This window comes from Annulohypoxylon maeteangense (assembly GCF_022496945.1).
Source record: "Annulohypoxylon maeteangense strain CBS 123835 unplaced genomic scaffold GGS22scaffold_3, whole genome shotgun sequence".
Taxonomy (NCBI): domain Eukaryota; kingdom Fungi; phylum Ascomycota; class Sordariomycetes; order Xylariales; family Hypoxylaceae; genus Annulohypoxylon; species Annulohypoxylon maeteangense.
Genome location: NW_025953250.1, coordinates 278,517 through 1,194,219, shown reverse-complemented (window position 1 = coordinate 1,194,219; position 915,703 = coordinate 278,517). Strand labels below are relative to the sequence as shown.

The 915,703-nt window shown below is 47.5% G+C and overlaps 272 protein-coding genes, 2 non-coding genes and 1 pseudogene across 275 annotated transcripts; 142 read left to right on the top strand and 133 right to left on the bottom strand.

Moving 5' to 3' along the window:
• Nucleotides 1–8,483: 8,483 nt before the first annotated feature.
• On the bottom strand, nt 8,484–9,850 carry GGS22DRAFT_185417 (chondroitin AC/alginate lyase; the record flags this gene model as incomplete). The annotated part of the gene is made up of 3 exons (XM_047964323.1): nt 8,484–8,790; nt 8,872–9,179; nt 9,287–9,850. 3 exons carry the CDS (start codon nt 9,848–9,850, stop codon nt 8,484–8,486), a joined length of 1,179 nt encoding a protein of 392 aa, XP_047821869.1.
• Nucleotides 9,851–10,996: 1,146 nt separating this feature from the next.
• Nucleotides 10,997–12,758, top strand: GGS22DRAFT_154941 (uncharacterized protein). Its single transcript, XM_047960115.1, has 4 exons — nt 10,997–11,017; nt 11,068–11,377; nt 11,456–12,062; nt 12,115–12,758. The coding sequence occupies exons 2-3, from the start codon at nt 11,353–11,355 to the stop codon at nt 12,028–12,030; spliced, it is 600 nt and encodes a 199-aa protein (XP_047821868.1). The 5' UTR covers nt 10,997–11,017; nt 11,068–11,352; the 3' UTR covers nt 12,031–12,062; nt 12,115–12,758.
• GGS22DRAFT_92601 (uncharacterized protein) lies at nt 12,149–12,758 on the bottom strand. Its single transcript, XM_047968429.1, has one exon. It carries the CDS (start codon nt 12,684–12,686, stop codon nt 12,267–12,269), a length of 420 nt encoding a protein of 139 aa, XP_047821867.1. The 5' UTR covers nt 12,687–12,758; the 3' UTR covers nt 12,149–12,266.
• A 620-nt stretch (nt 12,759–13,378) lies between these two features.
• GGS22DRAFT_92557 (uncharacterized protein) lies at nt 13,379–14,846 on the bottom strand. Its single transcript, XM_047968427.1, has one exon. The coding sequence runs from the start codon at nt 14,355–14,357 to the stop codon at nt 13,584–13,586; it is 774 nt and encodes a 257-aa protein (XP_047821866.1). The 5' UTR covers nt 14,358–14,846; the 3' UTR covers nt 13,379–13,583.
• A 1,513-nt stretch (nt 14,847–16,359) lies between these two features.
• On the top strand, nt 16,360–18,689 carry GGS22DRAFT_92594 (MFS general substrate transporter). Its single transcript, XM_047968428.1, has 4 exons — nt 16,360–17,500; nt 17,574–17,717; nt 17,777–17,825; nt 17,880–18,689. The coding sequence occupies exons 1-4, from the start codon at nt 16,664–16,666 to the stop codon at nt 18,671–18,673; spliced, it is 1,824 nt and encodes a 607-aa protein (XP_047821865.1). The 5' UTR covers nt 16,360–16,663; the 3' UTR covers nt 18,674–18,689.
• Nucleotides 18,690–19,164: 475 nt separating this feature from the next.
• Nucleotides 19,165–22,562, bottom strand: GGS22DRAFT_185412 (Piwi-domain-containing protein; the record flags this gene model as incomplete). The annotated part of the gene is made up of 5 exons (XM_047964322.1): nt 19,165–19,469; nt 19,531–20,665; nt 20,724–20,959; nt 21,010–22,214; nt 22,270–22,562. The coding sequence occupies 5 exons, from the start codon at nt 22,560–22,562 to the stop codon at nt 19,165–19,167; spliced, it is 3,174 nt and encodes a 1,057-aa protein (XP_047821864.1).
• A 3,678-nt stretch (nt 22,563–26,240) lies between these two features.
• GGS22DRAFT_154907 (cytidine deaminase-like protein) lies at nt 26,241–27,333 on the bottom strand. The gene is made up of 2 exons (XM_047960114.1): nt 26,572–27,333; nt 26,241–26,511 (listed from the first exon to the last, which is right to left on the bottom strand). The coding sequence occupies exon 1, from the start codon at nt 27,303–27,305 to the stop codon at nt 26,781–26,783; it is 525 nt and encodes a 174-aa protein (XP_047821863.1). The 5' UTR covers nt 27,306–27,333; the 3' UTR covers nt 26,241–26,511; nt 26,572–26,780.
• GGS22DRAFT_t29 lies at nt 26,290–26,416 on the top strand (annotated as a pseudogene). Its single transcript has one exon. The product of its transcript is annotated as a tRNA-OTHER (tRNA).
• A 161-nt stretch (nt 27,334–27,494) lies between the features above and the next one.
• GGS22DRAFT_92497 (DnaJ domain-containing protein) lies at nt 27,495–28,700 on the top strand. Its single transcript, XM_047968426.1, has 2 exons — nt 27,495–27,682; nt 27,745–28,700. The coding sequence occupies exons 1-2, from the start codon at nt 27,547–27,549 to the stop codon at nt 28,509–28,511; spliced, it is 903 nt and encodes a 300-aa protein (XP_047821862.1). The 5' UTR covers nt 27,495–27,546; the 3' UTR covers nt 28,512–28,700.
• Nucleotides 28,701–28,852: 152 nt separating this feature from the next.
• GGS22DRAFT_92495 (uncharacterized protein) lies at nt 28,853–30,017 on the top strand. The gene is made up of 2 exons (XM_047968425.1): nt 28,853–29,049; nt 29,103–30,017. Exons 1-2 carry the CDS (start codon nt 28,923–28,925, stop codon nt 29,738–29,740), a joined length of 765 nt encoding a protein of 254 aa, XP_047821861.1. The 5' UTR covers nt 28,853–28,922; the 3' UTR covers nt 29,741–30,017.
• A 939-nt stretch (nt 30,018–30,956) lies between these two features.
• GGS22DRAFT_185408 (glycoside hydrolase family 81 protein) lies at nt 30,957–33,679 on the top strand (the record flags this gene model as incomplete). The annotated part of the gene is made up of 6 exons (XM_047964321.1): nt 30,957–32,423; nt 32,493–32,637; nt 32,685–32,986; nt 33,044–33,132; nt 33,190–33,614; nt 33,669–33,679. The coding sequence occupies 6 exons, from the start codon at nt 30,957–30,959 to the stop codon at nt 33,677–33,679; spliced, it is 2,439 nt and encodes an 812-aa protein (XP_047821860.1).
• Nucleotides 33,680–35,225: 1,546 nt separating this feature from the next.
• Nucleotides 35,226–38,050, top strand: GGS22DRAFT_92460 (Calcium/proton exchanger). Its single transcript, XM_047968424.1, has 7 exons — nt 35,226–36,013; nt 36,084–36,295; nt 36,360–36,593; nt 36,652–37,134; nt 37,187–37,298; nt 37,355–37,440; nt 37,493–38,050. The coding sequence occupies exons 1-7, from the start codon at nt 35,710–35,712 to the stop codon at nt 37,601–37,603; spliced, it is 1,542 nt and encodes a 513-aa protein (XP_047821859.1). The 5' UTR covers nt 35,226–35,709; the 3' UTR covers nt 37,604–38,050.
• A 183-nt stretch (nt 38,051–38,233) lies between these two features.
• On the top strand, nt 38,234–39,631 carry GGS22DRAFT_92418 (lactoylglutathione lyase). Its single transcript, XM_047968422.1, has 5 exons — nt 38,234–38,351; nt 38,429–38,498; nt 38,574–38,602; nt 38,671–39,122; nt 39,205–39,631. Exons 1-5 carry the CDS (start codon nt 38,267–38,269, stop codon nt 39,559–39,561), a joined length of 993 nt encoding a protein of 330 aa, XP_047821858.1. The 5' UTR covers nt 38,234–38,266; the 3' UTR covers nt 39,562–39,631.
• A 453-nt stretch (nt 39,632–40,084) lies between these two features.
• GGS22DRAFT_185406 (MFS general substrate transporter) lies at nt 40,085–41,678 on the bottom strand (the record flags this gene model as incomplete). The annotated part of the gene is made up of 4 exons (XM_047964320.1): nt 40,085–40,474; nt 40,537–40,678; nt 40,729–41,202; nt 41,263–41,678. The coding sequence occupies 4 exons, from the start codon at nt 41,676–41,678 to the stop codon at nt 40,085–40,087; spliced, it is 1,422 nt and encodes a 473-aa protein (XP_047821857.1).
• A 1,247-nt stretch (nt 41,679–42,925) lies between these two features.
• On the bottom strand, nt 42,926–44,747 carry GGS22DRAFT_185405 (MFS general substrate transporter; the record flags this gene model as incomplete). Its single annotated transcript, XM_047964319.1, has 5 exons — nt 42,926–43,166; nt 43,234–43,841; nt 43,902–44,340; nt 44,396–44,436; nt 44,505–44,747. The coding sequence occupies 5 exons, from the start codon at nt 44,745–44,747 to the stop codon at nt 42,926–42,928; spliced, it is 1,572 nt and encodes a 523-aa protein (XP_047821856.1).
• A 475-nt stretch (nt 44,748–45,222) lies between these two features.
• Nucleotides 45,223–47,773, top strand: GGS22DRAFT_92395 (amidase). The gene is made up of 3 exons (XM_047968421.1): nt 45,223–46,925; nt 46,985–47,090; nt 47,149–47,773. The coding sequence occupies exons 1-3, from the start codon at nt 45,510–45,512 to the stop codon at nt 47,268–47,270; spliced, it is 1,644 nt and encodes a 547-aa protein (XP_047821855.1). The 5' UTR covers nt 45,223–45,509; the 3' UTR covers nt 47,271–47,773.
• GGS22DRAFT_t30 lies at nt 47,393–47,498 on the top strand. The gene has a single exon. It is a non-coding gene; the product is annotated as a tRNA-Tyr (tRNA).
• Nucleotides 47,672–49,229, top strand: GGS22DRAFT_154869 (uncharacterized protein). Its single transcript, XM_047960113.1, has one exon. The coding sequence runs from the start codon at nt 48,276–48,278 to the stop codon at nt 48,888–48,890; it is 615 nt and encodes a 204-aa protein (XP_047821854.1). The 5' UTR covers nt 47,672–48,275; the 3' UTR covers nt 48,891–49,229.
• A 2,629-nt stretch (nt 49,230–51,858) lies between these two features.
• Nucleotides 51,859–54,194, top strand: GGS22DRAFT_92375 (cytochrome P450). The gene is made up of 4 exons (XM_047968418.1): nt 51,859–52,453; nt 52,508–52,870; nt 52,926–53,774; nt 53,838–54,194. The coding sequence occupies exons 1-4, from the start codon at nt 52,139–52,141 to the stop codon at nt 53,970–53,972; spliced, it is 1,662 nt and encodes a 553-aa protein (XP_047821853.1). The 5' UTR covers nt 51,859–52,138; the 3' UTR covers nt 53,973–54,194.
• A 745-nt stretch (nt 54,195–54,939) lies between these two features.
• Nucleotides 54,940–59,595, bottom strand: GGS22DRAFT_92384 (uncharacterized protein). Its single transcript, XM_047968420.1, has 4 exons — nt 59,218–59,595; nt 55,459–58,960; nt 55,049–55,393; nt 54,940–54,968 (listed from the first exon to the last, which is right to left on the bottom strand). The coding sequence occupies exons 2-3, from the start codon at nt 58,855–58,857 to the stop codon at nt 55,223–55,225; spliced, it is 3,570 nt and encodes a 1,189-aa protein (XP_047821852.1). The 5' UTR covers nt 58,858–58,960; nt 59,218–59,595; the 3' UTR covers nt 54,940–54,968; nt 55,049–55,222.
• Nucleotides 59,596–60,665: 1,070 nt separating this feature from the next.
• Nucleotides 60,666–63,068, bottom strand: GGS22DRAFT_154854 (uncharacterized protein). The gene has a single exon (XM_047960112.1). The coding sequence runs from the start codon at nt 63,059–63,061 to the stop codon at nt 60,788–60,790; it is 2,274 nt and encodes a 757-aa protein (XP_047821851.1). The 5' UTR covers nt 63,062–63,068; the 3' UTR covers nt 60,666–60,787.
• A 9-nt stretch (nt 63,069–63,077) lies between these two features.
• GGS22DRAFT_92309 (Phosphotyrosyl phosphatase activator) lies at nt 63,078–65,293 on the top strand. The gene is made up of 3 exons (XM_047968417.1): nt 63,078–63,462; nt 63,520–64,676; nt 64,734–65,293. The coding sequence occupies exons 2-3, from the start codon at nt 63,648–63,650 to the stop codon at nt 65,100–65,102; spliced, it is 1,398 nt and encodes a 465-aa protein (XP_047821850.1). The 5' UTR covers nt 63,078–63,462; nt 63,520–63,647; the 3' UTR covers nt 65,103–65,293.
• A 577-nt stretch (nt 65,294–65,870) lies between these two features.
• GGS22DRAFT_154840 (uncharacterized protein) lies at nt 65,871–67,441 on the bottom strand. Its single transcript, XM_047960111.1, has 4 exons — nt 66,970–67,441; nt 66,579–66,743; nt 66,441–66,497; nt 65,871–66,288 (listed from the first exon to the last, which is right to left on the bottom strand). Exons 1-4 carry the CDS (start codon nt 66,980–66,982, stop codon nt 66,134–66,136), a joined length of 390 nt encoding a protein of 129 aa, XP_047821849.1. The 5' UTR covers nt 66,983–67,441; the 3' UTR covers nt 65,871–66,133.
• A 736-nt stretch (nt 67,442–68,177) lies between these two features.
• Nucleotides 68,178–69,591, top strand: GGS22DRAFT_154838 (phosphoglycerate mutase-like protein). Its single transcript, XM_047960110.1, has 2 exons — nt 68,178–69,124; nt 69,190–69,591. Exons 1-2 carry the CDS (start codon nt 68,578–68,580, stop codon nt 69,429–69,431), a joined length of 789 nt encoding a protein of 262 aa, XP_047821848.1. The 5' UTR covers nt 68,178–68,577; the 3' UTR covers nt 69,432–69,591.
• Nucleotides 69,592–70,470: 879 nt separating this feature from the next.
• Nucleotides 70,471–71,904, top strand: GGS22DRAFT_185396 (uncharacterized protein; the record flags this gene model as incomplete). Its single annotated transcript, XM_047964318.1, has 2 exons — nt 70,471–70,966; nt 71,030–71,904. 2 exons carry the CDS (start codon nt 70,471–70,473, stop codon nt 71,902–71,904), a joined length of 1,371 nt encoding a protein of 456 aa, XP_047821847.1.
• A 548-nt stretch (nt 71,905–72,452) lies between these two features.
• GGS22DRAFT_185395 (uncharacterized protein) lies at nt 72,453–74,675 on the top strand (the record flags this gene model as incomplete). The annotated part of the gene is made up of 2 exons (XM_047964317.1): nt 72,453–73,984; nt 74,117–74,675. 2 exons carry the CDS (start codon nt 72,453–72,455, stop codon nt 74,673–74,675), a joined length of 2,091 nt encoding a protein of 696 aa, XP_047821846.1.
• A 4,290-nt stretch (nt 74,676–78,965) lies between these two features.
• GGS22DRAFT_154830 (uncharacterized protein) lies at nt 78,966–80,503 on the bottom strand. The gene has a single exon (XM_047960109.1). It carries the CDS (start codon nt 79,866–79,868, stop codon nt 79,614–79,616), a length of 255 nt encoding a protein of 84 aa, XP_047821845.1. The 5' UTR covers nt 79,869–80,503; the 3' UTR covers nt 78,966–79,613.
• A 1,458-nt stretch (nt 80,504–81,961) lies between these two features.
• On the top strand, nt 81,962–82,900 carry GGS22DRAFT_154827 (uncharacterized protein). The gene has a single exon (XM_047960108.1). The coding sequence runs from the start codon at nt 82,293–82,295 to the stop codon at nt 82,791–82,793; it is 501 nt and encodes a 166-aa protein (XP_047821844.1). The 5' UTR covers nt 81,962–82,292; the 3' UTR covers nt 82,794–82,900.
• A 23,636-nt stretch (nt 82,901–106,536) lies between these two features.
• Nucleotides 106,537–110,046, top strand: GGS22DRAFT_197892 (DUF1752-domain-containing protein; the record flags this gene model as incomplete). Its single annotated transcript, XM_047966054.1, has 3 exons — nt 106,537–106,621; nt 107,410–107,835; nt 107,912–110,046. 3 exons carry the CDS (start codon nt 106,537–106,539, stop codon nt 109,543–109,545), a joined length of 2,145 nt encoding a protein of 714 aa, XP_047821843.1. The 3' UTR covers nt 109,546–110,046.
• Nucleotides 110,047–119,226: 9,180 nt separating this feature from the next.
• GGS22DRAFT_154798 (uncharacterized protein) lies at nt 119,227–121,681 on the bottom strand. Its single transcript, XM_047960107.1, has 5 exons — nt 121,142–121,681; nt 120,572–120,970; nt 120,081–120,518; nt 119,876–120,032; nt 119,227–119,820 (listed from the first exon to the last, which is right to left on the bottom strand). The coding sequence occupies exons 1-5, from the start codon at nt 121,151–121,153 to the stop codon at nt 119,564–119,566; spliced, it is 1,263 nt and encodes a 420-aa protein (XP_047821842.1). The 5' UTR covers nt 121,154–121,681; the 3' UTR covers nt 119,227–119,563.
• A 101-nt stretch (nt 121,682–121,782) lies between these two features.
• GGS22DRAFT_154797 (uncharacterized protein) lies at nt 121,783–124,083 on the top strand. The gene has a single exon (XM_047960106.1). The coding sequence runs from the start codon at nt 122,098–122,100 to the stop codon at nt 123,751–123,753; it is 1,656 nt and encodes a 551-aa protein (XP_047821841.1). The 5' UTR covers nt 121,783–122,097; the 3' UTR covers nt 123,754–124,083.
• Nucleotides 124,084–124,560: 477 nt separating this feature from the next.
• Nucleotides 124,561–127,339, top strand: GGS22DRAFT_154795 (uncharacterized protein). Its single transcript, XM_047960105.1, has 5 exons — nt 124,561–125,161; nt 125,261–125,404; nt 125,462–125,804; nt 125,864–126,848; nt 126,934–127,339. Exons 1-5 carry the CDS (start codon nt 125,048–125,050, stop codon nt 126,974–126,976), a joined length of 1,629 nt encoding a protein of 542 aa, XP_047821840.1. The 5' UTR covers nt 124,561–125,047; the 3' UTR covers nt 126,977–127,339.
• Nucleotides 127,340–127,391: 52 nt separating this feature from the next.
• Nucleotides 127,392–130,644, bottom strand: GGS22DRAFT_154793 (voltage-gated potassium channel). Its single transcript, XM_047960104.1, has 4 exons — nt 130,296–130,644; nt 129,292–130,230; nt 128,205–129,071; nt 127,392–127,971 (listed from the first exon to the last, which is right to left on the bottom strand). The coding sequence occupies exons 1-4, from the start codon at nt 130,412–130,414 to the stop codon at nt 127,503–127,505; spliced, it is 2,394 nt and encodes a 797-aa protein (XP_047821839.1). The 5' UTR covers nt 130,415–130,644; the 3' UTR covers nt 127,392–127,502.
• Nucleotides 130,645–130,877: 233 nt separating this feature from the next.
• Nucleotides 130,878–132,494, top strand: GGS22DRAFT_154788 (uncharacterized protein). Its single transcript, XM_047960103.1, has 2 exons — nt 130,878–131,204; nt 131,277–132,494. Exons 1-2 carry the CDS (start codon nt 131,059–131,061, stop codon nt 132,412–132,414), a joined length of 1,284 nt encoding a protein of 427 aa, XP_047821838.1. The 5' UTR covers nt 130,878–131,058; the 3' UTR covers nt 132,415–132,494.
• A 230-nt stretch (nt 132,495–132,724) lies between these two features.
• On the top strand, nt 132,725–132,819 carry GGS22DRAFT_t31. The gene has a single exon. It is a non-coding gene; the product is annotated as a tRNA-Pro (tRNA).
• Nucleotides 132,820–133,093: 274 nt separating this feature from the next.
• Nucleotides 133,094–138,806, bottom strand: GGS22DRAFT_154787 (P-loop containing nucleoside triphosphate hydrolase protein). The gene is made up of 2 exons (XM_047960102.1): nt 137,206–138,806; nt 133,094–137,051 (listed from the first exon to the last, which is right to left on the bottom strand). Exons 1-2 carry the CDS (start codon nt 138,340–138,342, stop codon nt 133,296–133,298), a joined length of 4,893 nt encoding a protein of 1,630 aa, XP_047821837.1. The 5' UTR covers nt 138,343–138,806; the 3' UTR covers nt 133,094–133,295.
• Nucleotides 138,807–138,924: 118 nt separating this feature from the next.
• On the bottom strand, nt 138,925–139,334 carry GGS22DRAFT_154786 (uncharacterized protein). The gene is made up of 2 exons (XM_047960101.1): nt 139,088–139,334; nt 138,925–138,991 (listed from the first exon to the last, which is right to left on the bottom strand). The coding sequence occupies exons 1-2, from the start codon at nt 139,255–139,257 to the stop codon at nt 138,949–138,951; spliced, it is 213 nt and encodes a 70-aa protein (XP_047821836.1). The 5' UTR covers nt 139,258–139,334; the 3' UTR covers nt 138,925–138,948.
• Nucleotides 139,335–139,523: 189 nt separating this feature from the next.
• GGS22DRAFT_154785 (Rad4-domain-containing protein) lies at nt 139,524–142,330 on the bottom strand. The gene is made up of 2 exons (XM_047960100.1): nt 141,331–142,330; nt 139,524–141,271 (listed from the first exon to the last, which is right to left on the bottom strand). Exons 1-2 carry the CDS (start codon nt 142,132–142,134, stop codon nt 139,613–139,615), a joined length of 2,463 nt encoding a protein of 820 aa, XP_047821835.1. The 5' UTR covers nt 142,135–142,330; the 3' UTR covers nt 139,524–139,612.
• A 2,113-nt stretch (nt 142,331–144,443) lies between these two features.
• GGS22DRAFT_91928 (amidase signature enzyme) lies at nt 144,444–146,445 on the bottom strand. The gene is made up of 2 exons (XM_047968415.1): nt 145,748–146,445; nt 144,444–145,671 (listed from the first exon to the last, which is right to left on the bottom strand). The coding sequence occupies exons 1-2, from the start codon at nt 146,238–146,240 to the stop codon at nt 144,473–144,475; spliced, it is 1,692 nt and encodes a 563-aa protein (XP_047821834.1). The 5' UTR covers nt 146,241–146,445; the 3' UTR covers nt 144,444–144,472.
• A 1,245-nt stretch (nt 146,446–147,690) lies between these two features.
• Nucleotides 147,691–149,687, bottom strand: GGS22DRAFT_154775 (uncharacterized protein). The gene is made up of 5 exons (XM_047960099.1): nt 149,275–149,687; nt 148,855–149,196; nt 148,672–148,792; nt 148,245–148,609; nt 147,691–148,179 (listed from the first exon to the last, which is right to left on the bottom strand). Exons 1-5 carry the CDS (start codon nt 149,557–149,559, stop codon nt 148,006–148,008), a joined length of 1,287 nt encoding a protein of 428 aa, XP_047821833.1. The 5' UTR covers nt 149,560–149,687; the 3' UTR covers nt 147,691–148,005.
• Nucleotides 149,688–157,636: 7,949 nt separating this feature from the next.
• GGS22DRAFT_185380 (dihydrodipicolinate synthetase) lies at nt 157,637–158,767 on the top strand (the record flags this gene model as incomplete). The annotated part of the gene is made up of 1 exon (XM_047964316.1): nt 157,637–158,767. One exon carries the CDS (start codon nt 157,637–157,639, stop codon nt 158,765–158,767), a length of 1,131 nt encoding a protein of 376 aa, XP_047821832.1.
• A 2,208-nt stretch (nt 158,768–160,975) lies between these two features.
• GGS22DRAFT_91811 (Di-copper centre-containing protein) lies at nt 160,976–163,331 on the top strand. Its single transcript, XM_047968414.1, has 8 exons — nt 160,976–161,268; nt 161,327–161,403; nt 161,460–161,542; nt 161,597–161,644; nt 161,705–162,070; nt 162,166–162,317; nt 162,452–163,016; nt 163,068–163,331. The coding sequence occupies exons 1-8, from the start codon at nt 161,066–161,068 to the stop codon at nt 163,209–163,211; spliced, it is 1,638 nt and encodes a 545-aa protein (XP_047821831.1). The 5' UTR covers nt 160,976–161,065; the 3' UTR covers nt 163,212–163,331.
• A 63-nt stretch (nt 163,332–163,394) lies between these two features.
• Nucleotides 163,395–165,211, bottom strand: GGS22DRAFT_185378 (glycoside hydrolase superfamily; the record flags this gene model as incomplete). Its single annotated transcript, XM_047964315.1, has 2 exons — nt 163,395–163,415; nt 163,472–165,211. 2 exons carry the CDS (start codon nt 165,209–165,211, stop codon nt 163,395–163,397), a joined length of 1,761 nt encoding a protein of 586 aa, XP_047821830.1.
• A 250-nt stretch (nt 165,212–165,461) lies between these two features.
• GGS22DRAFT_91774 (glutathione S-transferase) lies at nt 165,462–167,240 on the bottom strand. Its single transcript, XM_047968413.1, has 3 exons — nt 166,753–167,240; nt 166,396–166,699; nt 165,462–166,286 (listed from the first exon to the last, which is right to left on the bottom strand). Exons 1-3 carry the CDS (start codon nt 167,003–167,005, stop codon nt 165,836–165,838), a joined length of 1,008 nt encoding a protein of 335 aa, XP_047821829.1. The 5' UTR covers nt 167,006–167,240; the 3' UTR covers nt 165,462–165,835.
• Nucleotides 167,241–167,843: 603 nt separating this feature from the next.
• Nucleotides 167,844–169,978, bottom strand: GGS22DRAFT_91765 (uncharacterized protein). Its single transcript, XM_047968412.1, has 7 exons — nt 169,682–169,978; nt 169,438–169,566; nt 169,340–169,345; nt 169,111–169,268; nt 168,658–168,734; nt 168,495–168,591; nt 167,844–168,443 (listed from the first exon to the last, which is right to left on the bottom strand). The coding sequence occupies exons 1-7, from the start codon at nt 169,737–169,739 to the stop codon at nt 168,024–168,026; spliced, it is 945 nt and encodes a 314-aa protein (XP_047821828.1). The 5' UTR covers nt 169,740–169,978; the 3' UTR covers nt 167,844–168,023.
• Nucleotides 169,979–171,706: 1,728 nt separating this feature from the next.
• Nucleotides 171,707–175,653, bottom strand: GGS22DRAFT_91747 (PXA domain-containing protein). Its single transcript, XM_047968411.1, has 2 exons — nt 171,844–175,653; nt 171,707–171,785 (listed from the first exon to the last, which is right to left on the bottom strand). The coding sequence occupies exons 1-2, from the start codon at nt 175,461–175,463 to the stop codon at nt 171,725–171,727; spliced, it is 3,681 nt and encodes a 1,226-aa protein (XP_047821827.1). The 5' UTR covers nt 175,464–175,653; the 3' UTR covers nt 171,707–171,724.
• Nucleotides 175,654–175,898: 245 nt separating this feature from the next.
• Nucleotides 175,899–177,043, bottom strand: GGS22DRAFT_154750 (putative methyltransferase). The gene is made up of 2 exons (XM_047960098.1): nt 176,812–177,043; nt 175,899–176,759 (listed from the first exon to the last, which is right to left on the bottom strand). Exons 1-2 carry the CDS (start codon nt 176,952–176,954, stop codon nt 176,051–176,053), a joined length of 852 nt encoding a protein of 283 aa, XP_047821826.1. The 5' UTR covers nt 176,955–177,043; the 3' UTR covers nt 175,899–176,050.
• A 529-nt stretch (nt 177,044–177,572) lies between these two features.
• Nucleotides 177,573–180,351, top strand: GGS22DRAFT_91740 (armadillo-type protein). The gene is made up of 2 exons (XM_047968410.1): nt 177,573–179,182; nt 179,237–180,351. Exons 1-2 carry the CDS (start codon nt 177,711–177,713, stop codon nt 180,231–180,233), a joined length of 2,469 nt encoding a protein of 822 aa, XP_047821825.1. The 5' UTR covers nt 177,573–177,710; the 3' UTR covers nt 180,234–180,351.
• Nucleotides 180,352–183,976: 3,625 nt separating this feature from the next.
• GGS22DRAFT_154745 (uncharacterized protein) lies at nt 183,977–186,092 on the top strand. Its single transcript, XM_047960097.1, has 3 exons — nt 183,977–184,704; nt 185,035–185,206; nt 185,270–186,092. Exons 1-3 carry the CDS (start codon nt 184,694–184,696, stop codon nt 185,783–185,785), a joined length of 699 nt encoding a protein of 232 aa, XP_047821824.1. The 5' UTR covers nt 183,977–184,693; the 3' UTR covers nt 185,786–186,092.
• A 481-nt stretch (nt 186,093–186,573) lies between these two features.
• Nucleotides 186,574–187,709, top strand: GGS22DRAFT_154743 (Non-heme 11 kDa protein of cytochrome bc1 complex). The gene is made up of 4 exons (XM_047960096.1): nt 186,574–186,747; nt 186,924–187,008; nt 187,159–187,272; nt 187,380–187,709. The coding sequence occupies exons 1-4, from the start codon at nt 186,661–186,663 to the stop codon at nt 187,442–187,444; spliced, it is 351 nt and encodes a 116-aa protein (XP_047821823.1). The 5' UTR covers nt 186,574–186,660; the 3' UTR covers nt 187,445–187,709.
• Nucleotides 187,710–188,762: 1,053 nt separating this feature from the next.
• Nucleotides 188,763–191,746, top strand: GGS22DRAFT_154741 (MFS general substrate transporter). Its single transcript, XM_047960095.1, has 3 exons — nt 188,763–189,644; nt 189,911–190,372; nt 190,436–191,746. The coding sequence occupies exons 1-3, from the start codon at nt 189,291–189,293 to the stop codon at nt 191,228–191,230; spliced, it is 1,611 nt and encodes a 536-aa protein (XP_047821822.1). The 5' UTR covers nt 188,763–189,290; the 3' UTR covers nt 191,231–191,746.
• Nucleotides 191,747–191,809: 63 nt separating this feature from the next.
• On the bottom strand, nt 191,810–193,881 carry GGS22DRAFT_154739 (uncharacterized protein). The gene is made up of 2 exons (XM_047960094.1): nt 193,336–193,881; nt 191,810–193,275 (listed from the first exon to the last, which is right to left on the bottom strand). Exons 1-2 carry the CDS (start codon nt 193,401–193,403, stop codon nt 191,934–191,936), a joined length of 1,410 nt encoding a protein of 469 aa, XP_047821821.1. The 5' UTR covers nt 193,404–193,881; the 3' UTR covers nt 191,810–191,933.
• Nucleotides 193,882–194,581: 700 nt separating this feature from the next.
• Nucleotides 194,582–195,175, top strand: GGS22DRAFT_91697 (uncharacterized protein). Its single transcript, XM_047968409.1, has 2 exons — nt 194,582–194,819; nt 194,876–195,175. Exons 1-2 carry the CDS (start codon nt 194,709–194,711, stop codon nt 195,125–195,127), a joined length of 363 nt encoding a protein of 120 aa, XP_047821820.1. The 5' UTR covers nt 194,582–194,708; the 3' UTR covers nt 195,128–195,175.
• Nucleotides 195,176–195,223: 48 nt separating this feature from the next.
• On the bottom strand, nt 195,224–196,396 carry GGS22DRAFT_185367 (homoserine dehydrogenase-domain-containing protein; the record flags this gene model as incomplete). The annotated part of the gene is made up of 2 exons (XM_047964314.1): nt 195,224–196,284; nt 196,360–196,396. 2 exons carry the CDS (start codon nt 196,394–196,396, stop codon nt 195,224–195,226), a joined length of 1,098 nt encoding a protein of 365 aa, XP_047821819.1.
• Nucleotides 196,397–196,644: 248 nt separating this feature from the next.
• On the top strand, nt 196,645–198,144 carry GGS22DRAFT_91681 (uncharacterized protein). Its single transcript, XM_047968408.1, has one exon. It carries the CDS (start codon nt 196,806–196,808, stop codon nt 197,991–197,993), a length of 1,188 nt encoding a protein of 395 aa, XP_047821818.1. The 5' UTR covers nt 196,645–196,805; the 3' UTR covers nt 197,994–198,144.
• A 932-nt stretch (nt 198,145–199,076) lies between these two features.
• On the bottom strand, nt 199,077–201,545 carry GGS22DRAFT_185365 (uncharacterized protein; the record flags this gene model as incomplete). Its single annotated transcript, XM_047964313.1, has 2 exons — nt 199,077–200,244; nt 200,323–201,545. 2 exons carry the CDS (start codon nt 201,543–201,545, stop codon nt 199,077–199,079), a joined length of 2,391 nt encoding a protein of 796 aa, XP_047821817.1.
• Nucleotides 201,546–204,526: 2,981 nt separating this feature from the next.
• GGS22DRAFT_154725 (aminotransferase family protein-like protein) lies at nt 204,527–206,560 on the top strand. The gene is made up of 2 exons (XM_047960093.1): nt 204,527–205,706; nt 205,794–206,560. The coding sequence occupies exons 1-2, from the start codon at nt 205,000–205,002 to the stop codon at nt 206,413–206,415; spliced, it is 1,329 nt and encodes a 442-aa protein (XP_047821816.1). The 5' UTR covers nt 204,527–204,999; the 3' UTR covers nt 206,416–206,560.
• A 1,815-nt stretch (nt 206,561–208,375) lies between these two features.
• Nucleotides 208,376–209,790, top strand: GGS22DRAFT_91643 (uncharacterized protein). Its single transcript, XM_047968406.1, has one exon. The coding sequence runs from the start codon at nt 208,754–208,756 to the stop codon at nt 209,402–209,404; it is 651 nt and encodes a 216-aa protein (XP_047821815.1). The 5' UTR covers nt 208,376–208,753; the 3' UTR covers nt 209,405–209,790.
• A 2,086-nt stretch (nt 209,791–211,876) lies between these two features.
• GGS22DRAFT_154721 (BCS1 N terminal-domain-containing protein) lies at nt 211,877–214,523 on the top strand. The gene has a single exon (XM_047960092.1). It carries the CDS (start codon nt 212,026–212,028, stop codon nt 213,973–213,975), a length of 1,950 nt encoding a protein of 649 aa, XP_047821814.1. The 5' UTR covers nt 211,877–212,025; the 3' UTR covers nt 213,976–214,523.
• Nucleotides 214,524–216,565: 2,042 nt separating this feature from the next.
• On the top strand, nt 216,566–218,801 carry GGS22DRAFT_154719 (hydroxymethylglutaryl-CoA synthase). Its single transcript, XM_047960091.1, has 4 exons — nt 216,566–216,973; nt 217,088–217,190; nt 217,256–218,328; nt 218,393–218,801. The coding sequence occupies exons 1-4, from the start codon at nt 216,914–216,916 to the stop codon at nt 218,528–218,530; spliced, it is 1,374 nt and encodes a 457-aa protein (XP_047821813.1). The 5' UTR covers nt 216,566–216,913; the 3' UTR covers nt 218,531–218,801.
• A 341-nt stretch (nt 218,802–219,142) lies between these two features.
• GGS22DRAFT_154717 (FAD-binding domain-containing protein) lies at nt 219,143–221,719 on the bottom strand. The gene has a single exon (XM_047960090.1). The coding sequence runs from the start codon at nt 221,308–221,310 to the stop codon at nt 219,667–219,669; it is 1,644 nt and encodes a 547-aa protein (XP_047821812.1). The 5' UTR covers nt 221,311–221,719; the 3' UTR covers nt 219,143–219,666.
• Nucleotides 221,720–221,934: 215 nt separating this feature from the next.
• On the bottom strand, nt 221,935–223,916 carry GGS22DRAFT_154715 (alpha/beta hydrolase fold-domain-containing protein). The gene has a single exon (XM_047960089.1). It carries the CDS (start codon nt 223,633–223,635, stop codon nt 222,142–222,144), a length of 1,494 nt encoding a protein of 497 aa, XP_047821811.1. The 5' UTR covers nt 223,636–223,916; the 3' UTR covers nt 221,935–222,141.
• Nucleotides 223,917–224,195: 279 nt separating this feature from the next.
• Nucleotides 224,196–225,914, bottom strand: GGS22DRAFT_91608 (peroxisomal membrane anchor protein conserved region-domain-containing protein). Its single transcript, XM_047968405.1, has 3 exons — nt 225,733–225,914; nt 225,329–225,648; nt 224,196–225,260 (listed from the first exon to the last, which is right to left on the bottom strand). Exons 1-3 carry the CDS (start codon nt 225,770–225,772, stop codon nt 224,499–224,501), a joined length of 1,122 nt encoding a protein of 373 aa, XP_047821810.1. The 5' UTR covers nt 225,773–225,914; the 3' UTR covers nt 224,196–224,498.
• A 210-nt stretch (nt 225,915–226,124) lies between these two features.
• GGS22DRAFT_154712 (actin patches distal protein) lies at nt 226,125–228,352 on the bottom strand. The gene is made up of 3 exons (XM_047960088.1): nt 228,028–228,352; nt 227,390–227,877; nt 226,125–227,316 (listed from the first exon to the last, which is right to left on the bottom strand). Exons 2-3 carry the CDS (start codon nt 227,705–227,707, stop codon nt 226,591–226,593), a joined length of 1,044 nt encoding a protein of 347 aa, XP_047821809.1. The 5' UTR covers nt 227,708–227,877; nt 228,028–228,352; the 3' UTR covers nt 226,125–226,590.
• Nucleotides 228,353–229,030: 678 nt separating this feature from the next.
• GGS22DRAFT_154710 (uncharacterized protein) lies at nt 229,031–232,108 on the bottom strand. The gene has a single exon (XM_047960087.1). The coding sequence runs from the start codon at nt 231,698–231,700 to the stop codon at nt 229,460–229,462; it is 2,241 nt and encodes a 746-aa protein (XP_047821808.1). The 5' UTR covers nt 231,701–232,108; the 3' UTR covers nt 229,031–229,459.
• Nucleotides 232,109–232,619: 511 nt separating this feature from the next.
• On the bottom strand, nt 232,620–235,528 carry GGS22DRAFT_154709 (zf-UBP-domain-containing protein). Its single transcript, XM_047960086.1, has 2 exons — nt 234,421–235,528; nt 232,620–234,371 (listed from the first exon to the last, which is right to left on the bottom strand). The coding sequence occupies exons 1-2, from the start codon at nt 235,309–235,311 to the stop codon at nt 233,112–233,114; spliced, it is 2,151 nt and encodes a 716-aa protein (XP_047821807.1). The 5' UTR covers nt 235,312–235,528; the 3' UTR covers nt 232,620–233,111.
• Nucleotides 235,529–235,911: 383 nt separating this feature from the next.
• Nucleotides 235,912–236,886, bottom strand: GGS22DRAFT_185354 (polyubiquitin; the record flags this gene model as incomplete). Its single annotated transcript, XM_047964312.1, has 2 exons — nt 235,912–236,591; nt 236,649–236,886. The coding sequence occupies 2 exons, from the start codon at nt 236,884–236,886 to the stop codon at nt 235,912–235,914; spliced, it is 918 nt and encodes a 305-aa protein (XP_047821806.1).
• A 2,368-nt stretch (nt 236,887–239,254) lies between these two features.
• On the bottom strand, nt 239,255–242,270 carry GGS22DRAFT_154703 (uncharacterized protein). The gene is made up of 2 exons (XM_047960085.1): nt 239,604–242,270; nt 239,255–239,552 (listed from the first exon to the last, which is right to left on the bottom strand). Exons 1-2 carry the CDS (start codon nt 241,969–241,971, stop codon nt 239,452–239,454), a joined length of 2,469 nt encoding a protein of 822 aa, XP_047821805.1. The 5' UTR covers nt 241,972–242,270; the 3' UTR covers nt 239,255–239,451.
• Nucleotides 242,271–246,301: 4,031 nt separating this feature from the next.
• Nucleotides 246,302–248,552, top strand: GGS22DRAFT_91219 (terpenoid cyclases/Protein prenyltransferase). The gene is made up of 5 exons (XM_047968403.1): nt 246,302–247,320; nt 247,384–247,511; nt 247,578–247,695; nt 247,776–248,078; nt 248,142–248,552. The coding sequence occupies exons 1-5, from the start codon at nt 246,581–246,583 to the stop codon at nt 248,389–248,391; spliced, it is 1,539 nt and encodes a 512-aa protein (XP_047821804.1). The 5' UTR covers nt 246,302–246,580; the 3' UTR covers nt 248,392–248,552.
• Nucleotides 248,553–253,742: 5,190 nt separating this feature from the next.
• Nucleotides 253,743–255,675, top strand: GGS22DRAFT_91179 (uncharacterized protein). Its single transcript, XM_047968400.1, has 2 exons — nt 253,743–254,001; nt 254,590–255,675. The coding sequence occupies exons 1-2, from the start codon at nt 253,971–253,973 to the stop codon at nt 254,943–254,945; spliced, it is 387 nt and encodes a 128-aa protein (XP_047821803.1). The 5' UTR covers nt 253,743–253,970; the 3' UTR covers nt 254,946–255,675.
• Nucleotides 255,676–257,888: 2,213 nt separating this feature from the next.
• On the top strand, nt 257,889–259,623 carry GGS22DRAFT_91155 (mannose-1-phosphate guanylyltransferase). The gene is made up of 4 exons (XM_047968399.1): nt 257,889–258,058; nt 258,133–258,176; nt 258,253–258,399; nt 258,473–259,623. The coding sequence occupies exons 1-4, from the start codon at nt 258,052–258,054 to the stop codon at nt 259,370–259,372; spliced, it is 1,098 nt and encodes a 365-aa protein (XP_047821802.1). The 5' UTR covers nt 257,889–258,051; the 3' UTR covers nt 259,373–259,623.
• A 1,455-nt stretch (nt 259,624–261,078) lies between these two features.
• On the bottom strand, nt 261,079–264,278 carry GGS22DRAFT_154692 (glycerol kinase). The gene is made up of 4 exons (XM_047960084.1): nt 264,151–264,278; nt 263,261–263,703; nt 262,172–263,163; nt 261,079–262,110 (listed from the first exon to the last, which is right to left on the bottom strand). The coding sequence occupies exons 2-4, from the start codon at nt 263,629–263,631 to the stop codon at nt 261,632–261,634; spliced, it is 1,842 nt and encodes a 613-aa protein (XP_047821801.1). The 5' UTR covers nt 263,632–263,703; nt 264,151–264,278; the 3' UTR covers nt 261,079–261,631.
• A 3,160-nt stretch (nt 264,279–267,438) lies between these two features.
• Nucleotides 267,439–269,197, bottom strand: GGS22DRAFT_91102 (uncharacterized protein). Its single transcript, XM_047968398.1, has one exon. The coding sequence runs from the start codon at nt 269,045–269,047 to the stop codon at nt 267,845–267,847; it is 1,203 nt and encodes a 400-aa protein (XP_047821800.1). The 5' UTR covers nt 269,048–269,197; the 3' UTR covers nt 267,439–267,844.
• A 1,867-nt stretch (nt 269,198–271,064) lies between these two features.
• GGS22DRAFT_154675 (natural resistance-associated macrophage protein) lies at nt 271,065–273,786 on the bottom strand. The gene is made up of 4 exons (XM_047960083.1): nt 273,230–273,786; nt 272,940–273,178; nt 272,567–272,875; nt 271,065–272,415 (listed from the first exon to the last, which is right to left on the bottom strand). The coding sequence occupies exons 1-4, from the start codon at nt 273,597–273,599 to the stop codon at nt 271,549–271,551; spliced, it is 1,785 nt and encodes a 594-aa protein (XP_047821799.1). The 5' UTR covers nt 273,600–273,786; the 3' UTR covers nt 271,065–271,548.
• A 1,032-nt stretch (nt 273,787–274,818) lies between these two features.
• GGS22DRAFT_154673 (phospholipid methyltransferase) lies at nt 274,819–276,350 on the bottom strand. Its single transcript, XM_047960082.1, has 4 exons — nt 276,117–276,350; nt 276,007–276,046; nt 275,911–275,927; nt 274,819–275,770 (listed from the first exon to the last, which is right to left on the bottom strand). Exons 1-4 carry the CDS (start codon nt 276,175–276,177, stop codon nt 275,250–275,252), a joined length of 639 nt encoding a protein of 212 aa, XP_047821798.1. The 5' UTR covers nt 276,178–276,350; the 3' UTR covers nt 274,819–275,249.
• Nucleotides 276,351–276,574: 224 nt separating this feature from the next.
• On the bottom strand, nt 276,575–278,927 carry GGS22DRAFT_154670 (RXT2-like protein). The gene is made up of 4 exons (XM_047960081.1): nt 278,454–278,927; nt 278,277–278,398; nt 278,044–278,206; nt 276,575–277,986 (listed from the first exon to the last, which is right to left on the bottom strand). The coding sequence occupies exons 1-4, from the start codon at nt 278,524–278,526 to the stop codon at nt 276,860–276,862; spliced, it is 1,485 nt and encodes a 494-aa protein (XP_047821797.1). The 5' UTR covers nt 278,527–278,927; the 3' UTR covers nt 276,575–276,859.
• Nucleotides 278,928–279,339: 412 nt separating this feature from the next.
• GGS22DRAFT_91051 (Gryzun, putative trafficking through golgi-domain-containing protein) lies at nt 279,340–283,768 on the top strand. The gene is made up of 3 exons (XM_047968397.1): nt 279,340–279,957; nt 280,044–281,589; nt 281,645–283,768. Exons 1-3 carry the CDS (start codon nt 279,691–279,693, stop codon nt 283,561–283,563), a joined length of 3,732 nt encoding a protein of 1,243 aa, XP_047821796.1. The 5' UTR covers nt 279,340–279,690; the 3' UTR covers nt 283,564–283,768.
• A 658-nt stretch (nt 283,769–284,426) lies between these two features.
• On the top strand, nt 284,427–285,928 carry GGS22DRAFT_197880 (Metallo-hydrolase/oxidoreductase; the record flags this gene model as incomplete). Its single annotated transcript, XM_047966053.1, has 2 exons — nt 284,427–284,635; nt 284,699–285,928. 2 exons carry the CDS (start codon nt 284,427–284,429, stop codon nt 285,711–285,713), a joined length of 1,224 nt encoding a protein of 407 aa, XP_047821795.1. The 3' UTR covers nt 285,714–285,928.
• A 56-nt stretch (nt 285,929–285,984) lies between these two features.
• On the top strand, nt 285,985–288,966 carry GGS22DRAFT_154663 (uncharacterized protein). Its single transcript, XM_047960080.1, has 5 exons — nt 285,985–286,405; nt 286,654–287,341; nt 287,410–288,687; nt 288,755–288,782; nt 288,841–288,966. The coding sequence occupies exons 1-3, from the start codon at nt 286,379–286,381 to the stop codon at nt 288,348–288,350; spliced, it is 1,656 nt and encodes a 551-aa protein (XP_047821794.1). The 5' UTR covers nt 285,985–286,378; the 3' UTR covers nt 288,351–288,687; nt 288,755–288,782; nt 288,841–288,966.
• Nucleotides 288,967–289,583: 617 nt separating this feature from the next.
• On the top strand, nt 289,584–290,965 carry GGS22DRAFT_90985 (Nucleotidylyl transferase). The gene is made up of 5 exons (XM_047968396.1): nt 289,584–290,002; nt 290,064–290,121; nt 290,219–290,324; nt 290,456–290,769; nt 290,826–290,965. The coding sequence occupies exons 1-5, from the start codon at nt 289,771–289,773 to the stop codon at nt 290,944–290,946; spliced, it is 831 nt and encodes a 276-aa protein (XP_047821793.1). The 5' UTR covers nt 289,584–289,770; the 3' UTR covers nt 290,947–290,965.
• Nucleotides 290,966–293,294: 2,329 nt separating this feature from the next.
• On the top strand, nt 293,295–294,159 carry GGS22DRAFT_197879 (uncharacterized protein; the record flags this gene model as incomplete). Its single annotated transcript, XM_047966052.1, has 2 exons — nt 293,295–293,978; nt 294,085–294,159. 2 exons carry the CDS (start codon nt 293,295–293,297, stop codon nt 294,157–294,159), a joined length of 759 nt encoding a protein of 252 aa, XP_047821792.1.
• Nucleotides 294,160–294,411: 252 nt separating this feature from the next.
• GGS22DRAFT_90978 (patched sphingolipid transporter) lies at nt 294,412–298,839 on the bottom strand. Its single transcript, XM_047968395.1, has 2 exons — nt 298,376–298,839; nt 294,412–298,267 (listed from the first exon to the last, which is right to left on the bottom strand). The coding sequence occupies exons 1-2, from the start codon at nt 298,634–298,636 to the stop codon at nt 294,719–294,721; spliced, it is 3,810 nt and encodes a 1,269-aa protein (XP_047821791.1). The 5' UTR covers nt 298,637–298,839; the 3' UTR covers nt 294,412–294,718.
• A 331-nt stretch (nt 298,840–299,170) lies between these two features.
• GGS22DRAFT_197877 (uncharacterized protein) lies at nt 299,171–301,666 on the bottom strand. The gene has a single exon (XM_047966051.1). It carries the CDS (start codon nt 301,336–301,338, stop codon nt 299,362–299,364), a length of 1,977 nt encoding a protein of 658 aa, XP_047821790.1. The 5' UTR covers nt 301,339–301,666; the 3' UTR covers nt 299,171–299,361.
• Nucleotides 301,667–302,107: 441 nt separating this feature from the next.
• On the bottom strand, nt 302,108–303,989 carry GGS22DRAFT_185337 (uncharacterized protein; the record flags this gene model as incomplete). Its single annotated transcript, XM_047964311.1, has 3 exons — nt 302,108–303,381; nt 303,439–303,868; nt 303,930–303,989. 3 exons carry the CDS (start codon nt 303,987–303,989, stop codon nt 302,108–302,110), a joined length of 1,764 nt encoding a protein of 587 aa, XP_047821789.1.
• Nucleotides 303,990–306,486: 2,497 nt separating this feature from the next.
• Nucleotides 306,487–308,138, top strand: GGS22DRAFT_197873 (uncharacterized protein; the record flags this gene model as incomplete). Its single annotated transcript, XM_047966050.1, has 2 exons — nt 306,487–307,404; nt 307,463–308,138. The coding sequence occupies 2 exons, from the start codon at nt 306,487–306,489 to the stop codon at nt 308,006–308,008; spliced, it is 1,464 nt and encodes a 487-aa protein (XP_047821788.1). The 3' UTR covers nt 308,009–308,138.
• Nucleotides 308,139–308,481: 343 nt separating this feature from the next.
• Nucleotides 308,482–310,571, top strand: GGS22DRAFT_154647 (uncharacterized protein). The gene has a single exon (XM_047960079.1). It carries the CDS (start codon nt 309,215–309,217, stop codon nt 310,025–310,027), a length of 813 nt encoding a protein of 270 aa, XP_047821787.1. The 5' UTR covers nt 308,482–309,214; the 3' UTR covers nt 310,028–310,571.
• Nucleotides 310,572–312,440: 1,869 nt separating this feature from the next.
• On the bottom strand, nt 312,441–313,909 carry GGS22DRAFT_90868 (putative vivid protein). Its single transcript, XM_047968394.1, has 3 exons — nt 313,647–313,909; nt 313,393–313,521; nt 312,441–313,338 (listed from the first exon to the last, which is right to left on the bottom strand). Exons 1-3 carry the CDS (start codon nt 313,686–313,688, stop codon nt 312,928–312,930), a joined length of 582 nt encoding a protein of 193 aa, XP_047821786.1. The 5' UTR covers nt 313,689–313,909; the 3' UTR covers nt 312,441–312,927.
• A 1,792-nt stretch (nt 313,910–315,701) lies between these two features.
• GGS22DRAFT_154639 (uncharacterized protein) lies at nt 315,702–322,377 on the bottom strand. The gene is made up of 7 exons (XM_047960078.1): nt 321,878–322,377; nt 321,739–321,805; nt 321,564–321,676; nt 319,676–321,504; nt 319,379–319,480; nt 316,731–318,768; nt 315,702–316,664 (listed from the first exon to the last, which is right to left on the bottom strand). The coding sequence occupies exons 1-7, from the start codon at nt 321,919–321,921 to the stop codon at nt 316,373–316,375; spliced, it is 4,485 nt and encodes a 1,494-aa protein (XP_047821785.1). The 5' UTR covers nt 321,922–322,377; the 3' UTR covers nt 315,702–316,372.
• A 784-nt stretch (nt 322,378–323,161) lies between these two features.
• Nucleotides 323,162–324,262, top strand: GGS22DRAFT_154632 (uncharacterized protein). The gene is made up of 2 exons (XM_047960077.1): nt 323,162–323,642; nt 323,696–324,262. Exons 1-2 carry the CDS (start codon nt 323,279–323,281, stop codon nt 324,202–324,204), a joined length of 873 nt encoding a protein of 290 aa, XP_047821784.1. The 5' UTR covers nt 323,162–323,278; the 3' UTR covers nt 324,205–324,262.
• Nucleotides 324,263–325,489: 1,227 nt separating this feature from the next.
• Nucleotides 325,490–326,321, top strand: GGS22DRAFT_185331 (uncharacterized protein; the record flags this gene model as incomplete). The annotated part of the gene is made up of 3 exons (XM_047964310.1): nt 325,490–325,635; nt 325,697–326,146; nt 326,225–326,321. 3 exons carry the CDS (start codon nt 325,490–325,492, stop codon nt 326,319–326,321), a joined length of 693 nt encoding a protein of 230 aa, XP_047821783.1.
• Nucleotides 326,322–326,459: 138 nt separating this feature from the next.
• GGS22DRAFT_197865 (uncharacterized protein) lies at nt 326,460–329,419 on the bottom strand. The gene has a single exon (XM_047966049.1). The coding sequence runs from the start codon at nt 329,189–329,191 to the stop codon at nt 326,741–326,743; it is 2,451 nt and encodes an 816-aa protein (XP_047821782.1). The 5' UTR covers nt 329,192–329,419; the 3' UTR covers nt 326,460–326,740.
• A 281-nt stretch (nt 329,420–329,700) lies between these two features.
• Nucleotides 329,701–331,833, top strand: GGS22DRAFT_154630 (putative toxin biosynthesis protein). Its single transcript, XM_047960076.1, has one exon. The coding sequence runs from the start codon at nt 330,234–330,236 to the stop codon at nt 331,665–331,667; it is 1,434 nt and encodes a 477-aa protein (XP_047821781.1). The 5' UTR covers nt 329,701–330,233; the 3' UTR covers nt 331,668–331,833.
• On the bottom strand, nt 331,834–339,909 carry GGS22DRAFT_154627 (uncharacterized protein). Its single transcript, XM_047960075.1, has 7 exons — nt 339,785–339,909; nt 339,029–339,611; nt 337,909–338,268; nt 337,705–337,805; nt 332,771–337,642; nt 332,564–332,713; nt 331,834–332,509 (listed from the first exon to the last, which is right to left on the bottom strand). The coding sequence occupies exons 2-7, from the start codon at nt 339,193–339,195 to the stop codon at nt 332,313–332,315; spliced, it is 5,847 nt and encodes a 1,948-aa protein (XP_047821780.1). The 5' UTR covers nt 339,196–339,611; nt 339,785–339,909; the 3' UTR covers nt 331,834–332,312.
• Nucleotides 339,910–340,602: 693 nt separating this feature from the next.
• On the bottom strand, nt 340,603–342,163 carry GGS22DRAFT_90737 (2-oxoisovalerate dehydrogenase alpha subunit mitochondrial precursor). Its single transcript, XM_047968392.1, has 2 exons — nt 341,482–342,163; nt 340,603–341,428 (listed from the first exon to the last, which is right to left on the bottom strand). The coding sequence occupies exons 1-2, from the start codon at nt 342,079–342,081 to the stop codon at nt 340,655–340,657; spliced, it is 1,374 nt and encodes a 457-aa protein (XP_047821779.1). The 5' UTR covers nt 342,082–342,163; the 3' UTR covers nt 340,603–340,654.
• A 577-nt stretch (nt 342,164–342,740) lies between these two features.
• Nucleotides 342,741–343,525, top strand: GGS22DRAFT_154623 (uncharacterized protein). Its single transcript, XM_047960074.1, has one exon. It carries the CDS (start codon nt 343,026–343,028, stop codon nt 343,482–343,484), a length of 459 nt encoding a protein of 152 aa, XP_047821778.1. The 5' UTR covers nt 342,741–343,025; the 3' UTR covers nt 343,485–343,525.
• Nucleotides 343,526–343,740: 215 nt separating this feature from the next.
• Nucleotides 343,741–345,230, top strand: GGS22DRAFT_154622 (ubiquinone/menaquinone). The gene is made up of 2 exons (XM_047960073.1): nt 343,741–344,201; nt 344,270–345,230. Exons 1-2 carry the CDS (start codon nt 343,882–343,884, stop codon nt 344,925–344,927), a joined length of 978 nt encoding a protein of 325 aa, XP_047821777.1. The 5' UTR covers nt 343,741–343,881; the 3' UTR covers nt 344,928–345,230.
• A 224-nt stretch (nt 345,231–345,454) lies between these two features.
• GGS22DRAFT_154620 (uncharacterized protein) lies at nt 345,455–349,046 on the bottom strand. The gene is made up of 4 exons (XM_047960072.1): nt 348,647–349,046; nt 347,914–348,073; nt 347,747–347,858; nt 345,455–347,688 (listed from the first exon to the last, which is right to left on the bottom strand). Exons 1-4 carry the CDS (start codon nt 348,650–348,652, stop codon nt 345,891–345,893), a joined length of 2,076 nt encoding a protein of 691 aa, XP_047821776.1. The 5' UTR covers nt 348,653–349,046; the 3' UTR covers nt 345,455–345,890.
• Nucleotides 349,047–350,698: 1,652 nt separating this feature from the next.
• GGS22DRAFT_90718 (uncharacterized protein) lies at nt 350,699–354,186 on the bottom strand. Its single transcript, XM_047968391.1, has 3 exons — nt 353,826–354,186; nt 351,065–353,611; nt 350,699–351,012 (listed from the first exon to the last, which is right to left on the bottom strand). Exons 1-3 carry the CDS (start codon nt 353,829–353,831, stop codon nt 350,773–350,775), a joined length of 2,793 nt encoding a protein of 930 aa, XP_047821775.1. The 5' UTR covers nt 353,832–354,186; the 3' UTR covers nt 350,699–350,772.
• A 2,562-nt stretch (nt 354,187–356,748) lies between these two features.
• Nucleotides 356,749–359,702, top strand: GGS22DRAFT_154616 (glycoside hydrolase family 78 protein). Its single transcript, XM_047960071.1, has 6 exons — nt 356,749–357,593; nt 357,744–357,937; nt 357,993–358,032; nt 358,098–358,165; nt 358,244–358,986; nt 359,069–359,702. The coding sequence occupies exons 1-6, from the start codon at nt 356,934–356,936 to the stop codon at nt 359,449–359,451; spliced, it is 2,088 nt and encodes a 695-aa protein (XP_047821774.1). The 5' UTR covers nt 356,749–356,933; the 3' UTR covers nt 359,452–359,702.
• Nucleotides 359,703–360,206: 504 nt separating this feature from the next.
• Nucleotides 360,207–362,964, top strand: GGS22DRAFT_178056 (BRCT domain-containing protein; the record flags this gene model as incomplete). Its single annotated transcript, XM_047963555.1, has 4 exons — nt 360,207–360,296; nt 360,354–360,790; nt 360,842–362,297; nt 362,347–362,964. 4 exons carry the CDS (start codon nt 360,207–360,209, stop codon nt 362,962–362,964), a joined length of 2,601 nt encoding a protein of 866 aa, XP_047821773.1.
• A 145-nt stretch (nt 362,965–363,109) lies between these two features.
• On the bottom strand, nt 363,110–364,198 carry GGS22DRAFT_90674 (ESCRT-II complex, vps25 subunit). Its single transcript, XM_047968389.1, has 2 exons — nt 363,491–364,198; nt 363,110–363,368 (listed from the first exon to the last, which is right to left on the bottom strand). Exons 1-2 carry the CDS (start codon nt 364,038–364,040, stop codon nt 363,256–363,258), a joined length of 663 nt encoding a protein of 220 aa, XP_047821772.1. The 5' UTR covers nt 364,041–364,198; the 3' UTR covers nt 363,110–363,255.
• A 145-nt stretch (nt 364,199–364,343) lies between these two features.
• On the bottom strand, nt 364,344–367,094 carry GGS22DRAFT_154607 (HEC/Ndc80p family-domain-containing protein). Its single transcript, XM_047960070.1, has 3 exons — nt 366,903–367,094; nt 364,840–366,791; nt 364,344–364,777 (listed from the first exon to the last, which is right to left on the bottom strand). Exons 1-3 carry the CDS (start codon nt 366,945–366,947, stop codon nt 364,576–364,578), a joined length of 2,199 nt encoding a protein of 732 aa, XP_047821771.1. The 5' UTR covers nt 366,948–367,094; the 3' UTR covers nt 364,344–364,575.
• A 220-nt stretch (nt 367,095–367,314) lies between these two features.
• GGS22DRAFT_154606 (uncharacterized protein) lies at nt 367,315–368,831 on the top strand. The gene is made up of 2 exons (XM_047960069.1): nt 367,315–368,685; nt 368,740–368,831. The coding sequence occupies exon 1, from the start codon at nt 367,467–367,469 to the stop codon at nt 368,562–368,564; it is 1,098 nt and encodes a 365-aa protein (XP_047821770.1). The 5' UTR covers nt 367,315–367,466; the 3' UTR covers nt 368,565–368,685; nt 368,740–368,831.
• A 246-nt stretch (nt 368,832–369,077) lies between these two features.
• Nucleotides 369,078–372,060, top strand: GGS22DRAFT_154603 (adenylosuccinate lyase). The gene is made up of 14 exons (XM_047960068.1): nt 369,078–369,504; nt 369,569–369,732; nt 369,785–369,800; nt 369,853–369,925; nt 370,113–370,182; nt 370,330–370,545; nt 370,602–370,704; nt 370,763–370,790; nt 370,846–370,911; nt 370,974–371,077; nt 371,131–371,159; nt 371,212–371,316; nt 371,369–371,599; nt 371,681–372,060. Exons 1-14 carry the CDS (start codon nt 369,351–369,353, stop codon nt 371,777–371,779), a joined length of 1,458 nt encoding a protein of 485 aa, XP_047821769.1. The 5' UTR covers nt 369,078–369,350; the 3' UTR covers nt 371,780–372,060.
• Nucleotides 372,061–372,075: 15 nt separating this feature from the next.
• Nucleotides 372,076–373,710, bottom strand: GGS22DRAFT_154602 (glycoside hydrolase family 5 protein). The gene is made up of 4 exons (XM_047960067.1): nt 373,491–373,710; nt 373,311–373,439; nt 372,654–373,255; nt 372,076–372,588 (listed from the first exon to the last, which is right to left on the bottom strand). The coding sequence occupies exons 1-4, from the start codon at nt 373,555–373,557 to the stop codon at nt 372,145–372,147; spliced, it is 1,242 nt and encodes a 413-aa protein (XP_047821768.1). The 5' UTR covers nt 373,558–373,710; the 3' UTR covers nt 372,076–372,144.
• Nucleotides 373,711–376,097: 2,387 nt separating this feature from the next.
• On the top strand, nt 376,098–378,088 carry GGS22DRAFT_154601 (MFS transporter). The gene is made up of 3 exons (XM_047960066.1): nt 376,098–376,409; nt 376,478–376,857; nt 376,912–378,088. Exons 1-3 carry the CDS (start codon nt 376,170–376,172, stop codon nt 378,065–378,067), a joined length of 1,776 nt encoding a protein of 591 aa, XP_047821767.1. The 5' UTR covers nt 376,098–376,169; the 3' UTR covers nt 378,068–378,088.
• Nucleotides 378,089–378,814: 726 nt separating this feature from the next.
• GGS22DRAFT_185314 (glycoside hydrolase family 61 protein) lies at nt 378,815–379,651 on the bottom strand (the record flags this gene model as incomplete). The annotated part of the gene is made up of 3 exons (XM_047964309.1): nt 378,815–378,986; nt 379,038–379,296; nt 379,348–379,651. The coding sequence occupies 3 exons, from the start codon at nt 379,649–379,651 to the stop codon at nt 378,815–378,817; spliced, it is 735 nt and encodes a 244-aa protein (XP_047821766.1).
• Nucleotides 379,652–381,026: 1,375 nt separating this feature from the next.
• Nucleotides 381,027–383,878, top strand: GGS22DRAFT_90641 (uncharacterized protein). The gene is made up of 4 exons (XM_047968388.1): nt 381,027–381,576; nt 381,628–382,644; nt 382,711–383,413; nt 383,466–383,878. Exons 1-4 carry the CDS (start codon nt 381,149–381,151, stop codon nt 383,790–383,792), a joined length of 2,475 nt encoding a protein of 824 aa, XP_047821765.1. The 5' UTR covers nt 381,027–381,148; the 3' UTR covers nt 383,793–383,878.
• Nucleotides 383,879–386,544: 2,666 nt separating this feature from the next.
• On the top strand, nt 386,545–388,659 carry GGS22DRAFT_178052 (general substrate transporter; the record flags this gene model as incomplete). The annotated part of the gene is made up of 7 exons (XM_047963554.1): nt 386,545–386,593; nt 386,658–386,795; nt 386,854–386,941; nt 387,039–387,591; nt 387,653–387,857; nt 387,926–388,338; nt 388,483–388,659. The coding sequence occupies 7 exons, from the start codon at nt 386,545–386,547 to the stop codon at nt 388,657–388,659; spliced, it is 1,623 nt and encodes a 540-aa protein (XP_047821764.1).
• A 132-nt stretch (nt 388,660–388,791) lies between these two features.
• GGS22DRAFT_154592 (uncharacterized protein) lies at nt 388,792–389,859 on the bottom strand. The gene is made up of 3 exons (XM_047960065.1): nt 389,609–389,859; nt 389,272–389,546; nt 388,792–389,200 (listed from the first exon to the last, which is right to left on the bottom strand). Exons 2-3 carry the CDS (start codon nt 389,426–389,428, stop codon nt 388,974–388,976), a joined length of 384 nt encoding a protein of 127 aa, XP_047821763.1. The 5' UTR covers nt 389,429–389,546; nt 389,609–389,859; the 3' UTR covers nt 388,792–388,973.
• Nucleotides 389,860–390,246: 387 nt separating this feature from the next.
• GGS22DRAFT_197855 (uncharacterized protein) lies at nt 390,247–392,526 on the top strand. The gene has a single exon (XM_047966048.1). The coding sequence runs from the start codon at nt 390,419–390,421 to the stop codon at nt 392,021–392,023; it is 1,605 nt and encodes a 534-aa protein (XP_047821762.1). The 5' UTR covers nt 390,247–390,418; the 3' UTR covers nt 392,024–392,526.
• GGS22DRAFT_197847 (uncharacterized protein) lies at nt 392,371–392,999 on the bottom strand (the record flags this gene model as incomplete). Its single annotated transcript, XM_047966047.1, has 2 exons — nt 392,637–392,999; nt 392,371–392,567 (listed from the first exon to the last, which is right to left on the bottom strand). The coding sequence occupies exons 1-2, from the start codon at nt 392,905–392,907 to the stop codon at nt 392,371–392,373; spliced, it is 468 nt and encodes a 155-aa protein (XP_047821761.1). The 5' UTR covers nt 392,908–392,999.
• A 1,172-nt stretch (nt 393,000–394,171) lies between these two features.
• Nucleotides 394,172–395,146, bottom strand: GGS22DRAFT_197846 (uncharacterized protein; the record flags this gene model as incomplete). The annotated part of the gene is made up of 1 exon (XM_047966046.1): nt 394,172–395,146. The coding sequence occupies one exon, from the start codon at nt 395,144–395,146 to the stop codon at nt 394,172–394,174; it is 975 nt and encodes a 324-aa protein (XP_047821760.1).
• Nucleotides 395,147–396,275: 1,129 nt separating this feature from the next.
• Nucleotides 396,276–396,682, top strand: GGS22DRAFT_185307 (uncharacterized protein; the record flags this gene model as incomplete). The annotated part of the gene is made up of 3 exons (XM_047964308.1): nt 396,276–396,401; nt 396,473–396,553; nt 396,620–396,682. The coding sequence occupies 3 exons, from the start codon at nt 396,276–396,278 to the stop codon at nt 396,680–396,682; spliced, it is 270 nt and encodes an 89-aa protein (XP_047821759.1).
• A 1,364-nt stretch (nt 396,683–398,046) lies between these two features.
• Nucleotides 398,047–398,645, top strand: GGS22DRAFT_197844 (uncharacterized protein; the record flags this gene model as incomplete). Its single annotated transcript, XM_047966045.1, has 2 exons — nt 398,047–398,127; nt 398,179–398,645. 2 exons carry the CDS (start codon nt 398,047–398,049, stop codon nt 398,545–398,547), a joined length of 450 nt encoding a protein of 149 aa, XP_047821758.1. The 3' UTR covers nt 398,548–398,645.
• A 5,764-nt stretch (nt 398,646–404,409) lies between these two features.
• GGS22DRAFT_90580 (cyclin) lies at nt 404,410–406,097 on the bottom strand. Its single transcript, XM_047968387.1, has one exon. It carries the CDS (start codon nt 405,750–405,752, stop codon nt 404,607–404,609), a length of 1,146 nt encoding a protein of 381 aa, XP_047821757.1. The 5' UTR covers nt 405,753–406,097; the 3' UTR covers nt 404,410–404,606.
• A 7,707-nt stretch (nt 406,098–413,804) lies between these two features.
• On the bottom strand, nt 413,805–415,947 carry GGS22DRAFT_154581 (DUF500-domain-containing protein). Its single transcript, XM_047960064.1, has 4 exons — nt 415,570–415,947; nt 415,371–415,474; nt 414,282–415,285; nt 413,805–414,217 (listed from the first exon to the last, which is right to left on the bottom strand). Exons 1-4 carry the CDS (start codon nt 415,604–415,606, stop codon nt 414,154–414,156), a joined length of 1,209 nt encoding a protein of 402 aa, XP_047821756.1. The 5' UTR covers nt 415,607–415,947; the 3' UTR covers nt 413,805–414,153.
• Nucleotides 415,948–416,610: 663 nt separating this feature from the next.
• Nucleotides 416,611–416,975, top strand: GGS22DRAFT_185302 (uncharacterized protein; the record flags this gene model as incomplete). Its single annotated transcript, XM_047964307.1, has 2 exons — nt 416,611–416,745; nt 416,817–416,975. 2 exons carry the CDS (start codon nt 416,611–416,613, stop codon nt 416,973–416,975), a joined length of 294 nt encoding a protein of 97 aa, XP_047821755.1.
• Nucleotides 416,976–417,479: 504 nt separating this feature from the next.
• On the bottom strand, nt 417,480–419,771 carry GGS22DRAFT_90545 (ArfGap-domain-containing protein). Its single transcript, XM_047968386.1, has 2 exons — nt 419,265–419,771; nt 417,480–419,194 (listed from the first exon to the last, which is right to left on the bottom strand). The coding sequence occupies exons 1-2, from the start codon at nt 419,380–419,382 to the stop codon at nt 417,597–417,599; spliced, it is 1,716 nt and encodes a 571-aa protein (XP_047821754.1). The 5' UTR covers nt 419,383–419,771; the 3' UTR covers nt 417,480–417,596.
• A 37-nt stretch (nt 419,772–419,808) lies between these two features.
• Nucleotides 419,809–420,894, top strand: GGS22DRAFT_154577 (SelR-domain-containing protein). Its single transcript, XM_047960063.1, has 2 exons — nt 419,809–420,236; nt 420,295–420,894. Exons 1-2 carry the CDS (start codon nt 420,005–420,007, stop codon nt 420,660–420,662), a joined length of 600 nt encoding a protein of 199 aa, XP_047821753.1. The 5' UTR covers nt 419,809–420,004; the 3' UTR covers nt 420,663–420,894.
• Nucleotides 420,895–421,916: 1,022 nt separating this feature from the next.
• GGS22DRAFT_154576 (uncharacterized protein) lies at nt 421,917–422,230 on the top strand. The gene has a single exon (XM_047960062.1). It carries the CDS (start codon nt 422,005–422,007, stop codon nt 422,185–422,187), a length of 183 nt encoding a protein of 60 aa, XP_047821752.1. The 5' UTR covers nt 421,917–422,004; the 3' UTR covers nt 422,188–422,230.
• Nucleotides 422,231–423,170: 940 nt separating this feature from the next.
• Nucleotides 423,171–424,012, top strand: GGS22DRAFT_197840 (uncharacterized protein; the record flags this gene model as incomplete). The annotated part of the gene is made up of 3 exons (XM_047966044.1): nt 423,171–423,459; nt 423,533–423,755; nt 423,809–424,012. 3 exons carry the CDS (start codon nt 423,171–423,173, stop codon nt 423,909–423,911), a joined length of 615 nt encoding a protein of 204 aa, XP_047821751.1. The 3' UTR covers nt 423,912–424,012.
• A 451-nt stretch (nt 424,013–424,463) lies between these two features.
• GGS22DRAFT_90520 (phosphoglycerate mutase-like protein) lies at nt 424,464–426,688 on the bottom strand. The gene is made up of 5 exons (XM_047968385.1): nt 426,408–426,688; nt 425,503–426,317; nt 425,291–425,434; nt 424,845–425,224; nt 424,464–424,787 (listed from the first exon to the last, which is right to left on the bottom strand). Exons 1-5 carry the CDS (start codon nt 426,538–426,540, stop codon nt 424,595–424,597), a joined length of 1,665 nt encoding a protein of 554 aa, XP_047821750.1. The 5' UTR covers nt 426,541–426,688; the 3' UTR covers nt 424,464–424,594.
• A 552-nt stretch (nt 426,689–427,240) lies between these two features.
• On the bottom strand, nt 427,241–429,674 carry GGS22DRAFT_154565 (C2H2 type zinc-finger-domain-containing protein). Its single transcript, XM_047960061.1, has 2 exons — nt 429,045–429,674; nt 427,241–428,960 (listed from the first exon to the last, which is right to left on the bottom strand). The coding sequence occupies exons 1-2, from the start codon at nt 429,194–429,196 to the stop codon at nt 427,424–427,426; spliced, it is 1,689 nt and encodes a 562-aa protein (XP_047821749.1). The 5' UTR covers nt 429,197–429,674; the 3' UTR covers nt 427,241–427,423.
• Nucleotides 429,675–430,326: 652 nt separating this feature from the next.
• GGS22DRAFT_154564 (uncharacterized protein) lies at nt 430,327–435,466 on the top strand. The gene is made up of 3 exons (XM_047960060.1): nt 430,327–430,982; nt 431,046–433,342; nt 433,391–435,466. The coding sequence occupies exons 1-3, from the start codon at nt 430,762–430,764 to the stop codon at nt 434,860–434,862; spliced, it is 3,990 nt and encodes a 1,329-aa protein (XP_047821748.1). The 5' UTR covers nt 430,327–430,761; the 3' UTR covers nt 434,863–435,466.
• A 108-nt stretch (nt 435,467–435,574) lies between these two features.
• GGS22DRAFT_154562 (chaperonin Cpn60/TCP-1 family) lies at nt 435,575–437,899 on the bottom strand. The gene is made up of 5 exons (XM_047960059.1): nt 437,747–437,899; nt 437,670–437,687; nt 437,560–437,608; nt 436,383–437,499; nt 435,575–436,331 (listed from the first exon to the last, which is right to left on the bottom strand). The coding sequence occupies exons 1-5, from the start codon at nt 437,754–437,756 to the stop codon at nt 435,870–435,872; spliced, it is 1,656 nt and encodes a 551-aa protein (XP_047821747.1). The 5' UTR covers nt 437,757–437,899; the 3' UTR covers nt 435,575–435,869.
• A 1,084-nt stretch (nt 437,900–438,983) lies between these two features.
• Nucleotides 438,984–441,744, top strand: GGS22DRAFT_90456 (long-chain-fatty-acid-CoA ligase). The gene is made up of 3 exons (XM_047968384.1): nt 438,984–439,588; nt 439,649–441,200; nt 441,262–441,744. The coding sequence occupies exons 1-3, from the start codon at nt 439,140–439,142 to the stop codon at nt 441,352–441,354; spliced, it is 2,094 nt and encodes a 697-aa protein (XP_047821746.1). The 5' UTR covers nt 438,984–439,139; the 3' UTR covers nt 441,355–441,744.
• Nucleotides 441,745–442,315: 571 nt separating this feature from the next.
• GGS22DRAFT_185292 (cysteine proteinase) lies at nt 442,316–445,410 on the bottom strand (the record flags this gene model as incomplete). The annotated part of the gene is made up of 2 exons (XM_047964306.1): nt 442,316–443,239; nt 443,293–445,410. 2 exons carry the CDS (start codon nt 445,408–445,410, stop codon nt 442,316–442,318), a joined length of 3,042 nt encoding a protein of 1,013 aa, XP_047821745.1.
• Nucleotides 445,411–446,405: 995 nt separating this feature from the next.
• On the top strand, nt 446,406–449,370 carry GGS22DRAFT_154556 (ubiquitin binding protein). Its single transcript, XM_047960058.1, has 5 exons — nt 446,406–446,743; nt 446,820–446,952; nt 447,047–447,331; nt 447,405–448,194; nt 448,251–449,370. The coding sequence occupies exons 1-5, from the start codon at nt 446,667–446,669 to the stop codon at nt 449,153–449,155; spliced, it is 2,190 nt and encodes a 729-aa protein (XP_047821744.1). The 5' UTR covers nt 446,406–446,666; the 3' UTR covers nt 449,156–449,370.
• Nucleotides 449,371–449,539: 169 nt separating this feature from the next.
• Nucleotides 449,540–452,532, top strand: GGS22DRAFT_154550 (P-loop containing nucleoside triphosphate hydrolase protein). Its single transcript, XM_047960057.1, has 5 exons — nt 449,540–449,788; nt 449,860–450,039; nt 450,820–450,861; nt 450,917–451,108; nt 451,167–452,532. The coding sequence occupies exons 1-5, from the start codon at nt 449,680–449,682 to the stop codon at nt 452,369–452,371; spliced, it is 1,728 nt and encodes a 575-aa protein (XP_047821743.1). The 5' UTR covers nt 449,540–449,679; the 3' UTR covers nt 452,372–452,532.
• A 259-nt stretch (nt 452,533–452,791) lies between these two features.
• GGS22DRAFT_90418 (uncharacterized protein) lies at nt 452,792–454,298 on the bottom strand. The gene is made up of 2 exons (XM_047968383.1): nt 453,482–454,298; nt 452,792–453,407 (listed from the first exon to the last, which is right to left on the bottom strand). Exons 1-2 carry the CDS (start codon nt 453,878–453,880, stop codon nt 452,856–452,858), a joined length of 951 nt encoding a protein of 316 aa, XP_047821742.1. The 5' UTR covers nt 453,881–454,298; the 3' UTR covers nt 452,792–452,855.
• A 419-nt stretch (nt 454,299–454,717) lies between these two features.
• Nucleotides 454,718–455,158, top strand: GGS22DRAFT_185288 (RmlC-like cupin domain-containing protein; the record flags this gene model as incomplete). The annotated part of the gene is made up of 1 exon (XM_047964305.1): nt 454,718–455,158. The coding sequence occupies one exon, from the start codon at nt 454,718–454,720 to the stop codon at nt 455,156–455,158; it is 441 nt and encodes a 146-aa protein (XP_047821741.1).
• A 1,656-nt stretch (nt 455,159–456,814) lies between these two features.
• Nucleotides 456,815–459,686, top strand: GGS22DRAFT_154541 (78 KDA glucose-regulated protein-like protein precursor). Its single transcript, XM_047960056.1, has 4 exons — nt 456,815–457,317; nt 457,404–457,588; nt 457,653–459,141; nt 459,199–459,686. The coding sequence occupies exons 1-4, from the start codon at nt 457,183–457,185 to the stop codon at nt 459,385–459,387; spliced, it is 1,998 nt and encodes a 665-aa protein (XP_047821740.1). The 5' UTR covers nt 456,815–457,182; the 3' UTR covers nt 459,388–459,686.
• Nucleotides 459,687–459,891: 205 nt separating this feature from the next.
• On the bottom strand, nt 459,892–462,379 carry GGS22DRAFT_154539 (MFS general substrate transporter). The gene is made up of 7 exons (XM_047960055.1): nt 461,826–462,379; nt 461,654–461,755; nt 461,436–461,603; nt 461,354–461,372; nt 461,021–461,303; nt 460,795–460,876; nt 459,892–460,743 (listed from the first exon to the last, which is right to left on the bottom strand). The coding sequence occupies exons 1-7, from the start codon at nt 461,979–461,981 to the stop codon at nt 460,045–460,047; spliced, it is 1,509 nt and encodes a 502-aa protein (XP_047821739.1). The 5' UTR covers nt 461,982–462,379; the 3' UTR covers nt 459,892–460,044.
• A 2,515-nt stretch (nt 462,380–464,894) lies between these two features.
• GGS22DRAFT_90380 (peroxisomal biogenesis factor 11) lies at nt 464,895–466,069 on the bottom strand. The gene is made up of 2 exons (XM_047968382.1): nt 465,383–466,069; nt 464,895–465,296 (listed from the first exon to the last, which is right to left on the bottom strand). Exons 1-2 carry the CDS (start codon nt 465,928–465,930, stop codon nt 465,134–465,136), a joined length of 711 nt encoding a protein of 236 aa, XP_047821738.1. The 5' UTR covers nt 465,931–466,069; the 3' UTR covers nt 464,895–465,133.
• A 730-nt stretch (nt 466,070–466,799) lies between these two features.
• Nucleotides 466,800–469,730, bottom strand: GGS22DRAFT_154535 (phosphoribosyl pyrophosphokinase). Its single transcript, XM_047960054.1, has 4 exons — nt 468,905–469,730; nt 468,306–468,843; nt 467,954–468,167; nt 466,800–467,902 (listed from the first exon to the last, which is right to left on the bottom strand). The coding sequence occupies exons 1-4, from the start codon at nt 469,122–469,124 to the stop codon at nt 467,522–467,524; spliced, it is 1,353 nt and encodes a 450-aa protein (XP_047821737.1). The 5' UTR covers nt 469,125–469,730; the 3' UTR covers nt 466,800–467,521.
• Nucleotides 469,731–470,287: 557 nt separating this feature from the next.
• On the top strand, nt 470,288–471,927 carry GGS22DRAFT_154534 (Formamidopyrimidine-DNA glycosylase N-terminal domain-containing protein). Its single transcript, XM_047960053.1, has 2 exons — nt 470,288–470,655; nt 470,705–471,927. The coding sequence occupies exons 1-2, from the start codon at nt 470,637–470,639 to the stop codon at nt 471,892–471,894; spliced, it is 1,209 nt and encodes a 402-aa protein (XP_047821736.1). The 5' UTR covers nt 470,288–470,636; the 3' UTR covers nt 471,895–471,927.
• Nucleotides 471,928–472,215: 288 nt separating this feature from the next.
• GGS22DRAFT_90361 (uncharacterized protein) lies at nt 472,216–474,814 on the bottom strand. Its single transcript, XM_047968381.1, has 2 exons — nt 473,413–474,814; nt 472,216–473,357 (listed from the first exon to the last, which is right to left on the bottom strand). The coding sequence occupies exons 1-2, from the start codon at nt 474,577–474,579 to the stop codon at nt 472,452–472,454; spliced, it is 2,073 nt and encodes a 690-aa protein (XP_047821735.1). The 5' UTR covers nt 474,580–474,814; the 3' UTR covers nt 472,216–472,451.
• A 282-nt stretch (nt 474,815–475,096) lies between these two features.
• On the bottom strand, nt 475,097–477,561 carry GGS22DRAFT_154532 (polysaccharide lyase family 4 protein; the record flags this gene model as incomplete). Its single annotated transcript, XM_047960052.1, has 3 exons — nt 476,405–477,561; nt 475,579–476,346; nt 475,097–475,494 (listed from the first exon to the last, which is right to left on the bottom strand). Coding segments are annotated over exons 1-2 (1,560 nt in total), but the record flags the coding sequence as incomplete, so codon positions are not given.
• A 1,066-nt stretch (nt 477,562–478,627) lies between these two features.
• GGS22DRAFT_154525 (carbohydrate esterase family 8 protein) lies at nt 478,628–481,130 on the top strand. The gene is made up of 3 exons (XM_047960051.1): nt 478,628–478,737; nt 478,795–480,832; nt 480,894–481,130. Exons 1-3 carry the CDS (start codon nt 478,644–478,646, stop codon nt 480,928–480,930), a joined length of 2,169 nt encoding a protein of 722 aa, XP_047821733.1. The 5' UTR covers nt 478,628–478,643; the 3' UTR covers nt 480,931–481,130.
• Nucleotides 481,131–481,210: 80 nt separating this feature from the next.
• Nucleotides 481,211–482,619, top strand: GGS22DRAFT_90337 (uncharacterized protein). Its single transcript, XM_047968380.1, has one exon. It carries the CDS (start codon nt 481,674–481,676, stop codon nt 482,397–482,399), a length of 726 nt encoding a protein of 241 aa, XP_047821732.1. The 5' UTR covers nt 481,211–481,673; the 3' UTR covers nt 482,400–482,619.
• Nucleotides 482,620–484,722: 2,103 nt separating this feature from the next.
• Nucleotides 484,723–485,658, top strand: GGS22DRAFT_90316 (uncharacterized protein). Its single transcript, XM_047968379.1, has 3 exons — nt 484,723–485,078; nt 485,131–485,367; nt 485,420–485,658. The coding sequence occupies exons 1-3, from the start codon at nt 484,910–484,912 to the stop codon at nt 485,578–485,580; spliced, it is 567 nt and encodes a 188-aa protein (XP_047821731.1). The 5' UTR covers nt 484,723–484,909; the 3' UTR covers nt 485,581–485,658.
• A 590-nt stretch (nt 485,659–486,248) lies between these two features.
• Nucleotides 486,249–487,166, top strand: GGS22DRAFT_90300 (uncharacterized protein). Its single transcript, XM_047968377.1, has one exon. It carries the CDS (start codon nt 486,449–486,451, stop codon nt 487,076–487,078), a length of 630 nt encoding a protein of 209 aa, XP_047821730.1. The 5' UTR covers nt 486,249–486,448; the 3' UTR covers nt 487,079–487,166.
• A 19-nt stretch (nt 487,167–487,185) lies between these two features.
• On the bottom strand, nt 487,186–489,664 carry GGS22DRAFT_90304 (ABC1 family protein). Its single transcript, XM_047968378.1, has 3 exons — nt 488,952–489,664; nt 487,397–488,881; nt 487,186–487,338 (listed from the first exon to the last, which is right to left on the bottom strand). Exons 1-3 carry the CDS (start codon nt 489,495–489,497, stop codon nt 487,294–487,296), a joined length of 2,076 nt encoding a protein of 691 aa, XP_047821729.1. The 5' UTR covers nt 489,498–489,664; the 3' UTR covers nt 487,186–487,293.
• A 178-nt stretch (nt 489,665–489,842) lies between these two features.
• On the top strand, nt 489,843–491,706 carry GGS22DRAFT_154514 (cytochrome c/c1 heme-lyase). The gene is made up of 3 exons (XM_047960050.1): nt 489,843–490,176; nt 490,243–490,943; nt 491,005–491,706. The coding sequence occupies exons 1-3, from the start codon at nt 490,087–490,089 to the stop codon at nt 491,261–491,263; spliced, it is 1,050 nt and encodes a 349-aa protein (XP_047821728.1). The 5' UTR covers nt 489,843–490,086; the 3' UTR covers nt 491,264–491,706.
• A 109-nt stretch (nt 491,707–491,815) lies between these two features.
• Nucleotides 491,816–492,576, top strand: GGS22DRAFT_154513 (uncharacterized protein). The gene has a single exon (XM_047960049.1). It carries the CDS (start codon nt 492,288–492,290, stop codon nt 492,498–492,500), a length of 213 nt encoding a protein of 70 aa, XP_047821727.1. The 5' UTR covers nt 491,816–492,287; the 3' UTR covers nt 492,501–492,576.
• A 312-nt stretch (nt 492,577–492,888) lies between these two features.
• GGS22DRAFT_197834 (uncharacterized protein) lies at nt 492,889–495,485 on the top strand. The gene is made up of 2 exons (XM_047966043.1): nt 492,889–494,365; nt 494,418–495,485. The coding sequence occupies exons 1-2, from the start codon at nt 493,002–493,004 to the stop codon at nt 495,262–495,264; spliced, it is 2,211 nt and encodes a 736-aa protein (XP_047821726.1). The 5' UTR covers nt 492,889–493,001; the 3' UTR covers nt 495,265–495,485.
• Nucleotides 495,486–495,945: 460 nt separating this feature from the next.
• Nucleotides 495,946–498,479, top strand: GGS22DRAFT_154508 (amidohydrolase family protein). The gene is made up of 3 exons (XM_047960048.1): nt 495,946–496,862; nt 496,920–496,972; nt 497,039–498,479. Exons 1-3 carry the CDS (start codon nt 496,207–496,209, stop codon nt 497,803–497,805), a joined length of 1,476 nt encoding a protein of 491 aa, XP_047821725.1. The 5' UTR covers nt 495,946–496,206; the 3' UTR covers nt 497,806–498,479.
• Nucleotides 498,480–499,478: 999 nt separating this feature from the next.
• On the top strand, nt 499,479–501,786 carry GGS22DRAFT_154505 (uncharacterized protein). The gene is made up of 5 exons (XM_047960047.1): nt 499,479–499,882; nt 499,936–500,184; nt 500,244–500,906; nt 500,981–501,479; nt 501,760–501,786. Exons 2-4 carry the CDS (start codon nt 500,109–500,111, stop codon nt 501,388–501,390), a joined length of 1,149 nt encoding a protein of 382 aa, XP_047821724.1. The 5' UTR covers nt 499,479–499,882; nt 499,936–500,108; the 3' UTR covers nt 501,391–501,479; nt 501,760–501,786.
• Nucleotides 501,787–505,128: 3,342 nt separating this feature from the next.
• Nucleotides 505,129–506,364, top strand: GGS22DRAFT_185271 (uncharacterized protein; the record flags this gene model as incomplete). Its single annotated transcript, XM_047964304.1, has 2 exons — nt 505,129–506,068; nt 506,120–506,364. 2 exons carry the CDS (start codon nt 505,129–505,131, stop codon nt 506,362–506,364), a joined length of 1,185 nt encoding a protein of 394 aa, XP_047821723.1.
• A 2,053-nt stretch (nt 506,365–508,417) lies between these two features.
• GGS22DRAFT_154503 (FAD/NAD(P)-binding domain-containing protein) lies at nt 508,418–510,807 on the top strand. Its single transcript, XM_047960046.1, has 6 exons — nt 508,418–508,644; nt 508,722–508,818; nt 508,877–508,919; nt 508,973–509,410; nt 509,469–510,008; nt 510,070–510,807. Exons 1-6 carry the CDS (start codon nt 508,520–508,522, stop codon nt 510,567–510,569), a joined length of 1,743 nt encoding a protein of 580 aa, XP_047821722.1. The 5' UTR covers nt 508,418–508,519; the 3' UTR covers nt 510,570–510,807.
• Nucleotides 510,808–511,241: 434 nt separating this feature from the next.
• On the bottom strand, nt 511,242–513,001 carry GGS22DRAFT_197831 (uncharacterized protein; the record flags this gene model as incomplete). Its single annotated transcript, XM_047966042.1, has 8 exons — nt 511,242–511,356; nt 511,410–511,552; nt 511,623–511,725; nt 511,782–511,882; nt 511,960–512,078; nt 512,134–512,204; nt 512,261–512,893; nt 512,964–513,001. 8 exons carry the CDS (start codon nt 512,999–513,001, stop codon nt 511,242–511,244), a joined length of 1,323 nt encoding a protein of 440 aa, XP_047821721.1.
• A 1,364-nt stretch (nt 513,002–514,365) lies between these two features.
• GGS22DRAFT_154502 (fungal-specific transcription factor domain-containing protein) lies at nt 514,366–515,889 on the bottom strand. The gene is made up of 2 exons (XM_047960045.1): nt 514,919–515,889; nt 514,366–514,858 (listed from the first exon to the last, which is right to left on the bottom strand). Exons 1-2 carry the CDS (start codon nt 515,836–515,838, stop codon nt 514,492–514,494), a joined length of 1,287 nt encoding a protein of 428 aa, XP_047821720.1. The 5' UTR covers nt 515,839–515,889; the 3' UTR covers nt 514,366–514,491.
• A 956-nt stretch (nt 515,890–516,845) lies between these two features.
• On the top strand, nt 516,846–518,907 carry GGS22DRAFT_197828 (MFS general substrate transporter; the record flags this gene model as incomplete). The annotated part of the gene is made up of 3 exons (XM_047966041.1): nt 516,846–516,865; nt 517,260–517,989; nt 518,110–518,907. The coding sequence occupies 3 exons, from the start codon at nt 516,846–516,848 to the stop codon at nt 518,905–518,907; spliced, it is 1,548 nt and encodes a 515-aa protein (XP_047821719.1).
• Nucleotides 518,908–519,659: 752 nt separating this feature from the next.
• GGS22DRAFT_197825 (subtilisin-like protein) lies at nt 519,660–522,461 on the bottom strand (the record flags this gene model as incomplete). Its single annotated transcript, XM_047966040.1, has 3 exons — nt 519,660–521,834; nt 521,895–522,355; nt 522,415–522,461. 3 exons carry the CDS (start codon nt 522,459–522,461, stop codon nt 519,706–519,708), a joined length of 2,637 nt encoding a protein of 878 aa, XP_047821718.1. The 3' UTR covers nt 519,660–519,705.
• Nucleotides 522,462–523,350: 889 nt separating this feature from the next.
• Nucleotides 523,351–524,549, top strand: GGS22DRAFT_197819 (uncharacterized protein). The gene has a single exon (XM_047966039.1). It carries the CDS (start codon nt 523,384–523,386, stop codon nt 524,488–524,490), a length of 1,107 nt encoding a protein of 368 aa, XP_047821717.1. The 5' UTR covers nt 523,351–523,383; the 3' UTR covers nt 524,491–524,549.
• Nucleotides 524,550–525,248: 699 nt separating this feature from the next.
• On the top strand, nt 525,249–526,525 carry GGS22DRAFT_90208 (NAD(P)-binding protein). Its single transcript, XM_047968375.1, has 2 exons — nt 525,249–526,283; nt 526,341–526,525. The coding sequence occupies exons 1-2, from the start codon at nt 525,406–525,408 to the stop codon at nt 526,465–526,467; spliced, it is 1,005 nt and encodes a 334-aa protein (XP_047821716.1). The 5' UTR covers nt 525,249–525,405; the 3' UTR covers nt 526,468–526,525.
• A 1,750-nt stretch (nt 526,526–528,275) lies between these two features.
• GGS22DRAFT_90194 (uncharacterized protein) lies at nt 528,276–529,461 on the top strand. The gene is made up of 4 exons (XM_047968374.1): nt 528,276–528,406; nt 528,550–528,817; nt 529,064–529,162; nt 529,220–529,461. Exons 2-4 carry the CDS (start codon nt 528,587–528,589, stop codon nt 529,256–529,258), a joined length of 369 nt encoding a protein of 122 aa, XP_047821715.1. The 5' UTR covers nt 528,276–528,406; nt 528,550–528,586; the 3' UTR covers nt 529,259–529,461.
• A 691-nt stretch (nt 529,462–530,152) lies between these two features.
• On the bottom strand, nt 530,153–533,162 carry GGS22DRAFT_154488 (glycosyltransferase family 69 protein). Its single transcript, XM_047960044.1, has 2 exons — nt 530,896–533,162; nt 530,153–530,840 (listed from the first exon to the last, which is right to left on the bottom strand). The coding sequence occupies exons 1-2, from the start codon at nt 532,448–532,450 to the stop codon at nt 530,644–530,646; spliced, it is 1,752 nt and encodes a 583-aa protein (XP_047821714.1). The 5' UTR covers nt 532,451–533,162; the 3' UTR covers nt 530,153–530,643.
• A 1,930-nt stretch (nt 533,163–535,092) lies between these two features.
• Nucleotides 535,093–537,237, top strand: GGS22DRAFT_154486 (uncharacterized protein). The gene is made up of 3 exons (XM_047960043.1): nt 535,093–535,411; nt 535,475–536,191; nt 536,248–537,237. The coding sequence occupies exons 1-3, from the start codon at nt 535,355–535,357 to the stop codon at nt 537,025–537,027; spliced, it is 1,554 nt and encodes a 517-aa protein (XP_047821713.1). The 5' UTR covers nt 535,093–535,354; the 3' UTR covers nt 537,028–537,237.
• A 735-nt stretch (nt 537,238–537,972) lies between these two features.
• On the bottom strand, nt 537,973–538,546 carry GGS22DRAFT_185259 (uncharacterized protein; the record flags this gene model as incomplete). The annotated part of the gene is made up of 2 exons (XM_047964303.1): nt 537,973–538,395; nt 538,490–538,546. The coding sequence occupies 2 exons, from the start codon at nt 538,544–538,546 to the stop codon at nt 537,973–537,975; spliced, it is 480 nt and encodes a 159-aa protein (XP_047821712.1).
• A 2,537-nt stretch (nt 538,547–541,083) lies between these two features.
• On the top strand, nt 541,084–543,623 carry GGS22DRAFT_197815 (uncharacterized protein; the record flags this gene model as incomplete). Its single annotated transcript, XM_047966038.1, has 3 exons — nt 541,084–541,175; nt 541,232–541,565; nt 541,619–543,623. 3 exons carry the CDS (start codon nt 541,084–541,086, stop codon nt 543,383–543,385), a joined length of 2,193 nt encoding a protein of 730 aa, XP_047821711.1. The 3' UTR covers nt 543,386–543,623.
• Nucleotides 543,624–543,976: 353 nt separating this feature from the next.
• Nucleotides 543,977–546,028, bottom strand: GGS22DRAFT_197813 (GMC oxidoreductase; the record flags this gene model as incomplete). The annotated part of the gene is made up of 1 exon (XM_047966037.1): nt 543,977–546,028. Exon 1 carries the CDS (start codon nt 545,759–545,761, stop codon nt 543,977–543,979), a length of 1,785 nt encoding a protein of 594 aa, XP_047821710.1. The 5' UTR covers nt 545,762–546,028.
• A 1,341-nt stretch (nt 546,029–547,369) lies between these two features.
• On the bottom strand, nt 547,370–548,681 carry GGS22DRAFT_185256 (uncharacterized protein; the record flags this gene model as incomplete). The annotated part of the gene is made up of 4 exons (XM_047964302.1): nt 547,370–547,841; nt 547,908–548,284; nt 548,358–548,462; nt 548,532–548,681. The coding sequence occupies 4 exons, from the start codon at nt 548,679–548,681 to the stop codon at nt 547,370–547,372; spliced, it is 1,104 nt and encodes a 367-aa protein (XP_047821709.1).
• A 2,852-nt stretch (nt 548,682–551,533) lies between these two features.
• GGS22DRAFT_178033 (MFS general substrate transporter) lies at nt 551,534–553,528 on the bottom strand (the record flags this gene model as incomplete). Its single annotated transcript, XM_047963553.1, has 4 exons — nt 551,534–552,326; nt 552,478–552,770; nt 552,851–553,172; nt 553,227–553,528. 4 exons carry the CDS (start codon nt 553,526–553,528, stop codon nt 551,534–551,536), a joined length of 1,710 nt encoding a protein of 569 aa, XP_047821708.1.
• Nucleotides 553,529–554,332: 804 nt separating this feature from the next.
• GGS22DRAFT_90148 (uncharacterized protein) lies at nt 554,333–558,377 on the bottom strand. Its single transcript, XM_047968373.1, has 5 exons — nt 558,150–558,377; nt 558,017–558,089; nt 557,668–557,962; nt 557,268–557,615; nt 554,333–557,219 (listed from the first exon to the last, which is right to left on the bottom strand). Exons 1-5 carry the CDS (start codon nt 558,160–558,162, stop codon nt 554,796–554,798), a joined length of 3,153 nt encoding a protein of 1,050 aa, XP_047821707.1. The 5' UTR covers nt 558,163–558,377; the 3' UTR covers nt 554,333–554,795.
• A 4,493-nt stretch (nt 558,378–562,870) lies between these two features.
• Nucleotides 562,871–565,014, top strand: GGS22DRAFT_154477 (glycoside hydrolase family 18 protein). The gene is made up of 7 exons (XM_047960042.1): nt 562,871–563,067; nt 563,123–563,271; nt 563,338–563,417; nt 563,474–563,717; nt 563,805–564,127; nt 564,220–564,410; nt 564,544–565,014. Exons 1-7 carry the CDS (start codon nt 562,946–562,948, stop codon nt 564,695–564,697), a joined length of 1,263 nt encoding a protein of 420 aa, XP_047821706.1. The 5' UTR covers nt 562,871–562,945; the 3' UTR covers nt 564,698–565,014.
• A 372-nt stretch (nt 565,015–565,386) lies between these two features.
• On the bottom strand, nt 565,387–567,923 carry GGS22DRAFT_197808 (MFS general substrate transporter; the record flags this gene model as incomplete). Its single annotated transcript, XM_047966036.1, has 3 exons — nt 565,387–566,131; nt 566,261–566,715; nt 566,879–567,923. 3 exons carry the CDS (start codon nt 567,921–567,923, stop codon nt 565,421–565,423), a joined length of 2,211 nt encoding a protein of 736 aa, XP_047821705.1. The 3' UTR covers nt 565,387–565,420.
• Nucleotides 567,924–569,468: 1,545 nt separating this feature from the next.
• On the bottom strand, nt 569,469–572,185 carry GGS22DRAFT_90079 (ATP-dependent RNA helicase MAK5). Its single transcript, XM_047968372.1, has 3 exons — nt 571,832–572,185; nt 570,602–571,783; nt 569,469–570,553 (listed from the first exon to the last, which is right to left on the bottom strand). The coding sequence occupies exons 1-3, from the start codon at nt 572,081–572,083 to the stop codon at nt 569,693–569,695; spliced, it is 2,295 nt and encodes a 764-aa protein (XP_047821704.1). The 5' UTR covers nt 572,084–572,185; the 3' UTR covers nt 569,469–569,692.
• Nucleotides 572,186–572,291: 106 nt separating this feature from the next.
• Nucleotides 572,292–573,776, top strand: GGS22DRAFT_90050 (FtsJ-domain-containing protein). Its single transcript, XM_047968370.1, has 2 exons — nt 572,292–572,453; nt 572,510–573,776. Exons 1-2 carry the CDS (start codon nt 572,351–572,353, stop codon nt 573,598–573,600), a joined length of 1,194 nt encoding a protein of 397 aa, XP_047821703.1. The 5' UTR covers nt 572,292–572,350; the 3' UTR covers nt 573,601–573,776.
• GGS22DRAFT_90068 (uncharacterized protein) lies at nt 573,612–574,390 on the bottom strand. Its single transcript, XM_047968371.1, has 2 exons — nt 573,984–574,390; nt 573,612–573,931 (listed from the first exon to the last, which is right to left on the bottom strand). The coding sequence occupies exons 1-2, from the start codon at nt 574,198–574,200 to the stop codon at nt 573,624–573,626; spliced, it is 525 nt and encodes a 174-aa protein (XP_047821702.1). The 5' UTR covers nt 574,201–574,390; the 3' UTR covers nt 573,612–573,623.
• A 190-nt stretch (nt 574,391–574,580) lies between these two features.
• GGS22DRAFT_185248 (taurine catabolism dioxygenase) lies at nt 574,581–575,653 on the bottom strand (the record flags this gene model as incomplete). Its single annotated transcript, XM_047964301.1, has 2 exons — nt 574,581–575,447; nt 575,510–575,653. 2 exons carry the CDS (start codon nt 575,651–575,653, stop codon nt 574,581–574,583), a joined length of 1,011 nt encoding a protein of 336 aa, XP_047821701.1.
• A 773-nt stretch (nt 575,654–576,426) lies between these two features.
• Nucleotides 576,427–579,116, top strand: GGS22DRAFT_197778 (heterokaryon incompatibility protein-domain-containing protein). Its single transcript, XM_047966035.1, has 2 exons — nt 576,427–577,144; nt 577,201–579,116. Exons 1-2 carry the CDS (start codon nt 577,107–577,109, stop codon nt 578,963–578,965), a joined length of 1,803 nt encoding a protein of 600 aa, XP_047821700.1. The 5' UTR covers nt 576,427–577,106; the 3' UTR covers nt 578,966–579,116.
• Nucleotides 579,117–580,340: 1,224 nt separating this feature from the next.
• Nucleotides 580,341–581,101, top strand: GGS22DRAFT_185245 (uncharacterized protein; the record flags this gene model as incomplete). The annotated part of the gene is made up of 2 exons (XM_047964300.1): nt 580,341–580,548; nt 580,677–581,101. The coding sequence occupies 2 exons, from the start codon at nt 580,341–580,343 to the stop codon at nt 581,099–581,101; spliced, it is 633 nt and encodes a 210-aa protein (XP_047821699.1).
• Nucleotides 581,102–581,942: 841 nt separating this feature from the next.
• GGS22DRAFT_185244 (uncharacterized protein) lies at nt 581,943–582,549 on the top strand (the record flags this gene model as incomplete). The annotated part of the gene is made up of 2 exons (XM_047964299.1): nt 581,943–582,012; nt 582,155–582,549. The coding sequence occupies 2 exons, from the start codon at nt 581,943–581,945 to the stop codon at nt 582,547–582,549; spliced, it is 465 nt and encodes a 154-aa protein (XP_047821698.1).
• A 1,115-nt stretch (nt 582,550–583,664) lies between these two features.
• Nucleotides 583,665–584,522, top strand: GGS22DRAFT_185243 (uncharacterized protein; the record flags this gene model as incomplete). The annotated part of the gene is made up of 2 exons (XM_047964298.1): nt 583,665–584,046; nt 584,101–584,522. The coding sequence occupies 2 exons, from the start codon at nt 583,665–583,667 to the stop codon at nt 584,520–584,522; spliced, it is 804 nt and encodes a 267-aa protein (XP_047821697.1).
• Nucleotides 584,523–585,486: 964 nt separating this feature from the next.
• Nucleotides 585,487–591,029, bottom strand: GGS22DRAFT_197773 (uncharacterized protein; the record flags this gene model as incomplete). Its single annotated transcript, XM_047966034.1, has 9 exons — nt 585,487–586,245; nt 586,338–586,420; nt 586,491–587,683; nt 587,750–587,869; nt 587,940–588,115; nt 588,198–588,343; nt 588,401–589,409; nt 589,508–590,199; nt 590,309–591,029. The coding sequence occupies 9 exons, from the start codon at nt 591,027–591,029 to the stop codon at nt 585,487–585,489; spliced, it is 4,899 nt and encodes a 1,632-aa protein (XP_047821696.1).
• An 818-nt stretch (nt 591,030–591,847) lies between these two features.
• Nucleotides 591,848–592,818, top strand: GGS22DRAFT_197771 (uncharacterized protein; the record flags this gene model as incomplete). The annotated part of the gene is made up of 1 exon (XM_047966033.1): nt 591,848–592,818. The coding sequence occupies exon 1, from the start codon at nt 591,943–591,945 to the stop codon at nt 592,816–592,818; it is 876 nt and encodes a 291-aa protein (XP_047821695.1). The 5' UTR covers nt 591,848–591,942.
• A 53-nt stretch (nt 592,819–592,871) lies between these two features.
• GGS22DRAFT_197768 (alcohol dehydrogenase) lies at nt 592,872–594,245 on the bottom strand. Its single transcript, XM_047966032.1, has one exon. It carries the CDS (start codon nt 594,020–594,022, stop codon nt 592,997–592,999), a length of 1,026 nt encoding a protein of 341 aa, XP_047821694.1. The 5' UTR covers nt 594,023–594,245; the 3' UTR covers nt 592,872–592,996.
• Nucleotides 594,246–595,493: 1,248 nt separating this feature from the next.
• On the bottom strand, nt 595,494–596,176 carry GGS22DRAFT_185239 (uncharacterized protein; the record flags this gene model as incomplete). Its single annotated transcript, XM_047964297.1, has 2 exons — nt 595,494–595,894; nt 595,984–596,176. The coding sequence occupies 2 exons, from the start codon at nt 596,174–596,176 to the stop codon at nt 595,494–595,496; spliced, it is 594 nt and encodes a 197-aa protein (XP_047821693.1).
• A 1,818-nt stretch (nt 596,177–597,994) lies between these two features.
• Nucleotides 597,995–599,095, bottom strand: GGS22DRAFT_197765 (uncharacterized protein; the record flags this gene model as incomplete). Its single annotated transcript, XM_047966031.1, has 3 exons — nt 597,995–598,439; nt 598,494–598,774; nt 598,832–599,095. The coding sequence occupies 3 exons, from the start codon at nt 599,093–599,095 to the stop codon at nt 597,995–597,997; spliced, it is 990 nt and encodes a 329-aa protein (XP_047821692.1).
• A 2,542-nt stretch (nt 599,096–601,637) lies between these two features.
• Nucleotides 601,638–602,044, top strand: GGS22DRAFT_185237 (uncharacterized protein; the record flags this gene model as incomplete). Its single annotated transcript, XM_047964296.1, has 3 exons — nt 601,638–601,740; nt 601,799–601,851; nt 601,907–602,044. 3 exons carry the CDS (start codon nt 601,638–601,640, stop codon nt 602,042–602,044), a joined length of 294 nt encoding a protein of 97 aa, XP_047821691.1.
• A 1,906-nt stretch (nt 602,045–603,950) lies between these two features.
• Nucleotides 603,951–605,841, top strand: GGS22DRAFT_90007 (TB2/DP1, HVA22 family-domain-containing protein). Its single transcript, XM_047968369.1, has 3 exons — nt 603,951–603,985; nt 604,156–604,521; nt 604,625–605,841. The coding sequence occupies exons 2-3, from the start codon at nt 604,493–604,495 to the stop codon at nt 605,667–605,669; spliced, it is 1,074 nt and encodes a 357-aa protein (XP_047821690.1). The 5' UTR covers nt 603,951–603,985; nt 604,156–604,492; the 3' UTR covers nt 605,670–605,841.
• Nucleotides 605,842–606,013: 172 nt separating this feature from the next.
• GGS22DRAFT_185235 (Mgm101p-domain-containing protein) lies at nt 606,014–606,958 on the bottom strand (the record flags this gene model as incomplete). Its single annotated transcript, XM_047964295.1, has 2 exons — nt 606,014–606,278; nt 606,351–606,958. The coding sequence occupies 2 exons, from the start codon at nt 606,956–606,958 to the stop codon at nt 606,014–606,016; spliced, it is 873 nt and encodes a 290-aa protein (XP_047821689.1).
• A 357-nt stretch (nt 606,959–607,315) lies between these two features.
• Nucleotides 607,316–607,740, bottom strand: GGS22DRAFT_185234 (uncharacterized protein; the record flags this gene model as incomplete). The annotated part of the gene is made up of 4 exons (XM_047964294.1): nt 607,316–607,384; nt 607,444–607,508; nt 607,569–607,600; nt 607,673–607,740. 4 exons carry the CDS (start codon nt 607,738–607,740, stop codon nt 607,316–607,318), a joined length of 234 nt encoding a protein of 77 aa, XP_047821688.1.
• A 217-nt stretch (nt 607,741–607,957) lies between these two features.
• GGS22DRAFT_185233 (biotin-protein ligase) lies at nt 607,958–609,988 on the top strand (the record flags this gene model as incomplete). Its single annotated transcript, XM_047964293.1, has 1 exon — nt 607,958–609,988. One exon carries the CDS (start codon nt 607,958–607,960, stop codon nt 609,986–609,988), a length of 2,031 nt encoding a protein of 676 aa, XP_047821687.1.
• A 328-nt stretch (nt 609,989–610,316) lies between these two features.
• On the bottom strand, nt 610,317–611,564 carry GGS22DRAFT_185232 (putative aldo-keto reductase; the record flags this gene model as incomplete). The annotated part of the gene is made up of 4 exons (XM_047964292.1): nt 610,317–610,908; nt 610,964–611,033; nt 611,118–611,311; nt 611,386–611,564. The coding sequence occupies 4 exons, from the start codon at nt 611,562–611,564 to the stop codon at nt 610,317–610,319; spliced, it is 1,035 nt and encodes a 344-aa protein (XP_047821686.1).
• Nucleotides 611,565–612,492: 928 nt separating this feature from the next.
• On the bottom strand, nt 612,493–614,377 carry GGS22DRAFT_185231 (uncharacterized protein; the record flags this gene model as incomplete). Its single annotated transcript, XM_047964291.1, has 9 exons — nt 612,493–612,511; nt 612,570–612,657; nt 612,722–612,992; nt 613,050–613,106; nt 613,160–613,381; nt 613,438–613,655; nt 613,716–613,785; nt 613,846–614,213; nt 614,263–614,377. The coding sequence occupies 9 exons, from the start codon at nt 614,375–614,377 to the stop codon at nt 612,493–612,495; spliced, it is 1,428 nt and encodes a 475-aa protein (XP_047821685.1).
• Nucleotides 614,378–615,070: 693 nt separating this feature from the next.
• GGS22DRAFT_89948 (ribosomal protein L6) lies at nt 615,071–615,995 on the top strand. Its single transcript, XM_047968368.1, has 2 exons — nt 615,071–615,516; nt 615,572–615,995. The coding sequence occupies exons 1-2, from the start codon at nt 615,129–615,131 to the stop codon at nt 615,937–615,939; spliced, it is 756 nt and encodes a 251-aa protein (XP_047821684.1). The 5' UTR covers nt 615,071–615,128; the 3' UTR covers nt 615,940–615,995.
• Nucleotides 615,996–616,050: 55 nt separating this feature from the next.
• On the bottom strand, nt 616,051–617,112 carry GGS22DRAFT_185229 (3(2),5-bisphosphate nucleotidase HAL2; the record flags this gene model as incomplete). The annotated part of the gene is made up of 1 exon (XM_047964290.1): nt 616,051–617,112. One exon carries the CDS (start codon nt 617,110–617,112, stop codon nt 616,051–616,053), a length of 1,062 nt encoding a protein of 353 aa, XP_047821683.1.
• A 701-nt stretch (nt 617,113–617,813) lies between these two features.
• On the top strand, nt 617,814–619,797 carry GGS22DRAFT_154455 (zf-C3HC-domain-containing protein). The gene is made up of 2 exons (XM_047960041.1): nt 617,814–618,731; nt 618,796–619,797. The coding sequence occupies exons 1-2, from the start codon at nt 618,020–618,022 to the stop codon at nt 619,656–619,658; spliced, it is 1,575 nt and encodes a 524-aa protein (XP_047821682.1). The 5' UTR covers nt 617,814–618,019; the 3' UTR covers nt 619,659–619,797.
• A 1,798-nt stretch (nt 619,798–621,595) lies between these two features.
• On the top strand, nt 621,596–625,997 carry GGS22DRAFT_178025 (heavy metal translocatin; the record flags this gene model as incomplete). Its single annotated transcript, XM_047963552.1, has 4 exons — nt 621,596–623,025; nt 623,104–625,084; nt 625,644–625,647; nt 625,912–625,997. 4 exons carry the CDS (start codon nt 621,596–621,598, stop codon nt 625,995–625,997), a joined length of 3,501 nt encoding a protein of 1,166 aa, XP_047821681.1.
• A 1,616-nt stretch (nt 625,998–627,613) lies between these two features.
• On the top strand, nt 627,614–628,752 carry GGS22DRAFT_197761 (uncharacterized protein; the record flags this gene model as incomplete). The annotated part of the gene is made up of 3 exons (XM_047966030.1): nt 627,614–627,884; nt 627,959–628,441; nt 628,511–628,752. 3 exons carry the CDS (start codon nt 627,614–627,616, stop codon nt 628,699–628,701), a joined length of 945 nt encoding a protein of 314 aa, XP_047821680.1. The 3' UTR covers nt 628,702–628,752.
• Nucleotides 628,753–628,831: 79 nt separating this feature from the next.
• Nucleotides 628,832–629,938, top strand: GGS22DRAFT_154451 (uncharacterized protein). The gene has a single exon (XM_047960040.1). It carries the CDS (start codon nt 629,278–629,280, stop codon nt 629,782–629,784), a length of 507 nt encoding a protein of 168 aa, XP_047821679.1. The 5' UTR covers nt 628,832–629,277; the 3' UTR covers nt 629,785–629,938.
• Nucleotides 629,939–630,183: 245 nt separating this feature from the next.
• Nucleotides 630,184–632,051, top strand: GGS22DRAFT_154449 (enolase C-terminal domain-like protein). Its single transcript, XM_047960039.1, has 2 exons — nt 630,184–630,649; nt 630,727–632,051. The coding sequence occupies exons 1-2, from the start codon at nt 630,494–630,496 to the stop codon at nt 631,921–631,923; spliced, it is 1,353 nt and encodes a 450-aa protein (XP_047821678.1). The 5' UTR covers nt 630,184–630,493; the 3' UTR covers nt 631,924–632,051.
• Nucleotides 632,052–632,125: 74 nt separating this feature from the next.
• Nucleotides 632,126–634,789, bottom strand: GGS22DRAFT_154448 (flavoprotein). The gene has a single exon (XM_047960038.1). It carries the CDS (start codon nt 634,212–634,214, stop codon nt 632,400–632,402), a length of 1,815 nt encoding a protein of 604 aa, XP_047821677.1. The 5' UTR covers nt 634,215–634,789; the 3' UTR covers nt 632,126–632,399.
• Nucleotides 634,790–635,477: 688 nt separating this feature from the next.
• GGS22DRAFT_89888 (uncharacterized protein) lies at nt 635,478–637,218 on the bottom strand. The gene is made up of 5 exons (XM_047968366.1): nt 636,817–637,218; nt 636,722–636,758; nt 636,518–636,653; nt 636,006–636,355; nt 635,478–635,937 (listed from the first exon to the last, which is right to left on the bottom strand). Exons 1-5 carry the CDS (start codon nt 636,890–636,892, stop codon nt 635,652–635,654), a joined length of 885 nt encoding a protein of 294 aa, XP_047821676.1. The 5' UTR covers nt 636,893–637,218; the 3' UTR covers nt 635,478–635,651.
• A 1,308-nt stretch (nt 637,219–638,526) lies between these two features.
• On the bottom strand, nt 638,527–640,013 carry GGS22DRAFT_154444 (WD40 repeat-like protein). The gene is made up of 4 exons (XM_047960037.1): nt 639,851–640,013; nt 639,751–639,789; nt 639,551–639,666; nt 638,527–639,496 (listed from the first exon to the last, which is right to left on the bottom strand). Exons 1-4 carry the CDS (start codon nt 639,851–639,853, stop codon nt 638,746–638,748), a joined length of 909 nt encoding a protein of 302 aa, XP_047821675.1. The 5' UTR covers nt 639,854–640,013; the 3' UTR covers nt 638,527–638,745.
• Nucleotides 640,014–640,370: 357 nt separating this feature from the next.
• Nucleotides 640,371–642,296, top strand: GGS22DRAFT_154441 (uncharacterized protein). Its single transcript, XM_047960036.1, has 2 exons — nt 640,371–641,035; nt 641,090–642,296. Exons 1-2 carry the CDS (start codon nt 640,919–640,921, stop codon nt 642,020–642,022), a joined length of 1,050 nt encoding a protein of 349 aa, XP_047821674.1. The 5' UTR covers nt 640,371–640,918; the 3' UTR covers nt 642,023–642,296.
• A 4,314-nt stretch (nt 642,297–646,610) lies between these two features.
• On the top strand, nt 646,611–647,816 carry GGS22DRAFT_89838 (cross-pathway control protein 1). The gene has a single exon (XM_047968365.1). The coding sequence runs from the start codon at nt 647,061–647,063 to the stop codon at nt 647,781–647,783; it is 723 nt and encodes a 240-aa protein (XP_047821673.1). The 5' UTR covers nt 646,611–647,060; the 3' UTR covers nt 647,784–647,816.
• A 1,483-nt stretch (nt 647,817–649,299) lies between these two features.
• Nucleotides 649,300–650,079, bottom strand: GGS22DRAFT_185219 (uncharacterized protein; the record flags this gene model as incomplete). Its single annotated transcript, XM_047964289.1, has 1 exon — nt 649,300–650,079. The coding sequence occupies one exon, from the start codon at nt 650,077–650,079 to the stop codon at nt 649,300–649,302; it is 780 nt and encodes a 259-aa protein (XP_047821672.1).
• Nucleotides 650,080–651,031: 952 nt separating this feature from the next.
• Nucleotides 651,032–652,376, bottom strand: GGS22DRAFT_185218 (uncharacterized protein; the record flags this gene model as incomplete). The annotated part of the gene is made up of 5 exons (XM_047964288.1): nt 651,032–651,373; nt 651,431–651,558; nt 651,614–651,745; nt 651,808–652,048; nt 652,155–652,376. The coding sequence occupies 5 exons, from the start codon at nt 652,374–652,376 to the stop codon at nt 651,032–651,034; spliced, it is 1,065 nt and encodes a 354-aa protein (XP_047821671.1).
• A 234-nt stretch (nt 652,377–652,610) lies between these two features.
• GGS22DRAFT_154435 (P-loop containing nucleoside triphosphate hydrolase protein) lies at nt 652,611–655,596 on the bottom strand. Its single transcript, XM_047960035.1, has 3 exons — nt 654,484–655,596; nt 654,350–654,430; nt 652,611–654,296 (listed from the first exon to the last, which is right to left on the bottom strand). Exons 1-3 carry the CDS (start codon nt 655,276–655,278, stop codon nt 652,911–652,913), a joined length of 2,262 nt encoding a protein of 753 aa, XP_047821670.1. The 5' UTR covers nt 655,279–655,596; the 3' UTR covers nt 652,611–652,910.
• Nucleotides 655,597–662,511: 6,915 nt separating this feature from the next.
• GGS22DRAFT_89805 (uncharacterized protein) lies at nt 662,512–666,469 on the top strand. The gene is made up of 2 exons (XM_047968364.1): nt 662,512–662,795; nt 663,010–666,469. The coding sequence occupies exons 1-2, from the start codon at nt 662,778–662,780 to the stop codon at nt 666,331–666,333; spliced, it is 3,342 nt and encodes a 1,113-aa protein (XP_047821669.1). The 5' UTR covers nt 662,512–662,777; the 3' UTR covers nt 666,334–666,469.
• A 1,700-nt stretch (nt 666,470–668,169) lies between these two features.
• GGS22DRAFT_154425 (tubulin beta chain) lies at nt 668,170–670,717 on the top strand. The gene is made up of 6 exons (XM_047960034.1): nt 668,170–668,464; nt 668,703–668,726; nt 668,797–668,864; nt 668,939–668,993; nt 669,061–669,851; nt 669,911–670,717. Exons 1-6 carry the CDS (start codon nt 668,453–668,455, stop codon nt 670,302–670,304), a joined length of 1,344 nt encoding a protein of 447 aa, XP_047821668.1. The 5' UTR covers nt 668,170–668,452; the 3' UTR covers nt 670,305–670,717.
• Nucleotides 670,718–670,818: 101 nt separating this feature from the next.
• Nucleotides 670,819–674,352, bottom strand: GGS22DRAFT_197752 (nitrite reductase; the record flags this gene model as incomplete). The annotated part of the gene is made up of 4 exons (XM_047966029.1): nt 670,819–671,968; nt 672,036–674,029; nt 674,087–674,237; nt 674,288–674,352. The coding sequence occupies 4 exons, from the start codon at nt 674,350–674,352 to the stop codon at nt 670,819–670,821; spliced, it is 3,360 nt and encodes a 1,119-aa protein (XP_047821667.1).
• Nucleotides 674,353–676,118: 1,766 nt separating this feature from the next.
• Nucleotides 676,119–676,756, bottom strand: GGS22DRAFT_185213 (Mss4-like protein; the record flags this gene model as incomplete). Its single annotated transcript, XM_047964287.1, has 2 exons — nt 676,119–676,532; nt 676,625–676,756. 2 exons carry the CDS (start codon nt 676,754–676,756, stop codon nt 676,119–676,121), a joined length of 546 nt encoding a protein of 181 aa, XP_047821666.1.
• Nucleotides 676,757–680,665: 3,909 nt separating this feature from the next.
• Nucleotides 680,666–683,092, top strand: GGS22DRAFT_89741 (kinase-like protein). The gene is made up of 7 exons (XM_047968363.1): nt 680,666–680,876; nt 680,998–681,120; nt 681,211–681,322; nt 681,385–681,589; nt 681,646–681,801; nt 681,868–682,319; nt 682,368–683,092. The coding sequence occupies exons 1-7, from the start codon at nt 680,834–680,836 to the stop codon at nt 682,888–682,890; spliced, it is 1,614 nt and encodes a 537-aa protein (XP_047821665.1). The 5' UTR covers nt 680,666–680,833; the 3' UTR covers nt 682,891–683,092.
• Nucleotides 683,093–685,697: 2,605 nt separating this feature from the next.
• On the bottom strand, nt 685,698–687,658 carry GGS22DRAFT_185211 (PAP1-domain-containing protein; the record flags this gene model as incomplete). Its single annotated transcript, XM_047964286.1, has 4 exons — nt 685,698–685,902; nt 685,960–686,275; nt 686,329–687,088; nt 687,155–687,658. 4 exons carry the CDS (start codon nt 687,656–687,658, stop codon nt 685,698–685,700), a joined length of 1,785 nt encoding a protein of 594 aa, XP_047821664.1.
• Nucleotides 687,659–690,527: 2,869 nt separating this feature from the next.
• On the top strand, nt 690,528–692,285 carry GGS22DRAFT_89713 (BSD-domain-containing protein). Its single transcript, XM_047968362.1, has 3 exons — nt 690,528–690,935; nt 690,992–691,715; nt 691,783–692,285. The coding sequence occupies exons 1-3, from the start codon at nt 690,732–690,734 to the stop codon at nt 692,157–692,159; spliced, it is 1,305 nt and encodes a 434-aa protein (XP_047821663.1). The 5' UTR covers nt 690,528–690,731; the 3' UTR covers nt 692,160–692,285.
• On the bottom strand, nt 692,091–693,184 carry GGS22DRAFT_89709 (pre-rRNA-processing protein TSR2). The gene is made up of 2 exons (XM_047968361.1): nt 693,106–693,184; nt 692,091–692,991 (listed from the first exon to the last, which is right to left on the bottom strand). The coding sequence occupies exons 1-2, from the start codon at nt 693,134–693,136 to the stop codon at nt 692,411–692,413; spliced, it is 612 nt and encodes a 203-aa protein (XP_047821662.1). The 5' UTR covers nt 693,137–693,184; the 3' UTR covers nt 692,091–692,410.
• Nucleotides 693,185–693,795: 611 nt separating this feature from the next.
• GGS22DRAFT_197750 (alpha/beta-hydrolase) lies at nt 693,796–697,240 on the top strand (the record flags this gene model as incomplete). The annotated part of the gene is made up of 3 exons (XM_047966028.1): nt 693,796–693,864; nt 694,076–695,089; nt 695,144–697,240. 3 exons carry the CDS (start codon nt 693,796–693,798, stop codon nt 696,824–696,826), a joined length of 2,766 nt encoding a protein of 921 aa, XP_047821661.1. The 3' UTR covers nt 696,827–697,240.
• GGS22DRAFT_154405 (50S ribosomal protein YmL27) lies at nt 697,006–697,865 on the bottom strand. Its single transcript, XM_047960033.1, has 2 exons — nt 697,508–697,865; nt 697,006–697,425 (listed from the first exon to the last, which is right to left on the bottom strand). The coding sequence occupies exons 1-2, from the start codon at nt 697,694–697,696 to the stop codon at nt 697,303–697,305; spliced, it is 312 nt and encodes a 103-aa protein (XP_047821660.1). The 5' UTR covers nt 697,697–697,865; the 3' UTR covers nt 697,006–697,302.
• Nucleotides 697,866–698,105: 240 nt separating this feature from the next.
• On the top strand, nt 698,106–701,263 carry GGS22DRAFT_89695 (small-subunit processome). The gene is made up of 3 exons (XM_047968360.1): nt 698,106–698,734; nt 698,788–700,860; nt 700,929–701,263. The coding sequence occupies exons 1-3, from the start codon at nt 698,237–698,239 to the stop codon at nt 701,109–701,111; spliced, it is 2,754 nt and encodes a 917-aa protein (XP_047821659.1). The 5' UTR covers nt 698,106–698,236; the 3' UTR covers nt 701,112–701,263.
• A 16-nt stretch (nt 701,264–701,279) lies between these two features.
• GGS22DRAFT_154401 (DUF1604-domain-containing protein) lies at nt 701,280–703,714 on the bottom strand. The gene has a single exon (XM_047960032.1). It carries the CDS (start codon nt 703,612–703,614, stop codon nt 701,383–701,385), a length of 2,232 nt encoding a protein of 743 aa, XP_047821658.1. The 5' UTR covers nt 703,615–703,714; the 3' UTR covers nt 701,280–701,382.
• Nucleotides 703,715–707,398: 3,684 nt separating this feature from the next.
• On the top strand, nt 707,399–710,318 carry GGS22DRAFT_178016 (Pkinase-domain-containing protein; the record flags this gene model as incomplete). The annotated part of the gene is made up of 3 exons (XM_047963551.1): nt 707,399–707,614; nt 707,702–708,332; nt 708,391–710,318. 3 exons carry the CDS (start codon nt 707,399–707,401, stop codon nt 710,316–710,318), a joined length of 2,775 nt encoding a protein of 924 aa, XP_047821657.1.
• Nucleotides 710,319–711,961: 1,643 nt separating this feature from the next.
• Nucleotides 711,962–713,770, top strand: GGS22DRAFT_89672 (cell differentiation protein rcd1). The gene is made up of 3 exons (XM_047968359.1): nt 711,962–712,729; nt 712,788–712,943; nt 713,000–713,770. The coding sequence occupies exons 1-3, from the start codon at nt 712,363–712,365 to the stop codon at nt 713,554–713,556; spliced, it is 1,080 nt and encodes a 359-aa protein (XP_047821656.1). The 5' UTR covers nt 711,962–712,362; the 3' UTR covers nt 713,557–713,770.
• A 3,921-nt stretch (nt 713,771–717,691) lies between these two features.
• GGS22DRAFT_185202 (Zinc/iron permease) lies at nt 717,692–719,180 on the bottom strand (the record flags this gene model as incomplete). The annotated part of the gene is made up of 5 exons (XM_047964285.1): nt 717,692–717,726; nt 717,785–717,912; nt 717,967–718,829; nt 718,883–719,025; nt 719,087–719,180. 5 exons carry the CDS (start codon nt 719,178–719,180, stop codon nt 717,692–717,694), a joined length of 1,263 nt encoding a protein of 420 aa, XP_047821655.1.
• Nucleotides 719,181–721,180: 2,000 nt separating this feature from the next.
• On the top strand, nt 721,181–723,666 carry GGS22DRAFT_154393 (cation efflux family-domain-containing protein). The gene is made up of 10 exons (XM_047960031.1): nt 721,181–721,278; nt 721,440–721,897; nt 721,957–721,983; nt 722,043–722,120; nt 722,199–722,273; nt 722,338–722,422; nt 722,473–722,543; nt 722,594–722,842; nt 722,908–723,025; nt 723,105–723,666. Exons 1-10 carry the CDS (start codon nt 721,227–721,229, stop codon nt 723,281–723,283), a joined length of 1,392 nt encoding a protein of 463 aa, XP_047821654.1. The 5' UTR covers nt 721,181–721,226; the 3' UTR covers nt 723,284–723,666.
• A 193-nt stretch (nt 723,667–723,859) lies between these two features.
• Nucleotides 723,860–725,573, top strand: GGS22DRAFT_154388 (COX15-CtaA-domain-containing protein). Its single transcript, XM_047960030.1, has 2 exons — nt 723,860–724,275; nt 724,361–725,573. The coding sequence occupies exons 1-2, from the start codon at nt 723,920–723,922 to the stop codon at nt 725,436–725,438; spliced, it is 1,434 nt and encodes a 477-aa protein (XP_047821653.1). The 5' UTR covers nt 723,860–723,919; the 3' UTR covers nt 725,439–725,573.
• Nucleotides 725,574–727,925, bottom strand: GGS22DRAFT_154387 (lysyl-tRNA synthetase). Its single transcript, XM_047960029.1, has 3 exons — nt 727,576–727,925; nt 725,880–727,479; nt 725,574–725,812 (listed from the first exon to the last, which is right to left on the bottom strand). The coding sequence occupies exons 1-3, from the start codon at nt 727,777–727,779 to the stop codon at nt 725,802–725,804; spliced, it is 1,815 nt and encodes a 604-aa protein (XP_047821652.1). The 5' UTR covers nt 727,780–727,925; the 3' UTR covers nt 725,574–725,801.
• Nucleotides 727,926–730,728: 2,803 nt separating this feature from the next.
• On the top strand, nt 730,729–734,297 carry GGS22DRAFT_154385 (uncharacterized protein). The gene is made up of 2 exons (XM_047960028.1): nt 730,729–731,658; nt 731,727–734,297. Exons 1-2 carry the CDS (start codon nt 731,124–731,126, stop codon nt 734,153–734,155), a joined length of 2,964 nt encoding a protein of 987 aa, XP_047821651.1. The 5' UTR covers nt 730,729–731,123; the 3' UTR covers nt 734,156–734,297.
• A 574-nt stretch (nt 734,298–734,871) lies between these two features.
• On the bottom strand, nt 734,872–737,538 carry GGS22DRAFT_185197 (choline dehydrogenase; the record flags this gene model as incomplete). The annotated part of the gene is made up of 6 exons (XM_047964284.1): nt 734,872–734,950; nt 735,051–736,300; nt 736,431–736,478; nt 736,543–737,132; nt 737,252–737,424; nt 737,480–737,538. The coding sequence occupies 6 exons, from the start codon at nt 737,536–737,538 to the stop codon at nt 734,872–734,874; spliced, it is 2,199 nt and encodes a 732-aa protein (XP_047821650.1).
• Nucleotides 737,539–742,001: 4,463 nt separating this feature from the next.
• On the top strand, nt 742,002–743,646 carry GGS22DRAFT_89504 (glycoside hydrolase family 16 protein). The gene is made up of 2 exons (XM_047968357.1): nt 742,002–742,360; nt 742,430–743,646. Exons 1-2 carry the CDS (start codon nt 742,264–742,266, stop codon nt 743,497–743,499), a joined length of 1,167 nt encoding a protein of 388 aa, XP_047821649.1. The 5' UTR covers nt 742,002–742,263; the 3' UTR covers nt 743,500–743,646.
• Nucleotides 743,647–745,802: 2,156 nt separating this feature from the next.
• Nucleotides 745,803–748,063, bottom strand: GGS22DRAFT_154369 (DUF791-domain-containing protein). The gene is made up of 3 exons (XM_047960027.1): nt 747,406–748,063; nt 746,850–747,341; nt 745,803–746,796 (listed from the first exon to the last, which is right to left on the bottom strand). Exons 1-3 carry the CDS (start codon nt 747,595–747,597, stop codon nt 746,167–746,169), a joined length of 1,314 nt encoding a protein of 437 aa, XP_047821648.1. The 5' UTR covers nt 747,598–748,063; the 3' UTR covers nt 745,803–746,166.
• A 9,889-nt stretch (nt 748,064–757,952) lies between these two features.
• Nucleotides 757,953–760,881, top strand: GGS22DRAFT_89425 (fungal-specific transcription factor domain-containing protein). The gene is made up of 2 exons (XM_047968356.1): nt 757,953–758,821; nt 758,961–760,881. Exons 1-2 carry the CDS (start codon nt 758,490–758,492, stop codon nt 760,777–760,779), a joined length of 2,151 nt encoding a protein of 716 aa, XP_047821647.1. The 5' UTR covers nt 757,953–758,489; the 3' UTR covers nt 760,780–760,881.
• A 1,012-nt stretch (nt 760,882–761,893) lies between these two features.
• On the bottom strand, nt 761,894–763,001 carry GGS22DRAFT_197744 (glycoside hydrolase family 16 protein; the record flags this gene model as incomplete). The annotated part of the gene is made up of 1 exon (XM_047966027.1): nt 761,894–763,001. Exon 1 carries the CDS (start codon nt 762,893–762,895, stop codon nt 761,894–761,896), a length of 1,002 nt encoding a protein of 333 aa, XP_047821646.1. The 5' UTR covers nt 762,896–763,001.
• A 3,607-nt stretch (nt 763,002–766,608) lies between these two features.
• GGS22DRAFT_89400 (bacterial luciferase-like protein) lies at nt 766,609–768,220 on the top strand. The gene has a single exon (XM_047968355.1). It carries the CDS (start codon nt 766,893–766,895, stop codon nt 768,003–768,005), a length of 1,113 nt encoding a protein of 370 aa, XP_047821645.1. The 5' UTR covers nt 766,609–766,892; the 3' UTR covers nt 768,006–768,220.
• Nucleotides 767,966–771,604, bottom strand: GGS22DRAFT_154358 (VIT-domain-containing protein). The gene is made up of 2 exons (XM_047960026.1): nt 771,573–771,604; nt 767,966–771,513 (listed from the first exon to the last, which is right to left on the bottom strand). Exon 2 carries the CDS (start codon nt 771,322–771,324, stop codon nt 768,436–768,438), a length of 2,889 nt encoding a protein of 962 aa, XP_047821644.1. The 5' UTR covers nt 771,325–771,513; nt 771,573–771,604; the 3' UTR covers nt 767,966–768,435.
• Nucleotides 771,600–774,179, top strand: GGS22DRAFT_89380 (uncharacterized protein). Its single transcript, XM_047968354.1, has 8 exons — nt 771,600–772,205; nt 772,260–772,609; nt 772,669–772,791; nt 772,843–772,981; nt 773,056–773,297; nt 773,354–773,597; nt 773,660–773,934; nt 773,997–774,179. Exons 1-8 carry the CDS (start codon nt 771,712–771,714, stop codon nt 774,068–774,070), a joined length of 1,941 nt encoding a protein of 646 aa, XP_047821643.1. The 5' UTR covers nt 771,600–771,711; the 3' UTR covers nt 774,071–774,179.
• Nucleotides 774,180–776,806: 2,627 nt separating this feature from the next.
• GGS22DRAFT_154351 (thiolase-like protein) lies at nt 776,807–778,200 on the top strand. Its single transcript, XM_047960025.1, has one exon. It carries the CDS (start codon nt 776,888–776,890, stop codon nt 777,908–777,910), a length of 1,023 nt encoding a protein of 340 aa, XP_047821642.1. The 5' UTR covers nt 776,807–776,887; the 3' UTR covers nt 777,911–778,200.
• GGS22DRAFT_154349 (asparaginase-domain-containing protein) lies at nt 778,201–779,660 on the top strand. Its single transcript, XM_047960023.1, has 2 exons — nt 778,201–778,633; nt 778,689–779,660. Exons 1-2 carry the CDS (start codon nt 778,268–778,270, stop codon nt 779,496–779,498), a joined length of 1,176 nt encoding a protein of 391 aa, XP_047821641.1. The 5' UTR covers nt 778,201–778,267; the 3' UTR covers nt 779,499–779,660.
• Nucleotides 779,661–780,113: 453 nt separating this feature from the next.
• Nucleotides 780,114–785,337, bottom strand: GGS22DRAFT_154345 (uncharacterized protein). The gene is made up of 3 exons (XM_047960022.1): nt 784,852–785,337; nt 782,295–784,793; nt 780,114–782,237 (listed from the first exon to the last, which is right to left on the bottom strand). Exons 1-3 carry the CDS (start codon nt 785,167–785,169, stop codon nt 780,255–780,257), a joined length of 4,800 nt encoding a protein of 1,599 aa, XP_047821640.1. The 5' UTR covers nt 785,170–785,337; the 3' UTR covers nt 780,114–780,254.
• Nucleotides 785,338–786,231: 894 nt separating this feature from the next.
• On the bottom strand, nt 786,232–788,165 carry GGS22DRAFT_154343 (glycoside hydrolase family 61 protein). The gene is made up of 3 exons (XM_047960021.1): nt 787,467–788,165; nt 787,315–787,405; nt 786,232–787,253 (listed from the first exon to the last, which is right to left on the bottom strand). Exons 1-3 carry the CDS (start codon nt 787,668–787,670, stop codon nt 786,667–786,669), a joined length of 882 nt encoding a protein of 293 aa, XP_047821639.1. The 5' UTR covers nt 787,671–788,165; the 3' UTR covers nt 786,232–786,666.
• A 278-nt stretch (nt 788,166–788,443) lies between these two features.
• On the bottom strand, nt 788,444–790,592 carry GGS22DRAFT_154340 (uncharacterized protein). Its single transcript, XM_047960020.1, has 2 exons — nt 789,950–790,592; nt 788,444–789,891 (listed from the first exon to the last, which is right to left on the bottom strand). Exons 1-2 carry the CDS (start codon nt 790,512–790,514, stop codon nt 788,666–788,668), a joined length of 1,791 nt encoding a protein of 596 aa, XP_047821638.1. The 5' UTR covers nt 790,515–790,592; the 3' UTR covers nt 788,444–788,665.
• A 2,510-nt stretch (nt 790,593–793,102) lies between these two features.
• Nucleotides 793,103–794,976, top strand: GGS22DRAFT_185183 (cytochrome P450; the record flags this gene model as incomplete). Its single annotated transcript, XM_047964283.1, has 6 exons — nt 793,103–793,352; nt 793,421–793,509; nt 793,569–793,659; nt 793,728–794,232; nt 794,295–794,589; nt 794,659–794,976. 6 exons carry the CDS (start codon nt 793,103–793,105, stop codon nt 794,974–794,976), a joined length of 1,548 nt encoding a protein of 515 aa, XP_047821637.1.
• Nucleotides 794,977–795,128: 152 nt separating this feature from the next.
• Nucleotides 795,129–797,452, bottom strand: GGS22DRAFT_89299 (putative MFS transporter). Its single transcript, XM_047968353.1, has 5 exons — nt 796,992–797,452; nt 796,807–796,934; nt 796,376–796,757; nt 795,949–796,236; nt 795,129–795,880 (listed from the first exon to the last, which is right to left on the bottom strand). The coding sequence occupies exons 1-5, from the start codon at nt 797,126–797,128 to the stop codon at nt 795,259–795,261; spliced, it is 1,557 nt and encodes a 518-aa protein (XP_047821636.1). The 5' UTR covers nt 797,129–797,452; the 3' UTR covers nt 795,129–795,258.
• Nucleotides 797,453–800,318: 2,866 nt separating this feature from the next.
• Nucleotides 800,319–801,609, bottom strand: GGS22DRAFT_89273 (Yip1-domain-containing protein). The gene is made up of 2 exons (XM_047968352.1): nt 801,046–801,609; nt 800,319–800,982 (listed from the first exon to the last, which is right to left on the bottom strand). Exons 1-2 carry the CDS (start codon nt 801,367–801,369, stop codon nt 800,374–800,376), a joined length of 933 nt encoding a protein of 310 aa, XP_047821635.1. The 5' UTR covers nt 801,370–801,609; the 3' UTR covers nt 800,319–800,373.
• Nucleotides 801,610–802,020: 411 nt separating this feature from the next.
• Nucleotides 802,021–802,534, top strand: GGS22DRAFT_185179 (protein transporter; the record flags this gene model as incomplete). The annotated part of the gene is made up of 2 exons (XM_047964282.1): nt 802,021–802,026; nt 802,112–802,534. 2 exons carry the CDS (start codon nt 802,021–802,023, stop codon nt 802,532–802,534), a joined length of 429 nt encoding a protein of 142 aa, XP_047821634.1.
• An 823-nt stretch (nt 802,535–803,357) lies between these two features.
• Nucleotides 803,358–806,512, top strand: GGS22DRAFT_89249 (uncharacterized protein). The gene is made up of 6 exons (XM_047968351.1): nt 803,358–803,635; nt 803,700–803,936; nt 803,994–804,365; nt 804,435–804,558; nt 804,623–804,685; nt 804,740–806,512. The coding sequence occupies exons 2-6, from the start codon at nt 803,834–803,836 to the stop codon at nt 806,064–806,066; spliced, it is 1,989 nt and encodes a 662-aa protein (XP_047821633.1). The 5' UTR covers nt 803,358–803,635; nt 803,700–803,833; the 3' UTR covers nt 806,067–806,512.
• Nucleotides 806,513–807,028: 516 nt separating this feature from the next.
• GGS22DRAFT_154310 (FAS1 domain-containing protein) lies at nt 807,029–809,248 on the bottom strand. Its single transcript, XM_047960018.1, has 4 exons — nt 809,045–809,248; nt 807,972–808,975; nt 807,546–807,918; nt 807,029–807,458 (listed from the first exon to the last, which is right to left on the bottom strand). Exons 2-4 carry the CDS (start codon nt 808,535–808,537, stop codon nt 807,345–807,347), a joined length of 1,053 nt encoding a protein of 350 aa, XP_047821632.1. The 5' UTR covers nt 808,538–808,975; nt 809,045–809,248; the 3' UTR covers nt 807,029–807,344.
• An 87-nt stretch (nt 809,249–809,335) lies between these two features.
• Nucleotides 809,336–811,868, top strand: GGS22DRAFT_154308 (uncharacterized protein). Its single transcript, XM_047960017.1, has 2 exons — nt 809,336–811,289; nt 811,375–811,868. Exons 1-2 carry the CDS (start codon nt 809,641–809,643, stop codon nt 811,499–811,501), a joined length of 1,776 nt encoding a protein of 591 aa, XP_047821631.1. The 5' UTR covers nt 809,336–809,640; the 3' UTR covers nt 811,502–811,868.
• On the bottom strand, nt 811,869–813,568 carry GGS22DRAFT_154307 (uncharacterized protein). Its single transcript, XM_047960016.1, has one exon. It carries the CDS (start codon nt 813,234–813,236, stop codon nt 811,962–811,964), a length of 1,275 nt encoding a protein of 424 aa, XP_047821630.1. The 5' UTR covers nt 813,237–813,568; the 3' UTR covers nt 811,869–811,961.
• A 276-nt stretch (nt 813,569–813,844) lies between these two features.
• GGS22DRAFT_154304 (glycoside hydrolase family 3 protein) lies at nt 813,845–816,797 on the bottom strand. Its single transcript, XM_047960015.1, has 8 exons — nt 816,648–816,797; nt 816,347–816,593; nt 816,161–816,294; nt 816,017–816,105; nt 815,860–815,963; nt 815,678–815,807; nt 815,460–815,626; nt 813,845–815,404 (listed from the first exon to the last, which is right to left on the bottom strand). The coding sequence occupies exons 1-8, from the start codon at nt 816,760–816,762 to the stop codon at nt 814,051–814,053; spliced, it is 2,340 nt and encodes a 779-aa protein (XP_047821629.1). The 5' UTR covers nt 816,763–816,797; the 3' UTR covers nt 813,845–814,050.
• Nucleotides 816,798–817,517: 720 nt separating this feature from the next.
• GGS22DRAFT_89202 (uncharacterized protein) lies at nt 817,518–818,934 on the bottom strand. Its single transcript, XM_047968350.1, has 2 exons — nt 818,170–818,934; nt 817,518–818,118 (listed from the first exon to the last, which is right to left on the bottom strand). Exons 1-2 carry the CDS (start codon nt 818,436–818,438, stop codon nt 817,599–817,601), a joined length of 789 nt encoding a protein of 262 aa, XP_047821628.1. The 5' UTR covers nt 818,439–818,934; the 3' UTR covers nt 817,518–817,598.
• Nucleotides 818,935–819,139: 205 nt separating this feature from the next.
• On the top strand, nt 819,140–820,400 carry GGS22DRAFT_154300 (putative hydrolase, carbon-nitrogen family). The gene is made up of 2 exons (XM_047960014.1): nt 819,140–819,393; nt 819,500–820,400. The coding sequence occupies exons 1-2, from the start codon at nt 819,349–819,351 to the stop codon at nt 820,331–820,333; spliced, it is 879 nt and encodes a 292-aa protein (XP_047821627.1). The 5' UTR covers nt 819,140–819,348; the 3' UTR covers nt 820,334–820,400.
• A 455-nt stretch (nt 820,401–820,855) lies between these two features.
• Nucleotides 820,856–824,707, top strand: GGS22DRAFT_89176 (uncharacterized protein). The gene has a single exon (XM_047968349.1). The coding sequence runs from the start codon at nt 821,324–821,326 to the stop codon at nt 824,555–824,557; it is 3,234 nt and encodes a 1,077-aa protein (XP_047821626.1). The 5' UTR covers nt 820,856–821,323; the 3' UTR covers nt 824,558–824,707.
• A 550-nt stretch (nt 824,708–825,257) lies between these two features.
• Nucleotides 825,258–826,404, bottom strand: GGS22DRAFT_185170 (uncharacterized protein; the record flags this gene model as incomplete). The annotated part of the gene is made up of 2 exons (XM_047964281.1): nt 825,258–825,981; nt 826,058–826,404. The coding sequence occupies 2 exons, from the start codon at nt 826,402–826,404 to the stop codon at nt 825,258–825,260; spliced, it is 1,071 nt and encodes a 356-aa protein (XP_047821625.1).
• Nucleotides 826,405–829,714: 3,310 nt separating this feature from the next.
• Nucleotides 829,715–832,072, top strand: GGS22DRAFT_154293 (uncharacterized protein). The gene is made up of 3 exons (XM_047960013.1): nt 829,715–830,586; nt 830,658–831,177; nt 831,237–832,072. The coding sequence occupies exons 1-3, from the start codon at nt 830,364–830,366 to the stop codon at nt 831,808–831,810; spliced, it is 1,317 nt and encodes a 438-aa protein (XP_047821624.1). The 5' UTR covers nt 829,715–830,363; the 3' UTR covers nt 831,811–832,072.
• Nucleotides 832,073–832,580: 508 nt separating this feature from the next.
• On the bottom strand, nt 832,581–835,605 carry GGS22DRAFT_154292 (uncharacterized protein). Its single transcript, XM_047960012.1, has 4 exons — nt 833,403–835,605; nt 833,106–833,339; nt 832,979–833,015; nt 832,581–832,900 (listed from the first exon to the last, which is right to left on the bottom strand). Exons 1-4 carry the CDS (start codon nt 835,132–835,134, stop codon nt 832,858–832,860), a joined length of 2,046 nt encoding a protein of 681 aa, XP_047821623.1. The 5' UTR covers nt 835,135–835,605; the 3' UTR covers nt 832,581–832,857.
• A 768-nt stretch (nt 835,606–836,373) lies between these two features.
• On the top strand, nt 836,374–842,653 carry GGS22DRAFT_185167 (glycoside hydrolase family 18 protein; the record flags this gene model as incomplete). The annotated part of the gene is made up of 14 exons (XM_047964280.1): nt 836,374–837,027; nt 837,080–837,231; nt 837,306–838,242; nt 838,319–838,471; nt 838,547–838,807; nt 838,870–838,985; nt 839,055–839,203; nt 839,316–840,191; nt 840,273–840,381; nt 840,439–841,436; nt 841,506–841,570; nt 841,627–841,958; nt 842,028–842,201; nt 842,299–842,653. The coding sequence occupies 14 exons, from the start codon at nt 836,374–836,376 to the stop codon at nt 842,651–842,653; spliced, it is 5,331 nt and encodes a 1,776-aa protein (XP_047821622.1).
• A 316-nt stretch (nt 842,654–842,969) lies between these two features.
• Nucleotides 842,970–843,848, bottom strand: GGS22DRAFT_154272 (uncharacterized protein). Its single transcript, XM_047960011.1, has one exon. It carries the CDS (start codon nt 843,842–843,844, stop codon nt 843,431–843,433), a length of 414 nt encoding a protein of 137 aa, XP_047821621.1. The 5' UTR covers nt 843,845–843,848; the 3' UTR covers nt 842,970–843,430.
• A 170-nt stretch (nt 843,849–844,018) lies between these two features.
• On the top strand, nt 844,019–846,289 carry GGS22DRAFT_154270 (uncharacterized protein). Its single transcript, XM_047960010.1, has one exon. It carries the CDS (start codon nt 844,143–844,145, stop codon nt 846,192–846,194), a length of 2,052 nt encoding a protein of 683 aa, XP_047821620.1. The 5' UTR covers nt 844,019–844,142; the 3' UTR covers nt 846,195–846,289.
• Nucleotides 846,290–846,303: 14 nt separating this feature from the next.
• GGS22DRAFT_154268 (zf-DHHC-domain-containing protein) lies at nt 846,304–848,186 on the bottom strand. Its single transcript, XM_047960009.1, has 2 exons — nt 847,779–848,186; nt 846,304–847,726 (listed from the first exon to the last, which is right to left on the bottom strand). The coding sequence occupies exons 1-2, from the start codon at nt 847,865–847,867 to the stop codon at nt 846,529–846,531; spliced, it is 1,287 nt and encodes a 428-aa protein (XP_047821619.1). The 5' UTR covers nt 847,868–848,186; the 3' UTR covers nt 846,304–846,528.
• Nucleotides 848,187–848,468: 282 nt separating this feature from the next.
• On the top strand, nt 848,469–851,700 carry GGS22DRAFT_89092 (uncharacterized protein). Its single transcript, XM_047968348.1, has 4 exons — nt 848,469–848,955; nt 849,009–849,332; nt 849,389–849,712; nt 849,769–851,700. Exons 1-4 carry the CDS (start codon nt 848,824–848,826, stop codon nt 851,554–851,556), a joined length of 2,568 nt encoding a protein of 855 aa, XP_047821618.1. The 5' UTR covers nt 848,469–848,823; the 3' UTR covers nt 851,557–851,700.
• A 669-nt stretch (nt 851,701–852,369) lies between these two features.
• On the top strand, nt 852,370–854,121 carry GGS22DRAFT_185162 (uncharacterized protein; the record flags this gene model as incomplete). Its single annotated transcript, XM_047964279.1, has 1 exon — nt 852,370–854,121. One exon carries the CDS (start codon nt 852,370–852,372, stop codon nt 854,119–854,121), a length of 1,752 nt encoding a protein of 583 aa, XP_047821617.1.
• A 564-nt stretch (nt 854,122–854,685) lies between these two features.
• Nucleotides 854,686–855,929, top strand: GGS22DRAFT_185161 (uncharacterized protein; the record flags this gene model as incomplete). Its single annotated transcript, XM_047964278.1, has 3 exons — nt 854,686–855,189; nt 855,253–855,451; nt 855,559–855,929. 3 exons carry the CDS (start codon nt 854,686–854,688, stop codon nt 855,927–855,929), a joined length of 1,074 nt encoding a protein of 357 aa, XP_047821616.1.
• GGS22DRAFT_154264 (uncharacterized protein) lies at nt 855,564–857,385 on the bottom strand. Its single transcript, XM_047960008.1, has 2 exons — nt 856,089–857,385; nt 855,564–856,014 (listed from the first exon to the last, which is right to left on the bottom strand). Exon 1 carries the CDS (start codon nt 857,134–857,136, stop codon nt 856,240–856,242), a length of 897 nt encoding a protein of 298 aa, XP_047821615.1. The 5' UTR covers nt 857,137–857,385; the 3' UTR covers nt 855,564–856,014; nt 856,089–856,239.
• Nucleotides 857,386–858,155: 770 nt separating this feature from the next.
• GGS22DRAFT_154262 (uncharacterized protein) lies at nt 858,156–859,800 on the bottom strand. Its single transcript, XM_047960007.1, has 2 exons — nt 859,485–859,800; nt 858,156–859,399 (listed from the first exon to the last, which is right to left on the bottom strand). The coding sequence occupies exon 2, from the start codon at nt 859,141–859,143 to the stop codon at nt 858,469–858,471; it is 675 nt and encodes a 224-aa protein (XP_047821614.1). The 5' UTR covers nt 859,144–859,399; nt 859,485–859,800; the 3' UTR covers nt 858,156–858,468.
• Nucleotides 859,801–860,098: 298 nt separating this feature from the next.
• GGS22DRAFT_197730 (putative oxalate decarboxylase oxdC) lies at nt 860,099–861,920 on the bottom strand (the record flags this gene model as incomplete). Its single annotated transcript, XM_047966026.1, has 6 exons — nt 861,464–861,920; nt 861,177–861,412; nt 860,927–861,120; nt 860,526–860,868; nt 860,349–860,469; nt 860,099–860,298 (listed from the first exon to the last, which is right to left on the bottom strand). The coding sequence occupies exons 1-6, from the start codon at nt 861,597–861,599 to the stop codon at nt 860,099–860,101; spliced, it is 1,230 nt and encodes a 409-aa protein (XP_047821613.1). The 5' UTR covers nt 861,600–861,920.
• Nucleotides 861,921–862,401: 481 nt separating this feature from the next.
• GGS22DRAFT_185157 (uncharacterized protein) lies at nt 862,402–863,525 on the bottom strand (the record flags this gene model as incomplete). Its single annotated transcript, XM_047964277.1, has 2 exons — nt 862,402–863,201; nt 863,270–863,525. 2 exons carry the CDS (start codon nt 863,523–863,525, stop codon nt 862,402–862,404), a joined length of 1,056 nt encoding a protein of 351 aa, XP_047821612.1.
• A 1,557-nt stretch (nt 863,526–865,082) lies between these two features.
• GGS22DRAFT_197728 (uncharacterized protein) lies at nt 865,083–867,933 on the top strand. Its single transcript, XM_047966025.1, has 3 exons — nt 865,083–866,167; nt 866,350–866,977; nt 867,069–867,933. The coding sequence occupies exons 1-3, from the start codon at nt 865,170–865,172 to the stop codon at nt 867,732–867,734; spliced, it is 2,292 nt and encodes a 763-aa protein (XP_047821611.1). The 5' UTR covers nt 865,083–865,169; the 3' UTR covers nt 867,735–867,933.
• Nucleotides 867,934–868,382: 449 nt separating this feature from the next.
• GGS22DRAFT_154259 (uncharacterized protein) lies at nt 868,383–870,916 on the top strand. The gene is made up of 10 exons (XM_047960006.1): nt 868,383–868,566; nt 868,623–868,860; nt 868,944–869,209; nt 869,264–869,292; nt 869,429–869,667; nt 869,720–869,745; nt 869,813–870,093; nt 870,150–870,334; nt 870,425–870,811; nt 870,882–870,916. Exons 3-10 carry the CDS (start codon nt 868,963–868,965, stop codon nt 870,889–870,891), a joined length of 1,404 nt encoding a protein of 467 aa, XP_047821610.1. The 5' UTR covers nt 868,383–868,566; nt 868,623–868,860; nt 868,944–868,962; the 3' UTR covers nt 870,892–870,916.
• A 2,424-nt stretch (nt 870,917–873,340) lies between these two features.
• On the bottom strand, nt 873,341–875,356 carry GGS22DRAFT_154258 (uncharacterized protein). Its single transcript, XM_047960005.1, has 2 exons — nt 874,507–875,356; nt 873,341–874,307 (listed from the first exon to the last, which is right to left on the bottom strand). The coding sequence occupies exons 1-2, from the start codon at nt 875,240–875,242 to the stop codon at nt 873,658–873,660; spliced, it is 1,386 nt and encodes a 461-aa protein (XP_047821609.1). The 5' UTR covers nt 875,243–875,356; the 3' UTR covers nt 873,341–873,657.
• A 1,705-nt stretch (nt 875,357–877,061) lies between these two features.
• GGS22DRAFT_185153 (uncharacterized protein) lies at nt 877,062–877,708 on the top strand (the record flags this gene model as incomplete). The annotated part of the gene is made up of 2 exons (XM_047964276.1): nt 877,062–877,464; nt 877,638–877,708. 2 exons carry the CDS (start codon nt 877,062–877,064, stop codon nt 877,706–877,708), a joined length of 474 nt encoding a protein of 157 aa, XP_047821608.1.
• A 1,068-nt stretch (nt 877,709–878,776) lies between these two features.
• On the bottom strand, nt 878,777–887,231 carry GGS22DRAFT_185152 (uncharacterized protein; the record flags this gene model as incomplete). Its single annotated transcript, XM_047964275.1, has 4 exons — nt 878,777–883,821; nt 883,896–886,531; nt 886,603–887,080; nt 887,162–887,231. 4 exons carry the CDS (start codon nt 887,229–887,231, stop codon nt 878,777–878,779), a joined length of 8,229 nt encoding a protein of 2,742 aa, XP_047821607.1.
• Nucleotides 887,232–887,725: 494 nt separating this feature from the next.
• GGS22DRAFT_177998 (S-adenosyl-L-methionine-dependent methyltransferase) lies at nt 887,726–889,272 on the top strand (the record flags this gene model as incomplete). The annotated part of the gene is made up of 4 exons (XM_047963550.1): nt 887,726–888,249; nt 888,328–888,509; nt 888,586–888,695; nt 888,784–889,272. The coding sequence occupies 4 exons, from the start codon at nt 887,726–887,728 to the stop codon at nt 889,270–889,272; spliced, it is 1,305 nt and encodes a 434-aa protein (XP_047821606.1).
• Nucleotides 889,273–889,858: 586 nt separating this feature from the next.
• Nucleotides 889,859–891,810, top strand: GGS22DRAFT_154240 (uncharacterized protein). Its single transcript, XM_047960004.1, has 5 exons — nt 889,859–890,497; nt 890,559–890,595; nt 890,661–890,728; nt 890,793–891,309; nt 891,390–891,810. Exons 1-4 carry the CDS (start codon nt 890,318–890,320, stop codon nt 891,189–891,191), a joined length of 684 nt encoding a protein of 227 aa, XP_047821605.1. The 5' UTR covers nt 889,859–890,317; the 3' UTR covers nt 891,192–891,309; nt 891,390–891,810.
• A 313-nt stretch (nt 891,811–892,123) lies between these two features.
• GGS22DRAFT_88937 (cytochrome P450) lies at nt 892,124–894,096 on the bottom strand. The gene is made up of 2 exons (XM_047968346.1): nt 892,944–894,096; nt 892,124–892,881 (listed from the first exon to the last, which is right to left on the bottom strand). Exons 1-2 carry the CDS (start codon nt 894,003–894,005, stop codon nt 892,180–892,182), a joined length of 1,764 nt encoding a protein of 587 aa, XP_047821604.1. The 5' UTR covers nt 894,006–894,096; the 3' UTR covers nt 892,124–892,179.
• Nucleotides 894,097–895,495: 1,399 nt separating this feature from the next.
• Nucleotides 895,496–897,557, bottom strand: GGS22DRAFT_88928 (uncharacterized protein). Its single transcript, XM_047968345.1, has 3 exons — nt 897,095–897,557; nt 896,282–897,044; nt 895,496–896,226 (listed from the first exon to the last, which is right to left on the bottom strand). Exons 1-3 carry the CDS (start codon nt 897,508–897,510, stop codon nt 895,699–895,701), a joined length of 1,707 nt encoding a protein of 568 aa, XP_047821603.1. The 5' UTR covers nt 897,511–897,557; the 3' UTR covers nt 895,496–895,698.
• Nucleotides 897,558–898,214: 657 nt separating this feature from the next.
• Nucleotides 898,215–902,265, bottom strand: GGS22DRAFT_88913 (uncharacterized protein). Its single transcript, XM_047968344.1, has 2 exons — nt 901,685–902,265; nt 898,215–901,617 (listed from the first exon to the last, which is right to left on the bottom strand). Exons 1-2 carry the CDS (start codon nt 901,950–901,952, stop codon nt 898,328–898,330), a joined length of 3,558 nt encoding a protein of 1,185 aa, XP_047821602.1. The 5' UTR covers nt 901,953–902,265; the 3' UTR covers nt 898,215–898,327.
• A 2,246-nt stretch (nt 902,266–904,511) lies between these two features.
• GGS22DRAFT_154222 (activator of Hsp90 ATPase) lies at nt 904,512–906,162 on the top strand. The gene is made up of 4 exons (XM_047960003.1): nt 904,512–905,036; nt 905,099–905,181; nt 905,237–905,895; nt 905,955–906,162. The coding sequence occupies exons 1-4, from the start codon at nt 904,814–904,816 to the stop codon at nt 905,971–905,973; spliced, it is 984 nt and encodes a 327-aa protein (XP_047821601.1). The 5' UTR covers nt 904,512–904,813; the 3' UTR covers nt 905,974–906,162.
• A 296-nt stretch (nt 906,163–906,458) lies between these two features.
• GGS22DRAFT_154220 (glycoside hydrolase family 2 protein) lies at nt 906,459–910,217 on the top strand. The gene is made up of 2 exons (XM_047960002.1): nt 906,459–908,629; nt 908,692–910,217. Exons 1-2 carry the CDS (start codon nt 906,815–906,817, stop codon nt 910,093–910,095), a joined length of 3,219 nt encoding a protein of 1,072 aa, XP_047821600.1. The 5' UTR covers nt 906,459–906,814; the 3' UTR covers nt 910,096–910,217.
• A 300-nt stretch (nt 910,218–910,517) lies between these two features.
• On the bottom strand, nt 910,518–911,158 carry GGS22DRAFT_185144 (uncharacterized protein; the record flags this gene model as incomplete). Its single annotated transcript, XM_047964274.1, has 2 exons — nt 910,518–910,871; nt 910,928–911,158. 2 exons carry the CDS (start codon nt 911,156–911,158, stop codon nt 910,518–910,520), a joined length of 585 nt encoding a protein of 194 aa, XP_047821599.1.
• Nucleotides 911,159–913,927: 2,769 nt separating this feature from the next.
• GGS22DRAFT_177993 (Metalloprotease) lies at nt 913,928–915,408 on the top strand (the record flags this gene model as incomplete). Its single annotated transcript, XM_047963549.1, has 4 exons — nt 913,928–914,674; nt 914,731–914,958; nt 915,017–915,147; nt 915,222–915,408. 4 exons carry the CDS (start codon nt 913,928–913,930, stop codon nt 915,406–915,408), a joined length of 1,293 nt encoding a protein of 430 aa, XP_047821598.1.
• Between the last annotated feature and the right edge of the window lie 295 nt (nt 915,409–915,703).

The window sequence follows — 915,703 nt, the reverse complement described above, 5'->3', positions numbered from 1 at the left end:
AACCCAGAACCGGTGAGAGCCCTGGTCTGAAGGCCCCTTGCCTGCCAATGCCACCCCTGAAAACCCTTCTACTGGGTCAACCGACGCTCTGGGACGCAGAAATGCCCGAGGAGAAGAAGCACGGTTGTGCGGCGCTTTCATCGTGCTTCTATTCGTCTATTCGTCTGCTTTTTAAATATGCTAGGTAGAACACAGTTCATATTCTAAGCACTCCGGGCGGGATATCTCTGTGAACTCTCTCGGTTATCGACGAACCTTCTCCATAGCACCATCTCGACTAGTTTGCCCATGTGTTTGTCCTCGGGCTTCGTTTTTATTAACCAAGACCCTTGCTCGTGCAAGGACTTCAGACAACGCCTAGACCACTTGCGTCAAACTTCCGAACCAGCGAATTTGACGTATCTCGCCATTTTCTCGAGCGAACCCATGTCTTCCGTTACACTCTCCATAATTTCTGTTTACCTACGTTGACGTGCATGAGAGCCTAGTCGCGCAACCAGCCACAACGAATAAATCGGTGAGGCGGGCATGTTTATGGCTTCGACAGACCAATATAACACGTTACGAAACCGATATCGCAGCACATACACCATTAAACACGCGTTAAAATACTGTTCTATTTAATATAGAGACGTCTATATAAAGGTTAAGCGGTGTACTTATATGCTCTTGGCATTTATATGATAGCATTATACTTAGTAGATAGGTAGATTCCTTTGTGAGATGGTTAAAAAGTTTAAGAGTCTTAAGGAAACAGTAAAAACCGAGTCACGTTTAGGTTCCCTACCTAATACTTAATGTTCATATTAGGAACGAATAGAGCAAAAACACTACCAACTACCACATTCGAGCGGATAGCGCTGGAGATTTAGTGCATACCAAGTGTCTACCTAAGTATCTAACTGTTTAACTCAAGAAAATTCACCGCTTTAATTGAATGCATTAGCGCTTTGAGATCGTGATCGCTGCTCTTAGTAGTAAATTCTTCACCGCACCGACATTTTGTGACTATTGAGTTTGCCCTTACCGCAAGACAGCTAGCGGCGGGAAGGTCCCGATGCAAGTAAGAGCATCATCAACACCATCAGATATCCATTATTATATTGTGAATCGCTATGTGAGTCGCAAAAGCTGCGTAGGCTTTTAGGAGGATGGAATTATACCGACATCTTAGACTCACGCATGCCCCTTTTCTAAAGGGGTAGTTGAAATTTTGTGCATACACCATTCTCCTTTCGATATCCGTTAGAAACCCCTTATTTGCCTTTGAAATTCAACCCGAATAAACATCTTATCTTTTATAATGTAAACCCTATTAAGAGGGATAATATCGTTATAGCTGGAAGTTATATTTACTTAGGTATTTAATAATAGGAATCATTAGGTAGGTAGATAATGACATTAATGATTTACATGTACGATTATTTTTTTCTTTGTCGTGTTGTCTTGTAATGTATAGCTTAAGTAGTAGGTAAGTACTTCTTAATTAAATGGAAGGGCACTAAGACAAGTGTAGGACATTAAAAATACTGAAGTTTTCGATACTAAAAGGGTACCTAGTAGTCAACTACATATTACTACTTACCTATCTACCTACCAGTATACATATTGGATCAGTTCTGATGCCCTTCTGCCTAAGGCCTGTGGTGTACCCGGCTAGTGGAAAATGTCCCCTATTACATGCCTCGAAATCGAGTAAAACCTGCATTAAGGCTGCATTGAGGCTGCTGCAAGATATCTAGTGTTTTGGGGTAATATATCAACATTCATCCATTTTTCTCGGGATACGACTCGACTGGTTCCCGTCAAGCTGACTAGTATGAAGCGTTGTAACGCAAACTTCTCGCGGAGTGGTGAATCAGCCTTGTATATGCTGACACGGGAACTTTTAATAAGGCTCTTTCCGTGTTTGGCGAGATGAAAATCCTTGAGGGTACAACACGGCAAGAGTTGTGGGTTGTCGTACGTTTCTTGCCATAATGATGAGTATATACCTATTAACAAGACCTTTATGGCGACTTCTGACTGAATTTAGGCACTCATAGGTACTTATATCCTTAGACTGATGAAATATCGAAGAGTGTACCCTCCAAGGGTTCGTCGAAGCACCTTAAAATGTAGGGAATAATCCCTAGAAAGGCCCCAGAGCCCGGACTACACGCTATTTATGGCATGGCTTTTCTAGTTTGAACAATTTTGGCCTTCTAGACATCGCTCACCCTGCTGGCGGCAACTTAGCATTGACGGTAACGATGTTACCTAGGATGTGGTACCGCGGTACTAGATTGATGCCCAATCGCCACGGAAATGGTTCATGCCCATCGACGGACCTTGTTTCCAAGAAGCTTGACATAAGACGATCTACCAAGAAATATCCGACAACGACACATGTGAAAACAAGATCAACGGCGTCCCAAAGTTCTGTTGATGCCTTACAATATTTCAAGAGTAGGTACCTACCGAGGTATAGGGCGTGGGGGCATTGGACAAGGACTATTTAGCGATTTCGAGATGAAGCAATGACAGATAATGTGGATAGTCTCAACGCGAAGGTTTGTTTCATGCAGTTAACTACTAGGTCGCTAGTGTAGTTGAGTAAACTGCTTAATACAAAGCTAGTTGATCCCGTCAGGGGACGAACACGTTTTCTCGGGGTCTGCTTTTAGCCCGTATCGAACCGTCGGGTCATCTCCCGCCAGCTAGCTTTCCTGGTCGCGATGTAACTTCATCGCTCTAAGATATCTTCCAAATCCTCTAAACGAAGCCACGTCCGTGGAAAGAAACAGTTAGGTTGATCAGTGTCGTCTCCGCTTCATCGTCGACCTGCAACCCCCACGGGGCCTTGAACTATGAGCTTAGGTGATGCGCTAGGAAGTCAAAGCGTTGCTTTAGATTCATCGAGAGGTTTATTAGAAAAATTCTGAAGGATGGTAATTTGCGTGAATATGCATGACAGGGGTTCCTTACAGCATGGCTGATACTCGATCTATGCAGATGGCCTACGATGGCTTGCTTCGGGATCGATAGTCAGGTCCATTTTATTATCTACCTACCTATGCTTTCCTCGCTAAATTTTGTAACAGCTCTTACGAAGTAAGATTGTGGCTTCATGTATTAATATTAAATCAAAGTTTGGCCCTAAAATGAGTGCTCGGCTTCTAGCAAATCATGTACTTCTTATGAAGCCCCTATTATACTCCTACGTCACTTTTTACTCAGTTTACAGCTAATGTTGGGGTTATAGCGAAATTAATATAATTCAATGTAACGGGATGTCGTGAAATTTTTGTCAAGGCGTGATTCACGATATGGGAGGATGTTTGTGGAAGTCCTGGTTTAGCAGAGATCAGCTGTTAAGCTGATAGCGTGAAGCAGTTCATCTGGCTAGCGTGTTGCACCAAGTTACAAGACTAGAACCTCTAGAAATAGGTGGCCAAGTAGGTACCTATGTAGGTTATTCCCCAAACTTTAGGTAAGGTAAAATTTCTTGGCCTTGAAGCAGACGACCTGTCATGATTCTTGATAGCGTCATATGCCCGTCACTGAACACCCTTTTCATCATTTTACTTTACAAACTGTAAAAATTTCCATATTTAGGTTCGTATTCATAAGCAGTTGGTTGAGTATGTAGACTCAATAATTGGATGTTCATGTGCCTCAGGGGTTTGCAAATTCTCTCCAGCACGGGTTTAGCGCCGCGGAATTGTATTTTATTTCTATCTTATCAAAATTACTGCAAAGACTCCATTCTTGTGGCTTAGAAGAAAGAGAACCCTTCACTTAGTATTCATGACGCAGATGCATGTATGTCCCAAGACCAGTCGACGGAATCTCGTCAGTTATCCCCCTCAAGGAGGTTCTATAACCTTGATCCAAGTTGCCTCCTCCTCATCTAGGTATAGTATCAGCTACGTTAGAAAAGCCATTGGTCTAATTATCTTTCTAATAGTTATCTCAAACTAGAACAGTCTCTAGCATTCGACTTCGATACATTCGTGCGAATTAATTCGAAAAATACGTTATTCCAAAATAAAGGATCGAAAACTTTGTCAATATCTCGATCATATCCTAGCCATCCATACCTTTCCTACCTACAGATACATCCATAGAAATACGTCTCCCGATTTGATGATTTGCCGTACTTCAAGCTAAGCAATGCCTCGGGTATCAGAAAGGAGGTATCCGGAAGAGACGGACGAACAACATTGGGTGACTAAATTTTGACGTTCGAACGCGTAACGCAACCATAATATCTTTATATTCTCACCGCGTGGGGGTTTTTGTTTCCATCACAAGGAACATCTAACCATCCCCCAAAATGAATTGCTTTGAGGTATATTCCTCTCTGGAGTCTGCCTTAACGAACGACATATTTCCTCATATCTACTGTAATCTTCCTGTAGAATTACAATCACGCCAAGCGGCTACGGGAAAAATCTACGCGCGATATCTGACTGATATTTCTGTTAGCGGCATACGATTGTAGTCAAAAGCTTCGAAATAATATTTCCCTTCACGACATAGGTATGTTACCTACACCTACCTTAGTGTGGTAGACTAAATATCACGCAAACCGCGAGACTAGTGCCCACCTACGTCAGGCGATGCAACGCGACCATCCATACTCACGATACTCTGGTTCGGTATAGCAAGCGGAATCGCGTAATCGTTATGGGTCTTACCAATATTCTATTTACTGCATGCTAGTACGACTCCTTGGCTGTAACGAGCTAGAAGTACGTACAGTTGATGTTGTATTGGGCCAGGTTAGTGACAAGTCTAAAGTGTCTAGCGAAGGTGATCTAGATTAGTTTCCCAGCCAGTCCCAAACTATCGCACTTCTTCCATGCCGGCAGTCTTGGCATCCATAATCACTCTGGCGATGATATAGACCTGATATAGATTTCAACATCCCATCAACGCTTTCAGTTAACCCCAATGTGCGTAGTAGAAATATTTAAGGTACTAGTGGTGAAAAAACTTCAAGGTTGCTATAATGGTCTAGTACCTGGATACTAACCTCTTAAGAGTAAATGATAGTAGAATATACTATGGATTAATTCTGTGTCTATCGACAGGAGGTGAATCTATACTGAATAGCTTACTTGGAAAATATTGTATGCGCCGGACAAGGCAGCCCGTTCGGCACCTACGTACCTACCTTGGTAATCGACACTGATATCGTAGTTTGATGAAATTTCGGTAATCAGCGCAGCAGATTGATAATGGACACTGGCTTGCGAATAATTACTATAATATGTTGATGTTACTGAGTACTAACCATTAGTCAGGGGTAGCTTACGTAATACCAATATCCCCTGAATCGTCTCGATGAGGTTTATACAACCCCATGAGTTGATAATGCGAATTCATGGTGGAATATCATAGAGAAAACGTGGCCTTTGATCCTCTAGTCTTCCCTTATGAATTAAGTTGGATGTTGGGACTCTGTCGCCCCTAACGATTTCACAATAGTGCCAGGAGTCTGGTCTGGAGGAAGACTAGTAACTAGGGGTCTAGTAGGATTGGGACTTGGTCTATAGAGGTCTATTAGAGTCTATAGCGACCTGTTGACTGCTAGTTCTGAGAATAAAACAGATAGAGGACCTTATCTGTACCTATGTATACCGTGTTCTCCTTGGAGAGAGTGGTTCAGAGCTCCTCTCACAACAACGTCGTTGTTTCCATGTCCCTTTGGTTTCGCCTCGTGACAAGATACAATATTTTTGCGACGTCCAACGCACCTTTGATATACCAAGGACCCTATACTGAGATTGAATCAATTGTATTGGCGAGCTGACCTCCACGGCTGGCATTAGAGGTTTGAATGTCTCCCCGAAGCTGACGGTAAAGTAGCAAAGAAGCCGTTATCAGGTGGAATCCAGGAATTTAGCGATAGAGATAGATGTCCTGTTGTTGAAGGTGGTAGAACCTCTAAAATCGATTAAGGAGAGGCATAGCGAGAGTGTAGTGGAACACTTGTCCTGGGGTCAGCTTTCTTGGTAACCCCCCATCTAGGAAGACTACGTCCACTGGCTTAATTTCGGTAGGTGCACGAGACCGACGAAAGAATAACGGTCTTGATACTGGAAGACATGATAGGAGGGATGGTCGACGTTGCGGTTGGCACTCAATTAACATTCGCTGGTATAGCGAACTTAGATGTAGACATGAGCGTGTTAAGGGGGTTATCCGCTAGAGCCTCCTTGACGTCTCTTATATAATACAACGTGACGACAACTATAGGTACCTAGTGGAACCTAGGATGTCGTTTGTTGCTAGGTATCTGCGTATGTAATGTTCATATAATCTGAATGGATACGAGGTAAGGAGCCTGGGGGACGTTCGTATGCGTGAACATGTCGATTGATGTTGAAATCATCGCTCTATACGGCTCAATTATGGCAATATTGCAACCAAAAGGGGTATGCTCTTCGGTGTATCCCCGACTCGAATTTAATGCTGACAATATTTTCCCTTAGTTGACTTGTGCCGCGCCAGAGCCTCTGTGGCTGCTGAAAGCCATTTGCTAGTGATCTGGGTCGCCTACGGAGATTTGAAAATGGCCTGGAGCCGATGGCTTCCAGCCATATGTAATCAAGCCATGGCGTTCTTAAGTGTGATATATGTCTGTGTTCCTGATCTTCGACCATTCATGAAGAACATGGGACCTGAGGATGGGCTTTCCCGATCAAGACGAATGCCGCATTTCAACACATACTGTATGAATACAAGGTAGGTAGGTAATATTGGTGGCGTAGTTTGATGGCTTGGAGTGTCTCTAGGATTCTAGGTAGGTACCGGTAAGTGCGACAGTGGTTGTTCGTCTGATTTGTCGAAAAATGAGGGCTACCTGCAGCCTTCCACCTGCATTAGGCGCTTTTGACACCGGTGTGACCTTTGATGATATTCTACTTGGAGTTGTATAGACGATCGTGTTACACGAAGGAGTGGGGTCTGAAAAGAAAGTGTCAATCGGTAGCTCCCCAGTTGACTCACGCAGATCGAGCTCAGATGTCTCCGTTTTGTTGTTGGAAAATAAAGAGGTAGGCATTCAGGTGACCGTGATTCGTTCTTTCAACTTACCAGAAACTTCGCTTATTACCTACCTACCTACCGACCTACCTACATAGTAGGTAGTCATCATATCTGATCTTAAACCGAACTACCATCATGCCTCTAGAGCTTCAAGATGCCGATCCTATCTTACACGTCCCGGCACTTGCCCGTGCAATGTTTAAATCTTAGGTACGAAGAACTATGGCAACTATTCTTCCATGTATACTTCCTCATCCATAAGAAAGGGAGAGTAGTTCGTAAGACGGCTATCGAAGAAGCAGCTACACATCTAGAAGACTGGTACACTCACAGCCCTACTATGCACTGGCAGAAAATCGTAGGCACAGAGACTGGGGACATTGCTAGGTACCTACCCACCTCCCTAGGTACCTAGGTAGGTACTGGCGCACTCTTGACATGACTTCCCGATGATGACTCTCTCAGGTATGCTGAGTACCAGGTGGCATCCGGTAGGCGGTTACAAGGAGTTAAGCCCTAGGAGGAAAAGTAATAGGCGCCTCAAGCTGCACTGTAGGTACCTACCTATTACTTGCAGAAAATCGTGTCCTGTTCCAGACAAATGACCTAAAAGGAGGAATGAGTTAATTCTGTGGATTTCATCCCACCCTCTACTTAGTACTGCTTGCTCTGATCCGGAAAACTGCCCAGTGCTGATGATGAGATCTGGTATTCCATAACGCAAAGCATGATTCTTATAAAGGCGACGAAGTTGTAACCTTCTAGTTAGTAGTTGGGAATATCGCTAGTCTGAGTATCGCCGCCCCCCACTCATTGGGAATTCAGGGCGAGGTGCCTACACCTTAGCGCCGTTCTTGTCTTGCATTATGGCAAGTTGCATGTCCGTCCATCATTAATATGCTATGGCCGTCTTCCTCTTTCTGTTTCCTTCAGTCTTTTTTACTTTTTGCTGCAGCCATTGGCACCTCATCCCTGATACCCGGCAGCCCCATATGAAGCCCGTACGATAGGCGGCAAGCATCATTGGAACGCTTAAGGAAATTGCCAATTGGCGACCAGGGATAAGCCACCAAACCCACAAGAGAGAGTGGATCAGCGCGATCCCATTTATGATGAGTCGTGTTACAGAATTTGAACCCTCATAATTCATCTACTGATCTGCCTGTATTACGTATGCTCTTTAATACCTACCTGATACCAGCTCACAATACGGGCATCCATATGGGTACATTACCAATTAGGGGGATACGAACTTAGCACCCATCATTTAAACCTTTTGATGATATCTTTCGATTGTTTAGGCACGTATTGATCGATTTATATGAAGTTTAAGTTGAGAAATGGATACCTCTATTCTGAGGCGTAAAGCTGCCCCGGGAAATTAATAACTATATACAGTTAAAATAAAGGCACACGAAGATGTCGTGCTTGATATATACCAATGTCTAAGCTGTAAGACGGTAAAGGAGCGTTCCAAATCCCAGATCGTCATAGCCACCACTGTTACCGCCATAGTTACTACCGCCACCTTCGACCTTGTCGGTACTATTACCATTCACTTCATCTCGGTACAACTTAGTCCACGAAGCATCTAGACCTTTGACACCCGCATAGTGAGCATACAATAGCTCGAAACCAGGCCTGTGTGTGTAACGAGAATTTTCACTGATCACAGTCTGGTTTCCGAGGTAGCTGTTATACCATGTGTAGGGCACGTCGTGGCCTGTATTATATTTCGCTACGTACTCGGCCCTGTATATAATGTCAGCAATCATCCTCCGTAGAGTATAGGTACCTAGGTAATCATTGGGGGCAGGTAACAGGAACACCTACGCAGCTAGACCCGAGTTATCCATCTCAGCGAAGAGATCTTCTCCTTGGTTATATCCTTGCTGCATGATGACACCAAGCAACGCCAGATCTAAGGTTGCGTGGCCCTGATCTCGGCCTGCTTCCTGGCCTTGTGCCAGCCTCTTGCCGGTTCCTTCTTCAGTGAAATTCGCGTATATGAAGTTATTGATGGCACCTCTGCCATCTCCGTGCAGGAAGTAGTCCCGGCCCCAGTTGTACATGGTCTGATTATCGGTATACACACCAATGGCCATCATGGCGGCAAGGTTGCAGAAGTCCCAGTTTGCCCACTGAATTATTTCATGTTTAGTCATCGATCACCAACATCCAGTGATATAAGGGGTTTAGGAGAATTATTCGCCACGATTTCTAAAATAACCAAAAACGTTCTACTTACATAATGGTACTCATCTTGGCCGTTGTGTGTGGTGAGGAATCGATAGTTGAGGGGATAGAAGACATTCACGAGCATCGTCTTCAACTTGTCTTGGGATGTGGCGTTCCAGCCGCTGTAGTCGCGCATAAGCTCGGCGGCGTTGGCTATCTGGTAACCATATATCCCTGCTGCTAGGAACCCGTTACTATCACCGCCGATAGACTCCAGAGTTGTTGCCCATGCATTCAGGATATTGATAGAGGCGTTGGCGTAATCCTCAACCCCCTCGACGTGCCAGCGTATCGCAAGCTGGTATGCGGCATGCACATCTTTATAGAGGGTTGGATAGTTTTGAGCATGGGTGCCATCGGAACCGCGGTATATCACTTGTTGCGCGTTGGGCGTGTACGTCGACTGGGCAAGCGAATTGCTACTGAGCAACTTATATGTTGTATTCCAGGGCTCCTCGGCCTTGTTGACATACTCTTTGACTCTGGTTAGATCTTTCGTGGTATGTAACAAGCCAGGGTGAACAAATGCGACAGCCGAAGAGGCTAGGCAAGCCGATAATAGTACCTTCAACATAGTGAGACCCCAGGTTGAATCTCAAACGAATGACAGCAAGTTTAATGATACGATGCCTAGTAAGAACATTGTGGTGAAATGGCCGTGAGGGATGACCCGTTATATGTTGCCTATCTACTCATTCTCTTCATGCTTTGATCTATGGGTATGTTATTCGAGGGGTTTCTCCCCCTTGGAGGAGATGAATACCAGGTATGGAGGAGCTACGCGTATACATGGTAGATTTTGGGTCACTAAATGGACCCGCTAGCCCACTATCTCACGATTCGTGCTGCTACTGGCTTCCTTGAAGATATTTGAGGATCGCTCAGACCCAGGCTAATTGAGGGTTCTTGGTTCTTTTTCGTTGAACCAGGTAGCGTTGAAACAGCCTCTCATTGATGGATTGGCTTCTCCCGTGGGAAAAAAACGTTCGAGTGGTCCCTACGCTTATCCCTGACGGACCCGAAAATCCGGGGATCTTGCAAGGGATATGCTGCAGGTTACGACGACGTGATTTAATTATGTAAATTCTTAAGGATTAAGCTCTGACCGTTGAAGTGGAGTTGTGGAGCGGTTCAGTCCACTGACCGGAATCCTTGTCATTTGTTATTTTTATCACGATTAGATCGCTACAGCTTAATATGCGAGCCTATCAGATGTTTAGAAAAGGCGTTCCCTATGGTATCTAATTCATGTTTATATCATTCTCTCAGTTAATAGACTCGAGTGTCTATTCCTTTATGTGTTATGACCCTTTTCACGATGCCTTATCACTTGAAAGTTCTACCCCTTAAAGAATGAAGGAGAACCTTTGAGCTCTATGCGCAGTGCTGAGCAGTAGAAAGAAGATAGTGAATAGATGATAGGAAGAGTTCATAATGATATCAACAACAGGCTTCCTAGGGACCCTCGCGGTCTCCCCATAGACCGAACTCCGATCCACTACGACCTGTGGAAATTAATGTAAGGTCAGAATATCGATATCCTGTAGCTAGCTGAAGTGCCACCCGGCAGCCCGGATTGGTGGCTTGACATAGCCCCCATTGAGGTCCTAGGAATGGCTGCAACTGTAGCGACAAGCCCTGATGACAAAGCCATTTCAGTCATATTTGAAAACTCTCAATCTGCTATTGCTTTTATCGTGATTATCTCAGCTTTCAAGAACCCGACTTCGAACTTTCTTATGTAAGTACCTACGTATCGTGATATTACATAAAGCTTACATAACATAATAGACTGATATATACATATATCGGTTTACTAGGGTTGTATCATCCCACTATGTACCTAGTAAATGGTACTAAACTGAATTTCCACGCGGCCATATGGTGCCTTGCATACAACGCGGGGCAAATTAAGCTGAAGCTCCTTACGTAGACCTGAACTCCCCACGTTAACATTTTACACCAGGCAACGAGTTTACGAAGCCGTGTGAGTGTCCCTATATAGTCCAGCAATCAAGATACCCTTTAGGACCGACTTAGCGAATCACCGCGAACACCGCAAACAATTTGCCCATCATGGCGGCCAACAATCCCTACGAAGGTAAGTCATAGCGACTTCAGCCGTCGCGCCCGCAAATGAAGGCTATTAGTTTATACTAACACAATGTTCTACTCATAGTCGAGCACAACATTAAGGCGCCAGCGCGTCCTCCCCACAGGAGACGACCCGACATGTCGAGCTTCACATCCCAACTACACCAAATCTCCCGCGATTCCCCAGATTCCAATACACACTCGCACGTGGGTCCGACGCCCGTCGATGCCGCGGGGCTGTACCACCTCGTGCACGACCAATTCGCAACACTATTCCAGGACTCGCCGTCGGCCGAGAACCAGACCTTCCTCACGAGTTTGATGTCGGAGCTACAGAGCGATATCGAGGCACCTCCGGGCCAGATCCCGGGGGTTCGCCAGGAATACCTCGATAGCCTGGACCGGGTGCCGAAGAAGCAGCTCAAGAAAGACGACACCTGCCCTATTTGTGCCGAGGATTACTTGGATGACCCGTACCCGCTGGTTGTCGAGCTGCCGTGTGAAGGGCACCATAAATTTGATCTGGAGTGCGTGGGTCCGTGGTTGCAGAGTAAAGGAACCTGTCCTATGTGTAGGAAAGACTTGACGAAGAAGAAGGTTATTGAGATTCCCAAGGATGACGAGGAAGAGGAGGATGATGTTAATGGGTTGTATGGTTGAGGCTCGCTAGTGGAAATTCTACGGAGAGCTAGGTATGGAGTTGGTGATACCCTATGGGAGATGCAATTCACTCATTATGCCCAGCTGGAGCGATGCGTTGGAAGACACGATCGGATTTGGCTGCATTGTAGAGCTTGTGTGATACATCGATGGTAAACGATTGATGAAACGCCTAAACTCTTGTGTTGGATGCGGATATGTATAGCTTTAGGGAAAGCTGAGCTCAACATCCATATTTAGGACACTTTACTGTTCTTGGGCGCACCACCACCTCCACTAGCTTTCTTCTTCCGTCCACCATGCGACTTATCCTCTTCTTTGCCCTTACCTGCCTCGGCGAAGCTCTTGTTTGCGGGACTCTGTTCTAAGGGGTTGCCATTACTTTCTTCCGCAGCGGCATTCTTCTCGGTCTCGGGGTCTGTCTTATTCGGGTTGAAGGCGGCGTCCTGCTTTGTGGCAACCTCCTCGTCTGTCCCGCTCTGTGTGTACTCATGTGATTTGGGCTTGAAAGATTCGCGATCCATGTCATCTTTGTAGGGGGCGCGCAATGCTGAGGATGGGTGAATCTGCCTAATAGCAGCGAGACGACCGGGGGTCGACGGTAGGTGAGTAGACCGAGCTCGTAGAGCTGTGCGCAAAGTCGTATAGCCCGACATAGTCAGCGTGAATCTTTGAATTGACAATAATTATAACTTGTATGTAGGTTAGAGGAGGTTTGTAATTGAGAGTTTAATTATTCATTTGTAGATTCATCTATGAATTTTGTCTTCAATGATAAGAGCAGTTCGTCGTAATGACGTCACCCACTCAATGAAGAATCTAGAGCAGGGGCAATGGCACTGTTACGGCAGAAGGCAGCTTGGGGCCCCACTTTGGATTCGTAACACTTCGATGTCGTAATCCTCTCAAGAGGAATTTAAGTTTAGTTCATTTCATTATTTCAACTACACACATCTTAAAGAGCCTCATATCATTACTAGGTATTAACTTGCTGTCTCTTTTGGACGGGCACTTGGTAAATTTGCTTCTGTACCGCCTGGAGTCTTCCCGACTCTGTCAGCAATGCGCCCTTTCGGAGTTTAGAGTTGACTCTGAACGAGTTATTTTACACGATGATTCAAGGTCTCTACAAAATTCCATCTTGGTTTTTTCTCATACTCAACTTACCTTGATCAAGTGATTAGGTATATATCTTTCTATAAATCCCAAGTCTAGTTACCTGCCTAACGAGAAATAATACGATGGAGTCTTAACTCTCGTTTGAGCTAAGCTACTAGGTATATATCGCTAAGACCGTTTCGAGTCCATTCTTAGGATACAACAGCTCTTCCACGAGAAGCTCTAGAGCGAAGGTAAGGTGAAATGGGAAGCAACTCTGATTACTGGGTATATAGATTGCTAACCCCAAAATTAGGACACCCTCTCTATGCTCAGGTTTATCATGCCCACTCATATGCTCGCAGCACCAAATGCGTTATATCAACGAAGTATATACAAGAATTTCAAGTCTCCTTGATCACCGTCTAAGGTTTCTCTCAACCTATCATTTTCTTCTATACCAGTAATGCGGCAACCACAGCAAGGCCAGCAGCGATCCTACCATCCGCCGTGAAAACACCACCGGCTTGCTGAGACACGGTTGTGGTGACAGCGGGGGCGGAAGTCACAGGTGAATTATTGCTCGAGCCGTTGGTGGTAGGGTTGGAGGTCGTTGAGCTAGTCGAGCTTGTCGTGCTTGTCGTGCTTGTCGTGCTTGTCGATCTCGTCGATGTCGTGCGGCTACTGCTGGTGGTAGACGTAGTCTCCGCGGTGCTAGTAGTCGTCCTCGTCCTCGTTGTCGTGCGGCTAGTGGTAGAGGTGAAGCCGGTAGCACTGGGGAAATCCGAGAAGCTGCTCCCACTGCAATCCTTGCCTAAGTCACAGCAATACCCATCACTGGTACACGTACCAAAGTCAGGGCAATAATGAAGTCCGTCAGAACAGCAAGTTCCATCTATCGGCATGCAGAGGTTTCCACATGCTGTCTCGCCAATATCACAATCGGCGTCATCGTCGCTGCTGGAGCCGCTGCATATTTTACCATCAGGACAGCATGCGCCCGGAACGCAGTAGTAGCCGTCTAGACAGTACTCATCGGTGTTGTCGTTACAACATACACCGGAAGCGGGCATGCAACCATTTTCGCATGTGATATAACCTGTTTTGCAAGTTGCAAAAGAGTTCAAGAGGTTGGTCTGTGTTAGGCTCTTTGGTAGGCCAGAGCGTGCTCGTGGTGTTGCAGCAAGGGCAACTGGCGCAATGAGAAAAACGAGAGTACGAGTATGCATTGTGGCTTTTGGTATCAGATAGATACACTGGCTTAATGGTCGAGAACTTAAAGCCTAATAAATCGAAGATCAGGAGAGCTACTCTAGGGGGTAAACGTCCGCAGCGCTGCTCATGGCCAGCGTTCTCCTTTTATCTTCCGATCTCTCGCGACTTCATCTTGCTTGGGACTTGAAGTGGCACTGCGACTCATTGTGAAAACCCCTCGACAGCCTGGCTAGGCTGACAAGCCAAGAGACTAGCACAACCCGAAGACCAGGGGATTGCATCTCTGTGGTAAGGATCGGTTCTCGCGATTGCATAAGATCTCCAATAGCTGAACATATTTTATAAATTAGCGGCTTCGCCAATCTTCCAGAGGTTCGGGGGAATCCACGTCCGTATGACTATCAAAAAGATGAACGGAGCATCGTGGATATTCACTTCATGATGATTCGGTAAGAACGCTCATTAGCGTATTTAGCCTTCAGCTGAACGCACTTGGCGATATCCGGTGGCTTATATCTTTCGCCCCCAATACCTCATTTTTCTACCATGCATCGCGAGGAGGCAACGGGTATCCTTCGACTATAAGGAAATATAAGCGAAAAAAAATTGCTAGAATACCTAACTTAGGAGTTATCTAGCAAGCAAGCGCGAATTTCGAGTTGGAAAAGACTCGAGGTCTGGAACATGGACAATACGAGAAAACGAGAATAACATTTGACAATATGAGGGCCCTGCACCTTACGAGCTTTGGACCAAGTCTAATCGCACTTGCAGCTATGGCGGTTTCTCAGCTGAAAAGATCCCTGAACAAAAAGCAATTGTGTGCAGTCATAGTCACAGTTTTCCGAAATCTTCTCACCGATGTTTGTCATCTGATGAAATACTAAGGGGCAGCTAGCCTCATGATAAGCGGAACCAGAATCCGTTGGGCTGACAACTGCACTGCAGAAGTGCTAAGCGAGAATAAGAAGTTAAATTTGACTGCCAAGGCATGGGAATATTGAAGATGAGTTCAAATTTGTTTGATACATTCGCATTTATATATTTACCTGTAGGTTCTCTGCCTACTTTGATATATACCTACCTAGGTAGGCGAAGATCTACCAGCAAGATGTCGACGAGCGACACCGAGAAGTACCGCATATGCGGGAAATGTTCAGCTTAGCCTCTAGCACTGTCGCTCAGCTAGGAAACGCAGCACCTCTGAGGCAGAAAGGACATTGACCTGATTTAAGGATGTTTCTGACAAGCTGACGAGGTTACTAATGATTCAAGATGATTCAAGATGAAGAAAGGATGAAACTACCATTTACCGTCGTTCTTGACAGTCGGAAGTTTGCGAAAATGATACACCAATAGGTAGCTCCTTGAGGCTGTCTTAGACCGGTCTCGTTTGAGGCGCACTTTGGTGATACAAGAAGTTGTGCTATCTAAGGCAACTGTACTAATGATAAGAGACCGGATTATGTACTTATGGGCTCCCTATCCCTACATCTCCCCTAGGAAACATTTACTTATTTACTCCGACAAAGAATATATGGACTCACCGGATCTTTTAACGCTTGCCTAGATGATGAGGTTACGGCTACATTATGATTAACAAAACATGGAGATCTAGAAAATTGTATCCTCCACAGACCAACATACCCATGGATACCTTTTAAGATGAGCCTAATTCTCCTAAACCTTGGTGGGAGCCATTTAAGGAGCATCGTGAACTTAAATTTTAACCATGAAGACTAACTTGAGACTAAGACAGGTGCTCTTTTACTACCTACCTCCTACAACACGCTAATCGTAACAACAAGTCCTACGTAAACTCGAGATAACTTCAGGCAAGATTTTATATCGAATCTAGGGTTCTATCTACGAGAACTCTAACAAGCTTAACGGTTCACGAAAATTGTAAATCCACGAAATGGGGAGATTGTGATAGCTGAACCATGACTCCCACTTCGTATTGCGGCCTCCAGAAACTATCGGCAATTGAGTAGACTTGGACATCGCAGCTTGCATAGAGCCTATTGCTTGCATCTTGCATGCAGCAGTTCCTTAGAATGGGAAGACAATTCGTATTATTCACTCACCCACCTAGACATTATGGCAACCTCGGAGTCAAACATCCTCACTCAAACATGTATGTACCTACGCCATGATGGCAATTGTTCAACTCAGTCTGTCTATCCCTCTTGGATTGGGGAAACTTGTATTCTGCAATTCGTTTTGCCATTGCGTATTACCTATAATCCTCATAGTCAATCCGTCCGTAGTGGCGATAACTTCACCCTTAAGATACGGTTGAATTCACAGACACATCACCATGTCTCTCTCAGCAGACATAGCTGCAAATTCTCTCGATCTAAGTCGGACTTGGGAGGATAAGGGACTCTACGACATCGATCTTACCACGACCGCATTCGAAGTACATTCGACTACTCGCCTTTGCCGACGCGAAGATGACAACGAGTATCCCTCAGGGCTAAAGCTATACCTGGTCATCCTCTCCCTATGCCTAGCCGTTTTCCTCGTCGCCCTCGACCAGACCATCATTGCCCCGGCGCTAGGCGCCATCACGGGCGAATATGGAAGCGTTAAGGACATCGGGTGGTACGGGAGCTCGTACTTGCTAACGTCGACGGCGCTGCAGCCGCTGTACGGCAAGATATACCGCATCTTCGACATCAAGTACGCGTTCCTGAGCGCAGTCGCAGTCTTCGAAATCGGCAGCCTTATTTCAGCCGCAGCGCCGGATTCTACCGTCTTCATCGTCGGTCGTGCTGTCGCTGGGATGGGTACCGCGGGTCTGTTCTCGGGTTCTATCGTCATCCTCTCGTACGCCCTACCTTTGCGAAAACGGCCAGCTATGTTCGGGATGTTTGGGTGCATGTGGGGGATCGCTTCGGTTGCCGGACCGCTGCTCGGGGGAGCGTTTACGGATCATTTAACGTGGAGGTGGTGCTTCTACATCAACTTACCGATCGGAGGACTCGCGATGGTCGTTATTTTCTTCTTTTTAAATATCGCGCGCGTAAATAACCCGGATAATAAAACTTTGCTCGCGAGGGTCTTGGAACTTGACCTGTTAGGGGCTGTGGTTTTGATCCCGGCGATCGTCCTGTTTCTTCTGGCGCTCCAGTGGGGTGGTTCTCAGTATCCGGTATGTCTTTGATGTAACAACTTTCAACTGCAATTTTCTGGAAAATACAGGTTATTAACCCGAGATATCATAGTGGAGCGACCGGCGCATCGTTGGGTTATTCGCCGCCGCCAGTGTTATGACCCTGATATTCATAGGTATCGAGCATTACCAGCAGGATAAGGGATTACTGCCGCCTCGCTTTTTCAGGAATCGGAACTTGCTATGCGCCATGTCGGTAAGTATTAATGACAAGAATCTTAGACCCCGGTCACTTTACTTACTCTAAACACATAGTTCTCTCTCTTCTTCGGCGCATCCTTCTTTCCCCTAATCTACTACCTCTGTAAGCACCCTCCTCACCCAATCTTCACCAGAGCCAACCCTCTAACCCCTCTAGCACTCTACTTCCAAGCCATCCAAGGCGACACCGCCGTCCACGCCGGCATAAAACTCCTCCCACTCCTCATCTCCGTAGTCATCAGCTCCGTCGTAAGCGGCGCCCTGATAACCGCAACGGGGTACTACAACCCCTTCATCCTCACCGAAACAGCCCTGATCGCCATCGGCGCAGGGCTAATCACAACCCTAAGCCCAACCACCCCCTCCGCCGCCTGGTTCGGGTACTTGGCCCTCGACGGCCTCGGCACCGGCGTCGGCTTCCAAGCCGGCGTAACCGTAGCCCAGAACGCGCTCCCCGCAACGCCGACCTCCCACCTACTCATCCCCCAAGCAACCTCCAGCGTGAACTTCTTCCAATCCCTAGGCGGCGCGCTCTCCATCGCGCTCTCACAAACCGTCTTCCAAAACGGATTCATCGCGAACCTCTCACATCTATCCCCATCCCTCGACCCCACTCTCTTCACGCACAGCGGCGCGGGTCAAATCCGCGCCGTACTTTCCGCGATCGGACGAGAAGAGGCGTTAGATGCCGTGCTAGAAGCGTATATGGCGGGACTGCGCCGGACATTCTGTATATCGGCTGGCGCGGCGGTAGCTGCGTTCGTGGCGGCGCTGGGGCTGGAGTGGAAGAAGATCGGGAAGAGCGAGGGTGGAGGTGGTGGGAAGGGGGTTATCGCTAGGGGGCTTTACGAGTACCAGCGGGCGTGCACGCCGGCGCCTGAGTTCGATGCTTTGTTTGAGGGCGCGGGGGAGCTGTGTGCGGCGAAATTGAGGAAGAAGGGTGCGAGGTAGGGAGGGAAGACATGTTAGAATTGTGATGAGGTTATATGTGCCTAGTGTGTTTGGATATGGTCTGTATAGGTAGAGTTTGATAAGTGCCTACATGTAGTTGTTTAGGTAGTTTTGTCATTTGCACCATGAGGTGGTATAGCATGGTAATTATTCGCCGACGTTCTTGCGCATAGCACCAGTCTCAAACTAAGGTCCAATAGATACGCTTTTCTCAATTCAAACGATCTACGCTACTTTTTTCTACCTACTGAAAATTTGAGAGATCGAAACTCCAAAAACAACCTAAGTACCTAGTAGTACCTACCTACCTAGTAGGTACGCACAAATCCAACACGGACCGTGAGGGCAATTTCTCACGAGTATTCCCGTACCAGAAGTCCTTTTCTCATAACCCATCCAAACCAGCTACAGCCAACAATAGTACGAAAATCAATCCTCATTTTCATTCAACATCGCAAACCAAACCAAGCCCCGTACCGTCACACCACATTCTAGATGTAGTACATCGTATCTTTGAGGTTTCTATGGACCTCGTTAAATCTAACAGCTGAGACACCGGTGGTCGTGGATTCAACATCAGAGCGGTCGAAGTAGTCAGACAAATAGACCCGCTGACGAGTGCAGACGATGTCGGCGTAATATGCCGGAGGGCAAATGCTAACTGCTTTAGTAGCTCGACCAAACAGGTAACACATCTCGTGCGTCAACGTCTGTAAAGCGTCGGCTGCACCTGTCCCTTGACTAGAACGGAAGATTTCGTCCAACAACACGGTGTAGTGTGCGGGTCGTGCCGTGCCTAGATCACGTTCTATGTTAGTACATGGGGCAGCTGTTGGGTTGGGTGCGATAAAACTTACCTTGTAAAGCCTGGTGGGCAGTAAGATAGAAGTCCCAAATCAGCGCCTGGGTGACTCCGCGATCCACCACGGTGCCATTCTTGATATTTCGAGATCCTGTCATGTGCGCTGGGTCCGTTGGGTAGAATCGCGTTTGGTGACGCTTTACGGAAACAATGAGCGAGATCTTGGGCGATTGTGTAGCAGGGTATAAAGAAGCGCAGGCTGCCCGTATCGAAGGCAACTCCTTATCCAAGACTTGTTTGAACTGACCCTCAGATACACCATCTCGGAAGATGAGGATATTCTGAGGGAGTCGGGACCCATTCTTCTTTTTCCAAAGATCTAGGCGCTCACTAAATTTCTCTCTGAGGAGCTGCTCATCGAGCATCTCTTTCTTGCTGTCCTGGGACCAAGCCGCAGCAGGCCATTGGGCCAAATCTGTGTCTACACTGGAAACCATCCCGACCAAGCTTGGCAGATGATCAGTGTTTTTCCCCATGTTAGTCGGATGGGTTACGTCGTAACCGACAACCATTGTCTTCCCCTCCTTGATGAGGGGGACGTCGTTGCTGAGCTTGTGGTTTGCCCCTCCCATCTTGAGATTTACCTTGAGAGCGACATTGGCGAAATACTGTGGTTGTAATTTGACAATATTGGCTTGCAGGACACAAACCGTGGGAATTCCGTACTCAACATCACCTAGGCGCTTGACGACATTGTATATTTCTGTGTCCGTCTTCCTACCGGGAAGAATAACGAATAGCATATCGGGAGGGTCTCGGGACAGAAATGCAAACTTGCCCTTCAGGATATCTATCGGTGATGCGCCTCTCGGAATATAGGCATCCGAGCCCTGCAAATACTGGTTTTCGGCAATATTGATGCCTGTTCTTCTCATGTGCTGTACAAACTCCCCCATAGCATTCTTCATTTGATCTTTGTCGTAACGACCATAATGAACGGTGAGATGGGTGTGTTTCGTGATCGGCCGACCAGGCCTGACGACTTTCACCTGTCGCATATTCCAGCTTCCGTCGAATGCTTTAACACTCGTCTTCTTATTCTTAGGGTCGAGATAAGCGATGTCAGGGGCTAAGAGTTCACGCCCTTTCACCGTTAGTAGTTCCTTGCCAGCAGTCACCTTAAACTCCGCCTAAATATAATTAGTAATCAGGATAGAGTCACATTCGATATTGAAGACCGTCACTTACAAGTTTAGGATTACCGTCAAGGCCCAGAACTTTACGGCCCACAGTACTCAACGACATTGCGTTAGCCCAGGGCGACCGACACGCATACAGAATCATATTTGCAGTCTCATCTGCAGTGGTTTTCCGTTTCAAAACCTGCCCTTCAATCACATCCACCAGTTCTGCTGGAAAATAGGTGGGTTTCTGGCGGTTACACTTCACCACCGGATATTTGTCGTTGGGTCGCCATCCATACTCTGCGCAGCTCTTAGTATTAGTGTTGAGGGGAAGAGGCGGGAATACATACTCTTCTCATAATATTGAGTAACTGTACAATATTGGCCTGCTTTTAAGCCAGGGGGAGCATCTCCATTCAAATAGAACGACACCTCTGAAGGCCCTGCGCCCTCTCGTTTCACCTGTGGCCCATTCGCAATGCCTCTGCCGTCGTTTGGCATCGCGATGCCCGCAATGAGCTTTTTCATGGTCCTTTCTCCAGATGGTTTAGAATCTTTAGAGCCCGGGACCTTCTTTGTGGCCAGGATCTTAATCGAAGCACGAAGCCCCGAGAGAAATTTGTCAAGAGCCCTCGGGTTGTTCTTGAGATCAGAACTATCCATTAATTTGGGCACGGGTCCCGAAGGACGAAACACGCCGTGGGTGACGTTGGCATTTAGAAGTAACCGGCCTGTCGCGGGTCGGGCACTTTGGAAATATCCACGAATAACAGTATTGAGATCTGGACCTCCCAGTTGGTTCTTCTCCGAATCCATATTCATAGGGAAGTATCGACTGCGACCCACAGAGCCGACCCGGTCGTTGGTTCGTGCGTAATATCCAGTAATGATCCCCAGAGCATCAATAGCTTCGGAACATCTAGGGAAGCTGTTATTCTCACCAGGTGGTGCCTGCATTGATCGAATATAGGCTCTTAAGGCGTCCATGTTAATGTCAGGTGCAGGATCGAATTTGACCTTGTAAATATCACCTCTTCCCTCGTCAGTATATGTGACGTCGACTGTCATCCCGGCCGGCAATTTGAGGGGGGCTGTAGAAACAACCTGCGATTTATGTTCAGTCGCGTGGGGAATTCCTGTGGCGACCTGATCCAAGGCTAACTTAATAATAGCTCGGAGTTTCATGCCTTTTGCCTCCCTGTCCTTACTTTTGGCGTTGTCATTCCCCTTGCCTTTTCCTTTGCCTTTCCCCGCAGGTTTCTCTTTGGACGATTCTGCATCATCTTTCTTTTCTTTTTGTTCTGTAGCTGTCATAACATAGCTATATAGAGATGGAGTCTTCACATCCAAGGTGAAGTAATTGGCCCAGAGTGTTACCTCAGTACCTTTCGTACCATAAGCTGGTCGAAGAGGTAAAAACTCCTCGGACATGGGCTTTGAGCCCTTATTGGAGGAAACCTTGAGGGCGGACATCCTGGTTTGCATATCCAAGTCCTTAAGGATGTTGTCTTCCAGTTTGGTGATAGCCGGATCCGGCTGGGCCACAGCATTCGCCCTTATTTCTATCAGCGTTGAATTCCAGATAATAGAACCCATAGATTTGAGCTTACTTGAATATCGCCTCCTCCCCCGCAAACTTGTCCCCGCGGCCGCCTCGTCCGCCACCTCGGCCGCCCCGGAACTCGCCTCTACCTCGTCCCCCTCCTCCTCCTCCGCCACGATACTCTCCCCCTCCACGATACTCACCACCGCCTCGACCACCACGATAATTACCACCAGAGCCTACCCCAGAAAACGTGCCGCTACCGCCGCCACGCCCTCCAGGAAAATCCCCTCTTCCTCGTCCCCTGCCGCGATCACCGCGATCACCGCGACCTCTACCTCTCCCACCACGGTCCGCCATGGTGGAGTCGGAACGATAATAAGACGAACCGGAATAAAATTATGTCCAAGTCGATATGTATATTCAATTAAATGTGACGCGAGAGTTTGCTAAATATGCCGTGATGATCCTGGTAAAAACCTATGAGCTATCGAACTTTATGGTTTGGTTTACTTATGGATATTGGGTAACGATGAATGAATCATGAATTGGCTGACAAGGTAGAATATCTATAAGTATATATAGAGTACATAGGATAACCATGTGTGTGGTATGTGTTGGTTCTTTTAGGTACCTAGGGTGGACAGTGTTTTGCATTGCAAGCAAGTAGGCCACGGGTGGAAAAGGCCTGTAGCTCGCTTGCTAAAGCGACAAAGGCGTTTGACTGGGAAAACAACAGAGAAAGGTATGACGATCTGGGATATATGAAACCTCAGACTACTGTACAAGAACGCTGATCCAACAGGTTAGTTACATACCAGATGTGTTGGTGATGCGGTTGACTTTGGTCGTTGGCTGCAACGTTGTGGGGTAGAAGCAAACAACCGACAACCTTTGCCAGAGACTTTCTTGTCGACGCGGATGCTATGTGCTACAAAGCAGCGGCCCGAAGTGAAACTGATGGATTTGGATATTCCAACAGGTTAGATGAGGCTTAGATGGCGTGGGCGTGAGTGTATTCCTGTCAGATATCTGAGATATCCGAGATATCCAAGGCAGGGTTTTTGTCGAGACTCTATGGAGCAACTCCAAGTAAACTGAATACGGTCTAAGACCCGAAATGAGCGATTGATATTCCCCAAACAGAGCAAATATGAAGTATTAAATAACTGTCATTCCAAGGCATTCATACTATTCCCCATATCAACTTAGGTAGTTGTAACGGAGATGATAGAAGAGAAACCCAAAAGAAAAGAACGGAGGGGACCCGAAGAGCTATTTACTTAGGCAGCTTAGGTAGCTAGGTACTAGGTACCTAGGTATCTAAAGACGCGAGGTCCACCCTGCCAGCAAAAGGAACAAGGATCCGATAACTCGAGATATAGGTACATGCAAGTACATTTTCTCAGGTGGATAGGTTACTTTAAGTTACCTATCCTTAGGTATCTACATACTGCATGTATCCCTGAGCCCGTATTACAAACAGGCGACAATTTCCATTTCCCCATCTCCTCAGTCCTCAAAACAGACCAGAGAAGTTCGGAGATTTTGCTTTTTATTCTTTATCGAAAATTACGAGCGGTGAAAGGATCCGGATAGCTGAAGTTTTCCCCGACTGCACGATTGTTCAACTTTTAGACACTTAACTATTTAAAGCTTAGTAGGTGGTGGGATAAGAATTCGTCCCGCGATTTTGGTACAGGCATCCTTGTCTTAGCCAGCCCTTAACCCCGCCCTATGTGGCGTTTTTTGAGCTCAGCTAGGTATATCCTGCATAATATTAAAAGGACGTCACCATATAGGAGTAATTGGAATTTGGAAAGACATTGAAGAAGCAAATATACTCAAGTGGTCAGGTAGCTATTAATTACTAATTAGGTAGGTTTGCCTGCGTTTTTTGCTACGTTCCAGGTAATCTCCGTTACTCACGAATGCCACAACAAGGTAGCAGGTAATATTTCGTTTGAAACGCTTCGTTATACCAACCAACTCGAAGTCAACCAATCCAACGATATATGTAGGACCTAGATAATCCCAAGTATGTACATGTAGGTATTCAAGATATTAAGCTCGCTTACAAGCAGCAATTTTAAATGTATTCTCTATGTATAGATCATCAGAGGTAAGTCCTCTTCTGGAAAAAAATGACATGTCTCTTTTAAACAACAAAACCGTCAGCTCATTACCTACTTGCGATTGCAAACGACCAGTCATGTCAAAGTACGTTGTGAGTCATTTTGACTAGTAGACAGCTCGAAATTCTAACAGGATTTTATCCTTTCCATACTTACCAATGACCACTTGATGACTTTAGATATTATATTAATTATGTGATCGAACGCAATGTCCTGGGTCATTCTCTTGATTCTTGTACGACTTCGATGGTTCCATACCTATGTATCTACTACCATCTGGTATAAAATTGCGAGTTAGGATTACAACCGGCTTATCTTCTACACCTCGTAAAATCAGCTATGCATCCATGGATGTGTAACCCATAGGTATTTTATATCCCACATCCGTGACCTTAGTAGGTAGGTAGTCATCACGGCAATTATTTACCCAGTCTGCCAGACCAGTATTCTATTACTTCGATAAGTAACATATGCTTCGGGCAATTATTCAAGCATCTATCTACCTAGGTAGGTACCCAAACAGCCAAGTAAAGAGCTCTTGATTATGTATACATACCTACCTAGGTAGGTAAGTATCAGCCTCAACTATCCATCAAATAGCCTTATGCTGGTCTAGCCTAACTATCCCAGACATTTCGCATGCATTATGCAACCTAGGAAGCTAAACCCACCCCACGGTATATTCTTAGGTTACATATCTGCAGACATTGTCTTGATGAAGTACCTTAGGTAGGCAAGAACATCTTATTGGAGTGTCCTCGCATATTGGACTCCCTACCTAATAGTTGGGCGACACGTAAAGTCTTTAAGCCTAAATCATTTTTCATCCTCCTAAGAACTTTTCGAGATCCGGATTTCTCGAATCCTCTAAAATGAAATTAAAAGATGGGGAATAGTCCGATAGACGTCGTCGCACATTTCATTTCAACCTATTAATTGTGAACCCCGTGGGGACATAGGGGATTACCGGATCGGCCCGCTTTGCTCGCCATCAATATCCACAGTTGCCGGGTCATGTACCTACCTAGTAGCCTAGGTACATATGAAAGCAACGGAAATGCCTAATAAATACCTATCTACATAGTAGTTTCCAACGTTGAGTCGATGTAGGAATAGTGTGAACTTAGGGCTACTTGCACGTGTTCCACGAATCAAGCACATCAGCAGGAATTCGATGTGATCCAACGCCTCTATGCATCCCAACTGTGTTCTTACTGGCTCGGTACTCGCCACGGTAACCTGCGTTTTCTGTTGCATAAACATCTGCGAACATTACGGAGGATGGCCACTCTAATGTCCAGCTACCGGTTGACCTACATAAGGTAGGTATGTAAGTGGCATGATTTGCCAATAGCTTGCTTACGAGGTACAGGCAGACAGGTAGCCCTGAGGTGTCCCTCTTTCAGTGGACTTGCCAGCTTGCATGGGTCAGGAAAGCTTGTGTAACAGTTAAAAGAATGAAAGTGGCAGGAAAGGAAAATTGTTGTCACGTCACCAGTGTTCATCGTTGTCATTTGAATGCCTTAGGACTCAGACAGTCAGAGAGGTAGGCTATGGTGGTGAATAAATCCTACGACCCTTATAGGATCCCATAATACTTACCTTCTACATAAGCCTAGACTCTGGTATAACACATGTAGGTTAAGTGTTCCAAGTTGTAATTTCAGAGTTACAATAAACTTGAAGTTAATACGTAGTACCTAGTGTAGACTCAGGAGCTTTAGTGTTTAGGCAATGAGAAAAACTTGATGTGCGAGTGTGCACTGTAGGTTGTAACCTAAACGAACGCAAAACCCTAATATTGCTAAAAGAAGTAACTTCCGTCCACCTATTAGCCAATAGGCAAGGCAACCACGACCGGCACAACATCGGAGCTCCGTAACTACTTTTTGCAGCATTATCATATACCTCAAATCGCGAGAACACAACCACTTCCGGTTCCCCCGGAATCAGCCCGGTTAGCTCAATCGGTAGAGGTTAGTTGATTGCCGCATAGTCCTTTAACCATGTGACACTAACAGTCCAAATAGCGTGAGACTCTTAATCTCAAGGTTGCGGGTTCGACCCCCGCATCGGGCTCAATTCCCGATGCATCTCTTCTAAAGAGATACTTCGAATCAATATTTCTTTCTTTTTGAAAAATCCAGTCTCTCCTATCTCGACAACCGAGTTTTCTTTTTGTAGAGCCTTAGGATATGATACAGGAAAGCAAGTTGAGTGGCAGAACTACTTACCTATTAAGTAAATAGATTGAGCAATTGTCCCCAATGAGCTGGTAGTTTATGAGTACCTGCCAGCCTGCGTACGTACCTAGCCCTGAAGTAGTGCGAAGGACCGCGGATGAGATTAATCTCAAGTAACAATTCGATGAAACGCGAGACATTTTTAGGTTAAGACAAGACGAATTCAGATTTATCTTCTCCAAAACAAGCTCGTATTCATATTAGGTAGATTTCTCATGGCCCGCTGTCGCAACTTCTATTATCTCCTTCTCAAGTCCAGTGACGTGGATAAATCCAATACCGGCATCTTTCAACTTCTGCTTGCTGGAGTTACCACTTACGAACTTTTCTGGCTCGTAAACCCCGACATAGACGGTTTTAATCTTGTTTCCAATAGCTAATATCCTATCCACGCATGGCATATTGCCGCTGAGCCTTTGTGAACATGGCTCAACTGTTGTGTAAAGTATGACTTCATTAGGGAGGATCTCGTCTAGGCGACTTGCTGGTACACTGTTCCTCTCTGAAATCTTCTCAAAACAGCATTGTTCAGCGTGCGTGTTCCCTGGAAGCTCTAGTGTATAGCCTGTTGCCAGTATCTCATTTGTGGCTGCGTTCACCACAACGGCTCCAACTCGGTAATTGGTAGGCTTCGGTGGGGATTTTGTGGCTAAAGAAAGAGCAAATTTAATGTACGATAAATGATCTTCCGCCTCTATATCATTTTGAAGCGCGTCTTTGAGCATTTTCTTTCTGATGGGATGAGATGGTAAAAGGGACTTTGCTCGTCGATTATTCAGATTCCAATTACGTGCATAAATACCCCACTAACATGCTTAATTGGCAAGTCCTTATCGATAAGACGCGTAGTGTAGACAAGAATCGCGTGTAACGCGATCTTAATACTTTAGCTCATCAAATCATCAAATATTAACATCAAACTTCCACTACGCTTATCTACATCGCTTCTTGTGATATTTACTCGCTATGGACGATTCGGATGATTTACTCGCGGGGGAACCGCCCACCATCGATCCATATGAGGTTCTTGGTCTAGAGCGCACGGCAAACGAAGGCCAAATCAAATCGGCCTATCGCAAACTCGCCCTAAAGAACCATCCAGGTAGGTCCTTAGCCGCAGAGGGTATTTGCCTATCTTCGCATTCTAAATTGTGCTATCTATAGACAAGGTTGCCGAGGATCGAAAGCAAGAAGCCCACGAAACTTTCCAATCTATAGCCTTTGCCTACGCTGTCCTATCCAACCCTACAAGGCGCAAACGTTACGATGAAACAGGTTCGACCTCCGAGTCCATTGTCGACTCCGACGGCTTCAGCTGGACGGATTTCTACCGAGAACAATACCGCGACACAATTACTGCCGATGCGATAGAGAAATTTGCCAAGCAATATAAGGGATCCGATGAAGAAAAAGATGACATCTTGATCGCCTACGAACAGCACAAAGGCAAGATGGACAGGATCTACGAATCAGTCATGCTCAGTGATGTCCTTGAAGACGATGAAAGGTTCCGCACGATCATCGACGAGGCAATTGCTAGCAAGGATGTTCCCACCTTCAAAGCGTACACACACGAGAGCAAGAAGTCTAAGGAAGCACGAATCAAAGCTGCCCAGAACGAGAGCACTGAAGCTGAAGAATATGCCAAGGAATTAGGAGTTCATGATAAGTTGTTTGGCGGTAAGGATAAGAAAGGTGATAGTGGTAAGGGGAAAGGTAAAAGTAAGAAGGGGTCGTCTGAGGACGGCTTAGCAGCACTTATCCGCAGTAACCAGCAAGGCCGAAGTAATTTCTTAGACAATCTCGCAGCTAAGTACGGTGCAGCGCCGAGTACAAAGAAGGGGAAGAAACGTGCTGTCCCGGAAGAAGAGCCCTCGGAGGAAGCCTTCCAAGCAGCCGCCGCAAGACTTAAGAAAGGGAGGAAGAAGTGAGGCTATCACCAAGAGGCTTGGTTTGACCTGATTGTTGTTTTTCTGCGCGGCGTATACGGTATTATATTAAGGCAAGCAAGGAATCATCGGGACAGGTATGCGTCGAGCCTACAGCCTAGGACCTGTACCACGGTTGTTTAGGAGTAGAATACGTGATGAATTTAACAATTGTTAGGGATGACTTCTTAAGCACGTATCTAGGTACCTACGTAGGTATTCCATGGATACCACCCGAGCAGGCAGCCCTATACAATAAGTGGGGCATATCTTAGCTTATCAGTGCCCTGAAGCTTTCCGCGTCCGTCGCGTCACTTTGCTTAATGCTAACCTTGGAACTTCAACTTTTTTAAGACACCACCAACCCAGCAGGCTTGCAAGCATTGCTCTTTAACAGTCAACCACCAAAATGCGATGACAAGCGCAGAACCGCTTGTGTATTATCCCGCATATTGCTTCCATCTATCACCAACAATAAACAAATGGTGTCCTCTGCGCGCTATCGACATCCATGGACTTGAATGTCGACCTGGATTTGAAGGTACTCACATATGCGATCCCATAATATATGCGACTTAGCTTACCATATCAAAGCCGACAATGTTTTTTTCTCCCTTAACCACCCTATTCGCTGGGTTCGAATCGTTGGGGTCGTAGTTGCGATAGACGAATTCTATGGCAACCGAATCTATACGATTGATGACAGCACCGGTGAATGTATCGATTGCTCTATCAAGATCTCGAAGCCGGCCGATGATAATCGCCAGAATAGCGTAGGCTATGGAACGAATGCCGTAACCCCTGCTCCAGATCCTCTTTTGGATATTGATGTTGGCATGGTCGTCGAGGCTAAGGGAAGCACGATGATATTTAGAGATCAAAAAAAGATCAAGATTCAGAAGCTACAGAGAGTCAGGTCGACAAATCAAGAGGTCCAGTTTTGGAACAAGATCCACGAATTTCGAAACGAAGTTCTCAGCAGGCCTTGGGTGCTAGAGAGGAAAGAGGTACGCCGGTGTAAGAAACAGCACATGGCCGATGTGGATGCCGAAGAGCGCAAGAAAAAGAAAAAGAGAGAGAATGGGTACACTCTAGACAAGAGTGTCCATAATAACGAACTCGCGGTTAGGAATGAACCTACAAAAAGCAAGCCTACGAAGCAAGAACCTCTGAGTAAGCCAGAAGTCAAGGATGCCAACACCGGTGGCCAATACGATGCGTTGGGGTTATAGAGGTATACCACATAACATTGAGCTCTACTTGTTTTGTAGATGGACATGTTATCTCTAAGCTCATAGAAAATGTTTCTGATGACAGAGTGTTTGGAAAGGCTTGGCAAGTTGTTACAACTACCATACCGCAGGTACTAGGTCTGGTAGCAAGGACTGTGATACCCTCCTTCGAGATTCTTTTCGCTTTTATCATATCCATAGATACATGTCAATGTTGAAACAACCTTATTATGTATCTTGACCAGACACTCCTTACTGTCATCAGGAAGGTCTTAGCAATCTAACATGCTAAAGTATATAAGTGGGTCTCATCAAAATTGAGCTCGCCGGCAATTGGTGGCTCATAAGTGCACGTTGTACAAGCTGTTTATTCTTTGCACACGGTGATTTCCAAAGTCAGGTTGTAAAGAGACATTGCTCTTTCCAGCTCGCAGCATACGTCTACTTGAGGCAGCTACGAGGCTACTTTCTATGATTTGTCATCGGTTCATAGAATCAAGTAGCTAAACTTGTTCCAAGTTGTCTGACGCGGCCATCCATAATACTCTCTATTCTCTCCATCAACACCTTATACCTAACAGACCTAGATCTAGACTCTACCTACCTAAGACCGATTAATCCACTCTTGTTCTTCTACAGCCGACATAATTATTTCATATAATACTAGGCTTGTCTCGTTCTCCAGTCGCGACGTTCCGCAATTCTCGAGTCTCATTCCAGTGACTCTTCTAGACTCCTTCGTTTGCTCAAACCCATCATATAGGTAGGACCCTTTAACCCCTTTTCAAGACAACCCATTCCTCAGCCCATGACATGGACTACACACGTCACATAACGTTGGCAATTCTGAGTCAACCGTCGTCTGGTACACCGATTCCATTCTTCAGTATCACGATCTACTCAAGCCATCCATCATGTCAGTCAAGAAAACATCCAACCTGCCCACTACTTATTAGGCTCGGGTTTGAAGGATTGGGTTTCAACCCTCGAATGTGAATCTTGTCTATGATTTCAATATTTTTATGATACACCTCGCTATACACTTTGCTATACAACTTTCCTGTTTCAATGCTCCTTGACGAAGTTACGATATCACGATACCTGAAACATTCTACGCTGAGTAACGGTTGCTGTTGAAGACCTTGCGATAGAGTCTCATGATAAAATCACCAAGAATACCTCCTCTTCGACCCCTATTTATTTCTCTGGATTGGTCATGCGGTTGCTTTGGATGCTGACATTACTTCAGGTCTCCCCTGGCCTGACGGCCTGGCTTTGGGCTTCGAATAGCGAGATCCGGTCATATCGGCAAGGCAAACGCGCTAGACAAACGTTGCAGGATAATTACTCCCCTGTACCAGCAAGTCAGGATCATCACCACAAAGATTTTCGGCCCTTCCGTATTGTCGCAAATTCCTCGGAACCAGATACAAATTCCACCATAGGAGGAACACCACCGAGCATAACCCCTATTCTGGAACCGTCCGGACCCGAGTCTAACCCGGCAAATACCACTATGCCTCTGCCAAAAGACATCTTCGGCACGCCAATTGCAACAAACGCCCCTCCGGCGTCTTTCCCGGTTCGAAAAGACCATCCGGTTGCCCGAACAGGGATAAATGGACCGGCGCCTATAGGCACGAATAAATTCTACGCCAACTTCTTCCTTGGTAAACAGGTCTCGCCTACATATGTGCATCCGTACTCAGTAGTTTGGTCGCAGGGCCAAGGGGCCTCGTCCAGCTGGGGGTTAGCGATTTCACATACCGAAGCAGACCAGATTACCTACGGCGAAGTGTCAAACGAGACAGGTGCCGCTAGATATTTTCTTAACCCCCTTGGTATTCAGTCCCTGTGTCTCTCCGCGCAGGAACTAGGACCACAGACTACTTTGACAACCGATAGTCTTTCCTCGCAATCAGCCAATGTCAACCTACAAGTCGACTCCAAAGCGACGCCAATAGTCACATTCCCACTGGTGCAAGGCATGGGGTTTGTCACGGCTATCTACAAAGGAGGGACGCCGGTTATCACCACTGGTATTTACTTCAAAACGGTTACGAAATCGATCAAGGGACCCAAGGATGGTGTGACCAAGTACACCTTATATCTCGAAAACGGTAAAGTGTGGCATGTGTACGCCTATTCGGAAAAGGGTGACACATTCGACCTCACTGTAGTCAACAACAAACTGGCTAAGGCTGAGAAACCTTTCAATGGTATTGTCCAGGTCGCAAAGGATCCAGGTAATGCTGAAAAAATAATTGATACTGCATCTGGGGCATATCCGATCAATGTAACACTTTCTGGCTCCATTTCCGGGTCCAAGGGCACATATAAATTCACCTACAAAAAAGGAGGACTCTCGAGCGCGAAATTACTGATGTACGCCTTGCCTCATCATTATGACGCTTTTGATGATGCTACATATAAAAGTATGACTCCGGCAAAGCTGCAGACCACAACCAAGGGAATGGCAGTAGGGGTTGTTGCGGATTCGTGGACAATGGTTGAACCGAATATGCCCATTTCGATGGGGTTCGCTCCTTGGGATCCCGTCGACGGCGAGAAGAAAACTCTCAGCGAATCGGCAATCAGTCAGATCAGTCCAATTGCGGTTAATGAGACCGCTCAGGATGTATCACAGCAGTCGGATCAAAACTCTATGTATTTTGGCGGAAAGGTATGATTTAACATAATGCAGTCGTTATCCCACATCTAAGGATTGTTTGATAGCTGACAGATAGGATAGGCTCTGGCGAAATTTGCCGGAATTTGTTACACGGCCAATGACTTGCTCAAGAACACGACGTTGAGTCAGACTGGTCTGAAGAAATTGAAAGTCGCCTTTAGTCGATTTGTAACAAACAGGCAACAATTTCCGCTGTACTACGAATGTAAGCCAGCCAATTTGTAGATATTTGGGTTTAACTGACGTTGGAAGCTGCTTGGGGAGGGTTGGTCTCTTCGGCAACCTACAAGACAGGAAATAACGGCGCGGACTTTGGTAACACTTTCTACAATGATCACCATTTTCATTACGGCTATTTCATCTATGCCGCCGCCATCATCGGCTACCTTGACCCTGGTTGGCTTACCAAAGAAAATGTCGACTTTGTAAATACGATGGTCAGAGATATCGCCAATCCTTCTCCCTCGGACAAATATTTTCCAATATTCCGTAATTTCGATTGGTATCATGGTCACAGCTGGGCTCATGGTCTATTCGAGACGGCCGATGGAAAGGTCAGCAGTTCCAATGACTTACTATCGTGATTCACTGATACTGAGCTCGTCTCACAGGACCAAGAATCAAGTTCGGAAGATGCGATGCACGCCTATGCTATCAAGATGTGGGGAAAGACAATCAAGGATTCCAATATGGAGGCCCGGTAATAGTATACGGCCAACAACTATTCCCATAGAAACTAACATATTGTAAATTATAGGGGTAATCTGATGCTAGCCGTCATCGCTCGTTCTCTCAGCCGATATTACCTCTATACAGAAGACAACAAGGTACAGCCTCCGGATTTTGTCGGAAACAAGGTTGCTGGTATTCTTTTCGAGAATAAGTGCGATCATACGACGTACTTTGGATCGAATATTGAGTACATCCAAGGCATTCATATGATACCGCTCTTACCCAGCACGAAGCTCACTCGACCCGCTAAGTTCGTTAAACAAGAGTGGGCGACGTACTTTGATAATGGACGAGCCGACAATGTTGAAGGAGGATGGAAGGGAATTCTTTACGCTAACCTGGCTACGGTCGACCCTCAAACCGCATGGAAATTCTTTACGCAGAAGGACTTCGATTCCTCATGGTTAGATGGGGGCGCTTCGTTGACGTGGTATCTGGGGTACTGCGCAGGTAAGTCCACATTGATTATCATTTCCAACCGCAGGTAAACTGACTAGTTCCAAGCCTTCATGTGATAGGTAGGCGAGCCTGGCCGGCTTTTATGAGAGGTGGGTTGCTTACTGAACAGCCGAGCAAGAAGACTGGATATAATGCAGACGCTGAAGGCCGATTTAATAATTTATTGAACATGAATAATGATTAAGGCTAGATCAAGGAATATGGATCTGGCTCGAAATACCTAGAGTACCTAGTACCTACTTGTATACATACCTCTCTAGCCTACGAACAGAGTTGATTTCATATTTTCACGCCGCGTTTACATCGACCGGGCGCAATAGTCGATTCGATAGTTTGAGCTTTTGAGCCTTACGGACAGCCTATGGCGATTAAGATGGAAATGAACGTGTCATGGCCACCTAGGTATTTCTTGGTAGAGCTTGGCTTATACATAGCCCTGTTTTTTTGGCAGACGTACATACAGAGCAGGATGAAGAGTGGGATATACGGATGACGTCCTAACTCCGTTCAGACCCCACGTTTTCTTAACATGATGCTAATACCTAGTACTGCTGCTACCGCTGCCGTGTAACTTACGCAAGCAGGCAAGGCGGGATTTATCGATACTAATCCCAGGAATATGCTTATCTAGATCTAGTTCCGAATGTAATTGGCTTCTTGGTTCATACAGTGCGTGACTGGGAGGCCTCCATCTTTATCCGTCACTATCGGACTGTTTCATGGAAACTTGCAAGTTTCACAACATTTTCAACATAGCCACACTCTTGGCGCTCCCTCTTTCTACATATGTACTGCATACAAGGTAGATTGTCCGTTAATTGGCGGCGCCCGAATACTTTGTGGAAGCCATTGGTATAGATATTTGCATTTAAAGACCAATTGGGTATCTTAGATATTTATTACTAGGTACCGGTCCGAGATCGTTCCTAGGTCGCTCTTTATTCCCTCTTCTGCTTCGGATGGCTCGGGGAAATTCCATTTATCGTATGGATGAATTTATTTTTCTCAGTCCCAAGTGCACCCAATTTAAGGATCGACCTCTGACTTGGGTCGACTCAGATCGTTTGATTCGTTTCTCTGTCGAGCTCGGGGTACCTTGTCCGGACAGTTGGAGCTAGAAAGTCGTGCTTTCGTGCTTAGCTTCCCTGTAAGACCATCCCATCATCCCACAAGCCCCTGCTTTTCTGGATCCCTGTGCACCCTTCGAGCTGCCGCCACGTTTTGCTGCAAGGTATGGGAGGTCTGCTACCTCCCTAGTACTGTACACTCTCTTCACCGTGTCTAGGTGGAGTACATAGCTGTATTAAGGTCAGCTTAATTAGCTTCATGACCTAGGTCCTACATAGGTACATTTCAGAACAAACGACGTCAACATATTGCGACTTGGACTATCAACAAAGAAGAGATATATCTAACTAATCCGTCTTAGACTTGCGAGAAAAGACCTAAGTTCGAATAGCCGCGCCTTGGCGATTCTAGGATCTCTCATTACCTTCATTCAACACTAATACATGCCAATACATACCAAGAGTCCAAGACGCAGGACAAGCGAAGCTACCTGGCTGTGATGATCACGGTGATCACGACTCGCCCGAACTGTATTCCGCCTAGAAACGTTGTTTTGATTTTAGCATTTTAGTAACCCCCCCTTAAGTCTCATCTCCCTTTTCGAGAGGGCGGAAAAGAAAAAAAAACAAAGACTCAGGTCCTGGTAGCTAGCTCTCGGCCGTCTGCGCCTCAATTTCTGCACATTATATTTTTTTTCAGTTCGTTGCTTTCGGGGGAAACCCAATTGAGTCCCAATGGTGTGTAAGTACAGATGACATCTTCTTTCTTCGGGCTGGATCTCCTTTCGATATACCACATCTATACCAACCTATACATACATTTACCCAATTGCATGCCCGATTATTAGTCAGAACCCTTTTTCCCATCCCAATTCCTCTCCATTTTCTCTTTAGATCTCGTCCCTTTTTTGGTGTTCGCTACGTCCCGTAGGGCATGTGGTGTTTTGTCGCCACCGATATACATCGACGGACGACCGGACTTTCAGGTTATTTTTGTTGGCTAACGATGACGCGCAACGATGGCTCGCGATTTAGTCAATTTACCCAGCTTTCACGATCAAATCCGCAAGACGGTAACGGGCTTGACGGTTAGTAGTCATGGCCATCACGAGAATGGAGAAGCGCACGAAGGTACGCCTTTAATAGGAAATGGCAATGGAAATGGAAATGGAAGTATTAGCCAGAACGGGCATGGACACGGACACAGCGACATGTGGGAGTTCTTATTCAATTCGCACTACACCCCAGGTGCCGACAATCCGAAGCCATGGGTGAAGTATCCAGCGCACGTATGGCACATCACTAAGGCCACTTTATTGAGCAGTACGTATCCATAAACCGCATATCGGCACGAAGGTAGGGATTGCCAATGTACTAAATTCGATTTTGATAGGTCCGGTCAATATTCTCCTCGTCGCCGTACCGATCGGTATTATCGCTGGTCAGACAGGATGGGACCCCGTCGCCGTCTTCGTCATAAACTTTTTCGCCATTATTCCTTTAGCCGCCGTATTGTCATTTGCGACCGAGGAAATATCCGCAAAGTTGGGCGAGGCTCTTGGTGGATTGCTCAACGCTACTTTCGGCAATGCGGTGGAGTTGATCGTAGGACGGCCCCCAACCCGCAATGACATGCATGATCTGTTTTATTGACTTACCTTCCCTGCAGGTTAGCATAATCGCATTAAGAGACAGACAGATAGAGGTCGTAAAGTCGTCCATGATTGGTTCGATCCTATCGAATCTACTCCTCGTCATGGGCATGTGCTTCTTCTTTGGTGGTATCGCCAACATGAGGGACGACGAGGGTCATGGTCAGGAACAAAGCTTCCAGACCATCACTGCCCAGACAACCGCTTCTTTGATGACCCTGTCTGCTGCTTCCATGATTCTCCCCGGAACCGTAAGTATTTTGTTTCTAATTATACGATCTTGGCGGAATTTAGTGCTAAGAATTTTAGTTATTCATGATTATCAACGATAGCGACAAAGGCGACGACGGCGAGCGCAACGATATCGTACTTTCACTCTCTCGCGGCACCGCTATTATTCTACTATTTCTCTACGTTTTATATCTATTTTTCCAGCTGAGAACGCATCATAAGCTCTTTAGCGCTGAGTCGGGTGTGATCGAGTCGGAATCGACACAGAACGAATCCCAGCTACCTGCAGAAGCTTCGGCTGCAAATGTGCGACCGGCAGTCCAGGATTCCTGCGAAGAGGAGGAAGTTCACATGAGCCCGTATTCCGCCGCCGCCGTCCTCATCGTCACAACTGTCCTGGTCTCTATCTGCGCCGACTATCTTGTAGAAAGCATCGATGCGCTAGTGGAACGCGCGCAAATTAGTCGAAGCTTCATCGGTCTTATTCTAATTCCGATCGTGGGCAATGCAGCGGAGCACGTTACTGCTGTCGTTGTAGCGGTTAAGAACAAGATGGATCTTGTAAGGGTTATTCTTAGAAATTCCACCGAGTCGCAACTAATAAGTTACACAGGCTATGGGAGTTGCTATCGGCTCCAGTATCCAGATCGCCCTGTTCGTAACGCCATTCCTCGTCGTCCTTGGATGGGTTATGGACAGAGAGATGGATCTTCATTTCGAGACTTGTGCGTATATCTAATTATGTCCTTTTCTCATTGTCCGTGCCGCTAATACAATATAGTTGAAACTGTGTCATTCGCATTGGCTGTGCTGGTCGTGATCTATACGGTTCAAGACGGAAAATCCAATTACCTTGAGGGCGCAATGGTAACGTCACCAATTTCTCCTTTTTCGAATAATGTTACTAATTTTGATTTAGTTGATGGCCCTCTACATCATCATCGCCTTAGCATTCTTCGTCACTCCTAGCCAATACTTTAACACTGACTGGGTTGTCGGTAAGCTGAGCAGTGTGGTTGGGTCGACATAAATACAAGGGTTCTCATTCGCATTCCACCCTTGATGGGCGGATAAGCTGCGCGCATGGGCGCGTAACGCTTCACGATTCTACGTTCGATTGCTCGACACTTTCCAATACCCCCTGGCATTGTGGCCGGAGTGTGCAGTGCTATCAACAGCACTTAATTTCATTTTTCCGAAGCAGTGTTCTTATTATAGACACTAGGTAGTCATTTCGGCGATTTTCTTTGTCTTCGTCAGTGTATAGTATAGTAAGTGGTGAGGGTCAGGTCGAAAAAAAGAAGTGCGTTATCCACTAGAAGTTTGGTGGTTTCTGCGGTAGTAGGGTTACAGAGCATAGGTACCTAGGTATATAGGGCTTTCATAAACGGAGCAATAGATGAGATGTATTTCTATTTACGAAGATTGTGCGTATTGTATATAGACATCTAACCTAACAAAATTAATGTTTTCTTGATCTTGGGTGAAAAGTGAATTCTACAGAGTACAGGTACACTAGATAGGTACTTGAGTACCTCTTGAGCCCGGTCACTCGGCCGACCCAAGGCTTCCAGGTCTCCAACTCGGGTGCGGGGCTTGGCGGGGTAGCTGCGATGAACGTCATTACCAAGCAAGATATTGTCTTTTATCAAGCAGATATAGATGTCTTTCAATTAGTGAAACCTGTCAATTCATGTCAATTCATATGTCGTGTCTCCGTACCTTCTATAGGATACCATATCGATCATCTATACTACGTCCATCTACGCGATTCACTGGTAGGCCGTTTCTCTTGTCCTTTTCGGCTAGCTGTTTGGGTTGGATGATGTAGTGGAACCTGACTCTATGAGTATAGGTGCTTGGCGCACATTCGCAACCATGGCGACGACTACGAACACTAATAACTATAAGTTCAACCACTCTATGTAAGACCACGACCTCATTATACTTATAAACTTATATAAATGAGAAGATTGCTTAACATAGCACGATAACCATAGGCTGAGAGTGAAGGACCCTAAAGCATCCGGTATAGTCTCACCTTAACCACATCTAACCAGGATGCACAGGACTAAACATGAGTATGTATCTATACAGTCAAGTTCTACGAATTCCTAGGCATGAGCCTAGTCAAACACCTCCAATTCCCGGAAGCAAAATTCGACCTCTACTTCCTGGGATACGACGGGCCGGCCGCGCACTCTCACGGGAACAGCACGTTCGACCGGCAAGGGCTCGTGGAGCTGACGCACAACTACGGCACGGAGGACGACCCGAACTACAAGATCAACAACGGCAACGCGGAGCCCCATCGTGGTTTCGGCCACGTGTGTATTTCCGTGGATCATATACAGGCCGCGTGTAAGAGGATCGAGGACGCCGGGTATAGGTTCCAGAAAAAACTCCAGGATGGACGGATGAAACATATTGCGTTTGTGTTGGACCCGGATGGGTATTGGGTTGAGGTTGTTAGTTTGAGGAGGGGGAGTAAGGGCGCGGAGGACCCCGAGGAGGAGGGGCGGGAGACGGATGTTGGGACGTATCGGATGGTGTGTTTTTCTCTCTCCTTCGTCTTTATATCGATAGTACAGGATTGTACGTGACCGTGGCGCTAACTCGAGCTCGCGATAGAACCACACGATGATCCGCGTCAAGGACGCCGAGAAGAGCCTTAAGTGGTACCAGGACGTCCTAGGCATGAGCCTGTTCCGCACCGTCGAGCAGCCCGCTGCTAAGTTCAACCTGTATTTCCTCGGGTATCCCGGGACAAAAGGTGTTCCTGAAGATGGGTTCACAGCTGATTATGAGGGGTTGTTGGAGCTGACGTGGAATTATGGGACGGAGAAGGACGAGTCGTTTAAGTATCATGATGGGAACGCGGAGCCCCAGGGCTTCGGACATATCTGTGAGTACCTAGTATCTGGCAATTTCTTGGGAGAGGGGCGGCAAGAATCGGAGCTAATAGAGGATAGGCGTTTCGGTCGATAATCTCGATGCGGCGTGTTCGAGGTTCGAGACGTTGAATGTTAACTGGAAGAAGAGGCTTACGGATGGTCGGATGAAGAATGTCGCGTTCTTGCTTGATCCTGATGGATACTGGGTTGAGGTCGTGCAGAACGAGCGCTTTACTAATCAGGAGAATTTCTAAAGTCGGTTATGGGATGTGATGGATAGGTAGGTAGGTAGGTACTTACCGAATTTATAATTTCGCGACAGGTAGTCCTATCAAAGAGACTTAAGGCGTGATGTTGGCTGCACTTAAGATGAACTAAAGAGCTAGCGAATATAGCAGAAGCCATGTCAGAGAAAGCTCAACGAATAGAATTGTAGACTTCGATGAATCGAGTGACAATTTAAGCGAAATAGAAATGATATATGGAGAGAGAAGGGTATATATGTAAGTTGGGGGTTATTTTCAAGATATTCACTCTACGCCACCGGCCAGCAAGGTCCTCACTTAATAAGCGTCTTACATCAACATATTTGTACGCCAACCCACACCTCTGCACCATTACTCATCGTCTCCTTGGATCCTAAGCCTCTCGGCCCGTTCCCTCTCCCTCTCTTTCTCCTTGAAAAACGCGAGTAGGCCTATGTCGTACGCGATCTTTAGACATCCCGATGCGACGAAGGATACCCAGAACAGGTTTCGATCAACCAGGAACCCGGTCAGGATTGGTCCTAGGCTCTGGGCTGTGGTTTTCACTACATTTACTGTGCCCATGACCGCCGTCCGCTCTCTGGGTAGCACGATGGTGGCCAGGAATGCGGAGCGGGGTCCGCTGTCCATAGATTGCGTACTGGAGTTGAGGACGAGGAAGACCAAAGCGAGGTGTAGATCGCTAGGGATACCGATGAGGGCGCGGAAGACTTGTGAGGGGAGGTGTGTGAATACCATTGTCTGATGGAGTGTTAATTGTATACTAAAATGGTAGTAATAGAGAGGTATGGGTTTCGACGTACGTTCACGTTACCAAACCTCTTAGCCAGAGAAGAGGCAACAATCATGGAAGCTCCAGCGAGTATCTGGGTGACGAAGAAGATCGAGCCTAGTTTCCCTTCTTCGATGTTGAACTGATATTTGAAATAATATGTGATCCATGATCTGACAATATTTAGCCGAAATCTTATAAAATCTGGTGGTCTATCACTTACAGTGGAGCTAGCCCAGATCCAAACGAGTCCAGGGCGAAGAGAAGGCACAGCGTGATAACCACGGGGACACTCTCTTTGCTGACGTCTGGGAGCAAATAACGCAGCCCGCGCTTAGGCGCAGGAGTAGACTCCGCATTGCTTTCCAGAAGCGGCCTTGTCTCGTCGTCTCTCTGGCGACGCTGGAGCTGCTTCTTCTCCGATTCCACAGAGTAGCTCAAGAGGACTGTTAAGGTAAGCTTCACTAGACCAAGGATCGCATATCCAACGTAAATAGCGCGATATGATCGAATGAAATCCCATTGGAGAGTTCCGGTAAGGTATTGAAGAATCCACCCGCAAACCATGCAGCCACATGCCGTACCTACAAGTCCCAAGAGACTGTACCAGGCATAGACGTCGCTTCGCTTCTTAGGATCGGTAAGCTGGGCAACAATGCTTTCTTCGATGGCCCGGAAGGGTCCGATCTCATTGCCGCTTTATGGGGATTCATGTTAGTACCTCGCAGATATATAGCAGTGTAAGTTGATTTCATACCTTGGACTGATGACACCAATGACAGCAGCAATTAGAAGCACCCAATACGTCCCAAACAACGCAAATACAACTCCGCTAGCGCTCATTAGAATGGCACCGAACGCAAGAATAGCCCTCCGACCCAACGCGTCGGCGAACAACGTGAGAAAGAAGCTGAGACAGGTATCGCCAACCAAGGTCAAAGTCATGAAGAGGCCAATCTCTGTCTTGCGGATCTCGAGAGCGTCCAGGTACGCGACCAAAATAAGTGTCGAGATTCCATACGCGAACATACGAACGAAGCGTTGAAGACATAGTAGCTTAACGTCTCGCGAGGAGGCATACATAGAGACAAGGCCGAGCTCCTCTAAGATTCGTTTGAGGAGGCCTTCTTTCTCCGGGGCGACCTCTGTGGCGTTTGGTAAAGACTCGTCCATGATTTCGATTGTTTTCTCAAATTCGATGAGCGAGGGAAAGTTCTCAAAGGGCAGAGAGAGGAAGAAATTTCGTTTAAAACCTGTTTGGATGGGACGATTCGAGCTATTCGTAGCTGGTGGAGTATAAAGCCGAGCTCGTCGGATATATCTTCAGACGAGGCGAGACTAGAGCTTAAGACGTAGTTAATACGAAGTCTTTCGAGATCTAGAAGGTTTTAGTTTATTTCATTTTCGTGAGTGATATAAGATGACAAGCTTGGAATTATAGGAAAGAACACATTATTAGTCATACTTGCTAGGTAACACAAAGTAGCTACTTCTAGGTGCTGAAATGTTGGTGACCTCGAGCTCGGAGTTAAGTTATTTTCTCGATTGGCCAATGAATAGCTTGCAATGGGCTACCCCACTGCGGGTACGGACTTGGTGGGGCAGGTACGTAAAGTGAAGCTATCGTGGGATGATCTAGCATCAATCCATATTGGACGAACGTATCTCGCGTAGAGGGCTGAGAGATGCGGTAGAAGCTCATGTTCCGCATTTGAATATATGTTTACTTGACCTAGATCAAAGTAGGGAATTTGGTATACTCGAACAGTCTCAGTTAGACGACGCAGGACCCCTCCTTCATACGCTTAGCGAGGTAATAAATGTGACCAGTATCAGTGAATACCTACCTTTCTAGAACCTAGGTGATAATAGACCATTATCTTAATGAGAGGATATTCGGACGTTTATAATCTCGGTCGTGAATCGTCGCAGAGTTGAGGTCGGTACATCTTCCTCACGTCACCACAAGCAGCGATGAGCGTAACGAAAATGCGCAATGCGATGTGGAAAAAAGACAGCAAAAATTACAAGAATCGAAATGCCAGAGGCATCGCCGAAAGGTAAGCAGCTCCACGATGTGCAATGCAGGCTACCCGCCTTACCCACGCGAATTCTTGAGCTCGCGTTGGTTTCTCAAGGTAAGTTTGACAAAATAGAAAGGAAGAATCAATTCCAGGATTGAGAGCTGGGGTTTTGTAGCTTCGATGTGGGGCTCTCGGGTAGAGTGGGGACATCCGTGATTACCTCAGCTAGGGTTACCGAGGCAGCGAGGGCAGTTGCTTTTCTTACCGGAGCAGATTGTTTCAAACTTCCAATGGTAAAGAGTTTATTGTACTTGACTAATTTGTGCGCCTATCGTATCTAATTCCCTCGTGCAAATAATAATAGCACGACTATCCGAGAAATACTACGACTTAAACCTAGAGCCTGTACCTAAAATGCTTATTCTGCTTGTCCGTTAAATCGTCAAAACCCTCCAACAGCTCTTCCTCTACCTCGACATGTTGGCCCAATTTGTCGCGCTGTCGGTTATCAACCCAACACCAGAGAGTGTACAACCCTTGGAGTGCGATCGCAGCACAATACGTGCCGAGTAACCCCTTGATCGCCGTTGGATATCTCGGTACTTCGCTGGATAGAAAGAGGTGCGGGCCAATAATGCTAAATTTATTATGGTTAGTCGATGCCATCGTATCATAGATCTCTGCACTTCTGCGGCTGAACTTACTTTCCGACGACGAAGCAGAAAAAATAGATACCCATAACAACACTTCTCTTAGTATGCCCAGCTATGTTGAGCCCGGGTACTGTCCAATTCAGTATAATAGGCGAGCCAACTACATTCTGCAGCCAGCACATAGCAACAAGCGCATACCGGTGCTCGATGCCAATAGTCAGGATACCGATGAGTCCAGCCATACCAGGTAAGCAACCGACCATAATCGAGATACCGACCATGTTAGGAAGTTGCGAGAGTCGTCCTATCAAAAGACAGAAGATGATTTCGAACCCTCCTCCGGGAGCTTGAAGCAAAGATGCCCTAAGTGCGTCAAAATTAAAGCCCTTGATGATAGACGACATGAAGTTGGTCACAGCGCCATTGAGTAGCCCTAGTGCTATTGATGTCATCCATAATAAGTAACATTTCCCATCTAATACGGCCTCTTTAATCTGGTATGGTCTGATTGTCGAATCCTTTAGACCGATCTGGTTTTCGGAGACGCGCCAAACAGCAACGACACGTTCGTACTCCGTTAACATCTTCGCGTTATGCGGTCCGTCGGGAAGGTAAAGTATGATAACGAAGCCCCATATGAAGGTAAGGGTGCCGACGATCTGCACATATCTTCGGTTAGCTCCTGTTATAGTATTAGAAATTCGAAGGGGGAGACTTACCAAGAAGATCAGCTTCCATTGAGCTATCGATAATCCTTCAGCTGAGCCCGAAGCATAAGCCAAAAGCGACCCTAGGATATTTGAGACACCATTCGTGCACAGCCAAATGGAGCTACGCATCGTCTGCTCCTTTCTCGTCCAAAGCATCGAAGTTAGGAGAACCCATGCAGGTGAGATACAGGCCTCGAGCAGGCCTAAAAAGAAGCGAACGGCAAAAAAGCCACTGAAATTGAACACAGTGGCTTGCAGCATGCACACGATTCCCCAGACGAACAGCATACTGCCCACTAATTTCCCAATGGCAATGCGCTGTAGCAACATATTCCACGGCCAAGCTCCGCAGAGCCAGCCAAAGTACAATGCGGAAGCAACCCACGAGTAATCATCGCCCGTCATTTTTGTATCGTGCTGCAAACCGTATGCATTGGAGTAGTTCAGACTAGAAATCATCAGTACCAGAGCCCACCACGAACGAATAATAGGGCGAACCGTACGTTTGCTTATCGAGGAACGACAACATATATGTGGTCATCATCTTCGCGAAACAGTTTCTGTTAGAATCAAATCTTGCTAAATAAGGAGTATTGGCTTCGATCGACATACCATTGGAAGCACCAGAAGATCTAGCTTCCATCGAACTTTAACGGCGTCTGCTTCAAGTTGGGCTCTATCATATTGAAGCGACTCCTGTAGCATATCTTTACCCAGCTGATTGAGATCATTTCGCCGGTGGATTAGACGCTGTAGTGCATTTTGTTTTGGTAAGTCGAGGCCAGTTCCATGCTCGATGTCAACTGGGCTCTTAGCGACCGAGGCCTCATTCTTCTCGGATATTTTCGAATCCATTTTGAGAACAAATCTCAAAAGAAAAAGATACTCTCACAAGCTGGCGAACAATGAGGAGCATGTTAAATGCTACTCCTCACTATCCTGGTCCCACGTGAGTGAGCTCATGTTGACTTCTCGTACTGGAGATCCTGATAGCTAATACGCATGCATGATAAGATCCTTGCTATACTATACCTATTGGTTAAGACATGGGCGTCATGTCGCTACTTTATCGAGCCTATCAACTTCGCGTGGAGAATCATCGTACATTACCTGGGCTGGTAATTACCTACTCACCGAATAAACCTGGAGTCTATCCAACTAACCTTTCACATCTCTATAACATCCCAACACTAGCTTAATAGTAATTCAAGTTTGAATTTCTAGATGATGGTAATCTGCGAGGCTGCAATTCATCAGATAGGCAGTATCCGATCCCGCCAACGATAAGAGGGGCAAAACAAGTTAAAGGAGGATTTCTTGGGGCTTCTTGGTATCATAGATTATCTGATAATCTAGCATATAGTGGATCCAGTAAGAGCAGGGCTCAGCTATACAGGTGATGATAGGTTCATTATACCCCTTGTTAAGCCCCCTCTCAGCTCCAATCCTTCGGATATTCACGCCGATGAATACCCCACACTTCCGAGATGGAGGTATCATTTCTCAAGGTTACGCCGTAGGCCTTCGTGAGGGGCCACGCCTATTTGAACATACGTTTACTTAATACTTTCATCGATATGTCTATCTTCGACGTAGTAGATGCACTAGAGTTTGAAAATGGGTGACAGCAACATTCCAGCAACCAGGAAGTCCTGGAAAGAACTACAAGCGGCGAAGTACGCAGAGAGAGACTCGAGGATTCCAGCAGAATGGAAATTGAAGGAAGAGGACTTCCCGCCAGAGGATACAGTCGACCTTCGCCCTTTTGTCAGTTCGGGCGGGATCTTGTCTCCAGCAGAACTGGCTATCACCAGCGAAGAGTATGATGCGACGTCGCTAGCCGCTGCCATTGCTGAGGGCAAATTCACGGCTTTAGAGGTTGTGACGGCATTTTGCAAGCGTGCCGCAGTAGGACATCAGCTATGCAACATGCTCACGGAGATCATGTTCGCGGATGCGCTAGAAAGGGCCAAGGAGCTAGACGACATTTTCAAAAGCACAGGGAAAGTCGTCGGTCCGTTGCATGGGGTTCCGATGACCTTCAAGGAGTGCTTTCACTTCAAGGGGTATGATTCGACTAACGGATACATGTCTCGAGTCTTCCAGCCGGCCGACCGCACGTCGCCACTACCGGAGCTCATGCAAGCCGCGGGAGCAGTAGTCATTTCTAAGACAAATGTACCGCAGACTATGTTAGTCGCAGAGAATGACAACAATGTTTATGGACGCTCTAAGAACCCCGTGAACTCTCGTCTGACGAGTGGAGGCAGTAGTGGGGGTGAAGGCTCAAGCCAGGCTTTTCGATGCAGCGCCCTTGGTGTCGGCACCGATGTTGGGGGATCAGTACGAATACCGGCCGCTTGTAATGGTGTCTATGGTTATAAGCCTAGCTTCGGAGTCATTCCTATGATCGGCTACTCTTATTCCGGCTGGACGGGATCCAACACAGGAATCCCGGCCGTCACCGGTCCCCTAGGACATTCGGTGCGCGACCTCGATCTTTTCACCAACATAGTTAGAGCCGCAAAGCCTTGGTCCTTTGACCCTGCGGTGATACCGAATATCATGGAGATTGAAACCGTGTCGCGGAAGCCTGTCATCGGCGTCATCTATGAGTCTGGACTGACCCCTCACCCGCCAGTGCGCCGGGCTATGCGAGAAGCTGTTTCCAAGCTAAAAGCTGCTGGGTTCGAAATCAAAGAATTCAACCCGCCGGATTTCATTGGCATCCGCGATATATCCGAGCAGTTGTTCACCCTTGACGGACTCTCGTACCCAAAGCAAGAATTTGCCAAGTCGGACGAGCCCGTGGTCCCAAGTGTCATGAAGATCGGGTTCTGGGATATCCCCCCTAAAACTCAAGAGGAGGCATGGATGTGGAATACGAAGAAAGGGCAGATCCAGAAAGATATGTTGGACGAGTGGCAGCGAGTTGGCTGTGATGTCATTCTGGCGCCCGCCGGTCCTCACACGGCCGTATTGCCCGGCGATTGGACCAGCGACATCTATACAGTGGCTTGGAACGTGTGTGATGTATGAACCCTCTAACGCACTGAGTTACTTGACCGACGATCTAACGTTGTATTTTTTAGTATCCTGCCATTATTGTGCCCTTTACTCACGCCGATCCGACTCTCGACCCGGCGGACGCCGAATTCAAGCCTAAGCACGAAGCGGACCAGAAGAATCAAGATATGTGTATGTAAAGCTCTAACGTATGATTTCGTGAGTTGGCAGCTAACATTTGATGTCCTAGATGACCCGGAACTTTTCAAAGGAGCGCCGGTGGCTTTGCAGATAGTTGGACCAAGACTTGGCGATAAGCAGCTACTCAAAGATGTTGAATTGCTTGACAGTGTTCTAAACGGCACTGTTTAGCGTCTGCCTAGTTGTTTGCTAAGCCTTCCAGGTTACATATGTACCTATCTAAGTACCTAATCAGCAACACGTACCAATTCCGCGAGGATCTCCCTAAAATTCGCCGGAGAGTGAGTACCTAGCCCTTGGTAGTCTAGTTGGTTATGGCGTTCGACTGTAATTGTAATCCGATCTCATGGTCCACGATTGTTTATCGAAAAGTCACCGGTTCGATTCCGGTCCGAGGGAATTATTTTTTCCTATTTCTTCATCCCTTTTTAGTTCGTGTTCCGTTTGTGTGTAGCTGAGCGACGCTGTGATACTGGGCTAGGGCTTAAGCTTCTTTTTAGTCCCGTGAATGGCGCCCTATTTTCATCCAATCAGGAGCTCCACGTACCTCAGCTTGGTTTCAGGACCTATTCGTACGTAAAACTAGCAGTTTGCGGAGGGCGGACGGTTGCAACGTACCATCGAGATATGTCTGACTACCTAACTACGGCAGACACGACAACCACGTCGATGCAAGGCTATGTGAGACTCGTATGGTCATTGAGAGAACCAGACAATTCGTTGTCAGTTTCTATGCGTCCTGATCGATAAATCCAACCAACGGATACTTCTTCGAGACTTGATTGCATTTAGCCGGGACCCTCCACTGGACATTTGTGCCTATCAAAGCACGACAGGCACCTTCCGACCCCTTACATTAGCTGAAAAGCTTCGTATTCTTCAATCCAGGAAGTCGGGAAGGAGAACAACAGAGATAACTCTATTTTTATCGTCCGGTGCTACTCTGTTGCCCAACGTTACGCAGTGGCATGATGGCGCCTTTCTCGTGCGTATACGGGCTTTGAAAGCTCTACTTCGGGGCGCTGTGAAGTCGTACTTAAAGACCCGGCACGGGAGCCTGCAGTTTCTCGATACGACTCAGCCATCGCATCAGCTCTTCATCTAAACACGATAATCCCCAGCCGGTTCCGAATTCGTCTCTGCTGGATATAGACATACATACGCAGGAACGCCATCATGCAGTTCAAAGCCAGCCTAGCAACCCTCGCCCTCACGACCGGCCTCACGGCCGCGTACGACCCCACCCCGTTCGTCAGTCCCCTGCAGCCGTGGCAGATCCCGCGTTTCACAATCTCGCTGCCGCCTAACAAGCTCGGCGCCGCGGGCTACGCTACCATCAAGCTCGCCGTCAGCAACCCGAACCAAGTATCCGCGGGCCCGGCCCCGCACGCAGCAGGCGGCGGGTACTTACCCTTCGCGCCCAGCGCGGCGAACTGCACCTCCACAGGCCACGACACGCCGGCGGCAATGAACGGGTCCTGCGTCGAGACCTCGCAGGACTCGTACGGGGTGTGGCAGGTTGGCGTGATCAGCACGGACGCCACGGCCGCGATTGATCCAAGGGACGTGCAGGTCCGGCTTACGCTGACGTATAATGTGACGCGCTGGAACGCGGTGTGGTTCAAGGTGTACCAGGCCACGGCGCGGTTCTCGCTCGATGAGAATTTGGTCCTGGGCGAGTGTGCGGATCATGATAGACATTGCTCGTATGAGCTTAATCCTGATTTGGCGCCGTTGGAGGTGGAGCCGGAGATGGTGGATTGTCGGGGGACTTGCTCTAATGATCCTTAGGGGTTGGAGAGGGTGTTTTTGGGAGTGTTTAGGATGATGAGGCTAAGGGGTAAGGGTTAGGTTTAGTAGAATGGGGATGGGGATGTTTCTTACAGTAGGTGGATTTTAGAGGACTTTCTTCGCAGTCATTCTCTCTGCTCTTGTTAAGATGAAAAGATGAAGATCCGTGGATTTTTCAATTCGGGGGACGTACATATTAGTTAGATTATCTCATTATAGAATGGGGTTATGAGGTTGATGAATAGGGGCTATGTGATTACGCGACTCTATCGTTACCTATACTACGATTTTATGATTCTTAGGAAGTACTATCATGATAGGTATAGAATCTAAGCAAACTCATTTTACACTGAACACTAGGTAGGTACCTAGGTAACTTCGATATTTGATCTTCATTTGAAGAGATGATAATAGTTGGATACCAAAATTTTTGCTCCTGTAGCGGTTCAACGACACCTCTGATATAAGACTAGAGATATGGCGCATGGGAATTTGAAGAAATAACGGCCCCTTTTCCTACTACTACCTAGGTAATGTATAGCAGACATGTCTATTATGCCCGACGAACTAGAACTTAACTCGCCGAAGAAGCCCCTTCATCAAAGAATAGTTCACGAGATTTAATAAATTTCTTGAGTCTTATTCATGTATTTTGTTACATATTTACGTGTCGTAACTCAGTAACTACTCCTAGTAGAGCACACGCGACAAGCCTAAAATAAGCGCGCAACTCCGCGCAATGTATCTCTTTCAAATTGCGGCAATTGACGTAAAATACAAATATAGAAGTCCCTGCAACCTTATAGACGCGAATACGCGAGGGTAAAGATAGAATAAAGTAATCGGCGTTTAATTTGTAAGGAAAAGTGCACGACCTACATATTAGAGATGAATTTGATAGTCTACCGACAGCTCTGGAATGCGATCGGTGAGCTGTATATCACATGGGATAACCTAAGCGAGCGTGTATCCGGACCGTAAGCTCACCTTATTCGCGGCTTGGGAAAATACGGGAGAATGAAATTGCATCCGGTGGGTTTCACGACATGACGCGCGTTAAGGGAAGTTGGGCGGCACAACGTTGGAAACTAACCTTAGTATAAGAGATCTTGGATTTCAAACGATGCGACCACCGAGGTATGTAAGTATATAGGTGGTGAAGCAAAAGGACCGGGCAGCGGAATGGGTTGAAATCAGGCTATGAGGAAGAAAAGGGGAATCCGGACGAGGAGATTCCCAAGGTGGTGGAACGATCAAGCCGATGCTACATGTACCTTTATACGTTGATGTAATTATACATGTATTTGTACATGTACATACGCACCTTCCAATAGAAGGCGCCTGTTGTGAACCCTTAAGTTCAAGGTTGACCCTTAAAAATGTTATGTATGCGAGATCGGATTTGTTAAAGTCTATCATCACTCAAGCCCTTATCCGATACCTAGTCCCTATTTAGGTAGGTACTAGATAAGTACTTAGATACCTGAGGAAACTCCGATCAATTCAAGGTTCTATCAATCTGCGACATCGATAGAAAAAATGTAAATCGTAATTTGCACGTGGTCAACGTTTTCTTCTTTTTGGGCGGTAAAATCGCATTCGAAATGGGAAGGAAGCAGATTCAACATCTGCCGAGTTCCAATTCCCATCTTTGTATCGTCCCCACTTCGCAAAACCTGTCGATGGCTCGATTAGGTTAATGCTCAAGAGCCACTTTTTGATTCCTTTCGTCATTAGAATTCGGCAGTTTGAAAGCCCCATTATGCCATACTATCGTCACCAATGCCAAATTCCAAACGCCTGGTCTCCTCTGCCAGATCTTCCTCGGTGGTGGTCTAGATCCGTTTCGGCTTGCATTTTTGGGTGGCATATACTACAACCAACCATGCAGCAACCTCACCTAGAGAGACACCTGGGATGGAATTGGAAATCCAACCTCAACTGGTTCAACTGGTTCAACAGCCTCTGTTGGTCTAAGAATAACGATATTCTCGTCGGTGGTACAAAAAGTTATTCGCCGTGTTGATCTTCGATAGGTCATCTGCAACTAACCCCTATGCCATATGCCGAAACTTTTTGTCGAGATCCGACACTGTCACCGTGACCTTTGAGCTAATCATCATCTTTTGTTCGTCCCAGGTGAGAGCCGCATTGACCCCCGACCGGTCCTAAGGTTGCTTAGTTGCTTACCTAGTAGGTACTTTGCCGCCACAATTGGACGAGGCTACTCGGCTCCTCTGAATGTATGTCGTACCTATTGTCGACAAGGCAACTTCCAAGGTTACGGGATAATTTATACGCCTTGGTGTTTGAGCGGGAAGCACGTTCCCGAGAAGGGCTACCGTGTCACCAGCGACGCCCTGCAAACCCAACTACACCGGTTGATCATAACGGCTGTGACCCGAAATATGGCATATTCCCCGAATCGTGGTATCGTGTTCGTGTCTGACTATACCTGCCAAACCATTGGACTATCCATCTGCCGAAATCACATCTTATACTGCCCGAAGTCTAAAATCGAGCTATTCACATGTCCTCTAACTTGGCGGTCATGGGTTTCCCTATCAATTCTCCTTATTTCAGCACTAAAACCAGGCACTTCGTCTGTTGGCGGAGCCAACGGCCCCCCTTTTCCCCATCGGTGGGTCGGCGGGGACCCCAGAGGCTTGGGATCCCTGATAGCCTAGCTGGCTATGAGCGGGATCTCTGAGCGCCTATGGACGAATCTCAGAAGAGCTACAACTCGAAGAAGAGCTGGCCTGGCACTCTGAATTGCCGTTACAAGCGTAACGGTCCTTTTGTATTTCATATTAAGTACAAGTGTACCTTAATTCTATCTCTTGCCTGCCGCCATCCTAGCCAAATGTGCCAGACCTAGGTACCGGAGACATATCTCTCGCCAGAACATTATTAGGGAACGCCGAGTTGCCTGCGGGATAACCGACAAATAGGTTCACATATATACCCACCTTGGCACGCGTTGTCAGCAGTTCCTAATACTCGGCTTGCGGCGCTTCTACTTCTAATCTTCTCGAAAGACTGTAGGGTTTTTGGGTTACTTCTGCTCGCTGTATTTCTGAAGTCGGTGGCCCTCGATCTCGACGGCCAAGATAGCCCAGGGGTTTCAACAACCTTGTGGCGTTTTGCTTACAGATTTCCTATCGTCTTTAGGAAACCGGGGAATCCCCAATTACAAATCCCATTCAAGCTCGAGACCATTGAATAAGAGCAAATGATAGCTCGAGGCAATGTTGAGTCTTGAACATTCCGTGGTTGGGAGCTTCATAGCCCACTTCTGGCTGCCCATAGCAATATCAGTAATTGTTACGTGGCTAGTTAGAAATCGATACCATAATGGTCTGAACAAGTATCCAGGTCCTTTTCTGGCTTCATTGACAGATCTGTGGCGATTATGGGATGTCTACGGACAGCGACCTGACATAACACATCGGAGGTTACATGCGAAGTATGGTGACATCGTTCGCTTAGGCCCTAATACTTTGTCCTTTGCAAACCCAAAGGCCCTCAAATCGATTTACGGTCTTAATAAGGGATTCGTCAAGGTGAGGACCCTAAAGATGTTTCCCCGGTGAAGATAACTAACGCCACTTGTTTAGTCCGATTTCTATGTTGTTCAACAGTCGGTAGTCAAGGGAGACTCGCTCGCTTCGCTTTTCAGCACGACAGACAATGGATTTCACGCACAATTCAGACGATGCGTCAATTCGGCTTTTGCTATGTCTGCTCTCGTCCAATACGAGCCTTTTGTGGATAACACGACCAAACTATTTCTCAAGCAGACGGAAACACTATTTGCTGGAAACCCGCAAGGATGTAATTTCACTCAATGGCTACAGTTCTACGCGTTCGACGTAATCGGAGAGATTACTTATAGCAAGCGCCATGGGTTCGTCGAGAAGAATGAAGACATTGATGGAATAGTAGGATACTTGGGAAACCTGTTCCTCTATGTTGCACCGGTATGCTAGGTACTCGAATACGGAAATGTGAGAAGAAGCTAATATGCCTAACAAGATCGGTCAAATCCCGTGGCTCGACCGCGTTTTCCTCAAGAACCCCATCTACCTTAAACTCTCTCAATGGGGATTTATCGATGCAACATTTCCGGTAGCGCGTTTTGCACGAGCTCGCATGGCTGAGCGTTTGGGTCCTAATCTTACAGGTGACCCCTCTAAGCCTCTTCTTCCGGTATCCACGGAAGGCAAAGCCGAGCCTAAGTCACCCGACCTATTATCGAAATTCCTTGCTGCGCGCGATGTCCGACCCGAATTCATGAGCGATACCCTAGTGCAGACAATGGCTGTATCTATGGCATTTGCTGGATCTGAAACTACAGCTATCTCATTAGCAAGCGTCTTCTATTATCTGCTGCGCAACCCATCTACACTTACGAAATTGAAAAAGGAGCTTGACCAAGCTTCTCTGTCTGGTTTATTCAGCGATTATGAGACCGGCCTCGTAACTTGGACGGAAAGTCAGAAGCTACCGTATCTTGACGCTTGTATTAAGGAGGCGTTCCGACTACACCCAGCCGCAGGTCTACCGCTCGAGCGTATCGTACCCGAGCCAGGTGCCGAAATCGCAGGCCAATACATCAAAGGCGGAACTATCGTCGGATGCTCGGCATGGATCATCCATCGCCGCCCTGAAATCTGGGGTGACGATGTTGACGAATTTCGGCCGGAGAGGTGGCTTGTTGACGAGAAGCTCAATAGTGAAGAGAAGAACGAACAAGAACGGCGCGTTCGCGAGATGAATGGCATGATGTTCCAATTCGGCATGGGAGCTCGCACGTGCATCGGAAAGAACATCAGTCTGCTGGAAATATACAAGGTCATTCCCAGCCTGCTTCGGCGGTTTGACGTAAGTACTAACTTTTTCTTACCTATTTCGAGATATGATTAATGCTCACCGACACTCCCACAGATCCGCTTCAAAGACCCAAATCAAGAGTGGAAGCTTATCAACGCTTGGTTCGTCAAGCAATCCAACTTCCAGACTATGTTCGAATTACGCGACTTGGTGAAGCCCGCGGATAGCGAAAAACTGGCCACAGCGTAACCGGTGTCGTTAAAAGGGAGTTGACAAGTAGGCGGTGATATTGGAGCTAATTGCTATATAAATAGGTAATGTATTCTCCGTACATACATACATGTGCGTCATCATGTCCAGGGGCTGGCAAGTACCTTCGTAATGGGATTATCAAATTTTAGACATCCATGTTTCTGATCGATCGCGTCGATACGGGTATAATAATGTTCTACTTAGACTTTGCGAATCGCCGTATAGAATTGGTTAGACGTAGTAGCATCACAAGAACACATCTCTCATTTGGCACTGAACTGTCGCGTTGCTCCTCAAGGCCGGTGGTTAGTTGTGTAGGTAGGTAGGTAGAGAAAAAAGGGGTATCGTCCATTTCAACTTCGACTAAACAAGAACTACTACACTTATCCACGTAGTTCTTGATAAAGAGAAAAAATAAAGAAAGCAAATAGAATCCCCCCCTAAAAATTACGTTGCCGCGGCTCTTTACATACAACTTCCCCTCTCTCGTACATTCCGCGGTCCACGAGACGGCGGACAGGGAAAAGAATGTCGCGCCGTCTACTAGCTACCAACATATAGGCAGGTAGGTCTGGACCGATCCCCTCTCCCCTCAAAAATATGTTCATTACAAAGCGTGTCAGGTTTCCGAAATATAGAACAAATTCCCAATAACAGCGTGAGCTGGCTCTTGCCTGTGATGATAGGCAAGAGCGCAGATGGGGGCGAAAGAAGGTGGCGTGTCCGAATTGCGCGTTGCTGCCCGTAAAGAGAATAACCATTGCCGTCTTAAGCGTAAACCGTGAGCTCGGATGAGTCAGATTAAGTCGGCGCGTTCAACCTCTCGTGAGAAGAAGGGTAAGGCTCGTAGTCGGTCATACTGAATAGTATCGAAAGGCGTAGCGAGAGTCAAACTCCAAAGACTAATGAGGAAATGATCGTTACGAATAATCGACGTAATTTCAGCCCGAGTTCTGAGGTACCCCGTGAACTTCAGTCATTGACTGGAGCATGCTGTATTTTGGTTTAGCCTTTTCGTTCATTCGACGCAGCAAGATCCTCTCTGTAATCTATGAGATGGAGGATATACATACCGCAAGTTCCGTTCTTTCATTTCGTCATCGATGGCCCTTAAGCCCTTAAGAGATAAATTAACTTGTGCCAGCTGTCATCAAAAACCAATTAGTTGTCGTTCTGTAAATAACTGGGAGATATATGGAAGCGTAGGAGTAAAGGGGTGTGTGTTGCGACTAGCAAGCAAGAACAATTTATAGGGTTCTGCGCACCGCGCTTATCGCAGCCGATGAATGGTCAGGCTCTTGCTCCTCACCTGCTGCGGTAGCCTCTGAGTCGGTAACACTCTCGTCTGCTCCGTTCTCGCCGTCGGCGAATCTGCTTGCCGACAGACCCTTCTTTGCTGGCGCTAGGGCCGCCTTGGCCTACTATTCAATTAGCACATCGTCTTAAAAATGGATATGGCATATTCTTAGAATGATGAACATACCAGTGCTTCGGCAATTTCTGCATCCTTGACCTTCAACTGGGCCTCCATCTCAGCAAATCGTGACTTGATGTCGGATGCTTCTTTCTCAGCTGCTGCCCTCTTCTTCTGCTCTTCTTCGGCTATGGTTGACAAGTTGTCGTACATGTCATTGTAGTCGGCTACCTGATTCTTCAGTTTAGCCTCTACGTCATTCTTGTGCGCTTCAAGGTCTTTCTGCGCGATGAGAGTATCCTGCTTAGCTGCCTCTAACTGCTGCTTCAACGACTCAAAGCTAGCCTTAGCGGCATCGTGGTCCTTCTGGAGTAACTCGAGATCACCTGCAGACTTTGTAGATGCCTCTTTGGCAGCTGCTAGTTCTTCGGCATGAGATTTCTTGAGTCCTTCGAGTTCTGCTTTCAATGCATCCACAGCAGACGTATCTGCTCTTTGACTCTTCACAGCATCGAGGTCGGCCATGAGTTCCACATTGTTCATCTTCGCCTCCGCAAGCTTTTGGTGCAAGTCATCAGACTCTGCCTGAACCTTATCAAGATCAGCAGCCTTCGCCTTAGCGTCTGTCAATTCGGCTTCGAGAGCTGCGGCTTGTTCCTCGGCCTTAGCCAAAGCCTCCTTCACAGCCACCAATGCAGTCTCATTTTCTGTCACGGAAGCTAGGTGCTTAGATGCTTCAGAAGTTGCCGCGGAGAGTTTCGCCTCGTGCTCTTTTGTCAACTCCTCGATAGCTTGAGCATGCTTTGCTCCAAGAGCCTCAATAGCCTCCTTGTGGGAGCCCGATGCATCGTTCTTCGCAGCTTCCACGGCCTCGGATTGCATCGTGATCAATTTCTCGATCTCGGCAGAGTGCGCATCGTCGTATTCCTTCTTGAAAGCCTCGAGGGCAGCGGCGTGGTTCGCATTGGCTTTCTCTAGTGATGCCTGCGCTTCCTCAACTGCTGTCTTCAATGTTTCTAATTGGGTTACGTAAGCGCTTCCATCAGCCTCCTTAGTAGCAAGCTCCTGGGCATGAGTGGCTTTGGTCTTCTCTAGTTCTTTGTGTGCTTCCTCGAGGGACTCCTTCAGCGCTTCTAACTGAGCAGTGTAGGCACTGGTGTCAGCGTCCTTCGCGGCAAGTTCCTCAGCATGGCTAGACTTGGCTTTCTCTAATTGAGCATGCGCATCCTCAACGGCGGCTTTCAGAACCTCCAGCTGAGCAGCGTGAGCGCTACCATCCGCTTCCTGTTCGGAAAGGTCTTGCGCGTGCTTAGTCTTCAGCTCAGCAAGTAAAGTATCCGAGTCTAGCTTCTGAGTATCAAGGGCTGCGGCATGGGCCGTCTTCAGAGCCTCTAACTCCTTCGCAAGGGCAGCTGCACTCTCGCTCTTGGATATCTCAATCTGTTCAGCGTGACTAGTCTTGAGAGCCTCGAGCTCAGCTAGGTGTGCTTCCTTGTCAGCAGAGGCGCCACTCTTAGCACCTTCGAGATCCATAGCATGGCTGGCCTGCAATGCATCAAGTGCTTTTTGGTGTTCATCCTCCTTCGCGGAAAGGGCGGCAACAGCTGCTGTATGTTCGGCCTTCGCCGCCTCCAGTTCCGTTGTATGAGCTTCAACGGCTGTCGAATGTGTGCTAGTCAATTCGTCATATTTTGTCTTTAGGTCGGTATGCTCCTCTTCGAGGACATGGAACTTGCGCTTGAAAAAGGCGTCGCCCTTGAGGCTCTCGATCTCGGTCTCGTAATCTTGGGACACTTGCTTTAGTTGGTTTTCATGCGTCTCCTCCGAGACCTTGTGGTCTTGCTTTAACTTCTCATATTTATCCTCCCACTCCTTAAGTTGTGTGGCTAGATCTGCGCTGGATGACATGTTTTCTTTGGCTTGGCCGAGTTCTTCCTGCAAGTTAGCGAAGTCGGACTTGACCTTAGCTAATTCCTCCTTTGTGGCATCCGCAGCGGCAATAGACTCCGTCAGCTTCGCCTTGACTTCTTCTAGTTCGGCTTGGGAAGTCGCCAACGCTGCTTTATCTTGTTCGGCAGCAGCCTTCAATTCGGCCAGTTCAGCCTCTAACGTGGCGATCTTGGAAGCGCTCGCAGCGCCTTCGTTCTGAGTCGACGATGTCAATTCGTCGATCTTGCTTTGCAGCAATTCGTTAGCTGCTTTGAGTTCTCCGAGGACCTTGTCATGCTCGCTCGAAGTGGCTTTGCTTCCGTCGAGTTCCGCCGCATGCGAAGTCTTCAGAGCTTCAACAGCGGCTTGATGTTGCTCGTCCAAAGACTTCCGAAGTTCTGCCAATGCTGCATCGTGCTCCTCGGATGCCTTGGTCAGAGTGCTCTTGTCAAGCTGGAGAGACTCAAGCTTGCTCTGAAGGCTGCTGATTTCAGTCTCCTTGGCGTCTTGTGAGCTAGTCAAATCAGTCAATTTTGTCTTGTGAGCCTCAAGCTGCTCCTCGGCAGTCTTAAGCTTATCAAGAGCTTCGGAGATCTGTGTACCCAGTGCCTCCTTTTCGGATGCATGAGTAGACCTCAAAGTCTCCAACAACTCTTCGTGTCCTTGTCGTAGGGCATCTTCGGCGCCTTGGACACCATTCGCCTCGGACTTGATCTTTTCTTCGAACTCCGCTACCTTGGCTTGAGAGGAAGCAACTTGCTCCTTCAATGACTCAACTTCTGCCTCTTTCTCAGCAAGCTTCGCCTTTAAATCTTCAACATCCTTTGCCGCCGTGGAAGAGATTATGGAAGAGGTAGAAGGGCGCGCTATATGCCTCGTCGGGCCTGATGGGGAGCCAGTAACGTTGGATACCCGTTTCTTTGGCTCAATTGTAGATCCGGCGACTCCGGGTCGGGAAATCGTCGAGGTCCGTGTTGACGACGTGGTACCAGTCGATGGTTTTGTGAGCGAACCGGATCTTCCAGCTAAAGTGCTACTTGCTGGCGAAGGCTTCCTTGCGGTAGCAGCGCTGGAAACGGTTGGTCTTGTGGCAGACTTGCCAGGAGATGATGTGAGGCTACTAGGTACCGTTGAGGTTCGACGCGCCGCAGAAGTCATACTAGGCTTCTTCTTCTCGTCTTCCGAGATGGACGGCTGGGCCCTATGGGTCGCGGTAGTGCCAACGGGCTTCTTGACAGTAGCCCCGGAAGGGGGGCGGGCTGGGGGCTTGCTCAAACCGCCAGTAGCAGCACGAGCAGCCGAACTTGCGGTTGTCTTGGAAGCGATCCCAGGAGTTGTTCCCAGACGACGAGTAGTAGTAGCAGTTCCCGCCGGGCGCTTCACCGGCGCAGCACCTTCAGTTTTAGATCCATTGCTAGATTTAACTGAAGACTTAGGCGAAGATTCGGTCGCGCCAGTGCCGGCGGTTCCGGTAGTCTCTTCGCCTGAGAGGATGGATTCTTCATGCTGGACAACTTCGAATCCCTCGTTGTCGGACATGATTTCAGTATTTACACGGTAGAAAGCTATGTTAATCGAGAAAAAAAAAAGTGGTATCGGTCGGCTTTCAAGTGGTCCTAAATCGAAAAACCCTCAAATAAGACTAATAATACAGATTCTATTAGCTTGATTGGACCGACAGTTTGGGATTGTCGAATACGCAATTGAAAGTTGCAAATGCGGAGATATGACGACTAAGATGCTTGGATGCTTAAAGCATAGATTCGCATTGACCAAGGAATCCATTAAGACCGCGATCAACTATAATTCGCGGCATCGACTCTCGACACGTCACAAAAGGGAGGGGGTTGATTCAAGCGTGGTTGGTTGGTGGGCTGAATCGGGTATTGACTGACCTACCTTTGCGAACCTCCTTTTTTTCTGGCCCTTCAAGTTCCTTGCCTCGATATCAATTAAGCGCCACAGAATATTAGTAGCCAGTGAGGTATATGTAACGTCCGTTCGTACCCGGCGCAAGTGTTGACAGTCTGACAGCTGACGAAAGAACCTAGAAATCAAGCAATCGTAACGGTCGAAGTAAAGAGCGAGTATGACCTGTTTACAACAACGGGATAGCTAATTCCAGATCCTTCGTGGTGGTGAGCTTGACGGAAGTTAAGAATTAAAGATATCGAATGGGGGCGGGTTAAAAAAGGTTGAAAAGGGAACAACCTACCTTAGGTACATATGTACTTCCGAGATTTTAGATTTTTTAACTTTAACAGTCCAAGACCGCCACAAAAGTCCGACCTCCTCATTGGCTGAGAGCTGTCTAAGCACCTAAGCTAAACCCTGATAGGATAATGCTGTTGGAGGGGATTGCCTATCACAGGGGTATATACAGGGGCTCAACAGGAGTTGGACAGGGGTCCTAGCGGGTCAGTGTCATTGAGCAATAAGAGCTCAAGAGCTTTACTGGAGCTGTCACCCTGTTCTTTCACACGCCAATTCCCAACCCCCACTAATGAAGCTAGATCGTTCGTACCTACAGACACCTTACAGGTTACTAAAAGCTTGCTAAAAAGAAAACTAGAGCATATCATCTCAGCTTTTGGCCTAGAGCTTTAATCTAGTTGTAACGATTCGAAAGGTTTCGAAAAGAAATCTCATTTATTTGGTCAGTTGAAAGCAAACTTGTCATATTCAGGTAGATCGTGCCATATTTTTGACCTGTCCATGGCCACATGCGCAATCAATTTCCTTTCATTGCGATGTTGCTCTGCTACGTCGTTTCGGCTCGGCTTGCGCTGATACGTCACTTTAGAAGCTAACACACCTGGAAGCTACAGCGTACATTACTACATGCAATCCCTAACGAATCCCCAAAACCTTCTAATCCATGGCATTGACATCCTCGCTTCATCTAAGTGGGCCTACCCATTACGCCGGTGAAAGTCAATTCTATGTACTTCATTGACCCGGCCGAGACTCTAATTGTTAATTGAGGTTTTTTTATGGCAAATGAAGAGGAAGCGGATCAAAGATCAGGACCAGTTTACTTATCACGATCTCGCAGTTTTAGTCGGCAGGAATAGCGAATAAGAGCTCCTCCTATGACGAAGCTGTACGTAAAATATCTCCAACACGAGCGCGTCTATAGCCATTTAAACCGTGGGGATAAGGTCGGAACCAGGATGGAATTGACCAACTACTGTACAAAATTGGTGACCCAGCATCATGCACACTGCATGTAATATATAGTTGAGATGTGCTGGCATCTCATCTGCAAATCAAGGCCTTCCAGCTTCCTAATAGGTAGATATCTATAGGTAGATAGATAGATACCTGGACCAAGCCGTATCGGTAGCTAGTAGCTCAACTTCCCCAGAAAATACTGCAGTTGATCATATAATTCAAGTTTAGAATCTGTGTAGCTATAACATGTAAATATCGCACCCAGGTATCATGATGTCTCATTCAGCAAAGTCATTCATCTCTCGTGTCCCCAGGTACGCCTGTAAGCCTGCATAATTTCATGAATATGTGCATCTCTGTCTGCCACAGCTTGGTCTGGATGTACAGCTTTTAGCATCAGTCCCAAAAGCTCTTCTGCCATAGCCTCTGTCTCCTCGAGGGTTCTATTAATTTCCCATCTAACATCGTCTAGGTCCACCAGATCAGGATAGGATTCCTGTATTTTCTTGAAGAGAAACGTCTTCTCTTCAAGGGACCAGTCGTTATTATCCGGGCGAGACGGCTGTAACTGGGTTGTTTGTACTTGAGCTGGTTCTTGTGGTGGTGCTTCATGCACTGATGACATTTGCCTGGAGGACGGCCTAGACGATTCCGACAGTGGCGTGCGGATGGCTCGAATGGAAAGCAGTGACCTCCGTTGACGTTCTCTGATAGATATCATCATTGCTTCTTCTTCCTTCCTCCGCTGGGCCATGAGCTCCTCCTCTCGTATCAAGTTTTCTTCTTGAATTTGACGCTCCTGATTTTGTCGATGCTCTTCTCGCCCAAGCGCATCTATACCCTCTCCGGTTATTCGGCATAAATCTTTGCGAATCTCCTCGAGCTCTTCTCGTTTCTCCCTTTGGACTCGTCGTGTTTTTGATTCGCCTTTTGGTGAATTAAGCGGCTGTCGCGACAGCCTTCTAAACAGCGGACGATACACCAGTCCAATCCAACCAAGTGTCCTCATAAGTAACTCAATGGTAGAGATTGTGAATGATGTATGTTTCCAATCATGGCCACCTAATTCCCATGCAGATGCTAAAACATGAAACAACATAGGTATGGCGTGTGAGATAATATCACTATGTAGTTTTGTGTTGTCTGATTCTTGCTTCTCGCGTTTCTCTCGGATGCACTTGAGGACAGACTTGATCTCCGAAAAGTAATAGCTGAGGATATTACTATATTCGTTCAAGAATTTGTTCTGCTCCACAAGTTGGTGTGCTCTTGGGACCATCGCAAGTAGTCTCTCAAATTTCGTCAGTAACTTGAGAAGAACTCGAACAGATCTAGTCTCTGGGGAATTAATATCAAAAGACCACTGACGCCATCCCTTTCTAAATCCACCCCAAGCATTGTGGCGCATAAGATGAAGAGCCGTTTTGAGCCTATGGGAATCAATATGCGTAGCAATTTTATCGTCTTCGGGAGGGCCTTCGTAGGTTTCATCCCCTTCAAACCCTTCGGGATATTGATATTTAAAGCTAGCGACGTCTCGAGCGAAGCTTTCCTCGGTAGGTAGGCCAATATCTGACAGATATTCTTCGCTTTGAGAGGACCCGTCAATGTGTTTGAAAGTCTCATCACTTTCAACATCTTCCCCTATCTCTTCCTGCAGCTCAGCTTCGCCCTCCGATTGTACCGGCGCCAATGAAGGGGCGCGATCACCTTGAGATGAAGATCGCAGGGTTTTATCGGTCTTGCGTCTGTCTGGTTGGGAAGACGGGATTGGCTCGGAACAATGTCGCGACGCAAGACTCTTAGTACGCCCGTCTTGCCGAGACAATTCTCTTGAGGAGCTAGTCGAGTCAGGACGATTGAGAGATCGTGTTTTTTCTGGCGAAACAGGTACATCCCATACATCCGCTTGAACCTGATCCTCTGCTAGGCTATCTTGAACGGTATGCTCTGGCTCTAAAACGGTTGTTGGCCGGTCAACCGCATTATCCTCGCTAATAGCTTCGTCGTCTCTAGACGCGTTCGCAACGACATGGCCTTGTTGTTCTTCTTGTTCTTCTTGTTCTTGTTCATCGATATTTTCATGATCGTGGTCGGCGTGATCGTACCCGTTATCTCGCCCGTTGGTCTCTCCATTTACTTGGCTTACCCCAGGTTGCGAGCCTTCGAGTCCCTTTCTCAGTGCGGCATTAAGGCTATTCACAAGCCCTGCGGGCACATAGATATCCTCGGGACTTGAACCGGAACTTTCTTTTCGAGAAATTCTTGCTCTAGCTGGGTTTATGGTAGAACTTAAGACATCTCCAAGACTGGTTACAGACCCAATTCTTCGTCTTTTAAACTGCCTAGTCTGTAGCGATTGGTCATCGGGTTGTTGGCTTAGAGTTCGACGGTGGTCGAGTGATCTTATGGTTGGGTCAATCGTGGATTTGGACGGTGAAGTGTGAGGAATTCCTTCCTCGTTGTCGTCGTCTTCGGAGCTTTCGGGATTAGGTCTATGCTCTTCGACTAGATTCTCGTCTTGGGTGTGCGGTTGAGCTCCAGCTCCACTTCGAATCCCCACCATCATTCCAGACTACAATTAAAATTTAAGAGATAAGACGAAAGTTAGGATGGAGACGTAATTTGGAATTGGATGTCTCTTGGGACAAACTCAAACCAAAGGCGACAATACACCGCAATCGAAACCATGGCAAGAGACTGAAGGAAGCCATTAGGTTATGAATTTTTGAGGCTGTCACCAAGAAATCCTAGTCTCAATAAACAGTGAAGGAACAACCCCCTAACACCCTAACTAGAAGTGGATTATGGGGCCTGTAGCTTCTAAGATTAGGTACAGTAGTACAGGTAGGGGCGGCCACCGGTACCTACCGGTTATGTGGCCCGTGCTGAAGCTTCAAGTTCTGTAAAAAAAACCTTAACCTGTCTTGGATGTGGGGGCGGGGCACACCGGACATATGTCACAGCCAGGTAGGTACCTCGCACCTCAAGAATATCAGCGCTAATTGGAACCTTGCCAACAAAAAGAGGCATCCTACTATTAATCGTATAGACTCCAGGGCTGGCGTTTCGTTCCTTTCACAAGCTTCTTCTTCTTACAAGCCATTTTGACGATTTTTCCAAAGTTACAAAGATTGCATAGAATCGATATCAATATGGAGGCCCCACGACCGCCTCAGCCAGGCGCCGGTAGCTTCCCTGTCCTGGAAACCTTGGATCATTCACTTCATCACGTCTTCATCAAACCCATAAAACAGATTAACGATGGACCGGACGTTCCTAAGTTTCTAACTTCAAGGGCTTACAGGGACATTGGCATATTTGTTATGCAGTTAAACCGTGCTATGTGCCCGCGGAAGTCTGTAGGTGATGATGGCAAAGACAAAATTCGGACTTTTCAAATCGGTTCGGAGTACGAGACTCAACCAGCTGAGTCTATACAAAAGCTCCAGAATATGCTGGCTAAGATAGAGTCTTACATCGACGAGGCTCCACCCGATCAAGGACCAAGACGGTTTGGGAATGTCAGCTTTCGGAAATGGTACCAGTTTCTAGAAGAAAGAGTCGCAGATCTTCTCGAAGAGTTCATTCCCGATAATGTGTTAAACTTTGGCCTTGGTGTTGAGCGCAATAAAGCTCACGCCACAGCTGTCGATGAGCTTACGGCATACTTGCTTGGAGGATTCGGGAGTGCTCAGAGACTTGACTATGGGACCGGCCACGAGTTGAGCTTCCTTGCTTTTCTCGGGTGTCTCTGGAAACTTGGCGCATTTCAAGACGGGAAGTCTGGAGGTGACATAGAGCGCAGTATCGTTCTCGGAGTCTTCGAACCCTACCTTCGAGTTGTAAGGCGTTTGATCTTGACATACACACTGGAACCTGCTGGGTCTCATGGTGTCTGGGGTCTAGATGATCATTCGTTTCAACCATATATCTATGGATCCGCGCAACTTAGTCGCGCAATCACAGAATCAGAACCCATGCCGATTGAAGGGTCACTATTTCGAGCTCCTAAACCTGCACAGGTAGTAAAGGCCGAATATGTCGAACAAGAAAGAAAGAGGAACTTGTACTTCTCAGCAATCGGATTTATTAACGATGTCAAGAAAGGCCCATTCTGGGAACACAGCCCTATTTTATTTGATATATCCGGCATCAAGGATGGTTGGGGTAAAATCAACAAGGTATAGTATACCTACTCATGGTGGTATAGTGTTCATTCTCCGCTAATTTGGTGATAGGGCATGATCAAGATGTTTAATGCCGAAGTCCTTTCCAAGTTTCCAGTGGTGCAACATTTTCCTTTTGGGTCATTATTCTCCTGGGAGCAGGACCCCAATGCGGCGACTCCTCAAACTACGGTCCACATGTTCAACCAACCCGCCTCCACTACGTCAATGCCGCCGCCATCTACTTCCGCCGGGACAGGAGCGCCATGGGCTCAAGCTACATCTATGGCTCAACCATCCGGAATTCCGTATTCCCGAGCACAGTGGGGCCCGACACATCCCCTTCCGAGAGCATCTCAACCTCGACCCAGCGTCCCAGGTACAGAACCAGGAGTCACCCAAGCCCCATGGGCAAGATCTAGCGATAGACCAAGTGGATAAATGATTTATTCACAGTCTTCCGCGAAAGGAAATTGATCCAGCCGTCAGATGAGGTTTGCATACGCAAAAAGCGTGGCAACGTGCTATCAGCACTTCGCTATCGCCGAGCCTAGGGAATTTACGCGGCAACAATTTGCCACAACCCTACCGAGGTTCTCAGGTGATGACAGCAACTTGGGCAAGGATTCAGCAAGTGCTCGTGCCTGGCTGGCAATCCTATACTCGCGAAATGCCTTGTCTTGGGACCGATTAACGGATAAAGGGTGTATATTGCTTCGAGATACTACCTACCGTGAGGGGGTTTATCAGAAGTAAAACCATGAGCACACTTAGATACATGGATAGATACCTATGTAACTGCATAGTTGTAATATAACTTCGATTATGCTATCACTTGTCTGCTTAAAGATGCTTGATTTGGACTGGGAGCCTCTTGATGATCTATATCCTTAGCGTTCGAAGTAGAATAATCTGATAATACCAAGTTTTACATGTCTTGAAATGCTTTGAGCTGCTTAGGCTGGCTTGTCCAAGAGATTAGGTAGATACCTATCCAAGGTCTTTCTTCTTCCTACAAGGGAACTGAGTAGAGTGCCTCACACTGGCTGTCTACATCTCCTCAGCCAAGTAGCTAGGGCACGTGAATTCAATGTGAAATCACGTGGGAATGCCTTCACTAGCGCTACCAGCAGTAAGTAGGAGTATTATACTGGCCCAAGCGCCAATTGGGTCACGTGTAGATAGCATTGCGATCGCGATAAGGGCGATAGTCCGCCATCCATACAGTTAGTTTAGTTTAGATCGAGAATAAAGTCCATTGTTTCTCGAAGCTACTTTGGGTATCTCTCAAACCGAAAACTCTCTGGGAATATCCTCCGCACTTCAACCCTTCCAGCACAAAAAACAAAGCAGAGTATTATTAATTGACGCCATTGAGGCAATCCTGACCACCTGTCCAACTAGCTAATTATCTGGCACCCGTCTCTCGAGTCCATGTTGCCGCATGCCGACGTATTGGGGGCGACGTAGGCTTAAGCGGTCGCGGCGGGCTTGGCCTCCTCAGCGGGCTTAGCTTCGGCGGCTGGGGCCTCGGCGGGGGCAGCAGGCGCAGCGGCTTCAGCAGCAGGCGCTTCGACCTTCGGGGCCTCCTCAGCCTTAGCGGGCGCAGCAGGAGCGGCAGCAGCTTCTATTCGGGGAAATCGTTAGCGATGCTACACGTGCAATACCCAAGCAACGAATACGCAAGCCAATGTTCGTGTGAGACACGGCAGAATTACCCCGCGGGGAACATCATTTGTGTACTCTAAGCATGAAACGAGGGGTTCGGGTTGGACTTACCGGCAGCTGGAGCTGCAGCTGGAGTGTCAGCCTTAGGAGCTTCGGCGGCGGCGGGAGCTGTTATTCCAATGGGTTAGCATAAACTCGACTGCCAATCCCTTTGTCATGTGACTCGGCAGAGGATAGGATTGAACTTACCAGCCGGGGCGGCCTCGGTCTTGGAGGCCTCAGTAGCAGCGGCGGCGGCAGGGGCGGCAGCGTCAGCCTTGGGTGCCTCAGCGGGCTTGTCGGCAGGCTTAGTCTTCTTGCTCTTGCTGAAGACCTTCTTCAACTTAGCCTTGAGGTTGTCAAGAGCGTCCTTAGCTATGGCGAATAAACTCATGTTAGCATGAACCTTCGCGAGTCTACCGAGGTACGAAAAGCATCGCGATAACGAAACCAACAATCCATCACATCGTATTTCCGAGTCGAGAAGCTTCGGATGGCATGTTTGCGCACTTCAGCGGATGGGATGGTTCGTTGTCATCGTGGCCAACATACGCGTTACACTATCAGAGGACCGAGGAAAGTCATAGGGGGTTTTACTTACGAACACCAGGCATGATTGCGGTATTTGAATGGTGATGGATTAGAGAAGGGTATTCGAAATGTGGTGGTACGATGATTAAATTGCTTGACGGCAAAGTTAAAACGAGGCGAATGAAGTTTGAAGAAGAATTACGTGGACTTTATTGTTGTCGCAGGAAAGAAAGAAAGGTAAGAACAGCGTTTTGGGGGAAAGTCGAGATTAAAATTGGAGAATCGATAAGATGGACAGCAGCAGTGGTCCAGGGCGCCAGGGCCAAAGCTGCACCCTTGACAGCGGTCCATGAAACGCACGTTCTAGTTTTTAGCGCCTAAGGTTGCCAATACCAATGCAAGACGCACGAGCCCCCCTACATTCAACAGTGAGCCAGTCAACGCCACAATCAAGCAGCTACTTTAGGGGACTTTAGGGGGCTAGGCCCATAAGGCCACTGAATTCTCAGGGGTTTAGTTCTCTTGCAGCTTTAAGGCCAAGCTAAGCTGCTGCGTGATTCCAGTTTGGAAAGGTCACATCATGATTCCTACATCATCTGTACAAGCTCGTACAACTCGTACAGAGACGGTTAGAAAGGATTCAGGAAGACAGATAACTAGAGAGAAGTCTCCAATCGTCTACCGAGAGATACAGTGCCTAGCCTCTTTCCAAGTCCTACCAAGAATGTCGGGAAATTCCCTATTTCCCTTACATGTATGCCACTACGTTAGGTATTACCTCCGCATCTCATACATATCATATCACATATCGCACATATCTTATATGTACATACTATGCGTAGGCACGGCCCAGGTGTTCCTACGGCTACGATACACTAAGACGTTATGATCCTGATCTGGGGTAGATAGGACGATAGGCAAGGTGGCTTGCAGGATACCGGATACCTCGTGATTTATTTTTCTTATTAGGGATCTTACCCTTCCAAAAACGAACTGCCAAGCTAGTTCTAGGTAGTTTACCTGCTAAGTTAGCTCTCTTTTAAACCCGACAATAGCGCCGATCTGCCAGGTAATTAGCAAGATAAGCTTGTTATAAATTCGCGAGGTATCATCGCGGCGTTCAACTTTGTCACCTTGTCGGCGGCAGTCCCGAATCAGACAAAGAGGATTGCGTCTCGGTCAGGGGCAGAAGGCCGGAGTTCAAGTGAATACCCTCGGAATCGGAATAAAGACAATGTATCTCTGTTGATTTAGTGTCGTATAAAAGCCCTAATAAATCCAATGTTTGACGCCTATAAAGCTCACTGCGTGTACCTTTGAAACCTCATCGTCGAGTTTTCCGATCTTCGGGCAACTACAAATTTCATTGACTTTTGAGAGTTAAAGACGGGCATTTCTCCTTTATCGGATACATATTGACATATAGTTTAGACAAACTGGTCCTAGACTCCAGACGATCCAACCCAATCAGAGTTTCCACAACGGCTCGTGGCTCAGCGTAATCGGGTCTCAAGCAGTCATCCATCTGTGGTTCAGGACAAGCGGTACGTATGCATCCAAGGAACGCATAGATCCGACATTAACGAGTTGAAAATAGATATATACCCCCCAACACCATCACTTTCTCCTCAGCAGGGTTCTCTAGTTCCAAAGCACGTTACTAGATCCCTTCACTACAATGGCGCCAATTATTCACCTCGTACGACACGCTCAGGGGTTTCACAATCTCTGTGTCGAAAACCAGAAATTACCGGACCCGGACTTGACTCCGCTAGGCATCACTCAGTGCGAGGAACTCTGCAAGAAGTTCGACGCTCATGACAAAATCACCCACCTTGTTGCCTCCCCTATTCGGCGGACGCTGTGGACTTGCCTACGCTCCTTTGACCCGGTAGTGAAATCCGGCATGAAGGTAATCGCTCTGCCGGATGCCCAGGAGATCTCAAACTTTCCCTGTGATATTGGCTCAGAGCCCGAGAAGCTGCAGAAGGAGTTTGATGACTTGGTAGATTTACACTTGGTTCAGAAAGGTTGGAATGATAAGTCGACCGGAAGCAAATACTATCCTTCTCCAATCAACCTCGAAACGAGGTCGCGGGAGGTCAGGATATTCCTTAGGGACTTGGCGAACAAAGCTGGGGAAGATGCGCAGATTGTTCTCGTTACCCATGGTGGTATCCTTCATTTCCTATCTCAGGATTGGGATGACGTTAATCTAGAGAGAGGTACGTGACTTGTCCATCCTCCTTAACCATTCATGATATCGCCATCGGTTGCTGACAAAAAATAGGCACTGGCTGGCAGAACACCGAGCATCGCACATATCAATTCAAGGATCCGACTGGCCAAGATCCCGAAGCATGCCTAAAGGAGACCCAACAAAGTCGGCGACGTCGGCGAGGAAGTGTGATTAGTCTCACTATGATGGAGAAGGTTCAGATACGACAAGCCTACGAGGCTCTTATCGATGAGATAACTCAAGAAAATGGAAACAATAAAGCAATCAAATCCGAGGAGGCCGTAAGCGTCTAGCCTTAGGAGATTTGGATAGGGGATGCAAGCAAGGCCTTACCTGATAAGGTTTAGTTGAGAGCATGGGATACAATCATTGGCCGTTTAAGACTCGGTATATTAACTCTCGCTTAGTGTAGGCATAGGTATTTAGTTCAGTGTACTATTCATAGATCACCAGGAATATGATTTTTAACCAAGTCGGACAGTTCCTACCTTATGGGTCCTAAAGTTAATTAATAACAGTCCGTACCTAAAGCCATATGCTTTATATTCTCGAATTACTTAAACCTAATACCTGTCATGAATTTACTATATATTATTCCCATTTAACATGCTAGGGGACTACTAGGTATCTTTGTAGAAATTGGGGCTATAGAATATTGAATTAGGTCATTGACTGTCTGCCAATCGCAACCTGTTGGCCTAGATAAGTCAATACCCCTTTCCAACTAAGTTATGGGCATAACTTCCTCGAGATTAGGTAGCTTTCAATTGCATCGGTTCCTATTTATTTCGTCCCTGCCTAAACTCATGGTTCAATGTTTCTAGCTCGTGACATAAGCAGATGCCCATTTACAAGTGGGTGTAACTTCCTGCACTTGGCTTTGAGGCAGTTACCTCAACAATTGGGTTGACTAAAGTTGAAATCCAGGTTGTATTTAGAAGGTGAAGTTACCATTTGAGGAAGTAGCAGACAAGAGAAGCTCGAAATGCGTAACCCAATTGCTCAATCAAGCTATCCCAGGTTGACGGTACTTAACTCTCTGCTCAAAGTTCGTTTCATGTACGTACAGTGATGTCTTAAAGAAGGAGACAACGGTCAACCCTACCTATAGTATATTTCAAATCGTTAGCCCAAGAATCTTTGATCTCAGTCTTAGCATCTCTGACAAGTTGAACATCACCAAACACAGACACAGCAAACGATTTGGGCATATTTGGTTGCCATTTTTCGCTCAGGTCTCTTACTTTGATTGTCTTTCACTCCCCAACCCAACACGCTCTTTTATTTCGCTCGCTACGAAGTCTTGCTGTTTTGACAAGCAATACGGTCATCATGAGGCCGGCATCATATTTCGGATGCCTTGCCTCCTTGACTGCCACCGTTGTTTCGACGTGGAATAACTTCGACTTACACCCGGTTCTAGCTCCTAGCTATGACAAGGCGGAGCTTGCTAACATTGTGCCATCTACCAATGTGAATCTTGACTATGGCATAGACGGTCTAGATATTCCTGAGGATCCCCTCAGCAGCGTCAGCATTCATCTTCAAACCAACCAACCCACAGTGCTTCTTGAGGCCATCGGAGCGGTGTCCAGCGTATCCTGTTCTCGAAACGCAGTGTCAATCTCTTTCCATACTGCAGATTCGTTTCAACATGCTACTATGGCATGGCCACACGATGGCAAATTCTATCTCATCACGAACCATTTGGGTAACTGCGACGCTTGGAGTGAGAGAGGAATCTTCCAGGTCACTAGTCTTAGCTGGGATACTGAATCTATGACTGTCAAGGCACAGACTCAGAAGACCACCCTAGCCAACATAGCAAGTAAGTTCCGTAATTTAACACAAGAAATTAATCTTGAAATCCGGTACTAATGTCAGGACAAAGTGTCCGTAGGGGTCGATTTCGCTCATTTCCAGGACACGACGTCGGATAATAATGGAAACATTACATTTGACGAACCCGGGCTTAACGTCGCTTCCAATTTCACAATTCCTGCTGGAACGGTCATATTCGCAGAGGAGCCGAACTTCTCTACTGTTGCCAGAGGCGGTTATCTCAGCGATGCCGCTGTAATTCGAGGCCATTTCGACTTCAACGTCCCTGGTCAACAGATTCAGAGTCTCTGGTTCAACATAGATGCTGCATTCTTCGGCAACCTTGCTGTCACTTTCAACCTTACAGGGCCTGTAGAGAATAGTAACTTCGCCTTCACTCCTGGGACATTCCTGCCGAGCACAGTCAACGTTCCGGGTGTTTTCACTCTCACACCAGCACTTCATTGGGTTATTGGCGCTGATGTTGGTGCTACTGGTCCCGTAGTGCACAATAGTAACATCACGGTGACAATACCTGATGGTCATGTACACGTGGATTTCCTGAACAACACCAATTCGCGAGCCGTCGGTTGGGGACCTCGCTTCACATCTTCCGTCAGCACCGAGAAGGCGTCTTCTGGCCATGTATCTCCATACGTTGATTTCTCTGTCGACCTGACTCTTAACGTGTTGAATGGTCTCTATAACGTCACGGGTGGGATCGCAGCGAAACCGCAGCTCATAAACGAGATCAACGTTGCGAAAAGCCAGTCGCGTATCAGGAAGACTAACCATATGCTTTCGCTAAGGAATGTCACATGCAATAGCGGGTTCGAGCTTCGCTCAGATTTCAACTTCAGCGTGACAGCATACGTTGAGGACAAGTGGGAGATGTCGCTCTATAACACATTGATTCCCGTTGCTGATGAGTGTTACCACTTTTAATATCTCGTTTGACTAAGAGTCGAATAATTGATGGCGATCTTCATAGCATGTGGTTCTCGGCATCACAATGCAGATTTGCAGCTTTACGGAGTTATGTGGCTTTAAGGTGAGCCAGGGGAGTAGATGAGTATTCGCAGACGAAGGACTGACTTATTAATGTGCAAGCCGGGTCGTTGGAATCTATCTTAGTTATTCCCCTCAAGAAGACGATTATGTAACTGTTAGCATCTGGTGCACGGACCACAAATGGAACCGGACTGGTGGATGAGAGTGGCGACGAATCACGGGACGTCTTCGTATTTCGTACCTAGTAGCCATCAATTTTGGGTTGAGTCATCGGCCTCAAGTACCTAGATACATAAACAAATATACAGATGTCTCGCATATTCCCCTCGACTCAAACGTAAGGATCCATTTTTCTCCTTCACGTCACTTATTGACATTCAGTCAAGGAGCCTCTTGCTCTAGTTGATTCTACAAATTAAAGGAGGTTCCACTTGATATCCCGATCCCCCCTTTCTTCTTACACGATAAACCCCCTTTTTATCATGATTTCAACAAAAAATATCCCTGAAGGAGCCATCGATGGCAGGCAGGCTGTAGCTAGTCCTCCGGTTGGTAATGTTGTATCAAGACCAACGCCGGAATCTCAGTCCCAGGATCCGCGAAGGTATCAACTCGACCAAATGAAGAGGCGCTATTCTCCTATCCAAAATACGCTGCAAAACGGTACAACAAATCTCTTCTTTAAACTCAAACCATCTGATCCGGATTTTCCTTTTGAATTGGATCATCTAGAATGCGAACTTCAGGTTCCAGCATCATATCCAGAGAAACCTCCCGTTCTTCGTGTAAAGAATAAGGATATCCCTCGCGGATTTGCCGTTAACATCGAGAAAGGATGGGATAAACTCGTTCGGGATAGTCACGACTTCACCCTTCTAGCATTAATCAATGCCTTGGATAGAAATCTCGAAGGATTCCTTTCTGAGCGAAAAGTCGAAACTGTAACTATGGTATCCTTCAAAGATACACGACATCTCGATAGTTTATCGACTGCATTAGGCGAGACTTCAATATCAGCAGCTAAGACACCGCTGAAGCCAGCACCAGCGCCCCGTAAGCCCTACGTGCCAGAGGAGTCTTTTACAGAAGAACAGATCGTAGAGGCAAGAGCGAGACGAGCCGAGGACACCGGGAGACTCGAAGCGCGAATGCGTCGGGTGCCTTTCTACAAGAAATCGGCAGACGGGGTAGTTTATACATTACGTCTACGACCTACTCATCCAGCAGAATTACCCTCTCCGTTGAAGTTTATCCAAACAGTCCAATTAATCGTTCCCTTACTTTACCCTTTACAACCGCCGAAGATACTCATCAATAATGTATCATCAGAGGACGCTGAGCCTCTGGAGGAAGCATTCACGAAGAAGGCTGCTGAGCAGAAACATTTCCCCTTGACGACGCATTTGAATCACTTCGCGTGTTCGATGCACCTGATAGCTAAAGAATGCGGCGTAGGATCTAAGTCTAAATCTACTATCCCCCACGAGAGCCAGTCGGGTGATGGTACAGGCAAACAGGAGAAAGCTTCTGCGAATGTTGGTGTCGGTGGCGATGAGAAAAGCCATATTCATGTCATTCCTCGTCCTCCCGAATGGGATATCGGCAACGCTGCTGAAGGATCAGAAGATTCTGATAGCGACTACTGGGACTCAGATGACGAGTCCGACGGTGGTGCCGCCGTCGACACTGGAAGTAAGGTCCAGAGTAATAGTCTAGTATTCCCACACGGCGAAGAGCACGTCGAGAAGGGCACCGCGATATCGTTCCCCAACGTCGAATTATACCGCGTCGACCTCCTCGAGATAGCGGACCTATGCCTTCAAGTTAAGTGTCTACGATGCAAGATGACGAACGCGGCGTCACATCTGAAGCCACATGTGGAACAGAGGGGTAGTTGCACGAAATGCAAGGCGTCGCTGGCGTACAGGTTCCGGCCGGAGTTGGTGCATCAGAACTCCGCTAGAGCCGGGTTCATCGATGTAGCTGGCTGTACCGTCAGCGATATGCTGCCTAGGTGTGTTTTCCCCCCTCCTTGCCCCTTTGTTTCCCATTTACGTACCTGCATTACCTACTACTACCTACCTACAAATGAATCTACCTAGTATCTATCTATCCACACAAGATCTCATGCTAACACCCCACCTAGCACCCTAACCCCGACCTGCGGCCACTGTTCGCAGCCCAGCCACCCACTCCTCGCAGTCCAAGGCGAGCAAATCATCAACATCTGCCGAAACTGCCACTCACGCTTCCACTTCACACTCCCAGCCATCAAATTCCTCGCCATCACCCCCGGCACCGAGCCCCCGCCGCCAGACCCCCACCGACGCCGCGTCGAACACCTCGGCCTGCATCTCGGCGAACCGCTCCCGCAACGCGGCACGTGTCCGCACTACCGCCGCTCGTACCGCTGGTTCCGGTTCGCGTGCTGTGGGAAGGTGCATGCGTGTGATCGGTGTCATGATGAGACCGAGGATCATGTGTATGAAAGAGCGGAGAAGATGGTTTGTGGGTGGTGTAGTCGGGAGCAGAGGTTTGCGGTTGAGGCTTGTGGGTTTTGTGGGAGGGCGGTGGTGGGGAAGAGGGGGAGGGGATTCTGGGAGGGTGGGAAGGGGACCAGGGATAAGGGTGTCATGAGTAGGAAGGATAAGAGGAAGTTTAGACGGGTTGGGGGGAGTGAGGGGGCGAGGGAGAGATGGGTTTAGGGGGGGTGTTGGTTTGCTTGCGGTTGGGGTGGTGATGTTCTGTTCCGTGTGCTGCGGGATAGGGGTCGGAGTTGTTGTGCTGGTTTATCCTGTGCAATTCGGTTAGCAGCATGTATAGTTGTTGTGATCTCGGGCTATTTACCTGGGCATCAGTATACCTTTCAATTGTATAGTTGTTAACTATGATCTCCAAGGTACTTTGGCGTGGTTCTACTTAGTAGGCGGAAACCCTTACCCCTTTCCTCTTTACCTAGTATCTACTCGGAAGAGTTCATGGACGCTACGGCTATCTACAGGAGCATTCTAACCAATATTCAGCTTCAGATTTACTTTTACATGTCCTAATTCCTTCAGTCTAGATCTAGGGGAGAGATTGTGCTGTCATATACGAGTAGTCAATCATATGAGCGACCCCCTTTCCCACTAGGCTTGTATATATGGATATGATCGTGGTACATGATAGCTCATCTGGAGCTAAGCGATCTAAAGGGGGTATCGGCATTCCCCAAGAGGGCTAGCTGTTTAGGTTATGTACAGGGGGGTATGTTAGGTTATCCCCCCTCTCTCGGCTTAGGCATATCTTGGAAGTTATGTAGGTCTCAAATAGGTAGCCACGGATATATGGATTCTGTATTAAAAGCCTCTTCATAATAGGTAGATACACCAACATCCTACTAGTTGAGCTAATTGTCAACTTCGATATAGCATCTAGTTCCGGGATATCAAGCGCCGAGAAGTCTTAAACGCCACATGTTGGTACCTATGCAGATGCTCCGGTGGCGTTAAATGCACAATGGCTGTTAGCATAATATTTATTCGGACAATTATTCACGGCAGGGTCGTTCTTCATTGGATTCCATCTTGTACTACAGCGTCATCATCTGAGTACAATGTTTCACCTCCAGCCCTAAACAGTATTCGATCGATCACGACTCTTGCTGAAGACACATCACGCATCGGCAACTTGCCGTTATGAGCCCTCGGTTCGAGGGTGGCAACATAACTCCATATTACAGGATGATATGCCTCGTTCACCTCGAAACGAAGTATCGCAGTTGGTAAGCAAAAGCATTGACAATGTGACGACTCGGGGTTGCTCGGTGTCAGCTTTGCCGTCCAGAGGATATACCAGAGAGTATTATCGGAATATTTTATTTAATTGTATTCTACAGAAGAAATAAAAAAATATCGATAAATATTAAAAATTGAATATTTTTATTTTTTACCTATTTTACAGTCCCTGTATATCTCGCCTCCACCCATCCCGGTGCCTCTGCATCGGTACTTTACATCGGTGAAAAGCGAAATGTCGTGTACGGTGAGCCCCTGTAATGTACTCTTGAATTATCCCTGAAGCGACAGCGACACATCATATTCCAGCTTTCTCCAGAGTGCCCATGCGAACTCTCATCCCAAGCCACGGCCTTGGGACCAGCCTCGCCAGCTTTCGGATGCTGAGAACGGAGTGTTTTCCTGCTCCTTGGTTTCCCAAAACGAGCCTCTTCTCCATTTATCATTTATCAACTACCGTTCCCTGGTTCGAACCGGGAGCTATCCCCCCTGTCCCAGACCGCCCGGATGCATCCTGTTTCCTTCCGCCTGGAACCCAGCGTCGCATTACTGGCGGAGCCGCAGAACGGATTTCCCCTGGTCTTGCTGCTCCAGTCCCCTGGTTCGCGAACAAGAAAAATGATCGCGACATCATTTCTGACCGGGAACTTTGCGCATGTACCGACGTACCGGATAGGGTAAAGAACAAGGCATAGTCGCGACTTTCGCGAGCCTATTTCCATTTTCGATCGTCGATAGCCGACCAACGAGAACAATTTACGTCTAAGCTTCTTCCCTACCTACAGTATGTACTATGTAGAAAAACTCCACAGACGTTACGGACGGGTCAAGGGAGATTGGCGATAATGCTGATTAAACTTCTTACCCGCCATATTAAGCCCATCTACCATAGTGCGGCGTACCTAGGTAAATCTAATAGGGCGCATCCGCAAGCGAAGGGGGCACGCTCGCAGCACGGTCGTCCTGGAGTCTTCGCGCGTGGCGAGCCCGAGGACGTGGCCCTGGCGGCTGTGTTCCAGCATCTACAGCGTACGGCATAGCGTATCGGCCCTTCCCCCAGCGCTCATCGAACCCAACGTCTTGGATTCGGGTATGTTAAATTATGGGTTTTGTTCACAACGCCCGGGACGACGACTCCATCCGTTCGTTTACGATCCTATCATATTTGCGGATGCACGACTCCGCCATTTTGTGATATCTCGAACAGTTGAGGAGACAGGAAAGAGAGATACATAGTAGATAGACGAAATCTAGATGCAATGCGGATACTGTGTGTAACTTGTTGGTTGGTTGGGTTGGTGCTTTACCCGATGGAAATGAAAGAGCACTCGATCTTGGATCTGTGGCGCTGGCCCGGGCCGTCGGGGTGGCTTCGTGCGGCGTTCGTATCTGAGATCCTTTGCCAACACCGGTGTGTTCGTCGGTCAGTGTTGGCTGAGAGATTACCTAGTACCAACTGGTGCCTGGCTGCCTGGCAAAAGGACATAATAGATAAGCAATCCACGCGGGCGGCGGTGGCGTTCACGATGGATGATACAGCAGTGGTGAATTTGTGGTAGGGCGTCAGCCTCCTATGTAATACATATCTCCCATTGCATAAGTACCTACATCATGCAATACGACCGGTGTGCTAGTGCATAATTTGTACGCAGTATGGAATCATGGAATGGCAATTCGATGTCCCATTTTGCCAAGCGCGTTTCGCAGACCTGCAAGGTGTACCGAATTCGTCGTCCCGTAGCAACGACCCAATCCCATTTATCGCCCCCTACATGTGTACCAAAGTACTCAAATGCCGATGCAAATCCGGGGAGGCGACAGTAACTTGCAGCCAAATCCAATCAGGTGATCGACAATAGGAATTGTCTCCGCTAGATGCACTGACAGACTGAATCCAGTATTCCGCGGAGCCAAAATTGATAAGAATCCATAGGTCTTACCACGGGACCCAAAGAGGAGCCTCCTCATTACGACATCCAAGTGCGCCGCATGTGCCTCTCACTAAAGTTGTTGGAGGTTAGGTAAGCCGCGATATGCGTGTCAATTTGGAATATCATTCAGGGCGTTGTTTAAGGGTGTTGGTGGGATAATGATCTGTTGATTTGTTAAGCCATTGACTTTCATGCACGGTTCTTACGGACTGACTCTCTTTACTTTACCTACTAACCAACACACCGACTCTCAACTCTATGATGTACATACATACAATACTGTACAGAATCTAATTAGTGATTATCAGAATCCTACGCGGGATGACGAGTACCCCATCTCCCGTCTCTCACCCCCAAATCCCCCATCCCGCCGTCGCGCCATCGAGCCGTGTCACGCAGTGGCGGTGCGGTAATATCCGTAGGGCGCGGGACGGGAAGGGCTGCGATCTCATTGGCTTGGCCCTGCTTAAGCTTCTTACAGTGCTGACAGGAACCTAAAATCAAAAGCAAAACGTGAGCAGTGAGCGCTGTAGATTGGGGGGCTTCCCTTTGGGGGTCACGTATCTTATGATCAAGGATTGGGAGGACGAATTAGGCAGGGAGAAGCTTATTTACCTTCCTCTTCCAGAAAGAGGTGACTGCTTCAAGCCAGTCACGCCTCTCACCGAGGGAAACATCAGTTAGTCTCGAGCAAGGGGGGGGATAATAACGCTATTCATTGGTCACTGGGTCCTTAGTTGAAATCCTTGACATGATAATGCCACATGGGTTGGTTCCATCGGAGTTACTGTTTTGCTGGTCCCTGCATAATTCATCATGGTGTGTTTCATTCCTTTTTGCTTCTTTCGTTCGCAGAAGGATCCAGCGAAGGTCTCACACTGCCGTAGCCGATTACTAACTAGATCCCATAGACTCTTATTATATCCCAATGCAGATGGCTTTTTTTACTGCCATGCTACCACACGTATACTATATATATGCACGTTTGTAAATCATTGTCCATTATTGGCTGTGCTAGCAACAATATGGCATTAGTTGGTATAACTCTGTGTTTTATATAGCTTCCAAACTGCCGTTAGGGATCTGTTTAGTTTGGCTTTGTCTCTGAACACACCTATTACGAAGTACGCAGAGGATGAATATGGTAATGGCTGCGAGGACCCATTGTTGGTGCCTTTGCAGGATGATGGTTCCCTGACAAGGAGATAACGCTTATTTTCACTTAAACTTCGAATAAACAGGGGTGTTTTTTGACATTTCAATAATAAAAAATATTTAAATATATTTATTTGAATTTATCTCAAGGTCATTTCTTCGATATCCAAGCCCATATTTGTGAAATAACCTCACAACTATTGATCGACATGGGGGATTTATGCCCACGTGAAACCTATCCAACAGTTTGGTATTGCCAAAGACAATTACTACCTTCCTTCTATGCATAACTACATGTAATACCACTCCCAAGTGGATAATTGCCACGAGTCCAAGGCGTGCTATTGAATAGTAGGTCCATTTACTCGGGAATTATTGTAAGGGCTGAAGCCTTAGCGATGGCTACGTTTCAATTTGACTTCATCATTGTGTATGTAAGGGGAGTGGACACTCGCTCTTGGCCTCACCTAGCTATGTTTTACATCTCAGCATGTAACTAATAGTGGCTTGAAGATACGCGTACCTGGCAGAGTGGAATTCGTCATCTACATAGTAGGGTCCTTGATTTGACCCGAGTACTTTCTATGTATATCGTCTTGTCAAGGGCTCCGAAACCAACTTTCTCCATTATTTACGCTTCTCTCCAGTACGAGCCGGTGCCGCGCAATTGGGATCGCTTGATCGGGCGGCTCATATCCACCAGAACCACCTTGGGCATCGACAAGCACAGGCAAATCCAAGGGCCTGGGTCGCTTACTGCTAGTAATAGACTTATGTTTCGCTAATTACGACGGAGAGACGAAACGCCACATGATATTACACAGCACGGCACTCCCGAGTACGTAGTAGCACTACGTAGCGAATTGCTAGAGTGCCGCACTTGCATCCGGTGACTTCCCCGTGATTGCGAACCTGGGGAAGACACCTGATCGAGCATAGCTCCTCGATGCGATATGACTTCATGGACGGGCGCGATAACGACGATGAAGCATAGGGCAATCGACGCTCTAGAACACGGCGTCCTCCAAGGCTTCATGCGAGTAAATCTGCTTTCGGAATGGCGTCTTCAGAGATAGTCGACAGCTTTAAATGGGAACTCCACATGATCGCTATGACGAGGGGTTTCAGGGGCGGGTGGGAGAAGACGTGGTTGGTGGGAAGAGGCACTACTCCGCCTAACGAAACAACAGATTTCGGCGAAAATACACTCCTGTCAAAGTGTCAGGAACAGCGCCGAACGCTTCGAATTTCCTTCTAGAAGGTGTGGTGTGGTGGTTGCGCGTAAGCTCGTCGGCTAAGCTAAGCGTCGGTCGCTTCTTCTAGCTCTCCTACAAGGAGGATGGTGTAGTTCATGACTAACGGGTCTCACGTTCGCATTAGGAAGTGAGAGCGGGTTGAAGAAATTGGCTGGGTTTTGACAAGCTCGACTATCGCGCGAAGCCCTTGTCGCCGGAAGCCCATCCGCCCCGCGGGTACACTAACAGGTCGTCTGAGAGCCCGTTGGTGTCATTTCAATGTCAATCCCCTACGCTGCTAGGGCAAAACAGGATACGGTATCCCAATCGTCCCAAGTTCAGAGATATGGGTTAGGATTGCCCATGAAGAGGCCGTGCGTGAGACGGGGAACAGTGGTGTCATCGAATATTCTCGATAGTTTATTTTATCGAAAATATTTTATTCTGCTTTATTTTATTTTATTTTTTATTATTTTATTCCTAGCCATTGATGGGTTTCTTCTGTATGGTCGGTGGATAGAGACATGGTTCCATGTTAGCGTGACTAGGATCCTTTATCCCCAGCCCTCCCAGAGCCATGATAATGGGTTCGCCTTCTGATCTCCTCGGAGTTCACTCCGTTGATAACAACTTTATGGGTGTCGGGTCGTTAGGTTGTCAGATTGTCGAATTGTTTGTTTGTTGTTTAAGATATGCTTACAACATGTTCGTTATTGGTATAATCGTGATAAATTTTCTACTCCATACCTATATAGATAATTGTTAGTTAAGACAAGTCATTCAATGCAATAAGATACGAAAAGAGACACCGAAGCTATGTGATAAACTGTTGGCAAATCCTCTATGCGTACGTGCCTCGAGAGGTGTGTGATGATTGTGTGATATCTGATCGGAACATCATCCCGCTGATGATCGATGGAGTACATGGAATACGATGGTACATGGCTTCTCCCAAGAACAATAAATAAATAAATAATATTAAAATATTAAAATATTAAAATCAATTACAATAAAATCAAAAACAGGGGTGATAGAACTTAAGGAAATGAACATACAAGGTCAAATGTAGTCATGTACACGAAATACATGAAAGGAAATACTTGAAATACATCTCCACATCAAATGACTAATCCTGGAATCCAAGCTAATGCGAACTACGGTTCAGAGGCTCCCAAAAATCTTCGCATCTTCGCCGGTTAAGACTTCGGGAAGATCTGGCGCTCGAGACAGTCACGGGATCGGGTTGCCCAGTTGAGAACCCAACGCGACGGTGTTGTTGCAGTTCTTAGTAAGGACATGAGCCTGGAATAAAATGATGGCAATAATTAAATGACGGACCCGCCGAAATGGTCATTGGTCAGAGCCTAACAGTCGTACTATGTATTATGTACCTTATATGGAGCTATTATTAGTTTCAAAGCGTGTCAAATGATCGATTTTAAGTCGTCAATGCGGGTTGTCATTAATCGGGGGATAAATTATGCTATGTTTTATGTTGTTTCATGGAGAATGGGAGAATTAAATGATTGGCGGGATTACTAAGTGCTTCGTCTTATGCACATAACAAGTCATTACATAATAGCGATGATTAGGTTATTAGTGGCGGCAGTTGGGGCATTTTGGAAGTCACAAGTCTGGGGAACTTTGAATCTTTCGTCATATTCTGATTCTCTCGGTAACAGCTGTCTAGCGGCTGACATCATTTCATCACATGTGTCTGCTATGTGCGTAATGAAGCTCAGATCGATCTTACGATATCAGTAGAACTGGTTAGCTTCGGCCGCTTCAATTGGTCTCCGTACACCCGCCTCAAACTATTTACTATTATGAGATAGCAAGGTTACAGATTTATAGCCAACATCAATTGATTCGACTATTACCTCCAGGGCTATTACTTAGTAACAACCACCTAGAAATGCAGTCATTCGCCGATTACCTAAGAGCAATAGATCGCTGAGTCTTGCAAACTTTTGTGTAACTAGTGATTCTATACGACGTCATAGAACGCCACAACTTTTTTTTAACCTTTTCGCTATCTCCACATGCGAAACAACGTCCTTCCTCGTAGAATGGAGCCTCACCTTATCAAGCCACAGCACAATAACTGGGACTTACTTCCAAAAGAGGAACCTTCCCTAAACAGATGAGGCTAGTGCTCTGCCCCTGAAGGCCCCCTATTCACAGCTGTTACTGGGAGTCACGACGTGGGGGAGCTCAAATCGACCATGGCGGAAGTGGATAGACAACAAGGGAAGGAGGACCAGTCGAAAAGGCCAACGACTAAAGAAAAGCTTCTAGAAGAAATTACGACACGTATCGAAGAGTCTAAGAAGCTACAAGAAGAGTCTGTTCGACTCCACAAACAAGCCGACGAAGCAGATGATCCTGCAATTGCTGAGGATCTGAAATTCCAGGCCCGCAAGCTAGACAGGAATGCCGCCAAGTTGCTGAAAACGGCGAAGCGGCTCGAGACCGGCTGGATGCAGGGTGGTGCTGCTGGTGCCGGTATAGGGGCTGGTATCGCTGGTGGACTCGGCATAACAGTCGGGTCCTTGGTCAGCGGCCTAGTTGCTATCCCTACTACCGGCTTGGGTATCCTAGTCGGCGCGGGCACGGGGTTGGTCCACGGCCCTTGGGTCAAGTTCAGCCAGGCGTTCAGTAAGGACGAGGTAGATGAAATTGATAAGGAAGCAGACGAAGAAGCCCGGAGGGTTGGCGAGGCTTGAGATGAACTTATACGGAATATGATGAAACGGATACAATGTATTGGCGTGGATAAAACCAGCGTGGGTTAGCGTAGCAAGTGCTGGGTATGGATTTGAGCATATGAGGATACGACATACATTATAATTCCCTTTTTTTCTGGAGAAGAAATATTATGGACACAAAAGGGACAGCAGCTGAAAAACCTATGATACAGTACTTCACATAAATGGTTTCATGTAGTTGCTTTGAAGTCAGGGGGCACTTCAATTCTAAGAACCCTTTGTTGAAACGTCCTCTATTATAATGATACATTTCTGAATAAATCCAAAGTGTTTCCGTATCAGCCCATAATCAATATGATTCCCAAATAATCGGCTTAAGTATAGGTGTTTCAGGCATGCCTTGAAGAGCCTGGAGACTTCTAGTATAAAGGAGATCAACGTCTAAGGCTTTCTGAAACTGTGGTACACGGGGATACCTAAGAAAACTCCCAGCTACTGCATGTTCTTCAATATCGCACTCCTATCATAGAAAAATCCAATTATCAGGTTTATTCACTCTTATTTAGGCTCCATAGTAAACGATTGTTAGTAGAATTCTTTCTTATGCTACTAAGGAGCATCGATCTCCTCATTCACCAGCCTTTCATGGGGGAGCTACCATGCGAGGCGAGCGTTTCCAAGTTCCGTGAGTGCCTATACTGGCTGTTCGGTAGTTTTTGTGACGGAACTAGGCAGGAAATTTAGAAAGAGGCTCGGAAATCTAATCGCCAAAGGGGTACTATCCACAAAGATATTAATACTGCTCAACATGCATACACATATCTCGCGAAAGGATCACCAGATATCAAAACAAAGCCCCTATTCAAGGTGATCGACCGGCCTTTGGTACATAAGGAGCAAGCACACCGATGATATCTCAGGAGATTTTCCAGTCTCTCCTATTTCAGAGATAAATCCCCCAATCTATTCACACGATGGAATTTACCTTTAAGATAACATATCAGGATATTTTGCCAGGATGCGCTAGATCTACGCCAAAAGTAGAGATCCTCTCTGCAAAACAAGCCAACCGTAGTTTCTCTTGCTTCTCAAAACTTCCACCCGAACTGCGTGCCATTATCTGGCGCTTCTACTTTCTTCATGAGCACGACGGTGTTACTCGTATCCACCCCATCGTTGACTGGTGGGATAGAAAGTCGGAACTCGATACAATGAAGTTCGATCTTTATTGTATTCCTCCGCCGATTTCTACTCCTCTTCTGGCCGACTCCAATAGACGGTGCTGCCGACCATACGACAACATCAATCAGGAATCATATGAAGTAGCCCGGAAGATGGGACATCCATGCTACTATGTGGGGTGTCCGAACTGGAATACGGATCTAGCCTATTGTATAAGCTTTTCAGCGACACCTACTATACGCTTCCTTGAAACCCATCACCGGTTCGTACAGAATCTCGCGATTACGATGGATGAACGACATTATCGTGAATTAAAACATTGGGAGCCATGGCTCCATGCCCTTAAGCGAGTATACTTGGTTATGGATCCCGGACCTCTTATCACTTCCAAGTTGCCCCGTGACGAATTTGGGTTTATCCAATACGATACTTTGTATCTTGAACAGCTAGCCTACGACAAGCCCGAACTCGCCTCCGCAGATGAAGCCAAATATTTCGCGCGTCGATTTCGCGATGATGTGGAAGTCAAGGTCGTTGTTGATGTTGGTTTTCAATTTGCTAGCGAGCATTGCCACCGGGTTGGGTGATATCAACCGTACGCAAAGCCTAGAGTGAAATAGCAGTAGCGGAGTCTCTAGGAAATCGCACACAACTTCCGACAGAAAAGATCTCCTGATATCAGAATCTACAGACATCTCTTTTTATCTAAGAGGGTATGTTAAAATAGAGATATTGCCTACGTTTCGTGGGTTTAGGTTCCACCTATTTGTGAGGTAATAGGAGGTATTTCCTCTACGAATATTTACTATGAAACCATCATCCGTAGATTTGCTCATGGTATGAATTGATAGTACGATCTTTTTGATACCAGGTGCCTATTCCATATCTAATGTATCTCAATCCAGCCTCTTCTTTCTGTATATGTATCTGCAGTTTGAAATGATAGTGAATGTTCCTTCGAGTCAAAACGTCTACCAAACACGCGACAAAATCAAAATTAAAAAAATTGCACTTTAACTCCTCGATAGAAACATGTAATCTCCGATATATTCAAGTTGATGTAATAATTCACTAGATCTTGAATTGATACCCTCCCCATGACGTTGATCCAGGGCATGAGGTTCGTTGAATCGCCTCAATCTGCAAACCATCGGGCGAATAGGGGGCCCCCGGACACGGCGCTTAGCTAATATTGTCAGAGAGCAGATGTCGCGCTGCGGCTATTCTACGAATATACAATCTCATGTGGCAGTCAGGGTCCGATCCTCTTCTCTCCGAGACACGATGGAAAGGCTGAAAGGAATACCGTTGTCCCGACAGATCTCGCTGAGGGTGTGAAGACAGTTGTCCAAGGCTGAGTTGTCAATAAATGTCTCACATGGCACGCGTGACAGCATCCTGCGTTGCTGGGAGGGGGGTGGCCAGCCAAGAGCTTGAAACATTGATTCACTCGTCCGAAAAAAGATTTGGGTGTGCTGACTTAGAGAGTAAGGGCTTACCCTAAGCAGCACCGCCTAACTCTGCTGCTCCAGATCTTCGTACCTACCGTCTCCACGTCGTATGTAGATATGTAGCTATGGACGAGGCTCTAGCGAGGACGCGGGGAAATCGATCATCAGACCAAGCAAAACGGAGCTGGGCCTGGCCCTCCCCGGGGATCGACTTGTGCATTGCCAAGGCTCAATATAGAAGTCTTTTGATTATTTTGAGTGCACCCCATCACCTGTGCTCGCGCGATTAACAGGAAGCTTCACCGCCGGTTGGCATTGGCCACTGATTATTCGCAGTGTGTCAGTCGCGCCGTTGGGTAGCCTGAGACAAGGCCCGCGAGGCCGGAGGAAGACCGGGTTTTGTCAGGGACCTGCTTTTTTCTTTTCTCGGCCGTCAGCACCATCATCAGGTGCCTGAACTAGATGTTGGAACGTCGCGATCCTACGGCGGCACGGTTCGAGAGATGATTCAAGGATCAAGGTGGAGGAAGGTAAAAAATAATACTAGGTAATGTCATGAGCAGAAGAAAGAGATTCATCCAGCCATCCATCCCCAGAACGCCTAACTACGATAACCCCTTGGCCGGGAAGCCGACGCTACGGTAGCAACCACGGAGATATTTTCGCCTAGGGCAGGGCGAGTCTCATATTTTAGATTCCTCGCGAGTGAGTGCCGTGCCTGTTCCTGCGGGAGTGACCCTCCACACCGTCGGCAGCGATCCGTTCCACCCCAAACACCGCTAGAGAAGAATACGATCAAGTGTAATTGTTAGAACGAGAAAAAGAGGAACCCCGCAATGTAAGTCGAGGCTGTGAATTATTTTTTTTTCTTTGCCCACACGTCTACCGGCTAAATGGCGCGCAGTCGAGGCGTGCCGCCTAACTTTAACCGGCGACTTTACCCAAGGCCCTGAGAGCCGCCCTGAAGGCGTTCCTGGAGGGAGAAGCAAGGGTTTCCTACCAACCCGCTGCCATTGCAGCACCCTGGAACCGATCTCCCGGGAACCTTGGGACGGCACTACGAAGGGTCCATGTGTAGTAAGGTGTGCGGTGTATTGTACGGTAGCTCTGTCTGCCGTGAAGGCGTTTTCCGGCTGCGGCATGTAATGTTGGATGTATGTATCGCGAACCCGCTTGGCTGGCGAAGCGTGCCTACATACTAGGCACATACTAGGCACATACATGCAGACAGACCTGTCGACATGTCAGTTGGGCTGAAGAGACGCTACCGCTACGCTACACCCCCTGACGAACGCCACAACTGGAGAAGACAGGCCAGTTGAGAAGTGCCATCAATATAAAATTTATTACCATCTCCATAAAATAGACTACACAGCTACAGCCTACAGGCGACGTGTACGCGCGTAGGGACTCCGTTATTTTCTGGGGTGCATGAGAGACGGCCCCCAGGATCTCCAGGGCTGTTCTTCCCCCGTAGTAATACCCCAAAGTCCACTTATGCTACGACATGTCTCTTGTCCTCTTGACATCTTCAAATTTTTCTATACCTAGGTAATATTCTTTTATTATTTTCATTTTCATTTTATTATTTTTCATCTTAGTTTCATTATTATTTTTATGTAATTGTTTCCTTGGAATAACCACTCGTACGAGACCGAAACAGACCGCCGTCAGAAGAAGGGCCGCGTGGTCCTAAATGCTGGGCGTCGAAGTCCTAACGCGGAACGCTCCTATTCTGGTATCTTCACCTAACTTCACCGAGTCTTGGCTATAGTTGAACAAGACATACTCTAAATTTTATTATTGGGTAATCTGTTCAGCGATGTGATACTAAGTTATAGGGGTTCCGTCAGCCCGTGTAGCCGGATACCTGGCCCGGGACCAGTAGCCGTATCGTATAGCTATTCAGCTAATAATATTTTGCTTGGCGGAGGATGATGCGTACCCCAACATATGATGACCACCGCTGTCACCGGTGCTGACTTAAAGCTTAAGTGATGCCTTTAGTTGAGACCTTGACTAACGGGCGATCGTAAGAGGGACTCAGGTGGATTGCATACTTCGTGCCTTTTCGGTATAACAAGCTAAGGACCATGTAGCCTACCTCAGTTTCACCGCAGAGGACAAGAGGATCGGTCATTTCGGGGTGGCTTACTATAAATGGTATATTTGCACGAGGTTCTACATCGCGTGACCTTGAGGTCTCAGCTATATCGTGGCAGTGACACACATTTGCGGCAAACCAATGTGGCGTCCACTCCTGACATGGGAAGGGTGGTATAGAATGGTAAGGCTGGGTTGTAATGAATGAGACTACTGGTGAAAGAGTCACGATAAGTAACACATAATCGAAATGACGCTATAGCTGTAATCCCCGGAATATGGAATATGGAATAGAAAGATAAGTAGGTACCTTTGTGGGTAGGTAAGTAGGTAGGTACCTAGTCATAGCTGACCTGGACCTAACCTCGTGGCGTTGGAGGGATAGCTGCGTAGGTACTTCTCACCGGTTTACGTTTTCGTGCTATATTTGATTCTAGTATTGCGCAAATCCAACTTCCCCACGGAGTGATTACCACCTCTGCACTTCCTAGCACGCGCCAAATGGTAAAAAGTGTAAAAAAAAGTATCCGCGATGCATGTCATTCTAACATTCTGACATCCTTTAGACTCGGCTTTTGAATAATACCCGTAGGTCCGACGGTAAGCCATAGGACACGGAAGGGCGCTTTCCCTTCCTCGTTTGTTCTTCATCTCTTCCTCATAACGGTATCGTCTGAAGCCCTCTTCAATACCAAGAAATCAAGGTTGATAGAAGAGTTAGCCGGAGTATGGCTATTCGGCGACTCGAATACGGCAGGGTGCATGTGCTTGAAGGTGCATCGGGATACGGGACAAAAGTGTATAGAGTATGGGGAGTATTTCCGATATGGTAAATTGCGAAATCGAGCGGTATATTGCGATTCTCTTCTATGCTGTTCTCAGGCAATCTACGATCTGTGGCGCCGATAGGCTGTGCTTATTGGTTATGTTTCGAAGGTCATCTTGCGAAAGAGGTTGGATAATACTTTAGATACTTCTTCAGATACTTCTTTGGATAGGTACTTTTGAGTCCTCATCGACAAACAGTTACGCATCTACGGCGGAATCTAACCAATCATCCCTGTTTCCGCCTGTATTGTACTTCCACACTTTCACACTTCCAAGGTAACAACGATAATGGCGGAGATAAAAAAGAATATCGAATATTTGGCTGACCGACCCTTGTGGCTGACTGCACCGACTGCTGCACCGACTGGAGCGTGGGGGCCAATCGTGTTTGCCCCGTCACTCACATCGCGAAATGATCAAGTTGACCAAATTAAGGAGAAGGAATGAGAGGAATGAGCAGTCAACTGCGCAAAGATGCGTAAAGATGTGTAAAGATGCGCGGCTGACCATCCGGATGTAATAGTCTTGAAACTACCAGGAATGAAGTGTTGCCATTCGTGCAGTCAGATCTGACTATCTTGTTAAAGAACATGATAAGGGACGGGCCGAGTTGGCTGGGTTCCTAGGCCTGGACAATCCTGTGCCGCATGCTTGTCAGCAAGGGTTAGTAGGAGGTAAGTACCTACATTTTTAGTAGGAATCAGTCATATTCAGCCAGTCAGTCAGTCAAGTCAGTCAGTCAAGCAGTGTCAGTGTCAGTGATAGATGTATGGATGTGAATGCTCCAGTTTCTTCCTCCAACAAACACCTCCATACATCACCCTAATCTCCCAGATCATCTAACAGGTTGCCCCCGTATGTCCCCCCCGCGCATCGAGTATTACCCTCAAAAGGTGGTTGAGTTGGCAAAGGAAAAGCTGACACCGCCCGTTATTCTCGTTAGTTGCCAGGTTGATACAGAAAGATAGAATATTCATAACCAATCTACTCCACGTCCAGATCAACGTGAGGCGGACTCGTCAGCGCAAAGATCAGCCTTGGCTCGTCAGCATCCAAAGGTTCCAAGGTTCATATGACCCCACGAATAGGCAGCGCTTTGTTTTTTTTTCTCTCTCCTCTTCCACTTGAGTGGGGTGAAGGCTGAGCTGAACATCGAAGTCTTGTCTTTCCCATGGGGTCGGCACTCCGAAAAAGTTCTTTGTAAGACGTCGCCTAGGTGAGATCAAAGTGTAAGAAAAGGAAAAAAAAAAGTTCCAAGCTTGATATTTGACATACACATACATAAAATCTGACTGACCTACGTACTTGTGGAAATAACGAAATAATAGACTAATTGGCAACCTAGCCGCCATACCCGCAGTGGGCCTCTTTGAGTCAAATCTGTCGAGATTATCATCCCAAGTTCTCAACTCGATGTCACTGTCAGATTTCTTTTGCCGTCATGATCTCCCGAAGGTCCTCCTTACGCAAGTAATAAGTCCCCAGTCAGACGTTAGCCATCCTACAACTCCTGAAATTTCGAACGAGCGACATATTTGGCGCCATCTCTCGTACAAAATGAGCGAAATGAGTTACCAGAGGTAAAATTAGACCTTGGCTCGTGTTACCACCCCGATTCGCTTCACACCCTCGTGGCATTGGTCACCGCGCGCAACCGTGCCACGAAGGTGATCCAACAAATGTGTATGTGCTACGCTGTCTTTGCCTAGATGAGCGGGGAAGAGGGGGAATTTGGAGACCAGAGGCGGATTGAGCATCTCACCAGGTTCGATAATTCGACCCTTTTATTGTCACAAGCTTTGTGTCTTTCCTTAATAGTGCATAAAAAACAAATACGGTCGACTAAGACTGAGGGGAAGATCATACCATCATCGTAATTCAGAACTAAATCTCCTCTTAGGCTGGAGGTAGGTAGAGGTAGGTAGAGGCTCTTCTAGAGTTGCTAGACACTTACCTAGACTACCTCCCTGCCCACCTAATACCTACCTACCTAGAGCATACGTCCCAACACCGAGGAAAGGAAAAGGTAACCGCATACTTGGGACATAAGCTGCGCTAGTATCTTGACAGGACGAACGGTCCACTCTCGTCAGAGTGATCCGCTGCGAGATAATCATTGCTGGGACGTTTCCTATTTGCGGTTCTCGTCACTCCTACGACCACTCAGCGTACGGGGACGGGGAAAGGGGGCGGATGGAACACTACGAAACGGGAACACGTCGCGAGACGGTCACTCGTCTTAGGTGAGAATGAGGTAGGTATGTATATCAAGCTATGACAGCTTAGAGGATGGAGACTACGTAGAGCTAGGTAGGTAGGCAGGTAAGTAAGGTAGCTTTGTCTGATCCGTGAATTGCAGGAGGCGAATTGGTCGACACATGAGAAAGGGGGATGGAGTTCAGATGATGGGAATCTGATGGGGATCTTCGGTTGTTTGCAGGTAGCTCTCGCGTACGTAATAATCGCTGGACAATAGTATTCATGTCACCCGTTACGTGAGGGACGAGAACCAATGGCCGTGACGCCTCATGCGGTCTCGAAAAAAGTCATCCGCCGCGGCGCACATTACACCCGTCGAAGGGCGCGCAAGCGAAGTCTCGTTTCGCGCAGTAATTCCTAACTCATCTGCTAACTCTCGTAACACGTCGAGAAGTCGTATTGTCGTATTCAGCAGCTCACAGACAGAAGCGAAGCAATGAAGAAACAACTCACAGCGACGGAACGGTGGTGACCCCCGAGGGCTGGCTGATCTGATCGGGATATGGAGGAGCGTATGGAGAAATGCGGCCGCAATATCGATCCAACGGACGCCGGTCTCAACGATTTTCCATCACATACAATGGCGAACCCGAGCAGCCTTTGAACGCATCACCGCATATGTATGATCCTGACCCTTAACTGCAGCTGCCGAGAGAATGGTATGCAGTTTATGCAACCCGCACATGAACTGTTGTCCCACCTGGACTGCTGGATTATTCGGTACCACACACACCCCACGGACAACTCCCAAGTCAACGGAATACCTTCATGTAGGTCTCGGGCGCAGATTAACCTGATTCTGATTCGAGTTGACCCTCCTTTTGGTGAGAAACACGACCACGACCACGGCCACGGTTCATCTACGCGGATGCAAGGAAGATGTTCGACATGGAAGTCAGATAATAGGTACTAAGTATTAAGTAATGAGTAATATTGTAATGATACATAATAAATAATAAATAATATTATTGAAAAAAGAAAATCAAAATCACTTAATGGCCAGGTAAAATAATACAGCCAATCCAGAGAAATAGAATAAAATTATAATGCATTGAGTTTCACAATTATAATTACAATTACAATTTCAACCCTGTCGTAGAAGGATTTCCCTTCCGTAGCCCACGTGGCAACCCTCGACAAATCGCTTTCTCCCTTCGAGGAAGGACGTGCTGGATGTGCTGGAAGTTGTAGGGAAGTGCAATTCTAAGGATTAGGATCCCAAACTGTCCAGGTCTCCAGGTGTTCCTCGCACACATGGCAAGGAACCGGCTTGGGATATCCTGCATACCGTCGGCGAGAATCCCAGCGGTTTAACGGGGGTTTATTGATGATTACTGGCGAATTCACATCATGCACGCAACATGACTTACATTATCCTCCTACGCTATTGTACTGGAGGTGTTCGTCGAAGTTGCTGATATATATTCGATGCAATAGTAGGAAAACTCCGGAACCAATTGCGAGTATGAGTCTGGTAGAGTCTGGTAGTAGGTAATAGGAGCGTGACCTGATCCTATCTAGGACCTGTACACTGTAATGATCCTGTCAAATTCCTAACAGCACAAGAGGATTCCCATGACAAGAAAAAGGCTTGGCACCTATCCCTTCTCGGAGGTAGAGAAAGGACCGGTTTTAAAAGCTATTCCCATCTAATTATCCCTAGCTCATCGGCGATTCCAACAGGAGGAAGATATGGCGATGACATCATAACAGGGAATCCCTCACTATTCCCAGATGATGATGATAATGAGGGTTCAAACATCTGCACATCTGCATTGCTGCAGTAGCTTAAGCATTTTTTACCAATATGATGGAAATAAACATAACAGATCGACGACTAAGGACGATTCTTAACCATCTTCATCGATCCAGCTGACCCGCTGACGCAATTCCGTCGAGGCTAAACCACGACAGAGTCAGATAGACGATCCAAAACAACTGGGAGCTAACCATTACTCCATCTCCATACTCCAAAAAGAATGCTAATAATAAAAAAAAACCCACCATCACCAATACCACCAATATCACCGATACCACCCTACTTCATAACGTACCTAATCTTGGGGACCAAAATCTCGATGCACATTTCTTAATTCGGACCGGGCACTTGTTCACCTAGTAGCTGTTCATACCAAAAAGGACTGGATCTCGAAGCGGCGCGTTGCCTGGAATTGTTTGATTCGAGGTATGGTATACCTATCTAGTATACTACTTACCTACGACATGATATACACCAAGACATGTGTGCGAGATGGTGACATTCTATCCGGATTTGGGTTGGGAATTACTCACCTCGGCAGCATCTGATTCACATCCGCGACCAGCGAAGCAATACGCCCTTCCGTCATCGAGGCTGATTTACAGTACCAGATCCTATCCGTCGCGAGATCCCCCCCAAACCCCTCCTCGAACCGATCTCCAATTGAAGCCAATCTGTACTCTCTATCGAGATCCGGGGTTGCGTGACTGCCAATACTTACCCGTTTAGACACTTTATTTAATCAAAGCAATCAAGATAATCTCGAGGAAACTTATGCGACGGACTCGGAGCTATCATTCATAGGTACGACATCACTTAACAGCATCGATAAGGACGAAAGAGGAAGTGTTAATCATCACATTCACCATCTCGGACCGGAGATGCAACATTCATTCATCCCCAGCTAGCAGCGACACGATCAATAATCGCTTATCGACGAACTTATTATTACTTACATAGCTATTACCCAGGTAGGTAGCTATATATGTAACTTGGATCACGAATTCGTACATCGTAACTGCAAGAGGATGCCTAACCCGGACAGCCTCATCCAGCGTCGCAGTCCGCAGTCCGCACATTCCTAGAGAGCGCGAATACCTATCCCAAAGCAGCATTATCAGAGGCTTGTATAATAGGTATGTTATAATATGTATGTAGCACAGCGCTCACCGGTCCCCCATCCCCCCTCGCATCGCATCGCATCGCATTGTATTACCTACGCGAGCGTGTGCGCTTCTCGCCGCAACTGAACGATGGCCCGGGTAGGGGAACCATAGGGTTACCGTAAGTCCGCAATTCCTTCTGCGTGGGGGGTTGCATACTAAGTAATTAGGTAGGTATATGGTATATTATTCATGATCAGTGATCACATATGTGTATAGGTATGTATATGTCTATACATAGACGTGCGTAGTACCTATATAAATATATAAATATATATAAATCTGCCCTTTTACTCCTCAAAACCATGGGTTATATGTAAGCATGTACACCCAACCCAGCCTTTCTGCGTCGTGCCTTTTACCGTTTGCAGTAGTGATTCGTAGATTTCATATAGTTATCACATCTCACAAAATAAGATGAGAGAAAGAGGTAACAGAAGTGCCAACAACGCACGCACGCACGCACACCGCGCGCGCTCTGCATTCGCGGGTCAGGCCGCTGGCATTCCGGGCGGGACGGACGGGCAGATAGATATAGGCTGGTTGGTCACAAGGGCGAGGCGACCGGTTTGCCCGTCCGTTGGGACGTAAGACGCCTAATGCGAGCCATAGCCGTACTTGACATGTCTACCTCATAACTACCTAGTACATCCATATATCATTTCCATAACCTACATACATACAGTACCGTACCGTAGTATATCACCTAAGTCAAGGCCCGCGCCGAGGGGCAAGGGGTGCGGGACGAGACGAAGACGGCAAGAAATCGCTAAAAGCTGACTCGAAAAAAAGTGAAAAAGAAGAGCGAGCGGGCAAATAAGATCCAATGAGAACCCGCGAAAATAGGTAGAAAGAGAAAGGAAAAAACGTTAGATCCCACGCTTCTAACGCAACTTACCTCGCGTTGTGGATATCGTATAACACATCCGCACATATTATCGCAAGTAGGTAATATTCGGGTCTCATGTAGGAATCTGGAAGGCAAGGACGTAAGGAATCGCAAGATTCCCCATAGATAGGTAAGCAGAGCCAGAGCGAAGCAAGCAAGCACCCTCACCTGGCACCTGGGCAAACACAGCAAAGCGACTTGGACCGCGGCGGCGGCGAAAGGGTCAGCGCCAGAAAAAAAGTCGCGCGCCAATGAGGGGTCGAGAGGGCGAAGCGCATGACCGACATGGGTTTTTTATTTTATTCCATTATATTCCTCAATAATTATATTTTCCGCCTTCTTCTTTTTTTCTGATTTGTTCAAGGTGCGAAAAACCCCCGCGCGCGCGGGTTGTTGGAAGGGGAGGGGAGGGGGGTTTCGGTTTATTTTTTTTTTTGTTTTTCTTCTTTGGTTTTCTTTGCCTTCCCAATCCATCCCGATCCCTCGTGTCATATGTCCTCGCTCGGTATTGGGGAAGGAATAACTTAAACTTGCAAAAGTACGTACGCACGTAGATTGGCTCGGCCGGGAGCCCGGACACGTATATTGGTTGGTATGGAGATAATAGATACCAAACCATACCTAGGTGGACAGATAGGCGATCTGTAGGATGCAGATAGATAGATACCTACCTAGGTAGATGGTCGGCGGAGAAGGAAATTACACACCTTGAGGTATGCAACGTTTCGAATCCGTTCACGATGCTGCCTAAGCGTACGTAGCGCACACTTCCTTTACCTTCACATTCTCGCACCTGCACCATTTCTAGGGGTCGGCGATTCGCAAGGGAGGGACGAGGAAGGATGAGGAAAAGAAGGTGGGTGGGTTGATCACACAGCCCGTACCTGAATCACTGGAGGGGTCCAGCGTCGCTCGCGACCGTTTCGGCGGTAATGCTTCCCCAGCTTTATTCCCTATTTTCGCGCGAATCTGCCCCGGGCGCGGCATCGTGTCTTGTGTGCCACACCAGGTCGCGACAAAAGGACCGGGGGGGAGGGGAAGGAAGAAAAAAGGGTGATGATCACAAGAAAGGGTCCTGGGGACTCTCCGAGAATGGAAATCCCATCACGACTAGTTACCTAATCAGGACGATGCGCATGCAATAGTTTAAATCCCTTCTCAGTTCTATTAGCCAGGGGGAGAGAGCGTGTTCGAAATAAAGTAAAGAAAAGAACAGTCATGAAACGTTGATCTGTCGTTGATGACATGCCAATCGATCAGGCAGTCAAGTTACTAAGTCAGTCCAGTCCAGTCCAGTCTTATTTTCGTATATAACATCCACCCAATATGCGACGAGAATGGGAAATGGGAAATTCCAGATAAGCGCTTGCGGTTACGCAGGGGATCTGCTGTTAGGTACCAGCGTTGGATATTTTGGGAATGCGATAATGTATGGACGATGTATGATACGCCCACCACCTGCGGGCGGACTGCCGATAGACGATAGACTAGTCCTATTGCCGGACAGGGCTGAGAGAGGCGCTGCTTATAGGTCGTGACACCTTCTGACTTGCAGTTACTGTGCCGCATGCATAGGCCGCTAATAGTACTCCTGACGAACATACACAGATGTGGTCCTATGAGACGACTATGGTAATTTAGTTGTCGTGTGAGTCGTGTGAGTCGTGTGCACCTATTTCGTATGTAAGCCTTGATAGATTGACTGAGAACATAGCCTCTCCAATTAACGGCCGTTTCTTATTGCGAAAGTGTTGATTCGACGAGCCATGATTAGCTGAAAATCCTATGCTTCAATCAGCAAGATACCGACTACGCTGAATAAGGGAATTGAGAGACAGGAAACATCGAAATAGAAGCGTCACTTTTAGGTAATCTTCTATTTACGTACGTGACTACTAGTAAGTATTGTTCTATTTTATTTTTTTATTTATTATTATTTTTATTGTATTGTATTGTATTATTTCCAAGGGATGAATAGGGGACCTCAGTCTACATGTTGGATAAAGGGAAATGTACCTCCAACACAAGACAACTAACAAAGCCCCCCAAAAAGCCCCCAAAGAGATCCCCGTTGCGGAGAAGCAAGCCACCAATCCGATATTTCCTGGGGAAAAAATGGTGGCGCCCCCGGAATTCAATTTCCCACTCCAGATCCGCCCGTTCGCCCGGGAAATCTTCCGCGTAATAGGAACGGATGTAATAAGTCGCGTCAAGTCATCTAATGTAAATCATGTGAACTTCGACGCTTACGAAAGTGTTAATGCTTGGCCTCTGCTATTAAGCACCGAGGACCACGAGGGTATCTAGGAACCTTCGAGATAGCCGATGGGCGACGGGAGTATCACGCCGCCGGATCTCATTGTTAAGATAGTCGGTCAGTAAGTCAGGTATAATGCGGTCCGATTTCCTAGACTTCCAGGACTAGGTATTTTGAGGTTGGAGATTTAGTACCAGTACTAAATATGTAGCGTAGAGTAAAGCATGTACTATACTGATAACCATAGATGGATCTACTTCATTCGAACTTCCTCTCTCATAGCGTTGGTACTTTGTTAGACCGACTGATAGGGCCTTGTTCGTCCCTTGGAATGCTTGGTTGTGCGATCCCATACCAACCCAAAGCAGAGGCGTGCCGAGAGCATAAACTCACCAACTCACATGATACCGAACACTGCTGGGTCTAGTCTTCTTGGGTCTGGGGATCTGGGGTAAAGAGCGGCTCCGCATGGCTCAAGTTGTTTCAGGGAACAGGGTCGAGTCAACGGACTGATTCGATTCGTGGTTCTCGAGCGGAGTTTCGTCTCGACTACGAGATATCATTCGGTCCGCGCGTATATCTGGTGACGGTCGTGCGAATGAAAAGAATACCTATATAATTACCTAGGTACCTGGATATGAAAGTATTAGCAGTAACTACGAACATGTAAGTCATATGCAGGGACCTTTAATCCTAGGCCTTGCTTGGACCTTGGCTAGGAGAACTAGGAAAGGCCTCTAGGAAAATAAGTAAATAGGTAAATGGCCACATGCGGGGAAATATCCCATTCCAGTCTTGTCAGGTTCAGTTGGTCAGGTTGCCTCTGATATCCGCGGGCCTTCAATTTCTACCGAAATAACCGCCAGCCGACGGCCCTGGCGCTTGGGTTCGGCTTCACCAACACACACACACACCTGAACAAACCGTGTCATCCCGGTATCCCTTCCCCGAGGCTACGAAAAGCTACGACATTAATCAGGTCCGTCCGTAAAAAGCGTGAACGGATCATGACTCTGGTAAAACTCGATTTGGTTTGCATGGCAGCTGGACCACGTGAAAAGGCTCATGGGGTCCTCTTTTAACAAACGTGCTTCGTTGGTGGACACCCCTGAAGCCGCGGTCATGCCGACCAGCATTTTCGGCCAAATTCCAATCCTTTTCACGCTCCTGCTTTGCGCTATTCGCAAGGGAAGTCCAGACGTCTTCATATTGGTATGTTTGCATAGGTAGGTATGTACTGTCTGTAGGTACCTATGCATTCGTATAGATTGTATGCGCGGCGTTGATCACGCAACTGAGCCTCAAGGCCAGAATTCATTAGACTCGATAGCGACCGGTGATCGTGAGCCAATAGACGCCAGCCGAGGCGGTTGTCAAATGTTTTACGTGTTACGCACGCCCATAATGGCTGCCATGAGAAACAGTGGGTAATAAAGTCTAGAAGGAGGAGAAAATTATCGTCGGTGCGCGTGGGTCTAGAATTCCCGGAACTCCATTCATCGACCATCATCCATTATCCATTATCCAGGATCTCGAGCTGGTTCAGCGTCGTATTTTCAGGGTCCATCCCACATTTCCTGCGGCTCTGGATCCCGAATAGCCCCGAGTTCGTGGAAGAAAACGTGAGGGGGGGATCACGAATCACACGCGGAAAGTCCTCTGCTTCGGTCGCTTAATGAACCGATGCGACGGGCGATGTAATAGTGAGTGTTATTGTAGATGTAGGGGATAGGGGTTTAGGTTAGGTATGTATTAAAAATTGGTATCCTTCTAAATTCTAATTGATAACTAGATCCATACTAAGAAACCTAATTGTTTTTAACGCTATTCCTTCGAGACCTAAATAAACTATGGGACCCCAAGTGCTTCGGGGCAATTCCTTTGCTTTTACATAACTGCCAAACAGTCAAAACAGTCAAAACAGTCCAAGCTCACCTAGCTCACCTAGCTAGACCTAGGTATTCACCGAGAAGGACCGAGTTTCTACCGCCAGGTTTGTAGTGAAATGGGTCTTACACGATACTAAATTTGATCTTCTGTGATTTGCTGCCCGACCGGAGATGCATCCATCCAAAAAGAGGCCTTCGCAGCTGAGAGATGCCCCTGAAATATCTGAGATTCCTGAAATTCCTGAAATTTGCCATGTAGCGGGTACGGTTACGTAGTCGGACATGAGAATACGACGACGCGACAGCTCCGGGGGGCTCCTCTCGTCATTTTCCTCATTATTACCTATGTAGCAGCCTAGCAGCCCAGTACGCCACCGGGACGCTGGGGCGGCGATGTGTTTTCCGACCTTGGACATAGCTGTCAGATCTGAGAACTGAGTCTCGAATCTATTGCAACCTCATTTACTCATCTATCACTTATCAAGTTCCGCCCGCCGGGCTCGCGCAGCTGTGGCGGGGCGGGGAATTTCCAGCGTGCAGAGCGCGCAGCAGCTTGCTTCTTGGGGCGAATAACCCGGGGTTAGCACTATGTAATATAGAATGCCAGGTGTGCAGGTGCGATATCAGACGAAGCACATGATATGTAATAATGTCCCCCTTGCCAGATGCTGCCCTGGCGAGGATGGACGTAGCGTCATTATGTAAGTGATTAGGAACTCCATCTCGACTCGATAACTCGTCCATTGCTTGTCGTTCGCACGGCACACGACTGTCTGCGGCTGATGGAATCGAGACAAGATCGTGGGGACGACATCTACAAACCCTTGTCGTGCATCACCATAGTCTGGCACACACCAATCGTTGCTTCGACTCGACGTCAACAGTTGCGCTAAACGTACCTAATTACAAGTCCCGGGAGGAAACGTCTTACCTAGCAAGAATAGTGAGTACCTAACCTGCTAAGTTTCCAAGGTTATTATAAAAAATATTATAATAAAATATTTTATCGGTTAGTACATAGGGTTTTTTAGATTCAAAAGTCTTACCGCCGATATACGATGCTGACGCTGAATTTGACTCGTCATAATAGCCTATCTTACCAAAAAGAAACTACTACATGTGCATACGCGTGAAGATGGAACATCCCGCAAGCCCGTTACCTCAACGGCTGCGGGTGAATTTGCGCGATAGAGTTGTTGGTTTTAAAGGTTTCTCGCTTATCTCGAGAGGCGTTCGCTTCCAAGTTATCATCATAGATTTACGCCATAATCTCGGAATCTTGGAAACTTTCTCTGATCCGCTCGAGAGCTGAAGTATATTGTCGATCGATCCCTACGACACATTTCGATGCGGACATACATTTCGGTATGAATCCGCACGTATGCAAGATGTAAGTGCACTTGAGCGGAAATGCCCCGGCCTAGGATGTCTCAGACGGGATGATGTGAGATCGCGGGGAAGAGACGAGGGAGATTAGGAACTCATACAGACATAATCTCTAATTTTCATCGAAAATTGACAGTCTGCTGATGTGGATTTCTGGGGATGTTTCGGGGAATGTGGGACGGGTAAGACGGACAGGATGGGGGATGGGGCAGATGGGGATATAGGAGTAATAGGACAGAACATGAGGCTGTAACTAAGTCAACAAATTCCCATAATCTGTATTTCCGGCTCCCCGGGCCCCGATCTTAAGCTGTTGGGCGCCTCGCTGCAATCACTGCCGGTAACGACGGTTTAATGATTATTGGACATATGACGTACCGTAAATAGACTGGTTGACTCTCGACTCTCGTCTTGTCTCACGGGACATTTCCCGCCAGGGAGAACACGGTACCGAGAGGTTGAATGGAGGCGTTTTCTTCGCATTATGGGGTTTATGATTACTTATCGTGGTTGAGAATGCCATTTGCTTGCTTTACCTAGCAGCTATGGTAGAGCCTCTAGGGATCCGGAATAGCTTGGCACCCCCCAACGTAAAACATATCTTCGAATCTTGGGACCAACGAGCTTGCGTATGTGCGCCGAGGGAGAGATAACTAGGAGGATGCTCATATGATACGAAGGCCAAAAAATGAAAATGATACGACAGTCAAAGCTAAACCCCAACTTCCAGTTAACTGGTTGATAAACTATTATGTATCAAATATGATGAACTACGATGCAAGGTCCGTGGCAAGGCTGCAAAGTAGTAAGGGACATTTCTTGAACATTGCTCGAGAGCGGCGGTGGAGTTTCGATGATATCCGGCGATGGTACCGGATGAGTTCCCGGCGAATGAAGAGAAAGCAAGAGTTGATGATATTTCTTGAATAAGTGGAGGTACACGATTAGTACGTTAAAAATAGAGGGGACGGGTTATCGGAAGGTAACAGTATCATTTTGCCGATGCCTAGCTTGGTTTGGTACCCTTTGGTACGTATCATATTTCTCATGTACCTGGCACTTCGAGGTGCGTCATTGGACGCCCCATTCTCCATCGCAATTCACCTGACTTTCCTCGACCCCGGGCAGATGGTAGCGATTGCCCCATCCTGTTCCAGTCCCCCAATTCCCCGTCACCAGCACCGGCAGGCTCAAACCAAACACCTTTTGAGACTTTCCAATTCCCAAAGATCGAGTTCCAAGTCTTGAGTTTCGAAATTGCCGGGTCTTGGCATCGACTTTGGACGATACTTGTAAACTAGGCAATACCTAGGTGTGTATGCACTTAGGTAAGTTAAGTTCCTAAGCAAGGGATCCGAGTGCCTTACGCGTTACGTTTTAGTAGAACTGTCATTCATTAGCATTCATTAGATCAATGGTCAGCATTTATTTATTTATTTTCAATGTTAATACTAGTTTGCTAATTCCAAGGTCCCTTCGCATTGACGAATACTAGGCAGTCCGAATGATGCGATGCGCATCAGCACAAGCACTTTATTTCCTCACAAGCTATGGGGTTAAAATAAGCATAAAAGAACACGAGGAAACTAATATTTTTCTTCTCAATACTTAAATGGACGTACATAAACGAATCAATTCATTTATTTAATAAGACTCTGGCGAGGAGGCAAATAGTAGGCAAATACGAGATAAAATGGAACAGATAAATAAGAAAGTAAGAGGCTATCATATTAACGTCCTCACATGCATTTCCGCATTCGGAAAATACCGATAATCCCCGACCCAATTGCGCCAACCCCTTGTCGCAACTTGTTGCACCCCAGTTCCGGGGAAGCGTGCCCGGCTAGGATTGACAGCAAGGTCAAGGGGAAGGTAAAAGGGGGGGTGGAAGTGTTTGGAAGTGGGGGCATTCGGGGCACGAAAGAAACCTTCAAAAGCTTCTGGACTCCAGGGGTTCCCTGTGACATTCCCTGGGATAGTTCAGGGCTCGATGTCCACTGTCCAGGGCTGTGATTATCGATTATCATATCGTCGCAATCGATAGGCAACAATTGCTTTACAAGTTTTTAATGACCTTGCTGCCTCGGTCATGCCCTTCAATGATCGTCCGTATCTAGTAGCAATACGAAAATCCCCAATATTTCGAGTATGCGCTTACGTACAATTGATCGTGCTACATGTCTAGTGGTATGTACTGTACTATGTCAGTATGTATGCACTTGCAAATCTCGCCACCGGTCAAGCAATTGGAATCGCCGCTTTCAACAATGTCAGCTTGGCTGAAAAGGTGGAAAGGTGGAAGGTAAATTGAGGACAAGAATGCGGCGAATCGGTGGAAGCTGCGATGTTGGGAATTGACATGTTTGCATATGAGGAGCACGTTGTAAATAAATGGCGTGCTAATACACCGAGACGACCGAAAGGAGGCGGAGTTGGTCAGCGGAGTTAAAATGTTCGAGTTAAGGTCATTGCAGAGAGAGAGTGGGGGAATTTGGGGTGTTGGGGTTATGGAATCCTTCGTCGGCCTTCATTACCTCCATTAATTATTCCAGTTTCCAGTCTACCTACAGCATACACTGTAATAATATACCTACGCTGGTGCGAAGCGAGAGCCGAGTTTAGCTTGGTTGCTTGGCTGCTCTGTTCCTGTACATAGGGTCCTCGACATTATGCAGCTATTTCCTTTCCCTTCCATTCTTTTCTTGGCTCGATGATGTCAAAACTGACAGATTACTTGGCAACACGATTCCATCGTGAACTATCGTGAACTATCACCATAAAGGCAAAGGCGGAATGCTAGGTCTATTCGCCGCAGAGTTTACCCCCTTGGGAATGTGTATGGATGCGAATATTCCCGATGTTATGGCACCTCCCTTGTACGACCTTTGTAATTCATTTTGAGCCATTGTCACTTTACAATATTATATCTTGCCCAATTTCGTAACTTGGTGCCCAAATGACTTGATTGTCGAGTGAGATGCGACAAGTCGAAACTACGAGGTTGGATTCAGGGGGCGTCGTATCGTTTCCGAAGAGCAGGCACACATACATATCACGCCCACGAACATGGTTTTTTCTGTCGTGTTCTTTTTTCGAAGCTTCGGTCCCGTCTCCTTGATGAGAAGTTGGTTAAGGTAGTTTACCTAGTAAGTGGGCCTGATAGAGCGGTTGGAAATCCCCAAGCCTCCAAGGTCTCGCTGAAGAAACGTGGGAGTAGTGATGGTGCATGATAGGTAGGCCATTTTGACTAACAAAGCCCTGTCGCCTGCCCAATTTAAAGTAGCGCGATCCCGCGTATCCTGCGTATCCCGCGTTGAGGATAGATAGTATCCGCGCGGAGCTTGACATGCTGACACATCAGGAAAAGAAGCCTTACTGAGTATAGTAGGTAACAGCCGAGGAAGCGTATCATTTCTTCTAGAAGCTATCATGATCGCCAGAAACGAATTATCTGAGACCTGCCTCCATGAGGATCTTCCAGGGTATCCGTCGAGGCTTCGGACACTCTGCCGATGTCTAATTACAATAATACCTATAACACCGGAATATACTTACCTAGATAGCTGATCGTCCATTAAGGTTATCATGCCCAACGTGGAAGGTTAGGCTAAGTTCGGTATCTTGAAACAAGATAGAATTGGGGGTTCAAGGTGTCGAAATGGCGAAATGCGCAGAAAAAAGGTCATGAGTTCAGTTAGAATGAGGGATATGAGGCTACCGCCACGAACCAGGAAGCCTTAGAGTACTAGGTATGGCCGATATTTTAAGAGTCATAGCCGACTATTAAATACTATAGGGCGATCTAAAATAGGGCTAGATCAGATGACGGTTTAGACGTAAGTCGCTATAGTCCTAATTCGAATCTATAGCCACCCAGACGATGACACGATATGAGGTTTTGAGTATATGTCACGGCTGACTCCTCTCTGTGAAATGTGCCTCGTTGATCAAGGCTCGCGTTTGAGACGCGCGGAGAGGTCCTTTTGTGTGGTAATAAGTCAGCGCATACGATTTTGGCGCTCGTCGAGGGAGCGCAAATGTGATGGAATTTGGGCTTGGCATGGTGTACGACGGTACAAGGTGTGATAGGCGACGAATCTATCGTCTCGGCGTGGGGTTGCGTTGGCCGATTGGGCGGGTGCTCTCCATTTGTTGGCGCTATGCTGGCGAAGCAATGCACTGGAAATGTAACGAAGCGGTCACAGGCTGCGTGATATCGATGCTCAAGAGTAGAATGATTGATGTGACTGCGAACTTACCCTTGCTAAGAGCATGAATCATTGTTGATCTAATATTTATATAATGTCCATCATAACGTGTGTAAATATAAAATCATGTTGGTTGGATGAAGTGAAGGCGTAGTAAATGAGAGAGTAAGATGATATCTCCGTTGATGCCCAGGCATTTACTTCGTACAAATGAACTCATGTCGACATGACTAGCACTAGATTTTCAATCTCATTTCATAGTAGTAGACGCATGTCACATGTGCTCATGATATGAGGATGTGCTATTCATGGTATTTGTCCCTACATGCCATACAAGATGTGCTACTTATTGTCACATATTACTATGTCATTACGAAATATTCCTTACTTCCACCCAAGTCCATTCTTCATATATTACTAAGTAGGTGGATTTACTGCCTACCTGTTAGTACCCCCATCGATGTCCTTTGTACAGGGTGTTACATCGTATTGTATTGTACCATCGAATACAAGGCTGTTGTGTTTCGCAACTATCCCCAGATTCATGATCTAGCCCGGTACCTAGAAAAGTATGTGGGGGTTTATATTAAAAAACTGTGGCTGAGGAAGCTCAGCTGACGAGCGTCTATTTATGCGGAGGAGGACCGAAGCTCCAATCCGTAATCTAGCCGCCACAATTCCACCCCCCGTACGAGGCAATTTCGTCCCCAGCATCTGCCGCTCTCGGTAAGCTCTAGATTACGTGACCTGGAGGAATCAGATGCCCAAAAGTGACAGCGCATAGGCGCACTTCGACACACTTCGACACTTGATTCCGCGGTTCGTCGATGGCACAAGACAAATGTGTGCCTGATCAGAATACTAGATTCTGCATATTTTCCTTGATAGAGTCATCTACAATTGTGTATGATGTATTTGTAGAAGGAAGAGAGATAGAATAGGGATAAGCTAGGCTGCTGTCTTACACCTGAGCTATCTGTCGATGAGTTGGCAAGTTGTCCTAGGATAACGTGCCCCAACCCATCTGCGTTGTCATCGTCGCTAAAGCGCTAAATCGTTCAAATGACTATTCCATTAGACACTCGCGATAGTCTAATTTGATACTACTAGGTTTGTAGGAATGTAGCGAAGGTTTAGCTTCGAAGATGGTTTAGTGTTGTTGGTATTGGTGTTGGTATGGGAGATCGGGTTGGGGGCCAACTGTGTGATAGAGGCAAATGCGGGAGCGGTCCGTTGACTGAATAATCACTGACGAAGTTTCAAGTTGCTTAAAGCGGGCAGTATCACGAGGCCTGATTTTGAGGCGACTTTGAAAAATCTAGCCGGATCTAGACAATTCAGTTCAAATACTTTCGGTCCAAGGAATAGCCTTTGAGTCAGCACGTGCTCCCGTGTCAGCGATAACACAGCGGCAATATTCCAGTAACGATTCGACCAGGTCAAAAGGTTGACTACCTAGGTACCAGTTATTGCTGTCGTATGTCTACGGACGTTGTGGCATTGTCGATGATTCCTGTGACCATCAGCACCGCCAAAGAGCATCACCAACGCCTACCTAGCTTGTAATTACCGCAATCAGCGCAATCAGTGCAATCAAGGATCACGATGCTCTAAAAAAACCTGTCCTATTAAACACGGGCAGCAAACCAAACCAACCCAGACCAAACCATCGTAAATAGACTAACCAATCCTAATTAGATGGTCATGATATCCCTCATTGCTTGTTGATACCCTGCAAAAATATTTATGGTCAATTGATGTAATAAATATTCCTACACAGGATTGAAAATACCCCTCTCTCATGTGGTCATAAGGGATTGTTTGTTCACTTTTTTAGTGCTGGTAGATTGGTAGGTTAGTAGGTTAGCAGGTTAGTTAATAGGTTAGTAAATTCTAGTAACTGTAACGTGAACATTGAAATTTCATGGTTCCTTTGTCTAGCGAAAAAAAGGACATTGGTGGTTTGTAACCTGATTGTTACTCTGTGCGCCTGCGCCTGTTGTCATCTATGTGCAACCATAATCTCGTCAATGGGAATCCCATAGATCCCTCGCTGTCATCATCAGGAAAGATTGACAGACCGTATGAATCCAATTCATCGTTTCAACATTGGTTGTTAATTGTGATTGTGCACAGCTCATAATATCCCGCGATATACCAAAACGCGTTAGAGGCTATCGTGAGAGCCGGTAGTCCGTCCGAGGTTATGTGTTGAAAAGTTTGAAAACGAATACAATGGGTATTGCAGATCACGAAACAAATGCAGGTATTGGGTATTAAGTCGATAATATTTGACAACTTGTTACGCATTGGCCGCTTAACAGCTTCATGACCGCTTTGGAAACAACAAGCCGAACAAATAGGTAACATGTGCCTGCTCTCGAACAATGAAGTTGAACCGCTTGCAGGCTGGCAGGTCCCAAGCAAAAGGGTCTGCTGGTCAGTTGTTGCTGCCGGCACACACTACGCATAGTACGCATACATAGTACTAGGCAGTTAGTGCTTCAAACCGAATAATTGAGATTGATTCGATTTGATTTGATTTGATTTGGGAAGCTGGACCTATTGACCGCGGGCGTGGTTTCCGGGTATGCTAAAGTGTGTATTCCAGAGAAAGGCCTTAAATGCCCCAAAGGGAATTTGATACCCTGTTGGGTCTAGGTTTTACGCTAAGTAAATAGACTATCCCCTAAAGAGGCAGTAAACCTAAGTTCACTAAATGGGACATTTCGGGGCAGGTCGGCCGCTGGGAAGCTGGATATTCCATCCATCGGAGAAAGTACTAAAGGTACGTACTAATTTGCAGGGCAGGTACCTCTGCGCGTGTTGTCAAGGGTTGCGACCGCCCCTGAACCCTTCTGATCCCGGTTCCGCCGCCCATCCATCCTCAATCACTCCCCAAGCAAAAGAGGTCCCCGCTAGAGGACCCAGTCGAAATAATCGATACCTAGATACATCAGTACTTCAGTACATATATACTTCAGTACTTGTGTACTTCCCTAAGTACCTTTGGTACGTACCAGACCCAGTGAACTCTGGAGTGACCTTGCACACCGCGCCTTCTAACCCCCTCCACCTAAGCCTACCCACTCTACTCCCTCCTATCAAATACTTATGTACACACCTACCCGCTCTCTTCTTCCCCTTCTCAGGAACATAACATCATGAACCACGCCAGAGTCCAGCACGCTCTTAAGTGTTTAATAACGTCGTCGGCGGTTGTAGCATTGATCACGACCCAGCATTAATCGAACTTCCAGAGCATACCCAAGCTTGGAAAGTATCATCTATAACGACGAGCACGCAAGCAATCCATATATCATCGTCACCAGTCCTCGGCACCTTTATAGGACCCTCCCGCCGATACACCCTTACATCTCGACGAATATACAAGAACATTCTCGCAAACCTACGCCACCACCTCCATTTTGGTGCCGATTATCTTCAAGATCCCCTTGGAGAGCCACAACAATTCCTCCACTTACTCAATTCGACATTCGCGATCGCTTTCGCGAAACCATCCGCCACCATACATCCTCAACTCAGCCATAGTCTGCTCCAGCAGCCGAGCAGCGAATTTGAAGGCATGCCTTGTAAGGCTGAGGGTCTAGTCCTAACCGTGGACCCGAACGTAATTCACAAGGTCGACACAAACAACCCTCAGAACCTCTTTAGCATGTGGACCGGTATGCAGCTTTTACTTAGCAATTTAGCACTAGGATGTGGTTGATCCTGGCTACGGAAACTGACCAAATTTTACAGTCTTTTCTAGATGCGCCGACTCAGTTGAACAAGGACGAAGATTAGAAAACCTCAGCTGGCGATTGTGGAACAGAGAGACTTTCTGCTGCGAAGCCAAGGGATTATCTACCGTCACTACTACCACATTACCGAAAGACATCCCCGCACAACAACAATTATCAGACCTTCCCCAATTGTCGGGCAGCGTCGACTCTATTGCTGACGAGGAAGCAATCGATTTCACCACCATCTCCGATCCCGTCGAGATCCTCCGACCTCGAATCGTTCGACAAGACTCTTGTGCTAGCAGCCGAAGTAGGGGCCGTGAACGGCACATTACCTCTGACCATCTTGAGAAGATGGTTGTTTCTATTATCCAAGAGAAGGAACCAAACCTAGCTCCTCTCCCCGATATGAGCTCTCCTTCAGTCGAATCGTCTGTTGCAGACCACATGCAATCATCCTCAGAAGAAGATTACACCCCCACCACGCAAATTACCGAATCTGCGTGCGAGTCTGTAAACGCCTCATCTGAGTCGTCTTCGCAGTCGAAATCTGCTGAAGTCCCTGCTACTACTGTCATCCGAGGCTTCTCGCCATCACAGATTCCATCTTTCCGTGTTTCTCACGAGCCCAAACCCGCAGCGCAAGATCCAATTCCTGAGCCGCGATCTTCCCCCGCCCATAAGCCAGTACAGCCCAAGAAGCAAGGCGCGATGTTCAAGATTGGCGACTCCTCTAGCAATGAGTCTTCGCCCCAAAGCTTAGATACACGCAAGCCTATGGCCCCGCCCGCCAAGAGACCCATGTTCGAGGTAGGCGTCGGCTCATCTGGGGAAGATGAGGGTTCCCTGAAGAGTGCCATGCACTCTTCTCGGCAATGCTCCCTCCTTACCGCGCAGAAGAAACAGGCGTCATTCAATAACCACATCTCAACACGAACAATCCAGACTCCTAGTGATCAGTCGGATAGCTACATGGATGAGAGTGCCATTGATGACGATGACGAGGACTCAGAGTGGGAGGATTCTATTGAGGAGAGTGGCAAGTCTAGTGTGGATGATGCTGTCACATTCAAGCGAGTACCGTCGAAGCCGAATCTTACTTCCCAGAGGTCATTAATCAGCCTCATGTTCGCCGGACAAGAAGAACGAGTCAAGGGTCTCAGCAACTACGCCTCGCACTCGACGCCCGCTATCCCTCAACGCGCACGGACATTACAAAATCCGTCAAACATGCACGTTGTTTCCTCTCCTAACGATTCTGACAACGGCCTAGAGATGAGAAGGGGGGTACGACCTACGCCACTAAAGCCTATTACCGAAATTCCTCGATCCAGCGCACAACCCATCATGACCAACCCGCAGATCCACCATCACCAAGCGGCTTTGTCACCTAGAACAACTAGAAGGAACATGCTTGCCACGGAATTGACCGAGTCGCTCCGCCGTCAACTCCTATGGGAACGTCAACAGAAGACATCGACTGCTAACGCGGTTCTCAAGCGACGTCACACCTCACTCGACGTGGCCAACTTAAAACAGTACCCCGAGAAGGCCTATATGGCTAAGGGAAAGGAGGAGCCTAACTCAAGCAGCTGGAACCAATATTTCAGCCGCGAGGACTTCGGCGGATACCACGCTCAAGGCTGGTAGTTTTTTATTTTCAATTTATTGCGGACATTTTCGGACATACCCTCGATCGAAGTGCAAGCGGAGCACTCGACGGCAGATCTCGGACTGCCTTGTATTTTATTTCCTTATCTTTTTTTCGGAAGCATTGCGAAGGTGGTTGCTTTCTACGATACCGATTGCATTGCATGAGGCCGGCGTTTAATGATGTTGTTTAATCACGAGGCAATCCCATCGCCTATAATCGCACACTACATGGTTAGCCGACGGATTGGTCGACGAACCAATCACAGCGCAGCTTCGACCGTTACAGCGCATCGTTTGCTGCTTTTACGGCCCGCTCGAGACTCATAATCGTGTCTAGGGCACACTCGCCTTTAGTTTTCATGTTTATCTGGCACTAATCGGCGTTGCTACCTGGATGATACCACGGTCCGCATTTGATTTCGTCCTCCGCGAAGGACTGCATTTGCTTTCTATTACTCATAGTGTGTATTTAAGGAGAATCAGAGGGCAACCTCACGAAGAATGGGGAAATGACCTAAAAAGGGGGGAAAATTAAGGAGTGTTACAGTCTTGCCTTGAGACGGCGAAAAGGAGAAAAAAAGGTTTGCTAGCCACATGAGCTGCGCAAGAGCGGCGACCCGAGCAAACAGCCGGAAGGGAAAGACAAAAAAAAGCATGCGCCATGACTACAAAAACATAGTAAAATCTTGAAGGCCTAGAAAATAAAAACAAGAATAAAACGTGTTCAGACACTCAAACTACTACTCTATCTTCAACCGTTGCAACCTTGTGAAACACGCTGCTCTTGTTTCCTGTTGTTAGAATAGGCTATTTACTAGCTACAGATGGAAACAGATGAAGCTACCAGTAGATGAGATGCGATGCGATGCGATTCAACGAAGTGACGGTCAAGCTTTCAGAGCTGCTACCCAGAGCTCTCACCCAATGCAGCCAAGCATGGTGAACAATGACATCCCGGCATGTGAAAACGAAGAAAATGGCAACGTCATTGGCGTCTCACCGCATGCAGACCGGCGGAGAAGAGTACGTTGGCATACACAATCGCCCTGTCGCCTTAAAGTCAGAACCATGGATAGAGGGCGGGAGATATCCTTACAACGGAACGAACGCATCGATGATATCGGTGTTACCACATCTGCCACAAGCTTTACCGGTTTTTACTTACTGTAATTGATGTATGGTAGACAACCACCTTTTCGAGAGAAGCTAACCGTGTTCTATCCATACAATTGCAATGCGGCCACCCCGAGTAACACATATAGTAAGCAGCTAGAGGTATCGAGGATATCACTAATAGTATTATATATTATTTTATCCAACGAATAGGTAGTTATCTATCTAAGTAGATGCGGACGACCCGGTGCGGGAACGTGACGCCATCTGTTGACATCGAACTCGGTTCCAGAGCTACAGCTTTGCCTTATGGCGACAGGAATTAGTCTTCGTAGCTGCGTAGACGAAGCCCCAACCCACAGCGCAGTGCAGTTAGGACCCTTGATCGACAATCGGAAAGAAAAGAAAGAGAGAAAGGTGAGCGCTGGTGCTAGTGCTGGGTTTCTGCTGGACTTGGCCCTGCCGCAAAAATGGGTATCTTCGACTTATTCCGGAAGCGCAAGACCCTTTCTTTTTTTCCTCTCGTTGCCATTAGATATACCGCCTGCCCACAATCTTGGTCGTTTATAGTAACTGTCACTCCGAGCTCTGGACCCCTAACCTGAAGATCGCAGGATCGTCAGCCGCTCAGGGCTTCCGTCCCGCGTTTTCGCGTCTCCTCATCCCCACAATGATTGTCCAAGTCACCCCAAACGACCGACCCCAAGTCACAAGAGCGAAACAGGCGCGAAGCAGGCAAGGCTTTTTATGTATGTCTATGTATGTATGTATGTACATAGATATGTCTACCTAGAGACGGGAACCGTGCCTATGTACATCAACTAGCTAGCTACCTAGTTAGCTGCCAGTTAATGACGATGGACTTTTATCGGGATTTGCAGGATTGGTAAATGGTTTCTTTTCTTTCTTAAGACTAAAGTAAAGAAAGGGTACGTTGTGACGTCCCCGTCCCCCGTCGGCAAAGATGACTGGTATTCTGGTATTTACTTTTTGGGAACTTGCATCTCGGATGCGCAACGAGGGCATTCCCTTAATTATTTTCCCTTTCCCTTTCCCTCCTCTCCACCCCCTCGTCTAGCTCGGCTGCATGATGCTAAGTGTACCGAACTGCATCACTACCTGACTTTTCTAGCTAACGGTGAAAAGTCCATTCAAATTTGATTCATTTCAATTTCTTTTTTAGCTACGGCGGTAGTGGTATAGTTACTTACCTAACTTTCGAACAAATTTGTTGCTAGATTCGGTCTACGCAGGGCAGTTATGTTAGATCCCTCAACACGCCAAACTAGACCGCCCCTCTCTCTATATCCTTTCACCCCCTCTATTTTTTTTAAAAAAAAAATCTCTTTTTTATCATTCGCTTTTTATTCTTCTTTCGTCTGTCCCCAGTTATATAATTACATACCTACTGCGAACGTACAAACCTATGACCTAAGAGGTATAGGGTGCGCTACGGAGTTTATATGTATACTAGGTAGGTAGTTAGGTACTTGGTATGGAACCCCCACAGACGACGATGTTTCCCTGCGAAACTACGACGAGAACGGGTGCTTTTGCGATGCTACCTAGTACCTCCATCGGCGCGATGACGATGGTGGTGAAAGCAAGGACTTTCCCTGTACGGACGGAGAAGAGGATCTTTTTTTTTCTCTTTTGGCGGAAGCTCGACCGCAAGGAAGCGGGCCTTACATACATGGTGGAAAACGGGGGGGAGCATAGTTGGCAGTGTCCGCCCGGCGGTATAGGGCGGTGAGGCTGGTTGTTAACACACCTCCAAGTTCTTTGGCGATGAGCGCATTGAAAATGACTGCGTGCTAGCTGGGATGAGCCCCGTATACGAAACCCGTGCTGCAAGGCGCAAGATTGTAAAAATCGGCGAGATTACTTTAGTATAGTGTAGTGTTAGTATTAGTATAGCATCAATCACGTACATGCTTAGACCGTAGTAAGGTAGAGAATACTACTGTAGTAAATCAGTCACAGTCAAAGCCAAAGCCAAAGCGTCGACTCATTGCTACCCATTGCAAATATATTATGTAAATGGCGTATCGTGCCTAGTATTAGATGAATAGCTTCATGCGGTTGTAACGATCTTGTTAGACTATACTACGGCAGTGCCCCAATCGCGAACCGTAGGCTTTTTTTTGCGATGCAGGACATGACATCGGATAGGATACCAATAGGATCTACCCCGCGGGGCGGTAAGCCTGGCAAACGCGACTCGCAGCTATAGCTTACAGCTACATATGTTGGTAAGTATTTGGTAAATATTGATATAAATATAAAAAAACAAATATTCGCGAATATTATCATTGGTTGGGAATAGTGTCATAGGAGCTACCTTCCCGCGATTGAGTTGTCCGCCTTAGATACCCGCTGGGTTAGAGATAGTATGTATATGTATAGGTATGTATAGGTATATGTATATGTGATGTAGGTAGGCTTGCATCTTGGTCTTAGACATTTCAGGACAACAACAACGACCATAGCCCACTTTCATGCATGACACCTTCACTGGCGATAGGGCTTATCGAGTAGCTATCGAGTAGTTATCGATGGGGAAGGGAAGAGGGGAGAAAGAGGAGAATGGAGAATGGTACATGGTAGAATAGTAGAAGGGGGAGAGGGGTTTAGAAAAAGGGTGGTCGACCAAGACTCCAGCACGATGAGTTGGCCTACCACACCCTTTTGGCCCTTTTGGAGTGTTCGCCGTCGCGTGCAAATCAGCGTTCGAGGAAGCGCCGCTCACCGACTTTTGAACGCTGCGCTAGACGACGGCATGGCTCCCCCCGCGCGCCTGGTATCAGATGCTCAACTTTCCTGCAGAATGGCCTACGGCAACCTAACCTCGACCACTGATACAGCTATCTAGAGATCACGACTGGCTGACATGCGCCCCCTATTTTTATAGCCATGTTGATGATGGAATTTTTTATATATATATTTTTTATTATTATCTTGTCGTGTGAAAGAGGAAACAAATAACAAAGACCTCTCCTCTCTCGGACCTCTGCCGTTCCGGAATCAGCTGCCGGCTTCACGAGCCACTATAAACGCGTATAGAGAAAGAGAAATGTACTAAAAGATTAAAATATAATAAATAATAAAATAATAAGTAGGTACCTAGTATATTAAATAAGAAAATAATAACAATAATTAGAATAAAGCTTCTCATTCAACGGTCGACCAACTAGTTAGCTAGCCACTTGCTATGCTATGGATGCTATGCTATGCTAGGTAGGTACAATAGCTATTATAAAAAAACGGCTCTCGTCGTCCAGTTAGGAGCTTCACCCCTCTCCCCCACCCGGGAGGTAGAGAAAAACGGGAGGCGCTATTCTGGACCGCTTCTTGGTGGTGGAGGCTCCCGCCCAGCATATGCCAGTCATTTTGATGTGGCGTCGTTTAGGATTCCCTGATGATATACATACACATGTAGGAACTAGACCGTCATGGAATTCCCGTACCTACCTAAGGTACAGTAGGTACATACCAACTGTACAAAAGGTAAGAATGTCGACCTTAGGGCATAATCGAAATCGTTCGGAGAAAAAAAATTTGCATAGATATATATCTCGTGACGAAATGATAAGGTATAAGATCAATGAGGGACGATTCCCGTCGCCGCACGTAGCAAAGGCGTCATGGGCAGATGCGGCGAAGAGAACTCATTGGGTGAAGAGGGCGAAAGAGAATTCTGGATTGGTGTCAATACGAGTTGGCTCGAGTCATCAAGTCGTCGAGTCGTCGCCTAAACAGGCAAGACAGCTATTATCTACCACTGCTTTGGATTCTGGATAAGCAGGGCTGGTCAAAGCTGGCCAAAGCTGGTCAGGGCTGGCAGGATAAGGTAACAGGTAGACAGACAAGTAGACAAATAGAGGAGGCCCGCTGACTTGAATAACCTACCAAAAATATATGCATCAATGCGTTGTCAATTGTAGCTTGTGACGATTCAACAGGGGGAATATCAGGACGAAATGATTGAATATATCCCTATTGTTTTGATAGGTATCTTTATCTTTATTCTTTTTTTATTCTTTTAATCTTTTTATTCTTATTATTTTGTCTTTTTTCTTTTCTTTTTTTATTTCATCGGATATTCCGTTCTTTCGATATCCATTTCCAAATCCATTGGATACCTATTCTATATCCTTGCGCATGTACCCAAATTTGTCAACCTCGTGGCAAAGAGACTTTAGACGGATCGCCGAATCAATAACAATATAATAATATCTTGTCTTCTTGTCCAGTCTTGTCCAGATCGACTACGTCTTGTGGTCATCTAGACATATTTGATATTTCATCATATGGAACTGGGTAGCTGGCTGGCTGAAAGATTATGTATTTGAACACCGTACTCTGCCGATCGGTCCTTTTTTGGGATTTCGTCGGCAACCATTCGGTTCAATTGAGGATATTCGTTGTAGCTAAGAAGGATTCTTCAATGCTTAAAATTTACCAATCTGGACAACCGACCGCTTAAATTTAGCCGCCGATTGATTCGCCACACGCGGAGAAGTAGCCCCTCTTCTTTCTAGAAGACTTCTAGCGTCTTTCCACTATGGAGACCTTGTGGGTACTATAGATACGTACCGAGATATACATCTTTTATGTAAGGCTATGAACTTATGAATGACATGGATACCCGAATCCACAATTGACACTTCCCTGACAGGCTGAGGCACTCACGTGAGCCGGTGGGGTTCGGGAGCGAGAGAAATAGTGCTTACATAACCGGCTTTTAGCACATGATTCCTCTCAGATACGATTTTTCTTTACCCAGTCCGACTCCACAACAACTCCAGAAAGAGACCGAGACGGTTTAATCCAATTTCGGTATACTTCATCGGGATAGCGTACCTATGTACTCTCTGTAATAACGCCGAAAACATCCCCCCAAGCGAGATACCATGATGAGGCAAAACCGAAAGCCCCTCACATGAGCCGCCTGAAGGGGGTTGCAGATATCTACCTAGGCAGCTAGGTACAGAGGGAGGGAGAGAGAAAAGTGTTGGGAAAGGGTGAAGGTGAGAGAAAGAGGAAAGAGGAAAAGAGGAGGAAATCAAACAACAATAACAACAAAACAACAATCGACATCACGGAAACGCGAAAAAAAAAAAGTGAGCACTCTAAATCCCCTTTTTTGACTTTCAAATAGCTGCCTTGTTACGCGTCAAATGTAAGCCAGGAGAGGGGTTTGTAGGTAAGCTCTAGAGCAAATAAGTTTGCCTCGTCTCTCCGCAATGTGCTAGCGATATTAGTCTCTAACTACATGAACTAACAAACATACAGAAGGTAATCACATGTCCGAACTTTGGTGTCTGTGCCTACATCGTAGTAACATACTTCATAGTAAACATATCTGCGGGTCATTCCATTTGTCAGGGAAATCTTGATGTGCCGGGCCTCCCTACGTCTTTGAGCCTGGGACGAGCCACGAAAAACCGGAGAAGGGCGATTGAAATCCAACGGCGTGGATAAACGTCCTGGTTTTTTTAATATCTTTTTCCTCCTTACCACGTGGGGCCGCGACGCCGGGACTTCTAGGCTGGCTTAGGCTTTCGAAGGTACTATGGTAGAGCTGTTCGTTACATAGGTCTGTACTTTGTGCTATGTAGGCACATGTACACAACCTAGCCCCTTGCCAAAGTGGAGCGTGCTAGATAATTTCGCGGGTTGAGCAGGACGTCGTCATCATCACCAATTGCAAATTCTGATCCCCCCCGTCGCTACACTAGAAGGAGAATTTTCCCTTTCCCATACAAATACCGACTTTAGTCCCTTAGTCCCCGAGGCTACAACGGAGAAGAGCCGCTACGTCGATGCCACAAGCCAAATACATATTATGTAAATGGACAGCAGATCCCGGGACATCACAAGCCACCACACTTGGGTTCTGATGAGCCTCAACCTAGATCTTTAACGGTTTAGTTACACCAGTCACGGCACGGCTTACTTTACCTTTACGGCGCCGGTAAGGGCTTCTAGGCCCGGGAGACATGCCTTCCAGAGGGGCCGCGGAGCCTCGCCGGCAGAGAGGCATGTAACGTTGATCTTACAATGGATTCCAACGACGAGCGTTACCCCGTTATGTAATACCTACAGGAGAGCACTAGTGTAGGTGAGAACTGACAAGTCCATTGCATTTTTCAGGTACTTCGCTCTGGGTAACATGATAGCCTTATATGTATACTAGGTATGTATGTAAGAAAGCTTCATGTGAAATCCCAAGATTACCAAAGACTCACCGCGTACGGCTGAAGGGAACACCCATCAAAGTAAGACTAGGCCAGCCGGGTATCAAAGATCATAGCATATTCATCCTCACGTGTTTCCGTAACTCTAAACCCATTGCCAACGTAGTCACCCCATGGGCACGGAACCCAAAGAAAACTCTAAACCGCCATAGAGACTTTTATTCCATATTTCCTCGCGGGTACGTTTTTTATTCGAGCTTAATTATTTCGAATTTATCGAAATATTTATTTTTTATTATTTTTTATTTTAGTAGCCTACCTACTTAGTATCTAGATGAACGCTACCTCGCAGCCCTTCTGATTGAGTTTCGAGCCGCGTTAGAGCGGATCTCTAGCCCCCGAACCAAAACTCTGGGAAGATACATACACCTACAACTACAGCGACTAGACAGGGCTACAGCATTCCAGCCTCGTTCGTGGACCCCTCTGGACCACCCTCCTAGCGGGCAGAGTTCGCGAGCTACCTCTCGCGCCGTCAGCTGACTACGTAGATGCATTACGCGATCTTTCGCCCGCGCCCACCGGTCCTGGCGTTCGTGGTTGGGTCTCCGGCACGCCGGGGCTGAGTTGGGATCTGGTCGGATCGTGAAACTACTTACATATGCGCGAGGCTAGGCCGTAGATCTCTTTTCTACCGTGACGGAGAGTCGTGCTTCTTGACTAATAGCGCCGATGCTAATCTAGATTTCCCCGTGGGTGGAGGCCTCTCTTCGCGATGATGGCATAGGGGTCCAGTGATTCCAGTCTAGCTACGCGCTATGTATAATCAGTATGGACGATCCCTCGTGGCCGGTTTTCAATACCGACAGGATGGGCGAGACGCTAGAAAACAGTTCCAGATGCTAGAACAATAGATTGTATATACGTTGACGACATCTTTGGTTCTTGAGGGAGGGTCACTAGCCATCCCCAGATCTACACAGACCGACCTATGATGCTAAGGTTTCGCTAGCTCCCGGTTTCTCCCCAAGTCAACTAGAAACTGACGAACGTAGGTATTTAGACAGGTAGGCTTGCTCCCAACCGCGCTCCCGGATGAGGGGACGTCTCTGCTGAGATAATAGGGCCTTTCGCTGGCTGCTTTCATCCCCGCGAAAGGACTTTCCGTCATAAATATGGCGTATGGCCGGTTAGTTGCAAGGCTGATTCACTCTCCTAACTTTGACATCTCCGCATTCTGCTCAATCCGCCCGGTTTATTGGAGAGGTTTGAGAGATCTACACGATTGATTTGTCAAGTCTAACCATCTCGAATACGAGATATAAGAACCGCGTGAGAGGAATCATGAGTTTAAAAAAATAGCGATGGAACTAAGGGATTGGTACTTAGGCAGGAGTGAAAGGTCGGGCGGGATCGAATAGACCATTGATGTATGTGCCATGTGCGTATGTAGTGGAAGTATATTGAATTGCCTGAGCATATACAAATAGGAGTTGCTACTATAAGGATATAGCATTGTATTTAAGTTGTTAATTGCTACCTTCTGTTATTAAAACGCGTGACTATCGTTAATGTATCATACCACCTCAGGGGGTTACAAGAGTTTATTAGATAAGACCCTTAACCGGATGGTGCACTCATTTTCTACTTAGAGTTATCCGCGAAGCAAATAATTAGATACCTACACATTGTTATATACTTGGTATTCTCTTAGGACTGGGTTCATTGCTAATCCAGTACCCGCATACTACTATGTGATGGCACGATAAGATCTCGATTAACGACGGAAGAGGGGAACATCACATTTTACAAACGTAGGATGCAGTGAAGGGCCTTTTCATGACTTCTAGATCTCTGATGAACATCGGGTATGATCCGAAGATTGAATATGTCAACAAATATCACAGCGCTCAAGGCGGAAGAAATATAACATTAGCCCCTCCCTACCGACATCTTGCATGATAGCCAACCCCTGCCAAGAGATAATCGTGAGATGAAGTAATGAAGGTTGCAATGCTGATAGGGAATGAAGAGGTAAGATATTTAGAAGCGCAATAACGACACGATTCACTCCAGTGTTCCCTCGAACGACTTCCGATGTCGAGCTCGCTCAGATTGGTTGATTGACGAGCAAACTCATTGATGCTCGAAGAACTTAATACCTATCCTATGATTGACCCACCTAAACGAGAGTGACATCCCTTGCGATTCAGTATTACGATCAATTCAGCCAGGAGAAGTAATATATCCTTATGAGGCAGGCTATCGGAACCGGGATATCATGTAGAGATGAGATGACATGTCGGGCTATAATTTGATCTTAACTGAGCATAGCCCATTCTGAACGACATGGGACCTTAAGGGCTAGCATATAAATGAGTTCAATTCGTTATAGACGTGATCATGATATCTTAAACGAAACGCTACAGATGAAGAGTAATGCGAAAGAAGGGCCTAACAAGACTTTCCATACCTAGGTATGTCATGACCTGGATCTCAAGAATCCATTTACATGAGGCGACGTAAACATCGGTTGTCTGGGATATCCCAATGATAGGGGTTAGAAAATGGATTAACTGAATCTTCAACTAAAACAAGGTATCTTCGTAATCCGCCGTTACATGATAAAACCCTCCATAGGAACAATCAATAAATGGCCTGGCCAGTACGTAACTTCACACCAGGACCGGGTTCAATGGTAACTACCATCGAGGTTCGCCGCTTTCTACCCTTGGTGTTATGACTGCATTCCTATCCGCGAAGGGGTCATTTTCATCTTCGTCCTCTTCTGAATCTGGTTCGGGAATTGTGTGCAACGAAATTGATGGTTTGGATGCGGCAGATGGTCGCGGGGGCGGTACAGGCCTGGGCGGGTTGCTTGGATTTATACTTAGTTGAGCCATCTCTGAAACAGGGCTTGTAGGAGGCGACATTGACTGTTGGTGTTTCTCCGTCGCCACTAGCATTTGTAAGCAATAAGAAAATATAGAAATCTCAGGTAATAATTAGCTTACTCCTATAAAGGTGCGCTTGCTCGGCTAACTCGTCCTCGGAATCACTATCAGCGTCGATCGATCGGTCCAGCTGCTCATATGTCATAAGGGCGACGACAAGTTCATCATTGGCATGGAGGAGACCACCAAGCCATGACTCATCTTCAACATGGTGAATCTACCAAGGTAAGTGAACGACCATAGGTATCATCCGTTGCAAACCTACATAGCGCAATATTCTCCTTCTCAGCTTTTTGCAAATTTCGAACCGGTCCAAGACAACGGGGTTTTCTGAGATCCGTTCTTGTTCTCGATTTATGCTCTGGAGAGAATTCATGAGGTTTGTGGCAGCAATCGAAGACTCCGCAACTGCAACCTTCATTGCATCCTTCTCGGCTTCAAGATTAAAGGCCTTATGCTTCTTCTTTCCCTTGTCCTTCTTCTTCTTATCCTTAGAGGAAGTAGAGAAGAAACTAGAGCTTGATGGCGACTTGACGTGACCGAGCGACGGGGCAGTTGGGGTAGACTGTACCGAAGAGGAAGCTACAGATCGAGGGCTTCGACGCCCTTCAGCCTCTTCTTCAGAATCGCGGAAAGGATCCTCTGTTTCGCGAAGGACTTTAGATTGTGCTTGAGTGACAACTTGTTTACGTCGTGGGAGTTCCTAGGTAGTTTAATTAGATCTTATGGTCCCTTATCCAAAAGGAGCTCCCTTACCCTATATAGCATGGCAATTCTTTCAAGGCCCGGGGTACTCTTGTATTCAGAAGCCCAACTTCTAAATAACTCGGAGCACTTCTTCTTGACATCAGGATCTGATAGATCCGAAGTACCGCAAACTCGTAAGCGTTCAAGAAGTGGTTCGTCAATAAAAGTTCGCTGGAAGCGCGGACCGGCATTCTGAATTAAACCGTCAAGAAGCACAAGAGACCGTATCTGCCTATGGACACTACCATACTTCAACTTCTTCCTCAGGGCACGAGCAGCCTCTGCAGGACCGGAACCTTGCAGCTTGATAACCTCGACTAGGTCGGGGATACCACTAAGGTCATCCTCTTCAAACTGTTCGCTGGTGAGGCGCTCAACTGTCACCGTAACAGCCGAATATGGTTTTTTCTAATATTGGAGATGTTAATATTGCTCTTATATGAATACAAGGGATCTGCTCTATAGTGCAATGCATCGATATGAACTTCAGTGAGTAGATATGAAAATAGTTATTATAATGCATAGGAACGCAGTGGTCTAACATCAACCAGGACGTTGAAGCTTGCGCGCGAAACTCACCTGAGAGAACATGTTCGCGGGTGGCACCTAGCTGGGATGACGTTATGGCGCTCTGACGTCAAAGAAGTAAGTAGATTCGAAAAGATTGGGGGCCTGGAAGAATCGTAGGCCGTTAAATGAGCTTTTAGAAGTTCGCGATCATATGTGACAATGCCAAAGCCTTATGATGGTCTAATGAATATGAAAGGGGCGTAGCCTTTAGTTTCGACAAGGCTTCTGTGAATAGATCAGAGCTGAATCATCCGCCTGTGATCCTACACGTAACCTAGGGCTGACTCGATTTCCTTAACAGGGAACTTCGGAGCCTCTTCGCAGTATGCAATGACTAGTGTGCTGTATTCGGCCCTGGCAAGATGGCTCTATCTGACTTATTCTAGAAGAATAGAATTTCGATCGACAGATTACTCGGACGAGATGAACGAAAGTACCGCCGGCGATTTAGGTAAGATATGTAAGATGGGTATTAAGCCAGTTTGTGAGACTCAAGCTGACGACGTCAATTCGAGCATTAGGTTGGAAACTGTTGATTGCCGGCTGTTGACTGGGGGCGGGGTGAGATAATTAATCGTGTTACAGTGGTGGCGCCCTTCTTTTAAATGAATTACCTAAACTAGTGGCTCCCGTGGTCCCCCATCGGAAATATCGATCTATCGAGGCTTCCTTGTTTTAGAAACTGCCTTCAAGATAATTCCCAGTTATTATAGGAGCCGTGGGAGCAACTTCCCTATTCGAACATCTATAAATACTTCAATCGCCCAATCTTACGTAGCTTCAACCTTATTTTAGCTACTAGTATTGCCTAAACAGTACCTAGTAGTTGAAATACAATTAGACCCGCAAGCGAATACTAATCTCTTTCATCCATCTTCTTACTTTCTCACTATGGAATATCCTCATTTGCGTGCGAATGGTTTCACGCTAGGAATTCTCGAAACGGAAACCTGGATTTCTTCATAATGCAAGACTACAATCAGCCAAACAGTCGATCCTGTTCGCACCCGAAAAACCCACCACAGGAGACTGTAGACACCGAGGATGAAAGCCTAGTCCTCGCTTCACAAGGAGAGCTCATCCAAAAGTTTGATTCTTGCGATGGAGAATTTGATCCCATTCCCTTAGCACATCCTAGCAATATGTTTACGCCGATTAATGACGGAGAGTCTTCGCTGTTCGAAACAACTACTGACTCCTCCATGCATTCCGACCTGGTCTTCGCTGTCGATGAACAGACGCACATTCGCTCTTCAGAAAGTTCAACTTCAAAACGTCAAACCCACGGTTCTAAGCATGGTTTAATGACGCATGAAGAGACTCGGGATGCGAAGCGTTCTAGACGCCAATTGCCTCTTCTTGCTACACCGTCATCCAGCCCTTTCCAAACCCTTAGAGTCACGAAAGCTAGACGCGTGGGCAACAATGTTTCTCTCTTCAAGCCTGCAGAAGAAACAGTTATAGATCACGACGATTGTCATGACTTAGTCACTGATTCCCAATTTCCGCAAGGATGGACCGTAGTGGATCCACTGACTCCGTTTCCTACTCGGAGACAACAAGGAGTAAAGGGCCGGCTCAATAATAAATCTGTAGCCGACTCAGCAAACAATTCAGACGTAATGGGCAATCACCGTTTGACGGTAAGTAGTTCAAATATTGGCGGCTGTACTGATTTTAGAGACGAATACCCCCTAGACGATGGTCTGGTGGAGGAAGATATGACATGCCTTCTCGATACGGCTCTGGGAAATGTCCAAGAGACACATATACCTCCCTCTAGTGTCACCCAAGCATGGGATCGCGATTCTAGATCGGCTGTTGAGTATGACCCGACTTTACAGCATTCATCACCTTTTTCGTCCTCCGAGAGAGCGAAAGGTTCGCAGCCCATGAGCGTGACTGGGGGGCTTCACAATGGCGAAGAGGATCTTCTTGACGATGACGTCGACTGGAATACTGTGTATGCTATAACGAATACAATTCCGAAAGATTTGTCGGATGTGGGTCCTCAAGATGCAGTCCGCCCATCGCCACCAGGTAAAACCACTCATATGGAGAAACCTATTGAGAAAACCCTTCGTATCAATGAAAGAATGCCTATGAAGCCGTTTGTTCGGCCCGCTTTTCCTGAAAAGATTCGCGATCGTTCTACAGTCTCGGGGTTGTCCTCAGACATTGTGTTGCGGACTTGCTTTCGAATAGGAGAGATGGTCAACCAAGCTGCGCATTGCCTAGGCCATCGACAAGAGGCAGTCTTCGAATTGTACGCGAGAGTCAATTACTCGAACCGAGAGAGCCTTCAAAGAAGACAGCACTTTCAATTCATCGACCTTTTCAAGGACCAACTACCATACCCTGCGGGAGTCCTCACGAACTGGAGAGTTGGTAGTCAACTAGATCGCCTCAGCTCGGCGTTTCTAAATGTGAGTGCCGAGCCAAAAATTTGTCGCTGTGTATGTAAGCCGATAAGAGACCCAAAGACTGCAATCGGCCTGAGTCTTGTTGTTCTCGCTATTGGGGAGAGCGACTGGACGCAAATTGAATGGGCAAAACAGATAGTCTGTGGGGGTGACAAAACTACTGAGAATGCACTAGAAGGTGGGCTGATGGATGGATGATAGGTATCCATATTATACGGGCTGGTACAGTAGTATCTGAGTGCTGGCCGGTTTGCTATGAGGCGTGTGGGGGTGAGCTTTACAGATGTCGTACAGAACATCAGTTAAGTAATTGATGTATCTAATACGAAACCGTCCACTCATATGGCTATATACGAGATAGATCGATTGCTGACAAGACTCAAATAAAAGAGCTACATATTGCTGATTCTCCGTCGTATATGATTCAATATAAAAGCGTGGCGTAGAAGAGAGAGGAGAGAGGGGAAGAAAGGAATAGAAATTCGTTACTTGCCGTCTTGCTTCTTTAGATCTGCCACAAAATTAAAAGGCGCGAATTTTACAGGTATCTTTACGAAATTATTCTTACTACGAATATCTAGGACTGGCGGAGTACGAAACTGCACATAGTGGTGACACAGACCGCATCGTGGCGCTTCGGGTCGGGGTTCAATAATAGGGGGTACGTACTTGGTATGATAATTCAAAGTGGTTTCGAATATTCTTGGTTTTATTAGAAGACTCCAGTCGAATGAAACAATCATGGGAGGTACGTAATTACCTGATGAATCTGACGGTCATACTCTATTAACTTGGATGTGTGAGGCAGGTTTGCGAAAATGATGTATTTCGGGAGTGTTGTACATACATACATAGTAGATACATAGATACCTGGATATGCTGCTGAAAATAGGTGGATACTGGTTGGTTGGATGAGATGTTCCGTTCTCCGGTTCTGCCCCCGCCCCTGCCCCTTACGTCGAAGGGTATTTCTGAACTCTCTTGACTCCCATCACGTGTTTGACTCCACATCTCCATCTCCACAAGTCCCTATTACCTAAATCGCGAGCTCCATTTGGGCTCGGAAGTTCTACCGACACCTCAACCTTTTTTTATATGACAGCAAAATCGGGGAAGCATTTATCGTTTTCTCAATCTCAATCGTCTCACAATCGCAATCGTAATCGGGCGACGTTTGAATTGCGATAAAGCTTCATGTGAAATAAATGGGAGCTATTTTTTCTTGCTCCTCCTAGTCTCGACTCCGGTTGACTCTTCAAGTCTTGAGCATAAGATCTCGGCATTTCTTCCGACGTCCTAGGGTCCCTGTCATTCACCTCTCACTTGTCAATTTTGGGCTGTTACATTAACGCTGAAATCTCATCAGAACCATTCGCGAGATCGTGAATTGAACTAGCACTAATTGAAGATCGCCCATCTCGAATTGGAGGCTCGCCTTTTTTTTTTTCTTAGATACGACCGCTACGTTGGATTGCCACCACCTTTAGGGCGCATGGGATCCTCAATGATGTTAAACGGGTCAGATCCCACTGCTTTTACAGCAGACGCATCAAGTCGACTTAATCATTATTTCCAAGTTGATAAGGAGAGGCAAACTTTCATCCACGTACGTATCCAATCGGAATTACTCATCTTTTTATGGCTAATATCATACCTCCGTATGACCCGTCCACGGTTTCTCGGTTTGCTAACACGGACTCGTTAGAATATCCTCGAAAGAGTCGAGGCTGATGCTAAGAAGATTAATGAACTCGAACTAGACCTAGAAGATCAAAAGACTTCTCGGGCTAATTACCAATCAAAGGCTATTAATCTTGAGAATGAAGTGCGAAGACTCGCGCAACAGCTTGTTCGTCCCACCTTCTGGTCTCTGAGATGTGCTTGTTTTTGCTAATACTTGCAATAGGATAAGGATTCATTCGTGGTTGTGCTTATTGATGGCGATGGGGCTAAGTTTGCAGACGAATATCTGCGTGACCCCGTTGCAGGGGCTGAGAGAGCTGCGATAAAACTGAAGCAAGCTGTCCGCGAGAGTCTTAGAGACACAGGAGCCGACCTGGAAGACATTCCTATTCTTGTTCGAGTCTATGCAAACCTGATGGACTTGTCTAAGTCATTACGCTTGTCTCGAGTTATTGATTATGACGACGACATGCGCTTGTTCGCAGAGCGTTTCACCAACAGTCGTGCGGAATTTGACTTCGTTAATGTCGGCAAAGGCAAAGAGAACGCGGACTCTAAGATTAGACGTAAGATCTTGATCATAATGTCGTCGTTCTACCTTCAAAGTTGCTCACGTGGGTTTTAGGTATGCTTAACCACTACTACAGAAATATCCAGTGCAAGAAAATATTCCTTGCTGGATGTTGTCATGATAATGGTTATCTACACGATCTTCGCGACTATACGGGGGCCGTCGATAATAGACTCGTGCTTCTAGAGACTACGCATGCCGAGCCTGGTTTTAGGTCTCTTGGCTTTCCTATCTTACGTTTCGATGAGGTTTTTAGGTCAGAACCCTTGGGGAATGAGACAAAGCATATTCTTCCGACTATGCCTCCTAGACCTCGTTCACCCGTGCAGCCTTCTCCTGGACCGGGTCCGATTGCTCGGCCTACGCAGCCTGCGCCGCCTACGCAGCCTACGCCGAAGCAGACTATGGTCGTCTCGCCTATACAAGAGCAACGACAATCTCCCGCACCTACATCTACTCCGGTGTCTGTTAGCACATCGTCGCCAATACTACCTTCTTCTACACCTGAGCAACAACCTAATCAGCCACCTCGCACGTCGAGTGTAATTAGCTCTGGAAATGGCGGTACCTCGATCAGCTACGCAACGGCAGGCGGTGTCAACGACCTTCAAAATGTCACGGTTAAAGCACCCAAACCAAAGAAACAGCCAAGGGTTTTATTTTATAATATGGATAACTACCGTATTGATTCGCCCACGCAGCATCCACCTAGGACCCCTGCGCAATCGTCTTACCAGGCGAAATTCCAGGCCATCAAGCCATCCGTTTTCTGTAACGACTTTTACCTCAAGGGTCGCTGTAAGTGGGGCCTCAGTTGCGACAAGACCCACGACGCTGAGTTAACCGGACCGGAACTTGCCATTCACCGCTACAAAGCTCGAACTAGCTTATGCCCGGCCGGTCCATATTGCGTCGACTACGACTGCTATTTGTCCCATCACTGCCCTCGAGCGCCTTGTACTCGTGGAGATATGTGCCCGTTCTATGATACCGAAAAGTGGGGAGATTTGCATCTGACTAAGGACCAACTCCAACCCGCGTAAGTTATACCCCTGAAGACTCCCGGACGGGTCCGGATGCCGGTAGTTGTTAGGTCTCATTTCATGCTGACGTTTAATTTATAGGACTCGGTGGACGGAGGGCATTGATCTTCCCGAGCATATCTAACCTAAGCATCTTAGGCGACGGAGACGCGAAAAAACGACATCTTAATCGGTTTTCGTTTTTACTGTTATGTTAAAATTTAAAATACAAGAGAACAGAAAAGGGTGGAAATCTGTTCTAGTAAAGTGTAGGGGTCGGCTATTGTGGCTTGAGATATATATATTTTTGGGGGATCTGTACTCCCTTTTTTTTCACCCCCCTGAACAGAGAAGAAACATGGGCTGGGGGGTTAGATAGGATGATGTTGGGGTTTTTACGAGGAACTACGATATGACCCCATGGTCAGTTCTCTTTATCGGCTAGCTGGGTAGCTACGCCGCTTATTACAAATTGGCAAACCCTGAATTAAACGCTCATTTACATTTACCTACCCGCCTCCTTACCTACCTGCGTATCTGTTGTGTTTGAGGCCTAAACCGTGCTATGTCACCGACGTAGACTAACACTTAGGACTTAGGACTAGTATATTACTAGGGGTATCGCATATTTAATTACCTACCTACCTACCTACCTACTCTACACACCAGTCCTAATCACCCTCACGCAAATGCGATCCCAGAAACGGCCCCGGGACCTTCTCCTCGTTCTGCCGCTCCTCCTCCTCAACCCCTCTTAACGCGTCCTGGCCCGCCTCCTCTTTCACCAGAGTCTGCAGCTCCTCCCTGAGCTTCTGCTCCAGCTTATCCAGGATCCACTCCGCCTCCTCGCGGGTGTCCATCAGCGGACTGCGGTGTCCGACCCAGCTCCACTTAGGCGGCTTGTCTTCCGCGCCGGAACCGCTGTTCCCTTGCTCGTCGCTGCTGCTGCTGTTGTTCTCGGAGGACTGGTTGATGTCTCTGTGGAGACGGACGCGGGGGTGCAGGTGAGGGTGAACGTGGGGGTGTGGGTGGAGGTGGGAGTGCGAGTGTTGACCGTGCGGGTGAGGCGGTCGTCGCTCGGGCCGCCGGTGGTTTTCGGCGTTGCCTTCGTCTTCGCCTATGAGTCTTAGATACCACGCCCTAGATAAATACCATCGTATTAGCAGCGCCGACTGGTTAATCAACTAAACTACCTTGATTATCCCGTATGTAGATATGTATGTACGTCCTGGTTTAGAATGGGGTGGAAGGCTGTGGATGATATGGTACATAGTACATAGGACGTTCTACGGGAGGCGGAAAAAAACGTCGACGCCTTGTGGCGTGGCGGGGTCGTTGAGGGGTAGGACCTATCGGGGGGCCGGGCTACTCACCACTCCTTAAAAGTGTACTCGCGCGGCGGCGAGTGCCGGAGGTGCTTAGTCACGCGCGAGATTTCGTCGATCAGGACGAGGTGGTACTCGGCGCGGGTTTTGGGGAGCTCGGTCGGTAGGCTCTCTCTAGCTATCGAGGGGGCTCGGCTGTGGGATATCGATCTTGATCGTGATTCGTTTCCAGTAGGTGATGGTTTTGGTGGTGATTCTTCGTCCGCGAAACGGATCGTAGGTACCGATGTTGGTCCTGGTTCTGCTTCTCCTTTCTCGGCGTCCTTGTCGGCTATACGAGTACTTTCTGCGTTATTTACTTCGGTCGTATCGGAAGAACGCCCACGATCGTTCTCTTCCTCATCGTCATCGTCATCTTCCTCGCCACCTACGTCATCGTCTTCATCCTCATCATGATCTGTGTGCTCGTTGGCCGCTCCGAGGAATCCGGGAGCGGTTTCTTCGATATCGGTGTCCATGAACAAAACCCCGCACGATAGTTTCTTTAACACTTGTTTCATTTCCTTCTTAAAGCCATGCTCTCCTGGCAAAATCGTGATATTTCCGAGTATAAGGGTGCCATCTTTTACACCTTTCACGATAGTGTCCCCTGCATTCGATATAAGAACGGTCATCGTAGGTAGGGCAAGCAGAGACCAAAAGACGAAGAAAGTCTTGGCTGAATTTGACACTGGGGTGAGATCACCATATCCAATCGTCGTCAAGGCCGTGAAGGCAAAGTAGAAGCCATCGAAATAAGACCATCCTTGATAAGGGGCCTCACATTCTTGGAAGATTTTAGCACCTACAAGCCAAAGCAATATCCAGGTAGTTGAAGACACTGCCATTGCAGTCCAGCGCTCTCGTTTTGAAGCTCTATCCACATATTAGTTTCTAACTACCAGGTAGTAAATTTTACTATCTGGAGAGACCTAGGTAGATATCAAAAAGGGTTGATGATTATTAAAGCCCCCATGATCTATAGCCCCTATTGTGGAGACAGCATAGATGCAAACAAAGAATTGGTACTTACTACCCACTGTTAGTATATGATTAGGAAATCCCGCGACCAGATGTGGATCCCTCCGTACGTACCTGCCGTTGAATCTTTCGCATTAATTGGAATTCTTTCTGTCGACGTTCGAATTCGGTCCAATGAGCTCTTGAAGACGCATCTAAGCCCTCACCGTCCACTGGATTGAGCATACCGGCGTTTCCCTTCTTTAACATGCGCCGAATCGATAGACGTCGCTGCCGTTCTAACATTCGTGCGTCGAGTCTGTGTTTGCCGCGATCAAGGATCATACTTCGAATAGACCCAATCACGAGACCAAGGCTGATCACACCGATCAGAGCATACGGAACGAGAAGGCCGCGGCCAAGTCTTGTCTGAGGAGATATTTCGCCAAACCCTACGGTGAAAAGCGTGACGTCGGCCCAATATACGGAATCGAGATAATTCCAACCCTCGATCGTGGAGAAGATCAAAGCGCCGACAAGAAGGTACATTAGAAAGAGGATAGTCTGAAGCATAAGTGTCCTCTGGCTAGTCGTCAAATCAAAATCCTTACTATAGTGGCCGTTCTCTGCGCCCCAGACAGTGATAACCATGAGAGAGGCGACTATAAAATAGATGATAGCTGCGTACATGCCGTAATAGAAGGCTTGAGACCAGACGTATTCAATCTCAGGTTGGATTTCTAGCGGTCCGGTTGCGGTAGCGCACAGAGCGACGAGACAGATTGCTGATATATACCAGCCAGCTATGGTAATGGGCTGGGCGATAGAGAATCGCACTCTCTTGGTCATGTTCAGTAAGAGGAACACGTTGGCGACCAAAGCGATTACTAGCTGGACGGCGTTCACAGCCAATAGCCATGGTGGATCTTCAACATATACTGCTTTGGTGACATCGGATCCTGGTAGAATATGCTGTCTCCAATTTCTCACAAGAGCGCATATACTGAAAGCTGAAGCTACCGGACCAAGCGTACCAGCTATCATGGGGAACGCGGCCGAAGCAAACCACCAACGACTATTGTATCAAATTGGTCAGCATGATGCAGTATTCGGTGAGTATAGGTAACATTGGCGCCTCACCTGGGATCAAGATATATCTGATCGTCCATGGCGCCATGTTGGGCGACCTTTTCGTGATGAACGCCATCGACGACCTGTGCTTGTTCGTCGATGTTATTACCGAGGTCTGCATCATCCATCTCTATTTTATAAATAGCCGTTCATACTTAGGTTCCAAAGTGAATTATAGGATCGCGGAGAGGTCGGCAAAGACTTTCGAACTGATCCATGCCCTTGCTTTTCTACCTCGGTAATTAGTCTAAAAGTCGTATAGCTTAATAAGATGCTAATTAGTATTATACAAGAGAGTATTAGAGGTCTTGGCTTCGATTGCCATGGTTGAGATATAAAGAAGCAGAATATAAAATGTGTATATAAATATGAAGGATAGACAAATACAAAGGAGGGTCAGGCGATAGAAGATTTAATGTGACATGACGTCGCTTGGCATTGGATCGCGGAGCTAATGAGCACCGTAGTGTCCGATCTACTAGGACAGGGGTGTAACGACCTAGTGGAATGCCACATGATTGGTCTAGCCAGATCACTAAAGACGCTAAAGAATTCTAATACTGCCAATCTCATGAATCAATCCGAATCCATCCCACCTTCATTTTTTATCGCTCGACGCGTCAATATTTGGCTTCTGTTATTAACATATATGATCGCATATAGTCACGTGTTTTATAGAGATTCATTTTTCACTATTCCTTTTCTCTACCTAATACGATAACTTATTTCGAACCGATGCTTCGTGAGGAGGAAGCCCTACGGTAGAGGGAAGATGAGAAGATGGATCCCGACTAGAGGTTCAGTATTTTCAGGCCTTCGCGGCCGAAACTTAAGTGGCTTAAGATGCTTTAGCATCGCTGTCAATAATGTAGAGCGAGTGAGTTTTCGCACCGGCTCTTCGGGCTTTGCTACTATTGAGTAAGTAGCCATAAGATATATACGCAATCCTACTCTTCTGCTCTTATTTCTAATTTATAAATGAGTGATCAGTCTACATAACATTGCCAAAGTGCCATCACCAGGCCCTTTATTGATATATTTACCACCATACTCAACAGCCTTTTCAGACAGGCCTGCAGAATTGCCAAGATTTATCCAGAGATGGCCAACTGCAGTAATAAACTACCGTTGGGTTGGCTACCCCCCTTCCGAGGATACAGCTACACATTCTTCAAAATCCGATACGGACCCAGCAGAGAATGAAGATGAGGATGAAATGTCTCATCTCGCTTGGCCATCACCCATCCACGACACAGCAAGGGCGTATGAGTGGATCGTAGAGAATCTCGGCCCAGCAAACTACACACGTCGGGATATATACGTTTACGGCTCTTATCTCGGCGCCTCACTAGCAGTATCGTTAACCCTTACAGAAACCCATCCCCACGCGCGGATGGGTATTCGAGGATGTGTCGCCTACAACGGGATATATAACTGGACTACATTTCTCCCTGACCACCGAATCAATGAGAAGCCACAGCACCAATCGCGGAATATACTCGAAGAGATTCTCGGCCACCCAGCCGAGGACCCCGAATTCCAAGAGCTGAAGCAGCACAGGGAAGCACTGTTCACAAAACCCGGTTACCTCTTCGATCCCTTCGCGAGTCCCTGCCTGTTCTTCCACACACCAGGAATTTTCGTGCCGCCAGATTTCAACTCAACGGCTCTCTCACCGGCGGAATTGCTTCCGGAAGATCTTGCCCTGCTACCGGACGATGCGCCGGAACTATTCATGCCCACGAAATCGCCGAGGAAAAGCACGCTTATATTCCCACCCAGGAAGTCGACGTTAAAAATCCCCGAGGCGCTACTACTGCATTCCTCGCCCCCTCAGATGCCACCCTCGCTTTGGAGGCGACGGCAGAGGCGCAAGAAGATCGCACAGAACAATTTTAGGACTCAAGCCGAAGATCTCGCCGGCTTGATGCGTCGCAGTATCGATAAGGTCGAGCTGAAGGAACGCTCTAGGTGGGATGAAAGCGACAGCTGGGACGAAGAGGCTGCTAGGAGAGTTCAGCTTCAGAACGTGGGGTTAGGCAAGGGTGGTTTCGAGCTCGATAGCAAGGGGGAGGAATTGGCTGCTGCTTGGCTGGAGGATCACATGGGAAATCCGTATTCCAAGTAACTTTGTATTTTGACTATACAATATGAGGAATCTATACCACTCAATACTGTATCTACATCAACTTAATGATCTCCTATTCCCCAAACCATTATCAAATGATTTCTTCCAATGCACAATAACCTTTTCAATCCGTCCCAAGCTCCCCCTCCCCACTAATTATGTGCCCCCACCTCCGGACATCACAAGCCTGCAGCTATTCCGAATTGGTAACCAGTTCCAGTTTTCGCACTGTCTCGCCAAGACCAAATGATCGGCAATGCATTTGACACTGGCAATATAGTCCACCTTAAAGCGACGTTTCATCATCCAGGGCTTGATGGTCTAGTGGTAGGATTCTCGCTTTGGGATCATGAATACATGGTACAAGCCTGCGAGAGGTCCCGGGTTCAATCCCCGGTCAAGCCCTTCTTTTTCGACATTTATCATATTCATTCATGTATTTGGAGATCGTCGCTTTCTTTTTTATTTTATTATTTTTTTCTGTCCAAACATAGTGCGTTCTCGAAATTGTTTAGGGATTGCGATTGGTTCATTAGCATTACGGGTGATTGAGTAGGTAACCTTTTCAGCAATGCTGCCAGAATGAATTTCTCATCATGTAGTGTCCTATAATTTTTATAGACCTACTCTTCTAAACTACTAGGCAACTTCATGAATTGGCAAAGCATCCTTCAAGGTCTTCAATCAAAGTATTGTAATATAATAGTACAAGGTATCACACCCTATGGTACAGGTAAACCTAGCCCTAGTAGACTAGCTCTATCGTATGCTCTATAACCTACCCCCCTTACCCCATCCTATGCAATATGATATAATAGTTAGTGACCAAATGCCTTTATATCTTCAATGCTGTTTATATGCGCCACACTTCACTTCAACCCCTACCTCCAACTCCACCAACTCTTCTTCTTCTCGTTATACCCCTCCTCCTGAACATTATGCTTCCCTACAATCGTCAAGAACACCTGATCCAACGTCGTCGGCGTGCACGAGTAATGCTCAATCCCCAGCTCCTCTTTGTGCTCCTCTAGGATAACGATAAGCTGACCAACCGCGCTCCCGCTCCTCCCACCACTCTCCTCATTCCCACTATCATCCGCATCTTCATGTCCAACTACAGCAGCAGCAGGCACCGAAAACCGCATCTGTCCATGATACGTCTTCGCCTCCACCTCCGCATCAGGCCACCTGCTTAAAACCCACTCCCGAATCCTGCCCATCTCCTCCGTCGTCGAATGCGGCGCCGTCTTGCTGACCAAATGCACATGCAACGCATCGCCGAATCTCTGCCTTAGATTCTCCGTACTCCCCATCGCGAGCATTCTTTTCGCGATGATACCGGCGCGGTTCGCTAGCGCGTCCGCTTCCTCCATGCTGTGCGTCGTGAGCAGGATCGAGCGTCCAGGGACGATGGAGTGTAGGGTACGCCACATGATGCGCTTTGCGGCAGCGTCGAGACCCGAAGACGGTTCGTCGAGGAGGACGACGCTGGGGTTTCCCATTAGTGCGATACCGAGACTAAGTTTGCGCTTGTTGCCGCCCGAGAGCGCGTGCGCCATACGGGTTGAGAAGGCTTCGAGGCCGACGGCGCGGAGGACGGCGCGCACATTGTGTTCAATGTCTGGGATGCCACGAATGCGCGCGTAGAAGCGCAGGTGTTCGAGCACGGTCATGTTATCGATGGCGTCGAATTGAGGACATACGCCTAGATGGGCGCGAGCCTCGGCGCGTCTTCGGTTGACGGATGTGTTTTCGACGAGGACGTCGCCGCCGTTCCGGCTAGGTTGGATGTCGCCTCGGATGAGAGAGATGGTTGTGGACTTGCCGGCACCATTGGGTCCTAATAGGGCGAAGACTTCGCTGTGCTGAACGCCGAAGGTAACGTTATCGACAGCAGTGTTTTTGCCGAACGACTTGGTCAAATGCAATACACGAAGACCGTCGCTTTCTTGTGGCGTGCTTGTTACGCGTACAAGTTCGTTCGCTACCTCTTCGTCTGAAACGGCTGGATCATCGGAGGTAGGGGCGGGTTTTTTGGTAAAGCGGCTCAAAAGGCTACTGCCTGATCCGCTATCGTGCCATAATAAGAATCCAAACAGGAGTAGTGACTGTATAATCAAGTAAAGAATCGGTCCTCCATAGGCAGTCAACGCGCCTGGTCTGGGTTGTATCTGGTCTCCGTCGCATGTTACAGAAAATAGATTGAGAGTAATGAACATAGTTCGAACAACTGAACCAATGGGTATAAATGCTGAAATAACAAAGTGCGCGACGAGTATAGAACTGTCGATAGACTGAACTGGCGCATATGTGATAACGCATAAGTATGCAATCAAATAAATCAGAAATCCAACTGCCTGGCCAGCTGCTGAAAAGGCATATGTCGACAACTGGTTACCACAAAAGAGGGAAATGACGTATGAGAACAAGATCGATGCCAATCCATATAATATGAAAATGAGGAATAGATAATCAACATGGTACCAAACATCGGATGACGCAGCGAATGCGGCGACGGCAAGCGCAGAGGAAACGAGGACGATTGCAAAGTCGAATCCTGTATAAGAAACCCAGAGCGGAAGAGAGCGGACTCCATTCGAATATTGCAATCCACGGACGTTCCGTCGCCTCTCGATATTCGGGTAGAGGCCGAAGAAAGCGGGATAGATGGAAAGAGCTAGACAAAAGTAGATAAGCAACTGAAGAGAATCTCCAGTCGATGGTGCCCAAGGAGTATCGAAGGGTGCATAATTCGCGGCAATACTGGTATTGGTTAACATGATGTCCAAGGCATTCTGACCGAAAACCGATGTGTAAACATCCCCAGCATCTGCTTCGTATGCAATAGTAGGTAGAGAATTAGTATCTCCAAGCCACCACCCAGCAGGCTTAACATCTTTTCGTCTCTGTTCGATGAATGTATTAAATTCGTCTAGAGAATTGACAAGATGTAGACTCTCGAGGAACGCGGCTGCGGCTGCATATCCAGATTGTGTTGCATTATTCGATCCGGTAAGGCCCTGAACTTGGCTCTGATTCTGGCTTGGGCTTATACCCCGTAGTGTGGGAGCGAAAAGTCTTTCAATGGTTGCATTGTTAAATTGTGAAGACGGACCAGCAACTAAGAATAGATTGTCATAGAGATTCGAAGTATCCGATGTGTCGGCCGAGCTTTGACTAGCCGGATTGCAACCAACCGGGTGTTGATCCGTAACGTAGAGAGATGTTAGAGCCGCCGCTATAATCGGGATCAGGAAGGCTGCAACGTAAGGAAACCAATTCGTCTTGAAGACAGTGCATCGCTTCATGAATAACACCACGATCTGTCTCATGTACCCAATAGGTTGCCCGGATAGTAGCTCTAGCCCGTCCTTCTCAAGTTCGCTAGCTCCGATTTCCTCGGAATTGGCTTGATTGTCATTACCACCTTCGGTAGACGATGACGTTTGTGGCGACTTGGCACCACTTTCCCCTCTGACTTCTTCGGCCACTTGAAGGAAAACATCCTCGATCGTCGGATTGGAGAACTTATAGTCGTGGATTCCTGCAGCTTCAAGAGAGCGTATTACATCTGCAGCAAGGCTAGAAGATGGAGCAATGTAACTGATCACGTCGAACCCTATCTTACGAGTTACGTTCTCAATTTCTGGAGGGTTTTTGATCTCTCTCGCGTTGAAGACATGAACCCGATAACCGGCACCAAGTCTATCCTTAAGTTCGACAGAAGATCCTTGAGCCCGAAGAGTTCCCTTGGAGAGGATGGCAATATGATCCGCAAGAAGATCGGCCTCGTCAAGAAAGTGAGTTGTGAGAATGATTGTTCGCCTGCCACGTTCAGCTAAGAGAATATCCCAAATTTTGCGTCGAGACAACGGGTCGATTCCGGAAGAGACTTCGTCAACACAGCAGACAGCGCTTCCACCAGTCAACATCATTCCAAGCTGCAACTTTCTTTTTTGGCCGCCGGACAAAGTTTTAGACATGGCCTTCACCTTTGGTCCAAGATCTACAGCTTCCACTAAATCGCGGATCTCTTTCGTAGACGCCGTATTGTTGGGGGATTTCAGTCTATTGAAGACTCTAATGTGCTCTTCGACCGTTAATTCGTCCCATAACACATTTTTCTGCGGTGCGATACCTAAGCCGCCTGTACCGTCAATTGTAATATCACCACTAGTTAATTTACTTATACCAGCGATTGAATCCAGCGTAGTACTCTTTCCGCTACCATTAGCGCCGAGTAAAGCTAAGATTTGCCCCCTTCTCGCGGTGAGTGTTAACTTGTCTACAGCTACGACAGGTTCCTTTGGCGTCGAACTAAAAGGAAGTAGTCGATTTAGGGGGTTGGGATAGTAAATCTTCGTAAATCGTTCAAGACGAACAGCATCGGGAGGTGCCGTGTCGGAGGTTTGGCCTTGAAGAATTGTACGGCCCTTTGTGGTTGTGCCATGAAGAACGCGTTCTAAGTAAGCGCCAATGACGGGGTAGATAAAAATCTGAAGAATTAGGAATACCCAGAAAACAATACCGGGCAAGTTCCATGGATTTTCTGGTGGTGTACGGATTAGGTCCGCCGGGAATGAATACCTTTCCCATCTTGCGATAAAAGTCATAAACCAAACAAAGTTGCAAGGCGTCTATACGGGTTAAAAATCATTAGTGTCTACTTTGCTTAGAAAGAGGTGAGTGTGTTATGGGAAAAGAAATGTTTTGAAAACATAGTGAATCCGACTAAAAAATGTCGACTGGTAAGATTTGACAATGGGAAATGGATAAGTGAAAAATACATACGAAAAGTAAACTGAGAGCGGTAACTGTAGCAGTACTAGGCGATGTCAGCGTCTGAGCAAGGATTGCTAGCAGAATGTACGCTATCACCGTCACCACACCCGATAGTTGCGATCTTTTGAAAAACGCAGCGCCTAAGATAGAAAGCGATGCTAGTGCAAGTCCGGTAAGGATAAAGTAGATGAGTACGATGGCGACACTTGTATTCGCCCAGACTCCGCGCGCGATGATGATCGACCCAATTACCCAACCTGGAAGGTATACTACGGTGAATGCAATGTGGTACGACAGTAGTCTTGCGACTTGGGCTTGCCATCGATACTTGGTAGGCATCATGGCATCTAGCAATTGAGACATGCCTATCTCTCTCTCGGTAGCCATATGACCTGTCATATGGTAACAAACTCCGATGACGACAATGAAAAAAGATACGGCCAAGAAATTTGTCAATGACGACTGGTAATTGCGTCGAATCCTTGCTGCTCGCTCCTCTTGAGTTTCGGGGGTGAATGGATACTCTTCCGTGGTATCCGGGAGTCGAACCGTACCGACCACGGCATCGGAGAGACCGGAAATGGCGGCATCAACAGCTCGTTGCAGCGGTAGAGAATAGACCTGGCCGCCATTATCGTCTCGTGTCGCATCAATCTTAGCGCCTAATGCGCCGTCTGCTCTTAAGGTATAATTCCATATACCTCCCTCTCCTTCGCGGGGAGAGGAGTAGAAGATAACGGCGCCATAGCAAGGTGAGACACCACGTAGAGAGCTTCGGCACGCATAAGACAACTCGGACATTTGCGACAACTTCGATGCATTCTTCCCAGCGCCGACTACTGTATCTGAAAGTGTATCGATGACGCGATCGATATCGCCGCCCGCCAAGCCATTATTCACGAAGGCTACCGTATTTCGTTCCGTACTGGCTGCCGCAGAAAGTCCATCTCGTAGCGACCTAATAGCGTGAGGGTCGCCAATTCCATACACAGCCGGAGGTACAAATAGGTTTCGCGCAAATGTAAGGAAGGCTGCGAGTAGAATGGGAAGGACGAATGCTCTGACGAGAGTCGCAAGAGAATGGCGGAGGACGACGATCTTGAGATTCTTGGCCGTCAAGGTCCAGGTCTGTCGCAAGAAAGCCATTGTCGGCGTACACGATTCTTTCTTGCGGGTTCACCCCGGGACGGAAGAGGTTCTACGGAGTGATATCGACTCGAATTGAAGGCCGGCATCTGCTGACGGATCCGTGCCGTACAGAGTTTTATCGCGCCATGTAAGCTGACCACTAAACAGATGAATATGCTTCGAAGGCGTAAACGACTAGACGATAGGGAAATATGAAACAAAAGATGAAAGCGAATGTACTTCGTATGTATTCTGTAATTAGGATGATATACAAGAAACTAAGCCTCCTCCTCTTACGCAATATATACAGGAGTCCAAGACCATGCCAAATAACCTTTCTTCAGCCTTTCTGGGGTTTGCAAGGTAATGGATGTAAGGTGTTTTTGGAATCGCGAGCTCATTGATACATAAGCGATGGGAAGAAATGGTGGGGGTACATTGTGAGACGTGAAAAATATACCAGCTGTATTTGTACAGCAGTCCTACACAGTGGCTGTGCCTTAAACCTTCCAAAAACTCTCCGAAGGCACGCAAAGAGCCAATGAGAACGAATGCGGCTGCCTGACAAAGCAGCCAAGGTGCCCAGGTATCGTCGTTACCTTGTAACCGGGCGCGACCTGCATCCTAAATCCTGGTTCGGCCGAAACCCAGTCTACACCTTCCAAACCTTAGATGTCTTATCAGTAAACAATTCTTAAACCTTCTTAAATATGTGTAAATATTTGATACTAAGAAATTTAGAACATAATTCAATTCAACCTACACGAATGTTATTCCTTTTAATATTTCTCTTCGAAAATAGATATCATAAGCGACATGAATAAGTGGATAAACAGTTAAGTACCCTGTACAAGAGGCTGATATGTCTGTCTGTAAGCAGATGATCTGCATAGTCGTAAAAGGCAGCAGTATGCACAGAAAAAAAGGATCCATAGATGTGCGTACGTAGCCTCATACTACGCTATGAACAAATAAGATAGTGTGCAGGATAAACGTGTCGATTACTACAGTATTTGCGACAAATGTTACACCTCGTAAAATTGCGTCAATATACACCAATGATTTGTTAGCATCGCCTCTTCCTAATGGTGAGAGGCCAAGGTTGGCTGTGTGCCACAAATCTCGTGGCACAATCATTTACCGCCGATTACTTCCTGCTATAGGTGTGAAAATTCAATGTTAGAATCTGAATCATTTTCACTCCTTCAATTTCAAAGCAATATTCGTCTAGGTACTGCAGATGGCAAATCATAAGCTGGGTATCTTAAGGTTACAGTCCTTGGAATCTTTAGTCGACCATGAATCCCCCGGCATATTCATCGTCAACCATAAAGCCGCCGCCTTCATCACTGTTCTCGCTCTGCTTTTCTTCATCCTCTGAATCGTGTTCGTGTGCTATTTCTTTGCCTTTGTCTATTTCGATATCTTCTTGGTTATCACCCTCATCTTCGGAGTCAACATCTGCGAAAATTCGTTGCCGGACTCTGAGGCTCATTAAAAAGAGTCTCCAAGCTTTAAGGACTACTTGGGTTCGTCGATCCTTCTCTAATTCGGCAGCCTGATCCTTTATACCGGAAATCACAGCGCGGACAGCCTCCTCAGTTTCCGCGGCAACGACTACTCCATGTAAGACTGCAGTGCCCTGCCTCCCCTTAAACTGAAAGCCGGTAAGCGCAGGGGCGTAATCAACCCCAAGTATAAATGCAGCCCGGGCGCCGAGCTCATCCGCCACGTATGCACCGCCCTCGGGTACCATGCTGGGCACGTAAAGGTCGATGTTCCTGAATCGGTTCTTTGGTACTTGACCGTTAACGACAGGTGGATGCTTGAACTGTTTAGTCTGATCGAACGTGTAGATTGGTATCCCATTTGGTTCACTAGGGTCGTCGTCCCCTTCATCGTCGTCAAATAAGTCCGACTTCGGTCTTTTTCGTTTAGGGAGAAACTTAGCAGGTATCTCGTTTGGGAGGACTTCTCGACCCATGCGATACCACTTATCCCTACTATGGGCAATTCGCAAGTCCTTGTGCCTATAAACCTTCTCCAGGGGGCCGGTACTACCGGGACCTACTGTTCCTGAAGCTGGAGCATTCGGCACAAGAACCTCATTTCGTCTAAGATGCCGCTTAAGAACGAAAATTGGGTGGTCTTTAAAATCGGCAATATTACGAGGCATCGGTTCTCGTAACTGTTTATCTGCCAACTCACTATCCTCGATCCGATCTAGATCTGTAGGAAAGCCACGAGAGAACGTTCGGAGAGTTTTCTGCCACCACTTTTCACCGGTACTCTCTGCGCTTTCAATACGCATCTTTCTTGTTTTCGCATTATAAGCTTTCGTATAACGACGCGTTACGTCTTTTACTGTGCCATCGTCCTGGAAGGCAACAACGTAAGTCATACTGTTTTCTCTATCAGAAGCCGGCGGTTCCATATTTTGAGGTTTCCAGAACGAGCAAGTCACCAACGGGTCGGCAGGTTGCCATTTTTGGTGGGCTTCATCGAGTATCTCAACCCAGTAAATAGGATAGGGAGATTCTCGGATCTTCTTGGAGATCGGTGGAGCTTCGCGAGGCGAAGGGGCCGTCGGTATCGTAGGCAGATGAAAGGCCGCAGCTTTCGGGTGTCCCAGGCGCCTAAGCACTGAAGAACTACTACTACTACTCTCTGCTGGCGAGTCAGGGGCTTTCTCTCTCTTTGATTGCTGAGCATATCGTTCTACTATGGACGATTTCCCTTTCGCTTTCGGTGGCTTCCCCAAAGGGGGTCCTCCAGGAGTGAAGGCAAGAGGTTGAAGAGAGCATACAAGCCTAGCTTCAACACCAGCGCTTCGGAGCAGCGCACAATATAATTGAGCGCCAACATCCCGTGAGCCGCAAAGGGATTTTGCGGCTTCGCGAAAATCGTCTTTTTCCATGGGCGTCTCTGCATCGTCTGGGAGTTTATACTGTAAACTTTAGTCAGCTTACATCCTTAAGTATATGAATAGGACTCAAGTGTAAATACATTTTGAAGATGTTGTTCATTGTCAGCCCAAAGTGATCTTCGAATCCCACGCTCGGTAACTTGATATTTGGTCTTAAACATGGTTCCTACTTGTTGCAGTCCTTCTTTGAGAGAATTAGCACGTCCAAATTGACTAAGTTGGGTGCTTGGGTTGAGATAGGTGATCATTTTATTCGTTAGAAGTTTTCGTAATGTTTTCTGGGTAGTATTATCGTTGCACCATCGGTTTCTACGAGCGACATGAGCTAATAAGCACAGAATATGCATCTTGTGTATTTCCATGCGACGGCCCTTCTCTTCTTTGCTGATTGGCTTCCGCCTATCCGCGGACTTTCGAGGGCTTGCGGCCATCCGCGCCGAGAAGTTAAGCTCAAGGTCTTTGTTGCCATCCTCAGTATTATCCAAATTCGAAGAAGGAATTGAGAGATCGACATTTTCGAATTGAATTTCATCGTCATCATCTTCTTCATCTGAATCCCTAAACACCGTCTGCATAGTGGCAGCAGGGAGTGGCACATCCTCAAATTGAACATCGTCATCATCATCCACATCCTCAGGCTTTGATATCGCTTTGGGGGGATCGGGTTTCTTGGGGGAATGATCATTCTTTTGGCTAGGCTTCCGTCTTTTCAACGGTCGTTCGGACAGCGTCGTATGGGGTTGTATATCGACATCGGCAAGCATTTGATTATATATATCTGGAACATCGGAACGTCTTGTGTTGGACCTGGTTGATCGTGTGGATCTTGAGGCCGTCGCATTCGTCGCATTCGCCCTAGAGGCAGTACGCTTTCTTCCAGCCATGGTGTTAGATTTGTATCGGGTAGGTACCTAACATTGAATATTCATCTATTTTATTTAGAAAGGGATAAGTACGGAGCTGGATGGCGACATTATGTCGGCAGCCAATATAAATCTTGAGGGTGCATAGCGCTAGTGTATTCACTTTCAACAGATGGGAAGGTATCGACGATTGACTTGATGCTTCGGGAAAGGCACCCAAGGCAACGAAACGAGGGGCTCTTTCCATTCCTCAGCGTGCCCTACGTGCTAGGCGTGGTGTACCTAGGTACCTATTAGAAATCGAAACTCGAAAACACGTGACCATCTTTTTCGTGTTATTGGCGGTACTTTATTGTGTTTTTGCTCCGTGGTCCGTCCTTCATCTCCTGGCTTTCTGCATGCCTTTAATGATCGGGAACCAACATAATCTTTATAAATCCTGGCATTCGAGCATTCGCCGTTTCTCGACCGAGCCATCTACTTTCTCCTTCAAGAAGTACTACCAATTTTCATTAAATTGTCCTCTACATCAAGCTAGCGCGTAGCAAAGCGACCTTTGACCTTTTCCTATCCCTATTCCCCTTCCGGGTTTCTTGGGTACAAGTTGGGCATGCTATCTGTCTACCCAAACTGGCGGTTCATTCGTATCGTGATCTTTTCTTATCAAAGTCAAGCATTCATAGTTTTCGCAAACGAGGTAGGTAAGCACCTAATTACCTACTAGGTAGGTATTTAGTTATACTATGGATAGTCCTCAGCAAGTATTGAGCAATCAGTCCCTTTTCCTCGTTCACACTTAGCAGACTTGAGGTATCTATCTATTCAGCTCCATCTTCTCATTGATTAAGAGAGCATACCAACGGATCTTGTCAATTGAAAGTCCGAGATAGCCAGAAGCAAATGGCTTAACACTTCGCTACGCCCGTTTATCCACCAATCAGCCTCAGCAGCAACCTCCAGCGAATCTTTCAACGCCCTAGGTGCTAGCCTTGCCTCCTAAGTCTGTCGTTTCTGCATCCGATTTCGCTGCAGGCAGTCTTGTCGGACAGTATCACCGTCATTCGGGTATCTCAGCTACTAGTCGAATAGCCTCTCGAAGAGGAAGAAGTCGCAGCTAACCTTTCGGCCTCATCTTCGGCATCGGCCATCTCTCTGGCTTCTTGTAGGAGTCTATCCCAGCACTCATTACACATGCCTTCATTCCACTTGATGACAACTTTGTCTACCTCTCCTCTGGGTCCTAGACACCTTTTGAATAATTCGGCACACGTCTCTGGTCGCATGAATCCCCAACATAAACAACCAACCCAGCGTTGGTATAATTCCTTGCACATCGTTTCGATACGAAGATATAATGGTGATTGGGCAAGTTTTAAACAGAAGTGCGTGATCCGATACAAGTGTAGGATATTATTATCCTTTTTTGCAGCAAACCGGTGTAACTCCGAGCTTTGAATTCGCAGCTTCGAGAGGGCGACTAGGATTCCGATATCTGTTTTGCGTCTTAATTTCCTCCGCTTCAAATCGGTAATGGAGATTGGATGATCGGGAAATCCCTTGGCTGTCTAGCAACAGCGATCATTTGAATGGTGTTTTGTTCTTTGGATAGCATTGGGCTGTTGGCGTCGTGTACTGTCGCCTCGTCGTTGCGATACTGTTTACAGCGATGATACTTAGTTGTCTAGTAACAACATGATCATGCCGCCGTGAATAGATGGAGCAGAGTTTGACCTTAAAAAAGGTCGGACAAGAATCGACCAGTTACGGTGGGTTTCGGGTTGGAATGGAGTGTTCGTGAGACCAAAATGTTGTGGATGTGGTGGATGTTGCATAGGTAGGCGTTGGAGCCTAGCTATATTTCTACGAGACTTACATGTTCAGCAGTTCCAGGGTACAGCAGCCTAGAACGGCGGTAAAGCTGGCAGCTGCAGGACCCCACCGTGTGGCTTGCTGTCAGAACCCCGGAACGTTAGAACCACGCCAAAGGAACGCTTAGCCGTACGACTTTTATTGCTAACGTTGTGTTCGGGGAAGGCATCCCCACGAGGCATTTTAGGGATCGAGATCTACTTCCTGCTTCATCCCCTCACTGGAATTCACTCCGGCCTGTCGGAGTCCGTCTTCGGCACAATGCTGTGGACCACCGGGAACATCATTCGTTTAAATCCTTGCCACCGGTCTGTCAATCTACTTAAAAGTATACTACGTCTACATAAGGTCGAGAGCGTTCTACATTCGGGAATTTCGTGCGTTCAATCACTCCGTTTGTGTGAGGTTCGGCTGATAAGTCAGTCGCACTAAAGGGCCCCAATAATATTATTTATTCCAATATCTCGTCTGGATATATCCTCTTACTACACTAAGACGAAAGTGTTCCCACAGGGTATGCTTTGGGGATGTTGGAGATATTCGGTTGCATCTTCGGCATCGAAGCATATGATCCCATCTGAACAGTATAATTTGCAAAAGCCGGTGTCTTACGCAGTGGGCGAAGCTGAGTGAAGTGGCTAGCGATGTTCAACAGCTTACTCTCGGAAAAAGGGAGGCCCAGTATTTCCATTCCGATAGGTACACCAATAGGGGCATCCTGTGATGATGGTGAGAAGCCAACCGGCACAGTGACTACCGGGACTCCCGTCAGGGCAGCGAGGATACCATTACGTCCCGCTTGAGAAGGCGAGCCAACCTTCACTACAAGATTTTTCTGTTCGGGGTAGGTTACGGCATCCAGCTCATTGGTAACAAATGTAGCATTAAGAGCCACCTTTAGATCCCTGATGCCCTGCTGAGCGGTCGCATATGTCGGATCCGCGGTCGACGAGTTTTTTGAGTTGTTCATAAAGGTGTACTGAGCAGGGATGACCAGGAACTCTTTGCTTCCATACACAGCATCCCAAGTATTTGGTCTATTTCCAGTGAGGCTTGGGCTGGAGAGGTATTTATTTAATACCTCCTTAAACTCGAACTGCTGAACATCGAATTTGGCAATGGCTGATGCGTTGTAGATTGGCTCTGTTACATTGATGATTTCAACACCCTGAGATTCGAGGAATTCAATCGTGCTCGCCAATGCGTCATTTACCGGAGTGGTCTCATTAGATGCTGTATGATTCCAGAAGCCGTCTAGCAGCCCAATTCGAAGTCCTTTCAGGCTCCCGTCGTTTATACCCTGCGTATAGTCTATTCCCCTTGCCTCTGGCGGAACCAGGAGAGTGGCATTGTCAGCTTCATCAGCACCCACACTGGCCATAACAGTTAATGCAACAGCCAAGTCTGGGATGTTCCTTGCGATAGGTCCGATGCTGTCTTGTGTGAAACTAATTGGCAAGATACCCTGTCTCGATATAAGCCCGCGGCTTGGTCGCACACTGACGAGATTATTCGCGCTTGCGGGGCTGCGAAGACTGTTAACGGCATCCGTCCCTGTTCCGAAGACGGCAAAGCTTGTCGCAATCGCAGCGCCAGTGCCTCCACTGCTGCCTCCTGGTGTTCGAGTGTGATCATACGGATTGATGGTCTGTCCTCCTAATGAAGATACGGAGAGGCCCTCCAATGCCACTGCCACAGTCCCGGTTAGCCTGTCAATTTTCCACATACGAAAAGGTATGGTGCTAGGGAACGATGAGGTACATACTTTCATGCAAATTAGTTTTGCCCAGGATGATAGCTCCGGCGTCCCTCATAGCCTTGACAGAGGGTGTATCAACACTTGGGCGGTTGCCAGCCAAAGCGGCATTGGCTCCCGTCGTATTCGTACCCACGGCGTCATAATTATCCTTCAACAAAACCGGTACACAAAACAGCTTTCCCGTTGAGTCACCAGCAGCAAGTCTCTTATCTAGGTCGTTGGCTGCGGCAAGTGCATTTGGGTTGAGACTAACGAGGGCGTTGATAGTCGGGTTGAACTCCTCGATACGAGCAAGGAATGACGACACCACGCCATGGCACGTGGTCGAATTCGCGAGCAGCGCAGCCCTGACGCCCTCGATAGTCGACTCCAGTGAATCGAACGAATCGGCTCGAGTGTTGACTGCCAACACCTGAAGGAATAGTGTACCAAGTATCCAGACTTTTGCAAACGGTCGGACATGTAGTAAGCCAGCGGCGGCCGATACGGGGGACTTCATGGTGGGTTTCAATGCCTCAGAATGTCGACGTACGAGTGAGTGTTCCTCGAGCTCGATCGACCTTTTTTCTATGCCCGAGCCTTATATATATCGGTCCCAAGCAACGCTCAGAGCCTCTAGAACACTGTATTGTTTCCAGTTTATCCGACACATTTAGGCGACAGAACTGCGTGTTGGTGCAGAGATTTGGCCGGAGATTTTTGTGTTATGGAGACCTGGAAAGCGCCCCCACGTAAACTTTCTTCATGCAATTCATACAAACATCTCAGTTTAGGTTCCAATGCTCTTTCATATCACGTAAGATAACAGAAGTCTAACGAGGAAACAGCTCAGTGTAAGGTCAATAAAGCAGGTGCTTGTTAGCTAACATTACTTGGCATCTGGTGCTTTTTTATTGAATCATGACGCATTTTAGTTACACAAGAATGTAATGACAAGAGGTACAATGACCATTCGAGACGGGTAAGGATTCAGGCTTGTTACCAAGCCGAGGGATCTAGAATTGATGTATAGGTATCTAGATCAAGACATGAGGACCATATAAGCTCTCAATCTATCTAGAAATATACTCAATGGTCACCAAACTCTAGCGAAGGGAACGCAAACATTCTGAAGTAAAGCCAAGGCCGTTTGCAAGTAAGACAAGGCAAAGGTACAAAGTAGGTACACATCAGGAGAAGAAAATCAACAGTCAACCGCGTTCCCGTTTTTTTGATTAACTTTTTATTATTAGAGCAGGATCTCCTGGTCCCCCACGCCTGCCCTATGCAGCGCCCATCGGTCCTGCATATCATTTCCAAAACGGATATATTGCTGCTCAATAGTTTTCCACCGTGCAGAATGCGGACTAGAGAGGTGGCGTTGGTAGGTCGGTCCAGGGATAGCTCGGCCACGTACTAGCAAACCCCCAATCATATGTGCACCGAAAGCGAATAACATCATTTCGCCCACTTCGTGTGAGTGTAAGTAACGCATATGGAACACGGTACACGATATGTGCGTACTTATGATATGGTTTAGCGAACACCGTGCGCTACACGCACGCAGGTGATATGTATGTATGTCTGGCTTCGTTTCTCTAATTCCGACCAAGAACATTCGTTTTGAGCTCGTTGCAGGGGTGTGGCGGTCCGGTCCGGATGTCGATTGGCCAGCCCTGAGGCTTGATGCTGCTGCAAGCTCGGGATCTACCCTTGCGGATCAGCAGGGTTCGCTGCATGGTACAAGAGCCGAACTAGGAGATACCTGACCACTAACAATGAACGCATGGTGAATCTGAATACCGCATTTAGGAATCGGGTTTTGTTTTGTCAGTTGTGGTTGGAGGATGTCCATGATGGAGCATATGCTCTTGTAAGCAGGGGTCGAAGTGGAAGTCCATAGGTTGACAAATACGTAGTTCCCCTTATATAATTGGAGCAACATAATCCGCGTCTTAAAAAGCGTCGGATGGAACAAGCGAGTCGTGTTTTTTTTCATTGTCCCTATATAACCTAGATCTTTGCAACGACAGGGGAAGAATGACATGTCTACTTTACATGTTCCTTGGCAGATTCCGTAAGGGGTAATCCATGATCTCGTCGGCTAGTCCCCTACAGTTCCTACCTAAGCAGTGTTGAGGTGAGACGATAAGCAGAACCCAATTCTACAGCCACAAGAAGCTCTACCACTTGATAGGAGCAAGCTACCTAAAAAACGCATAAGACCTTTCCCATTACTCCAAAAAGCTTGTCATGCTAATGGAGAGTCCGTTGGAGACAACCCCTCATCGAGGTCTCACGGGTCTCACCCTAACCGTGCCGTCCTCGATTGCCTTATCGGGGATGTCGGCTAGGGGATCCTTCTTGTCGTGCGAATGACTGGCGCGCTCCTTCCGCGACATTTTCAATATGTTGTATTTTTCACCGCCAATCTTGTAGTCCTTGCCGAACCTCTTAAACTACGACGCAAACACATGTCAACGGGGTAACAACATATTAATGTGATTCCAGAGACAGAACTCACCTTCTTCTTCCAGTCCCATCTATCGGACTTAGGGCTACCAGAAAGCGGCTTAATGGGCTTCCCCCGTTCCTTTTCCAAGGCCTGAACTTTTGCATCTGTGCCGTAGCATCCGGCTATCTTGAGATCGACGCCAGCTTTCTTCGCATAGGCAATCACTTCCTTTCGGAAGGGTAGTTCAATACCCTGCTCGCGTAACCTTTGGTGCTCATCAGCCCAGTAAAGGTAGAAGGTTATGACCAGACCCAGGTCCTTGATATCGGAGTCGGCCTTCAGTATCTTTGCCCGATCAAGTTCGTTGAGTGTGGTGAGCAAGGCGCGGCCAATAAGGCCTATAGTTGCCTCCAACTTTTTCTTATCATTCACCCCTATTTGCACAAATGTCAGTAAGTTACCAACTACTCAGTTTCTTAGCTTTCTGGAAACTGACTGATCCATGAATCAAGGGGTATTTCTGTGAGAAATTGCATTATGGCGGCCACAATGGCCCACATCTCCCGAATACCTCTCTTGCTTCGCTTCTTCTCAAACTCTTTATTGAAAACAAGAAGCTAAGAACCGGTCAGCCGTTCGCCGCTGTTAGTCTGTAACAAGAAAAGACGAGCCACCTTACCATGTTCTCGATTTGCTCTTGCATGCCCAACCCGTGGAAGCTCCTGGAAACGTTCATTTTGAAAAACTCGGGGTTGGTATAGGAAGCCCGCTTCTCCCACGCAGAAAATAACTTCCATGTCTCCCACATAGCAATCCACCGGTGCTCGGGATGGTCACTGGCGGGCTTCATTTCAATGTTGTCATCAGCTCGGATGTACTCATTGTACTGCTTGATCAATTCATCTTCGTCGACTTGATCATCTTCCTCCTTATCCGCGTTCTCATTCTCAATATCAAAGAATGGACGGAACATGCAATAGTACCCATAGGTACGGCGATGTTCCACGTGGTCATATAATGACTAAAAAAGGAGGTCGAATAAGTATTGTTGAATTACTTCATTGAGGGGTAAGTGTGCAAGGTTGAATTCAATACATACCTGATTGTCCTCTCCATCCGAAAGTACGCTTACGAGGTCGTCATAGTAATCTTTTGTATCATCTTCTTCTTCTCCGTCAGTAGATTTACCACGCCTCGAGTCCCCTATAGGACCAGCCTGCTTTCGCTGAGGGGAAGAAGAGTCGGCGCGTTCGCGCTTTGGGGGAGGCGAACCGACGATGCCGGGGGGTGAAAATCGATATATGAGATAAGCTGACAATAGAACAGGCGCAATTGAAAGCACTAGCGTCTTCTTAGATGGAACAGCGAAACCCAGCGTAGCCATTACAATGGCGTGCCAAAGCTTTAGCTTTGAAGTCTCAATGTAGAATAAATTGTTCCCAGGTTCAAATGTTCGATTATTATGCCGATTAACGTTAAGCCTCTTTCTTTATCGCCTTTTTTTCATCGGTCCCACTGCATAAGAACGACTTGGATCTCACAAGGCGGTCACGTTTTTAAGTATGAGAACCCAGATAACGGAGGCTGGTCTGCGCTAGGACCACATGATGGTCTGAGATCCTAGTTCGGACTGCAGACCGCCCTTTAGAGTTTCACATCCCCATGTCCGACCCCTTGTTTTAGCAGCTCTTGTGACGAACTTAAACTGTCCATAATACAACCACATTGGCAGTTTCCTATTTAATTGATATGTAACTCACGCCTATCCAGAGTTTAAAAACTCAATTACCCCAGATCTAAGAAATGCCTAATTTATTTCGTTGGATTTGGAAAGATCGACTACAGAATAAGTGCAGTCCACGGTGACTGGTCGATCGGAAAAGGGATCTTGGAAACTCACCGAGCCCACCTAATCGGAACCCGTACGAAACCTTTTCACCCGCTCACCCCGCCTTTAAAAGGGTCTCTTGATCCTTCGCGACGCGTTCGCGTCTTGTTAGAAGTGATTTTACCCCACCACGCGTACCTGCTGACATCATGACTATCCTCAAAACAGGAACCCCTCACATCCCTCAACCCCTTTTTTCTCATTTAATCAGAGTCATGTGATCTCCATATTCCACACCACCACACCACACCATGGTATATAAAACCCACAGCACCATCTTGCCATTGACACGGAGATATTGCTGCGTAGTGTCGCTTGAATTGGCAACTCACGGTTGACTCCACTGAACGTAAACGCACCTGACTTGAGCCATCACCTGTTCCTAAGTCAAGTGAGTCCATTTTCAGTGGAGTGTATAACATGTAAGTTGCCGATCCAGGAGACAGAAAACAAGAAGCGCAACACCAACGATGATTTGAGTCCGAAGATTCTTTTTCCCATAGAAATATCGAAAATACAGAAAAATATCATCATCCCCAATATCATGACCAGTATCAGAAAGATATCTGTCAAAGAATATCCGATCATTCAACGTCCCTGAGGCTACTTATCTAACTACTGAAGATCTTAAAGGTAATTTTTGTGGGACTAAGGGGCTCGACATACTACTAGGTAGAGACCACGGTCTTCCTCATACAGCTTGTCGAAACTCGCCTGGTCTCTCTGGAAGCTAATTGAGTTACGCAGAAGACAATATCATCCTAGGCGATAGCTATTAAAGATGAGCGGCATACATTGGTCATCCTGGATTTAGTCAAGACTCATAACGGAAGGAGGATTGCTATCAAAGTGAGGATAACCCTACCTTGAAGTGAGATGATGAGCTTGACTACATCAGAGTAAGACATATACACTATATACATAATGTCATGCCATGGAACTAAGCCTCAGGTTCAGCGGTTTCATACCTGCCAATTGAGCCAAACCTCCAAAAGACGAGAATCACAAGTCGGACAACTTGCGATCTATTGCAGGTATTATGGCCAGTCCGTAACACATCAACTAGAACGCACGATGGTGTAATATAGGGTATTGCGGTACTCCCTCGAGCCTCAAAGAAGGTGCATATCCAGAACCCCATTTGACAAAGGAAGCCCGGAAGTATGAATTGTCAATGATTATGGTGTTTTGATGACGACAAGGTAGCCAAGCTTGAGATGCAAACGAGGTATCGAAAGAATACAGGAAATCGATATTTATATCCAGCTAATTCGCCCTCTCGCAATTTCCTTAACCATACCTAGTAGGTAAGCAATTTGTCAACAGTTGTTCCCAACCCCTATCCTAAACTCGAAGGCCCACGCTGCATCAATCTTAAAGTATCTGAAGCCAAGACGCGAAAATCGGGACTTATAACTTTTTCCATATTACGATGCTTTCTAATAACTCTAAGAAAGGTCGATATTGTGTGTTGAACTACTGTGGGTTAAGGGGGGTTGTAGTGTTATAGGACTATGACTGTACTCGTTCGTTCGAATTATAGTAGGGATGCTTATCTAGGGGATTCATCGATGGAATCAAGCTCACGAATAGATTTAGTTCACGAAGTAATAATAAAATATAGAACGCAGTCATGGTTAGATTGAATTGATCGTAGTTAGTGAAAATTATAGGATCGCAAATGTTGATGTGGTAGGTAGGTATACCTAGTAAATAAGATTAGTAGAAAAACTGAGAAGACTCCTTAGAATTTGTAGACTCTTGGGCCCTTATTCTCTGTTGTTTTTATATATGAAAATGACGAAACTACAATTATAGTTGACAGTTGGCTGTATATAGAGGGCCATCTCCCTGATGTTGTCAGTATAGATACCTACCTAGATTTACGCAGATTTCAGTGAGGGCTTGAGAAGTTATAACAGGCAACGGTATACTCAAGACTTCACAGAGTGGGGTGAGATAGCACTTTTAATACGATAACATCAAGTTACTGTTATTGCACGCTCGTTATCCCGGATATTATGTTGATAATTGATCAGTGTGATGGTGCGGATTTCACTGGACCTAGAGTAGACGAGTTAGGGGGATAAAGATTTAAGATGCTGATTTATATAAAACACGACTCTGATCAGTTCTAAGTTGCTAACGAGTCGCCTTATGGAATATCGAGCCATATTTTCTAGACCCAAGTCAAATTTGAATATCTCTAAGAAAATATCGACTTGATCCCCTTCGTGCCAAGCATGATGCTGGAAAGTCCCGCCGCCTCTCAACTTAGTAAGGACTGGCTACCTACCTATCCGCTCAAGCAACTTCGGGTTCCTCTAAGTAAAACAGTATTATGATAAAGGAATTGAATCATTCGAGTTTACCTATCTATTCAGTTTCTATCCACCAAATTTTCGTTCGTTCGTTCGTAAGCTCCGATCCGGGTTCGAGTCCTGATGTGATCTAGATAAATGCCTTCCGGTTTTGCACTAGCTTGATTATTCACGAAGTTCTAATAGGCTGTGTTCAGCATATATGGAACCTTCCCCTTTTCAAACGACAGTTCTATGTAGCCTCGTGTCTGCGGCTTTCGAAACGAGATCGGACTGAACTTCGTGAGCTTAGGAGGCCGTCGAAGAAGGCACATGATCCGAGGTGTGGGGGAATGCAGTATTTGACAGCTTCCAAGAATTCACTTGCAGATAGATGTTCATATAGCAGGATACTATGCATATCGGCTAGGATTATTCCGTCGACTCTTCGACGTCATGTTCTATGTATGTGAACCGTACCCACGTGGCGAAGCAAGCATCTGCACCTTTTGTTGGACAGTGAGGGTTGATCATACGTAAAGTACTATACATATACGCCCTGTCCTAGGATCGATTCACGTCAGTGCCCTTGTGACTAGGAAATTAAATTCTCGAGGATGGCTCGGCGGTTATGCACTGGAATTTAACGTTGGGCATGCTCGCAGGACCTCACTGAGTAAGAAAGTATATTGGGCTCCAGGCATATCTCCGCATATGTAAGAAGCTACATAGTAAGTAATCATAAAGAGTATTCTGAGATGCGGTCTTATAATGCGAGTTGACTTAAACGATGATATGATCAAAATTTCTTCGAGTGGATCTGTGACATACTAACGCTCAAGTTATGATGTGCGTTGTGTGAGCTAACTAAGCATCTTGAAATGGGGTTGGAGGGTCACGTTAGGACGAGAGTAATTCGAGTTATGTTGTTTCAAACGGTTGAAAGAAGGATAGGTACATATTACTCCGCAGTGGTATTAAATAGGTAAGTGTGCGGGACATCTGATTTGTTGGTTAGGTCTTGAAGCCCGGTTATGCACCCATTTGGGGGGATAACATAGGACAACACGCACTTTGATAGGTTGATATCTTGGGCACTATACTGAGACTCCTAGTAAGATATGATCTTAGCTTCCTACAATACCTACGCGAATTGATATTCGTTAACCCTGTACCAGCTCACCAGTAAGGGAAAATATGGGTTGTGTTATACGTCTAAATTTTACTTGAATGAACGATTGTCCACGTAGTAGGTACATACTAAGAAAAATATAAGTGGCTTAATATTCCCATAGACTAGTAATATACCTGCATAAAGGCGCTTCGAGCAAGCCATTCCCGGAAATACCTACAGAGAGTAGCTTTGCGCTTTCGTCCCTGTCGGCGTTAGATCCAGTTTACCGGAAATGGGATCCATGCAATAAAGGTATGAGTACCATGAGATACATAGATCCTATCCCGGCTTCGGGAGTTCTAGATTCGAAGGTGCGAATCATTATCAGATTTGAGGGCTGCCATCACATCTTCCTTGCGCATCGGATTTCGACGAACCATGTATAGAATGATACCTAACTTAATTGGCATTTATCAGTCATCACGCGATCATCGTAAATACCTACGAAGAGAGAATATATGATTGTTCTGGTTTCCTTTCCGGTCGGGTTACTAACTCGCGAGTTCTTTTGAGTGCTTACCATTCGGATAGAGCATATCACCGAACCAATCGATATCGTGGAATTAGTTGAGAGCTGCCTGCATTCATATAATTATAGAGTAAGAATAACTATGGTTTAGGTAAACTAGGATCTTCCGGTAGATGGTTGTCTAAGTTCCGTAGATGCCGGTACGATAGTAGTACTAGGTAGGTACCTAGTATAGACCGGTACAGTCACGATATAAGATATAAAAGGCAGGCTGCAGAAAGACCTGTAGGCTGTAGACTTCTCGCTAAGTAATCTAGCATGATGTTAGCCGAGAGTATATGGTAAAGAATGCATACGTAAGTGGTAGTTATGTGATTTCTCCGTGTTTTGCGTTCAGACCAGGCTTAAAGGGGAATGTGTTCTTCAACTTGCCTCTATAAGATGCATCTCCGACTGTCATATAGTCAAATATCACGATGTCTGTGCCCGTTACTTCACAAGAAATGACACCTTACGGGAGAAATGGTTATTCGACGTTATTATTCTCCCACCGCGCTCTCAAACTCTGGGTCTCTATTCCCAGCCTGGCTAGGTCAATCCTTATCCAACCGACGATCACCTTAATCAGGTACGTATAATACTAGTTGCAGATTGGGATGCACGTCGTAAAGCGGTAGGAGGAATTTGGTAGGATGATTGCTTTTAATTCATCAGCCGCCGAAAAAAGCAAAAATTGAGTTCGCACATATGACTGGATGGTTTTGAGGCAGCCAGTCATCTTACCTGCGGCAAGGAGGGCAGATCATCAGTGAAAAGGGACAAATGTGACGAGGGTTACAAGATATTCCTTGGTCTTGTAAGTAATTCCTAAGCCAGGAGGGGGAAAATCTCTAAAATGAATTATGATAAAAATTGAATAGGTACTATACTATATAATTGCCCCACACTCGATAGACGTGGTAGATGTGGTGGACTTGGTATACTTGGTAGAGCTGGGGAATAAACAAAAAGAAATTAACGATAGGTTCAAGCAAGCGATAGAGGGGTAGAAATCAGGGATGGGTCGCATCTCGGACGGATACCTCCATCCCTCATCTCTCTTTCCCCCCATACTACTAGGCATACCAGATCGTGGAAATCGCGAATGATGTTCTGTGGATATTTTATGTAGGAACCGCACGGGTCGATCTTTCCCTGGGATAATCTACGTACCTAGTAGGCTGGTAGGTAGGTACGGTCGGTAGGTGTATTACTAAGCCTGTAAGACCTTAATCTCCCCCAACTAAGACTAGTAACCCCCAAATCTCCCAACTGTCAACTCTCAACCCCCAAACCTTGGAATTGCCTGGGCCTTTCTCTCATGCACATCATCCCAAATTGAGGCCGACAACACTTGGAATCCCAACTCCTAGTTCTTAGAAGGTTATAGTCATAATGACGACGACGATGACGACGGTAATCATGACTACAAATGTTACGAACTTTCGTTCCCCAAAAACACATGTGTCACCTTCCTTTCATCTACCCAGATAGGTCTGAGGACGTCGATCATGTTCAATTTTCCTGCTTGTTTGGATGGATGATGGATGCTAGTTTTCGGCCGTTGGATTAGTACTCGAACTCGGACCCAGCGTTGCGGTGCCTGGGTAAACGATAGCCCAAGCTCGCCAATGAACACCGCGGACTCAAGCGGCGCGGCCCCGTCTGAGCCTTAGACATGCAATGATCCGTCGTAACCTTGGAGCTCTTCTAAGGTTGGATAGCGAAGTGTTTCCCGCATTCAACAAGATCCTTTACGTTAGATTACTACTACGGTACGACGTTCCACTTCTTGGCCGAATCAATCTTCCGCCAGCTTGCCACATTATTTCCTACCTAGGTACCGTCTTGCTCTGTACTGGTTGTGCCTGATGCCGGGCTAGCTCTATCAAACCTCGGCTCAGAACTCACCCGTTGGCTCGCTTGAGAGGAACGAATTACTCCTGTGTGCTTACACTCATGCTCGGTATCTTAGCTTATAACTGGCACCTAGCCGGCGCAAGGCAAGGCGAAATAGCCCGTGAGATCCACACCGCTATTATGGGTAGATTAGCAACGGCCTGATGTCCGAGGAAACTGCAGGGAGGTCATTCGCAACTTTTCGGCAGCTTATTTCGATGAGTGACACTGCAGCCGCCCGCCCGCCCGCCAATCCAAAGAGCCACAATCACACTGTCCTTCCTAACAGCGAGTAGACTCTTTCCACGAGTCGCAAGTAACTTGTATCCATGCCGCTTTGCCACACTGGGTTCTCAGCCGCCTGATAAGACGGTTGACTACTAGCCGAGTCTTTCGTCATAAACGACATCCCGTATCCTTTATCACATGGCCTTCCATTGGCCTTGGCCTGTCTTCGGGCTCGTGACGGCACGGTCGTCGTGTGCGTCTACGTCGGCTCCTTCCACTCCACTTTGAAAAAAACCTGGCGCTGTTCATATTTTACTAACACCCAACCGGGTGCCGTAAACGCCCTGCTCCATCATGTCGCCCCTAAGTTTGGGCTATGATGATGTCCGGGCTGGTGGTATTGCTGTGCAATCGCCGACGCTGGTGAATGCGACTCTGCCTAAACGGTAGATACCTACTACCTAGGGGTAGAGATGTCCTTAAACGGGCTTCGGTGACGACTCGTGCTCTTCTCCGTGCAATTCCCTGGCTTTCATCAAACCCTCTCGTTAACTTGTTTAAGTTTCTGGATGATTTTTTCCATCGATACCAACCTATTTGTTGGCTCTGAGCACAATATGGAACGACGCGGCTCCTTATTTCTACTAATGAACATCAGCCCAGAGCCCAAGCCGGCTCACCAATGTCATCGGCAGCCTGTCGACCATTCAATATCTCTGTATGCGAACGGAGCATCTTGCGGGGTGGATCACCAATACACGATACCGACGTCGACACTAACCCCCACATTCGAACCCACAATTTAGGCGGCATGTATTGATGAGTACACTTACAACGCAACCATCCTCGTCCCTGCAGGCTATACCCATGAGGTACATGCCGCCCCGGACTCTGGATAGTTTTTAAGGTCCCTAGTTGATTGCATAACAACTTTGTCTAATGACCCTCCGTCAGCCATCCGCACTGGTCGTCCCGCCCGATACGAAAACATTGCAAGACCCTTGTTTCCGCGGCTCGAGATATGCGGGTGTTGCAGATCCCCCTGCAAGAGTTCGCGGTTTTCCTTCAGCTGTCATGTTCCGGGTTGACTGATATCGGAGCCTGCCTTGGACGCGCCACCAGGCAGAGGAGCGGGCCATAGCGAGAAACACAAGACACGTATATCAGGTTTCTCGATAGTATATGTGTCCCCGTCTTTGACATAGGGGTGGAATGTTATCCGTCCACCTATCTCCTCATCTTCTTATCTCGCTTCTTGATCGAGTGACTCCTTTTATTTCTCCAAACAGTTATTGGTATTAGGGTACGAATACATCCTACATCGTCTATATATAATACGCCCCCCTACGTGATTTTATCGTATAGGGGTGACAAACATAAAGCCAATCACAATTTATTTCTGTTCTAGGCCCCCCAACTCTCATTAGTCCTACCACTGGGCCCTTCGCGTTCTCCAAGATCAACATGGCACCTCACGTTGACGTACCGTCTCCTACCGGGAGCTTTACAGGCAATTTCAATGGAACCCCCTTTCAAGTTGCCGCATCATCGGAAACGGAGACCGGTTGTATAGCGCCAACCGAGTCCTTCTCCTCGCCTATTAGCTCCTTCGAAAGCGGCTCAGTATCAGGAGATTTCCATATAACGCGGCCACTAGTACCAGGCATTTACGTGCCAACTATGTGTTTTTTCGACGAGGCCGAAGACGTCGATACGGATGCCATTGCTCGCCATGCAGTACGGCTCGCCGAAGCTGGTGTGACAGGCCTTGCAACTCAGGGTTCAAACGGCGAAGCCGTTCATCTCACACATGACGAGCGTCAGCTAGTCACATCAACTACACGAAAGGCACTAGACGACGCCGGTTTTTCGCATATTCCAATCATTGTTGGGTGTGGCGCCCAAAGCACCCGTGAGACCATCAAGTACTGTTGTGAGGCGTGGAAAGTGGGAGGTGACTACGCGCTCGTGCTGCCTCCATCGTACTACGCACCCTTGTTTGCACCATCGTCCAAGACCATCGAAGAATACTTTACAACGGTTGCCGACGCGTCTCCGATACCGCTTATAATCTACAATTATCCAGGTGCCGTAAACGGCATGGACATGACATCAGATGTAATTATCAAGTTATCACAGCATCCCAAGATAGTCGGTGTTAAATTGACGTGCGGTAACACTGGCAAATTGAATCGCGTGGCCGCCGCTACACAAAAGCAGTCTAAAGACTGTGACGCAAATAAGCCTGAGTTCTTGGTCCTCGCTGGCTCGGCCGACTTCACGATTCAGTCATTGATCGCTGGCGGGCACGGCATTTTGGCTGGTCTCGCAAACATCTCACCGAAAGCCTGCATTAAGACAGTCGAACTTTACAAGGCAGGCAAGTACATCGAAGCTCAGGGGATGCAGGAAATTATATCACGAGGTGACTGGACAGCTATTCAAGGTGGCGTGGTAGGTGTGAAAGAGGGACTCCAGACGTGGATGGGATATGGAGGCTATGCTCGCAGCCCACTCCCAAAACCAACTGCCGAGCAAACTAGATTATGGAAAGAGGGTTTTAGAGAATTGGTGTTGCTAGAAAAGTCCTTGTGATAGGCTGCTAACATCCGAGGACACGGCAGTGGAAAGGCATGACCATCAGCGCAGCTCAATCGCCGCGGAAGTGGGTGTTATCTGGCCACTGAAAAACAAAAATAAAATAAAAATAAAAAGCACTGCGAATACCTGCTCACATTTATGGATAGACATCAGAGTTACTGGCCAAAGTAAAGAAGGGGGGAAAAGGCTTCTCTTGTTGGCTTCACTGGTTTCACGCGCGAAAAAAGTATGGTTATGGCGTTTAAAAGAAGCTAAGATTTACATTGCTGGTCTCAGTACGAGGTATTGTACGACCGTATATCACGCTTCTCTTTCATTGTCTGCTTTACATCCACCAACGCATAATGTATTTCCCAGAAGTTATCCCCAACAACACCTACCTACCTATTCGTGGCAAATCTTCTCAACGGACACGACGTTGCGATTGTCGTACTCTAGGCACATATTTACCTAAAGGGTTTCAATACAATGATCATATTTATCAAACAATCTTACAGCCATATCAGATAACCAGACTCCCAGAGTCAGGCAGTTGAAGGTGGATGAAATTCGATAATCTACTTAACTTTCGGTTGATGAGCCGAAATGTCTCATATCTAGTATTTCGGTCCCGGCAGTTCGTCATGTCTCTAAATTGAGGAACCAAACAAAAGCCCCGACATAGAATTAGTCGAACCTAGGTGTAACACAGACCTAATGTGCAAAAACGTGGGATGTGACGCCGTCCCGAAGGACTTTCACATTGCAAACGGATGAGAGCATCAACAATTAGGCACTGAATAACCATTGACCAACTATACAACTTGGCACGTCTAATACCCAATGATAATTGGGGACGTTGCGGTTCGAATATTATTCGTTATATCCTCACTCCGAACTTAAGGATCGGGCCTAATCTCGAACATTCGAGACTTCGAAATAGAAATAGGCAGACAGACAATGATCTGCTTACCCGACAATCATATGATAGGCACCTAGTACTTGCATCTCGATTAACGGCAGAAGTTATATTGAATCAAGCTGTCTACCAAGTTTGGTTATAAATCACTAGGAAGTTCACCTGGTACCATACCCAGATACGTAGAGCCTGCACGCGGCCGAATGTGTACCGTAAACGTTAAACGACACATGAATAACAAGTTACTACCTTGTTTGGCTGGCTGCTAGCTGAATTGCATGCAATATACCTCGGACGGCATGGCATAAATGCTCTTCGGGTTTTGCCAAAAGCGGTGGGCCACAATCTTGAGGGACTTCATGTTCCTGGGCTATCCGACATTAGCTCGTACATAGTTTTAGCCACGAGAGCGAGGGTACATCGCCGTGGGACCGCAAAAAGGGTCTCATGTTGTGCGCCACAACGGCGGCGCACAGCCAAAGCTGCGGGTAGACTCATTCCCGGGCTGCTTAGGAGCTCATCCCCGGGCATTGGGGCGTATAGAGCGGATGGGTCCCCGATAGGTCGGCTGCAGCCACGGCTGCCATTATTGTCCACTATTACCATGTGGGATGATATAACTTGGCCTTTACACGGATCACTGATGTTCCTGCAGCCTGCCGAATCCGATGCGTGCTTTGGCTTTACGTGAGAACATGGCTGGAGGTACACACGCACGGAACACGCTTGGGCGTTCCGCAAGGAACGTACGATACTTACCTACTACCTTCGTACTTTTCTACAAGTCCCAACAACAACTTTGCAGGACGACGACGCCGAGGCGGTGAATCGTCGATATTGAAACTTGGCCGAGGATCGGATGACCTACTAGATACCTACCTAGGTAGGTAGAGACCCAACTTATGGCCCGGACATTCCTCAACCACCGCGATTCCGTGGCGGTGGCGCGAAGCGAGATCCGACGAGGTCAGAGACAAACCTCGTGTGCCTTATCGAAATATGTACGATACCTGCTGTGCTGCCTAATATCCACGATTCATAGGTTCATCCCCCACGCGAATGTCGACCTCTGCAGCGTCAGCTCATTGTCTGCTCTAGAGAAGATAGGCGACATGAGATCTCAGCATGAATCACAACGAGTGTACCGAGGGGCCTTTTTACAACACGAAAACCAATGTGCTTATTCTCCTACTACCAGATACGGGGTCCCGTGATCCGCCTCTAAGTACCCCTATCGCGCATCGGAAATCATAGGAGGCTTGCGAGTAGTTAATACGTTCAGTGCTCAACTGGTTATCGAATGTCTTTTGAATCTTGTCCATGGAAGCTGACGCACACACCTGTTACTGTGCCGTTTCCTGTCTACCCCTTGGGCTATTTTGTGCACAACTTTGATGTCGATAATCAGGAGACTAATTCCTTGGGTCGTGTTCGTGTCCGCCGCGGCCCTAACCGCCTCGCCTCCGCCTCGGTTCGACGGACAAGCGCAACAACCAATACCCGTAACCGGACTGACCACCGGCATCAACAATCGGACTGGCGAGTGGCCTGCACGATGGGAAATTAATGCACTTGAGCATGAAGGCGGACCTCGATGGTGGGATTGCCCCTATAACATGCACCTATTTAAAAATAGATATCTAACCGAGGAGCAGGGACCTATATATCCAAGGTCTTGCAGCACTACAAAATAAGACGGAGGCGGATGAGCTATCACATTTCAGCCTCGCGGGTGAGAATCACTTCTGACACCTCAGTTTTCCTCTATCCTCATATGGCATATTACAGGTATTCATGGAATGCCTTACGCCCCGTATAACGGGGTAGGCCCGGTTCCAGGGGGTTCGGGTCGCGGTTTCTGCCCGCACGGTGTATGTCCCCCCCTTTTATCCCATCCGTAAACTCGTACCGCTAACACCGGAAAGGAGGGTCAATTCGTAGCATGGCACCGCGCGTACCTCGCCCTCTACGAGGTATGTAGGCAATTCCATCCAATTCTGATCACGAATGACTCATTTTCTTTCTCATCACAGCAAATCCTCGGCTCCGAAATCCGCCGCATCGCCGCGCAATACAACACCAGCTACCGGAACTTCACGTACCGTGAGGCCGCTCGCACCTTCCGTCTGCCGTACTGGGACTGGGCCTCTAACGCGCAACTGCCGCCGGCGTGCGCTACGTTGAATGTCACGGTGACGGGTCCATTCGGACCCCTGACTATGCGCAACCCGCTATATAGTTACAAATGGCCGACGTACCCCCTGAACGAGACGCAGTTCCCAGGGTCTGCAGGCTTTCCAGACGAGACGACGCGGGCTTCGGATGGGAAAAGCGACTTTAGCCTCGACGTAGTGAATGCGAATTTGGCGGCTGTGGCGGGACAGTTGAGGGATCAGGTTGTGAGTTAGCTGCTCATTTGGTAAAACACAGGTTGGATTTTATCGTCGTACATAATTGGAGTTGGAGCTGACGTTGTTTTTTGGTCCGGATGTAGTACCGCACCTTTGCCTTCGCCGAGACCTACGACCAGATGTCGTCGACGGCGGACCCGGCGGGGTTGAGTCTGGAGGCGGCGCATAACATCGTGCATGATGCTGTCGGGGGCACGTTTGCGTTTATCGCTGTAACGGCTTTTGATTCGCTTTTGTACGTGGATTTCCTGCCTCTCTCATTTGACCACCTTTTCTGTCTATCTTTCTCTTCGGGTTGTACCAAACCGACAAGATAGTACTTATTCGCAATCATCGATTCCTTCTGATCCATCTAATCCACATAAACAGTATGCTCCACCACGCCAACGTCGACCGCCTCGCCGCACTATGGCAAGCCGCTCACCCCGATAACACTTACCAGTCGCAGACCTACATTACTGGTGGCCTATATGGAATTGCTCGCGGCGATAACGTAACAGCTAAGAGCCCGGTGAAGCCGTTCTATCGCGCCGATGGCAAGTCCTTCCATACGGGAATCAGCACCTCGTCGATTGATGCGTTTGGGTATACATACCCCGAGCTCAAGGGCTGGGGTCTTAGTCAGTATCAGGGGAGTGGTGTTATATCTCGTATTAATAGCCTCTATGGCAGTAATGGCGATAATAACAACACGCTAGCTGGTGATGAGTGGTTTGTGGAAATCGCTGTTAATCGGTCTGAGCTGGAACTACCTTGCAATATTAATGTCCGTGTAGGAGAAGTTTTCGCCGGACGAATGGCGCTTCTTGGAATGCCTACGCACGGTTTGGCTCATTCTAAGATTTCCCTGCGAAGGGCCCTTGGATTGAACAGGATAGGTCGTGATGCGATGCAAAGAACATTGCTAGAGCAGCTTAGGGTCGAGATCACTAAGGTAAGTGATTCCATACCCAGATCAACTATCTAATACCTATACCAAAAACAGGGAAATGGAGCTATGATCGATGCTAAAGATGTCGCGGGACTAATAGTGAATCTCGCATCTATTGATATCATGTCTCGCGGGAACGACTCTGAGTTCACCAAGTATGGAAATAAAAGAGTTGTTCCGCTTGGGAGGGTTGGATAGGTGTTTGCGGAGGTCCCTTATTTTTCACGCCTGAGATGTACGACTTCTATTAACTCTAATTCTAGTATTACGCGATCTAATTTTTAATACTATTTATTAATAATTATCTTGCCTTGTATATCTCGAATTTTCTTCTTATATGCTTACAATAACAGGTTGTTCAAAGCCGATGAAATTAGTCAATTACTTTTTACTCTTCTCATCCTATTAAGAAGTACTTTTCAGGCTACTTGAAATTACATCATAAACACAGCAGCTACCGCGCCCATTAACAACGCAGTCCAAGCCATCATTCCTTTCCCACTTGCGCCTGAAATCTCGGGGGAAGTATGACCTCCAGACCCAGAACCCGAAGTACCGTTCGACGCGCCCCCAATCTCAAGTAGCACGCCCTCAGCCCGTCTTACACTAATCACCAACGCTCCATTCTGTCCTACCTGGAGCGTCTCCACGACCTCCTGGCCCACCTTCTTACCAGTCCGCGCATCAAACGTAACACCAGAGACAGCAACACCGCTCTTCGCATTCGTCCCCGGACCCGTAAGTCTCGTAACACCGACCTTGCTCCCAGCAGCCCACGGCGTCGCAACAGTGATCGTAGCATTCGGCCTCGCACCCTGACTAAAGAAAGTGCCATCCGTCGCTTTAAGAGTAGAGTTATTAGCCAGACCCTGCGTGCCATTCCAAACCCCCATATCCAAGAACACCAACTTCTTCAGCTCCCCCTTCGTCGCGTTCTTCGCCCCACTCCCACTATACACCGCAAATCCGCTCAAATCACTCGAATTCGCCCCGGGCAGCGCCGCAACACTCAGCTCCTCGCCCCTTGCCGCAGCAACGACCTTCGCGATGAAATAGTGCCCGTACCAATTCGCGCGGATCCCGGCCCCCAGCGTCTCGTTCTTCAGGACATACCCCTTCGGCGTGAAAGCGCTATACTCGCTCTGCCCGCCTAAATGAAAATACGTCTTCCTAATCCCGATCGTCGCGCCCGTGAGCACGTAATCCGCGCCCCATAGCGCCGCGCCGAAGGTGTCGCTGATCCCGCTCTTGCCCCCGCACGACACCGAGTTCGTCTCGCCCATCACGAGGTGCGACCCCGCTGCTTCCGCGGCCGCGGCTTGTGGCGCGTATTGCGAGACGTTGAGCCAGAGCGTCGTGTGGTTCGAGAGAAGATCCAATCGCATGCGCAGCCAGCGCGGGCCGTCGCAGGTGGATTGCGGGTACAGGTGAGTCGCGTACGTGCCCACGACCTCGCGATCCGCTGCTGTTTCCGCGAGCGTCAGGTTCTCGATGCTGAAGTCGTCGATTTCGTCTTGTTGGTCCGGAACCCATGGCGGGTCCGCGAACACGCCTGATTGGAACTTCGGCGGCGCTTTCGCTGACTTATACCATTCCGAACCGACGATTTGTCCGCTTAGGTTCCGGAATTGTTCGAGGTAAGTCGCTACGTTCCACGACGGGTCTCGCCAGCTCTTTTTGATGAAATGGTCGATTTCGTTGCCGAGCTCGAAGAGCGTCAGTTTTGACCCGAGAGCGGTGTACGCGGCGCTGGCTTCGGCTACGGCGTTGGCCCAGTTGGAGGTGTTTACCCCGAGGTTGAGAGTGTATATGAGTTCCGTGTCGGATGGGAAGTAGTTCGCCCAGCCATCGTACCAACTAGGCGTGATGTTGAAGATCTTCGTGGTTAGGAGGTCCGGGATTGCGACGGAGGCGTTGCCTGTGGATAGCGTGGGGTGGAAGTACGTCTGGTCGGCTGTGTTGCCTCCGACGCGGATGCCGGGAGGCTTGCCGGTTACGTCTTTGATGGCGCTGAGGAGGGTGTTGGCGAAAGGCGTGCTGACGTAGTCATTGACCCAGATAGGCTCTATCGAGTACCCGTAAACATCCGGGACGAGGGGTCGCGGAGAAAGAGTGCTCGGGATATCGACGACGACGTCCTGACTCGCGACCTCGACAGCAGCGACTAGGGCCGCGAGAGCAACTGAACGAACGGACATGGTCGGCTAATTAGGTACTGTTACCTAGCTGTACCAATTTGTAAAGGCAGAAGGAAGCAGCTTCAGCTCTCGCACTGGACGAGAACGAGAGCGAAACCCGAGAGAGAGGGAGAGCATGATCTGGCCATTTTATTTACTTGCCCAGCCATACATCACGTCACCTCGGTTCGCGTCCCGAACCCATTCCCCCAATATGCTCCGACGGTGACCAGGTACGACGTAGCATTCCCAGATCCCAAGACCGGGGCTGCTAGGGTAAAATTGCGGGGACCTTGGGGGAATTGGGGATGGCACGGTCGACGATCCGGGAAAATTCACTCCGAAGCTAGACAATTTCCACCTGTGGGAAGCGAACGCGGCAGCTGTATACTCTGTAATTGGGAGGCTTCTAGCCGACACAATCATTTACCTAGTCCTGTCCTGAGGCTAAAAAAGTATCGTGATCCTTCACAACACTATTCTAAGCGACGTTCAGGGGTTTGGTGTACTTGATCTTGATTTATTATTTCATAATCTTATGCCAACGTTCTAGCCAATGTTAGGTAAATAATGCATACCTAGATCCCAGATATATACCAACAGGGTACACGCTGCCAAGACACATATATTCCCTTCTATCTCACTTTAAGGAGTGGTGTACTTATACCCGTACTTCTCCTGCGCCTCCTTCAAGTACTTGTCCGACTCCTCAGCTTGCGCCTTCTTCTCCGGGTCGGTCGCCAAAGTCTTTAGGTAAGCGGCGTTGGTAAAAGAGCTCTCCTGCGGTATCGCGAGTCCCTTCTTCACAGCGGGACGTTCGTTGATGCGGTCGAGCCACTTCTGGATGTTGGGGAACCGGCTGATGTCAATGCCGCTGAGAATCAACATGTTGGCCCAGCCGAATATGTTGATGTCGGCGATGCTGTACTTGCCCTTCCCGGGACCGACGATGTAGTCGCGTCCCTCGAGCCGCTTGTCTAGGATGCCGTAGAGACGCTCTGATTCGCCGACATATCGTTGTGTGGCATACGGGATCTTCTCCTTCGCGAAACGGAAGAAGTGGTTTGCTTGGCCTTGCATCGGACCAACGCCACCGCTATTCGAGTTGTTGTCAGTGAACCAATACTTTGCTTTGCTACAAATTCATCGTGGGGCACCCTAAGTCGGTAGGGAGGAATAGTTAAGCAAACTGTTGAGACACATACTGCTGCCAGGCCATCCACTGCTCAGCGACACTGTAGTCGTCACTCTCTACAGGGAAGCTGAATTTGTTTTCGGGGTCGTAGTGACGCGTCAGGTAAGTGAGAATCGGAAGACCTTCAAAGACGGCAAAGTCGTTCCTGTCATGGTCGACGATGGCCGGGATACGACCGTTGGGGTTAATTGCCGTAAACCACGGCTCCTTCTGCGTGTTCTTCATGATATTGATGGATTGCCATGTGTACTCCTTGCCATAGGCAGCCTTGAGCTCCTCAAGAATGATGGACACTTTGTGGCCATTGGGTGTCCCTATATGAATTAGGCAATGTTCTAGTTACCTCTAAATACCTAGATGAACATACCAAAGGTTAAGAGCTCAATGCCACTCTTGGCGATGAGACCGGTTGGTTCAGACATTTCGGGATCTAGCTGCTCTTGTGTTGACGTAGGTGGCTTCTGTGCAGTTGTGCGTGATGTGGAGAAGGGCTTTTTGTGGTATAATGTATATAATGTTGTGGTGTTGTTATATTGTCGTAGATAAGACCAAGATGAGAGACGGACAGAGGGGATTCTTATAGACTGCGGCACCAGGCTGCGGAAAGTATTGGCCGACATGAGGAGTAGAACTATATTTGGTGTTTCCGCTAAATCCGGCTTTGTCTGATGCAGGCTGCCAGGCTGCTAGGTTGCTAAGGAGACTTTACAAATCCAACGGCGAAACTCTAAGCCTATGCCGTTGAAGTATAGAAGTATTCAATTAATGTGGGGTGTGACACAGAACTGAAACTGGTATGTCTTTGGAATATCATCTTCTTATTTGGGTCTTTGGAATATGCTGCTCGGATTTCTAAGCAGAATAACGGTCTAGAAGTTGCTCCGGTTTCAATCATGCGGCACCGAATGAACATCAACTATAGATAGCTATTTGGATTAATAAGATTAATAAGCAAACAAACGGATCCGAACCCTAACAACTCCAGGGCTCTAATATATGTACTATGGGATAAACTACTGTCATCCACCCCTTGCTTTGCCAGGCAAGCAAGTGCCTTGTTTCTCCTAGTGGGTAATCATTTTGTGGTTGGTGACTTGCTTCACTGTTAAGCATTGATTGCTAGGTGCTTAGTGGGACTAGGGCTAGGTACCGGTATCCTTTTTGTAACGATCGGATCTAGCGATAGGGGGTATACTTGCATAGCTAGCCTGCATATATGTATGCAGCTTCCTCGTAGCTCCATCGGCTCCCGCATTATGTACCTAGGAAAGCATATCATTCGGTCTTCGTAAAATCAACTGCCACTATCTTTGCTTGATCATACACGCGATTAACCTGAAGCCAACCAGAGCATGGTTCAACCAAGCCTGTCAGATCATGGAATCCATTTTGCATCCTAACCCTGCCGCCCTCATCAACACATCGAAACCGGCCGTAGAAAACTCGTACTTTTATACCCGTATAGGTTACCCCTGAACGTAAATTTGTCCCCCTTTTTTGTCGTAACCTGTTTCGTAGCTTTGATTCCTATACTGTACCTTAAAATACGGCATAGTGAGCCGGCCTTATGGGCAAGAAACGGCGCGGTATCTAGATAACGTAAGGGGGGTCGTTCAAATAAAGTTGAACTTGAGAAATTTACCAGTAACCACCACCACCTCGACGGTAATCCTCTCGAGGATAACCGGCACCTTCGCGAGCTCCGTATCCACCATCCCGAGGTGGAAAGTCTCGCGGAGGTCGATCATAGGGTCGGCCGTTGACGTACGGGTCCGGAGGGGGGCCGTACTCGCGTCGGTACGGGTCCTCGTATCGTCCACGCGGAGGCGGATAGTCATCGATGGGTCCGCGGCGTGGCGGCGACCTGTAACGACGATCGTCGTAATAATCACGACGAGGAGGGCTCCTGTCGCGATAATCATCGCGATAACCGCGGGGGCTGTAGCCACGAGGCGGACCACGTCGATCGTATCCGTCACCAGGTGGGCCGTGAGGTCGACGACCCGTAGGAGAACGCGAGCGACCGCCGCGCTCGCGGACAGGGAAATCCGGCTGGGTCTGGTACGCGGAGTTAGCACGTGCAGGGTAGGGGGAGGTTTCTAGACTTACGTCGGCAATGCAGTTGACTCGCTGTCCTTTGAACTCGCGTCCATCAAGCTTCTCCACTGCAGTCTTCAAATCCGCAGCAGTTTCAAACTCGACGAAGCTTTAAACGTATTAATTAGCCGATATGTAGGTAAATTAAGTGGGCATGTGGGAATCATTCACTTACCCACGGCCATTGCCGTCGCGGCCGGTCTCTGAGTAGACAACATCCAGACTAGATTGTCGGGCAAAGTCTTTAAGGTCCTAGATCCAGATTCCATGTAAGTGGAGGGTCCGAGGAGCGGAGTAAAACATATGCGAATAAGGCCAAAATCTCCAACTCCAGAAGCAGCACCAGCAAAGGAATGCGGTCAAACCAATCCAAGCAGGCGGCTAGGTCCAACATGGAAATCCTCAAGGAACCTTGACCAGCTCCTAAGACCTGTCCGCCAGAAGTTGGGATAGTTAAATCGATGGGCACGACATCACAAGCAAAGTGTTGGCTGATATCAGCGTCCTCGCTACTGAGGCGAAAAAAAAGCACACGGCGCAAGACGGATCTCTGTTACCAAGGAAGGGAAAGCATGATCTAAAGCCAGAATCCGAGGGCGAAGAACGGGAAAACGGGAGTTAAACAGACCTGCCAGCTGGTTTCATTGGGAAGTCCAGTTATCTGCATGCGATGAGGAGTACGGCGAGGGCGCGGAGCGCTGCGCTCGTGGCCACCGAAGCCTTCGCGGTGACGAGAGCCTCGGGCGAATTGTACGGTTAGGCGTTCGCCCATGAAGTCAGATCCATCTTTTCGTCAATATTAGCCAGGACACAGGAAAATCAGGAGAGACGGTAGCCAGGAACGGTCCAAGACGTACGGAAAGCTGCGATGCGGCAAAGTTAGCTATTGAATTTGTACCCCGAGAAAAAAAAAGCCGGAGAAGTTATGATAGGGTGGGGTTTGTAGTATGCTCACCAGGAACAACATCGCGCGCATCCATAGGATCCTTGTATTCGATGAAGCCAAAGCCATTCATCAGCTTTACCTCGGTAATCTCGCCAGTGCCATGGGTCGCGAAGTGAGCTTCGACATCGGCCTTGGTAGCTAATTGCGAGCATTAGCAACAACAACAACAGGGCGACACGCTAAGCTAGCTCAAGCTCTGTTACACCGCAACACAAGCTTGAACAAACTTTAAGATACCAGTATAGCTACTTACCACCCTTGGGCAGGTTTCCCAGATAGAGCCTGGTAGCAGAAACCTCAGTGGATGCCATAATTGCGATCGGTTATAACTTGCAGGCGCAGAGGTCTGATTTGGACGAAGACCTAAATGGAAGCTAAGAGTCTCGTGCGCGACGAGTAGGAAGGGTCCTCGTCTGCAAATAAGTCGCAAAGACTACAGCAGCCTAGATCAATTTATTCGATGAAAGATGACCCAATCAGGCGAATTGTGATTTTGTGTGGGAACCGTGAAGAAAGACCAGGACCAGGAAAAAAACCCAACGAGGGGGGGAGAAAACCCTCGAAGGTGTCAAATGTGTGGGTAGCCGAAATGACGATGTGGGAGGGAGGGTTTGGATAGACTGGCCAGACTTCCAAGATTTTGATTTGGGAAGGAAAAAGAGAGGTAGTGATCTTGATGTTAGGACGTCAAGATTTTTGAGGTGGGAGGAGTTGTTAGGTTGTCAGGTTCAGGTTACGGCTGCGGGTTGCAGTTTGTATGATTAAGACCCGACGATGCAACTGCTGAAATTAATAAAGTTGACAAGTGATTAATGCAGAGGCGAGTGTGATGGGTAAGAGACTGCGGACATGGGAAGGTGTGAAGAAGGTGCGAAGAGCAAGGTGCACGGTACACTTAAAAATATGGGGGCGGCAAAGATCATCTCCCCGCACAGACCAAACACGGCAGCCTAAGGTACCTAAAAGTATGTGGACCCGTTTAGATCGAACTTAACGGCTACGTACTTTGTAGCTTGGCAGCTTCAATTGATGCTCAATGGTAACGCTCAATACAACATGAACACAGCATATCTGATATGATGATTTGTCCAAGCACGTCACATTAGGTTTTCACGAAACCAATACTCTCCTCGATTTGAACTAATATTAATAATATATATTAATAACAAAGGAAGTTGAAGGAACTTGTTTTTTGAGACTTCTAAACTTATTGAAATCACGTTTGATATTAACAACAAAATTAATTTTAAAAAAAGGTAGGTACAGTGAAACCCTACCATAACGATATGAAAAAAACATAGAATTCTAATCGTTATATCGAAGTATCGCTATAGAATAAGTATCCACTTTTAGATATTGTTGCCTAAAATGGTAAAGCCCGTAGCGCACAGACATAAAATGTTCGATGTTATACCAAAGTGGGGTAATTATGGTACAAAAAGGGCTTAGTTCCTTCTTAAAATGGAAGGATTTTCATAAAAATTTACCTGTTTATAACGATTTTAGTGGTGACTAAGCCAAAAGCTAACGATAATTCGTTATGGCAAAATTATCGTTATTTCCCATACAAATTTCAAAAATCCGGAAAAAAAGTTCGTTATACCGGGGTATCGTTATGTACTAGGATCGTTATGGTAGGGTTTCACTGTACTTATCTTGACTTGGATGGCCACACTTGCGACTGGCGGGTAGTGGCTTCAAAAAAGGAAATCCAGACTGATTAATTGAAGGCTGGAAATAGGAAATGATTTATTAGTTCATTCATCATTTCCTCAATTCAATTCAAGTTTCTAATTGCTCGATGTCTTTAATTCACCAATTCAACAATTGACTGAAAGACGCCAGATGAGGTTTGATTATTGATTAAAATTTGCCGGTAATATCCTTTCGGGCTTAGGAAACATTATGAGTAGGCGCCTGAAAACATTGGATGGGTACTTGTTTGAACTACCCCAGACTTTCAGTTGTATGTACGTTGTAGGCACTGCTCGCCTCACCTATCTAGATTCTAGGTAGGTACCGGGTTCCTGGATACATCTTTAAGCATGGATACCCAGGAGATAAGTATAACAAGCGATCATCGCCTCATCTTCCTTGTTGCAACTCTTAATTCAGCGCCCTGTCATTCCAAGCACACAAAAGACACACAAAAGACATACCCTACCAACTACGATGGTATCAAATACATATTCATTAGCATTCATCAGCGCCTTGATGACATCCTAAACACTCCGGTCCGAACGCCTTGCTATGCTGCGTAGAAGAAGAAAAATGACGATGGCTACAGTTTAACGGACTAATCTCCGTTGAATAAAATGTCGATAAGCTCGTCCAGAATGGTGAAAGTCAGATGTGAGCTATGATAATTCGTCAGCACTGGAGCACGGAGCGTCGGATTTCAGGATAGGTACATACTTTAATCTTGAGTTATTCAGCGTCGCGAAGATTCTGCGGCTTGCTGCTTGGGCATTCAGCCGCCCAACCACATTTCCGGCCAAATCTGGAACTAACGTGGCTAGCATCAAGCTTGCCTCCCTGCGAGTCCGTGCCTTTTCTGGCGGTGTCCTAGGCTGTTTGTTTTTGTTGATCTGTCCTCCGGGCCACATGCTGTTCCTTAAGAGTGCAATGTATTTAAGAACGGCCTCTTCTTGGACTAATACCTTGAAGTTGTCCCGCACCTTTCGCTCAATAGTGCCCCCAAGCATTTGGTGTAAAACGACAACGACAGCTCGCCCACGAAGCCAATTGTTACCCCTGTTAAGACCGAATACTTCGAGGAATATATCGCAGATAGGTTTGATGAAAGGCTCAAGCTCCTTGTTTTCGAATGCATTCAACTCAGCTTCAGCTTCAGCCGTTGTCATGGCGTCCTCGTTGATGCTGAGTGGCATTGTGCTCATCTGACTTGTAGCGGCTGCGATTAGATTCTGACCTGCTATAGAGAGCTGATCCAAGACAGGTATATTTCCTAGGATATCTTCCATGCCATCGGTAACGGAATCGTATAGGCGAGTGATCATATCCTTCTTGTCTTCACGGCTCATTAAATCTTCTCCTTGGGTAATTACGCTTTGTGATAGGAAAGCCCGCAGATCCCTGCTCCGGCATACGTCTGGCAAGAGAAGCAGCTGGCTTAAATACTGTTCTAAAGCGTCGCGTCGCTTGCGGAGAAAATCGCTCTGAAGCTTCATTACCATTCGACGCCGTGGAAAATCAAGATTTCGTACTGATGGATATCTATCCCTTAGCTTCTGGTGAAGTTCGTGGAATTCGCTGTACCGTCGTGTCACGATCCAAGTGGCTGCGGGCATCTTCTCACCAGCGTCTCTCTTTACCTCAACGACATAAAGAGCAAATTCCTTGCCATCCTCCTCTCGCCCCACCTGGATGGACTTGATTTTGATCGACGCTCGTCCGTAGAGACTATTATCATTCTCTTGAATTACATATTGTTGTCTTTGCAGTTCTTTTCGCCTGAGTTCCCTCTGTAAACTTGCTTTTGATTTTCGTAAAATGCGCAACTCGGCTGTGTTGTTTGTCAATTCAGCCTTTTTCGTTAGGGATTCTATAACGGCTTCTTGAGCAGCAAGACGTTCAATATCATTCGTGAGGGCTGTGATAGCCTCCGCAAGCCCAAGGTCTCCTGGTGCAGCCTCGTGCACTTCATCCTCGGTATCAGCAATTTCATCGTTGTGATCTTGTTCGTCTGATAAGAACTTGTCTTCATCACCAAAGAGGTCATCATCCATGAAAACGCCGATCCTAGATGCCGCGCTTACAAGTCCAAGCGATGCCAAACTAGGCTTCTCGACTTCTTTTCCGGATTGTATTGGACGTTGTTGGTCAATTGAGCCTCTAGCTGAACCATTATCCTGCCCCGAGAACATACTCGAAGCTCCATCATCGTTTTCGCCAAATAGCGACTCGCGAAGAGCCTCCGCTGTTTTTGGTCGATTATCGTCTTCCATAATATTATTAAGTGCCTCCTCTACCGCCTGCACAACTTGGGTATCTGGTACAGGTATTAATGGCTCCTGGTCAAGACTTAACAGTGAATCAGTCATCGGGTCATGTTCCAAATCATCATCATCGAATAATGGCGAAGCTACGCCATCATCTAGCGACCGTCGATGGCCCATCAAGGGATCCGAGCTATGGCTGCCATTCGAATTGGGGGTTCTTAGGTCCGAAGCAGAAAGACCTCGTCTGACTTGGCCATTGGACGTGTTTAGCTTCGGGTTGAGCTTTGTGACAGGCGAAGGTTTCAATGCATACGACTGCGAAGCGCGAACAAGCGGCGGGACAACGGCTGGTCCTGCTTGTGGCTGTCGAGCTAAAGGAATACTCTTCGAGGCCTCCTCCGACGCCAGCGCCTTGTAGAACAAGTCTGATTTTTTAAATGTGTCGAGAAATCTAGACTGCATATCTTCAAGAACGGCGCTCTGAGTTCGCAATACAGCCCGACGGGCTTTGTAATACTGTGCTGGAGAAGCTGCTCTTCCTGCATCCAGAAACTCACGGATAGTTCGTCGTGAACTGGTGGGAACCTTTAGTTCTTGCTTAGATAAGTATGCTTGGTCGATCTGAGCGAGATCGACACGATCAGATTCGGTCCAAGGGATCAGGGTTGAAGGCAGTTGCTCGTCGTCGGGTCCATCGTCTTCCAGAGGGTTTCGTAGGCCGTCAACAACCAACCAGAATTGTACGAGGGACATCAAGCCTTGTCTATCCATATACTCCATGAAGTAAGAAAGACCTGACGTGTCGCGTAGTAGTTCAACTAAAGAAGCATTCTCCAACTTGGAAGATCCGGAAACTGGCGATGGATTACTTGGCAATGGCACATGTCGACCATCACCACCCGCTGCTAATTGCTGAACTCTCTGATCTAGAAGACGTTTACCCATTTCTAACCGACGAAGATAGATCGGATCCTGGCCATTATACTGCGAGTCCTTCATTAGTTGACTCGCGACTTCACTTCGAAATCGTCTTGCGTCGGATAAATTATTAAGTTTGCGGATTGTACGGATGAATCTTTCGAATCGACGTTCATTATCACTTGGAGAAAGTCGTGGGAACGCTACCGACTTGGAGCTTTTGGGGGTTGGCGACGCATGCGCATCCAAGGCCGCACGAAGTTTACGGACTGTTGATCGATCCTGTAGCATGCTCCGGCCATAGTTCTCCATCACTTGGTTCCAGGTATCGGGCTCAGATAGTAGTTGTAAGGTGGGGAACAAGACAGCACAAGAGACTATTTCGCGAATGATGCTGAATACGGCACGACTATCCAATAAGTTTCTTGGAAGCACTCTTGGTAGGATCTTAGTGACTATGTTCCGTAGATGATCTTGCTGTACTAGCTTCGTATCCGAGTAAGCCAGAGAGGCGGCGGGGTGTAATTTGCCATCCCGATATTTTGCGGCGATAGCTAAATCCAGTTCTTCGGATTCGGTAACATCACGGTTTAATCTGCGACCACGAACCGCTCTTTCAGCATCATAGAAATCCCGAAAGTGAGCTGTCAGTATCGGGGCAATCCTGCTTGTAGCGACCTCTACCAGGTCTGTTTCAAAAAGACGGTCCCTTATGCTAGCCAACGCATGTCTTATGGCATTGTCAACTTCGTTCGCAAACACGGGGTTCTTGCTTATGTTCGAATACCACGACTTGACAAAGTCTCGTACGATCAGATCGAGCAAATCATCCAATGCGTTGGATATCGCGGGTGATTCGGAATATAGAGGTATCTTGATATAAGTCTGTCGAAGTCGTAGGGCAGTCGTTTCTTTACGCCAGGAATCGGCGCCCACAAAGCTAACAGCATTTGGTCGTGCCGATCTGTTCCGTTGGCTATACGTCGAGCCTCGAGATGTTAGTAGCAATAGGCAAACGCCTAGGAAGGATACAATGGTGCCGCCGACGAAGGCATATCCAGCCCATCGAATAGCTGGAAACCAACTAGTTGCATAACCCCATGCGAAAAAGCAGACGACGCCAGCCAAACCGACATCTCTCCCTTTAAGGGCCATACTCGGTTTGAAGTCGCTTAGGTCCCAGCTTCATGATTCGTCCGTGGGGTGTTAAAGTGTTGTAGCAATCGCAAATAAAGACGGATTCCAAGTTGGAAGACGGAATGCTTATCGATTAGAGGTAACACGCAACCACCCGCAGTTTCACTAATAAACTGAATGAAATACTGAGGTACTGTAGAGCTTGAGGTGAATCAGATACGAATTCAAGCGCACGGTCCATCTATGCAAGGTACAAGGTACAAGATACACTACCAGGTGAGACCCACATAGCGGACATTTTCAAGTACCTTAGTACCTAAAATAATCATGGATTCTAATTCTCAACATGTGCATCAAATAATACATAAGTTATAGATATGTAACTTTAAGGTTGACAAAGAGACAAGACGATAAGTCGTTATATACCTACCTACCTAGATATATGAACTTGGGCATACAGGGGTATCTCTACTATTCATTTATGGCCTTCCCAAGTCCCAAATTGATTTTATATCCAGATACATAGGTCCATAGGTAGATAGATACCTAGTCGCCTACTCAAGACATTGCTACAACTTCGATGTTTCCTATGTTACAATTGATTATCACCACGGAGGGTCTTCCAAACGCCGAAACAAGGCAACAAACTTCTGCCCCTTATTTCTCTCAACCTTCTTCCCTTCCTCGGTTTCTGTCCTCATAACTTTCACACATGCATCAGCATCTTGCTCCTCTTCGGATACCCTTTCGAACGACGGGTGGGCTTCAAGATGTTGTACCATCCACTTATGAAGATCCTCCACGTCCGTGATAGTGTACACGATTCCACCCAGCTTCAAGGCGTACGCATACTCCGAGTTTAATGTAGTAGATACGATTCGAGCTTTGTGCTTGCGCTGTTTGAAGTGAGGATCCGGGAAGCAGATGAAGATCTTAGATAGTTGCCCCTTTCTGAAGAAATTGGGAAGAAACTTCATCGTATTGGCCCGTATACAGCCAATGTTCTGAAACCTCTTTTGCTCAGGGTCTTTCGCACGAAGGGCTTTGATGCGATCTTGAACAAATTCCGTTACTTGAGATCGGATCTCCATGCCCACAACCAAGGTATCCGGCATAACAGGAGATAGGGCCACTAATAAGCCACCAAAACCACACCCTATGTCAACAACCTCGACATCCTTCGTCATTTTTTTCGGTGGTGGATTCGATATCGCTTTGACATCTTCAGATGTCTGTGGGAGTGGATTTGGTTGTGCGTCTGCGGCAAATGATGGGAAGAATGTGGACCAATCCATACAGTCGGGTCTAATTGGGCTAACACGGTAAGCCTCAAAATTTTGTACAAAAATAGAGACGGTAGACATACTATGTTAACTTGTGGTCTGAAAAAGGATTTGCATGCGCTCTCTGGCGATAGAATTTCTTCTTAGGCATATTGGTTGTGCCATTTTCTTTCAAGGCCTGACGGTAGTCTTGCCGCTTCTGTTTTTTATTCGGAGGTCCAGGCATATTGAACAGGTGTAGGTAGTGTTAAACACGATGTAGGTATGTGAAGGTGTGAATAACTTTTGAGTAGTCGTTTTAGTTAGAGATAGTTCGTAGATGCGCGAAGTGAAATTCAAGCTGATATGGTGGGGTACACTGTACTAGCTGAAGAGATAGCTGAAGAAGACGCTAAGTGGGGTACCGGGGACGGATGATAAACGATAAGCCAGTATTATTTTGCTCCGGTGAGGAGCTACAACCTTGAAATTTGAATTGATTTTATGTAGCACAGTACGTACCTGAAGTACCATACGCACTTAAGGTCGTAGTTGCCGTGCAGTTGCTGGGCAACCACGCCCCCCAAATCTGCATGCAGTTACCAAAAGGCGGCGAAGCTCAACTTAAACAAAGTCTCCACGAACCATGTGCCTAGTTGGTCAATCGTAACTGACCAGACTAAAAAGGTAAAGTTTAACGACGAAATGTATTCAGCTCGACTTTGAATCCTCTGTTTTTAATCTTCAGAGTTCAATTCGACAACCCACGCTTTGCAGATGCAGACAGTTCAATCCATCGTCCGTTAGCTTTTTTGCTTCCGCCCGTTGCACTCAACGCGGTCACGTCCCGAACGTTGTCAAACATTGCTAAGCATTGTTTCATTGCATACTCTATGCTTATTGGCAGCATTCGACGTTTTTTCTTTCCCCTATTTTTTGTTTCCCTCTTACCATATCCTTCGTCAACAACTTGAATTATTAGATCGTATTCTCCTTAGGCATCATGGCGTCCGTGAACGACTATCACCTCACGGCGAATATCGCCCCTGGTGCTGGCCGACAGACCCAGCATCAGCGGTCTAAGTCGAGCATCCTGAAATCATTCATCCATAAACGCACGAATTCCGATGGATCTCCTCTACCACCCACAGACCTTTTGTCCTCAGCAACACCTGCTCTGGCTTCGGATTTTCAATACTCGCCTCACGAACACGAGATGGGCAATTTGTTCTCTCGCCCTATTGCCTTAGGCGAGATCCCGCAGAACTCCACACGATCACCAACCAAAGAGCCGCCAAGTACTTCCTCGTCACCGACCAAGAAGGGATTTAGTAGCATTAAGCAGCCAAAGCAAAGCTCCGCCAAACCCAAGAAGATCAAGTCGGCTACAAATCTCATCGGCCTTCTAAGTCGCCCCAAAAGTTCGAAGAACTTAAAAGGACAGTCTGTAGAAGACGAAGACCGATCCAAGCAGAGGAACAAGGAAAATCAGCCTCCTCAAAATTCTCAAGAATCCCAAGTTCCCCAACTTGTTACCCGTCCTCCTATTTATGCCCAATTCTCCAGTGGTGCGATAGAAAAACAAAACGAACTAGATCACGTAAAAACCCAGAATCTTCATAGATACTCCACCAACAACCAATCCTCATCCAATATGGGATCAGGCAATCGATCAGCCAAAGAGCGACCCAAGTCATACCATGCGCCTAACATGCAGTCCGCTGATATGAAGGCTGCATCGGGCAGCGCGAAGGCCTCTAAGTCTAAGATCCAGAGAGGCCTCAGAGCATTGACCGGCAGCACCGAATCACAGAGTAGACCCGTTTCAGCCCAATCCGCCGAACCCGTACTCGATCCGAAGGATGTCGACGAGCAATTCGAGGCAATGCTTGATCGACGCAACATTCCCGAGCATCAACGATACAAGATGCGAAGCTTAGCAGGTACCATGAAGATGGAATTGATTCGACAGGACTGGGCCGAGAGCCGAGGTACTACTGGTTTGCGGCCGGATAGTGTTGGTAGCGATTTCAGCTACAACGCTGCTCAAGTGCAGGCGCAAGCGCAAGCGCAGGAGCAAGAGAAGGTGAAGAAGTCACGCGGTCGAACTTTTACCATGTCGAGAGGCAAGAAGTCGGATTCCACTTCTCCCGTGAAGAAGCACAAGGGCGAAGGTTCCATAGGACGGCACTTTCGAAGCAGGTCGACGGATAGTGTGGCCAGTGAACGGCCTGTATCTGGTGGATCGGGCACGGGAAGCGGTATCTTGTCGAGGGTAATGCAGCAAGGACCCGTAGACTTCGTGAACTACCTGCGTAAGGTGCAGAAGCCACAGCTGGTAGAAGTCGGCAAGCTACACAAGCTCCGCTTACTGCTGCGAAATGAGACAGTGACTTGGACGGAAGAGTTCATTCGACAAGGTGGTATGCAAGAGATCGTAGGTCTCCTACATCGTATCATGGAGGTCGAGTGGAGGTAAGTCCACCACATAAACCTTTTGTAAAACCAAGACGCTAACTACCATAACAGAGAAGAACATGAGGATGCCCTGCTGCATGAGAACCTCCTCTGCCTCAAGGCACTCTGCACTACCGCTCTTGCATTGCAGGAACTTCATTCCCATCAAGCAACACTATTCCCGGCCCTCCTACATATGATCTTCGACCCGGACAAGAAGGGCCCTAGCGAGTTTACCACACGCAACATCATCACGTCCGTGTTGATGACCTACATCCAGTCAGCTGCCCCGGCCGACCGCCCGGTTCGCGCCAAGACCGTACTTGGTCATCTGCGTGATCCCGAACAGAAGGAGGAAGATCGTCCCCTCGGCTTCGTTCTCGATATGCGCCGAGAACGCCCATACCGTATGTGGTGCAAGGAGATTTCGAATGTCGTCAAGGAGGTCTTCTGGATATACCTGCACCGCATGAACGTCGTCTACCTTCCGCGAGATAAGGAGCCCAAAGATGGCGCTGGTCCGTCGGGGATAGACGGCGTGAGTTACATGGAAACATACTTCCCTAGAGAGAGAGCTCCTCAACCAGCTGCTCCCTACGTCGGCGGGGTAGAATGGGATGCTACAAATTACATCACGTCACACCTTGACCTCATTAACGCCATCCTCGCCTGCACCCCGACAGCAGAAGAGCGCAACAACATCCGCGGCCTCCTGCAATTATGCGGATTGGAGCGCACCATGGGAGGTAGCATGCGCCTCGCCAAGGAGAAGCTCTACCCCTACCTGCACGAGTGCCTACGAACCTGGGTCGCAGCCGCGGCCGAAGACGGTTGGGACGTGCGAGATGTACGATACGGTCCGCCAGCCACGCCCGCGGCCCCCAAGAGCCCGACGAAGAGGCAAGCGGGAGGCGGAGGAGCCAATAACAAAGGCAAGACCAAGGTCGAGGAGCCGCCGCCCAAGATCGACATGCCTCAGTTCAACTTCGGACTAGATTCTGATGCGTCCCCATCCCACCGCGCGGCTGCTCCCGCTGGCAAGTCCGGCGGGCACGACTGGCTCTCGTAACGAGGGACCTTGCTTATGCGTTGAGCTGGAGAGGATGACCCAGCACCAGTGGAGGGGAGAGGGGGGGTCACAAAGTTCGTTCCTAACAGGGAAAATGACGGACGGCCCCGTAAGCCATAGGTTGTGGCTACAGCTTGGAATCACAGTGCTGACTTGTCCGCTCGTCTTGGCTCGCTGGTTCTCGCGTCCAGCTAGAACACCGCCAAACGGGCCATTGGACGTCGGCATTTCTTAGCATGTGTACTGTATTTTCGGGAGTCTTTTATTTTTTTTTCTCTTCCTCATCATCATTGGTTTTTGCTTTTTTCCAGGGGGGGTTCAGGGAAAGGATAGGTGTTCTCGTTGTCATCATAAAATCATGTTCTCATGATTTGGAGGGGGGCATTTCCATCTTTCATCATCCCTTGGTAATGACGTCCGGTTGGGCAAGGACTTATGGCTCTCTATTCTCACACAACACACACAACACAACACACACAAAACGCATGCGGTAATGCGGTAGATTGAAACGAAACGATCATGACGCTTATGAACTATGGCAACACAACTCGATGAATCAAATGACCTTCCACAAGAGACTGAGCTGTATATGTGATGTGTGCTGTTACCTTGTTTTTGTAGTTTCGGTGTCTGTCTGTGTGTGTTCTGTTCCTGTGTCTGGTAAAGCCACTGGCTCCGCGACTCGTATGATCTCGTGCTTCCTTGCCGTTTACGTGGCTGAAGCGTCGGGTGCTGGCTGCTATAGTCGATCAACCATCTAGGGTCGCCGAATCGGGGTGCCTAAGGCCGCTCGGGGGGCCACTTCACAAGCCTAGGGGCGGTGAAAACCTAGCATGGGCGTCCGAGTACGGCTGACGATATAGCCAGTCCACCAGACAAACGAGTCGCGTTGCTGGTGGCCGATTCTACGCTCCCATTGGAGCCAATGGCTAGCAATACTAGTAATGAATAATGTCTAATTACCTAACGTCCCAAAGTACTCCATCGTCACGTATGGAATCTTCCATAGTTCAGATGAAGGATGGCGTCCCTAGATAGAAGACGGCAGGGCTAAGCTGAACTAGTCAGTAGTAAGAGTCTGAAACTACCTAACTATACCGTATGCTTCCCACCGCTATCGGCTAAAGTGCGAGGGTATTCGCTTCGTCCCGTATACTCCTAGGGTGGATACAGTAGGTAGGCATTGCCTTGGACTATGCGTAAATTGCATAATCGTGCCGCGTGCTTCTCTGCCGAAGGAACCGACCCACGTCCAGCTTCATACCGCCATCACTAGTCCTGGTAATAGTTTAAGAGGTTGATCGGCGACAGTACGAGTAGTTCTGACCAGTCGCTACATCACATAGACCTTCCCGTTATGGACCATAGTATTTCTCATATTGTAAGTATTGGTGGTTCTGGAAGCGCATCGATGTCGTATGAATAAGGTTGCCCTCGCCTATTCGCGTCCCAATGCGTCGAAGCAGCATCCTGGGATTGTATAATCTGATCCTACATAGCTATAAGGATCTTCAGCATAATGCTCGGTCTATCCCGAGTGTATCCGCTGACTGACGTGGTTTGGGCTGGCGTCGAGAGGCTTCACGATAGGCTGGGGTGAATGAATGACAAGCTGCGTCCAAGAGAAGTTCGGTTTGGGAAGAGATTGCCCGAGCTAATGATCTGCAATGCATACTAGACCGAATTATAAGAACAAATGAGATTCGATCAGCCCTCGCTGAAATTGTTGTCCGTGGAGGATTTAAACTTTGGGGTCATGAGGAAGGTCAGCATTATCGAGATTCAATTAACGTAACGTAACGCCCCGAAACCACGATAGGTCCTCGTCTCTACCAGGCTAGACCGATGGCATGAAGCGTCTCATCCAAGAGACGTTGCGCGGAGAGGCCGGTGTAGAATATGATAAATCTCTTCTTGATGCGGAGCCTCAGTTGGAGGTAAACCAATTAAATACGATCCCGACGAGCAGAGAGTAGATCCCGCAGATGACGGTGCAATGGGAATGGCATTGCTCCGGCGAAGTCACATTGTATGTATGTGAACCGGGGAATAGAATGCTCTCCGAAGATATCATGGGGTCCGAGGCACTTGGCGAGCTTGGGGTGACAGGCAGGTCTTGTCCCCAGGTCTGCGTAGTGATAGCCTCTGCATGATTCTTTCGGTTTGGGTCACTTCTTAGGCGCTGATAGGCCCGGAAAGATGGATGAAACTCGGGAGGCTAGCCATGGTACGCAGCCCTCGTAGCCAATGACCGAGTACCCAATGAATCAATCATGTGTGTCAACGCACTGAACCAGGGAGTTAAACGGTAGGCCAGTATCGTACAAAACAGGGCCCTGACAGACAACCAGAAAAACATGAGATCGGGAGAAAGAGGGGAAAGAGAAACGGGGTGGACGGGGTTGACAACAGACAGAACCGAAAAAGCCTAGATCAACCAAGGCATTTAACGATAACTCTGCTCGTCAACGACTCTGAAGATCATGATAAGACGGAGTGACCACCGATGATCAGGTTCCAATTGACGACCCTAATTTCATGACGCATAATAGCCAATGTAGGTGTATGCATCGAACCAACCTGTTAATAACTGTCAACCGAAACTGGTTGTTGGCCGGGGTAAGTCAAGACCGGAGAAGTCAAATGCTCGTTGGAACATCTGGGGACATTTGGAACATTTGAAGTCGACGTGGTTGGTTTGACGGTAGGGTCCGAAGGCTGGACTTATCTATATTGCGTCTCGTGTAAGGGCTTTTTTGCTTTGCCTCTCTTTGCTTTCTTTGCACATCGTAAGCCAGACATATCCAATATCTATTGACGTTTGAGAGTTATTAATACCATGTTCCAAGCTGTGTAATGGTGATAATAGCAATACTGGCATCAATAGTAATAATAATAAAGTGCCGAGAAGATATATTGGAAATGTCTGAGAATAATGAGAGGTTAAACGAGGCAAAGGATCTAATAGTCGCATACGTAGTTCCAGCTCAGGCACGGTTACGTAATTAGACAATAGTGGATTGAGTTACACTTGCCAAGTCCAAGGGACTTTAGAAACGGAATTCGCAACTGACATCGATGGCTTGAAATAAAAATTAAAAATAGGTAAATAAAACATTCGCTCTTCCCATTTAGGTAGTTCTTTCTCTCACTTCATTTCTACATCGAATTCAGCCATCTCACATCATAACTCATTGCAGCACGCTGTAATGTATGTAAGAGGCGTAAGATATTACCCCGATTCGACTATTCGAAAAATGTAATATAGAAGCATGTGAAAGGCTATAGCTGAAGAGCCAATCAGAATGTATGAGAAGACCGAATATGTATGCACCTACATACATAGGTACCTAAGGTATGTTTAGTGTACATACATGCACAAGGCAGATTTATCCATCAATATCTACATCAAGTATTAATTAAGAAGGCTTTATGCATCACGTAGTCGATTAGGTAAGTTTAAGAGGTGTGATCTTGGAACTTTACCCCTCTTAGGTATCACAGCTTTTGTGTGACGGAGCCTAATCAATCTTATCTAATTGCGATACATGAGTCCTGCCGTTTATTTGGCAGAAAACGTAAGTACCGGTGGCTTGAGCTTAGATGACCGCCACCTGCTATATCAGGTTAGTCCATTCCATTCTTAGCTCCTTGCCTTAGGGCTTTTGGACCGGGGTCTGGGCGGTGTCTTGGCACGCATAAGTTATCCCTGGTCTAGAGCTCTTCTTTTCCCACCTTTCCACCTTACGACCTTACCCAGCCGTACCGAACCGGCGAATATCGCTTACCCATACCACCTGTAATCGGGTCTTCGTCATCACACTGCTGGTCTATCGAGGATCGAAAAGGCTTTTTCCGACATACCAGTGCAAAATTACTCACTTCAACGGTTTCAGGTAAACTGTCGGCCCTTCCGACTGGAAAACAACCCCTCGGACGTGAGCATAATCATCGCTTCCGCTATCACCGTCATCGTCAAATAGGCAGATAGGTTATCGAGGGCAAGGAAGCCAGTTCCCGGTTTTGCGCCTTACAGCTGAAGGCAGGAATCCTCCCTATTGCACACACCATCATCCAGTCAGCCAGTATCGAACTTCGCCATCCACTAGAGCTGTTCCAATTCCTACACAGTACAAGTGCCACTCCACATCTGCGAGACCTTGCAGAGCCCTGCCAGTTCTGTCGTACCAGTCGCGCGCCGTTCTGCTACCAGTTCCGGCAGCGCAAGTTCCAGCGGCTACCGTGTTAGTGGCCCACTATTATCAATATCAACATCTCCATCAAACTACCTGCAAGCCGTGCCGCTCCGAGGCCAGCGAGAGCCCACCGAGCCAGTTCCTGTCACCTAAATCGCTGGGACCTTGCCGGTTTTTCTTGTGCCGACGAATCCCAGGAGCTCGGTTGGCATTGCTAGGACTTGTGCACAAGACCCCGAGAGCTGACCACCAAATTTGCCCGAAATGTCAATAAAGTATGTATGAGTTTCTCTTGTCTACCTGTATTCTACTCCCACCGACCTGAGCCTCGAACGAACACTCGGTCATCGCCCTCATCCTCCCTCCCCTTACCTAACCTCATATCCCTATCTCCCCCTTCTTTCCCATCCGCGACTTCTAGGATGTGATATCCGTCTTTATCCTCCCTGAGAGCCTCGCTCTTCATTCTACGCTTTGCATGCGTAACCAACCTTGCGCCGTTCGTCTCCCATCGTCATAATGGATTACGGCCTCCACGACCAACATGCGTCGTATATCCTTAGCCAGAGTAACCGGGGTGAGGAGGACACTAACTTGGATGCTAGCTGGGTCATGCTGTCTCGGGCCGGGGAGATAGAGCCTCTGCCGCATGAGACTATCCTACACAGGACAAGAGGCAGAATAGCTCTCAGTATAACCGCCCCAAACCAACCTGCCGACATCGCTCCTCTCAATATCAAGAGTGAGAGTGGTGCCGCGTATATAACAAACCAAAGGGTAAGCGGAAACATCATGTACCACGATATCAGAGTTGAATATGAGATTGACATTTATCCTCAGTTGATCTATCTACCTTCCAAGCCTACGGATCAATTTAAATCTTTTTCATCTAAGATATTAGGCTGCCAGGACAGCCGCATGTGCTCATCGTGGATAGGACCTTGGTACTGGGAGGCTCTCGTGAGACCAGTAGCTGACGGCAATATTCCGCCAGAGTTTCCAAGAGTGAACTTGAGATTGACATTCAAGGACGGCGGTTCTAGCGAATTCGAGTCGAAATTCGTGGAGCTTAAAGCACGGCTTCACCACGCGGCACAGATTGCGGAGGAATCAGGCCAGAGCAACTGGGCGCAGACAGTTCACGATGAGCAATTACCAGAATATAGTGGTCCTCAGGGTGGCGATAGCGCCAGCCAAGTAAGCGAGGTGGCTCGACGAGCAGACGAGGCAGCTCGAGAACAGCAGGCCCACCAGCAAACTCCAGACGAGCCCCCACCAAACTATGACGAGGCTCAGGCCCAGGCGGTCAGCATGCGCTTCGACGAACGAATGCGGGAAGAAGCAGAAAGGGATTGATGAAATTGGCCTATAAGCCACTATAGAATTTTGAAGCCGTCGCCTGATGCCGTCGACGAATTCGGTTACCTAAAGGTCTCTAGTCAATGGGTCTTTTGGAATCGACACAATAAGAATTTGATACCCCTGCCACTGAAAAATGACATTCGGTGTGCTAGCGTAGCTACTATCTACGTGTTTGTATCCTGGTCATGTTCTAAGCGCTATTGAGTCGGCAGGCTCATAGCTTAGATCGTGATGAAGCCGATTTGCGAGGAAAGTGAAGATAAGAACAGGAATAATATCTATCTACACTTCAAGAATAACAAACGGAATATAATATAAACAGACAGTCATGTTGTGTTAACAAAGTGCCAGTCTATTTCCAGTACCTAGGTCTACAAGGTGAGGCGGCTAGCTACAGCTTGCTTCTCCTGCTAACGAGTTTTCCGATTTGTAAGTTTTGACACAACGGCAATCGGCAAATTAAATCAACAAGGTAAGAGATTAGTGATCCTAGGAGACCACAGAAACATATAAACAATGCTATTTACGTAAAGTGTACAGATCCGTAATGAATGGTGGATATAAAATGAATATTTCTCTATCCCATATCATATTAAATATACTGGTATCATGCCTAGTAGCTTGCACTATGAAATATAGATGTATTTAAGCATACTAGGTCTAATGATATAAGGTTTTGAGGGCGGATGGATCGGGCTCGGATCACGTGATTGGAGCTCATAACCGCGGCCAATCAAAATGGCTCAATTGGTGATGCTCTATTTTTCTCAATGCCAACCTTTATCGGAGACCGCATTTCACCACCAACCGTCGTTCATCCCCGAAAGCAAGCAAGGCATTAAAACCGCCCGACATCCGCTCCGAGCAAAATGGGTATCTGGGATAGCATTCAAGACCTCGTCGAGGCGGTAACGCCATGGACCACCGTCGAAGCTGAGGCACCAGCTGAGGATAGTGTACGATTTCCCCCACACGAAAAAACACACAAGGAAGCTCGAGCACAGAATTCGAAATTCCCCCAAATTCTAGCTTACAGTCTGCGATCTGTGGGCTCCTGCTAGCTCTACCTTCCCATATATCTCGTTCTATGCATACTTGAATTCGCCGAGGGAACTGGCTAATCGTTGATTAGGATTCTCAAGAAGAGGAGGCTGAGGAGGAAGAAGAAGAGGAAGACGAGGAAGAAATTGAGGATCCTAAGGAAAAACTCGAGGAAGGTTCGTTACAATTTATTCACGATATCTCGCATACGAAATCATCCATTCGAAATAACTATTCAAGATAATGTTTATCGCGCAGAGCATCATCCCACCGGATACATAAATCGTACGACGTCATTGGATATTGGCTGACGGCTACTTACGCAGAATGCAAAAACTCTAAACAGTGCTCGTCTGCTAAGCATCACTTCGACGAGTGTGTCGACCGTGTTACAAACGCTTCGGATGACGATGAAAATAAGGAGGATTGCGTTGAAGAATGTAAGAATTACCTTATATCGGACTGGTGTTGGCCTATAGCAAATGCCTCAGAGTTCCTACATTTATGCTACGTGGACAGCAAGCTAATATGACATTCTGGTTTCTAGTCTTCCATCTTGCGCACTGCGCCAGCCAATGCGCCGCCCCCAAGCTCTGGTCAGTCCTCAAATAATCGACGCAAGTCCGCGCCGGGAACCGCCGGTATCATGCACAACATACCCTTAGAACTTCTAGAACGATGGTGCTGGTGGATTTCCGATCAGACAACCCGGCTACCATCGCGCGACCCCTGTCGGGACGGTAAAGCGGTGGTGGTTCTGTAACACGATTTGCGGCTCGAGTGGATTTGCATGCGGCCGGGGTAGCTTAAACCGCCTGCTCTATGTACCATAGACTGCCTCATCAACTATAAATTAAAATAGATCTCTGTTCCTAAACTTGCCTGGCTAGGTCCATTTTCATTTTCTATCGTTAGTTTCCTTGCCTGCGACTATAACGGATAGTTATTGGTAAATGAATGTGTTACCCTGAGACGCATTGGCGGATGATACATCGCCGTATGTATGTCTTGAAAGTTGCTTTTTATATTTAGGATATGCAACTGGCAATTTTATCACCGAGAGTTTGTGCGGTAAGAGACCTCGGGAGCCATCTAGGTAACTTTCCATTTACCACAATTGAGAACCCCTTTTCATGGTAACATTCTAGAAATACAACTCTCGTAGTAATAATATTCAAGCGACATTGTGACAACACGAAATGCAACAGCAGACTCAATTTACTATGCAAGATTTCATTTTGTGACTTGAATGGCTATATTATATTTGTAGTATAGACCTGTTTACCTTTAAGGGGTTGTTTCAGTACACATAATCAGCCACCCCAAGGTGTGTTACATGTATTCCCCTATAATCAAGCAGATCGAGACGCGCAACAAGCACATGTCATTAATTAAAGAACAGCCGAAAGAAACCCATCAGACGTTGAAGATGGCCCGATTATATTGCCGGGTCACGGGCGGGCTACAGATTTATGGGTTGCAATGGCATGAATTCTTCGAGACTCGAGAAGAGTTGGGGGGTTATGTTACACGGAAACGGTGCCCCGATGGGGTAGGTGTGCCCTGGCCACTATCCAATCATATCTCCAACAAAGCCCGTTAACATTCAATACTGCTGGTGATTGAAACGCTAAACTTTATGGCTATTATCCTGCTTGCGCTTACCTTCAGGGCTTACATGTTATGTGTGCCTCACTGTTTCCTAACTTCAGACAGATCTTTCCATGCTGGTAAAAGAACCGGAAGTTTTGTGGGGATGAAACTAACTTAATCGGCCTATCTGCTCGTAGGCTCCACCTATCAAAGTCGGTTACGTTCCCCGTCGCTTCTCTATTGGGAAAGCATCCATGTGTGTTGGTTAGTTTCGATGTTAGGTGTACGTAGATAGATCCTTGCCCTGGGTTGCTTTCCTCGTTACAAAATAACCTTAACTGGCCTCACCAGAAGTCTCTGTTGACATGAGACGATTAATATATGTAGAATATTGAAGAGATGTTCTTAGGCGGGAATCCCGTTTTATTCCCCTAGCATGGTATCACATTGTATCCCTTAGCCGAAATTTCATTCTGTTCCATCATTTCGTCCAATCTTTTGTGGTCGTGTGTCGTATTTTGATCGGTTCTTTGCACGATGATAATTTGAAACGCAGCGATTCGATATTTCCTAGCGGTGGAAACTACCTTGTCCGAACTAAACTACCACGATATTCGATATTCGACGAGGATTATTAATTCCAGCGTAGTAATAATAAGTCAGCTGGCTGGCTGGTGAAATCAAGGAATTTGGGGGGTATTGGTAGATCGACGCGGGGCGGCACTCGGCTAACCGAAAATATCTGAGTCTCCGTTGGCGAAGATAAGGGAAATACCTAAAAAGCCTGTGAAAGACAACCAGCCGAAGAAAGACGTTGCAGGAAGAAACACAAGCGCCCGCGGGACGGACGAGAATACAGAGGGCTATGATGTCTCGCAATAGCCGTAAATCAGACGAAGAGGCGGCTGCCACGCCGACGAGTAACGATTACGACGACGATATTGCGAAGAAGGCACGAGACGAATACGCTCTTAACCCCATAGGCTCTGGTTCGTCCGGCAAGAGCTCGCACACCAAGGGAGGTCATTTGCGCTTAGCTTCTGGCTCAACCGACATCGACATTAACGATCTGGCGGCCATCGCCAATCGATCGGGGGAAGACTTAGAAAACGCTTCAATCGACAACGGCGACCGCGCGAGCATCACATATAAAGTGTATAAGAGGCGATGGTTCGGTCTCGTGCAGCTCACGCTGTTAAATATTATCGTTAGCTGGGATGTAAGTTATTGTCCTATACACAGCTTTTGCGCCGCAAGCAAGGGCAAACAGCATATGGCCCCCATAAGGAAAGGCTGCGAGATCTACCAATCGGTAGATGCCGTGTCGTATACCTTTCTACCATCACTTTAGTATACATCCTTTACATCACAGCCTCACCTTGACAAAATGCTGTGCTACTACCAAGCATGCTCTGCTGCTACCCCAATACATACCTCTGTATATCCAATATGAGGGGATATAGCTAACACGCCCGATTTTCTTAGTGGCTGACGTTCTCGCCCGTCTCGCAAAATGCGGCTATTTACTATAACACTGACGAGTCCGCCATCAACTGGCTCTCGATATCGTTTATGTTCTCCTTCGTCGTCATCTTTCCCTTATCAATATACGCATTGCATTGGGGGCCTAAGCCGTCTATAATCGCCTCCGCAGTGCTGATCCTCGCCGGAAACTGGATCCGCTATGCGGGCTCTCACTCCCGCGATGGAGGGCTGTACGGTGTCGTCATGTTTGGTCAGATTCTGACTGGATTGGCTCAGCCTTTCGTTCTGAGCGCCCCGACACGGTATTCCGACATGTGGTTCACGAATAGAGGTCGCGTTGCCGCCACAGCCTTGGCTAGTTTAGCAAATCCGTTCGGTGCTGCTATCGGACAGTTAGTCGTGCCGTTCATGGTCTCGGGACCTAGCGATATTTCCAACGCTGTGCTCTATGTCTCTATCATCGTACGTTCTGAGCGCGCGGTTTCCCTCTTGCAGCGATTATGCTAACACCAAACCCAACTCTAGTCTTCTGTAGCCGCGCTCCCATCCTTCTTCATCCCGGCGGCACCACCCACTCCGCCGGGACCATCAGGATCGACGCCTAAGGCTACGCTTAAGGACTCTCTACGACTCCTTAAGTCTCTCGAGATCTGGCTGATCCTGGTTCCGTATGCGGTTTACGTCGGCTTTTTCAACAGCGTCTCCTCACTGCTCAACCAGATCATGCTCCCCTACGGCTTCTCGTCCGACGACGCCGGCATCGCAGGTGCTCTTCTCATCGTCGTCGGGCTCGTCGCCTCCGCCATCTCCAGCCCAATTCTCGACCGTACGAAAGCGTTTTTACTTGCTATTAAAATCGCCGTGCCTGTCATCGGGCTGAGCTATCTCGTCTTTATCTGGATGCCAGGTACCCGCGACATCGCGGGCCCCTACGTTGTCCTCAGTATCCTCGGCGCAGCTAGTTTCTCTCTCGTCCCCGTTGCCCTCGAGTTCCTATGCGAGCTGGGTCATCCGATGAGTCCCGAAGTCACATCCGCGATCGCGTGGGCCGGAGGGCAGCTGCTGGGTGGCATCTTCATCATCATCAGTGACGCGCTCAAGGCGGACGAGACGGCGGACCCGCCGGAAAATATGGACAAAGCGCTCATCTTCACTGCAGTAGTAGCACTCGTCACCGTACCTCTACCAATGTCGCTCGGACTATTCGGACGCGACGATAAGTTAGTTATGAGGAGGGTAAGGAGCGATGAGAGGAACAGGAGCAGCAGTGAGGCAAACGGTATTGTTGACGGGAACGGGGCTGTGGGGACAGCTATTTAGGTCTGGTCTCCTTTTTTCAATGGTTCGCGTAGCTTAGCTCCTAGCTAGCTAAATGGCTAGCGCGATGGGATTATCCGGGACGGAAATTCGGCATAGGCTATGTAGGACAGGATACGATATGACACGACACGAACAGTGAACCTATTGAGGATTAGGTTTTCTTCTTTTTCAGCTTGGGCTGATGGTATCATTGATGGGGCGGTCTAGACCTGACTCTGGGAATGGGTCGGCTGCTGCTGAGCTTGAGTAGGATCTTTTTTCTATTAAATGGGGGTTTTATGATTTGGGCTTATGGATATTTGGGATGGGATGTGGGAGAGTATGAATGGGTAGGATAGGATGGGCGGGTGGGATAGACGATGCTTGCGTGTTCATGTTCGTGTATGTGTGTTCAAGTTCGCGCATGCTGATGGATGGATGCTGTTTAGGTACATGATACCCGTTTCGTAGTGTGAATAGTTGCAGTACATACATACCTAGGTATATATACGTAAATATATATGAGTTTGGTGTTTACACTTGTGTGGTACTTTCGAGATTATAGATATGCTCGCATAAATATCATGATGAGTATAGTCGTAAATGGTAGGCATATATATATATTTCAACGCAACGCAATGTCATCGCAATAATTAACCCGAACTAAGCTTCGGGGATATAGTAGTATACACCGCATCATCACTAAATAAATCTCGTAATGTCACTACTTAGCAGCATCACCCTCTCCAAGCGCATTCTCCCAAGCCGTCCTCAACCTCTCCAGCTCCTCCCAGCACTTACGCCCGTCGTCCTCGAACTCAACTCGTTTCTCCTTAGTCAATTCCTGCGCGTCCCACTTACGCCCGGAGGACTTTTGCAAAACGCCTACTTCATTCTCATGCTCTTTCTCACCGGGAGTCGTTACATCCCCGTCCCATCCCCAGCCGTCGACTTCCGATTTCTTGGGCGCGACGTGGCCGGTACGGGTAGCGCTGGTCCCCCATTTCACACGGTCGGCGCGGAGGTGGTCTAAAGTCTGCTGGTCGGCGAGCGCGAGCCAGGCGGTGGCGCAGGCGCCGAGGTATGGTTCGACGGGGTGCCAGGGGGAGCCGAGCCAGCGGGCGACGTACATAGCAGCGTAGTAGCCCCAGAATAGGATCCAGGGGAGGGGAAAGAGAGGAGTACATACGACACCCGGGTGCGTGACGTAGAAGCGTGGCTTGATGGGCTTGTCGGCGGCGGCGGGCGAGGCAAAGTACGGGGCCGATGCCTTTTGCACGCCGGGTAGGTTCGCGGTGAGGCCGATGAGGTCTGTGATCCGCTTGCTGCTCTCGTAGGGTGGGTTGCCGTGTCGCGCTTGGAAGTCTGAGAAGCTGAGGTGTTCGTGACTGGCGTCGATGGTGCTTGTCCAGATGACACGGCCCACGAGCTCGTCTGATCGCGAGCGACTTAAGAGCGGGAGGAGCTCATGTGCAAGGACATAGTGTCCGAAGACGTTGGCGGTGAAGACCTCAGCTAGCTCAGGTGGTTGGATTTTCAGATCAGCGGCTGAGTCTCCGAGAAGCTTGCGCTGGTCTATCACAGCAGCGGGCAATGCTTTCTTGAAAGCAGGGAATGTACAACTTTGTACAAGCCCGACCTGGAAAAATTGCTTTGCGAATCCGAACCAGTCTAACCCAGACCATCCACCAATCCCTGCGTTGAAGAGGGCAGCATCGAGACGAGGTATCTTTACATCGCTAATCAAGCCAGTTGGGTCGCTCACTTTGCCATGAACCAACTGCTTCGCGGCATCATATATCGATCGAAGGTTGCAAAGGTCGACTTGGATACTGAGGATGTGAACACGAGAGGCAGCGGATTGGGGGTCGTAGCCAGAGCCTCCTCGTGATTGAAGCTGGGTCGAGGTGCTGGCTGTTTCTTGTAGATGGGTACGTAGGGCGAGGACGGTGTCGCGAGACTTGGAGACCGAGCGAGTCGTAGGGATGAGAATCAAGTGTGAGGACAGAGATCGTGAAGCAAGGAATTCGTCGATGATCCGCTGACCGATACCAAGACCGACACCACTATATAATTCTTCATCTAAGACACGATAATCCTTCATTTATTTGTAGAAGAGCGCATACCTGTTGGCCCCTGTTAGTAGGACGAAGAATTGCTCGTGGCTCTCGGCCTCTGCCCAGGGAGTCGCCATCGTCGACTAGATAATTTTCGGCGATATATTTTGAATCTTAGTTCCGAATTGAAATCATGGATAAATCAGAAATATGGCTGTCAACTCGTTCCAGTCATGATACCGTGTATTAATACATATATGAATATTGAATATGGCGGGTAAATTAAGGCGGTGACAGCTGGCGAAATATAAAACTGGAAGGTGGTCGATCTTAGATCATGGAAGGCGGAAAGCTTGACGCGGGGAGGTACGGAGTGGAGCCAGGTAGCGTACAGCGTAGTACTGCGGTCGTGAATGCCGAGCATGATTTCCATTTTCATCTTCTAGAAGATCGTAAGACCAATATGGCAAGGTCATCTTCCTCTTACGACTCGGGACTTCCTCAAATTTCCTGTTAAGTATCTCCTCCGTCGACGATATTCCGGGGTAATATTGACATCAATCAAGAAAATAGAAATGATATGATAAGCTGGAGCTCCGAGCTTGCCACTGACACCAACCACTAACATCTGAGGACCCCCCTGTACGTAACTTGTGACCGGTATGTCATTGGATGCCGGTGCCACGCTTGTGTAATGACAACCAGTCTCATTCCAAAGTGATGCGATGGGGAACTTAGGGCATCGTTCAAGGTGTACCTACTAAACAGACGTAATCCTAACGGAGATAGGCACGATGCACCATTTACAGACCGTGGACCAAAGCGGACTTGCTTAATCAAGCTGTCTTACTATGTCGGCTCTGAAGCTATTCCAAAGTGGTAATGGTAAGAGAAACATCGGATATCTCAAGTTAAGCAAGTACAGTAAGATATTGTACTCTCGTCGTTTGCATCGAATGTCTTAGGGAAACAATATGTCAAAGAGATAAGGCTCGGGTGATTACCACGAGATGAATAAAATTGAGTCTCAAGGTTTAGGTCAGGGTCAGATCGCCAGGGACTCTTCCTTCCCTTCCGTGCCTTACAGATTATTATTAGACCCGAACGTCATCTCCTTAATTCCTTCGCTCGCTCTTTCCCTTTTTTTTCTCTTTATCACAATAACCTCTTATTCCTATACAGTTTAAACTTTAAAAAGCTCATAGCTTCCCCTACTAGTACTATTTAGTACCTATTTATTGATCTTTTTGTCCCAAAGAAGGTCATTGCTTCCACAAATAGTTACCCCAGTTTGATACTTGAACTTTGTTCCTGAATCTTATCCACCTTGCTCAATTAAAGACGCGATCGCGCCGAGCTCACTACCTACTTAGTACTTACCACCATCCACTTTAACTTCAACAACCTCTTCAACGTTAACGTTCAACGTCAAACTTCCAACAATGCACAAGATATCTGCAGACTTGACCATGGCTTGGTATCCGCATACCCTCCAGACTGCTCTGTTCTCGGACGGAATTTGGAATTTGATTTCATGGATCGCATTCTTTTTTGTGCGTACCAATCTTCTGTCCTCGGCCCTCAACGTCTGCTAACTTATTTGGCTTAGAAACTAGCAAGCCTAGCTTTTGCCGTCCCCATCATGAGCCTCATCGTCTTCGACTTCTGCCTTTGGCTTTGGCGACTGAACCGACCTCAACCTAATGACATTTCGGAACCCGGTCGCATCTCGCGCAAGGGTACGGAACGACGAACAAGCCTGGCGAAATCACCAAATGACGCCGGCTCCACAACTGCGCTTGCCTCCGGCCCATCCGCGAGTCAGAAACGTACCGTCCACTCGGGACATGCCTACGATTAGCCACGAAATATGCGGAATACGATGCCTATAATGCTATAGACAACGACAATAATACATGACGAAATGACAATCTATTTTTGTTTCCTCAGTTTTTAACTACGAGATTTGAGACAGTACTTTGAGCAAGTCGCTGGTGACACCCATCGCCGTAACTTCTCCTCCAGCGCCGGCGCCTTGGATAATTAATGGATTTGCTCCGTATCGTTTAGTGTAGAAACTAATAATGTTGTCGCTTCCCTTAAGACCCGCGATCGGGTGCGATTTGTCGAACATTTCGAGTCCGACTTTAACGGCCTTCGAAGCCACATCGATGCTGCCCACAAATCTTACCACCTTACCTTGCTTCTCTGCCTCAAGCTTCGTTTCTCCCATTCGAGAATCGAACTCATTCAGCCTCTGTAAGAACTCGTCACCACTCGCGACAGACTCCAACTCCTTCGGAATCAAGCTTTGCACGGGGAAGGCAGTTGGCGACTCAACGGGAAGGCCAGCTAGTCGCGCAAGGATCGTTAGCTTCCTAGCAACATCGAGACCGTTCAAGTCATCACGAGGGTCCGGTTCCGTATAGCCCAATTCTTTTGCCTTCTTGACTTCGTCGGACCATTGGCCACCAGAACCCTCGACGGGGGCAAACGAGTTGAAAAGGAAAGACATGGTGCCACTGAATACACCCTCGATCTTGGTCACCTCATCGCCAGTGTCCACTAGGTCTTTCAGTGTCGAGATAACCGGAAGACCTGCTCCGACGGAAGATTCATGGTACACCTTGGCTCCAGAAGTAGCAGCAGCTGTAAAGATATCTTGCCATAGCTTATATGAACCTGAAAAGGCCTTCTTGTTGGGGGTAACGATGCTGATTCCGCGGCTCAGGAAAAGAGGGTAGTTATCCGCAACATCTTGGGAGCTGGTGTTGTCCACGAGGATAACCTTTGAAGGCGCCGCGGCCAGGTAGTCGGCTACCTGCGGCAAGCTCAATGGAGCTTTGGTTGACGCGGCGAGCTCCGTAATGGCGCTGTCGATTTCGATAGAAGAATAGTCGGCATGGAAGAGGGCTTTTTTGCTAGTTGAGATATACGAGAGGCTCAACTTGGGCGTAGGTCGTCTTTTCGATAGAGCTTGGAATTGTGAGAGGAAGCATTTGCCAACCCCTCCAGCGCCTGTTTAGTAGTAGATGGATTATATTAGCCAATTGAATTACCCTTTAAACTTTTTCTGCCGTTGGAGCTATTTACCTATGATAGCGACGAATACTTTGTTAGTAGCAGCCATAATTCCAACCAATTCCTGTTGTATCGGTTTAAACTGTAGGATAAGTCTTGCTGTAAAATCTGACTGTAGACGTTCTTGCGTGCTTTGACGTGGGGTAATTTTCCAAACTTTAAGACCGATCGCGGGGCAATTTAAGGGGTAACATGCCTGGAATTATAGTGGAGCAGTGGGTTCGACACGGGATTTGGAAGCTTCAAGCCTTGGGATTTAGCGTCTTGCCTTACCTCAATTAGCACCAACCTTTGGAAGTAACAGCATTCTTGTCCTATTACCAACGGAAATAACGATTTCTACTTTTTACCTACATCCGCCTAACATCCGTCCAACATCCACGTTACTCCGCTCCCAATATCCAACTACACACCTAATCCCGTAAATAGCTTCTTTTCGGTGTTTGTTCCAATCCACAATGCCGCAGGACCCGAACCTCTACGGGCAACGTCCCTCCAAGCGGCAAAAGAAGGAGATCCCGCTTTCGAGCTCCCTCGACTTCGCATCCCAACTCACATCCCTCCTCTCAACCTCGGCCTCTGGCCCGGCTTCTGCCTCGTCCTCCGCCGTATCAGCCGGCCGCGCCCGCCCGTCGAAGAATAAGGATGACGTATTCTCCGTCAGAGCGAAGCGGAAACCGGGATCTGCTGCTGCTACGACAAATGCAGATAGCAAGGATGGAGGCAGAAGTGGCGGTAGGGACAAAGACAGCGCGAAGCTCTCCCTGAAAGAAATCCGCGGCACCGAAGACGAGAAACAAGACCTCGTGCGCGCGCGCCGCAAGATGGAGGAGAAGGCACGGCTGTACGCCGCCATGAAGCGCGGGGACTACATCGCGAAGGAAGGGGAGTCCGCGCCGCTCGTCGACTTCGACCGCAAGTGGGCGGAGAAACATCCCGACGACGACCCCAACGGTGCCAATAACTCGAGTTCGGGGACAGACGACTCCGAAGACGACTCCGACGATGGGGGAAAAGACGAGCTCATCGAATACAAAGACGAATTCGGACGCACACGCCGCGGCACGCGCGCCGAGATAGCGCGTCTGCAGCGCCAGCGCAAACGCATCGAGCTCGGGGCCGCAGAACTGGAAGCCATGGCCGCGAAGCCGACAAAGGCGCCCGCGAACCTGATCTTCGGGGACGTGATCCAATCAGCCGCATTCAACCCCGAAGACGACACGTACGCGAAGATGGAATCGCTAGCCGCGCGACGGGACAAAGAGCCCACGCCGCCGCCGGACACGCACTTCGACGGGGGCGCGGAGATCCGCACGAAAGGCGTGGGGTTCTACCAGTTCAGCCGGGACGAGGGGGCGAGGAAGACGGAGATGGAGGGGCTGGGCCGCGAGAGGGAGAATACAGAACATGTGAGGAGGGAGAGGGAGGAGGCAAGGGAGAAGCGGAGGAGGGAGATTGAGGAGAGGAGGGCGAGGATTGGGGCTAAGCGCGCGGAGAAGATGGCGGAAAGCTTTTTAGATGGGTTGGCTGAGAAGTGGGGGGCTGCTGGTGGTGATGTTGGTGGTTCTGGTTCTGGTGGTAAGGATAAGGAAGTTGGGGATGGGGGAAAAGGGAAGGGGGTTGCGGATGAGAAGAGTTCTTCTTGATGACGTTGCATTTGTGTTTAATCTACTCGGCTCATGTCGAACTACGTGGCTCAAGAGTTGAGGTTATGGGTTTTATGAAGAATCAAAGATACCCCTTTTGTAATGCGTTTAAAAATTAGAGTCACTTAAAAACGAGGATTGGAAGTGTGGCTAAGCTCAACTTTAGTCTATCATATTGTTGTGATTAAAGAGAAGTATATTTACAACTAACCCTGTTGACTTCATGTTCACTCAAGAAACCCCCTTTACCCTAGCCGGTGGATTCTAGTCAACAAATTACAAGATAAATTCAGCATACTAAGGCAATAGGCATCGTCTTGTTTTGTAGGCACATCTCATAAATCATATTTACACGCTAGATTTTCGTATCACCACCCTCCTTCCACACATCCCTATAATAATCACCCATCCACAGCAGCAGATATTTTAATATACAACATGAATCCGACTCGATCCATTCTCCCCCTACCACAAGCCATACACAAACCAACCTCACCACCCATAAACCAACTTATCTCACCAACCCAAACAAATCTCAACAAAAACACAACACATAAAAACCGTATCTAAAATATTTAGCGTTCGTTCGTACTACAGGGTTTAGGTATCTCGACAGGATGCGCTATATATATATGATATATCCATATACCCCCAACATCCCCAAAATTCCATATTCAAAAAAGCAAAACAGAAGCATATGCCGAACCTATTAACAGCGTAAGCCCTCAGCTCGGGCTGCCTGAAAACAGCACAAGCATATCGCCCCGTCGTGTACCCAAAAACGCCGTTTCCCTCCGAAGCGCCGCGGATAGATCGATGACGGAGAAAAAAATGGTATACGGGGAAATTAGCCGCTCTCGTCCTTTTGTGGAGGTGACAAAGAAAATAAAAAACCAGTAGCCCCTCGAGAGCTCGTAGGCTCGTGAGTGAAGCTGCTCCCCTGAACGCCGGAACATGATATGCGCCGTCTCGTGAGACAATGGATGCTATGTACAATACCTAGATGAAATCCCACTTTCGCTCAAACACATTTGGATATTAAGAGACAAAAAACCTCAACGCTACACATAACTTTTCCGGCGTTCAAGAGAGCCACCATATACAACCGCAATCGCTCATATCAGTGCCTTTAGCACTGTTGCGGGTCCCCAGGTAGCGTTCGATCTTTCGTTTCGACCCACCAGATTCGTCGTAGCCCCCCTCATCTTCGTTAATGACGATATCGATGAATTTTCCGTTCGCATCCAAAGCCGGAACAGGTGCTTGGTTATCACCACGAATTTGATACTGGCGACACCACGGTTTGACAGTCGTAGAGCCCGCATTACGACGCTCTTCAACCTTGACCACTCGCGGGTAAGGCGGGGAAGGCATCGAAGGGGTACCGCTAGGCATAGGGAGGTCTTTGTCGAAGCCACTAGTAGATGCCGAAGCTGAAGCAGTTGTAGTACTGGGGAGACCGTCGGAAACCGAAGTAGTTGCTTGGAGATCGTCAGCGAAAGGCGCACGCGAGGGACCGGAAAAATCATTTGCAGCGTCTGCTACGGCTCCCGAGGTGGTGGCTGCTGCTGAAACTTTACTATCGCTCGAAGATGCTGGGGGGCTTGTCGTCGGACCCGGATCGATCGGTCGGCTGAAGCTGTTATTCTGGCCGGCATATATGAATGCCTCCAAGATGGTGTTGTCCCAATGGCAAACCCATGGCTTATCTCCAGGTTGAGCCATTACACCCTTGCGCTTAGCATCATTGCCGCCAAACATCATTCGGCGGCGATTTGAACTGGATGTAGGAGAAGATGGAGGAGATCCCGAGCTAGCTGTTATAAATGGCTCGGGGATGATAGCAGTTTTATTATAGGAAATCTCGAAATTCCACGCCGGACCTCGGGGTACCTCGAAAATGTCGCTAACGAGCTTCATTTGAAGATCTGTTAGATCGGGTGGTTGTACACCGTAAGTGAAAACATTGTTTTTCAGACTGTACGTGTCATTATAAGAAAATCCGAAGGAATAATCAGATATGTTTGGTTGACCAGGTAGTTTCTTAACGTTCATGCTAAGCTGGAAGAAGGTAAGGTCGCAGCTCCATGCCTGAGCAAGTGTCGGATCTGTGAAGCAAGTATTGGATATTCGGTTGTTCCTCGCTAAAAACATAGAATACGTCCCCGTAGGTAGGGGAGGTAAATCCGGAGGTAAGGTACTAAGAGGTTGAGTATCCCAATTATTAGGAGATTGTGCTTGGGATGGCGGCCTATTTGCAGATTAGTATTAAAGATTGGAGAAACGTTATAAAACCGCCGTCCTTAGTGACGATGTTTAAGACCCTTACCTGTCTGGAGGGGGTGGTTTCTTAAAATGAGGATTCAGTAACGTGCCGATGACAGCCCCCAAGATTATCCCCATTAAGACAAGCACAATAGCTGCCAGGATGATAGCCCAACACGGAACAATACCCCAAACCCTCCTTTTCGCTGTCACTTGCCAATCCTTGAGTGATTTCTTCTCGTCTAATATTTCTTGATCCGACCGAGGGGTAGCAGTCAACCCGCGCTGGCTATTATCAGATGTGAAACTCCGGACAGATTGTCGAGACTGAGGCGAGTTCATATCGCCTAGGTCCTCGGTAGATGTGAATTCGGGATTTAGGGTAGCCATTCCAATACCGCCGGCACCTGGGATGGCTAGCATTGGTTGTGGGTGTTGTGGTTGTGGTTGCTGTGGTTGCTGTTCTGGTTGCTGAATCGGTTGTATCGATGGCATAGCTTGCACCGGCGCCGGTTGAGGCGTTTCTACACCCATTGCTTTCCTCGTATATGCTTCTTCAGGATACCTTGTATAAGGGGGTAGTTGTTCTGTATGGCCATCAGGGCCAATCAAATCCGCGACATCTTCTCCTTCTGGACCAATTCTTCTTTGATAATTATCTGTCGTCCCAGGAAATCCTATATTGATCTCCGCTTGCGCCGTCCTATTAGGTACACCATCCGATTCCGGGATAGTGTTTTGAGGGTACATGCCATACGGATGCGCCGGTCCGTGAGGTCCATTATATGATTGCTCAGATATAGGCGCGGTCGACGTGGTCGCAAGACTCGCTGTTCGTGCTAGTCGAACATCTTGAGGGTACATCTGGTACGGATGTGAGGGACCAGACGGGCCTTCATACGGATCCTCAACATCAACAAATGGTGACGACGTTGAAATAGTCGAGTCTCTAGTTGATGATCTGTCGAGACCTGTCCTATCGCTGTCCGAATCTGTCGTCGACCCATCATGTTGCAATGCCAAAGATTCATTCCTTTGATGAGGCTTCGTGATACTCGACGGCCTTGGCGGTGATTTTTGTACGGTCGGGGCGTCTTGCGGTGTGGTCGTCGATTGCCTCGAGATTTCATTATGTGTCAATTCTACCGGTCGAAAGCCATCCGCAATCCCCATTGCCTGTAGGTCGTAGTCTTCATCGTTGCCTTGGACATTTGAAAATCTGACTGATGCTCTGAGTGAAGAGTCGCGACGCAATTCAGATGCTTTCTCGTTGTCGATGGCACCCATTGTTGTGGGTGGTTCCAAGGGAGAGCGCTACTGTACGTGCGAAGGGATAGAGATGCAGTGCAGCATCAGGAGCACGATTAACCACAACTTCGACCCCAGAAGATCATCGAGTATGAGTACCAAAAAAATACGTTCCAGACTATTTGATGGTTAATAATTAATCGCTAATGCCCTTTCTTTAAACGTTGTCGTCGTGTCGGATGGATCGAGAGTCCCAATTGCAAGTTGTCTGTTATGATGTTGATTGTAGACAGGTTGAATGGCTCCAGTCGGGAGAGAGTATGGAGTGTATGGAGTATGGATGTAGGTAGTAAGTAAACCATAGTAAGTAGGGCCACAGACCATTGACCATAGGTGGAAAACAGCCGTTCCCCGTTCTAGTCTCAGTGGCTAGTAGCCTTTACGGGCTCGGCACAGGGAGCCCCAGCACAAATCAGGGGGGGTCTATGCTTGGACTAGTGGGTTTCGGACTTTTGAGAAGGGGGGCAGGTGCTGAGCGGATCAATGATGGATATGATGGATATGATGGATCAATCATAGTTCAAAAGCCAGTTCTTAAAGCCAATCTAGCCTCATTGGCGCGTTACATACCTTCCTCCTACCTCCTAGGTACATACATCCCACATACTACATACGTCCAAAACCACATGAACTACATGTACATTCCTTACAGGCTCTAGGTATTTTCCAGGACATGGGTGATCTGGATAAGATAGGAGCGTGGAGCATGGGATGGACCGATGGAGGGCAGTTGCTTCCACATCTTCCACATTCTTCATACAGCGCGTACATGAACTCAATGTAAGTGGTGCAGAAAGATAATGTACTTACTATCGTGTTCTGATTTATACTACAACATCGAACCTTTCTATCTCTAAATAGAATGGATTGTCCAAATTTCACGTGTTTTATTCTTCACATCTACCCATTTCTGCCATCTACTCATATATCCACTTAGGGCATAACTGTTGAGGCTTCGGTCTAGATATATGTGGGTAAGCCCTTGAAACCTGATGAGAAGCAAGCAAAAAACTGGGTTGGTATCCGGGTTGATCGGTTGGTCTCGCCCAGTTCATCATACCTCGTCGGAGCGCCATTTGATCTCTTGGCAATGGGACTTTAGGTTATTGTTAAATGTGCGAAGGCAAAAAGAACAGGAGTTCCTCGAGGGGGATTTGAGGTAGAGTTGGTTTTGAGTGCCGTAGCTTTAGTGACTATCCCCGCCGTATGTCGTCTTCTAGAGGTTAATGTGACCAGTTACCACGATCAAGATTTGAATAGAATTTGAGTAACCTATCCTCATCGGGATGTAATTCACCATGGTGTTATGAGATGGCATCAGAACCTCTTGCGTCAGTAGGTACCTACCTACCTACCTAAGTAAATAATGTAGATAATATGCCTAGGAGGTAGGCATGTAATTTGAAATGACCTGTACCTTAATGACGGCAATATGTCCCTCGGCTCCAGATTCGCCAATTCGCTACTCTCAGTTGAGCCTATTCAGCCGTTCAGCAAATTGTACTACGTACCTAGTTCTTTGTCTGCAATCAATATTCCCGGACAACGGACGGCATAAGGAAAATGAAAAACGAAAAGAGAAAACTTGGAAATGAGGGGGAGTGCGGATAGATCTCGGTTGGGTCCACAACTAAGGTATTAGCAATACAGCCGGACGAAGCACATGGGCATTCTTTTAACGTTCCAGACGAAGTGGAGATGCAAGGCACGTTCGTGTTTGTGTATGTGTAGTGGATGTGTTCGTGTTTGCGGCGGTTGTGCCCTAGTTTGTAATTTTTATTTAAACATCCATCGAGCATCGAGCATCGAGCGTTATGTCGACCGTTGCAAGTTTTTTTTCTTTCCCCTAGCCTAACGTCTTACACTATTCGTTCGGATCTTTCCAGCAAGGACCGTGCCCCCTATGTCCCTGCGCACCTTCATACGGCGTTGTCTCCACATATAGTACTATGCAGTACTATTGATGTATTCTGCAATATACCTAAAATAAGTGCAAACCATTGAACTACTGTAGGTACCAATAAGGGCGTTCCCACATGTATATATCGATTCCGCCAACTTTAAAAGTTTAGCTTACAGGCGAAAAGTTCCACTGGTGGTCCGCTTTCCGGCACTTGCTTCCTTATGACGAGCTGGACAAGTTAAACCTCCCTAGGACTCCACTAGTCACACTTAGTCGCGCCTAATTCCAACTTGTAGGTAATGAAAGCAGGAACGCTCGGTGGCCGTCAAAGTGTTCTCACCGTACTTAAGCGACGGAGAGAAGGAAGCTAAGGAAAGTCCAGAGTTGAAGACTACAACATCGAACAAGAATGATTCACATATTCTTATCGAGATGCATTGAAGTAGCATAATCCGGAGAGTCGTGGTGACCGAGTTACGAAGGGACACTAAACCACGATGAGGAATAATATATCTCCCTCCATGTACTTAACACATACACGGCACGTTGCTTCCCTGTACAAATTAGGAAGGGAGTCCGCTTTGTCTTGGAAGAATAGAGTTACCTTCCATATCCAGATACATCCGCTAGTTGAATTTTGTCATCGGTTTAATCCCTATTATCAGCACTGAGTAATGTACAGATATGCAAGTGTATCACGATTATCTAACATCTTACAAGTCCCCATGTCGTTGAAACAACCTTGGAAGTTCAGCGCTCAAGGTATCTCGAGCTTGTGACATGTTCAGGTTGCAGGTACGATATACTAGGTACATAGTAAGTGCTGTATCTAGGTATATTAAGGTAAGTGCCGGAGGTAATATATTACGATGATTAAAGGTTTGTCATGGATGCTTTTATTTAATATGATGGTTTTTGGAACTACATAGATATGTGGTAGATAGATCTTATGGATCTTGTAGATGGTGTCATCCCGTACCAGCCGACGTTTTATCTGTTCCGTGGTAGAGCTTGTCTTCAATGTTCCTCCAACATCCAACATCTGGGGTACCTATTAGGTACTTGATGTGCTGACAAAGTACCTATTAATGTCATGCTCACGTGTGATTTCAGTTGCCATTAGCTGCTAACCACGCCTTATCATGCCTGTTATGGCTCAGCTTGAAAAGGGTAACTGAATTTACAGATTTGTTACGATTGATGATCAACGATCAGCGATCAGCAATTAAAGATCGAGCGATCAAACCTTTTCAGCCCGTCTGTCCGTTAATCGTCAATAGCGTTAATAGCGTGGTTTACTATCTAATTTGTGCAACCTGAAGTCGCGCTTATAACGATTAGAACCTTGAGCTTATTGAGCCTTGGGGCTTTAGCTCTAACTTTCATGGCACACTAGTAATTACTGTGAAACCGAAACTCTGGTTCCCCACGAAAATACCTTGATTCGACCTTGATTCTACCTGGATTCGTTACCTTAATTCGAATTTATTCAAACACATCTCAGTCCGGCATAACCCGCACTAGGTAAACATGAGGAAGCTTCGTGATGAGCCGACGATAGTAGCGGCGGCGGTGCCGTTTGGAAGAGAAACGCGCCAAGCTTATTTCAACTTTGCCGCTTCCTACATTCCACTGAATCATGGTTCGTTCGGCGCATTCCCATCGTGCGTTCGAGATTATCAACGGAGATTACAGTGCGAAACAGAAGCTAGACCGGACACGTTCATTCGGTTCACCTATCCTAGACTTTTACGTGAAGCAAGGGACGTCGTCGCGCCGCTTCTGGGAGCAGAAACGGACGAAGTCGTTTTTGTGCCGAATGCTCTTACGGCAGTCAACACCGTCCTGAGAAATCTGACGTATCAGGATGGCGATGTCATACTCTATTTCAGTACTATTTATGATGCCTGTCTCAAGACCATAGAGTCTTTAGAGGAAACTACCCGGGTTAGAGGACACAGCATCGAGTTGGTCTACCCGATTGAGAATGACGAGATCCTTGATAGATTTCGTGCGGCCATCACCGAGATTCAGAATCAGGGAAGGTCGGTCAAGTTGGCTATGTTTGATACTATCCTCACTTTCCCAGGCGTGCGTTTCCCTTGGGAAGATTTAGTGTCCGTGTGTAAAGAGTATGGCATTTTAAGCTGCATCGATGGTGCACATGGAATAGGTCATATCGACCTGCGTCATCTTTCCCGCGTCGGGCCAGATTTCTTCATCAGTAACTGCTACAAGTGAGCTTGCCTATTCTCTTGTATTTGTTTCTGATTCCATATCTCATTTACATCCTTTGATGATTCTTGCAAACTGAGTTTATATAGATGGTTCATGGTACCTCGTGGATGCGCGGTATTGTATGTGCCTTATCGTAACCAGGCCTTAATTAGGACGACCTATCCTACAGCAGAAGGGTATCAACCGACAGCCCAGCGGGAGATGCAATCTCAAAGAAGTTATTTTGTTAACTTATTTGAGAAGGTCTCTACGATAGATACTACGCCATACATCTGTGTCATAGAAGCATCGAAGTTCCGAGAGCAGGTTTGCGGGGGTGAAAAGAGAATATGTGACTACTGTATAAATATGGCAAAGGAAGGTGGTGAGTTAATGGCGACGATTCTGGGGACGGATGTCCTTGAGAACAACACAGGTACACTTCGAAGTTGCTGTTTCACCAACGTGAGACTTCCTTTAGAAGTTACAGAAGAACCAGGAGAGGGGAGGCATATTGGTAGGGTGCCTGTAACGGAAGCGAAAGCAGTGGCTGACTGGATTACCATAAAGTCGGTAGAGGAGTTCGACACTTTCATAGCGACGAGATACTATGCAGGCGCATTCTGGGTTAGGATTTCTAGTCAGATTTACCTTGACCGAGCTGATTTCGAGTGGGCTGCCCATGTCCTACTTGATCTCTGTAATCGGGTAAGAAAAGGTATACGATAGACATAGAACTAGACGATACCTTTGGGTATAGAGTTTTGAGAATCTCTTGAGTGGAAATAAGAGCAGGAACGAGTAGTCAAATTTGAATACAAAACTGATTCCGGGATACAGCGGGTCGACATTATAAGACTCATACAAAGCTTCCTTGCGTCTAAAAAGATGGTCTCCCGAGAGGTAACATGGAACTGCCGATATTCATGATTCTATATATTGAGCGATCTAACGACGAATAGCGCCTTAATACTTGGTGATTGGTCAGTTCTTATATTCACCGGTTCTTGATATAGGTGGTGAATATCTACACATTCCCTTTCCCCAATTATATCTTGGGAGATGTATGATTGCCTCATCGGGTACATATATAAGGTATGCACGAATAAACATGTCCTTTGGTTGCCTAAAAATAAATCATCTCTCATACTTGAGATAACGTGTTCGAGTTCGATTTGTAACTTTGTTGGCAAAAGGTATTGAATTTTAGGAAGGTTATGGAACTTCGGGTTAATATAGGTACTGTTATAGTATTCATTTAAATGCTGCCCAAAGGAAACTGGCATTCATATGAACATTGGAAGTTGTCTACTATAGATGAACGTACTTACCTACTCCTAGGTAGATACCTACTTTATAAATATATTAATAGAGTTTTGGTAACAGCGTTAGACTTTGAAATGCCATAATCATGTCACCTGGCAGTGTCTATATTAGCTAATTAATTACTGTTCAGGTTGTGCTCTCTGAAACTGACAATCATAATCTTAAAGTCTTAATGTACCTTCTGTTAAGTATGTAGGTGGGGGGCGCTGTCACATCTCATAAAATTCATTCCGAACACACCTTGTTCCATATCGAAGTCTTTTCCGCCCACATCATTACCCTTAACGTGCGCCTTGTGCGCTTCGCTTCATCTGACAGGTCAATTGAAGACGTGGTCAACGTCAGAATGCAGCATACAATGAAGCGCATGCGCACATACAGGTAAGCTTCACTTTTGTGGTCGGGCGAGGCTTCCATACCCTCCATTATGTCGGCCGATGTCGACCGATGCAGCGATGTTGACTTTAGGATTGGGGAATCGCGGGCGTCGACTTTACCCCAGGATCGATGTCATACTTTTTTGTTCATCGAGGGGTTTCGGGGTTGAAACGGCATCATTAATTACCAATCATCTTTGTCGGAACGTATCCGGCGAAGAAATTATCTTACAACCAAGTCCAATAATTTTCGGGGCCGGAGAATAGGGCAGCATAGAGGGGAAATCTGGAGGGGAGATCTCTACCTAGAGATTCCTCCCCCCCTTTTCGATTTCTCTCTTCCTCTACCCCCCCATCTGCATATCTAGTACTCTTCGGGCAAAATAGGAATCATCAGACTTCAGTTCCCCTAAGACTAGATGTCGAATTCGCGGGGAATTTATTCCCTCACCATCACTAGTGACAAGATTCATTGCTTCCCAAGAATCCTACCTAGTGAGCCGGGCGATGAGGCTCAATTGGTGGCAGACCTAGGCGTGAATAGCGGATGGGGTTTCATTCAGCGCCAGTGGTATGCAATGGCTGCAGCTGATTTACCCCCGTCTTGACCCAAGAAACGGGGCGAGATGACTGTCTTAGTTCCTGGTTCGTGATTTGAGACCAGTTGAATCCAGTTTGGTTAGGTGAAGCCATGCGGGCACATCTGCGGGCACACCCTCCAATTGATTGAGAAATAGGGCAAACAAGAGTTCACCGATTGGCAGCGAGGTGATGAGGCTGCTCTGGCCGTCAACATCGAGAACTACTCTCGTCCACTGACGCAGACCCCTATTCTTTTCATGCTATTGACGTCGAGCTACTGCGAGTTCACCTATTTAGAAATCCTCTGCAGTTAGCTGCAATTCCTGCCCATTCCCGTCGAATCGATCTTTGTGCTCACCGTGGCTTACACCCCACCAATCCCCGTTGTGCCGTATACCTGAATGCATAAGGTGCAGGGGAGACGTTGCCCGAGCACACGAACATCGTCCTGATAGGTAGACCTGTGTTGCCCTGCCTAGGAGCCTCCTGGATGAATTGTACACACTGTCCCTGTGAATATTTAACAGTGTCTATACCGCCCCTGTCGATGGGCTCCCATCCTAAACTCCTCGCCTCATTTTCACATTTCTAACATCATATACAGGCAATAAGACCTTGTCTTGATTTAATTTTCATCTAAATTTGCCACAAGGCGAACACCTTTTCAGATAACCAGGGCTAAGCTTAGAAGCATCATCAGCCATAGCTTCGGCATCTAAACTCAGCTTACAATCGCCACCCCTCTAAGTATAAAACCTACCTACATCTCGCCGTCATTCAACATGGCCCAGCGTCCAGATATGCGACGGAACGAATCTTATGGCTCGGACACGTCGTCGGTATATTCGGGGCGCTCAGGCTCTATCGGCTCGGCGGATTCCCTATATTCCGTTTGGTCTTCATCGGACTCGGACTCCTTCGTCTGGAGAGACGATCCTTGGGGATTTTACGGTGTTGGGGGTGCTGTGACCCGTTACGTGGATGATCGCGATGACAGGCGCAAGCGATTTGCTTCTCATATTTTGAGCGGGCCATTTGCTCAGTTTTACAAGAAGCAGCGCCATTCTAGCTCTAACTCGCACGCTCACTCGCACTCTCGTCCAAGCCGCAGTGCAGCTAGTTCTCGCTCTAGCTCACGGTCAAGCAATGGGAGTGCTAGTCCAGGCAGAAGCCATAACCAGGGACATTTTCAGCCGAGGCCTGCTAGCGTTGAACCCCAGTTCCATCAAGAACACTTCCAGCCACCGCCGCAATTCCACCCTCACGGCTTTCAAGGACCACCGCCTCCCCCACCTCCTCCGATGGCTCCTGCACCCGCGGGGTTCGAAAGCGGCTTTATCCAACTCGGCGGCCCTCCCCCGCCACCACAACACCCGGGCGACCCGTGGGACAACGCAGGTGCATATGATACCGGAGTGCACGTTTACGATTAATAATGCCGTGGACTACGACGAGGTTATTTAATGGCTTATGTATGGATTATGATTGACTTGATCTTTATGACTTTATGGGACAGGCGGTTCTTATGCGTTGGATCTTGATTTAACGGCGTTCCGGTGGGACTCTATTGAGGATCACAGCACTTATTTACATGACAGTTACAGTATGTGACGAATCGCAGAGAAAAGGAAATGGGTGACGAGGGCAAAGCCGTTCTTTGCGAGATACCCATCTGCGAGGGGGCAAAAGGAGTAATGACCCATTCAATTTCGAGACACGACGGATCCTAGCACAAGTAATCCTGGGCCTTTCATGTTGATAGGTAGTAAAATCAATATTTTTTGTGACTACGAATTTTGCCTTTATGCTGGGTAGCGAGAGCCTGACGTTGACAGTTGTCAGTTGGGTCCTACATATTGTCTAAGACCTCTAAGTGGCTATCCGAACTAAAACAAAGCCGTGAATTTCACTTACTGGGTCGCCAAAATAGGCTGGGCATACTGCATAGGATTTAATGGAGCCTGATAAGAATCCATTGGAGAGGAGAGAGACATGGAAGCTATTTCGTGGACTAGATTATCTGGTCTTACTATTAAGCATTTTGGTTAGGTTAGCAGGACTAATATGAAGACCCACGAAGGACATGGATATCATGGACATTAAATGTATAAGAAATGCATAGCAGCATAGATAGGTTGTGAAAGGGGTATCGACAAAGAGAAAGTGTGGGGTGAGTTGAATCATCTAATCTGGGGAATGTATGGGAACTTGGAACCTACCCTGAATGTAGCAGTATAGAAAGAAAAGACTAGTCTCGTTTGATTCTCTATAGTCTTAGCTAATACTAAACCTGCCAATGAACCCCTTCGCTGTTCTCCGACCGACACCACCTATAATCACTCAGCCACCTTACAAATTATCTTACAAAAATTTCTATTGGCGTATCTGGGCATAAAATCTGGTATCGTACGCCCGTCAGATGTTAAATCTGCCAATAGTGTATTACTTCATCCTTCAAGACGGTCAATAAGCAGCATATTTGCCTTATACCTGGACACAGCGCATGCAGTAAACCCCCAAAGCCCCGAGGTTAGCGAGGTCCTATATTGCCTTAAAGGGAGCAGTACGGCAGTGCGGCAGCAGCGCTGAAAATGCAAACATAACTCTTATACCGCTACTAGGTTCACTTGCATGGCCAAGAGGGAATAGTAAGGAGATAATAGAGGGATATCACGTAGGAATTAAACCAAGTTTCGGATAACGGCAGATCAACTTTTTCAGGTAGAAACGAGACGATTTAAAGAGGTTTAGTCCAAGGCTGAGCCATAACGGTTCTGAAGTGTTCAACGGTGGTAGCCTAAAAAGCCCCCCATGCCGATGCGTTTACTGCCGAGACAAATTACCAGCAGTACCAGCCCAAACACAAAAAAAAAAAAAAACTCCTCAAACCCACACACCGATGACTCCCACCCCCGTGATCCGCGGAGAGCTGAGATCTGTATACCTAGGCAGGCCCCGCAAACAAGGCGCAAGGTCCCGCTTTCACGTCCATCATCTACCGTCCGTCTGCGGGCGCCCTCATTGCCTCCCGTAGTGCTATACCAACATACCTGGGTATGAACCTATTGACCAACTTACCCAGCACCTACCTGATACAACCTACGTGCGCTCGCTCCGAACTACACAGTCGTGTGACTTATGCGATATGCAGGCCTCGACGCATAACTTACCTAGCTACCTACTTAGGCACATATACCATCATCCGACCAAACCTGTTGAAAAAAAGGCTTCGCATACGAGGGGGGAGATGTCATTGGGTTAGAATTCCGATGCTATTTCGGTGAGGCGAATAGACGTGATGGAACCAGTTACAAAACTAGACACTACATAGGTAGATATGAGGCTCAATCGAACAAAAAGCCGAAAGTCGCACACAAAGAAAGGTGCTACGTTGTTGCTTACCCCCATTACAGGCGACGCCGACCCATTATGCCGTCAGGCAAAGCCTTAGCGGTCTAGCGACGGCGATCCCATTTGCCAGGAACAATTGTCCCTTCCCGATGGATTCCTGTCTGGGCAGTCTGGGTTCACCTAGCGTACAGATTGAGAGGTGCTGCGGCGGGATGAGTCTTACGCCCAGCAGTAGTAGACCCCCCCTGCTATATGATGACAGCGCCGATCCAGTTTTTGGTTCCATGTACCTAGTGCTGACGATTCACATATCGACATAGCCAACCTTGAAAGTGCGTTTATGTATGCGAAAATCTGCGGTCTGACTTAACCAATTAAATGTACCATCGGCATGATAGACTGCACGGTTAGTCTACCGCCCTATAGGGTTGCCTCACGCCCACACTTCCCTGTATAGCATATCTGAATTTTACTGGTGGCTGCCTGGCGGCTCTCGTTTGGCGCATGAGATATATAAACTTGCGATGGACCCGTTCTTCAACGTTGTCCCAAATTGTGAGGTGCTAAGCACGAAATAGCCCCTTCATCGTTAGGGTCTAGCGTGGTACGGACCCGAGAACGAGAACGAAACCCCTTTTTTCTCATCGTTAAATTCAACTCCCATTCATCGTTTGTTGCCTTTATAGGCCAGTTGTCTCTCACCATGGCAGGCAATCTGTCAGTGTCCTCTACAGAGGCAAATCCCTCTGGCAATCCAGCATACGAGTCTAGCACGGGGGCTCCTCAACTAGCCATGCTCGACATTTTCTTCCCTGGATTCTCCATGTTCGCTGGGGCTGTCCAGAAATACCTGAAAATCGATCTTAACTTATACATTCCTCTATTACTTATTACTGGTGCTTTGACAGTCGTCTGGAATTACGCTAGCATTTACTTATGGGAGCAACTCGAGACTCATTTCATGTCCGTTGTCGATGTTCGCACAGATGACGAGGTCTACAACATCATCATGAGCTGGGTAGCCCGGCAGAAGTTCTCCCAGGGCGCCCGACGTTTCGTAGTCAACACTAACGTCAACTCTCGATGCTGGTATATTTGGGACTGCGATGATGATGATGATGAGGACGATGATTATGAGCGAGAATCGTCTACTAGGAAAAAGAAGCCTCTGTCATATACACCTTCCTTTGGTAGCCACTACTTCTGGTATCGTGGTCGCTTGCTCTTATTCCGAAGATCTGCGAAGGAGCAACAGAAAGGGTGGGCGCTTGTTAGCCAATGCGAGGAGATTTCGATCTCGTGCTTTGGTCGCGACCCGTGGATCTTGAAGGAGCTCCTCCTGGAAGCTCGCCAGGAGTACATGAAGAAGGATGAACACAAGACCCTCATATACCGCGGTACACTGAAACCTGGATCGATGGAAACCACTTGGCAGCGTTGCATGGCCCGAGCTAGCCGCCCCTTTTCGACGGTCATCTTGAACGAAAAGGTTAAGCAAGAGCTGATTGATGACGTTACCGACTACCTTGACCCAGCGACACAGCGTTGGTACGCCAATCGCGGGATCCCATACCGACGTGGATATCTCTTATACGGCCCTCCTGGAACTGGTAAAAGCTCACTTAGTCTAGCCCTGGCCGGCTTCTTCAAGATGCGGATCTATATTGTTAGTCTAAGTTCCATCACAGCAAATGAGGAGAATCTCGCGTCCTTGTTTGCTGAGCTTCCTCGTCGCTGTGTTGTTCTCCTTGAGGATATTGATACGGCTGGTCTCACCCATACCCGCGAGAATGAAACTTCTCCACCCCCGCCCCAAGACGCATCTAACGACATGGTTCCCGGGCAACTTACTACAGGAAACGGTAATGCGGAGAAGAACACTCCTGGCGGGAGACTATCCTTATCCGGACTACTCAACATTTTGGACGGCGTAGCGTCTCAGGAAGGTCGAATTCTAATCATGACGACTAATCACCTGGAGAAATTGGATGCTGCTTTGATTCGGCCCGGACGTGTTGACATAACTGTGAAATTCGGTCTGGCGGACGAGGGAATGAGTGTTTCCATCTTCCGGGCCATTTTTGCCCGTCTAGATGGTGACGAGGATCCCAACGACGTCGACAAGCAACCCACCGACCCAGAAGTTAGAGCAAAGCTCGAAGAAGAGAAGAAGAAGATGTTAGCAGTCGAGGATGCTCGTATAAGTGCTTTAGCAAAGGAATTCTCTGCCAAGGTACCGACGCATGAATTTAGCCCGGCTGAGCTTCAGGGCTACCTTATGAAGCACAAGCGCCACCCCCAAAGAGCGGTGGAAAATGTGGAAGAGTTCATCGAGCAGACTCGAAAGGATCACAAGGAGAAGCGACTTAAGGAGGCAGAGGAGAAGCGAAAGGAAGAGGCAAAGAGGAAGGAAGAGCAAGAGAAGAAGGATGAAGAGAAGGCTAAGAAGGAAGCAGAAGCCCAAAATAAGGATACCTCGGAACAAGATGCAGACAAGGAAGCCACAGAAGATTCGAAGTCGTCATCTGAAACATCGGACGATAAGAAGGAATCGTCGGCAGTGGAGAAGAAGGAGAGATTAGAAGTGAAGACAGAATCGGGTCATGTGAAAAATGATTCCGGCTATGTGACACCGGCGAGCGGCGAGCCTTGATGAAAGGCGCCGCAACAGCGCGTGTCTAGCGGATGGGGCCGCTAGGTACGGAACCGGTACCGGGGTGTTACTTATATACCTAGATGCTATCCACGATAGGTGATGGATACCGTAGCGATATTAAGTGCCTGCCTAGTATCTTTGCATAATTCGGCGCATGGGCGGGGTGTGAACAGGCAGTTGCAATTGGAATAAACATGTAGATATTCATTCTATGCAGCTCTAGCTACGTGGTGTAGCCAATGCAGTGAGAGGTGAATTGTTGACTAAGCGGGTTCCATGGCACTACACAACTTGGTTGACCAGGTTGACGACGATCGTTGAGAGTGGTCTGATTTCCGACATGCGTGATACGCTGGCTTTTGTAGTTGTTGAGATAGTTGACCGGGCACCGAGTTTTGACTGCATGTCGAATCAACTGCTGAAGTACACGTATTGGTGTACATGCTAGAAGCTGAACAGCCTAGGGAGATAATCGTGGTTAAGTAGGTTGAAGCAGGTTGAAGCAAGTTGGCTTGGTGCAGTTCTGTAGTATTGCTTATTGGAGAGGTAACAAAAGCCTAGACTGGTAAATCAGCGAGCTGACGGAATGACTTTCAGGTCCCAAGCCTTTAGCCACGCAGAACTAGTCGAGTTTAGGAAAGCTCCGATCCATGGTGCCGAGTAAGCTCCAGATTCCGAGGTCCCTATCCGACAGGTTGGTTTATCACCGATAAGATTCTGTCATCCTTGAAGCTCAGCACATGTCATCGCAATTGAATTGTGTGATTATGTGAAAGTTTGAAAATTGAAAGTTGTATGGAGCTGAGTTTGACAGCACTAGAATCTATAGTTTACCTACCTTAGACATATCTAATACTATCACATCCATATCAAACTCAAACTTTAAAGCCCTAATTAATCTTATTACTGTTACCTCAACCTTAAGATCTATGTAGATGACCCCACCAATACTTAGAAAACCCGTGGACCACGTTGTACCTACCATCATACGTATAATACATGGTACTATATTCAAATCCAGCCGAGACATCGGAGATTTCTCTGTTCACAATTCACAACCTTGCTGATTACTGTGCATCCATACCCTTATATCTTCAGGGTTTTCTCATGTAGCATGTATGGCGTACGATGTATGGGGTATAGTATGTCACCAACATCATGAAATGTGAGACTACGGGATGGATGAATGTAGCAGGAACTACTTACATATAGTACCGAAAGAAAGGCTAAAGAAAACCTTAGTAGAATTCTATGTAACTTGCAAACAGTTCCGTAACAGCAGTGGAACGGTTCCATAAATATTACAGTAATTACGTTACCCCGCGTTACGAGCCAATCAATTCCAAGATTTTGTCAAGTGTTCCAGGCATTCCAGCGCTCTAATAGCGTTCCAACAGCTGTTTTAACGTTCCAAAAGTTTATTTGCGTAACAGTCACAAGATCATGTGATGTATATGCGGGGAGATTTTCTACGCAGCCAATTAAAGCTAAAAGCTTTATATAACTAAGTAACATTGTAAAGATTCCTTGCATATATACATAAAAGTGGTGTAATGGTAAAACTGTAAAACCTCGTAACGTGCCACGTAATCCGTAGTTCAAATCGTAAAAAAAAACGTAACCTTAATCTTTAAAAATAAATATATAATTAAATAAAATATATTAAATAAAAATAAAAAATCAGTAAATACATAAATATATATATATAAATAAATAAATAAGTATAAATGCATAAATTAAAGAAATAAATTGATATAATTTTTGGAACGTTTGATCGTAATTTGGAACGGTTCCGGATCAAGGATGGTTCTGGGGGCATTCCTATAGTGGAACGGTTCCAGGGTTGTGGAACCGTTTTTGGGTTACGTAAAGTTCTACTAAGGAAGCCATTTACGTATCCAGGTAGTATTCATCAGTAAAGTGTCAGAGTTTGTCAAGCTCGTGTAACTCGGCTATTGCCAAGATAGGAAACACCTTTTATCTACTTGATTTTCGGCCCACCCAAGCACGGAAAACTCCAGCACTGGAAGAGTTGAAGTACAGTCGTGACAGCCGGACGTCTTGATTTAGAGTGTCGTCCTTTCCACTTCGGGCAATTAGGCTTTCGACAGGAAAGGACAGGAAGGGACCCTTAACACTACGAGCCTGCGACTGCGGAATGTCACTGGTTGGTGTAACTACACTAGAGATTTAGTCCGTATCTTTTTACCCCTCCATAGCCCCCCCCCTTTTTCACTTTCCACCGAGTAAATACGTAACAAATGAATTTAAGTGTTGACAAGATTTTGTTGACCGTCTTCAACTTACACTAACTGCTGAGTAGGCGGCATTTAATTTTATTTCATCTTATCCTATCCTATCTTTTTTCGTCTCTCTTGATCCTTTTCTCCTTTCCCCTTTTTCTTGCAAAATCGTTTACCAGAACCAGAGATAGACACGTACAATAAGTTGTTGTGTTGTTGACCTGTGACATCGTGACAAAGGACGATCGAATACCACGTCAATACTACCTAAACGCATCGATATACCGCCAGATAAGGATCTGATAGGTGAGCCTTCTAGTTTCTTGCAATTGTTCCTCTTCGATAGAAAAAATACCCCTGGCGGTCTGTAACATTTCTTCAGAGATCTCCCCACCATTAATGATCGACACACATGTAAATCCAGACTGGGCGTCGCAAACAAAAATGCTAGGCTTGGCCCCTGTCCATTTCATAGTTGGGTTCCATTGCCAATTGGCGGTGAATCCATTCAGCCCAAGTTGGAAGAAAAAAAACCCTTGTCATATGCTGGCGCTGGAGCTAATAAGCTAATAACACTACCCGCTCCCACAGACTGAATAGAGAATACGCACGAGTTGGTCTCGAATATTCTCCCCTTCCAGAACAACTCCTTCAACACCTTCGATACCAATATCATTTTACTACTCGAAGCCATGTCAGCCCGTCCTCTGAACATTGGCATTAAGGCCATCGAGCTTTACTCTCCTAGCCAGGTATGTAGCTGTCTTTCCTCAGCTTATTATCCCACCTCCGGTTACCCCTCCGACATCGCACGAGATACAATTATTTTTGGAAGAAAGCCCTACTGACGCTCTCGTGCCCCTCAGTATGTCGAGCAATCCGAACTTGAGAAGTTCGACGGTGTTAGCACCGGCAAGTACACCATTGGTCTTGGTCAGACCAAGATGACCTTCTGCGATGACCGAGAGGGTTAGTTGTGCTGCTGCCGAACCTCAAACTTCCATACCATGTACTAAGAAAGGGGCGGCATGCAGATATCTACTCGATTGCCTTGACAGCCACCTCTAAACTGCTAAAGAACTACAACATCGACCCTAATTCTATTGGTCGCCTTGAGGTCGGTACCGAGACCATCCTCGACAAGTCTAAGTCCGTCAAGACCGTCTTAATGCAGCTGTTTGGCGAGAACACCAACATCGAGGGTGTCGACACCGTCAATGCTTGCTACGGCGGTACCAACGCTCTGTTCAACACACTAAACTGGCTGGAGTCCTCTGCTTGGGATGGGAGGGATGCTATCGTCGTAGCTGGTGATATTGCCTTGTACGCCAAGGGCAACGCCAGACCTACTGGTGGCGCTGGTGCTGTTGCTATGTTGGTTGGCCCTAACGCCCCAATCGTTATTGAGCCTGGTCTACGTGGAACCTACATGCAACACGTGTATGATTTCTACAAGCCCGACCTTGCTAGCGAGTACCCATACGTCGACGGACACTACTCTGTCAACTGCTACACCGAAGCCCTCGATGCTGCCTACCGCGACTATTGCAAGCGCGAGACTAAGCAGAAGGGTATTGCTAATGGCAACGGTACCGCCGCCGCCGACGACACTAAGACGCCTTTCGACCGCTTCGACTACATGGCTTTCCACTCCCCAACATGCAAAGTTGTCCAAAAGTCGTATGCTCGTCTTTTATACCATGACTACCTAGCAAACCCCGACAGCCCTGCTTTTGCTGAGGTTCCTGGCGACATTCGAGATATGGACTACAAGAAATCCTTGTCAGACAAGGTGGTCGAGAAGACTTTCATGGCTCTCACCAAGAAGCGCTTCAATGAGCGCGTTCAGCCTGCTATCCAGGTCGCTACAAATTGCGGTAACATGTACTGCGCTAGCTTATGGAGCGGCTTGGCCAGTTTAATTTCCCACGTCGATAGCGCCACTCTTCAAGGCAAGCGCATCGGCCTTTTCAGCTACGGTTCCGGTTTGGCATCGAGCTTCCTCTCAGCGCGCATCAACGGCAGCACTGAGCAAATTTCTAAGGTCCTAGATATCCCCAACAAGCTGACCTCAAGACGAGGAGTATCTCCTGAAACATATGAGGCCGTAAGTTGAAGAATGCCTTTACCGGTACCTGTAAAAACTTGGATACTAACAATGCAATATCTAGTTCTGCGATCTACGCCACCAGGCTCATCTCAAGAAGGACTACACGCCTAAGGGCGATGTGTCTACCCTGACCCCCGGTACTTACTACTTAGAGAAGATCGATGATATGTTCAAGCGAACATACTCCGTCAAGGCATAAAGGGGAATGAAGCATTAGATGCGATATGCATTTGATATAGACCGGCATCGTTCGCCATTGTTACTGCATAGACATGGGTGAGACTTTATGGTTCCTAGACATCGGAGCTTATAAACGTGCATGAAGACCATATATACAGCGGGGGAAGATGATTGTGAGATAAGAGCTACTAATAGTGTTAGGTGGGAGATGAGCGCCTGACTTGTATATACCAGGAGCACCTCACGTCACGATTTGCACGAAAGAATAATGAATAAAAAGCTGATCTAGAGCCGCGCGTGACCATTGAAATGTGACTTGAATGAGGTCCGAATACTACGTTTACATCGTGTTTCTAAGTTATGTTAGATTGAACTTCAGGTGAGGTAGTTTTCGGGATATATTTCTTATTTGTAATCAATAATTATTCATTATTATATAATTAGATAGCATCCCAGTGGAATATCGAGACAGTCTACTCGTGTTTTCAACCTGCCCACAATTTTAGTCGTTTTCAAAGGAATGGGGTCTTGACAGGTATACAGGATGGGACGTGTATATTATAAGACATACATGAAGCCGCATCAGTAAGTCGATGCAGAAGTAACGCAATAGGCTCGTTGGCTTTAAAATAACCGAGGGAACTTGGTGCATGATATAAGCGAGGGCGTATCTAAGAATCATCGTATGGTACGATAGTTGGTATCAGACTTCTCATAATTTTCTCCTAGATCTCACCCTGTCTTTGCCACCAACCTCTTTTTACAGCATTGTAGCTGTTCGCTCAGCAAGCTACTGGATGATTTCCACTCGGTTTAAAAGTAGAGCCAAATAATTCACCGACCGAGGATAATCTGTTCTTGAAAATCTGTATGTGCCCCTGACAGTATCGGTTACATCATCTCAAGCGAGGAACAGGAATACCATGCCACAATATCCGCGTGGTCATTGGAACCCTTTTATTCCCTTCCCCATATAGCCAGCCTACTAGCCTTAGGCAGTCTATAATGATCTATCCCTCTATCCGACACATCGATGCCGATTACCTTAAGTACATCTCATAGATAATATTAGCAACCAATACTCGTACAAATAGCGCACACGCTTTTTCCGCCTTGAACCACGAACAGCATGACCTTACATACACACAACACAACCTACGCTATTTTCTCCTTACCCTCTCCCCCATCACCTCCTTTCCACTTCCACGTCGCCCTACGATGGAGCATATAATCCCTACTTTTAATACCCTTCCAAATCCCCACAAGCCCGCCGAACGGCCAAGTCGCCTTAACCCTAGACTTCCAGTCATTCTCACTCTTAGGATCGACCTTGACGCGCACCTTATCGTAGACGCTCGGCAGCGACTCGGCCCTGTACCTCTCGCGGAGGGCCTCGTAGCGGGCGCGGTGGCCGCCGTACGCGCGCCAGAACTCGGGCTCTGAGTAGTACGTGTGGGCGTACAGCCACTTCATGCCGCCGAGCTCGTCGACGCGGCGCTCGAGGTCGCGGTTCGCGCGCACGAATGCGTCCCGGTCTTTCGGGCCCCAGCCCCATACTCCGATGTTGAGCATCTGGCCTGCTTCTTCCCCTAGGCTGCCGCTGCTGAACTCGCCTATGTTGTCGCCTTCGATGCGCTCTCCTGGCAGGTCTAAGACTGATCGTAGGTGTGGGTGGAAGCTTGGTCCCGCGGGGGTCTTTAGGGGACACAGCCATAGCGGCCAGATGTCGAGGTGCTCGGAGACGTAGTCAACGAAAGGCTCCGCGGCCTCATAGGGCATGCCAACGTCTTGGACGACGAAGCGGCCGCTCTCGCCACTGCCGTGTAGCGCACGGTATAACATGCGCGTGTGTAAGAAGTCGTCGAGGAACCAGCGGAAGAAGCGGTTGAAGGGAACTGGCCGGAAATAGTCGAATGCGGCCTGACCGACCCAGAACCCGCCGCGGTCATACCTAAACAGGTACTCCGCCAGCGGAATGTACTCAGTGACAGATCCATCTTTCGGTGTGATGGAGGCGGATGAGGGGAGATTCGCAGTGCGCTCGCGCACATGCATGTAATACCACGGATCCCAAGCGCGACTAAACGTCTGCACTTTTTCGTTATCCGGCAACTCGTTCGTTAACTTTCCAGTAACAACAACGCCATGGTCCTTAGAGAACAGAATCCCATCAACATAATCGTTCCCCCTATCCTTCTCACACTCCTCCCTCACAACCCTCACCGCCTCCGCAACGCTGCTCGTCCTCCTATACGTCGTACGCACAAACCTCTTCGCCTCAATCAACCGCAACTCCAACAACGTCGCCACCCCCAACGTCCCCAACGCCCCCGTCGCACCCCTAAATAAATCCGCATACTCCCCCTCCTTACCCACCCCATCCCCCGGCTTCGCAAACACGACCTCCCCATCCGGTAGCACGATCTCAACACCGCGTACATTCTCATCGAAATACCCATGCTTAAAACTCGAGCTCTCGCCCGCCGTGCCCGCGAACCCGCCTCCGGCCGTGATGCCAGGGAACTCCATAACAACAGGGGGCACGAGGCCGTGAGCGAGGGTGTGTTCGACGAGGCGGTCCATAGGGACGTTCGGCTCGACGAGAGCGATACGCCGCGCCGCGTCCACGGAAAGCACATTGCGCAGGCCGCTAATATCGACGAGTCTGGCCCCGGCCTTTTGGTGCGCCGGCCGCGTGCTGTTCGTGCTGCCGTGCCATATGCGGTACGGCTCCGCGCGCTCGAAGAAGGCGCGGACGGCGGCCGAGAGGAGGCGCACTGCCTGGCGGTGGCGTTCCATTTTTTAATGTTTTCTAGTCTAGGTAGGTATGTATGTATGTATGTATGTATTTTAAGCAGTAGTAATTTCTGTTCTCTCTTATGTGCTCTTACTATCCAGCCCCCCTGATATTGAAACTCTCTCTCACACACACACTTCTCGGGGGTGAGTTGTGTGTCTAGCGAATAGGTATCAACGTATTCCCAACCGTGCCATTGAAAGACCGTGAAAGGTCGTCCAACGGCCCAATTGGCGAGTGGCGTATGAGCCGGATAAGCGAGCTGGGTGAGCTTAGCTGCCTAGTATGTAGGTGTCGTCGTGAATTGAGTATATAAGGTTATGAGAGCTTCATTATGATGATTATGATGAAATGGAGCGAGATTAGGTTGAGCCGAGAATTTTGACAGCTACGGCCTAAAAAGGTCTAAAAGCTAAAAAGCCCTGGGGGTTGGCACCCCCTCTAGCCCCTGGATTTTTTTTTTCTCTCAGGTAGGTGCTCGGACGCTAGGGATCGGCTACTTCCAGTTTGCGACGGGCGCTAATGTCCGCTGGGTTGGGGAAGTTTAGTCAGCTCCGGAGTGTTACTTCCTAGATACCTCATTCCTTCTCGGAGTTGTTCTGAGTGATTAGAATATGACGTAGGTATGTAGGTAAGTATATACGCTTTTTATTGTGATGTGTTTTCAAAAATTTGAAATCATACATGCTTCTTCATTCTTCAGTGCTTCTCAATGGCTCTCTCTCCTATGAACGCCAAAGAAATCCAACGCTCTATGCTTCACAACCGGATGTATGACTGAAACCAAATGACCAGTTATAAACCATGATCTTTTTCCACATAAACCCCCAAATCTATAACTTCGCCGGCACATCAGCAACAGGCACCTGAGGCACATTATTCTCCTTGACCTGCCGCCTCGCCATATCCCACACCTGCTCGTCGGTAAACGGGCTCAGCTTACCCACATCGAACTCAACCTCCTCTAAACTCTTCGCCTTAATCGTCGTGTACGACGACTTCATTGTCTCGGGGTTCCCACACACATCCTTTATAAACTTTGCTATACCCTGAATATTCCGATGTGACTCCGCCAGCTCTGGGAGAACGGCTACGAAGACATGCGGCATAGCCTCGTACTCCTCAAACACGACCGTGACGCCGTCCCGCGTGAGCTTCGAGACCAAGTATCTATCCTCATCGGCAATAGTCTCCCAGCCACAGCACACATACATCGGCGGCGCTCCCTCCCAGCTTGTGTTCATCTGCAGCGTAGCTAGAGGGTGTAGGATATACGCATCGTCGACGTAGAGATGTCTGCGGGGCGGATCGGTCGGCCACAGGCCGTCGGGCTTTGGCTTGAGCGTTTCCGAGAGTAGGATCGGAGGAGGGAGGTAGCACCACTGCTGGTTGTCGACGAGCGAAGGCATAGATTGCACCAGATCCACCCACGGCGAGATGGTGGCCACGCCCGCCGGTAGCGGTACCTCGCGGTCCACGCCAAACCATGCGATCTTTAGGTTCTGTCGCCGGATCTCCATCACCGTTCGGATAAGCGCGAGCGCGAGGTTCCCGCCCGCGCTGTCTCCGGAAATGACGATATCGCTGGGGGCGACGGCTTCGTGGAAGGACCCTGGAGGTGGGTAGAGGAGAGTGAAGTATGATACCAGTGCGTCTAATACCGCGGATGGAAATGCATTTTGGGGCGCGAGTCGGTAACGTACGGAGTACGCGCGTCCACCAGTTGCCTTGACTATGTTCTTCACTAAACCTCTATGTGTGATCGGATCGCAGACGTAATAGGCGCCACCGTGGAAAAACAAGATTGTCGATTTATTCTTCGTCTCCTTCATCATCTCGCGGTACTTTTCCTCCTCCGAGACTGCCGGCGGCAGAGAGTCCTTCGTCGCGCCTGCCCTGTAGCCCGTCCACTCGGCCTCGATGGGGATGATATCGGGGATTATAAACGATGGCTTTGCGCCTCTTGCGTCAGAGGCGCGCATGCCGTCGATAGCCGCCAACAGGGCATTTCGGATCCCTTGCTCTGGGGGAACTTGGGAAACCGCCGTGCTGATCCATATTTTGCCTTTGACGCCGGGATCCCGGGACGTTATTATCTGCGTTTCTCTGATGGCTACCGGCTTCCCCGAGTTGAGAGTTGATCGTAGGACCGAGATGGTTACATCGCTCTTCAGGTCTAAGTACTTGGATGTTTCGGATCTCCGGAGAACGTGAAGTATAATGACTTTGAAGACTAAAGGGAGTTTGGGCAGAAGTGTCATTAAAAGCCCAAATTGCCCGTTGCCGCCAGTGCCGGGTAAGGAGGCGTTGTTATTTCCATCAGACATGGGAACGGGAGAGGTAGGTGCTGGATAAATGCGAAAAGTGTTGTAATGATGAGTATAATACTACTACTAGGTAGGTATTGTTAGTAGGCGTAAATAGATTCAAGGCCTAGGTAGTAGTAGCAAGATCCGCTTTAACCTGGCTATGGGGTTAGATATCAAACATATAAGTTATCTGGTCTGTGTAAATACCGAATGTCTCAACAATTATGAGACACGGACAACAATCCGAATGAAACAAATGCTCACACGAATGTCATCTTTTTACTCGCTTACAAGCTCCATGAGTTTTCGGAGGCTTTGTCTTCGGAATGATCACTAGAGGTGCAGCTAAGCCTCGGTATCATGAATCATGCACGTGGCGATCCCGAGTGTAACATGTAGGGGTTTTTAGCAAGCTAGTAGCTTCTGTGAAGCCTTCCCACATCGTTCGGTCGTATCAAGATACCAATCCGGGGTGTAGCTATGGTTTGATGTGATTGGTAAATGAAAACCGTTGAGCTCGAAACACCCCAAGAGACGTATTTTGGACTAGGCGGTCAACTTCGTCTTTAGATCCAGCAAGTCAACGTGTATTTACTTATAGTACCGAGCCCAAGGATGCAAAGTCAAACGAACGCTATTAAGCCTCTTTATTGAGTTATGTTATTAGGCTCATTTATACCGGTCCTAAACGTACATACGTTACCCTCCTCCCCGCTCCTCCTCTCGCCCATCGCTCCCCTGCCCGTCACGTCGAATGGAGTTGGCCTTCGAATGTAGCATGCCCTAGGCCACCTTTCCTTTTACAAAAGATAACTCCCTGTCAAAAGAACGCCGATTGATTCAACTAATGCATACTTATTAATAACTCAAGTGCTTAAAAGCTAAGAACTGCTCCCGGCCTCTCCTTGCCCATCTCCCTTTCCACTCGCCGCCATCTGCCATGCCGGGATCGACGCCTTGGGTGTGGCGGGAGATCCAGTACCGAACGGGCTGTTGCGGTCGCCCAGCGCCGATAAGTAATCATGTCGGCTGCTGCTCGTGCTAGCGCCACTCGGGGGAGATGAGTTTTCCTTCTCCTCGCGTAATGCTTGCTTCGCATCACCGATCTCCTTAGCCATGAAGTCGATGCCCGGGGTCGAGGGGCCGCTCGGCATAGCAATGTTGCCACCAGCGGGTAGTAGGAAGCCATTAGTGCTAATAGCTGGTACTGGCGGTGTTGCGCGGTTGATGCTAAGAGAGGGTGTAGGGGTAGGGGCTGAGTTGTTCATTCGCTGGCTGATAAGTGACTTGAGACTCTTGACCTCGTTGGTGATATCCTTCAATCTGTTATCCGTGAAATCCTTGTTGGCCGCGATGGACTTAGGAATAATGCTCTTGAGGCCCTTCATCTCCTCCCGTAACCTCTCCGTCTCGTCTTCATGCCGTCTGCTAGCAGACTTTGTATCTCGCATGAATGTGTCTAGTTCGTCAAGAACCTTATCAAGCTTTTCGGTTCGTTCTTTCTCCGAAGCCTTTAGCTCGTCTGTGTCTTTCGCTAGTTGCTCTAATGTTGCGAAGGCCTTTTCGAACTGCTCATCAACATTCGTCTTATCCTGCTCTAGCTTTTCTGGTGTTGGCGGTGAGACAAGAGGGTATATGTAGCGCTGTTATTGAGTCAAGTTAGCTTCTCTAATCGATTAAATAATGTGAATTGGATTGTATGAGTTCTTACCTTGCTCATGAAGTATAAACCATAACTGACTCCGCCTACTACGGTAGCCATTATGAACCAATCTCGCCAGTCCCTCTTAGGGGGCTCTGGCGGAGGGGCTTCCCATCCGTAAGGTTGAGTTTGATATTGGCCATATTGTGGTTGACGTTGAGCCGGGGCTGGGGTATATCGCGGTGGTGGTGTTGAGTTTGAATAAGAGTCGGACGGTGAGCCACTTCGTGCAAATGCTACGTCAATTTCTTCTTGTGTCAAATGTTTTGATCGCAGAAAGGATAATTTGTTCTCTGTGGGCGACGATGCTACGTTTGGATCTTGCAAGACTGATGTTGATTGATATTGTTAGCAATAATCTACTTCTCGGTTTCCAAAGACCATCAAAACAAAGTGGCTGGTTAAAGACTTACAAGATATCGCAGAGGCTACAACGTCCTCCCGGATTGCCATGATTAGTATACAGTTCTCAGCGATGATTCATATTAGACGATGGAATGATGAATAACGGTTAGTTTGATAAACTGGAGCGTGTGCAAAGTGCTACGTGCAATTACAGTTGGGACATCGGACGGATTGAAAGATTGGAAATTATAAGTTGTCGCGTTAGGATTGGTAAGTGCCATGATCCAATGACGAGCCCCTGCCGACCCAAAATGGACCGAGGCAAGCGGCTGCCGCTCGCACCGCTACTTAAACCGACTTACGTAATTCCATAACTCAATATCACGTGCTTAACCTATAACGGTGTACCGCCTTTACAGCATGGATCCTAACCTGAACTTAAGTCTTAAGATGCTCTTAACAGCATAGAAAATATTCGAAATACTCGATTAATCAGAGCAACTCACACGTCAAGCACGTTTACTTCATTAAACTTGGAAAATCATAAAGTCTACCGTGACTGCTTTATTAATCTGTTAAGTAGTCTAAGGATTCAATTCTCTATTGCAGCGCCTTCGACTTAAACTCTAGGTGTATTAGAAGACCATCCGTTCGTAAAGCATCACTGACGAAACAACCGTAAATAGTCTCTTTTCTGAAGGTGTATTTCCCATATGCCATTCCGTTCCATCTCATTACCATGAGAACCACACGCCAGCCCATCAATCATATCATGCTCAAAGAGAAAAGTGAAAAAAAAGAACCGCCAAGAATCCCATCTCATGACCTAGGAATATGATGACGGGAAATGCAATAACCACCTTCATCTCTTCCTTTTCCTACTCTAGTCTCATCTCCATCATCAAGAGATAAACTAGGTAATTCCCCTACCAACTCATCATCCCAGTCCCCCGATCAAACCCGCCCCTAAGCTGCTTATCCCCCTTAACAACCTTCCCCTGCAAAATCGTGTATCTCACAATATTCTCACAATCCTCCGGCCTAACCCTCGCGAGCCAAATACACTGCGCGGCGCCAACATCCCTCGCCTCCTCCGTCTCCGCATCAACAACCGGCTTCGCGATCTCAGGCTCCTGGCCCGCGGGCAATTTCGCGCGCTGCACCTCGTCGATGCCGAACGCGTCGGGGCGGCGGTATATCATCATGTTGGCCGAGTACTTGTGCCCGCCGACGTGGTTCACGAAGTAGATCCCCACGCCGCCCGCGCGCTCGTCGTCGAGGTCCCGGTCTAGCCCCAGCATGCGTAAGTGACGCTCCAGCTCTTTTTTTATGAGAGGTGCGCTTTGCCCGCATCGCGCGTCGCGGGTGCGGTGGGAGCAGAGGAGGACGACGGCGCGGTGCGGACACGGACGCGCGATCATGTCGCCGACGGCGCTGCGGGATGAGGATATGGTTTTGGGGAGCGCGAGAGGGTCCAACGGGTCGGATGTTGTGGGCGCTTTGGAGATGTACTTGTTGATGAGGGAGGGGACGGCGGGCGGTGTTACGTTCTCGACGATGGTGAAGGCGGGGAGCACGAGGAGCGTTGTCGGCTCCGAGTAATCGGGTCGGTTGTTCGGTGTATGCATGTTGGAGGCGGAGAGCATGAGACGCTGGTTCGGAGAGTTAGTATCGATATATTGGATATGAATTGTATATGCAAAGTAGAGAATAGAGAGAACATACCCCATTGCTAGGCTTACTCGCGTGCCCAAACGCCTCCATCACACTTCCTCTCTCGTCCTCGACATGTCTGCTCCAGTCGGACTTGCTCGTCGCGACTAGCACGTGAGTGCTCCACGGCTTGATATTTCCGTAGAGAGGGTGCGACTCCTCGACCTTGAAGTGGCGCGGGTACTTAACCGTGCAGCTGTCGCAGTCGTGCTTGCATTCCTCGCCGTCGACTGTGGCGTGTGTCTGCTGGAACAAATCCGACGCTCGTGCGCTGCCCGTTAGCACACGCCGCGCCCCGCCGAATATTGACATTAGACCTGCGGCCGCCATCTTCTATTCTCTTCTCCCTCTTCTTCTTCTTTTCTTCTTCTTCTCCTCTCCCCTTTCTAGACACCCCTAGAAATTCGTGGGTCGTAAAGCCGATAGCGCCAAGAGAGACTTCGTAGCTACTAGGTACCGGACACCTAGGTGATGGCGGACTTATTTCCTTATTTCCTTATCTGATCCGAGGCTCATTGTTAGTCTCGGCCGGAAATGGTAAGTGGGGTGACAGGGGAGAAAAATCAGGGGAAGCGCGAGGTACGACCCGAAAGTATGGTTGACAGGCGACGAGCTAGAGATAGAAAAGGTTGGGGTGAAACTTGGCATACCTTTTTGACTTCTGTTCTTTCCCAATAGAACTTGAATAAGTAGGCAGGTACTGATTGAACTGAATCGTTTGATTTATATGTCGATTTAACCACAATGTTATCGGGTGCTAAAAACCGATGTACCTATGTATCATAGATACCGTAAGTCCACAATCAGTCAAACGAGCAAACAATTTCCCCTTCTCACAAGCCTCGGCCGTTTCCTGAGTCGAACGATCGAAAGAGCGAAAGCCCAAAACCAAAAAATTTGGGGATGACAAGGAGATGACAAACACGAAATTAGAAGAAATTCTATTCGAGATGGGCGATTATACCTATTATACCTCCTTCGGTCGACGGGGTATCAGACTCGGACAAAAGAGGGCACGTCTCTCGGTCTTAAGTGCCCTGCCTCACGGAGAAAGTCTTCGGTTTTCCGAGAGAGAGGCGCCGCGCGTTGGTTCCAAGGATCCCCAGAGCTGCGAAAATAGACCCCCTTGTCCCCTCTAATCTGCCAATCTGACCTTGCGTCTTTCATATCTATTCGATGGCATCATTATTGGGCATCAAGGCTATATCCCGTTGACAATGTCAAAAAGAGCATAGTCTGTACCCACTAGGTAAACGTCCTTAAACACACACGTACATAGCTACCATTAAGCGCAGTATGAGCATGTGTAAGCCTACGGCCGTCACGGCAAGATGCCGCCTTAGACGCTATGATAAAAGTCGGAGATCAGTTCAAGTCACATACCTAGTGAAACCGGTAGACATGCCGAAATGATCTCCGTGAGTAGGATGTGTGGATCTCGCTTCTGAAAGTTATCAGATCTCACCGAAGCTGATTACACATAACCCCTGACTGCTAGGGTGCATGCCTAGTACTCGTCCGCCGTCCGGACGAGTCCTATGAAATCGTAGATTTAGGTCAGAAGAATAAACCTATGAACGGACACGTATAGTAAGCTGTTAATGTCAAGATGTAACACGTTTGCTAGTGTCATATAACTATATTACGGGGTTTGCCATCCAGAGTCGAGATATTACTCACTTTGAGTCCTAATTGGCTATTCCACTACAACGTGCATCCACAGTATTGCCCATCAAGTCACACATCCCCAACATCACTTCCCTCCCCTTCCAAGATCCTCACAAGAAACACAACCAACAAATTCAAACATATATAATATTGGCATTATGACATTACAGTTAACCATACCATCCCATAGGCAAAGCTACTCATACTCAACTCCTTCCTTCCTTTCGTTCTTTCCCTCCCCACAGCCCATCCAATCCAACGCGAGCCATCTTATCTATCAATCCTAGGTAGATTACATTTCCAGGTTACAAGTGTCCTCCCCCTTCATCTCATCGGATCACATCTTATTCATTCACTATCCTCCCCTTTCCTTTTTCTCCCCCCACCCTGCTTACGCAGCATTACCCCCCAAACCTAAGCTTCACTCCCCTCACCATCCGACGAAAGCCCGCTCTTCCGCCGCCTCAGCTCACCCCTCTGCTTCATAGCCGCCCTGATCTTGGTGCTCGCCTCGTTGAACCCCTCGTTCGTGTCCAGCGCCGTGAACCCGGAGACCGGGAACCCACCTGACCCAAACCCGCCCCCAGAACTACTGCTCCTGCTGCGGGAGCGCGACGGCGGTCGCGTCGCGAACATGCCGATGGCTCCGATGTTGCTGAACGACTCGTTGCGCGGGATCGCCTGGCTAGAGCGCGTCGTGTTCTTTCTAGACAGGTGGGGGGAGTCTGGGGGGGTTGGCTCCGCCGCCCTCTCCGATTCCTTGAGGCTGAGTACGCCGTCTGCCTGTAACGGATCTGGGACAAGCCGTGTTGTTTCGAAGTCCTCGTACATATCAGGGCCGAGGTCGTTAATAACCTTGACTACCTTCTTGGATAGTTCTGCTCTCCGTTCCCGAAGTTTGTGAATACTGTAGCTAGATGTTGGGCTGATGCACAGGACGAGAGGTCTGAGTGACTTGGCTATATCCATGCCGACCTCACCGAACCGCAGGGCCGCAAATGTGATGGCCGGGAAGACGATCCAGCCGCCAACGAACATTAACCAGAAAGGCACCCAATCCGGAACATAGCCCCATAGATGGTCCTGGTATACCTTAACCGCGAGAATCATGGAGTATAGGTTATAAAGGACAGGAGCAAATGCCATGGCAACGAGGAGTTTCCAAGTTGCCATGACATCCCGACCCTGAATCTTGACTGACGAACCTGCCAGTGCTTCTTTCGCTTTCTTATGGCTGATAATCTTGGAGGCGGCAAAGACTGGGGCGAATAGGAAAAGGCCGGGTATGACGCCGATGGAGAGGACAATGAGTTTCGCGATGCGGTATAGAAGAGTGACGATTACTACTGGGAGTGTCATTTTGGCGTAGGCAACCTGGTGGTCCCTGATATTCAGGTAGCGAAGCTGCTTGTTGTATTCTTTAACGTTGTTCATCAAATCGATGATGCGTGGGTCGTCCTTATATTTAGAAAAGCCAACAGCTAATCTCCTGTTGAGTTCTACAACCATGGGTAGCGGCAATTTTTTCCCAGTGTTGTAGAGTCTCCTGGCCCCCTGTATACACATCAGAGTGTCGTAATCCGGAGATGATACAGTAACGGCGCTTAGGGCCTGGTGAACCATATCAAGCGTCTGGCCGATCGCATCTCTCCTCTCATTATTTTTGTACTTTTCAACTATCTCTCTTGGGATCTGGAAGGGCGCTCCGAACTCGACGACTGCCCGCGATCGAAATTTGTGGGCGTGGAAGTAATTCATTCCGACGGGAACAATCTGAAGGCCACAATCGGGATCTTCGGCTAGCGTACCCAACGCCATAATTGCGACACCAGCCTTTAAGGGTAATAGTTCTGTTCTGTCATGGCTACCTCCTTCAGGGAAAATTCCAATACAACCGCCCGACCTTAAACGGTTGAAAACAGCCTTGTAGACCTCGGTCTGGTCAATGTGGGGAGCGATCTTAAATTTGGTGCCAGGGTAACCATCTTGAATCCCGTTAAGCCCCTTGTTGGTGAAGCTTCCCTTTTCGTCGATGTCATCGCGACCTGTCAGTTGAAGTAACGGAACCTTTGCCTTGAATGGTCGCTTGATGCGAATTTCCTCGGGGCCGATAATTTTCGAAATGTCGACCGAACTACCTGACTGTCCTTTCACGGAGGGCAAGAAGATCATGCCACCAACTTCAGCTTCCTTCTCGAAATTAGTGCCCACGCCCCGGATTAGAGTCGGGTCGTTGATAGGGTCGGGAAGGTAGATGAGACCCGACGCTGGTTTCGCCTTATCCTGAGCTCGGCCAACCGGAACAGAGCCGGTTTGACGAGATCCCCAGCCGATAAAGCCGTGAACAGACTTTTCAGCGATCAGAAGACCAACACGTCGATTTGCTTCATTTTTTAAGGTTCGCTGTAGGACTAAACCGTCGACAAACTGATTCGCATGCGGCGCTGCAACGAAAAGGATGGGACCGGTCCGGGGTACTCGCCACGCACCTCGGGGGTGGACTTCTCGGAAGAACAAGTCGACTAGGACGGAGAAGGTATGTAGGAAGGCGTCGTATTTCCAATCTGACATAGGATATAGCTCCTTTTCTTTATGGGGCTTCGGTTTTGCGACGGTAGAAGGAGGTGGCTCCTCGGTAGACTGGCCGTCAGCCATCTTTGCGGAATCGGGGACGTCTGGTGTAGTAGGTGAGAAGTGGGAGAAAGGATTTCGCGATAATGCCTAATCCATAGGCTACGTTCTCGTATTTATTTGCTGCGACAGCCGTCCATCCGTTCGATCAATAACAGGTGCTACGGAGTTATCGCGCAATCTTCGCAGATCGCGAGATTATCACGTTCCAAAGGATTGGAATTGTAGATAGAGGGATATCGTAAGCGTTTAAAATAGCTAGCTGTCAAGCTTGAAGAGGGGATTGTTAGGAATTTAGTAAGAGGCCTAGTCAGTAAGCTAAAGAGAGATAGTTATCAATGATCTAGCACGCGAGCAAACATGAGCGTCATCCCAGGTAAGAAATGATGAATGATGAGGTGTAGTCTATGTAGTAGTCTATGTAGATCTAGCGCAGACTCTAGAGAAGAAAAAAAAGACTCGTCAATCACAGGCCAAATTACAGGCACTACCTGGCTATACGCATCAGGAAGCTGCAGCCACAGCGCGTGGTACCAAACCCTGCCAGCCCGCGCAGCCTAGAAGAAACTGTAATCTTGGCAAATGTCAGGGAAAGAAGAAAGAGTTTGGGCGCCACACCTACGTACCTAGCAGCCTAGTACCTAGGTAGATGAGGGGCCGAGGGGAATCCTTCCTGTGCTACGTAGTATTTCGTCCGAGGTACTAGGAATAGTGGAGATACATAGCATAATTCTAAGCATATCCATCTCAAGACATGTACCATTTCTATCTGGGTACTTCCTCTCCCCATCAATGATATTCTGCCTCACTCGCTATTGGACCAAAAACCTTCCCAACGGAATGGATTCATCTAATTCATCTACACTCAAGAATCCTATTTCAGAAACACTGTCCCATAGCATAGGCTAGATAGCATTTTGTTGAGTGCTATACTTATCCGACTGGGTATCACACAGATCGCAGAGCCAGCTCCATATAAGCCATGCCTGGATCATGCAGGTCGAAGAATATACTATGTAATATGTGGCAATCATAGACACTGATACGAAATGCGAGACATACACCTAATCAAACCGGAATTGCGCTGCTGCATATCGAACGCCACTGGAGCGTGCACCATATAGATATCTCAGTGCCGCACAGTTGCAGTTTTGTAATGGATTCGTAGCGGCGATAAAGCATCCTTGAGCACTCGTATCCAAGCTTTATATCATAACTGAGCACATCATTTTTGCACTTCTAGGTTCCCTAATCTCTCTTGACGGGCGTTGCATTACGCACGCTAGCAATTTGTCTCGGGTCGCAATGGTCTCCGTTTGATTCCGTGCGTCTCTGATACGTCTCCAATGCGTCTCCGATGACAGCAAACCGCTATCTATTACCGATGATACCGGTATAGGGGGCAATGGATGTCTCTCGGAGCTTGATAAGGGGTTTAATTCTTGCCCTTGCCTTTTCCTTTCCGCCGTCTCCTGTCCTCGGGTATGGAAACACTTCCCTCCTGAACCTCGCCCTCTTCAACTTTACCCTCAGCTTCTAGTTCCTTGAGCTTCTCCTGACCTGAAATGAACATCGTCAAGTCATGATTCTGGTCCTTCAGATCTGCGTTCTCTATCTGCAACGCTTTGACCTGCTCACCTAGGCTCTCGAGCTCCTTATTTGTATGTTCAATTCGCTTCATCAGTCCTTCTGACACCTTCTTCTCCTCTTGGAGGCTCTTTCCTAACCCTCGCGCAAGATCAGTTGATTTGACTGAGCGGTTGCGCTCGCGTTCTAAATCCTTTTCGAGTGCCGGTATTGCCTCGGTGCGTAGTTGATGCTGTTCAGCCTTCAGTTCTTTTAGTTCTTTCAATGCCTGTGACGCTTGGGCTGCGGCCTTCTCCGCAGCTGCTGATGCTTGAGCTGCTTTGTCTGCAGCTTTCGAGAGCATCTCTTCGAAATAGACACGTTGACTCTCCAACTGGCTACTGAGTAGATGAGTATACTCCATGCCGATACTCTCAAGCTTGGCTCGAGGTACAACGTCCTGATCTTCAAGCTCATCGGGTCTTAAGGGCCCTCCTTGACGACCAGGCAATTCAACGACCTTACCATCGCCCTTGTCCCTAATTAAGCGATGTACCCACATATCTCCAGCGTAATCCCATATATGCTGTGTTTCTAACTCCAATGAAAACGTGTGGGCCGTGTCCTTCCAGTGCTCTTTTGCGTGACCTCCTTTGTATCGTCCGCAGCCTACGTTGCCGCAGACAAGGCATATCCAGAGGTCATCAGGTGAATCACAAACCGAGCACAGATTAGATACACGCGAACCGAAAGGCTGGGTATATGGGTTATTAGGGTCGTGGGAAGTTGACATATGAGCATTTGAGGAGGAGGATGGTGGTGTCGGGTTTGTATGTCGACAAACAGGACAGCCGGATCCCTTCCATTTCTGCAGGCATGAACAGTGAAATACATGCTGGCAAGGAATTGTTAATAAACCTGTAGTATTATCCATTCGTTCTAGACAGACGGGACAAGTAGGTAATTCGATTAAATTTGGTGTTGGTGGTGGGAAGGGTTTAAGTGAGTTCGACGTTGCTGAAGTGGATGGCGTAAATGGATCATGGCTAAGATCCGGAAAACTGCCATTCGACCCAGTTGGACTCTCGAAGGTAACAGATTTTACGAAGGCGACGGTACACGTCTCCGGCTACATTGTGTTAGTATCTAGTATGTCATATTTTTCGACATGGTCTTACCTCAACATTATTGAATACCTTGCCGTCGAATACGCGCCTAAAAAGCTGCGCCAGCTTACTCTCTCTAAACTTCATGAGAACAAGGTATCTGTTCATCCGCCCTGTCATGACCATACGGTAATGACTAACTTCATCCCTCCATTTGTCACCCATAAAACCGAGAAAATCGCTTGGGGAAAGATAGCTTGGAACCGCCGGAATACAAACTGTTGTGCAGTCGGTTTGTGCCCCGTCTTGTTCTTCATCTCCATCAGCTATATGATCAGATGACACCATAAGCTCCGAGTTCTCTGTATCTTCGCGGTATAGATGAACGATACCCCAACCTAATTCGGTATTCTTCGAAGTAGTCAACGGAACATATCTTGCCTTCGTAGCCTTGCCAGCACCTCCCATAGAGGGGCCGACAGCGGCCGCCGCTGCAGATGTTGTCGGCATACCTTCGTAGCCGTCCACGTCAATGCTCTCGACCCGGAGCTGTCCGAATCTCCAGTCCTTAACTGCAGTCTGCGGATTTATGGCAATATATGATTGGGGAGGCGGGTAGCTGAGCGTTCGTTGTCGGTGTTGTCTCTCGCTAAGTCGTATGATATTGCGATCGTCTTGAGCTTCAAGTGGTCGAGGGGCGCCGCAATCGATAACACTCGGGTTGACATTTGCATGGACAGGCGGGGTCTGATGTCGCTGTGGGCCATACGATACTTTGTACTCGTGAAGCGCGGCCGCCGTCTGTGGTCGAGAATGCGACGGGAGGTTGTCGAATATATTCGAAGTTTCTCTCGGCTGCCAAATAGGACTCTCGTATGATTGCGATACCTTTCCTTTCCTTTGTGGAGTTGGAGTCGGCGTAGGATAGGTTTCAAATTTAATATGATAATAATATGCAGGCATGGCCTAACTCTTTAGAAGTGTATAGTATTCTTCGAGTAAGTTAACCGTAGGCATATCTTGGGAATTGCGCCAACTCATGTGGCGGAAGAATGTCTGCAATTCGCAAACTAAATGAAACCAGGAATGTTTGTTGCAGATTGTAATAGTTGGCAACTTCTCCCATTGTTAAAGTTAGCAGGTAAAAGTCCGCTTTGATAATAATATGAGCTTAGGGATGCGACAAGTTTATATGGAAAAGCGCGATTGTTCTGTTGAATTCGTTTAGCATCTTTTACGTGGAAGCTACTGGTGGGTTTCCGACTAATAAAACTCACCGTAGCACGGTACGTTCTAAGCTCAGCGGGCACAGCGGACACAGCCACTAATCGTTAGGCAACTTTACACATAAAACGGTCACTAGACTAAAAACACGTTTCAAATATCATTGTCAATGGGCAATAGCAAGTATATTAGTCCCGAGCATCAAATTCATCATGATGCACTATCTGTAGACCACTGTAATATGTCCATTGATGCAATAAACCACGAAGGCCCTATCTGGGGCCGAAACCATTAACGCCGATTCGTGCAAGTGTCGTTATTTCCGCCATCGTCAAGCATCTACTGTCCACCACGGAGACGGAGGACCAAGTGGAGCGTAGACTCCTTCTGGATGTTGTAGTCGCTCAAAGTGCGACCATCCTCCAGTTGCTTACCAGCAAAGATAAGACGTTGCTGATCAGGGGGGATACCTTCCTTGTCTTGAATCTTCGATTTAACATTGTCGATAGTGTCCGAAGATTCAACTTCTAGTGTGATGGTCTTGCCAGTCAATGTCTTGACGAAGATCTGCATACCACCACGAAGTCTGAGAACAAGGTGAAGGGTTGACTCCTTCTGGATGTTGTAGTCGCTTAGGGTTCGGCCGTCCTCCAATTGCTTGCCGGCGAAGATAAGTCGCTGCTGGTCAGGTGGGATTCCCTCCTTGTCCTGGATCTTCGATTTGACGTTGTCAATGGTGTCCGAAGATTCAACCTCGAGGGTGATTGTCTTGCCGGTAAGAGTCTTGACGAAGATTTGCATTCCACCACGGAGACGAAGGACCAGGTGGAGAGTGGATTCCTTCTGGATGTTGTAGTCGGAGAGAGTTCGACCGTCCTCAAGCTGCTTACCCGCAAAGATCAAGCGCTGCTGGTCCGGGGGAATACCCTCCTTGTCCTGAATCTTGGACTTCACATTGTCGATGGTGTCGGAGGACTCGACCTCGAGGGTAATCGTCTTTCCGGTTAAGGTCTTGACGACTATTTCAGTTTATTAGTAACCGAATTAATGTAGATATTTCTTTGATAAGAACTTACAGATTTGCATGCCACCACGCAGACGGAGGACAAGGTGGAGAGTGCTCTCCTTCTGGATGTTGTAATCAGAAAGAGTGCGACCGTCCTCGAGCTGCTTTCCAGCGAAGATCAATCGCTGCTGGTCAGGAGGGATTCCCTCCTTGTCCTGAATCTTCGACTTGACATTGTCGATGGTGTCAGAAGACTCGACCTCAAGAGTGATGGTCTTGCCAGTGAGGGTCTTGACGAAGATCTGCATCTTGTTGGGTGCTGATGAATGATACAGTGAAGGTGTTTTAAGAGACTATCTACGGGATGCCCAGTAGACGATTTGAAGTTGATGAGGTACGCGGTGAGATGAGAGATTTGGGTTGTATGAAAGAAGAAAGAGAAAGGTGACCGAAAGTTGGCAGAGTTGACTTCAAATAGGTTTGGGAAAGCGGCAAACGCACACGGACACCTGAGGCGCAGTGACTCTTGAATGGAAGGCCTAAGAAAGGGAAAGAGGTGGGGAGGTGGGATAAGCCCGGACCAATTACGTCTCATAAAACCAGCTTAATCCAGAGGTGAATCATCGGTAGCTACCACTGATAGCGGGGGAAACCGCCTAGAAGTGGCTGGTCCTTATGCGAAGTCCCAGGAAGGGGCAGGTACAATCTACATACAAAAGAGGCAAACCTGCTTGCTAATCCTAGGTTGTGGAGACTTCGTTACTGCCCAGCTTTGTTCACCCAGCCACGAATTGGCAGTCGCGTCAGCTTCTTAGGAGTTGATAACTATTCAGATGCAGGAACCTACCTACTCTACCTAGGTACGTAATTACCTAAATTTAAAGGAAAGTGTATTCTGTACTGTATCAATCAACGCAGTTGGCCCTGCACACAACCTGAGTGTTCTGATGACTATGGACTTGCCTACGCTGTAACCGTTATCGTCCTATCTACACACTTACATACGTCATGTGGTGCAACTGTTCAGATAAGGATCAATCACAAGGTGACGGCGAAAACGGGGAATGCTCAAATACAAGACACTAGAGGTATTAATTGGCAACATAGACGATAAATCTTCGACTATCCATACACACTAAGAATACACTAGAGAAGCCATATTACTACAATTGTCCTACGTTCTCAACAGACTTATTATTGTATTGGTTGTCTGGATCATTGATGTGATCTGTAGCGGGTCTCGCGCACACGTTTCTTGCCCCTTCCCCTTTCCGAGACCAACATCTCCGGAGCGAGCCGAACATCTTCCAGCTCTAGACTCTACGCTGATCGCTGAATTGGGATATCGTGCCATTTCCATCGCTTGTTCCTGATTGCCCTGTTCCTTCCTTTTGGGCAAGTTCCCGCATGCAGCGGTAGCATTGCTTCGGCAACACCAGAAAGAGCACTCCTCAATGTCCTTAATGTCAATAATGCCGTGAATCTAGTCCACAGCAACGCCACCAGTTCCTGCTCTCCGCAAGTATCACAGAATTAGACCGGCTCATCCGGTGGGAGTGGGGTTGTTTCAATCCCTGATATACATCCATAATATCAACCAGCCCAGCCTCAATAAAACAACGTCATTCAATTCAACTAACCATCAAGGTCATATCACTATCAATCCTTTTAAGCCACCAATCCAACGACTTGACCTTGGGAGTGATAAGTCTATGGTAGGAGACTGCATATTAAAAGCAGGCAACATCCAAGACTCAAATACTTCGCCGGTACTTCGGTATGAACATGAACTTCGGTATCACAATCGATTGCCCGATCACGGATTTCATTCGGTAAACTAGCTAGCTGAAGTGCAAGCCTCATACCGACGAACGAATCCTTTAGCTATAATCCTGCATCGAACTATAAAACTGTTACAGTGTGAGGATAGCTGCATTTCCGTCCGTGTGTTTGAGGGTAAGACAGATGAGATGAGTGATTCGTCATTCGACGAGAGACAAGAGATGCGGAGCGATAGCGGCCACGCTCAGTTCTTTGGTGATATGACGTTGTATCCAATTTCTTATGGCGCTTACGGATACGCACATCACTTGTAAATTTAGGGTAATATTTTGCGGCGCCTGCATGAGAGGCTTGCCGTGCAACAACTGTGTTCCATCAGACGAGGTACATCCCAAAATCGTCGCGAAGACGGTCGCTAAGTATAATCATCAAATGAAAACGTATTTATTATCCTTTAGAGTCTGTATCTTTTCCTGTCCTACAGTGATACAAACGAGAGCGCGATCATGATTCCTCGCTGAGAGCGATGGACTCCCCTATATCCACCCATCTAGTAATTCATCAAGAGGCTCCAGACCGTTTAGGGTCTATGGGATGCCTAATACCATTCATGTATTCTATGCTCTTGTACGTAACCGCATATGTGTTCGCGTGAAATCCATAGCTTCTTCCCACATCGTAAAAAACATGATCCATTGAACCGCTTTTAGGTGCTTGCGCGTGACAACGATCAACATAATTCCAAGTCATACATTCGTCGAATAAGCCGTTAAAAAGGTCGTAAATTCGGAGCAACATGGCGTAAAGCATCGCATGCGTCGAGTGGCGGTGACCAGCCGAAAAGTGAGAGAAAAGAAGATGAAGGTATGTGTTGGACCATAAGTAGTGACAAATGGTAAATGTTAGGTCATGATAAAGATCATTTCCACAAACAACGCCATCGCTAAATGTTCCCGTCAATCTGAACAAAGGAAAAGAAAAAAAAAAGACATTCCAAGAAAATTCATTTTTGGCCATTGCTTCACAGTGCAGGCATTTCTAAATTGTAAGTATCGTCATCCCATATCCAGATCGGGACGTAAATGAGACGCCTAGTTGGCCTTGATAACCAACTTCGACAAGAATTTGTTGGATAACGAATCAAAGTCGTATCTATCGAACTTCGATGTGTTCCTTGTCCTCAGGTAAGACTCTATTGTCGAATTAGTAAATGTATACAATTCCCAAGGTACGCATTTCTTACCATGCTTCAGGACATGCTGTCGCACTTCGGTCATAGCTTCACATACGGCCACATTGTTGTTTAGAAGGTGACCATGTCGCTCCGTGTCCCAATCAATCAAAGCGGGCAGCTTTTGCGAGATAGCGTGGAACAGGCCAGTAATGACACCGACCGGGGTGCTCTCCATATCAGAGCAAAACTTCTCAACTGCCACTGGGTCAGGTACTCGGTAATGGCAATCGAATTGCATCTCCTCCCACACAGCCAAAAGTATAGAAGCTAGCATGAAGATGGTAGGCCAGTTCTTCAAGCGATCGCCGCTATACACGCTGGAGTAGAGAGCCGAGAGCTCCTCCAGGATATCCTTCTGCAACTCACGCCACATATCCGCCATCGCACACTTAATTTGGAAGTTAATCATAACGGGGGCTACGTATTTGCCGAAGTATTTGGAGTCCTCGTCGTCAATTTGACCTTCCATCGTTTGCTCCGAGCCTTGCTGCTCAACCAATGTGATGTGCATGGTCAGGTTGTAGGCCAGCACGAGTTTCAAAGCCTTACGAAGAACCGGCAACTTCTCCTTGGTGTAGAAGCGGTAAGCGGTCTTGAGAATTTCCGTGATAAAAGGTGTTCCTTCGAAATGGTCATCAATGAAATTCTCAAAGCCGTTCTCAATATGCTTGTCTAGGTATTCAGCAAGAGCATCCGAGCTGATACCGCCTTCGCCAACGTCAAGTCTCTCGGTCTTAAGTTCAAATTCAATTGGTTCCTGGTCAATTTGATACGACTCGACCCAGTCAACCTGGAAACAGCTCTCATCGGCGACGTAAACCTCGCGAACGGGCACAGGCAGGCAAAATCCATAACCATGAGTGATCCACATTAGAGTCTCCTTCGGAGCAAAGCCTTTCACATTGTACACAGAAACGCCGCGGCTGAGATGTCGTTCGTAGTCCGCTTTCCAGTCCTTCATGAAGTATCCAATGTCCTTGATGTCAATACGAGTGCAAGGAACCTGCCATAATCGAGCATGCGACGGCTGGCAGCCACCGCAAGGCTCACCCTTATCACAAGTCTTCTTAAGGAATTTGCATCGAAGGCAAGCTCGGAGCTTTCGGATCTCGCTGGCCTGTTTCCGCTGCTCAGGAAGAAGAGGACCCTTCCGTCGGCCCACCTTCTTCTCAACAGTACCGTCCTTCTTTCCATTGGATGTCCTCCTGATAACCGACTTAGTAGACTTCTGGACAGCATTGGGGTTCTTCTTAGGACCCGAGTTTCGGCGAGCAGGGTTATTATGGGTCGGTGACGCTACACCGGAACCGCTGGCAGGGCTAGGTCGGTTCGAGGTTGAAGATTTAATGGGCACCGGCTCGACCACGGCAGCGGGGCTGATCATTTCGTGAGTATGATGGCTCTCTCCGTGGAAACAGTTCCGGTGATTTGCGGGGTCCGAATAGGTATCAGACTCCGGGGAAAATGGAGAGTAATTGAAGGAGATATCCTCGAAACTACTGCTGCTGAAGTCAGTGCGTTGACCGCTTCCGTCTGAGTGGGAGGCGTCCGAATTTGTTCTCAGATGCAATGTTTGGCCGGGATTGAAAATGGCCGTATTCTGGGCCTGGGCTTGGGCCTGCTGGTAGGAATCGTAATTCTGGTACATATCGACTTGAGTCCAGCCGTTGTCGCTAGATCCCGGGAGTGACAATACTTCTAAATAAGTCCCGGTCGGAGACTGGCTTCCCAAGCTTCCAAATCGCGGAAGTCCGTCAGATGGAAATTGCAACGAAGCACCAAAATCTTGCCAATTTCCCATTCCCATGCCATCCCACTGCTGCTGCATAGTACGAGAATCGTCGATGGGCGAAACGTTACTAAAACCCTGCTGATCTATCGGGATTGCGGATTCCAGCGCTGCCTGGGTAGTCGAAGGCAGATAACCAATGGTATTCGACTGGTAATTCATATATGAGTTAAAGGGTATCAATGCTTGGTTCTCTTGCATAAAATGGCTAATATCCTGAACGGGCGGGTGTTGCTGCTGGTGCTGTAGTAGCGTCCAGTCCGTCAAAAGCTGTGGAGAATGGGTCTGCGGAGGAGCTCCTTGGTACGGTGAGTGTTGTAAAGGACTCGCGCTCTGCTGCGAAGGCGACTGCGAATGTGCCTGAGACTCGACAGGAGACGGTACATTGCTCGAGTTCGGGTTTTGGGGAGCTGCCATATCAAGAGGCACCGACCAGGCAGCCGAGGGACGAGTAGGAGCCATTGCTGTAGCCGATATAGCGGGATTGGTGCTGGGTGCTGTAGTGGTGTACGGATAACGCTCCCGCTGGTCGAAAGTGGTCAAGTCCAACAAGGCATCCCCCCCGGCGGCATTGAAATCGAGGGTCATTGTCGTCAGAAGTCAGTAAAAGGGAGGAAATTCAACTGGGGGATTTTGGACGAGTTCCGCTAGTATTATTGACAAGCAGAATCGACACCGCTCTTTCGTAGAATTCCCTCGCGGCGCTGATGGGCAGCTTCTGGGGATTGTAAGGGGGGTGGACGGGAAGCCTGGATGTGGAGGAAGTAAGATTTTGCGGTGGATGGTCGAGTGAGATCGAGGATGTCGACGGGGAGAGGCCCTTGAAGGCTAAGGAGAGGAGGCATGAGATTGTGCGAGGACACACGGGAAACTGGCGGTGAGAAGAATAACGCTGGCGTCCCAGCTCCACCTGCAACATGCAGCTGTGCGGCCAATCATGAGTTGGCAGTCCTGCAAGAATCATGGGACGGCGATACAAGATAGGACATGGGTGACGAACCACGAGGCCAATGACCAGCCGTCCATTAAGGCCATTATGGACACCAAGTTGTCTTGGGGAACATTCGCACTGTGGTGGGTACTTACATGAAGAATTGAATAAAATGGCGGGGCAAGAGAGGGGGGCGAAGTTTCGACCGATTGCACTGGATTGGTTTGCACTTTCCCATATGGGACAATATGGGACATCGAAGGAAACCTCCAGGGCTTGCTGCCAGGCTGCCAGGTACTCCTCAGCGGTTACTTCAGCGGTTATGTACAAGTACCACATCCTTCCCAAACTTGAGCCTTTCTAAACTTATGTGGACGAGTCACGACTACTATGGGTAGCACCTACCTACATCAATGATAGTACCTACTCTAAAGATCGCATTCTGAGATGATGGGTTTCAACCTTGGGGTCTTAGTTCGTTTAAGTTTCCAGCAAACAATCTCAAGTCGCCTAACCATTGGCTCACGATCTCTCCAACGCTCTGCAAACTTCAACTAACCTGAACTAAGTGACCTAGCTGTCTAGCACCCGGGTTTAGCGTACAGGCAGCGCTAGTAGCGTCTACCGTACCTACCATCGTACCTACCGTACCCACCGACGTACAACGTGTACTGTACCATCCGCGCATCAATGGCGGGGTATCGCCCTTATCAGTCTTAGTCTTTCAAGGTTCCTAAAGTCCCCTAATGTCTGAACCAAGTTGATCCATCATCCAACTGCAACTCCACATGGATTCATCAATCTCATGTTGAGAGTTGAGGCAGTGGCAGTGAAAGACTAAAAAGGTGAATGATGACATGGCGACAACCATTCACGGCTCACTGCAGATGTGTGTAGGAGCTAAGTCAATTTCTGTTTCAATGCCTACAAGCTTACAAGCTTCTACGTGACGTCTAGTGCAACACCGTATGTCGCAAACATACATACATATTTGCAAGCCTACATATGTAGGTAGTTAATATGTATGTACGAATGTGTACTTCGGGAATTGAGGCTGGAACCTCGGAAGACCGAGAAAGAAGGAAAGAATGGAAAAGGAAAAGACATACTACCAGCATACCAGCATACACCAGCATACCTAGGTAGATACGAAGTGATGTGCTGGATAACGTGTTGAGCAGCCAAGGACAAGGTCAAGGTGGACTAAGGTGGACTGAGGTGGAAAAGCCGGCCACTTCAATAGTGTCTATCATGGACCTTCCATGGACCTATCGCGGTATTGCCAGCTTTCTGCCCTAAAAGACCAGCGAAGAATCGAGAGAAGAATACACGATCTCGGATCTGGAACAAGTTAAACGCACATAGCAAGTATATGGTATACTCCACAATCCGAGAGCGCGAGAGCGAACATCGCCCCCGTCACCGGCAGATTTGCAGCAGATTTACCAAACTTACCAGACTTGCACCAAGTTCCTCAAAGTTCCTCGCCAGTGTCCACCCCGGCTCCTTTACTGTGCATATCACCCTGCCGTCAGCTGCACCGGAATATACGATATGGTGATACCCTTCGCACATGAGCCACTCGAATATGCTGGATCTTCACACACTACATTTTGACCTTGTCCAATCCAACCCTCGTCCAACCAACCTACTACCCAAATAAAAATCGCCTCTGGTCCCGTCCCTACTCGATTTATCATGATAGATGGTGTCATGTTCTCCTCCAAAAAAAGCCCTGACTCTCGATCAATGCTTGAAACAGAAGAGCCTCAATGCCTCGGTCCACGAGGCTAAGCCAGGTACGATTGAGGCTAACCAAAAGACCCATCAACTACCCGATCGCACGGGCACGATGCACACGTCGATTTGCGAGGTCGTGAGGCTATTCCACCCGGCGATTTCATCAATCATGTTCGGCACCTATTAGGGAGGTAGGTTCTTACTATTGTATGCGCGCCAGCGGCGAAGGATCCCCTCACGCCCGCAATACTACGGCCCCGATAGGATAGGCCGCGCTATTTACGACCTTGCAAAACATACCATTACGCTTCCTGGTTACATTCGGTAAAATCGTGGCTGATTGATTCTGGTTACGTTTGCTACCCACTATCCGCCGTACCTACAAGGGCATACCGGGGCATAACGGCTACTCCTGACAAGACATCAAACTGACCTCCTTTTGACTGCATACACTTGGGTTTGATTCTCATCAAGCTTATTTTCATCTGCGTATGAATACTGGACGATTGCATCTCATAGAATGTCCTGCCAATCGCGGCTCGGATGACCAGACGACCTAGGCTTTTCTTACTACCTACCTAGGTACCTAGGGTATGTATTTTCGCGGAGTGCCAAGGTTTTAGCAGGTAATCAACCCATATGTACGGATCCGTACCATCAATCGCTTCATCGTAGGAGGTAAACAGTGCCAACCTGGCTACGTAGGTAATTTCATATGTACAACAAGCATCTTTGAATGAAGGAACGCCCATGTTGTTGCCGGACCCGTCCTACACGAGGTAAAACATGGAGTTGGAGGTTGGTGGACATTGGACCACGAGAGGCTGGGGAAATATTCCAGGGCTGACCATCCGATTGGAAACAGATTGCATATTACTGCAAATGGCCAACATTCACCGAAGCTAAGCCTACAAGGACACCATTAGTTTTCTCCCACTTGAGATAGCTTCAGAATTGCTGGTTCCCGACCTGTCTCAAATATCACTGTGTACAAGATCACAGGCTTACGCAGACAAGTGAGATATTATCCCGGTTCCGGGGACGGCAAATCCCATTGCCGTTTGTATGACAACTACACAATACATACTTCAACCCAACGTCGTGGGTAAACGTCATCTTGAATGCTGTGGTACCAATGATCGAATGGTCTGTACTCTGTAGATAGATACAGATATACGCATGGACGGTTACACTCCCGTCGTTTAAATTGAACTTCATACACTTCTCAGACGCTTCCGTCTCTGTCAGCAATCACATATATGGAGTCTCAAATGAGATATAACGACAACCGACACCAGTCGAAATATTAAAGCCGACGGTCGTTTCGGTGTGCGTCTTATTTCGTGCGACGATAATATCTTTTGAGAGACATTTATCTTGAGATGGTTATGAATTCGTTGTTGTCAGCCAACATTGTCCATCCCAACAAGCTATCGGTTATCTAGAGCAAAATAGGTCCATCCCGTATCATGTCAGCCCCATTATGTCTGACTATCACATTCGTCAGATATATCGCGAAATGACTTAGCATAGAATTGTGCTGGCTCATTCCTAATGATTTCGATAATTATCATTACTTGCCTGGTAGCTTTCTGCGGTTGACATGATTCGGATCAAGCTGTTGACACCGAATTGGAAATGCTTAACCTTTCACGGGCTCGCCGCGGGTCCAAGCGCGTCCCTAGCCAACCGCTGAAGTTCAATGATTGTCCAGGGAAAGTTTCCATTCAGCTTCTATGAGACGTCCAATTGCAGGCGTCGAACGCAAAGCTTTTTTGAATGTAACATGATATCCAAGATAGAATTGTGACTGAAGAGCACATGTAAACCACCACGTATGTGAATGATGCGCGACACCCGACTCGCCCGAGCATTTCCATCTGGGTAGTTAGGTAGGTAATATACCTACCTATGTACGCATTTATATGTATCTTATAGATGAGATCCACTATTACTTATATATGAACACTGACAGGAAGGTAGTTATATTAAAGTTGAAGCAATTGCGAGTTGACACCCTGTGACGTAGCTGAATGCCTACCTACCCGTAGCTACCTGGCATATGAGCGAGTGATGGAAGGTGGGATTGGTTCTCTGGATTGCCGAAAATTTCCCGATTATACTAACTTTGGAGAACCGACCAATAGTAGGGCATACTTGCACTAGTATGAATGAGTGACTCGAGGTTAAAAGAGTTTCGACGATTGTGACACGACGGATGCCCAAATTTTTAAGACACTACAAAGCCGGTGCCATACTTTAGTTATTGTTCATGTGCTATCGAATATCGGTCAAGTCACGTTTTATCCCATCCTCCATTCTCCATTACGAAAGTGACATACATAATACCTACCGATATATACCGGCAGGCCAGGAGCGTAGTTGGGTAGTTCGAAAAACATCCGAGCTTCTCTGCATTCCAATCCATTTCTCATTCGGCACCATCCGAAAACATACACCATAGTAACCATTTAGTAGTCACGTACTCGAGTCTTAAAAACATTGAAGGCAGCACATCTTCTTCCTATGCCAATAAAGACAAATCTTGCTCGAGCGCGCCGCCGAAATATTTACAAAGGAAAAACAATGGCGTCGCTGAGCTTTCGTCTTAACCCTACTTACCCAAATCGAGATAACCAGAATAACCAGAATAACCAAGATGGGATGGGGGATCGAAATATGACTTCATCCATGGCCAGTTCAACAACTCACGGAGATCAGGAACCTTACATCCCTGTTTTATTTTCAAGTCCGCCCCCAATTCAAGATACGCTCTCAACCAAGACTTCAACTGTACAAAATGAGACCGTGGATAGCTGCTTGCCTTTCTTAACTTCCGAGGTTGAAAATATGTATTATAACCAGTATGGCGTACCGCACCTTGCTCGAGAACGGCATATCAAGTTTCTTCGGAAGCACCTAGAAAGACTTCCGGGCCGTTATGTAGCGTTAGATGCAAGCAGGCCCTGGATGCTTTACTGGTCCCTCAACGGCCTAGCTATCTTGGGCGAGGATGTCTCTGGTTACCGCGATGCCCTTGTTGAGACGGCACGTTCCATGCAAAACGCCAACGGAGGGTTCGGAGGAGGTATCGGTCACGAATCCCATCTAGCATGCACATATAGCATGATCTTAGCATTATCCGTGGTTGGGGGAGAAGCTGCGTATGAGGTCATCGACCGGAGAGCTCTCTGGAAATGGCTCTGTGCCTTGAAGCGGCCGGATGGAGGTTTCCAGATGGCTGTCGGCGGTGAAGTCGACATAAGGTAGATTGACTCTAGCCGAATCAAGCTCCGGGCCATGCATCATGTTACTGACGATGTCTCTAGGGGAGCTTATTGCGCAGCCGTATTAGTTACTCTACTTAACCTTCCTCTCGACTTGTCGTCCGACTCTCCGGCCTGGACGGCCGACCAACCAAACTTATTCTCTGGTTTAGGAGAATATGTACGCCGATGTAAGGGACCCTAGCAACGGATTTATTCACTCAAACCCATATTCTGTACTGACCATGACCATGTAGGTCAAAGTTTCGAAGGCGGAATTTCGGCGCAACCAGATGGTGAAGCGCATGGAGCTTATGCCTTCTGTGCCTTAGGCTGTCTAGCAATCCTCGGTGCTCCTCATCGTACCTTTGCCAGGTTCGTATCGCCCTAACCATCCTCTGCGGAGTTTGATAGACGGGGTGTCGGTTTGGCTCACATTAGAACTCTGAACGTAGATACCTCGACGTCCCAAGGCTAATTTCTTGGCTATCGTCACGACAATATGCCCCAGAAGGTGGGCTCGGTGGTCGCACGAATAAGCTCGTTGATGGTTGTTATAGCCATTGGGTTGGTTGCTGTTGGCCCTTAATTGAAGCCAGCCTTGCTGGACCGTCTAGTCTTATGTTCGACGTAAACAAAACTCAAAACTCTGGCATTGATATCCATAATCTTTACAGTCGCGAAGGGCTTATTCGTTATATACTTTGCTGCGCGCAAGAGACCTCTAAAAGAGGTGGCATGAGAGACAAGCCAGGCAAGTAAGTACTTAATTTTCAGCCATAAAATTTAGGCATACACTAAAAAAAAAAAACTACCGATAGATCCTCTGATGCGTACCATACCTGCTACGTACTTAGTGGGCTTTCATCAGCTCAGCACGTTACGCGTTTGCTTTCCTCGGATGGTCAAGGGATGATGACGCATTCGGAATATGACGTCTCGCCGCACCACGGAAACCCCCAGATTTATGATGAGGAAGACCGAGTGAGCCCAACCGACCCTGTATATTTTATACCTGAGGGGAAACGGAAAGAGATCATGTCATATTTCCTATCGAAGCCGGGGTTCTGACCCGCTTGTGGCCGCATATCAAGAGGCCTATCCGACACTACGCCGGGCCAATACGAGGAAGGCAGAAATTTTCCTTCGAAATCCTACGATGCTTCGATCTTTTTTTTCTGTCCATGATTGCGAGTATCAGCATTATAGCTTCCCACGTGTCAGGTTATATAGCATCGGTTCACGAACATGCTCTGTATGAGTCTGACAAATTACCCCTTGATCGATACGGTTTAACGCGTGAACTTGCCTACCTAGATGGGCATGCCGAGCACAAAAGGACTCGAGTAATGGCTAATGGCTAATCGCTGCCCCCCTATCCTTACTGGACAGCATGCCTCCGCAGTTACACATCAAGAAAGTGCATCGAGAAGCTCGGCAACGAAGATTGGCTCGCCCATTGTACAAGAAGGGTCCCGTAGACCTTGACTATACCCTTTTCACACTTTTATACAGGATGTATCATGCACTTTGCAGGACTTTGCAATCAGCAGTTAGACCCTTAGCGGTAATACAGGAAGGTTCATCGAGAAAGTTCGCCCGATTGATGTGAGACAGAACCAGCTAGAGGGATTCTAATGCATTCGTTAATCTGTCTTCTCCACCGCATGCGGTCATGCTGTCTAACACGCCAAACGGCACCCTTATTCAGCAGGCTTGAACGCAGCATGAGCCAACGCTGGCCGGAAGAGTGGCAAAGGCTCGCAGGAGCTGGGTTAGACCCGACTTGCCAGGCCTCGGGAGGACGCCACTGGAATGTATCTGAAGTAGTCCAAATCGGAACGTTGACGGCAGACGGCAGCTCTAGTCAAGGCTAAGGAGACTAATAAATCGTACGAGGGCGGCCATTATCCCCAACCCTATGGCAACCGCGCCGTGGTAGTTGAGAGGCGCTCTGCAGAGTTGCATGAGCTTTGTACGTGCTGATCGACTCAACAGAATCGATGGGTTGGCCACATGGTGTGGTCGTCTCGCGTCCCGTCCCTACACGTACACCCCCATAACGCTCTTGTACTCTTACGGCTACATTAAGTCCTTGACGTGTCAGTCTCCATTATGGCCTCCCTGGGTGGCCATGGCTTCAGATGGTAGAACGATCTCCGAGCTAAAGCAAGGAGAGGTAGTATTTGGCATCACCTCCACTGATCGCATGTGCTTAGCACGACGTAGCGAGGTGCCGTGCTACCTACAGGACCGCAGGCACATGGTAAAAGGCTCACGGAATCGTGGATCGAGGGTCGCCGAACTTATCTGTCCGACGGCTCTAATATGTGCTCTGATATAAGGGTTACGGCTTAGTACCGTATACTAATGCTCTACTACACGAATTATACCTTGCCTCTTGGCTATACCCATTGTTACTATTACTATTACCATTACCCCTAATGAGATTCGGAAGGACGTGATAGAACGGAGCCAGAGAAAGGTTGTTGCGATATGAGATGGAATAATAATAATAATGTACCCCTAACAGCCAACAGGCCTATTTTGGCGACCCCCTAAGCTCCAAGCTGCGCCTCCCGCGTACTATTGTAAACAAAACCTGCTGCACGACATGGCCTCTGACTGCGGGCCCCTTTCCGGATGAACGAATAGACTCGTGCGTAAGATCAGCACCGGTTGAAGCCGCTAGATGCTACTACTAGTAAGCCTCTCTCGAGGATGGCTTCCGAGGGCTTGAAAGAGGCAGCGATGACCTCACGGTGATATATTCCCGGCGCCTCTTTTTTCCCAGCAGCGCGGACGTCGTGTCCAGGCCGGATGGGATGGGGCCCCGAAGTCTCGGATCTCGCAAACACGTTGCATTTATAACAGATATGACCTTTAATCTACGCATGTATGTCTCTGGCAGTGACTCAGGTCTCACAGATTAGGTAGGATCGTGAGGGCTCTCAACCGCGTACATGGAACCGAGGAATTTCTCGGCAACTCCCTCAGAGGCGTTGGCCTTCTTATCCAAAACTAGTATGGCGTTATTTGTGTATCTATGATAATTTATAAGAGTTTTTTTTTCGTCTTCCTGGGATATACATAGTAGTAAGGTCGCATGCGCGTAGCCGTCGACTAGACTATCTCTAGACGTTATCTCCTCTAGCGTTTTCTAGAAGTCGCCGGTGATCTTAACTGCTGCGACCTTTCGGTCGAGGAGATCACGTTGCGTGCGTATAGACAGACATGCTAGTAGTGTTATTTTCTAGTTGTTATGCTGATAAACAGGTACCGGATGGGATGTATCATTTTGAAGTACATGAACATCGCTATAGTGGTACCCGGTAAGACGGTCTACGGCCGTCTTACAGGAAATTCATCAATGATACACGTTTGATATCTACTTAAATACATGTCTACGTGCTTCTCGAATATCTTATTTTTCCTTATTTTACCATTTTCCCTCCCTTTCTTCCAATGCCTCTTTGTCTTCTACCATTTTTTGCTGATATAGTCTTACCACCGATGCTTCCCTCACTTCGCTTACATGGCTGTTCCAAGCCCTCATCCACACATAATATGTACATCTGACGCGTTCATAGCATTAGATAGGTAGGTAGGTATCTACTTACTTAATATTTATTACAGCGATTACCTACTTGCCTAGTACATAATGTGTTATACAAAGTAGGTAGGTAGGTAGGTAGTTACTTCCGTAGTTAAAGTAGTTAAGTATTTTGTAAATATTCAATATTGCAGTTTGTATTCTGTATTGTGGCTAGCGTATTCTCCGTACTAGGTACTAGGTATTTCCGCAACCCGCAACCATGTGGGCTCTTTTGTTGGTCTGGGCGTCGTCTCCAACGTTGCTTAAAGGTTAAAAAATTAGTCCTACCGGCCGCTACATTAAAGTCCGAGAGCAAGTTACATCTTCTTTCATCTTCCTCTTCAACCAAAAAAACAACAACCAAAAACAACCTCGGTCTCGCCTGTTGCTAGCTTCTAAGCTTGCTTGCTGCTTTCTGTGGTGGACGTATGTGGACGTACCTAGGTATGTATTGTAGCAATCACGACGGTTCCTTCGTCGGTACAGCTACGAAAATCGTCATCATGAGCGGCATCCCATTTCCTCATATGCAACAGGTGGTCAGGCCAGTTCGGACCAGGTCGTGAATCGGTACCTCTACCTCAGTGGTAGGCCTGGCGTCGTTGGATCGACTAGTACCCGTACCCAATCTAACATGCACAAAATAACGTCTATCTTGATTTAATATCAAGCGGCAATGCCAACTCATCAGTGCATGAGGTGTTAAACGTCTGTTCTTCGCCTAGTCGCCTCGCTGCTCCCGGGAACGAGCGATGCTGATTGGCCCGACACCCCATAGAGCTCTTAGTGGCTCCTGTCGGTCTTCGCAGGGTCTTCAATGGCTCTCCAATGGCTTCTTAGGGCAGAGACCGGGTTCATAGGAGACCGGGGTTGCCCAGGCAGGCTAGCCAGTGTTCATGCATCTCATTCTTCCTCACCGACTTCGTGGTTCCGGCTCAAGCCAGTAACTCGTCGATTTTTTTCTTTACTTTACTTTATGTTTTAGCTCCAGAGGGGAAAAAAGGGGCTAGAAAAAAAAGAAAAAAAGTATACATAGCAAAGAAGGAAAAAAAGGGTCAACCAACTAATAGGTACTGGGTAATCGGTACACTATTACCATTTCCTTATACGTACATGGCGTCGTCGGCACAATGTCAACAAGCAAGCGCCAGCCGCTTGACGGGATAACGGGATTGCTCGCTTCCATTTGGGACACGCCTGGGACGTCTGGTTTTAATGAACTATCGTCAAATAATAAGCCCCCAGTCATATTTTACCTCTATTTTAGCTGTTTTTCCCTTTTCCCTTTTCCCCCCTCTTCGAACTTTGCTATCATCAACCGCTCTGATTTGCTGATCTGTCCAATGGCGTTCCCCTGCTTACGTTGTCCACATTATGGGCACCGTCGCGAATCGCTCACCCACCCCTTCGGTCCATTATTATGTTGTTGTAACTTTGTCTGATCCAGTGGGTTGGCCCTGCTGTTACCATAGTACGTTCTTCTCAGATCCGGGACTCCATCCTCACCGTCAGGACCCCCCCTCTCTTCTCCTCATCTCTCAGTTCGATCTCCGAGTCCTTGTCATGTACATGGATCCATGGATCTATACGTACATGATACAGGTGCGCGTACATATCAAAACAGACAGGCATCGTCGTTGTTTATGTAGTAGCAATAGCAAAGAGACTAGGTAAACATGCACCTGCGTGGGGGAGGTATCATTATTGACACTTTTTTGGTCGTCTAAAAACGCCGTTTCCAAACCGTACCAGCTTTTTCGTTGTTTTGATTGAGTGCTATTGCATTAGTGGCCGCAAGAGGGATCTTGGATTTGGCAGTTTGTTACTCTCACTCTCTCATTCTCTTTCGCTTTCCTTTTCGACTTCCCCTCCAGAACAACGAACCAGGCACATCCCTTCTTTTGCGGTTCTCCGGGTGGCCCTGGAAAAAAAGAAGCAGAAGTAGAAGCAGGAAGATGAGGAGACCTGACTGGTCGCCGGACCCTAGTGGGCACGATGTTCCTTTTTCTCTCTCTCTATCTTCTATTCCCTCTTAGGTACTCACCCAGTTACCTACTTTCGACCTCTCTCCTTTGTTCCTTTTATGCTCTGGTCTACTTTCCCCCTTCAAGCTTTTGCAGTTCCGCCGAGGTCGTGTATTGGCCGCAGACGACTGGTTCCAGTTTCATTTCGCCACTCCAATATGCTTACCTCTGCATATACATCATTCTCTTTTACCCAGCTGGGTCCCATTGTCGGACAGGGTTATGGAGAAAAAACTCACGGAGACGGCGGTACCACATTCTGCCAAAAGGAGTACGGCCAGACTTATCAGAGATGATCGTCTAAGGGAATGCATACCCCATGTGTTGCGGTGGAGTTGCCTAGTCTCGAGAGGTTTTATCAACTGGCAACGACATGCGCCAGCACAGCAAGATGGGGTCACACTCTTCAAGAGCCGCATCTTCACCTGCGTCTATCGACCTGGTTCCCTTCCGTCCCATTGCCCCTTCGGCCTTGTCTGTTTAATTGCGTCTTTACAGATCCCTGCCCCGCACTAACAAGTCCAATTCTGCAATAAAGCACACATGTCTCGCCGTCGATGGCTCGTCTCTCTGCACCGCAGCCCCGAAATACGTAGCCTAACCTCCCCCTTCTTTCAACACCACCACAACCACACCTCGGTCTTGTAGTACAGAAACCTCATCAACGAACCGAACCTTTTCAGTGCTGCCCTACCGTCTTGACCATCTAATAATTCCCTCGTACAGTTGGGCTTGACTGCATATACTCGCAAACGGCCTTCCTTCCCCCCCGGAATCTCATCCCGTGTTCTGCTGTTGCCGCTGCCGCTCCTGCTGCTACTGCTGCTGCTTGCTTACGCTCCTCCATCTCTCCATCTCTATCTCTCCGGGAATTTCGTACATACACCCGAACGATTCTTCCTTGTGTTGGTGGGGGTGTTTCTATGTTTTGAGAGGAAAAATACCACCCTGCTTGGATTTTTTCTTTGCGAGTTTCCGGGCCATTGAGTTGCGCTGCGTGCTTCGCTTTTTTTTTGCTTGCTGTCAGCAATATGGGAGGATTCTACATGCAGTATCTCGAGAGTAAGTTTTTCTGCTCGCCTACCTTGTTTTGTTTTTTTTTAGATTGCTATTGCCATTGCCATTACCATTGCCGTTTATTATTACATTATCGTTTATTCATTTTTTTCAACACACGCCCAAGACGAGAGCTGTCGTCTCCAATAACCCCACGATGACGCGCGCGCCGCTGTGGGGCCTGGGGAACAGCGAAGAGTTCGTCTCACACGTGGACAACCCCCTGCGTCGAACACTTCGATGCCGCAGGAACACCTCGAACTACCTTGCTAGCTAGCACCCTTCTTTTTTTGCTTTGCTGTTTTAAACGCCACGTTCCTGGCATGTACGGACGGGATGTATGATGTATGATGGGTTGTATGTGAGTGCGGGTGCGGGTGTGTGCGGGTGTACCTGACACGTTCGATCTTGGAGGGTGCTTTTGCCTTGCCTTTGCTTCGCGATCGTCCGGGGGCCGTTATGCATGTGCATTTTTCCCATGCTCGATCTCTGTCGCGTCATTAGGGCTGCATAGACACGCGGGAGGGCTTCGTTGGCATCGAATAGGGGGTTTCGGGAGTTCCAGGATCAGCAAGCTAACATGGCATCCGATAGGCCTGTGCCGGCGTCGTGGGTGGCGAGACCCTTCGTACGAGTGTTACAGAGATCCCAGTGGCTACACGTGCCTTGTCCTGGTAAACGGGCGCGAGTACCAGACTGACCTGGCGTACGAATCGGATCACCTCGCCCAGGAAAACGCAGCTATGAGGGCGTTCATGGTGTGCCGGAACTTTTCTGTTAACGGAGGCATGCTCGCACGCAATGGGATTGTCCAGGGTCTTCCAGCCAATGAGTCAACCAGGCGCAAGAAATCCCGTCATGCCTCGTCCAGCCACGGTCATGGCCAAAAGGAGAGCCGCCATAGGTCTGGGCACCACTCGAGCAGCAGCTCGACCGCATCCTTCGAGTGAGGGACCAAACAAACCAAACCAAAAAAAAGAAAAGAATTCCAAAAAAGATTTTGATTGCCGCTTCCCGATGGAACCGCGGCCCAGATGCGAGACCCCATCGGCTAATTTCAACCAATGGATTACAAGCGAAAGAGACAGAGAGGCGTCTAAGATTGATATATATACACGTGGTGAAGCTTCACAGCTTATCCTCAGGCATATTCCGCGGAATACCCCATTCACACAGCATTGAAATCCCCCTGATGAGAAAGGAGGAGAGACAAAAGTTTGCATACATCTACGATTTTTACGACCTAACGAATGAAACTGGAACGACTGTTATGAAAACTACGCCAAACGACCTAATAATCACGATTTTTTCCACCGTCACGAGAGATTCCTGGGAGAGGCCTTAGTCCGTTTTTTGATACGTTTTTATTTTCTCTTATTTTTCTCTTCTGATTTTACCTAAAAAAGACTTGACGGAACCCCTTTTTTTCTTCTCGGCCCGTGGGAATATTTACAGAACCAGGCCGGTTCAGAAAGGAAAAACGGATTCTATTGGAGACAACTCTGCTGTTTAGCGAAACCCCGTTTTTTGGAGGGTATGCCATTTCCCGAACCATTATGATGATAATCACGGCTTCCAGAGCCTTCCCAACTTGACTGGATGGCCTGGATCCAATGGACAAACTTGGTTATCTCGAGATAGACTTTTTTGGAGTGCCCTAGGACTGCGCGTGGGTGGCCAAAATTAGAGAGCAATCTGGCGGTTCCCACCTCTCCCCACCCCTTTTTTTCTGGCCATTTTTACACTTTTACACTTCTACACTTCTACACTTTTACACTTTTCTTTGGAGATATTTTGGACGAGTCCTGCTGGCAATTTTATCTGTTTCCTCTATCTATCGGACGATGACGAGAAACACGAATCAACCGAAATCTAGAGCTGGGATGGAAAAAAGGGTGGGAAACGAGTAGAGAGAGAGAAACATGGGAGGGGAAACTTCTTTTTTTACTGCGAAGGAAACAAAAATTTAAGAGAGAAAAGATGGCATTTTGCTTTGGACGAGACTGCTTTGGTTTTACGACCTGCGCTCGAGGATTGGGAGGTTTTATCTGATTTTCTTCTTTAATTTGCTTTTTTTCTCTTGCTGTCTTGGAGATTCATAAAACTTCTCACGATCTTACGGCTTTGCTTAGATAGATGATGACCACGCTCACGATTATGATGATATTCACGAAGAATCGAATCTACGACGTTCACGACATGACGAACAATTTTCTCATGGTCGCACGAATTTTTCTCGTTTCATACCTAGCTAACCGCTGTCTTCTCCTTATGCAGCTGCCCGTGATGTGTGCTTGATGTGCGTCCGATGTGTGAGACCCGAGATACTGGTCTTGTTACTTGGCTTGTGAGATGTGTTTTACCCTGTGTTAGGTATCTGTACGATGAGAGAAGCGCATTCGAACGAGGCTCGAACTACGATGAAACAGAAAAAAAAAGTGATTTGGTACGCGATACGCAAACACTGACTTATACGTTCAACTCTACCGTCTTAGAGTGAAGTCTTACGGAGTTTTATCTAAAAAAAGAATGGCACTACTCGACCACCCCACGGATCAACATCCCCAACTTTTTTATTTCCCCGAGTGCTGTCCCAGATCACGGTGTGCTTGCTGGCTGGGTGCCTCGGCGGGAGGGCGGGTGGACGTGCGTTTCCTTGTTCCTGTGACAGGTACAGAGAACCTGCAGGTCGTAACACAACAGCTGCTAACATGGGACGGTGACGGCGCTGCATGTCAGTAGGTGCGTAGGTAACCATCCCAACTACAGTACCTACCAGCCTACAAACCCAATCCACCATGGATCTATTAAATGTGGCACATAATCCCTCCGGTGATCCTTTCGTCTTATCACGTAAGAAAGAATAGAAAGAAATCAACGTTCCGGGGTTCGCGAGGAATTGCGTGCGTCGGTCTCCGCGAATAAACGGAAATCTTCGATGGCGTTTCAATCTAACTTAAACGTCACGTCACGGGAATGATTTGGGAAGACTTCTAGAATATCGATATTAAAAGGAGGCGACATCGAACTCGTATTTATTATGATGTCGCATAAGGACATGCCGCCGGTTTCCCACTTAAGCCGGTCATTAGCACTTCAATACGAGAATAACTAATGACTTATGTAAGTGGGTGATGTAAGTGGGCGGACGGCAAACGACGGCGAACGGCTAACAGTTTAAGTTAAGTTTGTGATGCATTATTAAACTCATGCTTTGACACATTGAAAGGACATTGGGAAGGCACTCGCCTATTCCTTCTTGTTTGCCTTAACGGACTGAAGATTGAGGTATATACGTGGTATCTAACAATAGGTATGTAGTAACATGAATAAGATTAATATCGTAAATGGAAGCGCTTGACGACGCATGATAAAATTCAATTCAATCAATTTCATTGTTTCGTACCGCGTGGGGTAAGAATGCGTTTGATTGGCTATGATTGGTTTCTGGAATAGGATATTGTGCGGCGTAACTGCCACACGGTTGTGGCTGAATGTGGCATTATGGCCCGTGCGTCATTGCCTGAGCTGGAAATCAGGTGCTAACCTTACTCTAATAAGGTCAGGGATCCCAGAAGGGGGGGTACGCTAATTTCAAGCATTTACTGGCGAGACGGCCTAACTGCTAAGTTTCCTAAAAATAATAAGAATAAGGGGGCATTCGTAAACCCAACAACCTACAATCTCTTATTCCTTGAACTTTCACGACATCGTCAAAGAAAAGCTTAGGTGGCCTCAAAAGCTCAGTTGATCTCTTTCCACTTTGAGATTTAACTTTCAGTCATTCAGTCATTCTCCTCCACCAGATCACATTGACCATTATTAACTTTTGTTTGTCCAACTTGGCAACAAGCTGAGCTAATCATCTGCATCTGCGTCTACCTTTGCTACACTGCCACACACCGACTCTCGTCTCTCACCAATTCCCTCGTAGTCGGACCACCTTCGTTCGTTTCTTTGACTACAACGGCACTCGATATAGAAACTCAGTTTGCACATTCACCCTCGCTTTGCGACAATTACTATACAACGTCTTTTTAATCACCTACCGTCAATATGAAGGGTATGTTGTTGCATTTAGAAAACCCCTCTACAATGTGAATAGAATATGATTGGCTAACATTTCTTGTTCAACAGCCATAATTCTCGTCGGCGGCTTTGGCACGCGTCTGCGGCCTTTGGTACGTGCTCCAACTTGTCATTTGCAATATAGAATGTCATGGACTCGAATGTAGAAGCTGATTGTTCTTTTTCTAGACCTTGACTATGCCCAAACCGCTAGTCGAGTTCGCGAACAAGCCTATGATTCTCCACCAGATCGAAGCATTGGCCGCTGTCGGTGTAACTGACGTGGTCCTTGCCGTCAACTATCGCCCGGAGGTTATGGAGAGAGTGTTGAAAGAGGTGAGTACCCGAAACAACCCTAAACCTGCAGGTCATTGTTCCCCCCTCCGCTAACGATGTCTGGTTCGTATAGCATGAAAGCTCTCTTGGTGTCAAGATCCATTTCTCTCTAGAGAGCGAACCTCTTGGCACAGCTGGCCCTCTTAAGCTGGCAGAAGAGATCCTCGCTAAGGACGACTCGCCTTTCTTCGTTCTAAACTCCGATGTTACCTGCGAATTCCCTTTCAAGCAACTCGCCGAGTTCCACAAGGCCCACGGTGAGGAGGGTACGATTGTCGTTACCAAGGTGGAGGAACCCTCCAAATACGGTGTCATTGTGCACAAGCCGAACCACCCTTCGCGAATTGACCGATTCGTGGAAAAGCCTGTCGAATTCGTAGGCAACCGTATTAATGCCGGTCTCTACATGCTGAATGTCTCAGTACTCCAGCGCATTGAGAAGAACCGACCTACCTCTATTGAGCAAGAAACCTTCCCGGCAATCGTCCGCGATGGTCAATTACACTCCTTCGACCTTGACGGTTTCTGGATGGACGTTGGTCAGCCCAAGGACTTCCTGACTGGCACCTGTCTATACCTCTCATCTCTCTCTAAGAAGCAACCTCATCTTCTTGCTTCTCCATCGGAGAGCTACGTACACGGTGGTAACGTCATGGTTGACGAGTCTGCTAAGATTGGCAAGAACTGCCGTATTGGCCCCAATGTGGTCATTGGCAAGAATGTTGTCATTGGCGACGGTGTACGTCTACAAAGATGCACACTTCTCCCCGGATCCAAGGTCAAGGACCATGCATGGATTAAGAGCACGATTGTTGGCTGGAACAGCACCGTTGGCAAGTGGGCTCGTCTTGAGAACGTAACAGTTCTCGGCGACGATGTCACCATTGGTGACGAGATCTACGTCAACGGTGGTAGCGTCCTTCCCCATAAGAGCATCAAGGCGAACGTTGATGTTCCAGCTATCATCATGTAATCGATGTAAGCACTCGGTGTGCTTTAGGCCGGCCCCCTGATTTTCGGCAATTCTTCGTGTATATCCTGGATCCTTTTCTTACTACGATTTCTAATACGCCGGCAATTCCGCCCTCTACCTAGGGGCAACATCTCTTCTCAACACTTCAATTCCATTTCCAACTAGGGTGGCGTTCTGGTCAGCATGTCATGATAGACGACCGTCATTATTCCCGGGGTTTTTTGGCATGATCTAGTGGATTTAAGAACAGGGCGGCAAACCGTCCTTGCTCGAATTTAATCCCACTTGACGTGGTGACGAGTCTTCTCGTTCATGATACCCAATTCCCTGCCATTCAAAGTGGTCGACTCTAGATTGAGCATCCATCTGTCCTAATAATACTGGGGCTTATATACAAAACAAAAGACGAAAGGTTGCCTGCAAAAAGGTAGATGACGTGAATGAGGTCGGCATTGGGGGCTCCCTGAAAATGAAAAAGCATGAGTGTGCAAACACACGACTTTACGGTGATGGTATAATTGCGAGTCTCGTTAGTATATGCTTCGGTTGGCTTAGCGAGCGAATGCTATGCAACCTGGGTCGGAAGGAGATCGCGAGATGGGCTGATTTACCCTTTTTAGCAATATGGGGGATCAACCAACTCTGATTAATATCTCGAGGTGCCGAGTTAGGCAAAAAACAATTTAAGAAAATGACCTCTAACCTTGCTATCGTCATTACTGCGTGTCATGTGTTCAATGAGGATCCATACCTCATCGTGACCTTAATTGTACGTGATCGAACTATGTAAACTGATTCAATGTAGACATGTCAAAGACCTCGGTTCGTTCGTTAGTACCTGTTAGATGCCCGTAAGCGGCATTGGCTTGGCTACATGCAGGAACGACCATCGCGTCTTGACAACACACCTTGACTTCTCCATCTCCATCTCTAGCGAAGCCCACCTACCCATATTCCAAGGCAAGACTAGAATTGCATCGCAAACCTCCGTCTCGTTAAACCGAACTTAGCTATAGAAACATAGCTACCGAGGTCAATACGAAGCCTCACCGTCGGCGACTTGCGATGCGCCCTTCATCTCAATTAGTCTCCCCAACCCGGCGGTGAAGATACTTACATATGCACCTAGTTGTATCCGTACATATGTATACGTTGATCTACGGCACGTACCTTGTGCTAATCAACGAACTAACTAGGTAACCAATTTACAGAACATACATACATATATGGTAGGTAGGTACATATATGCCTAAGTAACGAACTACCTATACCGATCTAAGTTATACATGGATACAGGTATGGATATAGATCTAAATATAAATATACACAAAATAGTTTAAAAACTTCACCAATCGGGTAGCGCATTCGGATGTGTCTTCCGTAGGTATGTATCATATCATCGTATCATACATACATACCTACATCCCCAGTACCTACAGTATCCTAGTATATGTACCTACCTAGATGTTCTAGGTATATAGTATGCGTACATGCGGGCGTATGTACCTAACCTTGCGAGGGGTACGGCAACATCCGGCGATGGAGGCTGGAGAAAGTACGATGAAGCAGGCGTAGGACATGTGGAGATTACTGTGTTGCACATACTGCGTATGTGGCAACAATGAAAGCGACCGGACAGGTAGGCAGGCAGGTATGTTTCGTTTAACAGTTTTCATTATATACCTAGGCTAAGGTAAGGTAGGACTAACATTACTAAAAAGTACGGTTTCCGAACCTCGATCCCCATCCCACCCGACCATCCTTTCCCCGTACCCCCCCTCCTTGTCATTATACTACCTAACCTTCCTATTCTTACATACATCTATATGTATGTACGTGTTAGGTATGTGTGTGAGTGTGCCTGGTACGTGATGTACCTAATGTAAGGCACCTTGCCTACGAGTATACCGACCATTGTATGGCCCGTCCATATGGTCATATGCGGGCAGAAGTTGGATCTGCCATCTCCCTTCCCCGAATCGAAAACCGTATCTAATCATTAACCTTGGTACCGTAATGCGGCCGCAAGGTGAAATAAGCGGTCATTGCGCCGAAAGAGGCGCCTCAAACATCCAATGAACGGCGTGTTAATACATCCGAGATCCACATTCATCCACTCTCCTGCTGCTTCCACTCCGCGACCGTCACATCGTACCACACCACCTCGGTCGCGGTCGCAGCTGGCTTATAATTATTAAAAACGAGAGGCGCCCACTATCCACAATTAGGAAATGTGTTCTGCTTCTTCTCGACTTTCTTTTATAAAGTCGGCTTCCTCAAGATATCTGGCCTAGAGCTCTCTTCGGCTTGATATTCGAGGTCGTCGCGGACCCAACCGCGGCTCATGTCAACTGCACGCTCCCAGTGCTGGTACATGCGTTGGGCTTTCTTTCGCTCAACCTGAGGCTTGAAAACTCTGCGACCGGCCTTCTTGTCTGTGAGCTCTTGTAGCTCCTCAAAGCTAGACCAGCAGCCCTCAATTGCGAGGCCGGCAGCGATGGCAGCGCCTAGAGCGGTCGTCTCACGCATTGAGGGGCGCTCTACACGGATGCCGCTGATGTCGGCTTGTGTTTGCATGGTCAGGTCAGAGTTTGACATGCCTCCGTCTACCGCGAGGGAATGGAGCCTGTGACCCGAGTCCTTCTCCATGGCCTCCAAGATCGCCCGTGTCTGGAAGCAAGTCGCTTCCAGAGTCGCACGGGCGATATGTCCTCTTTGTGTGTGTTGCGTAATACCAACTATCACCAATCAGTCAAGAGCTCGCTTAGGCGAATTGAATAAGCATTGGTAAGAACTTACAGAGAGTACCCTTCGCATCGTCAATCCAATACGGCGCAAATAGACCGCTGAAGGCGGTGACGAATACTACACCTCCATTGTCGTGGACAGTTTCTGCTAATTCACCGACCTTGGTCGAGTCTCTGATGAATCCTAGATTGTTCATCAAAAATTTGACGCCGGCGCCGGCCACGGCTATACTGCCCTCCAGGGCGTAGACGGGCTTCTTGCCCTTGCCTAAGTCGTAGGCGACGGTTGCTAGCAAGCCGTACTTGGAGAGAACGGGCCTGGTGCCTACGTTGTATAAGAGGAAACATCCGGTACCATACGTATTCTTTGCCTGGCCAGGTTTGAATCCACATTGGCCGACCAAAGCGCTGGACTGATCACCCAAGCAGCCGGCGATTCTCACTCCGGCCAAGGCACCATTCGCAATGCTACCGAAGGCCTTGGGGTCCGACGAAGGCACGATCTTGGGTAATGCGACCTTATTCCGGTCGATACCGAAGAAGGATAGAAGCCTGTCGTCGTATTGCGCGGTGTGCAAGTTCATGAACATGGTTCTACTGGCATTTGTGGTGTCGGTAACATGGACATTCCTATCCTTGCCGTTGAGGCGGTAGATTAACCAACTGTCTACGGTGCCGAAAGCGAGACGCCCATCTTCGTAGGCTTGTCGCACACTGATATCGTTCTGCAATAACCAGACGAGTTTTACACTCGAAGGATATGTGCTCAATGGTAGGCCGCAAATCTCAGGGATCGCATGGGCTCCAGGATAGTTCTTCAAATCTCGGACGATGTCCTTCGTTCGAGTGTCGGGCCATACTACAGCATTGCAGAGCGGCTCACCGGTGATTGTATCCCAACAGACGACGGTTTCTCGCTGGTTTGTGATACCTACAGCCTTAATCTGGGATTTGGAATAACCCTTGGAAGTAAATTGCTTGACAGCCTTCTCGATACAAGTCTCGACAGAATCGAGCAGTTCGAGGGCATCGTGTTCATGCCATCTGAATCGCGATTACGTTGTTAGCTGATCGTCGCTGTGATGTAATAAGGAAGGGATGTGACGTCAATCATCACCACATCCGAACATCAATTACATACCCGGACTCTGGATAATAGTTCTCAAACTCGATCTGATGACTGGCCACGGGGTCCATTTCGCGGTTAAATATTAAAAACCGCGATGACGTCGTACCCTGGTCTATGCTTCCAACGAACCATTCTTCACCGTGGTGACCATTGGCTCCGTTGGTGTGACCGTTGGTGTAACCATTCGCATGGCCATTTGTGCGACCATTGGAGTGGCCATTGGTATTTCCGTTGACTCGAACATTAGCAGTCCATAAACGGCCATTAAAGGGTTGGCTGTTGTGGCCAGCGCCAGCACCATTGACGCCGTTGACGCCGTTGGTGCCATTTGTGGCACCGTTAGTGACGCCGTTAGTCTCTATGTGATCTCCTAAAGAGCCCATTGCGTGCTGGTGGTGATGAGGCGCAACAATAGAAAGGGTTCTAGTTGATGATGGAATGTGTTTTGATGAGGTCTGGAGGTCGCGGGGAGAGACTTTAGCCTTATCCTAGCAAGTAGGGTCGAGGTGGTGTTGAGTGTTCGGCTGAAAGGAGGCCGAGAGGTAGGTTGCGAAAGGGATCCGTCTGATAACGGGTAGCTTAAGTTGCGACAAAGCGGGACGGGAGGGATGTGTGGGATGAAAGAGCGCGGAAAATCGGTGATGGGGATGGTTCTGGCTAGTTATGGTACGAATCGTACGAGTGTGGAAGAAGGGGAAGAGAGAGGAGAAATATAATTTGGATGAGGAGAAGGAGGAGGAGGAAGAGGAGAACAAGCAGGAAGAGGAGAAATAGGAATAGATGGTTCTTGTAATAGAGGAGGTAATGTTGGTAGTGGTGGTGGCAGTGAAGGAGTGCGAAATCATCTTGGTAAGTACAAGCAGATCGCGCACAAATCACAAATCGCACAATGTCGCACTTACGTATTCCAGTTGTAAGCCAATTGTACCCTATTGTACCGATCTCAACCGGCTGAAGCTCAATTTAGCATGCGAATTGAAAATAGCTAATGCAAATGCGACACTGCAGGCCAGACAGCCAGACAGCTAGACAGCCAGGACAGGACAGACAGGTTTGGTGCAGGGGGGGTATAGGAGCCGCCGCGCCGTGTCTCTGGAGCAATTCCTAGTAGTATGGAGCAAGATGGGGCGTATGTAAGAGCATGGAACATGGAACATGGAACATTAGGAGCTTTACCACCCTTCAGGTACTGAACTGACAATCTGACAATCCCATGTAAGGTTCGGTATGCAAATGGTATGTAAAAATGGTATGGGTGCAGTGGGTGGGTGCAGTAAGAGGTAAAGGTTGGTAAGTGGTAAGGTCGGGAGTCTTGCAGGGCTTGCAGACTTGCAGACTTGCAGACTCGTGGGGAGTGGAGTTAAGTGGAGGTGAATGCGGGGAATCTATTGGACGCATTTGATTGTTCATGTCCTTTTTTAAAAGAAAATCGGCAAGATACCGGCAATCATCCACCCGGCTTGTCGTTAATCTGGATCCAGTTTCCCTGCGGCTTCCTTCTTCTGTTTGAGCCTAGGCCTTACACTGGCCTTACCGGAGATCCTGCGCAAAGAAAAAAAAAATCATAATGTTTTCAGTTCTCCACTTTCCAAGCCAATCTCCCGTGACTCGGGAAGGTGTATTGGTGGAACTATTTCGACAAAAGGGGAAAGCTCCCATTAGCCCAATCCCAGAGGGGCGAGGGGGCACACATGTGCGCACATGAGAGTGTGAAAGTACTAGGCAGCCTAGGGCTTTTCTGGGCTTTTTCTGGGCTTTTCGGAAGGGGCTTTGGAAATTTGCTATCCGTTTTCTTAATTCTTGTCCCCCTTCTTGGTTCCAACTTTAGTTAGTTCCCTTGGTTGTTTTCTTTGCCCCTCATTCCTCATTACTCATTTCTTTTTTTTCTTTTTTCATGTGAATCAAAATCCTACTATGTACTACCCTCATTACTCATTACTCGTCGAAGCTCGCGAAGCCCGCAAAGCCCGCCAGCCCGCGAAACCCGTTTTCAAACTAACTATTCTCATCTAACTAACCCATCTAATAAACCCATAACCCATCTACCTTTATCTTACGCACAGCTGCCCAGGTGACCACATGCATTCCCTGCTTAAGCGCCTAATAATGGGGGTCCCTTTTCGCCTCCGACGCCGCCCCTGAGTAAAAACCGATGCGGTCAAGCAACTTTGCCATCTTCGAGGCCTAGTAAGACCCAACCTCCAAGGCCAACAATCGACGATCTATCTTTTACACGAGGGACCACCTCACGATAGTTTGCTCCGCGTGACGAGTTATATTCCCCCATCGTGTTCGGACGCGACTTATTCATACATAAAGTGGACTTGTAAGCCACGTATAGTTGCCTTGTCGTACATATTCTTGTACGTCAACGACTTAATTTTTTATGCATTCTGCATTCCTCCTCGCTCTTTCAAGCCCGCAACCCGCAAACCGCACCTTCGTCACAAAAAAAACGTGCGCGTCCTCCCCCTTCTCGCCTTCTCCCTTTCCCCATCCCCCTTCCTACCTCCCTTTTTCGCTTCCCCTTCCTCCCTTGTTTCCTTCAAACTAGTTCCGGACCTCATTCCGGCTTTCCCACCGCTCACTAGCTTATCGTGAGGCATTTTACCACCCCCAGTCAATAAAATTATTTACCCATTTTTCGCGACCACATGATGGAATTTGATACTCCGATCGGCCCCTTCCAAGGTTGTTCACGATGTTCGATTTTGGTCTAGACGTCGTGTTTTTTGCCGTCGCAGCCAACCTCAACGCCGGCCAATTGTGGACTCCTTGCGGTCGGGAGATCGACTATTATATTTCCATTCCGGTATTTACAGTGGGGCCGTTGCATACCGAGCCCCGGACAGCCTCTACCGCCTATCGTTTCCTGTTCTGAGATGTGACAGGACAATTTCCTATGATGGAAATCTTACCTCATGCGAATGGGAAATGACATCTTCCATTTCGCATCTTCTAAGCAGCTTATGTTCACAAGTTCAGATAACCTCACATAAATGCTGCATAAAGCAGGAGCCAACCAGAACCCAAGCTAGAGTCTGACATTGTAACTCAAATTGACGAATCCGGTTGTCTCGTACTTGACGATCATTTTTCTGAGGAGATATGCTGATATGGTATTTCAAACCTGCATTCCCTCCGTATGTTGAATACTACCTATATTACGTGTGCGTAAAACAAGCCAAGCTTTCGACGGAACTGCGGGTGTGTATGCGCAACTTTCCGCATAGATGATAGATCAATATGAGGATATACACAAGCACAGACGAGAACCTCATAGAACACTTTTGGGGTGGGCCAAAACAGCAAGGTTATCTAGAAGCCGGAGATATCTAGGACATATGTATGTACCTGCTTGTACACGTCCCCACCCGGTCCACAGTTCAGATCCAAGAGCAGCATATCCGAAAATTCCTGGAGGTCAGTCCGTGCATCAAACAGGACTAACCTGACCTGGATATCCTTCGTTAATCAACTTTGGGTAAGCCGGTCAACTTCTATTGATTCTATTTTTAACCGGTCGTACAGCAGAGTATCGGATGAAACTGAAAAAATATTTAAGCCCACGTGCGTACCCTTGTGATTATCAATGGTTTTGCAGCCAGCCTTTTTGCTTATCCGGATGTCCAGCGTGGCGTGGCATATAAAACCGCAAGCCTGCTTTTTCCAATTGCGTGTTCATTCCTCATCTTTAAAAAACTCGGGTAGGTTTAGGATAGAAGCATTTTCTAGTTCGGTATGTCCCAAAACGGCAGCACTCTTCGAAATACCAAGCTTATAGCTCAGCTAGAAATTAAGCTAAGTTGGTCAGGCACCGTTTTATAGCCATGGCATATCCACCTCTGACAAGCCCAAAGGGGTCCTAGCCAATGGGAAGTTCAGATGTTTCTTGAGGTCTACCACTTGGCAGCTTGGTGACAGGATCTTGAAGAACTTGGCTTGAACTAAATAAGTCAAATCTGGCGATCTGTGTTGAACCGATCTGTTGGGTTTACTGTCTACGAGGCTTGAGTTTCATGATTCATCACTTGGACATCGACATATCACGGGTTAGTTTATGAAAACATTCAATATGTGTCTCAATGGACTTTATTTTGAACTATTACAGAGACCCATGAGAAGTTATCTTATCTCACGGGGTGTAACAAGTTCAGCGCTGGAAGAAACAAATAACCCTGAAAAATAACTCTTCATATCTCCATCTCATCCCCCCAACCAACCGGCAGTCTCCCTTCCGTATCCTCCTCTCCTTCCCGTTTCTCTGGTGTTATCTTGGTTTCGTTTTAAGTTGTTGAAACAAAGTTTCAAGTCGATAAGCTTTTGAGTGCCGTCCCGTCCTCCACATGAACATATGCCTTATTCCATTGGAAGGTTTGCTGCTAGCGCCGTAGCAGAGCATAATCCGATATGCGAAACCAAATCCAAATTTAAACTCCTTCGCTGACCCTTTTTTGCCACCGAGGCAAATAATGGGTGGTAAACAATAAACAATAAACAATCGTGTCCTCATTTGTCGGGACTTGGGTAGCTCGGTTTGCTACCAATGCCGCGCCATCGCTAGATTCCGGGTGATGTCCGGTATGGCTTCATGACCTAATTGACCTTAGCCCATGTGGCTCTCAGTCGTCGTCTTTCAGCCAGGAAGGCGTCGTCGACCTGTCGGCGTCTTTCCTGGTTACGCGCGTATTGTTCTCTTTTCCACTCTGCAAAGACTTGCATCGCTGGGTTCATTGGGCCTCGAGGTGTGCGCACGAGGTCGAAGATACTTTCGTCGACGGGGGCCTGTGGCTTCTCCTCGATGATTCTTGAGACCCATGTGGGGTTGTAGCAGTGCAGGTCTCGGCGCGGCGAATCGTCGTCGGATTCGTCAAACTCGCTAGGATGGCAGGAGTAGCTGGAATAACTAGTCTCGCTTTCGTTGCCATCGGCGACGTCGTCTTGCTCGTGAGTGTTGCTGCTGGGAAGTTTTCCATCATTGTGATCGCTGGAATCATCGTCGTCTTCGGGATCACTCTGATAACCAGAATCGCCGTCGCTGCTGGAGCCGCCGTCATTGCCGGATCCGCCGTTGTTGCCGGCATCGTCGTTGTTGTCAGAATCGCCATCGTCGACAGAATGGTCATCATCGTCCTGATCACCGTAATCGTTGTCGTCGTCGGGATCATCTTCATGATCAGAATCGTCGTCATCGCCAGATTCTTCATCATCGCCGGGATGGTCAGATAGGGTACCTGCATCATCTCCATCCTCGGTTTCATCGTTCCCACTCTGGGGAGGATTGACCTGAATTGACATGTCATCAAAGTCGTCGTCTTCGTCACTTTGGTCACTTTGGTCGTCCTCGTCACTATCTGAATCCACTTCGAATGCATGTGCTAGTTGCCATTCTTGACGGCGTTGCTCAAGCTTTGCTTTGCTCATGTTGTCCCACATCGCATCCTTCATAATCTTGGGTCGGACGACGCCTGAGAAGTAGTCCTTGATGTACAGCTTCGACGTCTTTGAGACGGGGTCCTTGAACCATCCTAAGCTGGTGCCGAGAGGTTCTTTGCGGTAATCTCTGGTAAGTTCTCGGATGAACCCCGTGTACAGGTGACGATTGAATTCTTCCTGGTCTAGTTCGAATGCTGTTCTCTCTCGGGGGGGATCCTTGTAGGTTGCTTTTTGAACACGGCCGGTAGCGACGCGTGAGAGTGTAGTCAGCAGGCAAGGAATTGGTTTGCGGATGAGTGGTGTACACTCGGGGTCGACGCAGGGGCTACGACCACGTCCTCGGGGAGTAGGGCTGTATCCCATGGTGAATGATTTTCCGTGGAGAGATATTGAGCGTCGTAGGTGGTGTTTAGGGCTCTCGTATAGAGATGAATAAAAATGTGTAGCACTCTTATGAGGCTAGAGTTAGTGGTCTGAATTGCAGACGAGGTGTTAAGTGCTATATTAAGCACGGTAGTGGGTGAAAAAGAATTGTGAAGAGTTTAATAAGACTGCTTCACAAAAATGTGACGGTATGTGTGAGTATGTATGCGGAAGGTTATTTAGAATACGTTTTGTTAGAGGATGGTAGTAGTGTTAGGTAGTGTTTTGTTTTCGAACTTGTTAGGCTGAACTTTTTGAGTGAAGCTTCAAGCGTGAGTAAGAGAAAAATTGTGTGTGTGAGAAAGAAATTGGAAAGAGAAAGGAGGGGCGAGATTGTCGGTATTTATATGTTGGGATGGTGATGCTATCAGTGAATGTGATGACTGTGGTGACTGTATACTTTTTAGTGGAAATAGGCCTTGAAGTTTATATTTTGATTTTTTCTAGTGTACGAGGGCCCTGGAGATAAGTTCTAATTAAGAATATAGTTGAAATCCTCAGTAGATGAGGCTTGTCCCAGGCGCCGATAGTTGTGTAGATAATCAATACCTCGGACAGTGACGAGTGTTGCTGTTGCCAGCATCATTCCGATTAGGGTTAGAACAGGGAAATACATGTCAAGGCGTATATATACATCGAATGGCACCTAGTATGTATCATGTTCCTTATACTTTATAATGATAGACATTGCTACAGAGTAGAAGTAGCATCAGGCCTGTCACACTTCTCATAGAGATTAAATATTCACCATCTATCTAGGCCATTGGTTTTTTATTAAGCAGCAAAAATGGATCTCGACCTTCAGCCCTATATAATCTTTGTATTCGGTATCAATCATGATTGCTGAATGTTTCTTTGAATACTTACTGGGTACTTATGTCCCAATATTTGTAGATGGCCAAGTTGTTTAGGGGGCGCATGACAAAACAACATACATATAAAGTTTGATCCATCAGAGGAACTTCGTAGAGTTAGCAACACATTCTGGCAATTGTTAGAAGCTCAAGATAAAATCGTGGTTAGATTTGTTTGGCGTGATGTATATGGTTATATGAAAAGCCCCTTTTTTTCTGTTGCATCACAAGGACGTTGCCACAAAACTTAACCCCGGATGTTGAAAGTTTATATCAATTGAGGCGTTAAACTCAATTACCTGGTACTAGGTAGAGTTGCAATCTTTCCAGACCTTCTTCATGTCTATTGGATAAGCAGCCTGGGGTACAGCTGCTATATACAATTACTACCTAGTAGGCTCGTGATGATTGTATGGGCTACAGTAGGCTGACATGTAGCATACTGACACGCCAAGAATCATAATGGCTAGTGACGTCCATTTCCAAAGTTGTCAATAGGAAAATAGAGTGCAGTGTCCATTTGGTCAAGTAGCGATATCATCGCGGTTTTCTATGGAAAGATATACAGGGCAAAGTACTTAGAGCTTCTTCATGTACTTGCTCTGTGCTGATACGAGACATAATCTGAGAAATTTGCTACATCCGCTTTTCTCTTTTCTTGTTTTTTTTTTTTCCAATTTTACCTTTCAATATATAAATTCTATCTATATGTAATTACTTCATGTGTAATATAAATGTCCCAAGATAAGTAGGATATAGGGTCGGTGGCACGAAACTTCCAATATACCTACATGTACCTAATAGCTAGGCGGTACCAGGGGTTAGGTATTTGGTACCTACCTAAGTACCTAGTTACCTATGTATATATACGCGATGGTCATCAGTATCGGAATTATCCTCGTGGGGTTTCCTCTTATTTCTATTGCCTTCTATTCCAATGTTCGTACTAAGGCATGGAGCTCTATCTTGAGTAATGCCTCGTGACAGGCCAACATACCTAGTACTTATCTTAACATTTCATCAAGTCACCAAATCAGGACAGTGGCCAGAATACATCAAAAGCTACTCAGTAAAAGAAGAAGTTAGAATCAATATATGAAGTATTCTTTGAATTGATGTGTATTTGTTTATACATAGTATATACGCTGTACTGGGTATATATGCACACTCCACTGAGGTACAGTACATACTACTAGGTAGGTACCTAGTACCTTCCACTTTCCTTGCCCATGTTGCCCATGTTATCCATGGCATCTACAACTCCAATGATTTTGTGTCGCTAGATGCAATCCTAAATATGCTGTAATCCTGTCATGTCGGTCTTGCGTAAAACGGTAATGACGGTGCTTCTAAGAGGTCTCGGTCTAAAATGGAAATAGCAAAATGAAAAAGGGTATTCGTAATTGCTCATGAGTTCCAAAAATGGTGTGAGAAAAGGGAATCCGGAAAAAAACCAGACGCTGCCACAGGACTGGGGATATTGCAGCCCAGAAATGTGTTACATGGCTTGGAGCAACCCGCTGATTCGGACTACAGATTGATATGCAGTCCACGGCGCGGGTATCAGGTCAACGATATGACCATCATTTAATTTCCAAGACCGAGTAACACCAAGTTCGCGACGTTCATAACGACCAAAATGACCCAAATAATACCCGCAAGCACAGAAACGTACCACGGATTCGCCATTTGAACGAGTTTACCTTCCGGCGTTGCGAGCTCCCGACCGCTAGTATCTTTACTCAACGACACACCATTAATCGTGAATGAGTCCTTGCCCTCGGTCTTATATCTCGCATTGCCCGTCTGCACTGTCATGTACTTGTTAAAGCACGTGAACCAGATCAAGGGGGCCGTGACGAAAGGCAACACGACGCTGAGAGCGACCTGGCTGCCGTTCAGCGCATCATTAAGCTTTTCGCGGCCGGTAGCGCCGGCGATGATGATGCTAGGGGTGATGGAAATAGAACGGGTGACGAGGCGGCGCAGCCATGGCTTCATGCGCCAGTGCAGCGCACCCTCGCAGATCATCTGTCCAGATATCGTGCACACGATACCCGCGGATACACCCGAGAATAGGAGCGCGAGTGCAAAGATGGTGCCGGCTGCAGGGCTGATGCTCTGCGAGAGCAAGTCGTGGATGCCAAAGATGTCGGCCTCGAGGGCGTCTGGGTTGTTGAAGAGACTGGCGCCGGCGACGATGAGGATCGCGCTGTTGACGAACAGCGCGAAGGTAAATAGCGAGATGGCGACCTCGGCATATGAGTATTTCAAAGAATGTTTAATCGCTTTTAGGCTGGGAATATAGTATGTCTTTGCTTCCGTTATTCCGGAGTCGTTGCTGTTATTGCTGCTGGATGCGGGCCGAGGCGGGAGGAGACCGCGTTTGTTGTCATAGTCCATGAGGCGGGTCTGTACTATACCGGAGCCCAGGTATAGAGAATGCGGCATTACCTACGATTATTATGAGTAATGGCATTGAATGATATTTTTTTAATGGATTGGGTAGAGTATTTATTGGGATGTCGAGTTGTTGCTTAAAAGATAAGGGGAAAAGGGATTGGGGTAAGTAAGCTAGATGAATAGGGGGCAAAAATCAACATACCGTAGCACCTAAGATACCACATGCTTGAAACAGACCTCCAGACTTAGTTATAGAATCATTTGGTACGTAGCCTATCAAGACTTCGCCGGCAGTGCTGCCTTGTATGAGTGACAGCTGAATGCAGAAGCAAATAACGACTGCAAACACAAGCAGCATAACGCCCCACTCGAAAATGCGAAGACCGCCGACCGAACCGTTGGGTTTATAAAAAATCAGAATAATCATTACATCTAAGATTGATATAGCGCAACCAGCAACAAGAGGCAGTTTGGGTATGAGTAGATTTAATCCAATGGCAGTACCGATGACCTGTTATTGGTTGTTGGTTAGCCACCATATGACCTTAGTAGACTTGTACGCTTATTCAACTCACCTCAGCGATATCGGTTGCGATAATGGCTGCTTCAGCCAAGAAATATAAGAAGTAATTGATCCATCGCGGTAAAAATGCGCGACATGCCTCAGCCAAGTTCATTCCAGTGACGGTTCCCAGCTTGATAGAGAGACATTGAAGGAAGATAGCAAACAGGTTGCTCATGAGAATAATAAACAATAACCGAAACTGATTTTCAGCACCAGCACTTATGTCAGTAGAATAGTTGCCAGGATCAACTAAAAAAAAGGTGTCAGCCAAGAACAATGTCGTTAGAAAGATCTACGTACTGTATGCAACGGCGACGAGAAAACCAGGGCCGACAAACTTCCCGAAGGTAATAATAGTATGCGTTATACGACCCCAAGGAGATCTCTTGGGAGATCTGATCGAGCTGCTGTCGTCGCTGCTCACCTGGGGAGCTTCTTTGGTAGTAATAGTTACACGTGATGCTCCAAGGTTTTTGCCATCCGGGTCCCCATCCTCAGCTGCGGAATCTCCTGAGTTGTCTATACTCCTAGTGGAAGGACTTCTCTTTTCTCTGGAGTCGGAGATGTCATTGAGGTCTTGATTCGTAATGAGGTCGTTTGGGAGGTAGTCCGGACTTTGGTTGAGCCCATCACTCCCATACGGCTCGCCCGTCCTCGACGTTCGGTTCATAGTCGAACCGGGTCCTAGGAACTAGAAAAAAAAACGGGCCACGAGAATTTATCGTATGTTTTCCTCACTCCTGACCTTTTCTAGGAAATGATTCTCTGATATTTAGTAGGAATAAAGCAGAAAGAAAAGTCTTTCTCCCCAAGTTAAATAAGAAATATCGATATATGGAATCGCCACGGGCGTGTGGATGGCATCGGAAGGGTAGTCCAAAAAGGTAGTGAAGGGGTGATTTCTGTATAATTGATTCGTCAATGACTCTTTCGTACTTTTGCTCTTTTGCTTGTTTCTAGCTTGGTATTGGCTGATTGTAAGGGCACCAGGGTCCGCAAGGGTCCGATCCCCACTAAGAAGACGACTTAAGGACCCTTACCCCGGAATTTAATTCAGACAGTTACTAAAGAAAGTAAACGACAGCGTGATCAAACTCTTGCTCGTGCTTCTCATGCCTCTCGTACTTATCATGCCGCTCGTGTCGCTCAATGAAGATGATCTGATAAGCTGCATGCCTCTGTATCTTCTCTGTATGTACGTTTTCTGCACGTCTTCTGCACGTCTTCTGTATGTCACCTAACCCTTATGGTACATGTTGTGCAGGCGGATGCATCACGGTTTCTCCCGTACAACGGTAGGATGCCGGCTATGTCCAACCCGAGACCCTCCCGGGGTGTTTTTGAACCCCTACCGCAGATTCTGAAATCGTTGCGGAGTAGAAGGTCGGGGGTTAGGTGACATACATATTAGACATACCTAGGTATTGACATATTCGCTCGGCTGCTTTCTTGCGGAACGGCTCATTATGCGATGCACGTTTTGGGGTTTGCGTCTTTGTCTGCGTGTAGGATCGCTCCTACCCTAAATTCTACGAGTTATTAAACAAATAATGAGTTTGGATATATGAAAGAGAAACGGGTTGTTTGTAACTTGGTAGTTAAAAGAGTTAAAGATTGAAGATTTATGTAAGATCGAGAAAATTCCTAGTGGATATGAGATCTCCAATAAGAAAACGATAAAGGAATGCGGCTTGGAGACCTTGGAAGGCTTAAGGTATTACAAACCCTGTCACAGCATTGGTCAAGGTAAGTACCACCAAGTACGATATAATTACTAGGTTGGGAGTTATTTCCAAGTTCCAAGTCATGTTTATCTCTCACAAGCTTTTTTTACTGCCTTGGACTTTCCTAGAAGATCCTGGAGCCAACATTGGCATCGTCTAGGCACGTTTATGTTTGATCGTTATCATTGATTGTAAATTATGTGTCTGATTTTACATCGGCTTACGAAGCTGATACATGCCCCTCTCGGCCTGACTCCTTCGCATTGCATACCTACTAGGTAGGTATGTATGTACTGTAGGTATCATGCAAACAAATGCCTCGTGATCTTGCAAATGCTGAATCCTCATGCTCCGATATTCACACATACCCTTACAACTAGGCGGCGCACACGCGAATACAAACGTCGACTAGTGCAACGTGCTTGGAAACTTCATCTAATATATCTTCAACTTCGCCTCTCTTCGCTTCACTCATCATCCGGTTTCGGGCTCCTCTCGGTAAAACCTAGTGGCGTGCCGGGGGTAGAGAAGAACTGTGCGTGCGTACATACGTGCGCCCGGAACGCTGCATACATAGCCGGACAGCCGCCCGTCGATCATTGCAACTTCTTGCCCTCAACTCCTCCTGCAACGGCACGCTCCCTCTCTCTCTTGGCGTATATCCCCGCCGTAAACGGATTCTCGTACTTGAGGGCGACCTGATAAACGACAAAAACCCAGGCGGTCAAGAGGATACCGGCGGGCTTTCCGTATACTAGAGCAGCACCGAGGAAGCTGCAGGTTGAGCCGTTGTACATGGGTGCATCCGTGATGCTGAACGGAAACCCTGTCACGATATCGTCCATCAGAATGCCGAAGTAGTCACCAAGGAAAGTACCAGTAATGCCAAGCGCCCAGGTCGAAGTCACCACAAGAATATTGCCGATTGCTATGAGTGCATATCCGGCATATTTGACCTCATCTAGCTCGAGGAGTGGATAGGATGGTTGTTCACGCAAGGCGCGCTCGTAAAGGAAGTCGCGAAGAAGACCAAGAGTGAAGATCGTGAAGGCCAAGCCATAGCATGCTACTTGAGAACGACCGCCGAAGAGTTTGGTGAGTACTTTATTGTGGTATTCTATGCACTCCGAATATTAGAAACTGCAATATATGTCTTGGGATTATAAATATAGTAGGCTGGGGTGGGGAGTTCCATCGGCTGTTCTATAGGGAGCCTGGAGATCTATAGGGACTTAGGGTTTGCATAGGTAGGCGCACCTTGTCGAGCTACAATGCTGAGATCTATGTTAGCCCCCACATCATGATCTAGAGCTATATATCGAAGATAACATGTTCGTGAGAGATGTAACCTACTTCCAAAATAGTGGATTAAATGCAATGGATGCTGCAGAAACTGCGATTGTTAGCATATGCTGCCTGTAGTAATTACGTATTTTTTCCCTCTTCCCCTCGCTTTTACATACTAAATAAGCTCGTATGGCCGAGGTCGACCAGCTTGGTCGTCGGAGCTTCGAATGGTGCCATGGCTCTTGACACTCTTTCCTACTGAATTATGATGGAGTGAAGACAATTGACTGATATGGTGACAATAGGAAAGTTGGTTTGTAACGGTGACGTTAGCTTCAAGTGTAATAAAGTTTATTTAATAAACGTGGCCTGGAGAAAGCTGGAGAAGCTTAATTGGGGGTCTGCAAATAATTGGAGCCAAGAATTTAGAATTTTTTTTGTTACCGTTGCTATGAGACGTTCACATGCTTTCAGGGCTTCTTCTACGCTGTAGCAGTGATACCTTCCAGTATTATCTCTCTTTTAAGACATTGAGCCCCTCCCGACAACAGCCGTACGCTATCAGAATGCACGTGCCACAATTAAACCATAATTAATATGGCATTTCTTTTGCTAAGAGCTTTAAGCGCTGTACATGTTATCAGCCATGACACCATTTAGAGCAAATGGATGCAATTCCGAGTTTATTGTTACAATACCCCAGTTCTTAATTCATACTTGAGGCGAAGATGATTTACCCAAGACTCACCAAGACTCGGCAGTGGGGAATGATGTCAATGGACTAGTAAGCAAACAGTAGCAGAAAGGATAGGTGAAGCAAGGCTCTTTCATTTGATTCGAGGACTGGACTTAGGCCAACCATCTCCTCGGGTATCCGATAACTAATAATCCCAATAAGCAAACCGATCTTTGATCATCATCACCTCCGCGTCCTTGTCTTCTTCGTCGTCTGAGTCGTATCCTCTTCTTCCTCATCTTGGCCCTTCTTGAGATCATCCTCCAGCCCCCATTCCTCCTTATCGTACCAGTCCTCGCCATCCGACATATCCCGATTGGGTCCGACATGCGCTTCATACTTGGCCCATTGTAGCACAGTTTTGCGCATTCTGTCTGCTCGGAGAAGCCCTTCGTATAGTCGCTTGGCTCCTCGGCAGACCTCTTCTTGCTTCTGCACATACAATTGTAGCAATCTTCGCATATCCTCCGCTTCTGCCTCTGGAATTCCCAAATCCCGATCGGGATGAGCTGATCGGGGTGGTAGGAAGAGAGGGTGTATAGGAGGATCATCTGTGAATTCCGACATCACCGAGACTGCCCGACTATCCCCATGTTCAGCGCCTTTGATAATCTGGGCTGCTTTCTCGGCCTCTCCTTGCTTGGCAGGCGCTGTGGCATTATTTGTTGCTGGTCCGCTAGCATTCTCTGCGATTTGCAATTCTTTAGCCCCATTGATAATATCAGCAGTTGCGCTCTGCCCGTTCTCGTTCATGGAAATTTCCAAACTCTTTTCTGTAGAGTTGCTGACGGCAGTATCTCGTATGTTATCTTCACTAACAGTCTTCCCACTTTGAGTCTCGGATTCCAGTGCCAATGTATTTGGGTCAGCTGGCGGCTCTGCGTCAGCCATTGTGGTATCACCATTCTCAGACCGTTCCCCGTTAATTAGCAATTTTCCATTTATGCGTGTGGGAACTTCGTCTTTCGCTGCTGCCTTTGCATTTCTGCTAGCTTTGGCTCGTGCATCTTCTGGTGACAGCGTGTTGGCATCCGACTTGACAGATCCTGGCGCCTGGCTATTATAATCCATATAATCATCGCGATAAAACTCGATGTCATTAGGGCCAAGCATGACCTCGCAGGGCGCCCAGATATGGTCGCCGACAAGCTTTGTTTGTAAGTGTTTCACCTTCCAAAGCGCGGCGTTCTCTTTTTGCATGATATTACAACCCTGCTTCGCTAGATTTGTGAGGGTCTTAGTGGTGTATGATCGTGATAGAGTAGGATGTGTGGGAAGATCGGTAACTGTGGTAAGAGGCGCAAGAATGTCTGTGGGCATCGGTTGTTAGTAAACTTGGACGTATTGGGTCGAGGGTGAAAACGAACTTTCGAGTCGCACGTTCGCGTACGGGTTAAATTCAGCTGCTGTGTCGGTGACGTCTTGGATGTAATCTTGGTCATCGTCACTGTCAATTTCATAACCTTCGTCGTCAATGAGGACAGGGTTTCGGCTGATGATCGCTCTTTGGTAACCGGCATGATTAACGATCTATAGGAAAGACATTTGTTAGGTATTATCCTCAACTGGTCGCCATGGATAGGGAGTCTATTGGACTTACCTCCTTGTATACTTCAGGTCCTGAAGGTGGCGCCAGTTGTCCTTCGTGGACAAAACGGGCCCTCTTCATCAACTTGTGGCCTCGGTTTCCATGGTAATAAATCTCCTCGTCGGAATCAGACTCTATAAGTATCATGTATTAGTAACCAAGGTAACAACTAGCGACACAAGAGCATACCATATGCCTTCCGCTTGCGTGCCTTCTTCATGGCAGCGATGGTTTCGGAGAAGAGGACTTGTTGAGTCGTCATTGCGACCGTCTGCTTGTGTGATTGATTTGAAAGAACTCGGAACAGAATTTATATTCCTAATAATCGTCCACCTGTATTAATGACCTCGTAAGGTTTCTATTGCAATACGAAATTATTGGCGTCGAGGGGAGGATTTCGTTCTCTCTAGGTTTACGAGCTTTCTATCGAAATCAATAAAAGATCGAAGCGCCTGTCGGTCGCAGGATCGGAATGACGAGATTGGCCTAGGTGTGTAAGAGAAGGACAGTTTTATTTCGATGAACACGACCTTCAAGTATAATTATATGATACGGATGACTTGACAGATGTCACTGTCACAGTATGAATCCTAGGGCAGTATGGCGTCGGATGTTCATCAGCGACTGGAGATTTGTTAACGGGTTGTGGAAGAAAAGAATACTGCCGTAACGACACGACTAACAGAGCTGGGAACATTCAATGAACAAGGCTTAAGGTGCTGCCCGCAGTGCGCGCGCACGGATCGCCAATCAGGATATTGGTGTTAATTGACATGTATTTCTTCTCTAAAAATATTGCAGAATATACTTTTATCGGCCTAACCTTTTATGCATCTGTGGATACCTGCATACTTTAAGTCGAAGGTACTCAGGTACACAAGAAACCTTGAACGATTTAGCCCAAGCCACATTACATAAGAAATATTAAATTAAGTAAGCGTTAAAGTGGGGGACCGGCAGTAGCTGCCGCCGCGTCTCCGACTTTTGATGTATCCCACTTAATCGGCAAACGCCGTAAGGCTAGAGCTTTAAGAAACTCCTCTGAGGTCACTGAAGCTATGAACATTCTTATCCACTGTAATTGGGGGAGTACGAAATGGTGCAATCTGCAATCTCAAACATCTTGAGCACTTCTCTGGTATATGCGATAATGAGGATCTTTCTGCTACATGAGCTGTGCGTCATATGATCTATTGGCCAATAGGAATATTCGAGGCAACGCTATAGTTAACTAAGTAAGTTGTATGCGAAATATCTATGGATGAGCAATGCGAACCTTTGGAACTAATCGCATCGCATAGAAGGGGATGAGTTAAACCGACTACAAACATACACCGAGACGAGAGCCTCCTAACATAACTCGACCATACAAATAACTACCTAATATTTATGCAAATGCCTTCCGATCTCCTATCCCAATAGACCGATGGACGACTATCCGGCGGGTAGCCTGGACCACAATGTCCCATTCCTCGTCGTCTCTGGCCTGAGCACTGCTCCTACCAAGTCTCCTATAACAGAACCCAGCTTAAGAGAGCAGGCCATTCTTGTCCGATCAGAGATACCTCCTGTAGAGAGTCGAGAGGCTAAGGTTATTCTTCGATGCATTCTAGAGAAGGACGCCACCGGTCTACCGTGGAATTCCCAAGACACATCGAAGAGATACAAATTTAAGATCAAACCTATCGGGAGAGTATGTCTTCAATATTTAGATCAAGAGCTGCATACGTCGCATACGTCATTGTTATTGTGAGAGATGAATCTGACTTCGACTCTTAGGAATTCCTACTACCACCTCGTCACGCTCGTCTCCCTGAAAACTTCGAGGAGCCTTCATCGCCCCTTATTCTTCATTCTCCATTCTCTCCCCTTAGTCCCGGTTCTAGTCTATATCCAGATGGTTTAATAGATACGCGATGGCTTCAAAAGCACCAGGAACTCGTCCCTAGTATATGTTTGACATTCTACAGTTTAACCTCTGATCCTACGCTCGCTACCCTACACGATAACCAACTTAAGGCGGACATAAATGCAGTGAAGAATGCTATTGGTCAGTCTGGTCATAGATGTCGGCTTGTCGTGGTTATACTCAGTGACCAGTCACCAAGTACCGTAGGCCAGTTTCAAGAAAGACTGGAGAATGTTAGAAGGAGCACTGGATTGGACCCGAAGAATTCACTTTTTGTTCTGCCTACTCAACGACCTGAGGCAGATCTAGAGAATGCTGTCGATAGTGTTCTGACCGCAGTATTCGATCAAGCGACCGAATATTATCGCGATCTTGGTAGACATGCGCGTAAGAAGAAGGCAAGGGGATATGCGCCACAGCCGACTATTCCCCCTACAACCGGCACTTCTCACACGTTATCTTTACAAGGTTGGAATGTTCGGTACGACTTCAAAACAGCCGTGTTTGCGGAGTACCGCCAGGAGATAGACATTGCTGTACGTGCTTACGAGCAAGCATACGACACTTTACTGGGTGCGGACGTTCTCGAGACAATTCCGGGATGGAGCCCTAGGTTTAATGATGCGCGGCTTTTAGCTGATATAATAGCTATACGATCCTTAAAATGCTTACTGTGGACCGGCCAAAGCACTGCCGCTGTCAGGAGATGGCAATCACATCACGACAGGATATGTGATCTGGTGGATAGAAGGGGACGAGGAACGCAGAATTATGGGTGGAAAGCCTGGGAAGCGATATGGAGTAGGGTCATGGCTAATCTGATCGAAAAAGTACAATTCCCAGAATTAGAACCATCTGCTAACCTACCATATCGCCCACCGGAAAAGACTCTTTCGGCGGAGCGTCTGCAGCCATGGGAGCTTCTTCATCACCAGGGGTATTGGTATCGAGTTGCTGCGCGACATTTATCTAATAGACGAAGGCTAGCGTTATCAATACCCGAAGATGATCGAAGATCACCCGACCAATCCTCGGCATCTCAGCTGAGTAAAGGGTATAGATATGACACTTATATGTGCCCTGAGCCTCACCAAGAAGTTCCATCGGTTGGGATGGGTGTTAATCATAGCCAATTGATTTTCGACCACTTAATGCTAGCACGGAACGAGTTCCAGAAGCGACATCAAATTCGGACGTCAGCAGAATTGGCGCTTGAGGGTGCGAGGGAGCTTGAGAGGATGCAAAAATGGAAAGATATCATGAACCTATTAGCCCCTCTGTGGAGAGATATGTTCTTCCGCACAGAGGGTCGGTGGGACATCATGGAAGCAGTGTGCTGGACACTGCGGGGTGCAGCTGTGAAAGTTGGCCAAAAAGATCTGATCGTCGCTATTGATTGGGAACTTCTTAATAGGGGTGAGCGAGACTGGATACTAAATCTAGTACACTTAAAGGCTAATATTTGTCATAGGATTTTCTAGGCGACCAGGTTGGCATTACGACATAACGAAGGCATTAGATGGTGTGGCTGTAGATGGACAACCCATTATTAATATCAGCGACGAGCATGTAAAATCATTCATACAAGCTTCATTCATTTTTAAGAATGAAGAAGGAAAAGCGGGTCAGAGTTGCCCTGCTCAACTTTCGATCACATCTAATGCTTTCCCGGATGCTGCGCCAGTGGTCTTCAGCGCGATCCGAGTTGAGTTTGAAGGCAGTCTACGCACTATACAACTAAACCATGAAGCCGGAGATAAGCAAACACCGACATCTCCAAAAGTTCGGGTCACAAAAACAGCTTTAGTGGAAACCGAAACCAACGACGATGAGGATTCCGACGATTCTTCTGAGACGGGCTCTCAAGCAACTACTGTTATTCTAGAGGGAACAGATGACTTGACCGTGTTGCCAGGTCAGACGCGGGTCTTTGAGATGGACGTCGCGTTACGTGAGCCCGGTGATGCAAATGCATCTTCAATAAAGATGTCAGTAGCTCCGAAAGCTTTCACGCTGAGATACACCGTTGGGTTACGAGAAACGAATTCGGTAGGCCTGTGGTATTCTCAATCATCGTCGAGGAAGAAAATTACACGGACAAATCCGCACAAAATCAACGTCCTCCCAAGACCTCCTAAGATGGAGGTCAGACTCGTGAATACACTTGAGCAATATTACGCAAGTGAATCTATCGAGCTTGAATTGGAGATCCTTAACGAAGAAGATGCAGACGCAATCACCAAATTAGATGTACTATTATCCGGGCATGACGTTCCCAGCTTCAAAGTGCAGGATCAGGACGGTGGAGAATGGTCAAGTTCCACAGAACCCGCAGAATCGAAACTTGACGGAATACTGCTTGGAACAATATCAAGTTCTAAGTCTATCAAGGCTAAAATTATCCTTGATCCGGCCAAGGGACCTATCGTGTGTAACCTAATGGTGAAAGCACGGTATCACCTTACGTCAGATCCAGGGACACCGATCATCCAGCAGGAAACTTACCACCTGAACATTGTCAATCCATTTGAGGCGAGCTACGACCTGTCTCCTAGGTTACATTCCGAGTGGCCGAGCTATTTCAATCTTGAAGACACCCACCGGGCGGTCGAGGATGATCAAACCGTTGACTCTTATCGAGGACTAGCACAGAAATGGTCTCTTGCCACGCGTTATGCCTCCTTTGCACATGAAGACCTAGCTATCCTAGATCTCGATGTCAACATTCTTTCTACACAGGGAAATGTGCGTTGCACGACGTCAAAGTCTCAGGCAACAGCGGGAGATGGCGTTACGATTAGCCCTAAAACGATCGAGGAAGCACAATTCGAGCTCATCGCTCAGAAACGTGACCTTGACGACAGATCACCGGCTACAGCTGACCTCGCTCTCATCATCAAATGGCGGCGTCTTACCTCGCCCGAGGATACGATAAACATCACTACATTACCACTCCCACGCTTCTTCGTAACGACGTCGGAGCCCCGCGTCCTAGCCGGCGTGTCGTATTACGCACCGCCGCCCGGTTCCTCATCATCGGCCGAGCAACTCCTATTCCTGGACATCACGATCGAGAACCCCTCCTCGCACTTCCTGACTTTCGGATTGATGATGGAGCCTAGTGACGAATTTGCGTTCTCGGGATCGAAGACAACGACGCTGAATGTGCTGCCGGTCGCCAGGAGGACCGTGACCTATAGGTTACTGCCACTGGTACGAGGCGCGTGGATCAGGCCGACCTTGGTGGTTAGGGATAAGTACTTTCAGAAGGTACTGAAGATCATCCCGACGGAGGGTATGAAGGGTGATAAGGATGGTGTGTTGGTGTGGGTGCCGACGGAGGATGAGGAGGGTGGTGAGAGTGAGGAGGAAGAGGAAAGCGCGGAGTGAGTGAGTGAGTTTGGAGGGACAGGCTGAGATACGTGGGTATGTACAGATGATTAGGTTTATGTTGTTGATGGTGAGATGGTGAGGATATGGATGAAGAGGCTGTTACCTTTAGTTATTTGATATAGAGGAATTGAGGCGCACTCGTACGGTAGCCTACCTGGATAGAGTGAATGCTCATAATGATGTTCTATATGTTGAAAATACGATTTAATAAGATTATTTGCTTATATTCATTAAAATGTGTTTGCTAGGCGTTCTATTGGCCGTTTTCTCCTTTTCCTAAATCCACGGCACGTTTCCCGAATACCCCATGGATTCGGGGTTGCCAAGACAGCCAGCAAGACACTAATTATAACGGCAAGTAAGGCATGGGCTAAGATTGAATTGGTATGGGTATCATAGAATAAAGTCTCCTATCATTTTATTGTTCTACTTCGTATGGACATATTTATCAAAGAATTGGTCCGATTCCGAAATACCCAGTGGCTCAGCCCCAAAATCAAGTCATTTCGTAATACCTAGGCACCGGCGAAATACGTACGTTATGTAAGACATGTAAGACGATTCCTACAGAATCCTTAACTCCTTGCATTATCACTAAATCCGAGCCCGTCGTACAGTAGACTATCCGCGCCAGGCAGCCCGGGGGATTGTATATTTTGAGGACGAACGAAAATTGCAGGACTAATAATGACCATGCTACCACGTCACGCGTCCGGTGTCTATTCCCATAATATTTATCCCACATCCCCTTTCCTACCGGTTTTAAAAACAACTCAGATCAACTCATGACTCCTTACTTCCGAGTTCTCTTCACAAGAGGACCCGCATTTTCGTCAAATCAATTCACTAAAAGAGCCACAATGACAGCCATTCCCGTTGCGCTCTCAGTGGCAGCGTACCACAGCACCGTCACTGTCCGCCCATCATCTAAAGCCAGCGCCAACGAGGCCCAAGAATTCGACCCCCAAGCGCATCATGTCAAAGATCGGTGCGGAAAGACTGTAAAATTCAAAAACCCGTACCCCTCATACACATTTCCCGCATCCAAGGACTTATTTGGGTTGATGTGGTGCGTTTCCCGCCGCTACTCTGACATTTATACTGTATATGCAAGCTGACCAACAAAACTCAGGGGCTACTTTCGGGGGTCGATTGATTGGCCAAAGCCGAAGCTGGAAGAGAATCTTGTGCCCGTTGTAGAACCGAAGTTTCTACCAACACGCACTGCGTCCTCAAAACTACGTGCCACTTGGCTCGGTCATGCGTGTTACTACGTAGAGTATCCCTCAGGACTACGGGTTCTATTTGATCCTGTTTTCGAAGATTGTTGCGCGCCCATTAGTTTTGTCGGCTTCAAGAGGTACACCGAGCCGCCTTGTCAGATCGCGGACCTACCTTTTGTAGACGCTGTGATTATTAGTCATAGTCATTATGATCACTTGTCGTATCCATCCGTCCAGGAGGTCCAAAAACACCACCCTGACGCACACTTTTTCGTCGGTCTGGGGCTGGAGAAATGGTTCAAGTCGGGTGGATTGAATAATGTTACGGAAATGGACTGGTGGCAGGAGGCGGAAATGTCCTTGACGCCGAAATCCACCAAAAGCGATAGCAGTTCAGAATCTTCAGGACCTATAACCGCGAAGATATCCTGCCTTCCCTGCCAACACGGTTCCGGCAGATCGGGCACAGACCGGGATAAAACCCTCTGGGCCTCATGGGCCGTCACCTCAGGGGAACCAGCCAAATCGGTCTGGTTCGGAGGCGACACGGGGTACCGCGCGGTGCCGAAAGTAGCCAAGGGTGTCGACGACTACGGCCCGGAGTTCGCGCACCTGCCGCGGTGTCCGCAGTTCAAGCAGATCGGCGCGAAGTTCGGGTCGTTCGACCTCGGCCTCATCCCCATCGGCGCGTACCACCCCCGCGAGCTGTTCTCCGGCGTCCACGCTAACCCGTTCGATGCCGTTGAGATTTTCTCTGATACGAGGTGTAAGAAGGCTATGGGTATTCATTGGGGCACTTGGGTCATGACGCCGGAGCCGGTGTTACAGCCGCCGGTGTTGTTGAGGGAGGCGTTGAAGCGCAAGGGGTTGCCGGAGACGGGGCTTTTTGATATTTGTGATATTGGTGAAACTCGGGAATTTTAGGGTGTTACCGGAGATAACGGTCGGCGTATTGTTGAGGTTGTTGTTACATGTAACCGGATAGAGTTAAGGGTGTGGAAGGCGAGATGTGGGGTGTCGGAGTTTTGGGCGGCAGCATGGTGGATGGGCTTATGTGATGAATGAGTTTTCATGATCCACATATTTTTATCTAGATTCTAGATCTCAACTCGGAGTTACAATCAGATTCGATATCCAGATGTGAACTTTATTCGGTATGTTCGGCGAGATCTATGTAGATTCTGTTCGGGTAGGTGCTTAATTATCGCTTAATGACGACATCCCACGGAAAACTTTAACGCCGGTCTTCAAGCCACAAGATCATTAGGCGGGTAGACACTGCACAGTACGAGTACGGTACAACGGTGCGACAAACAAACCCTCCGATCTCCAATCAGCGCACCAATCAGAACACCGTTTGTTCAGAACACTCCATCAGACTCAGACGAGACGAGTGAATCAGTCACCATTCGCCTGATCATACTATTGAGTCAACAATACCCGATATCCCAACTCATATTTATCATGCGTCGACGATATAACCGAGGTTTTTTCCTTTACAGTTCTAGTCTTTCACAATTCTTTCCATTATAATTTTTGTTTTTGGTACAATTTGACGGTCCCGCTAGATAGTTGGGCTTGAATTAATTATGGAATGCCAAAGCAAGAAATTGATCGTGAGTTGATGCTTTCATTTATACAACACAACATATCAGTCCCGCGTCCTTACTCTACGCTTTTCGTGAACCAAGCTTGCTCATTTTTGTCCATGAAGTCACATGAACATCCTCGAATACCATATTAACATCACATACTATGATATATGTATTTCGTTTCATAAATCGAATATAGCTATATATTCATATTGATTATTAATCGCATCTTCATACTGAAAATAGTATTTTATGCTAACCTCAGAGTGAAGGATGAGTTTCGATCGCTCCTTGACGAGTCCACTATCCTTTCAATTTCTAGTGATTATAACCTAGAAAATCCTAAGGAATTTGCTCGAGCGCGGCAAGTTCTACTATCACTCTCCAAAGATGTAGTGGCAGAAGAAGCCACTGGCTTTAACCCGAGCGGCATCGGTGCCGATGGCATTGTAGACATCAATTCCTCGAACCAGGGTGATGATGCAGAGGCCGGGGGGACTACCAGCAGCGATACTAAAAGTGTTGGTGGATTCACTGTCACCACGGAGAGCTCTGTTCCCCCAAGCCTGATGTCTTCGGGATCGTCCAAAAATTCATCCGGTGGGACTCCAGGCCTTCTCCATGTTGACATTTTTGATGGCCTAAACGACGGCGATAAGGAACTTCAACTCTCCGAGATGTTTGTATCACTCAAACCCATCGATGTGAAGTTTGCTTTGCAGAAGTCAAAGGGCGACGCAAGTCTTGCCATGGACGAACTCCTCAACCTGCAATGGCTCGAGGAGACAGGCCAGCGTCCTAAAGGTATTGATGGCTTTTATGTATCCGATGATGACAATGTCCCGAACAAGAAAAAGAAGAAGGGGAAGAGAAAGAAGAAGGTTAAGGTGGCATCACTTAAACCTAGTGCTCCGGAAAACACATCTGATGAGACCAATAATAATGATCTGGAACAGAACGGTGAGATCTCCGGTGTTTAGAATAGAGCTGTTAGATTAATCGGTGATTTGCGACTAATACTTTTACAGATCACATTACACTTATATCTGATAGGCTTCACCTAGCGCCCTCAGAAGTGACGAGTATTTACCATCACCACGGTGCCTCGCCTGGGGCTACGGTAGTTGAGATTCTCAATAACTACATTGCTCTGGGTTTGCCACATTTAAACTCCCATCTTATATCCGATACCAGAGAGGTGATGAAAGATTTTCATTGGGTACCCCAAGAATATGTCAAGGCGACTCTCGAAATTTGCTCTACGCGGGATGATGCTATTGACATCGTCCGAATTCTAGCAGATCACTTTGAGAAGCCGGCATACCTGAAATACGATGTGTCGTATAGTTTGGTGGCGTCTGATTTGGGGGAAATTGTTGGTGAACCCCAAGTTATCAATATGTCGGCGCAACTGCCGAAGTCTCCTACAAGCCCTAAAGGTATGCGGGCGACGGCAGTTAATTTGCCTCTGCGATCTTCCAACCAACCCACAACCTTGGAGGCTGCTGCAGCCGCGTCGAAATCACTTGCCGAATCAAGGAATCACTCATTTACATCCGCTGCGGCTGCTTTCAGAAAGGGAAAATCCAACCCCTTGTTTAGACAGGCGGGTGCATACTACGCGGATCGTGCCCGCGAGCAAGCCACAACCTTTCGCCAAGCCATCAACGTTGAGGCTAACTATCTTGTCGACTCGAAGAGCACGGAAGACATGATCGACCTTCACGGCGTCACGGTGCAGGATGGTGTCGAAATCGCACTTGATCGAGTACAGAAGTGGTGGCAAAGCCTCGGGGAGGAGAGAACGCGGAAGGCGAAGCGGGGATTCACCGTTGTTACGGGTCTTGGTAGACACAGCTCGGACGGAAGATCGAGGTTGCGCATCAACGTGTTCAAAGCACTTGTCGCTGACGGGTGGAAGGCAGAGGTACTGACTGGATCATATCTCATTACGGGGAGAAGGTCATGACCGCCCCATAAGCTATCTCTTATGCGTTGGTCCTCTAATCGTTTGACGGCGTGTACGAACATTGGGTCCTTGATACAGAATACAGATCATACATACAGGAGAGCATTGGCGGCGTTTCAAGGCGGGAATGACAGGGGCTCTGACGATCCATTGTTTTGGCGGTTGGGCAAGGGAGATCTCGAAGGATCTATGTTTCCAATCGGGTACGTTCTTGGTATCTAGGAAATATGCATAGTGCTTCTTCCTAGGCATACGGTCGAAATGCGGCTCAGTTAATAGCTTAAGAGTCTTGACGAAGCAGTGATCGGCTTTGATAAGCCGTCTTGGATACTAGGTAGTTAGCATTAGTGTCTTCCTTAGACCTAATCAGTATTTATGTGAACAGACCAATACATACCCTCCAGGTAGTTATCTACCTACTATAGGTCACTTCCTACTAGTGAATTAGGTCCATATCGCAAGCGAGTCAATCGGATATAACACCATAATACCTAACTAGCCTTAAAGTCCCCTCTTAAAACGGGCAAGCAATTGGAACTATCGGAACTTTTTACAGAGACCAATCCATCCTGTCCGTCCCACTTGAATGTAGGACATTATTCGGTATGTAGGTACTTGAAGTGTACGTAACCGAATTGCGTGACGGACTGAGAATATTACCAACCTCATATTTAGCTCACCCCGCGAAACCCACTGTGCCAGATCCATTACACCAGACATAACCGGGGGAAACTGAGACAGCGAGGTCGTATTATCTTTCACTGTTAACCGAGATATAGGTATCTATAGTTACAACATTAATAAATAATTGAATTATTTGTTGTATGAAATGATTGCTAACATTTATTCTAGTTTGGTTGAATTATTACTTGTTACTTGTACAGAGTACCCAGTACCTTCAATCATCTGACCAATCAGTTTCCCGATTTCGTTGCAAAGTCTCAGCATTTAGAAGGTCATAGTTACATGAGTTAGCCGGTATCCGATTGATGATTCGCTTCATTATGTATTCATAGATGATCATCCCCAATATAGTAGTACATTCAATCAAGTACATGAATAATGTTCACTACATAAGAGCTAAAAAAGAAGGCAACTACGTAAAAGCCGGGCATCGCCGACCACGGCCGTAGCTAAACTTTACTGGAGCCTTCTAGGTCGCAATTGTGTTAAGTCACAAGTACATAGATATCCTAGCCAGTCCCACTCGGACTTGCTTCCAAATGCCTTTGACCAACTTCTAAAACTCGGTAACTTAACTTAAACAAAGAAACTACTTTCTACACCAGTCTCTACATCTACACGCATCTAACTGCCTTTATCTTCGCCTTCATATTATCAATAACTACCTAGTTTACTCTCCTAGAAAGCCATAGGACACCTAGTTAATAGTGCCAGTATCCGATACCACCTAATCACGATGACGAACGACGCCGCGGGGCCAGTGCCGCAGGCAGCATCAGCCATGACACTGGAAAACTACAGCTTTCCTGCACACCGTCTTCTGCGACAGCAAATCGACCCCGAACGGATCCCGCTCGTGCTGGTCGCTTGCGGCAGTTTCTCTCCCATCACATATCTCCATCTTCGAATGTTCGAGATGGCCAACGACTATGCCCGTATAAATACCCAGTATGAGGTTGTCGGAGGCTGTACGTCATATTGATCTATTGTACTACATACAATGATGTCTGGGATCTAATGTGTCTCTAGATTTATCACCTGTGAGCGACGCTTACAAGAAAGCTGGATTGGCAGAGTCACGCCACAGGTGAGTCATGAGCCATACCCCTTCTTCGGCGCTGTTCACGGCGTTACTTTTGTTATATCGGTTCAATTGATTTTCTAATACATGATTTCTATAATAGAGTGCGCATGTGCGAAGTGGCAGCGGAAGAGACATCAAGTTGGCTGATGGTTGATCCGTGGGAGGCTCTTCAACCTGATTATATGCCAACTGCCAAAGTGTTGGATGTGAGTACATTCTAAATTCCTTTGTCTGCATGTTTCGCAAAAAATTTTGGAATATGAATAATATGTCAAAATAAAAAGCCCCTCATATTTATTCCCGGTATCTATTGAGTTACTAACCCGAAACGCCATAGCACTTCGAATACGAAATTAATCAAGCCGGTAATGGCGTTTTGGCTGCAGATGGCGAAACCAGAAGGCCGGTCAAGATCATGCTGCTAGCAGGTGCAGACCTAATCGGCACTATGTCAACGCCAGGCGTATGGGCTGAGAAGGATCTCGACCACATATTAGGAAATTATGGAGCTATGATCGTCGAAAGGGACGGAACCGATATGGACGAGGCTCTAGCCAACCTGAAGCAATGGGAAGACAACATTCACGTTATCGCACAGATGATACAAAATAACGTGAGCAGTACTAAGATCAGGTTATTCCTTAGGCGCGAGTAAGTACATATCCACGTCGTCCAGCTTACCCGGTAAACTAATATGAGGCCGATAGCATGAGCGTACAATATCTAATTCCAGCATCCGTCATCCAGTATATCGATCAAAACAGGCTTTACACGGATGACGGTGAGGGGAAGTCTAAGGAGAAAGACAAGCAACGAGCAACGAACTGAAGCATCACCAACCCGTGAGACGTATAAGTACATCCCGTCTACAGTAACGCCATGGCCACGCATTTGAGGAAGGTCAGTCTGTTGGGGTTGCGCAAAATGCCCGAACTTGTTTCTTCCTTTTTTCCGTATCTTGTATGAAGACACAACAATGCTGCTCCAAATCCAGATGGCCGACAAACATGGGCTTGGCCACACGGGAACCTCCAGGTGCGGGGGGCTTGAAGGCGCATGCCGCCATCAATAAGAGAGCGGCAGGGGTACAGCTCTAGCCAGCCAAAATACGGATGAGGGGCTGAGTGGTGGGGGAAGGGGGAAGGGTTATTGACAGAAGCCCCTCTTACCCTGTCCGATTCCCCCAAATTCGCAATTCCGGTTTGGAGTATCTACGAGTACACGAGTACCTTATATTGTACTATTGAGAAATTTGGAAAGCTTCTAGGCGGCCTCACGACGCTAAAAACATTACCATCTCAGGCTGCTCCTTTTACTTTCCTATTATCTTGGGCGCGGGAATTTTCTTGATATTATTATCAGCGACTAGAGATGATATCCATCCTCATACTCAGATAGAGTGTACATAGGTGCAATCTTAACCCATTGGGTCGACCATCGGTCCCCATTATCCCACCACACACAATACATACCGAAGAAGGTATCCCGTTTTTAGCCAGCTCTGCCGGCTTATGTGGTGACGCATGTCTAATTGGCAGCTGCATTTAATATGCATCATATCATAGAGAATTACCTCCCTCTTTGTCCTAAGGTGTAACGTCTTGGAAAGCTACAACACGAATATTGTCTTTCTTGCGTATACAATCAAGGTGTGAATGAAGCGGTGGGAGGGTTCCAATCTAGATAGGTGTATATGATAGGCATGCGAGCAGTTTCCAGGTAAGTAACTGATGTCCGGTAGCATCGTCGGGGATCTCCCCTTAACTACCAACATTTGGAAGTATTTAGGTACAGTTATAGGTACCTGTAATAGCCTAACTCCGCTTGCCCGGAATCTTTTTGCATGTGTCAACTCGCACAGATCCTGATTTGCTTATGTGTGAACTTAGGTACGTGAGTGGCTTTTCAATAATGCTGAAAAGAGAGGGAGAGGGCTGTGTAAGCACTGCTAGTTCCTAGGATATCTTCTTAAGATTATTACCAAAGAAACTTACCATAAAGTCTCAACATTTAAGGTGCTTAATCTTTACCTAAGTATTATAGCTTGAATTCATTATTTAACTAGTAACGTAAAGAGGCATCTGTAATACTTCTATGTACCTAGGTAGGCTTCTCTCCTGCCTGGTAACTCAACATTCATGCGTTTTTGCTTAGTAAAATCACGGAGTTTTCAAGTATGCATAACTATTATGCGACTTAATGAAATGAATAAAATATATCTCGACAAACAACCACTCATATCTCGAAATTCAATGAATCTTCACTATATTCTAAGTTGTTAAGTTAGTTAAATGCATCGTTTACCCCTTGAGCACCCCATCTATCATCTTACACTTATGAAAGACTCTTGTAAGATGAACCTAATTCTTTAGCAGAGTTAGTAGGTCTAGTAATAATGAGTGAGATATGTGGAAGAATATAGTGAGTTTCAATTGATAGTGTCAGAGATCATAGCACTGTCGAGGAAGATAGTGGTCATCAACTATCACGTACTACTCCACGTTAGTGTAATAGCCCGAGAGTCGAAGTTTATGTGAATAGCTAGGTAGATGTAATCATCGACATAATAGCCCTGGAGGACATACAAGATAAAGTTTGCCTAAGGCTCTGTCAACTTAGTCACTCACCATCAGCATAGACATTGAAGTTGTCATGACTATAGCAATGTTTCATAGATATATCTATCTAGGTTCCAAGGTTGATTCCATAGGCTAGCATCTTAACTCATCACCTAATATGTCTAAACGACTCACAGGTGATGTCAGCCTCCTGGACTCAGACGTCTTCTCTATCCATCTGTCTAATATGTATAGATATCCCCATCCAGTCGACCTCTCAAGATGGAAGTCTCGGGCTGTTCTATTTTTCTCTTCTCCAATCTTGAACTCCTGGAGAAAATGAGGAAAGGAGAAGACATCTCATCCTTATATTTGTATTTGCTCGTACTCTTTGCCTATACCCTCTACACCTCATAAGCAATGACTTGGGAATCATATGAGTTCATCATATCTATTCTCCTCCTCCTCTTTCTCTTAGTATCAGTTGTCGTTTATATCATACTCATAACCTTCGTCATATCATTCCTCGAGTAGGTGAAACAGATTAAAAGCCCATGAACCTTTTACATCGTCCCTCGTTTTCTAAATATCTTCAGTCTTTATTATACATATTTCGCCATGGACCCAAAAGAGACCGATATGTCTCCCAACCCAGAAAATTGCCCCCAGGACACAACGAGCATCAACGAGCAAACTCCCGCCACAGCCTCGGCTTCATCTCCCAAGCAAAATAACAATTATCTCCATCTCTCATCCCAACCTTCACCCCAACCCTCCCTTCAACCCGAACCCCGAGCTCAGCCATATCCATACCCAGAACCCCAATCCGAACAAGGGCCCTTCAACATCCGTCCAACCACACACTTCTGCCCGGTAACCCTCGTCCTAACCCCAGGCCCCTTCTGCTCCTCCTGCCGCTCGAGCTACCTCAGCCTAGACGAAGCACCCACCCCTCCCCCGGCCCCTCCCACCTCCCCAAGCCTATCCCCCACACGAGCCACCTCCCAGCACTCATTAGATTCCTCGCATCTCCACGCCACAGCCGACGACCTCGCGCGACGCATAATGCAATTCACCGAAATAATCCGACGTCTAACGCGCGAGCGCGACGTCCTGCGGACCCAGGTCTCGCATCTCGAGGGGCAGATCCGGATGATACAAGAGTTTGGGCTGTACGCTCGCTGGGACACGGATGATGATGAGGATGAGGGGGATGAAGACGACGACGATGATAGGAAGCCGTTGCTTGATGGGGTGACTTGGGAACATGTGGATAGAGAGACGGAGCTGGAGGAAGGGTCGGTGAGTAAAGTGGCTGGTTAGGCCCCTGAATTTTCTTTACCTATTCTTGTTTCTCTACCTAAATCACTTGGGTTTTGAGGACGTGGTTGCTGATTTGTGTTGTTAGCTTGTGTCGAGCCAATTGACCAACGAGTTGGACACTGAGGTTGTGAGAATCGATCCGGAGTGGTTCACTCTGTAATATCTCAGAGGCCAACTTGGTTGGTTTGTTAGGGGGTTAGAAAAGTTGTGGAATTATTTGCGAACATTTTGAGCGTAGCATGCTAAAGCGCTTAGATGTCTACCTTTAATTTAGGATTGTGGAAGCTTTTTGCAATATATCGTTTCTGTTCTAGTAGTGAGCGGATAGTTGGATTCACCATTTTGATCTCCTGCTTATGTGTTAGTCCTCCATCATTACCCAACTCTGACTCTCACATACACTAAAAACATACCAGTCATGTTTGCAAGCAAGTCGTGATATGTATCAAACTGTATTGTTCTACATATTAGCTTCTCATCTCCAAAGATGCCATCACGTATCCCGCATATCCCTTCTGATTCCAAGTTGACCCAATTTACTAGTACCTCTCTCTAGTTATTACTCCAATAAAAGATATATTCAAAACGAAAGAATACGCTCGGCCCGTGGTCCCGTGAATGCTGTACTGTCTGTGATCCCGTAGTATTCTTCTATATCATACATTTCACTCCTAACACCGATAGGTTTCGTTCTTCCTTTCAACCTCCCTTCATTCTTCTCACAGATCGTCATCATCATCGGAATCGCTCTCGTCCGGAACCAGCGCCCTATACCGCCTATTCGCGAGGTCTTCGACGAGCCCGCCCTCGCTTTCGGGATCCACGTACCCCTCTCCTCCGACAAGCGACAGCGCTACTGGCAAGAAAATGAGGGCGTGCGTACCCGCAAGCACGACGAGAGCCAGCCAGACCCTGAAGTAGTAGATCTCGAAGATCTTGGAACGGGTGAAGGCGAGGACGCACACTCCTAATAGCTTAGTGACAGTGATTCCGCTAAAGACAGACCCGCCAACGTTGACAAGCGCGGTCCAAGCCCTCGCGTCGCGGCCACGGAAGCGGTTCTTAGCGCGCTCCATAACGGATCCGGAGGGAAACATGAAGGCGCGGGCGATGTGGGCGCAGAACTCAACTGCGATACCAACACATATGATTAAATTAACTAACGAGACAGCATTAAGCGATACGTCGAAGGCCGCCATGGCACCAATGATGTCGACGACTATCATCACGACAGTTAGTGTGACGACGAGCGCGGTGACGACGGATCCTAAGAGAATAGATGCGACGACGAAGATGATAGCTACGGCAGAGCCGAGAAGCGTGGCAGTGAGGCTGACGATGCTAGCGTACTGGTCGAAGAAGATGTAGAATACGCTGTAGGGGAAGATCTCGATCCCAGTGTTGGCGCTGACGTCGTTAGCAATGCGACGAGCTGACGCGTAGGCATTGATAAAATCATCCTGACTACGTAAGGGCTTGTGCATAGTTCGGAAATGACTTGCGGCGACGGTGGTCTGTTCAGCGTCTACGACGACGGCCTGACTATAAGAAGCCTGACCGGCTAGGGGACAGTCATCGGTAGTCGGAGCTTGTAGGTATTTCTCTAAGTAATGAACGAACTCCTGGCCTTCGGGCATGCCGTGAAGAGTGATGTTCCACGACGGGTCTCGACCGGAGAAGCAGACATGGCCAGTTTCCTTGCAGCATTTCTCGAAGTCGGGGTTCAACCAGAGGAAGAAGTCGTCGAGCCAGCTGGCCGTCGGGGAAGAGATGTAAGAAACGTCAGGTCGTTTCCTTTCTTGTTCGAGAACATTTGTGAGGGATAATTGTTCACAAGTGGTGAAACGCGAGCAAATATCCCTTTGACTGTTGCGTTGAGTGACGTTTGTGTTCTTGGTTACAAAATATACAGGTGGGCCAGTATCCATGTAACTGTACATGTCGTTGAAATAATCGATGAGATAAGAACCATCGGGTATAGCAACGCGCTGGTCTAAGCCGAGCTTGACGTAAGGAATCAAGGCAACACCGGCAGCTAGGAGGCCGAGGAAAGTGGCGACGACAAGAACCTTGACCTTCTTCCCAAGAAGAGCGGGTGCATAATACTTTCGAATGAACTGTTGTAACCAGGACTCGTCGGGTATGTCATAAGGACGAGGGCCGCCGGGGCCATTGCTACCGCTCAAGTGAACGCGAGCTGCTTTGACTTGGACGCAGGGGAAGCAATCCGCTCTGTGGTCTTCAGTTCGCATTTGATTATAAGACAGAATAGAAATAAAGAGTGTCATCTGGAGGAGAGCGTTGATAAATACCGCACCTGCGGCATAGATTGCGAAGTTTCGAACAGCCGGCATTCCAACAAATGCACCCAGGGCGAAAGAGACGGTTTCCGTAATCGCCGAGAAAAGGATCGAGGGACCCATCCGCCCAAGCGCTCTGGCGATCCTCTCCTCGACCATCGCGTCTGGGTGGCTTAGATTGACACGCTCAAATTCATGAACGATCAGGAAGATATTGTCTACACCGACGGCTAGCACGATGAAGGGAATGACCTCGGCGATGATAAGTGTGGCTTTGATACCCGCCCAGGAAAAGAGTCCGATGGAGGCCGTGATCGACATCAAGACGATTATAATTCCAACAAGACCAAGAGTAAACTTGCTCTGGACCAGTGCAACGGCTGGGTTCCTAACCAACTCGCGGACACTCATACTAGTTGAGCCCAAGGCAAGGGAGGCATAGAAAAACATGACGAGATAACTAATCACGATAATCGTTGCGTCGCTGTTGGTTGATTTGTTCAACTCTTCCTCCAGGCTGATTTCAGTCGAGAAAGAAAGTCGCAGACCCCGTTCGGCTGCCTCCTTTTGAGCCTCTAAAAGTCGATCCTTCAAAGTTCGTTCCCAATCCTGAGTATGGGTGAGTTCCGGACTGTCTTCGGGATGGTTGTTGACAACCCAAGTTACTGTTATGGCCTTCGCTTCAGTAACATTGTCGATGCTGTCGTAGCCAGCTAGGATCATATTTGGCTCTATTGGTTGCCCAAAATCTGGTCGACAATTCACGGGAGAATCAGCACATTTCTTAAATTGCTTTTTCCAGCCCTCTGTGCCATCGAAATAGACGGTGGGAGATTGTACGACGCAAGCTGATCCGAGCGGCTTGAAGCATACGTCCTGGAAAGTGGTGCCAAAGTTTTCTGTCTTGAGCTGTCTCACACTCGCTTCAACCTCCGACCACCACGTTAAAGTTTCGTAACTGAGTACCGGACCAGGCTCAGACTGAGTGTCATTCACCAAAAAGATCTTCTGCGCGCGATAGAAGGCGCCAAAATTCTCGTCGAAAAAGGCCTTCTCTTGAGCCGCCGGCGACTCTGGGCTAACCCATAACCTTGCAGGGTCCTTTTCCAGACTGAATTTGATCCACCCGACGCTTAAGAGGATAACCACTAGTAAACTAAGGAATATGGTGATTCCTGGGAATCTTGCGCAAAGATGACCCAGTTTGCTAAAGGCAGTATCACACCAAGCATTGATAGAATAGTTTCTTTGTGGCTGATCGTACATAGCGCCGTTACGAACAAGGTCACCCTCGTCCTCATCGTCGCTCGGCTCGGCAGCTTGAAGTAGGTGAAGACGTTCACTCCGTCGTTGCGCATGCTTAATCCAAGCAATATGTCCAACTAAGGCGACGACAAGGGTAAATAGAAGTATGCAGTAGGTGAATATCGAGGCGAAAGACAGGCAAGGGAGCACACCGACTCGGCACGATCCTGCTTGTTGTACATCCGGGAGTTCCGGACACACGGCCGGGCAGTCAACACACGAACATCGGAAATTCGGATCTTCGTCGTTACACTTCTTCGGCTTCATATCCTTCGGCGCCATGCTAGGTTCAGAATACTCGACGGGGAAGTTGATCTGGAAAGGAGACCCGATGAGTTTCTCATCACCGAGGAACTTGAGGAGTTGCGTATAGTTCTTCGCGCCGCCACCGATGAAATCCATAGCCTTGGAGTTCGAAGCACCGAACTTGACCTCTTTACAACTCTCATAGAAACCCTCGCCATATTCTTTAGTTATTAATTGGTCTACCTCGGAAACTAAGGATTTGCCACCTTTCTCGACGGATTGTGTGACGTTGATGAATAATGATTGATCTGGGGAGCAGCTAAAAGAGCAGAACAGGTTGTAGAAGTTCTCCTTGCAGGCGGGACAGGAACCGATGATTTGATTAGGGGTGGATAGTTCGGACTTGAGTGCATTGAGCTACATAATTATCGGTTAGTGATCGCTCAAGTATATGTAGTATTGAAATGGTTGTGTTGTATATCTATTGATATATCTCGCGATATGGAATATGTAAATCAAACGCACCTGGTCGGCATTACAGCAGACCTTGCTATCCTTCCACTTCGGTCCGCATACGGCTTCTATCTCCTTCGCAAATTCCGGATCGGGGGTTGTAGCTAGTCCATTATCGACGCAAGGTACTTGTTTACCGAAGAAACTCTTCTTTCCACAATGACCTCGCATAGCGCAACGTCCGGCTTCGTGTTTGGGTGTAAGGAGCTCGTCTGCAGCGACGGTGCTGACTAGCAGCAGAGCGCCGACTACGAGACTGGATATTCGAGCCATGACGATGCTCTACTGTTCTACGCGATACAGTAGTAACACCATGGGTAGATAGTATTTCAATATGTAAATACCTAAGTAAATACAAATTGATGAAAAGGATTAAAAGGGTTAACTTCTTTACGAAGTTCGATGTTAGCGATGTTGGTAATGATGAGCTCCTGCAGGTTCCTAAGACGGTAGGTGCTTCCCCCGGAATGACAAGTGTGTGTCGCATGAGTTGTCCTGCGTCATCAAATTCTGGTCCCGTGCAACCAACTCGGTCCATGCATCGGATGGTCTTGGCGTAGCTACAAGCGGGTGCCAAGTCATCCATAATAAACTTTTCCGTTTTTAGTTAGCTCAGGGGATCTGTCCAATGAAAAAGCATAAATGACTTGGTACAAGCTCCCAACAAATCTCCAGACTTCGAAGACTTAACCTTCCGTATTCGTGATCGCGAGTTATGAATATTAACTGATCTTGAATCTTGATACAGCCTGACTATTGAAGCTATATGTAAGATATAATGATTAAATATTGAGCTTATAAAATCATCCAGAAATAAAATAGTTACAGTGAAACAAAAGCACACTTAAGTTTCAGTCTAACCTAGGTAGTGATATAGTATCCGAGAAGCTTCGTTTAGAGAATCTCCAATATTGACTTCGTATTCCCATACCGCTCGTAATACCCAACCCCTATTCACCTACTAAGCCACTTCATAACTCCCATCCACACCCATCACTCTAATACTCAAAGCTCTCATATAAAACCTCCTCGCCCTCTGTCCACTTAAGCAACAACCTCATCATCTGCGGCCCGGTACAGCAGTAAAACCTCCTATTCCCCTTCCTCCCCTCCGCCAAAACATCCGCCCTCTCCATCCTCCTCTCAAACACCCGCGCACCAAACCCCTGAACCACATCCACCAAACCTCTCTCCTCATCACCTATCCCACCCGTAACAAAAACCTTCATAACCTCACCCAACCCCTCAATCCTCCCAAGCACATCCACAGCAAGAGGCAAATCCTCCGCCCTCAAACTCCACAGCGCCCTAAGCCTCCCAACCTCCCGCAACGCCCCCTCCGCCTGCGCCAAAAGCGGCGTAACGCCCACCCCAGCCGCCACAACCACCTTCACCTCCCCCTCTGCATCCTTATCCTTATCCCCAGCCATCACAAACCCCTCCGCGCCCCCAAACCCCAAAACCGGCACCTCAACCCTCCTCCTCCCATCCCACCGCTCCAAAAACGCCGTCACGGGCCCATGCCGCCTCACCGTGATCTCGACCTCCGGGCTCGCCCCACATCTAATAAACCCCTCGACATCGACGTCCCGCAGGTCGAGAGGTCTACTAACAGTAAACGTGCGCACGAAGTCGTCGTTCAGGCTCTGCGGGTCGTCGTCGCGCATGTGCGAATACCCGCGATCCAGCTCCCCCGCGAAGTCGAGCGTGACGTGGTGGCCTGGCCGCCAGGCCCTTAGGCGCGTGTCTTTGTTGGGTGTGAGGCGGAGGATGTATCGTGAGATCGAGGGGGTTATGATTTCTTTGCGGGCTAGCGTCGCGATGCCGATGCCGGTGTCTATGTCCACGCCGACGTCGTGTTGTTGTTCGACAGCGAGCTTGCGTATCGCCGGGTTATACGGGGACCGCTCGCCGAGCACGCCCCTAAACGATAGCCCTTCCTTTACGAACCGCGCTTCCGTGACGTCGATCTTGATGGCGAGTTTCGCGCGGGGCATGATGTCTGTTGCCTTTTCGCCGACTAGTATGGTTGTTCGGCCTGTAACGTAGACCACATCGCCCGTGTCAAAGCCCGGGAACACGAGCCCGGCGTACGGGTCTTGTTGCAGGTTACCTAGGGTCTGGTACAACCTGTTGCCGGAGTACTCGGGGTACACGATACTCAGACCGCCGCCTTCGCCTCCCTCTTTCTCGTTTCTGAGGACGCGGACGAACCCCGGGGCGCCGCCGCGATGGTTCACGTCCATGCTGTCGGAGCCGTTCTTACTAGCGATGAAGAACATATCCGCTTTTTGAATGACGTCGATGGCGTCCCTCGGCAACGGGATACCCCTCCCCTCGCTCATAAGCATAGGCTTGGGTGTGTGTGGAACGATGACCTTTTTATTCAGGTATTTCGGACAATTCCCCAGAGCCTCCTCGACTTGGAACACCATCTGCAAGTCCGCGACGCCGGGCGACGTCCTACTCACCGAGCCAACGACCATGCGGCCGGCAAGTTTAACGCGGTCGCGCGTCTCAAGGTCAATCGATAGGCCTGCCATGATCGTCCTATCTTCAGGTTTAACGACCAGGTTATCAACAACTTCCTTCACGTCTTCTTCCATCCACATCACCCGTTCGTCCCCGTCTTTTTCACTGTCGCTTACATCTATAGCCCCCTCGCTACCTTCCACAGAAACCTCGAGCAGCCCTCTGAGCACAGGATCAAACTTGACATCCACGCTAGCGCCCACGCCTAATACGCTCTTCGCGATAGGCCTACAGAACCCCTTCTCCCCGCCCCAAACCGTAGCCCACGGCCTGCCGTACCGATCCAGCGCTCCGAAGGCGACAAGCGGAGACTCCGCGACGCGGTATCCATGTTGTGGCGGTAAGCTGTGGTGTGTTGGGTTCCCGTGCTGCGTGACGTGCAGAAGCTGGTGCATAGCACGCTCGCCTGGGTGCCACTGTTCTGAATTGACTTGCCCCCCCATTTCGAACTGATTCTATTTGTTTACCAGGTGATATCTATCTTCAGCTTTCAATACTAAAGTATGTGGGTAGGTATTCGAAGTAGCGATGAGGACGATTCGAAAATTAAATTCACGACAAACACGAAGATATCTCTGATCATGGATTGAGCCACCCAGGATGTTATGCCTTCGACCTACATATTTAACAAACGACCATACCAATCAAATTCTCAAACGGGGAAATTTTATACGAGTCATCAACTCGTAGAAAATTCCACGTAGCATTGATTAGTGATGGCCTTGACGGATGACAACATGACGCCCTGAGACGGGGCAATGACAAATCAAGAAGGGCGCGCAGGGGATTGTCTTTCAAACCCCGGATTACGTTTTAGTAACGACATACCCGACCTTAGTTCAAAGAGGGAATCCCAACATCACCATACAAACTTTGAATTAGTGATTATCTAGGGAATTGATTTTAAAAAGCCGAAGAATGTCCGTGGTCTTAAATTTGACAACTGTAGCTAGGTGCTGCTGAATGTCAGCGAATATAATACATCAAAGTTTCATTAAGAAAAACCATCGGATTTGTCGTCAAACGCCATCTTGCCCGGGATGCTTTTTAAATCAGATGGCCTTCAAGGATCTGCAAAGCCTATCCATGCCATCTCGACCGCAACTAAGCACAACGCCATCGCTGCCATCGCTGCCTCCTCAAATCGTACGATATTAGGGTATCCACCTAGCCTCACCTTCTGACGTAACAACCATCATTCAATACAGAATACTAATATCTCGGATATCCGCGCTGTGCCTCCATATCACTGCCGTAATTATAGCCCTGACCCCCATTCCTCTGGCCCGAAGGTGTTCCGGAGCGCTGCCCGTAGTATCCGTCTGGCTGTCGAGGTGGCATTGGAGCCGTCATGTTCCGCTGAGGCGGCATTCTTTGCACAGGGGGCATTGGATTCGTAATACTACGAGGGGGAGGGTAGGGCTGGCCATTCGGGCCATAGGCTGGGCCTGGTGGGGGGCCGCGATTTGAGTAAGTTGACGGCGCCGGACTAGAGCGACCAGTCATCTGATTTGCCGGGCGGGGAGGCATAGGTCGATTATAGTTCTCCATCGGAGGCGGTGATCGTAAAGGCTCCGATGCAGAGTATGTCGATGGACTTGCACTATAACCACCTCCAAATCCATTCCCGCTGGTTTGTAAACGGCTAGGTCCAGGGCCCATTGGGCCTGGGCCAGGACCAAAGCTCCTATTCGAGGCCGCAGTTCCCGGTCGTTGGGGTGGCTGATAGTTGTTGAGATCAATCTGAGGTAGAGTCGGTGCTGGGGATGCTGATCGATCGAAGCCCATACTGGCAGCACTGGGAAGCAAAGGAGCGCGAGACGAGAAACTAGTAGAAGATGCGTTCGTAGTCGTTGTGTTCTGTCGGGTGGCAATGGGGCGTTTCTGATCCCATGGGTTAAGCTCAATACTATGCGAAGAACCCGGTCTTGAACTGTATGGAGGCAAGGTGGCCATCGTATCGTTGCGGTTGAGCATAGGCATCTCAGGGAGCTTATCCTCGCTGTCGGCATCCATGAAAGTTGGCAGAGTGGCCTGTCGTCCAACAGGTGTTTTTTCGCCAGTTTTCTTCGCGGCCTTGACCTCCGCCTTCATTCGGTCTCGCTCCTCCTTAGCGATAGCCTTATTGACTTTAATCGTAACGATCCTCGTCAATCGTTTGTTGACCTTTCGTTCGCAGTAGCCGCCAAGACCGCCATCTTGTCGAGGGATATAATGCCAGAGGAAGAAGACATAGAACAAGGCTGCAGTGAGCAGGAATAATACAGAAAAGACCCAGATAACCACGGTAAACACCATACCCGAGAGGATCACTACCTGCTGCTTGTTCTCATCGGCAAGGTGTTGGAGCTTGCCATAGAAGGTCCCGAGCGTGCTCTGCACCGAAGAGACATCGGTAGGGATAAGATCTGATTTATAGACAGAATATAAAGTCAAGGCGTTGATAACTTGACGGGGTCCAGAACAGAAGATAACTCGGATCCAAGCTAAGACCATGTAAGCCGTAAGATTCTTATTTTCCGATCGCCAAGATTAAAACTTACCTTGAAAACTGAAGTAGGTGAAAAGCGCAACATATTCAGCGCCTTTCTTAGACTTAGTCAATTCGGCGAAAACAAGGAAACGCCTCCATCCCTGGCCCTGTCCAAACCGAACACTCTCCAGGCGCACAGCCAGACTGTCAAGATAACATTCAGCCACACTTCCTCGCTTCATGACTCTCATCGCTCGCAGATGTTCAAATCCCAAGTTAATAAATGAGGCAATAATGCAAATTGAAAAGATCCATTTCGAGACATCGAATGGGACAAGTTGTGTGGGCTCAATAGTAGACGACCAGGTGTTGAAAGCTAGCAAGTTAATTGCAGTGAAAGTATCGACGCCGTAGACAGCTACGGATATAAGAAGAGAAAAGTAAAGATAGCCGTAAGCGAAGGGTGTGAAACAGGACGTTGACTTGAAGTCTCTTAGACTCTAGAATATGCCGTTAGCATTGCATGAAGGTGGTTAGTGCGTGCACTTGAAGGTAACCTACGATTGCATCCCATTTCTGTTCAGGTCGAATCTCGACCTGCTTTCGACCGAGGCAACCCATCTTGTTTAACGGTAACCTATCGCCGCGAAAACCTGCCTATCCAAGCAGGCAACTAACACAGTCCAGAAGAATGGGGTATCAAAATAAGGCCAATTGGAAAGATTGGCTTCGAAGAAGAGGTTCGAAATGAATGTAATCGCAGTCCCCAATCGTAATTCTTCTTCGTGGTAACTCGTCGTTGTCAATCAATGATCAATTGTCGAAGCGGACCCGCCGTCTTGCACAGTCGTCGTCCCTCGCCCGCGAAGTATTCGACCGTGCTCTCGAATCGAATGAAGAGCAAAGACTGGCAGTGCGTGTAGAAAAGGGTTGAGAAGAGAAGGGATTCCCAGAACGGGTTCGTAATGAAAGACAAAGCGTCGTCCTAAAGCAGGCGACGATAGAAGTGGTAACCCGTCAAGCAGTGACAGGTCTCAGCACACTAATAGAAAAGACATGCCAGATAGGCTAGTGGGTTTGAGGGTTGCGAAGAATGCGGGAGACCGCGCTATTGCGGTGTCATTGCAGCCAGAGGCTATTCTTAGGGTTATTCTTGGGACGTTTGGTATTTCGATCGCCACAATAAGCTTTCCCGTTTCCCGCCGGATTGTCTTCGTGCCTTAGTCTTTCTTGACGGCGCGAGATGGGCGATGGGCTGGATGGTTGAAGAAATGGTCCGAGTGATGTCTCAGATTACAGGCTTGGTGGAAATCCAGTGACAAAATTCGACGCAAGGGACGAATTGGGCGGAGAACGGGTCCAATGTTAGCTGATGTTGACCTGCTTTGTTTGATCGACCTCTGGGGCACGATGTGGGAAGTACGTGGTTGGAGTGTCAAGAGATCGAATTGGGTCAAACGGGGAATATGTGGGTATTTTATTTGATTGAAGTGAGTGTAAGTGTTGCGAGTGTACGTAGATAATTTAATGAGCGAGTGTCGATATTTTATTAATTTAATTTTCCCATCAAGAAACTGGCGTCGCCTGACTCTTGTAAGTTGATGAAGATGGCAAGTGTCGTTTACTCTTACGATAGTCTGCGAAAGGGAAAGGAGGGAACCTGCGAGGTCTCAGAAGGGGAAGGAGAGGGGACGGGGGACGAGGAGACAGGGAAAGCTCAACGTTGGCTGGACTGGCTCGATTGGGTTTACGGTTTTGGCGGTTTGAGATTGCAGAAACGGGTATGCAGCATTAGTACGACATCGAAGGTCCCAGTATTTCGTACTTCGTACCGCTGTAGTTGATCAATCCGGTTGTTAATTGGACCACTTCCCACCATAATGCAAGGTACCGGACGCTAAATTCAGCTTAGCGCCGAACCCCTTACGGTTCCTTCGTGGTTTGAGAATTCGGCGCGGGGGGTACCTCTTCTAGCGTATCGAAGGTACAGCACCTACCTTATTTGATGGATGTTGGGCGGAACTGCGACCTGGACGACTTGATAAAAATACCTCGAGGGCTACCCACACAATTCCCAATCTAGAGGAAACGCGAAACATTGAAACTTTAGAAATACCAAACACTTTCTTTCTAACTTCTTAACTGAAATAAGCAAGCGGTTAAAAATATAATTATATTCTGCTATTTACCGTTACTCACGCAGTCGCAGTCACTGAAAATGGGTCAGCAAACGTATTGGCAATAATGAATGGAATCTACGTGATGTTTATCCTGCATGATCTTCAAGCGTTTAGGCAGCCAGTCAATCAATTCGGATCCCCTCAACCAACCGGACACGGTTAACCTCGATTTCTCACCCGAAAGCCTCTTGGCGAAGCGCCTCAGCGATCTGCTTCCGTCTCAATACATTGCAAGGCCGGCGAATCCATCAGTTAGATCTGCAAGATGCCCGCAGGATCTCTCATATTGGCCATTGTGTAGGTACCAACCAGTGAAAAGGTGAATCCTTCATTCCGGCGTCCACCACGATTTCATTTCTCCATTAGCTTTCTCCTGGAATAAGATAACTATCAGTGCGATCTGCGAACCTCGCAACGAATGATATATTACATCGGTGTTATTGATAATACTGGAAGCGCATGAAGATATGGTAAGAGTTATGTCTTATCCTCATTATGCGCGTCAGCTGTTGTCAGATTGTACGGCGAGAATCTTGGAAGTACTGTGTAAGCTCATATCTACCTAGGTATTCACCTATTTCTACAATTGTGAAAGATCAAGATTGGAACGCGCAAAACCAGAGCATTTTTCTAGATTGGAGTTTAGTGCGTAAAATGAAAGAATGGGCAAATAGATACAAGTGAAAATACGCTGTGGCAAGTTATTCGGAGGGTTCTAGACGAATCTGTCTTTGGAATGTCATTCTATCCCTTGTGCGGTTATCAAGAACAAAGCCATTGAAAATGTGAACATTCCAGAAGAACCACTCGATCTTCGACACTTATTCATATCCAGAAGAAGCTTTCCATAATATGTTTTGACAACTTCATCATCTCTGATTGCCCTCCGTCCTCGGTATCATCAGAGTGTTTTTTTTGTTCAAGTATTTGTCGTCAATATGGTTTACGAAAGGCCCTACGATGAGCTCCGAGACGCCAGCAAATACGACTTCATATCCGAGCTTAGTCCAGGAGTCTGGAAGATATGTCGCAAGGCAGACCGAATAGAATATCTTGCTCATGATATCACCAGCGGGCTAACATCAAACCCATCTAATCCCGCAGAAGGTGGCCCCAACGAGTTGCAGCTCCTTCTGACATCAGAAAAAACCAACATCATCGAACCTCTCAAGGTTATATTGAATCACGGGCATATGGTCTCTTTCGTAGATCTGTTCTCGGTTCAACGATCTGACGCCAAAGGTCAACCCGGTCACCGACAGTATGCCGTCTGGGAGTTTTGCGATGCTGGAAATCTAGGGAACCTATTCGTCCTTGGACAACGGAGATTTCCGAAGATGCCTCAGCCTATTGACGAGGGTGATTGGGATGACCTAGATCACGACGAAGTCCTTCCTTTTGAGTTGGATGGTGTGCTGGCCAAGGATGACTTGAAGAGGAAGACGAGGAGCACCGCAGAAAATATGTTCTTGCCAGAATCATTTTGTTGGCACGTTCTTGTTTCTGTCATGAGGGCCCTATCATGGTTGCATGAGGGTGCACGGACGGTTCCACCCAACAAAGAAGGCAAATGGGACTTCGTCCCTGATGCAAACTGGGAACCTATTCTACATCGGAATATCGTCCCCGAGAACATATACTTCATGCATCCTAGACGCAACGAGTGGTATGGGAGCTGCAAGCTAGGTGATTATAGCAACGCGTTCATATCCGGTCACCAAAATGGATACCAAGACAAGCCTGAGCAGATACGAGATCGGAGTGAAGCCTTGGCCCCGCCTCGGACGGAACACTTTCAACATCTCGACGAACTCATTGCACAAGATGAAAAAATCGGCCATCACTATCCTCAGCTTGTAAGTCCACGGGCCTTCTCCCTCTCCCTCTTAGCACGAATATTAACCATCTTTCCAGCCAACCCAGCCCTACACCAGAGTTAGCGAGGTGAGGGCGGTTGGCGAAATCGTGCAAGCGATGATGGTACCTCCTACCATTCTTCAAGGCTACCACGTCGCTGAGATACGCACGAAGACAGTAATGAATAACCTGGAAGATATGAATTACTCGCCTATACTAAAAAATTTGTTAATATGGATAATGAGTTTTAATCCGGACGAGAAGGAAAACGGAGAGTACAAGTGGAACGAACGCCATCGGAACTATTCCACTTCCATCATGTGCACTCGTGTCCATCTGCGTTACGAAGAGTGGCTGAACTCTAACCACCCGGAAGCAAGGAGGTTCATCACTTTCGACAACGAGTTGGTACAACAAAAGTATGAAGATGATGTACAGCTGGCTCAGAACATTGAACATCAAAGGGAAATCGATAGGGTCCTGGCGAAGCAAGATAATATGTTCGAGGTATTTTATGGGAAACCGGAGGAAGAAGAGGAGGTTGATATCTCAATTACTGCTAGTTCGGGGGCGGGCTTTACTCATTCTACTCATTCTTCATAATCCTTACTAGTATTAAATAACGTCGGCATACCACACTTTGGAAAGTATCTACAGTATTAGGTATAAAACTTGGCGGGTATAACACCATAATGCACCCGCTAGCAGGAATCTAGGTCGTTATCTGGATGTGTTCTATCAAAATGGATATGAATATTAGCTCATATGGGCAACTTATTTGGTTATGTCTACCCTGAAACCGTATACAACCTACCTAGTACTAGGTAGGTAGGTAGAACAAGTTCTCATCGTGACATTCCCTTCAGCTCATCTTTTCTAATACAAATATCCAGCCACGTTTTCTACCTCCTTGGGCGGCATATTCGACCTCCGAATCCCGTCGGGGGGCTGTCAAGCCACAAATGTAGTCGACGTCATAAGGCAGTCAATATATCATCTGGGCTGCATTTACCGTCCCAATTCGTCAAGATCCTCGATCTTGAATCCTTGCTCCAGCACTCCCCAAATCCTGGAATGTTAGCTGGGACTAGGACACGGAAATAAATAGTTGATTCGTACCCCCTCTGCCCCTTCCGCTTTGCGAAGAACTACCATGCGTTCCTAGCCCAATTATTGCCGTTAGTGCCTTACCGATGAAGAATGGTTCCCCTCGAGATACCGTCCTTGCCGATTTTGGCGCAACCGGCGCAGTCTAGTGACTTCCGGCGTAAGGTCCGGCGTTAGCGCTATGGGGCAACCCCAATCTTATCTTATCGCCAGAACCCTTCAGACCGATAGAAAGAGCAGCGCTCGGACCATGCAAGTCATTAAAATGCCCCCTGACTAACTGACGGATCAAGAGACCGAGCGCTCGACGTCACATTAACTTTTACAAGCTTACAACTCTTTACTTCTCACTTCCTCTTCACTTTCCGTCTTTCGGACGATATCATGACATCCGTGATAAAGTGAACCCACGTCGTTGTCGTTCTGTCTTAGCTCGGATGTTCGGACAGTGAATAAGGGGGAAAAGCAAAAAAAGGAACCGTTCGTCACAGTCGATGCGAAGTCCTGGGTAAACATCACCGACGGCGCGCCGTCGTCAGGGTTTAATCATCCGCCAGCCGGTCAACGGCCGACCCCTTTATACGAGGCCCTATACGAGGTCCGAATTATACCTACATACCTAGTGTATAGTTGTATATCTATAGTCGACACTCTGATCTACATACATCTCGTACGCGCGTGTTCGTACACGCACTCGCTACCATGCCTCCCTCCGTCTCCGCACCCACGCCCTCCCTGCTTCTCACCAAACGCCTGACCGCGTTCCTCAGCTCGAACCTCAGCCCGCAGATCCACACGGCCGCGCTCACCACTCTCTCAGGCAAGCTCCTCGCGCACGCGTCGCCCCACCCCGTCGGCACCCTGCGCACGCAATGCACCGTCGCCGCCTCGATATGGGCCCTCTACGCCGCAGGGGAGACCTACACCGTCATCGAAGCGCTGCCGCCCGCGCACACCGGGCTAGAAAGCGACTTCACGCTCCCGCCGACACCAACCCCCAACGCGGTAACCATCCAGCTAACCGGCGGCGTAATGGTGATCCGCCACCTGCGCTGCGGGCTGCTGTTCGTGTGCATCGGGCCTCTAGGCGAGGACGCCCGTCCCTCGACCTCGACATCCTATCGCAACCCCCCTACCTCCCACTCGAACTCCAACCTCAACCCTAACTCCGCCGCGACCAACTTCGGTCCCAGCCTAAGCCCCCAGACTCCCTCGCATGGTCATTCTTCCTCGCATCCGCATACCCCGCAGTCCCAAGGCCGTCCTATGCCGTCTACGCCCAGCACAAGCGGCCACGAAGCGCACCCCCAGACGCCGCTGGGCTCGCCGTCCGAAGTCGCGAGCGTGGCTAGTGCGGGGGCTGCGACGACGGCGAGTGTTGCGACTACGACTAGTGTGGCGGCGTCCGCGGTTATGGCTACGCGCCGTCAGGCGGAGGAGTTGGCGCGCTGGCTGGATGATAAGCTAGGGAGTTTAGGGGTGTTGGAGGAGGGGTTGGGGGTTGAGGCGAGATGAGAGCGCGGTGGTGGGAAGGTGTGGTTGTTAAACATTTAATACCCTGTGGCACTGCGGGTTAGGGTGCTACATATGTGCTGTTTAATCTAATGGCATTCCAGACCTAGGTGTTGTGGGTTTGGTATTACATAGCATATCAGTCGTGGGGATGAGATATATCCTCCGCGACAATAACATCGAGGTATTACGAGGGAAATATACGATAGCTGGGGAACCTGTCGGAGAGTTGGTTCCGGAGAAGAAAGTCTCTCCGGAGATATTATTACATATGCCTATACCTAAATCGAGGTATAAAAGGCATGTCCCATGCGAGAAGGAGTAAGGGGACAAGGCACAGATGTACGGTTGAGAGGCCCAGGCCAAAATATTTCCAACTCGGTTCGTTGATTTAGCATTGCTCGGGACAAGGAGGATTAGGGATTCTAAAAGGGGCGTATTGACATGGTGGAAATCTGTTTATCGGTAGTTGTCCCTAGAAGGCAGAAATGGGAGATGTGTATCAATTATTTAGATTAATGGAATACCCAGTATTATCTGCCTTGAGTATTATACAGATCTGCCATGCATTTTGTTGCTCAACGCAGCGTCTATTTCGGTGCACTTTCTATCAATGTTTTATGTTTTCTTCATAACGTGTTAAGAGAAATGTGAAGCGGTCATTCAGAATACCGACATCCTCCTCCACGGTGTAGTATGCCGTTTCGGTGGTTTGCAAGACATCGTTGCAATAAGTAGGTAATATATGAGAATATCTGCGAATCAAACCACAAACTAGAGTACTTGCGGCCAGGACACTAAGTTGCATATGATGGTGTTACCATACCTACTTTAAGTTTTATATGAAATCAAGTACCCAGCAGAGTCTTGCGATATAAGGATGAATCTCTAGTACTGTACATATGCGGCAAGTAAATACAAGATTTAAAACCATTATTTAGTACCTACCTAGGTACCTGGTATTGTAGTTATCATATAGACATGCCTTTCATGCTTTACTTGTTTCTGTAGCGAAGTAAAACATGTACCTCTCTTATGAGATAGAAGTTAAATAACGGTCGAGCAAACGATATATTTCCTTCGTCTCAACTGGACGAGGCTTGCTCCCAACAGGTTTCAGGGGAGGCTAACCGTGCCATACGTCCGTACAAGCAAACAAACACTCGCTTCCAAACACAAATACATGTCTTGGTCTTGCATAAAGTTATTGGTTTCCCTCAGTAAAGGAACATTGTTTGATCATACGATTCCCTTTTTCCTTCGCCTCTTGGGACTCGGGCAGAAAACTCGGGACGGGGCATTCTGGGAGGGGTATCGACACCAAAAGCAGCAGTGTGAGGTAAGGAAATTCGCTCCGAAACTGGCAGTAGGTTGTAGTTACCCAGGTATATAAAGCAGCAAAGCGCTGTTTGTGAGCTTTTTCTCGAATAGTTGCATCGGTATAAACCATAACCTCAATTTTCAAGCCAAACGTAACTCACCCGTATCACCTCTATCAATAACACCACAAACTTCCTCAACACAAATACTTACCTACCCACCATGCGTTTCATGCATATCTTAATAGCATGCTACGCTACCGCTTCATCGGCTCTTTTTACACCATCGACAACATCAACAGCTATATCAACGTCCGTGCCAGCAGTTTGGTATTGTGTAAGTCCCCCATTTCAAGCCATCACTAACTCTACGTATGATATATAAAGCTAACTCGACTATGTCCGAAACAGTGCTGTCCTTCCGAAGATGGTTGCACCGAGGGACCCCCCTGCTGTGGGGATGATAGTTGCCCGGGTATAACCATTTGGTGCCCAGGCGGACCGTAATACGATGGCCATAGTTATTAAGATGGTATATAGAAAACAGGAGAGATAACCGGCGGTGTTTATATCTTTGAAAATAATTTAAGGTGGTGAAGGAGTAACTTACCTCTTCCCTCTTCCACTAGCTCTCCACCGTTGTGTATATGTGTCAAACATACCAACCACCAGTAGCCTGAATCATGGGCTTTCCGATGCGTCGGGAGGGAGCTTGTATGTAGGAAGCTATGGAGGGGTTGCCTATCAATATCTTCAACTAGAGACATACACCTTGTTAATCAAGGACATATTAGATACCCAAATGACATGTGCAGACGAAGTAAATTTAACGTATGTTCTACTTATCGAAGGACAGCTTTGCCCAGTAGATTATCTGATCTTGAATGAGACCTCAATCATAGTACGACCAAGCTGCGAGGACCCGTCGTATGGACGCACGGAAAGAGGGGTTCCCCAAAGCCTTGATGGATTTAGTGGGTTCGTATTCCTGATGTCGTGAAAAGCCTACCTGGTAACATTCCGTGCTAGACGTGGGTTAGCAACAGGCGGCCATTGGATCGATCGCTGAATAAGTGGTACCGAGTTATAGATCAGGAATATCATAGCCATAAACAACGGGTTCCTGCCCAAGATCGACTGCTTGCTAGTTTTCACGGGCACATTGATCAATATGTTCGATATTTGTTAAACAAGTTTTAGATACGTGTGCCAATATAGACCCCCTAGCCTTTGCCATGCTGTAACCGCCATCCCCTGAAGAGTAACTCTGAACCCTGAAGGTCCGAATAGACTCGAACGACCCAGGCAAGCGTAAAATCCGGGCACGTAAAATTTTAGATTTGTCCCTGTATATCACCACATCTCTCCAACATGACGCTAAACCAAGATGCAAAAAATAGGGTATAAGATGTTGATGCAATGCCTAAAAGCAACCGTATCCCGGTGACGAAATGATGCCTAATAGCGAATATCGGCAACGGGGTATCATAATCTAGAATCGAAAATATGCTCGCCGAACGCCCCTCGATGTATCCTTGTTTTCCGTAATACCGTAATCCTCTGCCTCCACAATCCCACGCTCTTTTACCAAGTTTTCTCAGCCAGAAAACCAACCGAATATCTCGGCGTTGAGCTGTCCCAGCAGACTGGGATCATTGACAACAGATTGACAAAACTCTGACCATCTTTCTTGAAATTGGTGACTTCGATTGCAAGTTCATTGTTCGATTCAACTGCCCGTCGCATCTTTTTGATGAGGTCTTTGTCCACGTACTTTCTAGTAGACCGTTGCCGAACTTTACCGCCGGGGGCTTGTAAGAATCGACAATTCCGGCCGATAATCTCGGATTGCGAGTAACCAGTAAGCTCCATGAATGGATCTGATGCGTAGACCACGGGGTAGTCTTGTTCTTGGAGATCGCACATTATAAGGGCACAAGATGCGTCGATAGGACCAAGATCGATGGCTGGGTTTGGTCTCGACATCACTCGAACCTAGATAATATTAGGAGGCTGTAGTAAGACCCGGATTATATAGTGTAATCTTACCAATATGCTCATCATATCGAAGCCGCTCGGGGCATATAATCCGGGGTAGATAACAGAATCGTGGACATCGTCCTGTTGGTTTACTGCTAAAGAAGATGAACCTACACCACTAGTGTCTTGGTAGTGATACTATTTCATGATGTGTCAGCGACCAATTCACCATGGTAACTTTATTATGGAAAGTGAGCATTGCTTGCAGTAATATTAAGGGGCGATGGGTGATGACGGGTAGAGTTATGACCGTGTTAACATACTTGGAATGCATTTTCTTCCCATGGATTCATGATAAAAGCCATGTGTGAGTATAGGTGGTCTGTGAGCTGATGAAGTAGGTTTAGACGTCTTCTTGAGAAGACTAGGGCTTGGTGGAAGTTTATATCGACGACTGTAGAGATAATAACTAATTCAATATGTTTAATATAGACAGGAGTACTCGTCCTAGATGGCGGCAAGAGAGTTCTTATCGACTTTCCGAAGATGAGAAGGGTCAATTGTAGGGGTTGTGGTGGATTTAGGCGTCTTCCGATCTATGTGGCTCTTCCTTCTTATGGGGTATGCACAGATTCATCAGGTTTGTTACTTCGGGCCACGATAGTAGTGTTAAAGAAGTCTTACTAAATTGAGGATGCATATCGTTTCGTGTCGAAGAATTATGAACGTTGGATTGTGTATGGGTAAAATTGGCGAACGGCATGTTCTAGGCCAATTGACTTAGGACGTACGGATCCGTACCGAGTGTATGATGTTCAGATGCACTTCCGTTGGACGATTGCCGCCACTCGATGTCATAATCGTGATCGAGGACGATAAAGGCAGACCATCTGCAGCCACGGGGTCCCATTCCCGGAACGGTCTAAAGCCACCGACACTTTGTCGGGACCGCCATCATCTATTATGGGCCGGTAAATTTGGCCCATCCAGCCCATCGTGATTCTGATCTATATTCGGGAACCCGATTGCTAAAAATTCATATATGCTAATGCGCGGTCTCAGATGCTAGGTCTAAGATCCTTGGGTTGGGCAATGTTTAGACTCCTGAGACACGCACGATTCTGACTAGAATCCCCTTGTTCCATTTTTCTGCATTCATAGTACAACACTAAATGAAAATTATTCCCGAGGAATGAATAGCCCATTCTTGGACTAACGGTGAAGCTGCAAAGGCTGCAAAGGGTCGTATCGGTCAACTTGGAAAAGGATCTCGAACATCCAAGACTCGCTAGACCAACATTCGATTTAACCACGATGAGTTGCAGTAAATCCTTTAGAAATAGCTGCAGGTAAGAATTTAAATAAGCAAGGCATCAATAGTACCGAAGATGGCGTCTAGTGTTTGGTGTTTGGCGCTTGGCTGTCAAGTACCCGATCGCTGCAGAAGCGTTCTGTCTTCAGATCTTGAAAGAATCTGTGAATCTGTAAGCGTCATCATAATTGGATCGGAATGTTTTATCCAGGTCATGTGGGTCCGATTTAGCTAGATACATCCAATTATGTATCTAATTTGGTTCGTGTGACGTATTCCGTGTAACCTCCGGTATCCCGGTAGTTGATCCGCGTCGGCGTTGTAAATGTGGGCGATGTCTCCATCAGCCTCAAACCTCAGCCCCTACCCGAAGCCTTCCACGTGACTAAAACTATGCCACCCCCTATGATCTGCCGATAAAAAGAAAAATGCGTGACTTGAGACGGCACGTTATTGAAGCCTAAAACACGTGTCTCATGGGAGCCATGTAATGATCTTTTACCGCGAAATCAGATCGGATTTCTTCAAAAGTCCATCATTGATCTTCTTGATCTGCCGGGGCTATTTGAATCTCTGCATAGCAGCATCTGGCTCAACGCAAAGCACATAAGCAATTCGACTTCGCCTCTACCATATCTAAAGTATGAGCTGACAAACCTAAAATGAACAAACTTCACGATTTAGTTTGGTTGGGGAGAGTAAGAAAGTATTCGATTAGTAGGAGATTAGCATTAACTCGATCATCACGCCCACGTGGCACACGAATTGCTAATTTACAATACATGGCTTCAGATGTCTGTTACAAACCCTCCCATGTCTTAGTTCAACTCCACGAGACCTAGTCTCTGGAACAACTATATTGATAACAGACTGCAAGGGATGGATTGGATGTGTATCGTTAGAATTCCAAAACCGTAGGCTATTGATATTTTACTTTTGATCCATGCAGTATATGTTATATGCGTGTTGGCGATATCAGATCATGATATTTTAATAGCTCACAATGTTGGCTGGTGTAAATGAGACACGACAATACCTAGGTAGCTACGATCTTCCTATCACCTTCACAAGAACTACGATCGAGACATTTTTATCCCAAAAACTGCCATCATATCACAACCTCAAGCAAATACCCAACAAAAAAGCCAAGCACATCGATAATAAATCAGCGTAGTTCATATACGTAGCAGCTACAACAGCTATAGCCATAACCATGGCCATGCCTATGTACCCCTACTCCCTAATACTGAAGTAGGTACTGCCGATTTAATAGCTTAGTACACACAAACCATGCTTATGCTCGCGCATCAATTCTCATGCAATAAACGAATGCCACCCTTCCTTAATACCTAACGCCGTGATGGAGCCGAAGCCGGTCATCATCAATCCCTCCACCATGTTCGGTCGTCGTGACCATGTTGAGTTGCGATGCTATCACGCAAACCGGGACTCACTCGTACACTGACTGGTACTCGTACAAATATCGTAACACCAAGTCCACACCCTAATCCCGTAGACCCCCAGCTCTCGTAATAAGCAAACCACCAACCCATAAAATATACCACCCCCCTAATCCCGCGCAAAGACGTAAACGCCGAGATCCCCCACGTCCGTCCCTAACGCCACACCAAGGACAAACCTCGCTAGACTTAGCACCGCCGCGGACACGGCACCCATAACCCACATCGCCGCAACAACAACGTACGTCGCGACGTCCCCTCGAGCACTATCAGGCAGTCAATGTAGTCCCACCAGGCGCCTATTCTTAGTCTGCAGCTGTCTGAACTTCTTATCGAGCACCTCGTGTTGCTTTCTCGCCGCCGTAAGCGCCGCCTCGGCGTCTTCGACAGTCATCAGCGGCGCGCTGCCGATCGATGGGGATGGGCCGCCGTTAACGTTATCCTGGCACCCGTACACGCCGTCGCCGTTGAACTCGTCGCCGGGCCTACCGGAGAACATCTTACTGCGGTCTTCGGGGTTCTCTCCTGGGGGACATATCCACGGCGCAAGTTGCTGGAGGTTCACGTTCCTGCCCGAGTTAGAGCCGGAGCCCGTTGATTTGTACCCGCTTAGGTTTAGGGAGGGGAGTACATGCTGGTTAATACAACTAATTGCTTCTTCCCGGTGCATCTTGCCTACCGGGTCGCTAGGGTAGTTGTCTGGCCCAGCTGGGAAATACGACGGCGTTCCGTTAGGGACCGCGCGATTCTTAACAAGGCTGAATCCCGTTGCAGGCGTATGGCGAGGTGCTGAAAATGTTGTCGGGAGTGCGCTCTCCATCCTGATGCGATCCTGAAGCTGAATGAATAGCTCGGCCTCGTCATCGGTCAAGTTTAGAAGGTAGTCCCCGTTGGGAGTTAGGAGCACGGTGTGCTCGTTCACTACTTTTCTGACATACTGGAATGCATTAAGCTTGTCCTCGTCCTCTTTGGTGACAATTGCCTTCAGCGTAGGTGCAAGGGTCGATGGGATATCAACGTTGCCAATGAACTCTGAGCGGTAGCCTTGCGCGGGCTTGAAAAAGCTGATTGATTCCTCGTCGCGAAGGCTGCCGTCGTCCACGAGATCTCGAAATACATCACGAAGGTGAGGAACTTCACCCACATCATCGTCCATTGGCTGTTCCGGCTTAGGTTCCGAAGAATGACCAACGTAGTCGGGAGTCAAAACCGTAGTCTTTGTTGACTCGTTCAATTTAATAGAAGTGTCAATGGCTACCGGGCTTCTAGGGGGACTCTTCGTCGCCTTGTTCTTTTGCACGCCGATTTTGGGTGACTCGGCTAAGGAAGAGCTTCTAGTGCCTCTATTGGTCTTTTCGCCCATATCTTCGGGAATTGGAGTAGGAGCATTCCTCAACGCCGAGAATTCTGCCTGCGGCTCTGTACCGCTAGGCGTTTCCGGACGACTCGCAGTGGTCATCTTCTTTTCCTTCTTCTGCTTCTTCTTTCTTCCAAGAATGGGCGCGATCTCTACTTCTTTCTCGACTGGCTTTGACTCAGCAATCTGTGCAGCGGCTTCCTTCGAAGCTTCTTTGCGTTGTTTGCGCTGCTGACTCTTCGTAGTTATGCGCACAGGTGCAGAGCCAAGCTTTGAGGGTGGCGGAGAGCTTGTTCGAGACACGGACACAGAATTACTAACTATAGATGCAGTGTCTGATATGATCTCACTAGCCGGTGTTGCGGGTCTGTGGGCAGAACCTGTTATTCCAGCAGCTCGAATTGACGCAACAGCCGCAGGGGGTATATGAATAGGTGGTGCTTCCGTCTTAGGGGTATGGACGAGACGAAGAGTCTTCGGAGCAACCTTCGCCAAGGGGGAAGATATGGATGCCGTGGTAGGCGTGGGAGTGGGCAAGGTAAAAGCTCCTTGGGGTTTCTGAGGCTGGGTAGCACTGTTAGGAACTTGACCAGCCAATTTATCTGTTCCACTAGTTGTAAAAGTTTCACTGACACTAGTCTGTGGAACAGTTTTCGTGGCCGCCGCGATGTCAAGTATGCCAGGAACTGGACGCTTGTCAGATTTACTAGTTGTAGGTTTTGCTGATAGCGCCTGGCTTGCCGCGCTGCTAGTGACCCTCTTGCCCTGTGGCGTCTTAGTAGATGATGATGGCTTCGAAGGTAAAATTGGAGTAATCCTCGGAGGCGAGCTAATTTTGACAGAGTCGAGAGCTGGAAAGTCCTCTTCCTGGAGAACACCCTTACCCTTCGATAACTTCGACAACTGAGCTGCAAGATCGTTTGCCACATGATTTTTCGCGATAAGCTCCTTAATACTCTTCTTCGCTTCTATTCCACCAGCAGCAATTTTTTCTACCTTACTCGAAGTGACATACTTTGGAATAGTTCTTGTAATTAATGGGGTTACGGGCCGCGGAATAGCAGGTGATTTTGATGATATCAAAATCTGACTCCCCTGGCCGTGCGGGACAGGAGTCGAACTCCTCTCGGCGAGGGGTGCGATAGGTGCGATGGGTGCGGGAGGATGCGCATGACTAAGACCGAGTCCCGGGGGGACGGACGGCACCCTTCCTTCATCCGATAGAAACGACAGTCGAGAAATTTCCGGGTCGTCATCATCGGCAACGAGAGCATCCACGGACGAGGATGCCTCGTCGAGAGGTAAGAGGTCATCGTCTAGAAAATAAATACGTTAGCTACTGGCACCATAAATACGTGGTGAATTACAATACGAAGGAGACGAGAAAAGCAAAGGTCACGTCACAAAGCTTCCATCGTCGTCTTCCACAAGTTATACATGACTATAGCGATTGGGTATGAGGAAGAAATGCTATATTTGAGAGCAGCTTCTCAGGTCTGGTCTGGAGGATCGACCTGTGGGTTAACGTACATGAAGAACTTTGTGGAAGAACGACGACGGCTTGCCTGACGTGACCCATGTAACCGATGATGCGAGCGAACAACAAATGAATAGCGCCAGAAATCAAGTATCTTCAGCAAAAAAGGGGCAAGCACTGTTCGCGCAAGGCCTCGTCGTTTCCAATCGCAAACTCGACGCCCAAATGCAACCTAGACCCTTCCTGGGTCGTGCCTCTGCAATGCTCGCTTAAAAAGTTGACGGAGTATTCCGATTAATTTCCTTTGCCCATCCCGAAAAACCTAAGACGCCCCCGACGTAGCCTTGTGGAAGCCAGCCAGCCAAATAAAACAAAAATCAAATATGCCGCCCTTCTTTACCATCTGCTGTATACGCCGCTCCCGTATACCATGCTGGGGTTGTACCCACCTTGGTTTTGTCCACCATACAGCCCCTGTCCGACTCCGGTACTGGTTCCCTGTTGCTGGTGTTGCATTCTCGCCTGCAAAATACTCGGGTCCGCAAGATCTACTAAGCCACTCCCCCCAGAGGAGGAAGTGTTAGCGTGTCTGTGCTTCTTCCCCTTCTTCTTCTGCTTTGGTCCGAAATCTTGGAAAGCCCCAGGCTGGGAACCGTGGAGCGATGCCAATAGGCCCGGAGCCGGAGCAGGAGCTGGGGTGGAGGAGGAAGATGATGGGTATTGATTACTAAAAGGGAAGTACTCACGCTTTGCCGCCTCGTGGGCCTGGGTGCTACCCGCACCTCTTCCACGGATGATGGACTGGAGTAGCTCACTCGAAGTGTCCTTGGATCCTACACCAAACACTGATCCCCCAAACGAATTTCCCTGACCGAACATTCCACCATTAACAGGCGTTGATCCAGCTGACTTAAGTCCTGGCGGTGGCCCTGGTATAGATGAAGGATATAGCTGATTGCCTGGCTGCGAACGATACGCGGAGGGCATCATCGATGATTGCTGAGCCATGTATCTTGGATCACCAGTCGACTTCACGTTGATCGAGCTTGAGTTATTCTCATTCGCAAAACTGAATCTGGATTGCTGGCGACTATGACCCTGACCTTGGAAGAGAGAAGACGACTGTGGTAAGATACCAGGCGGCATCTGATCGGCAAAGCTATTCTGAGGCCGAACAAATAATTGTGGCGTAATAGTACGGCCTCCGCCGGAACCGACGGCCGAGGCAGCTGCACCATATCCAGATAGAGTTGGTCCGAACAAGTCGCTTGTGTTCGTTCGCTGGATCGGGGGCTGCGCCGGATTGCGTCTCTGGTCGAAGCGACCACTATTACGACCCTGGTCTCTGTCTTCAGGTTCACCGCCTAGAGCGAGACTACCACTCTCCGGTTCACCTTCGGAAGGCTCAAGGTTATCGACCTGCTCATCATGCTCGCCTAGACGATTCTCTTCTTCGTCTCTCATAGCTCGTCTTCGTTTACCCCCGTTGACGTCAAATAAAGGGGGGTAGTCATCGCCAGCATCCTTGATTGGTGCGAAGGCACTTTCCGGGTATTCGGACAGATGCTTTAGAATAATGCTGAAATCGGGTATATCGTCTTCACTTGATGATTTGACAGTAGTAGGAACAGGAGCAGGAGCAGGAGCAGGAGCAGGAGCAGGCAAGTTCTTAGCAGACGTCTCAGCTGCTGGTTGTTTCTCAGCTTTCCGAGAAGTGGAGGTGGAAGTAGAAGTAGAAGGAGGCGGTTCTATAACCACTGCAGATTCATTTGCCTCTTGGGAGGCTTCACTGGTAACAGGTAACGACGTAGATATAGCAGGACTTGAAGCAGCACCGCTAGTAGCATGACTTCCTCTCCTACTTCGCTGCTGAGTGGTACGTGCCCAATTCGCCGAGGCTGGTAGAGCCGGGCCATCGCCAGCATCTGAGCCTTCTTTACTGGAGGTGCGAACCATGGATTGTGATCCGACGGGCGGCGGATGTGATGGGGCCTGTTGTCGCGATGCGGAACGTGACGACGACGACGCATTATTCGAGAGGGGTCGCTGAGTATGAACACTGTTTAGGGATGAGAGGTCCTGCCGGGAGTAACTGTCCTCTTCGTCGCCAAGCTCGTGAAGGAACATGCATTGTCGATTTCCGCACTGTTCATGCCTAAGCCACGCCGAACAGTACTTGGTCGTTCCTAGCTGCGCTTTCAGAATACGGTCGCCGTTCTGCGAGCCGTGTACAGCTTGTATGCATCTAGCAGCATCATCCTTCTTCTCGAACGTTACGTAAATACCTAGTGACTGAGGTTGTCCATCGGCAGACTTGCGGTTACTAATCGAAATCTTCTGGATGTTACCATACTGGCCAAAGAACTCAGGCTTGCGAAGAGTCTTCAGTAGCTCATCTTCGCGTACAGTAGGTGTTAGACCTGTGACGTAAACAAGGTTCTTTTGTACAACACGGACACCTTGAAGATTCTTGCGGCTTTCTTTTTCGGCTTCGCGCTTCTGAACTTCTTTTTGACGTTGCTCCGTTGCTCGCTTCTTCTGGTTCTTCTGAATGTTTGCTCGAAACTCCGCCTCCCTAAGACAGAATTAGCTATAATGGACGATATATTTATACCGACCGTAATATATACATACTCTTCATGAGTAACCACCTTCCACTTGATGTCTTTTTCGTCGTATGGTCGTCGACATGCAGGACATAATCCGTTCAGGTTGTTTTTTAGATTGTTGTAGCAGAACTGGCAGATCTACGGCAATTATATTAGTAACATAGTCAAACACGGCAACCGGATGTATAATAAGGTCTTACTTGATATCCGCAGGGACACGGCCTAAAGTTTCTGTCGGAAAGATCGAACTCTTCTATGCACAGAGGGCTTTACGCAATATGTCAGCGATTAAAATCCAATACGAGAGATACGGTAGAGAATGGCGAAGTGATAACGTACCAGGTATCCTCTTCATCATCGATGAAGCTATCTTGAGGAGCCATATTGATCTTGATCAAGCTTGATTGCAAACTTGAGGCTGCTCGACCAAATAGCTCCAACACCAACCCAGATATCGGCGACGATGTATTCGTGTATTGAGTCGCCAGTTACTTGTAAGGTATGCGTTGATGCGTGTTCAAGAAGCGCGTCTTCCTTATTCGTTAAGATTTGGGTTGAAATATCGGGTGATTATGCAGGAAAAGAGAAGTGGTGATTATACCGAGGAAAAAGCATGCGAAACCCCCCCGTAAACCCGCGTTTAAAGGAAATGAGAGATTATGGAAAACAAATCTGGGTTGTTAAGAAACGTCGCGAATGCTTGGAGAGGGTGGTTGAGTGGACGTTAAACCAGAGATGATTGAGGGTAACGAGGTAAAAGTGCAGGTGAAGGTAAAAAGGCAAAGGAGGTTTAATGCAGAAAGATTGGATCAGAGCGTCGCCGAAAAGAAACGTTGACCCGATTCGCGCTAAGTAACCTGAAATGGCCTTATTTGGATTAGCGTCTTAGCGCCAATTTCGATTTTTACCTCAGCTATTCTTTCCCACCTGTCTCCCTGTGGTCCTGTGGCCCTGTGGCCTGTGACTGTGCGAGGTATCTAGGTACCTGGGTGACCAGATGCGGATTACCTAAGTGGTATTTAAGTGGGGTCTATGTAATATGCTCTTTTCTTTGGATGTGAATAGAAAAAACAATGGGGTTGATAATTGATCAATCTAAAATTCCCAAGTATTGTTTGTAATAACTTGTTGTTTGTAACGGTAACGCGAGAGAGTTCGTTGATAGGAAACGTGTTCTTGACCAGGCTGCCAGGTCGTAAGTGGATTCATCAACGCAGTCTCTAATACATATGCATCAGAGTTTCTGTGGTCTTCTTTGCGGTCTGGATGGGTCCGAGGAAGCAGGAACGTTTACTGGTTTATTTAGTTGGAAGTTGGGAATTGGAGGTGCAGGTCATGTGCTACGTCACGAAATATGGGAATAAAGTGCTTAGGATTTTAATTGGGCGGGTGCTAGGCAATACACACCGACCGGACCACCTTCCCAGTTACTGCTTAGGCCAGGTACATAGGTACTTTAGTATTTCAATTCAAGGTTCCAATTCAAAACTTAATTACTTAAGCATGTTTACTTAAGCAGGTGAGGTCGAGATCACGCTAGTCGGAGCAAGCTTAACGTTATTCCGCAAATTGGGAATCGTCTTGATCTGATTGGATCCGATCTACCATGCACTGTACCTGTGCACTGTATCTGTAAGTCAACTATTATTATTCAAAGGTCCATGACCTAATTGCGATTTAATACTCAACCAGCTCCAACTCACCTACCACCAATTGGCTCGCCTACCATCGTCATCGACCATGGCGACCAAGCTCTGCCGAAGCAGGGCCTTCGCATCAGCTCTGCGACCGGCGAAGCCTTCGCTCCCGTCCCGGAACGAGCAGGTCGTCCGTTGCATCGCCTCTACTGCTCGACAAAATGTCGCTATGCCCAAGGATGTTACGAACCCGAGGCAAGCGCCGCGAGACCACCCGAAAGAACTCAAAGCACCCCTCATAAACCCCGCCGACAAATATTCCAACAAAGCCGATGACCTCCATCGCTATGGAGCTTGGCTTATGGGTTGCTTGCCCAAGTACATCCAGCAATTCTCCGTCTGGAAGGACGAACTGGTTATCTATATCTCGCCTTCCGGAGTCATACCCGTCTTCTCTTTCTTGAAGTGTAAGACTATTCACCTGGTTAATACCTGATGTATGATACTGACCTGGAGCTAGACAACACAGCTGCCGAGTTTACCCAAGTCAGTACTATTACTGCCGTCGACTTCCCCACCAGAGATCAACGGTTCGAAATTGTTTATAATATGTTGAGTGTGAGACATAATGCGCGAATCCGAGTAAAGACATACGCCGACGAGGCATCACCAGTACCAAGCATTACGCCCTTATTCGATGGTGCAAATTGGTACGAGCGAGAAGTTTACGACATGTTTGGTGTTTTCTTCCTCGGCCACCCGGACTTGCGCCGAATCATGACGGACTACGGTTTTGAAGGACATCCCCTCCGAAAGGACTTCCCTCTTACCGGCTATACCGAAATTCGATACGATGAAGAGAAGAAGCGTATCGTAACCGAACCGTTAGAAATGACGCAAGCATTCCGTAACTTCGAGGGAGGTTCTACGGCATGGGAGCCGGTCGGACTTGGTGATGATCGAAAGCCGGAGAGCTTTAAATTGCCTACGCCCAAGCCCGAGGAAAAGAAAGAGGAACCTAAGAAATAGAGGCCGGCTATACGGCTTGTACATATCTGTGATACAATTGACATCGTTAACTTGAGAAGCGTCCTTATTTTTTCAGATCGAAGCGATCATATAGTCGCATTAACTCTTAGTTAACAATACGCCTCATCTTGATTCCTAAGTGTATATGGCCGGGCATTTCCAACGTCACTGTCTTCGTCCACAGTCTTCGCCTGCTTTTCGGCATGAGACATGAGGGGCCGAGTTTTTTTTGGCTCCTCCGAGGATGCCTCACTAGGCGGAATACACTGCCTTCACCAGAAACAACACAACCAGGCTAGTGGTAAGCTGTTTCAAATAATAGCTAACTTTACTGAGTTGAAAGCCTGGTCAAGTCATCTAACGCAAGCATATCGTATGCGGCAGTTTTCATCAAGACGACGCAATGGTGATATACTAGCTATCCCTTTGCTTGAGTGCCGCAGCGAGTGTTACATACGATATAGCTTCTTACAAGCCAACAAATAACTAACCAAAGTGTTCAAGCCATGACGTGGAGTTATGTATCATGTCTCTAATTTCCTTGGACTTGAAATTAATTGTAGGTGAATAGCCACTAAATATTAGTTACCGATGTCTTGATATTCTAATAGTCAAACTATAGTAAAACTACGAAACGTGGTTATGGTATCATACGACTGTCGGGTTCCCGCCCCTTTTAGCAAATAGTAGCTGTAGTCTCACCAACGTTGTAAGTTCTCTTAACTTGTTGATGTTTATATATCTTGACTCGTACTACATATAGCATCATTGGTACCTAGAGTATAAGTAGATACTTAATAATTTATCCATCATTACAACCACTAAGTTGAGCTTCCTTACTGAGGCTTATCATGATGAAGTAAGAAGAACCGTGCCCCAAAGCTCTTACGTATGAATCTGAATATCCAAACCAGCTTACACTTGACATATCTTGTACCTTGAGAAATATATCAGCAAGTACAGCCTCGCACTGACCCGATATCTACTAGGTAGGTAGACACCACGAGAAACTCTGTTCTCCCACGAGTCTCAACTACGATCCAAGCCTTGGGATTATCCGAACTCAGATAGGAAGGCGTCTCATCCCCTATTAGATGACGTCTCCTTATCTAAAGTTGATCTAGAATAGAATAAGAAAGAGTAGAAAGAACACCTTCCTTGAGATATACTTACTTCTCGTGTATATAACATGCGCCCATTAAGATATATATTATTAACCACATTACACCTATGCAAGTACATGTAAATACCAATATTAACTGTACCAAGCCACTCATTAGACATCATGAAGTTATCTACTCTACGTCGAAGAATCACCCCGACGGGCGACGAGGACACCGTCCCAGACCTCCCAGACAGCTGTGCCATCCTGATACCGACATCAGAAGGTTACGTGCCCATCTACGCATCAGACCACGATATCTGCGACCAGTAAGAACTCCCTCCATCCAATCCCCCGTCCCACTAGACCAAATACCTAAACTCATCTCAGGTACAAATCCACGGGCCACTTCTGCTCCCTCCCAGCCCAATTCCGGGATTCCTGGCAGCACATCTGCCCCCAATCCACCACCGGCATAATCGACACCGAGACCAGTCTCGCATCCAACCCAGCACTACCAACCAGCACCCCCCTCCTCGACACCCTCTCCACAAACCTGACCCTCGTCCCCTCCCCACCGCCCCTCTCCATCCCCCCAGAAATCGCAGCCGGCACCGGCCCACCTCTCTACAACCCCTTCCAAAACGCCAGCGCGACCGCCCAGCACGACGCCGAGCTACTCGCTACGGGCAAGCTAATCGGGACGAGCTCATGGGACACGCTTATGGGGCTGCTGTTCGGCCTGGGCACTTTCATCATGGTGTGTATTGGAATCATGCTAGGCTGCCCGTGCTGTCCGTGTGGGAGGCGAGGGCGCAGCAAGGAGCACCGGCCACGACCGTGAGTATCAACCTCTTCCTCTCTTCTATTTCGATTTTTAGTTTGGGAAGTGCTAACATGTCAAAACCCCCCGGGAAGTCTCACAAACGCCGCTTTGCTCGATAACACAGGCGGTATCGTGTATCCCGGGTTCGGAAATGATTACGTGGTGCCGCGAAGACCCAACCGATCTTAGCGATATTTTGTATACCTACATGTAGTTAGCTAAAGTTGGGAACTCAAATACGTACCTAAACAGCGATTCAGGATTAAGCCAGCGAGGGACTTGGAAAACAAAAATCTTCACTAGGTAGAATGTATAGATGCAAAAAGGTACTATTTCACTGGGGTCAACATTTAATATTGATCCACAATCAGCATAAAAAGCGCGCATGAGGAGATAGGATATTTGACTCCTAATCTAATGCTGTCGATTACTGTCCTGATTCCGATGTGCCCTGAAAGAAAACCTAGCATCATAGCCTAGCCTAGCATACCAGAACTCCAAACTGCGTAGTACTCCCCCTTTTTTCATCACCTATGTCATAGGGTAAACGCCTGACTTATCGATGCAATACCCCCGCGAACGCCGAAAACCGTAATCTTGCTAATTGTTCATGAATCAGAATGCTCGTCCTCCGAGTCCCATATAATCGGCGGCGGCTCCTGAATTTCCTCGTTAACTAAGCTGTCCGGCAGCATCTGGCTTCGCGTCAGGAATTGTGAAGATCTTAGGGAGTTATTTCGTGTGTTCCGATAAGGTGTTGGACTGCTGCTATGGATGCTGTGAATTGTTGCCTCGCTAGGAATGAGTATAGCTTGAGGAAGCGACTTCTCGGGAGATACGCCAGGGCTCGAGACTGTTGTAGCTTGCGAGGGTCTAGCTAACCCTTGCGATCTCTCGCCCAGGGGTTCTCGCTGTGATCGAACTGAAGAACCTGACGCCAATCTAGGTAGAGCCGGTTTCGCAAAATCCCTAATATCTCCAGACTGACCCTTTTTGCCGGATGACTTGATTGGCGATTGCGTTGAGGGAATCGCTTCATTTACATTCCCAGGAGAATGGCGCTGTGTCGAATAATCGACGTCACTCTGAAGCTGTGCGTTTAATTCTTGTGACTCGGTTACATTTGGGTAGCTTGCCACGAGCGCGTCCTCTGCGTCCTGCTCTTCTTCCCCGAATAAAGCGCACTTCAAATTGGCAGTGAGTTCTCCAACAACTGCCGTAGGAACCCAAATGAACTTCTGCGGAGCCGCAGCTATCCAACCCTTATTCTTCATCTCGTCTAGAGAAACCGGATTGTTGAGTTCATAGACCTGCAATATTTCATAAGCGAATTTAGCAGACTGATTTCCTTGATTAAACTCGGCGTTTCCGATTCCCTTCTCGTCCTCGATTTCTCCGGGTGTTTTCGGGGGCGTAAGGATACACATGTATTTCAGCTCAGAAAGCGGTTTGGTTGAGTAAAGCCATACACGGCATACGGTATGTGGTATATTCCAACTTCTAAATTCGTGATCCTTGGTACGGTCGAGGATTCTCGCTAAGGGTTCGGGATGGAGTGACACCATGATATCGGAAGTGCGAGTTTGAGGCCCTAAAGAGCGGATTGTTTCTAAAGTTAATCGTTGACTCTGGAGGCCTTGAGTATAGACTTGAGTATGCGTATTTGCCACATTCTCGTCAGGCAGTTCTGGTCGTGGGGAAGATAAAGGCGTTTCCTTGACTATGGAAGTTGAAGCCGAATCAATAGCAGGAACACTTGCAGCTTGGGACGTATGAAGGATCTGCTTTTGTTTCCGTCTTGGCTTTGGCGTGGGAGTAACTGATCGTGATCGGCTTTCCTCTAGAGAGTCGCTTTCATCAAAACCTGGGATACGGTCAATTTCGGCCTGTGTTTCATCTCCGATAGCACCGTAACATGTCTCCGCGGCGTCGATGTCATTTGTGTCATCTATGTCAGGGACATTGTTTACTGGAGCATTCTGGTGTACTCTAACGACCTCTTCGCCTTCCATATGAGTTTCATCGGAATCATACTGGGAATCCGGAATCTCCTTCATAGGTTCTCGACCTGGGTTGCCTCTTGGCGGCTTTGGCGGCTTCGGTTCGGATCTGTTGGGCGTGAAATTCTCTTTATCCTCCGGAGGTATCTTGAACCGAATTTGCTTTCTCGGCGTCACTTTAACAGTCGGCGACTGTACAGACGTAGCTGGGGAGCTATGAGATGTACTGTATGAATCTTGAATTATTCGATCATCTAGCTTCGTCGTCTTGCTGAGTTTCTTGATAATTGGTGATGGTGCGTTGAGGTTAGTAGATTTTCCAGCCAGAGGCGAGTTTTGTGCCATGCTAAAACGCGGTGCTATCGGAGTTGTTCCCGGTGTATCTATTGTTGTACTAGAAGATGGGATAATTGATCTGCGTGGACGGTTGGTTGGGGTAACGGATTGAGCGAGACTCGGAAGTGAGGACTTGATTCCAGTCTGTTGTTCTGGCATAGTCTCATGAGGCTCAGATGAAGCATGTTCTTTTGGCTTCGTTGGAGTTTCCATTATGAGGTCGGCATCATCGTCGCCTTCCGAATCATTGATCAATGGCTCATCCTCGCCTTTGACTGAAAGAAATTGAGTCAAAGTCTGGGTGTGGAAGCTACTTGAAGGGTTGGAGGGTGGGACATCTCCTAAAGTCTTGCGCCTCTTCGTATTTCCTGGCTTCTCATCCGTGGCTAATTCATCACCAGCTGTCTTGCGCCGGGATTCTCGGACTCTCTTCTTAGGCTTAGAGGCTTCTACAGGAGGAGGGACCTCTTGCTCTTCAACATCTTCATTCTCATCTTCAACTTCTTCCTCCGAGTTGAGAAGGTCTTCAGGCATGGAGGGCGAAACGAAGTCCATCTGGGTTAATGTTCCTTGCTTAGGATCTTTGGGTGCAGATCTCGGGCGGCCGTAAGTCTTGACGTGCTTGCGACGTGCTGGAAATAATTGTTGCTTGGGAGCTGCAGCAGTTGATCTATATGACCCACCAGCAGATGACTTGCCACGAGATCGTGTCTGGGGTGGCATGGTTGCCCAGGTGCCAAAAGCTAGATGGGCTCTTATAGATACCTAAATCCTATAAAGAATACAATTGATCCCCAATTTTATCGTCTTCGTTGAAAATGTTAATATTCTTGTAAGTACAAAAGAATGATGAATTGAAGATGAATATTTGATATATCGTTTGCAAGTTCAGATAAGATTCACCTTCCAAGTGCGAAGTTAGTAAGGGGCAGTGCGGGAAGCGAGACAGGAAGATGCGTCATAAACGCGGTTTAAGTGTTAAAGTGGAGAAAATACCATTAAAGCTTTCGCGTCAAATACATATCAATTAAGAAATATGGGTCTATGTGATACAAGATATACCCACACCCGATAAAAGCAATAATTACTAATTTGTCATCCCCGCGCCAAGTCCCGCTGCCAGTTGCCTGCCTGAATGAACCGAGGTATGTCACTAGGTACCTACCCCCAGCCCCTGCAGACGTGCATCTAAAGGATCGCAAGATCGGGATCGGCTTTCAGCTTTGAATCCCATTGAATCGGCAACTTGCTTTTTGTGAACCCCTTACCAATATTTTATATCCAGGCAGCCAGGCAGCTTCAGGTTTGTTTGTCTTCTTTCTAATATCAAATAGGTACCTTTCAATTGGTAAAGTCTGTAAGAAACCTATTCAATTGATCTATTTATCCAATATACCAAAAAACATCCAAGAATTGACCGTATTTCTATGCCATATAAATTGTACATTTCATTCCTGCTGTTCACCGAAACAAGCCGTGTTTGTCTCGGCCGAGTGCCTTGAATCTTGGTGTCGAGAGCTGTAGGACGGCACTCAGCCGCGGCTAAATCGGCCACCATCTGCATACTAATTAGAGCAGCAAACCTGAATACCGTCGCAGCAAAAGACAACCTCATACAGGTAAAATGCTTGTGCCACGACTATAAGCACCTAGATCCTCGACGCCTCCAAACATAATCTCGGGTGCTTAACCAAAGCCTCATCCTACGGCGCAGCTGCGTAGCATCGACTATCACCCTCCATACATACATATACCAGCTTAGCCTATGCTTCTTGCGATCCTGAGAGCCTCGTGTCCTCGATCAACTCTTCCCAAACTACCGAGACGTATAGGCTACTCGACCACCACCAAGTCCACCATGTCGACGACCTTCCCATTCCACATAAAAGAGCATGTCATCCCCTCGCAACACGTACGCGAGTACCCGCGCGCGACCTCACGCTCTCAAGAAGACGTGCTCTACATCAGCATAAAGCAATACACACCGATCGACAACCCAACCCCACAGCCCGGCGACATCACCATAATCGGCGCGCACGCAAACGGTTTTCCAAAAGAGCTATACGAGCCACTATGGGCAGACCTACACGCGCAATCCATAGCCTCGCAGAAAGACGGGCACGGGTTCCGGATCCGGGGGATCTGGATTGCGGACGTGACGAACCAAGGGTACAGCGGCGTGCTGAACGAGAACACGCAAGGCAACGACCCATCATGGCACGACCACGCGCGCGACCTACTACACATGACGAACGTCTTCCGCGCCGACATGCCACGCCCGCTGATCGGGATAGGCCACAGTTTCGGCGCCGCGATCCTAACCAAGCTATCGCTCCTCCACCCGCGCCTCCTCACGACTCTAGTCCTCCTCGACCCCACCATAACCACATTCTCTTTCCAGCGCAACGGGCCGGGCAAATCCGCAGCGCGAGCCTCGACCTTCCGACGCGAAACCTGGCCTAGCAGAGAAGCAGCGATCGAATCCTTCAACAAGTCCGCCTTCTACCGAACCTGGGACCCGCGCGTCCTCGCCGCCTGGAGCCAACACGCCGTGCGCTCGACCCCCACCGCGCTGTTCCCCTCGACATCGCCTACCTCCGACAAAGCCACCCTGCGCACGACTAAGCACCAAGAAGTATTCACCTTCTTCCGACCTTTATGGCCATACGTCGACCAGGAAACCCGAACCATCGACCGCGTCGGCGCGCCGGACTTCGACCCGGAGATGCAAGATAAACTCGTAACATCCACGCTAACCCCCGAGATATTCCCCTTCTACCGTTCCGAGGGCCCCGATATCCTAAAGCACCTGCCCGAGGTACGACCCTCCGTATTCTGGGTCTTCGGTGGCGACAGCGAGCTCGGAGTTCCTGAGGCGCGGAAACAGAAGACCGAGGCGTGCGGGACGGGCGGTGGGGGATCCGGTGGAATCGCTGCGGGTCGCGTAGATTCGGTAGTTATGGAGGGGAGGGGGCATTTATTCCCCATGGAGATTCCCACAGAGTGTGCGCGGCATGCCGCTGTTTGGATAGGGAAGGAGATGAGATGGTGGCGGGAACAGGAGCGTGAGTACGAACAATGGACCAAGTTGCCGGCGCGGGAGAAGACCACATTGAGCGAGAAATTTCTCGATAATGTTGGTCGACCACCGGCGAGGAAGGGGAATGGGACCGTAGTGGGCATTGAGTCCAAGTTGTAGAAATTACGACGTGGGATGCCTAGCATATACCATTATCCTCTTCAAGGCACACATACCCATTTCAATTTAAAGAATTGTCATTATCACATATAACCCTTGTTTTTTTTAATGAAATGAGGTGTTGTATTAAGACTTGCAGTGCGTGGCGACGAAGTAGCTAGACACCATCATGGGGGAACGGATAGAGGTTTTAGAAATCAATACTTGGAGACAAATTGACCAATCTATCTACCCGATGAAGAAGACGTGAAGCCACCCGGTTGCGAAGGTAAAAGCAAAGCAAGTACTGTCCTTGCCAGGGCTGTCCAGTCTGATGCTTAAATTCAATCCCGCCTGGAATCACGTTTCATTCCTACGCCGAAACAACCTTTCCATGCATCAGACGTTCCCTTTCAACCCTTCCGTATCTCGTGCCTTGTTCCGACCTCCATCTTCGTTGTCGAGGTTCATGACGGGCGTAAGGGAATTATGGCGGGTGTGCCAAGAAAAGAAAAAACCTGGCGGACCTGTGTGAGGTATGCCAGGACGACAGGGAAGAAGGAAAAAAAATCAATGCCTCATTTTCCTTCATCAGTGCTGTCCACGTATCACAATATTGATACGTGATGTTCGGACTTTGCTGTTCATAAAACCTCGTACTGGCGATTAAGAGAGATGGAAGGCACCTTGACCCTCCCGGATAGCGGTGAAGAGTTGTCGCTTCATGCTATCAATGCTGGTATAGTCAGGCAACTTAAGGTAGTTGACGCATGTCATGACGCTTGGGAGATAGTCGTCGGACGTGTAAGGCGGTTCACTGGGTTTACACACTACAGTGAACATAGGGGTCAAGCTCTTGAAACCTGTGACGATGGTTAAAAACGGGTCCTGAAGAGAGAGGGTGTCAAAATGCTTACCTCCAATGGGGAGTTTTGGACTACCAGTAGTGAATTGCAAGAAGTCGCGTCGTTGCGTAGCGGTGAGTTCGCTCATCGTCTGCAAGAGATTCCTCACTGTTCTGCTATCCATATTGAAACCGTGGTCGGCCTTGATTGAGTCCATAAGAGCTAGAATAGACAGGTTAGCTTTGTAAACGTTAACGATGAATCCTGAGCGAAACTTACTCTCGAGAGACCAATCTTCTTCGACACGCCCGAAGAGTGCTACCAATTCATCGGGTGTGAAGGCGCTCAGAGCGGAATATGGGAATACTTGCGAGAAACCACCGCGGAAGGCTTCTACTTGACGCTTGACACCGCGGGATAAAGTCATGTCGATGACCTTCTCTAGGTATGACTCAACGTTGTAGATTGTGACAGGTATGTGAGAACCACCAGCCGTAAGCTCAATGTCAGGGTATCCGGGCAACGTGAAATCCAATGCCAGATCCTCCAGTGTTCCGTTATCGATGATGATCTTCTCAGTATCCGCAACTTTTTGTGCTGGCGTGCGACGAGGGTCTTCATCGATAGCCTTCTTTAAAAGAGCAAACCTCTTGATATGTTTCAGAGAGCGAGCCAATCCAGGATCTACTATCTTAACAGCGCCTAGCGAAGGCTTTACGCCAGAAGAACCTTCGCCGATACGGAAGAAAATTGGATTAAAGTTGAGGTCGATGATCCGAGAATCTATCATGGATCGGGCGACAAACTTTCCAAGCATCTTGAATAGCTGAAGGATGACATTGGTGCTGGGGTCATCGTCGTTCAACGGTCGAGGGAATAGACCGGTAGATCCGGAGATGAAGTCGCCCGAATCGTTGGAGTCCATATCGCGCCAAAGCCGAAGCTTCTTCTTTGAGAACTCTTTCGACACCGTCGAATAAAACTCGAGAGTAGGTCCAAGACCCGTTCCGACCTCTTCAAAGTATTCAACCTCGAGAATGCTCTGTGAGCTACCATAGAGTTCCATCACCTTCAACGCGGATTCTAGGATCTTTGATCGCGAGATTCGGACTTTTTGACGTTGAAGTCGACCAAGGAATAGGTTCTCGTCCCGCCGGTCGCGACGCGATATCTCCTCCTGTTGGGCGTTCTGCCACCGACTCATAGACCGGGCATAGCCAAACGAGGTCGACTGGAGGAATAAGTGACGGGTTTCAAAGGGGAAGAGGAAAGGATATAGCCGAGCCAGATCCTCACTCCAACCCGGCAGACAGTTGCTTGCCACAATCAGGGGCTCTTCAAGCTGCCTGTTGAGCTTGGCAGTCAACTTGGTGTTGACAAATTGCGATAGGGGTTCCACATTCAACTTCAAGGCATTCTTATTCTCTACTAGGATATCATCAATGTTTGCGTTCAAGTCATGCAGAATGTTTAATAAACGGAGAATGGACGCAGTCGTAGGGTTGTTCGCGAGTGAAGCCGGCACTCCATTCACATCGGATGAACCGTCAAAGGATGAGCCGAAACCGACGGGTTCGGCCGGAGGTGGCCCCGGAACCCGACGGAATTTAATGACGTGCATAGTGGACCAGACGCTGCGACCCATATGATCCTCCGTAGGGCTAGCAAGGTTGTGGACTGCACGGTAGATAGTTGTCTCGTTTGGAATAACTCGGTCTTCGAGGCTGAATTCGATGTGCCAGTCTTGTGGTACGGACTGAATGGCAGCTGCGTAAGAAAGTGGGCGAGATGCTGAGGGCGTTGGAGTTGGAGTAGTCTGGTGAGACCCTGATGGTTGAGGTGGTGCACTACGACTCGGCAGGTTTGCAGATCCAATCTGAGCCGGAGTAGGAACCCGAGTCCCATCTTCCTTTCTGGCCGTAATCTTCCCACCGACAGCCTCCACTAAGTTGACCGCAGACGGGTCTGATGAGGGTGCGTCTTCCATATCCTCGTCAAGCTCGCCTACTATAGCGTCGAGAGCACTACTGTCGGCGCCTTCCGCTTCTTCGTCCTCGTCGGTTATCGGCTTTTCATCCGCACATTCTAATGCATTCTGCAAATCCTCATCGTCCTCGGGTGGCGGCGGAGGGGGAGGGGGGGCTTGTGATTCGCTTGCTTGTGCGGGTTGGCGCCGAGCTGATCTACGAAGAATGGCCTTCTCTCGGCCAGAGCTCGGAGTCGACGTCGCACTAGACGGCGTATCGGGCTGGCCTGGCTGTCTTGACTTGGATCTTCGTGGAGGACGAGAGCCAGAAGCCTGCGTCGGAATCGGGGGCGGGTCGCTCGGATATCCGGATGCTAATCGCTCGGCAGAGGTTCTCAGTCGTTCGGTAAGGCGCTCAGCAGATGGTATAGGTGGTATCCCTGCTGAGCTGGCCATTGCAGCTAATGCCCTTGTTAACCCTTCACGAGACCTAGGGCCGCGGGGGCGCTCGTGAAGACTTATTCGAGGTCGTAACCAGTCGTCGAGAGCCTTGAATGTGGCAATGGCATGAATATGGACATTGATACTTCGGAAAGAGCGAGGAATGTCGGAATCATCGTCAGCGACCAATCGAAGTCTAATCTGCTTCGCCAACATTGACGCGGCGCTGCTGCGATTGCCATCAAATGTACTGTGGTGGACGGTAATGACCTCAAAATGCTCTGATCGGCTGAGAAGATCTTGGAGTTTATGGATGAGAATACTGAAAGGCGTGATGGGAGAATCCGCAGTTGCAGTCTTTGGCCGCGAGCTGACATAACGACCCATAAACACTTCGAGGAACGAAGCTCTTGCGGCATTGGCTAGTGTCTCGTCAGGGTTACTGAAAACCTCTTCCAAGATACGTACGAGACCCGATGCAAGCAATTCGGCGCTCGTCACACTATCAAGTACATCCGCATCGAAATAGGACGCGAGCCGTTCAAAAAGAGCTGTCCCGGTGGCTGGAGAAAGATCTTTAGCAGTCCTTTGGAGATAGAACTCGTCAAGCCCAGTAGCTAGTAACTCAAGATCGTCAAGAATTTTCTTAGCCTTCTTCCTCATGTTCTTACTATGCTTCTCGGTCTCGTGACTCTCCAGGAATTTCTTCGCCGTCTCCGCGATGCGTGACTTCATAGATGGAATATCACCAATAAAAGGGCGCGGTGGCCCGTCGACAGACATAGTTGATCCATCTGAACTAGCGGGGGAGCCGGACATATCGTCGTCGTGGTGATCATTTTCTTGGTCGTCCTCATCGTTCTCCTCCTCTTCTTCATCGTCATCTTCGTGCTCCTCTTCATCCTCATCATCGGATCCATTATGTATGGAGACCCTGTCACCTTCGTCTCCAGATGCCATACTGTGGTCTTGTGGTGTCTCGACCGCCTTACTTTCAGGTTCTTGGTATTCGGCTGCCAGCTTCATTATCTCTATGACGACCCCTTCGCGGTAAATTTGGTAGCGGTAGATATCGTCTAGGCGATTTAGAAGAAGTTCCGTGATCTGAACGGCAGACATGACAAGCGACGGATGGTCCTGCTGAGAGAGTATAGCAGCCAGGAATGAGGCATAGGGAACTGCTTTCAGGGCGTCGACGAGAATGTCCCTGTCCAGATTGGATAGCATCTTCAATTGGGCGTTGAGCACCTTCTGTCGCACGCTCAGATTCACAGTGCTTGAAAATGCGTCCGTCAAAGTAGGAAATAGGATCAGCGCAAATCTTCTGACTTGGTCCTTGCATTCGTCAAGTAGTTCTATTCTCTTCTCGTTGGATGTCTTCCTATGAGCCCCGAGAGTTGACGCAAGCGTACGCTCAGGATCGGCAGCAAACAGGGCTACCGAGCCATCGTTGAATTTGAGACCCGGGAGTAATTCGCAGACGACATTGAGCGTCTCGATAATCTGCTCGCGTGGACGGTGGATCAGTGCCTGCATTATCACCACACTATCTAGCCTCGAAGCGACATCTTCCGTCTCACTAGGGGGAGAGACGCCCGTGAGGATCTGGTAGAGTGTTTCGACTACATTCAACTTAAAGAGCTCTGCAGACAAGCTTGGGCTGGCACGAGCAGTAATCGCCAATACACGGAGAAATTGTGTATGGATATTGGCGCTAATGAGATTCGTGGTACCCGGGACTAGAAGTCTCAAGATAACTTTGAGCAAGTCCACACTGACAAGCTGCTCCAGTTTCGATGATTGGTACTTGAAGCTCTCAATTATACGAGTGACACAGAGCGAGGCTTGCTCAACAACTCGTTGATCGCTACTATTCAGCACATTAAGGAGAATTGGCATAACTCCAGTAATGACGTTGAACGAATCTTCTGGAATGTTACGACAGCAGTTTGCGGCGGTGGTAACAGCAGTCCGCTGTGTACCTGTAGGGAAGAAATCCAGATAAGTAAGACAAGCCGTCAAGCCGCCTTCCCTGACAATGCTTGTAGGATATTCCACGGAGATTTTCTCCAATGTGCTAAGAGCTTGCTCCGCGAGATCGATATAGTGAATCTCCAGAAGCTTCTGGCATAGAATGGGAACAGCACCGCCATATACCACGTTGGCAGCGCTTGCTGGAAGAGCCTCCATCAGATTGGCGAGACATCGGCATGCGAGGAGCATAATCTCGGAATTTTCTTCGCCGGTAATCTCGTTAGGCTGCATCAGGGTCACCAACTCCTTCACAAAAGCGTCGGGCGAGAAATGACCCGACAAGTTGTCCTCATTGGAAACAAGGAGGATTTCGGCTAGTTCTTGTAAGGCCAGGAGCTGTATAGTCGGATCCTCCTTCTGCCTAAGATTGTGAAGAATGTCGCGTAGTCTCGAAGAGATACCAGACATCATACCAGTCAGTGCTCTAAGAGTGCTAGAGAGACCCGAACCGTGAGGACCACCGAAACCGCCAAATGGATCGTCGTCATAATGACGGTGAGGTTCATCGTCATCATCATCGTTCTCATCACTGTTTTCGTCATCGGGGTCGTGCGCAGGAGGAGGCGGAGGTGGAGGCGGAGGCTCTGTCTCATCCTCATGCTCCTTAGTTCCCGTCATAGTCGTGTCTGCATCAGGGGGGGGCGGGGGATGATTGCTAGACGTTCGCTTCGATCTCCGTGTAGAGCTAGAAGCAGCTGAGATAGATTGATCTAATTGGAAAAGAGTAAGTACCAAAAGAGTTCTTCAATCCGACCAAGGAAATATTCCGTACCTTGAACTGCTGGAACGCCCTTCTTGTTACGGCTTGATTTGCGGCTAGATGAGGCTGAGGTAGAGTCCTGCATTCTGGCGGCGGGTGGGGGTGGGTCGGAGCTATCAGAGACAAACATTAATTATCATGTATTTCCAATAATAACAAAATGGGGATTGTGGGTTACTCGAGAGAATAAGAACAAAAGAAAATAATAAAGCGTACCCAGTAGGACTAGACATGGAAGCAGTATTCTTCCCTTTCCTCTTCCTTGAAGGAGATGCGGTAGTAGTGGCGGGGGTAGTTTCGGGGGTCGACTCAGACACCTTCTGCCTCTTAGGTCTACGTGTAGAGGAAAGTGGTTCGGTGTGTGGTTGTTGCTTGGGTGAGTTGTTTTCTGTGGGGGACGGCTTTCTCTTTCGCGATGACGTCGGTCTCGAGTTCTGTGGGGATTGGTTTACGTTCGCCTCGGCAACACTGCTCGTGTTGGCTCGGGCAGATTGGTTGCCAGAAGCTTGACCAGCAAATGGGTCTGCTGATGGTGCTCCTTGGCTCGCTGCGTTGCGCGCAGAGGAGCGGGTGACTCTGGAAGACATGAGTACTTGTTATGAAGTCCGCATGCGAAAAAATGTAGTCGGACTCGAAAAGAAAGAGTTGAAAGCAAGAAGCAAGCAAGAAGGAGGAGGCTTATGTTAAAATGAGGTAAGTGAGAGTGATTTTGATAAGCCTTGCCTCACATCAGAAGCTTGGACAGTGGGACGGAAGTTGAGACTAAATCTCGTAGAAGTAATGGTAGTTAAGGTGACAACAAATTCACCCGAGCGTTGCCTAAGGCCGCTGCGACTACCGGCCAACAGATATGCTCGGCGCAGGTGAATAATTGTGACTACCTACTAGGTAGGTAAAGCTGCAACAAAGAAGGCACGGGAATGAGGTATGCATCAAGACATCAACTAGACGATGCTCAACGTCCAGAAGCTGGTACCCCTCTCCCTCGAATATTTAGAGGTTAACTATACGGCACTAGCCGAGAGCTATTGTCGTATTAAAGAATGATTGATCACGACGAAGCCGTAAGTGCTATAGTGGGAAGAATTGATGTAGAGGGTAACGATTGGTGGGTAGGTGGATGGTAAAATCAAATGAGTTCGGGATGATGGGGAGGACGAAAATGAAGGCTTAGAATATCGATGTTTGATATGGGGTTTAAAAAAAATAAAGTGGTGCCTCGGGACGTAAATGTACCAAGGTATAGTGTACGTAGATGATTGTGTTTGGATGATTCACAGTCTGAGGAAGGTGGAAAGCATGATTGATTGATTGAAAGTTTGGACATGTATCGTACCTGGGTGATAATGATGAGTTCGAGTATGCTGGCGAGGTAGGAACGGCCGATCGCAAATTCAAGTTCGGGTTCAGGTCTGGTAGAGGAGGAAGTCGCGCTGCTTGAGGACCGTTATCGACTGCCGATCTAGAGCGCGGGTTCGCAGCAGAGGGTGTTCGGTCTGCCATGAGTTACGCCATGAGGCACGGCGGCAGGTAGGTCTTCGATGAATTCGAATATTTCGTGTCGCTCGCTTGATTGGTTATGACTATATTCGGTTCTTCGTCGTCCTTCTCTTTTCCTCTCTGTAATATACTTGTCCCACAGATTCGGACAAGAAAGTGGAAATGGAAGTGGGATAAAAGTATGTCGTCAGAATCGATTGACCACGATTCAATACGTATTCGGCTTTGCGGATACGAATGCGGATTATTCCATCAACCTGTCACAAATCAAGTTAATAAAATCAATTTGACCGAGACAAATATGTCGTCGCTCTCGTTGTCGTCGTCTTTCTCGTCGAAGTTTTAAGACGTATGTAGTTGGACGTTTTATCGGAGGAGGTTCATTCGAAGATGCATCGGCGGGCGGCTGGATGGTTGGGCTATGTACATAAGTAAAGGTGGGTTATGAGTGGGTTGTGTGGTGTATGTGGTGTGTGCGTTGTGCCAGAATTTACTTAGACCCGGGCGCCAGCCGTAGCAGTTCGTGCGGGTAGAGGGTGTAAGATGCTTTATTAACGGTGTAACGGGTGTGTAATTAAAAAGACCAACTTACTAAGTAACTTTAATGTTGATAAGCTCGAATCGAAATATACGACCTAAACCGTATGTGTGCGAATAATGTACCTAGTATCGTTGAGCTTTACTACCTAGTAGGTACTATGGACTTCAACCTTGAATGCTGTAGGCACTATATGATGTATTGACGATTTGGTGAAAGGGGTGTCATTATGAACACTTACTTGTTACCTATTAGATTCCGCTAGAGGAACGATAACAGCAGCTAGCCGTTATCAATTAAGTACCTCGCTATTATGTGGGAGCTTTCTCATAATTACTAGGTACATAGGTACCTAGACCTACATCTTGCTTTCTAATGCTTGCACTAATAAGTATGAGCTGGGTCTGCCATGTATGTACCTATAGTACATGTACTTCCTAAACACCGTATACAAATTATGACATCACCTTTTCCACTCATATTTATTTAATCATGTTGACTCTTGAGAACTTGAGCTTCAACACAAGTACCACCATATGAGCAAATGCCTATTGCACAAGATATCAAGGGAGCTCCTTTGCACTTTTCTCCTAAATTGATAGGATGAGAGCTCTTGTAAAATTTTGTCAAGTTCCCCATTTCTTTTTGTTCGACGTGGCTTACAGGCGTTGGTTATCTTGGGGTTTCTACCAATCATAACGTTTAGGGACATTTGGATTCATCGTCACGTAATGAAGACAAGATATGGGCTTAAAGTAGGTACCTATTAATAACGTACATACCCTTATCCAATTCACCAGTATCAAATGATGCTGAAAAATTGGGCAGCTTCACGATGTTCGACAGCGCTTATCAGTATATAGATTTGCTATAATCCATGGGTTTGTTCAACTTGCTAAATATAATTAGAATTATAAATCTTATCTATGCCTTCAAACTGTTGATGCCTTCTTCAAATTCACCCAAGTCATACTCGTTAGGGTATTTCTCCAAGTGCTGTTTCAACCGTTCCATCTGATCCTTCAAATCAGGGGTCATCTCCTCATATACGTCCTCAAACATATTTCGAATTTCTGGCTTCTTTTCTCGCTCTGCTTCCGAGAACGCTTTTAAAATATCCCGTTTGATACTTTCCTTGGCATCTCTCTCCTTGGACTCGTCCCAGATTCCCTTCGTTTCCATGTATTTCCGTAATCTCGTAACAGGGTTATCTCGGCGCTTCCAATCTTCGACTTCTACCCTTGCTCTATATGCGTAGGAGTCGTCAGAAGTGCTATGGTGACTAACGCGATAGCTCATTGCTTCTATCAAGACTGGTTTGCCTCCATCTTCAAGGGCCATCTCTTTCGCCTTCTTGGTTGCTTCTCTCATAGCCCAAAAGTCATTCCCGTCAACTCGCACAGTATCAATTCCATATCCGATTGCCCGACTAGCAATACCATCACCTCGGTATTGGTCTAGAATTGGTGTTGAGATTGAATAGCCATTGTTTCGGCATATAAAAATGACAGGACAAGAGCGTGTGGCAGCAATATTTAATGCGGCGTGAAAATCGCCTTCGCTCGCAGCACCTTCACCGAAATACACGGCTACTACACGAGGAGGTAGAGACGGATCATTTATACGCTGCATTTTAAGAGCATAGGCCGCACCTGATGCCTGTGGTATCTGTGTCGCTAGGGTTGATGAAATCGTGTGCTACGTGGGAGGGTTAGCTATTTGGTCTGATATGTAGATAGACCCAAACATACTATGTTGAGCTCTTTGCTGCCGTAATGTACAGGCATATTTCTGCCTTTCCCGATATCGCTCTTATTTGCAAATAGTTGGTTCATGAATTGCCTCAAGGTGAACCCCCGGTAAGCAAAAATGCCTTGTTCGCGATATTGGCAGAAGACCACATCTTCATTATCTAAGGCCGAGGCTGATCCGATACTAATAGCTTCTTCACCAGCCGATACCATGTAAAAGCTTATACGGCCCTGCCTCTGTACGTCGAACATGATGGGATCCATTATTGAAATAGTCAGCATGGTCCTATACACCTTTATGATCTCCTCTTCGCTAAGATCCGGCTCAAACGAAGGATCGACAATCTCGCCATCTTGACCGACTGCTCGATACGTTGGCAAGGCAGGAAGGTCGCCGGGTAATACGTATTTGAGATCATGCGTGAATTCACTTTTAACGGCGCCCGGGAAGGATACGTGCTTCGAACCAAGTCGTTGGGATATGCTGCTGGAAGGTCGGATAATCGAATGCTGGAATTTAGGGGAACGGAAATAAGAACCGCGGGGTGAAGAGCTTAAGGCTCTCCGCATCGATGCTCTTAGGAATATGTGTGGTTTCATCTTCGCGAAACTATAACATTTTAGGAATGAAGTACTTAAGTAGTTTTTAAATTGCAATTGGACTTAAAGAGAAAGAATTGACTGTATGATTGTTGATCTGACATTCCCAAATGATAGACGGGAATCCGAGGTTAACGACGTCACTTAAGCCGGCGTAAAGCGAAGGCCGGTCCAGACCGAGAGGGATCTCCGGCTTTTAATATCTACCAAAAGTATTATGTAATCCATTGATTCTCAGCACGTTAAATTGGAAGGTTATAGTTATGGTCCGATTCATATTATTTTCTCATATAAGACCTAAGGTTATCTTCCGATACCTAATATACTGGGTAGTGATATAAGATATGTAGTTAGGTACTTATATGAAGTCTCTACCTAGTAGGTAGTTGACAGAATATCGATGGATGTTTCCTACCTACGTCGCCTACGTACGTCCATCTTGTAGAATCATCTAACAATTGTATAATATGAGTCACTCGTTAAGTTAACAGTAAATTCAAATAACGCGCTGGTAGTGTGCGAACCGCAGGTAGATAATACCGGAACTAGGCACACCTACTTTGTGCACATAGGACGACACGTTACGACTTAGGTGCTTGAAAAACAACAAATCCCAAACCGTGATTTATACCGTTCACTTCGAACTCGTATGCTCCTGTAGCAACACAATCAACTCCGTCTATTCTATGTTTTCTACTTGAAGATGAAAACCTTCAAGGCAGACAGTTCTTTTTAATTTTGCCATTCCCCAATTCATTTCTCTCCACTTACCTTATAAAGTTTTCTTAATAACACCGCACCTCTCGTTACTTACCCTATCATCTTAAATCCATCCTGCAGTTGGGATAATACAAGATTATCTCGAGTCTTGTTTCGATTACTAATACACTTGATCCTTGTATTTATTCAGCAAGAGAAGATCCGACCCATCAGCATCCTTCAAGATGAGCGTAGGAGAGAACGTCGGAGCGGCTCTCCTGGTCTTCTTCCTCGTGCTCGCGATCACTGTTGCCCTCTACGGGGGCATCTCGTCGGCCAAGTATTTCGGCTTGGCTATGTTCCGCAACAAGCGAGCTGAAAGAGAGTTCCTACAACGACAACGGCACGGCGAAGAGGTACTTGAGAGATTCGAAGCAGCGGAGCAGGCGAGGCAGTTAAACTTGGGAGGAGGCGGCGGCAGTGGTGTAAGAGGTACAAACGGTGCAAGTGATACGAACCAGGAAAGCCAAGCAGATCAACCTACTCAGTCCACTCAACCAAGTGAACCATCGGCGGCGACCCACGAGAGCCAGCAGCAACAGACCGAAGAAAGTCAGCGAGAACAGACCACAGAGGCGAGCGAAGTAAGCGAAGCAGTCGGACAGAGGCAGACTTCGTCTACTGTGGCCGTGGTCGGTTGGTAAGTGCCTATTTATATTGCCTATATGCGTGTATGTGTTCGAAGGTTGGGACGTGAGAGATTCAAATCTACCAATTGTCTCCAATACCCCAGATATTTAAACCTCCAAAGTCTTGGCACCGGACCCCTACACCCTTCATCCTAGACCTGGGGCTTAGTTCGGTGGAACATACATGATCCACTGTGGCTAGTACCTCTCGCCTAGATCTCTCGCTTCACGGAAGTGACCCCCGAAGCTACCCCCACATAGCACATGCCGGACTTGATCGTCCCACGCCCCGTCCGATCAGCAATTTTTGACCGTAGCTTCACACCTTTCGGCCGGTCGATGCTAACCACCAATTCACCACTGCAGAATCCCACCCCCGAGTACTGGCGACGGCCGAAAACTGCGCATAATCATGGCCGCTCGCTCAACAGTCCTTCGCGCAGCTTCACGAACATTACGAACCTCGAGACACTCTAATTGCTCTTCTTTCGCTTCTCCGTCTCGACATGCAAGACTATTCACCACAACGATACACAACCGACGACCCGAACTCTCCGGCAACAATGACACCAACAGTAAGATCAACAGAGACGGAACAACGCACTTTGGCTTCCAGGACGGCTTTTCCGAGTCCGAGAAGACGGAGCGAGTAGCCGGTGTCTTTCACAGTGTAGCCGAGTCCTACGACCGCATGAACGACCTGATGTCCTTCGGCTGGCATCGAGTCTGGAAGTACGTTACTCCCTCCCTCACATTTCCCCCCTAATCCAGCAAGTACAAACCCAAGCTAACAACCCCAGGGACCACTTCGTCTCATCCCTCAACCCGGGCCTCTCCTCCAGCATCCCCCCCAAACCCCAACGCATCCTCGACATCGCCGGCGGCACAGGCGACATCGCCTTCCGGATGCTTCATCACGCACACACCCTCAACGCGAACCCCGGGGTCCACGTAACCATCTCCGACATAAACCCCTCCATGCTCGCAGTCGGCAAATCGCGCTCCTCCAGCCTCCCCGCCTCCCAACAATCCAACCTCTCCTTCCTCGAAGCCGACGCCACCGCTCTCCCCCCAACCATCGCCCCCAACTCCATCGACCTATACACCGTCGCCTTCGGCATCCGCAACTTCAGCAACATCCCCGCAGCCCTGCGGGAAGCGTACCGCGTGCTGAAACCCGGCGGCGTATTCGCCTGTCTCGAGTTCAGCAAGGTGCAGTCCTCGCTCTTCGACGCCGTCTACAAGCGATGGAGCTTCAGCGCCATTCCCCTGATCGGCCAGCTCGTCGCCGGCGACCGCGATTCCTACCAATACCTAGTCGAGAGCATCGAGCGCTTCCCGTCGCAGGAGCAGTTCCGCGATATGATCAAGGACGCCGGCTTCGTTGTTGGCGGCGAGGGGTTTGAGAACTTGACTGGTGGTGTTGCTGCTATACATAAGGGGATGAAGCCGCTATGATTTGGTCTCTAGTCTTCCTATTATGTACACAGATAGGCTTAAGAGCCGCCGATAAAAAGGAGAAGGGAAAGGGTAAAGGGGAGAGGCTTGTATATCACACTACCTATATTATCCGTTCGCCCTCGATGGCACCGGGGCCATAGACAAAAGGAAGAGAAAAGGGACCGGGGGGGGGGATCTGGTCCTAGTCTTTGAGAATACTCATTGTACCATAGTAACTAGAGTAGATCTGGTGCGGCTCGTTCCGCATAACTCTCCCCTAATAAGAACTTGCATATAGCCAAGGCATGCAGAAGCTATGAACTTGAATACCTAGATATGGTAATTATGTGTGTCGTGACTATGATCTAATTCGTAATTCAAGCCTTGAAAACTGGAATGTGAGAGCCCTCCTGTCAAGTAACAAGCCTCCCATTTACAGATTCCGTTCATGAAGCTTTCTTGTCTAGTAGGTTCAACGAGTCAAGTTCCACTCGCCTACCCAATCAAAACATATTCACAATCACAAGTCACAATGAAGACGCATACAGGTTTCTCAATAATCCATTCGTACGGTTGCATTGGCCAGAACCTATCTCAATGATTCCCGTCCAGTACGGTCCGGGTTATCGGAAAAAATAGGTCACAAGAAACACACCGATCCCCTTTTGCCTGCGATGGTTGCGAAAACAGATAACTGGCACAACCCGAGAGAATAGTGGCTTCAGCCGATGAGCTATCGCGTAAACCGAATCCACGTCCGTCCGACCATATGACAGAGTCCCCCTTACGTTTTTTCCCCTAAAAAAAACTTCCTTCGCAGGCCGGCAGAATCTCTGAACTCCACCTGGTAAAAAAAAATCGACGAGAAAGTTGTTTCGTGGCGTAGTGCCACAGAACAAGCAAAAATTCGCGCGGTCTCACGCGAGGTCATTAGTAGAATGTATATGGGCGATAGAGTAGGGGGCGAAGTCGACGGGTTGTCTACGAGTCGCCAGCGGGAGCTGGGGAGGCAGTTCCGCCCTCACCCTTGCCCATACCTCCACGACCGCCACGTCCGCCTCTACCCCCTCGATCACCTCTACCACCTCGCGCCCCTCCTCGGCCGCGTTGACGACCAGTTTCCGGTCCGCTTTCGCCACCACTAAGGGCGCCACGGTCACCAGCACTGCGATATCCGCTAGCGTTATCCCGACCACGACCAGTTCCCCAGGTGCCGGCTCCTCGTCCTCCAAAGATCTGCTTGCTCTCGCGAGGCTGGAAGATCTTTACCAAGGGACGAGAACGATCTTCAGAATGACGGACCTTGAACTCGTCAGAGAGACTGGTATACGCAACCTCCCGATCCTCCACGGTGTGGAAGTGAACAACCTTATTGTTCGAGTTATTCCCCCATTTCTCAATCTTGGCAATCTTCACCTTGTGTTCTTCGGGGAAGATTTCACGAGCCTGTTCGTCGCTTTGCACATTCATCACAAAGAGGCCGATGATACTGTCGGCAGGAGTGCGGGGCGCGGGTGATGGGACAGTATCCGGCCCGTTAGTTGAGCCGTTGGCACCTGCGGGCTTCTCATTCTCCTTGCCGGCGGCCGCGCTAGGAGCCGGAGATGAGGAAGTCGGCTTCGGGGTAGCGGATTTAGGGGGTAATAACGGAGTGGCAGTATTAGACTTGACTTGTTGTCCTGCGGCTGAGGGGATTCTCTGCGGGCCAGAAATTCCAGGGGTAGACGTCGTTGCTGGGGGTACAGAAGCTGCTGGAGCTGCTGGGGCTAAGCCGGGAGCCGGTGACGGGGTACTTTGGGGGACGGTCTGTTGCTTAGCTCCTCGGTGAGAGAAGTTGAAACCTTGAGCGCGCATCTCTGTGCCGATACGACCGTCTTGGATCTCCAAAACAAGCCAACCGAATGCAGCATCCGCCAAGTTGAAGTTCCACATATTCTTGAACGCACTCTCGTCCACTTGACCTTGAGCCCCAGGGCCAGTCACAGGGCCACCAAAGGGATTTCCACCAGCAGCGGTACGAGGCATTTTATCAACCAACTCCAGTGCATTTCGAAGCAGATTCTGTTGAGCTTCATTCTGCTGGATAGCAGGCTCAACTTCCCCCTTCACCGTCTCCCAGACATCGTTGAACGATGCTTTGGAAGCGGCAAGCTTACCACGGTAATGATCCAGTGTTGGATTAACGCTGAATTCGTTGTAAGAGCTTCCATACCGGAAATGCAAGCCTGCTGAAATAGAAAAGTCTGCCTTGAGGCTGACAGATAATTGGTTTAGAATACCCTCACGGGCAGGTGAAGCGTGAGTAACGAATATGCGCGTCTCGGTCGGGTCGTAGACACGATTGGCGGTATCGACCAATTCTCCCATCTGAAGCAGTGTGGTCCACATAGTACCTTGACCACCGGCAATAGTGGTTCGACCTTCACCATTGTCAAATAGCTTGTGCATGACAACAGCTCCACCAAGTCCAAGCAGTCGCAACTTGACGCCGCCAATCTCCAACAACATCGATCGCGCTTCATCGATAATGTGCAAGTTGTGCACCTTGTACTCTCCCGATCTAAACTTCTCTAGCACTCGGACATCCTCACAAGCGCCCCAAACTGTGTAAACTGGAACATCGAGTTTGACTTGGCCGCTGATGAGTAGTGGCAACTCAGAGAGAGGAAGTTCTTGCGGAGGGAATCGAGTCTTGACAGAGCCTGGCCCACCTTGGCCAATGGCCTTCTTGACTTCCTCGTTGATTAATGGTGAGTACTGTGCAACGTGCTTTAGGGTCCTGTTTCGCAATAGTTAGACCGCCGCCCAAAACCTCGATTGAAACATGTGTATCTTACTTCTCCGCAATGCGCTCTAATGACGTATCATCGTAGAAACCAAAGTCGCCAGTATGAATGATATGGTCCGCTCGTGCAGTCTTCGCCAGCTCGTTCAAGGATCGTAGATTACCTGCAACACGACGATTAGCTCCCTAATAGGTCGACACAGCAAAAAGATATCTTACCTCGAACGTCTGCTATGCACAGAACTCGAATAGGTCCGGATTGGATGACTCGTCCTTGGTTCGGGAGAAGAGGAACAGCGCCGGGAGCTGGCTGGCCAGCGTTCGGGTGGCTACTAGTAGCGCCGTTGGGCATATAGCCCTGGTTCTGGTAACTACGGGACTGCAAAGGGTCAGAAAACACTAGTCGATGTACAGGTGTAGAAGCTTGCTGCCTAAATGTAGCAAGACTGGCATTACGGGGACCAGGTTGTCGGAAAAAACGATGGTGAAAGACATTAGATTCGCGATCAGTATCGCGACGCCGATGACGAAGAGCTATGGTAGGCGCATTCTCCCACTGGGGATTGTGCGGTTGGGGAGTGCGATGACAGGGCATCCACCAGTGGCGGTGGTAATATGGCAAATTCGGATGAATTGGGAGGGGGGGAAGCTGAGAAGCAGTCGTGGTGGAGTGATGACAAGGTGGATGAGGCATCAAAGCCTCAGGTGCAACAGGCCCTACTGCAAGAGCAGAATGGGAGTAGGGTTGAGGATCTGAATGGGCGTTGGGAAACATGACGGGCAGGATATTGAGAGGATGGATCAATACCACAAATGATATAACTAATATACAGAGAAGCAAGGGAAATGTGTAGGTGATGGTATTCAAAGAGGAAGCTTGCCCATCTTATGATATGATGATCCCAACACGAACGAATAATTAAGAATTAGCAAAATAGGTAGTATCACTTACTGCCATGAGGTGGTGCTCCGCAGTTGAAGGATAATGTCTATTGGCGATGGTAGAATTATATCACCGGCGACGATCGTGAGGTTTGTGCACGGAATCGAGAATTGAAGAATGGAAATTGTAGACGATTCGTAGACGATGCGCGTGTGCGTGATCGTAGCTTAAATGCCAGCAAAGTGGCTCGACCAGAACGAGAGACGGGTCAAGGTGCGGTTCAACAACGAGAACAGTAAGGGTATCTTAAAAAAAGAATAATGGTTCAAGAATTGAGGGAATCGCGACGATGAAAAGGGTAGGATCGGTGAGGGAAACCGTCGGGCACAAAAGTGTTGAAGTATGATGAAGGAAGCTCGGAAACTTTTGAATTTTCGAGGCGCCAGTTAAGTGAACGAAGGTTTGGGGTGTCAAAAAGTTCGACTGGGGATAGGGAAGTCGCGACAATCACAAGCTGTACTAATTTATCATTGGCTAAGAGCTTCAGCCTCGATCCACTGTGTGATTCACAGGTACAAGGTACCTAAAATCATTTACTTTTAATCTGTGATCTGGAAAGTGCCCATGTACAAGGAACATGCTTTGAATATTTCAAAATACTTAGGTACCTACAAAGTACAGGCACCTTCACCAAGAGCAAAGCACAAATATTCATGCGTAGCTATATAGGCAACTGCATTATTTAAACGTCACCCGATAATTCAGGCCAATCAATAATTATCACGTTTGATGAGAAATAAGTACTATACTTATTCAATCATAGGTACGAAGTACCTAGTATTTTTTTTTAGGTTGATTTGTGGACTATATCTATTGGTACATATGTACATACCTACATACCTTAATCAGCATCATGCTGTTTTCTTATTACATACCTTAACGTCAAAGTATTCAAGGTTCCTTCAAGTATTTAAATGATTATTTTCTCAAAGTCACTTATATCCTATATACATTAGTTGATTTTTAGCGAAAAGCTTCAAGCATTAAGTTATTTCCTAAAAGAGTAAAAATATTTAAGATTTCAACTTTTATCTTAGTAAAATCGGATTCAAACAATGAGCTCCACTAGCTTCGAAACGATTTCGATTTACGCTGTAAGACAGGTACCATTACCTTCGTGAACTTGTCTCAGCTAAATCAAGCCAGTGACATACTTATCAGCTACGCAATGGACGGTTTTTTATTGGTATTATGCTACAATACCAATCTGCTGCATTGTTATACATACCTAGTACCTATGCACCTGCCTATTTATGATATATTTAACAATGCATGTAGTAGTTACGTCTTTTGAAATCATGCAAGGTGTGGGACAATAGACTTCGTCAAGATTGATGACTGGCATCTACGAACCTCATAAAAATATATTATTTTCATAGCCGTAGATAAAACCATGTAATCGCATTACTATGTTCGTACCTCAAGATTTCTCTAAATCTTCCAAGGTTACCTTTGGTGAGACAAACAATACAAGTGACAAGATTTGATAGTAATATACCTGATATGTCGCCTCTATTTCTTACGTATAGGTAGGCTCAGACATACCTACTTAACTCTTGGCTTCGAACACTCAAAAAATAAACTCAATGTTATGTCATAGTACTGGACTTCACTCATAAGATGGTGTATTTATGCCCGAAGGTCGATTTAATTCTGATTATAATCCAAGGGGGGTTTGCCTCCAGCTAATCTCCACCTGTGCGCAAAGGCCCAAGGTATGCTTCCTAATAGACATCATAAGAGATGCTACTTTCAATATAATCTGGCCTCCTTAACTAGCCCTTCAATTTTTTCTTTCGTGTCCTGCAAAGTCGATCTCGCTCTTAGCAAAGAGAAATATGCGGTCGACAAACTTCGAAATGGGAATGGGAGCGGGAATCTTGAGAGATCTCTGATGTCCCTTGTTGCAAATACCATTCGAAATATACACCCCTGGCACTATGTTGTTATCCGTCCAACAAAGGGGAATGCCCGGTTATGTAGCTAAAGGGATTTGGAGGTTCGTCGGGTTCCTGATGTTCCGCCCTTCACGAAAGGCGTCGTATTCCATCCCCTGGACGTCGAAGAGTATGCATCCGTGTAATCACTGTATAGACACGGGTGCTTTTGGCAATCCCGCCTCATCGATAGATGTATCACCACATTTCTTCGTCCTCGTCTTTGTGCTGGCGGCGCCCGTTTTCACTATTAGTGTACTGAACGTAAGTAGAATAGTAATCCTTGTCTGCGTCTTGACCGCCATAATCATCCATATCTTGGTAGTCATTATTTCCATCCATATGGTCCTTGCTATGCTCATAGTCGTAGATTTCGGCAGCTTCTGGGTAGTCTCCAGCCTCCTGTTGCATGCTGGGATCCCCGTATTGAGTTGTTGACTGGGTTTACGTTAGACCTGGGAGTTTGGTTAGATGAATTATATCAACTTACTCGATGGTATTCGAAGTTATAGCGGTCGATGCTATCCTGTGCCTGTTGCTGTTCCATGTATTGCTGCTCTTGTTCACGCCGCCGTCTCTCTTCTTCTTGCAATCTCTTTTGTTGGGGTGATTGTGGGACTTGTATTTGAGGATGCATGGCTTGGACCTTTGCGAGATACGAGTACATGAAGTTGCTGAGCAAGACCTGGCTATATAATGCACGGCGAGGATTCGCGAGCTTGATGTGTGCCATTCGATATATGGCTCGCTCCTCTAGGATGGGGAACCTCGTCCAGTGATAGTCGACATCGGGTCGTAAGGGTCGGTATGGAGCTGGTTCTGGGGACAACGATCTCTGGGCCTGGTGTTTTTTGCTGGTAGAATCCCTCTCACTTCTTCTCTTGCTACTTCCAAAGAACGATCCAAAGAAGCCATCCTTTTCCTTCTTTTGCTCACCTGACCTTCGACTACTCTCCTTTCTCCGCTCCTCCTCCAGTTTGCTGTCGACAGTGTCACGGTCAAGCAGTAGGCTCTCTCGTCCCTTGTGAAGCGCTGTATCGATCGAGGTTTGTAGAACGTCGAGACGAACGTTATCGTGTGCTTTCTCCACGAATGCCTTGGTCTTAGACTTCCTATTTTCATCATCTTTCTTTTTCTTCTCCTTATCCTCGCCCTTGTTGAACCATTTCCAGGACGTAGCCTTAGATTTCTCACCCTCACTTTCATTTTTCTCTTTCTTGCCCTTCTTCTCCGGCTTTCTGTCTTCGGCGGTTGTAAATGTTGGGATGAATGTAAGCGATTCAGTACTAGTGGCACCGCTGCCTGGAAATGGTGAAGGGCTTTGTGACATATCATTGAGGGTTCGGTTGGGAGTGTTCGGTGATCGGTTCGGTTGCTGAGTTCGGCTTGTAACCTGTGGCGGCGAGGGGCTCTGAAGCGGTTGCCCGTAGTTCGGTCTTTTACTTGAGCGCGCTGGTGGTTCCGCAGGAGCCGATGGAGGTGGAGACACAGGCTGAATAGCATTTCGTTGCGATGATGATCGTTCGGGGAATGGCCTACCCGTTTCCATGGCTTGTGCGTCAGAAGGTTCCTCCTCTGCAATGGATGTCTCGATAATTTGCGATGTAGGAGAAGATGTCTTAATAGCCTCAGCGGACAAGGTACGAGTTGGACCTTGCGGTCTAGTAGGAGAACCCTGGCTTGAGTCTTGTGAGTCATGTTGAGAGCTTTCATATGTGTCTGACGCTGGGTCTTGGGAAAAGGTTTGCTGTCGCCGCATAGGTTTTGAAGGCCTGGAGAAGTTCTCAGAAATCGGTTCTGATTGCACCCGTGTCAAACCATAACCTGGTGGTGCTTCAACAGTTGATTCATTACCAGCTGATCCGCCCGACCCTTCTTCGGGTTTCTTTGCCCCGATGCGTTTCGAAAAAGGAAGTCGTTCATCGGATCTGAGGGAACCTTGTCGATTCTTTAGACTACCTCCTTTTCGATATGTGGTACGGGTCGATCGACGTAGGCCCATGCCTGGCGCGACAGGAAGTATAGGCATATCGTCTGTATTCGAAGACTCGCCCCCTAAATCCTGGCGTTGAGATTCGAGTCCAAGTTTCTGAGCAATCTTGGATGGGTCCTTAACAAGTTCATCTAGACTAAGCTCTGGTGGTCCTTGCCCTGGCTCCCTAAGTGACTTTTGCCTTTCTAATCTTTCGGCACCGTCAACATATCCTTCCGCACCGTGTCCGCCCACATTGTCGATTTGTCTGGAAAGCATGGATTTCTTTCTCCGCAGCCCACCCGAATCGCTCCTCTCCAAGCCATCTACAGACAAGGTGGATTCAGAAGATCTCCGTTTCATTGACTGGACTCTTTTCTCGACGAAATTCTTGAACTCGGTAGGGGCTAGTTCGGGGTGAACACCAGCGGGAACCCATAGCAATCTCGAAGGGTCGGCATCATCGTCTCCTTTTGGAGCTATGGATGGCATCGCCATGAGAGACATGCCCTGGAAAGGAAGAAGATCGGGGTCGCTGTTGTTCGAGACATCCATAGACATGCGCCGTAAGGCTTGTAGGTTGCTTAGCTCTTGCGCGATATCGTTCGGGTTGTCGATATTGGTTATCGGATATTGCTGGGCATCTTCGCGCATATCGCGGAGCGTGGGTGACATAGGCGAATTTGAATTCGGAGATTTTGGGCCTGATTCGAAAGAGCTGGTCCTCGACGTCGTACTTCTTTGGCTGGAAAGTGCTTGCGATTTCTGCGCCGAGTTTCCATTGGTTGCAGGAGGTTGTAGAGTTGTCTTGTCCGAGGTCGTTCGAATGAGCGGAAGCCGTTGCTTATCTAAAGAGCTCTCCGGATCGGGATGCTGTACTATCCTCTCACCCTCCGGAGGAGAGGAGATAAAGCTTAAAGGGCGTGAATCGTAATCGTCATCATCGCCGTACATAGTCCCAATAGTCTCGGTTATGTGATGGGTCGGATCGGAGATGGAGAGTTGGTTGGCATGGCCACGCCGACTCGCAAAACTTCCACCAACATCGCGAGGTCGACGAGAGGTCTAAGTATTTAATTTTAAGTTAGTCGCGAATGGTCTCAGGACGCACAAAAGGAATGTGAATGGTCTTAAGAACAACACAGGAGACACCCAACATCAACATATTGTTGACATGATGAGTTAATAAATGCATGTAGTCAAATAACAGTTTTCTGAAGCCAATTCAAAGACTTGCGACCATATCAATCATATATAACGTCGGACAAAGACGACATACCATCATCGAGGGTGTTAGCAACGACCTCGCGTGAGGTCTTGACCTCCAAGATTGCCCCTTATAATATTGTCGGGTTGCACGAAGCAGAATCTCGTCCGGATCGCGGCACTATCATGGGCGTGACAATGTCGGGCTGGTCTCTAGCGGCGCTGTCGCTGAGCGATGTCCAATATGTAAACTCTCGTAGATGCATACAATAGGATGGTTCAGGAGGTAAGTTTAGGCTGGCGGTAACTGGATGTGACTGGTTGTAACTGGCTGTATCTGGTAGTATCGGTATCGGGGTTAGAGCCGGGGTTCGATTTGGTTTTGGTATTGGTCTTGTTCTTGTTCTGGTTCTTGTTCTCTACAAATTCGCGGGAGTCGCGTCAGGTGACAATATTATGGATTCTGCTATAGGTCATCGATAACAGCTTAGACGATGTCTAACAAATTCGAGCAAAATAACGTCGAAAATATTAGAATGGGTCGGGAAAGACTGTGGACTGTGGACTGTGTGTTGTATTAAGGTAAATAAGGGGGGTTGCCCCGGGAAGTCGGCCGAAAGTTGCAAGTATAGAGTTGTTGGGCTCCGAGGTCGATGTTTATTAGGTAGATAACGAAGTTAGCGGTGCATGGTTCGAATGGTTCGAAGGGTTCGAGATCATCTCTCTTCAACTCTTCTGTTCAAATGTTCCTAATTTTCGCCAAGGCGTTCCCTGAATAATACCGAAATACCTAAGCAGTCCTAGATACTAGGTAGGTACTGGCAGACTGGGTAGGTAAAGAAAAAGGTATGGGTTGTATGGATTGATGGTATGGATTGTATGGTATGGAGTCAAGTATTCCCTAAATCCTACAGTGGCATTCGCCCATCGATCTGATGGAGAACAACCAATTCTTCTTCGGCTCCAGGCCAGGGCTATTATCGGTGTCCCATTATTTGATTGATCCAGTGCTCTGAAAGAGCGTTGCATTAGCGCCGTTCAGAAGCCAGCGCCTGGCCCTTTTTTGGTTGTCGGGGTTAGGTATTTTTACAGGCAGGTTAACCCCTGGATAACTTCCAAGGCAATCTGGACGATAGTGGATTTCCAGGTCTACAAGGTCTACCAGTTAGGTCGCTACGGTTAGATGTCACGTGTGAGCGGCCGGAATGGATGGGACATCAGGAACAAAGGGACAGGTGCAACCTTGGAACACACCGGTTAGCAACTGCCCGCTGCCCAGTGCCTTGTTAGTGCCCTGTTCATAAAAAAAACCCACTGGCCACAACTGACCAAGCAATTGGAAGCCTTAGTTTGTTCGCTATTCCTTCCAGTCGGGGACAATACTTCCTAGCTGCCGCCGCGTCCCACTACCACTACAAGCCTAGCGGAAGCTTAGTGGAAGGCTAAAATAAATGATTAGCAATGCGTCGATGGATCTTTACAGGGGACGAACCCAGAAAATTAGAGCATGCACCAGCATGCCTACTTCCGTCTTTACTTCCATGTGAGTATCCCATACATAAAAAGCTACCCATGGATGCCTCGACGATTATTTGACTTTATAAACTGGAGAAAATCAAGCAGAGTCCTGTCAATGATAATCCTCAACTTCATGCGACAGACGACTTTGGACAATCTCAATAAATTACCAGCGTTGCCGATATCTTAAAATAGCCCAGACCTAGTTTCCCAACTTGCCGAATTGCCACCTCTATTCGAAATGAGGCTCTTCTGTATCCTTGATAAGAGTCCTGCATACGCCAAAATCTCTCGTCATATTTATGAGCAGAATTATTCGCAACAGTTCTCTTCCTTCAATTCCAGCTCATAGAAGCATACGCGTCCTCGCATACTACCTAATATTATAAGGTCTGAGGAATACGCCTCTATTGTCACTTAGTCATATTCAGCCCCCATCCTTCGACAAATTCGTCATTTAGCTTGACCAAAGACCGTTGTTCGTCACAGGCTGAAATTGAGTCGGCCCTACGCTACCCACGGCGTTACGGCACGTTTGTTCCAGATGCAGACCGTATCGTACCGATAGCACTGCTAGCTGTGTAAGCTACAGTACCTACTAGGTAGGTATGTAAGTGGCTTCAAGATGCATGGCTGACATCTTGTTGAATCTGGTTAAGATATAAAGTTCATCTGCGAATTGAGCTGTGACCTGGATTTCCCTGCAGCGTTGAAGGAAAACGCCTTCATTCTCTAGGATCATTTGCGCAAGTATTTGTCTTACTCTTACCTGGGCTGCATCTCGAAGGATTAGAATTCGCCGGATCGATAATCGACAAGCTATTCGCTGGTACCACGGATCCCGACAGTATGGATATCCCCAAACCTTATCTCATGAACAGAAAGACTCTTCATCGGTTGCTCCAATTTCTATCAAGCTTATTCGATTAACTTATTTTAAACCCGAGATTGAGTTTCTAACATATTAAGAATTCTACATAAAGCATCTAAGATTACTAATGCTATATCAATATTATCTGTCTAAGACACGCTCGGCATTCGCGCGGCCCCAGGTTTTAGATACCCGGCATAAGTGGACCGCGAACGGGATAAATCATCCGGAAGGTGAATATCATCGATGTACCATTGAAGACTGTATTCTGTAAGTGCAATCGAGCTTCCAGAATCGGTATATTTTCAGATATTTTAAGGATCGTTCCTGGCCAAGTTTTACTCGGATTTTGGAATGCCTGAAAAGATATTACAACATGGCACTGGTTAATGATCACCGACATGGTTCATTCGACCTTCCCAATGTTTTGATTTGTTGTCTCCACGGTGCTGTCATCCGAGCCGCTGTGCCGCTCCACGAACCCCAACTGGCAACCAGGTTTCGTTTTTCATTTGAGCGGGGTGGCTATGTTCGTCTCGGCAGGAAGATGTTTAATACTTCAGGTGAGTAGGTAGGTACCTTGGTATTTAACATATCATGCGTTCTACATAATTCGTTTCCCGAAAACTCATTGCATGTGCCCCTTTACGGACCCAAAATCCATGAAAGGATTGAATATTTATAAATCAATATAGATATTCCATAAAGCATCCATGATTCTAGATCTTAATCGACCTTCGTGTCCCCTTAATTCGGTGCACCTAGCGTGTTGATTCTACGTTGTCGGTCGTGATGGCGTCTCATTCCCCCTTTCTCCCGTTTACTCTCGCGATTTGGGTTTTAGGCTCTCTTACGGACGTTGTTGCTCAGAGCTGTTGGAGAGACACGAAATGCACGGGCCCGCAAACAGCCGCTTTCTCAGGTGAATGGGAATCGAATCTTTTCTCTCCATCGACACGAACTGTCACCCCCAAGGCCGTGTTCGATCTAGACACTGGAGAAAACTCTAATATAAAGTCTGCCTCGTTCGCGAGCACGAAATCCGGTGTTTATTACGATTTTGGCCTTGAAGTTGGAGGCGTTGCTACGATTCAGTTCACTGTCTCATCTACGGACGGCGATGGCGCGCTCGGCATAGCTTTTACAGAAGCTAAGGATTGGATTGGACCTGTCTCGGACTCATCTAGTGGCGTATTTTCGAGGAAAGATGGCGCACTCTATGCCAATTTCTCCTCCACGGGAGACCAGACTTATGTCATGCCGGACGAGCATATTCGTGGAGGATTTCGATATATGACAATTTTCCTTACCGGAGCAACCTCCTCTGTCACCATTAACGATGTTTCTCTAGAACTATCTTTCCAACCAACTTGGTCAAATCTCCGGGCCTACCAAGGATATTTCCATAGTAACGACGATGTGCTCAACAAGATCTGGTATAGTGGTGCTTATGTAAGTACAATTGGAGGCTGTATATTGATACTCTCCGTTCGGCGAAAAGCTATTTATCGATTTGAGCTAAAGAAATAGACTACGTGGCTCAAATGATCTCTTTTGATGTTTGGGGACCCTTGGAACGGTCGCTGATTTAATTTATCATAGACCATACAGACGAATGCGCTCCATCCCTCAACCGGAAGAGCCTGGCCTGCACCGGCGAGCCAATGGGCAAACAATGGCAACATTGGTATAGGTGACACCATCAACACTGACGGCGCAAAGCGTGACAGAACTGTCTGGCCCGGGGACATGGGTGTTGCGGTGCCCTCATCATTCTACAGCACTGGCGATCTTGAGTTAGTTCCCCGACCGTCCTATAAACTTGAAAGTCGCCCTCCTAATTGTTTGTAGGAGTGTAAAAAATGCATTGGCAACCTTATTTAACATTCAGGTCAGTACTCCTTGTAATAGATATATCCACGTGGACCTCTTTACTAATTATCTCCTTGCGTATAGGCAGAGAGTGGTTTGCTCCCATTTTCTGGCCCGCCGCTTCTGGCCAGAAATAGTGATACGTATCACATGTAAGACCCTACCTGCATTAGATTTCTTCGTCACATTCCTCCATCAAACGATTAAGCTAAGTTCTTCGGTATTATTAGGTGGATTATGATTGGGACGTACAATTATGTCTTATATTCCGGGGATCTAGACTTTATCGGAGGAATTTGGGATAAGTATATCGCAGCAATGTCATTCGTCTCGAGACAGCTTGATTCGTCCTTAGGCCTTCTTAATATCACCGGCTACATCGATGACTGGGGCCGTTACAATGTTGACGATACCCAGGCCTCGGTGCAGATGCTATATTATCGAACGTTGATCACAGGTTCTTCGTTAGCCACATGGGTTGGTGACACAACTGGTGTCAATTCGACGTGGCTCGATACCGCTGCAAAACTCCGGAGCTCCATAAACTCGCAGCTTTGGGATGGAACTGCTGGTGCATTTTACGATAGTATTAAGTCTCGTGATACCAAGACCGGTTTATACCCTCAAGATGGGAATTCCCTTGCCTTGCTCTTTGGAGTGGTGAACGCTACAGCGGACGAGGGGCAAACAATCTCTTCGACTCTTACGAAGAATTGGACCCCGATCGGAGCTGAGAGTCCCGAATTGAGTGGCGAGGTCTCTACGTTCATCTCATCCTTCGAAATCCAGGGGCACCTGTTAGCAGGGCAGACACAACGGGCACTCGATCTGATCCGAACTAGCTGGGGTTGGTATCTGAACAACGTAAATGGCACACAGTCCACTATGATCGAGGGCTATCTCACGGATGGAACATTCGGCTATCGACATGATGCTGGATACGGAGAGGATTACTCATACACATCCCACTCGCGTAAGTATATGTATTTCTCGTCGTTTAGCCACTTACGCCCGAGGCGTCTTTTAGCGGGGTTTACTGACGTGGTCTGCTTTAGATGGATGGGCTACTGGTCCCGTCTCGGCGTTGACGGAATACATCGTCGGTCTCAGTGTGACTAACCCAGCTGGATCGAGCTGGCAAATTGCGCCTCAATTCGGAGATCTCACACATGCTGAAGGTGGTTTCACGACTAGCTTGGGAAAGTACTCAACAAGCTGGACGGTGGACGATAACGGCTATACGTTGAATTATACTGTGCCACAGGGTACCACAGGCGTATTGCTTCTCCCAGTTTCCAAAAATGGTGCGCAATATAAGTTGACAATGGATGGAGAAGTAATAACGGCGGATTCTGAGAAAATTGTTAATGCAGCAGGTAACAGGCAACTGTATACCGTCGTAGGGACGAGTGGGCAGCATCGTATCGCGGCCAGCTAGGGAAGGTTTTAGAAATGGTGGGAAAAATCAACGTTCCTTTCGAACTGTGTCTTGGATGTTACAGGCAGAAGCGTGTATATGATCTTCTGCAGAACTCCTGGCAAACAAGACATTCATTGTATATAGAATTATGACGTTGAGTCATGCTGAATGTTACACGCCATCGAAGTAATATATTATCCTGGTGATGAGGAATGACTCATAATCAACGCGAGGAATTGATATGTTGGAAGATAGAAGTGGTTTGTTTCTCTACGCTTCTAAAGTTGAGAGCGCTAGAAGTAGGAGAGGAAGCACACTGTGACGTGCAGCGCTTAAGGTTGCACGGAGTGTAGAACATTTATGATCAAGTACCTATGTACCTACGTCAGTCTATTCCGAATTAGGGTATGAACTTACGTGGGGTAATACAGTCACCTGACCGCGACTCCTTCTCGCGTTAATTACAAGGGGTCACAGTGCTCTAAACGCGTCAAGCAGTTGAATATTCCTAGAAAACAATTTGTCCCACCTTTTCTTTCTATCGTCCGTACTAAATTGATGTCAATCCCAAACTTCTAAACTTGGTTCCTCCAGTTTACCAACCAGGCAACGACCTGCAAATACGCGCTTTGATGCGATTGTCTACAATAATTCTTTCTTCTCTTTAGCTTTTTATTATCCACCACAATTACACCTGATATTATTTTCGAAAGGGAATGCGTCAAACCCTCTAACCTCATTTGCGTACACTTCATCGCGTCTGAAAAGGCACAATGCCAGACCAGAAGGATTCAGAGCTTTTCAGCCTCTGCAAGTTCGCTTTTATCAAGTGTCCTGAATTGAGCCAGACCGTGATCGGCAAGGTTTGTCGCAATTGACATAACAGTTATGAATGGACTGCAATACTCACTTTGTTACAGCTCGCAGCGACTATCACCCAATATGGCGGCGAGGTCCAGATTGCCCCCCGCGGCAAATCGAGGCTCCCGCTTGATGGTTTAACCCACATCATAGCCACCTCAGTCGATTTTGAAGAGTACACCGAAGCGACAGCAAGAATGATTCCTGTCGTTAGACCCAAGTGGATCTCCGCATCCTTGACTAAAGGAAGACAAGCCCAAATACGCCCCTTTACACCAGATCCCCGAATGATCTTCTCTGATGTCCTACTTTCGTGCGCCGATATACCTCCTACTGACAAGGAGGCGATCATTGGCGCCACAATGGCGATGGGAGGAATGGACTCGGATAATGTCACAAAGCTGACCACACATATCTGCGCGCTTTCCATGGACCACCCGAAATGTCAGCTGGCCCAGAGCAAGAAGCTGAAGTGCAAGATTGTTCTCCCTCATTGGTAAGCAATATTTCTGCCTAATAAATGGTGCTTTGTGTCTAATCTGCCTAGGTTTGACGATTGCTTCAAGTTGGGAAAGCGCATTTCTGAAGAACCGTATTGCTTGCCCGACCCCGAGATAATGCGTCTCAATCCCGAAGACTCGGTTAGAGTACCCTCGAGCCAACATCTTGAGGGCGCTACTTCTGCTCGCCCTGATTACATGCCCAGTCCTCCCCCAGATGCTGGAGGTCGTCCTATCTTGACTGCATTTGAGGGCAAATCGATTATGTTGTCGTCAGACTTATCGATTAGGGATCGACTTAGGGAAATCATCAAGGGATTAATTGAGAATGGCGGGGGTCGGATGACTGACGACGTTGAAGATTGCGACTGGTTTATCTGCCATTATCGCGACGGACCACAATATATACGCGCCTCTCAAGCAGAAAACAAGTGGGTTGGGAACTTGTCTTGGTTGTACCATATCATCACCCATAACCAATGGACGGATCCTCTGAACCGTCTTCTTCATTATCCCATTCCGCGCGACGGGATCCCGGGGCTCAAAGGAAAGAGAATCACGGTGTCCAACTACGGAGGCGAGGCCCGTATATACTTGGAAAACCTGATCGTCGCTACCGGGGCGGAATTCACAAAGACAATGAAGGCCGATAACACACATTTGATCACTGCCCGAGAGACTGGCGAAAAGTGCGAGGCTGCTAAAGACTGGCAGCTCAAAGTTGTCAATCACCTTTGGATCGAGGAATGTTACGCAAAATGTGAGATGCTAGCAGAAGGGGGCAAAAAGTACACATGCTTCCCAGACCGTACGAACCTTGGAGAGGTTATAGGCAAAACACCTTTTGATAAGAGTAAACTGGAAGCTCTATATTATCCGAAGGCACAAGAGGATATTCTCCTGCCAACCAGGCGCAAGCGCAAGATGGCGGATATTGCCGATGAGAATTCGTATCAAGATGGTCCAGCGGAGGGTGTTGTAATCGGTCGTCAATCCCACAAGGGGATTGATATTATGAAGGATACCGATGCAGAGTATGCAGAGAAGACGACCGATGTGTTTGGAGTACCTGCGCCGGCAAAGGGTCGTACTACATCAGGCCAGTTCGCGACTCCGGCTAAGGGTCGTTATGTGCGGACTGGTAAAGAGAACGAGACTCCTTCCACCGTATCTTCATCAAGTCGAAGTGCCAAGGACAAAGCACTGAATAGGCTGTCGGTTCTTGCGCCTGATATACAGCTGTACGAGAAGGAAAAGAAGCGAGGGCTTAAGGACAATCACGGTCTCTGGGGAGGTAAGCGAGCCGCTGATCACATCGACCGAGAACATCTCAATCGCCGCAGCATTTCGAGTCCGGTCGCAGCAAACGAGGAGAAAGATGCCAAGGCGGATAAGCGGCCGGCGAAGAAAGCGAGACCCTCATTACCTGAGGTTAATATGCGTGTGGTGCTCACCGGATTCCAGCGATGGGTCAATGACAAACATCGCGAGGATGCTGATCGCGTAGGTTTACCAAACTCATGCATTGTGAATTTGACTAATATCTTTATAGAAGAAGCTACGTGACCTCGGCATCGCTGTCGTACCTGACGGTCAAACATGCGATTATCTCGTAGCCCCGCATTTAGTTCGGACAGTCAAGTTTCTTCGCAATCTATCGAAGGGTGCTACTATCGTATCTTCAAGCTGGATCGAGCAATGTCTTGATCAAAAGGAACTGCTTGATCCGCAGGATTTCGTTCTTAAAGACAAGGAGAACGAGGATAAGTTTGGCATTAAGCTATCGACTTCCGTTCTCAGGGCCCGCAAGAATGCCGGCAAACTTCTCTGGAACACGCCTATCTACTGCACGAGTAACATCAAGAATGGCCCGGACGGCTATCGATTCATTGCCGAGGCCAATGGCGCTCTATTCATGATGTATGGCGCAAGAAGCGGTACAACGATTAAGCCGACTAGACCTGAAGAGGACGAAGGCGGTCCGGACCCGGTGTATCTGCTCAGTAACACGAGTCCGGAAGAGAAAAGACTATGGAAGAAGTTCGAGGACATGGCTCGAAACGGCAACATGGAGCCGCGCATCGTTGCCGCGGATTGGTTGCTGGACGTGGTAATGAATCAGGAGGTAATGTTCGACGACAAATACCTGGTGACGAATTTCTTTACTTGAGGAATCCATTGACTAGGGTGAGGCGTTCTTCGAGGATACTACTTTTAATGTTGACGTTTATGAGCTCCGTTGCATGCATGGCTCGGGATCGGGGGTAGGGGATGGCGTTTGTGCGTGTGTCGCATCCGTTGCGCTTTGGTCTCCGGCCGCGGGTGGGATCTTATTATTCCCGTCCGCCTGCTGTTGATATTCCGGTCTCGTATAGCTGCAAGTCGTGGCCGTCGAGACTTTTTGTTTGTAGATATTATAGATGTTCCTTGTTGGAGGAACATGCAATACACAAATTCCACATCAGAAAAACTTGATACCTTGTTGGTCCTCCTGTCCGAATATTTGTGCCTTGCCGCGCTTCACGAGCACTTGGAGTGCTTTTTGGAGGATTTCGGCGTCGAGACCGTAGAATTCTGTGATTTGTATGGGTTAGCACTGCTGCCTTTAATTCTCGACTTAAGAGACTTGGATTGGATTGTATAGGATAGGATAGGATAGGAATTTGTGTAATCATAAACATAAGAACCCAACTCACCAGTCCCCCGTGTGCCATCTCCCTCCGTCAACTCATACAGCGTAAGCACCGTATTCTTCTGTCCCGTCTCCTCAACCCACGCCTCCACCACCTCCGCCCACTCCTCCGGCGACCTCCAGTAGATCCAGAACACATCGCCCACCACCTCCTTCCCTCCTCCCATCCCGCTGATACTGCTTATCCCACCCCCACCACCCCCACTCCCCGAAACAGGCTCAGCCCGCCCTTCCTTCCGCATGAAATCAAGCACCTCGCGCGCGTCGGCGAGACGCAGGGATTTGTTGAGACGACGGTTGCGGAAGAGGTCTTCGTATGCGGACCCCTCGTACGAGAGGGACAGGCGGAAGAGCCGGTGGTGCCGGCAGTAGGAGAGGATTAGGGAGGACCATTTTTCGAGCTGCGCGTGGAGTGTTGTGAGGTTTGTTTGCTTGGTGAAGAAGGGCGGGAAGTTGTATTCGCGCGGGAAGTCGAAGGTTGAGGAGGAGGAGGATGTGGGTGGTGATGAGGCGGTTGGGCCGAGGGTTGGGGGTGAGGTTGTGGGGAGGGACATTGTGAGTAGGAGGATTGGGATGATGGGTTAAGGGGCGTTGGAGATGGGGGGGAGGGATATGCGACGGTGTATATCGTGGTTGTGTCGCTGTTGATTGACGTCTTATGGCTGATGGTCTTCACAAGGACTCGGTAGATGATGTGAAGTTCAGGTTTAGCGGGGCTTCGACGTCGAGTCAAGCTACCCTGAGCTTGAACCCCGCTATCGTTAACGCTACAGCTATCGATAGCCTCCAGGGCTATTTTTTAGACGCTATAAGCCCCCTATTCGGTGCCTACCTACCCTTTTTCTTTCAAGGTTAACGTTGTTCACAGTTACGATGTACTAATTTGTTTTTAATCATGTATTGAAACTCGCATTATAACAATCGACCGTAAGAATGAAACTTTCCCAGACAAGAGGTATCCTTAACCATCATTCAAAGCGTCCACTGCATCATTACGGTCATCACTTGTAGTCCAACCGAACTCCGTACAAGGCAACACCGAGAAACGCCAACACAACAACCAGCTTGGGTTAACCAAGCAAATTTAAATCACATCCCAATGCCGCGGGTATCGTCTCTCATCTCGTCACTACCGAGTTCCTTCTCAAGCTCATCTGCTACGAAGCCCTCGTAGTCTTCCAGGTTCTTCTGGATATGGACCTTGAATTTGATGATATCGTTAAGCATCCTCTCGATCTCCGTGTGTAGTTCCTCACGTAATGAGTTCGCTCGGAGGGTTAATTGTTCATATCTAGCTTTATCATTAGCACAAGTGGTTCTAAGTAAAGAAAATACAGTAAGGAAAATACATACTCGATGTTGGTGTTCATCTCTCTTTGCTCCATCAGCTGAACGGATTCGGTAAGTTGGGCTCGCATCTTGGCGAGTTCTTTCTCCGTCTTCTCGATTTGTGCATCCGAGGCCAATTTCGAGGTGTTGGTGATCTCCTTGGTCTTCTCGTACTCCTCTTCTGCGGCTCTGACTCTGTGTTCTAGAGCCTCGACCTCGTTTCGTTTGTCCTCGATTGCTTCCTTAATACCATCGAGCAGATCGTGATCCTTCATCATGACATCCATGGCTGCGGTCCGTCGTTCCGAAATCTCCTTCCTTAGAGCTAGGAAGTCGTTCTTAACGTGCCCGCGCAAATCCAAGTTAAGGATATGCGCTGGTTGATAGCCGGTCACCGGATCGGCTAGTAGGCGTTCACTTCCTCCCGTCGAATACGACCCCTTCATAATAGAGCCTGTGAAGTCTGATTCATTGACAGTCACTGCCAATTCGTATGACTCGCCTTTGGCATTTACTGCCGACGAAGGAATGAGGCCGATCTGGTAAGCGAGAGTGTTGTACTTGTCGACGAGTCTTTCTAGATCGTCGAGCTTGCGGCTAGCTTCCATTTCTTTGTCTGCCACTCTTTTCTTCCCTTCATCAAGTCGTTGTGTAGCGGACTCTATGCCCTTTTGAAGTCTTTCGCGTTCCGAAGTCATGCGGTCAATATCCTGCATGCTAATACCTTGGCCATCGACTTCTTTCTGCAATTCACGACGTTCCTCCTCAGCTTCCTTCAGTTCCTCCATTAGCTTATCAAGTTCTTCTTGTAAGACTTTAATACGGCTTTCGTATTTCTCAGTCCTTGATTCAGCAAGCGCATTGTACTCCTCGAATTTGATCTTATCCTCTTCCATAATCTTGAAATGATTGTCAAGAACACGAGGATCGGGAGTTGACTTTTCCAAATCCTCGATATCCTTGAGTAGTCGAGCGTTCTCCGCTTCGAGCATCTCAAGCTCTGATAAATATTTAGAATTTGACCTTTCGAAAGCTGCGGCCATAGATCCAACGTGGGGCGCAAGTACTCTCTCGGCATCATCGTCGCCAGCGTCCTCGTCCATAGCAAGCCAATCTCTGTACGCTGAACTTAGAAAGTCGAAAATGATATGATCGCCACCCACGTCTACTCCACTCTCTATACAAGCTTCATCATAGCGGTTGCATGAATAGCCTTCGAGCATCTGTGCTAATTGCATCATCCAATGCAGTAAGCCTAAAAAGGTACTCCAGTTCTGGCCACCCACCGCAGAGATTTGCGATTTGGTAATACTCTTATCGTAAGGGTAACGAAGTTGCTTTAAGATTGGAGGAACCTCCTGATCTATGTTCTTCTGGAAACGGTAGCTCGGGTCGATGCGATGATATAGCCATTGGAACATGTAGTTAAAATCCTTCTGGGTAGGCGACTTGATTATGTTATGCGATAGTGTGTGTTTCATTTCCATCTCAAAGTTATGTTGCGATAGATAATCTAAGAGCTCCTGACCGATTCGCGCCTGGAATGATCGATCCTTTAATGGTCGCGGGTCGCGTGGTACGCCAGCAGCCTGCGGTGCTTGTTGAAAGAAGCTTTGGTGGTTTCCGGGACCGTTTGTAGACGTTCGAGAGCGGTAAACACTACTTCTTCGTTCGCTCTCGGAGTTGCGCATGGGCACACCGCCAGAAGCGTAGCTTTTTATCGTGGAACCGGGGACATTCTGAAAGGATGAGCGCTTCACTGACGACATTCCTACATCGGCTAAGTTGGCGCCGGATGAAGATCGCGAGAACATAGGCTGGCTAGGGCGAGCGAGAAGGGATTGTCTAGATCCCGACATAGATCGCATATGGCTACTAGAAAAGCCGCTACCGCCATTTCCGCCAATCGAGTTCGATCTCTTCATCGCTGATGCTGGTTGAGGTATAGCAGTATTAGGATTGATACCACCAAGAGTCTGGCCGCGATTGGATCAGTTAGTTACAAAGATTCTAATTGCGCGCGACAAAGGGGTAAAAGGATCAAGGTGTTCAAAGTGTTTGCGCGTTGGGCGCATTGCTTGTCATACCTCTCGCGGCCGACGGACACTCCAAAGTCCCGGCTCTTGGGACATTGTGGTAAAATATAAGAAATAGCGAGTGCGAAGCAAATGAGGAAATGCTTATCTTCTAATAAGATTGAAGAATTCCCAAAGTTTGTGCTCTGTAAAGTTTAGCAAATTGGAGATTGGAGAAACAGAAACCGAGGATTTCAATGGCTCGAATGCAGGTGCCAAGTGCTTGCATTTTGTCGGTGCCCGATTTCCCCGATTTAAGTAAACAAAGCACAAGGCCCTATGATTGGCTAAGGCAAGGCTACGTCAACAAACAGAATGTTCATACTGGGTGGGGATGTGGGGCTGAACCGCTAAAGAAAGCGCTATGCAAAACCACTGGAATCCACTATTATAGCAAATGCTGGGATGGCATTACCTGGTTAAACTTCCTCCTTTCTCTCAACTCCATCTAATAATACAACAACCATCCAGCTTCCACGACGAGTTCGAAATCGACGCTTTTTCCAACAAGATTTGCTTATATAAATTGAAAGTATCTAAACTCGGTAGTGGAATAATGGTTTTCTTTAGGTCGCCATGGTGCGAAAAATCCTGATCCTCGCAGGTGCACCGGAAACTCATAAACTTAACTGGGATGAGTCAAACCTCCTTAACAAATTCTTGGATCCCATCGCAAAATTTGCTCGCATTGAGGACACACCGAATCTAGTAACCACGGATGAGGTTCTAGGATCCGCTCTAGATGTTGCTCTTTGGCGATCTATACCCTTGGAGAAAACAACCTTACCAACCGGTTTCTCCCAGCTTCATCAAATAACGTCCGATTACCGTGGAGATGAAGGCTTCTTCACGGCCTTTACCGCCTCTCATGAGTCTACCTCCGACTTGGCAGATACTAGTAGAATGAGCCAGGAAATACTAGACAAATTCTACGACCATTCTCTTGCTATCCATAATGATATACCATCGTCCCAGCTACCGACTTTGAGCTTGAGTACCGACGAGTCTTCGTTGAACACCACTGAGGATATGAGTACGTATTTATCGACGCAGGGTAGTAGTTCTTCTGCCCGTCAAAACAAACAATTGCTTCCTCAATTAGGTCATTTGAGCGATCTTGAAGATTTACCAGCTGGGCCGTATCTCCAATCCATCTCGCCCCAGACGATGACGGTTAATCTCATAGTCGGCATAATATCCATCGCAGAGCCACGTACTGTGAAAACTAGATGGGGCGCAACAAGATCTCTCGTTGAATTACTTGTCGGCGACGAGACAAAGTCCGGTTTCAGCGTCAGTTTCTGGCTATCGGCAGAATCCGACGAATCCTCAGCTAAGACCCTTAAGGAGCTTCGTAGACAGGATATCGTGCTTCTCCGTAATGTTGCGCTGAGTGTTTTCATGAAGAAAGTACATGGACACAGTCTGAGGAAGAGTCTCACCAAGATTGATCTTCTCTACCGGAGGAAGTTGGACAGAGCTGATCGAGGCGGTTTATACATCATGAGGGATGTCTCGTCGAAGAAGCCGGCACACCCGCAGTTACTCAAGACTCGAAAGGTATGGGAGTGGGTTATGAATTTTGTTGGTGGCGGCGGTACGGCTCTCGGGAAGAGGAAGCAGAAAGGAAGACCAATAAGAAGTTGGGATATGCCGCCGGACGATACTTTGTGAGTTAATTCATAAAGATAGCGCATCGACGATAGCTGTTTTTTCTCAAAATTAGGATGAGAGATGCAGGTTTCAGGCCAAGACAGCACTTCAATCCAAATAGCCGGAAGTCTTCCCCGTGAGTGTAAGCTACAGTGGACGAATGTGTTAAAGGGTTTAAACTAATATCATGTTCCAGATATGCCTTGTCTACCTAGGCAGATATATCCTAGCCAACCAAACCAATTAGATTGGGTTGAAGGAAGTATAACGCTCTATACTCCATACTCCATAAGAAATATTTCACATTGTCGCATACCGACAGCGTACAAACTCGCATGATATAGTCCGCAGGTGACTGAATTGGCCAATAGGAAGCTAGCTATTGTAGCCGGTGCCCTGGCTCATTAGATACCGCTTACCCTTTCTAGCTTGATTTACCCCTCCATTAAGAATTTTAGCCCCGCCATTGGCAATATGAAAATTGCGATTTAGTAACAGAAAACATCGCATGGTATTCTTTGCATCTACTGCATAATCAGATCATACATAAAAACATAACCCAAGAGACTACCAAGCTAATTTATTTCTTTTCGTTCCGTGTGACCTACCTTGAGCTGATCAGGTTAGATTATTTCCACGGGATTTCTTGCCTCGGGTTATTTATCTCCTTTCTTCCATTGACGAGAAGAGAAGAGGAGTTTGCGCTGCGCGCTCGTTTTACTATTTACTGCGCGATAAATCATAGTCTCACGTCGATCACCTACCTAGCTACTATAGCTGTCTAGCTTCGCATAACGACCTTCAACCATGGCCGGTTACGATTATTACAAGACGCCTCTTGATTCCCGCTATTCTAGCGAGGAGATGAAAAAGCTTTTCAGCCAGAGAAGCAGGCACAGCACTTGGCGCAAACTCTGGCTGTGGCTTGCTGAATCCGAGAAGGAACTCGGTCTTGAGACTAGTAAGACTTTGACTATTGGTTTAGCGACCATAGAAATCTGTATTGACCTGTAGCAATACTACAGTCACGGACGAAGCACTCGAGCAGTTGCGAGCCCATCTCACTGTAACGGACGATGATTTCGATATCGCAATAGAGGAGGAGCGCCGTCGCCGACACGATGTCATGGGCCATGTCCATGCTTATGGTGTCGTAGCACCGGCGGCAGCTGGTATCATCCATGCTGGGGTATGATTATATCGTGAACTTGTTTAATCTTCTACGTGCTAATGCCCCGTAGGCCACTTCATGCTATGGTACCCTGCGACGCGGTTCCTCTTCACTATTATGTTGTTAATTCTCTTGTAGTTACTGATAACACCGAACTGATCCTCATACGCGATGCCATGGACCTTCTCCTTCCTAAGCTAGCCAAGGTCATTAGGGTAAGTTCTTCAAGGACTGGATATATGACTTAATACAATATTCACGAGATAAAAAAGCTGACGCAATGTAGTATGTAATAATACGGGCACCTATTTTTGCTATATATATCCCATATCGTGCATCTCGAGAACGAAACGACCAGTTACGTATGAGACGCCATAGAGAAAGGAGCTGACTTGATATAGTAACCTATCCAACTTTGCGCAACAATGGAAAGATGAACCAACTCTTGGTTACACACATTACCAGCCTGTAAGTCTTCTCTCCAGCCAATCGTAGCTTGATTCCCCACCGTTAGCGATAGCTCAAGCTTTCGAAGGATACCTCATGAGAGCCATAGGGGTTATTATCATTACCAAACATGAACGAATAAAATCGCTGATAATTACCTATTATTAGGCTCAATTAATTACAGTTGGAAAGCGAGCCGCCCAATGGATCCAGGAACTTGTCATGGACCTTGAAGACATTGAACATGTGCGCAAGGAACTCCAATTTCGAGGAGGCCAGGGTACAACTGGAACTCAGGCATCCTTCCTTGAGCTATTTGGAGGCGATGAATCCAAGGTTGATCAATTGAATGTTCTTCTGTGCAAGAAGGCTGGGTTCCCCAGCGTAAGCGTTTCACCACTCACCGTAAGAGATAGAAGTGTTGACTCTCATTGTTGTAGTGCTATTCTATCTCAACCCAGACTTATACACGAAAGGTCGACCTACGAGTGGCTAACGCTATCGCCGGATTGGGTGCTACCGCGCAACGTATTACATCTGACAGTAAGTGTCTACCAATCCCATAAGATCAGATAATAATATCAGAAACTGACCATCTTAGTTCGCCATCTTGCCAATCTCAAGGAATTGTTAGTAACATTAGCATCGAGATTTATGCTATCATAAACTAATAACCGTTATTAGAGAAGAGCCATTCGAGAAAGATCAGATCGGAAGTTCTGCTATGGCATACAAAAGGAACCCCATGCGGTACGCTATATATTGCTTCGTAGTGTTAAACCAACCTATGACACTAACTTATTCTATCTCAGTTCTGAGCGCATCTGCTCTCTTGGTCGCAAACTTGCAAGCCTTCCAGTCAACTTCTCCAACACATTCTCAGCACAATGGTTGGAGAGGTCTCTGGACGATAGCGGTAAGTAGCTGTTCCGATTTCAAATAGATATCGCTAACATGTAAAATTTACAGCTATCCGTCGCATTGACATTCCTGAAATGGTAAGCCGCAACGCCCCTTTAGAATAACCATATGGAAACTAACAATCGCTAGTTCCTTCTTGCAGATGCTATCTTGATTGGACTTGACAACGTAACCAACGGTTTAGTTGTTTACCCCAAGCGAATCGAATCGCGTAACAGACAGGAACTCCCCTTCGTACGTTTATTTCATTTCTCTATGATAAACAACTTCTAACCTCAAATGTTAGATGATTACCGAAGCTATCCTCATGAAGATTGTCTCTAAGGGAGGTTCTCGACAGGAAGCCCATGAGAAGGTCAGAGTACTCTCACACGAAGCGAGCCATGTTGTCAAGCACGAGGGTGGTAACAATGATCTCATCGAGCGCATTAAGAAGGATGATTACTTCAAGGACATTTGGGGTGACCTCGATGAGATGTTGGACCCTAGACTTTACACTGGTCGAAGTGCCGTAATCGTAAGTCTTTAATCTCATTTTTCGTTTATGATACTTGTTACGGCTTTTGGCGTGAAACAGCCGCTGATTAAATATTTTTAGGTTGAAAGATACTGTGGCAAAGGAGGTGTGATCGAGAAGAAGCTAGAGCCATACCAGGAGTACATCTCCAAGGCCGAGACTGCTCAACTCAGTCTCTAATCGCCCCAAGGAAAACTTCAATGTCAGCACTTCGTTGAGATGCTAGGCCCCTTGGATAAAGCCTATCGCGGTGGCTTCGAAACAATCCATCACGTTTATTTTGTTTTTATTTTCGTTTATATGCAGCACGGAGTTCGTGGTTACGATAATTACGCCGCGAGGTACGGAGGAAAAAAAGGTCTGTATAGCAAAAAGACACGGGGAGAGTCGTTACATTACAGGTAGAAAAAGCTCAGTGTGGCACGACATGGAATTCCTTACACGAGGCTATTCATCATGTGAATAAAATATGACTTGCGTCTTATTATATAATGTAACAAAAATGGAGCGTGGTTTTAGAAATCGAATCTGTCTCCCTCCCGCTATTAACTTGAGCAGGGGTTGAGGCTCGCAGCACTCCCGGCATCCATAGGAATGACTTTGGCCTCGACGGCGGACTTGTAGCACCACCGCCACTCGTTCCTACCACCGATCCAATTACACTTCCACGACCAGAACACCCAGCCCCCGGACTTCTCGTACGAGGTCACCTGCGCGGCCCAGAATTTCTGATACCATTCCACTTGGTCGGGCGGATTGCCGTCGATCTGGAACTCGGACCCGTTTTCTACGTCGTCGGCTACGGAGATGGACCACTCGCCCACAATCACGTCATTGCCTCCGCGGTAGTCGCTGCATGCTGCGCTCATGTAGGCGCTCTTGGTTTTATCTACGGATGGGTCCCATTTGAGGTACCGGTGGTCGTCGTATAGTGCGTTCGTGGTGGAGGGGAGATTGCTTGACGGGTTGCCTGAGCCCCAGTCCTGATCCTATTGGTATTGTTAGTACTTATACTTACACAGAAATTTCCGAGAGGGGGGAGAGGGGGTATTACCATCATCTGGATATGCACTTGATGGTCTTCCGCCACATTAAGCCTCGACTCGACACCGCGGATGCGCGTCCAGGCCGTGGGATAGTAGTTCGCGATCATACCCGCGGCTTGCGAGGGGTAGTCGCGGCTGCTGACGGGCTCGTTGATGAGCTCGAGGGCGCCGACGGTGCGGTAGCTCTCGTTCGTGTGGATCCGCTCTGTCATCCACTCGAGGAACTGGTACGCGCGCTCGTAGTTCGCCGAGGTGTAGAAGCCTGGGTTGTCGACTGTGTGCCCGGTGAATGATTGCCTGACGGATTGCGAGCCGGGACCCCCGTGCAGGTCCATAATCACGTACAGCCCTGCGTCGGCGCACCATCCGACTAGTCGGTCCAGGTAGGACAGCCCGCCTTGTGGGAAGTGCTCGTCCGACTGCACGAGTTCTTCGTGGATCCAGTATCCGACCGGGATGCGCACCGTGTTTAGCCCGTAGCTCTTGATCAGGTTGATGTCTTCTTGCGTCGTCCAGGTGTTCCAGTGGTTTTTGAAGGCCGCGTTTGCTGCTTCTTGGCCTAGGTGCTGGACGCATGACCATTCGTCGTGGTCGTCGCCGCTGCAGCCCACTGTGGTGATGGGTGTGAGATGTTGGTGCTTTGAGAGGTATAGGGGTTTACTTACTGCTTTTCCATTCATCCCCGGCCATCCATGGTTCAATGATGAATTGCGACCCGAGATTGACACCGCGGACCTTGCCACTGTTGAGCCATCGCTTGCTGGGCTGGGCGGATTCGCTTGTGGACTCGAGGGCTGGTGTGATTGTTAGCGAATTTCCTGGGAATCAAATGGATAATGTCTTACGGATGGCGGTGGTAACCCTGGCGCTAGCAAAAACTAGGACAGCCGTTACGACTGACTTCGACAGCATCTTGATGAAGAAAGAGCCAACGAATATCGAAGTCTCTCCTGCGGAAAAGACTGTCTTTGGATGAGAAACTTAGGGTGAAGAGAATGGAAAACAAGAACATTGGTTTACGGAGATGTCCATGTTTTATACCGGCACTGCTAAGGACGTGATAGCTACCTAGGTATGTTTATTTTTAGGGTCAGCTCGGAGGGATAAGGGCGCATTTGAGGCTCTATAGGATCGCCCCCCTGGCCCATGGCCCATGAAGGTATTGTCACCTACCTGTTTTCATGAGAAGATGGCGTCAGCCATATTGAATAACGACTTCAGCTTCAAAATCCATGGTGCTTATTGATGCGTCAGAAGTTTCTTTTCTCTTCAAGCTTTGCTTGTGTTGTAATGTTCTCCTGAGATCAACTCTAGAACTTGGTATCTCATGTCTAACAGTAACTCAAAGACACTTGCTTGCCAGTACATAGTATATCTGCTCGTCCGTCGGTGGCCGCCTCTGTAGAAATTGCTGTTGCGCCTCCAGTGTTAGGGCTGATGGACATTGATTGATGCAGATTCTATTTTTATCGACAGCTATGTCCTGACACCCCATCCCCATGGGACATTAAGCTTAAGCCAGCTAAAGAACTAGTGTTTATAGGTGCATTAGCCGAGTAGATGAACCTCAGCTACCGCCTTCTCTGGGTACATATATAGGTACTTAATCTCGCATCTGTTTCCCAATAGTAAGTTGTTCTTGTTCATTTTTGCTTTTTCTCTTAGGGTATTTCTTATGAATACCTAGGTAACTGTTTTCTAGGAAGCTCGCAATCCTATTTTTATCCTGTTGTAACATACCTAATAGTTCATAGAAAGGAGGCTGATTAGCAGTGTCAATCCACCGAGTACGCTCCGATCAATGAAAAATAGGGGGTCGTATGTTTCTCGTGCTGTTCACGCCATAAGCGTCTCTGTCGCCCACCGAATATGTCGCTTTAGATATATTCTACTAGGACAACCGTGATATCTTTAATATGATCGCATGGTCATACCTAGGGATTGGGTCGAAGCTTGGTCTTTGGACTTTAGCGATACCTGACCAAGTAACTTAGGGGAATGATACTCTGGGATGACCAAATTTAGCGACGATAGCGCCCCGTCCCCCCCATATTCCTTTTTGAGAATCAGAATGTTAGTGCAGCATTGAGATACAACGACTCGAAAAAAACTCACGCTGGTTGGGATATGTGTGTACGGTTCGACGCCCAAGACGCCTTCAAGGTTCTAGCGCTATTGTGAGTAGATGCCTCACGCACTTGAAGACGTCACTAACAATTATTATTAGAATCGGAACTCCGAAGGGAGACAAGACGCCTTTGTCCTAAGTTAATCTCACCGAAATGACAGGCGAGGCTTTTCTCGCTACCTGCTAGGACCTGAAGGTATGACGATTTCCCCTAGCAGTAGATGGGGGTAGCAATTCTCTTCTGCCATTGCTCTCGTGGTTGACTCAACGATTGATAATTTATTATTCCAAAATCACCTACTTACCTACCTAGATACATAGGTCCTAGGTAGGCATTCTCCCAGACTTCGCGCATTTCATTAATTTCTCGATAAAATGGCAAGTTATCTGTAAGTAAGCAGGTAGGTATTGTGTAGAAAAAGAATGTGTTGTAGGTAATTAATTACCGCTGCATGCGCTAAATCTATGCTGCTTCAGGCGGCATATGAGGAACGCCGCAATCTTCGGCGGCCTTTGGCCAAATTCTGTGGGATTTATTTCTTGCTGCCATTGAGAGAAACCCCAGCCACTAGGTATTCGCTAGAAACAACGCCAGGGTAGAAGCTTAGCGGCTTGTCCCCTGCACATCGACCTAGGAACTCTTCGTTGGGGGCTTTAAATAATAAGCTATTGGTAGAACAGGACGAATTCCCTTATTTGATGGCGACAACCCAGAAACAATATTGCGAATGATGCCTTGTTTCTTTAAGCTTAGTTTTTTTTCCCTCTTTAATATCCACAATCGTCTTAATATTAATGCGTCTGTACGCACTCGAGAAATCGGAGCGTCCTCATAGAATTTCATTTCGATATAGCTGTAGATGAATATCGTAAGACCAGGACGGACGAAGTCGCAACGGGTCTTGTAGATATAATACATATGAAACCGCAGGTATGTCTGGATTGTGAAGGTAGTAACAAAGCTAACCACCAGCATTGAATGCTCTCTCCGCGGAAATATTAGTGGTGCTCTTGCCCAGCGAGAACGGTACTAGTGGAGTACGGGTACCTGCAGTTCCCCAGACGGCAGTTGCGATACACCCCGGCCGTAGTTCGTAGGGCAAGCGATTATCGCTTATTACTGTCTGCAGCTCCTATTTCAGCGTCGCAATCGCATATCAGCTGGAACGTTTGTAGCAATGCCACACAGGATTCGATATCACTGGCTCGTGAATACGACTGCGAATCGCGGTCTGACTCATCCATGTCATAGAAATGTATATCTATGAAGATCGCCTCGATTTGCGACGTTGCCTTAATTTTATAATGCATTGGTAGTTTTCTGGTTCACTCTTTTTGTTTTGTTTCTTCAATTTACTAGATGTAGACGGTATCTAGAGGCTAGACACTATTAGCGATGCGGCCCCCCGACGACACTTCTGCGACGCCTGAAAAGGTTAATAATCAAGAAGAGGTCATGCAATCTCGCCAGGAAGACTCACAAGGCGAAAAGATTGTTCAAGGTGCTCAAGATTTGGAGAAGAGCGAGCCTGCTGTCGAGGTAGCGACTGGTGATGTTGAGCAGGAGTATCCTTCGTTCTGGAAGTTGGTTCTCTTGACAATTGCTCTCTGCATGGCCCTGCTTGTTGTGTCATTGGTAAGTCTTCTGTTGCTGGAACTTAACGCCTGTTCGAATACAAAATTTCTAATCTTACGCTTGCGCAGGACAGCACCATTCTTGCAACCGCCATTCCCCGCATCACTAACGACTTCAACTCATTAAATGATGTTGCGTGGTATGGGAGCTCGTATCTCTTCGCCGTATGCGCTTTCCAGTTGATGTTCGGCAAGTTCTACATCATGTATCCTGTGAAATGGGTATTTTTGGTCGGAATCGTCCTGTTCGAGATTGGTTCCCTCATCGCTGGCGTCTCCCCTTCCTCGACCGTGCTCATCGTAGGAAGAGCCGTTTCTGGAGTGGGCGGGGCAGGAATCTTCGCTGGTGCTATTATTATTTTAGCAACTTCGGTCCCTCTGAGACAGCGACCTATCTATACTGGTCTATTGTCAAGCATGCATGGTATTGCGAGTGTCGCAGGCCCCCTGTGAGTAGCATCCTCCGATCCTAGTGTATTAATATCGTCTAACTTGAGCGATAGTCTGGGCGGCGCCTTTACGGACCATTTAACATGGCGTTGGTGTTTTTATATCAATCTTCCGCTCGGTGGCGTCGCCGTCGCGTGCTTGATTTTCTTCTTGCCCACTAAGCCGGCGACACAACCTGGACTGCCATGGAAAGAGCAAATCAAACAATTCGACCTTCCTGGTACCTTCTTTCTGATTCCATCGATTATTTCCTTGCTCTTGGCTTTGCAATGGGGAGGTGCTCAATATGCTTGGGATAACGGGCGGATTATTGCCCTATTCGTTGTTTTCGGCATATTGGGCATTGTATTTTGGGGCGTTGAAATTTATCAGAAAGATCGAGCGACCGTCCCGTTGCGCATTTTAAAGAACAAGAACATCTTGGGTGGCGTGTGGTATGGTGTATGTATAAGCGGCGCCGTGTTCGTTTTCTCATATTACTTGCCAATTTGGTTCCAGGCGATCAAGGGAGTTGATGCTACTACATCCGGCCTCATGAACTTACCTAGTATCCTCGGTCTGGTTATCTTCGCTATAATTGGGGGTGGGTTAGCTACTGCGTTAGCGATGTTCACCCCGCTACTTATCGTTTCTTCCGCTATCACAGCCGTTGGTGCGGGCCTCCTTAGCACTCTAAAAGTCGACTCTACCATTGGGTATTGGTTCGGCTACCAGGTAGTGCTTGCAGCCGGTGCTGGGATAGGCGCCCAGAATGTTATGCTTGTAGCACAGGTCGCCGTTCCTTTGGAGGATATGGCTATGGCCACTTCCATCATGACTTTTACCCAAACACTTGCTTCCTCCATCTTCCTGGCCGTAGCTCAAACTATTTTTCAGAATCAATTGATCAAAAATCTTACCGCTAATGCTCCCGATCTTAACTCCAGCACCATTGTCAACGGTGGTGTTACCGCCATCCGAGATCTCGTCCCACCTGACCAGCTTCCGGCTGTTCTACAAGCTTACAACGACGCCGTAACCCAGACCTTTTATGTTGCCGTTGCCGTCAGCGCGTTATCTATCTTCGGCCCTCTTTTTATGGACTGGATGTCCCTGAAACAGCCAGAGAAGAAATCTGCCGAGGGGGGCCAAGATGGGTCTTCTACCGACGAGAAGTCCGTAGAGCCACATATTAAGGAAAGCGAAAACGAGATCAAGGACGGTTCATAGGACTATTAATGCGAAAACCTGCGCTGAGCTTTTTCGGCCTTTTTCGGCCTTTTTCGTTGGCATACATTTCGTTTTTTCAATATCAATCTTGCATGCGTACTAGGTATGCAATTTATAAATGTACCTAACTCCGAATATTAGTTAGAATATCTATTATAGACATAGACAAGGGAATTCGAAGCGGATAGAACAGATGGATATTCTCTTAAATCTTGTCATACCTAATTTTTGACCTAATATCTACCTAGTACCTAGTAGCCCTAACTATAGGGGCCTACGAATTATTTCTAGGCGGTCTCGGCGGGATTTAATCGAAGCCAATCAGGCTCTTCATCCACAGTTGAGTGTTGCCCAATGAGGCAATGGCAAGGAAGCTGCGCGGGCAAGTGCATGGGTACCTACTCGCCTAGCAAGTTAGTTCATCAGTGAGTCGTTAGGCCTCTTGGCTGCTGTATATTAGGAGCCTGCAGGCTATAAGATAGGTACAGATTATTGTCTTTTGAACAACGACATGCGCTAATTCATGGCTCAGATTTTCTAGAATCACCAGTTTTAGATCAGGTACCTATTACACTAGTTCTATCAATAAATGCCAGAGTTATGCATGCTAAGAATTTCATGACCCCAAATGCACCTTAGATACCATTGAGATTATTTATACATACAGGTATAGCAGAGTTTGCTTAAATACGTGGCCATGACTTTCGCCGATGGGATCTGTATTCTTGGAACCGCGATGCCTTATGTCTAGCAAGTGAGTACCTTCGGGCCCGGGATCGTGTACTGTTTCCCGCCCATGTACGGGTTTCCGGTTGTGTCGTAGATGGAAACGAGAATACCGGGGTCGCTCGCCTTGTATGCTCCGGGGAAGCTAACAAAGTCTGAACCGGCGTTGGTCCCGGAGCCAGTGATGCGGATTCTGCATTGTGTTAGAAATAGGGGTAACATGTTAAAGGAGAGTCTGTCTTACTGAGCGCATTCCATATAGAACTGAGCTTGTCCTTGGTTTTGGGCGCCGTGTAGAGCGATTAATTCCACGCGCATTAGGTAATCGCCTGGTGCAATGCATTGGGGCATCGTGAAGTAATGCCATCCGTTGTTAGAGATCATCTTATCGACTCCCCACTGCCCGTTGCTTAGCCCGTCTTCGGCTACCTTGAACCATTTAAGACCGGTTGCCTGGGCCGTAGCAGCATTGTCCACCTTGGCAAGGTATACAATGATGGGGCCTGGGAGAGGTTAATTACGTCCGAAAACCATGTAAAAGGGGTTTATATCACCTTTGTGGCTCTTCGCAATGGGATTGTCTGGGTCATTTGCTGACTGCGCACCCCCAATAACATGCCCCCACCATGCACCAACTTTCGCTCCAGCTGGGACGGTGATGACGGTGCTATCAACATGCTTGAGATCCTTGTTGCATGCAAAAGAGGCATCATTGACGTTTTGGATAGGGTAATCGCTATCAGGAGCACGAACACCCTTGAGCTGGCCTTGATCTACCCCGTTAACGGACATCTTCTGGAAGATGGTATGACCGGAGGCCAGAGCCGCCAGGCTCAGGATAATCGATTGTACCTTCATAGTTGCCCAAGTGTACGCGTAGAGTAACCGGTTTGAGTTCTTGGAGGGTTGGAACCCTTAAAAAAATCTTATGAGCTAGGAACCGTAGACTCACTTATAGATAGAATTGCTCAAGCCTAATCTGGGGGCGCGGCGTCTAGATGTCCGTGGCAATATAGAGGAATTTAAGCGGCCAGTAGAAGTGCAAGCCAAGCCGACACGGCTGGACATATTACCGTACCATCCGTCCGTCGATTGATTCCCCATGGGGTCGGTAGTGAATAGTTGGTATGTGTCTTGAGTAGAGGCTTATTTCGTGTCACTTGGAAGATGTACAGGGAGGATCGAAATTTCTTCGAGATTCCGCCACTCGCCCGCACGAATGGACATGGGACGGCATAGAAATCTGAGTTAGATCAAACCACAAGATATTTCTACTATATATACCATAGATAGCTCCGTAGAGTTATCCACGTGTACTTAGGTATAATTCGTTCATATATATGGTTGTCAACACGGGCTTCTATTACAGACTGGCCATATCAGCTGTGATAGATCGCAAGTTGTCCGACTTGTGATTGTCGTCTTTTGGTGGTTTGGCTCAATTGGCAGGTAAGAACCAGTGAACTTGTGGCTCAGTCCCATGGCATGATAGCTTCAAGTGTGTATCGTTACTCGTATGTACATAGACTCCTGCCAGGTATGTGGGTACCTGAGTCCTAATAGGTACGAGGTGTTTATATATAGAGGCTGCTCAATACCATTACCGAAAGTTGAGTTACTAGTTGGTCTGAAATTTTCGATGGATTACACCTACAATACCTAGGTAGTTATGAAATACCATTGATTACTAGGTACTACTAGGTAGGCAAAGCATTCCTTACCTAATGAATGAAAGCGGAATCTGCTTAGTAATGTTGATTTTTCCAGGGATTAGGTAATTGAAAAATTGCCTAACGTAATAATCCAAGCTGACATCCACCGGCATTTATTGCCTGCCAGGTGCTGTAGCATGTGTAAGTTACTGATAGGCGGACTGGGGGATATTGGCGTAAGTAAGTGATATAACATTCTGTATGTCACCCATAGTTATATATACTCATTCTGAGTGAATTGTATACTTTGAGTACTGTATATATATTGAAAATTCTCATTGATTTGAATCTCATTGATTTGGTGCAAAATGTATCTCGTTTCAATGTGTCAAGAGAAATGGATTACGAATGGGGATAGACCCGAGTGACTCGAAGCTTTGATGAACTTTGTCTGTTGCTAAAAGGAATCCAGTCGCTGATTTTTAGTGTGGGGTTCTTCTTATAAATATTACCCCTGCCCCTAACCCGTGTTTTCAGAGGGGCATTCACTGCGTAGGTTCACCAGTAGCTTACCCTATTGCGTTAAGCGTACCCACCATTTTTTCAATCCTTCCATTTCCTCACAAGTTCGTAACCTAACCTTTTAACCTTTTCAACTTCACGTCCAACGGCAGACAAGAATCGAACAACCTATTTGCCCAAGATGTATAGGAATACCTATCCACCGCCGCCTCCGCCAACCTCATCTGGCCTTCCACTGCCTCCGCCTCCGCCGCCGCCATCTTCCTATGGCAATGAGAGGTATGATCGACCGGCGCAGTCTTCGTACCCACCGCCTGCAGATGGTCCATCGCGACAATGGAACGACCACTACACCCAACAAGACCGTCGAGATGAACATCAATTTCGAGGCCCTTATTCTGATTTGCGCCGAAACCGCCAAGAAGACCGCCGTCGAAATGACGGAGATTATCGCGACCGCGACCGCGATCGTGATCATGATCGCGATAATTACCGCCCTCCTCAAGGCGACTTCACCTTTCGCGTAGAACCTCCGCCTGGCGTCGAGTCCTACGAATCCTACCGTCCGAGGGATAGAGAAAGGGATCGAGATCAACATGCCCCAAGAGCGTATGATGAATACAGTCCCCGTCAATCATCTCGTCATACTTATAATAGTAGGAACAACTACAACGATGAACGAACTGCACCTTATCAATCCCGCCGTAACGAAAATGGTAGACAGGAAGGTCGCAATGGCCGCCCTCGTCGTACGGATGATCGCAGACGCCAACATAATTCATACCAACCCCAACAGGGTACTGGCTATGGGCGACGGGGTGAACGCAGAGAAAAAACGAAGCCATCTGCACGACTCCTACTGCTTAAGAAGCACGACGAGGACCCGGAACTCATGCTAGGCGACACTAAAGGGCGAGTAACTTACAGAGATGTCGATGAACTTTCTGACAGCGATGAGACCGAGATGGATATATCGGACAATTCGGACACAGATGTTGCTGAGCCTGTTAGCAAACGCGCACGTACATCTACCACTGCAACCGCTGCAGAACAAGAGGCGCCGAAATGGTCGAATCCAGACCCATACACAGCACTCCCACCGCCTGATGAGACTTCGCGCAAAAAGAAAGATATGGTGCAGCTAATCCGCAAGGCTAGGGTAGAGGCAGAAGCTAAAAAACCAGCTGCGCAGATAGAAGGGTTGGATTTTATTTCATGTGACTTCAATGATAATGATGATAAGGTTCGTGACCTGCCCAGCAACAGTGAGTCAAAGGGACAGACTCGATATGGACAAGAATCAACCACCAAGGCAGGCGCTAAAATTTCTACTTTACGCGACTTACGCGGGGCAACCGCAACAACTTCTCCTTCTACCGAAAACCGAATTGCATCTGCAGAATCCCACACACGCAATTCCACTTCCCATGAAAATTCTCTGGGTAACAAATCAAACCCCATCGACCTAACGGCTTCTACTTCTCTTGGCAATCGAAAGCGCACCTTCGATGACAATATCAAGTCTTATTCATCTTCTCAAAAATCACGTGCATCGGGCAGGCCAGTAAAGAAGATGGATAAAGGTGGAAATATCCTACCCTGGTGGCTACCTAAGGATGAGCCTTGCCCATGGTTCAAGGCAGACCACGTAAATAACTCTTTCAGTCCTGGTAGCCGGTAAGCTTTTTCCCTTATCTCTACCTCTATCAAGACCATTTCTAATATCATTTCTAATACCCGCAGACTCCATCAAGAGATTGTTGATTTCTATCTTTGGGTCTCTCCACGCTATTTTGAGATCGATGTCCGACAACAATTAATCGATCGACTTGGCAAGGCTATTCGGAGAAAGTGGCCGGACGTTGATCTTTATGCTTTTGGATCGTATATGTCTGGCATGTACCTCCCGACCGCCGACATGGATATAGCCGTCTGTTCCAACAGCTATGTCATTGACCACATTCCGAAGTACTCTAAAAGAAACCACCTGTTCGCTTTACAGAATTACCTCCGAGTAGGCGGGTTCGCCGAGGACGACAACGTCGAGGTCATTTCTAAGGCTAAAGTTCCTCTTGTTAAGTTCGTCGACAGTTTATCTTTCCTTAAGGTCGACCTCTCCTTTGAAAAAATGGACGGTCGTCATGCTATCGCAACGTTCGCCCATTGGAAAGACCGATACCCTTCGATGCCATCCATCGTATCTCTAGTGAAGCAATTCCTCCTGATGCGAGGGCTTAATGAGCCCGTCAACGGCGGTATCGGTGGATTCTCAATCATGTGCATGGTTGTACACCTCCTTGATCAACTACCGCAGGTCCAGAGCGGGGATATGTTTCCCGCGTGGCACTTGGGGGATACACTCATGGAATTTTTCGATTATTATGGCAACCACTTTCGGTACAAGGAGGTGGCAATTCGTGTGAACCCTCCTGGTCTTATTCCTAAAGTGAGTCTTATGAAGTATCTTTCGCTACTATGCATGCTAACTATGAATTCAGAGTGAAGTGAGAGGTTTTACTTACCGCAACTACGACCGTCTCTCTATCATGGATCCCAACAACCCGGAGAACGACGTTTCAGGTGGTTCTTTCAACACCGAAATGATTATCAACTTTTTTCGAGAGGCTTATGAGATTCTTAAAGACCGCATGTATGAAGTTGCTAATGGCGAGAATCCTAAAGACGACCCTTTTGGTGATTCCATCCTCGGTCCTCTATTCGGCGGCGATTATACGTCTTTTACGGAGCAACGCAACCGTCTACGTGAATTATCCAAGCTACCTAAGCCGACGACAGAATCCTACAACGGCTGGGCAGAGTGGTAGCTTGAGAATGAGGATACACCGTAGGTAGATTCCCGTAAGCCCCCACACTGCACCACTTCCGTTGGCAGCCGTATAGATTCTAGACCTTGGGGGATTCGACACAATTGATTACTTGATAGCGAAGCATAGCATGGCGTTTTGTGGAGGACGGCTGATCCTGTCAGGAAAAGGATGTTTACCTGGATTCCCCGGATATCGTTGCAGTTCTACGCACACGGCACATATGACATCAAGACGACGTTTCAATGCCCGATGCTATTACTTCTATTTCCTGATTTTACCCCGTTTTCTTTTTCTTTCATCGTTCGCTGCCATGCAGAAGCAGCCTTATGTACCATAGCAGCTGGAAAGCTCAAGCCGACACGCCCTACGTCGTTCGTCAATTTTCGGCCATGCAATTCTATCGCCCCCCTTGCACCATTTTCGCGAACCTTAATGGTTTGGAACTAAGTGGCAGGGGATATAATTCAGAGTTTTCCTTGTTGTTATATTATTACCTAATTATCTCCAGTGGAGATCATGGACGTGACTGACTTGACCATCTACTGCTCTACTGATCAGGCACCTAGGTTTAAACTAAAAACCTTCGCCTTGCGCTATGCTGACCTTCACATAGATTTCTTGTTTCACTAGATGCAAGTCATCTCTTATTCAAGAGTCGTACTTGCTCATTTTCTCACTGTTCGCTGGGCTTCATGCCGGGCTTCGGAGAGGAGATCATGAAGAGAGCGTAACGGAACACTCGCAATGCGACCAGCAGGGATTATAGTAAATAGCTGAGATTTATTATATTAACTACTTTGTAGTCCTATAAAATCCATAGCAGCTACGTACATGTAGGTAAACTTGCTGTGTATATCACACCTGCCAACATTTCAATTTTATTCTTAATTACGTAAGTCGATAAATGTGTTAGTAATACAACCTTGAATCTTCGAGTCCTTGTTTATGTAAGCTTTGCGCTTACAAATCCACCATTTTTCTCGTACAATTCGTTCGTTGAAGCTTTTGCACCTTTGCATCCAACTTTTTGGAATTATCTAGCGCGACAAGACACCCAGTTTCTCAATATGCTAAATCCGAGACTTGAAGATATTAGGTGAAACGTATTTACTTTCGACTTGCCTAGAAATTAATTGCCAAATCCAAAGGGCAAAATGGATAGCTTGTTGGTAGGCACGTCGCGGTTGCACGATGCTGCATGACATCAATTGTTATTTCTTATGTTACATTACTATATGTCTAGACCCCCTTCTTGTGTTTCTTTTGACAGGGCTCAAGTTTGGTGAGCTCTAGCGTTAGATGCACAATTGTCGATACACAAATGCTTTATCTCACTGGGCGCTTCATATTGAAAATAGGTTGACTATGTAGGTAGGTAGAGGCAAGTTCTTAGTCAACGTCCACATTTCATATCTTCTCGTGATAAACTTCGATTCTAATCCATAAAAATAGCAATGAGTCTAAAGTTATCGGCCGAGACTACCAGATGCAGATATCAGACCACCGCACTATGGGCCTAAGCAAACAGGGCACGATTGTTAGGATTGGATAGCAGTATTCGCAACCAACCCGACGGATTCCGGGGCCATGGATCACAGAGCTTATGAACGGGATGGCGTTTTTTGTGTGCTTTCGATTCGAGACGCCGACATATGCTTTCAAATCAATCATTCTCTATATTTGGCAGCACGCGTGAACTCATCCTAGCCTGTATCTGCAAGGGCAACCAGACATCCCTCCCGAAATTCTCAATAACAGATCAGCATCCCCCAATCTGATATATCAAGTACAAGTCAAGGTAGACATTTCCTTCACCTTGACCCTTTTTCTACAAAGGGACTCCCAGGGGTATGGAATGCAAGGTTTTTTGCATATGCTCCCATCGAAATTGGCAGGTGTTTCCTATTTTTCATCAACAAGTTTTGGTGTTTGCTTACGAAACTCCAAACATCGCATCGCATTTCTTCGATATTTGCAAGTGATGAAGAATATGATATCTTCCAATCACGTGTGCATTCGCCGACCGTTGAGAAGACGCCAAGTTTTCTTTCGTCCGTTACTCCGATCGAGAATCTACTATGAGTCTTTACTTCATCCGAAGTCAGGGGCAAACAAAACCCGCCGCTTACACGATCACCAACCTTGAGATACGGGCACCAATGGAGAGCTCAGTAGGCATATCGAGGGGAAGATCCCCCATCGAGCTAAAGCAGCTAACCAGAGCTAGAAAACTCAGGGCTAGTTGAGACTGGTTTTCGATAGACTAGGTGGCTGCGGTTAACCCCAGCCTAGAAGCCAAAACATCTGATATCTGTCTTTCGCTTCGTTCAACACTGAAGAACATCCCCTCTTGTACTGGAGCTAGGGAAGACTGTCATCCCAATGAGCTGTGTAACTGGTACGGGTTACCCCAGAGTTACTGCTGATAGCTCCTCGGTTTGTTAGAGGATGCGGAATCCCTACCCGATAGACATTCCTTTCGTATGATATCGGATTGAGACATCAAGACATTGTTAGTTACCAGAGGTGTAACTAAATAATGTATCAGGAAAAATATGACCTTATCATTATTCAGCTTGGTTCTTTTCAAGCACATCTTTGTATTGCCTTCTTCCCATTACACGAAGAAAATCCTTATGAACGAAGCTGGGGCGTGGATGTCTGTTTTCTTCATTACACCTTTTCTTCGAAAAACCCAACAATCAATATTTCCTCTGAGGTGTATGAAAATTCCCTCTTAATTGCTGTTATGTATCGAGCTAAAAATGTGTACCTCATATGTGGATTTTCCGCTCTCGGTATGTCTCCGCACCCACTTGAGGTCGGTCACCTTTTACTGACCCGTCGCTCCTTGATATCTAGGAGGTGGGATTTTCGGGTATGATATCAGCTCCATGAGCGGTGTTATTGGCACTTCTGCATACAAGCGATACTTCGGCGACCCAGTCTCTTATCGCCAAGGTGGAATCACCGCGTCCATGCCCGCTGGTTCGTTTGTCGGTATGTATTAACTTAACAGCTTGAAAGTAAACTATCTACTAATAGAATCCTGGCATAGGCTCACTAGCAAGCTCCTTCATCGCAGACAAGTTTTCTCGCAAAGTTGCTCTTCAGGTGGGATGTATCCTTTGGATCATCGGTTCAATGTATGTCTTTAAGAAATACCCCCACTCCCCCTAACCCAACACCCACCATTGCCTGGTTCATGCTCTATCCCCGCAAGCGTCTGTCTGACCAAATTAGTATACAATGCGCTTCTCAAAATATAGCCATGCTATGTGTTGGGCGGGTCATCTCTGGCCTCTGCGTCGGCATTGCATCTTCAATTGTTCCTGTGTACATGTCTGAAATCGCACCGAAAGAGATCCGCGGCCGGGTCGTGTCGCTCCAGCAGTGGGCCATAACATGGGGTATTCTATTGGGATACTTCATGCAGTATACAACAGCAACGACAGGAGGCGGACCCGATAACCCAGATCAATCCGAAGCTGCCTTCCGGATCCCGTGGGGTCTCCAGATGTGTCCCGCTTTCCTTCTCTTCGCCGGCCTGTTCTTCTTCCCTCATAGCCCGCGCTGGCTCGCATCACAGGACCGATGGGAGGAGGCTATCCAGGTTATCGCGGATCTTCATGGCCGAGGCGATGTTAACCATTCGAAAGTCCTCGCGGAGTACAAAGAGATCGAGGAGGCTCTAAGGTTCGAGCGCGAGGAGGCGCTGTCTAGCTTTAGAGCGCTTATTCAGCCGCGGATCTTCAAGCGCGTGGTCCTTGGTATGATGGTACAGATGTGGTCGCAGGTAAGCGCGCTCGAGAATACGGCTGGCATATAATATTATACTGACTCCGGTGGTCGAATAGCTGAGCGGGATCAACTTTATGATGTGTTATGTTGTTTATATTATGGAGTCGGCGCAGATTGGCTCGCCCCTTACAACCGCCGCTATACAATACGTGCTTAACGTAGTGCTGACATTGCCTGTCATACTATTTTTAGACAAGGTCGGACGCAGGCCCACGTTCATCATCGGCTCCTTCTTGATGATGATATTCTTGTTCATTTCAGGTACGCCTATGAACTCTTCACAAATTCACCCATGTAGACCAGCTCTTGGGGACTAACAGCAGGAATAGGGGCCCTCCAAGCCATCTTCGGCCAACCAAATACCGGCCAAGGTAGTAGCGATATCACATGGGTCGTAGTCGACAACGTTCCCGCGTCGTCGGCAATAGTAGCAAGCTCGTATCTATTCGTGGCGGCTTTCGCATCGACCTGGGGCCCGACCTCATGGGCGTACGCAGCCGAGATCCCACCGCCAAGGGTCCGGGCTATGGCGGTTAGTATCAGCACGGCATCGAACTGGCTGTGGAACATGATCCTCGCGTTTTCGGTGCCGCCGCTTCTCTGGAATATTAACTGGAAAATGTACATGATATTCGCGGCCTTCAACGGCGCCGCTTGCATCTATATGAGCCTGTTCGCACACGAAACGACGGGGCTTACGCTTGAGGAAATGGATGATTTGTTTGATTCGGGTCGCCCTGCTGTAAGTAAAGCCACGAGTTCTTTTATTATTTTTTTCCTTTTGGGTCTGTTCAGAGAGAGCCTCCAACTTTTATTGAGAGGTTGTTGGGAATTTGTTGCTCCTTAATACTCTTGTAAAGGAGACATTGCTGACCTCCTGTTGAAGTGGCATCCCAATGGAAAGCCCAGCCGTCTTGATGTACTGCAGAGGGATATTGAACAAGGCAACATCCAGGTTTCCGTTCCGGGTTCTGCTGGTAGCATGGAGCCAAAGGGGGATGGAGACAAATTAATTGCTTTAACAAGAATTAAACGGGTCCCTACACACGAGGAATCCGCCTAGTAGGTAAGGGGGAAAGGGGGGTTTGACTATAGTCTTTTCGACATTTTCACTATGGATGTCGTGGATTTCAAGTAAATGGGAGTATAATGGGCATGGAGATTCGCGCGCTAACTATTAAATATATGCAGGACATTGAAAATTGAAAGATACTTCACGTGGTGCTTTCCTTAACCGAAAGAAAAAAAATCGCGATGCTGTATTGGTATCTATCAAATGACGGGGTATCATAAGTGGTCGTCTCGACCTCTAGTTCTGTTAAAGTGTGGATGTTGCCATCCCCTGACCGTAGTCTTTTGTCTACGAAGCCGCATAGGCTAATCTTGACCGATGGCCTTGCATGAGTGATCATTGTGCGACCACAGGCTACACCATCGAATGCACTTGATCGTCTCGTTATACTTGGCAAGGCTGGCGCATCCTCTGTAGAGACGGCCTAACACCCTTCCGTCGCAGCCCATCTCAGTCGTGCCCGAGAAGGCATACCATCGATAGATGCCATCGTTTGTGGTTTCGGTGTAGACGCTCTTGGTGTCATTGTCCACTAGGAAATGGTTGTCAGTTACAAATTAATCCATTGGACATTCCGAATAATCCAATAGAAAGGAGACTCACTCTTGATCTGCCAATATTGCGGTTTAAGACCCATGCTCGAATGCTTGATCCATCCAGTACAATCGTTCTTCTCGAACTCGACTGCTTTGAAGTCCTTCATTGCGCCAACCCCAGTAGTCGCCAAGAGAAAGGCAACGGTATGTGTGAAGATCTTCATTATTCCGTTTCCTGCTAATAAACTCGAGGTACTCGATGGTGATTCAAATATGGAAACGGGGGGGTGTTTGATTGATTAATAGGTACGCAAGGAATAATCGTGTACGACCTCAATCGAACTATTAAGCGCCTCGAATTAGCTGAGGGATGTTGGATGAAGTATTATATACTAAGGACTTACTTAAGTACTAGAATTTAAGGAACGGAATATTGATTGTTGGTGCAACGTGGATCCTTTAATTGGAAAGGAAAAGAAAAAAAGTAAAAGAGAGACCGTGAGAGGCGAATACAATGCAAACAAAGTAAAGGAATACAAAGATTTCTCACGGCTTTTTACGTCCGATCTTTCAAGAGCACCGCCCATCAATCAAGTCACCTAAGGGTTATGCGTTACGAATGGTGTATGCACAGTCATTTTATTTTTACGATGTCAGACCCACTCGAGGACGACTAGGTACGAAGGCATCAACTGCCCAGCGCCAAATACGAGATGTTCTAACACTTAGAGGTTTGAATTCACGCCAAGAACGTTGACAATAGATCGGATCTCCGCTTAAAAAGAGTGGCTTAGCCTATAGAAATACCTTACCATCTATCGACATAGGCTTTTACAATTCCAAGGATTACATAATAGGTAGTATACAATATATGAGGTGATTGCAGCATACTTGGTACATCACCAACACCATTCGATGTTTTGTTTCATTTATTAGATGTGTCTTATATAAGTCAATTCTTGAGCTAGAGATGCTGGAGTAAGCACTTGGGATGGAATCGCATGCTGAATTCATATCCACGTCATACATAAACCATAGGTAATCAGTCTCATCCAACCGGATAGTTTAACGTCATCTCCAAATAATACTGAATCCACTATGTATCTTCAAAGTTTGGGGCTTCAAACTTCAATCCATATGTCGTCTTCAGTTTTTCCAAATTTTTTAATGTTGGTAGAAATAGGTACCTACATGTACTCGAATACATCCCGTAAATGGCGTCGTTCCTATTTGAGTCGATGTCTCGGCTTCACGCTCTAGTGTCCGATACTCAGCCACGACCGGGCCTCCATCCAATACCTGGAAGCCGGCCTCTCACATTCAGCGCAGCCATCTTGCCGCCCTTAATTTATTATATAGCTTTATTGCTCCTTGCTCCGCCTCCACCTCCAGCCATTGATTCAATTTATGTCAAAACAATTCGTAATATTCTTGCCTTGACTGCCGGATTCCTCTTCTTTTGTCTCCCCCTTGCCTACCATGTCCCCCAGAGCATCGGACTTACCTACCAGCTCGGCCTCGTCGGCCTTTACGGCGGATGTAGGGTAATAGACGCTTTCTTCATCAGTCCTTATTTCTTCAAACATATTCCACGTCGGGTCAAATATGTGCATAAACCGAGACCCGAACCTCCCGTGTCGGAGGACATAGCAGCGACGAAAAAATGGTCAGACGGAGGAGTCGAGGAGCTCCGTCCTCAAAAAGGGAGTACCGCAGTCAATACCACCCCTGAATCAGGACATACCCAGCCCAACAGACGAAGGCGCTCCAGCCTTTCCACCGAAATTGCGCGCAGGATGTCCGATTCGATCCCCGACGCCGCGCGCACATCCTACCTCGCAGTCCAGCACACGCTAAGCGGCCCATCTCCCCTCCCCGTCCTCGAAACCGCAACAACCGAGTCCGGATGGCCGCAGACGCTCCGCGACCGCGCCTCCTGGGCCCTCGAGCTCGAGCTCAGCATGCGCGGCGTAGGCTTCACCTGGACCACAGCCGACGTCCGGCACACGCGGAAGACCTGGCTGCCCACCGTGCGCAACCGGGTGCACAGCGTCTTTTTCCACGCTCTGCCCGTCCTGCTGGTGAGTTGGGTTTGCATTAGAACAGTTTATGTCCGGTATCTCGCGTCCCCGATAACCCTTTCATCAAGCTCTACTACACCAGGTAACGATGACGATGATGATGAACTGCACCTCTTCGACGCCGCCTTATCCATGCCCCTCCAACTCCTCCTCACAGCATCCCTAGGTGCCTTCCTCATGTCCGCTTTCTCCCTAGGCCATTCCCTCTTCGCCATCGCGCTGAGCCCCCTCGCGCCTAGTCCGCTGGCCTTCTTCCCGCCGCTGTACAGCACGCGCGTGTGGGATGTCACGTCCGTGCGTGGCTTCTGGTCGTATGGCTGGCATCGCCTGTTCGCGCGGCTGTTCCTCGTGTATGGTGTCTGGCCTGGGGAATGGGTTGAGCGGAAACTGTGTGGGAAGGGGGATGGGGAGCCCGCGGATGTGGGGAAAGTTGTTGGTGGGTTTTTGGTTAGTGCGGTTGTGCATGCGTTTTCGGTGAGGGGGGTGCTGGGGGGGGAGTGGAGGGAGGCGGTTGGGGAGGCCTGGTTTTTTGGGTTGAATGGGGGGGCGGTTGTTTTTGAGGGGGTTGTTAGGGGGGTTGTGAGGAGGAGGAGGAGGGAGAGGGGGGTGGAGGGGAGGGTTTGGTATGATGGTTGGATTGGACGGGGTTGGTGGATTATGGTGCTTTTGGGTTTGGGGAGGAATTTTGCTAGGGGGTGGGTTAAGGCGGGACTGGTTAGGGAGATTGCGTTTCAGTGATGGGTTTATAGGAGGAGTGTTTGGGATGGGAACTCTAAGGACACGGGTATGGATAAGGTTATGCTGATAGGTAGGCCTATATAGCAGGCTATGAACCGCTATAATTATAGTGAGTTCCGCGTTACACAGCAAGAAAGGGGCTTAATAGGTAATCACGATTACCAAAATAGGGGTTTGGCTATCAATACTTTCTATCTTCTATGGTAAAAGATATCAAAACAAAAAAACTGGCTCTAACTAATGAAACGAGTGTACAAAAACAAAATCGACCGAATGTAAAAATACAATGACAAGAAAATCAAACGCTACTCTCTCCGCCCGATATACCCCTTTTCAAGATGATGGAATCACTTGCTGTCGGCGGTGGCGTAGACATAGGTTCTTCCTTCGTAGCCAGGAACCCAGATGCTACCGCCAGCCCTCACATCTCCGTTGATGTTCTTGCCGCAGACGGCCTTGATCTTGATGAATAGAGAGGCGAGATCCGCACAGGGAAAGCTGCCGTCTTGACCGTGGACTCCCTTTATGAAGAGCGAGTAGCCGTCTATATACAGGCGTTAGTGATATGAACAGGGAGAAAGGAGGTGAGATAGGTGGATTAGGAAAGATTTACCTCCAGCAGCCATGCGCGCGGCGCTACCATCGGAGTTCGCGCCGCAGTACTTGTTCCAGGTCGACATGCGGTCAGCTCCGACTTGGATGTTTGATGTTCCGGGTGAGTCGTCCTGGGTGGAGCAGTGCCAGCTCTCGTTGTTGCCCGGTACCGGTGGCACGCTGGCGCCGCGGGCTTCTAAAGCGTTTTCTCTGATGGGAGAGGCAAGAGTGGTCGGGATGGCAGCGACGACTGCGATGAGGGAGAAAACGGAAGTGAATGAGGTCTTCATTTTGAGTGGTGAGTGTTGGGAAGGCGGGAAGCTTGGTGATGTGTTTAGATGGTGAGGAGAAGGTATGTTACGAGTACTGTTGGTTTGGTGAATGTTGTGTGTGAGTTGCTGTTGCTGTTGCTGTTGATGATGATGATGATGATGATGATGATGATGATAGATAGATCGAGAGGAGATTCAAGTGAATACTTATACTTGCTCAACTAGCTACAACTCATAAAACTTTCTTTGAAGAAATCACCATCACTGCCATGTTCCTTAGCAGGTGGTATGTCATGGATTCGTGCGACGTCATACTCGCCTAACACATCCATTCTAGATATTTGATCTACTCTATTTAGAACTTGAGTATCCAGAAAAAGAAGCCAAACCCCATGAAGCTGAGATATCTCGAAACAAAACTAATAGAGGCGTAGAATGCAGTTCATAAGATCCTCAAGTTCGGTATCGTTTAAGCCAATCTTATTATTAGCAATATCTGCCGTTAAGCGACCAGGGGTACGGCCTATCAGCACTTTGAAAGTGCCATAGGGCTATTAGTTCGCATGGGTGTGGGCTATTCCCATTACTCCATAGTTGATTGTGGGGGTAAGCTTCCATATTCTAGTGCTTACCTACGGACGAGTTCCGCTATGGAGACGCACCGAAATATACAGGGATTCATAGGTTCATCGAATATTTCCGAGAGCTCGAGGTATCAGTACGAAAGATTAAGTATACAGTGAAATATGTATGGAAGCGGCAAAAACGAAGTGACCTGTACGGAATGATCCGAGATATGATAAATATGGATGGAGACGACATGGGATGCGGCGCAGCAAGCTTGGGCAGGGCGATGTCATACAGGGGTAGATCTTGGTAGCTCTGCTCGCACATAATTGGAAACATTTAATTAAATTTTACCCTCTTGATATTCTCATATGTTTCATAGTAGAAAAGTTCTTTCATCTGATAGCGCCAAGTTGGCTTCCTCTAATGAATAGAGTCGTAATTCTACGATATTGGGCTGTAATAAAACCATCCCCTATGTTACACAGCCCGCATCCACTACCTGCTATAGCACGTATAAGTTACTCGAATAGGCCAAGCAGGGGATATTTCAATAAACATCATCGTCCACAACTCGGGTATCATAAGGAGCGAGTGACAATCTATTCATAAACGTCTTCCGCCAAATGAAATATAGAGATACATAGCAATCTACCTAGTAAGTAAAACCTTGAAGAAAAACCGTGTGTTTTGCATATCGACCGATATCAATCATTTAGACCCCCTGACAATGCGCGACATCCTCGTAGGTGCGCTCATCGTATCCCTTGTCATGAGGGGCAATACGGTACGAAAGCGTTCCCATGTTCGATGTAAATTGACCGACATAGTCAATTATCCCATGGTCTCGGTCTACGCGCTGTTCCCAGTCAGCGACGATAGCATTTACGTGCTGCTTGTAGCCAGCCGGAACTAGAGTGCCTTTCCGATTTTCAACCATGTACGTGACTTTGAAAAAAGGGGTATCGGAGGTTCGACGGCCCAGCCTCGATGAGGTTGAATTGGGTATGATTTTGATATCACCGGTGCCATCACTTCGTGAATTGATGACATAGTCGAATTTCTCGTCTTGATCAGGCTCATGCACACCACGGATCTCGACCGAGCGATGCATCAGACCATTTTCGTCACGTCCTGACAAGTTGGGTACATTTTCAATGGATTCGAAATTGAACCCACTGTCATGCAAGTCTTCTGCCATACGCGTAGTAAGTGAATTGATCTGCGCGTCTAAGCTTCGACGATTTTTCGATGGCCGTCCGGGGTCCTGTTCGACGGGTGGACCAGCAGGCTCAGCAGGCACGGCTCCAACATTTTGAGCGTCAAAAAAACCATGCTGGAAAGCCGCAAGAAGGCCGACTGTCACAGACATACCGCCGTATGTACAGTCTACGGCGCCAACCCTGAATGCTTTGCATACGGAGAAGGCAAATAAACCCCATGTGCCCGTTTTGCTCACAGCAACGACCTTCGATTTGTAATCGGGATATTGGTCCGTCAATTTAATAACTTGGTCAATGAGTTGGTTGCAGTCCACAATCCACTCTCGGCTTTCGAGTTTTTCTCCTGAAGTAACGGAGAGCTCTCTTGGCGGAAGAGTAGAAATGGCGTCAGTCGTTTCCACGGGGGAGAGCAGTGCCCCCTGGAACATGGAAACGAAGATGATTGAATGAAAAATAGAGGTCTTCATGGTGAAAGTGTATATCTTGTGTAGATAGTAAAGTGTATAGGTAGATTCGATGAGAGATGCCTAGATATCGTGGAAACTTGCAAAGAATGTGTATATCAGTCTCAATAGAACTAGGACTTGTTGAAGTAGGTGTCGCGCTACTATGTCTGATATATACGTAGGTAGGCTATATATAAATGGCAATGCAATCACATCTTCATATTTCAAGCATGTATGTACTAGGTAGGTATACAACCTTTTACTCCAGGTGCCGCAGATCAGGATCCTCCCAATCTAACAATTCTGCCCGCAAAACTGTGATCTTGCAAGGTGAATTATTCGCAAATAGGTCTTCGGAATTGTCGTTTATTCGATGATAGGAGTTAATTCGATTACATAACTCAGTTCATGAGGCTAGGAATGAAACCCTTGCACAGTGTAGTAGCATCGAGATATCGGCTTGGAAGGATTGCTCCATATAATAAACAAAAACCACGAACAGGGTTTCATAAAGATCTCACCCCCTATAGTTTAGTCATAATAAACAAGGATTCAAGTAAATGACGATTAAGCATTTCATTGGTGAAAATTAGTAAAAATATTTAGGCAATTTGTAGCGAAAAGGATTGCCGAGTGAATGAGGGCTACGCTATGCTGACCGCATCTCGACGGGTTGTGGCTATGCGCAAAAGGACATACCGACAACGTTGAAACTTGGCATCGAGATCGACATGGCGTGAAACATAGGGCTAGATGCCAAGCTCTACTTGAATATTTCCAAAGTCGGCCACCACAAATCGCGGGCACTTACGCATTTTCACCTGTATGGAATCATGGACTGAGAAAGGGGTATGACGATTCTAAATTTAAGAACTCCTCAAAATAGTAACCACATGGCTGGAGAGATTGGTCGAACATAGGAGGCGAAATGCAATGGCAAAGCAGCCCTATTCATCAAGGTCAAGATATGAAGAATGGAGTTATCCAACCTAGGCTATAAAGTCGACGTCTCCCTAAACTTTTCATATGCATCAATAACTCAACTCAACGCTCCCACACATCTCAACTTATTATTCTCTCTATTTTCATACCAAACCACGCTTCCAAAAAACAACATCTATCTCACTCGAACGATTTTACTCCTTTCATCATGCAGTTCATCAGTGTTCTACTCCCCGTCGCCCTTCTCCTTTCCCAGGGAAACTGTCTAGGGGCACGAGAAGAGGCAGGCGAGAATAGTATCCTCGCCAGACAAGACACTATCGTCTGGGAAGGGGTAAGTTTCTTGCCTAGCATCAAGTCTATGCCTGTGTTTCCCTTACTAACTTGAACTCTCATCCGATATAGACCTGCGAAAAAGATGGATTCGGAGGACTTTGCCATGTCCCAAAGCTTAATGACGTGGTCGATTGCGGTTCCGCCAACCCAGTACGTGAATGAGTAGATGTTGCCCCTGAAACTTTTGCAATTTCTAACGAAAAATGTACTCTGTAGTGCAGAACATCTGGCGCTTGGTGTAGCTTCTCTTGGGAGACATTGGAGGTTACATGCCTCTAAGTGTTCCTCTAGGGGTTGGGATTGGGGAGGGAGCGGATTGTTAGTTAGAAGATTTGTGTATTTGTATTTTTATTGCGCTTTGTTTCATTAGTCGTCGCTCGTTAAGTTAGAATAAACCATCAAACATCAAACCGCTAAGTCCCAATGTAGATTTCAGTAATCGTCTTTTGAAGTGTGGTAAAAAAACATTTTGGCTATGTTCACTTAATTGGAGTTAATAAGGAAGCCTTTCTATGCAACTACATCTATGATCTCCCTTCCACCCACTTTGTTGCTAAGAGAGTACTTAGGTACCTGGGTAGCTAAGGAAACAGGCTATCTAGAAACTCATCCCCAACTTCAGAATTTTGACATGACGTCGTGAAGTTTCTAACGAAGAACTGGAAGGATGCTAGGTAATCTCATATATTACCCGAAAGTTACCCATACAGGGACCCCACGTGAGCTACTGCCAGTAATTCCTGTTGTGCAACCCTTGTATTACCCCACACGATCCAGTAGCGCGGAATAGAACAGCCACTTCCCGCTATTTTCAACGGGTTCAGGGTGGGTCTATCCATTTTAGGAAGGACGGAAATAAAACCGCTATAGATCGGCATTGACGAGATCCTTGATGCTTGCTTGTGCCACTCCAGCTGTCCAGGTCCTTCACCTTACCCAAAGGACAATACCTTCAGCTTCATCTATTCCATGAGAAGTGGCTTCACTACGCCACCTAGAGACAGATCGACAGATCGACAGATCGAAGTCACCGCATCAAGCAATAAGGCATGGATATCTGGTTTTCGCCTGACATTGCCATCTTAACGCACAGTGCCAAATCAAACATCTACAACGAACGACCCTCGTAGGTACGAAACAAGTCTGTACAGGTACTTTTTTCAATAATCGTGAGGCTCGGCGGCGGATCTAAACCTCGAAACCTGATTACCAAACGACGTAACTGCTAATTATGTCAGTATCCATGGTCAATATCCATGATCGATATCATACGACGACGTTCATGATACCAAGTCCTAGTTATTCTATGACACATTATCATCTCAGAATGGAATCACTTGTTCAGCTCGAGATCTATTTTTCATCACTCCTATTATTAGCACTTACATGGCATACTCGCTACGCCTCCCCCTTCTGATACTTCGAGATTGTTGTTGATAATTTCACACTTCTAAAGACAGAGATAGTTCAGCTTAACGACTTGGCAGAGGTCTAAAGAATACATATATGTTGGTTCTCTTCCCTCTAAGCCAACCCATCATCACAGCATCATCAAACATCATTACAGTCTCAGTTTAACTTGACAAAATCACAAAACCACAGCTATCATATCATCACCTCACTACTTCACCCATTCATCCACCATGAAGCTCACATTCGCCCCAATCCTCCTAACCGCCTTCGCAGTCCTCGCCAACGCATCCACACCCGACGCCCAAGCCGAGGTAGCTCCTCCCTCCCCCAAGCTCCAACCCACCCACTAACACCCCCCCTAGCAAGCCAAACTCGACCAACTAGACGAACTCTCCAAAGGCCTGCCCCAAGCACCCGGGAGCCGGTTCGTGCAAGAAGGCAACCACCTCCTCAGCATCAGCGCCGACAACAAGCTCCTCGGGAGCAAGATCATCGAGCCCCTGGAAGCGCGCGAAGCCTCGCGACAGGCACGTCGTCGTGGTGCGCCGGTTGCGAAGAGAGCTACTACGCTCGCCGGGCCAGAGCATAATATCTTTGCGCGCGCGTTGATGTGTGCGGATTACCCGTGCGATGAGGCCTCGGATTGTTATGCTTATTGGAGCATTACGCGCTCTGGGAGGAGGTTTAGATGTAATGGGTGTGATCCCGGGTTGAAGAAGTGTACTTTGTAGGTGGGTGGGTGAGTGCTTGGATAGGGGTATGTGCGGTTTGTTTTGATGGAGTGAGTTGGTGAGGTTCAGATGTAGAGGCCGGTTTACATTCGTTTTGCGTGATTTTATTTTGTTATTCAGTTTTTGTATTTATAGAATTCCCTTATACATGTGAGCGTTGTTATGCGTAGGTATTGGTTGAATCGTTCAGGGGTTGTGTGGTAGCTCTAAGGGGTGTCACGTGATGCGATTGGTATGCTCCTTGTGCAGGTTTTCTCATGCTTGATAGATATACTCATGGGGCATTGAAAGGGGTAGTACTTCATACTCTATTAAGCACGGTTATCTCTATAATCGTATATACTCCTAATTCAGAGGGTCTTTTCATTCACCCACTTATCCTCGTCCCACCCAACCATTGTGACAACTTCAGCCCTGTTGGTGAATTTTTCCTCGTCTGGCACTACGGTCTTGAGATACTCGTCGTCTGTGAAATTCTAAAGGCCGTTTCAATCAGACTAAAGGAATGAAAAGGGTTATCCAACAAATGACGTGTTGCTAGCAGTTCCCCCAAGCTATTCGCCCACACGCTCGCACCTCAGTCATAATCCATTACATTGGCACCGAACTTAGCTAGATCAATCGAGTTATCCGAGTGAAACTGGGAGTACTTGACAAGGTTCCGGCGAGTGATAGGAATCGAAAGAAATGTCTTCGAGTGTTTCTCAGACCAGCTAAGACCAGTTATAAGACTATCATGATTCATGTTAACCTAGTCCGAGTACTTAAGGAACGTACTGTTCATGAAATTCTTCATGCGAAATACCATCCTTTTTTTTAATGAAGAATATTATCTTGACAAGTCGGTTGTTGTTTGGTGTCGGGGTTGCTGACGCCATCTCGGGGTTTAGGGACCAAATAAAATTCACTATGATAGCTTGGAAACTACAGTGTAGAGAAGACGGTTTGTTTGAAGTGAACTGATTACCTACCTACCTACTTTATATATTTATGTTGGTAAGTGTTACACTTATAGACGTTTCTAATGTGTATCATTGTGATGGTTGTGTTGTTCGAACCTTTGACCCCGAGAGTATTGGGATTTAGGTGCCACAAGATCGATATCCCATCTCGGGGCATCATTCTGTCCATCACGGATTGGTTCTCAATGTTGACAGCTGTGCGGACCTAGCCCGAGACGGGATATAGTTGGGGGTGACATGCATATAGCACATCGGGTCGAAATCATTCCATAGGATCGGTATATCGGGGTCGGTTTTAGCGATATCTCTCTTCTTTATAATATAAGATGATGTTGGGAAGAATTTTATATCGGAGATAGGGGTCTCAATCTATACGATTGGGTTATCTTGGAATATATCGTGTGCTCATCACTCATCTTAAAAGCTGAACGGAATGGGCGTTGGGCGCCACCCCCAAATATACTAGGTGACTACTAGGTATATAAATTATTGTTATTCTCACTCTTTGATATAATTAAGCGTAATTATACGAGCTTGTAATAGTATATCTACACCATGGTTGGTGCTAAGTGCCGCCTTGGAATGCCTCGTCTCATTTTTCTAGCCGTAATATGAAATTTAGGTAAGTATTCGAGTGATGTAGGGTAATGGAATATTAGTTATTTCGTAATTTAGCTCTGTTCAATGCGAATATTTACTTCTTGTTTCTCACTTGGGAGTTGATGTCTCGATTTAATCGTAAGAGAGCAGTTGTCGGATTCTAGACGGCCTGTCTGTCCTCGGAAGCATGCTCAAAAGACTTGCGTATACGACTCCCACATCAAGAAATAAAAAGTCAAGTCCCCGCGGAGATTTATAGTCTTGTAATACATCACAGTTATCGCACTGCTGTTTCCTGCCTAGTAATGATGGATCTTACTAAACTACACTGCTGCGAACGCCAACCCGAAGCTTCATTCAAGTCAGCTTCATACTTACTATCAGACTTCACGAGCACCACAGTAGCTATAATTATCGTTGTAAGAAAGCGAATGTAGAATAAGCCTGGGACTGACTCTACATAATGTCGCACAGGAAGAAATGCGAAATATCAAGACGTTGATTATCGCCAATGTGAGAATAGGGGGTTGAGTCTTTCATACTGAGAAAAGTAACTAAATTGACAATATATATGACAACGCATATTAAACTTAAACAGTATCAATGCAGCATCCAACATAGAGATGCTATTGAACTCCAACCCATAAACATTTTCTAGGTACGGTCACTAGACCAACCCCCATTGTCGGATCGGAGATGAAATTCTCGATGCGAAAGTGTATAGAAGATTTTTCAGCTGAAGATGTCAAGTTTGGGCGGCGTAGATAAGGCACATACATACCCCTGAATGAAAAACTGGCGCTGAATCATACCGCAATGTTTTAGTCTGGGGTTTAGCATTTACAGAAAGGAGACCACGGTCTCTTTAACTGAGCCTCACCATAGCATCATCCCAAGTTGCCCCGCCCGAAGAGATCCATGGTTGATGCCCTGCTCTTTCATCCTAACTTAAAACATGGGATTATAAACAATCAATCCGGTTATGTAGACTGCCAAATCCGGCAGGAATACGTTGGTTAGTCTTGAAAGGGGGGCCGCAGATTGGTCAACATACGGCCGTGCCGCATCGCAGAGTTTGAGCTGCATCCACTACAACTGAAGATCCGGGCGAGAATTGAACCCTTCCGAGGTAGATTATAGATTATAGATAGCCTTGCGAGGCGGTTCTACGCACTTGCGGAATCGGTGCGGCTGACGGGCGTTCTGCTCTACTGCCGAAGCTAGCGATGATACTCGGAATTCAGGTAGGATTTAAAAGCCAAGGCGGGTAGGCGGAATTAGAATTCAGCTCAGTACCTAGGTAGTATGATAAGCGGTGAGGCACACATAAGGAATAGTAATTCTTCGCAAATATTTCCTGGGCCTCGATATTTCGCCCGTCAGAAAAAGTGTAATATGAAGATTTTGATACGAGTTGATGGCATTCCAAGGGAATGGAACATTGAAGGTGAAACGTGGTTGGGGAGGGGAAGAAAAGGACAAGGAAGTGAAGGGAACCATCGATTAATCGAAGAAAACCTTAAACCATTGAAACGAAACGCCCACCAACTAACTTAGGTAAGCGCACTCGCCCCCAGGTGCCATAATACGTCATCGTGTTTCTCCGACTCCCCCACCCTACCGCCCTTCCGCCCCCGAAAGTTCACTTCTTACATCGTTACATCGTTACATTGTATGCAATCAATATCAACATATGGCATCGTCTATCGAGTTAATTAATGTATTGCCGAGAACCAAGATCTGGTGTTTATTTTTCGACTTCGTACATTCTCCGGGCAATCACCCTTAATTCCCAATGTCACGGACCCTCGACAAACATGGCTCTACGTAGTATATCGCGGCGAAGTGCCTCATCCTAACGTGGCTATGCCCGCGGTATTTTCCACCACCCAACGCCGTGGATATCAACATGTTCCAAAGGAGAGGGCATCACGAAATTGATCTGATGATCAAGTCGCGTATCGCGGTGATTGAAGGTCAGAAAAGCCGCGATTTCCAGGCCATCGGGTCACTCCGTTGGCCGCATGACGCTTCGCCAAAATAGTGGCGTCGCTACACAGCAGCAAAACACAAACAATCACCGTTTCGCGTATCGCTTCCCAGCCTGCCGGTGCAAGTCATAGAGGCAAAGGCGGCTCAACCCATCCTCTTGGCTTATTCGTAACAGATCCGCCAGCCAACCTTTAATTCCTGCTCCCTTTCCTTCGAGAACCCGTCGCCACCGACGGCATCAGCATCGTTACGCTTACATGAGAGGGCGTGATGGGAATCGGCGGATCGTAACAAATAGAGAAATCCGCCCGGCTCCAGCTCCCAACATTTATGTATGACAAGCATGACTAAAATGCGATCGTTGTCAACATTTAGCTCAAAAGGATATTCGGAATTCGGCGTGTTTTAAGTAAGCGCCAGTAGAGCAAGCCTTTAACGTTCGGGTCTATCTAGTAGAATCCTTCGGCTCGGGTTATCGCCATCACCATCAACACAACTGCACGGTGACGCATTTCAACGTTTGGACCGACGTTTTTTTTTCCCTCGCATTCCTGTATCGTTTAGCAAAAAGGCCTCTTTACAAAATTCTCCCACGAAACACGGAAGGATTTATCGAATCCGATCAGCGGTTTCGAGAATATTTTAGTTCCTAGTATCCGTGCTGTCTAGCCCATCCTTACGGATGTTCCGTGTGGGGACTTAAAAGTCAAGACCCATCTGCTTCTACCAACTTGTTCATAATACCATGGTAGGTTCTCTTCCTTGCGCTTCGTTTCGGCGAAGAGCCGATTTCCTTCTTGAGTACCTATCTTTCCGGAGTGCCAGCGCTTGCGCCCCAGATTTGATGAACGTCGCTTGCTAGCGCGGGAATGATTGAAGCATCTCCATTGTAGTACAAGCATATGTACTATGCGGATCGTCGAATTCTAGCTTTTTTTTCTATTTCAGGGACTGGGTATCTTTCTCCCTGCATGCGCTCGGCTTCAATGCGCGCTATGTCAGTTCCACAGCGTTGCGACTATGCGCCAACGGTCTCCCCTTTGCGTATGTAAGAAGAATGAAGGACCAATGTCGACGTCACTATTCACTATCACAAGAGGTTATAGAACTTGACCGAGGTATAGAGGTATTCATAGTAATTAGGTCTCGGCTCATCAACTCTATTCGGAAAGGTATGGGGTAGCACAGCTCATGTAAGTACGTTAAACATCAAAAAGAGAGCCGAATTGTTCGGACCCCAACCCCAGATCGATAGCGCCATCTGTCGCCTATTTCTGGAATCCTTCCTACCAAATACCGAGGACGTGCATTGCAGCAGCAGATCGGTACATCCGAACAACGTTACCTAGCCCTGGAAGATGTTTACTATACGCTAACTAACACACCATCACCACCTACCCGACCAAGTAATCGAAATAGTAGGCCCGGAACATACCTATCCAGAGGGATGCGATCAAGCCGATCTTGCATATCCGTACATAGTGAAGGATTATGTGAACCAAATATAATCGCTGAAAGGCTCATTCTTCCCTATCCTCAGACCGAGGGCTGTAATTACATAATCGGACCCGAGTAAAAAATAAATAAAAAAACGAACAACCAACTGTAACAATACCTAGAACATGGAGCCTATGGAGCCTATAGGCATGGATGCATCCTACGTTCCTACGATATGCCTTCGTATACTCACCGCCCCTACCTATAGCCCATAACAATTGCTCGCATCGCACAAACCCGGAGAATTAAAAGTGAGAAAAAAAAGGTTCAAATCGTATGTATGTGTTACCGAATGTTGGATTTTCCAATTTCTAGTAACTAGGTCGACTATGTAGTTTAATTCTATCGGTCCGACCGACAGCTCCAGGTCTCCCAACCACTGTGACACCTCACTCTCGAAAGCCCATTAGACAAGAGCACCAGCGCGTCGTAGTACCACCGAGCCCGCGTATAGGTAAAACGGAATTCACTTTTTCTCTCTCTGATCTCCCGAGACCTGAAACACCAATGATATCTTTGTAGTAGTAGTATATTGATTCTCTTTCCCATTGTAAAAGTCCGTTCCCCGGGGGAGAAGACGATTCGATGCCAAAAAATGCAGCAAAGTGTATGCATCCTATCTTCTACTCCGCCGGTCCAAATAAGTAACCCTAATTATGCCCGTAACCCCTTCCCCTAGATCCCATAATCCCCGATTCCCTAATTTCGCCCATGCCATTAGAAGTAGAGCAGCTACAAAGCAAAAGAGATGTAGAAAATAAATCTGCAAGTGTAGGTATCATGACGATAGGGTTCCACCCTCTTCTATTTCTTCAGAATCGAACCAAAAAAGGAGGAGAAAGAAGCAACGGAATAGTCACAACCCCCTTTTTTCTCGCTTCGTAGCATGTGTGATACGCCCCAATGTAACCCCCAACCCAAAAACCTAAAACTCCTGGCTATAATGCAAACCAAACCAAACCTTTACTACAAAGGGAAAATAACAGAAATAATAAACTGTGTGTAAATTTACCGCACAGCGATCCCCCCACCAAACATGCGCCCCCACATCCCCCGCCCGGTCCTTGCGCGCTTCGCCTTCGCGCTGCCGTCTTGCATGGCGCGGAGGTCGTCCGCGCTAATCTCGTAGGGGAGCAGCTGCTTCGTAGGCTTGCTGTGAGCGACGTAGCCCCTGCCCGCCGCAGTCGGCATGTCGAGGACGACTTCGACAGGAGACGCGTACAGAGAGCCGTCGTACAAGTAGCTGTTGTCGTCGGGGTCGGAGAGTGGCGTAGACGAGCGGGAATGCTGACGCGAGGAGACTGAGGAGGCGTAAGAACTCCCGCTGCTGCTGCTTCCGGAGGAGTAGACGAGCTGCGGCGGCGACATGTTGTCGTCGTGAACCATGCGGATGGTCTGCTCGGGCGGTGTGCGCGCTCTTGAGCTGCCACGCGAGCTGGGAGGCGTCGGGAACTGCGCGGAGGCTGCGGCAGCCCAGGCTTGGGCCTCGCGCATCTTGCGCTGGTCTTCCTTGCGCTGCATGCGGCGCGCGTGAGATGCCTCAATGTGGTCGCGGATCGGTGCCAGGAAGGGATCCAGCTCACGGTATAGGTCTTCCTCGGAGATGCGAAGCTCCCACTCGAGTAGGAAGAGTAGCTGCTTCTCCATCAGGTTAACTTCCGTCCGGCTGAAGCCAAAGCTGTATCCGTCGGTGTTCATGTGGCTGTATGTCGCCCAGTGCTTGTTCTTAGGCGAGCTATCATTTAGGTACTTGGCCGCCAGGATGAGCGTGGCGAGGAAGATACGGTGCGTTGTGCATCGTAAGCCCTTGGCCATGGGTTGCAGGCGTGATCGCAACCGGGTGAGGTAGACTAATGTGGACATGAGAGTGGGTACCTGCACGTTAGAAGATCGGACTAGTTGCGTGATGAACTCCTCCAAAGTTGGTAGACCGCTGTCGTCAATTTGAACAGCTTTGGGAGAAGGTGTCCTTGGTGGCGAGGGATATTGCGACTTGTGTGCCGGTGGAGGCATCATGTTTGGATCGCACTGGATGACATCTCTCGCTGCTTGTGCCAGATATTGGATCATAGCCGGGCTAACTGGCTTATAGACGAAGTGCTCAAGAGCGGCGGCGTTAAGCTCGCTCGTAGGTATCCTCGATGTCGACGACATTGTGTGGATGTGTTGCTCAGACGATGTGGTGAAGGTAGAAAGATGTGAAGTCGAAGTATATTCCACGGGTTGGAATATATAGAAGTAAGAAGTAGCAACGGCGCCGGTAATGCTGAGTAACGTAATAGTCTAAAAAAGAAAATCCGGGGAAAACGATAGAGTCGGGATGTACGATTGATAATATATCAACCAACAGGCCTAAGTGACTAGGGTAACGTGTGGGAATATGCGATGGATGGGGAGGATGTGAAGTGGATGGGTGTATCACGAGGCGAAGCCTAAGGTCATATCAGACTGACAGACTGACTTAGAAGGCGTAACAGTGAACCAAAGTATCCCGGTATCCAAGTACTAGGTAGCAATGGAAGTAACAATGTACCTTTACTGTGAAGGGGTGCGTAAGTCTGTGTGACGTGAGGTGGTCGAGGCTGAGTCCAAGTTACTGGGTTAATCTGGGCTAATCGATTCTCCCTGGAAAGATCGACTGCTGACACGCAAATGGTGACTGGGTGGGCTGGGCTGGATTCCAGAAAAGAGGTGGATACCAGTGTCAGGGGTATTGCGAAGCCTACCAAAAAGGAGTGGCAGCTAAGCTAGGGTAGTGGCAGGTGCTAGGTGCAGCTGCTCGAGCGGGTGTGCAATGCAGGGGGTAGGGGAGGGGAAGGAAACTGCCTAGGATGCCTAGGAAGCTATGGAGGAGTCCCGGATGTGTCCGACGGGGATTGTTTCCCAGTTGCCCAAGTCGAATTGGGGAACGGTAAGGTGCGTTACGGCAGGTTACTCGTCGGTCGCGGCGGCAGTCCCGGGTTGGCCTCGGGAGATCGGTGCGAAAGCTCGGTTGGCTTGATAATTGTTGAACAAGGTAAATTTGAACGATTGTTTCGCCTGAATCCGGCAGTGAAGGATGATGGAATAGAATCGTGGCAGAGTCCCCGGGAAAAAAACTAAAAAACTACGAATTATGCGTAGTATAATTCTTGTCTTGTTTCGTGTTTCGTGTTTCTCGCAAGCCAAGAAACAAAAAGGACAGAATTGAAGAATAGATTGCCGGGGTAACGAATTCAATAACTTATGCGTCCACGCAATTTAGTTGTGGCTTCGATCTGAGAAGTGGATTTCCTTTTCTTTTTCTTCCGTTTCGGAGCGTCGGGCTATTAGCGCAGTACGAATGCGATGCGAAGGCTTTAATATTAATGCCTATGGTGGCTGACGTGGACAGGTTTTTCTTCAGGAAATATTCAGAAAGTACTTAATAGCACTAGAAGGATACCGAATTGAATTATAGCTGATGGCAAAAAGAATCCAGCTAAGCAGCTAAGCTCCAAAGGTGTGAATATGTGTCCTGCTCAGTAATGAGTGGCGAAGATGCACCAATCCCAAATAACGAAGGCGAGGTTCCCGAACCGGCGGAAGACCTGGATATTGCTAGATTGCTTGAATGATTGATTGATTGAAAGCGATGGAAACGGTTCAAATGGAGCCGAATGAGAAGCTAACGATTGCGCCTTGGTGTTCAAAGGTATTGAATGCTGGATGCTTAGAGAAGGTAATCCTCCGAATCGGTAGGTAATGCGTGGATGCGTAAAACGCCGTGAAGTGAAAGAGACTGACGAATGTCTGGGTTGGTGCTGACGAACAAGCAAGCAAGCAAAGTGGCACCCGATTATTCCGAGGCTCAGGAGTCAAGGCGCAGTTTGTTCGGGGTGTAGCCGGGGTGTTATAAAAGTGAATTAACGATTGAGATGAATCCGAGTCACGAGGACTTCGTGGTAACACTTTTCGAAATGAAGAATAATTGAAAACCGCGAAAACCGACTTTGATCGCCTAAGCTGTGTGTGACCAGCTGTGTCTTGTACTGTATCGTGTCTTGTGTCCCAGAAAAAGACCTTGCGGAAGAGGTGCAACGAAAGCCTGATATATAATAAGATCTACCCAAGTTTTATTAAGACCGGGGAAGCTCTGTCGATCCTATCAAGGAGGTTGTCGTGGAAAAGAGGGGCACGAAAGGTCAGATTAACAGATTGAAGAAATGTATAACCATTAATTGCCGGATAGTCTAATCGGAGGGACGGCGATGATGATAGACTGGCCTGAGTCTAGAAATAAAGGTGGGTTCGTATCGTTAGAAACTCGTATCAGTCGTCAACGTGGGTGGCTGTCTGTCGTAATGAGAAAAAAAATAAAACCGGTTCCCTTTCTGTTTCTCTCTAACTCATTCCACTCAGTGGGTTTCTCTTTTTGGGGTCGATTAATGCTTTCGATGATGGAAGGGAAGATTGATGGAAGGGATCTGGGGAAAGGAGTGTGCGTTTCGAGATCTATATCTACTTTTTTTCTTGTCCCTTCTTACAACGTACTCACTCTCTTTCACTCACTTCCCCAGGGGTTTCCCAATAGGGTTCATCTGATGCGAATCGCGAGTATGTACGTTGATAGGTGAGGCATGTAAGTTGCCAGGGACCCCATCAGAGACCAACCAGCCCGCGTTGCCTATTCGCCCCTACTAGGTAATCTAGGAAGAACTGGATGAATACAAACATAGGACCCCCCAAAAGGCTGGAGCCGCGATGACATGAATGGCCATGAGTGGCTAACGGTTTACAACACATCTCTCAGGGTCCGCCCGCCTACAGTATGCGCCGCATGATCCCTTAGAAGTGCTTGGATTGAGAATGACAGTGGCGGGTGAGTGATTCATTGGTGTAAGTGGTTCAGAGATTCAAGACATGAAACAAGCGAGAGAGGGGTCGGGGTACTTGAACCTGCTGGACTGGAACCACCCGGGCCGCCTACTAGGGTGGCTAGTCGCTAACCTTGGAAGTAACCAGGTGGAAGTAGGTGAAAGTAACTAGGTACCTAGTAGCGCTAGGCACAGGGACCACAGGCATTCGCCAGTGATACACTCGCTGGATGCTCCTTACGCACATCGAGGTTCCAGTTAGCGCACTCATCTAACTCGAGGACTAGCCGCAAATTCAATTGTTTCTTGCTCAATTAACCAATCAACCAATAACTTTAACAATATCGGCATCAACTAGAAAAAACGTGAGCAAATAATTGTTGACTTATAGGCCACATTCGTTGCGACCCTTTCGGCCTATGTTTAGATGTTTAGGTTACTATGTTTGTTCCACGCGCGTTTTGACCTTGGCCGTCGATAGCGTCCGATGAAGTTATTGTTGCCATAATAACGATAATAATGGCCTACCAATAGACCTGCGTCGACGTCGACACATGGGGATGAATTCGGGAAAAAATAAGCCGCAGATGACCAGAGATAGTAAGTAAACAGTTACACCTGATCGAGGCCAATCAATCTTGCATGAGGAACATGTAAACCTTTAAGAGATGACTGAGCTTTGACCTTGACCTCAACCCTGACCTTGGCGAAATATTGGTTCATTGTATTCCCATCATTTCGATATGATGACTTCGTTTATCTACTACCCTCTACGTATCTGCGTATGATCGTCCTAAGTCAAGATCTGCAATGCTCTGCTTTGTCGAAACGAAACGTACATGGGTGATGAAGATGATCACCTAGTCACCCCAGGTCTTCTCCAGTTTTCGATTCTTCATTGCAAGGTACGTTTGGACCATCCAGTCTTGGCAGATCTTGACCGACTCTTCTTACCAACTCAACAGCCAAATAGCCAGACAGCTTAATACCATCTTACCTAGGTAAGACGTTGACGCATCCTCAAGCAGCGAGGCATATCGGCACGATGTACGATACAATTCTTCTTTAATTGGTAGGGATGCACTTCCGGAATAAAGGAACCAACTACCATTAGTTAGGTATGTTTCTCTGCTATGTTGTGGCAAGGTCCGCGCATGAGGCGAAGAAAACATTCCAAAGCCATTGTCATTGTCGCGGATGGTCTTGTTATCATTGGCCATCCTCCCCTGCCCCTCCCACGTACGCCTACGTACGCCTACATTACGCCCCCTATCTGAACTACAACGTCCTGAATGCCTTGGCATTTTTGATACATAGTAGAAATGTTACTCTGTCTGTCTATTAGGAAGCCTATGCTTGTCAATACTCTCGAAGCAATTTTTATAGGTTTACATATCTGGAAATACAGACCCCTTCAATATGACTAGTGCTTCCTAATGTGAACAATCTGTTGCCGTTATGGCGTTTCAAGATTTATCCGAGATCTCACTCCCGCGCCCCTTCAAATCAATATCTGAATTGACATCACTATCACATACGTCAATCTGACTGGAATGGAATTGCCCTTCTGTCCGAGCTCGATCCCTAGCTCAGGGGTAGAGGGGGAGGGGCGTTTTTTCCCTAAAGCCTCGCATTCCATAACGTCTTTATGTGGCGTTGGCCATGCAATGAACTGGCCTTGTCTTATCCAGCCCTAGCGAACGATCTGAGCTAAAGTGCCAGAGTATCACAGACCCGATCAATTATTATCATCTATCATGACATTATCGCTCTCATCATCATCCCTGGACCCCTGGATAACCTCCATCGTGGCCAGGGTAGCAATAATGGAGAGCCCCCAATAACTTTAAATTTTTGATTGTAACGTCGCAAAAACTTCGTATTAATAAGAATGGCATTTTCTTAATAGAGCAAGCAATTCGAGTATATCTAGCAGAAGGAATGCATCGCATTTGACCGAGTGAACTTTACATAGTACACGCCGCACTTAAGCCGATTACATAGTAGTCTGGGTAACGTTTATAGCCAAGACTTCACCGCCGTTCATTATACATACATAATTCCCGTATCGCCTATATTACCGCCTCTATATGCCTAAGATAAAATCTCTTCATCCAGACGGGACTAATAGAATTTCAAACCTAGTTGGGTACCTGCAGGTGTATACATGGTGTATGCATGCATGCTATTTGTTGTTCATATCTGATCCAGGTCAGCGAAAAGAATGGTTTCATAGCAAGTAAGTTCCGCTATTGGCCAGAACCTCTTTGAATCGAAACAGTCCAGGTCATTCTAGGTTCATCCAATGGATGCGGCCGCCTATAAGTTATGCCGTGTGGCTGAACGCTTTAGACCTCTAGACCCCCCTGAATTTTCTTCCGACAAGCATTGGCTCTCGGTAGACCAAATGGCAGGTGCAGATAGTCAGCCACTTTAGGTATACGTGCTTTTGGCCTCGGCCTCACGAAGGTTCTGGGTAACGAACAGCGCACCCATACATACATGATACATATTACATATTACATACACGAACAAAATGAGAAAAAGGTAGGCCAAAAACAAACAAACATACATATACATTTACACGTTGCAAGAGTAGGACACCATCAATAGACGTGACGTTACGATGTTTAGATTATAGTCAGAATAGAATATGCCTCGAATAACAAGAATAGCAAAATAGCCCAACACGACCTGCTGAACTGCATGAATAGAACCTGTTTTCTAACACAACCCTTTCAGCAGCACATGGGGTGTGAAGAGCCTCGGTCGAGCTATCCGTCAAAAATGGAGAAGCGAAAAAGTGTGGCTTATCGAACACTTTTACGCAATTCGATCAATGCTGAAGAAATGGTCGATCTATTTCCCAAAAGGGGGAGGGCTAAGAATGTGGCTTACTGCTGTATGTCTCGCGAGTCCCGCTGACGGAGCGACGGAGGGGCTTCGTTACTTGATATATCCTCGGCCCTTCTTACTACGCGTATAGTATAGTTAGTCTAATAGTCTACAGTTGCGGCCGTTATATCCCAAACTGAGGGATGCCTCCGTCGTTGCGCGTCGCTGGTGGTGTAGAAGGTCCTAACCTAGCCACACGGGGGCATCTATGCCACTGCATGTTTCTCTCTTACGCCGTTACGATTGCTAACATTCATAATCTGATTGCTCCGCTCTGTCCGTCGCCCGATGCACTCATCATCCACTAACGCCGACACACCCAACCTGCTGGGTCCGGTGACCGCAGATAGTAGCAATTATTAAAAAAAACCATGCGACATATTCATCGTGCAATTGTGTTATTATTATTGTCTCTGTTCTTAGCAAATAGCAAATAGGAACTCCAGCAGATGCAACACCAGAATGCCCGGCTGAACTGCATGTCTCGACGAAATGGAAGGGCACACTAGCAAATCTCCAAAAGCTCTCATCAGATAGGCTACCTGGTTACGTCCGTGTGTCCAAGTCTCGGTCACAAGCTTCAAACAACAGAAATTGTACCCAAATTCGCTGAAACACGCATATTTTCATTACACACAGACAATACGATGCAGGTGGATACCATGCGATGCGATGCAATCTCGTCTCTGCTTAGTAAAGCAGCAGTAGCGCTTGGGAAGCGGAGGCCTGGCGGTATTTTCGAGGCTGGGGCGTCTAGATACCGGATCCTTACTGCGACGCAGACAGCGCGGCTACCGTCGTATCAGATCGCCTATTTCCATGCCGCGATCCCATCTCCCTCGCCTCGCATATTTGTTCCCGTGCAGCGGCTATTTGCTTCCCTTGAAATTCTAATCAAACACCGCGAGCCGCCCCGTTTCAACAAGCGCATCCAGAGCGGGACGTAGCTATCCCGTCCTTGTCCTCCCGGGATCTTTCACCAAGCGCCGCGCTTCGCAGTGCATACCCACCTCCCTAGGTACCGGGGGATGATCCGGGTAAGGACATCATACATACCTAGTAGTATGCAGATAGATATACCCGTACCGCCCCGAACCCCAGATTCTGTATTAGATAATAATGAACAAAGACATACATACATATGAGGCGGCATGAATACTCCCTCGGGGACCGAGCGGACCCCCATGCAAATACGCGCTTAATTTCCGCCAGAGCCAATCACGAGCGCCCCTCGCCCCCAAAAATAGCATCCCGCGGCAGCGAGGACGTAGGCGGCTCCCATCGCCCGCCATGTAAAGAAACATTAATAATAATTAATGTCGTTTACAAACGATAGGAATAGCACTCGCTAAATATTCGGTAATTTAACTATACGGCGCCCCTGTCTCTCCACGATCAGACGCCGAATCCTTCCGCCGTAAGATGTATATCGTGGTCCGATATGTACGGTTCGGCGGTAAGCATTCCATATTGCGTAGGTGGCCCAAACGAGCCAGATGAATACCTAGGTAGGTAGAACGGCCGATAATTTCATTCGGCCGAGAGCTTGTAAAGGCAGTTGATGACGAAGTTGAATTCGTCTAGGTAGCAGGACTCAGACAAACGTGGAAGCCTAGGTAGGCTCATGTCAACTAGGCACTCGCATTGAGAGATCGGAAGGTTTGATATAACACCCATAGTTAAGGTTCCTCGCGATTTTTAGCCGTGACTAGACCCACAAGTGCCACATACATTCTACATGTAATCTTCATTTCTTGGGTGCCTAAGAAGACTCATACCGTAACCCAACACGATTTTCAAACCCGCGATATCAAATTGCTATTCCCTACAATCCCCTCCTTAAATCCACGTGGTTCTCACCAGCTCCAAATTGCTACCTAACAGGCACCTACCCAAGTTTAGACAACAAGCACACCTCGCAGATTAAACCAGTCTTATTTTCATCACTGCCTAAAAACGGCGAAAAGAAAAAATTCAAATCAAATAAAATAAGCTACATCCAATAATTCACATAAGCCCTTCTAAGCCCCCAACCCAATACTTACCTCCCCAGGAACCAGGGCCAAAACGGCTAGAACAGTGGTAGAATAAGATTAATCTCCCGTATCTGGGCGCTGTTGCGTGGCGAAGACCGGCTAGGTACCGGTAAAAGTGGATCCGTCTTCATCGGACCCCGAGGTACCCGGAAGGCTGAGTCCGGGTCCCAACGGTAGCTCCTGCATCCGGATAGAGTGTTCTCAGACGTTTGGCTTGATATTGAAACTCTTTGGCGCTGAGGAGTTCGGGATGATACATTGATTGGAAATAACGTTTTGGGGCCCTTATTGATGTAGATATGTATGTAGGTACGTATGAATGATGTCGCTTACTAGTAAACACCCCTATTCTCAACATCAAAACGGAAGGAATCTTGGATCTGGCACATACTACCCCCAACTAACAATCAATCCCGTATCTCTCATAACTTCCAAGAAAATTACCGAATAGAAATTTTCTATTTTTAATCGTCGCTTCAGATGCTACCTATCTGTGCAGAGTAATCCGCCACCACTACCTATGTCAATCATAAAAAAAAAAGATAAAAAAACATATCGGTGTCAAAGTCATCGTCAATCAACAAAGCGCCTCATACACCAAGTCGAATCGTAGTCCCTGCGTGAGAAGAAGAGTCTAAATATCTCAAGAGCGTTTCAGGTATCTCCTAAACAATCAATCTCGTAACTGTTGTCATCCCTCCTTTGCCCCCTACGCCTCCGCCACGATCCGCGTACGCCCGTACGTGTCCCAGTTCATCCCGAGGTTGTCAGCAAGGCAAGGCAGCTGTTTTATTCATTCATCTTTACATAATTGCTAGGGAATATGCCGTGTCTTGAGCCGACCATACCAGTCCTGTGAGATAAAGATTAGCACTAGGCCCGTAACTAGTTTTGTGACTCAGAGATCGTGTACTCACCACCAATCGTTGTCGCTATCTGTCTTCTTCAACACCGTGATGACATCGCCTTTCTTGAAACCTAAGTCACCTGGCTGGTCCGCCTCGAAGTTGAATAACGCAACAGCTTCATTTTTCTTCATCAACGCTTGCTTGCTCGCGAAATTCGGCTTCGGTGCCGCGGGTCTGCCGGGTCCTATTTTCTTCTCCTCTTGGTAGCCACCAACTGGAGCCGAGGCTCGATGATCGCGATATGAGTAATCGTTACCATATCCTTGAGATCCTGCTACCGTGTTCGATCGACCGACGTTACTGGCGGCCGGCCGGTCGTACACATCATCCTGCCACGTAGTCGCACGTCTTGGTCCGCCGAATTCATTTTGGGCGGCAGGCTGTTGTTGAGGCTCACTTTGGACACTTCCTCGCTGGTTGTTCCATGCTACATCATTATGCTGGTCATCGTAGACCGGCACGTCGTTGTACATGTTGTCTTCTACAGTCCCTGTACGCACGCCCGCAAATATTCTAGAGTTCAGGACAGACATTAAAGATCCGGCTGCTGGAGGTGGTCGCACAGAGCCTGTAAGTAGCTCTGCTGCCGTCCATCGTTGGCCGTATAGCTTCTCGTTCGCATCCCTCCGTTCTGCGATTACCGAGCCTTCTAATGACACACCGGCGAACAGCCCCTTCGTCTTGCTGTAGCTGAAGACGCCAGCCACGCCCTTTAGGGACGCGGCACCCGCGGCTTCAGCATTCCGTCCGACCGGTCCCGCTGCTATGGAGACGTTTCCGCCGAGTGTAATAGAGCCTTGCTGTGAGAATGTTCTGACGGCATGCGAGTCGTTAAGGATGAAAACGAAGTCGGTCAATTCGAAACCTATTTGACCTCCAAACCCACCTCCCGCTGTAAAGATAGCAGACGGTGCGGACCACGAACCATCGGTTAAACGAGCGACGACGAGACCGGAACCGAAACGCGCAGATCCGAGGAAGCCGGCTTTGATGACAGTAAGAATCGCAAGGCCCTAGTTGACTATAAGATATTGCTTTTTGCACATATGACTATTGATAATAGCTTCGTTCTAGACTTCAAGCTGAATGTTCACTTACTTTTGCGTTTGCGAGAACCGACGGAGGAATGATTTTGTCGGGACCGAACGCTTGGCGGGGATCGATAAACGAGGTGAGAATCTTGCCACACTTTTTGCACTCCGCTATTAGGATGGTGAGCTATTAGCTTTTAACGCACGGAGGTAATTGCAGGTGCTCGGCCGCGCGGGATTGCGCCTGTGGGAAGCTAGAGACTTACACGCCATAGACGACGGCAGAGGGTTATTGATACCCATCTTGAAGGATGGGTGATGTTCGTTGATGTCTAAGCACGAAAGATGTTTAAGTTCCGGAAGTGCCGAGTTGGAGCGTTTGCGACAGTAAAGAAATCTCCCTAAAGCCGATTATCGTTTTGACGTGCGAATGCCAATTGCGGGGATGGAGGCCGCCAAGTTCAAGTATAAAGGCTTGTGAGTAAGGGATGATGAAGGAATTGACAAATTGGCAAGTTGACCGAATTCTTGAGTCTAGATCGCACCGTTTCTGTGGTCGAATATTCACGTAGGTAAAGTAGGTGGGAAGGTTAAGCAATGACTAAGGTTGGCGATATACAACTAGGCTTTATTTATTTGGTTATGATCGAAATATGAATTATGGCGTCGTCAGCTGAGAGATAGCTCTGCCACTCTGGCGGGGCAGGCGGCAACCACGGCAGCACGGCAGCTCCTACTGATCGTAGCTGCCTTGGAAGCTCCCTAGGCCAGTACTATTCGGCACAGTCGTGTACTTTGAAGGTACGAAGTACAGACGATGAAGTCACCAGTTGCCCAATCAATAAAGCTGGGGTAGATGTCTGTGCAAATGATAGGCGGTACAGGCTTAGTACCGATACAACCAACGGGTCCAGCATTGTACCGAACTAGCCACCCGAAATTGAACTAATGATTCACCAGCCACACCCTGCGTCATCTTCACTCCTTGCCGCCTCCTTTTTGTCACGGAGACATCTCGTGTTTCTCCATTAAAGCCGGATTTTGGGTAAAAGGCATACAATACGCTTGAGGAAAACAAAGACGACAATCAATCTGCGCCCACGGCGGGCTGTGACATCGACGGAAGCTACCTACTTAGTAAACACATATCGATCTCTTATTCGTTGCCGACTCAGCCTTTCGAATATCTAAGAACTTTATTCCACCACGTTCGCATTGAAACTGCACTAATTAGATGAATAATTGATTCCGACCATACCCACCACCTCCCCGAAGTCCTTAACGAATACCATTCCATCAAATCTAAGATGTCGGAGGCCTACGAGCGTGAGCGCCAGAATAATGCGCGACTGGAGGAGCTGTCCGCGAAGGTGTCGTCGCTGCGTGGTGTAACCGTTGATATCTACGACAATGCGAGAGCGCAAGATGTCATTGACAATACCGTACGAAACATCATAGACAATACTTGCCTATTCTTTCCACAATCCGCTAATTAAGATTCTGATTCATGTAGTCCGATACCTTCTCTTCCATGTCAATGCAGCTAAAAGGGTCCGCCGGCCGATTGGGTCGTATGGCAGCGTCGGGGAATAAAGTCGCCATCCTAAAACTCTCGGGCATCCTCATCGGCACGTTCCTAGTCATATACTACATCCTTAGATGGGTTTTCTAGACGACTCCTAGCGCAATAATATACGAACCAACAAAACAGAATACCACGGACGAAGCCCCAGTGAGTGGTTTGGGTGGTCGCAAAAGACTTTGCTGTCAAATTCGTACCTAACAGCACGAGGCGTCTCGTGTAAATGGGCTTTTAAGCGGCAGAAGAATTCGTGAGAAGGGTGGATGGAAGGCTTGATCTGCCATGACATGGTCATAAAAGTATGAATACTTTGGAAAGGGTTGTACTGCCTAGGTAGTGCCTTCACGTATTTGGATGGTATTCGTGGCAGCCTTATTATATAAGAGGGCAAAGCAGTCGAGCTTTCGCTGATTCGATATCGGATGCAGCAGTCCCTATAGCAGCATAGCATAGGCGTTATGAATTTAGCCTTGTTCATATGGAAATAGATGGGTTTCAATTGATAGCCCGATGGATTTATCTGGACCGATTTTAAATATTGACTCGTATTTGACCATGAGCCTTGATAATCTGCTTGACTAGGCTGCCTGGGCTATAGCTAGAAGACACAGCTATGTCTTGGAACTCAATTTTCATAGACTCAACCCCTATTCTGTACAAAACCTCCAATCCGATCGAATTTCGTGGCCTATATCTAGTGAGCCAAGCATATTACTGCCAAACGTTAGAGAATAGGTCCTCATTCCCGAATCCACCACCGGACTTCGATCCATTGTTGTTGGAAGTTCCTGTACTACTCGTCCACCCACCGAATTCCTCGTCTGCTGCCACCTTCGGCGCAGGAGTAAACCCTCCACTTGTGCCCGGTACTAGGCTCTGACTAGCGAAAGATCCTCCGGCGCTACCCCAGGCGCCGAAGTCGTTACCGGCACTGATCGATGGGGACTTAACGGATAGCGGGCTCTTCGAAGCTGGGACTGGAGCCGGGGCGGGGTTACTCCAGGCATTGCCCCAGACGTCCGAATTATTCAAAGCAGATGTATTTAGAGAGGCAGTAGTATTAGCGAGAGGCGCTGGCGTGGGGGCTGGCTTTGGTTGATTCGCGGAAAGATTGAATACGGAACCCGTTGATGTTGGTGAGGGGATCGGCTTGGCAGCAGCCGGTTGAGGAGCAGGGTTAGACCAGTCGAAGAGATCGCCCAAGGCCGCCGAGGAAGATTGTGTTGGTTTTGGTTTCGGCGCAGCAGCAGGCGCGCTGAATGCACTAAAAGCATCCGATGTACTTGTCGAAGGTTTATGTTGAGGTGCCGGTTGAGCCGGCTTGGGGTCAAAGAAACCTCCCCCACTCAGACTCGAGAATGATGAACCTGCGGGTTGGGGGGTAGACCGATTACTAGACATTGTCGTTAACCCCGCGAAGGCATCAGTTTGGGGGCTCTTCGGCGCTGAAATATTTCCGAAACTCAAACTTGCGAAAGCATCATTGAGTCCTCCGCTAGTTGACTTCTGAGGCTGATGTCCCATTGTCGGGGACTGTAATGGTGGGGATTGCATTGCTCCAAACCCCCCGAATGATCCAGTAGATGAATGCGACGGCTGCTGGGGCGGTTGCTGAGGTCGCGGGGCCGAAGCATAGAGAGATAGAATAGATTGCTTTAAGTCAGGTCTCGACTGGCCGCCCACACCGCCTGCATTGTTTGTGCTTGCTGGGCGCGGGGGGGCTACTGGTGTTTCGCCCAAGAAATCCAAGCCCAGAAGTGAGTCTTTCGGATTTACTGCCTTTGGCGGTGCTGGGGCTGACTTGGGAGGAACTTGCGACGAGGCTGGCCCGGCAGTGTTCGCTCTAGGAGGAATATCATCACCGCCAATGAGGTCTGCTTGAGGAGGTGGAGGGACCGCACCTCGTGGTCCACTTTGTTGGCCAACGGAACTCTTCCGAATCGACTCTTTTCTGTCTATACTTTGCTTCTCCTTCACGATGCTTAAGGGAACATCGTCATCGCCATCGACATCTAAGGCGGAAGGATCAGGCATCGGCCCATCCATTACCCATCGTTTCAGCTCATATTTGGTTCGAATAAAGTTCTCGATCTTGGCTTCGGAAGGGGCGTGACCGGCTGCTAATTTAGATTCCCAATATTTATTGGCGCGCGCATTACCCCAGCTCAGAATGCTTTGTAATTGTTCGTCGGTCCAGGAGTCTAGGTCGACAGACTTAACTCGCGATATGTGGGTTCCCATTCCTCGGTGGATTCCCGAGCAACGGATGCAGATAAAGACGCCCAAGTTCCAGCTCGCCCATCGCGGGTCTATTTTAAAAAGTCAGTATTACAAATAATTCAAAAGAAGAAGTGTTTGGTTATGTTCAAGAAAGCATACGTTTGTTTCGTTTACAATCGGCGCATATCTTGTTGGCTTCTAATTTCAAAAGGCTCTTAATAGTCTGCGAGTTTTGGGCTGCCCTTTCAGCAGCCGGATTAGGAGGCCGTCTAGACATAATGTAATCCCTACTGGCGAGGAATTAGTAGTATACGTTGAATATATAGTCGAGCTGATCAACGTTGGCAAGGCGAAAAATAAGGGTAGATAGGAGATTGTGTTTCAACGTTGTGAGAAAGGGGGTATGTAATTGAAGGTGGAAGGATAAGTGCGGTATCTTAGTCGTGTGGCACCGTTAATGGAATTCCAAGTTCCAACTTCGATCTTGAATGAGCCTCGACGAAACTGTGGCTTTCGGTACGTGTAACTGGTCCAAGCGTCCGATTGTACCTTCCGAAGAAGAAAAGTACTGCTACATTTTAGAATACATCAGTTCGGATGTCGCTAGTTTAAGTTAATCCGTTATCTTAGGAATATTAAATCTCACTAATCCATTATGGGTTAGTTCATACTCATGTGGCAAGGGTCGGGACGCAGTGGGACATTTCTGACGACATCAATTGCCTCGACAAGAGAAGCAGATTCAAGGGTCCGATACAATAATACCTTAAATACTTATGCATAATCAACGTTGATTCCAAATCATCCCCTTTCCATCTTTTCATGATTCCATCTCATGTAAATTCGTTATAATTAAAATAGTATATATAGACATACAGCACCTTTTCAACAGAGAGGTAATGCGATTACCTCCGTTCTCCAACTTGCTCCGTACTTTCCATTCCTTCTCTTACTACGCTAGAGTGCGTCCTTCAGCTCAACAATCACTATCGCGCAACCCATCGACGTTAAAGTCTATGTCGATTATACCATTCTTCGGTAGTTTATTTGGATCAAGTTCAAACCAACCTAGCACCATGTCGTATCCAGACCAGAGATCCAGCGATGAGTGGCGTGCCGTTCTCACTAAAGGTGGGGTTTGGATTACTCCTTTTCTACACAAGAATATCTATTAATTTACCTATTCTAGAACAATTTAGAATTCTCAGGGAAAAGGGTACCGAGGCCCCAGGGTCTGGCAAATATGATAAATTCTTTTCTGATGCTGGCGTTTATACATGTGCGGGTTGTAACACGCCATTGTACAAGGCAAACCATAAGTTCAAGTCTGGCTGTGGATGGCCAGCTTACTTTGATAGTATTCCTGGCGCTGTCACAAGGCATGAGGATAATACTTGGGGTATGGCAAGGACCGAGATATGCTGTGCCAACTGCGGTGGCCACCTGGGCCACGTTTTTAAGGGCGAGGGGTACGCTACACCAACTGACGAGAGGCACTGTGTCAACAGTATCAGCTTGAACTTCTCACCCGAAGATAAGCCAGCGGAAACCAAGTAAACAGAATGGTGGAAAAGCATCAGGTTCGAGGCCCTGGTGTTGTATGAATAACACTTGTTTTGTATCCATACTGTTTAGTGAGTCGGGTAGGCGAAAGTATGAGGGGTGAATGGGGTTGTTGAATAGGACATTTTATCAACGTCGCCGCTCGAGCGACCTGAGCTTACCTATATTTGCAGATAATATCGTTTGTGGCATTAAAAACTTAACAATATCTGCAAGTCAACTGCTCCTAGTGTGTAGGTTCAAGTCTATTATTTTGTTCTTGCTTAACGGGAAGAAGCTTCAGTAGTCCCTTCTCAGCTAGGTTTGGACTACCAGAAAGATAATAGTTAACGGTATCGTACGAATGCCCTAAATCGGTTCCCACTCCCACTCCTCATCCACATACGCAGCCTTAAGTCATAATCTTTAGTACAATCCTATTAATACTATTTCTCATTAGGTATCTCGTGTATATATATTTGCTACATTTAGGAAAGGGAGGTGTGATAAGAATACCAACTAGGTCTTCCATATCGACAAGCAACAAGAAATGTCTACATATTTCTCTGGGCGTCGTGCTATTCTACCTCGGTTTACTTTAATACTTGCTGTAGAAGGAACAGCTTTCGATTTCCATGATATGGCTTAAGGGGGGGAGAAGGGGGGTCACTTACAATCGACTATCATTAATATCGATAGGAAAGAAATAGGGAAAGTGCTCGAGTGTCATCCGGGAGATTTAAAGTTCTCATCAGCCAACTAGGCAGCGTTGGTAAATGGGAAGCGAGTATGAAGCCTCAAAACCCTATTCTAAAGTACTTTGTCCGTTACTTTCCACAAAATTACCAACTTTTCAACTTCTCATCTCCGATACAGCAACTTTTTATCTTAAAGAAAAGCATTCGACAACTATTGTTCTGCTACTTCTTTTCTTTTCTTCTCACCCCGTATTCAAGTTCTCTTGATCCGCATAACATCGGCATATCTTTTCATCAAATTCATCATTTCTTTATTCCATCATTCATCTTTCAAAATGCAGACTCGTTCGCAGAACGCCTTGAACAGTAGCTTCTCAAGCTATGCATCATTCAATACGCAGACGCCGAGCCCTCGCTCTCGCTCTCGTCCTGTGACCCCGCGCAAGTCTGTTCAGCAAGCTCCATCCAAGCCCAAGGCACAGCTCCGAAAAAACTGCAAGGTCTCCAAGCTTCGTCTTTCTGGAACTCCTGGAACGCCTAATGCTAGATCATCTACGGAAGTCACCGAAGAGTCGATCGAGGCCCTTGAATCGCAACCCAGCAGTCCGGAATCCGCACAAGAGACGCCTTCCAAGCCTCCCCAATTCTGGAAGTTGTACATGAATGGACCTCCTGGCCGTCTTTATTCCATCCGGGATGTCAGGCGTCAAAAGCTCGTCTACCACCATCAGCGGGACGCGAATAAGCCTATCCAAATGACCTTCGATAAGGGCAAGGTTCAACATATGATAAACACGAGGACAGGCAAGGTTATCTACAAGTCTCCCAGCTTCAAAGTATAATCATGGTTACCAGCCTATGACACTCTGGCGACTTCTGCGCAGCAGCTCTTCTTTTCTCTTACACCGTGCGGTACGACATCATAACAACGGTGATGCTGCTGTCGCAGGCGCCTATAATTCTCGACGTGCTACTCTAATATGGTTTCGGCTTCTGGTTTACACTCTCGGCTTCGAAATTTTCCTTTGTCGTCAAAAGTTTTAAAACAATCACAAAAAAAGTACTACGAAAGTCGCGTCGAATCTTGGTTTACACCAAGTAGACATACACAATTAGTAGGCATTCATAACAACGGCTTGATACATCCATGGATATGCTCTAGAAACGAGCAGGGTCTGATGAATAGAACTTCATGTATATTTCTTGCCGGGTCGCATTGGTACTGGATTAGAGGGACCATAGGGATGTGGGAGATACCCAACTCGCGATAGGGGTGGACACCGACTTTGTAGGAGGTATCTATATATACCTGCCTCGGCGAAGCATGACGTGGACTTTGTTCTCAACCAGGGTTTTAAGTAGAATTGGTATATAGTTTTGCAGTTTTGCAGAATACAGCGATTTCCTTTGTTGTCAATCAATTAATGACCATCGTCGACCGATCTGTGATGAGGTGGAATTCGATTAAACATCCAACAATCTTCTAAGCTACCCAACACCTTACTAAAAATGATTCGTATTACCTCCGTTTCTTTTCGTCTCTTAGTTAGGGTTAAATGCGGTTCCATCGTCGTAAGATGCCCTACCATCGTGTACTTCGGCCACAAGTACACCCCTCGCTAACCCCTATTCTGCATACATGTAATATTTTGATGCATAGAAGTTTCTCTACACCACTAATCGGTCTTAGTTATTATTAATTGATAGGATCCTATGATTTATATTCTGCACCATATCGCACCCTTCAATATAGTAACGTTGCACCTCCAGATACTTTTCGCATTTAGCCACGAAACATGTAGATGTTCTAGACTCCTCCTACACGATGGTCCCGAATATAGCTCCGTTCGGACTAAATTGCAATTATAAAAACCACACATCTGACACCTGTAGGAAGATTGTGACACATTCGAAAATCCAGTTTAATTCTCAATTATCATCAAAGCTTAAGGGTTTTGCGGATATGTTCGTTGTCATCCTCGTCCTAGCTGCGCTTACCATAGCGACAACAATCCCAGCGGAACCACAACTAGATGCATACACTTGGCATATCGTTGATTGGCAAGCAGGCAAATCTCACGGTGATCCTACCGCACCCGTCACCGGCTGGTACAGTGAGTGGCGTGTCATCTTTTAGTCGTTCACTTTCCCTTTTTCAAAAAAGTTATCGAGTTGAACTTTCGCTAGCCTTTAATGTTACCGGGTTACTCTTCGGTGAGGGTTCGGCGCGAATCCCCCCTTTCACGGCCCATTGCGAAGGAAACGCGGAAGGGGACCCCATAACCTCGAACATTACGAGCTGTATCTTGGATGCGACTACCAGTCCACCGAATGCCTCTGTGCTGTCGCAGGTTCTCCCGGTGATAGATTATCAGGCTTACGTTGCTATTATCTATTCTTTCTACCCCGAGTAAGTTGCTGGCAACACGTCCCATTTACCTGTGGGCATTGACAGAGCCGTAGGGAATCGCAGAAGAAACGGAATTTCACGGTCAATATTGCAGAGGACTGGGCGGAGGACAGACCACCGCATAATTTTACCCTCGCCCCTTTTGAAATTTCCTAGACAGAATTAGGCTCTCTTGATAGTCGGAACTATAAAATTTTACTATTCCGCTAAGCGTGCACAGAACATGGATTCTTGACAGAACCATGTTAAGACTCATGTTTGGGAAACTATAATATCGGATGACGGAAGCTAGGAAAGGGGCACGGATGCATTCAAGAGCGATCATAGCAACAACAATCGTGTTTTGTAACTACTTACTCACCTGAGTCGGCGAGTAAATGTAGAACGAAGTAAGTACTACCTCGTATCCATGTAGTAATTCGAGGAGTGAGATTGATAAGGTTTCCTTAGAATACCAGTAGGCGACTAGTAGGTAGACTTTATCTGAACCGGTGCACTGTATTTCGTGAATGTCCATATTAATCAATGCGAAAAAGCCTTTCAAGACGTCGGTCAAATCGTATTGAACATATATCATAATATCATTCAATTATCGAATTAAATAGGACCAAAAGCCACATCATCAAGAGCCTTTGCCGAATTCCAAGGATATTCATCGTGAAGTCGTAGAAAATTTCCAAAAGCCGAGGTTTGTAGAATATCGAAATCCATATTCCATTCACCTAGTAAATCCGGTATGCTATCACGACTAAACTTCCTAGGGCCATGAAAGTTTTCGCCATTGCCAGGACCACTCCGCCGCTTTCGTCCTGCAGGCTCGGGGCCTGCGAGCCTAATTCCTAGCTCTTAGGGGCTCGACCGTTGTAATCAACGCCTTGGGCGGCCGTGTAGTTCGCGAAGCAGTCATAGTCGAAGTCGATCTCCGCGATACGATCCTTGAGGACCGAGACCACGTTGTCGAACGAGCAGAGACCATGAGAATCGACTGGGCAACCAGCGTAGGAATCTGCAACAGGAACGACGGCGTCATTTCTAGAGCGCTTGTAAGTGGATAGAAGATCGAGGTAAAGAGGGAGAGGGGTAGCCTACACGAGGAATCTGATCTGCTTAGTTGGTTGATAGGCCGGGCACTCAAGGACCTGCGCAGTGAAGTGAGTTGCAAATGGAACAATCTTGCTAGCGACGAAACTGTTGTCCCTGAGGTTTCCTGAGGCACTTAGAGCTGGCCCTTTGAACAGCGCTGTTAGGTTGAATGCTGTAAGGGTATCAAGGACGACGACCTCGTGGGTGGCATCAGCATAGATAGACTGGTTTAGGGGGAAATAGGTGGACGAGTTGTCGAATGTCTGGTTCAGAGCTGACCATCCCTCAGGATATTCTCCGGTGAAGCGGGCAACGAATTCTTGTAGATAGGCCTTCCCCTGGGCAGCAGCAACGGGTGAACCGGGGCCGTTGTTGTAGTAGAATGACTTAAGAGAGGTTAGCTAATCAGAAGCACAGGCATTTGTGAATAGTCATGGCACAAAACAACATACAATATCGAACCAATACTCATAGTTAAGGAAGTCTTCTTGGCTGAAGAGTCCACAGAATGCAGAGTAGCCAAGTGCGTTAGTCTCGTACGAGCAAAGTTGGAGCATAGCAAGGATATCTGTAGATGTGAAGTTGACGCCAGAGATCTGGAGGAACAATTAGTAACACATTGGCGCCTATTTTTCCAAAATTACATAGTGTAGTGCCGACTTACCTGCGAGTTTAGACGAGCAATAGTAGCATTGAATGCATTCTTAGCGAACTTGGACGCCATCGTACTTCCAATGCCTCCTCGGCTAGCGACATTTGAATTGGTGCATACTTCATACGGGGCGCCTGAGTTGTTGACACCAGCTGTTTCGACGAGAATCTCGATGCTTACTTGGTCTAGGTATTCGGGCACACCAAAGAAGCCGGCAGCAAAGTTGTGGGTGGTCTTAACCATGCGGTCTTGAGACTCGGTCCGGAAAACGGGAATCGTACCAGCTTCGGTGAAGTTGTTCAGAAGGTGACCATAGAGCTGTCGATGTTGAATACCAAGAAGAAACTCCTGGCTTCTGCCGAACGGCGTGAGAAGTTCACCGCCCAGCTTGTAGGTCCAGTCAGCTAGGAAAGCTAAGTCACCGCTTACCTCCAACCCTGTCTTAGTAGCATTTGCGATCTTGTCGGCGAATTGGGCAGGGGCGGCACCGGTGGTCGGATATCTTGCGCCATGACGGTAGAGCAAATGGACTTGGGTCACACTACAGCCTTCCGGAGCGAGCGGGCTGGTATCTGGTAACCCGTAATCGGCAGAGTTGAGGGAATACCAAGGTGATAAATTACCCCAATATTTTGTGATATCGAACTTGCTCTCGGTGCTGTCGTGACCATGCGGCTGCGGTGCCACTAGTGGGAATTGGTTCGATGGGCCCCGATTGTCTGGGTATGATAGCGCGGTTTGGATTGCAGCGGGCTGCACTCCCGTTGGCGTTGGCCCCGGGAAGCCGACTTCGGACTCGGGTGGGAAGAGCACAGAGTCGACAGAGGCTTGTTTCTTGGTTAGCACTACTTCAATGACTATCCAAGTCTATACGGTTCAATTGTACGACGATTAAACAGTAAGCAGGTAGTACATACTACCGGTTGGAGGGTAGAGATCTGAAACGGCTGAGCCGGCATGGGGTGAGGCCGTAACAAAGGTCGCATCGTCAGCCGCGGCTGTACCGGATTGAACCAGCAGCGCTGAAACGAAGGCTGGAACCAGCTGCATCTTGTTTCCCTCTTGGATCTGCTACCTAATGGTAACAACTGGAGTGCCAAGTGACGGTTTCTCAAGCTTGATTGAAGCTACCAAGGCCGGATTCTTATGTATCGCGGGCTGACTACGCGTTGTCATCAATTGACCTATCAATAAGGCGGGTAAACACATGTGCTAGTTGATCCTGGCTGTTGATCCTAATTGAAAGGATCTCTCAGGGACTCCATCGCCCAAGATGGGCAAGCGGTCCAATAAGAGGCGCAGCATTGTTCCAATCGTGCGGGACGGAGCCGAGCTGAGAAAAAGTGATGACCGTTCGATCCGTTCGATCGTTGAGTCTACATCAACTTCTTTCCACGTGTCTGCATCTTTGCTACTTACATGAGCAAACTCTATTTAGACGTACAGTATGCACTTCCAATATCGCAGGCGCTGAGGCGTAGATGAAGTATGTAGGTCCCAAGGTTATCATAGGTTAGTGTGCACCCCGAAATGTAATGGTTGGTCAGTCGAATTGACTGGAGACTCCCAATTAAGTTAGACCTTTTCGCAGCTGACCGGAACCTAAAAGTTTAAGGTTATGCCATCCCAGCTCCTGCCGTCGTGGCTCTTCCCACTTCTCGGGCCGGCGTCACACATGTCTGGCTTAATGTTCTAGTCATTGTCAATAACAATAGATAGTCACTTGTAGTAATGGTATTTGGAGTTTTAATCAGATCCATTAAGGCAACGAGTTTTTTTTCTTCTATTCAGCAATGCATATCGTGCTACCTAAGCATGTGCCGATTAACTCGGTACCGTGAACTTGATTCGCAATCGAAGCAACATGCAATTGTTCGTAGCCATATTTCAGCCCCTGATATATGCCTATGAACTGAAAATCTTGTGAAGGGCTTCACAAGATCTGGTAGTTGTAATACTTTTGGTGGTTTGCCTGCTTGTTGACAGCCCACTCCTTCTGTCTCGTTGCCTTGTGTTCTTGCTTGCGGCCTCGTTGCTCGGCACGGGTCACCTCCTTCTTCTTTTGGTCCGTCACTCCTAACATGCCGGTTCCGCCATTCGCCCGGCTTACAACAGCGCTATTCCGTCCACGGTCCTGGCGCCGAGCAACTTGGCCGTTACTGTTCTTGACACCATCAACGTCCATGGCATCATCTTCGGGCGATGCTGCCTCGATAGCAAGCATCTCCGCACGCTCGGCAGCCGAGGGATAGTTGTGGAGGTTCTGACGATAATATCTAGCTAAAGATCGGTGGCCGACCGCACGACCGGAAGGAAGGTGTAGCTCGGTATCATCGTAGAAAATGGCACGGTGCTTGTGGGCATGGGAATGCCATCCATCCATCTGATGGTGATGTCGAGGATCATGGGATGTGTGATGGGGGTTCTTGTCGAGTCGTTCGTATTGGTGGATATGTTGATCGACCGGAATAGAGCCCAACTCCTCGGAATTACATGACGAAGTAGAGCTGTCTGTCTCCCAACCTTCGTCCTCCATAACCTCATCTCCGTCCTCACCAACCGCCTTCGCTGAGCGCCTAGCTCCAAGCTTAGCACCACCATTTTGTTTACCATCCTCGATCTCATCTTCGGAGTCTTCGTCATCCGAATACGTGGCCCGAAAATCATAATAGTCACCAATGTCGACTTGCTCATCCTCGGTTGTATAAGGTACTTTGCAATGACCCTTATCTCGCATGTGAGTCTGTATAGCAATTGCCGTATTCTTGACTTTCCCACAATACAGGCATTCATGGAATTCATGGACCCGCTCTTGCAACGCACCAATAAGACCATCAAGATCGACCAAATACTGCTTCTCAGGAATGAACATGCTGTGGATGCGCTCCATGTGAACAACGTTTAGGGAGACGGTCGGTGAATCGTAATTACAGAACAAGCATGACTTGAGCGTCAGATTTGGAATCGGCGTCGATGTGCTGGAAGCGGCCTCACTAGGGTCCGCTAAATCATCTGCTTCTGAAATGGGATGTTCTCTCTTGCGATGTGCTTCTGCTGATGGATGAGGATTTGACGGTCGCTTTAACGGAGATGAACGTTCTGTAAGGCTAGTTTTCTGAAGACCTTCAACAACTTCATTAAATTCCTCTTCAGCTTCAGAATCAACTTGTTTGCTTTCGGTGGCTACAGGTTCTAAGGAAAATGTAGAACTCATAACGGAACTAGCATCATCTTGACTAGGTCCCCGGCGCTGTACGGCAGCTTCCTTTGCCTTGTGCTTCTGGCTCGAAATGTGATTTCGGAAAGAATTTTCGCTGTAATATGTTCGTTGGCAGACTTCACAAATTTGTTGGAAGCCAGCACGGTCTGCTTCGGCACTAGTCTCAGCGCGGGCCTGGATAACCTTTTCAGTGAACACCTCGGACGAGATAGGTGGTAATGTCGCAACACGACGTTTGAGGTTATATCGACTAAAAAAAGGTAGCACGATATACGTTAGATTTATAACTTTTAGGCATGCGACCACACAAAGACGAGGAAGAAGAATAACTTACTGCCAATCGCTTTTCATATGACCCTTTTGAGTGTCAGCAAAGCGGAATGCTACTTGACATGTGTTACAAGTGAACTGATGAGAAGACGCTGCAGGATCCTGCGTTGAAGATAGGGCACCGCCTGACGGTCGGCTCCCCGTGATGGTAGCCATGGTCAAACTACCGGACGATTCGGACGATTGAGAGTGAACCACTTTAGACTGTTGTTAAATAATGATGAGGGGGAAGTCGATATAAGATTGTTAAGTTTAGGGTATTCTAACGACGGAAACTCCGAACCGACGAAATTCCTAAGTTGTCAAACCTAGTTGGTCAAATTTATGTAGGTTTTTGTTTTTTTTTGGTGAGGTGAATGAATGAGGGGGAGGGGCTTGTGAGGCTTTATCTGGATTATCTTGAAAACTAGATTACACTAGCGCCAGGAATGTTGTGATAACGGAACCCGGACAACTCCAGTTTTAGACCAAAATATTTTAGTAAAGAGGGACGATAGGATACTCTAGGTTATGTTAAAATTTTGAGGTACTTATCGGGGGACTTGTGCAAAAATTGCAGAAAGGAATCATTCAGATGGATGAAGTAATCGCCGAAATTCTAATACCTAGTGGCGATTTGGTGGGGGTTGTTTTCCCTTGCCGAAAAAAATTAAAGATTTTACATTGTATTGTACAGTATGTAGTATGTACATACGTCACTTCGTCAGTTCTAGAACCATGCTCAAGTAATCACCACTGAGGCTTAGCCGGAAGGTACATAACCCGGAAGAATCGATCGGAAAACGACAATGCCTCAATAGTAGTCATAAGCATCAACGCTGATTCGTCCATGACATGAAATTCCTGTTTGTAAGCAGTTACAAGGTAGATATGTACCCAGTATCTATATACATAATATTCACTGTATAAATATGATTCATCTCGAATTATTTGTACCGATAGATTGATTAAGATCGATTTACATACATACATGCCTTTCAGCGACATTTAAGATCAGAATTACAGGTTTAGTATAAATCCCTTTAAGAGTCACACGGGAACCCAACTCAAAATATTAATGCCCTCTAGGTAATTGTACATGACAAAACCTGGTATGCAACTCTAGAATCTGATCTGATTGGATTGTGCTGGGCTGTGGGGTAATTAAACCCGCTGCCCAGTTGTACTAGTACGATTTCAGATTTATGTATGTACATACATGTGTACATGACGCTAAAATACATAGACAGAAGACCGGGATAGGTCCGGTATGCGGTATGCGGGTCCTAGTCTTGTACCTTCTCCATATGCGCTCAGCCTTTGGAGATCTCATTCGATCCCGTTGCTTTGCGGCTCGAACCTATGTGATACTACACAACTACAACTACTTCGTGCCGAACTTCCTCACGTACATCCATTGCGCAAGTTGCCCGACTGTCGAATATTTGCCTCATATGTGGAGGATCTCGTGATGACCGTACAATCTGATACTGCGTAACCTCATCGCAGTTCTGATTATTATCATTCAAAACTTCTTATCCAATTCCGTCTTTTCCTATTCTATCCTATTTTATTTCTTCCCTAGATTCAACACTCTTGTTCAATTAATACCCAACCAAACCGATATTGAATCATAAATGACTACACTGTAATCAGTGATCGAAGCCGAGTGAACCATTTCGTCGATAAATCCCCCGCACAGCGAATCGATCTTCGCTGCTGTTCCGTTTAGACCATATGTCATGACGCGAGAAGATAATCGGCCAACGGACAATGGTCCTGGCCACCATAATCTCGAAGATGATGTCTTAGCTGCATTATGGGAAAATGTTCCTTTCCCGCGGCTACCTCCAGACGCGCCACCCGAGATAAAAGACCTTGTCATCAATGTCGAAAACCCAAAAAGGGTTTACGCTATCTACCGCGCCAGCCGCCGCCATGATCTACAGCTATTAGTTGAGAAGTAAGTTCCGGAGTTATCCAAGCTCACTTATGTCTTTTAGTCATATTCACTAATATCCCATAGATTCATCGTCCAACTGCGCTACGGATGTGGCTTCAGCGCCTGTACCACCGCATCGTGTTTTAGTTGCCGAAAACGGCTTGCTGGCAAGACCCCCATCCGCCGATATAATCCTACGAGCGCAAGGACCTTAGCCGTATTTCTCGCCAGTCAAGATGACGCCGATAGCCGACTCTGTCCCCACCTTAACTCCCCGGCCGGTCCGAGTGATGCTGTGAAGTCGTTAATATTCGGTCCGAGATATACATCTTCTCCCAATGATAAAGGCAGCTCAGCTTATAGCGGCCTGGGGTCCATGGCAAAATCTGCTAAAGGGGCCCCAGGTCGCGTGGCATCCAAGAGGACACAGGCAACATCACCGAGTAATCCGCCTGCGGTACAGGCAATTCGAAGGAGGGGCGACCAGATCTACAATAAGGAGGGTGAAGATACTACTAAGACTGAGGCGTCGTCATCACCTACCTTGACTCGTGAAATAGACATCACTGAAAAATCGGTTAGCAAGGATTACCGTTCATTTGCTGCTAATGTCTTTGGGACTGTTGCGTTCAGGATGCTAGAGTGGTTAACACCCAATAATATGGAAGCGATGTCTGAGAAAGCTAAGATGGTTGGAGATGTTGCAGATGTTGCAGATGTTGCAGATGATGCAGAAGGTTCTCAAACGATCTCACCTCGACCGAAATATCAGAATGGAAAAGCCAGCCCACCATCTGCCATATTAATACCCAAACCAGATAATCAGGCCGACATAAGAGATATTCCTAATGGCCACCCACGCGTCATACCAGTGCCGTCTCCGAGTAGCGAAGTGTCCGAATTCTACCAGCGGGTACATCCCGAGCACCAATCGATGCCCAACCCTCATTTTCAAGCTCTATCACCACATCAGAGAAGGAATTCTAATGCTCGAATTCGCACTTCTTCTGTTTCGAAAACTCATGCCAAGGTTGTTTCCGAGCCCTTAGTTGAACCTATTGGAGATGAAACGGGACCCCTTTCGCCTGGAATCCACACTGCTCAGCCAGAGAAGGGATCGAAAGGACTCGTTCGACCTCCGTCAACCATAGCACGAGCTACCTCTCCAGCAGCGGATAGTGATATGCATACGATAACAGAAAGAAAAATTTCAGAACCTTCGAGCCCCCACTCTAACGTGGATGAACATTATCCTCAGATGGATGGCGTTAGTGGAGAAGAAACTTCGAGCAGCGCAGGAACCACGCAGTCAATAGATACGCCAGACGAAAGCCGTGAAAGCCTCGATGGCCAAACCATTGATGACGAGGGCGAGTCGACATCTGAACTAGATAGCTACCTACCACAATCTCTATCACGCCTAAATCTCCAAGCTATAGAGTTCATATGCGATGTCCTCCAGGAAGATGCCACCTTGGAAAGGCATATTTTTACACCACCAACTATTAGCGGATCTGGAAGACGCTCCTCTAACCAGCTTAAGTCGTGGAAGAGAAAACGGAAATCGCAAGCACTTTATCCTCGGGATTTAAAGTTACAATGGAAATTATTTGTCGAACAAAGTATATTTCACGTATTAAGTGACCCCCAGGCCCTATTGGACTCGTTTACCAATTCGAATGGAATGGTGGATTCGCAGACATTGTGGTATTGCATGTTACGGTTGACAAGGGTAGCGCCCAGCTTGGTCTTTGATAGCCTCTGGATGGCTTTAGCAGGCCTTTTCGCACCTCCAAAAACCCTACAGTCTATGAGATCGCCCATATTGAAGGTGTTTCCCGGGCCTGGATCGCAAAGGTCGTTTACAAATGCAGAGACTGCGTCACTTATGTCTGTATGCTTCCATGCTTTGGTTGCCGCAGCTCCGTTGGTAACCGACGCGAGACGACTCAATGACATGTCTCGCATCAGAGCCCATGGGTTGTCGCTAGCAGGCGGTGGTGTTGTGGCGAGGCAACCAATGTCCTTATGTCTGCAATACGAAGATACCTTTACCGACGACATGGCTCTTCGATTAGCGAGAAGATTACTAAGGGTCATTCCAACACGACGGCACTTTGACGAGTTGATCGAACTTGACTTGGACTCGGAAGATGATGAAAATGAAAAAGACGTCGTAGAGATATTACTCTCTCATCTCGAATCTCCGGCACAATCAGCCATAAACTTTTCGAAAGCTGAGCGAAGTATGCACGAAAGGAGGATACCGATCCTACTCCTAGATTGGGCGAGGGCTGTAATGCTACATGAATGGGAGGGAAAACCCGACGTTTCTGGAGATGGCCCGTTCGGTGGAGCCCTCTCCCTAATCGCGGCTATGTGTTAGTATTCCCCTGTTATCTATGATTCTCAAGCTAACAAACATATAGACCAGAAACGCCAGTCGCTCCTCTTAGGTGATGTTCATTTCCGTTGCGAGTACTTCGGTGACCGTCTTGACCCCATTCAAATGCCGATTTCTTGGCTGTCATTTACGTCTACCAAGCGGAGGGTTCATCTTCTGGACTATCCTTACCTTTTCAATCCGACATCTTTAGTGTCATACTTTAGAGCCATCAACTTTTCTCGCATGAGCCGTTCTTACGAGGAATCTAGCTCGTTACAAAGTCGGATCCGAGCAATTATTGAAACCGACAGCCTCGTCACGGAGACACATCAAAAGAATATCCTGCAAGACCTCTTAAAGGTTCCAGCCTCTAAATACTTTATCTTGGACATCAGCCGCAAGAATGTTCTTAAGAATGCTTTTGACCAACTCTGGCGGCGTGAAGAGCGCGAATTGATGAGACCTTTAAAGGTCCATCTTGGAGAAGATTCTGGAGAAGAGGGATTTGACTCTGGAGGTGTGCAGCAGGAGTTTTTCCGCCTTGCTATTTCTGCAGCTCTAAATCCGGACTATGGTGCCTTCGTTATCGATGAGAGAACGCGGATGACTTGGTTTCAGCCTGGGTCTACGGAACCCGAGTGGAAGTTCGAGCTTGTGGGCATGCTAATATCACTGGCTGCTTACAATGGGCTTACTCTACCAATCACATTTCCAAAAGCATTGTATTGCCAGCTTCTCGGCGAACCGGTTACTGAACTACACCACATTGCGGATGGGTGGCCGGTACTAGCCAACGGACTCACAAATCTTCTTGAATGGAACGAAAAAGACGGCTCCGTGGAAGATATATTTGTCCTTACCTATGAATTCTCGACGTCTATGTTCGACCAACCCATCACTCGAGAGATGGACTCATCGAGACGGACATCCTGGCCTCAATTCTCTACACACCCGGAATTCATTCCCTTACCTACAGCCAACCCGCACGATGCACCGCCCGTAACCGGCGATAATCGCAATGCTTACGTTAGCGACTACATCCGGTACTTAACACATGTTTCGGTAGCACCGCAGTTCGCTGCCTTCGCACGCGGGTTCCGGACGTGCCTAAATCCGAAGTCATTGAAGCTGCTGACGCCATCGATGCTACAAAACATCGTAGAGGGTACACAGGATATCGATGTGGGTGAGCTAAGGCGCGCGGCGAGGTACGTGGGCTGGGATGCGTCGCATCGCACAGTACGCGACTTCTGGAGTATTGTTAAGAGATACGATGATCGCATGCGCCGTAAGCTTCTTGAATTCGTCACCGCGAGCGATCGCGTCCCAGTAGGGGGGATGGCGAATATCCAGTTTGTAATTCAGAAAAACGGCGAGGAAGGCGAGGGAGGCCACCTGCCTACTGCGTATACATGCTATGGAACTCTGTTGTTACCCGAGTATCGAGATAAGGAGGTCTTACGCGAACGGCTCACGATGGCACTTGAGAATGCGCAAGGTTTTGGGTTTGCGTAGTTAGACCGAGGCTGACTGCAACAAGGGAGAGATGAAGAAGGGAACTATTATAGAGAAGGAGTGAAAGACGGATAACGTGAAATCATAAGATACAACTTCAGGTATAACACGATGGAAGGACAGACCCTATCAAAAGGGAAATAAATAAAAGTGCTAATACAGTAAATGAATTGCATTTACGGCAGGAGCTGGAAACAGTAGTTGGAAGACGGGTCACAGGACGCCAACCCCTATCTCGGTCAGCTGTCGTTGACTTTTGTATGTATCACCCCCAAGGTTGGAACGGAATGGAATAACAGGATGGTGGTTCAGACTAAGGGGCTCTTTTTTCTATTTTCCACCCTCACATCATTTACACACAGCCCTTACACTGGAAAACAGTTATATACCGAACTACTAGGGTATATCGTCTACCCTTACTTACGCATTTACACATGTAGGTTCCCGCTCACGGTTCTTGTTATACTAGGTATCTGTCGTTTTAGCGTTCTCGCGGTAAAGAAAAAGTTAGGGAGCGGTCGCTTTCGGCTTCGGCTCGAATATACACACGTATATATACATAGTAGCTTTGAATGTCATGCTTTCGTGGTTTCCTAATGCTCCTATACCTATTTAATAATTTGAATTCAAGTGTATAGCGATCGAGACATGGCCTCAGAAGAGGACAACCATGTATTAGTTCTACTGTATCACACTGTAATCAGAACTATCCCCTACGTTACACAACAGGCATCCCCACCTGCGTAAGTTACCTATATAGGTAGTCAGATTAGGGGATATTTAGGGAAGACTCCGATACCGTAGTAATAGTACATTCGTCACTTTTTTCAATTCCGTTCCAATGAAGTAGTAGGTACTAATAGTGATCTTCATGCGATGAATTTTTTCCTTATCTCAGGGGTCTATTGCAGGAGAGGTATCTTGACGTTTTTGACTGTCCTTACATCGAAGTCCGTCTATCCATCTACATACGTATCTCATCGCGAGACGTAGATAACTTAGCCCGTCTAGAAGTCCTGATCTCCCGATCCGCTAACGATAACATTATTGACCTTAAGCACCATGCGGCATAACTGAGTAGCCAGCATGAGCTGCTGCCTCTTACCGATCAGGGGGTCGATGACGAAGGCCTGTTTCATGTCGTTGCTGCCGCCGCTCATGCAGTCGACGCCTAGCCTGCCACGACCGGCATCACCTGCCTTGACTTGCTGCGACTTGACCTCAGCGAGGGTAGCGATGGGGTTGAGACCGCTGTTCTCGGCAAGAGCCATGGGGACGGCATCTAGAGCCTCGGCAAAGGCACGCATGGCGTACTGCTCCAGACCTGGGGTCTTGACGGCCGCATCTTCGACAGCGAGCGAACAGGCGATTTCGGCCGCACCGCCACCGTACACTACGCGGTTGTCGCGTACTAAATTACGGACGACGCATAGGGCGTCGTGGAGTGATCGACGGGCCTCATCGATGATCTAATAGGGATTAGTAAGTGCTTTAAAAAGAGAGAAGAGGCGAGGACCTACCATCTTGTTACTTCCCCTGACAAACACCGTCACGGCCCTTGTGTTAGCGCACTCTTCAATAACGAGCATCTTCTCCCGCGTAGTGCCGAATGTCATCTCTCGTACGATACCGGCTCTTCCAAGCTTCTCAGCCTTCAGATCCTCAAATCGAGGTACTATTCTACCGTTCGTGGCAATAGCGATAAGTTCGATCTCGGGACCGCCTACCCATCGTACGGCTGGTAGCTCGTTTTGTAGTAGCAGGTGGTTTGCCTCGTCATCAAAACCCCATTGGCAAATAGCTAAGTTTGCACCGGTGTCCTTAATCTGCTGAATCATCTCGATGAACTTTTCCCGTTCGTAGCTCTGTAGCTTCTTGAATTCCTCGACTGAGGTAATCTCCAACTTATGCTTAGTCTTCGGCTTTGGCGGCTCAAACGCGCATGTGAGGATGGCGATCTTGGCATCTTTGACTTCGGACGGCATTTGGGGATGCGAGAAGTCCTTGTCGACTATCACACCCTTTACCAGAATAGTGTCTTCTAATGCACCGCCGACCTTACCATCTACCTTGATCAACTCGAAGTCGACATCTTTTCGCTCGAGATCGGCAACGGATAAAACGGCGTCGACGGCGATTTTGGCGAACTGGTCGTGTGCTTTGGACACGATCTTGCTTCCCAAACTTGTCCGTGCAACCTTAAGAAGGTTCTCTGTATTCTCCTTATTGAACTCGATGGTGTCTGATATCCGATCTAGCTCCGCCACTGCAATATCGCAAGCCTGGTCGTAACCATCTGCTATTCGGATAGGGTGAATGCCTTTATCTATTAGCTCGGCGGCCTGTTCCAAGAGAGCACCGGCTAAGACGACGACACCGGTAGTTCCATCACCGATCTCGTCATCCTGGGATTTGGAAAGTTCGACAAGTAATTTGGCTACGTGGTTGGAAATCTCCATTTGTTGTAGAATAGTGGCTCCATCGTTGGTAACGGTGATGTCGCCATCGGGTGATATTAGGATCTTGTCGAGGCCACGGGGACCCAAGGAGGTCTTGACAATGTTGGCAACAGTTCGGGCGGCAAGGATATGCGACTTCACGGCTTCGTTGCCATACTGACGCTTCTTCTTGCCTTGACTAGGGGGGAAGAGGGGTTAGACATTATCTTGATCTGATGGTGTAGATCATGGGACTCACTCTCTGACCACAATGAAAGGCCGCCCTTGCTCATCTTTCATAACAGCAGCTATAAGAAGTAAGAGTCAGTATGTGTATGTGTAGTGCCATAAGTCATGTGTGCCGCATACCATTTTGGAGGTCGAGATCTAAAGTGGAATATTAGTAAATATTGATACAATAGAATGGCGGGGCTGTAGCTACATACTCATCGCCATTTTGCCCCTTTTGGTAGCTCAGAAGAGCTTGTCTTGCTATTATATGAGAAATATCGCCGGTAGATAGCTTCCCCGTTGAATTTCAGCAAGATATGCCGTGGTATGAAGCTGTTTACTCAGTCGGGTTCTGCCTTGCAAGCGGTATCTACCTCGAAATTCTGAAATTCTAAAGATCTAGACCCACATTTGTCTAATTCGGAAAATTCACCACGCCGACAGTACCTACTGAAAGTACCGAAGTACTTCGCTAAAGCTCTTATCTTATCGATTATTACATAAGGAACTCCAAACTGTAGAAGTGGACCCTCTATTAATAGGAGGCTCGGGTTCAATATTCTAGGGGAGCTGCAAGGTTGAGCACCGAGACAGCAAAGAGATATCTGTCACCCTACATAACAGTACATGCATGAATCTAGGCGCATCTGATGCATATGTAGGCTATTTCGCACCATATTTACTCGAAACATAATCCAAAATACATATGTATCTAATGACCGGTTATTATGGAATAATAAAACATACATATACCGACAGTTACAGGGGTAACGTAATTACATTTGAAAGGTAAAATTCTCCAATACCTCGGTATCTAAGTGTTTATATCAGGTAGTTACTATTCCATATGATAAACCCATATAATTAGATGTACTCCTATTCATATACTTTTAGAGTTTGAAAATAATTGACTAAATATCTTTAACTTACTAGTACCTGGAAGGTACTTGGCATCGTTTAAAAGAGGTTTGCTTTTCTCGACGTGGGATTCTTGACCCTGCATGACTGCATGATGCAGGTTGACTTGTTGAACGATCAGTGAATCAAAGAGTCATCATTTGACCTATGTTATAACACCGAATATGCCAAACATTCGCATTGAGAGCCGAGGCACGGCCTGCTCCGGCGAGGTGGTAAAATTTCTCATTAATGTCCCATGGATGCACGGTGGATGTAGGTGGATGTAGGAAGAATAATAATAATTTAATACAACAATATCCATAAATATCTCCTTTCCAACTTCTAATTCAAGTTACGCCGAGAAATTCCATCTAGATACGCACGTACTAACCTAAATATATTCTCGTAAAAGGATTATATGTTCGCTATTATCTTGGTATTCGCCTATACCCTAGCCTCTAGTTGCCGGGTTAGCTTTGATAGGTGAACTAGGAAAGCCTAGGTTGCCCCGCTGACGTCTATAGCCTCGATAAATTCTAACTTTAAAATATCCATATCCGCCATCTCTTAGCTCGAGCTCGAACGTTGGAGCTCTCCTTCTGTCAGCTTCCTACATAATCCTTTCCCGCACCCCAACCGTCAACACCACACATCCCTGTCCTCCACGCCTGACATTACATCCTTCTCTATCCATAATTGAACGTAATTATGGCTCTCGCAACTCAATTCGAAGGCGTGCTTCCGCTGCACATGGTCCAGAAGCCGCCGTTTATGATCGAGTCGCCAGGGGCTGAAGAGGTCGAAGGAGAGACGAAACCACACAGACACATCAAGGCTAAGGATGGCCTTCTCACTCGCCCTGCACCTCATATCGCCACCACATACGATATTCTCATCGAGAGCGCAAACAAACATGGAGATAAAGCCGCAATAGGTTCTCGTAAACTAATCACTACTCACACTGAGACCAAGAAGGCACCAAAAATTGTTGATGGTGTCAAGAAGGAAGTTGATAAGCAATGGACCTACTTTGAGTTATCACCGTACTCATTCCTCACCTACAATGAGTATAAGACCCGGGCTCTGCATGTAGGTGCTGCGTTGAGGAAATTGGGTCTTGAGCAGGGCGATGTTTTACACATTTTTGCGACCACAAGGTAATATTAAGTCTATTTCGCATAAATAGACCATTGAGAGCTAAACTTGAGTGTATTTAGCGCGAATTGGCTGTGTATGGCACACGGCTGTGCCTCGCAATCCATCACAATCGCGACAGCCTACGACACTCTCGGCTCTGATGCCGTCGAATACTCTCTCACCCAGACGAATGCGAAGGCGATGTACACTGATCCCCACCTCCTGAAAACCGCTGGTCGCCCGTTGAAGAATGCGAAGGATGTTAAATTCTTAGTCTATAACGACACATCTAACATCCCAATCTCCGACAAGGAGTTGGAAGACTTCAAGACCGCAAACTCTCACCTTACCATATACTCCTACACCGACCTTGTCGCTCTCGGCGAGGAAAACCCCATAGATCCAGTACCGCCGAAAGCCAGTGACATGTGCTGCATCATGTACACCTCGGGTTCATCCGGGACGCCGAAGGGTGTGCCTATTACGCACGAGGGCATTGTCGCTGGTATCACGGGCCTGTACACCGTTATCGAGGAGACCGTCTCACACCGCGACACAATCCTTGCTTACCTTCCCCTGGCTCATATTCTGGAGATGGCTGTAGAGAATCTAGTCATGTATATTGGAGGTACGTTGGGATACGGATCTCCACGCACGCTTGCCGATTCTTCGACGCGCAACTGCGCTGGTGACATGCGCGAGCTTGCACCGACTGTCATGGTTGGTGTCCCCCAGATATGGGAGACTATCAGGAAGGGTATTGAGTCGAAAGTAAACAATGGTGGTGTATTGTTGAGAAACGTTTTCTGGGGTGCCTACGGCCTAAAGTCTATGCTCACAGCAGCTGGCTTACCTGGCGGAGGATTAATCGATGCCCTGATATTTAAACAAGTCCGTAACATGACAGGTGGAAGAGTGAGGTTTCTTTTCAACGGCGCTAGTGGTATTTCCGACGGCACGAGACGTTTCGTGAGTCTGGTGCTCGCGCCGATGATCACGGGCTATGGTCTTACCGAGACATGCGCCAACGGTGCACTGGGCTGCCCCCTGCAATGGACGCCAAACGCTATCGGTCCCGTCCCAGCTTCGTTAGAAATCAAGCTCGTCGGCTTGCCGGATCTAGGGTACGATGCAAAGAGCACGCCCCCACAAGGCGAAATCCTCCTCCGTGGACTGCCTGTATGCAAGGAGTACTTCAAGAACCCTGAGGAGACGGAGAAGGCCTTCACAACAGATGGATGGTTCCGAACGGGTGATATCGGAGAGTTTGATTCTTTAGGACACATCAAGATCATCGATCGTGTCAAAAACCTGGTCAAGATGCAGGGAGGCGAGTACATTGCTCTCGAGAAACTCGAGGCCGTGTACCGAGGCAGCGAATTCGTTCACAACATCATGATCCACGGCGATAACGACCACGCCCGCGCTATTGCAGTCGTGAGCCCCAACGAGAAGCCACTAAACGATCTGGCGAAGAAGCTAGACGTCGACCATGCTCATGCGCATACCGATTCAAAGGTTCTGGATGCGGTGCACAAGGACTTGGTCGGTGTAGGCAAGAAGGCTGGACTGACGGGGCTGGAGATGGTCGTTGGTGTTGTGCTAGTTGAGGATGAATGGACGCCCACAAGTGTAAGTTCAACTACCCCCCTACCCTTTTCAAATCCTTTATCAGGGACTAACAAAGCAATAGGGTCTCGTCACGGCAACACAGAAAGTAAACCGGAGGGCACTGAGAAGCCACTACAAGAAACAAATCGAGGACTGCTTTAAACGGACAGGTTAAGCGCCTTTGTTGTATTCGATGTATCTACATAAACTAACGCAAACGATGGCTTCTCCCGTCGTGGATGTGGATCTGGATACGTGGCTCGGACGAATTTGAAACTGGCCACTGTGTATTATAGTATTGTCATGGCGTGTAGGTAGCTAGCTGTCTACTTACCTAGGTAACTGTTGGTATTGATGATGACGGCATAATATTACCCGGAATTGTTTTATGCTTGGGGTCTTAAATGCGTGGGTGTGAATCTTGCTGTGGCTTGGTGAAATGGGGGTTATTAGTGATATGAACAACTGACGTTATCGTTGAAGGTCTTTCGGTAATTCCAACTAGCACCTACTTACAGGTATGTACCTATTTAGGAGGGATTGGGGCAGATCACCTGTGTGTAGCCGCATTGAGCTCAATAAACCATAGCCATAAACGCCACGATAATTGATTGAGCTGCAGATCTCTGGTAAAACACTACTAACAATTGCTATTTCCTACATTACAATATAAAAAAGAGTTTCAACAGGGACCTTGTCTACAAAACTAGAAACTCGCAAGTTTCTTTTGAACGGGAAAAGGAAAACAGAAAAGTGGGTGGTAGGGAGACTTTGAGAGCCCCTCCGGATCCAACGCCATCTATGTATGTACCAAGAAAAGGGGCGGGAAGAAAGCCACGAATGATCCCCGTTTCCCCCGGAACTCCCCAATTATCCGTCCGGCAATGCTCGTCCACCGACTGCCTAGGCCGCGACTTCTATAACAACAGTATATGCTCTCGCCCGTATTGATCACCGATGAGCCATGTTTTCCCCAACACCTTTGATATCGAGACGCATCACACGTTGAATCGAATTGATCCGTTCGACATATATCATGAACCGCCCCCACCGCATGGAACATTAGTAGTAGGTACCATTCGTCTTCCAAGTCGTCAGGGAAGGAAAATAGACATTATATACCACCGTCAGACTCCCTATCTATTGTTCCTCTCCCATGGAAAAGGTACGTCCCTGCGCTTGTAAAATAACTGGACTGGTGTGACGTCGTTCGTGCACTCGTATACTTGCGTCAACATCCTCTGCCACGCGTTCCCGGTGAGGTAGCTGACGTTGGCATCGTTGAAATAGATCCATTTATCTTTGTCCTGCGTTCTGCCGAGGGTCCAGTAATGGCCTGAAGTGACGGTCGCGCCTGTATGGCTCTGTATGCTGTAGAGGTCGTAGTCAAGAGGGGCAAGGGCGTTCTGGTTATGTGGTGCAGGCAATATGTTGGCGACTTCTTTCCTGATGTCCTCCGAGCAACTGAATCTCGATAAGTTCATGGAGAATGGGAACTCTACCGGAATCTTCTCCTTTCTGTCGTTAACAGCACCCCTGTATCTTCTGATATATATACGCAATAGAGGAGGGAAGGTTACGTTTCGATATTGAAAATTTAAGGCATCATCCGCCCCGCATTTTTCACATCGACCCGAGGTAGATTTCTCATTGTTTACATTGTCCCACATATCCTGTAATCTATATCGCTTCGAAGGGTCTTGGGGTGTTAAATAGATAGTGTGACCTGTGTCGATAGAGTAATTTGAATCTTGGCATTTTACGCACTGTCTGACCTGTAAGACGTTGATTAAAAAGTGCCTATCGATGAAAGTGATTTTTCTTTGGACTAAAATGGTATTCCAAATGCCTTGGGCTATCTCGCGGGCAATCCGACTAGCCCCGTTCGGTATGTTGATCTGAGGTTTCGGCATGGAAGCGGTCATGTTGGTCTCGTAGCTTAGTTGATCAAAGATAAAATTACAAAATTCGTCGACGTCGTGCTGATGTCGATCGCCTAGCCTATCCACTTGATGGGTGTGTGGATCTATATGACCTTCATGGATGGAGGACAAATATTGCTTTAGGTTATGTAAGTGTATGATTCGGGAATATTAACTAAGGGCAAACATACCATGAGTGTCGAACACCTCATCACTTTAAATTGCCCCTTGTGCATCCACTGCAAAAGATTCTTCAATATCTTGGCCAATAGTTGCGGGCGGGTTGGTTCATTATCATCGCGTCCTCGCCAGGCCTCAGGCCAAGTAGGTTCTAATAGCTCATCGATGAAACCAGGCGAGTTGACAAATACTTGCATGGTAGAATTGCAATAACAAGCAGTTCCGCTATTGTAAAGTCCGGTGCATGGTGCCGTACCGAGATCGCCCCTATTTCCGGCTGCGCTGGTAACCATGGCGAAAGCACCAACATCCGAGTCGTCGTCTCTAGAGTCCAAACCACTATATCTGGTTCTAGGGATAGCGGGCGCTGGCCGCCTAGGTGGAGCTGGGGCTATACCGGTGAGAAACTCCTCTTGCTGCCTGAGAATTTCCTCATTAGCAGGCGTGGTCATCGATTCTGGAATACCTCCTATGCTGGGATAGCGGCGAATGAAATCATCTCTGTTTTTTATATAGTCAAATTCGGAGATTCCCGTTTTATCTTCTTGGATCATATGCTCAAACTGATTGACCTCATCTTGAGTGAGGGTCTTGGTCTTGGTTCTATACCGTCCTCCGCCTCGGCTCCTGGGCGTAGAAGTTGCGCTTAGAGGCATATGCTTTGGTGCAGTGTCAGAAGTCTCGAGAGATATCTCCCCGAATTCGTTTAGCCAAGAGGCTAGACCACCTTTCAACAATTTCGGGCTATTCTTGAGTGGTCTACTATAGCTATAATGTGACAAAGCTTGCCGTAGATTGTGCAGGATCATTTCTGAGGAATCTCCTGTTATCCTATTCGGCATAGAGACACTATCTTGGTCATAAAAAACTACTAAATCGGCCCTGTCGCGTTGCTCGATCGCAAGTTTCTCGTTTGAAGGGGCTAGCACCATACTGTCGGCGATCTCATCCGCGGATATGTTCTCTCGCATGAGAATCTCGGGCTCGACACAAATCGTCCTAGGGGATCTGATATGCCCCTCGTCGAAGGATTGACGATCGCGTATATCGATAATCAAGATTTCAATATCTTTGATCATCAGATTTGCAAGGGTGGCAGCCGAGATGGTCTCTCCTTGTGGAATTTTAACTTGTGTTGCGTTCGCTGGCGATTGTGAGGTGTGATATGACTGAGCCGTAGCGAACTGCTCCCTGCTAAAGGCCATGATGGCGTTTTCCGTAGAGTTGCGAGCAGAGATGCTAGGAGTCGAGGTGATCGAGTTTGTCCTGCTGAACATACCGCGAGGAGTGCTAGATGGAAGGTTGGCAATCTCACTGGTCACGGTACCTCTTGCAGGACTATATATTGCTTCTGGAAGTTTTGGCATTGCTGGCATAGATGTATCTACCGACGGCAATTTTGAAGTGTTCCCCGGCTTTTGTGAGTCGCGTAAACGCGCAAATCGACTGGCTAAGTCTCCCGAAGATGTCTTTGAGACCTGGTTGATAGCGTTTCCATGTAATGCTTGCGGTTTGGGCTGTACCGGAGGTTTTTCTCTTTTTTCCGCTCTAGAATTTGTGCCAGAGTCGCCTGTATTCCCGCCTTTGCTTGTAGTTTCGAATTCATTTTTAGACCCATTCCTTTTAATATCCGTGGATCCATTTACCTGAGCCCGTGACAGTATCGAAGGCGCATTAGCTGATATCGTACGGGTGTGTCCATTGGATGTTTTTGGAGATATTGTTGGCTCTACACCGCTTCGTCGGTTGTCTTCCTTAATATCCTCCTTGATCTTATCAAAGGTAGCGCCATTGGTCGTGATTTTCGTCTTGAGGGCATTGTATAAACGGTTCAGATGCCCTGAGTCAGATCTCATGGAGGGATAATCTTTGTGTCTGGGCACTTTATCGACAGCGATGGTAAATGCCTTAATATACTCTTGCAATGCTAAATCGGGGCGTCTAAAATCGTTGTATGTCATCGCCTGTCGCATATGGGCATCGCCAAGCTCGAGGACTTTCCGTAACGGAGTATGGGGGTCAAGGTCCACACCAACAGATACCAAGTCCTCTATATGACGGTATGGCGCCTTTCCTGTACCCGAACTACTGGTAGGCGCATGGCCGCCATTGGTCATCGTAGAGGTCATCGTGTCTTGTGCGCCAGTCTCGGTGATGACTAAAGTCTTCGGGGAAGCGCCAGAACTTATAATATCGTGAATGTGGTACTCAGTACCATGCCGTGGTTGCGCAGACAATTTTCAATGGGTTGAATCCGAAGATGATTACGAATGGAAAGCGACGAGGACGACGAGAAGGTATGGGAGCGCAAGGGCGCGCAAATGGTTAAAGGATAGACTGTAGGATAAGCTAACCTCGGATATGATCAGAAACCTTTGTAACGAAAGACAGGTAAATTGTGGTAAGGAGAACAAGAGTTATATGTACCACTATTATTCTCAGGATGGAGACTGGAATGAAGAAGACATTCTTTCAGAATAAGGACGGGATCTGTTAACGTCGCGACGTCAGAGGTGGGGGGAGACGAGAACGGAAGGTTGAAAGAATAGAAGAAAGAGAATAATAAAAAAAGATCGTGAATGCACAATGAAAAGATACTAGTCTACCAGTCACCAATGGTGACTAGAAAGAAGAGCTTGACCTATCGGTCTGCTGGTTGAATGCGTAAATATCATTTGTGGAGCTGATTATTTGATTGTTGATATTTGATACTCGATATATATGTATGCAGCATTCATCCGTAGGATCCTTATTGAAGCTTGCAAGTTTAATTCTCAATCCTTTGATCGTACATAAATCTATGGATATTATTACAGTAAGGTTAGAGGCTGCCTACGCTGCTAGGTAGTTCCTAGTAGGTACTAGGTAAAATGCTGTTAGGTAAGCAGATTATTGAGGGGTCATGGGGCTGACGTGACGGGAATGTCTGTGGAGAAACGAAGACGCCACATTCGCCTCAGCTGCAGAAATTGAACTTGCGCTTACGCCGATGTACAGAGTACATGTAGATACCTAGTATTTTAAGCTGCAAGCTCCTGGCACTGAGCCAAGTTCGTGGTACGTATCCACAGTAGCTAGGCAGTCACGCCCTGTAAGCTTCTAGGTACTCACTTACTGCCTAGGTACTAACAGTAGGTGCATGAAATCACAACCTTGGAACTCCTTGAACATTGAACATGTTATCATTACCAACGTCAAATATCAGCCTCCATTTCCATGTGTACTACCTAGGTTGTCGCGCAATCTTCTTTTGCCTTTGATTAAGCAGGCCACTTTTAAGGTTATTATCTCTTCTTTCTTGCATAGTGTTGAGTCTATAGTCACTTGATATTGCGATCCGATCACTCGCGATTGTCGCTCGTCTCTCTCAACACCATTTCGCAAGATGATGGGAGGTTGGTGGTCTTCCTCGGCCAACAGCGCCTTGGATGAACAGATTGAGAAAGCAACTGGGAGTAGTTTGTAGGTGCTACACTTGTTACTACATGTTTATTATTTACTATATCCCTTGCAAGACCGCTAATTTCATGGAAAATAGAGAGGATATTCCCCTCAACCTCGAAATCTCCGATGTTATTAGATCCAAGACTGTGCAGCCTAAGGAAGCCATGCGATCGCTGAAACGTCGCATTGGCAACAAGAACCCAAACACCCAGCTAAGCGCATTGAACGTACGAACCCTTCTCCAACTAGCCATGTCAAATCTTGTCACCTCCGCCCTCTAACTTCCGCCTTCTACCTAACCAATATTAACTTGTGGCATAGTTGACGGATACCTGTGTCAAGAATGGTGGCTCCCACTTCCTGATCGAGATTGCCTCCCGAGAGTTCATGGACAATCTAGTTTCTCTTCTCCATGCAGTTGGTCCCGCCGCCGTAAATTTAGAAGTCCGAGCCAAGATATTAGAATTGATACAATCCTGGGCCGCCGCTACCGAAGGACGGTATGATCTGAAATATATCGATGATACATATCAGACGCTGCAGAGGGAAGGCTTCCAATTCCCTCCGCGGACTACCGTAGCAAGCAGCATGATTGACAGTAGCGCCGTACGTACCACACACCCGACTATCCATCCAAGTGGCATTGTTCTTTTACACACAGCTAACTAAGTCATCGTAGCCTCCCGAGTGGTCTGATTCCGATGTCTGTATGCGATGCCGCACCCCGTTTACCTTTACAAACCGCAAACATCACTGTCGCAACTGCGGTAACTGCTTCGACCAACAATGTTCTACCAAGACTCTCCCTTTGCCTCACCTAGGTATCATGCAGCCTGTACGAGTCGATGACGGCTGTTATGCCAAACTGACAGACAGATCTAATAAAGGCGGCTTCGGAAGACAAGAGCGTTCGCCTACGAGCCCATCATTTCCACACAAAAATCGCAGCTCATCTACTATGCAGCCACGGAACGCCCGGGTCGACGATGCTTTTGATGAAGATCTTAAGAAGGCCTTAGCTATGAGCTTAGAGGAAGTACAAGGACACTCGAAGGGATATGTCCCCCCTACGAATAACGCTCCTTCGGCATCTCACCCGAAGACTAACGTGACTTCACCTGCGCCCGTAGGGGCACCCGAGGAAGAGGACGAAGATCTCAAAGCCGCCATCGCAGCTTCTCTAGCAGATATGGAGGAGCAGAAGCAAAAGCATTCCGCGGCATTGAAGCAACAAACAACAAGGACAGAGAACGCGCCGGCTACTTCATTTGCGCTACCAAAGAATGATTATGAACTTACCCCTGTGGAGGCCGAGAATATCAACCTCTTTTCAACACTAGTTGATAGATTGCAGACTCAGCCCCCTGGCACAATCTTGAGAGAACCACAGATCCAGGAGCTCTATGACTCCATCGGAGCTTTACGTCCTAAATTAGCACGAACGTACGGCGAGACGATGAGCAAACATGGCAAGTTTTTATATTTTTCCAAATATAAAATCCATCCTTAACTAACCGCATCATAGATACTCTTCTCGACCTACATGCTAAACTATCTACTGTTGTTCGATATTATGACAGGATGTTGGAGGAACGTCTATCAAAAGCCTATAACCAGCACAACATCGGTGGCTACACCCTACCTACCCCTACGCAGCAGTCGGGCCCTTATCCTTCAATACAATCAGCCGCAGCCAGAACTTCTACATCGGCAGAAAACTTTTATACCGGAGAGCAACTCCCAGATCCTAGTAGGACACCCGTGCCTCAATACCCTCAACATGTCCAACAAGGCCCACAACAGCAATTTGCAAGCTACGACAAACGAGCTTCGGTATCAATGCCTTCAAGCAACCAATATCCCCATCATGGTGTTCAGAGAAGCGATAGTTGGCAGAAACAAGGACCTTCCGCACCAGTTCAGTATCCCAATCAAGTGAATTTCACCCCGAATGATCCTCCACGAGCTAACCACGCATCTCACCCGTCTCCCCAAACCCCTCTTAATAAAGCGCCAGAACCGGCCGGAGTATCAGCAGCTGACCCTAATGCTTCTTACTATTACAACAACTCGCAACCGAGTAACGACCACGCGACGCCGGGTATTCCTGTAGAAGCGGCGCCTTCACCGTATCCAAATCTTCAACATACAATAAATTATGCAGGGCAGTCAGTCCCTCCGACGCCTGCGTCGGTCCCTACACAACCGTCTCAACCTCCACAGCAATATCAACAAGTAGGTCATCAAACGCAACAGCCACTATATTGGCAACAGTCTCAGCAGCAACCACATCAGCAACAAGATCAGGCGGTTCACGGGTATCAGCCAACTGGGATTGGATACTCTAGATATTCGCAAGATGCATTTCCTGCTGCCCCACAACATGCGCCTCAACAACCTGTCATAGAAGAGAGTTTAATTGATTTATAAGGAGAAGGATCAGGGCACAGTGGAAGGAAGTTTAAAGTATGAGCACTAGGAGGTTTATGGCATTATTGGCGAGATCATCTCATAAGTAGTTGAATGAATAAAAAATCGGCCAACTTGGACAGCAAAATACCTACAAGAAATTATGTATCGCAATTATAGTCTAAGTCAATCAGTTTGCAGAATGCCTACTAGGTAGGCACCTAGGTACCTAAAGCAGGCTGTTCGAGTCGCTACCTATTTATGTACTACTTATGTACTAGTAGTTACAAGTGGAGATGCTATTACGTCATTTGACAAAGTACCTACTCAGGTACCAAGTATCGTACATCAATGCCCCTCGTGCCCCTCTTCTAGTAAACTTAGGTAACCTTTCAGCCTTTGAACATTACCACTCACTATCAGATCGTCATCACCGTTCTTACATGCAGCCGACTGTTGCTGTTACCTTTCAATCTCTATACCTTTTAACTTCCATACCCGTCTAGAGATAATCAAAAGCCAACAATCATCTTCCGGTCGGCACAATGTCGCGCCATCAAGCGTACCGCAATTACGATTACGAGAATGACCTTGACGAATACGAAGGCGATGGATATTCAGACGGCGAAGAAGAACTAAGTCCAGAAGATCGAGGTACGCAAACATTTAAGCTCCAGCTAGTATATTTAATCGCCAATTCCTGCTAATTTTGCGATAAACACAAGCCCAGATGGAGGTTGGCACTGCTGAAGTTCGAGCTGCCCTCGGAACTGAGTCATCAAAGGTTACAACTCAACAAATCCAAGAAGCGCTTTGGCATTACTACTATGATATCGATAAATCTGTAGTTTACTTAACGACTAAGTTTATCGCCCCTTCGAATAAGAACAAGAAGAAAGATCTAGGTAGGTACATTCTTTTTTTTTCTTTTCTTTTCTTTTCTAGACTTGTAACGTCCCTTATGCGTGCGGACACCATAATCATAAAGCCACAACATCTCGCGATCGCAGGTGCGTCTCAAATGTACCTGTAACAATTATCAGGTTTCGTCGACACGCTAACATTGACCAATGTAGCCGCCAAAGGCAAAACATCTTCATTTGCCGATTTCTTTAGCGACATGCCATGGTCAAACATACCAAAGGATCGAGAAACAGTATTCATTGAACCACCGCGGATCCGAGGAGGATTGTTAGGGGGGTCCAGTGCACCAAGCAAGATGTCGAAGCTCCAGGCGCTCGCTGCTGCGCGCAAAAAGAAGGCAGACAATCAAAAATCAGAAGAGAGACAGCCTCAGGAAGCAACACAGAAGCTCAGCAGCCTTTCTATAACGTCGAGGCGAGCCGAATCCGCCAAGGAGAATATACGACCCTCAAATCCCGCCCGCGGAAACAATCCGGTTCTTACTGGGTTTGATGTAACTACTTCTCAGAGAATCGAATACGTAACCTCAAAGATCGGAGATGAGCAGACCCAAGGTCAACTTGATACGACTGAGAACAAACCAGCCAACTCGTCAATTCCTGTTAGCTCTTCGCCTACAGACATTCCATTTGAGACAGCTGTGCCATCCCCCTTTGCCCAGGCCCTCCTTGGATCTGTTAACAATTCTGTGTCCATCGCGCCGAGGAACTTCCCGTTTCCTTATATGAACTTTACTTCATCAGTATCTGACGCCTTTTCAGCTCCAAGTCCAGATGATGTAGTCTTAACGGCACAATCCCAAGGTTCGCTCTTGGCGAGGAAGGTAACTAAGTGAGAGTACTAATACTTTGGGATCAGCAAGCAGTAAGAAGATCGCTGCTAGTACATCTAAGAAGAAGGCCGACTTGGGAGGGAAGGGCGACGAAGTAACAGATAATGTGAAAGGCCTAAAACTCGACGATGCGCCATTGCCCAAAAGCAAAAACCTCGATGTGCTAAAGGAGTTTGACAAGAATAAAGGCAAAAAGAGCGCAAGTTTTGTAGTTGTTGGTAAGAACTATACCGAATGAGGCACGACAATCATGATACCCGTACTGAATCTGATCAGGTCATGTGGATGCTGGCAAGAGCACTCTGATGGGCCGCTTACTGCTCGATCTCAGCGTCGTCGACCAAAGGACTATACAAAAGTACCGGAAAGAAGCTGAGAGCATAGGAAAATCTTCATTTGCGCTTGCATGGGTTTTGGATCAACGGTCAGAAGAGCGGTCGAGAGGCGTAACTATCGACATTGCGACGAATAAGTTCGAGACAGAAAACACATCATTCACAATCCTAGACGCACCCGGCCACCGCGACTTCATCCCCAACATGATTGCGGGTGCAAGTCAGGCAGACTTTGCAATTCTAGTAGTCGACGCTACGACTGGAGCATTCGAGGCAGGACTCAAAGGGCAGACAAGAGAGCATTCTCTGCTCATTCGGAGCATGGGAGTATCTCGCGTAATCGTCGCCATCAACAAGCTAGACACAGTTGGGTGGTCACAAGAACGATTCGACGAGATTTCGCAACAAGTTTCCGGCTTTTTATCAGCGACGGGGTTTCTGCTTAGAAATATCAGCTTTATTCCTGTATCTGGTTTGCACGGAGACAACATAACGAAGAGGTCTACAGACGCGGCGGCTAGCTGGTATGCAGGAAAAACGCTTGTCGAAGAATTGGAGAGCTCGGAGCCGATGACTCGGGCATTGCACAAACCTCTGCGCCTGACAATTTCCGAGGTCTACCGTTCGCCACAGAGCCCACTTACAGTCTCTGGCCGGATAGATGCCGGATCATTGCAGTCAGGAGACGCACTCCTCATCCAACCCAGTGGAGAGAAGGCGTATGTCAAATCTTTGGAACTCGATCACGAATCGGTAGACTGGGCGGTGGCCGGACAAAACATAGTCATCCACCTCAGCAATATCGACCCAATCCATGTACGCGTTGGCGATATCATCTGCGACACAAAACAACCAATCACTTGCACTGACACATTCACTGTCAAAGTTCTCGCTTTTGACATCCTAATGCCAATGCAGGTGGATGTGCACAGAGGCCGCCTACACGCGGCAGGTCAAATTTTAGAGATAGCGGCGCTCCTCGATAAGACCAGAGGTACGGTGCTGAAGAAGAAACCTAGGATCGTGAAGCCGGGGAGTGTCGCGAGGGTGGTGGTGAAGATGGGAACGAAGGTACCGCTAGAGGCAGGCCAACGAATTATTTTGAGAAGCGGAGGCGAAACGGTCGCTGCCGGGTTATTGGAATGAGCTGTTCGGACGCTTCGGTATAGAAACGCATTTTTAAACAGTTACGCAGATACCACAAATGATCATCGGTGCAAAGTGTGATAGGGAGCAAAGACTACTGGATTACTCGGGGAAGTAGCATAGTAACAGCGTGAGCGATGAGAACTAGCTACTACACAAAATCTAGACGAGTGACATGATGTGACCAACCAACCTTAGAAATTTCAAATAATAGTAGGTAGCCTTACGCGAAGTGCGTACATATATGAGGTTGGGGAATATCTTCTAATACGCATTCCTTATATTATTGATCGATTGTTAACTACATACCTACCTTCATACCCGCATGATATCTTGTCAATAAAACCAACTCAATGACCTGGGTATTATACATAGAAATACACAACTTAGCCGAGAACCCATAAGCTTGTAAATGAACATGTAATCTTCTGTCTCCTTAACGTGCTGCGGTATATCGACCGCATTATATAAATATGGGAGGCATTCATCCGATACCGAAGGTGTTTTCCGTGGTATGCGGTTTCGTCGGCGTATACGCATCCCACGGCCTCGACACCTCAACCGCGCTCCCATCCAGCCCACCTCCGCCACCCCCCGCGGCCGGACTCTCCACACTGCCGCGCAAGGTACTGCTTCCGTCGCGGGGCCCGGGCAGGGTTTTGATCAGCCGGTTTAAAATGACGAATTCTAGCTTCAGCTTCGCGCCGTAGACGGCGGGTTTGAAGGCGCCGGCGAGGTAGAATAGGTTTGCGTTCTGGATCCCGAGGAGGGTGATGTCGAGGCAGATTATTAGGACGTTGATCCACATTAGTTGGTGCAGCATTGTTTTCTTCTTTGCGATGCGCGAGGGCGCGATGCTAGATGAGGAGTTGGATGAGGGGCGTGCGGTGGTTAGGAGAGGGGCTAGGTCTCGTAGGTAGGCGCGTGTTTGCCAGATGTATAGGATGCTGAGGGCGGTTTCTTGCACGAAGAAGACGGCGGTTTGGAAGCGGTCCCAGATGTTGTTTGTGGGGAAGAGGGAGGGTTTGGCGGTTTGCTGTTGTAGGGGTGGTTAGTTGTGGGTTTTACCTTGAGGGTTGGTGAGATGAGGATGATAAAGGTGGTATATACCGCGATAGTACCTAGTGTGATAGTAATAATACCAATGACGACTGAGTTGAATATCAATACCACCCGTATCCATTTAAGTATCTTGGGCTTTTGTATTAAGAGATGCAGTCGTGAGAACAAGACCCACGACTGTGAGATAACCATCATCGCCCATGTTAAATAGATCAGGACGATGGGCGTCTGCTTCGCTGTCCATATACCAAAGTCCGCTAGGATGATGAATAAGGTCTGCAGAATAACACCCCATATTCCAATGGCACAGGACCAGAAGTAAAGTCCGCGCCGCCGCTTGAAGAGTAGGAATAGAGATATGCTGATCTCAACACCAAGGCACCAGGCTACGCCGGCAAAACCCGCCATGGCCAGAGCCGCGGAGATATTCTCGTCAACGACGCTCATGGTGTCGCGGGAAGATTGCGATATGGTGATGACGGCATGAGTTCCAGAACGGAGAATCTTACTTCGTGAGATTTGGCTGCGGGGAGAATCTGGAGAGGGAGAGAAAAGGGCAAGTGACGGCGGGGAGGTTCCGGATTAGAGATGTGTTAGATAGAGGAACATGGCGCACCCATCCACCTATACATACACCAGATAAACTATGAAATTTTCGCGGGCTGAAAAGAGTACATTGATCGATCGGTCCGTCTGCGTATTTTGTGCGAGCAGAGATGCAGTATAAGCATGGATGATTACGCCTCCGATCGTATTGCCCGTGTCTTGGAGTTGTGTTACACACACACAACACGCCACAGCCACCGAATAGAATGTAAGGCTTCATGGAGTTGCCACAAGCTGGCCCGGGAAGATAGGGCCTATTATGTATAACCAACCATTTGTCCCAAGTGATGTTTTAACGAATTGGCAAGAAGCAATTGCTATACATTAAATTAGCATAGGCAGCATATGTTACTACCTAGTAACTCAAGGCTCAAGTACAAGTACAACACCATAAATGTGATAGGTAAGTTGGACTTTCCTATACATTTCTCTATTTTTAGTCATTCATTCCAGCCACTTCGCTTCACCGGTTTGCACGGACATTAGATAGGGTGACAGGGCAAGAGCATCGGACGGTCAATATGTAAGCCTTGCCCTTGCATCTTTCTTACCTTCCCCACCACCGTCATCCAAAGTTTCCGTCTTCAGCGCTCACCCCATTCAAACAAACAATCGAATAATCAGTGCTGAACTCCACCAAGTCGTACTTTGAAATAAAGCAAGCCCACTTCTTTCAAAATGTCGACAGCACCAAAGCAATCAGCTAAGGACGTCATCGCGGCGCTCAAGCTATCCCCGCACCCGGAGAAAGGCTACTTCGTCGAGACCTTCCGCGACGAGCACAGCACGTGCATATACTACCTGCTCGAGGGCGAGAGCGGGCTCTCGCACTGGCACCGCGTAATGACGTCCGTCGAGACTTGGCACTACTACGCCGGCGCCCCGCTCCGGCTCTCGCTGGCCTGGGACGACGGCACGCCCGTCAAAGACGTCGTGCTCGGCGCCGATATCCCGAACGGCGAGCGGCCCCAGATCGTCGTCAAGAAGGCCGAGTGGCAGCATGCTATTAGCCTCGGCGAGTGGACCCTCGTCGGGTGCACTGTCTCCCCGCCCTTTACGATGGAGGCTTTTCAGATGGCGGAGCCGGGCTGGGAACCTAATGATAAGGGCAAGGCTTGAGGGAGTATGCACCTGGCTTAAGTGCGAAGAGGATGCATGGAATGACACGAATTTATGAGGGTTATGAGGGCTATTTATGGTCTCGCGGGTCTGAACTGAAATTGATATATTACGTATTGAAATGAAAAAGGTGGTTCCATCGCAATCGGTGCAAACATTTATACAAACTAAAGTACCCTTTCGCTCACCGAGAAAGAAGGTATTCCCGAATGGTGAAAGGTGGAGAAGTCCTGAGCCGGAGCTGCATCCCTTGACGAAGGATATCCTTCGTGAAGCCTCTAGCTCATCCTAGTCCAGCAGACGTGGCGAGGAACGCCTCGCGTGTCATCTTCCCACCGTCTACGAGCGTTTTGTCGCTCTCCAACTTGTCTACGGCTGCATCTGTAGCGTCCTAAACTCCGCCTTACGCTTTTCCCACTCTTTTTCACATATATTGGTGTAGCCGTGTGAAGAGGAAACTACGATGATAGTCCTGTTTCCTGCGACTACTCGATGAGATTGGAGAGCCCTTTCTCCTCGTGCCTTGGCATTTCCGCCTTTTCTTCTTCCAGGACGCGTTTGCTATCTTGCTACTCCTAGTGTTTCTTAATGGGATTATCTTGGAGAAGCCACCACGGAAAGAGCTGAGTCCTTTTGTGTGTTTTGTTCACTTTGTCGAGCCGGAGTTGGTCCTGTACCTGGTGGTGGAGATCGACAGATGCATTCGTTTTATTTTATATCCAATGATATATTTATTAATTTCAGTTTAGACCTGCGAGACAACCACCCTTCATAAGTTCGGAGCAATTCGGGGCATAATACGTTAGTCGTTGGCCATTGTAGAGTAGTGAAGGAACTTTAAGGTTCGGTTGCACTCGTTCCCGCTCTTGATCGGTCACAGGGGCGGACCGGACGCAATATAGGTGGGCTTCGGATGCCGGATGTGACAACGTCCATGGTATGGGATTGTGTACCTAGCCCTGGAGGTACTTAGTTCTCTCTATGATAGCTATAGCTTGCCGGCTTGGATGACTCAGACATCAACATGACTGAACTACATGCATAGGTGTCAATGCGGATAAGTGAAGACAGATATAAGTTTCAAATTAATAGACGATGGAGATCCGACAAGATCATAATGTGACTCAAATAAGTTAAATTAATATTAAGATAAAAGAGACAGATCTCTTAGCAGAGATTCCTTAATGAATTAGGATGCTATTATTAATAACAGGCTTCGATGATAAGTGGTGGCTAAAAGATCTGGCCTCTAAATAACCCGGAAGCATAAGGCTGCGTGGACAAAATTAGATGACACCTACCATATTGAGGTTATTCACATGGCGCCGTCATCAGCCACCGGCCATCACTGTCATAGCTCCTTTGCCTCAGAAGCTAGCAGGGATGTCCCGCATCAGGGCGGGGCGGGGACTATAAACAGCCGCTCTCGTTGGAGAATAGGGTTGGGGCAATCTGGCTTTTGCGAAAATAGCGAGGAAAGAAAGAAGGTTCCAGTGCCTACCAAGTGACATCAGGTGTGAAACAGCCCTTTGAACATTTAAACTTTAACCTTCAATGCAGTCGCAGCTAAGCGCTATGAAAAGAGATACTTGGGAATACAATGCCACTAGCGAATATTGCGAATTCAAAAGCGGAGAATATAGCAAGGTAAAAGTATTGTCATGTAGCTGAGCGGTGTAATATAATAGGGCGAACGCACCCTTGAACACCTTGCATTCACTGGTTTACTTGGCGCCTGACCCACACTTTATTGCAATGTGTTCTCTTGCAAGCTGGCAACATCATCTTTGAACACTTTTTTTTTTTCTTTCTAGCCATATAAGAATTTCGTACTTACACCATCGTGTCTCCCACAAGTTTCTCCTCCCATTCTTCACTCAATCTTGACGACTTCCAGTGCTGTACCAACCAACCAAGGGAGAGGTTGCACAGTGCTTTGGTGTTTCTAATTTTCTAATTATTTTTCCCCTCCTGTTCCTATTCATTGGACATACTAGTGATACCTCGCCGTGATACTCCTCACCATGGCTCGTTCTCAGAGCTCCTGGGCTATCGGCTTCGGCATGATAGCCTGGATCCTCCTCCTATTTAGTCCTCTCGCATTCGTAGGAACTGCGCGAGCAGACGATGTTGCCGACTATGGCACTGTTATTGGTATTGTAAGTAAAAACCCCGCGGGGCAAGATTTATGGCGATTCCCCATGCAATTGAGAGCCACGGTATCCTAATTCATGTTCTCCTATAGGATTTAGGAACTACATACTCTTGTGTCGGTGTGATGCAACAAGGAAAGGTCGAAATTCTCGTCAACGACCAAGGAAACCGAATTACCCCCTCATACGTGGCCTTTACCGAAGATGAGAGATTAGTGGGAGATGCCGCCAAACAACAGGCAGCTTCTAACCCCCTAAACACTGTTTATGATGTCAAGTAAGTCGCATCTAGGCTTCAATTCGATAATTGAAAGAACTATATGCTAATTGCTCTGCTTCAGGCGATTCATTGGCCGAAAATGGGCTGAGAAGGAGGTTCAAAATGACCTCAAGCACTTCCCCTACAAGGTTGTGGACCAAGGGGGCAAGCCCGTTATCCAGGTTGATTTCCAAGGCTCCGCCAAGAAGTTCACCCCCGAAGAAATCTCTGCCGTCATTCTCGGCAAGATGAAGGAGGTTGCCGAGTCCTACTTGGGCAAGAAGGTTACCCACGCCGTCGTTACTGTCCCCGCCTACTTCAATGACAACCAACGGCAGGCGACCAAGGATGCCGGTGTCATTGCCGGTCTCAATGTCCTGCGAATCGTCAACGAACCTACTGCCGCTGCTATTGCATACGGCTTGGACAAGACCGGTGGTGAGCGTCACATTATCGTCTACGATCTTGGTGGTGGTACTTTCGATGTCTCTCTTCTATCTATCGAAGATGGCGTTTTCGAGGTTTTGGCCACTGCCGGTGATACTCATCTTGGTGGTGAGGATTTCGACCAGAGAATCATCAACCACTTCGCCAAGAGCTACAACAAGAAGAACTCTGTCGACATTACCAAGGATCCTAAGGCCATGGGTAAATTGAAGCGCGAGGCCGAAAAGGCTAAGCGAACCCTATCTTCTCAGATGTCCACCCGTATTGAGATTGAGGCCTTCTTTGACGGCAAGGATTTCTCCGAGACTCTTACCCGAGCCAAGTTCGAGGAGCTCAACATTGACCTCTTCAAGCGAACTCTGAAGCCCGTTAAGCAAGTTATCGAAGACGCTAAGGTTAAGAAGGATGAGATTGACGACATCGTCCTAGTTGGTGGTTCTACTCGTATCCCTAAGGTTCAGGCTCTTCTAGAGGAGTTTTTCAGTGGCAAGAAGGCTAGCAAGGGTATCAACCCCGACGAGGCTGTTGCTTTCGGTGCTGCCGTCCAAGCTGGTGTTCTATCCGGTGAGGAGGGTGCTTCCGACGTTGTCCTCATGGATGTCAACCCGTTGACTCTCGGTATCGAGACTACTGGTGGCGTTATGACTAAGCTTATCCCCCGCAACACTCCCATCCCAACTCGCAAGAGCCAGATCTTTTCTACTGCCGCCGATAACCAGCCCGTCGTCCTGATCCAGGTCTACGAAGGCGAGCGATCTATGACCAAGGACAACAACCTGCTTGGCAAGTTCGAACTTACCAACATCCCCCCCGCACCTCGTGGTGTTCCCCAGATTGAGGTCTCTTTCGAGCTGGACGCCAACGGTATTCTCAAGGTTTCTGCCCACGACAAGGGAACTGGCAACAAGGAGTCCGTCACTATCACCAACGACAAGGGCCGTCTCAGCCAGGAAGAAATTGAGCGCATGGTCGCCGAGGCTGAGAAGTTTGCCGAAGAGGACAAGGCTACTCGTGAGCGCATTGAGGCCCGAAACGGTCTTGAGAACTACGCTTTCAACCTGAAGAACCAGGTCAACGACGAGGATGGTCTTGGTGGCAAGATTGACGACGAGGACAAAGAGACCGTAAGTTGATACCCGTTACCATTATGTCTAAAATCACACGCTAACAATATGCTATAGATTCTTGACGCTGTTAAGGAGGCTACTGAGTGGCTCGACGAGAACGCCGCCACGGCTGCCGCCGAAGACTTCGAGGAGCAGAAGGAGAAGCTCTCGAACGTTGCCTACCCCATCACATCTAAGTTGTACAGCGGCGGCCCGGGAGGTGCTGCGGACGATGATGAGCCCTCGGGCCACGATGAGTTGTAAACTATGATTCATAGATCTGTTTTTTCATTAGCATACCCAGGCGTACGAACGAACGAATAAAGAAAGTTAAATAATAGGATTTTAAAAAACCACTGGAACTGGTCATGAGTGAGATTAGATGAGATTTATGAGTTGGACCGTGTTCAGTAGCTTCTATGAGAAGTTATGTACCTAGCAGACAGAGCCCCGATTGCAGGGTTTACGTCAGCGGCTGTGTAAGAAGCATGGTTTGAGAGCGCAGTCATCTGTGGCTATCAATTTACTACAAAGAGTAAAGAAATATAGTATCATAACTTTTATTTGCTTTTCTACAATTGTGGTTTCGGTTCGTTCTGCCTCCCAATCTAGTTCTTGTCAATGTTCAACGAGTTAGAACCACCGCACCCACCTAGTAAGTTATTGCATTGTTAGCATTTACACGTAAATTAAAAGACAGTGGCAGTAAAGTTAGGTATGTTTCTAATATGTAGCTTTTTAACCTTGTATGCAGTCATGTTCATTCTATTTTTGACATAGAGTATATTAACTTTTATTGTCTACTCATTATCTAAGATATAATAACGATACTAGGTATCTTATTTTCCAGCTAAGGAAAGGGGGTATCCAATACAACTTAACTCGATCTAACTCAATCAAAAACGCTGATTTAGACTAGCATCACTCAGCCTTGGAAACAGGCACCGTGTTGTCCTCCGACTCCTCGGGGAAAGACTCGAGGCTCTCTCCTTTCTTAAGCCCGAGCTGTCTTGTATCCCAGCCCTTGCTCTCAAGGTAGGCCCTGAAGTTGGCGTCCTCCTTGGTGATGGTGTCCTGGTCGATATGGGGAAGCAGTAACGCTAGGGCAGACGCGAAGATGCACAAGCTGGAACTGACGTAGAACTTGTACTGGGCTGACTTGATGGGGTCGTTGTCTGAGGATTTGATGTGTTTAAATACGTATGTTCCTACGAAGGCACCGATCTTGCCGAAAGCTGCGGCGATACCGTAGTACTGGCCTCGGACACCTGTTGCGCAGGTCTTGGCAGCTAGCAGGCCGATGTTGTTTCCGGGTCCGACCTCGCCTAGGGACAGGAAAATGCCGTATACGACCGCGAAGGCGCCAACAACAGAAGGGTGTGAGATCTTCGCGTAGCAGCCGGCCATGATGAATCCAACGATCGCCTGTAGAACTTGGCCAAGGATAAGAGTGTAGCGGGGACCAAGGCGGTCGCTAATGGGAGCTCCCAGCATAGTGCCCGGGATGTAAAACAGGTTGATGACCGTGTTCCATCCGAAAATAGTCGTTAGGACCTGACTGTCTCCGTAAATGTTGGCGAGAATAGAACTCGAGTAGATCGAGAATGAATAAGCCGAGAACTGGGGAAATTAGATGGCGATAGATAATCTGAGGTAGGTGTAGATACTTACGTCGTAAATGAACCAGATTAAACTGACGATTAGTAGACGGAATCCATAGTATCTGAAAATAAGAAGATATGGTGTCTTGGCACTGAATTATACTGTCAGCAATATATTTTTATATACATCAGGGGTAGCTTCAAATCGTAAATATTTTTCTGCGTTTGCAACACTACAAAGACAAGCCTGGGAAATAACATATTCAGAATGGAAACATTGAAAAACATAAACTTACTGCTTCATGGAGTTTCGGGAGAATTCAGCAGGCTCCTTAAGCTTGAGACGTAGGACAAATAAGACCAACGGGAATACGACGCCAATTCCCAAGCTTGTTCTCCAGATTGTGCCGAAATGAGAATTGTGAGCGGCAGCAGCAACGACATAAGGAACGAATGCGCCGAAGACAAAACCCCAGTCTATCATAGAGTTCGTGAACAGAATGAACCAGGTGTTTCGGGTACCGCTCTTCAACTCGCCGCTGGACTCGGCGCAGCTCACACTTCCGGCCGGATATTCGCCTATGCATGCATTTAGTTTAGTTCAATTCAATTATTGGTGAAATTCTTACCCCCAATACCAATACCGACCTTTAATTCCAGTTAGTACGGTGTTACTCATAGACTTCAACTCCTGAGTTAAGGTTGACTTACAAAGAATCGCCAAGCAGTCAAGATATTGAACAACCCAACGGCGGTGTTATGGTAGTATGATCCGGCGGCAAGAGCCGTAAAGATGATTAGGATGATAGTCGATATGAGGAGAGAGTTCGTGCGCGACCACTTGTCGGATAGATATCCGAAGAATAGTTGACCAACAACCTATGCTTGTGAGCTTGAAATTGTTCCAGGAATGTAAATAGACTCCATACCGTCCCGGCGAATGCGATAGCCGGTACAATGCTGGCCGCGTTGGAGTTGTTGTAGGTATCTCCATATTCTAATCCCAGCGTCGTGCTTACGGAGCCAATGACCTAGGTGGCGCAAAAGTCAGTGGACGTGTGCCAGATAGCGGCGAGCGAGAAGAAAAGAGGTGAGCCGTACGTTGTTCACATAACCATCGGAAAAGAGACCAGCGCCGCAAGCCAGAACAGGCCAAATGACTTGCCAGAAGGGTTTCTGGTCAATAGGAGGCGCCGTATCGACAACATCCTCGGAGACCACCTGTTGGTCTTCTTCCTTCTTCTTGCCCCAAAACATTTTCTACCGTGTTATCGGTGAAAACAACAATAAGAATGCTGGTTGTAATGAGTCGGGTTAAGCCGAGATAAGCCGATAGCAAGATGACGATGATAATGCTACTTGAAGAAATACTCAACTTATTATATATACCAAGTACGTCCAAGAAGATGTTATTAAAGATAGACACTAGGATCTAGCGACGGGAACTAGGTGAATGGTGAAGCAATACCAAGGTATAGCTTTCGCCAAATCTCAGCTAGATAAGCGCGAGATCACAAGGTTGGGATTGAAATGTTTGGCAAGGTAAGAAATAACATTAAATAGTCTTTTAAACCTTCAGCTAAGCTTTAGCTAAGTTACGCATCCTCGACAAGGTTTCTGCACGTGTTATATGTACAATAAGGCTAACAAACGTTCGGCGAAGGTCTACCTTCCCTATCTGTGTTAAGTCGCACCTGCAAGTCCAAGGTAAAGCTCTTTAATCCTCTTGCCTTCCTTGCCTTCTTCGGTGGAAGTTTCGTCGCTTTTGAGTGGCTTGCTCGAAAGATAAGACAGGTCTAACTCGAATGGGCTATCCAACGTCAACATTCGTACAGCGGGCTTTGTGAATATTTAGCTTACGCAAGTTGATATGAGTTGTGACTAGCCAATTAGAGACTAAAGATATACCCCGTGCCGAGTTCCCGCTCGAAGGCTTGACTTTACCCCCCGGCTCAAAAGCGCCGGACTACGATTATTTGCGGCGAAATCGAACTCTAAGGATTTTCAATTCTTATTTTTGACGCGGCCTTGGCTGCAGTGGTTTGCTGCGAGGTACATGACGATCACCTTTGGTCGCGTGTCGATTTTTTCCTGTCCTCTTTTACCTGTGAACGCTTATAATTGAAAAAGACTTCGACATCTTAGCTTTACCTGAACTCTAGAAATCGGGTCGCTAGAAATGTAGAGAGGATTGGATAAGCTTAAATCTTGGGGAACACCCGTGCTCCCCAAAGTTCAGTAACTTTAACGGCACAACCACTTTTCCATAACGACACAACCACTTCCTAATTGGGAATAGCTGATAGCTGCAATACCCCACCACCTAATTTCGCAGTGTTTTTATCGCATTGCTTTATTAAATTAAAACAAGTTTTTTTATAGGTTAAATAATTTAATAAAATTAAAACTTTAAGTAAATATATAATATTTAATTAAAGGTTTTTATTAAAATTAATTATATGTTAATTAAATACGTAAATATTAAAATATTATATATTAAGTAAAATTTAAATAAATTACGAATAAGTAAATATTAATAAATAAATATTTATATTAATTTTAAAAAGTATTACGTATAAAAAAAAAATATAACTTACCCGTTTTTAATTTTAATAATACGTTTAATAATAATTATATTAAAATACGAATTATATTAATCGATTTTTAAAATAAAAAATTTTATTAAAATATATTTTATATAAGTTTTAATATTATATAAAAAAAATTATAAAAATTTAAAAATTAAAAAATAAATTATACGAAAACTTATATAATAATAAACGTTTATATAATTAAATATTATAAAAATTTAAAAATAAACTTATTTAATTATTAATAAAAAACTTATTAACTTTTTAATATTATATACGATTTTAAAATTATAATTATAATTTTTACTTAATTAACTTATTTATTACATTAATTAAGTTAATATAAAATTATATTAACTTTTTTTTCCTTTATTTAAAATTACCTACTTATACGTTAAAATAAGGTATACAACAAAAACACTACAAAATCAGGTATGGTGGGGTGTTGCAACTGTCAGCTATTCCCAATTAGGAAGTGGTTGTGTCGTTATGGAAAAGTGGTTGTGCCGTTAAAGTTACTGCCAAAGTTGACCGACCCATTGGAACCCTTGCGATACAGTGGGCAATTTGTAATTAACGATTTATCGCGTTGGAGCCGAAAATCCTACGAAAAATATCCCACGTTTCGGCCACGCCGAACTTTTTAAGACATACGGGACTATTCGCCTATGATAGAAAATCCTCTTATCTGAATTATATAACTAGACGCTCACATTGGCTACGAAATCTTGAGAATGGTTCCAATGAGTTTGTTTGTACTCTGTATTCTGTAGATTAAGGTTGTTTCCGCATGCAACACGCCGAGGGGCTAGTTAAGATGGAATCTCATAACTAAACCTTGAAGTTATCTAGTCGGGAGACTTGATGTCACATGTTATTGTATAAGCCGAGTCTAAATGTTTCTACCTTTTGGACTACTTATTAGTACTAGGTATGTATAGTATAGTCTAGTGGAATATTAATGATGTTTGGTTATTTTTATAGGAATCCTAATTAAGAAGAGTCTATAGGTAAGTTTCGAATGACGACATGTATCTCAACAATCATTCTCACATATGTAGGTAATTGGGCAATTATGTTGTCTTTCGAACCTGTCTTGGCCTAAGTCTGCATTACGCTGTAGAAGGCGATGTTGAAGAGGCATTGGCGGACATACTTTCCATAAGCATGGCTATATACATGGACGCTGAAATGCATTCGATAGGGTGTTTATAGATACAATTACTAACTCGCCTCTTTCGACCCAACCTCCCAATTGGCTTCAAAAGAAATAGTGAATCGAATAAAATCACAATATTACAATACCGTCCATTCAACCTCCGGGACCAGCAGATCAACATCCTACCAACTCCACAACATCTGTCCACGTCACATCACAACGAGTCGGAGATTTTCACGATACATACATATATTACCATCACACGAATCCCCTAAACACAAAACTCCAGTCTCGGCGAATCAAAAAACAAAGCTGCGGCTTCTCGGCTAGGAGCTAATACCAGAAGAATCCACCGTTAAACTCCCTCCCTACACAGATCCATCTCCCCTCCTCCGCCTTTTCCCAGCTTAAACCTCGACCTACTAGTAGTCATCTAGAACCGGTGTGCTGGCTTGCTGTAGAAAAAAAAAACATCCATCTATTGTTTGTACACTGTGACTAGACGATACGCGCTATGGGAATATAACGCCTATCACCCGCCACTATCATATTGCCTCCCCCCGGCCTGGGATACGCTTATATCCTTCTCCCCCGAGTCACATCCTCTCCCCGGAATACTCTAACCGGATTACCCATCCGATCTGATCCTCTCGAGACGTTTACGCGGTCTTCTTCCATTGCGAATACACGCCGATCAAACTGCTCACCGTACCCGCCAAGCCGACGAACCCGTCATCGAAGCCGATCCAACCCAACGCCGCCGTGGGAACCGTCAGATCGCAGAGATCCGACAACAGCTGCAGCTGGCTCGCAGCGCGCTCACTACATCTCGTTAGCTCCGACTCACATATCCACACACCCACTCAACCCGCACACGCGAGCCAGGATACTCCAGGAGCAAAACTTACATCACAATCCTCTTACTCTCCACCACGCCCTCGCCCTCCTTCTTATCAACCTTCGCCTCCCTCTCTCTCAACCTATACAAGGTATACATCTGCGCAACAACACTACACGCGATCCCCATAGCCCAAAAGCGATACGCCTCCTTCTGCGCCCTCTTCGCGCCCTCCCACTTCCTGACCCCCAACGAATCCAACACCGTCGCCGCGTCGAACGTCAGGTATCCCGCGTAGCCCAGCTGTCTGCCGACCGCCGCGTAGCGGAGCACGGCATCGGGGACCCCGGCTTTGTTGTCGGCCGCGGACGCCGCGGCCTTGAAGTGCTCGACGTTCTTGCCGACGCGCAGCAGCTTGCGCGCGAGCCCGAACTGCTTCTTGATGGCTTCGTACGGCGCGACTTCGGCTTTCGTCCCGTTCGTGCGGAAGAGATACCATGCGTAGAACCGCGAGAAGTACTGCAGTGTGCGGAGAAGCTTGTCCCGACCGACTGTTGTTGAGACGAATTTGAGGTAGTGCGCTACCGTGGGGTGGTATACGACGGCGTCGGCGACCATTTTTGCGGCGTGGGGTGTTGGTATTATGAGGTAGGTTAAGTTTAGATGTATGTAAATATGAAGGTAAGTAAGTTTCGGATCGGTTCGCGAGGGTTTGCGCTATTATATCGCGGTCGCTCGATGGGAATGGTTGATATTGTAAGGGCACGGTATGTATCACGTCAAACTCGGTGATGGGCTTTAGGCCTAAACGTGCGTGGAGAAGCGATGTAATCAATAGATGAAAGAATCGAGCAAGTCCAAAAAAAGAATAAAAACGAATCAAGTTTATTTCGTAAATGTGTTATAATAGTCTTCAACAAGAATGTGGTGTCGCTATCGTACAGGAGGCGGGGAGTAACCTATTAACAACCGCTCATTCAACTTTCCTACAGCCGACGGGATTACATGGATGGGTAAGTGACGGAATAAATCTGGGGGAGGAATTGGGCAATGCCTAGGTGGTGGATTCACAGATAGCGAAGAGCACATGCCGAGGTCCACCGAATAATTGATAGAAAGGGCGAACCGAACTGCGCCGGCAATTTTGACTAACGTTATGCCGGACGTAATTCCCTAAATCGATTCCGTTTCGGGGATCTTGACTGTAATTGGGCTTCATCATTGGTTGGGGTTTCACTCGAAACGGACTAAGTCGAACGTTACCCGAGATTGATGTGTCTGCACGACTAAGTTGGGGCATGACATGACGCGATGTAGAAATCGAAACGGAAATCGAAACCCAACACGGTTTTAAACTCCGATTTTCGCTCACATCGGAAGCATTTTCTACGTTTAAATCGCCTTACAGATTCAACATTGAAGCCGTGAAGTCTTTCTCATAAATACTAATATACGATATGTATACACATACACTGAATATATTCATAGCCTATTGGACTTGTTCTATCAAATCATCATCACGCCAAAATAATCAATCATAGATATACCCCAACCTGTAATGCAATATACACGAAAGTCTAGAATTTACCCCGAACTCATGCTTCCAATAGACAAGACTAGTGTGCACTAGACCTAGCCTTATAGCCGTACTTACACATAGGTAAGTAACTAGCTACTTGGCATCGCCTTATCATCGGGATAAGGCCTGCCAAAAATGCAAATCACAAGTACGAAACTTGAGTATGGCGGTGTGGTATTTACGGTGAGGAAGGCTTGTGAGAAGCTCTTGTTACTTTGCCGACCTAGAAACTCCTCTCTATAAGACGCCTATGAGACGCGACTGATTTCGCGAGAAACCCCCAACATTACCAGAAGCGCCTGGTCGTAGCGGCAGACGCAAGAGAAAGCAAACCAGCTAATAAATCTAGCCTACCTTGAGAAGAGGTCGCCGTCGACCCTATGCATTCCAAATGAAACGAGAGACAATTAAAACTGAGCCTCGAAGCTCAGGTCCAAAAGAATTCCCCCAAACAGGAAATGCGTTATGAGCATAACTATGCTCGTAAAGGGATCGTTCGGAAGCGAAATATGGCCCATCAGACTTGTCCCTTGCGTCCTAAAAGAAAGCCTTCGCTGGGGTGACCGTGAACGGTCGGCGAGGCCCTTAGTAGTAGGATAACTTCCATCCTACTTCGAATCTCACGGCTGCTCAGTCATACTGAAACAGGACGCTGATAGATTCACCATGGTGGATGCGGCGGATAGCTTCAGCGAATATCGGTGCGACGTCCAATACTTCAAGCTTGGGGCATAGCTTCTTGTGCTCATCCTGAGGAACAGAGTTGGTTACAATAACCCTGTCTAGGGCTGAGGCGTTGATTCGGGCGATAGCGTCGCCACTTAATACACCGTGAGTAAGGAGTGCGTAGACAGCCGTTGCTCCCTCTTTTCGGACTAACTTCGCAGCGCGGGTAATGGTGTTGGCGGTGTCAGCCAGATCATCAACCAGAACACAGACCCGGTTCGCAACATTGCCCACTAGCATCATCGTCGCGTTTTGTCGGTCCGTGATTCGTGTTGGTCGGCGTTCCTAATTGGTCCGAATGAGTTTGAAGACGCGTACGAAATACAATCATCTTACCTTGTGGATGAGGGCAAAGTCCATGCCCAGACTATCCGCAATTGCGGTGGCGCGTTTTGCGCCACCAGCATCCGGACTCACAATCACGGCATCCTTATAGTCGGGAATGTTCTGCTGGATATAGCGCTTCAGCAAGGGACGGCCGTATAAATTATCCATCGGGATATCGAAGAAACCCTGGTATTGTGGATCATGAAGATCTAGAGCAACAACGCTGTATCTAAGGTTAGCTAATATCCTCGCTCATATCTAGCTCCTATATGGAACTACATCATTGGGGATGGGAGGGTTCTGAGATGAAGGTCCAATATAAGGACGATAGATCCATCCTTAAGCTAGGGAGGACACATACTGGTCAGCACCGGCACAGGTCAGGAGATCTGCCACCAGAGTTCCAGCCTGCGCAACCCATCTCTTATATCCTGGTTTAGCCTGGAAGGTTGAGATGAGTCCGGGATTCTCGTAGTCGTGAGTAGTATAACTTCCGGCACGCGAGTGGGTCTGGTATACAGCCGAATGTCCATCGCCATTAGTGCTTCCATTGGTGTTCCCGTTGGTATGTCCGTTGGCATTCCCATTGCCATTGAAGTAGTTCTCGCTATTGGTACGTTGAAGACCGTTTGCAGTCCCGTTTCCATTAGTAAGGGAGGTCTTGCTCATCACCCTAGCGAGGTCAGTTTCTCTGTTGAAACTAGCACTCTTAATGATACCCGGGCCGGGCGTTGCTGGGACGCTCTCGAACGTGTACTTGTCCTTTGGAACCTCGGTCGGGGGTTTCGACAGTGGTGCCCCAATTTTATTATAGGGCAAGTCTGGTTGTCGAGAATAGGGAAACAATGGGAGCACGGCTGTGACACGCTTGGCCGAACCCGTTTTGCAGGCGGATATCACTATTTTCTCTCGTCAGATCTGGTGATACGTTGAGCTAGAAAACCTCTCGGTGATACATACTGATGCAAAGTTCTATGAGGTGGTCGTTTATGGAACCACCTCCAGATTGGATGATGAAAACATCCTTGCCTCGTACCGAGTCCTGGATCTCGCAACGGGTCTCGCCGACAGAGAACTTGCTTAATATGCGGTTCCCGCTGGGAATTCCAAGCATATTACATACAGACTCTGAGAGGGAGGGATGGGAGTTCCCGGAGAGGATGACGATGTTTCTAACCATCTTGGCGATCTACTTGTAGGAACTAAAGGCGGTGTCGAAAGAAAAAAAGTTATCTTCGACTACCTACTAACAGGTAGACAAACACAACTAGCTTTGAGGAGAAATGCGGGTGAGCACTAGGTAAGGTATCTCGTTGACGTATGTGGTCCTCAACAACAGTTTCTTTTCTTCCAAGATTTTTTTGTTGTTGCTGCAGCAGAGGATTCCTATTTGCTCCGATTGCGGTAAGTGAAATATGCCGACGTCAGAATGTCGAAGTAGTCAAGCTTTTACAGCTTTTGAACCGGGGATGAGCAGGTCACAAGACCAAAGAAGAAAGCGAGACAAGTACTGGTCTCAAGCTGAAGCGGATGTGTAGACAGCTGCTCAAAGAGACCTCGTATTAAACCCTAGAGAAGATCCATGGTGAAGGATGAAATAACGAGATATTTGTTGGAAAAGTGTGCGCGATTGTGAAATCTTCAAAGTTTGGTTGTAACTTGCTGGCTGCACGACAGGGAGAAGAAAGATTGAAGAAGATTGGAGGGACTTGGACTTTTCCTTCCAATTGAACCGCGGGGCCCTTCACCTGTGGCACCTAGCACCTGCAAGAGAGAAAAAAAAAAATTCTGCCGGGTTAGCTGAGTTTACGGTTAAGGTTACGCAAAATGGACCTCAATGGACCTTCAGCGAGGATTATTAGCGATGTTAGTGGGTGGTTTCGGTGGCATCGGTGGCAATCGCCGCGAACTAAAACGTCAGAACCACAAGGACCACCAAGTGGAGCGCACCTGCTGCTGCACCTGCTGCAACCGCACTTGCAACCACTAAGCTTTGACTTTGTGAGCCTCTGACCCAAGAAAGACCCAAGAACGACCCTTGATTATGTCTCATAGGCCTGTGACCGGCCGTAGTTCTTAGTGGGGGTAGTTACCGCCATCTCTCTTTATTTAGGAAAAGGGCGTGATTGGTCAAATACCTCCTAAATTTGCCGACTTCACGCGATACGGAGTACAAAGTACATGCTTTCGCTTTGTCTTGTCCGCTTTTCTGACCAATTTTTTTTCTTTTCGAATTTCAATACATCGTCATTGGAGCTAAAAGCACAGAATGGATTGTTTGTAATCATCGGCATTTCTCTCTTTAATGGGAGTGAATTAATAGAATATTACAATCTCCATTTACAAATTCACTAGTTCCCTTGAAGGCTCGGAAAGCCTTAGGGATGGATACATTCACACATACCTGGTCACTTGTCAGATCTCAATGCCACAAATCTAAGGCAGCCAGATCTGGTTGAGTCAGACGGCCGTTGCCGTAGCTCATGCACGGTCTATGAGGTTGCGGCACGTACTTGTACATACTAGGTAGACATTTGTCATTTGGTTTATTTACTTTCGAGAGATCATATGTCATCACTTCTTCTTGATGGAATATTAATAGTGATATCCTATTTCAGACGATCATTCATTAGCTAATCTTTACTTTACTGCAATAACTTCACTAATTTGTTTCCACTAACAGACCTATACAATGCCTGAGATTGCGGAAGGTGAGAAAAGTCTATCGTTTTGGAATACGACATGTTAATAATTTTAAAGTTGCCCGTATTGTCCATTTTCTGCGGCAGCATCTGATAGGGAAGACCATCAAAAAAGTATTAGCCCCAGATGACAGTAGTATCTTCGGTAAAGTCGGGACGAGTGGCCCTGCGTTCGAGAAGGCTCTTACCGGGAAGAAAGTCGTAGATATTGGGAGTCAGGGGAAGTACTTCTGGATGGTATTCTCCGCCCCACCGCACACTGTTCTGCATCTGGGCATGACAGGTTGGGTCGAAATCAAGGGTATACAAACGGGCTACTCACGATACGTTGAGAGGACTAAGGGCGATACGGAATGGCCTCCTAAGTTTTGGAAATTTCAATTCGAAACCGATGATGACCCCAAGGTTGAGGTCGCTTACACGGATGCCAGACGTTTTGGCCGTGTACGTCTAGTTGATTGTCCCGGAAACGAGATCAGAAAGCATTCGCCCCTAGTTGAGAATGGTCCGGATCCTGTTGTTGACAAGGACATATTTACCGAAGACTTTTTGCGGCAGAAGTTGAGAAAAAAACATGTTCCCATCAAGGCCCTATTACTTGACCAATCAATGATCAGCGGAATCGGAAATTGGGTCGGCGATGAGGTTTTATACCAAGCCAAACTTCATCCGGGGCAATACTGCGATGATTTCGATGACGCAGACATTAACGCTCTCTATAAAGCCATCCAATACGTATGTGAGACCGCAGTTGAAAAGTTAGGAGACTCCGATCAGTTCCCCGAAGACTGGCTGTTCAAGCACCGATGGGGTAAAGGGAAAAAAGGTTCACCCACCACTCTTCCAAACGGCGACAAGATTATTCATATCACCGTAGGCGGGCGGACGAGCTGCGTTGTCCCCAACATTCAGAAGATAAAAGGACGCACGGCTAAAGATGGTGCTAAAGAGGAGCTCACGCCACCAGAAGAAGAAAAGGCAACGGAGAGTCGATTCTTCAAAGGCAAAAACAAGAAACCGACAAATAGTGACGTCGAAGCCGAAGAACGTCCTGTCAAGAAGGCTAGAACCGCTAAGTCGAAACCTGTTAAGCAGGAAGAGGAGGAGGAAATCGATGAAGAGGAAATAAAGCCTGCTGCAAAAACATCGCGCAAGTCTGCTAAGCCGAAGAAGGAGGAGAAGCCAGTTGAGCCGGTACCTGAACTTGGAAGGAGGCGGTCGACTAGACTTAGTCGTGCAGCAGCATAGGTACCTACCTAGTCTAACAGGTTAAATTTACCAAGCATGTATGTTTTATTCTGTAGTTAGAATACTCCCAATATCAATGTCTGTTAGTTCATATGTTGCTTTTACACAGACAGTACCTAGCAAGTCTCCCGTCCGACCCTCGAAGCTTAAATTCAGATGACAAGAACAGATGGTCTTCGTCCTCGGACTTATTAGTCCAAGTCCAGCTCACAAGCACTGGTACCTCGCATTAGCTACCCTCAGCATGAACTCAGATTGCTCTCCAACAAACTTAAACCCAAAGCTCCGCACTCCATCATGGAATTTAAACCGGCGTTGACGAAGAAAGCAAGCAATTGATATTGATCATATATCATGAGGGTATTTAGCACTGCTCTAGTAACAACCGCTGGGTAAAATAGACGGTGGAAAGAAATTGCCAACCTAGGTCTTTCAGACCTACAACTCCGTCCGATATACTCCTAATGCTATAACCCTGACGCATGTCATTTCATCATTTCCACATCGCAGATGCGCGCATGTACTGCTATAGCTAGCTGTATATAGCCTGATCTGCATCACTCTATGCTCATGCGCATCAGACCGTCATTGGTATCGACCATCCCTTGAAATCCCACTCGACCTTTGGCCCCATTGATGGGCCTTCCGTTTCCACCAGCACTTCCGTTCTCGCTTGGGGTGCCTGATGCTTTATCTCCGCCATGGTTGCTTCCTGGTCGAGAGCCCCAAGGCATGTCCCGCTGTAAGGGACTTTGTGTGATTGGAGAGTTATGAACACTGTTCATTCCGGGGCTTACAGCTCTTCTCTTGAAGCTGTGCGGGTCGAAGTCGTCGTCTCTTCTGCGCTTGTTGTTTATACGACGGGTGATCTCCGCTGCCGTTGGTGGAATGCTTCCACCTTGCGACAGTGGTGCCGAAACAGGCTGTGGAGTATCTGATTTCTGGCTCTCACTTCCAGGGCCACCGATTGTCATCCCACTGATAGGACCTAGGTTGAATGGATTGACGTTACTGGAACCTGCGGACAATGAGGGCGAATCCATGTTGATATCCTCACTCATTCCGGCCGAGGAACCCCTAGGCATGAAGTACGAAGGCGGAGGAGTGACTCGATTACCACCCACACTGCCTGTTTCGGAAAATGTTTCGAAGAAGTTTTTCTTCAAGTTTTTCATCGCCTGCTGCTTGAAGCTACCTGACAACCCCGAGTCCGTCATCATGTCATCTTCCGGAATGTCGTCAAGGGATTCTTGGGCAGTATTGAGGTTGGGGGACGATTGCGCCGTCGATAGGTTCGGGATATCTAAAGCCGGCGTCGGGCCGGGCGGTATACGTGGTTCAAGGTCCATGTCGCTTTCTCGGACTTGTCGAATCACTTCTGCTTCTCGGCGAACTTCCGAATCTACGGGGGTGCTTTCCTCCGCGAGGGCGGCACGGATACGCGCAAACCCCTTCGTCTTTGGCTGAGAGAAGTGTTTAATAAGTATTACTTTGGTATAGAAGAATGGGAGGACTTACTAGTAGGCTACCCCTTCTCGTGACGGCACGCTTGACGACACCTCTAGGACCATCTCTCGAGAGCGCTTCTCCAGTCTCCATGGACTTTTCTTCGTTCTCGCTACTTGATATATGCAATTGATTGGCGGCCCAACTGATGCTTTCTCTGCGTGCATGAGGGATAGGAACATCTCTGATCTCCTTCGCGATATTGTTAGGTGGTGACTTGGAGAATGCGGCTGGACTTGCGGTGCTAAAACCTAGTCCTGTTGGACCGCGTAGTTTTCTCCTCGGATGCTTGCGGGGCCGCGTTCGGAAGCTCTGAAGGCTGTTAATAGCAGATGATGATCCAGGCATCCACGGGACGACATTGTTACTGGTGCTAGACATCAAGTTGCCCAAGGGTTGGCTGTTCTTAGAAATCTGCGGTGTACTATAAATGGCATCTTCCATCTCCTCATCCATGAAGTCGTCATCGCCGGAAGTCGAAGAGGAATCCGAGGCTATCGGGTTGGTGCTTCCTACCGAACTGGAAATATTCATACGCTCATGGTTACCCATCATAGACCACAATGAATTGACGGACTGTTCTTGTCCGAATTCACCATTACCTCGTCTAGGAATACTCATCGCGCGTCCTCCAATGGTTGGTGATGAATCAGGTGATGATTGCTCGGCAAGGGTGGAGTGGTGTAGGCTGGTAGCTGCTCTAGAGAAATCTAAGCCGCGGGATCGTCTAGGAAGAATATTGGTTGGGGATGCATAAATTTGGGAATGGTCAAGTTTCGGTGAAAGAGGGGCGAGTTTGACCTGGTTTGGTGTCTGGGATGGAGAGACGGAATCGCACTGTGACATCTGAAGTGATAAACCGCGCATTGGAAATTCGGGTCGACGAGGGGTGACGGGAGTCGGGGCGATGGCCGGTATATCTTGGATCTTATCCTTAGTGAGACTGAGAGAGCTATCGGTATCGTCCTTTGATGTCCGTCGTGATGCTTCGAGGATGTGGGGAGATGGTGACAATTGCGTGCCACCTCCGTCCGATAAACTTCTGGTCTTCGAGAGGGGCGACCGCTCAATCATCCCAAATATGGTGCCACTATTATTGCGACTTTCACCCTTAGTGTCTTCGTCCATCACTGCTACCTCATCATAATTGATTGAGGCCATTCGAACCTGTCTATCCATAGAGGCTAGCAATCCTGCTTTGGATTTTATTGCGATTATTGTTCTTCTAAGATAGTTGGACGTTCAGTGTTAAGGACTGGTACTTTTGACGTAGATGAGCCGATTCGAATGTCTTATGGGCCGCATCGATGCAGACAAAGGACAGCGCAGCGCCAATAATGCGAGCGGAGATCGTAGATCAGGCGTACTAGGTAGATAGAATAAAAGAAGTTCAAGTAAGGAATTAAGGATCGACGTTGTAGTTGTGACGTCGCGTCATATTACGGTAAACGCGGACTAGGATAAGAACCTAGATCTTATCGATAAACTATTGCTTAGTTACACCAAACACGGCAGGCTCCGGATATATTAACAGCCAATCAACTTTCTCAATGTAAATAGTTTCTATAAATACCTGGCTACATGGTGGGCTTTCAAAGTTCAATATGCGCCCACTAACGGTGCATTAAAACCTTGGTGGGGAAAGCGCGTACAAAGTTGCTAGGTACTTCGTACTGTCTCTATTTTGGCGGTAAATAAGCCCTCGTTAAGAGGTAACTTTCAATAAATCGTCCTACATTTAAAGTATATACATTCTAGCTAAGTTCAAACTTCAACGCATCATACTGTATGTACACAGTGGTCGGCAATAAGGCCGTCTCGGTATCCGTCGCATTGAAGGGTAGACTTAAAGTGAATTCGTTCAACCCCACTTTCAGAAACTCTGCCGCCTTAAACGAGAACTCATTTCCAAAATTCTGACAGACCACGCTACTTCGGACACCGCACGAACCGCTACGGTATGACGGTATGATCCACGTGCTGATATCCCGTCCGTTGGCGGCGACCGTGTAAGGCAGGTTGGAATACTTCTCATTAGGAAGCGATGCCCACTTGTCATTGCCGTTGGCCGTCTTGGCGCCCGCGAGCTCCACTGTAAGTGTTGCCGTCTGAGCATCACCAGCGAGTTGATCGCTAGTGAGGTTGAACTGTATAGTCCAATTATTGACGTTCTCGTAGTATGGCTGCGAGCGAAAGTAATTAGAACGGCCTGGGAATACGCTCCAGTGGATATAGTTGAAGTCTTCGGCTTCTTTGCTCTCTCCGACCTTGAAATTGACGCCATTCGGAAAGTCGGTGGGGAAATCCCAGTTAGCCCAGTAAATGCGGTATTGCTCGGGCTGCAAGGGTTTCGACGTATCCAGCGCATAGCCGTGCTTGTACTCCCCCGCTGATTTGTCCGGTGTGCCGATTCGCCAGATTTCTTTGCCTTTACTTTCTGGCTTCCACTGGAAAGCATATGCCTTCGCGCCTTTTGAAACTTCGACGTCATCCTGAATGAACCATCCAAAGATGCCGTCGGCATATACAGTCAATCTGTAAGTACCTTCTTTTACCCTGGGAATCTCTACTGTTCCAGTCTTGGGATCAATATCAGCCCAGTACTGCAGGCTCGACTTATCAAAGACGTTCAGTTGGAAATCTTGCTTATTTTCGGAGAGAACAGCAATAGGCCTCTTCCCATCCTCTGGCACGTTGATGGTGGCTTTGAATGTAGTGCGCTTTGACGTTGGGGTGTAATTGGGAACGTGCTGAGCAATGCTATCATAGAATTCGCTGTTCCATTCTGGATTGGCATATTGCGCGGCGTCGGCCCGGAGTTCTGCAAGTGTAGTATCCTTCCCTCCCTTATTGAAGTGATAATACTGCGGGCCCCAGGTTCGATCGAAGCCATGTGTTATGTTAGGGGTAGGGGCGCCGTGATGGCCTGCTACCATGTAGTTGTACTATGAATACAGCTTATGAGTGCGAACTCCTTTGACCTGGGGACCAGAGGGGACTTACCACTATGCCGTCAACGACCAGATCCGAGTGTAACGGCCCACCATAATACGTCTCTCTCGTATTATGTACCAACCAAGCTCCGTACGTATTTCCGTCGGAGCTGGTCGACCCGTCCGAGAATTGTCCATGAACGTCATGGTCTCGCCAAACCTCAGCAAAAGTATACTTGGTAAAGTAGTCCGAGTATTGCTTTACATGAGGATCGCTAGTTGTATTGCCGAGATAAGTCGTGGCATCTTGGACCGTGATCGCTTTACTGTTAGCTTGGGAGGAAGGAAAAGGTGCCCAATTGCCTTCACTGCTGGAGAGATGAGTCCATAAGGAGGTGCTCGGCCTAAAAAGTGTTCGTAGTTCACCAAGGTTTCGAAGAAAAGGTGTCTTCTGATTATAATATGTGGCCCGAGAGAAAACATGCAAACCGGTCTCGCCTTCGCGCAAGAACCAATACTGTTCTAGTGTTTGGTTCGTAGACGCGTAAGTATCTCGCATCACGACACCTCCGTACGGTGTTCCGGTGGTATCGACTCCCTTGAAGAGCTGGAATTTTGCAGTACCTCCGGGGGCCCAGAAACCGCTGGGAACACAAGAGCAATCCAAGTATGGCCCTCTTCCACTCGAACCCAAAAGGTCCTGCTTTCCTAGAACTAGCTTGGAAACTCCCGCGCTGCTCTTACTTATGACCACTAACAAGTCGTCATTTTGTAGAGTAAATTGGGAGCTGGTTTCCGTGGCGTTCAGGAATGCCGTTGCTTGACGCGCAAGGAGGGAGAGAGCTAACACCCTCAATGAGACCATCGCATCGACGAAGACTGTTGTCTCGTGATTACATGCGTTTATGATGTATCTTAACAGAATAAGTGAATTATTGGTTACAATCACGCCAATACTGCTCTTTCCTCTTGCGCCCCAAATGGGATTGATGCGAGGTAGGTATTTCCAGTCATGATCTATAGCTCTCCCAGCATCTCAGTAATCTAATAAATATTCCCCCTTTCAAAAGGATATCTCGGTCCTTCTTGAACCGAAGGATCTGGAAAATTTATGACCTGTATCAATTATGGCAGAATGAGGGGGAGCTGAGTTTAGGTTGCTTGGCTACGATGTAGCGTTACATGGCCCATCAAATCTGGGTTATTAACCATTGTCCTGGATCCGAATCTCTTTACGGATTATTATATTTTGGGCAAGATTTAACTACCTATTTATGCCGAATTGGTAAATGTACAACTTAGCTCGAATCATATGTGAACCGAAGCCATTCTCAACTCCCACGCGGGAACCGAGTCAATATTTAACCCCAAAATAACATTTCTAACCATAGAAGCAACGTTCTCGGTCTGAAGCACTGGCGACATAGAATTACCTCTAGATTACTAGTACCTACTCACCAATGCACTATGAGTCTTACCAAAGAACGAATCACGGCGCCTGGACTATATTTCCATAGGTGCCAAACTCCCCACGTAGCGTTGCCCTGGTGATCTATCATACTCCCACATAGACAACCTTCAAAAAACGATAAAAGAGTCGTAAAAGTAAAAGCTACGACAAGGTATGCAGTAGGAAACCCATGCCGGGTATTTAAGGCTGTCCAGGATTAAATACAGCTCGTTAATTCGTGGGTTCTTAGGCTATCCCGTTATCCACATATGCATCTTGGAGATCAGATCCGGGTGCAACCGGGTGCAACGTCGTCTGAGCTCCCACTTGCCCAAGAGCTTCTAGAACTTTGCTATCGCTTTTTTTAATCCTAAGCTCATATCATGAGTATGATAAAAGATGTTGTGTCACCACTATTATGTACAATCAAGCACTCACCATCCAACTCCTCTCGTAGTTGAGGATTCAATCTACCTAGTAAGAATATCTAGGATTCTAGAAGATTAATTTCATTCTAATAACTAGAAGTTCAAAAGGTCAATAGGCTATCCAGGATTACATAATTGCGCTAAGTTGACTAAGGTAGTTGGATAGCTAGCTAATTACAAGGCGTCGTCGGCGATCACTTGACTGGGAGGTTAGAAACCATTCATCTGACTACATTCACGGATTAAATGCACCAATGTTTCATGACATACGACCAACGACCCACAATTGCGTTGATTCGTGGGATAATTTAAAATTAAGTGGAAAGGGCTGTCGTAATGCTCTATGAATCAATACATAATTAAACATCTCTTTTTCTATGGTTGTTGCTTCACGATGTTCGAGTAAGTCTCGAACGAGTGCAAACCGTCAGAATGCTCACATTCACCTTGGCCCTTACGATAGGGTACCTTTTGAGTATCTTTCCCTCGTCGGGTTTGGGGGCTGAAGCAACGACGGATAGCATTTGTAAGTAAGATATATCAGGTATCTTAACATGAATGTTACTGATTAAAGGCGATAAAGCTGCCTCATCATGTGGTGCCCATCCCACGAGCGCCTCTACGGCTCCATCTGGTGCTGTGGTTGTTGACTCGACCAAGTCAACGACTGGCTCCTTTTCCAATTTGACTGCCGCGCTGGCATCACTTCCCAGCGACTCTTCATGCCAAACCATTTTTATGAAACCTGGAACATATATTGAACAAGTTTCCGTCAATCGGCCTGGCCAAACTGTCATCATAGGGTATACCACAAGCAGCCCCGGTAAGAGCTATTCTGGTAACCAGGTGACTGTCTCATATAGCCGCGGCCTCTCGGTATCACCGCTTCCCGCAGGTCACTCGGACCCCGAGACCGCTGTCATCTCTACGGCGTCCTCGAATGTTGCTTTCTATAATGTCAACTTCATCAACACTGACAACCTAAATGGAGCTACTGCTAATTATGTAACCCTGGCTGCTTCGATCTATGGTAGCCACATCGGATTCTACGGATGCAATTTCACAGGCTGGCAAGACACTCTTCTCACTGGGTCTACAAATGGTTATCAATATTACGAGTCTTCCTATATAGATGGAGCCATTGACTTCATCTGGGGTTATTCAGCTGCATACTTCAAAGGATGCACAATTGCAGCTAAGAAGAAGGGAGGTGCCATCACAGCACACAACCGCAAAGATGCAAGTGGTAAAGGCATTTACGTGTTTGACCAGTGCTTGGTAACCGCTGCGAAAGGCTATGAGTCCGCGACAAAATCAGGAGTTTATCTTGGGAGGCCTTATTCGGAGTATGCAAGGGTTGTTGTCAAGAATTCTTACCTGGATTCTGTAGTTCAGCCGGCTGGGTGGGAACAATGGAGTTCTTCGGACCCTCGACTAAATAACATCTTATTCGCCGAGTTTAGCAACACCGGTCCGGGAAATTGGGAGAATAATGCTGCCGCACGCAAAAGCTTTGGCAAAGCAACCTTGCTGACGTCGGATAGTTATACCCTTTCTAATGTCATGGACTCGACTTCCTGGATTGATATGACGTACTGGAAAAGTATTAGCACCCCTTCGAAGATTTTGACACGAAGGGATGATTCCGACGATTCAGTTACAACACTGGCCGAGGCAGACTCCACCTCTCCAGCTGCGGGAGATTACATCGTGTCTAAGACCCCTATCCAAGGCAAAACCGTCTACTCAACTTTCGCCCAAGCAATTGCAGCTATCCAAGGGATCTCAAACAAAGAAACCGTAACAATTTTCATATATCCCGGTCTCTACAAAGAGCAAATCGTCTTCAACCGATCTGGCACTACGATCTTCCGTGGATACTCGGAGAACCCATCTGACAACACGAAAAATCAAGTTATTCTCCAGAACAGCGTGGGGGTTGATACGCAAGCCGACCAGAGCAACTCGGACTCAGCGACTTTGTATTCCAGGGCCACGAACCTTCAGCTTTTTAACATCAATCTAAACAATGTCTTTGGGCAGACACGCAACTACGCTTCCCTCGGCTTCGCTAGTGGTAATAACGGATATACATCCTTCTACGGGTGCCAGATCACCGGCAACCAAGACACTTTCGACATGAATGTCGGGACCAGCGTCTTTGCGTACAACACATTGGTCGAAGGGTCGATTGATTTCATCTGGGGCGCGGGGACGGCCTACTTCCTTAACTCGACAATTGTGCCTAACAAAGATGGCGGTAGCATCGCGGCTATGAAAAGAGCTTCTAGCACCACTGCTGGGGGCCTTGTATTTGACCAATGTACCGTCGCTGCGACAAAGGACGTCACAGCTGGCTCGGTCTTCTTAGGTCGGCCATATAACGAGTACTCCCGAGTCGCATATATCTATACTTATCTAGACGCCTCAATATCGACAGCGGGGTGGTCGGTTTGGGGGAAGTCGGATCCTAGAACAGACCACATTCTGTTTGGCGAGTACCATAACACTGGTCCAGGAGCCTCCACAAGTGGCCGCGCTACCTTCTCAAAGCAACTTTCCGATTCGGATGTGAAGCAATTCAAACTTGCCAATTTTTTCTCTTCTCAGGGAACTTCATGGTAAGCATTTTGGTGAATTCAGGGGGCTTATGGTCGGGTATGACTAACGATTGCATTTTAGGATTGACATGACTTATGTTAAAACGACCCCTTTTTGATAACCCCTTCCACCTAATGTCCTGGGGTGAAATATACTACAGTTTAAGAGCGCATTGAATTATTCCGTATGATTATATAAACCTTTAATATATCATTCATATGTACATAGACTATTTTTCGATGGTTGAGTTGTAGTTTCCCACAGCCAAGAACTACTCACCTATCCCCTGTGTTACACAGCGGTCGCCTACAACACGCTATAACATGTGTAAGTTACCCATATAAGTGGAGAATGGGATAGATATTTTGGCACGCAACCTAGGAACCAAATACACAGAATCAGAACAAGGCACATTCTTTCTAACATCATTCTATCAACCAGCAAAGAACCCTCCAAACAATTCCATTGTGCTTAAGAAATTATTAAAACCCTCAATGACTTAAACAAAAGGAATTCAAGAATAAGCCCCAAAAAGCCCATTGTACTTGGAGCTTAAAATAAATACTTATAAACCCTCACTCCAAGCAGAAATTGGTGTTTTTCCCCTATTCACTGAGTTTACCTAGACTCCATGGTGCTTCACTTACTCATAAGACCGTTATATAAATCACATGCGCATCTACGAAGCCATTCCAGGCGACGTTCGAACCAAGCGGGCCTTGGCATAATACCACACCCAGCTGAGTGAAGCACCTTATACCAAGCAACCCTTAGAGAAAGCATACACATAACATCCCTACACAGCACTCACCTCACACATAACCCTACCTACCTACCAGCGGTCATATACCCCCCCTCAAAATGTGCAAACGTATCCTAACGCACAACATGCACCACGACGTGCGGACCCCCATGCTCCTCGACCCCTTCAGCGAAACCGCCCCTATCTACAGCAACCCGCGACACACGCACTTCCACAAATGCGAGCTCTGCCTCGTCAAGCCAGAAGACTGGCCTCTCTCGTGCCCCTTCCCAATCTGCACGCTCCACAGCTGCTGCGTGCTCGTCAACACGGTAAGTTACTGCGAGGAGTTCTGGACGCGGATGCGCACGTCGCTCGGCAACGCCGATATCGAAGAGCAGTGCGAGCCGGAACAGTGCGCGCGCTTCGCGCTCGAGCACCGACACGTGCGGTTTCCGTATCTCGGCCGCGCGTACGCGTACCCCACGGACCCGTGCCCGGCGACGTGGCGGGAGGACCTGCTGGAGGTGCAGGGGGACTCGCAGGGCTGGATGGACGGGGTTTTGTTTGCGGAGTGCGAGATGCTGCATAGGCTCGAGGAGGATGCCAAGACGCAGTTCTTGGTGTACCGTGATTTGGCTCGCTTCTGGCCGAAGGGACACGATCAGATGCAAGTTGCGAAGTTCAATGTGGAGCAGGCCCAGACGCTGCTCCTTCAGCAGAAGGAAAGTGTTTCCCGTACGATGAACTGGATGCGGGGTGATTCGTCTGAGCCGTATCAGGCTTTTACGCCGATATGGTGGATGCGCATGTGGGCGCTGGAGCAGGACGAGTATATAAAGTAAGTAACGGTGCTCGTAACCTTCGCGGGTATTGGTAGGTAACGTATATTAAAGGGAGTATATATTAGACGGAGTCCAAAGGCGTCGATAATTCTCCGGGGTATGTTTAGGTAAGAGAATATTCATAAATTTCAAGGTAGGGGATAGATTCTCCCCCTTAACCCCCTAAATTTCTGAGGTGAAGTTAGTATCCTGTAGTATTAGGGGAATTGCTATTGAATCACCATCCTTGTATATATCCATGTCTACTATATAGACTGAAATACTACAGAAAATTACTGGTATTTTTGACAAAGTTTCGTATTCACCGTACTCGCGTCTTGTCGTATGCCTAAGCTGGGAGAACCGGACTACCTTTCTAGGTGACCACAAACCCGACGTCGACCCACAATGGCAAGATCTTAGTGCTATTTCTGGTGTTTTTCCGGATAAAACTGAGCATGTAAACTCTGTCTATTTTTCCTGATGTAACCTTAGAAGTTTTCGCAGATAGTTTTGGCAGTTTGACTTCGCCAAGTCCCAATATTGTTGACTATCGTGGCTGATTTAGGACGCTGCTTTATTATGTTGGGCGAGCTTAGCTAATGGGGGCGAACCTACGCCATATGCTGGCTGAATTCGCGATACCAGAAATATTGACCAGTCCCATCATATCGTCCATAAAACCCGAGGGGTTATATTAAGAACCCCTGTGGGTGTAATATAATAGGCATGGTTTTCAGATTGAACCTCATCGATCGATCTAATAGATGTAGACCTACTAAGTGGTTAGCCATTCAATTGGCTATTAACCGTGCCTTATTTGCCGTGCTTATTTTGTAGGTCGCCGTACCTCACCGAGATATAGTTAACGAACGAAAATCACATCTCGGTAAACGGAGATTTCAGGTAGCCTCATCTAAATTTCGATAATTCACATCAGAAAGACTGTAATTGATGCAGCTTCCGTCTAGGATTCGTGGCTCGTGTTTGCTGAACACGCAATACTCATCTCGAGCTTCTCTCGGCTGACGCTTGATGTACTACCTTAGCTAGTGAAATTGATACGATGATGTGGCGGCAAGGCGTGCTCAGAACCAACATTCGGTGTAGAACGGTACGGCAAAGTATTGCTGAACCTACTCTGCAGCTTCAACTCAGTGTAACTTGTTTTGACGTTGCTTTTACCTTCAGGTCCGACGCACCCCGCATATTTCCAGGTCGTAAGAGGGCTGGATAAATTGTATAAATTGTACACAGTTAATATGCGGCTCCCGGGAGTCATATATCCCCTGAATGTGTTACGTATTGAAAACCTCATCTTGGTACAAATTGATTACGAGCCTGACCTATAATAGCTAGGGGCGCGCGAGTATCAGATTGGCACCGTTGATTTATTAGGCGTAGGCAGGAAGCCACATCTAAAAATTACGACAGAGCTCTCTAGCGGCAGTGCGGAGATGGCCGCTATAAGTGGCGAGTTTAAGGAATCGCGATATTAAGGTGCTGCCGTAGTAGCACGAACAATATGGATGAAGGACGATCTTTTCGAGAATGTTGCAAATGCGATGATTGGTATGTCTCGAGACGTCGAGTCGTTGAATCTCGAGAAAAGAGTTGTTACTTTGTGGATTGATCGATCGGCTTTGATGGGATCGTCGGTGGAGAAGAAAGAAGCTTAAAAATGACAGCGCCGATCGTCAGGTCCCAATTTCAGCCAAAGTCGTCTGGAAATTGACAATTCCCATATCAAAAGTCGTGACATCATTTAGCATTTAATAAATGCGCCGAGTGCCACGTCGATTCTATAATACCAAGAAGGCAAGGCTTTTTCTAGATTGTTGACCGGTATTATCGATTCTCAGCGCGGGCGTTGGATGTTGAAATTGCGCAGCATCACGCAAAGCCAGGGGCATGTAAACGATGACCAATCAGTAGGTAGGTCACACCTCCTCGATCATAATAGGTGTTCCTTCTCCTCTACCACGCTGTTGACAATTCGCCATGAAAGAGATTGCCGATACCGTAATTCTTATTCGGCTTACGGGCATGATATCCGTCAAGGAGCAACAGAGCCTAACATTAGTCATCCAATGAGAAATTCACCTGTGTGCCTGTTAGCAAGGGGTTGCATTCCCACAGATAGATTTTCGATCTAAACGGGATTTCTTCATTAAAGATTCATATAAGAGATGATCAATGATCGATGAATTGGGTTTGGTCGGCGATTTTGACGTCATGTTGCAGGCCCCTAGCTCGAAATTTGAATGACAGCCGACAGGATGCTGCATGGAGAGGGGGGTCGTGAAAATATATTGAGATTCAGACCATAGAGCCAAGCACGCAATACAGGACATAAATCATCTCGGAGAGCGAAATAGGTGTCGCCAAAAGTATAAATAGAGGCGTCGGCTCCTTGAAGAAGAATATCATATGCTTGTTCTTCACCGGCGACAGCAACATATTCGAAATAATCCGTTCTCTCATCTTGACTTTCTTGAGCTTCAGCATCATAGACTTGACTTATCTTCAAAATGAAGGCCGCATTCATTAGTCTTCTTGCCCTTGGTGGCTTCATTGTCACCAGTATTGCCAGCCCTGTCGCTGTTGACACCAGAGTTGAGAAGCGCCAGGACATTGACGCCATCGAGACCGCCTTGGAAGCGCTCTTTACTCAGATCCAGGAGCAGACATCTCAGATTAGTAAGTCCCTATGGAGCGGACTGCCAATTATGTTGGGCTAACAAACAGTCAGACGCGACATTGACTCCAGTTCAGGATGCCGCTCCAGAAGTCGAGGCCCAAACTGCTGCCGACGCTATTGCCCCTCAACTGGAAGTTATCAGCGATCTCTTGGATAAGGCTGGTAGCATCGCCAAACGTGCTGTTCTCGAGGGTCGATTCGTCAAGGAGGACATCTTCAAGACCGTCGGACTCATCTTGTTTGAGTTGCTCGGTACCGTGAAGTTCATCCTCATCAAGCTCGGCCTTGGTAAGACAGATACTCCATGATTTATATTTCGATGCGAAACTGACGTGAATAGGCCCTGTTTTAATTCACTTGGTTCCCTTGATTCTTGCTCTTGTCAAGACTCTCAAGGCTCTTGACAAGGTCGTCGAAGGCCTGCTCATTGCCGTCAAATTCATTGCCGATGACCTTCTCAAGGCCGTTGGTCTCGGTCTTGTCGGTCTCCTTCCCTACTAGGGAGATGACCAACAGAAACCAGAGTGGTCATTTAACTGAGAAGGATCGATTGTTTTTTCCAATGATAGCTTGTAGCTGGGGTCGATATACACGTTTGGCGCTCTCGATAGCCTAGATAGCGATGGTCATCAATTCGCCGTCATCGCTCAATATTTCCTAGGCAAACCAATGATCAATATACATATTCTCGTACTTATCGCGATTGAAATGAGGATAATTGAAAATGGTGTTTTGTTCAAAGTGAAGTTGAAACTCGAAAAGATGAAAAATGGAAGGAGCAAGATTGTGGGGTTGATATGTGACAAGGATCCCGCAGATCAGACAAGATTCTCTCCTGTGATTGGTCGACAGCTTTAGTGAAACCCAGTTCCCCCTGATAAGGAGATCGCCATTGAGGCTCTTTGCCTTACCGCTGTCGACACTCTCTGGTTGACCAATGATTGACCAATGGAACAAATGGAACATCATAAGTATCGTGCCGAAAGAGGATGTTCTGGGGAACTTGGAACTGCTTGGCCGGGTCTCAGACTAAAACCCATCAGATATGAGACGAAAGACCACAAAAATTAGCATTGACGAACGCATGATCGTTCGGTTGTCGGATCGTCGCTCGTGTTTTCATCAGGTAGGTTGCCATTAAAAGGCATGAAAGATCCCCGACAAGCATGATCTACCTTCTCCCGCCCATCTCTCACTTCTCACATTCTTGAATCTTAAATCTTGTCATCCTTCTGGGAAGGGGTTTTTTCGTTTCTTCACCTATCCACTCGTTCCTGTCCCTGGTTGGCACTCGACTTTCGTTCTCTGTATATACCATTAATACCTACTCCCAACCCGACAATAATACTCACCCATACCGAGAATCAAAATGCGCGCCTCTATCGCCCTAGCCCTTGCCGGCACTGCCGCTGCTCTGCCTAAGATCCCCTTCGTCGCATCCTCCGACGTGATCACTCTAAGCAACACCAACACAGCCGCCATCACCGCGCGCCAAAGCAGCGCGAAAGCCTGCTTCGTGATCGGCTCCACCACGCTCCCCGCCGAAGTCGCCGACGTAGCTGCGAGCCTTGCCTCGAGCGTAACGTGTTCTACATCTAAGAAGACGATCTCGGGCGTCCCGGATGTGACCTCGGGATCGACGACCTTCTCCTCGATCGACTTCAGCCAATCGAGCCAGACGGCGCTACAATTCGCTCTCTCTAAGTTCGCGACCGCGAGCCCGCTTGCTAGCACCGACCTAAAGACCTTCCAGGATCAGCTGAACGTGTATCAGGCGACGGAGGCCGGTATCCGCAGTGTCGGTGGCTCGCTCGCCATCAAGGTGCCCAAGTTCTTCCTCGAGATGCAGGTCAGCCGTATCCAGACAGCCCAGGGGAACGCGCCTAAGGCCGCCGGTCTCCAGGTCGATCATCTCCGAGACAAGGTGTTGAAGAACGCGCCCAAGGAGGCCAAGACCTTACTCGATCAGGTCACGCAACTCGCGACGCAGCTCAGTTAAAGAGGTGTAGAGGTTAATAATCTATTTTCATGGAAGAAATTTGCAGATGAGGCATGGGTCACCTAAGAGCGTAGTCCTAGCTAGTACGAGTTTGAACGTCCGTCTATGATTAAAAACGATTCTCCTGAAGAGTGGTATTGCTCCCGAATTTATTTCCATCTATCAACGCCTGTGTATGCAATTATTCTATGTCTATCCGTGCTCGTATCCTCGAATTAAATGTTCGGTGATAATAGATCGTATTTTACACATCTCTCCACCTGCACCAACTGTTAGTATCGGGAATGTATCGGGAGTGGCGAGAGAAATGAAACTTACGTCTTCTATACTGGCTTGCATGAACCGCCTGGCTTCTAGTCCTGCCCAAACGAATAACATGGAGAAATCACCCCCCTTCATCATCTGAGCTCCGCCTTGCGCACCTAGTTGTCTAAGAATTGGTAATGAACTGCTTAGTAGGTCCACGTTGGGATCAAGGCTGCGACCGATCCCCTCCAGAAGCAATATGCTGATCACAACGTTGACGAAGTCGCCTTCTAATCTCACGTGATGCTGACGAACCATATCAAGAACTTGCTGTAGAATGTCGCCGATTTTGACATTGCCTAGAGCGAGAGTAGAGCTTTTCACATTTAAGACGAGGTGTTGCATTTTTAATGCAAATACTTCCTCATCAATAACCGCATCAGGCTGTCGGCAGCGTTCGCACATGAGATGGCCGGCTTTATATCCGTCGAATTCGGCGATGGCCCGGAAGAGGTCTAAGAAGTTGCGGCGGTTTACCGCGTTGAGTTCTGTCACAAGCCCGGTGTCGATGAAGATGAGCTGTGGCCTAAAACCTTCTTGGTCGATCTTTTTCAGTTCTGCCTCCCAAGCTGCAGAATCTCTTCGCTTGCGGAATGGACGTAGTCGTGCAAGTACCTGCTCGGTAACATCGGGTTGATCTTCGGGATGAAGTTTATGACCATTGCCATTAGATGGGTGACGCAGACTTAGGTTTGGTTGATACGCTTGATAAAAGCGAACCATTATATTTCCGGGATGTAGGTCGGCATGAACAAAGTTGTCAATTAATAACATACGCAAGAAAGCGTCGAGGCCTTCCTGGGCAATATCTCTTTGGAAGACACCACCCCCATTTTCTAAGAAGTCAGCCAGGGGTATGCCCTGTGCGAACTCTTCAATCAGCACTTCTCGAGTTGTAAACTCGAGGTATGGGAATGGAAACCACGCTGTAGTGCGATCTTTGAAGTTTCTTCGAAACTTGGCTAAATTGGCAGCTTCAATACGCAGGTCAAGCTGCAGCTTCATCATCTCTCCAAATTGTGCGACCTCATCCGGCAAAGACAACCATTCAATGGTGGGTATGATATTGAGGACTGAGGCGAAGAAGTGCATAATTCGAAGATCACGCCGTACCGTACGCTCGACCTTTGGGTGCAAGACCTTGACGGCGACGTAAGAGGATGGAACCCGCTTTGGGACACTCTTCAGAACCGTATCCACCTTTCGGCGAACATTCCGTCGAATGTTGGTGCGAGTCTCTAGAACATCAACATCGCCTGGCGCTGCAAGATCTGGCTTCAATTTGGCTTTATACACCTGTGCAATAGCACCAACGCCCAGAGGAGTTTCATGAAATTCTTCGAAAATGTCTTCGAATCTTCTCCCGTCAAACGCCTTCTCGACTATTCTCATTGTTGCATCCAAGGAATGAGCGGGTGCATTGGAATGAAGCTTGGACATTATATCGCACATCGCGGTCGGGAAAATATCAGTCCTCGAAGCTGCCCATTGACCAAGCTATCCAAGGAGTACGTTAGTTTACTAGTCATCATAATCGTCGACATGCGTCATGTCAGCATTGACACACCTTGATAAAAGCCGGGCCAGCCGCCTCCATGGCCTTCACTAGGAAGTGATACCACCATAATGTACCCGACCTCTCGTTGTTGCGACCAGGCTGGCGACTCCCAATCCATATGGATGGGACAGCCAATATGACTGGTATGAATATGAAGACTAATTCAACAAATCTTACTCCAGTGCAAAGAGGCTCCCATATATAGAGACTAAGGAAGATGATTATTCTGTGGCCGAAACGGCTGAGGGGACCTGCATCATTATCGACGGTCTTCTTCAACTCCGCCCGTGATGCCTCGAGCATACGACCCTCGGCCGTCTGTTCCGTATCCCTGTCATCTTTTTCGGACAACTGGACGAAGGCCGCCGTTCCAAGAGCTACGTGAGTTGTAGCTCTAATTATCCTACCCCCGGACTGGGAATTGCGCCATGGTGTATTACCGAGAAGCCGGAATCGAAATGTCGAGTGCAATTGTCTAAGATTCGGAGAAGTCTTCGGAGCATGAAAGAAACATCGGCGAACGCAAAACCGGCCAAGTAAGATGACCGGTCGCATTTCTATTCACACCTATGATTATAACAAAAGGCAATTATTGATTGACATGATGAACGGACTCCTGCTATGCTAACGTTGGTAAGTTTCACGGCTGTTGCAGACAAATGTTTATGCCATTGATATCGTTGGTATTGTTGATATTATATGGTGAATCTTGTAGAATTGAGATCGCGTAAAGTCAAAGCACCCGATCTGTAAATGATGTGACGTAGTAGATTCGGCTTAGACCGAGGCCGGTAAAATCCCGGTACTTGCACGTGTAGGCATCGTAGTGAGATTAGGTAAGATGGGGTGACCGACATGTACCTAAGTATTCAGAAAATCATCACGTAATGGATTTTAGTGGTCCACAATTACATACTCGCGCCTTACACTGGCTCGATGCTTCTATCCGTCTCCACTGACTCAGCCTTAAAGAAACTGGCCGCGGCAAATAAAAAAAAAAGTTAACGAGTTAAAGACGAGAAAATCTGCGATAACCCCTCCTAAGAGAACAAAACGCCGTATACCCTCTCGGTCTTGATTTCCCGTCCTCTGAAATACTTATCACACCTACTTATTCCTCGTTCAACCACAATAGATCAAGGCCATGGGCTGGTTTTGGTCAGACGGCCTTCAGGCCAAACTCAACGAGCAAGCCGCATCACATCCTACTCAAAATGGGCCGCGATCCCCCCCTGTAAGTTATCCCAGAACCTAAATGATATGGATTATCCCAAAGTACTAACCAGTGCTCTCTGTATAGCCCGGATGTCCGATGCATAAACACCAGAAGTCTGCCGACGCAATAAATCCTTCAAGCTGCCCTGTGAAGCATTCCCCTGTCAATTATGAACCTGCTTCGGAATTCGGTGGATCTCGCTCCTATGCGAAGGGACGTAACGAACAACGCGATTTCTTAGAACAAGAGAGGGAGTTTAAGGAGGAGGTTAAGGAAAGAGTAGAAACCGACTCACAATCCGCGTTTTCGAAACTCAACCCTCTAAACTACATGTTCCGCGAGTTGTCACAAGAGCCCGCTCCCGATCAGACATACGCCCTTCCCACCTCGCGAGAACCATCATCCATCCCCAGAGGCGATGGTGACGGGAATTGGGAATATCCCTCCCCGCAACAAATGTACAACGCTCTCCTCCGCAAGGGCTACACAGACACAGACGTTACCGCAGTCGACAGCATGGTAAGCGTACACAACTTTTTGAACGAAGGTGCCTGGTCCGAGATTATGGACTGGGAGAGGCGATTCTCCGGTGGTCTCTACAAGGGCTGGCGTATGTGCAGTCGTGGTGAGCAGAACTTCTATAAGATGGTGAAGAAATACGGTTACGAAAAGGAGGTAAAGGATCTTAGTCCAAGTTTGGTCAGATTCCAAGGTCGACCACAGGATATGACACCTAAAGCAGCTATGTTCCAGGTCATGGGCTGGTTATATCCCGGTGCCTTCGCGTAAGTCAATGACACCGCATTCTCATATGTAGAGAATCACGCTAATACCCATTCACAATAGTACTGAGCCGCCTTTTGACCGGCACGATTGGTATGTAACCCGAGAAGTTGATGGCCAACGAAAAGAAATCCGGTATGTTATCGATTATTATTCCGGGCCACCCGAACCTACCGGGGAACCAGTGTTCTTCCTTGACGTACGACCCGCCGTCACGCCGACGGGAGCAGCTGAGAGGGCATTGCGATGGGGATGTGATGTATGGTGGAGAGCGATAGGTGGCGATGTGCGCGAGCGCGAGAAGCACAACAAGCCCAAGTGATGCGACAAATATATCGAAGACAAACGCAACCACAAATAAATGACGTCAATTGATCGCGGAGTTCGGACTTGCATTGCAGGGTGTATCAATAGGGGAGTTGGGCATGTTACGACGACACCTTGCGATGCATCACGAAGTACCTTTGTTTTTCTGTACCATAGTCTACAGATTCTACTATCTCCTCTTCGCCGGAAAGAGTGTCACCGGCAACGTGTTGAAATCGCGCTGTAAGCCTCACCAGCAAATGACCCGCTGGTCCGCCGATTAATATATAGACCGAGCTAACAAGCCGAAAACTACACTTAATCGCTATTGTTTCATAAGCACAACGATCGCGGCCGTTGTACCAAAGTGCCGCTACCTAGTAACATAATTATTAAATGTTAATAAGCCGGGTAAATTTAAGGTAGTTGGCGCTCGACTAATACATCTTGAGATCTCGTTCTAACCTAGCCGATTCTAACCGTACCTAACTAGAGAGAAATTGATCGCATATATATTAAATATGTCCTTATTATAGATGTGACCCTTAATATATTGAGGCTCATTCCCCCGCATATCATCCTTGGTTTGAGATTTGCGCGACGTGTTCAGATCCCACGACGATGTATCTCCACAGGAATGATCCTCCAACGTGTCCATTACGAGCCAGGAAGTAAGCCGCAGCAGCCCTTACATATTTAAACATAAGGTTGCTGCGGTTGCTTCATAGGTTACCATACGACCTTGCCTACCTCGCACCTATCTCTAAGATTGCAACTTCTGACACAACACACCCTTGTCAGTAGAATATAAACTCGTCAATTATCCAATCTAGTTAAATGCAAACAGTAAGTACCCAAAACCATCCCCAATTATCCAATCTAGTTAAATGCAAACAGTAAGTACCCAAAACCATCCCCAATTCCCAACAATGAGATATAAGTCATACAACCAAATTCAATTGTATGTGCCTATAATATTGACCAATTAGATTGATTTGGCCTCATTCTTCTAACGGCTCAAGACACGCTCTCGCGTCCTAATGCTACGACTAAACCTTCACAATCTATTAGAGTGGAATGTCGAGGGTCTGCTGGGTAGCTATAAAGCAACAACTTTAGATGAATTCTGGATTGGACTGTTGGCTTTCGAGGCTATCTTGATTACGAGCGTGCTCGGTCTTCGGGCCCTGGAGGCGATAGGCCGTAGAGTGCAGAAGTCACGGTGGAACAGATCCCGCGGTGTATTATTATAGACTCTAAACTATCTAGAAGCTTTTAAATGAATAACGAGATTACCCATGAAGAGCTTACTCCATAGGATACTTAAGACTCATAAACGCGAAGCAGACCCAAATTTATGGACGACGTGGCTCTAAGGCTGAATACGGAATTATAGAGCAAGAAATCGTTCGAGCGCTGTATTACTTGAAAAGGTTTCAGCGGTAGGTAGTGGCTGAGGGCGATCGAAGGCGATCGAAGGCGCACTGGAAAACGCCTCCGACGTCCGAGATGTTAATTCGCTATTTCTACTAATGTTACACACTGACGTGGACGTGGCTTAGTTGTCTGCCTGAAGAATTTACTTGCGGGGTTATTTCCAGACAGGGCTCAGTTCAAGATATGTATTATTTGAAGGAACCTTGGAAGTCTTCGAAAGCTAGTTTTATGAATACCTACGTATTAGACCTACCTACCTCAGAGACAAGAAACGCAGCTATCTACCTACCTAGGCAGACATACAGTGGTTCATAACGATGGATGCACTCAGTATAACCGCTAGCATCATCACTATCCTCCAATTATCCTCTCAAGCCGTCGGCTACATAAACTCAGCCTCTGGCGCGAAGGAACATAGGAAAAATCTTCGTGAAGAGTTAAGATCATGTGAATCCATTCTCAGACAGCTTAAGGATGAATCCGATGACTCTGAGGAAGGTAAAGCATGGTCAGACACGATTAAGGTCCTCGAGAGCCCTGATGGACCACTGGGTCGATTATCGATTACCTTAGACAAAATCGTGACCAAGCTTCAGCCCAAAGCTAACGAGAACAAGCTATGGCAAAGTTTGAAATGGCCTTTCGGCGAAAAGGAGATAGGAGAGATTATCGCGGCTATTGAACGCGAAAAGTCTCTCTTGGATCTGGCTTTGGCTAACAACTCCCGGAAATTAATACAGGGAATCAAGAAGACTTCAGAGGAAAATGGGAAACGGCTTTTAGAGTTAACACGTGAACTCGAAAAAGGCTCAAGGGATACTAAGGCAGACATTTCAGGATTAGAGGATCGTATGCAGTTCATTCAGGATTCGCATGAATGCCTCCACGATGACCTAGGAAAACTTCATCGTCATGACGACGATCATGAATTCCACCTGTTCCTTAATTGGTTGGCCAAAAAAGACTATTCCATGCAACAAAACGACTTCATTCGTAGGAGACAACCAGGAACGGGACGGTGGCTCTTGGATTCTACGAAGTTCCGGGAATGGGTAGATACTCCGACGACGACCCTCTTCTGCCCTGGAATGCCAGGCGCCGGAAAGACGATCCTTACATCGATTGTTGTAGACGAACTTTCACGTCGGTTTGAAAATGATAATGACATCGGCGTTGCGTATATTTTCTGCAACTTTCGACAACACGATGATCAGCAGGCTGAAGACCTTCTCGCAAACTTACTCAAGCAATTACAACAGTTTAGGCCTTTACCTCCTAGCATGAAAGCTTTCTACCAGAGATACAAGAATATGAACAGAAAACCTTGCCTGAACGAAATATCAGATGCTCTCCGGTCAGTAATGACGACATATCGAAGGGTATTTATAATTATCGACGCACTCGACGAGTGTCAGTCATCTGATAGGTCTGAAGAGAAATTCCTGGCCGAGGTCCTTAAACTTAAGAATAATGGGACTGCGAATGTCTTTGTTACCTCGAGACTAATCCCAAAAATCGCCGCTAAGTTTGAAGGTGCCATCTCACTGGAGATACGGGCAAGTGATGATGATGTAGGTAGATATATCGATGGACAAATTACCCGACTGCCAGGTTTTGTGGTTCGTCATGACGAATTACGGAAAGAAATAAAAGCTGGCATTGTTGAGTCTGTACAGGGAATGTAGGTTACCTGATTCTTTTACATCAAAGTAAACATGCTGATCGACTTTCAGGTTCCTCCTTGCTCAGCTCCATCTTGATTCCTTAACTGGGAAGAGGTCTCCAAAGGCTGTGAGAACCGCTCTCGCAAAACTGTCCACGGGTTCCGAGGCATATGACTATGCTTATCAAAGCGCAATGGAGCGAATCGAAGGGCAGGGACCAGACCGACGAGAACTCGCTAAACAAGTTCTATCGTGGATTATATATGCAAAGAGACCTCTTACTACAAGGGAACTTCGATACGCTCTTGCAGTGGAGCCTTGGGAACGTCAAATGGACGAGGAGAATCTACCGCAAGTTGAAGACATGGTTTCGGCATGTGCTGGCCTGGTCACGATAGATAAAGAAAGCGATATCATCCGACTGGTTCATTATACAACACAAGAATATTTTGAACGGACGCAAGAGAGATGGTTTGCAAATGCCGGGTCCGAGATTACAACAGCTTGCATTACCTATCTTTCATACGACGTCTTTGGAAGCGGGCCTTGCGTATCAAGAGACGAATTATTCGAGCGACTAAGGATTAATCCGCTCTATAGCTACGCTGCACGATTCTGGGGGTGTCATCTAAGGTCGGCTCCAATTACCTGTAATGGATTGATCGGTTTCATCCAGAAAGGACCTTATGTCGAGGCAGCTGCACAAGTCTTCCCAGGATTCCAAAGCCACAGTAAGGAGGAATTTCCAGACCAGAACTCTACAGGCTTACATCTACCAGCACGCTTTGGGACCCTGGAAGCGACATGTGCTTTTGCTGAAATGATGAAAATCCTGGATTTACCAAACTATCCACGTCAATCACTATTATTCACGCCACTGCTAGAGAACATACGAAAGTTACCAAGTCCCTGCTAGATGAGGTAAATATCTGCATTGCTAGAATAGTAGCCTATAAAGGTCAAGCACTATCAGCCAAGGCAAGCATGTATCACTCACTTACTACCTTAATGAGATGCTGTTGGAAAATAAAGCAAATATAAATATAGCAGACGACGAGGGCAGAACACCCTTGTGTCATGCTACATTGAGGCGAAACGAAGCAATAGTACGGTTATGAATCGGGCGCTACCTAGATATATGGCGCTATTCATCGTGACCATTACGGCTAGAGCTCTTTATTATACGCGACCACATCAGGTTATATTCGAGATTAACGTTACCTAGTACCTATCGCTAAAGCTATCGGTAATGGACCAGTGACTGAATGATTAGTGAAAGCTGGAGGTCTCGAAAAACCCTCTAGGAATAACGGAGACATCCTCCATGGTGTCTATTTCCTGGAGCGAGAATAACATGTTAGCGTTGGTGGCTTCGGTCGTCGTGTGGCTTTAGTGGCGAGGTCTCCGGATCGGAAATGTGGGTACGGAGGTCCATAGTGGCTTCTCGGTCGTGGATATGCGGCGAGCGGGCAGCTCTATCAATGGTTGGGTAAAGAGCTATCTCGGGGCAATAGCGTTCAATTAAATCCGTACTTTCCATTTCCTCTCGGTCTTTATGGGGATAAATCAATTACCCAATCGGAAGTCGACGGTGGGATTACGGAGTTAGTTTTAATCGCGAAATGCATTGCTTACGTACAATCACATTGTCGCGAAAGGGCGACACAACCCCCCCCTTTGCCTAGCCCGCTAAGCTGAAAATGGGCTGACTAATTGGTCACATCTCGTATACGACGATGAATACTCCTCTTTATAGCTTTATTAACCCTAGGAATGTACTCAAGCTGGAAGTCTGACCACGAAACAATTGTCTACTAGCTAAACCATCTTCCCTAAATCGCTTTTAGAAATCAACAATATGTCTACGGCTACTTCAAGCTCCATTCTTCTTTCCGGAGGAACTATCATAGCCTTTAATGAAGAGGCCGGGTCTCTGGAGGTAATTCGAGATGGCGCGCTGCTAGTTACCGACGATCACATCTCAGGGATCTATAATACTGCACACCCCAGCAACTTACCAGAGAACACGGAGATCGTTGACTGCACACACAAGATTATCTCCCCTGGTTTCGTCGATACCCATCGACATGGTTGGCAGACTGCTATAAAAACTCTGACGGCTAACACAACATTGCCTGACTACATGTTCCGATATGCAGCGGGCAATGCTTCGGGTTATTATACAGCTGAAGATGTGTATATCGGACAACTGGCAGGGCTCCTGGAGGCTCTCAATGCCGGCGTGACGACTTCGCTTGATCACGCTCACCATATCTGGTCTAAAGAAACATCAGAAGCCGGTCTTAAAGCATGTGACGATAGCGGTGCCAGAGTTTACTGGAACTGTGCTTTCAGTGGCACGCCGACATATCCGTGCTCAGAGCAGATTGCCGACTTCAAGAAATTTGCAGAACCGAGGGCCTCATCGAATGGTTTAACAACCCTTGGCGTCGCCTACGATGGATGGTCTTTTTCCCCGCCTGAAGATACTAAGGCGGTGGTTGCTTTGACTAAGTATGAAATAACGTCGTCAGCTCAGCTCTTATATCGCGACTAATATGAAGAAAAAAGGGAGTTAAATATTCCAGTTTTAACCGCGCATTACCTGGGTGGTCCATGGACGGGTACGTCTGGACATAACATACGCCTCTTACGTATAATTTCGCGGGGAATACTGACTCTTTCTCTAGGTGAAAACATACCCGAGCTTCTCCAGACCCTTGGGCTCCTAAACACGGACATGGCCGTAGTCTTGTCGCACGCCATGGGAATTACGCCCACGGTAGCGGCTATCCTTCGCTCAACCAACCAGTTCATCTCGATTACGCCTGAGTCGGAACTGCACTACGGGCATGGGCATCCAAACTCGCATCAGATCCAGGACCAGGCTTCTCTCGGAGTCGACACGTTCCACACCTTCTCGACGGATCTGTTAACGCAGGCCCGGATCTGGCTCCAGCGCACAAGAGCCAGGCTTTATGACCAAGTCCTCGAGAGGTGGGAGATCCCGAAGAACAACCCCATGTCCGTTAACCAGGCATTCCTCCTGGCGACCCGACAGGGCGGGCTGGCACTCAGACGGCCGGACCTGGGCGTGATCCGTGTTGGCGCGAAGGCGGACCTGGTCGTTTTCGACGGCCGGACCCCGGGAATGCTGGGGTGGCGCGACCCCGTCGCCGCAGTGATCCTGCACGCGAATGTTGGGGATATTCAACACGTGCTAGTGGATGGCAAGTTCAGGAAGCGCGACGGGAAGCTGACTTTCGAGAATTATGACTCCGTCATCGACCGCTTCCTCGCGAGCGCGGAGAGGGTGCAGAAAGCTGCCATCGACCGCCCCGACCCTGTGATCGAAGGCCGCTTCTGGGGTGGTTGCCCTTATGGCCTTGCTGCGGAGGTCGATGCGAGCCGAGGTTCCGGTACTGGGTATGGCAAGCAGTTCCTTCACAAGGATTAGGTGTATCTAACAAGTGTTCTTCCTGAAATCTACTCTATGCGAAGTTATCTGATTAGATTGACTTGCGTCGCTTAATCGTGTTCATGCGTACGCATTGTAAGTTTACCTAGCAGTGTCATTTCAATGTTGTTACAACCCCATGGGAAAATCATCGGGATACTTCCGATATCAATCATATTAATTCGCGATCTCAGCTCGGTAAGGGCACGTCCTCGGATGGCGTGAGGGACATACGGGAAGGTTTATCGATGAGATTCGAGGCTATATTCGACGAGATATATGCTGTCGTGAGCCTCCATGACAGTCATTTCGCTGTAATTACAATATTCTCATTACTTTTGGAGGACCTCTCTTACGGTCTGTTTCATGCCCTAGAAGCCCGACTCGAATTTCTTGTTTTCGCTCCCGGAGACCAGGAATAGGTGGGCATAGGTGGAACCTAAACCACATGTCTATAGAAATTTCCCCGTCCGAGCGTAGGGTTCAGTCAGGGGATAATCTTTGGTTTGGGATTTTTGATGTAATCTTCGATTGGTCAGATGAATGTTCTATGCCCTAGGTGAACCACTTCCGATTCCGGTGTCATACGAACCGCTGCTGATATTGAGGAGGTGATCGACACGAACTAGGGAATTGGGGGGAGTTAAGGTGAGGAATAAAATGTCCAATTGGCCTAATTACTGCCCTATATTCTAATAAAGAAGGGATTTTCGTAAAATGTCCTGGCACACCTAGTGGCGATCTGGCGATCAAAAGTCCTTCTTGTTTGCCCATGAGTTGACACTGCTTACAAGGTGCATACCGACCTACCTATACAAGTTCATCCTTCATCCTTCATCCTTAACCTCTTGATAGAGTCGAATAAAAGATTCACTTCTGTATGTTGGTGATTGCAGAAATAACGCCAATCAAAACTCAGATCACGATGATAAGACATAACAACGATATGGTAATCCTGAGAAATGGACTAGGTTAGTTGGTACCAAGAATGTAACGCCGTGATATTGTTTTAGATGATACGGCCTGCAAGCTAGGACCAAGTCCATGGCTATCGGCCGGTACCTGGTCCTTAGCGCATACGCTAACAATTTTAGGGCCAGGAACCCCTGAACTTTACCTTTACGTAAATCCGATTAGTTCTATTGGAGGGGGAAGCTTACAAGCAGATGTCCAGAATATTCCCAGGCTGCTAGGTGCGCCGTAGATTTGCCCACCATTCGCCTCCATACCATTCGCCTACCATTGCCTGTCTTTGTCCACCATACACCGACAGAGATACCGGACCGTGTGCCACCTATCCGAAGAGTCGGGGCTGGTAAGATATTACAATGACGTACGGATTCATGCGAAGATGTTCCTGGTCAAAAAACCCCAGGATTTTTGTGATGAGAACCTTTACAGCTTGTCGTTATCAGCCCAGCATGCACAAATATCCGCTTATCACACTACATCATCACTAAAAGACGCTATTGATTACCTGTCAACACGTTTAGTCTACCTTAGTCTATGAAATGTCCGTCACAGGAAACAGTTTGCGTGGTAACGAGGAGTTTTATCCATTTATGAAATAAACTGATTCTAGCTGGAGATCGAAGTTGCATTTGGATGGATAACCTGGTTTACTTGGAGAATATCAGTGGTAAATGCCGCTCAGACCCAATCGGGAAGACCCCCATCTGGGCTTTAGTCGGTCGGGATGCCGGAGCCAACTCGTCCCATCCGTCCATTCTATGCTCGATGTGGTCTAAAGCCTACCAGGTTGATTTGATTACCACCTGGTATGTGACTGGGCAGGCATTATTATTCTAGACTCCTGGAGCGACTATCAGTCAAATACTTCGACATTAACAGAACACTAAATAATTCAACTATTTTAAACCTGAATTATAGTTCAAAAGGACACTCGGTTTTAGATCGAAATTCGATCACGAAATAGGCAGGAGAGCAAGGGGTCAAACTCCAGAATTGATTATAGGAAGGGGGCTTGCGGCTTCAAACTAAATCGGCTGACGTTCATTCTAATTACAAGATGCTGTCAGAAGTGGATTGAGTGGGCCGCTAAACTACAGATATCATCGTAAGTCGTCCTGCTTATTTGTTCCCACTACACTTACTTATTAGTATGTAAAGCTCGCCATCGAATATATCGCCTGGTACAGCGGCGCGCTGTAGGCATCTGAACCTTCTCTCACAGCGATGCTATATTATAATATCACGACAAGGGCCAACTCTAATAAAGAAGCCACCATCGAGAAAATCGTTCGGCGCGCTCAGCTCACAAGAGCACCTACATACCCCCCAACATGATCGAGCTCGGCCGGGATGACTACAATGTCTTCGCCAACCGAGTACTATGGTCCCTCTTCGCAGTCACAACTGGTAAGCTCCCATACCCCTCTATTCGCAGAGCACTCTTCTCACAGTAACCCCTCCTACAGTCGTAGTTGTGCTTAGGGTAATATGTCGCCTACGGTACGCCCGTCTTCAGAGGATAGGGCTAGGGTTGGACGATTACATTACGCTCTTCTGTCTTCTTCTAAGTTTAGTGGTTACTATTCTTATCACAGTCGCAACTGAATACGGCCTTGGAAAACACGCATACGAATTGGATGACGACCGGAGGAGGATGGCGTTGGAATATAACGTGATCATAAACGCCATCTTGATATGGCAATTCTCACTACCCAAATTTGCGATCATCGCCATTTTAAAGCGCATTCTTAACTATGGAACGAGGACGGCGGTTTTATTTTGGACCCTCGGTATTACGTCGCAAGCCTGCTTCTTCGCCGTCTCCGTTTGGTGGTTTAAACAATGCGACCCGGTAGAGTTCGGGTGGGACAAGAGAATTAAAGGGGGACATTGTGCGGACGTCAGCATCATGATTAACCTGGCTTACTTTACATCGGCTTACTCGGCGTTCCTCGATATCTTCTTCGCCTTTTACCCGCTACCTTTCATTATGCGCCTGAATATGCCACTACGAAGTCGCCTCGGCGTCGCCTCAGCCTTGAGTCTTAGCTCACTCGCCTTTGTCGCGTCAGTCATTAAACTGTCAGCGCTCGGGGAAGCCTTCTCGATATCCGCAGAAGATCCAACATGTAAGTTCTTAACTTATCTATCTTGGCGACGATGGTTTACTATCGGCTAGTCAATGCTTACAAAGTTGGTTTAGTTCCCGTTCCATATCTTGACATTTTAGGAATGTCAGAAGGATATATTTTGATAATCTGTTCCTCGCTGCCTACTCTTGGACCTCTCCTCCGAGCAGCGAAGATAAAATTAACGAGTCACGATCTTGGCACCAACAAATCCGGTGTCCGTATCGACTCCAGCATTCATAGTTTACACCACAACTTTGAAAATACTAATGGGCAACGACATGCGAATGGTACCTTCGAACGTTCAATTACTGGGGGGAACGCATCCAGCAACGATGCTATCCCGCTAGTTTTATCACCCATGCCAGCAGCGACCTCTAGCGTGAAGGATTTTGGGATACAAAAGACGGTGGAGGTTTCCATGACTTCAGAGCCCGCCGACCCTGGGTCACAACCCCGGCAACATAGCGTTCGAGTATTCTGAAATTTAATACGAGAAACCGTGCCATTCTTTCACGGTTACTGGCATGATAAAAATGCTGAAAACAGTTAAAGGGGGGCTGGAATGCATAGGTAGTAATTGCAAAATTTCCCTACAACCCCAACTGCTACGCCGTCCATTTTCGACTTTCATCTGATGAACAATTCTCTATGTACTAGACTGTCTATACCGAGGAAGTGCTTTTTAAGACTACACGTGCTGAAAATCGCCGAATAGTCCCCCACAGTTGTGATCCACATCATTGGATATTTATTAATCGTATTTTTTTAATATTAATTTCCATTCGAAATCAAGGAGTTTTGGAAGCACTTATCATCTCTACTTCTCTTGGCCTGCTAACCCCTGCTCAAGTCCAGGCTCTGCTGCTAGCATTTCCCCTGCATAAATGCCTGCAGAAACCACGCGCTGTTTGACGCGAAGAGGCTTTCCGGCATAGCGTGAGGGGATTGTAGCATTTTACAGAACGGGCAGGGGTTGGCTCCCCCAGATTTCCCTCGCCCAGCCGGCCAAGATGACGCGGTGTTTGATGATGCACAATTTTATTCAACATTGACCTGGCAGTTAGTTATCGATGGCATTATCGCACAAAAGAACGGCGCCATAGCCACGTGCCACGTGGATGATGATATGGAATCCGCATTACACTGCAATATCGCCTATCATAAGCGACACGAAATATTGAAATTATTGGGAAGATACCAGGCATGATACAGCCTCATCTACGTGGACTTCTTACTCATTCTAGACACTCTTACCGGTGAGAACGGATCGGGTATATAGAGAAGGTAAGACAGCAATGGTGTAATGGAGCAACGGCGAATTGATTTGGTGATGTATGTATTTCATGAAATCTTGGTTGATCGCTCTGGGGGTGAAGCCGGACGTGATCAGGTTGTACATACGCATAGTCGGTGCACTGCTCGTGCGCAGAAAGCAGACCAATCATTATAGATGGCCTCACAAAGCCACAAGTTCTGCGAAATCATTTACTGAAATGCCAGTCTAGACACATGAGGGGCCTATCACCGAGATACAGTACCAATAGCGCTAACGTGAATACTACCTTAACTCGTGATAGGAGACCCGATTCGTACAGGTAGGGCTAACAGGCATAGTCAGGAAGTGGGGAGTGGAGGCGATTTAGGTAACAAATAATAACTGAACTAGCAGACCGCGTAGTGGCTGATAGGCGTCTTAAGATGGTCATGCTGTGGCTCTAGCCCTCTGTCGTTATTTTTGAGATATCCATAATATAAGAATCTTAGATGTGCATGTGGTATGCAAATCTGAAGATACGGGATTCGATCGTTAAGGAGATCAAAAATGTTCTAAGGAGAAATAGAATAATAAATATTTTCTAACCCTAGCACACGGTCCGCTTACGGTGCACTCCCGACTATGCGCGGCATTCCTATTTGTCGAACCAAACTTCACGATATCGGGACCGCAAAATCTGTCAGCAATAGTAGAGCGGCGCAGTGACTCCACTCGGAGGGTGGACGGGCTTCCTTCCAATTCGTCGCTACTAATTCCCGGGTCGCTAGTTCCCTCAGCCGTTCGCCGTCTACGCAGTACCGTAGATGACCGCTCAAAGGGAAATGTGAATGGGGCTTAGGGCTTAGATAGAGTAAAAAAATCAAGGAATTAAGGAATCAAGGTTCCTGGTCCCGTACGGACCGCATCATAAGTCGCCGTTCCGTGCAAACTATTGGATATCCGGAAGTATATAGTCTGATTCTCTTTCCTGATTGGCGCTGCTACGCTGTAGAAATAAATGCACAAAGGGGTCGTTGCTGTGCTATGACCCCTTTACGCTACAGCCGGTGAAAAATCCTCTAGTACCTGCATCTGCTTACTGCGGCTGCGCATATCTGCACCGTTACATTAGCAGAGTCGTAACCATCTACTCAGCACGACAAGATTATCGATTTCAATTGCTCCAAAAGTAGCTAATTGGTCTACTTTTCGTGATCCTGTATCTTGCGTGCATCTTGCGGCGTTACATCGCCGAATCAATACCGGAATTTCTAGTCCGGTGCCCCTGAGTTGACTTCGTTATTTAGGACTCGCAAGCCTCAAAGTTATAAGATGTAACTTAGTTCCTGCAATTATGACGATGTGAATTTTCTTTCAATTCTTCTGCCTACATGAACAAATATTCTTTCCACTCGAAACGGCCAATCAAACGGTATTCTGAAGTTTCCGCAGAAGAAAGCCGGCATCCTGCAACGGTTGAAGGACTCGCTCGGGGTCGTATTTTGCAGCTTTCTGCAGTGTTTTCACGCCTTATGCCCCGTAGCTGCCTAGCCAGCGCATCCTGAGAGAACAAAGCGTTATTCATAGACAAGAAGTTCTAGCGTCGGCGTTGTTCTTTGGCGAGCTTTGTCGCGCTTTCGGTAAACACCTTGAGCTCATATGCCACCGCCGCGTCATCTTCATGAGGTTGCTCAGTTATGAAATTCCATCCTGGACTTGGCATTAGGCGATCAAGGAAGATAGTGCTGGAAATACTTACAAGCGTAAGGTGTCTTCCTTAGGTCCAATTGATTTCCACCTCTGTCCTATCCGATCTGCACCATTATTGTAGATAGAGGTTGAATGCTTTACCTATAGGAAATTCCCAATTCGGGAGACCTAGGTTTATATAGTTTCGAGCCACCGCTTGTGGACAGACACAGAAATCGCAGGAGATACCTATTTGTAGTCGCCAAGGAGGCAATCCGCCTAATACAAGTTAGCATAAACTCCCAGAGAATTTTGGGCTATCTGCGCCTTTCGCCTTACTGGCGGTTTCCATTGCCTATGGTATTGACTAGTGAGGTGGGGGTGCCTTTCGTCTTTAGCACAATGGCTTTCACACGAATCTCAAGACTAAAAAAGCTGCTGATGAACTCGAGTCGCTTTGTTTCTAGATCTGTATAGAAGCTTCTGACAATTATGAAGAAGGGATGGGTACTGGTAAATATGCTAATATTCGGGTCCATTCCTATTGCTTTTCACTCTTCGGGGGTGGCGTCAAGAACTTCCTCACAGCTGAATGGGCCATACGTGAAGACCGTCTATCAAATGTTGATGTGAGAATATAACTGAATAGTGAATAACCTCGTAATTCAATCCTAGAATTACTGAATAGTTAAAGGCGAGATTGGCACTTGTAGATATTGCTAGCCCGTACTGAAGCTTGCGCCAACCCCCTCAAGGCCACTGTGGAGATCCGCGTCATCCTTGATTTGGCGTTCATGATAGTCGAATTGGCTAAAACAACATTCTCAAATGCGTTTTTTTTCTCAGCTAGAAATATAATGATATCGCAAGTACCTGATCTTCACCTTAAAGTTCTGAATGTTGTCCACTGCTAGTCCCTAGATGTTAGGAAAGAACGATATGCCACCTAGCTTATGTCATCAGGCAGAAAAAGGGTTACTGCAGTGTAAATACCTACCTTGTTATACCAATATACCTTCTAGCAGAAAACCAGATATGTTGACAATACTTGAACGCCTTGGTTCTTCTAAGAGAGCGTATGAGAGTGATGATTCTTTTTTTCACTCACAGCGTTAACGTTCAGAAACAAGAGACAACCAACGACTGTTTTGGAAAGGAACAATTGTATTTGTTTCTTAATTCTTGAGAGTCCCAAATATTATTTATTAGCCGGATTTCCCTTTTAGTTTTTCTTGTTCATCCCAAGATTGTATTAAGAATACGAGCAGGACAAAGATGGGTTTGCAGGATTACGATCAATGGATTAATGACTTTGGGGACTGTTACGCCGGGATTCCTAATTCTCGGGACGCTGACTTCTGGGGCTTCATCCCCGATCAAATACCTGCCCCTATGGCTCCTCTAATGCCTGCTCCCCCTACAACTTATGGCACTTCGCAGCCTGTTTTTGGTATAGAGCCGACTTCGTTCCCCTCTAATGGCGGGCAGAGCTTTAAATTCCCAGAATCATCGCTCCACATGCCTCAGCCTCAAGTATATAACCCCATATTCCCAGAGCAATCCATGTTACCCGCCCATGACGCATATGGTTTTAGTCAGCAGAGAAGGGTTGACAACTCAATGTATTATCCCAATATATTTCCAACTGCCAATCCGTATGCGAACAATTTTAATCCATCGTATGCGCCTTTGCAAAACAGAGATCTAAGTCAATCTTTCAGTCCACAGCAATATGATAATTTCACTCCTACAGGTCCTCAAGATGTCGTACAGTATCAATACCCACTAGTTTCCGACAAACGACCAATCGTCGTTCATCCACAACAGAAGCAGCAGCGGCAACAACAACAACCGCAAGCTCCGAAGAGACAAGGAGGAAATTATGGGGATAACCCACAGCGAGGCCTCGAACCCCCGCCCCGAGCTCAAGAAGCTCAAAGGCCGACGCAGGCACGACAAGACTCAGGAGAAGATGGGAATGAACAGAAGAATTCAGTGAGACAGAAACAATCCCAGCATCAAGAGTCTTCAAGACACAACAGCCCAGAAATCGGGGAAGCTTCACTTACTCTAAGCAAACCACTTAGTCTACTAGCACAGCATGTCAAGCATGTACCTGTTGAGGACATTTCTGTCTATGCCGACCGTGATATCTGGCAGCGGAGAAAGGAGGCTAACAACGACGGCCAAATAAAGAGCCCATGCAACCAATACGGTTTGTATTGTAAAGCATACAGGCCTTTGATCAATGAGCTAATGAAATTAGGCTTCATTAAATGTGACGAGAGTATCCGCCCATCTGGTTACGGGATGAAGATTTGTAGTATGAGTTGGCATATGGAGTCGTGGACGATTCGAAGCAAGTTCAACAAATTGGCTAAGACCAATAAGAAACGACACGATATGGCATTCTCGAACGGAGCGTTCAAGGTAAAGCCACAGAGAAAGTCGAAAAGACTTATTCTCTCTCGATATCATGCAGCACTCTCTGGTCAAAAAGGCGGCAAATAACTCTGACGGTGAAAGGAATACTTCGAACGAGAAAATGGTAAGGTTGAACTCTTCGTGAATTTACAGCTCAGGGGTTCAGGGGTTCAGGCGTCATCTATCTCATGAAATAATAGTAAGTACTTGCCTTTAGATTGTAAATACTATTTAATTCCAAAGCTATATTATCTTGTTGAAAAGTTTGTTTTCAAGTATCGTCTTTAGACGTTGATGATATTTAGTCTATGTCATTGACAGACGTTTTGGAAATGATAATATTGTATCAAAAGTGATCAGAAGGTTTCAGTTACGTAATCCGCCCCCCTGTGTAGTGCTGACAACAGAATTAGTCATATTACTAATTGGATATTGGATGATGACTCATCATACCGGTAATGTGCGGACTCATCTATTGCGATGGCCTCAACTTTCGTATAAGAAAGATCTATGTCTTACTTGCCAATAGCTTGGTACCTGCTGAAAAATCCTCAGATCCCCTCCTCCTCCCGTATCCAGTAGTCAGCAGAGGCCTTGAGGAATTTCTTCGACTCTGCAGCTTGGGGAGGGGTTCTGAGAGGACTACCCGGAAACGATGGAGGGTCTCAATTCCGCCTGCGTATCGCTACGGGGTTTATACCTAAGCGATGGGAACGATTCATTATCTTAGGTACCGTCGCGATTCCTCAATCTCCAATAGACTTCCGCCTACCGCTCCGAAGGCAATCTTCAGAGCCGCATAACGATAACCGGTCTTCCTATGCCATATACAGGCGCCCCCGTTCCCGAGTCATGACGTACCGCCGTGTATGGCGCGTTCGGTGTCTTCCTATCCCAAGGCTGCGAAGACTTTTGTGCTCGGTGGCTGCGTTCATTCATAGATTATTCAACTGCCTGGGCTTGGGTGGATAATGATCTCTTGCATAGAGGACGGCAAACAGCGGCGATGGAAAATGAGATTGATTAAGCGATTAAGTGTGGATTTCGCTGATGGAATGGTTACGCTGGTGTCACCACGGATTGAGAAGAAGCCTCGGCTAAGAGCCCGCTTGCGAAGGAGTCCTGGTCCCCAATAGTGGCGAAGGCGACGCCTTCAGTTATGGCTTGGGAGTAGGAGCATTTGGACGTTCAGTGGGCGTTGTATTTTGCTGCTCTCGTGGAGGATGATGATGACGACGACGAACGCGAGGATCCGGTAGATCCGGAAGATGTAGAGTTCCAGCACCTTCGAGAAGGATTTCATAATCCACAGTTGCCGGCTCGTTAAACGGCTGGGATGATACTTAACCTAAGGATCGGCCGCAGGCGGGTGCGACGGGTGCTTACCGATCCGCCGCGCTAACGGAATGTGCGGGACCAGGTCGATCTGTTGACACTGGCCCTGACGATAATGAGTGTTAATCTATGACTGTCGTTCTCGGATTAAAATATAAAATTACTGAAATAATAAGTACCTAGGTACCTGAGATGTTGGAAAATGAGGGGGTGGAGGGTAGGGAGTTATGTGATTTATGGTGGGGTTATTTACGGTCGCTTGTGGACGCTACCAGATCTGACTAGCCTATCCTTGCCAGTAGTTTTAACTTTAAGTTTGCTTGCCTAATCGGGTAGACTTGGAGACGATGATTGGCTAATGGTCGAGACATACTTTCTCCTAGTGTAACTACAAACAAAAATAGGCGAGGAAAGTCCCCGTAGAGATCCAAGGATGTAAATTATGGCTGGAATAGCGGCAGAAAATGCTATATTTATTATGTTGTTGCCTAGGTAGTCGCTTGTTACTGGGTTGGTACTGGTTAGGTAGGTACCTAGGTAGTACCTTGCAGATATGTAAGATACCGTCTATATGTATAGTGTACGTAATAAACAGACAATAATTGAGGTCTACGACCTCAGGGTAACCAATCAGATTATTGGTGAGGTTATTCTAGTGGTGGAAATGCTGTATTTAATTGCGGTGGTGGAGGGTTGGTAGATACGCCACTTCGTCACCGACCGCCCAAAAACTGCATATTACAATTCTTTGCTGTCCACTTCCTTTTCGCCATTTTCTAATCCTTAACGAATTTATTTCCGCCCATAATTGTCGGTTAACTTTCTAACGACTTCTCTTTTAACCTTCCTTAACAACAATTAATAGTCTTTTACCTTTAATTGACGTGATAATCGATAATCACTCATCATGTCTGTCCCAGACAGTTGCACCGTCCTCGTAATTGGAGGCGGTCCTGCAGGATCATATGCCGCTGCAGCCCTCGCGCGTGAGGGCATCGATGTTGTCATGCTGGAAGCTGACAGGCACCCCCGGTAAGCACCCATCAAATATTTCTTCACTATTGTCGCATTCAAAAGGCGCGAACTAATATTCCATCCCTAATTAATAGTTACCATGTAGGGGAGAGCATGCTTCCGTCTGCTCGTCACTACCTCAAATTCATCGATGGCTTTGACAAGTGGCAAGCTAAGGGATTCCAGATCAAGGTAAATACTATACAACGAGCGGATTCTATATGACTTGTAATGCTAATTGAATTTCTAGAATGGCGGTGCCTTTAGACTGGATCCCTCCCTTCCAGACAGTTGTAAGTTAGCCTATGCGTCTTCAGTTATTGATCACTGCTAATGAAGTAACTAGACACGGACTTCATTGCGTCCGGAGGTCCTGCGGGTTATGCATGGAACGTAATCCGTTCCGAATCTGACGAGCTACTGTTCAAGCACGCAGGTAGCTGCGGTGCGAAAACATTCGACAAGACTAAGGTCGATACTATTCACTTTGAGTCTCCAACTCCTATCGACAAATCGGACCCCACGTCCAATACAGATGCCTCGGGTCTAGGACGACCCGTGTCAGCAACATGGTGTCATAAGGACGGCCGTACTGGAACAATTTCCTTCCGCTATCTAGTCGACGCTAGTGGACGACAGGGAATCCTGAGTACTAAGTACCTTAAGAACCGTAAGTTCAATCAGGGGCTTAAAAATGTAGCCAGCTGGGGATATTGGACGGGCGGCGGCGTGTATGGTGTTGGAACGTACAAGGAGGGGTCACCCTTCTTCGAGTCTTTGACTGGTATGTTACTCAGTGAATCTAAAATGTATATCTGGATATTAATTGTAACTTTATACAGACTCTAGCGGATGGTGTTGGTTCATCCCTTTGAACAACGGTACCCATTCGGTGGGTATCGTCCAGAACCAACAAATGGCCACCGACAAGAAGCGATCGACCAAGAATCCTTCAACCAAGGATTTCTACCTTAGTTCTCTCGACCTTGTGCCGGGTACCAAAGAACTTCTATGCGAAGGAGAATTAATCTCAGAAGTCCGTTCAGCTTCCGACTGGTCTTATAGCGCTTCGACATACGCGCTTCCTTACGCCCGTATTGTTGGCGACGCTGGAAGTTTCATCGACCCCTTCTTCTCATCAGGTGTTCACTTAGCCTTCCTCGGAGGGCTTTCGGCAGCTGTAACTATTGCTGCCTCTATTCGAGGTGACTGTGACGAAGACACCGCGGCGTCGTGGCACACCAAGCGAATCTCGGAGAGTTACACTCGATTCATGCTTGCGGTTCTGAGTGCAACCAAGCAAATCCGCCACCACAATGAACCAGTCATTCATGACTTCGACGAGGAGAGCTTTGATCGAGCATTCGATCTTTTCCGACCAAGTACGTATAGCCTAAAGGGAAAGCATCTAATATAACTTTCACTAACAGTGTGATCTTCTAGTTATTCAAGGAACGGTCGATATCGACGCAACGACCAATGCGAAGCTCACGCAATCAGAGATCTCCAAGACTGTGGAATTCTGCTTCCGCTCATTCGCCGATGTCCCACAGGAGAAAAAGGACGCCCTGATGGAGAAGCTAAAGGGTTACGGACTGGATGGTAGCGTCGACGATGATAAGGCTGCCAAGACTATCGAAGACATTAAAGAGGCCCTCACGCCAGAGGAGTCGCAGATCCTAGACATTCTCCGAGGACGACGGATGGTGCGAGCAGAGGATTCTATCAACCTTGTGAACTTCACTCAGGATGTGATCAACGGACTGAGACCTAACATGATTCACGGAAATCTCGGTCTGATTAAGGCAACACCCGTTGCACACAGCTCGGCACAGCTGTTCTCGCCTTCATACTTGAGAGGCGGTCGACCGGACATCAGAACCCAGCGAGGGGACACGGTTTCCAAGGCTAGAGTCGACGGAGCAAGTAACGGAAATGCGTAAGAGGTCTCCTTGGTGGCGTTTTAGGAACTCGAGACTTCGAGTAGGCGGGGTTCAGTTTCTTGTTGTTTCCTTGCCGGATTGATCAGAGGATTGTGGTTTTCATGATATTCGATGTTGCCAGTTTGCGCGGCATCTTTCTATGGAGTATGATGACTTTCGTCGGTCAATATCGCTAGTCTTCTCTAGACTACGCTTTTAGATACTCTCTCTTTTTAATTGACTTCTATTCGTCTGTAAATTCCAGTCCTTCGTTTTGGACTTATGTTATAAGAATTCGGCCGTTGAAGATCTGCCATAGCAACAGAAATTTATCTGGAACATGATATAACTCTACCTAGTAGTTTCATGATTTATGTAGCACGAAGTTTACCTGGTTCGGTTTATTTCATGTTAACTCAATTATTGTGTGAAAGCATTTCTATCTAGGAACCCTAACGTAAGCCCATCTCGGGAAAATTCCCAGAAACATAAATCAAAGCAGTCGGGGTTCCGTATCTATGTGAATACCGTAATAGCGTTCATCCCAACTCGACCAAATAATCATCCTCAGTCATCTGTCTATCGACCGAAGTGAGGAAAATCCCACATCAACATAGCGTCCTTGTATGTATTTTCTCTCCATGGATTATAAGGTCTTTTACATCGATGGATGCAAATATGCTCTGATGTATATTACGCGGGATACATATAGATAGGACGTTGGTTCGGGGGTGGAAAGATCGCCGGATGGCCTAGCTGATTTTGGACAATCCCAGAGAGCGCTGCACATCTGGAAACTCCAAGCCAACTAATAAAAGTTAGTAAAGAAAGTTTGAACTTCAGTGCGGCATTGTAACGTACGTAGGAGTGTTCTCGCTGGTCGGAGGATATGTACCAGCCTTGAGGATCACGTTAGTGACGTTAGTACCCATGCCTTTCCATGCATTGGCGACAGCTGCCATGATGGAGTCTTTGGTGAAGAACTCTCCTGCTACTACTAAGCACTATCCAGTACGTTAGCTGTGATATGGTCTTTGGCTTTATTCCCTTTCACCTTCAAATTTAGTAACGAACCTTCAAATGAGTGTTGGTACGGCCGCGGACCTCTTCGACGTGAGAGGTTATAAGAGATTCAAGCTGGGGGATGATTGAGTTGTAAATATCTTGCAACTCGCCCCTAAAGAAGTAAGTAGAGGTTCCAAGGTTTTTGGGAATCGTGTATGGGTATCTCACTGTGTAATGGTTTTGTTGCATGCTCGAGGAGTGGTCTCGATTCGTACAACCCAGGTAGCATCAGGGCCATTGAGCTCAGGTGTTCGCATATTTTTGCTCCACTATGCCGTTTGTTAGCTGGATCAGAGGTAGTAAGATTAAAAATGCGATAAATCAATATGAAGGGGATGATACTTACAGCTGACATCAGCTCATCGTGGCCCTGAGCAGATATGGAAGAGAATCTCTTCTCGCCAACCTTCTTCTTCACAAGGGCTTTGAAGCGATCACGGAGGATCGAAGGTCCGGAGAATTCGACTACGAATTGAGTAAGTATTGAGGTATTTCTGAAGATGGAATGGCATGGTCATACTTTTATCTGCTAGGATGTGCAGGCCCATTCCGGGATTCGGCGAATCTGCCAGCTGGTAGGTAATGATATTTCTAGGAAACATTAGTTATTTAGCCTCCTAACTGTTGGGCGGACTGGGTAAACTTACGTCGTTGCGGCATCAACTGACAAAATGGTGAATAGGTCATTTCTATTCAGGGTACCCAGACGTGAGAGGCCACGGAAAGTTCCTAGGGCAATAGCACACATCTCTGGAATAACCGAGAAAGTTGTTTTCCCAGCCTGTCGGTTCTCAGAAATTTTGCTGGCTGCTAGAATCTCACATAACATGAGGCCAACACGAGTATTCCAACCACCTTGAGTGGTGACGACCACATGAATTGGAATTTTCGCCAATTCGTCAGGGGTGAAGATGACCTCCAGCTGGTCGCAAGAATGCTTGTAGACACAGCCTAAGAAGTCACACACAGCTTGATGAGGCTTCTTGTCGTGTGTGTTACAGACACGTCTTCCGTTGTCGTAAAATGAAAGGTACTCGCGATCTGGAGGGGTGCAATGACGATCAACGAGGAGTAACGGCAAGTGCTCGATTGCTTGGGCGCCTTGGGGGATGTTGTAGCCCCAAGTGGCATTTCCATCGAGGTTGTAAAAGATCCTTGACGGGACCATGGAACGGGTGCGATTGGTTTGTCCGCCGTAGGCAACGGGCCAATGTTTGATTTGGGCCAGCTCATTCTTTATCGTACCATTTTCATCCATAAGCCATGAAACCTTGGTGTCCCTAAATTGTAAAAGAAGAGATGTGGTTAGTGATCAGACGTCGAAATTTCATTTATTGTAAGTGTACTTACATGACACCAAATTGAATGCCAAGTATAATGCGAGCCATTTTGACGATTTCCAAATTTCGTGTGACGTAGAAGCTAAAGAGAAGGTTGGACGATAGTAAGGAAAAGGGGAATGCGAGATACGAGGGTCGGCGATTTGGAATTGTTGAATTCACAAGTTTTTTTTTGGCGGTGCACAGTTCTGAGATGAAATGCGAGAATGTATAGGGAAAGAAATGGGAAGGGAACGAACGTGAACGCGACAACAATGGTGGTGATGATTGTAGACCCACTTCTGGATAAGGTACACTACATAGATACCTAGTACCTAGTAATATAATCACAAGTGAACTAAAAACCCTAAATGTAATGAGTCACAGCGCGTATCGCCCTGAAAGTACGATGCCCTCAGTATCGTGTTATTAGGGCTGAACGATATCAATACACATTGAGTACCTGATACATGTGTATATGGAAGTTTCCATTCTCCCCTCTATGTAGTCTTTTAGTAGTTGCTCGAAGTCAACTACGTACATACTTATCAATTTGATTAATTAATATTATATAGGTATTTTCTTAGTCGTTAGATATCGAGGTAAAGCGTGGCGCTCTAGAGTCTACTCAGATATGCTGCAGTTATGTCTGTGTACGTATCTCATACTTATGTAGGTACAAATGGCAACCGTCGGAAGCTTCATACATACCGTACCCGCAATATGTGGTTCCAAATAACGGTTATTTACCGCGAAAAAACTGTTGTTGAGAGAAGAAAATGATTGTTAACCTTAGATAATCATTTTTTACTTTATATAATCATTATAACATAGTTATCTGGTGCCTGATCTCGCATTATGAAAGGTATGGTTTATTCAGGAAAAGGGAGCCCCGCCCCCAGAAGCGAGCTGACATAATCAGGGAGCTCTTCCCGGAGGGACCTCCACCACCTAATAGCCCTGTCACAAATTTCCACTGAATGGTTGTTAATGGGCAAACGCATTTGGTGTCCAAACTCGTTTTTGAAAACCTCTCTTTGCCACTACGGTACCTACCTACATACCTAAGTACGTTAGTACCGGTAAGCACTGAGTCGTGAGTACCTGTAGCGACTAAACCCACGTTCAAAGAGACAATTGATTGACCTTGACATTTGGGAATTTAGGGGTCACATGTGCGGCATTTTTATCAATACCTGAGATGCTCCTATGATCGACTATTTCTTACAGAAGGGTGTTCACTATCACCTCCACTGAATTATAGATAGAGCTTTTAGCGCCGCCACCACAACGCTAGATCTTGGGCGGGCCGTGCCGTGCCGTAGTACCGGTAATTAGGACCTATTAAGCATAGATACGTAACCTAAAGAGAACAACAGAAGATACTATATGCCTAACTAATACCTAGTACTAAGTACAAGTTAAGTTTATCTACCAAGCTAAGCATATAGAAATACATGTGTCCACCTTTTATTCATTCACCACACAGTGTATCAAAAAGTCCAACCCACGTCTTCGACATCTACCTTCTGTACCTAGGTACCTAAGTAGTAGGGAACTTACCAAGCGCTCGGCTCGGATGGAGCCCAATTCGAGTCAAAGTGTAGTGTTAGGTCTTCGTCGATATGCTGGTCTTGTAAAAGTTCGGAAAAACTAGATTGTAGATCTTCGACTCGAGAATTCACATTTGACCATATTGGTTCATGAGTTCTTTGAGATATGAGATCGGCGTAAGAACGCAATTGCATCACAGAATCTCGGATATGGTGAAGTATCTTACGGTCTGTCTGCGTGACCATATCTTCTAAATAAAGCATGCCCGTCCTCGTCAGCTCCATGTCCGATTCCTCGGTTCCAGAAAGAGTACCGAAAATCCGGTTAGCAGTTAAAGATATCAACCCTGAATTGTACGCGCATAACGTCATCCTATTTATTCTTTTAGTTAACAAATTGTTATTCTGCACGATGATGTGGGAATCTGTGTACCTGATGAAGAAATTGTCTCTGGGAACGACTGTAGTGGATAGCGTCATGTACTCCCGACATTCCTCCACAAGTATCTGCCATCCTTGCGGCATAGGCGCATGTGATGCCTCCTGTCCCGCGGCGACTTTTCCACCGTAGTCTCGAAGATGTCCCATCCATCTAGAGTAGTGAAATGAGTCACAGGTGCTGGCAAAACTGACCAAAGCGCGACATGATAAACGAGTGGAGTAAAGAATACACAAATATCTTGACAACACAGGCATATTCGCCTGTGACAAGATCGAAGCACTGAATTCTTGTGGTATCTGTGAACTCCATGTGTTGAGTATCGCGAAGACTTGTGCAATGTTTTGGGATTTCTCCTCGGAACTGGCTTTTTGTGCAGCGGCTGAATACACACACTCATAGACTTTCCCTTGAATCCTTGCCAGTTCTACGCGAGCGCGGAAGAAATTCATCTTAGTACATCCATCAGGCGCAAATATAAAGCCAGCGAGATCATCTTCAGCCTCGAGCGGAGGCAAATCTAGATCGATCTCACTATCCAGTTGGACTGGAGCTAGTTTAGAATATAAGCTCATGTCCCTGTCGAGGATATATGCCATCCAAAAGACTCGATTTTGCTGTATGGACTCGGTCTGTCCTAGATTCTCAGAACTCTTTCTACTATGAAAACCGAGCCTATGAGCTAGACGAAGAGCTGTGGCAATCAAAACTAGAGCTGGCCTTAAATCGTCTGCCGTCCAGAATAAGATGACCATTCCAATAAGTATCTGAACATTTATCAGAGTCGTCTCGCGCATTATAACTTGCGTTAAAACCGATTGGGCATTGTTGAGATAGGTCTCGGTGCTGCCTGTCGAGGTTATGTCGCCTGAACGACTAGTATGATGAGCAAGTGCAAGAACCACGTTTATCATCGCCCATAAGACCGGATCCCTTGAGTGTGGGTCTTGGTACCAGCTCCTTACAGCCTGTAATAGCGTTCCCGAGTGAAACAGAGGGAAGATTGAATTGAAAGTACTTATGTAATACTCGACTATGGGCATAATATCATGACATGGGGGTAGCTCCAGATGGGGTACGCTGGATGTGCGATTACTCAATGTAATACACTCTTCTTGGCCGACAATTGGAAGTATCTGATTTGGGGGGTTTTGTTCAGAATTTGAAAGTCTTTCTAGTCTGTGAACCTTTTCCAAGACTAGATTAAGTTGATCTTCAAGGGTTTTGACGCGAGATTGCAATGCATCCTCCTTAAGATGTCGTTGTATGGCAGCTTGCCTCCTTGACGGTGTCTTTCGACTAGCTGCTTGAAAGGTGCAATCGGAGTTGTAAACCATGCAATGAGAGCAACGGGGTGTTTGACCGTCACATTTGATTTTCTTGCGATAACAGAGATCGCATGCCCTGCGGGGGGGTTCCATCTCATCGGAAGCCCAATCCTTGTATTTTCAATTACACACAGTCTTCACGTCGGGTGTAAACAATCATTCGTTGTTGGCGTACCGAGATAACTCGGATATATGACTACACACCTCAATAATACTAACAGAACGTAAGACATGTATAAATAGTGAAGGTGATATAAAGAGGGAGGAGCGAGTATCTTCGTCTACACAGAGAGGGCAAATGTGAGAACAATTAGGAAGGTACAAGGTTCGGAGGTCAAAATAAACGAATGGCTTCCGCGGAGGCTCCGGTGACAAATATGGATCGGGTGAGGAAGTGGGGCGGAACCTCCACTAAGGTAGCGCTAATGCAGAGCCCTAGAGCCCTATCCGAAGACCCGGAACGATTCATTACACAGGTGGAGCGATGACACCTACAGCACCTAAAGCCTCCGCGGAAGCAGCAGGAAGAATGTCCACGGGTATTGGCTATTACCCTGGTTGATACCTGGAAAGTTTAAAATACCACGGGAAATATGAATAAAAGGACGATATAGTAAGTATTCTTGAATACTTAGGTACCTACTTAATAATGCAACCGTGGATACCGTTTGACTAATAATTTTTGACATTCACCACGTACCCTACCTAGTACGAAACTGCTATCTGTATTTGAGGAGCACATATCTACTGAACAATGGTAAGTAGCATGGTCTTGTCCTGTAGAGTGTTATGTCCTTTGGTTGCATCTATCATCAGCAAATTTCTTAGGATAATTACCTACGCCGTCTCTAATAACCAACAACTCAACTTCACAGCCACTCATCTATTCTAGTTTAAAGTTTATTGATATACACCCTTACACCTAGAACTTTAACGTACGTAGACAGCATGCTACCCAATCGACCAGATATCGATCATTCTAAAGTAATAACCCAAGGCAACCCAAGCTACCGCGGCCGAGATGCTGAAAAACACGGCCCAGCCAAACAGCCACCACGAGATGGTTCGTTATCCGGAACAGAGCACAAAGACAACACAAGGAAGATACGCGGGTTTCATTGGATTATAATCTGCGTCTCTCTCTACATTACCTGCGCCCTCTATGGTCTCGACACAACCATAGCGGCAGATGTCCAAGGCCCCGTGGTTCAAGACCTAGGCCACGTTGAACAACTTGCGTGGGTTGGAGCCGGCTTCCCATTAGGTTCTGTCTGCGTTATTCTCTTGCTTGGAACCCTATACAGAACTTTCAACATGAAATGGAACTTCGTTGCGACCACGGTGCTCTTCGAGGCTGGCTCAGCACTCTGTGGGGCTGCGCCGACTATGAACGCCTTGATTGTCGGTCGCGTAATCGCCGGCGCCGGGGGTAGCGGTATATACCTCGGTTCATTGCAGTATTTCGCAGTCATGACGGAAGAGAAGGAGCGTGGCTTCTACATGGCTCTTGTTGGCGTGTTTTGGGGTCTTGGTGCTGTCCTGGGACCTGTTATCGGCGGTGCCTTCGCCGTATCTTCAGCAACTTGGCGCTGGGCTTTCTACATCAACTTGGTCATTGGTGCTATCTCAGCACCGGCCCTTCTCTTCTATCTTCCATCCATTCATCCTATACAAGGCGTTAACATAAAAAACCGGCTTGCGACTATCGACTTTGTTGGCTTCATTCTTAGTGCTGGCGTCTGAGTCAGTTTCCTCTTGGCATTTACAATGGCTGGAAGCCAATGGCCTTGGAATGATGGACGTACTGTTGCTACCTTCGTTGCATTTGGTGTAACTTTGGTCGTCTATATCTTGCAGCAATACTTTGCTCTCTTTACTACTCCGGCACAACGCCTATTCCCGGGACATCTGTTACGCAACCGAACTCAAGTGCTGCTATATGTTGTTACAGCAGCTGGTACCACGACACTTTTCGTTGTCGTGTATTACATCCCCATATATTTTCAATTTGTCAACGACGACCAAGCGCTGATGGCAGCCGTACGCCTACTCCCTTTTGTCGTTGTTGGGGTGACGGTGAACCTCGTCTCGGGATCCTTCCTCCACTTCATCAAGGTATATATGGTTCTGTATGTCATAGCCAGTATCTTCTTGATAGCAGGAGGTGGTCCCTTAGTTGTTTACCTCGACCCCAGCTCATCGACGGGAACCATCAACGGCTTGACAGTACTCATTGCTGTCGGTAGCGGTCTATCAATGGTGACCTCCTTTACAATCGCCTCATTGACCTTGAAGCCAGGGGATGCGGGTGCCGGAATCAGTTTGCAAAATGTAGCGCAGATAGGCGGACAAGTCATTTCTCTCGCTATCGCTGGACAGATATACCAATCGACTGCTACCAGAAATCTCTCTGCGGCCCTGGCCAGCCATGGCTACTCGGATCAGGATATTCGGGGAGCCGTAGCAGGTGCGCAAAGTACTTTGTTCCAGGAGTTAGACGGGGAGCTTCGAAACAGAGCAATTGAAGCCATCACCGGGGCAATGCAGATGACCTTTGTTTTGGTACCTGTGGCTGGAGGTGTCATGCTAATCGCCGCCTTATTCATGAAGCGTGAAAAGCTTTTTGGGAAAGTTGTAGTAGCTGTTGGTGCTTAGGGCGCTAATGATAGAGGTTTGGCGGGGAAGCGGGGGCGGGGTAGTGAAGTGGAAGTGGGGTAGTGAGGGGAGCGTATTCTTTTACTTCATGAGCCATCAGGTAAAACACGGGAATCTAGATCTAGATATGATACCTCCTCATTCAGATTGCGGATTTATCCAGCTTCGTAAAATCTTAATTAATCTATAAACAAAAGTTATCCATAAATGGAGCATTGAAATCAAAATTGAAACATACTTAATCCATACGCTGTGCTGTGACGTGATCAAGCAACGAGGATTGAGAATGGGTCTACAAGGGGCAAATTAGGTAGTATGTGCGCTAAAATGGATATTCCGTAGCGGTCGGGGTTTGTATAATACAGGGGACGGTTTTGATCACAATAGCCCTCAAGGCTTCAAAATTTTTGCGTATTTCGGGCTGTTTATAGGCTAAAACCGCGTACCTAATTTAAGATACTGTTGCACCATATGGCTTATTTTTCAGCGACCGAACCCCTAAACATCAGTGAATAACAACTATATCTAGGGAACCCGCTGTAGGCGACTAATCATCCACAGCCGTAGGTATTCGACGAGTTGATTTGAAGTTAGAAGTTCATTTTACGGTCCTAACAAAATAAACAAAAAGAATTCTAACAACGGATATAAATTTATCTGCATCCCAATTGAGAATGTAACGGCGCAGGTAGCCCCCGGGTACTGAAAAAGGTGTGTCTGCAGACTTGTGTTATGTAATCAAGACCAGGATTACCTAATATTCACGATTACATAAGCTTACTCCGTTACCCCTATTACCTAATCATCCTTCGAACTACTCGCTGGTCCGCCAACTGGCCCATCAACAAGTCTAATGACGCCAGATAGCCAAGTCTCATGATCATCCAGGAGTTCCGGATCACCGCCCCATCTGAGGACACTCGCGAGCCAGCGATAATCCCCCAGACTAGGAGAATACTTAGTCCCATTCGGCAAGGTTGCAGTAACCCCCGTCCCTAAGGGCCAGTTATACGTCGACGGTGACAGAAGCTCCGTTGAATTAACAAGGGTTCCGTAAGATGGAAGCCCGTAGATCGTTGTCGGTGGAACCGTGGTTGAGGGTCGATATTCGTGCTTCTCAGCCGGGTCAAAGCCATACAGGTCAGGTATAATGCTGATGTTCGCCGGTACCAAATCTATGCGGTATCCGCGAGTGAACTGGCTACGGCCGATGAGCGAGCGATACGATAACGACGAGTTGACTTCGAATAGACCCCTGTTGATCACCCAACCCTCATCAAACTTGTAAGAAAGCGATGGCTGCACATTATCGGATGTGTTCACGATGTGAAAGTAAGCAGCGTTGAAAAGGGAAAAGGGAGACCCTGAGTATGGTATACTGAACTCTTCGTCTTCGCTAGTCATTTTTATGAAGCCACCGAAGACGGGCTGCCGTTCAGGTTTTACATCCGATGTTGGAGGCCGGATTTTGAATGAAACGATTGTTGAGTCATTCGCCGCGACTTCTACCGTTGGTGCCTCAAACTCCGCGGATCCGTAGATTGGGAGTTGATTCTCTTGTGAAAAAATAGGGTTATTAGGTGGGTTTGGCTCTGAGTAGGAAGCGCCTTGATGTGATAATGTGTATATCTTCGAAACGTTGGAACGATTCTCGATGGTAATATTTACCGTTCCGTATTCAGTCCGAGAGTTGTCGCCCACGAGAAGTTGACCTGGGGAGACGCGGCTTTGGTATGTTATTGCCTTATACACATTCACTAACCCCGCTCCCTGTTGAAACGTCCCAGCGATCATAGTATCATTCCAAACCCAAGGAGTTGGACTCGATGTTGATTGTAAAAGGGATAGAATTTCCCGAACGGACAATTCAGGGAACTGGGACTTGACCAGGGCATAGCACCCACTTATGAACGGGGTTGCCATTGAGGTACCTGAAAGAATGGTATAGTAGCCTTGATCTCCTAATGGCCAGGTAGAAAGTATTTGACCACCGGGTGCTGAGATCTGAGGTTTCAAATCATAGGTTAGGTAACTAGGTCCAAAGCTTGAATAAGAGTCCATCTTGCCACCGACTAACCGCGGAGGGGTTGAGTATGAGGAGTCGTTAAAATATAGCTTGTACTGGCCCGATCCAGTGATATTCATATTCGTAAGGATAGTCGCGCTATCAAATGCATTGATAGCTATGTACTGTACAGAACCGTCGCCAAAGAAACCTGTGGATGCCATTTCATAGTCCACGTTATAGGGGTTCGATGTATTTGTATGAAATCCCATTATGTAACGTAGACTACTAGGTTTCGAGCAACACCCTACTGCGCCAGTATAGCGGCAACTATCGGTTACCGGAAAAGCAATGATAGTCGAGTTCAGCTTTCCTTGATTTTCTAATGATGAGATGACCTCGTCCCATGAGCTAGAGCTAGAGCAACCATTATCGAGTAGGTAGATCTCTAGCCCATCTGGAAATTCAATAGGCCATAAAGATGCATATTGAATTCTAACACCTTGGGAGTCTGTAAGTGTATAAGCTAGAGGGAAATTCTGGCTCGCAACAGAGCCAACCGATATCACAGCTGGGAGCTCAGCAGGCGTCGCGGTGCGATACAGCTGAGGATCATACTTGCTGCTGGATCCAAAATTTCCTTGTGCAACAATAACAGCGATACCTGCATCTACGAGACGTGACGCAACTTTCATCAACGGATCGTCTCGATTTTGCCACGACTCTTGTATACTAAGTGACATGCTTATGGCATCTACGCCATCTGCCTGTGCTCGAAGCATAGCAGCCATAACGCGGTCTGTAGTTTCGCCATTAGTAGAACAGTCAAAGACCCTGTAAATATACAGTGTTGCTTCTGGGGCAACACCAGATATGTTGAGCGTCCTGTTTCCATCTGAAAGTGGATTCATGCCAACGATTCCTAACGCGTGCATCAGCTCAACTAATCTAGAATAAAAGCCCGGCTTGTGAGATATCGTACCTGCAACATGCGTTCCATGACCACCGCTATAGCATGCGGTGAGGAAGTTATCACTTTCGACTGCGGTTCCATTGTCGGCCAACCAAGACCAACCTCCAGCAATTTTGAAACCAGGACCAACACCGCCACCCAACGCCGGATGACGGTAATCAACACCGGTATCAATAATACCTACTTTCACACCCTTACCCTTGATTCCGAGCCCATGGAGTTTATCAACGCCAGCCATTTCAAGGGTTGAGGCGAGATTCCCATCGGGCTTTGGTGATACCATAGGCATTGCGGGGGGATCTTCATAGGATCGAACAGGGTTTCCCACAGTTGACCAGTTTTCTTGAATGCCCGGATTCGACAGGAACATCTCATAAACAGGACTCACTGATAAGACCCCAGGAATTTCGCCAAGGCTGGCTGAGATAGCTTCTGGATCGTCATCTCCGGAAACTCGAATCGATAAGCCGCTGTAGATACCCGGTGAGCGATATTCGTGTGCGATTGTGTAGTCAAAGGGCAGTGTGACTGCATATTTATGGAACTCTGCATGCCAATCGAACTTCCTCTGGTCATTGCTATCTCCTGTCGCGCTATCGGCCAACTCAATTATATAGGCCCCCTCAACGAGTCTTGGTTCTCTAGTAGCAAACACGAGAGTGTATAGAACATTGAGAATGAGGATTCGGAGCATATCTAAGGCTGAAATGACATTTGATGGTTTATTCAAGTTCGACAATAGAGGAATCCGGCGGGCGCGATATGAAAAGGACCTTATATTTGCCGCAGCACTTTAGCCTATTCATTCTTGCTGTCGCCGTAGGCGAACATAAAAACTTCCCGCTATTTACTGGGGATCCCAATATAAATTGATTTACGTCATTTGGATGACAGACTCGTTAGATTCGATGAATACCCAATAGGTACCAAAGCTACCTAGGTACTCAGCCTACATATTTGTTCTAGATAGGTAGCTGCCCAATCTTCAGCGAAAGCCATGTAAGAACAGGTGACCTGTTATGCCCGGAGAAGGCCCTCGATAGGTAGGTTTGGAGCTGTTTACATTTACCTGCCTAGTATTCATGATATCGACAGCGATCGATAGTATAGTTGAGAGTATAACATGGCTACCTATTTAGGTATCATAGGTTAAACATTAGGAAGACACATATCTTTGTCCTGCGTGTCTTGAAACAAAGAACAGAAAAAAGTTCCAAAACATATAGGTCAAGTTGTCTGAATCCACGAAACAATTGTGTTGTCTGTTACAGGTGAGAAACCAGTTGTTACCAATCTGTATTAAGTGAATGGATTCTGAATTTATGGCACTGGGCTATATAAGGACATTACTCTGCCATCTAGATTTTGATTTCGATTCATCATTAACACAAGTGATTTCAATCCAACAGAAACTCACAACAGTTATATAAATTTAAATCTGATTTTATCGAAACTTTCTCAACGATTTCAATCGAAAAAACAAGAACACTAATCGAAGATGTGGGACTTCAAAGATCTTGACGATTCCATCAGTGTCATTTCGGAGTCAACTGTATATCCGAACGACTCTTCACAATGCTCTGAGCCTGATCTCGAGCAGCATGGTTTTATGGGTTACCGCACCGACCGACAAACGGCAGGCGCGATTTCCGCGCAAACCATTGTTTTTAACATCGGCCGTATTGGGTCGATTACTTACAATAACTACGAATGCAAACCTAAGGGCGAGAGTTATTGTAAAGAACGTGGTTCCGGACAATGTGGCACATGCACTTGCACACGATGCAAATGTGTACCGTGCCCATGTAAGTCACGGGGCCCAGATATTTACACACCAGGTCAGTGTGTAATACCATCGACTGGTACATGTATTGGTACATGTGGCCGTTACCCGGTTCAGCCTCAGCCAGCACCGGTTGAGGTCCCAGGCAACCGGAAGAGGAAAGGGTCCCCTATTAACGAGGCGGCACCTGATAGAGAGGGGAAAATGCCGACCACCCCAAAGAAGATCAAGACTGCCCAACCTAAGGAGCAGCGATCTCCTTTTCTCCCGCCTCGGTCGAATCTGATGTTCGGCGCGAAGAAAGCCGCAGACGGGCAGACGGCCGTACCGCCAAATGTCCCGGTGCCCCAGGCTGGGGATGGGAAGGCAGGATTGGGAAAAGGTCTGGGCTTTGGTACGGGAAATTTTGTACAGCCAAAGATTCTGGTGCCTCAGGCTGGGACTATGAAGGCGGGATTGGGAAAAGGTTTGGGCACTGGTATGGGCAAGTTTGTACAGCCTAAGATTCCGGTGCCTCAGGCTGGGAATGGGACAGTCTTGGGTCGGAGCAAATCAGACCCTGGCAACATCTTTCGCCCGGGGCCGCCGGCCAAGATGCCACCAGCTAAAGGAACGCTCCCTGCCCCGAAGATGCCAGCTGTTGGCAAATTTGGCAAAGGACCAGCCGCGAAAAAGATCACGGCCGCTAAGAAGGCTCCAAAGACGGCGAGCACGTCGGAGTCCAGCCCGTCGGAGGCAAGCGGGTCGGTGTGGAGCGCGTCGGGGTCGAGCTCGTCGGAGACGAGCTCGGACGATGCCTGGATAAATGCTCCAGTATGGTGATAGGTAGGTGGGACCTTTTTCTTATGTCCGTTAGGTACCTGGGGAGTTAAGTCTTGAGGACATGTTTTTTGTTTACATGAAAAGTATTGTATTGGAGATAAAACAATTGTTTTACAAATAAATAGGTAGGCTTATATGCAAGGAAGTGATCCAATAAGGCAGCGCGTCGATAGATATATGTATTGAATTGCATTGAACCTTAACTTTTCGAGACAGCAGATGCCTTTTTTTAAGATAGGGGAAACTAAAAGGCCTGAAAGATTAGTCGTTTTAACGTCAAAAGATCCCGGGAAATTTTAGTGTCTAGGTACGGATTTATAGGTACCTAGGTACCTGCTGGGCAGGCTTTGAACGCCATAGTGGTCTTAGTGGTCTTAGTGGGTTTGTCTAACGCTAGACTGCCCACCCTGCCACTATGCTTCCAATTGACATGGACATCATTTAAGACTCAACACCTTTCAGATATTATATAACTGTGCCGTAAACAGAAATCTTAATTTTCCGAAATCCGTACCCATCCCGACTTGAATGTCGGAGGACGGAGGTTTAGATCTAGTTTTAAGGATGAACAATTCCTCCGAGCATCCCCAAATGTAGAATTGACGGAAGAATTTCAAGCGGCGGGATAGCCCTGATTGGCCAATTAGTTCCGGGCTCCTTCTATCCCCTAACTCCTATATAATGTTGGTAGATATCTGTTTTATTTTAAGCTCATAAGTCCTATATTAAAGGTAGGTACCTAGGCTATCATTGTTGTATTTATATAGCTCACATGTTTCGTTTGTCCATAATCATTTCGCCTACTGTCATTCAAATTTCATTATACTGTAATGAAGAGTCGAATTATTCACATCGTGAATAGTTATTTCCAAGGACCAAAGAAATATTCCATTGAGGTCAAAATATCAGGACGTCATGTCTAATATATACTATTTCCTACAGCTGATCTGGTACCAGCTAACATTTAAGGCGAGACCCCTACCGGATGATATTCGACTTGAAGGACAAACGGCCATCGTGACGGGCGCAAATGTAGGCTTGGGATTTGAGGCGGCTAAGGAGTTAGCATCACATGAGCTCTCGAGACTCATATTGGGCGTTCGCGACCTAGCTAAGGGAGAGGCGGCCAAGGCAGAAATTGTGCGAGTAGCGCCGAAGTGTGATATCCAAGTTTGGCAATTGGATCAGGAGTCGTGGGCAAGCATGGTTGCATTTGCAGAACGCGCACGTACCGATCTGGACCGCCTCGATATCATATTGCTAAATGCGGGGTTAAAGCGGCTTGAGTATACACGGTCACCGACGAGCCACGAGGTTCATGTTCAAACCAATTACCTTGGTACGGCATTGCTGTCATTACTTCTCTCAGAGCCGCTACGGCAGACAGCACAGAAGCTAGGCAAACCGGGGCGGATGACCATCACAACATCAAGCGTTGGGTTCATTGCGCCTGTCCGCGACATTACAAATCCGCAAGAGGGGAATTCCATCATCAATTGGCTTGATAATCCGACCTCGTTCGTACCCGGTGATAGCCGCTACTATCTTTCCAAACTGCTCGATATGCTGTGGACTCGGGCCCTGGCGTCTCGACTTAGTGCTAGCGATATCATCGTCAACACCCCCAACCCGGGATATTGCCAGAGTTCTTTCCACCGCGTCGACCCGAACGGTGACATGTTTTCGAAATATCTCGCCTTCACTACCGTCGAAGGTGGTCGCCACTTGACTGATGCAGCCGTCCGACACCCGGATAGTCATGGGGCATATTTAAGCGAACAGAGACTTCGACCGTAAGATGAATCATTTCATATGATATTGAGTATATCTTAGCTAACACACCGAATTAGGTTCCCCAATTTTATATATTCAGTCGAAGGTGTGGAAGTCCAGCAGAAGCTGTGGGATGAGACGATAACATTATTCCGGCAAGAATGCCCGGAGGCGAACATCGAGGAATTTACTAGAGGCGAATAAAACGTTAGTCTATAGAGAATGTGTCATAGTATGAATACTAGGTAGTCAGTATTCAATCGGAGCTTTTAGTAACGAGTTATCAGCCAGTCGGCGCCCTTTTGCGGCTATGAAATCACTAAATCAATCCCCAAATCTCGGGCTGGGCCATCATCCACATTAATGGCGAAAGAGATAATCTGTGTTTTAGCAAAGAAGTCTTACGTATCACGCAATCGCGCCTGCGGAAATATGAATGGCGGCAGGCTAGTGATGATGGATAGAATATTTCCAGTAGATCCGACGTAGCTAGCGGTTCCGTAGTCATATTATTGTATGAATGAAATGACAAAATTGGTCAGGCCATTGCTGGCATTCAGTTTAGCGACGAAATGGATAAAAAACCGCCAGAAAATCATCTGTGGCTCACATCGATTTCATGGGTTTTAGCGCGTATGAGTTACAATCTTGTCACCGGACTCAATTTCCTCAGTCCGACTCGACTAAGGCTCGGTGTAGAAACAGCGAAAGACTAGGACAATGCCAAGCACGCCGTGAAATGGTCGAAATTTGATTCGATTGTTCTCAAATTCGAAGCGGGGGCTTTGCACACCTACCTAATATACGGTGAACTCATCGGAACAGTAAGATACATACATACCCAAGTGATTGCGAGTGATTGCAAGTGATGAAGTATAAGATGTAGCCGGATGAAGATACTTAAGTATAAATGCTCGAGTTGTGTTGATTGATTAAGACGGCGTTGCAATTATAGGCGCGTAAAATGAACTGGTGGAGGGCTGAATTAGGGGCCTTGGTGGATTTGTCTTCACTTTATTGTTTGTCGCATGAAGGCAACGAGTGCTGATCCCAACCTTCAGATGCAGGCAATCCAGATGCAATCCACAGCTAGAGTGATCAGGTGAAGAATAAATGGCCGGGGCAATTTGATCCAGAGCAATCGAATAAGTCTATCATTTCTCTGTCTTGTCTACCGCTTTCATCGCGTTACCTAGGTAGGTAGAGGATCCAGGCGCGCGGCATCGGTCGCGCACCAGTGAAATGAACGAACGTGGTCATGGTCCAGCTGGAAGACCCAGACTGAAGGTGTATTGGTTTAACTTGATCTGGTCGAACAATAATGATTGACAATGTTATTGAAAAGAGTAAACAAACGAATACGAGGAACGGATTGAAAGGATATTCTAATAAAAATGTCAATGAATAGTACTAGGTGTCTATGTGGCCTATGTGTGTATGATACCTACACCTAGTATCGTACCAATACGTTAGAGAGGTAGATATCAAAGTTGGAGGGGTAAAAAAGGAAGAGGGAAGAAAAAGAAGAACATTGAGGAAAATGGGGAGGGTAATAACGAAATGGTGATGGATGAAAAGGCAAGAACCGAATAGTTAAATCAAAATATGACAGCGGCAAGAGGGACTAAGCTAGAGCTGCAATCACGGGCATTTTTTGTGCTATCAAACTCATGCGCCCCAACCCTTTCCCTTCCCCCCTTCCATCTTTCCCACCCCTCGACCAAGTTCCGACCAATTCTAGGCCTGATTAGCCGGGTCTGTTTATGCGAAATGCTGTCACTCTGTTTTTAATTACTATTATTACCTTGCTCAGGGTATTATTCATGTATTATTCGGTTAGGTTGGGTGGTGTTGTGATGGAGGAGCTGTCGAATCAGTGATGGTACGCGGAAACAACAACACACTTCATGTAGGTACCTGCCCTAATCACCTTGCTGCCCTCTTGCCCTCGAGCTCTCTTCTTAATCTTCCCATCGCCCTCCCCGTCGACTTCCCTTCTTTCTCTTCCTTTTCGCAACCTTTTTTCCCCATCCTATTCATCTAACAATCACCTATTGAAGCTACCTTAACTACTTAGCGAGTTTAATTCCTACTTTATTACGCAAATTTTCGCTATCGCGTCACCCTGTCGGTTTAGTGTCTTGTAAGCAGCCCAACCCGAATATTCTCTTCCCTACACCCATTCTTCTTTCGGTCGCATTTTGTTTCGCGTCCGCATTCTACATCACGCCATCCATTTCAAAACTTCGTCGTAAATCCTACATCGCGATCTAACATTTGGTGTAGAATTTACCCAACTTAACCTTAAAAACGTGAAGCAAAAATGCCACGCGAAGGAACGCGATCTGCCACCGGCAACTCTAAGCCGCGTGTTTTCCAGACAGTTGACACCGCGCCTGCCATCAAGCGCAGCACTAAGCCCAAGGTGAAGAAGTCGCCCACCACCACTACCACCACCACCACCAAGCCTGTTGTAAAGGCAAAGGCTGCGAAGCCTACTGGTGTAACCAAAAAGAAGACGGCTGCGCCTAAGAAGGAAGGCGTCGCGACGAAGGTATGTTTGTTATTATTTCGACATTATTATAATATTCAGCATTTTATCTTATTAGCATCGCGTCACATGTCTTTCTGAGTTCATTTTCGGCATCATAGCATGCTAGTTCTTGTTATCCTCCTATTTCTATTTTTATGCCCCTGTCATGCATCTTCTCTCCCCTTTTGTGGCCAGTGTAGCGAGTTGTCTTACACCGATATCCTTGCATCCTGCGTAGCATTATTCATATCCTAACGTGAGTTACAGGTCAAGGCTGCTGTCAAGAAGGCAGAGGAGAAAGTAGAGAAGACGGAAGAGAAAGCAGAGAAGCCTGAAAAGGCCGAAAAGGTTGAAAAGACCAAAAAGGTGACTAATTACTTTTTACGGCGGTCTCTTGATATTATATACTAACTTGTTTTACAGCCCGCCCCCAAGGCCAAAACTGCTACCACCACCAAATAGACATGATATCGTCTGCCATTAAGTCAGGTCCTAACCGTCGAATGATTTAGGCCCTATCATTGATAGCATAACTGTCTACCAAACCTTGCCATTTACATATACTGTAGTCTTTTAACGGAAGACTCTAGACCGATCTCCCCCCTACGGCACCGAAATCAAAGATGACATCCATGTCATCTCAATCTACCTTGCGCTGGTATGATGGTCACGCTTATCTTGCACTTATACCCTCAAGCTTTCTCCTGTTCCTTTCACGGTCTTAACTCTTAAACACCCTATCGCTCCGCAGCTACGACCGGGCAAATGCGGGTAGTGGACTTTCTTAATTTACTAGGGGCTAAGAGCTGGTGCAACAACAAGGAGCTTGCAGTAGTATGGTCGATTTCCAGACGAAGATAAAGAGTGCTAACTTTTCGACCTTATGTTGGTTCTGGACCATGCGACGGGGTATGTGGTATATCGGATGAGACGAGGACAATTCGCCATGATCTCCACATGGCTACGTAATCCTAGAAAGACATCGAAGGATTCCCAGAATCTAGTTAATTGAGTGAATTTACCCAAGGGACCATGACTTGCGTGCCTTGTCATACCGATCGAATGCCTTGTGACTCGAATATACACGTCTCTATGAGACAATATGGTAAGGGAAAGAGATCAACACCGAGTCTACTCAATCCAACGTGCCAACATTTATCACGCTGTTCTAGTACTCATATACCTCTACCTACTTACCCCTATTTTCCCCATTGCTACGATCGCGACTGACGATCGGAAAAAGTCTGAACTCAGACTGGTCTTAGTACGTTCCTAACCAAGCTTCCGACTCGTATCCAGCTCTTATAGTTAAACAATAGCTTAGGTGGTCACAGTCTACGAGCAACGATAAATATAGTAGTACTTTACTGGTCATTAAAACTGATGTGTTATTCAGAACGTAGAATTCATCAACCCCTGAACTTCGGCTCGCCGGAATGGCCTACTCCTCCCGTGCAACTTATCAACCCTTTCCTTCCGCGCGTGAGCCAACACGATATTATATCCCAAGAAAAACGCCAAACCCGCCCTCCGATTTTCTAGGAGCGAATTAGCGAGTGATGGTATCAATATCCAACTATGGGCGGTTCCAAACGTCTGCTGCTGCGGATGGTGACGCCTAAGGTGGAGGGTATCCTTCGTAAATGATTTTGTCGTGAATTATGAATGTAGTGTTGATGCCTTTAGAGCTAGTCTTTCAAATGTGTTGATCAATGGCCATATCCTAAAATCTGTACCTATTCCGACTTTATACAATGTCCGCCGTGGTACAATAATGATGGTAGATGAAAACGCCTATTTAGACAGCAAGGGTATTCGTGAACGATATAGCTAGACATGCTGGAATATCATGAGAGGGACGGAAGTTGATGCTGTTGCTGCTGCTTCTTGCGTGCTTTCTCGGCCTCCTCCCTAACTCTCCAGCTCACCATAGGATCCCACTTCTCGCCTGACCGTTGCACTTCGCCGTGTTCGGTCGGGAACCGCGTTATCTGACCGGCAGGGATCTTAATATTCTCCCAGTTCTTGTCTTCGTCGCGTTCATCTGTGTGGATCTAGTTAGTGTTTGTCATGACGACCAAGTTATCGACTCAACATACCAAGTTTTATAACTTGCATCTCCCTGACACCACAGAACATCCCGTTCCGACCCTGTCGCTGCACCAACTGCCAATGGCCAGTATTGCCTTCGCCGACCCATATCTCTTCTGTAAAGGTCTCACCCTCTTGAACCGTACGGTGTGGATTATAAGTTGGTAACGACATGAACCACGATATTATCGCATGGGGGATGCTAAACAGCCGCTCCCATCTCTTGACCCAAGGAAGCCATGACAGAGTTTTTTCCGTGTACGCGACCCGTACATAGGGGTTCATATATATTCCCAATTCCTCCTCTCCGGCCTTCCTGGCTACTTGAGCCACATCGGCATGGAACAAGCAGCATTCGCACGCTTCGAAGAAGACCTCGGGCTCGTAACGAAACCGAACTGGGGAAGTGACGTTGTGTGGTCTCACGGGGTCGATAACATAATTGCTGATGTCCTGGAAATGGGAATTCGGCAAGGATTCATTCATATTTTGCACATGTTTCGCCTGCATCGCCACCATGCCACTCCAGCAAGCTTGGACGGGAACAGCATCTTTCTGACCGACCATGGCAGCCCGTGATACACCATCGCCAACATTCAGGAACACCGGCCAAAAGGGTAGGCCAGCAGAATACCCTTCATAATCACGGGTTACGTATAAATCATAAAATTTGAGTGGTGTCCAAAAATCGACAGCGCATGCTGACAAGTAATGCGCTCGTCCATCCGACTCGACATTGGTGCTAAAAAGCAGATGAGCTGCCTCGATTGGGTGGAAAGTTACGTCATTTAGGAACAAAATTTTGTCATATTGTTCCGTTCCAATACTGGGGTCAAATCGGTCGAGAGGTCGTAGGGCTCGGTTTCGCATTTCTGACAAATAGGCCAAACGCTTCACTCGTGCAGTGTCGTCGGGAAGTTTGACGCTTGGAAAATCTGTGATCGGTACGTGAGGATCGTTAATAATAGCGTTTTTGCATCTAAGCTGCCGTCGTAAGCTTTCGAGGGCGGTGGCACCATCTGGCCCGCTATCGTTCTCGTATATACTCAGGAAGACGTTATCGTGCCCGAGTAGATGTATCAGTTCCAACAAACTCTCGCCCCAGAAGCCATTTGCTAGGTGACCCTCCTTATCATATAAGGAAACACTGATAAAAATCTTTTCGTTGTGGAGGTTCGCACATCCCGGTGTTCGAAGAGGTCCTTGGCATCTAGATTCTAGATCTCGAAAATGTTGAGGGAGTCGCGTGTAGGACGGAGCAAAGATGGGTGTTCCTATTAACAGTATACATATTACCCAAATAATGTATTTGAGCAAGACAGCAGCAAAACTTGCCGGATGTCTTCGAACTTTCCTTCGAAGAGTCCTCAACCGGGATAGACACCATAGCAGCAACCGACCGTCCCATGTTTGAGTAGACCAAGCCGAGTCTTCTAGTCGTCCAGGCTCTATATCCTTGTCCGCATCGTCACCGAGGAGGGCAGTAGAAGAGGAAGCTGAGGCTTGAGCCTCATCGTCGTCTAAAAGGCTTAACCGTTTCTCTTGTGATGTAGAGCCAGGCATTGAATGAGATCGAGCATTAAAACGAAAGGGCGAAATTAATTAGGTAGACCCAATTCCGGGCCGTGTGCATGTAGCACAACTGAGGATAGTCTTTATGCCAGCTTGATCGGTGACTCAAAAGTCGTGACACTCGCCTGACGTGTCGACGGTGGAACAGGTTTTGGGGCGATGGCCAGCCCAAGATCGCCAAAAAGACGATATCGCAATAAAATCAAGTCAGATATCCAAAATCATGCTACTTCGTCCTCTATATGGCGGTCTGTAATTATGCCAAGACTATTGATGTTTTCTCCGTCTCGTATAGAACCGTTCGAAAATTTCACGATGGTACGTATAAGGGATAGGATATGGAGATGATATAGTAATGGTAGAATCGTATGATTGATTGGCGCTGGAATAGGAGGAACGCGATCGGACTGGGGGTCGAGGTTGACGAATTCTGCGGGCACGCGTGAGATTATTACTAGAATTGGACGTGCCTATGATTTCTTGCGCGACGTTCTGCGCCTGGTCTTCTCGGTGGGTAGATGATATTAATCGATGAACAAGGGAGGATATAATGTCAAAGATGAACAAAGAATATTTCTGAATATACAAATGCTACAGGATATGACAATACCTGTGAATGTTCGAAGTTGTTTCTTGAGTTAATAGGGAGTTCAGGATTAGAAGTGGAACAGGAGAAGGAGAATCGTGCACGGGACCATTACATTGGGACAGTTTAGGATAACCTAAAAAAAAGGGCTGTGCCGCATTTATTACGTAGTGGGTATGCTGAGGCTTTGCCGTCCAGGCCGTCCTTGGCAGACGAGGTACAGTTGTAGCTGCAGCTGCAAACCCTACTACTTTTAGCTTTAGTCAGGGCGTCGGAATTTCAGCTTATGATTCGTGGGGCGCAATTAGGTCAGTTAGGTCAATCGGGAAGCCGCGTCAGTCCTGATGTGGGACGAACATTTGCTGTACTGATTACTCGAAAAGGTAATTGCTACCTAGGACATATCAGATGCACAATTGTACGCTATTGCCATACAGATCCATCCGTATCTTGGGGTTCGAATTGCCAAAGGGCCAAAATATTTGGGCGATGCCTAAATTGAGCACCCGCGACCCTCATTGGCTGTCACATGTGTGTACTTGAATACTTGGTAGATGGGTTTGCTTTAGCGGCATTCGAAATCGTTGGTGTCGGCACTTAAAGCTCGATTTGCGTCTTCAATGTCACCATACCTGTACATCAAATATGAACGCAGTATATCAAGATAGTTACTTGATAGGCGAGATCCAATACTTTATATTCTTGAGGTATGTATGAATATTCGTAATTGTGACATTAAGTTTATGAGAATTAGCTAAATTGGTGTTGGCTACTAGGTAGGTAAGTGTTATTCAGGATAATTACGAGTACCAAAATCAATCCATTTCATTCTGCAACAACAATAAGCAGCGTATGCATTAAAGGAGCTGTCAGCGACGAGACCCATCTAGTACAAATAGCCCCATTGGCTGGGAATTCGAGTAGTGTACTTAAGAGGTAGCTGCCTATTGATGCGTATTTACATCATACCTCTGATTTAATTTAAATAGGAAGAAGAAACATCTTGAAACTGCTAAATCTCTCCTATATTTAACCAGTATCGGTGCAGAATTGATTAAATGTGAAGCTGAAATATTTATACCCCCAGTTATTAGTGTGGGGGTCTATAGATATGCTGGGATATCTGATAAATTTAAAATTTCATAACGCTCCAGCTGCTAACCTTACGAGGTACGTATCTGGAGATCGAAATCTTTCAACCAACATCAAAAACTTGGAAAGCTCAATTCGCACTTCGCCATCGAGTTCGCATTCGTCAAGTGGCTCAAAGTTTACTACCTAGTTACTCATAAATTCTAACCCGAACTTAAATTTATATTTCAACACGTTATATCAATTAAGGTGCTCACGTGTGGTCTTATTTCTCAGCCACGCATTCTTAATTATATATTCAGAAGGATTTTACGATTTCAATATTCCACGACTAGCTCAGCACAGCCTAGAGCCTTAAGGGGAAAAGTGCCTTGGCGATTGCACTTCGCATCAACTATTCATTTGTCATGTCGTGATAGCACGTATGTAGGCAGCAATAATCGGTGTTTCAATGGATTAGGAAGCGAGTTTGAGTCCCCTCTCCGTAGGAAGGACGCAAATCCAACTCCTAGTTCCAGGTCGTCGTTTATTTTCCTAACATATTCGTCCTCTAATACTAAGATGAAGCTTATTGGCTTCAAGAGTTCTTGTCGCCGGTGGGTTAGGGTTCGAGAGGTGGAATTTGGGATCCAGGGAGTCAGCCGTATTCGAACCGTATTCAATTCGCATTCAATCGCGTCGGTAGTGTCTATCGTCAGCAAAAATTACTGACTTGCAGTTTAGGTAATGCCTGTACCCAGCCATACATGTAACTAATGACATGCTGTGGCTAAACATTTAAGCAATGAAGCGATTGTCTAACCCGGTATCTCACATTACCTATACATGGCCTAAATAATCGAAATTCGGGTTAGCCGTGATATATTACAACCATAGTCTACTACGACAATAATACCGACAGCTTTGCCATTAGAATGGTCGAATAATAACTGCAGGAAATCATATACATGCATAGGGCTGATGTTGGCATAATGCGCAGCTGAAGAATTGAGGATCATTTAGCGATAACAGCACCTATGTAAGTACCTAGTAGGTATCGCGTTTCCCGAATCAGGTATGTTGCTGCGATCTCCTCCCTTGGTGCAGCAAGAATGACTGAGAATGCGACCGTCGGTCCACCTTAACGCATTGGTATAAAACGCACTTCCATTCTCCAGACCGCGCAGTATAACCCTTTTCGTATACAAGATTCTACATCAACTTAATGCGCGTCAACCATGGTGGGTGTTCCCAGATCGAAGCGATGCGATCGCTGCAAGCGTATCAAAGTCAAGGTAAAATTAAACCTCTAAGAGCCATCGTGCCGAACTGACGGGTTGGCTAAATACGGCGTATAGTGTGATGAGACTTGGCCAACATGTACGCCTTGTCTGCGAGCCAAGGTCCCCTGCTCCGGTCCCCCAAACCTGACTAAGTTCATCAACAATGGCCGTCACACTCCTGTCGCCGAGGAATCAACCGAGTTAGGGGTTATGGTGCAGTTTGTGGCATCGGGGAGAGGAGTAAAAAACTTAAAGAGTATACGACAGCAGGCTTTACCGAATGGTGCTCAATTGGGCCATTATCGCCTATCGGCAGATGAGCCACGAAAAGCTTTAACAACAGTAGCCGATCGTGTAGCATCTCGTTTCGTCGGATACCTTGCCCATGAAAGTTCTGTGTGGGATATGTTGGCTTCAGCTGGTTACAATAAACATCTCCCGGTCAGATTAAGCGAGAGCGCTGCATTGAGGGATAGTGTAGCCCTTATGTGTTCTACCTGGACCAACTACCGTCGGAACGTACCACCAGACCAAATAATTGACACCAACCTTTACGGAAAGGCCTTACGAAGCCTGCAGCGTTCCCTCAGTGACCACCAATTACAGCTGCGCTGTGAAACGCTTGCAGCAGCAACTCTTCTAGAACGGCTTGAGCTTATATTCGATACCCATCGTCCATTCCATCGAACGCGTCACTCGTTCGGAATAAGCAGTCTCTTGCTAACCCGAGGACCACCAAACCCTAATGATGAACTCGACATGCAGTTAGCACTTGAAAATCACGCTTCGATGGTGTGTATCCCCAGGAATTCTTGCCATTGTTCACCCAACTAACCTAACGGAATAAGATATCCCATTGGCTTGTTCATGGTGGCGAGAACTTCTATCTCACACCTCCATGGGCTTCAGTAATTCAACCAATGAAGTCCAAATTACAGGAATCCGTCCCAGCAGAACGGTTGCCTTCTTACACACTAGGTTACTATTATGGATTTTGGCCTGGCTTGGTTCATGAATTTCGACGCATCATTAAACAACCCGATGAATTCTTGAAACGGGAGTTGGCGATAGATTTCCGAGATCGGGTTGCGACCATGGAGTTGAAAGTTAAGGACATAGGCGAATCCCTGATCGAGAGAGCTCTCCTTACCGGTCGAATGGCCGCGCGACTTGACCCTGAAACTCCTATTGGCGGGAAGTTCCACTTCGAAAGCCTAGACTTACTGTCGTCTGTTATGTCATATGGGATGATTCGTACTGTCCTAAACCGATTATATTATCACATAACCGATCTCCTAGGAGAGCCTGACGTCTTCCTAGAATTAGAACACCAAAGTGTTTGCAGATCAACCTGGATGTGCATACCGTTTATTAGGGGCTTAGGCATGGTACCTTCGGCCATGTTCACTTCGTCAATATTCCTGTCGTGCGAGGGCGCAGATGAAGTTGAGATGGAGTATCTCCTAAAGACTATACTTGAAATGACCACGTATAGTGGGAGATATCCTAAAGACAAGCCATCAATGAAGCGCGTCATCCTCAACACAGCAAAAGCTTTGACAGGGCGTGGTGATTTCGCCCCCTCCATCCAAGCCGCATCTGAGGACCAACAGGATGAAGGGTCATGAGATTCGTAAACAGAAAATACAACTTTTACTAAAAACCAGCATGTAACACAATTACTCATCGGGAAAGTAGTAGCAGATAATGCTTCAAAGGGGCTTAGTAGGTACCTATCACTCAGTTTTATCATCCACCACTCACAGGAATACACAAAGAATTCACTGCATACTTGGAACCATTATTCTCAAACAAATGGATAATTCAGCACATTAACCAATTCAAGATAAATCATTATATGCCATACGCGACGATAAGAAGGAGTATCTGACGTTGCCCGATATTAGACTTAGTACGTTAGGTTGTGGGTGCTAATGACTTAAAGCCGTGTAAATTGAAATAGTCTATAACTGTGTGGCGCTTCTTTTTAGTGGCAAAGCCCCCTAATCAGGCTCAAATTACAGCAGCTACCCCTCTGAGTTTAGTGAAAGGATCACTGCCAGGTCTCGATTTTAGCCTGGACTAAATACAGTATGAAACAGCTGTTTACAAAGTCACGCACTGGGCAAGGGATGCGGCTAAAAAGTTGAATACCACACACAGGTAAGTACTACCGACAAAGAAAATGATATTAGGTACCTATGTTGACGGATATATTTGTTTGTAGGAAGCTACATAGCTTGAGAGTACCTAATATTGGTTATTGGATCAGTATTCTACCTTATTTACTTTTGACCCATCCACAGCTTAGGTAATAGGGGGAAGAAACTCTGATTACGTAACCCAAGCTTGATATCGTGCCCCTGAATCACGCAGGATGGAAGATTGCTCGCATCAACCACCCATTGAGGAAGACCTTTGAAAATGCGGAGAAACTGATGTTTATAATAATAACCAAGTATTTTCTAAAAACTACCTATCCAGAATGTATACAATTGTTAATGAGGCAACATCCAACGAGCGAATCAAATTAACATTTCCCCTAGAATATTAAACAACCCCCCCTTCTCTTTTCAAAGGCCGTAAAAGGCAACAGGAACAGCCGCAATAGCAACAACCATACCCAACATCGCCTTATTCGCCTCCGCAGCACCCTTCTTAGTTCCAGAGGTCGAAGAGCCTGAATCAGAGCTAGAGTCAGAACTAGCGGTACTTGAAGCAGAAGAGGCCGTGGGGGTAGGAGTGGCAGAGCCAGAAGCGGACGAGGATGAAGTACCGGAGAGCGCGTCCTGGACCTTTTGGTCGTAGTCAGGGTCGGTGGTCCCGACCTTGGCCTTGCAGGAGCTGGTTGTGCCGTCCCCGCAGATACCGACGCCCTTACAGCTGCTGTTGCTGTCGAGGACGCAGCATACGCTGTCGTTGACGCCGCTGATGATCGCGAAGCCCGGGCAGCATTTGTTGTTGGCGATTAGCTGCTGGCCGGATGGGCAGGTTGTCTAGGTGAGGGGTGTGTTAGTGGTATATTGTATAGGAAGATAGGTATACCGTATTGGTGTGTTGTTTTCCCCCATCTCGTTGTGTATTACTTACAGCCTGAGCGATAGATGCGCCGAGGGCGAAGAAGGCGATTTTGGAGGCAGCAACCATTGTGGCTTTTGGTGGAATGATATGAAGATGAATTAGTTAATGGCAATGAAAGTGAATTGAACTTTTAAATATTGGCAGTTGAATAGCGAGTGGAACCAATGTCAGGATGATGAAGTTGTGTGAGCTTGATTGATTTCTCTTGGACAGAGGATGAACTACATTATATACTCGTTTTTCGAGACCAATTCATGGTGTCGAATTTAGAAGCTCGCTTATATGTTTCTGACGCGACAGAAGATCACCTTGATTCTTGTCTTGGATAGGGCGAGTCGCTGCATGAGCTGCGATGTAAGAGTGTCTCGTTAATCTGCCCCTGAAAATAGCCTCGAACTTATGCTCTAGATTTCGCGAATGCCTAGCTCGAGTACACCAAAACGATGGGATGACTGATAAGTTTACCGCGTTACACTTCCCAAAAGGGAAAGAGTCTCAACATTGGTGGGCGTGCTGACTAGTACCTACCCGTGCTGCAGGTAGCGGTGCGGCTGAACTAAGGCTGTATGACAGCCATGTTGCTGATAATTAGGCAGGTGGGTACCTAGGTTTGGACATTCATTAGAACATTTCTACCTGCATATAAAATTAGTTCACGATACTTTATATGATCTTTACACAATCGGACCTATACTGCGATCATCATTTGGCGGTATAGATGTCGAGTTTTCGTACTCTAGAATGTTCCTCATTCGTTCTTTCGTGTGTACCTTGAGTGTGATTGCTATTCGTCCCCGAGTTTATCTTCCATATGTAGCAATTATTCTTAGAATTTAGTACCTAGTAGGTTAGGCGCTAGGCACCTACCTAGTAGTCATGGGGATTGGCATTAACCAAGTAAGTTTGAAAATTCAGTTGGTGTGCAAGTCAAGTTCAATAATAATTGGCATACTACATCGTGTTATATTTATTTCCTCTTTTGGCTTATTCACCAGTGAAAAGTCGTCCTGGTACTTAATGTAAATTCCTAGCTGCTATGCCTGTACCACTGCATATTGTCTTGCGACTCTATTTAAAGTCCAAAAGATTCACAATCTTTCAAAATCGATTATCGAACCATTGAGGTGACCTCACAATTCCAGGAGGTCTTTGAAGCAGACAATATGAGAAACTTATCTAGGACATATAGACAACTAAATCGTTATTAGCAAGGTTGGTAGAAATTCACAACTCCCTTTCATTACTTATCTATCTAGGCTTCCTTTATTTTGAAGAAATGAGCAAACTTTCACTAAAAGAGGTCAATGCATGGTGTCAGACAAGATGCCTTGCAGTGATAGTTCAAGTTATGTTATACACGACTATCACTACTACATACTACTTAGGATACATCACGACTACGGTAAATCACCCATTCAAAAAAGGTCACCATTTCTAATTCATCGACCGAAAGTGGCGAGAGTGGAGGATTAGGTAGGTATGAATGTCTTGCATGCAGAGACTATTTTCCCATTTAAGGAACCTAGCAATGCCCCCCAGCTCCAACTTCAACCCCTGAATGCTAGAACTCAGCCTTACAACTTCATTCGGCCGAGGTTTCTATTTTACGGGGTATTCCAAATACCTTAAAATCAAAGACTGCTTTACTTTCAGCGATAATTATATCCTACCAACTACAATATGCCCAGATATTAGTTATGGCTATCTACTACCTAGGTAGGATAGGTTTTCCTCATAGCTGTTGAGATATACCAGAATTCTCTCTTCTTTCCCATTGGATTTTACCGGCCTGTTTTCATAGGTATAATTCATATCATGATATCATTTTAGGAATTTATAAGAGAACCCACTTCATTTAGTGTGTTCAAGTATTTAAGCATATCCTGCAGCGTGACTCATGCTTAGGTAGGTCGGTTTACCGAATTCGATAAAAAGAATTCCATGCCACAGGGCTGCAGATAAAAGGATTGAATGGAAACCGTTTAGAGGATTTAGAGGGTACGTGCTTAACCGGGTAAAGCCTATTTGAAGATCTTAATCGTACGTTGACACGCATGATAGGTGGATTGAAAAGTTGTTGGTTCGAAATTTTGCTTAGCCACAGGTATGTGTGTCGCTTCACATTGTCAATTCTCCGCCATTTCTAAAATTCCAATCATCCAATTAAAACACCAGCTCGAACTTTGATTCATTCTTTCGCTATGAACTACCTCTATTCTACTAAGGATTGTGTGAGGCTTTGTCGGCGTTAGGTCCTGGGCAATCCTGCTGGCGTGGAGGTTACGTGGAATCTATGTCTGGAGTCCTATGGCAAAAGTCGGGTTTTTGTGCGATTCCCGATCATTCTAATTGGCATGGTCAGTTATGGTAAATATAATTGTCCATTTTATGGACTATGAAGATGTTACCTAATAGAAGCGGGCTTTCCTGGAGTAATTATTATATCAATCGCATTAATAAGCTCAGCAGACATGACCCTACGAAGATATACATATCCATATCCATCGCTGTAGCTTCCTGGTTCTTCATAGACCTTATTGGCGCTATAGAATCGGGCACTGATCGAGCTCCTCTCATCGCCTCTCTTGCCCGCTTACCAGATCATGTCGACTCCGACGTCGCAATCGTCAGACCGCGGTCGCCGTACAGATGAGCCGACGATACAAATCCCTCAGCTCAGTTGTGAATTGTGTCAGTAAGTAGCAGAAATTTGCCGTGTGGTATTTCACTAGTTAATAAGTTCTATTCCAGAAGGCGCAAGGTTAAATGCGACAAGTCAAACCCATGCTCTAGTTGTGTCAAATCAGGTACCACATGCGTTCCGATATATCGCAAACGACTACCTCGTGGTCGCCATGTCCATCCTCGGTCCTCTACAACAGCACATAGCAACGAAGAGCTGAGAGATCGGATCCTACGGCTAGAGGCCCTAGTTGCAAACCTGGGTGGCATACCAGATTCATCAGCCGTGAACACACCTTCGAAACTTGAGCCGGCGACACCGTCTGGTAGTTCTGAAGTTGTGGATAATGCGAGTACCGGAAAGCAAATTGGGCGGCAATTCTGGTTTCACATTGCCGAAGAGGTAATTTGTGCCCCTCTAGTGTGCCACTATTCGAAATACCTAACGCTAAATAGATCGGCGGTCTTCGCGACATCGTCGGTACCCCATCGGATGATGGAGAAAGCGTAAGGTCCAACCCGAAATCGATTTCTAGCCCAGGCCTACGACTACTAGGAATTGGATCTGCACGGAGCAGTAGCATTGGAGCAAATGATGGTATCTTGAGCGATACCAAGCTGACGGCGGAGCTTTGCCAAGTCTATCTACGCCAAGTGGATCCTATCATCAGACTCCTACATCGCCCCTCGCTGAGCAAATTCATGATATATGGCCAACCTTACTTAAACTACGATCCTAATCATATATCCGCACTATGTATCAAGTCTGCTGTATGCTATTCGGCTTTGGCTAGTGTGACAGATGAACAATGCCAAGCTATACTGAATATGGATAGGTCCATATTAATAGCTGAATATAGGGCGGCCTGCGAAGCTGCACTGGAAAGAGCGGATTTGATGATTACGGACGATATCACCATCTTGCAGGCCTTCATATTATATCTCATCGCGCGACGGACCGAGGATTCTAGTCGTGCTATCTGGACTATGTTCGCTATCGCCGTCCGAATGGCAAAAGCTCTCTTGCTCCATCTGGAGATCATGGAATCTTTCTTCAATCGGCAGATTAAGCAACGATTGTGGAACACTATATGTTTCCTAGATATCCAGACTTCATTTGGACAAGCTACCAATCCCCTTATTGGGCTTGGCGGAGTTCCACCTGTTATTCCAATGAATATCAATGATTCCGACTTCGATGTCGATACTGTCGGGGAACTCATGGGCAGAGATGGGTTAACCGACATGACCTTTGCCCTTGTTTTATATAATGCGCAGCGGACCGGGCGGCTTTTGAACTTCCACGGTAAAGCAATGGCCGATTTCAACTGGACAGAAAGGGAAGAACACGTATCGCAGTTCGAGAAAAACGTCCTTAACCTTTTAAAATTCTGCGACCCAGAGTCAAGTGCGTATGCTTGGTCGACCTTCCATGGAGCGCAAATGCGAGTGGTAGCTATGCGTCTTACGGCTCTGAGGCCATTGCACCGTCTTAGCAACAGACCCACTCCTCAAGCCCAGAACTTCAACCTACTCAACAGCGCCTTAGAAGTCTTGAATAAAGTACACCTTATTAGAACAGACCCAAGAGGAGAAGGGTTTAGATGGTATGAAGTGGTTCAATGGCACGCTCTTGCGATAGCTATCACCGAATGCTTCTGTGCTGATTCTGACGTACTTCGAATCTCTTGGCCGTTGGTGGAAGCATCATTCGAAGATTATAGGACCGACCTTAAAAATTACCATCAGGGGATGCTTAGGAAACCCTTAGAGATGCTCATGAACCGGGTCCGGATGAGAGTTGATTCACTTCTCAGTGGCTCAACTCCTTCACATCAATATTCACAGACCAACCCCGAGTCATTGACCCCACTTGGGACAGGCCAATTAGCTTATTACCCCTATTCGCATGCGCCAAACGCCGTTACGGACGCTGTAGAAGCCCCTAATTTGATGGGTCTGCCTTCTACTCAACATCTACCCCAACAACAAATATCCCCCATGAATTTCAATGTCAATCCGCCGATATCTTACGGAAACAATATGTTTATGCCGTCGTCGGTACCTCCGTGGTTTTTATCGCAATTGCCATATGGCCCAAGCACCCAAATGAACGACCTATTCGAAGGTATAAGTGGCGTGACTAACGATATGTCATGTAGGATATGGGAAGAATTCGTATCGAAGTTACCATTCGAAGACTCTCTGCAGGTTCCTACCTGATGGAATGATGATTAAGATGCCTCAAGCATAGTGTATTAGTAAGATTTCTATGAAGAGCTTGGCTGCGCGAGTGATAGCTAAAAGTGCGCTGTGTAAGATGTAATGTATAAATACAGTATTAAAAAAGTCTTTTGGGATAAGTACCTATAAATGGGTTGGATTTATGGCAAACTGATTATCCCGTTGATATTTGCATGCTTTGGTTGCTGTGATGTAGGGGAGATAGATTTGGTAGCGGATGAGTAAGCACCCCCAGCTTATGTAACGAATCAGAATTGGGTTTAAGGTTTTTTAGGGTAAGGGTCTAACCCTAACCCCATACCCTAACCCATGTTCTAAGCCTCGGGCTGTTTACTCTTAGAAACTTCGCATTTTCGAGTTTTGGCACCTTCAAAAGCGTCTCAGAATGAAGTATTTGAGAAAGCCTAGGTAATTTAAACAGAGATAATTATCAGAGACGTATGGGAGGTAGTGAAACATGATTTCCGGCAATAGTTGTCCCATAATTATTCATATTCTTCTTTTCTCCCTTCTTTTCTGGGTACTAGGTGCCTATTATCAACCCCCAATACCCCGCTATATCACTTAAATTTACAGCACATCCTCCCTAACAAACCCCGCCCCCATCTCCGCAACCGCATAAACCACCGCCTGCGGATTCGCCGTCGGCTCCAAGGGAACTACACTAGCATCGCAAACCCTCAAATTAGCAACACCGTAAACTCTCAACCTTGAATCCACCACACCCCCAATCTCCCGCGGCATCATCGAGCACGTGCCGGTGTAATGGTACGCTGCATCGGCGGTGCGAAGGACATACTCCTTGGCGACCTCGAGATCATCGAAGCGCTTGGTGTAAGGCTTGAGGTACTGCGTTAGCGGCGCCGCGCGGGTGATTAGGTCCTCAGTGAACTGCACTTGGCGCGCGAGGACTTCGAGATCGAGGGGGTGCGAGAAGTATCGCGGATCGATGGTTAGACCCTCATTTGTACTGGCATGAGAGGGGGCGGAGCTGGTGATGTGCACTGAGCCTCGGGAGAGCGGGTGGGAAAGCTCGATTGCGATGGATACGTGTTTTCCTGGGGCACGGTAGGTTGGGCTTGGGGCTTCGAAGGGGGCATAGGCTGGGCCGAAGACGTAGTTGCCTACTGGTTCCAACGGGTTCGTGAGAATGGAGCGGATGAAAGCTTGGTGTGCGGTTGCGAAGGCCGGGGTGGTTTGAGGGGAGAGGGATACGTCTAAGGCGGGATCTAGGAGGCCTAGCAATTTGTCGAGGTCTTTGCTTCCGTTTTCGGTGTGTAAATCGGGTAGCGGAAGTTGGGCCATCGTGATCATGTTGCTGGTGCTCAGAGGACCCGTCCCCTTTGTACCGTAGTCCTGCATCGCAAGTGCAACGGCCTCAGGTTCCTGGCGAAAGAAAGCGTCAATCGTGTCCACATCGTCGCGTACTTCAAAACCTAGTCCTGAGAAGATGTGGTTTTGAAGGTTCTCGCCAACGTGTGGGTTGTCAACTACGACGTCGATTCCCAAGCTCTGAAGCAAATCAGCCCGGCCTATTCCCGAGAGCTCGAGGATTCGGGGCGAATTGATGGATCCACCAGAGATGATAACCTCTTTACGAGCACCAATAATGTGAGAAACTCCATCTTTGGAAATTGTTTGAACGCCTTTGGCGACAGCATCGCCTCCCGATGAAGATTTTTCGAGCAACACCTTTGTCACGGTCGTCTCGGTTCGAATCATCAGATTTGATCTGCTTCGAATTGGATCAAGATACGCATTGGTAGCATAGCTCCTCTGCTTCGTCTTGGGATCGATACTCTCCGGGGCGATAATTGGACCGCCAAGGTTACCGGAGAGGGGATCACTTTCGGGTAATCCCACGGATCCAAGGCCTTCAATCCAGGCTTTCTCCCAGAGACTTTCAGGTGCAGCTAGTGAAAGTTGGAGTGGGCCATTGCCTTCGGTAACATTTGAAGGCTTGTGTAGAGTAAACGACTTTTTCATCGCTGCCTCAAATGCGGCATAGTCCCAGCCCTCGTTGCCCAGATTATTCCATGCTTTCACGGTCGCCCGAGAAGTAGGGGTAAAAAGGAAGCTGTTAATTGCACTAGAACCTCCTAGAGCTTTCCCTTGCGGGATCGTAATCTGCCTTGTAAGATCTTTCTGGGGAGCAGTATGAAAAGTCCAGTCAGCGGACGAATTCGACAGCATCGGCCAAGCGCCCGGCGTCAAGGTATTCGGGTCCTTGCTACGATCTTCACCGGTTTCCAGAACGATGACCTGCAACTTTGGGTTCTCCGAGAGGCGGTTGGCCAGAACAAGACCCGAAGTACCTCCACCGACAATGACGACGTCGTAGGTTTCTGAGGACATTTTGATGATGTAATGAGAAAAGACTAAGAAGAATTGCAGAAATGCTACGGATAATAGAGACCAAAACTCGATGATTCTTTGAGGAGGAGCTTCATATCAACTCATTTAATGGGTGGTAAAAAGCCATAATATGTTTGGCTAGGGAGATGAGAACTAGGGCCAAACATGTGTTCATCCCTTGCTGGAGCTTTCAGGACGCTACCTTTGAACATTCGCATTAGAGTACGGCCTCACCCGTTCCGACCGATCCCAAGATACGTAATCAGCGTGTATGGGTTATGTACAGGATACAAGCCCCAGAGTACTGCGAGAGGAGATATGGTACACAACTGTTAGAGTGTATAGGGTATACGTGGTATCACAGAGCAAGCGACGCTAGTGAAATCCGGTTGGACCCGGAGGCGCATAGGCATAAAAATTACATTACCAACAACCTTTTAGTTGCCAACAATAAGGCAGTTATGGCCACAGTGGTTACACAAAAGTGTTCCCTAGAAACCCTTCAAGGATAATCAGCATAGGGCATTTCAAATTGGGGGCCGGATAAGGTGCCTAATAGTACTCGGTAGGCTCGGTCAACCTATCCCTAGCTTCTGAGTTGCTAAAGGCGCCATTGCGAGTGCGCCAACCTTCACCAAAGGGCCTTTCTTTGATGCAAGAGGACAAAGAGAGGAAGGATAGCAACAACGGAACTACACGTTAGGTTATTTTCAATCCGGGAAAATATCAATTACTGACCTATATATAGCCATTTTTGCTTCTATTTCCTGTTGTTTTCCGGCTGTGCCCTTTTGAAAGATTTGGTTAGAGGCGCATTGCCTCTCCAATGACAGTATTAAGATGTGGCAAATTTGTCAGACGCATCAGTCAATTCTTGGTTAAATCTTGTCTGTATAGGTACTCAGCGTGCAGCGAGATCTCATGGAAAATCGTAGCCCAAGATATGCGCAGTAAGTTCACTATAAATCATTAGCTCAACGAGTACAATAAACAACTTCAACTGATATATGGCTTACCTGCTCAGGCACCCGCCGGAATGACTAATAGGCTGTGACTTCTTAGCTAGGGATTTGCTTTGTCTTCCTTGTTGTTTCACATGAGAAATGAGGTAAGATGAGGGGCTTCTAACTAACTGGCCTCCATTCGGCAGTCTTGCTAACATTTGTTCCTCGCACCACTCAACCGGGTCGTACCAGTCTTTTATCAAGATAATTCATGGCAAAATTTCCATTCCAATATATAATAGCCAAGGGGTTCTAGCTAATGGACTCAGAAGTCTTGACATTTCTGAGTCTCAAGTATCCCAAAGGACTTACTAACTGCGAACCAAAGAAAGAAATCGGTGATATTCACAACAAATCCTTCCTAAGCCTTTTCTTTTGCTGTGCGTGAAGTTTGTCTATCCATTTAAGAGCCTTCCCGTCAACTACCTCGTGAGGTTCGGGTAAAGACACGGTGGCCTCAGCTAGACAGTACTAGGTAGCTCTACCGTTTCGGGCGGATTCTCGCTGAAGAATATTACATAAACTTGAATACCTTACAGTTTAATATACTATCAACTACCAATACCGAAAGCAAAAGGGTACGGTGTATAAAATGCTTTTTTGGCTACGCATTAAATATGTGAAACTCTTTCTGCACGTATATCCCCCCGCTTTCCGGCGCCGTGTTCGTGTTATGGAACTTGCAATGTGCGCGGAACTCCGGCGTTTCGTTTGAAATGATAGAACGCATCTCATCACCATGTGAAGTTGGATGTGTGGATATCTTAGAGAATTCACTGTTGTTGCTTTGGTTCTTAGGGCTCGGGCCGCTAGAATCACCCCATGTCCTCGGTCGCCCTCGCCTTATCCCTTCCTTTGTGGACGGACTTGAGCTACCATGTAGCTTCTTAAAGAGCTTTGATAACGGTGGTTGGATAAATTTCTTAAAGAATGGTGCCAATGTAGGTATGCAGGCAACAATGATCCCGAGCCAAATTTCGACATCGCTGAGCAGCCCAACTCTTGCGAAACCAAGCATGAAATCCGGATCGCTATGGACTGTCTGTTCAATACGGTAGCACATGGTAGCGACAGTTCTATTCCAGCGATCAGCAGTGTAGTCATCAAAAGGAGGTTGTGCCAATCTATAAGCAGGAACTTACGCGAAACCAAAACTAAACATGACCATCACGACAATTTTATTGAATAACGCCATCTGTAGACTCCAAAGCCATGGCATGGGCAGTACTATAATCATTATGTCGAGAATTAAGTTGAGAGATATAGAAGAATACTCGGATAAAGCCAGGGGTCTGCACGAGCCCCATGGAACAGGGTTCCATCCCTGAGAAATTGGATTGCAGTGTGTTATGAATACAACGAAGAAGGTAATGCCAAAAAAAGAGCTTATCGCCATAAGAGATATGGCCCATCGCTTGAAAGAGGAAGTAGTGAAAATTCGCATGTAGAACGCAAGCACAGCTAGCTTAATGGTAGTGGCGCTGAAGATCCACGTTGTCGACACTGCAACAACGACCTTCTAGCAGAGTTAGTATAAGTATTGGTTAAGGTACCTAGGTAGGTAATAAAGACCTATGAGATAGCTATCATACCTTTTGTTGTACTCTTAATTCATCGACACTCAATTCTGTTGAATGATTACCCATGCCATTGATTAAAGACCATATCCCGAGGCCTTGCTGAGCAAGCATCGACACCTATTTTTGTATAGTGCTTGTCAATTTGAGCTCACCTAGATCTAGCAGGGAAATGAAGTGACAACTCACGTACGCAGCTACCACAAAGCCATCATCCATATAAAACTTCCTCTTTTGAATTTTGGCAGACCAAAGACGCAGGACGACAAATGCCGTTGTCAGAATAGAGAACGATATGATCCACGCAAATATGGACCAAGAACCGGAACCTCGAATCATGTTGTTTCTGATCAGAAACTATCAAGATAATGGACGAAAGATTTCAAGAAATACTTATTACTCCCCACTTAGCTTCTGTTCCTCGATATCAGGTAGGAAATAAAGAAATAAATCCCAAGACTCAAGCGAGCTTCCTTAAACTAGTCCATAAAATGATTAATAAATTTTTGTAATCATAAAGAAACCTTACCGTAGTGGGAACATCCCACTTATGAGAATGATTCTAAATAGCTTCAAACTCTTACATGCATAGGAATGATTTAATTGGAAGAAATGATTCTACACTTAATACATTGATTCTACGATCGATACAATGATTCTATAGTCGATCTAATGATTCTACAGTCGATCAAATGATTCTAATTGTTACATGCATAGGAATGATTTAATTGGAAGCAATGATTCATAACTGATAGAATGGTTCTATTATTTAAGCCTTGCAATTCAACTTAGAAGTTGTATAATAGGTTCGATCCTTCGATTCTTCGATCCAGTTCGATTCTGCGATTCAGTTCGATTCTGCGATTCAGTTCGATTCTTCGATTCAATTCGATTGTATACTGGTATATTGCTTCATTAGTCAACTGCTTGATTGATAGATTCATAGATTGAAACGTACCTTGGTAGATTGAAAGATCAGAAGATTGGTATCTAGGTAGGTATCTTATTAGTATATTAGATCAGTCGATTGGAAGATATATACGTAGATACCTAGAAACGTACATACCTTGATTGAACGATTCAAAGATTGCTTGCTTGATTGATTGCTAGGTAGGTAGATTAGTAGATTGAATGATTGCAAGATTAATACGTACTTACTTAGGTAAATTTATCGATCGCGCGATTGATATTCTGGTATATTTATTACTTACCTAGTAGATTAGTAGATTCAAAGGTTGAAAGATTGATATAATACGTACGTACCTAGGTTGGTATGGCGCGATAGCTTGATTAAATATTTTGTAAGGTTGAAGGATTGAAAGATGAATAAATAAAAAGATGAAAAGATGAAGAAATAAAAAGATTGGCAAGAGAAGGTAGGTAAATAGATAGGTAAGAGGTACGAAATAGAAGGGAAGGTAACGAAGGCGGTAGGTATTCTGCCAGATATTAGAAGTAATGAGGGTATCGCCAAAATAAAGGTAGGAAGGTCAGGTACGAGACTCAGGTTTTAATCACCTACCAAGGTAGATCGAATAAATCGAATAAATCGAACTGATCAAACTGATCAAACTGATCAAACTGATCAAACTGATCAAACTGATCAAACTGATCAAACTGATCGAATTGACTGACTGAATTAACTGAATAGATCGAATAGATCGAATACGTATTTACTAAGGTAGGTGATTGAACTGATCGAATAGATTGAATAGATTGAATAGATTGAATAGATTGAATAGATTGAATAGATTGAATAGATTGAATAGATTGAATAGATTGAATAGATTGAATATATCGAATACGTATTTACTAAGGTAGGTAGGTGGTTGAACTGATTGAACTGATTGAACTGATTGAACTGATTGAATAGATTGAAGTTCAAGGAATGATTCTTAGGTATAAAATCTTTAGAAGAAAGTGAGGTTATTCGAACCTTGGAAAGTACGAAAGGGTGGAATAATTATTCATAATTAATTCGATTGTAATCTAAGGAATGATACTTGAAGGAATAGGTGTTGTTGATGAATTCGATTACGATGTAAAGAATGATTCTTTATTATTTACTGATTCGATTGCGATCTAAGGAATGATTCTAGTATTAGTCTAAGGAATAGTTATTATTAATGGAATGATTGAATAGAAAAGAATGATTCCTAAAATATTTCAGGAAAAGTGAGGTTATTCGCATGTATTTTATGGCTTTAGAATGATTCTTAAACATGATCGATTCTCTCGATGTACCTTGCCACCAGATTTGTATGGGAAGGTACTTAAGACTAGTGGAAATATTCTTATAAAAAGAATAATTATCTTATAACAATGATTGTAAAAATATCCGCTTTGCCGCTACGGTATACAACCACTTCATTCAATCCTATTCCAAATACAGACGAACACAGACATTGTTACGTCATTACCTAGGTAGGTACGTAGGTACCTACATACGATTGTTTCTTATACAAGCTCGCCCAAGTTACAAGCTTTAGACATAATATACCTGGTAGAGCTTTATTGAGAGTGATTTCTTCACAATTCCTATCCCGAATACCACTTTCAGACTGGTGGACGCCATTACAAGTTCCGCAGCCCTCCTCGTTGACCTTCTCAAACGATCACACGTAGTGCTGTTTTTCAACTTTTACCATTTCTTGTCTTTCGACGTTGTCAATTGATGAATTCCCGGAATTGTTATTGCGCACACCAGCTGCCCTCGGATTGAATTATATAGTGGGGATATGGAACAAAGGACTCTTAGTGCATGTCCTACGTTGGTCTATAGTACATCGATCCGCCATCTCGCCATATCAATTTATCCACAGTATCCACACTATATTCCATCCACTAAATTCCCTATAATTGTAGGGGTCTTAGGGGATATTAGGCGTTTGACTTATAAGGGAATTAGCGCAATACAATTTATACGCTATAGAAATGCGCTAATCCAAAGATGAATATAACGCTTGATATCACTTAAGTCCCTTATAATTATAGGGGATTTAGTGGCTGAATACTGTGTAAAATAATGACAGACACTGTAGATAAATTGATATGGCGGGATGGCGGATCGATGTACTATCGACCTCCGTCCGGACGACTACGTTCTCAACTATTAGCTATTAAACCGATGAAAATAAAAACATAATGTGAGAACGTAAATATTTCCTAACGCCCGTTGAGGGAAACTGTCCTCAGACCTTTTCGTTTGTTTTTACTTGTTTCTTTTCCTCAAGCCCGAACTCAGTCTCGAGAACTGTCCGCAACTTCACTTCCCGCTCCACAAATGACAAGACGAACGCTAGTGCCGGAAATGCGATACCTATAAGGAAAACCTTGCTCATGGCTCTTGTAAAGGTTTCAATGATCTGACTCCGCGTTGGTTCAGAAAACGAAATGACGAAGTCTCGGGTTGCGCTCGAGTACGCGCCGCCATTTTGTAGTGATGCTTTTGCTGCTGGATTAGCTATGAGATCGGCGGCATACTGACTGCTGTAGATGTTGAAGATAGCTCCCGGGATCGCGACGCCCCAGATATTCCCAAAGCTGCGCACAAATGACCAGCTCGCCACTGCTGCCGCAGAATCCGCCTCCTCCACACCTGCCTGGAAGCCTGGTAACAGGGTGTCTAAGACCATGCCAGCGCCGATAGATGGAGGAATCTGGAGGCAGACCCACTTTGCCGTACTTGAGTCCTTGGTCAGTACGGAGAAAGAACCGATGCCAGCCGCAAGGAGAGCGAAACCGATGATGTGGAGCACCTTGTATCTACCCCATTTAGACAGGGCAACCGCTCCAACCGCGGCCCCGGGGACGGCTATCAGGGTGATCGGTAGAATCTGTACACCTGAGCGGGAGGGTGTTGATAATTGGACGGCTTGAAAAAAGAGAGGCAAAAAAAAGAAAATCCAGTAGTTCATCAACGAGACGATGAAGGTATTCACATATATAATTGCAGAGGTGCGATTTGCGAACAGTCGAAGCGGCCTATCGACGATCCAAGTTAGCGCTGTAGTCTCTTTTAGTAATAACATGATCAGTATAACTAGAATAAATGAAACACGGCTCGATAATCACGATTGATAATTTCGCAAGCTTGAGGCACGATGAAGAAGAAAAAAGGTTGTGGGGGACGAACATTACTGGCTCCAGCACCCATGTGGATCCTTCAAGGCAAAAGAAACCGACGAGACCGGCGAGGCCAATGATGAATGGAACAAGAATATGATAAGATGACCATGGGTACTCAGAGCCGGCCCAAGTTAACGCGATGAGCACCGATACTGTAGATGCTACCAAGAGTGTGTTGCCCGCGACATCAATCCGCTTGAGCTTGTCTAGTACCTTGGTTTCCTTATCCCATTTCACGCGTAGAAACAGCCAGAGAAGGGCGAGAGACACACCGCCGACAGGGAGATTGATGTAAAATACCTAATAATTGAAGAGTTGTCATTAGTAAGCCAAGTACAGTCTCAATACAGTCTCAGAACGAATCAAGATCAGTCACGAACCCATCTCCAAGTGGTATCTTGAACAATGGCGCCGCCAATGACAGGACCAATAGCCATGCCGACCGCGTACGTAATGGCAAGAATTGCTTGATAGCTGCTCCTAAGTCGAAGAGGGACGAGGTCAGAAATGACAATACCCATGGTGGCTGTCATTCCTCCACTCCCAGCACCTTGCACTGCGCGGCCAGCTATTAGCATAGCCGGTCCATTCGCCCCCCCAGCGAGGCCGCTGCCGAGGGTATATAGAGCGACGACGAATAGTGCGACATACCGACGACCAAATAGACCGGCAAGTTGGCCTGTTAGGGGCTGCACGACAGAACTAAATTGTATTCAGTAGATTTACAGGTGAGGATAGGGAATCGTAAAATCTCACGCTGCCAAGAAGAATATGTTCGTGACCCAGATGTAACTGCTTCCTAAACCTAATTGCTTAACAATGGTAGGCAGAGAGGTGACCACGACGGTATTCTCAAGTGAACATAGGATCTGCATAGTACAAAGAGCAAATATGATGGTCCAGAATCGATAATCCCGATCGTACGCATACTCAGTCTGCGACTCGCTTTTGACTTCGACAGTCGCAGGCTGTTCTAAGCTAGGCTCAGTGGCAACTTCAGCGCCCAACTTCATGGTCGATGATGTGTTCGAGTCTGCCACAGTATGGGCCATGTCCATGGTGGTGAGATGAGATGGGTGAGTGAGTGGAAGAGATGGTCGTAAACCCTTCACCTAAGGAGGGATGTGGGGTCGTAATGGGCTAGGGATACTGGCATCTAACGGTTAACACAACAACAAGAGATAAACCGTAGAGAATATCGGTAAAAGCGGGAGGCCTTTGATTAGATGTGTCACCAACACCCAAATTTAGAAGCAAGAGTTGTTCGCCCTTACTTGCAACCTCAACGAGTCGTTAGTTGGTTGTGTGTGCTCGCCCGGTGTTACCTCAATTATACGAAAGGATAGCCCAAACAGGTCGTAATAAAGGTCTTGACAAAAGGCTTTTTTGTAATATTTCATCTTATCTATATGAAATGAATTATAAGTTAGAAAATGTACCTAGTACCTTAGTCTTTGAAGGTTTTCAAGTTGTCATTTTAAGTTTGGCGGCTTGTAGAATCATGTTCCCAGGGAGGTACCTAGTACACAGGACGGGGCACCTGACCCCACCATCCCTAGGTACCTAGCCATACCTAGCCATACACCTAGCCACAGCGTACTTCCGCTAACCGCAGGTCCTCCAAGTCATCCCAATAAATATCGTTCACAAACCCAGCCTTGGAGTTCTGAAACTAGCGCCCCATAGCGCGCAAGCACACTTCGTCTTATAGCCGAAAGGCGAGGTACGCAAGGCCGACTCGCTCCTACGTCCGCCACATTAGGTCGGTCTTGCGAGCTCTCTCGGCGCCTCCACGAACTAATAGGATTACCCCATAAACCGGCCCATGACACTATCAACTTCTAACAAACCTCGACAAGTTGATCAATCTCCTCAACCGCAACCTTCAGCCGTCTCTGTCCCGTAACTGCATCGATAACGTGTTCTGTCTGACCCATACGGTAAATCCCTAGGCGGCACGGCATAGGGATCTCGCTATTGGGAATACGATCGGGATTTCATCCCGCCACTTCGCACGATATGAGTTGTGATCTCGCCTTGAAAAAGCGATTCGTGCTCAATGTCTTGAGGTCATCGATGGTACCACAGTGGCATGATGAAATTCTTCCGGGGGCGTGTCGAAAATGATGAAGCTGTAGCGGTAGGTTTCTATAAGACTTTCTACGAGGCCGACGCTATAAGGGAAGGGCGAATATTTTCAAAAGGCGTTGGTACTGGTGGCGGTGAAGCGGGACGAGGTGATGCCGGTTATTCCACTCGTGCACCCCGACCTTCCGACCCAGTTGATGAAGTTGTATTTCATGGATTCCACCAGTTTGTAGCCCGCTACGTAGCGCTTGTCGAAGAATTCTTCGAGGACATCCACCGCCTCCAGAAATGCCGAGTCGAGCCGCTTCTTTTCTCCTCAGATTTCAGAATCACTATAGCCTCTAAGCAAAGATCTAAATTTCCTTTGGTTCTTAATGTAGAAGGATGTTCTTCACCTAGAATCCGTTCCTGTAATTCTATTGCCTGTCGATATATCCGCTCTGCCTCTTCGAACTTTTCCTGGTTGTGAAGAACACCTGCGAGATTGCCCATGCTAGTAAGTGTGGTGGGATTTTCTTCACCCAGTATCTGTTTGTTTAGATCTAGTGTCTCCCGCCACATCCGCTCTGCCTTTTCGTATCTCTTCTCGTTGTTAAATATAAGCGCGAGGTTGTTTATGCTGGTAAGTGTATCAGGATGTTCTTTACCCAGTACCCGCATTCTTATATTCAATATGTACCGATGCATCTGCTTTGCCTCTTTATTCTTTCCCTGATCGGCAAGAACAAGTGCGAGGTTATTTATGCTAGCAAGTGTGTCAGGATGCTCGTTACCCAGCACCTGCGTTCTTAGATCCAATATCTGCCGGTGCATCTGCTCTGCCTCTTCGTAATTCTTCTGGAAGCAGAGAATAGCTGCAAGGTTATTCATGGTGGCAAGTGTATCGGGATCTTCTTTTCCCACCACCCTCATTCTTATATCTAATATCTGCCGATGTATCTTCTCTGCCTGTTTGTGCTTTCCTTGATCGTAGAAAACAAGTGCAAGGTTATTCATACCATTCAGTGTCTGATAATGTTCTTCACCATATACCCGCTTATAGAATTCTATTTTCTGTTGATACAACGGCTCTGCCTCTTCGTACTTTCCCTGGTAGTAGAGATTAAGGGCAAGGCTGTTCATGGTGGAAATTGTTTCAGGATCTTCTTTACCGAATAACCGCTCCTCTAGATATAATATGTTTCTATACGTTCGTTCGGCTTCATTATACTTTCCAAGAAGAGAATAGCTCTGTGCAAGAACAATAAGAAGATCGATATTTGCCTTTTCATCAACAGACATGTCTTCAAGTTCTAGTACTGCCTGTCCGTGTGGTAAATACCTCATCCAGGCACTCCTATTCTCGTTCTCGGGAAAGGGGTATTCTTCAGCAAGGTGTTGAAAGACGTTCGTTGTCCATTCTTGCCACTCTTTGTTTGTCTGTAGCCAGTTCCTCATGGCTAATCGAACGAGCCGATGGATATCAAACGATTCTGGATCGCTGCGCTCCATTATGAATGCATATCCTTTCAAGATGCCAATTGCCTCGTCTACTCTTAGCCCGTCTTCCTCTGGAGGGAGTAGTGACACTGGGATGTCCTTTTCAGCCAGACAACAGATAAATCTCATGTATCGCGCGGCAAGTGGGTAGTCTCGATCGATATGGTTAAAAGAAATGAGCCAGGTTGTAGCTACGGGATTGTTCATATCCTTGTAGCGGCCGCGATCTTCGAAGTCTTGGCTAAGGAGCTTAACCATGGTTTTGTCATTCGACCGGCAATGCTGAAGATATTTTTGAACTGACATTCCCGTTCTAGCCAGGTACGCCGATGCTTGTTTGATGGCTAGGGGAAGGTTGGCGAGGAATTCTAGCAAGTTTTTCGTGCTCTCCCCATCGCATATCTGGCTTTCTTTTAGTCCCGCCCGTAACAGATTCGTCGCTTCATCCTCGTTCATCCCCGTCACAATTGTGATATCCTTTTGTGAAATATCAAGCTTGACTGTGGCCTCGTGAGTTCGGGTTGTGAAAAGGATAGAGCCTTGCCGACTAAACGGGAGATAATCGAAGAGCGCCAGATCGGTGAATAGCAACTCTAGATCATCGGCATTATCGATGATCAAGAGCCAGTTCCCGGCGCTCTCGTTACTAAGAGCAGCCTGAACAAGCGTCTTAACTTCGTCCTGATCATTGTCAATCCCTTTTACCCCTAACTGGCGTCCGATGTCACGGTAGGCATTCTCGAAACTGGCAGCATCAACGGCGGGGACCCAGAAGACGGAGCACTCGGGGTGATGGTCGCGGACCTGGTAGGCGGCCTCGAGGGCGATCTGGGTCTTCCCGATGCCTCCGAGGCCCTCGAGGGCGGTCCGCTGGCAGTCGTCTTTGTTTGCTCTCGGGGGAATTCGCTTAAGGAGCCGCTGTAGGATTGATTCTCGTCCGACGAAGTTCCCGTTGCGTCCGAACGGGACCATGAAGTAGGTCGGCTTTGCATCTAATATCTTGTTACTGTTCTCTCGATGTTTCTGGGTTTCGGTTGCCTTATCCAGGATAGACTGGATAGCTCCCTTGACTAATTTGAAATCACGGCAATCTGGTCGCCCAAACTTATTCATCATCACATGCTGCCTCTCCAGACTCTGACGATCAAAGCCGTGTAGACAGGCCGAAGACTGGGTAACCAGCTGCAGACGTTAAAATATGTTCCCGAATAGGGTGGTTTAGGTTCTTACTATATGACCGCGTGACAATATATTCGAAAACCAGGCCGGAAAGAACCTGTTCGCAATCTTGGTCTTCCTTGTCTCGAAGAAACATTGAACCGGCAACCGGATGGAATCGAAGTTCGCAATTTCGGCAAACTTTTGGACCCGCTCGCGAACAAAATCATGACGCCCTTCAAGATCCTTAATCAATTGACGTGACGCATCCTTGCCCATAATCCCCTTCACCATCACCAGCCACGACGCAGGGCCAGCTGCATCCGTCCCCGAAAGAGGGGTCGCTAGGAAGACGATGCCAACAGTAGATAGGAGTATCTGACGATATCTACTGCCTTCTTGGGCGGCCCGGCAGATGGCCTACGGAGATTAGTTATGGCTTCATGAATCATAGATTCTCGATGTAGCTTACCTCAGCCAAAATAAGCCCCCCAAAACAGGATGCGATAAATATGATGGGTCTACTTGAGGCGCCACGTTCTTCTGTCACGAGAGCGAGTAGATTGTCTGCATGGTTTAGTAGTGTTTGGACAGGGGCATTGTCGAAAACTTTCGCGTTCCAGTCGTATGTATAAACCCGGGCGCTTGGAATGGCAGCTGGTAGCATATCGCTATCTTTCAGCCAGTTCACAGCCCGACTTCCGTCTCTTTTATCAAAAGTCCATGTCCGCGGCGATTCGGTATCAAGGCCGTGGATTGCGATGATGCTGATATATCAATCATCATTAGCGGGAATACGTCTTCCACAGCAGAGAACGTACTCAACGGTGGTGTCGTCAACATCTTCGGCAGGGACGACCTTCCTGAGTCCTAAGTGTTGTTGATAATGCGTTTCTATAAGAGGCGGCGTTTATGAGTATATATCTAGCTTCAAAGAGTTGACGTAGGACATACCATTCGGTCTCATCGCGAGAGGTCCCGCAGGTTGCAAGATGGTTTAGGTAGTTTACTCAAAAATTACTTGGGGATCCGCGCGTAACTAGAGATGATCAAACCGGGGCACGGGGTTGTACCAATATAGAAGATGCTTCGTATCATAACGTGGTAAACTAATAGATTAAATGCGGATGGAGTGAATTTTCTGAAGATGGAGGAGAACGACACGACGAATTCATTGGCGCAGCTATGGGTCGATTTGACACGTGTAGAAATATTGATGAGGCGAAGCAGACTTTTGGTTGATTGGCCAACATTGCTGCTGAAAGAGAAGGGGTGGGATTTTTAAATAACATAGACCGTGAATATGCCTAGAGTATGTAAGTGAATTGTTTTAAAATATTGCCAGATCGTTCTATATTATGAAGATCGAACTAAGTTCTAGGAAAGAGAATCAGAGAATCAAGTAGGCCGCGGCAAGAGGATCCACGATGGAGATCCGCATATTACGTAATGGCAGGACGGCATGGGCCGTCCCGCGATCCACAGCTTAGCTAAAAAAACTATAACGGCGCGAAACATAAAGTTAGAGGTACGAATAGAGGCGTATATAATAGCAATAATGTCGATGCGAAAATAGTGACTTGGAAAACCAAGCATAGCAACCAGCGATATTAAGTACTGTTTACTAGCCTTATTAACATAATCCAATTCACGGTCGGCCGAGTATAGGCGACAGCGAATAAGGGCAATTCGCCACGAAATGGAATGTTGCAGCCCCCAACCAACGGACAATAGCAGGCAATGCCCCTATGAAAGTTGCTGTCCTTAGAAGATGCTTTTTGGATTCTGCCTGGGACCACCGAGTGGTGCATTGGAGATTCTGATTCAGTGAAGCCAGTGCTAATCGGGGCACAATCACAATGGCCGCCGCCACCCCCACCTGAAAGAGCTCAGCACCACCCCAGTAGTGGGCCTTTCAAAGGCATCGGTCGCAAGACATTCACTAATAGGTACCTAGGTATCTACTATGGTATTGTACATAGCCAGCGCTAGAAATTAGGATTAGGACGGCGGACCATAAGAACAATTCCGCCAACCCGCCAATTCAATTAATGTATTGAAATGTATACAGTATAAAACAGTATAATGACGTACAGTCTGATAGATATTTCACACAGTGCCCTAAATCTTACAGTAGGTTATAACGCTACAAGGCGCTAGAAGCCCCTGTAACCTATAAGGATTATAGCGCATAGTTTTTTTATATAGGTAGGTAGGTACCTAATGGATGTAATTTATAATTCGGATACACTTATACAATTCAATATTATGTCGCTCGCAGAGATAGTAAGTTTATTCGAAAGCGCTTTAAAAGTCCTTTCTATTTATATATATTTTATTTCTTTCAACCCTGTTTTCATACGTTAAATTTCAATCGAACTTCCAGATTATTACAGTAGGCGCTATTGACATTTACCCGATGAGGCTCAGCGTGTGTCACGTGACACCCCTCGTTTTGAACTATTACGCGTATATGCTTATTTACCTACCTATTAATAAGTGCGCATTTAACTGAATCGAATCAATCGATTAAATCAGATCAGTTAATTGATTTAATTCGTTTCGAAAAGGTTGAAATATTAATATTATGTTTAGAAAGCTCTAGCGCTAGCTTTAGGGCTTTTTACATACCTAAAAAGCCACTTATAAGTTATAAGGAGCCCATGCGCTATAAAGCCTGTAAATTACAGGGCCTTCAGCGCCCTATAGCGCTAAAATCCCCTGTAAGATTCAGTGGCACTGTGTGGAACACCTATCAGACTGTACGCTACCACACTGTTTTATACTGTATACATTTCAATACATTAATTGAATTGGCGGATTGGCGGATTCGCCCTTATGGTCCACTCTAATTAGCGATAGAATTGGAAAGCAACCCTGCCGCCAGCGACCGAGATACTCTGGCATTGTCAGCCTACCACTACAAGACCCTGGGCAAGGAACTACCAACGCGTCAATAACTTAATTACACAACAATATTCGTCTTCGCTGTCAGTTGCGCCATAAGTGGCATAAAGACCCGAAATAAAAGTTTCGAGTATCTCCTAATAGCGAGAAAATAGATAATTAAGAAATATCTTTAGTGTAAACTCACTAAGTGATTCCAATATCAACTAAAATATACTGGACACTTCGCTATCAGGTCTCTGAAACATAGAAAATATTACCTCCTCAGTACCTAAGCAGAGGCCGTAGCTGATTTGCAAAGCCCTGGACTGTCGGCCTATATACTGTAGGCAAGTACCTACCTAAGGTAGCAAACTGAAGGTTTTCACCAGCTACAAAAGCCATCGCCTCTCGTAAGGCATTCGAGGCATACTAGACGAACAATCCCAGGCTGCAAGGGCGTACTCAGCTGGAAGATCGCAGCTCATGTTAGTGAATAATAGAGTCATGATCGACGAGGACGCGCAGTACATAGTAGAGATAGTAATGTCTTGGGGCCGGGGTAACTCTTCAGCTCGTGTAAGGCTGTGTTAAGGTTAGCTAGAAGTGGGACATCTGCAACTGCGAGCCGGCCAGGTGGAAATAAAAAGGGGCATGCAGGCATACATACTAGGTACCTAGCGACCCAAGCTGATGGTCCAAGCTTTAGGGCAGATAGGGGTATCCACCTTCCTGAACAGGGGTAATATGGAGCAAGATCTGGCGCTAAAGTGTTCCCTTCCCGTTAATTTCGTAATTGTCTGTTCTGTTTCCCTACAACCTGCATCCTCTTTTATCGGAACGGATGCTGCCGTCATTTATGGTATCATTCGTGGCATCATTCAAATGCCGTTCGAATCTGACAAGGTCCCGCCTTATGTCAGGTACCGTCCTTCAAACGCGATGCGCCTGTTTGTCTGACCTATCCGATCGGCGAAGAGCCTCATGGCTTTAACTACCTTGGAAGAGTGTCATGTTTCACTGACATAATGATTTGACTCCCTTTCTCGGTTCGGCTTCCCCGTTATTAGCCCTCCGAATTGGCTGTTGGATCAAGAAATGCAACTGTCAACACTCAGCGGCTTTAAGCGGCCCCACAGGTCCAAGGGTTTCTCTAAGAGTTTCCTATCATGAGGTCCCCTAAATCACCGGGTGTAACAATGTGGCCCCGTCCATTCTCATATTCCAGGATATCGGGAGTTTAATATTGTAGGCTTCAATCGCCTTGACGCGCCCGTACCACATGGATATGGATATTATATGCAGGATCTAGGGTGAACGTCACGCGGCTCAGGGATGATTTTGTAGCCTTTTGCTCGGTCGACGGAAATTCTACGTCGGATATGATTACGTTCCAACAGATTAATGGACGACGACAATCTAGACGTTTTGATCGGCATCGTTGACTCTCGCTGATCATAACCTCTATGGTTACTCCACGATGCACTGCTCCACAAATGCGACTACAAGTGCGCAATCGGCGGGTTTACGTCCCTCAATCCCAGGCCTCAACTCTACCTAATCGGATAAAGCTATCGTCTACAACCAATCTTCATGTCATCCCCAGAAATGGCGCCCATTATACTTAGGCGCGTCGCAAAGGCGCCAAATTCCTGCTCGGGGCCAGTAACGTTGCAAGTATAGCAAATGTTCTTGATGCAACGAGAGGTCTAGCAAAGGTTTAGCGGGAGTGGGGTGCACCGACCAGGTTGGTCAGCTAAAGAATCTCATCATAGGCTCGACCTCGGTACCACGAGCATCGGCAAGGCAAGGTTTAGATCTCTTTAATACGTCGTCCTGGGAAGGATAGCCCTAATTAGGAAATACCTTATCTCTCCACATATGAAAAACCGACAGTGCTCCGGGAGCTAGCTTGGATTCAAGCTTCCAACTTGACAGTCGTTGCTGTCTGGTGGGGTCTGAGCCAAGATATTATATTCCCATCGCGTGAGGTAAGGAAGCGATGTTAAGACAAGTCTTCCCTATGTCTCACACATTCCACCACATTACCTTTACGCCCGTTAGCTTTCTTGTTATCCTGAATCATTTGATCATCTAATTTTAATCTAATCTTGATATTTACGCCTTGACATACACGCCTCGATCTATGACAACTATCCCAAGATCTCAAGTTGGTCAAGTGATGGTGGGGTATGAGCGCGAATATGGATGGATCCATACAACCCTGTGATAAGCTGTTGACCCCTGTGCTAATCTCGTCCGAAGGGTAATTGGTGGTGTACTGGTCCTAACTTATTCAGTCTCTAATTGGTTGCTGCCGTCAACTTCCCCTGAGCAAAGGCCACCTCCATTACCGAGACTCTCAAGTCCTTGATATGTCAGACACATTCCAACGTCCACCTTCCCTATGCGGAACTGGGAGGGTGCACGAGGGCTTCCAAGATACAGTGCAGCTTGATTGTCCCTCAAAAATTCTCACGAGCTTCACCACCGGAAAAGATCCCAAAAACGATGCGGCGGCAGGGAATATGACGGGATGCATCAGCGCAGGAGCCCGTCTGGGTTGATAGTAGCAACGTTGCCGCCTTGGGTCGAAGAGCCGCCATGAACGGCATGTCGAGGCTGCTAGCTTGTCAGTGACTCCTTAATTCCGATTCTTCAGTCGCACCCCTGTACCACATGAGAGACACACAGGTACAGTTGAGGCGTGCTGAGATCTTGTGCTCCCTACACCAAGGAGACATATAAATATAATAGCATGTCGCCTTTCGTTCATATCTGCACATCCAAGCAAGATTTCTTCACTCAGTCCAGAATTCCATTCCTTCAGACTGCGCCAGTCATTACTCTGAACATCAAGCATCATGGTTTCCGCTAAATCCTTCCTTAGCACTTGGCTTTTGGCATCACTTGGGCTGGCCAACCCAATCACCCAAGCCGAGAAGCGGGCTTCTTCTTTCCAGAACACGGTCTATTTCACTAACTGGTTAGATATTTGTTGATCATCTTTATGGGTAATCATAGCTAATACCACCACCTAGGGGTATCTACGGACGTAACTATCAGCCTGCGCAGCTTCCGGCCTCGCAGATCAACCGAGTTCTCTACTCATTCGCCAACCTTCAGTCCGATGGTACAGTATATAGCTCGGACTCATATTCCGATCTACAGAAGCACTATGCCACCGACTGTAAGTGATATATGGATATTGTTACTACCACTAGTAAAGTTTACCTATTCACATCATGAACCTTAGCTTGGAATGATGTCGGTAATAATGCCTACGGCTGTATCAAGCAACTCTACATGCTTAAGCAAGCCAACCGACAACTAAAGGTATGTACTAGTTCTTGATATATGTGCTTCACTATCTAACTATGCTGGGGTTTTAGGTGTTGCTTTCGATTGGAGGATGGACGTATTCAACCAACTTCGCCGCTGCCGCTAGCACCGACACAACTAGGAAGACATTCGCGTCGACAGCGATCACTCTGATGAAGGACTGGGGTTTTGATGGACTTGATATCGACTGGGAGTATCCCGCCGATGACACCCAGGCCACTAACTTCGTCCTTCTCCTAAAGGAGATCCGAAGTGAGCTGGACGCATACTCCGCCCAGTACGCCAACAACTACCGTATGTTCATAGCGCCCTCCATTACCAACGAGGCCCAACGAGCCCCTAAACCATCACCCTCAAGGAATTGCTAACTTACCCTTTCAGATTTCCTCCTAACTGCTGCTGTTCCCGCTGGACCCACCAACTATAATAAGCTTCACCTAAGCGACATGGCAGCCGTTCTCGATACCTTCAATCTGATGGCTTATGATTACGCTGGTTCTTGGGATTCCACTTCCGGCCACCAGGCGAACCTACACCCCAACTCCAACGCCCCTGTATCCACTCCCTTCTCTACCGACGCAGCTGTTGCCGCATACATCGCTGGCGGAGTCCCAGCCTCGAAGATTGTATTGGGTCTTCCGCTATATGGACGCTCGTTTGAATCTACTTCCGGCATTGGACAGCCGTACTCGGGTATCGGAACTGTACGTAATATCTCCCTTTTCCGAGTCTTTTTCAGGAGTGAACGCTTGAAGCCAAATCCTCTTATTAAAAAATTACTAACCCACTATTAAAGGGATCATGGGAAGCGGGTGTCTGGGACTACAAAGTACTACCTCGCTCTGGCGCTTCTGAGATCTACGACGACGTCGCGGGCGCTACATATTCCTACGACAGCTCTTCCAAAGAACTCATCAGCTACGACAACGTCGACATGATAAACAAGAAGATCCAGTACCTCCAGAGCAAGGGTCTTGGCGGCACTATGTGAGTACCATCCCGAGCCAATTCCCCCTTTTCTTATCATCGAAGCTCCAAACCTCAAAACGCGAGATTTAATTCTCAGTTATTGGCGACATAGACATTATGAAAGGAAACTCACTGACTCGCGATGTTACAGGTTCTGGGAAGCTTCAGGTGACCGCACCGACAGCGGTAGTCTAATCGCAACCGCATTCAACTCCCAAGGCGGCTCTGGCTCCCTCGACTCGACGCAAAACCTTCTGAGCTACCCCAACAGCCAGTACGACAACATCAAGAACAACCTCAAGTAATCACTTACCCGAGTCAACTGTCGACCTCACGGCGGTCATTTGGATCGGGGGCCGGCGCTCCGTCTTAGAGGACCCCCCAATTATTGTTATTTTCTTCTTTTTTTTTTTTTTTACCTGTGGCGTTTTTCGACATAGTACCGACATTCGCTTCTTGTTATAGTAATTATTGATTTTACGGAGATGTAAATATGGACGATCATGATGGAGGGATATATTCTACGCATTTAACTTAACTGTATATATTTACTCGAACTTTCTCCGCGCTGTATATAGCCTATGATGGAGGAGTCCAATTTGAAGCATAAACCTACCTACCATTCCAAACGTCCCTGTCCCTACTTTGTGATTGATCGCACTGACTGAAGTCGCGCTTAGAAGCGCCTGTTGAAGTGCAAGCACAAATAGACTGAGTCATTATATAACACCTATACTCCATATACTAATAAAAAAAGCGAATGAATCATAGGCTTTGCTTATACACGCTGCTAACGCCGTACCGTTATTCGCGTTGATACACATTGGGTTTGGTGTTGTGGCGGCGCCTGAGAACCGCTACAAAATGTGGCGTAGTCCTAGCGCCACCCCCTATTTCGCCCCTATCCATCACTATTCTTATCCTACGTCACAGTGTCAGTCCCCAAACGCACACCACAACGAACCAAAATCCACATACCTAAACATTCCCTCCACCAAACCTCCCCAACTATTAGCTCCTAGCATGATCTACATCACACTACACCGATGTCCACGGCGTTTCTTCTCATTAAATTGATCCACCCCGCCATTGCCCCCGCTATTCCGTGGCGGATTCGACGAAATAATCACAACCTCGCCCTCATCCTCCTCCATCACCAACACAATAGCATCCGCATTCGCGTTCTCGATCTCTCGTAACGAAGTCGGGGTCGAGTTATCCCCACCAGTCCCGCTCCCATCACTTGTCTTGCACCGACTACACGTCCCCGTCAACGTGCGTTCGGTACTACAGGTGCACGTGCGACTCGAGCTCGTCGTCGGTCGGTCCTCTGCTATCGGCGTGATCTCCGCGCTGAGCCGGCTCAGGTGGCTGTGATACGAATGCATGCGTGCGGCGGGCGGGCGCGATAGCTGTACGCTGCAGCGCGGGGTACCGGCGGGGGTTGTGGAGGGAAGAGGGAGGTGCAGGTTTGATTGACTTCCTGGTAGGCTGGACGACGGGAGAAAGTTGACCATACGGTTGAGCTCGCCGTCTGCGTTGTGAGCGTGCGATTCGGCGTCGTCGGTTGGGTCGATGGGTGAACCGAGAGCTCCTTGGTCCGCTTGTGCGTGTGCGAGGGTTTGTGCGAATTTGGAGTGTTCGCGTAGCCAAGGCCCGTATTTAAAGACGATGAAGACAGATGCGCAAAGGATTACGGCAATAGAGAAGAGGATTATCGTTGCGACGAATACAGAGAGCTTTTCGTACCTGTTTGGATGGTTAGTATTCGGGGTAAGTGTAATGATTAAGACAGGGATTCGCGACGTACTGCGAGACAGTTAGTATGATTCGGAAACATTGTTTGAGAGTATACTGCTAATACTAACCATTGGAATTGCATAAGGCGTGAGCACACCAGCGAGGAAATCTCGCGCCCAGCCATTACCGCCCGTCGCAGAGGCAGCATACGGACCGTAAGCCCTGAGAACATAATCGATGGTACCCATATAAATACAAAAGTTGGCTATCCCGATAAAAAATGAGCCTATCATACTCGGGAACCAGTGGATGGGTCTTGAGAGGTAGGCAGACGTGAAAGCGAACAGTATGAGACCGATGGGCAGCAGCGGAGCGGCATACAGCAGACTAACGAGTCGGGATTCGTATTGCGCGTACTCACATCCGGGTTTCTTCTTGCGCATCTTTACGTTGTGTTTAATAATGAAGAAATAGGCAGAGTATGCGGCCAGATACCCGAGGCCGAAGGGTATGAAAGCCAGACCGATCTCGTGGGCTTTGAAGCCGTATTGCCAGTATACGAAATTGAGACTCTGGACCATCACTGTGGAGGTTCAAGAGTTAATACTGGTCACTTCGGTTGGGTATATGCAGAGGTATGCGTCACACGGCAAGAAGGCATATGAGGCCGTTCAATCTGAGAGAATACAACTTCCGAAGGAGGTTCGGAGTATGTGTAGGGCGACTAAGACTAGAAAAGAACTCACTGAAAATTATCGCATCGGAAAATCCGGATAGTAGGGAAAATACGAGCACTATCGGCTCGGAGAGGAACATCCTAAACGGTCGTAACCAGATTGACCCGTACTCGCGCACGTTGATGTGCTTCTTGCCGGCGATCTCGCCTGGGCCGTATAAGTTGGGATTTCTACCGGACTTCCGCTCTTCCTTCGCTACCTTGTTCATGATAACAGTGACTCTTGTCTCTGGCATGAAGAAGTGGTGTAGTAATTGCACAAAGACGCCGAAGAGAACCTGAATACCTAAACACCATCTCCAATCTAGATGTTCCTCAATGAAGCCACCTATGATAGGTCCGATTATAGAACCGCCAACCGAGGATAACACTATGAATGAAGTTGCATGTTGGATCATAGGATCCTCAGGCTCGAATATGTCCGAAATGACCGCGAGCGTCACGCTGCCTCCGGCGCTAGACAGTCCGCCTAGGGTACGACCGACAACATGTGCTGGCCAGTTAGGTGCGAACCAGACCAGGATTCCCCATATATTCACCAAGCCCAAGGAGATCTGTAGAACGGGCTTGCGTCCGAACTCCTCGGACCATGGCGCCCAGAGCTCACAGCCGAATGCGTAAGCGATAAGGAACGAAGCGGCACCGCCCCAGCGCACGTCGAACGGGGTGACGCCGTAGTGCTCTGAAATGCCGCTAATAGCGTTGGAGTAGAGCGTTGTGTTCAGGTTCATCGATACCTGGGTTAGGAATATTATCCAGAGTCGAGCCCACTTCAACCTTTCACTCCATTTATAGCCCAGTCTATCACCACAATCAGAAGGCTTAATCAGTATTCGACTCTCTGACGTCGGAATCTGAATATCGCGGCGTCTTCCGAAACCAATATTCATTCGTCGAAGCCTGCCCCCTCTAGTGGTCTCGGGTTCCTCTAATACTGGTGTGAGGCCGTTTTCCCGCGGGTGGTCGTGATCATGTTGCACCATGGCCTCGACGCGTATCGTGGGTATCTCCTGGGAATTCCAGGGCCGCGTGTTGGACATACCCGCGGATGGCATGGTGTGTTGAACACGGGGACCTTTGCTCATGTCTCCTTAACTATGTGCGGCTAATACCTCTGGGCATAGGCATCTCTTATCGCAATTATTAGGTCCTTGTTCCCGTGGGCTCGTCTTCGCGAAATCATAGGCTAGATAAAGATGTAAGTTTGGAATACGAGAAGGTAAAATTGGGGTGATCCGGTGCTTATATGGCCTGGCAAACTATGCCTTACCCGCCTCCCGGATCTCTCTGGAAGGGGAGAATTTGAGGGGAAATGGTTTGGGAACAGACCTATTCATTTATGTGACCGACTTTGAGTTCACGCACTTCTTGAACTGGTCCTGAGCGTAGCAAATACTGTAGCTCGGACAAGATGAGCCTTGATTAAGGGTATAATGGAGGTTTGATCCGATAGGCTTCGTACCGGAGTTATGGCTTAAAATGCTTGGCCTCACCAATATTTTCTCTTTGCTTGAAAGAGGTCTAATGTGCGGACCTCAAACACCACCAGAGCGACGATCTCACTTGACGATCCCGAGAAAGAGCGTCCACGATATATTTAAAGTTTACGTCCCACGACTGAGCCCTAATACTCTGGTCACGAGATGCGGAGATATATGCATGATATTGTCATTGTAGCAGGGTTTGTGGATGGATGGAGTCTAGTTGAAGCCATCGAGATATTACTAGGTAGTAACACTTCAATCCGGCTTTCGGGGAGATACCCTGAAACTTTTTCGCATCCAACAGTAACCATTCCAAGGAGGAACCATTGAAAGTACCTATTTGGATTCTTCCATATAGCATACCTTAGTGAAGTACTAGAGCAATTGAAAGCTCCTTCCTCGTCGAATTGGTCTGACAACGTGGTTCACGATATAAGATACCAGGATCTCTTCCTGCAACAAGTCTATTAAAGTTGAACATTTCGTCACATCGTCCCTCAACTACGACATATCAGTACAAGGGTCAAACTTTCTTCGTAGGTATTACGAGATAGTTCCGGATAGAGACGTAGAGTTCACACACCTTTCGGACCTCGAGGACAAGATCGCAGTTGGATTGAAAAGTGAGGTGCAATTTCCAATGTAAGTCCACGGATACTTATTTCAACTTGATAATTCGATCCTGTCTTTATCTTAGTATATTATATTGATAGATGAAAGATGGGATGGATAGCCGATTACATGACCACGATATTCGGGGGGTAACACTGATATCTTGGCAGATGGAATAATGCCATTATTTAACGTTCTGGAAATGTCTTCTAGTTTCATATTCACGAAATGGCATCCCTTGAAAGAGCCTAGGGAGCTACAAGTCCCCTATTGTATGTAGAAACCTTAAAGTTCATACTACCTCAGACATTTCAAGAAAAGCTATGATGTCATCAGTCGAGTCCTAGCATAACAGGTACGCTATTTACTCCAATAAACCATTGCCTTTGACCGTTGACTCCATCGTGAAGGCCGTTATGACATGAGGCCCTAGGCCTTGAATACCCGGTTCCGTACTCATGTTAGATCTACAGCTAACTACGAAGTCAGAGGTTTGACGCCGCTCGTCGAACACCAGCTCATTGGGTAATACTTGGTCGCATCGTGTGATCTATCTCTGTGTAAGACGATAGTAACTACCCCATACCTAGCTAACGGGAGTTAGGTACGGCACGATGTCCTACTGCTGACGTTATATTCAGCATCCATGGCAAGATGCCGGCGTCTTAACATCTTTTAATTGTTTTTAGAGGAGCATATGAAGCCCCATAGCCCAGGATATTGGTCGGCTACAAAGTTTCGAGATCAGGGCCCTCAACTTTGCCCAGGAATTCGCCTTTCGCACCCCGCAGAAGCTCGTCCATATCCACCAAACCTGTAGCGATGTATTTCTCGCTAACACCGGCATTAACTCTTTTCGAGAGGAGTTCTCTTAGCTCGGCGCGCAGGGCACCTAGCTCGGCCTTTGTCATAGCTCTCGCCTGTTCCTGCTTTTCCTTGCGACCACCTCCGCGCCCTCCCCACTTTCCGGCCTTTTGCATCTCGTCACTATCGTACTCTACACCGAGCTCTTCCGCCGCGTTTCGCATCCAGTCGTCTTCTTTACTCCCTTTCTCTTTAGCGAGCCCCGCGTCGGCAATTTTCTTCGCTATGGTAACACGGGGCTTTAGGCGATTGACTAATTTTCGGTCCATATCTAACGTCTGTACGAAGAAGTTCTTCTTGACCTTACCACTACTCAAGTGTACCTTAGAAATAAGTCGCCGAGTCGGAATGACCTCATCGGGTGCGCAAAGCAGTATGCTCAGGCCCGTTTTGTCTGCTCGCGCGGTACGTCCGGACCTGTGCACGTATACATCCGCCGCGCGGGGTACGTGATAATGGACTACCAAATCTACATCCGGAATATCCAGGCCTCGTGCGGCGACATCTGTTGCGACGAGGATTGATGCTTGGCCTTGTTTTGCACTAGTAAATCGCTCAACAGAACGCAAACGGGCCTTTTGTGGCATTTGTGAGTGTAATGGATGGGTCGGCAGATTCATATTTTGAAGCATAGGAGCCAATCTTCGGACCGAACTGATAGAGTTGGTAAAAACAAGGGTCCGTACATTTGGATAGAGTAGCAAAAGTGCATAAAGGTAAAGGTCCTGAAGAGAATTAGTAATCGTTAATTCCAATAATTCGGCTCAGCTCACCTTTTCCATGGCTCCACATTCTACTAAGCCTTCTTTAAGCCCTTCCGCCATTTGGGATACCGGATTTACGTCAATAAACCTTGGCTTTTCTTCCCGGAAATTCAACTTCTTCAGTAAATATTCCATGGAATCTTGCTGGCTCATCAAGTCATAACGCCCCTTGCCAGCGAGTTTTTGTTGTAAACCTTTGTGAAAGGTGGCTGAAAATACAAGGGTCTGTCTTGGCGAAGGCGTCGCATCCCCTTCATCATCTTCGTCTTCCTCTGTTTCAACCCGATCTAAGGCATTGAAGATCTCCGCTGCTTCCTTGAAATGGCCCTCTGTCAGAAGTCTGTCGGCTTCATCAACCACCAAATATTGAATTCCCTTAAAACTTTTCATCAGTTCTGAGCTAGAACTTAAGACCTCCCACAATCGCCCAGGCGTTCCAATAACAATGTCTGCCTTAATTAATTGACGCTGTTGCTTGTAGACGGATAGACCGCCAGTAACAGAGCATACGTAAGGAGAAGTCGGTAAACCAGCACATAAATTCTTGATGTGGTCAGTAAGTTGGTGCGCAAGTTCTCTTGTTGGTGAGAGAACCAAAGCCAGTGGAATCTTGGAGGTCGCTTCAGAAGCGTTGTTTCCTCCCTCCTCGGATAAATCTAGCCATTTCTCAACGATTGGAATACCGAATGCCAAAGTCTTTCCTGAACCTGTCGATGCTTTACCGATGACATCGTGACCGGCTAGAATCTGTGGTATCGCGGCTTCCTGGATGGATGTAGGCTTCGAGAACTTCAACTTCGCTAATGACCCAAGGATTTTGGGGGATAGGCCTAATGACACCCAGGCCGACACATCTACCTCGTCCTGCGTTTCTTCTACATCATTCATCCCGGCAAAGACATTAGACTCAAGCTCTTTATCCTCTTTTTCATTTGAAACTTTCTTCTTCTCCTTCTGCTTCTGCTTTTTCTTCGTTTTTTCTTGGGTATCAACGGCATCCCTTTTCTCTGTCTCTACACCTTCGACGGCATTTGTGGGTAGGTTGGGTGGTTCATTTTGTGAAGTGGCATTTGTAATAGGCTCATCATCAAATCCTTCGAACTCGTCGTCGTCATCGTTGTCTTCTTCATTGAGTGGCTCGTCATCCTTGGCCTCTTCGCCGTCTTCAGCATCCGAGGCAACAGCTGTCCGCTGCGTCTTGTTAGCATCTTGAAATTAAAATATAAAGGTGTCGCATACGAATTGAATTGTATTATCACTATTTCGGATGATCTCGACGTCGTCAACTTCCTCTAAGCCATAGAATCCCTCGGCATCGTCAAACATGTCGGGGAGTTTTGCTTTGCGCCATTGTAGTGAATCGGCGCTCATAAGCTTCCTTGCTTGGGTCTTTTTCGTGGATTTTTGTACAGATTTGTGAGATTTTGCCTTCTTATTTGCAGGTGCATCCACATTTTGACCAGTGGCCTTCCGTTTCTTGAGGCCGTCCATGGTGTACTGTGGTGTTGGAGAAATTGGGTATGGTGGGATGGTAAAATCACGATACGCGACGCTGAAGTTCTGGAAATTTTTGGGACTTTGAATCTGTTATCGTCTTATCAGCTTATCGGCGATACGATAAGAAAATGCGCATTGACCACATCTTAATTCAGCCCTACAAAACAGCAACTTAACTGAAGAAATTGTTGGTGGGGTTCAAGTTTTACATCTTCAATTCACTTGAATTTCACGACATTTTACTGAAGTTAAACATTAAAGATGGGGAAATCCTCTAAGGACAAGCGGGACGCCTACTATAGGCTTGCTAAGGAACAAGGATGGAGAGCAAGGAGCGCTTTCAAGCTCTTACAGCTTGATGAAGGTTGGCTTAACTCCTCTGATTGAATGAGACGACGAAGAGCGCTGACCAAAAATAAGAATTTGACCTATTCGCCAATGTCACTCGCGTAGTAGATTTATGTGCTGCTCCAGGAAGTTGGTCTCAAGTTCTCTCCAGAGTGTTGATCAAGGGGGAGAAGTTCGGCAGAGCAGCCTGGCAAGACCGTGATGCGAAATTTAGACAGCAGATGTTGGGGTTATTTAATCCCAACTCTGATGCTAGCGAATTGGAATCCCTGGCACCGACGCCGTCGCCCATTGAATTGAAGCCACGGCAGGACGTGAAAATAGTTTCAATCGATTTACAGCCTATCAGTCCGTTGCCCGGGATCGTCACGCTCCGAGCTGACATTACCCACCCAGCCACGGTTCCACTACTTCTAAAGGCGTTGGATCCAGAATATAATTCCAGAACCAAATCTCAGCAAGCCGCCCACCCTGTCGACCTCGTACTCAGTGACGGCGCGCCCGATGTAACCGGATTACATGACCTAGATATCTATGTACAATCTCAGCTTCTTTTTGCAGCCTTGAATCTGGCATTATGCGTTTTGAAGCCTGGTGGCAAGTTCGTTGCCAAGATTTTTAGGGGCAAAAACGTGGATGTCTTATACGCTCAGCTCAAGATATTCTTCGAAGAGGTCCATGTCGCAAAACCGAGATCCTCGCGTGCCAGCAGTGTTGAGGCGTTCATCGTATGCCTGAATTTCCAGCCACCCAAGGGATTCTCAGCAAGCCTCGAAGAACCATTAGGAGTTGGCTTCCGCTTATCAAATATGACGGAGCACAACTCCGAAAGTTTACCCATCACGGCTGCCACCATATTACAAAATCCAGAAACAGGGGCGTGGAATAGCTCTCCGGACGTTATTCAAACTACAGATCAAGACGGAATTACCGAAATACAACTAGAGGATCTCCATCAAAAACAAGAAAACGATGTGAGATGGATTGCGCCTTTTATTGCCTGTGGAGATTTATCCGCATTCGATTCCGATGCTTCCTATCGGCTACCACCAAACCATGTATCCCTCGACCCAGTACAGCCTCCAACAGCACCACCTTACAAGCGGGCAATCGAAATGAGGAAAGCATTTGGCGGAGCTTATGGAAAGACGACTAAGGACTAAAAAAGGGATTATAACAGACAGCGTTAGACATTTTTCGAGCGAGGTGATGCGGGTCCTTCAATTAATCCAATGGTGATACCTGTCGTGTTGCACTCATTCCAGTCTTTGGCCCCGAGGTATTTACTATAGAGCTGCATCTTATCGCTGGTCAATAACATGAACCGTCGCAGATGAGCCCAGCTCTTGACAACCTCATCAAGACACCCCATCATCCAACGGCCTAGACCTTTACCCTGGTATTCAGGCAGAAGGTACACATCAGAGAGGTATGCGAAAGTGACATCATCAGTCACCACCCTCACGAGCCCAATCTGAACGGGACTGCCTTGGCCTATTAACGTGAGCTTGGTATCATTTCAAGGTAGACATCGCAAGATACATACCAGCAATCTCCGATGTTGATTTAGGGAGCACGTATAGCCCAAGACACAAAGAGTTGTGGAGTGCTTTTTTCGCTTCGTCCCGTGGAAGACCCTGCGCCCACCACATTAAGTCAGAGCTAAGCGCCGCATTGACAGCATCTATCTGAATAAGAAGCGGTTCGGTTGATATTAGATACTCATCCCGATACCAATTTCGAGGAGTCGTTTCCAGAACCATGGTGAATAGAAGCTCAAACACTATCTTCTCAAAATACCTATACGTCTCCGACGGTTTGAAGTCGAATCCGGATCAGCATCGACGTCTATATGCTAATGACTAGCACCACCTTTCATGACGCACTTCCCGCATGATTTGTGCCAGTAAACCTAACCTTATGCACGTCCGCAGTTGGGGAAGCCCCTTACCCAATGTGCCCCTCGTCATAGTTACACCGCAGTACGGATGACGATATCAACGGAGCAATATTCAAGTTCACCGATTCACCGATACTCAAAATCTCAAAATACATCATTTATTAGCATTATAACGATGGCATATTATCATTTCACGTATAAAGATACTCCTAGACTTGTATTCAACCATCTTAGCAGCCGCTCTCACACTCCCACCGCGCCGGCATGCTTAGCCTTCGCCTGAGCATTAAACCCAGTCCAAATGGTATCCTTCTGATTACACCCCCAGGCCGTCGGACTATCATCATGAACCGTCGTCCGCCTTAAATCCCGCCTATACTTCCCCTCGAACGCGCCGCCTCCCGCGCGGTGTAACACGCACCGATTATCCCAAATAATCATATCACCAACATTATGCCATTCCACTGTAGTCGTGTTTTTCTTCTGAGTGGCGAACTCGTTCAACCTCTTCACCAAGTCCCATGACCCCGGGATCTCATTCCCGTCCGCATCTTCAATATGATGCAAATGCGCACCTATAAACAGGTTCATCCGCCCGCTCGGCTCGTGCTTCTGCAATAGCCGATGCCGCTGCATCGACCCCGCCCTCGGATCCACGTCTGCGAAAAATTGAGGCGACCCTAGTTTCCGCGAATGCGCCATCGAGTGCGCGCCCACGTAATCATTCGCCAGAAGCTCCTCTTTCAGATCCGAAGGCAGCTCGTCGAACGCCGTGCGCGAGTCTGCGAAGTCCGTGTTTCCCCCGTTGCCAGGCGGAGGCAACTCGCACGCGCGTAGAAGCGAGAAGGAGGCCCGTCGCGGGTTGAACGACGAGTCTGCGTGGAATAACCCATTGCCCCGGTTCGAGTGCGCGCGCGCGCTGTCTGGTGGGAGGATCGTGTCGGTTTCTCCGTCGATGTTGCCGGCGTCGAAGAGCTCGAAGAGGGCGTAGCGTGGTAGACGGCCTCCGCCTAGGTATCGTCGGATGTTGTCTAGCTCGCCGAAGCGGGAGGAGAATTCAACGTGTGCGGTGTCGTCTAGGCCCGTGTTGCGGAAGACGCAGAAGCCGTACTATTGCGGTGGTTTTCTGTCAGTACTTGTTCTTATCGTACGCTTAGACGGGGTCTAGTTACCTTGGCCATGGCCGCGAGGATCTCATTGAATTGGTCTTCTGATAGATCTTGGAAGTTGACTCCGCTGACCTCTGCCCCGAAGGTTGGGTGCAACTCCTTGACCTGAATGGTCTTGAAGGGAGATTCTTCAATCACTCCTGGCATGCTGTTACTTTTCTTCTAGTATTATCGCTTCTACGTTTCTAAAGGCCAAGCCCGAGTTTACGGACACACAAGAACCTATGGAGTCCGTAACGGCCGTACTTATACCGGGATGAGGTAGCCAATCTCTGACATCTAGTCGAATCATACACCTGCCGAAGGTATGTCATAATCCCGAGCAAGGAATCCGTGCGGGGTACAGACTGGCGGCAGAATCACGGAGTCCCATGATCAACGGCGTTAAATCCGACAACCCAGCTACTCCTAGTTCTATCTATGTGAAGGATTTCAGTGGCAGATCATTCTTGGAGAGATACAGCTTGAGTTGAGTTCAGAAGCTGGGTGTTCTTACGTTCCATTGGCTTGGACCCGATCGTAGGACTACGTCCTTGGCGCAGTTCTGATTTCCCGAAGCGGATGCTATGGAGGCTACCATAGGTCCAGATATAAGTCAATAACTTCTTCTTGTCTCTAGCTGTAAGTGAATGAGCTAGGAAAAGTAATCTATGTGATAATATTACAATATAGGACCATGAGTCTGGCTACTTCCCGACTGACCGGTTACGTAACGCGGAGAATGGTAGGTTAAAATACAGTGCGACACAGTACAATTAATACATGAAATATCCGCTCCTTACGTAACGCCTCTAGAGATACCTATTACGTAAGCGATTGGATTACGAATTTGTAAATTGGCAGTTTCAAGTTCCAATGTTTCAAGGTTCAAAAACTTAAGAAATGCAACCATATCTACTAGGTACCAATCTATTAACTGATTATGGCAGGTCTTAGGTTACCCGCTTCTATGATTACGTACGCCAATTCGATCTACTTGTCTGCAAATAAGATTCTATCCATGGATCAAAGTAACACCACTACAAAACACCGTACGACTGGGTCACCGGCTCTAGCGTATAAATATACCTAGGTATTTACATACGTGCGGGTGAGACGAGAAATTTTCAACTGCAGTTCAATGTTTAATCTACCTAGCATTAAGGTATCGTCTCTGGGGGGTTCCATATTTCATATTCCCCTCATTGTCATATCTCAAAAGCATTGAAGATGATATTATTTCCTTGAACATGTCGGTAGAAATTCTTCGTCGCGAAGACGTGATTGAAATTATCAAAAATGATCAATCCGCGAAATCGTATGTTTGGAAGAGGTTCTTCGATGTCTTTGGCACGACGGGCTGCCTTCTAGACTGTGAAGGAAGAAAAGATACTAAAAGACAGTTTCGCAAAACGCCCAAGACCAAGGCTGATGAGGTTGCAGGCCAATGGTTCAGTATAGGTGAAATTGCAGAATCTGCTACACGTGGATGCGAATCATGCAAGGTTCTGCGGCGAATTATTACGAATTTATTCCCGACGGATAATAGTGATTTTTCTGGACTATATGAGTACTCCATCTCGAAAGTTTTTGAGGTCAAACGGCGAGCCCAAGATAGGGGATGTTTGGAGGAGACTATCCAGCTGTTCCAACTTCCGAGTATGTCGCAAAATCTCACCAAAATAGTGGGTTAACTAATATTTACTAAGTTCTAGCGTAAAGCTACAATTTATTACTCAATCAAATATTCTCTTCGGTAGAGACACTTCGTTTACGCGACTACACCGATGGATAGATGAATGTACCAGCACTCATCAGAGCTGTTCGATGCATACCTCCTCGGCTGATAGAGGAAGTATCGTCCGTCCTACCCGCCTACTCGATCTAGACCCCATTCAGCAAGGCAGTGAATCCGGCATTAGACTAATAGAGACGAGGCCAGACCGTATGTATCAGTATGCCTGCCTTAGTCATCGCTGGGATGAGACTATCCAGTGTCACCAAGCAACGAAGCATAACCTACCTAGGCTGCTTAACTTCTTCCCTATAAAACAGCTCCCTCAAAACTTCCGAGATGCAATATCTATTGCACGTGAACTCGATATACGGTATCTATGGATAGATTCACTTTGCATTATACAAGAAGGTGATGGCGGGGTGGATTTGATTCAAGAATTGGGGAAGATGGGCTTGATATACTGGAATGCCTGGCTCACCATCGCTGCAATATCATCGCCTAATTCGTCAGATGGCTGTTTCATCAAGGATAAATGGCCAGATTTATGTTTTTCAGTCTCCAACACCCTCAACGAATCCTATTTCATCGGAGCCCGCGTTCTTGACAAGGAAGGGAAGCCTCAAACGGCTCTTGATATCGAACAAAAGTACCCACTGGCAACTCGCGGCTGGGCATTTCAAGAGTATTGGTTATCTCCACGCCTCCTCCAATGCAACTACGGAGAATTCACATTCAGGTGTCTTGAGTCTTCGCACTGCGAATGCAACTCGAGTATGGCGCCACATCCGGAACAACCGATCAACTGGCTTGGGAAGCAGGAGAGGTTATCTTGGGACCTGCAAGAGATCAGAAAACACGACGCTTGGTCGAGTATTGTTTGTACATATAGGAGCCTAAATCTAACATATCCCAATGACGTACTGCCTGCCATTGCAGGATATGCGCAAATATTGGCACCTCGTCTTAAATTCAACTATGCCGCGGGTCTATGGGAGGAGAGAGTAGCGACTGAATTGCTGTGGTTTATCGATTGTCCCTCAAATCAACTCAAGCCACGGCCAAGAGACTCGACAGCCCCATCATGGTCTTGGGCGTCGGTGGCTATGGGGCAGGACACTCGCTGCGCTTACAACGACGCTCAAAGGATCACAAAGACACTCCTCATCGATGGTGCTATTCAAGAGATTCATTGCGAGCCAGAGTCATCGGACAATCCATTCGACAAGCTGAAATACGGATACTTAAAGTTCAATACGACATTATATATGTGGTACATTCGTTGGTTATGTCTGGAGGCCAAGCGTAGTGGTGGATATAAGAACCCTTTTAATCGTTTTGCGTGGGATTTTCATTTCAAGAAACCGACCAACATAAAGATCTGCGCTGCGGATTTGGAAGCTCTCGAAATCGAAGATACATTCTGCCAGGTGTATTTCGATGCGCGGGTGGGAAAAGAAGAGCTAAAGAATTACGATATCGTTGGTCAATGCACATCACCTGGGAGGAACCGTTGCCAATTCGCTCAGATCCATTTACTGCACGCGTTACATGATAGGTATCAAGAAAAGACTATAAACATATTCTTGATGCTAAAGCGGATTCCACCAATCCACGGGAAACCCAACTGTTACCAACGTGTCGGCTTATTGAAGACGGTTCATATGAGCGCCAACTCGCCGCCCTGGGAAGAGATGATTAGCGGTACGATCACACCCTGTCAAGAGGAGTTCTGGCTGTTTTGAATCAGGAAGCATTCCCTTTATCCTCGTAAACGTACGTGATAATGAATATTTTCATTTAACTGTTTACTAATCACTTGGTCCGAACATCACGTTCATGCTTACGTAATATTTCTACATAGATTAGACGTCGTATAAGTTATATAAAGTACCCCTTTACCTAGGTATACTCAGCTACATAGAATTTTAAATAGATTGCCTTAGTAGGTGTCTATTTTACAATTATTTGTGCTGTTTAACTCATTTATCGGGTAGAGGGTAGCTAGGTCAGATGTAATATACTTACTTAGATATGGTACAAACTCCTATAAATAATAGATCTTAGGTGGCATGCCGTTTGAATATATTGTATTCATACCGACCTGTGGATTGATAGATTGCATTCTTGCAGTAGTATTATAAGAGTATGTTGCTATAAAAACTTATGGATTCTTTTTCAATCACCCAGTAGCCTGAAAACTACCACAAGCAGCATGGAAACAGGAGCCATGCATGATAATACACAAAACCAGCGGACAACCCGTTCTATTTATACGGCCACCCATCCTGGAGGTATGTTCGCTAGATATCCTTTTACTAGCACAATAAATATATAAACTTTCAGCCATACATGTGAAGTTAGTTTTGAAGACTGTAGATATCATCAAAGTTGAACTACCACGTTAAATTTGATGAAAGTAAAAGTTTTGCATCAATTCTGACGCGTTTGATGGCCTAGAGGGCCTCGAGATACTCGGATGACGCAGGGGGGAATACCTGCTAGCTGAATGAGCGTTCGGGCATAAACCTAATGATGAATTCGAAGTTGAGCTTTCTGCAGCTGGAGCTGTATTAAATTTAAATACCTGATCGTCTGTTGCTATGGTTTTAGTCTACTGGGGGAACTGTCTTGTCTTCTTGGTACCTACCTATCCACAGTAATATTGTCTCCTTTTGGCAGCAAGTGACATCCTCGTTGCCTAGCACTTGCAATGTCCCGATATCGAATCCGACAATTTCACCGGACTCGAATGGTACTTGGGTAGGTGACGAGCGGCAGAATTTCTGCATTATCCAACCCACCGCCCTCACGTTCTACATTGTCCACTTCTAAGTTTCTACAATATCTCTGTGGAAGATTCACTTAACAATTATTACAACAACAACACTGAAAAGTACCAGAACAAAACTCAAGATTATTGCTACCCATTATTCACCCAAACAATCGCTTGATTTACCGCGCAATATTCACCGTTTACCTTTGAAACAATCACCCACGCTACTGCTTGCAATTTGGTACGTTATTCCCCCCGGCTTATGCCTCAATAATCGATGATAGATCTTCGTTGATCGCGCTAACACGACACTATACCTAGACCTTGATTCAATCGACTTCATCATGTCTTCCCTAAACAACACTGATGATGGAACCAACCCTCTAATCAATCTCATGTGTGAGACTGTCGGCATCGTTCCTCCTGGGGCAGACGCATACACTAGCCGACCGGGCACCCCTCTCACGGCCGAGCAAACCCAGTGGGTTCTCTTACTTATCCAAGAGCATAAGCAGCAAGGCCGGCACCCCTTCGGAGGTCGTGCCACTCAAGGTACGCAAGTTTTATTGAACCCCAAAAATAATGCCGACTACTATCGATTTTAACTCTTATCCTCTAATCTGCGAGCTTTATATGTTATAAAACTACCTAGGTAGCCACAATGCTAATACATTCTATAGAAGCTGGAAGTAGTACCAGCCAGGACGCCGCCGCGCCCGCGGCTGAGACTCCCTCAGTCGAGAACCCCCCAGTCGACGAGAACCCCCCCGTCGATCAACAGCCGGCCCAGCCCGCCAACCATGGCTTGACGTGCAGCCAATGCACCAAGGTGTTTAAGTCAAATAGGACTTACCAACAGCACCTAGGTGATGTGCATGTTGGCACAAGGTGCTTCTGGGATAACTGTGGGTTCACGACTAGCACCGAAGCACAACTCAAGCGCCACATGAAGTCGCACAATGACCGTGCTGCGCAGGGAGTTACCGATGGACACATGATCTGTCATTGGAAAAACTGCGGCAAGAAGTGCACTACCATGGGGACAGTCCAACGCCACATCTGCCGCCATGCCATCAAGGCAAAGAAGGCTGCTGGTAACCATTAAGGAGGTAGATTCGATGGCCTAGATGGGTTTGGTTTTGTGTTGGACGCGTTATTAAGGGAAAGGGAACACTCATGTTAATATGGACTTGACGCGAGAAGTGTACTAGGCCTAGAGATCACGAAGGTCTTTGGCCCTTAATACTGAATTAGTGACGGCTTGGCCGTTTGGCTACGCATTATCCCTTTTGTCTTTAACAATAATTATCAGAAGGACGCCTGTGATTACGTAAGCACGAATAATTCCGCAAAGCCCCTTTTCACACGGGATGGCGGTATTATTGACTACATTATCACGTAAAAGCACTAAAAAACGACATAAAAGTAGAACTACCTCTAAGATATACCATAAGGTACAATAAAGGCAAGATGAATTGATTCAGCTATTTTCATAATTTTACCTAGCATGTTGTAACGTTAAGATGCAGCATAGTTGAATTTCGATATAATAATTACCATTATCAATCGTTGGGTCATTGTGTACTGAGTATCGAGTTCTATTAATCTGGTTCCTAGTTATTGTAGTAGGTAAGTCGTTACCTACCGAGCTACCTCATCTTGTTCTGCTAAGCTAAATCTTGTCCCAGTCCGCTGTAGATACTGAGATACCATGCTATAAATGAAATCAGTAGCTCTCTCGAAGGGGTATATATAATCGACGACCTTAAATTTCCCCGTGCCTTTCTTTTACATCTTTTTTTTTCACGCCAACAATCACCTTCCTTCGTCTCGCCTGCGTCTTGACACCACGTATGTATTATTCAAATAGTTTCCCTGCTTGATACTTGTGAAGTACTTATTGTGAACTTCCTTGTGCTAATAAATCGTACAGAGCAACTTTCACCATGTCTGCTCCGTCGATCCAGAGCCCGGACAGGGTACCAACGCCTCTTCCCATTATTGACAACGACCATTGTAAGTAACTCTTCTCGAAGTTGAAAAGTAATAGTTCATCCTAGGAAAGATATTTGCAGTCTAACTTTCATCCCTTACCTTTCTATTCGTTTATAATTTTCTTCGTCGTATTATTCAGCGATCACACTAACAAGCACCGTAGCTAGCGACGAGGACTACGTTCCAACCAAGCCGCGTCGAACCACCACTCGTGCACAGACACGCCGTCAACAATCCCAGCCAGACCCCAGTGAATTCACGTGCGCGCAGTGCGGCAAGGTGTATCGCCGTCGTTATATCCTTGAGCGTCACGAAGCTGAGGAGCACATTGGGACGACTTGTTTTTGGGGGAATTGTTCTCAAACCTTTGAGACTGAGCAAGAATTGAATAATCACCTCATCGCACACAACAACGCTTCTTCTCGGGGCCGTAAGAAGTCATTAACCTGTAACTGGCCCGGTTGTGGTAGTCGCTATGCCTTCGCGGAAACCGTGGCGCGTCATATCAGACAACATAACTCGAATGTGCTCAGACTACGCAGCCGCGTGAGCCATTAAGTATTATAGGAATCTGTCATGGGATGGGATGTTTGCTAGTGATGGAAAGAAAGAAGGGGCTCTATTAGCTTACAAATACAAACTGTCATAGGTTTGGTATTTACCAGACCTGCCATCGTAAATGTACCTACCATTGATTGATCGGAGCCGCAGAAGCTCTGATAACATGTATTTTCGTGGAAGTCCAATGATCATGTCTTAAGGAAGTGATTATTCTACTATATAAACTACCCTCACCTCCTTGTGCATTCACACCGCCGGAGTTTATTCTAATATATTATTTTACTCAATCCCCGGCGGATAAACGACCACGATCGCTTACATGATCGAAATAAAATAATCACGAACAATTTCCCATATTTATGGAATAGAATGTTCTACGCGTGACGCGTTATATACCTGCTGGGGCCCCCCACCGAAAATTGCCACCAGCTGGCGTCTTTTCATTTCTTCAAAATAGAAATTTTCTGTCACAACCAATCCAGCTATGATCCATCCATTGGACTAGAGTAGTTTTAAAGTTTATTAGGCTTCATTTTAATAACCGAGGCTTCGTTGAAAGGTGATTGTGGAAAATCTGACCTCCTTATAGAGGGATGGTAGTATCGCCAACTTTGTTGTCGTGTAAAAATATACCTAATATGGCTATTACCAGCTGATTACCCCAGCTTGGCAGGTGGGCACGGAGTTTAATGCAGCTGTCACCCTGCATCGTTCTTTCCTTACCATCAGTATTTAGGCAGTGACTGCTGCTATTACCGGTGACAATTTTGTTGTACAATATTTCTGGTGTTAGATTAGAATGGTAGGTGACGACTGGCATGAACCCAAGAAGATATAAATTCTAGGTACTAGCCTACTAGGAATTCAAATTAAAACCTGCAAGGTGATTTCACATTAATACCAACTTTCTCTTTTTATAATATCACCAACTCTCGTTCTTCATCTTTTGTTTTGTAACAAGCACGGTTGTTCGGCAGTAATCCGTTGATTTCTAACTCACTTGTACGCGCGTTATTTGCATCAGGTATGTATTATAAACATCTTTCATACCTATTCTACCCATCTATAGTATCGCGTTATTAATTGTGATGCTGTTTTAGACGTATATCACAATGTCTTCGACAACTTCCACCTCTTCGTCCTATGGCGGATACTCGCCATCCACGTCGAGTTCCTATTCCCCTTCACTTTCTGGATCATCCGAATCATTAATTTCCAATTGGGACGTCTCTTCTGAGTCCCAATCCGACTCACCGTCCGATGCATCTTTCGGATATTCCCCTTCTGTTATATCCTCCCACTCGGCCTCCGGATCTTCTGAATCATATAGTTCAAGTTCAAGTTCTAGTTCCGGTTCCGGCCATTCCACCCCTCAGGCCGAGTATAATACCCGTGCTCGCATGTCTGCGGCACCGCTCACCGAAGAGCAGGTCGGAGGGAACCAAGGATTAATCCCTAACCACGAACAACAGCAAGGTGGTCTTAACAATGTTGGTACGTAAATGTCCACAAAGATAAACCATAACTTTCAATAGCTAATCATCGCAGCTGCACCTGCACAAGAAACTCACGCCGTCCAATCTGTCTCAGCAGACCACAATGACAATGATGCAGAGGACGCTCCAGAGGCTCCAGAAGCTCCGGAGCATAATGTGCCACAAAACAACGCGGTTCTTCAGTGTGCACAGTGTCACAAAATCTTTAAAAACAGGGCCACCTATCGACAACACCTTGCCGATGTGCACATCGGAACTAGATGCTACTGGCCGGGGTGTGCCCAAGTATTCGCAAACGAACGGGAACTTAATGCCCACCTTCGGGATCATAACGATACCGCCTGCGGATGTGATCCGGTGTGCAAGATAACTTGCCACTTCCCCAGTTGTGGTAAAGTTTGCACCATGGCAGAGAGTGTCGGTCGTCACCTTCGCCGACATAACATTGAAGCTCGCAATGCTTCCCACTTGTAAGGATACCTGAGAAAGGAACCTGGGGGTTAATGGGTGACCTGTATGGTTTGGGCAGTAAACTGTAAGTTTCTGGTTTATTCAAGTTACATGTACTTGTTATCCAGCATAATCATCTAACACTTTACTAGGCATCACTGTTTACTATAATATCCTCCGCAGGACAGTAGGGCGGGCCAGCCAAGTTCACTTTCTTGGCTTGCGAATCTCCTTCGTCTGGACCTACATTGCTCGATACCAAAGGCGGTGATAGGTTACCCATCATGTTGCTCAGGATAATGGGAAATTGGGAGAAGGATTTTGTTTTTTTCGCTGGAGATACCACAGGCTCCCGAGCTTAGGCCGGCCTGGATTTTCTTTACGCTGCAGCAATGACAGCATTGTCATTTTCTCACTGATTGTTCACGGTATAATAATTTATAAACGTCGGATATACCGTTTAAGAGCTGTGTTGGGCGAATTATGTGATCGTGTAGCCATGTGAAGGTATCTTATGTGCCCAGTCTTGGTAATATTTTTCGTTTCAGAGGCTCCAGGGCTGTTTTAGAACATGTAAGTCCACTAAAGTTTAGGGGATTATAATGGGTCTTCAGCGTTAGACTTATCCCCACACTCACTGTAAATCTACTAGTGGGGTACCTTATTTTTAACCAATTAAATTTGTTCAAAGCTTCCCGTCCCTAAAGGCGCTGTATTTATAGGTGTTTTTAGTGATACATAGCGCTATGATTAAGTCTACTTTGTAAGAAGCCCTGGAGTTTCTCAGCAGATAACATGTGCTAAGATATAGCGAATCAGTCACTAAAGCTCCCTTTAATCATAGTGCGCTTTGCACCTATCAATTGAATCGTGATCGGCTAGTGCAACTGATTGAATTGAAGTTATTTACAACTTTAACTGGTCAACAACATTGCGAACAGCTCCAGACATATCTTGAAATACCTCGGTGTACAGGTACCTAATGCCATTACTTATCAGCCAAAGCAACCACTTTCCGAGCCCCGTTGCTGTACAGTTCATGAGCCCCCTGGTTCGGCGACCACTCAACACGGCACGTATGGTCCTCATTCAACCACCGCACCGTGATGCTGAATATCAATGGTTTTTTCTCGGCAAACATGTTGGAATTTACCTCGAGATATATATCCGTGATCTCAGGTATACCCTTCATGAGCATCTTGGTTACCTGCCGGATCGCATCCGCATCAGCATGAACCCCCTTTCTGATATCCTCTAGAGTGCTGACCAGCGCATCTGCCTGCGCCTTTATCGTATCAAAGTCCTGCTTCTTGTTTTCGTATTCTTTCTTGAATGGCATGAGCTCGATCTCGGCCTCAAGCTCAGCAATGGCTTCCCGTGCCGCTTCTTGCTCAGGCCTAAGCCGCTCCGTTTCGGTCTCGAGGGCGTTCCTAGCAAGTATAAGTTCTTTTTCGAGCCTCTTGCTTTGTCGCAAGAGCTCATCATACAGAGAAATCTGTCGGTCCAGCTTGGCTCTTTCGTCGCGAGTCATCTCTTCGATATAAGCTGCGGGTCCTTTTTCGATCAGCTTTTGCACCGCCATCCCAAATCTACCTATATCGTATAGGGTATTCTGGATATCACGCTCGATTTTCTTGAATTCATTCGATTCAAGGGTCTTTTTTGTGGCATTGTACAACTGCTTTTCGAAAGCCTTGCGTGCGTTTGCTTGCTCTAAACCCAGGGTGGCTTCACTCAACTTCCACGTCTGCGAGCAATGTTAAATTTTGTACGAAATGTCATGTGCCTGCTTGCCCTTGAAAGGCTACTTCTGAGCAAGCAAGGAGATTCTAGACTTACCCAGTACGGTGTTTGCAAGATCCCACAGCTTTTTAAATTCCGTTCGCAGGTACATTTCCAGTTATATCTTTCGTTCACGAACTCTTTTCGTTGGGGTTTCTGCGTTAGAATCTGCATTCGAAGCTATTGAAGGGGAAAGGGCAGTATACTTACCGGTCCAGAAGTCCTGGTGAGGGCTTGCGGCAATCACCTTTCGTAAACCGTCTCCCCAGGCCCGATCCTTTTCTTGCTGAAGCCTGTCCCTCTTTAACTCATAGTGCTTCTGCCGGGATCTCTGCTCCTCTATCTTCTGATTATACTCCTGCCTCATCTCACGCTTCTTCTTCTCTAGCTGGACCTTAGCTTGGTCTAGTTTCTTCTTCTGTTCCGCAATTTCGGCTTCCTTTCTCTCCTTGTTTGACTTGGCCGCCTTGTACTTCGCGCCCAGCTCGTCAATTCGATCATGTAGTCTTCGTAGGACGTCGTTTTGTGCCTTGATCTTCTGGCGCTTCCTCAGCACTTCATTATTTGACTTGGATTTTAGCTTCTCGAGTTCTAATCTCATTGTGATGAGTTCGTTATTGAGATGATAGAGACGTCTTGAAATTTGAGCCTCCGCTTCGTTGATCGCATTATTTGCTTGGTCCTCGAGGGCGGTAATGACATTGATAATGCCCTCGCCAATAGACTGAATGATCCTCGCTTCAAGATGGCCTATGAAGTGAATCTCCGTGTTTTCCAAAGACTTCGAACGACCAACTGTAATGATACCTTTTACAGAGAATATGAGAGCCTCGGTCAATTTGATTCGAATATCGAACTCGAGGAGTCTTTGTTCAAGGTAAACATTGATATAGACCTGCAGCTCAATACCATAGAAACGGATGATTCCGTCGATAAGGATCTTATGTGTTCTTTTCGTGGCCTCGATATGTAATGTCGCACGCTTCTTGCCATCGTACTCCTTCAACGAAGTGATCTCGAGACCCCCAATCCTGAAGGCGTCTAATCCTCCCTTGATAACTAAGCCATCATCTGTAAATGACCCGTTGAATTCACCTTGCTTATCAAGGAAAATGAATCTACCTCTGATCTGTACGCCGCGAGGATAATACTCGCACATGAATTTCGCTCCAGAGGAGAGGTATAGCTTAAGGTCGTTGAAAGAAATGATGTCCTTCGTCTGGGTTGCCTTTTGTGCGAAATATTCGTCTTGGCTAAGTTTGCTGGCAATTGAAAAAATATCGGACATATCTAGCTTAGGCATTTCGATGCGCAAGACAGTAGCTGCTTTGGTGACGTCGATGCCCATATCCATACAAAACTTATAGTCGCCTATATTGACTTGACCTTTGAGGGCGAAGCGACTATTTATATGTAATTTTTATTAGTTTCTACTACTAGGTAGACTGATAAGGTTTCGCGCGACTCACGTTGGACCGAGTTGAAGTACTGTCGCATAGTTGAATCCAGCTTCGATACCGAGATTGGAGATTATGAGCGCCTTATTTAGGTTGAAAGGATTGATCCACTGGGAATTCGGATCCATCACCCTACCACGAAAGTTATTCAGTCAGAAAATAGGTATGAAGCATAGAAGGTACCTGGGGTATATGGGCTCACAGCAATCCACCAGCTTCTCGCACAGTCCCAAAGAGTATACCATTGACATGGATAGGGTCTGAATTTTCCATTATAAGAGTGAGAGTTGCCTTGAGCTGTAGGCACATCCCGTATGAGGCATGGGCACCAATAGAAGCGGAAAACCCGGAAAAGTAAGCGTAGGGGGACAAGTTAACCTGTAGTAGATGTACTGTTGTATTAGCTTCCCTCAATAGTCACGGAGCTCAGTAAAAATCATTCAGGCTTTTGTTGACTCACTCTGAAAGATGACGGCAGCTTGATCTTTGCTGTGACCTCTCCATCGGTGTCAGCGCTTAAGGATAATTGTAGGCCATCTATCTTCCTCCCATTGTTCAAATGTTCTAGTTGTTCGAATCTGGGAATAGTAGCACAAATCTGAAAACCTGAACCGTCCTAGATTAGCAGTTACTTATGCACAGGAATTTGGATCCTCATCTTACCCTTCTTGACCTCATAGCCGTATTCCTCAATCTCCGCCAGAGCATCCCAGTCTGCGTGCTCTCCATCATTAGCTTCGTCGTCCGTATCCATTTGACCCATCAGGGTCTTGTTTTCGGCCATGCTCGTCCCATTACTCATACCTCTGTCTCGAGAAGAGACAATGACCGTGACATTCTCTAGCTGAAGATTTAGAAAGCTCTGTTCCTTAATAGAAGGCATAGCATCCCGGAGTCTTGAGTTGTTAGCCGAGCCGAAAACGAGCCAATCCCGTCCTTTACTGTTTTTGTACTTTGTCGTGTAGAAGCCAGCTCTAAAGGTAATGTTGTGGTAGTTCATGATACCACGTATCGAGAATCTACTTCTGGTTTCGCTGCTGGAATCCCCCACTTGCGGACTGTGGTGTTCTTTTCCTTCCCTAAGAACATCGTTCTTCTTCCCTTTACTTCCTTTGAACGCCAGGAAGACCATCAACCCTGCATTTTCAATGAAGAAATTCGTTCCTGGAATCTGGACATTTCTTACATCGCCCGTGACCGTGACACCTTCAGTGGCAAAGGCTAAGCTAGCCGCGTAACAAGTAGTGTCACCAACCGTGACCTCACCCAAAAGCTCCAGCGACTTGCGATTGTGCGTTATATCGGAGTACTTAGTACAAGAGATCCGGATACTCATGTTCTTGAAAGTGATATTGCCATCGGCATCACCATCATATTGTGAGTGATTCAACGTCCTTTGACCTGTGACTTTTGTATAGAGGTTCTTGATATCGCCAAGTGCCAGGTTTCCTAGGCTGGCTTGAATGTAGTAATCCTCTAGTCTCATTGGAACATCATTTTGGCTCTCGATCGCGATCCAGGTCCACGTCAAAGCGTGTTTCCAACCCTTTGAGAAACTCCCGCAGACCTCGAAGTGGCTATCGCCGATTCTGATTGTACCGACAACATCTAAGTTGATTGATGAGCTAAAGTGGCTTTCGTCGATTAATGCCATCATGGTTGCCTCCTCCATCTGTGAATAGGTATTATGTCTCGATCAGTCGATAGATCTCTTCTCGTAATCATGCCTAGTAGGTATATATAAGGGAAAGATCATTTCGTGAAACTTACGTCAAAGTTCTTGAAACCAAAGATATCCTTCCACCCTGAGACATCAATAAGCAGAGACCAGGTCCGGCTTGGCTTGACTCGTCTCTCAGTCTTAGCTTTGGTCATCTCTCTGATAATACGATAACCCAGCTCGAGTGGTGCTTGGGCCTCTGGTATACCCATCAGCGCTACCACGCCGAGGAATCCAAAGCCGAATTCCCATGAGTCCTCGTTCTTCTCTGCTGTTAACTCAATGCCGAGTGTCTTGAAATCAAGAACATTCCAAGGCTTGAATGTCATATCCTTGAAATACCCCTGGAGAACAATCTTCTCTATCTTCGGGGGTTTAGACCAGTTTCTTTCCTCGGAGAGTAATGCACTGAAGTGAATCGTATGTGGTTTGTCAGACGTTCCGAAAAGGATTTCGATGGCGTCTCCGACCCAATCCAAACAGCCTTGTAATGGGATGTCGAGCTCCAGTCGAAGTCCAGGCTGCTGAAACGAACTTTGGATCACTTTTTCGGAGTAGGTCAATCTTAGGTTGGCGATAGGGAGGTTCTTGAAGTCTTCGCTGTCGATGAAAGGTAACAATGCTTCGAGAGGCTTCCCTCCGAGGGCTAGGCTTTGAGCATCTATGGAAATTACTTCCAGAGAGGACTCCAGCGCATTGTCCCTAGTAGATATTCTCTTCTTCGAGGCTTCGTCCTCTATTCCTATACATAGCGTTAGCCTCAGTACGAATGCTTCCACAAAAAGAAAAGAATATGGTAGATGCTCCACTAGAGATACGGGAATAATAGTACACATGGTAGGAGAGCTGACCTTTGTATTTGTACAGCTTAGCTGTGAGGCCTTTAACACCCCAAAAGTCGAATATATCCCCCGAGACTGTATAGTGGTCCAAAACGTCCATTTTCATACCAGACTTCAACATAACATCTTCGAGGTCACTTCGTGAGGGCTTTGGACCTATCGATACCCGAGGGAAAACGACGTCATAATCTCTACCCTCCTCAAAGAGATCAAAATTCTCGAAACCAGGAGGTGCGATGTAAGGTTCAGGGAAAAGAAGTATCGGGGTCCAAATTTCGTCAGCTTCCGGCTCTTTTGAGAGGAGCTTTGCTTCTTGTCCCTCGGGAACCTGTACTGGCAGCACACGAAAGTCGCCGAAGTGACTGCCGTCTCCTGGTTCCTCGCTCACAACTAGACTGACGTTGCGGACAATAGCACCACCAATTACGACAGCCTGCTGATCATATAGGAAGGAGGAAAGATCTTTCACATTACCAATACCTCCGTATGGCAAGTCACGGAGTAAGTTACGTGTTTCAGGGTGGTGACGAGCTACATTATCAGTGGTTTTCGGGTTGACTTCAATGGTGTTGCGGAACTTGACATTTGATTTCAACAGAATAGTATCGATAGAGTCGCCGAGGGAAGGAAGGTTCATATATTCAAACTCTTTAATCATCTTCGCGCTAGGAACATACATTCCAGCTTCAACATCTGGAGAACACTCCTGAATGATTGTTTTATGTGGCATGTTTGGAGAGAAGGTAGGTATACCGAAGCAAGAATGAATCTAGACTCTAGACAAAGGCGAAAAATAACTTAGAATCGCCTCAACGTACTATATGGCGAAAGTTGTAAGAATCTTTACTTTTCATTCTACTCAAAGGGACTTTCCAACTATAGTGCCATGAGACTCGATACTCGTCACCCAGTCAGAAAGAATATTTTCGCCCAGGTTAGGTTCAACCGAGATGCCCCATCTGCGAGAATGAAGCTACCTCATATTGCGGAATGGGATCTACTAAGCGTGGGGGGTACTTACCTAGTAGGCTATCCAAGGGGCGTTTGGTATAGTGATGATATTGAGAAAAGACGGAAAGGGGGAGAGACCAAGTCATAAATTGCACATATCAGTACAATCTATTGGAATCTTGCAGCTAATCAAATGGGACATGATTTATGTTCGTGGCTCTGATGGCTCAAAACGATAAATGATCTAGGCCAAAGGTAAGCTGAAATCATATCTACTCGGCGCTATTTCAAGGCCAGCTCTACGTTCTTGCATCACTAGTATCACATCTTAATGGTAAAAGAAGCTCGATCCACAGCCCAGCGGAGATGGGAGTAAGTGAAGTTTCAATACAATTCGTTCAATACCGGATAGGATACCCAACGTATAGGTTCTTGCAATATTAGTGCCCAAGGCTGTCCTTAGTGGGTCTAAGGCAGCTGATGAGTTTTATAGAAAAAAAGGCAGCATTAACCGCACCAATCTAATTGTCTCTATCACGAAACATCGACTAGCCTAACCTGCCCACAAATTGCTTACAAAAGTATTATTTCACAGCACATAGGTAAATTTTGTTTCTTCGACTTTATTCGGCTATGCGACATATCCTGGACGAACGACGTTGTTGAGGCATAAGTCATCTTTAGACTCCAAAATGGCAATGGCACTTGATCCAGAGGCGCCCCCAGACGCATGGCTTAGCGATCTAGCATACCATTTAAGCTGGGAACTATGGATGTTGGATCACCATGACGCGTCGACAACGGAGTTATCGCAAATCTTCGGAAGTGATGGAGTTCCCGACGTGCCACCGCAACAGATTGCACAAGAAGCTAAGAAGAAGCTTTCCGTGCTGAGAATGGAAATGCAGAAAAATGGAGGCAAAATCGATGAAAGCGATCCCGATTTTAAAAAGGCCGAAGCCGAATGCAAAAAAGAAGAAGATAAAAAAGAGTTTAAAGACACGAATACATGGTGGAACCAGTTCTTCAGGCAAAAAAGAAATGACACGGTTGCTGTGGCATTATGCAACGAGGAAATATTGATTGCCGCCAACGTCAAGGCAGGCAATCATAGATACATAAAGAAAGGCGGTAGAGGAAAGCATCGTGTCGGGCCGTATGGGTTTCATGATGGGCGTTTCATCAATACGATACAAAGTGCATGCAAAGCCTTCAAACAGATAGGCAATAGGAAGATCTATTTGCTCACACCAACGGAGGAGCCGCCGGACATGTACGAAAATATGAAGCGACACGCGGAAATGCAAATCTACCGGTATCGGCACGAATTCCCAGAATCTATTAAAGCTATTGGAGTATCTAAGTTGGCTTGCCGAAAGTGCAGGATGGTCATGGACAATAACGGTATCAGATACGTTGACAGGGCATTCGACTTCCTTGCACACCCCATTCCGCCAGAAGAAGTGGAAATCACACTCAGAGACGCCAGAATCACCAATTGGTTGGACCCGTTTGATCCGGAATTTGGGGATGTAGTAGCAGAGCAGCTAGGTCACAGGTCGAGATAAAGGTTCGAAGGGACTTTTACGAGTAGATAAACCGAATGTTAGATATTTTAGAACCCCATTCTGTTATCAACCATTGCGATCTTCCTAGGTAGGTACCTACTAGGTACTCATACAGCACCTGTGACTCCACCACATAGGTATAGGAGATCACATTTCTTTCCTCGCCTAACATAGGTATTTATGCATAGCGAACCCTAACACACGTAGACATCTTAACCACTACCTTTCCCCTCGTATGCCCCGTGATAAGCTTATGAAACGCTTCCGTAGCTTGATCAAACTCAAAGATACTGTCGATGATGATCTTATCTGGAGGGAGACTTAAGACCTCTTCTAAGAAAGAATACTTGAACTCGAGATTAATACATGTATATGAGGGACCAAGGCCTGCCCTTCCACCGAACGCTCGTAACAGCATCTGGGGGTTCCAAAGGTATGTGTTTCTGCCTCCCGACGACGTCAGGTCCGTTTTATCGCCAACGACTGTTACGTATCTCTTAGCGAGTCCTAGACACTCTTTCCCTCCAACGAAATCGATGATGACATCAGGTCCAAACGCCTTGACTTGCTCAGGAACACTCGTTGTCGTGTAGTCGATGGTGTCGTCTGCGCCCATGCTACGGACGAAGTCGGTATTTCGACTAGAGCATGAAGCAACCACTGTCCAACCACGCTGCTTGGCAATGTGAATCGCATACATTCCGCAGCTGGAGCTACCGCCGAGGACAACAACCTTCCCATTATTAACATAAGATTCGATTTCCTCGATGGTCGTTCGAGCTGTAAGCCAGACGAGTGGGAGAGCGGCAGCTTGTTCCCAAGTCCAATCTATCGGTTTATCCACTACCACAGACTTCCTAGTATCGACTATGATCTTCTCCTGTAGAGTTCCTCCTGGTACGAAAGGGATGATGCCAAATACCTCATCGCCTGCCCTAAACCCGGAGTCGACACCTGCTTCTTCCACCACCCCTGAAAAGTCCTCGCCGACCCCTTTCTGGGAGGAACTGGCAAAGCTCGGAAGGCGTGATAGTAGAGGGTATGACATCAACTGGACGTCGACTGGATTTATGGACGCGGCCTTGGTTCGGACACGAATCTCCGTTGATTTAACTGGCCCTATATCATATGGTATTGTCGATAATTGAAGTGCTTTGGGAAATCCACCATGGGTGCAAGTCCAAGCCATCATGTCTCCACTCATCTTGACGTTATGTTCTAGGAAGCTAGCGTAGTCGAAGAGAGATGTTGGGTCTGAACCTCGGGGATAGCATCGCTTTCAGAGATGTACGAGTAGATCCAATGCGTCCATTAAGTTGTAGTCATTCGAATGGTGAATTTATTCTAGAATAAAGATAAATTCGAGAGGAGAACTCGTAGATTGATTACGCATTTCGCGTGGTAATCCTGGAGATGCCGGCTTATTCGAAATCAGTTTATGACATGGGTCTTATATTAAACGAAAGAGGAAATCGGTGATGTGAAACTCGCCATATTAGTAATGTCCAAATACGTCGTACCCGCAGACCAATCAACGCCTCCCCCTGGCAGCGTGGTTTCGGTACTCGGCCGCCAAGCCGAGGTTCGCTCGATAAAATGGCAGGCATCGGTACTTCAAGTAGATCTACCAGGGGTAAGATCGAGCCCCTTTGAATGAGGTTAAAAAGACTACAAACCGTCAGTTCACCTATCATAAAGTCCCATCCGAAAAAACTAACTGTTAACCTTCTCATCCTTGATTTAGGCTTCAGCATCACCGAACACGTAGACTTTGATTACTACGAGGGAAATTATAGGCTGCAAAGATAGAGGTACTAAAGAGGATGACATCAAGCCTTCTGATAGGAGCCTCATCCTACCGATATGACCACGTTTCGGGTCTTCGCCACCCCCTGACAATTTTCCTTTCTATATATCTGTTGATTCTTTTATTTTCTCGTGTTCAATCTATCGTCGAGATTTTTTTAAACTTGCCTCGTTTCATATTTTATTAGGTAAGATCTAATGAGAGTACCAATTACCACCAACGCAGTGCGTCCCCCCTTTTTATCAGCCCCACATTTCGTCGAAGCCACATTCTGCTCATTCCAGACAGCGCAGACGTCCAGCAACTTGATAGTTGAGATAAAAGACCAAATAATCATTAAAACTGCAATATCTATAATCGTGACCGAGTTCAATTAAGTGATGTTGTATACCCCTTATTCTCAAATGGAGAACCGCTTACGTGTGGTTCAACGCCAGATTAATCGCGCTCCTTATGATCGCAAACTTTCCTCTAATATTCTACACTGCTGCTCAGGTTAGTCGTGTCATGGACGCTGAATTGCGATTGTTTATTCAATTTATAGCATTAGATAGTTAAGTGTGATGTACGAAGGTTCGGACACAAAATTTGGTCCATCAGCAACGTCCTTTACCCAGTGCGTGATTAGATAAGCAGTCATTTCATACCGTATTGTGCCTACTGATGTATCCGCTAAATTCTAGTGGATAATCGTTATAGCCCAAGCCTGTTTAAGAAGCCTAGCCACTAAAGAAAAAAAGCCACACAGTGCGAAAGTGATGGATCAATTTAGACTCTTACGGAGAGCAACTGCTAATTGAGAAGACAACACAATTATCTGGGATTGAAGCAATGCCCTATCATTCTTCACTATTCCTCCCTTCATTCTCTAATCCTTCTTTGCTCTTTTTTCTTTGATAATGTGGCGACGAATATGTCGCATGAGTGACTCCTTCACCGCAAACGAGGATCCGCACTTAGGCCACTCGCAACTTTCTCCGTTCCCTCCCTGATGAATATGAAGGTGACGGCTGAGTTCCATCTCTGTGCTGGCAATAAAAGTGCACGAAGGCCAGTAACACTTAGTTCCGATGTGTTTCTCGCGCCCATGTTGCAGGTGCGTGGACTTTGATTTGAAATCCTTGCCGCAAATGTTGCAAGAAAGGGATTCTGAACCTTCTGCCATTTGATTAAGGGACTCATCCTCGGGGTCACTGCTTGCGCCCTCTTCTGCTGAGCTGCTTTGGTTTCCATCCTCTTCATCAATTGATTTGCCGCCGTTACTATCTGCTTCAAATTATGTTAGCGTCACGGCTTATAATCGCCGATGTAAAATAAATGACCACCTAGATTGCCCTGAGAATTATGTAGGAACTCACCCATGATGCGCCCTACAGCGGCTCGTTGATTGATAACTATTTCAATCAATTCGATCTGTTGAATCGACAAGGGCTCTGGCGACTCCCCCGTGTATTCATCGGGTCTAGACGGGTCTATCCCCTCCATCTCGGAAATGCGGGCGATTAAGGATCTGACGCGAGTGCGTCTAACGGATTGTGAGTCTGATGCCATAGTTTTTCAATTGACAGCTATGATCTCTTGTGAGCATGATAATATTATGATTTACGTCTCAGACTATTCTAAAGTCAGGATACCTACTAGTGGATAGGCGTTGAGGATAGATTAGTGCTTGTAGTGAATGTCTTTAAAAGTAGAAGAAAGTACCTATGGAAAACTTAGAATATAATCGTTGCTCGTACTTTATAAAGGTTGTGGTGGGAAAAAATAATATTAAGAGATGGGAACTCGATATCGAAAGTTATTATAATTTCGGAGACCTTAGATTCGGTCACTGCTTAGGAGTAAGTACCCAGGTACCTATGAGCTTTACACTGGCTTGCGCAGCTAATAGACAACCAGACAGTGGCTCCATTGTAGGCTTCGAGCAGGTCAGCAGGTAAATGTGTTCTATGCTAACAGTTGTTGAAGTTTCGAGTCAATTTACACTGCCCCTTCAAATAAAATTCTGCCCATATTATAACGAAATATTAATCAATGCCTACTAGGTACTAATGTTAGAAATTTGAAGATTTACTCATGAGGAATCATTCGAGACCAAATGTATTACCTAGTAGGTACCTAGCACTCTACCAGGCACGTAGGTAGGTAGGTAATGAATAGTAAATGCCTTACTTCCCTTACTACTTTATATGAGGTATGTAGGTACCTATTTGCTAACAAACGAACGTATACTATTGAGAAAAAAAGTTTTCTCGCAAATAGAAGACTCATATCATTAATTTAACAAGCCTAAGCAAGCCAGTTATTTAATATTACGAGCAATAGGGCATGTTTCAGTTAATCTTGTTTATAAATGGTACGCGTTTTCTAGCTTACTACGGCGTGTTAGGGCAGTTAAGGAGTTACCAACTTACCACTATAATGAGGACGTCCTAGGGAAAAAGTTAAGTCTTGTTTACATGGGATATTATTAAGTATTAAATTGATTATATGAATTATCTAATCATAGATAAAATAAAGCGCATTCTACTTTACTGTCGTAGTGAATCCACTACAGTGAGAAACGCGAAAAAAAGGGGGATCAGACGAAGTTAAACTGGTATCTAATTGGCTGAGCTTCCATAAATGTGGGTCATATGAATGACAGGAGGTTAAAAGAAACTACTTACTTGTATCGGGATAGGATTGGAAAATGAATCTTTGTTTTATTACCTAGGTAGGTATACTACTAGGTATATATCTTTAAACGCCCATTCATATGAAGGTTCGGGCCTACATAAAGTTTGAAGCGGGTGCTAATAGTCGAAAGCCGTGTGAACTTGGATATCTTACCGTGTGGCGTTTTTCTCCAGTGGTTAAGCCCTTAAGATAGGCTTTACTTATAGTGGCTATCCCCTAAAATCTAGCGGGCGGATCACTATGAAGTTTCGGCTTTGGTCGAAGCTTAATACAGTATAAATCATAGTATGCACTGTATAAGAGACCTAACTAATAGTAAGGTCCGAATCAAGTCATTCAAATCGACGAGGTCCTGGTTGAGTGGGTTGGCGATATGTCCCTCGTTTAAGTGGATTATGGTAAATACCTAGTAGGTACCTAGATACCTAGGTAGGTACCAATCGGCTCTCGTGGAGTTGGTATAATTTAGTGGATTGAATGCTTAGAAAGCTTATTTGCCCCTATCCCCAACCTCCCCGCCTTCTAGGGGGCGGCTTACTCATATCGGCTCCACCATATTATCGTAGGAATATTTCTCCGTCACAAGCCAACCATCACAATTTAATGGACCACGACGGGTTTATACACAGATGACTAAGCATTAGTCATATTTCATAGGTGCAGATCGAATCTAGGTACATACTGGGTACCCTATATCTTATCTACTAGAAGCACCAATCCATAACTGATAAATAATAACCCTGGTACCGTTGAAGGAGCGTTATTCTTCTTATCCTCGCTTCCGGAGCTATTGGCTCCAGCAGTATTTGTAGGCTTCGCGTCGGCGCTCGCAACAGTGATCGGGCGCTCGACTCCGTTGTATGTCCATGTATATACTGCCCCACTAACTGGAGTTGTGATGCTTCCAGCTATGTTGGATGTGGTTGCTGTCCCATTTTGCGGGAAGTCGTTGGGTTCATAAAACGTACCAGAGGAGTTACCGCCTGGTGGTGTATATCCAAGCTTACTATAGCAAGGAAAAGCATCCATATCTGTAGCACAAGTTGCCCAATCTTTATCATTTGCGATTAAGGAGTCGTAAATTTCATTTATGCCGAGGAGAGACGGGTCAGTGTTAGGACAAACCGCCCAGAAGCTTCGATATGTTAGTGTATTGACTACGATCATCCACTATTGAGGAGATACTTACGCTGAGAGCATTGCACTTTCAGAGCAACAGGTACAAGCTCGTGCGAATATCTGAATCTCGTCATTTGAAGTCAATTGGCCGACGATATCCTCGCCGTTGGCACCACAAGTTTCTATTTCATTAGACGTTCGATACAAGGACGTTAGAAGTTTGCCCAAGTTGCAAGAGCATGAACCCGGTGCATTATCTGGCGGAGGATAAAACGGGATTTGGTCCAAATGAGGATTTAGACAGTTTGTTGCTATGTCGCCCGCCGTTTGCTGATATTCACAACTGTAAACCTTGAAGCTCAGTTAGCATGGACCCACAATTTCAGGGGCTACCAAGAAGGAATTCACCTGATTCCAACAATGCTGACCAGCACAATCCAACTGTTTCTGGGTCTGTACACAAGAACAAACATTGATACAGTCTATATTTTGACCTGCGCAAGTAACATTTACGCAACTAGACCACTCTACCGCAGCGTTCTCGTAACATTCCGCCACGCCCGATGGATCCACGCAGGACTCAGAGTCGAAGTATCCAACAGTTGTAGCCGATACTATCTTTATAGAGAATACGGTAACTATGGATGTTGTAATCTGGGGGAGCTTGACCATTGTGTCGATTTCGGTCCTCAGTATACGATACTGAGGTTATTATGCTTAATACGGCATTACGAAGAAAATGACCCATCAACTATCTCAATGCCCAGTTAGCCCGAGATATATATATACCCATTCCCATCCCCTTAGTCTCCTGCCCTTTTTAAAACAGTCATTCATCTGGTCCACTGCGGCTGAATTAAACGAAGGCTTGGTCCTAGTTGCCAAGTCTTATAGGCCATGTTAGTGTACCTGTTGAAAGCTCGCCAAGCGTTTAGTCTAAGAAAATTGCCCTTCCACTCGCCCGCCATGTCGATCTTTTCACTTTCATAGATCAGGAAATAAACGTTGATTTACTCCCGACTCCTTTTATAATCCAGCTTTTATAGATGTGCAGCCGTTTTTGGGGGTAGAAGGTCCTAGAATTCGTCTCGGATCGAGTCTAGCGGTAGACATAGACTAACATATAGAGCGGAGAGGAGCCACTCGATTCGGCCGAGTCATCAAAATTAATACAGGAAGCATTTTAATATCATGATAGAAAAATACATGAGGCTCTTCCAGTGGGGCTGAATACCTTCCTCGCCCCGTACCAGTCGATATTCGTCTTCATTTATATTATGAGGATGCTTGGAATCTGTGAGACCAATGTAAAGGGGGAAGATAGGTCCTTATGTTACTCAAGATGTTGTCCGTCTGGTTATCAGACAACTTTTGTAAGACTGCACTCTTTCCAGTATCAATTCCCGAGTGAATAGCTGCTCGGTGGCACTCACAAGCATATTCAACCACACCTCGCAAACATCTTGAGCCTCTATGTCGTAACATTGAGATTTCCCATGCCTATTACATCCTTAACGAATTCTAAAATATGAGCTCTTTCAAATTACCAGGGTTTATTTGAAATCAACCTGGACTGGGGATAAGATTTTAATTCGGTGGCGTGCTTGGTAAACATGAATATGACGGCTGACATGTGAGTGATCCACATCTTCAAATCCCGAGCACAAGTCGGTTAGCCTATTAAGACCTTTTAATTTATTCCACTCTTTTTCTTTGCCTAGTAAATTTATAGTCACGAACGATTATATGCCCAGCTGGCTTGTCGTACCATTAATTCGCGATCGGCATCACGACATCCACCGAGGGCGGATCCGGCGTTGTGCGGATCTTTTGCCTGCCGCATTCAAAACACTCGCTAGTCAGCCCTGCCTGCGATGGTTGCATTGTGGCGATAACGTCAACTTGTGAGAGGTTACACGCGAAGCGGCAAAAGAGCATCCGGTCTAGGCGACCACCATGCGGCTCCTAGATGTAACCACTAAGTTACATACGTCACCTAGGTATTTCCGAGATCCGTTCCCTCGGGCTCCCCAGACCGGTATGGGAAGGGAAGGACGCAATGAAGAATAGGTATCAATTAATATTTCAGATTTCATATTGGTCACCTTGTACAAGACCTTCATCATACGGCATCATCTACGCGTTTTCGAGTGTCTTGAAGAAGAACTTCCGACATGCTCAAGGGTCCAGTTCATACCTAGGTAAGTAGTCGAAACAGTGGTATGATGAATTTAGTAAGCCGTATCCTCTTTTGGTATCAGATAATACCCCCACACCCTAATCCTGGAGTCAGCCACATGGAAGATATACAGAGAGTAAAAGGAAAGATGGCACGTGGGAATGAGGTATAGTCTATGAGCCTCAAGGCAGACGTTTTCTCCTAAGCGCATAGGCGCGACATCATGGAAACACGCGCCTCCTAAGCCAATGAGTATAAGGTTGAAACAGTAGCCCGGGGAAATTATAGTGACTCGGATGTTGCATCTAACGCAAGCTGTCCTCACCTAAGATACGATGTTACTATGTTTAGTGGATATTCGATGCGGTGCAACGGAAGATGCACGTAGTCGATCGGCTTATATATATGTACGCCATCTAGCCTTCCCATAATGTGACGCACCTACATTGAAAAGGGGCTGAGATTTGGTAGGGTCGCATCGCCAGCCCTAAGGAAGATGCAGTAGTATTATATGTCGGTCGGGCCGGCTGAAAAGGGATTAGCGATCACGGCCTCTCGCATCCCTAGTCTCCATTCGTAAAGGCGCCATGCGACCCAGTTCCCGCGGCTCATCAGTACCAGCCGGTGGCAGCGGGACTTGCTGCAAATGATATCAATCCGCGAGCCCGATCGCGAACCCGGTCCGCTAGCGCGGCAAGGGGGCGGCCCGCATTAATCATTCCGAATGGGGACCTCATTCCTCGGCACTCGCTTTCATTATACGGAAATGGCGATGGCACAGATTGACGCGACTTGATTAACTCAAGATCCTATCTAATCACTTCAACCCCCAAAATGCTGATAAATTTCGTCGGTATGCCTAAGTATCGGCACATGTGTGATTATCGACACAGACCGAGCAGATTCCGCCACAGCACGAGGCATGGACAGAATAGGCTCGTCTGACGGTGATGGAAAGTCAGGGATATCTCTCAAAAGGGCCAAGATATCACATATAAGAAGATAAAGGAGCCGAAGAGGAAGCTAAAAATCGAGATGTTCATCACCGAAGAATCCTCATCAACAAACATCAAGAAGCTATCTAGATCTATTCAGAAAATGTCTCCCGCCGACTCTTCAACTTCAGGCGGATCAGGAAGTAAGAGTCCACAAGCGTTCAAGTACACTATATTATCAAAAAGCTAACAAGAACAAAGAGAAGGGTGGATCCTCGAAGAAGCAGAAAGACAGCAAGAAGAAGTCCTCCAAGGTATGAGTCTAAAGATTTCGAGCAAGTCAAAGAGTCTAACAAGATATCATTTTAGAAGGACCAACCTCCCAACCAAGATGGAGGGTCATCAGGCCAAGGTCAAGGTGGTGGTAGTGGTGGAGGAGGAGCATACGTCTCACCTCCTGACTTTTTCTCTTATAACGATCCCGGCGACGACTTCTCGGCAAACTAAATACAGCACTCTCAACCATGGGTTAGACTACCACGGCTCATAGCTTACGGGAAGGGGCAGTTTGGGGATGGCTTCGAACGTAGTCATCGTTCAGGGGAAAAGGGGGTAGATGATAATACTGGTCATTAGGATAAGGATTACATGATATGTACCACCCGGCATTCTTTTCAAAACTTGTATTAGTAACCATTTATAGACACGGTCCTTACAAAATCAAGTCATCTCGTATAGAGATTATTATATTCATCATACGAACTTGCTTACTTGTTGGCCTGTGCTCCCACGATTCCCACGATATAGAAACAAGGTTATGAAGAAAGACCAACCACAAACCTGAAAGAACAATGACTATATTTATATGTACCTATTCACTATGAGAACCAATAGATAAATGACATGCAACTTATGTAATATGCCGATATATAGTCGTTTCAGCGAATCGCATTCGTGTATTGCCACTACCCCTATCTTATGAGAAATTCTTTTTATGTTACACTTATAATGGGGAATATCTCTTCTCCTCTTTTCAAGTATAGGTAGCTACCTTATCACATGTTAGGTACCTATATATGTAGGTTTATCACTTCTAACATGCGTCTAACCTTTAATTAGGTATATGGGTGTCAGGTGAGGTCGTATCTTCCCCATAAACCTACAAGACCTAGATTTTCTAGGCAAGATCGGTCTCACTATTCCTTACCTCTACACGAATGAAGGATATAAACAGACAAGGGACTAGTAGATCCCGTCTAAAAGAAGCTCTCATGATGCCATAGCTTTCAGGTCACCTTAACACGCCCCTATCCCAGGGTTTCTGTGGGTACAGGACTTAACTCAGCATACATGTAATCACTAGCACCATAAAACTAGCTAGGTTTATATCTAATCCTATAAGAACTTGGACAATGCTTCCTAGAATCTATACTTCAAAAGTCGTCTAATTCTTTGCCAATTACGGAGCTTGGCAAGTAGTATAGAATAAGTGCTGCCATAAGCTTAGACTTAGGTAAGATAGCCTCACATAACACGAATTGTCCGGGGAGTTGGTTACTAATATAGAATATAAGATACGAGAATATATCGCCACAGGTAAATCCACCTTATAGAGTTCTTAGTTACCGTCACACCCTGCTCCCTTATATTCATCATTTTCGTGGCATTGTTTTGGTCAAGTAAAGCTATCTCGGATTTTGACCTCTTTCTATTGGCCGTCGCATCGTGAGCTGTAACCCACGTGTAAGTTCACCTTCGATCGACCGCGAAGTGTGAATAGATATTGGGCTGCTTTAATTTATTTTTCGGGCGCATATATACTGGGGTAATGTTCACTCACCAACCTATGATTTCATAGAAGAGACAACTCAGTCTGATGACAATTGCGTTACCTTTGAAGTGAACAGATTGCCAATTTTACATATGAGGCCATAATTGCATGAGAACAAGTGTTTTTATCTCGTCGGATGCGCAACCGGGTTAGGCAGACAAAGTAGATCCCGGAACTCAGCTCAGGGGAAGAGAGTGGAAGGTAGAGGAATGAGTGATGAGTCTTAACCTGCTTGGTACTTGCAACGTGTTTGTTCAAACTTGGGGAATATTAATAGTTTGAGTTTGTAACTTGTCAACCATCTCAAACTTCGACAAACTATTGAGGACTTTGAATCTTATTGAATTGAATTTCGGACGATATCAAGGAAGTTGAAGTTGAATACGAAGTGACATGGTCATGTAAGGTCATGTAAGTACATCATAAATTATACCCCGAGGTCCGAGCTGGTGGAGCTGCCCTTGTGTAGCGGTGCACAGGTGCACGGTTCAGGTTCAGTAGGCTAATCGACGCAAGTGACAAGCCTTCATACCGAACTATTCCCTGCAACGAAGACCTAATACAGCTAGCCGCTACAAGCCCCGCGCAGCTAAATAAGGCATCAACGCCTGTACCGGGTAGGTACCACTCAAGACCTCCAAGTGCGGCGTAGCGCAGGTGATTTGCTTACTGCTTGTGACGTTTTTTGGCGGGGTCATCCGCCGTGATCTCTTTAAATCGTCATTTACGATTCTAGCTTAAACTTAAGCCGAGAAGCGCATCGTCAACATTTCTAATCTGACTACAGAACTTAAACCTTGGAACTTATCTCCTTACTATTTTAACTATCTTACCTAAACCTCTTCGAGGCGATTTTCAATCCAGTCTTTGCCGGCACTCCGGCAACCTTTCTTTGTCAAGAATCCCTTTCTCTTTCAACCACACCCGACAATCAGCAATACCGAATTCCTGGATTAATCAATCCATTCCTACGACCCCCAATACAACTCCCCTGAGGCTGAACTGACCCGACTCGACTTGACAAGTCATCATAATCTAACGACATAAACGGAAGCCTACAAGGAATTCGTCTCTATCCACTATTCCCCCTTTTTCGAATTTCCATCGAGTACAGACCAATCACCATGTTTGACCTCATTCCAAAGCTCCTTTCGTACGTCCCACTGACCCCGTCCCACCAACCCCCCGGTTCTTTGTACTGCAAAGGTTGAAGATCGTGAGGCGAGCACCGCCATTTACTAACGCAGTGACTATAGCTCCGTAGCATCCTTCCTCTTCCCCCTCTTCGCCTCCTACAAGGCGCTCAAGACCTCCGACCCCGCGCAGCTGACGCCATGGCTGATGTACTGGTCCGTCCTCTCCTGCGCCCTGCTCGTCGAGTCCTGGACCGAGTTCATCCTCTGGTGGGTGCCGTTCTACTCCTACATGCGCCTCGGCTTCCTGCTCTACCTCGTCCTGCCCCAGACCCAGGGCGCGCGCGTTCTATACGAGACCTACCTGTACCCCTACCTCGAGGAGAACGAGACCGCGATCGAGGACTTCATCGCCAGCGCCCACGATAGGCTCAAGGCCGCCGGAATTGCCTACTTGAAGCGCGCCATCGAGATGCTGCGCACCCAGGTGCTAGGCATGCCGCCGCGCGAGGTAGAACAGGAGGACACCCGGGCCACCGCTGCGCCCCAAGGATATACGCAAGCACTTCTAGCGAGGTTTAGCGTTCCGGCAGCTCGATGGGCGGCGAACAACACCGATGCCTCGGGCGGTCCCAACTTCTACAACATGCTAGCCGGTGCCGTGGGTGCGGCAGCCAGCAGCTTCGCGCCGCCGTCCGGGAACCAGGAGGCATCAACGGCCACACTGATCCCCGAGAATATTGGTGGCGCCGAGGACAAGATCAACTTCATCGTCGCGCAGAAGGAGAAGCTGGCACTCATGATGGGCGCCCTGGACAAGGAAGCCAGACAGCTCGAGGAGCGCAAGGCTGCTGATCAGGCCAAGAAGGAGTTGCGCCCTAGCAGCATGAGCTTGGACGGGCAGGATAGCTCACGCCCGCCCAGCGGTCACAGCGTGTGGAGCGGCCTCAGCAAAAGCCGAAGCGAGGTCGATTTTGAGAAGATCGACGCGGAGAGCGGTGCTGAGGAGGATGAAGGGACTTTACGTAGGAGAGGGACTGTCGGGGAGCCGAGTCCCGGCAGTACGAGGAGTGGATGGAGCTTCTTGGGCTGGGGAACCGTGGGCACTGGACAAGCACCAGGGACCAGTGAGCCAGATACGGGACGCAGCTCTGGGATTCAGAAGTAGGCCAACTCTACGCCCACACATTCAAATTCAATCGCATGGAGTTAATGGTTTCTGGGTCCTTGGACGGTCTTGCATGCTTGGGGTGACGGGTAGATTTTGGTTGAGTTGGGGGTTAGACGATAGGATTCAACACTTGCCCTGAGGAATACACTCTGGAGCTGAAAAGCCGTGTCTTGTTCACGGCTTGTGTCATTATATTCTCTGCCTCCCGTCTATCCTAGTCAGTTTCTCTTTCGTATGTGACCTATGTATAGACAGCATTTCTAGTAGGAATCTTCGGGGTATCTCCCTATCGTACAACGCCCCTATTCGTTAAATGACATCACCAAGCCCGTAAACCCCCTCTATGTCTTCTTAAACGGGTAGCGAACCTCGTCGTCCTTGCGTAGCCAGATCTGCTTCTTCTTCTTGGTCGTGACGTGCTCGACCCACTGCTGCACCGCGTGCTCCTTCATGAACTTGCGGATGAACCGCGGATCCCATAGCTCCGACGCAATACCCAGGTCCTTGCAACACCGCATCAACGCGTTCGATTTACATCCCTCAGCCGCTGTCGACACGCCGTCTTCGGTGAAATACTGCTGTTCGCCTCGAGCCTGCGCTACGAATCTGTTCACCCAAGCAATCATTAGCCAACCACTCTTTAAAAGCACATCAAACGTACGAAAGGGAAAGACTCACCGCCCATGCACAACAAGCGCATACTCCCTCGTAACCAACTTCTCATGCACCATCAGCTGTCCCCGCGGCGCCAGCCCCCACCCCCCAGGCCCAAATGCCGCGTTTAAAATCCGCCGGTACTTGATCTCGGGCAGGTATATGATGCCGTCGGGCTTGACTTCGATGTCGTCTGCGTCCAGCCGCGCTTGTAGCACTTGCGCTGTCTCAGGCCCGAATGAAGAAGTGCCTAGACCGTGGTAGGACTGCGTCCAGTCGATTGGGCTGCCGTTGTGGTCGGCGGAGGCGGCTGGGGAGGTCGGGGATGGGGCGTCGGGGAGGGGGACGCCGGAGACGGCTGGGACGGGGGTTCGGGCTGCGGTTGGTGTTTGTTTGGGCGCTGCGGCGGCTGGGGTTGGGGTTGGTTTGGAGGTGGTGGTTGATGCTGCGGGTGCGGGTTTTGAGAAGGTTGATGTTGAGGTTGCGGTCGATCGGGGAGGGACTTGGTAGGGCTTCGCTTTGGAGGCGCTGACGAGTGTTCGGCGGGGTAGGTGGGATAGGTTCTGCAGGCTCGCTGGAGATTGGAGACGTCCAGATGCCGCTCGTAACGGCGTTAATGTTCGTGATGCCATTGTTGTCGAGTGTGGTCCTGTTGTTGGTGTTTTGGTGTTGTGATGTTATCGTAGGTATTATGTAATTATTGTATGAAAAGTTGGATTTTTTTGGACCGTTCATTCAATTGCGGCTCCGGGTGCCGAAAGCTTATCGATAGACCTATAATCGTGGGGATTTACAGACGGCTAGCGTGATAACGTCGCAGTTCCCTCCGGACATTTGACAGAGCGGACAGTTCTGAGGGTATTACGACTCGGGAGTTTAGAGAGGGATTAGTGTGATATTAATAGCTCAACTTCCTAAGTCTTGCTCATTATAGTTTTACATAAAGTGCAGTGCCCAGCGTTTGTTCCTTTTTCCCCTTGCAATCGCGGTCATGCATCTTTTGTAGATGTCCTCTCATCGTTGTTGTGTTTCTTCCAGCAAGCTCTGAATATCTCCATCTATTGTTGGTGAAGTCAGTCAGTAGATGACCGATGCAACTAATTAATCATCTACCTACCTCTTTCTTGCAAGCTCGCCAATCCTTCTTTTCGAAGTAACAATCAGTCAACTTAGCATTTTCGTCTATTCCTATTAGTCAGTGCTTCAATATAAGACGGCATTAGCGTGTTCCCGTATTCATACCTGCGCATCCTGTGCTAAAGATCCTCTTATCCCTATTATTAGGAAGAAAAGCGTCAGCCTACGACGATTGACAATTGTTTAAGGATCATTTTATCAAGTCTTACCATTCGTCCGGCTCATCATCATCCTGAGCGGAGCTACTCTGTTGGCTTGTATTTTCTTCTTTAGACATTGTTGAATGTTCTGTTCCGTTGAGATCGCGTGATCCGGGCGTTGGGATTTTAGGGGCTAAAACCCGCTAAAGGGCGGTGGAAAGGTGGAAATTCGGGCATCCGGACGGCGCTGAAATTACCTCATTAAGCCCATTAAACCCCCTAAGCCGTCCACAAAATCCCTCCCTTCGGATCATCAACGCCGAATCTTAGAAGTCAAACAAAACTTCGTTCAAAATGACGTCGCGCAAACTCAATGTACTAGTTTATACAGGTACCGGATCTACTGTTGAATCAGTTAAGCACGCAATCTATTCTCTACGCCGACTTCTCTCTCCAAACTATGCAGTCATCCCTATTACCGAGACAGTTCTTCTAAAAGAACCATGGGGACCTACATGCGCGCTACTCGTTTTTCCAGGCGGTGCTGATCTTGGGTATTGCCGTGTGCTCAATGGAGAAGGAAATTCAATTATATCCGAATATGTACGCCGAGGTGGCTCGTACTTAGGATTCTGCGCTGGTGGTTATTATGGATCCAAGAAATGCGAATTTGAAGTCGGCGATAAAGCCATGGAAGTGGTCGGATCTAGAGAACTAGCCTTCTTCCCTGGTACGTGCAGAGGGGGCGCATTTAAGGGTTTCCAATACCACAGCGAGAATGGCGCACGCGCTGTACGAGTGAACGTGGTGAAAGATGCGTTTAGAGGGGCAGGCCTTGTTCCCGAGGTCTTTACGTCTTATTACAACGGTGGTGGCGTTTTCGTCAATGCAAAAGATGACAATCGCAATATTGAAGTATTAGCGAGTTATGCGAGCGAGCTTGACGTTGATGGTGGCGCTGAAAAAGCCGCTTTAGTGTACTGTAAAGTTGGTCAGGGCGCCGCAATCCTTACTGGACCTCACCCAGAATTTGCCGCAGCGAATTTGAGCCCGCACCATAGCGTTGAAGGATATGATGAACTTATCGCTGCCCTCCGAGCCGACGATGATTCACGAACAAGCTTCTTAAAGGCGTGCCTAACTAAGCTCGGGCTAGACGTTAGTCAGGAATCATCAAGTGTGCCGTCCCTCTCTCGACTTCATCTTTCGTCTATCTCTAGTAGCGATGTTGATGATTTGCTACACTCATGGGAAGATATTATCAGCAAGGAAGACGGCGAGGAATATATCCGAGCAGAAAGCGATTCATTTCATTTACAGAAACCAGAGACCATGTGGTCTGTAACTGGCTTAAAAGAAGCACTAACGCCCAATGACAGTCCGGATCAAAAGCCTCCTGACCAAAGCGGCGAAGGTATGATCGACTATAGCACCATTACAAAGCGTATCGTGACGCACGAAGATGGCTGGCCAGAACCGAAAGCCACACCTTACTTTAACCATAATGCATTCTATTCTAGCCTGCAAGAATATCGCCGATCGGAACCTGAGGCAGAGGAATGGGGTGACTTTTTCATGTATGGGGAAGTCGTCACAAGCACCAACACACTACTCGAGAAAAACTTCAAGCTCCTTTCTAGATTGCCATCTGGGTTTACATTAGCGGCGACTACCCAGGTTGCGGGGAGAGGACGTGGAAATAACGTATGGGTATCGCCGGCTGGGGCGCTGATCATGTCTACGGTCATTAATCACCCAGCTCATCTCGCACCGAGTCGACCCATCGTCTTCATCCAATATCTAGCTGCTATTGCCATTGTCCAGGCAGTCAAGTCATACGACCAGGGATATGGCGAAGTACCCGTGAAGCTAAAATGGCCCAACGATATATACGCACTAGATCCAAGACAACCTTCGTCGTCTCCACCTTCCTACGTCAAAATCGGTGGTATCCTATCCAATTGTTCTTATTCTTCGGGATCGTACCAGATAGTCCTCGGAATCGGTATAAACACCGCCAACGGACGCCCTACAACATCTCTCGACACCCTACTTCCTCCACATCTCGCCCCATTCCGGATTGAGAAACTCATAGCAGGCATTCTGACTCGCATAGAAGCTCTTTACAAGACATTCATCCGGAGGGGTTTCACAAGAGATATGGAAGGCGAGTATTATAACTACTGGCTACATGGGCGACAGATCGTCAACCTCGAGGCCCAAGGAGGGGTTAAGGCTCGTATTGTGGGCATTACGAGAGACTGGGGTATGCTGAGAGCGGAAGAACTAGGAAGTGATGATAAGCCGACAGGCAAAATCTGGGCGTTGCAGAGCGATGAAAATAGTTTCGATTTTTTCAGGGGGTTAGTAAAGAGGAAGATATAAGTCATATGCTAAGGGAATACCTACCTGGTATCCAGTGCGTTGACGACCACCTATCCTATATATGTCCTACATTTTCATATATAATCCCGCTGTCTAAACATATACTTACCTCCTGAACGCTGAATTGCCGTCAACACATCACTACCTTATTTTCCCAAAATACATTGTGCACAGGAGAGAATTAAGCATAAAGAATCTATTAAGTAAAATAAGTCGAGTCATTCGAATAAGCTAAATATTGCGCGTTCGCGAGATATAAAGCTCTGTTATTTCACCAAGATCAACAGCTCATTTCCAACACGCCAACTTCCGCACCGCAATCACCACCTCAGCTAAGCTCCTTAGTCTCCTTAAACAGATGGTGCGCAAACGCATCCGGCACCGTACCCCCCTTAACCTCATTCTCCCTCGCAAAAGCCCGGATCTCCTTCTCCTCCGCATCGCTCAGCTTCACATCCATCGCATTCCAGTTCTCCTCGAGGTACTTCACCCTCTTCGTCCCGGGGATCGGGAAGATATCATCTCCCTGCTTCAGCAGCCAGGCTAGTGCCAGCTGCGCTACGGTACACCCCTTGCGGTCGGCGAGCTCGCGGAACTTGGCCACGTACGCGATGTTTGACTCCCGGTTTCCGTCCATGAATTGCGGGAGGGCTTTGGGTCGCATGTCTGCGCTGTCGAATGTCGTTTCGGTGTTCGAGAAGGCGGTGGTGAGAAGACCGCGCCCGAGCGGGGTGGCGACTACGATGGCGGCGCCGACGTCGCGACAGGCTTGGAGGAGGTTCGTGCCGGATTCGCCTTCGATGCGCTGGCTGAGTACTGAGTACTCGGTTTGCACGGCGGCTACGGGGGCGATTTTTACGGCGCGTCGGAGGGTGGTGGAGGATACCATTGAGAGACCGATGTGCTTGATCTTACCCTCGCTAATGATGTATTAGTTAGATTTTGGTGAGGAGGGACACAGGGAGGTGAGCTTACTCCCGTAGCTCTTTTAGGGCCTTCATGGTTTCTTCGATGGGCACGTTTTCATTGACGCTGTGGATGTAGTCTATCGGTTTCATCACTGTCAGAAACATGTCCCAAAACAGAGTCGCATCTTAGAGTTCAAATAAGACAGTGGAAAGAGGCTTACACAGATCGATACAGTCGACACCGAGAGCCACGAGACTCTTGGCCGCAGCCTTCTTAGTGTACTCGTAGGAACTGTCGGCCTCGAAGGTCGCGCTACCCTTGATGTGGCCGTACTTGGAGGCGATGAAGATCTGGTCACGCTTTCCGGTTCGCTTAAACCATTTCCCAACAAATTGCTCTCCGTCTCCGTAAAGACTATTGATCGTCAGCCAGTTGCCAAGGATACCTGGCTTACCCCTTATTGGGTATAAAAGGAAAGAGGAACTTACTCGGATGTATCCCAGAATGTAGATCCGATTTCAAGAGCGTGGTCAAGAAATTTAAACCGCTCTTCTTCGTCGGTAAGTGTCCCGTAGGTCGAATAAGATAGACCCATGAGTCCCAAGCCCAAGGCCGGCACCAGGGGGCCGTTCTTGCCGAGGGGGTGGAGGATAGGCTTAGCAGGCATATTGATTTAAAGTTACTCGTGAGAGAATGTTCGGTTCAAGTTGTTACTCAGAAAACACTGTGTCGTTGTGGTTTGAAGCCAGACCAAACGAGCGAGAACTCTGGGAGTTATATATCCATCGATTCCCAGCCAAATCGCGTCAGGAGTGACACCGGCGCGGATAGGCGGTCACCATGTAAGAGCTACACGGAAGATCCAACGATCCTATCTCCATACCTTCTCTGTTAATCCCGTCCATAAAGCCCGCAAGAAGCATGAAGTCACACATCATCCCGCAGTGGAGTATCATGGCCTCAAAGGAGCTTAGTCGACTCGACCAATCAGAGCGCAGAGTTTCCGAGCAGACCAATCGATCGTAGAACCAATCGAAAAGCTTATTTTAATGCTGATTTGATGAATTGGGTATCGGTTGGCGTCTTAGTCACGCCGAAACAACCTCTACCGATCCTTCGTAGGTAGGGTAGAGCAAGGGTTTGTCGGCGTTGGTACATTCTCAAATTGTGAATTCCGGTCCAACTTCGACAGATGCCGGTTCATTCGCTTACGCCTTGCAGGATGCTACCTACCTAAGTATCCAACAATTAGTTCTTATGGTGTTGCCTCGTATCCTCTTTCTCTTGTATGATATTGTGAGTATCATGAAAGTGGGCAAAAGCATCTATTTTAATTCAATAAGCAAAGCAATAGTGTACCTGTCTATGGAGCTACATAGACATAGATACCATGGTAGTATCTCTCATTCCCAGTCCCAGTATTTCCATATTCCCGTCCCCTAGCGATATAGCAAGATAATTGTAGCTCCACCAGTAGCAAATTCCTTTAGATCTGAATCCCGCCATAAGTATGCTTCAAGGCGCATATCCCTTTAATATGGTACTCTCATAATAAAGATACGCGCCGAAGATTCGAGCCGTGAGCAGCTAGATATCTACCCAGTAATTCCCAGTCTAAGCAGTGGTGTTAGAATAAATGTTTGGCGAAAGGGGCATGTGCCCCCGGGCATACTGTAGGGAATAAAACCCCAGAGATGATATGAACGATAAGTCCGGGGAATATGACTGAAGGAGTGAAAGTGTAAAACCTGCAGCTTCGCCTTTTAAGGAGCCAGTTAGTTGTATTTCTACTAGTCAATAATCGACCTTAGAAATCGCACTTACCTAGAACTAGCAGGCCTAAGTTCCTCGTGCTAGAAGGAGGAAGTCCATACGAGCCCAAGACAAGTGATGCTGCTGGACACCAGATGTACGGCCACCAAGATGAGAATGATTGTCGGAGAACAGAATTCTTGACGTGAATTGCGGAAGCAGCCGTGTCCTCTAAAGAGCCGAGGATGCCATTCGTTATATTTTGCGCACGACGTAAATGATTCGCATGATCGTAATATTCCGTCGCTAGAGTTTCCGATACGCCAACAAGTCGTTGCATTCCCTAGTGTCATCAAGTTAGCATTAGTAAGGCTCGTCCTTCGAGGGGAATATTGCTGACCTCTTCCAGATTGTTCTGTCTAGTCTCTAGTTCCATTGCCTGTAGACGAGAAGACTCCTAGGATTTCATATGTTAGTTTAAATATGAAGAATTACAATAGCATAACGTACAAGTTGGGTTTGCAAATTCACAGCAGATTCGGTGGCAAGTACCATCACTTGCATGGCCGTGTCCATTGCAGACTCTACGCGTTGGTTGGCAACCTCTATCGATCGCTCGTAGGTAGCCGCAACTTCGGCTTGGCCTTCAAGAACACCCTTGAACATCACACCCAGCATTCTCTGAAGGTTGAGCGCGTTCTGGGTGCCTGAATTGACTAACTCTGTAGTTTCCTGTAATCATTCGGTCAATTGCATGTCCAACTAATTGAGATCTCTATAATATTTACCTTCACCTCTTGAATAAGCTGACCGAGGAACAATTCCTCCACAGATTTCAGCATAGCGTTCAAATGATCAACCTTCGGTGAGAGCTCATCGATTCTATCACCTGTCGCCTGGGCTCGTATACCTAGGCTAGTCAAGTGCTGCTCGAATTGCTTGTCGACGTCATCGGTGAATCGGCCCATAATCTTCGTTAGACGCTCAAAGAGAAAGATTTGTTGAGCTAAAATGTGTTAACAAGGTCAAACTGTGAACTGGGATAATTTAGAAGTTAATCATATACCTTTCTGGTTATCCGCTCTGGCAGCTTCGCAGAATCTCAAGGCTTTATGGCGGTAGTTGACCCAAGTGTTCTAGGCCGAGTCAGACTCCGCTAAACCCGTGAGACAGCCGTCAATCTCCGCGGAAGATACATGCAGCTGGCCTGAGTTCTGAAGTGGAAGTTGGTTTAAGGCAGGCTCTCGGAAGTGATCGCATTCTGTAGGAATGTCGAAACTACCTCTTTCTAGATCGCAGATGGCTAGACTTGCGGCATACGAGTCAATGAAATCTCTGATTTTCCTACCACTGTCTGTGAGAACAGTTGCCTCATTCTTGCTCTCGAGAACTTCACAGCTGTTCACCAAGAGGCGTGCGGCTGTTCTATGGCACAGAGGCTCTGATTCCAATTCTCGCAGTTCACCTAAAGCCAGTTCATAGGAGTTAGGCAATCTTGAGCCAGACTGCAAGGCTTGCGATAGGCTACTTCGTGTAGCACTCTGCTGAACATGGCCTGCTCTCACTAGGACCCGATAAGCACGTAATTATTCAGGTTGGAGGGGGTTTCTTACCCAGATCTAATTTTCGCGCACTGCTGCCCCATGAGATTCCAATAGCGGAGTGAATCTGTGATGCCACAAGGATGCCTATTCCCACCCAACCCATGATCTTTCGTTTGTTTGCCATAATATCTCGTTGTTATTTTCGAGGATGCCAATCAAAGAGCGGAGGAGGATGAAAACGTGTCGATGTGGTTACAGTGAAAGAGGAAGTGACCAGAATGACCACAAATCCTACTATTTCTTGCACTGAAGAAGTGAGAGAGGGAAGAGGAAATAAAAGTCACATCATGGGAAGGTTGTAGAAGATAAATATTCATGTGAAGTTGATGGCGTCAAGGTAATTGTCACGGATTCACATCAAAGATCCTTAATCGTCTTGTCATCAAAATTCGGGTTCGTTAAACATCGAAACATGATTTAACTGGTAATTGATTGATCCGGATTCATGAGCAAGGACTAGAGAGGCGAGAAATAGGTAATGGCCCATAACTAATCCGCTGGGATCGAAAGAAAAGACAGAAGATTGAACACTCAGTTGTGACATCCATCTTGAAACTTTCATTTAAAAGTAACCTTAAACTATATAAGTGCCTAGAGAGGTAATTATATAGGGGACTAGTTACAGCGGTTCCGAAACAACTTTAGAAGTTCCAAGGTTGAGATGGAAACTGCAATGATGGTGACTTGCACTTGCACTTTCAGCATTAAGAAGGCGAAGCTGCCCCGCCTTAGTCATGATTTGCCACGTGATATAATTTGACCCGATTTTTTCTTTCATTGCCAAGCATCCCGCAATTGAGCTCTGCGATTAAAACCTCTGGGAAATCGAGTTCTGCAATCAGTCAATATCACTGCGGAGACCCCAAAACAACACGATGCTGGCGCCCAGCGGAGGCAAGATGCTCAAAGGAGCTCTTGCAAACACCAATGCCTCTGTAACGCTCCCAACTTTCCTAGTACCAGCCTTCCAAACAACTGCGCCGCGACGCCAGTTCTCCAGCACAACGAATAGATCTTCGAAGCTAGGCCGAACACCGATATCCATTCCTCCCGGTGTCGAATTGGCAGTTGGAGAGCCCAGGATCAAGAAAGACCCTACAACATATCTAAGGATACCAAAACGAACAATTACTATCACCGGGCCGTTGGGGAAGCTCGACCTGGAAATCCCCCCGTACATCCACATCAACCATGACGAGGCTTTAAGAAGGGCGGTGCTTACTATTGAGGACACAGAAGCTAAGCAGCAAAAGGAGATGTGGGGTATGTACAGAGAGATGTCTCTATGAGGAACCAGAACTGACTTGGAGCGAATTAGGAACTACATGGGCATACATAAACCGACATATTATCGGCGTATCAGAAGGACACACAGCTGTTTTACGACTAGTAGGTGTAGGATACAGGGCGATGATCGAGGAGCGGCCGAAGAAGGCAGAGTATCCGGGCCAGAAATTTGTGTGCCTGAAGCTCGGCTTTACACATCCCGTGGAGGAACCAGTCCCCTTCGGCATGAAAGCTAGCACACCTCAACCGACAAGAATCCTACTCGAGGGCATCAACAGAGAGGAAGTCATGTCCTTCGCAGCCAGAATACGTAAATGGAGAAGGCCAGAGCCATACAAGGGGAAGGGTATCTTCGTCAACGACGAGACGATCAAGCTCAAGCAGAAGAAGATCAAATAGGCGATCTATTTCCTGCACGTGTATCTATGTACTATACTACGGCAGATACCCAATCAAGACCAAAAATATGTACTTTTATGCATGCCCTTTCTATGACGTACACCTATTTTCTTATTTCTTCGTAAGAACCTCCTGGACGGCCTTTAGCACCTGGGGTTGAGTAGCAGCAAATGCGGCGACGACGCCCTTGTTATTTGCCAGTGTTCGTCCAACGCTAAAGTCTAGTCGCTTGCCGTGGATATCTGTTACGGCACCACCAGCCTCGCGGACGATGAGATCGCCCGCAGCGTGGTCCCAGATTTTCTCCTGGTACGTCGCGCTGACAGGTAGTCTCAAATAGATGTCGCCAGCACCTCGTGCAATAGAAGCATATTTAGCCTGGGAGTCCATTCTCACACTAGGATTTGTTATGCCAAGCAACCGAGCGATCTCGGCCTGATCTCCGTGGGACGAGTGGCCGGCTTCTACACTCTCGCAGAATGTGGCGACGGAGATGTCAGTGATAGCTTTCATAGAGATGCTCTTCTCCTTAACTAGGGAGCCAGTAGTCAATGAGCGGCTTGTGGCGCCCTGGCCTAGCACACCCGAGAATAGGACACCTCGGCCCTCATCAGTCTGGCCAGTTTCCATGCTTCCTGATAGCGGAGCAGAATCGTCAATAGGCAGATTCGGGCAACCCAGGACGCCAACCTTAACATCCCCATCTACCATCAAAGCGAGACACACAGCATATTGGCCACCACGTAGGAAACCCTTGGTCCCATCGATAGGGTCGATGGCCCATATGCGGCCCTTAGCGCCACCTTTACTGTTGCCGTAGTCGATCATTGTCATCATGGACTCCTCGTCATTGATCTCCCCGCCGAGCAGACTCTCAGCTTCAGGATCAGAGAGTTGAGTAGTCTTAACCAAGTCCCAGATAGTCTGTCTTAAATTGGTGTCCTGGCGCAACTGAGCGGCCTCCTCCTCAGCGACGATCTCATCGTCAGGGAAGTTCGCTTTCAGGGCGCTAATAATAAGGGCCTGAGCACCAAAATCACCGATCGTGACAGGCGATTTATCATCTTTAGAGACGGTTCCTTTGGCTTTCTCGTGGAAAACCCTCTTGGTCAAAATGGAAGCACGCTGGACGGCTAGCTGAGCTATCTCAAGCTCTTTGGCGTATGACGACATGTTACTAGTGAAGAGTTGCTGGCGGGTAGCAGGGGAGAAATGCAGGGACAGTGAGGTAAGGCGGGGCAGAGCTCGAGATAGAAATATAGCCAGGATCACAATTAGGAGGGATAATAGGAACAGATATTTTGTTGTAGAATTGGAGACTACCTTTTTATTCCCTTTTTTAGTCCTCATCTAATTAGCAGAATTAGATGCACGCTTGTTAGTTGGAATCTGTGGGAACTTGGAACTGTGCTGTTCAATTGAAGCCCCGCGATTCCGGGCTTACATATGCTGTAAGGGGTGGTAGCGGCTGCACTGCATCGCACGCACCCGCTCAGGGATCCATGCAGCAAAATATTTTGATTTTAGTGGAGTAGTTACGGGTAGCTGGCAGTCGGGGACCCCTAATCCTAGTGCTCTGGCCCGTTACCCCTCCGACGGCCGCGACTTAGCTAAGCTACTAAGGTCAACATGTATCCATATATTTGACGAAACCTATCAACGTAACCCTTTCAAGGATGAGAAAGAACATCTGAGAACAAAGAGATACGTACCTTCTTCTACATCTATTAATCACAAGGATTGAAACGACGGCACTTCTCAACTAAACCTAATCCAACCAATACTCCGCAATATTTCGTCGATTAAACTCGATTAACTCGCATTCAATTAAAATTACAAGGTCAACTTATACGCAACCTTTTTATCACTCGGCGCGATTCTCCAAGGTGACCAGGAGCACAGGAGGGTAGTACAGCCAATCTTCGCCGAGATTGCTGCTAGTTCTACATAGTACAGCCAATACATCCAATACAACCAATACAGTCATCCTTTCATACTACCTAGAAGTCTAGGTATCCCTGGTCTAGGCCGCCTGGCATTCTGCAAAGTCACCTAAGTCAAGCCGCCTAAGTTGCCTAACATGAATGCTACAAAGAGAAAGTTCAATGCCTTGTTGCAGGGACTCGGCGCAAAGCCAACACCTCAACCGCCATCAGCAGATGAACAAAATAACAATAACAAACCTAGCACCCAGTCAACTCGCCCTCTGACACCAACTTCAACCCTCGCGCCCGACGACACATCTACGCAGACGAAAACCATGGCTCCGACAGGAATACCTACAACACCCAGTGACATATTTAAGCGCCGACGTGTGCTTGAATCAACCACTGGAAATGAAAAGACAGGTTCAACTACCATTTCGAACGTCGTGCTGAAGAAGTGGGCGCCAGGGGGCAACGCCGTCTCTCCTAGCAAGTCTCCCAACAAGGAAACAAAAACAAAAACAGAGCCAGAACCAGAGCCGGCCAAGTACTGTCCCAGCGATCGCGATGAATTAATACGACGACTTAGGACTTTCCAGGAGCTGACCGAATGGACACCGAAACCAGATAAAGTCAATGAGATCGAATGGGCAAAGAGGGGCTGGGTTTGTCAGGGAAAAGAGCGTGTACAATGCACATTATGTCACAAAGAATTGGTGGTCAAGATCAACAAGAATGAGGTAGACGGCAAGGAGGTCCCAGTCCTTGTAGGGTCGGATATTGAGGAAGCTTTGGTGAAGAGATTCGTCGAGTTAATCATCGATGCGCACCAAGATGCTTGCTTATGGAGAAAACAAGGGTGTGATGGTGAGAACTCTGTGATATCACTTGACATGTTAAGGGCACCCATTTGCTAACTATCGGATAATAGACACTCTACTCAGACTACCTCTGGCAAGTCCTCCGAGTGCTCATGCCTCTCTGCGCCAACGATACGATGATCTTTGCGCGCGACAGTCATTCCTCCCATACCTCTTCAACCTCCGCCTACCCGCAAGCCTGGATCTACAAGCTGCCAAGTCGCAACTTGGCCCAGCATTCTTCACGCAACCTCCGCCACCAAGCACAAATCCATCAACTCCGAATGACGTTGCTCTTGCTCTTGCCCTCACTGGTTGGCAAGGTCTTACAAACCCACGCATTGGCGCAGTGCCGAACTCGGCAACCTGTGCTACATGTTTACGTCGTCTTGGTTTATGGATGTTCAAGAGCAAGGAGGTGGATGAAGCAACAGGACAAATCATCATTCCAGCACCTATGGATTACCTTGATCCTGTGCGCGAGCACCGATTCTTCTGTCCTTGGCGAAACGCCACCACCCAACATAATCCAGGTGCCAAGACAATGGACAACAAGACTGCTTGGGAGGTGCTCGTACAAACAGTCAAGAATCACGCCTATCTTCGCATGCAATCGGAGAAGAGCGGCCATCGCGGTATCCTTCATCGCCCCACCGCATCCGTTCCGGTAACGCCATCCAAGAGCGTTAGAACGGTAGATGAGGGGTCGCCTATAGTAGTAGACGATGAAGATGAAGATACCGCCGTCCGAGACGCAAAGGACAAGGAAAGATGGGCGCGACTGAGAAGAGTAAAGAGCCTGTTCAATACGAAGAACGGGAAGAAGCTGCAACGAACACCGAGTCGCCCGGGCACCGGTGCTTCAAACCGTCCTCCTACTGGGCACTCAAGGGGGGCTAGCGTACCACCTGAGACGGTTGGAGAGAAGAAATAAAAGAGATATACGGAGAATTGGAGAAGAGTAATGTCCATATATTTATGGATGGTTGTAAATTGTTTGTCTGGAATATTGTACTCTTAAGAAAACTGAATTGGTAATAACTGCAAGATACCCAACCCACCTGTACTTACACACCTATACTTACATCACCCATTCAACAACTAATCTAATAATGTATCGATACGAAATCGTGGCGCTCTTCCTCCTTTCATTGAATTCAGCTTGGCTAATTAGCTAGGCATATTTTGGTGTTGCCCCTATTCCACGGGAAACGAAGTCGCCTTTGTCTTCGAAGCAAAATGTCAAGAAACTTGGTGCTGAGTGAATGTGACAGACGACATGTCTAATATACTAGAAAATATGGATTAGTGAACATTAGGTATCGTCCCAATTCAGCTGAGGTATTCAGGGGCAAGATTGAATTTAGAAATCGATCAGAAGCATCATTGTTGACGGTACATGTACTTTGTACTAGATGGTGTAATTTGATTACATAAGCATATCTAGTCGATCCACTCCCAAAATGCCACCAGGTAATCATCGACCGTCCGTCCTTCAAAAATGTGACTTCCCTAACTTCAGAATTAGGTAATCCCGGCAATGCGAACAGGGGGAAGGAAATTCAAAGATTATAGTGCCAAGGCTAAATGCACGCACAGTTCATCATCTCATTGTTCCAATGTTCTTCATTCTCGTCAGAATAACGTAACATTTCAAATCGGTCTTCCGCCTCCGGTGTCTGCCATTCCACGCACAAATATCGCATATCGCATTATGTTGCCACCATGCTCAGCGTGCTGTCAAATTTGACACCGTGCGACTGCGGAGATAATCTAATGCAAGAGGATGGACCTCGTGCCGAGTCGAGTCTTGTCATCCGACCAACAAGATCGTGCCCGATCACGTTTGCAGCCGACCCTCTGCGGCTTTTGTGCGTGAAAGCAAGGGTCGGACATGATAGACATGATAGACAGACATGTCCATAATGCCCCATTCGTTCCCAGCTTCCGTTGAACGGAAGCCGGGTGGCGGCACGACCCTTGTTTGGTCAAAGCCTACCCGGTGCCGTTAGCTCTGCACTCCACTGTCATGTCAATACCGGCTTGGATCTAACAGCCCCTGGCGCTAGTGTCACTTCTGGAGGACGTCGGTTTTGATATGTTATGTCATATCTAAATCCTACCTCTCTTGTGACCTCTCATAAGATGACGCTGAGACGAAACTTATGGCTTGCCGAGCCGTGCGTCACAGAACGCCGGCCAAGATCCGGTACAAGCAATTCACCACTCAAGAACTACGATTGCTCTCCATGGCTGCTGAACGGGAATGGCCTATCACTCTTCCAAGCCCGGGGAGCCTTATGAGGGGGGTTGCTATGTTGTTTGCGTGTGGGATTGCTAGAGTAAGAGTTTATAGGTATCATTTTTTTCCTAGGTAAGGTGAATCATGGAGTAAACGTTCCAGAACCATCATTTGTTTTCTTCTCCTTAAATTCCCAACCCAGCTTCTCGGTTACTCGTTTCCTTAAGGCTGTTTATCATATTTGGAATTAATTTCCCCATTTTCAGCTTGTATGAAAATACAAGAACAGCCAGACAGACATACCGTTGTACTTCCCCAGGTTTTCTTGTTGATTTTCCATTCGCCGGTGGAGTTTACTCCTCCTGCTATCCCAGAATTTGCATATACCCTTCAGCCTGAATTACACAGGCCTCGCATACCGACATCCGCATTTCCCAGAACAGTGTCCCATTTTAATATATTCCCACAATCTGCACGCGGGTTCTATTATCGGTCACCCTAGCTCCTGTACGTCTCCGCCTCGTTCAAGCTGTCCGTACCCAGCAAGACCAAGGGGAATCGACAACCGACGCGCAGGTCGCACCTCAGAATATTCTCTCCGAGCGGTTGACGGCACGAACTATCCCAAAATGGCTCCGTCGCATCCGCCTGTCACCACTTATTTCATTGTGGATAATCTTCATTGCCCGACATGTGTCTCTGCCATAAAAGAGACCTTACAAGACGTCGAAGGTGTAGGATGGGTATCGCCTAACATTGTCACTAGCTGGGTCGCGATCGAGCATGATCCTAAGGTAACTCCGAACGATATGTGGTCGAAATTGGATTCTGCCGGTTTCGATATCTCTGGTGTTGGCTCGACAAATGGCGACGTGTCCTTGGCTGAGTTAAGACGTGGGGATCACTCTAACGGTCTCCATCGCTCAGATACACATTACTCATTAGATCTTGGTGAACGAACAACCCCTTGGGGTAAGATGGTTAAGCTATCAGATAAGCTATCGGAGAAGATTCTACCCAAGAAATCGTCGACGTCAACGTCGAAGGCTGATAGGGAGAGAAAGCAAAAGGAGCATCTCAAGAATTGTGAGGAATGTCGAACCAAAGCATCGAAAGCACCAAAACCCACTACAATTAATACCATACCCTCTGGAACATCGTCTAACACGCGCAATGGTCAGACAGAGGATGAACATGCTGATGATGAGAAGTCAACTAAGGGGCTGGTCACGTCAGTCCAGCCCCTTGAGAATGAGAAGAATGTCGAATCCGAGTCTCCCGATAATGTTGGGCACCGATGGAGAGTTTCGATGACTATATCAGACTTGGTGTGTAACAGTTGCGTGGTTACCCTTACCGATATTCTCAAGAAGAGACACTGGATCACTAAAATCTCCATTGACTACATTTCCGACAGTGGAGTCTTCGAATATATCGGTACCAAAGAAGATGCCAAGCAAATCGTTGAGGCAATCGAAGACACAGGAAGAGATGCCGAAATCGTGCAGATTACCAATGTCGATCGCAGTAACAACCTTACCAATGAGAGAACTGTTAGGATACGCATTGACGGTTTCTACTGCGAACATTGCGCTGATCGAGCTACGAACAGTCTCGGAGGGCTTCCTCGAAATCTCAAGATTGAGAAGAGGCCTACACGCGAGCAACCTATCTTAAAGGTCACCTACACTCCAGTAGGACCCAAGTTCACCATCCGACAGATCCTCTCTGTTATTGAAGCAAGTGATCCGGCATTCAAAGCATCAATCTTTCATCTGCCTACACTCGAAGAGCGTTCGAAAAAACTGCGGGCGGCTGAACGAAAGAAGATCGGCATTCGTGCCTGGTTCACAACAGCCGTCGTGATTCCTACGTTCATCATCGGCGTTGTGTACATGAGTCTTGTGCCTGATCACAATCCCTCGAAGATGCTTCTCATGGAAGCTTGGAAACCCGGAATAAGCCGAGCACAGCTTTCTCTGTGTATCATGGCAACACCAGTGTACTTTTTCTCCGCCAATCTATTTCATCGGCGTGCGATTTTAGAGATTAAGGCATTGTGGACACGAAGGCCACGAAGAGATGGCCTACGCTATATGGATGAGGAAAATGAGACGGGCCAATCAACGAAGACCAGGGAGTTCCTCCAACGATTCTACCGATTTGGTAGTATGGATATGCTAGTCTCGCTAGGAACTACGATCGCCTACGTTTCGTCGATAAGCCAGATGATTGCCGCTGCAGTGGAGCGCCCCAAAATGGTCAACGACGCAAATTTCTACTTCGACTCGGTCGTGTTCTTGACATTTTTCTTGCTCTGGGGTAGATTCATTGAAAAATACAGCGAATCAAAGTTGGGAGATGCTGTAGATGCTCTCACGAAGCTTCGCCCCACTACCGCCAAGCTCATCGAGAAGGTCACGGACACGGATGAGAAAGAAAAGGAAGTCAACGTCGACATGCTTGACGTTGGAGATATCATCCGTATCCCACGCGGTGCGTCGCCTCCTTGTGACGGAAAGATCGTAAGCGGCGAATCCAATTTTGATGAGTCTAGTCTTACGGGAGAATCATTCCCTGTATCAAAGGCCGCCAATGACGATGTCTTTGCAGGAACTGTCAACATGGACCGCCCCGTCTTAGTTCAGATCACTGGTACCGCTGGTCAGTCGATGCTCGATCAGATCGTAGCTATTGTGAGGGAAGGCCAAGCCAAGCCCTCTCAGATCCAAGATTTGGCCACTCGACTTACCAAGTACTTTGTGCCCTTCATTACCCTAATTGCCATTGTCACATGGCTCATCTGGCTAGTACTTGGTCTTTCTGGTGTGATACCAGGACATTTTCTTGACGTATCATCTGGTGGTTGGGTCGTATTTTCACTTCAATTTGCCATTGCCGTATTTGTCGTCGCCTGCCCATGTGGCCTCGGACTTGCTGCTCCCACAGCAATATTCGCCGGTAGTGGATTGGCCGCCAAATATGGCATACTTGCCAAGGGTGGAGGTCAGGCTTTTGAGAAAGCGAGCCGGATTGACTGTGTGGTCTTCGATAAGACTGGTACTCTCACCATGGGCGGTCAACCCACGATCACTGACTCTACGATCTTCCCCGACCAAGAAGTCAGCGAATCGCAGAGCAACACACTCTTAGCTGCACTCCGAGCCGTTGAGGATAACAGCGGTCATCCTATCGCAAAGGCTATTGTGTCCTGGTGTGCAAGCCAAACACTTGAACGTGTTGAAGTTACAGATGTTCAGGAAATACCAGGAAAGGGTTTGAAGGCGACTTATAACGCCGGCAAGCCACTCCAGCCATTTGACATCGTCGTCGGAAATGAGGCATTAATGAATGACTTTATGGTTGATGTGACTCTAGGTGTTGCGACAAGCCTTCAGACTTGGAAGAAAGAAGGCAAATCAATCGCAATTGCCGCTATTAAGGGTGCGAACAAACCCGGCACATACAGAATCGCGGCCGCGCTCGCAATCACCGACCCTATCCGACGCGAAACCCCCGCCGTGATCCGAGCTTTACAATCAGCAGGCAAAGACGTATGGATGCTCTCGGGCGATAACCCGACAACAGCAAAGGCCGTCGCCCTCCGCATCGGCATCCCCGACCTCAACGTCATCGCCGGCGTGCTACCTACAGAGAAACACGAGAAGATCAAGTGGCTCCAGCAGACGCTCAAAGCGCGCAAAGGAAACGTCGAACTCACCAACCGCCGCGCATTCATCGCAATGGTCGGCGACGGCATCAACGACACAGCAGCGCTCAGCACCGCCGACGTGGGTGTAGCCATCGGATCAGGCAGCGACGTCGCGATTTCCAGCGCGGACTTCGTCCTCGTAAACAGCAACCTCGAATCGATCGTCACCCTCCTCGACCTCAGCAAGGCCGTCTTCCGCCGCATCAAGTTCAACTTCGCCTGGGCCCTCGTCTATAACCTCCTCGCCGTCCCTATTGCCGCTGGCTGCTTTTACGCTCTTACCGTTAATGGTCAGCATGTCAGACTCCCCCCCGTCTGGGCTAGTCTTGCTATGGCGCTTAGCAGTATTAGTGTTGTTATGAGTAGCTTGGCGCTGAGAAGTGGGATCCCGGGGTTGGGGTTTAGGGTTAGGAAGGTTTTCGTGCCGGAGAGGGTTGGGAAGGGGGGTGTTTATGGGTTTGGGGGTGTGAGGGTTTGATAGTGGTGGCGAAAAGGGGGATTGTGAAGGGACGTATTGGGGGATGAAGTTAGTGCTGAACTGAAAAAGATACAAGGCGAGGTAGTTGGGTGTTTGGGGGAGGTTGTCTGCCACCTAGTGTGGGATATCTGTCGGTTTTGCCATCGCAGTTGTCATCGTGGATCTGGTTGAGCCTAGCCTAGGGCTCTCCAATCCCGCATACGATGGCTTGCACGGCATGTTTTGTTCATATTCCGCACGGCTTTGGGCTTGCTCGCTAGTTACGTAAGGTATACGAATCCATTCAATCTTTCTAAGTTTTTGGTGATGTTTTAGCTCACGATGCTGTGTGTTGTGTTGGTGGTGTGGCTAACGGCGGTGTGGAGTAAATGAGGTAACGCGAAGTGAAGTGGAAAGGTCGTAGAACGTTACGCAGCGGACCTTTCGTAGTTTATATGAGGGCTGTCTATGTCGTGTTTATTGGATCCGTAATACAGTACCTGGGTAGGTAGGTAAGAACTCACAGATTCGTGATGTGGTATATTACGTGTGGCAATTCCAGCACAGGAGTTTTATATGTTGCGTCACGTAGGTCTATTTCTGTTTCTATGTGAAATAACCTAGTATTTAGCAATTTGGTGCATAGTTCCCACATGCGTCATTATCATGATCCCATCCAATAGCCATCTACTACCCAAGTTATTCACTTAATTCCGTGCATCATGGGCCTTCCCCCTAAACAAACCAATACGCTATCTCACTACCCCTTCTCCCAGCCCGATACGAGATCACACCTATTCTCCCCTTCAACGCCAATACACGGCGTCCTCGTCATCATCATCCCTCTTCTCCCCGTTACTAAGTCTTAGCTCATTCCTATTGTACTCAGCTTCGTCTTCATCCCTCTTCTCCCCCTTGCTAAGTTTCAACTCATTAATTAAGTACTCAGCCTCATCCTCTTCCCTCTTCTCCTTGTCGAGACCGTACCGGTGTGGAATGTACACCCCGTCCTCATCCCCATCTTTCTTCTCCTTACTGAGAATGAACGCGGGTGAATTGTACTCGGCTCCATCCTCGCTCCTCTTCTCACCCTTACTGGGAAAAAATACGCTGAAGCCGTACTCAGCGATGTCCGCGTCGCGCTTGTCTTTCCCAGCTGCTGAAGAGAGTTTGCTGTACTTCTTATTGTCTACGCGCTTAGCGAGAGATTTGTCTATAGAATTTAGGTTAGTAAGTCCATTTAGAAGACGAAGCATATCTCAGGTTAGTCAAAGCTGATGGTATTGGGGGTGTATCATACCATTCTGGACAGGGGCGGCGATGGCGCCGGCAACGAAGGTAGCGATGTATAGCTTGGAGAAAAGCATGATGGATAACTCTGTACTGGAGACTAGGTTTGAAATGTTCACGAGATCGAAGGTTAATAGTTGAGTTTTAGTATAGCCAGGCAGGAATCTATGCCAGTCTTCTCGTCGAACTTTATACTCGTCCAAAACAGCTCGCTCGGTTCTCCTCATTCCTCCAACCTTTAAGTCCGGCATCACACCGAAGACAACGAATCAAGAAATCGAGATAGTTGATGATTATGCAAACGCAGTGAGATCAATAAGCAGCATCATCTGTGCAACTTGATCCTGTCCCGAACCCCAAGTTACGAATGAGATTTGTAAGTTACCAATGCTATCGTAGCAAGTCTGTTGTCGTGATATTCAAATGGAGCCTCCGCTCATAGGTGCCTCCAACAAAGCTAGTGAGCTAGTGGTAGCTTTGTCTTAGTTGACGTTCCACTGCGTATAGCCTCTCGGATGATATGGGTGCTTGCTATTCAAGTTAGCTGCCCTATGGGAAGCAAAGTTCCCGAAAAGCCTCTGCCGGAAGATCAAAAAGTGAGAACATGTCTTAGTCTAGATATAGCCAGTCATGAATCGAAAGTGTATACTAATACTACCATTGGACTCGGATAGGGCCGTTCCACGACATCGGTTGGGACCCACGGTCGAGCCTGGCCGCTATAAGACTTAAGCAAGAGCTAATGTCGACCAAGGATGATCTCTAACATGGAGATATACAGTAATTCGTTGTGGCGAAGAGTATGAGTTGACGGGATGCTCTCATGAGCCTTATATCATTGGTCCTTGGTCGGTTATTGTGTTTAGCATTGTGTTGTAAAACACAGATGTTTATGCCGCCATATCCTAAGATATAAGCTAGACGATCTCCCGAACCGTCGGCTAGGTCACTGTCTCGGATATATGTCAAATCGTCTCTTTCCGGATCGCATTCTTATTCCCAAGATCGAGATAGGACGATAGGAGAGGCAATTTAACCCGATCTCTCGATCTCTTCTCATGAGTACTATCACTCGAGTCAGTATTAATCTTTGCACAAATTCGGGACTAGTTACTTTGGTAGCTCCTAGACCATTCTATCTTATTGTGATTGAGGTCATATACTCCCACAATCTTAACTCAGACGACCATGCCAACTACCATGCGGGGATTTTCTCTGTTCTGGGATCAGCAAGCAACTCCATGGCGATGCGAAGACGAAGTTGAGTCTTCAGAAGCATTGCTTGAAGAGGATGTCGAGCGTTATATGCCCGCATCAAGGGGACGCGGAGGGAATAGAATATGGTGGGTTTTATCCCTTATTAACGCCATATTCTTTGGAGGGGCCGTATTCCTGTATTCTGCTGCTTGGGTGAAGCATACGGGGCGTAATGCGTGCCTTAAAGCCACCTCCATTTACTGTAAGTCAATACCTGCGGGTCATCTAATTCCCATCAGGATATAGATTTCATCTTGCTAATAATTCTTCCTGTAGCGCCTGTACTTGAAGAAGTCAACATGCCGTTGACCAACACATTACTGAATGGAAGTCTCTGGCTAGGAGAGAATCCGCCGATCTGGCGGGCCGTACCAGATTCCAACAAAGTCGAGGAGATCTGGGAAGATTTTGAGCACGTGAAACCAATTGCTTTAACGAGAAACCAGATATTGGCCATGGGGAAAGACCCGGCCACGGTAGTGAAGTTTGACGACGAATATTGGGGACTTGGCGACGACGCATATGTCGGGGGACTTGACTTTTTCCATCAAGTTCACTGTCTCAATACGCTACGGCATGAAGCTTTTAGGTATTGGAATCGAGAAGGCGAGACAGTCCCGAAGTGGAACGATATCCATTGGGTTCATATACAACATTGTGTTGGTATGATGATGGAGCATACGCTCTGTAATGCTGATGCTGGATTTATGACGTACAACTGGATGGAGCACGAAAAGTACCCCTTCCCCGATATGAGTGGTGAGTGCGGCTCATTTTATACCGTAATTGCTCCTGGTACTCGATGCTGACGCTGCACATACTCTTCAGTACGGAAGCAATGCAGAGATTGGCGCCAACTGATAGAATATCGCGATACGCACAGCGTGAACAAGACTCTATACTCGAACTGGAAGAAGCCTGAGGGGGTTACCCAACTCAAACAGCCCCAGGACTGGTGGGAACATCGTGGTGAATACGATAGGGCGCACTACGCCAACGGGACAGTAATTACGGGTTGATCGGTCATATTCGAAGTCCAAATGAGGTTCTCGGATTAGTATTAGTATAAGAGAAGGAAAAGTTGAAGCTTCCAACTTTGAAGATAGCCCTGTACCGCACATTTGACGCTAAGGAAGACCCCCGCACCCCGGCATGTAAGCAGTCTGCATTAGCGTAAATCAACCTCAACCAATCAGAATCTAGAAAAGAGACGGTGGATCTCAGATGGGAAATCGAACCATCAGGTTGGTACCTCCATTAATGAGTCTTCTTCTAAGCGATCCCAAGTACCTCCAAATATGATCCCAGAATACCCTCATCCTCCTAAGCGGCGAAGCTGTTAATCAAAGTCATGCTGGTGTCGTAAAAATCATATGAGGCTATAGTCCCTCAGTCCGAGGCTTCCCGAATGACATGTAGGTAGCAAGGTAAAGAAATAATAAATAAGAGTCAAGACAGTTTCATTTCCAATTCATATTTCTCGTAGATATCACCACTTACTACTCAGCATCTCGAATTATTCACAAAAAATCAAAGACATAAAGTTAGCAACTTCAGCACTTCAAAATACCTACCTCCCATCAATTCCCAAAGCCATGGCATCAGGCCTCTTCCTCAACCCCCTAACCCTCCTCCGCGTCGCCCCTCTCATCACCTCAACAGCCTCCCTCACCATCGCCTCCGACTCGCACCTCTTCCTCAGCAGCCTCGTCTCACTTAAGCGCGAGCGTTCCACAGTCAACCAAGTAGCGCCGCGGTACTTCGAAACCTTTTTCTGGCGCGGGCTTCCCGAGATCCTAGTGACCTTCGGACTCAGTCTCGCCTTCGGCATCGCGAACTCGTACGGCGGCAGGAGACCGCGAGCCGCGGCTTGGGCCTGGTACGCCGGGGGGTCGGCGTTTTCGCTCGCGCACTTTGCGTTCGTGCCGACGATCGCGTTCAAAGTGAGAGATGCGATCGAGGCGAAGGAAGCGCCGGATGGGGGCGCTGCGGAGGCGATTCAGGGTTGGTTGAATGTGCATCATGTCAGAATGGCGTTGGCGGATATTCCGGCGTGGACGTGTTTCCTGGTCGCGGTGGTGAAGAGTTTGAGGCCGATTTAAATGGGGCTTGCTATAATTAGGTACTTACGGGTTACTGGAAAGGGGGGTGGTAGTGCTTTTTGCGAGTGAGACAAAATTGTATAACCTCCGACCACCGATGAAGTACTATGTAATGATGTATGGTACAACTAATCGAGATAGACATCATGTCATTTCAAAATCGAATATCTTACAAAGAAAATATAGCAAAGATTTCATTTACATTGTCACGAAGCCCCCAATACGCAGCCGAATGGCCTCGGTCAAGCTAGTAGCTACTACTAGTAGTCAAGCTTGCGAACGGCGTATTTCTCCAATTTATCCATCAATGAGAATGAGGGGCTTATACTCTAAATTCAGTAGAAATACAGTCTATTCTAGCATGTTCACAGTCTAAATCTCACTAACATACCGACTGTACTTTTACTCGGGTGGGGTACACTTACCCCTATTTGCTTTCTACAACCGAATCGACCCCGAGCGCTTCTATAGTCCTTCTCCACACGAAACCCGACCCCTCCAACCTACCCCACGATGTCGGACGTTGAAGTAGAATCATACATGCTCTCGTAGTTGCTTGAGCGTGGTATAGATAACTCAATTCTTCTTAAATCGAATTATTTCTTTCTTGTTTCCACCGTTAGTCCCAGTAGACCTCGCTCCGGCCGTTACCTACATCCTTCTATAGTCGCCAACACCCAGGGTACATGAGAAGACTCGAGCCAAGAAAATGCCCGAGATCACAATAACCGGCTTCCGGACCCGCGACGTGCGGTTTCCCACGTCTCTCGACAAGACCGGGTCCGATGCCATGAACGCCGCCGGCGACTACTCCTCCGCATACTGCATCTTAGAAACCGACTCCGAGTTCACCGGCCACGGAATGGTAACCCCCTTCCCTTCCCTCCCCTCCCCCCTTCCTCTCACCCACCCCATCCCACACAACCCACTAACACACCCCAGACCTTCACAATCGGCCGCGGCAACGACATAGTCTGCGCCGCAATATCCTACCTAGGCGACCGCCTCAAAAACCGGACCCTCAGCTCCCTCGTATCGAACTGGGGGCAAACATGGCGGTACCTCGTAAACGACAGTCAGCTCCGATGGATCGGGCCGGAAAAGGGGGTGATCCATCTCGCCCTCGGGGCCGTCGTAAACGCAGTCTGGGACCTGTGGGCGAAAACGCTCGGAAAACCCGTGTGGCAGATCGTCGCGGAAATGACGCCGGAGGAAGTCGTGCGGTGTATTGATTTCCGCTACATAACCGACGCGCTGACGCCCGAAGAAGCGCTGGCTCTGCTGAAGAAATCGGAAGAGGGGAAAGCGAAGCGGTTCGCGGACGCGCTGGCGAGCAAGGCTGTGCCGGCGTACACGACGAGCGCGGGGTGGCTCGGGTACGGGGAGGAGAAGATGCGAGATTTACTGCGGGAGACGCTTGGGCACGGGTACAAGTACTTCAAGCTGAAGGTCGGGACGTCGGTGGAGCAGGACCGACGACGGCTGTCCATTGCGCGGGAGATCATCGGGTACGATTCGGGGAACGTGCTGATGGTTGACGCGAACCAGATCTGGAGCGTGCCGGACGCGATTGCGCATATGAAGGAGCTGGCCGAGTTCAAGCCGTGGTTCATCGAGGAGCCGACTTCGCCGGATGATATCCTGGGCCATAAGGCGGTGCGGGAGGCGTTGAAGCCGTTTGGGATTGGGGTTGCGACGGGCGAGATGTGTCAGAATAGGGTTGTTTTTAAGCAGCTTATTACGAGCGGGGCTATTGATGTTGTGCAGATCGATGCGTGTCGGCTTGGTGGCGTGAATGAGGTTTTGGCGGTGCTGCTGATGGCCGCGAAGTATGGGGTCCCGGTTGTGCCGCACTCGGGGGGTGTTGGACTGCCTGAATACACGCAGCACTTGAGCACGATCGACTACGTTGTTGTCAGCGGGAAGCTGTCTGTTCTCGAGTACGTGGATCATCTACACGAGCACTTCTTGCATCCGTCGGCGGTGAAGGATGGTTACTACCAGACGCCGATGAACCCCGGGTACAGCGTGGAGATGAAGCCGGAGAGTATGGACCGGTATAGCTTCCCCGGTGAAGAGGGCGTGGGTTGGTGGAGAAGCGAGGAGGCTAGGGGAATATTGGAGGGGGAGAAGATCTAGTCTTAAGTATTTACATTCATCTGAGGGCATATCTCTTGGGGGGTAATATATGTACGGCAAGGTATCTGGGATTACATGAAGTATTCATGAGCATCTACATTAAGACGCATTAAAAGGAGAAATGAACATCTGCTTGGTTCAAATTTGCGAAGTGATAACAGCTGCATGTATATGTTTAGCTGAGGAACAAATTCCTACCTTAGCCGTTCTCGACCCAGGACGCAGTATCTATAGCCACGAATCGTTCTCATAGGGTACATCTCACTCAAACACCAGAATATAAGTCAAGCACACTATATTGACCTAGATCTTAGCCTAGTCGCATTAGCCATCCTCAACTTCACTTCACTCCGCAGCAATTTACACATCACCTCCACCAATATACAAAGCCTCACGTCCCATCTCCAGGCCCAAATAGCATTTCTCATCCCCTAAGACATTAACACCTCAGCCGTCCCCCCCAACAGAACTTCAAATCAAAGCCGCCGGATCTTCATCCACTCATTAGTTCCGAGCCCCAAATTCAACCCATTCCTAGCCCACCACCTCCGCACCGGTCTGGGGTCGCCAATAGCATCCTCAAGAGCCTCCTCGATATCACACGTCTTGTACTCGACGCGATGAGATCTACCATCAACCTGATCCTCTCCCCTCGCGTATTTCTTCCACCATTCGAGCACCTCGACATATCCCTGTTTCGTCGGCGCGACTAGGACCTGTGAGTCAAAAGACAATTTGTCACCCTTGAGCTCGCGCCAGACGTCGAGAACGGCGGTTTGTCCGTGTGCGCTTGCGATCTTGCACACGCCCTCACTGTGCGCGGCTGGGATACCCGAGGACTCCCACCAGCGCAGGGCGGCCGTCTGTCCCTGTTGCGCGGCGGTGAGGAGGCTGCGGCCGGGTTTGAGGGGGATATTATCGTGTTTCAGGGCGGCGTCTCTCCACCACTCTAACACAAGTAGATGTCCCTTTGCCGAGGCGGACTCCAGCGCCGCCTCGGTATACTTTAGCGAGAGGCCGGAGCGGAGCCACCAGTCCAGCACGTGTACATAGCCCATGCGGGAAGCGTTGTCCAGCGCCTCGGCGTCGTATTCCTTTTTCAAGAACGAGGGGGAAGTGTTCCACCAATCCAATATATCCGTTCGTCCGTATACCCCGGATGCCTTATTCGGTAGCAATTTAGAGCTAAACGATGCCCAGAAAACCTTGCTTAGATGTGTTTCTAGATATGTTAGGACGTCGGTTAAGGAGAACTTGATGATAAGTTTGACCGCGAGGTAGGAAACGAAACGCAGTGCTTTAGGCGCTTGAGAAAGCTTGTCGCAGATGGCGGCGGATCCGGGACACGAAAGGATCAGCCACTCGAGATCGTGCATGTATAAGTCAAGGGGGTCGGCAAGGGCCGCGCGATCGAGTCGCCATTCGGGTGGAGTTTTTAAATTCGTATATACATTAAGAGCAGTGGCTACTTCCCAATCGCCGACATGTTCAAATATAATGGTCCATATCTCCGGTGGTAGAGCCTTGGTAGATCGGATCGGAGTAGTTGTATGCATGGCCTGCTGCGTGGCAACTTCGACATCGTGTCCCAGACTCATTAGCTCGGCTTGATTTTTTATTATGCCGACCAGATCGTTGAATCCATCCCAAGACACTATACGCTTATGCGCACTATGTCCCTCGTAATGCCATAACACGGGAGCCATGACCTTGACCCAATTCCACTTGCGCTTAATCTTGCTTAACTGTTTCTTCGTCATGGGGTTCTCCCACATCTGGACCGACATGCCCGGTACCAGAAGAATCTTCTTGGATACGTCCCATGCTCTTAATATTTCCAGAAGGGTCGTATCGGCAATGCCGGACATCATCTTAGCGAGATGATCAGCATCGATAGGTGCAAGGACGAGTAAGTCGGCCCAGTCGACGAGTTCGAAAGCAGTCTGTTTGGCCGATTCTATAGCGTCTCTTGTCCTCTGATCCGCATCAATGGCTACTGTCGCTAAACTTCGGTTCTCCATGACAATTATCTCGTGGGTGAGTCGAACGGGTATCTCATCGACAAGAGCTCGGGTCTCGATCTGGGCGTCCTTGAGCAGACGAACGGCGATAGCCTGAGCGTAAGCAACGTCTCTTTGGCCATTGGCGGCAACTAGTAAGCGCAACCTTCTGGTGCGCGGCATCTCGTGAAGGGATGAGCAAGAGGAATGTGCGGTTAGAGTAGTGGAAGGAAGACGATGGGCGAGAGAGAAGGGGCGAGTAGTATCGGTAGAAATAGAATCATCGGCCATCTTGACGCATTGTGACGGCTAAGTGCCAGCGCTTGTGGTAATATACGATTCGGTGTGGAACTCGGGCACCAATATGTTGACCGACAATACGGCTATGTCGTTGGATGGTTTGGGTGGTTTGGGTAGTTTGGATCGTTATTATGGTGCTCGTACACGTAGACTGGCTAACTGGTCAACTGGTAGAGTTTTGTGACGATGATCTTAATGGTGCAGATGATCGTTCGGCTTATCCCTGATGCTTGAATATGCAAGGGAGAATCGAGTACTACGCACTACCGACGCTCTAGTGTGTTTTCTAGTGCACAGATGCTTATTGTGATGGGTATGATATCGTAGTACGGTAGTGTCGTAGTATCGGATAAGCCCCACGTTAAATCAATTCCGAGGTGATAGAGACGACTAAAAAAAGAGAGTTGTGTAAATTGAAGTGACGCTTCAGATTAAAACAAAGACTTTGTGACCTGTTTTGTGACCTGTTTTAGGATATGAGCGATAATAAAATCAAACAAGTTACACTAAGAAGAGTCGGTGAAGGTGGCATGAGTGGACGGCGTTACACCACGACATATTATTTAAGTATTTTTCTGGTATGAGACAAAGTTCGTACGATCGATAGTCTAGATAAGTGTAGGATGGTAAGGATGTGCATGCATAGAAGCCGCAGAATGACGCTTGCTGGGTCTCGCTTTACTCCACATCGGCGACTGCCTCGAGTGAAGGTGGGGTTAACTATAATCGATCGGATATTGCTATCAACATTCTGTACGCTGTACGGTCTAGCAGTGGCTTCCTCGAAGTTGGAAACTGCATATGTGCCAAGACGAAGGAAATCTAAAAGGTTATAAGAAGGAAGTCGGAACTACCTCCCATAATGAGGAGTTACATACCGGTACATATCTACCGGTATGTATGCAAGTGACAGTGATAGAGCTAGTTACGATAATCCCTGACCAGTCTCATCAGTCCTATTAATAATCCTATAGAATGTTCTTCAAACTCGTCGTGTATACCTATGTACTACTCTTGGCGTCACCGCATATATGAACGCATAACACGTCACAGAGGAGGCCGTCATGAAGTAATATCCTGATTCTAATAAGTAATCCTCAAATTCCCCTCCTGCAAAAAAGGGACTCACTCCATATTCTTCCTGTCCTGCGTCTGCTTTCGCCTGCTATGGTGTACCGTACATAAAGCCTAGGATTAACCAGTGTCTGATATCCTAGCTTATGATTAAATCAGATATGAACAATGGGAGAACTGGTAGCACACCAGTGCACCAGTGGTAAAAATCAGTCCATCCGTGTAGGGCTGTCGTGTGTACCCTCGTCTTCCTGCGTATGTGCTGTCGAGGTAAGACTTCCGAGATGCTGCTGAAGGAGAAAAATGTAACTCGAATGCCATGTCGCTCGCCTAGAAGTCATATAGAACTCATTTTCAACGCAACCCAATCACACTCATCTCCAACGTCCACACCCTTCGAATCCACACCTTCAAAGGGCCATCTACACCCTCCACATCTTTCAAGTCCACGCCTTCCCACCAGCAACGTCGTGCCGGCTTTCTCCAGAAGAGCAGTAGCTTTTGTGCCATGCCGACACCATTACTTCCCATATCGTTGCCACGGATATCACTTCGTAACCGGGCAAGGGCCAGGCTGCATACGACAGCTTTGTTAGGCTCGCCGGCACGGTGACCCCACCGATCGTCGTGATTGAAACCGCTATATTGGATGTCAGGGATAGGTCATACGAAAACGTAATCAGTCCGACGTGTGGAGTGTTAACTTACCCGGCCGTAAGCATCTCGATCAAATGCGCCTCGGTCGTGCCAGGCTCGTCACTTCGTTTCAATCCCGAAAAGATACCGTCTTGTTTAAGTAAAGCTCGAGCAGCAGCTCTCTTAACCTCAATCATTTCCGCCTGGCTGATATCCCCTCGTGGAGGAATAGCATAGAAGTCCAAGTCCTCCCTTAGGACAATGATACCAGCTCTCTTACTTCCATCTTCGCCTCGACCACCAAGCGAGTCAATAGGGACGGCACCGCCATCAGGTGAAGCATTGGGGGAAGACTCGGTGGGGATAGATTGAGCTACATTCCGGAAAAAATCCAGCATGTATTGTAGTGATGCAGGGTCATACTGAGATGTGAGGTCAGTGAAATGTATATCTATATTAGACACCAGATTGCGAAGGGTAGAAGAGCGCGGTAAGGATGTGTTTTGGGGAGTAGCCTCTTGCGTAATTACGCTTGAAGACATTGGAGTGAATCGAGTAATAGGTTTATCATTAAGTGTACTGACATCAACTTGGACGGCATCGCCCTCAGAAAATCCGCCCATGTGACCTTCGGGGAAGAGTCCGTTGGGGAATAGGGAGAGAAGGACGAATTCAGGTAGTGTCAGCAGTTCATCTCTTGAAAGAACGAAGCGCGTTCCGCTATATTAGTGATTCGATTAGTATTGAAATTCGAGAACTTGTGGATTTAAACAGTATATGGTACCTACCGCAAGTCCATAGTGATCGTTTCATCGGCTCCGACATCTAAATACCGGTTTAGCATAATCTCCCAAACCAGCCACGCCCCCAATATGTCGCTTACCTCCAATAGCATTGATAGGAGGACCTCCCTGCTGAACTTGAGTAATAATACTCGATGCACCACCGGCGGCCGCCATTAGATAGGTGAATGAGAGTAGTGGGCTATATCCTTCAGAGTATGCGGGAGGTGGCTCGCTGTCGTCACCTTTCTGGTTTGATGACTCGCCCTTGACGTCCTGCGGGAGCGCTCGCTTAGTCTCGGCGACAGTATCTTCGAAGGACCCCGATCTCTCTAGAGGGCTTTCGGACGCTGATGCTGAAGGCGCGTAGGCAGGTGCTGCAGTTGCAGAAGATGCTCCAGCTTCAGAGGCAGGATCACAGATAGCTGGTGGAAGCTTGAAATGATCGTCGACAGTATATAGGCTCGAGAAGGGCGGTGGTGCAGGACGAGAAGCACCAAGCGAAAATGAGGTCGAGGCAGAGGCTTCGGAAACCGAGTAAGGATATTGTGGGGGAGGTGATCGTGCTCGGCTAAGATTGTCTACCTCGTCGCTCTCGAATCTCAACGTCTCTTCTGATTGTTCAATGTTGGTCGGTGGAAGCCCGGTGGACACGGACTGTCCGTTACTATCCTCCAGATTTTCAGACAACTTGGCGGTATGGTACGCGAAACGGGAAGTTGGTTTTATTTGATGGGCGGCTACTGATCTTATCACGATCGAGAGCGGTGTTGGAGATCTCGATTATAAGCGGTAGTTACTAGGTCGGTTTGTTTGTCGCATGGAGAAGCGGATTTGAGGATCTAGACTATAACCATCGCACAATCTCGATAGAAAAGTGGCTGCAGTTTATGGGTAGGTCTAAAAGTAGCGGACTTTTGTTGAATTTGGGTGCAGCAAATGAAATTATGAAGTTGATGAATCTGGAATCCCAGTCTCGATTTCCCTAATTTTATTAGTTATTAGGCCCCTGAAGCTGAATAGAGCACAGATGTATTTTTTGGCTAACATTTGCTGTAAAGGTACTTAGTGCAACCAACGATCTGGGGAGCCGCTTCCAGATTTGGTCACAGCGTTGTGACTGGTCGACTAACCGCCAATGTCCCGAATCCAGCGTTCGTCCTTTCCCTGTCTTAGAATTTGGTTATGGGCTTCAATTATGCCGTTAGATGCGTTAGGTACTTAGATCTATCTATATATATCAATTTTCAATTTGTATTTAAACATTAAGGGGGGGGAGATGCCGAATTCAGGAGCACAATTAATCAATCGGTCCCAGAAATCTGGGTCTCGTCATGAAAGACTACAAAGAACAACAATCAATCAATAGTTACAGTTTAGCATGTTCTAGACTAAAACGAGACCTCCGTTGATGATAGTATATACGGCTAAATAATCCGCTTATTATTCTAAAGTCAGCGTACTCTGTATTAGTTTAGGGCCGATAGACAAACGGACAAGCCCAACTAAAAGTTACTGGACTGCTAAACTCTAAAACAATAACTACCTAGGTAGCCATTGAATCAGAATATAACTATGGAAAGCTCTACGAATAGTAAACTTGATCAATACAGCTTGAGCTTAGCAAAGCTAAAACTCAGTGTCAACCCCATAATGCCGTGTCGTAGTCATTAATCGCAGGTAGGTACAAGTACATAGAGATGATGGCCATAGCATTACAAAATACCCAATACTGTAAAACAAAGATCATATTGTAATGCCAAGACTAAGAGGGTTCGGGACACACATCTTGTATCACCATATTTGTGTAAGTCAGGTTTGAATTACCATCTATACAGCTTCCGTAGGATATCATATTTATTTCCGAAATTTTCGTCTAGTTGCAAGACGCAAAGCTGCTCTGCTTTTCATGGCCAACAGTCCTGCCGAATCAGTGCCCCATCTACATCTTAACGCCGGGCTTCGTGTCAATCCTCCTCGACCTTGTTCTGTTTCCGTCGTCAAATTCGTTGGTACGATAGACCTGACTCCTATTCCTCCATCGTCTTGACGCACTCCCACTCTCCCCGTAGGTTCTCCTTCCATAACGAGACCTTATTATCGCCGCCACTAACAGCTAATACGTTACCGCTAAGACTCCAACTAACCCGCCAGACCTCGGCTTCAAAGTTCAGGACCTTGACCGACCACTGCCCCTGGCTCGCGTTATCGCTTGTCCAAATTCGCACCGTCTTGTCTTGCGAGGCGGATGCAATATAGCTCTTCTGTAGCACGGTAGGGCTCCATGCAACGTCCCGCACCCAGTCGGTGTGCCCTGCCAACGGTTCCCTTTCTTGCTTGTAGCCTTGCGAAGCAACGTCGTAGGTCCACAGCTTGAGCACATTATCACAACCTCCCGTTACGAAGCGACGCTGGCCAAGAGCACCGGTGCCTGCTGGTGCCGAAGAGACAATGCTACCAGGTGTCGTCGCAGGTGCCCAGGAAACTGAATTCACGCCGAGTCCGTGTGCGGGGAAGGAAACGTGGGAGAAGTTGTTGTCCTTGAACTCGAGCACGGAGACGTTTCCGTCAGAGGACGCGCACGCAAGGAGACAACCCGACTCGTGAGGTGACCATGCCACCATGTTCACCGAGGCCTTGTGGAGAGCAAAGTCGAATATTCTTTGCCAAACATTTCCCTGCTCGCGCCAGATAAAGACCTTGCCGTCGTAGCCTGCCGAGGCGAGGATATTGCCGTATTTAGGATGCGCCCATGAAACACACCATACTGCGCCTTCGTGTCTATACCCACCATTGTCAGGGACTTTGTTGCTTCAGCGAGTAAATAGACCATACCCTTTTAATGTCTCTGTTAATCTCTGGGATTCGCCCTCAATCTCGAATATCTTGATTGTCTTGTCGGAGGAGCATGTTGCGAGGCGTCGGCCATAGTAGTCGAGAACAGCATCATGCTAAGGAGTATTAGCTATGGCTATGATAACAGCCTTAGGATAGACTAGAGATTCGGTGAAGGTTGACCAAGGGGCTTTACATACAATCATGTCATCGTGACCGGAATTGGATATCACTTGCGCCTGTTATAAGGAGGTCAGCGAATTGTAGATCAATAGGCATTACATTTCGGCACAAGCATACCATTGTGAAAAGAATTTGAAAGAAAGCAGATTAAAGAGATAGAGTAGTCAGCTGGGAAATCGAATGCTATGGAGGCTTAAGAAGATAGCCAGCTGTTATGTTGAAATCGTCTGTCCTTTCTAGTTGGCGGCCAGGGAAGCAAGTCTAAAGCTCCGCCAAAGTCATAAAAATCATAAAAGTGTACATAAGTGCATTATTTGTTATGGATCAGTCCAGATTTCATAAAGCTCAAGCCCCACAGAGGCTCATCGGATTATCAGCGCTTCCGACAGTGATGTACCGAAAGTACCGACAGTACATGTATGTGGGGATCAATGTACCTGAATAATGGGAAACATATGGCGGGGTGTCGTGGGGATAAATGGGTACGTATCCAAGTACCAGCTCTAGTACCCGATGCGGCTATGGTGATTGACATCATTCCGATCGGTTGATATGCGTGCAGCCGAGGCTAAATAAGCTTAACAGCTTAATAAATGGCCTGTAAAGGAAACCGTAAGTGGTTAATAGGCATCCTTGTGATCCTTGTGATGCCGATTGCGAATCCCTTCAAATTCATCTTCTAACAGAGCATCTACGAAATGCAATTGTACTTTTATGTTCTTCTGAAAGTTGTCGTGATACTAGGTACCTAGTACTGTATCCATATTTATTAACTGTACTTCTATATACGCGCATTATCCAAGCACTGTACAAGTACTGATTATTACCTGTGCGATTACCTCGATCCGTACGATAAAAGGTCTTGTAGCTGTCCAAGTAACTACATATCTAGGTAGGCAACGAAAATACCTACAGGCAATTACAGACAGTGGCCATTGCTGATAACGCAGTAACTGAGAAGGACCGAACTATATAATTCTATTTCGTCCCCACCAATTCACAAACCTTCCTCTTTTTCCTTCCGTTGTTCAATCTCTACACACGTCAACATTTGCTCGCGAACTTGAGCATATCGTCGGACGTGTCATTTAAGACACAGAGCAGAACCGTAATCGCCGATCCATATAACATTCATCAATTTAAATCCTTTGTTCTTTCACTCATTCACTCCATCTTACTTTTATCATGTCAGACGGTATGTGTGGCGGCTCTAAGAATCCGATCCTTGGTCACTTCGACCGGGAAACTTATCGAGAGACCCGCGCACGAAATGAACAACGCGCACAGGAAGAAATCTTACTTGTTAGTATCTCCGTTGAATCAAAATCGTTGTATTCATTTCTAACGCGTTCGCAGCGTGCAAGTGTGCGTTACGATGAGCAATTCAGTCAATTCCAACGAGAGAGTGCCCCCATGCCCCACCAACAGCCCGCTACCATTGCCGACTATCGTACACTACCTCGTCGCATCCAGTCGACCAATGCCCCTCCCGGTCCTAGAATGCTAGGTGGCTATGGACACCAGCGCCCTTCTCCCTCTGGTTTTGCACCTCGCGCCGTTCCTACCCAGCCCATGGAGGCAGGTCAGAGTACACACGAGAACTGGGCTCGTCAGTACCAAGATCAGCAACTCATCTCGAACACGTTGAATTTTCTTGCTCGTCCTGCTACCAGGGAGGTCTTCAATCATCCTTCTGTCAGCACCCGTACCGGACGACCTTACGATAACGCCCTATACCGAGCGCAAACACGAGGATCAATGGCATCCGGGCCAAGCTTCGCGCCGATCTCCATGGATCAAAACGGCGCTTCCATCGCTACTGGTCGCGTGAACCCCCGTGTTGAGTTCGACAATGCGTTCCGGGGATGGATGGATACCATGGGTGCCGAAGACGACGAAGATCTCTGGGCAGATGATTTGCCTCAGACCGAAGTATCTGAGTCGGCCACAGCCCCAATCTCTGAAGCTCCCGTCACGAGCCCTGCAGCAGAGGCGACCAACAGCCAGGAGGAGCAAGCGGCCCGCACAGAGCACACGCGAAACAGCGAAGACTCTAAGCTCGCAATCGCGGCCCAAGAGATCATCAACTCCGTGTCTGAAGATCAATCGGATAAGTTCCAGCAGTCAGAGTTCCTGAGTCTCATGCGCCGAATCGCCTCTAAGGACTTGGTCGTACGCGACAACGCATTGGTGGATGCCAGCACCCTCGCCACCAACTCCCACGACGCCAGCATCACCAATGCAGGTAGCGGTAATTACAAGCAGGCAACGGCGGAGGATGAAGAGTAAGCAGGATGAAGTGAATGATGCACGGCCTAAGAGGAGGCTACATGGACGCCTGAAAATCGAAGGCGTGAGGCTTGGGAAAGGGAAGCAGGAATCAACGACCTATTACTTGAATTCAGGGTTCTAAGTTCTACGTCGGTTTACCTAGCTACTGGACATCATGGACAGCAGAAGCATCGTCACAAACATGATCCCCCTTAGATAGCCTAATGTTCATCAACTGATACCACACATATTCGTGTTTGTCTTGTTTCCTGTGATCGATTTCGTGATAACTACCTCGGTGCATCTTTTAACCCATCCTGTGACATGTAGTAAAATCCGTACATGATTCGCCCAACGTCGTAGGTACTAGGTAATACCATAACAGCGCCTCAACAGTGGGTGACGCTTAACCTACAACTGCGATGCGGTGCGATGCAGGTAACTAAATTCTTTCGTTCATCTGACACCAATCTCCGGAAATAACGCCCTTCCATTTATACGTAAGAAGGCAATCGACGATCTGAGATATTATCTACAGTGACGTAGCACACGACGGGCCTCACATTATGTATGTAAGTACCTATCTGCCTGTCTGCCCTATCTCACATATGCACGTAATGCCGATTCCCTCCTCGTATCGACTCCAGCCAACCAACAGAAGCGCCATTTACACAGACGTGGAGGCTATGCTAACAATAGCCAGCCAGCCCTTTTCAGTGGAAGTGGGCAAATTGCACAAAACCCGGCCTCACAGCCTTGTCTTGGAATCCGTCCGCGCCGACGGACTCCGGGTCCGGCCGCCTTGTGGTCGGCGAGATGGACTAGTTAAGTGGTGGAGCGTCAGCGATTTAACTGCCTGGATAATCCACTCACACAAGTATATATACTAGGTATCTACGTAGTAGGTTAGCCGGTTAGTAGGCACCTACATACATCGCACGGGAGAAGGCAACCAATCCGGGGTCCGCGGGCCTCACCGGCGGTAAACGCAGGCGTCAATATCTATAGGTACCTAGTAGGTAGGGATTTGCCACGCGGCTCTTCGATATCAAGAAGGGATGTCTGAGGCGTCTGCCTTGGCTCCGCGCATTTTCGATTTAAGGGCCTCAGATTACTACGCCGCGGAAGATTACATACCGTATGTGTTATTCCCAGCATGCCGCTTACGCGATCATAGCATGTGTGTATGTACATAGCACCGCACGGTCGGATGGATACGTGGTTGGGATACTACATTGGAGTTGGCTTGGGATGGCGTCCCTAGGGGCAGCTGACGAGAGCCGCTGCATGGTATCGACAAACATAGGGCGTGGACGAGGAGCGGATTCGGTAAGCGTACATATATGTGTACTATAGCTGTTACTAGCTACTGCTGGTAAAGGCGGAAAAAGTAGGGTGGGATATCAAGAATCCGCATATGCTGCCAAATATGTCCCGCGACGTAATCTACAACGTAACAATTGGTCCAAATATAATGTACGTATAAAGTACCAGACTAAAAAGGCACTGTAGTTAGCCCTGGAAGACCGTAAGCTCGGGGGAATTCTGGAGACACTAGCAACGTCTCCGCGGCTTACAGAATTAGATCGGCTAAGGAAACGTGGCCTCGTGAAAGAATATAATATACATATCCGTTAGGGATTTGGTCCTGTGTGTTGAATGGTTGAAGTGATGTGAGAAGAAGGGGAGGGAAAAGATGAGATTGGGTGAGGCATGCAGGACTGGGATATTGTAGGGCTGATAGGGTGTGTCGTGTCGGATTCTTGGGACTTCTGAACCAGGTATGTACGCAATATGTTGTGTGCCAGAATCTCCCAATGATGTCGCGCGGGATATCAGGCAGGCGTTTCTGGGAAATATATGCATATCTGGTCTGAATATAATATTTTATATTTCAAATATTTAATCGTAAGAAACGGAGCCTCGATAATAGTTGGCGGTCCGCGACAATCTGTGATAATCGGCAAGCGACGGCGTAAAAGACTGCGCCCTACGTCTTGCAGGAAAAGTGTATCGGTTCCTTGGCTCGATATCCACTGATGTATGTAGTACCATATGTACGACCCCCTGGACATGCAGGACAAGATGATCAAGGTCCTAGGTCCGCAAAGCAGAGATGCTTGATGCTTGATGCTTGATAGTAGACACATGTCGATATGTAATCCATCTTTTTGAGCGATTTTCATAGGATCCCAGGTACAGTAGTCCGCGAACCAGCCTCCGTTCCCATGCCATAACCGCTACTGCAAAGTTCGCACTGCGGCGGAATTACATTAGTATTTTACCATTACCGCATACAGCAGTATGCCGACAGACCATGCCGTAAAAACGGAATAATACCAGTTTGGTATCACATAGGATCTAATCCATTCAAAGCCAGGGACTTAAAAGGGCAGGATATGGCGAACCGTGTTCCATATACCCATATCAGCCATACCAGCCATATCTACTTCCGTACAAGCACAACACGACGCTGTAGGTAGCGCAATACTATCGTGGTATGCATGTTCCATACTGATGGAGATGGATGTTACATAAGACGCGGGTGAGGTTCGAAGTATGAGTCACAACCCGACGGCAGGGCTGGGAAATTGCAATTCTCCATAGGAATTGGTCGATCCGATTGATCGAATTGCTTCTCTTGCCGATCTCATACACACCATCTTCGCCCATGCAGCCATGCGAATGTCTTGAATGTCTGAATTGAGTTTCGATTCCGTTGGTCCCTTGAAGTTTGTGGGGTTGAAGAAGCCGACGCCACAGCGCCAATAGATGCTGGTGCACATCCGCGTCGCGCACGCACCAGGAAGTATGCCAGTGCCAGGTGTGCGCAATTCACGATTTCCCATTTGCGATTTGAGATGCGACTTGCGGCGCTTCGTACCAAATGCACGAAAACGTCATTTGACATCGTGACCTGAATATCATTGAATATCATTTATCATATTCCTCTTCTTCTTCTTCTTGACTTGCATCAGTGGATCATCCTAAACCATTCTTAGGTCTAAGCACGTAGTCGAATATTACATAGTATGGTAAGGATTCTATTAGCGTGTCCTCGAAGCAGTAAGATATCGTGAAAAAGGCAAGACAAAAAAACTGGAGTAAGGAGTATATACGGATTGGTCAGCACAGCCACCACTACTTCAACCGTCCAATGAAAACTAATATTGGAATCTCGAAGATAATACTAAGTATTCGCAATATTTATTATGGCACTGTAAGCGGCGAGCTGGGGATGTACATCAGTATAACGTTGATTAATAATTCTGATTTTTGAAGCTTCTTCACGTTGAATATCTCAAGGGGGGAAAAGGTGGAAGAGAAAAAAACGGAGGTATCACAGTACCTAGATACCAAGATACATCACTTCCGTATCCAGCTCGCCGACGTCAATTAACCAATGAGAGGCATTTATAGTTAATGGGCGAACTGGTACGTACATAGTACTTTCGTAATCAATCACAAGCCTTAGCCACAACGAGTCTAACATCTTGGCAGTGCAACGCTTACATTGGGGACCGAAGGGCTAAATAGAAATTCAATTTAGAAACGGTGTTAGCGTTGTTCAAACCCTCAACTCCGGAATGCCACGGTGATAAGATAAAGAAATAATCTTTCAACCGTTACATACAAGGTATTTTCTTTTTTTTTTGCGCCGGCGTAAGATCATATATGTTCGAGGTTCGGATGTAACTATTCGCATCCTCCGATAATACTACGGTACTGCTAGAAATACAAATAACGAGCAGAATTATTCGCAAAGTACTGCAAGACCAGAATGGTGGTACTATGTAGAATATACGCTGTAAAATGCGCAGCAGGGAAAATACGCAGATGCGGAGGAAGGCTGTGCGCTAAGAGGAACATTGGATTGGAACATTAGGAAGATTGGTCGCAGGGATAGTTTAGTGCAAAAGGAATTGTGGACCAAAAGTGTGAGTCATACCTCTTCTGAAGCGAACAGATTGTGTTCTCGCCTATCTGTTTCAGCTGGTAGTTTTGCGGTAAAATGTGCTGGACGAGCCCGCAATCAAAATTGTTAGTGGTTAGCAAGTTACCGTAAGACCTAACTGAACAGCTGCTGGGAAAACCCCTTGACACTTGAAATCCACCCGCGCGTCCGCCTAACTTACTGGCTCGTGCACGACCCATTCCCTTTTCGAATTTATACTTGGGTACCTGGTACTTACCAAAGGTATATCTCTCCGGCAGGCTCTAGGATCAGATTGTTGCCTGAAAAAATACTAAAGTCTACTTCCTCCCACCAATATTCAGGCACGAAATCTTTTTCTTTCCCCTCCTTCTTTTTCCTCATCACACACAACCATCCAAACTAAATCATAAGAAGGTCAACCACAATTCAATCAAGATGCGCTAAGCAAACCTGACCTCGTCGTCTGTTCCCTTCTCATTCCCCTCAGTACCTTAATCGGTCAACAAAATTCAGTCACCAACTAGAAACGTTTTTCTCCCCACTCAACTCTTTTCGTCAGCTCTTCCTTTTGAGGTTGATCTGAACTCACACGAAGCTATCACCAGCTCCCCAAGTTCTCCTTTCAATACCGCCACAATTTCTTCCCAAGACTCTCCAGTCTTCACCACGGATTCACAACAGTCATCATGGCTTCCCTCCAGTTCCCAGAGCCAGCCGGCCCAACCCGAGCAGCCCTTATTCCTTCCACCGCAGCAGGACTTCGTCTTGTTCGATCAAGCCCCTTCTCAGAGCCAGAACGCTAATCGCGCCTCGCCGTCCCCTGCGTTGCACGCAGCACTTGGAACTCCCAACACCAACGCTAGTCAATCTCAATTGTTCAACGGTTCTCCTTTGCAGGGTCAGCAACGAAACCAGCAGCAATTACTAGCTCAGACTATCCAAGCAACTGGACATCAGATTTCCTCTCAGGTCTACACCAATCGGTTCATTCCTCAGCAACATCTTTACGCCTCTGCCGCGTTGTCTCCTTCGGCGTCTTCGAACTCTCAGAATCGTTTTGCTCGTCCACCCATCCCTCTTTTTTCTCAGAGCACGGGTAACCGACAAGTTGCATCCACCATGGACTTGCAAGGTAAATTTCTTGGCCCCGCATTGAATGATAACCAATTCTCACATCCAATAGACGCAGTTCGTTTCGAGGATTTGGCCAGTGGTGGCACCACGGCGTACTCTTCCCCGGGTATTCCTAGCTACGACGCTAACATGAGCTCTACCCCGAGCTCGATGAGCAACCTAGCCACGGTGTCTCCCTACGAGCTGCACATCGATCATTTCTCGTCTGCCCCGAACTCTGCCGCGATCACGAACCTAACCTCGCCGTCGTTGCCCAACGAATCTCCCGACTTCTTAGATAGCTATGAAGCCTCTCCTCTCGTTGGCGCTCACGAGGCGGACAGTGACAACTGGTTTCCCTTATTTGGCAACCCTCCTGCAGCTGGTGTCGGTTTCAATATGGACAACTACTCTCCAGTCAACGAGCCCAAGGACCTTGAATCGACCGAGCCCGTTTCGAGACCTCGTGTCAAGTCCAGTGGTTCGCCTCCGACCAAAACTCGTGGTGTTTCTGAGGGTGGTGTTACCAAGCCCAAAAAGCCGCTTCCTGCTATCACCGTAGATGATCAGAACGACACTGTCGCAATGAAGCGAGCGCGTAACACCCTGGCAGCACGCAAGTCTCGTGCCCGCAAGGCTGAGAAGATGGAGTATTACGAGAAAAGGATCGAACAACTCGAGGAGGAAGTCGCTTTCTGGAAGGAACAGGCTCAGTCCAAAAGCTCGTAATCAGGCAACGGTATGGTAGAACATCTGTTGCAAAGGGTGGAACTGGAGGGCGGCATCACGACCGCCTACACCCAACCATGACAACCATTTCGGGATGACAGTGGTAACAGTCCGATGCTACCGGCGCATTTGGACGATGACGCCACTTGTCGAGGAAATTTAAATAGGCTTCTTTCTTGTCGTTTCCTCCATTTTTTTCGGTTCCATCGCATTGGAGCAACCAAAATTGGGTGCGGACAGGGTTTTTTCATTTAGTCTTTTTTCGAGTTTTTTTCTGTCAGAGGCCTCGGGCCTTGCATATATCTCTGCACACTTTTTTCCTGTCATTTCTGGGAGGCTAAGTTGCAGGATATCAATCAATCAATGAAAGTCATGAAACATACTTGTGTGTTCTTCGTTCCCATGCTTCTATGATATGGTGTGACTGGTTTTCCGTAGCTCGTCTCATCCAAGTCGTCTATGGTGCCGTAAGCCTGGAGTTTTCTTCGGTCTGGAATGGTTTATAATGTTAGCTAGGTGGAGGCTCAAGCTGCTTCGTCTTTATAGGTATGCTTTGACATGTTCATGTTTGGGAGCTTGCTTGTGTCTTGGCGCTGTGTGTTTCCTCTTAGCTGCTTGGGAGCTGCCTTTGCCTCGCAGGCCAAACTGCATGATGAGCCCCGTTTGACTGGTTTGGTCTTGGAGAATGGAGAATGGAGGGATGGGAGATGGATGGGAAAGGAAAGGAAAGCCGTGTTTATGTATGTTCGGGGCTGTGGATGTGTTGGGAGAGGCGGACAGTGGCGGCTAGACATGGCACAGTGAAGACTGTGTTTGTTACCGGTTCAACAAATTCTCAATCCACTTTGGAGAGAATTTTCTTGGGGATTGGGTGCTTGTGAGGTGAGGTGCAATCTTTGCACGGGCCTGATGGGGGTTAGGATGGCTTTGTTACTGTGTAGAGTAGGTAGGGAGAAGGGAAAAGTTGGGAAGATGGGATGGAAGTTGGAAGATGGATGGATGAGGATGGGATGAAAGAGGGATGGATGGACAAACAGAAGAGATTGGGAAAGAAAGGATGAGGAAAGGATGGAGAAATGATGTGGATGGGAGTGAAATATTTAACATAACGCCTCTTTCGTTAGGTATTACTCATATTAATGCCCTAGACACTTGAATTCAGAGTTGTTCAGAGTTGCGTAGCAACGGTGACTACCTAGTAGGTATTTCTATTCCTCCAGTGGCGTTCTCCTCTTCCAACTGGACGTTGACTATTATTAGCTACGTTATGTGATGAGTCTTAATAAGAATGGAGCGTTACAGTAAGAGGCCAATCTGTTGAAAGTCACCCAGTCGTGGATCTCGTATAGCCTGAGTCATTCGGCCAAGCTCACGATGAAAATGCAAGACTCATCCAGTTTCGTATCAAAGACTTTTCATTCAAGTTGCTATGGGGAAATCCAATCTAGGAAATATCGAAGGGAGATTTATTGAGAGTCATACATGATGGCGCGTATAAAATAAAGGGACAATGCTCTCAAGAAGAAGAAGAAGAAGATGATGATGATGAAGAAGATGAAGATGATGAAGATGATGATGAAGATGAAGATGAAGACGACGACGACGACGACGACGATGATGATGATGAAGTAGAAGCAGCAGCAGCAGCAGCCGCCTTTGCCTTCGCCTCCGCCTCCGCCTCCTTGCGAGCGACGAGGGCTTCTATGCCCCTTTCCACTGCTATCCTCTCCATAAGATCATGAAAATGCTCATGTGCTCTTCCAGATTCATGTTTCTGCTGATACAACTTCATCCACTCAGAACTGTTCTTCCGAAGCTTCGAACGTAGTATTTTCGCGTGCTGGATCCTTTCCTGGAGCTTGGTTTCCAAAAGTATCTTTCGCCATCCCTCCGGCCGCCAAACCTCATGGAAGGTCTCGGGTCTGCGGCGAGGATCGAGCATCATGTAGATCCAGTAGTGCGTGAAGATACCAACGATGCCCATGAACGTCAGAGAGCATAGCTGTACCTGATACAGTCCGATGAAGTTGGTGAGGGCAAAGAGAGGTACTCCGCAGAAGAGCCATATGACGATGACCTGGTAGAGAACAAGGACGAAGTGATAACCCTCGTACGCTTGCAGCTCGCGAGGACCGTCGGAGAAGACGCCGAATCGCGGCGGGATCCCAAGGACATTTGACTGAAATCGGTAGCATTCTTTTGCGATCATTAGATGAAGGGCGTTAGGCTCTCCGCTGTCGTTCTGTTCGGGGTCGACGAACGCCTTAAAGATTGGATTGGTAAAGATAAAAGACATTGTGATGGTGTTTTCTATACCAGTTAGCATCTTTTGACAGGCCTGGATAAGGGCAGGAGAGAGAAAGAAGTCTCAGAACTTGCGTGCAGTAGTATGATGGTGAGATAGTAAGTCGTATGTATATGTGCGGTACTGTTATTCAACCCCTTCACGCTTGGGATTCTAACAAGACTCGCTACGTGGAATCTCCTAGTTATCGTGCTCTTCAAGTGGATCTTCAAGAGGATGTGGTGTGTGTAAATTATTGATGAAGTAAAATACAACAATGATTACGATGAGCTTGAATAAGCCAGGGTATTCTCTTTCGAGAAAGTCGAGCAAGGGAAACATGATTTCTGGATGGGATGTTTAGTAGGTAGGTAGATAGTTGTGTTCAGACATACATGTACGCATAGACTGGATGTCTTCTATTTAAAGGCACGAGGAGCTGTGGTGTGTGGAATATGAACTGCACAGGTTGATATGATAGTTTTCGCTGTAAAATCTAAATATCGATATTTTTGAGGGAGTGAGATTTTAACAGGGTCACCTGGTAAAGTCATATAAATTAGCAATCGTAAACCAAAGAGCTAGTCTGCATTCGATAAACTTAAGGAGGATCTATGCATATTAGTCCAAAGCTTAAGGCATAAGATATCGTGACAACGTGGTTCAGAGAGTCAAAGCACCCTACATCTATCTTCATTAGAAAGGCAATAAACACTTGCTCCACAAGAACAGCAGATAATGGGAGTACTTAGTGGAAAGTAAATTTCTCAGTTTTATTTCTGTGCTGTTTAACTTCGTCTAAACACCAACTTTGCTCTTTGGAATATCAAGGCGAGTGCCACAAAGCCCCCTTTCCGCTCAGCGAGCAACCAGCTGACATCAAAGTTCCTCTTCTATTGGGAAGACACATGTAAACGTCATAGTAATATAGGCATGTAAATGAGACTCTCTATGCCAGTATCTTCTATTGATCTCCAGAGCCTTCTACATCAGCATCATATATAAATCTCTTTATCAACGCCGCGATTGCCTCATCCGTCTCCCCAGGTTGGTTAGGGAATGCCTCCGCGGTTTTGTCGCGCACCGCAGCTTCGGCTGTTTGCAACATATATGCCAAACTAGCACGTTCCCGAACTCTGTCTGCGAGACATCTAGCCAAGAAATCGCGAAGATCGTCGTCGAGGGTGGGGTATTTCGCGCCGTTTCCGTGGTGTAGAATCTCCGTTGCTCGTGTTTGGAAACCTTGATATTCCGTAATCCACGCCGAGATCCGTACTTCGTGTCTTGCGATCAGGTTAATCATAATCTAGATATATGTTAATTAGGTAAATTCCTAAAACCGATATGGGCTTGCTATCAATACCCTGGATATTTTCCAAACATTATCGGCGACCCCTTGGAATCCCTCCCTTGTTCGACCAAAATCAATGAATTTAAGTGGTGGAACTATAGAGTGTTCTTGAAACCTCAAGCCAGCTGTTCCTATCATAACTGGATATTGTTAATATCTCGATATATCCATGGGTAGAAAAGATTGTGAACAGACCATTTGACAGATGTAGGTCTGCATGCTCGATATCACTTGGCTGTCTACCATCCTCAGGGATCGTTTCTAGTTGGGATACCTGGTCCTCAGTGCCATTCATAGGATAAGCGAGAGCAACACAGGCTCTTATTACTAAAATCAATCGTTGCATGTTAATCGTAGCCTCGCCATTTAAAGGGGATTATCATACTTACAGCACAGGAAGAAGGACCACAGTATGCGATTTGGTAACAATTGATCGTGTTTTATTAATCTGTCATATAGCCGTCGTATATCTGCATTTTCCAAATACTCAAACACCGCTATCGGTTGTGTAATACCTTCCAACCAGTCCCTAGTTGTTGGTACCTTTCGAGCGCCCGTGACTGGGTCCAACGAGGGAGGGTCATCGCGACTCCCTAGCATCCTCACGATGTGCTCAGAACCGCGAAGGGTCTAAAAGAAACAAGTTAGTAGAATATCCTGGTTGATATAGAATGCTCAGACTTGCTTTCAACCATGTTATCTCGTTTCTAAGGTCATCATCCCGTCTCGGATCTACAGACCGCTTTATAGCGATGCGTCGATACGTCGTTAAGGAGAGCTTCTCGATGGCAGAAAATGTGAGACCGAAAGCACCTCGTCCAATGAGACCTTCGAAGGTAAATCTTTGGTATTGTGTGGCGAAATGTGTTCTTAGTTCGGCTTCGATTTCTTCTATAGTTTTGTTGCCATACGAAACCACGGTGTCAGACCGATGAGCTGGGTTTATTCGGTCATCCATAGGTTGAGAATATGCCGTGATGCGATTGAATTCGACAAGTGTGTGCGTAGATAGAACACCTCCAAAATGAAACCGAGATGGGCCGAGAAACGCTTTGTATGCATGGTTATATCATTAATAAAGACATTGTGCATCTAATTCCGGAATAAGAGTAAACATACCTGGATCTATCACTGAGAAACAAAGGGGGAAATGTATTGTTTAATCTAGCTGTGTTAAAGTTTGTAAGGCGACGACGCTCATTCTCAGGTCGGATAGAGTATCACTGCTCGATATGGAAAACCAAAATAAAATGGCTGCAATGTGTAGTTCTTGTAATGGCGTATACGCCAATGTAGGCAGCTCAATAATAGAGCGACGTCCTATGTTTCCGCAAGGAACATCCAGTTTGTGTGAATGTTGTAGGTCACCAACTCCCTCAGTGAAGCACATTAAAATCATCATCCGCCGCCAATTCCCTACATGCTAAACATAGCATCATATCTCATTTCCATCCCTACCTACCTACATATCTACCAACATACCCTCCCTCTCCTAATGCGCCTTCACAACACCCGCAGCATCAGCCTGTGCAGCAATCCTCTTCTTATACGCCTGGACATCGCCAGGGAACTTCCAAACCGTGCCATTCTCGCAAACCCAAAGGCTCTTGCAAACTGTCTGCAACATCGTGACGTCGTGAGAAACCATCAGCACACCTCCCTGGAACTCTTGTAGCGCTTCAGATAGGGCGTCCATGGCCTCGATATCGAGATGATTGGACGGTTCGTCGAGGACTAGGATATGGGGCTGCGTGAGCGCGAGGCAAGCAAATGCCACACGACTCTTCTGACCACCGGACAACACTTCCATTTTCTGTAGACCGGTTGTGCCCGTGATACCGAAAGCGCCAAGCTGTCGGCGGTACTCCTCGTCTGTGCGTCCGGGATACGTCTTTGACATGAAGCTGACAGCGCTCATCGTCAAGTCTAGCGCGTCGACGTGGTGCTGGGCGAAAAACCCGATCCTTAAACGAGAGTTCTGTGATATGATACCCTTCGTCGCAGACAGCTTGCCAATCAGCAACTTCAATATTGTAGTTTTACCCGCACCGTTAGGTCCGACGATACCGATTCGTGAGTCGAGCTGAACGTCTAGGTCGACGTCCTTGAGAAGGACCTTGTCGAGACTGTAGCCGAAGGTGACACCCGACATTTGCACAATGGGTGGAGACAACTTCTCGACTTCGGGGAAGCGGAACTTGACGCTGTATTCGGTCTCGGGGGGTTCAAGGATAGGCATGCGCTCGAGCTTCTTGATACGAGACTGGGCCTCGGCGGCCTTGCCGGCGTTATAACGGAACTTGTCGATGAAGGACTGTAGATGGGCACGCTGCGCTACGTTGTTCTCGTACTCGCGCTTAGCCGTCTTCTTGCGCTCCTCGCGTGTTGCGTAGAAGGACTCGAAGTTGGCACCGCGGTAGTAGTCGAGCCGCTCAGAGTGCTGGTGTATGATGTCTGTCGCGACTTCGTTAAGGAAGGCTCTGTCGTGACTGACTACCAGGACGGTGCTTGGGTAGGTAAGGAGGTAGTTCGAAAGGAAGGTAATGGAGGGGACGTCCAACATGTTGGACGGTTCGTCGAGAAGTAGCAAGTCAGGCTCGCAGAAGAGGGCTCGGGCAAGTGCCAGACGCATACGCCAACCACCAGAGAATGTCTTCGTGGCAAATTGTTGACGTTCTGGGGAGAAACCCAAACCTGCTAGAATGCTAGCAGCTCTGGACTCTGCCTTGTCTGACTCCATTTCGGCTAATTTCGCTTGGATTTCTCCAAGTTTCTGGTCAAGTGCCTCTCGATCATGGTCTAACTTTGCGGCATCGGCAGAAGTATCCGCCATGGACGAACGCTGAGACTCAATGTCGGCGAGACGTGCTGTGATTTCCTAGGCGATAATATTAGCAAGCAAGACTGAGAATTGAGAGGCGAAGAACATACTGTTTGCTCCTTGAGTAACACCTTCCGCCAAACATCGGCATCTAAGACAGCTTGCAAAGCAGACGTGTCATCGCCAGTAATCTAGGACCTATTAGCATGCATATCAAATCATGAAGCTACAGCGATTGTCATACCTCTTGTTCGACGTGAAGAATAGAAATATGTGTAGGAACGGGTAACTCTCGCCTGGACAACGCCCTGAGTAACGTAGATTTACCAACACCGTTGTGACCAACCAAACCATAGCGATGTCCATAAGCGAGAGTTAGGTCTGTATCCATGAGGATACGTGTTCCACCGATACTAACATCTATATTCTCAATCTTGATGTCCTTGGTCTTGCCAACGCCGCCACCAGATCCGAGCTGCAAAGGGTTGACGGCCATATAGAACTCTTCGTAGCTCTGGGCATTCTCGGCCTGGTTAAGCAGCTTAGAAGCTTCATACTCAACTGTCTTGAATTGTTTCTTATTCTGTTTGGCGGCGATTTTACGCTCTGCCTTCTCAAGCTTCTTCCGGTCGACCTTGGACTCTACCTTACGGGCATTTGCAGACTCCAGGTCGACACTACCGGTAGCCACGGCTAGAGTGGACGACATGTTCCGCTGAGAGCCGACCTGGATGGCCTGGTCAAGTCGCCTCACGGCAGAGGGTCCCCGCCGCTCGCCATTGCTGCTGTTGGCCTCTTCATACTTGTCAACCCACTTGGAGACTAATGAACGGATATTATCTTGGTTTGAGCCAGCCGGGTCTCCGGACGCAGAGAGCAGAAGTTCGGTGATGGCAGCGGCAGCCTCAGCGAGGGGTGATAGAGCGGCTGATTCCTCATCCCCTACCCAAGCAGTAGATGCATGTCTAAGATAGCCTACCGAGTACTCGGAGACGACTGGGTCAATGTCCGGAATTGCGGCTCTGATATCGGCTTCCATTATTCCTTGTGTCGGGGATGGATGCCGGAGATTACCTTACCCACTAGGACTTTGGAGGGTCCAGAACGTATCAAAACGGGATTCAATTTGCGAATCTTCCAGCTGGAAAAGGCTGAAAAAGCTGGAAAAGCTGAATTTGTCTATCTGGTCTTTTCGTTGCCCCCTGAGATCTTTAATGACACCGCTTCCAATGAACGTGGATCCCTGGTTGTAAGATTTAATTTCCAGATGCAGTGCACGATGCAATAGGGTTTCTAGTGTGATCCGTTTGTCGTCCAAGCGGCGGTTATGAATCCTGAAATTGTTGCATCGTTCAGGAAATCGGCACAAAATCATAAAATGTCGTCTGAATAAAAAAGTGGAATTCATAGGTACCTAAGTACCTACATACGTTTATACGGTATAAATGGAGATATACACTGTACATGGGTTGAAACGGGGATGACTAAGATTATTAATGTTTAGTTTACCAGGACTGCGGTTTATCTTCGGCGTCGACGATATTGACTTTTAATTACATGTGATGAAAATATGATAAATATCGCTATTATTCATGTAGGCATCCGTGACATAACCTTGAATCATTGGATGATATCTACCAGTACCTAAGTACATCCCAGTTACATAGAGTAAATTCATTCAATATTCTTCTTTGTTGGCTGCAATTTGGAACTTACAAACAACTTTAAACAAGAATCAATTGATACGCTGCAATTGACATTGGAACTTTTTCAAGTCGTGTTGGTCGAAGTTGAATTGGCCATGTGCTTAGGCCTCGACCTTTTTTTAAAGATCAAAACATCGAAATTTGTCCAAACCTATCAGACCCTTTCATTATGAGGCGATTCACCATGTTGGAATCCCTACCTTGTCCCTGTTCCTTGTTCTTCCTATTTAGGCGACGCCTAGCTCCGAACGATCTGCTTCTCAGGAGCTGTATCGAGATCCAATAGGCTACCGATGTTAAGACCCAAGGGATATTGTCAGGATATGTTTAGTTGTTTTGAACTTTCGACATGGGGAAGTCTTGGACCCTTACCTAACCAACAATTCGGTCTCACCAGCAATGACATGAGAAGTCTAAAGGACCTGGACGACATAAGGACAGGGCTAGCCTTAAATTCAAAGGAAACAAGACTGGAGACAAATCTTGCTAAGCTTCGGAGTTTGCCAGTTGCCAGTTGCCTAGCAGCCTAGCAGCTAGTGCCTATTCAATGTACAGCATCGCCAACGCCACTACATAAGATCGACCGGGGATTGAGGCGTCACAACTCGTCACAACTCAATTCGGATCGATCTCGTACAATCTGTGCGTGCCAATAGGATATTTGCCTGTGATCGGTGCCGTGCCGGGTGAAGCGCGTGGGAATGACGCGGCGACCACTCGCGGACGCGTTCTGGAAGCCCATTCACCATTCTAGTATCGCATACCTGGCACTTTGAAACGCGCATCATTCCCGTCGCGCTCCCGCCCAAGCTGATTGGTCCTTCTACGCACTGCATCTTCCTAGCTAACCGCAGCCGCTGTAGGATTCTTCAGCCAGTCAGCCAGGCCGTGTCTCACAGCGCCCTATCATTGCCATTGTTGGCAGTTGGAACGCCTCCTAAGATCTTCACTAACAAGAAAAAAAAAGTATTTGGAGGCATCCATATTAGGCTGGACGCCCGGTGCAACGCGCAGCTGGACAATGACCTGGGTGATGCGGCCGCCGCCTGGACCTTTACAGTACATTGGCACTGATTTCCACATGCTAGATGCAACGTATCTCCAGGTATCTTACTTGATTATACTCGCCAATCACTCGCCAATCTGCGCGTATGGTTCGATATATGTATGTACCGAAAGTCCTAAACACTCCCGCTGCAGCTGTCATGAGATTTAGGGTATCGATACTATGGACCCTCTTCTCCTTAATAAACGTATTTCACACGATCCGAGTGGGATCGCTGGATAGTTCCTGTTCATACTCTTGTAAGACCATTTTCAATCTATTCCCCGATAGCCCTAGAGATCTACTCGTGGGGGGTTACATTTCGCCTTTCGATGGTGGCCAACGTCATGTCGCCATTAAGTGCCAATGGATTTTAGATGCAACTGCAAGAAAATCCTGAAAGCTTCGATATCATAATCGACTTAAGCATGCGAGACATGGTCCTGGGCATTTGCTGTAATGATCAAATAACACAACTGGCGAGTCTTAGCCAATGAATTCCACGTTAGTGAAGAAACAGTTCTCCAAGAAGCAAATTTTCATGCCAGGCTATAATCGTAATTATAAAACCCGAGGTCACAGCTCAGCAGAAAAGACTAGAGCTCGCAGCTTACTGCAGTCTAACCATACGATCAATATCGATGACAGCATGATCCTGTATGTATAGCACGGATTTTCGATCCGCATCCAGATAGTCGGGTTCAACACGAACGTCGCCGCAGCAGCGTCGGAGAAGGATTTAGTTTCACATCCGCTTCCTTTGCGAATGACGTGATTCCTTTAGAAGCTACCTACACATAAAAGAACTATAATATCTTCATTAATTGCCTCGGCCTGCGTACTATCCTTGGTATGCATTATCGAGATTATCGAGACATGTAGCTAGATATGTGTAGCTGCACCATAAGGTGTGTGCAGTACGCTGTATACAATAGGCAGGCTCTCGCTCGAGCGGAGCTAGACGACATAATTGACCCGAGAATCTGCAAAGGATATCCCAACCTGTACCGGCGTTAGCTCCTTTTTGTGGTTCGATGGAGGTGTCCGTGCCGTGAAAGGTGAGCTTCAAGTTTATGAGGTTTCGGCGCCAAAGCCGGATTTGGATCCAGGGGTCTCCTTTCTAATGCGTGCGGACTCTTGGAAAGACCGGCGCCCTACTAGTAAAAATGTCCTCGAGACGGTCTTGGAAAATAGCCGAAAAAGACCGCTAGCTAGCAATATATCGGCTATCGTGAACTATTAATTCTCCACAAGAATCGTCAGAAGTCTCGTTTCAAGTGCTTAGGTTGTCGGCGATAACAAAGGCCTAGAGCATCTTGTGCGGCGTGTCTTTTGCCATGCTATGCTCTATGAAGACGTCGGGTTTTGGTTGTGACGCCGTAACAGAAAAAGTGATCCTTGTTCATAGACGAATCATTGGACAGGAATCTCTTCTACTTGATCGCTAAAGTGATTGACTTACTAGGCGATCATCAAGATTTCAGCTGGTATTTTGAATCCTAGACCCTTCTGGTGACTAGACCGAGTTAATAGATCAGAGAAATCGTCGCATATTTGAAGACGGCGTCCTCGAAACGGTCCACATGATCCGGCATTGCGCAATCGTGAATCGGCAACCCCGGTTGAGGTTCAACTAACAATACTTGGCTCAGGCTGTCAGGTAATAATGTCTGGTACCGAGACTGCGAGATATCGACCCGAACCCGAAGCCTGGGGTTTGTGTCCTGAGCGAGTTTCACTCCTAAGCCACATCACATCGATGTCTCTTTAGCACATAATAGTACGACGCCTCATCGATCAATGGCATTGATGAAGATGAGGGGTAAGTCTGGGTACAGTAGCTATTTTAAGGAGGACTTTCAAAGTCCCCACGTCTCCAGCTTTTTTTTTTCATCGTCACACGGCACAGTGAAGTACCTACGATCTGGTGTCTACATTGATATTTACCTAGCTCCTACTTCCAAGTTACCTGCAACCTATGTGATACCTACCTAGTATCTACTCTACCCAACCACCTTACTTAAGTAGGTAATATACTTAGCGGATAGCACTCGTTATTACTTACTGATAGGTCATATAGCTCGCCGTGTATTGCTTCGTGGTTCGGAAGGTACCAGGCATAACAAAAAGGCGAGCTACATAGCGAGTAAATGTATATCGGGTATCAGATGTTTGCATCCGTTCCGCTGGCTTTGCCAATTCCATCGTTACTCCCGCAAAAAGCGCTCTTTCTCAAGCGAAGAGAGGGAGCTTTGCATTTTGTTTAGCTAGGTAGTTAATATTTAAGTAGTTGATAGATGGAAGAAAAGTGATAGATAATAAGTCGGCTGTGATTCGCAACGGAAGCCGATGCCGTCGGATCGTAACAACGACGACGGCAAGATGCCTCATCCTGACAAGCAGAGCCTTGTCTCGGTGTTTCGGTCTCTTATGATCAACGGGTCTTGCTTTGTACAATAAAAAAAAGCTGCGAGGTGTGCGCCGCAATTTAAGCAACACTCGTATCGTGTGCCGTCACCTAACAGCTCGCTAGAGCCTTAAGAAATGACCCCTCTAGTGTTGCCCAAGCAAGATTTCTGTGGGATGTGAGACGTACAGGAGAGACCGCTTCCACGTTTATTTCTATTTGCACGGACCCTGACGAACGTTTTCCGGGGAAAGGTAATCGGTAAACCGGAGAATAAAATCCATAAAGGTAGGCCGCCACAAGCTATGACTTACTAGACCGATGGAGAAGGATACACAAGCCACCGGCGGTCAAAACCCCAAGACTTACATACCATGTATGATATGTACCTAGTAATTGTGGGATAATAAGGTGTGTGGGAAGCGTTGCTAATGAGTGGTCGCACGATCTGCTTGTTCCCCATGGAGCACAGCTTGCTCATGTCGTGATTCGTGACAGCAGGAAGCGGTAGACGATAACCATTGGCTGGAATGATACATCGTAGTTGGTTACGGAGCTCCTCTAAGAAGGGGGACCACAAGCACTGACACTGATGAGGCAAGCATCAGCATGCAGGTTGCAAGTGCCAAGTGCGGTATTGGCAACAAATATCGCAATCAACGATATGCAACAGTGACATGTTTAGTCGATGAAGCCGTTTGCACGACTCGTGCCGTTCCTCCGGTTCTTTTTCTTTCCTTTTCCTTTTCCTTTAGAAAGGGGCTTTTTCTCTGTAAATTTAGCTGTTGTCAAATATATTGTAACTATATCCCTAAAATCCGAATGGGAAAAGAAACGTAAGGGAACTTGTAATAAAAACAAAGTATAGGATGGCAAGGCTGCCTACCTAACTTGACAACGAAGAATAAGCGCTTATGCAAATAATATCTTGGGGTATACATATAAGAGAAGCTGATATTTGCATTTCGCTCTTCCCGAGAGAAGGGAAACTCGAGGTTATTATCTCCGGAGAATATGTCAGGACAAGTTGTTCGCAAATATGTCTATGGACATCGCTGAAGTAAGGGAGTTTTGTTGATGAACCTTCTAAGCTCAATAACTGTCAGTAGTTCGAAGCATAGTCTCAAGTATTCAATTCTTGTAACGTGTAGAGATGATCTTGCTCTTATTAATATAAGTCAAGAAAAAAGATTGGAGACTGAGTCGACTCGCAGTAGTTTAGTCAACTAGCTGCGACTTCTAGCAACTAAGAAGCCTGAACCTGAACCGAGAATCTGGAACGGTCGAACCAAAGCACAAGAATGACATAATTAATGCAGCGTCATTTAAGGCTGGGTTGTGTCTTCGAATCGTGGAATCGTGGAATCTCAGAATCTTGGGATCTTGGAATGTCCAATCGAACCTCTCATTCTCCTTCATAATTCGACATAACCCCGAGATGCCCGCTGGTGTGAAGAATTAAATTAAAAAAGCATTCGACATCGAAGCTGATTAGAGGGGGGTTTCTCTAGGTTGTCTAGGACTGGCATCTCGTTTCGACCGTTTCGTCGCTCAGCACTTGACCTGGAAGCCTTTTTGGCCAATGACAAGTTAGGAAAGGTCTCGGATAATGAATGGCGCTAGTATGTCGCATCGGTCTATCCCATCCAGGAACTAATAATAATAATAATACATAAGAGCAACAATAATAATCATAATAATAATAACCTCATCATCAGCAGTACTTATGCGGACTGCGCGTCCGGAAAGTGGACAAGGCGAAATCCACTTCAAGGATCATGCATCCTGAAAAAGTGCATCACGATAAAAAAAAAATAGTTTCTTTTCTTCTGTAATGAATCTGAGTACCGTACCTTGATATAAAAAAAACATTGAAGGAAATATGGAGAATTAAGTTAAGCATAAACATTAAACTTCAGTCACCTTACGTAAGTTCACGTACATCTTTGAATCGATCTTGAAGAACATCAAATCGTTGTGTAATTCTTTCCTTACCATGAATGTACCTGGGTACTTAGGCTTCTCAGCAACAGGGCGTCCTGAGATGATCGAAACTGCTAAATACCAATACATATGAAGCGCTGCATCAGAATGGAAGTATGACCTTGTTCTTGTTCTAGCCTCGAATCCTTAATATCATATTTCCAAGTTATGCACTGTAAGCCGGGCAGCGTACTGTACTGTACTGTACATGTAGGGAACCCGCATTGCATTGCAGGACAGGCAATTACAAGCCTTGACCTTGGCACACGGTCTTTCTCTCTCCTATCTTTAGGCGTGTCACACGATTTAAACACTGTATTGTACTGTACCGTACAGTACAGTCCTGGAAGGCATTGTATGATTTGTATGCATGTATGGGAAACCACATGGTGCGCGTTCCTTCCAAGATAGCACCTCTCCAGGGCTACGATATACGCTGTAATAGCAGGGTACTTCGGTACCTATGTACTAGGTATGGTAACATGAGCCATTGAACCTAAAGTTTAACAATAAAAGTTGAGTCTAGGGGAATATAGGGACAATTATGTAAAAGGTACTATGTTACTTGGACCGTGGACTTTCCTTCATTTTACTGGGGAATCTGTGGCTTTAATCTTAGATCGTCGAGTGTACTTTGTAACCCGGACCGCTTGTAGTATCTAGCTCCGTACCCAGAGGTAAACATCCCAGGGCTCTTATTATTTTTTTCTATCATCAAAAGATTCCAATCCTCGTTCACCAATCTCTTTTTTTCCCTTTCTCACAGGCAAGATTCAGGTTTAGTTCCAGTCATAATTGGTCTTGCTATGCCTATATGTCGTATGTTACTATTTTCTTTCTGCGGCTTACCCTCCCCCAGATCTGAGAGATTTCCATTTCTTTTTTCTTACTCCTAACTCCCATGACAGGCCGCTTCTTCGTCTACTCGCATAGGGAGACGCTCTGTCAGGAGTCGTAGCAACGGGCAACAATAACGACGACTAAGGAAGCAATTATATCTCGAACTGCTTCGTCTTTGCCATTAGTACCTTTTCTAGGAAAGACAACTACTTTCTAGGACCTAATTGGATTCGCTATATTAATCCAATCGCACCTAGAACTGGTCGTGTTAATGCCCTGCTACCAGTAACAGTAAATATTGGACCATCCCGCATAATAGAACGAATCGTCGCGCCAGGCCACTGAACCTACGACCGCCGACCAACTACTTAGAACACCACACGCACACGGACCTGGATTTTAATAAAATTAGGTTTATTCACATCGTCAAACCCCTTGAATACGAAGCCTTCATGTCTCAATGAACAATGGTCACGAAAACTTTACAGAGAGTCGACTCTTTTTCCTCCCGCTCCTCTACAGAAGGCAGCTCTCTTTTCTCCTAACACCCGTTCAAGATGCAGACGGTTCCAAGTGTAAGTTGAACGCGTCCGCTTTGTGCAACTCATCAACCATATTCTATATTCCTAAAAAGAATTGGTTAACCATAGTTACTTTATTTAACATTTAACCACATGGCTTGAAGCTATATCCGGCCTCCAACTCCTTTTTGTCGTTCTACTAGCGTTCCCCTGATCTTCTAGGTTTTTGTGTGGCTTATACCTGTAACAATTGCTGACTTCCAATTAGCTTATTGGAGCTGGTACTGCGGTCGCCGCGGCGGCAACGGGGCTAGTCTTTGGTGAATTACCAGATGGACAACCCACACTGCATCCAGACTCTAGCAAGAGAAAGTCAATAATATCTGATAGAGATTTTCTCAGTGTATTTTCATCTCGACCTGGAACAACGAACTCCACCGCTACTGCTCCTCCGAAGAACGACTTCGTCCAAGACTCGAACCAACAATCCTCTTCATCTAATGCGACAACCCGACCACGAATTCCTCGACGATCTTCCCATATTCATATAACACCACCGAAATCATCGGGAGCGCGACACTCGGCTGCTAAGCAAGGGGAATTCTCACCGGCTACACCCATTGCCGAAGACGCGCGTGATTCCCTTTCTTCGAGTAGTTCTTGGATACGCAGATTATCTATACGACCGTTATCCCAGCACGAGAGTATAAGGTCAAGTGTGGGTCCAGACTCGCCTTCCATCACCTTTTCCCACGGATCCGCTGCGCCAATCCTCTCGCCTGGAGGGCATCCACCTGCACAACTACCTCCAAATAAATTGGTGAAACGCGCATCCGCTGCCAACGGAAGCAACGCAGGCCCTATAGTTCGACGAGGTTCAAAAGCCCAGATGACATTACGCAGACCAGCTACGAGCCATCAGCGATCCGCTACATTGAATCAGCAGATTAATCCCGAAGAGTTACCAACTTTGACCAAGGTCTCGTTCGATCGACAAAGTCGGCCTCGAGCGCAGACTTTAGCCAGTCCGACCGAGTCGGTTTTTCCTGCTCCTGGCAGGAAATCGTCGCCCTGGAAGTCGTTTTGGCATTCCCGTTTATCTCGAAGCACGGTTAAATCCTCACCGCTGAGGAGTAATGACACAACTGCCCTACCTGGTGTTAAGCGAATCTGTGTAGAGCAGCCAGGCCGCCGAAGAGCTTTCTTGGTGGCACCGAGCCTTCTTATGGGTACCTCTATCTTAGAGGTGCCGGATGATATCTCACATGAACAAGAGAGCCAGTCTAACACTGAAACTAGTCCTCAGACTTCAGAGAAGTCCTCGGTATCTCCTGAAGCTACTCCTTCTAAGCAACCACGACGCTCTATCTCGATGCACTTCAGCTCGCCCTCGAGCTGGGTATCAAAAACTGGCAGTCTTCGACGTCGCAAGCGTGGTGAGACGATGGGCGGATCTAAGAGACATGTATCGGCACCGGCCACGACGGGTACCGAATCAATACCAGCTGATGCAGCCGATCGCGAGGAAACCTCGAAAGATACTAGAGAATTAGATGCTACTGAGGCGGAGTCGAATGCTTTAGTCCGACTTCCCACTCGCACACGAAATTCGTCCTCTCCCTTACCGCCCATTTCAAGGCTCTCCAGTTTTCATATCGATCTAAACAAGATCGGGACATTATCAACGGGATATTATGCCCCGTCTGAGATATCCACAACTAATTCTATAGCGGGCCCAAGAGTAGTATCTAATACGTCACAAGCCCGAACGCTCGATCGTACTTCGACAACTGCTAGCTCAGAGTATCACCGCGGATTTACATCTGGTGAAGATGATGACACTGACTTCAAGACGGATACTCCATTTGATTCGATACGAACGGCTGCATCGGGACGTAGAAGGACTCTTGACAGTCCCTTAGAATCGATGTTCGACGAATCTCCTCCGAGTACTGCGGGCAATAATAGCAAACCGAAGCGCCTATCAATCCAGGAAATTCTGGGACCATCTTTCAATGATGGAAACAAGATTATGGAGGAGGATGAAAATTTAGCCACCCCTATTCGAGGAGCGTATGCAGTAGCGGGGGCACGATTCCGTACGGCGGATATCGGAGATGAGGATGGTTTTGATTCTAACCCAGCTTCTCCTAATTTTACTACTCAAAGAGATGTGACTCGGTTTTCGTTTGACGATGACGACGACGATCTCGATTGGGATAACGAAGAAGAGAATGGGATATGTAATCATCTGTCCCCTCCTAGCTCCATGAACTCGCGAAAGGGTAGCCCAAATTCTCGAACGGCACTCGGGTATAGCAATGGCAATGCGAAGGTCAACATGCGAGTTAACGCGCGTACTGATCCTGCTAGGGAACGACCCCGAAGTACCGTTTTTGACTGGACAGAATCTGTTGCCCATGAGAAGCATGATCTAAATGGTAGCTACACACGTCCCAAGACGGTCCATGGGAAGCAAGAAATGGATGTTAGGGGCGGGCGCTCTGCGAGTCGTAAAGGTCCTATACCTGCCCACGTTAGAAGTCAGAGTGTCCCTGTCGTTCCTGACCAATCTGAGACTACTGCGCCTACTCCGAAATTTGGAACGTGGGGGCTTGGTCAGAAGAATGCAAGTGAGGATTGGGATGATGACTTCGAATTTGAGGAAGAGGAGAGTTTTGGGCTAGTCTCTGGAGATCATGAAGAACCCCGGTTTTCGATGGTTGTCCCTGCATCAATTCAGGCCACTCAGCCTACGATTCGAGCACACTCCGGACAGATTCGGGAGCTGTCACTTTTAGTTAATGATCTAAAGCGGTTATGTCGACTCGGTCGTGAGATGGACATGCTCAGTGGATCTGCGAAACTTTGGCGGGAAGCTGAGGGCATCATTGCACTGGCCTCACCTGATGACGATCCTACGGAGTCTGTCAACTCGAGGCACAATTCGCAGACCGATCTCGTTGACGAGCGATTCATCGACCAGGGGTTTAACGGAGCTAATCTTGACGATCATGGATCTCCTAAGGTGACTGGAAACCAACGAAATGCTGTCGTCCGGGATCGTCCTGCGGGTCGACGCCGGTCTGTCTTCGCTCCTGATGATGACATCTTCGGCACGTGGGATCACACGGATGAAGAGCAGCTCCCTGATCCTCCAAAGACCCCAGAGAACCGGGCTGGAAAACCTGAATTCGGTTCAACTAGCGTTGCTAGATCTGTCATGGAAGCTATGCATCCACGTCAGGTTAAGCTTAACGTCCCCTACGAGGATAATGAGCCGCCTGGAAAGCTCAATTTTGACACGAACAGCCTGAAGGAGCTGGTCAAGAGAGCCAGCGACTTGAGAGACGGCCTATCAGACCTCGTTCGCAAAGCGGACCACCTCACACAGAGCCCAGTGCGAACTCCGAAACACACGAGGGCTGACGGTAGTCCTGCATTCACACGAGTATTTGACGAACCGACGACAAGCCCTACAAGGCGACTACCTAATAGCCACAGTAACACCTCTGTTATCAGCAACGGCTCTGTTGGCGCGTCTCCATCTAATGGTATTAGTCAGCGTATGCAGATGATGACTGTTAGCTGAAGATCACGCATCCCATATTTACAAACCCCCTTCACCTCACATCGAATCAAGGCCTAATTGCGGTGGGAGCTATGTATATGTACAAACGTTTGTTTAATCAGCATAGCGCAGGGTCGGTTTTTAGTTTTTCTTTTATTCCAGGACTCGCATACGAAGGGACACTTACTCTTACGTCTAATTACATTGAGGAAACGCCGAAGGAAACATCTGCCAGGCTGATATTAATTGTCGACCCGAGCACAAACCTAATACGATATTTCTCCAGTACCATGCTACCATCGGCAATATCTGGATACACCGCGATGCGGATTATTTGCAGGATCATTAATGTTGACCGATACTCTTCTACTACGACTCCGAACACCCTGGCGTACGAACGTCCACGGATGATGATACACTACCCCTATAGAATCAAGGAGTATTACGAATACGAATAACGAATTTTGCATGCCTGGTCCATGCCCGCACGACCCCATAGTCCTATCGATTCCAGAGCAAGAAATGGATCCGAAGGGTTCTTAATTTTTACACATAGATGGGGATCACGAGTGGAGGCATCAGACCCAAGGACGCCAACGCGAGCCCTCGACGGGATTTGACAAAGTTGCCTCCATCTCGCTTCATGCATAGCCTCTCCCCAGGCGAATGAAAAGAAAGGGATACGGAAAATCCGAAACCTAAAATCCCAATGATATATGCATTCTCGTTTGTCTAGCCACGTCTTGACCTTACGAATATTCACCGCTGTACATCAGCTTATTGTAACGAATCGTTTCCCGCTTAGTTTCAGGTCAGAAATAAAAAAACGAATCGAGTTATTTTCATTTCCCCGTATTTCTCAAAAGGCATGGCATTGGAACGGAACGGAACGGTTTATGGCGAAGTCATGGGGCATAAGGCGTGCATTGTGTACAGGTAGACAAGTCGGCTTTGGTTTAAGGCAGGCTGGTTAGGCAAAAAGCAATAGAAAATGAGAAAACCAGGCGATCTAACCGGTCGACCTTGTCAGAATGATTCCTAAACGCTTTTTTATCTCTGCTATCGTGACAAGCTTTTGTATGTTCCTACACCTTACACCGCTGATTTCTGTATGCTGGGTAAGTTAAGATGATGCTGTCGCCACAAGATGAGTTCCATTGTAGGAATTGTGTAGTTGAGATTCAGTCATATCCTATGCGTACCGAGGTACATTGGTAAGCATCGTATGTCTTCTAGGAGGCCGAAATTAAGCTTTAGCTCTGGCTTTGTCTGTAGCCTTGAGGCGCATTTTCACGAATCACGATAGTGATTATCCTCCCCTATCAGCCAATAGATTAAAGGGGTACTTCGACAATAGGCGGTCAACCGTTACTGTTTTCATTTCCATTAGTTACCAACGCTTGTTAGCCAATGCAATCTATCTGCCTATGCAATTCCGACCACCATTACCTCGGAATAGTCATACTTGTTGTGCAGAACTCATAGGCAGCAGAATAATAAATTGGTTGTATCGATGAAATGCATTATGTACCTACCTACATACAGCTATATGAATTACTAAGGTGCTGTTTATTTGATGCGTCACGATATTTGAAGTATGTATGTAGGTAAATAGGTACAAAGTACATAGATCAACGTTTATTAAGAGAGACGGTTGCCAAGCACCCGCGGTTTTGGTAGACAATACTTTTCAAATTACCAAATTACAGGTAATTAGACTAAATCTCAAGTATCTTGTACCTATCCACCTGTATGCCGATAATGAGGCCCGTGCGTTAGGTTTGCTCCCCTGTTCCCCTGGCAGGTTGGTAGGCAGGTGCAGCTGGTGCTGTAGGTAAAGTGGCAGCTGTGTGGTGGGAAAAGGGAAAAAGAGGGGATCCCCTGTTAACGAATTGGAGCGACCCTTTCCTAATTGGAAATCTCCAGGCAAAAAAAAGCTGGCCTTCACCTTTCTCCCGCCCAAAATTCACACCAGGCACAACACAACCTTTCCTCAAACAACACACACCGCTCCTCTTCCCTTTATTTCTTCTCAGCTTCTACCAACTTTACCATCTTCAAGAACGCATCTCTTTTTCTTCACTTCTCTTGCTAGCTTCCCTCAGTCGTGTCCGATTCATAGTAATCCTCCACCATCAAAATGCGTGAGATCGTAAGTATTTACCTTATCTGATGTTTACTGCTGACCCAATCCTGCCACCAAAATGCCCCCTGAACGCGTCCAAACCTCCAAACCCCCTTGATTTCCTGCCCCTCACGCACAGAAAAACACCACTACATCGCATTCTTTTCTGTGTCACATCAGAATCAATCAACGCATCAGCTTGGGCAACAAATCAAACAGCAATTATATTGGATCAGATAGCTAACCGTACTTTTCATCTAAACAGGTTCACCTCCAGACCGGCCAGTGCGTAAGTACTATAGCTACAACCACCGACGAAGAATCGCGACGGAATATAGCGGGGCTCACGAATATTATAGGGTAACCAAATCGGTGCTGCTTTCTGGCAAACCATCTCTGGCGAGCACGGCCTTGACAGCAATGGAGTGTAAGTATTTAAACTGTCGATCATCAATCGTCAATTCATGATGCCAAGAAAAGCAACTAACGACCAATAAACAGCTACAATGGAACTTCAGAGCTCCAGCTCGAACGCATGAGCGTTTACTTCAACGAGGTACGCAACCAGGGGAAACACCTTACCTCTCTATAGGTGTAGTTACTAATCACCCCAACATGCACAGGCATCTGGTAACAAGTATGTTCCCCGAGCCGTCCTCGTCGATCTCGAACCGGGTACCATGGACGCCGTCCGTGCCGGACCTTTCGGACAACTTTTCCGACCTGACAACTTCGTTTTCGGCCAGTCTGGTGCCGGAAACAACTGGGCGAAGGGTCATTACACTGAGGGTGCCGAGCTTGTCGACAACGTTCTGGATGTCGTTCGCCGTGAAGCTGAGGGCTGCGACTGCCTCCAGGGTTTCCAGATCACCCACTCTCTCGGTGGTGGTACCGGTGCCGGTATGGGTACTCTGCTGATCTCCAAGATCCGCGAGGAGTTCCCTGACCGCATGATGGCCACCTTCTCCGTCGTTCCCTCCCCTAAGGTTTCCGACACCGTCGTCGAGCCTTACAACGCCACTCTCTCAGTTCACCAGCTGGTTGAGAACTCCGATGAGACCTTCTGTATCGACAACGAAGCTCTTTACGACATTTGCATGCGTACCCTTAAGCTGTCCAACCCCTCATACGGCGACTTGAACCACCTCGTTTCCGCTGTCATGTCCGGTGTCACTACTTGCTTGCGTTTCCCCGGTCAGCTAAACTCTGACCTTCGCAAGCTTGCCGTGAACATGGTTCCCTTCCCTCGTCTCCACTTCTTCATGGTCGGATTCGCTCCCCTGACCAGCCGTGGCGCGTACTCTTTCCGTGCTGTTACCGTTCCCGAGTTGACTCAGCAAATGTTCGACCCCAAGAACATGATGGCCGCTTCCGATTTCCGCAACGGTCGCTACCTGACGTGCTCTGCCATCTTGTAAGATTACACCTTCCTACTGATTCTTGACAGGCGTTGTACTAATTCGAATATTCTAGCCGTGGTAAGATCTCCATGAAGGAGGTTGAGGACCAGATGCGCAATGTCCAGAACAAGAACTCGTCCTATTTCGTCGAGTGGATCCCCAACAACGTGCAAACCGCTCTTTGCTCCATCCCGCCCCGCGGCCTCAAGATGTCGTCTACCTTCGTCGGTAACTCGACCGCTATCCAGGAGCTCTTCAAGCGTGTCGGCGAGCAGTTCACTGCTATGTTCCGACGCAAGGCTTTCTTGCATTGGTACACTGGTGAGGGTATGGACGAGATGGAGTTTACTGAGGCCGAGTCCAATATGAACGACTTGGTCAGCGAATACCAGCAGTACCAGGATGCTGGCGTGGATGAGGAGGAAGAGGAGTACGAGGAGGAGGTGCCCGTTGAGGGCGACGAGTAAGCTAATTGCGTCTAATACCCATTTCCATAAACGGCACCATACAATTTGTTGGCACGGCACGGATGGGATGAGTAGGGCATGTCACGTTTTTGGTGGTTCTCGTCTCCTATACTATTCTCGCGCCCCCGTTTGTCACCTAAGACCTTCAATGGATATAAAGTAATGAAATTGATCCTTCATGGTCAATTGAACGGTCTTTGGGGCTTGTTAGATATACCTCTTCGGTGTTCGTCTGGAGAAAAAAAGAAGGAAATTCATTCCTAGTAGTGACAAGAACAAGAATTAATTGTCTTGTTCCAATTACGTGACGACTTCACCCTGTTCTTATGTAATGTCTAGGCTTTGTAATACATTTTTAGTTCGATTATTCGACGAGCACGTAGTTGAACTCTTTGTCCGTAATGCGTGATTTGTGTATTTGTCCTGGGGTGTTGTACGTCCCGGGATTATGGTATATATAACGAGAAAAGAGAAATTGTAGACATTGCTTTGCTTCATAGTCACATCCATCGTCCTACCAATCCACCGCGACACCACCACCACAACCGCCACCCCCTCCTCCAACAGCCTTCCTCCCGCCCCCATCCCCCTCAACCTTCCCGCCCCTCCCTTCATCAGCCCTCTTCCCCCTCCGCCCCTTAAACCCGATCTTCCGATCCAGCTCCTCAAACTCGCCGCCGGGCGTATCACTCTTTCGCACCATCCATTTACTCGTCCCTAACGCGGCGTCTAGCTCCTCGATTGGCGGAAGCTTGAGGTACACCATTCCGTCAGAGCGTTCCTCAGCGGCGAAGGTGGCGATGGAGAGGTCGGCGTCGTTGCGGCAGGTGCCGTTGTCTAGGTCGAAGTTGCGTTTATGGTAGGGGCAGGATATCCATGGGGTTGTGGGGTTACCGCAGGGTTCCTTTTTCGCTGCTGTAGGGGAGGATGGTTCGGAGGGTGTAGGAGAGGAAGAAGGGGAAGCGGGAGGTGATGGCGGTGCGGCTACGTCTTGGCCGATGAGTCCGTCAGAGAGCGCGAAGGACCGCTTGTGCGGACACATCTGCTGCGTGGCGTAGTACCTCCCGCGAACGCGCCATAGAGCGAGCTGTGTGTCGCCTCTTTTGATGTTCGCGCTGACGCCGTTGGGTGTTGCGTCCGCGCCTGCGAAATAACTCGCCTCGATCACCGGCTGCCATGATGTGCTACTCCAGCGGTCCTTCAATCCCTTGAAGTCCTCGTCTGCGGCGAGTCGGGGCCAATCTACGGGCCGTGATTGCCCTCGGTCGTCTTGCGTTTCGACGGTCTCGAGTGTGTCGCGCGTGTTGGCAAATTGTGCGAATTTGCCTGCAATCAATGGGTCCCGCACCGCTTCGGCCCATTCGTCGAAGAAGGAGTCGACGAGCTGCTGCATTTGAGATTCTAGCGAGGCGCAGATCCCTAGCTTATCTTCGAGGATCACAGATTGTAGGTACTTTAGGCCGCCGGGAAGGTTCTCGAGCCATCGCGCCGTCCGCTGCAGCTTGTCGGCTGTGCGGATGTAGAACATTAGATACCGGTCTAGGATCGGTACGACTTCCGAGGGTGGCACGTCTTTAGCGAGAAGCTCGGAGTGCCGCGGGTTGGCACCGCCGTTGCCGGCGACGAAGATGTTGAAGCCTTTCTCGGTCGCGATGAGTCCAAAGCTTTAGGTTTGTCAGAATATCTTGTGATATGATGATTAAGATAATGAAGGAGAGGGAAGATGCTTACTCTTTATTCCGAGCCTCAGCACACTCGCGGACGCAACCGCTGACGCCGCCTTTTATCTTATGCGGACTGCGTATGCTCTTATATCGCTCTTCTATGCGTACAGCCATGCCCACGCTGTCCCCGACACCGAATCGACACCAGGTCGTACCGACACAACTCTTAACGGTCCGCAACGACTTGGCATAAGCGTGTCCGCTCTCCATACCGCCCTCGATCAGCCTCGCCCAGATATCGAGCAGGTCCTGCTTCTTGGCGCCGAACATATCGATGCGCTGGCCACCGGTGATCTTAGTATAGAGGTTATACTTCTTCGCGACCTCGCCGATGACGATCAGCTTGTCCGGCGTGATCTCTCCGGCGGAGACGCGGGGGACGACCGAGAAGGTGCCGTTCCGCTGGATATTACCCAAGAACCGGTCGTTCGTATCCTGCAGCCCGTGCGTCGTCTTGCTCATGACGTGCTTATTCCACAGCGACGCAAATATGCTAGCCACGGCTGGCTTACAGGCCTCACACCCATCCGAGTCCGGGTCGTTGCCCGCTTCCCGCATGACTTCGGTTAGGGTTTTTAGTTGCTTCACGCTTACGATGTTGAATAGGTCGGCGCGGGAATAGCTAAAGTGGGCACATAGGTAATTCGTCACTTCGGCGCCCATGTCAGCCATGGTCTTGCTGAAGATGCTGGTGACGAGCGGTATGCAACCACCGCAACCGGTACCGGCTTTGGTACACGCCTTGACGTCTCCTAACGTCTTACATGTGCCGTCCTTGACGACGTTGACTACATCACCCTTCGTGACGTTGTGGCAGGAACAGATTTGTGTATCGTCGTCGAGATCATCAGCTCCGTCGTCACCCTCTTTCTTTGCACCGAGGATAAGTTGTGCTGGGGGAATGTCTAGTTCTTTTTGGTTCTTGACCATGGGAACTAGTTTTATGTAATCGCTGGTATCTCCGATCATCATACCTCCGAGGAGGTATTTACCGTCGGTTGTGAATAAATATTTCTTATATACTTGAGCGAAGGGGTCCTTATACGTAAGAGCTTTAACCAGAGGAGAGGGAGACCCTTTGGTGGTGCTCTGATCTTCCGTCTTCTTTCTCGCCGCCTTTGCTGGTAAGAAACTGGGGCCATCTCTGTCGGCGAAGAAATCCCCGAAACTCGCGACATCGACACCGAGAAGCTTGAGTTTTGTGCTTAGGTCGGGTCGTTTGAAGATTCTTGGTACATGGATCTTGGCTTGTGTGAGATTGAAGGAGAGAACGTCGGCCATCTCAACGCCGGGTGCGATGAGACCAAAAGTCTGGTTCTTCCAACTTGCACACTCGCCGATCGCATATATATCCGGGACGTTCGTACTTAAGTCGTCGTTGACGAGGATACCACCGCCCCTGTCAGCGCACTTAATGCCGGCACTTCTCGCCAGGCTATCCCTCGGTTGTACGCCGATAGCAAAGCAGACAGTGGAGCAGTCCATCTGCTCACCGTCCTCGAATATGACACCTGTTACGTTGTTTCCCTGGTCGGTTTTTATCTCTCTCACCCTCTTACTTAGCAGGATCTCAAGTCCTAGATCTGTAACCTTTTCAACAACTAGATTACCAGCGTCGGCGTCCAGCTGTCGGCTTAAAACCCATTTGTTTCTCTCGATAAGTTTCACCTTATCGTAACAGTTCAGGTCCATCATGGCATTCGCAGCTTCAAGGCCCAGTAGCCCTCCACCGACGACGGCGCCGACCGTTCCCTTATGCGATCCTCCGAATGTGATGAGATTCTGTAAGTCCTCAATAGTCCGGTAGACGAAGACCCCATTGGCATCATGACCGGGAGTATGCCGTGGAAGAATCGCATCGGAGCCGGTTGCCAGAACAAGAATATCGTAGGAAACCACGTCGCCATTAGCACAAACTACAGTCTTATTTGTAGAGTCGATGGCAGTAACCAAAGTGTTTACGTGATAGCTCAGTTTGTTGTCCGGGGCGTGCTGTGTATACTACGCGTCGGGTAAGTAATTTGTCTCAATATCGAACCCGCCTTAAACCCGACGTACCCATTCTTTCGGATTAAGATACAAGTTCTCAACCTTTCGGTGGCTGAAGAAACTTGTAAGACCAACTCGATTGTATGCGAGGTGGGGCTCTTCGCCAATAACAACGATATTATATTCATGAGTTCTAGCATCGAGCTTCAAAAGCTTTTCTCTAGGGGGTGGTTAATAAATTGGCATAACAGTAGGTCAGTATTTGCTCACATGAAGGCAATGCCGACCATTCCTAGGCCGACAACAACCAACTTGGTTTTCTTGTCAAGAGCCATTTTGAAGTAAGTTAGGGGCACAGATCCCACGATCTACGTCACAACTTGACCCCAGATCTTACGTGCTGTGCTACTAGAGCGTTCACAGGATGATTCGCCTATGAAGGGAAAGCACTCGTCAAGAATAAGATGGATACATGAAGCACGAGATAATTGAGATAGCGAAGAAAGTAAACATGGCTTCACGAAGAGGGAAAGAAAAAAAGTAAAGACGACAGATGAGCTAACATCGAAATAGAAGTTGGAGTTACCTACATGTCCAATGACAGATACGTGCATCTCCGGCATCAAGTTGCTCTAGACTGTTCAGAGTAACCTACTAGGTACCAATAGATTAACCATGATGATGCTGACCAAAGCCAAGATATCCATGGTTCTCATTGGGTATACAGGCACGAAAGACGTCGAGATAGTCTAGATAAAGGTCGGGTTAACCAACAATCTGGCCAGGTAGCTAGGTCCATCCACGAATCCGAGAACTCGGCCCGTAGTTTATACTGTAGTGCATCTTAATAGGTATTTCCACGGCTAGACCAGGGTCACGGGTATATCATTCTGTATTGAATGGTTGAATTTAGTAAATACTGTTTCGTACAAGATAAAAGATGGAGTTGTTAAACATTAAACTTGGCTTCGGGTGATACCCAGGGACCTAAAGGGGAGATTTCGATAAGGTAACGTCTCTGACCAATTAGAGTTTCCCTAAATTGTTAGTGAAACCAAGGGCCGCGGAGAAAGATGGCAGGCGTTACTAAGAGGTAATTCGTGCTACCTAATAGCTTCTAAATATTTATTAATGCTGCTACCCGTTTCCAAAGAATTTTACATCTCCGGTCATATTTACATTCGTCTTTCATACTAATCACCTTTCTGTCCACCTGGACAGTTTCTCTTTCTGTTTCTTTCTCGCGAGTTATTTATTGACGGATATCCACCAACCCACGGACGATGTTCGGCATTCGTTTATATTTATGTTTCTCCTCGGAAGCAGTGAACTCACTTATAATGCGCAATATTTGTCTTGGTGCTCGTCTTTATAGACAAGTACAATCGGATTAAACGCCATTAGACGCTTCGAGTAAGCGTGGAACCCGTCAGGTTTTGACTGGAAGAGGGCGTTAGGGGAAATTTAACCAACCTCTTAAACATCCTGTTACACAAGAAAGCCACGATCTCCGAGTTCCACCACGGTGAATTTTCGCCACGATGGCTGCAGGCTCTTAGTGCCTTACATATCTAAGTACAGGTAGATCATCTTATGATCTTTCATCGGGTTGTCGCTGCGGCTATCCGGTATATCCATTACTGTGTGGATCTCCACGGGACGTACTTGAGCTGAAATACAGGCTTTTCTTTTCTTTTCTATGACCCGTTCCCAACGCCTCTCGCCATCTCATCAGCAGTTCGCCACATTCAAAAAGCCTATGCGTCTGATGATAATCACGAGTTTTGGCGGGTAAGCACTTGGGGAAGCGGATAGGTTCCTATAACATTTTCATTTTCATTTTCTTGTTATAGGTCTCTCCTCCTAATTTGCCATCCCCCTTTTTTATTGGAAATAAGGAAACTTATATACCTACCTAGTACCTACCTACCTATGTACCGCCCAGTCTTATACTCCTGTGGCTTACAACCACAATCCTGTACCGACTAACCCGATTATGAACTCGTGACCACGCCTCAGCCCGGGATGAGAGCTGTCAGGTAGATCCCACCATCTCGGGGTAAAATGCGCACCGAGATCCGAACCCCAACATCTGCGCCTCTCACAACCTAGCTTCTCCCCCAAACTTCATCATCCCTACCGCCTTCTCCTTGCTCTTAACCTCGCCAAGCCAGTTCGCGCGCTCCTCGATGTACTGCTCGACGCGCGGCTTTAGGACCGTCTCGTGCAGGCGGAAATCATCCACGGTGCCGACACGTAGGATGCTCAAGTGAGGCCACTGCGCGCCAATGCGGTACATCAGCGTGCCGCACTCGCCGCAGAAGTGATTCGTCATGTGGTGGCCCGAGGCGATTGTCTTGTTCTGTGAGAACGTCTTGAGGAGCTCTTGCCCGCGTACGTGGCGGAGGTGTGTGTTCGCGACAATGAAGTTGGTCGCGAACATCGAGGCCGTGATCTTGTGGCAGTCGGTGCAGTTGCAGACGAATGTCTCCACTAACCCCGGCTTTTGGAGCGGCTGATAATGGTTAGCAGGGTGTGTAGAATGAGCATGGGGGTTGGCGAGATAGGGGCGGATGAGCGAGATAGGGGCGAGGTGAGTGAACTTACGAAGACTAGCTGGACAGCACCGCAGAAGCATGTCGCTGTTGCTTCGGTCTCCGTAGACCAGCCATCGCTAGCACCACTAGCGAGGGGGAAGTACTGCTTCGACTTGTCGGCGGCGGTGGTGGTGGTGGCCATGGCTGTAAAGCTCTGATCTTATATAACACGGAAGAGGTGAGTGTGTTTGAGTCTATTAACGATGTGTTATAGAATGCGATGAAGATGAGATTTATGTCCTTTGATGGCGGTCGAGTTTCTAGCTTATATAGATAATTTCAAGCTATATAACAAAGCTACATACCTACCCATGAAAGAAGAGTTTCCATCCTATCCCCGTACGAATCCTGCGAACCTATCCCCTATTTTCTTCTTTCGGGATTTGGTTTACTGATACTATTATTCAGCATGAATTCGGATTTAACACTCGCTCGCATGTTATTATGACGCGAAGTTTATAGAAGCATGCGGGTTTGAGGCTATCTAGGGTTCGAAATGGACACGATCTGCAGGACCGATTACCTAGATGGGAATATGGTAGAGCATAACTTGCAGCTCTTATAAGTCGCATCCATGGATATTAAGAGCAGCTTTGTATATACGTAGGCAGGCTACGGACCTTAAAGCTATTAAAAAAGACCTGCATATGTATAATCAATGATAAAAGTTACGTCTGGTAGTATGGAAGGTATGGGATGCAGAACGGATAGACCCGCGACCCCGGATTTCCCCTTCCGGGTAATGGTGCTGGTGTTGCTGCAGGATGACTAAGGACAGAGTTTGCACATCTGCATCTTGGCCTCAGATCTGGGTCCCGGCAATTGTAATAGAACTTTATTGTTATTCTTTCGCCTTTCTAGAACGATGTTACGTCATACACATACATGTAAATTTATTAACACGGCGAGGTTATGCCGTCTATCCCACTACGTCACCAAGACATAAGAATATCACAATCCGATTCTTTCGACTTTCTTAATAGTCATTGATATTACATCACAACTGAATAATTCAATGATATCCCTATATCTCGCCTATTAGATACTTAAAGTATTGTTAAGTTATATATAATTAAACATGTGAATCTCAAAATATAGTTATATCACTTCATAGAGGAACTTTTGTATAAGTCCGTGAATAACCGACCCGATACTTATATCGTTCATCTCCGACTTACCCATTGGATAGCAACTCTGTATAGATACGGGTAAGTATGAATCTCTCGATAAAATTCTTCTAATAGCGTGATTAGGATATACCTAATACCTAAATATTTAATATACTAGTGAGTATGTCGTGCTAGACTCCACGACTAGTCCACCCTAGCGCTGTCGATGTTCATCTCACATCATTAGCTTGCGGGTGTCAATTACGGCCCCCTTTCCTTTATTGCTCTGGACCGAGGGCCATGCCGAGGTCTGCTTGGCTAATGGTATAATACGATCGCGATAGCTTCATTCGAAAAAAGTAATAGTAGTAGAGGGCTGGAAATTTAGGTATCTTGGTGAGAATTTGGTTGAGGATCGAATACCATCCAAATACTTGGCCTCTTGGCTTCTTGACACACAGACACAGGAAGTATGGTCTAACAGTTCATCCTTCGATCGGTTAAGCATACTCCCTTACGTCTCGGTTCCGGCCATATCGCAAATTTGCACCCATTCGGACAAGCCCGCGGTGCCATACGAGAACCATTGGGAGAAGAGACCGGTCCGTTACTAGTGGTTGAGCCATGACCTCGATTGCTTGTCCTGCTCGAGCTTCTGGGTTCCATAATACCTGAGGAGCTGAATCAGAAATCGCTTTAAATTGTTAAGTCTCGTACGGTAGCTGTTGGTGAGAATGGCTAGTCGGCTACATGGTATCTGTTTGACCTTGGGAACAAATCATAAAGCTCGTATGGGGTACATTAACTGGTCGTAGCTGTCCTAGCTCCAACTAGGCCAGAGCTTGAACCTAGCTACGTGCGTAGAACCCCCCCACGATAGATAGAGACCAGTGTTTACTGGAACATAGATCGGAGGCGCCGTGCTACTTCCATGGTTGTCGACGTGCAGGTTATTTCCAGTAACCACCCCATGCGAGGGAACGAAAAAGGTCGGGGATATGTATATTCTTAGACTTTTCATCTGACGTATGTGTATATTCTTTTTCCTATACTTAGATATCAGGCTCGGTATAGATTAAGTATCGGTGGGTGGCATGGAAAATGCGAACTTGGTAATTAGAATATAAAATCTGAATCAGGGGAAGATGATGACAACATCTTATAGGATCGCTGTCTCTGACCTCTCAGTCGGCAGTACGGCATGACCGAGAATAAGAGTGACAACGCGGACGAGTTATACGTGGCGGCCAACACTTAACGGCGTTCCCCGCTGCTTCACCGGCGCAGGCTGACGGGTCGCCGTATGTGATACAGTAACATATTCTAGAAAAGCGACTTCATGCAGCCCATTGGTCAACAATCGGAGAACCATGCCATACCCCAAATCTGCAGGGCTGGGCTAAAATTAACAGACCCGATTTCACTTGACAGGAGACTCTTTCATTAATATTACTTAGGAAGTATTCTGTATGTCGGGTAGAGATGTCGAACATTAGGGCCGATCGAAGCTGGCCAATTCAACAAAGACATTGAATGGCTCGGTGACGGCTAGACTTGGAATGCTTGGAATGCCTTTAGAAGCTTTAGAGAAGGCGGGATAATTGCGGAATTGTTTAAAAAGTTCCTGGCTAAGTGACACGTTAAAAGAAAGGAATATTCCCAATTGGGTAGAGGTAAGCTCTGAATTGACAAAGGGAATGCGGAATGCATTGCTAGACCACCAGACTAAGGTACTAAGGACAAAGCAAGCTATTGCGGCGATGTAAAACAATGGGTTAATATCCAACACACGCCCAGGCTTTGATAACATCGTATAGATTCATAGAGAGAGGTTGGCGATGGTAGACTTCCATGTACCTAGTAGATGTAGATGATATTTCGTTACTTAAGGCACGTTAAGGTAGGATGGCAGATGGTTGGGATGGATAAGGGGGCATAGAATAGCGTGGTAGCGTGGCAAGCAAGGAAGGCAACAAGCCACAAAGCGTGGAAATGTATGGGCTGAAACACGGATCGATACTAGAACTTTACTTAGTCGGGTTAGACTTGACGCATGTTCGTACTATATTACACACTAATAGGCTCTATATCTTAGGGTATCTTGGGTATCTTAGGTATCTCAGGTATCTTAGTGGACCGAATGGCGAAGATGGAGTAGGGGAGGAAACATTGAAGCCACAGACGGTCAGCTCACACGCGGCAACTGCTAGGTACTTACTTCTTAACTGCTTAACTGCACATGGGAACTCCGCAGCTGAGCGGCGACGATCCTTCATGTTATCTCGAATCCCTACATCTGATAGGTCCATACAAACTCAAGTCCACCTTACGCTACGCTAAGCTGGCTTAAGTACCTTTTTACAGGTCTAGTGCTTGTATAGGATACCTGTAATCTCCCCATTATCTCCCTGCTAAACCTCGCAACACGGCACGGTGTAGTACCTGTGCTATACTTTTTTACCTAGACCGACCTAGGTACTCTCGCCCGTGCTAGAGTTTGGTGTCCAGTGTCCAGTGCTGTTGCGATCGTTGCAATTGGGCGGTTGCAGGCAGGTGGTACCTACGTTAGGTACCTACATCAATACCTGCAGTCCTGCACAATTACCTAGACCATTCTGAACTCTCAACTCAAGTCAACTAACTCTCTCTTCTCTACTCTAAACTTACTCATTCTCTCTTATCCCTTCTCCTCGCCTCTTGAGATGATAGATTTTACATACGGGCATACATATACATATCGAACCACCAGCCTCCGGTTGAGGTTCTTGAATTAATTTTCCTTAACTTCCATCTCTTACCAACCCATGGTAGTAATAACTTGCATTACCTAAGTCGATCATCAGGCTGAGAATAGTACCTAGTCTACAACACGCAGCAGCGTACCCTGGGACATCTCAGAGTGGAAGTGGATAGTGGATCATTTCTGACCTCCTGACATCCCCAAAATCCTCCCTATCATCATTTTTATCTTTTTGCGCTTAATAACTATTCTATCTTTTCTTGGTCTCTTCCAATCACTCAATCGTTATATCGTCATTTGTTCAGCGTCTTCACGCTGCTGAACACCACTTAGAAATTGCCGAAACTGGATCGCCATACTTCTATTCCCAATGGGCAACAGCCAAGGCAAGCCCGTTGACCTCAACGGCGAAGGTACGTTTCTCTTAAATTCTTTACAAGGAGGCTGGAAACCCACGCGATGTCTCGGAACTGCTGTTCTTACCGCCAACAACTTTCATCCGCTAACGAATTGTCTTTCTCTGTTGCTTCGCAGTAAACCTAAACCATTTTCGATTATTACGAGTCGTCGGTCGAGGTGCTTTCGGAAAAGTACGAATAGTCGAGAGGAAAGACACGAACTTGTCGTTTGCCTTGAAATACATTCGAAAAGATGAGGGTATGTCAATTCCCCAAATGAATAATAAATACAATTAGGTATATTGTTATATGAGAATTTTGGGATATTGACTTTATTCCGTCTTAACAGTCGTACGGTCCGAAAGTGTTCGAAATATTATACGAGAACGACGCATGCTTGAACATGTGAACCATCCGTTTATCTGTAACTTGCGATATAGCTTCCAAGATATCGAGTATATGTATGCATCAATCACCAGTGGCGGCACCAAAGCGAGCTATCTAATACGACTTACACTAATAGGTACCTTGTGGTCGATTTAATGAGCGGAGGCGATCTACGTTTCCACATTTCGAGGAAGACCTTCACCGAAGACGCTGTACGGTTCTGGATTGCTGAATTGGGTTGTGCCCTCAGATACGTGCATGGGCAAGGTATAATACATCGAGACGTCAAACCGGACAACGTGTTGCTAGATGCTGATGGTCATGTCCATTTGACCGATTTCGTAAGGCGCCGAACGTTCCATTTATCATTCTATATGCTAACCTTCTTGTCATCTAGAACGTTGCGTCTGACGTGGTGCCTGGGAAGCTTCTCACTAGTAAATCGGGAACTCTTGCCTATCTTGCCCCCGAAGTCTATGCAGGCAAGGGCTACGATGTGAGAGCTGATTGGTGGTCCTTGGGCGTGCTATTCTATGAATGCATATACAATAAGGTAACGGAATAGCCCATTGCCGATATGAAATCTACCCGTCAGCATATGTGCTTACCAACATGACAGCGGCCTTTTGAAGGCAATTCGGAATCCACCCTGACAAACGTCATTCTCGCTGCCAATCCGAAATTTCCTGTCACCCAACCACCGGTGTCGTTGCCGTGTCTATATGCTATCGGTTCTGCCTTGAACCCGAATACTGATAAGAGGCTTGGTAGCACTTGGGAAAGCTTCACAGACGAACCTTTCTTCCAGGCCATTGACTTCCCCGCATTGGAACGAAAGGAATTAGAACCTATTTTTGTTCCATCGGCAGACAAGACCAATTTCGACGCCACCTACGATCTCGAAGAACTGTTGCTAGAGGAGGCACCGCTGGAGGCTAGGGCGCGGAGACAGAAGCCTAGGGAGAAGCTAAAGGATGATGCCACAGAAAAAGAGATTCGAGAAGAGGAATTATATCGTACCATCGAACGAGATTTCCAACCGTTTGATTATACCGTAGCAGCATACAAGAAGTAAGCTTCCGGACAATTTGACCTTTGCATATACTAACCTCAGAATAGGATTACGGGAATGAAAGAAGGTTCAGGTGAACATGATTCAGCGCCCGGTCCATCTCACGAAGAGCCCCAGGCTATCAGCACCAACGAGGCCAAACCGGCCCCAATCAACAATGGGGTTGCACAGGCACAGCATCACTCTTCGCCCACACAGGACGGCTCGCATGCGAATAGAAACTTTTCGAACAACAGCCGTGTACCTAAGGCCCCGTCACGAGCACCACCACCGCCGCTACCTTCGTACCACCGCGCATATACTAAGAGCATATCGAGTACATCAGGCATACAAGTCAAGTCCCCGACCGGTGGAATCTCGGTAACACTTGAAGATACGGGAAGCTGGTCAGATTTAGCGCGAAGGGATGCTACATTGCCGACCGATGCTAGCACTGTAAATGACGATAAGGCTTCTAGTGGAGGTGGCGGTGTCTTCGGCATTTTTGGCAGAAAGAAAAGGGGCCATAGTCCGAAGCCAAAAGAGAGGGGTGTGCTCGGCAAAGAAGGAGCACGACAGGTTGTCGGTTGATTTTCCCGGCCACAGGCATAATTATTATTTCAGCTTTTTGGGCATTGGGAATCGGTTAACGAGGATTTCGTGGATTTATCCGCATATTATACCCTCATCCATCACAGAGAAATCCCCTATAACATTCACGAGTCAAAACTAAACTCTGGTGGCTTCGAAGCCAGTTCGAATCTCCATTACTGGAAGATTGAATTTGACTCATCGATCTGGCGGATTGCAATTTTTTATCAGTTTCAAACGAATACGGACATCCGATATCACGAGTGACGAACCAGGCCGTTATTCCTCTCATTGAAACTAACAACGGTGTTAGCTTATAGCAAGTTGATACCACCAACTCGTCTCCCCTTCAACCCCCTTATCGTCACCATCGGCCCTTAACGAAATACTAAGAGCCATCTCATTACTTGTATATTCTAGTGTGCAAGTTCCTATCATCGGGTTCAAGTTCGGGTTCCGGACAACCCGGCCCGTGATAGGGATTGACATCCGGCACGATACTGCTTCGAAGCTCCTCTAATGCTGCTTCGGAGCAAGGGTTAATTGGCAATTTTTGGACCATATACGGCTTACGGTACCCGCTGTTAATACCAATTCGCGGGGCAGGCAATATGAGACGGGAGACGGGACCATGTTGGGTAGCAGAGGGTGCATAGACACTGTTACTACAGTCGGCATGTTTTATAGTGAAAGAATGGGCTGGTCCATGCCAGCACGCTCTGTACGGTACGGTAGAGAGATCATGCAATATACATACACTACTTTCCATCATGAATAATAAGTGACGGTTTCGATTTCTATTCCAGTTGATATATCATGAGATCAGGGGAGCTCGCCTGGTATTGGCGATATAAACGAACAAGGCCATATAATAAAGTGGTTTGTACCTCGGAATTGTACTATGTCATGATATTATTCCGTGAAGTAAAACCGAGTTATAGTCCTATGTGGTTGTTACTTAGGGCGTATCCTTCTTGGCGCGTAAACAAGACAAGACTCCTTTGTCTAAGAATTTAGTTCTTACGCGGCTATCTCTACAATACTCATATTTCCAAACCGAATTTTATATCCGGAACATCCGTATATTTGGAGAAGCCCTTCCAACCAAGCCGACTTCTTGGAACTCGCTAATTCGCATTATGACTTCGGTATGCTGAGATAGCGTAGCCCCTTTTTCTCATTTAGAAGGTGCGTTAAATAGGGGATATATTTACCAATGTATTGCCACTTGCATTAAATACCTATCCAGTATCTGCCAATGAACCGAGAGAATTCATACACTTATCTGAATGAGGGCATATTGAACAGTTGCAGATTACGTGGACCCTTGCCGTCGAATTGAACACGGAAGCAAGGAGACGGATGAAGTGAATACCTCGGACCCGAGACATGTCGGGAAACTGGTGCTTTTGGTTTCCCGTGGGACTATTGCGAGATATCACATTCCTATCGTTTTCAGCTGGGGGGGTTTTATGTGTGTTGGTCTGGAGAAATCATGCTAAGGCCTTTTCAGCTTGGGATATGCCATTAATTACCTCATCTCAAGTACCTAGCTAGGTAGGTACTTAGCGGTTATCGAAGCAGCCATGTAAGATTCACTCTTCCTGTTATGGGTAGGCTATCTACAGTGTGAGATCGAGGTCCAAACTAACAACACAAGCCTTCCATGGTGGTAAAAGCCTCAATACTCGAGCTGATTACCTAAGGTTCTCCTTATAATGATACCTATATAAACCCCAGGTAGGTATATTCCTTATGCTTCCATCCCTTTTCGATATAAATCTTACAGATACTACAACTGTCATAATATTCACTTCCCCGTATCCCAACCACCACCAGCGGCTGGGTATGATTGTGTGATGTAAAGAGATGAGTACCTACACTCATACAAATTCACCATCAAACCAAGACGACGAAACTTTTAAAATTGTTAACCTTGGAAGTTATTGAATCCACGACTTTCAATTGTGTATGCAGTCAGTCCTATGTAAAGAGAGACAAGACAAACGCTTCGTCACTCGAACCGAAAGTCCCCTTTCCCCACCTCATATCATTTCCCTTTCTTTCGTCTTTTCCTTTCCCATCTTTTCCGCCTGTCGTTCGCGTCTGGGAAGATCTAGTCCCAACCGCTTCGCCAATATCATGATATCCTACGTTGGGAACCTCATCAAGGTAGCGATAGGGGCACATATCTCCCAGGGCATACAAAGTCATCAATATTCATCATCCCTGGTCTCATCTCATCCATCATTTACTACCTAGGTAGGCAAGATAGGGTAAGTGTATACCTCCAAAAAGCCGCCTGGCCGTAGGCAAGCCATTCATTACGAATCGAATGAACTGTGCCACCTAGGCCCCCTTTGATAATAACAACCCACCCGGAATCCACGTAGAAGTAGAGACACGGTCCAAGGAAAAACAAAACAAGACTCGACAAGAAAAGAAAACAAAAACAACATAGAAAGGTATTTTTTCGCCTTTACTCTGTCGAAAATGCAACTCCGTTTCCCATGAATGTGGTCTGACGACATATGAGATGGAACGTAAGATCTAACACCCCGGAGTTGAGATGGTAGGCCTCGTCCCTCTTTTCTTGTCCTCTTGTGTTTCGTTTCTCTCGTCTTAAACCGCGGTGGTATTGACCGATACCCCACGCCCCTTTCCGCCTTGAGGCATACCTGCCATCGAAAACAATAGAACTCCTTCCGCCTTTACCCGATGAATGGTGGTGGTGGCACAATAATAGGTAGGTAGGCAGTGGCTTTCCCTCTATCCGAGAAAGCGAGGAACCTCCGATTATGTTCTTTTTACAGCGAAACCTTCCCGGTTATGGACGAGGTGCACTTTCCGCTAGCATCAACACCTAGATACTTGGTCATCACGGCCTTAAAGTCCTGCTCATCAACAACGGCACCGGAGCCACCACACTTGGCCTTCTTCTGAAGATCGGAGCAAAGACCGTCAAGATCAAGATCTCCGGACTGCACGCGGGGGCAGGCTTGCAATTTCTCCCTATTTTTGTATTAGCGCATGTCTCATTATTTACTTCAACAATAGAATTTGACATACCATATATTGTTACAAGTGAGCAACTTTCCGTTGTTAGTCAGGATAGTATCATCAGACTCCTTGCGGGCGTCGATCTCGGCAATGAGGTTCTTCTTGGGCGCGTTGGGTGCGTTGGGGCTTGGTGCTACGTTATAGGGCGTTGTAAAGTCAACGTCAAAGGCATCGTTAAAGAAGCTATCATCGAAGGTAGCGCTGGAGAGAATATTATCCTGCGGCTCTCGGTAGTCACCGAAAAGCTGCGGATCGAATTGGCCACCATTTTGCTGTGACATCCAGTCGATGCTAGAAAAGTCCACGTTGCTTAGGTTGTTAAAATCTAAAAATTCTGTTAGTTAGGACGTTATAATCGACGGGGTTTAACGAGCTTACGGTTCATAGAATCAGTTGTCAAAGACGGTTGTTCCTCGCCGATTGTTGTAAGAGTATCTACAGGCTTGAAGCCCATTGGTGACTGAGTACATGGCTCAGGAGAGGTTCCGCAAGAAGAGCTGGGTCCCATATTAGAGTTCGCCGTCGACGAGCAAGGAGAGCCCGTGTTTGCTCCGTTCACGCTGTTGTGGCTAGAATCTAGACTGGTTCTGGACACACTGGCACCGAAAGTGCTATCGTAGGGAGAGCCCGAAGATTTCGATGACGCATCCTTGGATTGTGAGTCAGAATTCTCCCGACTCTTAGTAGAGTTAGGAGTAGCCTGGTCCTTAGATTTATCTGTGGGACTATTCTGGCTGTTTGGGCTGTTGCCGGACGATGAAGTGTGGTACAACGATGTCCTAGGGATAGGATTTGCGTAAGAGCTCTGAGGCCCAGGAAGGACACCGAATTTAGGGAACTCGAATTGGAAGTTGACGTCGTTCAAGTTTTGTATAGCGGCATTGCCAAATACTGCATTGCGGCTTGGGTTGCTGCTACCAGTGACTGGGCGGGGACTATTAAGAAGTGTCAACTTTTTCTTGTACTCGTTCAATTCCATCGTCAGCTTGTCGATTTGAGCGCGCAGTTGAGAGTTCTCATTGTTCGTTTCCGTAGAGACTTTCTCAAGCTCCTCTACTTTCGTCTCAAGGTCCTTCAGATGCTTCTCTTTGCGCTCTCGGAATGCACGCTGAGCTGCGCGGTTTTGTGCTTTTCTCTTCTGTACGTACTATTGTTAGACGTGGTTTAATTCACCAAGACCGAGTGGTTTATGCTTGCGACTCACCGAACTGGGTTCGTTCATAAGAGGCTTGCGACCGGGTTTCTTGGGAACCTTTCCTTCGCTCTCCCTTCGCTTGCCTCCACCCTCATCCTCGTCCTCATCCTCATCATCTGGGTGGCCTCTCTTATCAGGGCTCTCCTCTTCGGGAGAACTGGCTTTAGAGTCGTCAGTGGGCGACGTTCCTGGAAGGTCCCCAATCATCTTTGCTTGGCCATCCTGACCGAAGTCGAAATCGAAACTAGTATCAGGTCCAAGATCGTAATCATAATCCAAGTAAGGACTCTCTTGAAGACCATTGGAGGTACCGGTCGGGGAGGCTAGGTTGGGTTCGGTCTTCTGGACCTGGGCAGGAGACTTAGACAAAGAATCAGGCGAGAGAGCCATGGCGCTGTTTGAGCTGCTGCTATTGCCGCCTTGTTGGTTCGATGTGAGAGCGCGGAACAGCAAGTTCTGCTGTTGAGGCGTGAGGATGAAATTGTGTAGAGCTTGGGAGTGAGTCGAAGCCATTGTATTTTGATGCCTAAGGAATGGCGGCGACAGGTTAAAGAAGCGATAAGTCACAACTAAGGGAACAGCGAGAAGATTGAAGATTGAAGACTAGATATGATGTGATGTGATATAATATGAATTGAATAAATGTTGACGACTTGAAGACTCGAAGACTCGACGACCCCTCTTAATTGGGTAAATACGTCAGTGATTGAGCCAACGCTGCCAATGACGACGATTTGGTAGCGGAGCTTAGGGTGGGAGAATGGCTCGAAGCGCAGCAATTGCCGCGCTATAAGATTGACGTATAAGTCGTCGTAGCTTTAAGATAAGATCGATCTTAAGAAACCTATAGGTCGTTCTAAAGGTCGATGATAGCCACGACTAAAGTGCCACGCAAAATATTTGTACGTATTGTAATGTGAGTGATTGGAAAAAAAAGAAGACAAAAATTCGCCTCCCAGGATCCCTGAGGCTGAAGATGGAAAGATTGGAAGGGGAATAAACGGAGGCGTTTTTTTCGCCTGGTTTCTTTCAGAAGGGAGTCGATGTAGGGGAGCCACACTACTAACACTCACACACACCCCCCTTCTTACTTGGGACAGCGTGGTCAATGGGAGAGGCTTGTATTGGCTGTATTTGGCTGTATGTATTGTAGGCTTGTAGGCTTGTAGTATGATGTATGTGAGAAAAAACTGATCTACGAATCTCTCACGATAGGAAAGGAATTTGAGAGAGGGGGGCAGAAGACAGGCCAATTTTCCGATTTGTAAGCGCTGTTTCAATGGTACAAGAACAACTGGGAGGTTCGACTTTCATATTTCAAAGGAAACCTTGACCTCGATGTGGCGGGGGGATAAGCCTAGTCCTTGTACTGGTTCCCTTTTAGGTCCTTGGCCTTTTGCTAACTCGGACATAACGGAGTTGATTGTGGCTGGTCGCCCTTCGTATGTCTCTCCGTGTTACGTCCACGCCCCCTTTTGTACCTTTGTATTTCTCTGCAACCCCTGCTAGCCCATCTGTACTTAAGATCCACAAACACCTCGAATTTCAACAATGTTCAAGACTTCAAGTGCGTTTCTTCGTCTACAAATCTGTACAAAATTACCTCTCAGCCATCATTGATGTCTAAGACCGCTACACATGGCGTACGTACTTAATTAGTTTGCTGATCCACGATACTTGGTCTGCAGCGTACGGAAGGCATTTGCGTGACAGGGTCATCCTGGCCTCAAATCTGGTAGAGGGCATATTGGATTTCGACATGACATGTATAGGTATTCATACATACGTACCTATAAGTCGAATCGCTGTTGTACTTAGTAAGGCCACTTCGAAGTACCTAGGTAAGATATATCCAATAGGAGATCCTTTGCTCTTGGAGGTTGCAGGCCACCGTAGGATCGGAACGGTGTCCCAACGGCTTGTATGATAGGCCGAGTCACGTTATCGGATCTCTATTTAGCCTTTAAGTGGCGAGAACCAGGGCGAGGTGATTCTATCAACCAGTCAACCAGTCAACCCAACCCATCTGCCCATGTATTCCGTCTGACCTCGGCCATCGGACTCTGTCAGTCTGCACACTGCACGGTTCTGCAGTAAGTCTATGATGGAACAATGGTAGGGACGATGACTCAACTAGCTCAACGTCAGCCTGGTGCCTGACTTTTTAGGACTGTGCCGTGATCAGCGTATAAAATTCCCTAGTATGAGGCAGGATACGGTCACAGGCTAGCCTAGGCCCCTGGATAGTGGGAGGGTCTGAAAGGGCAAGTCCGCATGATACGTATAATAATATACGCGAGGTATGTGTGCAGTGTGTGCAGTGTACTGTATGCAGTGTATGCGAATATGTATGCGCTACCAACCGGCGTTAATGCCAACCTCGCGACCCTGCAATATGGTAATTCCCTGGCTTATGTACCTAGTATCAGGCCAGCTTTCAGTTATCGCTTGGGTAGGTAGTCTTGGTAGTTATGGAATATTCCGTAAAAACACCGCTATCTTGCGGCGTATGTAAGCCCTAAGCTAGGAAATAAATGTATGAGTCTTAGATCCAAGTGCGGTCTTTATTGCTGATCTCCGTAGAAGCCGTGGGGCATTGGTCTAGAAGAAATATCTGATCTGCTACCAGTATGTTGCAGTGATACAACAGCTGACTTGAAGGTTGATTGCCGTTTATTCACAGCGTCACAGGAGATCCGGAGTGGGCAGACAACATTCGGCCAATACTCTGCGAATAAGTGACGGAATTCCAAATGCTGCTTTATAATGTGTAAAAAATGAAATGTTTGTCCAATAAGACGCAAACAGCATATGCGAACTGCAAAGTGCATATCCCACCTCTCAAACCGAAACAGATATTACCTTGCAGATATTGAAGAGGGCGATGGTTAATATACTGAAGTCTAATAAATTGAACTTTTCTGTGCATGTGGATGCGGGGATTAAAAAAATAAGAGGAGAAAAGAAGACATCCGATTCAGGACTGATTGAGGTTGACACTTTCATAGGAACAAGGTAGGCAATGGCAATGGTAAGATTCGAGACTTGACAAGGCAAGAAAGACGGTGGAAGATTTCCGTACCTTTTTACAATACGAAGCAGGAATATTGAAGAGATACAGGATGTTCTATGTGGGCTCGGTACGGACTTCCATCCACTAAGAAATTGTCGATGTTCACGCTTCCCTGGCGGCGATTCCCCGCACCTGCTCAAGGTACAATACCGGACGAGGGGTGGAGGGATGAAAATGGGCTAAACCGAATATGGTAGCAGGTTATGGCCGAGCAAGTACCTTCTTATGCTAATTATGCTGTAATGGTACAACGCTTGACTTCCTGACTCCCCTAAACATGCCTTAGCCTTTCGATACGTCAATCGTTAATCGGCAGATACCATCAGCCTCGTCATCTACCCCAAAACATCTACAATATCGACACCGACTTCAACATACCATTCTCTATAGTACCACTTACGAGAGTTCTAGTTGCTTACGTATCACCCCCTCTTTCTGTTGTAAAAGAGGGGTCCCATTTAGGTCATTCAATCTGACACGGTAGTTTAAAGAATTCCATGCCCTGATCCAACCATGGATCTCGCATACGATCACATAGCCGAAGAAGCTCTCCCTAAGGACGGAAATGAGGATCGCGACGGAACCCAAAATGGCGAATCGTCCCAAAAGAAACCCGAACATACTCTGAACGAAGATCTTCAGGAGGCATATCGTGCATTTTCTAGCAGTACTTGGGGTACATGGCTCGGCGGAACTGTTGGTAACGTGATCAAGCAGGTACGGTAATTGCATGAATTCATAGGGGCAATCGAATAACATTATTCCTATCAAAGGGCGAGTCTGTATACAGGGAGGCACATCAAGAAGTTACCTTACTCGGCGCGGATGCTACCAGGGGTCTTGCAAATCTCCGTGCAAGAGCTCTCTCGTTGACTACATCACCGCCTGTCATTCCAGAACAGACATCGCAGTCATCCAGTGATAAGGAGAAAGATCCCGAGACTACCCCGACGACAGCGAGAGCTACCGGTCCCGACGATCCGGCAAAAGAATCCGAAACGGTTATATCACGGTTGAAGGCAGAGGCTGCGAAGCGCTTGAAGGATATCCAACGTGCGGAGGATGCTGCCGATGAGGCGCTTCTAAAGTTCGGCGGAAATGTCCGAAATTTCTTCCGTGATGCTATTATCGTCAAGCCTGCTTCCGAGTCCGGTGACTCTCAGTCAACCGCCCGTCGCTTCGAAAGCAAGGATGAATCTGGAAAACGAGTAATTCATACTTCGAGATACGATGCACAGCTTCATGTCATTCACACGACCGAGAAGAGCTTTACCGAAGATTCTGCTACTACCGAATATGCTGCATGGGCAAAGACCTTCGATGCGGAGAAGAAGACAGAGAATATCAGTGCCGACCTTGCGAAATATCCCGAACTACGAGCGAACATGGAGAAGCTTGTCCCTGACAAAGTTCCTTATGCCGACTTCTGGAAGCGATACTATTTCCTCAGACACAGTATAGAGACAGCTGAAGCACGTCGCCGAGATCTACTGAAGGGTCTGTTGCATTTATTTTATTTGATATCTAGAGTAAATCTATATGGACCTAGCTGACTGGCATTTAGCTGCATCTGCCGAAGAAGAGATCGGGTGGGGCGAGGAGTCGGAAAGCGAGGAATCCGAGGAGGAAGAGGATGAAGAAGAGTCGGAGGAGTCCGACGAAGATACTGCTCCAGCTAAGCCGGTGGCAAAGCCAGCAAGACCAGCTTCGACCGAATCTTCCACGACCATTCACCCGCCTGCTCGTGCTGCCCCGGCCAAGGGACATCTAAAGCCTGCAGAACCCCGAAAGTCTAACGACGAGAAGTCTCAACCCGACAGCGATACCAGTTATGACGTCGTTGGCGCGGCTTCCGGAAATCCAAGCCAGGCCCCTAATAGCCCAATGGAAACTCGGAAAGCAGAGGACAGCGATGACAGCGACGATGAGGAATGGGAGTAATAGTGCTGTCTGAAGGTTGGCTTGTTGGCACTCTGCTGATTTGATTGATATGACTTTGGAGTTATCGTTGGCGTCGGTTGGTTCTTTTCGGATGGCTTCGAATGCATGATATTGTTCTCCCTGCTACTCTTGTATATCCTTACAAGCACATTTCATTGCAAAACTGCTATGCCATATCATGCCGCATCACTACCAGCTACCCTATCCTCCAGGGTTTGCGGCAGAAGACTTCATATCTCATATGCTATTACTCAACGCTTCTTTCGCGTAACTTTTGTAAAGCCATCTTCGTCTACTTCTGGTGGAGGGCGCTCCTTAGGTGCCGCGACTAAGGCGGGCGCTTCGTCCATCTCAACGTCCTCGTCCTCTTCATCATCGTCGTCGTCGTCGCTTTCCCAGTCAGTTTCCTGATCTCCTCCATCCACCTCTTGCATCTTAATAGTCTTGCCCTTCGTAGCCAGCCATCTACGTCGCAACTCTTCCACAAACTCGAAACTTCCGGTGGCGCACTGCGTGCGGATCTTCACGATGCGATCGGCCACTTCTACTTCCGAGTCATCATCGACGTTGGTCTCAAATTCGTCCCACATGACTTGCAATAAAGTGGCTTCGACGTCTTCTGCAATCGGATCTTGAGGTACCTTCTGGGACGGTTTGCGCGGCTTGGCTAGGTTGACGAAGCTTGGAAACATGTCGACAATAGCGCCTGCGAACCAGTCGCGCTTGTCATCGGAATCGGGACCGCCTAGGCTGTTTTGGACTGCGACCGTAAGAGAGACCCATAGGTGTAGCGAGATTGCTACGCCTTGTTCGAATTGCGCCTGTCGGGTTTCTGGTTGTTTTAAGTCTAGTTAGCTAATATTTGGGATCGAAATGAAAACAATCCAGTCTATATAATAAACCATTTATAGGAAAAGATAGGAAAGGTAGTAAATATGACACATACCTGGAGACGATTCTGCTTCTGTCGACGCCATTTTGGTGATTTGCTCAGCCTTTAAGATCGCATTTGCTAGGCATTTGCATTTACATGGAGGGGCATTTTACATATTTTCACCCACTTTTGATAATAATTTCTTCGTTCATTATCCGTTCTGCCGCTCTTTACCGCACTAGTGCGTCGCGGGTAGGGGACATGCACGTCTAATGAACTGAGATCCACGCTAGCCTCTCTTATCGACAGCCCTTCCCCTTTCTGGACAGATTCACTGTGAATGGGTCGTTCTGTCTCATTTGTCTCATTTTGGTCCGAGACTGGCAGGGAAATGACATCACCAATAATTGATATGTGAAATGAGGTAGCTGGGCAGGCGCCAAATGGGTAGCTTGGCTACCTGAAGCTTCCCTATTATTTTTATCCACTTAATACATAAACCCATAAAGCCAATTGGGAAAAGGAGTGACAATAGACTTTCCGATTCGCATCCCTTTCCCTTCATTGTTCCGTCTGACAGGCTTGGACGGGCTTGTATAACTCTCAGGGTCACAAATTCCTAAGCTTACCGGACTACCCAATGCTTCGATTCAACTACACAAGCCGCCACCGTTACAGCTTCTAGCAAGCTACGATCTTGCGCTACTCGACTATAATTCGATATACGATACCTAGACCGTATTTAGGCCACTCTGGGTAACCATGAATATGAACACGGCCACTGTTTCTATGGCGGTTACGCCGACCGTCTTGTCGACGTTTCTGTCCCACGTATGTGCCCAATCTATTAGGATGATTCCTGTCTTCCCGTCTTTCCGACAACCTAAACCTTACCTTAGTACGGAACGTAAGGATTGTCATTGGTCATGAATGGTCGAGCTACCTGATGATATCTCGTTGACATTTCACCAAAAACTTGTTTGATTTCGTCTGGTGTTTATATAGAGATACTGTACTAAACTGAGGTGTGGTGACACTATAGTATCTAAATCGCAAACCTTTACGCCAGCGACCGACTGCCCACCTCTCGTATGACGAAGGCTTGCACCTTATACGATCCTTCCTCACATTCGCGTCGCACCATACCGTCGAGGAGCTACAAGCTTTCACTTCGCAGTGGGTACCACATCCTCAATGGGTTAAAGTGGACCAAGTCGAGATTCCCGAGTCAAAGCTTCTGCAGTCTGCCGACATTATACAGGAACAACTAGGTCCAGATGGTATCAAAAGAGTCGGCGGCCAGAATTGGTGGCAATGGCGGAAGCTCAAGAGCCCCCTTAAGGCAGAATGGATAGAGATGAGGGCCGACTATCATGACCGTAAGAAGGCTAATGATTCGGGCAAGCGAGTTATGCTTTACGTCCATGGTGGCGCCTATTTCTTTGGGAGTGTCGACGAACATAGATATCAGATGCAACGGCATGCCCGGAAGCTAAAGGCCAGGGTCTTTGCTCCTGAATACCGTCTAGCTCCTCAATTCCCCTTCCCCTGTGGACTTCAGGATTGCTTAGCAGCGTATCTCTACTTGCTTGAAACTCAAGATCCAACCACCATCATTTTGGCCGGCGATTCCGCTGGTGGTGGAATGGTCATGAGCTTGTTGGTTATTATGAGGGATAGGTATATCCCTCTCCCGGCCGGTGCTATTCTCATCAGTCCCTGGGTGGACTTGACGCACTCTTTTCCAAGCGTCTCCAATGACTGTCCTCTTGATTATATACCTCAGCACGGGTTTCACCACAAGCCTTCAAAGGCGTGGCCTCCTTTGAATGTAGACGAATATGCCTTGTTGAAGGAACAAATTGCCACAAACACGAAGTTGGACGCAACCAAGTTGATGAAACAGGAATCAGTGGAAGCGAGGCATCTTCCTCAAGACCTCGCTCAACTAAATACAGGGAAGGTGGAGGATGGTGATAACAGTAGCTTTGCTGAAACAGGATTCCTCTCAATCAATCTCGATGGCAAAGAGGTCAAACTCAAAGATCAGATGCAGGTAATTATCGAGTGTTGAATGAAGACTGGAGAAAGTCGCTAATGTTTCTTCTAGATGTATACTACCAATGAGCTTCTGTCACACCCTTTGGTCAGCCCTGTGATGCAATCTAGCCTTGGTGGGTTACCACCGCTACTCATCATGACAGGGGGTGGAGAAATCCTCCGAGACGAGCAGATATACCTGGCACATAAATGCGCAAATCCTTCCAAGTATCCACCTCCGGACTCCGCGATGAATGATGTAGCACGGGAGCAGCTGAATCGTTACAAACCAACTGATGTGCAGCTTCAAGTCTGGGACGATCTATGCCATGTTGCCCCAACTCTGAGTTTCACTCGACCGGCAAAATATATGTATCGTTCGGTAGCCCAGTTCGGTGCCTGGGCATTGGCTAGAGCGCAAAAGACAGAGATCGACATTCTCGATGATGATGATATTTCTGTTATATCAAGTTCTAGCTCCGTTTACAGTTCCGATGGCGGCACTACGAATAGAAACGCTGGGGAAGAGGTTCAATCTGAGAAAAGCCCCGAGTCTGCAGTGGGCAAAGCTGGAGACCCCTTGCCACCTTTTAAGAACCATATGATCCGCCAGCGGGTTAGTCGCCATGGTGTTATTAGTCCCTTGGCGGCTCCTAGCGAGTTTCCTGGCTGCATCATGGATCGAAATGATATTGGCATTGTCAAGGAAACTCCAGTACGGAGATGGCTCGAAACACGCTCCCAGTGGGATAAACGCTTTGGCAGTGTCCGTGTCAAGATTCACAAGCGACGATTTAAAGAGATGGTCGCAGGATATGTCGGCTTCGATGGAGAAATACCTCCCCCATCCGCTCTTGCTAGCAGACGCAAGGCAGGCGAGGATGTAAAGGAAAAGAAGAAGACTAAGAGCATGGGCCTTGCACTGTGGTCTCTCTGGGGGTCTAAACACGATGAGGCTACTGTACAACGGGAACATGGAGCTGACAAACCGGGAGTCAAATTTGCTACCCCTGAAGAGGGAGAAGGTGCCCGCTCACCATCTGATCTTAAGGATCAGGAAGATGGACCCGCCGATAGGGCGGCAACACGCAACCGGAGTCGGTCAAAGACGAAGATTGTCAGGGACGAGAGTCAAGTTGCCGAAGACGGTGGTGTCAACGACGATACTCCTATATCTGTGCTCATGGCTATGAGGCAGGAGAAATCGAAACAAGCCGAGCGGCCGCCTACTGCCGGAAGTGACATGCTCAAGCCAGATTATGTTCCGGACACGGGTGTTATGGGCAAGCGTCCTACTGTCTGTGGCATCGCCGTGCCCTTCAGTCTTGATAAGGAAGCCGACACTGCTAGCATGATCACGTTGACATCGGCACTAGATCAGCCAAGCCGAGCTGCAAGCCCTGCACCACTGAATCCACAGGTTCGGGCTATGGCAGGTACTAGTGCTGCTGTCGTCGCTGCTGCCACCGATAAAGCGAAAGATGAGGTTATCGATCCGGAAGCAGTGAAGAAATCGGGACCTCCGACAACGAACCTTACACGAGCTTCGATTGTTGTCTACAGCGATGAAATTGACAACCTTTGGAACACTCAAGCTCCAAGCCTAGCAACTACACCCTTCACCGAGAAGGGAAGTTACGCTACTGCACCGACGACACCACTAGTCGCTGTCGATGGGGCCTCTCCCAATACAGAACGCCCCCCATTGGAGTCGTTTGTTAGCGCGCAAGAAGATTTGCCTATGAAGAAATAATCAATTTGTCGTTTTGGAAGTTGGGGATGTAAGGGGAAAACGGGATACAACTATATACCCAGATCATATCTTATTTGTCAGGTTTGGGATAATGTGCCAGCTATTTTTGTTTACTATGTCGTTTTATATACCCTCGTTAAACTTATGTAGTTATAGGATTGGAAATTCAATTATTGGAATTACCGGATTAAAAGTGGCTTTGAATTTATGGTGTTATGTGCTTTATGGTGTGATGTTCTGTGATCGGTATAATACAGATTTTACATGTTGTTTTGACTGTCGTGATTTTCGTGCCAGGTTTCTCTTCTTCATATCCCAATGCCACAAGACCCGAGAAGATATCCGGCCATGAGAACGGTAACTTGAGGGTAACTCAGTTAACTCAGCTTCGAGCAACAAACCGCAGTCATCTCCCCGATACTCGGCGTCCGTCTATTCCAATTGACAGCAAGTTTTACTCCTTTCAAGACAACCTCTCAGTCCAATCCGTTCTCCTGCTTCCACCGATCTAGATATAGCTCCGCGCTCTTAGGTCCCATTTGATAACCCTCGTATCGACCTTTCTTCTCCCGTACCAGTTGCGTTACGTAGGGCGTCAACTATTATCATATCTCAATCAGTCTCCAACAATTCTCAATCCTAATACTACTACTCGACTTTTCAAGGGGGGGAAGAGGCTACCTTGAATTTAGAAAGGTTGGGGGGCACAACAAATGTCCGCACCCGGCTCCAGTCGATCACGTAGCCACCGTATTTGGTATGCGATCCCATCCTGCCCGTTCGCGTTCCCTTGTAGAACCCCTTGTTGACATCTTTGGTCGTTAGCCGGAATTTGCGGAAGGCTTTGAGGAGTGGCTGGGTGGGCTGCATCGCGGCGGTTTTTTGTGGGAGGTCTTCCCTTATACCTCTCTATGAAATTCGGTGGAAGGATAGGGGAGGGTTTTGGAGGCGTGGTGCTGAATAGCCGTTTATATCGCCCGTATATAAGCGGCAATTGATCGTGCTGCAGATTGACGCCAATGAAAGTGCGAGTATAAAGAGGCACCGGAGTTTGAAGTCGCAAAGCCGCGATCTTGAAAATCGTCAAATTTAGTGGGGCAGGAACTTTGGTACTTGAAGTACCGTCGAAGTTTAATTGGACCCCTGGTAACTACGCTAAACTTTATGGAGTAATTACAGCTCTAGCTCCCCCACCACTTATCGCTATCACGGCAGAAAAAAAGTCTGGATACCGCTTTCGTTTTTTGTAAGAATTCGTACCGTAGATTCTGCAATCCTGCTGTTTCTAAGCCGTGATTCGACTTCCGTCGTCGTTAACCCAAGAACGCATTTTTAAATTCGAGACCGGATATTTGGGTACTAGGATACTTCGAATTTCTCAAAAGCGCAACGGAAGAAGCATAATTCGACATGCCCGGCCGGCAAGCCCACGGACGGCCCGTCGGCGGCGCACAGAGCGCTAGCGGCAAGGGTAAGGGCAAGAAGAGATCGAAGGCTAGGTCTTCGAAGACGGCGCTGAATGCATTCGCTATCGCCTCGGAGGAGTTCGCCGATCGCCCGACTCGCACCCCGCGTAACCGCGAGCTAGACGCACCGCTTGAGGGAGGTAGTCGTGGCGGCAAGCGCTCTAGGAATCAAGACGACGAAGACGAAGACGAAGATGATGACGACGAGGACGAAGATGAGAGGCCCCCGAGGAAGATGCGCCGTGGCGCTGATCGCGATGAGGATGTTGAATATGGCAGTGATAGTAGCGGGAATGAATGGCGCATTGGTGTTGATGAGGACGATGACTCTGAGATCGATAGTGATGATGCGTTTGGCGAGAGCGATGAGGAGAGGTTTGAAGATTATGCATTTCGTGGGAGTAAGGGGAAGCAGAAGAAGAAGCAGAAGCGAAGAAATGAGGTATGAAAAGGCAATTTGAAAATTGGTGCCATTTGAGGCTAATAGATTTATAGGATGATGACGATGAAGACGAAGACGATGAGGATATTGATGATGCCGACGGTGCTTCTCTCGGATCGGACGCTATTGATCTTGCTCAGGCTCTAGATATGTCTATGTCCGAAGATGACGAACCTGGCCCCGACGAAGAAGAGTCTAGTTCGGATGAAGGATCTGATGACGAAGACGAAGCATCTAGCGATGATTCCCCTGACACCGATGGCGACGAGGATGACGATGTATCAGAGTCCGGAATTAATGCATGGGTTTCTAAATTCTCAGGGGTAAAAGATGCGGACGAGCAAGAAACTGCGCCGACCAAGAAACCTAAGCTCGGGTTGAAAGATCTAGGCTTATTGGGAATTAAGGACCCGCAGATCAAGAAGTCCCTTAAGCTCATGACGAAAGAGGAGAAATCAAGCAAGCCGCAGAAACTTGATGTGCCTCTCGCAAGACGTCAGCAGGCAAAACTAGATCGCACCGTCGCATACGAAAAGACGAATGAGTCCCTAGATCGGTGGACGGAGACGGTAAAGCATAACAGACGAGCGGAACATCTAGTATTCCCCTTACCGCAAAACGAGACTGGTCTCTCTAGACACGACAACAGCGAGATTCAAGCCCTAAATCGCAAAGCGCCAGGCACTGAGTTGGAACAAGCTATCTTTGCTATCATGGAAGAAAGTGGCCTAGGGCCAAGCACCAAGAAAGAGACAAAATTAGACGATGAAGGGTTCGTAGACGCCGACGGCGTTTCGCGAGATAATCTCAAGGAGCTGTGGCAGCAAAAGCGCCGCGAGAGAGAAATCAAGTCTCGGGAAGACGCAAGAGCAAAGCGCATCAAGAAGATCAAGAGTAAAGCCTATCACCGAGTACATAGAAAACAAAGGGAAAGAGAAGAAGTAAAAGAACACGAACGCATGGCCGCGAATGGAGAGATCGACTCGGAAGAGGAGCGCGAAGCCCAGGATCGCCAGCGAGCTATGGAGAGAATGGGAGACCGGCATAGGAAGAGTAAATGGGCCAAAATGTCTAACAAGGATGGTCGTGCCGCTTGGGATGACGATGTTCGAGTAGGAATAGCTGAGATGGCTCGACGAGATGAAGAGTTGCGCCGTCGTATCGAGGGGAAACCAACTAAAGGAAACGATGATTCAGACGATGATTCCGATTACTCGGGTGGTTCGGATGATGTTGATGAGCGAAAGAGGCTTCTGAAGCAGCTCGACGACGTTTCTGATGCCGAAGATGGGCAAACGAAGTCGAAGCTGATGAACATGCAATTCATGAAGAAGGCGGAGGCTACAAAAAAGAAGGCCAATGATGATCTAGTCGCCCAGATACGACGGGATTTAGCTTCCGACGATGAAAATGGCGAACAATCCGACGACGGACCTGAGGATGTTGGTCGACGAATCTTTGGCCAGGCATCGGAAAAGAAGACAGTCGAGAAGCTCGTTAAGGCTAGCAAGAAAGACAAGACAGACAAAGCGGAACTCCAAGCTGCTAGGGATGAGATTGCGGCTGCATCAGCTGGCCGACCGAAGGGTCTCTCAGCCCCGGTTTCGCAAGATGCAAACGCGACCTCGACAGGAAGTGCTTGGACTCAGCCATCAACGACAAGACGACACAGGAAACAAAAAGGCAAGACAGAACCTAGCGCAGACGTCCTAGAGCTCGGCATGGACTCGGTAGCCGTAGGAGTATCAAGAGCTCTAGCTCCAGCTAAGAAACCTAAAGCTAGCAACAAACAAGCAATCACCGGCCTCGAAGACTCATCAGACGACGAAGAAAGCCATCTTCCCATCAAATTCCGTGACCACGAACTTATCGCAAAGGCCTTCGGTGCCGCAGACGTCGTGGCTGAGTTCGAAGAAGAGAAACAGGCGGCTGAAGAGGAGGACGACGATAAGGTCATCGATAACACACTTCCCGGCTGGGGTAGTTGGGTCGGTGATGGCGTTAGCAAGCGCGAGAAGAGTCGACACCAAGGTCGGTTCCTGACTAAGCAGGAGGGGATCAAGAAGAAAGACCGTAAGGACGCGGGGCTTAAGAGCGTTATTATTAATGAGAAGAGGAATAAGAAGGTATATCTCTCCCTGGTTTTTATTCTATATTGGCATTATGAGCATTAACTAACACATTGATTACGCAGAACGATAAGTTCACAGCTACCCAGCTACCGCACCCCTACGAATCGAGGCTACAGTACGAACGTGCACTGAGGCTCCCTGTTGGCCCTGAGTGGATGACCAAGGAGACGTTCCAGGAGGCGACGAAGCCGAGGGTGTTGATGAGGCAGGGTATTATTGCGCCGATTTCGAAGCCTACGCATTAGACAGGGTCTAGTGTGCTTGAACGTGGTTTTATAGGCGCCTAATACCCTAGGTAGAGTGGTTGGAAGTTATATCTACTTGGTTAGATGATGTGCATATCAACATTCAGCAACATAAGCATGAATAGAAATAGAAAATAAATGATGCAGAAATATTTCCACAGAATTGTGACATCCGTGCTTCATCAATAAGTAAATAGGTATGTCTACCTAGACTTTGAACATTCGTATTCAATGGGGTATAATTATCAGCTTCATACTCTCACTCCCCCAGTTAATCCTCATCATCACTACTGTCCCCAAAAATGGCCTTCAGGACATCATCCTCCGCCCTCTTCCCCTCCAAAACCTCATTAACCTCCGCATTAACCACCACCTGCGGGGCCTGGGGTTTCAGCGTTCCTTCCGGCACCGTCACCGCCTCCCCTACCTGTGCCGGCGTCTGCGCCTCCGTCCCCGCAGATCTAACTAACTCATCCAGCGTCATCGCATTCTCCGAATACACCCCTCCAGAAACAAACGCCCTAAACGGATCCGCGGCCCTCCCCTTCGCCACACCCGCACCCCCTCCCACTCCTCCTCCCTCGCGCTCCGGATCCGGCTGCACGTGCGCAGGAGGCCTCACATTAAACCTCTTGCAAAGCAACCTCGTCGGATAAAAATCCGCCACCTTCCGCGTCATAGAGCCGTACATCCCCATCCCCGCCGCCTGCTCCGCCGGATCCGTCGGTTTGGGGGGCGGTCTGCTCACCACCGCATCTGCATCCGCTCCCCCGCTCGCGTTTCCTTTTAGTAAACTCGACGATGAAGCCGTTGATGTGGTGAATCGGGACGCCATGGCGCCGGTCATGGGTTTAAAGATCAACGCGCATTTCTGAAACTCGTGGAGTTCGCGGAGATACGCTTCCGCGGAAACGGCGGGGGATTTGTCGGGCGGGGAGGCGGCGAAACCCGCGGCCCATTCGAGATATTTCCTGTACCTGCTGCGCTTAGCCTCGTCGTCGGCGTATGGCGCGGTGCCGTTGCCGGCGGCGCCTCGGGCGATTGCTGCTACGGCGGTTGCTTTGTCGATGGTCGGGATTTGGCGCAGGAGTTGTTGCTGTTTTTCTGCGTCGCTTAAGGCGTAGCCGGAGGGGATCTCGCCGAGGGCTGGGGGCAGGTTGCGGTTTCCGGTTGCGGAGGCGAGGCGCTTGCGTGCCGTGGAGGAGAGGAAGTCGAAGACGGATTTGCCTTGGAGTTGGGCTTCACCTAAGAGTTCGGCGCGGGAGCGCGCGTCTAGTTTGGAGGCGCGGGCTGCGTCGGCGGTGGAAATGTAGGTTGTGTTTGAGGTTGAGGGGTCGGGTTTGCGTTGTTTGCTGGACTTCCAGTCGGCTGGTATGATGGGGGCTGGGTATTTGTTAACTTCGGAGTTGATGGACGATGCCAAGTCGTCTGTTTGTGTGCCGAAGATGAAGCCGTCGAGGGGGAGGCGGCCATCGTGGCATTTTCGCAGGTTTTTTCCCGCTTGAGCGAGGGTTTTCTTGCGGGATATGAAAACTGGTGCTGAGCGCAGCGCTGGGTTGGCTGACGTAGTTGTGCTTGTCGCTTTCTTCTTCTTTTTGTCGCCTCCTATGACCCGGTTGTACGATATCCGCGGCCCGATCTCATACGGGTCCTCATCGTCGGATCCCGTGTCGTTGAGAACGCCGATGCCTATACCGCCCTTTCCGAATTTACTCGGCTTCTTCTTCTTTAGCGCGTTGGGACGTATTAAAGGTCCATTTTGCGAGTCCTCGTCGGAGCTCGAACCGGCTTCCGCTCGTGTGTTTGCTCTCATCTGTGTTAATCGTGATTCTCCTCGGTGACCTAGCCCCTTTCGATCTAATTTCTTGTTGAACGAGATCATGGCTACGTTATCTGGCGCAAAGAGATACGTCTCGCCTCCATCCTGAGCAATACCGCTTAACTTGTTGCTACCGGCATCAAGTCGAGCTTTCCGGCGGATTTTAGGACCAATTCCCTGACCATCTTTCCAGCCCATCTTCCTTAGTAGTTTCTTCCCCATCGTATCCCCCTTTACGCGGAACAAATCCGTAAGCCCTCCCCGTCGAGAAAGCCCATCCTCATCGGTAGACCCTAGTCCGGCGAACCCCTGCGCAGTCTGTAGCTTCCTTGCCTCTTCCGCGTCGGCGAGATCCTCATCATCCATGAAGTCCTCCGGCTTCTGTTGCTTAGCAGTAGTGTCATCCTTCCGGCGATTCGCGCGCGACGAGACAAATGTAGAGGGTGCCCACCCTTCCTTGGACCCGACGGTGTTGAAGTATCCCGCACTCCATCCCCCTGTAAAGGCTCCATGGAGGCGCTTGCGGCCGCGCTCATCCCGAACCTCTTGTTTCCATACTGGGACGTAGGAGCCGTCGTCGCGAACGTCGGGATCGAGGGGTGGTAGAGGAGTGCCGTAGACGACGTACGACTCTTGGTCTTTGGGCTCGTCTTCGAAGGATTTGCGGGATCGCTTTTGTGACATGGGCAGTATTCTATGACCCCCAAATTTGATGTAAGGTTTCTGGCACAAATTCACGGGTTCTTTCAGATTTGGGGTGCTAGAACGTGTACGTTTGTCTGAAGTAAGTCGGGAGCTTTGGATGATGAAGCTGGGAATGTTTCTTATCGATAAGTGGAATACAGTATCTGTTCATGTAACTAAGTATCTTTTGGATTGATTACGTAAACAAGTACTTTAACAATTAACGGAAGCTGCTACGAAATACATAAATTTCGTGTCTTACAACATCTTTTTGGCATATATTTATCAATATTCCTTTATAAATAGGAAAGTTCGACATAATGGATGCCACCATTTCGAAAATTGGGAAATAATTGCTGTGAGTATTCTAGCTTAATCAAGTTTCCGGCAATGCTAATGATGTAAAAGGTGTTTAGTACCGCACACAAATTCAACTGCATGTCAAGTAAGGACAATACGTCAATTAAATGCCTCTGCTAGGTACCTCTTACTAGCCCACAAGAAAAGCATTGTTAAAGGTGCTGATGAGAGTCATTTGTTATACGTGAACCGAGACCCTTTATAGCACTGGAGTACAGATTCGTAGGCTGTGAGGTAATCTCACACAAAATGAGGTTGTCCTGCAGGTCTGGAACCACACACCCATATTATAAACTGCTTACCGGGTGACAATTTCTAGTATAAATTGGCACATATCTTAGAAATGGGTTGGTTTTCTTCAGCTGGGAGATTTGTTTGAGTAGAGAACTCCGATTGCTCATGAGCACTGCTATATCTTCGGACCAGCTTTATCTACCCTTAGATACTGATTTATCATAGACTCATAGTTATTCAGTTCCAAAAATTTGTTGCTAACAAATGAAAGAGTATAATTCCGAATATCTAGCTTCCTTGCCGTAGTGTGTGCTTTTTAAGTACCTACCTACACCGGTACTATAGGCAAGCTTCTAGTCAGAAAAAGCAATGTGAAACCTAAAAGGGGTACAATCCAATTCAGCTGAGGCTTAAGGATGGATGTGAGAGCATTATTTATGGTTTCTATCTCAAGTAGGCGATTGGGTTCAAGCAAGTCCTATATAAGGAAGTAGAAAAGCTTCCATATATGCGAGGAAGATGATAGGATTTGTTGAGGCACGTTGTAATATGCCGAGGAAGAGAAGTCTAATGTGGATATTTCATTACTGAGATCATAGACATGGACATGAACATGGTAAGACGCACCTGTACCGATATGGTTCAACAGATTGGTGTTTTCGATGATTGCTCCTTTAGGATCTAACTCGCTTCACGGTCCAATCAACCCGTCAAGCCGTCTCCTTACTCAATAAACGGTCAGGAACGGGAAAGTCGAAAATGAGCAACCTATCACAGTCCCTGGCTGACCGAAGAAGAACAGGAGCGATATTCGACGATGCCCATTATTTTCCTGATCTGTTCAAGCTTCCAACCTGCAATACAACCTTGTTGGTAGTGGGTGGGATAATGGGAGTATCCGGCTACTGTCGTCATACCCCTCCAAAATATCACATCCATCCCAAACCTATGCACAAATCAACTGGATCGTGATTAGAAATATAGGAGGATCTAGTACTCTAAACGCAGCACGTGTAGTTAGTTGACTTGTCCATCATTAGTTTCGTGTTTTGTTGTAAGTTTTATAACCTACCATCTTTAACAGTGTGAATGGTTTCCGATTCCTATTGTGTAAGCGACATTCCTTGTCTAGGGAACATTATAGATACTAGGTGCTGTGCCTTATGAAAGTTCCAAGTTCTTCAGGATAAGAAGGATGGGTTTCCATCAATTGTTTAAAGGACCGCAAAGTTCATTAGTCTCGATTAGTTTCAGGGGCCGCTCTTTCAATTTCGTCATTCTGTACGAGCTGGAAACCGCATCACCCACCAACCGGGCTACGTAAGGTGCGCACTAAGCAACTTTACATAACAGTGGCATGTCGGGGCTAGCATAGCTTAATTTACATACCTACTAGTAGGTACCAGACAGATAGCTTCTTGAACTGAAAAGCATTTATGGAAAGAATGATCCAGTCAGCTTCGTCTAGGTTATCTCACGGACTACAAGTGTAACTAAGTTGCTAAGTGAATATCATTTCTTTTTTCTTTCCCCTATTTCTTTTTGATTATCAAGTGCTCTTCTCAGGTGCCTCAGCAGTTTCGCCTTACGAGACCTTTTGTATGGCTGCGGGGCTAGGTGAATTCGATTGTGATCTTCCCTGTATTATCAGCCGGCTCTCGTGTTCTGGAATCTGGTTTCTGGGCACACCAAGAACACGCACACGGTCAAACGGCTTGCGTGGGACTAAAAGTGCTGCTAAATAGTTGTCGGTACTGAATTCCCCGGCGCGCAGGTGATGGTAGTGGATGGTGGAGGTAGTCCCCTTTATTAGACCGTCCTTATTACTACACGTAAGTAAGTGCGGTTCTTACGTGTAACCTATGAACGTATTTGCTTAAGAAAGGTACATTGACGCATGGATGAAAATGATGGATGTTCCAGCTCCCCGCCGTTATCACCAGCACTAAGGTTTCCTAGCTTTCCTAGGTACATTAATATGCCGACTAATCAGCCGTAGCGAATTTATTACAGTGTCCAAAGTGTTTAGCAAGTGTAAGCCAGGACTGCCAGGAGGAGCTTCTCATCAATAAGGAGCTTGCAGACCCGCGAAAAGACGCTAATGTATCCCGGTCCAATTAACTCCTCCTCTTTTTAGCGTAAAAGTTGGTACTGCGAAAGTAGCGAAGATAATAGGTAGTAGGCGGTAGATGGTAAAAGGAAGGCACCTTGGGGCACGAAGGGGGGGGAGCAAGCAAGAAAAAAAGGAAGTGACGAGGCTTTCGTCTAGTAACTCGGGACTGGACTGTATTTTGTAACGGTACTTCGTACCTAGTACAACCTTGTCAAGCTGGTTGATGGCTGCTGTATTGTACAATACAGAGGTAGGTACTACTAAGTACATACATACCTGTAGTATTGTACCAAATCTTTCCCGACCCCAGTTTCCCATTTCCCAGGCTGTTCAGGCTTGTTCTTTCTAGGCTGTTCCGCCTTTACTTTACTGCCCAAAATCAGTTCTCCAAATCTCTGGAAAGCACCCAGCACTATTCTGTTCCGTACCAAATTCTTTAATTTTGAATTTTATGGATCAGAAGCATCGGCCTTCATTAGGCCTTGTCACCACAACTCGTCCCCGTCCCCGTCCCAGTTCCGACTACCCCCTTGTTGTTAATCAATAATCATTCTCATACTGTACGGTACGGTTCACAGGATTGCTGTAGCAATACCTCTGGTACCAGTTGCCAGTTGCCGAGCAATGTCAACTTCAACAACTGAACAACAACAACATCATCATCATAATCATCACCATCCTCAGTCTCCTCACCGTAATCACCAACATTCATCTTCTTCCTCTCCCCGGTCTCGTCAATCACAGCCACCTGTGAGAAGCCACTCTACTCGTTCACGCCCGACAAGTTCCACCGCCGCTTCGCCTTCCCAACAACACACCTCGGCTCCACACCCAACTCGTTCTGCCTCTGCCTCCCACCACCATCGCCATCATAGCCGACAGACCTCTTCTTCCGGTCGTCCTATACAAGACATCCTTCCTCAACAGGACTATGAGACGTCGAATGTAGTTGCTAGTCACCATCAAACTAAGCGAAATTCTAGCAAAGACCGTCCTCCCCCAATTTCGCGAGGTGGGACCGATTCCAAGGGCGTACATCGCCGGAGCAGTACACGATCTACTCATAGTAAAAGCGACATGGCAGGGCCGACCGCTGTCGCAAATAACGCAGGCCCAGCTGCAATCCCGCCCGTCATGCAAGCTGCAGCAGATGCTCGCGCCACTGGTGCTAAGCAACGAACATCAAGAACATCCATTCCCACCCAATCTGGAAAATGGATTCTAGGCAAGACTATTGGCGCTGGTAGTATGGGCAAGGTAAAACTTGCTCGCAAAGAAGACGGCACAGAACAGGTTAGTACACCTAGCTTGTATCCTCTAGATATAAGTCATCTACCTAAGTATCTTTAAGGAACCCCTCTCTGACGTTTGATTGTATAGGTCGCTTGCAAGATCATTCCGCGAGGCTCTACCGAAGATGGGCATCACAGTCGAGCCGACAAAGAGCGGGCTGATCAATCGAAGGAAATTCGAACCGCACGCGAAGCTGCAATCGTTACCCTGCTACATCACCCCCACATCTGCGGCATGCGAGATGTAGTTCGTACCAACTATCATTGGTATATGCTCTTCGAATATGTCAATGGTGGCCAGATGCTTGATTATATTATCTCCCATGGAAAATTAAAGGAGAAGCAAGCGAGGAAGTTTAGCAGACAGATCGCAAGCGCTCTTGACTATTGCCATCGGAATAGCATAGTGCACCGCGACTTGAAGATCGAAAACATTCTGATCAGTAAGACTGGAGACATCAAGATTATCGACTTCGGTCTGAGCAATCTTTTTGCTCCCCGAGGTCACCTGAAGACGTTCTGCGGTTCTCTCTATTTCGCAGCACCTGAACTCCTGCAGGCACGAGCTTATACTGGTCCTGAGGTTGACGTATGGAGCTTTGGTATCGTTCTATACGTGCTAGTTTGCGGCAAGGTCCCCTTCGATGACCAGAGCATGCCCGCTCTGCATGCTAAGATTAAGAAAGGACTTGTGGATTACCCTAGTTGGTTATCTAACGGTACGTGATTCCTCCCGAGTAGCTTGTGGCTCATATAGCGTTGCTAACATACATCTAGAGTGCCGACATCTTCTATCCCGCATGCTTGTCACCGATCCAAGACAACGTGCTACGATGCACGAAGTCATGAGTCATCCGTGGATGATAAAGGGATATGGTACGGCGCCCGAGAACTACCTACCCACTCGCGAACCCTTAGCACTACCTCTAGAAACTGAAGTCATCAACGCTATGACTGGTTTTAACTTTGGCCCCCCCGAGGTAATCAGGGCTCAACTTACTAAGGTCATCGAATCCGACGATTACAAACGCGCTGTAACACTGTTACAAAAAGAGAAAGAAGTGCCACCCGTCCCCAAAGATGTGGAAAAGAAGAGAGGGTTTGGATTTGACTTCTACAAGAGACGCAATTCTGGAAGTAGTCGTGATAACTTGTCGACTCCAAGCACAGATGCTCTTCAGATTGGCGTCGATCCGCTCAACGCCTTTAGCCCTCTGGTCTCCATCTACTATCTTGTGAAGGAGAAGCAAGACCGTGACAAGGTAGACATGGTGCCGAAGTCGCATACACCGAAGAACGTTGCCGACTCTCCAATACCAGAGATCGCACCTCCTCCCGAGGCGCATACAAATACTGCAGCTTATGAGATGGCTGGAGAGAAGGCGACTGGAGGACGGTCAAGGCCTCGTGCTAGAACCCATGGAGAAGATGATGCACCAGAGGATATCAAGAAGGCCAATGCAACGCTCAACGTCCCCCCTCCCCCAGAAACGCCCGTTGATCTACCGCTTAAGAGGGAAAGCACTGCTGCAGGTATCCTTAGGCGATTCAGCACCAGGCGTCGAAAGGAACCAGAGAGGCTCGATAAGGATCGCTCTCACCCGCCCGTTGTCCACGTCCATTCTCCCGCCGACCCCCCGACGACGCCACGTAAGAGCTTTAGTATACGGAGATCAAGGCGTGAGCGAGATGATGACAATACTCCGGGAAGGTTACGTTCCGGGAGCAGTCAGCCGCAGCATCGGGATCTACTTAGCCCGCCGCTATCTGCCGGTGGCAACTTGTCTGGAAGCAATAAGGGCTTAGGGCGCTCGACCAGTGTGAGTTCGGCTGAATTTCGCAGGCGACCTTTCGGATCTGCCAACCGGATCCCTAAAGAACCGCCGCCAACTAGCGGCTCTGATCAGTCGGCAGCTACCGACAAAGTACCTCCGGAGCCTAAGAGCGCGTTGAATCCCCGTGCTACTTCCATGAGAGCAAGACCGCTTGGCCACGCTCGTAGAGAGAGCATCCAGGCACGAAGGCTCCGTAGAGAAGGGGCCCGAGCTGCCGATGTCCCCGAAGAGACAGACCAGGAAGTTGGCGAGGCCAGTGGAAACTCGGCAGAGCGCTTGGATGATTCAGAGTTAGCTAAGCCGGTCTTCTTAAAGGGCTTGTTTAGTGTTTCCACCACCTCGACAAAGTCAGTACCTGCTATTCGTGCGGACGTTAAGAGGGTGTTGACGGAGCTTGGCGTCGACTACACAGAGATCCGTGGGGGCTTCTCCTGCCGCCACATGCCTAGCATTGACCTCAAAAAGGCTGCCGAGGCGGCGGGCAGCCCTGTCCCGACTCCAGGCCATCGACGTAGGTTTAGTTTTGGCATTAGAACGGAACGAGATCGTGATGAGATCCGGGATATGTATCGAGCCCCCCCAACACCACGAACACCCGGAAGACACGCTGACCGAAGCGACTCGGCATCAGAGCTGTCTGACCCGGAGAGCATTCAGCGGGACGCAACCAGTTCGTCCAGGCGAGTACCGGGTGAGACGACTACCCATGTCCAGAGCGACTTGGGCAGCAACATGATCTTGGAATTTGAGATATTTATCGTCAAGGTTCCGCTTCTCTCGCTGCACGGAATTCAGTTCAAGCGTATGCAGGGAAACACATGGCAGTTCAAGAACAGGGCGGATCAAATTCTGAAGGAGCTGCGGCTATGATCTAAAGCCGCGTCGCGGATGATGAAGTCGGGTCGAGCAGGCGATCCGAAATAATAGAAACAAACGGAGTTGGTTCAAGATGCTCGAGGAACGGCCGCTATCTTACTTTGCGGTTTCGAGACCTTGGGACCTTGACATGTTGAGGTTCGGTGGTGTAAAGGTGGAGCTTAAGAGGTATTATCGTTGAATACTTCGTGATTATTTGAAAGACGGTTTCTTGAAAGGGCATGCTTGGCTTGTTGTCGATACGGATTGTATGGATTCTTCGAGGCCAGGCCGCGCCTAGTGCCCTATTGTAAGGATATGATGGAATTGGCAGGTTTGGCGAACCGGACTTGACGACCAACGATGCTTTCCTAATAGCAGACGCAAATAGTAATGTACAAAGTACATCCGGAGATGGATTAATACGTGTTGTCCTAATTGACCTAGATTCATAGGTACCTAGTCTCGCTGGCTTATGTAGATAGAGGTCAACATATGGTACTAGGTAGTTTATCCTACCGATAATTCAGTTGTACCCGTATTCCAATCTGGGTTCATTTTCACCGGAGTTACTATTCTATATAATCTTATTAAGCTAATGGGCGAGAACATGTGATTGTCAGATTGTTTATCTCTTGCTTTTTGGGTATCTAATGATCCGTATTATCTCCTCTTACCAACAGCTCTAGCTGGAGCTCTCTATGTAGCACAGATAGTAAGCAATCCCCGATGTCGAGATGCCTACTACCTAGTAGGTATGCAGGTATGGTAGTAGTGGGATGTGAGACAGCACGATGTTGATAAAGGGGATGTAGGTACCATGGTACATAACTACCTAGCTTGATGTGGCTCGTGCTTCACCCCGCTGCGGCGCAAGATAAACGGTGTGAATAAATCAGTAGGGCGTTGGAAGCTAGGGCTGATACGCAGCAAAAAAGATAAAAAAAGGTACGTAACGGTCGTAACGCAATCGGGGGGGATGGGGTCTACATGTGGTCAGTGCACCCCTCTTAGAGTGTTAACCCCATTCCATCGGCAAATTAGGATGCGATGCTTCAAAGACCGGGCTTTCTCTGGCGAACCCTGCATCAACTTCACTTCTTCAACTTTTTGAAGTTGCCTACCTACATTTTCAGCCTTACCTATTTCCTTTGCATCCGCACACGTTCTGAAGTAGGTTGCAGATAATAATTTTTCTTCGGACAACTTTAAATCATTTCTTGAGCTAATTCCGCGCCCGAAGCTCCCCCAAAACATCGTCACGGACAGTTTACTTGGAGCGTGTCTTCCCAAGTCTAGCCCAATTCTACCAAGAGTTAATAATCCAAGACCTCTCCATCACGATCACATAGGGTACATCAACCTCCATATACCTCAGATATCTCCCATATCATCGACGTCGCCCTCGATTAGGAGAAATTGCCACGAATCACTATCGTCACCAGCAGAAAACGTTGCTACTTCACCAGAGATAATCACGTCGGAACGGAGATCCCTCATTTCTCGTCAAGAGCGCATTTCCCTCGCGCAATAATTCAGACTCGCTCTTCTCATTCACTACCGACTTACTGAATAAAACGGAGAACCATCCTACACTGAAATTTGCCGAATAATATTTCAAACACAGCTGGCGCGTATTAGCGGTCCCTACATCGATATCCAATCCAGGCGGAATTCTAGGATATATCTACGATTGCTGGTCTCCCCCACGAATTCTTCAGAAAAGGGGACGTATTCGCCTGGCCGAGTTGTAATCCTCACATCTATAATCGTTTACGATTACATCATCCTATACAGCATCTTTCCCTATCAGCTTCCAGAAGAATCAGCATAGGAACAAACGCCGGCGCAAAAGAATAAGCCAAGGAAGCAGCCACGAAAGATAACGGTGCTGAATAGAGAAAATACATTCAACGATAGGCGAAAAGGGACAAGTACGCTACAAACTCATTCAACATACGACGCGCGCATAACAACGGTCGATCTAAATTGACGATCCCTAACACCGAACTGTACACGAAATTACCAATAAACCGAGCAAAAACATACAGCCGACACCATGTTACCGAATCCGAGCCTTTACGGTCACCATCAGTACAACCCCCACGCTGAGCAGCCATGGATGCATCAGCAGCCAAGTCACCAGCACCAAGCCCAACAGGCTGCTGCTGTTGCGGCCGCTGCTCAGCAACAACACTACAACAGACTGGCAGGCCAGCATAACAATGTCACAGCAAGCATCAGTGCTTCTGTTGCTAACCATGTTCAAGAGAATGGCTTAGAGAACGTGTCGGAAGACAACCGAAGAACCCTTACATTCGTTGCCGATCTGCTTAACGAGAACACACGTGAGGCTGCTCTTCTAGAGCTAAGCAAAAAGCGTGAACAAGTGCCCGAACTGGCGCTTATCCTGTGGCACTCATTCGGTTAGTAACATTTAACCGAAGCTATCGTGAGAGAAAATAGTGACTAATCAATATCTAGGTGTTATGACCTCTCTGATGCAGGAGATTATCTCGGTCTACAACCTTCTCAACCCGTCTCAGTTAACAGCTGCTGCTTCGAACCGGGTCTGCAACGCTCTTGCGCTTCTGCAATGTGTCGCATCGCACAATGACACAAGAACTTTGTTCCTGAATGGTACGCACTTCATTCTCTGTTTTCTATAGGTTTTTGTATTGACAAAATGATTATAGCTCACATACCTCTCTTCCTCTACCCCTTCCTGAACACGACGTCGAAGTCACGACCTTTCGAATATCTACGATTAACCTCGCTTGGCGTGATCGGTGCGTTGGTCAAGAACGATTCTAGTGAGGTAATCAACTTCCTCCTTACCACTGAGATTATTCCTCTTTGTCTGCGAATCATGGAGACGGGATCCGAGCTTAGCAAGACGGTCGCCATCTTCATTGTTCAGAAGATTCTGTTGGATGACAACGGTCTCAACTACATCTGCGCCACCTACGAGCGTTTCTATGCCGTAGGAACAGTTCTGAGTAACATGGTTGCTCAGCTTGTCGAGCAGCAGACGGCTCGTCTCCTTAAGCACGTGGTGCGGTGCTTCCTTCGGTTGAGCGATAATGCGCGCGCCCGAGAAGCACTTCGCCAATGCCTCCCAGAACCACTCCGCGATGCCACATTCAGTTCCGTACTTCGCGACGACGCAGCAACTAAGCGTTGCCTTGCCCAGCTACTGATTAATCTCTCCGATAATGTGGTAGAGAGTAACAGTGCTCACGCAGGCCTATGAAGTTCCGCAGACGTACGAACGACATGGAATGTGGCCCATCGCCTCCTATTAGCCGCCCTACATGCCTTCAAGGGCTCCGGAGGGACCTCTCATCTCAGCTTATCAACATGAGAGCCATATTAACGACCCTTTACCTTACTGTAAGACACCAAAAGAGACAACGATGCGTCTAGTCTATCTGAAATACCACCGAACTTGCTGTTACTTGCTATGTTTGGACGATTCCATCATCGCTTAGTTGAAATGAAAGGTCACATTAAAGGAGGTTCTACTATATTTTAAAGCACATCACAAATCACCGACATGCCACTTGGCTGCTTTATCTGACAAGTTGTGTCTGGACATTCTCCAGGTCCAGCCTCAATTTCCGTGTCACAATCGACTACCGATCTTTTAACCCACAGACCCGAACTTTTTTTGGAAGCACGATGAAGCCGACGATTTCATCAACTACCCAATCTCTAATCTGCCTCGATCTCATAATACTAGTGACTAGTCTTGTTTATCTTGACTATCCTAGCAAATGTAGCCTGTATACGATCCGGAACAATCCCGTATTTGTCTGTACCATACTTGAGACTCATCCTAGATGTATCTCCTTCCCATCACCGACATAATCGTCCAATCGTTCAGCACTTCCAGCACATACATTACAGCCTCGTTTAAGCCACGTAAAGTGAGCCTCCATCATCGTCGGTGTTCCTTGAGGAGAAATAATTCCAAAAATAAGCACTTATGCTTTTAATCGATAGTCGGAACCATATCTGGACTACAGCCCGGATACTCCTTAAACGGCGGAATGGAAATGAAGATCCAGTGTTTTGCGGAGGATCACACAATCGATATGACGACAACCCATAAATCCATGGCATAAGCCTTAGATTTCCATACCCCCCCTGCCGTTATTGTATTTCATTACATATCGCAAAAAATGCCGTGATATGGATACCCCAAGTTTCTTTGCGATCATCCCCGGTACTACGACATACGTGCGTACTTACCGACAAAAATCTTGCACATAGGCGGCGTTCAGGGCATCAAACTCATCAAGCGTAGCGGAGGAAACACAAAACTATTTAGAAAGAGGTGGGGGGTTCGGCGTTTGTTTGTTTGTTTTTTCTTCTCTCCGTCGACGAAACAAAATCCTTGGTCCCGGGTTCCAGGTCCCTATTCTCGTGCTTCTGGGTTCATGGATGGCGAAGGGAGGGAGGGGATATTTGTGGTTGGAGGATTGTGGCATTTGAGATGGCGTCGGATATCCTTTCTTGGTCTTTCTTCTTTTTGGTGATGCTGTTGTTGTTGAGGTGTGAGGCCTGAGGTTCGATTCAGCTCGGGAATGCTTAACCTGTCCCCTATCCGTTGGCATCTATCTATCGGACGTTTGTCGGCGTGTACGTGTGTACGAGTGAGTGAGTGAGTGAGCATACGGGTTTTTGTGTGTTTTTTCGGCTTCTTCGATGATCTCGTGGGATCGATCTTGCTTGCTCGGGTCTCGTCGGATGTATGGATGTCCCTTCTTCTTTTCTGCTGTGCTATGGATAACATGTCCTGCGGATACGGATACGAGGGTTTTTTAAGATGAGGTGAGGAAATGGGGAGGAGAGGAGAAGGGAAGGGAGGGAAAGGCTGCTGTGTGTTATGTGTAGATTATGTGTATATAAGACAGGAGAAAAGGAGAGGAAAAGTAATTGACTTCTGATGGGAATTCATGGGTTGGTTGATGTGTATGTGAATGCGTGTGAGGGCATGTTGATATGGTCTTGTCGCGGTGGGATCGACTTGCTGATATTTGAGGGCTGGGTGATGCGATCGTCGGGGTTTGTGGCTGTTGAGGTAGGTAGGTTTGGACGAGGGTGTAGGTTGGTATAGAGCTAATCGTCCTCTTATATAAATTCAGTGTAGGATAGAGAGGCGAAGTGCACATTGTGTCACAGCTTGCCAACATGCGGTTGCTCATGACGGGAGTGTTTTCTTTCTGATATGTCTGTGACGGCTATGAGGTGGTTGTAGTATGTGAGAAGGGTCGAGAGAAACGGCATCGTTTCTAGTGAAACCTGTGTTGGCATAGCGCCTACATAACGTAGATGGTATTTTTAACGTTCGGCTCGTTATAAAGGTCGTCGTCGTCGATTTATCTATACACGAGATGGGATTTACTCGTAGATTAGCATTTTGGGCATCGATATCGTTGAAGAGAATTATCTACTCGCCCTCTATTATTTAATACGAGACGTATTCCCACAGAATTTAGGATAGGAGAGAAGTTTCAATCGCTAAGGCTTAAGGTTGTTTAAGGTAGGATTTAGAAATTTCCACAATCCTCGTTGTAAATCTCGCTTTGAGTTGCTATGACTTTGCTTTATCATGATGTTTGATGCTCTTTTGATCGTAGGAAGGGTTTTAGGATGAACCATTCTTTGGTCTGATCTTTATCCCATTCTAACTCGTGTCCCTCTGCACCGTAGATCTTCGGAGATTATCTTGTAGGAAGATGATGTCAGCGGCGGGAATGATATTGTATAGGTACCTAATGTATTATGACATAACTTGAGTAGGTAGAAAGGAGGCAAATCGATAAATTGTTCGATCCGGAGTATGGAGTTTCTCCAAGTAGATATCAGATATCGGTATCACCATCCACACAAGCGTTGTACGCAGGTAATATCCTGCAGAACATCACCACTAAAGAGCATTGTACATCCCCAGATCCAGAAGCCCAATCCCAGCGCCACATCACCACCACCAACCTCTCCAACCCCCCATCCCATCTCAGCTCATCTCGCCAACCCTCAAAAACGCCATCCATCTATTTTAAGCCCCGATCTTCACACAGACGCAAACGCCCTGCCTGCATGCACACAAAAGTTCCAGAAACCCGGCCACGGCTGAACCTTCCCTCTCACAACCTCCCCATTCCCATTACCAAATCCAAACTACCTCTTCACGCACCTCGCCAGCGTCTCAAACAACACATAGCCTACCACCCAAGCCTCCAGCACCGAAGAAACAAACACACATGCCAAAACGGGAAACACGACACGTGCCCAGCTTCCCTCCACGAAAACGTTACGTACAGACGCATGTACGTGCGCTCTCCCCGGCATCTAGGCGCTGTCTCACCCGTCCCTAGTCCCCCGCGCGGCGGCTCCACGGCCTCCGTTTCAGAAGACGAGGCGCCAAGAAGCCAAGAAGAGTGGCATCGCTGCGGATATCTGGAGTGCCGGTTTTACCGACGCGGAAGCGGGCCGAGGGGTTTGGACCTGGACCCTTAGAGTTGTACCTAGAGGGCAGGGAGGTTATGGTGAGGGAAGTTTTTGCTTGGTATTTTGAAAGATTTGGAATATTTGGAATTTTATTGCTGGGGCGCTATTCGCAATTATAGGTAGGTATGCTATCGTAATAGTTCCCTCCCTATTCAGAATTTGTGTATGCGCAGTAGTAGTAGATATGCCTTCAGATTCACTCTAGTGATACAGTATCGTTCTAGAAAACTAAATCTTCCTTTCCCTTCCCTTCCAGCTCCCTCCCAGTAAAACGTAATAACTCATTAATCCTCCAACCAGTCGATCAATCCCATCTCCAAGGCCGTATCTTTTGTGATCGTTCGTCTCTGCCAGAGGCTTCTTCTCGCAGCGTTCCGTTTCGGCAGAACCTCCCCCTATCTCGACTCGGCTTTTCGTTTTTGATACGGGGGTATAAGGAGATATATCGCTCTTTAATGTGATGTGTGGAAGAAATCGCGTCCCTACCTATCTCCGCGGAGATAGATATTGGGCTCTCAAACTGACGATAACGGAAAAGGGGGGACCAGGCTGAAGCTTTAATACCGGTGATTTCGGTAAGGACTGTGGTGTTGTAAAATTACACTTTCTCACGCATGGAAAACTACTTGCTGCATTTGCCAAGGGAGCCCTTCCACGTAATATGATAGCACAGCCGACGCCCTTGGTCCCCACCACACATCCATTAATCCGTGCCCATGTTTCGTTCACTACCCGACTCGTCTCAAGTAGCTGTTTTTTTCGAAGCAGCAATCCGATGCTGCTCCTCGGGGTATCGCGGTCTATGTTTTTCTCGTTCTCCTTGTCTTTGAATCGACTCGCGGTTCGTAGGTGTTCGTTGCTTGGGAATCCTTTTAAGCGAAGGCGCCGACGATGGACATGCCAGCAGCTAGATATACCATTAGCCAAATATGAGACAAATATATATTTTATATGTGAATAATTACCTCCGAGAAGAACGTAGCAGAAAGCAATCTTCTTTTGCTTCATGGTGAGAACATGTTGTGATTCCTCGGAAAGGAAGTCTTCAGCGAGAAGGTCGACCAAGGCAGCGTAGATCAAAAGACCAGAAGAGCTGTGAGGCATTAGCAAATATTAATTTAGATCGGTTTGTAGATCTGTAACATACATCGAGTTGAAGATACCGACAATGATCAGACCGAAGGCGCTGTTGGGATCATAGCTGTTGCGTGCAATCAAGCCGATGGCCTGTCCGATGGGAGCGGTGGTTCCGAAGGCAAACACTAATAGCCAAGGTCGAATGCTGCCCTTAGGGTATGGTACAGCTGCGATACGAGAGCCAAGACCAAGACCTTCAAACATTTGGTGGAACAGGATGGCAATTAGAAGGACGACGAAACCTTCGATGGTGATGGAGACAGTCATTCCGACGAAAACGGAGTGGAATAGGATACCACCTTCTAGCAGTGTGATGTTCATTGACATTCTCTTGTAGACTAGGGGGTCGACGGGTTGACCCTCCTCGTCAAACATGCTCGTCTCAGAAATGACAGTATCTTGTTTGGGAGCTTCGACCTGCATGCTGCTAGGACTGACAGCACCGCCGTTGGCCCTGATCATATTGACAAGCTCGAGACGCTGGCGAACATATTGCTCATAGAAGACGATGAACCATGGAGGCATTTCGGATTGAGGGAGGTCGAGCTCGCTGACAGCGGGATCGGGGTATTGTGACTGATCGTACTGCTGCTGAGCCATCTTCTTTTCGTAAGAAATGTCGTCAGCTTCGAAGCTGTTTCGACCCGGGAATCGCTGGGGGCGCTGAGGGGCAGCCGGCGGTGGCGCGTGAGCCTCAAAGCCGGTGGCACCGCCATGAGAGTGACCACCCATCTTGTTGTTCATCCACATCTCAACGACGAACAGACAAAAGAGAGAAAACATCATGATGACACCGGGTAGTGGGGGGTAATCCTTGGTGAAGAGGTCTGGTAGACATGGGTCTGAAAGACTGAACCAGGCTGTGGGAAGAAGCTGATGGTTGTTAGATTGGATGAACCCAAAACGAGTGATAGACTACTTCTTACATGAACGAAGGCAGTTGCTATTAGGACACCTGTTCCAAAGTGCTTGCAAGCAAAGAACACATTCTGCGGGACCTTAAGCCAGCTAATCTTCTTCGCGGCCACGGGAAACCCAGCTCCAAAAATCGACGCCGCTAAGACAAGAACTGAGAATGTAATGTTAGCTGACTTCGATCTAAGAAATCCCAAGTATTTTTCGTCACTTACAGAGACCGATTGTGTGGAGAGGCAGATCGTACTCTCCGGCTTCCTTGCCACTGCCACAAACGGGCTTCATGTCTCCCATATCTTCTGTCGACATGATGTCTTCTGGTTTATTTCTTTTTTAAATGTGAAAAAAAGTAAGGGGGAGAGAAGTGAATGGCAGTCGGGAGTCCGGCGACTGGTAAAAGTGAAGGTTGAAGTTAATACAATAGAGAACGGGCAACAAATACGAAGCCGTCCGGCGACTCCTGTGCGTAGAATAGAATAACAGACGAAAAGGCTTCAATCCTCACGCCAAGAGAAGGGAAGGTTAAAAAGAAAAGAAACGGAAGAGAATGCAAAAGAGAAATAGGACCCCTAACACTCTATCATGGGCACGGCGCATAAGAATAGGATATCAATCAGAACCTCTTGGAAGATCTGGCAGACCTTTGCTTTAATATTGTCTTGTCACGTCAAATCTTGCCCGTCGATCCTCGGCTATTCTTGAGATGAAGACCCATGGCACTCGATTCGAGATCCGAAGTGTGCAGGTGTGTGTATGCAGCGATGATCTAAAATAGATCCTCTCGACTCAAATTGACGTTTGGCACTTGTTCAACGTATGACAGGAAGGGCAGGTAGGCTGGTAGGGCAACTCGACGCTTGCGAGCCGAAACCTGGTCGTGGACATGACAAGGCCATTCTTTGCTTAACCGCAGATCAACCAAGTCAATGCCTTCGAAGGTGTTTCATAGCCGATTTTTCGATGGTAACGGAGAGCGGCATGGCATCTCTACCAAACTTAGCATCGCGACTTCGAAGATCATGCCCGTGCTGGTGCGAGCTTGGCGTGAGGCTCACCTTGAAGGGGGTCCACCGCAGCGACCGAGATCCATCTAACTTGGGCTGCTTGGCTGAATAGCCACGGACAGAGCCAAGGTACCCAGGGTATGTTCTACTTTCCTCTATTTTTCTTATTTTGTTACTGTACACACTCGACCGTAGTATCACTTTCCGGACTAAGAAACCATAGAATCAACGTTGAAGGCTCGGCGGCAACCGGAAAAACACTGCAAACATTGAAGGTCGTAGGGTTGAAACAAGTTCCACCTTCCCAACTCCCCTAGTCAATTTACCTACCTACTCCTACTTACATAGTAATTACTCACGATAATCAGGATAGTCAACGTTGAAGCATCACGCAATGGTGCCTCTTCCGACACGGCTTCGAATTATGTACGTGGTAGATCGAATAAACGCAGGGTCCCGTAGCTGTCATACCTTAATTCAGTATTCAGCTAGTCGGGGATTTGTGTGATTGTCGTCGTTGCCCCGTAAGGAATAAGCATCTTCGAACCGCACGGGGAAACGAAAAGGCTCTTGGCAGTATCAATATTTGTGGGCTACGATAATGCGGCTTTGGGTATCTGATGCGAGAATACTAAAGGTTGGACGATGAAGAGGATGCCCAAAACAACGCAAGGCTTGGCAAACAAAGAGTCCGGGGTATCTGGACCAGTTCTGACCAATGCGGTTGCGTCGTCGAGATGGAGGTGAGCTTAATTGCCAGCCTTGTTGTGACAGATAGGACTTGATAGTCACGGCATTCGCAGACTCCGCTTGAATCGAAACAAATTTTAGTCCAATTGAACATACCGCATTTGAGTAAGATCAGCTTAGTGCCGATGTGAAAAATCCTTTGCCAAGATCACTGTCGTTTGAGGCCGCTAGGAAATTGCGGTCTAAGCGGAGTTGGTGAGGGTTTAGATAGGTTCGATGGTCTAGATGACCCGGACCGGCATATGAACCCCTGTCTAATACTCTTTTTTAGCACCGGGGGGTTACCATTCTGCCCTGATTGAGAAAAATAGTGATGTAGTTGAGTGACGAGGTAGGCGGGCAAGGGCGGGATAAGCATTCCAGATGACCCAAATGCATAGAAAGCTGACCTGGAAAAGACGTGGAATTCCGTCATTGAACCGGTCGAGTGTAATTGGGTTGTAACGGGGCGCGCTGCTACCTTGACAGCGGGTTGGCTCCCTCACATTTGCCTTCCGAGCCACGTTTGGATATAATATGAATCTTGTGCGTGCAGAGATCGACCTCTCCCACTTTCATTCGGAAACATTTTTTGTATTGCACCCTAAACGCCTTCGTAAGCATGAATCCCGAGATGGCGAATCAGAATTCCCAGGACGACTCGAAGCCGTCAGGTCAGTCGTTTTTCTTCCTTTTATGCTCGTCCGATCTTGTTATGGAGGCTTCATGGAAACATTCATATCCGGCGCCTTCAAGTGTTTTGAATTGTTTTTTACCCTATATCAGGCGCAGTCAAAAAGCGTTACAATTACGGGCCGACTAACATCAGGTGAAGATACCACCACGCAAGCAGCTGCAGGTAGCGTAGTATCCGCGACTGCTGCTGCGCCCGAGGGACCGGCTTCACTCAAGGATGATAACAATGGTAGCCAAACCTCGGTAGCAATCGGGGAATCGGCCGCAGCTCAGTCACCTGGAGTGAACTCGTCTGCATCCGGCGCTAATGCGAATGACCCGATGAACATCGGCCGCCATCGCCGCGACAATGTCTCAAAGCGCCAGATGAAGATTGACCATCCGAATGGAAACAAGAGAGCGCTGAAGAAGTTCTACTCTAGGCAGAATGAACTTATCGATCAATTTCTAGGTGCCGATGACGAGGAACAGCTGCAGATTGAGGAAGATGCCCGGGTGGCTCCAAGGATCAAGTTTGCGGTCAATGCCTCCTTTTCGGTAAACTTCTGCCTCTTCGTAATCCAGCTTTATGCTGCTATATCGACTGGGTCGCTATCGGTAATTGACCCTGGGTGCGAACATTCCTCTTTAATGAACATAGTTGACCATTCTGATAGCTATTCGCCACTGCTGCTGATGCTTTTGTTCGTAACTTCTTGTCTTGAAATGCTGATAAAGTGCTGCTTGTTGACCTTAAAGACAGATGGACCTTGTCTCGTCTTTTGTAATGCTGATAACCTCACGTATGGCAGCTAGAGCCAGCATCTACAAGTACCCGGTTGTAAGTACCCATTGGTATCCATTGGTATCCATTGGTGCCATGACCGCCCAGGTTCACTGCATGCTCATAGCCGCGTAGGGTCGCACCAGGATTGAGACCATCGGAATTATCCTCTTCTGTGCATTAATGACTACTGTCGCCATCCAACTGCTCGTGAGTCCATTCCCCGCGGCGTTTCAGCCTCTCGGGTTTGATGGCTCTAACTCTTGGCCTATAGGTTGAGTCTGCGCGTACTCTGGGCGACGGACCAAGCGAATCTAGGGAACTCCATATTATCCCCATAGTCTTCGTGGGCATTGCTAGTAAGATGTCTTGGACCGCAACCAATAAACCGGGGTTAACAAGGATGTAGTTTTTGCGAAGGCCAGTCTCATGGTTTACTGCCTTGCGTATCGCAAATACCCGTCGGTTCACGTCTTTTTTGTAAGTTACCCTTAATGGTTATGGAGATGCTTCTACTGACGGTTGAATAGATCGACCACCGAAATGACATTGCCGTCAACATATTCGGACTGGTTATGTCGGTGGTCGGAGACCGATTTGTTTGGTACCTGGATCCTATTGGAGCCATATGCATCGCACTCCTGATCCTGTTCTCGTGGATCGCCAATGCATTCGAACAGGTCTGGCTACTTGTGGGGAAATCTGCTCCAAAGGAGTTCGTGTCGAAAGTCATCTACATGAGCATGACGCACGATCCCCTAGTCAGGAAGGTGGATACAGTAAGTCGACGTCGAACCATACTTTTCCACCCTTTTTTCAGGGGAACGCTGACAAAATGCCTTAGTGCCGAGCATATCATGCTGGGCAAAACTACTACGTCGAGGTCGATATAGTTATGGACCAAGATATTCCCCTCAAGATCTCTCACGACGTGAGCCAGTCTCTCCAGAGGAAGCTCGAAGGTATTATTAAATCCCTCACTTGGGCGAGATTCCCATGGTTCTATCGGCTTAGGTAATGTGCTTACTAATGATTTCCTAGGCTTGGGCGATGTCGAACGAGCATTCGTCCATGTCGATTATGACGATGACCATGATATCCACCAGGAGCATAAACCCCTATATGAAGAGAAGAAGCAGGGCCGAACCCTGAAGGACATCCTGCTCTTCCGAAAGAAACAAGGCGAAGATATACTTCGAGAGGAAGATAGATCGAGATGACGATCCTTCATCATCCGATGATCCGACTCGTTACAATTTGAACTTCGACATGAGAGTATGGTCTAAGGGTTATAGACGGTAAAAGGGGTAGTAGGTATAGAGGCGAGCTACGAGGCTGCGTTCGCTCGCAGGAATGAAAATCGAAGCTACGGATAACTACCGAAAAAAAGAGGTTGGTTGGCTGGTTGGCGGATTGGTTGATTGAGGTTATTCAAAAGTTGGTCTACCGACAAGCGTAAACGAATAATATGTGCGACGTCCGAATTTCATTGTGTTAATAAACCCATGAGCGATCCGATTATACTTCACCATTAGATACGATAATTGATCGCGAACTTTTTTGACGCAAGAAATGAAATACCCGTTTCCTCCTTAGAAGTTGAATTTGTGAAGAAAGTGTATGAATTTTCAGAAACCGATTGAGCGACGCCATAAAAGTCGATCCTGCCCTTTTTCTTGATTACGTAACATCCCACGCTCGGAGTAATCGTCATTGTGGCGCCGTCGTCGGGCTTAAGCTATGTAGGTACTCCGGTATCTTATCGTATGATTAGAAACGAAAACCTTCCCATTCGCAGCTTCGTCTGGGCATCAATTCTTTTTCTCAGAGGGAATTCTCTCCTCACCAAGCCCCAAATGTCTCTTTTAATTCACGGGCTGCGAAGGGCGGCGGCGAAACTGGCTTCTGGTCAACTCGTCTGGCGCCAATGCCTTCGTCAGCAGCCGCGGACAGCTCCGTCGCGGGTCCTCCGGTCTTTGCAAGCGCGGCACGCCAGCACCGACTCGCAAGCCCGTTTCGCCCGGTACTTTACATCTTCCGCCGTTCCTCCCGACACGGTGGCGACAGCGGCGGTGAATGCAGGTTCTAAGGCTGGGAAGAAGGCATTTCCCGAAACGAGCTCCAGGAGCGCGGGGTACTGGTTAATCGGCAGCGCAGCCAGCGTCTTCGGCATCGTGGTGTTCGGGGGTCTCACACGGTTGACCGAGTCAGGGTAACTCTCCCTCCTACCTCCTCCGCCTTCCTACTCCCACCCTCTTTTCTACCCTCCCCTCGGCCCCAATCTAACACCCTCCCAGCCTCAGCATAACCGAATGGAAACCCGTAACCGGCTCCCTCCCACCGCTCACCCAAGCCGACTGGGAATCCGAATTCGAGAAGTACCGCGCATCGCCCGAATTCCACCTGCTAAACTCACACATGGACCTCGAAGAGTTCAAGAAGATCTACTTCATGGAGTGGACGCACCGGCTCTGGGGGCGCTTCATCGGGCTGTCCTTCGTACTCCCTAGCATATACCTAATCGCCCGACGACGGGTCACCGCGCGCGTGGCGGGACATCTCGTGGGAATATCCGCGCTGATCGGGTTCCAGGGGTTTATCGGGTGGTGGATGGTGAAATCCGGACTCAAAGACGATTTATTCGCACCCGGCTCGCACCCGCGCGTCTCGCAGTACCGGCTCGCGACGCATTTAGCCACGGCGTTCGTGTGTTACTCCTGGATGCTCCTCGTCGGGCTGCGCATCCTCCGAACCTCACGTCTTCTCTCCTCCCCCGCCTCCGCGCAGACTCTCATCACCGCGCTTAAGAACCCCGCTCTAACACCGTTCCGCCGCTACGTCTCTCTCCTCTCGGCCCTCGTCTCCGTGACCGTGCTTTCAGGCGCTTTAGTCGCCGGTCTTGATGCCGGGCTGATATATAACGAATTCCCCATGATGGGACGAGGCCTCGCGCCGCCCGCTACGGAGCTCTGGTCGAAATTCTACTGTCGCAAGGAAGACGGGTCGGATCTGTGGTGGCGCAATATGCTCGAAAACCCGAGCTTAGTACAGCTAGACCACCGCATCCTAGCCACCACCACATTCTGCGCGGTCCTCGCGCTGTTCGCGTACTCGCGCACGGGACGGGTATCCGCGGCGCTGACGCCGAATGCGAGGAAGGGGATGTTGGGCGTGGTGCACCTAGTGTCGCTGCAGGTTGCGCTGGGCATCAGCACGTTGATATACATGGTTCCCATCTCGCTTGCGGCGGCGCATCAAGCGGGAAGCTTAGCACTGTTGACGGGGGTTTTGGTCCTTGGACATAGACTACGGGTGCCGAAGTCAACGATTGCGATTCTGCAGAAGAGGATCGCGACAGCAGCGAAGACGCGGTAGCGTTTCTCAAATGTAGACGATAGAAAGAAAGAAAAAAGTAGAAAGGAAAAAGCAAAAAGCAGGGTATCGGGTTGGCATGATGATTATGACGTTCACTGGACATATACTAGGTTATGTAATTTTATGTAGAAACTTATCACTTCTCATGAATTCTTGTTTTTATCCCGTCCTGTGTATGGTGCTATACTAATAGTAGCAGAGCATGACATAACAACATGACATAACAACATGACATGATATACCATGCCATGCCGTCGACCGGGATCTCGGGGACTACTGTACCAACGCCGTAGACCATATGCAATAAATATCCCTCCAACCAAAACAGGATTCCGTCCTAACAAAGGCTAAAGGTGTCCGTATCTATTTGTGGGCTAAAAGAAACATCGTCAGCATACTAGCTCAACAACCAAAAGAGATAATATAATTAGGAGTACTCACGAATTCCCTCCAAATGTACTTGCGGCTCCTCTGCCCCGTCGGCGGGGACCTTATCCTTCTTCTGTTCCGGGTTCATGAAGGGGAATAGCAGCACTTCCTTAATGCTGTAGTTGTTGGTCAAGAACATGACCAGTCGGTCGATACCTAGACCCCAGCCGGCGGTGGGGGGTAGACCGTACTCGAGGGCGTTGAGGAACGTCTCGTCAATCATCTGAGCCTCGTCATCACCCTGGGCCTTCTGGTTCGCCTGCTCCTCGAAGCGGAGTCGCTGCTCGAACGGTTGGTTTAACTCGGTGTAAGCGTTCGCAATCTCCTTCTTGCAGACGAAGGCCTCGAATCGCTCAGTTAGACCAGGCTTGTTACGGTGGTCCTTGGCTAGGGGTGACATGATCTTGGGGTGTTCAGTGATGAAGGTAGGATTGACAGCAGTCTCCTCAATGAATTCACCTGTCAATCGGTCGAGCATTCGTGCAGTCGTCTGGGGCTCGGGGCAGACAACATTAACCTTCTTCATGACTCCCTTGAGCCACTCTCTCGTCTCATCGGTGTGAAGCTGGTCACCAGGAGGGAACTTCTCTCCTGTCGCTTCCTCGAGAGCAGGAATCATCTCCACTCGTCGCCATGGCGCCTCCCAGTTCACTGTGTACGTCTCACCATGCTGTGTAGTGAACGTGGTTGTGTAACTTCCAGTAAGATGCTTGACAAGACCGGAAACGAGCTCCTCAGTCCGGTGCATCAGGTCATTGAAGTCAGCATAGGCTTCGTAGAACTCGCAAGTGGTGAATTCTGGGTTATGGGTTAAATCCGCGCCTTCATTTCGGAATAGGCGACCAATCTCGTACACCTTGTCGTACTCTCCGACTATCAACATCTTGAGGGCTAATTCGGGAGCAATGCGCAAGAATACGTCCATGTTATAGTCGTTAAGGTGAGACTCGAATGGCTTGGCGGTAGCGCCACCAGCAATCATGTTGAGAATGGGCGTCTCAACCTCTTCAAATCCAGCATCGTCGAGGTAACGGCGGATGTACTTGATGATCTTAGTGCGAGTGCGGTAGGTGTTGGCGGTCTTAGGGTTCATGATAAGGTCAAGGTATCGCTTGCGATGGCGTTGCTCTTGGTCCTTGAAACCATAATATTCGTCGGGTAGTTGGTGAAGACAAGGAGACAGCAGGATGACCTCAGTCGCGAAGATGGAGAGTTCTCCCTCCTCACCCTTCTCAATCTTGGTCTTAGGGGCAGTTCGTCCCGCGTAGCCGACGACTCCGATGATGTCACCACGTCGAATGTGGTCATGTTGCTTCTCGAACGAAGGTGCACCATCGCGAACTTCTTGGGCTTGACACATAATCTGGGCCTTGAAGCCATTGTTACCTCGAATGTCGTAAAAGAGAAGCTTGCTACCCGACGCGCGCTTGTTGTATATTCTGCCAGCGACTTGCAGCACCTTGGTCTTGTCATGTTCGCCAGACTTGAGGTGACCATACTCCTTGGCTAGGTTATTTAGGTCGTAGTCACGGTTGAACTTATGGGGGTAGGGATAAGGATCATGGCTATCGATGAGCTTGGTAATAGCGCGAGATCGAATCTCGAAGTATTGCTAGGTTGTGTTAGCCAGCGTCTATTTCATCCGATAATAACAATGTGATAAATAATATGATAGACAATATGGGATGAAATAATTGAGATGACTTACGTTAGGAGTCAATTCCTTCTCGTCAGCTTCGGCGTTCGTCTTCTTCGCAGCCTTGGGGGGTGCAGCAGCAGCCTTCTCTTGCTTCTTAGCATCGCGTTCGCGTTGCTTCTGTCGCTTCTTCAATTCTGACTTAGACACTTTCTCTCCAGTAACTTCATCCAGGTGCAAGTTTGCGACCTGTTCGGTCGGTGCTTCATCTGCCATGGTGGCTGTGATTCGAAAATGTGTAAGTCGTGCGTGTCAAAGTTGTTGTGGAAAGAATTTGTTTTGATGAGCTTGGAGTTCGAAAACGTCTATATAAAACTGATGAGCTTTTGAATTGATCACCCCGCGTCGTTTGGCTCAAATTTAGATTTTGTGATTGCGATCGCGGGGTAATTTTTTCAATTGAGTCACTGCTCCAATTTGGCAAATTGCTCACTCGCGTCCGACGCGGGGCATTTTGATCACGTGCCAATCAGGTGACGTAGTATGATAATTGTATGTATCTAGTACATAGGTACCTACGTACCTGCATATGCTCTGTTTGGCTTACTTAATGCTGCTGAGAAACAGCCATCCATTTCTAGCCAATCATATCATAGACCTCTGCTAATAACCAAACAGCCAAATCTCGTTTAGTCTCCTACATATGTAGGTCCAAACTTAATAATTTCCTCCAAAATGTGATTCAAATATTTCTTATACGAGACATGCATCATTCATCACCCACTCACATTACACCTTAGGGTCCTCCTTTTGGAATACTCTGGCAGTCTGCCCCGACCATACGCGTACTCATAGCCATGCTACCATGTCAGCATGTTAAACGAACATGACCGACGAGAACTGCACACTTTTTAGTGTGCAAAGGATCTGCAGATAATATGGGATGGACAGCGTCTTCGGTCCACCGTAGGCTTCCATCATCACGATGCACCGCCCCCACAGAGCTGAACATCCTGGCAACCCGTAAATCGCAGTCCTGGATATCGGCAGCTGCCAGCTGGTCGACGAAAGCCTAAAAACCGAAGACCTTGACAAGCCAGCAGATAGTTTATCATCTAGAAGCGGAAGATGGCGCGACAGGAATATGTAAATACTTATATTCCTTTCAGTCTGCAGCCTGCAGTGAAGTGCCACGGGGGTACGCGGCCGCCATACGATAACTCCGGATACCTTACGCTTCTCCGCGGGCTGACATGTGGCTGAGAGCTCAGATCAGCGTTGATCCCGAGAAGGGTGCAGGGCATATTATCTAAAAATCGAATGCCACTCTGGAATTTCAGGGTTCGGCATTTCTTGAGTAAAGTATTTGAATATCCTGGCCGGTTTAACGCGACATTAGTAGACCGAGAAATTGCTTAAATCGGACAATCGCTTCGGCATACGGCTGGAAGAATTCGCTTATCCAAGATCGCAATTGAGTGAGCACTAAGATTGCATGTAAGCTCATCGACGAGAAGAATTGCGAGAAAATCGAGTGGGTTCATCTGCCCGATACAGAGAGCGTTTAGTTGTTCCTACGCCTCATATTGTCGAATTGATCGAACCATCTAGAATTGGAAGATAGAAGTATCTCTCGTGTCATCATGAAGGAGCATCACAGATATTTCGATTCTCGAACTGGATGAAACCAGTTCCCTCGGGGGTTAGCTAACCGCGAAGCTCCTGTCAAGCCAAGCAGGCGGGAAAAATCTTGGACTAAATCGCTAACCCTTTCGTAATCGAATCCATCATATCATTGGTCAAGAAGAATGGAAATATGCAATCGTACGAATTATTAGCAACAGCAAAATTAACAGAGTCGACGAGTTGCTCGGTAGTGCAAATGCAAGGGACTGCCGAGGGCGGCCGAGACTTGCAAAGCTAGTACTATTTATGATATGTGCTAATCTTAGTCATACAGTTAGCTCTAGAGTGGCAGAGTGATAGAGTGGCTGTTAGTGTTTGCGGGTTTGGAGGACATCTTGTCACCGTCTACCTCGAGCAAGGAGCTAACTTGTCTGCTTGTTTCGCAAGACAACGTGGCGACACCAATGCAAATGTGTGGTTAGCCACCTTATTTGACCCGGAGGGGAGACCAGTTATGGGGATGTTTAAGTTTAATTCCTATCGGCGATACAGTAAACCTTGGCCATAACGATTGCCAAAAAACACCACCTTCATATCGCTATAGTAAATTATCGTTGTGGTAAATTTCCTAAAGTAGTAAAGCGTGTCACGCACTGACTCAAATGAAGGATCTAGGCCGAGATGGGCCAAAATGGGCCAAAATGGGGTTCATATAAAAGCTAAAATAGGTTAGAATATTACTGAAAATGGTAATTTATGGGGACATTATAAAAGTATTAATACCCTTACCATAACGATTTAGGTGGTAACTTTTTTAAGAATAACGATATTTCGTTATGGTAAAAATATCGTTATTTTACATATAAATTCGCACCGTTTCCTACAAAATATCGCTATATAAAATTATCGCTATGCACTATAATCGCTATGGCCAAGGTTTACTGTATTAGTATCGCTCTGGTAACTCTCCTCTTCTATTTGATGAAGTACAAGCTGATATAGTGTAGATCGCCTCGCCGCAAACTAGATGTCGATCTACTAGTAACTAGCGAAATACATACATACAAATATGTAGCGCAGCGGCGGGAGTCTGTCAATCTCTATCATGATCTAATGACACAGGGGGGATTTAATGGATTTATTGTGGCAGAATAGCGTCAGCAACACTTCTAGGGCTACTGCATAGTACATCATTTTTTACATCTACGAGATTTCACATTTCTGACGCCATCCCGCATGAGTGAGTTACACAGTCTCACATCTCTTACTCTTCAGCTGTCGAATTTTATGGAAGGATTTATTTTTGAATTAGGACCCTGGTTCGCTCTCCTTCTCCCTCTGCTGCGGTCATCTTTTGCCTACATACATACAGCAAATCTGTATACGCCGTAAACTAGCTCTCCTTGTCGTCCCTGATTCGAGGGAAGTCCGAAAAAAGTGTAATGGTTATCAATAGACCCATGGTCGAGTCCACTTCCCGTCTTATTTTTTGACCGATTTTTGACCAATCTAAGTAAACATTGGCGTCGAATACCCACATATTCCCCTAAACACCCACGAGCCCGGCAAATACGCCAAGCTATTACAGAGTAACATTAGGTCTAAGAGCCTCCAGGGCTGCTAAAGAATCGTAGGGCTGTTAGCTAACAGACGAGCTAGGTACAATTGACGTAGTCGAATGGGGCAGAGGCTGACACGCCCACACACGCCCAGCACTTCGCCTGCGCCAACAATCCTTCCACTCATGCGCAGCCACCGTAGGTCTTTCAACTCCTTACCTTATGGAGGAAATTCCTTGTAGTTCGCAACGCCGCAGCGTAGCACGGGCCCTAGGGCTCTTGCTGAACTGGGGCCTTATGTAGACTGTCATGGCCGCTCAAAAGCCGGCGTTGATTTACGTCAAGTATGCCAAGGATGTACCTGACTGTCGAAGCGGTCGAATAGAGCGAATTTCGCACATCAGGTAACAAATGTAAAGAAAGGAAATCGCCAGAATGCCGTCGCAGCTCACCCAGAACGACCTTGCCATCCCGCAGGACCCTTTCCTGCCGCAAGAGTCGGCACTGGGACCGGTCTTCCTCGATACCCAAGCATGCCTCTGTGCTCTACGAGGGACGAGTCATCTACGCAGCGGTGAGAACGCTTGGGAATGTATTGGCAACCAGACGCAGGGCGTATACCAAGTGACGACGGGGAAATGGTTCAACAACATTGGTAGTGGTACCCTGCAGGATGGCCTCGGAATATCAGACGCTTCGAACACTCCCGATACCAGCAAGGCTTTAATGTATAATAACGGCTCGAGCTCCTTGGTCGACGTCGTCTCCAGCGAACTTAGCGTATGGGATCAAGCTTGTACCGGCCAAAATCACTCATCATTCTCGACTTCTTACTATGGGTCATCAGCTGCAATTGGCAGGAATGATACTCCCACCGATGCTGCTCCCTGTTGGCGACCCGGAGCATTCCCAATAACGATCCAGGAAGTAGCAGATTGGCAAACCAATGGGTGCAATGAGGGTTTTCTATGTGAGCCAAAAGTCTAGGGATACTCGGATATCAAAGGCTTCGAGAAGACAGACTAATGTATGAGCCAGGTTCTAATAATACGGTTAATTCATTACCACAATTCTGTCCTCCCATCACCGATTGTCAAATAGCGAGGTTGGCAGGGTTTACATGCTCAACGGGCGGTAGAAACATAGGAATGGGTCCTTTCGAACCTGTGGTATGTCAGCAAGGGTGGTATTGCCCGAAATCTTCTGGAGGTACAGAATCGATCCGTTGCCCAACCGGCACGTATTGCCAACCCGGTGCTCCTACACCCACACCTTGCAGCGTTGGAAGCTGGTGTCCGGAGGGCTCGACGTATGAGACATTTATCATACCCGTTATCGTTTTAATCCTCGCCGACCTCTTCCTCGCGATCGCATTCCTGTGGTATTTCCTTCGCAAGCGTTTCTTCAGGAGTCGTGAACAGACAATCGGTGGCGTGAGTAGGGCGAAGAGCACCTTTATCAGGCAAACGGGCGGTTATAAACCCCTTGAACCGGACTACGAGATGCTCCCGATGCGAGCTACCTACATGCCGACCCGAGATGCATGGACCGGATTCGAGGCCGCCCTTAACTTCCCCACGCCTCGTAGTTCTTCGTTGAATATTCCCGATACCGAGTTCTCACCCCAACTACGGGCCTTCGTAGAGTCTATGAGAAGAGCAACAGACGGCGCAAAGTTCGGTTTATCGTTTGCGTATTCTAACCTGAGCTTTCAACCTAAAGGAAACCCCAAACCGATTCTTCAAGACGTCACCGGGTCCATCGAGCGTGGATCTCTAACTGCGGTCATGGGCGGTTCTGGAGCTGGAAAGAGTACATTTGTCAACGTGCTAATGGGTAAAATTACTAACACTGGAGGTACCGTCATGATCAACAATGTGCCCGGAAAGATAAAGAAATACAAGAAGCTCATCGGTTACGTTCCGCAAGATGATATTGTGCTTCCCGAGCTAACGGTCTACGAGAATATTCTCCATTCGGCAAGGATACGTTTACCTCGTGCTTGGAAGGATGTCGATATCAAGGCTCACGTCAACTCGGTCATCGACTGCTTGGAACTGTCTCATGTGCGAGATTCCTTGGTTGGTAGTGTAGGCAAGCCCGTGATTAGCGGTGGACAGCGAAAACGAGTCAGCATCGGCATGGAATTGGCTGCGGCGCCCATGGCTATCTTCCTTGACGAACCTACCAGCGGACTCGACGCAACCTCCGCCTCATCCATCATGCGAACCCTCAAAGCCATCGCGCGCCTCGGTATCTCCGTCATCGTCATCATCCACCAACCGCGTATGGAAATCTTCGAAATGCTCGACGACTTAATTCTACTAGCCAACGGGCAGATTATCTACGAGGGCCCGGAAACCGGCGTCCGGGATTTCTTCGAGAACGTAGGCTTCCAGTTCCCTGCGCACGGCAACTTCGGCGATGTTGTGACCGACATCGTCACGGGCAACGGGCGGGCGTACAAGCGCTCCGGTGACATCTCCAAGGACTCTTTGATATCGTACTGGTCGCAGTCCCGCGAGAACAGCTCTATCAAGGAGAAGCATGCCTCGATGCGATACTCACGGACCTCCGTCGCTGAGAACAACAGCAAGAACCGAGAACTTCTGCGTACGCGTGGCGCCCCGCGTCTCAAGCAGCTATGGCTTTGCTTCTCGCGCGCCATGCTCCAACAATGGCGTACTAGAACTGCCTTCTGCTTCGAGATGGGTCTCGCCTCTGTCGCTGGGCTGCTACTCGGGCTGGCCCAGAATTCGAAGAAGGGTGTTTTATTCACAGGCATTTACAACACGCCATATGACGTGCTCTCGCTCGCAACAGACGTCAAGTCCGTCCCCGAACTCGCGCTCCTAACCGCTATCGCCATCGGTCTTGTCGCCGCAGCCCCCGGCGTCCGCGTCTTCTCCGAGGAGATGTTACTGTACCGCCGAGAGGCCGAAGCAGGACACTCGCGCATCGCGTATTTCCTCGCAAAGAACTTGTCTGTGCTAGTGCGCATGGTATTCGGATGCATGCACTTCACAACGCTACTCTTGATTCTAGCGGTTCCGATTATTAACTGGGGCACCGCATTTCTCGCTAATCTGGTCTACTTCTACTGCATCTACGGGCTAGCAAGCTGCATCAGCATGGTCGTGCGCCGCGAGGACGCGCCTCTTATCGCTACCATGATCAGCCTAATCGTCGGCATCCTGTGTGGTGCCGCGCCTCCGCTTGCTAGCGTTATCGACTGGCATATGGAGTGGTTGTGGCGGGCGTCTCCTGGAACCTGGCTCGCGGAACTGTACTTCGGACAGTTGGTCGAGCCGTTTCGATACTTGTACAATGTGGACCTGGCTGCAAAGCAGGTCGGGTTTCGTCTCGATTGGAACTGGCGCAATATAGGTATCATGATGGCGATCGGAACGGCGTACAGGGTCATTGCGTACTTCGGGCTGCTGCTGGGGAATAGACTGCGCATATAGAACCTGTACATAGTGAATAGGTGCAGGTGTTTAGAGGGATTGTACTTGGACTTCTGCATATTATGGATATGGTTAGGCGGCATATATCATCATACTATTGTATGAACAGTACATATTTTTGTTAATGAAATGTTTAAAAGGGTTCAAATTTCGAAAGTTAATGCATTTTAATGATGGTGAGAATTTGTATATAACTCTTATTCGATAGGCTCTTAGAATACCTAGGCTTGACTTCTCGAAGTAGTACATGTACCTATGGATGCTACCTTTATTTTGACCCTACACAATCGTGCATCGGAGTTTCGGGGGGAGATGAGGTGATCAGTGGCGTTCAAGCCTACAACTCTCGAATAGGAATTGATAATCGTGAATAGCTGCAGCTTCCCGTCTCCGTTGCATCATCAGTGCTTTACTCACAAGCCTCCTTAACCCCTCATCCTTGGCGTCTACTTCCACAAGGTAATGGCGTTTGTCAGCTGGATCTATCAGACATTCAAAAAGCTTTATTTCTCAACAATCGAGACCACGCCTATAAAGCATATGACCTAATATACAAAACGCTCGTGTGGGCTCAAGTATCTAGGGTATCCAAATATACCGATAAAAAGCGACGTCGAAGGAAAGGAGAACGAAAATCTAGGAAACCACTGATACCATCCAGTCATGTTGCCTAGTATACACGCCCCATACCCGTCACTCTACACAGAAACGCAGCCTCATCTTCTCGCATCCGCAAGGATATCCTCCGCCGCCTTATAAGCGAGCTGGTAAATAGCGACCGCTGGAAAAGTGCCCCTACCATCTGAAGTTAGCAACGCATCCCAATCCTCGCATCACATACACACATATATAGCGGTATTGGTAGGTAGGTGAAAACAAAAAGGGGCAAACTCACGGAATCTTAGGAAAAGCCGACGCATCCACGACCCTCAACCCAGCGACCCCTCTTACCCTCAACTGCCCATCCAAAACCGCCAACGGGTCGCCATCAGCGCCGATGGGACAAGTACACGAAGCATGGTGTCCCCACGCCTCGTCCCTAACCCACTCCTCAATCTCCTCATCCGACCTCACACTCTCAGGCGGCCAGACGCGTTCCACGCCCACGCCACCAACCTCCCTAACCTTCTCAAAAACCCTGATCCCCCACTTCATCCCCTCAACCGCCGCCTTCAAATCCAGCTTCGCCAGCTCCTCGCCGCGAACACTCCCCTCCCCAAAACTGCGGAACGTGATCTCCGGCGTGTCCCGCGGGTCCGCGGACGTGAGATTCACGGTGCCACCGTTATTCCGCGAATGCGCTTTGAGCACGAGCCACGTGAAGTAGTTTTTCGCGCTGGGAGTCACCACCGTCTGCGACATCCCGGGGAAGTACCCCTGGAACAAACCCGGCACGCCGCCGGCCCAGAGATCGTGCACGCGGCCTGCGACGGAGGACCGTGTCCAGAGACCGAGTGCGAGCCCGTTTGTTGCGTAGGGCCCGCGGGCTAGGACTGCGGGATCGCTGCCGTTGCCGTTGACGGGTTTGTGAGTAACACTGTTACTGGAGTTGGTGTTTCCGTTGTGCGCCCAGGACGCATAGCACGGGTCGTCTGCCGTCGTAATAAACGTGCAGTTTGCGAACAGCGTGAAGTTCTGCGGCGCTGCGGCTGATACCCCGATTTCGTACCTGTCTTGCAGGTTGCCTCCGACTCCCGGCAGGTTTTTCACGAGGGGGATTTTGTGCGCTTTTAGCTCGGATGCAGGACCTATGCCGGAGAGCTTTAGTAGTTGCGGCGTGTTGAAGGCGCCGCCTGCTAGGATGACTTCGCGGGATGCGCGTACAGAGCCGGGGGTGCCGGTGTGGGTGCTGTTGGATCGCGGGTCTGCGCGGTAGAGCGCTTCGCCGTAGAGGTACTCGATTCCGGTGGCTTTGGGCTTGGCGCCTTTGGTGTTGAAGACTACTTTTGTGGCAAGCGTGTGAAGCGCGATGTCCAGGCGGTATTTCTTTGATCCGTTAGCGTTTTTCGCTGTGGCTATCTTATATACCAAGTCGCGTGGCGAGGATCGTTTCCAATCGGGCGAGTTGATGGATAGGGGGATACGTGCGAGCGTATCTTTCCTGTCGCGATCCGGGGAATTGTTGTTGATGTCATAGGCCAGGAGCTTTCTTCTATGTTAGTACAGGGGAAGTCCCGCGACCAAGCAAGGGAGGGTGAACAGAGTGGTCGTGCGTATGCGAACGCGTATGTCAGGGGTAATGGAAAGAGGATGGGGTGTGAATAGGATGGCGCACCTTAGAAAGGCTGTTTGCGATCGAGGCGGTAGAATTTGATGCCAACACCTACTCGAAGGGATTAGTTCATCGACCCCTTTTATCAACCCCCTTTCTTAGGCTGTGTACTCACTTTCGTGGCAACGCTACCAACAGCTTGCTGGATACTTTTTAGGAGACCACTTGTGTCAAGACCTCTTGAAGATGCTGCAGATAGAAAAATAGAATCCATTTTAATATCCGGTGTAAATAGCCCCATGGGTTCTATTGTAGTCGATAGCCATCCACTAAACCCGTGAGCCTTGGTTACATCTTCCCGAGCGGAGAGGTATTGGTTCTTCTCCATCATCTTAAAATATCCCCTCATGTTCCTTGCACCCCAATTTTTATCGCCAGTTAAATTCTTGATATACTCCCAGTCGTCATTTGCTGGCAGAACGGCTAGTAGGGCTAGATGTTCTGTGCAACCCCCTAATCCACCCACGCGAGGGTAATAGTTTCCGAGCATCTTCGAGCCCTTTGGGGGGTTAACGCCACTGTAATATTCGCCATTTGGAGTTAGGTAGGTCAGCTTTCTGTCACGTTTGGTTTGGGTTTCGTTGGTGTAATGTCGTGTGAAGTATCCCCAATTAAGCTCGTTTCTCTCTGATGCCCCGATGTACAGAGACGGAACTTCGACCTCGCGTATTGCGCCATAGTCGCCTCCAGCGTCGATTAGTAATACTTTACACGAGTCAGTCGTTTTTATCACAGGAAAGATGTAACCGCTCTTACAAGCCGCTAGTCTAAGAGAAGACCTGGGGAGGAGAGAAGGAGATAAGGGGATAATAGAACACGCGTACCACTATGGCCTGCGAGGGCTAAACGAGCTGCAAGGGGAGAACCGCCAGCCCCTGACCCAACAACGATGTATTCATAGGTTTTGTTTCCTGGAGGATTAGCTGGTAGCTGAGGCCCATTTGGTGGATAGTCATTTTGCACAGGGGTGCGAGGAACAGTTACGTCTATCGCGGCACTATAAAAGTCAGAGCTCGTTCGTTATATGGAATGTACCTAGTAGTTATACGGACTTAGCTGCTGCAAGGCAAACAAGTGCGTTGAGAAACGCAAGAGCTGCTGTGAGTATCATCCTGTCTCGATTTTAGAGGTGCTTGATAGAGCTTCATGCATCGTTTCAGAAGACCCAAGTCCCCGGGCCTTTTATAGTAACGGCACAAAGAGGACATGGTGAAGGGACAGAAATGTGCCCTTTCCCTAAATAGTGAATCTGGCTGGCGCATAATCATAGTCCGTAACTTGGGCGCACGAGGGCTGAGTTCAAAGGAAGAAGCCATGATTCCTGTCATCTCGAAATACCGATTCAGATAATAGGCATCGGATCCGGACATCTGGGGAAAAGGGGATAAAGGGGTCTCGGATTTCGTTCCCTATTGCAGGTGGTGGCTGTCACGGGACGCTGCATCAAGTAACTGGAAGGAGTATCCTCACGGTGTAGGGCTTCCTCTCATAATGAAGTTAAGATAAGGTGTGTCTGAAGTTACATGCGACCGATACAACGCGCTGGGATGTTAACCTTCTTCGCAGCATGCTGAGTACAGCACCTGACAACCCTGTTCAAAACGAGACATATCCTGTAGTGAATTTCTCCAATCGCCAGCGCCCGCTTGCTGTAGCATAGTATTGTGGGATTCGTTATAATTAAGCGATCTATTCAGGACTTAGTTAATACAACCTCGTCTATACTCTGCTTAATCACCTACTGGATTGCTATCAGATCATCAGTCACGATGAAGGATCGATGTCCTATGACGCCTGGCTGAACGATAATCTCTCTGCCTATTACCTTACAATCCGAATAATTATAGGGTTCTGCAAGGCTAACTTTGGCTCCAATGACCAAGTAGAGGCTGAAACCTAGGTATTGTTCTGAGATGAATACTTAGGGATGAGTCGTCGAAATTGAAGGCGTAGGTTGTGAGCTGGCGCGTGAGGGAATGTGGCCGGCCACATTTTATAATTAGGACCTGCGAATCTATCGCTCACCTATAGTGAATATACCTACCTACCTAGTAATTACGTAGGTATCACGTTTTGAAGAGGGTGTGTGTGACCGGAGTAATATATGTTGTGCCGTGAACAATGTCTCAGCCCGACTCAAGGAGAAAAAGTGTGCTGACCAAGACATTATCTGCGGTGTATCTCTTTAAATAATTGATGCACTTTTATGAGCGCCGCTGACGACATCGGGTCGTAGTAATTGAATTTCACCTTACGTAGGCAAGTATAGGTTAATATGAATGACGGAAGTGCTCTCACGCTTTTGCCAAGGCCGTAGGTCCGGCTCCGTTACGGGAGTGAGATATCGGGGGCGGTAGCTAGAGGAGCGAAGGACCCTATTTTAGAAACTGCGTGGCGCCGACTGATTTGCCTGGATAAAAGTAATAGCTCGATGTTAGCTTGAGAGCCTTATACCTACCATGGTCACCAATGACAACCTTGGAACGCAATTCGATTCACCCTTAGCCAACATGACTTAGCCTTGTTGGGGCATACTAGAGAATTGGGTAATGAGGGCTTTTAGGAGCATCTCGTTAGGAACACAAGCCAGCCCTGAGTAGTCTCGTCGGACAGAATACTTTAATACATCCGCGTGGGAATCGTGCTCGAAATTCATGCTAAATCTGGGTAGACCCGCCTGAATACTGGTGGCAGTGCTTATGTCAGATTGTGTCTCGGATTCCGAGGTCCTCCCATCCAACCTCTCGATTTTGACCGGCCGAATAATTGAGCTGTATTCCGTACGTCGGATCGAAAAGATCTGGAGACGACGTGGCGGTCAACCAAGCATCCGCATGGTTTAGGCAGAGAAGGACACCAAATTGCTTCGACGAAGTAGGTACCTAGGTTGGCACAATGCCTGCCTGCCTATCCAAGAATAGGTAAAGACTGGAATATGTTATGAGGCGATGTTGGAGAGTATACTATTGTGTAATTCTCCGTCCCTCCGATATCCTTCTTTGTATTTTCTAAAATCCGAAAATGAAGGGAGGAAAGAAAGGGAGACCACTCTACGTAAGGCTGATTAAGAATACACAAGAAGGTGGGACACAAACAATAAGAAGTTAAATTTAGAGTTCACACATGGCTCTTCCCGTCCATTTCTAGTCTCGCCAGGCAAAAGCGGTTAGACTTTAGAGTAACCTTCCCCAGTTTCTTATTCGCTAGCAATACCTAGAATGGTGTTCAAATAAGCGCCGGAAACAGCCCGTAAAATTTAGAGAAGGAAGGAAAAAAAATATTTCCAATGATGACGGACTTTCCGAGACCGTGTTCACTAACTGGAAACTAGCGAGTTAAACGGTCAAAAATTGGTCATGCGAACGCGGAATACGAAGTTTTCTTCAACCATCAAACGATTCTTCGCCATCTCAAGACGTAAGCCGCATGTTACCTACCTACATACCATCTTTTAATCCAGTGGCTAAAATCCAAGCCACTTTGTCGCCTACTCAAAGAAACTAAAGATTCGGGATATTCAAGGCTAAGAAGGAAAAAAAGCGCACAAATCCGGTAGGTAGTTCGATCATATTCTATATTAAAAAACAATAAGGGGCACAGCCTCTTTGACTTCTCCTAGCTCCTGACGGCGTTTCGAAGTTGACCGACCTACACGCCGATGCAGTTCCTGAGGGAACGCCCAGAGGAATCATGAAATCAGTGGATTAATTGATACAATTGGGATTGTTTCAATTAAAAAACTTGATTGTTGTACATAGACCTACCTAGTAGGTAGGTAGTTGTTGTACAGCATTCCAGGTAGGACGGTTGCTGGGCGTTATGCATCATCTTTGATGCACCACTCATGATCTCTGTCGTGGAACTAGTAGGGTTTCCGAGTTTGAACCGTTTACATTTAATGATAATATCATTCAATCATTCGTGTTGGTGAAAGGTGGTATGTAATGCCAATTCCACACCTTGTCGGCGTACATTGACGAATTGGTTTCAACTACCGGTACTAGTTGGCTACTACGGGATGTGATAGCCTATTCAGCCATACGAGAATCCCTAGTGTTTATTGCGGTAGGAAGATTCCAGGGCTGTGAGGTAACCTTTGGAGGGCGAAGGCAATCGCAGTTCGCGCCAACGCTTTCGGGCTTGCAGAATTTATTCATGCGCTTAGTTTGATTTTGTATTAGCACCACCATCCCTGCTGCTTCGGCGCATTTCGCCTGTACCTGACATAAATTACAAAAAAGAAGCCACCACTGAAGAAAAAAAATACCCTTATGCGGGTTGAAAGTTTGGCGTCAACCGGCTGCTGCCGAGTTTCCGGGAAACGGTTGTTCGGTTATTTTAGAGTGCATGGTGTTTTATTTATTTATCTATTATCTATTTACTTACCTGAGCCAAAAATGTTTAGAAACAGCCTAACGATAGAGAGGAAATGCTAATAATATTAGTTTTCAAATGCGCTTGATTATTATCATTATTATTGCGTGCTTACCTACATCAATAATATGTACCTACTTGATTTCATGCTTAATGGTCAGAGTTAATGTACTTCAATGGGCTGATGGGTTGTCCTTTACTTGGCATCTAACCCCAGGCTTCAAGTTTGGTCCATTAAATTAATACTCCAAGATGACTCTTTCTCAAATATACCTTCCATACAATTCCCAAGAAGTTATTAATGGTTTTTCTCATTGGCACACCTAACTCAAAAAGGCTTACGACACAGCATATTATTACTGGTCTCATACGGGATAGGCTATAGAAAATATTGGCATCTTGGCCAGCTCTTACCCCCTAGTGTTTTCATTTGCCATTTGCTTCAACTACTAGGTAGCAGAGTGGTTAGGCATGCATCTGCATGTAGGTACTTCTAACAGGTACACAAGTAACACAACAGCCTGCAGCACTGACCTAATATCGGTGCCCGGCAGAGTGGTACCAAAAACGCGCAATACATACCGATGTGCGTCATCTGTCATTTTCTCCTCTGATCTCTCTTTGTCAAAATCATAATAAAGTCCACTATTGTTCACGAGCCACATGAACTTGAGAAGAATAGAGTAAACAAAGTCACGATCATCGGTTAATCGTAGACATTGTCGGACGTGCAACGTCACAGCTCTTTGAGATGAGCGAGATGGGGCGGATGGGGTGATATGATCTAACCTTTCTACTTTTGAAGATGTCCCCTAGGATACGAGCAGGGATTATCACGATGTGAGATGATGGGGCGCAGCCTGGGATGGCCCTTGTCATGTCTCTAGGACTCTCAGCTCTTGGTCACAGTTGATTGGCTCAGGTGATTCAGCAGAGCCACAAGTTTGGAGCTTTCCCTGCTTGGCCGTCTCGGGTCTAACTGCCTATGGCTAGAAATTTATTCGAGTCTGGACTTTCCTAGACAGGGGAATCAGGGGCCCTGCATGGGACCGTACCTACCCAAACGAGAAGGCTCGGCCTTCACGAGTGGAAGGACCGCGGGTAAGATCGAGTAAGGATAGTCGTTGGAAAGCGCCGGTTACTTGGTGGTTGTGCTCGTAAATAAAATCACAGGTGCTCCCTCTTCCCTGCAAACTTCTCCTTTCTTTTCATTACTCCCACACCTTCGTTTTTCCACAAAAATACGCATTCCCCCTTCGACTGTTGGTCTTACCTTACGTATACAGCGTGGTCAGACCCTCTTTCGTTAATTACCAACAGGTTCTGTCTCTCGTTAAACACAGACTTTTTAAATAAATACTCGCCTTTAATAATCCACCTCTCTCCCACTCTATCCTAACTCCCCTACCTTGTTCATACCTAAAAGACAATTATACGCGAGATCTAAAAAGCATCGACAACAATGTTCTCCAAGATTTTGTCCGCCACCACTGTGGTCTTGGCAGCCACTCAGATGGTCTCTGCTCAGACTTCAACTGCTTGCGATCCCACCAAGAAGAGTGAGTTTACCTAATAACCCAATTAAAGTGTATGATATCGAAGATCCAATTGCTAATGGCAAATTAAAGCCTGCCCTGACGATCCTGCTCTGGGTACCTCGGTCTCTATTGACTTCACCAAGGGCAAAAACGATCTGTTCACTGACGCTGCTGGAACTACGCTCAAGTACGATGGAAACGGCGCTGTTTTCACCATCAACAAGGCGACCGACGCCCCCACTATCACCAGCAACAAGTATATCTTCTTCGGCAAGGTCGAGCTAGTGGTTCAGGCCGCACCTGGTGCTGGTATTGTTACCAGCTTCGTGCTGCAATCCGATGACCTTGACGAGATCGACTGGGAATGGATTGGTAGCGACAAGGCCCAGGTTCAAAGCAACTATTTCGGAAAGGGAGACACCACCACCTTCGACCGTGGTGCGTACCACGCGGTTGCCAACCCCCAGGACAACTACGACACCTACACCATCGACTGGACCAAGGACTACGTCCGCTGGATCATCAATGGCAACCAGGTTCGTGAGCTGAAGTATGCCGATGCCAAGTCCGGCACTCGATTCCCCCAGACTCCCATGCAGATCAAGCTTGGAACTTGGTGCGCCGGTGGCCCCGACTCTCCTGAGGGTACCGCCCAATGGGCTGGCGGCCGAACCGACTTCAGCCAGGCTCCCTTCGTCGCCCACTACAAGACTCTTACCATCACCGACTACAGCAACGGCGTTAAGAATGCTGAGAAGTACAGCTGGTCCTCTGGTTCCGACGGTTCTTACGGAAGCATCAACGTCATCACTGGTGATGGTAGCTCCTCCAGCGGTAGCTCCTCTTCCGCTACCAGCTCCGCTAAGTCGTCCGCTACCAGTGGAGCTTCATCTGCCACCAAGTCCTCGGAGACTAAGAGCACTCTGTCGACTGCCACCGTCTCTGCTACTGCTAGCGGCTCGGCCACCTCTGGAAGCGGGTCGTCTGCTTCGTCCACTGCTACTTCCAGCGGCAACAACGCGTCTGCCTCTGCTAGCTCCAGTGGCAGCGCTTCCGCTGCTAACACCAGCGCACCGGTCGCCACGACAAACGGAGCCTTGAAGACTGGTTTCAGCGTCTCCGCGCTGGCTGCCGGCCTCATGGTCGTTTTCATGCTGTAAACGTATTATGTTGGACTTTGTAACTGGCGTCCTTTTACGGCATTGGCGAATCGGCGATCTGTGGTTTCCACTTCAATGAACCGGCTATATTCAGTTCTTCTTGACGATCCCTTGCACATAACCCGAACTCGACCCCCACTTTCCGAGAGTCGATTCGCCTCTTTATATACTTACTATTGCTTATAATAACGGTTCATACGGGTTACCCGGTTACCAAGGGGCTTGACGTCCGACAGCCTGCTAATTTATGTGGTGCTCCGGTAAACGGGTTCGGTCAGAGAAACGATTAATTGCATGTATAGGGAGCGAAAGAGACGAGAGAACCTGTACAAAGGTTTGTGGATGAGTGACATATATAGGATTTGGAGGGATCTTGTACGCTTTGAGACTTTGCTGCTACGCATGATACCACCTGGTAGAAAAAATTTTACAGTTTTGCAGTTAGCAATTATGTTTGCGCCTCCGTGAAACACGACGTGAAGTTGTTTTAACTTCGTCGTTTGCTCTAAATCCCGTTATACTAGGTAACCGTCAAACGGGTAGCTACATAAAGTTGACTTTTGCGTATGTGCGTCGAACTCTATCTGGTCAGAGCTCTTTGGTGAGATCGGAAATGAGCCGAACGACATCCCCTTTGTTTGGAAATGCCAAGTAATTTCCTTCTCGCCTAGCTTAGCTCAGCTCATCTCAGCTCGGGGTCTGATAGGGCTGTAATCTGCGAGCTTTTCTCGCGGTTACGGCGTTCCTGAGCCGCATACGCATAAAGGGGGAATCCTTACCTGAGTCACCCTGTGTTACTACATAGTCCAGCCCCGGCCTTTCTACTTCGGCTGAGATTCGGATTTGGTTCGTGGTTGGAAATCTAGAGCGAAAATTACAACGCAGGTATGGGGTTGGGGTACGTGTCGATAGTGATACTAAAGTCTAAAGGATCGTATTGGATAGGTATGCGATAAGCCAATACTTTATGTACGTGTAGGGCGTAAGGATGGTTGGGTTGTCGGAATTACGATCCGGTGAGATTTTTAGCGACGGGTTAAGAAAAAAGTCTAAAAGAGTAGATGGCGTGGCATACGTAAGATGGGTTGGGTTGAGACTGCTTGAGGCTTCACGTTTTTTTCTCTCCTTACCCGTTGGACGTTGCGTAGGTGTCTGTGGAGTTTACGCGCGTGGTCCCTTACCTAGTGCCACGGGGCTATGTCCTCAAATGCGCGATAGCCTCAGGCTAGCATCGCGTCAAGCTACGCCGTATTGAGCTAAGATAGAGCCGAGTTCAGTCTAGGTATTAACTAAACTTAGGTTGGCGAACCTCATCTAACCCTTGCCTGAGGCTATGCGATATAGACTACGGCACTATTGATGAAAATCCAAAGATTTTATATTGACGTATATTCGTACTACCCGCTTTATTTATAAATGAATTAGATCAATTACGATAGGCTGGTGCGTGAGTTGATTATTGAGAAGATTTGGGGAGTGTAGAGTGCGTGTAGGGCGGTGGGAGATATGATCGTACAATTCCATAAGGTACGTTACGGCCTTAAAACTTTTATGTGCGAATACCTACCTACCTACGACCCAACATGTTGTTAAACATGCCTGATAAATTGCAGTGACGAATGTAGATATTGGTGGATTGGGGACATGACAATTTCAAGTACCTGGTATCCAAGAGGCAGCTCACTTCGGCCGGTAGGCTTTACATCTCCCATGCTCTGCGAGGTTCTAAAGATGGCTACCTAAGTGCACCCTAACTGATAAAATCCGCCATTGTCGGCGCAGCGAGCATATGAGGTGAGTACGAGATGAGCCATAGAGGTGTCTAGGTATACCTAACTAGGTAAATAAATCGTATTTAGAGAGCTATTGGGATAAGAAGGTAGTATAAGAAGATGGCTTTATTCACTAAGTTGGAGATAGAAGTTGTAAAGCACAATTATCGATTTTCGAGCTATATATATACATCCCCTGACTATCTAGCAACTCCTCTAGCTACCCTGATCAACAAGACTGAGAGTATCGTAGGATGCTAGATACAGGTTCTCAAAGAGACCATGGGGGTGCGGTGTTAGATCCCCTCTACTCAACAATTGATTATAAGTACCTAGTTTAAGAATATTTAGAACACTGTTCTGCCGAAAAGAAAAGGGGATACCAACAATATATGAAGAAAGGGGTTGGGCTTATCAGCAATAGGGCAATATGTACCTAGAGAGGCCCGTCTCCCTATCTCGATTTTAATATATGAGATAACTAGGACTTGCATGTTCATAATAGATGATTACCTATTTTTCATTTGAATTCTGTCTTTTCTATCTCATCATCTCTCTAGCCTCCTCGTTGCGCGAAGCCAGATGGCTCGATATGACCTTGGCCTATGCGAAAGCGTACTACTCTTGCTAAAAGTAAGGAGTTTTATACAGCAATATTTAGCCGAATCAATTCAACCTGACCTAGTTGGATTATACCGTAGGAGAGGGAGGAGGGGGGGTGGGCGTTGAGCGCTGAATGACAGCGCATATGAGCCACGGGGGCTCTTCCTAATGCGATTTCACCGGCGGAACTTAGCAGGTAAGTAAGCTAAACTCCTAGAACTTTCTCATATCTTTGAATTGAAATCATTTTTTTATCTGTGTCGAATAACGTTATTCTCGTATAAAGACCGTTTTAAGGCATATTTTCTTTTAAGCTGACCGCCCAGACTGCCCCAAAAGATGCAGTCAACAACATTGAGCATGTCGCGAACACCTTAATGAAGCTTTTACTATCGCCGGCAACAGCCAATGAAACCACGACGAAGATGTTCAACGGAATTCTCAAAATGCTGTAAACTTTGGCGCGAACATCGTCCTCTACGAGACGACCCTTCAGATAGCCAGTGCAAGGCCAGTACATACCGACACAGGCCTCAAAAAGGCAAAAGAGCCAGAAGGCAGCGTCCTCGGTTTTGGGGCCAGCAAGCTTAACGAAGCAGAAGTTGGCAGCAAGTAGAATGCCGATAAGAAGCCGGGAATATTTGAATGGTCGTTTCTGCATGACGATGTTGAATATCAATGCGGCCGCCATCGAGGATGCCATGAAGCTAGAGAAGATGTATCCGTATGGAAGTTCCCCGGCAGATGTTTGGACAGCCTTCATCGCAGGCGTCCAAAAGACGACGAAGAGATACATAGACCCTTCAAACATGGTCGAGGCAAACCCGAGGACTAAAATTGACGGCTTTTTTAGAGTCGACCAAACATTAGATTTCTTGGACTTATCCGATGACTCTGATTCTTTCGCGCCATAATTTTCAACCTTTTCATTCGTCAGTGTTGAGAGTTGAACGAGTTCAAGGTAGCATCACATACCCAATGAGCCCATATTAGTTGGAGCGCACACCACAATAAGCCGGCGCTCAGTAGAAATGGGGCTTTCTTAGTACCTGTAATCCTGACAAGCCATTCGCCAACAATGCCACTCATAATAGCTGAGAGGCTGCTGACAATGCTGGTGGTAGCATAAGTCCTGGACAAATCACATCCGTCTTCAACGAGTTTGCGCTCACGGAAGTTGGTCACCATCCAACTATCAAACACACTGAAGAGGATGCTTGTGCTAACCCCTCCTAGAATTCGGCCTAAGAAAAGGAGGGGCATAGCTGGTAGTACAGTAAAAAAGCAAGACATGGCGTAAAGGAGGCAGAAGACCATGCATACTGCTTTTCGGCCATGCTTGTCCGCTAAAGCACCGATAAAATACGCGCTGATGGCACCCGATAAAAAGCCCGTAGCGAATAGAGTAGACACCAGACGCTCAGAAAGGCCGTGTTCATCGCGGTATAAGGAGTACAAGTAAGGTCCCTATGATGAGCTCAATTAGCCAATCTGATATGGTATCATGATATACCGACCTTGTAAAACGCACTTGAATCCAGTCAGCGCCCATGATGAGGGCGTACACCTTGTACCAATCCGCTTCGGGGTGTTTGTCATCTCTTGATACCTGTCTGCGAGCATCGGCCAGTTTCCTCAACTCATCCCGCCTCGTGGGTTGAGACGCAAGAAGGCCTGCGCAAATGGCCAATAAAGCATAGAAGCTATTTTCGTAATAACCCATGCTAGCAATGCGACTTAGGATGTCAACTTGCTAAGGTTGATATTGATAAACCAGTCGCAACTCGAAGTTAATTCGAAATAGTGATATATGAGGTAGAATATCAATACCTAAGTATATACTCGAAGCACTCTTCTATTTAATAAGATGATACTAGGAAATAGTAATGAAGTTGACACTTGTCGTTTGATATTACCCGGGTGAGGGTCGAGCGCAACATGCTGCGACAAACCATGTTCGAGAGACTTGAGAGGATGTTCTGGATGTTCCATATTGGGAAACATGCTGGCTAAGGATTTACAGGCAATATACTATATCCGTAATCATATTTAAACGATTATACAAGGTAGGGCGATATGTAATGCGTAGCATCGTAGATCGCTGTATAAAATGAGGCTCTATTCAACCGGCTGTTGTGTGTTTGGTCTTAGAAACATCTTAGAAACAAACATCTCTTAAAGTTGTAAAGAGGAAACTTGAAATTCAGTGGCCGAAAAAGGAAACACGGGGTAGTTCCAGGATTAGCCCCACAAAGCTCTTCAGGTACTAGGTACCTATTGTACCTGCCGTGTGGAAGTTGAGGTAACCATCCAAAACACCCTTGAATGTTTAATTCATGGCAACATCACCTCAAGAGATGTTGCAACCCATTCAAAATGTTTAAACTTGCTCTTCTACTTCCTCCCTTTATTTAAATCGCATAGGGTACTTGTGATTGAAGGTACCTACATGACCCCACCATTTTCTCTCGGGGTGATCCGGACTCCTATCTCCCGTTATCACACGTGGGTATGTGAGTTCGGACTCACCGCCACTTATCGAAGTCTACATAATCTCTGGCGACATTTGTTTGCGCATAGGGCAAATTCGCTGGCTTTTGTCATTGATACTCAATTATAACGCATGTATTACAATATTTGTAGTATCGATTGTTCAAGGTTCAGTGTTTGCTTTGTTAGAATTTGGATTAGGTACCATATAGGCATTTAGGTCTAAGTACTTCCAGGTATGGATAGCTACGGACAATACTTCCGAATCCGATGATCGGGCCGGATAGGAAAATATCTTAGTCTCCAGGTTGAACCTTAAACTCTGTCGTCGCTGCGAACAGTGCGCCGCCATTGCCGTTACTCGTTATTCCCCATATCTTGTAGACATCAGTCTTACCTAAGGTGCTAGGTACCCAGACCTAGGCTGCTAGGTAACTAACCAATCTTGCCAATTCAATATTTTGTTCATTTCTTTTTCGGCGATCACCAATTCCTTCAACAACATCTCGCGCATATCGGTATCATCGTTTCTCCTTTCGCGCATCATCGTCGACAGCTACCGTAGTACTGAATCTAAAACTACCTAGATGCGAGCTGCGAGCTGCCTTATATACCTACCCTAACACCACCTTAACGCCCTAACAGCTGAATAGAGCTGCATGGCATTTCCTGCATGTCACTCGATTCTTCATTCTACATATTAATACATACTACCATTTCGTAATAGCTACTTTCATCCAACCGAGCCGGGATCATCAGCAGTCCAGTCAGAAGAGACCTGAGACAAATTTCAAGCCACTCACCCAGTCCCCCGCCGACACATCTCTTTCTTGTCATACCTGACCTTCCTAGGTACGGTACAGTACAGTACGTCTTTGCGTCGTATCGCATGTACAACGCCTCCAGGATTCTACGGACCGATACTTAGCACGCTACGATATCCTGTCCTCTTTCTCCTCATACCCATCTTTTCCCCAAAAAGTACCAAAAATCCTGACTTCCGAGACCTTATCCCCGGGGACCCCTCCCCCAAGCCGTTTGGCTGTACACCGACGGACACGCCCACGCCCACGCCCGCTTGGGCAGCTGAATTGTTCTGGCTGACAGACGGACTCTTGTCTTAGGGGTGTGTAGTAGCAAAAATTACAGGTATTATGGCTAAGGACAGCGATAATTCCGCCGCAAATGCCGCCCAATCAAAAAGACCGGCAGTAAATCGCCATAACAGCGACTCCCAAGTTCTCGACCATGCATCCCGCCAACAACACCATCGGACTAAACTACAAAAACACGTTGTAGGCGGAGGAGCCACAGGTCGTTTCCACACACGCGCACAATCATCTAAAGCCTTACACAAAAACCACGCCGCCTCCTCCACTTCCAAGTTGACACGAAACCCTACCTCTCCCTCACCTGAACGTACCCCTATGACGGCCCAATCACATCGTCGCGACACTTCAGACGTTAAGCTGCAGCGCGACCCATCATCCTCTACTCTCAAGAATAACTCTTCCCAGTCGAGTTTGAAGCGCAATCGTTCCCATGCTGAGATAGGAAAGCGACCCAAATCTGCCACGAGTCTCAAGCGATCTTCGTCCCACAAGGAAGTCAGCAAATTAAAAGGCGCAAAGGGTCAAGTCCATTTCGATCTTGGTAGCGACCAGGAAGACGAGTGGGTGGACGCAAGCGCATCCGCCTCGCCCTACCTATCAAGACGCGGATCTGCCGTTAGTAGCGAACCGTCCCCAGGAAAGGCGTCGCGTAGTCGGGATAATTCGCGACCTCAGACCCCCCACGAAGAGCCGCCGGCCCGCAAACAAGAGTCCCCACTAGACCGCGAAACGGCCCAACATAACCAATATTTGACGTCGCGTCTACTGCAACGTACACCATCTTCGAGCGCGCCGCCCCAAATGTCTGCCGAAACTGTGTCTGTACGCCACAACTCGGGATCGCCCGAATCTCAAGCTAGCCGCGGTCCGTCAAGCCTATTCGGGACACCTAAAAATGCCGCTGTAGTAGGCAGTGGAGGGGAAGAGCTCACCTCACGTTTCGTTAACGGTAGCTCGGGTCCCGGCTCAGGTCCAACGGCAGAGAGTGGTTCATTCTATGCGTCGGCACGAGCATCAGGCCAGCGTCCTGAGGGTATGCGACGGCCTCAGTCGCTCGGCAATATAAACCAAAACTACCGAACATCGATAAGTGACGATGAGAGCGACAGCGCTCTAGCACCTCGCACGAGGAAGTCGGTATATAAGGCGGCGCCAGCGGAGAAATCGCGGACGCAGCAAAAACTTAATCTCCAACGGGCCAGCTCATCCATCGAGCCTACTCAGCCGGTCGGTGGGGTTGGAGTTGTTGGAGTTAGTCCCTTAGTTGGTGGTAGCGGTTACGATAACCGAGACCCGCGCATAGGCAAATTACTCGAACGTACGGGTATGGAATACCTTGTTGTCCGTCGATACCAGAACCCCATCGCTCGTTCGATAGCAAGGCTATCGAAGCTCCCTGGCGCAAATAAAAGCCAGCACATACCTAACCAGAACGGAACTAACGGGACGGTGAATGGGAAGAGGACGTCAGCTATAGGTGGTACGGGTCGTCTTGATCTAAGTCAGAATTATGCTATAGACAAAACAAAGTCGAGACCTACCACGCCACGTCAAGGGGTGTCAATACGGGCGAACGGGACAAATTCCAGTTTCGATGGCGAGGAGGAAAGGCTCCACGACCGGATAAGTGGATCCAGTTATGCAGATGGGGCAGACGATGGCGTCGCAGCAATTTTACGGAATCTTTGGGACAAGAGTATGGATCTGAGCGCAAGTCAGGACTGAGCGAGTTTATCGGGAGGCATTTTCATTAGGGCATGATCGAACCGGTCGGAAAATCGAGGGTCCACATACGCATATTAGTGGTATAGTCATACGATACAAAAAGTGAATAATAATTGGTAATGTTTTTGCACGATCTTGGTTTATTTATGCTGGCTGTCGACACCCAGTCTGGGGCAGATCGTCATGGCTGATACGCTTCTTCATTACCGAACGAAGCCAATATGGATATTAAGTCATAATGTTGACATCCCCCCAGTTTGTTTCTACCAGATGCATAATGTTCAATATGTAACGTCTATCTAACTAGTGGGAAGCTATTCAGACAGTTTGACCGTTAGATAGATATATCGATTAGAAGTCACGAACCTACAATAGTATCACAAAGGATATCGCAAAGGGTAGTTGAATGGGAGAGACCTTAAGTAAATACTCCCGGCAACCTTCCCTGAATAACGTTATCGCGAAAAGCATTCCACCCAGCTTAATATACCTGTAAACGATAGAAATGCGCCCACCACCTAATGCCATAATCCTCCACGCTTTTATCTAGCTCTACCCATCCATGAGGACATCCATACACCTGACATCATATACACCCTAACGCCCGCTCCTATTCATCCCGTCGTGTTCAATACCTACCCATCTTACGGCTATGGTGATGCCAACCGCTACCGGGTTCTGATATATCTTCATATGTATCCACCACGGGTCTGCGATCGGGCACGCGCTGAATGTTAATTTATCGACGCCCACAAGGGCGAAGAATACTCCGGTGAAGAACATGACAATGAAATGCAAGATGATGGAGAGCCGGGTCTCCTCGGAGTCCGGCATGCATTTCTTGTTTGAGGATGATATAGACGTCTCGTGATGTTTATTCCACCCTCTGTTATGGTAACAACTGCCTGTGTTGTCACTGCGTAGTTAGTCTGTATGTAATCGTTATACGCCATCAAGGCGTCCCGCAACTGATACCTTACCCAACTCCTTTGGGGTAAATGATAGGAGGTAATGTTCTGTGGCCTAATTTTACTGGATGCCACTATCACCTTGCCTAGGTATTAGCTGTATCTTTGTGATATATATCTTGAAGATCGAGAAGTTATATAAACACCAATCTCACAGACGTCGTTCTAGTAACCCAGGGAGTCAGGCATACATCTTAACCTTCAGGACTCATGTAAGGGATATAGGTTCCGGAGAGCTTCAACTGAATGTGTTTATGTGATATGGTAAAGGGGTCTTCTTTGAGGAGCTACTGAAATCTCCAGCAATCGCTTTAAAAGAGACATGGCTCTGTTGTTAAAGTGGCTCTTTGTGTTCGACCCAACCACACACAGGCTCTTAGACACCTACATGTACTTACCAAGGTAACCCATCCACACCACTCGGTGGCCCCGAAATATCCAAGCGACCTCGTCTGTGTCGAAAGAGCTGAGCTAAGGGTGTTTTACTGCTCTGTAGGTTTTGTATTCCAAATGACCTTCCGAATCTATAGGTATGTTCGTATGTAGCTGAATTCGGCTATTCAATCTTGGATATTAATTCTCTTTTGGTATGTTATCTTCGGCCGTTTCCGCGTTATACGTCGTGATACTGTTGGAACTAGTAGCGGCAATAGGCGACACCCTGAGCGTATGGTCTTTCTCGTGGATCGGTTGGGTTATAGCTAGGGACACACGATGATGGACTTTGAGATATCGTATAGGACAATGTAGATAGCTTTCTATATCGGATGGTTGATTGGTTGGGCCAACTGGTTCTTCTGGAAAACGGTTCGAGGCGATCCACTGGAGCCTTACGGACGTCATGAAATCGAGGGCGTATATTTCAACGGAGGAGACAGCTACGAAGAGATCTATGGGTCGAGTTTGGTTGGGATTCGAGAGTTGCCAGTCGATATATCTTGACAAGGTGTCTTAGGAAGAACTGTCTGTTTGCTTTAGTACTTCAGTCTTGGGGAGATCAAGATAGTTAGTCGTTAGCAACAAAAACCAGGCTACATTCTGTGGTATACAGGTATCCATAAGTACCAAGGTAACCAAAATTAGGTACCTAGTCTACTCCTAGGAAATTGGTCGAGTGAGTTGACTTATTGCTGTCATAGGCGTATGTGTATGACCTGCTATCTATGTTGATTGTAGATGGAAAGTCTAGGAGATATCGAAACAACCGATTAAGAAGCGAAGATCATCAGCACTGTTTGACCATTAAGTCAGCAATATCATGGTCTCGAACTGGGTCTCATTTGTTTATACACGAACGATAGGTATTGAAGAAGTAGTTCGATGAAAACAGCAGTGTTATATGAACCATGTACACGTTAATCTATTAAATAGAAATGAAACCTGTGGGAAAGGGTAGTTTCATTTCAGGAGATGATCCGATTTGATATATTCTTTTGAGCTTATCTTTCCCCCCAGGTCCTCACCAGACAGCTATCTTATCTGTCCTCCCTTCTTCATTGAACCCGGTCCGAGGTCTCATTTGTATGTGGCTTCGATAAGAGTACGCCTCCATTAAATTTGAAATTCCGATATCCCGGTTGGCTTGTTACAGTGGTCACTGATAGCTGCCGTGTCGCCATTACCAACAAAATTCCCCCGTATCTGCAGAACGAATCCGGTGACAGTGTCTCATAATACAAAATCTATTGTAAAGACACTTGAATACATCGATTGTAAAGCTGCGTCTACAATCTATAAGAATATCAGCATATTGTAAAAAACCATTGCATTGAACTTCCTTCGCGGAGAAATAATGAAATACTTGACAAATAAGTGCTGGCGACCAAGAGGAAATTTAGCAGGGAATTCAAATAAGAAACTAATGTTAATTCCGAGAAATTAGTTTCATCGATTTGAAAAACAATGATGTTGACTGCCTGACTTTTCTACGACCTATGACCTGAAAACTTGTCAAGGCGTACTTATCAACTTTATGCTGCCAAGCATCGTGAGGCGTCATGGATAATATCGGTACCGAATATGTGTATTTCGGTTTGAATTCGACACGTAATATTCTCAGTAATTTTGTATAGGTAGGTATCATTGCTCCAGTTCTAAAGTATTGGGAATTTCTAGTAATTCTCTTGGGTTTGCTGGTCAATGTATTGATTATTCGATCGAACCCTACGGTGTCACGTATCGCCACCGAGAAGTAACTTTTGCTCATATGATTAGTGTAAGCGAAACATTATTATGATTTATTTCTGATATTCATAACTATGCATAGTTTGGGGTTATCGAAATCGGATTCTCGTGTTAGTACGTGATTGCCGAGTGAGATGGAGGGAAGCCAAGAAGCCCAAGAGATAGCTCAGCCATCTTTTAGTATATATCGGCAGAAGACGCGTTAATCGAGGAGATTGGCGTTGACGAGGCCATTATGTCCGAGCATTTGGAGACAGAGCCTACATGTATTAGAAGCTTATAGGCTGGCCTTAACCAAGGTTAATATGCAACCCCACGAACATGACCGCGAGAAGTCCAGTCATGGTTCGATAGTGGACGCATCCTCACCTTGACTGTGATAGAGTATCACGGTACCCTTGCTTACCTTAATTATACCTCCTATAGGTGATGTATACATGGTCATCGTTGCCAATGCGGGATCTTGGACCGGCGAGGGTTCCTATAGGGTGTCGTTATTGGAACTACCCTCTTTGCACCAATTCGCGGCCTGTGCCGTCTCTGCACATCTGTGTTGCACATGTAGTGAGCCTCTTTATTACTTCTCGAGACCTGCACGGAACGATTCCTTGCCTTCGCTTGCCCGGCTTGGCCTCTTTCAGTTGAGGCTTTTCCGAGTCTCCACAGGATCACAGGATTACTGCATCGGTGCCTTAGCGCCAAGAGGCTCTTATTGTTCTTACCGGCATGGGACCATGGGTCGAGGATAAAATCCGAGGCCGTGCTTCTTATTTAACAACTTCGAGTCATACATACCTAGTGACAGCGCATCACGAGACAGCTCTGGATTGTCTAATGTTTTTAAGGAGGTGCAGGAAGATGGAGCGAGAAGCTCTTTTGGGCATTTATGTTGCATGAAAAGTTAACCCTGCTTCGCCTCTCTAACATGTTGCCTGTCTGTCTGTGGCATTTTTGGGACTGGGCTGCTGGGGCAGGGATAGGTTAAAAGCAATTCTGCATCGGGACCAAGGTCATCGCAAGGACCACCGCAAGCCACGGCGGGATCGCACCGGCTGGTCAGACAAAAGACTGGGTTGGACGCCGGGTTGGCACGCGGGGAGCGAGATCATAGGCGGGAGATAGATGGTGGCTGATAGCGGATCGTGGGGGACCCAGAAATTTGGTCGAATTATGTGGAATAGATGCCAGGGCTGTCAGACAGACCTGACAGATAGATAAACTCGGAATACATACCCTGACACCTTAATCTTTATTTATTTTTTTTCCTTTTTTCTTTCGCTGTTTTTTACCGATGATGCGGTGACGTCCTAGGCTGGTCCCCAAGAAATGCCATGCCCTATTAGGACCGAGACGGTGACATAATTCACTCTGCCTGTAAGACGCTAACGCTAGGATCATTGGCTCTTCCGAAAATGCAACCGAATCCTTCGGAACGATACTTGTTGACTTGCAGCCGGTGGAAACTTGGTGATGCGGTAAGGGCAAGGAAGAGAAAAAAGAATGAATGAAAGAAAAATAAGATTTATACGACATGCATCTCGTTATGCAGTGTAAGATTAGGGTTTTTATCTAATTCCCTCTTCTCGTTCTTAAACTCTGATAATTGAGTTGATGTTTCCCAAATTCAATTCTCAGGCGCGACACAATCTATGATATAAGGCAATCGATTGCACTTACTAACAGTTTATTAATGGCAACAACGAGTTGTGTACGATGTAAGAAAATCAATCACAACTGGAACCTTGAAGCGTTCATCCCACAATTGAATCTCTCTACAACCTTACCCCAGACTGCCCAGATATATGTACATATGTACCTTGCTCATAGATAAGAAATGCACGTGCTCTTACATTCAAGTATTGTACATCCAGGTACATACGCACTTGCCTGGGCACACATAATTTATTATACCTACCACCTTCTGAACTGACATTGCGATTTGTAATAGACACAACAATTACAAAAATCGAAAGAGAATGCGATGGACAACTAGTAGCTAAGACACTCGAGCTCCGTATACGGACTATATTTGGACTTGCCGTACATCCATAATGGGGACTTGGACTCTCCTTGTTATTAGGTACCCGAGATTGACGAAACTGCAAAATGGCATTTTTAGCATTTTCATCATTCCGGGTACTTAATTGATCCTATTGTCCCACTTCTATTTCGCCCTTCTCTGCCCAAGGAACCCTAAGGAACCCTGCACGATTCGGGATAGTCGAACGATTACGTTAAATATATTCGCGCTACTAGCCGTATTCCACCAAAGGCATATTTTCTATTTGGTAATGGAAGCAGTTCTTAGCAGGCTTTGGCGCGTCCCTGAATCCCCTAATTTATCATTGCCAACCCAAAAGTCATAGATTAGATCAGTCCGCATAAGTACCCGGTACCGAGTCGGTACTCGCTTCTCCGATCCCGTGCTCTCTTCCCCCAGGTCGCCGTTAGGGGCTTAGGGGAAATCCGGGTTACCCCATTAGCCACCGCCCCATCCCAGTTGAGGCTGTCTTCTTACCCCCCATGTTATTTCGATGTACCGTCGACATTGCACGAACTAACACGGGTAAGGTGCATACTCTGATCTAACTTCATGGAAATGTATCCCGAAACTTTCATTATTACAATTTATTTTCTGTCATTATATCAAAGATAAGATTATCTTTAGGTTATCAATTGCTCCATTATAATTCGCTCGTTTCGAATTCATTCCCTTTTTCGTTCCTAAGGCAAATGACATGTCATTTGCTTCTTCCTCTCTCACAGCCTGCACGATTTACCATGCCTAGTACTCTGAATAACGTCAATACACCAATACATTCGATACATTCAATATCATTATCATTATGACTACCAATATTCTGTACAACTTCAATTAGTATTACCAAATTGATGTTTTAGCGGTAAAGGACGATCATAGTCGACTTTCGATCGGCCCCCCCCTTTGCCCCCCTTTGGAACAAGGAACAAGAGAGAGAAGAAGAAAAGAAAAGAAAAAAAAGAAAAAGAAAAAAAAAGTACAGGAGAGTTAGCCGCAGAGAGAAGATAGTCCCTGACCTCATCCCTTCAACCAACGGGCTGTCATCTATCTACCTAGGTAGTTGACCCGACCCGCCTTGTCCGTATCATTATCGCCCTTGGACTCTCTAGTCTACTGCCTCCTACAGATTACCTAGTCTGAATCTCTTCCCTATGCATCTCACTTTAAACTTACATGGGCTCTATTACCTACATTACCTACGTACTTCACTTCTACTCCTCCTTGTAGATATACATATCTAGTTACCCTCCCTTCCCCCCCCAATCAGGTCTCCCTTTTAACTGATACATATATATTTCAATGACGAAGATAAGCCATTCTTATCTTATACTTGCTTCTATCATCACCTAGTGTATCTCAGCCGTCGGCACACGGAGCAATTACAATATATTAACTTTGGTTTGGCCTATCGCGGCGGCATAATCGCGAATCTAGGCCTGACCCCTTGACCGGAAGAATCACGAGCGCATGCGCCATTTGGGACTGCATGCGGCCTTGTATCTAACGGTGGTTATTTACCGGAAACGATAGGACAGCAGAGATACGGGATCCAGGTTCAAGGTATATTTGATTTCCCCGGCCTCAATTTCGATAAGACAGATCCCACCAGACTGGTCTGGGTGGTGTGTGTTGAAACACGCGGCGCAACTCTCGCGTGGACATTGGACACTGGACATCCTACCTGCGTCTCCCGACGTTTCCTAACGCCTCCCCGTGCCACTTAACAGCCTTATCATCCCAACCTTCCTTATCAAGCATCCCATAAGGTCCCATAAGGTACCATAGGGAGTTCCTCGAAGCAGTGGAGAGCGCAGAGATCTGCAGTTCTCTGCTACGATTCGACGTTGTATTGCGGCAGCGGACCCTGTTCCTTGAGGAGGCATTTCCCAGACTCCCCATTCGGTAACCCATCATACCCCCTCTGTCCGGATATAGGTCCATTACATCACCTTGTCACCTTGTAGCCCGGTCCTACCAGGCGAGCCGTCATTTGGCGTCTACCTAAGCGGACCCCCGACAGTGATACGGCGAAGCCGACCTCAGCGAGGAAACACTGCTAGCGGTATTGGGCGCAACCCGCTTAATAATTTCAGCCATGTCCAGTCTTAGCACTCTTCCTCGGACGGCTCCTATTGCTATTGCTCCTAAACCTTTACAGCTATTTCCTAGTCGCCCGCATAGCAAGGAGGCATCTTTTAATAGTATGAACAGTAATGATTCAACAGACTCAGATTCTGCTGTAAGTGGTGGCGGATCCCCTTGTGAATCTTGTCTGAGAAGGCGATTTAAGTGTGTCATCGGGGACGACGACGAGAGCTGCATCTCTTGCCAAGTCCACGGAATCCCATGCTCTTTAAACCAGAGCCCTCAGCCTCGTAAAAGAAAGCTAGCGCGTGACTCGACCGAAGAAAGTAACGGGAAAAGAGGGTGAGTGTTCACCGATACTTTCATTCGTCATCCGTCATTCGTTATTCGTTGACCCCCATCCTTACGTTATCACTTGCAGCCCATGGTCGACAGAGTCTTGGACAAGAAAAAATTGCTGACATATTATTGGTCAATGCAGCTCGCCCGCCAGGTCTGATAACAGGAGAAGGCGGCAACGTCAGGCCAGCTTGTCAAGTACAACTGCTAGCACTTCTTTAATCGAGGAGATGGCTAATTTTGGTGGCCCGACTTTGCTAAAGCGCTCTCTTGGCCTCCAAGAAGACCGTTATAGCCAATACATCGGCCCTACCACCGACTTTGAACCCTCTTTGATCAACCTGTCCCCATTCGACCCTCAAGATGAGAGCTTACTTGCCCGAGGTACTCTGAGAAAAGTGAGCGATAATGACACGTTCTTGGTATTGCCTGATAATGCCACGCATGGCCACGAGCATCAGTATGACGACACCGACGAGATTCAACGGCTGGTGGCGCCCTACGGCCGCAAGTTAATCGACCTGTATTTCGAAGTTGTACATCCGGCCTTTCCCATTATTCAGAAGACCATCTTCTACGAGAAATACGATCGAAACTACCGGGAATTTTCGCCTGCGTTGTTAGCTGCTGTTTACATCCTCGCCATTAATTGGTGGGACCACTCGGAGGAGCTTTCTAAGAACCAGCGACCCAATGTGCGAGAACTTGAGAGATTAATACGGTCTTCTCTGGCCGATGCCATGTGGCGACCAAAACTTTCCACCGTGCAGGCCGGTCTCTTGCTTTCGCAGCGACCTGAAGGGGACCAATGGGCTCCGACCGCCCAGATCGTAGCGATTGCCCAAGAGCTCGGCCTCCACCTAGACTGCACGCACTGGAAAATTCCACCTTGGGAGAAGGGGTTGAGGAAGAGACTTGCCTGGGCTCTGTACATGCAAGATAAGTGGGGAGCCCTTGTTCACGGACGACCATCACACATCTTTAGCTCCAACTGGGTCGTGCAGCCGCTGGCGCCAAACGATTTCCCGGAAGCTGAGTTAGACGAACAGAAGCCGGAGGAGAAGATGGATATCGAGAGAGGTCGGACGTTATTTGTTCAGATGATCTATCTTACCCAAGTCCTAGCCGAGATACTGGAAACGTTCTACACGCTCGAAGCCATGCAGAACGTCAGCAATGCCGGTCCACAAGGTACCCACCTTGTTTTGGGCATGGCAAAGCCTATCCAGCTGAAGCTGAAAGAATGGTACGCTGCGCTTCCGACCGCGATCCGCATGGACTCTTCTTTCCAGTCTGGCAGTGTCACCTCCACTCGTTTATCGAGCATCGGGTATCTGCACTTGGCTTACTTCGCAACGGAAATTACTCTGCATCGTAGAATAATCCGGTCTCTAGAGACGGAATCGCAGGCTGTCGATCCCTATGTTCAGCACATATGCCGCAGTGCTGCAAAAGCTCGTTTGATATCTGCTATGGATTTCGTCAATCGTTTGACGCCTCAACATTTGCGGTCTTTCTGGTTCTTTGCATCGAAAACCAACTTCGCATTAATTGGTACTTTTGGGTCGCTTTTATGGGCAACCTCTCCAGGTCGTGAGGAGGCCGACTGGTATCGGCGTAGGCTTGGGGAATACCGCTGGACTTTGAGCGTCAGCAGCAAGCCTGGCGAATCCAAAGGCCTGACCGAATTTGCAATGGGTATGCTCGACATCTCAACCGGGTTGCTGAAGAAGCTCCCCGAGAAACCGGAATTGAGCCGCAGCGGAAGCGCCATTGAATTCGATCCCGGAAGACGACAGAGCATTCTATCCATGGGGATGAGTAGTTCTGTCGGGGAGCTTTACAGCGGAATGGCTAGTGCGGACATCAGCAATATCCACAGCCCAGAGAGCATAGATAGTAGCGATGAAGACTATGATACGTTTGCTCCGATGGCTGGAATGGCCTCTATGGGTGACTGAGCGAGTTGTAGGAGGGATTCTCCTCTTTCCCCTTTTCGATTATTTTTGGTGCACTGTTAGAATGGGGGTTGGGGAATGAAGTAGGAATAGAAAAGGACTGGGATGAGGCAAGGTCACGCCATAGGCACGAAATCTGACGACTGGGTAATCGGTTCCATGAAAACATCCATTATATATCCTCGGGTACGGACTTACATGTCTTGATGAAGGTTTTTGGCATTTATTTCACTATTTCTTTTTATTTCCCCTTTCATATGTTCGTCATCTCGAATACCCCGTCTAGATGTCATCTGTTTTGCGCTTGTCGGCTATTTAACGTTGTCGGTACTGGATCTCATGCATCGCGAATAGTATTTGTCGACTGGGTCGAGGATGCATTCGTCGGGAAGGACAAAAAAGGCATTGTCGGGTCGCATGGATGGTCGGATGCATAGCTTTGGGAAGACTGTTATGTAGCCACGAGCAATTAATTGAGTCTGAGTCTATGTTGAGTTGATCTACCGTGCAAGCATCAATGGGTGCATCGTGTGGTGAGTCCAGCTACTCCAAGGACCTCTGTCTTTTATACTGACATTTTGTCGAGATATCGGTATCGTGTCTTAATTACATGAGAATTCTAGACAGAACACCGTGGGAATTCGCACCTATCTGGCATTTTAATCGCGTTTATTGATGTTCCACATGCCATCAAGGTATTCCCCGACGACGTGTTAAATCAAGGACATCTTCAAGGTAGCACATGTGAACACACCCTTCTGGTCACGTACGACATGTAGCAGCAAACTTGTCATGCCAAGAAAAGAGGTACCCATATAAAACATATCGTTGATATTCAAAGCGGTATTCCGAACTATATATAAAAGAAAAAAGGTAAAGAAATCTCAAATATGCTAACCAGTAGCACAACCCACGCTCCCTACACCATCTATACCAGACTCATAGACCCGTTCCGACGTTCAATAAGTCATTCGTGTATACCATTAACCATCCAGCTTTCAACCGAGAAGAGACGACCCCGATCCGAGAGATATTTAATTGTCCAAGCTCAATAATAGAGCATGAGCGAAACTAGCAGGGCGAGGGATAGATGCAGAACCCATCCCTCTAGCGGGATTCAGCGCGCCCCGCTCAGCGCCGGCACCCCCGCCGCGGTGCCCAGGTCGAAGCTGCAGATGTTCGCCGCCGCGCATTGCTTGAAGCTTGACGGCTCCGCCGTGTTGTTGTAGATCAGCTCGATCCATTGGATCTGCAGGTACGCGCTTTGCCCGCTCGCCATTGCGCCGCTCCAGCTCCCGCCGTCGGACCACGCGTTGAAGAGCAGAGTCGTCGGGTCCACGGGTGCTTGGTACGTGTTCTGCAGCATGTGTGTCCCGTCGACGTACCAGTCGCTTTTTCCGGGCGTCCAGTCGTATCGGTGCACGCGCCAGTTCGACCATGTTCCGCTTATCTTGACCTGTTTCGTGGCGTTCGGTCGCGAGGTTCCGTTTACCGTTGCCGGCTGGTTCGTGTAGTGCACTTGGTTGTTCGCGTCTGAGGTCAGGAACTCGGTGTCCGCTTCTTGCACGTTGGCTTCGGACGCCGCGTCCTTGTATGTGAACATGGCGGTTACGGCGCCTGCGGCCCCCTTTGTGCGCGCGTACATTCGCATCGAGACGTATTGGTATTGCCCCGATATGCTTTGCAGCTCGGCGGACGACTGGAAGTTGCCGTTGCTGGCGGGGTGCCGGTATGTGCGGAGGGTTAGCCAGGTCTTGGAGTTCGCGTTCGTGTCGCTGTTCGACTCGATGTACACGTCGTTCTTGCTGTACTCGTTGTACACGGCGCCGGAGTCCGTCCACGCTTGGATCGACCAGGTGTTGGTGAAGTTGGTCGTGTTGAAGTAGGCGTGCGTCACAGGTGCCGCTAGGGCCTGCGCGCGATTGTTAATCGCTGCGGGCACACGCGGGTTTGCGATGTTCCGGAAGTCGAAGAACTTGTAGTGCGCGAAGTACGCCGGGGAGGTTCCGTTCGTTCGGAAGCATTGGCATACCGAGGGGTCGACCCCGGTGGCGGCATGCGCGGTTTGCGTTCCGAGGAAGGCGGCGCCGGCTGCCAGGAGGGAAGTGAAGGAGACCATGGTTAGGTGCCTGTGTGGATAAGACGCTGCAGGTCTTGGCCGTGAGGTTCGTCAGGGGTAAGGGGGTATTTGATGGACGAAATGGGACAGGGTGAGATGAGTGAGTGTTTGGGTTGACGATCTGCTAATCTGGTGTAGGATTGGCCACTCAGAGACTCTTATATATAAAGATCCTGCTGAGCCTTCGATCCGTCATCGCTGGTGACGTTTGCTCGAGTATGAGCCGCTTGCTAGCCACCTCCAAGAATTAGGCCGAGACCTTAGACAAACAAATGTCACCCTAATCCCAATTGGAACTGCCTACGTTGGTAGGTCCTAGGCAAAACATTTTTTTCTTCACCATAGCCTTCTTTTGGCGAAGTTTGGTGTGCTTTCATGACATATTTGCTCGGTGTGTGGGTATGGATGATGTAGCATCGCGAGTCAGTTACCGGCAGGTGGTCCAAAATCATCTTGGCTAACGTCGGTGCGCTAGATCTGTTAGTTTGCAGAGCGGCCGCAATAGATGGATTTTGAGTTCATCGGATCCATGGATCGCTGAACGGGAGGGAAATCGATCTCATTGATCCTCGCAAACCCGTACGGAAAGGACCCTGATCGTCCACGTTACCCCAGGGCAGTTTTTGCCGTTCAGGGGGTATGTTGGTGGTACGTAAAAGGCATCTGCCATCTGGAAAGGGGAGGTAAGTCGAAGCTCAATAGGTATTCAAGTGTACCAGACGTGAGGGCACCTTTTCGACATTTCAATAGTTTGTTGGTGGCATGTGAATTCGAAAGTTTCAAAACCCGACAATCAAAATCCTTCTTCGGTTCCCGGCTTACGTCCTGAAGCTGGGTCGTCCCATCGACCCCCTACCTCTGCGCCGCTCCAGTACCAGATTTTGGTAACAATTTTATTATTGCTTTAATCATATACGTAGGGCTTAACAACGTTACGTTTGGTAGACGGGTATCGCAACGTGAAGTTGTGACCTGCCATACCCGGCTATACCAACCGACTGCATGTGCTTTCATAAAACGTACTCAATTCCCAACTCCATGAGAAGATTGTGGCCTAACTACTCTCTTAATTTGAGATTTATGTTCATGTTGGTAATCCTTCGTCACAGAATTATTGTATTGCACTAGATTTCGGACTGACTTGAACTAACTAATATGCTCAAGTTTGGTCTAAGTCTGGTCTCGGACTTGTTCCTGACTATCGTGAGCTTCTTGACCTATCGTGGTTTGGCGGTCCTGCCACACACCAGTCGACTTTCGACACAACTAATAACCGTGAAACAAACAATCATATGAACAAGATTCAAGTGGTAAAAGAATGTTTGAAAAATCTGTAAATTGCTCAGCCGAGGCCGGAGAACCCATGAACGGGCCAAACAAACACTGGCTTATGAATCTGGGGAATTAGTATTGGTTGGAGAACAATGGTAAGGGTCTTTAACATATCCAAGTGTTCTTAGATCGCGGGGTTTATTATAGCCAATCTCCACTGGGGGTTAAGTTGCTAGATCTCGGAGTAGTCATTGCTTAGCCATGTATGGGATATATAGCCTCCGGTAGTGAATCCCATTGCAACGGTTTGCGCTATTATTGAGATTTACACTCGTCTATCTACAGATATTTTGTTTGTTGGGTTTCAGGGCTCTACGAATATCTGGGTACTTAGCTACATAGGAGAGATCGGACGCATCATAGGTAGTACACAGGTAGAGACGAAGAAAATTATCTCGTTAGAGCCTCAAAAGCCCTGGGAAATATATACACCTGCGTACCTAGTAGGTATACCTACAGAGTACCTGTTGCCGAAAACCAGTTAGATTTAACAGCCGATCTAATATATCAACTTTCTGTAGAGTCTTCCATGATAGACTTTTTACTTAGACCCCTGAAGCCCCGTATAAGTCTAAGTCCAACTGTATACTACCTACCTAGGTAATGTATAGGTGTTGCATTCTTGGCAAACTTTGAATTGACTGAAGTCCTTGGTGACTGGGATCGGGAAAACCTAATCCAAAGGGGTGTGGTGTCGGCTTGGCCTAGACCACACGGATACAGACTCAAAATGACTACACGTGGGACCCTGCTAGTAGCAGTATACTCTGTAGACCAACGGCCTGAGTAATCAGCTTTTAGCATCACGTTCCCTAGGTAGGCGACGTAAGCTTTGCCAAAACTACAATATATCGTTCTCTTACCCTCTCATTCGCCTTCACTATTCCTACCCTGTTAAAATGGACCCTATATACCATGCAAGGTATCTAGGTAACTACCGTTTATGGAAGCTAACTCTAGGTCGGCTCCTCATAATGTAGTCAGATTTGAACTCTGATGTTATTGCCCAGAAATAATACGTGAGGTTGACTTAGGTAACGATATACTACCTAGGTACCTAGGTATCTAGTTTGTACGTACCTAGGCTCTCATTTCACCCCTCTCACTAACACTTTCTTTCCGCATAACCGTAACGGATGATGTACTGGTAAAGAAGCATCTCTATATAATATGATAGTTACTTACCTAGTAGTATCCTTAGTGACTAAAACATTTGTTGATGTGTGCCAAAACCCGCCAGCTAAGTCAATAAGACATCGCCGAAGTAAGCTACAAGTTCTAAAAGCATTAAGGGGGCTCCTTTTACCCGTGCAATGGATTTCCATCTCGGTCGAACCCGAGACCAACGCTACTATTCATCCTAGCCTTTATTCTATATGAGCAAATATTAGGTAAATAATGATATTTATTTCTATGGCTAGTGAAACGGCATCATCCGTGGCTTACTTAACGTACCTAGCTTACGTATGTTAAACTTCATGACTCGGATAGGGGTAAAATATTTCATGTCTAAGAACAAGATAGAGATGTGTTAGAGCTATCCCCGCTAAGTACCGAGGCAGCTAGGGGGGCTCTAAAATGTCTAGTCGTTCAAGCACGTTATATCACATAACATTCAGGTACACACTCAACGATCTAGACCCCTTCTCATTATACTGGAAGAAAGTATTTGACCTCAACGGAGCCAATGATATCGTATTATTATCTATAAATCTTTTGAATTACCTACCTAATATTGAGTTGTTCGATGTCCTTCGGTGTTAACGCCGATTCTTCGGCAATAACACCAATGGTTATAATAATGTCGCGTAGAACTCAGTGTATGAATACATCATGTGTCTTCCTATACGAAGAAAAAGCCATCAGTAAGTTGCTAGGAAGATGTTCATAAATAGGTAGAATGATTATAAAGCTGTAATTCCCATGGAAATTATCTGTACATATGGTGGGGAGTAGGTAGGTATTCTAAAAACTCAGGGATACTTTCCGAATGGGAATGTTGCAACCTTTACCTAGGCTCTCAAAATACATTCCTAGAATGACCACGTGCTGTAATTGAGTGAAAATGAAGACTTTATTATAAATATCGCGAATATGAGGAGTAGTCGGGCTATAACTTGAAGCTAGTCGCGCTAGGGGCGTTAACCCCCCCCTGGAGCTACCTAGATGTACCTATATGAGTGTTAGGTAGGTAGGTATAAAAATAGTTAATATAGCAGTTCAATGACATTAAAAATGCCATTTCCATGATATAGAGTATACGATGGGATATAAGGCAAAATATGAGCTCATTATGAAGAAATATTCGTAGGATGCTACTAGCGTTTGTCCTAGATGATCACGTAGAACTTCTTCAGGTATGATTACTCGAAAAACGCGCGTTTGACCAAAAACATCAAGTAAGCCATACGATTATCAATCAAAAACCTGACGATGGAAAGTTGACTATACCCGTTGTATATAATGTCGGGGTTGAGATGAGGAGTGCGACGTGCCGGCACCGGCCTAAGTGGTATTGCGTGATTCTCCCGCAACTGTCGCCATCGGTATCTTTATATGATTCGCTATATCGTGAACCCTTATAAATAACCACATCTCAAGTCCAAAAACCGACGTAGATTCTAGATAAACCAGTTTTGTATAATCCCCGCAACTGATCATCAAGATGCCTACAGAATTCATCAGCTTAACATTCCCTAACCCGTCTACGGACATCAACCCCATCCCTAACTCCTCTATTGACCCGGATTTCCTGGAGCGATATGCCCGGAATCTAGACGACTATGCCTTCAACTACACCCTAGTCCCGTACGACTCCTCGTACTATGACCCCTGGACCATCGGCGCCACCATCGCCGCCAAGACCAAGAACCTCAAGATCATCATCGCACTCCGCCCTAACACACTCTACCCCACAGTCGCCGCCAAAGCCCTAGCAACGCTGGACCAGCTCAGCCGCGGGCGCGCCGTAGTGCACTTCATCGCAGGCGGCAGCGACGTCGAGCAAGCGCGAGAAGGGGACTTCCTCAACAAAGAGGAGCGATACGGGAGGTTAGAGGACTACATCAAGATCCTGAAGCGCGCGTGGGCGTCGGACGAGCCGTTCGACTGGGACAGCAAGTACTACCAATTCAAGGGGTTCTCGAACAAAGTGCGGCCCGTCAACGGGAAGAACATCCCCGTGTCCGTCGGCGGGTCGTCCGACGACGCGTACAGGATCGGCGGAAGCCTCGCGGATATCTTTGGGCTCTGGGGCGAGCCGCTGAAGGAGACGAAGCAGCAGATCGATCGCATTTACGAGGAGGCGAAGAAGGCCGGACGCGCGGATGATGATAGGCCGAGGATTTGGGTCACGTTTCGCCCGATTGTGGCGGAGACGGAGGAGTTGGCTTGGGCGAAGGCCCATCGGACCCTGGATTTGTTGAAGGCGGCACGGAATGATAGCCGGGGTCGCCCGAAGCCGGAGACGCCGGCCGCGCCGCAGAATGTGGGGTCTCAGCGGTTGCTGGAGATCGCGAGTAAGGGCGAGGTGCAGGATAGGGCGCTGTGGTACCCGACTGTGACGGCGACGAACGCGCGGGGCGCGTCGACGGCGTTGGTGGGTTCCGTGCAGACGATTGTTGATTCGCTGCTTGATTACGTTGATTTGGGCGCGGAGTTGATTTCGATCCGTGGGTATGATAACTTGAATGATGCGATTGATTATGGACGATATGTCCTGCCGAAGGTGCGGGAGGCGTTGAAAGAGAGGGAGGGTAAGACTAATGGGACTCATTAGTAGGATATAGGATATAGCACCTACCTACCTACTTAGTGTACAGAGCATTTGTAGGCTTTCGTTGAGAATACATGTTAAATGACATATTCCTACTAGTTTATCGTGAGATGTGTTTGAGATAGCGAGGGAGGAATAGGGGTTAGGGGTTTTGTGTACCTACCTCGAGATGAATACCTACCAGGTACATGTGATTTATCCCACAATTCACTTCTACTTAGGGGAGGAATTCTGTATGTGAGAAGATCATGTGAAAGGAGTGAATGATCCGGCTATTGTAGTCGGATCGGATACTGTCAAGAGACTACATTTGATTGAACGCCTTTCCAGCCATCCTGGCCCCTTCCATACAAGCCCACTTCCTATTTGAATCAATATATCTGTCGCGACGATCAGTTGAAAGTTGGAGAGTAGAAACTTCTCTCTCAGCCCTTTACTCAAAAGGGGCGACCTTCACCACACTTCGCTCTGGCTGCTGGTCATCGGGATCTTTGACACCTGCCGTTGCTTGGTTAGTAGACCTCGCCTTCGCGCCCTCCATTTCCAGCGTTTTGCCAGTTAGTTGCTTCTTTGCAAAGTCATATAACCCATTTCTCTTGGATTCATCCGACGCAAGGCTAGAAACGTAATTAGTAGCCTTCATTGCCATGAGACCCCAGAGGTCTTTGCAGGCTTGCAGGTCTCGCTCGAGAAGGACGACGACGATAGCTGTGATAGTAAGGATACCTGCTTCCGTATAATCCTTAATGATACTACTCTTTAGCGCGTGTTCTTGAATTTCTTGGACTGCTTTGGCCATCGATGATCCTAGAATGGACTTCGTATCGGCGTCGAAGCTCCCGTTGAAATTTTGGTAGGAGAGAAGTTTCGCCACAAATTCCCTCTGAAGATCCACTGTATTCTTATCGAGCTCATCGCTGTTGTCGGATTCTGGAATTATTTTCCTCATCTTGTGGAACAATCTCCCAGATGCCATTTTCCTTCTCGCTCGCGATGTTCCTATAGACGGTATAAGCGACCTCCAGTTGAATACTGGCAGTAATGCCTTTCTTGATTTCTTTTCATAATAGACGGCCTCACGTTTTGATTCAGAGTATCCTATAGGTACAATGGTACGAGATATGGAACAAGTATTATCGAAGTCCATGGATCGCATCTCGGCTGGAAGACCGATTTGAGAGAAGTCCTCGATGCAAGGATCGTACATAGATTCCAAAAATTCATTATCGTAATTTGCGTTTGCTGGGTATCGCTTAAGTTGTCTAATAGCGTCTGACGTTTCATCTCGTACGATACCTCGTGGTTGAAGTAGATCGTCTAGATCATCGGCGGAATCATGCACCTGGATGTTTTTGTCCTCTACCTTAGGAGCAGGGTTGTCCTGTTCAAGGAAGAAACTCGTCCATTTAGATGCAAGAGAGAACCTGCAAGCTAGCTCTGTTGCCTGATCCAACGAGAGTGTCTGTTTTCCAGGATACCCTACGTCATCCACGATAGATTTTACTCCAAGATTATGAATCATTGTATCGGGTTGCATTAGTTTCGTCACGGCGATAGTAGTGGACTCTGTCTCGCCGTTGGACTTAATGGTCTCGACAACCACACTTCTTAACTCGTCCAATGGTAAGTCGGGTTTGGAGAGTAAATATACCCTGTTTCCTTGAAAGGGGTTAAGGTCCCCAAACTCAGCCGGCGATGCCAAAAGTTGGCCATAATTATCCTTTCCGTTGAGCTTGATTCCCAGAGTCTTAACGTGGGCTGTGAGGGCTGCTTTCAGCATAGCCACAACACGATCTTCCCAGCCACCTGTACTCGCTTTCGAAATAACCTCAGAATAACCTCCGCCCCGTGAAGCGATCCCTTGTACGAGCGCGTGTGAGACGTGTGCACCGATACCCAGTGAAAAGAATCGCACTGCTCCCTGCGAGTTTGTTCTAGTCTCCTGGACGAGCGCTAAAGTTTCTTCGAGTCGCCATACTTCCCCATCCGTCAATACAATCATGTCGCAAGGGCACGACGTATCTCTACTAGCGACCATTTCGGTGAGGGCAGGCAGCAACTCGGTACCTCCCATGTCTGCTTTTAGGTTGGCCACATGATCCAAGGCTAGCTGTAGGGAATTTGAACTGTAGTCTTGGGATTTATGCCAGAGCTTTTCAAAGGAAGACCCGAAGGACAAGATGTTGAATTTTCGGCCAACCGGAATCCCCTTGAGGAAGAACTGCAGGGAAGATTTCACTGCCTCGATTTTGTCCTGCATGGAACCAGATCTGTCAACTAAGAAGATAACCTCCCCTGTCTTAGGCGTTTCATTGCTCTCTTGCATGAGTGAGGAGGGGATGGTGATCATCATAGCTTTTTGATTCTCGAGGGATGAATGCGACTCGAGCCAAGCGTGGGCATGATCTACCTTGCTAGGGGAGTTTGTTTCGATTGTAAGAATGAAGTCTTCGTGTAGAAATCCCACACTAGAGTCCAAATTGACCACCGCAGAATCTATGGGGGACTCGGAATTTCCAGAAAGATCTACCCAATTTGAAGCTTTGACTTTACCGAGACCTTGGTTTAATTGAATCTTATGGGTGTCGCTCTTGATTTGGAGGATCTTTTCAGCTTCCAGTACCTCAAGTTGCAGAGTGAATGAATTAGGTGTTTCGCCGGAGAGATTTCCGCGGATATCTGGAGGAGCATTTCCATATCTACTGGCGATAGCTGTCGGTATGGAGAACTCTGTGATGTTCTTCTCTTGTGAAAATTGCCGTTTCAATAGTGTAACGTAAGTGAGCTCAGCCTCGAGTCTTGTGTCCACAGGAATGTTTCCTAGAGAGGCTGTGAAAAGTTCAGGAGTATTCTGTTCCAGTAAAGCAGCTGTTCGCTCCGCCGCAACCGCTTGTCGGAAAGCCTCTCGAGCTTCAGCCTTAGGCTTGACCTTAGCTCTTATAGTTTTATCCCGACCAATCCGACAGCTGAAGCTTGTGACGGTGCATCCACTCGGTAAGGGGAATATGTAGGACGCTTTGGGTATAGTGATGTCGGCATTATTCCAGAAAACCTGCGATACCGTCACTCGGGCCGCATCATCCACAACACTTCCGTTGATTGAAACAGATAGGGGAGATAATAAATTTCTTGTGGGCTCTTTGAAGATATTACCGGGGAGCTCTTTATTTAGATGACTGTTTTTATCATCTCCCGAAGGTATTTTCTGCGGGATTTTCTGCGACAGCGAGTGAGTGTAATGTGATACAAGAGGTTGCCCCCCTAATTCAGCTGGGAGTGGTTCCCTGGGATCCCAAACGATACCCGCAGAGAATATGGCCATGGTTGATGGCTTGCGATATGAATAGGTACAGGTAAATGTCTAGGTACCTAGGTAGGTAAGTAAATATTAAATCTGTCAGAGAATGTTGGATTTTAAGTTATAATTATATAAATTCGAGGAGTCGATGGGGAGGATTGGAGGATTCGATTGTCTTAGGCGTCAAGCTTGGCAGTGCGACGCCATTAGGCGCTGAAGATGTGATTAAGCCAGCAGAAATGCCTTAAAAACTGCCTGGGAGTCAACCTTACTGAAGGATCCACCCCTCTTTCATGACAGCCCGTCAAACCTCCAATTGATTCTCGTGTTAGATATCAGGTAGGCACCTTGCTCTTTGACTCAAGTCCTACGGTCCCCCATATCGGGTGCGCATCTAGATCGGCCTTAACAATGTCCTTTACACCGTCTATCGGAGATGTGGTCATGATGGCCCAGATTGCATGGAAACTTGCCCAGGCATTCACCAAAGGTCGCAAATCTGCCCCCGCCGAGTTCTGCGAGGTTGAAAATCAGTTATATTCACTCAGCGCAGCCTTAGAGGCTATAAGGGGGGCTCAAGAAAGAGGTGACCTCGAAATTGGACACATCAATCCCAAATCGATCTCATCTGCAGGCAAAGATGAATCACACAGCGAAAACACGGTGAAAAATATCCTTCAAAATTGCCTGAAAACATTAACGCACCTTGAGAATATAGTGAAGAAATATAGTGTGATTCGTCAACCGACCACATCTTCTCATGGAATCGGTAATTGGAGCCAACACGTGGCTAGGAACTGGAGGAAGATTGAGTGGACGACTGAGAAAGGGGACCTAAATGCTCTCAGGGGTCAAATCATGATCCACACTAACAGTCTTAACCTCTTGCTCGGGGTTGCTACGAGGTATATTGTTTTCTGTACTCATTAGTTTCCTAGAAATATACTAATAATCATCAGTTCTCAAGCAGCTGGGATCCGGAAGTCTGTTGAGACATCCTCTGCTATGATCAAAGAGCTGTACGAATGGTACGAGGATAATGTCAAAGGCTTAAAGATAGTTGGGAATAGCGAGTCGGTCCCAAGCCCGCCAGCCTACATGCCCACCGAGGCATCCCATACATTCGAACTTTCCATTCGGACGGCTCGAGGGAAAGAGATAGTTTGCCCTCGAGCTTATTTTAACCGTGACTGGGATCAGATTTCTTTTACTGACAGTATGTATTCGGATGTGGAGCCTATGTTAGCTTGCGCATGTCGAAATCATGGCAACCAGGGGCTACACCAGCCTGCAGTGCAACGATATACGCGTAAGTGCCTACCTAGATTAAAGACATACAGCATTGGCCTGTCTCTAATAGGTTTATAGTGTCTCGTATCACTTTCCCTGCACGACTTGCGGGTGAAAGGCGGTCCTGGATTCTCTTCAAGATTTCTGACAAAGTTACCAATCAGCTTGTAACTCTGTACATTACCGCAATTCACCGTAGCTGTTCGTGAACCACTACTAGTAATTTTGATGCCCCTTGCTAAATATAGGAAGACATCCAAACATTAGAAGAAGCGATTCTCCAGGATCTCGCTATTCGACGAGCAGATGCAATTCTGGAACAAGGCTCCGGCAATGGCCTTTGTTATCTATCAGCTGACACTGGAGAGGAACGTGTTATTGCTTCAATCGGGTAACCTACCAAGCTTCTCTAAAATCCAGCAAGTTTCAATCTTACCTAGCTAACACGAAATTTTCATCGTTTAGAGAACTTCGAACTGCGCAGAAGTCAATCGAATCCATCACCTTCAACTATGGTGGTCGTACTTACTCTCGTAAATATGTCGACAATTTCCAGATCTTGCAGTATCAGACCTTAAGCCTAGACTCGTTGACAAAAGGAATTCAGGAAGAACCATTGAAACCTCTAGATTATGCAGAGGTCTTTATTACCTATGGTGGGCAAGACGAAGAGGCGCAGAGTGATGTGGTTAACAACACGCTTCACTGTAAGTTCGATTTGATGGAATTCCAGACGAGTAGATTCGCTAATTTGAAGAAATAGTGAAGCGAAATACCCAATTGAAGCTTGATGACGGTCATGCTCTCATACGAATAGATGCCATTGAAGCAATAGGAACATTGAAAGACAAGCGAACATCGTGTCTTGGAGATGTGGGCATAACGGTCCAGCTTACGAGTAGACAAGCTGCGCGAGAGCTTCACGAGAGGTTGGAAGATATGCGAATGGAACTGTTTATTAGGAGTTTACAGTATCCACGGACGGACGAGTCGGTAGCCCTTCGCTTGTGAGCACACCGGAACTATTTCCTATCCAAGAAAATTTGACTGGGATGCTGACCTTTTCCAGACAGTTCGTTAACATTACGTGCGAATACATGTGTATCCCTGATGCCAACGTGACGGTAACTATCGACGCCCAGGGCAAGCGCAGGCTCATCATCGAGAGTCGGAACAAATGCACTCTCGTGAGTCAAGTCCTTGCAGATAACTTCTCCGACTCTCTCTCGGGAAAGCCCGATTATACCCGGCCGACTTATGTTGTTCAATACGATGAGAGCGGCACTCGCAGCGTTTACAGATACGAGCGTGGATTCAGATACTTGGATTTGGGTGGCCAACAAGGTAGGTACCCGTATATATCAATATCCATATTCTTGGTCTTCAGAGCTGATTGTTCCATGTAGCCGACCGGATGTTTAAACTTGCTTGGGATACCACGTCGATGGAGTTGCAAACTGCTGGAATCCGCTTGGATTGATGGAACTGAAGGGATCCTGTACGTGGGAAAATATCGAGGATAACTGGGTACAATTCGAGTAGGTTGGTTAATAGATTGACGTCTATCATTAGATGAAATAACACTATCTACCTAGGTAGTGTTCATTCACTGTGGTAACGGCTCCGCTAAGATAGATGCCCAGTCCGGGATCGAGATAGTGAGACGAGTGGGGAAAACCGGCATCGGAACGGTTGAGATGGCCCCGAGGTTATCAATTCATCAGAAGCCCAAGGCAATTCCGCAGACCGGGGAAACTCCTTGTATATTTTCATTCGACAAGCTCTTCTGGCGAAAGATTATATGTCGTGTAAATCGTATAACGAGTCTCGGTACATGTAGAGATGGAATGAGTGGGGACCGTTATCCCATCTTCCTTTTAGCGTCCGTTCATTAGTACGTTAGGGCATTTAGTTTGCCTCTAGCAGCACTCTAGGGGAAATAGATGCCCATATGAACAGCCCTAAGCAGCTCAAATGCACTATTAGATGTAGATAAGGGCCACCTAAAGCAGGTTTCCTCTCAACAGCTCCTGAACTTTGGTAGATCCGAACATAAGCTCGATAGCACGGCCATATGTGATACGTTCCTAGGGCTGCTGCTAATAGTCGAGCTAAATCAGAAAATCCTGGTTCGTTGAGAATAATAAGGCATATTAAATTGGTCGAGAGGAGTAATCCTCCGTACTGGCGTAGAATGAGCTTCGCAGCCACGTTACAGCCGGGAAGTTGCTGGTCTGGTGTGAAAATAAATGACAAAGCCGCAGCAGTCTCAATAAGAGCATGGATAATAAATGGTGATTTTGCTAGTATCATCGTCTCTAATTAGGTACTAGGTAGGTAGGTATTAATATGAAAACATTACGGTAGCGATATTTCCTCGCGATAGAATACTGTAGAGATGTCAGCGATGAGAGGTGTTGTTGATTTACAAAGTTAGGTACCAAGTGGGGAGAGTAGAGTTGATTAGAGAGCCTTTCCAAGGTTGCCTTGAAAGGGGCAACAGTGCATCCATGTGTAATGCATGTGAAAATGGAGGGGGTTTAGCGAACCTATGCCCCTTGCATAAGCCCTAAGCGAATGCTCGCTGACACTGCATGAGCCCTGTAATTCTTCGGGGCTAGAACATCGGGGCTAGAACACGGCTTGCTTAACAGGCAGGTACTACGTAGAGATCCAATACTATTTCGAGTAATGCTGATGCTATTATTGATGCCACTGCTGATCTACCTACTTTGTACTAATTAGAGTTCAGAGCCACGTAAAAATCGACCCCAGTTCGGATGATAGGAATTCGGCATTTCGTGTGCCGAGTTGGGACCTCATAGAGTTGACAGATGATTCATGATTTCGTCGATGATGGAGTTGGGACCACTAAAGCACGCCCATTTGATGATCGGTAGCTCGTATGGCCAGACAGCCAGATAGCTTTTATCGAAAATAGAACCCACAGTTACATACTATCATGTGGGTGAGGAATGGCGATCCTGTACGATTGTCCGGGTACTATGCCAGGATAGATAAAGCACATACATAGTTTGGGCAGGTAGGGGTGAAAAAAGATGATGCTTCAATGTTCGAAGTTGAATATGTGATACACAAAAATGAGATATTCCAAGTACCTCCAGGGCTGCCTACATTTAGGTACTATGTACTATGTAGGGCTACAACAGGTCTATGTAGATTGGAGGGTCACGGTCCTCTTATTGATAGCCCTAGAGCCCTGGAGCCCTGGAGCCCAGCAGGAAACAGCCACCTAAACTGCCCCGGTGCCTGAGCTAAATCACGCTAACGGCCGCTAATCTTTAACGTGGGCAGGTACAGCCAGAGGTACAATACAGTTCATATTAAGTACCTGTGTCATGACTGTTTCAACTTTCGGTCGCCATACCCCGATCAACGACTACGGTCGTGATTGCAACCTCAATTCTGGTAAATTTTTATCAGAGAGCACCTACCCGAAACACCAAGTGCTTTGGACCTTCCTATCAGATTCCTTACCAAGTAGTTGGCTCCCTCTTTTTTTCTTCCTTTCCAACCTCTAGACTCACATCATCGTGGTTAAAAGTCTTGGCATCTTGCGTTCTTGTCTTCTTCCTATCAGCTCTGCTCAATTAGAGATACCTAGTATTGAAACTCGATAGATATCCATTAGTCTTGTATTCAGTTAGACCTATCGTTTACTACGATCACCTCGGTATCACAAGGTTTAGCTTCTAGCTTCTAGTCTTTATCATTCATCACCATCCATCTCGCACAGGCGCCGAGTTTCTATATCTAATCCCACCAAGCATCTGAAGCTGCGAATATCCTCATTTTCACTTTACAGCTTTCCTCTGAGCTTCTCAACTACTCATTGAGCTCTGCCTTTCCTAACCACCTGAAATCCACACACTGCTAAGTATAATGGCGTCACCAAACACATTTGGGGAGCTGGGCCTCTCAATTATCGGACTAGGAGCGCAGTATCCCCCATACTTACTCAAAGCAAGCGAGGTAAACAAGCTCGCTACCAAATACTATCCAGATTCTCCCGCGTAGGTAACCTCCTAGCTCCATTGGTCTCATGCTGATAAATGGCTGCTTTAGTATGCAAAAAGTACTTGATATAAATAAGTATACAGGTATTGACACACGCTCATCTATTGGAACTTCGGATCACCCGTTAGTGAATAAAGAGGATGCACCGTCAATAACAGAACTTCATAAAACTTTCATCTCGGATGGCGTCCCACTTGCTATTGAGGCTTCGAGAAAAGCTATTGTGGAAGCTGGGATCGATATTTCCGAGATCACTCACATGGTTTCCACCACCTGTACCGATAGCGCTAATCCCGGGTTTGATCATTTCGTTGCAAAAGGACTAGGCATTTCTCATAAAGTGGAAAAGGCCCTACTACATGGTGTTGGTTGCGCTGGGGGATTAACGATACTTCGAACTGCCGCCAATTTAGCTTTAGGCCATTCCATGAGGCGTAAGCCTGCTAGAATCTTGTGCGTCGCCCTCGAGGTGAGCACAACGATGGTCCGCAGCGAACTTAGTAGCATCAACGAGTTACAAGAAACGCGTATTGGTCCTTGTCTGTTCTCTGATTGCGCCTCTGCGTTGATCCTCAGTAATGGGATTGGGCAGCCGACAGCCGAACCGATTTACGAATTGCTTGGATGGGAGCACCAGATTCTACCGGACACCGAAGGCGATCTTGGCTTCGATGTGGATCCTCTTGGCTGGAAAGTTGTACTCACGCCTCGGGTTCCAAAACTAACAACCGACGTGCTCAACTCGAGTTTCCTCGATTTACTGGGAAATGTTCCGGATCTTCCTACCGGGTATCGGGAAGCGCCCGATTTTGACTGGGCGATGCACCCGGGCGGTTTGACTATCTTAACCGGCACTGAGAAAGTGATGGGTATATCGCCGGAGCATATGCGCGCCAGCTATGATACATATATGAACCATGGAAACTCAAGCTCAGCAACTATTTTCAGCGTGATGAACCGGTTAAGGAGCAAAGATATGGACGCAGTAGCCCCCGAGGGCCGGGCACGAGATTACGTAGTCGGCTGCGCGTTTGGTCCAGGAATCGCCGTCGAGATGTGTCTGCTTAAACGCAACATGGGGCGGTCGGGACTCTATACTCCTCCCGAAACCGACAGCGAAGCCAGTATAAGCGAAGCCGGCGAAGACATCGACTGGGCGAGTATAGACCCTAAAGAATCAATTCCAGGCACGCCTGGGTCCGATAACCGAGGCGAGCGAAAACTAGTGTTCTGCGATGATATATTTATCAACGAGGCGATTGCTAATGTCGAATTGGATTAATGATACCGAAATATACCCATGTCGCATTTATTAAACGTTGAATATATGAAATTATTTACTGTTGGAAATGATCGTTCTAGGAAGTCTGTATTTTGAATTGGTGAAAAAGGCGGTTTGAATAGCTGCTCCTTAGCGGGGATCTTTCAATGGATACCTGGGCAGTATCCATGGGTTTTTTTTCAGCTGCCTCGGTGGGTTAGCACAGGTAGCATCCCACCTACAACAACAATGAGACAGTCCCTATCGCCGCTGAAAGATAAGGAATTGGAGAAATCTTGGCTACTAGAACATCGATACCGTTCAAGGTAAACATAGGTACCTCCTTGGATACCATTTTAAACTGCTAGCTATGTTCCGATGTCGATGACATATTTTTCCCATGGGGCCGCTTCGCTCCTATATCTCATCCCCTTAGCTTTGTTTATCATTATCAATATGGGGTATTTTCATGCGGTTGGACTAAACTACCTGGTGTTCTTAATGTCGGCGTCGGCGTCAACAAGTGTTCAAAGCACGAACGCCATGGGAAACTCGCCCGGTCTACCGATGGTCATTAATACTTGGGGCGGGGCGTTCACTGCAGCTACAGATGCAGCGTATCTATCTCTTCTGAAGCCGGACATATCGGCTCTTGACGCCGTCGAGATCGGCTGTTCTACATGCGAGGTCAATCAGTGTGATGGTAGTGTAGGTTATGGTGGCTCCCCAGACGAGAACTGCGAGGTGAGGATTAGGCCAATTCTGAAGGTACAGGGGACTAGGCAATTAACTCGCACAGACAACGCTCGATGCGATGATAATGGATGGCACAACTCTAAAGTCTGGTGCCGTCGCTGCTCTCCGGCGTATCAAGGACGCGATATCCGTTGCCCGTGCCGTCCTCGAGCATACGACTCACACACTTATCGCGGGGGACTTTGCAACTGATTTTGCCGTGCAAAACGGGTTCACAGCCCAGAACCTCACGACAGAAGCCTCAGCCACGTCGTGCGCCCAGTGGCACGTCGCCAATTGCCAGCCGAATTACCGCATCAACGTGTCGCCCGACCCGGCTTCTTCCTGTGGTCCGTACAAGCCTGTAGCTTTAAGTTCCGACGATGGGGTAGAATATACAGAGGAATTAAGGCCAAGAGGTAAAGGACCTCCAGAGGGCCACGACACCATATCTATGATTACGCTACATGTCTCGGGCATCATGGCCGCGGGTACCTCAACAAATGGAGCTAGTCGAAAGATACCCGGACGCGTCGGTGATGGACCAATTACGGGCAGCGGATCATATGTTGATGGAGAGGTAGGCGGGTGCGGGGCAACGGGAGACGGGGATGTTATGATGCGTTTTCTACCGTGCTACCAAGCGGTCGAGAGCTTACGGCAGGGAATGAGTCCCGGCGAGGCTGCTGAGGATGCGGTAAAGAGAATGCTGAGAAAATACCCGGAAGTGCAGAGCGGCATCGTGGTTGTGAATAATAAAGGCGAGCATGGCGGCGCTGGATCCGGTTGGACTTTTACGTACTCGTATCGAGGAGGCGGGATGAATGAGACAGCTGTGGTGAGCGTGCCGCCTATTGAGTCTTACAAGCGTTGATTTATGGAAGCGTCAATTTGAAGAAATTTCATTTAAATATTATTGTGTCCAGTGACTTAACCAATTCCTGAAAAACATGGCAGCTTCATTGGCGGACTTGGGTTATTGTATCACCTACGGTAATATTTATTTAAATATTAATTACCTATCCGTTTTTTAACATACTCACCGCAACTATATCACCTATCACTGATAACTTATTCGTATTTAAGCTTACAAAATCAGGAAGCCATGGCGCGTTGTGCAGATAAACAACTCAAGGACGAGCCTGAAACGGAGGGAAAAGGAGAAGAAAAACCCCCGCGCGATCATCGATCATGTTCCCCGCCGCTATCGACCTCCTCTACCAAATGTAGTACAATCGATCAAGCACCGCTATATGATCCTAAACGTACTCGTAAAATACCTATAATTCCTGGATCGGTACCATATGTCGGCGATAACTTTACGCCAATCCCTCAACGTACCTTGGATATCTTCTTCTTTCGAATACCTTCTTGTCATGTGGAATAAGGTTTATTTTAGGTGGTCTGTGCTGAATAGCTATCCTGTCTGTGCTTTGGAGATATTGTCAAAGTCTGGTTACTCATGTGATCTCTCTGAGGCAAGAAGAACTTTTCCTAAGAGTTTCTGTTTGTAAGAATAGAGTTAGAGCAAGATACATCTCTCTTTATTAATTGAATGGTTCAATCTCACTGCCCAACCCATATGCACGCTAACAACCAAGCAGTATTCGCTTACCCCTTAATGCTACACCTATGCAGTAACCCCCTTTCCATCGCCATTCAGATACAATCCCCTCAATTCCTTCTTCCACTCTTCAAGTGTCATCCACTTCTTTCCCTTCTCTCCATCCGGCAAGGGTACGGATCCCTTTGGCATACCCTCATACTCCTTTTCATCCCAATTAGGCAGCTCGATGAATGTGTGTTCCTTTTTGCAATTGATACCCTTCTTCTTCAGTTCGCCTTTAAGAAGCAAAGCATAGCATTCGGCGTCTAGCTGCGTCGCACCCAGGCAATCCGCACACGTGTACACCGGCTCGTCTATCACCGTCCACTGTTTGTAGCACCCATCGCAGGACACGAACCAACCCGGCTGGTTTGGGTCATCACTAATACAAGCGGGTTCTGGCGCTTTCAGCTCAGGCGTCGGCTCCCTGATAACTTCGCTCGGCTGAGATTTATGCTCACCCTTTCCACCGGGTTTCGGACTCTGACTCCGGCTTCTGTGGCCGTTTCGGACTACATTCTGCACGCTCTTATTCGCAAAGCCGTTGCTGTGTGGGATGACCGGGGTCGTCTGCTGCTGCGGCTCCTTGTCCTTTGGCCCGCCGTTGGCAGTGACGTCGGTAATTGTGCCAGCGTTTTTAGCAACCCAACTCTCCCATTTAATTAGCGCTTCGCGTTGCTCTGCGTTGCGCATCGCCCATACGATCCGCGTGTTCTTTGTATCTTCGATGGTCGTGAGTAACCGCGCCAACAACCAGTATGCGGATTCGTCATTCTCCTCATCGTCATCAGACAGTAGCTCGATGATCTCCCGCACGATACGCTCGATCCAACCGCGTGCTAGATGAGAATCGGTCTTGCGGCGGTGATGGTACCGGATCAGACAGCACACGGCGATTGTGCCAGTCCACAGGTCACAGCCATCGGTTGAATCGGGGTCGGGCAGTAGATTCGCGATGAGAGACCCGTAAGAATCGACCCGCTCGATCGCTAGACCCGGCTGGAATGCCTTATCCAGATATGTCCGAGCCAAAGCGTTCGTCATGTCGTCGACCGAATGCCGTGACAAACTATCATTACGATGCAGTCGCACATCTCCCAACGCCATCTCCTGTATCGCAATGACCTTATCCTGCTGCGCGCCATCAGCAGCCGCTTCCAACGTCTTCGCAAACCCGTCGCGCAGGAAGAAAAGCAGATCGTGCGTATCCTGCGCAACACCCATATCAATAGCCAGGGTGAAAAACGCCTCGATCACATCCCACCGCTTCGTCGCGTCCGCAGCCTGCGCAAGCACATTCGCGTCCTCGGAATTGGTGATCTGCACCACGAACTCGTACACCAGCTCGTCGAAATACGCCGCCCACGTCTCGCTCGTGCTATTCAGCGTCTCCACAAACGCAATCAACTCATCCCACGCCCCACGCGCCTGGTACCGCGTCAACACCTTCGAGTAGTCCTTGAAATGCACGTAGTTGTACCGCAGACTCTCCCGGTGCGTCGCCGCCGCAAGCGCCATGTCCTGGCCCAAGTCCCACAACCGGTCCCCTAGATCCAGCGTTATGCGCGCGAGAAGCGCCGAGTTCGCACTGTCCCGGATCCAGAACTCGTTGCGCCCGCGCACTTCGTCGATGTCCTTCTTTGCCTGCGAGAGCAGCCGCACGGCTTCCTCGTTGCCTGTGTTCGGCTGCTTCGTGAGGAAGTGGCAGGCGTGCCAGTTCTTCGGGTTCAGGTCTACGGCTTTTTGCGCGCGCGCTTGGTAGATCTTCGTTGCGTCGGCTTCGGTGTGGCAGAGTTGGAAGATTATTAATGCGCCGTGGATCTCCCAGCTGGATTGCTGCTCCGGTGTGTCGTTTGTCTTTTCAAGCTCGTCGGCGGCCCAGTCTTCGATTTGCTTTAGTGTTTCGAGGGTGAATTCCCGGTTTTCGAATTCTTCGTACGCGGGGTCGTTGATGTTTCGGTAGGCGTCGGGGTCGCTGGGCATTTGAGAGGATTTTTCGGGGTTGAGCTGGTGAGGTTGTTAGGGATCTGTGCTGTTAGGGGTTGGTAGGGAAGGGTGGCTTACTCGTGATAGATATCCGCGGATGAACCAACATGCGCACCAGAAATGGCGAGGCGTGAACTCCACACGACGGAATAGGTGTGTTGCCATATGCTTAGCGGCGTGTGAAAGAATTACTTTATGTAAATTGGTGGAAGACGACTTTGCGGCCTCGACGAATGAAAGACCCGGTTCGTGGGTTATGTACTTCGTCACGGAGGAGTCGCGTAACCAGCGGGATATCTCCTGGACACCGGACATGGAGTACAGCCATTCGGCTCGTGTTTCTCGGAGATCGATGTACTCGTCCCAGTCCCAAGTATGCAAGCTTACGTTGAGATTGAACGGCCAGAACATGGAGTCGATTCCGCATTCCTCGGTAAAGAGCTTGACGAGAAGTGGGCCGATCTGTGCCTTTAACTCGCGGTCGGCGGCTGAGAGATCGACATCCTGCAGGTGGTCGAGAAGCCAATACATCGCGTACTGGCGAACCGATGTGTTCTTCCTTAGCTGTTCTTCCGTGAGTACGATCAAGCAGGTTAATGCGATTTTGATGTTGGCGTTATCAAGGTCAAGGCTGATGTAGTCCTTATATTTTGCGCCGAGTTTCATGTCGAAGAATTGTTCGAATTCGAGACGTTGATAGAGATCAGGCGGACACACGTTATTGAGGAAATGACGGACGATGCTGATCTCAGACTCTTGGATGATCTTGGGGCCGGACGTAACTACACTTAGCCCAGATCCAGAGTCTCTCGAGTCTCTTTCGAAACCTTTCATCGGAACCCGTTCCTTGATTTCGGAAGAACGCCAATCAACAAAACCTGAATCTGTAACGGTGAAGATAGGATATTTCTCTCCAAGCTTTTGCGCGAAAGGAAGTAGAGATATTGTAAGAATCATTGGTGTGGCCTCTTGGGTGGTGCTCTCAATATCTGACAAGCCCGTCTTTCTCCTCGTTAGCGAAGGAGTAAGGGGTTGTGCTACGGCGCTGTTCCGATGTTTTACGGATAAGAAAGACTCCATCATGTCGACCGGCAGCCAGCGTCGACCAGCTTCGATCCATTGTATAATCTCATTGATCTCTTGGATCTCCTTAACGGTGCGGATGTTGTTGAGTCGACGAATCTCAGCGTCGATCTGGTCCGCCCGGGTCTTGTCGGCATCTGCGAGAACCTCCTCTATGTCATCGATAAGATCGACCTTCGCAAGGGAGTTGAGACTTGTGTTTAGCTTGAAGTAATCGCCGGCACACTTGTAGCGTAATGTCTCGAGAATCTTGTTTCTCCACTCGGAAATTCCAGCACGGCCATCATTTTTGAGGATTGGCATGTTGTCCATACGGAAGTTGATGTATTTATCAATATCATCCGCATTATAATCGGCAATCGGAATTGTGTTGGTCCTAATTCCTTCTGTTCCATCAAGCTCGGTAAACATCTTTGGAGGAGCAGTTAAGAAGATGCGGACTATCTTATTATCGACTATAGAAGTCAACCTCTGGAGCAGTGGTAGAAGTTCATTGCTGATGCCATCGATAAACAGGAAGAATGTCGTGTCCGGGTTTAGACGCTCCTTGTTGTTGATGAATATCTGCTGCCAAAGATCGATTGAGCCGTCGAAATCGGGTGTTCTTTCGAGGATTTGGTAGACAGATTTAGTCATTGCCTCGTAGGCAGTGCATATCTGCCAGAGCAACGTCCGCGAAACAACTTCTAGTCTGCTACTACTAGCCTCTTCATCGTCAGATTTCTTCTTTTCGCCTTCCAGGAAGAAGTAGGCCGTAACGGCGCGAGATGTAGGGCCAGCCCGATTCATACTTCTAAGAAATCTCAGCGTGTTGGCCATCATCGACGTCTTTCCAGAGCCGTTTCTACCCCCTAGTACCAGGACAGGCTTGCTTGGGACGGTGGATTTCGACCATTCTACGAAGTCTTCGTGATCCATGATCCACTTTCCAGTCTCGGGAACCAGCGTGTTCTTGCGAGCGTTGAAGGCTCTTTGCCAATTTGGAATCGGTTCCCCATCGTTGTCCAGCGTGTTTGGTGGAAAACCTAGCGCCTTAGCGATGGTCGTGCGCCACTTCTTCGCTTCCTGTTCCTTCTTCTGCTCCTTTTGGCCGTCGAGTATCAACTTGATATCGCCAGCACTGTCGCTTACTAGCTTGTATGTCTGCGCATTAACCAGGAGGGACTCCTTAGCGTTAAGCCTATCCATCATGCCAAGTAGGTCGCTGATGCCGTTGTCGTTTAAGAATAATTGTTTCGTGAAAGCAAGGAATTTGTTGTGCTTCCTACGTAACTTAATAGTGCGATCGCAAATCTCAACGAATAGTCTGAGATTTTGAACTGCGACTCGTTTGAGTCTCACGTCCATGCGTCCCTCATAAGACTCAAGACGCTCGAAGAACTCGGTGCACTTCTCAAGAAGCTCAGCGAGATTTTCGAAGATGCCCTCATATCCTTGCCATGCTTGTATGACGAATGTGAGTGCGTTGTAGCACATCCCCGCTGGGGCGAAGACCTATACCGACTTTTAGCAAATGGCGAATGAGTATACTCGACTCCACGAGTCCACTTACGGTTGAGGCACCCTCGGCAACTATCCCTCCTACAGTATTTATACATTGCAATGTCTTGTTCACGACACTCTTGAATGCACCGAACTTCTCCGACTTCTTCTTATCAGAAGCTTGCACGCTGTCGATATATTTCAGAACAGAGTTGATGTCGAGCGTCTGAACCTTTTTCGGGTCTCCGCCAGCTAATTCGATTACTTTGTTCTGGACTTCTTTCCATGTTGCCTCGATTTCTTTTTGTTCGGCTTGCTCCACAGCCTTTTCGCTGGTGGAGCTCGTGCTCAAGACGCTGCTTGACGCTTGTAACGTCGGCGGCGCCATTTTGGCGTGTTATATCTTGGTGATCGTCTTCTTAGTATGCGTGTCTCATTCAACCACATACAACTTCTTGATATTACTGTTAAGTTTTATAATCATGACATCGCTTTAACTTAGTAATTTCCACTCTGCTCTAGCTGGCTCGAAACCATTTAAAGGGTTCGAGTCTCATGCACTTTCAGGTAGCCACATCATACAAAGTACCGCTGTCATCCCAATGGAGTCAGCCTAGCTCAGCCAACCCCTCCGACTCAGTTACTCCATCGGAAACTCAAGACAACGATTGGAACGATTGTGACGCCTGCATACTACCCTTGTCACCATTGACGAAAGATCATACTCCACTGGACCACATCTATGGGTCGATCCGAGCGTTTAACAGACGGCAAGGCTTAGTTTTTCCAAAGGACCCTTTTTTAGTGCAACATACGGCTCCTAAGGCAATCCCTTCAAACAGATTGTGAGGAGAATCAAGTGATTAGTTCTCCAGTCTTTCAGCCCTTCGCGAAGGAATGCCGTCTAGGCAGGGTTACGTAAATCCTTCTCAAGGATCGTATCCCGCAGATGTGGAAACGTTCGAAGTGTGAAAAGAACAGTCGATGAAACACCACCCCTGGATCCGGGTAACGGCAAGGGCTGAACTAATGATAGGGCAATGGGGTACCCACGCGAGTATCCTAGCAGCTGGTCTAGGTAACTCCTAGTTCGAGGCAATGCCACTGCGCACGGATGATGCATTTTTAGCCCGTTAATAGTAACGGCTTTAAGGAGGCACAGGTACCATCATGTGAGTCCTACAAGTCCTACCACTATGCGTAGGTAATAGGGGCTCAAAAAGAACCTTCACCGAATTATGTTTCGATGGACTTATGCTAACTTGTGCAGAAGTCAACCTGCTTGTGTTCCTAAAGTGGATGTAGGTAAGGCACCAAGGCGAATGTCCAAAAAAATGAAGATATGTACATTCATCGCCAACATTTTTGGTCACATATCCGACCAGGAAATCTAATATGTCGTGTAACCATCCATGGAGATCGATATATTTATTCCATGACCAATGAGCGCGCTTCGTGACGTTGCAAACAGCCCGATTTGGTCGGCCTGTTAGCGACCCGATAGGGCTTCAGCCGGTAAATGCTTAGCAGGCCTTCCCTTTTCTCATTCGTCACCTCGAACGGTGAATAGATCCAGCTCTGTTAAAAATAGCATCAACAAATGAGAGGCGCTCCTAGGTGAGTCGGGTTTGTTTTCAAGTTACGCGTTTGAAATATCCCCTTTTCCCATGTTTACACCAACGGATAGCCAAAGCGCGCATTGGAATTGTCGTGATAGAGCTATGGACCTATAAGAATAGGCGCTGTTACGGGATCCAACATCCCGACAGCCACCAAACAGCCACCCCCTCAATACCAGCAAACGCCGGCGAATCGGCCTATCCCCGTTCCTATTTCCCTACCTCCCTAGGTACAGGCAGATACAGGTAGGTACCTACCTATTCATCTAGCACTGGATAACAGGCACATTACCCGGCGCGCTGTACGCCTTACCGCCGTTATCAGGCTGGCCAGTCAACCCGTAGATGTTCGTCACGATGCTCGCGTCGTTCTTCTGGTACGCGCCGGGGAAGCTGACCGTCGACGTCGGCTCGAACGTCCCGCTGCCCCCGACCTTGATCTGCGCGCACGACATGTAGAACTGAGCCCCGTTCGCCATCCTCGCCGAGTGCAGCGCCAGGATCTCCACGCGCATCAGGTAGTCCCCCGGCGCGATGCACTGCGGCAGCGCGAAGTTCACCCACCCTTGCGCTGCGATCATGTTGTCCACACCCCATTTCTTGCTCGATGTGTCGAAGGTGTCTTCCCAGATCTTAAACCATTTTAGCCCGGTTTTGCTCGCCGTCGCGGCGTTGTCGACTTTCGCGAGCCAGGCGGTGATCGGGCCCTTGTGCGACGGCGCGATCGGGTTGTCTGGGTCGTTGGGGATTTGGGCGCCCCCGATGATGTGCCCGAAGTAGGCGCCGAGCTTGTCGCCTGGGTTTACGCTGATGACTTTGCTGGAGGTTGTGCCTTGCTTTTGGCAGATCATGTCTGGGTTCATGTCAGTCTTACCCGGGTGTTGATTCTATGGTTGTGATTCAGATCTCCGTACCTTGCGAAGTCACATCGTAGACGGGGTTGTTGTCGCTGGGTGCACGTAGACCGACAAGAGAGCCTTGCTTCTGGCCGTTGACTGAGACTTCCTGTATACGTCATGATTCGTTAGATATGGTTCTCCTTGAGTTGTATGTCAGGAATGGTTACCTGGAAGATGCAGTGAGCCTCGGCGGACAAAGCGAATGCCGCAGCTGCGATTAAGGAGAACTTCATCTTGTCTATAGTTGCCGCGAACCGTGTACGATGTGATCTACTGGTGACCTGGTTTGGTACCGTGGATTCACCATCGACCCTGAAGGCTCCATCGCGCGTATATATACGCGATGGTCCATCACCCATGCACCCTAACATGCCACTGCATGTCACGATATGCCGAATATGATATACTAAAGGCACATAGCAGGAGCCCTAAGCCTCCACCAAGGCCAACAAGCCGCAATTAAGAATTCCCCGAGAATGATTAGACCAAGGTCTATGCCTCTTTTCACATATTAGACGAGGTCTCTGTGTGGCTTGGTGGGCCCGGTGGGTTCTGGGGTAATATAGCCGGTAAAGGCAGGATTCATATCTGGGGTACAGGCGATTGGCTATAGATCTATTGGTGTCTAAACTTGAAGGTTCCGAGAATTAATCCTAGAAGAAACGGGAACCGATTGGAGAACGGGTATGGGGAAAGTTCATTTATACCTGCGCAGAAAATCCGGGGCGCATGGTGAGAGTACGGGACGATAGCCCTATATTCCGGCTGCCAAGCGAGTCTACTAGACCATATGACAGGAATAAAACGAGATATGACGATATTGTGCATCTACAGACAAACGGGATTGGAGCGGAAGGGCGTTAGCTATACAGGTGAACTTGGTGGTCGTGTTATGCTTGAAGGCCATAGTATGCCCCCTTAATACACACCTGCTGCGGGAAGGGCCGATTCTATTTGGAATCGCAGTTATTGAGGCTCTCCTCGATTAATATTGCCATGCTGATGCTAAGGTCAAATCATTCTACGCATGAGCCGAGTTCCGAGTCTTTGACTCAACCGATACCTACCTACTAATCATATCTATGGTATTAGTCACTCCCGCATCTACTTGATATGAAATGGGACGACAAGTGACACCTGTAGGGCTAGAGATAGATCCAAGGAGAATCAAGATGTGGACTCATTATGACTAAAGCTTAGATCAGTAGCAAAGGTACGTAGCATACCGTATACCTCCTATCCACAGATTTACGATTCCAGCAGGTGGACGTTAAGTTGAGTTGGTTGATACAAGGCCAGGAGTGTGTCATCATATATGATTGTATGAATCAATCTCTTGCGCACCAGCTATCAGATATTGATTTCTTCAACGTCCCTTAATGATATCCGCAGCCTTCTCAGCTACAGCATATACAGAAGACATAATATTACCACGAGGGATCAGCGGGAAGATACTCGCATCGACAACACGCAGATTCTCCGTCCCGTACACGACCAGCCTCGGATCCACCACCCCTCCTTTCTCCCTAGGCAACATCGCCGCCGAGCCACAACTATGGTACGCAGTGACCGCCGTGTCTAGGATATATTTCTTCGCCCCATCCAAATCTCCGATGTGGAAGGCATCTGGATGGTTCCGCTTCCCGTCGGGCTTGAAGAACGCCGCTAGTGGCTTCGATGGGCGTAGCTGAGTGTCTAGCGATTGGACATGACGCGCCATGATTTCTAGATCGGCGGGGTGTGAGAAGTACCGTGGATCGATGCTGGGTACGGCGTCGATGTCCGCGGAGGAGATGTGTGTTGTGCCTCTGGAGAAAGGGTGCGACTGCACGCAGGCTAGGCTAGCGAAGTTCTCAGGGAGTAATTTCGAGCCGACGAAGCTCGAGCCGTGCTCGTGCAGGTTCGCCTGTGCTAGGAACATGAGCCACCCGGCCGAGCTACCGTCCGGTTTCTCAAGAATAGAACGGACTATGTCATAATACTCTTTATCTTCAGGCTTCAGAGATTGGGGAAGCTGGTCAAGTAGCTCGGCGGCGTTTGGAGTAGGCATGAAGGCGTGAGACTGCATGCCACCGATGGTGAAGGGACCGGCTTTCTGCTCGACGTAGAGCTTCTGGGCTAAGGCGAGTGCTTCGGGTTCTTGCCGCAAGAGAGGATCCCCTGTGATGACACCGTCGATTACTTCATAGCTCATTCCCGTCATCAAGTGATCTTGTAGATTCTCTCCTACGCCTGGAAGATCTACGTGAACGGGAATCCCATGATGCTCGAGGAGCTTCCCATCACCGATTCCAGAGAGCTCGAGAAGCTTCGGTGTATTGAACACACCGGCGGCAAGAATAACCTCTTTATTTGGCGTAAATGTCTCGATATTACCTTCGATCAAGACTTGAACGCCTGTGGCCTCGACTGTGCCGGAATTGGTCTTTGTGAATATGATTCTCAGAGTCTTGGCATGTGTAAGAATCTTCACGTTGGGTCTTTCGCTAGCAGGAGCCCCATATGCCGAGTAAGAGTAACTCCGTGTTTTGGTTTCTGGGTCGACGGTTGCCGTGTTACTGTAGCCTCCAATCGATTTTCCCGAAAATGGATCTAGCAGTAATGATAAGGACTCTCATGCAAGTCAAGCTTTTCGCCGAGTCTTACTCACCGGCGTTTGTGGCTTTATCTAAACCACGGAATGCGTCGATCCATGCCTTGCATAGAGGATTTTCAATAACGCCTGGGAATGTCACTTTAAGAGGCCCCGAAGTACCACGGTATTCATCATCGATCCAATCAATGCCGAGATGCTCGAGCGTGGCTTGATTCGAGGGTGGTATCAGCGTGTATGACCTTTTATAAAACGGCGCAAGCCCAGCCCAGTCCCATCCGGGATTACCCAGCTTCGCCCATGCATCGATGTCGGCTTGAGCTGGAGCGATAAATGCCTGGGCGTTGATGGCTGAAGAGCCACCGAGTGCTTTTCCCTGTGGCTCCTGGATAGACCGACCTCCTAAGCCTGGTTGCGAAATGGATTTATATTGCCAGTCGGCATCGGAACCCATGAGGGATGTGAAGAGAGCAGGAATGGTAACCCGAGGATCGGCGGAGAGGTCATTGCCGGCCTCAAGTACCAATACTTGGACATCGGACTTTTCGGACAAACGATTGGCGACGACGAGGCCTGATGTGCCGCCACCCACGATGATATAGTCCGGAGAGGAGAAAGCCATGTCTCAGATCGCCAAGATAAGAAGATTGTCAAGAAGATCGTTAAGAAGTAGCTACGGGATTATCGTCCGCCGTCACCCGCCTTCTAAGGCTTTTCTACCCCCCAAAATGAAGAGCTATGCAGGTTGGAGCAGAGGTACGTATGGACTTAACCACCCCGGTCAACCTCAATAGCCACAAAATATGCCCCATTATTACGTACCAGTTAAAAGCTAGCTACATACTCGTCTTACGATATGATAAGATCTGTAAAGCTCTTCACAAACCCCATACAATTTCGGCGGCTAAGGCGCTTCATGGCTAGCAGGTAGGCTCTAGAACATATGACGTTAAACTTATCTACTAGGTATGTGAAGATGAAGACTTGTACTGGGCCAATAGCCTGATGTATCTTATACAGTGATAGATCATCTAGTGTAACTAGTACACGCTAAGAATCTCACGGCTCTATTATTATCGATGCCTACCTAGGTAGGTAGCTTTCAACCTAGCATCGTTATCGAGAAGGCGGCGCAGTGAGGCACTCTATCCACTTTCTAGTTAGGTAGGTAGGTACTATTTTGACCATTGAGAAAGCTTTTGTATCGAGCAAAGACAGACTATAATCTATGTAGAAACTCACTGACACATAGTCAAGCTGTGCTGTCAACACCTCTCACCCATGCTCGATCCTCGACTGCGACTTCTCCCTCTGCTTTTACCAACTTCATCTAATAAAGAATCGTTGACGAAGCTAGAGATCATAGTTGATCGTACGGTAAATATGATGTCGTTCGACAGTACCAGCTTATATCTGGATATCAAAACTGGTCGTACTGAAGTACCTAATGGGATTTTAGATCCGACTAGAATCATCGGTGTCTCAAAATGTGGAATTGGGCCGTGGACAAGTAGAACGATTGTGGCCTGGACGGCGAGAAATCTTGGAATATACTAGGTACTAGGTAGGTATGGAAAGGGCATAATGTAATATGGGCTCCTCTCGATTACCGCCCAAGTAAGTTTATAGATGAAGTTTATACTGCTTCGGTCTTTACATCAACACCGACACAGTTGGCGGCTATAACAATCGCTCTCGGGGAGTTGTATGATCGGGCTCTCGGGTTCAGGACCATCCCCTTCGTAATGCGGTGAAGCAAGTATGCTCTTTGACATGACTCTCTACCTAAGGCACGTAAAGAGTGGTAGGAGTGTTGTGCGTCACCTTGTGGATCATGCGAGGAATCGTTCAATCACTTCGAGATGTGTTGTCGAGACCTAAGCTCCAGGTATGTAACATGGACATATCGTGAAATTAGGAGGTTGTTAGTTAGAAGACTACGTCAGAAGCTATCTCTCGGATTTAATGGGGCATATCTTGAATTGGTATGGCTTACAATTCTCGACTCTGGCATTGGTGCAATATATATCGAGATGCCCCATTTAGTGAGTGCCTTTTCGCTTCGCCATCCTTGCCAGATCACTTCCCCGTAAGCTCTAATGCAAGTAGAACGGTCCTTGGTCTCATACTAGCCTGCGCCAGGGCTGAGTTTTGAAGCCTGTTTTCTACTATCGTGTAGACGGGGTCTACATAATCGCTTTGCTTTCTTAATTTGGAGAGGATCTTAATCGAATCCTTCGAGATTGATCATCCTGCATGGGTCGATAGGTATTTTTTCTCAACACGTGGAGCCCATAACAGATAATAGTCGCGAATACGAAACACCCAACGCGCTCAAGGAAGAACGAAAAGCTTCGAAGAGTTTAGGATAAGTGCAGCAGATAGATAGGTAGAGTAGGCAACTCTTTAAGATGATTTACAGGTACTAGGTATCCCGAAACATGTCATAGGCTGGCGAGAATCTGCAGCTAATAAGTCCCGTGCCGTCGATCATCTGTGCTGAGCCACTCTCCCACACTCCCATTTCGGCTCTTGGGTGAGCCGTGTTCCACCGCAGCGTTCCTTATTGACTCGATGGAACCTTGCCGCTTAAGTGTTCTCGAAGCTAGACTAATTGGAGTCGAAAACCAAACAATGCCTAAACCCTACGACCGTACCAAGGATACCGAATCGACCCTTATGGGGCAACTCAAGTTAACAGGCTCGCTAAGGAAGGCTAGGCGTAGATCAGCCGCGAACCAGCCAATATGGCAGTCTCCTCGGTCTCGTAGTCTCGCAGTATGCTGCTATGTAGGTACTAGGCTGCTAGGTATGTAGGTAGACAAAAATATCGCCGAATGGGTCCTCTCTGATTCCCCGGTAGACACTCGGATTCGGCGGGGGATACCCTCGTCGACCCGAGAAATTTACATACCAGGGTTCAGACAAGGGACTATCCATCCTTTTTGCTGACTGATCGCTCTAGACTTGCCTGAAGCTCCAATGCCTCTGAAGCGTCTTCTGTAGTATTCGTTTTCGTATTTGGATGTACGTATTCTCTTCGTCGGATTTTAACCCATGTATTAGGCTTGACTAGGGGGCACATACGATGCATTAGATGTCATACCATTGGGCGGCCAGAGACTACATATCCCACACCGCCCGCATCCGTTTGGATTTCCTCTTGTTCTGCTTAGCTGCTCAGATTTTGGCAGTGGCAGCAAAAACACGATGGAGGCCATCGCAAAAGTAGTCGAGGAACGAGGACCAGTCCTTGCGTCCGTCGCCGTGATACTCGTCACCGCATTCATCGCATCTCTACTGGTCGGAGGTAGCGACAATTCGAATATACCGCTAGTAGGCACGGAGGTCGGAAACGCGGAGAAGCGAAGGAAGGCATTCATCACCAACGGCTATGATTTCTACAAGAAGGGATACGATCTATTTAGATCAAAGGCGTTTAGGTTAACTGGACTCGATGGTACGAAACAACGATTGTCGCTAGAGATGGCATCGGCGGATAGAGAAGATGCTAATGATGTTAAATAGGCGATCGTATCGTCTTGCCGCGGAGTCTCATGGAGGAAGTGAGGCAGCTTCCGGATGATGTTATTAACATCAACAAGGCCTTCGATATTGTATGTTTGGCGTAGTTCCTCATGATGGTTTCAAATGGATGTACTAATACAAAACATAGATGAACGAACAGAAACATCTTGGCATGGGAGACCTTCGGCAGACTGAATTTCTCATTCACGTTATCCGCGGCGACTTAACTCGTAGTTTGGGTAAGCTGCCTTTCCCACAACCTATTTGTTTTAAGTCGATTTGGGACTTGAACTAAAATGGTCTAAAGTGCGCATCAACCCACGTCTCTCGGATGAGACCGCTCGTACAATCCGCGAGAACCTGCCGGAGTCTAGCGACGAGTGGACATCCGTGGTGGCGTATCAGACGATGTTGACCATTGTAGCTACCATCTCGGGCGCTATCTTCATCGGACCGGAGCTATGTCGATCAGAGGACTACCTGAAAGCTAGCATTGGTTACACCCTGGACTTTATCAATGCCGTGACCAAGCTGAAGCAGTGGAGCCGACGGTGGCGTTGGTTCGGCCGATACTTTACCCCCGAGGTTGATAAGTTGTTCGCCGAGCGCAAGAAGGCGCACATCTTCCTCCGGCCCGTCATCGAGCAACGGCGTGCGGCCATGGCGGCCGGCCACGATCTACCCGACGACACCTTGCAATGGATGTTGAACAAGGTCGACGAATTCGGTCTATCTGATGACAACCTCGCCGAGACACAGCTGAACTTGAGCATGGCTGCTATTCACACTACGACGCTAACCGTTACTATGATGTAAGATCACGTCTCTTTAGGACCATAACGGAATTAAACCTGTACTAACATCACCACGATAGCCTCTACGATCTTGTCATCAGACCCGACGTAATCGAAGAAGTACGGGAGGAAATCGAGACGGTCCTCGCAGCCAACGGCGGCGTCATGACAAGTCACGCGCTCTTCGAGATGAAGCTCTTAGACAGTGTCATGAAGGAGTCGCAGCGCGTAAACCCTGGAAGCATGATCCGATTCCAACGCTACGTCGCCAAGCCCGTGACCCTCAGCGACGGCACCCACCTCCCAGCCGGTTACATGATCGAGACACCCCACGCGCTAACTGTGCAAGACCCCGAAGTATACCGGAACCCCGAGGTAAGAAACTCCCCGACCGGACAACCATGTATACCTACCTAGGTAAACCTGATTGCTAACACCAAATAGGTATTCGACCCCCACCGATTCCTCAACCTACGCAACGGCACATCAGAGGACCTGCTAGGATACAAGAACAAGGAGCAGCACCAATTCGTAACTGTGACCAAGGACTTCATGCATTTCGGATACGGACGACACTCCTGCCCAGGCCGATTCTTCGCCGCCAACGAGATCAAGCTGATCCTCGCGCGCGTGCTCCTCGACTACGACATCAAGATGCCGCCGGGTCTAACCGAGCGCTACGCCAACCTGAAGATGGGAACCGACGCGTTCCCCGACCCGACGAAGGAGATATTATTCAAGAGGGTTGCGTCGACATCGTAAGGGAGACGTGGCGACTGGTCTAGGTAGGCAGGGAGCGTGCTGTATTGAATATTATGTTATTTATTGTACATTCATTCTCCTCATTACACCAGTAACAAAATTGTTAGGTATATATGAAAGATAGACGATAGATATCTAGTGATATTAAAACCCATAACCCAATCCCATTTTTATACGCTTGCTCGATAACCCACATGCGCGTCTATATCCATACAGATACCCCTTTTTAACCTCATCCACCAAACAGGTACCTATCCATAGTAATACTCAGCGACAGTTAACTCAAGGCTTCCATCTCCACCCAGGATGTTTCCACTCCAAACTCTCAATCTGGCTCTGCGACAACCCCTCCAACGCCTTACTCACATCCTTCCCATCGCGCCGTTTATTATCCGCCTTCATCCACAACAGGGTCGCCGTCCCAATAATCAACATCATAGTCGACGCAGCCAGATTCAATCCATTACCAATAGGATAATCCGGTCCATCCCAGCTTAAATAACTCCAAGTCGCGACTAAGCCGCCGATATTGCCTAGCATCATATTCGTGGCGAGACTCATGGACCGCGCGGAATCGCTGATGACCTGCGCGGACACCTGCGCGTTGACGAGCGGGCCGACGGCGAAGGTGCTGATCGCCGTGAAGAAAGTCGCGGCGTACCGCACCTTGGGGTCCTTGGATGCGAGGAACATTATGTACCCCATCATCGTGAAAGGCGCGGTTAGGATGATGAAGATTTGCCGTCGGTCGGTGCGCCAGCTTATTAACGGGATGGCGACCTCGAAGACGGCGCCGACGACGTAGGGGGGGACGGTGTAGAGCTGTTTTCGGATCGTCGTGTAGTTCGGGTAGATGCTGGCGACGATGGTGGGGGTGAAGACGGAGAGACCTTGTACGGTGATGCTAGAATTGGGTTAGTGATTATGGTGCAAGGGTTGGTGATACTCGGTATAATGCAAGGGTGCACATACTTGTTAAACAGGAAAATGAAGGCTGTCGCTATCACGACAGGGTTCCAGATCCCTAACCAGACTTTGTTGCGGTCTGTCTTGTCGAGCACCTTAGACTGTCCTAGCATTTCCGACTTTACACGGGCGATGGCTAGGGTCTTTTCTTCTTCCGAGAGCCAGCGGGCTGTCTCGGGGCGATCGGTTAATGTGATGAAGGCGATCAGGGATAATCCCATGGTAATGATTCCTTCGACCAAGAAAATCATGCGCCAAGCTGTGACGCTACCAATGTTTGATAGACTGAGGATGCTATAAGATTATGAGTTAGTTACGACCAGTCGTAACATTGACATTATTTTTAAATCTCATTTATATTTATTTCCATTCTTCCTTCCAAGAGTCTTTCCAAAAAAAAAAAAAAGTTAATAAACTTGAAATGTTTACTTACCCCGAAGCAAGCAGTCCACCAAACGCACCGGCCAATGGGGACATCACGATGAATAATGAGATCCGAAAGACCAATTCGGAACGACGATACCATCGCGAGAGGTAATATGAGATACCAGGCATCATGCCGGCCTCGAAAAGGCCGAGGAGGAAACGAACACCACAAGCCGCCGATAAATTGTGAACGAAGGCCATTCCCAACGAGCAGACACCAAAACCGAGGGAGAGGAAGGGGATAAACCAACCCGGACCAATCGCCTTGCAAGCTAAATTGGACGGGATCTGGAAGATGATATAGGAGATGAAGAAGATAGAAAGAAGCTTGTTGTAGTCGTTCCCCGACATGCCCAAGTCTACTTCTAGTCCGGCCAACCTGGCATTACCTTGAGCTGATTAGTATGAGCGAATTTGTGATCTAGAGCAATGCCATACCGATATTCGTGCGGTCGATGAAGCAGAAGAGATATATTAATGAGACTGTAGGTACAACCATCAAGTCTATCTTATTCCGAAGCTTCCTCTCAGCCAGTCTGTCGAGCTGAACGGCTGGCTCGCCATTGCTATGATGAGTTTTAGCATATGCGCGGTTTACATCTCGTGAGCTCCATAGCTCTCACCTGTCAGTGGCTACGAAGCCTTCTTCAGCGGCGAGATGAGCATCTTTTTCGACACGTCGCTCGTATGTCGCGGACGTCGGCCGAGGCTCATTCCCATCAGAAGAACGCTTTACGTCGTCTGTCGCCGCCATATTCATCTAGGTACCTAAAAGGTATGTTCTCATCTATGAGAATTGAGAAGCAGACGCGCGAGAAGTAGATCTTTTTAAAAATGAAAACGGCACTAGAGCCCTAGAGGTTAAGGCTCAAGGGATGACAAGACGTTAAAATTGCACTCGTGGGTGGCTGCAGGGTTATTTATTCCAAAGCTTAGCTCGACGACGGTGATATACTATGTATTATATTTCATATGAATTATACATGGAGGTACCAGGCTTTGAATGGTAGCCTTATGCGAGGGATTCGTCGTGCATAATCAGCAGCAATTCATAAAGGTTTGTCGTATCTTGTTTAACCCCAGAAGCAAAATGATAGGACGCGTAATTGCTTTTGAATTTGCGTTGGGAAAGTAATTACACCAGTACGGGCCGACAGGGAGCTAAAGGATCGCGGGGAGAGGGTTGGAGCCGGAGCTATCGCGGACTAGGAGGTAATTTGGAGATTTAGAAGTAGGATTCCCGTCACTGCCGAATCATTGGTTATTAGTGCTATTACGAAGTGACACAACAGCTGAAGCGTTTGCGTGTGTGGCGGCCGTAACTTGTGGTACCTACCATCATAGTACAATGCCTAGAGCCTTATGTAGGAACGGTCAGGGATACATCGTGGTCTAGCGTCGAGTAGCCGATGCAGGGTTGAGTAGTACCGAAATGCTTAAGCGTAGCAACGAACCGAACCCGATCTTTTCTTGAACGGAATAGACCTACATTCAGTTAGGCTGTCCTTACCATGTACGCCGTGAGTCGGAGGTCTTCTTTTATGCTATGTCCTTGAAACAAGTACAGGTACTATAAGAGGTAGGTAAGTAAATATTACATGTAAGCACAATACATTAACAGGGTAGTAGATTAGTAGATGATATGCAGAAGAAAAGAATTCGATACCACCTACCTTTTTATAGAAATTAATTGCGAGATCTGTATTCGAGATCCTTCAGCCCAGCGGCCCGCAAATGCCAAGCTTTAAATTTCAGGGGTCTCTTATTTATCTGATCCCCCACAATCAACCAACTAGTACTGATGCCATCTCGGACTTCTAGAAATATAATAATACCTTGATGTGTTCCAACTTCGAAGGCCTTGAAGATAATACCCTAGTCTCTTGCAGGAGATATACATTCGAACGACGGGATCTATCCGCTCGGTACATGGTCATTGACGGGAGCATATTTCCCCTTCCCTTGACAGCGTAGGATTGGCTTCGGAGTTAGCTTTGTTTGCCGGGCAGCTCGGGCTGAAGTTTAACCATGTTCGTATCCCTTCTTTGACAGCCGCTTTAATCAGGGTCGATCCGCGTTGCCTCCACGTGTCTTTCAAGGATAAGCAAAGATAGACCTAGCTAAAAGCCGAGATTCAAACTGGGAGTCTTCCGAAACTGATCTCGGTCCTAAGTTTGACTAGACCTTGGGGAAATATTTTCTCCTCTTTGCCCAAATTCGATATCGGTATTTGAAATACACCCGTGACTCGATGTCTACCTTGTAAAAGACTTCTTCCTTTACCAGGCCATGAATGTGATCTTTTGTCTTGAAATAGACGTAATGCCAGAAAGTCCGAGACAAGGTGACGTGGCGATTGTCGTTGTCATTATGTCATTTCCATAATGTGTCCTTCAACTCCTCAAACCTTTAGGCGACATGACCGACGATACTAGCATCATCGGTCGAATACCATAGCACCTATAAGGCTGACTTCGAAATAACGAGGGAGTGCCTAGTCAGAAGAATGAGGGTTGAATCCATAGGTAAGCGACGGCGCTCTCAATCGACACCGTCCTCAATCAAGCGTCGCCAGCTTCATAGCAAATATCGCTAAGCGCCATAACCGGTTCAAACGCACTCATCGAATACTCCATCGCCGAATCCACACCCGCGCCCTCCACCTCAGTAACCCTCTGGCTCTGACTCTGATTCTTCTTCCCCTTCCCATTCCCCTTATCCACCACCTCCTTCTCCTTCTCCCTCCCTCCCTCCCTCTCTCCCCCCTTCCCCTTCTCCTTCTCCCACTCCAAAACCTCAATATGCGAAAACCTCCGCATCCAATGCCCAATCCACTGCTTCCCCAACCTGCGATCCGCCTGCCCCAACCTAAACACCCTCTCCGCAAGCCTAAACACCTCGTCCTTCGTAGGCGGACACCCCAAAGCCCCCTGCGCGCCCGCCCAATCCGCCAATAGGCTCTCCTGCCGTAACGTCAACCTCGACATCTCGCCGCGCAGATCGCGGCCCACGCGTCCCCTCGTCCGCGCATTAAGCTGGCTCGGCGGAACGCCGAACCGTCTCGCGACATCACCGACACGATCGCCGTCGCGCACAGCAGCAAGTGCGTTCGCCATGTCCGTTTCCGTCCACTGGTAGCGCGTGGGCTGCTTGTGTTCTTCGACGGAGCGGCGGGGTGGGGGTTTAGGTCTGCGGTTGCCGAGACGGTCGGCGAGAGTGGTTTTGGGGACGCGGAAGCGCAGGGAGGCTTTGCGGAGGGACATGCCTTCGACGGTGATGGCGTGTTGGGCTTGCGCCATGTCGTCTTCGGTCCAGGAGCGGTACTTGGATTTGCGCGCGGTGATGGTGGTGGTTGTTGCGGTGGCGGGAGGGATGATGAGAGGGGTTTCGGTGGTTGGGGGGGAGGGTAGGTCCATTATGGGTAGATTTATCTATCTATGTATTTGGGATATGTAGTCCTCCTTTGAGTTTTCTATGGTTATGACATTGAATAGATGCTGTGATGGGTATTATGAAGTGTCCTAATCTTGTGGATTAAGTTGTTAGGTTGAAATTGGGAATGCGGGGATCATTTTGCTCACTTTGTTGGCTGGGGGAAGTCCGGACACGTGCAATTCTGCAGGTACCGAAGTATCTCCTTCCTAAATTCATCGCGACGCTTGTGATAAGTTATGTATCCCTATGAAACAGGGGCAAACACATTGAAATATGTAGCGTTTGTTGAATCTTTGATTATATTATTCGTTCAATGCTGTACACCTTTATACCTGATGGATGATGGGACATTAATTCTGATTAACATCAACCTCTTCTGCTCATCCTTTTACGACGCCTTCCCCAGGACTGCCTCCGACTGCTGTCAAGCTATCCATAGCCCAAATCTATCCATCTATTGATATAGGGCGGTGTCTCATCGTAGTCGAGCCCAACTTTAGAGACTTCCCTCTACTATTATTGGACGTCGACAGACTAATAGTTTAGTGTTTTCGATGACTGACCAGTGCTTCATGACACGCCTGCCGCTTTGCCCAGGCTACCGGATCCCCTGCTGCTGAAAATGCTCATAATACCAAAGCCGACGTAGAATAACATGAGCGGGTATGCCACCAAGGCCCTCATCTGCATCATTCGTCCCACGGCGCAGAACATACCACTAGCGCTTGTTGTGCACCATACGATAGCTGCACTTGTCAAGATGTAGCCGAGCGGTCCATCCATCGGTATAATAATGCCAACAAGACTAGTCATAACTAGCGGGAGTAGGCAATACCCAAGTACACTTGCGCTTCTCGCGAATGTCAAGTTGTTGCTCAGTTGTCCCTTATTATCATCCCTGCCGCCTGCGTTAGGATCGCTTGGATAGCCTGGGGTAGCCGAGTATGCTGGTACAGCAGGTGATGTAGAATTAGAGTCGTCGGGTGACATAAGCGATAGGATTGTGTGCAGCGCAACCGATCCCATCAACGCTAGTCCGTAAATGTATCCGAAGTGCACCTTGCCGCTGAAGAGTAAAAACGTGCCGAATAGAAGGAAGAAGAGGATAGGGCCGCCGAGGTCTGAGTCGTCCATGATGTGTTGATCTATACGTCCGAAGGGGTTGAGGACTGCTAGGGTCTAAACAATATTTAGTGCTGTTGTCGAAGAGTTGAAATTAGTTAACTAGCGCGGAAAGCTCACCTTCATTTGTATGTGATCAAAGTTGACACCTAATTCTTCTAGCAAAGGAGGCTCTCCATCATATCCTTCCGTCGAGAAGGCGGCTAGCCAACCTGTCCGTAGGCCACCTTGCTCGCCCATCCTTCCACTCACGCCCGGCGCGGCACCAAAACCCCCATACCCACTAGGCCCAGGCGTAGGTGCGCCATATCCATATGATTGCGCCGCAGTTGCTTGACCTGGAACACCTGGCGAATATGTAGAAGGGTAGAATTGAAGGTTTTGCGCTGCTGCTGCACCACCGACGAACTGGTTTGGAGGAGGCGCGCCGTAGTATTGCGACATGTTTGGTGGGCCAGGAGTCGAAGTAACTCTCGACTTGCAATGGCAGGGATCGTGCAGTAGAATAGGAAAAAAAAGGTCGTGCCGGATGGATTGTTTTTTGGTTATTCAGAAAGCATGAGAGATCTTGGAAGCGAATGCAACAGTTGGTTGGTTGTGTTATGAATTATAGGAGAGAAGTTGTAGTAGACAAAGTTGTTTCGCAGGAAAATAGGTCACAAGTAATTTAGGTGAAAGAAGTCGCCAAAATGAATCTGTCTTCACAAGGTCAATACGTAACCTTCTTTTGGTTGCAGCTTCCCCTGTATTATGTGGCTGTTGACTGTTGATGTGGCTACCGTCATATCAAAAACTGTGGCGGTGTTAGGGTGGCTGGGTGGCTAAAAAGTGAGAAAAGATCCACTTCCTCGTTCTGTCCAACCCCACCAAACGAACATTGCCGGAATTCCGGAGCACCAAATCCGACATGGTCTTCTAATCGAACCGTTATCGCGACAATTTTCCAGTTGTGACGACCTCTTATTCTCTCAACACATTCCGAAAGGAAACACTTCTGTCGTCCTTATTCTTCAATCCCGGTATACTGCTCTACATCTTCATTGAGCGTATAGGTCTTTTCGACAGTGCTTTGGTTCTCTATGCAATAAAGATGGTATGTCTGTGAACAAGATTTTTTTGTACCCGAGTGAATCGAGTGAATTGGTGGATGCGCCACCAGTATTATTCCCGCTAACAATTTCCCCAGGCGCACCGCATCATAACCCAGATCGTCTTAGTAGGCAGCCGAGTTCTCGGTCGCGCCTTCGCCGAAGCCTATAAGCAAGCACAAGCTTCTTCTAATTACGCCCGCGCGCAAGCGAAAATCAACCCGAATGCGCCGTCGGCTCGAGCAAGCCTCTCCAGTGGCATGACCTTAGACGAGGCATGCAAGATCTTAAACGTTAAGCCGCCTCAGGGAGGCAAGGCGAATATGGAGGAGGTCATGTCCCGGTTCAAGAAACTATTCGACCAGAATGATCCGCAGAAGGGAGGCAGCTTCTACCTACAGAGTAAAATTTTGAGAGCGAGAGAGCGAATAGAAGTCGAGGTCGGACCTGCTATGGAAAAAGCTGCACAGGAGGCGGAAGCAAAAGAGGGATGGAAGCCGAAGGTGTACAAGGACCGGTAGCGACGTCGATTCCAACCAAATTAAATACTCAAATTTACCTAACCATGGGATGAGTGTCCACCGAAGACACCAATTACCCATTATACCCGAGATCGTTAGGGAAAAGCATCTTCACTCGAACGGCATGGCCTGGCGTTACTTGGGGGTTTTTATGCATTCAGGGACTTATCAGTTCCTTGTCGGGATAGGAAAAGACGAGGCTTCGTGTACTACGATAATCATTGTATACTACCAGTCAAAAAGGAGCGAGAATATGAACATTCGTCACGTATTGATCAGGAGCTGGCTGGGTTTCCTTATCGACCGAGGCAAAAATGCCACAACCATTTATTGAATATATGACTCGCAGAACATGAAATTTTCCTGCGGAGAATGGCAACTACCTAACATCTACCCAGGTAGGTAGGCAGTTACCTGAATCAATATGAAAGATATATTAAGTCTATCTAGTTGAGATACTGACTCTTGATCAAGAACGCCGGGCTTCACAGGAACTATGCGATCATCAACGCCTAGCCCCTTGAAAGATTCACTATGAGCCAGCCCAACGGAAGGCTATTTATAGCGATGTTTCGTGGGCTGAGGCTCGATATAATTGAGCAATTGGCCTAATATGAAGGGGCTTTACAGCGTTGAAGATTTCTGTCATCTATGGGCCTTGCCGGACATCCCCTACTTCATTCATAAGCTCCACTCAAGATCATCTCCCCCACCAGATACATAACTAATAGGTATAAAACGTGGCGGCCACGCTTATGCAAGCCCGTCACCAAATCACATGTCTGGAATTGTCTCCTTTTATTTCCAGGTCATAGTATATTACGTTAGGCTGGCCCCCAGCAGAGTACGGCCCCTTCGTTACTAACATCTTACACAGTAACAGAAAGGATATTCAAATTTGACCCTCAAGGAGATGATCATTCGTCTGCCAAGGCGGTACGAGCCCTGATCGGTGAACGCCGTGCTACACGACGAATATCGTCTGCTTTGATGCTACTCCCAATTGGCCGGAATATTAGCCACAAGTAACTTACTACTGCATATGCTGTATAACGTCAAGACAAAAATACTCATGATATTTTCAGCTTTTATTCTCTACCAGTGAGTCCCCTGAGGAAGTTACACGAAGTTCTCGCCCCCTACTAACCAGTGTGCTATGTACTAGGACCCTGGTAGATAATTGCCATGCTCCCACATCCTACTCGTTAAAACTAGTCTAGGAAGTGTCTGTATCGCCTTTATTCTAAATTGTTAGGTATCCTTCTTCGTACGACGATTCGATTTAGTTTGGATAGTTACATGGAGCATCACAGTCCGGCACCGTTAAATCGGCGTCCATCTACAGCATCGACAGCGAGCGGATGGACCGCAAGGACTCTCGCAGGGATGGGGTTAAGTACAGGTCATATATGATCTACCTACAGAGTCCAATGACTATTTTGACTAATTTTATAAACAGAACATGTAACTTTGGGTGATACTTTCGTTAATACGGAGAACGATGTTCGAAGTATTCCGTTAGAACTATCCAATGTACCCAAGCAGAGATCCGAATCAGAGCAGTTAGGACAGGTGCATCCAACTCAAGATGGTCAGGCAGCACCAAGCCCCCAGTCTCAGTCATCCAAGAGCATCACGCTGGTGAAGATATGGTGGCTTGAGATGGCTTCATTCTTTCTAGTGATTGTGATGATTGCCGCACTTGTGGGCACAATCCGACCTTACCAAAATCAGCCCCTACCTCAATGGCCATATTCTCTCTCTATCAACACCATCGTTTCCTTCTACTCTGAAGTAATGAGAGCAGCAATGATTATGGTATTAGGTGAATGTAAGCGAGTGATCAGACTCCTTGAAATTATTACCCAAGACAACCGTCGCTAACGATTTTCTAAACTAGGCCTCAGTCAGTTGAAATGGAGTTGGTTCACGAAGCCACGTCCTCTAGACCACATGGAACATTATGACAACGCGTCCCGCGGGCCATGGGGATCTGTCAAGCTATTATGGGCTATACGTCTGAGGTAAATCCAATGCGTAACACGATTATCGCTATATCATAGTGATCTAACGAAGAGGATATTTCAGTGCCATACTCCCATCCCTTGGTGGAATCATGATGATTCTATCGTTGTTACTTGTCCCCCTCACGTGAGTTGAAATGTCCACCTTCTCTTCTTCTAGACTTACCCAGGTATTATATAGGCAACAGATTGTCCAATTCAATTCATGTGAAATCCCAGATAAGACGCTCAATGCATCTATTCCGAAGACAAACTTCGCCTCAACTGGAACGTCTTTACATGTAGGAGCAGGACTAAACACTATCTATCCCATCGTACAAGATACAATGAACAGTGCGGTATACGAAAGCGAACTTAAACAGACGCCTTTCACTTGTCCAACCGGAAATTGTACTTTTGATGGAGTTTACCACTCAGCGGGGTGGTGTAGTACCTGTGAAGATATTTCAGACCAAATAGAGATTTCTTCGAAACCTGGGCAATTAAATTTCACTTTACCTTCATCGAATTTAACCGCGACGGCGGGGATAAGAACATTCGTGATGGCCCAAGGGAATACAGGTATACAATCCATCCTCGGATGGAGTGTAAACGGAACGCAGCAAAGATTATCGAACACGTCATGGGGAATCCGAGGTTACGGGGCAGCAGAATGCACAATCGACCCCTGCATTAGAAGCTATAACAGTACGGTGAAAGGGGGTAGATTGACGGAGACACTGTTATCTACATCTAAGAATTGGACTAAAAATGAGTACTGGCTCAACTCCATCGACGTCTCATGTTTAAAAGCTACTGAGATTCAAGCACTGCACAATGCTGGTTACGACTTCGACCCTGAGAAAACGGCGTGGCTCCCGTACAATCTATCGGTACGAGCTAGCGAAGCGTTCAACCCGTCAGTTATCAACGCCACGAATACGACCATACGCCCAGAATGCATATACCAGACGTATCGAGGCCAGATATTGAGCCTGAATACTTACCTCAAGACTATGTTTGCTGGCGAGGTCGCCTTTGCACCCTCAGTGCTAGGCGGCCCAGCAATTCTCCAGTCGATCTTCCAAGAAGGCAACGTTACCTATTCCACCATCGACGACACGTTTAACCGGGTTGCGCAAGCATTGACTATATACGCGCGCGGGGAAGGTACCAATATCACGGGTCTTGTTTATCAAACCGAAACATGTGTCAGCGTTCGATGGGGATGGTTGACATACCCCCTTGCTCTAGTACTCGGGACCATGATCTTCTTCTTGTGGACTATAGACCACACAAGGCGGAACGTGGGAAGTCGGCAAGACTACAAGTCTTCGCCTCTCGCATTGCTATTTCATCGTCTAGGAGACGCGGGAAGTGAGGGCCCGGTTTCTAATATTGAGAATAGTGGCGAGTTGCAGAAGAAGGCGAAGGAGATGAAGGTGGTGTTCCAGAGCACCAATGATGTGTGGCGCTTTACTGAGGTTGAACATGCATGTACTTCTGGGGTGAATAAACCAAGTGTTTAACCCAATGGTAGTTTAGTATTAACATCATTTTAATTAAGAGATTCAATTAGAGCTTACATATGCTGATGATCATACTTATTGTAGAGGGCCCCTTAACAGAATAGGGGTATGTAAAATATGCGGATCTATACCCCCCGCCAAGACTTAATAGCCAATTGTCCACTGAATATTAGTGGGTATTAACCGCTATAACTTGGGAAGCTCAACCGCTGAAGGAAGCCACCACACGACATGAGAATAGTTCGAATTACATCCTGGATGGGTTCAACCAAAGACCTGATGTATGCACCTAAGTTGCGTCTATAGCGAGTTCGCGGTATGGTCTATGTTTGGAGTTCCGAAAATTGAGTAGCATCGTCGAAGCTGCGAGTAAAAACGAGGAATATTTTTGAGCTGTTCGGCAGATTATCCATCTACCGCGATTCGGAACAATATTATTCCAGCTCTGAACAGTAGCTGACTAAGCTACTAGGTGGACTTTTGCTGTATGTTGTTTGCGAACTCTAACTTGAACTTATGTTCTACAATATCAATAATCAGTTCCCGTTCCTGCGATCAACGAAATGAATTACCAACGCACGAAATATGTCGCGAATGTCTATGGATCTCATACTGGCGTCAGCCATCTAGCTGTCTGGGTCACATGCCTTCATGCTACCTACCGAAATGTCTTCCAAAGATTTTCGCCTACGGTTGACATCTTCATTTCTGATTTTACTTGCAGAAAAAAATATGAAACATGCACTCGGAATTTTACTAGGCAATCGCGTATTGCTTCTTTTTCGTTGGGGTTGCAGATCGATGCTCAATATGGTAATCTGCCTGCATTCAGCTCGAAACTGTGCATGAATTATTGATTCACAGCGGCTGAAAGTGGAGCTGAAAAAAGGGGCAGCGTAGCAGCAACATCACAACATGGCAGTACGGCAAGTCAATATTGTTGCATTCTAGGACAACATTGGGTTAAATCGCCAACAACTTCACATATTTTCCGATTTACGTAAAACTTAACCTACAGAGAGGTAGGCTATCACGGACACCATGGACAACTAATGCAATGTGTCTAGGCAGGGCCTTCGCAGAATACCTACTATTCACGATATGCTGCATACGCCTATTCATTGAGTACCTATCTACCCACCCAGGTAGGATACGTCGCGTCGTTGAGAAAACATTAGCCCGTTCATAAATCCAGCCAATATGATGAAGGGAACATTATTAAATATTACGAGCCACCCCTTGCGCCGCCCTTCCAGCTCCACCAACATCAATAGTCGATTAAGCCAGGACCATCATTCCCATGAAGCATGCAACTCCGAACAAGCCGCCGAGGCTCATCGAGTTGAACGAAGCGGCGCCCGTGACGGGCACTGCGGGTGTAGGTGTAAGGACCTGTATTGCCAAAATGTTAGCGCTGGATCAGTACGAAAAAAACGACAGTTTTATACAAGGCAGTAAATATGGTTGCGGATGTCTTACCTTATTGACGACGTGCGCAACGCCGTTCTCAAGGATGAGGTTGGCCTGTGTGATCAACCCGCCGTTGACATAGTATCGTCCAGCACGGATGCTGATGGCGAGGGACTCGCCTCGCTGCGTCTTTAGGATGTCACCGTCCTTAAGGTCAGGTAGGTAAGCGACGTTACCAGCGATGACGTGGTCCGAGACAAGCTGCGAGGCGGGGAGGCTCGAGTTGGAGGCAGAGATAGCTTCGTTGGAGGGAAGGAATACGGTCACGGACTGGGTGCTCTCTACCGTGCTCGTCGTGTTACTGCGGGATAGCAGGCCAGCGAAGGCTGTCTGTCCCGTTGACTGGGCAGTGGACGATAGAGACTCGGGCTGAGTGAAGTAACTGCATGTCGTGTCAGACAACCACCTGCGCTCGCGAAGAGCGATGTGACTTACCCATCTGTGATGTGGAGTAAACCGCCATTGTACGGGATATCGCCTTTAATGACGTTGGTGATCTTTCCCAGACCAGAGGATATCTTAAGCAACGATGGGGTTGTTCCATTAGACTGGCGCCGGAGGAATGATGGCTGCATCCATCGTTTGGTGGGCGATGTGAGGTTGGCTGGTCGAGTGTCGATTACTACTCGTTGACCCTGGCCGCCCAACAGCGGACTCTGGTAGTTCGTCTCGAGGATAGAACCAGGAATCGACCGGCTAGAGGTTTCTAAGCTCGTTGTCGCGCGAGATGACTGGAATGCTGCCGCTCGTCGATCTGTCACCGAGAGATCTCGTCCTAGCACCGATATGAGGTCATATCCTACATCTGAAGGCGCAAAGACCGTTCCGACTTGCCCCGAGAGGTATAACTGTAGAGTTTCGGGATCTGACTGGATGAATTCCGCGAACTTGGAAGCTCCAGACGAAACGAGTGCCTCAACAAGAGTTGGTAGAGATTGGGCTGCTGCCGAAGCGGCGATTCCCAGCAGGAGAAGCACGGCGGTCTGGGGTTGTGGCAACATCCTGTAACTGATTCCCGGTTTCTATGATTCTAGAAAATCAGAAGTTTCGGTACTACAATCAAGATCTCTGTGTTCTAAAGACGAAATAAGTCAAGAAGCGAGCGTTGGGGCAAGTAAGGAGGGGTTGGCTGTTATTATGGCGGGTCAACGTGGGCTCTTTATTTAAATTTGGTAATAGGAGAGGTCTTGGAAGTACCATAGCTTCTCAGGTACGGTAGGTACCATCCCTCGAGGTCACGAAGGTTACAGTACTTTGGAGGCTCAAAATCAGAATTGTTCAACCTCTTAGACACGCAGCTTTATGCATGCGCGTCCTACCGAACAAGGTCAAGCGCCTACCTGAGTTGCAAGGTATGTACAGCCGTGAACAATATTCAATATTGGATCTACGCACTTGATTCGGTAGGGCACCGATGCATTGACACAATTTGGATTTGTGCGTGAGCTTCCTATTCCATTCGTTATTCAAAGCCTGGACTTAGCTGATATTAACCACTCGATATAGGTCTTGGCATCTCAAAACATTGCAGCTGAGCTATCCCTTTCCCTTTATTGCCTGCCACGCCTTTTACCCCCATTGTCCGATCAGGCTGCTGCTGTTACATCGCCGTGTAGTCTGACTTTGACACCTGCAATTCGGGAAATCGCTTATGCATGCTTTCGGCGACCTGACCTGAAGCGAGAGCTGATAGATACTATTGTCGAGAATCCTGTAAGTCGCCGTTCCAAGGGCTATGGTGAAAGCCGAAGATGCATATGTGATGTGTACTATGATTTGTTCTAATCTAGTAAACATAGTGCTGAGAGGACAGCATACGAGCTCGTAGGACTGTTTACTGACTTGTCTGGACTTGCATGTACATGATTCTTGCGATACCGATGTACTGTACCTGACGAGAAGTCTGTTGTTGACCTTGCCTGCGGTAAACCAACTGCCGCAGCTGCCGGCAACAAAAGGATACGACAGGGCGGACGTGAAGAGGGGGATGGTCTATGATTTAATCAAGCCCACCTCTTACTAGGGCGTGCCGAGCCGATCCTCTTCCTTCGACAGTTTTCTGCAACTATACGCAACTCGGAGACTAGACACGTACTCTTCCAAGATGGTCGTCTCAACGGCTAATCAACTCAGTTCGACATACACTCTTTGGCAAAGATTCACCTTCCCCAGCGAACATGGCCCCAGAGATGCCGTCGCCGTGCCGAATTCGGTGGCCGAGCAGCTCAACTCCGCTTATACCCTCATCATAGATATGGCACTTGTACAGTTCTTCACCATACTCTTCGGTATTAGCCTCTATTTTTATTTGCGGAAATACAATGCTGTGGATCGAATGAAAAACATTAGTCCTTTAGCTCCTACTATCTGGAACAAGAGAGCGGATCTTGTGGATTTAATAGTCGAAACTGGCACTTCGAAGGACAACTGGCACAAACCGAATGTCATCTTGTTACTATTTGCATTCCTTATCCTTTGGGTTGGCGTGAAAGCGACAGGAGTTCTTGTCCCTCCTCTTCTCACTCTCGGTACTGCGGCACCCGTGAACCCGGCTGCTATATATGTACCAGACCGTACCAACGATAACAATGCAGAGACGGCTGCTCTATTCCCCCTGGAAGTGCCACGGTTTATTCGCGCTCTTGGAAGCACGGTGAACGAAGAAATACGCAGCAAAGTCAATGTCAGCGATGCGAAACCGATAGGACAGACTAGTAATGGCGAAAGAATTCTGCAAATCGACTACTCGTATAATGCTACGGGAGCCGACTTCGGATTGCAGAAATATCCCGAGTTGACCCTTAACGTCGTCGGTTCGTGTACTACGGAGTACGGGTGGTTGAACGTGACCGCCCCTTTTATCTACAATAACGATGTATACGTCATAGACTGGTACAACCTCTTCGGAAACACATCAATGAATCGGGATGTGTCTTTGTTCGACGGCAGAGAGCCGGTAGGGTCATTCTTCATCGGGGATCCCGTGCCGGGTATACTACCTGATAGTAACGCTACTTGGGCGGCGCTTGTATCGTCAGTCAATAGAACCAGCTTCAGTCCCGGAACCGACCCATGGTATCTTACAGGGCCTGGTATAAGTAATTCAGGTGCCGGATATGCAGTATTGGCAGCGCGACCGGCTCTGTCGTGCTGGGAGGATAATATCTGGTCGTATAAAGGCCATAATAGTACCATCGGCGCCCTCACAAGTACCGCACTCCCAGGCTTCGAAATATCCGACAGCCTCCAAGACATCTTCGCTGCCGTGCTCGGTACCCCTATGATACAATCGGTTGGCCAACATCTGCAATCTTCGGCTCTCCTATCTACATCCACAGCCAGCAACCAGATATTCGACGCTAGCTCTAGCAGTGTCCACGACGACCTCGAGCGTCTGGTGCAGGCGGCATACGTAGCGACAGTCAACATTTTGACCGACTTAACCTTGTATCCTGTCGGAGCGAGCAGAGATGTGCGGAACGTGGCACGCGGAGACTCTGGCCAGACCAGAGATGGGATATCCGATTTCGTTGTCTGGAGTCCGGAAATCAAGACCTTGTCGACATTGGTAGTCATCGTCATCCCAAGCGTGTTCGTCGGCCTCTGGTTAATAGCCATTATATTAATGTATTACACCCCGGTTGGGATCGTCACCACCCTTGATTCGAGCGACTTGCAAGGGTTGCTTGCGAGAGGTGGATCGGATGAGAGGGCAATGGTTTTAGTCAACCCACCTAAAACCCCAGAGAACCAGTAAGTATTAACTCTTTACACACCTTCCATATTCATCTACCAAGATATATACCTACTATATACCTACTTGATTCTAACGATATAGATCTGTAACGAATTCCAATCAAGGTGTCACCGGAAACGAGACCACAGGAACGACCGCGAACGTCACGACTTCGTACAATGTGTCGCCAATCACAGAGTCAGGGCTCGGTGCAGAGAAAAAAGATTGAGAAATGGTAGCTAAGCAACGGGATCAGGATTAGGGCTTACGACTGTCAAGATCTTGAAGTTTCTAGGTTCTCTATTTTTTTCATGTTCCTTTTCTTTTTCTACCCTTTTAAACTGAATGATACCAAGTCGGAGACCCGGGTTTATAACGAGATATGGATATCCAGCACCAGAAGGCGGACCAGCGGAACTGGGGTGGGGAGGGGGGTTGACATGAGATCGGATGAGTTGACGGACTGTTATGTCCCCTTAATGAATTTCAAGCTTAACGTACTGTGGTGTTATTCTCTAATTACCTAGTAGGCAGGTATACTTTTAGGCATATTAATAATAGGCTCGCTCATTCATTCAACCATCATATGGAGAGAGAGGATGTGTTTGGCTCAGAATTTATCAATTTTGAATGTCAAACCCATGGTAGTAAAAACATCTCAAGTAAACATAAGTCATCATCATACTTGATCAGAATCCAAACCCCATTGGACATCCTCCTGTCGCCCCATCTTTCTCTTCGATCGAAAGCTCCTTCATAGCTTCTGCCTGTTTTAATACCTCCTCTCTACCCATCTTCTCGAACTCGGCCGGGCCAAGCTCCTCCGGCACATATCCTCTTCCTTGATACTTCCCGCCAGGAGCGACCTTGCCACCCGAACTAAGCCATAACATCACCCGATTATAGAGTGTGTCGGCCACATACCACGGCTCAAAGCCGACAAACTGTGCGCTCCGATATATACGACCATCCTTAGCTTGCGGCGCCAACGGATCCATAGGCACAGCGCGCGGTAGGAAGAAATACCGCACCACGAACCCGCGCACGCGAAAGAACCCCTTCGTCAGCATCGTCGCCCACATCGGCGGTTCCGGAAAACCCAAGGACTCGCGAACCGGCTTCTCATCGATAAACGAGACGAACAAACTCCTCATCACACCATGCAAGAAAGTCGGCATACCCCTCAAGAACAAGTTAACCGTAGCCTCCGCAACCATCTTGTTCGACGGAACGAAGTACATATGCTTAGCCTCATACTCCAGCTTCCACGTCTCCAACGCCTCCAGGGTCTCCGGCACCAGCTCCAAAAACCCCATGCGCCGCGCAAGTTCGCGCCAGTACACCAAATACGCGACCTTCTCCATCCGCGTCACCGGGCGCCAATCATACCGATCGATCCAGCGCGCGGGCTCGAGCACAAACAGCGCAAGGGTATGCACGTAGTCCTCGCGAACAATATGGCTCGTATACCGCTCATGCATCCAATTCAGCCTCGCCATCGCCCTGCGTCCCCTCTCGGAATCCAAATCGCCACAGAGCAACTCAATCAGCAAAATGGCCGTATCCTCGGCCCGTCTCCCCACGCGCGACGGATCGCACAGCTGGCGCGTCTTGACAAGCAGCGGGGTGCCGGTGGCCATACCGTAGCTCTTGACGAGGGCCCACTGGGTGCCGAAGTAGAAGAGGAAGGGGGTGTCGCGCAGCTGGTGCAGACGCATGACCTCGGCGGCCTGCCGGTAGTTCAGCGCGTACGGGTCCGCGACGTAGGCTGCGTATTTGCGCTCGAGGGCGCGCAGGGCGCGGAAGCGGAGGACTTGGACGAGCGTGAGATAGCATAGGAGCGCGGTCGGCACGACGATGCGCCAGCCCGGATCGCCCGGATCTGCGCGGCTGAGGCCATTGATGTCGGCGGAGGATGAGGGGGGCGGGAATGTGCTGTTGGTGGTGGTGGAAAGCGGATCCATTATGAACTAACTGCCCAGGGAGATAAAAACTAGGTATACATAGTGTAGTCGGTATGATGTCTAGTTAGTAGGAAGAAGGAGAATACATACGAAGAAAGGAAGAAAATGAAAGAAAGGGATCAAAAACGCAGATAACGTAAGGCATGTTTCGTTTCGTCCCTTGCATCGATTGATGCCTGCCTTAATGAGTGCTACCATACCGAGGAGTGGGGGACCTCGGGGGGTTCTAGAAGTGCGACAAACGACATCGATGGATATTACTGGCTCCCCGTATCAAAGGCGGATTCAAGTTTCACGGATCCGCCATCGATTCGTACGAGAGAAAACCGCTCGGGATCGACCGTCGCCCGCCAAGATGCAAATGTGAAACTTTTACAGACTAGTCGCATCCGGTATAATACCCGAAAACGAATACCGGGGTCAACCTTGGGGACCTACACATGTCTTACTATATTTGGCTAAGGGGCGCATCATGGTTGGCTGAACCTTTTACGGCGGGAACGCGGTGCCGTGCCCCTGAATGACATAACCGTCGTGCTTATGGTAGAATCATTACATGTCACATATTATGTCAAGGCCACTAACATCTGATTATTTGGTTAACATTATGGTATTATTCTATCATAATAATAGTAATATCGCGTTTACCAAGAAGGTCCCGCGTCGAGGAATTAAAAGCCAGACTAGACCATATGCGAATCTAGCTGACTGCCTCCCACGTATAGTATATCAATTCCCCCTTTTTTAAACATTACCAACAGGCAATAGACTGCGAGCATAAAAACATTAGAGGGGAGAAATAACTCGAACGACTTTAAATCGTCAAAGTGCCCGTCAGAGGCAGATTTCGGCTGCTTGCTCCGACCGAGATCTTGTAGCCGCCCTTCTGGAGAAGCCACTTCTGGGCTGTGACGTCCCAGGTGCTTAGATCTCGTCGGGTCAGGCTGAAGTTGACGGTAGCCGACTGGCCAGGCTTGAGAACGGGCTTCTCGAAACCACGGAGTTGCTTGACGGGGCCGTTGGGGATTCCGACGTACAGCTGCGCGACTTCGGCACCGGCGATCTTGCCAGTATTCGTGACGGTCGCGGAAACCGTGGCGACGATGTCCCAGAGATCTTGCTGGCCGCCCTCGAGGATGGTCTTGGAAGGGTAGGAAGAGGTGTCGACACCCTTGGTCTTGGATACCTTGAGGCCGGAGTAGCCGAAGGTGGTGTAGCTGAGACCGAAACCGAACTCGTAGCGAGGCGAGATGTTCTTGGCGTCGAAAGCGCGGTAGTCGATGTAGACGCCCTCGGAGAAGTCGGATTGAGGGAAAAGGGAGTAAATGCCGTCAGGGTAGGTCTGGTTCTTCAGGATGCCGAAGTCGGACTCGTTGCGAGGAACGGAATACGGCAACTTGCCCGAGGGGTTGACATCGCCGTATAGGATCGAGGTCAGGGCACGACCAGAGTCTTGTCCGGGGAGATGCGCGAAGATGAGCGCCGTTACGTTAGGGTGGTCGATAAACTGGTCGACAAGTCTGACACCGGCGTTGTGGAACACTACAATCGTGTTGCTGCAGTTCGCGGCGACGTTCTGGATAAGAGCATCGGTGTAATCGTCGTGTAGACCGGGTCTGTCCCAGCTTTCGGAAGCATAAGCGTTACCAATAACGATGCAGGCGTCGGTGGCCTGGTCGACTGCGGGGTTGCTGTCATGGAAGTCCCACCATAGACTAGTGCCGTCGTCGTAGGCGCGCTGGCTCAAAGCTTCGTAGGGAGAGCTAACGTATGCGGGCATGTTGGCTCCTGATCCACCGCCGGTGATCAAGGTACCGTTCAGGGCAATTTGGGTGTGTATAACGTTGTCGTCACCGTCAGTGAGCACATCCTGAGGCGCCAGGGGCTGCATTCCAAGGTTCCAACCGCCGGATCCAGGTGTGTACTGATCGAAGGATTTCGCAGAGTATCCGAATAGGGAGATGAGCTTAGGCGATTTTAGGGGAAGCGCGTTGTTGACGTTCTTTACTAGGACGTGGCTTTCGACTGCTCCCTGCAGGAGAATTTGCTTGGCATCAGGCGACTTGGCGATGATTCGTTGGTGAGATTCCGAGAGGTCGTATGGCATTCCTACGCCGATAGTCGGGAAATCCTTGTCTTGGCCCATCTTGTACCAAGTTGCGATAATTCTGCGCTTTGTTAGCAGATGTTCGATTCGCCCGAATTGAACTGCTGAATCCTTACCTTGTGGCCATATCATCCAGTCTAGTCTCTGCAAGACTTCCGTTCGTGACGGCCTGGGTCAGGTTGGCACCCCAGAAGTCAGAGCCGTAAGGCATCACCATATCTAATCCAGCCAAAGCTGTGGCAACGCCGGCATGCTGAGCATACCAATCAGATACGACGAATCCCTATTGACTTGGTTAGCAACGCGCTTTGTGAATCCATTGGGGTTCAAATACCTGGAAACCTAGCTCGGTCTTCAAGAGTCCGTTCAGGTTCTTGCTGTTGGCGCAGCCGTAACTGTTGTTGACTCGGTTGTAGGAGCACATAATATTCACGGTGCCGGCCTTGACAGCATCTTGGAAGGGCCTGTATTCGGATTAGTCAAGAGTGGTTTTTATGATTACACCTTTGCACTTACCAGAGGTACAACTCGTGCATGGTCTTGTCGTCAATGTTAGCAGACACTGACGAGACATTGCCTTCGGGGTTTCGGTTCGTCTCTTGCTCATTGCCGATGAAGTGCTATGGAAAGATGTTAGACATTTTTCGTTATAGAGGTTGCTCATGCTCTTTACCTTAGTGCTTGTTGAGACACCCATGGATTGAACACCTTTGATGGTGTCTGCTGCCAAGACTCCACATAGGTAAGGGTCATTTGAGAAGCCTAGCCGAATATTAGCACACATCAACAGTCAAAATAGGGGCAATCAGCATCTTACCTTCCCAGTTTCTTCCGCTGTTAGTAATGCGACCCAAAGGTCCCACCACGGGTCCAAGGGCCATGTGAACTCCTTTAGCACGGAATTCCTTAGCCATTCCAACAGCTCTCTTGCTGGCCAAGTCTCGGTTCCAACTGAATAATAGGTAAGCCAAAGACATGTCTGAATAAAGATAGATAAAATTACCTGGCACCAACAGAGATACCCGCAGCCCAACTCGATGCAAAGTCGGTAGTACGTACTCCATTACCAGCATCGCTAACACAGAGACCACCGAAACCGACTCTCTCGATAGGGGGAATGATGCCAGAGCAAGAGCTGTCTGCAACAATACCTCCCGTAAGGTTGACCTTCTCCTCCAAGGTCAACTTAGCTACGAGAGCTCGAGCCTTGGTATAGGAGTTGGCCCAGTCTCCGGAACCCGTGCCATTGGCTATGCTGTCGTTAGTATTTCCATGAATTATAACTGACGAAGCAATTCACTTACGCGAAGGGTATACCGGTGGTGATTGGCCATAGAAGAAGGTGTCATCTGTGATGATAGACTGAGCAGCAGTGCCGCTAGCCAGACCGGCTAAGACATATACCAATGTTGACAACATTGTGTGTAGGATTGACGCTGTATCAGTTGTTGAGATATGATCTACATCCCAAGGAAAGGCATGCCATAAATACGAAACATTCATCGTATGTAAATCAACTCTATTGCCTCCGTGAGGGGTCGGGAAGATCTAAATTGCAGTCGGCCCTTCTCCTGAATGGCCTCAGCCGGTATTGGTGCAAGAGCTAACGAACCCGGTTGGAAGCCCACAGATTCGGGAGGAGACAGGCAGGGATGGGCGGCTTCGATGACGGCAGGGCTTGGGGAATGCGGAGAATGTCTTAAATGACAAAGGAAAACTACCTGGAGTAAACAAAGTCCGTAACTACGAAAGCTGAATCGATCGCAACGAATTGGGGTACATCTAAGATATTGGAGATAACGAGTATAGTTCCAGTGAGCCTCAATGAGCTAATCCCTATTTACTCGGTAGGTGAGGAGTTAGTACGTATAAGCATTCGCTATTTTTCTACACCACGGTGAAGAAGCGGTGATGTTCACGATATCTAGCTGCACCCCGCACCGGACGTCCTACCCCAGTTCCCATAAAGTAACAAGGGACGGACATCTGGGTTGCCAAGAGTTGGGGTAATAGACTAGTCTCCGGGGCCATACCCAAGAGATGCTTGATTCGTCACCATTCGGTATTTGGACTGCTAGAGTTGGTAGTAAATAAACCGAGGTCCGACTTCGTTCGCCTCTTCCACCAATCATCCCCAGATTTTAATTGACGGTCTCTGGCTTTCGCCGATATAACTAATCTTCCATGTCTCCACAACAAGTTCGAAATTGCATGCTCATCTCCTGACTACAATCTTATTCATCATCGCACCTCTACTAGCGGACTATCCACAGCAAGGCCAGACCTGTAATTAATGGGAGAACGATCCACCGCGGATGCGCAGACCCGGCATCGGATGTGGTTGACGATGCATGTCTGGATGTTGAAGCGGATGTTACCGCTGTTCCTGTAATTGATCCTGAGGTAGTGTCGGTGATAGGAGTGACACTGATGGTGGTGGTTGGCGTTGTGCTAGTTGTTGTGGTCACGATGGTGCTCGAAGTTTTCTCACTTGCGGAATAAGTGGTATGAGTTAACACAAAACTCCCACTATCACTCTCACGTGTGGTAGTAGTTAGTGCGATCCCCATAATCGACGCGTACTTCGTGGCAACCTCCTTAGGAAGAAGTTCTAAGTCGGTCTCCTGCCATGCGATAGTTATCTGATCGTGCCCTATCCACATATTGGATAGCGTGGTGTAGATATCGGCGGTGCTAATATTGGGCTGGAGAAGGAAAGCCATCGGGGTCGAGACCATAGAGTTGCAGAAGTATTCGGGCATGCCAGTGAATCCGCTATAATGAATTAGCTACCTATTCGCTAGAATGGACGAAGGGAGTCTCGACCTTTGACAACATCCTCCGGTCCAAAGGGTCTTGCTGCCGTCTACATTTGAGGTGGTCCTCGCCATGGTCATGTAACCGGGGCATACACCAGGGCTAATCATTTGGAATCTCGCAGTATATTGACTCGGTACACATTTCGAAAACGACGGGTCGACCCATCCGCTCGACGGCGATAGGGTGCTCGAATGATATGGATTATTGTCGATATAGACTTCATATCTATTCGCGCACCACGATGATGCCGTGAATACGGTAGTGAGCGCTTGCATTATGCAGTAGTCTCAACGATTTGCTGGTCTTAGGAAAAGGGTGTTAGGATGAAGAGATTCGAAGGAATTGCTCGAGGATTCGGTGGTTCATAACTCAGATGAACAGATCGATGGGGTGTCCTCGCGGATAGAAACATTGTCCTAGGTTGACTTGTGTTTCTGTTACAGCGCAATTATCCAACCGTCTTCTCTGAAGTAACGATTGTGAGAGTCTAAAAGGGGAAATTGTACTGCCATGTCTGAAAGAGTTATTAAAGAGGCGAGAGACATGACATGTGGAAAGGAGGAAGAGGAAGGATGTACGAAGACTTGATTCTCTTTTGGGCAAGAGGAACTCCCACTGGTACAGATAGTTACCATTGTTCCTTCTCAAAGTTGTCAACAAATGTCTTTTTATTACTACGGTACCTACGATCTTTCCCTTTTTTTTGGTTATTGATGATAACCCCCTGGAAGAACTTGAAATTCCCTGGATTGCCGTTGAAGTTCATCCAATCTGTCTCTGTTTACTGTGAACGTATTACCCATCCTTTTCCAGGAGGTCAAGTAAAATCTGGTTGAATTCTACCCTATTGCACTGGGATACAAGTATCCCCTGTGTTATATACCTAACCAGCATGAACTACCTACATATCATAATAAGTGTAAGTTGCTTGTACGGACGGAATAGGGGACATCTTGACGTACAGTGCGATACAGTAGAATTAATACATGGTCAATTTCTCTTGATGCTATTTTGCTTATCTAAGATAACGCAGTTAGTGGGGCATTGTTGAACGATTCACATTTCCCCGATTCACCCCGAAACTTAAACCATCCAAAATGTGACTAAAAGTTAGAATCTTGAATGTTAAAACATAATACCTAATGAAATATCAGTTAGGTAATAATCATAAGTTGCCATCTTAAAATGTCACCTGTTCATAAAATAGCTCTTATCCAGCTTCATCCCAAGGTCAGTCAATATTACCTGTTGTATACATTCCAACCCCTCATCTCACCTGGAACGAATACGGGTTATGGCTACCATAGTTCAGAATTACGTACTTATTTCCATATAGCCTCTTTCGCCGGTCAACAATTTCGCCAAGGCCGAAGCTTTCATACGAGATGCCGCTCATAAAGGATGTCATCTCGCTGCCTTACCCGAGTACCACCTCACTTCGTGGGTCCCGGACGAACCGAATTTCAAGGAAAGTTGTGCAGAGTCGGCAAATTACTTGAAGAAATACCAGCAATTAGCTAAGGAGCTAAATATTTGTATTGTGCCCGGCACAATCATCGAAGTAGAAGGCGATTCCCTTCACAACATCGCCTATTTCATAGGTTCGAACGGCGAGGTGCTAGGGCGGTACCAGAAGAAGAATCTTTGGCACCCCGAGCGACGGCACCTAGTCTCATCAGCCCACGAACCGCACGTGGCTTTTGACACGCCACTGGGGCGCGTGGGGCTACTGATTTGCTGGGATCTAGCTTTCCCGGAGGCATTCCGAGAACTTATCTCCGACGGCGCACAAATTATCTGCGTCCCTACGTTCTGGAGCATGAAAGACGTCACCGATGAGGGGTATTCCCTTAATCCGGACGGCGAAGCTCTATTTTTGCAGAGTACGGTGGTCAGTCGAGCGTTCGAAAACACATGCGCGGTTGTGTTTGTCAATGCAGGAGGTCCACCAGATAAAGGGGAGAACACTAGTTTCGCGGGCTTAAGTCAAGTCAGCGTACCCCATATCGGTTCACTTGGGAAGCTGGGGCGCGCCGAGGGCGTTTCGATTGTGGATTTGGATATGGATGTGCTAAAGATAGCGGAGAATAATTATAAAGTCAGGGAAGACATGAAGAAAGAAGGCTGGCATTACGCTTATACTCAAATCAGAGACGGAAGCAAATTGTAAGTAAGCGTTGATTGCGGCAATTCACATAATTGACTTTCAGATAGGGAATCATGAAAAGTTTAAAAAGTATAACTGGTCTACTATCAATGGTTGGCATTGAAGTCTTCATGAGGCCAACTCTCATATCCTGAAGAATACGTGGGTACAGGATGGCCATCGGTACCTGACACGCTCACTTGAGGTGAAATTGCGTGATGGACTAATCCTCACATTTTGACTGGATTATAATAAAAATTGAGAAATTCGAAAGATATTCTAGAATTACCGCGATCCCCGATCCCGCGCTGCCCGCCCAACGCCACGGTTCGGCATCTTAATCGATAAGATTTACCTAACCCCTTTTGGATATCCTGGGATCAATTGTGGCATTCCAGTGGTGCAATTTAGTACTTATAGCAGCGCTAAACCCGATATAGACTAGCGTGCTATTGCGTGATCACTTACTACGAAGACGAATTCTTAATTTCTCATTCTCAACGCGATTTAACAATTCTTCGCGCCAACCATCTTCCTCGACACCCGCCTCTTCGCCGCCGGTTCACCACCGAGAACCGCTGGTTGGCGAAAAAGGCAAAATGGGTTCAGGAAAAGTATGGACCGTCTTTGGCGTGGATGTAGGTTGATTTTCGCTTTTTTTCTCTTTAATCCGGGGCGGAGAGTGCTTAATAAAACCATATCGTCTCCTTTTCCAAAGGTACAGTCTTTTTGGTGCTGGTTGTAAAGTCAATTTGATACCTGCCCTGGTATCTCCATCTCCCTACTCTTCATCGAGAGAAGTAGGTGTTTCTGGGGTTGATCAGTGATATCTGGCATTGTCTGATCGCCTGTTTCGAAACATAAACACATAAAACTTCCATTTGTTTGGAAGGTTCCTCATCTCCATTAAATCACCACGATCTAATCCACTGTATTTTGTGTTTCCAGGAAGAATTCCCAAGTTCCTACTCCTATAAGTATTGGCTTCAGAGAAGTCCGACCCAATCAGTTAAGATGCATTTCAAACAACCTGAAAGTAGTGGTGGTGCTCTCGCCGACCAGGTAACCATGCCGGAAACGAAGACTACTCGCGCCGAGTTCACCAAGGAGTCCTCGACTCTGCCTTTTGGCCAACCCGTGTCATTATCCTCGATATCCGGTCCTACTTATGTCACCGGTCAATTGCTCGTCCAGCAGATCGCCTATGCCTTGTCCGATAAGATTTTCTCCTACTCACCTGAGACCTTTGACCTCGATGTTGCCGTGAAGGCTTGGACTAAGGATGGTGATAAGAACATCCACGGGTATCCCACTGCTGTCGTACCCCTCCAGACTCGTTCGGGCGCTGGCACATTTGCCCTCGGCTATATATTCTCCAAGGACTTCGATTTGAGCAAGAGAAACATCCCTCAGACTCTACTTGCGCCTTCGCTTAGCTTGCGCCACCTTCGCTCTGCTTTGGACCAACTCGCTTTGCTATACGGGGTTGCTAGCCCTTTCGTCGCCCACGTCGCCGCTACCGATTATACTGCCGATGCCGGTCTTGTTGCAGAATATGGAACTGCTCTGCAGTTATCCGAAGAGCTTGGATTAGGACTTGTCTCGAGTGGTTCTGCCTACGAGGCCCAGCACATCTCTCTGTTCTCTACGTTGATGGCTAAGGTCTTGCCTACCATCCACTTATATGATGGTGTTCGTACATCGAGAGAGACCTTAAGAGTTATCGACGTCTTGAGCCAGGTTGGCGTCGCCGATATCTTCAATAAGGTCTCAAAGACGGCAGAGACATTGAACAAGCGCCTCGATAGTGCCGGCAAAGTCCTTGAACTTCTGCGTTCTTTCAATGACGAGCTTGGTACCGACTACGAACCCTTTGAGTATGTTGGTCACAGTGCTGCCGAGACCGTATTCGTGGTTTTTGGTAGTGTCGAAGCCCAGCTAGCTAAGCAAGTCTTGCCCAAGCTTGCTGCTGACGGAGCAAAGGTTGGTGCTGTCGCTGTCAGGATTTACAGGCCTTTCATTGAGGAAGCCTTTATCAAAGCTTTACCAGCCTCCGTTCAACGTATTGCTGTCCTAGGACAAGTTGCGAACGAAGCCGATGCATTGGACTCTTCGGTTCAGTCTGTCTTGTACTCGGATGCCCTAACTGCTGTGTCATTTTCCAACAAATGGACCTCGGTCCCCGAAGTCACAGATATCAAATATCCGGCCTCGCACACTTTTACTCCATCAAGCTTTGCCGCTGCAATCACCCAGGCGACAAGCAAGATACCCATTTCTCAAATCCGGTTGCCCCAGCTCGACTCTGTACAGCAATACATATTTTGGGATACTGACAATTCTGTTGCCATATCTGCCCCAACTGTTGTCGGTTTGCTTTTGTCTCGCGACTCTACCAACAATATATATCTAAACGAATCTCATGATAACTTGGTGCAAGGTGGTGTCATCCGTTCCGATTTAAGATCATCCAAGAAGACGATCGATGCGCCTTACGCAGTTGAAGATGCCGACGTTGTCTTGGTTGGTGAAGAGACATTGTTGAAGGAGGTAGCTGTGTCTAATAGCGTCAAGGACAATGGTAAACTCATCTTGAGATTGCCGAACTTCAAGGATGAGGATGTTGAAAAACGAGTACCTGCCACGATTCGCAGTGATGTGCAAGCTAGACACATTTCGCTTTACATTCTCGATTCATCTTTATCTCCGGCTTTCGAGAGCGACCTCGGTGTCGCTAGATTGCTCGTCGAACTTGCTTTCCTTAAGGTTGCACAGTCTGAGCTCAAACAAGAGTTTTTGGAGAAGCTAGCTGTTTTAGAGGCCAATCCTTCCGTGTTGGAAGAGTGCGTTGATGCTCTAGACAAATGTCTCAAGCAACTCGAGATTCCGGAGTCCTGGGCGGAGATTACCGAGGAAGCTTCTCGCAACCTCCCTCAAGTGCTCAAGACAAACAGCTTCGCGCCATTCGAGAAACAAGAAGCAGAACAGGAACTAAAACTAACCACTTGGGAGTCTGCTGCCAAGGGCCTAGTCTTCAAAGAGGCGTACGCCACTGACATTACTCTGCGCCCTGACTTGACCGTCAAGACCCACACTATCCATGTCAAGGAGAACCGTAGACTAACACCTATGACTTACGATCGAAACATCTTCCACATCGAGTTTGACCTTGGCGATTCTGGTCTGACTTACAAGATAGGAGAGGCGCTCGGAATACACGCGGATAACGATGCCGATATGGTCTGCGAATTTATCGAATCATATGGCTTGAACGCGGGCGATCTCGCACAGGTCCCATCTAGGGAAGATACTAACGTTTTAGAGACAAGGACTGTCTATCAGTCACTGGTCCAGAACATCGACATATTCGGAAAGCCCCCCAAGCGCTTCTACGAGTCATTAGCTGAATTTGCTACCGATGAGCTTGAAAAGAAGAAGCTCCTTTCCCTTGGTACTCCAGAAGGCGCCGAGGAGTTCAAGCGCCGCTCAGAGATCGACACAAACACTTTCGCCGATGTGATTGAGGAATTCAAATCTGCTCGCCCCAGCTTCCCGGAGCTTGTCCGTCTGGTCGGACCCCTAAAGCGTCGCGAGTACTCGATTGCCTCTGCCCAAGCGGTAACACCGAACGCCGTAGCTTTGATGATTGTAGTTGTGGATTGGGTTGATTCTAAGGGACGAACACGCTACGGCCAAGCAACCCGCTACCTCAGCCGCCTTCCCGTTGGAGCTGCCGTCACCGCATCCGTTAAACCTTCAGTGATGAAGCTACCAACGCGTGATGATGCGCCCCTCATTATGGCCGGTCTTGGAACTGGTTTGGCTCCGTTCAGGGCTTTTGTTCAGTACCGAGCGATGCAGAAGGCGCAGGGTAAGGATATTGGTGCTATTCTCCTATACCTCGGCTCTCGTCATCAGCGTGAAGAGTATCTATACGGCGAGGAATGGGAAGCTTATCTAGACGCCGGCGTCATCACCCTGCTCGGCGCCGCCTTCTCTCGAGACCAGCCCCAGAAGATTTACATCCAAGACCGCATGCGCCAGACTCTCGGTGATATCGTCAAGGCATACATCGAAGAGGAGGGTTCGTTCTACCTCTGCGGTCCTACTTGGCCTGTGCCCGACGTTACGGATGTGCTCAAGGAAGCCATTGCCGCTGAAGCGAAGGCAACTGGAAAGAAGTTGGATGCCACTAAGGAAATTGACCGACTTAAGGAAGATGGACGATACGTACTTGAGGTTTACTAGATGGATTTGTTTGTTTTGCTATGAGCGATCTAGATTTGTCATGAGTTCATGTTCCTACGATATACATCTATATAGATCATGAGCGATTTGGATTCAGTCCAATAAATATTATCATAGGTTTTAAATACTTACCTATTTTTGTCAATCGCTACAGCATTATTCAGTGGTACTGTGTCTCGTATCCTAAACATTCTCGCCGTCAATGAGGGGCAACGAGGGGCAAGATTATATAATCGGTTACGTAAACATTTTAGATTATTACATAATAAGAATTATGTAATCGAGATCAAGTAAAGCGATTACTAAGCCCGTTGGCATTTCTAGGATTTCTCGTAAGTCGTCCACCATTTGATACCTACATATTAGGACCTTAAGAAAATATTCGCATTGCGATTTTTCGTTGGTACCTAAGAATATTGTTGTGAGGAAATTTTTAAGGGCAAAAATCATTTAATTAGGTACTAGGTAGGTAAGTATCCATGCGATAGATTTAAGTAATCATTGAATTTGTATTGAAAGGCGCTGTTTTTTAGGGCGTGTAGCCTGAACGTACAGCTGTTATCCACCCACTCTTAGCGCGTTAATCGCTGTAGAATCTAGGTCTTGGGTGCCTATTACCTACTACCTAACGCGAAACCTCAAGGGTGAGAGCTCCGCAGACCACCACGCTCGTCCAATTTCAAACGTAATTTTCTTCGTATCATTTTTTCTTAGTCAAAGTGTCATCACTGTGTTGTTCTCTCGTAGACATTATCCAAGCCAAAGCGGCACCAGGGCCAAGAAGCCCTTCCACAGCCAAAAGTTTCAATGCAGTGATACTGGTCGATGATCTCTCCGTAGATGGTCGAGAGACTGCAGAATTTTTTAAGACGATCGTGTAGAAACCGATAGCTAATATAGACAGCGAGACGGACAAGTGACCGAATTGAATAAACAGTAAAGCAGATTCGTGAATAAGAGTCGGTCCAGGCTGGACAGCGCTAGGGCTTGGCCAATAGACCCTGCTCCAGCTGAGGTCCGCGTTCTGGAATACCCGCGTAAGAACGCTGATATGAATGATCGCGCTGACTGCGCCGACGATAGAATAGGCAACAGAAACTGGGCTCGCAAACCCTTTATATAAAGAGCCGCTGCGCGATATGAGAGTGCCAACGAGATCTTGGAAGGGTCCAACCGCTAAAGGCGCAAGGAACCAGGCTATCACGCTATCTTGGATGCGGAAGGGCTCGGCACCAAGCAATGCCGGGGCGAAGAGGGTGACAGACAGAACCAAAGTCCAAAGCGCCGTGAAGGGTAAGGCCTGGGCCTGGTCGCGAGGTAGACTCGGGCTGTTGGTAGATCTGTTCGTGACGTAATGGCGAGAGAATGTAGGCATGATAGAAGCCGCACCAAAGAAGTTCCACATGATCTGCCAAAATGCCGGGCTATAAGGGTAGAGCGCATTTGGTTAACTTTCCTATTACTAGACACGATAAATCAGAAGTTATGGAGGAACCTTACTATCTCAAAGGACCTGTCTTCCTATTCCGTCGGTCCTCAACCAAGGTCATCGTACCGCAGACAGCAAGGGAAAAGATGAGATCAGCGAGGAGAAGAAATGGCTCGTGGTTAAGCAGGTCAGTCGAATCAAGAAGGCCGCCAAAGAATACAACAAGTATGCCGAGAGGTAGGTCAATCGGCCAGAGCCCCGTCCATGACTTGAGCGGCGCGCCGTCTGGGAATGTGCTCTTCCAAGAGGCCAAGATCATAGCAAAAAGCGAGCCATTCAGCATCATTAGGATCCATTGCGCAACGAAGCCAAGACCGGCTATGGTGGAAAATAAGTAAAAAGGTTTGATCGGTGGCATGACCACGGTAGAAGGCTACCTAGGTAGGTAGTAAGGTAAAATTCGGGTTTAAAGAACTATGGTTAAAACGCGAGTAAATGGATGAATCTTAATATCTCGACAGTGAGATATGAACATGACATTTATAAGAAATTCTGATGCGATACAATATGATACTGCCCTTGACTTGCCAAAATCATAACCCCGCCAAAATCCGATACGATTGAACGCGCTTGGGTCGCGTTGACGATTTTTTCCATTAACTTACCCATGTTGTGCAGAAGTTGTTGGTTCGAATAAACTTCATGATGGAATTATTATTGCTCTATGAGGAAATTCTAACCGCAGATCATAACCGAACTGTCAGTGTCAAGGGGTCAAAACACGGTTCCAACGCGATATCACATGTCCTCTGCAGAGCGCCGTAGGGATATGTTCAGTAATCAGTATCATAATACTTTCACCTCCGATTTCAGGCAAGAGTAATCGGTTTAAGAAATCTTCTCTTCCTGCTAAGTCCGAAGGACTTGTATGAATCGCCGAACAGATATCGGTTCATGAATTGTAACAGTAAAAAGGAGCCAACGGTGTCTGGATGTTGATTCGACTGTTTTACACGAGTATTTATGACTCATAAACTCCATATGATTTAGGTAGGTACCTACCTAGTAGGTATGTTCTCGTACCTATGGAGTCGATGAAGTAGTCAGTTCGAAGAGGTAGGTTGGGTTGACCATAAACGCACTTGCAAACCCAGCATCCATTCAAACGACATAAAGGTCATACACCTACCTATCTAGTACCTATTAAATAGATAAACAGTGTGACCAATCGTTAGTTTCGACTTGATATCATCTAAGAAACCTTAACTCAACCTCCTCCCCCTTATTTTTGTACGACCCCCTATTAGTTATCGATAAGAAAAGGGGGTAATAACAATACTTAACCTTTCCACCATTACATGATTCTGCTGATACTATCACGAGAAGCAACGAAAGTTTCTTAATCTTTATCAGCCTTGGTATAGGTATTACTCTTTGATCTTCCGATGCTTCCGGTTCTGTAAGAGCTAAGTGTCCCGCTCCGGTTGTCTACCTGCACGTAAGCGGCGCATTGCGGCGGGACCTAGCACCCGATGTGGAGATGAGAGTGGCTCCTCTTGGATGAATAATACGCGTAATACTATACTAGGTAGCTGGGCGTAAGCATGAGTGTCATAGAATGAAATGTGCACTTTGGAGCTGCTCGCTACTAAGAAGAGATACTGGCTGTTTTTTTGAAGAGATGGTTTAGTGCCTTGGGACGGTGCGGTGTGAGGACGACCTTTCTTGGACGGCTGCTTTTTTATTCATGGGGAAGATGGTTCTCGTCCAAATACTTAGGTGGGACACGGAATTTTCAAGTTTGGGGATTTTATGGGGTTGACGGCGTAGTCAAACTACTAAGATCTATGTTGAGACTTTGCATGATCTATGTAAAATTTAGGTAGTGACTAATCGACCAAATCAACAAAGTATCGCGAGAACTCCTTCACCTTTCCTGTAAAGCTTCACGTACTATTACCCTAGGTGGTGCGAGGTGATGGCTCAGACTAATCTAAGGGATACCCAAGATTGAAACACTTTACATATTGCTGAAGGATTTAAACTAAGGTAGAAATCCTAACCTGGCGCGATTGAACGATACGATAGATTCATTGGGCAATTCCACACCCTGATAGTCCTAAATGATTAATGTGTGCCATGTAAGAGGCCATTGATAACATGCACAGCTCTTTTGAATAGCCGTAATCGCCCCAGGGCTAGAAGATCTTGAATCTACGCCAAACGAAATGTAGAATGGCAATTGAAGATCTTCTCCATAGGACCCGGATTTCTGGTCTACCTATCGCCTCCCGCCTTCCGATTCAGAATGCAAGATAACCAGGCTGCCACGATAGGTACTAGACGAAGGGATTCCCTGACCGAAGATGGAGTATCGATAGTCTTGCTTGATACCATGATACCTTCCCGATCCTAACAATCCGTGTCTTTCCATGAAACTGTTCAAATGCCTTCCTTCGCGTCTAGTTCGTTAGCTATCCTGTTTGAAGCTCGCGGTCCGATACAAAACAGCGAGTGGATTCTAACTTAGTCCGGTAGTTCGATGGCCCTGGAGAATGCGGAACCTAGTCCAGGTCCCCTAGAGCGCCGAGGACTGTGCATTTTTAAGGTTATTTTTTTAGTGTGTCATTTTGAGCGCTCAGACGCTGTAGTGCTGTGCTATTATTAGAATTGCCGCTGGTTTTAGTGGACGGGTTCAGAACCGCTTCATACAAGGGATAGGTCGCACGTTTTTACGTTAAGATACCTACGTATGTAAAGGCGGGCTATGACTCAAGGTAACTGTAAAATACCTGGTTCTGAAGCTGAAATTCTTATCCTGTAATGAAGTACCCGGGTAGGTAGAGACTTGATTTCAGTTCTAGACCTAAATGCTGCGCCGCATAGCTTAACAAGAAGTAATATCCCGTCAGCTAAAACATACCTAGCAAGGTCCTAGCAGTGCCGATACCACGGTTTTGAAAAGATAAGGCACCTATTCTCCAGCCTTAGAAGGATCGCCAAACGATGCTTCCAAGACTTAGCTTGTAGTAATTAATAATGGAGTAGACGTGCCGTGGACGGGCTCCAAGTTTTAACCGCTGCGCGCCTCGTGAGGATTCAAAGCCCTGTACCAGACCCTGTAAATACAGCCTGCTAGATCGGACCTGATGGTAAAATGCGGTATAGCTTGAGCTGATCAAGCTGACGTCAGGAACTAGTTCATATAACCCCGCCCTATCATGTTGAAAATGCTAATGCTTCTTGTAGTGTGGAGGAAATGCCGTGAGATAAATCGTATTTGAGATGTTTTCCCCTTTGCTTCGAAGGCTGTTTTCCAGGGAAAAGGAGATTAAAAGGACGAAAGCCGGCAGAATTTTCTTGAGTAATTCAGCGCGTGCAACTATGGCCACCTATATAGGCCGTGCGTGCGTGCGTGCTGTAGCCCTGGAGGTATTGTGGATGGTATGTAGGCGATCCTTCTGGGAGCACTGCATCGTGAATTAACGATTGGTTCTTGGGGGCTGAAATACCACCCGCCACCCCCGGCCACGCATATTCTCACAGTTCCTAACCCAATCAAGGAGGAGTAGTAGAAGAGATAGATACCTCTTTGCGTAATCTATCTTGGACCGACCGTTTCTCTTTAAGGCGACAATCGTAACACGGAACGTGGTAATTGATTGAATACCACCCTCTATCTCATTAGCCATCACCTCATCGTACACAGAAACCTGCAACTGAATCCTTCGCGATGCATTCTAACTTGCTTCGTTTCTTCGCCGTTGTAACATAATATAGCTCGTGGCTCATCTATTCGTCGCTGCGACCATACCGTTAATCATGTCCCCCAAATGCAACCCCTCCTCGCCAGATCCAGCAACGTGCCTGATGAGACGGAGGGTCTGGCCAATTTGAATCATTCCACCCATCTTACCATCTTATATGCCCAGTAGTCCAAGTCCTTAGCTGCCCAGTAATCCCGCAACGCCATGAGGTTTTATAAAAAAGCATAGCCTGTCGATTTCCTGCGTGATGTCACCTTACTGCATCTCAGCTCCGTCGTAGTGCTGACTCCACGAGTTCCGTTTCCAGGCTCCATATCCACTTACCACGCTGCCACGCTCTCACCCATGTAGGTCAGCCGGGTGGCCACGCATCCTGCACCGAGGTAGCACCACTCAGAGCGAAGTGTGATCGTCGAAGCCTGAGCCTAAGGTATAGATAGAGTTCTTATCCACTCGTTCGCGCCCAGGTATTGACCTGGATGGATCTTTCTTTTACGATCACTGTTTGCTGCCTTGATCCGATTCCCAATCAGTCATCTTCGACTCCGTCCCGGCTTTCGACACTTCAAGATACGGTGGAGGGGATCACTACCCGGAACAAGATAACGTAATGCCGGACCTCTCATCACTAACGCCGGCCCAACTGCAAGCGTTACTCAACGGGCCGGCCCTCGCACCACCGGATGGTGTCATACCAAACTTCGACAACAGGGAGAATAAGAATTATATCGCCCAAGCAGTAGTACCATTATGTCTAACATTGACGACGATAGCGGTCTTCCTTCGGGTTTGGGCTAGGATATTCTGCATAAAGAAGGTTGAATTTCCTGATGGTGAGTACCTACCATTCATCTCATATGCCTGACATTGAACCATCCTGTGTATTCTAACAACCTACCTTCAGTATTAATGACAGTTGCGTTTGGTTGTTATGTAACAAATATCTACTTTGGATACCGCTTACTAGAGAACCCGGGCGTGTTCGTCCACACATGGGACATCCGTTTGAAGGATCTGTCAAGCGTTCTCTACCCCTTGTTCCTCAGCGCCAGTTTCTATATCGGCGTCGTGTTGACTATTAAGGCGGCGATTCTTCTCGAGTGGGCCCGCATTTTCATCCCATACGGGGTACGGAACCGTTTCTTCTGGTGTGTATACGGTGTTCTAAGCGCCAACACCATATTCTACATCATCGTCCTCTTTCTCATGAACTTTGCCTGTACGCCGGTTGAGAAGAATTGGGATCCGTTATTTGTCGGTGGATCCTGCCCTATCAATACACAGGCCGTTAACATCGCATCGGCCGTGTTGAATCTCTGCTCCGATATATTTATCCTACTCCTGCCACAGCGCATTATCTGGGGGCTGAAGATGTCGACGAGGACGAAGACTGGTGTATCCATTATCTTCGCATTTGGTATCATGTACGTACCGCTTGTCATAACGGCATTCCTATTAGGAATAAAATCTAACAACATCACAGATGCATCATCGCAGCGGGCTTCCGCCTCGGCGCCGAAATCGACTACACCAAATCCGACGACATCATCTACAACATCTCGCCGGTACTCCTATGGGCGCTCGGCGAAATGACCTGCATGTTCCTCGTCTTCGGAGTCCCCAGCGGCGCCAAGATAATGTCGGACACGCGGATCCCCAGCAAACTCGCCTCATCGCTGCGCTCGCTAGGCGGTCGTTTCCAGCGCAACTCCTCATCGCGCGGCAGCAACACCGGTGCCTCGTCATGGCCGCGCTCAAGCATGATCATGAACAACTCGAACACGGAAGCCTCGTCGCGGCCGTACTACCGCAAGATCGACAACGCGCACAGCGGCATGCTGCTCACGACGATGGACTCCACGCGCGGCATGCCGCCGAACGATTCCCTCGAGTGTCTTAAGGATAACACGACTGTGCTGCCTGCGGAGCCGGAGGCCGGTATGATAATACGGACGACGCAGTTCGTGACGCGTGAGGATTACGGCGGGTATGAGCACGGGCTTGCGATAGGGGATGGATATGAACGCCAGCATCCGTGGGCGAAGGATCGTGTTTAGGAGCTTGGGTTTATGGGTTTGGGTTTTTGATCTTCTCGCGATTGCGATTTGGTTTGGGTATGGATTGGGAAAGGTTAGGTCGTAAAAGACTTCTAAGAGTCTGGATCGCTTTGGATATATGAGGGCGGACAGATGGATACTAGGTACGGAGCTATATATGTGCCGGAATAGGCCTGTTGGTAGCTGTGTACAGTTTGTACATATAACAATGGTTATTTATATATGATTTCCAAGGATGCGCCGTTGGAAATATCTATTCTGGGCTTATCTTCTGCATGTTGGTGATGCGATATCTGGATCTGACATAACGAACGACGGTATAGCTGACCAACAATCGGCTTTTTCATCGGGGATCTTACATCTGCTTTTGTTTCTGAGCTGTTATTGACGGCACCTGGAACAGAACATGCGACTTCGCCGCTAAGCAAGTGTCACGGTTATCCGCCCTCGAGGCAGTTCTACTATCATGCACTGACCCTTTGAGAGAGCAAAACATCTTTTGGTCCGATTGAAGAGGCAAATTTGATGCGCAGCGCTCAGATCGACTTAATCGTTGGAGGTATTGAGGGGATTATATTTAATCAAGTATTACTAGAAAGTATCTCAATATGATAGAGTGTAAGGGCATGTATACTAGGTACGATCAGTCGTTTTTATGCACCATTACTATTCGATCGATTGATCGTCGGTAACACAAAGATGTCTTAAGACGGGACGGCTTCCTGCAGGTCTCGTTTGCCAAATTTGAAGATCTGCTTTTCACTTTATCTTCTGGATTCAGTCATGGAAATACTCGACAGGCTTCAAAGATCCCAAATATCAATACCTCTGCGATCTATATCAAACCTTTCTATCACTATATGCAATTGAATCCTCCAATGCGAAAGTCAAGATATAAAAATACGTGTATTAGATAATACGTACACACGACGATGGGAGAACTAGAGAAGGAAAACGAGCCCCATGCCGCCGATTGACGGTGCACTCTTGTGCTACTCCGCCGCCGCCACCACTTACCTAGTAGGGGCTTGTGCCTGTACACCCGCCTCAGTCAGACACGCCAATACAATACGCCTCCTTGCCCCAGAAACTAAACGATTACAGCGCGCATTAGCGAGTGTTCCCGATAAACACAGCGAACTCAACGACGTCTAGGGGATCAACTTACTGTTCGCAGTTGTTATTCAGAACCGGGTTCCACTTATCTGTCCAGAACAGGGCGGTCAGCACACAAACTCTCTCCTCTAGCAGCACCTAATTTTCTTGTGGGGGTACCTAGTAGGAACTTGACTTACATAACTGCTCAAGCGTAATATTATTCCTCTTCGCAAAGACCTCGCAGCCGTCCTCGTCTTGCGTGAGGGCGTACTTGTTGCAGTTGTCCGGGATGCCGGACTGTGTTGGCCCCGGCGGCGTGACGCCAGTGGAGGTTGGTGGCGGCGCGCTGCTGGTGGTGGTAGTAGTGGGTTTGGGATCGTCGGCTGAGACGCAGTAGGATGTGTTGAGCCAGAGGTTTTGGCATTGGTCGCCTGTTTAGAAGGTTAGCCCTAAGCTGCCAAGTAGGTAGGTGAAATATCTATGTCAAGACTTACCGACGGCGGGGTTCCAGGCGTATAGCTGGGCGACGGTGATGCCTTCTGCCTTTGTCCAGATCTCGCAGAGGTTGTCGGTTGTTTCTGCGGGCGTCTGGTCCCACATGTAGCACTTGTCCGTCGCTCCCTCGGTGGCGTCTTTTGGCTTGGGCGCATAGGGAGAGTCCGTGTTGTTTGTGGGTGTAGCTAGCAGCGGGTTCCAGAATAGGCCGCAGTACCTCTTGTTCACGTCTAGGTAGCAGTTATTTCCGTTTGAGGTCTGGTTTCCATCTCCGGTCCCGTTGTCCCTCTGCACACTCGGATTCCAGCTCACCCATGTATCCTCCTCTACACCGTACCGCGACGCAATCGCCAAGCAACTGAGGTTGGGGATCGCGTTGTCGTACATGTAGTAGCATCCCGGAATCGAGCCTGTTGCTAGGTCATACGTCGGGGTCTTCCAAGGCGTGGCCCCGGTTGAGGTGTTAGTCGGCGTGTCCGTCGGCAGCGGATCATGCGTCCAGATGGTTGATACGTCTTCGTATTGATCGAAACTTGACGCAGTTCTCGTTGAGGTGCTAGTAGAAGTCACGCTGCCATCGCCTCCAGTTGGCGTGGCGTATGCAAGCGGGTTGCCGACACACACGACGTGACCAACCTGACGCTTGAGATCGGCATTGCAACCTCGCGTGCCGAGCATCGGGTTCCATGACAGGAATTGTATCGCTGAGATACCGGCGGACTTGATAACGGTTGTGCATGTATCATTGGCCTTGACCGTGTACGTCTTGCACTTGCCCTCTACGCAGAGAGACTTCCGGTCGCCGGGAAATCCCACGCAACCGGAGGTGAGCCCGTTAAGCGACAACAACTGCTCGGTGCTAATGCCGTTGTCGCGCGCAAAGTCGTCACACTTGGTGTCTTTCGTAACAGGCACCATAGTGCCCGAACACGAGCGCGTCCCGTTTGGCTCGGCGGTAGGTGAGCTAGCATAGCCGCCGCCGGTCTTAGTGGGCGTGACAATGGGCGTCAGTGACTTCCCACAAGAGGAGACGGTGGATGTGTATTGCTCCGCCAGCTGGGAGTCATAGCCACCAGGCGTATCCTCCATTTGGACGCGATACGCGCCCAATTCGCAGTCGTCGCATGGCTGCGTGAGGTTTTGGGCGAAGCGCAATTGGCACCACGCCGTCGAGTCTTTGCCTCCTGCGCTATCTTTCAAGCAGCCCATCTTGTAGCTGGCGAGCACCAGGTCTACAGCCAGGGCTGGACCGAAAGTGGTCTCGTTGTTGCCGCCGAACATGGAACCCTCTTGCGCATCTGTGCCTGGTATGTAGGTGGTGCCATTGGACTGCGGGGGCGAAAGGACATCATCGCTGCACGCCTTACTGACAGCAGAGTTCATTGAGGCAAGCGAATCCGCGCATGATGAGGTGCAGAGGTTATTCAGGTCATCAGCCGTTAGCTTTATTGCTGATGCGCCGTTGCCACTGGCTTGTCCTTGACTTGACAGCAGCAGCTCTATGGCGTCAGAGTTGCAGGACACAGGCGTTTGCATGGCAGCGATGCATTTTTCCGATATTCCATTCACGCCTGTGAAATTGAAGAGCTGTGTCTGCGCATTGTCGTCTCGCGAACTCAGCATGTGTCTTAGATGAACATCATGGATGGGGACAAATGAGCCTGAGACGGGCGAGAAGAGAACGCCAGCGGCGGAAGCCAGTAGCAGGACGTCAATCCCAAGTCCGAACATAGTGAAAGAACGCTGGGGAATTCGACACCCAGTTGAAGTGAAGTTCGAAAATTCAAGTCAAAGAGTTGGGACAGACCCGGGTCTGAGGAGCGGGATGTCGAGACTCGACCTTACCTATGAACCATCCGTTAACCATCAGCTATGTTACTCGGTTACGAATGGTTCGGGAGTTCGCGATCATTCCCATTTGAAAGTCCTATTTCTGCCAAGAATGGAAGTCACTATACATTGAGAGAAAAACATCTCCTCCCCCGAGAGGATCATCGGGATGCTGATTCAATGCAGCTTATTGGTCGTCAGTACGATAGACTGATAATGGACAGGCCTTAGGCCTGTGTTATAAGGCTAACTAGTGAATTGTGACTGCAGGCACCAGGAAACCAACTCGTTGGCGCTAGTCGACTTAGATAATAAAAATATTACTCATGCTATAAGTGTGTAATATATTCAACATCCTAATCTTAATCGAATGAGTTTTTAATCACCCGTCGAATCGGGATCCAATCAGAATCCGATTAAGGCGCGACTATAGAGTCTAATGTCTCGGCGTAAGCAGCGGTCTTGTCGAAAGCTTCTTCTACCCCCTAACCAGCTGGATAAATCTGACAGGTACGCCAAGAGATGTTGGGTAAGGCATACTACCGAATGCCGTCTAAAGGATTTTACGCAAGGGACGAGCTGAATGTGATACGGCGTACTAGAGTAGACGAGCGGCGTATTTAGCCCTAATGAAATTGATGAGGTAAGTCTAGCGGATTATACTGACTTGGCATCGTCCATTCTCTCACGCATGCCGAGGGTATTTCTCACTTTTGCTGACCAGGTGATAGCGAAAGGTATGTTTAATCAAACGATGAAACGGTAGACATGGGTAGATGAGTCCTAATGCTATCACCTGGGATAGCTAAAATGGTGAGAACTAACACACGATAGTCACTCCGCAATTCGAATGTACAGATACCTACCATAAGGCTGAACTGAACTAACGATCAGATCCTTTGAGGAATTTGCGGAATTTGTGGATATCGAGCCTTTACCAGATCAAGAGGGGAGAATCAAGAGAAGAAGTGGCATATTCTTTATAACCGCGATAATGACTGACTCCCGCTCCTTCGGTTCCATCGTTAATGGTTCAACTCATTCCCTACACTCTTTTGTAGCTATCCCTCTTAATAAAACTTTCTTCTTGTCAAGGTTACACCTGAGGCTCTCTGAACCTAGACCTCAAAGTAGGTAGCCATGGGACAAGAAACTTGTGGCTTTAGGCCTCGGCCTTTGGCCCGGGGCTTATTGTCGATTCTTCTGATGGTCTTCCTGTCTCCTATCCTCGTAGCGTCGGCTGGCCCAGAGATTGGGATACGTCGCGGCGCCGAGTTAACCAGAAGGGCTATCCCGGAATCAGTCGATGTACTCGGTGTCTCAGCAGTAGAGCCGAACCACCTCAGCCTCTTTGGCCGGGCTGATCGCGACGATGACCATACGTGCGCCGAGGGCAGACCGTGCAAGAACAAGGCGTGCTGTGGATCTAGCGGAGTGTGCGGCTACGGCCCGGTATACTGCGGTAATGGATGCTCGTCTAACTGCGACGCCAAGGCCGAGTGCGGTCAGTATTCGATCGACGGCAAGACTGAGTGTCCGCTCAACGTGTGCTGCTCCGAATTTGGCTTCTGCGGCACGACGACCGAGTTTTGCGACCCGGGCAGTGGCTGTCAATCCAACTGTGGAAACCCGTCTAGCCCCGGCTCCGGCGGCAATGTCCGCTCTCAGATCATCGGCTACTACGAGTCCTGGCGCGCATACGCCGACACGTGCGGAGCCTTGAAGCCAGCCGATATCCCCGTGACTGCTTTGGACATGGTCAATTTCGCTTTTGCTTATATTGATCCGCGAGATGTGAGAAAACATTCCCCAATTCCCATTCTTTTTAAGAGACTAATAGGAGTAGCTCACTATTATTCCAATGGTTGGTGAAGATGGTTCTCAATTGAGCGATGCCGATGCCAAGAAGCTTTACACCGAGGTCACCGCTGCTAAACTTCGCAATCCCAAACTGGGTGTGTGGTTGGCCATCGGTGGGTGGACTTTTAGCGATAACGGGTGAGTCTGATTCGCCTATGCATTGGGCGCTTGTGTACCTAGGTAGTATTGTTTGAGGACTAACAAGATGGCAGTACTGATTTTCAACCCGTCTTTGGACAAATCGCGTCCAGCTCAATAGCCAGACAAGAGTTTTCCCGCAATCTAGTCGCGTTTATGAGCGAGTACGGATTTGACGGTGTTGATATCGACTGGGAGTATCCCGGAGCACCCGATCGGGGTGGCACCGATGCGGATATTAAAAACTTCCCGCTGCTCCTCGAGGAGATCCGAAAAGCCTTTAATGATAACCGTCACGGCACCTGGGGTATCTCTATTACGGCGCCGAGCTCATACTGGTACCTCCGATGGTTCGATCTGCCGGCGCTAGCTAAGCATGTCAACTTCATCAACCTGATGAGTTACGACTTGCACGGTATCTGGGATAAAGAAAATGAGATTGGCAACCAGATTTTGGCTCACACCAATTTGACTGAAGTCGACCAGGCCCTGCAGCTGTTCTGGCGCAGTGATATTTCCCCAGCCTTAATCAATCTCGGTATCGCTTTCTATGGACGCTCGTACACGCTGAGCGACTCCTCATGCTCGAAGCCCGGATGTAAGTTCAAGGACCCAGGTGCTAAGGGAAAATGCAGCAACACACCAGGCTACCTCTCTTACCGAGAGATCATGGACAAGATTAATGAGGCCGGTGGCGATGCGGCCGAGACGTGGGACAAGGAAGCCGGAGTCAAGATGGTTGTATACGACAGCAACAACTGGATCTCGTACGATGATAGTACTACATTTCAACAAAAGGTTGACTTCGCCAACGAGCGTGGGCTCGCGGGTATAATGGTTTGGGCTGTCGACCAGGACGACGACGGGTTCAATGCTCTGAAAGCCCTGTCTGGTAAGAATATCGATTCGTTGGTGCCCGAGAGCGATACTCTTGGCGAGTTTGATCTTTCAAGATGCTACTACACTGATTGCGGAGGCGAATGTACTAAGCACACTGGGTACAAGGAGATGGTTAGTACTTCCGGTTCCTGCTTTCTCCATCTTGAATGGAAGCAGTTTATATTGCATGGATTAACAATATTTGCAGACAAGACTCAATCTGGACAGCCATGGCCGCGGATGCCCCAATTCTGGCAAGGACTCGAAGCAGAGAGCCCTGTGTTGTCCTCCATGGGGTGCGCCAGACCCAGGAACGTGCCACTGGACCGATAGCTGCTCGGGCGACTGCAACGAGGGCGAGGTATGTGCTTTTATAAACAGCTCACTCAATACTGCTTTAGATGGTTCGTAACGGCTAACAAACCGTTTGCTCCAGGCAACTTTAGCCCTCGACAACTTTGGTGGCAAGGACTGGTGTAGGTTCAACAGATACCAGTTTTGCTGTCCAGCCTCCAACGTCGAAAAGGCTGTAAAGGCATGCGACTGGGTCCACGGAGACTGCCCCAAAGATAAGCCGCAATATCTCACCTGGTCGGGTAACTCGAAACTGTGCTGCCCGGAGAAGCCCAAGTTCAAGAAAAGCACTTGCGACTGGCATGGAACCGCCGTATACTGCAACAACGTGAACTGTCCTGTGGTATGTTTCATCCGCCCGCACACGCATCTTTGGTGTGATTTTACTAAACGACGTGTTTCTAGGGTCAAATCACAGTGGCAACGAGTTCATGGGCCACTCCCATCAAAGGCAGCAATGTCGATTCCAATGGTTGTTACTTTGGCGGCAAAAAATCTTATTGCTGCGATTCCCCCGTCGGGTGAGTGACTAGGAATAGACAATACGCACCGAGATTTTGGCTGGATTATTGAACTAATCGCGAGAATAGAGACGCGAATTCTGCCGGTTTGCTACCGGTGTCCCTCGACAACCTCTTTCCTGAAGCGGACGAGATTCCCGCTTCTGACGAAACCGAGTTCAAGGAATCCCTTGATGGCACTTGGTCGTGGGATATCGACCCGGATAATACGCCCTTTGGTACGCCCCCTTTTCGAAGCCCCCATCTTTCCTCATGCCACTTCTCTTCAGCTTCCATCCCCCCCAACCAAATAATCAAGATCACCACTCTAACCTGATTACGTTCTTCTAGCCTGGGTCGTGATGGTAGGCCCCGAAGGCAGCGTCCAATCGCTCCGTAAACGCGACGGTTCTTTCCTAGAAACATTCGACTGCCCCAACCCATCACCAGAAGACTACAGCGTGCAAACATTCCGAGCCGTGTGCACAGCCGGACCCGACGATGTCGACCATGACTGCGAGGACCTTTTACTAGGCGACGGCGCGCACGGCACCATTGCCCGCCTGCCGCGCGAGTGTGGTCCAGACGAATGGGTGCGAGTCGTCTCATTCCGCGAGATTTCCAACACCACCGTGCCGCGCCACCTCGTCAAGCGCATGGTACCTGGACCCCACGCTAAGGTTTATGAAATCCAATACGACTACCAGATCCGCGACGTAGCGTCCCCGGAAGAGATCTTCGTGCGTATCGACAGCTCGACGCACGAGGGGTACTGGAATGGCGTTGTCGAGTCCGAGGGCAAGGGCAAGCGGACCGTCGTGGATGGTAAAAGACAGAACTGGCGCGAGCCGCATCTAGAATGGTTCCGACGGCACGAGCTACGCAAGCGTGGTTTCGGTGACCTAGAATGGTGGAAGAACCTGTTCAAGGGGTTCATCTCCGACGGCGCCATCAGTAGTAGCGAGAAGGCCGTTTACGAGTTTGACCAGGTGCTGTACCAGGCGTCCATCAGCTGCCCGCCGACGTTTGACGCGACGATGAAGGCAAGAGTGGCTGGAGGGCTAAACGCGGATCTCGACTGGGGTATTAGTCTGATCGGAACCGTCAAGGACACCAAGTTCGAGCAGTCGTACGCCTACTTCTCCATCAAAAGGTTCACTGCCAATGCCCAGACGTACCTTGAGGGCTCGGCTCAATTCACGTTTGAGTCTAAGGAGACTCACTTGCGTACGTTCTTCCAAGCCTAGATGACTTTATTTTTATTTCCTTGCTTTGCATGTACATGGCTAACTGGATTCCGTTTCATAGTCAAGAACTTCGCGCCTTGGGGAGGAAGTTTTAACATAAAGGGTCTTGTTACAGTTGGGCCTTTCATGGACGTCACGGCGCAGATAAACGCCATTGCGACGCTTTCCGGGTGAGCTATTTGTATCATGTCAAAACTAGTACGCAGTGTCGCTAACCTCAGTCCCAGGAAATTTGGAAGTGGCACGACGATATCCAATTCCGACATATACGGCGAGAATGTGAAAGCCCTAACGTGGATGTATCCTCCGCAAATGGACGTCCTCCCGGAATCTGACTCGCTGCGTTCGGGTGTGTTCCCGTCTGATGTGTCAGTGGAGCCGAGCTACGAGGTGTCGGTCGCAGCGAAGGGCAGCGTGGCCCTCACATTGACGCCTAGTGTGGCGTTCAAAATACAGGTCGACATCAGCGGAGCATCAAAGCTACTCAAGACCGATACGCACATTACGGCCGCCTTCCAGAACCGTATGGTCATCGGCGTTGGTACCGACGACTCGTGCTCCAAGGGTCTGCAGTACTGGGTGGACTATGAGCAGCAGTTCAGGATAATCACCAACGCACCCGCCCTGGGATGGGACATGGATACTAAGAACATATACAAGAGCAGCAAGCAGCTGCTCGCTCCAAAGTGTTACAAGTTCACCTCGGACAATAAAGCCCGCCGAGAAATCGACTACAACGCTACCTGGACACCACCGGACATGTCCATGGGATTGATCCGTGCCCGTGCCGACGACGAGCTAGCCGTGAACCCGCTATTCCCCGATCCGACCGGCTCGTGCCTCGTCTGCGCGCGAGACACATACGTTGATGACAGCCCGTGCGGTGCTCTTTTCGACGAGAACGGAAATCAAATCGATCCGGGCTGTGACAGCGACGGGCAAACCGATGAGGGCTCTGGGTCGACGAAGAAGCGTGCCATCGACTCGTTGGCGCAAATCCGACCCGAGTACGCCGAACACCAAAAGTGGTTCGAGAAGCGGGCGATCGAGAAGCGCGGTGACAAGGAAGGCTTCACCCTCTGCGAGATTAAAGCTGGGGCATACAACCCGGCCATTAACGTTGCGAGGCTGTACTTCCCGTCGAGCGGCAATGTGATGGACGGCGACACAGGCGGCAACTACCAGACGTATGCGCCAGACGACAAGGATGACATGCTTAACTATGGTAAGTCGATGACGTCCGTTGATATCAAATAGAAAAGTGTGCTAATGAAGAACCTCTTCGGCGTAACAGGCTTTCAAGCACAGCCCACACCACCGAGATCTGACTCAGGGAAATATAATGCCGAGCATGCACTTGTGAGTGACCTGGCCTGCTTGACTTTACGAGTTGCCTCGACTAACCATAGGAATAGGAACACCAAACGGTGAAGTCATTTCTTGTAGCATTCACAAAAAGTATGATGAGGCGCGGCCTCGCGGCGCCCAACACCGCGAGTGACGCCTGGAAGGATGCGCATACGACTAAGCGTGACTCATGGCTCAAAGAAAGACAGTGGACCTTCTGCATGCATATGAAGTTCTGGCTTGACATGATCCCGCTCACAGCGACATGGTTAGACAACAATGAATACCAACATCCCAGCGGCGCTCTCAGCCAGACCATCATGAAGGCCCTGCCAAATAACGACCATTATGGGGCGGAGATGCCGCTGCTCGACATAGATACTAACTCGGTGAAGGAAGCGTGAGTATCTACCCCGGCTCGAGTCTCGATAGAATGAACCGTGGCATGCTGACTAAGAGCTGTTAACAGGGCATGGAACGATGGAGTAGAAGACATCCGAAGAGTGGAAGGTTGCCTGAAGAAGAATCCACCGCAATACGCCCGCGCCATCTGCTCCATGCGCAAGGCTGTCTTCGTCCTCCAATACCACCATCTCATCGAGGACACACTTAGGAGGCAGGCCAATCGTATTGTTACCTTTCTGTAAGTTTCGCCGATGACATTGCATTTCCACAAACTTTGTTTTGTCATTCTTGCCGCCTGGACTAAACCAGTAATGACTAACATCTTCCCTCCATAGTGATTCCATGGAAGACGCAGCAGCCAATTACAACGGCGCGGCAATCACCAACGGCGCGACCTACCAACGGATAGAGATCTCGCGGTACTTCAAGCGATGGATGTACGAGCACACAGCGACGGCAGCCCTGAAAATGGGCGGTCTGCTGAACCAGAACATTGAGGCCGTCGAGAACCGCATCCAAAACCCCGGACCCCCCGGTGGTAACCCAGCCGGCGGCGGTACCACTACCGGCGCCACTCAAGGTAACGCGCAGATCCTGGCCCAGCTGCAAGCGCTGAAGGACGGGTACGCTGGTACGGGACCGTGGGATAATCCGTTCCCCGCGGCATGGGCGAATGAGCTGCCTCTATAGGTGCCTAGTGAACACTTTGGGAAAAAAAAAGATTAAAGTGGAATTAGAGGGGGACGAGTTTGACATGTTAAACGTTTTATTTCGGTAGTCTATATTGGTAGTCTGGATAGTTTTGGGGGACAAAGTAAATGTTAATAAAGCGAAACATGATGAATACCTACCTGTACCTAAGCTGCTCTGAGTTGATAAGCTATGAAGTCGTCAATCCTCTTGACTGAGGCTTGAGCAACCCAACTACTGACGAAGTTTTGAAAGCTAGCGCCTATAACGTAATCTAGGGAGAAGTAAAGAGAAATAAAGAGGAGCGAAAAAAAAAAGTCTATTAAAGCTACTAGGTAGATGCTTTGTTGCGAAATTGTCAGGTTGAACGGGAATTTGCTGAAGACTGGTCCTTTTTTAATTGTGGAATTACTCAGATGCTATTGGCTAAGAGCTGCCCGCAGCGGTTGTTGATATGCAAAAGTACGTTCAACCTTGGTATTGATTGAAGATCGATAATTGGTTATATGAGTCCGTATTTTTGTTTCCATTAATTATCGATGTCCCGTGATACACCATAGGCAGTGTGGACAATCGTGATATTTCTTTGGGTGGCCCCGCGTTGAAGCTGGTAACGGAATTCCATACTCAATGTACCTCGGGATTGATTTGAGAGTCGAGAGCTCTCAGATGCCACTACGAGCAGAGGTTCGTTGAATCCAAGGTCGCAAGTTCACCTGAAAGCTCAATCGAATTTGTGCTTGTTTATTTTCCCTTTAATATTTGTGAACTCATCGCTCAACTCTTTTCGCTATTCTTCTCATATTCTACTGGCAAGTCCATACCGACCCGGCGGGCAGTCAGTCTAACACGTTCCTCGTCATCCATATTCATGCCAGGATTATATCGCTCTAGCAATGCTGTGTATTGCCTCTGAGCCTTTAGATATTGAAGTAGCTGGTCGGCTTGGGCGACGGCGTGCTGGTGTGGCGCATCGTCGGCAAAGCTTTGCCTTAGTCGTTGATGTAAGGGCGATCGAGTTTTCGATAATGATGTGGACGGGAGCGGTTTTGGTGGAAGCTCCCGGAGAAGCGAGCGATATAAGGAGCGAAGTTGCGACTGTTTCGACATAGCTGCTGAGGAATGGAAGGGAGGAAAAGAAGTAATCGAAGAGTTGAAGAATGGAAAAATGGAATGTTCAACTTGGAACATTTAGATTTCAAAATGGGACAAGATCGATAAGATAACGCTGGAAATACCAAAGCAATGTACCTAGATTACGTAAGTTGGGGGAGTCTAAATTTTTGTTAGCCCACTTCAACTTTTTTTTTCTTTTCTTCTTTCGTCTTTCTCGTTAATACTGCGCATCCTCATTTTTCGGTTCCCCAATTGCCCAGGGCGTAAGTACTTTACGATGAGAGAATAGTTGTCCAATGTCTATTCTAAATATTAGAATTGGTTGGCGTTATGTATTTTATGCTGCGCTTAAGTTTCAATTCTAGTTATCAGAATGTCTTGCGCGAAGACCAACCAACTCCATGCGCTCCTGGCGATGCCAGCTTCGCTACGGCTAGTCCTAGTTGGTAACCCTACTCGTCTACGACTAAGTCCTACATATATCCCTCTGATAAATGTTAGACATTATTCCTCAAAAGCGAAAAGAAAGGGAGATCCCGCCGAGATCGCTGCATTCCAAGCACATGATCTTGGACACTCAGGCACCGCTCCAGTTAGGGACATCTCGCATACCCAACTCCACGAGATGGTCTCTCTAGCCCTCTCCCCTGACCTCCCGCTTCGTAAAGGGTTGGAAAACCTCTTTTATATACGGAACAAAGCCCTATTGGTTGACGCCACCGCGGATTTTTATTTGCTCAAGAAGAATACCCTCATTCCCGAAGTCTGCATCCTTGGTCGGTCTAACGTTGGCAAGTCAACCTTCGTCAATGGCCTTGCCCATCGCTTTAGAAAGGATATGGCACCTACCAGCAAGAAAGCCGGAAGGACAAAGACAATGATGACGTATGGGTTTGGGCCGCCGCCGGGCAAGATCGATCTCCCACTAGAACCTCTAGGCAAAGAGAAATTGCCTAAATTTTCCTTCTATGTCGTAGACATGCCTGGATACGGGCAAAACTCGTTAAAGGTATGGGGAGACAATATCAAATTATACCTGGAAAAGAGGAAGAATCTGAAGGGGGCCATTGTGCTGATCGATGGCCAAGTTGGGCCAAAACAAACCGATTCTCTATTACTCACGCTGCTATGCGACTTAGAAATTAAAACTACCATCGTTCTCACTAAGGCAGACCATTGCGGCGAATGGATAAATCGTCTACGCCTTACCTGTCGCAAGTTGAATAAACTTATCGGCGACATTCGAAAAGAGAGGGTGGAAAAAAACTGGACCGTGGATCAGAATATATATGTCACCGCTTGTGGCGCGAAAGACACCCATCTCCTACATTCAACACTAGAGACTGCGAGGATAGCGATTGCCCGTCTAGCCGGTTTTGTGATAGACGTACTACCAGACACTGACAGGGATAAAAAGTGGGTTGGAAAACCCGTTACATTTGAGATGCTAGGAAATATAATGAAAGAGGATTCTCCAGTAACCTATGAGGAGGCCGAAGTGAAAAATAAGGCAAACGAAGAGGCCCCAAAAACCTCTGTGGAGGCTGGAGTAAAAAACGAGAAGAATAATAGTGCTCTAGCAACGTCTACGAAGGCAAAAACCTCTTCTTTCGCTGACCTGGAAAGGGCTGCGGCGCAAGAGCACCGCGTCCGTACTTGGGCTACGCGCTCCTCTTCGCGTCCTTCGTTAGATACTTGGTCTACGCCAGGATCACGTTCCAGGACTTTTGTCCGAAGGTTCCACGGTAGCGCGGCAAGGCCGCAACAGCAGAAGCGCAAATCAACGAAACAGCCTCAAAAGTCTGGTACTGATATTTTTGACGCTTTCATTAATAGCTTGAAATCTTCCAACACGAAGGGAAACTACGCGCGAAACGTTCGGGATCAACACGACAGGAAGCGGCAACCACCTCCAGTTCGCACGGAACTTCGTGCGGCCTTATCTAAACGAGCTCAGTATCTATTTTCGCGTTTCCCCGAAATAACGGATCAAACACACAGTTTGAAGCTGAAAAGACAATCGCTTACGGATTTGTGGGATCGAGCGGAAATGCAGGGTAGTCCGAGTAAGCCAACTCAGACGAAACAGAAGTCAGCCAAGAAAAACGTGGCCCCGATCGACGACGATGAATGGCCTGTGATGCCTACGCCTGGCGGCAAGAACCGATCTTCGGCAGCCTCGGACAACATCATGACTCCCGACGCATTTAAAGCTATGGTGACATCGCCCAACTCGTCGCCCAACTCGTCGCCGGAAGAATCGGGTATGAAGAAGAAGAAGAATAAGGGCAAGGGCAAGGGCAAGGGCAAGGGCAAGAACGCTAAAGCTGAAAAGCTGCCACCGCCAGTTGACCCTTTTGAGGCCAAGTTTGGCCAGGCTTTCACGACAAGTAAAAAGCAGAATTTTGGTTCCAGCTCATTTTAAAAAGGGGCTGGTCGGCTTACTCATCTATATTGTGCCTTGTACAAGTATCTGTCAATTTTATAGATTCTAATGTACAAATACCATTTCAACTCCTATCGCTAGGAGCTTTACTATGCAGTGGGCTAAGATGTGATATATATGCAGAAGTTGGAGGGGCTACCTAGGTAGTAAATGAATAAGGCTCCATCTCTCCGTTTAAACATGTGTAGGTAGCGATTCAAGTTAGACGCGTGTCAAAACATATAGTCACAAAAAGCACGAGATACAACTCCATCAACTTCCATCTTAATTCCATTATTTACTCCAATTCACTACTAATCAGCGCATCCGTAAACTACGTAGCAGCAGCAACCAAACTCGACGCCCTAGGTGCTTTAGGCGGTTTCTTAGCCCTCCTCTTGCCCCTCTCCAAATCGGCCATCGAACCCGAGACCTCCGCCCGTTGAAACGGATAATTCGGCACGAACACATCGACGAGGTTGTCCCAGAAGCCGAGATCGTATAGGTTCTCGATGTCACGCAGACGCCACACGCGCTCCCACTCGCCGACGCCCGGGGCGTGCTGCACGTCAGGTGGTGCGCCGTCCTCGGTGCGGATGAGTATCTGCATAGGCTCGAGCGGCCAGCGCGTCCATGCTGCTTCGTGGCGCAGGTCCTTAACCCGGTCGCCGGGGAGCGCGCGCTTGAATGCGCAGCCGTCGTCCATCTCCATCTGCCAATCCTGCCACTTCATACTCTCATTCGTCGTGGTACCGCAGTAGATCAGGTATATGTGGTAGGCGAGCAGGCCCCAAACCAGCGGCGACGTCATAAGTGCCAGGAGGGTCACGGAGCCGACGCCGACGTCGTCTTGGATGCCCATCGTTAGTGCGATGAAGTACTGGCTCCAGGACCAGGTGTGCGGTTTCGGGAACAGCGAGAAGTTCTTGTTGTGGTTGCGCGCGGTGTCGGCGACGGCGACGAGGCCGAGGAGTCCGCCGTATAGGGTTAGCGTCGCGGTGGAGAGGAGCAGGAGGATGAAGTAGTGCTGGTTGCCGTAGCCGACGCAGTTGTTGATGAAGACGCAGTGGTGGTCCATCTTGTGCACGCAGCGCTTACATACGGAGCAATGTTTCGAGCGCGGCGGCTTTAGGAGGCCGCATGTTCGGCACAGAGAACCGGGGTGGAAAAGCGAGAAATCGTATGGGTAATGCGACATAAAGCGCGAATGTGTAGCGGGAGTGACGACGCCAGGGTCGCCGGCAGCGGCGAGGTATAGGAATAGATAGGGTAGAATGATAGATATACTGCCTAGAACCTTGTGGATGAGGCTCAGGCGCGGCCATACCCCTGGTAGATACATGTATTCGCCTACGGAGAGTAGTAGTACAAAGAATATGAGTACAGTTGGGTGTCGATCGTACATGATGTAACGACCGAATCTACCTAGTGATGTGGAAAGGCGACCAGAAGTAAGCCGCTGGTCGACGGCTAAGACCGCGTTAGGGACGTATACCCATATTGCGCGATGTAGCCAGGCTATCGGTGTATGTCTAGATGCCAAGTTAGCCCAACAGTTTCATCTATGCGGTGATAGGTTCATACCTCAAAGCCGGAAGCCTGCCGAAGAATGCGACAAAAGTCATGAAAGAAATAGCCAGGACGACCAATACGATCTTTGTGAAGGCCGCCATTATCACGCATTAGGAAAAAGCGCAACAGTAAAGCTTATACGGGTTATTGAAACATTTGAATCAGAATAGGCTTTGACGTCGTTCATCGTTAAATCCTCATATACCGAGCTAGGCGCTGATGCGAATCCATGTGAGACGGAACTCGGTAGAAATGCGCAGATGGGTATTATTCGATTAATGAGAATGATCACAAGAGTGCAATAAAAACTGGCCAGTGCTAGTAAAAAGAATAGAAGCAATAGTGTAGACGGGTTTCGTCTAGTTTAAGTAATGTGCCGTCGTCAGCTGTTGTTCATGTTCTAATAAAAGACTTCAGGTTGAGACTTGTAACAAGCTGGAAGTGTAGCACTTGGCGTCCAGCGGACAGCAGTCGCATACAGTGTCATCAGGGGGGAAACTGTGTCTAAGTCGTCGTATCCAATTGATTTGATTGGTCAATATTTTGAGGCGGTGCACGGGTCATTCAGCCTCTTTTGTCAGAACTTAAAATCTTAGATTGAGGCTGCCCTCCCAAATCTAAGGAAATCGCGATTTCACATCACGCGTCGCATGAAACTCTATTCACGAGACTTTAATTCAGAATTCGCAAGATTGTGCCTGACCTTTTTTTCAACAAGAAAATAAAAAGAACTCATCATCCAGCAACTTGCTCTTCTACCCCAAAACACCTTTTCTGAGATTACGCTTGTTGATTATAAAAAGACGCGCCCGGCGCCACTTTATGCAAAAGATTTCCAAATCCCACACCCGATTGCTGCTAGACCCCTGAAAATTTATCAGCACCAACAAGATACCTGGAAAAAATCGCTTTCCTGCTGAAGTATTCTGACTATTTGAATTGAAAAGATTAATTTGGCTCTAATAACCGACTCAACTATCTATTTTTAGGTCTTCATTCGAGCAGGAAGACGCTTGTGAAGTTTACCCCAGGGTTAGCTGAGGGTTAGGGTTAGGAAATGGCAGCCCCCATTGTCTACGAAGGGGCCCTCGCCCCTAAAGAACGCCTTTATAATGGCCTGTTTAAGAATATGAAATTCTGGGTAGCGCAGCGCGTCCCAATGAGACTTACCTGGATTCAAAAGATTCAAGTAAGAGAACGATGTCCCTAGCTCGCTGCTTTTTACACTAACATATTCGGTAGGATAACGGCGGCAAAGTAGTTCCACTTGAGAAGGACGCAGATCTTCTGATCGCAGATCATTTGAAGAAGAATAGTCCACCCGGATCATATTCTTATGAATGGATCGAGGATTCCATAAAAGCCGGCGTTCTTCAGACTCGTGAGGACTATATCTGTGCACCAGCAGGTCAGACCCAACCTACCAGTTCAGCCGCACCACGGAAGGGTACAAGGGCGGCTTTTACGGCCGAAGATGACAAGATCCTTATAAGATGGGTCATGAAGAAGGAGCGAGAAGGCGAGGCTTTAAGTGGATATGAGATATACAAAGAACTTGAAGCTAAGGTAAGACCATACTAGAACAACATCATGGATATATTAACAGTCAGCTAATAAATTAGCACCCAAACCACACATACCAATCTTGGCAGGCCCGCTGGGTCAAGAAATTACAACATCTTCCTCGACCTGAATTGTCTGACGAAGAGCTGCCATCTCCCCCAATCAAGCAAACAGCCAGAGACGATGCACGTCCATCTCCATCTGTACCAAAATCACCAGCTACTCGAAAAGTGGGGCCAATATCCACTCAAAGTCCTACACCTCGGACGCGCGTAAAATTTACCCAAGAGGATGACAATATACTGGTCGAATATATGCAGCAATGCATAAGCCACAATAAAGCAGACCGGGGACGCAAGATTTTCCGTGATCTCGCTAATGATGTATGTGTCGTACTAGTTACCTTCATACCATACCGTTCGCTGCTAACTTAACCCAGTTCCCACAACATACGGAGCAGTCCTGGAGGGACCACTGGATAAAACAACTTGCACCAAAATACGAAGACCAGATCGCTCATTGGAAATCTAGAACTACCAGAGAGGAAACACCGGAAATTCAAAAATCCTCCCCAGCGCAGAAATCCACAAATAGCCATACAATTACACCTCAGAAGTCGTATACAAGGAGCAAAGGACCAGCCCAATCTATATCCAGGGGTGATGATGAGGCTGAGAATGAAGATGAAGGTTTGGAGCGCCATTCCTCCTCTGAAGTCCAGGCGGGACCTGAAGCTCCAACTTACGATCCGTCAGATGCGTCTAGTGGCATGGACCAATCATTTGATGGTGAACTCAATACGAAGGAGCTATTCCGCCACTTTTATGAAAAGTTTATGGAAGATGACGAAAACCGTTTACCGATTCCATTTCTTACCGTAAAAGGAATCACATTCGAGCCATGGAACTTATGGGAAGCCGTTGCTTCTCAAAAGATGGAGCCAGAAGAGCGTGATTGGCAACAAATTGCTGAAAAGCTTGGTTTTGATTGGGTTCAGCATGAGACTGTTCACGATGAGCTCCGAGAATGCTATGATAAGCATCTGTCCCTGTTCGAGGAATTCTGGAAGAATTTCGTGAAGGAGGGAGAAGAGGAAGAAGAGGAGGAGGGAAGTGAAGCTCCAGAAGAACCCTTGCCTTCGTCACCGCCGGTAATTTCCTCTCTCAAGCGATCGTTAGAAACTCACCACTTTTCTCCTGACCATACATATCCACATTCCTCACCCAAGCGACGAAGGCTCAATAAAGATGTAGAAGTTCCATCGACTCCTGATCATGTTAACGGAACATCTAGTCTACGCCACCGAGCTGATATTGAAACGACCCCTACAGTTCGCCAATCAACCCAACAATTCGCAGAAGATGGGGATGAAAGGAGCGAATTACAAGATACAGTTAACGAACTACCTGAAATACGGCGTGGACGAAAAACGGTTATGGAGCCGGAGACGCAAGATTTTAGATTTGATCCAGAAACCCAGAACATCGCATTCGAGACGCAAGCCAATGTCGAAATAGAGTCGCAGTTTAGCATCACGCCATCACAACAGTTGCGTCAAGAATCCGACGCTCTATCACCAGATATCGCAAACGCATCTCCTACGCCCAAAGCCAGGAACAAAAACGCCACCCAAGCAACTCCTACTCCAAGGAGATTGGTTCGAAATCCCTTCCAAGAGGACTCTGAAGGAGAGACGTCGGTACCTGCGACTGACAGTCATATAAATCAGACGACTGCAAGTGCAGCTACTGCTAGAAAAGCAAAACGTCGATCTCTACCAGTGTCATTTTCTCACAAGTCACCTCCTATTACTGGTCCTACTTCGGTATGTCCTGAAACACAAGCCCAGTCGCGTTCTCCGGAATCACCGCGGCCAGTACATCGCTCAATCCCTATAAAAGAAACACCCGATGAAGTTATTGATCGTTTCTGTTCGCTTGGTTACCCGGCGAATATAGTAGTCTTAGCATTGCGCGCTACAACTTGGCGTCTGGGTGACGCTGGTCAGGTCATGGAGATACTGAAACGAGGAGAAGAGTTACCGCAGAGGACTCACGGGGTATGGACGCAACGTGACGACGATGCCTTGAAGTTAGTTACTTCGGACGAGCCGCCAAAAGATGAGAAGGAGGAAAAGAAACGTGCTAGGGCGAAAAAACGACTCGAAGCGAAGCATGGTCCAGAGTTAATGGAACTTCGATGTACGTACCTAGGGGGTATTGCATGAGGCCGTTGCAAACATGTATAGTGTAGAGAAGATGGGTTTTAGCATCGTTGATTGCTATAGTACCCAGTAAGTACTAATGTATGCCCTATCAAAATCACTATCCTGCTCATTCTTACTGTGAGTCGCACAACTTAATGAAATACCCAATTATATCGTATCTATGGATCTAAAATTACAAACTGTTTGAGTTCGATAAGGCACCTCGAGTATTAAGTGACCCAAGGAGTAACGGATACCTATTTTAGGTATATAGGTACCTAGGCAGTATGTACCTAATAGGTATAGTATAAGGCCCTTATATCAAAATGCCCCATGAACTGAGAAGTGAAAGACATCTATGGATCTATCTACTAGTAGGTACATAACTTCGAAAATGAGGGTGGCAGTTGCTTAGGCAGCTACCGACCTGGTTGCTCGGTATTGCCAACACCCTTTATCAGGGAAAGAGCCACCAGTTTAACGTAGTTAACTATTGTATATTTAGGAAGGTACGTTCGTAACGCTAGGTGATAGGATAAGTTAAAGCACAATGTCAAATGGCAATAGCTCCTGCTCAACTTGTCTATATGTACCCACCGATTTGTATCGTCACCTACCATCCAAATGTTCTAACCCAGTACCTACGTGTCGTAGGTATTTACTTTATGCTTTTTTCCTACCAGGCAGTAGTAACAACTTCACCTTCCAAGCATATCGTTTTCTACCTATTTTCTCTTTACCATAATCCATTTTCCATTGAAGAGCCAACGCGCCAGTCCGTTCAATCTTAACGGCAGCGCAGACAATATGGAAATCGATTACCCACAATCCAACATGCCTGGAGGCGTGTTTCCGTTACTTAATCTACCGCCCGAAATACTGCTCGAGCTATGCCACGCCTTGGTACCATGCGGTCCATATCTAACCTTCAGTGTCTATGAAAAGGCATCACAGGGCTTCGTTGATTTGTGCCAGCTAGCTCGAACTTGCAAAACACTTTCGCGCATTGTCAGGACGTTCTTTAGAAACCCTCTATATAGGGAATCTCGACCATTCATTGGTATCTTGCCCTACGCACTTAACATCCTACGGGATCCGGAGCTTGCCCATTACGAGACAACGTTAAGGATGGTTTCTTCAAATACGGATGGATCAATCGGACAAGGCGATGTTGAAACTTTCAAACAAGCATCACGAGATCTACTAGGATCCCCCTTCTGCAGAGCAACTCTCAGCTACCTCCAGGGTGACAAGTCCCGACATTATTCAAAGTTTGATATCTACAGAGCACGCTCAGATCTTACGTATATCCTTCTCGTGAAGCTTCCCAACCTTACTTCCATCACTCTCGACTACGCATTGTGGACTCGAAGAACAACTCCCAAGCCCTTGAATCTTCCCTTTCTCAAGCAGGCAAGATTCATCGGCACTAATCTTCGTACTCCGGAAAACCATCTTGTCGCTACAGACCTGTTCTTCTTCCGACTTCACACCAACGCCGCGCCGAATCTTGAGATTCTCGAAGTGGAACGCATGCATAAATGTACCGGTCCTCTCGTTCTGCAAAATGTTCGAACCTTACGCATCATCAACTCTTACATGGGTGTAGAGGATCTAGACAGACTTTTGGGTAGTCGCGAGCTGTGTCTTGAGAGCTTCACCTACAAGACGGGTCTGTACGAGAATTACATTCGTATAAGAGGTGCTATCCGAGCTGAAGAGCTATTTCCTAACGAAATTGTCAAGTCGCTAGAGAATAGCCCTTCGCGCACCCGCCTTCACACGCTCAAGCTCGATCTCCGAGAACGAGGAGACTTCTCGAATAAACCTTCTGACATGAAGTCCCTTCCCCACTGGTATGATTTCAATAGGCACAATGCCGTCTCACATTTCATCTCCACCCTTGACTGTTTTCCGTCTCTCCGAGACATCACCCTGACACAGCAATGCCTCTGGGAGCCGTACTACAATTGGGCTACCGGCTTTAAGAAGGACAAAACACCTCGAGCCCCTTCTCGGCTAATTAGTCTATTGTCGAAATCTGTCGAGACCTTCACTCTCGTTGACATCACACTGGAGTTTTTCCCGGCTATCATCAGTCTTGCGGAGGTCGTCAATAGCAAGCAGCAATTCTCGCATCTGAAGCGGGTGCGGCTTCACCCTCACCCAAACTTAATCAAACGATACACCCACGCGAAGGCGCACGCTGATGATCCCAGTCTGCCGAAGGGTAATTCGAGAGACATCGACTGCACCGCGGATTCACAAATTCAACCGCAAATGGAAATGATAATCCGACTCTTCCAGCAAGTAGGAGTAGACGCCAGATTCCCCTTACGTGTTTATCCAATCCCTACAGACAACCAGGTTCACCTAGAGCGCCAGCGTGAATTGGGACACTGGTGCCGCAAGTGCCATTTCCACCCCAATCATTATTTTCCTAAATACAAGACTTTAGTACAGCAACCGGCACAATGCACAGGGTATATGCTGACTAGAGTACATGATCATGGGCGGAGTGAAGTGGCGAAGGAGAGTGGATGTGTTTATGAGAAAAGTTCCCACCCTAAGAACTATTTTCGATAACAGAGTGCAACGGTAGATCTGGGAAGAGTATCTCTGCTGGGTGGGATTATGAATGAAGGGGTATTATAGTGGCCTCTTTGGGGCTTGATGGTCCTGGAATATTCCAGGAGATAGGCACGCAATGAAAACCATGAATCTACTGTTGAAGTCTTCGTTGTGTGATTCTAGCTTGATGATTGTGTGACTAGGTATTATTTAGACGTGAGATCATCTGTCGAGGATTCTTAGTCTCTTGCGTAGGGAACTAGGTTGAAAGCTATGAAAGGCTACCTAGCCCCTTTATCTCTACCTACCTACTAGTCAACTAGGGACAGATATTAAATCCCTTCTGGGCTACGGAAAGTTCTAGTAGAATCCCCTGATATCATGTGAACGACAGATATACCGTAGATAACTCTTATAATAGTAGGTATTAGCTGCAGCCCGCCAATTCTCGACCCCTTATTTCTTGTATCTTACAAATACGGCCTTGCCTACCTAGAAAGCACATTGTTGGAACAAACATCTTAGACCATCGATGGGAACAAAATTGCCAGAGAGAATATAACGCTAGAGCTAGACAAGATGCCTATGCCAAATATAAATCATATCATACCCGGTCCATTCCAATGCGGAAACTACGACCCGCGGAACCTCCCAGATCTCGATGACGATAGTTTGGATGATTTAACGGCGGTCCTAAGGGCTTTAGCCAAAGGAAGCTATCCTCGTCTAGACTCGGTCCCTCTCGCACTTAACGCCTACAACTGTAACCGGAAGGTGGATATAGATCCATGGGCATATTTTCACCCGGTAACCGTCATCACGCCAGCGGACGTAAAAATGAAGGGATCCCCAAGTATCGAACTAGATAAAGACGTGATAGACGACATGGCAAAGCCGTGGAATCCTATACGGCATACCGGAGGTCAATTCAACGCTGCAAAGCGGCAGTTCGAGAGAGGGGATTGGACTCCGCCACCGGGTTCGGCGAGATACAGGTTCTTGTGCTTTATCCATAAACACAGGATCAATCGCAAGAGCACTATCCAAAAGGGCGTGCATACAGTTAGCATATGGGATCGTGAGGTGAGCCCCTAGTCAATCCATATAATCCCACATCGTCCTCAACTGATAGATATACAACCATAGTGGGACGAGCTCACATGGCACGACACTTACCACGTAGACCGCGAAACGCGCAGGCGCGAGATTGAGCGGTTCTGGCAATGCGTGAGAATGCCGAACTTAATTGACCGTGGGTACACGCGGGAGCAATTCATGAACCGTATACGTTACCGGATCGTGTACGATATCTGCGAGCGCGTCGAGAATACACTGCGAGATACTGGTAAGCCTGTCTTGGGTGCCCCACTTAATACCCCTTTTTCTTTTTCTTACTCCCTATCTCCCCCATTCTTACGCCCACCCTCCCACTAACGATGTCCCCCTTTCTAGTACCCCCCCGGAACACCCTCTACGCCGTCATCGGCGCGGCCTTGCAGCACATGAACAACGCGTGCGATGCACAAGTCAGCATCGTCCCGGACCGGCTCGAGCTCTTCGGCGCGCAGGGACTATCGCTCGTGCCCCGCTTCTTCGCGCATCTGCTGTGGTTGTGTCTTGACGCGCGGCCAGACTGGACTCGCGAGCAGAGGGTGAAGTTTGTTAAGCAGTTTAAGATCTTGGAGAGGTTGAGGTGGATGAGGGCTTTTGTGAGGAGGGATTTGGAGCGCAGGATTGCGGAGGTGGAGATGGAGGTGGAGGATGGGGATGGTGGTGATGAGCGGGAGGGGCGGGAGTGGGTTTTTGGGCTGCTGGGGATATGATGTTTCTATGCAATGTTGAAATATGAGCGCTTTCAAATTGGGGTGCTTGTTGATAATGAGCGAGATATGAGTCGAGGTCGGCTGTCTACTAAACTGTTAGCATAGCAAACTGCTTGTACCTACGTGCCAGAACACAAATCTATACACAATAAAACTTACCTGATGTCTCGCGTACATATATATAGATGGCATCCAACCCGCGATTCGGGATGTTAAAACGAACATAACACCACGCCGAATTCAGAACAAGCATTCCAATAACAGCCTCGATAAATCCAAAATCTCGAAGCTACCCCTTACCCACCTCCCCTTAACTACTCTTACTACTCTTACTACTATCACTACTCGAGCTCCCCTTCCTCTTATGCCCCTTATGCTTCTTCTCCTTCTTATGTTTCTTCGCCATCTTATGTCCGCCATACACCCCCGCCCCCGCAAGCCCCACCAGTCCCGCCGCGGGTATAAACCCGGACATCCCCCCATGCCCGCTACTGCTTCCGTGCCCACCACTATTCCCCGCGTGTCCGCCGTACCCCCCATACCCACCCTGCGCATGTCCGCTTTGCCCGTACCCCCCGTGCCCAGATGTCTTCCCGCCTAGATACGACGCCGCGGCCGCGGCCCCTAAAGCTGCGAGGGGAGCGCTTCCGCCACCGCCGTGTTTACCGCCCATTGCGCCCCCGATGAGCGAGCCTAGGCCCTTGTCGTTCGGGTTATTCGGGTCGCCGCCGTGTTGTGGTGGGTATTGCTGGTACTGCTGCTGTTGCTGCTGCTGTTGAGGAGGGTATTGGCCCGCGGGTGGAGGGTACTGGTTCGAGTAGCCTTGAGGCGGGTACGCTTGGTTGTGGGTGTCGTAGGCAGGCGGCGCGGCGCCGCCAGGGTATGGGGAGTGCTGTTGAGGTGGCGGCGCGCCGTAGGCTTGGTTCGGCGGGTATGAGGGGTATTGGGCTGGTGGTGGTGAGGCGTATGAGTGCTGCGGCGGCGGTGCGCTGTATTGGTTGCTGCCGTACTGGTTGTGTTCGGGTGGGTATTGGCCCTGCGGCGGGTATTGATTCGGCGGAGGGTATTGGCCTTGAGGGGGATACTGGTTCGAGGGCGGATATTGGTTTGATGGAGGGTATTGGTTTTGAGGCGGGTATGGGTTTTGCTGCGGGGGATAACCTCCTCCGCCGCCGCCGTGGGAGCCGTAGTAGTCGTGGCCTGACATGTCTCACGTCTTTCCTTTGGTGTTGGTAGATATGAAGAAGGTGAAGGTGGTGAAATGTTAGGAATAAGCTCGAGGAAGGTTTATAAAGTGCGGATCGTGAGGCCTCATTTCGACGGTAGTAGGCTGGGGGATTAGGGGTAAATAGAGGGGCATATGCGCGGATTGGTTACAGATTAGGCAGTTGGAGCAGCGAAATTATCGTGACGCGGTGATCCTTCGACGGCGTCTTTTACTTATCCCTAAGTACCTAAGTACTCTTCTAGAAAGAGATTGGTCAATCGTGTGGCTGTGCTACTTGAACCCTTAACATAAAAACCCGGTACAAATATCCCCCGCCCGTCAGCCTTGTGGGTCCTGGGTGCTGGGCTGTTATCTTAGCTGCGTAGGTACCTGAATACCTGTCCCGAAGGAAGGGAAATGCGGGGCTAGCTGAGCGCTAACGTAACCTTGTTTGGCGCTGTTTGCTCTGTGTAAACTCATGGAATTTATGAAACAGCTTCTGTAATTTATTCTTTACATCCCTTTTCTCCTACTCAGACTCTAGTATCGCGACATAAACGTAACTAAACTATCTAATACAGCTCCATAATACCAGGTCGATGATAGATACCTACTTCGGGTTTCGGACTTTCATCGTAGGCTAGACCGACCCTCGTATCGAGCCTTTGCACTTTCAGCGTTACGGAGCTGAATCGCAATTGCAGATCTAGTGTAGCCATGATTTTAAGACTCTGAGCTGTACCTGTCTAGGTAAAAGACACCTTGCCTGAGATTCTGACCGGTCAAGATGTGCCCCCACTGAAAAAGAGCGAGAAGAAAGCCATGGCGCCTGCGCTACGTGTTGTTAACAGGGATATAACTACGAATTGGCGGTTACTGGTAAGTAAGGGGACAGTGGTCGCCCGTAGGTCTTGTCCGAACGAAATTAACAGAACTCAAGGGAGGCCAAATTCATTAGAGAGACAGAAACGAGTTTAAATTATTATCTACCTAGTATCTAGGAAGATAGGGTTTCTGTTGATGGCATTAGGTATGATACCGCTTTCCCACTTAGCAATTTGTTGGTTTTAAGAAGTCATCGCGGTATTAGAAAGAAAACGGAAGTAGCTAATGAAGGTTTGATATAGAGATTGTCAATTAATTTTGATACATAGCGAATTATTGAGGGTATCTTGAAACTATGCTAGCGACCGACTACTACTATTAGTTTCTCAGGTTAATTAGACGAAAAAGAAGCTTTTTCCCCAAATGCCGCCATCATCCGTCCGAACTCCGAAAAAAAGAAAATAAACTCCGCAGACTCCTATGTGAATGTCGATCTTGTCCTAGATATTACTTCTCCACGAACTGATTATTCTGTCTCCGCCAAGTGATGAACTCCCATACGGCGAGAATCGTCAAACCAAGCTGGGTGATGAACATCGGGATTAAGTTGTACTGCCAACCCCTCATAACAGAAAGATGGCTTTGGATATCGCTTCTCGCATCGACTAGATCTAGTTGGAGGACTGCCGAGAACCAATTTTGCGGCGTCCAAGCTTGTTCGGGGTATGGACTGCCGTTTAGACTTGCAGCTAGCGAGGGGTCGATCGTCTGACCGTTGTGCGCGTTGGTGACCGCGAATACGTAGGCGAGCGCGCCGATTGTGAGGAGCAGCGCCGGGATGTTAAGCCCTACCCAGAGGTAGTACAAGAACCGAGCGAAGTTCGCCAACCCGTCTCCTCTGTTGCGAGCCCAATACCGGAGCCAGAGAGACACGATGCCGCCGAGTCCGATGAGGACAAAAGCGGTTCCGGCGGCGCCATTGCTCGTGTGGCCTTGATCACCCATCAAGTTTAGGGGTTTTCCGGCGAGGAGATAAGTCGTGCCATCTTGGTTGACGGTAAATCCCTTAGAGGCTGTCCGGTGTAACCATGCGACCATACTGCTAACGAATGACAACTCGATGATAGAATCGATCATGAGTAAACCTAAGAAGGCTTTTAAGGCGAGTGATGTCCTCCACATTTTGCTTTCGATATACCCTCCTTTTCCTGTTGCTGAAGGTGATGGAACGACGGTCGGTCGGGGAATAAGAAGTAGGTAAGTAGGTGGGAAGTTAACTCCCTTGCCTCGAAGTGCGAGCCTGATTGATTTTATGATTGCTCATTAGGAAAACCCAATTCCCAGAAGCCCGAGGCTCTGCCCGTTGGTTTGGACTAGGGCTGACGACATCGGTGTGCCCGGAAAAGTGTAGAAATCGCCAATTGCACATTTCCGTTAACTTCGCTATTTATGTCAGCTGAGGCTTATTGGCTGATTATTGTGTAGCTGTATGCAGATAAGATGACCGTGATATTGAATCTCACCCTCCACGATATCTGAGTGGCCCCATCGTACTCCAGCCCCCAAGGCTAAGACAGAAGACCCAATACCCAAGAAGCAACAATGAATACGATCAAAACGATATCGGGCTAACGTCCGCAACGTGGCTTTCGCGTGAACTAAATTCGCTAATCTCATCCTAATTGCAATCCTCACATGGCTTCTTGATATGTTCCAGGCGCAATGAGGCGCGCTACTACGAGATAAAAAGTAAATTTCCATGTGCTAGGTACCCAGGTCATGATAGAATCTTGAACAAGGATTTACACGTGGAGTCGGTCGCCTATTTGATTACCTACCTGCTTGGGGTGGCTCGTTGGGGGCTATTATGGCGATATAGGCGACGATTGATGCATTATACCTAGAGTAGTTGTCGCACTGCATGTTGGTCGCATTTAGGACACGGACACGAGAGTTCGCGAATAGGATACTGGCAATGATAACTGTGTTGGACGAAAGTAAGATACTGTACTGATTAGAAATTAAATATATTATAATTAAATGCAGGTAGGTAACCTAACACGAATAAGGCAATAATATCTCCGCGCCATCACCAACCTTCCCTGCACCACCTGGAGGCTATGAGACATGCAGAATTTTACCTATTCTTGATGAGGAGTTGCTTCTCCTTCTGCAAGTTTTCTGCGACATCAACCGGAATCTTCAGAGTAGTAGCGACGATACCTGCTGGTGTCAAAGCGAGCCACTGCGTCAGGGAGATGTCTTCGACTCGGTCGCTCTTATAAATCTCAATCCAGACCAAGTCTTCGGTGTCAGACGTATTCTCAATATAATGGCCTTGTTTGATTAGTTCATGTAAGCCATGACGCCATGAGATTGCAACTTACCGCTGTTGTCAGGGAATACACCCGTGTCTCCCGCACGGAAATCAAAAGTTCGAGCAGCAGAACTGCCAAGAAATACAGTCGCACGTCCCTGGCCTTTGTGGAAGTAGAGCCACTCTTCCGCCTGTTATATTGTTAGCATTAATATCTACTTAGAGGACTCAGAACGATAATTCTTACATTCGGATGCCAGTGTAGTTCCCTGAGGCCTCTGGGTTCAAGGGTGACCACAGTAGCTGCTATTGTTGTCGCGATGGGGAAAGTCTTTGAATCAACGATGCGAAGCGTGCCGCCGCCGCCCGGAACCTTCTCAAGCGGATGATCTTTTGCGAAATATGCGAAAGAAGCGTTGCCAGTAAGCTCGCCATTACCACCCGTCACATTGTGATGATCGACAGTTCCGTTTGTAATATACGGGTTTGGCGACGGAACTGAACCGAAGACGTCCTCGGAAAGACCAAAGTTCTTGGCCAGAATGGACTTAGGAGTATGAGTGATCCAATCGTCTACATTGAACGTGGTCCTAGAATGAATTTAATGAATATCGCTCTCTCAATGGGCCATCGAGGTCAATGACTTACCCAACAGCATCAAAATTGCCGTCGTCAAATATGAGAAGAAACTCATTCTCGTCATCAAGGCCTTGGACAGTGTGCGCCAAACCTTTAGGAAAGTACCAAATGTCCCCTTCTTCAAGCGTCGCAACTTGAAATTGGCCATTTTGGTCAACGCCAGAAACCGAAATCGATCCAGCATACACATATCCCCACTCGGCCTAGTAATCTTCAATTAGTGATGGAACGAAGTATATCAAAGGTGCTTTCTACATACCACCCGATGCCAGTGAAGCTCTCGGATAGAGCCCTTGGTCAAATGCTGCTGAGCGCCCGAAATCTCCTTGCTTGTGGGCAAGTCCGTGACTACTTGTTCTCGAACCCAACCCCCTTTCAAGATTCTGGTCTTGGAATCCGAGAAACTCCACTTGACGTTAGGCACAACGCCACTGTCGGTGCTCTGTTGACCTAGATTGTCTGGGTTTTGAAGATCAAGGGCATGGTTCGTGCCGCCTATTCGTAATTAACGATCTGATCAAAGACGAGAACAACCGAAAAACGTACCTAAGATTGGAGCGCCTTTGCCATTGCCATCAATTGGTTGACCATCTTCAAAACCGCCTCCATTTTGGCGCTCTAAGACAGCGCCACTAGCACCAGTGGCGGCGAGAAGCAAGGAAGAGATCTGGGAAGCTCGCATTTCGACGATCAGCCTATGACACTGGCAATGAAAGCAATGATGGACGCATTAAGCTTGAAGCAACACTCGGCGGAAATGAGAAACTATTTATACGCATTTTCGATGTTATATATCCCGTGTGATGCAGACTGCAATATGCAGGATTTTTGGTTACTCTCGCTACTCCTTGCTGGCCATGAGGACGGTCCATGCTCGCATCGCGAAAACACCCCACGCACAAACATCACGACGCCAAGCAGGGTCAACCCCGGACATGCTCATGAACTCGATGAGATCTCCGTGCGATGTTGCTAAATGCCATGTGCGGGGGCCTATAATCAGCCGCGATCCTAGAAAACACCATCCATATTAAAATAACGTCATCTCTTGGCAAACATTGATAATGCGAAATAAACCATGCGTTATAGTTGCATGCCTAGCTCGACGCGCGAAAGAATAGAACCTCGAACTATTTGCGATCATCACAATTCTAATTTTTTTCTGGTGACCACTTTCGCAATCGCGAGGCTTCCTTGCGGCATGCTGAGAAATCATTACGTCGTCAGGGGTAGATTCAGTTGAGTGACGAGAAAAAACTGGGCACATTAGCTTGACGATGCAACTGCGCTTGGGGTGACATCAATGATGTTAGAACAAAGTAGGTAGTCTTTGTCAAATACTTAGTCATCCCGGTGAATTTCACCTAGGTACCTAGTAGTATCCGACGAAGACCACACTCAGACCAGTCCGCCCTGACGGCCAGGTCCCGAGCATAGAACCCGGTAAAATTGACGGCAACATCAAGTAAAAGCCGTGCACATCATCACTCATCATAACCCGCGGTTCTAGACGCGCCTCTTGCAAGCAAGAACTCATACGCCTCAGTGTCTCCCCTGATTTCCGCCGCCTCCAAAGCCGTCTTCGGCTTTCTCTTCGAACCAGCCTGTCTTCTCGCCCACTCCCACTCAGCCCTCTCTCTCGGATCGGTAATGGGAGGCGGCCTATCACCAAGCCCGAATCCCTGACGCACGTAATTCACATCCAAGTGATACTTATCTAGCAACAACCTCAGATTCCCTACGCCGCCCGTCTTCCTCAATTCTACGGCTTGGATGAGCATGTCGTCGGTCGGAACGACGGAATAGAGATCGAAGAGGTATTCTAGTACCTCTGGTTCGCCGTGTGTAAGTGCCATGGCCGGGACGGTCTTTTTGCTTATGGGGTTGGCGTGCATGTCCCACCCAGCCGCGACGACGGCGTTTAGTAATGCGACGCCGTCTGCTCCGTTAGAACTCCCTGCGGCCCAGAGACTGTGTCTCCGCGTTGGTAGCGCCCACCTTGTCTTTATGAGAGCAGCCCATGTACCGGCGGATATACCCTCTGCATCTTCAAGAGACGCGCGCTGCATCTTGAACATGCAGGTCTCTGGAGGTGGTGGGGCTACCGGGGCGTGGTTGACGAGGTCTCGGATGAGCGACTCGTTACCAGTCTGAAGAGCGGTTACGATGAAAGCCTGGCGGAAAAAGGGGGATGCTAAGACATTCTGGTCGTCAAGTGTTTCAATAGCCTCGATGCTCTGAGATACGAACGTGCATTCCATGAATAGGGGCACCAATCTTTCCACTACACCCGGAGTTAGAGAGTTAGGCTGTGAGGGACGACTATCGTATCTATGAGATACGGCAACACACCATCAATTGACTCTGCCAAGTCGTCGTATTCACATAACTTAATCGCAGCAGCCACGGGTCCAAACTTGCCCTTCCAGAACATGCGGTCTAGTTGTTGGTTCACCGACTCTACATCTTCTGGATGTCGCACGCGAGTATCGGGAGAACCGAGATGACTCAGACAGTTTGAGAAGAAGTCGCGGGTCGAGATGAGGTTTTGATCCCATTCCGCGGCAGTGTGGTAGTAACAGCCCGGCGTGATCTGACTCGCTTCCATAATTATAGTTGCGCCAAGAGCAAATCAATTATACTACTGGGGGTATTAGGATACTGGGCAAGTATCATATAGACATTTGTTGGTCAATGGAACGTCGGGTTTGCAATTTACTATAAATACTCGCTGGTATCTGTCTGGGTAGGTTTATTGGGCTCATATTGGAGGTATGTATGACTTGCCTAGAATAATTGCAAGGCCTCCAATGACTCTGAATATGCGGCCCCCTCTCGCTCACTACGTCTTCAGCAAAGGCGGACCGACTTCGCCGTAGGTAGATAACTACTAGCTTTACTAGTAGAGAGCATTGTAAACGAAGCCTAATAAACGCTTGGTTTTCTTTTTGAACTTCTCGGCGGGGTCATCTACGTACTAGGTATCTACCCCCTATAAAGCCGGCGTATCAAGGCCCGTTACAGCGAGTGGGGTGGTGGGTGTGGGGTCTAAACCGGTGCGCGAAATGCCTAAAATCGCCAAACCGCCTAAAAATCAACATCAAGGGCTTTATGGCTTAGGGCACAATTAGTTGGCATTTTGGACATTATATGCTCCCTACCTTTCCCGCTAACGTCCCTTATAAAAATAAAGGACTTAAAGCTGTGCATCTCTTTTCAATCTCTTTTCAACAACAGCTTCAAATTCTAATTAATGGATAATACTACCTAGGTACCTATATTACTTACTAGGTATTATAAATTATCGTATTCAATTGCTTGTCAAGGAACGTTTTCTAAAGCGAAGTTTTGGTATATGAAATATCTTAGTTTGGTTACATGGTTTTATTTCAAGCTGTTGTCGAGCTGCGAGCTATGTTGTTGGAGACAGTGGAGCTAAGAGAATGCCAGTGATTTCAATAAGTTCTAGGTCGCCTCTAGGCTGTCGAAATGACTCGCCGCAATCGCTCGCCCTGATAACCTCCAGCGCTATAATATGAGCGCTAAACAGCGCTAAGTCCCTTATTCTTATAGGGAGCTTTAGCGGGGAATATGCTGTATGTATAGTGCGAATGCCACTATCCTATGTCCTGGGTTGAACATCTGACGGTTTCTAGGTTATGGTTCAATTTCCCGCCGCCAGAACCCCTAGCTTCAGATTAACCAAGATATAGCACATCTCTGTAAATATACAGAGTGAAGGCCCGTTCTAGGTAAGTACAAAGCGTTCAGGGTGACAGTAGTACGAGGCTCTTAACATGATTTTATTTGCCTTGCATCTATGGAAGGTCCTCGATCACTCAATCTAGGCTCGTATGTCGGGTGTCAACAGTGGCAGCCGCAATATCCTCACCACGGATGGCAATTTCAGAGGACGTCGCAATAATTTACCAACTCTAAAATAGAGCCGGGTATTGACCGACCCTGAACAAGATTTTACCTCGATTAAAGGATAATACGACAGACTGCAACGAACTATCTATTGACAATATAATTTGATGGCACCGTTTGTATGGGGGCTACACAGTCAGCCGTTCAGAAATGTAATTCTAGCCTTGGCGAAAGGGGTCCAAAAGACAACCTTCACCGACAGCAACATACTATAAAAAGTACCATTTCCACGATCAGATTGTTGTCGACTGTATCTTATGGAGTTAGATCAAAAACTTCACTTCCATACCTATCGTTTATTTGTCCACAAGAATCAATCACCATGAGCTCCTCGGCCAGTATGGATTCTGATCGGAGTGACCAATACTCGATTTACGTCGGAACTTGGATTAATTGGTCTCGTGGGCAGATCATGGGTTCTACGCTGACTCTTACCCGACGAGATGCCGATCTACTAATCGCATTCACGGCTGTGTTGATTTCTTTCGTCGCAACTCGCGTGTGGAAAATTATTTGCTTCTTCCTACACCGAGCCTATTCGAAATCTACTCCTCAGGATGTCGTCTATCATCAACAACAGGCAATATTACGTAACTCATCCTCACCCGAAAATGCTCTTTATTTACTACTTAAACTCTTGTGGTCTGGAAATTTTGCGAAAAGACGCCTCCGCCCGGTACTGACTATTCTCGTTGCTACTCTTTGTGTATCCACTTTTACGGTTGCCGGAGGTTTCTCGTCACAAATTTCGACCGCTGTTGGGAGTGAAGTATTACTGAAAGGGACCAATTGCGGATATATCAATTCTTCCTATATGTTTGAAGATTTAGACATGACCTTTACTGCTAAGGCCTATAGGGCCGAGAAGTCTAACAACGCCGCCAACTACGCCCAACAGTGTTATTCAACTGATGCGGCGGCAGGGTATCTTGACTGCAATCGTTTTATTACGAAAAAGCTCCCTATGGAAAATGATCTAAACGCGTCATGCCCTTTTGATAAGTCTATATGCCGGAACGGCTCCGCCAACCTGCGCCTCGACACGGGTTACATCGACACTCACGCCCATCTAGGTATCAATTTACCTACTGATCGAAGAGTCCAGTGGAGACATGTTACTCATTGTGCGCCCCTTGTAACAGAGCGATACACAACTCAGGCAGTTATGTCTGATGGTAACTTTACCTTATATCATTATGGAAACGTCACCCAACCAGACGGAGTGAAAGACTTTATCTACAGGGCCAAATCAATAAAAGAACAGTACGCATCTATGATGTCTACCGACGATCTAGTATCATACGCAGATTACCGTGTAGAGTATGTTGTTTAGTATTTCCCTTCTCATGAATACCTACCTACCTACCTCATATTAGGGGGAAAACCTGTTTTCATCCTTTACTTACTGAAGTTGAAATGTCTAGGGTTTTTTCAGCTACGGTTCAAAACGGGAGCTATGATCCAGCCGGTTCCTCTTTTATGCCCATTAACTCGCTTACTAGAAACGACGCCGACTTGAGTCTGATTTTCCTGTCTGGAAATGGGGTTATATATGTCGAGCCGTCAACTGATGAATGGTACCGCGTGTCAAAAACTCCAACTTCAATCTCATACGCGGAAGCCACCAACGCAGACTCATTTCCGGCTTATTTGCCCTCGGAACCGGCATCTGTAATGGGTTGTGTTGACCAATATCAGTTCTGCAGGCCGGATGCGAAAGGCGGTCGACAGTGCGGCTCATTGGCAAGCATACGGGACGCAATTATGAGTGCTGCCCCCTTCTTCGAGACTAGCTTTGATAATATCGTGGATCGCGTCTTCGAGACAGAACTGGGAACTCTTTTCCAATATTTTCTCAATCCTGTAATAAATACCGACTATGTGATCGTAGGGGCTTTAGAGCAACTAGGATCAAAAGGACTTACTTCTTATCGGAAACTGTATAATGGTTACCAAGGACCATTAGCACCGGATCAATGGAAATACGACGTGATGAATTTATTTAACATATCAATGGCATCAGCTCAAGCTTTATATGTTAATACGGCATTTGGTCCAACTGATCCTACCGTTCTACGGCTTTACGCAGACTATGACACGCCGTATTCGCAAAAAATATGTAATAGCCAGGTATTTATCTATCTACTCTTTTCCCGGTGGTCTTCATTCAATTAAAGAAATATATAGTTATATACTAACGCTTATCAACAATCATTATTAGAAAATTCGAAGTACAGCATATGGGTCGTTTAGTCTATTTGGGCTTTTTTTCACCCTCGTCCTAGGCTTACTTTTAACATTGATCTCATATCTCCTAGAACCCATATACTCGATTCTATACAAGAAGAAAGGGTATAACAAGTATTCCTACGTAGAATGGACTACAAACGGGACGCTACAACTCCAGAGACTCGCACATGAAGAGATCGGCATGGGTACTTGGTCGAATTGTTTAGATTCTATTCCTGTCACAAAGGCGGGCGAGTTACTAGGCTCCCTAGACCTTGCAGACCCGAAGCATCCGGCTCTCAGTTCGGCACATGAAGATGCACATCGTGAATCACATGGTTCAGATGTAACCCAAGATTCTAACGATACTTTGGATGAAGTTCAAGGATCAGATGATACTGCGGACCAAGCTCACGAACCCGTTGAGACACCACAACAAGTACCGGACCCCAATGAGGCACATACACTAGGAGCTAGTAACGAAATTATTGAATCCGAAACTGGAGGAAACGCCCTGCCATCGACACGGGATCATATCTTGGACGAGGACGCCATCAATGCGGGTGATGGGGTGGTCTCAGAAAATATAACCCCTATCCAGATACCCACCGCTTCATCTCAAGTCTCAGACAACAATCCCCTTAACAATGAGAAATAAAACAACCAGAATTCTCCTAACTATGTCAATTAGATTGAGGCACTCTCCGTTTTAATAAAGTCGACGAAATGCGCAAGACGTTTTTAGCTACGTCAAGATGGCCATGTTCTCGCACGAGCAACCAGCATGATTGAGGGGTTTTAAATCGATTTAGTTTCTCAAACACTACTTTGGGATGAAAAGGGGCCTAAAGGATGTGGTAGAGTGGGTAATAAATAAGGAGATGGGAAAGTTCTAGGGTTGCTAATCATAGAAGGTACCTAGGTACCTAATAGAACAATTATATCAGCTATGAATCATTGCTTCCAATTAAATCATTCCTATGCATGTAACACTTTGAGCCTATTTAGAATTATTCTCATAAGTGGGATGGACTTCCCATTACGGTACCTGTAAAGCAATTGATCGATGTTCTCTGGTTAGTGGATAATACCTGTAGCTGTAGGTTAATTTAAGCGTTAAAGCGTTTACCACTACCACGGCTGTACGCTGTAGCACCCCATCTTACCCCACTATGGCATATGCCGACTATCTAAATGCTAGCCCTAAGGACCCTGTTAGCGCGGGGGTTACAGCGTAGATTATTAGGAGATTTAGCTTATCCCAACGTGGATTAGGGCTTTACCAAGAACCATAACATTGGATCGTGCAGTCTTCAGCTTATACCAACATACATCCATGTTCGTTGACCTTCAAGGTTGTTGAAATAGACTATTGCTATATCCAAGGTCTAGTATTGTACGAAATAGTATTAAAGACGCTGATCGGACCTGCAAACAGATATAGTTCAACACATATTCAGCACTTTGCTCTTGCGTGACCACCCATCTAGGTAAGCACAAATTTGACCTCACAAGATGACTTCATTGACATCATATCGTCCAATAGCACTAGATGTTCGTACTTGATGTTGGAATCGGATTGCGATCGAGGCCCTCATGATGCTATTCCGTCATATCATGACAACATTTAAGTGAAATTTGGATCAACATATCGCGGGATCGTGCACAATATGTGAAGACATCGTTCATGGCGAGAGTCTCGGGTAGGTGGTTGTAATGATTCACGGAGAGAGAAAAGAAGCCTTGGCGTCAGTCGACTCTGCGATGATCTCAAATATATAAAGGCACGTAATTTGCTCTTACTTGCTCATATTCATCATCAGTTTCAATCAACAGCCTCAAAATATCTCTACTCTAACCGTACTAGGCAGTCGATTTCCTTCAAGATGTCTTCATCTGCAACCCTACTACTAGGAGCATCGCTCTTAACTTCATCAGTATCGGCCTTGTCATTACCTCCCCTGATTCCTTCCATTCCTGGTGTTACAGAGGCCCTGAATCAAATTGCTCCACCTCTTCCTATCCTCCAGGTTCCAACTCCAGCATTAGATAGCCCCCCATGGGTGGGAAGCAGCATTAAACCTAAGAAAATAGGTTATTTCTGGACCGCTGCAGGTGACAACCAGCATAAAGGTCAGTAAATCGTTGCGTAATGACAGAACATTGAATCATTCTGACACTCTACAGATTTCCTGGCAACCTACAGCCTTGATGATGTAAGTTCATACCTATACATATATCACTCAATGATACCTAGTGATACTCTATCATGAGATGAGCATCACCTTACATAGGAGTGATACGATGCAGTAATGATGATCTACTTCTTCATAACTAACGAACTACTGATAGGATACCTTTGGGACTCTCATATATGTCACAGATGTTCCCTCAAGTGGCAATAGTCCTCACCATCTTGGACCATCCCATGATGGGAAGACCCTCATTGGTGGTGGACTGCTCTCACTTTTGAAGACGCAAGACACGGCATTTTACTTTGACGTGTCTGACCCGTATCAGCCAACCTTCAAGAAGAGTAACCGTGGCATTCTCTCGTCTATCGTAGACGAGATTCGCGCAAAACCTGATGGGTAAGTTCTCTTGATTATCTCTTCAAAAGGAGTATTACTGACCATACGATAGAGGTTTCTTCATTACATACATGGGCTGTAAGTATATATGTCCTCTTTGTGGAGCCTAACCATCTCTATATCTACCTACTAACATGAATCCTAGCTGCTTTGGGCACCTCCCCTGGTCGCCTTGTTGAAACCGATGCCGATTTTAACATCATTCACGAGTGGCCGGAAAGTGTAGAAGGCACTCTAAACATTCTAGGGGAACAGTTTTCCCCTCACGGTCTGTCCGTCGACTTCGACAGGAACGTCATTTTGACTTCTGATTTCATTGTACCCCTAAGCATCCTAAAACCGAGCTTGGGCATTCAGAGGGCCAACACGCTAAGACTGTGGGATCTTCCTACCCGCGAAATCATCAGCACAATTGAAATTCCTAATGTACGTGCATACAAAGAAGAATATGATGTGAGGGGTTTTATTAACGGTTATTGCAGGGCGGCGGCATCCAGGACGTCAAGTTCATCCCTGGTAACTCCGAAGGGGCTGCGCTTGCAACCGCAGTCCACTTGGGCCAAGTCTGGATCATCTATCCCCACCGCAAGGATAGCAACGGCAAGCAAGGCGTAGCTAAGCTTCTTTTTGACTTGGGTCCCAAGGCTCGCGATACCACTGCCATCTAGTATGTCTTGCCTTTCTATCACACCATACCTTTTTACCCCCCGCATAGTCTACTTCGTACCTAGGCACGACTAACCTTCTGCCTCCGTAGCTCTGATATCTCATCTGATGGAAAATTCGCCTACTTCACACTTACAACAGCAGACCACATCGCAGCCCTCGACATCTCCGACCTGGACAACGTCAAGCGCCTAGACAACCCTGACGAGGACCAGCCCACTATCGGCCCTCATTACATCAAGATCACGCCTGACCAGAAGCACATTATAGTAACCGATTACTTCGTGCAGACGGGCGACATTGGGCTCATCAACACCCCCGCCGACTTCAAGGCCCTGTACATCGATATTCTCGACGACGGGTCGCTGAGCTTCAACCGCACCATCGACTTCCAGCGCGAGTTCGCTAATCGTGGTGGGGCTAAACCTCACTCCTCCGTCGTATACGATCTTACGGACCCTGAGAACCCTATTTACTACTAAATTGAGTTAGATGACGGCGATGAGTATGACGATGTTAAGGGGATGAAGGATACGGGGAATGCTTACTAAGTACTAAGTAATGTTTCAAGCTAATTATTCACTTCTTCTATTAAGAGGATTGAGAATTTATATAACCTAATACAATACAATATTTCTTGGTCGCTTTAGACAAACCTTTTAAATAATTGTTTATTATATCAACCTTATAAGAATTAATCATATTTTGTATAATCCATATATGTATCAGGCAATATTTCCAAGGTTATTGTCACGTCGTGAATGAGGGGTGGAAAGCTTGTAAGACTGCCGGCTTAGCGCTAACTTAACCCCGCAGGACCCCCTAAAATGGCCTACCCCAGGGCTATTAATTGCCTAGAATTATCCCTAGGAACCCCGCTCAAAACGCGCTAAACCTAGTAAAACTCAGCATCTACCTAAGTACTAGGTAGGTAGGTCGTTTTCGTAATTTTAGTTAACCGCGATAGTGGCTCTAGCGTATACGACATCCCTAAAAATTTTTATTGCAACTCGTAGCTGGAAATGCTCCGGGGTAGGCACAGCGTCTATTCACCTTTCTAGCTCAGATATCGATGGCATTCTAGGCATTACTTACACATATTGGTTAACCTAAGATTTAGCACAAGAAATAGGTGATACTTGTGTAGTTGGAAGTTAGAGGTTTTCAATAATACCACCATTGTTTTCGCAAAGCGTTTCCATAGACCAGATTTGGGAGATTCCCCACGGTCAACAAATCGCTACCACAGGCGCTCAATGTTCCATGTGTAGGGGTGATAGGCAGGGTATTCAAAATACGATACGAAGTAGTATTGTGGGGAATACGATACGATACGAAGTAGTAGTAGTATTAATACTAGTATTACTGCTGAATACTACCCTTAGCTTAATCTGGGTTAGCGCCTGTAATCTAAGCTATAAAGGGTAAAGCGAAAGCGTCACGTGCCATTTTTGAAGATAACACATCAAAAATATTAAGTAATTAATCATTACATAATCAAAAAAGTAAAATTTTAGAAATAATGGTTTTTATGCTTATCCGTCCGAAGGACATTATTACGCTCAAACTTTTCTTATTACTCATAAAACCCCCCCTGTAATTACGCGAAAAATACGAAGTATTACGTAAGTAATTGATAAGTAATTGATAAGAGATTTTGACATACTTAATTGGCTCAAATCTTCTCTAGCGCGCTGCCAAGCCTTGGCAAAACCTTAAATTCATCCACGTCTCTAATTGGGTGCATCCCCTTCAATTGATTACATCAGCTTCGATTCGACTGATCTTCCAATTGAACTGATTTACCTACCTACCTACCTACTTTTTCAACCTACTTTTGAACCGACTTTTCAACTGACTATTCAACTGACTATTCAACTGACTATTCAATCGATTATTCGATCGACTATTTAATCAGTCCGGCGACTGATTTATTAGCTGTGTACTGATTGCATCTGGGGACTGGACCAGGGACTGATTTACTGACTATTTGACTGAATGTTGAACTGGCCGTTGAACTGATCGAACGACTGATCCAGGGACTGGATCCAGGACTGATTTACGAACTGATCTAAGGACTGATCTGACTATTGAACTGACCTTTGAACTGATCTCGGGACTGACCAGACTAATTTACTGACTGATCTACTGACCGTTGAACTGATCTGGGAACTGAACTGACTTTTCGCCTGATTTGCTGACTAATCTACTGACTGTTGAACTGATCGAACAACTGATCCAGGGACTAATTTCCTGACTGCTGAACTGACTTTCGAACTGATCAGGGACTGATTGACTGACTATTTAACTGCTAATTCAACTGATCGAATATCTGATACAAGGACTGAACTAGGGACCGATTTACAGACTGGTTGATTAGCTGTTGAACTGATGGAATTACTGATTCAGTCCCTGGACCCGGGACTGAATTCCTGACTATCGAACTGATCTAGCTCCTGGATTAGGGACTGATTTACTGACTATTCAACTGACTTTTAAACTGATCCAGGGACTGGATCAGGGACCGATATACAAACTGATCTAAGAACTGATTTGACTAATCGTTGAACTGACTGTTGAACTGATCTACGAACTGATTTGACTAATCGTTGTACTGGCCTTTTGAACTGATCCAGGGACTAGATCAGGGACTGATTTACGAACTGATTAACTGACTTTTGAACCTCCTTTTGAACTGATCTAAGAACTGGACCAAGTTCGAAGAAGCTGTTCATAGCAAGGAAACTTTCCCAGTCCTTCGGGCGGATATTACCTTTTGTTTTTACCTGACTTTCCTTTTCCTTTTCCTTTGAAATACTTATTCCTTTCAAACCCCCATATATCGCCTTCCGCGAGGAAAAATTTTTTTGACCTTTTTTTTTGTTTTTGGAAGTCCCCGTAGCTCGCGTAGGGCCGTACTTTGAAAAATAAAAAAAAAGGTCAAAAAAATTTTATAATCAATATTTTCAGCCATTTTTTGCTTTGTCAGCCATAAAAGTGGATATTTGTCCTAATTAGGCTTAGGGTAGTATATTACTACGATACGATGTAGTATTAGTCATCCAAACTACTACGAAGTAGTATCGTATTACTACCATGGTAGTACAATACGATCGTATTTTTTTAGAACCCTGGTGATAGGTTGCATCGCGGTGAATGGGATATGTGGTGGGAGCTGGGTTACATTTGCTAGGGTGCCAGTGCCGGTGAGCTTAGGGACGGATTTATTGTCCGGGTCTTTATCTAGCCACTAGGAAAGGGAGAAGAATCGTTCGGTTAGTTAGGTGCCCTCGACTACCGCGATGACAGACGGCCTAACCTCCCTCATACGGCCCACTCGTCATCTAAGATCTCCACCACCAATTCCTTTCCGTCCAAATGCTTCCGTGGCACCTCCCGCCAGGCTTCCAGCACCTCGTTCTCCGGCACGAACCCGGAGCTACTGGTCCAAATCGCCTTTACAGATTTATTCTTTTTGTTGTAACTATAGCAGAACTTATGCCACTCATTTTCGATATTAATACTTGCATCGAGCGACATATCTTCGAGTAGGGGCATCTCGAGGGCTGCGCGCGCCGCGGCGAGATATCGGCGCTGGAGGGCAGGGTATGGGACAATGCTTCCCATCTGATTATTTGAAACGCCAGGGTTGTGATAGAATAGCCACTCGCCTGATGGTGTGATAAGCGGGTATTGAATATAAAAGGTCTTCAGCCGCGCCCAATGTGCTGGTGATGCCATTTTGGGGACTAGGTTATGCCGAAGGAATATTTCGTCGCTTATGGCAACATCGCAGAGGTTAAAGACCTGCGAACGTTGCGATATCTTCCTCAAAGACCGAGAGAGTTCATCTGGTTTGGCCTCGCGTTGATCATTCCGTCGTACAGGTGGTTGGCTGAATTCTGAGAAATAAGAGCCGACGAGACTGAACTTATCAATGGCATGCGTGATATTATTCAGGGCTTGGTTAAACTCTGTAGAGAATTATCAGCGAGGGTTTGGTTGGCGCGCAATCGACTCGATAGGAAGAAAAGTGGCAACGTGTCGATGTAAAACATCTATCAACGCATACGTCTAACTATAGGGAGACGTATTTACGCTGACATATAATACTCAGATAGACATAGGGTTACATTTTACGTGATTTGCTATGGTGAACTCATGGGATCTTACCGCTCCGCTCCTCGAGGTTATCCTTAGTATGATGCCAGAGGATGTGAACTTTCCTAGCCGTCGGTAGCCTCGCTACCAACGTGCATATAGCTGCCCCGGAGAAACGTCTTGATTCTAGCTCGTCCGTCTCCGTATCTACCTCCGTAATGACATTCACTGGTCCAAGGTGTAAGACGCGCTCAGGATCTTCTAGCTCTAGTGGCAAGTGATACTGCTCGTGGGCAGCCCGATATGATGGTAGCTCGGGCTTCTCACGACGGCCATCGTCGTTCAGCGCAAATGCGTCAAGTCTAAGTTTTACCGGAGGCCCGGGTGTCCAATGGCTTAAGGTCGATAAGAAGGCCTCGAACGTATCTTGAACTGCGCGATTTTTCTGATTTCTCTCTTCGGCCGTTTCGAGGTGTGGTTTTGGCAGTGTGGGGTCCGGACGCGGCAGTACGACATTGAGTCGGATGGAACGCACGTACTTTTGGCGTCGCGGGACCCCGTTCAAGATAGCTTCGGCCTCGGCTAGTCGTCCGAGATTGAGAGAGAGCTGGGCGAAAGTCTCACGCTCTATAGCAACCTGCCAAGCCTTGTTGACAGTGGCATAGCGCGAACATCCGCGAATACGCATCCAGCTTTTGAAGGCTCCGGGTCGGGGTGGATTCTCGCCGCTAAGGCTGATCCAGTCATGACTAAGATAATAGACAATTCCTTGAATGATCTCTGGCGGAAACGGACCTGACGACGCCATCTCGAAACTTAATGATGACGCCGTAAAGTTGGAAATTGGATATAAATAGGAAGAAGATAAAAGGGTAACAGGTAAATGAACGTAAGTGTACTAGGTAAGCAAGAAATAATTAGGTAAATATCACAATGCATTCAAATTCGGAGTTAGGTGGGATATGGGGGGTAAATTACCCCACTACGATGATGAGTCAGCGAAAATGATTAGGTAAAGAATGTATTATATAAGCACAACTCGAAGCGGTCACAAGTTCCGACTCATAAAAACGAAAAATGTGGTTTGTTTCGATCACCCTCAGTAGGAGCTGTTGGAGTTTGAATATTATGAAACGGAGCATAGGTAGCTACTAGGTAGGTACTTGCCTAAGTTTGCATAACTTGGGATGAAACTCGGAATAAAATACCTACGGACAGTATGATAATGTACTTACACCTATTATTTCTTTGAATTTAGTATAACTACCAGGCATTACTAGTAGCTTGAACTATACGTAGCCGTTCTTATTACTCGAAGTAACATTCTCCTATTGTAAGTTAGAATACATCCCAGCATATAAAATGGATTAAGTCCATGCATATTAAGAGCCAACAGGTATAAAACGTTTTATGTGTCTAGGTAATGAATGGGTTTATTAAATGTCCATAGAGTACCTATGTATGTAGTATCGTCATGTGAAATCAAAAGGCATCTAAAAAACTAAGTTGTTGTGCAAGCAACATTAATCTACTCTTGCTCATAAAGGACGGTATACATGCGGATGAAGCCCCTTGTCTCATCTGTCCCAGGGCTACCAACCAACAAGACATTTCATGGTCTCTCAAAACCTTGAAAGCCTTAGTAGACCGTATCCTGAACCCACAACATCTCTCGAATTACTCCTCACACAGAAAAGACTCCTGGCACATAGTAGTTAGGTAGAGAAGGACTTAAGGTTATGTATGTTATATTAACAACCACAATTAAAATTGGTAACAAAGATGACGATGTTTAACGTTATCCGCACAACAAGATTACGACGAATATTACTTTTTATGTCGTTAAACACAAACTGTATAAAAATTAACGAGTGATTCAAAGTTTCATTCCCATCTAATTTTGAAGCCAATAAAAATAAAATGTAATGGACTGTGCCTAGAATGATTTCTTCGTAAAGCAGTCTAAAGACATTATCAAACATGGAATCATTCTTATGATAGTATGATCAAAGATCGAATCTTAAAGATAAAATCCTCTAGATGAGGTATTTTTTATTGGTTTAATAAGGCTAAGCTGTAACCAGTTGTGATGTATTGGAAATAAATTAAGGGAAGTACCTAGGTAGTCAAGGAAGTATCCAAGCACTTCTATCCAAATAAGGCTATTATTCAGGTATTACTCGCCTTTTTGGAAACCAGAAAAGGACCCGCGTGTGACTGCCATCGTAGACTTTACTCAGAGCGGATACACTTGGGCATTAAACCCCGTAAATTTAGTAATTACCTAGGTACCTTGGTAGGCCCATACATCACAAGTACCTATACTTTGAGTAATAAGTAGTTTCCATTCCTTCCTTGACACTAAACAATTTTTCGGTCTCCAGTGCAAGTACCTAAAATCCCAACCAGAATCAGTCGAATTTAAAAATACAAGCAGCTATGTATCTGGCCATTACATATGTTACTGATTAACACCCCGCAAAAAACTAGTACCACTTACTATTTAACCCCGTACCCTCAACCATTCTTTCCCAATTTCATTTCAACCTACTGACCTCGACATAACACACATCACATCATACATTCCACATCCTCTCAAGCACCGAACGAGTAGCAATTCTGCCAATATGGTTTTTCGAAATTGGCAGAAGACCAAGACTGCCCTTCCGGATGTAGATCTGGAAGCGGTCCCAAATCACCCCGCTGCTGATGGCTGGGTCGGTACGGATGGTCGGTTCATGTGTGAATGTGGTTCAGCAATGACAAACGACAGTCATTGTATCTCATCTCACCTAACTAAAGTCCACAAACCAACGTCTGCTTATCAGAAGTCGTCGTTGAAGGTAGATGGAATTACCTGGGCTTGCCCAGACTGCGAATCGCGTCACGTAACCTGGCACGCACTGCTCGCCCATTTCCGGCGACACCCGCATGGGTTCAGAGGCGATTCATCAGACCTGAAGGAACAAAACGATCCGTATCGACCTGAGAGCAGTCTGGATGCAGCCTTCAAGGCATTTGTATCTCGTGGTAAGCATCCAATATTAAGAAAACTCATTGTATATATTTTTAACTAATCGATTTTTACAGCGAGACTCGTCAACCGAATCCATTAAAGGTTCTCAATATGCTGGGGTTTTATTCTAGGGTATGTAGTGCTTTTGCCAATTTGTCGTGGGCCAGGCTAATATTTTACGAGCTAGAAAATCAGAAACTCGAGCTTGTCAAGGATGGGAATGGTTTCGTGGTTACGGCACCAGAGGGCACTGGCTAAATAAGACTATGAATTCGACGTCTACATGAAACAATCATTGAACTGCTACATGAGTGATAAAGAAGACGAATCTCACCTGAAGTAATAATGAATTTACGGTTGTTTTGTAATTGTAACTTCATTTCCAGAGTTTCGGATTCGAGTCCGAAAAGACTTCGGAGTCGGTAGGTTGAATATCGGCATGGGGTGGGACACGGAGGACCCACATTCGGCGTGTTCGCCGAAGTTACCTTAATAGGCAACTCACGATCTCGTTATTGGATTCGGATCTCGGAATTGAATTATCCGTAAGGACAAAGTTAATCCGTGACTGCCTAAAGGGACGTGAGCTGTGAATGAGTGTGCTTTGGCTTTATTAATCTCTACTCTTGTAGTCACCTACATGAACCACCTGAGTCATGAACGAAAATCTTCGTCTTTTTGATACCTACCTACCTACCTATCCATTTCTAATCACGGTCGAATATTTACACGAGACCTGGTATTGTAATCCAAGTATCTCCAAGATAGGGCGGAATAATCTGCTCGTTGTAGGACAATTAGGTAATAATTGATTACATCAGCTAAATAACTCATGATTAGATCAGCATTTCTTGATCCGAAGCCTTCAGCATGATTATATCAGCCGAATATGCTGACTCATAGGAATATGATTACGTAATTTCCACAGTCCTTTCAATTTTCTCTTTTACAAGATCATATTTTTCTTTTCGCTATAACCCAGATCTGATGCTGCATAACTGTATAGAGGTCCTTAAGCAGGTATCATCATATACGAGTAGAAGAGCATGAGAAACAATATTCCACGTATTAGGTATATTGGATCTTAAGTCGTGGCATATATGCCCTTCTCCGCCTATTTAGCTACCTACTGTAGGTAATACTGCGACAAGGAGCTAGAGGCTGTTGTTCAACATAGGAGACAGGAGAATTACCTTGTAATCCTAGCACATCAGTTAAGTCATTTTCTCCGACTCCATCCTACGAGACTAACGAAATATTCCAAGGTTACTAATTGCAAAAATTCCCAGACGTAAAACGCCATTCCTCTCGCCCATCAACAGTAATTCACTGCCCCTCCCCCGCGTTCTGCCTCCTAGCCAACGCCGCATCCACAATTCCACCCGCCAGCGTCTCAATGCTCGTTTTCGCATCCAGCAACTCTCGCATATTAATCTTCGCCCCCAGCGCCTGGTGGAACCAATTCAGCAGCTCCGCCGCAATCAAACTGTCGACGCCGTGGTCCGCCACGGCGCGTGCCGGATTCACATTCGAGACTTCCACAAACAGCATCTCTGCTACTGCTGTTGTGATGGCACCCGCAACGAAACTAGCTGTTTTGGAACGCTCCGAGGTCCCGGCGATAATTGCTGCGTCGAATTGTCGGCGGATGCGCTCGAAGGATGACTTGTAGGTGTTGTCGTCGCCTCCTTGCGCCCCTGCCGCCGCGTCTGAAGAGCTGCCTAGGCGATGGTATCGTCGCGCATCCTCGAAGGCACGCATGATAAGCGAGACGCGCGCGTCATCGTACCAGCGGGGCACGGCGCTTCTTGACTGGCCGCCTGGACCTGCATCGCGTGCATCGACCTCCTCTTCTCGCTCTTTGACCGCCATAGCACCTGGGTCTAGACAAGTAAGGATATTGGAAGCAGAAAGAGGGTCCTCATCCTGGCCGATCCAGTTCGTATCATTACCACCATCGTTGCTCATGGCATCGTTCTGGCCATTAAGAAACGCGGGTTCTAGCCGGGCAAGAAACTCTGTCTCTGTGAGCGTGATAGTCCTGTTCCGCGCAAACATATCCACTGTAACCGAGTCCTGGCCTAGCTCTCCAATATCCTTCACGAATCCAAACGAGATGCTCGTTGCGGGCAACCCGAGCCGTCGGCGGTACCTTGCAAACGCGTCTTGGAACGCATTGGCTGCCGTGTATGCGCTCTGTGTGGCCAATGCGTAGACCGACTCAAGCGAGGTGATCATGACGAAGAAATCCAGCTGTCCAGGGTGCAGGGACATGGTCATTTCGTGGAGGTTCTTGGTCCCCTGAACCTTGGCTGCCAAGCTATCACGCCATCGTGGCACGGTCAATTTATCGAAGGAGACGTCGAGGTAAGAAACGGCAGCGTGAATAATGCCTTTGAGGGAGACACTAGGGAAGAAAGATGAAATATTCTGGAAGAGGCGCGTTACTTGAGACAGGTCGCTAATATCGCATGTGAAGGATTGTATGTTAACGCCGCGCTCGGTGAGCGTACCGATGAGGTTTTGCGCTGCAGAGCAACTCTTCTCGATTCCGCGCCTGGATAAGACAACCAGGTTGCGGGCCCCGCGTTCGCACATCCATCTAATAATGGACCTTCCGAGGCCGCCAAGTCCTCCCACTACGATATAATATGCCGTAGGATCGAATTGGACTCGTGACCGTGATGGCACTGGGGGCATTCTAACCAGTGTCTGTGGATCCTCAAACGTTACCACCAACTTACCAAAATGCGTACCTTTAGAAAACTTCAGCAAAACCTGGTCAAGTTTGGATACGTCAGTGGCTGAAAATGGGCGTATTGGCTGGATGAGACCATCCCGATAATAGCTATGGACGGCCTTCATCAACTCCGTGCCGATCGCGGGGTCGGCGTCGAGAACAAGCGATAAGTCAAACGAAGAGAAGCTGACACTCTTGCCAAAAAGACCCATCTCTAGAGCTTTAGATTCCTGTACGTCAACACGTCCTACATCAACCAGATGGCCTAGTGGCGCCAGCGCCTGGGCGGAAGCGTACAGTACGTCTCCCCGAGCCGTACTAAGTATAACATCGAAACCGCGACCGTCGGGTGTCATATGAGCGAGCTTTTTGTGCAGAGAAGACGCGCTATCTCCCGAAGAGACGGCAATGACGTGCGATCTTGGTAGCTTCATCTCTCGAATTAAGAAATCAGCTTTCTCCACTGTTCCCACCATAGCAAAGACCTCTGCGCCCTTCGCCTGCGCTAGCTGAATAGCGGCAAGCCCGAGTCCACCGGTAGCAGACTGGATGAGGACTTTATGTCCTCGCCGTAAACGAGCGGCGTAATCAAATGCATAAACCGCCGTCATGTACACCAGAGGCATAGTTGCGACTTCAATGAGATTATCTTGCGCGTCTAACTTCTGCGCAAATGCTGCAGGAACACGGGTGTAGTTTCCGAATTGACCCCGACCCATGCCATATACACGATCGCCAACGCAGAACAAACCTGCAGCGTCGGTTCCCACTGCTGTCACGATGCCGGCATACTCAGAAGATAGATTGTTAGCATCGAAGCGGCCAGATGAGACAGCTAAGTCCTTCCAGTTAATACCCACTGCTGCAACCTTGACGTCTATGTAATTTGATGGTATTCGGGCCAGCAACTCCGTGTAGGGTCGAAAGTACAAAGAGCCAAGTATGCCGGGCGCGGAAAATGCTGCGCGGACGGGACCTCGGCTATCAAGTGGGCATAATGATAACATCTTGGTGTATCGTTCTTGGCTATCCTTGGAAGATATTTCGGCATACGATTGAAGAGTGCTATCGGGTACGGCGCGACTGACCCAGAGGCACCCGTCCTGCCAAATGAATTCGCGGTCATTTATTCGAGGGCTCTGATTCTCCTCTTTGCTATCTTTAGGCTCGTCAACTGGAGGGAATAGTTGATCTGCTATGCAGCGGACTAGGTCTTCGGTTTCGTCCACGGTAGAATCAGAATGTTCAATAGAAACATCTATCGAGATGAATCTACCCGTTGGATTCTCTGTCCCTACCGTCCGCAATAGTCCAGGAATTAATGCGCCTTCTGGCTTCTGTCCCTTTGAATACCCACAAAATGTTAAGCAGAGCAAGGTCGCTGTTTTGTGGGCGAGGTATTGAAACGTGCCAAGATAATATCCTTCAGTGTCGAGCAAAAAGTCCTTCTCATCATCCAAGAAGGCTACAACGTGGGCATCTTGTGGTACTGCACTCGATGCTTGGTCGAGGGGTACAACTTGGACTGATATGCCACGTTGTTCTAGCTCCTTTCGGAGCTTACCAAGAAGAGGCTGATCACGTTCAGGGCTGTGAAGAAGCTGAACCTCGACGTACCCTGAGACTTTCTTGCTCTCCTGCATTACGGCACCATTCTCTACAAGTGTCGATACTAGCGTCGTGATCGTATTGTTTGGCCGAGGGTAATCATCCAACTCCAATTCGGATCCGGAAAAGCCCACTTCCCTTAGGACCCTATCCCACGTATCTAAGCTCGCGAAGGCGCCATTAACCCTACCGTCGGGTATTCCGTGCCAATATCCAGTCAAGGTACCCAAGACGAGACCACCGATTACACTATCTTCTACGGTATTCTCTACCAGTACAAGTTTTCCTTGTGGCCTAAGAAGTTTCTGGCAGTTCTTAAGTGTTTGTGAGATACTGGCGGTTGCATGCAATACCTGCGAAGCCAAGACGATGTCGTATACGGGCTGGTAACCCTGCTCTGCGGGGTCCGCCTCGATATCCAGGACAGAGTAACTGATGTCGCGAAACTCGGCTAGGGACGCCTGAGCTGCGGTTAGGAAACCTGGCGAGATATCGGTAAAGGCATATTCGCGGTAGCGCTTGATTCTGTTGGGGCCTGTGAGTGCTTTCATGGCAACTCGGGTGGCACCGCCAGTCCCAGCACCAACTTCGAGAATACGCAGGTGTGGGTTTGCGTGAGCTAAGCTGTCTAATATCCGCGAGAGCTGTTGGTACGCGCTTGTCATGAAGATTCCGTGCTTGTATAGCGCCGATAGGAGGTTAGTGTCGTTGTCGCCGTGGACCATGATATCAACCCCAGTCTGACGCTCGAAGAGGATATCAGCCATATTCTCGTGTAGCCTTTTAGCTATCTGGGCTTCTACGATATCCTTGATTTCGAGAAAGAGCCGATCAATCGTTTCACTCCGTTCCTGGGGCGGCAGCAATCTAGCTTCGACCATCTCGGGGATTTTAGCCTCCTCAACATACCTCTTGATCCACGCGAAAAAGTGGCCTATGTTCCCTGACGGTGTAGGCGTTAGCCCGACCTCGGGACTACCCTTCGTGAATGTCTCATACACGTCTGCGAGGATGACACAGGACATCTTAGTCAACTTCCCTATAGACACAAGACGGTCTAGGTTCTCCTTGGGTGGCGGATATAGTGCATGACATGACCGGTAGTTTAGGGAGCGAAAATCGGGTTTCCATATCATCCGCGAAAAGGGGGCAGTAAATGCCGCGTGCGAGTCACTGCTAATCTGATCGCTGATAGGTGCCTTGTCGATGTAGCTGATACACCGAAGCTTCTCAATGGCGAGAACTACGTCGCCGCTTGGGTCAAGCATCTGCAATTGGTTTATATATGCGCCTCTGAGGCCGCGCAGCTCACCTAGTGCGACGGCCACGGCAGTGTCGCAGCCTCCATTATTAATACCATCCCCGATGTATAGTCGAGAGAAGTGAACTGGCACGAATGCAGTTGTGGTAGCTTCGACGCGGCCTCCGTAACAAGCAATGAGCCCGAGCTGTAATGTAGCGTCAAGCGCTGTCGGGTGGATGGCGTACCTCGACTCACCTCCCTTGACCATACCTGCCGTAGTGGTGAGTGACACCGTCGCCGAGGCAAGTTGTTTATCTGGGTCGGTGCGAATGTTTGCGACTGCCTGGAACGCCGGGCCATATCCAAGCCCGATAGCCGTAAATGTCTTATACCACGACCGTGCATCGATTACGCGGGCGTCCATGGATGTTGTATCAATCTTCTCGGTCTTATCATGCAAGTTCCCCACTTCGATCTTGACTACTCCGGTACAGTGCTCAGTCCATGCACTGTCAATAGAATTGACTTCAGCTTGTCCGGCGGAGCTGATGGAGAAATTTGCCCACGAAGTCAATGCCGCGGGCGTGGCATCAACAAGCTCCATGCTTAATATTACCTCCACACCATGATCATCTTCAGGTAGCCTTAGTGCATTCTTGATGGACACATTTCGAAGCGTGTACCCCGTCGGCTTCGGTACCAGTTCGGGGGTCTCCTCGTGAGTACGTAGTGCAGCTTCTATAGCCATGGCTATATACCCTGTGGCAGGGAAAACCGCATCTAGAGACATGGTTAGGTCCTAGAAGTAGCTAGAGGGGGATATGAACAATATTCTTATGGAGATCCTAGCTTACCTTGAAACAATCGATGGTCACCTAACCAGGGCAAATCCTTTACCCGCAGTATGTTCCGCCACTGGGGTCTTAACTTTGCTGTCCCGGGTATCTTAGAACCAAGTAGGTCGTGACGCGGGGCTTTTCGGAAGCGGTATTCTTTACTTGAACGGCACTCGTAATAATTGATTGGCCCATATGTATACTGGTATGGCGGCAGGTCAATAGCGGTACACCCATGGATAAGAACGCGCTTGTCGTCATCATCGATTGCGTTAACAGCGACCAGATCAATCTTCGTGTTCAGACAATAAAGTGACCCAGCAAGCTGTAGCATCGACTTGCGGGCATCTTCGCCTCTCTTCAAAGTCGAGCCGGCATAAATGATCTGGTTCTGCCCTACGCTTTTCAAGATCTGCTCTAATGGTCCCTTCAATGCTGAGTGGGGTCCAATCTCAATGAGCGCTTTGATAGGACCGTGACTAGGAGCGTGATCCCGACCTGATCGGACTAGATTTGAGATAGCATCGGAAAAGCGGACTGGTGACTCAAGATTGGCCCTCCAGTATGCAGCGTCATTACCGATACTCGATGGTGGGTCTTTGTTAGGGGTAACGGAGGACACCCACGGAACACGAGGATACAATTCCCCCTCCGCAACCAATCCCAGTGACCTTATATGTAAGGAATTATAGGAAAGCATCTCCTCGTACTTCTGACCGGGAGCAATCATGTGATGCGAATGATACGCAATACCCCCCGTCTTCAACAAGCGGTGGAAAATACCGTCTACACCCAAGCGCGCAGCAAGTGCCTCGATGGCTATTGTGTCCCCAGATACCGTAACGCTCCCAGGAGAGTTTATAGCGGCAATCTGCACTCGACCATTTTTAGGATCCTCGTCGTCTAAGTATCCCGAATTCCGAAGCTGGTCCGGACCAAGACCTACGGCTAACATTGCCCCTTCCTGCTTATTATCCGTGACGGACCGACCGCGTAGATACGCCGCTACAATGGCATCAGCAGCGGTGGCGCGGCCCGAGGCGTACGCGGCGGCTATCTCTCCCGAAGAATGACCAGCTACGGCGGCGGGTCGCACTGACCATGAGGCGAGCAGGTCAACTAGCCCGATCTGGATCGCGGTGCATGCGGTCTGAGATACTGCTGGTGTTTGGATAAGACCCGAGTCACAGTTTCCCTTGAGAATATCTGCGATTGACCATGTGGACGGAGACATTGGCAGTGACTTCAGGATATGGTCGAGATGCTCGATCGCGGTACGAAATACGCTGTATTCAAAAAGCTGCTCAGACATCCCGTGCCATTGGGCGCCTTGGCCGGTAAAAACAAAAGCCACATCTGCTGGCTGTTCATGTTGTTGATGGACCGAGCCGGTATGGATGCTCTGTTTGCTATCCACGCTAAGTAGATTTAGCTCAGCATCGTCCCTAGTCACGATCCGGAAAGCCTTGTATGGGAGGTCAGAACGTCTGGCGCTGAGCGTATACGCCACGTCTGCAAGCGGGTATTTACGAATCTCCCGAAATATAGCGTCGATATTAAGCTGGAGAGAGGACTCGTTATGCGCAGAGAAAGGAAGCAAGACATGTTGGCGACTAGTTGCATTAGTTGTTCTTTTCATCATCGGGGCGTTGATGAGAGGATGATGAATCCGCTTTTCCCGGCTCTGTGCCCCGTTTCCGTTCCCGTTGACATTGTGATGGCCGTCAGCGGACCCGTTGTTGTAGTTGACTGCTTGGTGATCATGAACGCGATTGGTGTGGCCATTGAGCGCATGCCCGTTAGGCTCAGAACTTAAGCCCACATTGATACTAGGTGTTTCGCGATGGAAAGAGAGGGCACTAAGGTGATCAATAATGCAGTGACCATTAGCCCCTCCGAAACCGAAAGAATTAACACTAGCCCTCCGGGGTCGATGTTTAGGCCAGGCTGTGACTTCTCTTACAACCTCCACTCTGCTGTCCGTAAAATCAATGTTTGGATTTAGTACTTTGACGCCAACATTCGGAGGGATCTCACCCGCCTCCAACGAGAGCACAACCTTCATGATGGATGCCAGAGCACTTGCGGCTTCGGTATGGCCCATGTTAGTTTTGACAGACCCGACGAATAGAGGCTCGGGGATATCCATCTCCGAACTCCTGTAGGATCCAAAGATTTGATTGGCGGCCGCTAGCTCGATCGGATCACCCGCTGGGGTGCCCGTGCCGTGACACTCGAGATACGTAGTATCAGAAAACGGTAGCCCGGCATTATCGTATGCTTTACGGATAACAGCCTCCTGTCCAGCGGCGTTGGGGCGCGTAATCCCACCAGTGCGGCCGTTTGCGTTAACAGCGGTACCCCTAATAATAGCGCGGATAGGGGACCCGTCATTAAATGCCGACGATAGCCGTTTAATATATAGCGCGGCGAAGCCTTCACCACGTGCGTACCCGTCGGCAGACGCATCAAACGTATGACACTTTGATGTAGGTGAGAGAGCGCCAAGTTTGTCAAGCGCGATGTGTAGGCTAGGATCCGCGATCCAGTTCGACGCTGCCACAATAGCCGAGTCACAGTCCCCGTTGCGGATTGCGCTAACAGCTAAATGTACAGCGTACATGGACGAAGAACAGGCCGTGTCAACGGCGACGCTGTCATAATCTCGGAATTTAGCAACTGCATGAAATTCAAAATAGGAATAAATGTTAACTTTATTACATACCTAGGCCCCCGAAGATCAAAAATATGGCTGATTCGATTTGCCAGAATACTCACGCCTGCCCCTGTTGTTGAATACGGCTTCGGATAATCCCAGTCACGTGTCTGTATCATCCAATGGTCGAGTGCGAAGTTCCCAACAAAAACCCCTGTATTTGATCCGGCAATGGATGCCCATGTTTCGCCGGCATTCTCAAACGCTTCGTATACAACCTCGAGCAGCTTGCGCTGTGACGGGTCGAGGGTCTCGGCTTCGCGTCCCGTGATGCCGAAGAAGTTGTGATCGAACAGTCGCGGATCGCTGTCGAGGAGGAACGCGCCTTGCATGGCCATCGTGCCGGGCCGCCGCGAGTCCGGGTGATAGAACCCTGTGGCCGAGAAACATCGTGGAACGGAGTCGAAGGAGTGGAAGCCGGAGCGCTGATCCCGCAAAAAGGACCACATCTGCTGCGGGGATTCCACGCCACCAGGCCATCGACACCCTGAATTTTAAACCTATTTAGCTTTCTGAGGGCATATTATTTTTCAACACATGCCTAGACTTTGATTAAATATGAACTAACCCATGCCAACAATTGCCACAAGTTTAGCGTCGGGGTTTTGGTCTTTGCTGGAACTGAGTAGAGTCGCCATAATACAATATCACTCGAATAATCTTATAAGACAAGTAATACTGATGTTAGTTATGTTCTAGTGAGAACCAATATTGATCATTAGGAAGAGTCTTGTCGTCTTATTCCCATAATCTCCTCTAACGCGACCCCAGACAAGCACGAATATCTTGAACTTGTATAGTAACAGCGTTACACAGCTATATTAGTATACAAATGGGGGAGTACCAGGGAGATACTTCACCCCCGGTCATGGTAACTCGGAAGAACGATACCTTTTTCATAATCGTGCATCGAATCCTACCCAACCTATCGAAGTCAGCATGTCACCGCTCCTACAGCTGTGGTACGTCACCACTCCAGCGGGCTGAGACAGTAGATAGCCTGCAGCTATAGTATGACACCACTCTCGAATTTCCTTGTGCTAGGTAGGTAGTTGATAAAGTCGCTGCATTTGCTTGTTGTGAACGAATCCAAGGGACCTCTCTAGTTCGACCCAACCAAGAATACATCGTCATGGAGCCCAGTGAAACCCAGAGCAGCGAGAGCACCACTCGTGGTGATCCTTCCTTACTTAACATTGCAGAAAACATACTGGAGCAGACTAAAGCCGTTACCAGGTACCTTCAGAACAATAACCTCGCCGAGCCGACATTTTATCCTAAGTCGAGCCAGCCCCCCACCACGGATGAGTACCTGCAACTGCAGAGTAGCCTGCGAACGTCTCTAGAAGACCTTCAACGGCTAGTCGAGGGCCCGAAGAGGTTTCTGCGGTCATTCGTGACCATGGGGTACGACATTGCAGCCCTTCAGGTAGCTCTGGACTTTGACTTCTTCACACTCGTACCACCGGACGGAGACATTTCCATGGAGGATTTGGCAGAAAAAGGGGGCCTGGACTTGGACCGGACAAGTCGAGTCGTTCGTATGTTGATAACGCATCGCTTATTTGACGAGAAACGACCAGGCTATGTATCGCATAGTGCGAGTTCTCTTGTCTTGCTAGAAGATGAGGAGTTGCGCTGTACTGTGCAATACTCGTAAGTCCATGACACCTATCCTCCGAAATGCTATTGCTGTAAATATTAATAGCTTCGAACGTTAATTTTTGGAGGTAGATTCGACGAGATGCTGAAAGCGGCTGCGGATTCAAATGTTAGTCTGAAACAATACCCTTCTGAATCAGACAGTACACATTGTCCCTTCTATACAAGACATGGGCTTCCACTCTTCCAATACTATGCCAAATACCCCGACAAAGCTGCGCGCTTTGCAAAAGCCATGGCTGGGGCGACGAGAAGTAAGCATCTTGATTTTCCTATATCTAAACCGCACTCGACAAATAGACACTTGGCAGTGCTGATTTGGATTTGTAGTGGACCGCCACATCAGAGAACTGCGAGACTGCTTCTCCTGGGGAGACCTTAAAGGTACTGTTGTCGACGTTGGCGGTGGGAGTGGTCATATCTCGATGTCGCTAGCTCGGGTAAGCGCCCCCCAAAAATTAATCTAGCCTACGCCTATTCCTCTCGGTATATACCTACACGTTTATCTAATTTTATCATTCGTCGTAGTCGTTCCCGCATCTTAATTTTGTGGTACAAGACGAGTCGACCAACATGCTTGACGAAGGCCGTGCGATTTTAACGGACGATGTTAGGGAACGCATCACCTTCGCGCAGCAAAGCTTCTTCGAGCCGCAGCCGGTTCGAGAAGATGATCCCGCAGCAGCGTATCTACTTCGGCAATGTGCGCACAACTGGTGCGATCGAGATCTTGTGACCATTTTTCGGTCAATCGTGCCGGGGCTAGAGTCATCCGGGTCAGCTACACCGTTTCTGATCAATGATATCGTTATGCCTGAGCCCGGTGAGAGCTGGCCACGGTTGCTAGAGCGGGATATTCGGCAGATCGATATGATCATGCTAATTGGCTTAGGCGCCAAACAGCGCACCAAGAGGGAATTTGAGGCATTGCTCAAAAAAGCAGATGCACGATACGAAATCCTCAAGGTGCATGCAACTGGTCCAATGGGATTGCTGGAGGTTTATCTAAGACAGTGAGTATTAGATGAAAGATGAAAAATCAATGGTAAGATTGTAAAGGAAGTTGTGGGGATAATTGGGTGGCAGAGTGGGTACAAGTAGCTAGGTTGTCACGTGTTTTCCTACATTTGATTAGTAATAGGATTTTCCTACTTGACATAACTTTCGCAATCGTTTGTGACTCTAATTATTACATCATATTTAATATATCAAAAGTCAAGTTGTTAATAATACGATGTCGTCAAGATAAGCATTGAAAACCTGGCAGTGGCCCCACCCCTTCCCAAACAACGGATGCCTCGTTCTCGAGAGCCTTACGTGTGGGATTCCAGAAGAAAGAATACGCGATCAGTTCGCCAGCTTGAAATCGCGCACATGGATAAGAAACAGAGACACACCCACACCACCCAAAACATTAAGCCGAGGGAGATGCTTCCGCTACTTTCATAATTTTTCTAGGCTGTGACCCCGAGACAGACCGTGGGGGCGACGCCTCCTATCCCTGCCCCCAAAAGCTTAACGTTCACGGTAAAGATGCGAGGGTAGCGCGTTATGCAATGGGGGCAGGTAGCACGACAGCAACACAATTTCTAAAATACCAAGGTACCTACGCATGAATGTGTCGCGGAAAACACCTAGGAAGGCAATATATCTACAACTGTCTCCAATTGCCAGCTCCGAGTGAATCCTATAATGTCACCGTAGCTTACCTACCTGTACTCGGCATTCTGCGCGCAGGATGACTACCTAGGTACGCTGCTATGCCACACGCAGGCGTCCGACTCTCCGTGAGCAAATAGTTAGGGTACATTATCTGCCTATCATATCTAAACCTGGAAGTTATCCCGGAGATCAAGTCAGCGCCACTGCCGTGTAGCACTGCTATGGAGGTTGAAAACTACAGCACAAAAATAGGTTTTCGCCATAGCCTCCAAGTGTGTCTTACATCGACCGTTGGCTAGGTACTGGTTAGGAGGTCGGCAGATAAAAGAATGAAATTATATTCTCTAACCCGCTTCTTTACCACTTTCTTAAGCTCCTGCGCTAAGACTAACATAGCACGATGTCGGACACCGCGGAGCCACTTCCGGCCTGGATCTATGAGAACAAGCAAGGCGTCATCATCGGAGTCACAACATTACTTAGCGTGCTTGCTATCGTCGCGGTCATCCTTCGCTTTAAATGTCGATTTCTAGCACAGGCCAGTATTGCTCTTGACGATTGGCTCATTCTACTAGCCTTGGTAAGTCGAGTTGTCCGAAGAGACAATAAACTCCCGCATTTTACTTACAGATTGTTACAAGCCATTCTCCATCGCAGAAGCTATCTGTGTTGCATACGGTATGTTGGACACTATGAATATCTCAGAGCCTCATATCGATCCGAGACTAATAGGAATTGTACAGCAACGAAGGACGGCTTGGGAAGACATGTAAAGATCATCTCGAAACCCGCTCTCCTAGAAGGCGGCAAGGTCTGTCTAATCGACCATCAGGATAGTGATCATATGTGACCGGGCCTAATGTTTTATCGTGTAGCTGTTCTTTACTATGCAAATTGTTTGGGCTATCTCTACATCCCTCGTCAAGTTCTCTATCCTCGTCTTCTATCTACGCGTCTTCAGCGTCCTCAACTACATTCGATTTAGCGCATGGTTCCTAATCATCACGGTCGCCTGCTGGATGGTCAGCAATGCAATTGCCCGCGGTTTTCAGTGCACGCCAATCTCCAAGGTCTGGGATGATTCGTTGCCGGGGCATTGCTTAGATACTGTAGCCCTATTTGTTATTGGCTCAGTCTCCGATGTCGTGTTGGACTTCTTGATTCTTGTCTTGCCTCTACCAGCAATCGTCAGGTTGCAGATGCCGCTTTCCAAGAAGATCTTAGTCGCCATTATCTTCGCCCTTGGTGGCCTGTATGTCTCACACCGTCTTTAATCTTCGATCTCTATACTAGGTGCTAATCTCTTCTGCGGAACCCACAGAACATGTGTCCTTAGTCTTATCCGCTACCTCGAGACCGAGAATTCGATCTATAACCGGGAAGATGTCACTTGTAAGCGCCATCCCATCCGTGGAGCCAACCCCAGCAGGTTCGGCGTAGCAATGTCTCCGAATTTAATTAACCCCAAATAGGGACTACCCGATTTTCGTTAGTTTTATCGGCTGCTGAGCCTTGCTTAGGCATTCTATGCGCCTGTCTCCCGGCATTGCAACCGCTAATGCAAGGTCTAAAAGAGGGGGCCCTGAAGCTGTCATCGATGGCTACCGCGCTCATTCCAAAGAGTAACAAAGGTTCCAATGCATCTCAAGAGCCATGGAAGGCAAGACTATCTTATCGGGAGCAACGCATTGAGATCCCTGACTGGTCGGAGGTGAACCTGCAAGAGACATCAAGGAATAGGCACTGGGCCGGTGACGTATGATGATGTATCTTTTGGAGTGGATATTATGGTGAGGTATCTACCTAGGTATACAAGAGGTCATGTTACAACTCATGTAAGTTAGGAAACAGGGGTATTGGATATTCCTTTAATAGAATTATAGAATTAAGGACACCCTTTCAGATACTATGATCTTGGCTGATGGTATTTTGGTGAACATGTTATGTACCAAGGTAGGTACCTAGGTACCGATTTACTTACGGGACATTATGGAACCAGGCTGCCAGGGTTAGGGGTAGGGTTAAGTTTAAGCTTATGTTATGGGGCAGATGGAATCTTGCGGGGAAGGGTGGGAAGTGCACTGTGAGAGGTACAGGTATTTAGCTGAGCTAATCATTTTGAGCTTATGTAATCAACTCTTACCTAATAGTCCTGTGACTGGAAATCCTTCAATGTTCTTAACTTTTCTTTTCATTGCAACCTTGAACATGGTGTGGTTTACATAATCGATAATTCACAACTGGCACGTCCACATCTTCATACTAACCACTGATAACTTTCCTCAGCCTCACAAACACCACCCGTGGCCTTCGCGTAATTCCCTCCGTTGCAGTATTGCCAGCAAGCGCCTCAGGAATCTCCAACATTTCGAAATGCCACACTAGCAGCGCTACCACGATCCGTAACTCCATCTGCGCCATTCTCTTCCCCCAACAGCCGCGCGCCCCGTGCCCGAACACTAACTGCGGCCCGGCGCCACCGTAGAACTCCGCATTGGAATCCCCGTCGCTGTTACTCACCAGCCAACGCTGTGGATCAAAGGTCCGCAGGTCCCCTTTCTCGTCCCAGTGATCATTTATTTTCGCTGCCCGCGCCGCGGGGCTCCGCTCCGATGCTGGAACATTTAGCGACGGCGAGAGAAATCCTGGTCCATTTGATATTAAGAAGACTTGACAGCCCTTTGGAATATGTCGACCTAAGATCGTAGTGTCGCGAATTGTCTCGCGTGTTACTGGCACCGCGTTGAGGCGCAGTGTCTCCTCAATGAAGGCGTCAAGGTAGGACAGTCGCGTCTGGCGCAGCTCCTCGAAGGTCGGCGGTCGGCCCTCTGCGACAGCCTGCGATAGAGCGGCGTACAGGACCTCTCTAAGCTTAGCTTGGATATGGGGGTATTTGGTAAGGTACTTGACAAGCCAACTAAGTATCGCGCCTGTGGTATTACCGGCAAGTATTTGGCCGAAAATCTAACAAAAGGAAATACTGATTAGCGCAATGTGTCTAGTTTAGAAAAGACGATAGAACTCACCTCGTCGACGAGAACGTCGGTCTCAAGCTTCGGGGCCCGACCCTGTTTCTCTGCCTCCCGCTTCTCCCGCATGAACATGTGTCCAATGGCTGAACGCATCTCGCCGCCATCGTAATCCTTAAGTGCTTTTATAACTTGGTCACGTATAACTTGACTCCTCTGCGAAATAATATTTTTATACCACGACTGCCTCTTCCACCACTCACGTTTGAGCTTCGGTGCCAATGAAGAAACGCAGGCTTCAACCACACCTGGCGCTGAGCGCACCGCGGTGATGAATTTCCCAACCGGCGCCTCGGGGAACGTAATCGGCTCATCAATATGTCCATCCGGAAGGTCTGATGTAGTGAGACGCGACATCAACTCAATCTGTGGGCCCAAGCTTGTCTGGTCGAAATTTGTTGTAAATGCGAAATATAACATGACATCCAGCGCGGCATAGTCCAGGTCTGTCATAATACTAAACGGCCTCCCGCCGGCTAGTCGCGTTTTTGCCTCAAGCAACCTCACCAGTTCCATGCACCTTTCGTGCACGGCTGGCCCCATGACGCCATGTAAAAAGGACGGCGTCATCAAGTCTTGCATGAGCGCCCTGCTACTCTTGAAGCGGTCCCCACGCGTGCTCGTGCGTAAGGCAGCAGTGAATTCACCCAGGAAACTCATGCTGTCTGTGATAAAGGTGGACTTGTCGAAGTCAGCATCATGGGCGGGCGCCGTGCGCCGACCGAGGATATCGTATGTCTCGCGGTAGTCGGCAAGCAAGACCCATGGCTTAGCGAACGGACGCACGAACACTTGGCATAGGGGTGAGCCGGTCTTCTCGATCTGGGCAGCGCACCATGGACCAAACTCGCTAGTAGCGGCTACGGTGCGCGCCATGTCCGGCCCATCACCGAAGAGCGAGGCTGCGGAGGAGGGGTTGTAGGGGATACCCGCGAGAGGCTTTGGTAATAGCCGGCGGTAGAGAGCGTAGAGGCCGATGCTGAGAAGGATTGGGATAAGATACCCCGATGGCGCGGCCATAGTGGGGCCGGTTGGTGGAATGATTCCTTCGTAATTCATGGTTAATACGTATCTAGGACGAATTAAGAGCTGGAGCTTATCCCGATACAAAGCTCGCGGGCAATTGGATTCTTTCTGGGACTTTAAGCTACAGTTGCAAGATCACATCTAACGTGTCTTACGCCTAGTCCGGACAATTAGAAGACTGGAATCGACCCCGTGGCGGTGACCCCGCGGATGGAAGTATGAGGAATGCAAGTCGATATGAATCGGGGAAACTTTCCGCGATGTCTAGAAGTGACATTTTACCGCCACAAGATAATATGGATGCGACACAATTATTACGCAATAATGGCACCCAGTGTAAGGCTTCCTCAAGGCTTAGGCGATATTAAATAAGGTCTTTAATTACCAAAGTTCACCTTCATCAGTTTCACGGATCGATGCACTTCGCATATTGCACCCCATTCCAGTGCCCCGACAGGGATATTCATTGGCAGATAAGCTCCCCCCGATCAATGCCCGGTCCCGCTCTCGGTGTCTTCAACCACCTCGGAGTATATACATATGTTATGTAACCTGCTGTTGTATTGCTTCATCTAACGCTTACCGACCTTCGAAGTATCTCTTATGTATCCAGATTAATTCCAACCATTGTCTAACAGATCGGCGATGATCTTTCCTATAGATATCTCACCTGTCTCCGGCTTGACTGAGCCTCATTACACAGCCAATGATTACAGGTATGTATATCAATATGGCAAGAATCGGCCAGTAGCATAGCGATATCCTCGCGAACTAGAACGATCTTCTGCTGATTGTCGCAGTCGGGAGGATTCGACAGGTGTCAAGTCATACACGGAGCTCTTATATTAATCTGGTGACGATGACGACTTCTTCAGCAGCCTGCTTAAAGTATGACGAATCTGTCTTCATAGTGGAGGGGATTACTATCACTTATCACTTGTTTGTCGGCTCTCCTGCCGACAATCCCGCAAAAAACTCTAGGGACGAGGCATGTTGACCACGAGGTCAACAAGAGGACCTCGCGGGCGCGGCTAGTATATCGGCATGTGTGTTATTTGGTCGGATTTCCAGTTATGAACTACGTTCGAAGACGTAGCTCAGTACGTGTCATACCCTCATGGGGGCTCAGTGATATCTTCTGTGTTACAGCAATCAATAATACTAAAACTACTAGCTACCTACAACATATGCCTAGGATATATCTAAGCTAATGATACGGCGAGCAAATGAGGCTCCATCGCTAAATTAGAAGGTATCTAGGCCTTCATGTTGCACAAGGTGCATTCCTTTATATTAGTCCGTCAGCTTCGACAAGGTGCTCTGGGCTCAGATTAGTGTTGAATCAAGAGAAGGGATTTAGAGGAAAGGCAATGTCTTGTCGAGTGGTGATGGTTGTATAGTAGGTAGGTAGGTATAAGGTACCTACCTAGCGTTAAAGGGTCATATGATGATACTTTGCTTCCGATATTGAATGGTATACTGGCACGGGCTAATCGTTAAATCCCTTATTTCACCAATACTGGTATCCTAGAAACATAATGTAAATTCTCTAACTACCTAGTACCTATGCTAAACTCTAAACGTATCTATAGATAGGTATAGAGGATGTAAAGTACCTAGGTATGTACTAGGTAGACAGCTGCCCGGTTGACAAAAATAGGTAGGTAGCGAGTAAAGGGACATGTGCACAGATATTAGTCCCTTTAGCGATAATTACCTACGGTACCTAGTCATCGCTGCCGCTTGAGGATTCGTCAGAGCCTTTAGAAGATTTCTTCCCACGAATTCGCTTCAACTTTCTACCAAGATATGTCTTGAAAGAGAATTTCTTGTCATCTTCGCTCTCAGTGTCATCGTCGGAACTTGGTAACTCATATATCTTTCTTGGGCGTATACCCACGCGACCACCTGGACGCATATTTGATGTTGGAATTACTTGTACGACTTGGGGGATTCCACGGCCTACACCTGGACGTGGCACTGCAAGACCCATACCCTGGTTTGGTCCTGTACGAGGCATACCTAGATGTAGTCCTGTAGGCATACCTTGAAATGGGCGTAAGGGTGGACCCGATGGTTTATTCATAGGCCACATTTTCATTGTTATAGCCCAGTCAGGCTGGATAGCCTTCGACCATGCCTGGGGTAGGATTATCTCACCGCTGGGGCCCTCCAGGTCATAATGGCCTGCCTGGACGTGAGGGCCAATTTCATTTACATGCATGAATGCATGTTTAATAAGTTCCTCCATCCCCTATAGCAGTTAATCTTTACTGAAATTAATTTTTCGGGGGAGTTATAGAACATACCTGCCATGTACTGCATATGTCATAAGGAAAATTGAATTTCCTTCCCACGGCATCCTTAAATCTAATGCACGCCTTGTTCTCAGCCTCAATCCTTGAACTATCAAGCTTCTTTCTAATATCAATCTCAGCTTGGATCCGGATTACTTCTTCCATTCGTTGCTTCCACTCGGCGTCTTCAGCAGCTTTCATTTCTGCCGCAGCTTTCGCTTCTGCCTCTGCCTGGACGACTAATGCTTTTTCGAAAAGCATTTGGAGATATGATCCAAGATCTCCAGTGGTGGGGTTATGTTCTTTTAACCCCTGGGGAGTCTGTGATGTTATCGAAGATTGGACGTTGCCGTTATTACGTGTTGCAAACGATACTTCTTGCCGGCTTGGTCGTTTTGGGGTTGGTTTCAGAGGTGCATTCAATCCCTCTATCCTCCCAGGAGAGCCAACAACACCATTCACCAAGTTGATCGCTTCACTTGGGGTTTGTATGTCTAGGCTAGTGTCTTCGATTCCTTCCAGCCATTCCATTCCACTAGAAGGGAGCGTTTGAACATTTATCTCGAGTTTGTTCCCTTCGTCATCAGAATTGCGAACCAGAGATTGAACTGCGGTCCGCTTTTGCTCGTATAAGTCAGATATGTTTTCCTGCATGTTCACATACTCCGTATAATTTGCGCTGGAGTGATTGGGGTAGTCCTTAACCTCCAGTTTGCTTTCCTGGTCTTCTTCTTGAACTTGATATTGCCCAATATTCCCGGCCGGTGAAGGAAGACTGACAATTATGAGATCGAAGAACTTCTATGTATTGTGGGATGTACATACTGGTTTGCTGCGGCTAGTAACGTGTTGATGGATGAAAGCCGAGAATGCAGTGTATCACGTAGAAGCTTTAATTCATCCTTCCTGAAAAGCGCCCATCCCATCTTACACCAGCTACCTGATAAACCACCACGAGGCGACAATTTTTCTTGGTAATGCTTGGTTCGATCAAGAAAGTCCGCTATCGTTGTCATGGAGGGCATGACGATCTGAGCTATCGAATTGAGTGTAGCTCGGGGTAAGACTTCGCTGCGGCATAATTGAGTAAGCTGTATTAGTATTTGTTGTATTCCACAGACTTCTGCTAGGGCTTCTTGGAACTCTGCACTTGCGCCTCGTGTCTCTGTCATTACTCGTATGAGTTTGTGTGCAAGGTTCGCACCAGCGATAAAATCGCCCACACCAAAACCAAATGACATTTTGACTACCGAGTTTAGTTATTTCTCAGGTAATTTCATGCTTTATATGAGGCTATAAAAATTAGAAATTCCAAAAGACCCCTCATTCTAAAGAGAAGGTGCTTACATTAAATAGGGGTAGTTTACTGGTGAATGCCGACCACAGCCTGCATAACTGCATTCATGTTATTCGCCAAGGCGACCAACACTGCCCTAGGACTTGCGTGAGGCTTTCCACGGGGCTTAATAGAACACCTTCTGAGAGAAGTTAAGCAAGTTTCAAAAAGTTGTTGGAGGTTCATAATGGAACCCTACATTGAATGTTGCGACTAAATGATACTACCGACGGACACGAAGCATCCGTGATAATCAACACGCTGTCTACCCTTCTAAGTGCGGGCCTGATAACTTATGAGCTTGGTATTTGTACTCATAGATATCTTAGAAGGTCCTTGGGTCAAACCAGGTACGAATTGAATATAAAATAGGTCTCAGTAATTTTAATGGATATCTAACACTGAGGATTCTTTCAGACAATGGAAGCATTCCAGCGCATCCAAGAATATCAATTCGCTATATAAGTACTTCGAGTGCGTACCCAGTATCTATCTAACCTGAAGATATTCATGTCATCTCTCAAACTTACCCTAACTGAGAGAGGTACATAAAAGCCGTAAATTCATACCATTCATCATGAACTAAAAAGGGGTATCACACAAACAGGCGGGTTACAAGCAGTCGCCCACACTAGACCCATTACACCAACAGTGAATCGCGTTGACTTTGCCTTCCTGCCTTTTCAATAGTCGTCGGGGACACTCTTGGTCTTTGAACATCCTTAGACGCCGCCGACGCCTCCATCCTCAAGACTCTCATCCCAACCACCCGTTGACAAGAGCCACTCACCCACACGCTCCTTAACACCCTTCATACCCTCACCAAGCGCGCCCTCCCATTGATCCTGAACAACGCGCACCTTCTCCTTAAGATCATCCGTAAGCATCGTCTGCTCCGCCTTGCGCTCCTCCTCAACGACTCTCGGATCGCGACCCTCCGCCTCCCCAACCTTCGCACGCGCGCTCATAACCGCCTCCTTGACCTCATGCAGGAGACACAGGAGATTCGTCTGCGACTCGATGAACTGATACGTGCTCTTCTCAGCATGCAGCAGGAGGCTAAACAGATACTGCAGCGGATGCGTGAGGTAACTCGGGTTCTCCTCAAACTCCGCATTCGGGATCTGAATGCGGAAATGCTGATCCACTGACGCCGGAATCTTATCCAACAGCCTCTTCAGCGGCGGCGCGAGGTCCCAAAACGCATTAAGTTGCATATCGACCCCCCTCACGACATTCTCCTCTATAACCCCGCGAAACTCGCGCGTGCGCTGCAAAACCTCGCTCGCGAACGCCACGCGTCGCTTATCCGCGTCATCGACGAAAAACGCCTCCGCTGTGCGCAGCTTCTCCTCGTTCCCGGAGAGCCGGTACGGGGTAATCACCATCTCCTTGTAGCGATCGTTGCGGTCGCTGAGTAAATCGTAGTTCTCACGGTGCAGCATCTCGCGGGCTTCGAAGATCCACTTCAGCAGCGTCAGCTTCTCCAGCAGCTCCGGCTGCTCGTCGCCTTCTTCCTGCGGCATGTTCGGGTCCGGAGCCTGTGTTTCGACAAATAAGCGCGAACGAAGTTCTTCGAAAAGCGAGGTTGCTTGCGCGATGCGGCCTGTGAGGAGTTCGTTTAGTGGCATCACGACGGCGTTTTGGAAGCGGTCGAATTCTTGCTTTTCGAGTTCTTTGGCTTTGGCGTTTTCGGAGGCTTGCGTGTCGGCTTCGATGGCGGCGGCTTCGGCATAGGACATGTTACCTGCGCTAATTTCCTGGTGTAGGTTTGCGCGTAGTGATTTTTGGCGTGTGGTGGCTGCTTGGGAAGCTTCGTCGCGGGCTCGTTGGGTGTCTTGCTGGAAGCGGTCTTTGGTTCCTTGAATTTCTCGGAGGTCGCTGAGGGCTCGCACGAGTGTGCGCGTAGAGGAAAGTTCTGGGTGGTTGTTATTTACAGCGGGGTGGTGGCGCGGATATGGTGGCGGTAGTGTTACGAGTCGTGATATATCAAGCTGAGATGGAGACGGAGTGTTCGGTGCTGATGAGGCCACGGATAGAAGTGAGTTTCGGAATGGGTGAGGTGTTGTGGCCTGCTTTGATTCGTGCCATCCCACCTTTTCCGGGGGGTATTCGTTTTCTGAATAGTGTTGTTCACTAGGTCCCGCATGACTGTCCATACTACCTGGCGTGTCTTGCCATTGTAAAGCTTCTCTAGCCTCTTTAGGTACGCCCATATACTTTGATTCACGCTTTGTCCTCTCTATTCTGTTTCCTTCGCCGCCAGATTCGGTTTCCCACCATCGGCTCGCTGGTCGTCCTCTAGAACTAGATTCATCAGGATGCTCACTAACGCTCATGCTAAGAATGGGTGACAGCGATGGCATGTATTGGGAATTCCAATTCGTGTTACCAGGGGTTCCATTCATAGGAGAGGGAGAGGCAGTTAGGTTTGCGGAAGCTGGAGCTGAGTTCGATTGGACTTGTTCACGGAAGACAGAATTCATTGAATTTCGCTGTGATCTCGTTTCGGACATCTGTGGTGTCCATTCTCCGGATTGTAAATTCGTCGAGTCGCGCCGCACCTTCATAGGGCGGAATAGATCCCGTGTTAAATCAAATATTTCAGATCCCATCGCTCCAATAGCCGTAGCGTATCTTTCGCGCCGTAACCTAGACTCGTTGACTATGAAATCAGTGAAGAGCTTAACTCGCTCGGCATCTGATTGTACGACTGCTTCCTGGTTGGCGAAGGCTTGAAAGCGTTCTACACTGCCTCGACAGAACTGCTCTGGTGTCTGGTCGATTACAGCCTGTTTGGTTGCAGGATAAGTAGCTGATGAGAGAGCATTCATTAAATTTTGGATTTCAGGCCGTGCCTGAGAGGAGTTAGAGGCTGATCGGCTTTGTGGTGGTGGTGTGGGAAGAGCCTTCGGAGCGATAGCGTGGCCCGGTTCTGCAACCGGATAAGCCTTTTGCGGACGCGGTGAAAATGGTGGCGTCGGTGTCTCTGGGTGGAGTCCGGCAGACGGACGAGGTGTTGAGTTTCTAGAATCGAAGTTCACGTCATCGCCGGATCTTGGCACGTCGGCTATTGATTTACCACCGCTGCGTGGAGTTCCCTTATGAACCGAAAATTTTCGAGTTAGGCCCGATCCGCTAGGAACTATAATATCAGTCAAAGGCTGGATCCCATCTTCCGGCCTCTGTCGTGTTCTACTCTCATTTCGCCTTTCTCGCAAGGATTTTTCACCTCGGACAGCACCAGTCCTATTGAGGCCGGCAGAGCCCGATGCAGATCCCGACTCGGGAGGAACATGGGAACTAGACTCGGCGGCAGATGTATCGATAGTTAGTCCAAGAGGATTAGTCGATTTGCCACGCGCGACCTGCCGCTCCTCATTGACCCAATCTGCAGGAGTTGGTGGAACGGGACCAAGAGCAGTTACACCACTAGGAGGTGGCCTCCTCGTGGGTGGGGAGACTACGGGATCAGTGGTTCTATTAAGGCTTTGGGATCTGGACTGGGTGGGAGGAGGCCCCGGCGGCGGCGGTGGTAGAGGCATGCCGGGCTCCCATCTCGATTGAGATGCCGATCGAGACCGAGCTGAAGTCGGCGTGTCAATTGCACTCGCAGATGCTGCCCTGCGCGCACTAGGAGGCACACCGAAGAGATTAGGGTCTACTGGATTTGCTGGATTTACGGGAGTGGGGACTTGGATTGTAAGTGGCTGAGGTCGGGATAGTGAAGTGGGAGGATGAGGATCAGGAGGCGATGACTCGGGGGTGCCTCGATCTCTTCGTCTAGTTAAAGATGGTAGGCCAAAACGCCTTTCGCGAGAGGCACCACGTCCATTTGAGCCCGGCGGCGGAGGAAAGTTTTGACTATTCGCTGGTTCCGGTGAGGGACGATGGACACTTGAGGCTGGAACCCGAGCTGCGGATATGTTTGCCGGAGGAGTCTCATAAACAATACTAGCTGGTCTCTGACTTCGCGGAGGGGAATAAGGTGGAGGTGGAGCGGGAGCTGCCGCTTTCATGCTCGTCAGCTTACGGTTCACCGACTAGCGTCTTAAGACGATATTTTATGAACTACTTACTTTGTGAATCGCGTAGCGACGACGGTGGTGGGAACTGTCGCGTTCGCTCAGGACCGACAACAGGAGAAGGTACCCATTCTTGAGGGTTGTAAGGTTGTACTGAACTTGCCGGCGTATGAAGTCCAGCGAAGGTGTGAGATGAGCTAATTGATATGGCAGAATGCGGTGTGTTCAGCTGATTGTGAAATCCTCCAAGAGCGGTCGTTCTCAATGGATTAAGCGTTTGACGAAGTCGAGAAGTTGCACTCTCGCGCGGACTGGTCATCATCACTTATAATGGTCGCAACCGACTCAGATAGATGCGCGCGCGGGGAAGACGACAGCAGATAAATCCGGTACAGATGCTGGCGCGAGCGGGACGTTAATTAATTGCGCTTGGTACTGATATCCTAAAATGTCTTACGGCCGGCACTCGTTGCGCTCGCTACCTTCACCACTCGTCCTTCAACCGGTGAATTAGAAAACGGTCTTGTCGCCGACTATTTTCCCATGACCCGATATCCCGTATATCGAATAGGAGATGAACGATTTGAAGAGCCGACAGATGTATTCAAGACGCGGCTGAAGACTTTTGTGCAATGTTAGAAAAAAAAGAGGGTGTAGGAGATGAAAAGTGATGGACGGACTGGATAGGACGATGATCCAGATCCCCTGGCCAAGGACGTGGGGGAAAGGATGTTTCTTGGCAGATCCCTGGACGCCCGCATAAGTGCACGGGCTCGTCAACTGGTTAATGGCAGAATGGGAGGTAAATTCCGAGCGATGGGCGTGATCTTATCCGCTTTGTCCGTGAAGGCTTGGACGAATGTAGGAACCATACGATATTTAGCCCCTTAAGTCGGGCGATACAACATACGCATAGTACAAAGTATGTAGGACCGCTCGCCCTCAGTATCGCATGTATCAGTTTGAACATGGACTATGCCCTGTAGAAACTTCTTAGGGGCTCCTCTTCCGTACATTCCTCTATGTACTAGTAGGTCTATGTCGCAGCGTGAAGGTAGCTGAAATTGGTTAGTATGTGTAAGTTAGTTTCCCCATGTTGCATGGTGATGGGTCTCTTCTGCTTAGAAGAGTGTGTTTAATCAAGAACAGCTAGACGAACGAATAGAAAAGACGGTCGAATGGAGTGATGAGAGGTTGGCCCCCCCCCTAGTGGGCTGACCGACTTGGGAATAGAGTGGTCGGTACTTCTGACTTGGTATATCTGAAGAACAGCCCACGATTGGTTCATGGTGGTGTGGATATTAATCTATATTTAGAGATCTGCAACCTTGGGTCGAATATCATTGGCCAACTCCTTCGTTTCCCCTCGTGGGTATGGCCTTGTCGGCGCTTAACGGTTACATAGAACGTTCCCATTTGTGATTGGTTGATCTTCTACACTTTGCATGAGCGGGGAAAGTTCGTGATATCCGGACTTCACCATCGCCAGACCTTGGAGCTTGTGTCATCTATAAAGGACGGAATATTAATGTATATAATATGCACTGATCGTCCGCAGAATCTGCCTTCCGCTGCAAAGCAACACACCTTGAGATCCGTCGCTCATAATTGTGCATGAACGAGGCTAAATTTCCTGCTACGTACCTGATTGCTTGGGGAGTTGAGTATGAATTTGAACGAAGAATCCGTCAAATAGTCCAAGAAGACTTCCAGTCAATGGAAGTTTCGTAGGTTTCGTAGGTTTCGTAGGTCTCGTCGTGTTGGCATTATTCGCATTGACTATGAACTAAAGGAAACTCCTCGCATCCCGGTTCCCGTGTGCGCGGTGAAGCTAACATAGTCACTTAGGAGATTCTAGGTTAGCATTGGCTATTGAATGCTTAAATATAAAAATAGTATTCGACTTATCACAGTAGTAGTAGCATGATTTCCACGTGGAAACTTACATGCTTGCAAATTCCCGGGCCGACTGAAATGTCCAAGCGACGTCGATAGCAAGAGACGTTATTTTTCAGTTCTGACAAGGTGATTTAACTCAAATATCCTGGCGAAGGAGATCGTTGCTGATATTAATACCTAGTGTACATACATATTTAGTAGCTGCGGCCATGTAGAACATACCTGCATATAAAAGTAGTATATATTTCCTACATCAACGCATAATAGCCAAGGGCCATATGTACCTAGTCGGGAGGTAGGACCTGTGTAAGTGACCTAAGATCCATCGACAGATGATGGTCATAACTTGGCAAACAAGCCAAGTAATGATTAAGTACAACTGTACGGCGATTGTGGTTTTTAGAAACACGCAGCGGCACGCGGCAGGCGGAAAGCAGCATGGATACGAAATTGACACAAGCAACAGTTCCCGGAGATGAGGTCTTCAAATATTGAAGCTGTGCATAGGCATGTTGTTCGACATCACCAGACATCTACCCAGTTGGTATTTCCTTGGGAGTAATTCACGATGTTATATACTAGTGGTGTATATGGAAAGTTGTAGGTTAAGTAAAAATGACTGTTGGAATAAGGGATGAAGCATGTGAATTCTCAGGAACTGTAGGTACTAGGTATGTACTATTGTACCTAAAATGCAAAATAGCGGGTAAGACGGTCGTTTGCAGCTGTCCGGGTCGGGTTTAAGCTTTAGAGTTCGCGGTCCGATGTTTGACCGATTAAAACCCCTCTTCTATTGGTCCACTGGAAGGTATTGGAAATTCTTACTTTGGCACTAAATTTCGTTGAAATTCTAGAGCTTTCGGCTGCATTTTTTTCTAACCTTACAACATCTCGTAGCCGGCTGCGTGCCCTTCATGCAGACGATTTCTTCTCTTCAATTCGTTTACTATGATTACAGATTGATTCCGTAGTCAACTTATCCGTCCATCTGTCACCAGTAAGTTTTCATCTCCTTATTTTTATCGTTTCCTTCCTGTCATAAGTTTTCTGATGATACACAAGCTGGCACCAGTCATAGAGTGACTTGTACTCCCTTTCCTTGATGACCACATAGCTATGGTCCTTGAGACTGATATCTGATCAACTTTCGTTATTCGCATTGAATCTTCTATTCATTAATAACTACGCACAAGAGAAGACAGCAATCGCTAATATAATCGCACTTTTTGTAGCTTCCAAACCAAATCCAGACTTCGTCCGAATTATCCTCTTTCGCATCCCACCATGGTTCTCCACAACCCTAACAACTGGCATTGGGTCAGCAAGAATGCCAGCGAATGGGCTAAGCAGTGGTTCGAAGAGAATCTTACCAAGGTCTCGGCCGAAGATGGAGAGGTCACCGCCAAGATCAATAAGGTTGTCAGCATGGACGGTGATGTTGACGTAAGCCAACGGAAGGGCAAAGTGATTACCATTTATGATGTGAAACTCGTCTTAGAGTACTCTGGTTTGTCATAACCCATAGATATATCGTAGTCCAAGGCAGTCAAGTTGTCTAACTTGCATTAGGATCCGCGCCTGGGGAAGAAAATGTCTCGGGCACGATTACCGTACCCGAAGTTGCCCACGACACCGAAGAAGATGAATTCGTCGTATGAAGATCCACATTACCATGACTGATCATGACTAGTACTGATCGTATGAAAGTTTGACATAGACATCTACTCAGAGTCTCAGGAGAAGCAACCCGTGAAGGACTTAGTTCGATCTAAGCTGACGCCTCAGTTACGAAAGGAATTTTCTAAACTTACCCCAGCTCTAATTGCTGAACATGGTAAAGATATCCAGCACGCCGCTGGTTCAAATCCATCGAGCGGATTTACTACACCAAAGTACCATACGCCAACTGGTGCCACCACGGCGAGTACCGATGCCAGTGCTGCCACCCAAAGTAACCAAGGTAGTGTCGTCAACACAACAACAGTAACTGATCAAGAAGAATTCCGAACTACGGCCGCCGAACTATACCAGACTTTCACTGACCCTCAACGGCTAGCGGCGTTCACTCGTGCCCCGCCAAAGAGATTTGACGGTGCCAAGAAGGGCGGAAAGTTTGAGCTATTTGGTGGCAACGTGTCGGGTGAATATGAAGAACTCGAGGAACCGACTAAGATTGTCCAGAGTTGGCGATTGAACCAGTGGCCAGCAGGTCATCACTCGAAACAGGTAATTGAATTTGATCAGAACGACGTTGACGGCGTAACTGTGATGAGAGTTACCTGGAGCGGCGTTCCTGTAGGCCAAGAAGAGGTGACCAAGCGTAACTGGGAAGAATACTACGTGAGGAGCATCAAAACAACTTTCGGGTAGGTGGACACCATCGTTGAAATGAGTTGTTTGGTGAATCCTAGCTAACATGAGGAAGATTCGGAACGATCCTATAACCGAATGCAATCTAGATAGTCGACCACCGGCGTTTTCTGGTTTAGTGGCGTAATTGGTAAGAAGTTCGATCAGTCCTCACGGATGGTTGTTAACCATTTCATCAAAACCATAGTCGTAAGGTAGAGAGACATATTGCATTGTCAAAAGACAAACTTAGAAATAACGAAGACAAATGATTTGAATGATCGAATTTATCGCCGTTGTGTTGCTTAATATCGTGAATAATCCATAATGTATGGATATTCTATGGGCTCCTGTAGTAGCCCTGGGAGTGAATATTGGGGTCGTCTCCAGCACCTCCAACCTCCAAACTCTGTTCCCCAGCCTCTGGACGGACGCGGGACAACCCGAGCCAACCATCTAGTGCCCTAGCTACGTCACCTGCTAGGTACACCTAGACACCCCAATTTAGGACTCTAGCACCTCTAGCTCCAGCTACCGAACCTAGGAGCTTCAAGAACTTCGACTCATTCAACATAGTTAACAAAACAACAAAACATCGATCCCATTTAATCCAATCCAACTCAAGCAATCGACTTTTCAATCTAATCGTTTTCTGTGATTTTGAATTAACACGCTATCTTCTACTTCTTGGTATTATTGAAACTGTTTGAATATTCTTTCTTGGGGCACTGCCATTTATTTATTTTATATACCTACCTATAGTTCTCTCTATGCCTATGTGGTTGATTGTTCATGACAGCTATACCACAAAATAAGAGACGCCCTCACCACTGTATTACTATCTATTCAATGTCATTATTATACTAGAGCGAAACTTGAGTAAAGGACAGCCAGTGCACTAATTCCAGTCCTCGTTAATCCTGGTTTATTCTCTATATGTCTAACAACACCGAGTCGTCTGAGGCGAACATGGTGATCCGACAGAGCGCAGATCTCCATGTAAACTTACAAGTCATCACTACTTATCCTGACCTTTGGTCGGAACCACTAAACCTTCAATCATCTAGCACATCGTTGGTGACCAATCCAATTGGAATAGGCCACACAGATATCCAACCCAAACGAATCCCCGACTGGAGTAATCTCAAAGTTATTCATCGCAAGACTTTACCGCCTCGAAGCCATTTTCACGTTTATAACACTGAGGATGATGCGCTTTCTAGAGATGTGAGCCGTTCTAGGGCTGTCTTGCTCTCCGGTACATGGGGTTTTGACCTTTCACCTGGTCCGTTTAAGGGCCCCCGGGACTTTTATAAGCCCGACTTTGATCACACAGAATGGAAGCTCATCAAGGTTCCGGGTATGTGGCAACTTGAGGGATTCGGCAAAGGACCTCAATACACCAACGTCAATTTCCCCTTTCCAGTGGATCCACCAAACGTCCCATATGACGATAACGAGTGCGGTCGCTATATCACACGCTTCACCGTTCCAGACACTCTCAAGGACGGAGACCAATGGCGGCTACGATTCGAGGGTGTCGACTCAGCTTTCACTATTTGGATAAACGGAAAGGAAGTGGGCTACTCACAAGGCTCGAGAAACCCCAGTGAATTTGACGTATCGCCATTTCTTGATCTCGATTCCGAAAACACTCTTTGTGTTGAGGTATACCAACGGTGCGACGGAAGTTACATCGAGGACCAGGACCAATGGTGGCTCAGCGGTATCTTCCGAGACGTCTGGTTGCATTCATTTACCTCAACTCGTTTCGAGGATATCCGTGTTGAGACAATACTTGACGATGATTACGCAGATGCATGGCTTGCGGTAGATATTACGCTAAATAAGCTTGGCGAAGCTGTCACATCTAAACTTATTGATGGTGATGGTGAAGTGGTATTCCGTTATTCATACACACCACAGGGGCGAACTTCTAGATGTAAGGTCCGTGTGGAGAATCCCGAAAAATGGACAGCTGAGACCCCATACTTGTATACGCTAGTACTCTCTGTCGGTTCGTCATATGTCACCCAAAGAGTCGGATTTCGAAGGACAGAACTTATAGATGGAGTATTTTGTGTCAATGGGCACCCTATCAAGATCCGGGGAACTAATCGTCACGAACATAACGCAAAATCTGGGAGAACTGTCCCATACGGAGACCTCCAATGGGATCTCCAGGCAATGAAGGCATTTAACATCAATGCTATTCGCACTTCCCATTATATAAACGATCCTAGATTCTACGACCTTACCGACGAAATGGGATTTTGGGTACTCGATGAAGCAGACCTCGAATGTCACGGATTCGGCGAAGTTGGTGGCGATCCGGCAAGTTTCGCATCTGACAATCCAGAATGGAGAGATGCGTACGTAGATCGTGCTGTACAAATGGTGATGCGGGATCAAAATCACCCTTCTATCATCATGTGGTCTCTTGGTAACGAAGCCTTCTATGGTAGAAATCACCAGGCCATGTATGATGCTATCAAAGCGATCGATAAGACACGCCTCATACACTACGAGGGTGATCAAGATGCACAGACGGCAGATATTTTCAGTCGAATGTACACCCCTGTTGACGAAATGATCAAGCATGCTGAGGAGAAGAACTGGGAGAAGCCTTTTGTTATGTGCGAGTATATTCATGCGATGGGTAACGGTCCCGGAGCTATACAAGAATATATCGAGGCTTTCTATAAGTATCCGCGGCTCATGGGAGGCTTTGTATGGGAATGGGCAAATCACGTAAGCATTTATACCGGCTCAAGACTACGACTTTTAGTATGTGCTAACGTCTGCTCGAAAAGGGCCTCATCACAGAATCCAAAGATGGAGAGAAATATTTCGGATACGGCGGCGACTTTCAACCTGACGAGCCTAATGACGGTAATTTTGTCATGGATGGATTATGTAACTCGTCACATATGCCCGGTCCCGGGCTTGACGAATATAGCAAAGCCATCGAACCGATTCAAGTCCTCGGCATAGAGGGTACTTCGATAACAATCATAAACCGCTATGACTTTCTGACTTTAGACCACATTAGGTGCTTTTGGGAACTCATCTCCGACCGTCAACAAGTGATTGGTAAAGAGATATACATCCCAGCAAACGTTAAACCTCACACAAAGGCGACGATAGTTCTGGGTGGAATGCCAAAGACTCTATCTACGAACGCATGGCTTTCATTAGAGTTCATGGTTCGTAGTGGAACTAAATGGATATCTCCTGGTCGAATCGTAGCTCGAAGCCAGCTCGCGCTCACCCCTCCTCGGACGCTTGCCCTCCTCAAATCCCCCTCCACACCAGGCCGCCCGCGCATCCAGCGCACAGACGATATGCTTTACGTCACAATCGCCAAAGGCACAACGTTTGGCTTTGATACGGGCAATGGCACTCTATCATCTCTAACGCACACTTCGAAGCCAGGCCACAACCTCATTACAGTCCCCTTAGCCCTAGACTTCTATCGCGCGCTCACGGATAACGACCGCGGCGGACCCCATGGCCAAGAATGGATCGAGAAAAGAGTCCACCAGACGCGAAACCATTTTTCGCAAATGACCACCACTGAAACCGAATCAGGCTGCACCGTCGTCGTGAAAGGGCGCGTCGCTCCCCCAGTTCTCGCCTGGAGCGTCGACACGACTACGACCTATACCATCACCCAAGATTTCTGCAGCATCCGCATACAAGCAAAGCCCAACGGGCTCCTCCTCCCGTCAACATTCGCACGCTTCGGTCTATCCTTCGGTCTCCGCGACCTTAACATAGTCGAGTGGTTCGGTCGCGGACCGGGCGAATCGTACGCGGACAAGAAGCGCGCGCAGCTAGTGAACACCTGGGGCTGGGCCGCGGACGCCATGTTCCACCACTACGAGTTTCCGCAGGAGAGCGGCAATCGCACCGATGTGCGCTGGGTCGAGCTGCGCACCCGCTGGGGCGGCGACCTCGAGTACCCCGATTGCCTCCTCCGCGCGCGCTTCGGCGAGCACCATGGCGCGAGTTTTAGTGTCGCGCCGTATAGTACAAGGGATATTGACGAATGCAGACACCCGTATGAGCTGAAGAAGAGGAGGAGGGACGATTATATCGTTAGGTTGGATTGGTATCATCATGGCTTGGGTACGGGTAGCTGCGGACCCCCGACGTTGCCGCAGTATCAGCTCAGGACGGATCGCGAGTTTGATGTCGAGGTGTTGTTGGATTAGGTTGAAGTTCTGCGCATCTACATAGGTTGGTTGTATAGCAATTTGCCCATTATCCCTAACTTTACGCTACGTATCAATATCACAACTACAGATATCCTCGAGGTCGAAAGCCAAAAGCTTCCTAATAGAAGGTGAAGTCTCAATTCGTAAAACCTAGGTGATCATCAGGTAGACCACAGTACGCAGTCCCATTTTTCTCATGCTTTACAGTACAGTCTCATCGCCATGTCATTAATCCTTAACCGCATCCCACGTCCCGCAGGAACCTTTTCTAAATCCCCATTTTCGAAAAACAATTCCGTGCCAACTTTTCCCCATACTAAATCCATATGAAAACACTCGCGAAAGCTTTCCCCTGGAAAATCAAAGATATTGATACTGACGACACCACCATTCAGTACAAGCACGCATTTCCCGACTCCTCAGATATACTGCCAACACCCAACCTCCGCCTCGACACCATTCAAATTCAGCCCCACAGCATCAATACAGTTCGTCAAATTGAAATTGCGCGTGCCAACGTAGAGACGGTAACTAGCGCCCGTACCGGACATCCAGGTCTCGATGTCGGGACACAGCTTCACGCCGCCGATGTTGGTGCCGTCCGGGGATAGGAAGTCGAGCACGTAACGCGTCGGCTCGCAGTCCGAGAGAACGGTCTTGTTGTACCAGCCCCCGATGAAGGACCCGGGCGGAACGTAGGTCGAGTGCGCGCGTGCGTACTCGACTTGGCCGGAAGGCGCTACGTAGATTGATTGGCCACCGGGGACTTGGACCTAAGGGGGGTGGATTAGGAGGTATATTTGGATTGCGAAGTATTAGGAATACTTACTGCCATGCCGGTTAGTCCTTCATAGACGAGAGTTCCCTGCACTTCAGGACACTTCTTGCCAATGTCGTCCGGGCAATAAGTCGCAGGCCCCGAAGTGCCGGTGTAGAAGCCTTGACCGGCGGCATTGAGCAGAGCCCCGTCGACGTTGGTGTCTGGGGCGAAGACGGTGAGGAAGTAGGTGGTGGCGGATGCGAGTGCCGAGTAGGCGAGGACGAGGATGAGGGCCTGCATTGTGCCGTATGTCTCGGGAATGTGTTTAATTGCTTTCGGCGTTGGACTGAAGACTGGTTCGATTAAGAATAAGCGTAGATGTCTCGGTTAGACGGGGAGGATTTATAGTTAGGTTTTAAAACGAGTGGTAACAACAGTAGTTGAGTGTCTCACTATTATTCAAGAATTGGAAGGAGAGCAAACAGAGGCCAAGATTGTAAAATAGGTTGGGCAGTTTAATGTTGGGGAGGGGATAGTGAGGATTAGATGGAAGTGTACGACGTTGTAAAAGGGGCGGATCAAAGGGGCGATCCGAAGAGTCGCACGCCAATTTTGTTTGCTCTTGCCCGGTTTCTTTAGCTTGTGCTTTCTTGACTCGATATGTTTTCACATTGTGGAAACAGCAAACGACTCGAGGTTATACTATACGTCACACAGGTAATGAGGTTGTTCCTTCCCACCTCATGAGCATGAATGACCTGCGAATTTGCGTATCTGATTACCTCTTTCCCTACAGGATTTTAGCATTCGTCTCATCGCTACTCAGAGTTAAGAGCTGATCATTTCAGAGAAACACGACAAATGTATCCACGGATGACTCTACCACAGGGACAGCTTTTCATATTGATTATATATTTTTCTTCAAAAATTTCTAAGTTTTAAAGTGAAAAATCCATCGAACATCGTCCTTGGTGTTTGTTTGATGGTTAATTAGATCCGAGCTCGTACTCAAAGGGCTGAATGAAGATGCTTCGCCCTGCGCTATTTCCTCAATCCAACACCTGTATGTTACCGAAATGTAACGAGCGTATTATGCCGCAAACAAATTGTTTCTATTGATGGGTTCAGTGTCGAAAAACAACGTTGAATATTTTGCTAATCCATCTCTAACTCGAAGGCGTATACGAGCAAACCGTAAACTGTCAGCTAGTAGTCAAACTCGCTACTTGCCCCGATCACCGCCGGGAACTGTCTTATAAACGCATAATGAGGACCTACTGTCGGGATGAACTCCGATATAGAATGACTGACAAATATCCGGTCCCTATCTAGCCATTTTTAACCGAGTCCATGGGTTTGCCCGAGTTTAGTCGAGGTATCGATACAGGTGCGCGTTGAAGCCGTAAAGGGGGGCGAATGTAACGACGATAAGGTAGAGAGTGGGATATACCAGCTGACCCCGAAGTCAGCCAGCCCATTTCGACGACATGTTTCTCTATCAGCTGTAAGACACTCCAGCTATTTCTCAATATTTTCCTATTTCCATGAAGAAAATGAAAGTCACATTGTGGCGTTATCGATATTTATTTGGTTGGAAAGAGGCATCGTATCTTATCGGTGGCTGATTTCATAGGCCTTACTTTCAACCTGGAAGGCTCAAAGCCAAGCCGCTAGCAGTTGAGGTCGCTGTCGCAGCCCCTGTCTCCCCTGTTCCTACGGCGTTTCCCGGCCTATCAGGCCTATAACTTAGTGGGGCTACGGGGCATTCACGATTTACGTACGTGTCCACCGCGTTTTTCCAAGTTCTCGGTCACCGCAGTTACGTAGTGCATCGTTACTCCTACACGCAACGACGTGTCAAGGTCACATTTCTTGAATTATATCCATGCCCACCTCGCAGAATGAAACACCGCCCGTCCATGTTCCTGAATATTCCTTGTCACGGGATTTAGCTCTCATGCGGATATTAGCACGTACCTACATACGCATAGTAATTGCCCACCTACCGAGTAACCAAATATCTACCACCTACCTATCTGGGACGGCGCTTTCAATATTTCAGCTTGTTACTTACCTACATACTTCATACGCCTAGCTTCGTCCATCTAGGTAGAGTCGTAGATGAGGCCTCAAGTCGCATCCGTCGTCATGAAACAAGATGGAATAAACTTGAGTCGTACTACTGACGGGCAACCGCAGCGGCAATGCCGTGGCAAGAATATGTCACTTCATTAAGCAACTACCATTCCCTGTTTTGTCTCTAGTGTTGAACTACCGGATGACGAAAATTCCCCACGCCTGCCACGAGCTTCTGACCTATCCGAGTTGAAGAAGGCACAGCTCTTAAAGACAAGATGGACAAGATAAGGTTCTTAACTCCATTCTGACGTTGTGCTAATCCATATTATGTCGTTAAGTCTTGTTCATGAATGGGAATACATCATGAAGTGGCTAAAATTGGAAGTGAAGGTCAGCCCTTGGACTAACATAGTCCATCTTGGTCCCTCCGCTACCCACTTCCCCGGGAATAGAGACATATCGATCTTACCTACAGCTACGTGAGTCAGCCTTGCAACACATGCCACACTTGGAATCAATATGTATGCATTATGGTATCATTCGCATCCTTATCTTTCAGGATACAGCTGCCTCTATCGCTGTCTCATATTTCCGGCAGCTGGGGTTTGGTTGAAAGATGTTGACGGCAAGCTCCTTTAACTGAGCATGCTTCCTGTCTCATGATCTGCCTAGGGCCTACATAAAACGACTTAGCGCTCTGTCTTGAGAACAGCTTGATAGGTAAAGGATAAAAGTTGCCTTCTAGCCCTAGACCATATCCCTAACCAGAGCCTTCGTATTTCTTTAGCTAGTTCACCATCACTTACATCACCTCTGCATTCTGTGACCTCAATATTGCCACTCCTCTAACTATTAAAGACCCTTATAGCTCCTTACCTACCTGAATACTTGCCTAAACATATCTACTCTCTACCTATCTACATGTCCCTATCCCGAATCTCCCTAAAACGTACAGCTCTTTTTCGTACAACCTTTGCCCAGATACCCAAGATGTCGACCCGCAACCATCACGTCTGCTGCGTAGTACCTCCTTATCTGCTTAACGCTATCGCCGATAGCAGCCACAACGAGGATCACATCCGAGAATGCGCCCGCAACGCTCTCACCGTCCACAAAGACTATATTGGCAAACGCGAGAAACGTTTCGCCGCTCTCTGTGCACCCCGCGGTAGCAAAGCCGCAGCCGGTCTTAGCAGGCAGCATAGCATCGTCCCGGATCACATGCTGAAGCATATTGCCGAGTCTGAGGATGTCGACGATGATACTCGCGCCTGCGCTAGACGTGATCTCGAACATATCAAGAAAGTCCATACCAAGTACCAGGAATCTCAGGGGCTTCGTGCTGAGTCATCCGATCAAAAGGCTCTTACGGCTGCCCAGCAACCTTCGCGAGATACCGAGAAGACATATCGCGCCGTATATAATGCCAACCACGACTCGAACGAAGCCCACCTCCCAGGAAAGGTTGTTCGTGTCGAAGGTCAGAAAGCTTCGAACGACGAATCTGCCAACGAGGCCTATGACAATGCCGGCCTAGTCCTCTCTTTCTACAAGGATATCTTCAACTGGAAGTCCATCGACAACCACAATCAGCAGGTGATCAGTTCGGTGCATTTTGGCATCAATTACGAAAACGCCTTCTGGGACCCCGAAGTTGCACAGATGGTTTATGGTGATGGTCACACCTTTTTGACAAACTTTACCGGAGCTGTTGATGTCATCGGCCATGAACTCACTGTATGAAACCCCCTCCCCACAATATTAGCTAGATAATGCCGTTAACGCCTCGAAAGCACGCTGTTACGGAACACACTTCGCCGCTTGACTACACAGGTCAGAGCGGTGCTCTCAACGAGCATGTATCAGATGTCTTCGGCATCATGATCAAGCAGAGAGTAGAAGACGAAACTGCCGATAAGGCCGACTGGCTGATCGGCGAATACTGCCTCATGCCCGGTGTAAAGGGCGTTGCCCTGCGCAGTATGAAAGAGCCCGGAACCGCCTACGATGACCCTCGATTTGTAAGATCCCATCCTCTATCATCATGATACTGTACCATCTGATACTAACTACTATCAGGGCAAAGATCCCCAACCCGGAAACTTCAAGGACTACAAAGTAACCGTAGATGATAACGGCGGTGTACATCTGTACTCTGGAATCCCAAACAAAGCATTCTATCTTGCATCCGTCGCGTTTGGCGGCTACTCGTAAGTTCACGTCCCTCTAAATTCTCACCCCCGTGGATGAGTCAGCATTACTAATCACCATTACCTAATCACAGATGGGAGAAAGCCGGAAAGATCTGGTGGGAGACGATGAACAGCGGCCAGATCCCCGCCCGTTGTACTTTCGTCCAGTTCGCAGATGTGACTGTCGACAAGGCCGAGGAGCTCTTTGGCGACGACGCCGCTGCTATCGTCCGCAAGGCCTGGAAGGATGTCGGTGTCGTGAGGAAGTCTCATGCTTAGTGGCCGGGAGGTTGTCCTACGAACTAGTCGACGACAGGTATTCGAGAATCATGGTCTAGTGATGGAATGGTGTGAATAAACGGCTGGTTAATGACGGTTATAACGAATAGGATGTAATGGATATGTATGGCATGATATGGGTATAATAGAAGTTGGATTACGTAATCCATTTTGGGATAGGGGTCAGGGTCACGCAAATAGATTAAATTGAGTATTAATATCTTTTCTTTACTTGTTCTGCCCTATGGCATCCAGTTTTGGCCGTTTTTATAATTAAGCGTTGCTACCTAAGTAC

Bases quoted from the DNA above. Each gene is read 5' to 3' on its own strand.
- GGS22DRAFT_154258 (XM_047960005.1), bottom strand. From the start codon at position 875,242: ATGGCGTCGTCAGGTCCGTTTCCGCCAGAGATCATTCAAGGAATTGTC. The intron at 874,308-874,506 runs GTAAGATCCCAT...AATTCTCTACAG, and splicing joins TAACCTCGAGGAGCGGAGCG to AGTTTAACCAAGCCCTGAAT.
- GGS22DRAFT_154405 (XM_047960033.1), bottom strand. From the start codon at position 697,696: ATGCAGCCCACCCAGCCACTCCTCAAAGCCTTCCGCAAATTCCGGCTA. The intron at 697,426-697,507 runs GTAGCCTCTTCC...ATATGATAATAG, and splicing joins CCAACCTTTCTAAATTCAAG to TTGACGCCCTACGTAACGCA.
- GGS22DRAFT_154393 (XM_047960031.1), top strand. From the start codon at position 721,227: ATGAATCCCGAGATGGCGAATCAGAATTCCCAGGACGACTCGAAGCCG. The intron at 721,279-721,439 runs GTCAGTCGTTTT...CATCAGGTGAAG, and splicing joins GGACGACTCGAAGCCGTCAG to ATACCACCACGCAAGCAGCT. The intron at 722,274-722,337 runs GTGAGTCCATTC...CTTGGCCTATAG, and splicing joins CTGTCGCCATCCAACTGCTC to GTTGAGTCTGCGCGTACTCT.
- GGS22DRAFT_154488 (XM_047960044.1), bottom strand. From the start codon at position 532,450: ATGCCTGGCTCTACATCACAAGAGAAACGGTTAAGCCTTTTAGACGAC. The intron at 530,841-530,895 runs GTATGTTGAGTC...AGATCCACACAG, and splicing joins GATGCAAGTTATAAAACTTG to ATGAACGCGACGAAGACAAG.
- GGS22DRAFT_154785 (XM_047960100.1), bottom strand. From the start codon at position 142,134: ATGGCTGGAAGAAAGCGTACTGCCTCTAGGGCGAATGCGACGAATGCG. The intron at 141,272-141,330 runs GTATTTACACTT...TAAAGTTTACAG, and splicing joins ATGAACAACATCTTCAAAAT to TATAAACTCCCAGACGATGC.
- GGS22DRAFT_154907 (XM_047960114.1), bottom strand. From the start codon at position 27,305: ATGCTCAAAGACGCGCTTCAAAATGATATAGAGGCGGAAGATCATTTA.
- GGS22DRAFT_91051 (XM_047968397.1), top strand. From the start codon at position 279,691: ATGGACGACTATCCGGCGGGTAGCCTGGACCACAATGTCCCATTCCTC. The intron at 279,958-280,043 runs GTATGTCTTCAA...TTCGACTCTTAG, and splicing joins AGATCAAACCTATCGGGAGA to GAATTCCTACTACCACCTCG. The intron at 281,590-281,644 runs GTGAGCGAGACT...TATTTGTCATAG, and splicing joins TTGGGAACTTCTTAATAGGG to GATTTTCTAGGCGACCAGGT.
- GGS22DRAFT_154743 (XM_047960096.1), top strand. From the start codon at position 186,661: ATGGGTATCTGGGATAGCATTCAAGACCTCGTCGAGGCGGTAACGCCA. The intron at 186,748-186,923 runs GTACGATTTCCC...ATCGTTGATTAG, and splicing joins AGGCACCAGCTGAGGATAGT to GATTCTCAAGAAGAGGAGGC. The intron at 187,273-187,379 runs GTAAGAATTACC...TCTGGTTTCTAG, and splicing joins GGAGGATTGCGTTGAAGAAT to TCTTCCATCTTGCGCACTGC.
- GGS22DRAFT_154717 (XM_047960090.1), bottom strand. From the start codon at position 221,310: ATGGAACGCCACCGCCAGGCAGTGCGCCTCCTCTCGGCCGCCGTCCGC.
- GGS22DRAFT_154775 (XM_047960099.1), bottom strand. From the start codon at position 149,559: ATGGCTACGCTGGGTTTCGCTGTTCCATCTAAGAAGACGCTAGTGCTT. The intron at 149,197-149,274 runs GTATGTATTGAA...CTCCTTTTTTAG, and splicing joins CGGATGGAGAGGACAATCAG to TCATTATATGACCACGTGGA. The intron at 148,610-148,671 runs GTCAGTTTCCAG...TTGTGCAAATAG, and splicing joins ACCCCTTGATTCATGGATCA to GGGTGAATGATAAGAAAAAG.
- GGS22DRAFT_154262 (XM_047960007.1), bottom strand. From the start codon at position 859,143: ATGTGGAGGACATCACTCGCCTTAAAAGCCTTCTTAGGTTTACTCATG.
- GGS22DRAFT_154709 (XM_047960086.1), bottom strand. From the start codon at position 235,311: ATGCCTGCATATTATTATCATATTAAATTTGAAACCTATCCTACGCCG. The intron at 234,372-234,420 runs GTAAGACCATGT...AACACAATGTAG, and splicing joins AGGTATTCAATAATGTTGAG to CCGGAGACGTGTACCGTCGC.
- GGS22DRAFT_154647 (XM_047960079.1), top strand. From the start codon at position 309,215: ATGCCTCCCTCCGTCTCCGCACCCACGCCCTCCCTGCTTCTCACCAAA.
- GGS22DRAFT_154663 (XM_047960080.1), top strand. From the start codon at position 286,379: ATGGAATGCCAAAGCAAGAAATTGATC. The intron at 286,406-286,653 runs GTGAGTTGATGC...CTCAGAGTGAAG, and splicing joins GCCAAAGCAAGAAATTGATC to GATGAGTTTCGATCGCTCCT. The intron at 287,342-287,409 runs GTGAGATCTCCG...ATACTTTTACAG, and splicing joins TAATGATCTGGAACAGAACG to ATCACATTACACTTATATCT.
- GGS22DRAFT_90361 (XM_047968381.1), bottom strand. From the start codon at position 474,579: ATGGATAGACAGGTTCGAATGGCCTCAATCAATTATGATGAGGTAGCA. The intron at 473,358-473,412 runs GTAAGTCCTCCC...CACTTCTCTCAG, and splicing joins CGAGAAGGGGTAGCCTACTA to CCAAAGACGAAGGGGTTTGC.
- GGS22DRAFT_197865 (XM_047966049.1), bottom strand. From the start codon at position 329,191: ATGCCACCCCAGACACGATCTCGTGGCAAGTCATCTGCTGGTGGGTCA.
- GGS22DRAFT_90580 (XM_047968387.1), bottom strand. From the start codon at position 405,752: ATGTCGTCGACATCGAGGATACCTACGAGCGAGCTTAACGCCGCCGCT.
- GGS22DRAFT_154719 (XM_047960091.1), top strand. From the start codon at position 216,914: ATGTCAGCCCGTCCTCTGAACATTGGCATTAAGGCCATCGAGCTTTAC. The intron at 216,974-217,087 runs GTATGTAGCTGT...CGTGCCCCTCAG, and splicing joins AGCTTTACTCTCCTAGCCAG to TATGTCGAGCAATCCGAACT. The intron at 218,329-218,392 runs GTAAGTTGAAGA...TGCAATATCTAG, and splicing joins CTCCTGAAACATATGAGGCC to TTCTGCGATCTACGCCACCA.
- GGS22DRAFT_154222 (XM_047960003.1), top strand. From the start codon at position 904,814: ATGGTTCTCCACAACCCTAACAACTGGCATTGGGTCAGCAAGAATGCC. The intron at 905,037-905,098 runs GTTTGTCATAAC...AACTTGCATTAG, and splicing joins ACTCGTCTTAGAGTACTCTG to GATCCGCGCCTGGGGAAGAA. The intron at 905,182-905,236 runs GTATGAAGATCC...ATCGTATGAAAG, and splicing joins CCGAAGAAGATGAATTCGTC to TTTGACATAGACATCTACTC.
- GGS22DRAFT_197728 (XM_047966025.1), top strand. From the start codon at position 865,170: ATGAGCTCCTCGGCCAGTATGGATTCTGATCGGAGTGACCAATACTCG. The intron at 866,168-866,349 runs GTATGTTGTTTA...CTCGCTTACTAG, and splicing joins TACGCAGATTACCGTGTAGA to AAACGACGCCGACTTGAGTC. The intron at 866,978-867,068 runs GTATTTATCTAT...AATCATTATTAG, and splicing joins AAAAAATATGTAATAGCCAG to AAAATTCGAAGTACAGCATA.
- GGS22DRAFT_89400 (XM_047968355.1), top strand. From the start codon at position 766,893: ATGCCTACAGAATTCATCAGCTTAACATTCCCTAACCCGTCTACGGAC.
- GGS22DRAFT_90194 (XM_047968374.1), top strand. From the start codon at position 528,587: ATGCCACGCGAAGGAACGCGATCTGCCACCGGCAACTCTAAGCCGCGT. The intron at 528,818-529,063 runs GTATGTTTGTTA...CGTGAGTTACAG, and splicing joins AGGAAGGCGTCGCGACGAAG to GTCAAGGCTGCTGTCAAGAA. The intron at 529,163-529,219 runs GTGACTAATTAC...CTTGTTTTACAG, and splicing joins AGGTTGAAAAGACCAAAAAG to CCCGCCCCCAAGGCCAAAAC.
- GGS22DRAFT_154502 (XM_047960045.1), bottom strand. From the start codon at position 515,838: ATGATAAACGTGGTTCTTGCACTTGCTCATCATACTAGTCGTTCAGGC. The intron at 514,859-514,918 runs GTACACAGATTC...AAGAATAAATAG, and splicing joins AGAGACAATTTCTTCATCAG to GATGACGTTATGCGCGTACA.
- GGS22DRAFT_89380 (XM_047968354.1), top strand. From the start codon at position 771,712: ATGTCCTTTACACCGTCTATCGGAGATGTGGTCATGATGGCCCAGATT. The intron at 773,298-773,353 runs GTAAGTTCGATT...TTGAAGAAATAG, and splicing joins GGTTAACAACACGCTTCACT to TGAAGCGAAATACCCAATTG. The intron at 773,598-773,659 runs GTGAGCACACCG...GACCTTTTCCAG, and splicing joins GAGTCGGTAGCCCTTCGCTT to ACAGTTCGTTAACATTACGT.
- GGS22DRAFT_154750 (XM_047960098.1), bottom strand. From the start codon at position 176,954: ATGCCTGGACCTCCGAATAAAAAACAGAAGCGGCAAGACTACCGTCAG. The intron at 176,760-176,811 runs GTATGTCTACCG...TTACCGTGTTAG, and splicing joins TCAGACCACAAGTTAACATA to CCCAATTAGACCCGACTGTA.
- GGS22DRAFT_154692 (XM_047960084.1), bottom strand. From the start codon at position 263,631: ATGGGCTCTTTAGGAGATCACATAGAGACTAACGGCGTCACTAACGGT. The intron at 263,164-263,260 runs GTATGTAATTGA...ATCGCGATTCAG, and splicing joins AACTATTATCCAGAGTCCGG to ATGGCATGAACACGATGCCC. The intron at 262,111-262,171 runs GTAAGTTCTTAC...GATTGGTGATAG, and splicing joins CGATGCGAAGGGTACTCTCT to TTGGTATTACGCAACACACA.
- GGS22DRAFT_154725 (XM_047960093.1), top strand. From the start codon at position 205,000: ATGAGGAAGCTTCGTGATGAGCCGACGATAGTAGCGGCGGCGGTGCCG. The intron at 205,707-205,793 runs GTGAGCTTGCCT...GAGTTTATATAG, and splicing joins TTCATCAGTAACTGCTACAA to ATGGTTCATGGTACCTCGTG.
- GGS22DRAFT_90079 (XM_047968372.1), bottom strand. From the start codon at position 572,083: ATGGACGGCCTCAAGAAACGGAAGGCCACTGGTCAAAATGTGGATGCA. The intron at 571,784-571,831 runs GTATGCGACACC...AACAAGACGCAG, and splicing joins GTGATAATACAATTCAATTC to CGGACAGCTGTTGCCTCGGA. The intron at 570,554-570,601 runs GTGAGCTGAGCC...AATTCTCTTCAG, and splicing joins AATGTGGAGCCATGGAAAAG to GACCTTTACCTTTATGCACT.
- GGS22DRAFT_91774 (XM_047968413.1), bottom strand. From the start codon at position 167,005: ATGTCGGCCAATACTTTCCGCAGCCTGGTGCCGCAGTCTATAAGAATC. The intron at 166,700-166,752 runs GTATGTTCATCT...TAATTCATATAG, and splicing joins CATTGAGCTCTTAACCTTTG to GGACACCCAATGGCCACAAA. The intron at 166,287-166,395 runs GTATGTGTCTCA...CAACTCGAATAG, and splicing joins CAGTGGATGGCCTGGCAGCA to CGGTGGCGTTGGTCCGATGC.
- GGS22DRAFT_89709 (XM_047968361.1), bottom strand. From the start codon at position 693,136: ATGGCGTCGACAGAAGCAGAATCGTCTCCAG. The intron at 692,992-693,105 runs GTATGTGTCATA...TAAAACAACCAG, and splicing joins AGAAGCAGAATCGTCTCCAG to AAACCCGACAGGCGCAATTC.
- GGS22DRAFT_154240 (XM_047960004.1), top strand. From the start codon at position 890,318: ATGTCGGACACCGCGGAGCCACTTCCGGCCTGGATCTATGAGAACAAG. The intron at 890,498-890,558 runs GTAAGTCGAGTT...GATTGTTACAAG, and splicing joins GGCTCATTCTACTAGCCTTG to CCATTCTCCATCGCAGAAGC. The intron at 890,596-890,660 runs GTATGTTGGACA...GGAATTGTACAG, and splicing joins AGCTATCTGTGTTGCATACG to CAACGAAGGACGGCTTGGGA.
- GGS22DRAFT_154508 (XM_047960048.1), top strand. From the start codon at position 496,207: ATGTCTACGGCTACTTCAAGCTCCATTCTTCTTTCCGGAGGAACTATC. The intron at 496,863-496,919 runs GTATGAAATAAC...TGAAGAAAAAAG, and splicing joins GCGGTGGTTGCTTTGACTAA to GGAGTTAAATATTCCAGTTT. The intron at 496,973-497,038 runs GTACGTCTGGAC...CTCTTTCTCTAG, and splicing joins CCTGGGTGGTCCATGGACGG to GTGAAAACATACCCGAGCTT.
- GGS22DRAFT_91681 (XM_047968408.1), top strand. From the start codon at position 196,806: ATGCCGCAGGACCCGAACCTCTACGGGCAACGTCCCTCCAAGCGGCAA.
- GGS22DRAFT_154401 (XM_047960032.1), bottom strand. From the start codon at position 703,614: ATGTCACAAAAGCGATCCCGCAAATCCTTCGAAGACGAGCCCAAAGAC.
- GGS22DRAFT_154622 (XM_047960073.1), top strand. From the start codon at position 343,882: ATGGCCGCTCGCTCAACAGTCCTTCGCGCAGCTTCACGAACATTACGA. The intron at 344,202-344,269 runs GTACGTTACTCC...TAACAACCCCAG, and splicing joins GGCTGGCATCGAGTCTGGAA to GGACCACTTCGTCTCATCCC.
- GGS22DRAFT_154340 (XM_047960020.1), bottom strand. From the start codon at position 790,514: ATGGCTTTCTCCTCTCCGGACTATATCATCGTGGGTGGCGGCACATCA. The intron at 789,892-789,949 runs GTGAGTAAGACT...CATTACTGCTAG, and splicing joins AGATAAAGCCACAAACGCCG to ATCCATTTTCGGGAAAATCG.
- GGS22DRAFT_154387 (XM_047960029.1), bottom strand. From the start codon at position 727,779: ATGGCAGATGAAGCACCGACCGAACAGGTCGCAAACTTGCACCTGGAT. The intron at 727,480-727,575 runs GTAAGTCATCTC...AACACAACCTAG, and splicing joins AGAAGGAATTGACTCCTAAC to CAATACTTCGAGATTCGATC.
- GGS22DRAFT_90674 (XM_047968389.1), bottom strand. From the start codon at position 364,040: ATGTCCCTCCCCACAACCTCACCCCCAACCCTCGGCCCAACCGCCTCA. The intron at 363,369-363,490 runs GTGAGTTGGGTT...TACAAATCACAG, and splicing joins AGATGGCACACGGGGGACTG to AATTCTACGGTCTCGACGCC.
- GGS22DRAFT_91179 (XM_047968400.1), top strand. From the start codon at position 253,971: ATGGGAGGATTCTACATGCAGTATCTCGAGA. The intron at 254,002-254,589 runs GTAAGTTTTTCT...GGCATCCGATAG, and splicing joins CTACATGCAGTATCTCGAGA to GCCTGTGCCGGCGTCGTGGG.
- GGS22DRAFT_89713 (XM_047968362.1), top strand. From the start codon at position 690,732: ATGGATCTCGCATACGATCACATAGCCGAAGAAGCTCTCCCTAAGGAC. The intron at 690,936-690,991 runs GTACGGTAATTG...TTCCTATCAAAG, and splicing joins TTGGTAACGTGATCAAGCAG to GGCGAGTCTGTATACAGGGA. The intron at 691,716-691,782 runs GTCTGTTGCATT...ACTGGCATTTAG, and splicing joins TCGCCGAGATCTACTGAAGG to CTGCATCTGCCGAAGAAGAG.
- GGS22DRAFT_154486 (XM_047960043.1), top strand. From the start codon at position 535,355: ATGGTGGGTGTTCCCAGATCGAAGCGATGCGATCGCTGCAAGCGTATC. The intron at 535,412-535,474 runs GTAAAATTAAAC...TACGGCGTATAG, and splicing joins GCAAGCGTATCAAAGTCAAG to TGTGATGAGACTTGGCCAAC. The intron at 536,192-536,247 runs GTGTGTATCCCC...TAACGGAATAAG, and splicing joins TTGAAAATCACGCTTCGATG to ATATCCCATTGGCTTGTTCA.
- GGS22DRAFT_92375 (XM_047968418.1), top strand. From the start codon at position 52,139: ATGTTGAGTCTTGAACATTCCGTGGTTGGGAGCTTCATAGCCCACTTC. The intron at 52,454-52,507 runs GTGAGGACCCTA...CCACTTGTTTAG, and splicing joins TTAATAAGGGATTCGTCAAG to TCCGATTTCTATGTTGTTCA. The intron at 52,871-52,925 runs GTATGCTAGGTA...ATGCCTAACAAG, and splicing joins TGTTCCTCTATGTTGCACCG to ATCGGTCAAATCCCGTGGCT.
- GGS22DRAFT_90737 (XM_047968392.1), bottom strand. From the start codon at position 342,081: ATGAAACCACACATATTCCTAAGAGCATCGATGCGGAGAGCCTTAAGC. The intron at 341,429-341,481 runs GTATGTTTGGGT...CCTCCCACGTAG, and splicing joins GCAGCAAAGAGCTCAACATA to CACACGATTTCATCAACCCT.
- GGS22DRAFT_92395 (XM_047968421.1), top strand. From the start codon at position 45,510: ATGGGTGACAGCAACATTCCAGCAACCAGGAAGTCCTGGAAAGAACTA. The intron at 46,926-46,984 runs GTATGAACCCTC...TGTATTTTTTAG, and splicing joins TGGCTTGGAACGTGTGTGAT to TATCCTGCCATTATTGTGCC. The intron at 47,091-47,148 runs GTATGTAAAGCT...TTGATGTCCTAG, and splicing joins CCAGAAGAATCAAGATATGT to ATGACCCGGAACTTTTCAAA.
- GGS22DRAFT_88937 (XM_047968346.1), bottom strand. From the start codon at position 894,005: ATGAATTACGAAGGAATCATTCCACCAACCGGCCCCACTATGGCCGCG. The intron at 892,882-892,943 runs GTGAGTTCTATC...TCCTTTTGTTAG, and splicing joins CCGACGTTCTCGTCGACGAG to ATTTTCGGCCAAATACTTGC.
- GGS22DRAFT_154513 (XM_047960049.1), top strand. From the start codon at position 492,288: ATGCTACGACTAAACCTTCACAATCTATTAGAGTGGAATGTCGAGGGT.
- GGS22DRAFT_154292 (XM_047960012.1), bottom strand. From the start codon at position 835,134: ATGTTCGGACTTGGGATTGACGTCCTGCTACTGGCTTCCGCCGCTGGC. The intron at 833,340-833,402 runs GTAAGTCTTGAC...CCTTCTAAACAG, and splicing joins CGCCTGGAACCCCGCCGTCG to GCGACCAATGCCAAAACCTC. The intron at 832,901-832,978 runs GTAAGTTGATCC...GTAATCGTTTAG, and splicing joins CTGAATAACAACTGCGAACA to TTTCTGGGGCAAGGAGGCGT.
- GGS22DRAFT_154514 (XM_047960050.1), top strand. From the start codon at position 490,087: ATGGGCTGGTTTTGGTCAGACGGCCTTCAGGCCAAACTCAACGAGCAA. The intron at 490,177-490,242 runs GTAAGTTATCCC...CTCTCTGTATAG, and splicing joins ATGGGCCGCGATCCCCCCCT to CCCGGATGTCCGATGCATAA. The intron at 490,944-491,004 runs GTAAGTCAATGA...CATTCACAATAG, and splicing joins TTATATCCCGGTGCCTTCGC to TACTGAGCCGCCTTTTGACC.
- GGS22DRAFT_154264 (XM_047960008.1), bottom strand. From the start codon at position 857,136: ATGTCAGGCCACGACTACTACGGCTCCCACGGCGGCGGCGGAGGAGGT.
- GGS22DRAFT_154565 (XM_047960061.1), bottom strand. From the start codon at position 429,196: ATGGCTACCATCACGGGGAGCCGACCGTCAGGCGGTGCCCTATCTTCA. The intron at 428,961-429,044 runs GTAAGTTATTCT...ACCTTTTTTTAG, and splicing joins CATATGAAAAGCGATTGGCA to TCGATATAACCTCAAACGTC.
- GGS22DRAFT_90641 (XM_047968388.1), top strand. From the start codon at position 381,149: ATGTATAGGAATACCTATCCACCGCCGCCTCCGCCAACCTCATCTGGC. The intron at 381,577-381,627 runs GTATGATGAATA...TTATAATAGTAG, and splicing joins GATCAACATGCCCCAAGAGC to GAACAACTACAACGATGAAC. The intron at 383,414-383,465 runs GTGAGTCTTATG...CTATGAATTCAG, and splicing joins CTCCTGGTCTTATTCCTAAA to AGTGAAGTGAGAGGTTTTAC.
- GGS22DRAFT_154793 (XM_047960104.1), bottom strand. From the start codon at position 130,414: ATGGATGATGCAGACCTCGGTAATAACATCGACGAACAAGCACAGGTC. The intron at 130,231-130,295 runs GTGAGGCGCCAA...TTGATACAATAG, and splicing joins CAGATATATCTTGATCCCAG to TCGTTGGTGGTTTGCTTCGG. The intron at 127,972-128,204 runs GTGAGTAGCCCG...GTATTTATCTAG, and splicing joins GAGTACACTTTTAAGGAGTG to GGCGTGGTATCTAAGACTCA.
- GGS22DRAFT_154293 (XM_047960013.1), top strand. From the start codon at position 830,364: ATGCCGGACCTCTCATCACTAACGCCGGCCCAACTGCAAGCGTTACTC. The intron at 830,587-830,657 runs GTGAGTACCTAC...ACCTACCTTCAG, and splicing joins GAAGGTTGAATTTCCTGATG to TATTAATGACAGTTGCGTTT. The intron at 831,178-831,236 runs GTACGTACCGCT...ACAACATCACAG, and splicing joins ATCTTCGCATTTGGTATCAT to ATGCATCATCGCAGCGGGCT.
- GGS22DRAFT_197768 (XM_047966032.1), bottom strand. From the start codon at position 594,022: ATGAGTGGAGACATGATGGCTTGGACTTGCACCCATGGTGGATTTCCC.
- GGS22DRAFT_89504 (XM_047968357.1), top strand. From the start codon at position 742,264: ATGTTCTCCAAGATTTTGTCCGCCACCACTGTGGTCTTGGCAGCCACT. The intron at 742,361-742,429 runs GTGAGTTTACCT...GGCAAATTAAAG, and splicing joins TTGCGATCCCACCAAGAAGA to CCTGCCCTGACGATCCTGCT.
- GGS22DRAFT_154369 (XM_047960027.1), bottom strand. From the start codon at position 747,597: ATGGGTTATTACGAAAATAGCTTCTATGCTTTATTGGCCATTTGCGCA. The intron at 747,342-747,405 runs GTGCGTTTTACA...AGCTCATCATAG, and splicing joins TGGGCGCTGACTGGATTCAA to GGACCTTACTTGTACTCCTT. The intron at 746,797-746,849 runs GTATGTGATGCT...ACGAATGAAAAG, and splicing joins AACTAATATGGGCTCATTGG to GTTGAAAATTATGGCGCGAA.
- GGS22DRAFT_90007 (XM_047968369.1), top strand. From the start codon at position 604,493: ATGTTTGACCTCATTCCAAAGCTCCTTTC. The intron at 604,522-604,624 runs GTACGTCCCACT...CAGTGACTATAG, and splicing joins CTCATTCCAAAGCTCCTTTC to CTCCGTAGCATCCTTCCTCT.
- GGS22DRAFT_91765 (XM_047968412.1), bottom strand. From the start codon at position 169,739: ATGGCATCCACTGAGGTTTCTGCTACCAGGCTCTATCTGGGAAACCTG. The intron at 169,567-169,681 runs GTAAGTAGCTAT...GCTCGCAATTAG, and splicing joins GGGAAACCTGCCCAAGGGTG to CTACCAAGGCCGATGTCGAA. The intron at 168,592-168,657 runs GTAAGTGAATGA...ATACGTTTAAAG, and splicing joins CGCGACGGCAATGGCCGTGG to CTTCGTCGAGTTTGAAACTG.
- GGS22DRAFT_154739 (XM_047960094.1), bottom strand. From the start codon at position 193,403: ATGGCGACTCCCTGGGCAGAGGCCGAGAGCCACGAGCAATTCTTCGTC. The intron at 193,276-193,335 runs GTATGCGCTCTT...AGAATTATATAG, and splicing joins CTACTAACAGGGGCCAACAG to TGGTGTCGGTCTTGGTATCG.
- GGS22DRAFT_90337 (XM_047968380.1), top strand. From the start codon at position 481,674: ATGTGCAAACGTATCCTAACGCACAACATGCACCACGACGTGCGGACC.
- GGS22DRAFT_92460 (XM_047968424.1), top strand. From the start codon at position 35,710: ATGGCTCGCGATTTAGTCAATTTACCCAGCTTTCACGATCAAATCCGC. The intron at 36,014-36,083 runs GTACGTATCCAT...CGATTTTGATAG, and splicing joins TAAGGCCACTTTATTGAGCA to GTCCGGTCAATATTCTCCTC. The intron at 36,296-36,359 runs GTAGGACGGCCC...CCTTCCCTGCAG, and splicing joins GCAATGCGGTGGAGTTGATC to GTTAGCATAATCGCATTAAG.
- GGS22DRAFT_91811 (XM_047968414.1), top strand. From the start codon at position 161,066: ATGTCGATAATCAGGAGACTAATTCCTTGGGTCGTGTTCGTGTCCGCC. The intron at 161,269-161,326 runs GTGGGATTGCCC...ACCGAGGAGCAG, and splicing joins CATGAAGGCGGACCTCGATG to GGACCTATATATCCAAGGTC. The intron at 162,318-162,451 runs GTACGTGGATTT...CCACATAAACAG, and splicing joins ACGGCTTTTGATTCGCTTTT to TATGCTCCACCACGCCAACG.
- GGS22DRAFT_154259 (XM_047960006.1), top strand. From the start codon at position 868,963: ATGTCTTCATCTGCAACCCTACTACTAGGAGCATCGCTCTTAACTTCA. The intron at 869,668-869,719 runs GTAAGTTCTCTT...ACCATACGATAG, and splicing joins ATTCGCGCAAAACCTGATGG to AGGTTTCTTCATTACATACA. The intron at 870,094-870,149 runs GTACGTGCATAC...CGGTTATTGCAG, and splicing joins GCACAATTGAAATTCCTAAT to GGCGGCGGCATCCAGGACGT.
- GGS22DRAFT_89888 (XM_047968366.1), bottom strand. From the start codon at position 636,892: ATGGCGGCCGCCGGTGGTGCATCGAGTATTATTACTCAAGTTCAGCAG. The intron at 636,759-636,816 runs GTAAGCGACATA...ACCGGTATTTAG, and splicing joins TCCTATCAATGCTATTGGAG to ATGTCGGAGCCGATGAAACG. The intron at 635,938-636,005 runs GTAAGTTAACAC...CATCCAATATAG, and splicing joins ATCGAGATGCTTACGGCCGG to CGGTTTCAATCACGACGATC.
- GGS22DRAFT_90380 (XM_047968382.1), bottom strand. From the start codon at position 465,930: ATGGTCGCCGACGCCGTCGTATACCACCCCACGGTAGCGCACTACCTC. The intron at 465,297-465,382 runs GTAAGTTTTGCT...AACGAGATGTAG, and splicing joins GAGAGTAAGAGGATTGTGAT to TGAGCGCGCTGCGAGCCAGC.
- GGS22DRAFT_90148 (XM_047968373.1), bottom strand. The intron at 557,963-558,016 runs GTACGTTCTCTG...TTGATATATCAG, and splicing joins GTTGACGACACCACCGTTGA to CATCATCGCAATCCACGGCC. The intron at 557,616-557,667 runs GTAAGCTACATC...TAATCTCCGTAG, and splicing joins GGGGGCTTATTTTGGCTGAG to GCCATCTGCCGGGCCGCCCA.
- GGS22DRAFT_89249 (XM_047968351.1), top strand. From the start codon at position 803,834: ATGGAGCATCACAGTCCGGCACCGTTAAATCGGCGTCCATCTACAGCA. The intron at 804,366-804,434 runs GTAAGCGAGTGA...TTTCTAAACTAG, and splicing joins GATTATGGTATTAGGTGAAT to GCCTCAGTCAGTTGAAATGG. The intron at 804,686-804,739 runs GTGAGTTGAAAT...GGTATTATATAG, and splicing joins TTGTTACTTGTCCCCCTCAC to GCAACAGATTGTCCAATTCA.
- GGS22DRAFT_154477 (XM_047960042.1), top strand. From the start codon at position 562,946: ATGGTTTCCGCTAAATCCTTCCTTAGCACTTGGCTTTTGGCATCACTT. The intron at 564,128-564,219 runs GTACGTAATATC...CCACTATTAAAG, and splicing joins CGTACTCGGGTATCGGAACT to GGATCATGGGAAGCGGGTGT. The intron at 564,411-564,543 runs GTGAGTACCATC...GCGATGTTACAG, and splicing joins AAGGGTCTTGGCGGCACTAT to GTTCTGGGAAGCTTCAGGTG.
- GGS22DRAFT_154710 (XM_047960087.1), bottom strand. From the start codon at position 231,700: ATGGCTGACGGCCAGTCTACCGAGGAGCCACCTCCTTCTACCGTCGCA.
- GGS22DRAFT_154268 (XM_047960009.1), bottom strand. From the start codon at position 847,867: ATGGCGGCCTTCACAAAGATCGTATTGGTCGTCCTGGCTATTTCTTTC. The intron at 847,727-847,778 runs GTATGAACCTAT...CTTGGCATCTAG, and splicing joins GGCAGGCTTCCGGCTTTGAG to ACATACACCGATAGCCTGGC.
- GGS22DRAFT_89273 (XM_047968352.1), bottom strand. From the start codon at position 801,369: ATGTCGCAATACTACGGCGCGCCTCCTCCAAACCAGTTCGTCGGTGGT. The intron at 800,983-801,045 runs GTGAGCTTTCCG...AATATTGTTTAG, and splicing joins TTGATCACATACAAATGAAG to ACCCTAGCAGTCCTCAACCC.
- GGS22DRAFT_154308 (XM_047960017.1), top strand. From the start codon at position 809,641: ATGGTCGTCTCAACGGCTAATCAACTCAGTTCGACATACACTCTTTGG. The intron at 811,290-811,374 runs GTAAGTATTAAC...CTAACGATATAG, and splicing joins CCTAAAACCCCAGAGAACCA to ATCTGTAACGAATTCCAATC.
- GGS22DRAFT_154620 (XM_047960072.1), bottom strand. The intron at 347,859-347,913 runs GTAAGATATCTT...GTCGTGTTGCAG, and splicing joins GTGCATAGCAGACGTTCGAG to GTAATCTACGATCCTTGAAC. The intron at 347,689-347,746 runs GTAAGATACACA...ATTGCGAAACAG, and splicing joins TTAGAGCGCATTGCGGAGAA to GACCCTAAAGCACGTTGCAC.
- GGS22DRAFT_154358 (XM_047960026.1), bottom strand. From the start codon at position 771,324: ATGGCCATATTCTCTGCGGGTATCGTTTGGGATCCCAGGGAACCACTC.
- GGS22DRAFT_154941 (XM_047960115.1), top strand. From the start codon at position 11,353: ATGGCGGCCAACAATCCCTACGAAG. The intron at 11,378-11,455 runs GTAAGTCATAGC...TTCTACTCATAG, and splicing joins GGCCAACAATCCCTACGAAG to TCGAGCACAACATTAAGGCG.
- GGS22DRAFT_154270 (XM_047960010.1), top strand. From the start codon at position 844,143: ATGTCTTGCGCGAAGACCAACCAACTCCATGCGCTCCTGGCGATGCCA.
- GGS22DRAFT_154741 (XM_047960095.1), top strand. From the start codon at position 189,291: ATGATGTCTCGCAATAGCCGTAAATCAGACGAAGAGGCGGCTGCCACG. The intron at 189,645-189,910 runs GTAAGTTATTGT...CGATTTTCTTAG, and splicing joins ATATTATCGTTAGCTGGGAT to TGGCTGACGTTCTCGCCCGT. The intron at 190,373-190,435 runs GTACGTTCTGAG...ACCCAACTCTAG, and splicing joins TGCTCTATGTCTCTATCATC to TCTTCTGTAGCCGCGCTCCC.
- GGS22DRAFT_154343 (XM_047960021.1), bottom strand. From the start codon at position 787,670: ATGTTAGGGTGCATGGGTGATGGACCATCGCGTATATATACGCGCGAT. The intron at 787,406-787,466 runs GTAACCATTCCT...TGACGTATACAG, and splicing joins AGGCTCACTGCATCTTCCAG to GAAGTCTCAGTCAACGGCCA. The intron at 787,254-787,314 runs GTACGGAGATCT...ACATGAACCCAG, and splicing joins CTACGATGTGACTTCGCAAG to ACATGATCTGCCAAAAGCAA.
- GGS22DRAFT_154854 (XM_047960112.1), bottom strand. From the start codon at position 63,061: ATGATGGTGGGGATTCGAAGTGGAGCTGGAGCTCAACCGCACACCCAA.
- GGS22DRAFT_92557 (XM_047968427.1), bottom strand. From the start codon at position 14,357: ATGCATACTCGTACTCTCGTTTTTCTCATTGCGCCAGTTGCCCTTGCT.
- GGS22DRAFT_154388 (XM_047960030.1), top strand. From the start codon at position 723,920: ATGTCTCTTTTAATTCACGGGCTGCGAAGGGCGGCGGCGAAACTGGCT. The intron at 724,276-724,360 runs GTAACTCTCCCT...ACACCCTCCCAG, and splicing joins ACACGGTTGACCGAGTCAGG to CCTCAGCATAACCGAATGGA.
- GGS22DRAFT_154795 (XM_047960105.1), top strand. From the start codon at position 125,048: ATGGGATCCTCAATGATGTTAAACGGGTCAGATCCCACTGCTTTTACA. The intron at 125,162-125,260 runs GTACGTATCCAA...CGGACTCGTTAG, and splicing joins AGAGGCAAACTTTCATCCAC to AATATCCTCGAAAGAGTCGA. The intron at 125,405-125,461 runs GTTCGTCCCACC...TACTTGCAATAG, and splicing joins GAAGACTCGCGCAACAGCTT to GATAAGGATTCATTCGTGGT.
- GGS22DRAFT_154441 (XM_047960036.1), top strand. From the start codon at position 640,919: ATGTCAGACGGTATGTGTGGCGGCTCTAAGAATCCGATCCTTGGTCAC. The intron at 641,036-641,089 runs GTTAGTATCTCC...ACGCGTTCGCAG, and splicing joins CACAGGAAGAAATCTTACTT to CGTGCAAGTGTGCGTTACGA.
- GGS22DRAFT_90418 (XM_047968383.1), bottom strand. From the start codon at position 453,880: ATGAGCGTCGTTGACGAGAATATCTCCGCGGCTCTGGCCATGGCGGGT. The intron at 453,408-453,481 runs GTATATACCACC...CCCCTACAACAG, and splicing joins TCACACTAGGTACTATCGCG to CAAACCGCCAAACCCTCCCT.
- GGS22DRAFT_154455 (XM_047960041.1), top strand. From the start codon at position 618,020: ATGAATGCTACAAAGAGAAAGTTCAATGCCTTGTTGCAGGGACTCGGC. The intron at 618,732-618,795 runs GTGAGAACTCTG...ATCGGATAATAG, and splicing joins GAGAAAACAAGGGTGTGATG to ACACTCTACTCAGACTACCT.
- GGS22DRAFT_92384 (XM_047968420.1), bottom strand. From the start codon at position 58,857: ATGTCCGACAACGAGGGATTCGAAGTTGTCCAGCATGAAGAATCCATC. The intron at 55,394-55,458 runs GTATGTTCATCA...ATTGAATAGTAG, and splicing joins CAGAAATTGCCGAAGCACTG to GCCAAGGCGGCCCTAGCGCC.
- GGS22DRAFT_154675 (XM_047960083.1), bottom strand. From the start codon at position 273,599: ATGAACCGAACGTCGAGGACGGGCGAGCCGTATGGGAGTGATGGGCTC. The intron at 273,179-273,229 runs GTACGTAGATCT...CCTTTTTTTTAG, and splicing joins TCTCGTCGCCGTTGCATACA to TTGATCCTGGCAACTATTCT. The intron at 272,876-272,939 runs GTGAGTTGAATA...AACCAATAACAG, and splicing joins TCGCAACCGATATCGCTGAG to GTCATCGGTACTGCCATTGG.
- GGS22DRAFT_154272 (XM_047960011.1), bottom strand. From the start codon at position 843,844: ATGTTCCAAGTTGAACATTCCATTTTTCCATTCTTCAACTCTTCGATT.
- GGS22DRAFT_154562 (XM_047960059.1), bottom strand. The intron at 437,500-437,559 runs GTGAGTCCCATG...CTTCCCCCCTAG, and splicing joins CCTTTCATTGTGGTCAGAGA to TCAAGGCAAGAAGAAGCGTC. The intron at 436,332-436,382 runs GTAGGTCCTCGC...AATCCCTATTAG, and splicing joins TCAGGGGAAGTAACAAGATG to ATCATCGATGAGGCCCGTCG.
- GGS22DRAFT_154550 (XM_047960057.1), top strand. From the start codon at position 449,680: ATGTCGCGCCATCAAGCGTACCGCAATTACGATTACGAGAATGACCTT. The intron at 449,789-449,859 runs GTACGCAAACAT...GATAAACACAAG, and splicing joins ACTAAGTCCAGAAGATCGAG to CCCAGATGGAGGTTGGCACT. The intron at 450,862-450,916 runs GTTCGCTCTTGG...CTTTGGGATCAG, and splicing joins CTTAACGGCACAATCCCAAG to CAAGCAGTAAGAAGATCGCT.
- GGS22DRAFT_154556 (XM_047960058.1), top strand. From the start codon at position 446,667: ATGATGGGAGGTTGGTGGTCTTCCTCGGCCAACAGCGCCTTGGATGAA. The intron at 446,744-446,819 runs GTAGGTGCTACA...CATGGAAAATAG, and splicing joins AAAGCAACTGGGAGTAGTTT to AGAGGATATTCCCCTCAACC. The intron at 446,953-447,046 runs GTACGAACCCTT...CTTGTGGCATAG, and splicing joins CCCAGCTAAGCGCATTGAAC to TTGACGGATACCTGTGTCAA.
- GGS22DRAFT_89838 (XM_047968365.1), top strand. From the start codon at position 647,061: ATGGACTTGCAAGGTAAATTTCTTGGCCCCGCATTGAATGATAACCAA.
- GGS22DRAFT_154310 (XM_047960018.1), bottom strand. From the start codon at position 808,537: ATGTTGCCACAACCCCAGACCGCCGTGCTTCTCCTGCTGGGAATCGCC. The intron at 807,919-807,971 runs GTAAGTCACATC...CACGACATGCAG, and splicing joins TTACTCCACATCACAGATGG to TTACTTCACTCAGCCCGAGT. The intron at 807,459-807,545 runs GTAAGACATCCG...TTGGCAATACAG, and splicing joins TTGCGCACGTCGTCAATAAG to GTCCTTACACCTACACCCGC.
- GGS22DRAFT_89092 (XM_047968348.1), top strand. From the start codon at position 848,824: ATGGCAGCCCCCATTGTCTACGAAGGGGCCCTCGCCCCTAAAGAACGC. The intron at 849,333-849,388 runs GTAAGACCATAC...CTAATAAATTAG, and splicing joins ACAAAGAACTTGAAGCTAAG to CACCCAAACCACACATACCA. The intron at 849,713-849,768 runs GTATGTGTCGTA...AACTTAACCCAG, and splicing joins TCCGTGATCTCGCTAATGAT to TTCCCACAACATACGGAGCA.
- GGS22DRAFT_89425 (XM_047968356.1), top strand. From the start codon at position 758,490: ATGTCCAGTCTTAGCACTCTTCCTCGGACGGCTCCTATTGCTATTGCT. The intron at 758,822-758,960 runs GTGAGTGTTCAC...TGGTCAATGCAG, and splicing joins GAAAGTAACGGGAAAAGAGG to CTCGCCCGCCAGGTCTGATA.
- GGS22DRAFT_154670 (XM_047960081.1), bottom strand. From the start codon at position 278,526: ATGACGACTCAACAAGTCCTCTTCTCCGAAACCATCGCTGCCATGAAG. The intron at 278,207-278,276 runs GTAAGTCCAATA...TCTTTCCTATAG, and splicing joins GACCTGAAGTATACAAGGAG to ATCGTTAATCATGCCGGTTA. The intron at 277,987-278,043 runs GTTCGTTTTCAC...CGATGCCCACAG, and splicing joins CGCGAACGTGCGACTCGAAA to ACATTCTTGCGCCTCTTACC.
- GGS22DRAFT_154345 (XM_047960022.1), bottom strand. From the start codon at position 785,169: ATGGCGCCGCCGACGTTACAAGCGTCAAGCAGCGTCTTGAGCACGAGC. The intron at 784,794-784,851 runs GTAAGTGGACTC...AAGTCGGTATAG, and splicing joins TTGCCGAGGGTGCCTCAACC to GTCTTCGCCCCAGCGGGGAT. The intron at 782,238-782,294 runs GTAAGCCACCCT...CAACCTCACCAG, and splicing joins TCCGCGGATATCTATCACGA to CTCAACCCCGAAAAATCCTC.
- GGS22DRAFT_154712 (XM_047960088.1), bottom strand. From the start codon at position 227,707: ATGGCGGCCGCAGGTCTAATGTCAATATTCGGCGGGGCGCGGCGTGTG. The intron at 227,317-227,389 runs GTATGTTCTCTC...TCTCCGAACCAG, and splicing joins CGAGTAAGCCTAGCAATGGG to CGTCTCATGCTCTCCGCCTC.
- GGS22DRAFT_92309 (XM_047968417.1), top strand. From the start codon at position 63,648: ATGGAGGCCCCACGACCGCCTCAGCCAGGCGCCGGTAGCTTCCCTGTC. The intron at 64,677-64,733 runs GTATAGTATACC...ATTTGGTGATAG, and splicing joins GTTGGGGTAAAATCAACAAG to GGCATGATCAAGATGTTTAA.
- GGS22DRAFT_90300 (XM_047968377.1), top strand. From the start codon at position 486,449: ATGCGCGCCTCTATCGCCCTAGCCCTTGCCGGCACTGCCGCTGCTCTG.
- GGS22DRAFT_154607 (XM_047960070.1), bottom strand. From the start codon at position 366,947: ATGTCCCAAGAGCCGGGACTTTGGAGTGTCCGTCGGCCGCGAGAG. The intron at 366,792-366,902 runs GTATGACAAGCA...AATCGCGGCCAG, and splicing joins GTGTCCGTCGGCCGCGAGAG to ACTCTTGGTGGTATCAATCC. The intron at 364,778-364,839 runs GTATGTATTTTC...TGATAAAGCTAG, and splicing joins GAGATGAACACCAACATCGA to ATATGAACAATTAACCCTCC.
- GGS22DRAFT_154786 (XM_047960101.1), bottom strand. From the start codon at position 139,257: ATGGATCCTTTTTTTCTGTGCATACTGCTGCCTTTTACGACTATGCAG. The intron at 138,992-139,087 runs GTAGGTTGAATT...AAGACATCTAAG, and splicing joins TTAAAAGGAATAACATTCGT to GTTTGGAAGGTGTAGACTGG.
- GGS22DRAFT_90050 (XM_047968370.1), top strand. From the start codon at position 572,351: ATGGGGAAATCCTCTAAGGACAAGCGGGACGCCTACTATAGGCTTGCT. The intron at 572,454-572,509 runs GTTGGCTTAACT...ACCAAAAATAAG, and splicing joins GCTCTTACAGCTTGATGAAG to AATTTGACCTATTCGCCAAT.
- GGS22DRAFT_90316 (XM_047968379.1), top strand. From the start codon at position 484,910: ATGAAGGCCGCATTCATTAGTCTTCTTGCCCTTGGTGGCTTCATTGTC. The intron at 485,079-485,130 runs GTAAGTCCCTAT...ACAAACAGTCAG, and splicing joins GGAGCAGACATCTCAGATTA to ACGCGACATTGACTCCAGTT. The intron at 485,368-485,419 runs GTAAGACAGATA...TGACGTGAATAG, and splicing joins CCTCATCAAGCTCGGCCTTG to GCCCTGTTTTAATTCACTTG.
- GGS22DRAFT_90208 (XM_047968375.1), top strand. From the start codon at position 525,406: ATGTCTAATATATACTATTTCCTACAGCTGATCTGGTACCAGCTAACA. The intron at 526,284-526,340 runs GTAAGATGAATC...ACACCGAATTAG, and splicing joins AGCGAACAGAGACTTCGACC to GTTCCCCAATTTTATATATT.
- GGS22DRAFT_154449 (XM_047960039.1), top strand. From the start codon at position 630,494: ATGCCCGAGATCACAATAACCGGCTTCCGGACCCGCGACGTGCGGTTT. The intron at 630,650-630,726 runs GTAACCCCCTTC...AACACACCCCAG, and splicing joins AGTTCACCGGCCACGGAATG to ACCTTCACAATCGGCCGCGG.
- GGS22DRAFT_154869 (XM_047960113.1), top strand. From the start codon at position 48,276: ATGCAGTTCAAAGCCAGCCTAGCAACCCTCGCCCTCACGACCGGCCTC.
- GGS22DRAFT_91219 (XM_047968403.1), top strand. From the start codon at position 246,581: ATGCCAATAAAGACAAATCTTGCTCGAGCGCGCCGCCGAAATATTTAC. The intron at 247,321-247,383 runs GTAGATTGACTC...CGATGTCTCTAG, and splicing joins GGCGGTGAAGTCGACATAAG to GGGAGCTTATTGCGCAGCCG. The intron at 247,696-247,775 runs GTTCGTATCGCC...CTCTGAACGTAG, and splicing joins CCTCATCGTACCTTTGCCAG to ATACCTCGACGTCCCAAGGC.
- GGS22DRAFT_154830 (XM_047960109.1), bottom strand. From the start codon at position 79,868: ATGAAGCCTTGGAGGACGCCGTGTTCTAGAGCGTCGATTGCCCTATGC.
- GGS22DRAFT_154535 (XM_047960054.1), bottom strand. From the start codon at position 469,124: ATGGTTAGAAACATCGTCATCCTCTCCGGGAACTCCCATCCCTCCCTC. The intron at 468,844-468,904 runs GTATGTATCACC...GAGAGAAAATAG, and splicing joins CCTCATAGAACTTTGCATCA to TGATATCCGCCTGCAAAACG. The intron at 468,168-468,305 runs GTATGTGTCCTC...CCTTAGATACAG, and splicing joins ACCTGTGCCGGTGCTGACCA to CGTTGTTGCTCTAGATCTTC.
- GGS22DRAFT_154623 (XM_047960074.1), top strand. From the start codon at position 343,026: ATGAGCGTAGGAGAGAACGTCGGAGCGGCTCTCCTGGTCTTCTTCCTC.
- GGS22DRAFT_197819 (XM_047966039.1), top strand. From the start codon at position 523,384: ATGTGGGACTTCAAAGATCTTGACGATTCCATCAGTGTCATTTCGGAG.
- GGS22DRAFT_88928 (XM_047968345.1), bottom strand. From the start codon at position 897,510: ATGTCATTTGGTTTTGGTGTGGGCGATTTTATCGCTGGTGCGAACCTT. The intron at 897,045-897,094 runs GTATGTACATCC...CATAATTGTCAG, and splicing joins TTACTAGCCGCAGCAAACCA to TCTTCCTTCACCGGCCGGGA. The intron at 896,227-896,281 runs GTATGTTCTATA...TAACTGCTATAG, and splicing joins ACATATGCAGTACATGGCAG to GGGATGGAGGAACTTATTAA.
- GGS22DRAFT_154673 (XM_047960082.1), bottom strand. From the start codon at position 276,177: ATGGCACCATTCGAAGCTCCGACGACCAAGCTGGTCGACCTCGGCCAT. The intron at 276,047-276,116 runs GTATGTAAAAGC...TAACAATCGCAG, and splicing joins CGGCCATACGAGCTTATTTA to TTTCTGCAGCATCCATTGCA.
- GGS22DRAFT_91740 (XM_047968410.1), top strand. From the start codon at position 177,711: ATGGCGTCCGTGAACGACTATCACCTCACGGCGAATATCGCCCCTGGT. The intron at 179,183-179,236 runs GTAAGTCCACCA...CTACCATAACAG, and splicing joins ATCATGGAGGTCGAGTGGAG to AGAAGAACATGAGGATGCCC.
- GGS22DRAFT_89695 (XM_047968360.1), top strand. From the start codon at position 698,237: ATGCCCGGCCGGCAAGCCCACGGACGGCCCGTCGGCGGCGCACAGAGC. The intron at 698,735-698,787 runs GTATGAAAAGGC...ATAGATTTATAG, and splicing joins AGCAGAAGCGAAGAAATGAG to GATGATGACGATGAAGACGA. The intron at 700,861-700,928 runs GTATATCTCTCC...TTGATTACGCAG, and splicing joins ATGAGAAGAGGAATAAGAAG to AACGATAAGTTCACAGCTAC.
- GGS22DRAFT_197877 (XM_047966051.1), bottom strand. From the start codon at position 301,338: ATGGGGGGGCAAGTCAATTCAGAACAGTGGCACCCAGGCGAGCGTGCT.
- GGS22DRAFT_154627 (XM_047960075.1), bottom strand. From the start codon at position 339,195: ATGGCAGACCGAACACCCTCTGCTGCGAACCCGCGCTCTAGATCGGCA. The intron at 338,269-339,028 runs GTACGATACATG...CATGTCTTCCAG, and splicing joins AACTCATCATTATCACCCAG to AGTCACCCGCTCCTCTGCGC. The intron at 332,510-332,563 runs GTAAGCATTTTG...CCATCGTCACAG, and splicing joins TCCAAAACTCCCCATTGGAG to GTTTCAAGAGCTTGACCCCT.
- GGS22DRAFT_154616 (XM_047960071.1), top strand. From the start codon at position 356,934: ATGGCGTCTCATTCCCCCTTTCTCCCGTTTACTCTCGCGATTTGGGTT. The intron at 358,033-358,097 runs GTCAGTACTCCT...CCTTGCGTATAG, and splicing joins CAACCTTATTTAACATTCAG to GCAGAGAGTGGTTTGCTCCC. The intron at 358,987-359,068 runs GTAAGTATATGT...GGTCTGCTTTAG, and splicing joins CTCATACACATCCCACTCGC to ATGGATGGGCTACTGGTCCC.
- GGS22DRAFT_90304 (XM_047968378.1), bottom strand. From the start codon at position 489,497: ATGCGACCGGTCATCTTACTTGGCCGGTTTTGCGTTCGCCGATGTTTC. The intron at 488,882-488,951 runs GTGTGTCAATGC...CTCCTTGGATAG, and splicing joins CTGGCCCGGCTTTTATCAAG to CTTGGTCAATGGGCAGCTTC. The intron at 487,339-487,396 runs GTAAGTTTCATT...CAGTTGGTGCAG, and splicing joins TGCAAGCCAGTATAGAAGAC to GTGGAGAGATGTGTAAAATA.
- GGS22DRAFT_154304 (XM_047960015.1), bottom strand. From the start codon at position 816,762: ATGTTGTCAACATTGGTATATGTCTTAGCCGGTCTGGCTAGCGGCACT. The intron at 816,594-816,647 runs GTAAGTGAATTG...ACGACAGCATAG, and splicing joins ACCACCGGTATACCCTTCGC to CCAATGGCACGGGTTCCGGA. The intron at 816,295-816,346 runs GTAATTTTATCT...CCTATTATTCAG, and splicing joins GGTATCTCTGTTGGTGCCAG to TTGGAACCGAGACTTGGCCA.
- GGS22DRAFT_154351 (XM_047960025.1), top strand. From the start codon at position 776,888: ATGGTTTCCACCACCTGTACCGATAGCGCTAATCCCGGGTTTGATCAT.
- GGS22DRAFT_154539 (XM_047960055.1), bottom strand. From the start codon at position 461,981: ATGTTTTGGGGCAAGAAGAAGGAAGAAGACCAACAGGTGGTCTCCGAG. The intron at 460,877-461,020 runs GTAAGTTTATGT...AGTATAATTCAG, and splicing joins TCCCGAAACTCCATGAAGCA to TGCCAAGACACCATATCTTC. The intron at 460,744-460,794 runs GTAAGTATCTAC...TAATTTCCCCAG, and splicing joins TAATCTGGTTCATTTACGAC to TTCTCGGCTTATTCATTCTC.
- GGS22DRAFT_154300 (XM_047960014.1), top strand. From the start codon at position 819,349: ATGTCACCTGTTCATAAAATAGCTCTTATCCAGCTTCATCCCAAG. The intron at 819,394-819,499 runs GTCAGTCAATAT...ATTTCCATATAG, and splicing joins TTATCCAGCTTCATCCCAAG to CCTCTTTCGCCGGTCAACAA.
- GGS22DRAFT_154798 (XM_047960107.1), bottom strand. The intron at 120,519-120,571 runs GTAAGGGAGCTC...TAAACTACCTAG, and splicing joins GAATTGCCATGCTATATAGG to GAACTCCCACGACGTAAACA. The intron at 119,821-119,875 runs GTAAGCTAATTA...TACAAATGCTAG, and splicing joins GCAAGCGCACCTTTATAGGA to TGGCGACGGAGAAACACCAA.
- GGS22DRAFT_92418 (XM_047968422.1), top strand. From the start codon at position 38,267: ATGTCAATTCATATGTCGTGTCTCCGTACCTTCTATAGGATACCATAT. The intron at 38,352-38,428 runs GTAGGCCGTTTC...CTATGAGTATAG, and splicing joins TCCATCTACGCGATTCACTG to GTGCTTGGCGCACATTCGCA. The intron at 38,603-38,670 runs GTATAGTCTCAC...GTATCTATACAG, and splicing joins GAAGGACCCTAAAGCATCCG to TCAAGTTCTACGAATTCCTA.
- GGS22DRAFT_89948 (XM_047968368.1), top strand. From the start codon at position 615,129: ATGCTGGCGCCCAGCGGAGGCAAGATGCTCAAAGGAGCTCTTGCAAAC. The intron at 615,517-615,571 runs GTATGTACAGAG...GGAGCGAATTAG, and splicing joins GCAGCAAAAGGAGATGTGGG to GAACTACATGGGCATACATA.
- GGS22DRAFT_91155 (XM_047968399.1), top strand. The intron at 258,177-258,252 runs GTACGTGCTCCA...TTCTTTTTCTAG, and splicing joins GCACGCGTCTGCGGCCTTTG to ACCTTGACTATGCCCAAACC. The intron at 258,400-258,472 runs GTGAGTACCCGA...TGGTTCGTATAG, and splicing joins TGGAGAGAGTGTTGAAAGAG to CATGAAAGCTCTCTTGGTGT.
- GGS22DRAFT_91697 (XM_047968409.1), top strand. From the start codon at position 194,709: ATGCACAAGATATCTGCAGACTTGACCATGGCTTGGTATCCGCATACC. The intron at 194,820-194,875 runs GTGCGTACCAAT...TATTTGGCTTAG, and splicing joins CATGGATCGCATTCTTTTTT to AAACTAGCAAGCCTAGCTTT.
- GGS22DRAFT_92594 (XM_047968428.1), top strand. From the start codon at position 16,664: ATGTCTCTCTCAGCAGACATAGCTGCAAATTCTCTCGATCTAAGTCGG. The intron at 17,501-17,573 runs GTATGTCTTTGA...GAGATATCATAG, and splicing joins GGGGTGGTTCTCAGTATCCG to TGGAGCGACCGGCGCATCGT. The intron at 17,826-17,879 runs GTAAGCACCCTC...TAACCCCTCTAG, and splicing joins TCCCCTAATCTACTACCTCT to CACTCTACTTCCAAGCCATC.
- GGS22DRAFT_154435 (XM_047960035.1), bottom strand. From the start codon at position 655,278: ATGGAAGCCGATATCAGAGCCGCAATTCCGGACATTGACCCAGTCGTC. The intron at 654,431-654,483 runs GTATGACAATCG...AATAGGTCCTAG, and splicing joins TTCTTCACGTCGAACAAGAG to ATTACTGGCGATGACACGTC. The intron at 654,297-654,349 runs GTATGTTCTTCG...ATTATCGCCTAG, and splicing joins TGTTACTCAAGGAGCAAACA to GAAATCACAGCACGTCTCGC.
- GGS22DRAFT_90545 (XM_047968386.1), bottom strand. From the start codon at position 419,382: ATGTCTAGACGGCCTCCTAATCCGGCTGCTGAAAGGGCAGCCCAAAAC. The intron at 419,195-419,264 runs GTATGCTTTCTT...TTTTTAAAATAG, and splicing joins CGATTGTAAACGAAACAAAC to ACCCGCGATGGGCGAGCTGG.
- GGS22DRAFT_154601 (XM_047960066.1), top strand. From the start codon at position 376,170: ATGCGGCCCCCCGACGACACTTCTGCGACGCCTGAAAAGGTTAATAAT. The intron at 376,410-376,477 runs GTAAGTCTTCTG...ACGCTTGCGCAG, and splicing joins CCCTGCTTGTTGTGTCATTG to GACAGCACCATTCTTGCAAC. The intron at 376,858-376,911 runs GTGAGTAGCATC...CTTGAGCGATAG, and splicing joins GCGAGTGTCGCAGGCCCCCT to TCTGGGCGGCGCCTTTACGG.
- GGS22DRAFT_90985 (XM_047968396.1), top strand. From the start codon at position 289,771: ATGACGAACGACGCCGCGGGGCCAGTGCCGCAGGCAGCATCAGCCATG. The intron at 290,003-290,063 runs GTACGTCATATT...ATGTGTCTCTAG, and splicing joins GTATGAGGTTGTCGGAGGCT to ATTTATCACCTGTGAGCGAC. The intron at 290,325-290,455 runs GTGAGTACATTC...GAAACGCCATAG, and splicing joins CAACTGCCAAAGTGTTGGAT to CACTTCGAATACGAAATTAA.
- GGS22DRAFT_154425 (XM_047960034.1), top strand. The intron at 668,727-668,796 runs GTAAGTACTATA...CGAATATTATAG, and splicing joins ACCTCCAGACCGGCCAGTGC to GGTAACCAAATCGGTGCTGC. The intron at 668,994-669,060 runs GTACGCAACCAG...CAACATGCACAG, and splicing joins TGAGCGTTTACTTCAACGAG to GCATCTGGTAACAAGTATGT.
- GGS22DRAFT_154576 (XM_047960062.1), top strand. From the start codon at position 422,005: ATGAATGGACCTCCTGGCCGTCTTTATTCCATCCGGGATGTCAGGCGT.
- GGS22DRAFT_89176 (XM_047968349.1), top strand. From the start codon at position 821,324: ATGCATTTCAAACAACCTGAAAGTAGTGGTGGTGCTCTCGCCGACCAG.
- GGS22DRAFT_92495 (XM_047968425.1), top strand. From the start codon at position 28,923: ATGACAAGCGCAGAACCGCTTGTGTATTATCCCGCATATTGCTTCCAT. The intron at 29,050-29,102 runs GTACTCACATAT...ACCATATCAAAG, and splicing joins ATGTCGACCTGGATTTGAAG to CCGACAATGTTTTTTTCTCC.
- GGS22DRAFT_154505 (XM_047960047.1), top strand. From the start codon at position 500,109: ATGATCGAGCTCGGCCGGGATGACTACAATGTCTTCGCCAACCGAGTA. The intron at 500,185-500,243 runs GTAAGCTCCCAT...CCCCTCCTACAG, and splicing joins CCTCTTCGCAGTCACAACTG to TCGTAGTTGTGCTTAGGGTA. The intron at 500,907-500,980 runs GTAAGTTCTTAA...AAGTTGGTTTAG, and splicing joins ATCCGCAGAAGATCCAACAT to TTCCCGTTCCATATCTTGAC.
- GGS22DRAFT_154788 (XM_047960103.1), top strand. From the start codon at position 131,059: ATGAGAAGATGGATCCCGACTAGAGGTTCAGTATTTTCAGGCCTTCGC. The intron at 131,205-131,276 runs GTAAGTAGCCAT...ATGAGTGATCAG, and splicing joins TCGGGCTTTGCTACTATTGA to TCTACATAACATTGCCAAAG.
- GGS22DRAFT_154797 (XM_047960106.1), top strand. From the start codon at position 122,098: ATGCAAGACTACAATCAGCCAAACAGTCGATCCTGTTCGCACCCGAAA.
- GGS22DRAFT_91608 (XM_047968405.1), bottom strand. From the start codon at position 225,772: ATGGCAATCCGGGAGGACGTTGTAGCCTCTGCGATATCTT. The intron at 225,649-225,732 runs GTAAGTCTTTAA...AATCAACATCAG, and splicing joins TGTAGCCTCTGCGATATCTT to TCTTGCAAGATCCAAACGTA. The intron at 225,261-225,328 runs GTAAGAACTCAT...ACTCAATAACAG, and splicing joins GTTTATACTTCATGAGCAAG to CGCTACATATACCCTCTTGT.
- GGS22DRAFT_197855 (XM_047966048.1), top strand. From the start codon at position 390,419: ATGGCGTCGTTCCTATTTGAGTCGATGTCTCGGCTTCACGCTCTAGTG.
- GGS22DRAFT_154503 (XM_047960046.1), top strand. From the start codon at position 508,520: ATGTCTGTCCCAGACAGTTGCACCGTCCTCGTAATTGGAGGCGGTCCT. The intron at 508,819-508,876 runs GTAAATACTATA...TTGAATTTCTAG, and splicing joins CTAAGGGATTCCAGATCAAG to AATGGCGGTGCCTTTAGACT. The intron at 509,411-509,468 runs GTATGTTACTCA...AACTTTATACAG, and splicing joins CTTCTTCGAGTCTTTGACTG to ACTCTAGCGGATGGTGTTGG.
- GGS22DRAFT_154602 (XM_047960067.1), bottom strand. From the start codon at position 373,557: ATGCTGTCGAAGTCAGTCGTAACGGCTGTCCTAGTTTTTGCTAGCGCC. The intron at 373,440-373,490 runs GTAAGACATTAT...CAATCACACCAG, and splicing joins CAGGGTTACCACCGCCATCC to CCCTCGAGTCCACAAGCGAA. The intron at 372,589-372,653 runs GTAATACCCCCT...CAATACCAATAG, and splicing joins AAGTGCATATCCAGATGATG to GATCAGGACTGGGGCTCAGG.
- GGS22DRAFT_154385 (XM_047960028.1), top strand. From the start codon at position 731,124: ATGCCGTCGCAGCTCACCCAGAACGACCTTGCCATCCCGCAGGACCCT. The intron at 731,659-731,726 runs GTGAGCCAAAAG...TGTATGAGCCAG, and splicing joins GTGCAATGAGGGTTTTCTAT to GTTCTAATAATACGGTTAAT.
- GGS22DRAFT_197778 (XM_047966035.1), top strand. From the start codon at position 577,107: ATGTTTGGAGGAGACTATCCAGCTGTTCCAACTTCCGA. The intron at 577,145-577,200 runs GTATGTCGCAAA...ACTAAGTTCTAG, and splicing joins CCAGCTGTTCCAACTTCCGA to CGTAAAGCTACAATTTATTA.
- GGS22DRAFT_88913 (XM_047968344.1), bottom strand. From the start codon at position 901,952: ATGATGACCAGTCCGCGCGAGAGTGCAACTTCTCGACTTCGTCAAACG. The intron at 901,618-901,684 runs GTAAGTAGTTCA...CGAGCATGAAAG, and splicing joins GTCGCTACGCGATTCACAAA to CGGCAGCTCCCGCTCCACCT.
- GGS22DRAFT_90718 (XM_047968391.1), bottom strand. The intron at 351,013-351,064 runs GTAAGTTGATAT...ACGTAAACCCAG, and splicing joins ATAACTTCGAATACCATCGA to TCAACAACTCAATACGGGGA.
- GGS22DRAFT_89741 (XM_047968363.1), top strand. From the start codon at position 680,834: ATGGGCAACAGCCAAGGCAAGCCCGTTGACCTCAACGGCGAAG. The intron at 680,877-680,997 runs GTACGTTTCTCT...GTTGCTTCGCAG, and splicing joins CGTTGACCTCAACGGCGAAG to TAAACCTAAACCATTTTCGA. The intron at 682,320-682,367 runs GTAAGCTTCCGG...ACCTCAGAATAG, and splicing joins ACCGTAGCAGCATACAAGAA to GATTACGGGAATGAAAGAAG.
- GGS22DRAFT_154307 (XM_047960016.1), bottom strand. From the start codon at position 813,236: ATGGATCCGCTTTCCACCACCACCAACAGCACATTCCCGCCCCCCTCA.
- GGS22DRAFT_89672 (XM_047968359.1), top strand. From the start codon at position 712,363: ATGTTACCGAATCCGAGCCTTTACGGTCACCATCAGTACAACCCCCAC. The intron at 712,730-712,787 runs GTTAGTAACATT...ATCAATATCTAG, and splicing joins TATCCTGTGGCACTCATTCG to GTGTTATGACCTCTCTGATG. The intron at 712,944-712,999 runs GTACGCACTTCA...AAATGATTATAG, and splicing joins AAGAACTTTGTTCCTGAATG to CTCACATACCTCTCTTCCTC.
- GGS22DRAFT_154606 (XM_047960069.1), top strand. From the start codon at position 367,467: ATGGTGCGAAAAATCCTGATCCTCGCAGGTGCACCGGAAACTCATAAA.
- GGS22DRAFT_154721 (XM_047960092.1), top strand. From the start codon at position 212,026: ATGGCAGGCAATCTGTCAGTGTCCTCTACAGAGGCAAATCCCTCTGGC.
- GGS22DRAFT_91643 (XM_047968406.1), top strand. From the start codon at position 208,754: ATGGCCCAGCGTCCAGATATGCGACGGAACGAATCTTATGGCTCGGAC.
- GGS22DRAFT_91747 (XM_047968411.1), bottom strand. From the start codon at position 175,463: ATGGCCCTTAAAGGGAGAGATGTCGGTTTGGCTGGCGTCGTCTGCTTT. The intron at 171,786-171,843 runs GTATGTACCTAT...GAATTATCATAG, and splicing joins CTGAATAACTCAAGATTAAA to CTCACATCTGACTTTCACCA.
- GGS22DRAFT_154745 (XM_047960097.1), top strand. The intron at 185,207-185,269 runs GTAAGCGGAAAC...ATTTATCCTCAG, and splicing joins CGTATATAACAAACCAAAGG to TTGATCTATCTACCTTCCAA.
- GGS22DRAFT_154220 (XM_047960002.1), top strand. From the start codon at position 906,815: ATGTCTAACAACACCGAGTCGTCTGAGGCGAACATGGTGATCCGACAG. The intron at 908,630-908,691 runs GTAAGCATTTAT...CTGCTCGAAAAG, and splicing joins TATGGGAATGGGCAAATCAC to GGCCTCATCACAGAATCCAA.
- GGS22DRAFT_154444 (XM_047960037.1), bottom strand. The intron at 639,667-639,750 runs GTATGTAAAGCC...AATACTCCTTAG, and splicing joins CCGGTCACGATGACATGATT to CATGATGCTGTTCTCGACTA. The intron at 639,497-639,550 runs GTATGGTCTATT...TGGTGGGTATAG, and splicing joins TTAACAGAGACATTAAAAGG to ACACGAAGGCGCAGTATGGT.
- GGS22DRAFT_90456 (XM_047968384.1), top strand. From the start codon at position 439,140: ATGGCTCTCGCAACTCAATTCGAAGGCGTGCTTCCGCTGCACATGGTC. The intron at 439,589-439,648 runs GTAATATTAAGT...GAGTGTATTTAG, and splicing joins CACATTTTTGCGACCACAAG to CGCGAATTGGCTGTGTATGG. The intron at 441,201-441,261 runs GTAAGTTCAACT...ACAAAGCAATAG, and splicing joins ATGAATGGACGCCCACAAGT to GGTCTCGTCACGGCAACACA.
- GGS22DRAFT_154349 (XM_047960023.1), top strand. From the start codon at position 778,268: ATGTCGATGACATATTTTTCCCATGGGGCCGCTTCGCTCCTATATCTC. The intron at 778,634-778,688 runs GTGAGGATTAGG...TAACTCGCACAG, and splicing joins CCCCAGACGAGAACTGCGAG to ACAACGCTCGATGCGATGAT.
- GGS22DRAFT_89202 (XM_047968350.1), bottom strand. From the start codon at position 818,438: ATGCAAGCGCTCACTACCGTATTCACGGCATCATCGTGGTGCGCGAAT. The intron at 818,119-818,169 runs GTCGAGACTCCC...AATTCATTATAG, and splicing joins ACCGGAGGATGTTGTCAAAG to CGGATTCACTGGCATGCCCG.
- GGS22DRAFT_154787 (XM_047960102.1), bottom strand. From the start codon at position 138,342: ATGGCTTTCTTGCGACAGACCTGGACCTTGACGGCCAAGAATCTCAAG. The intron at 137,052-137,205 runs GTATGTATTTTT...TAACCCGTATAG, and splicing joins CCGCTCTCAGTTTACTTTTC to ACGCCTTGCAACTTTGTTTG.
- GGS22DRAFT_154451 (XM_047960040.1), top strand. From the start codon at position 629,278: ATGGCATCAGGCCTCTTCCTCAACCCCCTAACCCTCCTCCGCGTCGCC.
- GGS22DRAFT_89299 (XM_047968353.1), bottom strand. From the start codon at position 797,128: ATGAATATGGCGGCGACAGACGACGTAAAGCGTTCTTCTGATGGGAAT. The intron at 796,935-796,991 runs GTGAGAGCTATG...AACTCATCATAG, and splicing joins GGCTTCGTAGCCACTGACAG to CAATGGCGAGCCAGCCGTTC. The intron at 796,758-796,806 runs GTATGGCATTGC...AATCAGCTCAAG, and splicing joins CATCGACCGCACGAATATCG to GTAATGCCAGGTTGGCCGGA.
- GGS22DRAFT_90068 (XM_047968371.1), bottom strand. From the start codon at position 574,200: ATGGTTCTGGAAACGACTCCTCGAAATTGGTATCGGGATGAGTATCTA. The intron at 573,932-573,983 runs GTATGTATCTTG...TCACGTTAATAG, and splicing joins ATCAACATCGGAGATTGCTG to GCCAAGGCAGTCCCGTTCAG.
- GGS22DRAFT_154564 (XM_047960060.1), top strand. From the start codon at position 430,762: ATGACGCGAGAAGATAATCGGCCAACGGACAATGGTCCTGGCCACCAT. The intron at 430,983-431,045 runs GTAAGTTCCGGA...AATATCCCATAG, and splicing joins CTACAGCTATTAGTTGAGAA to ATTCATCGTCCAACTGCGCT. The intron at 433,343-433,390 runs GTTAGTATTCCC...ACAAACATATAG, and splicing joins CTCCCTAATCGCGGCTATGT to ACCAGAAACGCCAGTCGCTC.
- GGS22DRAFT_90868 (XM_047968394.1), bottom strand. From the start codon at position 313,688: ATGGCTTTTATCATGAATCCATGGGAAGAAAATGCATTCCAA. The intron at 313,522-313,646 runs GTATGTTAACAC...ATCATGAAATAG, and splicing joins GGGAAGAAAATGCATTCCAA to TATCACTACCAAGACACTAG. The intron at 313,339-313,392 runs GTAAGATTACAC...AATATTATCTAG, and splicing joins TCGATATGATGAGCATATTG to GTTCGAGTGATGTCGAGACC.
- GGS22DRAFT_154541 (XM_047960056.1), top strand. From the start codon at position 457,183: ATGGCTCGTTCTCAGAGCTCCTGGGCTATCGGCTTCGGCATGATAGCC. The intron at 457,589-457,652 runs GTAAGTCGCATC...GCTCTGCTTCAG, and splicing joins AACACTGTTTATGATGTCAA to GCGATTCATTGGCCGAAAAT. The intron at 459,142-459,198 runs GTAAGTTGATAC...AATATGCTATAG, and splicing joins ACGACGAGGACAAAGAGACC to ATTCTTGACGCTGTTAAGGA.
- GGS22DRAFT_154632 (XM_047960077.1), top strand. From the start codon at position 323,279: ATGGCGACCAAGCTCTGCCGAAGCAGGGCCTTCGCATCAGCTCTGCGA. The intron at 323,643-323,695 runs GTAAGACTATTC...ACCTGGAGCTAG, and splicing joins CGTCTTCTCTTTCTTGAAGT to ACAACACAGCTGCCGAGTTT.
- GGS22DRAFT_92497 (XM_047968426.1), top strand. From the start codon at position 27,547: ATGGACGATTCGGATGATTTACTCGCGGGGGAACCGCCCACCATCGAT. The intron at 27,683-27,744 runs GTAGGTCCTTAG...TGCTATCTATAG, and splicing joins CGCCCTAAAGAACCATCCAG to ACAAGGTTGCCGAGGATCGA.
- GGS22DRAFT_154703 (XM_047960085.1), bottom strand. From the start codon at position 241,971: ATGACCCTCGATTTCAATGCCGCCGGGGGGGATGCCTTGTTGGACTTG. The intron at 239,553-239,603 runs GTAAGAAATGCG...ATTCGACAATAG, and splicing joins ACAGCATGTCCTGAAGCATG to AGTCTTACCTGAGGACAAGG.
- GGS22DRAFT_154592 (XM_047960065.1), bottom strand. From the start codon at position 389,428: ATGAAGATCTTCACACATACCGTTGCCTTTCTCTTGGCGACTACTGGG. The intron at 389,201-389,271 runs GTGAGTCTCCTT...ACCATTTCCTAG, and splicing joins GCAATATTGGCAGATCAAGA to TGGACAATGACACCAAGAGC.
- GGS22DRAFT_91928 (XM_047968415.1), bottom strand. From the start codon at position 146,240: ATGAAGTCCCCCGTATCGGCCGCCGCTGGCTTACTACATGTCCGACCG. The intron at 145,672-145,747 runs GTATGTACCTCA...GGACTGTGGCAG, and splicing joins CAAAACTAATTTGCATGAAA to TGGCATTGGAGGGCCTCTCC.
- GGS22DRAFT_154838 (XM_047960110.1), top strand. From the start codon at position 68,578: ATGGCGCCAATTATTCACCTCGTACGACACGCTCAGGGGTTTCACAAT. The intron at 69,125-69,189 runs GTACGTGACTTG...GACAAAAAATAG, and splicing joins TGACGTTAATCTAGAGAGAG to GCACTGGCTGGCAGAACACC.
- GGS22DRAFT_154448 (XM_047960038.1), bottom strand. From the start codon at position 634,214: ATGGCCGATGATTCTATTTCTACCGATACTACTCGCCCCTTCTCTCTC.
- GGS22DRAFT_154715 (XM_047960089.1), bottom strand. From the start codon at position 223,635: ATGTCTGATGGAAATAACAACGCCTCCTTACCCGGCACTGGCGGCAAC.
- GGS22DRAFT_154827 (XM_047960108.1), top strand. From the start codon at position 82,293: ATGGCGGAAGTGGATAGACAACAAGGGAAGGAGGACCAGTCGAAAAGG.
- GGS22DRAFT_154525 (XM_047960051.1), top strand. From the start codon at position 478,644: ATGCTCACATTCACCTTGGCCCTTACGATAGGGTACCTTTTGAGTATC. The intron at 478,738-478,794 runs GTAAGTAAGATA...AAGGCGATAAAG, and splicing joins AGCAACGACGGATAGCATTT to CTGCCTCATCATGTGGTGCC. The intron at 480,833-480,893 runs GTAAGCATTTTG...ATTGCATTTTAG, and splicing joins TCTTCTCAGGGAACTTCATG to GATTGACATGACTTATGTTA.
- GGS22DRAFT_154639 (XM_047960078.1), bottom strand. From the start codon at position 321,921: ATGGCTCCTCAAGATAGCTTCATCGATGATGAAGAGGATACCTG. The intron at 321,677-321,738 runs GTAAGACCTTAT...TAATTGCCGTAG, and splicing joins CGTGTCCCTGCGGATATCAA to ATCTGCCAGTTCTGCTACAA. The intron at 318,769-319,378 runs GTGGGTACAACC...TTTATTTTCTAG, and splicing joins GTATGGTGGACAAAACCAAG to ACGATGACCTCTTACCTCTC.
- GGS22DRAFT_154577 (XM_047960063.1), top strand. From the start codon at position 420,005: ATGCGATTACCTCCGTTCTCCAACTTGCTCCGTACTTTCCATTCCTTC. The intron at 420,237-420,294 runs GTGGGGTTTGGA...TACCTATTCTAG, and splicing joins GCGTGCCGTTCTCACTAAAG to AACAATTTAGAATTCTCAGG.
- GGS22DRAFT_90520 (XM_047968385.1), bottom strand. From the start codon at position 426,540: ATGCAGCTGGTTCCAGCCTTCGTTTCAGCGCTGCTGGTTCAATCCGGT. The intron at 425,435-425,502 runs GTAAGTCGGCAC...TTGTTCCTCCAG, and splicing joins TTGCTCGTCTAAACTCGCAG to ATCTCTGGCGTCAACTTCAC. The intron at 424,788-424,844 runs GTAGGCTACCCC...CAAGCGCTCTAG, and splicing joins AAGCAGATCAGATTCCTCGT to AAATGACGCCGTCGTTCCTG.
- GGS22DRAFT_197834 (XM_047966043.1), top strand. From the start codon at position 493,002: ATGGATGCACTCAGTATAACCGCTAGCATCATCACTATCCTCCAATTA. The intron at 494,366-494,417 runs GTAGGTTACCTG...ATCGACTTTCAG, and splicing joins GTTGAGTCTGTACAGGGAAT to GTTCCTCCTTGCTCAGCTCC.
- GGS22DRAFT_154630 (XM_047960076.1), top strand. From the start codon at position 330,234: ATGCTTCTTGCGATCCTGAGAGCCTCGTGTCCTCGATCAACTCTTCCC.
- GGS22DRAFT_154840 (XM_047960111.1), bottom strand. The intron at 66,498-66,578 runs GTAAGTTCAATC...TTGGAATAACAG, and splicing joins GACCGAGGCCGCCCCGGCTG to CTCCCGCCGCCGCCGAAGCT. The intron at 66,289-66,440 runs GTAAGTCCAACC...TTCCCCGAATAG, and splicing joins AGCTGCAGCTCCAGCTGCCG to AAGCTGCTGCCGCTCCTGCT.
- GGS22DRAFT_90978 (XM_047968395.1), bottom strand. From the start codon at position 298,636: ATGGCTCGAATATCCAGTCTCGTAGTCGGCGCTCTGCTGCTAGTCAGC. The intron at 298,268-298,375 runs GTGCGTTTGATT...ATAATTATGTAG, and splicing joins TCTGCTGTAATGCCGACCAG to CTCAATGCACTCAAGTCCGA.
- GGS22DRAFT_154581 (XM_047960064.1), bottom strand. From the start codon at position 415,606: ATGGGTATCAATAACCCTCTGCCGTCGTCTATGGCGT. The intron at 415,286-415,370 runs GTAAGTGAACAT...ATAGTCAACTAG, and splicing joins CGGTTCTCGCAAACGCAAAA to GGCCTTGCGATTCTTACTGT. The intron at 414,218-414,281 runs GTGAGTACACGA...TTTATCTCACAG, and splicing joins GATAGCGACAACGATTGGTG to GACTGGTATGGTCGGCTCAA.
- GGS22DRAFT_91102 (XM_047968398.1), bottom strand. From the start codon at position 269,047: ATGGGATACAGCCCTACTCCCCGAGGACGTGGTCGTAGCCCCTGCGTC.
- GGS22DRAFT_154603 (XM_047960068.1), top strand. From the start codon at position 369,351: ATGGCCGGTTACGATTATTACAAGACGCCTCTTGATTCCCGCTATTCT. The intron at 371,160-371,211 runs GTAAGCCGCAAC...AACAATCGCTAG, and splicing joins GCATTGACATTCCTGAAATG to TTCCTTCTTGCAGATGCTAT. The intron at 371,317-371,368 runs GTACGTTTATTT...CTCAAATGTTAG, and splicing joins ACAGACAGGAACTCCCCTTC to ATGATTACCGAAGCTATCCT.
- GGS22DRAFT_92601 (XM_047968429.1), bottom strand. From the start codon at position 12,686: ATGTCGGGCTATACGACTTTGCGCACAGCTCTACGAGCTCGGTCTACT.